At 49.8% G+C, this 1,097,040-nt stretch overlaps 4 protein-coding genes across 6 annotated transcripts; all 4 read right to left on the bottom strand.

Moving 5' to 3' along the window:
- Window positions 1-180,175: 180,175 nt before the first annotated feature.
- LOC138564054 (oocyte zinc finger protein XlCOF6-like) lies at window positions 180,176-260,965 on the bottom strand. The gene is made up of 3 exons (XM_069642882.1): window positions 260,064-260,965; window positions 245,156-245,777; window positions 180,176-181,559 (listed from the first exon to the last, which is right to left on the bottom strand). Exons 2-3 carry the CDS (start codon window positions 245,601-245,603, stop codon window positions 180,565-180,567), a joined length of 1,443 nt encoding a protein of 480 aa, XP_069498983.1. The 5' UTR covers window positions 245,604-245,777; window positions 260,064-260,965; the 3' UTR covers window positions 180,176-180,564.
- Window positions 260,966-397,821: 136,856 nt separating this feature from the next.
- LOC138564106 (zinc finger protein 436-like) lies at window positions 397,822-477,091 on the bottom strand. The gene is made up of 3 exons (XM_069642886.1): window positions 476,987-477,091; window positions 424,928-425,501; window positions 397,822-408,083 (listed from the first exon to the last, which is right to left on the bottom strand). The coding sequence occupies exons 2-3, from the start codon at window positions 425,436-425,438 to the stop codon at window positions 407,092-407,094; spliced, it is 1,503 nt and encodes a 500-aa protein (XP_069498987.1). The 5' UTR covers window positions 425,439-425,501; window positions 476,987-477,091; the 3' UTR covers window positions 397,822-407,091.
- LOC138564070 (zinc finger protein 345-like) lies at window positions 469,593-909,523 on the bottom strand. 3 transcript variants are annotated; one of them, XM_069642884.1, is made up of 4 exons: window positions 909,445-909,523; window positions 613,624-613,794; window positions 525,559-526,071; window positions 469,593-478,487 (listed from the first exon to the last, which is right to left on the bottom strand). In XM_069642884.1, exons 3-4 carry the CDS (start codon window positions 525,932-525,934, stop codon window positions 477,232-477,234), a joined length of 1,632 nt encoding a protein of 543 aa, XP_069498985.1. In that variant the 5' UTR covers window positions 525,935-526,071; window positions 613,624-613,794; window positions 909,445-909,523; the 3' UTR covers window positions 469,593-477,231. The 3 variants fall into 3 exon arrangements, with proteins under 3 accessions (XP_069498985.1, XP_069498986.1, XP_069498984.1); XM_069642885.1 differs by lacking the exon at window positions 613,624-613,794 and having other exon boundaries at window positions 909,445-909,508; XM_069642883.1 differs by lacking the exons at window positions 613,624-613,794; window positions 909,445-909,523 and adding an exon at window positions 585,844-585,969.
- Window positions 909,524-1,001,947: 92,424 nt separating this feature from the next.
- LOC138564122 (zinc finger protein 665-like) lies at window positions 1,001,948-1,069,790 on the bottom strand. Its single transcript, XM_069642887.1, has 3 exons — window positions 1,069,613-1,069,790; window positions 1,058,802-1,059,210; window positions 1,001,948-1,005,541 (listed from the first exon to the last, which is right to left on the bottom strand). The coding sequence occupies exons 2-3, from the start codon at window positions 1,059,091-1,059,093 to the stop codon at window positions 1,003,710-1,003,712; spliced, it is 2,124 nt and encodes a 707-aa protein (XP_069498988.1). The 5' UTR covers window positions 1,059,094-1,059,210; window positions 1,069,613-1,069,790; the 3' UTR covers window positions 1,001,948-1,003,709.
- Window positions 1,069,791-1,097,040: the final 27,250 nt, after the last annotated feature.

Below are 1,097,040 nucleotides of genomic sequence, written 5' to 3' on the forward strand. Positions count from 1 at the left end.
AATCAGAACAATTAGAATAGAAACATAATTGAGCTAAGTGGGGCAGGAGACCATACTCCCATAGAAAACATGTCTATGCATGGTGTTCCACCACCAGCCATGTTCTTATCAGAGGCAGGTGAACCGGTTTTACTGTGGAAAAGATGGCTGAAGTCATTCAAACATTATGCTACTGTGGTGTGCGGCACGTAGAAAGAAAGAAATCACTGCTTTTGCATTGCTAAGGGTCAATAGAAATATGAATATCTACCAAATCTGCCAGCAGCGGAAGGAGGGGATATGAACGAATATGAGAAGTGTATTGCCAAAATGAACAAACACTATGAAAAGAAAATGAGTACTGTACTGGAAAGAGACAGATTCGGCAAACGATCGCAAGAAACAGGAGAAAGTGTTGAACAGTATATAACAGTTCTGAGGAAACTAGCAAAGAATTGCAAATTTGGACATCAATTGGAGGAAAGATTGAGAGATTTATGTTGGAATGTGGTAGTGCCAAAATCAGAGAGAAGTTGTGGGCTGAAGATGTGTTAGGGAGAATTCTCATTTATGGCTAATTTCCCTCACCTAGTGAGTCTCGCAGCAGCTTTGCTGGACTTCTGGAGTTTATTTATTTCCACTTGGTAAGAGTGAGAGCTTTTCCCCCATTCTTACCTGGGTTTTGCGATGTGTTTCTACCTGTTTTTGTGATTGTGGACTCTGAAGTACACCACTTCAGTAGCCCGCTTCTTTTTGTGTGTCACACAGCACCTTCAGTGCCGTGGCACAGGGTTGTCTTTGAGATTTCCCTTGACTCCATTTCTGAGACGACTACTGTCCCCCATAAAAGGGTACAGTTACCATTAACTTTACTTAGTCAATCTACCACAGATCCAGTACACCCCATCTTCCATGGAGTACTGGAAAGGGTGAACTCGTATCCCTTTTTATCTGTACCTCCTAGAGCATTGTTTCGCTCTTTTAACATTTAGACTTGGCTGGTGGCAGTGGTATATACCCTAACTTTTCTACCACGATTATATTAGATAAACGTGGTACTGTTCTTGGCTATTAGCCTCGAACATAAACCTGCTTGACCAAATCGTCTTTCTCTTGGCTCCGGTTGGGTTTATTCGCCATTTCTTTTTCTTAAAGTCCTTCTTGTGTTTTACTTTGAACGGCAAACTAGGTTTGCCTTCTTTGTTCACCGTCTTTTGGCGGGCTTCTGCAGAGAAGCCCTCCTCTTGGCGCCTGTGTGTCTAGGTGGGCTAAATGTGAGGGAGGGGTGTAGTCACTCCCTGCACAGGGTATCCTAGGAAACCCAAGACACACTTTGCTATGATTGGCTGAGATGGTTGTCCCGGCTAGACAAAGCCCCTGCTGCGTGATTGACAGCCAGGCTGTGTGAATCTGGGTTTTGCGCATAAAAGGCAGGTCTCTTGGGCTAGAAGTCAGTCGCCTCTGGAACTACAAGGAACCTAAGAGAAGCGGAGAGAACGACGGCTGCTGCAACTACCCCGTCCCAGTGAAGCCCTGCTGCAGTCCTGAGCTATCTACCCATTCGACGACTAAGAGAAGATCCAGTCCGGAGCCTTCTTCCCTTGAGCCTGGTGGGGATAACCAGCTCATCTTCTTCAGACAGAGGTCTCCGTCATGGTCGAAATCGCTGCACACTGCTGTAGTGGTCCGGAGAGCCACCTGCCGAGCCTCTCCTGTTTTTAAGGAGCGCACCTTTTATTAGTTGTCACTGCTGCCGGCTTCATCCATGTGTGGTGCAGACCATCTTCAGACGTCCTCCTTCTCGACGAAGCTCCAGGAATCATGGGTCTGCGAGAAACCAACAGGAACAACTGCCAGGGCACCAGCTGCACCATTGGAACAAGGTACTGTGTTCTGTTGAGGAAACTGGGTGAATCCCTTTCTTCTTCATTTCCAAGGCTTTCCCTTGTCTTCCCTCCTTCTTATAACTTTTGCTTCCAAACATTGACAATATCAAAGTACTTTTGGCTACGTTGAATAGTGAGCTGTCGGACCGTGTGATCTTCGGCAACTGGCCCCGGTGTCTTTCGACCCTGGCTCCGGCCCTTTGACTTTTGAACTCCTGTCTGAGTGTTTCTTGATTCTGCCTGCCTAACCAAAATATTGCCTGTGATTTTTGCCTCCAACTCCCTCTGGGTATCTCAGGTGCTAAGTGTGTTTTTGCCCCGGTAGCACTTCATGTCACAGATACGCGTTTGTTTAGTAGATCTAGCTGTCAAAAAGTGATCACAATCGTATTCGCGGTAACGTGTTTTGTGCCTAACACTGGTTCATTCCAACACAGTGTACTTACCTTGAGACTTACTGTACAAAGAGAATTGGTTAGTTGTAGTATATTTAACGTGTGGTTTTTATTGAAGTTTATATATTTTTCTACCTGAAACCTTGAGTCAGTGTTTTGCTTGAATCACAGTAATTGTGGTCCCTTTGTGTAATCTCTGATACTGCTCGTATACTCTTGAGATAAGCCTGGCTGCTCCACCACTGCTACCACTCTGACATAGTAGTACAGGCTTGTACCAAAGGTAAAACTTGTATCACAACCTGTAGTCTTAATTGTGTATAGTGATCCCTGTTAGGAAAGATTTCGTAATTGTAGGTAATTTTCCTTCCATGTGGCAACCCCTAAACTTTTTGCTGTTGTTTTTCACCTTGTTCTCGGCTTTGCCAGCGGAGTGCAGCCTTCTGCCACACTCCTCTGGGCTTTCGCTCCTTTCGTACTGGGAAACTGACATGCCCTTAAGACAGTCAGTACCGGGAAACGCTGTTTTCCGTAGTTTCTTTTATCATGTTGCGGCTTTCGTGCAACATGACACAAGAGGGCACTGTAAGCTAAGTTACCGCTCTCTTGGGTCTCTAGCCTTCTACAGGCCCTAGATACTCTTTTAGGATTGTAACTGATCGGTGGAAGTGATTCACGGACTGGAATGGTGGCAGCGATCGTTTCTTGTGTTTTGAGCTCCTTTTGGCGTTTTAAGCCCGTTTCTCGCGCTTAACCCAAAATGGTGGCCTGGCTCCCAAAATGGCCAGACCACGAGGCTCCTTTGTCTTGTCCGCTGACCGTCTTGCTCCCTTCACCTTCCCCAGGTCGAGCCGACCCGGGGCCTTCCTTATTTGGGCATGTACTTTCCCGCGAAACACGGATGCTTTCGCGGGCTTCTACATGCCTGGTGTGTGCCTCCAGGATGTGGGCTGGGATGTCTGGTCCCAATACACATCCTGGGTGCCAGAGAGTCTAGGGTGGTGTGAATGCCTGGGACCACCGTGGTCCGTGATAGGTCCACGTATGGTGTGAGTGTTGATGAGCGGATCTCCCATTGGGTCCCCTCCGTTTTGGCGCAAAGGGAACCGTGGATATGAGGGGGCTGGAAACGCCACTACCATGTCGATCTCCTGAGTTCTCACGAACGAAGGAATACAGGAGCCAAGTATCCTGCAACCAAGAGGCTGGACTGAGGAATCGCTGGTGACCCGCTGAAGGACTGCTCCTCTGCACTGCTGTCGCCTTGTGAAACCCTTTTCACCTTTGATCGAACCAGAAGGCCTGTACTGGTACTTCGACCCTTGGAATAGCGGGAACAGCTATTCTCGGCATCTTCACCATCTCCTGCTAGTAAGCCTTCGGAAGCGTCTCTAGGCCATCCAGCAGACTGACCAGCCTACACAGGAGTCTTGCTCTGTAACCGCCGCCAGGTTGTGTAGTATTTCGAGTCCTTGTCACTCTCACACGATTCGTACACTTGGCGTTCCCAGGTCTGAAGTGAGTAGTGTACATTTGGCTCAGATACACACGGCCGCTCCGTTGCCCTGCTGTGGTAACAAACTGTGCGGGTTCCGTCGTTTGGGACGTCTTTTACTCCCCTCTGCTGCTGCAGACTCAACACGACGACGAGACGTCCCCTGCTCTTCTGAACCTGCCAGCGACTGAAACTGACGCGGAGAAGCCTGGGTCTGCTTGCATCGGGGACCGGTATGTAGCATAGCTAGGAACTGGTCGCCCTCCTGCAGGAGCCCATAGCTTTTCCCCGCTGTGTCAAAACAGCACGCCTTTCCGTACTCGCGCTCTGCTTCTGCCCACAGTGGAGGCTGCGCTTGAGTTGCGGAACACTGTTCTTCTTCATTTGTGCACTAAACTGAAATGCCTGATTTCCCTCGAAGAGACTCCCCTTTTGCCCGTTGGCACCAGCGTGGGCAGGTACTTTTGAGCACAAGGCTCCACTCTTCGTAGGGCTCGGACTTCCTTTTAGTTAGGTGCCTCTGAAGGCGGACTGGGTCTAAGCATTATTTCGCACTGCCTGTTTTCCTTCCCTTTTAGGTGGACTACACATTTCGTGCATCTAACGCTTGAGACTTGTTGTATTTGTATATATATTGTATTGGTATGGTATGTGTTGGTTTACTAGAGTTGTATTGTGATTTCTCGCTACGGTCATTGTTTTAAAGGCCTTGGAATAAATGTGTATATATTTTTCATATAACACCTGTTTGGAGTAGTTTGTAAGTGTCCTTGCTTTGTGTGCTCATTGCGGGCTTTCAGTCACCCTCACCCCTCTTGAGACCTAGTCTTGATCGCCGCGATCGCTACCTTGATTGGTCTGGCTTGTCCAAAGGTTACCCTGTTCCAAGTAATTAGGTTGGCCTTCTGAACTTCTGCGCCACCAGGACATAGTTCAGAAATCCGTCTTAACAGTCCCTAAGGGCACTGCACAGGATTCTGCCTAACAAGATGATCCACCTCTTGATGAAGTGTTGCGTATTGCAAAAGAAGTGGAACGCATGGAAAACTGTGTTAAGACCTTGGAGGATAGAGTGAAGGGCAGTTTGATAAAAACAGAATCGGATAACAATGTTCTTCAATCCACACAGTCAGATAAGGGAAACAATCACAATAATTATGCTACTAGGAAGAAGGAAGAATTCAAGGTTCAAAACACATCCAGATATAATGGAGATGTGAGAGGTCGAGGTTATGGGCTTGGTTACAGTGGATACAACCGTGGACGCTTTATGGCAAGTCGTAGACCTCAAGCTAGTCAAAGAGGCAGAGGTAGGAACAGAACTTGCTACAGATGTGACAGCCCGTCAGACTGGGCTAGTAGCCCCGACTGTCCTGCCCTACACATAATATGTAGAAACTGTAATGGGAAAGGTCATATGGCTAAATGCTGCAGAATAGCAAAGAGCAACTTGAATTGGATTGGCAATGAAGGAAGTGATGAGGGAGAGTAAAGTGTCTTTGCAATCCGTGACAATGACAATGAGGTGGAATTGGAAAGTCCAAAGACCATTATCATGATAAATGGTAATCGGATCAGGATGACAGATTCTGGAGCGAAATATACACTTACCAGAAGCAATGTGGAGAAAAATAGGTCCTAAGTGGTTGAATGAACATCAATCCCAGTGCCTATGGAGGGATGAAAATCGATATTTTTTGGATGGGTCAGGGCCACTTTAGGCTTCAAAGACAGGACAGCAATAGGAAAAGTCTATGGGCCTCATCACGAGTCTGGCGGTAACCCTTAAATGTGGTGGTAGCGCTATTACCACCACATTTAACGGTCCGCCAGATCATGGCCTTAACGGATTTCCCCCCAGCTATGAGCTGGGGGGGAAATCTGCAACAAAATTGCCGATTTTCAGCGCTAATAGCGCAAATTTTCCCCATTGGGCCCAATGGGGAATGGACACTAACTGTTCCGCCAAATCTGTGATCCGGCATTGATAGTGCCGGGGGGTTTGGCGGTAGGCCTAATAGCACTGGCGGTAATACCGCTGGCGTTACTGCTCAATTCGTGATGAGGCCCTATGTGTCAAAAAGAGGTGCATCACCTCTACTTAGTTGGACGTATCGGGCATGGCTGAAGGTACAGTTAGATGCCAGTGCAGAAGAATCCATATATGCGGTTGAGTCTATGGAAAAAAATGCAGAAAAGATAGACGGATGTGTTCAGAGATGGAATAGGGTGTGTTAAAGGCATTAAGCACCGTATACAACTCAAAGAAAAGTGCAAACCAGTTGCCCAAAAATTGAGAAGTGTTCCCTTGGCCATGAGAGAAGATGTAAAAAGAGAACTAAAAAAGTTAGAAGAACAAGGGATCATTGAGAAAATAGATGCTGTGGAATGGGTGTCACCATTAGTAATTGTGAGGAAGAGTTCAGGAAAGGTCAGAGTATGTATTGATCTAAGGGAACTGAACAAGTGTGTCATTCCAGAAAGACATCCATTGCCAAATATTCTGGAATTACTATCGACTATGAGATTGGCCAAAGTATTTTCAACATTAGATCTTACATGTGCATACCATCAAGTTCAATTACATAAAGATTAAAGTCATCTAACTGCATTCATCACGCCAGAAGGGCTATATCAGTACCGGAGAATGCCGTTTGGACTCATCTCGGCAGCCTCTGTATTCCAGAAAATTATGCATCGCATATTCGATGGAGATGAAGGTGTAATATTTTTTCAAGATGATATACTCATATATGCAGATACAGAGCAAGAACACAATAGAAGGCTGGAGAAAGTCCTAAGAAATTGAATATCTGGGTCATGTCATATCAAAATATGGTATTGCACCCATACCAGAATTAATGTCAGCCAAAGAGGAAATGCCCTCCAAGCAACAGAGAGCAGTTAAGGACATTTTTGGGCATGGCCGAATATTATTCGAAGTATGTAAGGAGATTTTCAGATCACACAGCAGTATTGAGAGGTCTAACCAAGATTAACAGGAAATTTGAATGGAATGAAGAGTGTGAGGAAAAAATTCAAGAATGCTTTAGGAACAGCACCATCCCTGAAGAATTATGTGCAAGGTTGACGTACAATGATAATGACCGATGCAAGCAATGTTGGTTTAGGGGCAGTGTTAACACAAGTATACGATGGAAAGGAACAGATCATAGCATTTTCCTCACGGTTATTAAAAGGAGCAGAGAAGTCATATGCAACTATAGAGAAGGAAGCATTGGCTATTGTGTGGGCAGTTGATAAGTTCAGAAGTTTTGTATGGGGACCGGGATTTGAACTACACACTGGACCTCATTACGACCCTGGCGCTAATGGGTTAACAGCGCCGTAAAAGGCTGTGGCGCCGTTAACCCATTAGCGCCTGATTATGAGGTCCATTTGCGGGGCCCGACCTTAACGGCTGGTCTACACCAGCCGTTAAAGTAGGGACCTGCAAAGGGACCTTGGTGCTAAGTACGGTACTGCAATTTGCGGTACCGTACTTGGCGCCTTCCCCATTCCCATAGAGCCTTATGGGGCGAAAATGGGAATGGGGAAGGGACATGGTTCAATGGGGAATTACCGCCCGCCAACCTTGGAATGGGGTGGCAATTTCCCATTGAACCATGGCGGACCCGTTACAACACCGGCACCAACCATGGTGCTAATAGTGCCATGATTTAGCGCCGGTGTTGTAATGTGGGCCACTGACCACAAACGGCTTGTGAATGTGTTCATGACTAAAGGATTGGATAAAGTATGTGTAAGAATTAGACGATGGGTTTCTCGAATGCAAGAATTTGATCTAGTGGTGAAATATATTCCTGGTGTGAAGAACTATGCTGCAGATTGTCTTTCTAGATTGACAAATTTGGAAGAGGAAAGTGACAAAGTGGAAGGACAACAAGAGACGATTTGTGCTTTTCAGGACACAGCTATCTCCAGAGAGGAATGGGCAGAAGAGATGAAGAAAGATGTAAATATGATGTTTGTAATGCAAAATATTAATAGAAGAACAGTTCCTATGAATGAAATCCAAAGAGCAGAAGTTGAAGGGTTTTGGAGTGTCAGGGATGAACTAAGTTGTCAGAATGATTATCTGCTGAGAGGAGACAGATTAATTCCACCTGTGGGAATCGGGGAAAAATAATACAGTTGGGACATGAAGGGCATCAAGGTATTTCCAAAATGAAGAACAGAATAAGGAACACATATTGGTGGCCTGGTTGTGATGCACAAAGTTTTGAAGTGTCAGGAATTGTATCCTTTGCAACAAGTGTGACAAAGTTGTGTGAGTGAGAAGTATCCGATGGTGGTAACTGATATACCAGATAGACCATGGAAGAAAGTGGGTATCGATGTTTTGAGTCCTGTATGGAGTGATGGTTATCAGACATTTTGTGTTGTGGTGATTGATTTGCTTGCTAGGTGGGTGGGTGGAGATCAAAATGTTGTCAAATGTGACGATTAGGAGTATCATTGACTTCTTTGAAGAAGTGTGTGGTCGTGAGGGTTATCTGGAGGTGATTTTGTCTGTTAATGGCTCTCAATTTAAATCCAAGGAGATGGAGGAGTATTTAAAAGGGAAGTCTATTACGCATTTAACCAGTGCTGTTTATCACCCCGAGATGAATGGTATCGTGGAGAGATATAACAGAATTCTCAAGGAAGCAATTAGATGGGCCTGGTCGAATGGGAAGAATTGGACGGAAGTGGTGAGAATGACTGTTATAGCACATGGGTTTACTCCACATAGCATGACAGGAGTGTCACCTTTTCAGTTGAGTAGAGGCAGAAAGGCCAACACCAAGTTCTTCCCAAAATGGATGAGTGGTGTGTTAGGTATGGAAGTGTTAACAAGTGATGAGGAAACAAGATCAGGAAGAGACAGATTAATAATGACACATGGCATGATAATAGAAGATTTAGAGACAATAGTAGTCTGTATGTTTGTTGCTATTTGAGGATTAAATTACCAGAGGCGTTGAGGATGAATGTAGGTAAGTGGTCAAATCCCATTAAAGTGATTGAAGTTTTTAAAAATGCTGTGAGAACTTGTGATGGGAGAGTGTGGAATAACGGGCGAGTAATGTTAATGTCCAGTGGGGAGAAGGATGAAAGTGTGGAAGGGGATGCGGGTAGGAAGGTGAGGAATTATAATTTGTCCTTATCAAATTCAACACATATACCAAGTGGATTACAGTCTTCAAGATTGCGTTTTGGAAGGAGTTACAGAAGACCAAGGCACTTGATGGACTTTAGTGAGTGAGAGAGAGGTCTTGTGAAAGAAGAGTATTGTATACTACAGCTGGCGCTGATGATGAGGGATCTAGAAATAGGAATGCGGGTAATGGAATGGAGAAGACAGTGAGATGCGGTTGGAGGAGCAGAAGGTCTCACTGCATCTGTCCGTTCATATCCCCTTATATTTTATTATAGATGTATCTGTAAGTTAATAAAGTAATTACATAAGTAATAACTTCCTCCTGTGTCGCGACATACTAATGAGAGCAGGAGTAACATCAGGAGATAGGATGAGGTAGGAAGAGAAGGAGTAAGATCAAAAAGGAGCGTAGAGACAGGAGGAGTAAGAAGAGGAGTAATATTTGAAAGGAGTATGAGAGTCGAAACAAGAAGACCAATGCCCTCATTGCGAGTGGGGTGGGCTGTAATACATGCTGGTATTGGATATAGCATTCTTTCTGTATCGGCTCACTGTGGGTTTGCGCTGGCGTCCTGGAGGGGCAGGGGGAGGGGGAGAGAGAGAGAGAGAGGGAGAGAGAGAGAGAGAAAACAATATATGTGAATATATGAATTAGGGGAGACCTGTCTATAGTGAAACGGCACTAGGTTCCTGATTCATGGAATTATTTGCGTGTAAAATGCAGATTTGCGCGCCATTCTGCCTGCAAATACCTGTTTGAAGTATGTTTATTTTCGGGCAGAATGGCACGCAAATGTACGATTTACAGGCAAATAATTCCAGGAATAAGGGTGTTGGTCTTTTGGGAATAGGGAGGTGAGCCCTCTTCAAGGTTCAGGGCAATTATACAGGGACCGGCCCTAGATTTGGAACCCCAATTGTCTTTTATTTAATTAAAAAGTCAAAACATGCCGGTACTGTTATGTTAGTTATTTTCAGTGTTGCTGCAAAAAAATCCACCTTTTAATTTGTATTTGTTGCTGAGTCATGTTGGCTAGTCAAATTGTTTTCCAAAAAGCCACAGCATTTTTCTTAATCACCTTCAGATTTTATTTCAGGAGTAATTACATTTTATATTGAAGAGGGTGCATGTTGTTATGGAGCCATTTACTTCCTGCTTGTAGCTTAGAAGAGCTTAGAAGAGCCTGGTTAAATTGACACCTGCAGATACTTTTAACTCCCCTTGGCAACTGAGGCAACAGAGGCCTTAGAAACATATCTCCCTGACATTCTTTTTTCAAATTTATTACATTTATTCAATGACCAAACCCAAGGGTATCACAGTGTTGATAAGTGGGGTTATAGACAGCGATTACATATTTGTAAACAACCAGGTTTTTGAAGGATGAGTTTGAATTACAGCTAGTGATGAAGTATTCTAGAGAGTAGGGGCTGTGACAGAAACTGACGCTGCCTGCTCTCTTCTTTTTGTATCTAGAAACGCAGAGGGCGGTGCTGGAGGTAGAACGTAATGAACGCACATGTTTTGTCGTGATGATATTGTTAAGATGTTTGGGGGCATATTTGTAAATGCAACGCTGCGCAATAGACCCGGTTTGAAAGTCCATGCAGGCTTTTATGGGTAGCCAGTGTGCTTCTCGTGGGTAGCCAGTGTGCTTCTCATGGGTAGCCAGCGTGATTCCGAGGGAGTCCAGCAGATCAAAGAGTCGCTTAGTGTAAGTGTTATAGAGGTTAGGGGAGAGGCAAGAGCCTTGGGGACCACCATGAGGTACTAATGAGATCAGCAGCTGCCTCCCCAATGAAGACCCTTGAGGTGCGATTGCTGAAGAAGGATTTAATCCAAGTTGTAGCTTCAGCCAAGAAGTAGAAGTGAGCATTGAGGTGTTGGCCTGGGGTGTTGTGATTAACAAGGGCAAATAGGATGGAGAGGGCCAGGAGGAGGGGGTTGGCTAGATTCCCTGAGTCTCTGATTTGATCCATTTGTATCGTTAAGTCAAGCAGTGCTGTTTCAGGGCTATGCTTGGGTCTAAACCCAGATTATCTAGTAGGTGATGTTGTTCAAGGTAGGTTTGGACTTGGGAACAGGTAATCCGGTCTAGAATTTTAAGTAAGAATGGATCTGTGGTGATAGGGCGGTAGTTAGTGGGGATGGCGCGGTCAAGAGAAGGTTTCTTTAGGAGTGGGGTAACCCATGCAGAATGTATGCCTCCTTCACCACTTCACTTTTAAGTGCTTTGCGGAATGTCCAGTAGGAGCTCTCCGCCCTTAGTTCCGACTGGAGTGAGTTCCAGTGGTTGACTGCAACCGTTGGGAAGCTGGACCCTCCTCATTTCGCTATTTTGGTTTATGGTATGGAGAGGCGGTGGGCGTAGATGGCTCTTACAGGTCTGTTAGAGGTGGCTCTCTCAATTTTCTGGGCCAGGAATTGCGTGCGGGTCAATGGCTTATTTATAGCTACATAACCAGCTGCTGGTGTAATAAACCTGTTTAACCAAGTAGAACCTCAGCCACCTTATTTGTATGTTCTTGCACCATATTCCTATTTAAAGAAAAGTGTTGGCAGCGCCACCAGTTTTTGATCTTGTATAGGCATTAGATAGGTATTTGCCAGGCACTTCCATAACATGCCCAGCTACTAGCACCACTTGCCAGGTGTCACCATCTTGTGGCCAGGTAGTACCATTCTGGCACTGCCTGTAAAATGTGGATCTCCTGCCAACACAAAAGCCAAAATGGTTGCCTTTTTACTATTACTTTGCTAAGGGACCATTTCTAGGTAACCGCAGAGGGACCAAGGATTTAGAAAAAAACATGGCCGCATGAGGCATTCATGCCTCATTGTAAAAATGTCTTCTGGTGAGGGATCAGAAAAGCAATCTAGAGTGTTAGTTGTGGGGTTAGTGTAATGAAAGTGGTCTTGTATAGCCCCCTTCTGCCCATTTTGTGGCTTCACTGCACACAGCCACTAGGTTTATTCCTGAGTCACTATGTTAAACGGGGCATAGCAACCAGACGTCACTCAGGAGGGGAGAGGGATTGAACCAAGGTACAACTAGCCACTCATTGGCACAAAATAAAGGTTAGTTCACAAAGTATACTGAGGAATATACTACAGACATTGTAGTGATTTAGAAATAGACAACAGTGTATATATAAAAGTATCTAAAATGGACCCAATCACATTTACAACCAGCAGGATAATCTTTTACTGGATTTAACATGCTTTAGCAATCAATTAGACTTTAAAAGTGTCAGAAACAGTTCACAACTCCAAACTATGTTCCTAAAACATCATAAACCTGTTACCTGAGCATATATGAAGTACAAGTTGCCAGGTTTGTACAAATGTTTCCTGGGTTCAGGTCAGCTTGTATTATATTGAAAATGGAGCTACTACCTGGGAATATCTAAAGAGGTTGAAGAGGTGGTAACCTTCAGTCTGGAGGGTCTTGCTAACCCCACCAGAAATGATTCAGACCCAGGTTCGGTGGTCAAATGAAAGGAAGCTTTAAGGAGCCCAAAAAAGGTACAGTTGTCTCCCCTCTCTCGCTGCTCCAGTGAACCTGATGCTCAATCCCCTGCTGGGGGTAGGAGTTTAGGAGGTTTACGCCCAAGTCCTGGCACCTCCAGCATAACAGGAGACTGGGTGCCACCAGCCCTTTCCCTCGCTGCCCTCTAACTGGTTTCAGGCTAAGTGACCCATTGTACCGTGTGCTTTAAGATGTAATCGATGCTGCAACCTATATTCTTTCCTTGATGGCTCACCCTTGCCTGTGCACAGAGGCTAGCCGATTTCCAGGAACCTGTGCCAGACCCACATAATGCCAGTTTTCCTGTGATTGGATTCTCTTCTCCCCACTAAGGGAGGGGAGAAACTGAGAAGCTCCTAATTCAGAGTTGTCTTACAATCTTTCAGCCTTCTCACCCTCTCCCCTAAGAAAAGCATAGCTTCTCCATTCAGTCAGAAGTCCTCTCAATCATTGGCTAGAGTCAGACAGTCACCCACTCCGAGACAGCCCCTCTAGGGATACCATAGGGCCAGATAAGTCCCCACGGATCACAGTTCAGGTCAACCCAACCAATTAACCAATAGCTTGACATCACACCTGGAACTAAAGAGCTGAGTCCCAGGCAGTGTTGTTTGTCTATTTCCTAGTGTGAGAAACCAGAGGCTGTCTCACCCACTAGTGCCCCGGAGACTTGAATTCCTTATGATACCTGCGAATGTGAGAAACCAGAGGCTGTCTCACCCGCTATTCCCTGGAGATCCCTCTCAGATGGCCAGGGCACAGCCATCGCCTTTGGATAAAGCCTGTGGGGGTGGACCAGTGCGGGAGGATCACCTGGCTGAAGGGTCTTCGGGAGTTGGGGGTGAGGCCGATGATGGTGAGACATGGTATTCCCCCCTATTTTGTTTATTTAACCCATCCTATATTTTAAGATGCTCCCCCCCCCTTTTTTTTCACCAACACTGGGCCCAGGAAGAGGGTGACTGAGAGTATCAACATACACTCACACACAGCGTACTGGGAATACACCTGATACCTATGAGGTTTCTTCACACAAATAAAAGGCAGCACCCAAAGACACACTCTGAGCAAGGTGGAACACGAGTATGAGCAGGGCTTCTGGGACATAAGCAAACCTACTGGAGCAGAACGACTGACTGAGGGATGGAAGCAGTGGGTTGGAATCCCCAAGAATTCCTTACGGGAGGTTGTTGTCATGATGCCTACCCCCGGGGACCCAGACCAGGTCCAGCAGCCTCGGAAGCAAGCATCAAGTTATTTTGGGCAAGCCCAAAAACCCCTGCTAGGGGCTGTTTGGGTGCGGTCCTGGCGTCTTTGACGCCAGGCTCATATGGAGAGTCAGTCCTGGCGCCATAGGCACCAGGCTCAGAGTATAACTTACCTGATGCAGACCATGCTGCAAGAGCTCCAAGCCAAATGAGGCTTGGAAGGGACAATTTTACCTAGGGACTATTTTTTTACTCGGGCGGGGCTGGGGAGGAATACTTACCTGGGACTACTTTGGAGGCTATTTAAACCACGCCCAAAGAGCAGCACACGCTTCGTGTTATTCTGCACCCAACAACGTAATGATCACCATGACTGCAAGTCTGCATCCAGTCTTCTGCCACGCCCACCTCGTGTTTGGAGCTCCTAGAAAAAGGAAGAAAGAAGGAGAAAAGGTTAGAACAAGAGCAATACCTTTGATCCTTACCTGAATTCCCGATCCATCGCCCCTTCGAGCTGGAAGAAAGAAGTTATTTTATGCGCATCGCCTCGCCTGCTGCAGCGCCGGGCTGAACTCGCCGGCCTTCGCAGCATCTTCACATTCCACCGCATCCTCCTGCATGTTGCCGCCGCATTCCGGCACCTAAGGAGTAGACAAGAACAGCAAGGTGAGCAAAGGGAATACACAGAGGAATATTAATAACCCCCCCATAGACTTACCTGATTTTACCACCGGGGGTACTATTCCTCTTCACGGGTCGGCGCAGCTTCCACTGCATCTTCCCCGAACCCCGTCCCATAAGGGGAAACAAAAGGACAGCAAGGTGAAACAAAGGGACTTTCAAGGGGAACCCTCCTCACCACATTAGGCTTACCTGATTTTACCGCCGGAGGTATTATTCCCCGAGACTTCATACTTTCTCTCAGTGCCTGAATAAGGGAGAAAGCAACAGGTTACATATTGACATTATTTATCGAACTGTGTTGGAAATACAAATCCTTACCAGAATATTACCGGTTGCCACGAGGAACTCTTCACTAGGGTCAAGCTGCAATCTGCAAGGAATCGGACAAGAGTGAAAGTCAGGCATTTGAACTCTTACGAACTACATACTTTTCAGAGTCAATATTGTTCTGGAACTCACCAATTCCTTCGAGCCAGTGAAGCAACTGGTTATCAACGCGCCCCTGCGCTCAATGCAGGATGGAGAGCTCATCTTTTCAAACCATCAGGTGAGACTATAAGAGGGGACATCAAAGGTGATCCGTGGGGAGAAAAGCAGGGGTGGGGGGGATTTACACTCAACTCCACGGGTGGTTAATTCCCTTTCTCCATTTGCAGAAGAATATTCCTACGGGCCAAGCAAATGAAGCTAGGTGGGTCAGTCCAGTCCGTCATCTCGGCCCTACGCGTCACATTGGTGGAGACCGCAGCTGTCCAGTTCAGATCGACGCCTCTGTGGGAGCCAGGTGAGCATAACAGTTGTTGCCTCTGACAGGCCGCGGACGAGACCTGGAGAACGACAGATCCCACAAGTGAAGATTGCATTGTGTTCCGAGGACGCCAGCGGCCCTCCCGCTTCAACGGCAGAGTTGGGGACGCGAGGTCAAGCCTGTGGTACTAACCTTGACTCGAGAATTGAAAATCATTAAAAAATCAAGAAGAGAAGCACACAGTTGCGAAAGCGATCTGAAAGACTGGTGTGTGTTATACATTTTGAAATGGCAACATATATCGCAAGTGGAGGCTGCGCGTGTTTGAATGAAACGCGAGGCAAAGCAGACCTCTGAATGAACTTTAAAGTAAAAAAGCGGCTGTAAGGACAGAAATACTAAGTAACGGACTAGTCCAGTGAAAGGAAGCAGCCCACTCGAATGTCTCCGTTACGAATTAATTGTTTGAGACAGTAAAGTGCATGAACTGTTTGAAGAGAACCCCCAGAGAAGGGGGAAAGTGAAATTTAAACTGTGAACATTTAATTTGTAAACATTATGAAAAGGAGTTCGAGCCCAGCAGAGGGACACCCACAGTGGGACAAGCTTGGGGAAGGGAGCCACTTACTTTTTTCTATTGAACTTAATTTTTGAGATGTCAGAGTCCGGCAGTGGGGAACCTACGAAAACTGTGTGAAACAGGCTCTGAGCCCAAGAGAGGGAGACCTTTGTGAACTGTTTTGACGAAACCTTGTTTTGAAGCCAAAAGAGACTTAAACGTGGAAGGCCAGACGGGCCTCGATCCATGTGGTGAACTGTGTATTATGTTAGATGCTGATCCGGAGTATGTCATCCTGCCTACAGGGAGAGCCTTACTCTGTGAGGTTAAACGTGAGAAGGAGAGCTGGCTCAACCACACTTACTTATTTGAACATTGACTTTCCTTTTACATACATTTCTCCTTTTTACCCTTTTTGTACAAGAAGTAGGGCAGGCATTAGGTTTAGGTAGCATAGGTCATTTTGATTTAACAGACTCCACTAGGATTGCATTATTCATTATTTGATGGTCGAGACTACTCCCATCGTAGTTATAGGACAGACTAGGAGTTTCTCCAACCCCAAAAATTTCAATAAAGGTTTTACAAATTGTACCCATTGTGTCAGTGTAATACTTGTGATACCATGCCTCCCCTACATATGGGGCCTCATTACGAGTCAGGCGGAATGGGTTAACGGGTGCGGCAAATGGATGGGGACCCGTTAAACCCATTCCGCCTGATTATGAGGTCTCCTCGCGGGACCCGGTAAGGACGCCTGGTAAAACCAGGCGTCCTTACCGGGTCCTGCGAGGGGACCAGGGAGCTAACAACGGGCCGGTCGTAATCGGCCCGCTGTTAGCTCCCTGCACTCATTCCCATTGAGCCCTATGAGGGCTCGAATGGGAATGGGGAAGGTCTAGGCCCGGGTTCCCTGAGGGAGGAATTACCGGGCCCTCCAAACTCGGAATGGCCCGGTAATTCCCCATTCAGGGAACCCAATAGCTGCATGGCTACTGCCAAAGCCGTAATGAGGCCCATGGCGTCAGGTGTGGGATATGACTCAATTGAGACAAATTAGGGAACCCTAACATTCCAGAAACTTAGTCACAGAGCCTCAGACCCCCTCTACTGCCACAAAATAATCCATAGGCTTTGATATCTGTAGCAGCAGAGAAGCCACTATGAGAAGCCACTATCCCCCTAGTGAAAAGAGGGAGGATTCCCACGCACCTAGTCCAAATACCTCCTGTGGGTTGTTATACAAGATTGGCCCCAAAATCTGGCCTGGAAGTTTGGTGTAAATGTCCTGGCAGGCATCCTAGATCCAGACTTTTGGGGAGACATACAGGTTCTCCTACAGAATCACGGCAAAACTCCATTTGAAGTACAATGTGGGGACAAAATTGCACAGGGAATTCTTGAGAAGGCTCTATTTCCCTGTTTTAAGGAAGAAAGTGAACCAAAGGAAACAGAAAGGTAGCTTAGTCTTTGGAGAGGCTGATGAAACTCCTATCCCTGAGGCAAAGAGAAGAGGAACCTACCATCCTTCCTGATCTAGCCTTCGCCCAGCAAAATGATCCAGCACTTGCAGAGGCTTTCTTACAAGTGATTCCTGAGCGAGAAGGACAAGAAAAGGGGAGCCCTTTTTTCTTCCTGAAGCAGGGGTTATTATATAGAAAGAAAACCTCCAGGGAAGGCCTAAGTAAAGCTCAGTTAGTAATATCCAAAACACATTGCAAGATGTGCTAGAGATTGCACATTCTCATTTGACAGGGTAACATTTAGGGCAATCTAAAACCCAAGCTCACATCAGTGGGAGGTTTTAGTGGCCAGGTATCCATGCTGACATAAAGAACTTCATTCAGACATGCGAAATATGCCACAAAAACCAGCGCACATAGCCCCTGACCTGCCCTTTAAACGCCTTACCCATAATAGGAATCCCTTTCCACGAATTGGGAGGAATATGATAGTCTGTTGGAAATCTCCAGACTAGGTAATAAATATGTTTTCATAATCGTTGATTATGCTACCCGGTACCCAGAGGCGTTCCGTATGCAAAACAACACAACCCAGCACATTTTAAAAAACCTACTACCATTCTTTTCTAGGGTTGGTTTCCACAAGGAAATTCTAACGGATCAGGGATCCAATTTCATGGATATTCTTACAGGTGAAGTCAAGGAATGACTACACATTACCTCCTTAAGAATCTCAGTCTACCACCCCCAAACAGACGGATTGGTAGAGAGAGAATAACAAGACCCTTAAAGTGATTTTGAGAAAATTGGTAGATGAGGATGGGAAGGACTGGGATTGCATGACCCCATGGGCCCTATTTGCAGTAAGAAAGCCCCCACCGGGCATCCACTGCATTCTCTCCTTTCGAGTTGCTTTACGGTAGAGAACCAGATATGTCTTATACATGCTCCAGGAGACCTGGGAAGAGAGAGAAGAGGCACCTATTACCCCCCTTGCAGACAGCTACCCGATTGCGAGAGCACATTAAACTCGTCCGGAGTCTAATCCACACTCACATTTTACTCTCTGTTCTCTCCTCCTCTCCCTTACCTTTTTTTTTTCTTCTATGCGCTTACTCTATCAGAATTGTCCTTGGACCTCTTATGATAGCAACCTTGTTTTTTCTCCTCCCCCACCATTTACTTGACCCCCAACCTCTCTAGCACTATCTGAAATGTTGTCAGGCCTAGTATGATGGTCGCTTGTTTTGTTCCTCTCCTTTCTTTCTGTTCCCCTTCTCCCTCACCTTTTGTTAATCTCCGGCTCTACCAGAAATGTTGTCAGACCCAGTATGGTAGTTGCTTGTCTGTTCCCATTTCCTTCCCACTCACACCCTCCCTTCCTTATCTGTGTCTTCGCTCTTGCACTATCTGAAATGTCGCCAGGCCGAGTACGATAGTTATTTCACATTCTTATTATTCATGGCCGTGTAAGAATGTCATTGGGCCTCATTACGACCCAGGCGGTAAGTTACCAACCTTGGCGGGGCGGTAAATCCCCATTTTCCCATTTTCCCTTCCCCATTCCCATTTTGCCCCATAGGGCATAATGGGAGTGGGGAAGGCGTTAATTACGCCACCGTAAATTACGGTGGCGTTAATTAACTCCATGGTCCCTTAGCGCCATGGATTTTAACACCTGCTAAAAGCAGGTGTTAAATCCGCCATGGCGCTAAGGGACCTCGTACTCAGGCGGTAAGGGTCGGCGCTGTTTACGCCGCCGTAAAACCCTTACCGCCTGAGTCGTAATGAGGCCCATTGTATGTTCCCTTGTTCCCTCCCTTGCCTTGAAGTGCTTTAACACCATTGTGTATAGGCGCTATATAAATAAAATATATCGTATGAAATCACATGGAGAAAGCCCAACAGAAGTCCACCTACGACAAGAAGGTGAATTTAAGATCTTTTTTTAGTAGGGTGGAAGGTATTAGCCCTCCTACCGACATCTGAAAATAAACTTTGCTCAAATTGGCATGGGCCATATGAGGTGCTAGAGCAAACAGGAACCTGCACTTATAAAATAGCCCAACCTGATAGAAAACAAAAACCCCATCTTTACCACACAAATCTCTTAAAGGAGCGGAAAGAAAATCCTTCCGCTGATACCGCGCTATTGTCTTGTTTGGCACCTGAGGAAATAGACAACTCTGAGCTTCCCCAAGAAATATCTAGTCAGAAACAAGAAGATTTGAACGACCTTATTATGGCATTCCCTGATGCATTCTGTGAGAAACCAGGGAGAGTATGCATACTTATCATTATATCAGAACTCCAAAGGGAAAAGTGGTCCATTTGAAACCATATAGATTCCCAGAGACAAGAAAACAAATAGTGGTTGAGGAAGTGGAAACGATGCCCAAGGCAAACATTATCAAGCCCTCTTCAAGTACATGGTCCTCCCCTATTGTGTTACTAACTGAACCCGATCATTCTTGGAGGTACTGCATAGACTTCAGGCATGTTAATGCCATCTCTGCCTTCGATGCCTAACCTATGCCACACATCGATGAGTTAATAGATAAACTTGGAAATGCTACATTCCTAGCAACCATAGATTTAACTAAGGGTATTGGCAGGTCTCAGTTGTTAGGCAGAAACCTGTGCAGTTCCCTTTGGGAACACTGCAAAAGGCTTAGGACTACAGGTTTTGGCAGTAAACCCAATTGGTAGCAGTCCGCACCACCCAGATTTACCTGGTAGCTGTGGCTGAGTAGTCAGACTTCTCTCAAGAAGAGTTAGGCAGTATATAGAGTATACACATTAGGTACAAAAATACAGTAGCACAAGCAAAAACTGACCAGAGCTTTGGTATTAAGTATATAATTATTTATTTAAAGACACACTTGTAAAAATACACTAACACTAATATGGCAAGCAAGTTCAAATATAAAGGGGAGATTATCCGTACCAAGCTGGAAACATTCAATAACATAATCCGCCATGCAGGATCTAGCACTAAGGAACTATTCATTATTCTGAGAGAAATGGAGGTACCCATCCAACCTATTGACTCCTGCCTAAAAGACAAAGGGCCTCATCACGACTTCGGCGGTAACCCTTAAATCCGGCGGTAGCGCTATTACCACCGGATTTAAGGGTCCGCCGAATCAGGGCTTCGGCGGATTTCACCCCAGCTCTGAGCTTGGGGGAAATCCACCGAAAATTTGCGCTATTACCGCCGGCAGGAAATACGCCGGCGGTATTAGCACGAAGATTCCCCATTGAGCATAATGGGGAATGGGGACTTACATTACCGCCAAACTCGTGATCCGGCGCTATTAGCGCCGGGGAGGTTGGCGGTAGGGCTAATCCCGCCCGCGCTAATAGCGTTATCGTTACCGCCCAAGTCGTGATGAGGCCCAAACTCTGGTGCACGAACATTCAAAAGGCTCTCACCAACAAAATGACCGGCCTTCAGACTAAAATAGCAGATAAACGGCGACTCCTAAATGATTCAACCTCATCCAAACAGACCCCTACTACCACTACCCAACAGCCCTCAGATTTTAAATTCACTAATCTATCGGTACCTGAGATACAAAAAATCATAGCCTCCCTGAAACCTTATAATTGCCAGGGCGACAGCTGCCCCACACAGATTATTAAAGATGCAGCCAGAGACCTGGCCTCATTTATTACCCAACGCATCCTTCTCTAGCTGCACTATTCCCAGCAACTTGAAGGAATAGTGGGTACTCCCTTTACTCAAAAAACAAACGTTAAACCCCAGATCCCCACTAACTACAGACCCATTACCACAGTCCTGTTCCTGTTAAAAAGTTTGGACAGGGTTGCATATTTGCATATCCAAGATTACCTAGAGTCCAACACACTCCTAGGAACTCGGCAATCCGGCTTTAGACCACAACATGGGACAGAAACGCCCTTATTGACCTCAAAAGCCAGATTGACGAACTCAAAGATAAAGGAAGACATGCAATCCTGCACCTCTTGGACCTGTCGACTGCATTTGACTTGGTTAATCACAAGATACTCTGCGATCACCTCGCCTCAGCAGCACACTTCTCCAAGTCAGCCGGCACGTGGATCCAATCGCCAAAGATGTAAAAACGCTAGGGATTTTTCTTGACGCCACCTACAACCTCTCCAAACAAGTGAACATGACCACATCAGCCACGGCCTACACAGGCAAGTTGATAAGGGCTTGCAAACCATTATTGTCTACAGAAAGCTGTCTCCCATTAGCTAGAGCACTTAAAATGTCCATACTGGACTATTGTAATGGTCTCCACCTATGCACCAACAGGACAAACTACAGATAGTGCAGAATAATGCTCTCAGAGCTGCATTAAACATACCTAAAAGAGAGCATCTATCAGCACCTAGAAAAGAATGTAAATGTCTATTAAAGAAAAGATTGAACTCAAAAACATGTCTCACCTTCAAAGAGTTAAACCACACATCCCCTCCATAACTCACTGAAAAATTCAACCTTAGATCATCCATATGAACCACCAGATTCTCCAATTCACCCTGCCTTATGGTGCCAAGATTAAATCTAAAAAAAGCAGGTGGTTCCAGCTTCCCAGTCATGGCCTCTCAACTGTGGAACACACTCCCTGCCGACATTTAATCTATCCAAGTATTCTCCAACTTCAGGAGAAGTGTCATCTCTTGGCTTCTCAGCAAGAACTAGCTAGCTGCTTTCCAGTTTTAGCAACACCACCGCCTAAACTATCGTACTGCAACTGCTCACTTTTTTCCATGTTTGTACCGTCTGTATGTTAATGTTTGATTCTGTAATGTACTATTTACTGCAACTACTGTATCATTATCACTATGCTCATTTCCGTAACTTGCTACTTGCCTCAAAGCGCCCAGATACCCCTGGGTCAGTTGTGCTATATCAGAAAAACAAACAAACGAACAAACATTTGAGCCTTGATCCGTTAGGATTTCCTTAGGAAAGCCAACCCTGGAAAGAAACGGTCGGAGGTGCTTTAGAATTTGCTGAGTGTTGTTCTGCATAGGGAATGCCTGGGGGTATCTGGTCTCTTAGTCAACAATTACGAGGACATATTTGTTACCGAGTCTAGATGTTTCTAAAGGTCCAATGATGTCCGTCCCAATTCTTGAAAAAGGGACTTCTATGATTGGCAAAGTGTTCAGAGGCGCAGGCAATGGGATGTGAGTACTGCTTTTCTTACATATGCACACATATCTGAATAAAGGTTTTTATATCAGCATGGATACCTGGCCAGTAAAACGTCCCGCTGATGTGTGCTTCGGTTTTGGATTATCCTAAGTGTCCCCATGTGAGAGGGGAATGTGCAATCTTTAGCACGATCTTTTGGTGCGTTTTGGGGATTACTAACTGGGTTTTACTCGAGCCTTCTGTGGATGTTTCTTTTCTATAGAGCAATCCTTGCTTTAAGAAGAAGAAAGGGATTTCCTTCTCTACACCCTCTCCTTAGAGAATTGCTTGTAAGAAAGCCTCAGCAAGGACTGGGTCATTTCGCTGGGTGAAGGCTAGGCCGTGTATTTTGGGGGTGCGCGGGAAGTTTCACATGCGATTGGCCCTCTGCGAGCGGGGTACGCGTATTTCCGGGGTGTGCAGGAAGTTTCACACGGGATTGGCCCTCTGCGAGCGGGGTACATGTATTTCGGGGGTGCGCGGGAAGTTTCACACGCGATTGGTCCTGTGCGAGCAGGGTACCTGTATTTCCGGGGTGCGCGGGAAGTTTCACATGCAATTGGCCCTCTGCGAGCGGGGTACGTGTATTTCGGGGGTGTGCGGGAAGTTTCACACACGATTGGCCCTGTGCGAGTGGGGTACGTGTATTTCGGGGGTGTGTGGGAAGTTTCACATGCGGTTGGCCCTGTGCGAGCGGGGTACGTGTATTTCGGGGGTGCGTGGGAAGTTTCAAATGCGATTGGCCCTGTGCGAGCGTGGTATGTGTATTTCAGGGGTGCGTGCAAAGTTTCACACGCAATTGGCCCTCTGCGAGCGGGGTATGTGTATTTCGGGGGTGCGTGGGATGTTTCACATGCGATTGGCCCTGTGCGAGTGGGGTACGTGTATTTCGGGGGGGCCCCAACAAATTGGCAGTGTGTTTCCTCCCAGGTGGGCCCTCTTCCCCCTCCCCAGGGCCTGCAGTCAGACCCCAACACAGGGGTACACACTGCACCCCTGGCCATGCCCCACAGGCAGCCCATCCACCCTGCTGAAGCCCCCCAGCCAGCCCACATTACACCATGCACAAGTGAGCACTGACGTATGTCTCCCAGCACCCCCATCCACCCAGCATTGAGGGGCACCTGCCAGCAGGCCCCGACTCATGTCCCCCAGCACCCCATCCACCCAGCATTGAGGGGCACCTGCCAGCAGGCCCCGACTCATGTCCCCCAGCACCCCATCCACCCAGCATTGAGGGGCACCTGCCAGCAGGCCCCAACTCATGTCCCCCTGCAACACGAAAGGAAGCTGCACAATCATGGCCCTCATGTGCACCACAATTCCACAGCACGCCACCCCAGTCTTGACATGCAGTGATTTCACCAATCCACCACACACCGACATGCCTATGTCACGACACAAATCAAAAGTCAACCTTGTACATCAACACGTCGGTCACACACAAACACTGTTTGCCATAGATTGTGCAAAACCACAATTTGACATGCATGAACCCAATGAGCGAATCGCACACATGGAATTAAAATAACAAAATGTATTATTAACAAAATCAATGTAATGAAATGAAAGCCAAAAAAATAATACAAAAATGAAATGAGATGCATGTCCAAAAATATGAAAAATGAAATGTAGATGCAATCCAAATAAATCCAGAAGAAAAATGGTCCAAAATCATTGTCCACCAAAACAAATCCAAAGGAAACATAAAAATGAAAATCCATTGCCCCATGGTGAAATTCAAAGAAAATGCACACATAAATCCAAAGTCCAACTATGCACAATCAATTTTGAAAGGGTCCATGAGCCCAACGAAAGAAATGAAACCTATCTAAAAAAACTACATAATAAAAGAACTATATACAAAAGTGTGGGGCATAGTCCAATCACTCCAAAAGAAATGAAAACAAAAAGGAAACCTAACGCTAAAAACTATTTACAATGGCGGCAGGCTAGTCCGACGGCTCACTTTCCGATGTCCCGGGCCAGGGCATCATCAAACTCCTGGTCAATGTCCTGGAGGCGGTCCTCTTCCATGGCCCCGAGGGTTCGCAGGGACGATGCCATGTTGGACTCCAACTCCCTGCGAATAGCCTCGAGGCGCTCGGCCCGCCTCACTGCTCTCCGCTTGGAGTTCTCCGCCCTGACCATTGTGAGCCGTGCCTCTTCTGCTGGCTGCCGCTCCGCATCTATACGCCGGCCCAACCGCAGCCACACGGAAGACACACCCATTCCAGGGTCCTCCTGCCCTCTGGCCGATGTCTACCCCTCTGATGTCGATGCCCCCGAGCCATCATTGCTCCCACCTAGAGCTTGCTGCTGCTATCCATGTGCCCTGTCCAATGATCGATGATGCCTGCACATCCTCCATCTGCTGGTCTCCAGTTGTTGTGGTGTCCACCCCTGCTGGACCGCTGACTCCCGACTGTGGCAGGGATGGGATCTCCACCAAGCTGGCTGTGTTGGTCAGGCCAGGGCCACAGGGGGCCCTGGTGGAATCTGGGCTGGAAGACAGCAGGGAGAATGACTGGCGCATAGTCTCCACCGAGGAGGAGAGGTCCACCAGAGTGCGCGACACATGTAGGAACCCACCGACCAGGGCCCCTCCCAACAGTGCCGCGTCGCGATGCTGCTCTTCGTGATGGCGTGCGTGCTCCCCCCAGGAAGCACGCACGTCATCACGAATGTTACGTGTGTGCAACACAACACCAATCAGGACAGAGCCCATACAGTCATGGGACCCCTTGTCCACAGGTAGTGGAGAGGCAGATGACGTGGGCCTCCCCCCTACCTGCGGACGGGCCTGGGACAGGGCATCCCTGCTGGTGCATGGTGGTGCAGTCATAGAGTCAAGGACAGCGACATGCACAGGCCCCTCCGCGGTAACCTGTGCTGCATCCTGACCCTGGCCCTGGACTGCACCACTTGCACCAGTGGTACTACCCCCACTAGGCCCCATGTGCGGCTCAGTAGAGGGCTCCTCCTCCTCTGTGGAGACCACCAATCTGGATGTCTCCACACCGTCTTCCGCCATTGGAAGCCCCTGTGGGGGCTCACCCGGCCCTTCTGCTACAGCCGTAGTGGCAGACGCGGCACCAGTCCCCTCGCTCCCGGATGATGGAAATTCCTGGGAGGGTGGCTGGGCCTTGCGTCGCCGCCCGGTGGAGGCATCCCCGCTGCTTGGCTCCACAGCGCTGTCTCCGCCCTCTTCTTCACTCGACGCTGCGTAGAGGGAGACATAGAACACAAGCATCAGGGTACAGTACAATATTCCCCTAGACAGGAAGCAATAACACTTGAGTGGCACTGTCAAATGTCACTTCCATCCTGTCCCTCCACAACACATGGGTGAATGCACGCAACACACATGCAGAAACAGGCACGGCGCCTGCAATCAACATCAGCATCAATGTACAAGGGCCTCTTTTAACCAAAATGTTGCCTTAAAACTCACATGCATCATGGCTCATACTGATCTCATGCACACACATCACCGGAGGGTCATGCATCATGGCTTGTACACCACAGACACAGTGTATACAACGGTGACCACACTGGATGAGTGAATCTACACATCATCACGGACATGTGTCATGCATCCATGGCATTTCAAAGTCACACACACACTTCTCAGACACACACACACACGTGCACCATACATGTACATGAGAGCAGCACCCATCCCTCACCCCCCCTCCATGTCCAAGAACAGAGACTGGCATGCATTCATATGTGCATTCCACATACAGCTCCCCATGTTGCATTGGAACACATGCACCATCCATGTGGTTCACACATTACTGGTCTCACATGCATGACCATGATGTCCCTGCACATTCACATCCATACATGGCCTATTTCACACATACAGGCAAGTATCAGACTACCAGCACACTGCAACATGCCCTGTCTCACACAGCAATGCTTGGCCACTTACTGCTCAACTCCAGACGGTTCTGCCTCCGAAGGATCTGGGCATGGAGCAATGGGCCTACGCGTTCCAGGACCCACATCTGGATGTTGCTCATGGTGACCCGGAACCCCTCTGCATCCTCTGCCTTCACGAGGCGCCGGGCCTTGTAGAGGGTCCCGGACCTGAAGTCCTCCCAGCGCTTCTGGACATGCTTGATGTCGCGGGTTGCCACCCCCTCTGCGTTGATGGCAACCACTACCAGATCCTCTACGGTCCTTCATTGTTGGCGCGTGATGTTCCGAAGAGGGCATCATAATGCCCCAGGACATGCTCCACCAGGACACCAACTTCCTTCTCACTGAAGCTGGTGGCCCTCTGCCTCTCTGGCTGGGGGTCGCCAGTGGTCCCAGATGGTGTTTGCCCCGACATGCCGACCCCCGAGGCGGGTGTGGGTGGGCTACCGGGTCCTGGGGCTGCGCTGTGGAGTGATGGTATCCCAGTCTGGAGTCTTCTGTTCCAGCAGGGGTGGACACAGCAACTGGACCCCTGCAGATGGCTGACGTGTAGGCACCAAATAGCCGGGCACGTGGGCAGCAGGCAGGCAGCAGCAGATGGCTGGTGGGAGCATGCTAGAGGCTCTTGGGGGCAGGAAAATTGCCTTTTGGGCAGGAGCGTGGTCTTCTGTGTATTTTCGCATGGCCAGCTTGATACGGAGTGATTTGGCACGTGAAAAAAGTGCACATCAGCATGAAATCCGAGGAAAGGCGTTCCCCACTACACGGGTGCAAGTGAATCAGCACGTGAGAAAACTGCACGTCACCGTGCTATTGGAGGAAACGAAAAGCAACGTTGCACGTGTGGGCTGGCTTAAAAGGTACGAGTATCACGCTATTTTCTTGTACGTGCTTACTGTGGAGAGCGAGCGGGTGATTCTTGTACTTCTTGTCGGTTCACACGTGATTACTTCACAACGTTTCCAGTTCGTACTCCCTCTTTCCTCGGACTGCTTCCTTTTCTTCTTTTGGCAAGGGTGTTGCCAATGCGCACACGCGCGTCTTTTTCACTTTCTTTTTCAAGGCAGACAGTGAGTCGCGCACAAATTTTCCAACTGTGCTTGCCCCCGTGTGTCGCGTACCCCTTCAGAGGTCATTGTAGGCTGCGTGTAATGCGTGTACGCTTATTTTTGTGTTTCTGGGTGCCACAGCGTAGTGCAGGTTCATTTTTCCACGCACGTGGTCTACCAGGGGTTGCGTGCACGTGCACTTTTGTTTTTGGGGTGCCTGTGCATTGCGTTACCCGTCATCTTCCCCCAGGGGTCACAGACAACCTTGCTAGAGCTCTAGGGCTTGAATTCCATCTAGTACCCTACCTCTTTCACCCCAATTGCCCAGGATTATTGTTTACTGCAACTCCTATACACACAACAACATCAGTGCCATGGTTGGGAGGCGACCAAGCAGTAAGGGAGGCAAAGGTGGCCGATTTCAAAGAGGTGGGCGTGGTCGGCGCAGTACGGGATGTGGCCAGGATTTGCAGGGTGCCCCTAGAGCCCTGTGTGTGGAGGACCAATCGGGGCCACCTATGCCCCCCCAATGGTTGTGGGAAAGGTAGCCGACACCATCCCAGCTCAGCCCTTGTTGGACCAGCCCATTTTGTCAACTGAACCGGCACAGGATGACTCCCAGGCTGACTTCCAGGTCACCAAGTCTAAGCCACGTGTGGCAGTGAAAGTTGCTGTCGCCAGGCCTTGTGGATCTGGGGCAGCAATGTAATCTGCTGCCCCAAGTAGGCAGGGTGGGGAGGCTGCAGGGGCAGCTGCCGCTCAATTCACCCCAGCTCCGAGTCTCCCACCCGGGACAGTGTCGGTCCAGGTCCATCACACCGACGTTAGCCCTGCCACCATCACCCTTCAGCCAATGCCTGCACCAAGACCTTTGGTCAGTGTGCCTTTACAGGCTTCAAGTACCCAGTCCACCTGCACTTCTGCCCCTACTGACCAGAGTGGCGTAAGCCACTCAGGATCTGCACCACCTTCCGAGAAGAAGGGTGCTCTTGCACTACAGGCTGAGACCCCAGACACGGCTACACACTCCGCTGGCATGTGTTATGTATGTGGATTGCCCATGCCACTCACAGGCTAATGTGTGCTGCCAGTGCTATCCAGCATGCAGCACATGTGTTCCTTTTCCATCTTGGTGTCCTCAGTGTCTGCTTTTTGCCTCCCCTTCCAACTCATTGACAGTGCATGCATGCCAGGGTTATAGTCATGTGGGACATGTGTAATTCATGTACTGGATCTCTGGCTTGTCAGGCCTATGTGTGTGCTATGGTGCTCATGCTTGTTTCCATTTGTTGTCTTTCATGTTTTTGCAGGTGATGAAGCACTTGATGCTGTTGAGGTTGAGGAGATGGTGCAGACCCAGGAGGAATCTCAGGCACGACCGGGCACCAGTGGGGGACGTGGGGTGGTGGTGGGTGAAAAACCAATCCTCCTGCAGACCATACTGTCCAGGGGTGTCTCTGGGTGCACCTCCCCAGACCTCTATTCAGGTGCTGAATCGGATGATGAGACTTATGTGCTGTCGCAGGTGAGTGTTTCTGACAGGGATGCTGTTCAGTACAACCCACCTGCACCGGGGGTAGACCCCTCTATGGGGATGTCAGTGTTGGTAACTCCGCCTTTGGCAGTTACGGATGCAGGGTCACATTCCACAACATCTGATCCTGTTCCAGGGCCAGCAGATCAGAGGGGGAATGCAGTCCTGCAGCCTCAGGCAGTGCCAGCACAGCAAGGTGCAGATCACCTTGCCCCAAGGTGGCCGTGCTGTATGGGAAAACTCCATGTACAGTATAGCAGCACAACAGGGAGCATTGGTTGAAATGATGGCTCGGGCAATGAATAGGGTGGCCACTTCCGTTCTCCCCCCTGAAAGGCAGATGGAGCTCCAGCAGCAGGCAATCACACAGGGAGGACATGTTGGCGCCCAACAGGGACCGATGGGCAGCACTGGAGACTCTGCGTGAAGCCATATCTGTAGAGTCCCAGGGCCACAGGGAAGCCCTGAGGTTAGAACTCCATTTCCGCAGGGAGAATCTGGTTGAACTTGAGGCTTCCCGAAATTTTAGGGCAGAACAGCAGCTGGAGCAGCTCACACGTTCACTCTCAGCTGAGCTCCAGGCAACACGTGAGGAGATCCGGGCATCACACGAGGCCATGCATGCAGAAATGCAGGCAACCTGTGAGGTGCTGCATGGGGATCTCTGTACTATCATCCTCCAGAACCAGACCTTCCACAGCCTCATGCTTGCTGCCATGGATGACCATACCAGGGCTTTGCGTGGGCTGCCTCCCATAGCACTGGCACCTCCTGATGTAGCATCAGAGGGTGAAGAGAGCGACAGCAGTTCTCCCACATTAGCGTAGCTGTGCGGGTCATGAGCCCATGGAGGTATTTTGTTTTTCTAGCAACATCCACGCAGGTGGATGTTGGGGTGCACCCTGTCCTCGAACTTCCTGGGTGGCCTCCCCCCCCTTTCCACACATGGCCATTTTTGATTTTTGTATTTTTATGTTTTTACAGTGTGTTGCCTTGTGTGGCTTCCGTGGCATCCACTGTGTATTCGAGCTGGGCACATGCAGGCTTGTCCTGTCTTTGGGTTATATGCTTGGGTTCTTGACACACACACCCCTCCTGCTTCTCCTTTCCATGGGCTTGTAAAGGGTGTGACCAAGTGACAGTAACTTGCACAGTGAAATTGGGCTCCCACGAGCTGTGTGGGCAGTCTGTAGTCAAAACTGTGTGTACATCCCTAGTGGGGATTGTTGTTGGATTGAACACTGCATGGTGTATTGATATGTGCTTGTGCATCCATGTCTTTCTCCTTATTCACATGTACCTTCTTCATGTCTTTACAAGGCCCTCTCCTTTGCAGATGCAGTTCATGTTGTATGCAGTACACTGACACCTATGCCGGACAGCAACACTCTGCAGTTGGAAGGGGTTGATGTGCTGGCTTAGGGCCTCATTCCGAGTACGGCGCTAACCAATGGCGCTATTAACGCCTTGGTTGACGCCGTACCCGGACCGGCAGCGCCTTGGTGGATGGCGGAATTACCGCCCCATTCCAAGGTTGGCGGGGCGGTAATTCCCCAATTCCCATTTACCCTTCCCCATTCCCATTCTTGCCCCATAGGGCATAATGGGAGTGGGGAAGGCGTTAATTACGCCACCGTAAATTACGGTGGCGTAATTAACATCAAGGTCCCTTAGCGCCATGGTTTTTAACACCTGCTAAAAGCAGGTGTCAAAACCTCCATGGCGCAAAGGGAACTCGGAGTATGGCGGTAAGGGATTACCGCCACCGCTCTCGTTAGCGGTGGCCGCTATCCCTTACCGCCATACTCGGAATGAGGCCCTTAGTCAGGTTGTGTGACTTGCACTACTTTGATTTTTGTACTGTCGTATTTTGACACTGTTTCATCCTGTGTTGCTGTTCTGTGTTGCTGGTAAGTATTTGTTCATGTGTGCTGTTTCGAAGGGATTGTGTCCTCCGACGTATTCCTCATCTTAGATATCTCCTTCCAGCTCTGCTGGCCTCGGAAAAATTTTTCTCTCTAGAGGGCGCTGCGCGTCGACGTCCTCCGAGTCGATGTCCCTCGACAGCCGCCGTATCGACGTCGACGGCATCCTGCCTATAAAGGCCGTGCGCAGCGTCCGTTGCTCAGTTCCGTTTTTCCGCGCTTACTCAGTGCCTCGGAATACCATTGCTCAGTTCTTGTCAGATTAATCCTATTTACCTCGAGTTATTCGATCCGTACTCGATGGCTTCCTCATCGGAACCGACAACTCCTGGATCCGGCTTCAAAAAATGCCGAGATTGTGGGAAAAAGATGTCGCTGATTGACCCTCACAGAGTTTGTCTGTGGTGTTTGGGAGCTGAACACCATTGTTCGGAATGCGAGGACTGTATGTCCATGACAGCTAAGGCCCTGAAGGAGCGTAGGGGGAAGCTGGAGAAAGGTAAGACTTTTAAAGCTTCTTCTTCATCGACGAAGTCGAGACACTCGTCTCCTCGTCACCATTCGCGCTCCAGGTCTCGGAGTGGGTCCCATCACTCCTCGAGATCGAAGCACTTGAAGAGGAGACGTCGAAGATCCCCTTCTCCGTCTTCCTCTTTCTCTGTTTCGCCAAAAAGAATCCTTGCCCCACGAAACATAGTTCCCGGGCTGAATGGGAGGAATTCCGCAAAAATATGATGAGCATCTTCGAGAAAGCGGCCTTGACCCCCTCGAAGACTGCCGAGAGCGATGCTCTGGTCGAATGTAACGCTCACCTGATTTCCACAGAGGCGCTGGGCTGGACTGAGCTGTCGCCGTGTCTTCTAGTGTGACTCGTATATCTCAGCCTTCTCCTAGGGCTGGTCCCTTCTCACGATGTACCGGACGTGTAGAGTGAGGTGTCTGTAGACGGAAGAACAAGGATTTAGGAACTGGATTGACTGAACTTCTCCTTCCTCAGTCCTCTTATTCGAACCAATGGCGTGGCTTGCTCACCTTAGATATATTAAGGCCGGGCTCTCCATCCTGCGTCTTTGCAGGGGCGCAAGTACCAGTTACTTCACTGGTTCACTGACAATCCTCTTGATTGCAGAGGTTGATGTTGGAAGATACCGCCGTTTACCACACGAGCGGTTTCTTGATAGTTATTGGAGCACCCTTAATTTAGTCCCTTGCTCAGTCTCAGGGTGTCAAGATTGAAATTGTAGAGGAATGATGCGGCGAGCAGGTGAGTAGGAAAGATGACCGGTTGCTGTCACCCTTTCTAATGTCTCTCTTTGTCCTGCAGGTTTAGGTGCAATGGACGCTGATGAATAAGTGCCCAGGATCGTGCAAGCGCGTATGTACGAAGAAGATGAAGCGCGGTGCACGTAAGTAAAATGACTGCTGTTTGTTTCAAAAGCACGCCTTAATGTCTCTTTTGTCCTTGCAGATCGTGGATGCAGAGAGCGTTGCTAGATGGATGCCGGCGAACGTGCGAGCGCGTAAGTAGAAAGTTTATGGTTGGTTTAGAATGCGCCTTAAAATGTCTCCCTTTGTTTTGCAGATGCCGGCATGCAGCGCTTCTTGAAGTTCAGAATGTGCGGAGCGCAGGTAAGCAATTCAAGAATGCAATGCTTAATCAAGTCCTTTTCTTTGCAGATGTCGATGGGGAGCCGAAGAAAGCGGCGGAAGGCTTTGGAAGATGCCGCCGTATTTGGTAAGTAAGAGCGCTGCTCTCGAATTGAATTCTGCTAACCTGTTGTTTTGTCTTGGCAGGTGCAGCTGAGGATCGTATCTCTAACAGGTAAGGAATTTGTTTTCACAGGAACTGGAGCTGAAGAATCTCAGGAAGACTGGAGCTGACACGGTGAGCGTCCTGCTGCAGATGCAGAATAACGCGAAGCATGTTTCATCAATCGGGTGTGGTTTAAATAGCCTTCTGTAGTGCTTAGGCGTCTTCTTCCACAGCCTCGCCCAGGTAAGAAAAGAGTTCCTGTGTTCTGATTCCAGGGAGTGGCTCCTGCCCCACCCAGACAGGAAAAGTAGTTCCAGGCAGAGAAGGATCAGAGGACCATCGAGCTGGTAAGTAAGCAGCATGGTCTGCTGCAGGTAGGTCCACCCAAGCACTCTTAAGCATTATGAGCCCGGCGCTTCCAGCGCCGGGACCGGTCATCTTTATGAGCCTGGTGCCACTGGCGCCAGGACAAGGTCCAAAAGGTCCCGATAGGGACTGGCTGGTACCCAGGATCAAGGTTATGGGCCTGCTTCCAAGGATGTGAGGCAAGTCCTGACCCCTTGGAAGCAGGGATCATGACAGCACCCCCCCTCAAGGCCCCTCCCAAGCTTGACTTCTACGGGGGTCTTGGTTTGTTAGGAAATGTTCGATGAAATTTCTTGACTAAACGAGGTGCGTGGACATGTTCTGCAGGTTCCCAAGACCTTTCCTGGGGGCCATAACCTTTCCAGTCAATCAGGTAGTATAGCCTTGATTTGGAGATTTTGGAATCTAAGATGTTTTTGATTTCAAACTCGAGTTCTCCATCAACTAGGATAGGTTCTGGAGATTTAGTCAATCGGGTCTCTGGCTGCACAGGTTTTAGTAGCGAGACATGGAAGACTGGGTGCATTTTCATATGAGGGGGCAAGTCCAACTTGACTGCCACTGGGTTTATTATGGTAGTGATTGAGTAGGGTCCCAGGTATCTTGGGTTGAAGGTGCGCGGTCCTTTTAGGGGTAAATGTTTGGTGGATAACCAGACTTGATCTCCTACTTGATATTGAGGGGCCTCCTTCCGATGTTGGTCTGCTCCTTTCTTGTATTGTTCCTTAGCCCTTTGCAGATGAGAAGTGGCTTCCTTAAAGGCTTGGGTGATTGCAGAATGCAGGTGGTCTACTGCTGGTGTCCCTAGATCCTGAGGTGGATCCAGATTAGAGGTTCGAGGATGGCTACCATATAAAAGAAAAAACGGGGTTTTTCCGGTTCCAGAGTGGACTGAATTATTGTAAGCGTACTCGGCTATCCAAAGGATGTCCTTCTAAGTTCTTTCTGTTTGTTGCAGCATGCAGCGTAAGTACTGTTCCAAAGTTTGATTGGTCCTCTCGGTCTGTCCGTCGGTTTGGGGGTGGTGACTGGTTGAAAGCCTTACATCAATTTGAGCCAACCGACAGCAACTCTGCCAAAAGTGGGAGACAAATTGACTTCCTCTATCTGAGATTAAAACTGAAGGAAAGCCGTGCAACCAAACGATGTTTTCGAGAAACTCCCGGGCCAGGATTGCTGCTGACGGTAGACCTTTCAGTGGGATGAAGTGCGCCATCTTGGAGAATAGGTCCACGATTACTAAGATCGTATTATATCCGGAACATGAAGGTAAGTCGGTGATGAAATCCATGGAGAGTGTATGCCAGGGATGAGGTGGGATGTCAAGTGGGCGTAAGAGGCCTGCTGGTTTCTCCTTTTGACTTTTAGTTTGAGCGCACACTCCACAGGACATTACAAAGTCTCTGATATCCTTTCTCCAAGACGGCCACCAGAAGTGACGCTTGATCTTTTCCGAGGTCTTGGCCATACCGGGGTGTCCCTCCATTAGGGAGTCGTGATAACAAGAGATGACTTGATTCTGTAAACTAGCACAGGGTAGATATAACCGTTCTTGGTAGTACAATAGGTCGTTCTTCACCGTGAAGTCTTTTCCCTGAAGATGCCAATTCTGTATGTCTGCTGGAGTTATAAGTTGTTTAACTTTGGCTTCAACTTCTTCGATGGATTGTGTGCCGATTAGACCTAGGATTCTTTGTTCGGGAATGATAGGTACGGGTTCAGGATTGACCATGTGCTCTTCCACTCCCATCCGGGAAAGGGCATCAGCTTTACCGTTCTTGTTGCCTGGTCGGTAGGTAATGACGAAGTCAAACTCGGCAAAAAATAGTGCCCAGCGGAGTTGTCTGGAGGATTGAGCTTTAGCTGTCTTTAGGTATTGTAAGTTGCGGTGGTCTGTAATCACTGTGACTGTGTGTCTGGCACCCAGAAGATAGTGTCGCCAGGCCTTGAAGGCGGACTTAATAGCCAGAAGTTCCTTATCGGTAATGGTGTAGTTGATTTCAGGAGCCGAGAATTTGCGGGACCAAAATGCCACGGGGTATAACTGGTTTGTTTCTGGATCTCTTTGCGATAGGACTGCACCCATTGCAAGACTGGAGGCGTCGGTTTCTACGATGTAAGGAAGCCCTGGGCGGGGATGTCTCAAAACAGGAGCGGAGATAAACTTGGCTTTTAACTCTTGGAAGGCTTGCTCCGCCTCGGGAGACCACACAAAGCGTTTGTTTTTCCTTAGAAGGGCAGTAATGGGCTGGACCATTCGGGAGAATTCTGGAATGAATCTACGGTAGAAATTGGGGAAACTCAACATGCTTTGGACTCCTTTCACCGACGTTGGTGATGGCCACTTAATGATAGCGTCTACCTTTCTTGAATCCATGTGGACTCCATTTGGTGACAGAATGAATCCCAGAAATTCGACCTCGGTGACATGGAAAACGCACTTCTCAAGCTTGGCAAAGAGTTTATGTTGGCGAAGCCTCTCAAGAACTGCCCTGACGTGTTTCCGGTGATCGGCCTCAGAGGACGAATATATAAGGATATCGTCGATGTAGACAACTGTACGCACGTCAATTAGTTCTCTGAGGACGTCATTCATGAAGTACTGGAAGGCGGCCGGGGCGTTACATAGTCCAAAGGGCATTACTTGATACTCAAATAATCCATACTTGGTGCGGAAGGCCGTCTTCCATTCGTCGCCCTCTTTTATTCGGACCAAGTGGTAAGCTCCTCTGAGATCCAACTTCATATAAATGCGAGCATTCTTGACTTGGTCTAGAAGTTCAGGGATCAATGGCAAAGGATATCTGTTCTTGACTGTAATCTGATTCAGGGCGCGATAATCGATACATGTTCTGAGATCCCCTTCCTTTTTCGGAACGAAGAACAGAGCTGAAGAGGCTGGAGACTTAGAAGGACGAATAAATCCATTGGCCAGGTATTGGTCCAAATACTGCCTAAGGTGGAGATTTTCTGGTTCGGTGAGAGCATAGATCCTACTACATGGAGGAGTGGACCCAGGTACCAGGTCTATCTGACAGTCGTATGACCTGTGCGGGGGTAGGGAGTTGGCTTGTTCTTTCTGGAAGACATCTTGGAACTCTAGATATTCAGGAGGAAGTTGGGGACCCTCGGATGTAATTGCTGCCAGCTTAATGTCGGACTTCAGATAACAAGTGGAGGCACATTCCGGAAACTGAATCGTCTTTGCTCGCCAATCAATTTGAGGATTGTGTTTTTCTAACCAAGGGATCCCCAGGATAATTTGAAACTGAGGGGCCTTGATCACATCAAACACGATCTCCTCACGATGTCCATTTTGGCTTACTAACGTCACTCCCTCGGTGGTATGGGTAACTGGTCCGGAAGCTATTTCCGTACCATCCACTGTGGTAATAACGTCTTTAACCATTTTAGGACAGAGAGGTAGATTCATCCTGGATGCCATCTCGCGATCCACATAATTGCCGATTGCTCCACTGTCAATGTATGCCTTGATGGCATGCAAACGATCTGGCTTCTCGGGGCTTATTCGGACCATGGGCACGATGAAATGCGAGGTCAAAGAACTGGTTTTAACGCTCGGCAAGCGGACCTCTACACTTGTCGGGCGAGGTCGTTTCCCGATTCTGGCTTTTCGATGCTTTTGTCGGAAGCTCCCACGGTCTTCTTAGCAGGTTTCACCGGGCATTCACGAAGAAAATGTCCTGAATTCCCACAATAGAGACACAATTGCAGCTGTCTTCTTCTCTCTCGTTCCTTTTGTGTTAATGGCCCTTTCACGACTCCTATTTGCATGGGTTCTACGGTATCGACTCCTTTGGCGGAACTCTGTGGTCTTGAAAAAACCCGAGCTTTGAATCTGGAGCGATCAGCCTTCCTATTCTGTAACCTGTGATCCAGTTGAACCACCAGGTCAATATATTCAGAACAATCTTGCGGAGGATTTACTACTTGGGCCAGGACATCTTTTAGTTCTCCACGCAACCCCCTATAAAACAGCGTAATCCTTTTATCCTCGGGCCATCTGGCTTCAACTACCAGTCTGTTAAATGATGCAATATATGCCAGAAGATCCTGATTACCTTGTCGTAAAGAGAGGAGTTTGTTATCTAAGGCCTGTCCCTGAGAGTGTCTGGCAAATAGTCTTTCCATACTGGACTGGAAGGCCTGAAAATTACGAAGAATCGGGTCATCCTGGGTTACCAGGGGAATTGACCAGTCTGCAGCACTGCCACTTAGATATGAAAGTACGAAGGCCACTTTGGCCTGATCAGTGGGAAATGCAGCTGGCCTACACAGGAAGTGCAGACGACATTGATTGATGAACACTGCAAACCTTTTGGGATCGCCTGAGAAGCGTTCGGGTGGAGCCAAAGGCACATTTCCAGGTAGATTAATTTGTACAGGATTAGTGGAGATCGCTGGGATATTACCCGCCCCCCCGGGGTCGGCAGCGGTGTTTGCCCCGCCTGCGTTTGTAACAACTGTCTAGCAAGATCATCTGTGCGCTCTTTAGACACAATTAGCTCCCTACTTAGGGCGTTCGTTTCCTGGCGCGCTGCTAGTACTTCTGCTCTTAATTCCCCTAGCAACTGGGCTAGTTGGTCAGTATCTGAGGTTTCCATTGCGCCTGGGTGGAGGATTTGTGGTGGGCTTCGCGTTCTGTAACGCTCACCTGATTTCCATGGAGGCGCTGGGCTGGACTGAGCTGTCGCCGTGTCTTCTAGTGTGACTCGTAGATCTCGGCCTTCTCCTAGGGCTGGTCCCCTTCTCACGATGTACCGGACGTGTAGAGTGAGGTGTCTGCAGACGGAAGAACAAGGATTTAGGAACTGGATTGACTGAACTTCTCCTTCCTCAGTTCTCTTATTCGAACCAAGGGCGTGGCTTGCTCACCTTAGATATATTAAGGCCGGGCTCTCCATCCTGCGTCTTTGCAGGGGCGCAAGTACCAGTTACTTCACTGGTTCACTGACAATCCTCTTGATTGCAGAGGTTGATGTTGGAAGATACCGCCGTTTACCGCACAAGCGGTTTCTTGATAGTTATTGGAGCACCCTTAATTTAGTCCCTTGCTCAGTCTCAGGGTGTCAAGATTGAAATTGTAGAGGAATGATGCGGCGAGCAGGTGAGTAGGAAAGATGACCGGTTGCTGTCACCCTTTCTAATGTCTCTCTTTGTCCTGCAGGTTTAGGTGCAATGGACGCTGATGAATAAGTGCCCAGGATCGTGCAAGCGCGTATGTACGAAGAAGATGAAGCACGGTGCACGTAAGTAAAATGACTGCTGTTTGTTTCAAAAGCACGCCTTAATGTCTCTTTTGACCTTGCAGATCGTGGATGCAGAGAGCCTTGCTAGATGGATGCCGGCGAACGTGCGAGCGCGTAAGTAGAAAGTTTATGGTTGGTTTAGAATGCGCCTTAAAATGTCTCCCTTTGTTTTGCAGATGCCGGCATGCAGCGCTTCTTGAAGTTCAGAACGTGCGGAGCGCAGGTAAGCAATTCAAGAATGCAATGCTTAATCAAGTCCTTTTCTTTGCAGATGTCGATGGGGAGCCGAAGAAAGCGGCGGAAGGCTTTGGAAGATGCCGCCGTATTTGGTAAGTAAGAGCGCTGCTCTCGAATTGAATTCTGCTAACCTGTTGTTTTGTCTTGGCAGGTGCAGCTGAGGATCGGATCTCTAGCAGGTAAGGAATTCGTTTTCACAGGAACTGGAGCTGAAGAATCTCAGGAAGACTGGAGCTGACACGGTGAGCGTCCTGCTGCAGATGCAGAATAACGCGAAGCACGTTTCATCAATCGGGTGTGGTTTAAATAGCCTTCTGTAGTGCTTAGGCGTCTTCTTCCACAGCCTCGCCCAGGTAAGAAAAGAGTTCCTGTGTTCTGATTCCAGGGAGTGGCTCCTGCCCCACCCAGACAGGAAAAGTAGTTCCAGGCAGAGAAGGATCAGAGGACCATCGAGCTGGTAAGTAAGCAGCATGGTCTGCTGCAGGTAGGTCCACCCAAGCACTCTTAAGCATTATGAGCCCGGCGCTTCCAGCGCCGGGACCGGTCATCTTTATGAGCCTGGTGCCACTGGCGCCAGGACAAGGTCCAAAAGGTCCCGATAGGGACTGGCTGGTACCCAGGATCAAGGTTATGGGCCTGCTTCCAAGGATGTGAGGCAAGTCCTGACCCCTTGGAAGCAGGGATCATGACATCGAAAGACCCGAAGGTCAAAAACGCTGCGAGTCGCAGTACCCGGCGAAGGAAGCCTCTCGAGCGCGTCTCGAACCCTCGAGTAGGACTATGACCTCCAAACCTTCCTCGAAGGTTCCGTCGACGAGGGATCCGTCGACGCCGAGGTCGGTGTCTTCGACGCCGTTGTCACCGGGACCTTCGACACACGGGTCTGTCCACTCGACGCCAGCTTCGACACCGGCGTCAACACCAAGAAAAGTCACGGTTACGACACACCCAGTGACTATCCCCAGGTCCTCGACGTCGATGGCTTCGAGATTGTCGAGTAGAATTCCAATTCTGTCGAGGTCTTCGAGGCCCCCGCCTTTGTTTTCGACGCCACGCTTGAAGCCTTCGACGTCGGCGTCGACGACATCGACGTTTTCGAGGCCGATAATGACAAGTTCGGCACCCTCTGCCTTGGAAATGGGATTTACTCCCTTTATGAGTTCAGAACAATTGAGAACTATGTCCTCAATTTTGGAAGAGGGTGAATTGTCTGAACAGGAAGACACATTTGAGTTACAGGGACCTGTAACCCCAATTAGAGAGGAATTTTCCTCTGAAGAGTGCAGGTTAAAGGATCTTCATGATTCCTTACATGAGGCAAGTGGGTTAGACACTTCCCCTGAGGTGGAGTTTGCTAGGCCAGACCCGGGGGAGCATGCTGAAACCCCCTATAGAGAGCCTTAATGGCCAGGATCACAGAGTTCATGGGGTGGTCTGCACCTTCACAATCTTTCCAACAAGATGACCTCACGGATATTCTTGGCAAAGGCCCACAGGAGGATCCTGTGGTGCCTTTTCATAAAGCTCTTCAGAGGAAGATCATGACAAACTGGGAAACCCCAGATGTCGTACCAGCAGTAAATAAAAAACTGTCTACAAAGTACAGGGTATCTTCTACAGACCCGGAGTTTTTGTCTAAACACCCATCCCCAGAAAGTCTGGTGGTACAGGCAGCATCCTCTACCGATGTCAAGACGGCTTATCCTACCGTCCCACAGGACAGGGACGATAAAAAATATGATGATATGGCAAAGAAAGTCTTTTCAGCATGTAGCATGGCGTTAAAATCTGTTACTGCTATTTGCACCCTTGCTAGGTTCAGCCATACACTTTGGGAGTGTGCTTCTACAGCGGCTGACTGCATCCCGGAGGGAGAAGAAAGGGATGCGTTCCTGAATATTATACAGGACGGTAAAGACGCTATGTGCGAATCCCTCCAGACGGGCATTGATTCGGCTGACAGTATCAGCAGAGCAATGGCGGCAAGTACATCAACCAGGAGATTCGCTTGGTTGAGAAAGTCTGGTTTTGCCCCAGATGTGCAAGCCAGGTTCTTGAACATGCCATCCAATGGCTCTTCTTTGTTCGGGAAAAAGGCGGATGACAGTTTAGAGAAACTGCAAACTTCAAAAGCAGCAGCTAAATCCCTAGGAGCTGCAATCCGTCAGACTCCTTTTTGTCCCACAGGAACCTCTGCGAGGGACAAGTCCTTTCGCTTCTACTCTGCATACGGAAGAGGTAGAGGACGACCGGTTCAAAGGGGACAAAGAAGAACTACCCGAGGTGGACGGGGTAGATATTCAAAAGCCGCAGCAACAGCAGGTGCCTCTTTACCATCGGCATCTGCATCAGCCGCCCCAAAACCACTCTGAGGACTTCCCTCACAGGACACCTGTAGGAGGCAGGTTGACTCAACATCTGGCGGTATGGCAGGCTATCACGTCAGATGCTTGGGCATTGGAAACAGTTGCCCAAGGTTACTGCCTGCCTTTCCTACGTATACCTCAGAGTCATCCACTGGGGATCAGCTCTCAGAAAGATCCAGATCCGCTCCTCTTGCAGGAAATTTTGGACCTGCTAGAGAAAGGTGCCATAGAACCGGTACCTGTAGCGGAGAGGAACAAGGGCTGGTACTCCCCTTACTTTCTCATTCCAAAGAAAGACGGAGGACTGAGACCCATCTTGGACTTGCGAGAATTGAACAAATTCCTCAGAAAAGACAAATTCAAGATGGTCACTCTTTCTCAGATCCTCCAGGCCCTTCAGTTCCAGGACTGGTTGGTATCTCTGGACCTTCAGGACGCTTATTTCCATGTGCCTATCCATCTCAAACACAGGAAATACCTGAGGTTCGCAATTGGCAACTCTCACTGGCAATTTCGAGTGCTGCCATTTGGGCTGACCTCCACCCCGAGGGTCTTCACCAAGTTAATGTCGGTAGTGGCTGCAAGTCTAAGGAGGGAAGGGATTCACGTCTACCCCTACCTGGACGATTGGTTGATCAGGGCTGTTTCTTCGGAACAAGCTCAGATCCAGCTAAATCATGTGTGCCACTTCCTTCACAGACTAGGCTTCTCCCTCAATTTAAAGAAGTCACAAATGATACCATCGCAGAGACTCCAGTTCATAGGAGCGATCCTGGACACTTCCCTGGGAAAAGCCTCGCCACCAGAGATGAGGGCTCAAGATATTCTACAGATGGTTACCAAGTTCCAACATGCCCAACGTCTCCCAGCCTTCGACTTTTTGAGGTTGCTAGGCCTCATGGCATCCTGCATTTTCCTAGTGCCAGAGGCTCGCCTGAGAATGAGATCCCTCCAGTGGGCACTGAGGACTCAGTGGTCACAATTCTCAGGGAGAATGACAGATCTTCTTCAGGTTCCCGACAGAGTAGCTCGAGACCTTCAGTGGTGGGCCTGTCAGGAGAACATTCTGAAAGGAGAACAGTTTTGGCAACCCTGGCCGGAGATAACAGTAGTCACGGATGCCTCACTCACGGGGTGGGGAGCCCACTCCAACGACTTGACCATCAGCGGTCGTTGGTCTCCATCGGAGTCCAGACTACATATCAACCTGTTAGAGCTGAGAGCCATCAGACTTGCGCTGAAGGCGTTCCTGCCAGCTGTACAAGGGAAGAACGTCCTGATAATGACGGACAACACGGTGGCCATGCATTACCTCAACAAAAGAGGAGGCGTAGGATCACTACCCCTGTGCAGAGAGGCGATGCAGCTCTGGTTTTGGGCAATCCAAGAAGGAATCTCTCTATCGGCAGTTCACCTAGCCGGAGAGAAGAACTTGACAGCGGACGCTCTGAGCAGGCAGAGCACAGTCTCCAACGAGTGGGAACTAGCTCAGGAAGTCCTTCAAGAGATCTTCGCCCTTTGGGGAACCCATCTTTTCGCCACCAGCCTAAACAGGAAATGCGACCTGTTCTGCTCAAGGGAATTTCCCCCGAGAGGAGCTCTGGGAGACGCGTTCATAGTGGACTGGGAGTTTCCGCTTCTGTACGCGTTCCCACCAGTCCCTGTCATTCCTCTAATGATCAGGAGGTTGAGAAGATTCCGGAGAACCATGATCCTAATTGCCCCGGATTGGGCCAGGAGAACGTGGTACCCGGACCTTCTAGTCTTGTCCATCTGCCTCCAATTCGACTTCCACTCAGAGAGAACCTACTCTCACAGAAGGGAGGTCAGGTTCTCCATCCAGACATCAAAACCCTCAACCTTCACGCTTGGCTTCTGAAAGGCTGAGGTACAAGGATTGGGACCTCCCTGATGATGTTATGGAGGTGATGCTTTCGGCAAGGAGGCCAGCAACAAAGTCTTTATACCGCTGCCGTTGGAACAGATTTTGCAGCTGGTGTAGAGAACAGAATATCGACCCTTTTTCATGTGGTACACCAATGGTTTTGTCCTTCCTACTATATTTGGCAAATTCAGGCCTTCAAGTTGGCACCATTAAGGGCTATCTCGCAGCGCTATCCATCTTTAAGTGCACTGCGGAAGAACCATCCTATTTCAAATTACCCTTGGTTATACAGTTTCTAAAGGGGTTAACCAATGTTTATCCCCCAAGACCATTCCAAGTTCCCCTATGGGATTTAAACTTAGTACTAACTTTCCTGATGGGCACACCTTTCGAACCTCTCCATTCTTGTTCGTTAAGATTCCTTACCCTTAAAACTGTTTTATTAATAGCACTTACATCTGCTAGAAGGGTGAGCGAATTACAAGCTCTTTCTTGTAAACCCCCTCACACAATATTTCACAAAGACAAAGTTGTCCTGCAAGTGAAGCCTAATTTCCTCCCAAAGGTGGTTTCTGAATTCCATATCACTCAGAAGATTACCCTACCATCTTTCTATCCTCCTCCTCACCCGGGGAAAGAGGAAGAGAGGTTACACAGGCTAGACCCTAGGAGGGCTTTAAGTTTTTACATCAGTAGACTAGCCAGGATAAGACAGGCAGACCAGCTGTTTGTAGGTTACGCAGGTCACAAGCTGGGGTTACCAATAACTAGGCAGACCATTTCCAGATGGATCATTCTAGCCATTCTGGAATGTTATAAACTGGCAGGGAAAGAGCCCCCTCAAAACTTTAGGGCTCATTCGACCAGAGGTATTGCAGCTTCATTGGCCCTCAAAAGAGGCGTGCCGGTTAAAGACATCTGTGCGGCCGCTACATGGTCGTCTGTCCATACCTTTACACGTTTTTACAATTTGGATTCCTCCTCCAGTCAAGAGACTAGGTTTGGAAGGGCTGTACTGCATTCTATTCATCAATAGAAGACAGCGTGAAGTCAGTACTCCCTCCTCCAATAATAGAATACTGCTATGGGAGCCTATCTAAGATGAGGAATACGTCGGAGGACACAATCCCTTCGAAGAACAAGTTACTTCTTACCTTGTAACGTTCTTTCGACGGGATGTTCCTCCGACGTATTCCTCATCGACCCTCCCATCCATCCCCGCAGTTCTACTTCCCTTGTTGTTGGAGCTTACGCTCCTTCAGGGTGATTAGTTTAGTCCAGAAAGTATTATTGTGGGCTACAAAACGGAACTGAGCAACGGACGCTGCGCGCGGCCTTTATAGGCAGGATGAGGTCGACGTCGATACGGCGGCTGTCGAGGGACATCGACTCGGAGGACGTCGACGCGCAGCGCCCTCTAGAGAGAAAAAAATTTCCGAGGCCAGCAGAGCTGGAAGGAGATATCTAAGATGAGGAATACGTCGGAGGAACATCCCGTCGAAAGAACGTTACAAGGTAAGAAGTAACTTGTTCTTCTTATTGATTACTGGGAGCATATTGTCTGTGGCCTGTTTACATTTGGAACAGTGCACTTTGTGACACTTGTGTCATGTGTTGTGCATTCATTTTGTAGCTTTCACATTTCATGACATTCCATGGTGCGTTGGGTAGCTGAGATGGGGAGGGGTTGGGTGACATGGCACTAATTTCATGGTGTATTTTTCAAGGGGGTAGTAATTCATGCAGCATGAATGTGTGTCTTTTTTTCACACGGCATTGGTTGTATTTAAGTAGGTAGGGATGCACACAATGTAACACTTCCAGGTGACCAATCTCAGGCTGGTATGGTTGTGACAGTTGACTGTCCCTTATGTCATCATCATTGATTGTCAGCTGGTATGTGCCAGGGCTGTGTGCACTCCACAGGGGTAGTATTTTAGGTGAAGTAATTAGCCACCAGCTGTGTACGGGCTGCCTCACCATGTGCCCTTTCACCTCCCATGCGCAGCGGCCGTGCATGTGGTTGGGGATGTGGGGGCACTACCATGTCCACCGGCACGTGCCGTCGTGTTGCAAGGTTGTGCAGGACACATGCTGCCACTATGATCCTGCACACTACTGGGGGCGTGTATAGCAGCGGCCCACCAGAGCGATCAAGGGAGCGAAAGCGTGACTTGAGCACTCCGAATGTGTGCTCCACAATGCCCCGAGTTGCAATATGGGCTGTGTTGTTCTCCAGCATGGGGTCTGGCATGGATTCACATGCTCATGAATATTCCCCGTCGTCAGGCTGGGAATCCTCGGTAAAGAAAAAACCAGTATCAGTTTTGTTTCTGATCTGTCTTTCGTAGTAATAACCAATCACTGGTCTCTGCGTCATACTGACCACAGCCAATGACTGCCCTCTACCTAAGCACCGCCTCTGGCAGCCATCTTCAGATTTTTACCGCACGTTCATGTGTTGGGATCCTCGTGCTATTGCTCTCGAGCGTTAGTGCTATTTTTTTTTCACGTTTTTTCTCAAAAACTTCGTTTTTTCGGTCAAAAGAGCCTCAAGCTCCACCGACTCTCTATCCGATCAACGGGGACCCGTGTCGGATTCGTCTGCGCCCCTCAAGGGTGAAGATTCGTCGAGCTACGCTTTTGGAGGACTCCAGAAGTTTCTTAGGCCCGGTCATGGCCCAGGAGAAGGGAAGCTCGACGCCCGGAAAGCTGTTCAGGGTCTGCCCTGGATGCCAGCTGCAGAACGTCTTCAAGGAGGACGAACACTCTTTTTGTCTCTACTGCCTACATGAGGACAAGACGCACGTGGAGAAGGACTGTGCGTTTTGCGGCAACATGTCGGAACGGACCATGAAGGACCGCCATCAACGTCTCGCCAACTGGCTAGAAGGGAAGAGCCCGTCCGGCGAGAAGAAGAAGAAGAAATCTGAGCGGTCTTCTAAGACCTTTGAGGACGCCCCGGTGACGGGGGTCCAACATAAGGCCAAGCACCGCGAGTCCGCTGGCACCGGGAGCGCCGAACGGTCGGGCTCTACGGACGCCAGGCAGGGCGCACCCTCCCCGGCACCATCAACCATGAGCCAACGCTCTGGGTCGGGTAAGAGGAAGGCCGAGCACCCGGCGAAGCTCCTGGAGAGGCCCCGGTCGAGCTCGAAGGCCCCATCGGAGGGGGAGCGAGGCGGTGTCCCCCCCCCTCAAGGATAAGGCGGTGAGCGCACCTAAGGTGGTGAAGGCCTTAATCCATCCGGCCAAGCCCTCTATCGAAACTGTCGCGGCGGCCCTGGCTCAGCCTGTGCAGGCTACACCAGTGGTGGCGACCTCGGGGCTTAGAGCCTCAACCTCGGAGGAGGAGCTGGTCGAAGCCTTAAGCCACGGCCTCGGCGTGGAAGAAGACCGACCCGTCGGGATGGATCCCGACGCAGGTGACGACGACATCGTCGAGGGTACCGACGGGGCCCCTGATCGCCCGTCGGATTCCCCTCTACCAGCGCCGCGAGACAACTCGGCGGCCATTTTGTTGGCTATACAGTCCTTATGCTCAGAGATAAGGACGAGACTACCGTTGCCGACGGAACCTCTCCCGTCGGGGGACCCAGAACCGGGACCTTCTGGGGTTCCCCCTACCAAGAAAAGAAGGATCCACCCTCCGCCTCCTTTTCAGCCGTCGCGCCCCTTCCAGCCCTCATCCCCGTCCACCCGAGGGGATGATACGGGGACTGACACGGCAGCGACGGGTACGGACGACGAGGTATACGACGAGGATGTACCGTCGTCGCCTCCCACCAGGGCTTCTCCGCCCGACGAGATTGGATCGTTCCACTCCATGATCACCAGGGCATCCAAGCTTTTTCAACTCTGCCCTGAGGAGAAGAAGAAGGAAGGTTTCCTTTATCAGCGGCGCGAGGCCAAGAGGAAGACGGTCCTCTCAGTGCCTCTATTGGACGACATTTGGGATGAGGGCCTCACCCTCCTCAAGAACCCTTCCACGACGCCAGCTAGAAGAGACCGGTACGAGAAGAAGTACCGGGTCCCGGACACGGCCCCCCTGTGCCTCTGGGCGCAGCCTACCCCGGACTCCGTCGTCTCCGCGGCAGCCAGGAAGAAAGCGGGGGGGGGTGCGGCCTCCACATCGACTTCCCCACCGGACGGTGAGGGAAAGAAATTGGACGCTATGGGACGCAGAGTCATCTCGTCGGCAGCGACGACGATTAAAGCGTCCAACGCCTTGGCTATCGTGGCCCGCTACGACAGGGAGCTCTGGTACAAACTGGCTCCCCTGCTGGACTTCCTGCCGGACGACAAGAGGACAGAGGCCCTGGAGATCCTGCAGGAAGGTGAGGTGGCTAGGACCACGCCATTACCGTTGCGACGGACATCGCCGACACTGGGTTCCGCCAGTTGGGCAACAGCGTTTGCCTTAGGCGGCGTGGATGGCTCAAGGCTACGGACTTCCGTCAAGACGTTCAGACCAGAGTCCTGGACATGCCCTTCGATGGGAACAACCTGTTTGGCAAAACAGTGGACGATTCCCTTCAGGCCATTAAAGCGGACACTGAGACGGCCCGGGCCCTGGGAGTTCTGCAACAACGACGGACGCCCTTTCGGAGCAGCGGAGGCAAGGGCGCCTCCAAAAGTTCCGGCGGCGGTTTCTCCACCTACCGTCAAGCGGCCCGCTCGTCGGCTCAGGAGGCCTACAGAGGACGAGACAAGTCTGGCGGACCCCGCCGTCGTCGCCAAGGAGGTCAAGGCGGCAAAGCCTCGTCCAAGCAGGATTGAACCGGCCGTGGGGTCGGGCCCCCACCGAAGCACCCCGGTGGGAGGCCGGCTGGCGAGCTTCGTCAGCGTGTGGGAGTCCATCTCCACCGACCGTTGGGTGCTGGACGCCTTGGCCCGGGGCCACGCGCTCGAGTTCCAGAGAAGGTGCCCGCGCGTCCCCCCCGTGGCCAGGAAAGAACTTCACGTCCCTCAACTTCTCCTGGAGGTAAAAGCGATGCTCAGGAAGGGCGCCATCGAACTCGTCCCAAAGAGGCTTCGGGGCTCCGGAGTTTACTCGAGATACTTCCTCGTGAAGAAGAAGACGGGGGGATGGCGCCACATCCTGGACCTGCGACGTCTGAACAAGTTCATCAAGGCGCAAAAGTTCCGGATGGTCACCCTCCAGCACGTCCTGGGTCAGCTGGAGGAAGGAGACTTCCGGTCGTCGTTGGATTTGGAGGATGCCTACTTCCATATTCCCATCCTAAAGGGGCACCGAAAATTCCTCAGGTTTGTGGTCCAAGGGCGTCACTACCAGTTCAAAGCCCTCCCCTTCGGACTACGGTCGGCACCCAGGGTATTCACCAAGTGCCTTGCACCGGTGGCGGCGCAGCTGCGCCGCGAGGGGATCCACGTCTACCCCTACCTGGACGACTGGCTCATCCGAGCCAAGACGAGGGAGCTCGCCGTGGATCACACGGCAAGGACCGTCCAACTTCTCACGGACCTGGGATTTTCCGTGAACTACGCCAAGTCCCACCTGGTACCCGCGCAAAACGCACTGTTTCTGGGAGCGAAGCTCGACACAGTGTCCCTTCTGGCCTCCCCGTCGGAGGAAAGGACCAGGTCCATCCTGGGCAAGGTACAGCGGATGTTGGTTTCCGACGCGGCCAAGGTGAGGTCCATCAAGTCCCTCCTCGGAATGATGTCTTCTTGCATCTACCTCATCCCCTTGTGCAGGCTCCGGATGCGCCCGTTGCAGGAGTTCCTGGACGCGCGCTGGATCCAAACGACGGGCGGCTTCGAGGAGAGGATCACACTCGACGAGAGTTTCCGCCGAGCGGTCCGGTGGTGGGGCATCCGCGCGCATCTGACGGCGGGCATGGACTTCCAGACCCCAGACCACCAGGAGACAGTGACCACGGATGCCTCCCTGGAAGGGTGGGGAGCGCACACCGAAAATCTGCACGCGAGAGGCCTTTGGCTCCCGACGGAGAAGTCCCTCCATATCAACGTCCTGGAGCTCCGTGCAGTGTTCTGGGCCCTCAGGTCCTTCCTTCCGTCCCTCAAGGGCAAGGTGGTGAGGATCTTCACCGACAACACCACCACCATGTTTTACATCAGGAAACAGGGCGGAACCAGGTCCCCAGCACTGTCCAAGGAGGCGCAGGACCTGTGGCATTGGGCCGTCGCCCAAAGGATGTTTCTGGTGCCGTTTCATCTGGCAGGGATAAAAAACACCATCGCCGACTCACTCAGCAGAGAGCTGCGCTCGTGCCACGAGTGGGAACTACGGCAGGATCTAGTGGATCGCCTCTTCCGACGGTGGGGCACACCCCAGATCGACCTGTTCGCGACGGCGACGAACTCCAAGTGCCGGAGGTTCGCCAGCAGGTTTCCCCAGGCGAGGAGCATGGGCGATGCTTTCTCGTTCCCCTGGGAGGGCCTGTTCCTCTACGCGTTCCCTCCTTTGCCACTGCTAATCCGGCTCGTCAACCAGCTCAAGAGGTCACGGTGCAGGATGATCCTCGTAGCACCTGCGTGGCCGAGGCAGATATGGTTCCCGGACCTTCTGGACTTGTCAGCGTCCCCACCAATCAAGCTGCCGGTGGACGCGGATCTACTCTCCAGGGAAGGAGGCGCCATCCTCCACCACGACCCGAAATCGCTGAACTTGCAGGCCTGGCTCCTGCAGCGCTAGAGTTTGGAGGATACGACATACCGGCCGACTGCAGAGAGGTTCTTGCAAAGGCCAGGGCGTCCTCGACTCTTAAATGCTACGGACACAAATGGAAGAGGTTCTCTGTCTGGTGCCACGCACAGAAGATTAACCCTCTACGGATTACGGCTCCCCAGGTACTGCCATACCTGCTGACGCTGGCCAAAGCTGGACTGACACACGCGTCCATCAAGATTCATCTTGCTGCGATCTCCCGATACACCAGAACCACGGGCCGGACGTCCTTGTGGTCTCATCGTCTGGTGAAAGAGTTCATGAAGGGACTGTTCAGATCGTTCCCGCCAGTGAAGGCTCCGGCCCCGGCGTGGGAGCTCAACGTGGTGCTGACCAAGCTCATGGGACCTCCTTTCGAGCCTCTGCACTCGGCCCCATTGAAGTTTCTGTCGTGGAAAACAGCGTTTCTTGTGGCCATCACCTCCGCACGACGGGTGGGAGAGATCCAGGCCCTTTCCTGCAAGGCCCCGTACTTGACTTTTCACGACACGAGGGTAGTGCTCAGGACGCACCCCTCCTTCATGCCCAAGGTACCGTCGGACTTCCATCTCAACGAACCCTTGGTGTTGCCTGTGTTCTTCCCGTCGCCTTCGTCGCCGGCTGAGAGGACTTTGCACTCGCTGGATGTGGCTAGAGCGCTGAAGTTCTACGTGGACCGCACGAAGTGTTTTCGGAAGACGTCACAACTCTTTGTGAACTTTGGACCTGTCAATCAGGGGAAGGCTCTCTCGAAGGCTTCCATTTCCAGATGGCTCTCCGGCTGTATCATGTACTGTCATCGGTTGGCAAACCGACCGCTGCCTGGCCGTCCGAGAGCCCATTCCACCAGAGCGATCGCAGCTACCACGGCGTTCCTTTCTGGTGTGCCCCTGCTGGACATATGCAGGGCTGCTACGTGGAGGTCGACGCACACCTTCACGAAATTCTACTGCGTCGACCGGGATTCCAGGGAGGAGTCCAGGGTCGGCCAAGCAGTGCTGCGCAACCTGTTCGCCTGAGGTGAGCCTGGTGAGGAGGTAAGATGCTTAATGTTGAGTTTGATGTAATGCTTAATGTTGAGCCTTTGCCACCTCCCGTGGTTGTGCATGTGTGTACTGCTATGTATTCTTTATTCATGAGCATGTGAATCCATGCCAGACCCCATGCTGGAGAAGGAACAAGTTACTTACCTGTAACTGTTGTTCTCCAGCATGGGTCTGGCATGGATTCACATGCGAACCCTCCCGCCTACCCCTCTGCGGCTCTTCACTTGGTCATACTGCCACTTCACGTGCTTCCAAATCTGAAGATGGCTGCCAGAGGCGGTGCTTAGGTAGGGGGCAGTCATTGGCTGTGGTCAGTATGACGCAGAGACCAGTGATTGGTTATTACTACGAAAGACAGATCAGAAACGAAACTGATACTGGTTTTTTCTTTACCGAGGATTCCCAGCCTGACGACGGGGAATATTCATGAGCATGTGAATCCATGCCAGACCCATGCTGGAGAACAACAGTTACAGGTAAGTAACTTGTTCCTATCTTACCTCAGGTGCTGTGATGGGGTTCCAAATTGGCATCATCATGTGGGTGCTGAGAGGGTAGGCACTGTCCCCTGGGGAGGTGATGATAGGTATCATTAGTGGGGTTGTGACATTACTCAGTATCTGACATGCATGCATGTGCAGAGGCAATTATACTCACCAAGCATCCATGTATCGCCATGCCACCCAGCTTCTTGGTCCCGGTTTAGGGGTGACTTTCTGAAAATGAAACTATCATGGGTGGAGCCTGGATAGTTGGCATATACTGAGGTGATGATTCCCTTGGCATCACATACTACCTGCACTTTGATGAAATGCCAGTGCTTGCAGTTTCTATAGATGTGCTCAGTTGCCCTGGGTGGACGCAGAGCCACATGGGTGCAATCAATGGCACCGAGCACTTTGGGGAAGTGTGCCACCCCGTAAAAGTCCTGGACGGCAGCCTGCCTTTCTGCAGGTGTTCTGGGCATGTATATGTGCCTGCGGACTGAGGGGCGTGCAGTCATGATGGCCAACACCTGGTGTAGGCAGCGTAACTGCGTGGCCTGTGAGACCCCTCCCCACTATGGCACTTGTCCGCTGAAATGAACCAGTGGCCAAGAAGTGCAGTACATTGAGCACCTTTTCCAAGGGGCTCAGTGCTTGGGAGCACAGGGTGGATGATGTGAGGTCATCCTCCTACTCACTCACCAGGTTGATTATTATATGTGGTGGAAACCTGTACCTCCCATACATCTGGTCATCAGGCATCCCAAAAAGGCTGGTCCTCGGTGTAAAAATGCGGTGCCTGGCTATCCTCCTCCTCCTGCGGTGTCCGACGACCACTGCTACGAGGAACGGTATATTCATCGTAGCATCTGAGCTTGTTTGTTGTTTGCACGCACTTTTATGCTGCACGGGGCCTCGTACGCCTGCTTCCTGCTGGCGTACGTGTTTCCGGATTAACGCGTCTTTTTTGGCGCTCGCGTTTCCCCTGTTCTATTCCATGAATACTTGTTGTAGGCGCGCGTGTGGGTGTTCTGCGCCTTCTGTGCTTCCCCCGTAACGCCCACATTTTCACGCATTGTTCCCCATCCTGCGTGTTACGCCCACTTTTGGTGTGTGCGCCGCGCTATGTGCGTTTTCGCTGTGCGCGTAGCGCACGCCGTTTGGTGACGTGTGCGCCCGCGTGCGCCACCCACAATTTTAGCGCACATCCCACGATTTACACACGCGTGGACTTCCATGAATCGATGTGTGCAGCGTTGGCACGCTTGTGCTGCGATTTTCACGCTTGCGCTGCAATTTTCTGCGCACATTAATTCCATGAATCGGCCTGTAAGTCTGTCAGAATCATTCCTCTTTTTCCAGGAGCAATAGTAGTGTCACAACTGCTACAGATATTGATGCCTATTGATTCTTTCGTTTCAAAGGAAATGTCTGAGGCTCTATGACTAAGCCTTGAGAATTGTAGGTTTCCCCAATTTGTTCCAATTGAGTCCCATCCCACTCCTGGCACCACATGTAAGGAAGGCATGGTATAAACAGTAAGACAGACACAAGTGACCACAGTTCAAGGGTGTTTGTTGAACTTTCACAAAGGTGAGATAAACGCCTATCTAAACCTAAATCTACGGATGAGAGAAAGATACGACCATCAAATAATAATAATGCAGTCCTAGTGGAGTCTTGTCAAATGAAAAAGGACCTATACTGAAAAAAACGATTGCCAATCCTTGCCACTAATTTACAAAATAAGGTGAGGTGACGTTCATGAAAAAGAAAGAAGTGTTCAAAAAATGATAAGTCAAGATGTTCGGGCCGTTGGCCTCCTTTCCCCACGTTTTCAGCACGGGACAAGGCCGGTCACCCGAGCAAAGCACACACTCTGGCTTCTTTGGCACAAGGATACAGTTCTACTTTCACAGTTCAAGACCTTCTGTGTCCAAGCCTCTTTACTTCTTGCAAGTGTCTTGACTCAGAGGGCCTGGTATACAAAAGCAGCACAAACACATTCTTTTCCTTTTCCAGCACTCAATTTGGGTTTCACCCTGGATCCCCCTCAGCCGGGCTCAGATCCCTTTCTTTCACTCAATTAGTCTCCTTCAGCTGGGCTCGGACCAATTGTGTTGTACTTTAAACTATCAAAGATTTTCAAATTTGCACAGGATTTAGCAAGACCCGTTGCATGACCACTTCGATCTCAGTATTCTTTTTTCTCACACTCAGTATCAGTTGGATACCTAACAGGGACCTTCGAATGAGCGCCCACGTGGCACCGGAATACTCTGTGTATGGTATCTTGGGTTGCCTCCAGGGGTGTATAATTTAGGGGAAGAAGACGAGGGCTACTCGCCCGACGATGAAGGGGGTGAAGAAGAGGAAGACATCGAAAAAGATGTAGAAGACCCCCAGAGCATCGACGACACAGCAGACATTTTCGATCCAGAGACCATTCGGCATCCCAAATCATCGGATTGGGTGCCATCACCCAGAGTGGCAGCTTACATGACCCTGCATATTAGAAAAACCCTGGAAAGGGAATTGAGGGCACAAATGAGATCAGAATGTCCTAGACCAGAGCTGCCGAATAAGCTGGTGGACACTCCAGACATTGACCCCAAGATGGTCACTTTTGTGGCCAAAGCAGCTCGTGATATAAGAAAAGGAGTAGACCGGGCCTGGAGGAGATGTCAGGACAAGCTCCTAGACATCTCAGGACCCCTAGCCAAGATCATGGATCTGGCCGAAAAATCAAAAGATACTGGTACTCCTTTGGACGCTACAGTCCTCGGTAACTGGGCACAACGGGCGGTATGCTTACTAGGCAACGCCAACTGTGCCATTTCCTCAGAAAGCAGAAGGGGAGTCCTGTTAAAAATTGATAACAAACTGAGCGATCTTGCCTCCTAAGAAGCAGGTGCAGGTGCCAAAGGACTCTTGTTCAGCGAAGCCTTTGCAAAAGAAATGTATCAATTCGTAGGCACGTATTCCGCTCTGGTGAGGGCTCAGAGCTCTATCAGGAAGATTTTTCCCGGGCGAGTTTTTGCGGGGACCGGGCGAAATAGGGGTCGATAGTCCGGTCGCTATAACTACCAGCGAAGACCCCAGGGACAACAAGCAACTTACTGGGAGTCTAAACAGCAAGCTACCCTCTTCCCGGTCAGGGCGAGATTCCCTAGAGGGCGCAGAGGAAGAGGATCTTACCGTCAACAGGGAGCATCTGCGGGTGAGTACCGCAAACTTGCGCGTGGGAGGGAGAACTCTCCTCTACCTGAACAAATGGCGAGCCTTATCAAACAATGCATGGGTGTTGCAAGCAGTAGTAGGTCTGCAATTAGAGTTTGTAGGAATGCCCGTACAGATGGCAGAGCCTCGCCCCATACACATAGCGCAGGAAGAACCAGAGCTCCTACACAGCGAGCTCAGCAAGTTAGAAAACAAAAATGCAATACAGCGCGAGTACCAGCAAGGTCCCGGTTTTCTAAGCAACATGTTCTTAGTTCACAGGGGAGACAAAGTAAGGCCAGTAATCAATTTGAAAGACCTAAACGAATGGGTAGTTACAATCATTTCAAGATGGAAGGTATTCATCTGCTCCGAGATCTGTTACGTACCGGAGACTGGCTAGCTCGCATAGATCTCAAGGACGCATATCTCACGATTCCGATAGCGACACCATTTCGGAAGTATCTGCGCTTCCTATGGAACGGGCAAGTATGGTGATTCACCTGCCTCCTGTTCGGCCTGTCATCCGCTCCTTGGGCTTTGACCAAGCTCATGAAACCAGTGGCAGCAGCCATCAGAGAGAGAGGGATTCATATTATTATCTATTTGGACGACATCTTCGTCTTCGGGCCAGACAAGACTACCTTGACAAAGAACGTCCAATGGGTCTTCTCACTTCCGACTTCGCTAGGTTTTCTAGTGAACTCAGAGAAATCTCAGATGCTTCCAGTACAGAGAATAGAATTCCTGGGCTTCACAATAGATTCTGTGAAACTGTCTCTCGAGCTCCCAGGGTACAAAGTAAAAGCGATCAAGAAGGAGCTCAGAGCGGTGATAGCGAAAAAAGGTTATCTCTCTTCGCAATTTAGCCAGATTAGTAGGTCTTCTAGCAGCCTCTATTCAAGCAATTTTTCCGGGGCCACTCCATTATCGAGCACTCCAGCGGCTCAAAATAAGACATCTACAGGGAGGTCTTGGTTACCACCAACTAGTAACTCTAGATCACGAAGCCCTCACGGAGCTCCATTGGTGGTTGCAAAATATGGAAGCCTGGAACGGTCGAACCATTTTCGGCGATGCCCCAGATCTAATAATAGAATCAGATGCCAGCAGATCAGGCTGGGGAGCCAGGTTCGAGCATGTGCAGACAGGAGGGAAATGGTCAGAAGAAGAGTTACAGCTCCACATAAACTGTCTCGAGTTACTAGCGGGCTCTTTTGCAGTACGCGCTTTTACGAAGGACAGGGTGAAGTGTCGCGTACTGCTCAAGATGGACAACATATCCGCAGTACGGTACATAAACAAATTGGGTGGGACAAGGTCCAAAATGCTAGCAGAATTAGCAAAGAGCTTCTGGCATTACTGTCTTCAGAATAGAATATGGGTATCAGCAGAGTATTTGCCGGGAAATCAGAACGAGGTGGCAGACTGGAATTCATGTTGTCTTGTGGACTCCAGCGATTGGAAGCTACACCCCCAAGTCTTCCACCGATTACAGGAACTCTGGGGGCCCCTACATATAGATCTGTTTGCGTCCAGACTGAACGCGCAGACCCAACGATACTTCAGCTGGAGGATAGACCCGGGGGCAGTGGGCACAGATGCTTTTCTGCAACCATAATCAAGAGCAGTGCATTATGCCTTCCCTCCATTAATTATGATAGCGAGAGCGCTAGCAGAAATTCGCAGAGATCGCGCGGAGATCGTGATGGTCCTACCCTTATGGAAGGCCCACCCATGGTTTCCAGTAGCTATGGAACTTTCTACGGATTTTCCGAGGATAGTTCCCCTTCTGCCGGACCTTCTTCTCGACCCAGCAGGGCGAACTCGTCCGCTCATAGTAGCCAGCACGCTGCAATTAATAGCCTGCAGGGTTTCAGGAAAAGATGGGAATTTCCAGGAATTTCACAACTCGCTGCAGATTGCATCAGAGATTCCTGGGCGCTTTCCACCCTTTGGAGCTATGGTGCGGCATGGAACGGGTGGGCTTCATGGTGTTCGGACCACGAGTTGGATCCTGTTTCAGCCCCTATAGTAGAAGTCCTCAACTTCTTGGTGTTCAAATTCCAGGAAGGCGGCGCCTTCTGAACAGTGGGTGTGTATAGATCAGCTATCTCAGCAGGTCATGAGAGAGTAGAAGGTAACGCAGTGGGAGAACATCCAGCAGTCGTGAGGTTGCTGAAAGGGATGATGCTCAGAAGACCTCCGGAACCCAAGTACAAAGTGTTATGGGATGTTAGAGACGTATTTCGTCTGTTTATCGGATGGCCAAATAACGAGAATTTATCTCGATCTCAGTTATCAGGGAAACTGGCTATGCTGCTTTGCCTTACATCCTGCACAAGGGTTTCTGATGTCAAAGCGCTCAAGATCGATAGGAAAATATTTTTCCCAGACGGTATATCATTTACCATTGCCAAGAGGACGAAGACAGATTCGAGAGTGATAGATTACCCATACTTCACAAGTAATAAGAAGCTTTGCGTAGCGCAGTGTATCAAAGATTATGAGGAGGCAACAGCGCATCTTAGGCCGCGAGGAGTGTCACAATTGCTAATAGCGCGCAGGAAGCCTTATCACGCTGTAGCATCCGCAACCATTGCTAGATGGTTGAGAGAGATAATGCAATGGGCAGGAATAGATTTATCTCTTTTTGGGGCCCATTCTGCCAGGGGAGTGATGGCTTCGAAAGCTTTTACTATGGGAGCGTCTCTTCAAGACATTATGAAATCAGCAGGTTGGTCCTCCGAATTCACCTTTAAGACATTCTATTTTAAGCCTGTGTCGGAGATTACGAATAAAGTGGTGGCAAGTGTTGAACAAGCATAATGCGAGCCTCCTGTCTTGTCTTAGAATAAAGATTGCCCACGCTAATAGCTTAGGAAGTCTTCATTCTATTAAAGACAAGGAGGCGAGCATTATATCCCACCCAGATTGGCAGGATCATTGTATGTGTTGTCATATAATCAATGATGTAATTCCTTTGCTCATTCCCACCCTCACAAATTGCTCTCCATTATCTGTAGGAGACAAGCAGAAGACAGCCGGATGATCAAATACACAAGAGTTGAAGAGAAACAGCTCAAGTTGGTCATTTTGGACCAGAAGAAGTTCACTGTTTCAAGGGACAATTTTCTGTTCAGCCATAGGATTGTTGGGTTTCCAAGAGTGAAGTTATGAAAGTGGACACACATAAAGAAAGAGGAAAGGACCTAGTCAGAGGGGTTCTCATGGAAGGGGCTGCCCTCTGATAGGTTCAGAGGAGGAAGGTCGGGACTACCACAGACCTAGGACTCATGGGGCTTGTAGTTGCCCGATGCGAACTATGCAGATAAAGTGTGGACTAAAGATCTTTAAACTTCAACATTTTGTTTTTCATAAGCTGTTTGTTCTAAAAACAGAAATGTTCAGTATTAAAGTATACATTTTAAAGTGCTGATATGGCAGTAAATAAAGAAAGATATAGCATAATGTTCGCCTCCTTGTCTTTAATAGAATGAAGACTTCCTGAGCTATTAGCGTGGGCAATCTTTATTGACTTCTCATGCATAGGTATTTGTTAAATTCTCGTACCTCCAGGAACTCCACTTTGGGCCTCATCACGAGTTTTGCTGTAACCCTTAAAACCGGCGGTAATGCTACTAGTAGCGCCGCATTTAAGGGTCCACCGGATCACGAGTACAAATACCGCTGGCGCTATTACAGCCGGCGCAAGTACAGCCGGCTGTAAAAGCGCCAGTATCCATTTGCGCTATTACAGAGCAATCACGAGTCCGGTGTAGGCGCTATTAGCACCAGAAAAACGGCGGATAATCTGCCGAAAATACCCCTAGCCAAATGCTGGAGGTAAAAGAACACAGGACACAGCAAAAAGCGCCCAAGTGAAACCAATGCAAATCTGAGGCCTACAAAGGACCCACCCATGCACAACACACACTTTCAAATACCATGCTGCCATTTGGAGCCGGGAGCCTTGATGGGGACATATACCCGCTGTGCCTGGAGCAACAAAGGCCAGCCAACCAGGCCAACGCCCCGGGAACGCAGGGCGGGGTGGTGAGAAGGAGGAGGAGAGCAGCACCAGCAAGGCGGCCAGCCCTCCCCAGGGTCAGGCCAACACCCTGGACCCTGACTAATGAGCAGTTGGTGACTGAGTATAGGCTCGACAGGGCAACCATCACCCAGTTGCCGGGCACAATCCAGGCTGACATCGGCAGCCGTATAGCTATCAGGTCTGCAGCGCCCCCGCTCGTGAAGCATGTGTCCGTGCTGCAATACCTTGGACTGGCAGCTACCAACACACCGTTGCCATGATGCATGGCATGGCCCAGTCCACCTTCAGTTCTGTGCTGGGACAGGTGCTGGATGCACTGCTGCTCCATGTCAATTAGCACATTGCATTGCCAGCCACACAGGCACAGGTGAACCAGCTGAAGGGTCAATTCCATGCCATTGCCCAAGTCCCGAATGTAATAGCAGCCCTGGACTGCACACATGTAGCACTCGTACCATCCCAGGCACATGAGGCAGCCTACAGAAACCAGAAAAATTACCATTCCCTGAATGTGCAGATGACATGTTGCACTGACCTCACCTTCAGCCACTGCTGTGCCCGCAACCCAGGATCCACCCACGACTCCATGGTCCTGCACAACAGTACCCTGCCAGCGTACATGGAAAGGCACCGAGGGCAAAACACATGGAAGCTGGGTGAGTACAAATGTAGTCCCACATGCATGTAAAATGACATCTAATGGGGGTGGACATACACAGTGAAACCCCTGCATGCCAGCAGGAGTCATAGGCAGTACCAGTGCTGCAACATTCCCATGCATGTACCTCGCACCAGAACCCTTGGACATGTTCAACAAAGCAGAACACACCCAGTCTAAATGGCAAAGACATGTGGTAGCACAGTCACATATGGAAGGCCAACTACCACAAAGCCTCCTGTGTGTGTCGCAGCGTTGCTTCTTACCCTGACACAGCAGAGACATCCCACCCTGGCCACCCGACAGTCATGCCAATGGTGCCCGAAAGTAGGCACATCCACAAAAGCACTTCACACACACGACAATGTACATCCCAGAAACACCAACCCCTGATTGGCCAATCACATGCCAGGAGAACTGTACATAATTGTGCCAATCAGCAAACGCAACAGCAGCCAAAGGGATTGCCAATGACACATAAGCTAACAACATGTCGCATTCACAAGCAGATGGAAGGGTACCCTCCTCCAGTGGCAAGGGACAGAGTACTCTTACATTTGGCAACAGGGGTCTTGCAGTTAGTAAGTGCCCCTAGCACTGAGCACAACACAATATAAGTGACCATATGAGAACTAGCCCACATGTAATACATGAGTGTGATGCACATAACAACTCACATACACATAGATACACAGCTGCATGGCAACCTCACGCCATGCATGTCCTGGAAGGCAAAGGGTGGATGCCAACATTGCAATGAGATAGCATGACCTCTTCAACACAAACGTGATCCTGCTGCCAATGTCACTGATGACTGAGCCTTGTGCACCCACTGAACCTACCATGTCCTCATACCTGCATTCTCTCCCCTGCAGGTGATTCTGGATATCCCCAGAACACGTGGCTCATGGCCCCCGTGCATCATCCACACACGGCAGCGGAGCGGGCATACAACCTTGCCCATGCTCGTACACGGATCTGCGTGTAGAGGGCATTTGGACTGCTGAAGGCACACTTCCGTTGCCTAGACCGCACGGGAGGGGCATATACTCCTGAAAAAGTTGCCAAAATCGTACTTACATGTGCCATGCTGCACAACATTGCTGTTGCAGGAATGTGCCACTGCCCCCCGATGCTGATGCATGGCCACCTGAGAATGGGAGTGAAGATGATGATGTGCCAGAAGCTGGTGCACGTGTACACAGGGATTGGGTGAGGGGGCACTGACCCCTGATGCTAATGTGCAGCCATCTGAGGATGGGAGTGAAGATGATGATGAGCCAGAAGGTGTTGCACTTACAAACAGGAATGGGCTGAGGGAGGGGAGGTTGGCCAGACAGGGCTTGATTGAGAATTATTCTTGATACAGGTGATGGCTACATTTTACACATATCACTTGAACATTAAAGAGCACATTATCACAATCATGACTGTCCATGCTTTGTATGAATTTAGAATGTTATTTAATGATTGACAAACCCCCTCCCCCAGTGAACACCCAGCACACAATCCCCCCTCCACCCAGTGAACTCCCCACAACAGTGCAGGTAGGTGCATGTTCTCAGGGCACCCACAACAATGCCATGTCCATCTTTGATGGTTGCGGGCGCTTTCCATGTACTGGCCCCTCTGGTGTGTGTGATCTCAGGTGGTGCAATGAACGGCGCCTAGGTGAAGGCTCAAGGGATCCCTCCGTGGGTGTAGTGGAGGTTGATGGGACTGACCCGGTGACCTGCAGATGCTGGTGGAGAAGGTTGTTCGATTCCCTTGTCTGCTCAGCAGATACTGCCTCGCATAACTCCCTCACCCTTTGGCCAAAACCTGTCAGGGCTGAGGTGCATTGCTCCACCACTCTCCGGGTGCGCGCGCTGTCTCGGGCCATGTACTTGCAGCCATGCAATATGGATCCGCTGATGGCCTTGATGTGCCGGCTGTGCACTTTGGCCATGGACTCCACTTTTGCCTGTTTGGCCTCAATTATGTCCAGATATCCCATCACAGCAGCTCCTGTGACGAAAGGTACCCCTGGTGTGGTGGGTATCGGCCTGCCAGCTTTGTGCTGCCGGGGGAGGTGGGCTGCATGAGGACATGTTGGCAGCTTGGATGGGGCTGCTGTGGTCAGATCGCCTGTCTTCTGGGGTGCCATATGATGGTGTGTCAACATCAGGCTCTGGTGTGCGGACATAACGCACATGCACACGTGGGGTTTGTGCTACCTGTGTGACTGGCTCTGGGCTCCCCTATGGTGTGGCCATCCCCTCGGAGTTGCTGCATCTGGGTGAATGCAACAGTCCTGGCTGAGGCGCAGCTGGAGGTGTCTGTCCCTCATCGGGCTCTGACCCACAGGTGACTCCCTCTGCAATGAGAGTCTGCATGATGGGTTGGGGTGAGGTAGGCGCTGACACCCTGCGGCCATGTGGGTGCTGCAGCCATCTGGTCGGGATGCGGTGTGGTGATGCGGGATTGGTCGGGCGTCGGTTTGCTTCCGAGCGGCCCCTTTGCGGGGTGGTGGTGATGGTCGAGGTGCGCTGCCTCAGGCGCTGTGATGCAGTGGCCTCACTGTCATCGTCGCCCGTGGTGATCACTGTATCCCGGTGGGTACATAGGGTGTGAATTGAGTTCAGGGCAGCCTACATTAGTATCATGCAGTTCATGGCATCAAGTGGGATTGTAGGCAGTAGCAATTATGCATAGCACTTGCATTGTGTACAATCCCCATGTTGTGATTGGTGGAATGTGTCAGTGTGGAGGGACACTGCACGGAAATGTTTGTGTGTCATCAACACATGCGTGATGGGGATTTACCATGCACGTGGTGCTGGGGGTTTATTCATGCACACTCACACTCTACGTAGCTGTGCCATGGCAATGGATGTCTGTCCCCTGGCCCTTGTATTGATCCAGTGCACGTACAGGGGAGTCTAGGGGGCGCTACGGTATGGTGGTACAAAGGCTCAGTTATGGGTGTCTGCAGTGCCTCACACGAGTGAATGAAAGAGGTTGCTTGAGTTTCATGCACATTCATCCACTCAGGGTCTGCATGTGTGGTCCTTTCAGATTCATGCATTTGAGGGGGGACTCACCTGCAGCCGACTGGATACCAGTGCCAGCCTCCGCTCCGCCAGCTCCCTCTATGGTGCCCATGTCGATTAGCACAGTCATCTTCTCCTCCCAGGGTGAGCTTGGGTGGTGGTGGTGGCCCTCCTCCAGCGCCCCTGCTTGCACTCCTGTGCTGGGAGAGTATGCCACATACTCTGACACGCAAGTCATTGAGGTCCTTGCGACAGTCCTCCCCATCCCGGGGCACGCGCCCCACTGCAGACACCCTGTGGCTGATGTCCCGCCAGATCTGTGCATGACGCTGCCCGCTTGTCTTGCACTGCTGTAATTCATCATGGTAGGTCTCTGCCTCCTCCACAAGTACGGCCAGCTCCTGGTCACTGAATTTGGGGTTTCCTGACCCTGTCCAGGGCTGACTTGCCCCTAGTGTGTTCCTGTGACATTATTCACTCTTTCTGGGGGTGGATGGCTTGCAGGGGCTGTGATATTCGACGGATTGTGATTTCCAAAATGGCTGCCACTTTATTTCCCATTCCGGTGTTGACGCGTTTCCCGCATGCTAATAGCACGTGCTATTAGCGCGCAATATAGACATGGCAGAATTGCATGGTGCGCTGGATTTACGGGTTCTTGAGCCATTTCTACATCGAGCGCTATTTGTGCTAACGCCATGTCCCTGTACTCGTGCACGCAAACTCGTGATCTGGCGGACTATCCGCCGGGGGGCTTGGCGTTAGCGCTAATACCGCTCGACAGGAAATCCTCCGGATTACCGCCAAACTCGTGATGATGCCCTTTGTCTTTTGGTGCTCCTACATTCCTTTGGGTATATCTGCTGCATCTCTCCTTCCTTCATGCCACGCAGGTGTGTGTAACTCACATTCACGATCTGCCACACTGATGTGCCTGTCTTCTCTCTGTCAGCTTTCTGCTGCACTGTTCTCTCCCACACTTCCTTGCTTGATATTTCGGATACCATTTTTAAAGGCCCCAGGCACATTAGCTTCAACAGAACCACTAGTCTGCACGTTAATCTTTAGTCCTGGCTCGGCTTACATCAACTATTCCTTCTACTTCTTCGTCTCAGTACTTGAAGCTTTATGGGAGTTGAAGTCCATAGATGTAATTGGACTTCTACACTGCTGTTGTTCAATAATCCCACATAAAGAAATTTCAGAAACAAAAGATGTTTTTATGTGTATTGTGAACGTTTGAGGTACGCAGGGAGTTTTGTCTAGAATGACAGAAAGGAAGGGACTTCTGATTTTCACAATAATGGGGAATTGCGGGGTAACAACAAGTCAAACACTTAGATATTACAACGTCTTTGTCAGGGAAAAGCCGGTAATACTGCGTCGCATCCAATGGAGTCATCCCCTCTCCCCAGTAGATGTTCCCTCCCATGTGATCCTGCCTCATATAGCTACCCCCAGGGTCAGGGCCAGAATTGCGTTGCGGCTGCCCTTCCCCATGACACATGGAAGGAGATCACCACCAGGCAATCATTGATGAGTCCATCAGATTCCTCACAGTGCGCTCCAGGGCTCTTTCCCTTCTCACTCCCCTGCTCTGGGGTAGGTTACGCCATTCGCTTTTGCCCACCTCCCTCCTCAGTTGAGCTACCGCATACCTGACTGCCTCAAGCAGTGCTCCTCTGGTGGGGTGTTGAGTCTAATTGTCTTTCCTCTTGCCACGGAGCCACTTATGCAACTTTTCAGCTGGGCTCTGTGTCAGCCTTTCGGAACTTTTCCCCTCCATTCTCGTAGCTTGGTCGGTGTGGAGTTGGGCTCAGCTTTGGCCTTCCGAAGGGTCTTCTCCCTCATTCTCGCAGCTTGCTGGGCCTGCCAAACTGGTCGTTAGCTGCACCTCGATGCACTCAACTGATGCGCGTAGCAGTGCTACCTGCCGACACTGACATTCTCTCTCTCTCTAGCCACACTTCTGTTAGCACAGTTACGCTCAGTGGGGCCTGCCCAGTCTCCTCCGTGATTTGCTGTTCCAGGGCCACTCCTCCAGCGGGCTGGCTCATTCGTCTCTCATACGTCTTCATAGGAGATTGGGCTTAGCTAGGGTCCGAAGGCAAGTCAGCCATTAGGATATACATGGTCATTGCAAAATCCATCCCCTACATACCCTTCAAAGTTGTTAGTGCCTGTGACCTATGTCCCTATTGGAGTCTTTATCCTCCAAGGGAAGTCTCCTCCAGAGGGATCTCGCTTACCCTGTCCCCTAGGGGGTGTTAAGCATAGTTGGCTCACCTTTCTAGTTGCTAGAGTGGTGATGAGCTCCTTCGAATAGTCACAGAAAGAATAAGATTGTTACACAGCACCTCCATGTTTGATTTTTTAAAGGCAATTTGAATACAGATCTTCACACTTGCCTTTTTATTACCTAAACTCATTGCCTCTTTAATCATACAGCACAATTACCCATAGGGTTTCCAGAAATGGAATCTCATTTATATCCCATGTGTACTGAAAAATCAGCCGCGATTTACCCCGACAGAATGCTGACCAATCAGTGTCAGTGAGAAACGTCTAGCATTTTACCCCTGCAGACTACACAGGAAATACAACTGCACACATTTACACATGACATGTAATGTCCCAGACTCGGGCAAGAAACATCCCTCATAGCCTTCAGAAAGACACTGAAACCATACTATTCAAATAATCCGCATCCACTTCACTGGTCCATTGGAACCGCTGAACATGAATACTGTCCGAGATGTATTTGAATCTGTATCTGAGAGTTGTACCTGCTTATCTGGTACTAAGTGAATTTGCTGTAACAGCGCCACGATGCCTCAGGGCAGTTCTGCGCTCTATAAATGGAAATAAATAAATAAATGCGTTATGCATAAATGATGCTGCATTTTTATCTTACTAAAATATACTGAAATCCACAATGTACTGTGACGAATTGAGGGAATTCATCCCTTCTCCGCAAGGGAGAGACCCCCTGTGAGTCTAAGGAGGTGAGCCCACTCCGCAATACCCTCCCTATGGGTAGAGGCAAGCGGGACCTCCCCGAAAGAGGCTCCTCTTTAGGGGACAAGGACTCGGGTTCCAATGTGATGGATCCGATGATGTCATCTCTTCTTTCCTGGGCAGAGCCTCTCCCTATGTGGCCTGGGGACTGGAGCCGCTACCTGATCCTGACCCTGGGAGCGGCTATATGAGGAAGGACCTCCTGGGGGAGGGGACCCTGGATATCACATGACATCGCTGGGGAGAGTCACATAGCCTCCATTCCCTTTTAGGGATGCTTCCTCCATTCCTCATGCCCGCATGGCATATTGTAACACTTAGCCTCAACCTCTTACTAGTATCTACTTTAAGTATTCCCCAACATCCCACAGAGAGCAGTATATTAATAACTGTGATGAGGGGGAGGCAGGGAGCAGTAATGATCACTCCCAATAAGGTTCGGTATCAGCTTCCTCAACGTCATACAAGGAACAACCTGGTAACAACTGAGACGAGAAAGAGCAACAGAGCTCTAAAGATGACCAAGACCGCTAAACGACTGGTAAACCAACCCACCGGTCTACTCTTTGGAAACTATGTAATCATGCTGGGAAGTTTAAAACTGATACAGCTGGCAGGCAGAGAACGAGAGATCTGCAGATGCTGGGCTGCACCGTGACCTGTGCCTACTCTGAGCATCATGCCGAGGGAAAGCACGCCACTGAAAACGGCATGGAGGCGAGTCCGAATGGCGGAGAGAGAAACCTGAGTGCAGAAAATTTGCCGCCCAAGAACACAAGCCAGCAGGAACTGGTCACTGCAGAAAAGCAGATAGGGAAGGTGCAGCGGCAAACGGAATGCACGCCGAGCCAGCAAGTTGAAGGGAACCATATTGAACGAACGAAAGAAGCAACTGGTAATCCCAGGGGAAAAAAAGATGGGTTGTTGGTCGCCTGAACGCGTGTACCGCTCCATAAGAATTAATCAACGCTCAAAAGATCGAGCTAAATGTTCTGGTGTACTGGCAGCCAGTCGCACATTGTAGTGATCCAGTGAAGGCAATCACAACAGTGTTCCCTCGAGTGTTTGCTTTCAGAACGAGAACAATGAATAGTAAACCCTAGACAGAATAAACCTTCCCCCCAAGAGTGCAGCCTGCAGGACTAAAGACATCTGACAGGCCACGAGTTTGTGTGAAAAGTCAGGAGCAGCAATAGAGATAAGGGAAAAGGACAGAGATCATAGAACCACGAGCATTCGTTACATCAACGAGTCCCAGCCGCACCACCCTCAGCAACCCCACTCTTACCTGCAGTGCTCGTGAAAAAGCAAAGAACCTACTGAAATCAGGAAGTGATGTTGACAACAGGTGAATAAATGTTCAATAGTTCCCAGAAGTGAAAGTCCAAAATAACTAACCCGAATGGCACGAGGGCGCAACTACAAAAACAAATCAAATCCAAGATGTCACAGCAGAGCGTCCCAAGAATATCCACATAAATCGGCAAAGCATCAGCAGAGCGTCCCAAGAATATCCACGTAAATCGGCAAAGCGTCCTCAGTAGAATCCAGATAAGAAAACAGCAAAGCGTCCCAAAATGAAATCCACCAAAAATGAAGTTCAATCAGCAGAGTGTCCAGTGGTCACTTTGGAGTTAGAATGCCTTATGGAGGCATAGGACCAACAGACAGACGCTCTTTATGTTTTTTGGGGGGAAACAAGAAACACTGGGATTAAGGTAAACCAGAAGGAAACACCCGCGGCCGTACAATAAGTTGAAGTACGGCGAGAAGAGTCTTAGATCCAAACGCAGCAGCTACACACAAAGTAGAATGGTGGGGGCCAGTGTGCAGCATTCGCGTTCAGGTAGCAGGAACGTACCGAGAACACCAAATACAATTAAGGGGCAAGACAGTTGATAAGTCAGATGGAGGAGCCAGGGGTCCGGTAGTTAGGAGAGCAAATAAGGGGGAAGGAAACCAGGCGCCGGGACACAATTAATTACAGGGCAATCCAGAAACTCATAGTCAGTAAACAGGTCGGAATTCAGGCAACCAATGGATCAGGCAGGAAAAAGCACAACTTAACGTGATAGCAAGGATGCAACTGTTAAGGAGTACTCGAGCGACGTTCCTCGGTTGCATATAAAGATGAACCGTGAAGCAAATGAGGGGAACTTCGCGTGCGAGTCACGTGACCGCCCTTTACCCTGGAATGCAGGGAAATGTAGTTTCTCCTATACTGGCATTGTGCGAGACACCAGGGCAGCCTCCATGCCTTCAGGGAAGCAGACCGTAATGGGGTTAAGTCGGAACGAGTCATGACACATGTTAAAAAAAGAAGAATAATAATATCAAGAAGCTTAATACCCAACCAAAATCCCTGTTAGTAGGAGTTGCTCACTCTATTTTGGACATAACCGAGACTGAAACCTCAGAACGTGGCAAAATTACAGCCTTTCTCAAACCAAAACAAAATCTACTGAATAGTGATCTTGCCCTGGTGATCCCTTCAAAAGAGTCAATTAGTTCCACCTCTACGGACCACAATATATCGGTGGAAAACCTGATTGATAATAACACATTACTAAAATTGTGCTTAAATCTTCAGGCCGGAATCTACTCTACAGAATCAATCGCCGATCATGGCGGAACAGGCTATTGGCAGCATGGATCCTTGCCCTATTCCATCTACGGATCTGACAAAGTCACCTAATCTAACTGTAATCGCTATGAATGTGTATGCCTCCTCACCAAACAACCACTGAGGTTCTTTTCTAGTGATGCTGCCTCTTTGGAAGACCCTTGCATTGATCCAGAGTTCATGATCCTGCTTACAGCTTTGTTTGCCTTTTGTAATAATATGTCCAAAGATCAACAGATAATAAAACACGACCTCAATGAGATTACAGAGATGCTGCTCCCACTGCAAATTTCAACAATACCCATAAATGAGATCAATGCAGCTAACTTGCCATCAATTATCATCCAACCCAAAAATTACTCTGTGGGCCGGGTCGATATTAATATTTGCCAACCTATCCTGGAATTACCTGAGTTAGAGCCGCACCTCACCCACCGCACATAAAAAATGCTTGGTTAAAACAAAACAGTGTGGGCTGCGAAAGGATGTAATTTTAGTAAAATACAGGTGGCTAAGCAAGGCCTGGCTGCAGCATTCCCTAGTAATTTGGTGTGTCAGGAGAAATCCAAGGGTTTCTCTATTGTGCCTAAAAAGGCTCAGGGTGCTAAAAAAAAACACCCAAGTCTGGGTACATGCCTGGTCTTGGAATGAAAAAATCTTAATATCCCGACCATACAAAGAGGGGCAGTCCTGAAGTAAATTAAAGATCTTCTTCTCATCTGTATCCAATTCAAGACAAGATCATAAGGAATAAACATCGTCTGTTGGGACACATTCCCGGAACCTTAGAACCTTGGAGAAGGAGGAGGTGATTGACTTCCTTGATATTCCAGACACTATAGAGCAGAGGACTTCAAATTGTGGGGCGCGCCCCCCCGCAGGGGGGCGCGGCCGCATCCCGGGGGGGGGTGGTGGGGGCGCCAGAGTCCAGCATGAAATGAGAAGAAAAAAAATAATGTAATTTTTTTTTTAGATTGGAGGAAATGGGAAGGGGCAGCTCACATGGTCAGACTGGACCATAAAACGGTCTTAGGCACCAATGAAAAAATGGCCAGCAGTTGCAAATGGATATTCAGTCCTTTAGTCACACACTGTTTGAATAGTACCTAAGGGGTTGTTTTTTGTTCAAATGTAAACAAATGGTGATATTTAAAGAATATTTATTCAGCAACAATGGCCAAAACTACTAGCTGCATAGTGAAGTAACTCCTCAAACTGGCCCACATTGGACAATTAAGTGGCCCATTTTGACTGGCCTACACTAGCATTTTTGGTACGGTCATCGCCCTATTGCCCTACAGGCCAGTCCAAGCCTACCGGCTCATCCATAATGGGTGAGGGGGGCGTCCACCCACTGCCCACCTCATCCATTATGGAGGATCCAAGGAGCCAGCCCAGTGAAACACTGAGCACTCCCTCAGCTGCTTTTTCCAGCTGAGGGAGTGTTCCTGGACTGGCTGAACTGTCAAAGGGAAACACTGTTGCCTTTGACAGTTCATTTCCCCAGCAGCACATGATCACTGAGCCATGCAACGCTGTGGGTGTTTTGCTTCACCAGCCTTGCATAGCTCATTGGAAATGCTGGCTGGGGCACTGGATGTGTGTATGTGTGAGGGGGTGCTCCTACGCCTCCTCGCACATACGGGCAGAGCAACCTGGAGTGGGGCATTTTAGCAACCATGCCCCTGGCCCCTGCAGACGGTACACTTATGGAGATTTTTTTTTTATTTAAATGTGTATGGATGTGTGTATGCTTGTGTTATGGGACTGTGGTGGGAGCAGGATGGGCTGCAGCACTGGGATAGTGGTGGGAGTAGGGTGGGGAGGGCCCAGGGTCTGTACTGGGAGTAGGGTGTGGTGACGGCACACAAAGGTTCATAGCAATTTCTACATACTGTCCATCTGGCACTTTTGGGGGGGGCCGGCCTGCCCAAACTTTGCTCAGGGGGGGGGCCCAGGCCAAAAACCACTGCTATAGAGGCTGAGAACTGTATCATGATGATAGATTATTTATAACACGTTTAATAGCAAGAGGTTTCTAAGCGCGGACCCAGGGATCGAACCTGTGCTGCTCCGTATCGTCTTGCTTCCAGGGCGAGCACGTTGCCGCTGAGCTATCCGCCCTCCCAACATGCCTGATCTTCTTTCATCCCAAATGTTGAAAGTATCCTATAATCGGATAAAAATCATTTACCTATATGCCACCTCAGCTAGCCCATTTCTGAATCGCTCAAATGTGCTGGAACTACTTCATCAAATCTTTCTGTTAAAAATGATCACCAGTCAGGATATTAAATTAGTTGAACTGCCACGGTTATCATTGGAGTCTAATTGGGTGGTGATCCACCTTGTCTCCCCCATTTTAACAGAGCTAATTATGACAAAAGCTAACAGATTTTTGCAGATGGGATACAAACTTGTAAAAGAGATAAAGGTGAAGCAAAGACAGGAAGTTTTACCAGAAATTCTTATCTTGGGCAAATATGTTCCGGAACATGTCATAAGGTACATTGTGTTAAAAATATGTTCCTTGTTTGTATTTGTATTTGTTTTATTTGTAACGCGCACCGTCAAGCCCGGAAGCATGAGGGCGCAACTTAGACATGGTTACATAACAAGCATACATATATTCAAACTTTAGATACAGTGCAAAGGTATTCAGAGCATACAACAATATACATAATTTACAAAGGAGAGATTAGAGCAGGCGCTTTACTGGGACAGGGCTCCCAGGTACATAAGAAATCCAAGTTTCAAGGCTGATTGAAGAGCCAGGCTTTCATTTTGGACATGAAGGCACTAAAACATTCTTCTGATCTGATGGTGAGGGGGAGGGCATTCCAAAGCTTGGGAGCTAGGACGGGGAAACTTGATCCACCCGCTTTTTGTAGTTTGAACCTAGGGATGGTTAAAGGAGAGTTCCGGGACTTTTTTTTTATTGTCCCTACGGTTCGGCCATGTGTTTTTAAGCATAACTCGGTAGATCGTAGAAAACTTTCCTATGGACCTTACCCGACTTTTCGTCCATTAACGCACTCGAAATCAGCCGCCATTTTATGATAATCCTATCACTTGCCGCATCGCCCTGGCTCACCTGCTTTTGCGGCACTAAATCAAATCCCCCGCCCCTGAAACAGACTTTATCAAAACATTCATATTCCCCGCCTCTATCCGTGACGTGACTGTGCTGCGTAGGCAAACGCGCCCAGGCGTCTTCTACGCGACTCCACACAGAACCCGGAAACCAACACAGATCAGCTCACAACACAGCACACCACAATTCGCAATATGAAACTGTACTTTTAAATCAAACCGCAAGATTGTAAATTTGGTAAAGTACATTTATTTGACATCAAATGTTTAGAGAATATTCAGCGATTTTCTTTTTTATTTGCTCTCGATCCAAAATAGTTCGTTTCGAGGCACGCGATGTTCCTTTGCTGTACACAGGGTCTTAGATCATCTCACAATACAGCGCCACAATTCGGAATATCAAACTGTGGTTTAAAAGCAAACTGCAAGATTGTACATTTGGCAAAGTACATTTATTGGACATCAAATGTTTATAGAATATTCAGCGATTTTCATTTTTATTTGCTCTCGATCCAAAATAGTTCGTCTTGAGGCAAGCGATGTTCGTGTGCAGTAAACAGGGTGTTGGTTTACGATAAAATAAGCTCTTCGGTTGCACTGATAATCGCATGGCTGTTCCAACAACGAGGCACTAGGCCACCACAACGGTCTGTATGTTGCATCTAGCCGTTAGTACCGCGTAAGGACATACTTGTACTTGGCGATCGTCCCATAAAATGGTCAGGGTGGTAACGTTGTTCACGCGGAGAAGCAACTGGCGGTTAAAGAAGCCGTCCGCCGGTGTCTGGTACTCGTGACACATGCAGTAATGCATGATGTACCTGTTTGAAAAACATAAACAATGAAATTAGTCTCACCATCAGATCTTTATTAAAATTATTCATTTTATATATTCGGTCGGGAAATTATTTCATAGCTAGGACAGTGCAACTGGGTTTTAAACGTCAAGGGGGGGCTGTAGGATACTGAGACAGTCCCCCAGTGCAGGGGTTGACAGGGAGTGCAGGTGGAGAGTGGAAGGGCCCAGGACCGAGATCGCAGACAGTGGACCAGTTGTAGCAGGGGAGAGGGAGAGAGAAAGCAGAAGCAAAGGTTTTGAGGTGCTTCCGTAAAAGTAGACGGTTCTCCCCAAGATAGTGCGCGGTACAAAACAACATGCCACATAGAACGAACAAGTACAACTTAACCCGTCTTTAAAGCTACTGTATAGTAATTAAATTGCGGTATAAACTCATCTAAAGAGTTACTTACATTATATTTGCATTTTCCATTGCGTCTGTGCGTAGGGCAGCCCCGAAATACCACTCCTTCTATGCCGACGTTATTTCTTCTAATGAACGAAAATGAAATGGCTTTCGTTTCTGAAATTATATTCATTATCATTTCTTACGTGGTCCAGGCCTGTCAAGGTCAAAATACAATAGAACCTTATTCTGAGTCGTGGGCCATTCTGGCACCCGAGAAAAAATCAAAGCAGCTGACCTTCACTTTGAACGAGCACACATTCCAAGTTAGCTACATTCAGTGTAAGGCATTCTCACAGGACTTGAAATTTACACTCCATCTTTGCATTTTGTCTGCGTGCTTTGCAGCCACACAGAACCATAAATACGGAGAGATTCTATATTTTTTTAAAAATGATTTATATTACTGTTTGGTTTAATTTAATGCGCAAATGAACAAGGTTGGATAGATACACATATTCAATGGGCCTGCGACATGAGGAGACTTGAGAGAACAGACAATCAAATTACAATCATTTAAACCGTGATGTGTATTTCTCAATGAGTTCTTCTTTAGGTGGACATGGAACAGATGCAATGTTGGGTGGCAATGCAGTTGTCCCCTGCACAGGTTCGTTCACAACTCCATTTATGTGCCTATCTAGGACGTCAACAATAAGTTTCTCAATAAACTCATATTGCATATCCTCAAACACTGGTTTGATCACCCATTGTTTACTTCTTTTAGTGAAGGCCTTATTGTAGCGAAGCGTCCCTAAAGTTCCGGTCGTCCTACTTTGTTGACGGCCAACATTATGGTTATGTGCCAAGACCGCTAAAAGAGTCCGATTTATCATGCCCTCCATGCCAAAATGCAATCGTTTTGGCCTGTACTTGAGGCACATATTGTGGAACACCTCCAAATCTCCTGTGTGGCAGAATTCCGTGAGTCCCCTCAAAGCTTTTGTTATAGTTTTATCAAATACAATCTTTTCAATGGCTTTGTGAGTGGGTGATGAAGGAATCAACCACTTCTTCTTCCGTGCCTCCTCTGTGGACAAATGGCCATGTTCACAATTGTGGAAATGTTGGTTCGTGTTCCATCGGTGAACGTTTGTACAGTGTGGCATTACTGACCGCCATTTTTCCAGTAGAATTTCCAACGACCCTCCACATGTTTTTGAGCTCCACCAAAGATGGTTGCTGATTGACTTGGACCACTGTGAAATACCTTGCAATTCTTTTTTTTTACCTGCAGCCGACAATTTTTTATTGATTGATTTTGCAAGATGCCAAACGTCAAATTGGTGATTTATATTTTTGTACTGTTCTCTCATTGTCTTGGCAATTGAAACGTGTCTGTCCGTGGCTATCAGGTCGATCACCATTCCCCGCGATTGTAGTTCTTGCAATGATGCTACAAAGCCAACTTTCTCCATGGCCACTGAGGATGTACTTTGTGACACCTGCACGACCACCGAACTCACAATTTTCTTACTTTCCATGTCCTGAAAGTGGTAGGTGCAGTACTTGGCTGAAAATCCTGGGCTGTCGCACTGTCCATCACCGGCTAGCCTGAACCGTTTGCCCGCGAATGTACTATCAATAGACATTTTTTCCATTCTCCAAGCTTCGCTGATGGCTGGAAATAGATAATCGGTTTGGTATTTGTAGAACTGACTTTTCGCAATGAAATGGATTCCCACAAACTGAAAGAAATACTGTAACTTTTTAAAACTTGAACCACTAAAAAGTGCGGCCGCTGCACAAAGTAGATTGCCTGCTGGCAGTTGCCCCAGCATGGGTTGTGCAGACCATGCGAACGGATGATATTGTGTACAGGTGGCATGTATTTTAAGGTTAGTGCCTCGAATTGCACGAGTCACATTAATCAATGGCTCCCCACATACTTCCCCACCAACCCAATGCCCACATTTCATCATCATAATAATATCCATCAAACAGCTATCGAATACAATGAATTTGGCCTCTTTCCTTATACTGTCACTCTGCATCCCAGCTGGTTCGGCCTGTAACGTTGAGGACATGTCACTCGCATGAAAGGTACAATCTCTGATATCGTCTTCCGCTATGCTGAGTGATATTGATGGTGTTTCATTGTCGTCCACTTCATTCTCTTCCATTGCAACATCTGTTCCTTGTCCGGAGATGGGAGAAAAAAACAATGTCTTCAACTTTCGCGCGCTCTTATTTTTTGCGGGTGTGGATTCTGTGAATTGATCTACGACTGCATCCAAACTACCAGGAGGACATTCACTATCAATGGCTGGTGGTGGTATAGCTCCGTTGTCAATCACTTCATATTCTTCCCATTGGCACGATGCATCTCCAGTCTCAAGTCCCTGCCAAAAGGTTTGACAAGCAACATCTCTCGTTCGCTTCACTGTCTGTGTAGATCTAGTTCTTACACCCACTCGCAACTAGAGGACAGATTAGAAAAGGGATGTTCAGTTTAAACACAATTTACAGTATTGAACTATTGACAGTGAAAGACAACATAATATAGTGACCAGGACACTAACCTTCTTTTGCTTTCTTTTCTTTGAAACTTTCTTGCCTCGAACTTCAACATCAGGACGCTGTTGCTCCGACTCGTGTGTGCATGTCTCCACTTCCTCTTGCGCTGCAACGACTATGTTTTCCTGATAAGCACATCCATCACGCACTGACGCTCCATGGACTCCCTGAAACATAGAACTTTCATTAGTATGTATAATAATATTATAAACACAAAATGTACTTGGGGACCAATACCCACGTACATCTCAATAGCAAAACACGAATGAACGCTTTGTGTAGAACATTCAAACGACAATTATTCACGCATTGTTGATCTAGTTAGATGGAACTGTCAAGATCCATACCTCGGGCTCCTCATAGACTTCCATTGATGATATTATTGAAGATGATGCTTCAGTGACTCCCTGAAACACAGTAATTGCATTAGTATGGTTTTCTATTTTGATAAAAAGAACAGAAAGTTTGTGCAGGCGTGAACGGCTCATCTAAATAGACCTGCACAAATGATCAGTTGTCTAAAATAAATAATGGATATCTAAATATGATTCGATTTGCTCGATCGTTGGAAGTGTCACCACCCAGAAATCTGCATCAACTACTAGGGGTGATGTTCTTGTAGAAGAAGCTCCGTCATCTCCCTGAAACATAGTACTTGCGTTAATAAAGAAGGAAGTATAGCGGATGTAATCACGTCATATGATTTCGCTTCATCGAACTGTCAGTATCCATAGCTCGAAATGCATAAGAACATCAAGGGACGATGTAACTGCGGTGCACACTTCTGCAAGCTGTTGCGCCGACCCGTAACTGCACGCTCCCCCTTCTTCTTGGACTAATGCTCCATCGACTCCCTGAAACATAGGACTTTCATTAGTAATGAACACAATATTGAAAAAAGAAGACACATAGGAGGGCGACGACAGAAGGACATATCAATGGCTAAAAACGAAAGAAACATTGTGTGTAACAATCACGCTACAAGAATGCAAGATCTGATGATCTCCATCGATGGAACTGTCCTGAAACGTACCTCGAGCATCTGAGTGACATCAACGGTAGTCGTCAATACGTTGGACTCCTCAGCATCTCCCTGAAAGACAGTACTTGAATTATTTTGGATAACAATAATTATAACTGAAAACAAAGACTAGAGGACGAGTATAAGGGTGTACCATTAGGTAAAATAATTACACGATAAATTAAAACTATTGATTTACATGCCTAAAACAAGTCAGTGGCAGAATAGCCAAGTAAGATTACCCGATAGGCGCTTGAAGTGGCTGATGACTGCAATAACGACACGGATGGAGAATCTTCCGCCTTCATATTGAGTGGATACATAAATGGGGAAATTATTGTTAGCTAATGCTACACACTACCGCAAGGCCGAGAGATAAATACGTAAACTTGACTCACCAGTGGAGGGATATGGACGAATAGAGTGGGAATAGCGGTTGAGAGCAATTTTCGCCTCGCTCGTGGTGTGTTCTTCTTTATTAGCAATGATGTGGAGTACATGTCAGAGGTAAAGTGCCTGCTGCAGATGCGGTATCGATCACCCCTCTTGTCCACAAAGACTTCTAGGACTCTACTTTCAAGCTCAGAGGGTGGATATCCGCAATATCGGACCCATTCTCTTATCTGATCTATTGTCTTAGGGAAAACATGCATTATAGTACCTTCAGATTTATTATGGGTCTTCGAAGGACAACCGCCAATGGAACAGGCAGGCATTGTGGAAAGTTCTGAAAAGTAAAGATCAACAATTCTCTATGAATACCAATGTGTTAAAAAATTAAATACATAAAAGGTTCAATGCAAGGTATGTTTTGGTTCTTGGAACTATACACGTTATTCACATGCGGATAAGTATTTGAATAACTTAAAAAAAATAGAAAAATAATTTGACTAAACTCAGAACATGTGACTAGTTCCTTGCATGTACTGTCTTGAACGAAAAGAAATTGGACGCAAAATGAGTATGGTACATGGCCTTACCTTGACGAGCAAACAGTTAGATGCAGGGATCAGAGTAGTTTCTTGTCGTAGAACAGGGAGCAGTTCACAGGTTGCAAACTGACGAGTTTCCTCGAAGTGGTCATGGAAGTTCACAGAGACGAAGAGCAGATAACCAGCACCTTCACGGGTTGACTAGCAAAGTGCAAAGAAGTTCTCATTCTAAATATGAAGTGGGTTATAAAGAATTCGAAACAGGGGTGTGTTTGTGAATGAATGACGTGTATATGTCGTGGCATTATGCGGTTTGCAGGGGGCCGTCCAGCGTTAGGGGGGATGCTTGGCAGGAGACACGGGGTCTGGCGGTAGACATGGGAACAACAACCCATGCTCTATAGACCACTTTGAAGTGTACATGGTCTTTGGCACCTCTTGGCCTTTATCGCTCCCTGACAGCTCCACTTGCCAGCGCAAGTACCCCGGTGCGAACTGCCTTTGATAGGGCGGGGGGTGGATTGGGGCGGTGGTCGTGCAGACAAGACACAGGAAGACTCGTGAATGGAGACACACTTATGTGGATTGCAGGGGGCCGTCCAGCGTGAGGGGAGATGCTTGGCAGGAGACACGGGGTCTGGCGGTAGACATGGGAACAACAACCCATGCTCTATAGACCACTTTGAAGTGTACATGGTCTTTGGCACCTCTTGGCCTTTATCGCTCCCTGACAGCTCCACTTGCCAGCGCAAGTACCCCGGTGCGAACTGCCTTTGATAGGGCGGGGGGTGGATTGGGGCGGTGGTCGTGCAGACAAGACTCGTTTGCCGTAGGGCCTCACCAAGGAGAGGCCATCTAACTGCATGTAAGAGGCAGGCTGCAGGATCTAGTACATGGAAGGCAGGGGGGTGAGTTTATAAATACCTCAGCCTCCCAGGAGAATATATGGGTGCAGTTCACCCTGGAGACCCTGAACAAAGTGGTGTGGTCAGTATTTTTGGGGGAGGAGGCAAGGCCGGGAGGCTTGATGCCAACCCGCAAAATAACATATGTATGTCTGCTGCATATGGGTTCAACGGTTATGTGGATTGAAGGTGGGCGGCCAGCGTGAGGGAGGATGCTGGCCGGAGACATGTGGTGTGACAAGACAAGGCACAGGAAGACTATTCAATGGAGACACACTAGATTCATTTAAAAAATCAAAACAACCATTGTTAAAATATATGTTGGGTTTTATTTTAGATCTTAATTTCAATTGAACATAAATAATAAACATTACACATTGTAAAGTTGCGGTTGCAGCACATCCCGGGAAAAGCCGCGGTATTGTCCACTGTCGCTGGGGAAATGTTGTCTAATGGCAAGTACCGCACAGGCAGGTATTACTCTCCGAACGCGGTGTCCGAGCCTCCCGTGAAGCCACCAAGTGAAGCAACGATAGGCCACCAGCCTGTACCACCTGTGAAAATGAAAGATGCAAACTGTATTAAAATGACAACTTTCTTATCACTGTCGATTCAGGTACAAAAATGTCATTCTGCTTTGAAAAAAATTCTATCTAGAAAATGCACAACATGGAACCAATTTACATGCATTCGAATGATATGTAGATGTAGTTTTATATGTGGGAGACGACCATGAAATAGTAGTGGCATCACTGACATCACAACCAGAGTATACTTACTCGTTACTCGGATTACGCGGACGAACAGTGCCGCAAAGTTCGTGCATAAGCACCATCATCATCCTCAACACTGTCTGTGAGAGGCAGGCTTCCCTGAACTCTGGCAGCTCGGTGATGCATTGCGGACTTGGCTCGCCTTCCGAAATGTAGGCCAAGCACCCGGAATTTTCACGGCAGCAGCAGTTCTCCTCCTCAGTTGGCATTAGCTCGCACCGATTGCACGTGCACCAGGTGGAGACGCCGTCCATGCGACATGGTCCAGGCTCTTCATCCGTTGACTGGTCCTCCCAACTGCCGTCCGAATCCCCATCGTTTTCGCGTGCTTGCCTTTCCAGTAGTTCTTCCTCGGTGTACTCGGGCTCGTACATATACGGCATTATTGTAGCCATTGTGTGGTAAAGAAAGTAAAATAATTTATAGCGGTGGTACTGGTATCTGTTCACACGGGCTACAAGCGGCGAAGGTAGCTGACCAGAGCACAGAAACGAGTCACAGAATACTCAAAGTAACACAGCGAGAGTAATGGAATCGAAAATCTGCTGCTGTGTGTTGTGAAACGGTGTGTTTATACTTATTGAGGAAAGAGGCGTCCTGCCGTTTCCATGGCGACACTTCATTAGCTGAGGCGCAGCGATTGTTGACACGAAACGTGCTTTGGCGTTGGGAAATGGGCGGTAGGCGTCTGCTGATGTCAGGCTCAGGGGCGGGGGATTTGATTTAGTGCCGCAAAAGCAGGTGAGCCAGGGCGATGCGGCAAGTGATAGGATTATCATAAAATGGCGGCTGATTTCGAGTGCGTTAATGGACGAAAAGTCGGGTAAGGTCCATAGGAAAGTTTTCTACGATCTACCGAGTGATGCTTAAAAACACATGGCCGAACCGTAGGGACAATAAAAAAAAAGTCCCGGAACTCTCCTTTAAGCAGTGTGTCTGGGCGGTTCTTTGAGGGCGGGTAGGCACGTGGCGGGATAGCCGGCTGCAGAGATACGGGGGGCTTGGTTGGCTAGGCATTTGTGGGTGAGGCCTAAGGCTTTCAGTGCAATTCTCTGTTTGACAGGTAGCCAGTGTAGGTTGGATCTAGATTCCGAGATGTGGTGGTTTCGCGGGATGTTTAGGGCAGCTCATTGGTGTTGTTCTGGGAGATTTGCAATTTGTTCAGACTCTCTTGGCTGGTTCCTAGGTAGAGGGCGCTACCATAGTCGATTTTGGCCATGATGAGGGTTCTGGCCAGTGTGACCGTGTTTGAGGTGGTCAGGAATGGCCTGCAACCTGCAATGAGTTTGCAGGTGTATGCAGAAGAGGATCTGACTGCATTTGTTTGTCGGGAGAGGGATAAGGTGGCGTCAAGGTAGGCGCTTAGGGTTTTAGTGTCTTTCGAGACTTGGATGGTGTTGCCATCGATGATAAACGATTGGTAAGACGGCTCAAGTTTACTAAGGCGTTGCGTAGTGCCCAAGATGAGGAGCTCAGTCTTGTCATCATTAAGGCATAACTGGTGTTGTGCCATCCAAGCTTTGATGACCAGGTAAACATCATTCAGGGCCTTAGTGTCAGCCAAGTAGTCTCCAGTGATGGGAATGAGTATCTGGGTGTCGTCAGCGTAATTCGTTCTGGAAAAAAAGGAAGAGGGTTTGGAACATTTTGCTGAAGGTTACACTTATGGTGAAATTGACGATGAAGAGTGACTACAACGATCTAGGAAACTATCCGTTAGATCGTGGAACTTGAGAGGTTTTAGATCATTCCTTGAGAACCCTGAAGGTTCTTATTATCTTACAATGACAGACATTTGTCTCCTCCAGGAATCATGGTAAATGCAGAATATTTTTTGGATGGTTTCGCTATATTTCAAAGGAAGGCTTGTAGATCTGAGAAGGGTAGACCCTTTGAGGGGCTGATTATAGGAGTTGCAAATCATTTAAAGGCCATAGAATGTCATCCTGTACAGCAAATGGATCAGGTTTTAGCAGTAATGGTTCAATGTGTAGGGTCTGGTGGGAAAGTTCCTATTTTGTTTATAAATGTGTTTAACCACCCCAGGTAACGTTAAACTACCTCAGATAATTGATAACCTGGAAGTGCTGATTATTCACTGGAACACTGCATATCCACGTGGATTATATTATATATTAGGTGATGTTAACTTCCATCGACTGCAATATAAAGAAAAAGCTGTTACCATCTCCAAATCATATTTCTATGTTATAAACCAATTTGAATTGGGGGTTTTAGGATCTTCTGAAGAAGGAATTAGAACTAACACTCGGCTTGCATTCTGCGCATCTATATGTGGCTTTCGTTATCATTGCATGAATATTTGTATGAGTTTAAGCTACCGTGATTTCGAGTACACTGCCACAGTGTTCCCCTGCTACAAGAGGTCGCCGACTCACGGTCGCCTCAGTGACAGCTTAGCTTTGTGCCCCTCCCGTCTGTTCTGTGCGTCCACTCGTACGTATGTGAGGCTCGAACAGGGCCAATTCCACTGTGCGCCCAATCTAGCATGTCAGTCTATGATTAGTACTGCCTGTTATTTTACCTTGTAATGCATAATTCAATCTCTCGCCTACATGCTTGTGTTACATATTGAAATGGCGGTTTTGTGCTCCTTAACTGCATATGTATTAGTAAGTCACGTTATTATTGACCGTGCCTCCCAACAAATTAAATCACATGATTGGCACAATGCCTTGTCAGCCTGGACATAGTGTGTCTATGCCGCGCCATATTTAGCCTATCCCAGCCTAGCTTGTCATTGCTATACCATGCTACCACTGCGCACAGCACCTGGCCGGCATCCAATCCACATATCCAGCATTGGTAACTATCGTGCACTGCTTACAGTTTGAATACAGCCCATCTGGCACCTATATAATTGCTGCACACTACCAAGCTCGCATCTAGCCTATCTTCCTATTGTGCATCAAGTTCGAATCTAGCCTATGCTACCTTCCTATTGTTGCTTACTGTATTAAGCGTGCAAGTAGCCTATATTCCTTTCTTGTATAAAGAAGTGAGTTCGTATCTAGCCTATCATCCTATTGTGTACCAAGTTTGCATCTAGTCGTGCCGCCACGGTACTATTGTAGCAGTTTGTATCAAGTTTGCAAGTAGCGTATCCTCCTATTTTGTACCTAGCTCGTATCTAGCCTGTCATCCCATTGTGTTATTATTGAATAGTGCAACAAGCCTCCACCTGCCCACCTACTTAACATTAGGCCACCACTGTGTACGGTACCATGTCTGCACCCTACCTACCTTATGTTACGAATGTATGATGCATATAGTCTGCCATTGACCGAAACACAGATGCTCCTAAGAAAGGTTAACATGTACACTGCATTCCTCACATTCCCACTTGTGCTTGCCATCATAAGGACTGTTATTTGTCAAACCTCATTATTGTATCTATCGAACAAACAACACCATTGCCTCAACATGAACCCAACTAAAGCCTCAGCTCTTAGGATCAAAGCTACCCACTTCTTACCATCTTTACATCTTAACATACTAGATGCCTCACTCAGGCCTACCACATTTCTACCTAAGCTACGCCAGGACACTTTAAGCAATAATAAGATCACTTCTCCTAACGTCTTACAGGGATCCGTAAGTCTCACTTCGGTTGCACCTACCAACAGCCCTTGCATCAAGGACAGAAACCATAGACTACGCTCTAGACTACCAACTGCCTAGCAGCCAGTCCTTAATAATAACTATAACAATTCCACCTCAAATGTCATTAGAACCCTCTCTGAGAAGTTCCCAGTCACTAACAGTCCTACGAACAGCGAAAATAAGAATCAGAAGCCACCTAAACCTAGCGTCGCTTCCACTAACGATCTTAACCATACTATCAAGGGAGCCAAAGAAATGCCAGGTCCTTGATAGCTCATGCTACTGACATAACAAACATCATTTTATCAAAAAACCTGGATTTCCTAGCAGTGACAGAATCCTGCAGCAGGCCCTTCACTCTTACCAACAGTACCAGATAATTACTCTATCATTAGAGTGGACAGTCCCGACTCTAGTGGAGGAGGTATTGCCATTATCTTCAGAAGTACTTTAGACTTACGACTATCATCAGCACTACCACTCTCCTCATGTAAACTACTCTCAGTTCAACTCCAAACTTCACATAAAAGTACTATTATAATCCATCTAATCTACAGATCTCCTGGGCCCCTAGGCTCATTTGAGAAAGGCCTAAGGACTCTACTATGTGACAATATTAAAACTACCTTGCAAATATTAATATTAGGTGATTTCAATCTAGGCTACAACAACCCTAACGACCCATCAGCTACCTCTTTAGCTAATGTCTTGGCCGAACATGGATTCGTAGAAAGAATTACTCAGCCTACTCTCGTGAAAGGGAGGACCCTCGACTGGGTAGCAGACCTAAATTGCAACATCACAGTGAATGACATCCTACCTCAACTATGGACTGATCACTACCTTCTCTCCCTCAAGTTTGCCATCAATAAATTACCAAGCAAAACCTGCCTTACAGTACCACCTTGTCCCATGAGAAATAGATGTAACATCACTGCAGAGGCAGTCATGCCTCTTGTAATCCCTACTTTAAACTCACTTCTAAACACAAATGACCCAAACCTATTAGTAGACAGCTATAACTCTACCATGTCTAAAGCCTCAGACCTAGTTGCATCTCTCAAAATGCGCAAACGGAAAACAGGGGCACATGTCAACTCCTGGTTCACCCCGGAGTTAAAGTCACTTCACACTGAAAAAAGAAAGTTTGAAACACTCTGGGAACATATCCCCTCCCCAGAGAACAAAACAAATTTAACCAACATCTCTACTAAATACAAAGAAGAGATCATCCGTACTAAACATGACACCTTTAACAATAGAATAAACTAAGCTGGGTCCAGCCCTAAAGCTCTTCATCATCCTGAGATAAATGGAGATGCCCAACCTGCCTAACAAAATTGCCACCCTGCAGATAAAATTGCTGACAAACGGAGTAACCTATCCAACCTGGCCGCTACTAAGCCGACTCAAATTCCTCTTACCCAACAGTCTCAAGGCTTTACATTCTCAAATGCATCGGTACCAGAGGTTCACAAGATCATTGCCTCTCTGAAACCCTCAAGGTGCCAGGGAGATAGCTACCTGGCACAGCTTATCAAGGATGCGGCCAGAGAACTGTCCCCATTCATAACCAAATTAATCAACGTGTCATTCTCAAGTAACACGGTACCTAGTAACCTGAAAGAATCTTGGGTGCTACCACTGCTTGAAGAACAAACTTTAGACCCTCCTATCCCAACGAATTACAGACTGATTACAACGGTCCCATTCTTGCTAAAAATCTTGGACATAGTTGCATACCGGCAAATCCAAGACTACCTAGAGGCCAACAAGATTCTGGGGACTCTCCAATCTGGCTTCAGACAACAACATGGGACTGAAACGGCCCTCATTGACCTAAAAAGCCAGATTGATGAACTTAAAGACAAAGGAAGACTCGCAATACTGATCCTCTTGGAGCTGTCGGCGGCATTTGACCTGGTTGACCACAGGATACTCTGTGATCACCTTGCCACAGCGGCCCACTTCTCTAAGACAGCTATCACATGGATTCAATCCTCCTTAAACAATAGGACCATGCAAGTCTTCTCACCGTCTACAGCAGCTGACCCTATTCCTATGACTTGCGGCGTGCCCCAAGGATCATGCGTATCCCCCACTTTGTACAATATTTTTACAAAGCCCCTGTTTGATTAACTGGACAGTCTAGTTGTCACCTACACAAACTACGCAGATGACACTCAGATTCTCCTACCTCTAACATGCTTCTACGAGACAGATGTACGACTTGTGAACGAAATCTACACAATCATTCAGGCATGGATGGCCTCATATGGCCTCTGCGTGAATGACGACATAACAGAACTCCTCCTGGTGGGATCTCCAACCAACCTAACTAAGATGAGTCCGAAATATGCCACCTTCAACATAGATGGGAACAACATCTCAGTAATCAAAGATGTAAAAACTCTAGGCTTCTATCTTGATGTGACATCTAACCTAAATAAACAAGTGAACATGACTGTCTCAGCCACTGCCTACACAAGTAAGTTGATAAGGGCCTGTAGACCCCTGCTATCAACATAATGCTGCCTCATTCTAGCAAGAGCACTCGTATTGTCCAAACTGGACTATTTCCACGGTCTTTACTTAGGTGCCAATAAGGCTGTGCTCAACAAACTCCAAATACTGCAGAATAATGCTCTTAGAGCAGCATTAAATATACCTAGAAGAGAGCACATCTTAGCTATAAGTAGACACCACAAATGGCTGTCCATAAAGGAAAAGATCGAACTCAAAACCTTGTGTCTGACCTTTAAAGCCCCACCTTACCTCACTGAAAAATTCCCCATGAGATCATCCACGTGGATCACTAGATCCTCCAACACATCCATCCTGGTGATCCCCAGATACAACCTAAAAAGGTCTGGAGCAACCAGCTTCCCAGTCATGGCTGCCCAACTGTGGAACACCCGCCCACCTGCTATTAAATCTATCCAGGTCTTCTCCAACTTCAGGAGAAATGTAATTTACTGGCAACTCAGTAAGAACTAGACAACAGTAACTATCAGCCATGAACTTCAGCCTCATAACCTGTGAAACTTCTCAGATATTCTTATCTCTGCCCCTATGTTTTTCCCCTCCACTGTCTGCCCTCTGTACTAGCACTGTAGTAATATACTGATGTAACTGTAACCTTACCACTGTACCCATGTCTGAAATCTCTACCTGTAACTATCTGTACTTGACTGCTATGCCTTTGTATGGCCAATCTGTATTAACTATTATGTCCATGTCTGTAACTACTTACCTTGCTTTAAGAGCACCCAGATACCTCAGGGTCAGGTGCGCTATAGAAATATAATATACAAACAAAAAAACACTAGCTGTTGGTTATTATTTTTTCAAGCTTACCAACTTTTGCAATTGGTGAATGTGGAGATGGATGACTTATTTTATACTGGGTCTAACGGAGTGCAGCATTCATGGATTGTTTTTTTTTAACTACGTATGAGAGTTTCAGGATGGAGCACACGTTTACACAAATCCCAAATGTCTTGAGTGATCATTTGGTAATGGAGTCCACTCTTGACCCATTGTCTCCGTCTACACAATTAGTGGGAACATTATGCAATAGGGGAAATAGAATTAGATGGACAGAAGTAATCTACCAGGAATTGGTCTCGGTTTATGGTCTTTGAAAATGAAAGGCAGTGCTATGAATTTCGAAAATAATGAATCATTTTATCAGATTATTCAGTCTTTTATTTCCAACAGTGCAATTGCTCTGAGGAAAGTTTCCCTCGTCAAATTTAATACACCGGAAAGTATATGACCCTAATGTAGTAGTGAAGAAAAAACAATTATCTAAGGGTATCCGCTGCGTGAAAAGAAATGTGAAGGGTGGCACTGAGCAATATTGCGAGATTAGGAAACTAAGACTTTATTTTTAAAATTGGTACAAGATGCATACAGGCTTTATGGCCTCTGCCCAGTGGAAAGTTATGTTCTGTACCTTAAAAGGTAGGAACACTAAAAAATTCTGCCACATTTATCGTAGGCATAGCATGAATCATTTAACCAGCGAAAGAAATTACTCGAAATTAATCTTGAGTAAGGTATGGGAAAATTATATTCTGAAACTATACTTTAGAGAGAGGCTCTTGGAAAAAAATGATAGTTATGCCAACGTGCAAGACCGGGGGTTATTTAAGTTATCTTTGGATGACATTGAAAGAATTATTAAAGATCTAAAACCATCAAGGGCGCTGGGGCCAGATGGCCTCCCAAATGCTTTATTCAAGGTTCACCCTCATTTCTGGGCTGAAATTGTTTGTCATCTTTCAGAATATTGTGTCATTGGTCGGATACCTATCTCTTGGAAAACAGTCTCAGCTGATCCCAATTTACAAGAAAGGACCAAGGAATTCTCCAGAGAACAATAGAATCCTTGCTATGATAGATTGCAGTGCGAAGATATTTTGGAAATTACTTTTACGTAATGTACATATATGGATAGAGAAGGAGAAGATGTTTACCGTCCATCTATGAGGTTTAGAAAGGGTTTTAGCACAATCACTAATTTATGGATTTTAATGTTTTTTATTTGTAGTACGCTGCTGGATGGAAATAGGACTATTTATATGTGTTTTATTGAATTTACCAAAGCATTTGAAACTGTACATCACCACACTCTATGGGATAAAATGAAGGCTGGAAATCTGAACCATCAAATTCTGTATTTTGTTAAATCCCTTTACCAGGATAATACAGTTCAGATCAAAATAAACCAGGAAGGTGATTTAATTGAAGTTTTTGAGGTTAATTCAAGGCTGTACGTTAGCCCCCACCTTTTTTAAATTATATCTAGCAGACTAAGGTTTAGTTTTGCAGAATTGCAAGAATAACCCGCCACCCATTGCACAATCCCCGGTGGCTTGGCTCTCGGATGCAGACGATATTGTTTTATTTGATTAAACAGCCTCGGGTTTACAAAATAGCCTAACTGCGCTAGAAAAGTTTGCATTGGAGAATGAATAGATTATAAATTTAGCTAAAAACAAGGTTATGACTTTTAAAGCTAATAGACAAAACATAAAAAGATTTAATTGGTCCATTCAAGGGGAATACATTGAGGAAATCTCCAGCTACGTTTACCTTGGATAATTGATCAGTAATAACATGAATACAGAGATTTCCGCCAAATCTCTTATAGACAGAGTATCAATGACATTTAAGGCAATAAAATCTTTTATTAAAATATCGGGAGGATACTCAGTTGAAGGGTTGATACACCTGTATAATATCTGGTGCTGGCCATTTTATGCAGTCTAGGGGTTTTTACCTCGAAAGAAACTACTTGGTTAAGCACCTTAGAGGGAACGATTTGGAGAACTACGTTAGGATTATCTCAGTCTGTCCCGGTGAAGGCAATTTGCTGTGATTTAGGTATTATTTCTCTAGCCACGAGGAAAAATATTTTATCATGCAATATCTATATAAAATTACTGATGACTTAGGATAAAACTAAAACTTTAAATGCATATTTTCTGACCAATGAAGGCACCTTTGAAAGCTTTGCGGATTTGAAAGAGTGGAGAAATGACATTGATACCTTCTTTCTAAAACATAGGCTGCATATGTGACTGTACTGATAACCTGGTTGGCAAACTTAATGAAATAAAAAACAAAGTGGCAATCTGGGTCATACATGAAAGAGGGGTCTCTTTATCTAAGAAGACCAGATATGCTGAATACTCCAGACAACCCTTCCCTGTGAACACCCCTTGTATTTATATTAAAAACGTGCAATGTGCAGAGGTCAGATTTTTTTAATGCTTTTAAGGTTCAATCAACTCCCGAGATTTATGAATTTAGGGGTTTGGATTAATTTACCTTATGAGGAGCGGCAGTGCAGTTTATGCAAAAGAGAAGTTGAAACCCCCCAGACCTTGATTTACTAACTCTGAAAAGCTAAATGTACTATATAAAAGAGCTTATGGTGATCGGGTACACTCCCTAGATTTTATCCATACCGCTGAATTCTGGTCTTATATTTTTATGGCAGAAAATCTGGTAATTAATTTGAATCTGTTCTATCTATGGAAAGAGATTTTAAAGAAATTGAGAGTATGAACTTGTTATCGATTTTGCCCTTTTCAAATGTCTTCTCTTTTCATCTTCTTGTTTAATCATATGAAAAACTGAATGTGTATTACTGCACGACAATTGCACAAACAACACACAAGAAGAAATAGCAAAGAATTAAGCAAGAGACATAAAGAGAAGTCAAAGAAGACGTTAATGTATTTGTGGAGCATACCAGAGATGGGTTGTTGAACTCATACCTCAGGTGTAAGGAAGGCATGGTATCAAAGTAAGACAGACCCCAGTGATCACAGTTCAAGGGTGTTCATTGAACTTTGATCAGGAGTGTGAAAAATGCCTAATCTAAACCTACATCTAAGATGGGAGCAAGCTATGGCCCTCAAATAATAATAATAATAATACATCCTAGTGGAGTCTAGTCAAATAAAAGGGCCTATACTAAAAAATAGTGTTATGCTTCAAAATAGTGTGGGGTAATCTTCACAAGAAAAGAAAGAGTGTTCACAAAATGATAAGCCAGGATGTTACGGCCGGCGTCTCCCTTTCTCACATTTTTAGCACAGGACATGGCAGGACTCTTGAGCACAGCACACTCCTGGGCCTCTCCAGCATGACAAACATAAGCACATAATGAGTTATTGATGGCCATAGATAACTGCAACAGTGTACAACATTGAAATGGACAAAGCGCACGGTAACAGACATATATCTTGAAATTGCATGGTATTCCCTCTTTGCGAGAACTGAAACCCCTCCTGCCGAGTCATCAGTCGAAGAGTTACTCATTGCTCATTACTCATTGCCATGCATTGAACATAAACGACTTGCCACAAAATGGACAAAAGCAAGCTGCCACACACAAACATCTCACGTTCTAAATGTGAGAAAATGCCCCCAGACGTCTAATGTTCAAAGTGCCAGGAGTCACTTAACTTGGACCTGGGGAGGGCTCGCCGGCACCACCCTAGGCAAGGATTCCTCCTGCATTGTACGGAACACACCGCCGTAATCTGCTTCGTGTTCAAACGAGGAGCGGAGCCCTTCATAAGCACGCCACCTCACCTCATGGCCCGGGTCCTGTCCGCCAACCTCTGAGAACGCCTGCTCACCTACACTCCTCCAACCCGTGCCTGCCACACAAACAATCACCAACAGGCAGCACGGGCCGAGGAGTCACCTAAGTAGCGTAATTGAGCCTGCACACGTTCCGGCCCAACTGACAACAGAAAGGCTCATGGGAAGATTAGTCTTTTGCTTGTTTTCGCACGGGAAAACTGTACTGCACCACCTTTCAGCACCCTTTTCCTTACAACATCACAATTGTTTCTGACCGTTTGCTCTACCACTTCCAACATAAACATTACACCTTTTCCCTTTACCATTCATCCGCAGGTGGTAAAGTGCTGAATACCTCCACTCAATACCAACTTTGCATGCATATCTCATAATTTCTCCATTCCTGAACTGTACCCCGTTGTCACTCACCATCCTTTTGGGATAATACTCTCTTCTAAAAACATGTTCCAGAAACGTCATCACTTCACAGGTACTGACACCTCTGACCCATTTGGCTTTGACCCATCCAGAACAGTGATCCACCATCACTATCAGAAACCTCTTCTTTCTCCCTAATCTATTGTATGGTCCTACAATGTCAATGTTCCTATGCTTCTACCGGTTTGGGCACTAAATTACAATTGACACTCTGAATTTAGCAACTTTTGTCAGCGTTCTGGCAAGGCCAACAGTTCCTCACAAACCTCTCTACCATCAAATCCATGCCTGGCCACCAATATTTTGCTCTCAAATTACGCTTTGTTATTGTAGAACCAGGAGGACCCTGATCGGCCTTCTCCATCAAGTCCATCCTCAACTTCTCTGGTGGCAGCTTGTCTCATTCATCAGATTCCATTTAATACTCTTCTCTAACCTCCCAATATGGCTTAACCTTCTCTTCCAATGCTCCTTTAGCTGGCCACCCTTTACTCGTAAATACTACTACTTTCCCAAGTACTTGGTCATCTGTCAAGTGCTACATCCACTTGTCCTTGGAAATCACTCCACAGACGGCCACTACAGCTTCTTCTTCCAGGTCGTCTTCATCAACAACCTTGTCTTTTACTGGTAACTGTGAGAGAAAATCTGCCCCATTATTTCTCACACATGGTACATACCTTACCACAAAATCATAATCTTGCAATCTTAAACTCAGTCTCGCCAATCTTGGGGTAGCTTTGCACAAACCTTTGACTGTCAATAATTACACTACGGGTTTTTGGTCCATACACATTTATTTATTTATTGTTTGCTTGTTAAGCGCTGTGAGAAACCTGAAGGTGTCTCACTGATTAGTCCCCGGGGATCTGTCATCCAGCTGGCCAGGACATCGCTTTTGGATCCAGTTCCTGGGGGTGGACCAGTGTGGGAGGATCACCTGGATGGGGGTCTTTGGGAGTGGAAGTGGGACACTGACGGGTGAGAAGTGGTATCCCCCTTCTTCTAATACCTTTTCCCCATCCTACCACATAGGAAATACCTGCCCCCCCCAATTCAACTGTGCACATGGCCTTGTAGTTAGACTCACCCAGCAGCCAGGCACAGTATGCTGTTTCATGCCCCTCCCCCCAATTCAACTGTGCACATGGCCTTGTAGTTCGACTCACCGAGCAGCCAGGCACAGTATGCTGTTTCATGCCCCTCCCCCCAATTCAACTGTGCACATGGCCTTGTAGTTCGACTCACCCAGCAGCCAAGTATAGTATGCTGTTTCATGCCCCTCCCCCCAATTCAACTGTGCACATGGCCTTGTAGTTCGACTCACCGAGCAGCCAGGCACAGTATGCTGTTTCATGCCCCTCCCCCCAATTCAACTGTGCACATGGCCTTGTAGTTAGACTCACCGAGCAGCCAGACACAGTATGCTGTGTCATGCCCCACCCCCCAATTCAACTGTGCACATGGCCTTGTAGTTACACTCACCCAGCAGCCAGACACAGTATGCTGTTTCATGCCCCTCCCCCCAATTCAACTGTGCACATGGCCTTGTAGTTACACTCACCCAGCAGCCAGGTACGCTGTCCACCGTGATGTGCCATGTACCGAGGCAGCGTGGTGTTCCGCAGCACCCAGTTGTGGGTGGAACCGGGAAATCTGGAACAGAAATGGGTGATGATGAGGTGGGCATAACACTCCAAGGCACCAATGATGTTCGGCATGCTAGCAAGGGCATGGGAGTCTATTTTCGTGGCATTGACCTGGTCTGCTGTTCTGGGTGACTGATGTGGTCTCAGATGTGACGCAGGAGTGCATCAATGACCTGAAACAGGACACGTGAAAAACAGGTTTGCGATACCCCATCCAGCTCTCCAACTGTGTGCTGGTATGTGCCTGTGGCAAGGAAGTGTAGCACAGACACTACCTTGAGCAAGGGGGGGTTGGCTGTGCGTATATTTATGAGGCTGGCCAGGTCATCATTGATCAGGTCCACTATATAAATTACGGTGTCCCTGTCTAGCCAGTACAGGGTGTGGATCTGGCTTTGGCTCAGGTTTAATGGGGTGGCCCTTTACCGAGGGATTGGTGGCTGCGTGGTGCAACCTGCTGCACAATGGGGTTTTGCTGGGCCCTCCTTCTCCTCAAGCGCATCCGCTGCATCCTCTGCCTCCCTGCCTCTTAGTCCTGCAGGCAGGGCCTCCAGCTCCAGTACTGCTACTGCTAGCATTGTGGTGTTGTAGGGGGCGTGGGGTGTGGGATTGGTCCTTTTGTGCTGTACCACTGCTGATTTGTAGCACCAGTGCTGATATTTTGCACCTGTGGCATGTTTCTACACACATTAGTCTACTTAAGGCCTTGTCCACGATGCCGGTGTTTCGTGTCTGTGCTGCTCATAATGTGCACTTAGTAATGCCATGGCAGTATGGCAGGCACGGCTGCCGCGTCACTCCTCAGATACCGCCAACAGTGTTGCCGGATGCAGTGGGTCACTTGCGGTGCCTGTGTTATCGGCATCACTACTCAAACTATGCCGGTCCGGAAAAAGGTGCCGGTACGGAACTACCAGCACTGTTGTTTCTGGACTGGCTTCCGTGTAATGCCCTAAGTCTTGTCAGTACAAATAAAAAGGCTGTCTGTGTCAAAACCTACTCTTACCTTAACTCTATGGTACAACAATCTGCAAGGAATTGGACAAATGAAAGATTGGGTGTAGAGATAATAACAGGCTGGCACTGGAGCATTTGCACAACTCCCTTCTCCAGGTTCAAGCCACTTGAGATACTCACAATGTTCCAAAGGTTCACAACGGCTTCTAACAGTCTCTTCCAGGCAGTGCTTAAAGTGGGCCGGGGCCTGCCGGGGCTGGGCCCCAGCAGTCTCCAAAAAGTGGGACTGAGCCGGGGCCCTGCTAGGGCCCCCCATCCCACACAACATTGGCGGGATGCATTATCCCACCGCAGCCGCGACGGGACATGTGCCTGCCAGTTTAATTTCAGGCGAGCTGACAGAAGTGCCAGCCAGGCACAGTGTCGCTGAGGCTGGCTGGCACTTCTGTCAGTCACTGTAACTTCCCTGATGACCCCTCAGGGAAGTTACAGTTCCTTTGTTTGCCCTCGCCAGGTCACTGACCCTCAGCGAACCTGCGGCCTCCATGATCTAATATGCAGATTAGATCACGGAGCCCGCGTGTTCGCAGAGGGTGGAAGGCGCCTCGGGCTCAGTGATCTATCTGCTCTGAGCAGAGATCACAGAGCCCGAGGCGCCTTTCTCCATTGGCAAAGCTTTATAAAAGATGCCTTGAATTGTATACGTTTCAAGCCATCTTTTATAAACGTAGAAATATTTCTATGTTTATAAAAGACCGCTTGAAACGTGCACAATTCAAGGCATCTTTTATACAGCTTTGTCGATGGACAAAGCCACCTCGGGTTTTGTCCGTCCTCAACGCTTTATAAAAGATGCCTTGAATTGTTTACGTTTCAAGCCGTCTTTTATAAACATAGAAATATTTTATAAATGTCTATGCTTATAAAAGGTGGCTTGAAAAGTGCACAAACCATAGTAAGGTAAGCACACAAGTGTGCGTAAATTACTATGGTTTGTGCACTTTTTGAAGCCACCTTTTTATAAACCTAGAAATACGTAACATTGGTATGTTTATAAGGCTTGAAAGGTACAGAAACCATAGTAGTGCGCATACGAATATATAAATGCTCACATACATTTATATATTTGTTTGCGCACCTTACAATGATTTGTGCACATTTTAGGCCACGCCCACAATGGAAGCCACGCCCCCAAACGAGGGCCCCCCCTCAATTTCTTACCCCACTTAAAGCACTGCTTCCAGGTTCCCTTTCACCCAGACTCGGGTCAAAGTTCACTTTCAAGGATTCCACCACAAAGTTCATGTTCAAATATCTTCACAAAGTTTACTTCTAACTTTACACTCCAAGTTCACTTTATTTCACTTACTCCATGCGGGGTTCCCTTCCCCATATTTCCAACTGCTCTTGCAGGGTATTTCACAGTCTATTGGCTTGGCAGGGTTTCCCGGGGTCATGGCACAGTTGTCATACCGCACGGTCCACCCACCACAGGTCGCACAACCTGGGCCCCTAGGGTTTAGGTTCACCCTTCTCGTTTCACCTTTTTCTTTCACCACTGTTCACATCAGAGACTTTCGAGAACGCATAGCTTTACTTTCCCTGTGCGCGACCCTTCTGATATTCTTTCTGTCCTTTTCTGCGCTCTTCTTTCCTCTGGTGCTTCTTGCACCCTTAGCTTCTACTTTGTGTCCTTTTGCTTGTGCTTTTTTCACCAATTTTCTCAATACTTGACTTCCAATTTCTTGGCTATATATCTCTTGATACTTTGTTTCCCAGGCCACTTGCACACTTTACTATTGTCCTTTTCTCCGTGCCGCTCACATGCTTTTAAACTTTCCTTTTCTTTCTTTTCTGTGTCGCTCGCATGCCTTTAAACGTTACTTTCTCCTGCTTCTGTCTCACATGCGCACCGGGTTTCCCTGGCTGTCAGAAACACACTGGTCGCTGTGTTGCTGCTCACAGTGCTCCGCCTCCTCTCAGCTTTGGGGTCTAGGTTTCCCCTTCACACCCAGGGAAACATGCACTTCCTTCCGCAAAGCCAATTGGAGTCAGCCCTTCTTCCAGGGCTCACGATCCCGGCTCCCTTGCAACACTCTGACCCTCTCCAAACACTGAGATAGTGCTTCGGCATCCCGCTCTCCACCGGATACCTCTAGAACTCGCAACTGTCGCCTGCCCTTCTGCTCCCATGGCTCGTTCCCCTACTTGTTCGTTTAGCTCTCTGCCAGTGTCCCTTTTATAGTACTCAGAAAGGTTGATAGGTTGCAGATGATAGTAGTTTGCTTTGAGTGCCTGGCCTTGTCTGGCTTGCTTAGTGGGACACATGCATTGAAAGTACTGGTTTGCCTCTGCTTGCATCTTCCTCTTCCCAGTACTAGAATAGTGTTTCCTATAAGAAGTCTGCATAACTCTTGACATCCTCTTCTTCTCAGTATTTGGATGCTGAAATGGAGACTGGATATTTTCTGATTGACAATATCCTATGAAAGCTGAGGGGATGTCGGGTAGGGGGGTATCAGAAAAGAGGGGATACCATGCCTCACCCTCATGTATTCCCTCCTCAATCCCTGAGGACCCTCCACCCAGGTGATCCTCCCTTGCTAGTTCGCCCCCAGGGTTGGGATCCAAAAGTGATGACCCTCCCCTGGCAACCCCAATAAAGGATCCCTGAGGATTGGGCCGTGAAACACCCTTAGGTTTTTCACATACCCTTCCTCTATGTGGTTTGGACTTGGATGCTTTGCCGTGTTTAACTGAGCAGCAGTATGGTTACGATTCCCAAAAACCACTGCATGACTCCAGGGCTCGATTCCTTTCATGAGGTGTTCATCTACACCTATGGGTCAGATGGTTCTTTCAGATAGCGAGGTTCACCTTTACTGGGTTTCATATTAAGGTGTGCCACTCGCAAGACCCACTGATCAAAATGGGGCAAGTCAGTACCCAGAACCAATAGGGTCGGTAGATCAGGTATTATTGCCACTATCAGATGCAATTCTCTTCCTAAAATGGTGATGCGTATTTGGGTCTGTGGATGTTTCTTAGTGTGGCCACGGACAGAGCCTACTTTTTATTCTCCCATCTTTTTCCAACCCTGGGCAAGTAAGTCTGCCCGTATGGCACGTCCCTTGCTTCCACTGTCCAATTAGGCCTGTAGGTTTCTCCCTTCTAAGATGGCAGGAACTCTCTATGTTGTTTTAGCGCTAGTATATAGAAAGTTATGGGGTTTTCTCATATTCCTATCCTTCCTCCTTCTTGGTTTAGGTTTCTCCGAACCTTCCTCCCTCTTGGCTAATTGCTCATCGGGTTGGACACACAAACCATTTGCATAAGATGTTTCACTACCCAACCCACCTTGCTGGCTCTCCAAAGAGGGCACAATAGGTAGGTCAACCCTATTCAAGGGGCAATGCCTTGCCTTATGACCTCAATTCCTGCGAGGGTTCCGAATCCCAATAGGATTGTTACTTAAAGAGGGGACCAGACTAGTTTAGATTGGGACCTTTCACTTTCCTCAGAGGGGCAGACCGTTTTCCTAGGCAGCAGGAAGTCATAACAATTGTGACTCTCTTGGTCAGGGATCTCTGTATCTTATGTCTCCAACTCCTGATAACAGGAAGGATTTTGTAAGTCCAAAGGACAGGGATCATTGGGATGGTCTAATTTCCCACAGGCGTAACACGAGTAGGGCATGACAAGCACTCTGGGTTCTGTTCCCGGCCTGCACCACATGTGAGAGTAACATCCTACACTTCGCTTGTCACTATTCCCCTTCCTGTGGTACGCACCACCACCGGATGCAGCCACTGCCCCAAGCCCATGCAAGAACTGATTTAAAGGGTCAACATTCACCTCTCGCATGTCCACCTACTGGGGCTGTGCTCGTGTTTCCAATTCCACATATGAGTTAATTTAGGGGGCCTGAGGTTGTCGAATGCGTCCTGTGATGGCCTAAGCTGTGGGCACTGGTGGTTGTGGTGGATCACAGGATCCTCCCCACATCACCCCTGTGCCCCACATTACAGAGTGGGTGAAGCACCAGGCCCCATGAGTCATCCCGCACACCGTCAAGGCCACACAGGGGATACAGTCACAGTACTTAGTGATTTTATTGGAAACTGGCTTGCAGTTGTTCACTGATATTACTCTTAACATTTGAATAACTGTGCGACTGAGACAAAACTCCAACCTAAATAAAAGTCAGGATGATCTTTTCAGCAATGCTAAATGCATCATGAAACAAGACACAGACAACCGATTCGTAGTTCAAAATAAAATGGTTTATTGAATCATACGTCAGGATGGTAGAAGGCCTAACTTGCCAAATGCTAAGGTGGGATTTCCCTACCTGAACGAAACTAAGGAAGTCGGAGTCAAGGAGTTCAACTTAAAAGTCTGTCTGTGTCCAAACCCTATCCTTGCCCTCACACCTAAAGCTAAACAATGTGCAGTGATGTCAATAATAAAAGAAAAGGTGATCAACGCAAAGTTCTGAGCTTCCTTTTCAGCCGCCCTCCCCCAAGTTCAAGAAAGTTCCACAAATATCTCAAGAGAACCTTTCCCAGGTTCATGGCAATACAGTTACACACAAACCTTGGGGTTCCCTTCCCCAAGTTTCATGCAAGCAGTTCAAAAGAAAAGGGGTCTTGAGGCTCCGTCCTTAAGACAGAATTCGCAGTTCATCAAATCTCAGGGTTCCCTTATCCAAGATTTCAACGTAGCAACTGGTATTTGTTTCAGTCTTTCAAAGTTCAACAGAACTCTAGGTCAACCTGACCCTCCTTCTGGATTGCATCAACAGTTCACTTAAAGTGCTCCTTGGTTTATTTCACAATGGCCCTCATTACGACCCAGGCGGTAAGGGGTTTACGCCGGCGTAAACTTCGCCGACCCTTACCGCCTGAGTACGATTTCCCGTAGCGCCATGGTGATTTTACGCCTGCTTTTTGCAGGCGGTAAAATCCATGGCGCTAAGGGACCTTGTTGTTAATTACGCCACCGTAATTTACGGTGGCGTAATTAACGCCTTCCCCACTCCCATTATGCCCTATGGGGCAAAAATGGGAATGGGGAAGGGTAAATGGGGATTGGGGACTTACCGCCCCGCAAAGGTCGGAATGGGGCGGTAAGTCCGCCAACCACCATGGCGGAGTTGGCAACTTAGCGCCATGGACCATGGTGCTGATAGCACCATGGTTCTCCGCCAAGGTCGTAATGAGGGCCAATGTCTTTTGTTTTCACAATACAGGGCTCCCTCGTCTAGACGCAGATCTCAGACCGCACAGTCCACCCATCACAGGTCGCGCAACCAGGAACCACAGGCTCTTCAGCACACACAGGTTCTTCTGTACTTGTTCCAGTGTACCGATTCACATTCACTTGGCTTCTCCTTGTCGGTCTCTTGGCTCTATGTGCAGGTTCACACTCTCCTAACTTCTCTTAGTTAGCCTCTTGGCTTTGCCAGAACATGTCACACACCTCTTGTCAGCCTTTGGCCTTGCCACACTGTATCCATTCATAAAGTTCACTTTGTTATGGACTTCTTCATGCCCCTTTGTTGCACTCTTTCACACTTGCACTCTTTTCCGTCGGTTGCTTTCAAATGGGCATTTTCCCTTTTAGCTTTCATCAACTATTAGCTTTGTCCATAAAGTTTCCTACAATTCGATATTCAACATGTATTATTTTGCTTTGCTGCAAGTTTTCATTTAGTTCGGGATTCAGTGTATGTCATGTGACACTTCGGTGTGCATGCGTAGCCCCTAAGAGCGCCCCCGGCTTTGACTGACATTTCCTTCCACACACCGGTCCTCGGCGTTCCTCCTCCACCGGCTACATGGCTTCTATTCTGCTTCACAGGCGAGTGGGTCGGTCTCCTGGCACCCGCCACAGCTCTGCTCTCCTCCACAAATGAGGACAGCATCCTCGCTTCCTTTTCCCTTATGTGCAGCTCCAGCTGCTTTCTCTGGACAATGGAGGCTCTCACACCTGTGGCAGCCTAACGACGTGACTCGCCTTGGGCTCCACAGGTATTCTGGAACACCGGCTGGTGTCCTGGCTTCATCTCAGATCCCACCATGGCTGCCTCCTCTCAATAAGGGGCCCCTGCTGGTCTCTCCCACACAGGCCTCCCTGTTGTGCTTTTCGCTGCTCTTTGGCTCTCACTTTACACATCTGCTACCACTTGACAGGTTGCAGGTGTGGATTTTCTATTGGTCTTGTCTGACCATAATTAAAGGGACATGCCTTACGTTCAAAGTACTCTGCAGGCATCTTCCTCGTCCCAGAGTGGTGAAATTAGGTTTTAGTGTGCATTACTCTTAGGGGGCTCTTCCTCTTCCCAGTACTGTCAGAGGTAAAAAATGGGCAAATGAGGGGAGAGGTTTTACAGTAGCCTATAAAGGCCGGGGATGGTTAGGTTGGTCTTCTGAATTTCTGATGGAGAGGGACTCTGGCTATCAGCGCTATGCCTCCACCTTTGGTGTGGCGATCTTATGTACCCTGGTGGTATGGCGAGGGATAGTGCAGGTCCTGATGCTTCGTGTGGCCATGATTTGGTTATAAAGAGGATGTCGAGGTTATGGCAGGTATGAGGTTGTGTATGTCTAGGGCCTGGGCGTTGAGGGAGCGGGCATTGGTCAGTGTGCATCTCAGGAGAAAATTGCCCCCATTGCACGTAGTGTTCATGGCACTAGCTAGGGGGGCATATATGCATTGCTAGATGATGTCATGTCATCGGTTGGGAAGGGCATACAAGTGTCTACAACAACATAATTTGCATTGCTAGGTGGGTCCATGGCTAGGAGGGGGGCATACAGGTACCTACAACAACATCATTTGCTAGGTGAGTCAGGTGAGTCATTGCCCAGGGGGTGCATACAGGTGCGTGCAACATCATTTGCGTTGCTGGGTGATTCATTGGCTGGTAGGAGCATGCAGGTGCTTACAGCATCGTCATTTGCATTGCTGGGCGATTCATTAGCTGGGTGGGGCATGCAGGTGCTTACAGCGTCGTCATTTAGACTGTTATGTGAAACCCTGCCTTGAGTGGGCATACTTGTATCATCGCCAGTAGCTATAGCGTTACTGAGGGATGGAATAGTGCTGCCTTGAGTGGGCATACATGTATCATCGCCAGTAGCTATAGCGTTACTGAGGGATGGAATATTGCTGCCTTGAGTGGGCATACATGTATCATCGCCAGTAGCTATAGCGTTACTGAGGGATGGAATAGTGCTGGCTTGAGTGGGCATACATGTATCATCGCCAGTAGCTATAGCGTTACTGAGGGATGGAATATTGCTGCCTTGAGTGGGCATACATGTATCATCGCCAGTAGCTATAGCGTTACTGAGGGATGGAATAGTGCTGCCTTGAGTGGGCATACATGCATCATCGCCAGTAGCTATAGCGTTACTGAGGGATGGAATAGTGCTGCATTGAGTGGGCATACATGCATCATCACCAGTAGCTATAGCGTTACCGAGGGATGGAATAGTGCTGCCTTGAGTGGGCATACATGCATCATGGCCAGCAGCTATAGCGTTACCGAGGGATGGAATAGTGCTGCCTTGAGTGCGCATACATGTATCGTCGCCAGTAGCTATAGCGTTACCGAGGGATGGAATAGTGCTGCCTTGAGTGGGCATACATGCATCGTCGCCAGCAGCTATAGTGTTACTGAAGGATGGACCAGTGCTGCCTTGAGTGGGCATACATGCATCATGGCCAGCAGCTGTAGCGTTACCGAGGGATGGACCAATGCTGCCTTGAGTGGGCATACATGCATCATGGCCAGCAACTGTAGCGTTACCGAGTGATGGACCAGTGCTGCCTTGTGTCATGATGCCTACCCACGGAGCACCAGGCCAGGCCCAGCACCCCCGGAAGCAGGCATCATGCCCTCGGGTAAAAGCCCAGCGGCCCCTTATAGGGGCTCTTTGGACTCAGTCCTGGCGCCTTTGGCGCCAGGCTCATGTTGGACATCAGTCCGGGCGCCATAGGTGCCAGGCTCATAAAGGGAGGTGTTTTGTGCACTTACCTGATGCAGACCATGCTGCACGCTTCAGGCCTGCCTGAGACCTGAAAGGGACTATTTTTTCATAGGGACTATTTTTTCACTCGGGCGTGGCCAGGGAAGGATACATACCTAGTTGGGGAAGGATACATACCTGGGACTTCTTTGGAGGCTATTAAGCCACGCCCAGACAGCAGCTCATGCTTCGCGTTGTTCTGCTTCCTGCAGCTTAACGCTCACCGTGTCTGCTCCTGCTCCTGGACTCCAGCCACGCCCACCTCGAACCTGGAAGACCTGCAAGGAAGGAAGAGAAGAGAAAGGTGAAAACCAAGGACTATTTCAAACTTCTTACCTGCATCCGGAATCTTCTCGCCAGCATCCCTGAAGAAAGACTTCCATTTAAAAGCATCGCGTTGCTCGCTGCAGCGCCACGCTTCACTCACCTGTCCTCGAGACATCTCCCGGCTCCATCGCGGCTGTCAGCATCGGACGCCACATCTCTGCACCTAGGGGAGAGAGGAAGAAACAAAAGGTGAGCAGAAGGAACACAGAAGGAAAGCCTGATTAACAGCCATAATACTTACCAGCTTTTCTTCCACATTTCGGGTCACCGCCGCCCCGTTGGCAGGTACGGTTCCCCGGCCGCTATGGGGAAAGGACAAGAGACATTTCTGGGGAATGATAAGGACAATTAGAGGGATCGCCCTCATCACTACTCACCTCAGCAGTTTAACCCCTCGACGCATCGCCTTCATTCTGCACCTGAAATAAAGGACAGATCACAGGTTAGAAAGACAACATAAAGGGGGCCTCACTTGAACTTTGAACTTTCATACTTACGGCGCATCGCTCAGGAAAGTCAAGTGGATTTTGCCAGCGCCATTTTGAAAACCAGTGAAGTAAGTGGACGAACGGGCGCCCCTCCACCAGAAGCAGGATGGAGAGTTCATCCTTCCAAACCATAAGGTGAGCTTAAACCGGGGTTTGGAGGAAGTTAGAGAGGAACGAAGGGGGAAAGGGGGGAGCTAGCACACTATTCTGCAGACTGTTAATCCCCTTTCTCATCTGCAGAAGGATATTCCTACGGGCCAGGCAAGCACGATTTGGAGGTCCTGTCCAATCGGTGTTCCGGGTCCTGCGCATCACGCTAGAAGAGACCACAGCAATCCAGACTAGACCAGCGCCCCCGTGGGAACCAGGTGAGCGTTACACCTTGAGTGGGCATACATGGATCATGGCCAGCAGCTGTAGCGTTACCGAGGGATGGACCAGTGCTGCCTTGAGTGGGCATACATGCATCATGGCCAGCAGCTGTAGCGTTATCGAGGGATGGACCAGTGCTGCCTTGAGTGGGCATACATGCATCATGGCCAGCAGCTATAGCGTTACCGAGGGATGGACTACTGCTGCCTTGAGTGGGCATACATGCCTCATCGCCAGCAGCTATAGCGTTACCGAGGGATGGACTGGTGCTGCCTTGAGTGGGCATACATGCCTCATCGCCAGCAGCTATAGCGTTACCGAGGGATGTACTAGTGCTGCCTTGAGTGGGCATACATGCCTCATCGCCAGCAGCTATAGCATTACCGAGGGATGGACTAGTGCTGACTTGAGTGGGCATACATGCATCATCGCCAGCAGCTATAGCGTTACTGAGAGATGGACTAGTGCTGCCTTGAGTGGGCATACATGCATCTTCGCCAGCAGCTATAGCGTTACCTGAGGGATCGACTAGTGCTGCCTTGAGTGGGCATACATGCATCAACGCCAGCAGCTATAGCGTTACCGAGGGATCGACTAGTGCTGCCTTGAGTGGGCATGCATGCATCATCGCCAGCCGCTATAGCATTACCGAGGGATGGAATAGTGCTACCTTGAGTGGGCATTTGTATCTGTTTTATTTATAAAGCGCAGCCAGGCCCATGGGCAACTAGGCACATCATCTTACATACAGGTTACAGAATGTTACAGCTACATACAGTTAATCAAGGAGGATACAGTTGAACAAGGCAGGAGACTCTAACTCTCCCCATTTACAAGGAGCAAACAAGTCAGTAATGGTAAAGCAAATAAATAAGTAGGGAATACAATAAATACAGTAAGGCAGGAGACAAACCTAATGATCTAAGGAAGTTAGACTGCCACTGTATCCATGTCCTGAAGCCAGCGTTTAGTGTTGCGCTTGAATAAGTGGAAGGAGGGTTCTGATCTGCGAGAAGTAGGGAGTGTGTTCCATAACTTTGACGCCAGTACAGTGAAGCTAGCACCTCCCGAGTTTTGGAGTTTGAATCTCGGTATGGACATTGTGTGCTCTTGGGCCGATCTAAGTGGTTTTGAGGACGTATGTGAAGTGAGTTGTTTAGTAAGGTAGGCTGCAGCGAGGTTGGCCCTAGCTTTGTGTGTTAGAGCAAGAGTTTTGAGCGATACTCTGTGCTCTACCGGAATCCAACGCAGGTTGCGTCTAGTCTCAGAAATATGCAACTTCTTCAGGATGTTGAGGGCTGCCCTGATGGCATTATTCTGAATGACTTGTAACTTGTTAATGTTTTTGTGGCTAGTACCTAAGTAGAGGGCGTTACAATAATCAATTTTGGACAGAACTAGAGTTCTGGCCAGTGTGATGCAGTTAGGTGCAGTGATTAATTTGCAAGTGTATGCAGATGATGTTACTACCGCGTTAGTTTGTCTGGAGAAGGATAGTGTGGCGTCAAGGTAGATGCCAAGTGTTTTAGGGCCTCATTACACGGATGGCGGTGGGCCGGTAAAATACCGGCACCGCCTTGGTGGAAAGGGGAATTACCGCCCTATTCCAAGGTTGGTGGGGCGGTAATTCCCCTTTCCCCCATTGCCCTTCCCCATTCCCATTTTTGCCCCATAGGGCTCTATGGGAATGGGGAAGGCGCTAATTACGGTGGCGCTAATTACGGTACCGCAAGTTGCGGTACCGTAATTAGCTCCCTGGTCCCTTTGCGGGTTGGTTTTTAACGCCTGCAAAAAGCAGGCGTTAAATTCCCCAATCCGCAAAGGGACCTCGTAGTAAGGTGGTAAGGGTTTACCGGTACCGGTAAAATACTGGTACCAGTAAACCCTTACCGCCTACCGTGAATTGAGGCCTTTAGTGTTGTTAGAGACGGTAATGGTGTTACCATCTATAGTAAAGGATTTAAAGGCAGTGTTCAGTTTATTCAGTTTAGCGTGTGTACCAAGGATTAGCAGCTCGTTATTTTCGTTGTTTAGACAAAGACTGTGTTGTGCCATCCATGCTTGTATCACTGAGTAGATTTCGTTGAGGGCTTTGCTGTCAGTTGTATGGTCTCCAGAGATGGGAATGAGTATCTGGGTGTCGTCCGCATAGTTAGTATACATAACACCCAGATAGTCAAGGATGTCAAGGATGTCGAACAGGGGCTTCGTAAAGACATTGTAAAGCATAGGGGACACACAAGAGCCTTGCGGAACCCCACAGGGTACCGGGGACTGTTCAGGAGAGAAGACCCTCATAGTTCTTTTAGCCAAGAAGGAGCTGATGCAAGAAGTGGCTGAGTCGGAGAAATGTGCTGCAGATTGCAGATGGTGGCAGAGCATTTGGTGATTCACCAAATCAAAAGCTGCTGACAGATCAAGCAGTAGGAGGAGTGCTAGTTTACCATTGTCTTTTAGTACTTGAATTTGGGTGGTGAGATCTATCAAGGCAGTTTCCGTGCCGTGTCTTGGTCGAAAACCGGATTGCCTCAGTCCCAATAGATTGTTAGATTCTAAGTAAGCCTGTATATGCTCTATCCAATATTTTGAGTAAAAAAGGGTACCGTTGCTATAGGCCTGTAGTTAAGTGGGTTGGCAGGGTCAAGAGTTGGATTTTTGATTAGGGGAATGACCCAAGCGTCTTTTAAATTATCAGGCACTACTCCAGATTTGAAAGATGCATTGATAAGGTTGGTGATAAATGGCGCAAGGTCATGTGCAGCTGCTTTGATGATCGGGCAGGGCAGGCTTCACCTTGGCAATTAGATGGTTTAAGTTTCCTAATGATATTTTCCACTTCCCAGATTGACAGGGGTGAGAAACTAAATGGTTTGCAGGTGGGCTCAAAGGTGGAGGTCTTGTAGAATCTGATAAAATGAGATGCCTGGAATTGTTATCATTAAAGAATCAGTACTCATTGTTAGAGAACTATTGTTTAGTATTATCCCTTTAGGAATCCAGTTATTATCCATTATTGCAGCCTGCCTAGTAGTACATGAAGAAGTAGACACTAGCCACATTATTAGACTGCCACCTTGAATGCATTAGCCATTTGCAATGGAATGACACTTGCACTGTAGTGCTTTAGAGACACAGTGGGCCTCATTCCGAGTATGGCGGTAAGGGATAGCGGCCACCGGTAACGAGACCGGTGGCGGTAATCCCTTACCGCCATACTCCGAGTTCCCTCTGCGCCCTCGCCCTTAACGCCTGCTTTGAGCAGGTGTTAAAGTCGAGGGCGCAAAGGGGCCTCCAAGCCAATAACGGTGACCGTAATGAACGGTCACCGTTATTTGCATCTTCCCCATTCCCATTGAGCCCTATGGGGGCTCATTCGGGAATGGGGAAGAGCCTTGGTGAATGGGGAATTACCGCCCCGCCAACCTTGGAATGGGGCGGTGATTCCGCCATCCACCAAGGCGCTGCCGGTCCGGGTACGGCGTCAACCAAGGCGTTAATAGCGCCATTGGTTAGCGCCGTACTCGGAATGAGGCCCAGTATATTTGCATCATGACATGAAGAGGTGATGTTATGTATTATGCATCTATGCAGCGCTTAGGCTGAGAGAGAAAGGTATTGTTTGCACTAGAGAACGAATGAGGCCTGAAATGACACACTGGCCCTCATTACAACATCGGCGGTAACCAATGGCGCTATTAGCACCATGGTTGCTGCCGGTATTGTAACGAGTCCGCCATGGTGCAATGGGGAATTACCACCCCATTCCAAGGTTGGTGGGGCGGTAATTCCCCAATGCACCATTGGCCCTTCCCCATTCCCATTTTGCCCCATAGGGCTCAATGGGACTGGGGAAGGCGGTAATTACGATACTGCAAATTGCGGTACGGTAATTACCTTAAGGGTCCCTTTGCGGGTCCCTACTTTAACGGCTGGTCCAGACCCGCAAAGGGACCTCGTAATTAGGCGCTAAGTGGTTAACGGCGCCACAGCCTTTTACGGCGCCGTTAACCACTTAGCACCTGGGCCGTAATGAGGCCCCATGTATGTAGAGTGTGCACTTAGAATGAGTTTGCATTATGTAGCGCTTGGATTTGCGAGAGTAAGCACTAGATAGAATGAGGCCTAAGGATCTTAAAGCCATTTCTGATGGAGACAGAGAAGTTGTTTGCGCTGCGGTGTGCGAAGATTTTGAGTTAACAGTGTACAAGTATTCGTAAACATTGGCAGAGAGACACAGATAACACGAACCTTTGTCCGAGTGGAGGGCGAAGGAAGCTAATCAGCATGGCTTGGTGTGCCGCGAAGACAGCAAAGGTGGGGGCAGCGCCATGGAGCAGGGAGATGGTTTTGCTCTCTGAGAGAGAGAGAGGGAGAGTGAGAGTGAATGACAGTGGAGTGAATGGAGAAATGGAGGTAATTAGATGGTATTTTACAGGCATTGCACACAGAAGGCCGAGGCAGAGATATGATGTCCAATGTCACTTTGACACACTTTGACACAGCACACGCAGTGACCAGAATACGGAAGAACATAACACAGACTTTCAGGCACATTCATATTTATAGAACGCTGACAGACAGAAAGAGAAATTCTTAGCTTAGAGAATGTAAGTGACCATGCGTCATTGGAAGAGTATAACCAGAGGTGAAGAGAGAGGAGAGTCCCTAGTTTTGTGGTATGGTTGTGAAGGAGATGGTGCAAGATGGAGTTCGAGATGCGATGAGGGAGAGGTGTCTTGGTGCAGCAGAATCCGTTGGCTTTGGGAGATTGAGAGCTTGGCAGAGCTTGGCAGTTACCAGATCTTGGGCCTCATCACGACCCAGGCGGTAAGTTACCGCCTGGGCCGTGACTTTACCACCATGGCGTAAACTACGTTTACGCCATGGTGGTTGGCGGACTTACCGCCCCATTCGGACCTTGGCGGGGCGGTAAGTCCCCAATCCCCATTTACCCTTCCCCATTCCCATTTTTGCCCCATAGGGCATAATGGGAGTGGGGAAGGCGTTAATTACGCCACCGTAAATTACGGTGGCGTAATTAACTCCATGGTCCCTTAGCGCCATGGATTTTAACACCTGCTAAAAGCAGGTGTTAAATTCGCCATGGCGCTAAGGGACCTCGTACTCAGGCGGTAAGGGTCGGCGCTGTTTACGGCGCCGTAAACCCCTTACCGCCTGGGTCGTAATGAGGCCCCTTGAGGCCTGCCACTGACTGGCTGATTGCAGAGTTGTGCATAGAGGAGAGACTTGACAAAGACAGAGCTGGAGACCAAGAGATGCACATGGGAAGTATGGTTTATGGCCTAGACTGACTGAATGATTAGAACAGACACTCACACAAAGAGCTTTGGGTTAAACCAGACAGGGATTGTCTTAAGAGAGTGAGTGTGAAGTATGGTGTGGATTGGTGTGGATTGATCCTGCATGTAGGAGAGACACTTGCATTAGACTGCATTAAAATCACAGGCTTGCATCACAGGCTTGCATTAGAAGCCTGTAAGGCTTATAGTTATTGCATGGTAGATTTGCTTTGCACCAGAAGTATAAAAGGTGCAAATTAGATGGTTGCAATAGTTTTTAGTATTATTTGCATTATGCTTTGCTGTGCATAAATAAATGTATTCTATTGTTATAATTGAATCGATTCATGTATTTTCTTTGTGTCTTATGTTATTTGTGTCCATAGTAGTAAGATAGGAGTATGTTGGTATGTTGTTAGAAGTAATCTAGGAGTAACACAGCCCTAGGAGATTGTCTAAAATTGTCTAAGACCGGTGCATGGTTGCCCGGGGGGGGGCTAGACCATGATTAGGATTTGGTTTTACAGACTAAGGGCCTCATTACGACCCTGGAGGTACGGAGTGAACGGTGCCGTAAAAAGTGCCGGCGCCGTTCACCCCGTACCGCCGCATTACGAGTTCCCCTGGCGGGACACGGTAAGCACGCCTGGGAAAAACAGGCGTGCTTACCGGGTCCCGCGAGGGGAAGAGGGAGCAAACAATGGGCCATCTCGTAATGGCCCGTTGTTTGCTCCCTCTCCCATTCAGCCCCATGGGGGCTGAAATGGGAATGGGGAAGGACCGGGTCCGGGTCCTTGGAGGGAGGAATTACCGGGCCTTCCGAACTCGGAATGGTCCGATAAGTCCTCATTCCGAGGACCCAGACCCCGACGTGATTTCGGCGGCAGCCATGCCGCCAATAGTGGCATGGTTACCGCCGAACTCATAATGAGGGCCTAACAATCTTACTAGGATATTGTTTATAATCCGGGTCAGAGAGTAACATACATTTTTTCACGTTTATTTTAGATTGTAGCAAGGCTATTTTATCCAAGAGAGTCATCTGGATGTTAGTACACCATAATGCATCTGTGATACATTTGTCAACAGGGGCGATAGGAGATTTTGTATTTGATTCCGCTTGAATGATCCTTTTGTTGTAGGTGTCTTTTTTAGCAAGTATAATGGCCTTTTTGTAGTTGGATGATGCTAGGGTAAGCTCATTCTTACTAGTTACTGAAGGACACTTTTTCCAGTGTGCTTCAGCAGTTCTCTTAATTTTGCACAATTTCCTTAGATGCGTCGTGAACCACGAATTCAGGTGACGTTGAGGTTTAAGTTTCTGCAATTTTGAAGGGGCGATGGCATTCAGTGCTTTGAGTATTGCCTGATTGTAAATGCCCAATAGGATTGTGGGGTCAGAAGTGGAAGTATTGTTGAGGAGGGGTGAGTATTAGAGGAAGGAGTTTATCAGGCGTAATGTCTTTCTTGTTCCTGGTGTAGGTGGCTGGAGCAATGATTGGTGCAGGACAGTGTAGTGGCTTTGATGCAGAAGGTTATTTTGTGGTGATCAGACCAAATACATGGTTCGTTAGATAGAAGATCAATAGTGCAATTAAGGTTGGTGACCCAGTCCAATGTTCTTCCTTTGATATGTGTGGGCTTGTGAATTATATGTGTGTGACCAAGGTCTGATAGAGTGTTGGCTAGATCAATGGCGTTAGTATTCATGGGGTCATTAAATCCAAAGTTAAAGTCACTAAGTAAGATACTTTGGGGGTAATTCATAGAATTCAGTGCACAAGTGGCGCACGCAGCTGGCGCACAGTGTGTGCGTGTGAATCCGTGTGCCAGCTGCGTGCGCTAAAATACATTTCCGCGCACAGCATATTCATGGATTCCAGCCACCAAAACCAGCCGTGGCGCACAGTGGCGCAGCGACCCTGCAGCAGCACCAGTTACGCCCCCAAGAACGCCCCTTGCGCAGGGAAAAGCCATCAAAATCCCCAATCCAGCGCAAAGGGCTGCGCTAACCCTGTACCAGCAGGCAAGCGGGGAACGTGTATCACTGGGGATCGCGGGAAGTTTCACACGCGATTGGCCCTGTGCGAGCGGGGTATGTGTATTACTGGGGTGCGCGGGAAGTTTCACACGTGATTTCAGCTGGGTACGTGCATTACTCGGGGGCGCGGGAAGTTTCACACGCGATTGGCCCTGTGTGAGCGGGGTACGTGTATTACTTGGGTGCGCGGGAAGTTTCACACGCGATTTCAGCTGGGTATGTGTATTACTGGGCTACACGGGAAGTTTCACACGCGATTGGCCCTGTGCAAGCGGGGTACGTGTATTACTGGGGTGCGCGGGAAGTTTCACACACGATTTCAGCTGCGTACGTGTATTACTGGGGTGCGCGGGAAGTTTCACACGCGATTGGCCCTGTGCGAGCGGGGTACGTGTATTACTGGGGTGCGCGGGAAGTTTCACACGCGATTTCAGCTGGGTACGTGTATTACTGGGGTGCACGGGAAGTTTCACACGCGATTGGCCCTGTGCGAGCGGGGTACGTGTATTACTGGGGTGCGTGCGAAGTTTCACACGCAATTTCAGCAGGGTATGTGTATTACTGGGGTGCGCGGGAAGTTTCACACGCAATTTCAGCTCGGTACGTCTATTACTGGGGTGCGCGGGAAGTTTCACATGCGATTTCAGCTGGGTACGTGTATTACTGGGGTGCGCGGGAAGTTCCACATGCGATTTCAGCAGGGTACGTGTATTACTGGGGTGCGTGGGAAGTTTCACACGCAATTTCAGCTGGGTACGTGTATTACTGAGGTGCGCGGGAAGTTTCACACGCGATTTCAGCTGGGTACGTGTATTACTGGGGTGCGCGGGAAGTTCCACACGCGATTTCAGCAGGGTACGTGTATTACTGGGTTGCGCGGGAAGTTTCACACGCGATTTCAGCTGGGTACGTATATACTGGGGTGCGCGGGAAGTTCCACACGCGATTGGCCCTGTGCGAGCGGGGTACGTGTATTACTGGGGTGCGCGGAAAGTTTCACACGCAATTTCAGCTGGGTAAGTGTATTACTGGGGTGCGCAGGAAGTTTCACACGCGATTTCAGCTGGGTACGTGTATTACTGGGGTGCGCGGGAAGATCCACACGCGATTGGCCCTGTGCGAGCGGGGTACGTGTATTACTGGGGTGCGCGGGAAGTTTCACACGCGATTCCAGCTGGGTACGTGTATTACTGGGGTGCGTGGGAAGTTTCACACGCAATTTCAGCTGGGTACGTGTATTACTGGGGTGCGCGGGACGTTTCACACGCGATTGGCCCTGTGCGAGCGGGGTACGTGTATTACTGGGGTGCGCGGGAAGTTTCACACGCAATTTAAGATGGGTACGTGTATTACTGGGGTGCGCAGGAAGTTTCACACGCGATTTCAGCTGGGTACGTGTATTACTGGGGTGCACGGGAAGTTCCACACATGATTGGCCCTGTGCGAGCGGGGTACATGTATCACTGGGGTGCGTGGGAAGTTTCACACGCAATTTCAGCAGGGTACGTGTATTACTGGGGTGCCGGGGAGTCCCACACGTGATTTGGCAGTGTGGGTCCTCCCAGGTGTTCCCTGTACACCCTCCACGGCCCCTGCAGGCAGCCCACACCACAGGGGACTACCCTGCATCCCTGGTCATGTCCCGCAGGCAGCCCACCCAACATGGCCATGCCCCCCAGCAAAGGCACATGTCTTCTTACACTACTGAACACCAACTCATGTCCCTTTGCACCCCCACCTGCCAGCATTGCGAGGCACCTGCCAGCAGGCCCCCACTCATGTCCCACTCATGTCCCCCTGCACCCCCACCCCCCAGCATGGCGAGGCACCTGCCAGCAGGCCACCACTCATGTCCCACTCATGTCCACCTGCACCCCCAGCCCCCAGCATTGCGAGGCACCTGCCAGCAGGCCCCCACTCATGTCCCACTCATGTCCCCCTGCACCCCCACCCCCCAGCATTGCGAGGCACCTGCTAGCAGGCCCCGACTCATGTCCCACTCATGTCCCCCTGCACCTCCACCCCCCAGCATTGCGAGGCACCTGCCAGCAGGCCCCCACTCATGTCCCACTCATGTCCCCCTGCACCCCCACCCCCCAGCATTGCGAGGCACCTGCCAGCAGGCCCCCACTCATGTCCCACTCATGTCCCCCTGCACCCCCACCCCCCAGCATTGCGAGGCACCTGCCAGCAGGCCCCCACTCATGTCCCACTCATGTCCCCCTGCACCCCACCCCACAGCATTGCGAGGCACCTGCCAGCAGGCCCCCACTCATGTCCCACTCATGTCCCCCTGCACTCCCACCCCCCAGCATTGCGAGGCACCTGCCAGCAGGCCCCCACTCATGTCCCACTCATGTCCCCCTGCACCCCCACCCCCCAGCATTGCGAGGCACCTGCCAGCAGGCCACCACTCATGTCCCACTCATGTCCCCCTGCACCCCCACCCCCCAGCATTGCGAGGCACCTGCCAGCAGGCCCCCACTCATGTCCCCCTGCACCCCCACCCCCCAGCATTGCGAGGCACCTGCCAGCAGGCCCCCACTCATGTCCCACTCATGTCCCCCTGCACCCCCACCCCCCAGCATTGCGAGGAACCTGCCAGCAGGCCCTGACACATGTCCCCCAGCACCCCCACCCCATCCGCCCACATAGAAAAGGCAATTACATGATACAACCCCAATGGCAAGTATGTAAATGAACACATGTCCCTCACATACACACAATGGGTGTCAGTGAATGTCAAAACCCATATCATGATATGCATGAAACCAATATGAGATGATACTACACATTGAAGTTTAATGAAAAAAATGTATTAAAAGCAACATAAATGGGATTAAAAATAAACAAACGACAATGGGAATTAAAAATAAAAAGCAGCATGTCTGTAAAATAATGAAAAAACCACAAATCATAATCCAAAGGAAAGGTGTCCAAAGTCACAGTTCAAAAAAGTACATCCAAGGGAAAAACAAAACCAAAAACCATTGCTCCATGGGTAAATCAAAATAAAAAACATAATCCAACAGTCAACTATATACAGATAAACAATCCAGGGTCCATGATCCCAACTGAAGAAATGAAACCTATCTAAAAATACTACCTAATAAAAAAACTATATACAAAAATGTGGTCCATTGTCCAAAAGGTCCAAAATCAAGAAAAAAGCAAAGGAAACCTAACACTAACTACATAACTATTTACAAGGGCAGCGGGCTAGTCCAACGGCTCACTGGATGTTGTCATGGGCCAGCGCATCATTGAACTCCTGTTCAATGGCTTGGAGGCGGGCATGTTTCCTGGCCCCGAGGTCTCGCAGGGATAATGCAGTGTCCAGCTCCAACTCCCTGTGAAGACCCTCGAGGCACTCAGCCCGCCTCAGCGCCCTCCGCATGGAGTTCTCCGCCCTGACCATTGTGAGCCGTTCCTCCTCTGCCCGCTGCCGCTCCGCACCTATCTGCTGGCCCAACCGCTCCCACACGGAAGCCACTCCCATTCCAGGGTTCTCCTGCCCTCCGGCCGATGCCTGCACCCCTGATGTTGATGGCCCGAGCCATGATGCCTCCCACATCGAGCTTGCCACTGCCTCCGACGCAACTGCCTGTGCCAGCACAACGGCATCCAGACTGATGGAATCCACCGATGCCGTCGTGCACGTGCCCTGCCCGATGATGCCGTCACATCCTCCATCTGCTGGGATCCAGTTGCTGGTGTGTCCACCCCTGCTGGACCTCCGACTCCCGACTGTGGCAGGGATGGGATCCCCACCGAGTTGGCTGCATTGGTCGGGGCAGGTCCACAGGGGGCCCTGGTGACATCTGGGCCGGAAGACGGCATGGAGAATGACTGGCGCATAGCCTCCACAGAGGAGGAGAGGGTCGCCAAAGTGCCCGACACATGTACGAGACCCCCGACCACGACTGCTCCCAACTGGGCCACGTTGGCACGGTGCTCTTCGTGATGACGTGCGTGCTCCCCCCGGGAAGCACGCACCTCATCATGAATGACACCTGTGCGCAACGCAACAACAATCAGGACCTTCTCCATACGCCCAGGGGTCCCCTCGTCCGCAGGTGGAGGGGAGTCAGATGACATGGACATCCCCCCTACCTGCGGACGGGCCTGGGATGGGGCATCCCTGCTGGTGCATGGTGGTGCTGTCACAGTGTCAGGGACAGTGACATGCACAGGCACCTCCACGGCGACCTGTGCTGCCTCCTGCCCCTGCCCCTGGACTGCACCACTTGCACCAGCAGGGATGCCCCCACCAGGCCCCATGTGCGGCTCAGTAGCGGCCTCCTCCTCCTCTGTGGAAACCACCAACCTGGATGGCTCCACACCGTCTTCCGCCGTTGCAAGCCCCTGTGGGGGCTCACCCACCCCTTCCGCTGCAGCAGTGGGGGCATCCCTGCCGCTTTGCTCCACAGCGCTGTCTCTGCCCTCTTCTTCACTTTGCGCTGTGTAGAGGGAGACATAGAACACAAGCATCAGGGTACTGTACAATGGTCCACTAGACAGGAAGCAATAGCAGATGAGTGGCACTGTCAAAGATCACTTCCATCATGTCCCTCCACAACACATGGGTCAGTGCAGGCAAAACACATGCCGTAACAGGAATGGCGCATACTATGGACATAAGCAAACATGTCCAAGGGACTCTTGAAACATACAATGTTGTTTATGAACTCACATGCATCATGGGTCATGCTTATGACATTCACACACTTCACCGTACTTTCATCCATCTGGACTCGTACACCCCAGACACAGTGGATGCAAGGATAACTAGGCTGCTTCAGTGATTCTGAACATTGTCACAGATATGTGTCATGCATCCATGGCATTCACACGTCACAGACACGCAGGTCAGACACACAGACATGGACACCATACATGCACATGGCATCAGCACCCATCCCTCACCCCCACTCATGTCCAGGAACAGAGACTGGCATGCTCTCATGTGTCCATTCCGCATAGGGCTCCCCATGTAGCATTTAAACACATACACCAACCATGTGCTTCACACATTACTGGTCTCACATGCATGACCATGATGTCCCTGCACACACACAAGCGTACATGGCCTATGTCACACATACAGGCAAGTATCAGACAACCAGCACACTGCAACATGCCCTGTCTCACACAGCAATGCTTGGCCACTTACCGCTCGACTCCAGACGGGTCTGCCTCTCAAGGACCTGGACGTGGAGCACTGGGGATATGTGTTCCAGGACCCTCATCTGATCTTCCGACAAGTGGCCCCGGCGCCCCTTAGCATCCGCTGCCTTCAAGAAGCGCCGGGCCTTGTTGAGGGTCCTGGACTTGAAGTCCTCCCAGCGCTTCTTGACATGATGGAATAGTCGGACTGCCACCCCCTCCGCGTTGATGGCAGTCACGATGTCCGTCCAGATCCTGTCCCGTCCATCCTTGTCGGCGCGTGATGATCCAAAGAGGGCATCATAATGCCCCAGGACATGCTCCACCAGGACACCAACTTCCTTCTGACTGAAGCTGGTGGCCCTCTGCCCCTCTGGCTGGGGGTCGCCAGTGGTCTCGGATGGTGTTTGCCCCGACATGGCGACCCCCGAGGCAGGCGTGGGTGGCAACTGGGTCCTGGGGCTGGGCTGTGGAGCGATGGTATCCCAGTCGGGAGTCTTGTGTTCCAGCAGGGGTGGACACAGCAACTGGACCCCCTGCAGATGGCTGATGTGCTGGCACCAAATGGCAGGGCACCGTGGCAGCAGGCAGGCAGCAGCAGATGGCTCGTGGGAGGCTGCTCGGGGATCTGGGGGGCAGTAATTCGGCCTTTTGGGCAGGAGCGTGGTCTTCCGTGTGCTTACGCATGGCCAGCTTGATACGGAGTGATTTGGCACGTGAGAATTCTGCATGTCAGCGTGTAATTCGAGGAAAGGCACTTAGCGCGTAAGCGCGTCTGCACGCATACGCGATTTCATTGGACAGAAGGCCCTTCAAGCGCAAGCGCCTCTGTGACGTGACGCGCGCGGGCGTGCACGGGCGTTTCAGTGCGCGTGAAAAATTGCACGTCCGCGTGGGAATGCGTGTAATCCGAGGAAAGGGCCCATGCGCGTAAGTGACATGACGTGCGCAGGCGTTTCCCTCAGCAAGGGTTAAAGGTGAGCGGGGGCAGCAGTTCGCTGTATGTGCCTTTCGTGGAGACCGACGTGTGTTGCTGCTTCCTGTTGTTTCGCGCCCCATCACAACTTCACAGCTATCAAGAACGTATCTCTTCTTTTGGCGGGGGTTTTGGCTACGTGTGTTTTTCTGCATCGCGCTAGTCAGACGGTGAGTCGCACACGCTATTTTTCCCACTGCGGGTGCTCCTGTGTATCGCACTCATTTTCGAGGTCATAGTAGCCTGCGTGTCCCACGCGTACGCGTTATTCGTGTTACTGGGTGCCACCGTGTACTGCGGAAGGTTGATTCCATGGACGTAGGCTGCAGGGTTGCGTGCACGGTTTTACTGCAGTTTTGGGGTGCCTGAGCTTTGCGTGACCCGTCACTACATCACCGGGGTCACATACAGCCTTGCAGGTGCAGGGGGGCTGTTAACATCTTGCTTCCCACCCCCTTCACCCCAATTGCCCAGGTCAATTGTGGTGTACACCTCCCATTGGCACTACTCCATCTGTGCCGGCACTACTACATCTGTGCCATGGTTGGGAGGACACCAAAGGTGAGGGGCGCCTCAGCTGGGCGTACTCCTCGTGGCGGGCGTGGTCGGGGACGTGGCTGTGGTGACCAGGGAGTAGGGGGGCTCCAGGGTGTCCAGGGCGGCCACAGAGGGGGAAGAGGCAGGGGTGCGCCACTTGAGCACAATGTTGTGCCATGTGTCGGTGCAGTCATGCCACCACCCCCTGTGGTTCCAGGGGATGCAGCTTCTGCATCTGGCACTGGCGCCCGTGTGATCCAGCAGTCCGTTCCATCGACTGCCACGGGTCCAAGGGTAGTGGTAGCTGCAGGTGCAGCTGTGGACACTGCCACCCAGGCTCAGGGTCTGCCAGCACAGGCTGCGTTGGCACTTGAGGAGCCCTTGGTAGATTTCCAACAGGCCAGCAGGGAAACCATAGGGGCAGGCAGGGCTGCTCAGACCAAGACACGTGTCCCTGGGGCAGTTATGTCATCTGCTGCCCCGAACAGCCGGGCGTTGGCAAGTGCAGGAGCAGATGCACCCAACAACACCCCGGTTGTGAGTCTGCCAACCAGGACCGTTGCGGTCAATGACCCTGCCACAGCGGATGTTGCTGCGCAGGGTCCATTAGAGGGCACCCAGATGCCACTGACACAAGTCAGGCCTTTGGTCGTCCCTCCACCTGCCACTCCCTTGGCTCAATCCACCGAACCCACTGGCCATACTGGTCAGGGCGGCATTAGCCAGCCAGGGTCTGCGCCACAGTCCAAGAGGAGGAAGGTTGCACCTGCAGCACAGGCTGGGACCCCACACACAGCCACGACCTCCTGCACGTCGAGGAAGAAGCCTTTCTGCAAGCAGGAACTGGACTTCCTCGTGGACTACGTGTGGGGCCACAGCCGTGACATGCTAGTGGGTGCCAATAGTCAGACTACGGCTGCCCACCGTGACACCCACTGGAAACATGTTGCGGAACATGTCAGTTCATTCGGCCATAAGGTGCGCACGGCGCAAGAGTGCAAAAAGCGTTGGAATGACCTCAAACGCAGCGCTAAGGCTAAGCGTGCCTCTAATTACAACCTGACTCTGGTAACTGGCGGTGGGTCTGCACCAGAGGAGGAAGAGCTCACTCCGCATGAGGCACTCATTGCGGAGTTCATACCACCTGAATTGGTCGAAGGAGTGGGAGAGATGCTGGACTTTGATGCCCAGTCCAGTGAGTGTTGATGCGTGTTTGTTGAGGACGTGTGTGTTTCACTTGTGGGATGTGTTGTGCATGATTGCCACTACATGTGACGTGTACATGGTTCTGATGTGTAAGTAATGCAATGCTTCCGTGATGCATGTCTGCTCTGCTGGATGGTGGACATGTGGAGCAGACGGGGACTGTCTGCATCACCACTATTGCACTCTACTGACATGCTGGTTACAAGTATGCCCCTCCGGTCCATGTTCCAGCTCACTGGCCATTCTGCATGTGGCGTGGGGTGACCTTCCTCTCAACCCAGGCACAATGTCATTGCATGACTGACGTGCATGTCTCCTCTACCTGAATGCGGATACTCCATGTAGGCATGCTCCCTTGCCCCTCCTCCGCCACTCTGCACCCCAGTTCCACCTTTGCACTGGTCTGCTTCAATCTTGCCAGTGTGTACTTTCCTGTTCATGCGTCCTGTGTAGATGCTAACTTCCAGCGTACAATCTGCCAGACATATGCGGTATGGTACAGCCTTAGTACTTGATGCAGGGTATCTCACTTGTACTGTGCATAGGTCAGATGTCCCGCAGGGACATGAGGGCCCATTCATGCTCCATGTGCATTGCACGCATGCCCCTATGTGTCCTTGACTGAATGATCACTGTAATACAAGTCCTGGGTGACATACATTGCATGGCATCTCATCAGCCTTCCCATGTCAACTGTGGCTCAGTACTGCGTTGCACACATGTTTAGGGTCTGACAATCTGTTTGGCTCACAGGCCTCAGTCTGTTTAATGGCCAATGACTCTGTCCAACTGTTGTAGTGTCTTCTTCACACATGGGCAGCTTCCAGAGTTTTCATCATGTGTCCTGCTTACTGTCCCATCATCATTTTCAGTGTTGTCACTTAAATCACATTAAGCTGTTGATGCCAGTCAACACTGCCTGTCAATACACAGGCGTATGGTCAGCCTTTTGATACCATGCTAGGCATCCCTGCTTTTGTACTTGGGTGGAGGGGTGCTTGGCTTGTAGATATGCTACACATAGAATGCACAGTCCACGTGATGCCTGAATTTGACCTTGCACTGCCTTCACATTTCCTGACACACACCATGGAGTCCTTGTACATGTAGGTAGTGAGTGGCGTACATATTTTCTGCACTGCATAGACCCAATTCCATGGAAACTGCCACCTTTCAACAGGTCTGATCACAGAGCAATTCAAAGTTGACCCAGCATGCATGCCAGGTTATATGTTGTGTGTCACATGTCTGCCTGATGTGTTTGTTGTCGGTGTGTGTGTGTGTGTGTGTGTGTGTGTGTGTGTGTGTGTGTTGTGTGCTTCTGACATTTGTAGTGACCTCTTTTCTCTCTATTTTTCAGGTGATGACACAATGGAGGCGGAGGATGGTGTTGTCATGCCAGACACAGGGTTGTTACCACTACATCAAGCTGGCACAAGTGGGGGTCGTGGGGTGGTAGGCCACGAAAACCCCCAAGTGCTACAGTCCATCTTGTCTCTGGCTGCCTATCAGTCCAGCCTTGATGACGACTCTGACGTCCATGTCGAGTTGGATGAGCATCAAGTCCATGTGTCAGGGGTGAGTGATTCTGATGTGGACACTCCTCTGTCCGCGACACCTGCACTGAGGGATCAGACAGTCTTGGTTCCTCCGCCCGTGGTGGATCGGGACGCAGGGTCACCCTCCACACCAGTCACTGATCTGCCTGGGACATCACGTCGACGGGGGCATGTAGTTGTGCAGCCGCGGGCGGTGCCAACACAGCGAGGACCCCCGGTCCTTGGGTCCCGCAGGGGTCAAGCCCAGCAACGCGGTCGCCGCGAGCAACCGCAGTATACTGAGTGGGAGCAAGACATGACTGCCAATTCAGAACGGCAGGGGGCAGCAATGGAGAACATCGCTGAGAGCATGGAGCGTGTGGCCCGATCTGTGCTCCCCCTGCTAGGCAGGTGCTTCTCCAGCAGCAGGCGGCACGGTCCACGGCCCGCTCACTCAGGCTGGGCATGGCGGCCTCAGACAGGGCACGCCAGGCTGAAATGTCGTCTCTGCTTCAAGCAATTGCTGCTCACGCAGAGGTGCACATGGATGCTCTGAGGGAGGAGTATGCTTCCCTCAAATCCACTCTGGGTGTCCTTATGATGTCCCAGAGGCAGCGGGCAGAGGAGAGGTTTGCACAGCTTGAGCGTACCATCTCGGCTGAGCTACAGGCTTTCCGGGAGGTGCAGCGGTTGTCCAGCCAGGCCTTGCAGGAGGAACTCCGTGTTACACGTGCTACCTTGCAAGAGGAAGCACGTGTATCACGTGAGGTTCTGCATGCAGACCTACGTCACATCGCCACACAGAACCAGGCTCACCCGTCCGGCAGACTTGCTGTCGATGAAGGGCAAGTTGCGGCTAGGCATGGCCAGGCTACTGTGCCACGTCCTCCTTTCCAGGATGAGCCAGACTCGGACGACCATGTATCTCCCACATAGGTCGGGCTGTGGAGGTTTTTTTTTTTGGGGCTCAGCATCATCGCATGTGGGTGTTGAGCAGCACCCTGTACCTCCCCCCTCCTGGGTGCCTCCCCCCCCAAGGTCATATGTGGCCATTTTTTATTTTTCTTTTAGTTTAGTTAGTTAAGTTTCTGTTTCATAGTTAGTTTAATTAGGTAATGTAGGTTTTTCATAGTTAGTGTAATTAGTTAATATAGTTTAAAATTGCTAGTCTATTGTGCTTTCATGTGACGGTGCGGTGCTTTGTGGCTTTTGAAGGCATCCACTGTCTGTTCCAGCTGTGCCCTTCAGGCTTGTCTTGTGTATGTGTTTGCTGCTTGGGGTCCTTGACTCACATATGCCACTCCTGCCTCCCTTATCCATGGGCTCGCAAGGATGGTTCGGTGTGACAACCTATTACACAAGGGCTTTGGACTGTCATATCTGTGGCATGTCTGGTGCTGTGTGACTTGTGTTGACACCCCTAGTGGGGATGATTGCGGTGTTATTGACCACTGTTCAGCTTTTGCTAGATGGGGTGTTTCATGATTAATGTGTACATTCATTGCTATGCATTGTGCAGTATGTTTCTTATCTTTACTGTACACGTGCTTGTTGCAATTCATGCCGTAGATAGTGTGTTCCACACTTTGGATGTGAAAGACGGACTGATGGTGTGATTTCTGATGTAAGTCTCTGACATGGTCCAGTAATGAGATGCCTGAAGAGACACACACAGATGACTTTGAAGCATTAATCATGTGTTTCATGCCCTTTCTGCAGGGGGATGAGCCTCCAGACCACCTTTGCCAGCAGACATGGCCCATTGGACGTCTGAATTCTGGACACGTTTGTTGGTGCCCACATGCACATGTGTGCACAAGCAGAGGCACAGGGATTGCAGACCTACATCCTAGAACTGCTGACGTGTTCCAAGGAACTCCAGGCAAGGTGAGCAGCACAGGGGGGGCACAACACAGCAAAGCTTGCACCAGGCCAGTTGCACATGCAGGCTTAGTAACAGCACTGAGGGTGAGCTTGGACGAATATTGGTGTTGAAGCACACAATATAGCTCAGATGTGTTGGTGGACTGATGGCTGTTGATTGTAAGGTTGTCTGGGGCACCTGCAGGGGCAGTGGCACATACCCTCTGGTACACCAAGGTCCATTGAGGCACTTGTATCAACCATGTAGCCTTCCGAGACATGGAAAGGAGCAGCTCACAGGGACATACAGCAAGGGACATACTCGGGTGCAGTGCATTTCATTTCCATGTACATTTTGAAACATGCACTGCCTACTTTGTTTTGGTCATGGTGGAACACGACTTGTTCTGAAGTCATGCCTTGCTATATGGGTCTGTCTGCTTACCCAGGGAACATTGCATGTTGTGTGAATTGTGACACATTGGTGTTCCATTTGCCACGCACCCACCGGCGGCTGACTTACTGCATTGACTGTGTATGACCCATCACAGGGGTAATGTTAGATATGGGTACGAAGCATCCACACCAGATTGTCTGTTTGTAGAGTAGTTTGTTGCTATGGGGCATATTTGGTGCTGTGTTTGTGTGTTATGGGCACGCACAGATTATTAACTGTGGCTCTCTTTGCAGCATTGAAGTGCTCCTGTAACCGGACCTGAGAGTGCGCAGGCAGGAGGCCAGCACTCAAAACCAGAGCCAAGTGTCTTGTTGTTTTTCTTTCAAACTGCTCTGCATAGGCTTGCTGGGGGGTGCACTAATGCATGGATGAATGTGTAATTCAATTTGGTATGTTTTTTTCCCCTAATCACCTGGAGTCCTATCCAATTTTAAACCCTGTACCCTCTACCCGGTGTTCCTGCTTCCCGTACCTATCCAACCAACGTTCCCTAACCCTCTTTCCCCGCTGGGGTTGCGGATGCCTGTGTGAGCCCCAAACTTGCAGGCGCCAAAACCCTTGAGGGGGTGGTTGGTTCGTGCCACTCCTAAGCCTGGACTACAGAAGGCCATGACAATGATGTCCAAGTTTGTTTGGATTGTGTATGTGTTCATTCAGGTAGTATATTTTCGTGCATTCCCTACTTTCATGTGTCATTCCTCCTCCCCTCTCCTGCCACTCATTCCAGTTATCCAGTGTGCCAACACCTGTCCCGACTGCATATCCCTGACCCTCCTTCACCACCAGGGTCTCAGGGGCCTGTGTGAGTTTGACCCTGCAGGCACCCGGGACACGGTAGTTGGTTTGTGCCACTCCTGCGCCTGTACACGGGACCTGTGACAGTACACATCCGTTCATGGTGCATCATTCTATGTTATTTACCACACATGGTTCACATCTTTTTGTGACACTGTTTTACTGTGCTACCTTGGTTGTTACATCATTGTGGTAGTACTTGGCCTTTGTGAGGTACTGCTACTTCTAGTCATCTACTGGAGGGTGTTCTGGTTCATTTTTCTGGCTTGGATTTTGTGATTTTCCAAATGAGGGTGGACTCTGAGGGTGCAGGCACCTTTTTACACACAAGGTGGGAGATGGGGACGAAGGGGAAGGGTGATCCTGTGGCCAGGTGAAATTGAGGGTTGAAGGCTCCATGATCCAGGTGCAGTTGTTCAGTGGGTCATGGTCATTTGTGAGGGAGGGGGGTGTTTTGTTGTTCATAGTTGCCTTGCCCTGCAGTGTGATGGGAACCCTGACATTGTAATTGTGGTATCCTATATACATGTTGGGTTCTGCTTATCAATGCCTGTTCATGTGTTGTGTTTACCTTTCAGGTGTGAGGGGATAGTTGTTGTTTGGCATGCTGGGGTGTACACATGGTGAATGTTCACATGTGATGTGTAGAGGACACTGATGGTCACTTGATTGCACATGCATATGTTGAGTGCATGTCCTTACTGACCCACACACTTGCACTATGATGCACTACATGTACAACCACCCTTGGATATCCACGTGTACACTCTGTTTGCCTTCTGGTGCCCACTGAGTCCCTGCAGCACGTGTTCTGTGACCAATTATGGATCCTGTACATGCCTAATTTGCTTTTTGATGTGGTTTGTCGCTTAGATGTGATGCTCAGGGTGTGCATCGCACACAATAGCTGTTCACTGTGCTGTGCGCTGAGCAATGTGTTGCAGGAGTTGGACACAGCACACAGAAGCTGCAGTGTTGATTTTGCAATGCACAATGTTCATGTAGACAGGCATTCATTGTTATGTTACGTCTACAACTTTTGTAATGCATTTGGGAATTACTTATTTTGGGTGGGAGGTTGTTGGTCAGTCATTTCATCTGATTTCATGTCAGGCATCATTGTCTGATGCCACTGTACATTTTTGACATGGCAATGTGTACCTTATTGGTACTGTGTTGGTGTTTGGCTATTGCTTGCCATGTCATGTTGTGGTTTGGGAGGGTTTGAGTGACATAACAGTGATGGTCATGGCCTGTTTTGCAGGTGTGTGTGATTCACACCTTGCATGTCAGGGTCAGCCGCTTCTCGAAGCAACGAGCTGGGGGTAGATCTCTCTCCGCGGCAGGGGCCTCCCTCTGGAACAGCCTTCCTGCCTCCCTGGAACTTGAGGAGAACCATCTCCAGTTCCGGAAGCACCTCAAGACCTTCCTCTTTGCTTCTGCTTTCTCTCTCCCTCTCCCTTGCTAAATTCTTCACTGAAACTGCACTGGATCTGCAACTGGGCCACTCTCACCGACCTCGGTCCCTGGCCTAGCCACTCTCCACTTGCACTGCCTCCCTGGCAACCCCTGCACTGCGGGACTGTCTCTCTATCCCTACAGCCCCCCCTTCCCAGCACTTGTCTGCACTTACCTTTGCAGTTGCCACCAGCTGGCCTATTTATTTGTTTTTTATTCTACTTACCCTGTACTGCACTCACCCCCTCCCCTTCCCCTTGCACTTGCACTTTTCCCATCCCCCTACCCCTGCACTTGCGCAATCTAAATGACACCTGGCCTAGTAGTATTGTTGTCGGTCTTCCCTTGTTCCCCCCTCCCTGCCTCGTCGCACCTTGAAACACTTGTGTATAGGCACGTTACAAATGCCATATCATATCATGTCATGTCATATGTCATATGTGTGCCTTTTGGTCACACAGGATAGCTTGTGTTTAAGTAGCTAGGGATGTAGACAATGTGGCACTTCCATGGCAACTATCTCAGGGTGTTATGGTTGTGTCAGTTGACTGTCTCTTTGTCATCATCGATTGTCACCTGGTATGTGCCATGCCTGTGTGCACTCCGCAGGGGTGGGATTTTAGGTGAAAAATGTGGCCACAAGCTGGGTCCGGGCTTCCTCGCCACGTGCCCTGTCCCCTCCCATGGGCAGCGCCTGTGCCTGTGGTTGGGGATGTGGGGGCCCCACCATGTCCACCGGTACGCCCTGCCGTGTTGCAACATTGTGCAGGACACATGCTGCCACAATGATCCTGCACACTACTGGGGGTGCATAGAGTAGCTGCCCGCCAGAGCGGTCAAGGGAGCGGAAACGTGACTTGAGCACTCCGAATGTGCACTCCACTATGGCCCTGGTTGCAATATGGGCGGCGTTGTATCTTACCTGGGGTGGTGTGGTGGGGTTCCAGATTGGCGTCATCATGTGGTTGCTCAGAGGGTAGACACTGTCCCCTGGGGAGGTGTAAATGGTTGCGATTATTGGGGTTTGTGTATTTGTGTGTGTGTGTGACATGCATGCATGTGCAAGGGCATTTGTACTCACCTAGGAGCCAGGTGTCGCCATGCTGCCCAGCTTCCATGGCCCGGCTCAGGCCGGACATTCTGTATATGAAACTGTCATGGGTGGAGCCAGGGTAGTTTGCATAGACAGAGGTGATGATTCCCTTTGCATCGCATACCACCTGTACATTGATGGAATGCCAGTACTTGCGGTTTCGATATATGTGCTCAGTGGCCCTAGGTGGACGTAGGGCCACATGGGTGCAATCTATGGCACCGAGCAGAAGTGTGCCACCCTGTAAAAATCCAGGACAACGGCCTGCCTTTCTGCGGGGGTTCTGGGCATGTATATGTGCCTGCGGACTGAGGGGCGCGCTGTCATGATTGCCAGTACCTGGTGTAGGCAGCGTGACTGCGTGGCCTGTGAGACCCCCCCACTATGGCAGTAGTCCGCTGAAATGACCCAGTGGCCAAGAAATGCAGGACATTGAGCACCTTCTCCAAGGGGCTCAATGCTTGGGAGCAAAGGGTGGGGGATGTAAGGTCATTTTCCCACTCCCTGACCAGGTCTAGGATGAAATGGGGTGGAAACCTATACCTGCCGTAGACCTGGTCGTCAGGCATCCCAAAAAGGCTTGTCCATGGTGCAAAAATGCGTGCCCTGGCTATTCTCCTCCTCCTGCGGTGTCCCACGATCAGTGCTGCGACAAATGGGGCATTCATCGTAGCTGTATATATGTGTTTGTTGTTTGCGCGCACTTTTATACTGTGTGCGGGGACGCTTCCGCCTGCCTTCCTGTGGCGGACGCGTTGACGCCTGTGTGCGTCTTTTGCCATGCGCGGGTTTCCCGTATTCGAATCCGTGAATACGGGTTGTTAGCGTGCGTGTGGGCGTTCCGTGTAGTTCCCTGCAGTACTTCCCCAGTTACGCCTTCTTTTTCACGCGTTATTCCCCATTCCGCGTGTTACGCCCACTGTTCCGCCCACTTTGGTTGTGTGCGCCGCACCATGTGTGCTTTTGCTGTGTGCGTAGCGCACGCCGTGTGTGCCCGCGTGCACCATCACAGGATTTGGCGCACGGACAGCGGGAAACGTGCGCAGCGTCTTCCTTGAATTGCACGCGTGCGCTGGGTTTCTGACGCTTGCGCCACCTTGCGCTGTGATTTTCGGCGCACGTTTGCTCCATGAATCGACCCCATAGTGAATTAGGTTTGGTATTAGTAGATATAAGGGATACAATGGGCCTAATTACGAGTAGCACGGTAAAACCATGGTCATTACCGGCATGGCGGAATGAGCGGGTCCGTGCTCGTATGATGCTGCTTATAGCGGGTGATTACGAGTGCGCGCGATCCCCCATGCCGGTAATGGCCATATCGGTATGCTGTAAAAGGCCCTCCAACCCCCAGATAGCGGCATCGCGGGACCCGCCGATACCGGCACCGCCTAGGAGGAACCCCTAAATACTGACCCGGTAATACCAACATGCTAATACCGGGCTCGTAAAACCAGACCCGGAAATAACATCATCGTGTCGGAACGGGAAATTGGCCGGTGGCCATCTTTAAAAACACAATCCATTGCAATCCTCCCAAACCACAAGTCGATTTGTGTTATGCTGTGTGGAAAAACCCTGAGGATGTCCAAGGCCACCCAGAAGACCACCCCCCAGCAGCGGAAACAGCGTTTCTCTGACGCACAGCTAAATATGTTGGCAGACACTCTCGCTGCACATGCAGACATCATGAAAGCTAATAACATGAAGCGTGAGGCCCAGATGAGGAAAAAGGAAATCTGGCAGGAGATTGCCCGGAAGGTGTCGGCCGTGGGGACCACCCCACGTACTGTGCGTGACTGCTGCAAGAGGTGGGACGACCTCCGCTTGAGGGTCAGAAACATCCTGTCGAGCAACGGGAGGGCGGCCATGGCGATAGGCAGGGGTCCCCACTCACCTGCAAAGCTGATGCCCTGGGAGGAGACTGCTAGCACCTTCCTCGATCCTGAGTCGATTGAGGGATTTGGAGAGATGGAGATGGGTGCGGCATCATCCCCAGAAGGAGGCGAGTGACCCTGCACATCCCTGCAGGGGAAACCATGACGTAGCACAAGTGATGTGGAAGAGAGACTAGGCAAGGCAATGCATGTCCCTACACCCACATCAACATATCCAAGTCTAGATTGCGGCCCAAACCCTGCCACACAGAAATGCATGCTGAGTGCCAATCCCATAACCAACACATGGCCAACACACCTGGACCGTGCCCATGTAACACATCACACAAACCCCATATCAACGGCATGCCACCTGCCATGCAGTGATTGCCAATATGCCCCCTCAGAACACCAAGTGCCACACACCTGTAAGACATGGATGCATGAATGTATGAATATTGAACAGCACAATTGTATGCCGCTGGCATGTGACACCATCACTGATTACCTGCATCTCTTCTAACTCCCAGGCACTGATGAGGAAGATGCCAGTCAGGAGAGAACTGCAAGGGCATCCACATCACACCATAAGACAAGGGCCACCACCACCCCCCAGCCAGACAAACAGGCCAGACCCACAGGCAGTGTGCCTGACCGGGTGGAAAGACAACAACGCCTGCTGCTAGTAAGCGGGACACATATCAGGACCAGCAGCACACACCCACAACAGTTGGAGGGGTGTCCCTTCTTGCGCCACCCACCACCGAGGACGTCTTGGATGTCAATGTGGACCTTGAGGGAGTCACAGTAGGGACTTCTACACCCACCACAAGCCCTCTGACCATCCCCTCATATGGAGCCACCAACCACCTACAGCAGTGATGATCCCTGCCTCCATGACTCAGACCTCAGGGATTCGGACCGGTGCCCCTTCGAGGAGGACAGCACCCAGGATGTAGGCCCTGTGCATGCACCATCCACCACTCCTGCTTCCACCACTCCAGCTCCCACCAACACCCTGGAGTCACGCCTGTCGAGGATGGAGGCCCGACAGAAGGCCATGTTGGATCTCCTGTGGCAGTATATTGCCGATGGTGAGGACTCAAGGAGGGGTATTGTAACTGCCATTGCGGGGACCACAGCGGTCATCGCAGCGAACACAGCCACCGTGAATGCGTCGGCTGTGCTCATGAGGGACTGTCTGGGTGCAGTAACCCAAGTCCTCACTTCCATCCTACTCCATATGCAGCGGCCATGCCTTGGAGCAGGCGTGGAGCATGCCTTGGACACATCCACAGCCAGCACACCTGCATCCTCTGTCCCCGCAAGCCCTGTGCGGCCAACTTGGAGGAGTGCATGGCACTCAGAGATGCCACCTCCGGACAACAAAAAGTCTGGGAAGTAGAGTGCCCAGACAATGGGAGTGGAACACATGGTTGTGGGTGAAGGGGGACATTTCATGGAGTACATTTGGGGACTTTTGGGGTTTGTTGGGTGGGTGTGGGAGTTCACTGGGGGTTGGGGGGGGGGAGTGGTCACATTTTTCTCTGTTAGAACAAATACACCCGTTGTGTGCAAAAAGAATTCAATGGCTGGACATTGTTCATTTTGTGTATATCCATATAATGTGTGACGGTGTTCAGTGGCCAACTCCCAACAATCCCAGTGTGCATGTCCACATGGACCCAGTGTGTCAGTGACACATGTCTATCATAGTCCCTGTGGTTCATAAGTATTCATGAATCAGTGCTTGGCGTACTGCATGGCCATCCCGTGCATCAGGTACTGGCAGGGGGGCTACTTCACCTCCGTCTCCATCCTCATCATCCTCACCCGGTGCATGCATGTCAATGTCAGGTGGCAGTGGTACATTTCTCCGGACGCACATGTTGTGCAGCATGACACAGGCCATGGTGATCTTTGCCACCTTCTCAGGACTATATAGGAGTGCCCCACCAGACCTGCTTGGGCAGCGGAAACGCGCCTTCAACAGGCCAAAGGTCTGCTCAATGACAACACGGCTACGGGTGTGCACACGATTGTACTCCTCTTCATGGCAGTTCTGCGAGTTCCGCACAGGGGTAAGTAGCCACGGCCTCAAGGGATATCCTCCATCACCTGCAAGGAAACACAAATAGGTGTGTCACTCTGAGCTGCCACCTTCAGGTGGCACAGTCATGGCCGCAGCTATTTGGTGTGGACATGCACATGTCCCTGTACGTATGCAAGATTGTAGCGTTATTATTATTAACGTTGATGCATACTATTGTCATGATGCCTACCTCCAAGGAGCCAGGTCCGACCCAGCAACCCCAGAGGCAGGCATCATTTCCCCCAGGGGAGGGCCACCGGGCCCAAGCTGGGGCCCTTTGGACACAGTCCTGGCGCCTTAGGCGCCAGGCTCATGTTGGACCCCTGTCCTGGCGCCTTAGGCGCCAGGCTCATAAAGCTAGACATGTGTTCAAGTGTTTTAATGTGCACTTACCTGATGCAGACCATGCTGCTACATCCAGACCCTCTTGAGGCCTGAATGGAACTACTTTACCTGTGGGACTACTTTCCACCCGGGTGTGGTCGGGGAAGGATACATACCTGATCGGTGGAAGGATACACACTTGGAACTTAAGCTATTTAAACCACACCCGATCAGCAACTCACGCTTCGCGTTGTTCTGCTCCTCGCAGCTGGACGCTCACCGTGTCAGCTCCTGCATTTGGACCTCAGCCACACCTGTCAGTATCCTGGGTCACCTGCAAAGGGAGACAAAAGACCTTACCTCTAAATCAGCACCACAGAGACATCACACCGACGATCCTGAAAAGGAAGACATCATTTTTAAAAGCATTTCGCTACGATCGCTGCAGCGCTGCATTTCTCTCACCTATCCTGGACGCCTCCATCTTCAGCAGCGATCGTCCGGATCCTCAGCCACTTCCCAGAGCCTAGAGAGAAACAGACAAGAACAAGGTGAGAGAAGGAAAGGAATTGGAAAAGCTCAGTTTCCTTCTAAGACTTACCTGTTGGGTCATTCCCATTTCATTTCGGGTCTTGCCGCTTCTAGGCATTTTCCGGACCCCGGCCCCTATGGGGAAAAAAGACAAAGACATTGAATGAGCGAATGCAAAGACATTACCCGAGCGCTCATCCAGAACTTACCTGTCATTTACTGGAACTGCACGTTTCACTTCGGGTCGGCGCCATATCTCCGGCATTCCGAACCCCGGCCCCTAAGAGGAAAAAGACATAAGCATTAGCGCTTGCTGCAACAAGACAATGAACATTATTTTTAAGCTTGGACTTTTGAACTTGCAGCAGATCTTTTACAGAGCCTTACCTGAATAGTCAAGCTTACCTGAACTCCCATCAATCCTCAATCCAGTGAAGTAACTGGGTTTCAACGCGCCCCTGCATCAGAAGCAGGATGGAGAGCTCATCCTTCCTGACCCTAAGGTGAGACTTCACAGGGAATCGTGGCAGGGTATCGTGGAGGGTTGGAAGAGAGTGGGAGGCTTGAGCATAACTCAGTCAGTAGGTAATACTCCCTTTTCACGCACAGGGGAATATTCCTGCGAGCCAGAGAAGCCAGAGGGGCCCTTCCTGTCCATCTTCAGAGTCCTGCGCTTCACCATTGAAGAAGCATCAGCACTCGAAGCCAGACCTGCGCCTCCGTGGGAATCAGGTGAGCGTTACAACTATATGGTTTTGAGGCGCGGTAGTCTGGATGATGTTCAATAGATGATGCAGGGTGTAATGATGCATGCTGAGGTGGATGTACTGTGGTTGTGCGACAATGTTTAGCCTCCCGTTCATGCTGTGTACTCTACACTGTGCATGGTCACACTAGCCACATTGGCACAGTTGCAATCCTGTTCAGTCATGCATTGCTTGTGATACCCATGGTGGCCTGGTCGTGCCTCTTACTTTTTGTCCTCGATATGCATGAATGGTAAAATGTGTGCCAGTGATGTGTCATGTTCTGTTTGTGAGGTTCAGGTCTGGAGTGTTTAGCTCTGCATGCATTCTACAATCACCGTCATATCCCACCCAGGTGCAGAATGCACCCCCCCCTTTTCCCACCCAGGTGGAGTATGCAACCCTACACATCCGTGCCCCCAAAGCACTGCCATGGGCCAGTTGGCCAACTCACCAAGCAGCCAGGCACATGATCCAGCATGTCGCTCCATGTGACGAGGTAGCGTGGAGTTGCGCAGCACCATGGCATCATGTGTTGATTCGGGAAATCAGGTGCAGCAATGTGTGATGATCTTGCTGGAGTCACATACCATTTGCACATTGATGGAGTAGTATTGCTTGCGATTGCGGTACACCACCTCTATGGCATGGGGGACTACCAATTCAACATGGGTGCATTCCAGGGCACCAACACAATTGGGCATGCCTACCAGTGCATGGAGGCCTACTTTGGTGTCGGCTATCTCCTGGGCAGTCCGTGGTAGGGATATGTGGGTGCTGCGTGTTTCAGGAGGTCATCCAGCACTTGGTTCAACACGCGTGAAAAAAGTGGTTGTGAAATGCCATGCAGTTGCCCCACTGTGTGTTGATAGGTGCCTGTGGCCAGGAAGTGGAGCACGGACACCACCTTTAGTAGCGGGGGGTGGCAGTGCGTATTTCTGTGAGGCTGGCAATGTCGTTGTGTATCATGTCCACTATGGTGGTGATGGTGTCCCGGTCCAACCGGTACAGGGTGTGGATCTGCTCAGGGGTTAGGTTGAATGGCCTGGGTCTGATGTGAGGGATTGATGGCTGCCTACGAGGAACTGCTGGCTGCACTGGTGGTAATTGCTGGGCCTGTCTCACCCTTCTTAACCTCCTGCGTCTCCTCTGTGCTGCCTGTTGTTGCTGGTGTAGTTGTTGTAGTTGGTGTTGTTGCTGTAGTTGTAGCAGTATTGGCATGTCCTCCAGTGGTAGCATTTTATACTGGCCCAGCCTCCACTGACTCCACCTGTGGGGATTGTGTGCACCTATGGCAGTTGGCTTGATTGCTGTCAGCGGGTGGTCCGCAATGCCTGTATGGCCGGCATCGTGCAGCCCATTATTACCGGCTTCTCGATGCCGGTATGTGCATGTCCACGTGGGTTGGGATGTCCTCCTATTACCGGCATGCCGGTATTTGCTCCGTGAAGGGGCGCGTGTACGCACCCATGCCACTATTAGTGCCCCCGTTATTTAGGGTACTGCTAATACCGGGTTGCCGGGTCATAATACACTGGAGCGTTAAGCGATGCCTTACCGGCATCGTTTCTCCCTTACCGCCAACCTCGCAATGAGGCCCAATGTCCTCAGAGAATGTGGATATAGGTCCTGGTTGTCGGTAGATGAGGTGCACTGTTGCTGTATGGTTGGTGACAATGGTAGTTTGATGGACAAGGATTCAGCAGAGGGGATTTGTAAGTCCTGAATGACTCTAATGTCAATGGTGTTTTTGAAGATGAAGGCGAGACCGCCTCCCTTCACCTGGTTGGTGTTTCTACCACATCTAATGATGGCAAAGTCATTAGGTATAACTAGAGCCAAGGAGGGCCAGATGCAGCATTTAGCCAAGTTTCCGTAACCGCAAGGAGGTTGAGCTTTTCAGAAGTTATAAAATCAGCAATGTCCAGTGCGTGGGCAGGGAGGGACCTAGCGTTCACCAAGGCTGCTTTGATGAAAGTGTCGTTTGCAGGGGTTTTTTGCATTGGTAGGGGAGTGTCAGGCAAAGTGTTAGAGGCCAAGGTAGTGTCTGATTTGTTAGCCTGGTTGGCTGGATTGTTTTGCTGACGCACGCGTTTATTTCTCTTGTGGGGGTGAGGCTGGGGAGTTTTAGTCCACAGTCGAGCTCCTAGTCTGAGGTTTCTGAATGTAATGCTCGGGTGGTAGGAACGTGGTGTAGTCTGAGCATAGTTGCTTGTGATATTGTTGAGAGGTTAGGATGAGCTATTATATAGCTTAGAGTATGCGCACCATTTTAATGGGGTGGCTCTGGAGTTGTTGAAAGGTGAGGATGAGCTATTATATAGCTTAGAGTATGCGCACCGTTTTAACGGGGTAGTTCTGGAGTTCAGTCTAAGGTTTCTGCTAGTAGCAGAGCTGGGTTGATTCAGTGTTGGTCTGGTGGCAAAGTGGCGTATCCAGAGTGCAGGATCATCCAGGTAAGGGTTAGCACAGACCATAGTGTTAATCCACAAGGTGTGGGTGATAGCTACATCGGGAATGAAGGTGGACGTATAATGACCAGTATGTAAGTGAGACTGGAATGTCCAGCGTCTGGTATAGATTTATAGTAAGTGAAAAAGAGAGTGGTTAGGCACCAGTACATAGTGTAAGTAGGAAGGTACTTGTAAGCGGGAATTGTGTACAAGTGCAAGTAGGCAGCTCAAGGCAGGCAGGATGGGCTAATACTCAGGATGGGCTAATACTCAGTTAGCAGCTCAAGGGAGGCAGGATGGGCTAATACTCAGTAAGCAGCTCAAGGCAGGCAGGGTGGACTAATACTCAGTAAGCAGTTCAAGGCAGGCAGGATGGGCTAATACTCAGTAAGCAGCTCAAGGCAGGCAGGATGGGCTAATACTCAGTAACCAGCTCAAGGCAGGCAGGGTGGGCTAATACTCAGTAAGCAGCTCAAGGCAGGCAGGATGGGCTAATACTCAGTAAGCAGCTCAAGGCAGGCAGGATGGGCTAATACTCAGTAAGCAGCTCAAGGCAGGCAGGATGGGCTAATACTCAGTAAGCAGCTCAAGGCAGGCAGGATGGGCTAATACTCAGTAAGCAGCTCAAGGCAGGCAGGATGGGCTAATACTCAGTAAGCAGCTCAAGGCAGGCAGGATGGGCTAATACTCAGTAAGCAGCTCAAGGCAGGCAGGATGGGCTAATACTCAGTAAGCAGCTCAAGGCAGGCAGGATGGGCTAATACTCAGTAAGCAGCTCAAAGCAGGCAGGATGGGCTAATACTCAGTAAGCAGTTCAAGGCAGGCAGGATGGGCTAATACTCAGTAAGCAGCTCAAGGCAGGCAGGATGGGCTAATACTCAGTAAGCAGCTCAAAGCAGGCAGGATGGGCTAATACTCAGTAAGCAGTTCAAGGCAGGCAGGATGGGCTAATACTCAGTAAGCAGCTCAAGGCAGGCAGGATGGGCTAATACTCAGTAAGCAGTTCAAGGCAGGCAGGATGGGCTAATACTCAGTAAGCAGCTCAAAGCAGGCAGGATGGGCTAATACTCAGTAAGCAGTTCAAGGCAGGCAGGATGGGCTAATACAATGAAGGCAGAGCATCCGCATGGGTCTAGCACAGTGAGGCACAGAACAGTGAGGCACAACATTAGCATAGGGTCAGGCTAGTATAGTGAGGCAGAGCATCAGCATGGGGCTAGCACAGTGAGGCACAGTACAGTGAGGCACAACATTAGCATAGGGTCAGGCTAGTATAGTGAGGCAGAGCATCAGCATGGGGCTAGCACAGTGAGGCACAGTACAGTGAGGCACAACATTAGCATAGGGTCAGGCTAGTATAGTGAGGCAGAGCATCAGCATGGGGCTAGCACAGTGAGGCACAGAACAGTGAGGCACAACATTAGCATAGGGTCAGGCTAGTATAGTGAGGCAGAGCATCAGCATCGGGCTAGCACAGTGAGGCACAGTTCAGTGAGGCACAACATTAGCATAGGGTCAGGCTAGTATAGTGAGGCAGAGCATCAGCATAGGGCTAGCACAGTGAGGCACAGTACAGTGAGGCACAACATTAGCATAGGGTCAGGCTAGTATAGTGAGGCAGAGCATCAGCATGGGGCTAGCACAGTGAGGCACAACATTAGCATAGGGTCAGGCTAGTATAGTGAGGCAGAGCATCAGCATGGGGCTAGCACAGTGAGGCACAGTACAGTGAGGCACAACATTAGCATAGGGTCAGGCTAGTATAGTGAGGCAGAGCATCAGCATGGGGCTAGCACAGTGAGGCACAACATTAGCATAGGGTCAGGCTAGTATAGTGAGGCAGAGCATCAGCATGGGGCTAGCACAGTGAGGCACAGTACAGTGAGGCACAACATTAGCATAGGGTCAGGCTAGTATAGTGAGGCAGAGCATCAGCATGGGGCTAGCACAGTGAGGCACAGTACAGTGAGGCACAACATTAGCATAGGGTCAGGCTAGTATAGTGAGGCAGAGCATCAGCATGGGGCTAGCACAGTGAGGCACAGAACAGTGAGGCACAACATTAGCATAGGGTCAGGCTAGTATAGTGAGGCAGAGCATCAGCATCGGGCTAGCACAGTGAGGCACAGTACAGTGAGGCACAACATTAGCATAGGGTCAGGCTAGTATAGTGAGGCAGAGCATCAGCATAGGGCTAGCACAGTGAGGCACAGTACAGTGAGGCACAACATTAGCATAGGGTCAGGCTAGTATAGTGAGGCAGAGCATCAGCATGGGGCTAGCACAGTGAGGCACAGTACAGTGAGGCACAACATTAGCATAGGGTCAGGCTAGTATAGTGAGGCAGAGCATCAGCATCGGGCTAGCACAGTGAGGCACAGTACAGTGAGGCACAACATTAGCATAGGGTCAGGCTAGTATAGTGAGGCAGAGCATCAGCATGGGGCTAGCACAGTGAGGCACAGTACAGTGAGGCACAACATTAGCATAGGGTCAGGCTAGTATAGTGAGGCAGAGCATCAGCATCGGGCTAGCACAGTGAGGCACAGTACAGTGAGGCACAACATTAGCATAGGGTCAGGCTAGTATAGTGAGGCAGAGCATCAGCATCGGGCTAGCACAGTGAGGCACAGTACAGTGAGGCACAACATTAGCATAGGGTCAGGCTAGTATAGTGAGGCAGAGCATCAGCATCGGGCTAGCACAGTGAGGCACAGTACAGTGAGGCACAACATTAGCATAGGGTCAGGCTAGTATAGTGAGGCAGAGCATCAGCATCGGGCTAGCACAGTGAGGCACAGTACAGTGAGGCACAACATTAGCATAGGGTCAGGCTAGTATAGTGAGGCAGAGCATCAGCATCGGGCTAGCACAGTGAGGCACAGTACAGTGAGGCACAACATTAGCATAGGGTCAGGCTAGTATAGTGAGGCAGAGCATCAGCATCGGGCTAGCACAGTGAGGCACAGTACAGTGAGGCACAACATTAGCATAGGGTCAGGCTAGTATAGTGAGGCAGAGCATCAGCATCGGGCTAGCACAGTGAGGCACAGTACAGTGAGGCACAACATTAGCATAGGGTCAGGCTAGTATAGTGAGGCAGAGCATCAGCATCGGGCTAGCACAGTGAGGCACAGTACAGTGAGGCACAACATTAGCATAGGGTCAGGCTAGTATAGTGAGGCAGAGCATCAGCATCGGGCTAGCACAGTGAGGCACAGTACAGTGAGGCACAACATTAGCATAGGGTCAGGCTAGTATAGTGAGGCAGAGCATCAGCATCGGGCTAGCACAGTGAGGCACAGTACAGTGAGGCACAACATTAGCATAGGGTCAGGCTAGTATAGTGAGGCAGAGCATCAGCATCGGGCTAGCACAGTGAGGCACAGTACAGTGAGGCACAACATTAGCATAGGGTCAGGCTAGTATAGTGAGGCAGAGCATCAGCATCGGGCTAGCACAGTGAGGCACAGTACAGTGAGGCACAACATTAGCATAGGGTCAGGCTAGTATAGTGAGGCAGAGCATCAGCATCGGGCTAGCACAGTGAGGCACAGTACAGTGAGGCACAACATTAGCATAGGGTCAGGCTAGTATAGTGAGGCAGAGCATCAGCATGGGGCTAGCACAGTGAGGCACAGTACAGTGAGGCACAACATTAGCATAGGGTCAGGCTAGTATAGTGAGGCAGAGCATCAGCATCGGGCTAGCACAGTGAGGCACAGTACAGTGAGGCACAACATTAGCATAGGGTCAGGCTAGTATAGTGAGGCAGAGCATCAGCATCGGGCTAGCACAGTGAGGCACAGTACAGTGAGGCACAACATTAGCATAGGGTCAGGCTAGTATAGTGAGGCAGAGCATCAGCATCGGGCTAGCACAGTGAGGCACAGTACAGTGAGGCACAACATTAGCATAGGGTCAGGCTAGTATAGTGAGGCAGAGCATCAGCATCGGGCTAGCACAGTGAGGCACAGTACAGTGAGGCACAAAATTAGCATAGGGTCAGGCTAGTATAGTGAGGCAGAGCATCAGCATCGGGCTAGCACAGTGAGGCACAGTACAGTGAGGCACAACATTAGCATAGGGTCAGGCTAGTATAGTGAGGCAGAGCATCAGCATGGGGCTAGCACAGTGAGGCACAGTACAGTGAGGCACAACATTAGCATAGGGTCAGGCTAGTATAGTGAGGCAGAGCATCAGCATCGGGCTAGCACAGTGAGGCACAGTACAGTGAGGCACAACATTAGCATAGGGTCAGGCTAGTATAGTGAGGCAGAGCATCAGCATCGGGCTAGCACAGTGAGGCACAGTACAGTGAGGCACAACATTAGCATAGGGTCAGGCTAGTATAGTGAGGCAGAGCATCAGCATCGGGCTAGCACAGTGAGGCACAGTACAGTGAGGCACAACATTAGCATAGGGTCAGGCTAGTATAGTGAGGCAGAGCATCAGCATAGGGCTAGCACAGTGAGGCACAGTACAGTGAGGCACAACATTAGCATAGGGTCAGGCTAGTATAGTGAGGCAGAGCATCAGCATAGGGCTAGCACAGTGAGGCACAGTACAGTGAGGCACAACATTAGCATAGGGTCAGGCTAGTATAGTGAGGCAGAGCATCAGCATCGGGCTAGCACAGTGAGGCACAGTACAGTGAGGCACAACATTAGCATAGGGTCAGGCTAGTATAGTGAGGCAGAGCATCAGCATCGGGCTAGCACAGTGAGGCACAGTACAGTGAGGCACAACATTAGCATAGGGTCAGGCTAGTATAGTGAGGCAGAGCATCAGCATCGGGCTAGCACAGTGAGGCACAGTACAGTGAGGCACAACATTAGCATAGGGTCAGGCTAGTATAGTGAGGCAGAGCATCAGCATCGGGCTAGCACAGTGAGGCACAGTACAGTGAGGCACAACATTAGCATAGGGTCAGGCTAGTATAGTGAGGCAGAGCATCAGCATGGGGCTAGCACAGTGAGGCACAGTACAGTGAGGCACAACATTAGCATAGGGTCAGGCTAGTATAGTGAGGCAGAGCATCAGCATGGGGCTAGCACAGTGAGGCACAGTACAGTGAGGCACAACATTAGCATAGGGTCAGGTTAGTATAGTGAGGCAGAGCATCAGCATCGGGCTAGCACAGTGAGGCACAGTACAGTGAGGCACAACATTAGCATAGGGTCAGGCTAGTATAGTGAGGCAGAGCATCAGCATGGGGCTAGCACAGTGAGGCACAGTACAGTGAGGCACAACATTAGCATAGGGTCAGGCTAGTATAGTGAGGCAGAGCATCAGCATGGGGCTAGCACAGTGAGGCACAGTACAGTGAGGCACAACATTAGCATAGGGTCAGGCTAGTATAGTGAGGCAGAGCATCAGCATCGGGCTAGCACAGTGAGGCACAGTACAGTGAGGCACAACATTAGCATAGGGTCAGGCTAGTATAGTGAGGCAGAGCATCAGCATCGGGCTAGCACAGTGAGGCACAGTACAGTGAGGCACAACATTAGCATAGGGTCAGGCTAGTATAGTGAGGCAGAGCATCAGCATCGGGCTAGCACAGTGAGGCACAGTACAGTGAGGCACAACATTAGCATAGGGTCAGGCTAGTATAGTGAGGCAGAGCATCAGCATCGGGCTAGCACAGTGAGGCACAGTACAGTGAGGCACAACATTAGCATAGGGTCAGGCTAGTATAGTGAGGCAGAGCATTAGCATCGGGCTAGCACAGTGAGGCACAGTACAGTGAGGCACAACATTAGCATAGGGTCAGGCTAGTATAGTGAGGCAGAGCATCAGCATCGGGCTAGCACAGTGAGGCACAGTACAGTGAGGCACAACATTAGCATAGGGTCAGGCTAGTATAGTGAGGCAGAGCATCAGCATCGGGCTAGCACAGTGAGGCACAGTACAGTGAGGCACAACATTAGCATAGGGTCAGGCTAGTATAGTGAGGCAAAGCATCAGCATCGGGCTAGCACAGTGAGGCACAGTACAGTGAGGCACAACATTAGCATAGGGTCAGGCTAGTATAGTGAGGCAGAGCATCAGCATCGGGCTAGCACAGTGAGGCACAGTACAGTGAGGCACAACATTAGCATAGGGTCAGGCTAGTATAGTGAGGCAGAGCATCAGCATCGGGCTAGCACAGTGAGGCACAGTACAGTGAGGCACAACATTAGCATAGGGTCAGGCTAGTATAGTGAGGCAGAGCATCAGCATCGGGCTAGCACAGTGAGGCACAGTACAGTGAGGCACAACATTAGCATAGGGTCAGGCTAGTATAGTGAGGCAGAGCATCAGCATCGGGCTAGCACAGTGAGGCACAGTACAGTGAGGCACAACATTAGCATAGGGTCAGGCTAGTATAGTGAGGCAGAGCATCAGCATCGGGCTAGCACAGTGAGGCACAGTACAGTGAGGCACAACATTAGCATAGGGTCAGGCTAGTATAGTGAGGCAGAGCATCAGCATGGGGCTAGCACAGTGAGGCACAGTACAGTGAGGCACAACATTAGCATAGGGTCAGGCTAGTATAGTGAGGCAGAGCATCAGCATGGGGCTAGCACAGTGAGGCACAGTACAGTGAGGCACAACATTAGCATAGGGTCAGGCTAGTATAGTGAGGCAGAGCATCAGCATCGGGCTAGCACAGTGAGGCACAGTACAGTGAGGCACAACATTAGCATAGGGTCAGGCTAGTATAGTGAGGCAGAGCATCAGCATGGGGCTAGCACAGTGAGGCACAGTACAGTGAGGCACAACATTAGCATAGGGTCAGGCTAGTATAGTGAGGCAGAGCATCAGCATCGGGCTAGCACAGTGAGGCACAGTACAGTGAGGCACAACATTAGCATAGGGTCAGGCTAGTATAGTGAGGCAGAGCATCAGCATCGGGCTAGCACAGTGAGGCACAGTACAGTGAGGCACAACATTAGCATAGGGTCAGGCTAGTATAGTGAGGCAGAGCATCAGCATGGGGCTAGCACAGTGAGGCACAGTACAGTGAGGCACAACATTAGCATAGGGTCAGGCTAGTATAGTGAGGCAGAGCATCAGCATCGGGCTAGCACAGTGAGGCACAGTACAGTGAGGCACAACATTAGCATAGGGTCAGGCTAGTATAGTGAGGCAGAGCATCAGCATCGGGCTAGCACAGTGAGGCACAGTACAGTGAGGCACAACATTAGCATAGGGTCAGGCTAGTATAGTGAGGCAGAGCATCAGCATCGGGCTAGCACAGTGAGGCACAGTACAGTGAGGCACAACATTAGCATAGGGTCAGGCTAGTATAGTGAGGCAGAGCATCAGCATCGGGCTAGCACAGTGAGGCACAGTACAGTGAGGCACAACATTAGCATAGGGTCAGGCTAGTATAGTGAGGCAGAGCATCAGCATGGGGCTAGCACAGTGAGGCACAGTACAGTGAGGCACAACATTAGCATAGGGTCAGGCTAGTATAGTGAGGCAGAGCATCAGCATCGGGCTAGCACAGTGAGGCACAGTACAGTGAGGCACAACATTAGCATAGGGTCAGGCTAGTATAGTGAGGCAGAGCATCAGCATCGGGCTAGCACAGTGAGGCACAGTACAGTGAGGCACAACATTAGCATAGGGTCAGGCTAGTATAGTGAGGCAGAGCATCAGCATCGGGCTAGCACAGTGAGGCACAGTACAGTGAGGCACAACATTAGCATAGGGTCAGGCTAGTATAGTGAGGCAGAGCATCAGCATAGGGCTAGCACAGTGAGGCACAGTACAGTGAGGCACAACATTAGCATAGGGTCAGGCTAGTATAGTGAGGCAGAGCATCAGCATCGGGCTAGCACAGTGAGGCACAGTACAGTGAGGCACAACATTAGCATAGGGTCAGGCTAGTATAGTGAGGCAGAGCATCAGCATCGGGCTAGCACAGTGAGGCACAGTACAGTGAGGCACAACATTAGCATAGGGTCAGGCTAGTATAGTGAGGCAGAGCATCAGCATCGGGCTAGCACAGTGAGGCACAGTACAGTGAGGCACAACATTAGCATAGGGTCAGGCTAGTATAGTGAGGCAGAGCATCAGCATCGGGCTAGCACAGTGAGGCACAGTACAGTGAGGCACAACATTAGCATAGGGTCAGGCTAGTATAGTGAGGCAGAGCATCAGCATCGGGCTAGCACAGTGAGGCACAGTACAGTGAGGCACAACATTAGCATAGGGTCAGGCTAGTATAGTGAGGCAGAGCATCAGCATCGGGCTAGCACAGTGAGGCACAGTACAGTGAGGCACAACATTAGCATAGGGTCAGGCTAGTATAGTGAGGCAGAGCATCAGCATCGGGCTAGCACAGTGAGGCACAGTACAGTGAGGCACAACATTAGCATAGGGTCAGGCTAGTATAGTGAGGCAGAGCATCAGCATGGGGCTTTACTAAGTGGACGGCGGTTTAAGGTTATGTGAACATAAACATTTAATACAGGGAGTATGTGGGGTGTTAATATAGATAGCATCTGACCGTAGAATAAGGGGAGGCACATTAAATGGAGGTAGGGAGCAGGTAACTAATAAACCGATTGAAAATATATATTTCCAATACCTGAAGGGTCGGGTGCACTGTAGAGTGCTCAGCGGGTGGACGGCGGGACAAATCACAATCTAGTTACGCGGTAACTAGATCCATAGTACATGAGCCAATGTTCGTTGCCTTCGTCGGGAGCGGCTACAGGAAAATGAGGCGGCCTGGAATTGCCTTATGGAGCGGGACTTGGCAGCGGGTGCAGGGTGTTCCAGGGGTAAGAAGTGAGGGGTGTGAGGCTCGTGGCCCTGGGCTCCGGAGGCTCATGACAGGGTGCACAGCCTTGTAAAGTGTGCCTTAGAAAGTGGGCTGGTTCTCAATTGGTAGAAAAATGCTTGAATGGGCATTGGAATAGTGCTGCCTTGAGTGGGCATACATGTATCATCGCCAGCAGCTATAGCGTTACCGAGGGATGGAATAGTGCTGCCTTGAGTGGGCATACATGCATCATCGCCAGCAGCTATAGCATTAACGAGGGATGGAATAGTGTTGCCTTGAGTGGATATACATGTATCATCGCCAGTAGCTATAGCGTTACCGAGGGATGGAATAGTGGTGCCTTGAGTGGGCATACATGTATCATCGCCAGCAGCTATAGCGTTAACGAGGGATGGAATAGTGTTGCCTTGAGTGGGCATTGGAATAGTGCTGCCTTGAGTGGGCATACATGCATCATCGCCAGCAGCTATAGCGTTAACGAGGGATGGAATAGTGTTGCCTTGAGTGGGCATTGGAATAGTGCTGCCTTGAGTGGGCATACATGTATCATCGCCAGCAGCTATAGCGTTACCGAGGGATGGAATAGTGCTGCCTTGAGTGGGCATGCATGCATCATCGCCAGCAGCTATAGCGTTACCGAGGGATGGAATAGTGCTGCCTTGAGTGGGCATACATGCATCATGGCCAGCAGCTATAGCGTTACCGAGGGATGGAATAGTGCTGCCTTGAGTGGGCATACATGCATCATGGCCAGCAGCTATAGCGTTACCGAGGGATGGAATAGTGCTGCCTTGAGTGGGCATACATGTATCATCGCCAGCAGCTATAGCGTTAACGAGGGATGGAATAGTGTTGCCTTGAGTGGGCATTGGAATAGTGCTGCCTTGAGTGGGCATACATGCATCATCGCCAGCAGCTATAGCGTTAACGAGGGATGGAATAGTGTTGCCTTGAGTGGGCATTGGAATAGTGCTGCCTTGAGTGGGCATACATGTATCATCGCCAGCAGCTATAGCGTTACCGAGGGATGGAATAGTGCTGCCTTGAGTGGGCATGCATGCATCATCGCCAGCAGCTATAGCGTTACCGAGGGATGGAATAGTGCTGCCTTGAGTGGGCATACATGCATCATGGCCAGCAGCTATAGCGTTACCGAGGGATGGAATAGTGCTGCCTTGAGTGGGCATACATGCATCATGGCCAGCAGCTATAGCGTTACCGAGGGATGGAATAGTGCTGCCTTGAGTGGGCATACATGTATCATCGCCAGCAGCTATAGCGTTACCGAGGGATGGAATAGTGCTGCCTTGAGTGGGCATACATGTATCATCGCCAGCAGCTATAGTGTTAACGAGGGATGGAATAGTGCTGCCTTGAGTGGGCATACATGTATCATCGCCAGTAGCTGTAGCGTTACCGAGGGATGGAATAGTGCTGCCTTGAGTGGACATACATGTATCATCGCCAGTAGCTGTAGCGTTACCGAGGGATGGAATAGTGCTGCCTTGAGTGGGCATACATGCATCATCGCCAGCAGCTATAGCGTTAACGAGGGATGGAATAGTGTTGCCTTGAGTGGGCATTGGAATAGTGCTGCCTTGAGTGGGCATACATGTATCATCGCCAGCAGCTATAGCGTTACCGAGGGATGGAATAGTGCTGCCTTGAGTGGACATACATGTATCATCGCCAGTAGCTATAGCGTTACCGAGGGATGGAATAGTGCTGCCTTGAGTGGGCATATATGCATCATGACCAGCAGCTGTAGCGTTACCGAGGGATGGAATAGTGCTGCCTTGAGTGGGCATACATGTATCATCGCCAGCAGCTATGGCGTTACCGAGGGATGGAATAGTGCTGCCTTGAGTGGGCATACATGCATCATCACCAGCAGCTATAGCGTTACCGAGGGATGGAATAGTGCTGCCATGAGTGGGCATACATGTATCATCGCCAGTAGCTATAGCGTTGCCGAGGGATGGAATAATGCTGCCTTGAGTGGGCATTGGAATAGTGCTGCCTTGAGTGGTTATACATGCATCATCGCCAGCAGCTATAGCGTTAACGAGGGATGGAATAGTGCTGCCTTGAGTGGGCATTGGAATAGTGCTGCCTTGAGTGGGCATACATGCATCATCGCCAGCAGCTATAGCGTTACCGAGGGATGGAATAGTGCTGCCTTGAGTGGGCATACATGCATCATCACCAGCAGCTATATCGTAACGAGGGATGGAATACTGTTGCCTTGAGTGGGCATTGGCATAGTGCTGCCTTGAGTGGGCATACATGTATCATCGCCAGCAGCTATAGCGTTACCGAGGGATGGAATAGTGCTGCCTTGAGTGGGCATACATGCATCATCGCCAGCAGCTATAGCGTTACAGAGGGATGGAATAGTGCTGCCTTGAGTGGGCATACATGCATCATGGCCAGCAGCTATAGCGTTACCGAGGGATGGAATAGTGCTGCCTTGAGTGGGCATACATGCATCATCGCCAGCAGCTATAGCGTTAACGAGGGATGGAATAGTGCTGCCTTGAGTGGGCATTGGAATAGTGCTGCCTTGAGTGGGCATACATGCATCATCGCCAGCAGCTATAGCGTTACCGAGGGATGGAATAGTGCTGCCTTGAGTGGGCATACATGCATCATCGCCAGCAGCTATAGCGTTAACGAGGGATGGAATACTGTTGCCTTGAGTGGGCATTGGCATAGTGCTGCCTTGAGTGGGCATACATGTATCATCGCCAGCAGCTATAGCGTTACCGAGGGATGGAATAGTGCTGCCTTGAGTGGGCATACATGCATCTTCGCCAGCAGCTATAGCGTTAACGAGGGATGGAATAGTGCTGCCTTGAGTGGGCATTGGAATAGTGCTGCCTTGAGTGGGCATACATGCATCATCGCCAGCAGCTATAGCGTTACCGAGGGATGGAATAGTGCTGCCTTGAGTGGGCATACATGCATCATCGCCAGCAGCTATAGCGTTAACGAGGGATGGAATACTGTTGCCTTGAGTGGGCATTGGCATAGTGCTGCCTTGAGTGGGCATACATGTATCATCGCCAGCAGCTATAGCGTTACCGAGGGATGGAATAGTGCTGCCTTGAGTGGGCATACATGCATCTTCGCCAGCAGCTATAGCGTTACCGAGGGATGGAATAGTGCTGCCTTGAGTGGGCATACATGCATCATCGCCAGCCGCTATAGCGTTACCGAGGGATGGAATAGTGCTGCCTTGAGTGGGCATAAATGTATCATTGCCAGTAGCTATAGCGTTACCGAGGGATGGAATAGTGCTGCCTTGAGTGGGCATACATGCATCATCGCCAGCAGCTATAGCGTTAACGAGGGATGGAATAGTGCTGCCTTGAGTGGGCATTGGAATAGTGCTGCCTTGAGTGGGCATACATGCATCATCGCCAGCAGCTATAGCGTTACCGAGGGATGGAATAGTGCTGCCTTGAGTGGGCATACATGCATCATCACCAGCAGCTATAGCGTTAACGAGGAATGGAATACTGTTGCCTTGAGTGGGCATTGGCATAGTGCTGCCTTGAGTGGGCATACATGTATCATCGCCAGCAGCTATAGCGTTACCGAGGGATGGAATAGTGCTGCCTTGAGTGGGCATACATGCATCATCGCCAGCAGCTATAGCGTTACAGAGGGATGGAATAGTGCTGCCTTGAGTGGGCATACATGCATCATGGCCAGCAGCTATAGCATTACCGAGGGATGGAATAGTGCTGCCTTGAGTGGGCATACATGCATCATCGCCAGCAGCTATAGCGTTAACGAGGGATGGAATAGTGCTGCCTTGAGTGGGCATTGGAATAGTGCTGCCTTGAGTGGGCATACATGCATCATCGCCAGCAGCTATAGCGTTACCGAGGGATGGAATACTGCTGCCTTGAGTGGGCATACATGCATCATCGCCAGCAGCTACAGCGTTAACGAGGGATGGAATACTGTTGCCTTGAGTGGGCATTGGCATAGTGCTGCCTTGAGTGGGCATACATGTATCATCGCCAGCAGCTATAGCGTTACCGAGGGATGGAATAGTGCTGCCTTGAGTGGGCATACATGCATCTTCGCCAGCAGCTATAGCGTTACCAAGGGATGGAATAGTGCTGCCTTGAGTGGGCATACATGCATCATCGCCAGCAGCTATAGCGTTACCGAGGGATGGAATAGTGCTGCCTTGAGTGGGCATAAATGTATCATTGCCAGTAGCTATAGCGTTACCGAGGGATGGAATAGTGCTGCCTTGAGTGGGCATACATGCATCATCGCCAGCAGCTATAGCGTTAACAAGGGATGGAATAGTGCTGCCTTGAGTGGGCATTGGAATAGTGCTGCCTTGAGTGGGCATACATGCATCATCGCCAGCAGCTATAGCGTTACCGAGGGATGGAATAGTGCTGCCTTGAGTGGGCATACATGCATCATCGCCAGCAGCTATAGCGTTAACGAGGGATGGAATACTGTTGCCTTGAGTGGGCATTGGCATAGTGCTGCCTTGAGTGGGCATACATGTATCATCGCCAGCAGCTATAGCGTTACCGAGGGATGGAATAGTGCTGCCTTGAGTGGGCATACATGCATCATGGCCAGCAGCTATAGCGTTACCGAGGGATGGAATAGTGCTGCCTTGAGTGGGCATACATGTATCATCGCCAGCAGCTATAGCGTTACCGAGGGATGGAATAGTGCTGCCTTGAGTGGGCATACATGCATCATCGCCAGCAGCTATAGCGTTAACGAGGGATGGAATAGTGTTGCCTTGAGTGGGCATTGGAATAGTGCTGCCTTGAGTGGGCATACATGTATCATCGCCAGCAGCTATAGCGTTACCGAGGGATGGAATAGTGCTGCCTTGAGTGGGCATACATGCATCTTCGCCAGCAGCTATAGCGTTACCGAGGGATGGAATAGTGCTGCCTTGAGTGGGCATACATGCATCATGGCCAGCAGCTATAGCGTTACCGAGGGATGGAATAGTGCTGCCTTGAGTGGGCATACATGTATCATCGCCAGTAGCTATAGCGTTACCGAGGGATGGCATGTCATGTCAAACATGGTTTGTTGTTTTTATTTGTGGTCGTAGCATGAGGTTGAGTATTGGGAGTACCTTTCATGGTATAGACAGGCGGAGGCAGGTGGTTGTTAGCATCATGTGGAGAGGTGCTGTTAGGGCGTGCATTCACTGTGAAATGGTTGGTGGGAGCAGCATTGTGAGTTGGGCCTTTTTTGCAAGATGGTCAGATGGTAGAATTGCGTGTGAGGGGTTCCTTCTTGCTTTAACATCAAGGTGGGCTGGAGGGTTGTGTGTCGGCCATTCAGGGTGGAGACTCTGTGCAGGGTCGACAGGAGTTTTGGAGGTGTCTACATGGGCCATTGTGTGGTGGGCAGGGGAGCAGAACCAGTGCGGGCTTGGAGGGGGCACATCCGATAAGGAGGCAGGGGGGGTGGGATGAGCTTGCACGCTTGGAAGTGAGGTGGGAGTGGCGAGTATTGGGTTGCTGCTCACCTCGTGCTCGCGGGGATCTGTGCTGTGGTAATGGGGCGGTGGTTAGGCATCCTTGGTGTAGGATGCGTCACGTAAGTAAGGGAGGGGCAGGATAAAATTGTTGGGTTATAGATACAGTGAAGTTGGTATGAGGCTTATACGTTGAATACAGTGGCCCTCATTACGATACTGGCGGTAAACCATGGCGCTATTAGCACCATGGTTGGTGCCGGTATCGTAAAGTGTCCCCCATGGTGAAATGGGGAAATACCGCCCCATTACAAGGTTGGTGGGGCGGTATTTCCCCATACCCCTTCCCCATTCCCATTTTTGCCCCATGGGGCGGAATGGGGAAGGCGCTAAGTACGGTACCGCAAATTGCGGTACCATACTTACTGCGAAGGTCCCTTTGCGGGTCCCTACTTGACTGGTCTAGACCAGCCGTTAAAGTCGGGTCCCACAAAGGGACCTCGTAATTAGGTGCTAATGGGTAACGGCGCCGCAGCCTTTTACGGCATCGTTAACCCATTAGCGCCAGGGTCGTAATGAGGCCCAGTGTAGGCACAGTAGATCATGATTTTTAAAAGCATGACGACATTTCAAATACAGACATTTCATAGACAGAATACGTACATGTACTCTTGGCTGAGTACATTATGATGGTGGGGGAGTATCTCCAGTTTGGTTATTGCATATTGTAATATGCAGGGTGACTGGGTGGTATGTGGTCACACGGCTTCCCATGAGGTACTCACGATTTGGTGTGTTCTTCTGGCGCAGTTTTAGGTGGTGGATTAGGTGGCTGTAGGGCAGAGTAGCTGGCCGACAGCCCCGATAGGCCCTTATGAAGTGGCCCTTGGATTGGCTGTTGTAGACAGCGATGGCCAATCAGCTTGGCCTGCGGGTGGAAGGCTATAGCCTCACCAGTGTCGAACTATGACGTCAGCCATTTTTGAGTGGCGGCAGCTTCAGAGTCCAGGATAAACCCCAGAAGGTTCTCACCATCCTGTGCTTGCTACTGCTTCCTGTGGCCTATCCTGTATTCTGAAGCAGCAGCGAGCACAGGATGGTGAGACCTTTCTGTGGCTATCCTGGACTCTGAAGCAGCAGCGAGCACAGGATGGTGAGACCTTTCTGTGGCTATCCTGAACTCTGAAGTAGCACCGAGCACAGGATGGTGAGATCTTTCTGGGGCTTATCCTGTATTCTGAAGCAGTAGCGAGCACAGGATGGTGAAATCTGCCTGTGGCTAGCTAGGACTCTGAAGCAGCAGCGAGCACAGGATGGTGAGACCTTTCTGTGGCTATCCTGAACTCTGAAGTAACACCGAGCACAGGATGGTGAGATCTTTCTGGGGCTTATCCTGTATTCTGAAGCAGTAGGGAGCACAGGATGGTGAAATCTGCCTGTGGCTAGCTAGGACTCTGAAGCAGTAGCGAGCAGAGGATGGTAAGACCTTTCTGGTGCCCATCTAGGACCCTGAAGCAGCAGCGAGCACAGGATGGTGAAATCTGCCTGTGGCTAGCTAGGACTCTGAAGCAGTAGCGACCAGAGGATGGTAAGACCTTTCTGGTGCCCATCTAGGACTCTGAAGCAGTAGCGAGCAGAGGATGGTGAAATCTGCCTGTGGCTAGCTAGGACTCTGAAGCAGTAGCGAGCAGAGGATGGTGAAATCTGCCTGGGGCTAGCTAGGACTCTGAAGCAGTAGCGAGCAGAAGATGGCAAGACCTTTCTGGTGCCCATCTAGGACTCTGAAGCAGCAGCGAGCACAGGATGGTGAGATCTTTCTGGGGCTAGCTAGGACTCTGAAGGAGTAGCGAGCAGAAGATGGCAAGACCTTTCTGGTGCCCATCTAGGACTCTGAAGCAGCAGCGAGCACAGGATGGTGAGATCTTTCTGTGGCTAGCTAGGACTCTGAAGGAGTAGCGAGCAGAAGATGGCAAGACCTTTCTGGTGCCCATCTAGGACTCTGAAGCAGCAGCGAGCACAGGATGGTGAGATCTTTCTGGGGCTAGCTAGGACTCTGAAGCAGTAGCGAGCAGAGGATGGTAAGACCTTTCTGGCGCCTATCTAGGACTATGAAGCAGCAGCGAGCACAGGATGGTGAGATCTTTCTGGGGCTAGCTAGGACTCTGAAGCAGTAGCGAGCAGAGGATGGTAAGACCTTTCTGGCGCCTATCTAGGACTCTGAAGCAGTAGCGAGCACAGGATGGTGAAATCTGCCTGTGGCTAGCTAGGACTCTGAAGGAGTAGCGAGCAGAAGATGGTGAGATCTTTCTGGGGCTAGCTAGGACTCTGAAGCAGTAGCGAGCACAGGATGGTGAAATCTGCCTGTGGCTAGCTAGGACTCTGAAGGAGTAGCGAGCAGAGGATGGTAAGACCTTTCTGGCGCCTATCTAGGACTCTGAAGCAGCAGCGAGCACAGGATGGTGAGATCTTTCTGGGGCTAGCTAGGACTCTGAAGCAGTAGCGAGCAGAGGATGGTAAGACCTTTCTGGCACCCATCTAGGACTCTGAAGCAGTAGCGAGCAGAGGATGGTAAGACCTTTCTGGCGCCTATCTAGGACTCTGAAGCAGTAGCGAGCAGAGGATGGTAAGACCTTTCTGGCGCCTATCTAGGACTCTGAAGCAGTAGCGAGCAGAGGATGGTAAGACCTTTCTGGCGCCTATCTAGGACTCTGAAGCAACGGCAAGCACATGATGCTTAGTTGTAGTGTATTTGGATGCTTCTCTGGATCTCTGCAACTTGCATCATTTTAGGGTTCCATGTGGGTCCTTAGGAGTGTGTGAAGGAGGAACTGCAATTGGATCCCTTGCATTGGGGTCTCAAGAGATCCACCTGCACGTGGGATCTTTGATGATCACGCTCTGTGCACTCTGGAGGATTTACTTGTATGGATCCTCCGATACCTTCACCGATGTGAGCTGTGAAGGAAGCTTCACTCACTGTGCATCCATTTGTGAGATCATCCCTCAGGCGAGCTCACATTCATCTGCTCCGTCTCCCTGCCCCCCTCACCCTCACTATTGTTATTTTCTATCACCCAGAAGGTGCTCTTCACTCATTCGATGCAGACACGGATCCAATGGTCCATTCATTCTCAAGGATGATCCAACTTCTCTGAAATATCAGATGCCCACCAAGGTGACCTCGCTTCTCTTTTCACCACCTCCTCACTTCCATTTATTCAGCTCCTCCACCTCTTTCTATGGATGGCATTTGGCCATGTCACGCTTAACTCATCTAAAAGAGATGTCTGCTACCGTCCTGCTCACAATACCACTCAACTTCACCCAGACATTCTCACCCTATTCCCAAAGGCCATCAACCTTGGGGGAACTAAACACACACCCTGCCACTGCTGCCAGACTCAACAGTTTAAAAATGAGACATCTGCCCTCTGCTTAAGTATCACTCAACTACATCTCCAATCTCGACTCTTGTACTCGGTCAACTTTATTGCTGCCCTAGCCGACTCCTGCCCCTCTCTATTCCTCTTCACAAAATCCTCTATTTTGAGAGACGCACACAGGCAGACACACACACCTCCCCTTGAAATCTCCTGGTTGGCTGGCACAACTCCCTCTTCAAATTTCTACTTCTAGTATTGAAATCTTCCATGGGCTAGTCCTCCCACACCTGCCGTCCCTGATCTCCGACTACTCTATACACATTGGGCCTCATTACGAGTTTGGAGGTAGCCATGCTGTTTTTAGCAGCATGGCTACCACCAAACTCAGGTCCGGGTCCCGCAAAATGGGATTTACCGGGCCATTCCGACATTTGCAGGCCCAGTAAATCCCATTCGCGGGAACCGGTACGTCCCCATTCCCATTTCAGACTCCATAGGGCTCAATGGGAATGGGGAGGATGCTAACCACAGACCTGTTAATGACAGGTCCGTTGTTAGCATCCTGTTCTGCTCGCGGGTGCCACTCTGCACGTCTGGTCTGGCCAGGCGTAGAATAGAAAGGTCTGGCCGGCTTTCCAGAATAAATCAAAGTCTGTCTGGAAGAGAACTCAAGAAGTGCAGCATTGCGACTGAAAACAGTAGATGTGCGGCCTCAGACTTAAGGACATTTTGGACGTTTAAACGCAAAGAATCTTTCCTCCCAGTAGTTCTGTATACAAAGGTAATTTTGAATTTATTTGCAAGGTTGGGAGGAATCAAAAGATCAATCCCCTTGTCTGCAGTGCAACCATCTTAAAGGCAACACAAAAAACTAAAGGCAGCCAGTACAATTCATCGCAAACAGGAGAACAATCACCAGATGTCCTGATACAAGCCTCACAGCTGCATTACGTGCAGATACGAAAGCACACTTAGAAGCTCCCATAAAGCTGCTAGTCTCTCCATCGATATGGCACAATACCAGTGATTGTATCACAGTTTTGAAGAAGTCAGAAGAAATGAAGGACTTGGTTTTGTTAAGCAGGGAGAGTTGAAAATGTGCAGCTTGTGCAGCATGTTCCTGCAGTGAGAACCTGTCGAGGCAAAGCAGATCTTTCTGATGGGCAAAGGGTTGGAAAAAAACAACTTCAGTGAATTAAGCAATCTGGGGGCCCTCCTTGTTTTGAGAGGTGAAAAGAGAAGTTCAGCCTTGGAAGAAAAGAATGCAAGGTGGGTTGCAGTTATCCAAATCCTAGAAAGGACTTTAATCTTTTGATGTCATTAGCCGGCAATACTCAAATATAAGGTTGAGTATCAACGGAACATGGGTCATGCCCATCTCATGATAGAAACGAGGATTACTTTCAAAGACGATTCCCCAATGCCTTTACGTACAGAGTAAACATAAGAGGTGGAAGAACGGAACCCGGGGTGATATCGCATAGGAGTGGTAGAGTGGGAGGATGGAGTGAACCTGCCTGAAATCCGTCAGTCGGGAAAGAGTGAATCAATTCCTGAACGGGCAGCAAGGATTGATCAAAGGACATCACTACTGACTATCAAATGTCATTGATTTATCAACCCTGTGAGAAACCTGAAGGTGTCTCACCCGCTAGTCCCATAGGATCTGTCATCCAGGTGGCCAGGACACGGCATGGATCCAATTACTGGGAGTGGACCATTGCAGGAGTATCACCGGGAGGGCCTTCTCGGGGAGTGGAAATGGGACACCGACGGGTGAGATGCGGTACCCCCTTCCTTATGACACCGTTTTCCCCATCCTGCTCAGAAAGTATTTAGAAAATCTACCACCCCCACCATCCCTTTTCCGACACAAACACTTACGTGAGCGAAAATGGACCGACACCAGAGCCATTTACCTGACATGTCCCAACACAAGTGTCAGGCAGAGTCAAGGAATTGCTGATAACTACACACTATTCCAGGACGGCAGTTGAAGAAGAGGAGAAAGGCGACTAGAACTGAAAGGACAAGGAGAGTTGTGCCCTTGTCACCTATTGCCAAACCTTACAACTAACACCAAAAGGGTGTGGGATGATTCTCAATAAAAGAAAGACATGTTCACAAATAATAAGTCAGGATGCGGTAGCCTGGGTCTCCATTCCCCATGTTTTGGAAACAGGGTCCGATGGGAGCTTGGAGCACAGTACAATCTCGGACTTCTCCAGCACAAGATGACCGTTCTAATGGCAGCTCTCTGGACACACTCTCCAGCTTTTCTAGCAAGAGGTGATAGTTCAGCCTTTTAACTCTTGAGCTTTCAGTTATATGGGCCGTCGATGGCCAAGTCTTGTTTCACTTGAAAGTCTCTTGCCTTCGAGGACCTGACGTGCTCAAACAATAAAACAAAAGTTCCTTTGAAAATGAAAGTTCTTTTCCAGTGTTCGCTGTGTGAGGGGTTCACCCCTGGGTCCCCTCTTCTGGGCGTTGACCCTTCTCAATTGTACTATGGGTAATCATGATTAAATATATTTGAACACTTGTTTGGCGCAGTCTACTATCCGAGTATTCTTCAAATACATGTATCGGTTTTGTTTGGCTTTTCAACCACCACTCAGGAAGACACGACAATTGGCTTTTGATACTTGAGCTTAACGATATTCTTATGTTCAATAGACTTATGTCGCCTTGATTGACCAGCCCCCTAAAGCCAATACTCTATTACAAACCCTTCTCAATTGTATTCCAAAAATGTATATGTTGGTTCTCTTCTGACTTGAAATTAGGACGATAGCTTCTCCCCTGGATCTTCTCTGCCAGGCTTGCATCTCTCTTGACTGCTAGTACTTGGGTGATAGCTTCATCTCTGGACCTCCATTTACCTCCAATGTTCTTTTTTTTCCACAGTTCATAGTTTGTGGGATTCACTTACGTTTCGTTCACAGTGCTTGTAGATCAAAGTCCTGCGATAGTACAGGGATTTCGCTTGACCCTCAGTATAACCACTTTGACCTATTCTGCTGGCTCTTCTATCGCCTTCTGGTAGCTGTAATTTCTCCCATATGGGGCTCAACCAGAGTGTCTCGAGTGAACACCCACGTGGTGCCGGTTTCCCTCTGCAGCCGTTATCCCCTTCACATTAACTTGGTTCCAACTTGCCACTTTGCGATTCTCTCACTCACCACAGCCTGGTTATGATCGATTCTTCCCTTGACTCACTAGCTGTGATGAACCGCTTGGCTTTTGGTGTTCCTGGAGTCATGGCTGGCACCACAGGTGCGGGAGCTTCCCTCGCTCCTGCTTATCGGTATAAGCTTGCCCCGTGTACCGTTGACATCTGCTGCAAGACACTTCTGCTATTGTTCGCAGTCTTAGGCTCTTTTCCAAGAAGGTTCCTTGGATCTGGGACGAAAAGGTCAAGGTCACTTCTCTCGCCACTTTCTCGATTCCTGTCGCCTTTCTCTTTCGTTGAACTGCCTGACCACCGTAGCAGTGCCATCGTGCTGTCTGCCATGCTCGCCTTGCTCGTCCTGTACTCTCTTGATCCATCTTTTATCCCTGTGGGGAAAAGGAAGGGCTGGCGGACTTTGTCTGACCCTTGTGTCTGGACATGTCAGGTAAACAGGTTTTACATTATTCCACTGTCTAAAGGTGTTTGTATCGTAAAGAGGGAAAGTTAGAGAATTCTGAGTATCCTAGGGTGTAAGATGGGGAAGGTTTGGAAATGGACTATGATGACCGGGATGAAGAACAGAACATAGGGGATTGTGGGAACGGTAGTATTCGGTCATAGTAGATTGGGTTTTTGGAAGAGGACAATCAGAGGGACAGGATTGGTAGGGTTTGCGGGGTAAGCGCAATAGCTGGGGACGTGACATGAAAAAAAGGAGATTGTGGGAATCGTTTTGTCTGATGCGGTTGGTAATGCGGAAAATAATAAATAAGAAGGAGGGGGAAACAAATGACTACGAGCATTCGGGCTGAGAGAGATGGTTTCTGCGTGTACCAGGGTTTGGGGCCTTAGATGATTGGTTATGTACAGAGGGGTTGTTGGAGCCAGGTAAGGGAGATCTTATAGGTGAATGGGAGGTTGAGTTGGTGCAACCTATAACTGCTTCAGGAACCTTGTCTTCCTCCGGCATAATACTGCGTCTCGCCATGAATATTCCCCCATGCATAATCCGGGGTTCCCCTACCCAGGTGATCCCCCCTCCCTCCACATGTCCTCCCATGGGAACAGGATCCAACAGCGATAGCCATGTCCTGGCCACCTGAATAAGGGATTCTCGAGGTCTTACTCGGAGAATACCCTCAGGTTTCTCACACAGTCCTTATTCCAGTCTGCAGTTCCAGTCGCCAGCACCCTTGTGCTTATATTCTTGCTTAGTTTTTTATTTTTTATTTTTTTGATGTTTGGTTTGCGCTTTAAACCTTTCATCTGACTTTCATTGTGTTTATTGCTCAAATTGCAGAGTGTGGGCCAATGAAATTTTGTCCTTATTCTTGTTCTATCTTCTTGCTTTGATCCCGCGTGCTTATATTTTACGCTGTTCCTTTATTATACATGATGTTGTTCCAGAACGATGTTAGTGCGAGTACTAGTTTTTTTTCGTTTCCAGAGAGAATTCTTGCCCAACGATCTTCTGGTGTTAGAACAGTTTCTGTGTTCATGAACCATTCTCTCGATAGTTGTCGTTTTTCATTCAGTGCCGGGCATATCATAATTATATGATGAAGGCTCTCAGTCATCTGAGGGTTCTTGCAAAATCGGCAGTATTGTTTGCATTCAGGTATTTGTTTTCTGGCTGCCATTATTTCTCGGGTCGGGAGGATATTTAGCCGCAATCTCATAAATGTGTCTCTTGTTTTAGACGATGGAAATATTTGTATGTATGAGGGGAGTTGATTGAGTCTTCGGTTATCAGATGGATTTTGTATGTTGTGCCGGTATTTGCTTTTCTCTCGGTTGGTTTTCATCCAATCGTTTTCTTTTAATTTTGTTTTCACTTTTTCTGGTCTTTCTGTTAGCATTTCTATCGATATTTCTTGCTCTTTTCTTTTCACTTCTGTCGCTGTTTTCCATTTTTCCAAGACATGATCGCAGTTGCAGCTGTTTTCTGTTCTGAATATTTCCAAAGGTGGGGTGTTGGTTTTAGACATTATTTTCCTGTAGAAAGTCAAGTTGTTTCCATAAAACAATGGACTCAAACGATTGAAGTGCAAATTCAGCTCGGATTCGTATGGTAGGTAATGAAGCTGGCAAATTTAGCACTTTTTTCCAGAAGCTCCCTTCTAGTTTATCCCAGATGTCATTGTTGATGTTTATCATGCTTTCTGCTCCATATGTTAAGATGGCCGTGACTTTTTGTTTGTAAAATGTAGCTACTGGGGTCATGGAGAATTATCCATACTTTCGATGTATTGTTTTTGCTTGTCGGGCTAGGGACAAGGTTTTTTCTTTAAGATGTGCTGCCCATTCTTCTTCTGTTGTTGATTGGGATATCCATATTCCAAGATATTTTATGGTTTTTACTGTTTCCATTTTCCCTTGCCTATATAAAAGGGGGCAAGCTGACGATTGATATTGTTTTCTTTTTTTAGAGACATGATTTTTGTTTTTTTCGTATTTATTTGCAGTTTGTTCTTTGTCATGTATATTTCTAATTTTTCAAGTGCAATCTGTAAGCCTTTCTGAGTTTTAGCCAGGAGTACTATGTCGTCAGCATATATAATGCAAGGAATCGCTGTGTTATTGATTTTTGGGGGGTTCGTTTGAGGTGTATAGATGTTTCGTTCGAGATCTGCCATATAGAGATGAAATAAAGTGGCAGCCAATGGGCATCCTTGTTTTAGTCCATTCCATGTTCTGATTTGATCCGTGAGTGCCCCTTCTTTCGATAATCTGACTCTAACGCTGGTGTCCGCGTATAAGAGTTTGATCGGTTCGATGATGTCTGTTGGGCACTTCCAAGCGGTCAGTTTGTCCCATAGAATGTCTCTGTTGACAGAGTCGAATGCTAGCCGTAAGTCAACAAAAGCGGCATAGATTTGGATTTTGTTTCTTATGGCTTCATGCTTTTATATTTTTAGTAGAAATAAGTTGATATTGGTGCCCAGTGTTTTAATGAAGCCAGTTTGTCTTGTAGCATATTTTTTTCTTTTTTTGCCCATCTGTCTAGTTTATCAAGTAATATTTTAGAAAAACTTTTGCCGAAAGGGTCTAGGAGCGCCAGCGGTCGGTAGTTTCGTGGATCTTTTGTGTCGCCCTGCTTATATATGGGTACGATGGTGGCTTGCTTCCATGTAATTGGAATTGTTTTAGTGTTTTGTATCATTTGGAAGATGCTTTCGCATATTTCTGTCCATACTGCTGCATTCTGCCTGTTTATCATGTTGGACAGCCCGTCCGGGCCTGGGGCTCTGGAAGTGTTTAGAGTATTAATCGCCCTTTTTAGATCTTCATGGTCCCATTCCCTTTGCCATATGTGTTGCTGTATATTGTTTGCTTCTTTAGTTGGATATTTGCCCCCGTAAATCTCTGTGAAATATTCGGTCCAACTTGCTTCTGGTACATCAGTTACCATCCTGTTGTGTGTGTGGGTTTTCTCATGTAGTAACGCCCATAGTTGTTTTGTGTTTCTGTTCTTTAGTGTCAGCAGCATCTTTTCTGCATCCTCTTGTAATATCAAGGTTTTGTTGTTCTTTCGCCAATTTCTGTAATGTTGTTTTGCTGTTTTAATTTCTTTATATTTATCCGGTAAGTTTTGTTTCATTAGTTATTTTATTTTTGTTCTCAATTCTCTTTTCTTGTTCATTATATTGTTGTTGTATGCGTGGATGTGGTTTTTAGCTGTTGATTTTCCATTTTGTGTATTATTGCATCTGTAAGGTAACAGTAACCATCCATAGTTGATCTTTTCTAGATCACCTAGTGTTGAGTTGGTCATTATTCTTGGCAATTCTTTTCCTCCCAATTCTTAATCTGTTGTGGCTGATATTTATTTTGATTTTTGTTGAATCAGCTTTATCTTTCACCATTTTTCTAGTATTCAGCGTTATTTCCAGTATGTAATGATCACTTTCTTCCGTTTTGATATTTCTTGATTCCCGCAAATCTTTGTGTACATTTTCGGTCATGTATATGTAATCAATTATGGCGGTGGATTTGCCTCTTGCCCAGGTTTCCATTTGTTTTCCAGTGGTTGTGTCGAAACTGTCAGATCTCCTAATATTTCTGCAATATAATTCTTTAGTCCAGCATTTGGCTCGGGGTGATAGGTTAGATTTTTCTATTTCTTCTCCTTTTGCATTGAATATGTGGATGTTTAAATCGCCGCATAATATAAATTCTATCTCGTTGTATTTTCCTTTGGTGTTATCTATTGCTGATGTTACTGTGTCTATACATTTCTCGTCCGTTATTCCTGCTGGGTTCCAATAAAGGTTCATTAGGGCCCATAAGCATTCCTTCTTGTGATCCTTAGTTGTGGGTTCTTTCCCTTTATTGTCCGACCGTTGCTTAAGTATGGTAATTTGAGTCCATGGGTTTAAATTGTTGTGTTCTAGTATGTCAATGTTTTGTCCATTTTTGATTAAAGTTAGGAGTCTGGCAGACGGTCTGCCTTTTTGCTTTTGGATTGCAGGGTTCATTAGTATGGTGTATCCATCTGCTATTGGTTGTTGCGTTATCCATGACTCTTGGATGCAGATTATGTCAGCCATTATGAGATTTGAATTTGTTGTATTGAATAAATGGCTGTGTCCCCGCGTGTTCCATGAGCAGATCCTGGTTGGATGTAGACTTTCTTCCTTTAATTGTTATCTTCTTTGGTTGTGTATATCTTCTGTATTTGTGAGTAGGTTCTCTGATTGCCTCCATATTTCATATTTTCTATAGAGGTCATGACGACTTTGATAAACTTTGTTGTTGTTTGCTCTACTCTCATACAGGTCGCCATCGTTCTTGTGTTCTGGTGCTGTATTTCTATAGGCATCGTTCAGTTCGTATTTGCTTTGGTTCTTTTCAGGCCGTTCCAGCTTACTGTTTTTTGTGTTTTTCTCCTCTCTGTGTTATGTATTTCTTCGATCGGGGTCACTTCAAATCCTAGCTGGTTATAAATATTTTTATTGTCTATCATTTTGTTCAGTGTTTTTTCAGAATCAAAAAATATCTTCACTTGGTCCAATGTTATTTCATCACATAATTCGACTGTTCTTATATCTTTAGTTGTAATTTCTTTCATGTTAGGAATGGCTTGTATCAATCTTAGTACATTTGTGTGGTTCATGATTAGGTTATCATTTTTTGTTGTTATTCTTGATAATTTTATTTTCTTGACTTTTATTTCCGTCTGCTGTTTTTGTGGAAGCACAAAAATTGGCAGTTTTATTATTTTTTCTGTTTGTCCATCGGTTGTTTTATCATCATCGTGGCTGCTTTGGGTCTCCCTTATGGGTAAGGGATGGTTATTCGTATCCGATGCTGTTTCATCGTTGTTTTCCCATTCTATTTTGGATATTTCATTGAGTGTCATTTCATTTCCTGATTCTTCGAGGTTTTGGTCTTCTTCTGGTTTCTCACCTTCGTATTCATCTACCATAATCAATGATGCCTCTGCCATTTCGAGTTGGGCTTCTTCAGCTTGATCAATTTCGTCCTCCGTGTAGGTTGATAGGTTGATTAGTTCATCTAATTCTGTGTCTATTTCATTGTTGTTTGGGTTTTTCTTTTTTGCTTTGGGTTCAAGTTTGTTTTGTTTATTCTGCTGTGTTGCTTTGTTCATCTTGGGGTATAATTCTTTTGGAGGATTTGTTAGATTTCTCAAGAATGCTCGTGAGCCCCTTTGCTTTTTTTGTTTACTGATTACTGTTCCTTTTTTTTCTTGCTCTCTGTTGGGCTGTATCTTGTTTCCTTTGGAGAAGATTTCATATGTCTCTTTCCCTTTAGTCCCTCATCATCAATCGGTTTGTTAATCTCTTTTCCTTTGTCTGCGTCTATATGGGTGTGTAAATTCCTTTCCTTGGAGGGTTCTCCGGTAAGGTCAATAAGATTCATTTCTGCAGGAGTAAGGTTCCTATTTGCTTCGTGTTTTTTCCAGTAAATATGAGGGTTTGTTGTTTCCAGCCCATTCTTGCTGTTTTTTCATATTACTATGACTTTGGTATTTTGGATGAGGCATCTGTTTTGATTTTACTTGGTTAGTTTCTGTCATCATTTTGATTAGTGCATGAGTGAGGTCTGTCTTTTCAGCTCTGTCGCTACGGGCAATGTCAAATAGCCTGCTTTGCCATAAGTGGCTATTTTGTGCTTCGATGTCTAGTCGTTCCAATATTTTATTCATGCGTTGCTCTAGATAACTTTGTTTGGAGTGTATCAAAGCCATGAGTGTTGTTTGGTCTTTTATTGAGTCTACTAGTGCCTCTTGTAGCTTCATGTTCGGTAATAAAGATTGCGTTGTAGTTGTTATCAACATATTTTGTAAGTCTAGCATTGAGGTTGGTATTGAAGCTAGCTCGTGGTCCGAGCGGAGGTCGCAGCTGCATTTATCTGCTGTTTCTAAGTTTGGAATTTGTGTTTTTTCTCCTTCTATATTCGTATTGTTTGGGTTTTGTGCTCTTTTATCTCTGCTATGGAAATCTTGTTCTTTTGATGTTGGTACTTTCCCTTCTTGTGACTTTTGTATCCATGGATCCGTATCTGTTTTCTTTGTCGGTAATGATGAATTTCCGAAGACTTCTTTTCTTCTTTCATGGTTCATCATTAGGTTTTTCGATTTCTGTTATGTCAAGTGATAATCTTGCAGCTTTAGGATGTGTATTCTCATTTTTCTTTGGGTCAAGTTGTTGGGAGTGTCTGCGACTTTCATACAGAGCCTGCCATTTCTTTTGAGCTTTGGCAGCTTTTTCTTGTTGTGTTATAATTTTTCTTTCTTTGTCTTCTCTTCGTTCTTGTAGTGCCAGTAAATTGGGTGTCTTCTCATTACCCTTTGTCTCATCCTCCAAAGTTGTTTTTGTTTTGTCTTTTGGGCTGGTGGGAGTTCTGTTTTTTTGTTCCACCTTTATGGCCTCTATTTTCCCAAGTGCTAAGTAGCCAGGTAGAGGCTTTGCGTTTATTTCAAGTGCGTTTATTATCACTTTGGTCGGGGGGTTTTCTGTTGTGTCTTCTGTCATGTTTGAAGATGGAGAATTGCTTGTATTTCCCTCATTTTCATTGTGTGTGTGGGTTATTGAATTCATTTCTGTTTCTCCACATTTGTTGGTGTCACTTTCCATGCAGGTGTTTGGGGCTTCGGTATTACATTCCCTTAGGGTGATGTCTCTGTTAATGGCACCTGATTTGGTTATTGCGTGTTGTGTTTCAGGCGTTTCCATTGCCTTTCCTCTAAGATTCATATGCGGTGGTGTTAAGTTAACGGTTTTTCCGCGCTTTGTTGTCCGAATCATTTGGTCGTTGTTTCCTTGGGTTCCGTTCACAGGACCCTTGTCTGGATGTATCTGTCAGACCGTTGTATCTTGCAGTGGATCAAAGGCTATAAGCCCGCAGTCTCCACTGTCAATTCTTGCCTGGACCCTATTTGTTTCGTGAGGATTGTCTTCACCAGATTCTGTTTTAATTTCAGCTGCCTTGCACCATCGCCACCAAACAGCTTCACAACAGTCCTGGGCTTTACTCCCGACGGGCTTCACGCCGCAAGGGTGGTTTAGTCTGGCTTTTGAAGGTGAGATGGATCACATGATTGTTCATGTGCTTCTGCTGGCTCTGCCTCCTCCAGGAAGCGAGCTGAATGCGGCAAGAGCCCCTTGGCGGCTCGCAATGCCGAGATGTTATCCGTTAAACAGAACGCTCGTATTCTGTAAAAAAAAAAAAAAAAAAGAAGCACTTTTCCTTAGTCCAGTAACACTTGCTTATTTTTGTTCTCCCTCCTGAACATTGCCCACCTTGACTTCCTGTTAGTTCCCTGGATATTTCTGTTATGTTCTTGTCCTCAAATGTGCTTGGGTAATTCCTTTGTTCAGAGTTTGCCTGCTGGGTTTCCGAGCAGGTAATCTCTGCCCCTTTTGTTTGTTGCGTTTTAGTACTGTACCATGTGCCATATTGTTAACAGTGTGCCGGTTCCTGTTTCAGGAGGCAGTCACTGTTCAGTTCCTACTGGATCCGTAAAGGCTTCAGTCTTGTGAGTACTGTTTCCTTGTTCGTGCCTTAGGGTATAGACACCCACTCCTGCTGCTCATTTCCATGAGCATTCAGAATTGATCCCTGGAATATTAACTAGTTCAGAAGGGTAGAGGTCCCCAGATCCTGTGGAAACTCTTCACCCATTCTGTGTACACCACAAGTGTGAACCTAATGCGTTTGTCTTACTTGTACTCTCTGTTAATTGTCTTTGTTGCCTGTCTAGTTATTGCCTATCCTTTCTTGTCTGCAGGAATCCTTACACTACTTGCTCTTGTGTACTTTTCTTCCCTCATATTTGTGGGCGTGTCTCTGCCCTCAAGCCCCCGACTTAAGCTATAATTGCACAGTTGTGTTTACTTTAGCAATACTTTCAGGAGCAGGTAACTCAATGCAAAAAGATTAGGATAGACAATATGCAAAGAAATACAAATGAAATGGTCTGACCAATCAACAGTTTATTGGCAAGAAACAGTTGACACAATAAAACCCAGCCTATGCCCTTTGAGAGAAAATTGATAGAAGTCCAGTGTGGTAAACAGGTACTCTACTTTGCCCAACCTTCGACTTGGGGATATAAAAATCACGCGGACATTGGTTCTGAAATCAAATCTCACGCTATTCGATTGATCAATTCAGAGAATTCATCCAGCATCAGCAGAAAGCAAAATAAAAAAAAAAGACAAATTCAAATGAGGAAACAGAGGGAAGTTGATTGTAGCTGAAGGTGTTTATAAGGAAACCCATGCCACCCCCTCCGTACTTCCCTGCTCTAGCAAAGTGAAGCAGCGAGTAACTATCTGAATAAAATTCATCAAATGGTACACTAAAGGGGGGTGAGAGAAACAGGTCTCAGTAAAAAAGGAAACATCAAGGGAGAGGATTCAACATCCAGAGGATTCAGAGCTATGTCAGCACTGGACCCCATGCTGGTGGAGAAAGCAAACTTCAAGTGCCTGGGCTGTTGGGCTGAACCGATATCGGACTGCTGATTCACTCGGTTTACTACTGCTGTAAGGACAAGAGGAAGCAACCGTGCAGCTCCCCAGGTGAAACCTTACTCGGATCGCTTATGGACTCACTTTCCTAGAGTAAATATCATATTGGACTTATTTTTCATCACGCAACTCTCGCTTAGAGGGAGTCGCAGTGTGGGGTGTGGGCTGTGCCTACTTGCTAATGGACTGAAAGTGGGCTGGACCGATCGTGGGTGTGGGCTGTGCCTCACTGTCTGCTAAATGCATTGAAGCTAGTATACATACGTAAGTTGCCGTATTTCTTTTTTGCTTTAGAGACACTGCATGCTCAAGCCCGCCCCCAACATACCCAGAAGCACTACAAGTACTGAGGTGTAGCGCATTTCGCGTGTGCATTCGATGTGCTTATAAGTGCCTGGGCTGTTGGGCTGTTAGGGTGAAGGGTGGGCGGTGGTAGACAACTCTGTTATCAGTAAAACGAGTGACTCGGGCATCAAGGCTTTTCGAGCACCTCGCAATACAGAAGAGACCCACTTTCTTAGAGTCATTGATCGGTGTGATTGGCACATTGCTAGTATGGCCTCTGGTCTTCGTAGTGGTTGCCTGACGGAAACACCATTGGTCACCAATCTAAACATTGATGCACTCATATGCTCTGGTAGTGCATCATATTTTAAACCTAACAATGCAATCCCTAACATATGTTTAACTAATAGAAGGCACCACATACTTAATGGGCGAGCCTGCTGGTATAAGCATGGGTGCGGCCACAAAAGGTGTGGCCACACCGGAGATTCCTGTTAACAATCAGGTTTCTCACAGCGTTCAGATACATGTGGGGGACTGTGACGTCAACAGGCATGAAGTCAGCCTGGTTAAAGAAAGCAACGAGTGTGGGGAACTAGTGGATTTAGATGGCAGTTTACCTCCTGGTGTTAGCTTTCTCAATTCGTCAATGACGAGTAGTCTAGCCGGCATTGAGGCACACAAGATAGGGCCTGCGGCAATGGAAGAGCTGAACAAACCTCAGCCACTCTATTAATGTACTAACCCCCCCCTGGTCCATCGCTCTTGGGATGGTAGTGGGCATCTTGGTAAATCTATTTTCTCACTGGATGACGAAGTAAAACTTGTAGACTATTCCAGTCCTAATTTAAAGAAGGTGATTAGTGTGGGAATAAATGGTGATGAGAGCGAGATACCAGCCAATGGTGTTCATCGGGATTTGAATGGGGGAAGATATGAATGCTGATACAACTCCCATATCCAACTGTGACAGCCCTTAAACCTTTCTTGTTATAATACAAATACTAGAACTACTTGATAAGGGCCATGACTTCACACTCTTTGAAATTCATGCGTTAAAATTCACTTCCAATGACATCTTAATGAAACTAAATCGTCTGGAGGGATTTATAATGGGCAAGGGCTCTGGCTGCCATTGTAACAGGTTTCAGCCTTGTGGTAATAACTTAATGGGAACGATGCAGGAAATGAAAAACTTTCCTGATAAAGAGTAATGGGCAGCATGAATCCTTAGCTCCTAAGGGGAAAGTGGCAGGGGAGGGCGGCATTACACAGTTATTGCCCGGTGATCTGGCACCCTCATTAGATTTGTTTATGAAAGACATGACTGTGGACATCAGTCACATTAAAATGACTGAAGCTATATTAAAGAAAATATTACTGCCCTTAAAACTGCTCAGGAGCTTCCGCCATCTCAGTGCAATGAAAATAACACCTGCCTGTTAGGCAGAATCACATGCAGTACTGTTTGGGAACACTACATGCAATTAAGACTACCAGTGTCAGTACAATTTCACCTTTGGTACAACCCTGCACTAAACAGTTATGTGGTAGCAGTGGCTGAGCAGCCAGACCTATCCCAAGAGTTCAGTGAGCAGTATAAGAGGTTACACAAAGAACCAACAACTACAGTGATTCAAATACACACTTAGTCAAGGTTTCTTGGTAAAAGAATATACATTTATTTACACAGTTAGTTTGAAAACATTACACTAGCAAGAGCAGTTCGATATCATATACTAATACACTATAAATACAAAACCAATAACTTACTGAACAAGTTCAGCTCCCCCGAAGTGGGAGCAAAATGGCACTTCAGATACTTTTAAAAAGGGGCAAAAAGACAAGGTTATAAGAATCAATTGCACAAGCTAGGCAACCCCTCCAGCACTCTATAGGAAGATAGTGTGTGCTGGGTCAGTAAATTTGGAACGAGTTACTTACCTGTAACTGTTGTTCTCCAGCCTGGCTCTGGCATGGATTCACATGCTCATGAATATTCCCCGTCGACAGGCCGGGAATCCTCGGTAAAGAAAAAAAAATCAGTATCAGTTTCGTTTCTGATCTGTCTTTCTTAGTAGTAACCAATCACTGATCTCTGGGTCATACTGCTCCCAGCCAATGACTGCCCTCTACCTAAGCCCCTCCCCTGGCAGCCATCCTCAGATTTGGTAGCACGTAAAGTGGCAGTATGACCAAGTGAAGAGCCGCAGAGGGGAAAGTGGGAGGGTTCGCATGTGAATCCATGCCAGACCCATGCTGGAGAACAACAGTTACAGGTAAGTAACTTGTTCCTTCTCCAGCATGGGGTCTGGCATGGATTCACATGCTCATGAATATAAGAATACATAGCAGTATACACATGCACAACCACGGGAGGAGGCAACAGGCTCAACATTAAGCAATACAAAAACTCAACATTAAGCATCTCTTACCTCCTCACCAGGCTCACCTTAATCGAACAGGTTGCTCAGCACTGCTTGGCTGACCCTGGACTTCTCCCTGGAGTCCCGATCGACGCAGTAGAATCTCGTGAAGGTGTGCATCGACCTCCATGTAGCAGCCCTGCAGATGTCCAGCAGGGGCACACCAGACAGGAACGCCGTGGTAGCAGCGATCGCCCTGGTCGAATGGGCTCTCGGACAGCCGGGCAACGGTCGGTTTGCCAACCGGTGACAGTGCATGATGCAGCCGGAGAGCCATCTGGAAATGGAAGCCTTCGAGAGAGCCTTCCCTTGATTCATAGGTCCAAAGTTCACAAACAGCTGTGATGTCTTCTGAAAACTCTTTGTGCGGTCCATGTAGAACTTCAGCGCTCTAGTCACATCCAGCGAGTGCAAAGTCCTCTCGGCCGGAGACGAAGGCGACGGGAAGAAAACTGGCAACACCAAGGGCTTGTTGAGGTGGAAGTCCGACGGCACCTTGGGCATAAAGGAGGGGTGCGTCCTCAGCACCACCCTCGGGTCATGAAAAGTCAAGTATGGAGGCTTGCAAGATAGGGCCTGAATCTCTCCCACTCGTCATGCAGAGGTGATGGCCACAAGAAATTCTGTCTTCCACGACAGGAACTTCAACGGCGCCGAATACGTAGGCTCGAATGGGGCCCCCATGAGCCTGGTCAGCACCACGTTGAGCTCCCACGCCGGGGCAGGGGCCTTCACTAGCGGGAACGATCGGAATAGTCCCTTCATAAATTCCTTCACCAGGCGATGAGACTACAAGGACGCCCGTCCTGTAGTTCTAGTGTATCGGGAAATGGCAGCCAGATGTATCTTGATGGAGGCGTGAGCCAGTCCAGCTCTGGCCAGCGACAGTAGGTACAGCAATACTTGAGGGGCCGTAATCCGCAGAGGGGTAATCTTCTGTGCATGGCACCAGACAGAGAACCTCTTCCACTTATATCCATAGCATTTGAGAGTTGAGGACGCCCTGGCTTTTGCAAGAACCCCTCTGCAGTCAGCCGGGATATCGTATACTCCAAACTCTAGTGCTGCAGGAGCCAAGCCTGCAAGTTCAGCGACTCCGGGTCGTGATGGAGAATGGTGCCTCCTTCTCTGGAGAGAAGATCTGCGTCCGTTGCCAGCTTGATAGGTGGGGACGCTGATAAGTCCAGAAGGTCCGGGAACCAAATCTGTCTCGGCCACGCCGGTCCGACGAGGATCATCCTGCACCTGGACCTCTTGAGCTGGTTGATGAGACGGAGCAGCAACGGCAACGGAGGGAATGCGTAAAGGAACAGGCCGTCCCAAGGGAACGAGAAAACATCGCCCATGCTCCTCAGCAGGGCGAACCTGCTGGCGAACCTCTGGCACTTGGAGTTCATCGCCGTCGTGAATAGGTCGATCTGGGGTTTGCCCCACCGTTGAAAGAGCCGATCCACCTGGTCCTGGCGTAGTTCCCACTCGTGGCACGAGCGCAGCTCCCTGCTGAGTGAGTCGGCGATGGGTTTTTTTATTCCTGCCAGGTGGAAGGGAACCAGAAACATCCCCTGGGCGACGGCCCAGTGCCACAGATCCTGGGCCTCCTTGGATAGGGCTGGGGATCTGGTGCCTCCCTGCTTCCGGATGTAGAACATCGTGGTCGTGTTGTCAGTGAAGATCCTCACCACCTTGTCCTTGAGGGACGGAAGGAACGATTTGAGCGCCCAGAACACGGCTCGTAGCTCCAGGATGTTGATGTGAAGAGACCTCTCCTCCGGGAGCCAGAGGCCTCTTGCATGGAGATCTCCGGTGTGGGCCCCCCATCCCGCCAGGGAGGCGTCCGTCGTTACCGTCTCCTGATATGTTCGGGCCTGAAAGTCCATGCCTGCCGAGAGGTGCGCATGGGCACCCCACCGTAGAATCGCCCGATTGGAACTCCTCGTCGAGTGGGATCCTGTCTTCGAAGCTGCCCGCCGCTTGAATCCAGCGGGCGTCGAGGAACTCTTGTAGCGGACGCATCCGAAGTCTGCAAAGGGGCACAAGGTAGATGCATGTTATTTTTGCATTTATATAGCGCCTTATATACCATTGGTATGGTCTGAAGGCGCTGGTAGGTTGAACGCCCTTGGGAACCGAAGTTCAGGTCAGTAGAGAGAGTAGGGGGGGGGGGGGGAGTCAAAAAGTGCGTGTGCGCACCATGTATGTGTGCAGCTGGTGCGAAAACAAGTGGTAGCTGCTTCTTAGCTGTAGGTGTGGTGGTTGAGAGATCAGGAGTATGTGTTCGCTCTGGTCGGCTTTATCCGGAACGAGTGTGGCTGCGTTAGGCCTGAGAAGAACGCCTGGCTGGGTGGTGAGAAACCAGCAATGGTTACTTAGAGTGATGTGGAGTAAGCGGGAGATGTAGATATGAGAACAGTTATACCGAATGGTGTCATAGTATCTCTGTGTTCTAGATGAGTGGTGGTGTAAGGGAGAGAGTAAGCGTGGGGTGTGGCGTGATGTATGTTTTCAAGAGTTTCCTTCATTCCAAGGCATGTTAAGTATCGTCCGTTGCACATAATCGTCCGTTCCTCATACTCGACCGCTCCACACATTCGTCCAGTCCGCACCCTACGTTTGGTTCGCACCCTCGTCCAGACCGCACCCTCCGTCAGGTCTAGACACTTGTCGAGACTATATGCTCGTCCAGTCTACATACTGGTCGAGGTAGGACACTCGTTCAGTCCATAATCAGTCGTGCGCTCCCCACACTCATGCGCTCCCCACACTCATGCGTTCCCCACACTCATGCGCTCTCAAAATGGACATCATCCCGAGGAGGGACTTGATGGACCTCACTCTGGCCACATCCGTGGCTTACAAGCGCTGCACCTTGCCTAAAACGGCCTTTGTCCTTTCTTCCGACAGAGATGCCAATCGCTTCACTGTATTGAGCTTAGTTCCCAGAAACAGTGCCACTGCGATGGGACCAGATGAGATTTGGGGTAGTTGATGGCGAATCCCAGCTCCGTGAGCAGGCGGACGGTCCTCGCTGTGTGTTCGATGGCAAGTTCTCTTGACCTTGCACGGATTAGCCAGTCGTCCAGGTAGGGGTAGACGTGGATCCCTTGCAGGCGCAGCTGCGCCGCCACAGGTGCGAGGCACTTGGTGAACACCCTGGGTGCCGACTTTAATCCGAACGGCAGGGCTCTGAATTGGTAGTGACGCCCCTGGACTACGAATCTGAGGAACTTTCTGTGTCCTTTTAGAATGGGGATGTGGAAGTAAGCATCCTCCAGGTCCAGTGACGATAGGAAGTCACCCTCCTCCAGCTTTCCCAGCACGTGCTGGAGGGTGACCATCCTGAATTTCTGTGCCTTGATGTACTTGTTCAACCGACACAGGTCCAGGATGGTGCGCCAACCGCCTGTCTTCTTTCTGACGGGATAGTATCTTGAGTATACTCCGGAGCCTCTTGGGGACAAGCTCTATGGCACCCTTCTTGAGCATCGCCCTTACCTCCAACAGCAGTCGAGGGACGTGATTCTCCTTCCTGGCCACGGTCGGTGGAGATGGACTCCCACAAGCTGACAAACTTCGTCAGCCGGCCTCCCACCGAGGTGCTTCGGTGGGGGCCTGACGCTACGGCCAGTTCAGTCCTGCTTTGAAGAGGCCTTGCCCCCTTGGTCTCCTTGCCGATGGCGGCGAGACCCTCCTTGCTTGTCGCGGCCTCTGTAGGCCTCCTGGGACGAGGAGCGGGCCGCCTGGCGGTAAGTTGAAGAGCCGCCGCTGGATCCCTTGGAGGCTCCCTGTCTGCCTCCAGAGCTCCGAAAGGGACGCCGTTGCTGAAGGACTCCTAGGGCTCCGGCTGTTTCCGTGTCTGTCTTGATGGCCTGGAGGGACTCATCCACCGTCTTTCCAAACAGGTTGTTGCCGTCGAAAGGCATGTCCAACACTCTGGTCTGGACGTCCTGGCAAAAGTCCGTCGCCTTGAGCAATCCTCGTCATCGGAGGCAAACCCTGTTGCCCAGTTGGCGAAATCCGGTATCGGCAATGTCCGTTGCCACCGTTATGGCGTGATCCGACGCCACCTCTCCTTCCTGCAGAATCTGTAGGGCCTCCGCCCTCTTTTCATCCGGTAGGAAGTCCAGCAGAGGAGCTATCTTGAACCAGAGCTCCCTGTCGTAACGGGCCACAATCGCTAAGGCATTGGCCGCCTTAATCGTCGTCGCCGACGAGATGACTCGTCGTCCCATGGAGTCCAACTTCTTGCCCTCGTTGTCCGGCGGGGAAGTGGAAGTTGAAGCCGCCGCACCTGCTGCTTTCTTCTTGGCCATTTCCGAGACGACAGAGTGCGGCGTGGGCTGGGCCCTGAGGCACAAGGGGGCGGCATCGGGGACCTGGTATTTCTTCTCGTACCTGTCCCTCTCATCGGGTGTCGTGGAAGGGTTCTTGAGGATAGCCAGCCCCTCGTCCCAGATGTCGTCGAGCAACGGCACAGCGAGGACTGTCTTTCTCTTGGCCTCTCATCGTTGGTAAAGAAAACCTTCCCTTTTCTGTTCCTCAGGGCAGAGCTGGAAGAGCATGGATGCCCTGGCTATCATGGCGTGAAAAGAGCCAATTTCGTCGGGCGGAGAGGCCCGAGGGGGCGGAGGGGGTGATGACGGGATGCCCGTTGTGTCATCACCGCCGTCGTCGTCGTCGTCCATCCCCGTCGCTGTATCCTCCCGAGGGTCCAGCGAGGGGGATGAGGGATCCACAGGGCTCGCAGGCACGAAGGGCGGAGCGGGGTGGACTCTCCTCCGCTTGTTCGGAGGGCTTCCCGACGGGCCTGGTTTTGGATCCCCCGTCCGGGTCCGTGGTAACCTTGCCCTTATCTCAGTACATAAGGATTGAATCGCCAACAAAAAGTGCCGCCGAGCTATCCTGAGGCTCGGGTAATGGCTGCGACGGACGGGATGGCTGCTCCACTGGGCCCTCATCGTCGCTATCTTCGATCACATCAGCGGGAACCTTCCCCTGGGATCGAACCTTCTCGAACCTCTCATTGAGGCCTATGAACCTCTCGTTGAGGCCTTTCACTGTTTCCACCGGATACTCCTCGGAGGCTGAATCCGAGTCAGTAATGGCGACCCCCCCCTGCTCCCCTCTCTTTTTCCGCCAGGATCTTCACGGGGTCTTAACGATGGTCTGGAAAGAGGATTACCTCCGTGGCGGCAGAGAAACTCTGGGCCCCGAGGCCGCCTCCACTGGCGTAGCCTCTGCCGGCTTTGCCAGGGCCACTGCGACAACCTCAATAGAGGCCTTCGCCAGGTGGATCAAGGCCCTCACCACCTTAGGTGCATCCTGGGCCTTCGCTTTGGAGGGAGGGTCATTGCCTCGCTCCCCCTCGGCTCCCTTCAAGATCGACCGGGGCCTCTCCAGAAGCTTACCCGGGTTCTCTGACTTCCTCTTCCCCGAACCAGAGCGCTAGCTCGTGGTTGATCGTGCCGGGGAAGTCGCGCCCTGCCTGGCAGCCGAGGAGCCTGACCTTTCGGCGCTCCCGGTTCCCGCGGACTTGCGGTGCTTGGCCTTCTGTTGGGCCCCCTCACAGGTCTTAGAAGACCGCTCAGACTTTTTCTTTGCCTTCTCACCTGCTCTGCCCTTCTCCAGCCAGGCGGCGAGGCGGGAATGGCGATCTTGCTTGGTCCGTTCCGACAGGTTCTTGCAGAACGCACAGTCCTTCTCCACGTGCGTCTTGTCCTCATGAAGGCAGTAGAGACATCTCGAATGCTCGTCCTCCTTGAAAACATTTTGCAATCCGCATCCTGGGCAGCTCCTGAACAGCTTGGATCCAGGCGTCGAGCTTCCCTTGTCCTGGGCCATGTCCGTTGAGGTAGGCCACAGATCTTCTGGAATCCTCCAAGAAGCGTAACTCTACGAAAACTTCACCCTTGAGGGGCGTAGATGAATTCCAAAACGGGTCCCCGTTATCAAAAGTAGAAACGGTGGAGCTTGAGGCTTGATTAACCGAAAAAAAGAGAAAAATCTCCTGAAAAAAACGCAAAAACGCAGTAAAAGCTCGAGAGCTAAAACACGAGGACTCCCAACACTTGAACGTGTGGTAAAAATCTGAGAATCGCTGCCAGGGGAGGGGCTTAGGTAGAGGACAGTCATTGGCTGGGGGCAGTATGACCCAGAGATCAGTGATTGGTTACTACTAAGAAAGACCGATCAGAAACGAAACTGATACTGATTTTTTTCTTTACCGAGGATTCCCGGCCTGACGACAGGGAATATTCATGAGCATGTGAATCCATGCCAGACCCCATGCTGGAGAGAAAGAGACTTTACTAGTCTCTTTAAATTTAATTGTTCTATTGGAGACAGTAGTCGGTTCCAGAACAGGTATTTAAACCTTGGGAAGTCTGAAAGACATCCCTGTGTCACAGCACTGAAGGTGCTGCGTGAGACACAGAAAAAGATGATGTCTATGGAGTTGTTTTAAAACCCCATAACCAAAGAAAACAAAAGTAAAAAACACTGGAAATAAAAAGCTCAAAGTCCCAAAATATAGCAAAAGAGCTGGAGGGCTCTAAGGTAGAAGGAATTTAGCACTTGAGTGAGACATCTCCCTAACACTGACAGTCCCTCTGCCCTTACAAAATAATAGAGCAGATGGGGAATGATATAGCGGTGGATGATACATCTCAGGAAAGGAGAGGCTTCATCTCAAGACGCTCTAAGAAGTTAGATTTCAAAGCAGTGAAAAGAGTGGAAAAAGTTCAAATTTGCCTAAGGACTCCATTGATAAAAAAGAGAAAAACAAAAAGGAAAATGAGGTAATGCAGCAGGAGGAGCAATCTACGGATAAACTTCCAAATGTGAACTCAGCTAATGATGATACGATCGAAGTTGAGCAACTAACTCAGGAGAGGCAGGCATTTTTGGGGGTGTTGGTACCCCGGTGCACCCTCCTACAGATACAAATAATATTGCAAAAGAGGGCAAGATTTCCATGCTCCCAAATGTTGTTACTTTGAAAGGTGGCAGAGGGAAGGAGGCATGATTTGAGAAAACAATTGATCTTACTACCTCTCTAGGTACTGATAATTCTAAAAATCAAAACAACCTGATGAATTATTTTCCTCAATAGTGTAGGAAACGTACCACTGTGCCCCATGCAACGTTACTGAGCCACAACACAATGGCCCTCATTAGGACTCCAGCGCTAAATCATGGTGCTATTAGCACCATGGTCCATGCCGGAGTCCGCCATGGAGAAAAGGGGAATTACCGCCCTATTGCAAGGTTGGCGGGGCGGTAATTCCCCCTTTCTCCATGGTCCTTCCCCATTCCCATTTTTGCCCCATAGGGCTCTATGGGAATGGGGAAGGTGCTAATTACGGTGCCGCAAATTGCGGTACCGTAATTAGCACCCTGGTCCCTTTTCCGGTTGGTTTTTAACGTCTGCTAAACAGCAGGCGTTAAAGTACCAACCCGCAAAGGGACCTTGTAGTAAGGCGGTAAGGGTTTACCGGTGCCCTTACCGGTAATCCCTTACCGCCGTCCGTGTAATGAGGCCCTTTGTCATCATTTGTGGTTCCGGGAAGTCATGTTCCATCTCAGCGCAAAATGTAACTAAAGAAGTAGTGAACTTGACTGGTGATCTTCAGCCCATGCCACATCAATATAACAGTATACAGAAGAGGAGTCCTGTATCTAATATATCTGATGAAACAGCTCCTGACCAGAACAACAACCATCCTTATGTAGATAGAATGACCTCTTTGAAAACAGCATTAGACTGTGGAGTGTTAAGCGCAGAAGCACTTATGAATTAAACTTAAAGGAGTAAAAGGGTGTTATATCTGAATACAGTAATGGGACTGGTGGTTTTCAAGGTCCGGAAAAAAGAGATGACAAGAAAGGGGGTGGTCCCCATCAGTAGGTCGGTGAAGAATCGATTGCTCTGCACGCATGGGTATTAACACTAATAACACGGTGAAAGAGACAAGTGTATCTAAGAGGGAGGAGGAAGGGCAAAAAGCCTACAACATTATACGGCTGGAGGGCAGCCCTGAGATATTGGCCCTCATTACGACCCTGGCGTTGGACCATGGTGCTAATAGCACCATGGTCCATGCCAGTAACTTACCGACTCCGCCATGGCGGAATGGGGAATTACCGCCCATTCCGAGGCTGGCGGCGCGGTAATTCCCCATGCCGCCATGGCCCTTCCCATTTCTGCCCCATAGGGCTCAATGGGAATGGGGAAGGCGCTAAGTACGGTGCCGCAATTTGCGGCACCGTACTTAGCACCGAGGTCCCTTTGCGGGTTGGTTTTTAATGCCTGCAAAAAGCAGCCGTTAAAGTCTCCAACCCGCAAACGGACCTCGTAATCAGGCGCTAAGGGATTACCGGTACAGGTACCCTTACCGGTACCAGTAATCCCTTAGCGCCAGGGTCATAATGAGGCCCATTGTGTGGAGCAAGAATTCATCGTCCTAATTGGACGGATTTGATTGCCCATATTCCCCGCTCTTGGAAGATTTTGAGAGAATTTCCTTAGCACGTAAGGATAACTATAGGATGATATGTTATCTACCAACTGCAAGTGTTTTGAAATACATTTGGGGATATTGTGCTGACTTGCTGAAGCGTGGCTTTCAATTTCACACCTTTAATAATGTACTGGTGGCTACCGAGTTTTTAAAACAACCCGGTCACCAGATGGAAAGGGAGGGGGAGTCATCACAGGGAGGTGCAGGTGGCTGTTCTGATGAAAATCTGTGTATATCCCAATTACTGTCAACTGCTGATGGGAAAAAAATAATTTGCTTGGGTTGAACCACTATTATGGTCTATTTTTACTATCAAAACACACAACTATCAGAACTAGCAGTTGAACAACAATGTTCTGACCATAATTTCATGGAATTTATGTGGCCATCTAAACCTGGTCAAATGGATGTCTACTCTTCCCTCTGTACCAAACTACAATGTTATTTTTTTTCAAGAAACCATGTGTACTCGAGAATTGACGCTACACAGATATCAAACCTATTGGCAAAGGCAATTAAGGGTAATGGGGGACTTCCGATGGGTGGGCTTGCTATCGCTATTGACAATCATATTAATTGCACTTCTAGACATATGTATGTAGCTGAAACATTCTAGCGGTAGAACTACTTCACTTTATGTGACTCACCATATATCTTTATGGTATGTTCACTCCATTACAATATGGCCGCCAGTGAACACGCGACTAAACATGGAGAAAGGACAGACTGTGGTATCTGCTACCTTAGCAACAGATATAATGACAGAGAGGACGCATAATGCGCCCCCTCGAGACATGTAGCAACTTTGCGATTGTATGCGCTTATTCTGAACAGCAGGTAAGAGAGCGTCTGACTTTTCACGTATTCGAAGATTCATGCGATTTTCGCGCACGCAAACGTGCGTTTGTTACTTGCATAGACTTACTTTAACGCTTTAACATGTAATATCGCGCACGCGATTGTACGCCTCCAGTATAGAATATGTGCCAATCCACCACTACGATTTCACGCGTTTAAGCATTTACGTGTTTAGCTAAGATGCGACCATCTATTGTCACCCACAAGTTTGTGCACACGTACGTGTGCTTATTACTTACCGGTTGCTTTAACGTATGAGGATCCCGTTATTGTAATGATTACATATTTTTCGCACGCATATGTACGTGTCTTTCACGGATCAGACCATCAACTCCATTTATGCGTGTATTTTTTCACGTAAAAAGTACATTGCGAGTCTTCGTGCGTGTAAACGCTTTTCCACGTGTAATTTCATACGCGAAAGTGCACCTTGAGTTATTAGGAGTGCGAACACTTTTTTACGTGTAGTTTTCACTTAACAAACTTTGATATTTAAGAATACGTGCTATTTTGGTACACTTCATATGCAGGTTACATTTATTTTGCAGTTGGCAACCGAATATTAAGTGCATTTTTCACTATTTAGTTTTCATATTAGGGTAAGATAAGAGTTTGTTCATGATATAATTTTTTACTTACAGGGATTTACCCCTTTGACATATGGAAGCTCATTTTTCACATTATGTGACAGGGGCATCTTACATGAATACAAGGTAACACGCTTCTACATATATTCTGTGACATGAAAGAATATGAATGACCATAACAATGTTTCTATTGTAAATGCATCATGCATCATAACTAACAAAGACTTTGTATCTATTTTTCTCCGAATCTCACCCCTGCTTTCTCCAACCCCTATTCACCATCCAATTATTGTCTGGCTTTTTATTTCTAACATCCATGCACTTTTGTGTCTATGTATTTTATTTATTTTTTTTTTCTTCAATGCATACTTAATCTTATTATCTATATCATCACTTTATTTTTGGATATATTCACAGGTCTACCAATGTGACTATTTGCTTATGTTTTGATTTTTTGTCTTTTTTATGACTATATGATGTTAAGACTAATCAATAGCCCTGATTTGAAAAAGGTCCTTGGAGGACCGAAACACGTGTCATCAACTATAAGGGCAATTTTCTGAGAAATAAAAATAATTTGCAAAAATTAGGCGCAGTCTCTTTCCAGGTCACCTATACCTTACACTATTTTGCAAGGGGTCTTGTACTTGGCTAAACCCCAGACCTGGTGAGACGCAACTCCATGGACGTAATGTACTGATTGTACCAACCACTTTCATTGTTCACACCTATAAGATGTCGCCAAATTAGACCAGACCTTCCAAGCCAATGTTTTTGAAGAATTAGCGGTAGAACTAGACTTTGGTATAAATACTCAAGATCCGATATTACTGATAACACTATACTGGAATCCGGCGAAAGTGCACATCGATGACATGTTGATATGATAAGATATGGAATTTGTAACACGCCTATACACATTGTTTCAAAGCGCGATGAGGCGGGGGGGGACAAGGGGAGACAGACAACGATCCTTAGACAACACCTAGGCCAGGTGTCATTCAGATCGCGCAAGTGCAAGGGTAGAGGGGAAGGGGAAAAGTGCAAGGGGAAATGGAGAGGGGAAAGTGCAGTACAGGGTTAGTAGAATACACAATAAATAATAGGGCCATCTGGTGGCAAGTGCAAGGTAAGTGCCGGGAGGAGGGGCTGTAGGATACAGAGACAGTCCCATAGTGCTGGGAGGCAGTGCAGGGAAGAGTGGCTGGGCCAGGGACCGAGGTCGGTGAGTGGCCCAGTAGCAGATTTAGTGCAGGTTCAGTGATATTAGCAGGCGAGTGAGGGAGAGAAAGCGAACGCAAAGAGGAAGGTTTTGAGGTACTTCCGGAACCGGAGATGGTTCTCCTCAAGTTTCAGGGATGTAGGAAGGCTGTTCCAGAGGGAGGCCCCTGCTGCGGAGAGAGATCTACCCCCAGCTCGTTGCTTGGAGAAGTGGCTGATCCTGAGGGAGTTGGAGGTGGATGAGTGAAGAGCTCGAGAAGGAAGATATTTAGGCAGAGCAAGTTGAAGGTATTTTGGCCCAAGGCCCCAGAGGCCCTGTGGACAATGCAGAGGGTTTTGAACTTAATCCTTGCAGCCACTGGGAGCCAGTTGCAGGATAAGTTGATAAGTTGGATAATTGTTTGGAGAGTTTATTGTTATACAACTATAATTACGAAATCATAATGGGAGGTGACTAACTCATGTGTTTAGCTACTTATAGTGACACATCAAGTACACAAATTGGTGGTGACACTAGGGCTTGGCAAACTGGCTTTAAATGGATATTACATTTTGAAAACTGGGAGATTAGTTTTGTAAAGTCCTGCTCTAAATTCACATGGTGCCAGGGCATGGCAACTTCAATGATGGACTACTTCACAATATCCAACACACTTCTACCTTTTGCAGACCCCGTAATAATTCATTCCATCACCTCGGGGGTCATGCTCTTGCTAGCGACGTGTTACTGGCACTGACTGAGACAAAGCGTAGTAGTATGCTCTACCGCAAACTAGCTGAGAAGATACGTATCGAACCAGATTACTATGTGGCACAGATTTGGTATCCCAGTTTATGTTGTTTTATGTGGGAAAGATTATATCTGATATAGTCACCCATGCAATCACATCCCTACAGCCTAAGCTGAAACCTAATATTACTGCCTCAACGTTTGATCGTAAAGTGAGTTTGATCAAATCCAATAAGAACAAGGAACTTCGAGCTCTCAAAAATGTGCAGGTTAGCAAAAATCAGTATTTGTATTTAAAAAAGCGTTCTCTCCAGCAATATAAGAACAAACTCAGATCAATTCAACTCACTGAGACTATTCAAATAAATTGCGATATGGTCAGAGCAATTTGCAAACATGACACTCGAACAATCTGGGCAGTAATACCTAAAACCAGCTTAAAATCTGGTGGTAACGCTGAGTATGTTATTCCATCCGATGTATGGGTAAAGTACATATATGAGAAATGTAGCCTGCCTGCACGCTTTATTTCTGCCAGATACTTTCCTCAGAAAGTCATTGCCAGGGACTTCTTCAATTGGACCCATCAGGATATTATATGGGCAATCAATAAACTTACCCATTCTAAAGCCCCTGGCCTTGATGGCATCCCACCTTGTGCATACAAGACTGATCCAGAATTATGGGCTGGGATTCTAAAAGATAAATATGACAATTCCCGAAACAGGCCACACCTGGGGTACTTCAATCATCGTACCCGTTTACAAAAAAGGTGATCATAGAAATCTGAATAATTATCGACCCATTTCATTAATAGATAAAAATATTTGCCATTTTAGTTCTATATGACCTGGACAAGTTTATAGCACAACATAATACTCTATCTAAATTTCAAATTGGATTTAGAAGGGATATGGGTACCACAGTGAACGCAACCATCCAGGGAACATGTATTAGCAGGCGCATTTGCGGTGTATGTTGCTAGTGTAGGTAGGACTTCTGCATTTGATACTGTAGTGAGGGACTTACTATGGATCAAGACGGAGAGAATGGGAATTCCAGCTCCACTGATATATTGGATTGCCATGCTCCATACCAATACAGCATACAGAGTAAGGGTTACTACTCAGTGGAAGGAGGGGGCATTTTGGACCCCCCTCCCCTATTGCTACACTTCCTGGGTAGGCCCAGCCACAGCTGCTTTGGGTCCAGGGCCCTGGAGCACTCGGGCGGGAATATCTTTAGGAACTGTGAACCCTTTTGTGCAGGAATAGCTTTAAGAACTGCGACCCCCTTGCATACACTCCTTATAGCAGTGTAAAACCAGAGGTGGGTAAGACTCCATTTTGCAAATCACCAACTCCATTTTGCAAAAGTTAAAACAGCCGTGGAGGTTTCACTCAAGCTTGCAGCTCTCCCAGTCAGGCACGCACAGCGAGCAAGTTCCTCCCCCCACCTCCTCCCCTGTGCCGTCTCTGCGACTGTTCTGTTCCCATGGCTGCAAGAATGCAACAAAATCCACACTGTATCTTCTGCCTTCCATCTTCCTTCACTGACTTAGATGTGGCCCAGAGCAGGGGCCAGGGCAAGAGCTATCTGTCTCTATAAACCTGCCCCACACCCCACAGACCCTGGCCACAAAAACATAATCCCAATGCCCTCTAGGGCAGAGCCATTAGTTGGAAGGACCCTTAAGCCTGTGAGCCTATTTCCCCTTTAATATGGATAGGAATAAGAGCACGATTCTTCCAATGCAAAATTGTACACACCTAATGGTAGGCTACGGAGGCCTATGAGTGAACAATATAAATACATGTACGTGTGTAATTAGAGGCTCCTATGCTGCCCCGCTCCAATGAAGGCACAATGCATGTTGACCTGGAGTTTTGCGTTGCTCATGGCAATTGTTTGTAGCAGTGCAGTACTTGGCCAAATCCAAATCTGTACACACCAGCACCATGCTACCTCACTTTTATAAAGGTTGAATGTAAACACATGGATAGTGTCATATAAGCATAGTGCAGAAGGGGATCACTCCTTGGCTAGCCTCACCCCCAGTTAAAGCCACACCCATAGACCGCGAGCTGTGACCTGTACGTTTATGATTAAATGAATCTCAAATCAAAGATGTGCTTTATTTCCTGATCACTTCTTGGTGAATTCCTTGCTTTCCCTTTGTGCCATGATGAAAGTGCCTAGTTAAGTGGAAGATGAAGCATGTCCTTACCCAATGTGATTCAAGCGTAACGTAGCCAGCCACATGTTAAAAGACACATATAAAAATTGTGTTCTGAAAGGCCCTGCGCTATTGTTTAATATGAACCAGACTGCAAAGGGGGCCCCGATTTGTTCCAGTTCACCTGGGTGTCGACAGAGATTAACAGAGTTAGTGATGCTTGGACAGTCAATCACTGAACCCCCCGCCCCCAATGAAATGTATGCCTATCATGATATGTACCTTTTGTGCCCTAGTCATCTCAGCCATCTATTCCAAATTCCCCTTGTTATTAAATGGACACCTCCGACCATACACTGACCCCATGAGCTCTACCCCCCTAGCCAGTATATTCTGAATTGTTTGAACAAGGAGAGCAATACTTTTGATGGGGGACAGTTAATTCATGACTAGTAATAAATAACCTGTCCTTGAACCCCGTTTTCACAAGTGCTAAGATGCAGGCCTTTCCACCGGACAAACAGAGTAGAGTCCTGAACGAATGGGAGGGTATGGCCACATGGGCAAATGTCACATGGCTAGGATGTCAACGGATACATGAAAGGCAACGTGGAATACCAGGCTGATGAGCCCAGCTGACCGATTGACCCCGAAATGCACGTCATCTCATCACGTGCCCTCAAGACCAATCAGCTGCTTCCAACCCTATAGGTGCCAACCCTTAGTATCCAATCCCAATCTCTTCTGTGTCCCCTAGGCCTTCCCACAGTGATGACGCTTTCTGTGAATATAATCAAAGTGTAACATGTTTTCTGCAGAGCACTCTCGGCGTGAGCAGAGTAGATTCTGCTTGCCCTAATTTTAGATAGAAACCTTTAATATCACTCTCACTTGGTCTTGGTCTCATTCCCTCCTGGGATGCGTTCTTATTGACTCTGTTGGGTGATTTACCAGCATTATTGGGGGTCTCTCACTTACACTACACAGGGTGCTTTGACTGAACCCATTAGAGGATTTAACAGCATCCCTGACTTCTAAAGACCAGGACCTGGTGCTCTGCCAATTCAATGAAGGAGAGGTTCAATAGTGGGATTGGGACCACATTTCTAAAAGTTTCCCTCCTGTGGGAAAGTCCACTTTTGTAGTGCCTAGAATTCCTGTGATCCCAAAAACAAGGTGGTAGCACAGGAATGGAGATGTCCAAATGGGCTTCAAAAGAGTTAAAGTTGGTCCCTGGACGAGCCTACATTTATGAAATATTTCTGAGGAACAGAGTTGCCAGAATGAACACGATAGGGTCCCTTAGGGGTGGCAAACTACTGTTTAAGGACTTGAATAACTGAAGAGAGGCATCAATAAAGAAAACCCGACATCTCCTGTTATACATCTTCATTAGAACTGATAGGCCGAGTTGTAATATTGGCCACTTCGGTTTCTTCTTGGAAATGGAGCCAGTGGCTTCCATTTTGATCTCGGATGGATGGTATCTAAGGATAACGGACCAGAGACGGCAGGATGGCAACCAGCAAGATCTGATTCCAAAGCACTAAATATTTCATAGGAATTACCAAGCCCAATTCATACATTTGGAATCCATAACAAGCCGGCAGGCAGAAACATTGAAAATAAAGCAGCACTGAGATGTTTGCAATCAAAGTAGTGTAGTGTTGCAAGGTCCAATCCTTAAGCTTGTCCATGGCGGTTAAAAGCCTCTCTCTCTCTCTCCAAGTCCATGGGAGGTGAAAGGGGGGAGTCCAGAACCATCCCTGGCCCTAAGGGAAAAGGCAACAAACAATACCCCGATGCTTGACCCCGTCATTTAGTGCCTATGCTAGCCACTGTTACCTGAGAGAAAGAAGAGGCCAGGAAGTGAGGAGTGAAGAAGATAAGATGGAAGAGACAGAAGCAATCGCCTGCCCAAATATAGCGGCAGCACTGCAAATCCTCGATCATCCCTGTGGTTGCTCAGAGACGCTGACTGCAGACACACAGCAGAACAGAGCAGCCACACCATAGCCTAGAGCGGCTGCACAAGGAATGGGACCGGCAAAGGCCGCTGAAGGGGAGTCACCCATTAGACCACCACAGGCTTTGTTTGGGAAGGTTCCCCGGATTTAACCTAGCAGTTCCCACTAATACAACCATGGAGAAGAATTTTGCGCAGTCCTGACGTAGTGAAACATTTCTTAAACTCTATACATTACAACTTTAATGTGTCATATGGTATGAAACCCCACTATAGTGCTTATCACACTCTGCAAATTCATAGGTATTCTCTCCTGTGTGGACTCTCTGGTGTGTTCTCAGTGATGAGCTGGTACTGAGGTTTTTAAATCGCATTCGCTACACTGGAACAGCGTCCCTCCTGTACGGAGTCTGATGTTTTCTGAGGTTTGAAAAGCCTGTAAAGTGCTTACCGCAGTCTGTGCACCCACAGGGCTTCTACCAGTGTGGATCCTATGATGTTTCTCTACAGAACATCTATAAGTAAAGCTTTTGCCACACTCTGCGCACTGTTACGGTCTGTCCCCCATATGGCATCTCTGATGTTTCTTCAAGTATGAATGCCCACTATGGGTTCTTTCGAGCGTGGATCATCTGATGCCTCCGCAGGTCATGCCGATAAGTAAAGCTTTTCTCACACTCTGTACACTTGTGTGGTCTCTCCCCTGTGTGGCATCTCTGATGTTTTCTCATGTCTGAATCCCGACTAAAGTGCTTACCGCACTCTTTGCACCCAAAGGGTTTCTCGCCAGTGTGGATCTTCTGATGCGTTCTCAGTGATGAGAAGTCAGTGAAGCTCTTCTGGCACTCTGTGCACTGGTACGGTCTTTCTCCTGTGTGAGACCTCTGGTGCACTTTCAGGTGTGACACGCTTCCAAAGTGCTTACCACACTCTGTGCACTCGTAAGGCTTCGCCCCGGTGTGGGTCTTCTGATGTAGTCTCAGATATGAGATATCAGTGAAGCATTTCTGGCACTCTGTACATTGGTACGGTCTCTCCTCTGTGTGGGATTTGTGATGTGCCCTGAGGTATGAAGCCAACCTAAAGCACTTACCACACTCTGTGCACTCATGAGGCTTACCGCCAGTGTGGATCCCCTGATGTTTTCGCAGTGATGAGCTGGTAGTGAAGCTTTTCTCACAAGTTGTACATGGATACAGTTTCTCCCCAGTGTGGGATCTCTGATGTGCCTTCAGGTTTGAAGCCTGCGTAAACTGCTTACCACACTCTGTGCACTCGTAGGGCTTTTCCCCAGTGTGGATCAACTGGTGTGAACTCAGAGTCCCGCGGGTACTGAAGCTTTTCTCACATACTGGGCATGGGTACGGTCTCTCCCCTGTGTGGGATCTCTGGTGTACTATCAGGGCTGAAGCCTGTGTAAATTGCTTTCCACACTCTGCACACTCGCACAGCTTCTCGCCAGTGTGAATCCTTCGGTGTCTTATGAGATTGGAGTAATCATTGAAGCTTTTCTCACACTCTGTGCACTGGTGCACCGTCTTCCCAGTCTGTCTCCTCTGCTGCATGAACGAACTCTTGGTTTTGGAAATGCCCTGACTATCTGTTGAAAGAAGCAGAGGAACAGGGTATTATTTTATGCCACTGGACAACCTAAAGGTAAAATGACACTCAGTGATCCCGCATGAATACCATCGGTCTACTGAATTAAACGTGCACGGGAAAAACCAAGATTCTGAAATGCAGCTCAAGTAAATGCCAAGGAGATAATACTTTCTTCCTATAAGTACACACAAAGTAACATTTCATATTTAAAACCAAATAGTCATGTCAATCACATTAAAACGGTACACATATATAAAATGCTTCTTCTACAAAGAACTGCTTTACAAATCTCTCTCTAATTCTGAATGCCTTTTCCATAAACAAGATCATAAAGTGCCAGATGGTATGTATTTTATTTCCCAATAATGTTATATTAAGAGAGTCTCTGTCTCTCTCTCTCTCTCTCTCTCCTCTCCTCTCCTCTCCGACCCCCCCCTCTGCCGGTACAGGGTAAAAGGTGCTGGTGCTGTTCACCCCGTACCGCCTCATTACGAGGTCCCCTTGCGGGACCCAGGAAGCAACGCCTGGTCAAACCAGGCGTGCTCACCGGGTCCCGCGAGGGAAAGATGGAGCAAATAACAGGCCAACTCGTAATGGCCCGTTGTTTGCTCCCATTCCCATTCGGCCCTATGGGGGCTGGAATGGAAATGGGGAAGGACCGGGTCCTTGGAGGGAGGAATGACCGGGCCTTCCAAACTCGGAATGGCCTGGTAATTCCTCATTCTGAGGACCCGGACGCAATTTCGGCAGGAGCCATGCCGCCAATAGCGACATGGCTACCGCCGAGGTCATAATGAGGCCCCATGTTTCCACATCCAGGAAAGCATTCCACTGGCTGATGGTGGGGGATCGCATCAAATTTAAGGTGGCGTGTCTTGTGTACTAGTGTCACAAACTCGCACCCAGATACCTGAATGCGAGAATCCACCAGTAATACCCAACCAAAGTCCTCCGATCAGGAGACAAACTCTTGGTATATGCCCCCCGGACAAAACGTACTTCTAAAGTTGACAGGAGGTTCTCAGTGTTTGGTCCCAAGTTGTGGAATAAGTTGCCCATTGGTATACGTTCATGTACTACATTGGCAAGGTTCAGAAAAGAATTAAAAACCTTCATATTTAAATAAATCTAAGTATTCAGGGCGACTATAGGCCATCACAGCAAAATATTCAACATTTAGTGAACATCTGCGCCCGAATGCAGTTTTCAGCCTGGTGCGCGTAAGACATTTTTCAAATTTCAATTCCCATTCATGAATGGTGCTGGTGCATCCATCAAGGTCTGCGAGCGGGTGCCGTTCCACCCGCCAGGTCAGACCGGGGGGGCAGAAAGGCACCCGCTCGCAGACCTCGGAGTATTCCGGTAACAACGGTGCCGGTAGCTTACTGGCACTGTTATTACCGTACCGGCACACTCGTAATGAGGCCCAATGGCAGGATGGAGTAAGGACTAACTTGCCCTATACTAAGGGGGAGATTTCCAAACCTAAAGAAAAGGAACACGTTACTTACCAGTAACTATCGTTCTCCAGCAAGGGTCTGGCATGGATTCTCATGCTCATGAACATTCCCGTTGCCAGGCCGGGAATCATCAGTAAAAGAAAAACAGTTTCACTTTCACTTATAAACTGTATTTCTTCTTTAAACCAATCACTATCCTCTGGGTCATACTGCGGTTAATGTTCAGTATGCTCTCTCACGAAAGATCTGAAAAACATTGATCTGTACGGAATTAATTGGCAATACCGCCAATTCTCCAACTGCAAGACCAAGTGGGCAGTCTATGGAATAAAATGCCCCTGCGGGCTGATCTAGGTAGGCAAGTGTAAATGAGAGAGTTGTCCGCTCCTGCCTTAAAAACGGCATCGAAGATAAACCGATGGTGGCTCAATTTAAAGCTTTACATCACAAACATCCTGCTTTTCTGTGGTTTATAATGCAAACAGTACAAAATCCCTTCCGAGGTGGAGATCGTGACCTTTTGCAGAAAAAACTAGAGCAAAAATGGATACAGCGCTTAGACTCAGTAAAGAAAGGCCTCAATGTTTCAATAGAATGGAGCTTCTTTCCATTAAGCCCCCATTCATCGTGGCAGCAATTACCACGTGTGAATAACATTTTGATTGTACCCTGAACCTCCTTTTCTACAACATATCAATTTGTCCTTGATGGCAATATTTGTTCCTGTTTTTAATTGTATGTACAACAATGCATGAGATTATGTCACAGCCACTAATGTATGACCCTGTAAACCAAACGTTGTGATTAAGCTGTGCCCCAATATCATATTACGTTTTTGACTGAAGAATTTGTATATCGAGAATGCTATCTGATACAATTTTCACTCTTCAGTTGACTTCATCCTGACACTGCCTAGACAATGCTCCCATTTCGATTCGCAATCTCGGTCTGACATACCACACTTACATGGTGTCAGCCGAACACACTGCGTGAATATATGACTCACCGACACATATTAGCAGACCATCAATACGTAAGCATTTATTTTGTGCAATGCCTCTGTATACTATTATGTTTTCTTGTATTCTACCGCTCCTGCGTAGCCCTCCACAAGTGGCACGTCTCGAGATACAATAACACCGTAGTCTGGCATACTCGCGCTGCCATTCGTCATTTCTGACAACACCTCCCGGCAGACCACGTAATCTTTTCTGCTTTGGTGCGCATGCGTCCAATCTGAGGCACTCGTGCTGGATTCTCCACTAGCACTAACAAGGTAACTCACGTGTACCGCACTTCCGTATAGACTCTGCAGTAACCTGTGAATACAGTTTCTGCACAACTCTTCTCTTGTCCTAAAACGTGATCGCTCGTTCTGGATCACCCCAAAACACCATTTGCTTTAACTCCACAGACGTTCTATGTCAACCACAGCCGCCCATTTTCTCCCGAGCCGCTGATGATAAAAACTAACTCTCCTGTAACATAACGGACGAGCGAGTACGAGGAAAATATGTTAGTGCCTACCATACTAAGGCCCTCATTACGAGTTGGGCTATCTGCCCTACCGCCAAACCCACCAGCGCTATTAGTGCCGGATCACAGGTTTGGCGGATTTGGAATTCCCCATTCCCCATTGAGCCCATTCGGGAATTCCCCATTCCCCATTGGGCTCAATGGGGAAATTTCGCACTCATACCGCCGGCGGATTTCCCGCCGGTGGTATGAGAGCTCATTTTCGGCGGATTTCCCCCAGCACAGAGCTGGGGAGAAATCCGCCGAAGCCCTGATTTTGCGGACCGTTAAATCCGGCGGTAATAGCTGGACCGCCAGATTTAAGGGTTGCCGCCAAACTCGTGATGAGGCCCTAAATCACAGGTACCTCGCTCTTGTTCTGTTATTCACATTGAATGCCTTTGTCCATATTTAGTTTTTATTTTAATACAACACCTGAACGCCGCAGGTTGTCTCGCCCACACCGGATGACATTAGAGAACTGTGACCATCAGCGTGTGAGCAATCACCATACTATCTGGTCCTCCACAGACTGACATACGTGATCACTACTAGCATTCACAGGTACAATGCCCTTCTTTTTTCTTTATTTCTTCCATACAATATGATCATCCTGTAATAGTAAACATTACAAACCTGATTTTTACAGGTTGCTTTGTGTATTTACAACCTGATGCCCTTCAATCCAGACTGTGGCAATATTTCCCGTGAGTGCCCCCAAACCAAATAGAGGTATGTTGACTAGTTCTCTCTTTTTTTCTGCACTATTTAGGTTGAGCACTGTCATTATATGACGGCACATCCACTTACGTGTTGTTTTATCTGTATTATTTCTAGATGTTGCCCTGATTAGATCTGACCGACCAACTCTCTACTTATTCCTATGTCTTCTACGACGCCAAGCCCTGATGAGGTTTGGCACTATTTTGTGAACCAAGACATCTGTCAGTCGCTCTATAGTTACACCTTTGCCTGAACTGGAAACACAAAGAGAAGTGTCAACAAACTTTGAGATGAGCAATGTATTGAATAATAGCTCATGAATACCTTTGATGTTTTATACACTGTCAAAACAAAGTGACTGCTATGTTCCATGCATTTTTTTGTGTAGAGTAGACACTACGGTCGCTTTTATAACTTATGTGTTTGTTCCACTGTTGCACCATGTACACCTTTCTAGAATACATTTGTTTTTATTTCATGTGCCCTACTGGTGTAATTTTATTTAATCATGTTACAATAGGCTTTAGAACTACGCCAACCACCCCCTTGCGCTACCAGGGAGAAGTAGCCTTTTACTCAGCTCTTTTCTGATGCTGTTATAACCCTTTTGAGTTATCCCCTCCGTCACCAAAAAAGAGGGTACCCCAGCCTCCATGTCCTGCCCATCCAATGGCAGTCTCTCCCTAAGCCCCTCCTCTGGCAGCCATCTTCAAATTTGGTAAGCACGTAAAGTGGCAGTATGACCAGGAAGAGCCAGAGAGAACAATAGTCACAGGTAAGTAACATGTTCCTTCTCCAGTATGGGGTCTGGCATGGATTCACATGCTCATGAACAACGAATACATAGCAGTACACACATGCACAACCACGGGAGGTGGCAAGGTTCTACAGAAGCAATTAACCCTTACCTCTGGAATAGACTCACCTCAAGCGAACAGGTTGCGCAGCACTTCTCGGCCGACTCTGGATTCCTCCCTGGAATCCCTGTTGACGCTGTAGAACATTGTGAAGGTGTTTGTGTATCTCCACGTAGCAGCCCTGCCGATGTCCAGCAGGGGCACACCAGACAGGAACGACGTTGTCGCACTGATCGCTCTGGTGGAGTGGGCTCTCGGACAGCCGGGCAGTGGTCGGTTCACCAAATGATGACAGTGCATGATGCAGCCAGAGAGCCACCTTGAGATGGAAGCCTTGGACAAAGCCTTCCCATGGTTTACAGGAACAAAGTTCACAAACAGTTATGAAGTCTTCTGAAAACTGTTCATGCATGCCACATAGAACTTCAGGGCATGAGCAACGTCCAGCGAGTGCAAAGCCTTCACAGCCGGTGACTAAGACTTTAGGGGAAAAAACAGGAAACACCAAACGCTTGTTGAGGTGGAATTCTAACTGAACCTTCAGCATAAAAAGGGGTACGTCCACAGCACCACCCTCGATTTGTGCAAAGTCAGGTATGGCTGTTTGCAGGATAGGGCCTGTATCTACCCTACCCTTCTGGCAGAAGGGATGGCCACAAGGAAAACAGTTTTCCACGAGAGGAACTTGAGAGGTGCCTGTTACATAGGCTCGAAGGGCCCCCCTGCCCCCATGAGCCTCGTCAGGGGCAGGAGACTTCACTGTTGGCAAATCAAAAAAGTCCCTTGAGAATTTCCTTGACGAGTCGGTGGGACCAAAGTGAAGGTCTTCCTGGAGACCTGGCGTAGCAGGATATTGCCGCAAGATGTACTTTGATAGAGGCATGCGCCAATCCAGCCTTGGCCAAGTATTGGAAGGATCTTCGGGGCTGTGACACTCAGAGGGGTAATATTCTGAGACCGGCACCGCATAGCGAAACGCTTCCACTTGTGACCGTAGCACTTCAAAGTCGACAACGCCCTGGCCTTGACAAGGACCTCCCTGCAGTCTGCCAGCAAATAATATCCTCCAAACTCTAGGGATCCTGGCTTGTGATGCAGGATTGCGCCTCCTTCTCTGGTGAGAAGATCCGGAACCACTGGCAGTTTGACCGGTGGCGACGCCGACAGGCTGAGAAGGTCCGGATACCAAATCTGCCTCTGCCACGCCAGGGTGATAAGTATCATCCTGCATTAGCACTGTTTGAGTGTGTTGGTGACTTGCAGAAGGAGATGCAATGGAGGAAACAAGTACAAAAACATCCCTTTCCGTTCCCCAGGCTCCTCAGTTGGTGGAATCTACTGGCAAACTTCTGGCATTTGGAGTTTGCTGCCGTCACAAACAGATCAATCTGGTGAATTGATTGCCTGTGGTCAGGCTCGTTTCCTGCCCCCTCCCTCCACCTAAGTTGGGGCTGTGGAAAGTGGACATGGGGCCTCATTCCGAGTAGGGCGGTAAGGGATACCGGGCACCAGTAAGGAGACCGGTGCCGGTAATCCCTTACCGCCCTACTACGAGGTCCCTTAGGGGGTCCATCCTTTAACGCCTGGTCTGACCAGGCGGGCCCGTTAAAGGACTTCAGAGCTAATAACGGTACCGCAATTTGCGGTACCGTTATTAGCGCCTTCCCCATTCCCAATGAGCCCTATGGGGGCTCAAATTGGAATGGGGAATGGCTTTTTCAATGGGGATTTATCGGTCCTGCAAACGTCGGACTACACCGGTAAGTCCCCATTGAACAAGACTGGTGCCGGTACCGTTATTGGAGACCAGTCATGGCGCAAATAGCACCATGACTACCTCCAATCTCGGAACAAGGGTCATGGAGTCAGTAGTCGTGTTTTATGATAAGACGCACCCCAGGAGGTGACCTAGTGCTTGGGACACCCTTCCTAGTGTTTGCAACCATCATCATAATTTAACCAAATGAAATGAGTGAAGTTCTTTGGACTCAGAGGCACCATTCTAAAGCACTACTCAGGAATATGCAATTGACAATGAGGGTAGTACGTTCATATATTTTTAATATCACACCTATCTTCTACAAGCTCTAATTTTCATTGCACAAGCCATAACAGAAGCAACTATAACATAGCACATTACCATACATATGAAAATAATTGCTATGTGAGCAAAGAACATGGTTTACATTAATAGGGAAAAGAACAAGTGATCATTTTAGTTTACCAGCTTGAGTGACATGGGATTAATACTATGTTGAGCTATGCTATGGGTTAAGATGCCAAACGCTTTTAGTCTCTAAATGCACACAGCCAGACTCCACATTTAACTCACGCTGTAGGACAAGATGTGTTGCACACAACCAGACTACGGCTTCCTGTGCAGCTGGGCATGCTTATCTTGCTCTCTCGTCTCTGCTCTGAGATCTGCAACGGATCTCTCTCCAGCCCCCATGACCCGAGTCTGCCGATTGCTGTGCAAATCTCCCCCTGCCCCCATCCCCCGAATCCAGCTTGCGTTTTATACGCAACACAGGAATCAGACCTATGCGTCACATCGCATATTTGTGAGGTTAAAGCTTTCCACTTAGAGTGTTCCCTTGTCTGTTGAACATACAACATGCCTATGTGCAAACTTATGAGAGACAGGTGCACTCTGTGTCCATTGGTTGCATCCACTATAGTAACTGGGCTTCCGTTCAGTGAACGGGTAAAACGCGTCAATTGCTTCCACCCAACTTCAAACTCCATTATATTAACTGGGCTTCTGAAGGGGTAACGCATGTCACTTGCTTCCACACACTGAACTGTGCGCGTGTATTTTGGTGCTTGTGTCCTTTGACTGCTTATCAGATCTAAATGATATAAAAAAAGAACCTCCTGACCTTGCTATGTGCCAATTAAGACAGGAAGTTGCAACCTGCGGTTAGGTTTCTCTGCTGGAGAGGGAAGCTATGATTTCCTGGCCTCTTGCAACATAGATGTTCTACAGCACATGTCTGCCTCTGCTCCTTGTCAAGAATACGTGTATTATTTGGAAGTGTGTGTATTGTATTCAACGAACATTTGCCGCTGCTTGCTATTGACTGTTTCATCTGTAAAGTTTCCTGATGTGTGACCAACTGTCTTACCAGGCACCTTGTCCATGATCTATAATACTGGGGCCTGCCCCACTTAGCGAAGATGCGGTCCACATGGTCCTGCCGAAGTTACCACTCTTGGCAGGAGCACAATACCCAGCTGTGGTAGTGTGCAATGGTGTTCTTGACTCCTGCTAAGTGAAGAGGGACAAGGAACATCTCTTGTCTGATGGCCCAGCGCCACAATTCCTGCGCCTTCTGATGTAGAACATGGTGGTGGTGTTTTCCGTGAAGATCCTCACCATCTTCGAATGACTTGAGGGCCCAAAACACTGCCGTAGCTCTAGGATGTTGATATTGAGATCCTTCTCATCCAGCCGCCAGAGGCCTCTGTGCAGACATCCTGTATGGTCTCCCCAGTCTTCCAGAGAAGCATCCTTGGTCACTGTCTCCTGGTATGGATGATTTTGAAACCCCGTGCCATGGGCGATGTTGGAGCGGACACCCCACCGCCTATGACCCGATGGAACTCCTTGTTGAGCGGGTTCTTGTGTGCAAAGCTTCCAGACACCTGTATCCAGCGAGCATCCAGGAACTCCTGAAGAGGTTGCATTTGCAACCTGCAGAGCCGTATGATGTAGATGCAGGAGGACATCATGCCGAGCAACAACTTGATGGTCCGCACCGTGGCTTTCCTCATCAACAGCTGCGGCACCGTCCCTTGAATCGCCGCTACCCTCTCCTCCAAGTGCGACGCCACACAGGACACTCTATTGATTCTTGCTCCTAGGAACAGCGCGTTCTGCGATGGAGTTAAGCAGGACTTTGGCTAGTTGATGGAGAATACCAGGTCCATCAGTAGCTGGACGGTCGCCTCCTTGTGTCCCATGGCTAACTCTCACGAGCGGGCCCGGATGAGTCAGTCATCGAGGTACGGGTATACATGTATGCCCCGTAGACATAGATGGGACGCCACCGGTGGCAGGCATTTTGTGAACACTCTGGGGGCCGACTTCAATCCGAAAGGCAGAGCCTTGAACTGGTAGTACCGACCCTGCACTACGAAATGCAGAAATGTGAATGGGGACGTGGAAGTAGGCGTCCTCCAGGTCCAGCAACGACAAGAAGTTCCTTCCTCCAGTTGGCCAAGCATGTGCTGCAACATGACGTGACAACCCTGAACTTTTTGGGACTTCAAGAATTTGTTCAGACCTCGCAGGTCTAGGATAGGCCTTCAGCCACTTGTCTTCTTTCTGACCAGAAAGTATCTAGAACAGACTCCGGAGCCCCAGAGTCGAGAGGGAACTAGCTCCATTGCCCCTTTTCGCAGTATGGCCCGTACCTCTTCCAGGGGCTTAAGGATGTGCTGCTCCTAGCTGGTAACTTGAGGGATCCACGGACACCTGCGTTGAAACCCCAGGATGTGCCCCTGGGCCAAACCGTCCAGCACCCATCTCTTAGCGTTGATCTTCTTCCACTCGCTGACGAACCTAGTCAGCCACCCGGGTGCACGGTTTGGGTCCAGACATCACGGCCAGTTCAGGCCTGTTTCGGAGCCGGTGTCATGTCCTGCGGGTGACAGCAACGTTGTCCTCTAGTACCGTAGGTCTGGGAACGGCCACTGTAGGCTTCTTGCATCGTGGATCTGGATGGCTGATGGTACAAAGAGGACAAACCTTGAAGACTTGCTCGACTTTTCCCTGGAGGAGCAAAAAGAAGAGTGCTGCTGCTGGAGTGTGCCCACGCAACGGGCCGTCTCTGTATCGCCTTGATGGCCTGGAGGGACTGGCAGATGACCTTCCCGAACAAGTTCTCTCCGTCAAAGGGCATGTCCAACACCTTCGCCTAGGTCTGAAGCAACCTGAGATTAGTCAAGTGATCTGTTGGACTTATATATATATATATAGGGTTTCCAAGATTTCTTCCGGGTAGCAAATGTTTGATATATGGCAGGGTCATCTGTTTTTCGTGTCTCCTCTTTGAAGAGGAGTTTATTATAGGCAGATTAGTGTGACTTACTACTATCCCAGTGTTCAAGTTCATTAGTAGTCGGTGTAGAGCACTTGTGTTTTCTGGGTGAGTAGCGGGTCAGTAGGAGATCCGGCCTTGTTGGTTTCTTTTAGTAGGTTGCTGAGGGTTTGCATGCTAATAGGTTTCAATTGAGTGAATGTTGCGTTGGTTATTGGTTCTGGTTTCTGGTAGGGTGTTGCTAGTGGTCCTACTGGATGCATCAATGGCTTGTTGGAGTGAGTGGATTTGTGTTCTACGGTGGACCACAAAGCTGTCACATAACATTTGCGAGGGTACAGTTGTGTTGCTGCATGAGGTTGAATTTTTTATTTACGATTCTGTACATTTACTTTTGGGGGTTGTTGCCGATTGAATTCTTGCGGCAGAGTATGGTTTCTTGTCTTTCAAGACTGACGATTTGTTTAGCTGAATTTGTTGATTGTAGTTTATGTACAGTTGGTTGTAATCTTTCTTCCATGTCTTTTTCAGTTATGTTATGTTTTCTTGTGTTCTCTTAGTTCCTCTGTTTCATCTGGCCGCAACATTTTTTGGTGTGGGCTTGAATGTTTTTAAGGGTGCCAATTGGTCCAACAAGTCTGATTCAGGTGTGAAGGTTCTGTGTTCAATGGTGGCTGGCGTCATTTCATTTAGTTGGGGGGTATAAGGTTTGCTGGTTTCTAGAAATTGGGTCAGTGTTTCTAGAGCGAGCCTATTCCAGTTTCTTTTGTTAGTCACTGTTTTATGTTTGTGACTCATGTGGTTTGGGGTTTTGAAACCTTCCCTGCAGAAAACTGCTCTGGAGAGTTTCCAGAAGGGCACTGAGGGAGTTAGTTGTGGGTTTCGTTTTTTTTCTTTCGAACCAGGTGTTGACATTTCCCAGGATGATGATGTCATGTTATAGAGCTAGGCTGGCTATGGCATCAGCGAGTTTTGTGGCAATGTTAAGGTTGTAGCTAAGAAGAAAGAGTAAGTTGAATTGTTCAGAGTTTGAGGTTGACTAGGAGTGATTTGCAGTCTCCAATGTCTGTCGAAGGTAAATATGTGGAGCGGAGGTGGTTTCGGTGTGCCACGGTGATTGCTCCACCCTTTCTGCCATCTCTGTTCGATTGTATTCGTATATAGTTGCCTGGTATGGCTTCATGAGTGATTACTATGTAGTTGTCTGATGATGAGGAAGAGGGCGCCAATGCCGCCTTCTCTTAGGATGTCGTATATCTATGTTTTGTGTTTTTCCATGGGTGGGGATGGGGTATATGCATTGTTTGTCTGCTTATTTCTGGGTGTGTTGCTAAATCAAATATCCCTGGGAGGTCGCATGATGGGTCTTTGTTTTGTATCATTATAGGTTTTATGTTATTTTAAAGGTTCTGATGCCGCGCACTGTTGCCGCCTATGTAGTCTCTTGGCACTCTGGCAGATCTGCAATGCGGGCAGGGGGGTGGTGGTTAGTAGGATTGAGAGGCAGGGAAAAAAACATGAGAGCTGTGATGTGCTGTTGGTAGCTTCAGTTTGGATACACCGTTCACTGGGCGTAGGTGTGATTTTCGGTTGGTAGCGGCCATGTGGTGTTGGGCGGGAGTATGTGTAGTTTGTTTCGATGTTGTGAAATATGTGCGGATTGTGGTGCTGTAGAGGTTTGGCTGTGTTTAGTTGAAGGTTTGCGAGGTATATGCAGAAGGGTGAGATTTTAGTACAGTTTGTTAGTGGCAGAACCTTTCCTACCCCTGCTGTTCTCACTAAATGCAATTCATATCCCTTCACCTGTTGAACATTCTACAGTATAGCAATACCACCCCCACAAGTTCAGCCAGGGATAGTGGGTTCTGTGTCCCGTGGTCAGCCTGTGGGCTGCCTGGTTTGTGCATCTAGCCCCTTTCCTTTATGAGTGACGTGTTCCACACCCTCATTGGTCAGATTAAGTTGAACACCTCTCCCTTCCCAGTTTCCACCTTTGGCCCTTTATCTGGATGGGTACACTTCAGCTCATAAAAAACATCCTTCCCATTCAGACGCCTGTCTTCTCCACTGCCTTCCACTCCGGTTAATCCCCATTCCTTTTCTGTTGTGTGTTCGTTTCATCGTGCGTGGGTGTTGATCAGTTGTTTTCGTCCCGTTTGGAGATTAAGAGCCAGGTTTTTAGTAGTTTCTTGAATTTTAGAAGGCCCTTCATAGTTTGTATTTCTCCGAGGAGACAGTTCCGTAGTTGTACGGCTAAGCAAGAGAATGCTGATCCGCCAAATATTTTCCTTGTGTATGGTTTAGGTTCTAAGCAGATGTCATCGATAGCTAGAAGTGTTCTAGTTGGCTGGTAGATGGTGATTTTCTTTTGTATGAATTCCACTCCTTGGCCGTGGACTGCTCTATGTTATGCACATTGTTTTGAAGGCGATTCATTTTTTGACTGAGAGCCAATGTGGATTCCTTAGTGCTGGAGTGATGTGGTCCCTTCTTGAGAGTTTGAGGAGAAGTCTGGTAGCTGCATGCTGTATTCGTTGCAGTTTCCTCAATAAGTAGTATGGCATTCTGAGGTATATGCTGTTGGTGTAGTGTATCCTGGACAGAGGATGTACTGGTTGCTTCCTTGATTGTTGGATCTATCCTCAATTTCCATCTTGTCCGGGTTGATTTTGAGGTTGTTATTGTTAATCCATTTGCAAGACATAAATTAGTTTTCCAAATTTGATTAGCAGAGATTGCTAATTAATCTTTATTTGATTAGCAATAAACCCATTTGATTAGCAATGTTGTACAAATATTTTTAACACCACCAGAAGTTACTTTTACCATACAAATGAACAATGCAGCAGTTTTGTGTACCACTGAAGTAAGACATTAGAGATCAGTCAGACCTTACAAGTTCTTTAAAATCACACTAGACCTGCAGGTCGGGTAACTTACTTTACCCACTTGACCGAAGAGAAATGCATTAGACCCATGGCAACGGATGACAACAAATTTAAATGTGCTTACTGTAAAATGGTGCACATCACCACAATCCCATTTTAGTTTGGCACACTGCAGGGGCCAGCCCTGCACAATGAACCTTTTATATGACATTTACTGCAAACAAAGTAAAGTTTAAATACAAGTTTTAAACATCCCTTGCAAATGGTACTGGGCCTTGAAATGTACTTATTTTATTTATTTATAGAGCACCCAAAGCCCAAATGCATCTAGGCGCTAGTGCAAACTTAATGATGGTTACAGATATGAGGAGCATAGCATCATCGTTACGTAGGTACAAATTTACACACTGCACAGTAAGCATATTTATGCATTACAGAATAGTCTTTTATCTACACAGGTAGAGCCGTCAATGATCCAGGTCTAAGAGGCTACTCTGGTGGGTCTGTCCTGAAGAGCAGGGTTTTTAGATTGTTTCTGAATGACCAGAAGGAGGTATCATTTCTTAGGTGGGTAAGGAGGGCATTCCACAGTTTCGGTGCTATTGTAGGGAAGGTTGAGCCTCCAGTTTTTGTCTTCTGAATTTAGGGGCGATGAGCAGTAGGTCTATTTGATTGGACTTTATGGATAGGATTGCTGGGGTATAGTAGTGCCTTGTTAGCCATGCATTTGTGAGTAAGTGTGAGGATTTTGAAATTGATTCTGTCCTGGACAGGGAGCCAGTGGATCTTTCTCCTGAAGGAAAAGATATGTTTGTGGCTTGGAATGTTTAGGGCGGCTCTAATGGTGTTACTTTGCACAACCTCTAATTTTTGAATGTTTCTTGAGCTAGTTCCTTCATTCAGAGAATTACAGTAGTCGATCCGAGATAAAATCAAGGCTCTAGCCAAAGTGGTAGTATTGTTGGAAGAAAGGAACAATCAGGTAAGATCGCTCAGTGGGTTCAGCGCTCGATGCTGCGATCTGAGCGTGATCTGCAGGTCGCAGGTTCGAAACCCAGCAAGGCCAACTTAGCCTTTCATCCTTCCAAGGTCGATAAATGATTACCAATTTCAGTTGGGTGATATTGTATGCAAATATGTGCTCTGTAAAGCGCTTTGGATTATGGTGCTATATAAATAACACATCATTATCATTACTAGCTCTTATCAATTTAGTAGTGTAGGCTGCCAAGGAGACAACAGCGTTAACCTGTCTATTTAGAATAAGGGAGGAGTCGATGTATACCCCCAGTGTTTTTATTTCATTGGCTACTGTAATAGTATTGCCATCAACGTTGAACGATTTGTAAGTCAGGGGAAGGTTACCGAGTTTGGTTTTGTTTCCAATGAGGGGAGGAAAATTGGGTGGATGAACCAATACAAATTCCGTGTAATCCATTTGCCTTTGCCCGACCCATGCTGGAGAACAACAGTTACAGGTAAGTAACTGGTTCCTTCTCCAGCATGGTGTCTGGCATGGATTCAAATGCTCATGAAGAAAGAATACATAGCAGTACACACATGCACAACCACGGGAGGTGGCAAGGCTCAACCTAAGCATCTCTTACCTCCTCACCAGGCTCACCTTCAAGCGAACAAGTTGCGCAGCACTGCCTGGCCGACTCTGAAATCCTCCCTGGAATCCCTGTTGACGCAGTAGAACTTTGTGAAAGTGTGCGTCGACCTACATGTAGCAGCCCTGCAGATGTCAAGCAGGGGCACACCAACAGGAATGCCATAGTTGCAGCGATCGCTCTGGTCGAGTGGGCTCTCGGACGGCCAGGCAACGGTTTGTTTGCCAACTGGTGACAATGGGTGATACAGCCAGAGAGCTACCTGGAAATGGAAGCCTTGGAGAGGGCCTTCCCATGGTTCACAAAGCCAAAGTTCACAAAAAGTTGCGACGTCTTCCGGAAACTCTTAGTGCAGTCCACATAGAACTTCAGCGCTCTAGCCACATCCAGCGAGTGCAAAGTCCTCTCAGCCGGCGACTAAAGGTGTCGGGAAGAATACAGGTAAAACCAAGGGCTCGTTTAGATGAAAGTCCGAAGGAACCTTGGGCATGAAGGAGGGGTATGTCCGCAGCACCACCTTAGTCTCGTGGAATGTCAAATAAGGTGGTTTACAAGAGAGGGCATGGATCTCTCCCACTCGTTGTGCGGAGGTGATGGCCACAAGAAAAGCTGTTTTCCAAGACAAAACCTTCAGTGGCGTTGAATGCATCAGCTCGAGCGGGGGTGCCACACGCCGTAGTCTTTGGCGTTTATGGAACAGCTGGCGCTTGAGCGCCCATTGATTGTTCCGTCACACCTTCCGCATTTCCCCCAGTGACGGTCTAGTCTTTCTTGACACTGCCGTAGCCAGCCTTTTCTGTGCGTCGCACCCGGAAGCTTGCGCGTTGCAACCCTTTCGCGTCAGGCTTCGGGTGAGACGCTGCTCAAGTTTTCTCTCCGCTTCGCTGTGCCTTCACTTCGTACTCTCTGCCCTCTCCTCTCTGGTTACCGGCCGGCGCCCTCGCCTGCTCTCCCCCCCCCCCAGCGCCAGTTGTTATCCTTTCTCTTCTTCTTCTTTCTTAGTTGTTTCCGTTTTTCCTCCTTTTTTCTCTCCGTACCGGCTGGCCTCCTTTTGTCTCTTTGCTTCGGGATTCTAGTGTTTCCTACCTTCTATCTGTGCCTTCAGCCTGGGGTCCGTCTTCTGGAACAGCTGTTTAGCTACTCTCTGGACACCTTGACCAACATTGCCCGGAGCGGGGTTTTTTTATGCCGAGTGGCTTCCCCCCCCCCCCCCATCTGTTTGCTTCGGAAGAGGGGCCCCCCTCTTTGACCTACAAATCCTCGGTCAGGGTGGCTTCCTTCCGAGGTAGACCTTGTCCACTCACAAAAAAAAGGCTCTGTGGCAGAAGAGACAGATCCAAACATCGGACGCTGGGACATCAGGTGAGGAGGAGGGGGAGGGGAGAGTCTTCGAACCAGGAGGTTCGGTAGAGGATCCTGACAGTTTGCAACGCCAAAGCAGGTCAATGGCTACTCCAGAACAGTTCCAAGAGCTGCTATCTGCTGTACAAAGCATGAACCTGGAACTACAGAATGTTAAATCTGAGAATGCGGCACTCAGACAATTGGTATCATCTAGAGAAACCAGAGAGATAGATCTCCCTCCCATGTCATTGTCGTCGGGCAAATACGACGGAAACCCCAAGAAGTTGAAAGAGAATTTGGAAGCATGTGCCATATATTTTGCCTTTCGTCCCAACACCTTTGCTAGTGGACACGCTAAGGTGGGATTTATGATCTCAAATCTGATGGGAAACGCTCTGGCTTGGGCTACCACGCTAGTTACCGAAAATAGTCCCGTCCTTCAGGATCATGGGGAGTTTCTGACCTTGCTGAAACAAACGTTTGAGCAACCTGAAATTACACTTGTGGCAGCAGAAGAACTACTCGACGTGCAGCAGGGGACTAGTGATTTGCGCACCTATATCTCCAACTTCAAACGTCTAGCAGCAGACGCCGGTTGGCCCGAGCAAGCACAATATACTATATTCCGTCGTGGCCTGAAAGACGAGCTAAAGGACGAATTGGCTCGAATAACTCGACCTACCACCCTTTCGGATCTGATGTCCATTGTTCTACAGATAGAGTACCGACTGAGTGAACGTCGCGCCGAAAGACGGAAGGTTTGGATCCCAAACTCTCAGACGCCCACATCTCCTCCCCTCCCACCACAACCTTCAAATGCCAACAAGGAAGAACCCATGCAGGTTGGATCTGCACGGGCTCCGCTGACTCCGGATGAACGGAAGAGATGACGAGATACTGGACTTTGTATGTATTGTGGAGCCAATACTCACTTGCTTCGTAACTGCCACGAAGTCCCTCGTCGTGCGGGAAACGACAGACCTCTGAACTAATGGGGACAAGTTCCCGAGGTACCTTTTCTAGTCCCTATGTTACCATGACTATCGCCCCTCACTCAGAAGCTATGGACTCTCGTCTCATGGTGGTTTCCATTCAGATACAAACACAACTCAAACAATTAACTACTTTGGCCCTTATTGACTGTGGTGCAGCTGGAGTCTTCATGGACACCGTCTGGGCAGATGAACAAGGCCTCACTCTAGTGCCATGGGAAGACTCAAAAAGGTGGAGGGCGTGGATGGCTCCCCCTTATCCTCTGGGCCCATTACACATACCACAGAAATATTATCGGTAAAGGTCTTGCAGCATGCAGAACTTTTGAGTTTCGATCTCATACGAGCTGCTCACTTCCCAGTGATTTTGGGTATTCCTTGGTTAAGGAAATATAACCCAGTGATCGACTGGACTTTAAATACTATCAGGGTAATTCATAGAATTTCTCAGAAAAGTGTCGCAAGCGGCTGGCGCAGAGTGTCCGCGTGCGATTGTCTGCGCCAGGCACGTGCGCTAAAACCGATTTCCGCGCACAGCGTATTCATGGATTTTAGGCTCCCAAACCAGCCGTGGCGCAGAGTATCGCAGCGACCCTGCAGCAGCGCCAGTAACGCCCCCAAGAACGCCCTCGTGCAAGGAAAAGCCATCAAAATCGCTAAATCATCGCAAAGGGCTGCGCTAACCCTGGACCAGTTTACAGGGCTGCCAAACAAGGAACGCACAAGCGGGTAACGTTCATATCAGGGGTACGCGGGAAGTTTTACACGCGATTAGCCAGGGTACGTGTATTACAGGGGTACGCAGGAAGTTTAACACGCGATTGGCCAGGGCACGTGTATTACAGGGGTACACGTGAAGTTTTACACGCGATTAGCCAGGGTACGTGTATTACAGGGGTACGCGGGAAGTTTAACACGCGATTGGCCAGGGTACGTGTATTAGAGGGGTACGCGTGAAGTTTTACACGCGATTAGCCAGGGCACGTGTATTACAGGGGTACGCGGGAATTATCACACGCGATTTGTCTGGGTAGGTGTATTACAGGGGTACACGGGAAGTTTTACACGCGATTTGGCTGGGTACGTGTATTACAGGGGTGCGCTGGAATTATCACACGCGATTTGGCTGGGTACGTGTATTACAGGGGTGCGTGGGAAGTTACACACGCGATTAGGCTGGGTGGGTCCTCACAGGTGTTCCCTGTACACCCTCCACGGCCCCTGCAGGCAGCCCACAAAACAGGGGACTACCCTGCACACCTGCTCATGTCCCCCTGCACCCCCACCCCCCAGCCACCAGGGGCACCCTCCACCAGGCCCCCACCCATGTCTACCACCACCCCCACCCCCCAGCCACCAGGGGCAGCCTCCACCAGGCCCCCACCCATGTCTACCACCACCCCCACCCCCCAGTCACCAGGGGAAGCCTCCACCAGGCCCCCACCCATGTCTACCACCCCTCCCACCCCCCAGCAGTGCAGGGGCACCCTCCACCAGGCCCCCACTCATGTCTACCACCACCCCCACCCCCCAGCCAACAGGGGCAGCCTCCACCAGGCCCCCACTCATGTCTCCCACCACCCCCACCCACCAGGGGCAGCCTCCACCAGGCCCCCACTCATGTCCCCTATCACCCCCACCCCCCAGCCACCACGGGCAGCCTCCACCAGGCCCCCACTCATGTCTCCCACCACCCCACCCCCCAGCAGTGCAGGGGCACCCTCCACCAGGCCCCCACTCATGACCCCTATCACCCCCACCCCCCAGCCACCAGGGGCACCCTCCACCAGGCCCCCACTCATGTCTCCCACCACCCCACCCCCCAGCAGTGCAGGGGCACCCTCCACCAGACCCCCACTCATGTCTCCCAGCATGCTACGTGTATTTCAGGGGTGCGCGGGAAGTCCCACTCGCGAATAGCCTGGGCGCGTGTATTTCAGGGGTGCGCGGGAAGTTCCACACGCGAATAGCCTGGGCGCATGCATTTCAGGGGTGCGCGGGAAGTTTTACACGCGACTTCAGCAGGGTACGTGTATTTCATGTATGCGCGGGAATTCTCACACGCGATTTGCCTTGGTACGTGTATTACAGGGGTGCGTGGGAAGTTACACACGCGCTTAGGCTGGGTGGGTCCTCACAGGTGTTCCCTGTACACCCTCCACGGCCCCTGCAGGCAGCCCACAAAACAGGGGACTACCCTGCACACCTGCTCATGTCCCCCTGCACCCCCACCCCCCAGCCACCAGGGGCACCCTCCACCAGGCCCCTACCCATGTCTACCACCACCCCCACCCCCCAGCCACCAGGGGCAGCCTCCACCAGGCCCCCACCCATGTCTACCACCACCCCCACCCCCCAGTCACCAGGGGAAGCCTCCACCAGGCCCCCACCCATGTCTACCACCCTTCCCACCCCCCAGCACTGCAGGGGCACCCTCCACCAGGCCCCCACTCATGTCTACCACCACCCCCACCCCCCAGCCAACAGGGGCAGCCTCCACCAGGCCCCCACTCATGTCCCCTATCACCCCCACCCCCCAGCCACCAGGGGCACCCTCCACCAGGCCCCCACCCATGTCTACCACCACCACCACCCCCCAGCCACCAGGGGAAGCCTCCACCAGGCCCCCACTCATGTCCCCTATCACCCCCACCCCCCAGCACTGTGGGGCACCTGCCAGCAGGCCCCAACCCATGTCACCCACCACCCCCACCCCCCAGCAGTACAGGGGCAGCCTCCACCAGGCCCCCACTCATGTCACCCACCACCCCCACCCCCCAGCCAACAGGGGCAGCCTCCACCAGGCCCCCACTCATGTCTCCCACCACCCCCACCCCCCAGCAGTGCAGGGGCACCCTGACCAGGCCCCCACTCATGTCCCCTATCACCCCCACCCCCCAGCCACCAGGGGAAGCCTCCACCAGGCCCCCACCCATGTCTACCACCACCCCCACCCCCCAGCAGTGCAGGGGCACCCTCCACCAGGCCCCCACTCATGTCCCCATCACCCCACCCCCCAGCAGTGCAGGGGCACCCTCCACCAGGCCCCCACTCATGTCCCCTATCACCCCCACCCCCCAGCAGTGCAGGGGCACCCTCCACCAGGCCCCCACTCATGTCCCCTATCACCCCCACCCCCCAGGGGAAGCCTCCACCAGGCGCCCACCCATGTCCCCCTGCACCCCCACCCCCCAGGGGAAGCCTCCACCAGGCCCCCACCCATGTCCCCTATCACCCCCACCCCCCCAGTCACCAGGGGCAGCCCCCACCAGGCCCCCACTCATGTCCCCTATCACCCCCACCCCCCAGCAGTGCAGGGGCAGCAGGCAGTCAGGCAGCAGCAGGTGGGAGCGTGCTCGGGCTCTGGGGGGCAGTAGTTCGGCCTTCCGGGCAGGAGCGTGGTATTCCGTGTGCGTACGCGTGGCCAGCTTGGTACTGAGGAAAGGCCCTCAGCGCGTAAGCGCGTCTGTGACGTGACCCGCACAGGTGTTTCCCACACAGCACGTGATGACAGAGCACACGTGGAAAGACTGCACGTCAGAGTGTAATCGCGTGTGATTGGTGGAAATGGCCCTACACGCAGAAGTGACAAAGCGTGTGATTGGTGGAAATGGCCCTACACGCAGAAGTGACAAAGCGTGTGATTGCTGGAAATGGCCCTACACGCAGAAGTGACAAAGCGTGTAATTGGTGGAAATGGCCCTACACGCAGAAGTGACAAAGCATGTAATTGGTGGAAATGGCCCTAGCGCGTACACGCCGCGTAAGTGACGCTGGACGTGTGGGCCTGTATAAAAGGTATGTGTAGAACACGTTTTCCTTGTACGTGCTTTTCGTGGAGAGCGAGTGGGTGAATTCTGTACTTCTTGTCGTTTCACACGCGATTTACTTCACGGCGTTTCAAGTTCGTATTCCCTGTTACCTCTGACAGCTTTTTCTCTTTTTTCTCTTTTACTGGTTTACCTGGGCCTGTTCCCTCAAACAGTGTTCCCTTCTACTGTTGTCCTGTCTCCTCAGACAGCGTACAAATCTTCTTTTGGCGGGGGTGTTGCCAACCAAACGTGCTCCTTTTACACGCTCTTTTACCAGGCAGACGGTGAGTCACGCACGTATCTAACATCTGTGCTTGCCCCGTGTGTAGCCTACCCCTTCAGAGGTCATTCTAGGCTGCGTGTGACACGCATACGTTCATTCTTGTGTTTCTGGGTGCCACAGCGTAGTGCAGGTTTTTCTTTCTGCACACGTGGTCTAGGAGGGGTTGCGTGCACGTCATCTCCCTTTTTTGGGCCTCCTGTGCGTTGCGTGACCCGTCATCTTTCCCCAGGGGTTACATTCAGCCTTGCTAGAGCACTAGGGTACAATTACCATCTGGTACCCAACCCCTTTGACCCCCAATTGCCCAGGACTATAGTCTACATCCACTCCCATACGCACATTAACATCAGTGCCATGGCTGGGAGGCGAGGATTCCGTAAGGGTGGCAAAGGTGGAAGAGCCACAAGTGGTGGCTGTGGTGGATCCGGTAGGGGACGTGGTCGTAACTTGCAGGGTGAGCCTGTCCCCCCATGTGTGGAGGACCAGTCATGGGCACCCATAATCCCCCCCCCCCCTCCCATTGAGGCTGATGTGGCTGACACCATCCATGCTCAGCCCTTGTTGGACCAGCCCATTGTGGCACCAGACCTGGCTGACTCCATGGCTGACTTCCAGGTCAGCAGGGCTACGACACGTGCGCTGGTGCACGTTGATGCCATCATGCCACGTGGATCTGGGGCAGCAAGGTCATCTGCTGCACCAAGGAGGCAGGGCGGAGAGGCTGCAGGGGCAGCTGCGGCTCCATCCACCCCAGCCCTCACACACCCAGCCAGGACAGTGTCGGTCCTAGTCCATGCTGCTGACATTCCCCCTGACACATCACACTAGAGCCAATGCCTGCACCAACTCCCATGCTGAGTGTGCAATCCCACACTCCTCATACAGAGTCCACCAGGGCTCCTGCCCCTAGTGTCCAGAGCGGCGCAGGACACTCAGGATCACCACCACCTTCCAAGCGGAAGAGGAAGAGTGCTCGTCCGGCACAGGCTGATGCCCCAGACACGGCTACACAGTCCGGCCCGTCCAGGAAGCCCAGCTTCACGGATGACGAACTGAATGCACTTGTCGAGTATGTGTCCGGACATGACAACGAGATGGTCATTGTTGCAGGATCCAAGACCACACCTGCACAACGCCAGGCACACTGGCAGACAGTTGCGGACATCGTAAGTGCCCTTGGAATCGTGAGGCGCACAGCCAATGATTGCTATAAGCGCTGGAATGACCTAAAGCGCAGGGCAAAGAGTAAGCTGGCCTCAAGTCATGCCGCAACTCTAGTGACTGGAGGTGGGTCTCCAGTAGTAGACATGGAACTCACTCCACATGAGTCAGTCGCTGGGACCTACGTCACGGAGGAACAGATCCAAGGCGTGGGAGATCTGGCTGATTACGAGGCATTGTCCGGTGAGTGCACATGCATGTGTGTGTCATCCATGTGCATGGTGTGTGTGTGAGGGCTTCTGTTCGGGTGCCAGGTGAGAGTGTGTGCGCCTGAGTCGTATGGGTCAGCCATGTGCTTCATGCAATCCTTCCTGCGCAGCTGCATTTGGCCATAGCAGTATCCCTTCTGCCAACAGTAGACATCTAGCCCAACTGCACGCCAGTTGCCCTTGAAGTGTCACCTTGCCACAACATATTTGCTTCTTTTTCACAGTTCATTCAGTCAGTTTGTTTGCATTCCACCACTTTCACTAGGTATGTCGCTGTCCACTAGTCACATGTCTGACATGGGTATGGTAAAGTGGAGTGACTTTGTTACCTGGATATCATTTGTACACACATGTCCCTGTGCAATTGGACCATTTCAGACTGGCAGCTCCAGGTGAAAAATCTGACCTGTTAGAATTAGAAAAGCAATTACATGCGGGAACTGAACTGAATGAATAGGTGCTGCCCTCCTCTCCATCTTCACTCAATAGCAATGGTACATGCCATCTGTGTGATGGCATGTGTGTTTCACCTGCCAATCACAGGCCAATGTGTGATGCCACTGCCAGGCAGCATGCAGAAAATGTCTTCATCTTCCATATTGGTGTCATCAGTGTGTGCCATTTGCCTGCACTTCATACGCAGTGAGGGTGCATGCATGGGAGGGTTTTAGTCATGTGGGACATGTGTCAATCAAGTACTGGTTCTCTTGCTTCTCAGCCCTCAATGTGTGCCATGGTGCTAATGCCTGTTTCCATTTCTTTGTTTTCATGTCTTTGCAGGGGAAGACGCACCTGATACTGCTGGGGTTGTGGAGATGGTGCAGACCCAGGAGGGGTCCGAGGGCCGACCAACCACCAGTGAGGGACGTGGTGTGGTGGTGGGGGAGAACCCACAAGTGCTGCAGGTCGTGCTCTCAAGGGGTGTCTCTGGCTGCACCTCCCCCGAGCTGTACTCAGGTGTTGATTCGGATGAGACCTACGTGCCGTCGCAGGTGAGTGTTCCAGGGAGGGATTCTGTTCTGTCCCACCCACCTGCACCAGGGTCAGAACCCTCCATGGGGATGTCAGTGTTGGCAGCTACGCCTTTGGTGGTTACGGATGCAGGGTCACACTCCGCGACATCTGATCCTGTTCCTGGGCCAGCAGATCAGAGGGGGAATGCAGTCCTGCAGCCTCAGGCAGTGCCGGCACAGCAAGGCGCAGTTCGCCTTGCCCCAGACAGGTGTGGTGCCCGCCGACGTGGTGGCCGTACGCCACCCGGCAATACCGCATGGGAGCAATCCATTTACGGTATGGCAACCCAACAGGCTGCATCATCCGAGATGATGGCTCAGGCCATGGATAGGGTGGCCACTTCCATTGTCCCCCCAGAAAGGCTGATGGAGCGACTAGAGCAGGCAACCGACTCCATCTGCCAGTCACACAGGGAGGACATGTTGGGGTCCAACAGGGACAGGCGGGCGGCACTGGCGACTCTGCAGGAGGCCATCTCCATTGAGTCCCAGGGCCACAGGGAAGCCCTGAGGCAGGAGCTCCTTCACCTCAGGACGACTCTTGTTGAGCTTGAGGCTTCAACACACCAAAGGACAGAACAGCAGCTGGAGCGTCTCACCCGTACGCTCTCAGCTGAGATGCAGGCAACGAGGGCGGAGGTCCGGGCATCCCATGAGTTGTTGCATGGGGACCTCCGCACACTCATCCTCCAGAACCAGACCTACCACACCCGCATGCTTGCAGCCATGGAGGAGCAGACTAGGGCCTTGCGTGGGCTGCCTCCCATAGTGCAACCACCTCCGGATGCAGCTGCACAGGGTGATAATAGCGACAGCAGTGATACTCCCACAATAGGGTAGCCGTGTGGGCCATGAGCCCATGGAGGTGTTTTATCTTCCCAGGATCCACGCAGGTGGGTTCTGGTGTGCATCCTGTCCTCGGACCTCCTGGGTGGCCTCCCCAACCCCCCCGGGCCCATCAATGGCCATTTTTGATTGTTATTTTTATTTTGATTTCTTTTATTCCCAATTTTTTGGGACGATCTGTTGGCTTCCGTGGTTCCTGTGGGCATACGCTGCATTGTGGCTGGGCACATGCAGGCTTGTAATGTATTTGGTTCAGATGCTTGGGTTTGAGTCACACACACCCCTCCTGCTTCCCGTTTCCATGGGCTTGCAAAGGGTGTGCCCAAGTGACAGTGAATTACACAGTGACGTTGGACTCCCATGAGCTGTGTGGGCAGTCTGTAGTCAATACTGTGTATACATTCCTGTTGTGTTGTACACTGCATGTTGCATTGATGTGTAACTCTTCTTCTGTGTCTACCTCCCAATTTGCAGGTCCCTTCCTCATGTCCACACAAGGACCTCTAGTCTGGAGATGGGGTCCATGTTGGCAGCAGTGCACCTACAACTCTACATGGCGACAACACTGCACAGTTGGTAGTGGTGGGAGTGCAGGCATTTCCAGGTGGTGAGACTACTAATATGTAACATTTGTGATGTCATGTTAATGGTACTACGTGCTCAAGTATGTTGTTGGTCCGGCATTGCTGTGAGCATTTCAGGTGTTGCAGGTTTCTAATAGTGCCACTGTACATAGTGAGACTGATGTCATGTTGTGGGGATTACTTTGTTTACCTGCAATTAGCATGACATGGCACGGTGTGTCGTGTGGCGGTGCTGGGGTTGGGTTGGCTGACATGGCACTGTCCTCTTGTTGCATTTTGCAAGTGGGTATTCATTTTAGCTGCTTCAATGTGTAACTTCACAAAACTGCATTGGTGGGGTCTGTGTGGGTAGGGATGCACACATTGTGACACTTCCAGGTGAACAATCTCAGGCTGACATGGTATTCCCGGTTCATTCTCCAGACATTCAGGATCAGTGTCAGGTTGAGTCATCATTGTCAGATGGAATGTGCCAGGGCAGTGTGCACTCCACAGGGGTGTGATTTCTATGTGAAGTAATTAGCCACTAGCTGTGTACGGGCTGCCTCCCCCCGTGCCCTTTCCCCTCCCATGCGCAGCGGCTGTGCATGCGGTTGGGGATGTGGGGCCACCACCATGTCCACGGCCAGGCCCCGGCGTGTTGCAACGTTGTGCAGGACACATGCTGCCACTATGATCCTGCACACTACTGGGGGAGCGTATAACAGCTGCCCGCCAGAACGGTCAAGGGAGCGAAAGCGTGACTTTAGCACTCCGAATGTGCGCTCCACTATGCCCCTGGTTGTAATGTGGGCTGTTTTATATCTTACCTGGGGTGGCGTGGTGGGGTTCCGAATTGGCGTCATCATGTGGGGGCTGAGAGGGTAGGCACTGTCCCCTGTGGAGGTGGTGATTGGTATCATTGGTGGGGTTGTGACCTTGCTCAGTATCCAACATGCATGCATGTGCAGTGGCATACATACTCACCAAGCAGCCATGTATCGCCATGCCGCCCAGCTTCTAGGTCCCGGCTTAGGGTGGACATTCGGTAAATGAAGCTGTCGTGGGTGGAGCCGGGATAGTTGGCATATACTGAGGTGAGGATTCCCTTGGCATTACATGCTACCTGCAGGTTGATGGAATGCCAGTGCTTGCGGTTCCTATAGATGTGCTCAGATGCCCTGGGGGGACGTACAGCCACATGGGTGCAGTCGATGGCACCTAGCACTTTGGGGAATCGTGCCACAGCGTAAAAATCCAGGGCGGCAGCATGCCTTTCTGCAGGTGTTCTGGGCAGGTATATGTGCCTGCGGACTGATGGGCGTGCAGTGATGATGTTCAAGACCTGGTGTAGGCAGCGTGACTGGGTGGCCTGTGACACCCCACCCACTATGGCACTTGTCCGCTGAAATGATCCAGTGGCTAAGAAGTGCAGTACATTGAGGACCTTCTCCAGGGGGCTGAGTGCTTGGGAGCACAGGGTGGGTGATGTGAGGTCATCCTCCCACTCACTCACCAGGTCCAGTATAATGTGTGGTGGAAACCTGTACCTCCCATACACCTGGTCATCAGGCATCCCGAAAAGGCTGGTTCTGGGTGTGAATATTCTGGCCCTGACTATCCTCCTCCTCCTCCTTTGGTAGCCCACTGCCACTGCTGCTAGGAACGGTATGTTCATCCTGGCGTCTGAGCTTGTTATTGTTAAAGTCCGCAAATTTATGCTTTGCGCGTGTTCTAGGCGAGCGTGTGACCCACGCACCCCTGGAATCCAGTTCCCAGTCCAATAGCGTGTGGAAATTCACACGCACCACGGGATACAGCGTGTGACCCGCGCACCCCTGGAATCCAGTTCCCAGTCCAATAGCGTGTGGAAATTCACACGCACCACGGGATACAGCGTGTGACCCGCGCACCCCTGGAATCCAGTTCCCAGTCCAATAGCGTGTGGAAATTCACACGCACCACGGGATACAGGTTCGCTGACGTACTTGCGTGTGTAAGTGCCCGCGCACCCATTAAATACACGTACATAGGCCAATCGCGTGTACGCGCACTTTTGTCCAATTACACGCGATGACACTCTGACGTGCAGTATCTCCACGTGTGCCCCGTCATCACGTGCTGAGTGGGGAACACCCGTGCGGGTCACGTCACAGACGCGCTTATGCGCTGAGGGACTCTGGTCCAATAGAATCGTGTATGCGTGCTGACGCGCTTACGCGCTAAGGGCCTTTCCTCGGATTTCACGCTGACGTGCAGGATTTTCACGTGCCAAATCACTCCGTATCAAGCTGGCCACGCGAAAACACACGGAAGACCACGCTCCTGCCCAGAAGGCCGAGTTACTGCCCCCCAGTGCCCCGAGCAGCCTCCCACGTGCCATCTGCTGCTGCCTGCCTGCCTGCCTGCTGCCACCGTGCCCTGCCATTTGGTGCCTGCACATCAGCCATCTGCAGGGGTCCAGTTGCTGTGTCCACCCCTGCTGGAACTGAAGACTCCCGACTGGGATTACATCGCTCCACAGCCCAGCCCCAGGGCCCAGTTGCCCACCCACACCTGCCTCTGGGGTTGCCATGTCGGGCACTTCCACATCTGGCACCAGTGGCAACCCCAGGCCAGAGGGGCAGAGGGGCACCAGCTTCACTGTCACCGAAGTTGGTGTCCTGGTGGAGCATGTCCTGGGGCAGTATGATGCCCTCTTTGGATCGTCCCGCGCCAGCAAGGAAGGACGGCAGAGGATCTGGGCCGACTGTGTGGTTGCCATCAACGCGGAGGGGGTGGCAACCCGCGACGTCCTGAAGATCAAGAAGCGCTGGGAGGACTTGAGGTCCAGGACCCTTGTGAAGGCCCGGCGCCTCGTGGAGGGGGGCCGGGGCCGCATGAGTTCCATCCAGATGAGGGTCCTGGAACGCGTACGCCCAGCGCTCCACGCCCAGATCCTTGAGAGGGAGGCCCGTCTGGAGTTGAGCGGTAAGTGTCCATGCATTACTGTGTGAGACAGGGCATGTTGCGGTGTGCTGGTTCTATGATACTTGCCTCTATGTGTGCCATAGGCCATGTATGCATGTATGTGTGCAGGGATATCATGGTAATGCATGTGCGACCAGTGATGTGTGATGCACATGGTTGTTGCATGTGTTGAAATGCCGCATGGGGAGCCCTATGCAGATTTTGAACATGAGAGCATGCCAGTCTCTGTACCTGGACATGGGTGGGGGTGAGGGATGGGTGCGGATGCCAGGTACATATATGGTAGCCATGTCTGTGTGCCTGACCTGCGTGTCTGTGACTTGTGCATGCCATGGATGCATGACACATGTGTGTGACAATGCACAGATTCAGTAAAGCAGCCAAATTACCCTTGTATCCGCTGTGTTTGGTGTGTTTGGGGCCAGATGGATGTGACTGAGGTGAAGTGTGTGCATGTGATAGGCATGAGCCATGATGCATGCGAGTTACATATCATTGAATGTTTCAAGAGTCCATTGGACATGCATGGAAATGTCCATGGCATGCACCATGCCTGTTACTGTGTGTGTTTTGCCTGGACTGACCCATGTGTTGTGGAGGGACATGATGGAAGTGTACGTTGACAGTGGTGCTCATCTGCTATTGCTTCCTGTCTAGGGGTCCATTGTACAGTGCCCTGATGATTGTGTTCTTTGTCTCCCTCTACGCAGTGGCTAGTGAAGAAGAGGGCGGAGACGGCGCTGTGGAGCAAGGCGGCGGGGATGCCCCCACGGCTGCAGCGGAAGGGGTGGGTGAGCCCCCACAGGGGCCTGCTACGGTGGGAGACGGTGAGGAGCCATCCAGGTTGGTGGTTTGCACAGAGGAGGAGGAGGCCGCCACTGGGGCACACATGGGGCCTGGTGGGGGCATCCCTGCTGGTGCAAGTGGTGCAGTCCAGGGCCAGGGGCAGGAGGCAGCACAGGTCACCGTGGAGGGGCCTGTGCATGTCGCTGTCCCTGACCCTGTGAGTGCACCACCATGCACCAGCAGGGATGCCCCGTCCCAGGCCTGTCCGCAGGTAGAGGGGATGTCCATGTCACCTGACTCCCCTCCACCTGCGGACGTGGGAACCTCTGGCCGTGCGGAGAAGGTCCTGATTGGGGTCGCGATGCGCACGGCTGTGATTTGTGATGCCGTGCGTGCTTCCCGGGAGGAGCACGCACGTCATCACGAAGTGCACCGTGCCGACGTGGCCCAATTGGGATCGGCCATGTTCGGGGGTTTCCTGCATGTGTTGGCCAATGTGGCGGCCCTCTCCTCCTCTGTGCAGGCTATCCACCAGTCGTTCTCCTTGCCGTCTTCCAGCCCAGATGCCACCAGGGCCCCCTGTGGACCTGCCCCGACCAATGCAGCCAGCTCGGTGGGGATCCCATCCCTGCCACAGTCGGGAGTCAGAGATCCAGCAGGGGTGGACACCACAGCAACTGGACCCCAGCAGATGGAGGATGCGACGGCATCATCGGGCAGGGCACGTGCACGACGGCGTCGGTGGTTTCCATCAGCCTGGATGCCGTCGTGCTGGCACAGGCAGTTGCGTCGGAGGCAGCAGCAGGCTCAACGTGGGAGGCATCATGGCTCGGGGCCATCAACATCAGGGGTGCAGGCATCGGCCGGAGGGCAGGAGAACCCTGGAATGGGAGTGGCTTCCGTGTGGGAGCGGTTGTGCCAGCGGATAGGTGCGGAGCGGCAGCGGGCAGAGGAGGAACGGCTCACGATGGTCAGGGCGGAGGACTCCATGCGGAGGGCGCTGAGGCGGGCTGAGTGCCTCGAGGGTCTTCGCAGGGAGTTTGAGCTTGACACTGCGTTATCCCTGCGGGACCTCGGGGCCAGGGAACATGCCCGCCTCCAAGCCATTGACCAGGAGTTCGATGATGCCCTGGCCCATGACAACAACCAGTGAGCCGTCCGAATAGCCCGCTGCCTTTGTATATAGTTGTATAGTTAGGGTTAGGTTTCCTTTGTTTTTTTGATTTTTTTTTGGTTGCGATTGGACAATGCACCACTTTTTTGTATATAGTTCAGTTTTTAGTTAGTAGTCATAGTTAGGGTTAATTTGGTTGGGCTCATGGACCCAGGAGGATCTTCTTCATGGTTCTTCATTGGCTTATTTTAATTTTTCAGATTGTTTTCTTGGACATTCATCTTGTTTTGTTTGATTTGCTTTGTGTTTTTTCTTATTTCATTTCCATTCTACTTGCTGTACAATACATATTTTTTTTTATTCTTCAATGTGTCGTATCATCTCATTGCTTTCAGGCATGTCATGTTGGGTGTTTTGTCATTCACTTGCAGCCATTGTGTGTGACAGACATGTGTTCAATTGCATTATTTGAATTGGGGGTGTAACATGTAATTGCCTTTGATATGTGGGTGGGTGTGATAGTTGGTTGGGCCTTTTGGCAGGGGAGGATGGGCATTACGGACATGATTGGGGAATGTTGGGACCCAGGTGCAGGGGGGCATGGATTGGACATGGGTGGGGGCCTGCTGGCAGGTGCCCCACAGTGCTGGGGGGTGGGGGTGGTGGGAGACATGAGTGGGGGCCTGGTGGAGGGTGCCCCTGGTGGCTGGGGGGTGGGGGTGGTGGGTGACATGAGTGGGGGCCTGGTGGAGGGTGCCCCTGGTGGCTGGGGTGTGGGGGTGGTGGGTGACATGAGTGGGGGCCTGGTGGAAGGTGCCCCTGGTGGCTGGGGGGTGGGGGTGGTGGGAGACATGAGTGGGGGCCTGGTGGAGGGTGCCCCTGGTGGCTGGGGGTGGTGGGTGACATGAGTGGGGGCCTGGTGGAGGCTGCCCCTGCACTGCTGGGGTGTGGGGGTGGTGGGTGACATGAGTGGGGGCCTGGTGGAGGGTGCCCCTGGTGGCTGGGGTGTGGGGGTGGTGGGAGACATGAGTGGGGGCCTGGTGGAGGGTGCCCCTGGTGGCTGGGGGGTGGGGGTGGTGGGAGACATGAGTGGGGGCCTGGTGGAGGGTGCCCCTGGTGGCTGGGGGGTGGGGGTGGTGGGAGACATGAGTGGGGGCCTGGTGGAGGGTGACCCTGCACTGCTGGGGTTTGGGGGTGGTGGGAGACATGAGTGGGGGCCTGGTGGAGGGTGCCCCTGGTGGCTGGGGGGTGGGGGTGGTGGGTGACATGAGTGGGGGCCTGGTGGAGGCTGCCCCTGCACTGCTGGGGTTTGGGGGTGGTGGGAGACATGAGTGGGGGCCTGGTGGAGGGTGCCCCTGGTGGGTGGGGGGTGGGGGTGGTGGGTGACATGAGTGGGGGCCTGGTGGAGGGTGACCCTGCACTGCTGGGGTTTGGGGGTGGTGGGAGACATGAGTGGGGGCCTGGTGGAGGGTGACCCTGCACTGCTGGGGTTTGGGGGTGGTGGGAGACATGAGTGGGGGCCTGGTGGAGGGTGCCCCTGGTGGCTGGGGGGTGGGGGTGGTGGGTGACATGAGTGGGGGCCTGGTGGAGGGTGACCCTGCACTGCTGGGGTTTGGGGGTGATGGGAGACATGAGTGGGGGCCTGGTGGAGGCTGCCCCTGCACTGCTGGGGTGTGGGGGTGGTGGGTGACATGAGTGGGGGCCTGGTGGAGGGTGCCCCTGGTGGCTGGGGTGTGGGGGTGGTGGGTGACATGAGTGGGGGCCTGGTGGAGGGTGCCCCTGGTGGCTGGGGGGTGGGGGTGGTGGGAGACATGAGTGGGGGCCTGGTGGAGGCTGCCCCTGCACTGCTGGGGTTTGGGGGTGGTGGGAGACATGAGTGGGGGCCTGGTGGAGGGTGCCCCTGGTGGGTGGGGGGTGGGGGTGGTGGGTGACATGAGTGGGGGCCTGGTGGAGGGTGACCCTGCACTGCTGGGGTTTGGGGGTGGTGGGAGACATGAGTGGGGGCCTGGTGGAGGGTGACCCTGCACTGCTGGGGTTTGGGGGTGGTGGGAGACATGAGTGGGGGCCTGGTGGAGGGTGCCCCTGGTGGCTGGGGGGTGGGGGTGGTGGGTGACATGAGTGGGGGCCTGGTGGAGGGTGACCCTGCACTGCTGGGGTTTGGGGGTGATGGGAGACATGAGTGGGGGCCTGGTGGAGGCTGCCCCTGCACTGCTGGGGTGTGGGGGTGGTGGGTGACATGAGTGGGGGCCTGGTGGAGGGTGCCCCTGGTGGCTGGGGTGTGGGGGTGGTGGGTGACATGAGTGGGGGCCTGGTGGAGGGTGCCCCTGGTGGCTGGGGGGTGGGGGTGGTGGGAGACATGAGTGGGGGCCTGGTGGAGGCTGCCCCTGCACTGCTGGGGTTTGGGGGTGGTGGGAGACATGAGTGGGGGCCTGGTGGAGGCTGCCCCTGCACTGCTGGGGTGTGGGGGTGGTGGGTGACATGAGTGGGGGCCTGGTGGAGGGTGCCCCTGGTGGCTGGGGGGTGGGGGTGGTGGGAGACATGAGGGGGGGCCTGGTGGAGGGTGACCCTGCACTGCTGGGGTTTGGGGGTGGTGGGAGACATGAGTGGGGGCCTGGTGGAGGGTGCCCCTGGTGGCTGGGGGGTGGGGGTGGTGGGAGACATGAGTTGGACATGGGTGGGGGCCTGCTGGCAGGTGCCCCACAGTGCTGGGGGGTGGGGGTGCAAGGGGACATGAGTTGGTGTTCATTAGTTCAAGGAGACATGTGCCTTTGCTGGGGGGCATGCCCATGGTGGGTGGGCTGCCTGCGGGACATGACCAGGGATGCAGGGTAGTCCCCTGTGGTGTGGGCTGCCTGCAGGGGCCGTGGAGGGTGTACAGGGTACACCTGGGAGGACCCACACTGTCAAATCACATGTGGAACTTCCCGCGCACCCCTGAAATACACGCGCCCAGGCTATTCGCGTGTGGAACTTCCCGCGCACCCCTGAAATACACGCGCCCAGGCTATTTGCGTGTGGAACTTCCCGCGCACCCCTGAAATACACGCGCCCAGGCTATTCGCGTGTGGAACTTCCCGCGCACCCCTGAAATACACGCGCCCCCAGGCTATTCGCGTGTGGAACTTCCCGCGCACCCCTGAAATACACGCGCCCAGGCTATTCGCGTGTGGAACTTCCCGCGCACCCCTGAAATACACGCGCCCCCAGGCTATTCACGTGTGGAACTTCCCGCGCACCCCTGAAATACACGCGTCCAGGCTATTCGCGTGTGGAACTTCACGCGCACCCCTGAAATACACGCGCCCAGGCTATTCGCGTGTGGAACTTCCCGCGCACCCCTGAAATACACGCGCCCAGGCTATTCGCGTGTGGAACTTCCCGCGCACCCCTGAAATACACGCGCCCCCAGGCTATTCGCGTGTGGAACTTCCCGCGCACCCCTGAAATACACGCGCCCAGGCTATTCGTGTGTGGAACTTCCCGCGCACCCCTGAAATACACGCGCCCAGGCTATTCGCGTGTGGAACTTCCCGCGCACCCCTGAAATACACGCGCCCAGGCTATTCGCGTGTGGAACTTCACGCGCACCCCTGAAATACACGCGTCCAGGCTATTCGCGTGTGGAACTTCCCGCGCACCCCTGAAATACACGCGCCCCCAGGCTATTCGCGTGTGGAACTTCCCGCGCACCCCTGAAATACACGCGCCCAGGCTATTCGCGTGTGGAACTTCACGCGAACCCCTGTAATACACGTAGCCCGCTACCCCAGGCCCGATCGCGTGAGGAACTTCACGCGAACCCCTGTAATACACGTAGCTCGCTCCCCCAGACCGATCACGTGTGAAACTTCACGCGAACCCCTGAAATACACGTAGCCCGCTACCCCAGACCCGATCGCGTGTGAAACTTCACGCGAACCCCTGAAATACACGTAGCCCGCTCCCCCAGGCCCGATCGCGTGAATAACTTCATGCGAACCCCTGTGATGCACGTACCCTGCTGAAATCGCGTGTTAGACTTCCCGCGCACCCCGGTATACACGCACACGTATTTTTTGTCAGCGGGTGTCCGTGTTTGTGGGTACCCCTTTGCACGTCATTTTTCCTGGAGGGCCACAGTATGGGACATTCATCATGGCAGTATATAGGTGCTATTTGTTGGCGCACCTTTTGGCGCACATTTCTTACAGCCGCAGAGACGCTGCCGCCTGCTTTCTTGTGGCGGTCGTGTTTGTGCCGGTGCGCTGGTTTGAGCGTGCGCTTTTTTGCCCTATTCTATTCCATGAATACGTGTTGTAGGCGAGCGTGTGGGCGTTCCGCGCACTTGTGCCCTGTACTTCCCCCGTGACGCCCACGTTTTGGCAAGTTGTTCCCCATTCCGAGTGTTACGCCCGTGTTCCGCCTACTTTTGTTGCGTGCGCCGCGCTATGTGCGAATTTCGCTGTGGCCTGTGCGATTTTCGCTGTGACCTGGCGCACGCTGTTAGATGGCCTGTGCGCCAACGTGCGCCGCGCACTTTTTTATCGCACATCCGCTGGTTTTCTCGCGCACGGCCTTCCATGAATCGACGTGCGCTGCTTTTCGTGCGATTTTCGCTATTTCACTGCGATTCGCACGTTTTTGCCCACTTGCGCCGTGAATTATTCCATGAATCGGCCTCTATGGCTTTTGAAACATAACCCAGTGATCGACTGGACTTTAAATACTATGGCTTTTGAATCTGGATACTGCAGGAAGTTTTGCTTACCCCATCTTTGTCAAGAAACGGTGAGAATTCTCCCTTCGGAGGCTTCCCCTGCTTCTGGGGTGTGTTGTAACCCCTCTGAATATCAAGACTTTAAAGAAGTATTTGATAATAAGACCATCTTGGATTTACCTCTGCATCGTCCAGAGGATTGCACCATAGAATTGACACCAGACGCTTTGGTTCCCTTTGGGCGTATGTTCCCTTTGTCGCTTACGGAGAAAGAGGCCTTACGGAAGTACTTGGATTCCCACTTGGTTAATGGACTAATCCAACATTCCAGATCTCCCGCTGGTGCGTCATTGTTTTTCATACCCAAACGTGACTCCTCTGAATCGAGACCCTGTATAGATTATAGAGGTCTCAATAAAGTGACTGTCAGAGACCGATATCCGATGCCCCTCATCTCAGACATCCTTGAGGCGGTCCAGGGGGCTACTGTCTTTTCTAAGTTGGATCTAAGGAGTGCCTATCATCTCCTTCTTATACGCGAAGGGGATGAATGGAAGACTGCTTTTCGGACACCCTTCGGTCTATATGAATACAAGGTGATGCCTTTCGGCCTCGTCAATGCCCCTTCGATTTTTCAAAGATTTATGGATCGGCTATTCTCGGATATCCTTTTTCTGAATATCATTGTTTACTTAGATGACATTTTGGTATTCTCACAGTCACAGCAAGAACATATTCAACATCTTAAGGAGGTGTTAAGTCGACTACAGAAGAATAACCCCCTAGTCAAACCAGAGAAGTGCATCTTCAATGCCTCTTCAGTTCAATACCTTGGATACATTCTTTCCAAGGAGGGTATCACTATGGATCCCAAGGAGGTGTCCGCCATCTTAGAATGGCCCGCTCCAACCACCTTGAAGGAAGTGCAGAGATTCTTATGTCTAGCTAACTTCTAGCGGAAGTTTATTAACCATTTTTCACAGATAGTGTTACCCATAACTGCTCTGCTTAAAAAGGAGTCCAAACCTTTTCTATGGTCTGATCAGGCTAATCAAGCCTTCATTCTCTTGAAAAAGATGTTTTGTTTTGCCCCTATACTATGCCAACCAGACCAAAGCAAACCATTTGTGGTAGAAGCAGATGCCTCTGCAGATGCTCTTGGGGCGGTTTTGCTTCAAGAAAATGAAGGTAAAGAACATCCCATAGCTTACCTTTCTAAAACATTGTCTGCAAGCCAGAAGAACTATTCTGTGATAGAAAAGGAGTTACTCGCTCTAAAAACTGCCTGTGAAGAATCGAGACACTTATTACAAGGTGGCTCTCAACCGTTCACTCTACGCACCGATCACAAGAATCTTCGGATCCTCAGAAATATGGAATGCTTCAATTCCCGTCAAGTCCGATGGGCATACTTCTTCAGTCAATATGACTTCACCATCACTTACATTCCCGGCACACAGAATTACCTGGCCGATGCTTTATCACGTCGAGACTCTCCCGGCGTACTTTATGTTCCATCTGTAGAATACTTCTTTCCGCAGAACAGAATTGTGGGCACAGTTTCCACCTTCTTGCAGGAAGTCAGATCCGTTACGACTCCTAACCTAAGATCTGAAGTGCCCCGTAACAAGCATCATGACCTGCTATGGAAAGAGGGCTTGTTGTTGGTCGACCAGAGGCTCTTTGTACACACTCGATCTTTGCAGCGGAAGGTGTTAAAGGTGGTGTCATGACCATGCCACGGCTGGGCATCGAGGTCAAAGAGGTACCTGGGAATTGGCGTCCCGTTCCTTCTTTTGGCCTACCTTGCACTCAGATGTTAAGAAATACTGCAGATCCTGCCCGGTATGCGCAAGAATAAGACTCCTACTAGTAAACCATTAGGTTTGTTGCATCAATCTGAACCTCCCAATAGACCTTGGTCCCAGATTTCAACTGACTTTATTGTGGATCCCCCAGTATCCCAAGGTTTTACCTGCCTGATGGTTACAGTGGATCCTTTTTCCAAGTTGGCACATTTTACTCCATTGCCGGGTGTTCCTTCAGCGTCTGAGATGGCTGACGTCTTCCTTAAAGACATTTTTCGTCTTCACGGCCTTCCTGACAAGATCATTTCCGACAGGGGTAGTCAGTTTACATCTCGGTTCTGGAAGGCTTTATGCCAGCGGTTGAACATAGAGAGAGCTCTTTCTTCTGGGTTCCATCCCCAAACTAATGGTCAAACTGAGCGACTAAATGCAACTCTTGAACAGTATCTTAGATGTTACATTAACTGTCATCAAGACAACTGGGTGTCACTGCTGCCCACTGCGAAGTTCTCTTATAACTACACTGTACACTCAGCTACCAACCTCAGTCCATTTTACTGCACATATGGGATACATCCCAGGGGAATCTTACCAGTATTTCGTGCCCCCTTCAATATACCCTCCATTGAACATACTTTGACAGAGATAGCCACTGCCCACAAGACTGCTCAACTTTGTTTATCTGCCTCCGAGGAAAGAAATAGAGTTCAAGCTAATCGACATTGTTTACCCTGTCCTCCGTGGAAGGAGGGAGACCAGGTTTGGCTATCCACCAAGTATTTGCCTCGCTGGCTCCATCCCACTAAATTGTCTCCTCGCTTCATTGGGCCTTTCAGAATCTCACAAAGAATCAATCCTGTTGCGTTCCGCCTTAAGCTTCCCAAATCTTTAAGCAGGATACATCCTGTATTCCACTCTTCCCTACTTCGTTCTGTCGGTCCCAACATGCCTTCCAACAAAGGACATAGCCTACCTACCTATCCCACTCCCACTTCGGAAGAATACGAAGTATCCCGAATACTGGATTCTCGGGTTAGAAGAGGTCGCCTGGAAGGGCTATCCCCGGTCTGAGAACTCTTGGGAACCAAGATCACATGTCCACGCTCCTCTTTTGACCAAGAAATTTCACAGGGCCCATCCTGATAGACCCGGGGGTAGGCAGAATGGAAGGGGGCATACTGTCACACGCCGTAGTCTTTGACGTTTATGGAACAGCTGGCGCTTGAGCGGCCATTGATTGTTCCGTAACACCTTCCGCATTTCCCCCAGTGACGGTCTAGTCTTTCTGGACACTCTGCCGTAGCCAGCCTTTTCTGTGCGTCGCACCCGGAAGCCTGCGCATTGCAACCCTTTCGCGTCAGGCTTCGGGTGAGACGCTGCTCAAGTTTTATCTCCGCTTCGCTGTGCCTTCGCTTCATACTCTCTGCCCTCTCCTCTCTGGTTACCGGCCGTCGCCTTTGCCTGCTCTCCCCCCCCAGCGCCAGTTGTTATCCTTTCTCTTCTTCTTCTTTCTTAGTTGTTTCCGTTTTTCCTCCTTTTTTCCCTCCGTACCGGCAGGCCTCCTTTTGTCTCTTTGCTTCGGGATTCTAGTGTTTCCTACCTTTTATCTGTGCCTTCAGCCTGGGGTCTGTCTTCTGGAACAGCTGTTTAGCTACTCTCTGGACACCTCGACCAACATTGCCCGGAGCGGGGTTTTTTTATGCCGACTGGCTTTTTTCCCCCCCATCTGTTTGCTTCGGAAGAGGGGCCCCCCTCTTTGACCTACAAATCCTCGGTCAGGGTGGCTTCCTTCCGAGGTAGACCTTATCCACTCACAAAAAAAAGGCTCTGTGGCAGAAGAGACAGATCCAAACATGGGACACTGGGACATCAGGTGAGGAGGAGGAGGAGAGAGTCTTCGAACCAGGAGGTTCGGTAGAGGATCCCGACAGGGGGACCCATGACCCTAGGAAGCTCCACATTAAGCTCCCGGGCCGGAGCCTTCACCAGCGGGAACGAGCGAAGTAGTCCTTTGACGAACTCCTTAACCAAACGATGTCACCATAACAATGATCGTCCAGGAGAGCGGTGTAGCGTGAAATAGCCGCCAGATGAACTTTGATGGAAGCATGGGCCAGTCCTGCCTTGGCCAACGACAACAAATACGGAAGCACCTGCAAAGCAGTGACTCGTAGAGGGTTGATCTTCTGGGCATGGCACCAAACGGCGAACCTCCTCCACTTGGGCCCGTAGCATCTGAGAGTAGATGAAGCTCTGGCCTTGGCAAGTACCTCCTTACAATCCGCTGGGAGATCGTAGCCCCCAAACTCTAGTGCTGCAGGAGCCAGGACTTCAGGTTCAGCGATCCTGGTTCGTGGTGCAGAATCGCACCTCCTTCCCTGGCGAGATGATCTGCGACCGCCGGAAGCTTGACTGGAGAGGACGCTGACATTTCCAGAAGGTCCGGGTACCATATCTGTCTCGGCACCGGGACCGTCTGAGTTGATTGATTAGTCGAAGAAGCAATGGCAACGGAGGGAACGCATACAGAAACAGGCCATCCCAGGGGAAAGAGAATGCGTCCCCCCCATGCTCCCCGGCTGGGGAAACCTGCTGGCTAACCTCCGGCACTTGGCGTTCGTTACTGTCGCAAACAGATCGATCTGGGGATTGCCCCATCTGCGGAATAGGTGATCCACTTGGTCCTGCCGAAGTTCCCACTCGTGGCAAGAGCGTAGCTCCCCGCTAAGAGAGTCAGCGATGGTGTTCTTCACTCCTGCGAGATGAAACAGGATGAGGCACATCCCCTGGGCTATGGCCCAGTGCCAAAGGTCCTGAGCCTCTTTGGAGAGTGTCGGGGATCTGGATGTAGAACATCGTGGTGGTGTTGTCCGTGAAGACCTGTACGACCTTGCCCTTGAGGGACAGAAGGAAGGACTCGAGGGCCCAAAACACTGCCCTAAGCTCCAAGACGTCTATGCACAACGACTTCTCCTCTGGTAGCCACAGGCCTCTTGCGTGAAGACTTCCGGAGTTCGCTCCCCCATCCTTCCAGGAAGGCATCCGTTGTGACAGTCTCCTGGTGAGGTGGGGTCTGAAAATCCGCGCCTGCAGAAAGATGTATGCGCACTCCCCACCACTGTATCGCTCGACGGAAACTCTCGTGGAATGTGATCTTGTCCTTGAAGCTCCCCGCCACTTGTATCCAACGGGCATTGAGAAAGTCCTGCAGCAGAAGCATCCGCAGCCTGCACGGCCGAATGAGGTATGTACATGACGACATCATGCCAAGTAGGGACTTAATGGACCTCACCCATGCGACCTTCAGGGCCAACAGTCGTTGTACCTTGCCCAGGATGGCCGCGATCCTCTCCTCCGACGGAGACACCAGGCACGGCACTGTTTAGACGGGCTCCAAGAAACAGTGCGTCCTGCGATGGAGTCAAGCAGGACTTTACAAAGTTTATCGAGAACCCCAGGTCCGTCAGGAGTTGGACTGTCTTCGTCGTGTGGTCGACAGCAATGTACTTTGAGTTTGCCCGGATGAGCCAGTAGTCCAGGTATGGATACACGTGGATCCCTCATAGACGCAGCTGCGCTGACACCGGGGCCAGGCACTTGGGGAAAACACATGGTGTTGACTTCAACCCAAAGGGAAGGGCCTTAAACTGTCCTTGAACCACAAAGCATAGGTACTTGCGGTGTCCCTTGTGTATGGGGATGTGAAAATAGGCATCTTCCAAGTCCAACGACGATAGAAAATCCCCCTCTTCCAGCTGTCCTAGAACATGCTGAAGAGTCACCATCCAAAACTATTGGGACGTTATGTACTTGTTCAGACGGCAGAGGTCCAGAATGGGCCTCCAACTGCCGGCCTTCTTTCTGACGAGGAAATAACGAGAGTACACTCCGGAGCATCTTTGGGAGTAGCTTGATCGCCCCCTTTCTGAACATGATCCGTACCTCCTGCAGCAGCTGAGGTATGTGGTTTTCCTGACGGGCCACTGGTGGCATCCGTGGACACTTCCACTGGAACTCTAGGGTGTGTCCGTGGGCGAGAGCGTCCAGCACCCAACAGTCGGTGGAGATGGTCTTCCACATGCAGACGAGGTTTGCCAGCCGGCCTCACACCGAGGTGCACGGGTGGGGGCCCGACTCCGACTCCACAGATGGTTCTATCTTGTTTCAATGTCGAAGCACCACCTTGGGGGCATTGGTGATATCGACGTCCACCTCCAGTCTTGGCGCAGCCCCTGCAGGTCTCCTGCTGACGGTAGGACGAGGCACCTCCTCCGAATCCTTTAGAGGAACTTTGGGATTTCCCTCCAGACGTCCGAAAGGAGGGCCGTCATTGAAGCGTGCCCAAGGCACGAGCCGTCTCAGTGTCCGCTTTGATGGCCTGGAGAGACTCGTCCAGTCTTTCCAAACAAATTGTCCCCCGTCGAAGGGCATGTCCAACACCCTCGACTGAACCTCCTGGCGGAAATTATTGGCCCTCCGCCAGCCTAGCCGACGAAGGCAAACACTGTTGCCCATTTGGCGTAATCCCGTATCGGCAATGTCTGTGGCCACTGTAATGGCGTGGTCCAAAGCCACCTCGCCTTCCTGTGCTTCAGCCCTCTTGTTGTCAGGAAGGAAGTCCAGGAGCGGGGCCATCTTGAACCAAAGTTCCCTTTTGTAACGCGCCACGATGGCGAGGGCATTAGCGGCCTTGATGGTTGTCACCACCGACGTGCTCCAACCACAGACTCTGGAGACGGCTGGGACTGTAAGCACTTGGCCGCAGAGTCCGGCATTCTGCATTTCTTCTCGTAGCAAACCCTCTTCGCTGGAGACGGCGAAGGATTCTTCCTGAGGGACAACACCTTGTCCCAAATGTCATCCAATAACAGGATCGACAGCACAGTCTTCCTCTTCGCTTCCCGGCACTGGTAAAGGAAATCCTCTTTCTTCTTCTCCTCCGGGACGAGCGGGCACAGCTCTGAGGGCATGGAGATGATGTTGTGGAATGAGTCAATCTTGTCAGGCGGAGACAATCTGGCCAGCGGAGACGGGAGATCCCCCAGGCTGCCGTTGCCCGTGCCTGTCATCGCCGTGTCTTGTTCCGTGTCATCCCTCGGAGAGGGGGGGGGGGGTGAACTCTCTTCCTCTTGAACGGTGGTTCCTCTGAGGCCTTGGCGCCGCAGGCAGGGCCGCCGGCGCAAGGGGCATCCTTGTCCGGAGCACAGGGTATGCAGAGCCATCAGAATGTTCACTGAGATATCCCCAGGAGGCTGCTGGAGTGGAGGCAAAGGGGACCGGGTGTTTGCGGCTTAGGCTGGTCCACCCCGTCGTCACCGCCCTGTTGCTCCTCGTCATCACCCTCATCGGGATCCCTCCCGTAGGGCCTGCGCTCTACGCATCTCCCCTCCTGGAGGGCCGGGACGCTGGTGAGCTCTTCCTCTGAGGAAATGTCTGTGCCCTGGAGGACTACCGTGCCCCCCCACTTCTCTGCGACCAAGGGGGAAGGTGCCCTGCGAATACACCCTGGCGGCCTTCGCGAGGGACGCCGTAACTACTTCGATGGAAGTGTGTGCCTTCGTCTGATGCGCCTGGGCCTTCACGGTACTGGCCGAGTCTGCGGCCTTTGCCTTAAGGGGTGGGGGGGTTCGCGGACCCGCCCCCCCTTGGCCTTCTCCGTCGGGCCGGTCTAGGCCTTCTCAAAAGCTTACCCGGATAGTCCGACTTCCTCTTCTTTGATGAACTTGAGCGTTGGCTCGTAGTCGAAGGTGCTGGAGACGCTGAACTCAACCTGGCCGCTGAGGAGCCTATCGCAACCGCACTCCCGGAGGCAGTGGACTTGCGGTGCTTAGCCTTATGTTGGGCCCACACGGGAGAGGCGCCCTCAAAAGGTCATAGAAGACTGCTCAGCTGTCTTCTTCTGGGCAGGGGAGGCATGCTGCCGAGACTCACCCAGAGCAGGGGCGTTGGCCTGCAGCCACTCGTTGAGGCGCATGCGTCAGTCGGCCCGCGTGCGCGGCACCATCTCCCGACAAGCCACGCAGTCGTCCTCCACATGCGTCTGGTCCGAACGCAGGCAGTAGAGGCACAGGGAATGTCCATTGCCTGAAAAGACGTTCCGTAGGTTGCAGCCGGGGCAAACCTTGAAGAGAAGCACTGAGTCCTTCTCCTCCGCCATGACACGCGGTGTAGGCCTCGAAGCAGCTTCTGGAATCCTCCAAGAAGAAACTCGCTGAAAATCCACCCTTGAGGGGTGCTGAAGAATCCGAAAATGGGAACCCCTTAAACAGAAGGTTGATCAGTGGGCTTGAGGCTCAATTGACCGAAAAAAAATAGAGCAAAACGCAGTAAAAGTTCGAGAGCTATAGCACGAGGACTCCCAACACTTGAATGTGCGGTAAAAATCTGAATATGGCTGCCAGAGGAGGGGCTTAGGTAGAGGGCAGTCATTGGTTGGTGGCAGTATGACCCAGAGACCAGTGATTGGTTGTTAGGAGAAAGATTGTTCAGAAGTAAATCTGAAACTGATTTTTTCTTGCCCGAGGATTCCCAGCCTGACGACGGGGAATATTTATGAGCATGTGAATCCATGCCAGACACCATGCTGGATAATGGGAGAAACCTGCATAAAAGGCAAGGCTTTTTGGCTTGGAAGGCAGAGTCGACCACTGGACGAAGCAATCCAAAGAAGATGAAGTGAGAGAATGGAAGAACAAGCTCCCGCCCTTCCCCTCTCGCGCTTGGCCTAGAGGATCACGGCCTAGGCATCCGCCACGAGAGGAGTTTGCCTATCTACCAGACGACCAAATACCCTGGTACAGGAACATACGGATGTGCCCACCTACCTGCCCATCAGCCCGCCCATGCCGACACCTGCGGCATGGATCAACTCGACTAAACCTACACGTCGTTAGAGATGCCATGACGACCTAGCCAACGGTCAGCACACCTGTGCACACATGCACACCAGACACTCCCACACCAATCCACACGAAGAACATACTCAGTGCTATGACATAGGCGACAGACATACCCACGGACGTGCATCTTTATTATTTTCCACACAGGCTCTCAAAATGCAGAAACGCAAGACGCATAATGAACTTATCTAAAAAGGCTTGCTCACGCTTCTTCTAAGAACCATGTACCATAATAAAGAATATAACGGAGACACGATGAGGATAGAGCAATATGATACCGTAACCTAAAGAGCTCTGCATCAAACGGTTCCACCTATGCACCAGGCCCAAGTAGGCCGCAAGCAAAAGTTTCCATGAACATTGAATGAGCGAGAGCTCGGTTACTGACCCTGCAGAATGAGCCCGGCGAAAGCACACCGCCAAGGGCACGATGTTGCAAACTCGCACGCTGCAAGCCAACGCCAAGGTCGCACCTGCAAGATAAACCAGGCACACAGTGGAAAAAACAATATTAATTGTGCTGAATTCGGCCTCAAACACGGTCTCACCTCATGTGACAAAGCCAAACCTGACAGGATGCCAAGCCCAGGAGGAAGGAGACGCCTGAATCCCACGTTTCAAGACACAGGCAGATACAATTAAAAGACTCATTGGACATCTGCAGCAGTGGGAGTAGTCGACCTCCCAACATATGAATAAATCCTCACATTGTTTACACCTACCCATAGTAAAAACATTGTTGCAAATTACAGGTGCACCGCGAGCTGGGAACAGCGATAGTCCATGGCTCGCGAGTGGACCAATCAGAACATGGGGCCCTTATCATTGACCAATCCTCAGAGGTCTTCATGTAACAATTTTCATGTATCAAATTGAAGGGACAGCCCAAGTATATCACCTGACTAACCCTCAACCACTAATACCGTTCTCTATATGTATGCTATAATAACCCTACCACTCGAGTAACCAATCCAGAGTGGAAATAGGTGTTTTGCTAAACTTTGTAAGATGACGCAAGTAGCGCGTCATACTAAGGTAAAAAGGGCCTGCGAGCCCCACGATTGTGTGTGTGTCAGGACGGACGCGTACGATCCTTGACCCATCCCTGCCGTTTTGTCTAATAAACAGCAGAGTCACCTTGCTTCTTGCTTGTGTCTCATACTCTATCTCTTTTGGGATATACGGGAGGAGTTGGGGCCTCCCTGCCCGGAGGTCTACGGACGGCCCGGCCGACCCCGGCAAAATTTCCCCTCGACAAGTTGGAGGCACTGCCGAGATCTGTTTAAGATCTGCTTTTTTATTTTTATTTTTTTCCAGGTACTCCCGTTGCGAGGAGGCCCGGCGGCACGGCCCCCTCTGCCGTTGCCCCCTTCTGAGGACTACAGGACCATCGCGGGACTGCGAGAAGACCGGACAGCGCAATCCGGATATTGGCCTTCGGGAGCCGGTTGAGAAGTATCCCGCCCGGGGTTGGCGAGTGACCAGACGTGGTCCAGATGAGGGGAGGTGGCGAGCCGCTTGGAGGGGTGCACGCAGTCGAGCGGCCCTGCATCAAGAGAACTTGGTGAGCATGCCACGCACAACAAGCAACGTGAAATTGTGAGGGAGGGGGCAGGAATTAAATACGGGAGGTGGGAGGTGTTGCACAGGTGCGCGGCGAAGGTTTGACAATTTAGTGTTGGCAATGAAATGAATGGTAGCCGAACGAGTGTGAGAGCAGTCGGCTACGTTGCGCGAGAGAGGGGGGTGGAGCACGAAAACATCACGTGCGGCCGCTCGTAGACACTGATTGGCCTAGGTCGCGACTATGTGTAAGGGTGTGTGTGTGGTTTCCTACGATTTGGCATTTATTGATCAATGAGTAGATGAGGATCCCTATTGTTCGAGCAAGAAACTCGATAGGTAGATGACGTTTCCCTGTAGGCGGTAGCTAGTTAGTTTCCCAATACGGAAGATAATTGGCTGGTTAAGCCCTCCTGTCGAGGGGCGTATCACACGCGAGGCGACGCAGCGTGCGCAGTCCGATTATATTATTGATTACCTTGTTCCAGGAGTGACAGGAAGACAGCTGTGAGGTTAACGGGGGTAGATTACAAGTGTATTTTGGACTTAAAAAATATATGAAGAACTTACCAGTAGCTCGAAGAGATCGGTGACGTCACCAGTAGGACTTTCATAGGATATCCCAAGCACAAGGCATCTTTCTTTCCGAGAGTGGTGGGGAAGAGAACTGTGGTAAGGGAGTGGAAACGGAGATAAAAGGTAATGAGTTGATCGGGGAAAGGCGAAACGGGGAACATGGCTACGCACGGAGAACGCCGGCCACGGCGAGTGTAGAAGAAGGAGGAGGAGCAAATGAAAATAGGCGACTGTATAAGAACGTCACAAGGGGTACGCAGCCGCAGGGGGGCTACGTGCACCTCGGCCGCAGGGGGCCGTAAGGGTGTTGTGTAAAGGAAGAAAGAAAGAAGAGAATATACAAATGTAAATATTATATTTTAATAATTTTCCTTAGCGGACTATCGCAAGTCCCCAAATTTACGGGGCCAGGTAAAGGTATAAGGCTGTGCATTGTAAGTGTTAGCAAGATAATAGCTACCAAATAGGGGAAGGATAACAAGTGGAGCGCTACTATGTCACACGGGACAGGATCGGGAGGGTGGGGGGAACACCCTCACTACCCCACTACAACACATATGTACCACACTGTCACCCCATAGGGAGAAACTGATCAAGTATAGCATAGAATGGACACAGGGGACGGACAACAAAATGATAACACCATGGCCGCCTAATGGTAGCTTCGATCCATATACCCAACATTCACTATTAAACCATCTGCATAATACATACAAAGGGAAGAAGTTGACAAACCACGTGGAGGTGTTTAACTTATGGCGGATGTTCCAAGGGACCCGACCAGGACCAAATGGAATGTTCACTGTGGGGGAAATACCGGAAGAAAAAGAGATTAAGGAGGAAGGAGAGAATGGGAAAAAGGGGAGTGAAGACCCAAAGAACACAGGGAACGGACAAGAGGGAGGAGAAAAGAATAATAACTCAAAAGAAAATGAAATAAAAAAGGAACAGAGCAAAGATATACCCCTAGCAAAGGTAGTGAAAACAGAGGGAGGGGGGTTGTACCCTTTAAGAGAATTAGGAGAACTAGAAAGAGGACAGTTAAGGGCGGCTGAGGGGTACTCGAACCCAGCATACAGCCCGCCACCATATGTGGCTCATAGGAAGATGCCAGCAGGGGAGGGGAGGACTGGAGAAGAGCAAACTGTGGAAATAGGACATGATGAGTGGGTAGCTGCGCAGATACTATTAAAATTACGAGGTTCGTTAACAGGAGAAGAGAAGGAGGTAGTAAGGAAAATAGACGAGGATAATACCAGGGAGAGTGGAATGAGAGGGGAAGAGCTGTTACGACAAAAGGAAGAGATTTTGGAGGAACGACTAGCAGAGTTAAGGGATGAACAGAATGAACTGATCAAACAGCTCGAGAGGGAGGAAAGAGAGAGAGCGAGGGGAAGGAAAGAAGGTAAGAACGAATTGGAAAAAATAAGGGAACGAACTGAGGAGCAAAGGAGAGAAGCTGAAAGGGTAAAAGCAGCAGCAGAAAGGGTATCAAGAGCAGTGCTACGAGAGAGGAAAAGGGAAGAAGAAGAGAAAGAAAAAGAAATGGCAATGTGGAAGAAGAGATTACTATCAGAAACAACTAGGAAATACGAAGAAGGGAGGGTGATAGAGAGTATATTAGAAAGGGAGAGGGTGAGATGGGAAAGGAAGAAAGAGGATGAAAGGATATTGGAAAAGATGAGTAGCGAAGTAATGGAGGAATTAAAAAGGAAAAGGGAGGAAATTGGTAGAGAAATGGAGGAGAGGAAAGAAGGGGAAAGAGAAGATAGGAGGAGGGAGAGTGAAGTAAGGCGGTATGTGTATAGAGACGCAGAAGTAGCAATAACATCAGCGCAAAAGGGAACGGTTGGTAAAGGAGAAAAGGGAGAACCAGACCTAATAGACTTAAAAACAGTAACAATCAAGGGGAAAAAGACAGAGTGGGGGCTGCCGTTTGTGAATGACTTTTGTAGTGAGGAAGAAGAAGGAATGGAGAAGGAAGGAAGAAACAGTGAAAGGGAAAGTCTAGATAAACTATACACCACCCGGACCAATACAGACTCACCATGGATCTGTAGGAGAAAGGATGAACTGGAGAGAAGTGAGGAGGAAGAGCAAGGGATAGCGGAAAGACAGAGACATGAAGCCACACCGTCACCATCACATCCTCTCCCATCCCACCCCACATGCTCAACCACCTCACACTCATTACGTACAATCAAACTTGCGCCCTTCACAAACAAATTGACACCCTATGCAGGTCGGCTTAGAGACCTCCCTAGATGCAGGCAGGAAGGACGAATACACACGCCCACATTAAATACAGGAAATGATGGAAGAAGGGGAAAAGATGGAGAAGAAAGAGTTACGAGTAGGGGAAACACGGATGAAATTGACGATGTAGGAGAGAGGGAAGAAGAGGAGGGGTGTGAGGACTCGATTTTATGGAACCCAAGGGATAAAATGAGACACAACTTAATGCCACTTCTGGAGAGGGGAGGGGTTAGACCACAGTACGTCCCTTGGAAGCATACAGACAAAGAAAATATAAAATGCAGGCTCCCATCATTAAGTGGAGGTGCGGGTAAATGGATATATGAAATGGAAAAACACACCGCAGGACAGAAACTGGCAGTAGGAGATGTAAATGGCCTTCTAATATCAATATTAGGGGATGCAGCGGATGACATTTGGAAGAGAGCGGGATTCCCTGGGGTAACAATAGCAAACACATCGCACGATGGGGCACCATTCGCAAACTGCAGACATGCACTATGGCAGGCACTGAGGGTACAGTACCCAGACACATCAGACATAGGAGCAATTACCTCACGCAAGATGCGTGAGAACGAAGATCCTGTTGATTATATCCAGGAAAACCAAGAGAAGTGGCGCATGGAAACTAGAGAACAATGGGACAAAACACCAGCAATATTTTATCATATACTAGTACAAGGGCTCCCAGAAGGAGTTCAGAAACAACTGAAGAAAGTAGTGGGAATGGAAGCAAAAGCATGGCCAGAAATACAACTGACAATAGTGCATCATTGCAGGACATGGCAAGGAAAAATGAAACAAAAGGAAGAGGACAGGAAAACGGAAGAGGCTAAACTAGTACAGAAAAAACTTACTAAATACACAATGGAAGGGGCACTAATAACTACACATACAACAATGACCCAAAGCCCCATACAAGTAGTGGCTGCACAAGATCCCTCCCAAATACCACCTTCACAGACTATAACACAACAGGTGCCGCCACTCCAACCATACACGACCAACATGGGAGGAGGATACTCAATTCCAGGAGCTGGGTATTATAATTACAACAGGGGAAGAGGAGGAATTATGAGGGGAAGAGGATACGGATATAACACACAACAGCAGGTGGGAGGACTTAGATATTCCTACCCCACCGGACAACCAGTATACCAAGACAACACAGGAAGCTTTCCATGGCAGAGTAGGGAACCACCAGTGTGTTGGAGTTGTGGATTAGTAGGGCACATGTCACGCACATGTAGAGTAAGACCAGGAACACCATCATGGAGCGAACAGGGACAACCAAGGCCCACACAGGAACAGCAGGGCATACAGCAACAGCAGACGTTGCAACAGGGAAATGAACAGCAACAACTAATAACACAGCAACAGCCACAGACATATTCACTGCCATAACAACAGGTAGCGATAACGCAACAACCCCAAGCACAACAAACACAACTGGGTAGGGTGACGGTCCTGGGACACAACCCTTACACAGGAAATGGTCAATCGTTGTACCCTCAATAGGACAGCCCACAGACGGCCTTGGTGTGTCCCATCCTGTCCGTAACACCTAATAGTGCGGAGGAACCACGCATAGAGGTAACGATAGGTGACAAAAAATTATCATTCCTTGTTGACACCGGGGCGACCCGGTCTTGTATAAGGGAAGGTAAATTTAAGATGTCGGGCGAAGCCATGAACACCCAAGGATTCTCTGGGGCTAGAGGGTTGGTTCCCTTTACTGATAATATTCCCTTATCTATAGGAGATTATGACATGTCAGTCCCACTCTTATATTATAGTGCCTCACCAGTAAATATATTGGGGAGAGACATCATGAACAGGTTGAATATGACGATCTCCTTTACGGAGGACGGCATAATTTGCTCTACTCCAGGAATTAACATGCTCACAGCACGACAGATTATGCAAGCCTACTGCGGACAGACAGTGATTAGGGCTGAGCCAGTAGATGGTGAACTATTCCAGTACGGGACAGACATGGCATTTGCATGGATGCCAGGGATAGAGGGAAAGATCTGGAGGAGGCCAGCCGCCTATTTGTTCAGACCAGAAACACCAGTCAATGAACCAGAAGGAAAGGTGGTTCCAGTGGACATTGAGAGCATTATAGCAACAGCTGATTACATTGCGGTACATGCCCAAGACAGAGAAGGAAGAGCATGGAGGGCAGTGATAGCACTAGCAGAAGGATGCAGACTCACCCAGGTGTCCGATGAGGAGCTGTTCTCAGAAGAAAAGGAGGAAGGTGAAATGGTGTTCATGATGAGTGTGGAAATATGGCTAAAAGTGGCGTACAAACAAGTGGCACAGAAAATTGCAATGGCACTTGAGGCACCCACATACACCCCAGTTCCCTTCTTTGAGGAGGATATGACAAAAGTACCCACATCATTATGGACTACCGGCCCCTATGACGTGGGGTGCATAAAAAGTATAGGGGGAGTAAGGATAAAATTGAAGAAAGGTGCAATACTCCCCAGAGTGAAACAGTACCCACTATCAAAAGAGGCAGATGAGGGCATATATGAAACCATAACGGCCCTTAAATAATGGCATATTGGTCCCCTCAGAATCACCATGTAACACGGCTGTATACCCAGTGCGCAAGGCTAGAGGGGGGTCTTGGCGCTTCATACAAGATCTCAGGCCCTTGAACAACATAGTAGAAGCAGAATACCCTATAGCCGCAAACCCGGCCACAATATTGTGTGGCATTCCAGCAGGAGCATCACGATTTACAGTGATCGACCTTAAAAATGCTTTTTTTTTTCAATACCATTGCACCCAGACTCACAAGATTTGACAAGCTTTACTTACAGAAACACAAAGTGGAAACACACCAGATTGCCACAAGGGTACTGCGAATCACCCTCAATATCCAACAGAGTAATACAGATGGATTTGGGTAACATTGAAGTGGAAAGCACAGTGTTGCAGTATGTCGACGACATAATAATTTGCAGTACAAACGAAAGAACATGCAGAGAGGACTCATTAAAGATGCTGACAATACTGGCTGAAAATGGTTACAAGTTAGACATGGAAAAGTTACAGTACTGTCAAGAACAGGTACTTTACATTGGTCAGCTCATATCCCAACATGGAAGAAAGATTGCACCACAAAGAGCACAGGCCATTTCAAAAACGCCAGTGCCACAAACAGTGAGGGAACTGCAGCAGTTCCTGGGTCTGTGCAACTACTGTAGAGCATGGGTATTTGATTATAGCTCATACATAGGACCCCTGCTTGAGGCGTTAAAGGAAGCTAATAAAGGGGAGAAAAAGTTGGGGTGGACAATGGAAATGAAAGAGGCTTTTGATGAACTGAAAGATGCGATATCAACTGCTCCGGTACTGGCAACCCTAGACTATGAGCGACAATTCTTTATATTTTCACATTGCGACTCAGCAGTAATGAAAGCAGTGTTGGCTCAAAAAACAAGCATGGGCTACAAATCAGTAGCATTTTACAGCAGCCACTTACATCCTGTGATGTTAGGTCATTTCCCTTGCGAACAAGGTCTCGCCGCAGCTGCTTTTGCGGTAGAGAAAGCATCAACAATCACCATGGGGTGCCCAACTACACTGTTTGTGGAACATGCACCATTTGCAATATTGAATAAACCTAAGTCCACCCTAACCACGCAAAGGGCATCAGGTTATGAGATCATCTTATCCAGAGCTGAGCTATCAATTGTTAGATGTAGCACGGTCAACCCTGCAAGGTTCCTAGCAGAAGTACTTGAGGAAGGAGATTATGCACACGATTGTATGCAAATCACTGAAATGTACTCATGTACTAGAAAGATTGAAGAGAACGCACTAGAGGGAGGTGAGCTCCTGTTCATTGATGGGTCATCAACTATCGACCAAAGGGATGGTATAAGGAGGACTGGGGCAGCAGTGGTAAAAATGATGGAGGTACCGGTGTGTGTGGCAATGAAATGTGTACAACTACCACAGCATTATTCCGCTCAGGCAGCAGAATTAATTGCACTAATCTTGGCGTTGAAGGAAAGCTTTGACAAACGAGTGACCATATATTCCGACAGCGCATATGTTACGTCCACTGTCCACTCAGGGCTGTCGAAATGGAGAAGAAGAGGGTTTAGGAGAGCTGATGGCACTCCAGTGCAACATGCCCTCCTATTGGCTGAACTAATTGAAGCAATAAATGACCCCCAAGAATTAGCTTTGGTCAAATGCACCGCACACACCAATGGTGAAGACTACATTTCAAAAGGGAATGCAGCAGCAGACGCACATGCGAAGTATGCTGCATATTTTGGTGAGATATGGAACCCCCCAGAGTCAGAGAGAGGGAGAGGGAGGGGAATGGCTAAGGAGATGTTGATAAGAGAAGGGTACACCCATCTCCCAGCCACACAGATAATACCAGGGAGTTCTTTACCTGCTCTTGGCATTCACACAGAATGCAAATCTTATATATAACAACATTTGGAATGGGTGGAAGACCCCAATAAGCAGAAGACCCGGCATGAGAGCGCAGAAGACCCAAACAAGCAGAAGTCCTGGTATGAGAGTTCACCAAGCAAGTGGAAGTGTGTAAAAGAAAACACCTGACAGGGAAGTAAACCAGGCAACTGAAGAAGATTATCAAAGCAGACAGTTTGTGCAAGTATTAAACTTGGCCAAGAGAGGCCTCAAGGGCAATTGTGTGTAAATAAAAACCATCAAGAAGTGAAGAAGAATCCAAGTGAAGGATCTACCCTCTGGAGTCAAGAACCTCCTCCTTGAAGAAACTTCTGTTGGAGTCATTATTCCTTTATGAAAAGGTTTACATACCACTTAGGTTTAAAGACAACTACCCTTTTCACTTTAGCGTTTAATTTTAGTGTGAAGGTCAGAATATACGTTTTGACACTGGACTTTTGTTGACACCCTGACACAGACGGTGCCTTAGTTTTGGTTTTTGGTAGAGAAAGTCCTCTTAGTGCAGGGACAGATGGAGATTTTCCCAACACCCTTTCTTTTAATAAAGTCTTTTCAACCCAAACCATGGCTGCCTTGTGCCCAACTCTCACTTCCGACATCACACACTTAGGAGTACTAGGATACCCCAGGAAGTTGCGGTCAGGGGCAATGTGTTGCAATATATATAGTGTGACAGGTTTAGCAACCTGACCCTCTCCAGAGAACATGGGGACCCCTCTCAGGCCTACCAAGGAGATTCCCAGACCCAGTCCTGTCCCGGAGGTGGGGTGTGGGAGTTGGGAGAGCACCAGCCCCTGCCCCTTCTCTTTGTGCTTGCATGCATGCATGCATGCATGCATGCAATAAGTACTACTTTGTCTTGCCCCATGCCTGTATTGCATGATGGTGACCAGTCTGTTTACCGAGGAAGCTCTAGTTCCCAGAAGACCCAGCAATGGGAGAGCGAGCGAGAAGCCCGACTGGGAGAGAACCAGCAAGAGAGCTGCATTCTGAAAAACAACCCTTACACTGATCAGACAGGTGCACCCCGCCACGCGACCTGGACTCCAAAAACAGGTTCACCCAACACCAGACCGCTGAGCACTCCCTCCAGCTTTTCACCACACTCACCCACAAGGACAACGCATTTACCTGCTTCAGGGCCGCAGAGCAGTCTTGCTGTCAATCCGGCATCCCACACATGCCTAAAAGCCCTCACACAAAGCGGGACATTGAGACTTAGGGCCTCATTAAACGGAATGCGGTAAGGGTTTACCGGTACCGGTAAGGGCACCGGTACCGGTAAACCCTTACTGCCTTACTACGAGGTCCCTTTGCGGGACTTGACCTTAACGGCTGGTGTAGACCAGCCGTTAAAGTTGGGACCCGCAAAGGGACCTTGGTGCCAAATACGGGTCCGCAACTTGCGGTACCGTAATTAGCTCCTTCCCCATTCCCATTGAGCCCTATGGGGCAAAAATGGGAATGGGGAAGGGCCATGGAGAAAGGGGGAATTACCGCCCCGCCAACCTTGGAATGGGGTGGTAATTCCCCTTTCCTCCATGGTGGTACCGGTATGGTACCGGCAGCAACAATGGTGCTAATAGCACCATGGTTTACCGCATTCCGTGTAATGAGGCCCTAATTCTTAATGTAGTGGGTCGCTATAGCCTTGAGCCGGCAGACTTGCATACAAGAAAGTGGCAGAGCTTAAGACCCTGTTTATGGCAAGTGCGAGAGTGAGCCAATGGAGAGGGTAAACAGGAAGGTGTGGGTTATTCGGATGAGGTGAAGGGAGGAGAAGGAGGACCAAGAAACCAGGAGGAGGAACAGGGTACAAAGTGGAGGGGAGTTGGGGGCTATTTAGCTCCTGAGCCTGGTTAGCTTGATACCAACAGCTACCAGGAGTTACTTTTGGCTCCCCAATCCTACTGATGCCAAATAAACATGCCTACGTGATTTTAACTCTGTGCGTTTGGGACAATCAAATAAACATTAGGACACAGCTATACAATATTTCTAGCATACGTGATCTAAAATAATGGCTAGATAGGTTTGCATATTATGTTTGTTTGTTTATTTGGTATGGCGCGCAAAACCCAGAGGTAACAGGGCGCAACAGAGGGCATGAAGATAAGGTTACATAAAAACTTAGTTACAGGATAGGCACAAATTTACATATTTACATACAGTAATTACAATTCCGAAAGGTCAGTTGAGTGGATATAGATATATACAATTCAGATAGGCTTTGGTCTGTGGGTATGATCAGTCGTGGGGATCATTGGAGCGTAATCAGGTTAGGAGATTGCGCCTGAAGCTGTGGTAGGATTGGTCAGCTCTAGTGTTGAGGGGGAGGGCGCTCCAATGTAGTGCTGCCATGACAGGGAAGCTACTGCCGCCTGTTTTATTTTGTCTGAATGTGGGGAGTTGGAAGGAGTTAATCGTTCTGATGGGGCGGGTGGAGGTCTTTTTTATGATTCTGGCAGTGAGGTAGGAGGGGGCTGCGTTGATTAAACATTTGAAGGTAAGTGATGCTGTTTTGAGAGTAATACGGTCGCTGATTTTGAGCCATTTGTGTTCTCTTTTGTTGGATATGTGTTCTTTGGAAGGTAGGTTGAGGACTGTTCTGAGAGCATTATTTTGAAGTGTTTGCAGTTTGTTGATTATGGGCCTCATTACACGGATGGCGGAGAACCATGGCGCTATTAGCTATTAGCGCCATGGTTCATGCCGGTAAAATACCGGCACCGCCTTGGCGGAAAGGGGAATTACCACCCCATTCCAATGTTGGAGGGGGCGGTAATTCCCCCTTCCCCATTCCCCTTTTTGCCCCATGGGGCTCAATGGGAATGGGGAAGGCGCTAATTACGGCACCGCAAATTGCGGTACCGTAATTAGCTCCCTGGTCCCTTTGCGGGTTGGTTTTTAAGGCCTGCAAAAAGCAGGCGTTAAATCCCCCAAACCGCAAAGGAACCTCATAGTAAGGCGGTAAGGATTTACCGGTATTTTACCAGTATCGGTAAATCCTTACCGCAATCCGTGTAATGAGGCGCTATGTATTTGTTGGCACCTAGGTACATGGCGTTACAATAATCAAGTTTGGAGAGTATTAGGGCGTTGGCTATGATGATGCAACTGGCTTGGGAGAGGAATGCTGTACATGCTCTGATTAAGTTACAGGTGTAGGCGGCGGAGGAAGCTAGTGAATTAACTTGTTTATTTAGTGACAAGGCTGAGTCTAGGTGAAAGCCTAGGGTTTTCACTGTTTTGGCAGTTGGAATGGTGTTACCGTTGATGTTAAACGCTTTGTAGCTAGGGCAGAGTTTTTCTAGGTTAGCGTTGGAGCCGAGGAGCAGGATTTCGGTTTTCTCATCGTTCAGGCAGAGGTCGTGTGTGGCCATCCATGCCTGAATGAGGAGATATATTTTGTTTACCAAGGCCGTGTCCGAGTCAAAGTTGCCCGAAAGGGGTATGAGGATCTGGGTGTCGGCAGCATAGTTAGTGTATGAGACACCCAGTCTGTCCAACTTGTCGAAAAGGGGCTTGGTAAAGATGTTGTAGATGTTGTAGAGGGTGGGGGAGACGCAGGATCCCTGAGGCACACCACAAGTTATGCTAATGGGGTCTGCTGAGGCAATTGAGGAGAAGACTCTCATAGTACGGTTGTCCAGGAATTAGTGTATCCAGTTTATGGCCTCATTCGAGAAGTGGGCTGCTGAGGCCAGGTGTTCGCACAGGACTGTGTGATCCACCAGGTCGAAGGCTGCCAACAGGTCGAGGAGGAGTAACATGGCAGTTTTTCTCATTGATTTCGTTGATCTGGGTTTTTAGGTAGATGAGGGCGGTCTCTGTGCCGTGTTGGGGTCTGAAGCCTGATTGGTTTGTGGGTTTCTAGGTATTGCTGGATTTGTAGGTAAGCTACTCTGTCTATTATCTTTAATAGGAACGGTACTGTGGTGATGGGCCTGTAGTTGGTGGGGATAGCAGGGTCTAGAGTTTGCTTCTTGAGCAGAGGCAGGACCCAGGATTCTTTGAGATTGTTAGGAATGGTGTTAGAGGAGAAGGATGCGTTGATCAGTTTGGTTATAAAGGGGGCTAGGTCCCTGGCAGCGTCCTTAATTATTTGGGGTGGGCAGTTGTCGCCTTTGCAATTCGATGGTTTAAGTGAGGCTATGACCCTTTCAGTTTCTAGGATAGATATTTTGGTGAACCTGAACGGATTTGGATTGGATGTTTTAGCGTGGTGACTGGGTGAGGATGTGGTAGGGCTTAAGGAATCTTTTGTTTGTTTGATTTTGGATTGGAGCGTTGTGATTTTGTTAGAGAGAGCGTTTTGGACACAGGTGCACCATTACTTGTCTATAGTTGTCTGGCAGGGGTATGGGGGATTCTAGTTCCCTTAGTATAGCAAATAGCTCCCTTGTGTTGGAGTTGGAATTTTCTATTCTTTCGTTAAATATGTTCTTTTTGTGAGAAGGATTTCTTTCTTGTACTTATTGGTGAAGAGTTTAAGCTGTAGTTTGTTCTCTTCTGTGGGAGTATTGCGCCATTGGGATTCTTATTTCCTTTTGCGCATTCTTAGTTCTTTCAGGTGAGGGGTGAACCAGTTGTTCAGGTGGGCTTGTTGTTTGCTTTTTTGCATTTTTAGTGGGGCAATGATGTCAAGTCCGTTTTTCATAGCATGGTTGTAGCTTTCTACAAGGCATTCTGGATTTAGATTGTCGGGGAGGGAATTCAGGGTGGTAGTAGGAGTGGTAAGAGATTGTCTGGGGTTATGTGTTTTTTTTTGCTCTGGTAGGTAGGGGTGGTGCCATGGTCTTTTCTGTATTGACTTCTTTATTAAGTGATAATGTGAAGTCAATGAGGTAGTGGTCTGTCCAGTGTTGAGGGGTGGTTTTGGTAATGGTGGTATCGCAGTTCAAAGTGGCGATCCAGTCCAGGGTCCCGCCTTTATTGTGGGTGGGGGTGAGTACCTTTTGGAGTAGGCCATGTTCGGCTAACATGGTGGCTATGGCTTGTGCTGACTTGTCGTCAGGGTCATTCAGGCCAAGATTTAGGTCGCCAAGTAAGAAGTACTTAAGATTTAGGTCGTCATGTAGAAGTTAGATTTGTAGAACGCTATATGATGGCTCCTCGTTCCCCAGTTGTAGCTCTGATCACTGGTAAATGCTGGATATACAGATAGCACGCCCATACACAAGTGTTTCAGGGCTCCACGAGGCAAGGGAGGTGTACATGGGAGGACAAAAACAAAGATCTTACTAGGCCCAGTGACATTGAGAATGTGCAAGGGGGGTGGGAGTGGGACGTGCTGAACACAAGATCAAAACAACGACAGGCAGCACGGTCAGGAGGAAGCCAGTGCAAGAATTAAGCATAGCCAACGGGTGTCTAATAAGTGCGGGTAAGGGGACTGTAGGGTTGCAGATACAGGGGCAGTGCGGGTATGCAGCTGTGTGGGCAGGGATCTCGGCCTGAATTCAGAGGGTGGCCAGGTGCCCAATGCAGATACAGACAGATCAGCGAGGGAGAGGAAGAGAGAAGGTGGAAGCAAAGAGGAAAGTCTTTAGGTGCTTCCAGAAATGAAGTTTCAGAGAGGCAGGGAGGCTGTTCCAGAGGAAGACCCCAGTTGAGGAAAGAGATCTACCACCAAATTGTTGCTTAGAGAAGCGCCTGACTCTGAGGGAGTTGGAGGAGCAAAGAGCTCGAGTGGGAAGGTATTTCCGAAGGAAGAGTTGAAATTATTGCAGACCCAGGCCCTAGAAGGCCTTGTGGACAATGCACAGGGTCTTGAAGTTAATCCCTGCAGCCACTGGGAGCCAATAAAGAGATTTCAGGGCTGGGGAGATACGATCCCTGGGCTTGAGGCGAAGGACAAGTCTCGCAGTCCTGGTCTGGAGGAGTTGCAGGGGGTGGAGAGTAGTAGCAGGAAAATCTAGAAAGGGGCTGTTACAGTAGTCCAGCCTAGAGAACCTGAGCTCAGGAGACAGAGCTTCTGGGGGAAGGAGAGGAAAAGAAGAATACCTCTGAGAATGTGCAGTTGGTAATTTGACTTCTTAGAGACGTCAGGGATGTGAGGAGAGAAGGAGAGTGTGGAGTCGAAGATGGCCTTGAGGTTCTTAACCTCAGAGGTGGGAGCATAAAGAGGGCCAAGAGAGGCAGGCTAGAGAGTGACAGGAAAGGAAGATGCAGGAGTACCGATGAGGAGGATCTCTGTTTTACTGTCATTAAGGTAGAGGTCGTTGTCGGCACACCACTCCTGGATGGCAGACAGACATGAGAGAGGGAGAGGTGGCCAAGGGGTGCCAGTTATTGAAAATACGTGTGTATAGGCACGTTATAAATGACATATCATATCATATATCATATTGGTTGAAAAGCCAGGGAGAGAGGTTAGACCCCTGAGGAACATCACATGTGGAGAATGAGATAGAGGAAAGGAAGGGCCTAAGTTGGACTGGGGAGTGTTGGTTGGAGAAGAAAGAGGTCAGCCAGGAAAGGGGCTGATCAGTGATACCCAGGTTATCACGGACGCGGTTGAGCAGGGTGGCATGGATGACTGGTTCAAAGGTCGAAGAGAGATCGAGTAGGATGAGGACAGAGGGGAGATTAGAATCAATGTTGGAGAGCAGGTCTTCAAAGATGTTCAGGAGAACAGTTTCCGTACTTCTGGCTGCTCTGAAGTCAGACTGATGGTTGTGGAGACAATCAACAGAATAAGTGTGGAGGTTAAGCTGGGAGATGGCCAGCTTTTCCAGGAGTTTCCCCAGGAAGGGAGTGCTACAGTTAGCTGAGCAGGAGGGGTTGGCAGTGGGTGCACCAGAGAGTGCTTCAGGGGGGAAGGGAATACTCCAATGGCGAAGGATTGGTTGCAGAAGTCGTCCAGGGCAGGAGCGAGGGTGTGAATATGGTCCTTGATGGTTTTGGACGAAGAGGGAAGAACCTGCTTTGACGAGGCTTTCATAGATCAGACTTGTCTAGTAATCTTGTCAAGGGAGAATAGAGAAAAGAAAGAGAAAGAAGGAGGGGGGGGAGCGGCTGCAGGGGTGCAGGGGGTAGCAGAGAGAGAAGAGGGAAGACGAGAGGGCGCAAGGGCAAACAGGATGTCCTGGGTTCTAGAAATGGGAGGCCAGGCCCGTGCAGAGGGCCTGGGAGGGGACAGGGGAAGTAGAGATTGCAGCAGGATTGGCCAGCTCCTTGCAGATGTTAAAGAGTTCAGCCGAGTTGTTAGATGCCGCAAAGACGCAGGCTTGGATGTGATCTCTCTTCTTAGTGTGGATAGAGCACCGATATTACCTTTGGAGCAGGCGGCAGGCCAGTTTGTCAGAGGATGAGCAAGATGCCCGCCATTTCCTCTCAGCCACCCTACACTTGCATTTAAGGGTGACGAGGTCAGAGTCGTACCAAGAGTAGCACTTGGCTTTGGGCTTCAAGCGGAACTTCATGACAGGGACAAGAACATAGAGGGTATCAGAGATAGCAGAGTGGAGGTTGGAAAGGGCTGTGTCAGGATGAGAGTCAGCCCGAGGTAGAGGAGGGGGGAAGAGATGGTGGTGGCAAAAGCCTCAACTGACACATGCTTCATGTGCTGGGTGACCGAGAAGCAAGGTGGCAGTGCTGGAGCTGGCTTGGCCTGAGGGGATAGAGAGAGTGAGATGGGAGGAAAGGAGAATGTGATCACTCCAGGAGAGAGGAGGGATGAGAGGGTTAGAGAGGGGGACTGCAGAAGAGAGGAGAGCATCCAGAGTGTGCCCTGCAGAGTGAGTCAGAGAGGGGTAGAGGGGGGGGCAGAAGAGGAGGGAAGAGAGGGCAAGGTAGCCAAGGAGGAGGCAGTCCCAAGAGGCAAGGAAGCTGGAGAGGAGAGAGAAGGCACAGTAGGGGAAGGAAGGAAGTTGATGAGGCACGGGAAGCGTCTGTCGAAGAGGAGGAGGAGGAGGTTGGCCTGGGGGCCTTGGACCAAGACGGTGTCATTCCAGAAAACATTAATGATGTCTTTAGAAGATTGGAAGGAGGCCAGGAGGGCCTCCCACAAGTGCCACCATTAATGGGAGAGGAGGAGAAAGCACAGAGACCATATGGAGAGTCCATTGGTCTGGCGAGGGAACGACAAAGAGGATGTCGGGGAGGGTCTGTCTGGAGGAAGTGCTGGTGTAATTGTCTTCGATGGGGAGACCAGAGTTAGAGACTAAGGGCCTCATTACACGGTAGGTGGCAAGGGTTTACCGCTACCGGTAAGGGCACCGGTACCGGTAAACCCTTACCACCTTACTACGAGGTCCCTTTGCGGGACTCGACCTTAACGGCTGGTGTAGACCAGCCGTTAAAATTGGGACCCTCAAAGGGATCTTGGTGCTATTTACGGTACCGCAATTTGCGATACCATAATTAGCTCCGTCCCCATTCCCATTGAGCCCTATGGGGCAAAAATGGGAATGGGGAAGGGCCATAGAGGAAGGGGGAATTACCAACCCACCAACCTCGGAATGGGGTGGTAATTCCTCTTTCCTCCATGGTGATACCGGGACGGTACCGGCAGCAACCATGGTGCTAATAGCACCATGGTTTACCGCCTACCATGTAATGAGGCCCTAAAATATCCTTTTTGAACTTCTTTATGACAAACTCAGTGAGAAGGGTAGGATTGTTGATGGATAAACAGTTGGAGAAGATAGGTGAAACAGAGTGCCATAGGAGATGAGGCAGAGGAAGAGGAGAGAAAGAGAGAGAGAGAGAGAGAGAAAAAGAGAGAGAGAGCGAGAGAGAGTGTGAGAGAGCGAGAGCGCACGGGCCCAAGAGGTGGACGAGACAGAACAGCGGGACAGGGTAGCACAATGCAGTCACTGGGCCAGACAAAAAACACAAGTGTGCAGCTGTATTAACACAGTTACAGCCACAGGACAAGCTAGGTTTAAAATGAGCAACTAGGTGACAATAGTTACAGCCAGAGGGAACTGCTGTAGGTAGAGAGAGAGAGGGAGTCCAGGCGAGACGCATTGAGGGTGGGACAGAGGGGAAAGAGACAGTAGTGTGTAGGGGTGACTAACCCATGGAGAAGAGAGAAGTCACGTTAGGTTCAGTTTAATCAGGCTCAACAGGCAGCAGAGGTCTTGGCTGTTACTGCAGGGCGGCCATCTTTGCAGGGTCTCGTGGATCGGGATAAACGTAGTGTGCACAGTGGTCAGAACAGTACAAAAGTGATCTCAGGGCAAAAAGTAGCAATACTCGAACAACGATTTTCATTTAAATTTAAAATTCAATATTAATTCAATTCTTGTTGATCCTTTGCGCCGAGATGCGCATTGCCGAAATACACCCCATACAATGCTTACCGCATGTGAGGGACACTGGAGGTCCTGTGCAGCAAGATGCGAGGCTGTAGGAGCGCTGCAGCAGGTCTTCAATCAGGGGCGGCACAAGTGAAGAAAAAGAACACCAAAGGGCCCTGTGATGGGCCTTATGTGTCTAGGGCAGAGAAAGGACGGCAGAGAGGAGCATGGAGGGGAATCGCTGACGGGCTGTGCATGGCGAGGTATTGGTTGGTGAGATAAAGCTGTAGTGCGTGCAAGGAATGAGACTGACATAGTAGGGAGTGAATGGTAAGGTGGCTGGAAGAGTGAAGGAGGGTGATATAGAAGGTGGGGTGGAAAGGGGAGTAGTATTAGTGTGGGAAGGCGAGAAGTAGTGGGAGCACGATAGGAAAGAGTAAAATCGGAAGGTGGATGTAGATAGTAGAGTGAAAGAGAAAGAGGGACATCCGAGGATAGAACAGGAGGTGCAGGGCAGAGAAAGAATATATGGTGGGTGGAGTAAGAAGGAGCAGAAAAGGGAAAGAGAAAGACATGGGGAGAAGAACAGGAGGGCGTGGAAGGAAGCAGACAAGTGGGGTCTGAGTGTCTGAAAGGCACCAATCCTTACAGCAAGGCATACATTAGTTTACAAAAATTGAGTTTGCTAATTAAAATGTTCTTGATTAGCAAACAAACTTACTTGTTTAGCATTTGTACCCTTTTTAAAAAATAATCTCACCAGACGTTATTTATACCAGAGCCATAAAATGAGCAACATTACAGCATTTTTGTGTACCGCTGAAGTAAGAGCTTAGTTAGAAGCATGTCTATAAAATGTAAAGGTCAACTGCACGAATGGACACAAACAGATATGATAAAAAAAGGCTCTGAAAACAGTTTTCAGTGCAAGACTGTGCAGCTGGGTCCAACCGGTGTTGCACAAGGCAGTGTCCCGTACATTGTATGCTTGACCCATCAGTCACTCTATAAGGAGAACTTCAGATGTTACATACATCAAAAAGTTCACAATGTTAAAGGAAAAAGATAGCCTCTGACAAAGTATGTAGCATGCTGTTGCGGCAGACAGGGTAACTGTCATCTTCAGGTTGACAAGATGGCCCTTGTCGGTCATTGATATCAACTGTTTTCAATATAGCAGTCAATACCACTTCCAGGGGTGGACAGGGACGCTAACTGCCCTCAAGCCCGGGCAAGGCAGGCACACATGCATCATTCCAGCCCTGCATACCCATTAGTGTTTATCACTATTAGCACTCAGAGCCACCACCTGGGGGTACTGATAGTTTTTTGGGTTTATTTTTAAAGGAACCAGGCGTTGTGCAATTCATGTTTCCCTTACAAATAAATTACACATGTCCGCGATTGGAAATCATTCTTTCCAGGACCAGCAGGTGCGCAGGTGAGTGAGCGAGGGGTGGCTGTTGAGGTGTGGCACTCCAGTGGAGACGCTGCATGGGGCACCACCTCCAAGGAGAAGGTGAAGGCTGGGCAGTGGCGCAGCGGGCCGGCCTAAAATGCAGGCGGATGCTTGCACATGATGCTTGCCTTCCCAGCCTCCAGATTGGTCAACTCTCTCAGACAGGTGCAAAAATATATTGCAATCATAATTGGAGAGCAAAGCGGGCTCTGGCGGCTAATTGCAGTACAGCTGTAGGTGTACAGACTGGATGCAACTATTGATCACTACTTTGCGTAAACATCTAGTTAGTTTTGTGTATTCATTATGTAATAGAAAAGAAAGTAAGACACTAAGCAGAGTGGATGGTATAGCGGGCACAGAACTGGTTAAACGAGGTTGAATATTGTAGTTTGCGGCCATCTTACTTTCAGGCTAGCTGGTATAAAGCAACAGGGTGCTGAGATAGAAGGTCTAGGAGTTTGGGATCAGCTCATGGGTTGAGCATTAGTTACATGTATGTAACCATCAGGTCACAGAACTAGGTTTGCCATCAAAAGCATTTGTCCATGCAATCATGTAAATTTTCAAAAGTGTTCACTCGTCAATATGATGCATCTTTCCAAACAAAACCAAGTATAGTTGACACTGAGCTTTAGATTCACTAACCTAAACTTTACTGACAAACATGGAGACAATGCAGTGTTTTAAAGTAGCAGTACTGTAATTATGCAACATCTTACATGTTTAGGGATGAATTGCAGGTCTTTTAAAGAAAATAAAGTTAAGACATATTGGTCTTTGCCAGGCAGGATATAGTTGGCTTAATAAAAGTATCATCCTATATTGCTAGCACTCCCACGCAGGCTTTTGGCACTTTTAAGAGTGGAGGAGATAACTGCTGCACTCTCTCGTCTTTAGCCCCTTTGAAATTGCAGTGAACAGAGAAAAGAGGGCAGAGAGAGCACTGAGGGCAACAGAGGAATTCAGAGTGAGCTGTGATTTCATTAAACAGGGCAATTTAAATAGCTAGATGTGCTACACGTGTCAATTTAATTAGCAAACGTACACAATTGCATAGCAAATTGCTATGCGACACTGCTTGCACAACTACCTTTAGGGGTTTTAGATCAGTGACCACATAGTTTGTTTCCAGAGGGGGTTTGAGAGAGAGTAGCCATTTGCCTTCAGGCCATCACGCTCAGACAGTTTTAGATAGTTTGGGTTACCGATCTGTAGATTCAAGCCTTGGACAGGGAAACGCCTGCGCAAGGAAGAGAGACGACACTTGGTGAGCCCCTTTACAATTCTGTAATTAGAACCCTTGAATTACTGGTGTGCTCTTGAGGTCATCTGTGACAATATGCAAATATGTTATCTTACCCAAGGCTGGGATTTCCATTATCTCTCCTTCCCCAGAACGCAGGTCTTCAATGGTAAATGTTTCCTCCTCTTCTTCTACCTTCACACGTAATATGAAATCTGGATTTATTTTGTGAGTAGGTTTTTCCCCCTCTTCAATCTTCACCTGGTCCATGAGCTCTGGGTAATCGCTGACAGATGGAGCCTCCCCGTCTACCATCACTTGTAGAAGAGGCTCAGGGCAATCGCTGGCACACATCTCCCCCTCTTCTGTCTTCACCTGGTCCATGAGCTCCAGGCAATCACTTGCAGATGGTGTCGCCCCTTCTTCAACCTTCACCTGGAGAATTAGCTCTGGGCAATCGCTGGCAGATGGCTCCTGCCCTTCTTCAACCTTCACCTGATCCATGAAGTCTGGGTAATCACTGGGTGATGGCAGCTCCCATTCTTCAACCTTCACCAGATCCATGGTCTCCCGGAGATTCTTGGCAGGGGTTCCAGCCTCTTAAATCTTTACGATGCTTCCCAACAGAGGACTTTTCTACTTGAATCTGCCCTCTCTCCAATGACTGCTTTCAATTAGTGAGAGTCAGAGCTTCATTTTCTCACTCCATAATAATCGTTATGTTTAAAGGTGAGAAACCTGATGAAAGAGAAACACAAATGGTTAGAATATACGCCCACATATCTGTGGCTTGCATTCTACTGACAGTCCTGGTCTTATGCAGGCATCAACCTGGTCAATAATTAACACCTAATTTCACCATAAACTGGAAACACCAACTTTTAGCTGCTATTGGGTGTTTGCATGGAAGACTGATGTATACACCAATAGCCTCTTTCCTGATTACCGGTCCTAAAAGCATGAGATGTCCTTGTTAGGTAAGAATTGGTGCAGCCACACTGGGAGACTACACAAGACTAATCTGCTTGATATTAGGTAACCCATCTTTTGGTGTAGGTCTGTACTACACAGGTTGGTAGTGTCACTGAGAAGCCAGGCCTATCTCAAGAGGGGTAAATGCGAGCTGCAGAGCTGTACAAATGAAATCCGTAATTACAAGTAGCCAAGTAACACACTCAAGGTTTCTGTTATTATTATTATTATTATACTAATTTAGCACTTATATAGCGCTACAAACCCTCAGGTATCTGAGCGCTGCTCATTATTACCCACAGTGTGTGGTGTTCATAAATAGTTATTTAATTAACATCCATTTTAAAATAAATGTTCTTTAAAAAGGCAATTCATGCAACAATGTAAATATACTTTTAACATACTTTTCAGAATCAAAGCAAGTTAGTGGATAATCTTTGGATATGCTTCTTACACAATTCATACACCCTGAGGTGACTTCAATCACAAGGACAGTAATGGCACTTATATCACACTAGTTATCATTTGCAAATTCTGAGGTTGCAGAAAGTAAAGGAAAAGGGTTAAACAGGTTCTCAGTATATGTTAAATCTTACAATTAAATCTAGACAAGCCTTTCCCAGCAATAATGGTCTAAAACAAGTTACCACCTAGGAGGGACAAACAATATCAAAGTCAATGGACTTGAAGAGTCTGCAGGGAGCCAAGACAGCCAAAGTCAATTTGAAGCAGTCAATGGAAATGGCATTTCTAACAAAGGAGCAGTCGGATCGTAGTATTAGGCAGTTTGCGAGACACCGTTTGGTTTATGTGCGCAGAAAAAGAGAGCCTTCTCCAGCAGCCATCTTGATAACCACTACACCTGTACGTTTGTAACCTGAATACATCCTACTTTTTGGCGGCCATATCAGATAATACAGATCTCACGTAACTATTTCATTTATCTGAACAGGGCACACGGGGAGTCGGATAAAGGATTCACGGCTTATTTCCCAAAATGGATTTCAATGGCCGTAATGACGAGTCCACATTGGTTGCCACATTCTCCCTGGCAGCAAGTGGGACGCCCTAACCTGAGTCCTAACACCTCTCTGCTCTGAGATCATGAAGATAGGAGGCAGCTGTTTGACCCACTTTTCCTTCAACTTCTAGGTTACTGTAGATAATACAGGCTGGAGACTCTCAGGCAGCACATGATGCCAAATAGAAAGTCAACTTTTTTTCCAGACAAAGCCCCCCCTGAATGTTTTCTGGCATTTTAACTTTATTTTTCTTCCAGCCAGACTTAATCCAACACCCGACAGAAAGGGGTTCTCCTTTGGTTGCTCTGCCTGAAGCGTTCTTATGATACCCATGGCAGGGGCAGGTAGGTAGACAGAAATCCTGCAGAACACAGATTGCCTCAGTCGAGGCATCAAGGGGCAGAAAACAGATCTCAGATTGTGGCCGCCAGTAAAGATTCAAACTCAACAGCCAGGTCTTCAAGTGTCTCCTCAAAACGCCTGGTCCGATGCACCCCGAATTGTAGAGGGCAGAGAGTTCCCAAGAATCGAAGCCTGGCCAGCAAAGGCGCATGTGCCCCCATCTGTGTTTCTTGAATATAGGAATAGTCTAAAGTTTAGCGAAGATGTCGACTGGGAACAACTGAGTGAAGTGTGTCCTAGTTAAGGGTGAAGCCATTTTGTAATAAGCTTTATGCATTAGGGACAAGGCTTTGAATTCCACTCTTTTGACCACAGGAAGCTAATGCAGGGAGAAAAGAGAAGGGAAAATAGGATCACATCACCCAAGGTGGAGAATCAACCTTACAGCCGCATAAGTTGTCATTTCAGACACAGACTTCTTTGAGAGCCCCAGATACAGGCCTTACAAATTCCTAAGAAGCAGACTAGACCTGCAGGACGAGTTCCTCCTTCTACATACTCCACCTAAGAAAAAATGCACTTGCCCCTAGGTAACTGCTGACAAAATAGTTACTAGTGCTTTTGTAAAATGGTGCATGTCACCATAAGCACACTTCATATTTGGTGCAATGCTGCCAAGCATGCACAGTGAAACTTGAACTTGCCATAACATGTAAAATACGTTTCTAACATCCCCATACTCGACAGCAAGGTTGAGTATCATGCAAATGGTACCTGCCCTTCATAAAAACTACTTGTCAATGATAGTGGGCTAGGAGATTTTATGAACCCTGAGACCGACTGTATTACAGTAATCAAAACAACGGGAAATACAAGTATTCATAAGCTGCGCTTTCTTAGAGAACGAAAAATAGCTCAAGCAGCCCTTCAGGGTTTTAAGTTGGAATAAACTGCTACTCAGCAAATTTGTCCCTCTAAGGACACTTAAAGGTTTAACCAGACTCTGAAAAAATCATACTGAATGAAAGTGTCATAATTTACAAATGTTACGAACAAGCAAATGCAGCTGTGCCACAGAATTGACAGTACACGATTTACAAATGTTACGAACGAGCAAAGACAGCTGTGCCACAGAATATACAGTACACAATTGCACAAGGGCTAGTGTCAGAAGACAAAGTTAGACATTTACTGTAGACAATATATTGTCATTGATGAACGCTTGTGGGATCAGCAAAAAGCAAGCGCATAGTTTGTTCCGTGGCTTTAGCAAAGGCAATTAACAAGACATGATAGATTCCTCTTCCAAACCACAGAATAGCAGCCCCTTGTCTTCAACGGTTTAATGCCTTTAAAATACACATGGTGCTGACACCATCACAGTAATAAGCTATTGATGTCCATTGACAAATAGCACGTATTCAAATAGAATGCAAGCTTGGCTTCCTAAGAACAAAAGCAGACACTATCTATAGACTCAAAAACGTGCCGTTAGGGTCAGCTAAAGGTGAACATTTTCCCCTGTTCCAACAGAAAAAAGCCAACCACAATTGACAGCTTCCTGTTGTAGATGAGCTTGTAGCAGAGCAAAGAGATGCTTCTGCACTGATAAGCATCTTTGAACCGGAACCGTGATATGCGGTTTAAGTGTCCAAAGCAATTGTCGCGCCTAAACCCCTTCAGAAAATGCATCCAATATAATGGCATTTGAAATAGACCAGAAAAGAACACAACGCCTTGCATGGTCATCAAGCGGAAGCCCATGCATTCTAATGGAAATAATCAAGAAGCAAAGACAGTGCCCGTCACTTGAGTTTTCACATAGGTAAATCATGTGTGCAATGCAAAGCTAAGCTCAAGAGCAGGTCCAGACTGTAGACGTTCTGTCCAGGCTCAGGAAATGACGCACATAGTACATGTAGACTAAATCATGCATGTTAATATAAAAAGCACAACATACTAAGGCTAAAGGAAAATTCTACAGAAGGCAGCCGAGAGCACACCACGAGATCATGGGGGGCTGGGACGAGCATTCGATAGCGGGTAAGAGCAGCAGGCCCCCGTGGTCACTTTGCACACAAAACTGCAAAGCCTGGAAATCGTGAGTTTTAAGTGTGTTAGTTGAACTTTTCTGCACATGTTAGACTGACGGCGTGCTTTATTATGTCATTCCACTCCTGATCATACCATGGCATAGCTCAGACAACATAACATGAACCCCATGATTGCTCAAGAGGGTGTGTTAAAAATGATGAATTGTACTTAATCTTGGGTAGACACCAATTATGTTTTTAGCTTACGCAATAACGCTTTCCATATATATGATAGTATGCTATGTTATTATGGCTCTCATTGAGCGGAGTGCGGCGAGTGTGTTGTCCGTGTCGGTACCCCAGAGGAGCTGCAGCGACTGAGTCTCTTTTCGCTGCCTATTGGTCTGGAGGAGGAGTTCTAAACATAAATACTGTAATCACACGCAGAGAGTCGCGGAGTGTGTGTTGTCTGTGTTGCTTGGGGTGCGTTGGGGCGGAGACGCGGCGTGTCCCACAACCCTCATATGCGCATACAAGTAGGACAAGTTAGAAAAGACAAGCAGTCGTAATTTCCAAGCTTAATAGGTAAGAAAGCATCTTTACGTTAATCTTTAAAGTAAATTTACAAGTCATTTCTGCTGACTCTTCTCATTTGAGAGAGAAAACTTGTAAAGCCGCGTGTATGAAAAAGCGAACGCCGAGGTATCAACAACAGCTCACTGGGACTAGCTGCGATGGCGGGGTCTCGCCCTTTGAGCAGCAAGAAAACGACACCTTACATATACCTGGTGAAAGTGCTATGACTGCGGGGCTGTGCCCTTTAGCAGCATAATGAGTCGCAATTAAACACAACACAGGAGAGGTTGTTCAATCTTGAAATCAATACTGCGAACAAACACCAGCAAAACCTTGCAATATAACCCTCAGAAGGGTGATATTAATGCAACACGAGGGCTACTACTTAAGATCAATGATGGCAAAGAATATAAACATGTCTAGCACGTCTCTAACCTTGAAATCAACACCTAATAAACTTCCAGCAGTGACCAACTTGAAAAGAAAAATACGAAATCAATCTTTGGACCATTGCGGGAAAAAAAAAAAACTGAAGGGGACATCCGCGAGTTCTGCAAAGCAAAGCTATGCAACAATATCCCAGCTGCCAAAACCAGTGAGAATATGCCGGTCCCAACAGTCAAAACCAGCGATATTATGCCGGCTGAATCAACCTCTATGAAAGACAGCATCTCAAAAATATTTCAATAACGGATACTCAATTGCTCTCAGCTGAAGGCCAGTCCAATACGAATAAGACATCAAAAATTGAATCACGCATTGAAGACATGACGGAAACTCAATTGCTCTCAGCTGAGATTCAGCCTAAATCAAATAGAGCGAAAGGCCCGAATATTCAAAATAAAGACTTGTTAAATATCCGTTTTTTTTGACGTCCAGCCTAAACTGAACAGTGCAATATGTCCGGAAATTCAAACTGAAGTCCCAACAACAACAGAAGCGCAACCGGTTCTGGAAACATCCAAAATAATGAAGCCGCAAAGTCTAGAAAACGATCAAGTACCAGATGAGATGCGAAATATTCCACCCTCACCCATTGCTATTGATCTAGAACACAGAAATGAGGGCTCAAGTATGAACTTGGAAAAAATATTATTTATAGCCTCTTCTTCCACGATTTCATCACGGGACAACAGTTTGTACCACTCACCAAGTCTATTCGACAATTCGGTACACATGTCATTGGCGGGTCTAGCGATGGAAGGGCAAGCATCCCCAAGACAAAGCGAAATACTGATGCAAAAAACAGATGCAGTTGACGAAATTCAATCACAAGGCAAATTGTTAGAAATCACCCTAAACTCAATTCACATGACAGTGGTCACCTTAACAAACTGTTTGAAACTTTGGACTACAAAATATCAAGGCAAGCAAAACTTCTTGACCAACTCGTAAACTGGATGAACCAACTGACAGCAGCACCAAGTTCTACCAACTGGTGCAATGGACGGAATCCGGCTAATGGAGGTACCATGGAAAAAGATTTTGCTAATCTTCCTGAAATAGGCCACGTAATTGAGGAAGTTCCTATAGATACCGGGGCTGATAACTCTATGCAAATCATTGAAAATAGGGAATCTTTGTACCAAGGTGATAAACTGGACATCATACACATCCCTCAACATGATATGGGCGCAAACGCTAACATGAGCACCCTTGTTAACATCGACAAGATACATTCTGCAACGAAGGAGGTGCTGAGTTCAGCCGTTGCTAGATCAATGACATATGATCTATTTCAAAACACAAATCAAAAGAAAAACAATAGTAAAAGCATTGACACAAATAAGAAAAACTCAAACAATCAAGAGGGTTTATCCCTGCCATCAAGAGCTAACATCAAGCAGCTAATCCAATGGCTAATACCTAAACTAAAGGAAACTAATAAAACAAACATGATGCAGATGGGATCAACAAAACGAAGAAAAAAAAACATCTGCACCACCAGTTCCAACCATCAATCTTACCATTCAAGATTACTTACCATTAAATCAATTGATTGCTTCGATCAAAGTGAATGAGGCCCCAACTATCAACCCGAGCCTAATCGCTACTAGCTTAACAGACCAGACTGTTGTTAAACTGGAGAAACGGCAAGATGAAACAGAACAGGAAATTAGCCACAAATTAGTGGAACCGCAAATGATGAATCCTACTGGCAATTCAAGCAATAACCCATCGGAGAGAACTGATGTCCAATTAAGCAACATGAGTGATAACACCATGTAAAAGTTGGACCCAAAACAAAATGGAGAAGAATTCTCAATATTGGCGGATGTTAGAGCCCAGATCGAAAACTTGATAAAGAAATATCTGGAATTACAACAATTAATTACGATTCCATCCCAGAAAGAAACTTGCTGTAGGGCCAGCAATGGCTTCTCCAGCCTGACCAACGAAGCAAACACACCACCTTTATTGCAAGCACAAATTAACAATAAGGTACAGACTGCATTGTACGACCAAGAAGTTCAACGACTGCAACAGCAGTCAGTAGTGAATAACGCTCGAACGAGACTAAAATTGAACATACAGAATCTGAGTTTGGAGAAAAAAAAACCAAGAAAAAAAAAATGGAACTTAATGTGCGAGGCAGTCAATTGACTTCTACTGACTACACATCATTTCTCCATCTCTACCGTGTAGCATACAAGGAGCATAATTTAGAATTTTCTAAACCAAGACATGAGTATGATGCTCTCGTACAAGCTAAAACAACAGCCCTAAGGAAAAACAGAAGATTGATTCTGAGCACAAATTGTTCAGATGAATTTCAGAAATTAAAAACACTAAATTGCCAATATAAAAAACTGGCTAAGAGTCCATTGTATACACATGTTCCAAAAAGATAGAGTCTATGCTGTGTAGTAGTCTCAATAAAAACATGGGACAGATATGGGCACTGATTAATACCAGTAGCAGTGCCACTCAAAAAACAGCACAACTTAATGGTGTGAGTGAACTAGACTGGAAATCATACTTCACTAACATCTACCAGAAAGAAGAGTCCGAGTCAAGTCCGGCCCCGATGGAATGCTCTAATTACAAAGGTCTCAAAATCGAAGAAGGGGATGTCCTGTACTTTATAAACAAACTCTCAAACTCATGGGCTCCTGGCCCTGACGGCATGAGCAATTTCATGTTCAGACAAAATCCAGCCCAATGGTCAAAGATCCTTACTCTTATTTTCAATCGGATCATAAACTCAAATAAAATACCGGCCATGTGGAAATCTGCGATTATTATCCCGATATTTAAACAGGAGACAGAAAGCTACCCAGCAATTACAGACCCATCTCATTGCTCGATGCCTCAGGCAAGCTGTTTGAGATTCATTCTCAGAGACTTCAATCAATGGACAAATCAATCGGGAGCCAGAGATCCTCTACAAACTGGATTTGTTGCTGGGATGGGAACATGTGTCACCCTATTGACATTAACATCAGTCATTAGCACCATAAAGCAATCAAACAGCCGTTATATATTATACACATAGATCTGCGGGCAGCGTTTGAGTCTGTCTCCCGAGAACTGCTAATAAAGAAACTAACACGTCAAGGCTGTCCTAAATACATCATACATCTAATTGATGACCTGCATACAGACAACAGCATAAAGATCAGATTGACAAATGAAGGTAAACTATCACAAGCAGTCAGAACATTTAGAGGGTTGAGACAGGGCTGCACGCTTGCGTCAGTGCTATTCAATTTCTTAATTTTGGATGTGGGAGAGACTTTTAAAACCATTTGCACAGACTCACCGAAATTATCAAACAAAAGCATCCCTTTCCTAATGTATGCAGACGACTTGGTCATCATGTCAAAAACTCCTATGGGCCTACAGAAGGCACTGGATGCAGTAATAACTTATACTAATGCCAATCATCTAAGCATTAATTGTGAAAAAACTAAAGTTATGATGTTTAATGTTACCCAAAAGATATAAGAAAAGAATCGCATAAATGGAATCTGACGGGGGACCAAATCTTGACAAAGAACCAAACCGCCACGTACACACAACAGCAACAAGACAGGGTAACAACATTTATCCATCAAACTAAGAGCATCCTAAGGAAACACGGGAAGTTTATCCTAGTCCCGGCTTTATCGTTTTACAATCAGATGGTATCACCTATAATGTTGTACTCCTCAGAAACAAGACCTATTGTAAAGGAGGAATTCTGGAACTGTCTGGAGGCAAAGTACTGGCGGGATGTTCTTCACCTACCTATATCAACCCCATTACCCATCATCAGATACGAGTTGGGGTTGATCTCCCTCTACATAAGATATACATGGCTAATAATAGCACCATTCAGAAAATGTTTACTAGCTTGGAACTCAACCACGGTATTGAGAACACTAGCCGCCTTCATCTTTGCATCCAAAGACAACTTTATATGCAAATGGAGAAATCAAGTCACCCACACTCTAGCATCGATGGATGCTACTTTGTCAATACTGCTTCAAAATCCTATGCAGATAAAAACTAGGATTTTTGCTATGGACTGGGATAAGACAAGAGTCAAATGTTCCAGTTACTGCGACTTTGATTCCACAACGATCACAGTAAAAAACGACGCCTATCCAGAACAATATTTGATCAGGTCTCCATCTATGAAACATCGAAATGACCTTCGACTGCGACTCATCTTTGGCCAACAAGACAGGTGATGCTCGGCGAAAGCTCATCAACAGTGAGCAAAAGTTTTTTTAGATATTGTAATCATCAAGATATAACAGAAACATTGAGACATCTACTCACTGAGTGCGAGGCACTCCTTATCCATCGAGTGAAATACTTTAAACAGATAACAGAACCATTTGGTGTTTCTACATCTGACACACTGTGGCGAACTATCTACTCTGGCATCTCTACAGCGATTTCAATAAGAGCAATTGCATTTCTATACGAGCTAAAATTAGATGAACACAAACTTGTCGTATCATCATAACATTAAGACGCAATGTGTCAAATTGTAAATTGCAAATTGTAATGGCAATGTGCTAAATTGTAAAGTGTAATGGTAATATGTTAAATTTGTATTCAATTTTGTAAACTTGTATTTAAATATTGAAAAGTTGATAAATATCAGCTATATCAATAAAAAATAAAAAATATGGCTCTCATTATAGCAGGAATAATGATCTTCAAAGCTGGTAGAGAACAGAAGTGATAATAAATATATGGACTTGCTACCTTCAAGTGTCAGCTTCATATTTCTGAGTAATGCTTCATAATAATGTCTCTGAGTCACAACGAACTACACAATATTTTCTGGCTGTATTTTTGGCAAGTATGACAAGGGGTGCAGAACACAGGGAACTGGCAAAAGCGCTAAGCCGAACTCCTGAGGCGCCCCTATCATAACTCCACACAGCCCTACCTAGGGGACGAGGGGGACGGGCAGGGAATCACGCCTTAAGGGGCAATCAAATTAAAAGGTTTGGAACAGAATCCCAGCCCAGATTGCCAGAAACCACACTTTCCCAAAGGTTTTTGAACAGATACATTGATGTTATTTGGATTACAAATACATAATACTGTTTTTTGTTCAATTAGTTGGAGAAAATAGGTTTTCATTTTGACCACTGGAAAGGAAGGTAACAGGGCAATGTGGAATTCCTGTAGATACAGATGGTGAAGCCGAAACCCTAAAGGAAGGGTACATAAGATCATCACTGCAACTATGCGTTATCATGGAAGATTGAACCCATCTGATGACAAAAGTACTGAGACGAAGAAACACTCAAAAACACGACCTTTGAGCGGGATGAAGGCTAGAGCAGCGGATGTCAATTGGTAGGATGTTATGCTGGGGCCGACCCCGCTATTTAAACTCAACAGCAAAGACAGGCTGTATTCTTCATCATCCACTGACCCGTCCAGCAACGGCCTGTGCGGCTCTGGCAAGCTGGAAGCTGTGATACAACCAGAGGGAGAAGCAGGCGACCAAGGAGGCCACACATAAGACTGGAGAGCTGGAACAGGGCAGGAAGATGGCAGTGAGAGTTGTCTGTAAGACTGCATAGAAAAATAGCGGGATGCCTGAGAAGTGTTTTTCAAGTTGGTTGGGAACTGGCATGATAGACTTGCAGAAATTGAGATGTGGTGGCACGACCTGTAGTGGGTGGTCCGTCTGGTCCGACACCAGTGTGGAGACCATCTAGCATTCCATATAGCAGAACCACCTAGGTGACCATCAGCAGAGAGCGAGAGACCATGGAGGCGGTGTAACCTGTCACAGTGGAACCAAGGTGTCGGACAATTACACTGAGGCAGTCGACAATCATTTGTAGTGGAGTGAGGCGAGACTGAGAACTACTAAAGGAAGAAGTTGAAATAAGAAGTGTGGACCCGCAACTCCTGGTGAAACCTGTGAAGAGTTCCCCAGGAGAAGGTAACGGGAACACGTACAAGTCCGGGAGGGGGTCCTGGAAAGTTGAGACTAAACTAGGGGGGCGCTGTTGCACTAGTACCAATATGGCCATGTGAACGAGCAGCTCCGCGACAGGGAGAATCCTTCATACTACTCTCTCCGCGTGGGTGCAGCGTTTCTGCCTGTGAAGCTACGAGGAGATGCCCTGCCGAGCTGCGACGTGCCCAGCCTAACTTCTGCATCTCGCGGACGAGCCGTTACTGAATAAATGCTCCATTTTGAGTTGCGGCTTGAACTCTCAATGGAGTTCTGTGCCACACTTCCACAGTGCGCAGCCGCTCTCTGACTCGACCAGCGGGGCTGTAGGGCCCGATTTGGGGAGGGACGCGCACCGCTTGAGGCACCATGCTCTGGACTGCGTACACCCAAACAACTGGGCTACATCACCGACCACTTCACCTCCTACGGCGAGGTTGTTCCTGTGTGACCGGCGGCTTCCTTGTCGGACCCAACATTCGCCGAGGTTCCCGCCCGCAGCTTGCCGCCTCTGGACTGGAGCCCAGCGGCGCGTGGAGATTGCTTCCCGGTTCAGTGGACTTCCTTGCAAGGGCTGCTGTTCACTTTGCTCAGCGGGCTGGGACGTTCCACATTGCCACTGCCTCTTCTGCAGAGTATACCATTGGACTTGCGACATCACCAGAACGGAGCCAGAGTGCATGCCCCACCTGTGCATTGGACCTGCGGCATGGGGGCCCCTTAGGCACCTTGACACTGGTACCAATCACTGTGCATTGCCTTCAGCTCAGAATCCACCATGTGCGGAGTGGTGCTGCTTACCATCTGGCACTGAGGAGCCTCTCCCTGATCTCTGGAGCCCTTGAAGGTTGGGCGGGACCCTCCCCTGGTGGGACCCACTATCACGCCCCAGACTGCAGGGTCGGCCCTCCTGCCTCCCAATGGAATGATACAAAGAGGTGCTGCGCCAACCTCTTACCGCCAAACAAGGTTCAGGACCCTCCAGCTCGCATTCTCTCAAGCTGTGCCAGCGCACCTACCATCCGCTTCTACTGACGTGCTATAGATTCCCGGAGGGCGGATATGATGGGTTATGTCTCCTGCACCAAAGGGCAACACCAGACTGATCCCGCTCCACTGCGCTTCTACTAATCAGGCCCAGATACAAACAGCACCTTTTGGCTACTGTGGTTCCTGCTAACCTGGTGCGCACGGAATTACTCTCTCTGTCCCAGGTCTGTACCCGACGCCTCAGATACTACTGCACCGACACTCTATAGATGGGCGCCGAGCCGCTTGACCTGCTGATGATGCTAGTGCCCCGAATACCACCTCCACCTGGGGAACGCACGCCACACCATTCCCCCGCTCACCTGATGACCCCACACTGTTCCGAAGTCTAATAGACAACTGAGGCGGCACTACAGCTGGCAACAGGGATGCAGACCGAACCTATGTTTGACCGCCCAGTGGTACCTTGACGGCTTTCATCACCATCTGTCGCCCCACTGTACGTGGGTGGTCACAATCCATTCGGGTACAGTTTGGGGTGACCCTGTTGGTCATAACTGTTTGTACTGCTGATCCAGGTGACACTGCTCTGTCCTGATAAACGGACCACGCTTCCACCTAGTTTTCCTTCTAGTGTTTTGCACAAAGGCTCGTCTCACCTCATCCCCGACTGCTGAGACCTTTATTTGCCATTGCACGGCTACAGTGGTCAACCGCTGGCGCACCTCTGCGACAGCCTCCCTTGCCTTGTAATACTCTGCATACTCTGAGACACGCGTTACTGTGCCCTATCACTCCCCTGAAGAACTCATTGAGCATACTTACCATCCATTGCTACTTGCTGAGACTCACGGGCCAGATCGGTCTCCGCTGATCCTTGCGCGCTGTGAAACCTGCTTCCCTTGAGGGCTGGCGGGAACATGACCAAAGAAGCGAACAAAAAGCACAGCTCTATCAACTTGTTTGATAAAGCGGCGCTGAAGTCGAGTGAGTCCCTATGAGGCCTCCATGCCGGTAATTGCCACCCCCCACCCCCAGGGTCTACCGAATCGCAAAAAATGATAGAATACATGCAAGAGGGGTTCACCGCTCTACATTCCTAACTAGACGACATGAGTGGGACCATAGGTGTTCGAACAACCCCGATATGGAGAATATCGACTCTCGGGTACAGAAGTGGAGGCTAGGGTCAGGGTAGCTGAAGACGACACTGTCGCCCTTCAGGCAGAAGTAACCGCCCTGTCTAGGCAGATTCTAAATGTTAGCAAGAAGAATGAAGACCTTGAATCGTGCTCCAAACGTAACAACCTCTGCATCTTTGGGGTCCCTGAGGATAAGATTGATGGAAGACTACATCGAACGCATCCAACCTACGCTTCTGGACTCCCCGAAACTGTCCCCCGCAGTTTGCGAAAGAGAGAGCCCACCATGCCCTAACAGCAAAACCCAGGCCGGGTGCTCCTCCTCGTCCCATAACAGCAAGAGTGCTAAACTACTGGGTTAGGGATTCCCTTCTTCGTGCAGCCAGAGCCAAGGGGGGCCTCTTCCTCGGCTCCTCCAGAATACACCTTTACCCGGACTTCTCGGTGACTGTCCAACAAGATCGAAAGACCTTTCTGGCCACCAAAAAGAGGCCCCGAGACCTGGGGGTTAAATACTCTATGCTCTACCCTGCCAACTCAGGATTGAACACTTAAATCGAGTCTTCTTCATCGGCCCCCCAGGCGATGTTGCTGCTGCTCGTGGTTATGGTAGAAGTTGTCTCTAATGGGGGAGGGCAGGGGTGTTTTTCGTTAAGAAAATGCTTGACATGCGACAGGGAACTAGAGTACCTGAACGTATTTGGATTGGCACCATTAGATTGCAACCCCTATGCATCTGGGCTAAGCCATGCAATCTATTTTCTGGTTTAGACTGCTGTTTATTGTTGTTAGTCCCATACCCAAATGGATGAAGATAGCGTTGTTTGCATGAGCTGGAATGTCAGGGGGCTGGGTAAGTACACCAAAATACATAAACTACAGTTATATATTTAGCGGCACAAAGTTAAACTCCTTTTCCTGCAAGAAACACATGCCCGTGCCAGCAAATGTGAGAGGTATGCTAGAGCATGGGGCCCCCAATGCTATTATGCTGGGCAGAGAGTTCGTACTGCTTAACATATATGGCCCCAACATAGATGATCCGGACTTCTATACACATCTCTCATCCCTGCTTTCTGGGTTCCCCTTGTCCCTATCCTCTGTGGTGGGGACTTCAATACTATTTTAGACGTGGACCTCGATAGGTCGGGCTCCAGACCCAGCCAACTTTCCTGGGCAGTCAGTACTGGGAGACTTTGTTCCCCTTAGTCCTTTTCCAATGTTGCAACATGTAACAAGTGCACAATGTAACTTCCAGTACTGTGCACTTGGGTCTCTTAGTCATTTCCAAGGCAGTACTCAGATGCTGAAGTAAACAAAAAAACAGAAGCAGTAAGCAGCTAGCCAGTGTCATAGAAAACAGCCATAATGGTGAATGACATAACTGTACTAGTTGGCCCTTTCTTCATTATGTAAAGTGGAAAAGAGACCCCGAAAATGCATACAATATATTATTTTTTTAAATCACCAAAGCATTTTAAAAATGTGAAAAAGTGGCGAAGTTGCAGCAGCTAAAAATACAGACTTACCAGCAGATTCCTTGGCAGTTAACTAAAGGCCTCCAGATTTCAATGTGAGGTCAAAGAATCACTTGGGAAGAGCTCCCTCAAGGCAACCCCTGGAGCCAGCAGGTCTGGGGCAGGGTCCTTCAGCAGCAGGTGTTCTAGGAGGGCAGAAGGGCTGGGTCAGGGTCCTTCAGCTCCAGGCAGCAGGTGTTCTAGGAAGCCAGCAGGGCTGGGGCAGGGTCCTTCAGCCCCAGGTAGCAGGTGTTCTAGGAAGGCGGCAGGACGGGGGCAGGGTCCCTCAGCTCCAGGCAGCAGGTGTTCTAGGAGGCCAGCAGGGCTGGGGCAGGGTCCTTCATCCCCTGGCAGCAGGTGTTCTAGGAGGCCAGCAGGGCTGAGGCAGGGTTCTTCATCCCCTGGCAGCAGGTGTTCTGGGAGGCCAGCAGGGCTGGGGCAGGGTCCTTCAGCAGCAGGTGTTCTAGGAGGCCAGCAGGGCTGGGGCAGGGCCCTTCAGCAGCAGGTGTTCTAGGAGGCCAGCAGGGCTGGGGCAGGGCCCTTCAGCAGCAGGTGTTCTAGGAGGCCAGCGGGGCTGGGGCAGGGCCCTTCAGCAGCAGGTGTTCTAGGAGGCCAGCAGGGCTGGGGCAGGGTTCTTCATCCCCTGGCAGCAGGTGTTCTAGGAGGCCAGCGGGGCTGGGGTAGGGTCCTTCAGCAGCAGGTGTTCTAGGAGGCCAGCAGGGCTGGGGCAGGGTCCTTCAGCCCCGGGCAGCAGGTGTTCTACGAGGCCAGCAGGGCTGGGGCAGGGTCCTTCAGCCCCAGGCAGCAGGTGTTCTAGGAGGCCAGCAGGGCCGGGGCAAGTTCCTTCAGCCCCTGGCAGCAGGTGTTCTAGGAGGCCAGCAGGGCTGGGGCAGGATCCTTCAGCCCCAGGTAGCAGGTGTTCTAGGAGGCCAGCAGGGCTGGGGCAGGGTCCTTCAGCCCCTGGCAGCAGGTGTTCAGGCAAGCCAGCAGGGCTGGGGCAGGGTCCTTCAGCAGCAGGTGTTCTAGGAGGCCAGCAGGGCTGGGGCAGGGTCCTTCAGCCCCTGGCAGCAGGTGTTCTACGAGGCCAGCAGGGCTGGGGCAGGGTCCTTCAGCCCCAGGCAGCAGGTGTTCTAGGAGGCCAGCAGGGCTGGGGCAAGGTCCTTCAGCCCCTGGCAGCAGGTGTTCTAGGAGGCCAGCAGGGCTGGGGCAGGGTCCTTCAACCCCAGGTAGCAGGTGTTCTAGGAGGCCAGCAGGGCTGGGGCAGGGTCCTTCAGCCCCAGGCAGCAGGTGTTCTAGGAGGCCAGCAGGGCTGGGGCAGGGTCCTTCAGCCCCTGGCAGCAGGTATTCTAGGAGGCCAGCAGGGCTGGGGCAGGGTCCTTCAGCAGCAGGTGTTCTAGGAAGCCAGCAGGGCTGGGGCAGGGTCCTTCAGCCCCTGGCAGCAGGTATTCTAGGAGGCCAGCAGGGCTGGGGCAGGGTCCATCAGCAGCAGGTGTTCTAGGAGGCCAGCAGGGCTGGGGCAGGGCCCTTCAGCCCCTGGCAGCAGGTGTTTTAGGAGGCCAGCAGGGCTGGGGCAGGGCCCTTCAGCCGCTGGCAGCAGGTGTTCTAGGAGGGCAGCAGGGCTGGGGCAGGGCCCTTCATCCCCTGGGAGCAGGTGTTCTAGGAGGCCAGCAGGGCTGGGGCAGGGTCCTTCAGCCCCTGGCAGCAGGTATTGTAGGAGGCCAGCAGGGCTGGGGCAGGGTCCTTCAGCAGCAGGTGTTCTAGGAAGCCAGCAGGGCTGGGGCAGGGTCCTTCAGCCCCTGGCAGCAGGTGTTCAGGCAAGCCAGCAGGGCTGGGGCAGGGTCCTTCAGCAGCAGGTGTTCTAGGAGGCCAGCAGGGCTGGGGCAGGGTCCTTCAGCGACAGGCAGCAGGTGTTCTAGGAGGCCAGCAGGGCTGGGGCAGGGTCCTTCAGCCCCAGGCAGCAGGTGTTCTAGGAGGCCAGCAGGGCTGGGGCATGGTCCATCAGCAGCAGGTGTTCTAGGAGGCCAGCAGGGCTGGGGCAGGGTTCTTCATCCCCTGGCAGCAGGTGCTCTAGGAGGCCAGCAGGGCTGGGGCAGGGTCCTTCAGCAGCAGGTGTTGTAGGAGGCCAGCAGGGCTGGGGCAGGGTCCTTCAGCAGCAGGTGTTCTAGGAGGCCAGCAGGGCTGGGGCAGGGCCCTTCAGCCCCAGGCAGCAGGTGCTCTAGGAGGCCAGCGTGGCTGGGGCAGGGCCCTTCAGCCCCAGGCAGCAGGTGTTCTAGGAGGCCAGCAGGGCTAGGGCAGGGTCCTTCAGCAGCAGGTGTTCTAGGAGGCCAGCAGGGCTGGGGCAGGGCCCTTCAGCCCCTGGCAGCAGGTGTTCTGGGAGGCCAGCAGGGCTGGGGCAGGGTCCTTCAGCCCCAGGCAGCAGGTGTTCTAGGAGGCCAGCAGGGCTGGGGCAGGGCCCTTCAGCCCCTGGCAGCAGGTGTTCTAGGAGGCCAGCAGGGCTGGGTTCTTCCGCCCCAGGCAGCAGGTGTTCTAGGAGGCCAGCAGGGCTGGGGTAGGGTCCTTCAGCCCCTGGCAGCAGGTGTTCTAGGAGGCCAGCAGGGCTGGGGCAGGGTCCTTCAGCCCCTGGCAGCAGGTGTTCTGGGAGGCCAGCAGGGCTGGGTTCTTCCGCCCCAGGCAGCAGGTGTTCTAGGAGGCCAGCAGGGCTGGGTCAGGGTCCTTCAGCCCCTGGCAGCAGGTGTTCTAGGAGGCCAGCAGGGCTGGGGCAGGGCCCTTCAGCCCCAGGCAGCAGGTGTTCTAGGAGGCCAGCAGGGCTGGGGCAGGGTCCTTCAGCCCCAGGCAGCAGGTGTTCTAGGAGACCAGCAGGGCTGGGGCAGGGTCCTTCAGCAGCGGGTGCTCTAGGAGGCCAGCAGGGCTGGGGCAGGGTCCTTCAGCAGCAGGTGTTCTAGGAGGCCAGCAGGGCTGGGGCAGGGTCCTTCAGCAGCAGGTGTTCTAGGAGGCCAGCAGGGCTGGGGCAGGGTCCTTCAGCAGCAGGTGTTCTAGGAGGCCAGCAGGGCTGGGGCAGGGTCCTTCAGCTCCAGGCAGCAGGTGTTCTAGGAGGCCAGCAGGGCTGGGGCAGGGTCCTTCAGCAGCAGGTGTTCTAGGAGGCCAGCGTGGCTGGGGCAGGGCTCTTCAGCCCCAGGCAGCAGGTGCTCTAGGAGGCCAGCAGGGCTGGGGCAGGGTCCTTCAGCAGCAGGTGTTATAGGAAGCCAGCAGGGCTGGGGCAGGGTCCTTCAGCCCCAGGCAGCAGGTGTTCTAGGAGACCAGCAGGGCTGGGGCAGGGTCCTTCAGCAGCGGGTGCTCTAGGAGGCCAGCAGGGCTGGGGCAGGGTCCTTCAGCAGCAGGTGTTCTAGGAGGCCAGCAGGGCTGGGGCAGGGTCCTTCAGCAGCAGGTGTTCTAGGAGGCCAGCAGGGCTGGGGCAGGGTCCTTCAGCTCCAGGCAGCAGGTGTTCTAGGAGGCCAGCAGGGCTGGGGCAGGGTCCTTCAGCAGCAGGTGTTCTAGGAGGCCAGCGTGGCTGGGGCAGGGCTCTTCAGCCCCAGGCAGCAGGTGCTCTAGGAGGCCAGCAGGGCTGGGGCAGGGTCCTTCAGCAGCAGGTGTTATAGGAAGCCAGCAGGGCTGGGGCAGGGTCCTTCAGCACCAGGCAGCAGGTGTTCTAGGAGACCAGCAGGGCTGGGGCAGGGTCCTTCAGCAGCGGGTGCTCTAGGAGGCCAGCAGGGCTGGGGCAGGGTCCTTCAGCAGCAGGTGTTCTAGGAGGCCAGCAGGGCTGGGGCAGGGTCCTTCAGCAGCAGGTGTTCTAGGAGGCCAGCAGGGCTGGGGCAGGGTCCTTCAGCTCCAGGCAGCAGGTGTTCTAGGAGGCCAGCAGGGCTGGGGCAGGGTCCTTCAGCAGCAGGTGTTCTAGGAGGCCAGCGTGGCTGGGGCAGGGCTCTTCAGCCCCAGGCAGCAGGTGCTCTAGGAGGCCAGCAGGGCTGGGGCAGGGTCCTTCAGCAGCAGGTGTTATAGGAAGCCAGCAGGGCTGGGGCAGGGTCCTTCAGCCCCAGGCAGCAGGTGTTCTAGGAGACCAGCAGGGCTGGGGCAGGGTCCTTCAGCAGCGGGTGCTCTAGGAGGCCAGCAGGGCTGGGGCAGGGTCCTTCAGCAGCAGGTGTTCTAGGAGGCCAGCAGGGCTGGGGCAGGGTCCTTCAGCAGCGGGTGCTCTAGGAGGCCAGCAGGGCTGGGGCAGGGTCCTTCAGCAGCAGGTGTTCTAGGAGGCCAGCAGGGCTGGGGCAGGGCCCTTCAGGCCCAGGCAGCAGGTGTTCTAGGAGGCCAGCAGGGCTGGGGCAGGGTCCTTCAGCCCCTGGCAGCAGTTGTTCTAGGAGGCCAGCAGGGCTGGGGCAGGGTCCTTCAGCCCCTAGCAGCAGGTGTTCTAGGAAGCCAGCAGGGCTGGGGCAGAGTCCTTCAGCCCCAGGCAGCAGGTGTTCTAGGAGGCCAGCAGGGCTGGGGCAGGGTCCTTCAGCAGCAGGTGTTCTAGGAGGCCAGCAGGGCTGGGGCTGGGTCCTTCAGCAGGTGTTCTAGGAAGCCAGCAGGGCTGGGGCAGGGCCCTTCAGCAGCAGGTGTTCTAGGAGGCCAGCAGGGCTGGGGCAGGGTCCTTCAGCCCCAGGTAGCAGGTGTTCTAGGAGTCCAGCAGGGCTGGGGCAGGGTCCTTCTAGGGCTTGTCTAGGGCGGCTGCGCAGTACTGCCTCCAGAGTCTCGCGAGATCGAGGCAAAACAAAGGAGACGGAGGTTGAGGGACGTGACTTTAGAGCTGTTGCCCCGTTTCCGAGATGTTTCTCGTTCAGTGCGCCTGCGCAGTACTGCTCCAAATCACGCGAGACATGGCAGAGGAGCAAGTCTCGCGACATGCGGGTGGGCCGTGACTTGAGAGCTATGGACCTTTTCCCCTGCAGCAGGACTTATGAAGTGCGCCTGCGCAATATTGCGGCATGTTTCGCGGCTACGTCTCGCGAGATGTGGAATAGGAGCAAGTCTCGCGGGATAAGGATGAACGGTGACTTGAGCGCTATAACCACATCGCAGTGTACACTGTCATTGCGCCTGCGCAGTACTGCTACACTGCCTCGCAGCTCAGTCTCGCGAGACGTGAAGGGGCAGGTGAAACAAGCTGCCGGTTCGAGCTATGGTCCTGTTCCCGCGACGTGAGTCATCCAGTGCGCCTGCGCAGTACAGTCACGCGGCTAGTCTCGCGATAGCTGAAGGGGCGAAAGTCTCGCGAGATGCGGGCGAGAGGTGGCTGCAGAACCGTGGCGCGGTTTGGATGATCGGGCTTCCGGGGTGATGAGAACGAAGCGTCCCCTTTTATCCATCACTCATTCTTCCCGCTCAGAGCCTGTGCCATGGCTTCACCCTGAGCGTCGGTTACACGTCATGTGTTTGGAGAAGGCGCGCCTGATGCCGGCTCTGTTCAGATTCGCGGGCATCAGTTATTGGGGTTCCCAAAGGACCCACATCTAGAGGGGGGGGCAACTCTCTGATAGTCTGTGCAGGAGACTTGCCCACAAGGCGGCGATGACGTCACGACATTCACGTTTGGCCCGCCCCCTTTTTAATGTATATTTTTTAATGGCTCTTAATTCCTGGCTTAATTGAAATGCAGATGGTTTGTCCTTGGGGGGGGGGGGGGGAAGGGGGTGATGGTCACATTTTTTAACTGCAGACATGACCAGCACGACCCCAGGAACAAAGCGTTAGCATTTCAATGAAGCAGGTGTCAGAGCGTTACAGCTCCACCTGCAGGCTCTAAAGGAGCCGGGGCTGCAGAGCCGCCCGGGCAAAGGAAGCAGCCGGCGGCAGCGCCCTGCTGCGTTCATGCCCACTTCACTTTGCAGAGGGGCTGTGCTGGAGGTAGGTTGTCCCGACGCAAGTCTCCCGCACAGCCACTCTGCAAACCGCCGGACGGAGCCCCTCATTGCGGGATAATCCAGCGAAATCTGAGACAGTTGGCCACCCTACCCCCATCATCCTCCATATGTGCTGTGGGGGCTATGCCTGGGGCTTCTCACACGCCTCCACATGTGCTGCCGGGCTATGCCTGGGGCTTCTCACACACCTCCACATGTGCTGCAGGGCTATGCCTGGGGCTTCTCACAGGCCTCCACATGTGCTGCGGGGGCTGTGCATGGGGCTTCTCACACGCCTCCACATGTGCTGCAGGGGCTATGCCTGGGGCTTCTCACACGCCTCCACATGTGCTGCAGGGGCTATGCCAGGGCTTCTCACACGCCTCCACATGTGCTGCAGGGGCTTCTCACACGCCTCCACATGTGCTGCAGGGGCTATGCCTGGGGCTTCTCACACGCCTCCACATGTGCTGCAGGGGCTATGCCTGGGGCTTCTCACACGCCTCCACATGTGCTGCAGGGGCTATGCCAGGGCTTCTCACACGCCTCCACATGTGCTGCACGGGCTTCTCACACGCCTCCACATGTGCTGCAGGGCTATGCCTGGGGCTTCTCACACGCCTCCACATGTGCTGCCGGGCTATGCCTGGGGCTTCTCACACGCCTCCACATGTGCTGCAGGGGCTATGCCTGGGGCTTCTCACACGCCTCCACATGTGCTGCCGGGCTATGCCTGGGGCTTCTCACACGCCTCCACATGTGCTGCAGGGGCTATGCCTGGGGCTTCTCACACTCGTCCACATGTGCTGCAGGGGCTGTGCCTGTGCTTCTCACACCCCTTCACATGTACTGCAGGGGCTGTGCCTGGGGCTTCTCACACCCCTTCACATGTGCTGCAGGGCTAAGCCTGGGGCTTCTCACAGGCCTCCACATGTGCTGCAGGGGCTATGCCTGGGGCTTCTCACAGGCCTCCACATGTGCTGCAGGGCTATGCCTGGGGCTTCTCACACGCCTCCACATGTGCTGAAGGGCTATGTCTAGGGCTTCTCGCATGCCTCCACATGTGCTGCAGGGGCTGTGCTTGTGCTTCTCACACCCCTTCACATGTGCTGCAGGGCTATGCCTGGGGCTTCTCACAGGCCTCCACATGTGCTGCAGGGGCTATGCCTGGGGCTTCTCACACGCCTCCACATGTGCTGCAGGGGCTGTGCCTGGGGCTTCTCACACCCCTTATTGTGTTTACAAAGTAACGTCACGTGCATCATTACGCGTGACGTCATCACGCAATACGTCATCGCCATTTTGTTTTGCCGCGATCTACTTTAACACGGCAAGACAGAATGGGCGTTCGCTTCCAAGGACAAGGATGCCGCACTAAGGATTGACTCATATCCAATAGGTAAGTAGAATAGCCTAGGGGTATTTCTGAATCTAAGGAATAGGTGACATTATTGAATACATTTTTCTGATCTATTGAAGGTTATAGGGATTTAACCTAACAAATTTTGTGGTCGCAATAGAAGATGTTTCCAACCTCGGATGCTACACCGAGCAGAATATGAGGTGGGTTGATACACCGCCTATAGTATAATATCATGTACAGATAGGTATTAACCTAATTTACTTAGTGTTAGCACTATACCTTTAATTATAGATATTGAAGAACAAACACAGGACAAGGGTAAGCGAACCCTAACCTCTATTGAGAGAATACTTGTGAAGCTCATTTGGGTGACACATGATTACGGGCTTAGGCTGCATTTATTTTAGCTAATCAACACACAGGTGGCATTTTGGATAGAACTCTGGATCTTTTTGAAGGGGTTGATGGCTGCACTGAATGCATGTATCCCCAAGCAAAGCATGGACTATGAATAGTCTAAATATACCACAATATTATATTGAACATGGAAATGATTTACAGAAATTCTGTGTGAATTTTTAAAGTTACAGTTAATTGCAAATGCTTTTTCTTTTCTTTTCTACATCGATTACCATGGATGCTTACACTTCCCAAACCCACATTAACCTGGGTCGTATGTTTTTACAAAATATTTTTCTTTTTTCATGTGATTAATCATGACATAATTGCATTTATTACTTTACAGCTGGCAATGACAACGCATTTACTTGTCTAAATATGGTTTACATGGATGCATATAGCCTTGAGAACAACCAGATCGGTCGAAACACGTGTCGGCTATACTATCACTTCACTGCATGATCCGAACATAACGAAAATACTATTCTGGATCCAATGTGTGGACTATATCATTTGAACAAACAATATGATGAACTGTAACACAGTTATTAACAACAGACGAGGAATACTATTTTCAAGGGCGGAGACAGTCTTACAATAGTTTATAATTTATTCTCATTGCAGTGTGAATCTTTTGTGGAGGGTTCTCAGATTGTGAGACTCCCGCGGCTGGATGTTCTACTTATTATAAATATATTGTTTATCATTGTATGGTTGGGTGAATAGCGCACAGGACAAAGTATCAATCAACTACAATTGCAATCCGTGTGTCTGGTACTCGGGTCTCCTGCTTCTCAGTGTTCACAGACTGTGTCTCCTTCCTGTGACCCAGGACCTACTCTCTCAGCAGGAAGGGGGGTTGTTCCACCCCTTCACAATATCACTCGGCTTCACATCTTGGTACCTTAGCAACCAGCTTTGGGCTATCAGATGGTAATTTAGCTAGTAAGCAGTCCGCGAGGTCAGAGTACAAGACCAAATGCACGCACTTCTGTTCCTGGATGCTCAAGCAATCCCTCGATCCTCTGCATGCTGCACTAGACCGTATTCCATCTTCGGTTTCTTATTTGGCGTCGACCAAAGTGAACATGCAATCTTGTCGTACGACTTGCAAAACCTCCCAGCCCACTAGCATTGGCGAGTAGTTTTTATGCAGGGCGAGTACCATTTGCAAGATACTCAACCTTGCTGGCGAGTATGGGGATGTTAGAAACTTATTTTTCATTTACTGCAAACACACTTTGCAGTAAATGGCAAATACATCACTGTGCATGCTTGACAGCATTGCAGCACATATGAAGTGTCCTTATGGTAACATGCACCATTTTACAAGAAGCACTAGTAAATATTTTGTTACCAGTCACCTTGGGGCAAGTGCATTTCTCTTTGGTCAGTTATGTAAAATGAGGAAATCCCCCTGCAGCTCTAGCAGGATTTTTAACAATTTGCAATGTCTGCCAGACCTTAGAATATCTACATCTAACACTGTTATCAAAAGGCACTTTGATGGTCTACTTAAACCTTACCCTCCAATGAAGAAACCTCACCCAGAATTTGACTTAAACATGGTATTGTCAGCAATAGCCCATAAACCGTTTGAGCCCATGTCTAAAGCAGACTTAAAACTGGGCTTTCAAAACCACATTTTTAGTAGTAGGCTGGTTGATGGAGAGTCACACTCTTTCCTCATCAGACCCCTATCAGTCTTTCAAAAAGATATGGTTGTTCTTAAGACGCATTGTACATTATTTCCCACGGTGGTGTCGTCATTTCATTTAAACCAGGAAATTCTCCACACAGTTTTTTCCTTCTCCCCAATGGAGTCCTTCATTCTCTGGAAGTTAGGCGGGCACTAAAATTCCACTTATACCGTACCAAGGAATTTAGGAACCAGATAGTTTATTCATTTTCTTCTGAGGTCAACAAGCTGGCTTTCAGGCTTCAACGGATCGTCTCCTGCATTGTAGAGGCATACAAGCTTCAGAACAAATCAGTACTTAAGGGAGTTTCATGCTCATGCAGTTCGCGCCAACGCAACAGCAGTGGCAGTCCAATAAAACAAAAAGTTCCATTGGAAGTCATTAGTAAGACAGCAACTTGGGTTTGTCCTTCTGTGTTTTGCAAACTTTACTGCATGGGAACAGCAGCCAGATTGGATGCTAGATTTGGTCAGGCAGTCCTGCAGAATCTTTTTGGTTGATATACATTTTCCAGCCACCCAGACAGATTAGTGCTGTGTAATCTCCCATAATTATGGAGGAAAGGTAACGGGGCTTAAGAGTAAAAATGTTAGTCACCTTGTGACTTCTATACTCTTTGTCCATAGTCCCCCAAATTAAATGTTAGTCAGTGTTAGGAAAGTTTTATCTTTTTAGCAACTTTCCCTCCATTTCTATGGACCCTCAAACATTTTGCTTTTGTACTCTGTCCTGACTTTTTCCAGGGAAGTCCACTGCACTTTTGCTCATTTTTATGGGGAAACTGACCAGACCTTCAGACTGTCAGTACTGGGAAACTGTTTCCCTTTTCTTTTACAGGTTATTTATTTTTTGGGTAACTTTTAGTTACTTTACCTGTGCCTAAAAACCAGCGTGTGGCAGCAGTTGCATTTGGAGAATGTTTGCAATACTTTTTTCTTAACCTTGCCGCGTTTGACTATTAACTGTGGCTGGTGTCTCAACATGGCCGTGCAACAAGGTTTTTGCTTGTACATTTGGCCATTTTGTTTGTTGGCCTTCTTCCGGCCTTTCCAGGTCAGGAAATTCCTTTTGTGGTCATGCACTGCCTGGGAAAGCCTTGGTTTTCGTAGGCTAGTGCAGGGCCATGTGTGTGTGTGTTCCCAGGAAGTGGGTTGGGACTGCCTGGTCCCAATCCACAAACCAGCTATTTTATGGCTATAGAGTATGAATGAGTTTCACCATCAGTGATCCTGATTGGGCCATTGCTGGAGTGTGTCAGAGGAGCAGATCTTCCATTGGGTGGGCTGTGTGAGAAACCGGAGACGTTTCTCCCAGGTTATTCCCGGGATCCTTTGTTCAGGTGGCCAGGGGAGGGCCATCGCTCTTCGATCCCAAACCTGGGGGCGGACGAGCGAGGGAGGATCACCTGCGCAGGGGATCCATAGGGACTATGGGAGACACGCCCTCAGGCGAGACATGGCATTCCTCCCATCCCAATACACCCAACCCGACATCCCCTCACTTGTCATGAAATATTGTCAACAGAGTCGCATCATACCCCAGTACCTTTCTCTAAGGAAAAGACAAAACCTTCTGGGAAAACAAAGACCATCCCTAAATTCCAACATGAGTTTTACACCTCTTTCCTCTAAACCCCCTTTTCAACAACCCTACATTCAAAACCTTTTCCAGACACAAATCCACAACATCTTTATCCTTGTTTGTAGAACAGCACAATTCCCCTAATCCCATTCCCCTATTGAAATGCACAAGGACTGGGATGAAGAGGAGGCAATGGGGGTCATGAAGATTGCCCATCGGAATCCATGGGCAATGGATTCCTATGGGCAGTCTCCATATTGTCCCGATAATGAGGTCAGGCAGGGAGGGACAACTACTCACACCGGACTCCACTCAACCCTAGCTGGGAGTATAAAAGCAGCAGCCAGAAACAGCATTTAGAGTGAGCTGGGGATGCTGGAAGATGCCGAGAAGCCAAAGGAAGACCAAGTGAGCTGCTCAGACCCTGGGAGACCTGGTCGAGGAAGAAACTGCTCAACACTGGACCTTTGAATACAAGGGAGGCTGCAGTGTGGAGAGAACACTGTAACTCCAGGAGGCAAAACCAGGGGCAGCTGGGGTCTCCTGGTAATGCCACACCAGAGCTCCTTCCCTGGGCCAAGCAGCCCAGGCCTCTGAGGGGCAGGTGGTGAGACCCTGACCTCAATACACATCCCCATTCAAACTCCTGCAGCTCCCAAAGCTATGTAATGCCATTTTGGGGAGCTTTGAAGTTGGAGCAAAACACAACAGAATGCATTCTGGGACTGGAAGTCCAAAACTAGTTCTTTGTGAAAACTGAGAGGTGTCCGAGCCCGGCTGATGGAGACCTTTGTGTAAATCATTAAGGAGGGGTCCGAACCCGACAGAGGGAGAACCCTAACAACTTTTGGGGAGAATTCGGGAACACATAGAGGACCCAGTCAGCCACAGTGCATAAAAAGAAGCCTTGAGAGACTGGAGACGAACGTGAAGCCAAGATGCCTATTCCGAGCGAGAGAGAGGCTGTGGTATGGTGAGAGAGTTGTATCTCCAGGCAGCCAGTGAGTTGAGAGAACTTGTGAGATTGGATAGAAAGATCGAAGTGGTCCTGCAAGGGTCTAAAAAAAATCCCTAGCACAATCGAAAGTCTTCGGTCCCAAGAGAATGAAAGATAGACTTGCGCCCGGTCGAGGGGAGCCTGCAACAGGGACAAATATATAGTATTGAAGTTACTCGAGTCTAAGGACATTACGATCAGTGAAAGGAAGGTCTGAACCCGAACAAGGGGGGCCTACTGGGAGACCCCAGGGTGGATGATCCACTCAATGGCCCTCATTACAAGTCAGACGTTAAGGGTTTAACGGCGCCGTCGGCGCCGTTAACCCTTAACGCCGCCGCCGGCGCCGTTAACCCTTAACGCCTGATTAAGAGGTCCCTTGTTTTAACGCCTGCTTTTTGCAGGCGTTAAAACCCATGCCGCAAAGGGACCTTGATGCTAAGTACGGTGCCGCAATTTGCGGCACCGTACTTAGCGCCTTTCCCCATTCCCATTATGCCCTATGGGGCAAAAATGGGGAAGGGCAATTGGTGAATGGGGAATTACCGCCCCACTCACCTTGGGATGGGGCGGTAATTCCGGCATCCACCATGGCGGAATCCGGCATGGACCATGGTGCTAATAGCACCATGGTCCACCGCCTGACTTGTAATGAGGGCCGATGTGTGCTACAAGCAAAAGGAAGAGCACTTTAAGTTGTTAGATCTTTTTGTTGAACAAGACTTTCTTCAAACGAGAGACTATTTGTGCTAAGAGACTGTCTTAGAAGGTCCTACTGTGCCTTAGAGACTGCCTCCTTGTGCTAGAGAAGCCAGATTGTGCGTTAGAGCCCGAGTGCTCTACCTTACCCCTTGAGGAAACGTGGGGAAGGAAACTTTATTGCTCTAGCATTCTGACACATTATTTTGAACACTGTTCCTTTTTGCATTTCATACCCTTTTCACATTTTGTTGTGTTTGGAGGTAAGGTTTGGCAATAGGTTTATTAGTATAGGCCCTTTTATTTTGACAAGACACTAATTTGATGTTTGTATCTTGCTTCCATATGTAGATGTAGGATTAGATAAGTGTTTTCCTAACCCTTTTTTTTCATTAAACACCCTTGAACTGTGATCACTTGTGTCTGTCGTCTTACTGTTGATATCATGGTTTCCTTACAGCTGAGTTTCAGTCTCACTGAAGTTTCTGGATAAGAGGAGTCCTACAACCTTATCCCAGAGATCCTGGAGAAATCCTGCAAGGATCCAAGTATCCTGCCCGGCTGTGTAGATGTTAGAAGACCCATGGACCCATTCTAAGAAGGTCTGGCGACCAACATTTTCCTGCAGTGCCGGCGGAGTCCTGTCTGGCTGGTGATCTTTAGAAGGCCTTTGGTGGTACTTGGACCCTTAGAGTGGTGGAACCAACCATTTCTGATGCCTGCTCGGTGCCCAGCCATCTGGATCGTCGGAAATGTTCCTGGAACCATCCTTTGGACTGGCCTGGAGAGTCAAATGTAGCTCCTGGTAGATGTTGGTATCAAGCTAACCATGCTCCCATTGGCTGTAACCAGTTGCTAAATAGCTCCGAGCTCCTGGCAATTCTGAACCCTGCTCTTGCAGAATTAAAAGAACTGATTCAGGAAATCTCAAAGAACTATTTAAGAATATCTTACTGAAGCTGAAAAGGCTTGTCCAGGAGAAGGGAGTCATTCCCATGGACCTTTGTGTTATTAGTAGTAGGGTTGGCATAGCTTAGCTTTGGGCGGAAGACAGACCATTAATGGCAAGCACCCCAGTTAGTTCTGTGTTAGGTGAGCTAAACCCTTAGATTAGGGACAGAAAGGCCTTTTCTCATCCTTGGTCCGTCTCCTTCTCTTGACCTCCCACACCCTCTTCCTTCTGTACGTCTTCTCTGTCGTCTCCCTCCTCGCTCTTCTTTCACCCTCAGATTAGGGACAGAAAGGCCTTTTCTCATCCTTGGTCCGTCTCCTTCTCTTGACCTCCCACACCCTCTTCCTTCTGTCCGTCTTCTCTGTCGTCTCCCTCCTCGCTCTTCTTTCACCCTTAGATTAGGGACAGAAAGGCCTTTTCTCATCCTTGGTCCGTCTCCTTCTCTTGACCTCCCGCACCCTCTTCCTTCTGTCCGTCTTCCTGTCGTCTCCCTCCTCGCTCTTCTTTCACCCTTAGATTAGGGACAGAAAGGCCTTTTCTCATCCTTGGTCCGTCTCCTTCTCTTGACCTCCCGCACCCTCTTCCTTCTGTCCGTGTTCTCTGTCGTCTCCCTCCTCGCTCTTCTTTCACTCTTAGATTAGGGACAGAAAGGCCTTTTCTCATCCTTGGTGCGTCTCTTTCTCTTGACCTCCCACAGCCTCTTCCTTCTGTCCGTCTTCTCTGTCGTCTCCCTCCTCGCTCTTCTTTCACCCTTAGATTAGGGACAGAAAGTCCTTTTCTCATCCTTGGTCCGTCTCCTTCTCTTGACCTCCCACACCCTCTTCCTTCTGTCCGTCTTCTCTGTCGTCTCCCTCCTCGCTCTTCTTTCACCCTTAGATAAGGGACAGAAAGGCCTTTTCTCATCCTTGGTCCGTCTCCGTCTCCTTCTCTTGACCTCCCGCACCCTCTTCCTTCTGTCCGTCTTCTCTGTCGTCTCCCTCCTCGCGGCTTTATTTTCATTGTTTATTATGGCATTTATAATGCGCCTACACAACAAATGGTGCTTCAAGGCACTACAAGACAAAAAGAGGGGGGCACAGGGATGAAGAATAGCAAAAAACGATCCAACTAGGTCTTGTGTCATGCGGATCATGCAAGTGCAGTAACAAGAGGTTTAAGGGTGTGTGGAGTGGTGGAAAGCAGGTCACAGCGTAATGCAATAATGCTAAGATAGGGAGGGAAGAGTGGAGAGCATGCAGCGCTGGGGGGGAGAAGAGCGCCCCTGGCCTGGGCGAGTGCTACAGGGAGGCCAGGTGGACAAGTGCCAGGGTAAAGCAGGGGGTGCAGGGAATGAGGGTCAACATGCCAAGTGTGAGGACGCAGCTGGATGGGGCTCAGTAGGGGTAGGGCCCGCCAGGCTGGTGCAGGGAGAGGGATCCCAATGGGGCAAGTCTAGGTTTGGGGAGGGGGTCAGGGATTCCATCTTTTTACACCAGTCTTCCTTTTCACTTCCTCTGCATCGTGTCAAGTTTGGCAGTAAGTGGTAAAGTTGGAGGTAACTCTGTTACCACCAACTTTACCACTATGCCAAATTACAAGTTTGGGCCTGGAGTAGAGGATTTGCCTCCAGGAAATTCGTGGAGGTAAATCCTCCAAATCACTGCAGAAAAACAGCAGAATTACCGCAGCGGTAATTCTGCCACTGTAATTCCTCCAAAGAAGCCCCATTGAGTCCAATGGACTCAAATGAAATTTGGCGGTGACAGTAAACGTAATTCATTTGGGTGGTATTCTGGTGGATTTACCACCGGGATACCGCCCATCTAGTAATGATGCCCATGGTCTTTCCCCAACCTGTCTGTCTTCCTTGGTAACTTTATATTCCCCCTCCCATGCACTCCATTTGCAATCATTATTTCCCCTCGTGATACCGAAGCCGCAACGTGTTATTCTTGCTTTCGTTCCTTTTCCTAGCTGGCTATCGCTGCCATTGGTACCTTCTGCCTTTATGCATCCGTTCCTCGTCCTCTCTTCATGTGTTGTGTACTCACCTAAAAAAATCACATAATTTCCTCTGATATCCAACTCGTAGTCCACTTATCTGTCTACCTGCTCTCCCTCTGTAGCCACCACGACCAGAATATTTATACCGTCGCTTATAACCTATTGTACACTATGGATGAAGGGAAACCAGCACTGCTCCTGTTCCTAGACCTGTCCGCTGCTTTCAATCTTGTGGATCACAAGACTCTCTGAAACACCTCAAAGACGCAGCACAAATGTCCCAACAAGTCATCTCCTTCCTGGAAGGTAGACTCATGAGAGTATTCTCTGACCAGGACTGCGCACCCCCCACCCATATCCACTGCGGAGTCCCACAGGGATCCTGCACTTCACCCACTCTGTACAATATCTTCACCCTCCCTCTCTTCAATGACCTTGATGATCACGGCATAGCATGCACAAACTATGCTGATGATACGCAGGTTCTTCACCCACTCACTGGTTCTTAGGAACAAGATGCAGCCGCACTCAACAAGATCTACGCAATCATCCAGGCCTGGATGGCGGCAAATGGCCTCTGTCTCAATGGAGACAAGACAGAAATACTACTGGTAGGTCCCAAACAAGTCCTCAGCAAACTGGATAGCAAGTACGCATCTTTCAACATTGACAATACGACCATCACCACCGCAGCAGCTGCCAAAACACTAGGGGTATACCTAGACTCCATACGCTCCGTGTCACGTCAAGTGAACGCGATCGCCTCCTCTGCGGCACGAACCACCAAGAACATAAATGCTGTCAAACCTTACCTCTCCCCCTAAAACTGCCTAGCCATAGCAAGAGCCACCGTGGGAGCTAAGCTAGACTACTGCAACGTCCTGTTCCTCGGCACATCATCCAAAAATGAATAAACTACAAACCACGCAAAACAATTCACTAAGAGAAGCCCTCAGCATTCCCAAGAGAGGGCACATCTCCCAGGCTAGATGAGACACCCACTGGCTCCCAGTGAAAGAGCGCATTCTCTTCAAATCTCTCTCCATCACACACTCATGCCTATCTCAAACTGCCCCCTCCATACCAATCAGAAGCTATTCACAGAGCCACCTCAAACATACCGAAACAGACCCAACACTGCAAGCAGCTAGCGGACCCAACTTTTAAAAGACACAAAGCAGGAGGCTCCAGCTTTGCTGTCCTAGCCCCCAAGAATTGGAATGCACTGCCAACCGCCCTCAGGAAAGAGCCCTCCATCACTTTATTCCACAAAGCACTCAAAGCACAACTCTTCCACTAGCCCACCCCCCACCTCAGGGTGACACAATTGGACAACTACTACTGTATTAATCCACTCTACGCTTCATTGTAGCTCGACATGCATCTGTTTGTTAGCCTAAACAAGTATGTTGTATCTCACTATGTAGACTGTTTGTCTCACTATGTAGACGGCTTGTCTGCCCAAGTTAAGTATCCTGTAACAGTGCCACAATGCCCCGTGCCGCTGGCGCTTTATAAATCCAAATAAATAAATAAAAATAAAATAAAAAACAAATGGTAAACACTTTGGCTAAAGCACTCAATAAATAGAAATATTTGCTCACTCTACCACATTCTCGTCCACAGCTGTCAGGTCTCCCACATCTCTGAAGTCTCTAGCATTTGGAGGCACCTAGGTCCAGTAAAATGTGGATTTCCAGAACTATTGACTGCATCTGGCCCCGCAACAGCCTATTTAATACTGAGGGATGTGGGGGAAGACATGGGGGGTGGGAGTCTGCTGGCCTCACCGATTACCAAGCAGTACTAGTCAGAGACTAGAGAATAGGACATGGGGGGTGGTAGTCTGCTGGCCTCACTGCATTACCAAGCATCACTAGTCACAGAATAGAGAATAGGACATGGGAGTGGGAGGCTTCTGGCTTCACTGCATTACCAAGCAGTACTAGTCACAGAATAGAGACTATGACACAGGGGCGGGAGTCTGCTGGCCTCACTGCAATACCAAGCAAATACTAGTCGCAGAATAGAGAGTAGGACACAGGGTGGGAGGCTTCTGGCCTCACTGCAATACCAAGCAGCACTAGTCACAGAATAGAGAATAGGACATGGGGGTGGGAGTCTGCTGGCCTCACTGCATTACCAAGAAGTACTAGTCAGAGACTAGAGAATAGGACATGGGGGGTGGAGTCTGCTGACCTCACTGCCTTACCAAGTAGTACTAGTGACAGAATTGAGAATAGGACATGGGGGGTGGGACGCTTCTGTCCTCACTGCATTAACAAGCAGTACTAGTCACAGAATAAAGAATAGGACATGGTGGGTGGGGGGAGGTGGGAGTCTCTAGCCTCACTGCAATACCAAGCAGTACTAGTCACAGAATAGCGAATAGGACAGGGGGGCGGGAGGCTTCTGTCCTTACTGCATTACAAAGCAGTACTAGTCACAGAATAGAGAATAGGACATGGGTGGGGGAGTCTGCTGGCCTCACTGCATTACCAAGTAGTACTAGTCACATAATAGAGAATAGGACATGGGGGGTGGGAGGCTTCTGTCCTCACTGCATTACCAAGCAGTACTAGTCACAAAATAGAGAAAAGGACAGGGGGTGGGGGTGGGGGTAGGGGTGTTCAGTCTGCTGGCCTCACTGCATTACCAAGCAGTACTAGTCACAGAATAGAGGATAGGATAGGGGGTGGGAGTCTGCTGGCCTCACTGCATTACCAATCAGTACTAGTCACAGAATAGTGAATATGACATGGGGGTTGGTGGTGTCTGTCCTCACTGCATTACCAAGCAGTACTAGTCACAGAATACAGAATAGGACATGGGGGTGGGAGGCGTCTGCCCTCATTGCATTACAAAGCAGTACTAGTCACAGAATAGAGAATAGGACATGGGGGTTGGAGGCTTCTGTCTTCACTGCATTACCAAGCAGTACTAGTCACAGAATAGAGAATAGGGCATGGGGGGTGGACGTCTGCTGACCTCACTGCATGACCAAGCAGTACTAGTCACAGAATGGAGAATTGGGCATGGGGGGTGGGAGTCTGCTGGCCTTACTGCATTACCAAGCAGTACTAGCCACAGAACAGATAATAGGACACGGGGGTGGGAGTCTGCTGGCCTCACTGCATTACCAAGCAGTACTAGTCACAGAATAGAGAATAGGACATTGGGGTGGGAGTCTGCTGGCCTCACTGCATTACCAAGCAGTACTAGTCACAGAATAGAGAATAGGATATAGGTGGTGGGAGACTGCTGGCCTCACTGCATTACCAAGCAGTACTAGTCACCAAATAGAGAACAGAACATGGGGGTGGGAGGCTTCTGGCCTCACGGCATTACAAAGCAGTACTAGTCACTGAATATAGAATAGGACATGGGTGGTGGGGGTCTGCTGGCGTCACTGCTTTACCAAGCAGTACTAGACACAGAATAGATACTATTACATGGGGGGGGCTTCTGGCCTCACTGCATTACCAAGCAGTACTAGTCACAGACTAGAGAACAGGATATGGGGGGGGGGTCTGCTGGCATCACTGCATTACCAAGAAGTACTAGTCAGAGACTAGAGAATAGGACATGGGGGGTGGAGTCTGCTGACCTCACTGCCTTACCAAGCAGTACTAGTCACAGAATTGAGAATAGGACATGGGGGGTGGGAAGTTTCTGGCCTCACTGCATTACTAAGCAGTACTAGTCACAGAATAGAGAATAGGACATGTGGGTGGGAGGCTTCTGGCCTCACTGCATTAACAAGCAGTACTAGTCACAGAATAAAGAATAGGACATGGTGGGTGGGAGTCTGCTGGCCTCACTGCATTACCAAGCAGTACTAGTCACAGAATAGAGAATAGGACATGGGGGTGGGAGGCTTTTGGCTTACTGCTGAAGGCGAGCGTCCCCCTGATAGCACGATCCTCCCCACAATGAGAGACAATAATGGACTCTCCCAAGATGGGAATAAGGCTAGGACAAAGTGTGGGTGAGCTTAAATGGGAGTTTATCAATCAGAATAGGGCATGCAAAGGACTCTGCAAACTCTGAGAGCGCTCTGTCTGACAATAGCAAAGACAGGCGTATATCTTTATAAAAAACGTCATAAGAACCTACATGCTATAGGGGGCACAAGTTCGTGGGGATTGGGTGGCGACGACTAACTATAGGCGCTGCTGCGATGTGGTTTGCCGTGGTTGGTGGACGTCACTGGTTACCCTTGTGGGCTGGGCTGGGCCAGGCAGGTCAGCTGGGCTCATCCGGACGGTGTTGTTGTGCCAGCCGTGACCGGTGTCAGTGATGAACGTCTTTCCTGACTTTCTGCCCTAAGGCCACGCACACCGCAGTCATTCAACATTGCAATATTATCTTCCTTAGTAAATCTTCCAATAGGTTATTCTACAGGTTAATGCAGCACAGGGGGAATGCACCTAGAGTGGGGTCTTTTGGTGATACATCAATACATGGTTACCATCGTCCTGTTGACCGGGTATCATAGGTCGCGAGGTTGGGTCTCAGGGCATGGGACGGGCTGTCCGAGTTATCATGTCTCGTTAGAAGTCATTATGAATGTGTTCCTGTAGTGTTTCTATAATATTGGGTGTCCTAATTTTACAAGGGCCATTAACCTAAGGTGAGCCGGTGGGTCGTGGAGCCTAAGAAAGGGCGCCTTTGGATCTGTGTTTTAAGTCCGGGGTTTACTGCTGGGTTGTAAATAATTCAGGTGGCAGGCCGTGGCCTTGGGTGCTGCGGGGGAATGTGAATGTTTGAAGCGGCTCCAGGCGAATTGGGGGAGGTGGAGCAGAGCAGCACAGGCCTCTGCTTTTTTGTCTGGCAGGCTTCAATGGGAGGAAGGGGGAATGGCCTTGCATGTGCTCACAAAGGTATTTTCCTCGTGTGTTGCAGATTTAAGTGGAAGAGACATAAACATTCACATAATATACAATACTCATTGAGTATTTTCAAGGCCTATGTTTTGACATTGTTAGTGCCTTTCACATGGCCATTTCAAACGCGTTACTTATACGCTAAGTATTTAACAACCACAACATTTTGTTACATTTCTATGCATGTGCGGTAAGCGAGGTAGTAGTAAGGTTGGTGGAGCTCGCAGGAACAACCCGCTAATAAGACTGACGGCAGTGACACATAGTGAGCTTGGGGGTACATATGGTGGATTTTCGTGCACCACTCACATGAGCTCCCAATAGGGTTCTATTTGTCTTCCTTTGCACTCTAGCAGCATTAGTTCAGTTATGGCATGGGACCTTGGGGTGCATTCTTCTCGGCGAAACACATAACATGAAAACCCCCGAGACACTTTTACCATTTGCGCATAGCTACGTGGATGTGGGTACTTCATCCGAATGTCATATAAGCACACATTCTGTCATCTTCATGGAGGTTACAAGTTTTTAGTCAGAAAGGTCATGGAGAGAAAAGTTTCATCACAGGTGGTTTGCTCATTAGTATTTGGGGACTCTGCTTTTGTCAGGGGACCATTTTACAGTTCTTTTCCACCCCGGCCCTGCTGGCCGGGTCATACTGGGAACAGCGATATACCGCGGAAGGTGAAATGTTACAGTGTTGGTATCTAACACTAGCTCATGTCCATCTGTTCGTGGGAACAGGCTCTCAGTGGATCTGCCAGACAGCGCGGCCACAGGGATAAGTGAAACTCTCCAAGGGTGGGGGCCGCGCTGTGGTGCACAGGGCTCAAACCATCTTTATTTCACAAAATGGTTTCCAGGGCCTAGCTAAATACAGCATGTTTGGTCAATGTCTTCAGCCAGTGGTCCACCCACCACCTGGGCCCTGGTGGCAGGGGGAACCCCTGAAGTGCCATGGACTTTCACAGGGGGGAGAGGATGTAGGAGAGGGGGCTCTCTTGGTCCAATCCTCCCATACATTTCCCCCCTTTCGTTACTTAAGTAACGAATACTTTAATTCCTCCAACCTCTTGCATTCTTCCTCTTCAGCTACATCGTCATCCCATGCAGGGGTGCCTTTTATGGGCATCCATGCCCTGCACACTCCTCGCAGGCTTTCTCCTCTCCTAGCATATTCGTCCGGGGTGCAGGTCAGATATATACAACCACTGTCCCCTTCTAAGTCCACCCACAGCTCCTCATACCATTCAAGTATACGGGGCTCTTTAATTGTAGTGTGCCATAGCCTATCTACTATATCCCCGCTGTGGTACATGGGCACCATCTGGAATCTTGGCGTGTTATCTGTTCCTGTTTGTACCTGTACTTCCTGCATGGTTTGTATCGTACCGCGGGCATTGCCCATTGTCACCATCATCATTGCACCATTTGGTACGGCGTTAGCACAACATCGAAAACCCACCTGGCACATGCAAAAAATAAAAAGGAGGAACACAACTGCCGGCATCAAAAATGTAACAGTCATTCCCAGCCACGATGGGACCCAGGAGAAGATGTTGTCGAACCATGTGCTTTCTTCTGCTCCACCTTCCATTTTCATTCTTTCTCCTAGGTTATGTACTGCTTCGATCACATGGGACAAGGAACCATTATCCGCGTCTTCGGAAGGTACGAAAGTGCAGCAGGCACTTCCAATTTTTCAGCAAACACCTCCGTCCATTGCTGTCAACAGGTTCAAGACATACCTATTTTGCAAGGTCATTAGCCGCAGTGCTCGCAGTTCCACCTTTATTACGTTAAACCCTTCTTCAGTGTCATTCGCCAGCTGGATCAGCTCCCAGCGTGTGATTTGAAGCCACTTTGCTTTTGTTCGTGCCTGGATGCTTGGGATGAGTGAGGCAAAGAAAGTTTTTGCAGAGCTGAATAAGCGATATCTATCCGGGATCTGTGCAAGCAGCTCTGATGAAGCTTTTGATATATAGTTCGATGATCGTTTTCTTTCGTGACAGCGCCTCCTCCTTGTTACCGGAAGACAGGACATATACTTGTGACTCTGCAGTTGGCTGGGCCTCATTCTGCTGAGGTCTTTCTCGTATTTTCTTGCTCCCATCAATGTGGCTTTCCGGTATCACCATTAGTGCGGAGTGTAGGGTGGCCAATGAGCAGCTGCCACCCCAGGATTGTGGGAGGTGCAGGTATGCCTGGTTGCCACATACTGTCACGCCCTCTCACACACCCCATCTCCCACTTCCTCCCTCACACCTGTCTCTCCCATCAGGCGCTTCTTGCAGTCGTGTTCTCCATTCACATCGGCAGGGGAAGCACGGCAGGCGGGATACTATGTTGGGTGGACCCGCCTCTTTTCGCCCTTTTCCGCGTTGGCGGTTGCCATGGCGCCTCCTGTACAGCCGGCGACGCCAGGATACCAGGAAGTACCGGCAGCGCCAATCACTGACCGCGTTGCGCTCCACGTAACGCGTGCGAGCGGTCACGTGATGCGTCACGTGACACCACCCGCCGCTTCAAAAGAAGCCGGCAAACGAGACACTTTGCTTCACAGCTACTTCTACGGAGGACTGCCAGGCGTTACCTTTTGCTTCTTGTTACTCTCCTTGCTTCGACCTTGGAACGCTTCACTTGGACCTGCTCTCGGATTACCCTTCGACTCTGGCGTGCTCTCTGATCTCCCGGACACCTGACACCTGTTTGTACTCTGGACTTTCTTTTGGATTACCCTTCTGTTCCTGCAAACCTCGGATTGCTTCAAGTTTTGCCACGGATCAAGTTCTTGCTCCACCAGGTGCTTTCAGGAGTGCCAAGTACATTATCTCAACCTGCTGTGGGTTCCCCTGCTGTCTGCATAGGTTTCTTACCTATACTCCACCCCTTTTAGGTAAGCTGGTGTCACTGCATCTTGTTTGCTCTCTCTGCCAATTACCTTTTGGGTGTTTCCTTGATTATAACCCTTTGCCTTACAGCACTCAGGGGTCCTTCCGGCGTTCCCGGTACCAGGCTGACGACGACACTCCCAACTGTGGCCTCAAAGATTGCTAGGGCAGTATTTTACATTCTGCTCGAGCGGTACTTGGGGACGGAGGCATTACATATCTACACGACCATCAAGTCGGACCCATCAAGTTAGAACAGACTGTGAAGCCTTATGGTCGTCCAGTTATGGATGTTTCAGCCGGGGACCCTGTGACTGCCTTAATGCAAGCAGTGACATCGCTTAGGACAGATATGAATGCTGCTACCACTGCCCTCCGCACTGACCTGGCTACTGCCACCACTGCACTGAACCACCATCTTGATGCCATGCAAAGCACACAACATCCCTTACCTGTTGACGCCGAGTTCGGCGATGCTGCCCCATCCCAAAACCCGATTCGCGTCACACCACCCACTCTGCCAGCCCCGTCTGTGGTGGTTCAGACCCCATTTCCTCTAGCAGCCCCTGAGAGGTATCAGGGGGATCCCTTGAAATATTGCACCTTCATAAATCAGTGCAAACTGCACTTCTTGTGCCGACCCCAGGCTTTCTCTGATCCTGTCTCTAAGGCGGCTTTTCTTCTCTCCCACTTGTCGGGCGTGGCAGCCACGTGGGCTAACCCATTTTTGGAGGGCAATCATCCTGCTCTGTACGATTTCGAGTTATTGACCCAAGAAATGGTCAAGGTTTTTGACACTAGATATAAAACCCAATCCAGAGACATGGAACTCCTAGATCTTACTCAAGGCCGGTCCACCCTCATTGAGTATATCACCAAGTTCAACCAACTCGCTACTGAGACCTCTTGGCCAGAGAACAAAAAGGCAGTGATCTACTATCGGGTCTTGTGTGGTTCCATGAAGGATGCTTTATCTGTGGTGCCTTCTCTTCCCTCACTCTATATCGACCTAGTTGATTTGACCTTGCAAATCGACGCCAGGCGGGCGGAACATAAGGGGGAAGCAGGGCTATCCCATACCTCACTTTCAAACACATCCGGCACCTCACCCGAACCCATGCAGATCAGCGGGGTACGCAGCCCCATTACTCATGCCGAACGAGAGCGCAGAAGGGCGGACAACGCTTCCTTCTACTGCGGTCTCAACGGGCATCTTGTAAAGGAGTGTCCTCGTCGGCCAAGGAACAAAAATCCGGGTTTTTCCGAAGACTCGCCCTTGAGATCAGGGGTTGGGGCAAGTCCTATACAAAATTCCTCTGATCCTGCTTTTGGTCCCGTCCGACCTGTGGTGGTACAAGCTTCCTTAACCCCTGCTGCAGGTATCTCCCATGCAGTACGAATAGTGATCGACTCTGGAGCTACAGGCTGCTTTATAGATATAGCGCTAGCCAGTTCACTAAACTTACCTCTGATCAAAAAGAAACACCCCGAACCGGTTCATGCAGTAGACGGGACGTCCCTAGCCTCTGGACCAATCTTGCAACAGACAGCCCCGTTGGAATTAGTCATACAGGAAGTCCATATAGAGACCATGTCATTTGATCTCATAGCCACGCCTCAGTTTGGAGTTATCCTGGGCATTCCTTGGCTAAAGAGGCACAATCCTCTGATTAACTGGGGCACGGGTCAGGTCTCCTTTGAATCAGAAACGTGCCAATACTACTGCCTGCTCGAGACACCTCGGGTTTCCAGCCCCGCAGACATCCTAGGGGTAGTCGCTTTTTTAGCCATAGAAGACAGAACCAACACCCAGGACACTCACATGATAGGGGCGGTCACGAACAACATACCTCCTGAGTATTATGAATTTCGGGCTGTGTTTGACAAAGGCTCTGCGGAAGGTCTTCCTCTGCATCGATCCTACGACTGCCCCATTGATTTAGTCCCGGATGCCCCCATCCCAAAGGGCCGGATCTACTCCCTGACCCAGACGGAAGAGCGAGTCCTGCAAGAATACATACAGCAGGCCCTGCGTCTGGGTCACATTCGCCCATCAACATCCCCAGCTGCAAGTCCTATCTTCTTTGTGCCAAAAAAGGAAGGGGATCTCCGTCCTTGCATAGATTACAGGCGTTTGAACGCCATCACGGTAAAAAAACGCTATCCCATACCTCTCATTACCCCATTGTTAGACAAACTCACTCATGCCACGATTTACACCAAACTGGATCTTCGGGGAGCGTGCAATCTCGTACGCATGCGTGATGGAGATGAATGGAAGACGGCCTTCTGCTCACGACAAGGGTTGTTTGAGTATACAGTTATGCCATTTTGCCTCTGTAATGCTCCTGCTACTTTTCAACGCTTCTTGGATGACATATTTGGCGATATCCTGAACGCCTATGTGGTAGTGTACTTAGATGACATATTGGTTTTCTCTTCCTCCCTCGATGAACATATCACGCATGTCAAGGAAGTGTTGTTGCGTCTCCAAGCCAACGCACTATTTGCTAAACCGAGAAGTGCATTTTTCACACCAGTCAGGTTGAGTTCTTGGGGTTCCATATCTCTCCCGGGGGTCTCTCTATGAATCAGTCCAAAGTCCGGGCAATCAACGAATGGCCAATTCCGACCACACTCAAGCAACGGCAGTCACTTTTGGGTTTCGCTAACTTTTACCGACGATTCATTGCTGGTTTCTCCTCTATTGTAGCACCACTCACGGCGCTCACTAGCCCTTCCGTCCCCTATGTCTGGTCCGTGACACAACAAAACGCCTTTGACTCTCTGAAAACCATGTTCACCACTGCTCCGGTGTTACAACATCCTGACCCTGAACTCCCGTTTGTCCTCGAGGCAGACGCCTCCTCCTATGCACTAGGCACTGTACTGTCCCAACCATGTCCTGCCACTTGTCGTTTGCATGCGGTTGCATTTCACTCTCGTAAGTTCATGGCAAGCAAATTGCACTACACAGTTACAGAAAAAGAACTATTGGCCATTAAGGACGCCCTACAGACCTGGAGCCACCACCTCCTGGGCGCAAAACACCAGACGGTGGTGTTCTCCGATCATAAGAATCTCCAGGATCTTGCCTCTCTGAAATGCACCAACAGCCGACAAGTACGTTGGCATCTCTTCTTTGCCGCGTTCGACTTAGTGGTCAAACATAGACCTGGTGTCGGGCATGGGAAAGCAGACGCTCTGTCTCGTTCCCCTGGGGGGGAGGTTCTCCCATCCTTCCTTGAAACCTTGTTGAGTGAGACCCATGTAGTTTGTGTTTGCACCCCGTCACCTTCTTTACATTCCACCATATGACAGTGGGTCTCCCGCTATCCACAATCACTAACTGTAACGCTCACCTGATTCCCACGGAGGCGCGGGTCTTGGCAGGAAGGTGTCTGTAACACGAAACGTGATGTGCAGGATTCGGTTGGCTTCTGGGGTCGAACCTCTCCGCACTGTGTGTCGGACTCGAAGGGTGAGGTTTCTGCAGGTGAAATAATATGGGGGTTAAAGGTCTGGGTTGTCAATGTCCCTATCTCTCTCCTCTCAGCCTGACTGTTGAGCCCCCCTCCCAGGTCAACGTGCTCACCTTAGATAGGTGAATGCTGGGCTCTCCATCTGCGTCTAGTGCATGGTGCCGTTGCCAGTTCCTTCACTGGTGAAATGTTGGCCTCTTGACTTCAGAGGATGGGTACCGTCGTTGTCTGCACGACCGGTAAGTTTCTGGACACCTTTACTCTTTATAGTCTTTTTATGCGTGGCGGAGAAGTGCCTGGAATTGCGTAAGTATGGCAAGCGCTCTTACTGTCTCTTTCCTTGTCTTTGCAGGCGACGATGCAGAATGAAGAAATCCGGAATTCGCCGCGTGCCGGTAAGTGTAACACTGCTGTTTATCTTTGCAGGTGAAGATGCAGCGTGAAGAATCCGGAATGCACAGCGTGCCAGTAAGTATGATAATGCTGTTTATCTTTGCAGATGAAGATGCAGCGTGAAGAAGCCGGAATGCACAGCGTGCCAGTAAGTATGATAATGCTGTTTATCTTTGCAGGCGAAGGTGCAGCGTGAGACACGGCCGCTGCCGATGGATCAGGTAAGTAAACACTGCGTGTTAAAGTTCGTTCTGCTAACCTGTTGTTTCTGGTCTTTTGCAGGTGCTGATGTTGATCGGGTACAGGAATGGTAAGTATAATTCTTGCAGGTTCAGGATCCAAAGAAGAAAGGCTGGAACAGACTCGGTGAGCGTTCTGCTGCAGATGCAGAATAACGCGAAGCACATTTCATCAATCGGGTGTGGTTTAAATAGCCTAGGAGTGATGAGGCGTCTCCTTCCACGGCCCCGCCTAGGTAAGAAAAGAGTTCCTGCTTCCAGAAGAGTTCCAGTGCTGTATCCAGGGAGTGGAGCTGCCCCACCCAGGTAAGAAAGTAGTCCCAGTTCACCGAGGACTTCTAACAGTCTGGTAAGTAAGCAGCATGGTCTGCCACAGGTAAGTCCACACAAGCACCTTCAAACCAATGATGAGCCCGGCACTTCCAGTGCCGGGACCGATGCTTCTGATGAGCCTGGTGCCACCGGCGCCAGGACAGGGTCCAAAAGGTCCCTGTGGGGACCGGCTGGTGCCTAGGATCAGGGTTAGGGGCCTGCTTCCAAGGACGTTGGGCTGGTCCTGACTCCTTGGAAGCAGTGATCATGACACTAACGGAATGGGATCCGGTTATGCAGAATGGGCTGCCCTTTGTACACGGGAAACTCTTTCTTCCCACAAGTGAAACCAGGAACCTGGCGTTAGAGTGGTCTCATGATGCTGCCATTAATGGTCACCCCAGGCAGCATCGTACTCTGGACCTACTCAAACGCTGGTGTTGGTGGCCGACTATGAAACATGACGTACAGAACTACGTCAATACCTGCTCAGTCTGTGCCGAGGGCAAGTCACGCAGGGGCCGACCTTTGGGTCTTCTTCTTCCTCTCCCCGTTCCTCCACGACCCTGGCAAACGGTCTCAATGGACCTGATTACCGACCTGCCACATACACAGGGTTTCGATACTATTTGGGTTGTTGTCGAATCCTATACCAAACTGGCCCGTTTCCTACCATGCAAGGGGGTACCCTCAGCCCCGGTCTTGGCCAAGCAGTTCTTTAGGTCTGTGTTCTGTCTCTTTGGCCTGCCCCATGTTCTGGTGTCCGATCGAGGCACGCAGTTCACCTCCCGTTTCTGGCGGGCCCTCACCTCTCTGTTGGGTATTGATGCTCATTATTCCTCTGCTTACCATCCAGAGAGCGACGGGCAAACCGAGAGGGTCAATCAGACATTGGAGCAGTACCTACGCTGCCTAACGTTACAGTATCAGGACACTTGGCTTAACCTCTTGCATCTCGCCGAGTTCGCTTATAACAATACATTGCACTCTGCTACTGGGTTCTCACCTTTCTTCGCCCTCTATGGCCAACACCCCCGTACTCTCCCCATTCCGGACTTCTCCTCTTCTGCTACCCCTGCCGCTTCGGCCTGTGCTCGGGATTTGGTCTCAGTTCATGCCCAAACATTGGTCCACCTGCGCGAGGCCCAAACCTCCATGAAAACCGCTGCTGACAGGAAGAGGGAGGATGCGCCTGCTTACAAAGCGGGGGACCGGATTTGGCTCTCTACCCGCCATTTGCACATCCCTGGCTGTCGCAAACTTCTCCCTCGCTTTGTGGGTCCATATGAGGTGGTCAAGGTCCTGAACCCGGTGGCTATGCGCCTGGCGGTGCCTCCCGCCTGGCGGATCCACCCGGTATTTCACGTCTACCTGCTTAAGCCATGCCCTGGCCCTACCCGGTTGGCTGCCCCTCCTGCGCCGGTCTCTGTCTCGTCCCCCGATGTGTTTGAGGTGCGGGCTATTCTGGGTTCCCATATATACAGGGGCGGGTTGCAATATCTGGTAGACTGGCTGGGTTACGGCCCTGAGGACCGCTCCTGGGTTGCTTCCCGGGATGTTCACGCTCCTCGCCTGGTGGCCTGATTTCACAGGGAACATCCATCCAGCCCACGCGGTCGGGTGCCTTTGAGGGGGGGCTCTGTCACGCCCTCTCACACACCCCATCTCCCACTTCCTCCCTCACACCTGTCTCTCCCATCAGGCGCTTCTCGCAGTCGTGTTCTCCATTCACATCAGCAGGGGAAGCACGGCAGGCGGGATACCATGTTGGGCAGACCGGCCTCTTTTCGCCCTTTTCCGCGTTGGCGGTTGCCATGGCGCCTCCTGCACAGCCGGCGACGCCAGGATACCAGGAAGTACCGGCAGCCCCAATCGCTGGCCGCGTTGCGCTCCACGTAACATGTGTGAGCGGTCACATGATGCGTCATGTGATACCGCTCGCCATCATTTTCCGCATCAGAAAAGAGATCCTCATCAGATAAGTCCCGTAGGCAATATTAGCGTTGATGCACAGTACAGTGCGCCATTCACACCCATCTATGTCCATCCCAATCACTGCAATCCTCTTTGCTGATACCTGGACGGCATGCAGGTCTAAGGATACCACTGACCCTGGTGCTATGTCTGGGCGCACTATTGGGCGGAAGATGAATTCTGCGGGTATTCTCCACTCCAACTTTTTTAGCTCGGGGACTACTTGGGCCAGCTTTTTTAAGCCTTCGATGAACATTCTCTCGTCCACTGGCATGCCACGTATTTCCGGTGCCATTGTCCGAGCCTGCACTACCAGCATTACGCGTAATGGGCATATTCCTGGTGTCAAGCACACTATCCCTCTTTCTGTAAATGATATTGTCATGTTAAGCTTGCTAAGAAGGTCCCTTCCGAGCAGGTTTATTGGCGATTGTTCATAATACAGTAAGGGTGTCTTTACCGTTTTCCCCCCCACTGTCACATCCAAATCTTCTGTGTAAGGAACTTCAATTACAGCCCCAGAAAACCCCTGCATCTCTAACTTCCGGTTAGATAACAGAAACCGTCCCTCCCGAATACATGATTTCTCCGCTCCCGAATCCACCATGAATATGAACTGCTTGTCTCCCATCTGCGCCCCTACCAATGGTTCCTCCGCTGCATCGTAGGTTGTAGATAGTACAGGACATGCAAGTGTTCTCTGTGGGCTGTCCTATGCTGGTTGTCTCATTGTCCCCCCCTGGTTGAACACACTTCCTGAAACTACTGATACACCGCTATAGGGGGCTGGTGCTGGGGCTCCATTTGCAGTAGTTGCGAAAGGGTTGCCTGGGGCGTAGTGCATAGTGTCGTTGTTTTGTGGGTGATTCTGTGTTCTGTAGCGATGCCCTTGCCCTTGCTCTGGGTACCCCTGCTCTTGTTCCCTTTGTTGTTGCCCCACTGGGAGACCATAGGGGCTTCCCGGGTGAGGGTGGCCATAGTGTTCTATCTCTGTAAATCCATTGTTTGTTCTACTCACGCACTCTCTGGAAAAGTGCCCCCACCTCCTGCAGTTCCAACAGCTTCCCTGCGCAACTCTGGGACCTTGCAATCCATTTCCTCCGTTTCCCCCGTACCCTTGTCTACCCCCTCTGCGACCCCTGTACCCACCTCGTCCCCCTCGAGAGGCCCACTCTTGCCACTGCGGACCTCCACTCTGCTCCTGCTCGTTCCACTGCCGTTGCCCTGCTCCTGCCCAATTCTTTGCCATCCTCCCCTGTATTGCTACCAGTCCCTCCTCCTCCTCTTCTCCCTCCCTGCTGTGGGGGAGCGCAGCTACTGCTGCAGCGACCTTCACCAACTTCGTTTGTACTAATTTTGCCTCATCTGCCAATCTTTTCTGCGCTATCTCCTTTTCCCTCTCTTTTATTCGTTTACAGTGGTGGACTATTATGCTCTGTATTTCAGGCCATCCTTTTGCTTCAATACCTGCGATTTTGTCAAGTGCTTTTTGCACCTCTTTTGGGAGCCCCCTCTTTATTATGAAGTAGAATAATGATGTTGTTTGATACCAGGGCGTGCCCGTTTCTGCTCTCCACATCTCCTGGACCCGAAAAATGTAATCCATAGCATCTTCCCCGTCGTTCATTGTACATTGCATTACTGACTGCAAATCTGGGGTGTCTGGAAACGTCTCTCGTAAGGCGTCCCACACCCTGGCACGTACTGTGTTAAAAGAGGCGCCATCATGGCGATCGCAGTCTAAAGTTACTCCCGGGAAGCCAGCCTTTACCCATACTCTGTCAGCTTGATCCCCGACTGCTGATACTAGCAGACTCTTCACATCACCTATTGCTAGAGGTACCCCGGCTGTGTTTTTCTCGAATGCATATATCCACTTGCTTGCCCCACCTGATAGCGGGGGCAATGACTTTAACAAATTGGCCTTATCCATCTGAGCCCAAGGTATGTAATTTGGCCTCCCTCCTCCCCGGTGTATTAGTGGGAGTTGCAACCTCCCCTTTGTTGTCGTATCTGCACTCACCTTCATTCCGTTTTTTCCTAGTGGTGCCATTTTCCCCAACCTATTCCTTAGTCGTCCTGCCCACTCTTCTTCCATGGTTCTCCCTGAACATGCACCATCCAACCCCTCACTTCCTCCTCCCATTGCCATGCTTAATCTTTCACTTTCCTCTAAGTCTTCTCCTATATCACACAATAGCTCCTCTCTACCTCCTGTAGCCCTTGTCTCATTGTCAGTGCGCTCCTCCCTCTCCTCTAGTTCAATTATTCGGGCCGGTTCTTCTTGTATCCTAAACAATATCTCCCCCTTCTTCCACCCTTCTTCAATGGTTTTATTCTCACTCTGGGCTCTTTATGTGGGCTCTGACCTAGCAGCATTAATCGCAGTCTGTTCACATATACTTTTTATCCTCGAGAGCTCATCTTTTGCTATAGAGAGCCTGGACTCTAGGTCTTCTGTTAGTTTCTCTATATTCACAAGTGGTGTACTTACCTGGTCTCGCTCTCTATGACTCTCATACGGTGGGGGTGCTGTTGGCCCTTGAGTGGTAGTGGTTGTTGTTGCTGGTACATATGTTGGGTCACTGTATCCTTCTGCGGGCACTGGCTTATTTAGTATTGGGTACAACCTAGTTATCTCTACCGGTGGCTCCCCTTCTGGCAACACCTTGTCATCTTTTGGTATCAGTAATGGATTGTCAGTGGTAGATGGCAGATCAGTACCTAATTCCCTTTTCTTAGGCGGGGGTATCTCTTCAAACAATCTCCATAGGTCTAATATTTCTCTCCTATTATGTAGCTGCTTCCCCTTGTATTTCAAACAAATGCATGTAGCTACCATATCTAGGACACTCTTGTCAAATGATCCCCTTTCGGGCCATATCTGGGGTAATCCTTCCCCCTTTAGCTCTGTGAGCCACTGATCGTGATATTTCTTAATGCGTTCAGCGTACCCAGGTAGATTCTTACAAATATGTGATAATGGTGTTTCTGCTCCCATAGTTTGTGGTTGCTCGATACTGATATATATATATATATATATATACCTTTATATAGATGTATCACCAGATGTATCCAAGTATTTGTGTATTACTGCGCGTGGGGACCTGCGTGTATTTCCGCCACCTGTACAGTATAAGAATGGCCGTGCACAGCCTCTATTACGTATACTTTAGGGGGCACATACAAAAGCAAACCACCCTTCGTACACCATCAATATCTTCAGCAACCTTACCCAAAGAATCAAAAAAAAATAACATTTCTTCTGGTCACACTTATCATAACCACACCATAATTATGCACTTATGACCACCTTTACACATTCATTGTAACAAACATGTTCTGGCACATACGATGCTTACACACCCATAGGCAACACTCTATTCATAGCTCAATTTGTAGTCCCTTTCCTCCCTTGCAAGCTGTCCCTTTCCGTCTTAATCTGATATGAATTTGTCTTGTAGTTTTGATATAAACTCGTCTTTCTGCTTAGATTATCTCTTTTTTTTTTGCACTACCCCTGTTTTTTCCCCGTAACCCCAGAGAGAAGAATAGAAAGAATAGCAGTCACTAATGTATTCACTGTGTCTTCCTTTACCAGACACCTTTATCTCATTTTCCACTTCTTCATATATTCCCAGTACTAGTCAAGATAGCACTATGCGGCGCCGCCTTCTATCCCCTCGCGGAGCTAGGTTCCCGTCTCTTTATCTCTTTTCACCTCTTAATCCTAATGGCCATATGCAAAGAAAAAGCAAAGAAAGTCTAGAGTGGTTCTTAGTAGTCCCAAAGTGTCCCCTTTCAACCAGCCTCGTTCCCTGTCCTATTTTTCCTCCCCTACTCCCTTTATGGTTGCTCGCACTTAATACTCACGTGCCCCTCTTGAACCGAGAGTCTCCGAAACTGGGTCCGTTCAGGCAGTGTTGCCGTACGCTCAACGGTCAGCCCCGGCTCCGGCGAGCGGTACTCAAAGGGGATTTTTCAAGCAGGATCCCGTACCCTATCTCTGTTGAGTGCGCACTTCTGAGCGTACTGGTCGCCGTTGGCGGGCAGTCTTCCGGAGCCGGCGCACCGTGCATATCCCTTTTCGACCTGAGATTTTCGTGCCAAAGGGGACGGTAGGGATATATATATATGTTAACAGAAAATAATAATCACGCTTTCGGGGTCACCACTGAAGGCGAGCGTCCCCCTGATAGCACGATCCTCCCCACAATGAGAGACAATAATGGACTCTCCCAAGATGGGAACAAGGCTAGGACAAAGTGCGGGTGAGCTTAAATGGGAGTTTATCAATCAGAATAGGGCATGCAAAGGACTCTGCAAACTCCGAGAGCGCTCTGTCTGACAATAGCAAAGAAAGGCGTATATATTTACAAAAACGTCATAAGAACCTACATGCTATAGGGGGCACAAGTTTGTGGGGATTGGGTGGCGACGACTAACTATAGGCGCTGCTGCGATGTGGTTTGCCGTGGTCGGTGGACGTCACTGGTTACCCTCGTGGGCTGGGCTGGGCTGGGCCGGGCAGGTCAGCTGGGCTCATCCGGGTGGTGCTGTTGTGCCAGGCGTAGCCAGTGTTATTGATGAACGTCTTTCTTGGCTTTCTGCCCTAAGGCCACGCACACTACATTCGTTCAATATTGCAATATTATCTTCCCCGGTAAATCTTCCAATAGGTTATTTACAGGTTAATGCAACACAGGAGGAATGCACCTAGAGTGGGGTCTGTTAGCGATGCATCAATACATGGTTACCATCGTCCTGTTGACCGGGTATCATAGGTTGCGAGGTTGGGTCTCAGGGCATGGGACGGGCTGTCCGAGTTATCATGTCTCGTTAGAGGTCATTATGAATGTGTTCCTGTAGCGTTGCTATAATATTGGGTGTCCTAATTTTACAGGGGCCATTAACCTAAGGTGAGCCCGTGGGTCGTGGAGGCTAAGAAAGGGCGCCTTTGGATCTGTGTTTTAAGTCCGGGGTTTACTGCTGAGTTGTAAATAATTCAGGTGGCAGGCCGTGGCCTTGGGTGCTGCGGGGGAATGTGAATGTTTGAAGCGGCTCCAGCCGAATTGGGGGAGGTGGAGCAGAGCAGCACAGGCCTCTGCTTTCTTGTCTGGCAGGCTTCAATGGGAGGAAGGGGGAATGGCCTTGCATGTGCTCACAAAGGTATTTTCCTCGTGTGTTGCAGATTTAAGTGGAAGAGACATAAACATTCACATAATATACAATACTCATTGGGCCTCATTCCGAGTACGGCGCTAACCAATGGCGCTATTAACGCCTTGGTTGACGCCGTACCCGGACCGGCAGCGCCTTGGTGGATGGCGGAATCACCGCCCCATTCCAAGGTTGGCGGGGCGGTAATTCCCCATTCACCAAGGCTCTTCCCCATTCCCGAATGAGCCCCCATAGGGCTCAATGGGAATGGGGAAGATGCAAATAACGGTGACCGTTCATTACGGTCACCGTTATTGGCTTGGAGGCCCCTTTGCGCCCTCGACTTTAACACCTGCTCAAAGCAGGCATTAAGGGCGAGGGCGCAGAGGGAACTCGGAGTATGGCGGTAAGGGATTACCGCCACCGGTCTCGTTACCGGTGGCCGCTATCCCTTACCGCCATTCTCGGAATGAGGCCCATTGAGTATTTTCAAAGCCTATGTTTTGACATTGTTAGTGCCTTTCACATGGCCATTTCAAACGCGTTACTTATACGCTAAGTATTTAACAACCACAACATTTTGTTACATTTCTATGCATGTGCGGTAAGCGAGGTAGTAGTAAGGTTGGTGGAGCACGCAGGAACAACCCGCTAATAAGACTGACGGCAGTGACATATAGTGAGCTTGGGCGTACATATGGTGCATTTTCGTGCACCACTCACATGAGCTCCCAATAGGGTTGTATTTGTCTTCCTTTGCACTCTAGCAGCATTAGTTCAGTTATGGCATGGGACCTTGGGGTGCAGTCTTCTCGGCGAAACACATAACATGAAAACCCCCGGGACACTTTTACCATTTGCGCATAGCTACGGGGATGTGGGTACTTCATCCCGAATGCCATATAAGCACACATTCTGCCATCTTCATGGAGGTTACAGGTTTTTAGTCAGAAAGGTCATGGAGAGAAAAGTTTCATCACAGGTGGTTTGCTCATTAGTATTTGGGGACTCTGATTTTGTCAGGGGACCATTTTACAGTTCTTTTCCACCCCGGCCCTGCTGGCCGGGTCATACTGGGAACAGCGATATACCGCGGAAGGTGAAATGTTACAGTGTTGGTATCTAACACTAGCTCATGTCCGTCTGTTCGTGGGAACGGGCTCTCAGCGGATCTGCCAGACAGCACGGCCACAGGGATAAGTGAAACTCTCCAAGGGTGGGGGCCGCGCTGTGGTGCACAGGGCTCAAACCATCTTTATTTCACAAAATGGTTTCCAGGGCCTAGCTAAACACAGCATGTTTGGTCAATGTCTTCAGCCAGTGGCCCACCCACCACCTGGGCCCGGGTGGCAGGGGGAACCCCTGACGAGCCATGGACTTTCACAGGGGGGAGAGGATGTAGGGGAGGGGGGTCTCTTGGACCAATCCTCCCATACACTGCATTGCCAAGCAGTACTAGTCACAGAATAGAGAATAGGACAAAGGGATGGGAGTCTGCTAGCCTCACTGCATTACCAAGCAGTACTACTTACAGCATAGAGAATAGGACGGGGGCTGGGGGGGTTGAATCTGCTGGCCTCACTGCAATACCAAGCAGTACTAGTCACAGTATAGAGAATAGGACATGGTGGTGGGAGGCGTCTGTCTCGACTGCATTACCAAACAGCACTAGTCACAGAATAGAGACTAGGACATGGGGGGTGAGGGTCTGCTGGCATCACTGCATTACAAAGCAGTACTAGTCACAGAATAGAGAACAGGACATGGGGGAGGAGTCTGCTGGCCTCACTGCATTACAAAGCAGTACTAGTCACAGAATAGAGAATAGGACATGGTGGTGGGAGGCGTCTGTCTCGACTGCATTACCAAACAGCACTAGTCACAGAATAGAGACTAGGACATGGGGGGTGAGGGTCTGCTGGCATCACTGCATTACAAAGCAGTACTAGTCACAGAATAGAGAACAGGACATGGGGGAGGAGTCTGCTGGCCTCACTGCATTACAAAGCAGTACTAGTCACAGAATAGAGAACAGGACATGGGGGAGCCTGCTTACCTCACTGCATTGCCAAGCAGTACTAGTCACAGAATAGAGAATAGGACATGGGGGTGGGAGTCTGCTGGCCTCACTGCAATACCAAGCAGTACTAGTCACAGAATAGAGAATAGGACATGGGGTTTGGAGGCTTCTGTCCTCACTGCATTACCAAGCAGTACTAGTCACAGAATAGAGAATAGGACATGTGGGGTGGGAGTCTGCTGGCCTCAGTGCATTACCAAGCAGTACTAGTCACAGAATAGAGACTAGGACACAGGGTCGGGAGTCTGCTGGCCTCACTGCAATACCAAGCAGTACTAGTCACAGAATAAAGAATAGGACATGGTGGGTGGGAGTCTGCTGGCCTCACTGCATTACCAAGTAGTACTAGTCACAGAATAGAGAATAGGACATGGGGGTGGGAGGCTTCTGGCCTCACTGCATTACCAAGCAACATTAGTCACAGACTAGAGACTAGGACAGGGGGTGGGGGGGGAGGTGGGAGTCTGCTGGCCTCACTGCAATACCAAGCAGTAGTAGTCACAGAATAGCGAATAGGACAGGGGGTGGGAGTCTGCTGGCCTCACTGCATTACCAAGCAGTACTAGCCACAGAATAGAGAATAGGACATGGGGGGGGGAGTCTGCTGGCCTCACTGCATTACCAAGCAGTACTAGTAACATAATAGAGAATAGGACATGGATGTGGGAGACTTCTGTCCTCACTGCATTATCAAGCAGTACTAGTCACAGAATAGAGAATAGGACAGGGGGGGGGGGTGGGGGTGGGGGTGGGAGTCTGCTGGCCTCACTGCATTACCAAGCAGTACTAGTCACAGAATAGAGGATAGGATAGGGGTGGGAGTCTGCTGGGCTCACTGCATTACCAAGCAGTACTAGTCACATAATAGAGAATAGGACATGGGGGTGGGAGGCTTCTGGCCTCACTGCATTACCAATCAGTACAAGTCACAGATTAGTGAATATGAAATGTGGGTTGGTGTTGTCTGTCCTCACTGCATTACCAAGCAGTACTAGTCACAGAATAGAGAATAGGACATGGGGGTGGGAGGCTTCTCTCCTCATTGCATTACCAAGCACTACTAGTCACAGAATAGAGAATAGGACATGGGGGTTGGAGGCTTCTGTCCTCACTGCATTATCAAGCAGTAGTAGTCACAGAATAGAGAATAGGACATGGTGGTGGGAGGCTTCTGGCCTCACTGCATTAACAAGCAGCACTAGTCACAGAATAAAGAATAGGACATGGTGGGTGGGAGTCTGCTGGCCTCACTGCATTACCAATAGCACATGGGGGTGGGAGGCTTCTGGCCTCACTGCATTACCAAGCAGCACTAGTCACAGACTAGAGACTAGGACAGGGGATGGGGGTGGGGAGGTGGGAGTCTGCTGGCCTCACTGCAATACCAAGCAGTACTAGTCACAGGATAGAGAATAGGACAGGGGGGTGGGAGGCTTCTGTCTTCAATGCATTACCAAGCAGTACTAGTCACAGAATAGAGAATAGGACATGGGGGGAGTCTGCTGGCCTCACTGCATTACCAAGCAGTACTAGTGACATAATAGAGAATAGGACATTGGGGTGGGAGGCATCTGTCCTCACGGCATTACCAAGCAGTACTAGTCACAGAATAGAGAATAGGACAGGGGGTGGGGGTGGGCGTGGGAGTCTGCTGGCCTCACTGCATTACCAAGCAGTACTAGTCACAGAATAGAGAATAGGACATGGGGGGTGGGAGTCTGCTGGCCTCACTGCAATACCAAGCAGTACTAATCACAGATTACAGAATAGGACATGGGGGTGGGAGACTTTTGCCCTCATTGTATTACCAAGCACTACTAGTCACAGAATAGAGAATAGGGCAAGGGGGTTTGAGGCTTCTGTCCTCACTGCATTACCAAGCAGTACTAGATACAGAATAGAGACTAGTACATGGGGGGAGGCTTCTGGCCTCACTGCATTACCAAGCAGTACTAGTCACAGACTAGAGAATAGGACATGGTGGGTGGGAGTCTGCTGGCATCACTGCATTACCAAGCAGTACTAGTCACAGAATAGAGAACAGGACATGGGGGAGCGAGTCTGCTGGCCTCACTGCATTGCCAAGCAGTACTAGTCACAGATTAGAGAACAGGACATGGGGGGGGGGGGGTGTGCTGGCCTCACAGCATTGCCAAGCAGTACTAGTCACAAAATAGAGAATACGACATGGGGGTGAGAGGCTTCTGTCCTTACTGCATTACCAAGCAGTACTAGTCACAGAATAGAGAATAGGATGGGGGAGGAGTCTGCTGGCCTCACTGCAATACCAAGAAGTACTAGTCACAGAATAGAGAATAGGACATGGGTGTGAGAGGATCTGGCCTCACTGCATTACCAAGCAGTACTAGTCACAGACTAGAGAATAGGACATGGTGGGTGGGAGTCTGCTGGCATCACTGCAGTACCAAGCATTACTAATCACAGAATAGAGAACAGGACATGGAGGGGGGTCAGCTGGCCTCACTGCAATACCAAGCTGTACTAGTCACCAAATAGAGAACAGGACAGGGGGGTGGAAGGCTTCTGGCCTCACTGCATTACCAAGCAGTACTAGTCACTGAATAGAGAATAGGACATGGGGGTGGGGGTCTGCTGGCCTCACTGCATTACCAAGCAGTATTAAACACAGAATAGAGACTAGTACATGGGGGGAAGCTTCTGGCCTCACTGCATTACCATGCAGTACTAGTCAGAGACTAGAGAACAGGACATGGGGGGGTTCTGCTGGCCTCACTGCAATGCCAAGCAGTACTAGTCACAGAATAGAGAATAGGACATGGGGGGTGGGAGTCTGCTGGCCTCACTGCATTACCAAGCTGTACTAGTCACAGAATAGAGAATAGGACATGGGGGGTGGGAGTCTGCTGGCCTCACTGCATTCCCAAGCAGTACTAGTCACAGAATAGAGAATAGGATATAGGAGGTGGGAGTCTGCTGGCCTCACTGCATTACCAAGCAGTACTAGTCACCAAATAGTGAACAGGACAGGGGGGTGGAAGGCTTCTGGCCTCACCGCATTACCAAGCAGTACTAGTAAGAGACTAGAGAACAGGACATGGGGGGGTTCTGTTGGCCTCACTGCAATGCCAAGCAGTACTAGTCCCAGAATAGAGAATAGGACATGGGGGGTGCGGGGCTTCTGGCCTCACTGCATTACCAAGCAGTACTAGTCACAGACTAGAGAATAGGACATGGCGGGTGGGAGTCTGCTGGCATCACTGCATTACCAAGCAGTACTAGTCACAGAATAGAGAACAGGACATGGGGGAGCGAGTCTTCTGGCCTCACTGCATTGCCAAGCAGTACTAATCACAGAATAGAGAACAGGACATGGGGGGTGTCTGCTGGCCTCACGGCATTGCCAAGCAGTACTAGTCAAAGAATAGAGAATACGACATGGGGGGTGAGAGGCTACTGTCCTCACTGCATTACCTAGCAGTACTAGTCACAGAATAGAGAATAGGACGGGGGAGGAGTCTGCTGGCCTCACTACAATACCAAGAAGTACTAGTCACAGAATAGAGAATAGGACATGGGTGTGAGAGGCTTCTGGCCTCACTGCATTACCAAGCAGTACTAGTCACAGACTAGAGAATAGGACATGGTGGGTGGGTGTCTGCTGGCATCACTGCATTACCAAGCAGTACTAGTCACAGAATAGAGAACAGGACATGGAGGGGGGGGGGGTCAGATGGCCTCACCGCAATACCAAGCTGTACTAGTCACAGAATAAAGAATAGGACATGGGGGTGGGAGGCTTCTGGCCTCACTGCATTACTAAGCAGTACTAGTCACAGCATAAAGAATAGGACGGGGGGAGGGGTTGAATCTGATGGCCTCACTGCACTGCCAAGCAGTACTAGTCACAGAATAGAGAATAGGACATGGGGGCGCGAGGCTTCTGTCCTCACTGCATTACCAAGCAGTACTAGTCACAGAATAGAGAATAGGACGGGGGGTGGGGGTCTGCTGGCCTCACTGCAATACCAAGAAGTACTAGTCACAGAATAGAGAATAGGACATGGGGTGGGAGGCTTCTGGCCTCACTGCATTACCAAGCAGTACTAGTCACAGACTAGAGAATAGGACATGGTGGGTGGGAGTCTGCTGGCATCACTGCATTACCAAGCAGTACTAGTCACAGAATAGAGAACAGGACATGGGAGGGGAGTCTGCTGGCCTCACTGCATTGCCAAGCAGTACTAGCCACAGAATAGAGAATAGGACATGGGGGATGAGAGGCTTCTGTCCTCACTGCATTACCAATCAGTACTAGTCACAGAATAGTGAATATGAAATGTGGGTTGGTGTTGTCTGTCCTCACTGCATTACCAAACAGTACTAGTCACAGAATAGAGAATAGGACATGGGGGTGGGAGGCTTCTCTCCTCATTGAATTACCAAGCACTACTAGTCACAGAATAGAGAATAGGACATGGGGGTTGGAGGCTTCTGTCCTCACTGCATTACCAAGCAGTACTAGTCACAGAATAGAGAATAGGATGGGGAGTGGGGATCTGCTGGCCTCACTGCAATACCAAGCAGTACTAATCGCAGATTACAGAATAGGACATGGGGGTGGGAGACTTTTGTCCTCAATGCATTACCAAGCACTACTAGTCACAGAATAGAGAATAGGACAAGGGGGATTGAGGCTTCTGTCCTCACTGCATTACCAAGCAGTACTAGACACAGAATAGAGACTAGTACATGGGGGGAGGCTTCTGGCCTCACTGCATTACCATGCAGTACTAGACAGAGACTAGAGAACAGGACATGGGGGGGTTCTGCTGGCCTCACTGCAATGCCAAGCAGTACTAGTCACAGAATAGAGAATAGGATATGGGGGTGGGAGTCTGCTGGCCTCACTCCATTACCAAGCAGTAATAGTCACATAATAGGTACTAGTACATGGGGGGGAGGCTTCTGGCCTCACTGCATTACCAAGCAGTACTAGTCACAGACTAGAGCATACAACATGGTGGGTGGGCATCTGCTGGCATTACTGCATTACCAAGCAGTACTAATCACAGAATAGAGAACAAGACATAAGGGGCTAGGGGGGGAGTCTGCTGGCCTCACTGCATTGCCAAGCAGTACTAGCCACAGAATAGAGAATAGGACATGGGGGTGGGAGTCTGCTGCTGGCCTCACTGCATTACCAAGCAGTAATAGTCACATAATAGGTACTAGTACATGGGGGGAGGCTTCTGGCCTTACTGCATTACCAAGCAGTACTAGTCACAGACTAGAGAACAGGACATGGTGGGTGGGAGTCTGCTGGCATCACTGCATTACCAAGCAGTACTAGTCACAGAATAGAGAATTTAAAATGGGGGTGCAAGGCTTCTGTCCTCACTGCATTACCAAGCAGTCCTTGTCACAGAATAGAGAATAGGACAGGGGGGGTGGGAGTCTGCTAGCCTCAGTGCATTACCAAGCAGTACTAGTCACAGAATATGGAACAGGACATGGGAGGTGGGAGTCTGCTGGCCTCACTGCATTACCAAGCAGTACTAGTCACAGAATAGAGACTAGTACATGGGAGTGGTGGGGCTTCTGGCCTCACTGCATTACCAAGCAGTACTAGTCACAGACTAGAGCATACAACATGGTGGGTGGGCGTCTGCCGGCATTACTGCATTACCAAGCAGTACTAATCACAGAATAGAGAACAAGACATAGGGGGCTGGGGGGGGGGGGGGAGCCTGCTTACCTCACTGCATTGCCAAGCAGTACTAGTCACAGAATAGAGAATAGGACATGGGGGTGGGAGTATGCTGGCCTCACTGCATTACCAAGCAGTACTAGTCACAGACTAGAGAATAGGACATGGTGGGTGGGAGTCTGCTGGCATCACTGCATTACCAAGCAGTAATAGTCACATAATAGGTACTAGTACATGGGGGGGGGGAGGCTTCTGGCCTCACTGCATTACCAAGCAGTACTAGTCACAGACTAGAGAATAGGACATGGTGGGTGGGAGTCTGCTGGCATCACTGCATTACCAAGCAGTACTAGTCACAGAATAGAGAACAGGACATGGGGGGTGTCTGCTGTCCTCACTGCATTGCCAAGCAGTACTAGTCACAGAATAGAGAATTGGAAATGGGGATGCAAGGCTTCTGTCCTCACTGCATTACCAAGCAGTACTTGTCACAGAATAGGGAATAGGACAGGGGGGGGGGGGTGGCAGTCTGCTGGCCTCACTGCATTACCAAGCAGTACTAGTCACAGAATAGAGAATAGGATATAGGGGGTGTCTGCTGTCCTCACTGCATTGCCAAGCAGTACTAGTCATAGAATAGAGAATTGGAAGTGGGGGTGCAAGGCTTCGGTCCTCACTGCATTACCAAGCAATACTAGTCACAGAATAGAGAATAGGACATGGGGGTGAGAGTCTGCTGGCCTCACTGCATTACCAAGCAGTACTAGTCACAGAATAGAGACTAGTACATGGGGGTGTTGGGGCTTCTGGCCTCACTGCATTACCAAGCTGTACTAATCACAGAATAGAGAACAGGACATAGGGATCTGGGGGGAATCTGCTGGCCTCACTGCATTGCCAAGCAGTACTAGTCACAGAATAGAGAATAGGACATGGGGGCTGGGAGTCTGCTGGCCTCACTGCAATACCAAGCAGTACTAGTCACATAATGGAGAATAGGACATGGGGGTGGGAGTCTGCTGGCCCTACTGCATTATCAAGCAGTACTAGTTACAGAGTATAGAATAGGACATGGGGTGGGAGGCTTCTGGCCTCACTGCATTACCAAGCAGCACTAGTCACAGAATAGAGAAAAGGAAAGGGGGTGGGAGTCTGCTGGCCTCACTGCAATACCAAGCAGTACTAGTCACAGAATAGAGAATAGGACATGGGGTTTGGAGGCTTCTGTCCTCACTGCATTACCAAGCAGTACTACTCACAGAATAGAGAATAGGACATGGGGGGTGGGAGTCTGCTGGCCTCAGTGCATTACCAAGCAGTACTAGTCACAGAATAGAGAATAGGACATGGGAGGAGGGAGTCTGCTGGCCTCACTGCATTACCAAGCAGTACTAGTCACAGCATAGAGACTAGTACATGGGGGTGGTGGGGCTTCTGGCCTCACTGCATTACCAAGCAGTACTAGTCACAGACTATAACATACAACATGGTGGGTGGGAGTCTGCTGGCATTACTGCATTACCAAGCAGTATTAGTCACAGAATAGAGACTAGTACATGGGGGGGGAGGCTTCTGGCCTCACTGCATTACCAAGCAGTACTAGTCACAGACTAGAGAATAGGACATGGTGGGTGGGAGTCTGCTGGCATCATTGCATTACCAAGCAGTACTAGTCACAGAATAGAGAACAGGACATGGGGGGGTGTCTGCTGTCCTCACTGCATTGCCAAGCAGTACTAGTCATAGAATAGAGAATTGGAAATGGGGGTGCAAGGCTTCTGTCCTCACTGCATTACCAAGCAGTACTTGTCACAGAATAGAGAATAGGACAGGGGGGTGGCAGTCTGCTGGCCTCACTGCATTACCAAGCAGTACTAGTCACAGAATAGAGAACAGGACATGGGGGGTGTCTGCTGTCCTCACTGCATTGCCAAGCAGTACTAGTCACAGAATAGAGAATTGGAAATGGGGGTGCGAGGCTTCGGTCCTCACTGCATTACCAAGCAATACTAGTCACAGAATAGAGAATAGGACGGGGGGTGGGGGTCTGCTGGCCTCACTGCATTACCAAGCAGTACTAGTCACAGAATAGAGAATAGGACGGGCGGTGGGGGTCTGCTGGCCTCACTGCAATTCCAAGAAGTACTAGTCACAGAATAGAGAATAGGACATGGGGTGGGAGGCTTCTGGCCTCACTGCATTACCAAGCAGTACTAGTCACAGACTAGAGAATAGGACATGGTGGGTGGGAGTCTGCTGGCATCACTGCATTACCAAGCAGTACTAGTCACGGAATAGAGAACAGGACATGGGAGGGGAGTCTGCTGGCCTCACTGCGTTGCCAAGCAGTACTAGCCACAGAATAGAGAATAGGACATGGGGTTTGGAGGCTTCTGTCCTCACTGCATTACCAAGCAGTACTAGTCACAGAATAGAGAATAGGACATGTGGGGTGGGAGTCTGCTGGCCTCAGTGCATTACCAAGCAGTACTAGTCACAGAATAGAGACTAGGACACAGGGTCGGGAGTCTGCTGGCCTCACTGCAATACCAAGCAGTACTAGTCACAGAATAAAGAATAGGACATGGTGGGTGGGAGTCTGCTGGCCTCACTGCATTACCAAGTAGTACTAGTCACAGAATAGAGAATAGGACATGGGGGTGGGAGGCTTCTGGCCTCACTGCATTACCAAGCAACATTAGTCACAAACTAGAGACTAGGACAGGGGGTGGGGGGGGGAGGTGGGAGTCTGCTGGCCTCACTGCAATACCAAGCAGTAGTAGTCACAGAATAGCGAATAGGACAGGGGGTGGGAGTCTGCTGGCCTCACTGCATTACCAAGCAGTACTAGCCACAGAATAGAGAATAGGACATGGGGGGGGGGAGTCTGCTGGCCTCACTGCATTACCAAGCAGTACTAGTAACATAATAGAGAATAGGACATGGATGTGGGAGACTTCTGTCCTCACTGCATTATCAAGCAGTACTAGTCACAGAATAGAGAATAGGACAGGGGGGGGGGTGGGGGTGGGGGTGGGAGTCTGCTGGCCTCACTGCATTACCAAGCAGTACTAGTCACAGAATAGAGGATAGGATAGGGGTGGGAGTCTGCTGGGCTCACTGCATTACCAAGCAGTACTAGTCACATAATAGAGAATAGGACATGGGGGTGGGAGGCTTCTGGCCTCACTGCATTACCAATCAGTACTAGTCACAGAATAGTGAATATGAAATGTGGGTTGGTGTTGTCTGTCCTCACTGCATTACCAAGCAGTACTAGTCACAGAATAGAGAATAGGACATGGGGGTGGGAGGCTTCTCTCCTCATTGCATTACCAAGCACTACTAGTCACAGAATAGAGAATAGGACATGGGGGTTGGAGGCTTCTGTCCTCACTGCATTATCAAGCAGTAGTAGTCACAGAATAGAGAATAGGACATGGTGGTGGGAGGCTTCTGGCCTCACTGCATTAACAAGCAGCACTAGTCACAGAATAAAGAATAGGACATGGTGGGTGGGAGTCTGCTGGCCTCACTGCATTACCAATAGGACATGGGGGTGGGAGGCTTCTGGCCTCACTGCATTACCAAGCAGCACTAGTCACAGACTAGAGACTAGGACAGGGGATGGGGGTGGGGAGGTGGGAGTCTGCTGGCCTCACTGCAATACCAAGCAGTACTAGTCACAGGATAGAGAATAGGACAGGGGGGTGGGAGGCTTCTGTCTTCAATGCATTACCAAGCAGTACTAGTCACAGAATAGAGAATAGGACATGGGGGGAGTCTGCTGGCCTCACTGCATTACCAAGCAGTACTAGTGACATAATAGAGAATAGGACATTGGGGTGGGAGGCATCTGTCCTCACTGCATTACCAAGCAGTACTAGTCACAGAATAGAGAATAGGACAGGGGGTGGGGGTGGGCGTGGGAGTCTGCTGGCCTCACTGCATTACCAAGCAGTACTAGTCACAGAATAGAGAATAGGACATGGGGGGTGGGAGTCTGCTGGCCTCACTGCAATACCAAGCAGTACTAATCACAGATTACAGAATAGGACATGGGGGTGGGAGACTTTTGCCCTCATTGTATTACCAAGCACTACTAGTCACAGAATAGAGAATAGGACAAGGGGGTTTGAGGCTTCTGTCCTCACTGCATTACCAAGCAGTACTAGACACAGAATAGAGACTAGTACATGGGGGGAGGCTTCTGGCCTCACTGCATTACCAAGCAGTACTAGTCACAGACTAGAGAATAGGACATGGTGGGTGGGAGTCTGCTGGCATCACTGCATTACCAAGCAGTACTAGTCACAGAATAGAGAACAGGACATGGGGGAGCGAGTCTGCTGGCCTCACTGCATTGCCAAGCAGTACTAGTCACAGATTAGAGAACAGGACATGGGGGGGTGTGTGCTGGCCTCACAGCATTTCCAAGCAGTACTAGTCACAAAATAGAGAATACGACATGGGGGTGAGAGGCTTCTGTCCTTACTGCATTACCAAGCAGTACTAGTCACAGAATAGAGAATAGGATGGGGGAGGAGTCTGCTGGCCTCACTGCAATACCAAGAAGTACTAGTCACAGAATAGAGAATAGGACATGGGTGTGAGAGGATCTGGCCTCACTGCATTACCAAGCAGTACTAGTCACAGACTAGAGAATAGGACATGGTGGGTGGGAGTCTGCTGGCATCACTGCATTACCAAGCATTACTAATCACAGAATAGAGAACAGGACATGGAGGGGGGTCAGCTGGCCTCACTGCAATACCAAGCTGTACTAGTCACCAAATAGAGAACAGGACAGGGGGGTGGAAGGCTTCTGGCCTCACTGCATTACCAAGCAGTACTAGTCACTGAATAGAGAATAGGACATGGGGGTGGGGGTCTGCTGGCCTCACTGCATTACCAAGCAGTATTAAACACAGAATAGAGACTAGTACATGGGGGGAAGCTTCTGGCCTCACTGCATTACCATGCAGTACTAGTCAGAGACTAGAGAACAGGACATGGGGGGGTTCTGCTGGCCTCACTGCAATGCCAAGCAGTACTAGTCACAGAATAGAGAATAGGACATGGGGGGTGGGAGTCTGCTGGCCTCACTGCATTACCAAGCTGTACTAGTCACAGAATAGAGAATAGGACATGGGGGGTGGGAGTCTGCTGGCCTCACTGCATTCCCAAGCAGTACTAGTCACAGAATAGAGAATAGGATATAGGAGGTGGGAGTCTGCTGGCCTCACTGCATTACCAAGCAGTACTAGTCACCAAATAGTGAACAGGACAGGGGGGTGGAAGGCTTCTGGCCTCACCGCATTACCAAGCAGTACTAGTAAGAGACTAGAGAACAGGACATGGGGGGGGTTCTGTTGGCCTCACTGCAATGCCAAGCAGTACTAGTCCCAGAATAGAGAATAGGACATGGGGGGTGCGGGGCTTCTGGCCTCACTGCATTACCAAGCAGTACTAGTCACAGACTAGAGAATAGGACATGGTGGGTGGGAGTCTGCTGGCATCACTGCATTACCAAGCAGTACTAGTCACAGAATAGAGAACAGGACATGGGGGAGCGAGTCTTCTGGCCTCACTGCATTGCCAAGCAGTACTAATTACAGAATAGAGAACAGGACATGGGGGGTGTCTGCTGGCCTCACGGCATTGCCAAGCAGTACTAGTCAAAGAATAGAGAATACGACATGGGGGGTGAGAGGCTTCTGTCCTCACTGCATTACCTAGCAGTACTAGTCACAGAAGAGAGAATAGGACGGGGGAGGAGTCTGCTGGCCTCACTACAATACCAAGAAGTACTAGTCACAGAATAGAGAATAGGACATGGGTGTGAGAGGCTTCTGGCCTCACTGCATTACCAAGCAGTACTAGTCACAGACTAGAGAATAGGACATGGTGGGTGGGTGTCTGCTGGCATCACTGCATTACCAAGCAGTACTAGTCACAGAATAGAGAACAGGACATGGGGGGGGGGGGGTCAGATGGCCTCACCGCAATACCAAGCTGTACTAGTCACAGAATAAAGAATAGGACATGGGGGTGGGAGGCTTCTGGCCTCACTGCATTACTAAGCAGTACTAGTCACAGCATAAAGAATAGGATGGGGGGAGGGGTTGAATCTGATGGCCTCACTGCACTGCCAAGCAGTACTAGTCACAGAATAGAGAATAGGACATGGGGGCGCGAGGCTTCTGTCCTCACTGCATTACCAAGCAGTACTAGTCACAGAATAGAGAATAGGACGGGGGGTGGGGGTCTGCTGGCCTCACTGCAATACCAAGAAGTACTAGTCACAGAATAGAGAATAGGACATGGGGTGGGAGGCTTCTGGCCTCACTGCATTACCAAGCAGTACTAGTCACAGACTAGAGAATAGGACATGGTGGGTGGGAGTCTGCTGGCATCACTGCATTACCAAGCAGTACTAGTGACAGAATAGAGAACAGGACATGGGAGGGGAGTCTGCTGGCCTCACTGCATTGCCAAGCAGTACTAGCCACAGAATAGAGAATAGGACATGGGGGATGAGAGGCTTCTGTCCTCACTGCATTACCAATCAGTACTAGTCACAGAATAGTGAATATGAAATGTGGGTTGGTGTTGTCTGTCCTCACTGCATTACCAAACAGTATTAGTCACAGAATAGAGAATAGGACATGGGGGTGGGAGGCTTCTCTCCTCATTGAATTACCAAGCACTACTAGTCACAGAATAGAGAATAGGACATGGGGGTTGGAGGCTTCTGTCCTCACTGCATTACCAAGCAGTACTAGTCACAGAATAGAGAATAGGATGGGGAGTGGGGATCTGCTGGCCTCACTGCAATACCAAGCAGTACTAATCGCAGATTACAGAATAGGACATGGGGGTGGGAGACTTTTGTCCTCAATGCATTACCAAGCACTACTAGTCACAGAATAGAGAATAGGACAAGGGGGATTGAGGCTTCTGTCCTCACTGCATTACCAAGCAGTACTAGACACAGAATAGAGACTAGTACATGGGAGGAGGCTTCTGGCCTCACTGCATTACCATGCAGTACTAGACAGAGACTAGAGAACAGGACATGGGGGGGTTCTGCTGGCCTCACTGCAATGCCAAGCAGTACTAGTCACAGAATAGAGAATAGGATATGGGGGAGGGAGTCTGCTGGCTTCACTCCATTACCAAGCAGTAATAGTCACATAATAGGTACTAGTACATGGGGGGGAGGCTTCTGGCCTCACTGCATTACCAAGCAGTACTAGTCACAGACTAGAGCATACAACATGGTGGGTGGGCATCTGCTGGCATTACTGCATTACCAAGCAGTACTAATCACAGAATAGAGAACAAGACATAAGGGGCTAGGGGGGGAGTCTGCTGGCCTCACTGCATTGCCAAGCAGTACTAGCCACAGAATAGAGAATAGGACATGGGGGTGGGAGTCTGCTGCTGGCCTCACTGCATTACCAAGCACTAATAGTCACATAATAGGTACTAGTACATGGGGGGAGGCTTCTGGCCTTACTGCATTACCAAGCAGTACTAGTCACAGACTAGAGAACAGGACATGGTGGGTGGGAGTCTGCTGGCATCACTGCATTACCAAGCAGTACTAGTCACAGAATAGAGAATTTAAAATGGGGGTGCAAGGCTTCTGTCCTCACTGCATTACCAAGCAGTCCTTGTCACAGAATAGAGAATAGGACAGGGGGGGTGGGAGTCTGCTAGCCTCAGTGCATTACCAAGCAGTACTAGTCACAGAATAGAGAACAGGACATGGGAGGTGGGAGTCTGCTGGCCTCACTGCATTACCAAGCAGTACTAGTCACAGAATAGAGACTAGTACATGGGAGTGGTGGGGCTTCTGGCCTCACTGCATTACCAAGCAGTACTAGTCACAGACTAGAGCATACAACATGGTGGGTGGGCGTCTGCCGGCATTACTGCATTACCAAGCAGTACTAATCACAGAATAGAGAACAAGACATAGGGGGCTGGGGGGGGGAGCCTGCTTACCTCACTGCATTGCCAAGCAGTACTAGTCACAGAATAGAGAATAGGACATGGGGGTGGGAGTATGCTGGCCTCACTGCATTACCAAGCAGTACTAGTCACAGACTAGAGAATAGGACATGGTGGGTGGGAGTCTGCTGGCATCACTGCATTACCAAGCAGTAATAGTCACATAATAGGTACTAGTACATGGGGGGGGAGGCTTCTGGCCTCACTGCATTACCAAGCAGTACTAGTCACAGACTAGAGAATAGGACATGGTGGGTGGGAGTCTGCTGGCATCACTGCATTACCAAGCAGTACTAGTCACAGAATAGAGAACAGGACATGGGGGGTGTCTGCTGTCCTCACTGCATTGCCAAGCAGTACTAGTCACAGAATAGAGAATTGGAAATGGGGATGCAAGGCTTCTGTCCTCACTGCATTACCAAGCAGTACTTGTCACAGAATAGGGAATAGGACAGGGGGGGTGGCAGTCTGCTGGCCTCACTGCATTACCAAGCAGTACTAGTCACAGAATAGAGAATAGGATATAGGGGGTGTCTGCTGTCCTCACTGCATTGCCAAGCAGTACTAGTCATAGAATAGAGAATTGGAAGTGGGGGTGCAAGGCTTCGGTCCTCACTGCATTACCAAGCAATACTAGTCACAGAATAGAGAATAGGACATGGGGGTGAGAGTCTGCTGGCCTCACTGCATTACCAAGCAGTACTAGTCACAGAATAGAGACTAGTACATGGGGGTGTTGGGGCTTCTGGCCTCACTGCATTACCAAGCTGTACTAATCACAGAATAGAGAACAGGACATAGGGATCTGGGGGGAATCTGCTGGCCTCACTGCATTGCCAAGCAGTACTAGTCACAGAATAGAGAATAGGACATGGGGGCTGGGAGTCTGCTGGCCTCACTGCAATACCAAGCAGTACTAGTCACATAATGGAGAATAGGACATGGGGGTGGGAGTCTGCTGGCCCTACTGCATTATCAAGCAGTACTAGTTACAGAGTATAGAATAGGACATGGGGTGGGAGGCTTCTGGCCTCACTGCATTACCAAGCAGCACTAGTCACAGAATAGAGAAAAGGAAAGGGGGTGGGAGTCTGCTGGCCTCACTGCAATACCAAGCAGTACTAGTCACAGAATAGAGAATAGGACATGGGGTTTGGAGGCTTCTGTCCTCACTGCATTACCAAGCAGTACTACTCACAGAATAGAGAATAGGACATGGGGGGTGGGAGTCTGCTGGCCTCAGTGCATTACCAAGCAGTACTAGTCACAGAATAGAGAATAGGACATGGGAGGAGGGAGTCTGCTGGCCTCACTGCATTACCAAGCAGTACTAGTCACAGCATAGAGACTAGTACATGGGGGTGGTGGGGCTTCTGGCCTCACTGCATTACCAAGCAGTACTAGTCACAGACTATAACATACAACATGGTGGGTGGGAGTCTGCTGGCATTACTGCATTACCAAGCAGTACTAATCACAGAATAGAGAACAAGACATAGGGGGCTGGGGGGGGGGAGTCTGCTGGCCTCACTGCATTGCCAAGCAGTACTAGTCACAGAAAAGAGAATAGGACATGGGGGTGGGAGTCTGCTGGCCTTACTGCATTACCAAGCAGTACTAGTCACAGAATAGAGACTAGTACATGGGGGGGGAGGCTTCTGGCCTCACTGCATTACCAAGCAGTACTAGTCACAGACTAGAGAATAGGACATGGTGGGTGGAAGTCTGCTGGCATCATTGCATTACCAAGCAGTACTAGTCACAGAATAGAGAACAGGACATGGGGGGTGTCTGCTGTCCTCACTGCATTGCCAAGCAGTACTAGTCATAGAATAGAGAATTGGAAATGGGGGTGCAAGGCTTCTGTCCTCACTGCATTACCAAGCAGTACTTGTCACAGAATAGAGAATAGGACAGGGGGGTGGCAGTCTGCTGGCCTCACTGCATTACCAAGCAGTACTAGTCACAGAATAGAGAACAGGACATGGGGGGTGTCTGCTGTCCTCACTGCATTGCCAAGCAGTACTAGTCACAGAATAGAGAATTGGAAATGGGGGTGCGAGGCTTCGGTCCTCACTGCATTACCAAGCAATACTAGTCACAGAATAGAGAATAGGACGGGGGGTGGGGGTCTGCTGGCCTCACTGCATTACCAAGCAGTACTAGTCACAGAATAGAGAATAGGACGGGCGGTGGGGGTCTGCTGGCCTCACTGCAATTCCAAGAAGTACTAGTCACAGAATAGAGAATAGGACATGGGGTGGGAGGCTTCTGGCCTCACTGCATTACCAAGCAGTACTAGTCACAGACTAGAGAATAGGACATGGTGGGTGGGAGTCTGCTGGCATCACTGCATTACCAAGCAGTACTAGTCACGGAATAGAGAACAGGACATGGGAGGGGAGTCTGCTGGCCTCACTGCGTTGCCAAGCAGTACTAGCCACAGAATAGAGAATAGGACATGGGGGATGAGAGGATTCTGTCCTCACTGCATTACCAATCAGTACTAGTCACAGAATAGTGAATATGAAATGTGGGTTGGTTTGTCTGTCCTCACTGCATTACCAAACAGTACTAGTCACAGAATAGAGAATAGGACATGGGGGTGGGAGGCTTTTCTCCTCATTGAATTACCAAGCACTACTAGTCACAGAATAGAGAATAGGACATGGGGGTTGGAGGCTTCTGTCCTCACTGCATTACCAAGCAGTACTAGTCACAGAATAGAGAATAGGACGGGGAGTGGGGGTCTGCTGGCCTCACTGCAATACCAAGCAGTACTAATCACAGATTACAGAATAGGACATGGGGGTGGGAGACTTTTGTCCTCATTGCATTACCAAGCACTACTAGTCACAGAATAGAGAATAGGACAAGGGGGTTTGAGGCTTCTGTCCTCACTGCATTACCAAGCAGTACTAGACACAGAATAGAGACTAGTACATGGGGGGAGGCTTCTGGCCTCACTGCATTACCATGCAGTACTAGACAGAGACTAGAGAACAGGACATGGGGGGGTTCTGCTGGCCTCACTGCAATGCCAAGCAGTACTAGTAACAGAATAGAGAATAGGACATGGGGGTGGGAGGCTTCTGGCCTCACTGCATTAGCAAGCAGTCCTTGTCACAGAATAGAGAATAGGACAGGGGGGGTGGGAGTCTGCTAGCCTCAGTGCATTACCAAGCAGTACTAGTCACAGAATAGAGAATAGGACATGGGAGGTGGGAGTCTGCTGGCCTCACTGCATTACCAAGCAGTACTAGTCACAGAATAGAGACTAGTACATGGGAGTGGTGGGGCTTCTGGCCTCACTGCATTACCAAGCAGTACTAGTCACAGACTAGAGCATACAACATGGTGGGTGGGCGTCTGCTGGCATTACTGCATTACCAAGCAGTACTAATCACAGAATAGAGAACAAGACATAGGGGGCTGGGGGGGAGCCTGCTTACCTCACTGCATTGCCAAGCAGTACTAGTCACAGAATAGAGAATAGGACATGGGGGTGGGAGTATGCTGGCCTCACTGCATTACCAAGCAGTACTAGTCACAGACTAGAGAATAGGACATGGTGGGTGGGAGTCTGCTGGCATCACTGCATTACCAAGCAGTACTAGTCACAGCATAGAGACTAGTATATGGGGGTGGTGGGGCTTCTGGCCTCACTGCATTACCAAGCAGTACTAGTCACAGACTATAACATACAACATGGTGGGTGGGAGTCTGCTGGCATTACTGCATTACCAAGCAGTACTAATCACAGAATAGAGAACAAGACATAGGGGGCTGGGGGGGGGGGGGGAGTCTGCTGGCCTCACTGCATTGCCAAGCAGTACTAGTCACAGAAAAGAGAATAGGACATGGGGGTGGGAGTCTGCTGGCCTCACTGCATTACCAAGCAGTACTAGTCACAGAATAGAGACTAGTACATGGGGGGGGAGGCTTCTGGCCTCACTGCATTACCAAGCAGTACTAGTCACAGACTATAGAATAGGACATGGTGGGTGGGAGTCTGCTGGCATCACTGCATTACCAAGCAGTACTAGTCACAGAATAGAGAACAGGACATGGGGGGGTGTCTGCTGTCCTCACTGCATTGCCAAGCAGTACTAGTCATAGAATAGAGAATTGGAAATGGGGGTGCAAGGCTTCTGTCCTCACTGCATTACCAAGCAGTACTTGTCACAGAATAGAGAATAGGACAGGGGGTGGCAGTCTGCTGGCCTCACTGCATTACCAAGCAGTACTAGTCACAGAATAGAGAACAGGACATGGGGGGTGTCTGCTGTCCTCACTGCATTGCCAAGCAGTACTAGTCACAGAATAGAGAATTGGAAATGGGGGTGCGAGGCTTCGGTCCTCACTGCATTACCAAGCAATACTAGTCACAGAATAGAGAATAGGACATGGGGGTGAGAATCTGCTGGCCTCACTGCATTACCAAGCATTACTAGTCACAGAATAGAGACTAGTACATGGGGAGGGGGAGGCTTCTGGCCTCACTACATTACCAAGCAGTACTAGTCACAGACTAGAGAATAGTACATGGTGGAGGGGAGTCTGCTGGCATCACTGCATTACCGAGCAGTACTAGTCACAGAATAGAGAACAGGACATGGGGGGGGGGAGTCTGCTGGCCTCACTGCACTGCCAAGCAGTACTAGTCACAGAATAGAGTATAGGACATGGGGGTGCGAGCGTCTGTCCTCACTGCAATACCAAGCATTACTGGTCATAGAACAGAGAATAGGACATAGGGGTGATGGGGGTGGGAGTTTGCTGGCCTTACTGCATTACCAAGCAGTACTAGTCACAGAATAGAGACTAGTACATGGGGAGGAGGAGGCTTCTGGCCTCACTGCATTACCAAGCAGTACTAGTCACAGACTAGAGAATAGGACATGGTGGGTGGGAGTCTGTTGGAGTCACTGCTTTACCAAGCAGTACTAGTCACAGAATAGAGAATATGATGGGGGGTGACTCTACTGGCCTCACCGCAGTACCAAGCAGTATTAGTCACAGAATAGATAATAGGACATGGGGGTGGAAGGCTTCTGGCCTCACTGCATTACCAAGCAGTACTAGTCACAGACTAGAGAATAGGACATGGTGGGTGGGAGTCTGCTGGCATCATTGCATTACCAAGCAGTACTAGTCACAGAATAGAGAACAGGACATGGGGGGGTGTCTGCTGTCCTCACTGCATTGCCAAGCAGTACTAGTCATAGAATAGAGAATTGGAAATGGGGGTGCAAGGCTTCTGTCCTCACTGCATTACCAAGCAGTACTTGTCACAGAATAGAGAATAGGACATGGGGGTGGCAGTCTGCTGGCCTCACTGCATTACCAAGCAGTACTAGTCACAGAATAGAGAACAGGACATGGGGGGTGTCTGCTGTCCTCACTGCATTGCCAAGCAGTACTAGTCACAGAATAGAGAATTGGAAATGGGGGTGCGAGGCTTCGGTCCTCACTGCATTACCAAGCAATACTAGTCACAGAATAGAGAATAGGACGGGGGGTGGGGGTCTGCTGGCCTCACTGCATTACCAAGCAGTACTAGTCACAGAATAGAGAATAGGACGGGCGGTGGGGGTCTGCTGGCCTCACTGCAATACCAAGAAGTACTAGTCACAGAATAGAGAATAGGACATGGGGTGGGAGGCTTCTGGCCTCACTGCATTACCAAGCAGTACTAGTCACAGACTAGAGAATAGGACATGGTGGGTGGGAGTCTGCTGGCATCACTGCATTACCAAGCAGTACTAGTCACGGAATAGAGAACAGGACATGGGAGGGGAGTCTGCTGGCCTCACTGTGTTGCCAAGCAGTACTAGCCACAGAATAGAGAATAGGACATGGGGGATGAGAGGATTCTGTCCTCACTGCATTACCAATCAGTACTAGTCACAGAATAGTGAATATGAAATGTGGGTTGGTGTTGTCTGTCCTCACTGCATTACCAAACAGTACTAGTCACAGAATAGAGAATAGGACATGGGGGTGGGAGGCTTCTCTCCTCATTGAATTACCAAGCACTACTAGTCACAGAATAGAGAATAGGACATGGGGGTTGGAGGCTTCTGTCCTCACTGCATTACCAAGCAGTACTAGTCACAGAATAGAGAATAGGACGGGGAGTGGGGGTCTGCTGGCCTCACTGCAATACCAAGCAGTACTAATCACAGATTACAGAATAGGACATGGGGGTGGGAGACTTTTGTCCTCATTGCATTACCAAGCACTACTAGTCACAGAATAGAGAATAGGACAAGGGGGTTTGAGGCTTCTGTCCTCACTGCATTACCAAGCAGTACTAGACACAGAATAGAGACTAGTACATGGGGGGAGGCTTCTGGCCTCACTGCATTACCATGCAGTACTAGACAGAGACTAGAGAACAGGACATGGGGGGGTTCTGCTGGCCTCACTGCAATGCCAAGCAGTACTAGTAACAGAATAGAGAATAGGACATGGGGGTGGGAGGCTTCTGGCCTCACTGCATTACCAAGCAGTCCTTGTCACAGAATAGAGAATAGGACAGGGGGGGTGGGAGTCTGCTAGCCTCAGTGCATTACCAAGCAGTACTAGTCACAGAATAGAGAATAGGACATGGGAGGTGGGAGTCTGCTGGCCTCACTGCATTACCAAGCAGTACTAGTCACAGAATAGAGACTAGTACATGGGAGTGGTGGGGCTTCTGGCCTCACTGCATTACCAAGCAGTACTAGTCACAGACTAGAGCATACAACATGGTGGGTGGGCGTCTGCTGGCATTACTGCATTACCAAGCAGTACTAATCACAGAATAGAGAACAAGACATAGGGGGCTGGGGGGGAGCCCTCTTACCTCACTGCATTGCCAAGCAGTACTAGTCACAGAATAGAGAATAGGACATGGGGGTGGGAGTATGCTGGCCTCACTGCATTACCAAGCAGTACTAGTCACAGACTAGAGAATAGGACATGGTGGGCGGGAGTCTGCTGGCATCACTGCATTACCAAGCAGTACTAATCACAGAATAGAGAACAAGACATAGGGGGCTGGGGGGGGGGGAGTCTGCTGGCCTCACTGCATTGCCAAGCAGTACTAGTCACAGAAAAGAGAATAGGACATGGGGGTGGGAGTCTGCTGGCCTCACTGCATTACCAAGCAGTACTAGTCACAGAATAGAGACTAGTACATGGGGGGGGAGGCTTCTGGCCTCACTGCATTACCAAGCAGTACTAGTCACAGACTAGAGAATAGGACATGGTGGGTGGGAGTCTGCTGGCATCACTGCATTACCAAGCAGTACTAGTCACAGAATAGAGAACAGGACATGGGGGGGTGTCTGCTGTCCTCACTGCATTGCCAAGCAGTACTAGTCATAGAATAGAGAATTGGAAATGGGGGTGCAAGGCTTCTGTCCTCACTGCATTACCAAGCAGTACTTGTCACAGAATAGAGAATAGGACAGGGGGTGGCAGTCTGCTGGCCTCACTGCATTACCAAGCAGTACTAGTCACAGAATAGAGAACAGGACATGGGGGGTGTCTGCTGTCCTCACTGCATTGCCAAGCAGTACTAGTCACAGAATAGAGAATTGGAAATGGGGGTGCGAGGCTTCGGTCCTCACTGCATTACCAAGCAATACTAGTCACAGAATAGAGAATAGGACATGGGGGTGAGAGTCTGCTGGCCTCACTGCATTACCAAGCATTACTAGTCACAGAATAGAGAATAGTACATGGTGGAGGGGAGTCTGCTGGCATCACTGCATTACCGAGCAGTACTAGTCACAGAATAGAGTATAGGACATGGGGGTGCGAGCGTCTGTCCTCACTGCAATACCAAGCATTACTGGTCATAGAACAGAGAATAGGACATAGGGGTGATGGGGGTGGGAGTTTGCTGGCCTTACTGCATTACCAAGCAGTACTAGTCGCAGAATAGAGTATAGGACATGGGGGTGCGAGCGTCTGTCCTCACTGCAATACCAAGCATTACTGGTCATAGAACAGAGAATAGGACATAGGGGTGATGGGGGTGGGAGTTTGCTGGCCTTACTGCATTACCAAGCAGTACTAGTCGCAGAATAGAGACTAGTACATGGGGAGGAGGAGGCTTCTGGCCTCACTGCATTACCAAGCAGTACTAGTCACAGACTAGAGAATAGGACATGGTGGGTGGGAGTCTGTTGGAGTCACTGCTTTACCAAGCAGTACTAGTCACAGAATAGAGAATATGATGGGGGGTGACTCTACTGGCCTCACAGCAGTACCAAGCAGTATTAGTCACAGAATAGATAATAGGACATGGGGGTGGAAGGCTTCTGTCCTCACTGCATTACCAAGCAGCACTAGTCACAGAATAGACAATAGGACATGGGGGTTGGGAGTCTGCTGGTCTCACTGCATTACCAAGCAGTATTAGTCACAGAATAGAGACTAGTACATGGGGAGGGGGAGGCTTCTAGCCTCACTGCATTACCAAGCAGTACTTGTCACAGACTAGAGAATAGGACATGGTGGGTGGAGTCTGTTGGCGTCACTGCATTACCAAACAGTACTAGTCACAGAATAGAGACTAGTACAAGGGGAGGAGGAGGCTTCTGGCCTCACTGCCTTACCAAGCAGTACTAGTCACAGACTAGAGAATAGGACATGGTGGGTGGGAGTCTGTTGGAGTCACTGCTTTACCAAGCAGTACTAGTCACAGAATAGAGAATATGATGGGGGGTGACTCTACTGGCCTCACTGCATTACCAAGCAGTAATAGTCACATAATAAGTACTAGTACATGGGGGGGAGGCTTCTGGCCTCACTGCATTACCAAGCAGTACTAGTCACAGACTAGAGAATAGGACATGGTGGGTGGGAGTCTGCTGGCATCACTGCATTACCAAGCAGTACTAGTCACAGAATAGAGAACAGGACATGGGGGGTGTCTGCTGTCCTCACTGCATTGCCAAGCAGTACTAGTCACAGAATAGAGAATTGGAAATGGGGATGCAAGGCTTCTGTCCTCACTGCATTACCAAGCAGTACTTGTCACAGAATAGGGAATAGGACAGGGGGGTGGCAGTCTGCTGGCCTCACTGCATTACCAAGCTGTACTAGTCACAGAATAGAGAATAGGATATAGGGGGTGTCTGCTGTCCTCACTGCATTGCCAAGCAGTACTAGTCATAGAATAGATTATTGGAAATGGGGGTGCAAGGCTTCGGTCCTCACTGCATTACCAAGCAATACTAGTCACAGAATAGAGAATAGGACATGGGGGTGAGAGTCTGCTGGCCTCACTGCATTACCAAGCAGTACTAGTCACAGAATAGAGACTAGTACAGGGGGAGGGGGAGGCTTCTGGCCTCACTGCATTACCAAGCAGTACTAGTCACAGACTAGAGAATAGGACATGGTGGGGGAAGTCTTCTGGCCTTACTGCATTACCAAGCAATACTAGTCACAAAATAGAGAATGTGACATGGGGGGTGGGAGTCTGCTGGCCTCACTGCATTACCAATCAGTACTAGTTACAGAATAGAGAATAGGACATGGGGGGTGGGAGTCTGCTGGCCTCAGTGCATCACCAAGTAGTACTAGTCACAGAATAGAGACTAGGACATGGGAGGTGGGAGTCTGTTGGCCTCACTGCATTACCAAGCAGTACTAGTCACGGAATAGAGACTAGTACATAGGGGTGTTGGGGCTTCTGGCCTCACTGCATTACCAAGCTGTACTAATCACAGAATAGAGAACAGGACATAGGGGTCTGGGGGGAATCTGCTGGCCTCACTGCATTGCCAAGCAGTACTAGTCACAGAATAGAGAATAGGACATGGGGGCTGGGAGTCTGCTGGCCTCACTGCAATACCAAGCAGTACTAGTCACATAATGGAGAATAGGACATGGGGGTGGGAGTCTGCTGGCCCTACTGCATTATCAAGCAGTACTAGTTACAGAGTATAGAATAGGACATGGGGTGGGAGGCTTCTGGCCTCACTGCATTACCAAGCAGCACTAGTCACAGAATAGAGAAAAGGAAAGGGGGTGGGAGTCTGCTGGCCTCACTGCAATACCAAGCAGTACTAGTCACAGAATAGAGAATAGGACATGGGGTTTGGAGGCTTCTGTCCTCACTGCATTACCAAGCAGTACTACTTACAGAATAGAGAATAGGACATGGGGGGTGGGAGTCTTCTGGCCTCAGTGCATTACCAAGCAGTACTAGTCACAGAATAGAGAATAGGACATGGGAGGTGGGAGTCTGCTGGCCTCACTGCATTACCAAGCAGTACTAGTCACAGCATAGAGACTAGTACATGGGGGTGGTGGGGCTTCTGGCCTCACTGCATTACCAAGCAGTACTAGTCACAGACTATAACATACAACATGGTGGGTGGGAGTCTGCTGGCGTTACTGCATTACCAAGCAGTACTAATCACAGAATAGAGAACAAGACATAGGGGCCTGGGGGGGGAGTCTGCTGGCCTCACTGCATTGCCAAGCAGTACTAGTCACAGAAAAGAGAATAGGACATGGGGGTTGGAGTCTGCTGGCCTCACTGCATTACCAAGCAGTACTAGTCACAGAATAGAGACTAGTACATGGGGGGGGGAGGCTTCTGGCCTCACTGCATTACCAAGCAGTACTAGTCACAGACTAGAGAATAGGACATGGTGGAGGGGAGTCTGCTGGCATCACTGCATTACCAAGCAGTACTAGTCACAGAATAGAGAACAGGACATGGGGGAGGGGAGTCTGCTGGCCTCACTGCACTGCCAAGCAGTACTAGTCACAGAATAGAGTATAGGACATGGGGGTGCGAGCGTCTGTCCTCACTGCAATACCAAGCATTACTGGTCATAGAACAGAGAATAGGACATAGGGGTGATGGGGGTGGGAGTTTGCTGGCCTTACTGCATTACCAAGCAGTACTAGTCACAGAATAGAGACTAGTACATGGGGAGGAGGAGGCTTCTGGCCTCACTGCATTACCAAGCAGTACTAGTCACAGACTAGAGAATAGGACATGGTGGGTGGGAGTCTGTTGGAGTCACTGCTTTACCAAGCAGTACTAGTCACAGAATAGAGAATATGATGGGGGGTGACTCTACTGGCCTCACCGCAGTACCAAGCAGTATTAGTCACAGAATAGATAATAGGACATGGGGGTGGAAGGCTTCTGTCCTCACTGCATTACCAAGCAGCACTAGTCACAGAATAGACAATAGGACATGGGGGTTGGGAGTCTGCTGGTCTCACTGCATTACCAAGCAGTATTAGTCACAGAATAGAGACTAGTACATGGGGAGGGGGAGGCTTCTAGCCTCACTGCATTACCAAGCAGTACTTGTCACAGACTAGAGAATAGGACATGGTGGGTGGAGTCTGTTGGCGTCACTGCATTACCAAACAGTACTAGTCACAGAATAGAGACTAGTACATGGGGAGGAGGAGGCTTCTGGCCTCACTGCATTACCAAGCAGTACTAGTCACAGACTAGAGAATAGGACATGGTGGGTGGGAGTCTGTTGGAGTCACTGCTTTACCAAGCAGTACTAGTCACAGAATAGAGAATATGATGGGGGGTGACTCTACTGGCCTCACTGCATTACCAAGCAGTAATAGTCACATAATAGGTACTAGTACATGGGGGGGGGGGGCTTCTGGCCTCGCTGCATTACCAAGCAGTACTAGTCACAGACTAGAGAATAGGACATGGTGGGTGGGAGTCTGCTGGCATCACTGCATTACCAAGCAGTACTAGTCACAGAATAGAGAACAGGACATGGGGGGTGTCTGCTGTCCTCACTGCATTGCCAAGCAGTACTAGTCACAGAATAGAGAATTGGAAATGGGGATGCAAGGCTTCTGTCCTCACTGCATTACCAAGCAGTACTTGTCACAGAATAGGGAATAGGACAGGGGGGGTGGCAGTCTGCTGGCCTCACTGCATTACCAAGCAGTACTAGTCACAGAATAGAGAATAGGATATAGGGGGTGTCTGCTGTCCTCACTGCATTGCCAAGCAGTACTAGTCATAGAATAGAGAATTGGAAATGGGGGTGCAAGGCTTCGGTCCTCACTGCATTACCAAGCAATACTAGTCACAGAATAGAGAATAGGACATGGGGGTGAGAGTCTGCTGGCCTCACTGCATTACCAAGCAGTACTAGTCACAGAATAGAGACTAGTACAGGGGGAGGGGGAGGCTTCTGGCCTCACTGCATTACCAAGCAGTACTAGTCACAGACTAGAGAATAGGACATGGTGGGGGAAGTCTTCTGGCCTTACTGCATTACCAAGCAATACTAGTCACAAAATAGAGAATGTGACATGGGGGGTGGGAGTCTGCTGGCCTCACTGCATTACCAATCAGTACTAGTTACAGAATAGAGAATAGGACATGGGGGGTGGGAGTCTGCTGGCCTCAGTGCATCACCAAGTAGTACTAGTCACAGAATAGAGACTAGGACATGGGAGGTGGGAGTCTGTTGGCCTCACTGCATTACCAAGCAGTACTAGTCACAGAATAGAGACTAGTACATAGGGGTGTTGGGGCTTCTGGCCTCACTGCATTACCAAGCTGCACTAATCACAGAATAGAGAACAGGACATAGGGGTCTGGGGGGAATCTGCTGGCCTCACTGCATTGCCAAGCAGTACTAGTCACAGAATAGAGAATAGGACATGGGGGCTGGGAGTCTGCTGGCCTCACTGCAATACCAAGCAGTACTAGTCACATAATGGAGAATAGGACATGGGGGTGGGAGTCTGCTGGCCCTACTGCATTATCAAGCAGTACTAGTTACAGAGTATAGAATAGGACATGGGGTGGGAGGCTTCTGGCCTCACTGCATTACCAAGCAGCACTAGTCACAGAATAGAGAAAAGGAAAGGGGGTGGGAGTCTGCTGGCCTCACTGCAATACCAAGCAGTACTAGTCACAGAATAGAGAATAGGACATGGGGGGTGGGAGTCTTCTGGCCTCAGTGCATTACCAAGCAGTACTAGTCACAGAATAGAGAATAGGACATGGGAGGTGGGAGTCTGCTGGCCTCACTGCATTACCAAGCAGTACTAGTCACAGCATAGAGACTAGTACATGGGGGTGGTGGGGCTTCTGGCCTCACTGCATTACCAAGCAGTACTAGTCACAGACTATAACATACAACATGGTGGGTGGGAGTCTGCTGGCATTACTGCATTACCAAGCAGTACTAATCACAGAATAGAGAACAAGACATAGGGGGCTGGGGGTGGGGGAGTCTGCTGGCCTCACTGCATTGCCAAGCAGTACTAGTCACAGAAAAGAGAATAGGACATGGGGGTTGGAGTCTGCTGGCCTCACTGCATTACCAAGCAGTACTAGTCACAGAATAGAGACTAGTACATGGGGGGGGGGGGGAGGCTTCTGGCCTCACTGCATTACCAAGCAGTACTAGTCACAGACTAGAGAATAGGACATGGTGGGTGGGAGTCTGCTGGCATCACTGCATTACCAAGCAGTACTAGTCACAGAATAGAGAACAGGACATGGGGGGGTGTCTGCTGTCCTCACTGCATTGCCAAGCAGTACTAGTCATAGAATAGAGAATTGGAAATGGGGGTGCAAGGCTTCTGTCCTCACTGCATTACCAAGCAGTACTTGTCACAGAATACAGAATAGGACAGGGGGTGGCAGTCTGCTGGCCTCACTGCATTACCAAGCAGTACTAGTCACAGAATAGAGAACAGGACATGGGGGGTGTCTGCTGTCCTCACTGCATTGCCAAGCAGTACTAGTCACAGAATAGAGAATTGGAAATGGGGGTGCGAGGCTTCGGTCCTCACTGCATTACCAAGCAATACTAGTCACAGAATAGAGAATAGGACATGGGGGTGAGAGTCTGCTGGCCTCACTGCATTACCAAGCATTACTAGTCACAGAATAGAGACTAGTACATGGGGAGGGGGAGGCTTCTGGCCTCACTACATTACCAAGCAGTACTAGTCACAGACTAGAGAATAGTACATGGTGGAGGGGAGTCTGCTGGCATCACTGCATTACCGAGCAGTACTAGTCACAGAATAGAGAACAGGACATGGGGGGGGGGAGTCTGCTGGCCTCACTGCACTGCCAAGCAGTACTAGTCACAGAATAGAGTATAGGACATGGGGGTGCGAGCGTCTGTCCTCACTGCAATACCAAGCATTACTGGTCATAGAACAGAGAATAGGACATAGGGGTGATGGGGGTGGGAGTTTGCTGGCCTTACTGCATTACCAAGCAGTACTAGTCACAGACTAGAGAATAGGACATGGTGGGTGGGAGTCTGTTGGAGTCACTGCTTTACCAAGCAGTACTAGTCACAGAATAGAGAATATGATGGGGGGTGACTCTACTGGCCTCACTGCAGTACCAAGCAGTATTAGTCACAGAATAGATAATAGGACATGGGGGTGGAAGGCTTCTGTCCTCACTGCATTACCAAGCAGCACTAGTCACAGAATAGACAATAGGACATGGGGGTTGGGAGTCTGCTGGTCTCACTGCATTACCAAGCAGTATTAGTCACAGAATAGAGACTAGTACATGGGGAGGGGGAGGCTTCTGGCCTCACTGCATTACCAAGCAGTACTTGTCACAGACTAGAGAATAGGACATGGTGGGTGGAGTCTGTTGGCGTCACTGCATTACCAAACAGTACTAGTCACAGAATAGAGAACAGGACATGGGGCGGGGGGTGTCTGCTGGCCTCACTGCATTGCCAAGCAGTACTAGTCTATTACCTCACACACCCACCAGTGCTGAGGACCCCCACAGCCTCCTGCCAGAGGCCCTTGCCCAGCCCTGACTCACATGCATGGCTACACTTGGCATCTATGAAATGCACTGGCCACCAGGAGTTACCTCCCCCACAGCACACAACACTCCCACAATCTATTGCCAACAGAAACACTCTCCTAGGAGACAGGCTTATCACACCAGCTAGTCTTAGAACCAAGACTACATCACCTTGGTAGGTCCACAAGCCAACTAAGCCCACCACCCAACACAAGGACTCCATTAAAAATGTACCTACCCAGCAGATTAGGCATACACTTGCCACTCCTCAGAAATGCAATCTTATCGGGCCCGGGTTCCTTGAATGAGGAATTACCGGGTCCTCCAAGGTTGGAATGGCCCGGTAAGTCCTCATTTGAGGAACCCGGACCCGGTAAGGAGATAACCATGCTGAAAATTGCGGCATGGTTACCTCCAACCTCATAATGACGCCCTGTGTATTTCAGTGCTTCAGCTCTGAGTCATCACGTTGGGATCCTGGCTCTTGGAGGTACGTATTACCATGTCAAAACCAATGGTGAGTGGGCCGAGAGGACTCTCGCTTTGTATTCTGATTGCGTTATTTCCCCAGTTAACTCCTGTGAGGCAAACATATAGGGCCTCATTACGAGAAAGGAGGTAGCCATGGAGCTATTAGCTCCATGGCTGCCTCCGTTCCCGGTTCCTGCAATGGAGACTTACCGGGTTACTCTGACATAGGAGGACCCGGTAATTCCTCCTTGCAGGAACCCATCCCCATTTGAGCCCCCATAGGGCCCCCATAGGGCTCAATCGAATGGGGAGGGAGGTAATAATGGGCAGATTACATCTGGCCCGTTATTGCCTCTCTCTTCCCCTCGCGTGACCCGGATCGCACGCCTGGTTTCACCAGGCGTGCGATCCGGGTCCCGCGATGGGTAGATCGTAATCGGTGCTCCCGGAATGAAGGGGGCCGGTCCCGTACCGGCCCCATTCATTCCGGGGGCGCCAGCCTTATAATGACGCCCATAGTCTAATCACGGGGACAAGTTTTGCGGGGCTGAGTAATGCGAATACTGTCTATCGTGTGGGTGGTGTAACCTCCACATATCTACTAGCTGGAGGTCTCCCAACAGGGTTTTTAGGGTCTTGGCAGCGGAGGTAGGCCTATCTAATTTCCCGTCTGACCTGTCTACCCTTGGGACTAGGGGCAGTTAAAGTCTCCTCCCCATATAACCGCACCCCACAGGTACAGACTAATTTTACTATATAGGGTCCTGAAATAGGCCACTGTGTCCTGATTCAGGGCGTATGTATTGATAATGCATATTTCTCTATTTTATATCAGTCCCCGTATTGCCACCATCCTCCCATCTGTATCCACTGTGGTCTGTAGCAGCTGAAAAGGGACATGTGGTGCTACCCAAGTGATCACCCCTATAGCATAAGCCGAGTAAGTTGTGCCTATGGTTGTTCCCTTCCATTTCCTCTGTACTACCTCTTGTTTCTCCTTTGTGAGATGTGTTTCCTGTATCAGGGCGACATCTATTTTCTGCCTTCTCAAATACATCATGATCTTGTTCCTTTCCAAATAACTGTTGAGCCCCCTGTCATTCCAGGTCAATATCCTAAGGTCCCCCATATTTCGGCCATACCCAATCTCCCCCTTTGTCCCAGGTGCACATGTTTGTAAGCTTGTCCCCTAACAAATAACACAACAAGTCTCTCATCTCCCCCCCACCCCACTCCCTTCCCATCTCCAACTTTTGCCCAGCTCCATCCCTGGATCTCGGGCGATCCCGCATTTAGTCCTGTCTTGGCTTGCCAGCACTAGGAACTCAGCAGGGTGGTTCCCACACTCTCGGTAACAACTAAACAATTGTGGTGTGAAAGTGGGTCCGCTGTATTCCTGCAATTATGCTCAGTGTATTGCGCGTGCTAATATTCTCTTACTCCAGACCCAGATTATTCCCTACTTCCGTTTACTCTATCTTATAATCAAGTCCCATTGTCTTAGAGCATACAGCACCTCAACCTCCAGAGTCATTGCTTCACTTCTCTGTTCCATCCTCCTTCTGCGTGTCTGTCCCGGCCGGACACCTCTGGCCATCCAACCATTCTGTTGCCTCCTCTGGGGTTCCTAAAAAGAGAGCCCTGTTCTTGTGGAGCTCTTTCAGCTTTACCGTGTACATCAGCATGTACCTGAAGCCTGTGTCTCACAGCCTCTTCTTCACTGTCCCGTAGTTCAGTCGCTTCCTTTGCACAGGAGCGTATAGTCTGGGTACGCTGTGATGGATGCGGCAGCCCTTTGTATTGTTCCTCCTTTTCAGAAGAATTCCAGGATTTTCTCCCTGTCTCGATGGTTAAAAATGTTGGCAATTATTGGTCTTGGGGGGGCTCCTGGCGGTGGTTTCCTTGTTAGGGCCCTGCGCGCTCTCTCCACCGCGAACCCCTGAGTGAGTGCCCCTCCTTCTATTTCTTGCAGCAGAATGGACTCTATATAATCCGTGGGATATGGGCCCTCTTCGCCTTCCGGGAGCTCCACAATGCGTATATTGTTTCTGCGGGCCCGTCCTTCAGCTTCCTCCGCTCTGTATTCCAGATTGCTCACATGCTGCCGCAGTATGTGGATCTCCGAGGCGTGTGACGTGCAGGCCGTTGTGTTTGAGTTTGTCGCCTTCTCCAGTTCACCCGTGCGTTCTGCTATTTTCTTTACGTTCTTTATCAGTATGTTCACATCCTCTTGCACTGCTCCAATTTTGAGATTTAATGATGTTTTAAGTTCAGCCATGGCTGCCTCCAATTTAGTTTCCCACGCAGTTTTCAGGTCCGCAATTGCGTCCAGGATCTGCTGATCGTTACGCCCTGGTGTGTTGCAGGTTTTTTTCCTTCTTCCTGGCCCCCTACGTTGGCTGGGGTATTTTGGTAAAGTCCTCCATCGTTGCATTCAGCGAGTCTGCCCTTGTTGTGCTTGTGCTTGCTTCCGCTGCCCTTCAGATTCCTTGGGGCTCCATTCGCACAATCACGCTGTTCGGGGGCTTTACTTATACTTCACATATACACTGATGTTGTGCTTCGTGCTATAGCTCTTGCATCCATGGGTTCTGCCCATGCAGGACTCTGCCTATGTTGCTTCTGGATCGGTCCTTGATAAATCCATTAGGCTGAGTCCCGCACTGCTGCTTGCATTTATGGATTTCGTTGTAGCAGCTCTGGCGGGGAAACTTAATATCCCCCAGCAGTGCGCATTACTAGCTCTGTGGCTTAAAGTCAGTCTCTTTTGTCCATCATCACGGGGTGCAAGCACAATGTTTTCCAAGCATTATTGTTGCAGCACGTTTGGACTCGCCCCTTGTTATGTGCCGCCGGGCCTTTGTTACTGTATCTTTGCACGAGGCGGCTCACGTTTCTCATGCTACGCTGTGCGCTCTAGAAAGTGCTAATGGGTCTTCCTACGCTGCCTGCTGAAGGCAATCCAGCGCTGTGTCTGGCGCTCATATGCCCACAGGCATGATCTTGTTTCAACGGCAGGGAGTCCAACGTTCGTCTGTGGAGCCATTCCGTGTTATTATGGTGCACTGCAGGGGCTCGGCACGTACCTCACGCAAGTGTTCACCAGCCACTGCAAAGGGGCTTGGCATAGTGTGGGATCCTCACTATCTCCTTTTGTGCTGCAGATACTCCTAATCCGTCGGAACAAAGCCTTCGAGTGCGGATACTATCTCCTTTGTTCTTGCGCGGCAGCCATCTTGCCAGGGCATCCGCGAGTCTCCATCACTTTTCTTTATCGCATAACCTTCCTTTTACCTCACGATTTCGGCTCCAGAGTTGTGCGCTACATGCTATGCCCATTCACATAGCAGTAGGTCCATCTTACTAGCATCCACAGCACTTACTTCATGTGCGCATCATAGGATTTTGTAGGACAGTGAAACCCAACTTATCCCACGGCTGGCTAGCCACGCCCCAGCACCCTTAACCTTTTCACTGAAAGACCCTAACATTTATGAGCCTTCGAGAATAGAAAACATAAGACCTCAATTCAAAGCTGAAGGCACCTGCATTGTGTGTCAAAGGTACCCGGGGCTCTCCCGCATTCATAGTTAAGGTGGGGAGAAGCAGTTGCCGCAGTGGTATGTTCCTTTGCTGCTACAACACAGAAAAACCAGTGAAGGCAGCACAGTCAGTGAGTTGCAGAGACTGATACCAACCCGGGCTGTCTGGAACTCAAGGTTGCAAGCAGCAACATTGTATGAAGGAATTTGAAGAGGACAGTGCATGAGGTCTATGTGGCAAGTGATGTGAACATAATTAATGCACTAAATGAGTGACTAAACTTTGAAGCAACAATGGATACCGTAAACAAAGTGGTCCAGCACCACGTGCATGCTCATTCGAAAGTCGCTGTTAGGTATCCAAACCCGAACAAGACAAATGTCAAGAAAAGTAATTGCAAAATCGAAGTGGTCCTGCAATGGGTCAAGCTAAACCCTATGCACATTCTTAAGTCTTCGATACTTGATTGAAATTGGTCGGAGCCCGGATGAGGTAGACTAATTGTGCTTAAAAGGGGATCTGAGCCCGGCTGAGGGGGATCCGGGGTAAACCGTGAGTCACCCAAAAGAATGTCCTGCGAACGTGGTGCTAAAGAGATCTGAGCCAGTCTGAAGGGGATTAAAAGGGAAAAAACGTTGTGTTAAGGAGATCTGAGCCCAACTGAGGGGGATCAAAAGTAGAAGGTCCCGATGTTATCATTGAAGTGTATCCTCATTCTGAAGAAGCCAGAGACAGTGCTACGCTCGAGTGAACTGCATTGTCCATTGCTAAAAACCTGGGGAAGGGAGGCCAATGGCCTGACAATCCTGACATATCATTTCGAACACTTCTTTCTTTTCGTAACATTATCCCCCACGCTGTTTGTAGTTAGAGGTAAGGATCAGCAAAAGTGTTTTTTTAGTATAGGCCCTTTCTATTTTGAAAAGACACCACTGGACTGCGTTATTATTATTTTATGGTCGAAGCTTTCCCCCATCTGTAGATTTTGGATTAGATAGGCATTTATCATACCCTTGTTGAATTTCAATAAACACCCTTGGACTGTGGTCACTTGTGTCTATCTTACTGTTGATCCCATACCTTTCTTACACATCCCACGGTACAGATAGCCAGGCCTGCCGACCCCCAATGATCCCCACATAAGAAATATAGCATTGCCTATATTTCATCCAATGGCCCCCGATACCACAGCACTGTCCAAACCCAGACCACCACCATAAAACCTGTACACCGCTCGATCGATCACTACGATCAGAAGGCAAGGCTATCGCGGCTTCAGGAATGGGTCACGTGATTGGTGCAGTTGTGCGAAGGGTGCTATCTAAATTATAGTCTAAAACTAATGAGGAGGATCTTGGAAGTTGCTGATCTGTCTGGGAGCGAGTGAAGCATGTGAGTTAGTGTGACCTCGGCTCTCCTCACAATCCCATCCCTGTATCTGCCCGGTGCATTGCTACAACGATAAAACAACATTGTTTTTGTAAGTAGCTAATTCATTGTTAGGCCAACCTGACTGCAGATGATGAGCCCAGTGACACCCACATGGACGAAGATGAACAGCGGAACACAAACCAATGGCCAGGCATCCTGTATGGAGCAGGCCCTTCATGTATAGGCCTCCCCCAATCCGTATTGGAGAAGTGTGCTATATGTAGTTGTGTCATTAGTGACATTGTTTGCGTTTATAATGTGCTGCACAGGCCTACGGAAGCCAGAACGTTCGGCGGCAGCAGAGTTCTTTTCTGGTGCATTCCTATTTTTAAAGAAAAAAATACTTGTTATCCTTGCAAGAATGTCTTGGGACTTTTTCCCTAGCGGGCTTTATTGTTTCTGATGTGAGCGTACAGGTGCATGCCTTCACTCCGGCCTTTGAAAACCACAGGCTCTCAGCGTCTCGGCAGTCAGTTCCACGATAGCCAACCTTGGCGTACACAGGCTTTCACAGTAGCTTTCCAGCTCAGTCTCTGATTCGTGTTCTTTCTCGGGCTGCAACTTGCTTGTTGTGTTTCATCCAGCTACTCCTTTTATACACCTGAGGAGTATTAACAGATTTCAGGCGGATGTAATGTTCGTCCAGTGCCTGACTTTGCCTGACCTTGTTAGTGGGACATTCATGAAAATAGTGGAGTGCCTCTGAATGTAGCATCTTCATCCCAATGGCATTGTGTTGTTCTAAACAAGGTCAGTACAGGGGACCGGGGGCATCGGGCATACAATCCGCCATATAGGCTGAGGGAATGTGAGGGAGGACGGTTTTTCGGAAAGGGGGGATAATGATATGTTATATGATACTGTAGAGGCAGAGTCAAGTACCCCCACTCCAACTGCCCCGTCTACATTACCTGAAATGTATTAACCAAAATATGTGACGTATACTGAACAGGTAAACCAACAAAGAGAAGAGAGAGGGCTCTGTGCAGTACCCATAAGAATACCTATGCCTAAGAGAATATGGGAAGTAAAGTACCCATTGAGGAAACCATACCTACATCCAAGACAATATGATGGCCATTTGGATGAGATTCCTGATGAAACAAAGAAACTGAATGACCAGGATGAATGGTGATATCAGACAAAGCTTAATCGACACCCATATAGAAAGATAACCGGAACAGAGAGGCAGAGATTATAAAGAACAAAGAAGTACCAAAGATAAGTGACATCTTGGGATCAAGATGAAGAGACTTATTCCACAAACGTGATGAAGTTGTTTACTTAGTTTAAACCTGTACAGATGCAATCGCAAGCAGCAAAGCAATCATGAAGCTAGCCACATGCTTAATAGATTAGACCTTGGCAAGCGCCAACATATACCTATATACCTCATAGATACGTATGGATTAAGTAAAGAATGAATGTTTCCACTACGTATAAAGCAATACTGACCAACACGAGAAGGCCTCATTTCAGTGTCACACTTAAAAAAAGCAATTGAATTAAACAGAATCCTTTTCAGCTAATGAGTTCACTGAGCCAAGAAAGCCAAGGTCTTATCAAATTAGGAGTTGGCTAACAATGGATACAATTAACGTGAAAGAACAGAAGCTCCTGCCAAGAAGGTAAAGCAAAAACAAAAGACGGCAGAGGACTATTGAAGAATAAAATCAAATACACGAAAAGGATCAATTCATGGTGTCCAGTCACGTGAGGGAAGAAAGTTGGATGGATGGTATGGTCACACCTATGCACGGAAGCCAGATAGTACCCATACTCCTTAAAAATTCTCAGAGAACAGTACAGACTCAAGGCCAACTTCAAAAGTACTAATTGACACTAGACCATTGAGGTCATGATGGATCCCATTTTAATTGGTGGGAAGCTGGTGCAAAGATGAGCTTATCCGCACCTGGTTCTTCAGTCTGCGTGCTGCTAACGCAGGTGGAACATTACTGACGGAGGTTAGAAGCCAACCAATTGTAGGGGACCATGCAGTTAGGGGTCCTATAGTTTGTGTAGCCAATGGGATGTCGTACATTTAGTGACGTTCATAGTGGCCATTTTGGAGGGAGGGCTTAGTTGCCCCACCTGATGTTAGTTATCCTATTACCTTTCTCCGTTACTCCATACAGATATAGTACCTATGCTTAGTTATTCACTTCGACCCAATCCCGCTTCCCGATAAGTTTCTGTAGTTTGACACATAGGAAGAGGTTTGTAATGACGCAGGTCAACACGTCAGCTATGACCAATTATGGGTATAAGAACCCAACCTTTTTATGAAGAAGAGTCAGAGTATCGAGCGATTGCTGATGTTCGTTGTACTCCCTGTTCTAAGACTTGCATTAAAACAGACACATTGTGCCAAACTATTTGTGTCGTCTTGATTATTGATGTATGAGTAGAACTGCATCCCCACCCATCTCCAGGGTATTGCTACTCATCCTCCAGTTCAATATGTTATATGACAAGTCATTTATAACACGCCTGTACACAAGTGTGTCTTGCCTTCGGGTAATCCCTCCCCAATTCCAGAGTACCATCCACCCAGGTGATCCTCCCTTGCTAGTCCACCCCCAGGGTCGGGCTCCAAAAGTGATGGCCCTCCCCAGGCCACCTGGCTGGAGGATCCCCAGGAGTGGGAAGGGAGGAAGCCTCAGGTTTTTCACAGGAGGTTACTCCTTTCTCTCTCTTTTGCTGTCTCTCTCTTCAGTTGAACTACCGCATACCTGACTGCCTCAAGCAGTGTTCCTCAGGAGGGGCGTTGAGTTTAATCGGCTTTCCTCTTGCCTCGGAGTCGCTTAAGCGACTTTCCAGTTGAGCTCTGTGTCAGCCTTCCAGAACTTTTCCCCTTAATTCTCGTAGCTCGGTCGGTGTGGAGTCGCTGAGTCGTCCTTTCTGCTGAGCTCCGCTTTTGCCTTCCGAAGGTCATTCGTTCGTTATACTTTATTTGACAAATTTGCCTTTAGCATTCATAAATCAATCCATCAACATTCAATTAAAACGTTCATATGGTATCCTGTATACCTATTTCATACAGCACAAGTAATATTAAGAAACCCTAAGAATAAAATACATATAATTCACATCTAAAAGCTAAAGGTCTTTTGGCTCAGACTTTGATCAATTGTTCGATGAAAAGATTTCTTCTTAACCATGCTCGATGAACAAATCGTGCTACAAAGTATATATCATTGGTGGTTTCAGTTGATTGACATAAGCCAGAGGTTCCACTGCCTTATTAACACAGTCCTTTCTAAACAGTGGTAGCGGATACAGTCTTCTCAATGACTTGAAATACTGTATCTACTACCTGTGAGGAACCCTGGGGCATCCTCGCTTCTTTTCCCCTGGTATCCTCTTCAGAAGTGGCCAGGGAGAGGCCATCGCTTTTGGATCCCGACCCTGGGAGTAGATATGCGGGGGAGGATCACCGGGGTGGAGGAGACTTGGGGAGTGGGGAGAGGGGAGAGGATGTCCTTAGGTGATATGAAAAATAGACAAGTCAGAACGACTACCCCTTTCTCAATCCGCTTTGTTTCAAAGAACAGGTGTACCGCTTTCTCTATTATCAAAGATTGTAAATAGATTGCATATGTTCTCTCCACATTTCAAATGCAACAGATTTTATTAATCATTTTCTACATCAACATAAAAACAATTAAGATCACTAGTGTGTCCTTGAGTTATACAAACTTTCTTTCCAAATGAGTCCTATTGACTTAATGCAAATGCTTTACACAAAAAGTGAGATTAGTACGTGACAGATAAGACAAAAGCATGGCTTTGACCTAAACACCTATTTACTTTCCCCCATTTCAGACCATAGGGTGTATTGTCAAGACAAGTACTTCCATGGCAGGCTGCCAGGGGGTAGGGAGTACCCTAACAAAAGGGGAATGGCCCCAGTTGTATGGAAACAGGGCCAGGGGATTCCCCTCTCCGCTCTTTCAATCACCCTATGATTATTCAGCCTATAAATATCAGTTTCCGTCTTGTCCTGTTTCCCTCTCCCCATTTGCAACATGTACTGGGACGAGGAAGAGAGATTGCCCATGTGAAAAGTACTGTGAAGAATTAGAAGAATGGAGAGGCCTACATTCTACCACTAACATGTCCCCTTAATAGAGTCAGGCACTTGACACTTAACCATACACACCTGGCTCTATTTGACTCTCAGTTAATGTATTAAAGGTGGAGTTCTGCAAGAATAAATGAGCGAGCTGGGGTTGCTCATCGATCGTGCAAGCCAGGGAACAGGAGGCTGCAGCTGGAGGATCCAGGAGGATCCGGAGGAGAACGGGATGCCAGAACGCCGACCTAGTGTGTCAGAGGGGTTGCAGCGTGGCGAGGGAGCTGTTTTAACGTCAATTTTTGCTATCTGTCAGAAAATCCTATCGGTAGGAAAATCTAACAGGAATTGTAATGTCATTTTTTGCTACCCCGCAGGAAATCCTACTGACGGCAGGCATTGGGCAACCCACCCAGGGGTAGGAAAAGGTGATGGGGTAGGAAAATCTGACAGCCTGACCTGTCATTTTATGCTACCCATCAGAAAATCCTACCGAGAGCAGGCAATGGGCAACCCACCCAGGGGTAGGAAAAAGTGACGAGGTAGGAAAATCTGACAGCTTGACCTGTCACTTTTTCCTACCCGTCAGAAAATCCTACCGAGAGCAGGCATTGGGCAACCCACCCAGGGGTAGGAAAAAGTGACGAGGTAGGAAAATCTGACAGCCTGACCTGTCATTTTTTCCTACCCATCAGAAAATCCTACCGAGAGCTGGCATTGGGCCACCCACCGAGGGGTAGGAAAAATAGGAAAAAGTGACAGTGTAGATGCAAGATCCTCACGGAGCTCGGTGGAGTTTTCCAAATGCCCAGCCAGCGTGTGTGTACCGAGGGGGCAATGTTCAAGACGCTTTAGGAAGTAGCAGCCTATAGAGAGATGAGGGCATTGCTTAAAGAGTCAGGGACTGACACCCCGGGAGTTCCCAGCAGTATGCTGTCACACGTGGGTGGGGTGCAGAGTGCCCTCTTATGGCAGCCCAAACACCGATGTGCTTTCTTCAAAGAGGCGTTTTATTAACAGGTCATTTCTTAATGGAGGCGGGCATGTTGATGGCAAAATGAGGAAAGAAGATTATTGTGTAACTATAGATGGGGTGTGAAAAAATCGCCCCTCCAACAAAAGGGCCCTGTCTCTCCGACTTTCGATCCTGATGAGACCCCCGGCCCAGCCCAGATCCCCCATGAATGAGGGTCTTGTGGAACGCCAGACTCCACTTCACTTCTCCCTGACAGCAGCATGCTTTGACCTGCCCGCCTCATGTTACTGCTGGGGGAGATGGCTCATTTGGGCAGCACTGAGCCTTGACCACATCAAACAAGATCTAAGGCGGGAGCACCCCCTCACCCACGCCCTGGGCCGGTGTAAAATGGCTTAGGTGTGTAGACACTGCCCAGAGAGCACCCTCCCCTGTGCCTACTGCTTTACTCTGTACAAAGATGCCTCTGCTATTTCGGCGGTCCTGCCCCCAATATTTAACTACAAGTCATGACTGAGCATGCGCACGCACTGCACACGTTATTTAGTATTCATTTTTGCAGTTACATAGCGCTACAGGCTTCTGAGCGCTGCTCATTACCAACCGAGCATGGTGCTCATTTATCGACCTCAGCAGGTTAAACATCAAAGCTTTCTCTGAATACGGAACATGAGGGAAGAAACCTGGGCATGTACAGCAGTGGGGGCGGGGATGGGGGTGAGCGGATGGATGCGGGCATGCGCGCATGTGTGAAAGAGCCCAGGGGAGTATGGAGAATGATCCACAAGGGCTGAGAGGCGGATGTGGGCATGTCTGCATACAGACTGGTGCAGCAGAGGTCCACTAATGGCAGCGTTCTCTCTGGCCATTTTATGGTCACAGTATAAAGAGCTTCCTGGGGGGCAAGAGGGGCTGGGGCGGGTGGGAGGGGGACACAAACATCACAGAGGCAATATGCCCTGGTCTTTCTACAGCACAATTCCAACCATGGAAGTGTCTTTTGAGTAAGTTTTGCAATAAGTGAGCAAAATGGGAAACAAAAGCAAATGTGAGTTATTTAAGAACAATCTTACCTGGAAAGGCAGCAGCAGCTCTACTCGGGGACTCTACACCTTTCACCGTTCACGTCAGCAAACAAAGAGGGCTACTACTCCCCAAACCTGTGCATATAAGCATTTCCTGCCTCCCACTATCCAGCCTTGCCTCTGGACAGCCCCTCACACCTTGCCCCAGTATTCGGCCAATGTCTTTCTGCCTCCTGCCATCCTCTTCACCCCAGCATGCCCTCCCTTTTATCACACTCTCCCAATTTGCCAGGCGCCCCTTCCCCTTGGAGCTGCCTGCATCCCTTCCCCCCAAGCTGGTGAATCTCCATGGCTGGTGGGGGGCTCACCACTAAGTGTTAGCTGTGGGGGCCACCAAGTGGCCAATGTGGCATACAGACTGGTGTAGCAGAGGTCCACTGCACACTTTTAGGATTCATTTCTGCATTTACATAGTGCTACAGGCTTCTGCATTTTGGAGCTTGTAGTATTTATTATATGTCAAATTTAATATGGAACTCCAAGTTCCAGGGTGCAACGCGCAGTTGGCTAAAATAATAGGATTGTCCTACCATTTCATACACCATGAGGAGAAACTGTACGATTTGGTCACAGAGCAAGTGTGTTGATAATTGTCCAGTAATCAGGGTATCTGCAAAAAGAAAGATGTTTTTGGAGGGGACACCATTGTGTTACCTGACTGGCATACTTTTGTGTTCTTCATCTTGTGTTTGAGCCGGTATCATGACCTAATCCCGTTGAACGTTAAATAATTAACAATGTGCACATAACTTTTAGTTTCCTCTTCAGGGCAAGATAGCTCTGGTAGCTATTGCACTCCCTACACGCGCTCAGCTAGCAACCACCTGGCCGCGCATTCACATCATGTCAGCGTGCACAATGCTCAACTCTTCTTAATCCATTCCAGATACATTTATCACAACTGTTACGATACCCAGTGCTGTCACAACAATTCTTAATTAACATCACGCCTCATTGCACCCAGAGTTCACGTTCTATCTATGCTGTGCCCTGTCTACTGGCGCTGAAATCGCTCGCACATCAGTCTCCTGCCTGTGTTTACTGCCCTAAATTCCTTAACCTTGTGCCTTCACCATTGGACAACCTTCACCATTCACCACAAGGCTGTGCAATGTTTTATGTGCTCCCTTATGTGGGTACCCCACCAAATGCATTCTGGTATCTGTGGTCCGGAGCCAACTAGCGCATTAAACAGAAGTTGGGTCAATGCTGTGCTGGGTTGTGCCAGGATTGGTGGAGGCTATGCTGGAGTGACCTAGGTGAGTGGGCATTGCAGAGAGTGAGCTGTGGTGGGTCAGTGCTGTGCTGGGGGTGGTTGAGGTGCTGGCTTGATCTGGGGCATGTTGGGTGCCAGGTCTAGGCTAGAGTGGGAGGATGTAGTGCTTGGAGGCGCTAGGGTTGGTGGAGGAGGTCCTTAGGTGACCTGGTTTGGGTGCAGCACTGTGGTGAATGGGCTTCTGAGCTGTGCTAATGTGGGTGCATAGGGCCTCATTACATGTTTCCTGTTCATTCAGTGGCCCCTATTCTTCATTACCATTACCGCCACTTGGTCCCATGAGTGCACCATGGGATTACAAGTGGTGGTAATATGGTGTAATTCCCCGTGTGTGTAGTGCACAGGGCTCCATGGAGAATTGTGGTGGATTTACCACTGGCGGATTTGTTGCTGGAGATAAATCCTCCACTTTATATTCAAATGTATAATTCAGTGGTTTGTGAAAAATGGCGGTAATTCTGCTTCCACCCAAAAAGGTGGCAGTAATGGAATTACCACCTTTTGCCGTGCCACTGAACTTGTAATGAGGCCCTTAAAGTTTGCTGCTTTTAGCTCAGTTGGGTGTGTGTTGTGCTGGGTTGAGCTATGGGATGCTTGTGTGTGCTATGGGATGCTTGTGTGTGCTATGAGATGCGTGTGTGTGCTAGGGGAGGCTTGTGTGTGCTAGGGGATGCTTGTGTGAGCTATATGATGCTTGTGTGAGCTATGAAATGCTTGTGTGAGCTAGGGTTTCTTGCGTGAGCTATGGGATGCGTGTGTGTGCTATGGGATGCTTGTGTGAGCTATGGGATGCTTGTGTGAGCTATGGGATGCTTGTGTGAGCTATGGGATGCTTGTGTGAGCTATGGGATGCTTGTGTGAGCTATGGAATGCGTGTGTGTGCTAGGGGAGGCTTGTGTGTGCTAGGGGATGCTTGTGTGAGCTATGGGATGCTTGTGTGAGGTAGGGTTTCTTGTGTGAGCTATGGGATGCGTGTGTGAGCTATGGGATGCGTGTGTGAGCTATGAGATGCTTGTGTGAGCTATGGGATGCTTGTGTGAGCTTTGAGATGCTTGTGTGAGCTATGGGATGCGTGTGTGAGCTATGGGATGCTTGTGTGATCTATGGGATGCTTGTGTGAGCTAGGGTTTGCTCAGTTGATACAGTGGGCGGGCATCAAGAAGATGCAATCTAGGGTGGTGTTGATGTCTTCAGAGGAGCCTGTACTGGGATGTAATTGGGTGCTTGGCTATACAGCTCGGGTGAGCTTATGTGGGTGGGTGGGCCGCTGGCGTGAGCTAGGCTGGGTGGGTGCTGTGCTGGGGTGAGTTATGGTGGGGTGCTTGGATGAGCCACGGTGACGTCGTTATTTGCTCTAGTGTCCTAGGGTGGGTTGGTGATGTGCTGTGATAAGGTATGTAAGCTTGTTCAGATGCTGTGTGGCTAGTTTAAGTGGGCTGGGTGCTGGTATGAGCTTAGGTCCAGTGGGATGATGAGGTGAATTAGGTTAGGCGGGTGGGGTTGATGGGAATAGCTCTGGTGGGTGTGGGGCTAGGGTGAACTAGGATGGATGGTTTGCTGGGGTGAATTAGGATCGGCGTGCTAGTCTGTCATGCTAGGCTGGGGCATTTTGCTGGTGTGAGCTACGGTCAGTGGATGTTGTACCTGATGAGCTAGGTGGGTGGGTGCTGTGTTGAGCTAGAGTGAGTGGCTAGGGGCTGAGATGAGTTGAAATGTGTGCAGTGTTGGGGGAGTTTATGGTGGATAGGATGCCTGGATGATGGGGTGCTTTGGTGAGCTTGAATTGACAGATGGGGTGCAATAGGGATCTTGTGCTGGAGTGATCTAGGGTGCAGGGGGTGTTGATAAGAGCTAGAGGAGGGTGGTTGTACTGCACAGGTGAGCTAGGGTGGGCAGATTGTATGCTAGTAAGAGTTAGGGTGAGTGGAATGTTTTTTTTGTGGTGAGCTATGTTGTGAGCTAGGGTGGGTGGGTGGTGAGCTGGAGAGAGGAAAGGTCGGGAGTGATGCAAGCTGGGATTGGTGCGTGGATTGGTTTGTTGAGGTGGCTTATGGTGCCCTGGGACAGCTACAATAAGTATTGTGCCAGGGCAAGCTAGGCCAGGAGGTTTATGTACTGGAGGGAGCTAGGGTGGATAAGTATTGTGCCAGGGCAAGCTAGGCGGGAGGTTTATGTACTGGAGGGAGCAAGGGTGGATAAGTATTGTGCCAGGGCAAGCTAGGCGGGAGGTTTATGTACTGAAGGGAGCTAGGGTGGATAAGTATTGTGCCAGGGCAAGCTAGGCGGGAGGTTTATGTGCTGGAGGGAGCTAGGGTGGATAAGTATTGTGCCAGGGCAAGCTAGGCGGGAGGTTTATGTGCTGGAGGGAGCTAGGGTGGATAGGTATTGTGCCAGGGCAAGCTAGGCAGGAGGTATATGTGCTGGAGGGAGCTAGGGTGGATAAGTATTGTGCCAGGGCAAGCTAGGCGGGAGGTTTATGTACTGGAGGGAGCTAGGGTGGATTAGTATTGTGCCAGGGCAAGCTAGGCGGGAGGTTTATGTACTGGAGGGAGCTAGGGTGGATAAGTATTGTGCCAGGGCAAGCTAGGCGGGAGGTTTATGTACTGGAGGGAGCTAGGGTGGATAAGTATTGTGCCAGGGCAAGCTAGGCGGGAGGTTTATGTACTGGAGGGAGCTAGGGTGGATAAGTATTGTGCCAGGGCAAGCTAGGCGGGAGGTTTATGTACTGGAGGTAGCTAGGGTGGATAAGTATTGTGCCAGGGCAAGCTAGGCGGGAGGTTTATGTACTGGAGGGAGCTAGGGTGGATAAGTATTGTGCCAGGGCAAGCTAGGCCAGGAGGTCTATGTACTGGAGGGAGCTAGGGTGGATAAGTATTGTGCCAGGGCAAGCTAGGCGGGAGGTTTATGTACTGGAGGGAGCTAGGGTGGATAAGTATTGTGCCAGGGCAAGCTAGGCCAGGAGGTTTATGTACTGGAGGGAGCTAGGGTGGATAAGTATTGTGCCAGGGCAAGCTAGGCGGGAGGTTTATGTACTGGAGGGAGCTAGGGTGGATAAGTATTGTGCCAGGGCAAGCTAGGCCAGGAGGTTTATGTACTGGAGGGAGCTAGGGTGGATAAGCATTGTGCCAGGGCAAGCTAGGCCAGGAGGTTTATGTACTGGAGGGAGCTAGAGTGGATAAGTATTGGGCCAGGGTAAGCTAGGCGGGAGGTTTATGTACTGGAGGGAGCTAGGGTGGATAAGTATTGTGCCAGGGCAAGCTAGGCGGGAGGTTTATGTACTGGAGGGAGCTAGGGTGGATAAGTATTGTGCCAGGGCAAGCTAGGCGGGAGGTTTATGTACTTGAGGGAGCTAGGGTGGATAAGTATTGTGCCAGGGCAAGCTAGGCGGGAGGTTTATGTATTGGAGGGAGCTAGGGTGGATAAGTATTGTGCCAGGGCAAGCTAGGCGGGAGGTTTATGTATTGGAGGGAGCTAGGGTGGATAAGTATTGTGCCGGGATTAGTTAGGGTAGATGGGTGGCGTGCTGCGGAGAGCTAGGGTGGGTCGGTGTTATGCTGGGGAGCTAGGGTGGGGTGACGTTGTTGGGTAAGCTTGTGTAGGATGAGGCAAAGTGGTTTGTTGAAGTTTGGTGGGGTGTGTGAGGTGTGAGGGAGGTTGTGTGACTGGGGTGAGGTAGGTTGTGCTGGGCTGAGCTAGGGTGCCAGGGTGCGGTAGGTTGTGCGGGGGTGAGATAGGTTGTGCTGGGGTGAGGTAGGTTGTGCTGGGCTGAGCTAGGGTGCCTGGGTGCGGTAGGTTGTGCGAGGGTGAGGTAGGTTGTGCTGGGGTGAGGTAAGTTGTGCTGGGCTGAGCTAGGGTGCCTGGGTGCGGTAGGTTGTGCTGGGGTGAGGTAGGTTGTGCTGGGGTGAGGTAGGTTGTGCTGGGGTGAGGTAGGGTTCCTGGGTGTGGTAGGTTGTGCTGGGGTGTGGTAGGTTGTGCTGGGCTGAGCTAGGGTGCCTGGGTGTGGTAGGTTGTGCTGGGGTGTGGTAGGTTGTGCTGGGGTGATCTATGGTGTTCTGGGGCTAGTTATGAAAAATGGGTTGTGCCTGGATGAGCTAGGGTAGGTGGGTATTGTGCTAGGGAAAGCTAGGGTCCTCAAGCGTATGTGCTATTGTTACCCTAGGTGGGAGGGGTCCTGGGGTCAGTGAGGTGGTGGGGTGATATTATGTTGGATGAGGCAAGCTAATGTGATGAGGTTGGGTGAGTAGGTGACATGGTTGGGTGGGTGCTATAGATGGGGTGATGTGAGGTAGTGGGGGGGGCTGGTTTGGTTGAGGAGAGGCGGTGGTTGGGTGGAATTAGGTGTATTAGTGGGGTGATTGTGGGCGGTCTGAGATTTCTGGGTGAGGGTTTAGGGTGCGGTGAGGTTGTTGGGACAGGCTGGTTGGATGAAGTGAAGTGGGGTTGGGTGTGGTGAGCTTTAGGCTGGCATGTGCTAGGGTACATGGATGGAGGAAGGGCAAAGCTGAGGCAGGTAAGTTGTTGACCAGAACTACGGTTCCCGAAGATGTTCAACCTACCAGCGCTTTGAGGTCATACCAATCGGGAGTAGGTAGCGTGACGAGATGATCTAAGATGTGGTGCTAGTGTGAAGTAGGTGAGCTGGGGTCAACAAGGGTTGGTTGGTGTTTGAGGGGCTAGTGAAAGTTTGGGATTCTGGGTGGGGCTCAGCTGGGTTAATGAGTGACAGGCCAGGACATGCTAGGGTGGGTGAGTAAAGGGGGTGCTCTTAGGTTTCACAGCCATTTGGAGTGTTGCAGTGAGGTAGGATGAAAGGGTGGGCGGTAGGGTGAGCGTATACTGGAGGTTGGGCTACTGGGGTGATCTAGTGTGGAAGGATGAGCTGCTCGGGTGATCTAGTGTGGAAGGATGAGCTGCTGGGGGGATCTGGGGGATCTGGTGTGGAAGGATGAGCTGCTGGGGTGATCTAGTGTGGAAGGATGAGCTGCTGGGGTGATCTGGTGTGGAAGGATGAGCTTCTGGGGTGATCTAGTGTAGAAGGATGAGCTGCTGGGGTGATCTAGAATGGTTGATGTTGTGCTGGGGCGATCGAGGGTTGCTGGGAGGTATGCTGTGTCAAGCTACGGTGGGAGGCGGTGAGATGGAATGACTATACCATGCTGGGGATGAGGTAGGATGGGTCGTTTGAGGTGTTCTGGGGTAAGTTTTGTTGGGTGTGCAGGTTAACACTCTTATCAGGGTGGTCTCCCTCTCCGTGTCCTGGCTATGCTCCTCTTCCCATTGATGTCCCCCCTTTACACACCCTGCCCATGTGCTTCTATTGTTGCCCTCCCTCTCCACGTCCGGCCTATGCTTCTTCCATTTTTGTCCTCCCTCTCCGTGCCCTGCATATGTCCTTCCACTGTTGTCCTCCCTCTCCACGCCCTGCCTAGGCTCCTCATCCCAGTGTTGTCCACCCTCTCTCCTCGTCTGGGCAATGCCGCAGGGCCGCCCAAGGCGAGGCAGGGTAACTGATGTTACCATGTGGCAGGCCTGGGAGAGGGGCAGCCCCCAAGCCTGCTCCTCTCCTCCCCACGGACACATGCAGTCTCCAGTTTACAAAAGCAAGGGAAGGGTGAGGTGTGAACAATCACCTCACCCTTCCCCCAAGCACAAGGCGCTAAGCACCAACCAGGAAGGTAGCTATCAGGCAGGGCGCAGGGTCAAGGACCTGCCCTCCCCCTCCTGGGGGCATAGACAGTCGGCTACACCAGCCTGGGGGCTGGACTACAGCTCCCCCACTATGCACATCAAACACCCGGGGGTCCCCTGAGACTTATGAATAAGAGCAGCATGCTCTAAGAAAACACTACTTGTTTGTGGACCCTGAACGGGGACCCAAACAAACAGGAGGTTCACTGTGCAATCAGCGTCCTCCAATCTTTGTTTCTTTACTTTAACACGTTTGCCGTGCACTCAGCATCGTGTATTTCTTGATTTCTGATGTTCGCCATACACGCAGAGTCACTTTCTCTCTTGAAACATTGTACTGTTTCAGTAAATCCCTTGCAGCTCCCCCGCTTCACCGTTAGCGTGGATAAACAAAGAAACGCAAGAGGTCCAGCTGAATGATCCAGGGAGTCGTGAAGCTGCAGCAGAAGCAGTCTCAGAAAGCACAAAGGAAGGAACCCAGCGCTGCGGCGACTTTGCAACATTATTTCAAGTAAGTCGGCCGCGGCACCGGGCAGAGGCAGTGGTGCCCGCTGCTCATGAAGAGCGGCTAAATTAAATAGACTAAGCCTCCGTTTGGAGGCAAGGCAACAAAACAAACAGGCCCGCTAGTACGCGGCCGCCCTATCTAGACAATGGCGGGGCTTGTACGCCACAATAAGGAACTCCATTAATTTCGCTTCCAGTTGGAAGCAAGGCAAAACATAGCAACATGGTCTATGATAACGTTAACTGATTAGTAGAATGCCAGAAAATTATATTTGTAGCCACCAGGTTATATAGTACAGAGGTGAAGCGTGTAACGCTCACCTGGTTCCCTCGGAGGCGCGGGCCTTGACTGGGCGGTGAAACCGTCTTCAATGTCAGGCGTAGGATTCGTTTGGCTCCCGGATTTGGCCCATTTCTCACCGAAAGTTTGACCTGAAGGGTGAGGTGTCTGCAAGTGGAAAATCAAGGTATTAGTGGCTGGAAGATTGGGAGAAGTTCCAAGCCCCTCTCTCCCTCTCTCCCCGTGGTACTCGGTCGATTGTTGTGCTTACCTTAAATAGGTGAATGCTGGGCTCTCCATCCTGCGTCTCATGCAGGGGCGCTGGGTCCAGTTACTTCACTGGATATGAGTTCAGCCTCTTAATTGCAGAGGGTAAGTTGAGAGCGATGCCGCCGTGTGCTGCACGAGCGTGACTTGTAAGTATTAAAGTTCCCTTTAGATTGCTCTCTTCAAATGTCTTATCTCCTTATCTTTTCCCTTTCAGATGCTGTCGGTGCTGAAGAAGATGCTCCCCCCAGGTTCGTGGCAGAGAGCGTAACAAGAAGATGGTGCATACGAAGGCACGTAAGTAGAAAGGCTGCTCTAGGGCTGTAGAAAGCACCTTAATGTCTCTTTTGTCTTTACAGGTGCCGGAATGCAGCGCGAGCAGAGTTGGAGCGAGCGTAACACAGGTAAGCAGTTTTGTAACTAAGCGTTACTAACCAATGTTCTTTGTCTTTGCAGGCCCGATGCCGGACGAGATATGCAGAAAAAACGCCTTGAATGCTGCCGATGGATCGGGTAAGTTGAACCGCTAACTTTGCCTTTGCCTAACCTGTGCCTTTTGTTTTGCAGGAGCTGCTGAAGACTGAGGATTGGTTCCCAGCAGGTAATTTTCGTATTCACAGGATCCGGAACTGAAGATTCGCTGGAGCTGACACGGTGAGCGTCCTGCTGCAGATGCAGAATAACGCGAAGCACCTTGCACCAATCGGGTGTGGTTTAAATAGTCCATAGGAGTGCTTAGATGTCTTCTTCCACAGCCTCGCCCAGGCAAAAGAGTTCCTGCTTCCAGAAGGGGTCCAGCATCAATGATCCAGGGAGTGGTGCCTGCCCCACCCAGAAGGAAAAGTAGTCCCTGCCAGAAGAGAGTGAAACATCATCTTGCTGGTAAGTAAGCAGCATGGTCTGCTGCAGGTAGGTCCACCCAAGCACTTTCACACTTGTTATGAGCCCGGCGCTTCCTGTGCCGGGACGGGTCCATGCTATGAGCCTGGCACCACCGGTGCCAGGACAAGGTCCAAAAGGTCCCTATTGGGACTTGCTGGTGCCGATAGTATATGTTATGAGCCTGCTTCCAAGGATGTTGGGTAGGTCCTGACTCTTTGGAAGCAGTGGTCATGACAGCACCCCCCCTCAAGGCCCCTCCCAAATTCGTCTTCTCCGGGGGTTTCGGTTTATCAGGAAAAGTTCGATGAAACTTCTTAACCAGACGGGGTGCATGAACATGTTCCGACGGTTCCCAAGATCGTTCCTGGGGGCCATAACCTTTCCAGTCAATCAGATAGTATAATTTTGATTTGGAAATCTTGGAGTCTAAGATGTCTTGTATTTCGAATTCCAGTTCTCCGTCCACAAGAATAGGGTCTGGAGATTTCGTCAAACGGGTTCCAGGTTGCAAGGGTTTTAGTAGAGAAATGTGGAAAACTGGATGTATTTTCATATGGGCAGGTAGGCCCAATTTAACTGCCACTGGATTAATTATGGCAGTGATTGGGTAAGGTCCCAGGTATCGCGGATTGAAAGTACGCGGTCCTTTTAGAGGTAAATGTTTGGTGGATAGCCAGACTTGATCTCCCACAAGATATTGAGGAGCTTCCTTTCGATGTATGTCCGCACACTTCTTGTATTGTTCCTTGGCCTGCTTAAGGTGAGACGTGGCCTCTTTAAAGGCTTGAGTGATTGTAGAATGCAGATGATCTACAGCGGGTGTCCCAAGATTTTGAGGTGGATCAAGATTTGAAGTGCGAGGGTGGAGTCCATATAAAAGAAAAAAAGGAGTTTTTCCGGTTCCGGCATGGACTGAATTATTATAAGCGTACTCCGCAATCCAGAGAATGGCCCTCATTACGACCCTGGCGGAAAGTGACTGACCGGACCGCCACAGCGTAAATAGCGTTTCCGCCATTGCACGAAGGAGCAAAGTGCGGCCCATTCCGACCCATCGGGCACGAGCACCACGGCATGGCGGAAGTGCAAAGTCCGCGATGGCGGAAATGACCCCAAAACGGCCCACACCGCCGCCGTACGGCGCCCTAGGTGCAATACCGCCACCCATCACAGCGGACACCGCAGTGTGCGCCTACCGGAAAGTACGGTGACCGGAAATATACGGAAACGGAAGTAAAAACATGGGCCCGGAACGGGAAACATCCCGCCGTACACCTATAAAACCACTAAAACCACACAACCACCAAAAACACTACCCTGAGACACACCCCAACCCGTCATCCACCCTAGCGAAACCAAGAAAAATGGGAAAAGTAGCGAAGAAAGCGTGCGACCGCAAGCGGCAGGTCCACTTCTCCCGTGAGGAACTCACCGTGCTAACAGAGACCCTCCAGGAGAATGCTGCCGTCGTCTTCTCCACGCAAATGACCAGGACGGCACTTGCAAACAAGAAGGCCATATGGGCTCTGGTGGCACAGCGGGTAAGTGCGGTGGGCACCGCACCCCGCAACCCACAGCAATGCAGAAAGCGATGGGACGACCTGCGGATACGCGTCCGCAGCATACTCTCTGCCAACCGCAACATTGCCACAGCCACCGGGGGAGGTCCTGAATCACCCATCAAGTTGACCCCCTGGGAAGAAATCTGTGCCTCCACCATCGGAATTGAGAGCATAGAGGGAGTCGGAGGGATGGAGAAAGGAGTGCAGACATCCGAAGATTCAGGTAGGTGGGCCAGATAAAACAATGCTAAATCCACAATGTCCAATCATGCGAAGTACCATGTGCCCACATAGTGCAACAGAAACACATGGCCAGGAGAACGTCCACATACATCGGCCTGATAGCGCACGTTAAAACTCACAATAAATACATAAATAATTAAAAACCCCTAAAACACCCACTACACGTGCAGCAGGCACACCCTAACTGCAGGCTGCCAAACAACTGCACCCTCACTCCACACACAAATGAAAGCACCTCCAAGGCCCCGACCCAAATCACCCTCAGGTACCACCCCAATGCATGTGATACAATGCCATTCCAATTCCCACAGACCCATTAATAACCCTCGCCCTCCTTTACTCCACCACAGGGTCCGATCCAAACGACGAGCATCAGGACACCCCTACCAGCACACCTGCAAAGAGGGCCAAGACCAACGGCCAAAGACCCTCCACCTCAGCTGCACGCATCAAGACACGGCAGCAGCACAAATCAGGTGGCAGCACAGAGGAGGGAACATCAACAGGCACCCCAGCAACCAGCATGCCCACAACACCACCACCACAGGTCCCCCCAACGGATGCCACAGAAGGCACTGCCTCTGGTGGCAGCAGCACCATAGGTGACACCCCATTGATGGCAGCATGCTCCGACACAGAAGACGGGGATGTCGAAGTCAGATCCATCCATGACCGGTCCCAATCCCCCTGTCCGTCCCATCCCGTACAACATGAGGATACCACGCAGGGGCACCCACAAGACGACGACTGGCCATCCCCCACAAGCCCTGTGGCAAGGCAACATGAGGTCAACAGCCCCTCTGTGACACCCCCGCAAATGGCCATGGCCCAGCAGAGGCAACAGTCCCTCGACCAGTTAATCGTGCAACAGCAGCAACTGGCCACGCTCCTCAAGGACCATGCCGATGAATGTGGGGGCACTAAGGCAGACATAGAAACATCAACTGAGACACTTAGGGCAGAAATGGAGAGAGGTACAGAGACACTAAGGGCACAAATGGAGAGTAGCACCGAGAGCCTGAGAGTCCAAATGGAGAGTAGCACCGAGAGCCTGAGAGTCCAAATGGAGAGTAGCACCGAGAGCCTGAGAGTCCAAATGGAGAGAAGCACCGAGAGCCTGAGGGGGGAACTGCATGCGACGTCCAAAGACGTATGTGCCGAACTTGCCGCAGTGCGCCGTGTGCTCACTGAGCTCTCGCAAACCCTTAGGGACATGCATGGACGTGAGCAGGCAGAGACATCATCCGTTGCAAGTTCCGTCCAGGGCAGCCCCCAACGTAGATCTGGGAGGAACCTGCGCTCCACAGGCAGGGGTGCCCCTGATACCCGCAGAGGGGGCTTGCAATAGCGACAGCCCACTGACAATGAGCATCTTTGGACACTGGTGTTCGGGGGGGAGGTAGGAGGGTGGAGGGGGTGTGTTGGGCTCACTTGGGTGGCGGGTCGATAGGGTGTTCAACATGATATCACATATACCATAAACAGTGCACGATCAACCAATGAGATGTGTGGACATTGATCTTTGTGTACTAGGCCATCATAGGCGTACAGTCCATATTGTGCATGTCCCAGACACACACAGTGCCACGAGTCCCGTGTCCATGTATCAGCCACCAGGCGTGAGTGCTAGAAGCATGCATCAATGAGATGCTGACGAATGTCACGGCCCTCCGGTGCCTCGCAGACTCCTTGAGGTGCTGCCACATCCCCACCCTCATCATGACCATCATCAGGTGCTTGCAGTTCTGCGTCAGGGGGCATGGGCACATTTCTACGTACGCACATGTTGTGGAGCATGACACATGCCATGACCATCTTTGCAACCTTCTCATGGCGGTACAGGAGTGCCCGCCAGACCTGCTGAGGCAGCGGAAACGAGTCTTCAGTAGGCCGAATGCCTGTTCTATGACTACACGGGTACGTGAGTGGGCATGGTTGTAGTCCTCCTCATGCTGGTCCCGTGGGTTCCGGACTGGTGTGAGGAGCCATCTCTTCAGTGGATACCCAGCATCACCTGTATGTGGACGAGAAACGTATGATGTGGAATGCCATTGCTACGTACGCACACCCCCCCCCTTCCTGCCAGGTCATTGCCGCATCACATACCCCACATCATCATGCATGAAATGAGACTCACCGAGTAGCCAGGATCTGTTCCCTGCGTGTCGCTCCATGTGGTATAGTAGAGTTCCTCAAGACCATAGAATCATGGGTTGATCCAGGGAATCTGGCACAACAATGTGTAATGATCCTGTTGGAGTCACACACCATTTGTACATTCAGGGAATGAAATTGTTTACGGTTGCGGTACTGGGCCTCCATGGCATGTGGGACGACCAATTCCACATGGGTGCAGTCGATGGCACCAATGCAACCCGGTATGCAGGCAAGTGCATGGAATCCCACTTTTGTGTTTGTAATTTCCTGCTCCGAGCGTGGTAGAGAGATGTAGTCGTCTGCGTGCTGCAGGAGGGCATCGAGCACTTGCAATAGTGTCCGTGAGAACAGTGGCTGAGAAATGCCATGCAACTGTCCGACTGTGTGCTGGTAGGTGCCTGTGGCCAGGAAGTGGAGTACAGACACCACCTTCAGTAGGGGTGGGATGGCGGTTGGGCTATCTATCATGCTGACAAGGTCAGCCTGTGTCATGTCCACAATGGCGGCTATGGTGTCCCGGTCCAGACGGTAGAGGGTGTGGATCTGCTCATCAGTGAGGTTGAACGGATGTGCTCGGAGGCGTGGGATTGCGGGCTGCCTGCGTGGTGGTAGTGGCTGTGCTGGCGGCCCTTGCTGGCCCTGCCTTGGCCTCCTCCTCCTCCTGCGTCTCCTCCGTGCGGCCGGTTGTAGTTGGTGTTCGTCTTCTTCTTGGAGTTGGAGTACTTGCAGTGCTATCAGGTCCCCCAGGGCCAACATCGCGAGTCCTGCCGGTAGCATTTCGGAGTGGGTCTGGTTGTGGGAGGAGACTGGGTGTGCAATTTATGTGTTTTCAGGCTGTATGGCCTCCACCTGTGGTGATTCATTCCACCTGTGCAAACTGCTCTCCCCTTTGGCCGAGCACGTCCCGCACACAACGCTGCAATTCGAGGAATGGCATCTTGCTATTGTAATCATGTATTTGTACCCGATGGCCGTGTAACATTGGTTGATATGTTCATTCTGCTGTGGTCCCATTGTTTCACATACTATCTGTGCAGTCGCGAACAGACTTGTGAAGGGTCAGTGGAACGTAGTACTCGAGTAACGGTGGGCCCTCATGCATCACTGTACCGAGTTGCACCGACGGGCGGGGCGTCCCATTTGTGGGTGAAGGCAGTTGCCATTTTCACACACAGCCGCACTAGATGGATTAATTAGTGATTTCAAACGGCCACAGATGCCTCTTCGACGTGATGTTGCAAATGAGGAATTCGAAGGGCGGCGCTTTCGGTTTTCAGCTAGCGGCGAGGAAATGCCCACAGGTCTGACTGCAAATATAACGTTCTATTGTTCAATGTCCTTGAGACAGGGGCCATGGCGAGGATGCAATGATTGATATGAATGGTTTGGGATGCGCAATAGCGACGTGGGCGATGAGGCCGGACGTTCCCAAATACATGTTACTTCACTACACTGGAATTACGGGCTGGGGCACTGTGGATTTTGCAGGCTGCATAACGCACAGACTCAATGGATATTTCTAATGTTATGTGAGTAAATATTCAGGCGTTTTAATCCCGGGATGAGGGAATGATGAATGGATGCATGGGCAGGTGATTTGATACAGAGTTTGCCATGTACAGGGCTTCTTGGAATCTATCCGCCTCCCCTGCGCTATGTGATGCAGGGCTGCCATAGTGGGACCATCGTCTATCTGGCCTTGTTGAGCCCTCCCTGTCTCGACGCGCCCTCAGACACTTGTGTCCATGCACGTTACCAATCCCATCTGATGGATTCTGTTTTGACAGACGCATGCACAGGTACACTCGTTTGTGATGGTGTTTACACCTCGATATAGATGGTTATGAGTCGCAAGTGGTTTTGGGGTGGTGATGATCCTTTGGAGTGGGCTAGCATGCATATGGCTGTGGATTTAGTGTGATCATTGAAGTGAGTTGTTCGGATGTAGTTCTGATTGCCATTCTGTTCTTTTTCTTTTCTTTTGGTTGACAGGTATCTCCTCCCCTTTTGCCACTGCCATCTGTATGCCACTCCTGCAGATGGCTTTTACTCCCGACACCTGCTGCTTCGTGTTAATCAGTGGAGCAGCATTACGATCTTATGGGACGATCGCCAATGGGCCACATGCCCTTACGCAGTACTGGTGGCTCGGAGCAACATTTCGGCCTTTCAGCTGGACTAGTGCCTCCCCATTGGGACGGCCCTGCGGTTCTGTGCGCTTCCATGTTGCCTTTTCGTACGTGAATGTGGCTCTGTGTACCATGATGGAACAGGGCGTCACACAAGTAGTGGCTGGTCATTTCTTGCGGATGCAGCCCACAATGGTGAAATGTGTTTTGGAGTTCATGGCCTAATGGCTGTATGGGCTTGGTGATTTTGTTGTGCATTAAATTTCTATTCTGATTTGGCCCGTGTAGCGTTCTTCTTTGCAAGTGATGTGGCATATTCCTATTTGGGGAGCGATGTATTGGGAGGAGATCTGCATTGGGTTCCAGCTTCGGAGTTTAGTTGCGTGGTACTGTACTGGGCGCGTTTGCCTACGGAGCCCAGTGAGGTCAGGGATGGGGGCTGCCAATATGACTGTTTGAATGTTGTCATGCTCAGGGGCGGGGGATTGGGTTTTGTGTAACAGATGCCGGTCAGCCAGGTGGACTGGTGGAATGATGTGATTTTCGGAATATTGCTGGTCACAGGTGCCTGTGTTTGCGTGCGTTTCGGGGGGGGGGGGGAACTGTGGTCATGTCCATTGGATTGGCTTCTGTATTCGTGCCATCTGTGCCCTGCAGCTCCCATTGGCCCCTCTTGTGTTTCTTTTGTTCGTTGGCATGCATGGGTGACTTGTACATTTCACTGGTTGCATTGTGACTTCATTGCACCTACGGGGAGTTGTACTTTGTGGGCAGGGAGCGGTGTACAGGCACTCAGTGGGGCCGTTTACGGTTGATTCGCGATGCCGTACTTCTCACCATGGCGGAATGGTACATTCCGCCATGCTTGATGGCGTTAGGTACATGTCCGCTAGGGTCGGAATTAGCGTACCCTTGCGCCATGGTGGTATTTACGGTTTGGCATGGCGCGCGCGCGCGTGCTTGGTGCAGTTAGCGTTGGCGTTCACTACGGTGTCGCTAATGGCTTCGTACTTTGCGGTGACGGGTCATAGTCGCACCGAGCGCTATTCGATGGCGGTATTGCATTTCCGCCATCGTTTTTCGATTTCCGCCAGGGTCGTAATGAGGGCCAATGTCTTTCCAAGTGCCCTCCGACTGTTGTAACATGCAGCGCAGATACTGTTCCAGGGTTTGGTTGGTCCTCTCGGTCTGCCCGTCGGTCTGGGGATGATGGCTGGTTGAAAGCCTTACGTCAATTTGGGCTAGGCGACAACAACTCCGCCAGAAGTGGGAAATAAATTGACTTCCTCTATCTGAGATTAAAACTGAAGGAAAGCCGTGCAACCGAACGATGTTTTCGAGGAACTCTCGGGCCAGAATTGAAGCTGTAGGTAACCCTTTCAATGGGATAAAATGAGCAATCTTCGAGAATAGGTCCACAATCACTAAGATTGTATTAAATCCGGAGCATGGTGGTAAATCCGTGATGAAGTCCATGGAGAGAGTATGCCATGGGTGTGGAGGAATGTCTATTGGATGTAAGAGACCTGCTGGCTTCTCCTTCTGGCTTTTGCTTTGAGCGCACACACCACAGGAATTTATGAAATCCTTAATGTCCTTTCTCCAAGACGGCCACCAGAAATGTCTTTTTATCTTTTCCGACGTTTTGGCAATGCCGGGATGTCCTTCCATTAAGGAGTCATGGTAACAAGAGATCACCTGTCTTTGTAAATCGGTACATGGTAGATATAATCTTCCTCGAAAGTATAGTAAGTTCTTATCCATTGTGAAATCTCTTCCCTTGAGTTGCCAGTCTTGCACTTCTGCTGGAGTCAGAAGTTCTTTAACTTTAGCTTCAAGGTCTTCAATGGTTTGTGCACTTATCAAACCCAGGATTCTCTGTTCCGGAATTATGGGTACTGGTTCAGGATTGGTCGTGAGTTCATCTACTCCAATTCGGGAGAGAGCATCTGCTTTACCATTCTTGTTGCCTGGTCGGTAAGTTATCACAAAGTCGAATTCGGCAAAAAATAATGCCCAGCGAAGTTGTCTAGATGATTGAGCTTTGGCTGATTTAAGGTACTGTAAATTACGATGATCCGTGATGACGGTGACTGTGTGTCGGGCTCCCAGGAGATAATGCCGCCAGGCTTTAAAGGCGGACTTAATAGCCAAAAGTTCCTATCTGTAATGGTATAGTTGATTTCGGGAGCCGAAAATTTGCGGGACCAAAATGCTACTGGGTGTAACTGGTTTGTTTCTGGGTCTCTTTGCGAGAGCACTGCTCCCATTGCGAGACTGGAAGCATCAGTTTCCACGATATAGGGAAGTTCCGGGCGAGGATGTTTTAAAACTGGAGCCGAGGTGAATTTTGTTTTTAGTTCCTGAAAAGCTTGTTCAGCCTCCGTAGACCACTCGAAACGTTTATTCTTTCTGAGAAGGGCAGTAATGGGTTGGACTACTTGAGAAAAATCAGGAATAAATCTACGATAAAAGTTGGCGAAGCCCAACATGCTTTGAACTCCTTTCACAGACGTTGGTGAGGGCCACTTAATGATAGCGTCCACTCTTCTTGAGTCCATGTGGACTCCATTAGGTGACAAAATAAATCCCAAAAATTCGACCTCCTTGACATGCAAAACGCATTTCTCCAGCTTTGCAAAAAATCTGTGTTTTCGGAGCCTCTCCAGTACTGCTGTGACGTGTTTTCGATGATCCGCCTCAGAGGACGAGTAGACCAGAATGTCATCAATATAGACAACTACACATACGTCGATGAGCTCTCTGAGGACGTCATTCATAAAATACTGAAAAGCAGCCGGTGTGTTGCATAACCCAAAGGGCATTACTTGATACTCGAACAGTCCATATTTAGTACGAAAGGCCGTCTTCCATTCGTCGCCCTCTTTTATTCGTACTAAATGGTAAGCTCCTCTGAGGTCCAGCTTTGTGTAGATACAGGCACTTTTAACTTGGTCAAGAAGTTCAGGGATCAATGGTAACGGATATCTGTTCTTAATCGTAATCTGGTTCAGGGCACGGTAATCTATACATGTTCTCAGGTCTCCTTCTTTTTTTGGAACGAAGAACAAAGCTGAAGAGGCTGGGGACTTCGAAGGATGGATAAATCCATTAGCCAGGTACTGGTCCAAATACTGCCTCAGGTGAAGATTTTCAAGTTCTGTGAGGGCATAAATTCGACTGCACGGAGGAGTGGATCCCGGAACCAAGTCTATCTGGCAGTCGTATGATCTGCGAGGAGGCAGCGAATTAGCTTGATCTTTCCGAAAGACATCCTGAAATTCCCGGTATTCAGGAGGAAGGTGATGACTCTCAGAAGTAGTTGCTACTAGCTTAGTGGTAGGCTGAGGATAACAGGTAGGAGCGCATTCTGGAAACCGGATTGTCTTTGCTCGCCAATCGATTTGGGGATTGTGCTTCTCCAACCAAGGGATTCCCAGGATAACTTGAAACTGCGGAGCCTTGATCACATCAAACACGATCTTCTCTTGATGTCCATCTTGGCTTACCAACGTCACTTCCATGGTGGTGTGAGTTACTGGTCCGGAAGCTATTTCCGTACCGTCCACGGTGGTGATGACGTCTTTCACCGTCTTAGGACAAAGAGATAGATTCATCCTGGCGGCCAATTCACAGTCCACGTAATTGCCGATTATTTGCCACTATCAATGTATGCTTTAATGGCATGCATACGATTGGGTTGTTCTGGACACACGAGGACCATGGGCATGATGAAATGCGAGGTCAAAGAACTGGTTTTAACGCTCGGCAAGCGGACCTCCACACTTGTCGGGCGAGGTCGTTTTCCGACTCTGAACCTTTGGCACCTTTATCGGAAGCTCCTACTATCTTCTTCCTTGGTTTCACTGGGCAATCTTGAAGGAAATGCCCTGAGTTTCCGCAATAGAGGCACAATTGCAGTTGTCTTCTCCTTTCCCTTTCCTTTTGGGTTAGAGGTCCTTTCACAACCCCAATCTGCATGGGTTCCACGGTATCATTTCCTTTAGCGGAACTCTGTGGTCTTGAAAAAGTTTGAGTCTCAATTCTGGAACGATCGGCTTTTCGATTTTGTATTCTATGATCCAATTGAACCACCAGATCGATGTATTCGGAACAGTCTTGTGGAGGATTCACCACCTGAGCCAGAACGTCTTTGAGTTCTCCACGCAGGCCTCTGTAGAAAAGGGTGATCCTCTTATCCTCAGGCCATCCGGTTTCAACCACTAGTCTGTTGAATGATGCAATGTAGGCCAGAAGATCTTGATTGCCCTGTCGTAGTGAAAGAAGTTCATTGTCCAGGGCCTGTCCCTGAGAATGTCTTGCGAACAATCTTTCCACACTAGCTTAGAAGTCCTGGAAATTGTAAAGAATTGGGTTATCCTGAGTCACTAAAGGAATAGACCAATCTGCGGCACTGCCACTAAGATATGAGAGCACGAAGGCCACCTTAGCCTGGTCCGTTGGAAAAGCGGCAGGTCTACACAAAAAGTGCAAACGACACTGATTGATGAACACAGTATATCTTTTCGGATCACCTGAAAAGCGTTCGGGCGGGGCTAAAGGTACATTTCCTGGTAGATTAATTTGCACCGGATTAGAGGAAGTCGTTGGAGCATGGCTCCCCCCAGGGGTAGGCAGAGGAGTTTGTCCCGCTTGGGCTTGCAACAATTGTCTAGCCAAATCGTCTGTTCGTTCCTTAGAAACCACTAACTCCCTCCTTAGGGCATTTGTTTCCTGGCGCGCTGCGTGTACTTCTGCTCTCAACTCCCCGAGCAACTGGGCCAATTGGTCTGTGTCTGAAGTTTCCATTGCGCCTGGGCGGGAAATATGTGGTAAGGCTTCGCGTTCTGTAACGCTCACCTGGTTCCCTCGGAGGCACGGGTCTTGACTGGGCGGTGAAACCGTCTTCAATGTCAGGCGTAGGATTCGTTTGGCTCCCGGATTTGGCCCCTTTCTCACCGAAAGTTTGACCTGAAGGGTGAGGTGTCTGCAAGTGGAAAATCAAGGTATTAGTGGCTGGAAGATTGGGAGAAGTTCCAAGCCCCTCTCTCCCTCTCTCCCCGTGGTACCCGGTCGATTGTTGTGCTCACCTTAAATAGGTGAATGCTGGGCTCTCCATCCTGCGTCTCATGCAGGGGCGCTGGGTCCAGTTACTTCACTGGATATGAGTTCAGCCTCTTAATTACAGAGGGTAAGTTGAGAGCGATGCCGCCGTGTGCTGCACGAGCGTGACTTGTAAGTATTAAAGTTCCCTTTAGATTGCTCTCTTCAAATGTCTTATCTCCTTAATGTCTATGTCTTTTCCCTTTCAGATGCTGTCGGTGTCGAAGAAGATGCTCCCCCCAGGTTTGTGGCAGAGAGCGTAACAAGAAGATGGTGCATACGAAGGCACGTAAGTAGAAAGGCTGCTCTAGGGATGTAGAAAGCACCTTAATGTCTCTTTTGTCTTTACAGGTGCCGGAATGCAGCGCGAGCAGAGTTGGAGCGAGCGTAACACAGGTAAGCAGTTTTGTAACTAAGCGTTACTAACCAATGTTCTTTGTCTTTGCAGGCCCGATGCCGGACGAGATATGCAGAAAAAACGCCTTGAATGCTGCCGATGGATCGGGTAAGTTGAACCGCTAACTTTGCCTTTGCCTAACCTGTGCCTTTTGTTTTGCAGGAGCTGCTGAAGACTGAGGATTGGTTCCCAGCAGGTAATATTCGTATTCACAGGATCCGGAACTGAAGATTCGCTGGAGCTGACACGGTGAGCGTCCTGCTGCAGATGCAGAATAACGCGAAGCACCTTGCACCAATCGGGTGTGGTTTAAATAGTCCATAGGAGTGCTTAGGTGTCTTCTTCCACAGCCTCGCCCAGGCAAAAGAGTTCCTCTTTCCAGAAGGGGTCCAGCATCAATGATCCAGGGAGTGGTGCCTGCCCCACCCAGAAGGAAAAGTAGTCCCTGCCAGAAGAGAGTGAAACATCATCTTGCTGGTAAGTAAGCAGCATGGTCTGCTGCAGGTAGGTCCACCCAAGCACTTTCACACTTGTTATGAGCCCGGCGCTTCCTGTGCCGGGACGGGTCCATGCTATGAGCCTGGCACCACCGGTGCCAGGACAAGGTCCAAAAGGTCCCTATTGGGACTTGCTGGTGCCGATAGTATATGTTATGAGCCTGCTTCCAAGGATGTTGGGTAGGTCCTGACTCTTTGGAAGCAGTGGTCATGACAGCACCCCCCCTCAAGGCCCCTCCCAAATTCGTCTTCTCCGGGGGTTTCGGTTTATCAGGAAAAGTTCGATGAAACTTCTTAACCAGACGGGGTGCATGAACATGTTCCGACGGTTCCCAAGATCGTTCCTGGGGGCCATAACCTTTCCAGTCAATCAGATAGTATAATTTTGATTTGGAAATCTTGGAGTCTAAGATGTCTTGTATTTCGAATTCCAGTTCTCCGTCCACAAGAATAGGGTCTGGAGATTTCGTCAAACGGGTTCCAGGTTGCAAGGGTTTTAGTAGAGAAATGTGGAAAACTGGATGTATTTTCATATGGGCAGGTAGGCCCAATTTAACTGCCACTGGATTAATTATGGCAGTGATTGGGTAAGGTCCCAGGTATCGCGGATTGAAAGTACGCGGTCCTTTTAGAGGTAAATGTTTGGTGGATAGCCAGACTTGATCTCCCACAAGATATTGAGGAGCTTCCTTTCGATGTATGTCCGCACACTTCTTGTATTGTTCCTTGGCCTGCTTAAGGTGAGACGTGGCCTCTTTAAAGGCTTGAGTGATTGTAGAATGCAGATGATCTACAGCGGGTGTCCCAAGATTTTGAGGTGGATCAAGATTTGAAGTGCGAGGGTGGAGTCCATATAAAAGAAAAAAAGGAGTTTTTCCGGTTCCGGCATGGACTGAATTATTATAAGCGTACTCCGCAATCCAGAGAATGGCCCTCATTACGACCCTGGCGGAAAGTGACTGACCGGACCGCCACAGCGTAAATAGCGTTTCCGCCATTGCACGAAGGAGCAAAGTGCGGCCCATTCCGACCCATCGGGCACGAGCACCACGGCATGGCGGAAGTGCAAAGTCCGCGATGGCGGAAATGACCCCAAAACGGCCCACACCGCCGCCGTACGGCGCCCTAGGTGCAATACCGCCACCCATCACAGCGGACACCGCAGTGTGCGCCTACCGGAAAGTACGGTGACCGGAAATATACGGAAACGGAAGTAAAAACATGGGCCCGGAACGGGAAACATCCCGCCGTACACCTATAAAACCACTAAAACCACACAACCACCAAAAACACTACCCTGAGACACACCCCAACCCGTCATCCACCCTAGCGAAACCAAGAAAAATGGGAAAAGTAGCGAAGAAAGCGTGCGACCGCAAGCGGCAGGTCCACTTCTCCCGTGAGGAACTCACCGTGCTAACAGAGACCCTCCAGGAGAATGCTGCCGTCGTCTTCTCCACGCAAATGACCAGGACGGCACTTGCAAACAAGAAGGCCATATGGGCTCTGGTGGCACAGCGGGTAAGTGCGGTGGGCACCGCACCCCGCAACCCACAGCAATGCAGAAAGCGATGGGACGACCTGCGGATACGCGTCCGCAGCATACTCTCTGCCAACCGCAACATTGCCACAGCCACCGGGGGAGGTCCTGAATCACCCATCAAGTTGACCCCCTGGGAAGAAATCTGTGCCTCCACCATCGGAATTGAGAGCATAGAGGGAGTCGGAGGGATGGAGAAAGGAGTGCAGACATCCGAAGATTCAGGTAGGTGGGCCAGATAAAACAATGCTAAATCCACAATGTCCAATCATGCGAAGTACCATGTGCCCACATAGTGCAACAGAAACACATGGCCAGGAGAACGTCCACATACATCGGCCTGATAGCGCACGTTAAAACTCACAATAAATACATAAATAATTAAAAACCCCTAAAACACCCACTACACGTGCAGCAGGCACACCCTAACTGCAGGCTGCCAAACAACTGCACCCTCACTCCACACACAAATGAAAGCACCTCCAAGGCCCCGACCCAAATCACCCTCAGGTACCACCCCAATGCATGTGATACAATGCCATTCCAATTCCCACAGACCCATTAATAACCCTCGCCCTCCTTTACTCCACCACAGGGTCCGATCCAAACGACGAGCATCAGGACACCCCTACCAGCACACCTGCAAAGAGGGCCAAGACCAACGGCCAAAGACCCTCCACCTCAGCTGCACGCATCAAGACACGGCAGCAGCACAAATCAGGTGGCAGCACAGAGGAGGGAACATCAACAGGCACCCCAGCAACCAGCATGCCCACAACACCACCACCACAGGTCCCCCCAACGGATGCCACAGAAGGCACTGCCTCTGGTGGCAGCAGCACCATAGGTGACACCCCATTGATGGCAGCATGCTCCGACACAGAAGACGGGGATGTCGAAGTCAGATCCATCCATGACCGGTCCCAATCCCCCTGTCCGTCCCATCCCGTACAACATGAGGATACCACGCAGGGGCACCCACAAGACGACGACTGGCCATCCCCCACAAGCCCTGTGGCAAGGCAACATGAGGTCAACAGCCCCTCTGTGACACCCCCGCAAATGGCCATGGCCCAGCAGAGGCAACAGTCCCTCGACCAGTTAATCGTGCAACAGCAGCAACTGGCCACGCTCCTCAAGGACCATGCCGATGAATGTGGGGGCACTAAGGCAGACATAGAAACATCAACTGAGACACTTAGGGCAGAAATGGAGAGAGGTACAGAGACACTAAGGGCACAAATGGAGAGTAGCACCGAGAGCCTGAGAGTCCAAATGGAGAGTAGCACCGAGAGCCTGAGAGTCCAAATGGAGAGTAGCACCGAGAGCCTGAGAGTCCAAATGGAGAGAAGCACCGAGAGCCTGAGGGGGGAACTGCATGCGACGTCCAAAGACGTATGTGCCGAACTTGCCGCAGTGCGCCGTGTGCTCACTGAGCTCTCGCAAACCCTTAGGGACATGCATGGACGTGAGCAGGCAGAGACATCATCCGTTGCAAGTTCCGTCCAGGGCAGCCCCCAACGTAGATCTGGGAGGAACCTGCGCTCCACAGGCAGGGGTGCCCCTGATACCCGCAGAGGGGGCTTGCAATAGCGACAGCCCACTGACAATGAGCATCTTTGGACACTGGTGTTCGGGGGGGAGGTAGGAGGGTGGAGGGGGTGTGTTGGGCTCACTTGGGTGGCGGGTCGATAGGGTGTTCAACATGATATCACATATACCATAAACAGTGCACGATCAACCAATGAGATGTGTGGACATTGATCTTTGTGTACTAGGCCATCATAGGCGTACAGTCCATATTGTGCATGTCCCAGACACACACAGTGCCACGAGTCCCGTGTCCATGTATCAGCCACCAGGCGTGAGTGCTAGAAGCATGCATCAATGAGATGCTGACGAATGTCACGGCCCTCCGGTGCCTCGCAGACTCCTTGAGGTGCTGCCACATCCCCACCCTCATCATGACCATCATCAGGTGCTTGCAGTTCTGCGTCAGGGGGCATGGGCACATTTCTACGTACGCACATGTTGTGGAGCATGACACATGCCATGACCATCTTTGCAACCTTCTCATGGCGGTACAGGAGTGCCCGCCAGACCTGCTGAGGCAGCGGAAACGAGTCTTCAGTAGGCCGAATGCCTGTTCTATGACTACACGGGTACGTGAGTGGGCATGGTTGTAGTCCTCCTCATGCTGGTCCCGTGGGTTCCGGACTGGTGTGAGGAGCCATCTCTTCAGTGGATACCCAGCATCACCTGTATGTGGACGAGAAACGTATGATGTGGAATGCCATTGCTACGTACGCACACCCCCCCCCTTCCTGCCAGGTCATTGCCGCATCACATACCCCACATCATCATGCATGAAATGAGACTCACCGAGTAGCCAGGATCTGTTCCCTGCGTGTCGCTCCATGTGGTATAGTAGAGTTCCTCAAGACCATAGAATCATGGGTTGATCCAGGGAATCTGGCACAACAATGTGTAATGATCCTGTTGGAGTCACACACCATTTGTACATTCAGGGAATGAAATTGTTTACGGTTGCGGTACTGGGCCTCCATGGCATGTGGGACGACCAATTCCACATGGGTGCAGTCGATGGCACCAATGCAACCCGGTATGCAGGCAAGTGCATGGAATCCCACTTTTGTGTTTGTAATTTCCTGCTCCGAGCGTGGTAGAGAGATGTAGTCGTCTGCGTGCTGCAGGAGGGCATCGAGCACTTGCAATAGTGTCCGTGAGAACAGTGGCTGAGAAATGCCATGCAACTGTCCGACTGTGTGCTGGTAGGTGCCTGTGGCCAGGAAGTGGAGTACAGACACCACCTTCAGTAGGGGTGGGATGGCGGTTGGGCTATCTATCATGCTGACAAGGTCAGCCTGTGTCATGTCCACAATGGCGGCTATGGTGTCCCGGTCCAGACGGTAGAGGGTGTGGATCTGCTCATCAGTGAGGTTGAACGGATGTGCTCGGAGGCGTGGGATTGCGGGCTGCCTGCGTGGTGGTAGTGGCTGTGCTGGCGGCCCTTGCTGGCCCTGCCTTGGCCTCCTCCTCCTCCTGCGTCTCCTCCGTGCGGCCGGTTGTAGTTGGTGTTCGTCTTCTTCTTGGAGTTGGAGTACTTGCAGTGCTATCAGGTCCCCCAGGGCCAACATCGCGAGTCCTGCCGGTAGCATTTCGGAGTGGGTCTGGTTGTGGGAGGAGACTGGGTGTGCAATTTATGTGTTTTCAGGCTGTATGGCCTCCACCTGTGGTGATTCATTCCACCTGTGCAAACTGCTCTCCCCTTTGGCCGAGCACGTCCCGCACACAACGCTGCAATTCGAGGAATGGCATCTTGCTATTGTAATCATGTATTTGTACCCGATGGCCGTGTAACATTGGTTGATATGTTCATTCTGCTGTGGTCCCATTGTTTCACATACTATCTGTGCAGTCGCGAACAGACTTGTGAAGGGTCAGTGGAACGTAGTACTCGAGTAACGGTGGGCCCTCATGCATCACTGTACCGAGTTGCACCGACGGGCGGGGCGTCCCATTTGTGGGTGAAGGCAGTTGCCATTTTCACACACAGCCGCACTAGATGGATTAATTAGTGATTTCAAACGGCCACAGATGCCTCTTCGACGTGATGTTGCAAATGAGGAATTCGAAGGGCGGCGCTTTCGGTTTTCAGCTAGCGGCGAGGAAATGCCCACAGGTCTGACTGCAAATATAACGTTCTATTGTTCAATGTCCTTGAGACAGGGGCCATGGCGAGGATGCAATGATTGATATGAATGGTTTGGGATGCGCAATAGCGACGTGGGCGATGAGGCCGGACGTTCCCAAATACATGTTACTTCACTACACTGGAATTACGGGCTGGGGCACTGTGGATTTTGCAGGCTGCATAACGCACAGACTCAATGGATATTTCTAATGTTATGTGAGTAAATATTCAGGCGTTTTAATCCCGGGATGAGGGAATGATGAATGGATGCATGGGCAGGTGATTTGATACAGAGTTTGCCATGTACAGGGCTTCTTGGAATCTATCCGCCTCCCCTGCGCTATGTGATGCAGGGCTGCCATAGTGGGACCATCGTCTATCTGGCCTTGTTGAGCCCTCCCTGTCTCGACGCGCCCTCAGACACTTGTGTCCATGCACGTTACCAATCCCATCTGATGGATTCTGTTTTGACAGACGCATGCACAGGTACACTCGTTTGTGATGGTGTTTACACCTCGATATAGATGGTTATGAGTCGCAAGTGGTTTTGGGGTGGTGATGATCCTTTGGAGTGGGCTAGCATGCATATGGCTGTGGATTTAGTGTGATCATTGAAGTGAGTTGTTCGGATGTAGTTCTGATTGCCATTCTGTTCTTTTTCTTTTCTTTTGGTTGACAGGTATCTCCTCCCCTTTTGCCACTGCCATCTGTATGCCACTCCTGCAGATGGCTTTTACTCCCGACACCTGCTGCTTCGTGTTAATCAGTGGAGCAGCATTACGATCTTATGGGACGATCGCCAATGGGCCACATGCCCTTACGCAGTACTGGTGGCTCGGAGCAACATTTCGGCCTTTCAGCTGGACTAGTGCCTCCCCATTGGGACGGCCCTGCGGTTCTGTGCGCTTCCATGTTGCCTTTTCGTACGTGAATGTGGCTCTGTGTACCATGATGGAACAGGGCGTCACACAAGTAGTGGCTGGTCATTTCTTGCGGATGCAGCCCACAATGGTGAAATGTGTTTTGGAGTTCATGGCCTAATGGCTGTATGGGCTTGGTGATTTTGTTGTGCATTAAATTTCTATTCTGATTTGGCCCGTGTAGCGTTCTTCTTTGCAAGTGATGTGGCATATTCCTATTTGGGGAGCGATGTATTGGGAGGAGATCTGCATTGGGTTCCAGCTTCGGAGTTTAGTTGCGTGGTACTGTACTGGGCGCGTTTGCCTACGGAGCCCAGTGAGGTCAGGGATGGGGGCTGCCAATATGACTGTTTGAATGTTGTCATGCTCAGGGGCGGGGGATTGGGTTTTGTGTAACAGATGCCGGTCAGCCAGGTGGACTGGTGGAATGATGTGATTTTCGGAATATTGCTGGTCACAGGTGCCTGTGTTTGCGTGCGTTTCGGGGGGGGGGGGAACTGTGGTCATGTCCATTGGATTGGCTTCTGTATTCGTGCCATCTGTGCCCTGCAGCTCCCATTGGCCCCTCTTGTGTTTCTTTTGTTCGTTGGCATGCATGGGTGACTTGTACATTTCACTGGTTGCATTGTGACTTCATTGCACCTACGGGGAGTTGTACTTTGTGGGCAGGGAGCGGTGTACAGGCACTCAGTGGGGCCGTTTACGGTTGATTCGCGATGCCGTACTTCTCACCATGGCGGAATGGTACATTCCGCCATGCTTGATGGCGTTAGGTACATGTCCGCTAGGGTCGGAATTAGCGTACCCTTGCGCCATGGTGGTATTTACGGTTTGGCATGGCGCGCGCGCGCGTGCTTGGTGCAGTTAGCGTTGGCGTTCACTACGGTGTCGCTAATGGCTTCGTACTTTGCGGTGACGGGTCATAGTCGCACCGAGCGCTATTCGATGGCGGTATTGCATTTCCGCCATCGTTTTTCGATTTCCGCCAGGGTCGTAATGAGGGCCAATGTCTTTCCAAGTGCCCTCCGACTGTTGTAACATGCAGCGCAGATACTGTTCCAGGGTTTGGTTGGTCCTCTCGGTCTGCCCGTCGGTCTGGGGATGATGGCTGGTTGAAAGCCTTACGTCAATTTGGGCTAGGCGACAACAACTCCGCCAGAAGTGGGAAATAAATTGACTTCCTCTATCTGAGATTAAAACTGAAGGAAAGCCGTGCAACCGAACGATGTTTTCGAGGAACTCTCGGGCCAGAATTGAAGCTGTAGGTAACCCTTTCAATGGGATAAAATGAGCAATCTTCGAGAATAGGTCCACAATCACTAAGATTGTATTAAATCCGGAGCATGGTGGTAAATCCGTGATGAAGTCCATGGAGAGAGTATGCCATGGGTGTGGAGGAATGTCTATTGGATGTAAGAGACCTGCTGGCTTCTCCTTCTGGCTTTTGCTTTGAGCGCACACACCACAGGAATTTATGAAATCCTTAATGTCCTTTCTCCAAGACGGCCACCAGAAATGTCTTTTTATCTTTTCCGACGTTTTGGCAATGCCGGGATGTCCTTCCATTAAGGAGTCATGGTAACAAGAGATCACCTGTCTTTGTAAATCGGTACATGGTAGATATAATCTTCCTCGAAAGTATAGTAAGTTCTTATCCATTGTGAAATCTCTTCCCTTGAGTTGCCAGTCTTGCACTTCTGCTGGAGTCAGAAGTTCTTTAACTTTAGCTTCAAGGTCTTCAATGGTTTGTGCACTTATCAAACCCAGGATTCTCTGTTCCGGAATTATGGGTACTGGTTCAGGATTGGTCGTGAGTTCATCTACTCCAATTCGGGAGAGAGCATCTGCTTTACCATTCTTGTTGCCTGGTCGGTAAGTTATCACAAAGTCGAATTCGGCAAAAAATAATGCCCAGCGAAGTTGTCTAGATGATTGAGCTTTGGCTGATTTAAGGTACTGTAAATTACGATGATCCGTGATGACGGTGACTGTGTGTCGGGCTCCCAGGAGATAATGCCGCCAGGCTTTAAAGGCGGACTTAATAGCCAAAAGTTCCTATCTGTAATGGTATAGTTGATTTCGGGAGCCGAAAATTTGCGGGACCAAAATGCTACTGGGTGTAACTGGTTTGTTTCTGGGTCTCTTTGCGAGAGCACTGCTCCCATTGCGAGACTGGAAGCATCAGTTTCCACGATATAGGGAAGTTCCGGGCGAGGATGTTTTAAAACTGGAGCCGAGGTGAATTTTGTTTTTAGTTCCTGAAAAGCTTGTTCAGCCTCCGTAGACCACTCGAAACGTTTATTCTTTCTGAGAAGGGCAGTAATGGGTTGGACTACTTGAGAAAAATCAGGAATAAATCTACGATAAAAGTTGGCGAAGCCCAACATGCTTTGAACTCCTTTCACAGACGTTGGTGAGGGCCACTTAATGATAGCGTCCACTCTTCTTGAGTCCATGTGGACTCCATTAGGTGACAAAATAAATCCCAAAAATTCGACCTCCTTGACATGCAAAACGCATTTCTCCAGCTTTGCAAAAAATCTGTGTTTTCGGAGCCTCTCCAGTACTGCTGTGACGTGTTTTCGATGATCCGCCTCAGAGGACGAGTAGACCAGAATGTCATCAATATAGACAACTACACATACGTCGATGAGCTCTCTGAGGACGTCATTCATAAAATACTGAAAAGCAGCCGGTGTGTTGCATAACCCAAAGGGCATTACTTGATACTCGAACAGTCCATATTTAGTACGAAAGGCCGTCTTCCATTCGTCGCCCTCTTTTATTCGTACTAAATGGTAAGCTCCTCTGAGGTCCAGCTTTGTGTAGATACAGGCACTTTTAACTTGGTCAAGAAGTTCAGGGATCAATGGTAACGGATATCTGTTCTTAATCGTAATCTGGTTCAGGGCACGGTAATCTATACATGTTCTCAGGTCTCCTTCTTTTTTTGGAACGAAGAACAAAGCTGAAGAGGCTGGGGACTTCGAAGGATGGATAAATCCATTAGCCAGGTACTGGTCCAAATACTGCCTCAGGTGAAGATTTTCAAGTTCTGTGAGGGCATAAATTCGACTGCACGGAGGAGTGGATCCCGGAACCAAGTCTATCTGGCAGTCGTATGATCTGCGAGGAGGCAGCGAATTAGCTTGATCTTTCCGAAAGACATCCTGAAATTCCCGGTATTCAGGAGGAAGGTGATGACTCTCAGAAGTAGTTGCTACTAGCTTAGTGGTAGGCTGAGGATAACAGGTAGGAGCGCATTCTGGAAACCGGATTGTCTTTGCTCGCCAATCGATTTGGGGATTGTGCTTCTCCAACCAAGGGATTCCCAGGATAACTTGAAACTGCGGAGCCTTGATCACATCAAACACGATCTTCTCTTGATGTCCATCTTGGCTTACCAACGTCACTTCCATGGTGGTGTGAGTTACTGGTCCGGAAGCTATTTCCGTACCGTCCACGGTGGTGATGACGTCTTTCACCGTCTTAGGACAAAGAGATAGATTCATCCTGGCGGCCAATTCACAGTCCACGTAATTGCCGATTATTTGCCACTATCAATGTATGCTTTAATGGCATGCATACGATTGGGTTGTTCTGGACACACGAGGACCATGGGCATGATGAAATGCGAGGTCAAAGAACTGGTTTTAACGCTCGGCAAGCGGACCTCCACACTTGTCGGGCGAGGTCGTTTTCCGACTCTGAACCTTTGGCACCTTTATCGGAAGCTCCTACTATCTTCTTCCTTGGTTTCACTGGGCAATCTTGAAGGAAATGCCCTGAGTTTCCGCAATAGAGGCACAATTGCAGTTGTCTTCTCCTTTCCCTTTCCTTTTGGGTTAGAGGTCCTTTCACAACCCCAATCTGCATGGGTTCCACGGTATCATTTCCTTTAGCGGAACTCTGTGGTCTTGAAAAAGTTTGAGTCTCAATTCTGGAACGATCGGCTTTTCGATTTTGTATTCTATGATCCAATTGAACCACCAGATCGATGTATTCGGAACAGTCTTGTGGAGGATTCACCACCTGAGCCAGAACGTCTTTGAGTTCTCCACGCAGGCCTCTGTAGAAAAGGGTGATCCTCTTATCCTCAGGCCATCCGGTTTCAACCACTAGTCTGTTGAATGATGCAATGTAGGCCAGAAGATCTTGATTGCCCTGTCGTAGTGAAAGAAGTTCATTGTCCAGGGCCTGTCCCTGAGAATGTCTTGCGAACAATCTTTCCACACTAGCTTAGAAGTCCTGGAAATTGTAAAGAATTGGGTTATCCTGAGTCACTAAAGGAATAGACCAATCTGCGGCACTGCCACTAAGATATGAGAGCACGAAGGCCACCTTAGCCTGGTCCGTTGGAAAAGCGGCAGGTCTACACAAAAAGTGCAAACGACACTGATTGATGAACACAGTATATCTTTTCGGATCACCTGAAAAGCGTTCGGGCGGGGCTAAAGGTACATTTCCTGGTAGATTAATTTGCACCGGATTAGAGGAAGTCGTTGGAGCATGGCTCCCCCCAGGGGTAGGCAGAGGAGTTTGTCCCGCTTGGGCTTGCAACAATTGTCTAGCCAAATCGTCTGTTCGTTCCTTAGAAACCACTAACTCCCTCCTTAGGGCATTTGTTTCCTGGCGCGCTGCGTGTACTTCTGCTCTCAACTCCCCGAGCAACTGGGCCAATTGGTCTGTGTCTGAAGTTTCCATTGCGCCTGGGCGGGAAATATGTGGTAAGGCTTCGCGTTCTGTAACGCTCACCTGGTTCCCTCGGAGGCACGGGTCTTGACTGGGCGGTGAAACCGTCTTCAATGTCAGGCGTAGGATTCGTTTGGCTCCCGGATTTGGCCCCTTTCTCACCGAAAGTTTGACCTGAAGGGTGAGGTGTCTGCAAGTGGAAAATCAAGGTATTAGTGGCTGGAAGATTGGGAGAAGTTCCAAGCCCCTCTCTCCCTCTCTCCCCGTGGTACCCGGTCGATTGTTGTGCTCACCTTAAATAGGTGAATGCTGGGCTCTCCATCCTGCGTCTCATGCAGGGGCGCTGGGTCCAGTTACTTCACTGGATATGAGTTCAGCCTCTTAATTACAGAGGGTAAGTTGAGAGCGATGCCGCCGTGTGCTGCACGAGCGTGACTTGTAAGTATTAAAGTTCCCTTTAGATTGCTCTCTTCAAATGTCTTATCTCCTTAATGTCTATGTCTTTTCCCTTTCAGATGCTGTCGGTGTCGAAGAAGATGCTCCCCCCAGGTTTGTGGCAGAGAGCGTAACAAGAAGATGGTGCATACGAAGGCACGTAAGTAGAAAGGCTGCTCTAGGGATGTAGAAAGCACCTTAATGTCTCTTTTGTCTTTACAGGTGCCGGAATGCAGCGCGAGCAGAGTTGGAGCGAGCGTAACACAGGTAAGCAGTTTTGTAACTAAGCGTTACTAACCAATGTTCTTTGTCTTTGCAGGCCCGATGCCGGACGAGATATGCAGAAAAAACGCCTTGAATGCTGCCGATGGATCGGGTAAGTTGAACCGCTAACTTTGCCTTTGCCTAACCTGTGCCTTTTGTTTTGCAGGAGCTGCTGAAGACTGAGGATTGGTTCCCAGCAGGTAATATTCGTATTCACAGGATCCGGAACTGAAGATTCGCTGGAGCTGACACGGTGAGCGTCCTGCTGCAGATGCAGAATAACGCGAAGCACCTTGCACCAATCGGGTGTGGTTTAAATAGTCCATAGGAGTGCTTAGGTGTCTTCTTCCACAGCCTCGCCCAGGCAAAAGAGTTCCTCTTTCCAGAAGGGGTCCAGCATCAATGATCCAGGGAGTGGTGCCTGCCCCACCCAGAAGGAAAAGTAGTCCCTGCCAGAAGAGAGTGAAACATCATCTTGCTGGTAAGTAAGCAGCATGGTCTGCTGCAGGTAGGTCCACCCAAGCACTTTCACACTTGTTATGAGCCCGGCGCTTCCTGTGCCGGGACGGGTCCATGCTATGAGCCTGGCACCACCGGTGCCAGGACAAGGTCCAAAAGGTCCCTATTGGGACTTGCTGGTGCCGATAGTATATGTTATGAGCCTGCTTCCAAGGATGTTGGGTAGGTCCTGACTCTTTGGAAGCAGTGGTCATGACAAAGCGTCCCGCCTACAAACCTGACGACAGGGTTTTGAGCCTTGTGGTCGGTGGCAAAGCATAATTTCACGGAGGACACTCAATATTGCTCATTTTTGGTACAAAATTATAACAAATCATAAAATTTAACAGGAGCACGGGGGGCAGTCGAAATAGAAACAGCAGGCCAACATCTGTTTGTGTAAAAGGGCACAGGGATGTTTATACTCTAAAGGGGTGTGTGGGTAAAGCTGCAAAGTTGCAAAAACCATCTGCAGACCCACGTTGTCCACACCCTGTCAAGTGGCTCAGCGAGTAGAGCGCCAGTGTCAACAGCCGTGCAGAGCCTGTTGATGCAGGTTCGAATGTTGGCAGGCCCTAACTCAGCCTTTTATCCCTCCAAGATCAATAAACAAGCACCACACACCATGGGCAATATTACTCACAATCCAATGCACGTTACAGAAGCCATTTGATATCTCTTGGAGGGGGTTTTCCATAATACTGAAAAGGGATAGTAGATAAAGTGCACAAAGTTGGACGATACAGACCTAACAACAGCCAGCTACCCAAAGCACGCAGCAGCATAGACAAGTTTCATGCATACAGAATTTTGTGAGACAAACAAAACAAATTGAATGGTGAATGATTAGTCACGTGTTCACAAAGACAGTTAGGTAACCGCACAAAGTTCAAAAGGGAATAAAGTATTTCCAATTCTTTTACTTAAACAGGCAAAGAATAATGGCTCCCAAGCGAAAACCACAAGAACCCACAACACCACCACAGAAACCCAAATCACCCCACTTGTTGGCGGCAATAGAAGCAGCCGAGCATTATGGCTGACCCAATACGGCCTACCTAAAGAAGGGGTAAGCTTGCCACCAGGCCTGGAGAACGACCCACCTCCAACAAAGAAAAGAAAGCCGACAGAAGGCATGGGAAAAGGTAACAAAAACAAAAAACTGTCTCAATTATGTGTAAACATGAGTGAAATGCAACAATTATTGCTTGAAATCAGGGGCCAACAGACACCTCCTCCAGGTGGGACCGTTTCCCCAAGCCCCACCACTCCACTTGAACCCAACATCATTATAGACCCCCCACTGCCCACAACAATATTAACAACACCTATGTCACCACCTTTAACAGCGCCCCTGCCACTCACAATGACAACACCAACAGCAGCCGCTACAGGTCCACTTGCGCCAACAGCGGCACCACCAGATCCGACAGGTGCACTGAAAGCATGGGCAAACCCCAGTGAAAACACACAGGGGAGGATGGGGGGAAACAGCAACAACCCAGCAGACATGTTAATGATCAGCAGTGCCCAACTAGACCTAAAGCTGAAATCCTTCCAAACAGAAATCCTGAACAGATACAAAAGATGCCTGGCATGGAACACTGACATTACAATTAAAGAAGCCATATGGGCAAAAGAGTTAATCGAAATCTTTTTACTTATAGAAGCCCAACGCAAAGGGAGAGATGCTTTCAGGGATCGCAAAAAGATAGAGGAAAAAGCCATAGCTAGGAACGCCCAGCTAGAACAGAACTGGGACAACTGGTTACAATCCTTTGCCATCCTAGCAACCATCTCTGAGGAAAAATTCCCCAGGGATGGTAGAAAACTATGGGCATACATGGACAAGATCAGAGAAGTAAAAATAGCACAAAGGGGAAAAACATGGCTAGCATATGATATTAGATTCAGGTGGAGCATGTCAGAGAGGCCAGCAATAGAATGGGACGAGGTACAGAATGATCTATACATGCTAAACGCCAAGCCTCCATCAGAGGAAGAGGCCAACCAAGCAATACCCAAAAACAACAGAAATTCACAGGGCCCCAGAAATTCTGAAAATGAAAAATACAAGAAGGGAGAACAGCCCTTTCGGAAGAACCAGCCATCGGCAGCTAAGTCTAATGCCCACAAACAGAACAAAAACCACCCTGCCAAAGCCAATATCCCATGCAGAAACTTTGGGAAAAATCAGTGCAACTGGGGGAAGAAATGCTGGTACAAACACACGTGCACTAACTGCAACAGTGACCATGCAGCAAGCAATTGCACCAAACTCCCAGCCAAAAATGCAAAAGCCTAGCAGCAACACCCCCCGGCCCCCACCAATCCCATTTTTTGAACAAGGGAGAACGCCCATCAATCCTAACAACTTTAGAGATGCGCTGAGGAACTACCCAGATAAAGAAACCAGCAGGGCTATTCTTCAAGGTTTCACCAATGGGTTCATCATCCCTTTGAAAGTGACAGGGACACAAAAAATCCCAAAACACCTGAAATCAGCCATGGACAACCCAGAAATGGCAGAGACCAAAATTGAGAAGGAACTACTACTAGGCAGGATTGCATGCCCCTGGGACTACATGCCCTTTGTGGAGTTCATAGTCTCCCCACTAGGCTTGGTCCCCAAAAAAGAACCCGGAAAAATGAGGCTAATCCACCACCTCTCCTACCCAAAAGGCCAATCACTGAACGATGGCATCCCGCACACAGAATCTGTGGTATCCTACACACACTTCCAAGAAGCAGTGCGACTCACACAGGAGTGTGGTACGAACGCCCTTATGGCCAAATTGGACATAGAATCTGCTTTCAGATTACTGCCAGTACACACAAGCTCTCAGCAATGGCTAGGGTTCACTTTCAAAAACAAATTCTATATAGACAGAGGCCTCCTCATGGGAGGCGCAGTATCCTGCGCCCTATTTGAACAGTTCAGCTCTTTTTTCCAATGGGCATTCCAAAAACAAAGATCAGGAGCCAAATAGTTCACTATCTTTTTGATGACTTCATGGTAATGGGACCAGCAAATTCTGAAGAATGCAGTAGAGCTCTGGCCAAGTTAGAGGAAATGTCTGCACAGTGGGGCATCCCCCTGGCAACAGAGAAAACGACCAAATCAGCCACCAACATAATCTTTCTGGGTATTGAAGTAGATTCTGCACGGGGCCTATGCAGAATTCCAAAATCTAAGATAGCAGAACTGGCGTCAGCATAGACATCCAACAGTCCAAAACAGGGGCCAAAAGAACCATCAATATCCGCTGCATCGACGATGGTGTGTATCACCAACCTTTACTACGCTCAAAGGCCAAGAGTGGGGGGGAGGTTCTTAATCCACAGGGATGCCTCGGCACTAAGCCGCTACCAATTTAAAGGGGTGCTGATGAAAGCAATTAGCAAAGCAGGATGGGATCGTAAAGATTTTGGCACCCTTTCCTTTTGAATCGGGGCCGCCACCTCAGCATGGCAAGGAGGCCTGGCACCAGAACAACTAAAAAACATAGGGGGATGAAAGTCAGATTGCTACAAAAGATACATCAGACAACAGCTAATATAGCCCTTCCCCTACCCCCCTTTTCCCTTTCTCTCCACACCTCCAGAAACAACAGTCGGGGAGAGGACACCACTCCAATCAGCATGGATAGTCGGACACTCATTCGTCTTCAGGACAGGCCGATGGGCAGAAGAAACTAAAGAGGGTCCACCCTTCAGGAACACCATAGCTTCCTGGGGGGATACAGAGGTCTTCTCTGGGCCGACATCCACGACACACTAGCAGAGCTGGTCGCATACAGAGACCCCCCAGAATTCCTGATAGTACATCTAGGGGGCAAGAACCTAGTGTCTGCAGGAAGGAGAAAACTACTGGAAGAAATGTGCTCCTCCTTAGCTGGCATTTCGCATAACTGGAGGGACACAGAAATCTACTTCTCGGCCATCCTGCCCAGAAAGAAATGGCGGGGGGCAATTGTTACAAATCAATAGATATTTCTAGACGAAAACTAAATAGGGGACTGGAAAATTTTTGTATAGCATGAGGCCTGGGTTTCATAAAACACCCGGCCATCACGTTAGGTGACCCAGATCTGTTTCCTAAAGACGTTACCCACCTACCAAACCAGGCTACCCTAGCCCCCAGTGGTTGCCAGTAGAGATACTTTCGGGGGAACATGGTCAGCCGGCAACCTGCCCATGTGTGGCGGCACGGGCCAGAGGGGGTAACCTCTGGACCCGGTGCCCAAAAGTATGATGATATTATGATATGTGATTATTGTTATTCCATAACCATATCTGCACAATACAATCCTACGGCCTTTTATTGCCAACACTTAACAAATGTGTGCTCTTGCTTATTACTGGTGAGGGTAAGGGTTCGGCCCATACAATTTGCATGCATATGGGTTCAGCAGTTACTAGTCTTGTCCTCCCTCTCCAAGCCCTGCCCGTGTTCTTCCCATTGTTGTGCCTGCATCCCCAGGCTCTACTACCACCTCCCCCTTCCTCCTGTGTCCTTGGTTATTCATAACCGCTTGCTGCACAGAGATCAGAAAGCTGTCAACTCGATACAACTCCTGTGTAAGTTGCAGAGGAGCCCAGGGGAGTGACAGTGGACACCAGCTGGGCAAAAGGAGAGAAAACAAACCCCAGCACCAAACCGGCAGATCTGAGGATGGGGAACACACACCGCGGCGCGAGAGCTGGTCATAGCAGGGGCTGCTCACACAGCAGTGGTATGTATTGGGTCTGTACTGTACTGTAATGGCTATCAGGGCTGTTTGCAATGCAAGTACCCCGGGCTGTGCACAACACACGTGTAAGCTGTACACAACGCATTGTCTTTTGCGCGTGGGCGTACATACATACTCCCTGTTGGTCTTAGTGGCTCAGGCTCTTCACACCAAAAGAGTTGTGCACAGTATCGATGAGTAAAAGTACTAATACATGTTGTGAACTTTGTGTAATGGTCCCATGTGTTGTTGCAGTCAGTTACTGGGGCAGGCGAGGGTGCCAAGCTGCTGTGTGGGTGTGTGCAGGGCTTTGTGTATTGCCAGTACCACCGTTGAGTTGTTGAGCTGTACGTGGAGCGATGTAGGCGTTGTGAAGGCTTCTGTTGTGCACCCATGCCTGTGTGCGTTGCGAAGACCGCAAAGTAACTTTTCAGCATTGCATAGAAGTCACTGCACCATGTAAACAATTCAATGAATCGGGCCCATAGTTGGCAACGGCAAACCCTGTGCGTTCTACCATTGTACACAGAGGGCTGTGTGTACTGTGAAAATTGTTCTGTCCCGAGGCAGTAAAGACTGTCTGTATGGTGCAAGCTGCTGGTTTCTCCTGAGCACTGTGTGCACTGTCAGAGCTGTACACGGAATGATGTGTGTATTATGAATGCTGCTGTTGCACACTACAGTGAGGAGGAATGCATACATAAGGCTGGTGTAGAGTTATGTGTGACTGTGTTGTGAATTTTGCCGTTGTGTGCATGGTGCATGGTCAGTGGTGTGTGTGTATTATGAATGCTGCTCGTGTTCACTGAACATTGTGTTTATTGTGAAGGCGTGAGCGCGCAGGTTCAGAGCTGTAGACGGAGACCTGTATCCCTGAGGCTGATTGAGAGATGCACGCAGAGCGCTCTGTGCATTCAGGCTTCCTGCACACGCTGAGGATGAGTACGCATGCGCAGTCAGCAGGACTTATCACGAATATGTACGTGCATGCAAACTAAATGCATTATTATCACGTTAATAATGCACTTAGTCACATACGTATACATGTTTTTATGGATTCTTTAATGTTTTGCATATTTAGTGCTTACTAGATTCCTGGGAGCTTATAAAACAAAGTGCCCGCTGGGTTCAGGGTCTTTCGTCCGCTGGGTTCGAGCTTTTTACGTCCGTTTTGGAGTTGGTAGTGACACGGCTTCACCATGTTCTGTTATTTGAGTGAGCCTGGCTCTCATAATGTTAAACGTATTGCACCCCCAGAACCCCAGAAAGACAGGCACACCACATTCCTGGTGTCAAAAAATCCTATCTGTTAAGTAATGACTGTGCATGTGCACGCATGCTCAGTCAGCAGGGTAGGATTTTTTGACACATAGCAAAAAGTGACATTACACCGTGTTTCCATGGATCCAGATAGGGAAAAGCTATGACCTGTTGGCTATATCCAGGCCAGTGCTCGTTCCCCTGGGTTGGGTGCAGGTGCCAGGGGCATCTGAGGGGCAGGTGGGAAGACCCTGACCTTGACACACACATCCCGAGGAAACTGCCCAATAGCGCCATGAGTACTCAGTGAGTTTCTTGAGAGAGAGAAACTCAGTAGTGTGCGGGTGGCTGGAGCGGGAGCCGTAGCAGCGGAAGGTTCAAGCGGCACGATAATTGGAAAGCGAGAGAAAGCAAGAGAAAAAAGGTACGCGCGTGGCGCAAAAGCAGAAAAGGCAGAAACAGTGAGTTATGAAGAACAGAAAGAAAAGAGAGGGTGCGATCGACCTGAAAGAAAGAAGGAAAAGTGAGAAAGGTGCAGGCAGCACAAAGCAAACAGAGAGGAAGGGCCTCATTACATGGTAGGCGGTAAGGGTTTACCGGTACCGGTAAGGGCACCGGTACCGGTAAACCCTTACCGCCTTACTACAAGGTCCCTTTGCAGGACCCGACCTTAACGTCTGGTGTAGACCAGCCATTAAAGTTGGGACCCGCAAAGGGACCTTGGTCCTAATTACGGTACCGCAATTTGCGGTACCGTAATTAGCCCCTTCCCCATTCCCATTAAGCCCTATGGGGCAAAAATGGGAATGGGGAAGGGCCATGGAGAAAGGGGGAATTACTGCCCCGCCAACCTTGGAATGGGTTAGTAATTCCCCTTTTCACCAAGGCGGTGCCGGTATGGTACCGGCGGCAACCATGGTGCTAATAGCACCATGGTTTACCGCATTCCGTGTAATGAGGCCCGAAGTGTACAAGAGGCATGGCAGGGTAAGAAAGAGTGCAAGAAGCACGGAAAGGCAGAAAGTCCCAGATAAGTGTGCAAGAGGCACAGAAAGATAAAAGGTGAAAGGGGAAAGTATGCAAGAGGCACGGAGTGGCAAAAGGTGCCTGAAGGAAGATAAAGGGTCATTACGAGTTTGGAGGTAACCATGGCGCTATTAGCGCCATGGCTACCCTCTTACCGCATACCGGGTCCGGGTTCCCTGAATGGGGAATTACCGGGCCATTCCAACCTTGGAGGACCCCGTATTTCCCCATTCAGGGAACCCATCCCTATTCCCATTCGAGCCCCCATAGGGTTCCGTGGAAATGGGGACCATGCTAACAACGGGCCCGTTAATAATAGGGAAAATGTTGTGCATAGGGACAAAAGCCCCGCATTCTCTAAAGTCTCTTATACTGCCCCAGTGTTGACCAAAGGAGGTGTACAGCGCCACTTCATAGAAGGAGGAAAAAGGGGGAGCTACACAAGGTGAAGTGGGAGCAAAATCCTCCAAAGTGAAGGCAATTCTGTTGCAATCTCACCTGTAGGAACTGTGCTATGAGAAGTACATCCTGAGAAGGTGAACTTTTAAGTGAACCTTTTTGATACAAGAGGGGGCTATGCTTGGGGAAGGAACCCTGAGAGGCCCAAAGGAAACTGTGAAAGACACTGTCGTAGGGAGGAAAGGCAGAGGCTTGGGGAAGGGAATCCTTAGAGGCCTGAAAGGAACCGTGAATCTTTATTTAAGAGACAACAGGGCATAAGCTTGGGGGAAGAGAACCCTACAGAGCCCAAAGGAATTATAAAGCAAGAAAAAGTTAATTCTTTTGAGCCAGAGAGGCCTGAGCTTGGGGGAGGGGAACCCTGAGAGGCCCAAAGGAAACCGCAAGAGACATTGTTGAAAAGATAGATGCCTAGATTTCGGGCAGGATACCCTTAGAGGCCTAAAAGGAACTTTGACTCTTTGTTTTGGGAACCAGAGTGGTTAGAGCTTGGGGAAGGGAACTCCAAGACACCCAGAGACATAGAGGCTAAGCCGGCCCACCTGAAGGACCACACCAAAGGACTGTCCCTCTCCTGGCCTGTCAGGGCATGGAAGGCTATGAGTTGTCACATTCTACTGAAGCTCCGCGCCACAGTCATCTCCAGATCCTTTCTCCGGCTCCCAAGCATCTATCCGGTAAGCCAATGTCTCTGGCTCCTATTGTTAAATTGCGCTGCTCTTATGTGACCTCAATCCCACACTCGACGCCCTTCCTCAAAATTACTCTCTGCACCTCAATACACCCGAGACCATCTCCCAAGAATAACAACGTCACCAGACATATACCACAGCCCTCCGGGCCTTAGACACCCATCCTCCACCACCCGCCCGTCCGCCGTGCCCGAGCACCAACGCTTTACCCATCCAGCCTTGTCCTCCCCCTGTACTGGCCTGCTTAGACTCCGACACCGACGAGCATGCACCTTCCTGCCACATATCCCCCATACCTCCCGCACTCTACTCCATCTCGACACCAGACGATATCACTCGCACAAAGCACAATGATTACCTCACACAACCACCAGTGCTGAGGACCCCCACAGCCTCCTGCCAGAGGCCCTTGCCCAGCCCTGACTCACATGCATGGCTACACTTGGCAGCTATAAAGTGCACTGGCCACCAGGAATCACCAGCACACAACACACCCCAATCTATTGCCAACAGAAACACTCTCCCAGGAGACAGGCGTATCACACCAGCTAGTCTTAGAACCAAGACTACATCACCTTGGTAGGTTCACAAGCTAACTAAGCCCACCACCCAACACAAGGACTCCATTAAAAATGTACCTACCCAGCAGATTAGGCATACACTTGCCACTCCTCAGAAATGCAATCTTATCGGGCCCGGGTTCCTTGAATGAGGAATTACCGGGTCCTCCAAGGTTGGAATGGCCCGGTAAGTCCTCATTTGAGGAACCTAGTCCCGGTAAGGAGGTAACTATGCTGCAAATTGCGGCATGGTTACCTCCAACCTCGTAATGACTGTTAGGGAGAATTCTCTGTTTAGGCTGAATTTCCTACCCTAGTGAGTCCCCCAGCAGCTTTGCTGGATTTTTGGGGTTTATTTATTTCTCCTGCCAAGAGTGAGAATCTTTTACCCTCCCTCTTGGGCATGAGTTGAGTGTGTTTCTTTGACTCTAGATGTGTTAATGGGCTATGGGGTCTTTTACTCCATAGGGCTTCATGTGTTTTTGTGATGTGTGTTACACAGCACCCTCAGTGCAGTAACACAGGGGTGTCATAGTGACTCCCCAGTATAGACTCCATACCCTTGGACTGACTACTGTCTCCCAGGGTCTGTAATGTCACCATTGACTTTACTAGTCTTAAATTTTGAACAGAACCAGTACAAACCATCATATTGTGGACGTACTGGCTGGGGCAATTAGATTGCCCCGGGGTCTGTTAGTCGAGGGGGCACGTCTCCGTCCCCCCTGATCGAGTTTTGGCTGGTGGCAGTGGTTACTACTTTTTATATTCAACCGCGAATATTTCTCTATGGGATTTTCCCATTGTTCGAGGCTACTATCTTTATTTATTTAATTACGATAGCCTTGAACATACCGCCGGTTTATTTGATTAATATAAATTCTCTGGTTGGTATTTTTTGCCAAAACTCGGTTCTAAAATGGCGTTTGTGTTCTCTTCTGTGACTCCAACCCAAGTCGAGCCCTTTGTTCCACTTTTTGGCGGGCTTCTCCACAGAAGCCCTCCAAAGTGGTGCCACTCTGTCTGGGGTACTTAGGAGGGCTGGAGGGGGATTTGGGCACCCTGGACTGAGTTGCCTAGGCAACTCAAGTCCCACTCCGTCCTGATTGGCCCAAGTGGTGAGCCAGCATGTTTGAGTGACAGCTAGGCTGAGTGAATGGGGGTTTACTGCATAAAAGCAGGGCTTTGGGGACTGGAACTTCAGAAGTCGCCACAGGACCTAAGAATCCGACGAGGGAGAAGCTGAGCCGACCTGCCACGACGACACCACCGGTGGAGCCCTGCTGGACCGTCTCACCACTTTTCCCAAAGACAGAGGAGATCTCCTGCCGGAGAGTCTTCTTCCTTTGACTGGAGGGGATAACCAGTTTCACTGTCTTTTCGCCTTCCCGACATATCTAATGGCCGCCTTGCCTGTGTCAAGCACCCTGGCAACCGGGATACCACGTTTTACCACGACCGCGAATTAAAGGGTAATACCTTTAACCGGAAAACTCAGCGGCTGGTTTCTTCCCTGGCAGTGCAACGACCTTCATCTTTCCTCCAAGTCGAGATCTTCTCTTCCCCTGGACGACGACGAGATTATCACCCGCTGCCAGGACCAACTGCCACCGCTGGAGGATCCTTCCCACTTAAGCTATCGTGTCCCGCCCGGCTTCCCTTGCCACCGACTGTACGGGGTAGATTTAGCCCACCGGCTTTCGAACCTGGGTTAGCCTTGGACACCCTGGCTAAACTTTACTGAGCCTCTCTAAACACTTTTTCGAACTCTCTGCAAGACTTTCCAAGCCTAGTGTAACTGTGTGATCTTGGGCGCATTTGTGCTCTGCTCTCTCTAAGAGTGGGCCCAGCCTATGGACTTTGGCTCACAAGTGACTTTTTGCTCTTCTGCCTTGCTAATAGTGTTCCTAAAGCTTAGAGTGCTGTATCTTCCCATATTCTGTCTTTTTCCCTCCCTTCTTCATAAACTTATTGGAATGCCATCTATAGTTAAGCGCTCACCTCTGTATGGAAATAAGTGGTGTTAACTAAGACTTCTCTGATAAGGAACCAGGGTTGTATATATTATAATAGTAACTGTGTTTAGAGTGTTTTACAATAAGAGTTCTGGAGTGTTTCAAACAGTGTGTTTTAAAATAAATAATTATATACTTTGATACCAAAGCTCTGGTCAGTGTTTGCTTGTATTATTGTATCTGAGTGCCTATTGTGTATACTTTGCATACTGCCTAACTCTTCTTGAGGGAAGTCTGACTGCTCAGCCACAGCTACCAGGTAAATCTGGGTGGTACAGACTGCTACCAAGTGGGTTTACTGCTTACACCTGTAGTCCTAAATCTTTTCTTTTGCAGTGTTCCCAAAGGGAACTGCACAGGTTTCTGCCTAACACTGGTGTACAGTGGTGGGATTTGTATTGAGTGTACATTTTAGAGTGCTTTAGGATACCTTAGTGCAACTAACCACAAAGTTTAGCACTGAAAAAGTAATCTTTCTAACATGTTAACTATGGAAAGTTATAGTCAAGAGTCCCTTGCTACAAAAACTGCTGATTGTTTAAGAGTTCTCTGTAAGCATAAGAACCTCCTGACTAAAGGCAAGAAAATGGAATTGATAGAAAGGTTGTTAGCTAACCAAAGACTGGATGATGGTTCAGAGGAACCTACCATGACAGAAAATGTAGATAACAGGATAGAGATTGATGTTGATCAAAATGTTGATAATCTTGAGGAAGAGTCAGAAGAGGAGGGTGAGGCTGCTGTGACTGTCCCCCCTAGGCCTCTGTCTGCTCTACCTGCTGTACCTCGTGGGCCTTTGCCAAGTCCCACACTTAGTCCTCAATATCTTGAGCTAGAAAAAATGAAACTTGAACTAGAGTTCAAGAGCCTGAATAGCCTGAATACTCTGGCTGAACAGAGACACCAGGAACTGAATCAAGAACTAAGGCTAAGGGAAGTGGAGCTCAAGCATGAGCTAGAAATGAAGAAATTGTCTGTTGAAAATACTTCTCTCTCTGGCTCCTCTAGAAGTTCCAGTCCTAAAAGACCCCGGATGCCTAAAGAATTGGTTGGTATGTATGAGCCTAAGTTGGATGTGTTGGATTGGTTGTCTCTGTTTGAATATAATCATGGGCTCCAGAACATCACAGGAAATGACTTACTCACCTGGTTGTTCTCTAGGCTTCCCCCTGTTGCAACTGATGTGGTAATGGAGTTGGGGGAGGAGGATAGGAAAGAGTATGAATGTGTGAAACTAGCTTTGATAGCTAGGTTTGGGAAGACCCCTTCCCAGTATCTTAAGAGGTTTAGAACCCTCAAAAAGCATGATGGTACCCCTTGGGCTACCTGGGTGAGTGAAGGGTTGAAAAACCTAGAGGGATGGATTAAGGGTTACAAAGTGAACACTTATGAAGGTATGAAGAATCTTGTTATGTTGGAGTCAATTTATGATGCCTGCTCTCCTGAGCTCAGACAGCACTTGGCTGATTCAAAGGAATTGGAGTCCCGAAAGCAAGCTAAGGCTGCTGACTTGTGGGTTGCCAACAGGGCCACTCACAAGGATTCTGGGGTAACTCAGAAAAAGGATGAGGGGAAACAGCCTAAAAAGGACTCCAAAGAGAATTCTAATACTGCAAATTCCAAAGAGGGCCCCAAACAAAACCATGAGGATAAGCCACAAGGGAAACCACAGCAGAATAGTGTACCCTCTGGTGCCAAACCTGTGGGAGGCCAGAACAAGCCACCATTCCAGAAGGCATTCGGTAAATGCTTTGTTTGTGGCTCTACTGACCATGTGAAAGGAGATCCCAGATGCAAGGATAAACCTTCAGGGATCCAACTTGCCTCCTTAGCCTTCGCTCCAGAAGAGGAAGTCCCAATGGCAAGTGGAAACTTTCTACTGCTGGCTGATGAACCCATTGGTGTCTCAGCCAGTGTTTCTTTAGTCTCTCTGGGGTTGTGGGAACAACAGAATTTAGATGTGTATAATTCTATCCCAGATAATACTAAAGAGTATTACAAAGACAGTGTCCAGGTGAATGGTCAGGAGACTCCTGTCATTAGAGACACTGGGGCCAGCATAACTGTGGTGGATGAATCATTTTTCAAGGCAGAGGATGTTGCTAAGGCACCCAAATGCCTCACCAAGTTAGCTGTAGGGCCTGTGCAGATGTGTCCCCAGTTACCAGTTCTCATCCAGTGTAATGATATGGCTGTAAAGATACCTGTCAGTGTACAATGTGAAGTACCAGGTAGGGTTCTGTTGGGTAATGACGTGCAAGCTCTTGGAGTTGTGTCACATCCCCTCAGACCTCCTAGTAAAAGGTTACAGGAGCTCATAAAACCTGCAAGAGAGAAAACCCTGCGAGGGCTATCTAAGGAGATGATGACAGAGATCATTCCTTTACCACTGGAGCAACTCACTGCAGTAACTACCAGATCAGGAGCAAAGGGGCAACCCAAGACTCCTAGGAAAAAGCCAGCAGAAAGCACTCCAGTGCTTCCAACAAGGACTTCCCCTCGGTTGTCCTCAGTTACACCTGTAACTCCACCTCCAGCTGAGGCTGAGAGGGAGGTACAACCATGTGTGGTTGAACTAGACCCTGAAAAAGAGCTAGTGGGAGGCCAAGAACTTATTGGAGATCTGGACCCTGAGGACCATCCTGAGCTGCAGTCTTTACTGGCAGAAGGTGGACCCAGCAGGGCAGCTTTTCGTAAGGGACAAAGAGAACGTCCAACTCTGGAGGGTCTCCGCCACCAGGCAGCTGCTCAGGCTGATGGCCAAGAGCCTGGGAAGTATAGGTTGCACTGGGAAGATGGCCTCTTTTACAGTGAACCAACTGAGTCTGAACCTGGAGACTACAGGCGCCTTGTAGTACCTCAAGAAAACAGACAACAGTTCTTGCACTTAGCCCACGAGAATCCTTTGGCTGGTCATTTGAGTTTCAAGAAGACCAAGGAAAGGCTCTCACTCTACTTCTATTGGCCAAAAATGGGGGTGGAAGTAGATAAGTTTTGCAAGAGCTGCCATACCTGCCAAACTTCTGGTAAGGTTGGCTCCAAGAATGTGGCACCTTTAGTGCCTCTCCCAGTTGTAGGAGTCCCATTTGAGAGGGTAGGGATTGACATTGTTGGTCCCCTTGAACCCCCAACCTCCTCAGGCAACAGGTTTATCCTTGTTGTAGTAGACCATACTACTAGGTACCCTGAGGCAATTCCTATGAGGACTGTTACAGCTCCGGCTGTAGCTAAGGCCCTCCTTGGTATTTTTACCAGGGTTGGGTTTCCTAAGGAAGTAATATCCGACAGGGGGTCAAAGTTTATGTCCCACTACATGAAAGCCATGTGGAAGACCTGTGGAGTTACTTATAAGTTCTCAACCGCATACCACCCCCAGACCAATGGATTGGTAGAAAGGTTTAACCGAACCATGAAGAGCATGATAGGTGCTTTAGAGGAACCACTGAAAAGAAAGTGGGACCTTCTACTGCCATGCCTTCTCTTTGCTTATAGAGAAGCCCCTCAGGAGGGAGTAGGTTATTCTACCTTTGAACTTCTCTATGGCATCCAGTCAGAGGTCCATTGGCCCTGATTAAGGAGGGATTGGAAGGTGCTCCTTCCCTCAAGCCAGCCAGAGTGACTGACTATGTGATAGGTCTCCGAAGGAGAATGTCCCACATGATGGCAGAAGCTAGTGATAACCTGAAAGCAGGACAAGCTTTGGTCAAGCACTGGCATGATCAAAAGGCTAACATGGTTGAGTTCACTCAAGACCAGCTAGTTCTCGTTATGCTCCCAACAAGGCAGAGGGCCTTGCAAGACAAATGGATAGGACCCTTCAAAGTTGTGGGAAAACTTGGGGAGGTCAACTATCTGGTGGATCTGGGCAGACCCAGGGAAGCTCCTAGAGTCTTCCACACCAACCGACTGAAAGCGTACGTCTCCAGACCTGAAGTAGGAGCCTTGCTTCTAGCTTCAGCAGCAGAGGAAGAAGAGAGTGAGTCTCTCCCTGATCTCCTCAGAGGTGTCCCTTTAGATAATAAAATTGAAGGAGTCAATCTCTCTTCAGATCTGACACCTGAGCAACAAGAGGAGTGCAAATCTATGTTAAATCAGTTTGCCTCCCTGTTCTCACTCTCACCAGGCTTGACCCCTTGGGGACATCATGAGATACTCACTGGTGACTGTCTGCCAGTCAAAAGCAGAGGATACAGAATGTCTGAAAATGTGAGAACCCATATCAAAGGGGAGGTCAAGAAGATGCTTGATCTCGGGGTAATAGAGCCCTCTACTATTCCATGGTCTAGCCCAGTTGTGTTAGTACCAAAGGCAGGATCCAAAGACTTGAGATTCTGTGTGGACTATAGAGCTCTTAATGCAGTCACTAAGACTGATGCCCACCCTTTGCCAAGGACAGATGAACTGGTGGATAGACTTGGTTCAGCCAAGTACCTCAGCACATTTGACCTTACGTCAGGCTATTGGCAAATAGCCTTGACAGACCAGGCCAAGGAGAAAACTGCATTTTCAACCCCAGTTGGCTTGTACCTGTTTAAGGTCATGCCTTTTGGATTAAAAAATGCACCTGCTACATTCAAAGGATGGTGAACCAAGTTCTAGCTGGGATGGAGGACTTCTGCATGGCATACTTGGATGACATTGCAGTCTTCAGCCACTCCTGGGAGGAACATGTGAACCACCTAGGGCATGTTTTGCAGGCTCTTGAGCTGGCCTATTTGACTATCAAGGCAAGTAAATGCCAGATAGGTCAGAGTAAAGTGGTCTACCTTGGGCATGAGGTAGGAGGTGGAGAAATAATGCCTTTGCTCAGCAGAATTGAAGCTGTGCAAAATTGGACAACACCAACTACTCAAACCCAGGTGAGAGCCTTCCTAGGCCTCACTGGGTATTACAGGAATTTCATTGAGAACTATGGGACCATAGCTTCTCCACTGAATGTATTCTCCTCTCCAAAATTCCCTAGAAAGGTCAAATGGAATGAGGAGTGCAATCAGGCCTTTGAAAAACTGAAGAAAGCTTTTTGCCAAGCTCCAGTACTGAGAGCTCCTGACTACCACCAAACTTTCATTGTACAAACTGATGCTTCCAATGTAGGTATAGGTGCAGTTCTAAGCCAACTGGATGAGAAGGGTAGGGAGCACCCCATTTGCTTCATCAGCCGTAAGCTGAAGGATCCTGAGACAAGGTGGGCAACAATCGAAAGAGAATGCTTTGCTATTGTGTGGGCACTGAAGAAGTTTAGGCCATACCTGTATTGTTCTACTTTTGTCATTCAGACTGACCACCAACCCTTGAGATGGTTAATGCAAATGAAGGGAGACAATCCAAAACTATTCAGATGGTCAATCTGCCTGCAAGGGTTTGATTTCACCATTGAGCACAGGTCAGGGTGTCACCACCAAAATGCTGATGGACTCTCTAGGATGTATGTCATCGACTAGAGGTATGAGGTTCATCCAGGAGTGGATTAAATCCTCCTGTCCCTTAGTCTGGGGGTGGGGGGGCGAGTGTTAGGGAGAATTCTCTGTTTAGGCTGAATTTCCTAACCTAGTGAGTCCCCCAGCAGCTTTGCTGGATTTTTGGGGTTTATTTTTTTCTCCTGCCAAGGGTTAGACTCTTTTACCCTCACTCTTGGACATGATTTGAGTGTGTTTCTTTGACTCTAGATGTGTTAATGGGCTATGGAGTCTTTTACTCCATAGGGCTTCATGTGTTTTTGTGATGTGTGTTACACAGCACCCTCAGTGCAGTAACACAGGTGTGTCATAGTGACTCCCCAGTATAGACTCCATGCCCTGGGACTGACTACTGTCTCCCAGGGTCTGTAAAGTCACCATTGACTTTACTAGTCTTAAATTCTGAACGGAACCAGTACAAACCATCATATTGTGGACGTACTGGCTGGGGCAATTCGATTGCCCCGGGGTCTGTTAGTCGAGGGGGCACGTCTCCGTCCCCCCTGATCGAGTGGATACTACTTTTTAATTCAGCCGCAAATATTTCTCTATGGGATTTTCCCATTGTTCAAGGCTACCATCTTTATTTATTTAATTACGATAGCCTCGAACATACCGCCGGTTTACTTAATTAATATTAATTCTCCGGTTGGTATTTTTTGCCAAAACTCAGTTCTAAAATGGCGTTTGTGTTCTCTTCTGTGACTCCAACCCAAGTCGAGCCCTTTGTTCCATTTTTTGGCGGGCTTCTCCACAGAAGCCCTCCAAAGTGGTGCCACTCTATCTGGGGTACTTAGGAGGGGTGGAGAGGGATTTAGGCACCCTGGACTGAGTTGCCTAGGCAACTCAAGTCGCACTCCGTCCTGATTGGCCCAAGTAGTGAGCCGGCAGGCTCACCACTTAGCATGTTTGAGTGACAGCTAGGCTGAGTGAATGGGGGTTTTCTGCATAAAAGCAGGGCTCTGGGGACTGGAACTTCAGAAGTCGCCACAGGACCTAAGAATTCGACGAGGGAGAAGCTGAGCTGACCTGCCACGACGACACCACTGGTGGATCCCTGCTGGACCGTCTCACCACTTTTCCCGACGACAGAGGAGATCTCCCGCCGGAGAGTCTTCTTCCTTTGACTGGTGGGGATAACCAGTTTCACCGTCTTTTCGCCTTCCCGACGTATCACGTGGCCGCCTTGCCTGTGCCAAGCACCCCGGCAACCGGCATACCACATTTTACCACGACCGCGAATTAAAGGGTAATACCTTTAACCGGAAAACTCTGCGGCTGGTTTCTTCCCTGGCAGTGCAACAACCTTCATGTTTCCTCCAAGTCGAGATCTTCTCTTCCTCTGGACGACGACGAGACTTGCACCCGCTGCCAGGAACAACTGCCACCGCTGGAGGATCCTTCCTACTTAAGGTACTGTGTCCCGCCCGGCTTCCCTTGCCACCGACTGTACGGGGTAGATTTAGCCCCCGGCTTTCGAACCTGGGTTAGCCTGGGACACCCTGGCTAAACTTTTCTGAGCCTCTCTAAACTCTTTTCGAACTCTCTGCAAGACTTTCAGAGCCTAGTGTAACTGTGTGATCTTGGGCGCATTTGTGCTCTGCTCTCTCTAAGAGTGGGCCACAGCCTATGGACTTTGGCTCACAAGTGACTTTTTGCTCTTCTGCCTTGCTAATAGTGTTCATAAAGCTTAGAGTGGTGTATCTTCCCATATTCTGTCTTTTTCCCTCCCTTCTTCATAAACATATTGGCGTGCCATCTATAGTTAAGTGCTCACCTCTGTATGGAAATAAGTGGTGTTAACTAAGACTTCTCTGATAAGGAGCCAGGGTTGTATATATTATAATAGTAACTGTGTTTAGAATATTTTACAATAAGATTGCTGGAGTGTTTCAACTGTGTGTTTTTAAATAAATAATTATATACCTTGATACCAAAGCTCTGGTCAGTGTTTGCTTGTGCTATTGTGTCTGAGTGCCTATTGTGTATACTTTGCATACTGCCTAACTCTTCTTGAGGGAGGTCTGACTGCTCAGCCACAGCTACCAGGTAAATCTGGGTGGTACAGACTGCTACCAAGTGGGTTTACTGCTAACACCTGTAGTCCTAAATCTTTTGCAGTGTTCCCAAAGGGAACTGCACAGGTTTCTGCCTAACAATGACCCTCTGTGTCTTTCAGTGCTTCAGCTCTGAGTCACCATGCTGGGATCCTGGCTCTTGGAGGCACGTATTGCCATGTCAAAACCAATGGTGAGTGGTGCGAGAGGACTCTCGCTTTGTATTCTGATTGCGTTATTTCCCCAGTTAACTCCTGTGAGGCAAACACATTGGGCCTCATTACGAGAATGGAGGTAGCCATGGTGCTATTAGCTCCATGGCTGCCTTCCTTCCGGGTTACATTACCGGGTTCCTGCAATGGGGACTTACGGGGTTACTCCGACATAGGAGGACCCGGTAATTCCTCCTTGCAGGAACCCATCCCCATTCCCATTTGAGCCCCCATAAGGCTCAATGGAATGGGGAGGGAGGTAATAACGGGCAGATTACATCTGGCCCGTTATTGCCTCCCTCTTCCCCTCGCGTGACCCGGATCGCACGCCTGGTTTTACCAGGCGTGCGATCCGGGTCTCGCGATGGGAAGCTCGTAATCGGTGCTCCCGGAATGAAGGGGGCCGGTCCCGTACGGCCCCCTTCATTCGGGGGCGCCAGCCTTATAATGACACCCATAGTCTAATCACGTGTACAGGTTTTGCGGGGCTGAGTAATGCGAGTACTGTCTATCGTGTGGGTGGTGTAACCTCCACATATCTACGAGCTGGAGGTCTCCCAACAGGGTTTTTAGGGTCTTGGCAGCGGAGGTAGGTCTATCTAATTTCCCGTCTGACCTGTCTACCCTTGGGACTAGCGAGCAGTTAAAGTCTCCTTCCCATATAACCGCACCCCCCAGGTACAGACTAATTTTACTATATAGGGTCCTGAAATAGGCCACTGTGTCCTGATTCAGGGCGTATGTATTGATAATGCATATTTCTCTATTTTCTATCAGTCCCCGTATTGCCACCATCCTCCCATCTGTATCCACTGTGGTCTGTAGCAGCTGAAAAGGGACATGTGGTGCTACCCAAGTGATCACCCCTCTAGCATAAGCCGAGTAAGTTGCGCCTATGGTTGTCCCCTTCCATTTCCTCTGTACTACCTCTTGTTTCTCCTTCGTGAGATGTGTTTCCTGTATCAGGGCGACATCTATTTTCTGCCTTCTCAAGTACATCATGATCTTGTTCCTTTCCAAATAACTTGATCCCCTGACATTCCAGGTCAATATCCTAAGGTCCCCCATATTTCGGCTATACCCAATCTCCCCCTTTGTCCCAGGTGCACATGTATGTAAGCTCGTCCCCTAACAAATAACACAATAAGTCTCTCATCTCCCCCACCCCCCTCCCTTCCCATCCCCAACTGTTGCCCAGCTCCATCCTTGGATCTCGGGCGATCCCACATTTAGTCCTGTCTTGGCTTGCCAGCACTAGGAACTCAGCAGGGTGGTTCCCACACTCTCGGTAACAACTAAACAATTGTGGTGTGAAAGTGGGTCCGCTGTATTCCTGCAATTATGCTCAGTGTATTGCGCGTGCTAATATTCTCTTACTCTAGACCCAGATTATTCCCTACTTCCGTTTACTCTACCTTATAATCAAGTCCCATTGTCTTAGAGCATACAGCACCTCAATCTCCAGAGTCATTGCTTCACTTCTCTGTTCCATCCTCCTTCTGCGTGTTTGTCCCAGCCGTACAACTCTGGCCATCCAACCATTCTGTTGCCTCCTCTGGGGTTCCTAAAAGAGGGCCCCCTTCTTGTGGAGCACTTTCAGCTTTGCCGGGTACATCAGCATGTACCTGAAGCCCGTGTCTCGCAGCCTCTTCTTCACTGTCCCGTAGTTCAGTCGCTTCCTTTGCACAGGAGCATTTAGTCTGAGTACGTCGTGATGGATGCGGTCGCCCTTTGTATTATACCTCCTTTTTGGAAGAATTCCAGGATCTTCTCCCTGTCTCGATAGTTAAAAATGTTGGCAATTATTGGTCTTGGGGGGGCACCTGGCAGTGGTTTCCTCGTTAGGGCCCTAAGCACTCTCTCCACCGCAAACCCCTGAGTGAGTGCCCCTCCTTCTATTTCTTGCAGCAGCATGGTCTCTATATAATCCGCGGGATTTGGGCCCTGTTCGCCTTCCGGGAGCTCCACAATGCACATATTGTTTCTGTGGGCCCGTCCTTCAGCTTCCTCCGCTCTGTATTCCAGATTGCTCACATGCTGCCGCAGTTTGTGGATCTCCGAGGCGTGTGACGTGCAGGCCGTTGTGTTTGAATTTGTCGCCTTCTCCAGTTCACCCTTGCGTTCCGCTATTTTCTTTACGTTCTTTATCAGTATGTTCACATCCTCTTGCACCGCTCCAATTTTGAGATCTAATGATGTTTTAAGTTCAGCCATGGCTGCCTCCAATTTAGTTTCCCATGCAGTTTTCAGGCCCGCAATTGCGTCCAGGATCTGCTGATCGTTACGCCCTGGTGTGTTGTCTGATTACAGGTTTTTTTTCCTTCTTATTGGCCCCCTCCGTTGGCTGCGGTATTTTGGTAAAGTCCTCTATCATTGCTTGTTTCCCTTTTGATTTGGGTAATTTGGAAGCCATGCTGGCGCCACCTAGTACATTAGTTTGCCGCAGTTGGGGCTAGTTTCTCTGGCACTTCAGTGTACTTAGTTCTGTTTAGAAGCTGCCTATGCACCAATGGGGGTCCACTTAAGCCGGCAATTGTTGATTCTTTAAAGGTGATACCTGCATGGTCTGGTACTTTTCTTGGTTGTTTTTAGAGCCCAGAGTTATGTAGCAACAAACCCGCACTTCGCCTTCCTTTTTCCAGTGCGTACTCCGATACCAAGTGACCTGGTCACTTGGTTCCCCTTAGTTGCTGGTTCCTCCTTAATTTGGCACCATGAGCTCAATATGGACCTTCACTTCGGTTATTCCATCAGCCCTCAAGTGTCGCATCACCTCTCTTGTGACTCTCGCCTGTATTCAGCGAGTCTGCCCTTGTTGTGCTTGTGCTTGCTTCCACTGCCCTTCAGATTCCTTGGGGCTCCATTCGGTGGCTTTACTCATACTTCACATATACACTGATGTTGTGCTTCGTGCTATAGCTCTTGCATCCATGGGTTCTGCCCATGCAGGACTCTGCCTATGTTGCTTCTGGATCGGTCCTTGATAAATCCATTAGGCTGAGTCCCGCACTGCTGCTTGCATTTATGGATTTCGTTGTAGCAGCTCTGGCGGGGCAACTTAATATCCCCCAGCAGTGCGCATTACTAGCTTTGGGGCTTAAAGTCAGGCTCTTTTGTCCATCATCACGGGGTGCAAGCACAATGTTTTCCAAGCATTATTGTTGCAGCACGTTTGGACTCGCCCCTTGTTATGTGCCGCCGGGCCTTTGTTACTGTATCTTTGCACGAGGCGGCTCACGTCTCTCATGCTACGCTGTGCGCTCTAGAAAGTGCTAATGGGTCTTCCTACGCTGCCTGCTGAAGGCAATCCAGCGCTGTGTCTGGCGCTCATATGCCCACAGGCATGATCTTGTTTCAACGGCAGGGAGTCCAACGTTCGTCTGTGGAGCCATTCCGTGTTATTATGGTGCACTGCAGGGGCTCGGCATGTAGCTCACGCAAGTGTTCACCAGCCACTGCAAAGCTGCTTGGCATAGTGTGGGATCCTCACTATCTCCTTTTGTGCTGCAGATACTCCTAATACGTCGGAACAAAGCCTTCGAGTGCGGATCCTATCTCCTTTGTACTCGCGCAGCAGCCACCTTGAAAGGGCATCCGCAAGTCTCCATCACTTTTCTTTATCGCATAACCTTCCTTTTACCTCCCGATTTTGGCTCCGGAGTCGTGCGCTAACTGCCATGCACATTCACAAAGTATGTCTATATAAGTAGCATTCATAGCACTTACTTCATGTGCGCATCATAGGATTTTGTAGGATCGGCAGGATCGACAGTGAAACCCAACTTATCCCACGGCTGGCTAGCCACACCCCAGCGCCCTTAACCTTTTCACTGAAATACCGTAACATTTATCAACCTTCGAGAATAGAAAACGTAAGACCTCAAATCAAAGCTGAAGACTCCTGCATTGTGTGTCGAAGGTACCAGGGGCTCTCCTGCATTCACAGTTAAGGTGTGGAGAAGCAGTTGCCACAGTGGTACGTTCCTTTGCTGCTACAACACAGAAAAGCCAGTTAAGGCAGCACAGTCAGTGAGTTGCGGAGACTGATAACAACCCAGGCTGTCTGGAACCCAAGGCTGCAAGCAGCAACATTGTATGAAGGAATTTGAAGAGGACAGTGCATGAGGTCTATGTGGCAAGTGATGTGAACTTAATTAATGCACTAAACTTTGAAGCGACGATAGATACTGTAAACAGAGTGGTCCAGCACCACGTGCATGCTCATTCGAAAGTCTCTGTTAGGTATCCAAACCCGTAGGGGACAAATGTAAAGAGAAGTCATTGCAAAATTGAAGTGGTCCTGCAAATGGGCCAAGCTAAACCCTATGCACATTGTAAAGTCTTCGATACTTGATTGAAATTGGTCGGAGCCCGGATGAGGTAGACTAATTGTGCTTAAAATGCGATCTGAGCCTGGCTGAGGGGGATTCTGGGTAAACCGTGAGTCACCCAAAAGAATGTCCTGCAAATATGGTGCTAAAGAGATCTGAGCCAGACTGAAGGGGATCAAAAGGGAACAAACGTGTTAGGGAGATCTGAGCCCAACTGAAGGGGATCCAAAGGGAGTTACGAGATCTGAGATCGACCGAGGGGGATCAAAACGAAACGAACATTGTACTAAAGAGATCTGGGCCCGACTGAGGGGAATCCGGGTGAATAGTGAATCACCTAAAGTGAATACTTGTAGAAATCCAAAGAGGAAAATAACGTATCGTTTTTGTTTGGTTGCATCAGGCCCTCTGAATGAAGAGACTTTGGGTAGTAAAGAGACTTACATATAGAAGGTCCCGATGTTATCATTGAAGTGTATCCTCATTCTAAAGAAGCCAGAGACAGTGCTACGCTCGAGTGAACTGCAGTGTCCATTGCTAAAAACCTGGGGAAGGGAGGCCAACGGCCTGACAATCCTGACATATCATTTTGAACACTTCTTTCTTTTCATAACATTATCCCCCATGCTGTTTGTAGTTATAGGTAAGGATCAGCAAAAGTGTTTTTTTAGTATAGGCCCTTTCTATTTTGAAAAGACACCACTGGACTGCGTTATTATTCTTTTATGGTCGAAGCTTGCTCCCATCTGTAGATTTAGGATTATATAGTTGTTTATCATACCCTTGTTGAAGTTCAATAAACACCCTTGGACTGTGGTCACTTGTGTCTATCTTACTGTTGATCCCATACCTTTCTTACACATCCCACGGTACAGATAGCCAGGCCTGCCCACCCCCAATGATCCCCACATAAGAAATATAGCATTGCTTATCTTTCATCCAATGGCCCCCGATACCACAGCACTGTCCAAACCCAGACCACCACCATAAAACCTGTACACTGCTCGATCGATCACTACGATCAGAAGGCAAGGCTATCGCGCCTTCAGGAATGGGTCACGTGATTGGTGCAGTTGTGCGAAGGGTGCTATCTAAATTATAGTCTAAAACTAATGAGGAGGATCTTGGAAGTTGCTGATCTGTCTGGGAGCGAGTGAAGCATGTGAGTTAGTGTGACCTCGGCTCTCCTCACAATCCCATCCCTGTATCTGCCCGGTGCATTGCTACAACGATAAAACAACATTGTTTTTGTAAGTAGCTAATTAATTGTTAGGCCAACCTCACCGCAGATGATGAGCCAAGTGACGCCCACGTGGGCGAAGATGAACAGCGGAACACAAACCAATGGCCAGGCATCCTGTATGGAGCAGGCCCTTCATGTATAGGCCTCCCCCAATCCGTATTGGAGAAGTGTGCTATATGTAGTTGTGTCATTAGTGACATTGTTTGCGTTTATAATGTGCTGCACAGGCCTACGGAAGCCAGAACGTTCGGCGGCAGAAGAGTTCTTTTCTGATGCATTCCTATTTTTAAAGAAAAAAATACTTGTTATCCTTGCAAGAATGTCTTGGGACTTTTTCCCTAGCGGGCTGTATTGTTTCTGATGTGAGCGTACAGGTGCATGCCTTCACTCCGGCCTTTGAAAACCACAGGCTCTCAGCGTCTCGGCAGTCAGTTCCACGATAGCCAACCTTGGCGTACACAGGCTTTCACAGTAGCTTTCCAGCTCAGTCTCTGATTCGTGTTCTTTCTCGGGCTGCAACTTGCTTGTTGTGTTTCATCCAGCTACTCCTTTTATACACCTGAGGAGTATTAACAGATTTCAGGCGGATGTAATGTTCGTCCAGTGCCTGACTTTGCCTGACCTTGTTAGTGGGACATTCATGAAAATAGTGGAGTGCCTCTGAATGTAGCATCTTCATCCCAATGGCATTGTGTTGTTCTAAACAAGGTCAGTACAGGGGACCGGGGGCATCGGGCATACAATCCGCCATATAGGCTGAGGGAATGTGAGGGAGGAGGGTTTTTCAGAAAGGGGGGATAATGATATGTTATATGATATTGTAGAGGCAGAGTCAAGTACCCCCACTCCAACTGCCCCGTCTACATTACCTGAAACGTATTAACCAAAATATGTGACGTATACTGAACAGGTAAACCAACAAAGAGAAGAGAGAGGGCTCTGTGCAGTACCCATAAGAATACCTATGCCTAAGAGAATATGGGAAGTAAAGTACCCATTGAGGAAACCATACCTACATCCAAGACAATATGATGGCCATTTGGACGAGATTCCTGATGAAACAAAGAAACTGAATGACCAGGATGAATGGTGATATCAGACAAAGCTTAATCGACACCCATATAGAAAGATAACCGGAACAGAGAGGCAGACGATTATAAAGAACAAAGAAGTACCAAAGAAAAGTGACATCTTGGGATCAAGATGAAGAGACTTATTCCACAAACGTGATTAAGTTGTTTACTTAGTTTAAACGTGTACAGATGCAATCGCAAGCAGCAAAGCAATCATGAAGCTAGCCACATGCTTAATAGATTAGACCTTGGCAAGCGCCAACATATACCTATATACCTCATGGATACGTATGGATTAAGTAAAGAATGAATGTTTCCACTACGTATAAAGCAATACTGACCAACACAAGAAGGCCTCATTTCAGTGTCACACTTACAAAAAGCAATTGAATTAAACAGAATCCTTTTCAGTTAATGAGTTCACTGAGCCAAGAAAGCCAAGGTCTTATCAAACTAGGAGTTGGCTAACAATGGATACAATTAACGTGAAAGAACAGAAGCTCCTGCCAAGAAGGTAAAGCAAAAACAAAAGACGTCAGAGGACTATTGAAGAATAAAATCAAATACACGAAAAGGATCAATTCATGGTGTCCAGTCATGTGAGGGAAGAAAGTTGGATGGATGGTATGGTCACACCTATGCACGGAAGCTGGATAGTACCCATACTCCTTAAAAATTCTCAGAGAACAGTACAGACAGACTCAAGGCCAACTTCAAAAGTAGTAATTGACACTAGACCATTGAGGTCATGATGGATCCCATTTTAATTGGTGGAAAGCTGGTGCAAAGATGAGCTTATCCACACCTGGTTCTTCAGTCTGCGTGCTGCTAACGCAGGTGGAACATTACTGACGGAGGTTAGAAGCCAACCAATTGTAGGGGACCATGCAGTTAGGGGTCCTATAGTTTGTGTAGCCAATGGGATGTCATACATTTAGTGACGTTCATAGTGGCCATTTTGGAGGAAGGGCTTAGTTGCCCCACCTGTTGTTAGTTGTCCTATTACCTTTCTCCGTTACTCCATACAGATATAGTACCTATGCTTAGTTATTCACTTAGACCCAATCCCGCTTCCCGATAAGTTTCTGTAGTTTGACACATAAGAAGAGGTTTGTAATGACGCAGGTCAACACGTCAGCTATGACCAATTATGGGTATAAGAACCCAACCCTTTTATGAAGTAGAGTCAGAGTATCGAGCGATTGCTGATGTTCGTTGTACTCCCTGTTCTAAGACTTGCATTAAAACAGACACATTGTGCCAAACTATTTGTGTCGTCTTGATTATTGATGTATGAGTAGAACTGCATCCCCACCCATCTCCAGGGTATTGCTACTCATCCTCCAGTTCAATATGTTATATGACAAGTCATTTGTAACACGCCTGTACACAAGTGTGTCTTGCCTTCGGGTAATCCCTCCCCAATTCCAGAGTACCATCCACCCAGTTGATCCTCCCTTGCTAGTCCACCCCCAGGGTCGGGCTCCAAAAGTGATGGCCCTCCCAGGCCACCTGGCTGGAGGATCCCCAGGAGTGGGAAGGGAGGAAGCCTCAGGTTTTTCACAGGAGGTTACTCCTTTCTCTCTCTTTTGCTGTCTCTCTCTTCAGTTGAATTACCGCATACCTGACTGCCTCAAGCACTGTTCCTCAGGAGGGGCGTTGAGTTTAATCGGCTTTCCTCTTGCCTCGGAGTGGCTTAAGCGACTTTTCAGTTGAGCTCTGTGTCAGCCTTCCAGAACTTTTCCCCTTAATTCTCGTAGCTCGGTCGGTGTGGAGTCGCTGAGTCGTCCTTTCTGCTGAGCTCCGCTTTTGCCTTCCGAAGGTCATTCGTTCGTTATACTTTATTTGACAAATTTGCCTTTAGCATTCATAAATCAATCCATCAACATTCAATTAAAACGTTCATATGGTATCTTGTATACATATTTCATACAGCACAAGTAATATTAAGAAACCCTAAGAATAAAATACATATAATTCACATCTAAAAGCTAAAGGTCTTTTGGCTCAGACTTTGATCAATTGTTCGATGAAAAGATTTCTTCTTAACCATGCTCGATGAACAAATCGTGCTACAAAGTATATATCATTGGTGGTTTCAGTTGATTGACATAAGCCAGAGGTTCCACGGCCTTATTAACACAGTCTTTTCTAAACAGTGGTAGCGGATACAGTCTTCTCAATGACTTGAAATACTGTATCTACTACCTGTGAGGAACCCTGGGGCATCCTCGCTTCTTTTCCCCTGGTATCCTCTTCAGAAGTGGCCAGGGAGAGGCCATCGCTTTTGGATCCCGACCCTGGGAGTAGATATGCGGGGGAGGATCACCGGGGTGGAGGAGACTTGGGGAGTGGGGAGAGGGGAGAGGATGTCCTTAGGTGATATGAAAAATAGAAAAGTCAGAACGACTACCCCTTTCTCAATCCGCTTTGTTTCAAAGAACAGGTGTACCGCTTTCTCTATTATCAAAGATTGTAAATAGATTGCATATGTTCTCTCCACATTTCAAATGCAACAGATTTTATTAATCATTTTCTACATCAACATAAAAACAATTAAGATCACTAGTGTGTCCTTGAGTTATACAAACTTTCATTCCAAATGAGTCCTATTGCTTTAATGCAAATGCTTTACACAAAAAGTGAGATTAGTACGTGACAGATAAGACAAAAGCATGGCTTTGACCTAAACACCTATTTACTTTCCCCCATTTCAGACCATAGGGTGTATTGTCAAGACAAGTACTTCCATGGCAGGCTGCCAGGGGGTAGGGAGTACCCTAACAAAAGGGGAATGGCCCCAGTTGTATAGAAACAGGGCCAGGGGATTCCCCTCTCCGCTCTTGCAATCACCCTATGATTATTCAGCCTATAAATATCAGTTTCCGTCTTGTCCTGTTTCCCTCTCCCCATTTGCAACATGTACTGGGACGAGGAAGAGAGATTGCCCATGTGAAAAGTACTGTGAAGAATTAGAAGAATGGTGAGGCCTACATTCTACCACTAACATGTCCCCTTAATAGAGTCAGCCACTTGACACTTAACCATACACACCTGACTCTATTTGACCCTCGGTTAAGGTATTAAATGTGGAGTTCTGCCAGAGTAAATGAGCGAGCTGGGGTTGCTCGATGGATCGTGGAAGCCAGGGAACAGGAGGCTGCAGCTGGAAGAGCCAGGAGGATCCGTAGGAGAATGGGATGACAGAACGCTGACCCAGTGTGTCAGAGGGTTTGCAGCGTGGCAAGGAAGCCGTGTCTTCATGGATCCAGATAGGGAAAAGCTATGACCTGTTGGCTATATCCAGGCCAGTGCTCGTTCCCCTGGGATGGGTGCAGGTGCCAGGGGCATCTGAGGGGCAGGTGGGCAGACCATGACCTTGATACACACATCCCGAAGAAACTGCCCACGCTACTTAGTGAGAACCTTGAGAGAGAGAAACTCAGTAGTGTGCGGGTGGCTGGAGGGGTAGCCGTAGCAGCGGAAGGTCAAGCAGCATGATAATTGGAAAGCGAGAGAAAGCAAGAGAAAAAAGGTATGCGCGCGACGCAAAAGCAGAAAAAGCAGAAACAGTGAGTTATGAAGAACAGAAAGAAAAGAGAGGGTGCGATCGACCTGAAAGAAAGAAGGAAAAGTGAGAAAGGTGCAGGCAGCACAAAGCAAACAGAGAGGAAGTGTGCAAGAGGCACGGCAAGGTACAGAAAGAGTGCAGCAGGCACGGAAAGGCAGAAGATGACAGAAAAGTGTACAAGAGGCAAGGAAAGATAAAAGGTGAAAAGGGAAAGTATGCAAGAGGCACAGAGTGGCAAAAGGTGCCTGAAGGAAGATAAAGGGGGTCATTACGAGGTTGGAGGTAACGATGGCACTATTAGCGCCATGGCTACCCGCTTACCGCATACCGGTTCCGGGTTCCCTGAATGGGGAATTACCGGGCCATTCCAACCTTGGAGGACCCGGTATTTCCCCATTCAGGGAACCCATCCCTATTCCCATTCGAGCCCCCATAGGGTTCCGTGGAAATAGGGACCATGCTAACAATAATGTTAATAACGGGCATGTTGTTAGCATGCTGTAAAACCAGCCGCCCTTAGCAGGACCCGCTAAAGGACCTCGTAATGCGTGGTAAGGGGTTTAACAGCACCAGCACCTTTACCGGCGCCATTAACCACTTACCGGCAACCTTGTAATGATCCCCAAAGAGTGTAAGGAGAGGGACCAGGTATCAGAGTGGTCGCGCATAGGGAGGCGCAGAAGCCCTGCATTCTCTAAAGTCTCTTATACTGCCCCAGTGTTGACCAAAGGAGGTGTACAGCGCCACTTCATAGAAGGAGGAAAAAGGGGGAGCTACACAAGGTGAAGTGGGAGCAAAATCCTCCAAAGTGAAGGCAATTCTGTTGCAATCTCACCTGAAGGAACTGTGCTATGAGAGGTACATCCTGAGAAGGTGAACTTTTAAGTGAACCTTTTTGATACAAGAGGGGGCTATGCTTGTTGGAAGGGAACCCTGAGAGGCCCAAAGGAAACTATGAAAAACACTGTTGTAGGGAGGAAAGGCAGAGGCTTGGGGAAGGGAATCCTTAGAGGCCTGAAAGGAACCGTGAATCTTTATTTAAGACAAAACAGGGCCTAAGCTTGGGGGGAAGAGAACCCTACAGAGCGTAAAGGAATTATAAAGCAAGAAAAAGTTAATCCTTTTGAGATAGAGAGGCCTGAGCTTGGGGGAGGGGATCCCTGAGAGGCCCAAGGGAAACCAGAAGAGACATTGTTGAAAAGAGAGATGCCTAGACTTGGGGAAGAGAACCCTTAGAGGCCTAAAAGGAACTATGACTTTTTGTTTTGGGAACCAGAGTGGTTAGAGCTTGAGGAAGGGAACTCCAAGACACCCAGAGACATAGAGGCTAAGCCGGCCCACCCGAAGGACCACACCAAAGGACTGTCCCTCTCATGGCCTGTCAGGGCATGGAAGGCTATGAGTTGTCACATTCTACTGAAGCTCCGCGCCACAGTCATTTCCAGATCCTTTCTCCGGCTCCCAAGCATCTATCCGGTAAGCCAATGTCTCTGGCTCCTATTGTTAAATTGCGCTGCTCTTATGTGACCTCAATCCCACACTCGACGCCCTTCCTCCCAATTACTCTCTACACCTCAATACACCCGAGACCATCTCCCAAGAATAACAACGTCACCAGACATACCACAGCCCTCCGGGCCTTAGACACCCATCCTCCACCACCCGCCCGTCCGCCGTGCCCAAGCACCAACGCTTTATCCATTCAGCCTTGTCCTCCCCCTGTACTGGCCTGCTTAGACTCCTACACCGACGAGCATGCACCTTCCTGCCACATATCCCCCATACCTCCCGCACTCCACTCCATCTCGACACCAGACGATATCACTCGCACAAAGCACAATGATTACCTCACACAACCACCAGTGCTGAGGACCCCCACAGCCTCCTGCCAGAGGCCCTTGCCCAGCCCTGACTCACATGCATGGCTACACATGGCAGCTATAAACTACACTGGCCACCAGTAGTCACCTCCCCCACAGCACCCAACACTCCCACAATCTATCGCCAACAGAAACACTTGCCTAGGAGACAGGCTTATCACACCAGCTAGTCCTAGAACCAAGACTACATCACCTTGGTAGGTTCACAAGCTAACTAAGCCCACCACCCAACACAAGGACTCCACTAAAGTTGTACCTACCCAGCAGATTAGACATACACTTGCCACTCCTCGAAAATGCACTCTTATCAATGCACGGTCTATCCCGGAACATGCACTAGATATTAATGACCTTGGGGGTCATTCCGACTCTGGCGGTAAGGGGTTAACGGCACCAGTAAAGGTGCCAGAGCCGTCAACCCCTTACCGCCTCATTACGAGTTCTGCTCGCAGGACGCGCTAATGGCGCCTGGTGAAACCGCCCCAACGGCCCCATTGTTAGCACCCTCCCCATTCCCATTGAGCCCTATAGAAGCTGAAATAGGAATGGGGTTGGGTTCCTTGAATGAGGAATTACCGGGCCCTCCAAGGTCGGAATGGCCCGGTAATTCCTCATTCAAGGAACCCAGACCCGGTACCCGGTACCTGGTATGGAGGTAGCCATGCGGCTAATAGAGGCATGGTTACCTCCATACTTGTAATGACCTCCCTTATCTCTACTCTCAACCTCGACATTTTGGCAATCTCTGAGACTTGGCTGCACACTGCATCCACCCCTGCCCTCTCTATTGCCCTCCTCCCTGGATACACCATCTATCGATCGGATAGATCCAACAGCAGAGGTGGTGGAGTAGCATTCATAAGAAAGGACTCACAGGGCCTCATTCCAAGTTGGGCGGTAAGGGATACTGGGCACCGGTAAGGAGACTGGTGCCGGTAATCCCTTAGCGTCCAATTCCAAGGTCCCTTGGTGGGGACCGTAAAGGACATGTGGTCGGACCACACGTTCTTTACGGGACCCGTTAAGGGACCTTGGAGTTAATAAAGGGCCCGCAATTAGCGGGCCCGTTATTAGCGCCTTCCCCCTTCCCATTGATCCCTATGGGGGCTCAAATGGGAATGGGGAATGGCTTTTGGAATGGGGACTTACCGGGTCCACCTAGGGCGGAATGTCCCGGTACGAGCCCCCTCCATCAGACCGGACACGATTTTGGAGGCAGCCATGGCGCTAATAGCGCCATGGCTACCTCCAAAGTCGTAATGAGGCCCACTGTCTATTAGAGAACTAAATTCCGCCCTACACGATAACGGCGACATCCTGACTGCCAAACTGACCCTTCCCAAGTCAGACTCCATCACGCTATACACCATCTACCGCCTGCCAGGACCACCTATGTCCTTTGAAGAGAACCTCATCTACAGCCTGAACTTCCACATAAAGCCTACTTCAAAATCGATCCTCCTGGGTGACCCTAATGATCCAGCAGCCGCCTCACTCTCCAACTCACTTAGAGTCCTGGGCTTCCAAAAATGCATCAGCACCTCCACGCACAACATAGGCCGTACCTTAGATTGGATTGCAGACCTGAACTGTAACGTGTCTATCCTTTCTAACAGTCCCTGCCCATGGTCAGACCACAACATTAAACAGTTCTCCATTGCACCAACTGTGCACATGGCTCCTATCTCAAACCCACTGCCCCCTTCATTTGCCTGCAGTGTCAAAAATCTCCTCAAGGCGCGCCTTGCGCTTGTGCTCAACTCACTCGTGCCTGAACCTCCATTTGACAATTACCCTAACACACTCGCAGACCTGTATGCGAAAACCCTAATGGCTGCAATTGACACCATAGCCCAGCTCAAGCCTCGGAAATCGAAACCATTGACACACAAAAATTTGTGGTTCACACCCGGACTCCTAGCACTCTGCACAAATAAATGGCTAGCTGAGGCAAACTGGAAAAAAATCACCCTAAGATGCCATAAAGCTTCTATTCACAGCAGCTGCCAAACACTATAAAAAAAGCCATCATCTCTGCTAAATCCTACACCTGCAACACTTGCATTGCCAATGCCATATGTCAGGATGTTCAGGCCTTTGGCCTCCCTTCCCCACGTTTTCAGCATGGGACAAGGCAGTGCACTCGAGCTTAGCCGAGTCTCTGGTTTATGCAGCACGAGGATACAGTTCAATCATTAGCATCAGGGCTTTCCGTGCCCAAGTCTCTTTGCCTTTCAAAGTCTCTTTATTCAGAGTGTCTGATGCGATAAACAAACAATAAGTCCTTTCCTCTTTCAGATTTTCGCAAGTACCTTAGGTGATTCACTATTCACCTCGGATCCCCCTCAGCCGGGCTTAGATCCTCTCAACACAATGGGCCTCATTCCAAGTCGGGCAGTAACCGAGCTGGAAAAACCGTCAGGTTGCTGCTGGACTTGGAATGAATTAACACCTCTGTGATAGCCGGAATCACCGGGGCATTACAACCCCGGTGACCCGGTAATTCCGGAGGCGGAATTCTGTAAATCCCCATTCCCATGGAGTCCCGTAGGACTCCATGGGGATGGGGACAATGGAAACACTTGTTCCGTCTATGATGGAGCCGGTGTTTCCATTTCCGTCTGCAGGTGAGCGACACCTCCCGCCTGCAGAACTCGTAATCTGCCGGTCCACAAACAACGGTGGCGGCTGGTTTACCGCCACCGTTGTTTCCGGACCGGCAAACTCTAAATGAGGCTCAATGTTTGTAATTTATTTATGCATCCCATTTCTCGTAGGATATTCTTTGTCGGGTGACTCACGGTTCACCCCCAATTCCCCTCAGCCAGGCTCAGATCTTGGACCCCCTGGGCCGGGCTCAGATCTCAGATCCCCCTCAGTCGGGCGCAGATCTCGTTTTAACACAATGTTTAATTAGTCTCCCTCTGCCGGGCTCAGACTAATTCCAATTTCCAAAATAACTTTACACAACTTTTAGCTGATCTCCCTCAGCTGGGCCGGACCAACTTTATATGCATTTTCATCAACTATCGAAGACTTTCGAATGTGCACAGGATTTTGGCTTGACCCATTGCTCGACCATTTCGATGTCACAATTCTTTAGCACTCTTCACATTTGCCACCTTTCAACTGGATACCTAACAGAGACTTTCGAATGATCACCCACGTGGTGCCGGTATCTTGGCTTCAAAGTTCAATCACTCATCTGACATTTAATTGTGTTCTCGGCTCTTGCCACTTGTGCTTCATACAATGTTCTCTTTTAGTTTTTACTATACAATGTTGCCGCTTGCCCCCTTGGCTGCAACACAGACCAGCCTGATATCAGTCTTCCCAACTCACCGGCTGTGCTGTCTTCACTGGCGCTGCTTTGTTGTAGGAGCCAAGGACAGAACCACAGCAGCAAACGATTCTCCCTGCCTTGATTATCATCACGCGTGAGCCCGGGTACCTCCGACACACAATGCACGATTCTTCAGCCTTGATTCCTGGTCTTACGTTTTCTATTCTTGAAGGTTCCTGAAAGTAACAGCCTTTCGTTTAAAAGGTCAAGGGCTCTTCCCTCCTTGAAATCCTCTTCAGATCTGCCATCTTTCACCTGGTATTAAACTGCCATCTTGGAACTGCTGTTGCCTCGTGTGCTTTGCCTTGCTCAGAGTGGGCTTTCGTGCTCCGCCTTTTATCCGTGTGGGGAGGTGTAATGGAAGTCAGGTGTGTGTAATGGTCAGCAGTAATTACCTGACCATTGCATTGGGACACGTCAGGTATACGGCTCGGGTATTAGTCTGTTTTTTCTTGTAGTGAGCTGTCTGTGAGGAAATGTTTATGTTGGGAAATGGTGTAATGGTCAGCAGTAATTACCTGACCATTGCATTGGGACACGTCAGGTATACGGCTCGGGTATTAGTCTGTTTTTTCTTGTAGTGAGCTGTCTGTGAGGATATGTTTATGTTGGGAAATAGTAGGAGGTGAGTTCCTAAGTATCCCACTTGGTAAGATGGGGTAAAGGTGTTACAGGGAAGGGGATACCGCGTCTTGCCACCCGTCCCACTTCCACTCCCTGAAGTCCCCTCATCCAGGTAATCTTCTCGCACTGGTCCACCACCAGGAGCTGGATCCAAATGTGATGCTGTGTCCTGGCCACATGGATCACAGATCCTGGGGACTAGCGGGTGAGACCCCTTCAGGTTTCTCACACTCCACTCCCAGCTCCCAAAGTATACCCGTGTTTTACTTCTCCAACGTCTCAGAAGACGTAGTCAAATGACTTCTTAAAGAGCTCAAACAATCTCTTTGCAGGGAGACATCTTCCCTGCAAGACTCATTAAAGACTACTCTGACACACTAATTCCCCCCATTACCTCCTTCATCAACGTCTCCTTCTCTACGGGCATAGTCCCTAAGTCCCTCAAGGAATTCTGGGTATTCCCCCTCATTAAAAAACCCTTGCTAGACCCTACCATCCCTACCAACTACCGTCCTATCACAACTGTGCCCTTTCATGCTGGAAATCCTGGATTGAGTAGCCTACCTGCAAATCCAGAAATTCCTTGAAGCCAATCATGTCCTGGGTATGCGTCAGCCAGGATTCCGGCCAGGTCATGGGACAGAGTCTGCACTACATGACCTCAAGATCCAAATCGATGAAATCATGGATGAAGGTAAACCTGTCCTGCTGCTCGTCCTCGACCTATCAGCTGCGTTTGACTTAGTTGACCACAAGATCCTAGGGCAGCATCTATCTTCCTCAGCCAACTTCTTTAGCGAGGTCATATCTTGGATCTCCTCCTTCCTAGGGGACAGATCCCTCAGAGTATTTGCTGAGAATGCCAGCGCCCCACCAGCCCCAATCAATTGTGGTGTCCCCCAAGGATCATGCATGTCCCCAACCTTGTACAACATATTCACAAGACCACTATTTACCCTCCTAGACTCCATTGTCATCTCGTATATAAACTATGCTGACGACACGCAGATCCAACTGCCCCTCTCAGGCAACTATCAAGATGACTCTACCACTCTAAATACCGTCTACCTGCCCATTCAGGCCTGGACGGCCACTCACTGCCTATGCATGAATGATGAGAAGACTGAGCTACTTCTTCTAGGACCCCCTTCTGTGATCAAGAAGCTCGATCCCCAATGCTCCTCCTTCAACATTGATGGAATACCAATTCCGGTCTCACCCTTCGTGAAAACACTGGGTATATACTTTGAGGCCACATTGTCCCTTTCTCGGCACGTCACAGCTATTGCCTCATCTGCCGCTTACCCAACTAAGCTAATAAACACATCCAGACCATGCCACGCTCCTGACAGCTGCCTCACAATCGCCTGAGCCACTGTAGAACCCAGGCTTGACTATTGGAACACCCTTTTGGCAGGCAACACTGACTTCAATATTTGGAAAATGAAGGTAATCCAAAACAATGCCCTCAGAGCAGCACTGAATATTCCCAAAAATGAGCATAGCCCGGCAGCAACAAAACAAGCCCACTGGCTCCCCATCCGGGAGTGGATTATCTTCAAAACACTCTCCTTCACTCACAGGTGTCTGTCCAAGGATGCGCCGCCATACTTATCTCAAAAAATCAAAAAGGCAGCATCCACCAGACCCACCAGAGCAGCCGATGGCCACCGCATCACAATGCCCACATTTAAACGGGCCAAAGCTGGAGGATCTAGCATCCCTGCCACTACGGCCAAACATTGGAACCTCATCCTGCTCACCCTACGCGCTGAGCATTCCTACTCGTCATTCTGGAAAGCGCTAAAAACACAATATCTGCACTGTCTTTCCAAGTAACTGGTCAAGCAACAGCACCTTGATGTCCCAGGGCTTAGAGCACTTTACAAATGTACAAATAAATAAAATGTAATTTGTAAACTGTATTGTTCTGTTGCATTGAACTATTTGAGCCTTGGTTTGCATTTCTGTTTGAACCACCGTTTTTCTTTAAGAAGAACTAACATCAAATTTGTTTTAAGAGTGAGGGCAAGCATAGGTTTTAACACAGACAGACTTTGGTTTTAGACTCAAGTACCTCAACGGCTCTTAGAAGCATCAGTGGAGGGAACATCCCCATCAGAGTTAGGGCCAGTTAGGCATTGCACCAACCCTACAAAGTTTTATAATAAAGGTTTTCAAAATGTTACTTTTGAGTCTGTGTCTCTCTTGATACAATGCCTTGCTCACAGTGCTCAGGGATAGATACCGTACTACATCGGGTGTGATGCCAGAGTACAGTGCATACCACACTCTGTGCACTCACAGCGCTTCTCTGCAGTCTGGAAGCTCTGGTGCCAGCTCAGTGATGTCCGGTTACAGAAGATCTTGCTGCACTCTGTGCATTCCCTGCAGGTGGACGTTATGATGTGTTCTTGGGTGTGAGGCGTTCTTGAAGCTTTTCGCACATGCTGTGTGGGATCCCTGATGTTTCCTTAGGCTTGAGGTGTAACTAAAGTGCTTTCCACACTCTGTGCACCCATAAGGTTTCTCACCAGCGTGGGTCCTCTGATGTGTGCGCAGACCTGACATAGAAGTGAAACTTTTCTTACACTCTCTACATGGGAACGGTCTCTCCCCTGTATGGGATCTTTGATGTTTCGTCAGGTGTGCAACCTGACTAAACTGCTTACAACACTCTGTGCACCTGTAGGGTTTCTCACCTGTGTGGGTTTTCTGATGTGTTCTCAATGATGAGAGGTCACTGTACCTTTTATCACACTCTGTACACTTGTAAGGCTTCTCTCCTGTATGGGATCTCTGGTGGGCCTTCAGGTTCGAAGCCTGTCTAAAGTTCTTACCACACTCTATGCACTTGTATGGCTTTTCGTCAGTGTGGATCCTCTGATGCCTTCTAAGAGACGAGCTGTTAACAAAGCCTTCGTTGCACTCCATACACTGGTGTGGCCTCTCCCCGGTGTGGGATCTCTGGTGCGCCTTCAGGTTTGTGACCTGTGTAAACTGCTTACCACATTCTGTGCACTCATAGGGCTTCTCACCAGTGTGGATCCTCTGGTGTGATCTCAGATTTGAATTGCTATTGAAGCTTTTCTCACACTCTGTGCACTGATGCAGCCTTTCCACTGTGTGAGATCTCTGATGTACCTTCCAGTATGAAACCCGTTTATAGAGCTTACCACACTCTGAGCACTCGTGGAGCTTCTTTCCAGAAAGGATACTCTGATGCACGCACAAGTCTGAACTAGAAGAGAAGCTTTTCACACGTTCAGTCCGCTGGTACAGTTCCCTCCCAATCTGGTTGCTTGGGTGCATGTGCCAACTCTTGGTTTTGGAAATGAGCCGATTATCTGTTGAGAGAAACAGAGGATTATGTTATGCCACTGGAAAGCCTAAAGATGAATGCACCTAGTGTTGAGATGACAATCTGTGTGATCCTGGGGAATCCCTCGGTGCATTGAATGGAACATGGAAGTGAAAAAGCAAGGGTCTGACACACATGTGAAAATGTAGTGCAAGGAAAATGTATCTGATTTCAAAGAAATAACACTTTCTTCATAAAAGTTATGCAAGAGTAACATTCAATTGTTAAAAGCAAATAGTATCCACTTTGAAATATTACACATACATAGCAGGTTTTTCTCTAAAAAGAGCTACTTTACAAATCTCTCTATGATTCATGACACATGAAGTGCTGGGCTCTGATCATAAAGTACGGAAAGGGAGGTATTGTATTTCCCAATAATTTAAAAAGAAGCTAAAGGAATTTTTTCCTCAGTGTTTGATGTTTATTTGATTTATTCATTTACTACACGCCCAGACCCTGGGGTATCACGGCATGGCTACAGACAGCTTTAGAACATAATTGATTATACAATTGTACAGTTATACATGGAATTATTACAGTAGGCAAAACAATATGCAGTTCACTCAAAACATTATTTACAGTTGAATCAGGTGTGCTTAGTTCTAATATTGGTTGAATAACCAGGTTTTTAGCAGTTTTTTAAAGCCTGGGAGGGAGGTCTCGTTTTTTATAATGATAGGGAGGGAGTTCCAGTGATTAGGTCCTAAAACCTGGAAGCTGCTACCACCTGCTCTGGTGTTTTTATATTGGGGGTCATTAAGAGTAAATTGTCGTTAGATCTTAGAGTTCTGGTGGATTCTTTTTTCTGCAGGGCGTTGTTGAGGTAGATCGGGGCTTTTTTAGCAAGACATTTGTGTGCGATACAGAGAGTTTTAAAGATGATTCTGGCTTTGATAGGTAGCCAGTGGGCTTCCTTCCTTGTCTTGGTAATATGATCAGACATTTTTATCCCTAGTGCTGCTCTTAAGTCCCTGTTTTGAATCAATTGCAGTGTGTTGATGTTGGTGTTCGAGGTCCCTAGCAATGAGACATTGCAGTAATCTAGCTTGGACAGTACTAGGGCCTTGGCCAGGGTGAGACAATTTGTTGAAGTCAGAAGTTGTCTGCTCGAAGCTATGAGTTTAGACATGTACGCTGAGGTGAATGAGAGCGTACTAATATGTTTGGACATGGTGAGGGTGGAGTCGAGGTATACCCCTAATGTTTTTACTTGCTTGAGTACTGAAATAGGAGTGCCATCGATATTAATTGAGGAGTAGTTTGGATGGAGGGCAGCTAATTTGGAAGGGGAGCTCACGATGAGAATTTCCGTCTTCTCATCGCTGTGGCAAAGACTATTTAGAGCCATCCAATTTTGTATAATGTGTGAATTTTATTAATAGTCGTAGTGTCTTGGTCATAGTTTCCTGAGATGGGTATGAGGATCTGGGTGTCATCCGTGAAGTTAGTGTAGAGGACACCCATATCATCTAGTGCTGAGAATAGTAGTTTGGTGTAGGCAATATAAAGAGTGGGAGGGAGACATGATCCTTGTGGTACTCCAATGGGGAAAGGGATGGGATCGGCAGCTTCTTTACCTATGGCTACTCTAGAAGTGCGTTCGGCAAGAAATGATTTCACCCACATAGTGGCATCGATAGAGAAATGGAAGTCTTTGGTCCACGAGGTTGAAAGCAGCGGAAAGGTCTAACAGCATGAGGATGCAAAGTTTCCCTGAGTTTCTGATAGTATCCATTTGGATTTTCAGATCCAAGAGAGCCGTTTCCGTACTATGATTGGGTCTGAGGTCAGATTGTCTAGTTCCGAGTAGATGGTTCTGTTCAAGATGGGCTTGTATTTGTGTATAGGCTATTTTATCTATAAGTTTGAGTAGGAATGGGATCGTTGTTATAGGTCTGTAATTGGTAGGTACTGCGGGGTCCAGAGATGGTTTTTTCAGAAGTGGGGTGACCCAGGCTTCTTTGATGCTGGTTGGGACTGTGTTGGTGAGGAAAGAGGAGTTGACAGAGCTAGTGATGGTAGGGGTGAGGGAGGGTGCACATGCTTTGACTAGTTTGGCTGGGACGTTATCCCCTTCACAAATGGATGCTTCTAGCTTGGAGATGGTGTCCAGAAGTAGTTATTGGGAGACAGGTGAGAAGTGGAATAGGGAGTTGGTATTATCATTAGCTGGTGGAGGGGGGTTGGTGGTTAGAGTATTTTTTTCTGCTAGTAGCAGTCTTTTGTTACTTATTTTATTTTGTAGTACAACAATTTTAGAAGCATGGGCATCTTGAATAGTAGTGCACCGCTCTTAGCTTGAGTTGGTGTGAGTCGCAGTAGGGGTAGGATTTTCTAGTTCTCTAACGATTGAAAACAGTTCTTTGGAGTCTGATGCGGCATTGCTGATGCGTGTATTATAGGAGTTGGCTTTATGGGAGATAATGGCTGTTTTATAGCTTATGTTGGCATCCTTGAAGGCTTTGGCAGAGTCAGGCATGGGATGTTGGGGTATTACTGTGGCACTTTGCGTCACCCGGTGTCCAATCAATTACTACCGAACAGAGAGAGAAAGGCATGGGTGCTGGGAAGCAGACAGTATGGTTACCATGGGAAGTGTAAAGAGTTCCGCGGCACTCCCGTTAGGTTTGTGCTCACTAAATACCCTAATAAAAATATAAAAATAATGCATTACCTGAAGCACTGTTTATTTTTGCGTTTTCCAACATATAAATCATTGAAGGCTTGTTTTACTAAATTGAGTCAGTCATGAGTTAGCATGCACAGTGAACTTCAGACATTTGCGTTACTGAGCCTACTTGTGCGAGCTCCACCTGGGGGTGTCCTGTCTGTGGGCCTCATCACGACCTCGGCGGTAGCGGTAGCGCTATTAGCGCGGGGGCTATTAGCGCGACCGCCATAGCCCCCGGCGCTAATAGCGCGGGATCAGGAGTTGGGCGGACTTGAAAGTCCCCATTCCCCATTGAGCCCATTCGGGAATGCCCCATTCCCCATTGGGCTCAATGGGGAAATTTCGCGCTCATACCGCCGGCGGATTTCCCGCCGGCGGTATTAGCACGAATTCTCGGCGGATTTCACACCAGCTCAGAGCTGGTTTGAAATCCGCCGAAGCCCTGATCCGGCGGACCCTTAAATCCGGCGGTAATAGCGCTACCGCCGGATTTAAGGGTTACCGCCGAGGTCGTGATGAGGCCCTGTGTCTTTAAACCCAAAGTTACAATGTGCTGTGTGAGGGGTCAGAAATGAGAGCAACACATTCTGTAACAGTCTTTCTACAACAATATCCCTGGTTTAAAACACTGTGGGCCTCATTACACGGTAGGCGGTGAGCCATGGCTCATGCCGGTAAAATACCGGCACCGCCTTGGCGGAAAGGGGATTTACCGCCCCATTCCAAGGTTGGAGGGGCGGTAAATCCCCTTTCCGCCATTGCCCTTCCCCATTCCCATTTCTGCCCCATAGGGCTCTATGGGACTGGGGAAGGCGCTAATTACGGCACCGCAATTTTGCGGTGCCGTAATTAGCTCCGAGGTCCCTTAGCGGGTTGGTATTTAACGCCTGCAAAAAGCAGGCGTTAAAACTCCAACCCGCTAAGGGACCTCGTAGTACGGCGGTAAGGGTTAACGGTCACCGTTGCCATTAACGGTGACCGTTAACCCTTACCGCCGTCCGTGTAATGAGGCCCTGTGTTTCTTTAACAGTCCTGGATGCTTTGCAAATTGCTTGGTATACTCCCCTGCCAGGTTTCTTTATGCAGTGCCGACTGCCTGATGTACTCTCCTGCCAGGACTCTTTATGCAAAATCAACTGCCTGGTGTACCCGCCTGCCAGGTCTTCACTTGTGATTCTCACTTGCCTGGTATACTCTCCTGCCAGGGCTTCTTATGTGTTCAATTGGCTGGGGTCTTGCTTTGCCAGGGCTTCTCATGTGTTTCACAGTTTCTATGAATCACTAATACAATATGTATTGCTCTTGGCTTGGTAAATAGGTTTGCAGTAAGATTTGTTTAAGATATGGAAAACATCAGAATTGTAAAGACTGTCGACTTTACAAATCAGAAAGTGAAACACTAAAACACCTAATTCTGTTCTGTCCAAATCTTAAAGCCCTGAGTGCCATTCATCTATATGACCAAATTACGGACTTGAGAGATCTAGAGGCCGAGCAATGGTGTAAACTGATATATGGCTGTCGAAATGTAAAACTACGTTATTGTAAAGTTTCTAGAGGCTGTATTAGAAAAACTGAAGAAAACGGGATGAAAGATTAAATTGCCAAGGACAAAGATGAGTAATTAATTAAGCAATAAACCCTGAGCCATGGGGGCATTACTGAGTTAGGTAATGCCCCCCGCGGCGAGGGGTTTATAATTATTAGTATCCCGGCCCGCCAGACCGGGGTACTAATAGCATTTTTTCTGTTCTGAAAAACTTTTTTTTAAAAATTGGCCAAGGAAATGGCCGCCGGGAAGGGAGTCAGTTTTCCCTTTCCTAGCGGCCATCGGGAGCGGACGCGCTGGGGACAGAAGTGTTCCCAGTGCATTCGCTCCCGAAAAGGAGAAATATGAAGGTAAGTGGGATTGGGAGGGCAGGGATTGGATTGTGAGCAGGGGAGGGGGCAGGCTAAAAAAAAACAAAACAAAACCCTACATGAATCCCCGGCGGGGGACGATGGCGGCCTCCAGCTGTGTGGAGGCTTGGAGCGGGGATGGCCCCGCTTCGAGTCTCCTGATTGGCTGAGGGGCTGCCACGCCTCCCCCCACCGGGAACAAAGGAGTGGAATCACGGCCGAGGGATTCCCGGCCAGGTAAAGCCCTGGTGAGGGCCAATCAGAATGTTTGTTACATTCTGGTTGACCCTGCCGGGTACTAAGAAGAGAAATGCCTGTAGAAACTTTTTTCAATTTATTTTAAGTTTATCTCATTCTAATGGATGTAAATGGGGAAAAGTTTGTAATAAACTATTTTAAACTAATCATTTAAAAAAATACCAAATAATGACAAGGCATCAAAAGGTTAAAAAATAACCTTGGGAACATAGGGTTCCAAAATGGACTTCAGGAAATTAGACTGTTGAGAGAACAGTGCCTGTAGACACTGTCTCTCACTCTATACTGAGCTGCTGGATGCTGTTGGGTTCGCATTGTGCGCATAGCCAGCTTCAGAGGAACGTCTCTTGAAGCACCAGCGTGCATCAAGCCGAACCCCAGACAAGGCCTCCTGCCAGAAAAGTAGACCCGTGGTGAGTCGAAGACTCCATCTCACCGAGCCCCCAACCTCTAGGGTAAGAGAATACAGCTCGCTGCTGCCAATTTCTAACAGGCATAAACGTGCTACCCTGGTCAGTCTATATTTGTTTAGGGATTAGCACCTGGGATGGGTGAGGGGGGGGAACCAATCCGGTTACGCGGATCAAGGGCTGAAACCCGTAATCTCAGCCCACGTTCCACAGAGCCTGCAGGCTGCCTCCTCCACCACGGGCCGTCATATCTCCCCGCAATCCCTCCCATAACTTTTTCTTTTAAATCCCCAACTCCCCTCTCTACATACCTAACAACTTCCCTTTTCCAGCTGCCATGGCCATAGAAAAGGGGCTCTGTACGGAGTCCTGATTCTATAACCATAGTGGCCATCTTGGTAAAGTATTTTCCTTCATTCAACGGGACGAGCACGGCGTCCCGATGAATGAAGGAAAATAAAAAAAAAAATGTAGCACCCATGGTTTCCACTTTGGTAACCCAGGGTGCTAATGGCGTTAATCCCCCGTTCCAAGGGCTCCAATTGGGGGTTACAGCTTGGTGCCCTCATTATAGGCCCTTGCTTCGCTCGTGCCGATAACTTGGGCTGCTGGGCCGTTACCCACATTTCAGCCCCTTGGAACGTGGGATTAACATCATATTAAATGCTTCAGAGTCTGCTGGCTCATATTATTTCTCAACAGGAAAGCTTCTGGATATCTTGTGGCATAATCGACAATAACTAAAATAAATTGATTACGCAACATTGATGTTTCTAGGGGTCCCACTATATCTATCGCTATCCTAGAGAAAGGAATGTCAGTAATAAGGAGTGGTTGTAGATGGGCCATTAGAACCCCTGTCAATAATGGGGAGTGGTTGCAGTGCAGTCAGCTGACAATTGTTACAAGTTAGCTGTGCGCCCTATTCTGCACGAGAACTGTAACATCAGCCAGATAGTCTGGGTCAATGATTCCTGCCACCAGGTCCAATCCATATCTCGGGGCTAGTCCTGATTTTGATGCTGACCTGATGTATGTTCCCGGGGGGAGGGATAACACTAACCCAGTGAGAATTACATCTTTCGCCTGCCGGAATCACCACTTCAAAGGGACTCTGTAAATCAAAGCTAATTGACTTGGCTGTGGAAATCATAACTGCATAAGCCTTGGGACTCTGTTTTGTGAGCTGTAGGATTCCCAACCTTTATCAGTTGCTCCTTATCCCACTAATTATTCCATATGTGGTGGGTAAGAAGAACAGGGACTCTTATTTTCCATCTTACAGGATTCTTTATTCCAATAAAATCTACTAAACGCCGAACTTTCCCTAGACTATGGATTTTCACTACCTAACCAAACTAACTAGTGTGCTCATCAGTCGTCTGTGAGAGTCAAAACCCAATTCCGTCCTCTGTCCAAAACTAACCTATCCTGGCCCTGCTACTATTCAGAACAACTAGTTCAAGTACAGGAGAATGACTCCATTTGCCTGTGAGGTGTTTCTTCCACCAAGGTCACGTTAATAGTACATCCTTAGGTATTTCTTAGTGATTGTTTTTATCAAGTCCTTTAGCTCAATTATTCGATTGTTCCAGATTTCACTTGTCTCTTTCTTGCTCTTTCTTCCTTTCTTCTGTTTTCTTTATCTCCTCTGCTCAAGATGATCCCTTGCCGTCCACGAGAAGGGATCTTCTGTGCACTTAACACTTTATCTTGACCTGGATCAATATGAGTGTTCCAATAAAGAGCTCCACTTTTCTCATATACACTTGACACTTTGGGCCTCATAACGATTTTGGCGGTAGCCATGCTGCTATTGGCTGCCGCCAAAATTGAGTCCGGGTCCAGGTTCCCAGAATGGGGAATTACCAGGCCATTCAGAGTTCGGAGGGCCCGGTAATTCCTCCCTCCAGGAACCCGAGCCCAGACCTTCCCCATTCCCATTTCAGCCCCCATAGGGTGAAACCAGACGTGCAGAGCGAGTCCCGCGAGGGGACCTCGTAATGTGGCGGAATGGTGTTGCGGCACCCGTTAACCCATTCCGACACTCTTGTAATGAGGCCCTTTGTCTTCACTGGTACGAGTATTAGTATTCCAGTATTGAGTATTAGTATTCCAGTATTGAGTATTAGTATTCCAGTATTGAGTATTAGTATTCCAGTATTGATTGTTATTCTCTTTATACACTCTTGACCCATTGGGCCTCATTACACGGATGGCGGTAAGGGTGTACCGGTACCGGTATTTTACCGGTACTGGTAAATCCTTACCGCCTTACTACGAGGTCCCTTTGCAGGTTGGGGAATTTAACGCCTGCTTTTTGCAGGCGTTAAAAACCAACCCGCAAAGGGACCAGGGAGCTAATTACGGTACCGCAATTTGCGGTACCATAATTAGCGCCTTCCCCATTCCCATAGAGCCCTATGGGGCAAAAATGGGAATGGGGAAGGGCAATGGTGGAAGGGGGAATTACCGCCCCGCCAACCTTGGAATAGAGCGGTAATTCTCTTTTCCACCAAGGCGGTGCCGGTATTTTACCGGCTAGCGCCATGGTTCACCGCCATCCGTGTAATGAGGCCCATTGTCTTTACTGGAGGGAGTGTTTCCAAAATTCCTGGAATGATTCTCACTCCTTCTGTGTACTTTTAACACTTTGGGCCTCTTTACAAGTTTGCTGGTACAGTAACAACGGTATCAGTAAGCTTACCGGTACCGTTGTTACCGTACCGGCAAACTACAGTTTCTGCTTGCGGGTGCCTTTTCGCCTGCCAGGTCTGACCTGACGGGCAGACTGGCAACCGTGTGCAGACCATGTCGGATACGCCGGCACCATCCTCAATGGTGCCGGTTCATCCGGCCTCCCCATTCCCATTGAGCCCTATGGGGCCGCAAAGGGAATTTGGGATTAATTATTACCGGCACCCGGCAATGGGGAAATACAGGGTCCGCCAGGGCTGTAATGCCGGGCGCAGGATTCATTTACAAGTTAAGGGGCCACCTGTCGGTTTTACCAGCAAGTCTACTGCCAAATTTGTAATGAGGCTCTTTTGAACATGCCAGTTATTAACGTGGGCCCCCCAACGGGTCTCCATTCTCGCCATTACATGTATTGCTTGGCTATAACCTCACTGAGCTTTCTGATAGACTGGGGACCTCTTCTTAATTTGTCAGGATAGTTTCTGCCTTGTTTGTTTCAGTGTCGGTCTGCTTACTCTGTAATACCTTGTATAATGACCTCATGCTGGCAACAGTAAAACAGACAAGTGATCACAGTTCAAGAGTGTTTATTAAACAGTAAAGTGGGTGAGATAAACGCCTAATCTAAACCTAAATCTAAGATGGGAGGCAGCAAGCTAAGACCATCAAATAATAATAAGGCAGTCCTCGTGGCGTCTTGTCAATTAAAAAGGCCCTATACAAAAAACAACTATTGCCAATTCTTACCGCTAAGTTACAAAAATAGTGTGCAAATGTGTTCACAAGAAAAGAAAGAAGTGTTCACAAATGATGTCAGGGTGGTTTAGCCGAGGTCTCCCTTCCCCACTTTTTCTAGCACGGGACAAGGTGGGACTTAAGCACAGCACACTCGAGGGGTTTCGCCAGCACAAACTTACAGTTTGTTTCCAAAATTTCAGGGCCTTCTGTGGCCAAGTCTCTTTCATACAAAGTCTCCTGCCTCAGAGGACCTGATATGCCATAAACAACAAAAACAAAAGATCCTTTCAGTTGTCTTCACGGCGGGTTATTTCCCGTCACCCATCCATCCCCCTCAACCGGGCTCCGACCCTTCTTGCAACATGAGCCTCCCTCAGTCGGGGTCACTACGGCCCTTCATTCAAAATATTAGTGCAACGTGTACCATTCAAGAGTCTCATTGTCGTTTAAAACAACCTTTCACTGTGGACATTCCTCAGCGGGTTCGGATTTGTCATCACAATGTTCACTTTGTTTTATCACAATGCGGGATTCATTTCCCTAGCTTTCCTCTTGGTATCCCTCTGTCGTGTTCACATAGCCTTTCTAACACAGTGCACAATTCTATCATCTCATCAGAAAAGCGGGCTTTCCTTCCCCTAGCTTTCTTTCAGCATCTCTCCGTCGGGCTCACACTTGCCACAGTTCATGAGAAAATCACTCTAGGACTTCTAGGTTCACTTCTTACCTAAGTCTGGGTCTCATACCCCAGCCAGGCTTTCCTTAAAGCCCCCAGCTAGGCTTCACACAGTTATTTTAACACAATGTCCTCAGGGTTGTAACTGGCCACCCTAATTCCTAGGCATCCCTCAGTCAGGTTCACATTTGCCTCCGGTAACGCAAGTCACTTTTTTTTATCAGCGTATAAAAGACTTTCGAGTGTACAAGGGCTTTTGTAGGACCACTTTGACTTCTTACGCCGGCCTCTCCTAGGGCCTCTGGGTATTTGCAGTTTTAACAAAGGGGACATTTCAGGTTGCTCTCTTCCGTGCTCAGACCTTCTCGCTCTCAGGTTCTCCCTCTGCCAAGCGCGGACCCCCAGCTCCCGCTCTTCCGGACTCGGACCTTCTCACAATGCTTTAGGGTCTCCCTCTGCCGGATGAGGACCCTTCTTCAGTTTGCTCCAAAAAAATAATGGACTTCCAGCCCCAGAATGCATTGCAGTGTATTTTGCTCCTACCTCAAAGCTCCCCAAAACGGCAGTTGCAGGAGTCTGAATGGGGATATGTTCTGAGGTCAGGGCTTCATTGCCTGCCCCTCAGAGACCTAGACTTGCCTGCTGGGACCAGGGGAGGAGCACTGGTGTGGCACCCCCAGGAGATCCAAGCTGCCCATTCGTTTTGGCTCATGAAGGTACAGATCTCTCCCCTCACTGTATCCTCTCCTGCATTCAAAGGCGCAGTGTGGTAGTTCCCGCCTCCTCCAGGACTCCCAGGTTCTCTGCAGTTTAAGTGATCTTCCTCTGCCATCTCGACAACTTCCAGCATACCCAGCTCGCTCCAAGTGTGCTCTCCGGCTCCACCTTGTATACTTCCTGGGAGTCTCAAGTGGTGCCAGGTGTGAGTAGTTAGAAAAGGAGGCCTGTCCTTGCCTGGCCTCGTTAGCGGGACAGTCCAGTCTTAGTATGGCATAGTCTTTCTTCTGTCTCTCAGTGGTGTTGTTAGAGATCTTAATTCTTTCAATTCCCCTCTTCTTCGTCTCAGTGTTTGTAGAGAAAGCCAGTGTGGAGGGGTTGGGGGAGTTGTGGTTTTTCAGATTAATTATGGAATAACTGTGTAAGTTTTTTTTCAAATAAATAGAGTGAGCGTGTGGCGGTAAATAAATGTGTTGGTGTGGTTTTACAGAAAGGTATGGTGGCATAATGGAAATGGTTTGCCAATATTCTATTTCAACTGAAGGAATGTCGGGTAGGGGTATATCTGAGACAGGGGGAATAGTCCTGCGGTTGTAATACACGAGATGGTAATTGCAATTTCTTTCTCCTGGTTTTCCCACGCCTCCTTTCTGAGTTGGTACTTGTTGGAATTCGGGGGTGGGGGTACCGGGACAGGATTTAGAATAATCGATAAAGGTGGAAGAAGTGTCAACATGTGGGAAATACCACGTATCGCAATTGGATGACTCACCCCATTCCCTGAGGACCCTTCTCCCAGGTGATCCTCCCGCACTTGTCCACCCCCAGGGTCTGGGTGCAAGGGCGATGGGCATGCCCTAGCCACCTGAGAAAGAGACCCCCAGGGTTCAGACAGTGAGATATCTTCAGGTTTCTCACACTTGGAAGAAATGGTCTTGGCATCGTTCATGCAACTCCAAGTGTACTGCGATGCGGTCACACCACCACTTATCCGTCTCTCAAGTTCAGGACATCCTACGACCAATTTAGGCTTCTGCGTCCTCTCTCCCCTCCAGTGACATGTGTCAGAGACTGTGGCCCTCATTACAACTGAGGTGCTAAGTGCACCAACTTTACCACCATGGTGTAAACTATGTTTACACCATGGTGGATGGCGGATTTACCGCCCCATTACAAGGTGAGTGGGGCGGTAAATCCCCATTTCCCATTTTCCCTTCCCCATTCCCATTTTTGACCCATAGGGCATAATGGGAGTGGGGAAGGCGCTAATTACGGCACCGTAAATTACGGTGCCGTAATTAGCACCAAGGTGCCTTAGCACCATGGAACTTAACGCCTGCAAAAAGCAGGCGTTAAGGTGGGAATCAGGCGTTAAGGGTTAACGGTGGCGTTAACCCTTAACGCCTGAGTTGTAATGAGGGCCTGTACGTCCGAGTCACTCTCTTGGTTTTCCTTCAAGCTTGTTCGTACTTCCTGGGCTCTCTCACTTTCGAAGGTCTCCGCCACCAACATTTACCATGCTGCCGCTGGACTTCCCCAGCGTAGTGTCAAAGTCCTTCCTCTTTGTCTATATTACCCTCTGTATTGTTTCAGTGATCTTCTTCGTCATAGTATCATCCAAGTATTTCATAGACACAGTTAGAGGCTTTTATCTTGACAGTAACACATTCTAGTTTGGTCTTCATACTTTCTCACATTAGATGTTTTTGAAGATGAGTTGGTATTATAGGGTTTAGGGAGTTCCTCATCAGAACGGGAATTCTTGTCCCCAGAGGGGGAGTCTGTCCCGGGGAGGTCATGCTTGCCTATAGCCCTAGGTAGGGTATTGCGTAGCTGGCTCACCTCCCTAGCCACACAGGGAAAGTCTACACTCTGGGGAGAAGAGATAGAATCCTGTGATTCATCACACTCCCTTGTAATATAGGCCATCCATCAGGTTGATTCTGGTTCTTCTTAATCGTCTGGAAAAAGGTTGAGGTCAGCTCTTCCCCCCATTCTGGCATACTCTTGATCCGAGGTGTTGGTACTCCTGAGGTCATGAGCCTGATTTCCATAAGCTCCTGCTTTGATTGATGAGGACGGACCTTGGCAATGTGCTCTGGTTTCCTGTAGACATAACATCTCACCTCCTCCGGACGTGTTGCAGCCATGGGTTTTCACAAGTCTGTAGGTATGGAAGGCCCCATCTCAATTTAAGATGTTGGAAGGGTGGAGGCTGGTCTTCTCGGAGCGGGGTTTTAATCTCTTCCCCGCAACTCAGGTTAGATGTCACTGGATATCTTTGGTACACCAACTGGCTCTTTGGAATACATGACCCTTTGATGTGATGTGCATTAGCTGTTTGAATCACTTCTGTCATGTCGTCCACCAATCAGCTGCGTGCCCACTTCCATGCTTGGCGACTCTATCCCTACTGGCGTCTTCCTCATACCGGAACCACGGTTTCCCAAATAAACAGCAACTACGAAGTGATCTTGGTGTCTTAACACTACGGATTCCCTGTTTTGTTTCTGGTTCCTTTCTGCTAGTCTGCTACTTGCTTGTTCCCTGTGTTTTTCTGTGCTGCCTTTTTTCACTTTCCCTATTCCTTTCTCCTTCGCTTATTCCTATTCCTTGAGCCTTGGCTAACCACCCAGCCTGCCGCCCTCCATCTCTTCCACCTGACCAGAACTTGTTGGATGCCTCCAGTCCATCGAGAGAGCGTGCCAGCTGCCTTTTACCACCGTGAGACATGCTGCACAACTTCCCCACAAGTTAAGCCGGGGAAAGTGGTTTTGTAGTGCAGGAAGTGGGTCCCAGGTCATCCTCCTTCGTTTCCTCAAGGAGGAGGGTCTGGGGTTGGCTTTGTGCATCTTTCCTGTCTGCTATCCTGGAGTATCGTGGCGGGGTGTTCCATTCTGAACTGCAACTGCAACAACCTTCAGGTATACAGTGCAGGCTGTAAGTATGCCAGATGACTTTTGTAAGTATGTTATCAGGGAATTGATGAAATGCTCTAGAACCAACAACTCTTTCACTTTATCAAGCTCTTATTGATTAACAATTTGTTCAACAAGTCCGTTTATCTGCAAAACATGAGATCAGGAGTCTCCCGTTGTCGCAATTATAAATACCTCAGATGTATCCGACAGTGTTCCCGGTCTTCTGCAAGTCTCTCTAGAATACCTTTGTTTATTTCTTCTTCTCAGACTGTTCTTCCACCCGGGTTGAGGGCTTGAAAGGCCGGCTGGGCCTCGGCTGTGTCACTCCTGCATCAGTTCATATTCGCGCCTTGCCTCCACTTGCAGCTTCTACCTCCTGAGAGCTCCACTTACTGGACCTGACTTCACTTCTGTATTTGACTTCTGCTGACAGGGGTGTTTTCCCCAGAGGGTTTCCCTGAGGCCTTTGCTAACCCTGTTTTTAATCAATCAGTGATGCAAGGGCTTCGGGGCATTCCTTGCTGCCATCCGATCAGGATAGTGCCATTCCTGGTAAAGGCATAACATGTCATTAACAATGACCAAAATGTACTTGTTTCCTAATCTGGACGGTTCTAACGGGCCGACAATATCAATCCCTATTCTTGAGAATGGGATTTCTATGATCGGAAGAGGTTACGAGGGGGCTGGAGGAGCATATGCCGGAGCTGTTTTCTGGTATAGTGTGCATGTGGTTACAACGTTTTTAACATCGGCATGTAGACCTGACCAGTAGAACCTGGGTATTGTTTGGTTCTGAGTCTTGGTGATGCCTAAGTGTCTAGATGCAAGTGGGTATGCACCATTTCTAAAACAATCTGGCGGTGATTCCTAGGAACCATCAATTGGGTCCTCGATATTCCCTCAGGGGTAACATCTCCTCGGTAATGGAGACCTTTGTTTATAAAGAAGAAGCGGCCCACCTTTTCTCTGCCTTCTTCTTTGGGAATGGTATGATGAAAAGCCTCAGCCCAAAATCGGATTGTCCCGCTGTACGAATGCTAGATCAGGGATGACTTCTGTGTCTTTATCAACCAGAACCAGCACTTCAGCACTAACAGAAGTGTCTTTATCTGTCCTTGGTGTCACCTCTTTAGGGAGAGGCCTGTCGGCTTTCCCAAGACCCTTGTTACCTGGTTCTGCAATTTCTTGCTCTGGGACTTTCACAAGTTTAGGAATAAGGGCTGCCTCTAGTATACCCTGTGCTATGTTATCTCTAATGTTTATGTTGTAGGGTTTATTCCCATGATTACAGAGCAACATTTGTACATCTCCCCGATGATCCAGGTCGATCACTCCCGCTACCACATCTAGTCCATGCCTCCATGACAAGCCGGACTTCGACACAGACCTGATGTACGTGCCTTTCGTTGAGGACAATATTAAGCCTGTGGGTATCAATTGGCATTCACCTACCTCAATCACCATGTCCTGACAACAATTGAGATCGAATTCAATAGACTCGGGTTGGCTATTGTAGGGTTGTAGGCTCTAGTGGTTAACTCAGTGAATCTAAGGGTCCCCTTGTTTTTGTCAGTTGGGCAGGAACCCACTATAGACACCATTTGTGGAAACAAGTAATGATGAGACTGACCAAGTGGTGCCATGGTGATTGCTATAGACTTTTAGTCAACATAAAAATAAATTGTCCTTAACTCTAATGGGGTTTCCCTACCTAAACTAAAGAAACTCTGGTTCTCTTCACGAAGTCTGTGTCAGTCCCAGTCAAAAAGGCTTCTACACTATCCCGGTCCCGTCACTACAATAAAGAATAGTAGAGTTCTGGTTGTGGTAGTGATCCAGGAGAATGACTCCCTTCTCGTGAATTTAGAAATGTCCCAAAGACGCCAAGTTTTTCTCAAAATCAAAGTTCCATACAGTTCTGGTCTTTTTGTAACCAGAAAAAATGGATGTATATGTTTTGGCCGTGGCACAATTGATCGCAGCTGAATCAATTTGGCCGCAAAACCAATTTTGCTTCCAGCCAAAATGGCCTAATGTAAAGCCCCCACAATTCCCCCACCCGCCCCTACTTACCTTTTCGCTGTCCGTGGAAGTTGTGACCCTACAGCGTTGGATCCGTCCCTCCTACGTGGGTCGGATCTGACGCTGCAGGGTCTGCTTTTCTTTTTATTTTCTTGGTCCCCTGCCTGCAGACCACCGGAAGCAGGGGACACCCCCGCTACCCTCAAAGGCAATCACTACCAAACATGGGGAGCGGTGGACACCCCTGCAACCTCGGCTCCCCATGTTTGGTAGTGATTGACCAAACTGGTCGTTTCTAAACAACCAAATGGTACTGGCCAGTTATACCATACGATCAGTTAGAAATGACCAATTTGGGTAATATCGAAAAAACAAACAAAATAGTTCTACAGGATCCTCATGGGTCAAGGAGAAGGACTCCCTTCTCTCGGGTGGTTCCTGAATTTCTCTCATCATTCTCAGCAAAACCTGCAGTTCCTACAGAGAGGTTTTCATAGATTCAGCTGCCTTTATATTCTTTACCCCACCACCACTGCGACGACAAAGATGTTCCCCGAGTCCCTCTCAACCCCCCAGCACCCCCAGAATTGCCCAGGGAACTGCCAAAGAGATTTACTACTTCTTGACAATTTACAGTCTCAGATCTTCCCGGCCCCCTCCTGGACTTGTACTTGTTCCCATTACCTTCTCCCGGGAAACTCTTCACCGGCTTTGCCAGGGTTCGCGGGTCCACTTTCTCTACTTCAAATTCTGTTTTTACGCTGCTTCTGTGGCCTGCTTCTCTCCATGGCCAGTTACTGCTGGTAGTCTCTGTGTAGTTGTCCAACCCCTCGGTCCACCCATGAGAGGTCACACACCCACTACAGTCTCTTTCACTCGCCACACGTTCGCCTTCCCACTTTGGTTGTAGCCTATGGTAGGCAGTCTCGGTGCCGTTGTGGGCCCTGACGGTCCACCAACTACAGGTCATGCCACCACCTTTACGTCTCGCCAGGTTCACTGCACGGGTTCCCAACCGACTCGTCAGATGCTGCTCGGGCATCCCACTGCTTCTCTCTTCAGCTTTGGAGACGTGCCTCACTGCAGTCTCCCAAAGGCCAAGTTCAGCCTTGCAGGCTTTGATGCAACCCCATCGGTCGCCGGGTTCTCCTTCTGGACGTACAACAGCTCTCAGCATATCAGAACTGCACAGGCCACTGGCAGACGGATCAAGAAATGATGAAGAACAATGTACTTCTTTGCTGTTGAGTTTAAATAGTGGAAACAGCCACAGAATAAGATCCGTGCAATTGACAGCAGCTCATCGTGCCTTCGTCCTGCTCCACAGTAGCATTCTCAAGCTCTTCTTCGTCCCTGTACCTATGACATCAGGGTGGTTTGATATTTTGCACTAACACATAGTTTTGGACGGGGACCTATGTACAGAAGATTCAGCACTAACATCAGAGTTTAAAGGGGCCATGCCCCCCCAATCGCGTCCTTATCTTCTCACACGTTAACACCCCTAGTGGGACTACTGGTTAGCGGCCTCACCTCCCTACCCTCATGGAAGGATCATCACACTACTCACAACTCAGTACAAAGGTCTTGCTTTTAAGATGACCCGGTTTTGTTCTCATTGGTCAGGAGATGTATCTCAAAGCAGCATTCTCTGAACTACTGCTTAAAAACTGAGCATTGCTTCATGGTAAACATCATTCAATAACAGTGACATGGAACACAGCAGTTTAGAAGAGAAATAACATGCACTTTTGTTGTATGTCTAAAAAGTGCACTGGGTCAATGTATTAATGTATTGCAAATATGTTATCTTACCTGGGTCTGGCCTTTCAGTTCTTTCTCCTTCCCCAGAACCCTGATGGTCGCTAGTAATTGGCTCCTCCTCTTCTTCCCTCTTCACACATATCATGACGTCTGGGTTTATTTTGCGAGATGGTCCTTCCAAGTCGTTAATCTTCACCTGATCTATGAGGTCCAGGCAATCACTGGCACAATGCACCCCCCTGTCTTCAGCCTTCACCTGGTCTATGTGCTCTGGGCAATCGCTGGCAGATGGCATCTTCCCTTCAGCCTTCACCTGGTCTATGAAGTCTGGGTAATCACTGGGAGATGGCACCTCCTCTTCTTCAACCTTCACCTGGTCCACAAAGTCTGGATGATCACTGGGAGATGGCACCTCCTCTTCTTCAACCTTCACCTGGGCCATGGGCCCTTTGAGATTCTTGGCAGAGGTTCTAGCCTCTTCAAGCTTCAAGCCATCCATGATGTTTCCCGTCTGATGACTTCTCTGCTCTTGTCTGCTCTCTCTCCAACCACTGCCTTCCATCTGTGGCAGTCAGAGCTTCATTTTCTCACTCCACAATAATCGTTATGTTTTAAGGTACAAAGCCTGATAGGAGAAAGAGGAAAAAACACAAATTGTTAGACCATAAGCCTGCATAGTTCTGCTGTCAGGCTTGGCCTTTTCCAGGAATTACCCTGTTCAATAAATAACACCCAACATCACCAAAATTCTGCATATTGGCATATTTCCTGAATAGGATGTAAGTTGCTATAAGATCACCATGAGCGGAACCACCAACTGTTTGATGGAGTTGGATGTTTGTACAGAGGATTGACCAATCATTACGCCAATATCCTCTCTCCTATTGAACCATAAGCAGCACAACAGCAGTACTGCAACGCTGACTGGATGCACAGTTTGCCCTGCAGCCCTTTTACTGTCTAAGAGTCTGTAAATAACACAAGGTGAAGACCCCGAGAGGGCGCGTGGTGTTAGATTGAAAGGCCACTTGTTATCTGAAGTACCCCCCTTGGGGATGTTAGAAACTTGTAATTGACATTTACCGCAAACAAACTTTGTTTGCAGTAAATGGCAAATAACGTTTTCACTGGCTAGCCTCATGATGATATGCACCATTTTACAGAAAGCACTTGTAAATATTGTTGTAAGCATGGAGCGAGTGCATTTCTGTTACTTTGAATATGTCATCTAAGGAACTCACCTTGAAGGTCTAGTGAGATTTTTAAGTATTCATGAGGCCTGGAAAGAATCCAAGGCAAAGCAGAAGGGGATCCAATGACTGCTTACATTATTTCTGTCTAGGATCAGGAAGGACGAGTCTGATAACCACACATTCCATGGCAATCTGAGGAGGGCAAGGTCATTATCATAAACTGCAATCAGCATCAGAAGGTATGGCTAATTAGAAGCAGCCTGAGAGGTATTGTAGGTGGAAATGACTTCAGGACACAGTGGCCATCTGGGTCAGTCTGTGGGGTGAACTGGACTCATACTGCAGGCAGCAATCAATACCACAACAGATGACCCATTCAAGGTTCATGCTAAAACAGGTTGAGAGTCAGAAAAAGGAAGCAGAGATACAATATATTTATTATGATGCCTGACCATGACCCAGGACATGGAATAAGGCACACAAACAACGGAAAGCTGGTCTAACAGGGCCTAAATGCCAAACACGTGTGTAACCTGGAGGTAGTATAAGGTGGGGGTTGAAGAGTCCTTCTCCAAGTTCATTAGAATGACTCAGAATCTGGGGCTCTACAGTATGTCTGTCCTCCATCGGCACAGGCTTTAATAGGCTGTGACCTGCTCCCAGGAAAACTATTGAACTGGCAGATGCACTCGGCTTAGCGACAAAGCAACGGAACCCAGAGCCTGGGATGTTGTTTGCTCAGGATTCCGGTTTATCTGCAGACGCTCGCTCAATATGGCCCTTTCTCCTCTTATATGGTTATTTCCACATTGATAGTTACATTTTAATGAAAAGCTCTACTGCATTGCACTCTTAACACAGGTTCTGAACACAGCACAGAAGACTTTGCCGCCACAAATCGGTGGATTTACCATGCCGTAATTCCACAAGTGGTTAAACCCCAACCATCACCATGGAGTCCTGTGGACTCCAAAAATCGGGAATTACCACCACTTGTAATCTAAAGGACCAACGCATGGTAATGGCATTGATATTTTATTTATATTGCGCTCGTACACAAGTGTTTCAGAGCGCGACAAGGCAAGGGAGGGGAACAAGAGAGAACAAAAACAATGATCTTACTAGGCCCAGTGACATTGAGAACGCGCAAGTGCATGGGAGAGGGGGGAGGGGAAAAGTGCATGGAAGGGGGGAGAAGTGGAAAGTGCGTAGCAATAATAAGACAAAAATAAATAAATAAAAATAAATAGATAATAAAGGCAATAAACAGTGGCAAGTGCTGGGTTTAAGGCAGCAGATGTCTGATAAGTGCAGGAAAAAAAGGGGAGGGGGACTGTATGGTTACAGATACAGACCCCAGTGCAAAGGATTGCCAGGAGGCAGTGCGGGTGGGTGGAAAGGTGAGCAGGTACCTGGGCCCGGAAGTCAGAGGGTAGGCCAGGTGCCCGATGCCACGAGAGAGAAGCAGATCAGCAGGGGAGGGGCAATTGCATTTGGGGGTAATTCTGCTGATTTATCACTGAATTACCACCAAACTCGTAATGAGGGTCGAAACTGTTTTATATATAATTGTTCTAAAAGGTAGGTTTGAAAGGAATAACTGCATATAAACTTATTACTATCTGTCCTACATTAAACCGTTGAACGAGCACACATCACACAAACATCCTCCTCTACTTAGAGATGTGCGTTCGCAAAAAATGGAACTGCATTTACTAAAAAGAAAAAGGAAGCAAATGCACTCCGTGCATAGACTAAAAGCAAGGCCTCTTCAAACTCCCCATATGAGGGTCCCTTGGTAGGAGGAATCTCAAATCCTATAATCAGACCAATGGCCCACCCTCTCAGTCTCATCACAGGGGCGGAGGGGTATAGGTTGTGCTGAACAAACAGCTGAGGGAGATCTGGACCATCAAATAAAATGGTGTAAGTCAGTAGTTCAGTTTTTATGTCCCTGAATTGGCCATTGTACACCGACTATTTTATTCAAATAAAAAAAATGACAACTATGGGCCTCATTACGAGGAGTGCGGTAGAGGGTTAACGGCGCCAGCGCCAGCGCCGTTAACCCTGTACCGCCTCATTACAAGGTCTGCTTGCAGGTCCCGCTAAGGACGTCTTGTAAAACCAGGCATCCTTAGCGGGACCCGCTAGCAGACCAGGATGCTAACAATGTGCCCGTCATTAACGGGCCCGTTGTTAGCATCCTCCCCATTCCCATTGAGCCCTATGTACCGGGTCCGGGTTCCTGGAATGGGGTAATACCGGGCCCTCCAAGGTCGGAATGGCCCGGTATTTCCCCATTCCCGGTACCCGGTATGGGGGTACCATGCTGCTAAAAGCGGCATGGCTACCTCCATACTCGGAATGAGGCCCTATGTCTCTTATGTACATAATTATCCTAACCACTGTCAATGTATGCTGTCTATGCCTTTTTAATGCTGAAAGATTGTATAATTAAATGTTGAATAGTCAAGCCTTTGATACACAGATTTCAGGTTCCCACATCTAAAGCATACAGAGATCATTCCACGCGCGGTCTACGTAAGTGGATCAAGATGAGCAATTATCTCCAGACTGGGTAACAATGGCACAGGAGCCAAGGCGACTCGACACAGCTCTATACGCAGAGGATGAAGCAGCCAAGCTAACGTGGCAGAGAATTACAGCACCAGCGTCGAATTGGGAAGATTATTTCCAGGAGCACTGTGGAACATGCACACACACTGGGGATTATGTATGCCAACAGGGATCCCTGTGTCGATCAGGAGAGGCCCAAGAAGGAACCACTGTGGAGGACAGCATTTCAGGAGCCATGACTCTGAGGTGGAGCTGAATAGTAGAGGTGGGACTTCCTCCTGATCCTGAGAAGTCCACTGGCCCTAGCTAGTCCACGGGGATCTTTCATCCAGGTGGCCAGCACACGGCCATCGCTATTGGATCCAGTTCCTGGGGGTGGACCAGTGAGGGAGGATCACCTGGATGAGTGGTCCTCGGGCAGAGGTAATGGGACACCGACGGGTGAGACGCGGTATCCCCCTTCCTTCAATACCTCTTCCCCATCCTACCACGTAGGACATTCGAAAACACTGCCCCCCTTCCTAACATGAACACTTTCACACACAACGGTCTAACACGGGAGCCGTTTACCTGACTTGTCCCAACAGAAGGGTCAGGCAAAGTCAGGCTATTGACAAGAATCACGCACATCCGATGGCCTTTTCACTTACGCACAGGGATAAAAGGTGGAGCAAGAGAGCACAGTACAAGCAAGGCAGACCGCAGGACGAGACAGATATCCAGACCTGGCAGTACAAGAGGAGGAGAAAGGCTGCATATATTGACAGGATGACGAGGAGAGACACAACCTTGCCCTTTTTGAGAAAAGCCTGCAAACCCTCCGCTGAAAGAAACATAAGACCAAGGACAACAGCCCAAGTGTGCTGCAGCATATGTCAACGTTACACGGAGCGTATCAACACTGATAAGCCAGAGCGAGGGAGACTCCTAGTTCCGTGGTACCGGCCTTGACTCCAGTAAAGAGGAAAGCCAAGTGGTTCATCACAGCCGGTGAGTTGAGGGGAGAGCTGATAAGAACCGGGCTGTGGGGAATGAAAGTCGCAAAGTGGGAAAGTGAGAGAAGGGGACCGGTACCAAGTGGGTGCTGCTCCGAGAAATCCCTGGTAAATCCCTGTCTGAGAGAAACTACAGATAGGCCGTAGGAGAGCCGCCTAGATAGATCAAAGTGGTCATTCAGGAGGTCAAGCAAAATCCCATACAGTTGAAAGCCTTTGACCTAAGAATTATAACGCAAGTAAGGGAAATTAATCCAGTGAACATTGAAAGTATAAGTGAATGTGAAGTTGGCAAGAGTGAACCCGGAAGATGGCTGCTAACGAGAAGGGGGCAAGTCTAAAGTCCCAAGAAACAGTGTGTTGACAAAGGTGAGCCCGGCCGAAGGATGTCCACTGGAACTGTTTAAGAAGATATTAAGATTTGTGAAGGAAAGAAAAGCCATAGAGAACCCGGTGGAGGGAGGTTGAAAGTAAAGAGGGGTTTGCACCCGGAAGAGGGAGACCCCGGGTTGAAGAATCCGCCCCCTAAGTGAAACCAAGAAACACATTCTCTTTTTGTTGAAGGAACTTTTTGTTTTGTTATTTCAATACGTCAGACCCTCGAAGGCAAGAGACTTTCTAGGGAAACAAGTCCTGGCCATCGAGGCTCCTGATAAACTGGAAGAGACTTTCTAGGGAAACAAGTCCTGGCCATCGAGGCTCCTGATAAACTGGAACAGAACTGTCGTCTCATGCTGAGGAAGCTCGAGTGTGTGCTGTGCTCCAAGACCCCACCTTACCCCGTGCTCAAAACGGGGGGAAAGGGTCCCAGGCTACCGCATCCTGACATATTATTTGCAAACACTTCTTTATTTTCTTGAAAACCATCTCACACCCTTTTTTGTATTAGTTGTAAGGTTTGGCAATAGGTTTCTTAGTATAGGCCCTTTTTATTTGACACAACGCCACTAGGACTGCCTTATTTTCATTTGATGGTTGACGCTTGCTCCCATCTTAGATTTAGGTTTAGATTAGGCGTTTTTCCAACCTGCATATACAGTTTAATAAACACCCTTGATCTGTGATCACTTGTGTCTGTCTTTACTGTTGCCACCATGAGTTCCTTACACCCTTTCAAGCCTCGGGAGAAAGCAATTATAGCTTCAAGAAAAACAAGGCTGATATATGTCCACCAAAGGTCTAAGGTATGAAAGCAGTTCTGCGTGAGCCAGCGAGACAAGAGGACGGAAAGAAAAAGACCCAAATGCCACACGCATTCCACAGAGAAACCTGCATCAGAACCACTCAGGTAGTCAGGCTGAAAAGGCGCTCCCAAAGTCCTGGATAAGTTTGGCAGCTGTCCAAGCTACAGCCACTGAAGGAGCTGAGAGGCCTGAGGAGCATGCAGTGAAACTGCTTACCAGTGAGAGGGGAACTATGTACCATATCTGTGAGTAGAAAGAAGCGGACAAAGCACTATCCTCTGGAACTGACTACAGAAAGCGAATCGGGCACTCCTTCCCCATGAAGGTGGACTCAGCCAAGAAGTGGCTAGGCGCTATATTCATAAGACTTTGTTTGAGGACCACGAAGCGGCTGTGTACTATAGAACTAAGATTACGATTGAGAACAAAGAAGCATCTAGGCCCTATATCCCTGTGACTGTGCCAGAGGGAGAGCTGTACTGCTACTAGAGTAAGAGCCCTGACACCTTAGCGTTTCACTCATCTGAACACATTGTTCGTAGATCAGTGCAAGATATGATATGGCATTTATAACGCACCTGTACACAAGTGTTTCTAGGGGTGACAGGATAGGAATAGGCTTGTGATAGTGCCCGTCTTGGGAGGATAGCTCAGGGGCAACCTACTCGCCTTGGAAGCAAGACGACACAGAACAACACGGGTTTGATCCCCGGGTCCGTGCTTAGAAACCTCTGGGTATTAAGCGCGTTATAAATAACCTATCATATTATATCATATCATCCCGGAACTACCCACATTTTGATTTATGTTGGCTTGAAACCTCAGCCCGTAGTCCCCACAGGAGTTTATCCCAGCCTATGGCTATCAAGAATCAGAGCGCTAAAATGATGTGTCACATTTATTTCGGTCCACCACAATATTGTGTCAGAAGTGGGATAAAAAAACCGGATCAAAAAGGTTTGACTGAGACAGTACCAAATCCCAGAAAAGAACACGGACCCAAGCTGTCGGGGTTTCCGACAGGGCTACCTGCAGCTGCTCTGATCCCTTTAATAGAGAGATGTCTCATATCCTCAGGATGAGGACGTGCATCCTTTTTAATATGCTGCCCACATGGCTACATGGGCAGAGGTGCTCCCAGAGGTGGATGTCCTTACACTGAAAGTGTGTTCCGGTCTAGGTTGGCAGCATCATCCTCTGTAGCCTTTTACTGCATTGAGGGCCACCTGCACCCTGAGCAGAAGAGAAGTGGCTTCTATTGGATTTTAAAAATGATATGAACTGACCATTGTGTTTGTGTTCTAAAGGAAATGGCCATTTTGGCCACCTGCCTTTGTGAATGTTTCCATAGCTCACAAAGTGAACCCTGTATGAATGATTCCTGTTTAAGACTGGACGCGGGTCTTGCAAACACCTGTGAATGTGTGAGGCCAAAAAGCATAGCTTGGTTGACCAGTCCTGACTTGATGGCAGGCAAGAGTTCAAGAAGTGACTGGCTGTAGATTGTCGGTCAAGGCTACCCCCTGTCCCTCTGGATGTGATTAGAACAAGGGAAACCTCAACCCCCTCTAGAGACTTGCAGCCAGATACATACCTGTAGGAAGCTGGAACAATGGGATGTCGCTGGTTGGACTACTGATTCCTGCACCCCCCATGCCCACCCACCCTCCCCGATGATGAAAATGTGTCTCGGTGCCCCAGAATCATACTCAAAACCATCCTCATCTTTGATCCATCAATTCTCGCTGGCACAGCCATGCCGCCAACCTTCTTGTGCTCCCTTCAAGCTTCCTGTATGCATTGCTGTCTGGTTGGGATCCCAACAGCACATTGTCTGCTCCTTCACGGGACTGCCGAACGCGAATGTCTACAGCTGCTGCTTGCCATGAAACTCTTCCTACTGCCTTGTTGTGACTGGAAAATTCCTGTGACCTGTTTTAAGAGTCAACATTGTGTTGCCTGGCGCCTGCTTCATCAGTTGTTTTCCGCTCTTTGTGGGTAGATTTGGTGTGCTTTCATCACCCAGCCATCGTTCAGGGCTTTGGCTGAAGACCCTGCATCAGAAACCAGCCTCCAATAGAAACTAAATCCGGATTCTGTGGCTTCAGCACCCAGGACTTGTGAGCCCCCTCAACTACTCCCACCTTAACCTAGCGCATCGTCCCGGGGGCTATTACTGGTCCTCTAGTTTATCAACCTGCTAACATGCGCTTCATATATGTTTAGATGGGCACTTTACCATATTTAGTAACATAGTTTGGACTTGCATCACTTACCTGTGGTTTTTAACTTGTGACTTGTTTCTGATACTTATAAAGTCTTATTCATGTTGCATTTTACTTCAGGTAAACATGTGTGCTGATGGTTATAAAGGTTTTGGGTCACTTATAGACACTTAGCTGTTTTAAACATACCATACCCTATTTCTAAAGTACTTACCCTTCTGTAGATGTTTCTTAATACATTCCTTTATTAGAAAGGGTGAACTAACCTTTAGTTTGTACCTTTGTGTGACTTCCTGTAGTTTGGTACTACCCCGCTCCTATCCCGAGTGAGGTTTGTCTGCTCTGTCATATTTAGCATAGAGAGTCAGGCCTATCTTGGTGGCAACTTTGATTAACACTGTAGGTTCCTTTTCCTGCACCCTCGCCAGGGGGCACTAGAGACATGTCCTACCAAAGACTGTGGCCCTCATTACGACCCTGGCGGAAAGGGGTTTACGCCGGCGTAAACCATGGCGCACCTTTCCGCCTGAGTACGAGTTCCCGTAGCGCCATGGTGATTTTTACGCCTGCTTTTTGCAGGCGGAAAAATCCATGGCGCTACGGGACTTGTTGTTAATTACGCAACCGTAATTTACGGTGGCGTAATTAACGCCTTCCCCACTCCCATTATACCCTATGGGGCAAAAATGGGAATGGGGAAGGGTAAATGGGGATTGGGGACTTACCGCCCCGCCAAGGTCGGAATGGGGCGGTAAGTCCGCCAACCACCATGGCGGAGTTGGCAGCTTTGCGCCATGGACCATGGTGCAAATTGCACCATGGTTCTCCGCCAGGGTCGTAATAAGGGCCTGTGGGTTTGCAATAGACCATCATTTCCTAGAATGACCCTGTTTGTTTCTGGATTATGAAAGAGTGCTGTGGGTTCCTGGACCCCTCTGCTGCTGCTTGGAAGTGCTCCCCTCATAATGTAAGATTAGCACCAAATGCGGGTTCAGCAGCCTGGCACATTGCTCAAAAGGCAGTCTGACACTCATGAGCCAAGTCAATGCTCAGAGCAAGCGCTATGCAGCTTACACCTTCCTGCTCATGTCCATCCCTGACCGCACTGCTCCCCCTGTATGCACCTCCCCTCGCTGTCAAGCTGGACGGCCCGCGCTTACCTGTCCATGCTGAGCACCACCACACCTCTCCACCCTTGCCATCATTGCACAGAGCCCCATCCTCCATTTCCATGCCAGTGTGAAAGAATGAATTGTGTGCTTACCACGGGCCATTATTTCATACAAATGCATTGCTCTCAGCACCTGCTCTAGAAAGCAAAGGATGCTAATCGCAATAACAGCACATTCCACTCATACCATTGCACGGCCTAGAGTTAATCTTCGCTTTGCTCTGGCCTATAATTTGATCTTTTTGGAACTGGTGCTCTTGCTTAGGTCAAATGCAGTGCAGTCTGCACAGATTATAGTAAAGAGCCACAGAGCTGGGAGGAAATCCCTGCAATGCGGGGGCTGTACAGAAGAGCCCAGCTCAACCCTCTCCTGGGAGAGATTTCCTCCAGGATTATTCAGTCTATTTCTATAAACCCAGGAGAGGTCCTGTACATATTCTACCTGACCCCAAATGATGATAAGAGCCCCAGAGCTGGGAGGAGAGCCCTGCAGGGGGCGCTGTATAGAAGAGCCCAGCTCAATCCCTCTCCTGGGAGAGATTTCCTCCAGGATTATTCAGTCTATTCCTATAAACCCAGGAGAAGGTCCCGACCATTTCCTACCTGAACCCAAATGATGATAAGAGCCCCAGAGCTGAGAGGAAAGCCCTGCAGGGGGCGCTGTATAGAAGAGCCCAGCTCACTCCCTCTCCTGGGAGAGATTTCCTCCAGGATTATTCAGTCTATTCCTATGAACCCAGGAGAAGGTCCAGACCATTTCCTACCTGAACCCAAATGATAGCAATGAGCCCCAGAGTTGGGAGGAAAGCCCTGCAGGGGGCGCTGTCTAGAAGAGATTTAAGGAAGTCATTGTGACAACAGTAAAGACAGACACAAGTGATCACAGTTCAAGGGTGTTTATTGAACTATAAATGTAGGGTGGAAAAACGCCCAACCTAAACCTAAATCCAAGATGGGAGCAATTGTCGACCATCAAATGAAAAATAAGGCAGTCCTTGTGCCGTTGTGTCAAAGTAAAAGGTCCTACACTAAGAAAAACCTATTGCCAATCCTCTAAATAAAAAAAGAAGTTTGGGATAATGTTCTCCATAAAGAAAGAAGTGTTCACAAAAAATAAGTCAGGATGTGATTGCCAGGGGTCTCCCTTCCCCATGTTTTGAGCACGGGACAAGATGGATCTCCTGAGCAAAGCACACATTCGAGCTTTCCCAGCACGAGTCGACAGTTCCATATCAGCTATCGGGTTCTTCGATGGTTAAGCCTCGTTTAATAAAAAGTCTCTTGCCTTGGAGGGTGTCACGGTCCATTTCCCCACACATCAGGTGCAGACCAACCTGCCCAGGTCTTCAACTTCCATGAGGGCCTTAAAGGCCCCAAAGACTCTCTCAAGGGCCTCCTGGACTTGGCTCATGCTGCCATTACCAACATGGCAAGTTTCAAACAAGATAAAGCACGTGGGGGCCAATCTGAGGCAGGCTGAAGGGACTACTTGCCTAGGGAACTATTTACTTGGGTGTGGTTGCTGGGTCTACTTTACCTGGGGACTACTTTTCTGAAGCTATATAAACCACGCCTTTAGTACAGAACACGCTTCGCGTTATTCTGCACTCCTGCAGCGTAACGCTCACTGTGTCTGTTACCTTCAGCTACAACGCCAGTCCAGTTCCTTCTCGAGCAACCTGCAAAGGAAGAAAAGGCATCAGGTTAGCCGTGGTGACCAAGGATCCACATCCCTACCCAGCGCCTCGTTCGTACCTACCTCAGAGCTGTGCTTCCCGGCGAACGAACAAACCTCCATCCCGCGACCGCTCCATCGTTCGCCCACCACGCCGGAGTCGCCGCACCTGTCAGAGGAAAAGAGGAAACATCAGGTTAGCGCAAATTGGGAAAAACACCATTCGAAAACAGTTAACTCAGCGACATACTCACCTGAAGGCCTCTCCTACTAGCGATCCGCTGATCTTCGTCACGCGGTCCTACAGCACCTGCAAAATAAGAGAGCAGCAGGTCGGTCACACAGAAGAGTCATAGCGCATATACAGACTTATCACAGAACGCTGGTGCGAACTTACCTTTTCTTGGAAAAACAACATTGCGTTCTACGAACTTTCACATAAGTAAGAAACCTACAAAGGAAAGACAACAAAGGGAAAACCTGAACAATTTTAACTCTTGGGCTAACCATTTTAATGGTAAGGTCTTACTCATTGAGTCAACGTTGTCTGAGACTCGACAGGATCAGTGAAGTAACTGGATCCTAGAACTCTACACGCCCCTGCATACAGCTGCAGGACTGAGAGCCTGCCATCCTTAAAGCAAAGGTGAGACATAGCAGAGGGGCTTTCAGAAGACCACGGGAGGCGGGTGTGGGTCTTCCGCCTCACAATTGGGTAACGCTTCATTTAACCCTTTAGGCACACCATAGTGGGGGCACAGATACAGAGAAGACACATGAGCCATCTAACAGCAGACCTGCCAGTCCCGTTCGGCGCCCCTGTTGAGACCAGGTGAGCGTAACAGAGGGTCTGATGCATTCAACAAACAAACACAAAGTTCTGTTGCACTTCTACTTTGGGTGACAGCTTCACCCCAGGGTGCCTCTCTTCCGGGCACAGATCCTTAATCAGTCTTATTCAACAAAACAACTAAACAGTTCCTTTTCTCAATGAACTTTGGTTGATGACTTTTCACCACTGGACTTCCCTCGGCCGGGCTCGGATCCAACTGACAAGGGGGACAATTCATTTCCCCTAGTCTTGCAGCACTTCTTGCATTCACAAATCTTAAATGTCCTATTTAAACAGTTCTTCAGGCTTTGGCCCAGGTTGTCGGTTTCCCTCTGCCGGGTTCCCTCTCGCCGGCTTGTGAATAGTATGGGATGTTCCAATCCATCGAAAACCTGGCACAGGACGGCTCCTTACCCTGTAAGAGAGGCATCTGCCTGTAAGACAATCTTCTTAGAGAAGTCGACTACATTTAGGATTTGGTTCCGACACAGTGTCTGCTTCAAGGTGTTATAACATATCTCATCCTCATCATTCCAATTAGGTTTCTGGGGTTCGGAATTCTTTAGCTTATCTGTCAGCCGGGTTGTTTTATCTGAATAGTTAGGGATAAACCTTTGGTAGTTTCCTAGTAACCAGAGAAAAGGCGCTAAAATCTCTTTTGGTCTTGGGAGTTGGTGTATCTAAGACGGCTTTTACCTTCTCATGTTGTGGTTGTACATTCCAATTCCCTACAAAGAAGCCAAGATATTTTACGGCTGATTCGGCCAATCTGCACTTAGCTGGATTAGCAGTTAGGCCAGCGTTTCTGAGGACTTTCATGATGGTATAAAGATGGAAGAGATGGTCCTCCCAAGTTTTACTATAAATGACGATATCCTCAATATAAGCTCCACAGAAATCAGATAAGGGCTGTAGGATTCGATCCAGGAGCCGTAGGAAAGTGGCTGGTGCACCGTGTAGACCGAAAGGGAAGACTTTCAATTCAAATAATCCTAGCAGCTGCTGTCTTTTCCTTATCTGATCCATATACGGGAACTTGCCAGTACCCCTTAGTTAAGTCTAGGGTCGACAGAAAGGTGGCTGCTCCGAGTTTATCAATTAATCGTCGATGAGTGGCATGGGATAGGCATTGAAATCTGAAATGGCATTAATTGACAGAAGTCCATACAGAATCTCCAGGAACGGCCAGGTTTAGTGACCAACACGATAGGAGAGGACCATGGACTTGAGGAGGGCTCAATAATGTTGGCTTTCAACATTTTGTTGAATTTCTCAATCACTATCTGTTTACAGTCTTCTGGGAGTCAATATGGTTTTAAGTGTACCACTTTATCTTTGGGTGTTCCAATATAGTGGTATGTACCTTTCACTCTTACTGGTTTGTCTGAGAATACATCGGGAAATGAAATTATTACATCTTTTAGATGTTGTTGGTATTGAGTAGATGATTCTGAAGGAATTAAATCCAAGTTATCTATGTCTTCGTGAGCCAGACAGGCTAGTACTTTGGCATGGGTGGCTGACAGGTTCTTTTTCCATTCTTTCAAGAGATGTACATAATATAATTGGATTTTCTGCTTACTATCCGGTTGGGATACTCTGTAAGTACACGTTCCCATTCTTTTAACTATCTCATAAGGTCGTGCCATTTAGAGACAAGCTTGGTCTCTGAGATTGGTAAGAGGGCCCGTACTTTATGTCCTATGGAGAATTATCTTAAATTCACTTTCTTGTCATAAGTGGTCATTTGTTGGCTCTGGGCTTTTTCCATATGACTAGAAACTAAGTCTTGGACCAATTTCATATGTTCTCGCATTTGGGTGACGGTTTGCGAGATGGGAATATGGGCCTCCTCGCGTTCTTCCCAGGTTTCACAGAGCATGTATAGGACATCTCTCAGCTCACTTCCATAGAGCAACTCAAAGAGAGAGAAACCTGTGGAAGATTGGGGGGATTTCCTCACTGCAAATAGTGCCCATGGGATCATTCGGTCCCAGTCTTTCTCGCCCTTGTCTACCAGTTTTTGTAGAATTAGTTTTAGGGTGTTATTGAATCTTTCTACCAAGACGTCGGTCTGGGGATGGTACACCAAAGTTCACAAGGTGGTACTCTGGAGTAGCTAATGAATTCGGCCATCAGTTTAATCAAGAAATTTGAACGCTGGTTCGTTAGTATTTCCTTGGGAAAACCTACCCTGGAGAAATATGGCAAAAGATGTTTAAGGATCTGCCGAGTAGTATTATTTCGCATTGGGAATGCCTCGGGATATCGAGTTGCATAATCCATGATCACCAGGATATATTTATTACCTAATCTGGATGTTTCAAGTGGTCCGATTTTGTCCATACCAATTCTCGAAAAGGGGATTTCTATGATCGACAATGGGTTTAGAGGGGCAGGTGGTGGGATGTGCATGCTGGTCTTTTGACATATTTCTCACGTCTGGATGAAGGTTTATACATCTGCGTGGATACCTGGCCTGTAAGACTTCCCACTAATATGCGCCTGTGTTTTAGATTGTCCTAAATGCCCTTCAGTAAGATGGACATGTGTGATTTCCAGTACAACCTTTTGGTGGCTTTTGGGTATCACTAATTGTATTTTTAGGTTTCTCTTCTGTAAAGTAAAACTTGTTCTCTAAGCCTTCCGGAATTGCTTGTAAAAATGCTTCAGCGAGAGCTGGATCACTTCGCTGGGCGAAGGCTAGGTCACGATAGATGGTGGGTTCTTCTCCCTTCCTTTCTTCGATGTTAAACAATTGATCAGCTTCCCAAAAGCCTAAGTTACCTCTTTCTGTTTTATCTGGTTCACTTTCTTTACAAAAGGAAATAGAGCTCTTTCCAAAATTCCCTGGGCAATTTGATCTCCCCGACGTACCTCAAAAGGGACCTCGCCATGGTTTTGTAAGAGAACCTTCACATCTCCCTGAAAGTCGGGATCAATAATGACAAAGTTACTCACCGTAGTGACTACCTTACTCCTAGTCCATAGTCCCCTTTCATCCATACGACGGGAGGTAGGAGTACGCCTGCTAAGACGTCTATCCTGAACTTCCGCGCTAAGCCTGATTTTGGGGCCAGTGGAATGTAACATCCCGGAGGGGGTATCAAAACCAAGTCTGTAGGACCCATTCCTCTTTTCCCAGGGGGGAATAATAGCTTCCCTACTACTACAGATATCAAACCTTATTGATTCATTAGTGGCGATGGAAGGGCTAGAGGCTCTCTGACTAAGCTTTTGAAATTGTAGGGTTCACCAATTAGTTTAAATTAAGTCACATCCCACTATGACACCATATGTAAGGAACTCATGGTGGCAACATTTAAGACAGACACAAGTGATCACAGTTCAAGGGTGTTTATTAAACTATAAATACAGGGTGGAAAAACACCTAACCTAAATATAAGATGAGAGCAAGCGTTGACCATCAAATTAAAATAAGGCTGTCCTTGTGGCGTTGTGTTAAAGTAAAAGGGCCCATACTAAAGAAAAACCTATTGCCAATCCTTACTCTAAATAAAAAAAGAAGTGTGGGATAATGTTCTCCATGTTCTCTTTGTGTTGTAGCCGCCCTGCAACATGGGGTTAGGCTCCATTAATGTGCCCACTTGCACTTCTGCACTTTTGCCTGTGTTGTAACTACCTCTGTACTGTTATCTATGAAGTATTTACCTCCTGTTCTTTAACCTTAAGCACTGTAACCAATCTCTTAAGCATAAGCGCCTAGATATAGCCGGGTTTGGTGTGCTATATAAATAAATTAAATAAATAAGTGTTCACAAAGGCTAAGTCAGGATGTGATTGCCAAGGGTCTCCCTTCCCCATGTTTTGAGCACGGAACAAGATGGATCTCCCGAGCACAGCACACAACTGAGCTTTCCCTGCACACGTCGACAGTTCTGTTCTAGCTATCAGGTTCTTTGATGGTTAAGTCTCTTTTAACAAAACGTCTCCTGCCTTCGAGGGCCTGATGCATTCAACAATCAAACACAAAGATCTGTTCCACTTCTACTTTGGTTGACAGCTTCACCACTGGGTCTGTTTGTATACTAATTGACCTTTTCACAATCGACCTCGGGAGAATGTACCTAATTTAGAAGGTCAATTAGGACAGAGGAAACCCCCTGCAACCCCACCACCCAATCCAAAACCCCCTGCAACCCCCCACTCAATCCCCTTATATTATTTATAATCCAAAACCAACCCAATACATATATAAAATAACTAAAATAATATAAAGGTCAATTGTGCAGAAGGTCATTAGGACCACTATAATTAGGTCATAATTAGGTCGATTGTGCAAAAGGTCAATTGTAAAAGGTCCATTTGGGTAATACCCTGGATCTCCCTCGGCCGGGCTCGGACCCAACTGACAAGGGGGACAATTCACTTCCCCTAGTCTTCCAATAATTCTTGCATTCACAAATCTTAAATGTCCTTTTAAAAGTCTTTTCCCCTGGTTGTCGGCTTCACTCTTGCCAACTTTTACCAAACAGTGCACTATGGGACTTTAGACTTTGCCCCTTCTCTTTAGCATCCCTCCGCCGGGTTCACTCTTGCCAACTTTACGAAACACAGTTCCTTACTGATTTCACTATGCAGGATTAATTTCCCTTCTTCACATTCATCTGTTGGTCAAAGACATTCGACGGTACAGAGGATTTTACAAGACCCCTATATAACCACTTTGACCTCTCTTCACCTCTTCACAAGGCCTTCTGGTTATGGTAGTCTCTACCTTTGGGTAATCACCTAGATTTTTCTGTGTGAGCGCCACATGGTGCCGGACGCCTCTGTTGCACGATCTGCACCACTTTCTCAATAGTACCTTTAAGATTTCCAAAGTTCAAATCAGCTTTTTACTACTGTTCGTTCAACACAGTCTGATTTCTTATCGACTCTCCCCTCGAGTTACCGGATGTGAAGAACCGCTTGGCTTTCTTCTTCTTCGAGTAAAAGTTGGTACCACAGAGACCAGCGTCACTCCCTGGCTTGGCTATCAGCCGAGCAGGGTTTTGTGTATCAACGACATCTGCTGCAACACACGCCGGCCTTTGTTCGCGGTTTTATGTTTCCGTCTGCAGAGGTTTCACAGGCCTTGATAGGAAAGGGCAAGGTTACTTCTCCCCTTGTCACCTTCTCGGTATTCGCCTCCTCTTGAACTGCCGTGCTAAGTTAGCCCTCACATCGTGTGGTCTGTCTTACTCGTCCTGTGTCTTGCTCGTCCTATGCTCTTGTGCTCCACCTTTTATCCCCTTGGGGAAGGGAAAGGCCTGTCAGGTGTGTTCGATTCTAGTCAATGGCCTGACTTTGCCGGACCCTTGTATTGGGACATGTCAGGTAAACGGCTCTGGTGTTAGTCCGTTGTCTTTCGTGTTGTGCAAAAGTGTTTGCGTCGGAAAAGGGGGGGGCAGTGTTTTGGAATGGGGAAAAGGTATTGAAAGAAGGGGGATACTGCGTTCCACCCATCGGTGTCCCACTCCTACTCCCCAAAGACCCCCCCTTCCAGGTGATCGTCCCACTCCTTCTCCTCAAGGACCCCCCATCCAGGTGATCCTCCCGCACTGATCCACCCCCAGGAACTGGATCCAATAGCGATGGCAGTGCCCTGGCTACCTGGATGACAGATACCAGGGGACTAGATAGGGAGACACCTTCAGGTTTCTCACACAGCCCAGCTCAATCCCACTCCTGGGAGAGATTTCCGCTAGGATTATTCAGTCTCTTCCTATAAACCCAGGAGAAGGTCCTGAGCATTTCCTACCTGACCCCAAATGATGATAAGAGCCCCAGAGCTGGGAGGAGAGCCCTGCAGGGGGCGCTGTATAGAGGAGCCCAGCTCAATCCCTCTCCTGGGGGAGATTTCCTCCAGGATTATTCAATCTATTCCTATAAATCCAGGAGAAGGTCCTGAGCATTTCCTACCTGACCCCAAATGATGATAGGAGCCCCAGAGCTGGGAGGAGAGCCCTGCAGGGGCACTGTATAGAAGAGCCCAGCTCACTCCCTCTCCTGGGAGAGCATTCCTCCAGGATTATTCAGTCTATTCCTGTAAACCCAGGAGAAGGTCCTGAGCATTTCCTACCTGACCCCAAATGATGATAAGAGCCCCAGAGCTGGGAGGAGAGCCCAGCAGGGGGCGCTGTATAGAAGCACCCAGCTCAATCCCTCTCCTGGGGGAGATTTCCTCCAGGATTATTCAGTCTATTCCTATAAACCCAGGAGCAGGCCCTGAGCATTTCCTACCTGACCCCAGATGATCATAAGAGCCCCAGAGCTGGGAGGAAAGCCCTGCAGGGGGCGCTGTATAGAAGAGCCCAGCTCAATCCCTCTCCTGGGGGAGATTTCCTCCAGGATTATTCAGTCTATTCCTATAAACCCAGGAGCAGGTCCTGAGCATTTCCTACCTGTGAAGACATGTCCATGTTGTTTTCTTGCAGGCTGGGGTTGGGGAGCAGGTGCAGAGTTTGGACCAGGGGTTGAAGGGGAGGGGCACAGACAGCAGGTGGACAACTCCTCCCTATACTTAAGGCTGGACTCAGGGGAAGCTGCTGCTGCTGAGGGGGGTTAGGGTTTGCTGCTGCTGGGGGGAGTCAGGGTTTGCTGCTGGTGCTGCTGCTGGGGGGTAGGTCAGGGTTTGGTGCTGCTGGGGGGGTCGTGTTTGCTTTTGCTACTGGTGCTGCTGCTGGGGGAGTCAGGGTTTGCTGCTGGTGCTGCTGCTGGGGGGGGTAGGTCAGGGTTTGGTGCTGCTGGGGGGGTCGGGTTTGCTTTTGCTACTGGTGCTGCTGGGGGGAGTCAGGGTTTGGTGCTGCTGGGGGGGAGGGGTCGGGTTTGCTTTTGCTGCTGGGGGGGGTAGGTCAGGGTTTGGTGCTGCTGGGGGGGTAGGTCAGGGTTTGGTGCTGCTGGGGGGGAGGGGTCGGGTTTGCTTTTGCTGCTGGGGGGGTAGGTCAGGGTTTGGTGCTGCTGGGGGGGAGGGGTCGGGTTTGCTTTTGCTGCTGGGGGGGTAGGTCAGGGTTTGGTGCTGCTGGGGGGAGGGGTCGGGTTTGCTTTTGCTGCTGGGGGGGTAGGACAGGGTTTGGTGCTGCTGGGGGGGGTCTGGGTTTGCTGCTGGGGGGGGGTAGGTCAGGGTTTGGTGCTGCTGGGGGGGGTCGGGTTTGCTTTTGCTACTGGTGCTGCTGGGGGGAGTCAGGGTTTGGTGCTGCTGGGGGGGAGGGGTCGGGTTTGCTTTTGCTGCTGGGGGGGGTAGGTCAGGGTTTGGTGCTGCTGGGGGGGGGTAGGTCAGGGTTTGGTGCTGCTGGGGGGGAGGGGTCGGGTTTGCTTTTGCTGCTGGGGGGGTAGGTCAGGGTTTGGTGCTGCTGGGGGGGTAGGTCAGGGTTTGGTGCTGCTGGGGGGGAGGGGTCGGGTTTGCTTTTGCTGCTGGGGGGGTAGGTCAGGGTTTGGTGCTGCTGGGGGGGAGGGGTCGGGTTTGCTTTTGCTGCTGGGGGGGTAGGTCAGGGTTTGGTGCTGCTGGGGGGGAGGGGTCGGGTTTGCTTTTGCTGCTGGGGGGGTAGGACAGTGTTTGGTGCTGCTGGGGGGGGGTCTGGGTTTGCTGCTGGTGCTGCTGCTGGGGGGGTAGGTCAGGGTTTGGTGCTGCTGGGGGGGGGTCGGGTTTGCTTTTGCTACTGGTGCTGCTGGGGGGAGTCAGGGTTTGGTGCTGCTGGGGGGGAGGGGTCGGGTTTGCTTTTGCTGCTGGGGGGGTAGGTCAGGGTTTGGTGCTGCTGGGGGGAGGGGTCGGGTTTGCTTTTGCTGCTGGGGGGGTAGGTCAGGGTTTGGTGCTGCTGGGGGGGAGGGGTCGGGTTTGCTTTTGCTGCTGGGGGGGTAGGTCAGGGTTTGGTGCTGCTGGGGGGGAGGGGTCGGGTTTGCTTTTGCTGCTGGGGGGGTAGGACAGGGTTTGGTGCTGCTGGGGGGGGGTCTGGGTTTGCTGCTGGTGCTGCTGCTGGGGGGGGTAGGTCAGGGTTTGGTGCTGCTGTGGGGGGTCGGGTTTGTTTTTGCTACTGGTGCTGCTGGGGGGGTAGGTCAGGGTTTGGTGCTGCTGGGGGGGAGGGGTCGGGTTTGCTTTTGCTGCTGGGGGGGTAGGTCAGGGTTTGGTGCTGCTGGGGGGGTAGGTCAGGGTTTGGTGCTGCTGGGGGGGAGGGGTCGGGTTTGCTTTTGCTGCTGGGGGGGTAGGTCAGGGTTTGGTGCTGCTGGGGGGGAGGGGTCGGGTTTGCTTTTGCTGCTGGGGGGGTAGGTCAGGGTTTGGTGCTGCTGGGGGGGAGGGGTCGGGTTTGCTTTTGCTGCTGGGGGGGTAGGACAGGGTTTGGTGCTGCTGGGGGGGCTGGGTTTGCTGCTGGGGGGGGGGGAGTCAGGGTTTGCTGCCGGTGCTGGCTCTGCCCTTCATGACCGTCCCTGACCCGGAACCAGAAGCGCGACCCGGAATAGGAAGTGCTACTTTGTTGATGAGGAATTCTGATGAACCTTGGAGGAGGGGAGCGGCAGCGCCCCCTGCTGCTCATAACGGACACCTCCTCCTAGAAGGAAGAGGATGGGCGCTGGAGGCGGCTCTGCCCCCGCAGACCCCCAGTGCCTCCTCCGCTGCTCCCTGGAGACCTTTACCCCCCCCCTGGGAGGGGGGTCAGGATGGGCGCTGGAGTGCCTCCTCTACTGCTCCCTGGAGACTTTACCCCCCCCCCCCAGGCTCTGCCTTTGCTTACGCCGATGTGTAGCGCCGCTGCTACCTGCCGCTCCCGTCTGGGCGCTAGGGTTATCCAAGCTCCGGTACAGGCTGTGCCTAGTGCGGTTCTTGCTCCCCGGCCTCTGCTGAGCAACCAGGGAAAGCGCCTAGAGGCGAGCGCGGAGCCACCAGGCGCGTCAGAGAACCTTCCCAGGGGATGATCATGCGCCCCCTGCCCAGGCCAGGAACCTGCTCCCATGTGCATGTACTATGTGCACACGCTGTGCACACCATGCACGCGGACACACGTGTGTGCAGGTGCATTAACGGACGTGTAGGTGTAGAGCCAGATTCTTACATGAGAGTCACGAGTGGCCGTGCCATGGTGCACTCAATATTTCACCTGGAAGTAGAGGTCTTGCCTCCAGGCTACACATAGATGGCTGTCTGCACTAGGTGCATTAACCTATTGTGCTGTCAAAACCTGCCCCCCCCCCACACACTGAGACCGCGGGTCTGCACAGCGACACGTGTTTGCATAGTAGTATGAATAAAAGGAAAATTACACCGATATGAACAGTACTACAAAAAGCGCATCGTAAGTTAAGTGTGTACATGCTAAAAGGTACATTTGTATGTTATTACATGTATGTGTTGTGGCAGGTCAGCAGGGTGACAGAGTAGGGTTCACTATGGTTTCCTTTATTCAAAATAATGAGAAAAAGCCTAATCCTCCCTCATCTAAGGGTTGCCCTCCCTAACAGAACTAAAACTAGGGTGCTTGTCGTCAGTGTGGAAGTCCAAAATCAAATGTCTGTCCTCAGTTAAAAAACTAACCTGTCCTCACCCCCACCACTAGCGCAAACCAACTAAACACTAGAGCCCTCATTACAACACCGGCGGTAACCAATGGCGCTAATAACGAGTTCGCCATAGTGCAATGGGGGATTACCACCCCATTCCAAGGTTGGTGGGGCGGCAGTGCTTTAAGTGGGCCGGGGCCTGCCGGGGCCGGGCCCCGGCAGTCTCCAAAAAGTGGGGCTGAGCCGGGGCCCTGCCGGGGCCCCCCGACCTCATCACGCCATGGCAGGACGCATTATCCCGCCGCGGCCGCAGCCGCGACGGAAGATGCGCCCACCACTTTAACGTCAGGCAAGCTGACAGAAGTGCCAGCCAGGCACACCGTTGCTGTGCCTGGCTGGCACTTCCGTCAGTCACTGTAACTTTCTCTGATGACCCCTCATCTGAGGGGCCATCAGAGGAAGCTAGAGTCCTTTAGTTTTCCCTCGCCAGGTCACTGACCCTCAGCGAACCCGCGGGCTCCATGATCAAATATGCAGATTAGATCACGGAGCCCGCGGGTTCGCAGAGGGTGAAAGACGCCTCAGGGTCTGTGATCTCTGCTCAGAGCAGAGATCACTGAGCTCGAGGCGCCTTTCTCCTTTGGCAAGGCTTTATAAAAGATGCCTTCAACTGTGTACGTTTAAGCCATCTTTTATAAACGTAGAAATATTTCTATGTTTATAACAAACTGCTTGAATCGTACACAATTCAAGGCATCTTTTATAAAGCTTTGTCGACGGACAAAGCCACCTTGGGTTTTGTCCGTCGTCCTCAACGCTTTATAAAAGATGCCTACTTTTCAAGCTGTGTTTTATAAATATAGACATATGTTACAAATGTCTATGTTTATAAAAGGCAGCTTGAAAAGTACACAGACCATAGTAAGGTAAGCACACAAGTGTGCGTAACTTACAAGCCACCTTTTATAAACATAGAAATATGTAACATTGCTATGTATATAAAAGAAGGCTTGAAAAGTCACAAACCATAGTAGTACGCAAACAAATATATAAATGCTCAAATACATTTATATATTTGTTTGCGCACCCTACTATGATTTGTGCACTTTTTGGCCACTCCCACAATGGAAGCCACGCCCCCAAACGAGGGCCCCCCCCTCAATTCCTTACCCCACTTAAAGCACTGTGGGGCGGTAATTCCCAATGCACCATTGGCCCTTCCCCATTCCCATTTTTGCCCCATAGGGCTCAATGGGAATGGGGAAGGCAGTAATTACGGTACCTCAAATTGCGGTACCGTAATTACCTTCAAGGTCCCTTTGCAGGTCCCTACTTAAACGGCTGGTCCAGACCAGCCGTTAAGGTCGGGAGCCGCAAAGACGCCTCGTAATTAGGCGCTAAGGGGTTAACGGCGCCGCAGCCTTTTACGGCGCCGTTAACCCCTTAGCGCCAGGGTCGTAATGAGACCCTACGAGAATTACTCCTTTGGTGAAGAGGATAAGGGTGGGAGTCGTTTAGCCCCAATGCATCACCAGAAAGTAGCAGGGCCTCATTACAAGCTTGGCGTTCCAGTAATAACGATACCGGTAAGGGAATACCGGCATCGTTTACCAGACCGGACTATTACAACCCTTAAGGGAGGCGTTAACGGCACTGGTCCCTCTGTAAGCGGCATCCCTGATGCCGACAGGAGCCCTGACATACGCCTGCCGTGCCCTCAACACCAGCATGCCGCAGAGCAGTGCACATTCCGAGGTGAACGTACATGCAAATACCGGCATGAACATTACCGGTAATAAGGCCATAAATGATGCCTTAAATACCGGCATCGCAGGACTGGCATTAACAGGGATCAGGTGAGATACTAAATCAGGAGTACTAAAACAGCACAGGTGGACACCATTGAAACCCAGGCACAGCATAGAGGCAGCCCCCCCCCCACAAACACCACACCCCTCCCAAAGGAAAAATGCTACTACTGGCACTAGCACTGCTGGAGCAGGAGTACATGCAGGAACAGCTACTCTATGAGGAGGCAGTGTGTCAGGCCATGCTACAAATGCGCAGGAGGAGAAGGAATACAGGAAGGGCACAGCACATGCCCAATGTGCAGGACATTGTGCCCTGCAGGCACCCAACAATACCCCGGCAACGTGTGAGCCCATTCACACTAACCCCAGCACAAATCGAAGCAGTACCATTCACTAAATGTCCAGATGGTGTGTAATGCTAGCCAAATTATAACACACTGCTGTGCCAGGTAACCAAGCTCCACACACGGCGCAATGGTCCTGCGGAACTCGACGCTTCCCCGCTACATGGATCGACATGCTGAGCCCCATACCTGGCTGTTGGGTGAGTCTGACCACAGTGCCACAAGCATTGACGAGGGGGGGTTGTTGCCAGTGCCGGGAAACCCTGCCTGCTGGGTGGGCCATGTGGGGTAATGATTGGTGGGGGGGGGGTTGTTGCCAGTGCTGGGAACCTGCCTGCTGGGTGGGCCATGTCCACATGTCGCATCAGTGCACCATCCTGGGGTACAGGTGCACACTGCACGAATGGAAACCCTGTGCATCCTGCCAAAACACTATTGTTACAACCATGATGGTCAAAAGATGCAAGACATCACAGCTACCCTTTCTCATGCCAACATGCAGGTGATGCTGGGTATCCACTGATGGGCTGGCTGCTGACCCTAATCAGGCGTCCACACAACGGACATGAAGAGCCGTACAATCGAACCCATGCAAAGACTTGCGTGACTATAGAACAGACATTTGCACTACTGAAGAGTCGTTTCCGCTGCCTGAGCAGGTCTGGGGGTGCACTCATCTATGCCCCTGAGAGGGTGGGCCATATTGTGATGGTCTGTGCAATGCTGCACAACATGTGCATCCGTCGCAACGTAGCCCTGCCCCCGGACATGGACATGATGCCACAGGATGATGATGAGGGTGCTGGGATCCCTCACCATCACCATGGCCATGATGGGCAGGCTCCACGACAAGCTTTAGTTGCAAATTATTTCTGATGAATTCATCACACATGGCTATGGATGTGGTCACACTGGGTGATGTGCACTGTGTAACAATGAATACTTAAACACTACAGAAAAGAATGGCCAGACACCTGTTTTTTGATACAACACAAGTGTATTAATTATATAGTGAACTATGTACATTATGAAACAGGTTGAACATGGACATCTGTCCAATCCTGACCAGTTGAACTACCCACACCAAAAGGTCCCCATTATATTCCGCAACACACCCTTTCCCTGTGTAACACAATTGCACCCACCCACCCCACAGACAACACCCCAAAGTCCAACATCCCTTCCCCAACTGATGCCCCCCATCACGCACTCTAGACCAAGGCCTACTTCCGCCCCCTCTTTTCTGCAGGTAGGTGGGCCCCCATCTGACGTGTCAACCTAACAGAACGCCGCACGGGGCTCCCATGTGTGGATTGGCTAGCAGTGGCACTGGCAGATTCTACCGACGGCGTGATGAGGTGCCTTTGTTCTGCGATGGCAGTCACAAGGAGGTTTATTGATTCTACCATGGAGGACATGACCTTGTTGCCCTCACGCACCCTTCTGGCCAGTTGCTAGACCGCCTCTGTCACCCGCCCTAGCATCCGTGATGTGTTCCTGGTGCTGTCCTGCATGGTTTGCTGCGTTTGTTCTGCCACGTTGATTTATCGGTCTAGTAGGGCATGTGTTGCCTCCTGGCGCTGCTCGGTGCGGGTGAGGCAGGCCTCAATGTTGTGGATGTGGCGTATTCCGGCATGGGTGTTGGGCTGCAAGGGCCAGGTGGGTTGAATACAGGGTCCGGTTACTGGTGGTCATCTGCATCATCTGCGTGAGCAATGCCCTCTGCGGTGCCGCGTACAGATGTTGCATGCCCTGTACTCGGCCTTTCTGGAGTATGTGTGGGTGTACCTGATTCCTCCAGCTCAGGCATGCTACGTAATGGCGAAATGGGGGTCAGGGGCATGCTTACTGATGGTGATTGTGGCAGATCTGCAATGTCCATTTGCGGTGATGCCGCTTCAGCTTCTTGTGTCGCTAGCCCCGTGCATGGTGTACTGGCACGGCATGGCACGTTTGCCACTGATGTTTGGCCGTGCTGCTGCTGGTGGCCCTTGCCTGCAGGTGTTGTTGCCTTCTTCTTGAGGCTGGCAGGTTTGTGGGAGTGGCTGGGGGTACGTGAAGTGGAGGCCGTGGACCCATGTCTACTGTCGCTGCGTCCAGATTCCTGGATGCTGGGGGTCTTCTTCTGTGTGTTGCGCCGTGCAGTGATCGTTGGTGTAGTGGCAAGCTCGCCCTCACTGTCTGATGTGGCGCCTGTGGGCGACAATGCAGGGGTACATTATTGTGTCATCACCCATGTGACAGCCATTGCACTTTGTACAATTATCTGTCATGTACATCTCCATCCTCATGGTGTGGCCCCTATCCTGCGGCACACATGTGTGGGGGGGAGCAGAGTTGGTACATCCTGATGTGTGTGCACGTTGTGGGATGTTCATGTCGGTTGGGTAGCAGTTGGGTTCCGCCACGGATGTCATGTATATGCTGCCCTGGCTTGTGGACGTGTGTGGGCTGCCTGTGTGGGGGAAGTTGTATGCTTGTGTAGGTGTGGTCATTGGTGTGTTGGCAGCGGGAAGGGGCAAGGGGGGCCTTTGTGGATGGTGGCAATGGTGCATGGTTCTTGGACTGGGGTTGATTGTGCCATGTACAGGGGACATGTGGGACTCGGTGATATGTGTGACGCATGCTGCCGGTGTGTCTGTCTGCATTGCATGGGACATGTGGTGTGTGCCTTTGTTGCTTGTTGGCATTCTTCATGGTAGGAATTGGTTTCTGTTGGAGGGTCAAGTCGGTGTCTTGCAGGGCGGCAGGTGTCGGGGGACAGTCATACACGAGGCACTATTGGCCATGAGGGGACAAATGGAGTACATGGGATGTTAGTCATGGTCACTCATCTGCTTCCCCAGACATTGTGGCACCGTGCTCTGCATCTCCAACACCCTCTATGCTGTCCATGTTCATGATGGAGGCACATTTTTCTTCCCATATGTGCAGTTTCAGTGGTCAACATCATCCGCCTCCAGTGGCCTGCGTCTGGTGGTGCTCTGCTGACAATAGGTTGTGCACTCTGAGGCGCAGGTCATCCCATCGTTTCCGACAGTCCCTCACAGTCCTCAGTTTCGTGCCCACTGCTGAGACTTTGTTGGCCACTTCAGTCAATATGTCTTTCTTGCGCAGCAGTGCAGGCCTGCGCATGTCCCCTCCAAAGACGACTTCTGCCTTTTCCACAAGGGTGTCAGCGAGCAGGTTTAGTTCAGGCTCACTGAACCTTGGGTTGCGCTGTCGGATGTTTCCATGTGCTGCAGACATGTTCCTTGATGCTCCTTCACTGGACAACTCCTGTGTGTGGAGGAGTGCAATGGATTGTATTTTTAAAGATGGGCACCGGCGAGTTTCCCGTTCCGGCGCGATGACGTTACTTCCGGTTCCGGTGTTGACGGTACCGTTGTTTACGGGTTGTTGATGCCGGTGTTGTTGTTAATGGCATCGATGGTGCCGTTATGTGGGTTTCTGACAGCTTTACTGGTATGCCGATGCGAACGTTACCGGCATGCCGATTAGTACGTCATTGCATGCTCGGAATGAGCTGTTGTATCCACACACAGAGCATGCCGGTATCGGTGGCTACGGCATAACGGTATTTTAGGATTTTTAACAGCAATCTTGAAATGAGGCCCGCAGTCTCGGAGTAGGATAAAGTGACACGCCTCCCCTGCCCAGCACCCACAGCACTTCCCACCTGCTACATTGTGCAACAAGAATTAGACCACCTACCCACGACTTCCTCCTTTGCAAGATCTAGGCAGGGAGAGATGTTCCACCCTCCCATTCAGGGTGCCTGTAAACAAGGCTCCAGTGTCTTTCCAGGCCCATGACATCAGAGCAATGCTCTTTCAAGCAACAACAAGGGGTGGTTGAGTGTGAGACTGTACCCAGGAAAACACAAACTAGGCTACTGCTGGGCAAACATGGCTGGGCGTGTGAGGGTACGAGTATCAATACTGCACTTGCCTCCACCTTAGTGGTATAACACTGCAAGGCTTGTCTGGAGAGTGGTGTATTGTGCCCCCCCCGCATGAGAGGTATCCAGAACTTGGCTGTGAGAAAATACAAAAAGGCCAGAATAGAGGGACGAGGCACAACAAGGAGAACCATTAAACATACAAACATTTTGTACAGTTAAGAAAGGGAATGAGGGATAGGGCTGGGGTCTGTGATAATTGCACGCCTGTAGAGTCCATGTGGAATGAGCAAAGCAGAGCACTGTTTAGAAAAGGGCAAATGCTTAATATTCCTGTGAATAAGAGTAGACCCATGTCAGCAGTTTCTAGTACTTCAAAGTGTGAGAAACCTGAAGGTGTCTCACCCGCTAGTCCCTGGGGATCTGTCATCCAGGTGGCCATGACACAGCCATCCCTTTTGGATCCAGTTCTTGTGGGTGGACCAGTGCGGGAGAATCACGTGGATAAGGGGTCCTCTGGGTGTGGAAGTGGGACACCGGAGGGTGAGCTGCGGTATACCTTTCCTTGTAACACCTTTACCCCATCCTACCAGACAGGATACTTAAGAACTCAACTGCTCCCACCTTTCACAACACAAACAATTTTTCACGCACAGCTCGCTATGAGAGAAAACGGACTAACACCCTAGCTGTATACCTGACGTGTCCCAATACAATTGTCAGGCAGGGCTAGGCAATTCCTGACTATCACACACACCTAACTTCCATTACACTTCCCCACATGGATAAAAGACGGTTCACAGGAGCACACTCTGAGCGAGGCAAAGCACACGAGGAAGCAGCAGTTCAGATATGGCAGTTTAACACAAGGTGAAAGATGGCAAAACAGAAGGAGATCGCAAGGAGGGAAGTGCCCTTGACCTTTTTGACGAGGAACCGTTACTTTCAAGAAACCTAGAGAATAGAAAGCTTAAGACCAGGAAACCAGGCTGAAGAATCCTGCATTGTGTGTCAGAGGTACCCGGGTCCCTCCCTCGTCGATAATAAAGGGAGGGAGAATCGCCTGCTGACGTGGTACTGTCCTTGGCTCGAACAACAAAGCATCACAAGTGAAATCAACACCGCTGGTGAGTTGGGGATGCCGATACCAGACCAGTCTGTTGTAGAAGCCAAGGTTGCAAGCGGCAGCATTGTATGGTGAGAACTGAAGCAAATAGTGTATGAAACGCATGTGATAACCAATGCAATTAAAATTGAACAACAGATGAGTGATTGAACTTTGAAACCAAGATACAATACCTTTGACAGAGTGGTCCGGCACTGCATGCATGCTCATTCGAAGGTCTCTGTAAGGTATCCAACTGAGAGTTGACAAAGGTGAAAGAGTGGCAAAGAACTGTGCATCGAAGTGATCCTGCAACGGATCAAGGAAAATCCTGTGCACAATCGCACGTCTCCGATGTTGATACCCCGAAGAAAATTGACGACAAAGTAGATAAAGTTGGTCCGAGCCCAAACAAGGGAGATCAATTGAAAGCTTTGGGTTAAAGCAAGTTTGTGTTAGAGTGAATTCAATGGGTCAGAGCCTGGCAGAGGGAGACTAATAGAACATTGTGTTAAAGAGGATCTGAGCCCGGCTGAGGGTGATCCGAAGTGAATAGTGAATCACCTAAGAAATTGAGTATGTGTGAAATCCTGAGAGGAAATTAACTTATTGTTTGTTTGTCGCATCAGGCCCTCTGAATGAAGAGACTTTGAAAGGTAAAGAGACTTGGGCACAGAAGACTCTGATGCTAATGTTTGAACTGCATTCTCGTGCTAGAGAAGCCAGAGACTGTGCTAAGCTCGAGGGTATCATCTTGTCCCGTGCAGAAAACGTGGGGAAGGGAGGCCAACAGCCTGAATATGCTGACATATCATTTCTTGAACACTTCTTTCTTTTGTATAACGTTGTTTCCCACACTATTTGTATTTAGAAGTAAGGATTGGTGATGGGTTTATTAGTATAGGCCCTTTTATTTTGACAAGATACCACTAGGACTGCGTTATGATTATTAGATGGTCTTAGCTTGCTCCCATCTTTAGAGTTGGGTTTAGACAGGTGATTTTCAAACCCTTTTTAAAGTTCAATAAACACCCTTGAACTGTGGTCACTTGTGTCTGTCTTACTGTTGATACCATGCCTTCCTTACACACCTTTGGACTGTGGTCACGTTTGTCTGTCTTACTGTTGATACCTTGCCTTCCTTACACACCCTTGGACTGCGGTCACTTGTGTCTCTCTTCACTGTTGATACCATGCTTTCCTTACCCTTGGACTGCGGTCACTTGTGTCTGTCTTACTGTTGATTCCCTGCCTTCCTTACACACTCTTGAACTGCGGTCACTTGTGTCTGTCTTCACTGTTGATACTCTGCCTTCCTTACACACCCACTACTCTGCCTTCTTTACACACCCTTGATATGATATGGCATGGCATTTATAATGCGCCTATACACAAGTCTTTCAAGGCGCGACGAGGCAAGGGGGGGAACAAAGGGAGGACAGACAACGATTTTACTAGGCCAGGTGTCATTCAGATCACGTTGAAAGGGGCCCCTAGGGGTTCCTCGCGTTATGGAAACAAGGCAAGTCAACACACACGATAGATCCGCCAGACACAAGGTTGTATTCCCAAAGCTAGGGTTTATTGCAAAGCAAATAGTCTCAGTTGGCCAACTCGGTCTCACGCCCGCGACGTGTATCTCTAGACCTCGAGGGACGCAAGAGAGCGAATTACGTACATCAGCTACATATATACAAAATACATATCATACAATCAGCTGTGACATGTTTAACACCGCCCTTTATTGGGTTTCTTTGAACTCGGTTTGATGATGGACAATTTCGACTAATATGACACCTTCAAATATCTATTCTAGCGACAATATGCAACCTTGCAAGTGTAGAGACATCTTTTCTTTGTTGAACAGAACACAGTGCTTCTGTTCTTGTAAGTGAGCTACATACGGGGGAAGAGTCACATTCCAGACCTTGCTATCTATGAGGTGCTATTCGTGTCCTGGGAGCCGACACGCTTTACAAGGCTCGGGAAAGGGGGGCCTTAAGAAGAGCATAATTCAAGCCTTTAGCTGCTTTATTCTAACATATTCTACCATATAACGAGACTGCCTGGCAGCTGTGAAATGATTAAATGCCCTGCGGTTCTCCTTCAAGGCTACATTCGGGAGGGAGCCGGGCATTCCTCTCCGGAGCTGCCTACGTTGTGTTTCAACGAACTCCTTATTAGCCTTGCGGCCTTGTCCTTTCACGTTCAGACAACAATGTTAACAGTCGAGCAGAGTAAGCAAATAATGTGCTGCGAAGCAGTTTGAACAGAAAGCAATGAGCAATCGTTAGAAGAAAAAATGCCAATCCTTGTTACATCAAAATGGCCGCTCATTGGTCAAACTCGGAAACCTGTATTTCTATCGTTATGTACATGAGACGGTTGGCCTTCGGCCACCAAAATACGTTTGCCGTCAATCGTGAGAGGTATCCATTTTTCTAGACCGACAGCGCAAGTGCATGGGAAGGGGGGAAAGGAATAGTGCAAGGGGGGAAAGGGAGGGGGTAAGTGCAGTACATGGGAAGTGGAATAAATAAGATAAATAAAATACATAAAAAACAGGCAAGTGCAAGGAAGTGCGGACAAAGTGCTGGAAAGGGGACTGAAGGGATACAGAAAACAGTCCCCAAGTGCAGAGGTTGCCAGGGAGGCAGTGCAGGTGGGCAGTTGACAGGGCCTGGGCCAGAGATCAGAAGGATGGCCAGGTAACCAGTGCAGTGCAGATTTGCGGTCACTTGAGTCTGTCTTCACTGTTGATACCATGCCTTCCTTACACACCCTTGGACTGCGGTCCCTTGTGTTTGTCTTCACTGTTGAATCCATGCCTTCCTTACACACCCTTGGACTGCGGTCACTTGTGTCTGTCTTCACTGTTGATACCATGCCTTCCTTACACACCCTTGGACTGCGGTCACTTGAGTCTGTCTTCACTGTTGATACCATGCTTTCTTTACACACCCTTGAACTGCGGTCACTTGTGTCTGTCTTGCTGTGGATGCCGCACCTTCCGTACAATAGGAAGCACTAAAATGAGTCAGGGATTAGTTGAGTTACATGATTTAGATGTACTCATGGGTACTCTTGAAGCACGGAGGCTTGTTCATCCATTAGGCGTTATCCTAACTCGGCAGACCCCAGTTAGACAAAATTGGAATTTTCCAGCTGACAGTCGGAAGCAACGCAGCCCAAAATGGACTGTGTGTGAGACGTATGAGGTGCAGACAAGGGAAGAGTAATCCGGTCTGGGGACTGTTTTCCAGGGTGCTATACTTCCATGGCTACACAGGGGATATCTGTGCAGTGGGATGTATTCTGATGTCTTGCCTAAGAGTCTAATTACTGCACAGCTCAGGGCTCCTGTTCAGAGGACTGTGTGTGTAGCACGACTGTGGCCACATAAGGCTGTGGCATGCTTGTTACTTATATAACACTTCATACCATCACACAGCACTAAGAGTGAAGAGCAGAGAGGGAACATTTGGGTCTTCCATTAATGTAAGCACCAATGCACCCAAAGGTCTGCAGTGGAGAGCCCCAGATGCCCAGGACTGGTCAGCTCTATAGCAGGGATAAGTGGGTGACCTTGAACTTTCTTCCATTTTAGGGTGACAAGTAGTGGGTAGGTTCATTGCATATAATACAGCCCTGAATGTATTGCCGGAGCAACTGACAAATGGAATTGATTAGAAATTCAATAACAAGTGATTATACAAAAATGTCAAATGAATAAAACTGCACTAAATAAAATAAATAAAACAACACAAAGTTAAAAACGTGCCCAAAACATGCCTTCCCTTAGATGGATGGGGAGCCAACTATCATTGATATGGTATGAATAGTTATTAATAACGTGCTTAATACCCAGAGGTTTCTAAGCGCAGACCTGGGGATTGAACCTGTGGTGCTCTGTGTCGTCTTGCTTCCAAAGTGTTAGGAAAGATTTCATATTGTATGCAATTTTCCCTCCATGTGGCAACTGTTAGGCAGAAACCTGTGCAGTTCCCTCTGGGACCACTGCAAAAGATTTAAGACTACAGGTGTTGGCAGTAAACCCACTTGGTAGCAGTCTGTACCACCCAGATTTACCTGGTAGCTGTTGATGAGCAGTCAGACTTCTCTCAAGAAGAGTTAGGCAGTATACAGAGGATACACAATAGGCACTCAGATACAACAATACAAGCAAACACTGGCCAGAGCTTTGGTATCAAAGTATATAATTATTTATTTAAAAACACACAGTTTGAAACACTCCAGCACTCTTATTGTAAAATATTCTAAACACAGTTACTATTGTAATATATACACCGCTTTTTTTTCTTATCAGATAAGTCACTGTAAAACACCACTTATTTTCATACAGAGGTGAGCGCTTAACTAGATTGCACTCCAATAAGTTTGTGAGAAAGGGAGGGAAAAGACAGAATATGGAAAGGTACAACACTCTAAGATTCAGGAACACTATTAGCAAGGCAGAAGAGCAAAAGTCACTGGTGAGCCAAAGTTCAAAGGCTGGGCTCACTCTTAGAGAGAGCAGAGCACAAATGCGCCCAAGATCACACAGTTACACTAGGCTTAGAAAGTCTTGCAGAGGGTTCAAAAAGAGTTTAGAGAGGCTTAGGAAAGTTTAGCCAGGGTGTCCCAGGCTGACCCAGGTTCGAAAGCCGGGGGCTAAATCTAACCCGTACAGTCGGTAGAAAGGGAAGCCAGGCAGGACACGGTACCTTGAGTGGGAAGGATCCTCCAGCGGTGGCAGTTGTTCCTGGTAGTGGGTGCAAGTTGCGTCGTCATCCAGGGGAAGAGAAGATCTCGACTTGGAGGAAAGATGAAGGTCATTGCATTACCAGGGCAGAAACCAGCCGCTGAGTTTTCCGTTTAAAGGTGGTACCTTTGTTTCGCGGTCGTGGTAAAACGTGGTATCCCGGTTGCCGGGGTGCTTGGCACGGGCAAGGCGGCCACGAGGTACGTCGGGAAAGCAAAAAGACAGTGAAACTGGTTATCCCCACCAGTCAAAGGAAGAAGACTCTCCGGCGGGAGATCTCCTCTGTCGTTGGGAAAAGTGGTGAGGCAGTCCAGCAGGGCTACACCGGTAGTGGTGTCGTGGCAGGTCGGCTCAGCTTCTCCCTCGTCGGATTCTTAGGTCCTGTGGCGACTTCTGAAGTTCCAGTCCCCAAAGCCCTGCTTTTATGCAGCAAACCCCCATTCACTCAGCCTAGCTGTCACTCAAACATGCTAAGTGGTGAGCCGCCCCGGCTCACCACTTGGGCCAATCAGGATGGAGTGCGACTTGAGTTGCCTAGGCAACTCAGTCCAGGGTGCCTAAATTCCCCTCCACCCCTCCTAAGTACCCCAGGCAGAGTGGCACCACTTTGGAGGGCTTCTGTGGAGAAGCCCGCCAAAAAGTGGAACAAAGGGCTCGACTTGGGTTGGAGTCACAGAAGAGAACACAAACGCCATTTTAGAATCAAGTTTTGGCAAAAAACACCAACCGGAGAATTAATATTAATTAAATAAACCGGCAGTATGTTCGAGGCTACCGTAAATAATTAAATAAAGATAGTAGCCTAAAACATTGGGAAATCCCATAGGAAAATATTCGCGGTTGAATATAAAAAGTAGTATCCACTGCCACCAGCCAAAACTCGATCAGGGGGGACGGAGATGTGCCCCCTCGACTAACAGACCCTGGGGCAATTGTATTGCCCCAGCCAGTACGTCCACAATATAATGGTTTGTACTGGTTCTGTTCAGAATTTAAGACTAGTAAAGTCAATGGTGACTTTACATGCCCTGGGAGACAGTAGTCAGTCCCAGGGTATGGAGTCTATACTGGGGGGTCACTATGACACCCCTGTGTTACTGCACGGAGAGTGCTGTGTAACACACATCACACAAACACATGAAGCCCTATGGAGTAAAAGACCCCCCCCTCACATCTAGATTCAAAGAAACACACTCAAATCATTCCCAAGAGTGAGGGTAAAAGAGTCTCACTCTTGGCAGGAGAAAAAAATAAACCCCAAAAAATCCAGCAAAGCTGCTGGGGGACTCACTAGGTTAGGAGATTCAGCCTAAACAGAGAATTCGCCCTAATAGCAACCCCTAAACTTTTTGCTGTTGTTTTACACCGTGATCTAGACTTTGCCAGAGAAGCGCTGCCCTCTGCCGCACTCCTCTGGGCTTTCGCACAATTCTTATGGGGAAACAGACATGCCCTTAAATAAGTCAGTACTGGGAGACTTTGTTTCCCTTAGTCCTTACCTCATGTTGCAGCTTTTGTGCAACATGAAACAAGAGTGCACTGTAACTTACTTTACCACGCTCTTGGGTCTCTCGAAAGGCCTTAGAAACTCTCGCTGGACTTATTATGAACTGTGCAAGTGTGACATGGACAGGACTGGTGGCAGCTATCGTTTCTCTTGTGTTTTGAACCCTTTTTTGCCATGTTATCCGCGCTTACCGCGTTTGGCACGAATAGTTGGCCTGGCTCCCAAAATGGCCATGCCACGAGGTTCTTTGTCCTGTTTGCTGACCGTCTTGCCCCTTCACCTTCCCCAGGTCGAGCCGACCCGGGTCAGTCCGTATTTGGTCATGCACTTTCCCGCGAAACCCAAAGCTTTCGCGGGCTTCTGCATGCCTTGTGTGTGTGCCTCCAGGATGTGGGCTGGGATGTCTGTTCCCAATACACATCCTGGGTGCCAGAGAGTCTGGAGTGTCCTGAATGCCTGGGACCACCGTGGTCCGACATAGGTCCACGTATGGTGTGAGTGTTTGTGAGCAGATCTCCCATTGGGTCCTCTCCGTTTTGGCGCGAAGGGAAATTTGGATAAGAGGAGGCTGAAAACACCACTACCATGTCGATCTCCTGAGTTCACACCGAACAAGGGATAAGGAGCCAAGTATCCTGCAACAAGAAGCCGAGTCGAGGAACCGCTGGTGACCCGCTGAAGGTTTGGCACCCTGAACCGTTTTCGTCCTGCGAGACCCCTCTGCATCTGATCATCCTAGAAGGTCTGCGAAGGCGCTTCGACCCATTGGAATAGTGGGATCAACTATTCCTGGCACCTTCATCAAACCCTGCAAGTAAGCCTCTTCGGAAGTGTCCCTGGGCCAACCAGTGGGCTGACCAGTTTACGCAGGATGTTTTGCTCTGTCACCGCTGCCATTTCGGGGAAGCCCTCGAAACTTGGTCTACTGCTTGCTCTGTGTCCACGGCACCCTCACACCGAAATTCATACACTTGGCATTCCCAGGTCTGAAGTGAGACAAGTGCGCCCGGACCAGGGTAAACGCGGTTGCCGTGTTGACCTGCTTCGGTAACAACCTGTGAACGTCCCTGCATCCTGCTACACAAAATCTACATGGTTTCGAGACGTCCTGATCATCGCAGCTGAACCTGCCAGCAACGTGAACTGAACTGGAGAAGTCTGGGTCTGCCTGCGTCGGGGACCAGTGAGTAGTTCATACCCCAACCGGTGGCCCGTCGCGCAGGAGCCCGTTTCTTTTCTACCGCTGATAGCGACTCTATCCCGCAATCTCACCCTGCCTCTGCCCAGAAGTGGCGGCCTTGCATGAGTAGTGGGGACTTGTTCTTCATCGCTTCATTCACCTTCCTGAACTGCCTGAGATCCTTGAAGAGACCCTATTTTGTCCATTGGCACAAGCGCGTGCAGGTACTTTTGAGCATAAGGCTCCTCTCTTCGTAGGGCTCGGACTTCCTCCTAGTTAGGTGTATTTCAGATGTCGAACTGGGTCTAATGATTACTTGCACTGCCTGTTTTCCTCCCCATCTAGGTGGTCTACATATTATGTGCTCCTAACTCCTTAGACCCCTCGGTCTTGTATATATATATTGTATTGATTGTGATGTGTTGGTTTACTTTAGTATTATTGTGATTCTTTGATATGGTCGATGTTACAAAGGCCTTGTAATAAATGTGTCTATATTTTAAATATAACACTTGTCTGGAGCTTTTTGTAAGTGTCCTTGCTTTTTGTGCTCATTGAGGTCTTTCCGTCACCCTCACCCCTCTTGAGACTTAGTCTTGACCGCCGCCATCGCTACCCTGATTGGTCTGGCTTGTCCAGAGGTTACCCTGTTCCAAGAAACTAGGCTGGCCTTCTGAACCTCTGCCCCTCCGGGTCCGAGTTCAGAAATCCATCTTAACACAAGGCGAGCACGTTGCCGTTGAGCTATCCTCCCGAGACCATCACATGAAGACCTCCATCCCCTGACTGTGAATGCAAGTCACCAGCCCAGCTCCATGCATCACTGCTCTGCGGCACCTCCTTGGCTAGCAAGCTGTGGGATGCAGAGAGATGCTCCGTCCCTCGCCGCAGAGCTGCACCAACCCTACTTAACCTCTGTCTCGGAGGTTGGGCTTAAGTCACCCATTACACAACCCACAGTCAAAGATATCACACACTGCTAAACCGCACTAAACTCCCACTAGACTTCCATTGGGAAGTTGCCCAAATTTAGATTGCATGTAAAATTGCCTAATGTTAAACAATATAATGTTACCTTGTTAGGGGGGATGGCCTTGTAATTTCTTCTTTTTCTTTATTGTAATATGGTTAAAACAAGTCAACCTTGCACAAGCAAAAAACAGATCTTAAAATCATCAAACAATGATAAAATACAAATTACACATATTCCATACATCATTAATACTTACTTCATATGTCAATAAAACATTAACAATCATAAAAACAACATCGTCAGCTAATACACCTATAAACTAGTAGAACACAAATATTTTTGGGAATTTTTTGTGGTGCAGGCAGTGGATCTAGGTCCCGTGGTCTAAGCCCCGACTACCTATCAATCACTGCTAAACCGTTGGTGCCTTCCTGTTTTGCTGCCCTTTTTCCCTACTTAAGCAGCCCCCAGCCTCTTTTTCTTTGCAGTTTGTGAGCAGGTGCAAGTGGATCTAGGTCACGTGTCCTAAGCCCCACCCACTTTAATAGCCCTGCCTCTTTTTTCTGCTCTTAGATCAAGGGTGTCTCTCGCCCGGGCTTCCGATGGGCAGTTGAAGAAAAGGGCAATTCCTGTTTGGACCTTGCTCAGACAACAAATAAGAATGCACCAACATGTATTTATCCCCACCATCGCCAGGAAACGCCAACGTCATCGACCCCTCCTCTAAGGCATGGGCTCTGCAATGCAGCAACCTCACACAAATTAGCCTCAAGACCATCAGCACCCCCTCAATGTCCACAACAGGGAAGTTGATGCTCGGCAACATACGCTCAGCTGTCACCCATGCAACAGACATCGCTGAACTTATCACTACACATGACCTTGACCCCATAATCATCATCAAGACCTGGCTGACACCCACCTCCACCCACATCTTAAACGTCCTTGTCCCTGATGGCTACAGCATCCTGCACAGAGACCGGCCGGAACAGGACAGGTGGAGACCTCGCAGTCATCCGCAAGACCTCGTGGCCCTGCACCAGACTTGACGTCACCAACATTTGCTCCTTTGAAGTCGTCTCCTGCCATTTCCTGCTCTCCCGATGGACACAGTCACCTTCCGTCTCATCTACAGACCACCCGAACCCAACACCACCTTCATCAGAGACTTCACTGAGCTGGTCACCAACATGTCCTGCGCGCATGTAAACAACATATTCCTAGGCGACCTCAACCTCCCAGGCAACACGGCCACCAAACCTATGAAGGAAGCTTTCCTCTGCCTTCTCAACACCCTCAACCTCATACAGCACATGAAAGACAACGCACAAGGAAGCTAACATCCAAGACCTAGTCATCACTGCACTGTCTTCCCGCCACTACAGTTCTCCGCTCCCGCTTAACTGGTCTGCTCACCTGGCCGTGCCTTTCAACATACTGCACACCATCCCAGTCAAGCACTCCCAGCAGAAACACAACAGACAAACCTTCAGGTCCTTCCAGAACTTCCCGGTGGAAGCCTCCACAGAAGATCTTGCCAACATCCACCTTACATGGATCGGACACCCCCAATCGAACTGCAACACTCTACTGGAAGCACTCAACGCCACCTTCTCGGCCTCCATCGAGCGACATGGGCCTCTGATGCAATGCATCTCCAAACCAAAACTGTCAGCACCCTGGTACACACAAGAACTCAATCTCAGCAAAAGAGGCATCAAGAAACAAGAGAAAACCGGCAACACTCCAGGCCTGCATCCAACCTGGTGCTCCTCAAGGAACCTCGAGCAACCCGCTGCCAACTAATCAACACAGCCAAGGCCTCCTACTATCAGAGCACCAAAGCAGAAGCCGACAACAAAAGCAGATCCCTCTTCAAAGGAGTCAAGCACTGCATCAACCCGCTACCTGACCCTGCTATACCACAATCCATCGAAAAATCCACCGTCATCAACAAAAACAGCAAGATTTGCCAGCACATAGATGCCAGCTCTACATCCACAGACCCACCACACGTACCTCCTTGCTAAATCTACACACCCTATACAACATTCTAGACACTCTCTACAGAGAGGAGGAGGGCATAGGGCTAAACGTCTGTATGTGAGGTATATATAATGCTCCTCAGTGATTGGGGGAGTAGAGACAACTAGTTACTACCTGTCAGAGTCTAGGAAGAATGCATTATTTGCTTATTCTGATAAGGAGATTACTCAACAGTAATGTTGAAAGAATAGAGGACAGAGAAGGTTCTATCTCTCCCTGCCTCTCTGGGCGACTGTCCCAAGGCAGCGTTGGCGGGCCACCTATCTAATATGTTATGTTACTTGGCATTTATATAGCGCCTTATGTATCATTGGTATGATCTCAAAGCCCTGGTAGGTTGAATGCCCTCAGGAGCCGTAGTTCAAGTCAGTAGAGAGAGAGTCATAAGGTGCGTGGGTGCACCGGATATGTGTGCAGCCGGTGTGGCAGTTGCATGATAGCTGCTTCTTAGCGGTAGGTGCGGTGGTTGGGAGGTCAAGTATATGTGTTCATTCTGGAGGGTTGACACCCAGACTGATTTCTGGCTGCGTTAGGCCTGAGGAGACACTCAAGCTAGCGGTGTGTGCTCAGCTAGCTGTGATTAATTAGGATGATGAGGAGTATGCGGCGGGTGTTAGTATGAGAACAGCTATACCGAATGGTGTCATAGTATCGCTGTGTTCTAGTTGAGTGGTGGTGTATAGGAGAGAGTAAGCGTTGTAGTGTGATATGGTGGTTATCAGTAAGGTGCTTGAGATCGAGCACTCCATCTGTACCATCTATTCTATCCGTTTTACTTACTCTGTCCGTTCATTCCACTTTGTCTGTTCATCCGTTTCTTCTGTTACATCCATTTAATCTACTAGTCCTTCCATCCATTCCATTCACTCAACCCTTCATCCACATGATCTACTCACACTGATGATGTTATTCACACTTTCTAAGTTCAGTTATATCACAGTTACGTTAGATACTATTCACACTTTCAAAGTTCAGTTATATCACAGTAAGGAACACTTTCTAAATTCTACTATATACCACTGGGTGAGATTATTCACATTTTCTAAGTTCCGCTATACCACAGGATGATATTATTAACGCTTTCCAAGTTCAGTTATACCACAGTTAGGGACACTTTCTAAATTCAACTAAACCACAGTGAGGATATTTTAGGCACACTTTTTTAAATTCAACTTTGGCACGGTGAGGTTATAAGGCACACTTTCTAGTTTCAACTAAACCACAGTGCGGTTATTTGGGTGCCCTTTCTAAATTCAACTACACCACAGTTACGCTATTAGACACACTTTCTAAATTCAACTAAGCCACAGTTACACTATTGGGCACACTAACTTAATTCAACTTTGGCACAGTGCAATAGAGCAAGAAGATTAGAGAGAAACACTTACATTTTTAATTTCTCAATTGTCTATGTGTTATATTTCACCCCTTAAACTCTTATTGATTTGGAGGAGCAGAACTACTGTGCATTTGAACTGGCAGTTGGGATTTAACCCTAGTATATTGTTTGAACATTTTGTGGCAGTTGGGATTTAACCCTGGTATATTTTTTTAACATTTTGTGGGATCCAACCCTGTTACCACTTACATTTGGAATTTAACCCTGTTATTTTTTAACATTGCTGGGATCAAACCCTGTTATTACTAGTTTAAGGATTAAAAAGACTGGGAACTAGAGTGCGCGCCTGACCTTTTCTTTTTTACTTAATGTTGCAGGAAGCTCGGGTCCTGGAGGCAGCAGCAGCGGGGGTTGTCATGCCCTCACTTTGAAGAGCCATAATCATGGTTTTTTCACCCTCCCCCAATTTTGGGTAAGATGTGTGTGTTTGGAGGGGAGTTAGTTCCTGGTCTCCTGAACAAAACATTGTGCCATGACTAAATAGACCAGAATGCCTTGAGACTGTAATTAAAAAAACAATTGGCAACCACTGAAAAGAAACACAGCCTCCCTGAAGAGAGTTGGAGACTCGAAAGTACTTGGAGGAGCAGAACTACGGTGCATTTGAACTGGCAGTTGGGATTTAACCCTGGTATATTTTTGGAACATTTTGTGGCAGTTGGGATTTAACCCTGGTATATTTTTTGAACATTTTGCAGATTCCAACCCTGTTACCACTTACATTTGGGATTTAACCCTGTTATTTTTTAACATTGCTGGGATCAAACCCTGTTATTACTAGTTTAAGGATTAAAAAGACTGGGAACTAGAGTGCGCGCCTGACCTTTTCTTTTTTACTTACAGTTACGCTATTAGGCACACTTTCTAAATTCAACTAAGCCACAGCTACGCTATTAGGCACACTTTCTAAATTCAACTTTGGCACAGTGCAGTTATTAAGCACACTTTCTAAATTCAGCTAAGCCACAGTTCTGCTATTAGGCACACTTTCTAAATACAACTAAGCCAGTTACGCTATTGGGCACACTTTCTAAATTCAACTAAGCCACTGTTACGCTATTAGACACACTTTCTAAATACAACTAGACCAGCTATGCTGTTAGGCACACTTTATAAATACAACTAAAACCAGTTACGCTAATAGGCACTCTTTCTAAATTCAACTTTGGCACAGTGCAATAGAATAAGAAGATTAGAGAGAAACACTTACATTTTTAATTTCTCAATTGTCTATATTTCACCCCTTAAACTCTTATTAATTTATTGGTAATCGTGATGCTGACAGGTGAAGTCCAAGGGAGGCTATTGGTTGTTATGTAACTAAGGAACTAAGAACAGTTGTACTGGAGTACAGGCAAATCTCCGCCAGTATTTAGGCAATTATTATTTTATCGGCCAGTACTGGGGGCGAGCGTGCCGTCATGACACAAAATTACTCTCATGTGAATGGTTTAAAAAAATTACTGCTGTGAAGACTCAGCTAGTGAGGGTTGATCCGTTGATTGATAGATCTCGCTATTGCTGAAATACGAGGAATGCAGCAGGAACCTTCCTGCTGTCTCCAAGTGCTTTGTCGACCGGTTTGAGTGCTCTGTCTTGTTCGTACCACCTTCTTCAGGACTGTCTTCTTAGTTGGTTGCGAGTGTCATCTGCATGTATAAATATTACTCGGACCATGGAAATATGGACATGCATGTGATTGCATGGAAAGAGCTCACCTCAAAGCTGGGTAAGCCGAGGCATTCAGACTGACCCTGATGAAAATCACAGGGAACAGTATCACTATTCGTACAACTAATGGGTGCAAAGGTTATGGAGCATACACTCTCACGAATGTGGGTACTCACACATCATACCTATTGACTCTAATGCAGGGTTTCGTGTTGGAGCTTAACAGGGTGTATTTCCATACGTGCAATGAGTTAAAAAAGGGCATAGTTGGAATAATAAATCAGATGCCTTGCCCGTACTCCCCTCATTATGCTAAGCCCTTAGGCTAGATCTACATTATGATCACTTATAAAGAAGTGTGGCGTTGCTGCATCGTCTGTGCAGGTCCATGGCTCCTAGCAGACATACACACAAGATAACATGGCGACTGTCCAGAAGTGAGATACGAGATGGTGCAAAATAACCAGTGATCGTCCCTTCATGTTTTATGTCAATAAAGAATATGCAGAAGGTCTCTGGGCTACCAGAGTACACCATCCCCTAGACCCTACCCGAGTACACCATCGCCTAGACCCTACCCGAGTACACCATCCCCTAGACCCTACCCGAGTACACCATCGCCTAGACCCTACCCGAGTACACCATCGCCTAGACCCTACCCGGGTACACCATCCCCTAGACCCTACCCGAGTACACCATCCCCTAGACCCTACCCGAGTACACCATCCCCTAGACCCTACACGAGTACACTATCGCCTAGACCCTACACGAGTACACCATCCCATAGACCCTACCCGAGTACACCATCGCCTAGACCCTACCCGGGTACACCATCCCCTAAACCCTACCCGAGTACACCATCCCCTAGACCCTACCCGAGTACACCATCCCCTAGACCCTACACGAGTACACTATCGCCTAGACCCTACACGAGTACACCATCCCATAGACCCTACCCAAGTACACCATCCCCTAGACCCTATCCGAGTACACCATCCCCTAAACCCTACCCGAGTAGACCATCCCCTAAACCCTACCCTAGTACACCATCCCCTAGACCCTACCTGAGAACACCTTCCCCTAGACCCTACGTGAGTACAACTTCCCCTAGACCCGACATGAGTACACCATCCCCTAGACCCTACCCGAGTACACCATCCCCTAGACCCTACCCGAGTACACCATCGCCTAGACCCTACCCGGGTACACCATCCCCTAGACCCTACCCGAGTACACCATTCCCTAGACCCTACCCGAGTACACTATCGCCTAGACCCTACACGAGTACACCATCCCCTAGACCCTCTCCTAGACCCTACCCGAGTACACCATCCCCTAGACCCTACCCGAGTACACCATCCCCTAGACACTACCCGAGTACACCATCCCCTAGACCCTACCCGAGTACAGCATCCCCTAGACCCTACCCAAGTACACCATCCCCTAGACCCTATCCGAGTACACCATCCCCTAAACCCTACCCGAGTAGACCATCCCCTAAACCCTACCCTAGTACACCATCCCCTAGACCCTACCTGAGAACACCTTCCCCTAGACCCTACGTGAGTACAACTTCCCCTAGACCCGACATGAGTACACCATCCCCTAGACCCTACCCGAGTACACCATCGCCTAGACCCTAGCCGGGTACACCATCCCCTAGACCCTACCCGAGTACACCATTCCCTAGACCCTACCCGAGTACACTATCGCCTAGACCCTACACAAGTACACCATCCCCTAGACCCTCTCCTAGACCCTACCCGAGTACACCATCCCCTAGACCCTCTCCTAGACCCTACCCAAGTACACCATTCCCTAGACACTACCCGAGTACACCATCCCCTAGACCCTACCCGAGTACAGCATCCCCTAGACCCTACCCAAGTACACCATCCCCTAGACCCTATCCGAGTACACCATCCCCTAAACCCTACCCGAGTAGACCATCCCCTAAACCCTACCCGAGTACACCATCCCCTAGACCCTACCTGAGAACACCTTCCCCTAGACCCTACCTGAGTACAACATCCCCTAGACCCGACATGAGTACACCATCCCCTAGACCCTACCCGAGTACACCCTACCCGAGTACACCATCCCCTAGACCCTACATGAGTACACTATCCCCTAGACCCTACCCGAGTACACATCCCCTAGACCCTACCCGAGTACACCATCCCCTAACCCTATCCGAGTACACCATCCCTTACACCCTACAATGGAACACCATCCCATAGATCTTACCTGAGTACACCATCCCCTAGACCCTACCCGAGTACACCATCTCCTAGACCCTACCCGAGTACACCATCCCCTAAACCCTAACCGAGTACACCATCCCCTAGACCCTACCCAAGTACAGCATCCCCTAGACCCTACCCAAGTACACCATCCCCTAGACCCTACCCGAGTACAGCATCCCCTAGACCCTACCCGAGTAGACCATCCCCTAGACCCTACCCGAGTACACCATCCCCTAGACCCTACCCGAGTACAGCATCCCCTAGACCCCACCTCAATACACCATCCCCTAGACCCTATCCAAATGCACCATCGCCTAGACCCTACCCGAGTACACCATCCTCTCCAAACCTCTGACCCCACCTTCGAAACCTGAGAACTAGGAGAAAGAGACGCTCACATGGAAGTAAACACAGCACTAGCAACTGTAGTTAATGGCAATTGTTGCTTTATTGTAGTTGCGTTTTGACATGTGTTGTGTATACTAAGGTAGCCGATTGTGGCATTTTGTCACAAGATACACAGTTGTTAAAACTAAATACCATGTCAGTGTGTAAAGAAAGCATCATCAGATGTGATGTGGGTGCTGCAGGATCATTAATACCGGTTCTGCACTAGCACTGTACAGCGCCTAGAAGGCAGGACAGGGAGTATGATGAAACAAGCCACAGACCCTGCGACTCCTCCTCACTCGCCGCCAACTGGCTCCTGGGAAGAGAGCAAGTCCCAAAGAAGCACAGGACATCCTTACCTGAAAAACATGGACACCACAAGGAAGAAACCACAAAGTCAAGCAAATGCGCGTCAGCAGTCAGGACAGAGACGCCAAAGAGATCTCACTGAATGAAACACGAGCACTCTGGGAGAGGCAGTGCACACTGATTTCAGGAAGGAAGTACATCCAAAGCAACGCTCATGTAAAACACAGGAAAGACATTTCACAATTTCACTAAGTGAAAATGGGCAGAATGAGCCAGCAAGCAACCATTTCCGGCCCAGTGCCATTGAATGTCGAAGTGCATGCTGGGAAATGCTGCGCACTCTCATTGGATGGAGAGAGATGCTCCATGGTCTTTGGGTCCAGTCGCTTCCTCTGGCCTGTTCAGTGGTCTAGCAACAGTGGACTGCAGAGGTGTCCCGTCTCTCATACACCCCATTTCTGAACCCACATACACCCAGAGGGAGCCGGGGTGAAGAGTGGGAGATGTCCTTTTCATGATGTTGCTCGCATGTGCAAAGACTGAAATAATGGTGGCTCCCCACTCTCTGTGCACTGAAGCCAAAGAAACTCCTTTAACTAAATCTCCGAAGTTCCTCTGGCGAATCACAGCAAACGTTACAGTGATTGCCAAATTCTTGGTATGGTAAGAAAGGGCGGAGTTACATCACCCAGGCCGAGGCTTTTATTTCCTTCATGTTTGACGTCCAATCGGCAGGTGTTGCGGGGCCCCAAGGGCTGCACGTATGAATACCCCTGCCCTGGGCAGTCCCCACTGGCATCTGATCCAAGTCGCCTTCTCTTAGTCATTCTCCTATCAGTTCCTGGTAAACATGGCACGTCTGCCATTTTTACTGAACTTGTGCTCAATTCAACGGCCATTTCTTTCACGTAATCTTCAGCCACACCCTCACCCGCAGTGTGTCCTAGTCTGTAGAGGGGAATTCCTTGGGACCGTCGTGCCATTTCCCTTATAGTAAAGAAGCGTCTATGCATTTGGCCCCTGTGCTGTTGCGTGTCCTAGTCTGTAGAGGGGAATTCCTTGGGACCGTCGTGCCATTTCCCTTATAGTAAAGAAGTGTCTATGCATTTGGCCCCTGTGCTGTTGCGTGTCCTAGTCTGTAGAGGGGAATTCCTTGGGGCTGTGCCATTTCCCTTATAGAAAAGAAGTGTCTATGCATTTGGCCCCTGTGCTGTTGCGTGTCCTAGTCTGTAGAGGGGAATTCCTTGGGGCCGTGCCATTTCCTTTATAGTAAAGAAGTGTCTATGCTGTTGGCCCCTGTGCTGTTGCGTGTCCTAGTCTGTAGAGGGGAATTCCTTGGGGCCTTTTCCCTTATAGTAAAGAAATGTCTATGAATTTGGCCCATGTGCTGTTGTGTGTCCTAGTCTGTAGACGGGAATTCCTTGGGACCGTGCCATTTCCCTTATAGTTAAGAAGTGTCTATGCTGTTGGCCCCTGTGCTGTTGCGTGTCCTAGTCTGTAGAGGGGAATTCCTTGGGGCCGTGCCTTTTCCTTTACAGTAAAGAAGTGTCTATGCATTTGGCCCCTGTGCTGTTGCGTGTCCTAGTCTGTAGAGGGGGATCCCTTGGGGCCATTTCCCTCATAGTAAAGAAGTGTCTATGCTGTTGGCCCCTGTGCTGTTGCATGTCCTAGTCTGTAGAGGGGGAATTCCTTGGGGCCGTGCCATTTCCTTTATAGTAAAGAAGTGTCTATGCATTTGGCCCCTGTGCTGTTGCGTGTCCTAGTCTGTAGAGGGGAATTCCTTGGGGCCATTTCCCTTGTAGTAAAGAAGTGTCTATGCATTTGGCCCCTGTGCTGTTGCGTGTCCTAGTCTGTAGAGGGGAATCCCTTGGGGCCATTTCCCTCATAGTAAAGAAGCGTCTATGCATTTGGCCCCAGTGCTGTTGCGTGTCCTAGTCTGTAGAGGGGAATCCCTTGGGGCCATTTCCCTTATAGTAAAGAAATGTCTATGCATTTGGCCCCTGTGCTGTTGCGTGTCCTAGTCTGTAGACGGGAATTCCTTGGGACCGTGCCATTTCCCTTATAGTAAAGAAGTGTCTATGCTGTTGGCCCCTGTGCTGTTGCGTGTCCTAGTCTGTAGAGGGGAATTCCTTGGGACCGTGCCATTTCCCTTATAGTAAAGAAGTGTCTATGCATTTTGCCCCTGTGCTGTTGCGTGTCCTAGTCTGTAGAGGGGAATTCCTTGGAGCCATTTCCCTTATAGTAAAGAAGTGTCTATGCATTTGGCCACTGTGCTGTTGCGTGTCCTAGTCTGTAGAGGGGAATTCCTTGGGGCCATTTCCCTTGTAGTAAAGAAGTGTCTATGCATTTGGCCCCTGTGCTGTTGTGTGTCCTAGTCTGTAGAGGGGAATCCCTTGGGGCCATTTCCCTCATAGTAAAGAAGTGTCTATGCATTTGGCCCCAGTGCTGTTGCATGTCCTAGTCTGTAGATGGGAATTCCTTGGGGCCATTTCCCTTATAGTAAAGAAATATCTATGCATTTGGCCCCTGTGCTGTTGAGTGTCCTAGTCTGTAGATGGGAATCCCTTGGGACCGTGCCATTTCCCTTATAGTAAAGAAGTGTCTATGCTGTTGGCCCCTGTGCTGTTGCATGTCCTAGTCTGTAGAGGGGAATTCCTTGGGGCCGTGCCATTTCCTTTATAGTAAAGAAGTGTCTATGCATTTGGCCCCTGTGCTGTTGCGTGTCCTAGTCTGTAGAGGGGAATCCCTTGGGGCCATTTCCCTCATAGTAAAGAAGTGTCTATGCATTGGGGCCCAGTGCTGTTGTGTGTCCTAGTAGGTAGAGGGGAATTCCTTGGGGCAATTTCCCTTATAGTAAAGAAATGTCTATGCATTTGGCCCCTGTGCTGTTGCGTGTCCTAGTCTGTAGACGGGAATTCCTTGGGACCGTGCCATTTCCCTTATAGTAAAGAAGTGTCTATGCTGTTGGCCCCTGTGCTATTGTGTGTCCTAGCCTGTAGAGGGGAATTCCATGGGGCCATTTCCCTCATAGTAAAGAAGTGCCTATGCCTATGCATTTGGCCCCTGTGCTGTTGCGTGTCCTAGTCTGTAGAGGGGAATTCCTTGGGTTAATTTCCCTTACAGTAAAGAAGTATCTATGCATTTGCCCCTGTGCTGTTGCGTGTCCTAGTCTGTAGAGGGGAATTCCTTGGGACCGTGCCATTTTCCTTATAGTAAAGAAGTGTCTATGCATTTGGCCCCTGTGCTGTTGCGTGTCCTAGTCTGTAGAGGGGAATTCCTTGGGACCGTGCCATTTCCCTTATAGTAAAGAAGTGTCTATGCATTTGGCCCCTGTGCTGTTGCGTGTCCTAGTCTGTAGAGGGGAATTCCTTGGGGCCGTGCCATTTCCCTTATAGAAAAGAAGTGTCTATGCATTTGGCCCCTGAGCTGTTGCGTGTCCTAGTCTGTAGAGGGGAATTCCTTGGGACCGTGCCATTTCCCTTATATTAAAGAAGTGTCTATGCATTTGGCCCCTGTGCTGTTGCGTGTCCTAGTCTGTAGATGGGAATTCCTTGGAGCCATTTCCCTTATAGTAAAGAAGTATCTATGCATTTGCCCCTGTGCTGTTGCGTGTCCTAGTCTGTAGAGGGGAATTCCTTGGGACCGTGCCATTTCCCTTATAGTAAAGAAGTGTCTATGCATTTGGCCCCTGTGCTGTTGCGTGTCCTAGTCTGTAGAGCGGAATTCCTTGAGGCCGTGCCATTTCCCTTATAGAAAAGAAGTGTCTATGCATTTGGCCCCTGAGCTGTTGCGTGTCCTAGTCTGTAGAGGGGAATTCCTTGGGGCCGTGCCATTTCCCTTATAGTAAAGAAGTGTCTATGCATTTGGCCCCTGTGCTGTTGCGTGTCCTAGTCTTTAGAGGGGAATTCCTTGGAGCCATTTCCCTTATAGTAAAGAAGTGTCTATGCATTTGGCCACTGTGCTGTTGCGTGTCCTAATCTGTAGAGGGGAATTCCTTGGAGCCATTTCCCTTATAGTAAAGAAGTGTCTATGCATTTGGCCCCTGTGCTGTTGTCTGGTACGTGTGAGGGTCTGCAGTGCCGGCACTGTCAAGGAGACTGGTTTGTGTTCCTATTGGAATATATCATTGTAATGTCCGTAGATTAAATGGTGCGCACAGAGCAGCGCTCTTATATCCATCTGGGTGAGCTTTCTGTGGCCTATCCTTGAGTCTGAAGAAGCAGCGAGCACAGGATGGTAAGACCTTTCTGGGCCTGTCCTGGCGCCTGACGCAGTAGTGAGCACAGGAGGGTAAGACCTTTCTGTGGCCTATCTAGGAGTCTGAAGCAGTAGCAAGCACAGGAGGGTAAGACTTTTCTGTGGCCTATCCTCGAGTCTGAAGTAGTAACAAGCACAGGATGGTAAGACCTTTCTGTGGCCTACCAAGGATTCTGAAGCACTAGTGAGCAGAGGATGGTAAGAACTTTCTATGGCCTATCCTGGAGTAGGCAAGCAGTAGCAAGCACAGGAGGGTAAGAACTTTTTGTGGCCTATCCTCGAGTCTGAAGCAGTAGTGGGCACAGGATGGTGAGACCTTTCTGTGGCCTATCCAGGTGTCTGAAGCAGTAGTGAGCACAAGATTGTGAGATCTGCTTGTGGCCTATCCTGGAGTCTGCAGCAGTATCGAGTACAGGATGGTAAGAGCTTCCTGTGGCCTTTCTAGGAGTCTGAAGCCGTAGAGAGCACAGGATGGTAAGGCCTTTCTGTGGCCTACCAAGGATTCTGAAGCACTAGCGAGCAGAGGACGGTAAGAACCTTCTATGGCCTATCCTGGAGTCTGCTGCAGTATCAAGCACAGGAGGGTAAGAACATTTTATGGCCTATCCTCGAGTCTGAAGCGGTAGTGGGCACAGGATGGTGAGAACTTTCTGTGGCCTATCCAGGTGTCTGAATCAGTAGTGAGCACAGGATGGTGAGATCTGCTTGTGGCCTATCCTGGAGTCTGTAGCAGTATCGAGTACAGGATGGTAAGACCTTCCTGTGGCCTTTCTAGGAGTCTGAAGCCTTAGAGAGCACAGGATGGTAAGACCTTTCTGTGGCCTACCTAGGACTCTGAAGCAGTACTGAGCACAGGATGGTAAGACCTTTCTGTGGCCTATCCTGGTGTCTGAAGCAATAGTGAGCACAGGACGGTGAGATCTGCTTGTGGCGTATCCTGGAGTCTGAAGCAGTAGTGGGTACAGGATGGTAAGACCTTTCTGTGGTCTATCTAGGACCCTGAAGCAGCAGCGAGCACAGGATGGGAAGACCTTTCTGTGGCCAATCCTGGACCCTGAAGCAGCAGCGAGCACAGGATGGGAAGACCTTTCTGTGGTCTATCGAGGACTCTGAAGCAGAAGCGAGCACAGGATGGGAAGACCTTTCTGTGGTCTATCAATGACTCTGAAGCAGTAGCAAGCACAGGATGGTAAGAGCTTTCTGTGGTCTATCAATGACTCTGAAGTAGTCACAAGCACAGGATGGTGAGATCTGTCTGTGGCCTATCTAGGAGCCTGAAGCAGTAGTGAGCACAGGATGGTAATAACTTTCTGTGGCCTATCCTGGAGACTGAAGCAGTAGTGAGCACAGGATGGTGAGACCTTTCTGTGGCTTATCCTGGACTCTGAAGCAGCAGTGAGCACAGGATGGGAAGACCTTTCTGTGGCCTGTCTGGGAGTCTGAAGCAGTAGCGAGCACAGGATGGTAAGACCTTTCCGTGGCCTGTCTGGGAGTCTGAAGCAGTAGCGAGCACAGGATGGTAAGACCTTTCCGTGGCCTATCTGGGAGTCTGAAGCAGTAGCGAGCACAGGATGGTAAAACCTTTCCGTGGCCTATCTGGGAGTCTGAAGCAGTAGCGAGCACAGGATGGTTAAGACCTTTCCGTGGCCTATCTGGGAGTCTGAAGCAGTAGCGAGCCCAGGATGGTAAGACCTTTCCGTGGCCTATCTGGAAGTCTGAAGCAGTAGTGAGCCCAGGATGGTAAGACCTTTCCGTGGCCTATCTGGGAGTCTGAAGCAGTAGCGAGCCCAGGGTGGTAAGACATTTCCGTGGCCTATCTGGGAGTCTGAAGCAGTAGCAAGCACAGGATGGTAAGACCTTTCTGTGGCCTATATGGGAGTCTGAAGCAGTAGCGAGCACAGGATGGTAAGACCTTTCTGTGGTCTATCTGGGAGTGTGAAGCAGTAGCAAGCACTGGAGGGTAAGACCTTTCTGTGGTCTATCTAGGATACTGAAGCAGTAGCAAGCACAGAGTGGAATACCGTGCAGCCAATCCAACAGAACATCAGGCAGACACCTGGAAAAGAAAGTAGCGCCATAGGGCATAGAGATGTTTAAAAAGTAGTCCAAGTGGACTTTAAATAGTTCTATGTAATTTATGAACTGTAAAAACACTAAAAACCATATAAAGGACTAGCAAAACATGCTCAACTAAAAGTGACAAGTCATAAAAAAGTCATAACCAATACTCAAGACTCAAAGAAGTAATGCTGAAAAAGAAGGGGCGGCCTTCAGATCAAATATTACCCAATGGCCGAGCAGCAACAGTACTAAGGAATGCAAACTCTTCACCCACAAGCACCAAATGGCACACAATGGACTTCATTACAACAGTGGCGGAAAGGCAACAACAGCGCCGGTAGTGCTACCGGCGCCGTTGTTGCCATGCTGCCATATTATGAGTTCTGCTCGCGGGGGACGCTCTGCACGTCTGGCCGCTGCTACCATCCTCCCCATTCCCATTGAGCCCTATGGGGGTTCAAATGGGAATGGGGACGTACCGGCTCCGGGTCCAGCGCAAGGGGATTTACCGAGCCCGCAAGGTCGGAATGGCCCGGTAATTCCCCTTTCGCAGGACCCGGAGCCGGACCTGAGTTTGGGGGTAGCCATGCCGGTATGAACCGCATGGCTACCTCCATCCTCGTAATGAGGCTCAATGTCTTTGTGTCACTCAGAGGGCTGCTCCCCAGTCTGTACCCGCTGATGCAATCCCCGGGACACGCCATTGAAATCACGAGCGGTCCAATGAAAGAGGCTATTAAGTGCTCAGGGATGGATACCGTTCTACATCGGATGTGATGCCGGAGTACAGTGCATACTCACAGAGCTGCTCCCCAGTCTGTAACTTCAGATCTTCCTGCACTCTGTGCTTTCCCTGCAGGTAGACACTCTGCTGTGGGTTTTCTCTCAGATGCTGCATGGGAACCCTGGTGTGTCCTCAGGATTGAGGTGTATCTAATGTACTTTCCACACCCTGTGCACTCAGAGGGCTTTTTGCCAGTTTGGATCCTCTGATGCTTGCTCAGGCCTCACATAACAGTAAAACCTTTCTCGTACTCTGTGCCTTTTTATGGTCTCTCCCTCATATGGGATCTTTGATGTTTCTTCAGGTATGAAATCCCACTATAGTGCTTTCCACACACTGTGCACCCGTAGGGTTTCTTTCCAGCGTGGATCATCTGATGCTTCCGCAGGTCATACCGATAAGTAAACCTTTTCTCACACTCTGTACACTGGTGCGGTCTCTCCCCTGTGTGGGACCTCTGATGTTTTCTCATGTCTGAATCGCGACTAAAGTGCTTACCGCACTCTTTGCACTCATAGGGTTTCTCGCCAGTGTGGATCTTCTGATGCGTTCTCAGTGATGAGATGTCACTGAAGCGCTTCTCGCACTCTGTGCACTGGTACGGTCTTTCCCCTGTGTGAGATCTCTGGTGCACCTTTAGGTTTGACCCCCGTCCAAAGTGCTTACCACACTCTGTGCACTCATAAGGCTTCTCTCCGGTGTGGACTCTCTGATGCGATTTCAGATATGAGCTGGTAGTGAAGCATTTCTGGCACTCTGTACATTGATGCGGCCTCTCCTCTGTGTGGAATTTCTGATGCGTCCTCAGACTTACGGCCCATAAAAAGCATTTACCACACTCAGTACACTCATAAGGCATCTCACCCGTGTGGGTCCCCTGATGTGTTTTCAGTGATGAGCTGCTACTGAAACTTTTGGCACACTCACTGCACTGGTACAGTCTCTTCCCTTCATGGAATCGTTGATGTCTTCTGAGGTGTGAAACACCTGTAAAGTGCTTTCCACACTCTGTGCACTCATAGGGCTTCACACCAGTGTGGACCCACTGATGTGTGCTCAGTGACCCGCGGGTACTGAAGCTTTTGTCACATGATGTACATGGGAACGGTCTCTCCCCTGTGTGAGACCGCTGGTGTGCTATCAGGGTGGAAATCTGTCTAAAGCGCTTCCCACACTCTGTGCACTCATAGGGCTTCTCGCCAGTGTGGATCCTCTGGTGTATGCTCAGTGACCCGCGGGTACTGAAGCTTTTCTCACAAGCTGTACACGGGTACGGCCTTTCTCCTGTGTGGGATCTCTGGTGTATTATCAGGTTTGCCGCGTGTGTAAAGTGCTTACCACACTCAGTGCACTCATAGAGCTTCTCACCAGTGTGAATCCTCTGGTGTATTATCCGATTTGAACGGTTCGTGAAGCTTTTCTTGCAGACTGCACACTGGTGCATTTTCCTCCCACTCCGGCTCCTTGGATGTATGCGCCCACTCTTGGTTTTGGAAATTGCCCCATTATCCAAATGTTCTGTTGAAAGAAGCAGAGAATACGGGTATTATTTTATGCCACTGGACAACCTAAAGATAAATGCACTTATTGCAGAGATGTCACACTGTGTGATTCTGGGTCAGGGTATAAAAAAGCAGTGTTGCATAGCAATTTGCTTTGCAATTCTATATGTTTGCAACTTAAATGCATCCTCCCACTAATGTCTTACTTCAGTGCTGCACATAAATGTTGCTCATTTTATGTCTTGGGTACAAATAACTTCTGGTGACGTTAAAAATATTAGTACAACACTGCTAATCAAATATGTTTGTTTGCTAATCAAAAATATTTTAATGGCCAAACTCAATTTTTGAAAACTAATTTATGCCTTGCTGGGTGCATCCCTCTGTCAGTTGAATAAAATGTGCAAGATACTAAAAACCATGTGAAAAGACATCTCAAGTAATATTAATTTGACTTCATAGAAAGATATTATTTCCCAAGAATCTAAATATAAGCAACATGTGTTTTCTCTTCAGGGTTGTGATTTTGGCGTGTACAGTGGGTGCTGGGAAGCAGAATGTGGCGTCCATTAGCAGAAGCTCTGGGTGTATGTTCTCTTCAGGGTTGTCATTTTGACGTGTACAGTGGGGGTTGGGAAACAGAATGTGGCGTGCATTAGCAGAAGCTCTGAATGTATGTTCTCTTCAGGGTTTGCGATTTTGGCGTGTACAGTGGGGGTTGGGAAGGAGAATGTGGCGCGCATTAGCAGAAGCTCTGAATGTATGTTCTCTTCAGGGTTGTGATTTTGGCGTGCACAGTGGGGGTTGGGAAGCAGAATGTGGCGCGCATTAGGAGAAGCTCTGATTGTATGTTCACTTCAGGGTTGTGATTTTGGCGTGCACAGTGGGGGTTGGGAAGCAGAATGTGGCGCGCATTAGCAGAAGCTCTGAATGTATGTTCTCTTCAGGGTTGTGATTTTGGCGTGCACAGTGGGGGTTGGGAAGCAGAATGTGGCACGCATTAGGAGAAGCTCTGATTGTATGTTCACTTCAGGGTTGTGATTTTGGCGTGCACAGTGGGGGTTGGGAAGCAGAATGTGGCACGCATTAGCAGAAGCTCTGAGTGTATGTTCTCTTCAGGGTTGTGATTTTGGCGTGCACAGTGGGGGTTGGGAAGCAGAATGTGGCGGGCATTAGCAGAAGCTCTGAGTGTATGTTCTCTTCAGGGTTGTCATTTTGGCGTGTACAGTGGGGGTTGGGAAGCAGAATGTGGCGTGCATTAGCAGAAGCTCTGATTGTATGTTCTCTTCAGGGTTGTGATTTTGGCGTGTACAGTGGGGGTTGAGAAGCAGAATGTGGCGTGCATTAGCAGAAGCTCTGAGTGAATGTTCTCTTCAGGGTTGTGATTTTGGCGTGTACAGTGGGGGTTGGGAAGCAGAATGGGGCGTGCATTAGCAGAAGCTCTGAGTGTATGTTCTCTTCAGGGTTGTCATTTTGGCGTGTACAGTGGGGGTTGGGAATCAGAATGTGGCGGGCATTAGCAGAAGCTCTGAGTGTATGTTCTATTCAGGGTTGTCATTTTGGCGTGTACAGTGGGGGTTGGGAAGCAGAATGTGGCGCCCATTAGCAGAAGCTCTGAGTGTATGTTCTCTTCAGGGTTGTGATTTTAGCATGTACAGTGGGGGTTGGGAAGCAGAATGTGGCATGCATTAGCAGAAGCTCTGAGTGTATTTTCTCTTCAGGGTTGTGATTTTGGCGTGTACAGTGGGGGTTGGGAAGCAGAATGTGGCGTCCATTAGCAGAAGCTCCTGAGTGTATGTTCTCTTCAGGGTTGTCATTTTGGAGTGTACAGTGGGGGTTGGGAAGCAGAATGTGGTGTGCATTAGTAGAAGCTCCTGAGTGTATGTTCTCTTCAGGGTTGTGGTTTTGGCGTGTACAGTGGGGGTTGGGAAGCAGAATGTGGCGCCCATTAGCAGAAGCTCTGAGTGTATGTTCTCTTCAGGGTTGTGATTTTGGGTACACAGTGGGGGTTGGGAAGCAGAATGTGGCGTGCATTAGTAGAAGCTCCTGAGTGTATGTTCTCTTCAGGGTTGTCATTTTGGCGTGTACAGTGGGGGTTTGGAAGCAGAATGTGGCGTGCATTAGCAGAAGCTCTGAGTGTACGTTCTCTTCAGGGTTGTCATTTTGGCGTGTACAGGGTTGTGATTTTGGGTACACAGTGGGGGTTGGGAAGCAGAATGTGGCATGCATTAGCAGAAGCTCTGAGTGTATGTTCTCTTCAGGGTTGTGATTTTGGGTACACAGTGTGGGTTGGGAAGCAGAATGTGGTGTGCATTAGCAGAATCTCCTGAGTGTGTGTTCTCTTCAGGGTTGTCATTTTGGTGTGTACAGTGGGGGTTGGGAAGCAGAATGTGGCGTGCATTAGCAGAAGCTCTGAGTGTATGTTCTCTTCAGGGTTGCGATTTTGGCGTGTACAGTGGGGGTTGGGAAGCAGAATGTGGCGGGCATTAGCAGAAGCTCTGAGTGTATGTTCTCTTCAGGGTTGTGATTTTGGCGTGTACAGTGGGGGTTGGGAAGCAGAATGTGGCGTGCATTAGCAGAAGCTCTGAGTGTATGTTCTCTTCAGGGTTGTGGTTTTGGCGTGTACAGTGGGGGTTGGGAAGCAGAATGTGGCGTGCATTAGCAGAAGCTCTGAGTGTATGTTCTCTTCAGGGTTGTGATTTTGGGTACACAGTGGGGGTTGGGAAGCAGAATGTGGCGTGCATTAGCAGAAGCTCTGAGTGTATGTTCTCTTCAGGGTTGTGATTTTGGGTACACAGTGGGGTTTGGGAAGCAGAATGTGGTGTGCATTAGCAGAATCTCCTGAGTGTGTGTTCTCTTCAGGGTTGTCATTTTGGTGTGTACAGTGGGGGTTGGGAATCAGAATGTGGCGGGCATTAGCAGAAGCTCTGAGTGTATGTTCTCTTCAGGGTTGCGATTTTGGCGTGTACAGTGGGGGTTGGGAAGCAGAATGTGGCGGGCATTAGCAGAAGCTCTGAGTGTATGTTCTCTTCAGGGTTGTGGTTTTGGCGTGTACAGTGGGGGTTGGGAAGCAGAATGTGGCGGGCATTAGCAGAAGCTCTGAGTGTATGTTCTCTTCAGGGTTGTGGTTTTGGCGTGCACAGTGGGTGTTGGGAAGCAGAATGTGGCGTGCATTAGCAGAAGCTCTGAGTGTATGTTCTCTTCAGGGTGGTGATTTTGGCGTGTAGAGTGGGGGTTGGAAAGCAGAAGCTCTGATTGTATGTTGGTGTTTTAAAACATATAAATCAATGAGGGGCTGCTTTACTAAACATGGGTCATTCATGAGTTAGCATTCGGGTGTGTTTTCATGTGTAGCACTCAGCAGGCTTCTTTGAGCTATCACCTGCATGTGCAGATCCATTTCTCGAAGCTGGAGTAAGTGGCTATCAGCAGAGGGGAAGTGGTACAGGGGACGACTCTTACAGGCAAGCTGCGGGCAAAAGGGCAGCATATTCTGGGGGGAGGGGCAGTTCCAGCTTCTTCTGGATGCACTGGGCAGTCAGAGGTTGTGGTGTATTGTCAGGGGTAGGGGGCAGTGGGCCATCCACTTTGGGTTTACACACAAGGTGCAGTGCCGGCTAGGACTGTGGAGGCACGTGACTCTTGTTTATTTTGAGAAGAGTTCAGACAAGGAGTTGGTGACCGATGACATGCAAGAAAGTTCCGAAGTTAGCCCTAATCCAGTGCAAAAGCAGATCCATCGGTGCACTGCCACATAGCAAAGAGGACACCGCAGAAGACGCTTCTCACATTGGGCACCACAAGAAGGGATGTTGGGTGGATAATTCTCTTGATCCCCCTGAACGGTCTTTCAAACTGTCTCTTGCTGGTCTTTCCAATGTGTCAGTGTCTCTTGCAGGTCTTTCCAATGTGTCACTGTCTCTTGCTGGTCTTGCCAATGTGTCACTGTCTCTTGCTGGTCTTGCCAATGTGTCACTGTCTCTTGCTGGTCTTGCCAATGTGTCACTGTCTCTTGCAGGTCTTTCCAATGTGTCACTGTCTCTTGCTGGTCTTTACTGTCTCTTGCTGGTCTTTCTAATGTGTCACTGTCTCTTGCTGGTATTTCCAATGTATTACTGTCTCTTGCAGGTCTTTACTGTCTCTTGCTGGTCTTTACTGTCTCTTGCTGGTCTTTCCAATATGTCAGTGTCTCTTGCTGGTCTTTCCAATGTGTCACTGTCTTTTGCTGGTATTTCCAATGTATTACTGTCTCTTGCAGGTCTTTACTGTCTCTTGCTGGTCTTTACTGTCTCTTGCTGGTCTTTCCAATGTGTCAGTGTCTCTTGCTGGTCTTTCCAATGTGTCACTGTCTCTTGCTGGTCTTGCCAATGTGTCAGTGTCTCTTGCTGGTCTTACCAATGTGTCACGGTCTCTTGCTGGTCTTGCCAATGTGTCAGCGTCTCTTGAAGGTCTTTCCAATGTGTCACTGTCTCTTGCTGGTCTTTCCAATGTGTCAGTGTCTCTTAAAGGTCTTTCCAATGTGTCACTGTCTCTTGCTGGTCTTGCCAATGCGTCACTGTCTTTTGCTGGTATTTCCAATGTATTACTGTCTCTTGCAGGTCTTTACTGTCTCTTGCTGGTCTTTACTGTCTCTTGCTGGTCTTTCCAATGTGTCAGTGTCTCTTGCTGGTCTTTCCAATGTGTCACTGTCTTTTGCTGGTATTTCCAATGTATTACTGTCTCTTGCAGGTCTTTACTGTCTCTTGCTGGTCTTTACTGTCTCTTGCTGGTCTTTCCAATGTGTCACTGTCTCTTGCTGTTCTTGCCAATGCGTCAGTGCCTCTTGCTGGTCTTTCCATTGTGTCACTGTCTCTTGCTGGTCTTTCCAAAGTGTCACTGTCTCTTGCAGGTCTTTCCAATGCGTCACTGTCTCTTGCAGGTCTTTCCAATGTGTCACTGTCTTTTGCTGGTATTTCCAATGTATTACTGTCTCTTGCAGGTCTTTACTGTCTCTTGCTTGTCTTTACTGTCTCTTGCTGGTCTTTCCAATGTGTCAGTGTCTCTTGCTGGTCTTTCCAATGTGTCACTGTCTCTTGCTGGTCTTGCCAATGTGTCAGTGTCTCTTGCTGGTCTTACCAATGTGTCACGGTCTCTTGCTGGTCTTGCCAATGTGTCAGCGTCTCTTGAAGGTCTTTCCAATGTGGCACTGTCTCTTGCTGGTCTTGCCAATGTGTCAGCGTCTCTTGCTGGTCTTACCAATGTGTCAGTGTCTCTTGCTGGTCTTACCAATGTGTCACGGTCTCTTGCTGGTCTTGCCAATGTGTCAGCGTCTCTTGAAGGTCTTTCCAATGTGTCACTGTCTCTTGCTGGTCTTTCCATTGTGTCAGTGTCTCTTGCAGGTCTTTCCAATGTGTCACTGTCTCTTGCTGGTCTTTCCATTGTGTCAGTGTCTCTTGCAGGTCTTTCCAATGTGTCACTGTCTCTTTCTGGTCTTTCCAATGTGTCACTGTCTCTTGCTGGTCTTTCCAATGTGTCACTGTCTCTTGCTGATCTTTCCAATGTGTCAGTGTCTCTTGCAGGTCTTTCCATTGTGTCACTGTCTCTTGCTGATCTTTCCAATGTGTCAGTGTCTCTTGCAGGTCTTTCCAATGTGTCACGGTCTCTTGCTGGTCTTGCCAATGTGTCAGCGTCTCTTGAAGGTCTTTCCAATGTGTCACTGTCTCTTGCTGGTCTTGCCAATGTGTCAGTGTCTCTTGCTGGTCTTACCAATGTGCCAGTGTCTCTTGCTGGTCTTACCAATGTGTCACTGTCTCTTGCTGGTCTTGCCAATGTGTCAGCGTCTCTTGAAGGTCTTTCCAATGTGTCACTGTCTCTTGCTGGTCTTTCCATTGTGTCAGCGTCTCTTGCAGGTCTTTCCAATGTGTCACTGTCTCTTGCTGGTCTTTCCAATGTGTCACTGTCTCTTGCTGATCTTTCCAATGTGTCAGTGTCTCTTGCAGGTCTTTCCATTGTGTCACTGTCTCTTACTGGTCTTTCCAATGTGTCACTGTCTCTTGCTGGTGTTTCCAATATGTCACTGTCTCTTGCTGGTCTTTCCAATGTGTCACTGTCTCTTGGCCCAATTTGGCACATTTTAATTTCATTTATATTCATATACAGGGAAGAAAATGCTCTTTTGATGACAGACAAACATACAATAGAAAATAAATCAGATTTGATGGGAAACAGTGAGCTTCTTACACTGGGGTGAGATGATCTGCTAAACCCAAAGCCTTGCAGAGTGAAGAGGAGAGAGGAGTGATCGACAGTGTCCACAGCGGCCAAAGGTGCCCACAGCTGGTTGCAGAAGAAAGGGGATGTGACTGCAAGTAAGGCAACAGTGTCTTAGATTGCACTAAGACAGCAGATTGATATATTTGTCCTGTTAGTTTAATATCATTTAAGTAGTTTTTGAGTAATCTCTGTAAAACAGAGCATTTGTGAAAGCCAAAGTAACACATTTTGTAACCAACCGGATTTGAGAAGCTATGTATTCAAATCCTTAAGTTGCAGACTGCCCTCAAAACATGAAGTAGCCACTTAACTGAAGTGGGTGATCCTAAGCAAATCATTTTATCGCACTGTGATTTATCAGTGGGAGTTCCAAATCAAACTACTTAAGTCAGTGTTTTACCATTAATAGAAGGTGGTTTAAGTTAGGCTATGTTATTTGGCATTTATATAGCGCTCTATATATCATTAGTATGACCTCAAAGCGCTGGCAAATTGAACGCCCTCGGGGACCGCAGTCCTGATCAGTAGAGAGAGTAAGTGTCGAAGGGTGTGTGGGTGCACCAGTTATGTGTGCAGCTGATGTAATTGCCTGATGGCAGCTGCATCCTAGCGTTAGGTTTGGTGGTGATGATATCAGTTGAAAGTGTTGCAGTCTGGCGGGTGGACACCCAGACTGGGTTCTGGCTGCGTTAGGCCTGTAGGACACTTATGTGTGCAGCTAGGCCGGTTTGTCATGGGGTATAGTTGCGTTTTATTAGAGTGATGGGGTGTTCTTGGCGTAGTGTTCGTATGTGAGCAGCTAGGACGAATTTATCTAGGGGTATAGCTGTATTCTAACTGTGTGATGTGTAGAGTAGAGAGTAAGCGTAGTGATATGATATGATGGTTCTTCCACAAAGCGCCTAAGCACAGTGCGTTTCGAAAGCACTAGATTTCAAGGGAGGGAACGAGGGAGAACGCAAAGACACTCCCACAGGCCATGAGCAGCACAAATGTGAAGACTACCTACGGTACTCGGTCTGGGGAACCCAGATCGTGTACGTGCTAAGGCCCAGACAGGAATGCATGCCTGGGAGTGGTACATGGGGACCGGAGGGGCTGGGTACACAGTGACATCGCGGGGACCGGGGTAGGGGCAAACAGCAATGCAAGAAGGGGCAAGAGGTACAGAGAGACATCATGGGAAGAGAGGGGCGGCGGGTAAACAGCGATATGAAGGGGGACCAGGGGGCCTGGGCACATTGTGACTACATGGGACACTAGAGGGGTATGGGTACACTGCGATATCTTAGTGGACCAGGAGGGAAGCTGGGGGCGCATGGGGACACCGGGGAGCCAAGGGGTCTGGGCAACAGTGAAACGTGGCGACATAAGGGGTTGTGGGAATGCACGCCCTCGGGGACCGCAGTCAGGTCAGTAGAGAGAGTAAGTGTCGTAGGGTGCGTGGGTGCACCAGTTATGTATGCAGCTGATGTAATTGCCTGATGGTAGCTGCATCCTAGCGTTAGGTTTGGTGGTGATGATATCAGTTGGATGTGTTTAGTCGGTGGGTGGACACCCAGACTGGTTTATAGCTGCGTTAGGCCTGTGGGACGCTTATGTGTGCAGCTAGGCCGGTTTGTCATGGGATATAGCTGCGTTTTATTAGAGCGATGGGGTGTTCATGGGGTAGTGTTCGTATGTGAGCAGCTAGGCCGAATTGATCGAGGGGTGTAGCTGTACTCTAATTGTGTGATGGGGTAGAGTAGAGAGTAAGTGTAGTGAGATGATATTATATGATGGTTCATCCACAAAGCGCCTAAGCAAAATACACTTCGAAGTGCTCGATGATAAGGGAGGGAATGAGGGAGACCCCAGAGGCACTCCCACGGGCCATGCGCAGCGCGAATGTGATGACTAGCTACTGCACTCGGGCTAGAGACATCCAGACTGTGCAAGTACTAAGGCACAGACCGGAGGGCAAGCCTGGGAACGGTACATGAGGACCGTAGGGGCTGGGTACACAGCGACATCGCGGGGGACCGGGATAGGGGCAACCAGCAAGCATGCAGGGGCCAGAGGTATAGAGAGACATCCTGGGACCGGAGGAGCAGAGGGTATACAGCGACATAAAGGGGGACCAGAGAGGGCTGGGCACACAGCGACTACGTGGGACACGAGAGGGGCATGGGGTATACTGCGGTATGTTAGGGGACCAGGAGGGAAGTTTATGGTGCATAGCGATAACGCGGGGAGCCAAGGTGCTGTGCACACAGTACATCATAGGGACCAGCGGTTTGCGAGCGCAGTGACGAGATAGTCAGGGCAACAGTGAAACGTGGGGACCTAAGGGGTTGTGGGTACACTGTAACCTTGAGGAGAAATGCGGGGCTGGGGGAAACAGCGACATCACAGGATACACAGCGACACACAGGCACAGAGGGGTACACAGCAACTTTACGGAGAACCGGGACACATGGCACAAAGGGGCACACATCGACATCACTGGAAGTAAAGGTGTAGTCGATAACATAATGGGCAGGTGGTTTGGGCACAGTGACGAGATGGTCAGGGCAACAGTGAAACGTGCAGACCTAATGGGTTGTGGGTACACAGTGACATCGATGGGAAAATGAGGGGCTGGGGTAAACAGCGATATCACAGGGATCAGAGGGTACACAGCAATATCACGTGAAATCCAGGGGCGGGTACACCGCGACAACACAGACCTAACGGGCTGGGGCACACAACAGCATCATGGGAATCGTGAGGAGTTATGACCAAAGGAGGTCATTAGTCTGTATTTCAGGGATACGGTTGTTTATAGTGAAATGAATGGGCGTATTCATTGATGACACTTTGGGAGTTCTATTGTGTATTTGGTCATACAGGGAGTATTATTAAGGAGGCTACTTACGAATTAGCCTCATTTATCACCGCCTTCATAAATTCATCATTCAAAACATGCGCTGTTCCAGATAACCTCAAAGACGCTTGGGTCATTGCCCTCCTCAAAAAATCGACCCACGACCCAAGCATACCTACCAATTACAGACCTATCACAACGGTATCATTTCTGCTAAAAATACTAGACCGTGCTGCCTACTTATAGATCCAGGAATATTTGGTATCAGGTAATAAAATCGTGGCATAAATGTTGCTGGTAAAAGAAATTGCAGGAAAAATGCTGTGGTTTGACCCGGTAAAGGTGTACCCCATTATACCATTTAAGGGAAGCGGGGGGTTGTGGTGGTGTCCCCCGCATCCTTCACATGAATGTGGCGGCAAAACCACTGCATTTTTGCCGCGATTTTAAGACATGACACCGAATATTTAGAATCTAAGAAACTCCTCGGCCTTAGACAATCCGGCTTCCGCCCCAGGCACGGCACTGAAACCGGCCTTATTGGTGGAAGTTCTCCCCATTACTGCTTGTTCATCTGTCTTTAAATTCCTCCCTGGAACGGAAGAAGAAACTTGATTGGTGCTGGCTTCCACGAGAGGGTGATGACAATATAGGTCAGAAACTGAGCCTTCCATCTTAAAGAGGCCTTGGACATAATTGCCCTGCTCACTTCCCATGTAACCAATAAACATGACAGATTTATGGGAAAGGTGGGGTGTTTTATTAATTTATTAAAATTGGGTCATTATAATGCGCTTATACAGCAAAAAGGCACGATCTTAACTCTCAAGCCCAAAATGGGGTGTCCACCCCCCCAAACCTTGGGGAGAAGAAATACATTCTTTGGACTTATCACATACCCCTTTCTTTAGAGCCCACCCTCCTCTAGTCGGTCTATGGGAAACCAAGCGAGAAAAATCCATCCCCTTTCGGGAGAATGGCTGTAAGTCGAGAAGCCACCTCAGTACCCAGTGTTCAGAGTTTCTTTTCTCAAAGACATTCAAGTTAGGGAAGAATGATTAGTGATAACGCAGAATCTTCTTTCTGTCAGATAATATTTCAGACTGGTGATATCCCATTTAACTGTCAGGGCGTCCAACTTTACAGTTGCATAGGCCTATGTGCGAGCGAACAGCTTTCTGATGGAATATAGGACGGGACGTTCTTCACCATCATGCAACTGTCTGAGACCTACTTTGGATGCATCCGGCCTGTAATATATACCCTGTATATACCCTGAGTAAAGTCTGGCATTTTAAGGACGGGTACATTGCAAAGGGTCTATTTAAGATGATCCCAACTCTCTTGATCAGGGTGGGTCCAAACCAGCTTGTTTGGCTGTAAATTCTTGCACTCATCAGAAAGAGCAGCAGCAGCGCAGCGATAGATGAATAGTTAGGGATGAGCTGCCTATAATAGCCTGTCAAAATGAGAAAACCCCAGAGGGCCTTTGGGTCTTAAGGGGAGAAGTTAAATCTATGGTCTTGACTTTTTCAGCTTGGGTGTTGGATCAGGTCATTCCTGAAAAAGTATCCAAGATCGTGCCCATCATTGTGTGTTAAATGGCACTTTTATGGGTTGCCCGGAGTCATGACCTTTGCAAAGCTCTGGGGACTTCATATAAGTGGTATAAATGTTCCTCTCAACTTGAACCCAGATTCTGGGTCTACTAAGAGGGCTGCCATTGTGACGGTGGTCTTTTCGACTGGGTCGAGTCTCCAGATCTAGAGATTTACATGATATACTTGTGTTTTCTGCTATCTGTCGATTTGGGAATTCCTTGCCTTCAAGGACTTTATAAGGTCCATACCACTATTATATTAGCGGAGGAAGGTAATAGGACCAATACTTGGTCTCCCACCAAGAATGATAGATACTGTCTGTCAATCGTAGAGGGCCTTTTGGTGTTCTTGTGCCCTCATAAAGTGTTGGCTAGCACTATCTCTCACTGCCTTTGTGTCTGCCTTCAGCCAGTGAACTACTTGCGATAGGGACTTGGCTGCTTTCTCCCCCTCTTCCCAAGACTCTCTCAGCATATCAAGTACATCTCTAGGCTCTCTCTCATACGGGAGTTCAAAAGGGGAGAAGCCCAAAGAGGACTGCAGAGTTTTTATGATGGCAAATAGGGCCCATGGAATCATGAGATCCCAGTTTTTTTCTGTCTGCCTCTATCAGTTTGAATAGTATACATTTCAGGGTCTGATTAAAATGCTCTACGAGCCTGTTAGTCTGTGAGTGGTACGGCGAGGTTCATAGCGATTTGATGTTCAACACCTCCTTCACCTGCATTAATAATGACATGAACATGGGGTTCCCTGATCTGTAAGGATTTCCTTCCAGAATCCTACTCTGGAAAGGAACATGATAAGGTACTTTTGAGGATCTGCTGGCTTGTGTTAGTCCGAAGGGGAAAGGCCTCTGAATACCGGTTTGCATACTCCAAGATGATTAGCATCTATTTATTCCCCAGCTTGGATGGCTCCAGTGGTCCCACAATAGCCATGGCGATTCTTGAGAAGATATCTGTATAACCAGCTGGGATTAGAAGGGGGCTCGAGGTACAGGGTGGCAGAGGTTTTCTGAAAGAGGTAATAAATAGCTACGTAGGCCTTCTCATCAGTGTATACTCGGCCAATAGAATTTGTTAAGGGCCTGATCTTGGGTCTGCCATCAGATGTGAGTGAACCAATTCCATAATTACCCGTTTACGACTTCTGGAAATTACTAGCTGGCCTCTCCTACTGCCATCCTGTTCAATATATCCTTGGTATAACAAGCTACCTTTCTTAAAAAAAAGGTTCCTTTTGTTCCCAGCTTTGATCTTTGGGAGTGTCCTTCGTCACTATGTATGGGCGTGACCCTGCGTTGCGTAGTACCACCTGAATCTCCCCAAGGTAGTCCGGGTCCACCAATGTCGCGGCTATAATCTCGAGTATATCGCCATGCTAGTCCAGATTTAGTGGCTAGACAGATATAGCTTCCTTTGGGAGAGGAGACACTAACTCCTGTGGGAATCAAAAGTAAAGCGTAGCTCGAGCAAAATGAGAACAATGGATCGCTGCGCTGATCGGGTGTTCCTTGTTATGGTTTCTTCCTGCTGCCTGATTGACGGTTCCCCATAGGTATTGCTCAAGATTGTCTATGTAAGTTACAATTGGAAAGGGAGGTGTTGGGGAAGCCATTCCTTCCTGGCGCTGGATTGGTTGTGGCGAGTTCATTAGGCTGCTGCATGGAGCTCTTTTGAAATGATAAGTCATGCCACAGATATCTGTGGTGCAGTGTTTTTTTATTATTATTTCAACTATGGACAAGCATAGACAAGCATAGTTTCTCCATGAACAAAGCCAACACGTGTTTCGACCCAAAAAGATCTTTATCAAGGCGTGGTCAGTATATATTCGATGGTGTGAGGGAGCTGGTGGGCAGCTGTCAGGATGTCTCACAAACTAAAGTCTACTCTACTCTATAGAAAAAGGTATCCAGTTAAAATTTCGAATGCATAATTTCGAATGCATTAATGTCGAGAAAAAAAATGTCAAATTATTTTTTTCAAATGTATCTTTTTTTATTTTATGGGTTTTTTTTGGGTTTCGTTAGTAAAAAAAGGGTCAATTTAAAAAATAAAATGGGGATTGGGGGGAACCCCCATTAAAAAAAAAAAACGGGGATTGGGGGAGAACCCCCCATTAAAAAATAAAACAAACTAAATTAAAAAAGAAAATACTAAAAATTCGACATTTATTTTTCAACATTTTTCATTCGACATTAAGGCATTTGAAATTATTACATTCGAAAATGTCACTATCAACCGAAAAGAAGTATCCTAAACTGGGGCTTAGTTAAGGGTTACACTAGGGGGGTGGTGATCACCAAAGTGGGATCCTGCATGTCCTGTCCCTTAAGAAGGGTATTGCGTAGCAGGCTCACCTCTCTACTTTCAAAGGTGGTGTCTTCCCTTTGGGGACAAGGGACATATTCTTTGGATTCGTCACACAGAGGTATGGAAAAGATCACTGTTGATCAATCAATGGTTTGGATCCAAGTTATCTGCAACTATAAAAATCCAGATCTATCAACCAGCAAATAATCTGCTCTAGGATATTGCTTGCATTTCCTCAAAGGGCCTTCAACATTAAAATGGTTTAAAGTTTAACCCTTTCATCTTCAATATGCATAATTTTCAAATTAGTGATCAAATAAAATATACATAAATGGTTTCTTTCTCATTTCTTTCTGTCATCTAAAATCATGCTTAGAAAATGAACAATTTTGAAGATTTCTTTTTTCGTTCCACCTTGAAGGAATTTAGAGCATCTGTCTTCAGCTGAGCGTTGAATTGATGAAGATATATACATGTCTCTAACACGCAATTTTGTGTCAGTCAGTGCTGCGCAGAAGATAAAGTGTGCTTCAATGTTTCGAGCTCATTTTCTTGATTGCAGAATCGGCAGAATGCCATGTCCTTTGGTATTCTCGTTGACAACAGTTCTCGGGTTGGTAGTAAATGTAACCGGAAATGTAGAAAAGTATCTCTGGTTTGAGCCGATGGAAAGCATTGAATATAGACTGCGAGACGATTTATTTGGTGAGCATCAAGTTTGCATTCTTGGTTAAGTTTGTATTTTGCTTTTGCCTCTATGGTTGCTATCCAATCGCTTTGGGTGTGTTGTTTTTTTGCTTTTTCCGGGCGTAGTGTTAGCAATTCTGTTGAAATATTTGCTATAATTCTAATGTCTCCCAATAGTTTTTTCCATGCCGTCAAGGTAATAGCTTGTATTGTAATTTCTTTTTCTTGGAATATTTCTAGCGCCGCAATATGGAGATCTGTATTTTTTTTTTCTGTATAGATCTAGTTTTCTCCATATGAAGAGGGATTTCAGCGATTGGAGTCCGACTTATCTGAGGTGAACCACTGGAAGTGATTGTGGTAACGACAGGGCTTTCCTCCAGAAGAGACCTTCTAGGCGGGGCCATATTGCACCATCTAGATTAATCATCGATTCACAGCCGTATAGAAGAATTCCCACAACTTTTTGTTTGTAAAATGTTGTGATTGGCTGCATTAAAAATGTTCCATATTTTTGATGTAGGAAACAACCTTGATGAGCTAATGATAGAGTTTCCGTATGCAGATGGTTACTCCAGTTGGCTTCTGTGGGTGAATACCCAAATTCATAGATATTTCATAGTTGTTACTTGGTCTATGGGTTTTCACTTGCTGATTTGTCTTGTATGTCGGGGCTAGCAGCATGACTTTTGACTTGTGGGTGTTTATTTCAAGAAGATTTGCTTTCATATAGGCCTCTAGTCTTGACAGGGCTATTTAGAGGCCTCTTGGAGTTTGAGAGCATAAAACAATGTCATCTGCGTACATAATGCATGGGTTACTTGTTGCATTTGCCTTTGGCGGGTTTGCCAGTGGGGTGTTGGTTTCCGTTTCGTAGTCAGCAGTGAATAGATTGAATAATGTCGCTGATAGTGGACCGCCTTGTTTGAGGCCATTGAATGTTGCAATAGCATCTGAGACTGTGCCCTCTTTTGATAATCTAACTCTGATTCATGTGTTATGGTAGAGTAACTTTATTGGCTCCAATATGCTGTCCGGCCATCCCTATTGGTGTAATTTGGTCCACAGCTGTTTTCTCTTGACTCAGTCGAACGCCAATTTAAGGTCGATAAATGCTGCGTATATTTGCCTTGTATTATAAAATGCCTCTTGTTTTAGCAGATTTCGTAAGAATACATTTATATTTGTGCCAACACGCTTCACAAAACCAGTTTGTCGTGTTGCGAATATCTGGTTTGTTTTGGCACAGGTGTTTAGTTTCTCCAGCAGTATATTGGCAAAAATCTTTCCCAATGGGTCTAAGAGGGCAATGGGTTTATAGTTACATGGATCTTTTGTGCCGCCCTTTTTACAGATTGGCAGCAGAACTGCTTTTTGCCATGATGGTGGAATGGACTTGGTTTTGTCAATTGTGAAGAATATATGGGAGCAGATGTCTGTCCAGATGGCTTTGTTTGCTTTAATGATTTAGTTAGAAAGTCCATCGGACCCGGGCCCGTGAGGGGTTCAGGTTGGTAATTGCTTTCTCGATATCTTCAGGCTTCCAAGTGAAGGACCAGGGAGTTTCTTGTCGATTACCAACTTGGTTATCTGATGTAGTACTTTCTTTATAGAGGCTCAAGAAGTGTGTTTTCCAACTCTGTTCTTCCACGTCTGTTGACATTTTGTCTGTGGAAGCTAATTGGGGGTTCAATAGTTTCCAGAGATCTCTTGTATTATGCTTATTTAGAGCGTGCAGCATTGTTTCGACATCATGTTGACTTTGCAAAGCTCTGTTACTCTTCATCCAGTTTTTGTACTGCTGCTTGAGTAGTCTTATTTTTTCGAAGTTTATTTGCGGCAGTCGCTGTAGTTTTTTAACGTCTCAGTTCCTTTTTCTTATTCGCAATTATGCTTGAATAGGCATGTGTATGATATTGATTCTTTTGGTTTGCTGATGTTCGAAAGGAGTTTAAATCTATCCAATAGTAGGGGGTAATGAACCGTTGTGCGTCTGACAGAGAATTACTGTTTAATAGATAAGACAGTTTCCCCAGGTCGTCAATGGAGATTTTCTATCTATTCAAACCTGAATTTAGTGTCAGTACTGGGGGATTAAGTTTTTCCTTCAACGGGTTATCCATTTGCCACAAAATTGTCAAGATGGTATGATTGCTATTGTCAGATTTCACATTTTCAGCTTGGAGGAGTTTTGATTGAATCTGATCAGATAGAAACATGTAATCTATAGTGGCACAGGAGGAGCCTCAGGACCATGTGTGGGAAGGTTTCAGTGTGACTTTATCCAGGAAGTGAACTCTAGAGAGGCCTCTGGCATACATTTCTTTGAGCCAACATTGGGCATGAGTTGACAGATTGTTTGCTTCTGACAGCATGCCTGCATGGTCATGCATGTACAGGTTCCGGTCTCCACACACTATTATATTCATCTTTGGATATTTTAGGACAATTTCATCAATACCGGTGCAAGCTTTATTGATATATGTTTCATCAGCTATGGCCACTGGATTCCACTAGTTGTTAAGTATACCAAGTAGTTCAGGTTTGCAGGGCCGGTCTGCCTTGTTTTGACTGAGTACATTAATTTGGATCCATTCATTAATGTTAGTTAATTCCACAATTGTGAAATTGCTGTCTACTTTAAAGGTCAACAGACCTGCAGATGGCCGCCCTTTTTTGCTGGTTATTGCAGGTGTCATCATGACAGTGTAACCATCGCAGATCAGCTGAATTGAAATGTTATGTTATGTTACTTTGCATTTATATAGCGCCTTATGTACCATTGGTATGATCTCAAGGCTCTGGTAGGTTAAACCGTAGTTCAAGTCGGGAGAGGGAGAGAGACTGTGTACACCGGATATGTGTGCAGCAGGAGTGGAACTCGTACGATCGCTGCTTTTTAGCGGTAGGTGTGGTGGTTGGGAGATCGTGAGTATGTGTTCGTTCTGGCAGGGTGATACCAGACTGATTCTGGCTGCGTTAGGCCTGAGGAGAACGCCTAGGCTGGCGGGTGTGCAACCAGCAGTGTTTAGTTAGGATGATGGGGAGTATGTGGCAGGTGTTGGTATGAGAACAGCTATACCGAATGTGTCATAGTATCGCTGTGTTCTAGTTGAGTGGTGGTGTATAGAAGAGAGTAAGCGTGGTGATGTGATAGGGTGGTTTTTAGAAGGTGCTTGAGACCGAGCGCCTTCATGCTCCATGCATTCCATGCACTCCAATCATCCCATGCACTCTAACCGTTCCATGCTCTTCAACTGATCCATGCACTCCAACCGTTTCATGCACTCCAACCGTTCCATGCACTCCAACCGTTCCATGTACTCCAAACATTCTTGCTCAATGTCCATTCCATGCCTTCTATCTGTTCCATTCCATCTGCCGCATGTACTTCCTCAGTTCTATGCACTCTATCTGATCAATCAGTTCCATGCATTCCTTCTTAACCATGCACTTCGTCTGATCCATGCATTCCATCCGTTCCACCTACTTCATCTGTTCCACCCACTTCCTGCATTTCACCCACTTCCTGCGTTCCACCCACTTCATCCATTCTACCCACTTCATCCGTTCTATCGGCTTCATCCGTTCTATCAGCTTCATCCTTTCCACACACTTCATCCTTTCCACACACTTCATCCTTTCCGCACACTCATCCTTTCCACACACTTCATCCTTTCCACACACTCATCCTTTCCAAACACTTCATCCTTTCCACACACTCATCCTTTCCACACACTTCATCCTTTCCGCACACTCCATCCATTCCACACACTCCATCCATTCCACACACTCCATCCTTTCCGCACACTCCATCCTTTCCGCACACTTCATCCGCGCCACACATGGCATGCGCACCACACATGGCATCCGCACCACACACGGCATCTGCTCCACGGCATCCGTTCTACTCACTTCATCCGTTCCACCCACATCATCCGTTGCACGCAATCCGTCCCATGCACTCCATCCGTCCCAGGCACTCCATCCGTCCCATGCATCCCATCCCTCACATGCACTCCACATGTCCCATGCACTCCATCCGTCCCATGCACTCCATCCGTCCCATGCATCCCATCCCTCACATGCACTCCATCCATCCAATGCACTCCATATGTCCCATGCACTCCATCCGTCCCATGCACTCCATCCGTCCCATGCACTCCACATGTCCCATGCACTCCACATGTCCCATGCATCCCATCCCTCACATGCACTCCACATGTCCCATGCACTCCATCCCATGCACTCCATCCGTCCCATGCATCCCATCCGTCACATGCACTCCATCCATCCAATGCACTCCATATGTCCCATGCACTCCATCCGTCCCATGCATCCCATCCCTCACATGCACTCCATCCATCCAATGCACTCCATATGTCCCATGCACTCCATCCGTCCCATGCACTCCATCCCTCACATGCACTCCATCCATCCAATGCACTCCATATGTCCCATGCACTCCATCCGTCCCATGCATCCCATCCCTCACATGCACTCCACATGTCACATGCACTCCATCTGCCCCATGCATCCCATCCCTCACATGCACTCCATCCGTCCAATGCACTCCATATGTCCCATGCATCCCATCCGTCCCATGCACTCCACCCGTCCCATGCATCCCATCCTTCACATGCACTCCATCCGTCCCATGCACTCCATCCGTCCCATGCACTCCATCCCTCACATGCACTCCATATGTCCCATGCACTCCATCCGTCCCATGCATCCCATCCCTCACATGCACTCCACATGTCCCATGCACTCCATCCCTCACATGCACTCCATCCCTCACATGCACTCCATCCCTCACATGCACTCCATCCCTCACATGCATCCCATCCCTCACATGCACTCCACATGTCCCATGCACTCCATCCGTCCCATGCATCCCATCCCTCACATGCATCCCATCCCTCACATGCACTCCACATGTCACATGCACTCCATCCGTCCCATGCATCCCATCCCTCACATGCACTCCAGATGTCCCATGCACTCCATCCGTCCCATGCACTCCATCCATCCCATGCATCCCATCCCTCACATGCACTCCACATGTCACATGCACTCCATCCGTCCCATGCACTCCATCAGTCCCATGCATCCCATCCCTCACATGCACTCCACATGTCCCATGCACTCCATCCGTTCCATGCATCCCATCCCTCACATGCACTCCATCCATCCCATGCACTCCATCCGTCCCATGTATCCCATCCCTCACATGCACTCCATCCATCCAATGCACTCCACATGTCCCATGCACTCCATCCGTCCCATGCATCCCATCCCTCACATGCACTCCATCCGTCCCATGCATCCCATCCCTCACATGCACTCCATCCATCCAATGCACTCCACATGTCCCATGCACTCCATCCGTTCCATGCACTCCATCCGTCCCATGCATCCCATCCCTCGCATGCACTCCATCCATCCAATGCACTCCACATGTCCCATGCACTCCATCCGTCCCATGCATCCCATCCCTCACATGCACTCCACATATCACATGCACTCCATCCGTCCCATGCATCCCATCCCTCACATGCATCCCATCCCTCACATGCACTCCACATGTCACATGCACTCCATCCGTCCCATGCATCCCATCCCTCATATGCACTCCATCCGTCCCATGCATCCCATCCCTCACATGCACTCCATCCATCCAATGCACTCCACATGTCCCATGCACTCCATCCGTCCCATGCATCCCATCCCTCACATGCACTCCACATGTCACATGCACTCCATCCGTCCCATGCACTCCATCCGTCCCATCCCTCACATGCACTCCATCCATCCAATGCACTCCATATGTCCCATGCACTCCATCCGTCCCATGCATCCCATCCCTCACATGCACTCCACATGTCCCATGCACTCCATCCGTCCCATGCACTCCATCCGTCCCATGCATCCCATCCCTCGCATGCACTCCATCCATCCAATGCACTCCACATGTCCCATGCACTCCATCCGTCCCATGCATCCCATCCCTCACATGCACTCCACATGTCCCATGCACTCCATCCGTCCCATGCATCCCATCCCTCACATGCATCCCATCCCTCACATGCACTCCACATGTCACATGCACTCCATCCGTCCCATGCACTCCATCCGTCCCATGCATCCCATCCCTCACATGCACTCCACATGTCACATGCACTCCATCCGTCCCATGCACTCCATCCGTCCCATGCATCCCATCCCTCACATGCACTCCACATGTCCCATGCACTCCATCCGTTCCATTCATCCCATCCCTCACATGCACTCCATCCGTCCCATGCACTCCATCCGTCCCATGTATCCCATCCCTCACATGCACTCCATCCATCCAATGCACTCCACATGTCCCATGCACTCCATCCGTCCCATGCATCCCATCCCTCACATGCACTCCATCCGTCCCATGCATCCCATCCCTCACATGCACTCCATCCATCCAATGCACTCCACATGTCCCATGCACTCCATCCGTCCCATGCATCCCATCCCTCACATGCACTCCACATGTCACATGCACTCCATCCGTCCCATGCACTCCATCTGTCCCATGCATCCCATCCCTCACATGCACTCCATCCATCCAATGCACTCCATATGTCCCATGCACTCTATCCGTCCCATGCATCCCATCCCTCACATGCACTCCACATGTCCCATGCACTCCATCCGTCCCATGAACTCCATCCGTCCCATGCATCCCATCCCTCGCATGCCCTCCATCCATCCAATGCACTTCATGTGTCCCATGCACTCCATCCGTCCCATGCATCCCATCCCTCACATGCACTCCACATGTCCCATGCACTCCATCCGTCCCATGCATCCCATCCCTCACATGCATCCCATCCCTCACATGCACTCCATCCATCCAATGCACTCCACATGTCCCATGCACTCCATCCGTCCCATGCATCCCATCCCTCACATGCACTCCACATATCACATGCACTCCATCCGTCCCATGCACTCCATCCGTCCCATCCTTCACATGCACTCCACATGTCCCATGCACTCCATCCGTCCCATGCACTCCATCCGTCCCATGCATCCCATCCCTCACATGCACTCCATCCATCCAATGCACTCCACATGTCCCATGCACTCCATCCGTCCCATGCATCCCATCCCTCACATGCACTCCATCCATCCAATGCACTCCACATGTCCCATGCACTCCATCCGTCCCATGCATCCCATCCCTCACATGCACTCCACATATCACATGCACTCCATCCGTCCCATGCACTCCATCCGTCCCATCCTTCACATGCACTCCACATGTCCCATGCACTCCATCCGTCCCATGCACTCCATCCGTCCCATGCATCCCATCCCTCACATGCACTCCATCCATCCAATGCACTCCACATGTCCCATGCACTCCATCCGTCCCATGCATCCCATCCCTCACATGCACTCCATCCATCCAATGCACTCCACATGTCCCATGCACTCCATCCGTCCCATGCACTCCATCCTTCCCATGCATCCCCCATCCCTCACATGCACTCCACATGTCCCATGCACTCCATCCATCCCATGCACTCCATCTGTCCCATGCATCCCATCCCTCACATGCACTCCACATGTCCCATGCACTCCATCCGTCCCATGCACTCCATCCGTCCCATGCATCCCATCCCTCACATGCACTCCATACGTCCCATGCACTCCATCCGTCCCATGCATCCCATCCCTCACATGCACTCCACATGTCCCATGCACTCCACATGTCCCATGCACTCCATCCGTCCCATGCACTCCATCCCTCACATGCACTCCATCCCTCACATGCACTCCATCCGTCCCATGCATCCCATCCCTCACATGCACTCCACATGTCCCATGCACTCCATCCGTCCCATGCATCCCATCCCTCACATGCATCCCATCCCTCACATGCACTCCATCCGTCCCATGCACTCCATCTGTCCCATGCATCCCATCCCTCACATGCACTCCACATGTCACATGCACTCCATCCGTCCCATGCACTCCATCCGTCCCATGCATCCCATCCCTCACATGCACTCCAGATGTCCCATGCACTCCATCCGTCCCATGCACTCCATCCATCCCATCCCTCACATGCACTCCACATGTCACATGCACTCCATCCGTCCCATGCACTCCATCCGTCCCATGCATCCCATCCCTCACATGCACTCCATCCATCCCATGCATCCCATCCCTCACATGCACTCCACATGTCCCATGCACTCCATCTGTCCCATGCATCCCATCACTCACATGCACTCCATCCGTCCCATGCACTCCATCCGTCCCATGCATCCCATCCCTCACATGCACTCCATCCATCCAATGCACTCCACATGTCCCATGCACTCCATCCGTCCCATGCATCCCATCCCTCACATGCACTCCACATGTCACATGCACTCCATCCGTCCCATGCACTCCATCCGTCCCATGCACCCCATCCCTCACATGCACTCCACATGTCACATGCACTCCATCCGTCCCATGCATCCCATCCCTCACATGCACTCCACATGTCCCATGCACTCCACATGTCCCATGCACTCCATCCGTCCCATGCACTCCATCCGTCCCATGCACTCCATCCGTCCCATGCATCCCATCCCTCACATGCACTCCATCCATCCAATGCACTCCATATGTCCCATGCACTCCATCTGTCCCATCCCTCACATGCACTCCACATGTCCCATGCACTCCATCCATCCCATGCATCCCATCCCTCACATGCACTCCACATGTCACATGCACTCCATCCGTCCCATGCATCCCATCCCTCACATGCACTCCATCCGTCCCATGCACTCCATCCGTCCCATGCATCCCATCCCTCACATGCACTCCATCCATCCAATGCACTCCACATGTCCCATGCACTCCATCCGTCCCATGCATCCCATCCCTCACATGCACTCCACATGTCACATGCACTCCATCCGTCCCATGCACCCCATCCCTCACATGCACTCCATCCATCCAATGCACTCCATATGTCCCATGCACTCCATCCGTCCCATGCATCCCATCCCTCACATGCACTCCACATGTCCCATGCACTCCATCCGTCCCATGCACTCCATCCGTCCCATGCACTCCATCCGTCCCATGCACTCCATCCATCCCATGCATCCCATCCCTCACATGCACTCCACATGTCACATGCACTCCATCTGCCCCATGCATCCCATCCCTCACATGCACTCCATCCGTCCAATGCACTCCATATGTCCCATGCATCCCATCCGTCCCATGCACTCCACCCGTCCCATGCATCCCATCTTTCACATGCACTCCATCCGTCCCATGCACTCCATCCGTCCCATGCACTCCATCCCTCACATGCACTCCATATGTCCCATGCACTCCATCCGTCCCATGCATCCCATCCCTCACATGCACTCCACATGTCCCATGCACTCCATCCCTCACATGCACTCCATCCCTCACATGCACTCCATCCCTCACATGCACTCCATCCCTCACATGCATCCCATCCCTCACATGCACTCCACATGTCCCATGCACTCCATCCGTCCCATGCATCCCATCCCTCACATGCATCCCATCCCTCACATGCACTCCACATGTCACATGCACTCCATCCGTCCCATGCATCCCATCCCTCACATGCACTCCAGATGTCCCATGCACTCCATCCGTCCATGCACTCCATCCATCCCATGCATCCCATCCCTCACATGCACTCCACATGTCACATGCACTCCATCCGTCCCATGCACTCCATCAGTCCCATGCATCCCATCCCTCACATGCACTCCACATGTCCCATGCACTCCATCCGTTCCATGCATCCCATCCCTCACATGCACTCCATCCATCCCATGCACTCCATCCGTCCCATGTATCCCATCCCTCACATGCACTCCATCCATCCAATGCACTCCACATGTCCCATGCACTCCATCCGTCCCATGCATCCCATCCCTCACATGCACTCCATCCGTCCCATGCATCCCATCCCTCACATGCACTCCATCCATCCAATGCACTCCACATGTCCCATGCACTCCATCCGTCCCATGCATCCCATCCCTCACATGCACTTCACATGTCACATGCACTCCATCCGTCCCATGCACTCCATCCATCCCATGCATCCCATCCCTCACATGCACTCCATCCATCCAATGCACTCCATATGTCCCATGCACTCCATCCGTCCCAGGCATCCCATCCCTCACATGCACTCCACATGTCCCATGCACTCCATCCGTCCCATGCACTCCATCCGTCCCATGCATCCCATCCCTCGCATGCACTCCATCCATCCAATGCACTCCACATGTCCCATGCACTCCATCCGTCCCATGCATCCCATCCCTCACATGCACTCCACATATCACATGCACTCCATCCGTCCCATGCATCCCATCCCTCACATGCATTCCATCCCTCACATGCACTCCACATGTCACATGCACTCCATCCGTCCCATGCATCCCATCCCTCATATGCACTCCATCCGTCCCATGCATCCCATCCCTCACATGCACTCCATCCATCCAATGCACTCCACATGTCCCATGCACTCCATCCGTCCCATGCATCCCATCCCTCACATGCACTCCACATGTCACATGCACTCCATCCGTCCCATGCACTCCATCCGTCCCATCCCTCACATGCACTCCATCCATCCAATGCACTCCATATGTCCCATGCACTCCATCCGTCCCATGCATCCCATCCCTCACATGGACTCCACATGTCCCATGCACTCCATCCGTCCCATGCACTCCATCCGTCCCATGCATCCCATCCCTCGCATGCACTCCATCCATCCAATGCACTCCACATGTCCCATGCACTCCATCCGTCCCATGCATCCCATCCCTCACATGCACTCCACATGTCCCATGCACTCCATCCGTCCCATGCATCCCATCCCTCACATGCATCCCATCCCTCACATGCACTCCACATGTCACATGCACTCCATCCGTCCCATGCACTCCATCCGTCCCATGCATCCCATCCCTCACATGCACTCCACATGTCACATGCACTCCATCCGTCCCATGCACTCCATCCGTCCCATGCATCCCATCCCTCACATGCACTCCACATGTCCCATGCACTCCATCCGTTCCATTCATCCCATCCCTCACATGCACTCCATCCGTCCCATGCACTCCATCCGTCCCATGTATCCCATCCCTCACATGCACTCCATCCATCCAATGCACTCCACATGTCCCATGCACTCCATCCGTCCCATGCATCCCATCCCTCACATGCACTCCATCCGTCCCATGCATCCCATCCCTCACATGCACTCCATCCATCCAATGCACTCCACATGTCCCATGCACTCCATCCGTCCCATGCATCCCATCCCTCACATGCACTCCACATGTCACATGCACTCCATCCGTCCCATGCACTCCATCCGTCCCATGCATCCCATCCCTCACATGCACTCCATCCATCCAATGCACTCCATATGTCCCATGCACTCCATCCGTCCCATGCATCCCATCCCTCACATGCACTCCACATGTCCCATGCACTCCATCCGTCCCATGAACTCCATCCGTCCCATGCATCCCATCCCTCGCATGCCCTCCATCCATCCAATGCACTTCATGTGTCCCATGCACTCCATCCGTCCCATGCATCCCATCCCTCACATGCACTCCACATGTCCCATGCACTCCAACCGTCCCATGCATCCCATCCCTCACATGCATCCCATCCCTCACATGCACTCCATCCATCCAATGCACTCCACATGTCCCATGCACTCCATCCGTCCCATGCATCCCATCCCTCACATGCACTCCACATATCACATGCACTCCATCCGTCCCATGCACTCCATCCGTCCCATCCTTCACATGCACTCCACATGTCCCATGCACTCCATCCGTCCCATGCACTCCATCCGTCCCATGCATCCCATCCCTCACATGCACTCCATCCATCCAATGCACTCCACATGTCCCATGCACTCCATCCGTCCCATGCATCCCATCCCTCACATGCACTCCATCCATCCAATGCACTCCACATGTCCCATGCACTCCATCCGTCCCATGCATCCCATCCCTCACATGCACTCCACATATCACATGCACTCCATCCGTCCCATGCACTCCATCCGTCCCATCCTTCACATGCACTCCACATGTCCCATGCACTCCATCCGTCCCATGCATCCCATCCCTCACATGCACTCCATCCATCCAATGCACTCCACATGTCCCATGCACTCCATCCGTCCCATGCATCCCATCCCTCACATGCACTCCATCCATCCAATGCACTCCACATGTCCCATGCACTCCATCCGTCCCATGCACTCCATCCTTCCCATGCATCCCCCATCCCTCACATGCACTCCACATGTCCCATGCACTCCATCCATCCCATGCACTCCATCTGTCCCATGCATCCCATCCCTCACATGCACTCCACATGTCCCATGCACTCCATCCGTCCCATGCACTCCATCCGTCCCATGCATCCCATCCCTCACATGCACTCCATACGTCCCATGCACTCCATCCGTCCCATGCATCCCATCCCTCACATGCACTCCACATGTCCCATGCACTCCACATGTCCCATGCACTCCATCCGTCCCATGCACTCCATCCCTCACATGCACTCCATCCCTCACATTCACTCCATCCGTCCCATCCCTCACATGCACTCCACATGTCCCATGCACTCCATCCGTCCCATGCATCCCATCCCTCACATGCATCCCATCCCTCACATGCACTCCATCCGTCCCATGCACTCCATCTGTCCCATGCATCCCATCCCTCACATGCACTACACATGTCACATGCACTCCATCCGTCCCATGCACTCCATCCGTCCCATGCATCCCATCCCTCACATGCACTCCAGATGTCCCATGCACTCCATCCGTCCCATGCACTCCATCCATCCCATCCCTCACATGCACTCCACATGTCACATGCACTCCATCCGTCCCATGCACTCCATCCGTCCCATGCATCCCATCCCTCACATGCACTCCACATGTCCCATGCACTCCATCCATCCCATGCATCCCATCCCTCACATGCACTCCACATGTCCCATGCACTCCATCTGTCCCATGCATCCCATCACTCACATGCACTCCATCCGTCCCATGCACTCCATCCGTCCCATGCATCCCATCCCTCACATGCACTCCATCCATCCAATGCACTCCACATGTCCCATGCACTCCATCCGTCCCATGCATCCCATCCCTCACATGCACTCCACATGTCACATGCACTCCATCCGTCCCATGCACTCCATCCGTCCCATGCACCCCATCCCTCACATGCACTCCACATGTCACATGGACTCCATCCGTCCCATGCATCCCATCCCTCACATGCACTCCACATGTCCCATGCACTCCACATGTCCCATGCACTCCATCCGTCCCATGCACTCCATCCGTCCCATGCACTCCATCCGTCCCATGCATCCCATCCCTCACATGCACTCCATCCATCCAATGCACTCCACATGTCCCATGCACTCCATCCGTCCCATGCATCCCATCCCTCACATGCACTCCACATGTCACATGCACTCCATCCGTCCAATGCACTCCATCCGTCCCATGCACCCCATCCCTCACATGCACTCCACATGTCACATGCACTCCATCCGTCCCATGCATCCCATCCCTCACATGCACTCCACATGTCCCATGCACTCCACATGTCCCATGCACTCCATCCGTCCCATGCACTCCATCCGTCCCATGCACTCCATCCGTCCCATGCATCCCATCCCTCACATGCACTCCATCCATCCAATGCACTCCATATGTCCCATGCACTCCATCTGTCCCATCCCTCACATGCACTCCACATGTCCCATGCACTCCATCCATCCCATGCATCCCATCCCTCACATGCACTCCATCCGTCCCATGCATCCCATCCCTCACATGCACTCCATCCGTCCCATGCACTCCATCCGTCCCATGCATCCCATCCCTCACATGCACTCCATCCATCCAATGCACTCCACATGTCCCATGCACTCCATCCGTCCCATGCATCCCATCCCTCACATGCACTCCACATGTCACATGCACTCCATCCGTCCCATGCACCCCATCCCTCACATGCACTCCATCCATCCAATGCACTCCATATGTCCCATGCACTCCATCCGTCCCATGCATCCCATCCCTCACATGCACTCCACATGTCCCATGCACTCCATCCGTCCCATGCACTCCATCCGTCCCATGCACTCCATCCATCCCATGCATCCCATCCCTCACATGCACTCCATATGTCCCATGCACTCCATCCGTCCCATGCACTCCATCCGTCCCATGCATCCCATCCCTCACATGCACTCCATATGTCCCATGCACTCCATCCGTCCCATGCACTCCATCCGTCCCATGCATCCCATCCCTCACATGCACTCATCCATCCAATGCACTCCACATGTCCCATGCACTCCACATGTCCCATGCACTCCATCCGTCCCATGCACTCCATCCGTCCCATGAATCCCATCCCTCACATGCACTCCATCCGTCCCATGCACTCCATCCGTCCCATGCATCCCATCCCTCACATGCACTCCATCCGTCCCATGCATCCCATCCCTCACATGCACTCCATATGTCCCATGCACTCCATCCGTCCCATGCATCCCATCCCTCACATGCACTCCACATGTTCCATGCACTCCATCCGTCCCATGCATCTCATACGTCCCATGCACCCCATCCCTCACATGCACTCCATCCATCCAATGCACTCCACATGTCCCATGCACTCCATCCGTCCCATGCATCCCATCCGTCCCATGCACCACATCCCTCACATGCACTCCATCCATCCAATGCACTCCACATGTCCCATGCATCCCATTCGTCCCATGCATCCCATCCCTCACATGCACTCCATCCATCCAATGCACTCCATCTGTCCCAAGCATCCCATCCCTCACATGCACTCCACATGTCACATGCACTCCATCCGTCCCATGCATCCCATCCCTCACATGCACTCCATCCATCCAATGCACTCCACATGTCCCATGCACTCCATCCGTCCCATGCATCCCATCCCTCACATGCACTCCACATGTCACATGCACTCCATCCGTCCCATGCACTCCATCCGTCCCATGCATCCCATCCCTCACATGCACTCCACTTGTCACATGCACTCCATCCGTCCCATGCATCCCATCCCTCACATGCACTCCACATGTCCCATGCACTCCATATGTCCCATGCACTCCATCCGTCCCATGCATCCCATCCCTCATATGCACTTCACATGTCCCATGCACTCCATCCGTCCCATGCATCCCATCGGTCCCATGCATCCCATCCCTCACATGCACTCCATCCCTCACATGCACTCCACATGTCCCATGCACTCCATCCGTCCCATGCACTCCATCCGTCCCATGCATCCCATCCCTCACATGCACTCCACATGTCCCATGCACTCCATCCGTCCCATGCATCCCATCCCTCACATGCACTCCATCCGTCCCATGCACTCCATCCGTCCCATGCATCCCATCCCTCACATGCACTCCACATGTCACATGCACTCCATCCGTCCCATGCACTCCATCCGTCCCATGCATCCCATCCCTCACATGCACTCCACATGTCCCATGCACTCCATCCATCCCATGCATCCCATCCCTCACATGCACTCCACATGTCCCATGCACTCCATCCGTCCCATGCATCCCATCCCTCACATGCATCCCATCCCTCACATGCACTCCACATGTCCCATGCACTCCATCCGTCCCATGCATCCCATCCCTCACATGCATCCCATCCCTCACATGCATCCCATCCCTTACATGCACTCCACATGTCACATGCACTCCATCCGTCCCATGCATCCCATCCCTCACATGCACTCCACATGTCCCATGCACTCCATCCGTCCCATGCATCCCATCCCTCACATGCATCCCATCCCTCACATGCACTCCACATGTCACATGCACTCCATCCGTCCCATGCATCCCATCCCTCACATGCACTCCACATGTCACATGCACTCCATCCGTCCCATGCACTCCATCCGTCCCATGCATCCCATCCCTCACATGCACTCCACGTCCCATGCACTCCATCCGTCCCATGCATTCCATCCGTCCCATGCATCCCATCCCTCACATGCACTCCATCCATCCAATGCACTCCACATGTCCCATGCACTCCATCTGTCCCATGCATCCCATCCCTCACATGCATCCCATCCCTCACATGCACTCCACATGTCACATGCACTCCATCCGTCCCATGCATCCCATCCCTCACATGCACTCCATCCATCCAATGCACTCCACATGTCCCATGCACTCCATCCGCCCCATGCATCCCATCCCTCACATGCATCCAATCCTCACATGCACTCCACATGTCACATGCACTCCATCCGTCCCATGCACTCCATCCGTCCCATGCATCCCATCCCTCACATGCACTCCACATGTCCCATGCACTCCATCCGTCCCATGCACTCCATCCGTCCCATGCATCCCATCCCTCACATGCACTCCATCCATCCAATGCACTCCACATGTCCCATGAACTCCACATGTCCCATGCACTCCATCCGTCCCATGCACTCCATCCGTCCTATGCATCCCATCCCTCACATGCACTCCACATGTCCCATGCACTCCATCCGTCCCATGCACTCCATCCCTCCCATGCATCCCATCCCTCACATGCACTCCACATGTCCCATGCACTCCATCCGTCCCATGCATCCCATCCCTCACATGCACTCCACATGTCACATGCACTCCATCCGTCCCATGCACTCCATCCGTCTCATGCATCCCATCCCTCACATGCACTCCATCCATCCAATGCACTCCATATGTCCCATGCACTCCATCCGTCTCATGCATCCCATCCCTCACATGCACTCCACATGTCTCATGCACTCCATCCGTCCCATGCACTCCATCCATCCCATGCATCCCATCCCTCACATGCACTCAATCCATCCAATGCACTCCACATTTCCCATGCACTCCATCCGTCCCATCCCTCACATGCACTCCACATGTCCCATGCACTCCATCCGTCCCATGCATCCCATCCCTCACATGCACTCCATCCATCCATTGTACTCCACATGTCCCAGGCACTCCATCAGTCCCAGGCACTCCATCCGTCCCATGCATCCCATCCCTCACATGCACTCCACATGTCCCATGCACTCCATCCATCCCATGCACTCCATCCGTCCCATGCATCCCATCCCTCACATGCACTCCATCCATCCAATGCACTCCACATGTCCCATGCACTCCATCCGTCCCATGCACTCCATCCATCCCATGCATCCCATCCCTCACATGCACTCCACATGTCCCATGCACTCCATCCGTCCCATGCATCCCATCCCTCACATGCACTCCATCCATCCAATGCACTCCATATGTCCCATGCACTCCATCCGTCCCATGCACTCCATCCGTCCCATGCATCCCATCCCTCACATGCACTCCACATGTCACATGCACTCCATCCGTCCCATGCACTCCATCTGTCCCATGCATCCCATCCCTCACATGCACTCCATCCATCCAATGCACTCCACATGTCCCATGCACTCCATCCGTCCCATGCATCCCATCCCTCACATGCACTCCACATGTCCCATGCACTCCATCCGTCCCATGCATCCCATCCCTCACATGCACTCCACATGTCCCATGCACTCCATCCGTCCCATGCACTCCATCCGTCCCATGCATCCCATCCCTCACATGCTGTCCCATGCACTCCATCTGTCCCATGCACTCCATCCGTCCCATGCATCCCATCCCTCACATGTACTCCACATGTCCCATGCACTCCATCCGTCCCATCACTCCATCCGTCCCATGCATCCCATCCCTCACATGCACTTCATCCGTCCCATGCACTCCATCCGTCCCATGCACTCCACATGTCCCATGCACTCCATCCCTCACATGCACTCCATCCGTCCCATGCACTCCATCCGTCCCATGCACTCCATCCGTCCCATGCATCCATCCCTCACATGCATCCCATCCCTCACATGCACTCCATCCATCCGATGCACTCCATCCGTCCCATGCACTCCATCCGTCCCATGCACTCCACATGTCACATGCACTCCATCCGTCCAATGCACTCCACATGTCCCATGCACTCCATCCGTCCCATGCATCCCATCCCTCACATGCATCCCATCCCTCACATGCACTCCATCCATCCACTGCACTCCATCCGTCCCATGCACTCCATCCGTCCCATGCACTCCACATGTCACATGCACTCCATCCGTCCAATGCACTCCACATGTCCCATGCACTCCATCCGTCCCATGCACTCCACATGTCCCATGCACTCCATCCGTCCCATGCACTCCACCCATCCCATGCATCCCATCCCTCACATGCACTCCACATGTCCCATGCACTCCATCCATCCAATGCACTCCATATGTCCCATGCATCCCATCCGTCCCATGCATCCCATCCCTCACATGCACTCCACATGTCCCATGCACTCCATCCGTCCCATGCACTCCATCCGTCCCATGCATCCCATCCCTCACATGCACTCCATCCATCCAATGCACTCCACATGTCCCATGCACTCCATCCGTCCCATGCATCCCCCATCCCTCACATGCACTCCACATGTCCCATGCACTCCATCCGTCCCATGCACTCCATCCGTCCCATGCATCCCATCCCTCACATGCACTCCACATGTCCCATGCACTCCATCCGTCCCATGCATCCCATCCCTCACATGCACTCCATACGTCCCATGCACTCCATCCGTCCCATGCATCCCATCCCTCACATGCACTCCACATGCCCCATGCACTCCACATGTCCCATGCACTCCATCCGTCCCATGCACTCCATCCGTCCCATGCACTCCATCCCTCACATGCACTCCATCCGTCCCATGCATCCCATCCCTCACATGCACTCCACATGTCCCATGCACTCCATCCGTCCCATGCATCCCATCCCTCACATGCATCCCATCCCTCACATGCACTCCACATGTCCCATGCACTCATCCGTCCCATGCACTCCATCTGTCCCATGCATCCCATCCCTCACATGCACTCCACATGTCACATGCACTCCATCCGTCCCATGCACTCCATCCGTCCCATGCATCCCATCCCTCACATGCACTCCAGATGTCCCATGCACTCCATCCGTCCCATGCACTCCATCCATCCCATCCCTCACATGCACTCCACATGTCACATGCACTCCATCCGTCCCATGCACTCCATCCGTCCCATGCATCCCATCCCTCACATGCACTCCACATGTCCCATGCACTCCATCCATCCCATGCATCCCATCCCTCACATGCACTCCACATGTCCCATGCACTCCATCCGTCCCATGCATCCCATCCCTCACATGCACTCCATCCGTCCCATGCACTCCATCCGTCCCATGCCTCCCATCCCTCACATGCACTCCATCCATCCAATGCACTCCACATGTCCCATGCACTCCATCCGTCCCATGCATCCCATCCCTCACATGCACTCCACATGTCACATGCACTCCATCCGTCCCATGCACTCCATCCGTCCCATGCACCCCATCCCTCACATGCACTCCACATGTCACATGCACTCCATCCGTCCCATGCACTCCATCCGTCCCATGCATCCCATACCTCACATGCACTCCACATGTCCCATGCACTCCACATGTCCCATGCACTCCATCCGTCCCATGCACTCCATCCGTCCCATGCACTCCATCCGTCCCATGCATCCCATCCCTCACATGCACTCCATCCGTCCCATGCATCCCATCCCTCACATGCACTCCACATGTCCCATGCACTCCATCCGTCCATGCACTCCATCCGTCCCATGCATCCCATCCCTCATATGCACTCCACATGTCACATGCACTCCATCCGTCCCATGCATCCCATCCCTCATATGCATCCCATCCCTCACATGCACTCCACATGTCCCATGCACTCCATCCGTCCCATGCATCCCATCCCTCACATGCACTCCATATGTCCCATGCACTCCATCCGTCCCATGCATCCCATCCCTCACATGCACTCCATCCATCCAATGCACTCCACATGTCCCATGCACTCCATCCGTCCCATGCATCCCATCCCTCACATGCAATCCACATGTCCCATGCACTCCATCCGTCCCATGCATCCCATCCCTCACATGCACTCCACATGTCCCAAGCACTCCATCCGTCCCATGCACTCCATCTGTCCCATGCATCCCATCCCTCACGTGCATCCAATGCACTCCATATGTCCCATGCACTCCATCCGTCCCATGCACTCCATATGTCCCATGCACTCCATCCGTCCCATGCATCCCATCCCTCACATGCACTCCATCCGTCCCATGCATCCCATCCCTCCCATGCACTCCACATGTCACATGCACTCCATCCGTCCCATACACTCCATCTGTCCCATGCATCCCATCCCTCACATGCACTCCATCCATCCAATGCACTCCATCTGTCCCATGCACTCCATCCGTCCCATGCATCCCATCCCTCACATGCACTCCACATGTCCCATGCACTCCATCCGTCCCATGCACTCCATCCGTCCCATGCATCCCATCCCTCACATGCACTCCATCCATCCAATGCACTCCATCCATCCAATGCACTCCATCCGTCCCATGCATCCCATCCCTCACATGCATCCCATCCCTCCCATGCACTCCACATGTCACATGCACTCCATCCGTCCCATGCACTCCATCCGTCCCATGCATCCCATCCCTCACATGCACTCCATCCGTCCAATGCACTCCATATGTCCCATGCACTCCATCCGTCCCATGCACTCCATCCGTCCCATGTATCCCATCCCTCACATGCATCCCATCCCTCACATGCCCTCCATCCATCCAATGCACTCCACATGTCCCATGCACTCCATCCGTCCCATGCATCCCATCCCTCACATGCACTCCATCCGTCCCATGCACTCCATCCGTCCCATGCATCCCATCCCTCACATGCACTCCATCCATCCAATGCACTCCATCCGTCCCATGTACTCCATCCGTCCCATGCACTCCACATGTCACATGCACTCCATCCGTCCAATGCACTCCACATGTCCCATGCACTCCATCCGTCCCATGCACTCCATCCCTCACATGCACTCCACATGTCCCATGCACTCCATCCGTCCCATGCATCCCATCCCTCACATGCACTCCATATGTCCCATGCACTCCATCCGTCCCATGCACTCCATCCGTCCCATGCATCCCATCCCTCACATGCACTCCACATGTCCCATGCATCCCATCCCTCACATGCACTCCACATGTCCCATGCACTCCATCCGTCCCATGCATCCCATCCCTCACATGCACTCCACATGTCCCATGCACTCCATCTGTCCCATGCATCCCATCCCTCACATGCACTCCATCCGTCCCATGCATCCCATCCCTCACATGCACTCCATATGTCCCATGGACTCCATCCGTCCCATGCACTCCATCCGTCCCATGCATCCCATCCCTCACATGCACTCCACATGTCCCATGCACTCCATCCGTCCCATGCATCCCATCCCTCACATGCACTCCATCCGTCCCATGCACTCCATCCGTCCCATGCATCCCATCCCTCACATGCACTCCATCCATCCAATGCACTCCATCCGTCCCATGTACTCCATCCGTCCCATGCACTCCACATGTCACATGCACTCCATCCGTCCAATGCACTCCACATGTCCCATGGACTCCATCCGTCCCATGCACTCCATCCCTCATATGCACTCCACATGTCCCATGCACTCCATCCGTCCCATGCATCCCATCCCTCACATGCATCCCATCCCTCACATGCATTCCACATGTCCCATGCACTCCATCCGTCCCATGCATCCCATCCCTCACATGCATCCCATCCCTCACATGCACTCCACATGTCCCATGCACTCCATCCGTCCCATGCACTCTATCCGTCCCATGCATCCCATCCCTCACATGCACTCCACATGTCCCATGCACTCCATCCGTCCCATGCATCCCATCCCTCACGTGCACTCCACGTGTCCCATGCACTCCATCCGTCCCATGCATCCCATCCCTCACATGACCTCCACATGTCCCATGCACTCCATCCGTCCCATGCATCCCATCCCTCACATGCACTCCATATGTCCCATGGACTCCATCTGTCCCATGCACTCCATCCGTCCCATGCATCCCATCCCTCACATGCACTCCACATGTCCCATGCACTCCATCCGTCCCATGCATCCCATCCCTCACATGCACTCCAACCGTCCCATGCATCCCATCCCTCACATGCACTCCACATGTCCCATGCACTCCACATGTCCCATGCACTCCATCCGTCCCATGCATCCCATCCCTCACATGCACTCCACATGTCCCATGCACTCCATCCGTCCCATGCACTCCATCCGTCCCATGCATCCCATCCCTCACATGCACTCCATCCATCCAATGCACTCCATCCGTCCCATGTACTCCATCCGTCCCATGCACTCCACATGTCACATGCACTCCATCCGTCCAATGCACTCCACATGTCCCATGGACTCCATCCGTCCCATGCACTCCATCCCTCACATGCACTCCACATGTCCCATGCACTCCATCCGTCCCATGCATACCATCCCTCACATGCACTGCACATGTCCCATGCACTCCATCCGTCCCATGCATCCCATCCCTCACATGCATCCCATCCCTCACATGCACTCCATATGTCCCATGCACTCCATCCGTCCCATGCACTCTATCCGTCCCATGCATCCCATCCCTCACATGCACTCCACCCATCCAATGCACTCCACATGTCCCATGCACTCCATCCGTCCCATGCATCCCATCCCTCACATGCACTCCACATGTCCCATGCACTCCATCCGTCCCATGCATCCCTTCCCTCACATGACCTCCACATGTCCCATGCACTCCATCCGTCCCATGCATCCCATCCCTCACATGCACTCCACATGTCCCATGCACTCCATCCGTCCCATGCAACCCATCCCTCACATGCACTCCACATGTCCCATGCACTCCATCCGTCCCATGCATCCCATCCCTCACATGCACTCCACATGTCCCATGCACTCCATCCGTCCCATGCACTCCATCCGTCCCATGCATCCCATCCCTCACATGCACTCCATCCATCCAATGCACTCCATATGTCCCATGCACTCCATCCGACCCATGCATCCCATCCCTCAAATGCACTCCACATGTCCCATGCACTCCATCCGTCCCATGCACTCCATCCGTCCCATGCATTCCATCCCTCACATGCACTCCATCCGTCCAATGCACTCCATATGTCCCATGCACTCCATCCGTCCCAAGCACTCCATCTGTCCCATGCATCCCATCCCTCATATGCATCCCATCCCTCACATGCACTCCATCCGTCCCATGCACTCCATCCCTCCCATGCACTCCACATGTCACATGCACTCCATCCATCCCATGCACTCCATCCGTCCCATGCATCCCATCCCTCACATGCACTCCATCCAATCCAATGCACTCCATATGTCCCATGCACTCCATCCGTCCCATGCACTCCATCCGTCCCATGCATCCCATCCCTCACATGCACTCCATCCATCCAATGCACTCCACATGTCCCATGCACTCCATCCGTCCCATGCATCCCATCCCTCACATGCACTCCACATGTCCCATGCATCCCATCCCTCACATGCACTCCATCCATCCAATGCACTCCATATGTCCCATGCACTCCATCCGTCCCATGCATCCCATCCCTCACATGCACTCCACATGTCCCATGCACTCCATCCGTCCCATGCACTCCATCCGTCCCATGAATCCCATCCCTCACATGCACTCCATCCATCCAATGCACTCCACATGTCCCATGCACTCCATCCGTCCCATGCCTCACATGCACTCCACATGTCCCATGCACTCCATCCGTCCCATGCACTCCATCCGTCCCATGCACTCCATCCGTCCCATGTATCCCATCCCTCACATGCATCCCATCCCTCACATGCCCTCCATCCATCCAATGCACTCCACATGTCCCATGCACTCCATCCGTCCCATGCATCCCATCCCTCACATGCACTCCATCCGTCCCATGCACTCCATCCGTCCCATGCATCCCATCCCTCACATGCACTCCATCCATCCAATGCACTCCATCCGTCCCATGTACTCCATCCGTCCCATGCACTCCACATGTCACATGCACTCCATCCGTCCAATGCACTCCACATGTCCCATGCACTCCATCCGTCCCATGCACTCCATCCCTCACATGCACTCCACATGTCCCATGCACTCCATCCGTCCCATGCATCCCATCCCTCACATGCACTCCATATGTCCCATGCACTCCATCCGTCCCATGCACTCCATCCGTCCCATGCATCCCATCCCTCACATGCACTCCACATGTCCCATGCATCCCATCCCTCACATGCACTCCACATGTCCCATGCACTCCATCCGTCCCATGCATCCCATCCCTCATATGCACTCCACATGTCCCATGCACTCCATCTGTCCCATGCATCCCATCCCTCACATGCACTCCATCCGTCCCATGCATCCCATCCCTCACATGCACTCCATATGTCCCATGGACTCCATATGTCCCATGGACTCCATCCGTCCCATGCACTCCATCCGTCCCATGCATCCCTTCCCTCACATGCACTCCACATGTCCCATGCACTCCATCCGTCCCATGCATCCCATCCCTCACATGCACTCCATCCGTCCCATGCATCCCATCCCTCACATGCACTCCATCCATCCAATGCACTCCATCCGTCCCATGTACTCCATCCGTCCCATGCACTCCACATGTCACATGCACTCCATCCGTCCAATGCACTCCACATGTCCCATGGACTCCATCCGTCCCATGCACTCCATCCCTCATATGCACTCCACATGTCCCATGCACTCCATCCGTCCCATGCATCCCAACCCTCACATGCATCCCATCCCTCACATGCATTCCACATGTCCCATGCACTCCATCCGTCCCATGCATCCCATCCCTCACATGCATCCCATCCCTCACATGCACTCCACATGTCCCATGCACTCCATCCGTCCCATGCACTCTATCCGTCCCATGCATCCCATCCCTCACATGCACTCCATCCATCCAATGCACTCCACATGTCCCATGCACTCCATCCGTCCCATGCATCCCATCCCTCACGTGCACTCCACGTGTCCCATGCACTCCATCCGTCCCATGCATCCCATCCCTCACATGACCTCCACATGTCCCATGCACTCCATCCGTCCCATGCATCCCATCCCTCACATGCACTCCATATGTCCCATGGACTCCATCTGTCCCATGCACTCCATCCGTCCCATGCATCCCATCCCTCACATGCACTCCACATGTCCCATGCACTCCATCCGTCCCATGCATCCCATCCCTCACATGCACTCCAACCGTCCCATGCATCCCATCCCTCACATGCACTCCACATGTCCCATGCACTCCACATGTCCCATGCACTCCATCCGTCCCATGCATCCCATCCCTCACATGCACTCCACATGTCCCATGCACTCCATCCGTCCCATGCACTCCATCTGTCCCATGCATCCCATCCCTCACATGCACTCCATCCATCCAATGCACTCCATCCGTCCCATGTACTCCATCCGTCCCATGCACTCCACATGTCACATGCACTCCATCCGTTCAATGCACTCCACATGTCCCATGGACTCCATCCGTCCCATGCACTCCATCCCTCACATGCACTCCACATGTCCCATGCACTCCATCCGTCCCATGCATACCATCCCTCACATGCACTGCACATGTCCCATGCACTCCATCCGTCCCATGCATCCCATCCCTCACATGCATCCCATCCCTCACATGCACTCCATATGTCCCATGCACTCCATCCGTCCCATGCACTCTATCCGTCCCATGCATCCCATCCCTCACATGCACTCCACCCATCCAATGCACTCCACATGTCCCATGCACTCCATCCGTCCCATGCATCCCATCCCTCACATGCACTCCACATGTCCCATGCACTCCATCCGTCCCATGCATCCCTTCCCTCACATGACCTCCACATGTCCCATGCACTCCATCCGTCCCATGCATCCCATCCCTCACATGCACTCCACATGTCCCATGCACTCCATCCGTCCCATGCAACCCATCCCTCACATGCACTCCACATGTCCCATGCACTCCATCCGTCCCATGCATCCCATCCCTCACATGCACTCCACATGTCCCATGCACTCCATCCGTCCCATGCACTCCATCCGTCCCATGCATCCCATCCCTCACATGCACTCCATCCATCCAATGCACTCCATATGCCCCATGCACTCCATCCGACCCATGCATCCCATCCCTCAAATGCACTCCACATGTCCCATGCACTCCATCCGTCCCATGCACTCCATCCGTCCCATGCATTCCATCCCTCACATGCACTCCATCCGTCCAATGCACTCCATATGTCCCATGCACTCCATCCGTCCCAAGCACTCCATCTGTCCCATGCATCCCATCCCTCATATGCATCCCATCCCTCACATGCACTCCATCCGTCCCATGCACTCCATCCCTCCCATGCACTCCACATGTCACATGCACTCCATCCATCCCATGCACTCCATCCGTCCCATGCATCCCATCCCTCACATGCACTCCATCCAATCCAATGCACTCCATATGTCCCATGCACTCCATCCGTCCCATGCACTCCATCCGTCCCATGCATCCCATCCCTCACATGCACTCCATCCATCCAAAGCACTACACATGTCCCATGCACTCCATCCGTCCCATGCATCCCATCCCTCACATGCACTCCACATGTCCCATGCATCCCATCCCTCACATGCACTCCATCCATCCAATGCACTCCATATGTCCCATGCACTCCATCCGTCCCATGCATCCCATCCCTCACATGCACTCCACATGTCCCATGCACTCCATCCGTCCCATGCACTCCATCCGTCCCATGAATCCCATCCCTCACATGCACTCCATCCATCCAATGCACTCCACATGTCCCATGCACTCCATCCGTCCCATGCCTCACATGCACTCCACATGTCCCATGCACTCCATCCGTCCCATGCACTCCACCCGTCCCAGGCACTCCACCCGTCACATGCACTCCACCCGTCACATGCACTCCACATGTCACATGCACTCCATCTGTCATGCACTTGATTCATCTATTCCATTAGTTCCTTTCATTCCATGCACTTTGTCATTTCATGTCATCTATCCGTTCCGTGCACTCCATCCGTATCATGTACTCCTCCTTTCCATCCTCTCATCCACTTTATTCCACTCGTCCACTTCGTTCCTCTTGTCCATTTAATTTATTTGATCCATTTCCTTAATTTCATCCACTTCACTGCTTTCATCCAGTTTATTCCTTTCATCCATTTGACTAATTTCGTCCACTTCACTCGTTCTATTCAGTTTATCTGTTTTAATTTACATTAGCGGTTATTAGTTTTCGATTTCTTGCTCGGATCATGATGCTGGAATGTTCTTTATGATAAAGCAGCTTTGGGCTGAGGTCATTGATTGCTGTTATCCAATTTGAGATAAGATTCGATTTTAGGGGAAAAGCCATGTTTAAAGTAATTTGCGGAAAGCCATGAGATCCTCGGTGAGTCGGAGGTGGGGTGAAAGTGTGTTCCACAGAGTGGGTGCCAGGACAGAGAATGATGATCCACCTAACCTGACTGAGTTGGTTTTTGGTATGACTAGGAGGCCGGCAGAGCTTGATCTTAGAGTGCATGAAGGATGGTAGGGTTTTAGTTTGTCTTGAAGATATTGAGGTCTGTGTTGTGAAGTGCTTGCTTGTGAATGAGAGACCCTGTGATGTCATGTGGAATGTTGATGTGTGAATGCTGTATGAGTGTTCTACCTGAGGTCATTTAAGCCTGGGTGATGGGACCCAGTGGTTATACTTATATGTAGCTTAATGTAACTATGTAATAAAGTATATGTAAGAAGCCCAAGAAGACCCCTGATGTTACATTATTACACTGGCGACGAGGATGTGATTCGAACCCACGCATGCAGTCCTGCGCAGAAGCAGAGGGGATGAGAAGTAAAGAAAGCCCCAGCGCAGGCCCAGGGCACAAGTAAAGAGGAATGGGCAGCCCAGCGCAGACCAGAGAGGTTAAGTCTTGAAGTGAAGCCCCAAATAGTAAAGCAGGCCCCAAGGAGAAGTATTGAAGCTTGAAGTAGAAGCTACAGCAAAGTGACTGGGGAAGTGAAGCCCCCAATAGTGAAGCCGGCCCCAAATGTGTGAAGTGTGAAGCAGAGGCAGGGTGCAGTGTTATGAAGATAAGCACCTGCGCTGTGATATCTTGAAGCAGAAGCAGGCTTCAAAGGACAGAAGTAGAAGCAAAGCGAAGGGAGAACTAAAGTGAAGAAGAAGGTCCCCAAAAGAAGATTTGGGAAAGCAGATGGAGCGTGGTAACCAAAGGTGTGAAGAAGTCACTGCAGTGTTGAGCCCAGTGAAGGTCCCATAGTGAAGGGAGGAAGAAATAAGTGGGAAGGACCTTTGGGCAATGAGAAATGATTGTTTTGTTTTGGTTGAAGCGCTATAGAGCGAAGTGAAACCACATGACTTTGGGGGATTTGGTGCAGTATAACTTCCCCAAACATTCTCAGGCCAGACTAGAAGACGTGATGTGCATGAAGACGGAGGCCATTATATGAAGCGTCATCATATGCATGTATCCTTTAAAGTTATGCACTTTACGGATGATTTGTATTTCCGTAGCGTCATGTTATTAAGGCTACATTAATGCAAGAAGATCCTGTATTCTTATGAGGATGCAAATGATGGTGAGAATCTGTAAATGTGGTCTACACGTATTGGAGTTTAAAAGTTACTAATTGAAGCCCAACCTTTTGAGGGTTTGCAGCTATAAATGGACTCTTATGTACTTTATAGAATACAGTCACTTAAGTGAGAAAGTTGCAGGTGCATGATGCAGGCCTGGAGTTGCAAGAAAGAGAGCCTGAGTGGGCTAGAAGTAACCTTTTGAGGCATTTCAGGGTTATGTTGTCTAGTGCAACATGGACGTATAGAAGTTTAGAGGTATGCGCATAAAGCAAAAGTAGGCCGCATGAAGCCGGCATGGACTTTTAGAGATTCATAGATTTGCAGAATGTACAGTAATAAGATATTGAAATTCAAAATGTCCTATTTTAGGAGTGGGTCACCATTGTTGAAGGTTGGTATGAAGTGCAAATATACCAGAAGTGTGATAGTGCAAATATACCAGAAGATTGATAGTTGAAGTAAAGTGTAGGGATAACGTTCCCAATAGAGGAAGGTAACGCCTTCCCTTTTTAGTGAAGTGTGGAGTGAAGAGTAGGGATAGCGTCCCCAACGGAGGAGGGTAGTGCCTCCAATCAGCAGTGAAGTATAGGCATAGCGTTCCCAATATAGGAAGGTAGCACCCCAATCCTAAGTGAAGTGTAGGGATAGCGTTCCCAATATAGGAAGGTGGCGCCTTCTATGAGAAGTGAAGTGTAGGGATAGCGTCACTTTCGACGTGAAGTGAAGTGATGAGTAGGGATACCGTCCCGCAGTAGAGTAGGGATAGTGTCCGGCAGTGGAGGGATGGTGTCCGGCAGTGGAGGGATGGCATCCCGCAGCAGAGTAGGGATAGCGTCCCGCAGCACACTAGGGATAGCGTCCCGCAGCAGAGTAGGCATAGTGTCCCGCAGCAGAGTAGGATTAGCATCCTGCAGCAGAGAAGGGATAGCGTCCCACGTCAGAGTAGGGATAGCGTCCCACGTCAGAGTAGGGATAGCGTCCCGCATCTGAGTAAGGGATAGCGTCTCTCATCAGAGTAGGGGTAACGCCCGGACCGGTATAGGGATAGCGTCCGTGAGTAGAGTGGGGATAGCTACCCTCATCAGAGTAGGGGCAGCGCCCCGCATTAATAGAGGGATAGCGTCTCGCATCAGAGTAGGGATAGCATCCCTGAGTAGAGTGCGGATAGCGTCCCTCATCAGAGTAGGGGTAGCGCCCCGCACCAATATAGGGAAAGCACCCCGTAGCAGAGTAGATATAGCATCCCGCAGCAATATGGGGATAGCGTCCCTGATACATTTTCTTTAGAGCTGCATCTCTCTATAAAAAGATGCATGGTGTGGATTTCCTGTATGAGTGCCCTGTATTGTGCTGTGTTTCCCAGTCCAGTGGTGGTTGTAAAAAGGAAAGGGATGTGTTGTGATGTGTTTGTTGGTGTGGTGTGGGAAAGAAAAGAGGTTGTGTGTCATTGGAAAGGAAGAAGATGTGTTGCGAAGTGCTTGCTTGTGAATGAGAGACCCTGTGATGTCATGTGGAATGTTGATGTGTGAATGCTGTATGAGTGTTCTACCTGAGGTCATTTAAGCCTGGGTGATGGGACCCAGTGGTTATACTTATATGTAGCTTAATGTAACTATGTAATAAAGTATATGTAAGAAGCCCAAGAAGACCTCTGAAGTTACATTATTACAGTCCGGTTTTATGAATTGCTCGGTGAGAGATGCATAAGGTTTTGAAGGTCACCCTTCGGGCAACCGGAAGCCAGTGCAGAGTTTTGAGGGCTAGGGAGATGTGATCTCTTGGGCCCAGTGCTACTAGCAGTTTGGCAGCAGCGTTTTGTGCTCTTTGTAGTTTAGTCAGTTGGTAAGCGTGGACTCCAAGGTAGAGGGGGTTAGCATAGTCCAGTCTTGATATAACAATTGATTGGACCGCGGAGAGTCTGTTGGGAAAGGAGAGGTATGGAAAAATGCTCCTAAGAGTTTTAAGGTGGTAGTGGCAGGACTTGGAGACGTTGTTGACTTGTAGCGAGAGGGTTAGGTCTGAGTCTAGGGTGCATCCAAGGTTTTTTACTGCATTTGAGGGTGTTGGGGAATTTCCCATGCCAGATGGCCAGGGTAGCAGGGGCGGAAGAAGTTCGGTGTTGCCACATACCATGATTTCAGTTTTGGAGGGGTTTAGCAAGAGGTGGTTTGTGGTCATCCAGTGATCTATGTCGAGGAGGCAGGAAGCGAGGTCGGGTTGGCAGTTGGGTTTTGAATTCAGGAGTTTTAGGATTAGTTGTGTGTCATCGGCGTAGTTGTAGCACAGGATATTGTGCGAGTGGATTATTCGTGGGAGGGTGGACATATAGAGGTTAAACAGAAGGGCTGATAGGCAAGCTGCTTGTGGAACTCCAGTGTTGACTGGTCGGGCGTGTGAAGCATAGGTGCAGAGTAGGGTTATTTGGTTCCTATTGTCGAGGAAGAATGCTATCCATTTAAGAGCGTTTCCATGGATTCCCAGGGAGTGGAGGCGGTCAAGGAGGACTGAGTGGTTGATTGTGTCAAAGGCGGCGGATAGGTCAAGAAGGATTAGTGCGGCGCATCCCGTAGAATCAGCAGTGTTTTTAAGGTCATCCCAGATTGAGGTTAGGGTGGTTTCGGTTCCGTGTCGGGCTCTGAAACCTGATTGAGTGGGGTCTAGGAGATTGTTGGCTTCGACACAGGCATTTAGTTAGGAGTAGGCAGTTTGGTCAATGAGTTTGGCAAGGAACCTGGTTTTTGAGATGGGGCGGTAGTTTTTGGGCTCGAGAGGGTTGAGGGAAGGTTTTTTTAGATTCTTGGATGCCTATATCATATCATAACGGGTAAAGTTTTGGGCCTGTTCTCTGAATAGGTGGCTGTTTCCTCGCATATTCCAAGAACATAGTAACATTTTGGAGTCAGGTAATTTTCTTAGTGGTTATTGGGAAGTATCTGTTCACTCCGAATATGTTGTAATCCATTAACCTCCGTATATGGTGGTCATTGTATTCGGATTGCTTTTGGTAAGTCTTGTAGAGCTCTTGGTGTCTGTTTTCTCTGATCCAAGAGTTTCTGTGGGGGTTTTCGTCTCTTATTGCGCTTTGTTGGTTATCTCGACGGGTATGTTGTTTTAGTAGAAATCCTTTTTTTTCCCAAAGTTTTTTCCATTTGCACTTCTTTTTGTGGTTCTACAATTTCTACTTCAAATCCAAGAGAAGATAGATTGTTCTTTTTTTTTGATGATGAGCAGTTTTGTATCGGATGATGTGAGAAGTAGCTGTATTCTGTCCAGATGTCTCTCATCCCTGAAGTCTACTGTTAAAATACCTTGTGTGGTGATATTTATTAGGTTGTGGACTGCTTTGAATAAACGCAGGACATTTGTTCGATTGAGAATCAGTTTGTGTGCATTTTATTTTTGTTCTTTTCAGAGGTACAGCATGGGAAGTTGTAATTTTCCGCAGGTTAACAATATTGGTTGTAAGACTCCAGTATTTGGTGTTTGGTTTTGGCGGTAATGGCGATTGGATGTGAGAGACATCCATTCTTGATTGGTTTGAGAGAACTCTGTCTGAGTCATGGTTTGAGAGAACTCTGTCTGAGTCAAGGGTGGACTTGGATACGTCTTCACACGACAGAGTCAATTGCGATTCCTGCACCGAGGGTGATTTCTCATATTCATCTCACGAGTGAGGCGTCACTTGGCTGGATCTGCCTTCAACATCAAAGTTGCTGTAAGAACTTCAGTTCAGGGCCTCAGCTATATGAGGGGGGGATCTTCTTTGATTGGTAAATGCTACCAGCAGAGCCTGAACTTAGGAAACCCACAAAGTCTTCAGAAAGAAGAAGCTCAACACACACCTTCTTAAGCCTCCATCTTACTTGCCAGTTAGGAACAACCTAGTGGCGATTGACTCTGCATTCTTGTGACTTCACACGTCTCCTAACTGGAGTATGATTTATTTCCCAGTGTGTGTTACACATGAACTATCTGAGCATAATGGTGCGCAAGAACACACCATTCTGGTGCCTTTTATGTCCTGAGCTTGAATACAGAAATGAGATGTGATTATCACTTGGCACATGATGTCCGTTTATGGGACAACAGCTGGCAAATAAAAACTGGATACATTTTGACTGTTCGTGAGCCAAGCCTGTAACAGGATGGCTACTCACAGGTCAGTATTAATGTTGTGTTATCTAAACGGCCCAGCTTTGTCTAAAGGCCAGGATAGGTGGGGGGGTAACCCCCTGCTGTACTGCCTCCGACAGCATCTCACAGCAGGATCGTCTGAAGAGTGGCTGATGAGCAGGCCTTGTTCCATGGTAAACATCACTCAATAACAGTGAATTGAATACTGGAGTTACAGTAACTATAGCACTTGGTTGAGAAGAGAAAGAATATGCAAAGGTGGGGACAACATATCTCACTATATAGATGCAAATATTTGATCTTACCTGAGGTAGGCCTTTCAATTCTCTCTCCTTCCCAAGAGCCCGGGGGGTCACAGGAGAGCGGTTCCTCCTCTCCCTTCACCTTGACACATATCATGAAGTCTGGAGTTCCTTCCCAGTTTTCAACCTTCACCTGGTCCATGCGCTCTGGGCAATGGCTTGCAGATGGCTCCACCCATTCATCCTTCACCTGTAGAATGAGCTCTGGGCAATCACTGGCAGATGGCTCCTCTCGGTCTTCACTCTCTACCTGGTTGATGAGCTCTAGGGAATCACAGAGGGGTGACACTGGCCACTCTTCAACCTTCACCTGGTTCTTGTGCTCTGGGCAATCACTGGTAGATGGCACAACCCACTCTTCATCCTTCACCTTGTACATGGTCTCCCGCTCAGGGAGGGCTAATGTTTTCCTGAGAGATGACTATTACTCGAGTCTGCTCTCTAACCACTGCTCTCAATCTGTGGCAGCTTAATTTTCTCACTCCATAATAATCGTTATGTTTCATGGTGAGAACCCTAATCAGAGAGGGAGAAAGAGAGAGACAGAAAGATAAAAACACAAAAGATTAAAATATATGCCTGCATATCCGTGGCTTGCAATTTGTTTACAGACCTGACCTTTTGTTGAAATTAACCTGGTCAATAAATAATTCCTAATTTCACCATAGACTAGAACCACCAACTTTAAGCAGGTATTCGATGTCTGCATAATGGATTTATGTGATGTACGCATCAATAACTTCTCTCCTATGAAACCATAAGCAGCACAACAGCAGTAGTGCAGCTCGGACTGGTGTCAACAGTCGCCCACAAACCTCACGACAACTGACAATTTCCAAATTTTGTCTTAGAAACAAATATGTACTTACTAGGGACTTGGGGTTTCCAGATTAGGAGTGGTCCATGAACCTTGAAGTGGGTCCCCACCTCCCTAGCTCAGGCTCCCTACTCTACCCCTGTTCTTCCCAATATCGGTTCACTACAGCCCATGCTCCCCTACTATCTAAGGCCTATCCCTCAACTTAGGGAGGCCTAAAGATTGTAGTTGCATCTAACTCACCCTCTAAGGGAGTACCTACGGACCCTAAGAGGGTATTGAGGTTGGTCTGTCCCTTCTCTTCTGCTGGCCAACTCGTCAGCTTCTCTGTACTCACTGGTCATCTGCCTTCTCACTGCTCTCAACCCCTCCCCTCCATCTTTTGTGCGTCTACCTCTCTCCAGACATTATTTAATGTCTTGTCTCTCTAGTTCTGGTCTCTCTCGCTCCCTCTCCACCTCGCTCCTGCCTCCACCCTCCAACTTCCTTCTCATTTTCCACTCCCAACACTATCCCCATATCTCTAACCTACTTTATCCTCCAGCCTAACACATCTTTCTCTCTTCCGTCCACTAACAAACAGCCTTGCTAACAATGACTCTCAAACCTCCTGCCATTTTCTATTTCTTTCTAAAAAAAAAGTCGGTCTCCCATCCTCTTTCTCACATAAAACCAAATAGGAACTACCCTCTCTAACGCAACACATGGCCCTTAAACTGTTCTAGAATACCAACAGTCTCCACCTACTTTTCACACCCTCCTTGCTGGTCCCTTCATCTGCTCCCTCCTCCAGCCTAACCCATACACCTTCCACACTCTGCTGAAACTGCTGTTTTTATATATAGCTCTGCCTTTCCGGCGTAAGAGTTTCCATTGACTTCCTCCATCATATGTTCCTTTGGGCCAATCTGAGATACACACTTGGGGCCTGGACTTCTTCTTGAAGTCTTCTAAAAGCCATTTAGCCCCACACCCTTTTCTGTCTCCATAGTCATGTAGACGGCCTTGTGAGGAGGATTTCTAGGTTTGCCCAGTCCTACTGCACACTCTTTCTAGTCTCAGTCCTTCTGCTGCATTCCCACTGTTCTCCTATGGGCTGTCTGGTGTTGGCGGGGTGGTTGCTGGGTGTCTCATTCATCTTGAGAAGGAGAAATCCCAGTTTATTGTCATTTAGGGCACCACTTCATTCTGCTTGTTCAGGGTGTTTTTATTTCTGGGTGTTCCCAGGTGCATTCTGGTAGTGGTAGTTCAAGTTTCTCTACTTTGTAAACGATTCCCTAGTTGCGCGATTCCTTTCAGACTTTTGAGGGTCCCAATGCTTGCTGGATTTTAAGAAGGAAAGAAGAAAATGAGACCTGCCCAGGACAGAAGCTGGTGGGTACTGGGACAGGGACAGTGGCCATATTCAGGGTCCCCTCGGATCCCCTATTCTCTTGACATGGCCACAACCATGACCCCCTGAAACTAAATGCAATAGTTTGCCCTGCTCCCCTCTTAACCTTCCGGTCTCTTTAGATAACGCAAGCTGGACCTAGAAAGACCAATATGTACCAGATGTGTTTTCTGCAGACTTTCCGAAATCGTTTTTCTCACAGCTACGTTTGATCCAAAGCCAAACAGAGTGGCTGCATTTTTCTGTGCTCTACCTTAAGATTAATTTTGACTCCTAAGGCAGGGGTCTCCGCTAAGGTATCCCTTAGTGTCTCAGAGTGTACCCTTCTGTCTTACTCATGTGGGTCGGCTGGTGATGGCTTTTCCTCTGTGGAATATGGTTCTAAGTGCCTTTTAACCGGTCCTCCATTTCACAAATTGGAGATAGTCTTTATTTGCCTTGAAGACCAGAGGGGTCACATTAATAGCCATTGCGTGCGCGTGGGCGCGTGCGGTCATCGTGGGCCACTGGATGCCAGCATCCCAGTCCTGGAGGCGCTAGTCAGTCTGAAACCAGTTCTGACTGTCATATACAGATGCCTGTCTGGGTTTGAGGAGATCACCGCCTCTCGAGAGGAATAAAATCATACCCCCCCATGTACACTCACGTGGTCTACAGCTGAAACTCTGCACTTGCACTCCAAAATGCCGGCTGCTCGAGCATGGAGCAAAGCTCTGCACCAGCTTCTTTTAACCCCGAAGAATCCAATGTCAAAGCTCTGCCTCTATAAAGAAGGCCAGATGGAATGGATGGTGCTGGTTGTTCCTCTTAATCAGAGCTCCTGCTCGAAGGCCTCGTCTCCCTGAAGTTGCTGACCTGCCTGCGTCACCCATCACTGCCAAGATTCTCATGATGCTCAGTGCTGAGCTGGCCTGCGTCACCCATCACTACTAAGATTCTCATGATGCTCAGTGCTGAGCTGGCCTGCGTCACCCATCACTGCTAAGATTCTCATGATGCTCAGTGCTGAGCCTGAGCTGGGGTGGGACTCTTCATATCTCAGGACATGAGGTAAGCGCCCTGGTTTAGTTTCCTTCGCCTGGGAAGCTCCAGGGACATGTGCTGCCCCCGATCCTGTGACTACAAGGACAAACTCAACTACCCAGTCCTTGCACTGCTGTCTCCCCCCCCCCACGTTTACAACTCTATTCAATTTTCATTCTTCCCTGGCGTCTCTTCAGCCGCCCCAGTCTCAGAAAACCAATCCTGTGCCTGAGGATGATTGGGGGGGTGGGGGAGGGACCCTGCATCACAGGCAACAGCTGACTCTCCATTAAGTTTCTCTAGCCCTAACTTTCGACCTAGTAATCATCGATTTAAGAATAATCGTCCCTCTTAAAGGCCCGGGAGGTTCCTGCTGCACCGTTGTGTCATTGATGGATTCCTCGGTGGTCTCTGAACAACGTGTATAGTAACCATCATAGGCCCCTCAACCACCTGTGGATGGTTGAGCATCCTAGGTCCCACTGAATATAAAGGCTTCACAGTGCCAGATAGGTCAGAGCATTGTAGGTCCCATTGAGGTCTCTCCAGGCGCAGGTTCTAGCTGACACTTCTGGTGCCACGCTCTTCCGGATTATGCCGCTAAGGCCTGCAGCCTTCCTGCGGAGTCCTCTCTGGTGTGGCCAGAGCCCGCTTTTCGGGTCCTGCATTGCCATGGGCTGCTGCAGCGCCAGTCCTCAGCTGCTTCCTGCCACCGCCTGAAGCTCCATGCTCACAGCGTACTGGTGCTGCAGCAACACACCCGCGGCTCCCAGTGCTAGCTTCCTCTCAACAGTGTCCCTCTTTGGCGCAGCCTCTTCATGTAAGCAGGAGCTGGTAGGGGTCTGCCCGCACGCACTCGGCACTCGTGACGACATGGAGCAACACAGGTTTGATCCACGGGTCCGTGGTTAGAAACCTCTGGGTATTAAGCGTGCTATAAATAACCAATTGCAATGACTCCCTCCTGCCCCTGACAGGGACAGAAAACAGCTTACAGGGGGTGGACTTCACTATTTAGTACAGGACCGGTTATAACCATGACAATGCAGATGGCCTTTCTACAATGCATAACCACCCAAAACCTGAGACCCATCCCGTGAGGGATTAGTTCTTTTGACCTTAGTCTGGGGGGCGTGTGTTAGGTAGAAAGCCTATTTTTTACCTGATTGGTGAGAGTTCGTCCTGTATACATGGGTGTATTTGGAGGGATGGCTGGCCAATGGCCAACAAACCCTCTTCTTGAATGATGCCTGGTGCGTGAATGGGTGTTCTGTTCACTCACTAGCTCCTGAAGGGGATGAACTCAGACCCACTTGCTCAATCACCTTGCTTACAGCTGAATCTCTGTACCTGCACTCTAGAATGCCAACTGCTTGAGAAAGGGCTGAAGCGCCGCACTGGCATCCTTTGACACTCAAGCGGCAAAGCACTGCCTCTCCAAAGAAGACATGAAGGAACCGACTGCAGCGCTCCTTTCCATAGATCCGATGGGAACAAATGGAGCACAACCCCCTGCCTGACGGCCTTGTCTCCCTGAAGCTTCTAACCACACCCACATCACAGGGTCCAAAAGTGTATGCGCCTTCGCGGTCAAGTCTCTGAAGGGTCTCTGTGCTGAACCGTCCAGAGAGTCTTCCTCCCAGGACATCAGGTGAGCACCCTGGTTCCATCGCCTATATCTGGGAAGCACCACCGGCCTGCGCTGATCCTGGCAAACTCCCCTCCTTGCCACTTCCTTGTGCGGCAATTGTCTGGTGCGACTCCAGAAGAATTTCGTCAACATTAGTTGTTCCGACAGGTCTCTTTGAACTGACCCCAGTCTTATACATTGAATCCAGTGCCTGAGGATGACGGGGAAAGCTTGCCTCAGCAGTAACTGCTGACCACTGCCAACACTCATGTCTGCTCCTCTTGATGGGACCTACGATCTGGGAATCACTGAATCATGAATAATCGTCCTTCCCAAGGTTACGGGTCTACCTCCTACACCGGTGTGTCGTTGCTGGATTCCTTGGTGGTCATTGAACACAGCACCCAGCACAGGAACGCTTCAAGAGGAGAAATATCACTGCAGCAAGAGGAGAGATATCACTGTAGCAAGAGGAGAGATATCACTGCAGCAAGAGGAGAAATATCACTGCAGCAAGAGGAGAGATATCACTGCATCAAGAGGAGAGATATCACTGCAGCAAGAGGAGAGATATCACGGCAGCAAGAGGAGAGATATCACTGTAGCAAGAGGAGAGATATCACTGCAGCAAGAGGAGAGATATCACGGCAGCAAGAGGAGAGATATCACTGCAGCAAGAGAAGAGATATCACTGCAGCAAGAGGAGAGATATCACGGCAGCAAAATGAAAAGTCTAGATCCCGCGTGACAGATTTGCCGTCGGTTTGATGGGCAGTTGCCAAGGTCCATGGGCTGCAAGAACAAATCTTGCTGCTGGCTCAGGAACCCGCCCTGTCCTCTGGGTTGGGATCTGAAATCTGTGGGTCGCTCAGGATTCACAAACCTTTGTGGGAGTATGGCATTCACAGGACTTCCTCATGATCGTCGCAAACATAGCAATGCGCCCATTTAGGCTTCTGGCAAGAGTAGCAATGGAAATGTCCTTGCACGGTCTATCTTTTGAGAACACCATGCGCTTGCACAGTGGGAGGGGGTCTGACTGGTGGTCCGAGATTGTGTAAAAGTGGCCAGGGGGTGCACATCCCCCTCCATCTCTCCAGGACACCCTCCCTGCCAACTCTAGCTTCAAGTAGGGAGGGGTCTTCATCACAAGGCACAGGCATAGGAGGATCGAACGACTACACACCTTTCAGTCCGGGATCAAGGAGGAGTGGTCTGATAACACAACAGGCCAGGGCAATTTAAGGCAGTCCACGAGAGGAGCAGGATCAGAATGCAGGGGATAGCCATCTCTAATGTAAACAGGCCCAGTATGACAGATGGCCAATCCAAGCCTCATCCTAACACAGGCAGAGTCAGAAAATCCATCCATATTAAGAGATAAAGACACAGAACTCTAGAATCCTCGCTCAAGTTGAACCTTTGCATTGGTTATATGGTCGTTTCAGAATTGATAGTAACACAATAGTAATGAATAGCACCAAAAACAGGAGATTCTCTCTACTGCATGTACTCTTAACACATTCAGTAAATCCAGGAGACAACACAAGTCAAACGAGAAATGCTTTAGTACATGCCAAATACATTTAATTGTTAGAATTTTTAAGAAAAGTGATGTTCATATGAAAAGAATTTAAGATAAACTGTTGTATAAATAACTTCTCTAAAACATAGATTTAAAAGGAATTTCAGCACTCAGCCACCTGTACTCTCTTAAGTTAAGGAGCTTGACGAGCACACACCACACAAGCGTCCTCCTCATTTAGGTCATTTCTATAACAGGCCTGTAGTTAGAAAGGTAGAACGCATCATCCAATTTCATGTGGCCCCCAGAAGGTGTGCTGGGGTCTAGGTTTGAGGCAGCAACTCAATTTATTTTTGGATACACCACTGTATGCCTTGAATACACGGCAGGGCGCTTCCTCCCAGAGCAGGAGCAAAGAAGCTTCCAGTGCATCTTAAGAATCCTGTGAAACGGCCCTTTTGTTCGTGGTCCTTCTTTGTGGGTTTGTGATAAACGAAATGGCCATTTTGCCAATGTGAGTTTTACCCATAGCTGATAAAGCCAACCTGTATGACAGGCACTTGATTTAGACTGAGGGTCTCACAAATTTGTGTCATCGGACCTGCGCTTCTGAAGAGATACCTGGGCCATTCCAGACTGATGTGTGTCACCTCTTTAGGCCCTGTGGTATTCACAGACAACGTCAGCATGTTTTACTATAATGCAAGCTGACCTACATAGTTTGTCCCATTGAAGTGAATGAGAAAACTTTACAAACTATCATAGCTCCTTCAAAATACTTGATCTACCTGGTAATGTGTACTTCATACATGTTTAGATGGGAGTGAACCATTTCTATGAACTGGATGGATATGCATTGCCTACTTGTGCTTTTAACAAACTTGTTTGCATTTGTGAAAGGTTTCTAACACTTACCCTGTAAAGCCCTACTCACTTCAAAGGCAGAACACTAGATTGGGTGGCAGACCACATATCCCCCATACCCCCCCAGATCTGGACTGACCACCACAGGATCTCCTTCTCCCATGCCTACACCACTTGCCCCGTCCATCCTGACCAGGAGTAAAAAGAACATTACCCATAACTACTTACTTCCCCTCATCCTCCCTACACTTAATGCACTCCCAGCCGACCTGGCTCCGGACGTTTTAGTCAAAGAATTCAATCAAATTATGCCTGCTTCCTTAGACTTAATAGCACCACTAAAAAAAAGACGAAGCAAACCTAAAGCCCACCTTAACTCCTGGTACACACCGCATTTGAAACCTCTGCGGAATAAAAAGGCAATGTGAGCTATCCTGGAGATCACTTCCATCAGAGTAAAATAAAACCAACCTTAGCACCATAACTGCTCTCTATAAAAGTGAAATACTCCTAGCAAAGCGTGAAACCTACAACACTAGAAGAGCCCAGGCCAAATCAAGTACCAAGGAACTCTTTGTTATATTGAAAGAGCTTGAAACCCCCATCCCTATACGGACAATTGTACAAAAGATAAACTCTGGTGCTCTAATATTCAGCACGCACTAGCCAACAAAGTTATGACCTTACAAACGAAAATTGCCAAGAAAAAAGCCTCACTAACTAGCACCTCTGACACATCACCTAATAGCCATGACCACCCCCCACGCTTTAGGTTTACTAAAGTTACTATAATTGAAACCAAAAAAATTATCTTATCACTCAAACCTTCCAACTGCAAGGGAGATCAATGCCCTGCAAAACTTATAAAGGACGCTGCTAGAGATCTGGCCCCGTTCATCACCAAACTTATCAACGCTTCATTTTCATCAGGTAAAATTCCAGCCAACCTTAAGGAATTGTGGGTGGTCCCACTTCTAAAAAAAAAAACACTGGACCCAACGATCCCTACTAACTACCGACCCATCACCACAGTGCCATTTCTGTTAAAAATCCTAGACAAAATGGCTTACTCACAAATCCAAAAACATTTGGAATCCAACTCCTTATTGGGATCACGTCAGTCTGGTTTTCGGCCTCAGCATGGAACTGAAAAAGCCCTACTAGACCTGAAGGCACAGATTGGCGAACTTGGAGACAAGGGGATTTCTGCCCTTCTTCTCTTACTAGATTTATCTGCGGCATTCGATTTAGTCGACCATGGGGTCCTATGTAGTCATCTGGACACAGCTGCCCACTTTTCAGCAGAAGCCGTAGTTTGGATACAATCCTTTCTTAGCAACCAGACTATGAGAGTTTTCTCTCCAACCGCAGCGGCTGACCCTATCCCTATCACCTGTGGAGTGCCTTAGGGTTCGTGCGTCTCACCTACCCTATATAACATCTTCACTAAGCCCCTTTTCGATGATCTGGATCATCTCAGTGTCACCTATGCCAACTATGCAGATGACACCCAGATCCTCCTACCTCTTTCTACTGATTACGACAAGGATTTGGCTTGGTGAACAGGATATACCTCATCATCCAGGCATGGGTGGCCACCCGTGGACTATGCCTGAATGATGACAAGACCGAGATCCTCATCCTGGGCACTGCTGCATCCCTTAATAAATGAAGTTCTAACTACTCCGACTTCAACATTGATAATAACATTATCTCTGCGGCCAAAGAGTTGGAGACCTTAGGTTTTTACCTAGACACAACCCTGTCCATCAACAAGCAAGTTAACGCTGTGGCCTCATCTACAGCTTACATGTGTAAACTGTTTAGAGCAAGTAAACCTTTTCTTTCAAATAGTAGTTGCATCACCCTGGCCCGAGCGCTCATTTTGTCATAGTTGGATTACTGCAATGCATTGTCCATAGATGCCAACAAACAAATCATCAAGAAAATCCAGACTTTGCAAAATAATGCTCTTAGAGCAGCACTAGGAATGGCCAGGAGAGACACATGTCCACTACTAGAAGAGTTAATAATTGCCTCTACACATATAACAAAATCAAGCTGAAAGTTGCGACATTGACTTACAAATGTTTGAACAATGCTGCACCTAGTTAGTCCTCGACTACCTTGCTGTTCCCAGATTCAAGTCATCGAGATTCGGGGGATGTAGTTACCCAGTCAAGGAAGCCCAATTGTGGAACTGACTACCTCCCACATTAAGAGCAGATCAGTAGCTTCCATAACTTCCCCCAGAGCACCATTAAATGGCTTAAAGACTTCAACGTCTAGTCTTGTACCTGTTACTGTACTGCATTGACTTTGTGACTGTAAATACTTTCCTATCAAACTTACCTCTGGTTGTATAGCTTACTCCTCATGCTACCTCTGGCTACATACATGATTCTTTTGTATTGTATTGCCTCCATGCTACCCACTGCTTTGCCCACTTGTCATCTCATGTATTATATACCCTATCTGTGTTGTAATTTGTAACTTTGTATTTGGTATGTTGTGTAACCAAGCTGTGAATTATCTTATGCTTTGCGCCCTGATACCTACGGGTCTGGTGGGCAACATAAATAATAAACATGAACATAGCTAATGCATTCTGCTTCGTATAATTGTGTGTGCTGCTGGTTTTAGCGGGGCTTGGGTCACTTGTAGACACTGCTGGTTTAAACCTGCTGTTCCCCATTTCTAAAAGCACTTACCTTTCTGTGGGTGTTTCTTAATACCTTATAATTGAGAGAATATTTTTCAGTAAGTATACTGTGGGAACTAACATTTATTTTGTGGCTACGTGTGACTAGCTGTACCTTGGCCCAATCACTCTCCCCTCCCAAGTGACTTTTGACTGCTCTGTCATGTTTAACATAGAGAAAATCAGGTCTAATTTCGGGGCAACCCTGTTTAGAACTGTAGGTTGCTTTTCGAAGCGCTCACCAGAAGACACATGAAAAATCCTTGTGTTTACAATGGCCTATAATTCCCTAGCATGGTGCCCTTTGTTTCTCAATTATGATAGTATGCTCTAGGTTGCTGAGCCTGCTGGAAAAGATCCCCTCATAGTGTAAGATTATCAACCAGGGTAGGTGCAGCAGACAATCAGGTTGCTCAAAATGTGGGCTGACTCATGATCCAAGCCCATGTCTTGGTCAAGTTCTACGCTGCTAGCACCTGCTCGCCATTGTCAAAGTATTACCCCTCTACCTCGTCTGTACGCTCTTCTCCCTCCACCCTCCACCCACACTTACGTGCCCATGTCACAGCACAGTGCCACCACACCTCACCACCCTTGCCCTGGCTGTCATCGAGATGAAAGAGTGGTGAACATGCTAAGTAAGTTCTTTCTTTGTGTGAAAGAACAGTTTGTCTGCTTACTGTGGACCATTACTCTGTACACATAGATTGCTCTCAGCACCTCAGGTAGGAATCCTGGTTGCTAATACCACCCAGTTTCAAAAGCTTCACCAGCTGGTAACAGTGCTGGGGCCCGACTTCAGACAAACTTGAGCCTTGGGCCAGTGAAGATTGTGGAACGAGATGTGATTAAGTTAAAAGCAGTGTAGTGTGCGCAGATTTCTGCACACAACCATGGGAAAGACCAGCAGAACTGGAAGAAAAGCTGCAGATTCAGTCCCTCTCCTGGGAGAGATGTCCTCCAGGATTATTCAGTCTATTCCTATAAACCCAGGAGAAGGTCCTGAGCATTTCCTACCTGACCCCAAATGATGATAAGAGCCCCAGAGCTAGGAGGAAAGCCCTGCAGGAGCTGCTGTATAGAAGAGCCCAGCTCAATCCCTCTCCTGGGGGAGATTTCCTCCAGGATTATTCAGTCTATTTCTATAAACCCAGGAGAAGGTCTTGAGCATTTCCTACCTGACCCCAAATGATGATAAGAGCCCGAGAGCTGGGAGGAAAACCCTGCAGGGGGCGCTGTATAGAAGAGCCCAGCTCAATCCCTCTCCTGGGAGAGATTTCCTCCAGGATTATTCAGTCTATTCCTATAAACCCAGGAGCAGGTCCTGGGCATTTCCAACCTGACCCCAAATGATAAGAGCCCCAGAGCCGGGAGGAAAGCCCTGCAGGGGGTGCTGCATAGAAGATCCCAGCTCAATCCCTCTCCTGGGAGTGATTTCCTCCGGGATTATTCAGTCTATTCCTATAAACTCAGGAGAAGGTCCTGAGCATTTCCTACCTGACCCCAAATGATGATAAGAGCCCCCAGAGCTGCAGGAAAGCCCTGCAGGGGGTGCTGCATAGAAGATCCCAGCTAAATCCCTCTCCTGGGAGAGATTTCCTCCAGGATTATTCAGTCTATTCCTATAAACCCAGGAGCAGGTGCTGTGCATTTCCTACCTAACCCAAAATGATGATAAGAGCCCCATAGCAGGGAGGAAAGCGCTGCAGGGGGCGCTGTATAGAAGAGCCCAGCTCAATCCCTCTCCCGGGGGAGATTTCCTCCAGGATTATTCAGTCTATTCCTATAAACCCAGGAGAAGGTCCTGAGCATTTCCTACCTGACCCCAAATAATGATAAGAGCCCCAGAGCTGGCAGGAAAGCCCTGCAGGGGGGGCTGTATAGAAGAGCCCAGCTCAATCCCTCTCCTGGGAGAGATTTCCTCCAGGATTATTCAGTCTATTCTTATAAACCCAGGAGAAGGTCCTGAGCATTTCCTACCTGACTCCAAATAATGATAAGAGCCCCAGAGCTGGGAGGAAAGCCCTGCAGGGGGCGCTGTATAGAAGAGCCCAGCTCAATCCCTCTCCTGGGAGAAATTTCCACCAGGATTATTCAGTCTATTCCTATAAACCCAGGAGAAGGTCCTGAGCATTTCCTACCTGACCCCAAATAATGATAAGAGCCCCAGAGCTGGGAGGAAAGCCCTGCAGGGGGCGCTGTATAGAAGATCCCAGCTCAATCCCTCTCCCGGGAGAGATTTCCTCCAGGATTATTCAGTCTATTCCTATAAACCCAGGAGAAGGTCCTGAGCATTTCCTACTTGACCCCAACTAATGATAAGAGCTCCAGAGCTGGGAGGAAAGCCCTGCAGGGGGCGCTTTATAGAAGAGCCCAGCTCAATCCCTCTCCTGGGGGAGATTTCCTCCAGGATTATTCAGTCTATTCCTATAAACCCAAGAGCACGTCCTGAGCATTGCTTACCTGACCCTAGATGATGATAAGAGCCCCAGAGCTGGGAGGAGAGCCCTGCAGGGGGCGCTGTATAGAAGAGCCCAGGTCAATCCCTCTCCTGGGAGAGATTTCCTAAAGGATTATTCAGTCTATTCCTATAAACCCAGGAGAAGGTCCTGGCCATTCCCTACCCAACACCAAATTGTGATAAGAGCCCCAGAGCTGGAGGAAAGCCCTGCAGGGGCGCTGTATAGAAGAGCCCAGCTCAATCCCTCTCCTGGGAGAGATTTCCTCCAGGATTATTCAGACTATTCCTATAAACCCAGGAGAAGGTCCTGGCCATTCCCTACCTGACCCCAAATAATGATAAGAGCCCCAGAGCTGGGAGGAGAGCACTGCAGGGGGCACTGTATAGAAGAGCCTAGTTCAATCCCTCTCCTGGGGGAGATTTCCTCCAGGATTATTCAGTCTATTCCTATAAACCCAGGAGAAGGTCCTGAGCATTTCCTACCTGGCCCCAAATGATGATAAGAGCCCCAGTGCTGGGAGGAAAGCCCTGCAGGGGGCGCTGTATAGAAGAGCCCAGCTCAATCCCTCTCCTGGGGGAGATTTCCCCCAGGATTATTCAGTCTATTCCTATAAACCCAGGAGAAGGTCCTGAGCATTTCCTACCTGAACCCAAATGATGATAAGAGCCCCAGTGCTGGGAGGCGAGCCCTGCAGGGGGCGCTGTATAGAAGAGCCCAGCTCAATCCCTCTCCTGGGGGAGATTTCCTCCAGGATTATTCAGGATATTCCTATAAACCCAGGAGCAGATCCTGAATATTGCTTACCTGACCCCAAATGATGATAAGAGCCCCAGAGCTGGGAGGAGAGCCCTGCAGGGGGCGCTGTATAGAAGGGCCCAGCTCAATCCCTCTCCTGGGAGAGATTTCCTCCAAGATTATTCAATCTATTCCTATAAACCCAGGAGAAGGTCCTGAGCATTTCCTACCTGACCCCAAATGATGATAAGAGCCCCAGAGCTGGGAGGAAAGCCCTGCAGGGGGCGCTGTATAGAAGAGCCCAGCTCAATCCCTCTCCTGGGGGAGATTTCCTCCAGGATTATTCAGGATATTCCTATAAACCCAGGAGCAGGTCCTGAGCATTTCCTACCTGACCCCAAATGATGATAAGAGCCGCAGAGCTGGGAGGAAAGCCCTGCAGGGGGCGCTGTATAGAAGAGCCCAGCTCAATCCCTCTCCTGGGGGAGATTTCCTCCAGGATTATTCAGGATATTCCTATAAACCCAGGAGCAGATCCTGAGTATTGCTTACCTGACCCCAAATGAGGATAAGAGCCCCAGAGCTGGGAGGAGAGCCCTGCAGGGGGCGCTGTGTAGAAGAGCCCAGCTCAATCCCTCTCCTGGGGGAGATTTCCTCCAGGATGATTCAGTCTATTCCTATAGACCCAGGAGAAGGTCCTGAGCATTTCTTACCTGACCCCAAATGATGATAAGAGCCCCAGAGCTTGGAGGAAAGCCCTGCAGGGGGCGCTGTATAGAGGAGCCCAGCTCAATACCTCTCCTGGGAGAGGTTTCCTCCAGGATTATTCAGTCTATTCCTATAAACCCAAGAGCAGGTCCTGAGCATTTCCTACCAGATCCCAAATGATGTTAAGAGCCCCAGAACTGGCAGGAAAGCCCTGGGGGGGCGCTGTATAGAAGAGCCCAGCTCAATCCCTCTCCTGGGGGAGATTTCCTCCAGGATTATTCAGGATATTCCTATAAACCCAGGAGCAGATCCTGAGCATTGCTTACCTGACCCCAAATGAGGATAAGAGCCCCAGAGCTGGGAGGAGAGCCCTGCAGGGGGCGCTGTATAGAAGAGCCCAGCTCAATCCCTCTCCTGGGGGAGATTTCCTCCAGGATGATTCAGTCTATTCCTATAGACCCAGGAGAAGGTCCTGAGCATTTCTTACCTGACCCCAAATGATGATAAGAGCCCCAGAGCTTGGAGGAAAGCCCTGCAGGGGGCGCTGTATAGAGGAGCCCAGCTCAATACCTCTCCTGGGAGAGATTTCCTCCAGGATTATTCAGTCTATTCCTATAAACCCAAGAGCAGGTCCTGAGCATTTCCTACCAGATCCCAAATGATGTTAAGAGCCCCAGAACTGGCAGGAAAGCCCTGGGGGGGCGCTGTATAGAAGAGCCCAGCTCAGTCCCTCTCCTTGGAGAGATTTCCTCCAGGGTTATTCAGTCTATTCCTATAAATCCAGGAGAAGGTCCTGAGCATTACCTACCTGACCCCAAATGATGATAAGAGCGCCAGAGCTGGGAGGAAAGCCCTGCAGGGGGCGCTGTATAGAAGAGCCCAGCTCAGTCCCTCTCCTGGGAGAGATTTCCTCCAGGACTATTCAGTCTATTTCTATAAACCCAGGAGAAGGTCCTGAGCATTTCCTACCTGACCCCAAATGATGATAAGAGCACCAGAGCTGGGAGGAAAGCCCTGCAGGGGGCGCTGCATAGAAGATCCCAGCTCAATCCCTCTCCTGGGAGAGATTTCCTCCAGGATTATTCAGTCTATTCCTATAAACCCAGGAGCAGGTCCTGGGCATTTCCAACCTGACCCCAAATGATAAGAGCCCCAGAGCCGGGAGGAAAGCCCTGCAGGGGGTGCTGCATAGAAGATCCCAGCTCAATCCCTCTCCTGGGAGTGATTTCCTCCAGGATTATTCAGTCTATTCCTATAAATCCAGGAGCAGGTCCTGTGCATTTCCTACCTGACCCCAACTAATGATAAGAGCTCCAGAGCTGGGAGGAAAGCCCTGCAGGGGGCGCTTTATAGAAGAGCCCAGCTCAATCCCTCTCCTGGGGGAGATTTCCTCCAGGATTATTCAGTCTATTCCTATAAACCCAAGAGCACGTCCTGAGCATTGCTTACCTGACCCTAGATGATGATAAGAGCCCCAGAGCTGGGAGGAGAGCGCTGCAGGGGGCGCTGTATAGAAGAGCCCAGCTCAATCCCTCTCCTGGGAGAGATTTCCTAAAGGATTATTCAGTCTATTCCTATAAATCCAGGACCAGGTCTTGGCCATTTCCTCCCTGACCCCAAATGATGATAAGAGCCCCAGAGCTGGGAGGAAAGCCCTGCAGGGGGCGCTGTATAGAAGAGCCCAGCTCAATCCCTCTCCTGGGGTAGATTTCCTCCAGGATTATTCAGTCTATTCCTATAAACCCAGGAGAAGGTCCTGGCCATTCCCTACCCAACACCAAATTGTGATAAGAGCCCCAGAGCTGGGGGAAAGCCCTGCAGGGGCGCTGTATAGAAGAGCCCAGCTCAATCCCTCTCCTGGGAGAGATTTCCTCCAGGATTATTCAGTCTATTCCTATAAACCCAGGAGAAGGTCCTGGCCATTCTCTACCTGACCCCAAATAATGATAAGAGCCCCAGAGCTGGGAGGAGAGCCCTGCAGGGGGCACTGTATAGAAGAGCCTAGTTCAATCCCTCTCCTGGGGGAGATTTTCTCCAGGATTATTCAGTCTATTCCTATAAACCCAGGAGAAGGTCCTGAGCATTTCCTACCTGACCCCAAATGATGATAAGAGCCCCAGTGCTGGGAGGAAAGCCCTGCAGGGGGCGCTGTATAGAAGAGCCCAGCTCAATCCCTCTCCTGGGGGAGATTTCCCCCAGGATTATTCAGTCTATTCCTATAAACCCAGGAGAAGGTCCTGAGCATTTCCTACCTGAACCCAAATGATGATAAGAGCCCCAGTGCTGGGAGGCGAGCCCTGCAGGGGGCGCTGTATAGAAGAGCCCAGCTCAATCCCTCTCCTGGGGGAGATTTCCTCCAGGATTATTCAGGATATTCCTATAAACCCAGGAGCAGATCCTGAGTATTGCTTACCTGACCCCAAATGATGATAAGAGCCCCAGAGCTGGGAGGAGAGCCCTGCAGGGGGCGCTGTATAGAAGGGCCCAGCTCAATCCCTCTCCTGGGAGAGATTTCCTCCAGGATTATTCAGTCTATTCCTATAAACCCAGGAGAAGGTCCTGAGCATTTCCTACCTGACCCCAAATGATGATAAGAGCCCCAGAGCTGGGAGGAAAGCCCTGCAGGGGGCGCTGTATAGAAGAGCCCAGCTCAATCCCTCTCCTAGGGGAGATTTCCTCCAGGATTATTCAGGATATTCCTATAAACCCAGGAGCAGGTCCTGAGCATTTCCTACCTGACCCCAAATGATGATAAGAGACGCAGAGCTGGGAGGAAAGCCCTGCAGGGGGCGCTGTATAGAAGAGCCCAGCTCAATCCCTCTCCTGGGGGAGATTTCCTCCAGGATTATTCAGGATATTCCTATAAACCCAGGAGCAGATCCTGAGTATTGCTTACCTGACCCCAAATGAGGATAAGAGCCCCAGAGCTGGGAGGAGAGCCCTGCAGGGGGCGCTGTATAGAAGAGCCCAGCTCAATCCCTCTCCTGGGGGAGATTTCCTCCAGGATTATTCAGTCTATTCCTATAAACCCAGGAGAAGGTCCTGAGCATTTCCTACCAGATCCCAAATGATGTTAAGAGCCCCAGAACTGGCAGGAAAGCCCTGGGGGGGGCGCTGTATAGAAGAGCCCAGCTCGCTCCCTCTCCTGGGAGAGATTTCCTCCAGGATTATTCAGTCTATTCCTATAAACCCAGGAGAAGGTCCTGAGCATTTCCTACCTGACCCCAGATGATGATAAGAGCCCCAGAGCTGGGAGGAGAGCCCTGCAGGGGGCGCGGTATAGAAGAGCCCAGCTCAGTCCCTCTCCTGGTGGAGATTTTCTACAGGATTATTCAGTCTATTCCTATAAACCCAGGAGAAAGTCCTGAGCATATCCTACCTTACCCCAAATGATGATAGAGCCCCAGAGCTGGGAGGAAAGCCCTGCAGGGGGCCCTGTATAGAAGATCCCAGTTCACTCCCTCTCCTGGGGGAGATTTCCTCCAGGATTATTCAGTCTATTCCTATAAACCCAGTAGAAGGCCCTGAGCATTTCCTACCTGACCCCAGATGATGATAAGAGCCCCAGAGATGGGAGGAAAGCCCTGCAGGGGGCGCTGTATAGAGGAGCCCAGCTCAATCCCTCTCCTGGGAGAGAATTCCTCCAGGATTATTCAGTCTATTCCTATAAACCCAAGAGCAGGTCCTGAGCATTTCCTACCAGATCCCAAATGATGATAAGAGCCCCAGAACTGGCAGGAAAGCCCTGCGGGGGGCGCTGTATAGAAGAGCCCAGCTCGCTCCCTCTCCTGGGAGAGATTTCCTCCAGGATTATTCAGTCTATTCCTATAAACCCAGGAGAAGGTCCTGAGCATTTCCTACCTGACCCCAGATGATGATAAGAGCCCCAGAGCTGGGAGGAGAGCCCTGCAGGGGGCGCTGTATAGAAGAGCCCAGCTCAGTCCCTCTCCTGGGGGAGATTTTCTACAGGATTATTCAGTCTATTCCTATAAACCCAGGAGAAGGTCCTGAGCATTTCCTACCTGACCCCAAATGATGATAGAGCCCCAGAGCTGGTAGGAAAGCCCTGCAGGGGGCCCTGTATAGAAGATCCCAGTTCACTCGCTCTCCTGGGGGAGATTTCCTCCAGGATTATTCAGTCTATTCCTATAAACCCAGTAGAAGGTCCTGAGCATTTCCTACCTGACCCCAAATGGTGATAAGAGCCCCCAGAGCTGGGAGGAAAGCCCTGCAGGGGGCGCTGTATAGAAGAGCCCAGCTCATTCCCTCTCCTGGGGGAGATTTCCCCCAGGATTATTCAGGATATTCATATAAACCCAAGAGCAGGTCCTGAGTATTGCTTACCTGACCCCAAATGATGATAAGAGCCCCAGAGCTGGGGGGAAAGCCCTGCAGGGGGCGCTGTATAGAGGAGCCCAGCTCAATCCCTCTCCTGGGAGAGATTTCCTCCAGGATTATTCATTCTATTCCTATAAACCCAAGAGCAGGTCCTGAGCATTTCCTAGCAGATCCCAAATGATGATAAGAGCCCTAGAACTGGCAGGAAAGCCCTGCCGGGGGCGCTGCATAGAAGAGCCCAGCTCGCTCCCTCTCCTGGGAGAGATTTCCTCCAGGATTATTCAGTCTATTCCTATAAACCCAGAAGAAGGTCCTGAGCATTTCCTACCTGACCCCAGATGATGATATGAGCCCCAGAGCTGGGAGGAGAGCCCTGCAGGGGGCGCTGTATAGAAGAGCCCAGCTCAGTCCCTCTCCTGGGGGAGATTTTCTACAGGATTATTCAGTCTATTCCTATAAACCCAGGAGAAGGTCCTGAGCATTTCCTACCTGACCCCAAATGATGATAGAGCCCCAGAGCTGGGAGGAAAGCCCTGCAGGGGGCCCTGTATAGAAGTTCCCAGTTCACTCCCTCTCCTGGGGGAGATTTCCTCCAGGATTATTCAGGATATTCCTATAAACCCAGGAGCAGGTCCTGAGCATTTCCTACCTGACCCCAAATAATGATAAGAGCCCCAGAGCTGGGAGGAAAGCCCTGCAGGGGGCGCTGTATAGAGGAGCCCAGCTCAATCCCATTCCTGGGAGAGATTTCCTCCAGGATTATTCAGTCTATTTCTATAAACCCAGGAGAAGGTCCTGAGCATTTCCTACCTGACCCCAAATGATGATAAGAGCCCCAGAGCTGGGAGGAAAGCCCTGCAGGGGGCGCTGTATAGATGAGCCCCGCTCAATCCCTCTCCTGGGAGAGATTTCCTCCAGGATTATTGAGTCTATTTCTATAAACCCAGGAGAAGGTCCTGGCCATTCCCTACCTGACCCCAAATAATGATAAGAGCCCCAGAGCTGGGAGGAGAGCCCTGCAGGGGGCACTGTATAGAAGAGCCTAGTTCAATCCCTCTCCTGGGGGAGATTTCCTCCAGGATTATTCAGTCTATTCCTATAAACCCAGGAGAAGGTCCTGAGCATTTCTTACCTGACCCCAAATGATGATAAGAGCCCCAGTGCTGGTAGGAAAGCCCTGCAGGGGGCGCTGTATAGAAGAGCCCAGCTCAATCCCTCTCCTGGGGGAGATTTCCCCCAGGATTATTCAGTCTATTCCTATAAACCCAGGAGAAGGTCCTGAGCATTTCCTACCTGAACCCAAATGATGATAAGAGCCCCAGTGCTGGGAGGCGAGCCCTGCAGGGGGCGCTGTATAGAAGAGCCCAGCTCCCTCCCTCTCCTGGGGGAGATTTCCTCCAGGATTATTCAGGATATTCCTATAAACCCAGGAGCAGATCCTGAGTATTGCTTACCTGACCCCAAATGATGATAAGAGCCCCAGAGCTGGGAGGAGAGCCCTGCAGGGGGCGCTGTATAGAAGGGCCCAGCTCAATCCCTCTCCTGGGAGAGATTTCCTCCAGGATTATTCAGTCTATTCCTATAAACCCAGGAGAAGGTTTTGAGCATTTCCTACCTGACCCCAAATGATGATAAGAGCCCCAGAGCTGGGAGGAAAGCCCTGCAGGGGGCGCTGTATAGAAGAGCCCAGCTCAATCCCTCTCCTGGGGGAGATTTCCTCCAGGATTATTCAGGATATTCCTATAAACCCAGGAGCAGATCCTGAGTATTGCTTACTTGACCCCAAATGATGATAAGAGCCCCAGAGCTGGGAGGAGAGCCCTGCAGGGGGCGCTGTATAGAGGAGCCCAGCTCAATCCCTCTCCTGGGAGAGATTTCCTCCAGGATTATTCATTCTATTCCTATAAACCCAAGAGCAGGTCCTGAGCATTTCCTAGCAGATCCCAAATGATGATAAGAGCCCTAGAACTGGCAGGAAAGCCCTGCCGGGGGCGCTGCATAGAAGAGCCCAGCTCGCTCCCTCTCCTGGGAGAGATTTCCTCCAGGATTATTCAGTCTATTCCTATAAACCCAGAAGAAGGTCCTGAGCATTTCCTACCTGACCCCAGATGATGATATGAGCCCCAGAGCTGGGAGGAGAGCCCTGCAGGGGGCGCTGTATAGAAGAGCCCAGCTCAGTCCCTCTCCTGGGGGAGATTTTCTACAGGATTATTCAGTCTATTCCTATAAACCCAGGAGAAGGTCCTGAGCATTTCCTACCTGACCCCAAATGATGATAGAGCCCCAGAGCTGGGAGGAAAGCCCTGCAGGGGGCCCTGTATAGAAGTTCCCAGTTCACTCCCTCTCCTGGGGGAGATTTCCTCCAGGATTATTCAGGATATTCCTATAAACCCAGGAGCAGGTCCTGAGCATTTTCTACCTGACCCCAAATAATGATAAGAGCCCCAGAGCTGGGAGGAAAGCCCTGCAGGGGGCGCTGTATAGAGGAGCCCAGCTCAATCCCATTCCTGGGAGAGATTTCCTCCAGGATTATTCAGTCTATTTCTATAAACCCAGGAGAAGGTCCTGAGCATTTCCTACCTGACCCCAAATGATGATAAGAGCCCCAGAGCTGGGAGGAAAGCCCTGCAGGGGGCGCTGTATAGATGAGCCCCGCTCAATCCCTCTCCTGGGAGAGATTTCCTCCAGGATTATTGAGTCTATTTCTATAAACCCAGGAGAAGGTCCTGGCCATTCCCTACCTGACCCCAAATAATGATAAGAGCCCCAGAGCTGGGAGGAGAGCCCTGCAGGGGGCACTGTATAGAAGAGCCTAGTTCAATCCCTCTCCTGGGGGAGATTTCCTCCAGGATTATTCAGTCTATTCCTATAAACCCAGGAGAAGGTCCTGAGCATTTCTTACCTGACCCCAAATGATGATAAGAGCCCCAGTGCTGGGAGGAAAGCCCTGCAGGGGGCGCTGTATAGAAGAGCCCAGCTCAATCCCTCTCCTGGGGGAGATTTCCCCCAGGATTATTCAGTCTATTCCTATAAACCCAGGAGCAGATCCTGAGTATTGCTTACCTGACCCCAAATGATGATAAGAGCCCCAGAGCTGGGAGGAGAGCCCTGCAGGGGGCGCTGTATAGAAGGGCCCAGCTCAATCCCTCTCCTGGGAGAGATTTCCTCCAGGATTATTCAGTCTATTCCTATAAACCCAGGAGAAGGTTTTGAGCATTTCCTACCTGACCCCAAATGATGATAAGAGCCCCAGAGCTGGGAGGAAAGCCCTGCAGGGGGCGCTGTATAGAAGAGCCCAGCTCAATCCCTCTCCTGGGGGAGATTTCCTCCAGGATTATTCAGGATATTCCTATAAACCCAGGAGCAGATCCTGAGTATTGCTTACTTGACCCCAAATGATGATAAGAGCCCCAGAGCTGGGAGGAGAGCCCTGCAGGGGGCGCTGTATAGAAGAGCCCAGCTCAATCCCTCTCCTGGGAGAGATTTCCTCCAGGATTATTCAGTCTATTCCTATAAACCCAGGAGAAGGTCCTGAGCATTTCCTACCTGAACCCAAATGATGATAAGAGCCCCAGTGCTGGGAGGCGAGCCCTGCAGGGGGCGCTGTATAGAAGAGCCCAGCTCAATCCCTCTCCTGGGGGAGATTTCCTCCAGGATTATTCAGGATATTCCTATAAACCCAGGAGCAGGTCCTGAGCATTTCCTACCTGACCCCAAATGATGATAAGAGACGCAGAGCTGGGAGGAAAGCCCTGCAGGGGGCGCTGTATAGAAGAGCCCAGCTCAATCCCTCTCCTGGGGGAGATTTCCTCCAGGATTATTCAGGATATTCCTATAAACCCAGGAGAAGGTCCTGAGCATTTCTTACCTGACCCCAAATGATGATAAGAGCCCCAGAGCTTGGAGGAAAGCCCTGCAGGGGGCGCTGTATAGAGGAGCCCAGCTCAATACCTCTCCTGGGAGAGATTTCCTCCAGGATTATTCAGTCTCTTCCTATAAACCCAAGAGCAGGTCCTGAGCATTTCCTACCAGATCCCAAATGATGTTAAGAGCCCCAGAACTGGCAGGAAAGCCCTGGGGGGGCGCTGTATAGAAGAGCCCAGCTCGCTCCCTCTCCTGGGAGAGATTTCCTCCAGGATTATTCAGTCTATTCCTATAAACCCAGGAGAAGGTCCTGAGCATTTCCTACCTGACCCCAGATGATGATAAGAGCCCCAGAGCTGGGAGGTGAGCCCTGCAGGGGGCGCGGTATAGAAGAGCCCAGCTCAGTCCCTCTCCTGGTGGAGATTTTCTACAGGATTATTCAGTCTATTCCTATAAACCCAGGAGAAAGTCCTGAGCATATCCTACCTTACCCCAAATGATGATAGAGCCCCAGAGCTGGGAGGAAAGCCCTGCAGGGGGCCTGTATAGAAGATCCCAGTTCACTCCCTCTCCTGGGGGAGATTTCCTCCAGGATTATTCAGTCTATTCCTATAAACCCAGTAGAAGGCCCTGAGCATTTCCTACCTGACCCCAAATAGTGATAAGAGCCCCCAGAGCAGGGAGGAAAGCCGAGCAGGGGCGCTGTATAGAAGAACCCAGCTCAATCCCTCTCCTGGGGGAGATTTCCCCCAGGATTATTCAGTCTATTCCTATAAACCCAGGAGAAGGTCCGGAGCATTTCCTACCTGACCCCAAATGATGATAAGAGCCCCAGAGCTGGGAGGAAAGCCCTGCAGGGGGCGCTGTATAGAGGAGCCCAGCTCAATCCCTCTCCTGGGGGAGATTTCCTCCAGGATTATTCAGGATATTCCTATAAACCCAGGAGCAGATCCTGAGTATTGCTTACCTGACCCCAAATGAGGATAAGAGCCCCAGAGCTGGGAGGAGAGCCCTGCAGGGGGCGCTGTATAGAAGAGCCCAGCTCAGTCCCTCTCCTGGGGGAGATTTTCTACAGGATTATTCAGTCTATTCCTATAAACCCAGGAGAAGGTCCTGAGCATTTCCTACCTGACCCCAGATGATGATAAGAGCCCCAGAGCTGGGAGGAGAGCCCTGCAGGGGGCGCTGTATAGAAGAGCCCAGCTCAGTCCCTCTCCTGGGGGAGATTTTCTACAGGATTATTCAGTCTATTCCTATAAACCCAGGAGAAGGTCCTGAGCATTTCCTACCTGACCCCAAATGATGATAGAGCCCCAGAGCTGGTAGGAAAGCCCTGCAGGGGGCCATGTATAGAAGATCCCAGTTCACTCCCTCTCCTGGGGGAGATTTCCTCCAGGATTATTCAGTCTATTCCTATAAACCCAGTAGAAGGTCCTGAGCATTTCCTACCTGACCCCAAATGGTGATAAGAGCCCCCAGAGCTGGGAGGAAAGCCCTGCAGGGGGCGCTGTATAGAAGAGCCCAGCTCATTCCTCTCCTGGGGGAGATTTCCCCCAGGATTATTCAGGATATTCATATAAACCCAAGAGCAGGTCCTGAGTATTGCTTACCTGACCCCAAATGATGATAAGAGCCCCAGAGCTGGGGGGAAAGCCCTGCAAGGGGCGCTGTATAGAGGAGCCCAGCTCAATCCCTCTCCTGGGAGAGATTTCCTCCAGGATTATTCATTCTATTCCTATAAACCCAAGAGCAGGTCCTGAGCATTTCCTACCAGATCCCAAATGATGATAAGAGCCCTAGAACTGGCAGGAAAGCCCTGCCGGGGGCGCTGCATAGAAGAGCCCAGCTCGCTCCCTCTCCTGGGAGAGATTTCCTCCAGGATTATTCAGTCTATTCCTATAAACCCAGAAGAAGGTCCTGAGCATTTCCTACCTGACCCCAGATGGTGATAAGAGCCCCCAGAGCTGGGAGGAAAGCCCTGCAGGGGGCGCTGTATAGAAGAGCCCAGCTCAATCCCTCTCCTGGGGGAGATTTCCCCCAGGATTATTCAGGATATTCCTATAAACCCAGGAGCAGGTCCTGAGCATTTCCTACCTGACCCCAAATAATGATAAGAGCCCCAGAGCTGGGAGGAAAGCCCTGCAGGGGGCGCTGTATAGAGGAGCCCAGCTCAATCCCATTCCTGGGAGAGATTTCCTCCAGGATTATTCAGTCTATTTCTATAAACCCAGGAGAAGGTCCTGAGCATTTCCTACCTGACCCCAAATGATGAGAAGAGCCCCAGAGCTGGGAGGAAAGCCCTGCAGGGGGCGCTGTATAGATGAGCCCCGCTCAATCCCTCTCCTGGGAGAGATTTCCTCCAGGATTATTCAGTCTATTTCTATAAACCCAGGAGAAGGCCCTGGCCATTCCCTACCTGACCCCAAATAATGATAAGAGCCCCAGAGCTGGGAGGAGAGCCCTGCAGGGGGCACTGTATAGAAGAGCCTAGTTCAATCCCTCTCCTGGGGGAGATTTCCTCGAGGATTATTCAGTCTATTCCTATAAACCCAGGAGAAGGTCCTGAGCATTTCTTACCTGACCCCAAATGATGATAAGAGCCCCAGTGCTGGGAGGAAAGCCCTGCAGGGGGCGCTGTATAGAAGAGCCCAGCTCAATCCCTCTCCTGGGGGAGATTTCCCCCAGGATTATTCAGTCTATTCCTATAAACCCAGGAGAAGGTCCTGAGCATTTCCTACCTGAACCCAAATGATGATAAGAGCCCCAGTGCTGGGAGGCGAGCCCTGCAGGGGGCGCTGTATAGAAGAGCCCAGCTCCCTCCCTCTCCTGGGGGAGATTTCCTCCAGGATTATTCAGGATATTCCTATAAACCCAGGAGCAGATCCTGAGTATTGCTTACCTGACCCCAAATTATGATAAGAGCCCCAGAGCTGGGAGGAGAGCCCTGCAGGGGGCGCTGTATAGAAGGGCCCAGCTCAATCCCTCTCCTGGGAGAGATTTCCTCCAGGATTATTCAGTCTATTCCTATAAACCCAGGAGAAGGTTTTGAGCATTTCCTACCTGACCCCAAATGATGATAAGAGCCCCAGAGCTGGGAGGAAAGCCCTGCAGGGGGCGCTGTATAGAAGAGCCCAGCTCAATCTCTCTCCTGGGGGAGATTTCCTCCAGGATTATTCAGGATATTCCTATAAACCCAGGAGCAGATCCTGAGTATTGCTTACTTGACCCCAAATGATGATAAGAGCCGCAGAGCTGGGAGGAAAGCCCTGCAGGGGGCGCTGTATAGAAGAGCCCAGCTCAATCCCTCTCTTGGGGGAGATTTCCTCCAGGATTATTCAGTCTATTCCGATAAACCCAAAAGCAGGTCCTGAGCATTTCCTACCAGATCCCAAATGATGATAAGAGCCCCAGAACTGGCAGGAAAGCCCTGCGGGGGGCGCTGTATAGAAGAGCCCAGCTCGCTCCCTCTCCTGGGAGAGATTTCCTCCAGGATTATTCAGTCTATTCCTATAAACCCAGGAGAAGGTCCTGAGCATTTCCTACCTGACCCCAGATGATGATAAGAGCCCCAGAGCTGGGAGGAGAGCCCTGCAGGGGGCGCTGTATAGAAGAGTTTAGCACAATCCTTCTCCTGGGAGAGATTTCCTTCCAGGATTATTCAGTCTATTCCTATAATCCCAGGAGAAGGTCCTGAGCATTTCCTACCTGACCCCAAATGATGATAAGAGCCGAAGAGCTGGGAGGAAAGCCCTGCAGGGGGCACTGTATAGAAGAGCCCAGCTCAATCCCTCTCCTGGGGGAGATTTCCCCCAGGTTTATTCAGGATATTCCTATAAACCCAGGAGCAGGTCCTGAGCATTTCCTACCTTACCCCAAATAATGATAAGAGCCCCAGAGCTGGGAGGAAAGCCCTGCAGGGGGCGCTGTATAGAGGAGCCCAGCTCAATCCCATTCCTGGGAGAGATTTCCTCCAGGATTATTCAGTCTATTTCTATAAACCCAGGAGAAGGTCCTGAGCATTTCCTACCTGACCCCAAATGATGAGAAGAGCCCCAGAGCTGGGAGGAGAGCCCTGCAGGGGGCACTGTATAGAAGAGCCTAGTTCAATCCCTCTCCTGGGGGAGATTTCCTCCAGGATTATTCAGTCTATTCCTATAAACCCAGGAGAAGGTCCTGAGCATTTCTTACCTGACCCCAAATGATGATAAGAGCCCCAGTGCTGGGAGGAAAGCCCTGCAGGGGGCGCTGTATAGAAGAGCCCAGCTCAATCCCTCTCCTGGGGGAGATTTCCCCCAGGATTATTCAGTCTATTCCTATAAACCCAGGAGAAGGTCCTGAGCATTTCCTACCTGAACCCAAATGATGATAAGAGCCCCAGTGCTGGGAGGCGAGCCCTGCAGGGGGCGCTGTATAGAAGAGCCTAGCTCCCTCCCTCTCCTGGGGGAGATTTCCTCCAGGATTATTCAGGATATTCCTATAAACCCAGGAGCAGATCCGGAGTATTGCTTACCTGACCCCAAATGATGATAAGAGCCCCAGAGCTGGGAGGAGAGCCCTGCAGCGGGCGCTGTATAGAAGGGCCCAGCTCAATCCCTCTCCTGGGAGAGATTTCCTCCAGGATTATTCAGTCTATTCCTATAAACCCAGGAGAAGGTTTTGAGCATTTCCTACCTGACCCCAAATGATGATAAGAGCCCCAGAGCTGGGAGGAAAGCCCTGCAGGGGGCGCTGTATAGAAGAGCCCAGCTCAATCCCTCTCCTGGGGGAGATTTCCTCCAGGATTATTCAGGATATTCCTATAAACCCAGGAGCAGATCCTGAGTATTGCTTACTTGACCCCAAATGATGATAAGAGCCGCAGAGCTGGGAGGAAAGCCCTGCAGGGGGCGCTGTATAGAAGAGCCCAGCTCAATCCCTCTCTTGGGGGAGATTTCCTCCAGGATTATTCAGTCTATTCCTATAAACCCAGGGGAAGGTCCTGAGCATTTCTTACCTGACCCCAAATGATGATAAGAGCCCCAGAGCTTGGAGGAAAGCCCTGCAGGGGGCGCTGTATAGAGGAGCCCAGCTCAATCCCTCTCCTGGGGGAGATTTCCTCCAGGATTATTCAGGATATTCCTATAAACCCAGGAGCAGATCCTGAGCATTTCCTACCTGACCACAAATGATGATAAGAGCCCCAGAGCTGGGAGGAAAGCCCTGCAGGGGGCGCTGTATAGAGGAGCCCAGCTCAATCCCCCTCCTGGGAGAGAATTCCTCCAGGATTATTCAGTCTATTCCGATAAACCCAAGAGCAGGTCCTGAGCATTTCCTACCAGATCCCAAATGATGATAAGAGCCCCAGAACTGGCAGGAAAGCCCTGCGGGGGGCGCTGTATAGAAGAGCCCAGCTCGCTCCCTCTCCTGGGAGAGATTTCCTCCAGGATTATTCAGTCTATTCCTATAAACCCAGGAGAAGGTCCTGAGCATTTCCTACCTGACCCCAGATGATGATAAGAGCCCCAGAGCTGGGAGGAGAGCCCTGCAGGGGGCGCTGTATAGAAGAGTTCAGCACAATCCTTCTCCTGGGAGAGATTTCCTTCCAGGATTATTCAGTCTATTCCTATAATCCCAGGAGAAGGTCCTGAGCATTTCCTACCTGACCCCAAATGATGATAAGAGCCGAAGAGCTGGGAGGAAAGCCCTGCAGGGGGCACTGTATAGAAGAGCCCAGCTCAGTCCCTCTCCTTGGAGAGATTTCCTCCAGGATTATTCAGTCTATTCCTATAAACCCAGGAGAAGGTCCTGAGCATTACCTACCTGACCCCAAATGATGATAAGAGCGCCAGAGCTGGGAGGAAAGCCCTGCAGGGGGCGCTGTATAGAAAAGCCCAGCTCAGTCCCTCTCCTGGGAGAGATTTCCTCCAGGACTATTCAGTCTATTTCTATTAACCCAGGAGAAGGTCCTGAGCATTTCCTACCTGACCCCAAATGATGATAAGAGCACCAGAGGTGGGAGGAAAGCCCTGCAGGGGGCGCTGCATAGAAGAGCCCAGCTCAATCCCTCTCCTGGGAGAGATTTCCTCCAGGATTATTCAGTCTATTCCTATAAACCCAGGAGCAGGTCCTGGACATTTCCTACCTAACCCCAAATGATGATACGAGCCCCCTGAGCTGGAGGAAAGCCCTGCAGGGGGTGCTGCATAGAAGATCCCAGCTCAATCCCTCTCCTGGGAGAGATTTCCTCCAGGATTATTCAGTCTATTCCTATAAACCCAGGAGCAGGTCCTGGCCATTTCCAACCTGACCCCAAATGATAAGAGCCCCAGAGCCGGGAGGAAAACCCTGCAGGGGGTGCTGCAAAGAAGATCCCAGCTCAATCCCTCTCCTGGGAGTGATTTCCTCCAGGATTATTCAGTCTATTCCTATAAACTCAGGAGAAGGTCCTGAGCATTTCCTACCTGACCCCAAATGATGATAAGAGCCCCCAGAGCTGGAGGAAAGCCCTGCAGGGGGTGCTGCATAGAAGATCCCAGCTAAATCCCTCTCCTGGGAGAGATTTCCTCCAGGATTATTCAGTCTATTCCTATAAACCCAGGAGCAGGTCCTGTGCATTTCCTACCTAACCCCAAATGATGATAAGAGCCCCATAGCCGGGAGGAAAGCGCTCCAGGGGGCGCTGTATAGAAGAGCCCAGCTCAATCCCTCTCCCGGGGGAGATTTCCTCCAGGATTATTCAGTCTATTCGTATAAACCCAGGAGAAGGTCCTGAGCATTTCCTACCTGACCCCAAATAATGATAAGAGCCCCAGAGCTGGCAGGAAAGCCCTGCAGGGGGGGCTGTATAGAAGAGCCCAGCTCAATCCCTCTCCTGGGAGAGATTTCCTCCAGGATTATTCAGTCTATTCTTATAAACCCAGGAGAAGGTCCTGAGCATTTCCTACCTGACCCCAAATAATGATAAGAGCCCCAGAGCTGGGAGGAAAGCCCTGTAGGGGGCGCTGTATAGAAGAGCTCAGCTCAATCCCTCTCCTGGGAGAAATTTCCACCAGGATTATTCAGTCTATTCCTATAAACCCAGTAGAAGGTCCTGAGCATTTCCTACCTGACCCCAAATAATAAGAGCCCCAGAGCTGGGAGGAAAGCCCTGCAGGGGGCGCTGTATAGAAGATCCCAGCTCAATCCCTCTCCCGGGAGAGATTTCCTCCAGGATTATTCAGTCTATTCCTATAAACCCAGGAGAAGGTCCTGAGCATTTCCTACCTGACCCCAACTAATGATAAGAGCTCCAGAGCTGGGAGGAAAGCCCTGCAGGGGGCGCTTTATAGAAGAGCCCAGCTCAAACCCTCTCCTGGGGGAGATTTCCTCCAGGATTATTCAGTCTATTCCTATAAACCCAAGAGCACGCCCTGAGCATTGCTTACCTGACCCTAGATGATGATAAGAGCCCCAGAGCTGGGAGGAGAGCCCTGCAGGGGGCGCTGTATAGAAGAGCCCAGCTCAATCCCTCTCCTGGGAGAGATTTCCTAAAGGATTATTCAGTCTATTCCTATAAATCCAGGACCAGGTCTTGGCCATTTCCTCCCTGACCCAAAATGATGATAAGAGCCCCAGAGCTGGGAGGAAAGCCCTGCAGGGGGCGCTGTATAGAAGAGCCCAGCTCAATCCCTCTCCCGGGAGAGATTTCCTCCAGGATTATTCAGTCTATTCCTATAAACCCAGGAGAAGGTCCTGAGCATTTCCTACCTGACCCCAACTAATGATAAGAGCTCCAGAGCTGGGAGGAAAGCCCTGCAGGGGGCGCTTTATAGAAGAGCCCAGCTCAATCCCTCTCCTGGGGGAGATTTCCTCCAGGATTATTCAGTCTATTCCTATAAACCCAAGAGCACGTCCTGAGCATTGCTTACCTGACCCTAGATGATGATAAGAGCCCCAGAGCTGGGAGGAGAGCCCTGCAGGGGGCGCTGTATAGAAGAGCCCAGCTCAATCCCTCTCCTGGGAGAGATTTCCTAAAGGATTATTCAGTCTATTCCTATAAATCCAGGACCAGGTCTTGGCCATTTCCTCCCTGACCCAAAATGATGATAAGAGCCCCAGAGCTGGGAGGAAAGCCCTGCAGGGGGCGCTGTATAGAAGAGCCCAGCTCAATCCCTCTCCTGGGGTAGATTTCCTTCAGGATTATTCAGTCTATTCCTATAAACCCAGGAGAAGGTCCTGGCAATTCCCTACCCAACACCAAATTGTGATAAGAGCCCCAGAGCTGGAGGAAAGCCCTGCAGGGGCGCTGTATAGAAGAGCCCAGCTCAATCCCTCTCCTGGGAGAGATTTCCTCCAGGATTATTCAGTCTATTCCTATAAACCCAGGAGAAGGTCCTGGCCATTCCCTACCTGACCCCAAATAATGATAAGAGCCCCAGAGCTGGGAGGAGAGCCCTGCAGGGGGCACTGTATAGAAGAGCCTAGTTCAATCCCTCTCCTGGGGGAGATTTCCTCCAGGATTATTCAGTCTATTCCTATAAACCCAGGAGAAGGTCCGGAGCATTTCCTACCTGACCCCAAATGATGATAAGAGCCCCAGTGCTGGGAGGAAAGCCCTGCAGGGGGCACTGTATACAAGAGCCCAGCTCAATCCCTCTCCTGGGGGAGATTTCCCCCAGGATTATTCAGTCTATTCCTATAAACCCAGGAGAAGGTCCTCAGCATTTCCTACCTGAACCCAAATGATGATAAGAGCCCCAGTGCTGGGAGGCGAGCCCTGCAGGGGGCGCTGTATAGAAGAGCCCAGCTCAATCCCTCTTCTGGGGGAGATTTCCTCCAGGATTATTCAGGATATTCCTATAAACCCAGGAGCAGATCCTGAGTATTGCTTACCTGACCCCAAATGATGATAAGAGCCCCAGAGCTGGGAGGAGAGCCCTGCAGGGGGCGCTGTATAGAAGGGCCCAGCTCAATCCCTCTCCTGGGAGAGATTTCCTCCAGGATTATTCAGTCTATTCCTATAAACCCAGGAGAAGGTCCTGAGCATTTCCTACCTGACCCCAAATGATGATAAGAGCCCCAGACCTGGGAGGAAAGCCCTGCAGGGGGCGCTGTATAGAAGAGCCCAGCTCAATCCCTCTCCTGGGGGAGATTTCCTCCAGGATTATTCAGGATATTCCTATAAACCCAGGAGCAGGTCCTGAGCATTTCCTACCTGACCCCAAATGATGATAAGAGCCGCAGAGCTGGGAGGAAAGCCCTGCAGGGGGCGCTGTATAGAAGAGCCCAGCTCAATCCCTCTCCTGGGGGAGATTTCCTCCAGGATTATTCAGGATATTCCTATAAACCCAGGAGCAGATCCTGAGTATTGCTTACCTGACCCCAAATGAGGATAAGAGCCCCAGAGCTGGGAGGAGAGCCCTGCAGGGGGCGCTGTATAGAAGAGCCCAGCTCAATCCCTCTCCTGGGGGAGATTTCCTCCAGGATTATTCAGTCTATTCCTATAAACCCAATAGCAGGTCCTGAGCATTTCCTACCAGATCCCAAATGATGTTAAGAGCCCCAGAACTGGCAGGAAAGCCCTGGGGGGCGCTGTATAGAAGAGCCCAGCTCGCTCCCTTTCCTGGGAGAGATTTCCTCCAGGATTATTCAGTCTATTCCTATAAACCCAGGAGAAAGTCCTGAGCATTTCCTACCTGACCCCAGATGATGATAAGAGCCCCAGAGCTGGGAGGAAAGCCCTGCAGGGGGCGCTGTATAGAAGAGCCCAGCTCAAGCCCTCTCCTGGGAGAGATTTCCTCCAGGATTATTCAGTCTATTCCTATAAACCCAGGAGAAGGTCCCGACCATTTCCTACCAGATCCCAAATGATGATAGGAAACAGCCCCAGAGCTGGGAGGAAAGCCCTGCAGGGGGCGCTGTATAGAAGAGCCCAGCTCAAGCCCTCTCCTGGGAGAGATTTCCTCGAGGATTATTCAGTCTATTCCTATAAACCCAGGAGCAGGTCCTGAGCATTTCCTACCTGACCCCAAATGAAGATAAGAGCCTGAGAGCTGGGAGGAAAGCCCTGCAGGGGGCGCTGTATAGAAGAGCCCAGCTCAAGCCCTCTCCTGGGAGAGATTTCCTCCAGGATTATTCAGTCTATTCCTATAAACCTAGGAGGAGGTCCTGAGCATTTCCTACCTGACCCCAAATGATGATAAGAGCCCCTGAGCTGGGAGGAAAGCCCTGCAGGGGGCGCTGTATAGAGGAGCCCAGCTCATTCCCTCTCCTGGGGGAGATTTCCCCCAGGATTATTCAGTCTATTCCTATAAACCCAGGAGAAGGTCCTGAGCATTTCCTACCTGACCCCAAATAATGATAAGAGCGCCAGAGCTGGGAGGAAATCCCTGCAGGGGCGCTGTATAGAAGAGCCCAGCTCCATCCCTCTCCTGGGAGAGATTTCCTCCAGGATTATTCAGTCTATTCCTATAAACCCAGGAGAAGGTCCCGACCATTTCCTACCAGATCCCAAATGATGATAGGAAACAGCCCCAGAGCTGGGAGGAAAGCCCTGCAGGGGGCGCTGTATAGAGGAGCCCAGCTCACTCCCTCTCCTGGGAGAGATTTCCTCCAGGATTATTCAGTCTATTTCTATAAACCCAGGAGAAGGTCCCGACCATTTCCTACCTGACCCCAAATGATGATAAGAGCCCCAGAGCTGGGAGGAGAGCCCTGCAGGGGGCGCTTTATAGAAGAGCCCAGCTCAGTCCCTCTCCTGGGGGAGATTTCCTCCAGGATTATTCAGTCTATTCCTATAAACCCAGGAGCAGGACCTGAGCATTTCCTACCTGACCCCAAATGATGATAAGAGCCCCTGAGCTGGGAGGAGAGCCCTGCAGGGGGTGCTGTATAGAAGAGCCCAACTCACTCCCTCTCCTGGGAGAGATTTCCCCCAGGATTATTCAGTCTATTCCTATAAACCCAGGAGAAGGTCCTGAGCATTTCCTACCTGACCCCAAATGGTGATAAGAGCCCCCAGAGCTGGGAGGAAAGCCCTGCAGGGGGCGCTGTATAGAAGAACCCAGCTCAATCCCTCTCTTGGGGTGATTTTCTCCAGGATTATTCAGTCTATTCCTATAAACCCAGGAGCAGGTCCTGGGCATTTCCTACCTGACCCCAAATGGTGATAAGAGCCCCCAGAGCTGGGAGGAAAGCCCTGCAGGGGGCGCTGTATAGAAGAACCCAGCTCAATCCCTCTCCTGGGGTGATTTTCTCCAGGATTATTCAGTCTATTCCTATAATCCCAGGAGAAGGACCCGACCATTTCCTACCAGATCCCAAATGATGATAGGAAACAGCCCCAGAGCTGGGAGGAAAGCCCTGCAGGGGGCGCTGTATAGAGGAGCCCAGCTCACTCCCTCTCCTGGGAGAGATTTCCTCCAGGATTATTCAGTCTATTTCTATAAACCCAGGAGAAGGTCCCGACCATTTCCTACCTGACCCCAAATGATGATAAGAGCCCCAGAGCTGGGAGGAGAGCCCTGTAGGGGGCGCTTTATAGAAGAGCCCAGCTCAGTCCCTCTCCTGGGGGAGATTTCCTCCAGGATTATTCAGTCTATTCCTATAAACCCAGGAGCAGGACCTGAGCATTTCCTACCTGACCCCAAATGATAAGAGCCCCTGAGCTGGGAGGAGAGCCCTGCAGGGGGTGCTGTATAGAAGAGCCCAACTCACTCCCTCTCCTGGGAGAGATTTCCCCCAGGATTATTCAGTCTATTCCTATAAACCCAGGAGAAGGTCCTGAGCATTTCCTACCTGACCCCAAATGGTGATAAGAGCCCCTGAGCTGGGAGGAGAGCCCTGCAGGGGGTGCTGTATAGAAGAACCCAGCTCAATCCCTCTCTTGGGGTGATTTTCTCCAGGATTATTCAGTCTATTCCTATAAACCCAGGAGCAGGTCCTGAGCATTTCCTACCTGACCCCAAATGGTGATAAGAGCCCCCAGAGCTGGGAGGAAAGCCCTGCAGGGGGCGCTGTATAGAAGAACCCAGCTCAATCCCTCTCCTGGGGTGATTTTCTCCAGGAATATTCAGGATATTCCTATAATCCCAGGAGAAGGGCCTGGGCATTTCCTACCTGACCCCAAATGATGATAAGAGCCCCAGAGCTGGGAGGAGAGCCCTGCAGGGGGCGCTGTATAGAAGAGCCCAGCTCCCTCCCTCTCCTGGGGGAGATTTCCTCCAGGATTATTCAGTCTATTCCTATAAACCCAGGAGAAGGTCCCGACCATTTCCTACCAGATCCCAAATGATGATAAGAGCCCCAGAGCTGGGAGGAGAGCCCTGCAGGGGGCGCTGTATAGAAGAGCCCAGCTCAGTCCCTCTCCTGGGGGAGATTTCCTCCAGGATTATTCAGTCTATTCCTATAAACCCAGGAGCAGGTCCTGAGCATTTCCTACCTGACCCCAAATGATGATAAGAGCCCCTGAGCTGGGAGGAGAGCCCTGCAGGGGGTGCTGTATAGAAGAGCCCAACTCACGCCCTCTCCTGGGAGAGATTTCCCCCAGGATTATTCAGTCTATTCCTATAAACCAGGAGAAGGTCCTGAGCATTTCCTACCTGACCCCAAATGGTGATAAGAGCCCCCAGAGCTGGGAGGAAAGCCCTGCAGGGGGCGCTGTATAGAAGAACCCAGCTCAATAGCTCTCCTGGGGTGGTTTTCTCCAGGATTATTCAGTCTATTCCTATAAACCCAGGAGCAGGTCCTGAGCATTTCCTACCTGACCCCAAATGGTGATAAGAGCCCCCAGAGCTGGGAGGAAAGCCCTGCAGGGGGCGCTGTATAGAAGAGCCCAACTCACTCCCTCTCCTGGGAGAGATTTCCCCCAGGATTATTCAGTCTATTCCTATAAACCCAGGAGAAGGTCCTGAGCATTTCCTACCTGACCCCAAATGGTGATAAGAGCCCCCAGAGTGGGAGGAGAGCCCTGCAGGGGGCGCTGTATAGAAGAACCCAGCTCAATCCCTCTCCTGATGTGATTTTCTCCAGGATTATTCAGTCCATTCCTATAATCCCAGGAGAAGGTCCTGGGCATTTCCTACCTAACCCCAAATGATGATAAGAGCCCCCTGAGCTGGGAGGAGAGCCATGCAGGGGGCGCTGTATAGAGGAGCCCAGCTCAATCCCTCTCCTGGGGGAGATTTCCTCCAGGATTATTCAGTCTATTCCTATAAACCCAGGAGAAGGTCCTGAGCATTTCCTACTTGACCCCAAATGGTGATAAGAGCCTCCAGAGCTGGGAGGAAAGCCCTGCAGGGGGCGCTGTATAGAAGAGCCCAGCTCGCTCCCTCTCCTGGGAGAGATTTCCTCCAGTATTATTCAGTCTATTCCTATAAACCCAGGAGAAGGTCCTGAGCATTTCCTACCTGACCCCAAATGATGATAAGAGCCCCAGAGCTGGGAGGAAAGCCCTGCAGGGGGCGCTGTATAGAAGAGTCCAGCTCAATCCCTCTCCTGGGGGAGATTTCCTCCAGGATATTCAGTCTATTCCTATAAACCCAGGAGAAGGTCCTGAGCATTTCCTACCTGACCGCAAATGATGATAAGAGCCCCCTGAGCTGGGAGGAGAGCCATGCAGGGGGCGCTGTATAGAGGAGCCCAGCTCAATCCCTCTCCTGGGGGAGATTTCCTCCAGGATTATTCAGTCTATTCCTATAAACCCAGGAGAAGGTCCAGAGCATTTTCTACCTGACCCCAGATGATGATAAGAGCCCCAGAGATGGAGGAAAGCCCTGCAGGGGGCGCTGTATAGAAGAGCCCAGCTCACTCCCTCTCCTGGGGGAGATTTTCTCCAGGATTATTCAGTCTATTCCTATAAACCCAGGAGCAGGTCCTGAGCATTTCCTACCTGACCCCAAATGATGATAAGAGCCTCCAGAGCTGGGAGGAAAGCCCTGCAGGGGGCGCTGTATAGAAGAGCCCAGCTCGCTCCCTCTCCTGGGAGAGATTTCCTCCAGGATTATTCAGTCTATTCCTATAAACCCAGGAGAAGGTCCTGAGCATTTCCTACCTGACCCCAAATGATGATAAGAGCCCCAGAGCTGGGAGGAAAGCCCTGCAGGGGGCGCTGTATAGAAGAGTCCAGCTCAATCCCTCTCCTGGGGGAGATTTCCTCCAGGATATTCAGTCTATTCCTATAAACCCAGGAGAAGGTCCTGAGCATTTCCTACCTGACCGCAAATGATGATAAGAGCCCCCTGAGCTGGGAGGAGAGCCATGCAGGGGGCGCTGTATAGAGGAGCCCAGCTCAATCCCTCTCCTGGGGGAGATTTCCTCCAGGATTATTCAGTCTATTCCTATAAACCCAGGAGAAGGTCCAGAGCATTTTCTACCTGACCCCAGATGATGATAAGAGCCCCAGAGATGGAGGAAAGCCCTGCAGGGGGCGCTGTATAGAAGAGCCCAGCTCACTCCCTCTCCTGGGGGAGATTTTCTCCAGGATTATTCAGTCTATTCCTATAAACCCAGGAGCAGGTCCTGAGCATTTCCTACCTGACCCCAAATGATGATAAGAGCCCCAGAGCTGGGAGGAGAGCCCTGCAGGGGGCGCTGTATAGAAGAGCCCAGCTCACTCCCTCTCCTGGGGGAGAATTTCTCCAGGATTATTCAGTCTATTCCTATAAACCCAGGAGCAGGTCCTGAGCATTTCCTACCTGACCCCAAATGATGATAAGAGCCCCAGAGCTGGGAGGAGAGCCCTGCCGGGGGCGCTGCATAGAAGAGCCCAGCTCAATCCCTCTCCTGGGAGAGATTTCCTCCAGGATTATTCAGTCTATTCCTATAAACCCAGGAGAAGGTCCTGGCCATTCCCTACCTGACCCCAGATGATCATAAGAGCCCCAGAGCTGGGAGGAAAGCCCTGCAGGGGGGGCTGTATAGAAGAGCCCAGCTCAATCCCTCTCCTGGGAGAGATTTCCTCCAGGATTATTCAGTCTATTCCTATAAACCCAGGAGAAGGTCCTGAGCATTTCCTACCTGACCCCAAATGATGATAAGAGCCCCAGAGCTGGGAGGAAAGCCCGGCAGGGGGGGCTGTATAGAAGAGCCCAGCTCAATCCCTCCCCTGGGAGAGATTTCCTCCAGGATTATTCAGTCTATTCCTACAAACCCAGGAGAAGGTCCTGAGCATTTCCTACCTGACCCCAAATGATAAGAGCCCCAGAGCTGGGAGGAAAGCACTGCAGGGGGGGCTGTATAGAAGAGCCCAGCTCAATCCCTCACCTGGGAGAGACTTCCTCCAGGATTATTCAGTCTATTCCTATAAACCCAGGAGAAGGTCCTGAGCATTTCCTACCTGACCCCAGATGATGATAAGAGCCCCAGAGATGGAGGAAAGCCCTGCAGGGGGCGCTGTATAGAAGAGCCCAGCTCACTCCCTCTCCTGGGGGAGATTTCCTCCAGGATTATTCAGTCTATTCCTATAAACCCAGGAGCAGGTCCTGAGCATTTCCTACCTGACCCCAAATGATGATAAGAGCCCCAGAGCTGGGAGGAGAGCCCTGCAGGGGGCGCTGTATAGAAGAGCCCAGCTCACTCACTCTCCTGGGGGAGATTTTCTCCAGGATTATTCAGTCTATTCCTATAAACCCAGGAGCAGGTCCTGAGCATTTCCTACCTGACCCCAAATGATGATAAGAGCCCCAGAGCTGGGAGGAGAGCCCTGCCGGGGGCGCAGCATAGAAGAGACCAGCTCAATCCCTCTCCTGGGAGAGATTTCCTCCAGGATTATTCAGTCTATTCCTATAAACCCAGGAGAAGGTCCTGGCCATTCCCTACCTGACCCCAAATGATGATAAGAGCCCCAGAGCTGGGAGGAGAGCCCTGCAGGGGGCGCTGTATAGAAGAGCCCAGCTTAATACCTCTCCTGGGAGAGATTTCCTCCAGGATTATTCAGTCTATTCCTATAAACCCAGGAGCAGGTCCTGAGCATTTCCTACCTGACCCCAAATGATGATAAGAGCCCCGGAGCTGGGAGGAGAGCCCTGCAGGGGTCGCTGTATAGAAGAGCCCAGCTCAATCCCTCTCCTGGGGGAGATTTCCTCCAGGATTATTCAGTCTATTCCTATAAACCCAGGAGCAGGTCCTGAGCATTTCCTACCTGACCCCAAATGATGATAAGAGCCCCAGAGCTGGGGGGAGAGCCCTGCAGGGGGCGCTGCATAGAAGAGCCCAGCTCAATCCCTCTCCTGGGAGAGATTTCCTCCAGGATTATTCAGTCTATTCCTATAAACCCAGGAGAAGGTCCTGACCCCAAATGATGATAAGAGCCCCAGAGCTGGGAGGAGAGCCCTGCAGGGGGCGCTGTATAGAAGAGCCCAGCTCAATCCCTCTCCTGGGGGAGATTTCCTCCAGGATTATTCAGTCTATTCCTATAAACCCAGGAGAAGGTCCCGACCATTTCCTACCAGATCCCAAATGATGATAAGAGCCCCAGAGCTGGGAGGAAAGCCCTGCAGGCGGCGCTGTATAGAAGAGCCCCGCTCAGTCCCTCTCCTGGGGGAGATTTCCTCCAGGATTATTCAGTCTATTCCTATAAACCCAGGAGCAGGTCCTGAGCATTTCCTACTTGACTCCAAATGATGATAAGAGCCCCAGAGCTGGGAGGAAAGCCCTGCAGGGGGCGCTGTATAGAAGAGCCCAGCTCACTCCCTCTCCTGGGGGAGATTTCCTCCAGGATTATTCAGGATATTCCTATAATCCCAGGAGTAGGTCCTGAGCATTGCTTACCTGACCCCAAATGATGATAAGAGCCCCAGAGCCGGGAGGAAAGCCCTGCAGGGGGCGCTGTATAGAAGAGCCCAGCTCACTCCCTCTCCTGGGGGAGATTTCCTCCAGGATTATTCAGGATATTCCTATAAACCCAGGAGGAGGTCCTGAGCATTTCCTACCTGATCCCAAATGATGATAAGAGCCCCAGAGCTGGGAGGAAAGCCCTGCAGGGGGCGCTGTATAGAAGAGCCCAGCTCAATCCTTCTCCTGGGGGAGATTTCCTCCAGGATTATTCAGTCTATTCCTATAAACCCAGGAGAAGGTCCTGAGCATTTCCTACCTGATCCCAAATGATGATAAGAGCCCCAGAGCTGGGAGGAGAGCCCTGCCGGGGGCGCTGCATAGAAGAGCCCAGCTCAATCCCTCTCCTGGGAGAGATTTCCTCCAGGATTATTCAGTCTATTCCTATAAACCCAGGAGCAGGTCCTGAGCATTTCCTACCTGACCCCAAATGATGATAAGAGCCCGAGAGCTGGGAGGAAAGCCCTGCAGGGGGCGCTGTATAGAAGAGCCCAGCTCAATCCCTCTCCTGGGGGAGATTTCCTCCAGGATTATTCAGTCTATTCCTATAAACCCAGGAGAAGGTCCTCAGCATTTCCTACCAACCCCAAATGATGATAAGAGCCCGAGAGCTGGGAGGAAAGCCCTGCAGGGGGCGCTGTATAGAAGAGCCCAGCTCAATCCCTCTCCTGGGGGAGATTTCCTCCAGGATTATTCAGTCTATTCCTATAAACCCAGGAGCAGGTCCTGAGCATTTCCTACCTGACCCCAAATGATAAGAGCCCCAGAGCCGGGAGGAAAGCCCTGCAGGGGGCGCTGTATAGAAGAGCCCAGCTCAATCCCTCTCCTGGGAGAGATTTCCTCCAGGATTATTCAGTCTATTCCTATAAACCCAAGAGAAGGTCCTGAGCATTTCCTACCTGACCCCAAATGATGATAAGAGCCCCAGAGCCGGGAGGAAAGCCCTGCGGGGGCGCTGTATAGAAGAGCCCAGCTCACTCACTCTCCTGGGGGAGATTTCCTCCAGGATTATTCAGTCTATTCCTACAAACCCAAGAGAAGGTCCTGGGCATTTCCTACCTAACCCCAAATGATGATAAGAGCCCCCTGAGCTGGGAGGAGAGCCATGCAGGGGGCGCTGTATAGAGGAGCCCAGCTCAATCCCTCTCCTGGGGGAGATTTCCTCCAGGATTATTCAGTCTATTCCTATAAACCCAGGAGAAGGTCCTGAGCATTTCCTACTTGACCCCAAATGGTGATAAGAGCCTCCAGAGCTGGGAGGAAAGCCCTGCAGGGGGCGCTGTATAGAAGAGCCCAGCTCGCTCCCTCTCCTGGGAGAGATTTCCTCCAGTATTATTCAGTCTATTCCTATAAACCCAGGAGAAGGTCCTGAGCATTTCCTACCTGACCCCAAATGATGATAAGAGCCCCAGAGCTGGGAGGAAAGCCCTGCAGGGGGCGCTGTATAGAAGAGTCCAGCTCAATCCCTCTCCTGGGGGAGATTTCCTCCAGGATATTCAGTCTATTCCTATAAACCCAGGAGAAGGTCCTGAGCATTTCCTACCTGACCGCAAATGATGATAAGAGCCCCCTGAGCTGGGAGGAGAGCCATGCAGGGGGCGCTGTATAGAGGAGCCCAGCTCAATCCCTCTCCTGGGGGAGATTTCCTCCAGGATTATTCAGTCTATTCCTATAAACCCAGGAGAAGGTCCAGAGCATTTTCTACCTGACCCCAGATGATGATAAGAGCCCCAGAGATGGAGGAAAGCCCTGCAGGGGGCGCTGTATAGAAGAGCCCAGCTCACTCCCTCTCCTGGGGGAGATTTTCTCCAGGATTATTCAGTCTATTCCTATAAACCCAGGAGCAGGTCCTGAGCATTTCCTACCTGACCGCAAATGATGATAAGAGCCCCCTGAGCTGGGAGGAGAGCCATGCAGGGGGCGCTGTATAGAGGAGCCCAGCTCAATCCCTCTCCTGGGGGAGATTTCCTCCAGGATTATTCAGTCTATTCCTATAAACCCAGGAGAAGGTCCAGAGCATTTTCTACCTGACCCCAGATGATGATAAGAGCCCCAGAGATGGAGGAAAGCCCTGCAGGGGGCGCTGTATAGAAGAGCCCAGCTCACTCCCTCTCCTGGGGGAGATTTTCTCCAGGATTATTCAGTCTATTCCTATAAACCCAGGAGCAGGTCCTGAGCATTTCCTACCTGACCCCAAATGATGATAAGAGCCCCAGAGCTGGGAGGAGAGCCCTGCAGGGGGCGCTGTATAGAAGAGCCCAGCTCACTCCCTCTCCTGGGGGAGAATTTCTCCAGGATTATTCAGTCTATTCCTATAAACCCAGGAGCAGGTCCTGAGCATTTCCTACCTGACCCCAAATGATGATAAGAGCCCCAGAGCTGGGAGGAGAGCCCTGCCGGGGGCGCTGCATAGAAGAGCCCAGCTCAATCCCTCTCCTGGGAGAGATTTCCTCCAGGATTATTCAGTCTATTCCTATAAACCCAGGAGAAGGTCCTGGCCATTCCCTACCTGACCCCAGATGATCATAAGAGCCCCAGAGCTGGGAGGAAAGCCCTGCAGGGGGGGCTGTATAGAAGAGCCCAGCTCAATCCCTCTCCTGGGAGAGATTTCCTCCAGGATTATTCAGTCTATTCCTATAAACCCAGGAGAAGGTCCTGAGCATTTCCTACCTGACCCCAAATGATGATAAGAGCCCCAGAGCTGGGAGGAAAGCCCGGCAGGGGGGGCTGTATAGAAGAGCCCAGCTCAATCCCTCCCCTGGGAGAGATTTCCTCCAGGATTATTCAGTCTATTCCTACAAACCCAAGAGAAGGTCCTGAGCATTTCCTACCTGACCCCAAATGATAAGAGCCCCAGAGCTGGGAGGAAAGCACTGCAGGGGGGGCTGTATAGAAGAGCCCAGCTCAATCCCTCACCTGGGAGAGACTTCCTCCAGGATTATTCAGTCTATTCCTATAAACCCAGGAGAAGGTCCTGAGCATTTCCTACCTGACCCCAGATGATGATAAGAGCCCCAGAGATGGAGGAAAGCCCTGCAGGGGGCGCTGTATAGAAGAGCCCAGCTCACTCCCTCTCCTGGGGGAGATTTCCTCCAGGATTATTCAGTCTATTCCTATAAACCCAGGAGCAGGTCCTGAGCATTTCCTACCTGACCCCAAATGATGATAAGAGCCCCAGAGCTGGGAGGAGAGCCCTGCAGGGGGCGCTGTATAGAAGAGCCCAGCTCACTCACTCTCCTGGGGGAGATTTTCTCCAGGATTATTCAGTCTATTCCTATAAACCCAGGAGCAGGTCCTGAGCATTTCCTACCTGACCCCAAATGATGATAAGAGCCCCAGAGCTGGGAGGAGAGCCCTGCCGGGGGCGCTGCATAGAAGAGACCAGCTCAATCCCTCTCCTGGGAGAGATTTCCTCCAGGATTATTCAGTCTATTCCTATAAACCCAGGAGAAGGTCCTGGCCATTCCCTACCTGACCCCAAATGATGATAAGAGCCCCAGAGCTGGGAGGAGAGCCCTGCAGGGGGCGCTGTATAGAAGAGCCCAGCTCAATACCTCTCCTGGGAGAGATTTCCTCCAGGATTATTCAGTCTATTCCTATAAACCCAGGAGCAGGTCCTGAGCATTTCCTACCTGACCCCAAATGATGATAAGAGCCCCGGAGCTGGGAGGAGAGCCCTGCAGGGGTCGCTGTATAGAAGAGCCCAGCTCAATCCCTCTCCTGGGGGAGATTTCCTCCAGGATTATTCAGTCTATTCCTATAAACCCAGGAGCAGGTCCTGAGCATTTCCTACCTGACCCCAAATGATGATAGAGCCCCAGAGCTGGGAGGAGAGCTCTGCAGGGGGCGCTGCATAGAAGAGCCCAGCTCAATCCCTCTCCTGGGAGAGATTTCCTCCAGGATTATTCAGTCTATTCCTATAAACCCAGGAGAAGGTCCTGACCCCAAATGATGATAAGAGCCCCAGAGCTGGGAGGAGAGCCCTGCAGGGGGCGCTGTATAGAAGAGCCCAGCTCAATCCCTCTCCTGGGGGAGATTTCCTCCAGGATTATTCAGTCTATTCCTATAAACCCAGGAGAAGGTCCCGACCATTTCCTACCAGATCCCAAATGATGATAAGAGCCCCAGAGCTGGGAGGAAAGCCCTGCAGGCGGCGCTGTATAGAAGAGCCCCGCTCAGTCCCTCTCCTGGGGGAGATTTCCTCCAGGATTATTCAGTCTATTCCTATAAACCCAGGAGCAGGTCCTGAGCATTTCCTACCTGACTCCAAATGATGATAAGAGCCCCAGAGCTGGGAGGAAAGCCCTGCAGGGGGCGCTGTATAGAAGAGCCCAGCTCACTCCCTCTCCTGGGGGAGATTTCCTCCAGGATTATTCAGGATATTCCTATAATCCCAGGAGTAGGTCCTGAGCATTGCTTACCTGACCCCAAATGATGATAAGAGCCCCAGAGCCGGGAGGAAAGCCCTGCAGGGGGCGCTGTATAGAAGAGCCCAGCTCACTCCCTCTCCTGGGGGAGATTTCCTCCAGGATTATTCAGGATATTCCTATAAACCCAGGAGGAGGTCCTGAGCATTTCCTACCTGATCCCAAATGATGATAAGAGCCCCAGAGCTGGGAGGAAAGCCCTGCAGGGGGCGCTGTATAGAAGAGCCCAGCTCAATCCTTCTCCTGGGGGAGATTTCCTCCAGGATTATTCAGTCTATTCCTATAAACCCAGGAGAAGGTCCTGAGCATTTCCTACCTGATCCCAAATGATGATAAGAGCCCCAGAGCTGGGAGGAGAGCCCTGCTGGGGGCGCTGCATAGAAGAGCCCAGCTCAATCCCTCTCCTGGGAGAGATTTCCTCCAGGATTATTCAGTCTATTCCTATAAACCCAGGAGCAGGTCCTGAGCATTTCCTACCTGACCCCAAATGATGATAAGAGCCCGAGAGCTGGGAGGAAAGCCCTGCAGGGGGCGCTGTATAGAAGAGCCCAGCTCAATCCCTCTCCTGGGGGAGATTTCCTCCAGGATTATTCAGTCTATTCCTATAAACCCAGGAGAAGGTCCTCAGCATTTCCTACCAACCCCAAATGATGATAAGAGCCCGAGAGCTGGGAGGAAAGCCCTGCAGGGGGCGCTGTATAGAAGAGCCCAGCTCAATCCCTCTCCTGGGGGAGATTTCCTCCAGGATTATTCAGTCTATTCCTATAAACCCAGGAGCAGGTCCTGAGCATTTCCTACCTGACCCCAAATGATAAGAGCCCCAGAGCCGGGAGGAAAGCCCTGCAGGGGGCGCTGTATAGAAGAGCCCAGCTCAATCCCTCTCCTGGGAGAGATTTCCTCCAGGATTATTCAGTCTATTCCTATAAACCCAGGAGAAGGTCCTGGCCATTCCCTACCTGACCCCAGATGATCATAAGAGCCCCAGAGCTGGGAGGAAAGCCCTGCAGGGGGGGCTGTATAGAAGAGCCCAGCTCAATCCCTCTCCTGGGAGAGATTTCCTCCAGGATTATTCAGTCTATTCCTATAAACCCAGGAGAAGGTCCTGAGCATTTCCTACCTGACCCCAAATGATGATAAGAGCCCCAGAGCTGGGAGGAAAGCCCGGCAGGGGGGGCTGTATAGAAGAGCCCAGCTCAATCCCTCCCCTGGGAGAGATTTCCTCCAGGATTATTCAGTCTATTCCTACAAACCCAAGAGAAGGTCCTGAGCATTTCCTACCTGACCCCAAATGATAAGAGCCCCAGAGCTGGGAGGAAAGCACTGCAGGGGGGGCTGTATAGAAGAGCCCAGCTCAATCCCTCACCTGGGAGAGACTTCCTCCAGGATTATTCAGTCTATTCCTATAAACCCAGGAGAAGGTCCTGAGCATTTCCTACCTGACCCCAGATGATGATAAGAGCCCCAGAGATGGAGGAAAGCCCTGCAGGGGGCGCTGTATAGAAGAGCCCAGCTCACTCCCTCTCCTGGGGGAGATTTCCTCCAGGATTATTCAGTCTATTCCTATAAACCCAGGAGCAGGTCCTGAGCATTTCCTACCTGACCCCAAATGATGATAAGAGCCCCAGAGCTGGGAGGAGAGCCCTGCAGGGGGCGCTGTATAGAAGAGCCCAGCTCACTCACTCTCCTGGGGGAGATTTTCTCCAGGATTATTCAGTCTATTCCTATAAACCCAGGAGCAGGTCCTGAGCATTTCCTACCTGACCCCAAATGATGATAAGAGCCCCAGAGCTGGGAGGAGAGCCCTGCCGGGGGCGCTGCATAGAAGAGACCAGCTCAATCCCTCTCCTGGGAGAGATTTCCTCCAGGATTATTCAGTCTATTCCTATAAACCCAGGAGAAGGTCCTGGCCATTCCCTACCTGACCCCAAATGATGATAAGAGCCCCAGAGCTGGGAGGAGAGCCCTGCAGGGGGCGCTGTATAGAAGAGCCCAGCTCAATACCTCTCCTGGGAGAGATTTCCTCCAGGATTATTCAGTCTATTCCTATAAACCCAGGAGCAGGTCCTGAGCATTTCCTACCTGACCCCAAATGATGATAAGAGCCCCGGAGCTGGGAGGAGAGCCCTGCAGGGGTCGCTGTATAGAAGAGCCCAGCTCAATCCCTCTCCTGGGGGAGATTTCCTCCAGGATTATTCAGTCTATTCCTATAAACCCAGGAGCAGGTCCTGAGCATTTCCTACCTGACCCCAAATGATGATAAGAGCCCCAGAGCTGGGGGGAGAGCCCTGCAGGGGGCGCTGCATAGAAGAGCCCAGCTCAATCCCTCTCCTGGGAGAGATTTCCTCCAGGATTATTCAGTCTATTCCTATAAACCCAGGAGAAGGTCCTGACCCCAAATGATGATAAGAGCCCCAGAGCTGGGAGGAGAGCCCTGCAGGGGGCGCTGTATAGAAGAGCCCAGCTCAATCCCTCTCCTGGGGGAGATTTCCTCCAGGATTATTCAGTCTATTCCTATAAACCCAGGAGAAGGTCCCGACCATTTCCTACCAGATCCCAAATGATGATAAGAGCCCCAGAGCTGGGAGGAAAGCCCTGCAGGCGGCGCTGTATAGAAGAGCCCCGCTCAGTCCCTCTCCTGGGGGAGATTTCCTCCAGGATTATTCAGTCTATTCCTATAAACCCAGGAGCAGGTCCTGAGCATTTCCTACCTGACTCCAAATGATGATAAGAGCCCCAGAGCTGGGAGGAAAGCCCTGCAGGGGGCGCTGTATAGAAGAGCCCAGCTCACTCCCTCTCCTGGGGGAGATTTCCTCCAGGATTATTCAGGATATTCCTATAATCCCAGGAGTAGGTCCTGAGCATTGCTTACCTGACCCCAAATGATGATAAGAGCCCCAGAGCCGGGAGGAAAGCCCTGCAGGGGGCGCTGTATAGAAGAGCCCAGCTCACTCCCTCTCCTGGGGGAGATTTCCTCCAGGATTATTCAGGATATTCCTATAAACCCAGGAGGAGGTCCTGAGCATTTCCTACCTGATCCCAAATGATGATAAGAGCCCCAGAGCTGGGAGGAAAGCCCTGCAGGGGGCGCTGTATAGAAGAGCCCAGCTCAATCCTTCTCCTGGGGGAGATTTCCTCCAGGATTATTCAGTCTATTCCTATAAACCCAGGAGAAGGTCCTGAGCATTTCCTACCTGATCCCAAATGATGATAAGAGCCCCAGAGCTGGGAGGAGAGCCCTGCTGGGGGCGCTGCATAGAAGAGCCTAGCTCAATCCCTCTCCTGGGAGAGATTTCCTCCAGGATTATTCAGTCTATTCCTATAAACCCAGGAGCAGGTCCTGAGCATTTCCTACCTGACCCCAAATGATGATAAGAGCCCGAGAGCTGGGAGGAAAGCCCTGCAGGGGGCGCTGTATAGAAGAGCCCAGCTCAATCCCTCTCCTGGGGGAGATTTCCTCCAGGATTATTCAGTCTATTCCTATAAACCCAGGAGAAGGTCCTCAGCATTTCCTACCAACCCCAAATGATGATAAGAGCCCGAGAGCTGGGAGGAAAGCCCTGCAGGGGGCGCTGTATAGAAGAGCCCAGCTCAATCCCTCTCCTGGGGGAGATTTCCTCCAGGATTATTCAGTCTATTCCTATAAACCCAGGAGCAGGTCCTGAGCATTTCCTACCTGACCCCAAATGATAAGAGCCCCAGAGCCGGGAGGAAAGCCCTGCAGGGGGCGCTGTATAGAAGAGCCCAGCTCAATCCCTCTCCTGGGAGAGATTTCCTCCAGGATTATTCAGTCTATTCCTATAAACCCAAGAGAAGGTCCTGAGCATTTCCTACCTGACCCCAAATGATGATAAGAGCCCCAGAGCCGGGAGGAAAGCCCTGCAGGGGGCGCTGTATAGAAGAGCCCAGCTCACTCACTCTCCTGGGGGAGATTTTCTCCAGGATTATTCAGTCTATTCCTATAAACCCAGGAGCAGGTCCTGAGCATTTCCTACCTGACCCCAAATGATGATAAGAGCCCCAGAGCTGGGAGGAGAGCCCTGCCGGGGGCGCTGCATAGAAGAGCCCAGCTCAATCCCTCTCCTGGGAGAGATTTCCTCCAGGATTATTCAGTCTATTCCTATAAACCCAGGAGAAGGTCCTGGCCATTCCCTACCTGACCCCAAATGACGATAAGAGCCCCAGAGCTGGGAGGAGAGCCCTGCAGGGGGTGCTGTATAGAAGAGCACAGCTCCCTCCCTCTCCTGGGGGAGATTTCCTCCAGGATTATTCAGTCTATTCCTATAAACCCAGGAGGAGGTCCTGAGCATTTCCTACCTGATCCCAAATGATGATAAAGGCCCCAGAGCTGGGAGGAAAGCCCTGCAGGGGGCGCTGTATAGAAGAGCCCAGCTCAATCCCTCTCCTGGGGGAGATTTCCTCCAGGATTATTCAGTCTATTCCTATAAACCCAGGAGAAGGTCCTGAGCATTTCCTACCTGATCCCAAATGATGATAAGAGCCCCAGAGCTGGGAGGAAAGCCCTGCAGGGGGCGCTGTATAGAAGAGCCCAGCTCAATCCCTCTCCTGGGGGAGATTTCCTCCAGGATTATTCAGTCTATTCCTATAAACCCAGGAGCAGGTCCTGAGCATTGCTTACCTGACCCCAAATGATGATAAGAGCCCCAGAGCTGGGAGGAGAGCCCTGCAGGGGGCGCTGTATAGAAGAGCCCAGCTCAATCCCTCTCCTGGGGGAGATTTCCTCCAGGATTATTCAGTCTATTCCTATAAACCCAGGAGCAGGTCCTGAGCATTTCCTACCTGACCCCAAATGATGATAAGAGCCCGAGAGCTGGGAGGAAAGCCCTGCAGGGGGCGCTGTATAGCAGAGCCCAGCTCAATCCCTCTCCTGGGGGAGATTTCCTCCAGGATTATTCAGTCTATTCCTATAAACCCAGGAGAAGGTCCTCAGCATTTCCTACCAACCCCAAATGATGATAAGAGCCCGAGAGCTGGGAGGAAAGCCCTGCAGGGGGCGCTGTATAGAAGAGCCCAGCTCAATCCCTCTCCTGGGGGAGATTTCCTCCAGGATTATTCAGTCTATTCCTATAAACCCAGGAGCAGGTCCTGAGCATTTCCTACCTGACCCCAAATGATAAGAGCCCCAGAGCCGGGAGGAAAGCCCTGCAGGGGGCGCTGTATAGAAGAGCCCAGCTCAATCCCTCTCCTGGGAGAGATTTCCTCCAGGATTATTCAGTCTATTCCTATAAACCCAAGAGAAGGTCCTGAGCATTTCCTACCTGACCCCAGATGATGATAAGAGCCCCAGAGCTGGGAGGAGAGCCCTGCAGGGGGCGCTGTATAGAAGAGTTCAGCACAATCCTTCTCCTGGGAGAGATTTCCTCCAGGATTATTCAGTCTATTCCTATAAACCCAGGAGAAGGTCCTGAGCATGTCTTACCTGACCCCAGAAAATTATAGCCAAGAGCCCCAGAGATGGAGGAAAGCACTGCAGGGGGCGCTGTATAGAAGAGCCCAGCTCAATTCCTCTCCTGGGAGAGATTTCCTCCAGGATTATTCAGTCTATTCCTATAAACCCAGGAGAAGGTCCTGAGCATTTCCTACCTGACCCCAAATAATGATAAGAGCCCCAGAGCTGGGAGGAAAGCCCTGCAGGGGGCGCTGTATAGAGGAGCCCAGCTCAATCCCTCTCCTGGGAGAGATTTCCTCCAGGATTAATCAGTCTATTCCTATAAACCCAGGAGAAGGTCCTGAGCATTACCTACCTGACCCCAAATGATGATAAGAGCCCCAGAGCCGGGAGGAAAGCCCTGCAGGGGGCGCTGTATAGAAGGGCCCAGCTCACTCCCTCTCCTGGGAGAGATTTCCTCCAGGATTATTCAGTCTATTCCTATAAACCCAGGAGCAGGTCCTGAGCATTGCTTACCTGACCCCAAATGATGATAAGAGCTCCAGAGCTGGGAGGAAAGCCCTGCAGGGGGCGCTGTATAGAGGAGCCCAGCTCAATCCCTCTCCTGGGAGAGATTTCCTCCAGGATTATTCAGTCTATTCCTATAAACCCAGGAGAAGGTCCTGAGCATTACCTACCTGACCCCAAATGATGATAAGAGCCCCAGAGCCGGGAGGAAAGCCCTGCAGGGGGCGCTGTATAGAAGGGCCCAGCTCACTCCCTCTCCTGGGAGAGATTTCCTCCAGGATTATTCAGTCTATTCCTATAAACCCAGGAGCAGGTCCTGAGCATTGCTTACCTGACCCCAAATGATGATAAGAGCTCCAGAGCTGGGAGGAAAGCCCTGCAGGGGGCGCTGTATAGAAGAGCCCAGCTCACTCCCTCTCCTGGGGGAGATTTCCTCCAGGATTATTCATTCTATTCCTATAAACCCAGGAGCAGGTCCTGAGCATTTCCTACCTGATCCCAAATGATGATAAGAGCCCCGGAGCTGGGAGGAGAGCCCTGCAGGGGGCGCTGTATAGAAGAGCCCAGCTCAATCCCTCTCCTGGGAGAGATTCCCTCCAGGATTATTCAATCTATTCCTATAAACCCAGGAGAAGGTCCTGAGCATTTCCTACCTGACCCCAGATGATGATAAGAGCCCCAGAGCTGGGAGGAGAGCCCTGCGGGGGGCGCTGTATAGAAGAGCTCAGCTCACTCCCTCTCCTGGGGGAGATTTCCTCCAGGATTATTCAGTCTATTTCTATAAACCCAGGAGAAGGTCCTGGCCATTCCCTACCTGACCCCAAATGTTGATAAGAGCCCCAGAGCTGGGAGGAGAGCCCTGCAGGGGGCGCTGTATAGAAGAGTCCAGCTCAATCCCTCTCCTGGGAGAGATTCCCTCCAGGATTATTCAATCTATTCCTATAAACCCAGGAGAAGGTCCTGAGCATTTCCTACCTGACCCCAAATGATGATAAGAACCCCAGAGCTGGGAGGAAAGCCTTGCAGGGGGCGCTGTATAGAAGAGCCCAGCTCAATCCCTCCCTCCTGAGAGATTTCCTCCAGGATTATTCAATCTATTCCTATAAACCCAGGAGAAGGTCCTGAGCATTTCCTACCTGACCCCAGATGATAAGAACCCCAGAGCTGGGAGGAAAGGCCTGCAGGGGGCGCTGTATAGACGAGCCCAGCTCACTCCCTCTCCTGGGGGAGATTTTCTCCAGGATTATTCAGTCTATTTCTATAAACCCAGGAGAAGGTCCTGAGCATTTCCTACCTGACCCCAGATGATAAGAACCCCAGAGCTGGGAGGAAAGGCCTGCAGGGGGCGCTGTATAGACGAGCCCAGCTCACTCCCTCTCCTGGGGGAGATTTTCTCCAGGATTATTCAGTCTATTCCTATAAACCCAGGAGAAGGTCCTGAGCATTTCCTACCTCACCCGAAATGATGATAAGAGCCCCAGAGCTGGGAGGAGAGCCCTGCAGGGGGCGCTGTATAGAAGAGCACAGCTCAGTCCCTCTCCTGGGGGAGATTTCCTCCAGGATTATTCAGTCTATTCCTATAAACCCAAGAGAAGGTCCTGAGCATTTCCTAACTGACCCCAAATGATGATAAGAGCCCCAGAGCTGGGAGGAAAGGCCTGCAGGGGGCGCTGTATAGCAGAGTCCAGCTCCCTCCCTCTCCTGGGAGGGATTTCCTCCAGGATTATTCAGTCTATTCCTATAATCCCAGGAGCAGGTCCTGGCCATTCCCTACCTGAACCCAAATGATGATAAGAGCCCCAGTGCTGGGAGGCGAGCCCTGCAGGGGGCGCTGTATAGAAGAGCCCAGCTCAATCCCTCTCCTGGGGGAGATTTCCTCCAGGATTATTCAGTCTATTCCTATAATCCCAGGAGCAGGTCCTGGCCATTCCCTACCTGAACCCAAATGATGATAAGAGCCCCAGAGCTGGGAGGAGAGCCCTGTAGGGGGCGCTGTATAGAAGAGCCCAGCTCAATCCCTCTCCTGGGAGAGATTTCCTCCAGGATTATTCAGTCTATTCTTATAATCCCAGGAGCAGGTCCTGAGCATTTCCTACCTGACCCCAGATGATAAGAACCCCAGAGCTGGGAGGAAAGGCCTGCAGGGGGCGCTGTATAGACGAGCCCAGCTCACTCCCTCTCCTGGGGGAGATTTTCTCCAGGATTATTCAGTCTATTCCTATAAACCCAGGAGAAGGTCCTGAGCATTTCCTACCTCACCCGAAATGATGATAAGAGCCCCAGAGCTGGGAGGAGAGCCCTGCAGGGGGCGCTGTATAGAAGAGCCCAGCTCAGTCCCTCTCCTGGGGGAGATTTCCTCCAGGATTATTCAGTCTATTCCTATAAACCCAAGAGAAGGTCCTGAGCATTTCCTAACTGACCCCAAATGATGATAAGAGCCCCAGAGCTGGGAGGAAAGGCCTGCAGGGGGCGCTGTATAGCAGAGTCCAGCTCCCTCCCTCTCCTGGGAGGGATTTCCTCCAGGATTATTCAGTCTATTCCTATAATCCCAGGAGCAGGTCCTGGCCATTCCCTACCTGAACCCAAATGATGATAAGAGCCCCAGTGCTGGGAGGCGAGCCCTGCAGGGGGCGCTGTATAGAAGAGCCCAGCTCAATCCCTCTCCTGGGGGAGATTTCCTCCAGGATTATTCAGTCTATTCCTATAATCCCAGGAGCAGGTCCTGGCCATTCCCTACCTGAACCCAAATGATGATAAGAGCCCCAGAGCTGGGAGGAGAGCCCTGCAGGGGGCGCTGTATAGAAGAGCCCAGCTCAATCCCTCTCCTGGGGGAGATTTCCCCCAGGATTATTCAGTCTATTCCTATAAACCCAGGAGAAGGTCCTGAGCATTTCCTACCTGACCCCAAATGATGATAAGAGCGCCAGAGCTGGGAGGAAAGCCCTGCAGGGGGCGCTGTATAGAAGAGCCCAGCTCAATCCCTCTCCTGGGGGAGATTTCCCCCAGGATTATTCAGTCTATTCCTATAAACCCAGGAGAAGGTCCTGAGCATTTCCTACCTGACCCCGAATGATGATAAGAGCCCCCAGAGCTGGGAGGAAAGCCCTGCAGGGGGCGCTGTATAGAAGAGCCCAGCTCAGTCCCTCTCCTGGGGGAGATTTCCTCCAGGATTATTCAGTCTATTCCTATAAACCCAGGAGAAGGTCCTGAGCATTTCCTACCTGACCCCGAATGATGATAAGAGCCCCCAGAGCTGGGAGGAAAGCCCTGCAGGGGGCGCTGTATAGAAGAGCCCAGCTCAGTCCCTCTCCTGGGAGAGATTTCCTCCAGGATTATTCAGGATATTCCTATAAACCCAGGAGCAGGTCCTGGGCATTGCTTACCTGACCCCAAATGATGATAAGAGCCCCGGAGCTGGGAGGAGAGCCCTGCAGGGGGCGCTGTATAGAAGAGCCCAGCTCAATCCCTCTCCTGGGAGAGATTTCCTCCAGGATTATTCAGTCTATTCCTATAAACCCAGGAGAAGGTCCTGAGCATTTCCTACCTGACCCCAAATAATGATAAGAGCCCCAGAGCTGGGAGGAAAGCCCTGCAGGGGGCGCTGTATAGAGGAGCCCAGCTCAATCCCCCTCCTGGGAGAGATTTCCTCCAGGATTATTCAGTCTATTCCTATAAACCCAGGAGAAGGTCCTGAGCATTTCCTACCTGACCCCAAATGATGATAAGAGCCCCAGAGCTGGGAGGAGAGCCCTGCAGGGGGCACTGTATAGAAGAGCCCAGCTCAATCCCTCTCCTGGGGGAGATTTCCCCCAGGATTATTCAGTCTATTCCTATAAACCCAGGAGAAGGTCCTGAGCATTTCCTACCTGACCCCGAATGATGATAAGAGCCCCCAGAGCTGGGAGGAAAGCCCTGCAGGGGGCGCTGTATAGAAGAGCCCAGCTCAGTCCCTCTCCTGGGAGAGATTTCCTCCAGGATTATTCAGGATATTCCTATAAACCCAGGAGCAGGTCCTGGGCATTGCTTACCTGACCCCAAATGATGATAAGAGCCCCAGAGCTGGGAGGAGAGCCCTGCAGGGGGCGCTGTATAGAAGAGCCCAGCTCAATCCCTCTCCTGGGAGAGATTTCCTCCAGGATTATTCAGTCTATTCCTATAAACCCAGGAGAAGGTCCTGAGCATTTCCTACCTGACCCCAAATGATGATAAGAGCCCCAGAGCTGGGAGGAAAGCCCTGCAGGGGGCGCTGTATAGAGGAGCCCAGCTCAATCCCCCTCCTGGGAGAGATTTCCTCCAGGATTATTCAGTCTATTCCTATAAACCCAGGAGAAGGTCCTGAGCATTTCCTACCTGACCCCAAATGATGATAAGAGCCCCAGAGCTGGGAGGAGAGCCCTGCAGGGGGCACTGTATAGAAGAGCCCAGCTCACTCCCTCTCCCGGGAGAGATTTCCTCCAGGATTATTCAGTCTATTCCTATGAACCCAGGAGAAGGTCCTGGGCATTTCCTACCTGATCCCAAATGATGCTAAGAGCCCCAGAGCTGGGAGGAAAGCCCTGCAGGGGGCGCTGTATAGAAGAGCCCAGCTCAATCCCTCTCCTGGGGGAGATTTCCCCCAGGATTATTCAGTCTATTCCTATAAACCCAGGAGAAGGTCCTGAGCATTTCCTACCTGACCCCGAATGATGATAAGAGCCCCCAGAGCTGGGAGGAAAGCCCTGCAGGGGGCGCTGTATAGAAGAGCCCAGCTCAGTCCCTCTCCTGGGGGAGATTTCCTCCAGGATTATTCAGTCTATTCCTATAAACCCAGGAGAAGGTCCTGAGCATTTCCTACCTGACCCCGAATGATGATAAGAGCCCCCAGAGCTGGGAGGAAAGCCCTGCAGGGGGCGCTGTATAGAAGAGCGCAGCTCAGTCCCTCTCCTGGGAGAGATTTCCTCCAGGATTATTCAGGATATTCCTATAAACCCAGGAGCAGGTCCTGGGCATTGCTTACCTGACCCCAAATGATGATAAGAGCCCCAGAGCTGGGAGGAGAGCCCTGCAGGGGGCGCTGTATAGAAGAGCCCAGCTCAATCCCTCTCCTGGGAGAGATTTCCTCCAGGATTATTCAGTCTATTCCTATAAACCCAGGAGAAGGTCCTGAGCATTTCCTACCTGACCCCAAATAATGATAAGAGCCCCAGAGCTGGGAGGAAAGCCCTGCAGGGGGCGCTGTATAGAGGAGCCCAGCTCAATCCCCCTCCTGGGAGAGATTTCCTCCAGGATTATTCAGTCTATTCCTATAAACCCAGGAGAAGGTCCTGAGCATTTCCTACCTGACCCCAAATGATGATAAGAGCCCCAGAGCTGGGAGGAGAGCCCTGCAGGGGGCACTGTATAGAAGAGCCCAGCTCAATCCCTCTCCTGGGGGAGATTTCCCCCAGGATTATTCAGTCTATTCCTATAAACCCAGGAGAAGGTCCTGAGCATTTCCTACCTGACCCCGAATGATGATAAGAGCCCCCAGAGCTGGGAGGAAAGCCCTGCAGGGGGCGCTGTATAGAAGAGCCCAGCTCAGTCCCTCTCCTGGGAGAGATTTCCTCCAGGATTATTCAGGATATTCCTATAAACCCAGGAGCAGGTCCTGGGCATTGCTTACCTGACCCCAAATGATGATAAGAGCCCCAGAGCTGGGAGGAGAGCCCTGCAGGGGGCGCTGTATAGAAGAGCCCAGCTCAATCCCTCTCCTGGGAGAGATTTCCTCCAGGATTATTCAGTCTATTCCTATAAACCCAGGAGAAGGTCCTGAGCATTTCCTACCTGACCCCAAATGATGATAAGAGCCCCAGAGCTGGGAGGAAAGCCCTGCAGGGGGCGCTGTATAGAGGAGCCCAGCTCAATCCCCCTCCTGGGAGAGATTTCCTCCAGGATTATTCAGTCTATTCCTATAAACCCAGGAGAAGGTCCTGAGCATTTCCTACCTGACCCCAAATGATGATAAGAGCCCCAGAGCTGGGAGGAGAGCCCTGCAGGGGGCACTGTATAGAAGAGCCCAGCTCACTCCCTCTCCCGGGAGAGATTTCCTCCAGGATTATTCAGTCTATTCCTATGAACCCAGGAGAAGGTCCTGGGCATTTCCTACCTGATCCCAAATGATGCTAAGAGCCCCAGAGCTGGGAGGAAAGCCCTGCAGGGGGCGCTGTATAGAAGAGCCCAGCTCAATCCCTCTCCTGGGGGAGATTTCCCCCAGGATTATTCAGTCTATTCCTATAAACCCAGGAGAAGGTCCTGAGCATTTCCTACCTGACCCCGAATGATGATAAGAGCCCCCAGAGCTGGGAGGAAAGCCCTGCAGGGGGCGCTGTATAGAAGAGCCCAGCTCAGTCCCTCTCCTGGGGGAGATTTCCTCCAGGATTATTCAGTCTATTCCTATAAACCCAGGAGAAGGTCCTGAGCATTTCCTACCTGACCCTGAATGATGATAAGAGCCCCCAGAGCTGGGAGGAAAGCCCTGCAGGGGGCGCTGTATAGAAGAGCCCAGCTCAGTCCCTCTCCTGGGAGAGATTTCCTCCAGGATTATTCAGGATATTCCTATAAACCCAGGAGCAGGTCCTGGGCATTGCTTACCTGACCCCAAATGATGATAAGAGCCCCAGAGCTGGGAGGAGAGCCCTGCAGGGGGCGCTGTATAGAAGAGCCCAGCTCAATCCCTCTCCTGGGAGAGATTTCCTCCAGGATTATTCAGTCTATTCCTATAAACCCAGGAGAAGGTCCTGAGCATTTCCTACCTGACCCCAAATAATGATAAGAGCCCCAGAGCTGGGAGGAGAGCCCTGCAGGGGGCGCTGTATAGAAGAGCCCAGCTCAATCCCTCTCCTGGGAGAGATTTCCTCCAGGATTATTCAGTCTATTCCTATAAACCCAGGAGAAGGTCCCGACCATTTCCTACCAGATCCCAAATGATGATAAGAGCCCCAGAGCTGGGAGGAAAGCCCTGCAGGGGGCGCTGTATAGAGGAGCCCAGCTCAATCCCCCTCCTGGGAGAGATTTCCTCCAGGATTATTCAGTCTATTCCTATAAAACCAGGAGAAGGTCCTGAGCATTTCCTACCTGACCCCAAATGATAAGAGCCCCAGAGCTGGGAGGAGAGCACTGCAGGGGGCGCTGTATAGAAGAGCCCAGCTCAATCTCTCTCCTGGGAGAGATTTCCTCCAGGATTATTCAGGATATTCCTATAAACCCAGGAGAAGGTCCTGAGCATTTCCTACCTGACCCCAAATGATGATAAGAGCGCCAGAGCTGGGAGGAGAGCCCTGCAGGGGGCGCTGTATAGAAGAGCCCAGCTCAAGCCCTCTCCTGGGAGAGATTTCCTCCAGGATTATTCAGTCTATTCCTATAAACCCAGGAGCAGGTGCTGGGCATTTCCTACCTGACCCCAAATGATGATAAGAGCCCCAGAGCTGGGAGGAGAGCCCTGCAGGGGGCGCTGTATAGAAGAGCCCAGCTCAAGCCCTCTCCTGGGAGAGATTTCCTCCAGGATTATTCAGTCTGTTCCATTAAACCAGGAGAAGGTCCTGGCCATTTCCTACCTGACCCCAAATGATGATAAGAGCCCCAGAGCTGGGAGGAAAGCCCTGCAGGGGGCGCTGTATAGAAGAGCCCAGCTCAATCCCTCTCCTGGGAGAGATTTCCTGCAGGATTATTCAGTCTATTCCTATAAACCCAGGAGCAGGTCCTGAGCATTTCCTACCAGATCCCAAATGATGATAAGAGCCCCAGAACTGGCAGGAAAGCCCTGCGGGGGGCGCTGTATAGAAGAGCCCAGCTCATTCCCTCTCCTGGGGGAGATTTCCTCCAGGATTATTCAGTCTATTCCTATAAACCCAGGAGAAGGTCCTGAGCATTTCCTTCCTGACCCCAAATGATGATAAGAGCCCCAGAGCTGGGAGGAGAGCCCTGCAGGGGGCGCTGTATAGAAGAGCCCAGCTCAATCCCTCTCCTGGGGGAGATTTCCTCCAGGATTATTCAGTCTATTCCTATAAACCCAGGAGAAGGTCCTGGCCATTTCCTACCTGACCCCAAATGATGATAAGAGCCCCAGAGCTGGGAGGAGAGCCCTGCAGGGGGCGCTGTATAGAAGAGCCCAGCTCAATCCCTCTCCTGGGGGAGATTTCCTCCAGGATTGTTCAGTCTATTCCTATAAACCCAGGAGCAGGTCCTGAGCATTTCCTACCTGACCCCAAATGATGATAAGAGCCCCAGTGCTGGGAGGAGAGCCCTGCAGGGGGCGCTGTGTAGAAGAGCCCAGCTCAATCCCTCTCCTGGGGGAGATTTCCTCCAGGATTATTCAGTCTATTCCTATAAACCCAGGAGAAGGTCCTGAGCATTTCCTACCTGACCCCAAATGATGATAAGAGCCCCAGAGCCGGGAGGAAAGCCCTGCAGGGGGTGCTGTATAGAAGAGCCCAGCTCCATCCCTCTCCTGGGGGAGATTTCCTCCAGGATTATTCAGTCTATTCCTATAAACCCAGGAGAAGGTCCTGAGCATTTCCTACCTGACCCCAAATGATGTTAAGAGCCCCAGAACTGGCAGGAAAGCCCTGGGGGGGCGCTGTATAGAAGAGCCCAGCTCAGTCCCTCTCCTGGGGGAGATTTTCTACAGGATTATTCAGTCTATTCCTATAAACCCAGGAGAAGGTCCTGAGCATTTCCTACCTGACCCCAAATGATGATAAGAGCCCCAGAGCTGGGAGGAGAGCCCTGCAGGGGGCGCTGTATAGAAGAGCCCAGCTCAATCCCTCTCCTGGGGGAGATTTCCTCCAGGATTATTCAGTCTATTCCTATAAACCCAGGAGCAGGTCCTGAGCATTTCCTACCTGACCCCAAATGATGATAAGAGTCCCAGTGCTGGGAGGAGAGCCCTGCAGGGGGCGCTGTGTAGAAGAGCCCAGCTCAATCCCTCTCCTGGGGGAGATTTCCTCCAGGATTATTCAGTCTATTCCTATAAACCCAGGAGAAGGTCCTGAGCATTTCCTACCTGACCCCAAATGATGATAAGAGCCCCAGAGCCGGGAGGAAAGCCCTGCAGGGGGTGCTGTATAGAAGAGCCCAGCTCCATCCCTCTCCTGGGGGAGATTTCCTCCAGGATTATTCAGTCTATTCCTATAAACCCAGGAGAAGGTCCTGAGCATTTCCTACCTGACCCCAAATGATGTTAAGAGCCCCAGAACTGGCAGGAAAGCCCTGGGGGGGCGCTGTATAGAAGAGCCCAGCTCAGTCCCTCTCCTGGGGGAGATTTTCTACAGGATTATTCAGTCTATTCCTATAAACCCAGGAGAAGGTCCTGAGCATTTCCTACCTGACCCCAAATGATGATAAGAGCCCCAGAGCTGGGAGGAGAGCCCTGCAGGGGGCGCTGTATAGAAGAGCCCAGCTCAATCCCTCTCCTGGGGGAGATTTCCTCCAGGATTATTCAGTCTATTCCTATAAACCCAGGAGCAGGTCCTGAGCATTTCCTACCTGACCCCAAATGATGATAAGAGCCCCAGTGCTGGGAGGAGAGCCCTGCAGCGGGCGCTGTGTAGAAGAGCCCAGCTCAATCCCTCTCCTGGGGGAGATTTCCTCCAGGGTTATTCAGTCTATTCCTATAAACCCAGGAGAAGGTCCTGAGCATTTCCTACCTGACGATAAGAGCCCCAGAGCCGGGAGGAAAGCCCTGCAGGGGGTGCTGTATAGAAGAGCCCAGCTCCATCCCTCTCCTGGGGGAGATTTCCTCCAGGATTATTCAGTCTATTCCTATAAACCCAGGAGAAGGTCCTGAGCATTTCCTACCTGACCCCAAATGATGTTAAGAGCCCCAGAACTGGCAGGAAAGCCCTGGGGGGGCGCTGTATAGAAGAGCCCAGCTCAGTCCCTCTCCTGGGGGAGATTTTCTACAGGATTATTCAGTCTATTCCTATAAACCCAGGAGAAGGTCCTGAGCATTTCCTACCTGACCCCAAATGATGATAAGAGCCCCAGAGCTGGGAGGAGAGCCCTGCAGGGGGCGCTGTATAGAAGAGCCCAGCTCAATCCCTCTCCTGGGGGAGATTTCCTCCAGGATTATTCAGTCTATTTCTATAAACCCAGGAGCAGGTCCTGGGCATTTCCTTCCTGACCCCAAATGATGATAAGAGCCCCAGAGCTGGGAGGAGAGCCCTGCAGGGGGCGCTGTATAGAAGAGCCCAGCTCAATCCCTCTCCTGGGAGAGATTTCCTCCAGGATTATTCAGTCTATTCCTATAAACCCAGGAGAAGGTCCTGAGCATTTCCTACCTGACCCCAAATAATGATAAGAGCCCCAGAGCTGGGAGGAAAGCCCTGCAGGGGGCGCTGTATAGAGGAGCCCAGCTCAATCCCCCTCCTGGGAGAGATTTCCTCCAGGATTATTCAGTCTATTCCTATAAACCCAGGAGAAGGTCCTGAGCATTTCCTACCTGACCCCAAATGATGATAAGAGCCCCAGAGCTGGGAGGAGAGCCCTGCAGGGGGCACTGTATAGAAGAGCCCAGCTCCATCCCTCTCCTGGGGGAGATTTCCTCCAGGATTATTCAGTCTATTCCTATAAACCCAGGAGAAGGTCCTGAGCATTTCCTACCTGACCCCAAATGATGTTAAGAGCCCCAGAACTGGCAGGAAAGCCCTGGGGGGGCGCTGTATAGAAGAGCCCAGCTCAGTCCCTCTCCTGGGGGAGATTTTCTACAGGATTATTCAGTCTATTCCTATAAACCCAGGAGAAGGTCCTGAGCATTTCTTACCTGACCCCAAATGATGATAAGAGCCGCAGAGCTGGGAGGAAAGCCCTGCAGGGGGCGCTGTATAGAAGAGCCCAGCTCACTCCCTCTCCTGGGGGAGATTTTCTCCAGGATTATTCAGTCTATTCCTATAAACCCAGGAGCAGGTCCTGGGCATTTCCTACCTGACCCCAAATGATGATAAGAGCCCCAGAGCTGCGAGGAGAGCCCTGCAGGGGGCGCTGTATAGAAGAGTCCAGCTCACTCCCTCTCCTGGGGGAGATTTCCTCCAGGATTATTTAGGATATCCCTGTGTCCCCAGGAGCAGGTCTTGGGCATTGCTTACCTGGGCATATACTTGTCCAGGATCTCCTTTGCTGCGGGGCTGCAGTGGTGGAGGGGCGGGCCTGGGGGGCCCTTCCTTGCTGCTGGAGGTTGTCAGCACTTCCTGCCTGTGCTGCCTCTGCCTTTAATACCCCGGAAGTAGAAGCGCTGTTTCCGGCTCTGGGAGGCGGGTGCAGGCCATAGAGAGACTCTAGGGAAGAGCGCCCCCTTGCAGGGAGTTTACATTGAGCCCGAGGTGTTCTCGGCGTTGCGGGGATAACAGACCCCCCCTTGCTCCGCCCCCCGTATGGTATCGCCCTGGAGTGGGGGGCGCATGCACTGGGCCCCCTCCTGCCTCCAGGCGCCCCCCCCCGTGTGGCGTCCCCAGGGCCCCCTCCTCCAGCTGCTGCCCTCACCCACCGCGACCCCCCAGCCCCCACCTTTCCTTTTCTGCAGCAGTGCACATCATTGCCACCCCCATGCCCTATTCTGGGGGGGGGGGGGGGCAGGAGAGGTCCAATACGGAATAAAGCCAATAATGGCCCGGAGGCAAATCTCCTGCAATAGAGACATGGGGTCAATAGGCGAAGCTGGGGGGCGCAACAGCACCCTAGGGATCCAGGTCCCACGGTCTGAGGGGGCATTATTATGCCCCCTGCCCGCAGTAGCCTTCTACACCCCCCTCCCTCCAGCTCACCTGCTCTGGCACTAGGGTCTGCATCAGCCCCCCCTCCCCCCCCCCCGCCACCCCTCTCAACAGATGCTCCATAACTCCCAAGAGAAGCAGGGGTCTTCCTGGGCTTCTGCAGCACCCCATTGTTTTCTCGGCTCAGCTCTGCCGGGTATGTCCATCCCCTTCCCTAAGCTGCGGGGGCGAGTTAGGTGCACCTAGATACCACTGGGAACACAGCTCGGCTTAAAGGTACAGCACTGAACTGCCCCAACCAGCCAGACTTGCAGAAGGGTGAGCAAGGAAGAAAGAAGGGAAAGTACATGGAGGGGGAGAAGGCCCACAAAAAGGCTGATCCGGGGGAGTGCTGCAGGTGCAAATGACGGAGGAGCAGCACAGTCTGTAGTCCACAATGTGGAGAAAATGAAAACAATATTCAATTCACTCCAAATTAGAATCAACATACAAGAAAAATGAGTACACATACTGAGTGCACAGAGGAAAGCCCCTTAAAAGCAATAGTTGGGATTTTATTAAGACCACTCAATACATATATGAATTTGCACCAAAACAAACCCCAGACTTTGTCAGCAATCTGAGAAAGGGGGATTTTGGCAATACTGAGGTTTGAAAATCTTTCACAAACACTTTAAAAGAATGTGAGGACGCTACCAGGGGGATTGCTCCATCCCCAGAGGATCGAAAAAGGCGGGAACCCCTTTTTTAAACACCTCCCTCCCCCACCAAGAATGCCAACCACGTAGCGTATGTGCAGTTAAGGCTCACAGAACAGATGGGGGACATTTGTGTCGCGCTTGAAGATAGAGGCAAAGTAAGAGTCGCCTCGGAGAGAGCACCCTAGTAGGCCATGTTCATAGCAGCAGGTGAGCCTCCGTGGAGTAGGGGGGCTGGCCCCTACTGGGGACTATGCCGCGAGCTGTAGAGCCAGAATCGCAGAGCTCTGCGCTGATATTACAAAAGAGGTGAACCGTCAGAGTGGGCACTAGGGTGAGACCGGCCCCCCCGGACAGCGCTGCCCAAAGATTTACTCAACATCCATCTGGTGATAGGCAAGGTAAGCGGAGGGCAGGCCCCACTGTGCACCTCTGGATAGTGCGATATGCGGCACAGGACCCATACTGAGAAGCGGGAACACGGGCTGAGGATTCAGAAGGGGCCAGGAGACCTGCCCCTGGGACTAACCCACAGTGCAAGCGGCAACCCATGGCAGCTCAGCTTTAAAGTCCCAATAGATTGGCTGCTGCAATCTGGGCTCGGTGCAGTTGGTGTGAGCGAGGGTGGAAGTGCTGTGGAACCCCATGTCGGCGTGTGGCCCTGACCCCTGGGTGTGGACGCCATTCGTCGATATACTGCTCTGCCTTTATCGCCTGTGGAGGTGAACTGAGCCCTGGAGCCTGAGCCTCAGAGCGCAGCTGATAATCGTTGGCCGGTATACACTTGGATCCAATTCCCCTTTCACTCTGATGGACTGAAAATCCTTCCACTTTGGTAGCTCTCCCTCCTCTCCGTTGGGACCAGGAACAGGGCTAGGGGCAATGGCAGAGTTTGCTCTCGACCCAATCTCCAGCAAGAAAAGATATTGCGGCTTTGCTTGAGGAGATACGGGGCACGTGCCAACATTGGGGTGCGTATGAATACTTTGGGCAAGAGAGTTGACAAAATTGATGACAGACTGTAAAACGTGGAGAACAAACAAACCTGATTGGATACGATGTAAGTGCACATCGACATGAGGCCCTCCGAACTAGAGAGGCGAGAATCGGCGATGACACTTGGAATGGACAATTTTCAGAACTGTGAAAGACGAAATAATCTGTTTTTTGGGGGATTCAGAAGGGGGGAAACGTAGAGAGATATTAAAAAGTTTATCTATGAAGTGGTTAAACTCTTGTTTGGTGGTGACTCTATGGCCGAGCCGACCATTGACAGGGCACATTGAGCTGGAGGTAGGGGTGCAAGATCAGTACTGGCGCGTTGCCACTGGTATGAAGAAAAAACAAGGATTCTTTATAAGGCCAGGAGAGAGGGGTCAGTGTCCCTGGGAGACTCAAAGATAACCTGTTGCCCTTCACACTGGCAAGGTGGCAACTGTCTGCCCCGCTGACCCGGTGACTTAATGAGAAGGGGGTTCGGTACCGTTGGGTTCCCTTTCTCCCTCTACTTTGAGTACAACAGTCACAAATATTAGTTGATTACGGAAGATTATATTCTGAAGGTTATGGGTGAGTTTATGGGTCTCTCGGGAGAGCAGTCTCGACAGAACGATGGACCTTAGGCTAATGGGTTCCAAAAGGTGAAGGGAGGCAGGCGACGTAAAGAGCCAGGCTCCAGGAAGTTAGAACAACAAAACACCTCCCACACCCCCGCGATACACGCTATGCCTTTGGAATGAGTAATTGGGGCAGTGGGAGAGGGGGAGAGTTCCGGACCTTCCGTTGGCACATGTTTAAGTTCCTTGAATTGAGTCAGTTGCTCATACAAATTGATATGGTTGATACAATGTTGGGTATTAATGTAGTGGTGCAGTTTCAAGGAGGGGGTGGGGAGGACCCCCAATATTAAGAATACCCTAGGTTGGAATGCAGGGTCAGGTGGCTCTCCGGGGGTGCAGTGGTGAGGGGGAAGGAGAGGGGGCTCTTCAGAGTTTGAATGTAATGAGTATGACCCGATGGAACAGACTTTTGCTGGTTGTTCGATCCTATGCCAGTAATAGAAACTTTGCAGGGCTGCACGCCTGGACTGGGGGTTGCGGGGGGAGTACTAATTTGCGGGATAGAGGTTGCTGGTGAGGTGTTTGTAGTTTTATTTTTTTGAGACAAGGGAGCTTGCGCAGCTTGAAGATTTCGTTATGCAGAAAGTATGCTTTGTGTGGTAAAATGTCAGGTGCCCAGGTATGACCATCATCGGGAAATGAATGTCTTTTACTGGCTGATGTGAGTGTTGACTTGGTGGTGAGGGCTCTCAACATCCAGGGTTTAAACTACCCCCACAAAACTGTCTCTTGTACTCAGAGAATTTAAGAGAGCTCACCTATACCTGCTTCTTTTACAGGAAACCCATTGGGCTGGCAGGGGTCCACCGGGGATGAATGCCAGGTGTATTGGGGAGGTATTTCATGCCTCAGCCCAAACAAGAACAGAGAGGTGGCCATAGTGGTAGCGTCCACACTTGTGATGGTTCATGATGTCCTGCAAGACCCAGAGGGGAGGTACATTGCAATCAAGGGGTTGTTGAAGGGAAGTCGAATCACAGTTGTGTTGGTCTATGGTCCCAATGAGGGACAGATTGTGTTCTGGGCTAACCTCAAAGAGAAATAACTGTATTTATTTATTTATTTATTCGCATTTGTATAGCGCACTTGCAGCCCATGGACATCGAGGCGCTGTTACAAGTAAGTGTTGGATTCTTAATTTAGCCGATATGCATGAGACCAGAGGTCTTATGGATACACAATTACAGGCATAGTTGCAGGTGAGGCATGATATTCATAATACAGTAACAGAGTGCAGTCAGGTACGTTTCATACAAAGAGCTTGGTTTTAACAGCTTTGCGGAAGGCTTGTTGAGGGACTTCTGATAATTGGGGGGGGGACTTCAATATGGTCCTAGACCCACAGAAAGATATGAAACGGCCAAAGGGTGAGGGGGTATCACATGCTGAGAGGTCCCAGACAAGGACGTTTCATAGCATTAATGCCGATATGGGTGTTGAAGGCACCCTTACGTTGAATGCAGAGGAGGCATTCCCATTGACCTTTTATTCTCGAGTCCAAGACTCATATTCCAGAATAGACAGAGTTCTGGTTGATGCAGGGTGAAAAGGGATTCGTTGACTCCGTTACCGTCCCCCGGTTCCGTTGTCGGATCACAACCTAGTGCGAGTGGTATTTGGAGAGGGATGGGCTTGGGCAGGTGGAGGACAAACTTCTAGCGCAAATGCTTCGAACCCACATTCGGGAATGCTTTGAGTTTAACGATGAGGGAGATACCAGTCCACAGTTTAAGTGGGAGGGATTTAAGGCCACGAGTAGGGGGTTTGATAGGCCTAGATGCCCAGAAAAAATGATAGGGACAGAGAGAAGAGCCCGACCTACGGTAAAAGATACAGAACCTTTGCCATTCAGGATACTAAAAAGTTGACCTTCTTGAAACAGAAGTATCATGAGAAAGGCGATCGGGCTGATAGAATCCTGGTATGGCACCTGCACGAGGTGCAGGAATCTAAATTGGTCACCAGAATAAAAAATCCAGAAGGGGAAGACCTGTTAAACCCCTGTGCAATAGGAGAGGAGTTTTGTATGTTTTATGAGGCCCTGCACACGTCCGAGTACTCGGGTGGGATAGTGAACTGGTGTCACAGTTCCTTGACTTGATATGGTTGCCGGGTTTATCTGACCTTGCAGCAGACAGCATAGACGGCCCGAATACCCGGGAGGAGATGGCTCTTACAATCAAGGGATTAAAGCCAGGTAGTTCTCCAAGGATGAAGGATTCTCAGTCAAGTTCTATAAGATGTTTCAGTCTCTTTTGGCCCTGCATCTAGCCAAGATTTTCAACAGGGTGCTGGAAGGGGAATATTTCCCCGCCTCGATGCTGAGTGCCATCATAGTGGTTATCCATAAGCCGGGGAGAGACCTGGGGGAAGGGGAGTGATCCTCATACAGGCCAATATTGCTCCTGAACACAAATGTGAAGATACTGGGGCAGAGGTTTGAGAAATGCCTTCCGATACTGATCCTGAGGATCAGGTTGGTTTTATCCAGGGAATACAGGGGTCGGATAACATTAGGAAGACCATCAATCTGCTGCATGTGGCACTGAGGGCGGATGTGGATGCTGCTGTGATCTCATTGCATTCAGAAAAGGCATCTGACAGTGTCGAATGGCCATATATGAAGTTTTGGGTGGGGCCACACATGCAGCAATGGATAGCGGCCCTCTATTTCTCCATGACAGCCAGAGAGCTAGTTAATGGATCTCTGACTGCCTCCTTTAACTTGACCAGTGGGACGAGGCAGGGATGCCCCCCGTCACCCATGTTTCATGATACATCCCTAGAGCCATTAGCGATTGCAGTCTGCGCTAACCCGATAATCAAGGGTATTCAGTGCAGGGAAACGTTCTTCAAGTTGTCCTTATTCACAGAGATATTTGGCATATTTAGTAGACCTACATTCATCGGTTCCCAAGCTCATGTCTCTGATTACCAGCTTTGGACGGTTTCCAGGACTTAAGATTAATGTTCACAAATCTTGTATTATGTTGATCCAGCTCGTGGGCTCCTGCTTGGAGAATAGGGTTCAGTTCAAGGGGATGTGGGTTGAGAAGGTAGCACTTATGTACCTGGGAGTCCAGCTTCCCAGAGGTCTTACTGCGCTGTTCTTTTTGAACTATACCTCAATGCTAGTGACAGTGAAGAGGCATTTGGTGAGGTGGGCTCCCCGGGTGCTCTTGTGGTATGGGAGGATGGTCTCCGTTAAAATGAATGTTCTTCCTCAGCTGCTCTTATCTCTTTGCGAGCCTGCCCACGGTGGTCCCTGAGGCGTTATCTTCGGGAGTTGAGGTTCATGCTGGCCCAATTTGTCTGGCAGAACAGAGTCCGCAGGATTAACCACTCAACGCTAACATTGCCTAGGGACTGGGGGGGGATTTGCCAACCCCGACTTACAAACCTCTTATAAGGCAGCCCAGCTGAGGGTGCTTGTGGAACATTTAAGGGACGATCTGGGTAATTATTGGACCTTCCTCAAAGTGGTGGCGGCATACCCGAAAAAGATAGAGACTTCAGTGGGTCCCACTGTGTGTGATTCCTGAGACACTCAATCTCACCCTAGCCGAGAATCTAAGACGAATGGCCACTTGCCCCCACTGGCTGTCCCCGCTTTCTTCAGTGTGAGGGCTCCCCAATTGACTTAGCCAAGCAAGATTTTTGACACTCCAAAATCTGGTCACACAAAGGGGTAGAGATGGCAGGGCAGTTGTTTTCGGATGTACTTTCATAGCCTATGAAGCCTTGTCCGATGTCGTAAGGAAGGACGCTGTGTCCATCTTTCAATATCTGAGGCTTAGAGGGTTGCAAACTGATGGGAACTTGATGCAATTTGAGATGGTTCTTGCTTCAACAGACGGTCGGAAGGGAATCCTTTTGCGATTATATAGGCCTATGATCACGGCCGATGTGTGGAATAGACAAGACTTCAAGCAACAATGGGGGAACGGACTGGGGAAGGAAATCCCAGAGGAGACCTAGTCCAGGATGTTTAAAATTGCCTTCCATGGTTACCTGTTAACGTCCACCATTCAGCACAATTTTAAAGTGTTCCATTGGATGGCATAGAGACCGAGTTAAACTTTCCAAGATGTTTCAGGGCTCATCCACACTCTGCCCTCGGGCCAGCGTATTGCACGCCACATAACTCTACACATTGTTTACCGTCCCCCAGGCCTAAACCTGGACTTCCAATCCAACATCACTCACACCCTAGGGGAAAATCTCAAAACAAACTCAAGAGTCATCCTTCTAGGAGACCTCAACCTGGGTTTCAAAGACCCCAAAGACAGGAAAGGCAAAGCCCGCCCAAAGCACTTCAGGACCTAGGTTTCACTCAACGAGTCAACGACCCGACCCACACCAAAGGGCGGATACTTGACTGGATTTCAGATCACAACTGTGCAGCCGATATCAGCTCCAACACCCCTCGTCCTTGGACTGACCACCACTTACTGCATTTCTTCATACCCTCCAAAATAGCAGGCAAGCTTAACAAACCAGCGCCAGCGACTATGGCAAGATCAAAGAAACTGCTTACGGCGGACAGAATCCTCCCCCTCCTTGAAACCTCTGCACTGGCCCATCCCACATCTAATGACCCCACTGAACTCGTGGAGATTTACAACGCCACTCTTAAAGAGGTACTAGATGCTGTAGCCCACTGGAAAAGAAACAAGCCAAGCAAAATCTCCACTTGAACTCATGGCTCACACAAGAACACTCTGAGGCCCGAACCACTAAACGAGCAGCACTAAAAATGGGCAAACCAACCCATCCGCCACTACAAGCTAGTTGCATTACCCTAGCGAACGCACTTATCATATCCAAGCTGGATTACTGCAATGCCCTATATGCTGGTTCTAACAAATACATCCATGACAAGCTCCAAACGCTCCAAAACAACGCTATCAGAGTAGCCTTAAACATTCCTAACAGAGTTCATATCTCCACCGCTAGGAAGAATATTCACTGGCTAAAAATCAAAGACAGGATTGCGCTTAAGACCTTATCCCTTACCTCCAAATGCCTTAACAACATAGCGCCCCCCTACCTGGCAAACAGAATCAACAAGAGAATCTCAAACCGACCCACCAGAACGACGAATGCCTACACAGTAGTGGTGCCCAGATATAAAAAGAGCACAGCGGGCGGCTCCAGCTTCCCGGTCATAGCTGCTCAAACCTGGAACAGACTCCCCCTTGACCTCAGAATGGACCAACCCTACACTAGCTTCAGGCGGAAAGTCCTCACCTGTATTCGCTCCTTCGACACTTAGCCTGACCACCCTACCGACACGTATTCTAGAGACTGCGGATGAGCATAACTAGATTATTGGTCGCCAGACAACCTACTCTATCTACATTTCTGTATTTTTCTGTACTGCCTGTATATGCTTTCCTCTCATCTGTACAACCATTTTTTCTTGTATTGTAACTAAGTTCTCAAGTATCCTTGTACTGCCTGCGCCCAGTTACCCTTGCGGGTTTGGTCTTCTGCGCTATACCAAATAAACAAAAAAACAACAACAACAAGAGACACCTACCTCATAGCAGCCAAAAACTACAAAAAAGCCATCGCTAAAGCCGCCACCAATAACAATAGAATTGATAAAGCTAACTCCGAATCCATAGAGTTATTCGCCATTCATAAGGAGCTGACCATTCCTCCCACTTCTATCCAATCCTCCGAAAAAGACAAAACATGGTGCAATAACATCCAACATGCCATGTTAGATAAAATCAAAACTCTCCAAAACAAAATAAAATCTCAATGTGACAAATTTCTTATGACCACCGCACCGCCACTGCAAGCCTGTAGGACCACTCCTATTACATACAACTCACACTGCACCAACACACCCAAGCCCTTTGCATTTAGGCAAGTAACCATTCCAGAAGTACTATTGATTATGAAACGCATCAAACCTTCACTATGTAAAGCAGACACATGCCCAGCCAACCTAGTCAAAAACTGTGCAACAGCCATGGCACCATTTGTCACTACCTTTTATAAATCCCTCCTTCGCCACCAGCACTGTCCCACCTTCACTTAAAGAAGCTAGGTTTGGCCTCTACTGAAAAAATCTACCCTCGACCCAGACTCTCCTAACAACTACCGCCCAATCACCACTTTGCCATTCCTGATGAATGTTCTGGACAAAGCCGCATACCTACAGATTCAGTCTTATCTGGAAGCTCATAACATCCTTGGTAAAAGACAATGTGGCTTCCGTCCCCGCCACTGTACAGAGACTGCCCTACTGGACCTTAAGAACCAACTACTCGAAGCCCTGGACAAAAGCAAGTCCTCACTCCTCCTACTCCTTGATCTCTCAGCAGCCTTTGACTTGGTCGACCACAAGACCCTGCGCAAACACCTTACAGATACAGCCCACTTCTCCAAAGAAGCCACCACTTGGATCACCTCCTTTCTAGAAGGCTGAGCAATGAGGGTCTTCTCAGACCAGGCCGCAGCCTCCCCCTCCCCCATTGACTGTGGTGTCCCACAAGGGTCCTGCACCTCCCCCACTCTGTACAATCTATTTACTCTCCCCCTCTTCAGTGACCTAGAAGACTTCAACATAGCCTTTACAAACTATGCTAAAGACACACAAATTCTCCTCCCCCTAACAGGTGACTATGAGCAAGACCTCAACAATCTCCAAAAGGTATATGCACGCATCCAGGCCTGCATGGCAGCCAACGGCCTATGTCTAAATGGGGGAAAAAACAAAATCCTACTTGTAGGCCCCAAGGAATCGTTACAAAAACTGGACAACCAATATAACTCATTCATCATTGAGAACACCGTTATCACAGCCTCTTCGGCAGTGAAAACCCTTGGTGTATACCTTGATGCCACCCTATCAATGGACAGACAAGTCAGCGGCATATCATCCTCGGCTGCAATGACCACAAAAATCATAAATGCCTTGAAACCTCACTTGTCACCAAGTAACTGCCTTAATATTGCTAGAGCCACCATTGGCGCTAAGGTCGACTATTGCAACATCCTACTCTTAGGCACCTTCACCATCAACATCAACAGACTACAAACGGCGCAAAACAATGCCCTTAGAGCAGCCCTCAGCCTCCCTAAGAGAGAGCACATATTCCAGGCGCGTAAAGACGCCCACTGGCTCCCCATCAAAGAATGCATAACATTCAAAGCCCTCGCTATCACTCATAAATCTTTGCCCAGTCCACACCAGCATACCTCTCAGAAAGAATACACCAAGCCCCAGACCACAGACCAAAACGCACCCAATACACTCACCTTCTCGCAGTCCCAGCTTTCAACAGAGCTAAAGCAGGTGGCACGAGCTTTCAAGTACTAGCCCCAAAGGCTTGGAACGAGCTCCCTCTGAGTCTAAGAAACAAAGAATCCTTTACTGTATTCAGAAAAGCACTAAAAACTAAACTATTTAATTAGACTCTCACCACATATTGACTGCTTTGTCTCCAACACTGTTCCTCTGTAACCTTGGAACACCCTTATTGTTGTACACTGCTATCAATATCCTGTAACATGCCATAACCAGCTTGTAAGTAAATATTCTGTAAATTAATATTCTGTAACAGCACCACAATGCCTTTGGGCCGCTGGGCACTTTATAAATCCAAATAAATAAATACATATGTGATGGGATTGCCCAGTGATCCAGACCTACTGGGCAGAGGTCCTTAGTTGGATGAAGGAAGTCACTGGGATCCCCCTAGACCTGGATCCCCTCCACAACCTATTGGGAGTTCCTCCAGTGGAGATTGTGGAGGTGAGGTTTCCGAATTTATGGGAATCAATGCCACAAGCGCGCAGGATTGCACTGGCGCAGAGATGGAAGTCCCTGGGAGCCACTGGCAAAGCGGTCTCGGAACAGAAACCTAGAGACATCTACACGATGGAGAAGTTAACCACCATCGTAAATGACCACGCGGGAACGTTTCAGGGGGAATGGGGCCCATTGATTGGTAAATGGGGAGTGAGTTGAGAAGCGGGGGAAGGAGATCTGGTGGAAGGGGATAATGTCATGTCTTCGGTTCGTACCTCCGGCCATGTCCCGTCACCCAGCGCGCACTCTCCTCCACCCGTCTCCCAGAACTCACGCAGGCAACCCGGTGTGGCTCGCGCGCTGGCGAATCAATCGCCATACGCCGTTCAGTCGCGCTTGCGGCCGTTTCTCCATTGGCAGTTGCCATGGAGATTAGGCAGCCGCTCGAACTCCCGTACCGTGTTGGCCCGGTCACGTGACTCGTCCATACGGTCATGTGCCCCGGGTTCACGGTCACGTGGCTCCAGTCATTTGTCACGTGACCAGGAAGTAAACGGTATATAAACCGGACAGTACCGGTACTCCACGCTTCACAGCTGATTTCCTTGGAGACCCTGTCTGGCGAACCTTCTCGTGTGTTACTTACCCGGCTTCTTGAAACCTCGCTCTTGCTTTTTGGACTTCCTTTGGATCACGTTTGGCTGCGGCGACACCGGCTCCTCTGTTCAACACGGCTCTTTGACCTCGGACTGAATCACGGACTCCCTCTGGATCCTGCTCTTGTTCTTCCATTTATCCGGACGGCTCTTCCTGGCTTCAGACCCATCTCTACTCAACGGACTCCTCTTGGATATCCCAGATCACCTCGCTGCAACGTGGGTCACACCTCCCAAGTGGTGGAACATTCTCCAGGTGGAGACTGGCGAACTACAACTGCTCCTATCCGGTCCCTTGCCTGCGTGAGTCCTGGAACCGTCCTCCCTTTCAGGTTCAACGTCCTCTCCATCAAGTCCCCGGTAAGACCCTGATTGTTCTCTGTTTGAATACTTGTTGTACCCTGCTTGCCTGGATTGTAATCATTGCCTTCTTCCACAGCTGCCTTGGGGTTCCTAGTACTTCGGTTCCGGCTTCGGATCTTCTCCACCTGTGGCCTCAAGGGTTGCACAGGGAGTGATAAGTGGTTCTCCCTGTGCGGCACTTGGGGACGGAGGTCTCCTATATCTTCACGACTCTCAACGCACAACAGATAATGAGCTTGTGTGGGGAGCATAGCCAGGGCTCTGGAGGAGGAGGGGGTTCCACCGCCTGAAGTACTGAGCTAAAGTATTACTACAGATCTGAATGTGTAGAGCTGGTTCGCACCTGGCGAACCTGGTATAGACAGTGGTACTATTTTGAGTTAAGCATATCTGATTTGTGGTTGTTTACAGAAGCAAGCATCTCTTGAGTTGTGGGCAGGATTTTCAGTTGTTATTGTGGTTGTTTTGCTACAAGGCTTATATGCAGTACCTACAAATTGTTTGACAAAATGACATTAAAAAATGAAAGTTTAAAAAAAGAACATGTGTGAATACATTAAAACCTGTCAAATCACAAATTAATTTGCTTCAAAGTGGACTCCTAGACTAAGCACTTCTCGAGCCGCAGGTGAAATGTATTTACTTTAAGGAGTTTTCAGCAAACATTAGGGGGGAGGGGTGTAGACAAGTGGGTATCTGATGGCGAGAGATATCAGACAGGTTGTAATGCCACCCACATATAGTGTTGACTGGGCTTTGGAATTCTGACAGAAGAGGCACGAAGAGAAAAAGAGGTAGTGTTGAATTTAGAAGGATAAATGAGGTCAGCCATTGCGAGAAGGGATCTCGGAATGCAAAGCGAAGATGAACTGAGCCATGAGCGAGCCACCAGAGAGAAACCACGAGTACAGAAAAGAAGAGTGGTCAAGACGTTATAGCTAGACACATCAAGGCAGCTAAGAGGGAAAGTGACCAAGAGAGAAAGTGGATAGAAAAGAAGAGTGGTCGAGATGTTATAGCTAGACACATCAAGGCAGCTAAGAGGCAAAGTGACCAAGAGAGAAAGAGGACAGAAAAGAAGAGTGGTCGAGACGTTATAGCTAGACACATCAAGGCAGCTAAGAGGGAAAGTGACCAAGAGAGAAAGAGGACAGAAAAGAAGAGTGGTCGAGACGTTATAGCTAGACACATCACGGCAGCTAAGAGGGAAAGTGACCAAGAGAGAAAGAGGACAGAAAAGAAGAGTGGCCGAGACGTTATAGCTAGACACATCAAAGCAGCTAAGAGGGAAAGTGACCAAGAGAGAAAGAGGACAGAAAAGAAGAGTGGTCGAGACGTTATAGCTAGACACATCAAAGCAGCTAAGAGGGAAAGTGACCAAGAGAGAAAGAGGACAGAAAAGAAGAGTGGTCGAGACGTTATAGCTAGACACATGAAGGCAGCTAAGAGGGAAAGTGACCAAGAGAGAAAGAGGACAGAAAAGAAGAGTGGTCGAGACGTTATAGCTAGACACATCAAGGCAGCTAAGAGAGAAAGAGGACAGAAAAGAAGAGTGGTCGAGACGTTATAGCTAGACACATCAAAGCAGCTAAGAGGGAAAGTGACCAAGAGAGAAAGAGGACAGAAAAGAAGAGTGGTTGAGACGTTATAGCTAGACACATCAAAGCAGCTAAGAGGGAAAGTGACCAAGAGAGAAAGAGGACAGAAAAGAAGAGTGGTCGAGACGTTATAGCTAGACAACTCAAAGCAGCTAAGAGAGAAAGTGACCAAGAGAGAAAGAGGACAGAAAAGAAGAGTGGTCGAGACGTTATAGCTAGACACATCAAGGCAGCTAAGAGGGACAGTGACCAAGAGAGAAAGAGGACAGAAAAGAAGAGTGGTTGAGACGTTATAGCTAGACACATCAAAGCAGCTAAGAGGGAAAGTGACCAAGAGAGAACGAGGACACAACACGCTTTAATGTGAAGACAATGTTCGTAGTTTAAAAATTGTTTTATGGTTAATCAAATTCATTTTAATAAGATTCAATTCAAATTTACATACAACATTCATAAACCATACAACATAAAAAGATTTAGCATAAAACACCCATTACAAAAAGCTTCATATTACACAAAATCGGTATTAACAAACCATATTTAATTCTAAAATTCAGTCCTTACAAATATCAGAAATATTTAAAACCCAACACCCACAAACTGCGTCTGACTCCAATTTCAAGAGGCTAATTCTAAAACATTCCTTACTCTACAAGATTATCTTCCAATTGCAACTTCAATACAAAACCCAGAATTGCAATGACACTATTTTCTATTTATATTTTATAACTGTTCTCCACGTCAGACATTCCTTCCAAAACGAATCTTCCCTGTCTGGATTCTCAAAGTGTGTGTACTTACTAAAATAACATTGACGATAGGCACCCAGTGCTGGGCATACGATCACCAGGTGATGTAATGTTTTAACATCCCTGTGGTCTCCCTACTAATTAATCCAAACATGCATTTGATTTCATTTGTTGGGAGCAGATTCCACCTAAACCTGAGAAACAGTCTTCTCACCTTTCTGTTTGAGTATACGGTGAGAAAGGGGGTTACACTACCCCACTTTTTATAGTCCAGCTTTAGGTTCGCTAAGGACTTGTACTCATGAAATGTACAGTGAATGGTCTGGAAGAGAGAATATTTCTAAATAGCGACAGGACTCTCCACTTAGATCTGACAGCGAGGAAGTCAAGCCCCAGCATATACTGAACTGCCACCAGTGGAATGGAGCATAGGCCCCCCAGAGTCTTGCCCCATAATAGACTCTCTAGCACCGGTATCATGTCTATCACCCAGAGGGTAAGAACATCATAGCCATACAGCAACTTCGAACTATCTTCCCTACATAAAATCCGGAGTCGAGAGGAAATAGAATTTTTCATATCTTGTGTCTACCCGCTGCATCTGTGCCGACAGGGCAGTCACCCTAGTCCTTAACCACTTGAGAGCTATGGGGCATAGCCAAAATAGGTAATCCCAAGTAGAGTATGTTCATAACCTTCTCCACTGGTTCAGAAGAAGCTTGCCATATACATTTCTAAGATTGTTTTTCAATGTATATTTCATCACTTTTGATGGTTGACAGCCAGATAGTTTTCAGAGAGAAATTTTGGAAAAGTGGTTATTAGACGCTGCTGCCCTATTTTGGTTCAATCAAAGATAAGGAAATCATCAGCATAATTTAGCCAGATAAGGAAATCATCAGCATAATTTAGCCAGATGACAGGAAATCATCAGCTCAATTTAGCCAGATAAGGAAATCGTCAGCATAACTTGGCCAGATGACAGGAAATCATCAGCATAACTTAGCCAGATAAGAAAATCATCAGCATAACTTAGACAGATGACAGGAATTCATCAGCATAACTTAGCCAGATGACAGGAAGGCCATTTAGCTTTAGGGGAGCAAATGCCACAGGGTCCAGGTAGTCTCTCAAATCCGGCATGTAAAGGTTAAAGAGGCATGGTGCCAAAATGCACCCCCACCAAACCCCTCTATAAGTCGGTATGCTTCTAGATAAGCCCCCCACTGGTTCAGTTTGACTCATACTCCAGAATTTTCATGGAGACCGGCAATAAGCCTTAGTAATATGTGGGGAATACCCCACCGCTGCACCTTCAACCACAAAAGATTTCTATTAACAAGGACAAAGGCAGCGATAGAAGCAATGAAGACAGACTCATATTTTTTGGACCAGGCGAGGGACTGCACACAGTTTAGAATAAACCATTCAATGGAGTAGACATGTTCTTCTGGAACATAGTTTGACATTTGTTAAACTTCCAGAGTCATTTGATGTAACAAATAAGAGGCAAATACTTGGCTGTCCACGTCCAATATAGCTATTGGCCTATCAGTTTTGTGTTTGGATCCATCCCCTTTTTTATAAATTGGTATTGGGCAGGCCAACCTACAGGAAGCCGAAAAAGAATCTGTCTTTAATACATGGCTCAAAAGAATGGTTAGCACCGATGACCAGATCTCAGGGCTACTCATTACGAGAATGTTGGAAAGCTGATTTGGACCCGCCCAGATTTCAGGCCTACTCATTACGAGAATGTTGGAAAGCTGATTTGGTCCCGCCCAGATCTCAGGGCTACTCATTACGAGGATGTTGGAAAGCTGATTTGGTCCCGCCCAGATCTCAGGGCTACTCATTACGAGGAGGTTGGAAAGCTGATTTGGTCCCGCCCAGATCTCAGGGCTACTCAATACGAGAATGTTGGAAAGCTGATTTGGTCCCGCCCAGATTTCAGGGCTACTCATTACGAGAATGTTGGAAAGCTGATTTGGTCCCGCCCAGATCTCAGGGCTACTCATTACGAGAACCTTGGAAAGCTGATTTGTTCCTGCCCAGATCTCGGGGCTACTCATTACGAGAACCTTGGAAAGCTGATTTGTTCCCGCAGCTCTTGAAGAGCTGATCCTCTCGATTAACTGGGATCTTTCTTCAGCGTCTTCAGAGGCTCTGTTTCACATACAGCAGTGGTTTCTTCCGAACACAGGGATTTTTCATTTACATGAATCAGTTGCCAAAATTGCCTGATATTTATATTTTTAGGGCACCCAGCATTGTCTATGCATGCCTCTGGAGTATACACAATGTATTCCCCTTTACCCTGTTTTTATAATACTGTTTGACTTTCCTTATCTTGATTGCACGCGTTTGCCATGTCAGATCCTCCGTGTTTTTCAAATAATGTGGGATCTCAGACGACGTTTTTTGTTTTTTTGCATTCTTATAGGACTTGTAATATCATCATTGGCGCCCATCAGCTGCACATGGTGTGAGACATGGGATCAGAGGGACCTTGCAGCTGTATGGAGATATCCCGCACCTAAACGAGAAGACTCAGATTGACTTGTGCTTTATTAGGATTCCACCTGATTGTTCCACCCAACCCTATTCCCCCCCCCCCCCAACTAGGATCTGTGGCGGGTCAGAGGAAGACAACACTGACTCTCAGTTAATAACCAAAAGCAGTGATATGGTAGGTGAGAACTCGTATCTCACACAACTGTCCCTATACTAGGGATGGCCCCTACCTAACCAACTATGTACAGTGCTCGTCAGTCGTCAGTGAGTACAGATCAAGATTAGGCCACTGTTCTAATTAACCTATCCTGACCCTACCGCAATCAGAACAACCAAAAGTGCAGGAGAATGACTCCCTTCTCCTCTGAGGTGATTTCAACCAAGTTCTGTTCAATAACGTTTTCGTAGATAGTTCTTGGGAACTACTTTTATCAAATCTTACAATGCTGATCCTGGGCTCTTCAAGGTCAAAACCAACTCTTAGCTGATTATTCCTTCTTTCCTTCTTCTTTGTTCTTTTCTAGTTAATTTTGCCCCTCTCCTTTCTTGGGACAAGTTTGTTTCTTTCTCTTTATTCAAACTTAAGACATTCCTTTTATTTAATGTCCACTCTTTATCTTGACTGGGACGAGTATGTGGGTTCCAGCACTGATTTTCACTCTCTTCATGTATTCTTTAGACTTTGTCCTGACTGGGACAAGTTTGAGCGTTGCAATAATGATCTTCGTTCTCCCTCCCTGATCTCCCGCTTTCCCAGTTACCGGGTTTGTTCAGGGATAACACCACCGGGGCTCATATCAGGTTGGGACCTTCACTTGCCAGGTTGGCCTCTAGTTTCTTCAGCAGCATTGAAAACGGTCTCTCCTTACCTTCCTTAGTCGTCTCGTTCCACGATACCTTAGTGGAAGTGGTATCTGTATTGTTAACAGACCTCCAGGTTTACTGCTCCCTGCCTATGGTCATGCCACCACTTGTTTCCTGTTTAGCCTCAAGACGTCTGGTTTTCGCTCTTGCGTCTCTTCTCTTTCCCCATGCCATGCGTTGGGAGGTGCACTTAAACTTCTCTCCAGCATCGGGCACTGTGCGTCCAGGTTCCTCTCTGCATACCTCGGCCAGGTGATTTGAAACTGCCGATCTCTCTCATTTTCAAGGTCTCCGCCTCCCAGCTTTATGACGCTGCCGTGGGACTTCCCGGCGTACTGTCAAAGTCCTTCTTCTCTGCCTTACTCATACTCTGTATTCCTCTAGTGGTTTCCTTCATAGTTACCAGTAGTGTATTTGAACGACAATAATACATTCTGGATTATTTTCATATCTTTCTTCACAGGATATAAATGAAGTATGTTTAGTGATGTTTTCCTTAAGGAGTTCCTCATAAGAACAGGAGTCCTTGTTCCGGGTGGGGGGCGGTACTCCCCTGGTGAGATCCCGCTTGCCACTACCCCTAGGGAGGGTATTGTGTAGCTGGCTTACCTCCTTAGCCTCACAGGGAAAGGCTCCCCCCCCTGGGGAAAAGTGAGAGAATCTTGGTAGTCGGCAAATACCCTTTCCCTAAATCGACTAAGGAAATCTACTTCCGGCAACTACCCTGGCCCCCCTGAGATGTGTCCTACATGCATTAGCATGACTCATGAAACGACTGCAAATTCGACCACATCACCCGGACCCTCACTGAACTGCACTGGCTACTGATGTAAGCCTGTATCATCTTCAAATCATGATGCATTATATAAAGGCTGTCACTCTGAAGATCCCAAGCGGAATAATACTAAAATGTAGCCCCGAAATTGAGATCTCTTCATTACAGCGCCTTTGTGCTGTAATAAAATGCTGACCCCCACTACACCGACTATTGGAAGCAGGGGTTGCGGGGGTGTCCCCTGCTTCCATTAGATGGTAGCGGGACATTATAAAGAAAAAAAAAGTTTAAAGAAGAAGAAAAAAGGACCCTGCAACGCCAGTTTAGACCCACGTTAACATGCGAGAACTGACGCTGCAGGGTCGAAGGAGAGACGGAAGCACACTTCACGGTGTGCTGCCAAAAAGGGAAGTGGGTAGGGGGGAGGAGGTTATGGGGGTGCAGGGCACAGTGATCTATGTGATCGCCGTGCTATAATGGGAGTCGGCAATTCAATTGTCGACATTATGGGCGGCGTAGTGATCACATAGATTTTTCCCAAGCTACCTCACTGATCTCCAGAGGCCAGTGATCCACCAGAAGTAAGGACATGTGCAGACTTCAACTCTGCCAGTGCAGGAAGGAAAGAACAAGAAGGCAGGCTTTCTCCGTCTACACCCCAAGACTCTGGAACCTCCTCCCCATCAACACCAGACTCGACCCATCGCTTCTACCATTCATGTAAGAGCTCAAGACCTTCCTCTTCAAGAATGGCTGCTCCCCAACACCTACCTCCATACACCATCCACCCCTCACCATACCAGAGGCTGGGTGATCTGCTCCTTCCCCCCACCTCCTCTGGTTACTTATAATTCCCTTGCTGACAATTGTCCGCCCTGCCCTGTTGTTTTGCTCCCCCTCCCTTCCTCTCTGCTTACTTCACTGTGTGATTCCCTGTACGATTGTAAAGCACTCTGTTGCTTCCTAAAGCTGGGTGGGCACTGTGAAGGCATCATGAGAGACAAAAGATTCAAAGTTCAAATAAAATAACTTTATTAACTTAAATGTCAGGATGATTAAAGGCCTAACTTGCCCGATTAAGGTGGGATTTCCCTACCTGAACGAAACTAAGGAGAATCAAAGAGTTCAACCTAAAAGTCTGTCTCTGTCCAAAACCTATCCTTGCCCTCAAAACCAAAGCTAAACAATTTGTAGGGGTGTTAATAATGAAAGAAATGGTGATTAACATAACATTCTGAGCTTCTTCCAGCTCTTTCATCTCCCCTTTCCCAAGTTCAAGAAAGTTCTTCAAAAGTCTCAAGATGACCTATTCTCCAATTGAAGGCAATACAGTTACACACAGTTCTTGGGGTTCCCTTCCCCAAGTTCAATGTAAAACGGTTCACACAAAAGAGGGGGTCTTGAGGCTATGTTTTCAATACAGTATTTTCAGTTCCTACAATCTCAGGGTTCCCGTCCCCAAGATTTCAATGTAGCACTTGCACTGGTTTAATCTTTTCTGTGTTTAACACAAAGTAAGTCCACTGGCCCTCTTTCTGGTTCGCTCCACAGTTGACTGTCAGTGCTCCTTGGTTTATTTCCTCACTTAGGGCTCACTGTTCTAGGCGCAGCTGTCAGACCACACGGGTCACCCATCACAGGTCGAGCAACCAGGAACCCCATTTGGCTCTGTATTCTGTTTGACACTTTTCTGATTTCTTCTGGTTTGCCTCTTAGCTCGGTCACCATGTGTTATACAGTTCTTGCCAGCTTTTGGCTTTATTTATTTATTAATTGTTTGCTTGTTAGGCACTTATACAGCAAGTAAAATACTGTTTCAAAGCAGGGCAAGGAGAGGCAACAAGGGGGTGAAACACATTACATACACAATATATAAGGCAGTGGAGGGGAAAAAGGAACAAACCTATAGTGCCTTGTGAGTATTCAGAACCTGCAAGGAAGAGGGCAAAGGAGATAAGTGCTGGGGAGTCTTAGCTCATGGATGAGCCACAGATGAAGTGCTTGGAATGTTGAGTGCTACACAGCCTGGAGCCATGTTAGTTATAAGTGCCAACCTCCAAGGAGGAGGGTGTGCTGAGGCAAGTGCTGAGGGTGGACAGGAGCTGAGGCAATTGGGTCTGGGAGGTCAGGGGCCCCAAGGATACATATGGGCCCGAACACCAATCACAGCAACTGTGGGATTAGCAGAGGAGGGAAGACGGGAAGGAGGAGGTAAAGAGGAAAGTCTTGAGGAGCTTCCAGAATTTAAGAAAGTCCTGCTCAAGGCGCAGAGAGGGGGGGAGGCTGTTCCATAGGAGGGAGCCAGCTGAGGAAAGTGACCGACCACCAACCCTGTTTAGCGAAACGCTTTACACACAAAGAGTGGGTGCCAAAGGAACATAGTGGTCTAGAGGGAGAGTATTTAGTAAGATAAAGTTGAAGATAGTGATGTCCCTGGGCCCAGACAGCCTTGTAGATGATGCAGAGGGATTTTAATTTAACCAGGAGCCAGTTAAGACTTTTTAGGGCAGGAGAGAGGCGGTCCCTGGGCTTAAGACCAAAAATAAATCTTGCTACCCTATTCTGGATTAGCTGGAGGGGTCGCAGAGTGGAAGAAGGTAGATTCAGGAGGAGGCTATTGCAAAAGTCAAGCCTAGAGAGAACCATGGCTCGGGTAACATTGAGCCTCTGGGGGAAGGTGAGAATAAGGAGAATTCCTTTGAGAAGGAAGAGATAAAAGTGGGACTTCTTGGCAATGTCCTGAGTGTGAGGGAGGAAGGAGAGAGGAGTCGAAGATGACTTCCAGGTTTCTGGCTTCAGAAGAAGAAGCAGGGCAAGAGCCCAAGGAGGAAAGCCAGAGTGAAGGGAAGAAGGGGGAAGAAGGAGTCCTGATGGGAAGGATCTCGGTTTTACAGGCTTTGAGGCAGAGATCATTGGCGGTGCACCAGGACTGGATGGCATAAAGGCAGTGCGGGATGATGGAGGGTGCAAGAGGGTCAGCAGGGAGTCTGAAAAAGAGTTGTGTGTCGTCTGCATAACACTGGAAGTTGGAGGAAAAGGAGGAGATGTGATGTCGAAGCTGAGCAAGGTAGATGTTAAAGAGCCAAGGTGAGATGGTAGAACCCCGGGGGACACCACAGGTGGCGTAGGAAGGCCAGAGTGTATCCATTTATAAAGTTCACTTTTACGGTCGTCTTTTCCTTACCCCACCTTTCTGTGTGTTAAGATGTGCGTCCCGGGGACTCTGCGTACCTGAGCTTCCAGGGGTTGCACGTTGAGATGAAGCCCGTCTGTCCAGTAGGTTGATGGTGCTGCAACAATCTGATGAAAGGTAGCGCAAAGAACCAGCCCCACTTCCACCCTAAATACACAGGGTTGAAGGGGAGTCTGCTCCTGACGCCACAAATGGGCTCTTCCCTGTGTTTTAACGTGACACCAGAACATTGCAAGCACTGACAGGGAAGGCCGTCTCCAACTGGAATAATGAGCTGATAGATGTATGTAGCTGTATACTGAGACATGGAGAAGTGGTAGATGTCCACAAAGAGCAGGTACCCAGGCTGGAGGCAGAATGCAGACAAGGCCAGGCAGAGGGTCTCCTATCAAGGCAATGACAAAACCCCAAGGCCAGGGGAAGGGCCCAGAAACCAGGAGGAAGGGGGGAGACCCTAGGCAGAGTGGATGGTACCAAAGAACAAGAGGACCGGGAGCCAAGGGAAAAATGAGTGGGAACCCAGGACAGAGAAGGATGGAGACAAGGAGAGAGGATCCAGGGAAATCAGGGACCAAGAACCAGGAAGTCAGGAAAGGGCCAGGTCAGGAAGGAACCAAGGGGCAAGGAACAGGCAATAGAGCAAAAACGAGCAGCAACAAGGCCAGGAGCGAAGCGGAGGGTCAGGAACCAAGCCGCGTTGAGATGCGACTAATTCACGACCCGACCGCTAGATAAGGAAGCCAGTGGGGAACCGAGGCCTGGAACGCAACAAGCTCCAGCCAATCCGCGCTAGCTAGCCGGCGCGAAAGCGAGGCTTGACACGCAAGCTGAAGCGCCACCGTCCAAGGCGCATGCGCGAAGGACGGGATGCGGCTGAGTGCGAAAGCGCGAGCCAGCAACTGCGTTGCCCCCAGCAACGGAGGACACCAAGGAGCGCGGACCCCACCAACGAAAATGGGGATGGAGCCTCCAGGACTGGACCTGACGTGCAGATCCCCCCAGTCTCCTCTGACAGCTGGGTGTCCTAACACTGTGGCATTCTTTCACACTTCTGCTATTTTCACTAAGTTACTTGCAAATGGACACTTTCCCTTTTGGTTTGTGTCCAGTGTTAACTTTGCCCATAAAGTGTTATTCAGTTCCGTATGCAATAAGCTTACTTTAGCTCAGTTTCAAGGTTTTCATTAATTCCGGTGTTCGATATATGTAAATTAGCTGTGTTTCAAAGTTTTATTCAATATGGTGTTCAATAAACGTTTTTCAGCTCAGTATTCAATAAATGTAATTCAATCTTGTTTTAAAGTTGCATTCAGTTTGCTTTTCAATAAAAAGGTGTGCAGCCTTTAATTGCTCAAGTGTAGCCCACTGGGAGACTTCCCCGACACTCACCGGTCCTGGCATTCCTCTCAGGTGACTCCACTTCTCCTCCTCCATCTTGTAGACCACTAAGCCGGCTTCTGCCCCGCTCGCATTCTGGATGCTGTCCTCCACAAACCGGCGGCCCTGCTGATTCGGCTTGGACATGGACAGCGTCCTTTCTTCCTCCTGTCTCTTTCGCAGCTCCAACTGCTTTCGCTCCCACATGGAGGCTCCCACAACTATGGTAGCTTCCCGGCCCAGCTGGTATTGGGCTCCACACGTCCTGTTGGGTCTTGGCTGGCATCCTGGCTTCCTCCCAGGCCCCACCACGACTGCCTCCACACAGCGCAGGTCTCTTGCTGGTCTCTGTCACCCAGGTCTCCCGGTTGCTCCTTCTGCTGCAATGTTGGTCTCCCTTTATACACCCCCAACCCTTTGATGGGTTGCAGGTGTGGATTCTCGATTGGGCTAGCCTGACCATAATTTAAAGGTCATGCCTGACCTTTAGGACACTCTGCAAGTCTCTTATTCATCCCAGTACTGGAATGGTGAAATGATGTGTTAGTGTTCATCACTCATAGTTGCCTCTTCATAGTCCCAGTACTAGAGTGGTGAAATGAGGTGTTAGTGTTCATCTCTTCTAGTTGCCTCTTCTTCATCCCAGTACTAGAGTGGTGAAATGATGTGTTAGTGTTCATCACTCATAGTTGCCTCTTCATAATCCCAGTACTAGAGTGGTGAAATGAGGTGTTAGTGTTCATCACTTCTAGTTGCCTCTTCTTCATCCCAGTACTAGAGTGGTGAAATGAGGTGTTAGTGTTCATCACTTCTAGTTGCCTCTTCTTCATCCCAGTACTAGAGTGGTGAAATGATGTGTTAGTGTTCATCACTCATAGTTGCCTCTTCATAGTCCCAGTACTAGAGTGGTGAAATGATGTGTTAGTGTTCATCACTCATAGTTGCCTCTTCATAGTCCCAGTACTAGAGTGGTGAAATGAAGTGTTAGTGTTCATCTCTTCTAGTTGCCTCTTCCCCGTCCCAATACTAGAGTGGTGAAATGAGGTGTTAGTGTTCATCTCTTCTAGTTGCCTCTTCCTCGTCCCAATACTAGAGTGGTGAAATGAGGTGTTAGTGTTCATCTCTTCTAGTTGCCTCTTCCTCGTCCCAATACTAGAGTGGTGAAATGAGGTGTTAGTGTTCATCTCTTCTAGTGGCCTCTTCCTCGTCCCAGTACTGTTAGAGGTAAAAGTTGGGGAAAAGAGGGGAAAGGTCTCACAATCTCCTATGAAGTCTGGGGGAAGGTTAGGTTGGTCTTCAATAGGGAAAGGGGGATGCCATGTCTCGCCTGCGGGGGCCTTACCCCCAAGGACCCTGCACCCAGGTGGTCCTCCTTCGCTTCTCCACCCCCAGGGACGGGATGCAAGAATGATGGCCTTTCCCTGGCCCCCTGAGAAGAGGATCCCGGGGGAGTAGGAGTGAGAATACCCTCATGTTTCTCACAGCGCTCAATAAATACTATATTAATAATAACAAAATGCAGATATAAAGGCACATTTAAAGGTTCTTTGAAAATTTGCTGCATTTGTTTGATGAATGGCAACTTCGCCAAATGTTATTTCGCTGAATTTGCCAGTTTCTTTACCACAGTGTGAGAGGGGGGGGAAGCCTCACACCCCCTTCCACCCCCCAACCCAATATATACCTTACCCCAATTTACCATCTATATGTTTGTGGTAAAAAAAAAAGAAAACAGCAAAAAAACTCTTCAAAAACATATCCGCCAAAGTTGCCATTCAGCAAAAAAAAAATGTTTTCCAATTTAGAGGCTCCATAAAGAGGACATTCCCTCCATCTATGTGGCCCAAAAAGGTTTAAACATCTACTTGTGATCTGTATTCATGCCGACATTTTTCTAGCCGTCTGATTTCCCGTTAGTGCTCATATAAATTAAAAGAATGCCACGCGTTAGAATTAATCTTAAGCCTTTTTTTTCAACTGAAAAGGAGCAATAGAATGGACGCATTACGTCCAAGTGACATAGAAAGTGGTGATTACAGCAGCTGCGTAGATCCCCCCACTCAACGGTACCTCGGAGGCTAGGTCGGAGTAGATTGTCCAATGCAAAAAGGATTGGGATGAAATTATATGAAAAGGAATGATGAAATAGCTATCGGCAAGAAACTGTTAATACAAGAGCCTGGAGCAAGAATAAATAGAGGCAACACTGATAAGAGTCAATTGAGGGAAAAAGGTCCAGTGTTAGCAAAAAGACCTCAGACTCAGAATATTAAATTCACCCAGACATTGGGCCTAATTCCGAGTGCGGTGGTAAGGGTTTAACAGCACCGGTAAGGATGCTGAGGTCCTTTAGCGGGTCCCGGGTTCAGGGAACCCGACCAGGTATGCGGTAAAGGGGTAGCCATGGTGCTAATAGCACCATGGCTACGTCCAACCTTGGAATGAGGCCCATTGTCTCCAAAATCTAAGGCTGTTCAGTGGATCAAACCCAAGAATGTATCCAGGAATTTCGGGCAGATTTCAGGTGCCATTAATTAAAAGAAAAACCATGCTTGGTTGCACTGAAATGTCAATAGAAAAAGACATACGTTCAATGAGGAAACAGAAGGAGGTTTTTTGTTAGCTGAAGGTGTGAACATTTCCTGAATACTTCCTAGCTTTCGCTAAGAAGCGGCATGTAACTACCTGGAGCAAATTCATCAAATTGCACATTAGTGGAGGGTCAGAACTGGTCTCAGTAAAAAAGAATAAATCAATGGGCACTGCCTCAAGAGAATTTCTAGTTTATGAAGGACGGGAACTATTGCAATGGCAATTCAATAAAGATTTCAATAAAGGTCTGTGAATATTGACAGAAGGAGAGGTTCGAATAAGTGGGACAGGGGCCACATTTCTATATACTACCCTCCTGTGGGAAAATCTGCCTTGGCGCGCCCAACATCCCTGTGTCCATAAAAACAAGGTAGAAGCACAGAAAAGTGATGGCCCATTGCGCTTCAAGAGAGTTCATCGTTCGGTTGCTAGAATGGCCACCATTTATGAAATCTCCCTTAGGAACGGAATCGCAGAAAGAAAAATGCCTGCACCTCTTAAGCTTGTTAAACTGCTGAAAAAGGACTTCAACAACTAAAGAGGGGATCAGTAAAGAAAACCTACGACTTACTGGCATTATCTTTAGAATATACTACTTGCTGCTTCGGTGTCTCCTTACATATGCAGCCGATGGCTCCCGCTTTGGTCCCCGGATGGATGGTGACCGCAGAGTCGGCTGGATGGCCACCAGCAAGATCTGAATATTTCATAGGAAGACTCTGAGCCCAATTCCTAAATATGAAATCCAAAGCGGGACGGTTAGGCAGGCACATGGAAAATCAAGTACCGCGGCACAGCTCAGGGATGGACCTGGATCAATTTCGCGCCCTACCTGAACAGTGAAACATTCACACTTAGAGAGACTAGTAAAATGTGCAAAAGGGGTCATGCTGAAAATGGATCGTCCTGCAGACTGAACGTTACCCGATGCCCGAGCAACAGAACTCCAAGGAATGCAAAGTCTTTACTTACAAGCACTGAAATGGGATTAGGCACTCCCTGGAGCCAATGTGATGCAAGTAAACAGTGAAAGGAATATCTAAGACCTAATCTAAGAAGTGCTATACAGAGTCTGTATCTGGGAATCCGGGCGGCCCAATGCAGGAGGGGCGATATCATTCTACATCAGGTGTGACGCCGGACCGCTGACACTTGCATGGCCTCAAGGCGCTCTGGCGGATCTCAACGGCAAAGGCACAGCATTGTGCTTGGTTGTTGGTTTGTGTGGAACCAGGAGGAACTGGGGTCTGTGTGTGCATTATTTCTAGGTGGGCTTGAAGTATAGTTCAGTGGCGTATTGTATCCAGACGGGACACCTCCCGTGTTTGGGTTGCCAGGGTGTTGGACTTACTTGGTGAAGTTTGCACGATGGTCAGGGCCGTATAGGACTTTCATTGTTTATGGAGGGTGCTTCTCTAGCCTTTTGTGTTGGTGTAGTTGGTCAGTAGGTGGCGAACGAGTGTCGTTCAGTAAGAGGTTGTTAGTGATTTTGTTGGAGTGCACATCATGAAATGTTCGCTAGCAGGACTTCTCCCCAGCTGGAACCTCCTCCGAGGGGTGTGCAGTTATTGAAGATTGTCCTGCCCTCTGTGGAGTTCCTGCAGGTCGACATTCGGATGAGTTCCTAGGTGTGAGGTGTCCATGAAGCTTTTCGCACATGCTGTGAGGGATCGCTCATGTTTCCTCAGGCTTGAGGTGTAGCTAAAGTGCTTTCCACTGTCTGTACACTCACAGGGTTTCCCACCAGCGTGGTTCCTCTGATGCTCACCCAAGCCTGACCTAGAAGTCAAACGTTTATCACTTTCATTCTGTACAGTGGTACGGTCAATCCCCAGTATGGGATCTTTGGTGTGTTCTCAGGTGTGGAATCTGACTAAACTGTTTACCACACTCTGTGCAGCCATACGGACTCTCATCAGTGTGGATCTTCTGATGCGTTCTCAACGATGAGAGATCACTATACCTTTTATCACACTCTTTACACTGGTGCGGCCTCTCCCCTGTGTGGGTTCTCTGGTGCACCTTCAGATGTGATGCCTGTCTAAAGCGCTTACCACACTCTGTGCACTCATAAGGCTTTTCGTCAGTGTGGATCCTCTGATGCCTTCTAAGAGACGAGCTGTTAACAAAGCCTTCGTTGCACTCCATACACTGGTGTGGCCTCTCCCCGGTGTGGGATCTCTGGTGTACTATCAGGTTTGCGACTTGTGTAAACTGCTTACCACACTCTGTGCACTCATAGGGCTTCTCACCAGTGTGAATCCATTGATGTGTGATCAGTGACCCGCGGGTACTGAAACCTTTCTCACATTCTGTACATGGGTATGGTTTCTCCCCTGTGTGGGATCTCTGGTGTACTACCAGGTTTGAAAGCCGTGTAAAGTGCTTACCACACTCTGTGCACTCGTAGGGCTTCACACCAGTGTGGATCCTCTGGTGTATCATTAGATTTGAGTGGTCAGTGAAGCTTTTCTCACACTCTGTGCACTGGTGCACTTTCCTCCCAGTCTGGTTCCTTGGATGCATGCACCGACTCTTGGTTTTGGAAATGTCCTCATTATCTGTGGAAAGAAGCAGAATATCATTTTATGCCGACAGCCTAAAGATAAATGCACCTAGTGCAGAGCTGACACACTGTGTGATCCTGGGGAATCCCACTGTAAATTGAATGAAACATGGGAAGGAACAAGCAGGATTCTGAAATGTGAAGCGTGTCAGTGAAGTGCAGAGTTCTCATTGCTGTCCGGACTCATTTTGTATAGAGACCTTGGTTGATAAACCGGGTGTGTCGCAGCGGAGTACGAGCGCAGCCGTGAAGTGCAGAGTAAAGTGCAGTTTCTGCGCAGAGTTCTCGTTGCTGACTTATCTCCTGTGTCAGCGAAATATGAATGTTCCTTTTCTTTCTTTTCATGCTGAACATTTCTAATGGCAACATTGGAGCCACCTTGTTACAATCTAAGAAGTGGGCCTCAGCGTCCAGTAGACATTGATTCACTATCTGCTCATTTGCCTATACCTGGAGTATATGTACCTTCCGGCACATATTAAATTGTTGAGAACCCCGTGGTAAGAGAAATGGCCTCTTGCGGACAAGAAAATATGTACATATTTCCCAGTGGCTTTTACTATCCATGTCACTGACTCGTTGGCTACTGGCCCCTTGATAAGAACTGGCTCAGTCTCTCCATTGATAGAAAAAAAATATGAGAGGCCTTTGGAGGACATTGAAAATTATTTCCTGCAACTCTGCATAGTCGTGAAACAAAATATAAAGCTCATCAATCAGACCAGTAATCTGTGGAAGGCCATCTCCTTCCCCACGGCAATCATGAAGTGACAGCCTCTGCTAATACCCCCCAGCCGAGAACGGACCATGGTGAGAGGAAGTCTACAGCTGCTCTTCACGTGGTCCTTCAGTCACTAGTCAGAGTCTTTGATAATCTTTGTGATGAATAAATGACAATGTGACTGTTTGACTGCAATCAAGTCCATGGAAGGAAACGATCATGGGGGGCTCTGATACAGGTTCAATGATAAATCTATTGCAAGACAACCAGAACCCCCAGAAATGTCCCCCTGATCTTGTGATAAGACTATAACTAACATGCAACCAGTAACAGTGATAATCAACCAATCACTAGACAAAGACAAAGGGATAATGGCCCACAGCAGCGATAGTGTTGCTAAGAACAATAAGAAAACGAAGATGACGAAGTCCAGACTCTTCCGGATGATGTTATTTGATATAGTTCAACTATCACCCAGGGGTAACGTGGCGATAAAGCACGATAAACCCAAAAGAGGCAATCATCTAGAAAGACTACACAAGGTTAAAACACACAGGCAGGGGAAGAGAGTTCCAGAAAGAAGGGGCTGCGATTGAAAAAGCCCTACCCCCAACATTACCTTCTTTTTTTGTTTTAAATATATTTTTATTTTATTTTTAAGGTCAAACAAACACACTACAACCGTTTCAAAACATAGAAAGCATCATATTCCAACACATTTTCAAACTCCCCAACTCCCCCCTCCCCCTTTAAACTAGAGCCGGTTCTCACATATTGTTTACGGGAACATCACTGGGTGGCACACTACCTAGACAGCCATCAATCGGGTCTTCTGTTTCGTTGTCACCCTGGTGAGGGTTTGGCTAACGAGGCCACCAATTGCTGCCAGGCCAACAAGGGCCCTGCTTCTTCTTCGCCCCCCCTGGTGACCGTTTCAAACCAGACTACGGATTCAGCTTCCGCCCACCTCAAGAGGTCTGTCCACCATAACTCCACCCTAGGTCAGTGGGCCGCCTTCCAGCCCATGGCAATCCTACGTTTGGCCAAGACATAGGCCAGGTCCTTCATCTTGCTTATGTGTTTCAAATGCCGGGGTCTAGGGAATAGTCCAAGCATGCATGACCAGGCCGATTCCACATCCAGCACCACCCCCCCGCCAGCCAGTCTCGTCTTGACCTCGTTCCAAAATCTATGCACCTCCGGGCAAGCCCAAAACATGTGTAACAGTCCCGCGTTCACCTCCCCACACCTGGGGCATTGCTGCATAGCTGATCCCCCAAACTTTGCAATCTTCCCAGGGGTTAAGTAAGCCCTGTGGGTAACATACAATTGAAGCTGTTGGAATCTCGCGTTACGGGATACCTTTTTATGGTACTTCTGGGCCCATTCCCACTGCCCATCTGTCATGGGTCCTCCCACCTCCTCCTCCCAATCTTGTCTCAATTGGAGCAACTACTTCCCTGCCCTTGCTCGCAGGAGCTCATATATCCTCGATATTTCGTGCCCGCCCTCCGATACATCATACATGGTTTCCAGGGAGGCATCTGGATCCTCCGCGAGCACTGTCTCCGGCCATCTTTCTCTAGTCTTTTTCACCAGCCTAGTGTAGGTTATATATTGGCCACCATGTACTCCCGTCTCTTCCTGCAGCCGCTGAAAGTCCACCGCCTCCCCTTCCTGCCATATGTCCCCAAGGGTGGCTAGGCCTACCTGTTCCCAGTATCTGCGGACCGATTCAAGTAGTTGAGAGTCGCTCCCACACAGAGCCGCCAAAGGGGCCTGCTGGGAGTATGGTTCCGAGTACCCCCCAATCTTCCATGTCCTGTGCCAGATCTCCCAGCCCAACCTCAGTAGCCGCCCCTTGCCCACCAGTTCATCTCTGCCCAACCACACCACTTCCATCAGAAAGTATGGGGCTGTATCTTCGCGCAGGAGCCTGGCTTCCGCCGAATCTTCAGTCGAGAGCCACCTGGCCACGTACTGCAGCTGCCCCGCCAGGTAATAGAGTTTGAAGTTGGGCAGGCCTATCCCCCCCCTGAAACACGGGTTATGGAGCTTCCACAGAGCCACCCTATTCCTAGAGCTGCCCCACACAAAACCCCTACATACGCTGTGAAGTTTCACGAATAGGCTCCTGGGTATCAGAAACGGGACGTTTATAAAGAAGTGCAAGAGTCTAGGCAGGACCACCATCTTGAGCAAGGCCGCCCTCCCCATCATGGTCAGGGGCAATCTGGACCAGAATACCATACTGTTCTTAATCCCCTCTATCGCTTTTTCCGTGTTGTGCTTGTGTTCTGTCTCGATCTTTTGATAAACGTTTATTCCCAAATACCTAAACGTTACGGGCTGCCATGGTATTGGCAAAACAGGCAGCCTCTGCACCGGGACATTCCTATATCTACCCAAAGGGAACACCAACATTACCTTCCTAACCAGTGGGACAAGAAGAAGATGAAGATGAACTGAGCATAGGTTTCTAACAGGTGCATAAGGAACATTCTTCTGACGAAGATCGAGGGCTCCTTGGCGATGTAGTGCACGATGCACCATACAAAGAGCCTGGAACTTGATCCTACTCTCGACGGGAAGCCAGTGAAGCTTGGCCCAAATGAAAGAAACATAGGAGTACTTGGGTAAAACGGCAACCTGCCGGGCTGGTGAGATTTGTACAATTTGTCATCTGTTGAGATGGTATTTGGGCTGAGCCAACAAGGCAGCGTTCCAATAATCGAGGATTCCCATGACCGCGGATTTCCAACAAAGGATCGAATCTTGACATTGAATCTCCTTAGTGAGAAATAGTCCAAACTAGAGAAAAACAAAATGCTACAGCACAGTAAAGGGAATAGAATCCTTCCTTATCTAACAAAAGAAGTGACCAATGCGCAGAAGGCAGATTCTTCTCTATAAATCGAGTGTTATTGTGACCTCTGTGTTAAGTAGACGCAATAACGATCTACCTGATCTATCAGCAATTAACTAGAGTCAATACAGGGCAATTTGAGCGCCTCTTTATTTGAGACTACGAGTAATGGTTATGCTCAAAGCCTTGACAAGTCTGAAAGTGACAGCCAAGGAATATTTGTAGACACGAGAAGAAAAGACTATGTCATTGCTCACATTACATCGAAGTATAATTTGATATTAAATTAAATGTATTCATTTTTAACTTGTGTAATTCATGTTCTTTCTCATAAGACAAAAAAACAACAATACAAATACTGATGAGCAGAGAGATTGTCTCTTCTGGAGGTAAAAGGATGTTGTCCAACTCAAAGTAGTGAAGGAATCCCTAAAGAGGTAATTTCCTGTACTTTTGTACCCAGTAGACTTTAACAGGTCCAGGTGTAAGTGACTTCAATCCAGCAATCCAACTAAGTCAATTCCTAGTCTGGGATGCCCAATGGAAGCCCTTATTTATATTTATTTTTATGTCAAAGTTCTTAAATCTGGATGATGAACCCTTATATAACGCCCCTCTCTTTGAATCCCCTTGACCTCACAGAGCCAAGAAGTAGGTTGTTTTGCAAATTAAAAGGTTTATTAGAAGACTTAAACAATATATATATATATATATATATATATATATATATATATATATATATATATATATATATATATATATATATATCACACTTTCATGAATCATATAGCACACTTATGAATATAATAGTGGTCAACAATGGGTAATAGTGCAATAGCACACTCTCTTTAATCAATGAGGAGTTGGTATAGAAAGTATAAGGTAGCAGAGAATACTTTTATGGTTTCAAGGAAATGCTAGGTGGGAAAGAATGCAACACAGAAATAAACTTGATATGGTTTTAACAAGAGATAATATGATCACTTTTTCCCTTGTGACAACTCACATCCCCCATATGCAATAGGAAGAGATGGAAATGAGGACACACAGGTTTCAATCCCAGTTCCCCCCAGCAAGCTTAGAGAAAACAGGTATGATTTAAAGCAGGCAAAGTCATTTTAGATGTGATTGCAATGAAGTGAAAATGTGCTAAAATGCTTTTAACTCACTAAAGGATATTCAGAATAAGTGATAGTTACTTTGGATTAGTTCAGGTCAACGCTAGCAATGATTCCTGAATGATTATCAGATGGAAAACTAAATTCAGCAGTGGTAAGCAAGAAGCAGCTATTTTTACAAGTGGTGAAATGGAGCTAAATTGCAATTCGCTGCACTTTTTCTACGTGCGTAAATCGCGATTACGGAAAAACTATAAGGAGTTGGAATGTCGTTTTAGGTTTGTTGGATAGCTTAGGTTCTTAGCTTTAAAATGACAGTTACATTTCGCTTCTAGGTTGGTTCAAGATACAGACGCTTTTGTGAAGGTAGATTTTCAGAAATAAGTCAAGATTCAGAATGACAGATGGCGCTTTTACAGATTTCAAATCACAGGATGGACACCAAATTCTAAATGCAGTTCTGGACAGGTTGATTTGGATGGGATAAGCTTACTTTAGACTAAGAGATGACTATGCACAGTTCTAGGCTAAATTCTCACTCCTAGTTTTGGAATGGAATGGAAATGAGCCTCGTCACCGATCTGGTCAGGTTTGGACTTTACTCGCCACAGGACGGTCTCAGGCACTGGTTCTGCTCACAGCGCGGCACGGCGGTCTGGTCTGGCCTCTTGGACTGGATCAAGCGGGTTCTGGAAACAGCGCTGCTTTCTGGGTCTGGATCTGGTTCTGGCACAAGGTTCTAGCCAGTCGCAAACAGCACAGCCAGGCTGTTGAGAATCAGGTTGCAAAAGATTTTGAGGCCTGCTGAAGAGAATTCAGCTTTTGGGATTAGGCCTCTGCTTCTCCAAGGTTCTAGAGCTTGGTTCTAGAGTTTGGTCTCTGGATCTATCTGGAGTCTCAGGAGTCTGGAGTCTTTGTCTGGATATTGTCTGGATCTGATCGGGCAGAGTGCTGCGCAGGAATCGATGAGTAGTGGAAAAATGAGTGTCCCTATCTGGGTCTCAGTGGTTCTTTTTATGTGTTTCCAAAGGGGGTGTGGAGGCTGACTTTCTATGCCCAACCCACTAAGGATTTGATAGGTTAAAGGATTTACTGTCCTCTGATTGGAGAAAGGATTAGTGAGTCAGAATGAGTCATCAGGTGTCATGTTTATGGCTGAAGCTGAAATCCCTCCCCTCTGCTTTTACTTAGAAATCAATTTTTCATAACCAGACATGCTTCCCAGATACACAAGTTGTTGAGAATACATGTACACATCACAGATTAATTAAGACAGGTCTCTGTTCAACCCTGATCTTTCTAAGAGCTTGGGTTCAGAAATGACAACTTATTCGCGATTTTAGTGGGTTTCGCAATATTGGTCCGGCCCCCAATTTTACAGAGACCTACACACCCTCTCTGAGCATATTACTGGAAGTTCTTAGGTTTCTAGCATAAACACTGCATCCACAATATTAATAATTACGGGGCTTGGCCTCAGAACATCCCACGGCGTCCAACTTATACTTGAACTGTGAATGCATTTTTCATATTAAGAATCCCAAAGTTGTACATTTCTGTCAGCTTGATAAAATATTTTAGAAGCATTTTCCTTAAGCATATATTTGGTGCAATATTAAATCCACAACCCAGTCTGATCCGCCCCTAGAAGCTTGGTGAGTCAGATGGTCACATGTCTTGCTTTTCCCAGAGCAGTGATATCCTGTGCTGTTAGCGGTAAGACCAGGTGTGAAGGCTTCCCAGGAACAGAAGGCCTCTTGAACTTTTAATTAAATCAGACTGCCTTCTAATCAATTGCAACTTAGTTCCTTGTGAAAAAAAATATAACATTATAAACTGAAAATAAGCAACATATCTTTAATCAAGTATTTTTCCACATTAAATCAATGTGTGGCACTCTATACAGCATTTTGATAGACTTCTCTGCTTCGGCATATTTAGCTTCTGCAAGACAGCTCTCCTGTCAGGATTTTGAAATTGCCAGCACCTGTCAGTGGCGAGCACCGGCACTGCACCCATTTTTGACAGCTGTCTTTAAATCAAATGTCTTTAACACGGGATTTTGTCCTGATAACATATGATTCTTGCTGACGTTGTACTGGTGTGGATTCTTGCAGTAGAGTAATGTAGAACACCCAACAAGAAGTTGTATCCTTTTAGTGGTTTTGTGAGCCATGATTTCAGCAATTTTTGACACCAAATAAAACGGATTTTGAACAGCTCTATATTCCTTTGCACTGATTTTGCTCTGTGTGGGGTCTGGTAATGGCCTCCTTTATTAACACTGACAGAGGCAAAAGTAGATGGCAGCCTATCTTTCAGATTTTCACTGCGCTTTTTCTGGTGATTTCTGGCGAGCAGCATGCTTTCCAGTGGCCACTCTAATGTTTCTGCTGCCAGCGATGTTGTAGGGCTTGGATATGTGGGTGAAAACATCCCACACAGGCGACCACTAAAAAGGACGGAAAAGCTAGAAAGGAAATGGACTGGTCCTGGTTACCTTCAGCTTTAAGTACTATGAACCATTCATTGAAGCAAAAATATCTGTAATAATAGAAAACTCACCATAATTTCATGGATCTCGAGAGGATTCAATAGTTTCTAAATGGAGACTTTTCCTTTTCAAGACCTCTGGCCGATGGACCCCCATTACCCCCATTTTAGATGGTAGAGAGGTACAGGGACAACCACTTTGTGGACTTATTGTGGGGTTTGAAAACTCAATGGCTGTTATTGTAAAGATTCAGTTTTTAGATGAGATGCAGTTAAGGCAGAACGCCTTAGTTCAGCTACTCTTGGTCAATGTTTAATTGGTACGAGGCGTGCATGGGAGTTGAGGGTTTGGCTTTGGGGATTGGGATGCTCTTCTCAGATTGGTATAGAGTCATTTGATTTAGTTATATTAGCTGGAGACTCTACATGCCCTAAGATTTCAACTCTTCACCAGTCCAGATTAGAGACTTCTTACGCAGAGTTTATGAATGAGCGGTGAGACTAAGTGGGTACTTGCCACTGTATTACCACAGTAATTATCGGGGGAAAGAAAACTGGGGGAAAAATAAATGGGGGGTAATTGTTTTGATCACGTCTGCTAGGCAAGGGGAAATGGGTATTTGTGACAGTGATCTGATAAGTCATTTATAACACACCTGTACTCAAGTGTTTCTAGGCCAGGGGCGCACAGTGACCCTGGCCAGTGGGCCCCAAAGAAAGCTATCGTTGCAACGTCTGCAGTGGCCACGGCTGAAGGCCATGGTTAGTGAGCCCCAAGGAAATCTATTGGGCAACATGTACAGTGGCCATAGCTAGTGGCCCTTGAATGAACTATGGTATAACAAAACACTTGAAATTCACTGAAAAACCCTTTAGTTAAGGGACAGTTAAGAGGATGAGATTTAATGCAACAAAACCCTTGAAATTCGGAAGATGTGGGAAGTGATGACCAGCTTAACTCGGCGTCCCCCCTGTTGTAAAGCCCATGAGCACATGCATAACAGATGGGATTCACAATGACATAGAACATTGAGGGGATAACGCTAGCTCAGTGGGTTGCGCGTTGCTACTGCAATGTGTGTGAAATCTGCAGGTCGCATGTTCGAATGCCGGCAGGACCAAGTCAACTTTTCATCCTTCTGAGATCGATAAATGAGTACCAACTCTGGTTGGATGATTGTAAGTATATGTGTTCAATCTAAAGTGGTTAGGTGTAAGGGGTATCTAAATAACACATCATTACAACTGATGGGGTAGGCACCTGATGAACTTTTGGGTCACTCAATTTATTAATATTATCACGCCTTGGACTCAAAACTCAAAAGGACTGTGTGATGCTGGAAATGCATCGGAGGGACAGGGCCTCCATATCCTTGTCCTTTACTGCTTTTTATCGTGTGTTCTGTCGTGTTTTCCGCCCAGGAGTTCATGTGGGACTCCTGGCGGTGCAGCGGTCTCTCTTTTTGTTTGGTGAACGGACCCGTGGGATACCCTTATGGCACCCATGGGTGGGGGTACAACCTTGTGCCCCTAGTGTATGTTTTTGGGCACCTGTGGGTGGCCCGCAGAGCAGGGTATGGGCTGGTGGCAGCTCCATGCTGAATTTGACAGGTGCGCAGAGTATCCTCCATTTTGGGATACCCGGGCCCTGCCATTGGGATCAGTTGATTCCGGATGGAAAACAAAATGGCCCCTTCGGCCTCTTGCTTTCGATTACCTATTACCTTGTTTTCCCAAAGTCCTGGGAAGCCCTGACTCTGTCCCTTCCCCCTGACTAGGGTGGAAGTGCCATATATGGTGTTGTTGTGAAGGCCCGGCTAGACTAGCTGGAGCCTTCCCAGTGATGTATGTTGTGGGTACCTCCTGTGGGTGGGACCCGGGTGAATAGAGTGTGTGACGAATATATATGCATTCTGTGTTGTGGATGTCTAGTATCTGGTGGTTGACACAATGACTCAGACAGCCCTGCCCGAAACCGGTATGAATGCAGTTGGGAGTGTTGAATGGCTCGGTACTTGTCCCAATACACATGACTTGTTGTGAGTGTCTGGAGAGAAGTGAATGGCCTGAATACCTCATGTGCCTGATTGGCTGCCTGCCTGCCTGAATGCCCTTAGTCGTGATTGGATGCTTGAGTGTGACCCAGCGGAATGAATGGGAGATCAACAGTATATCTGGGGACCTCTTACTGCTAGGAATCGTGTTAAGAAGCTGAAGTCCACTACGACGAGTAACTGGAGTAACTGAAGCTTAACAATTGAAGCCCCACTGGAAGAGAAGTCTTGCTGCTGCTCTACTTCGTCGATCTGAAAGCTGCTGTCTCTCCAAGGACTGAACCAGAGAGGACCTGGTAAGGCGCTCTCTTCCCGAGCTACGAGGGACCATCATGCACAGCTGATCTTTGCCAAAGCGCCCCAGTAGACAGACCTTCGACAGGCTGCCGACCCGCAAAGGGGACTGCCGCGGAATCTCAAAGAGAAGCACTCGGACTGTTGTCCGCCACTGTCGACGACTGCCGTCGCCGACCGGAGCCGCCGTGCTCCCGTTTGCCTAAGAACTTCATTTGATCATCGGACGCTCTCGTCTGCATCGTCGCCCGCTTTATCCCGCTGGAGAAGGCCCGACCGTCGACGCGCCGAGGAGCATCCGCCGGTGGGTTTACCGCCATCTAAGGACCACAGAGACGCCGACGACTCGACGCCCTTGCTGGGCCACAGTTCTTCATCATCTGTTTGCGGTCCAGAACTATCGTCACCGAGGTGCCCCACACCCCTCTTCCTTGCAGGACGCCAATGCTCTGTCGTCGACGAGCACCGCTAGGAACGAAGCTGCCAATTCACTTCCGTAGTTCAACCTGTTCTCCGTCGGACGTTCGACGACCCGTGACTCCTGCCTTAAAGGGAGGGCACTCAAGAAGGGCCGTCGATTCCCCGACACCGAACGCCGAATTCCTTGACGCCTCTCGACGATCCATGGCTCCTGCTTTAAAGGGAGTCACTCAAGAAGGATTGATCGACGCATCTTCAGAGAACTCTACTCCACCAGGTACATTGGGGGGTAAAACCTTAATAGGAGGAAATAAGACTATTGAACATATCTGGACTGGGCTTGTGCTATATATCTTTATTTGACAGGTTGCCCAGGTGGGGGGGATCGCCAGACAGAACTGTGCCTATTGGTAGGGGTCAGAATTCTGGCTATTGTTTCAACCATCTTGCATTTCTTCCTATCTCTATTGCTGGTTTACTCGTTATTGAGCTGTATGACATTTTAACTGTACAGTTGATGTACTTTAATGAGATTTGATAACATTGGTGGTACCACTTTAGAATTGTATATATTTATCATTATTGACTTCCGAGTACATACCTTTGAATATTAATTATATAAAGACTGTGTTTTCAGTAATACAGTGTGTGGACATTCCTTTGTGGGGGTTCGGGGACTACACTGTACTTAAGAACCATCCTGCATAACCTCCTGAGAAGCTAAGCCTTGATTGCTCGACTACGTTACCAATAATAGAGAACCTTGGCTGGGGTCCTCTGTGCCTCTCCTCTACCATATAGAGAGCGGAAGTGCAGACACCCCCACCAGTCTTTACACTGGTGGCAGCGGTGGGATGCTTATGGTTTTAAGAATCAGTGTATAACTGTGCCACTTACAAAATATCTGCACTTTATTAAATTAACGTTTAGTTGGGTACAAAGTAACTGCATTACAAGCAATGGAGTCTATTGCAAATGGTAAACTGATACGGATGAGCTTAGAGGCTCTCCAGAATGCTTGTGAAGCCAGGGAGTTAGACTTTGTGGATAAGTCTAGGGCTGAGCTGATAGCTGCCCTGGTGGACTACCAGACCGATGGTGAAACTCTTGATGAGGGGGGGGAATGCAACCAATGAGGACTCTGCCCCTGGGGTTTCTACTGAATCCGTTTCTGGGAATGCCACCATTCCTGCTGCCTCTATTCTGAACCCCAGCAATTCCTTGGAGCTTGAGTTATTAAGGATGAAATTGGCCTTTGAATATCGCAAGTTGGAATTAGATGCTGAGCTTAAGAAGGAGGAGCTGGCTCAACAAGTTGAACTCAAGAATAGGGATCTTGAACTCAAAGTCAAGGACACTGAATGTCAGAGAATCCAGCTAGAGAAAGCTAGAGTGGAGACTTCAGCGAAATCCAGTGAGAGTGTGTCGGGGGGGAAATTCTGCCGGGGTCGGCCGGGCCGTCCGCAGACCTCCGGGCAGGGAGGCCCCAACTCCTCCCGTATATCCCAAAAGAGATAGAGTATGAGACACACGCAAGAAGCAAGGTGACTCTGCTGTTTATTAGACAAAAACGGCAGGGATGGGTCAAGGATCGTACGCGTCCGTCCTGACACACACACAATCGTGGGGCTCGCAGGCCCTTTTTACCTTAGTATGGCGCGCTACTTGCGTCACCTTGGAAAGTTAGCAAAAAAACTATCGCCACTCTTAATTGGTTGCTCGAGTGGTAGGGTTAGTATAGCATACGTATAGAGAACAATGTTAGTGGTCAAGGGTTAGTCAGGTGATATATCTGGGTTGTCCCTACAATTAGATACATGAGAATTGTTACATGAAGACCCCTAATGATTGGTTAATGTTAATGGCGTCAGTGATAAGAGCCCCATGTTCTGATTGGTGCGCCCGCGAGCTTCCCAGTCTGGGACCATCGCTGTTCCCAGCTCTCGGTGTACCTGTCATTTGCAACAATGTTTCACTATGAGTACGTGCAGACAATGTGAGGACTTATTCATAAGCTGGAAGGCCGACTACTCCCACTGTCGCAGATGTCCATTGAGCCTTTTAATTGTATCTGCCTTGTGTCTTGTAACGAGGGATCCAGATGCCTTTTCTGGTCTTGGCATCCTGTCAGGTTCGGCTTGGTCACGTGAGGTGGGACCGTGTTTGAGGCAGAATTCTGCACAATTAATATTGTTTTTCCACTGTGCGCCTGGTTTAATTTGCAGGTGTGACTTTGACGTTGGTGTGCGGCGTGCGAGGTTGCAACATCGTGCCCTTGATGGTCTGCTTTCGGAATGTGGGTTTGCAACATTGCGACCTTGGCTGTTTGCTTTCGCCGGGCTCATTCTGCAGTATCAGCAACCTGACTCTTGTTCTTTTAACGTCCATGGAAGCTCTTGCTTGCGGCCTACTTAGGCCTGGTATATAGGTGGAACCGTTTGGTGCACAGGCGCTTTAGGTTATAGTATCATATTGTCTTATGACCAGTATCGTGTCTTCGTTATATTTCTCATTATGGCACCTGGTTTTAGGAGAAGCATAAGCAAGCTCTTTAGATGGGTTCATGATGCGTCTTGCGTTTCTGCATTTTGAGAGCCTATGTGGAAAATAATAAAGATGCACGTCCGTGAGTATGTCTGTCGCCTACGTCATAGCACTGAGTATATTCTTCGTGTAGATTGGTGCGGGATTGTCCGGTGTGTATATTTGCACAGGTGTGCTGACCGTTGGCTAGGTCGTCATGGCATCTCTAACGACGTGTAGGTTTTAGTCTAGTTGATCCGTGCCGCAGGTGTCGGCATGGCCAGGGCGGGCTTCTGGGCAGGCAGATGGACACATCCGTATGTTCCTGTACCAGGGTATTTGGTCGTCTGGTAGATGGGCAAACTCTTCTCGTGGCGGGTGCCTGGGCCGTGATCCTTTAGGCCAGGCGCGAGAGGGGAAGGTCGGGAGCCTGGTCTTCCATTCTCCCACTTCAGTCCCCCCTCTGGTCGACTTGTCGACCACAAACATATCCTTTTCGTTATCTCCTCTTACTCTCCATATCTTAGTTATTCCTCCTAAATGTCCATAGTGGTTAACATGATCTTCAAATGACCAATACATATATTCACAGGTTCCTCCAGGAGTACAGTATACCCATTTCCCTATGTAGCTCCTGGGGTTTCTTGGGTTCTCGATCTTCACAGATGGTGGGTCCAGGTGGTTGGTGATGATCTGGTTGCGCAACTTCTCTCTCTCTTGTATGATTGTGCCTGTGTGTTGGCCGTCATCTGCTGGCATCAAGGGGTGCATACCGACCATTTCAAGCAACTTGTCTGTGGTGCGTGCCTTCCGGGCCTTCCAAAATCTTATTATGATCAGTGTAGCTCCAGCCAAAATAGTACAACCAACTATAATTTTCAGTCCATCTGACAGCCAAGATGGCATCCATGACCATAATATTGAAAACCAGCTCTCATCCTTTTTCACACCTTTACTTTCATCCATCATTTTGGAGTGCATCTGGGCCAATTGTGAAACTGCTTCTGTCAGTGTACCATTGTCAGCATCGTTGGCAGGAATGAACGTGCAGCATGATTGTCCTATCTTTGCGCAGACTCCTCCTTCCATGGCTGTGAGGAGGTCCAATACATATCTGTTCTGAAGTGCTACCATCCTTATAGCTCGCAGCTCCTCTTTTATTGCGTTAAATCCATTTACTGTAGAATTGATGGTCCTCATTAGTTCCCATCTAGTTATCTGGAGCCATTTTGCGTTTGCGTAAGCCTGCAGTCCCGGATGTATTATTGAGGAGAAGAACATTGCTGCTCTGCTGAATAGTCTGTGTTCTGGCGGAATTGAAGTGAGTGCCGTTTCCGACCTTCCCCATAGGTAATTTCCTGTCAGAGGTTCTCCTTGTCTTTTCCTTCTATTTAGGACAGTATCATTGCCGTTGTTCCTGTTCCCTGGCCCCTCCTGAGGTGGTGCAGATCTCTTCTTCCTCTTGTCCCCTTCATCCATTTTGGGAAAGTTCGCCACATTCACATGCTTCTGGGGTACCACTAGTGATGGTACATTGACGTGCACCATCGTGCATACACCATTCCACAGAGGGGGCAGTGTGTGGTATGCCTTTTCTCCACAGGCCCAGTAATGGTCCATTATCACTGCTGTTCCTGCTCCCCCCTCAGGTAACTCCATCACGCTTGCACAGTTGGTGTTGTATCCTACGTCCACCTCTCCTTTATGTTGGTAGCATACCTTAGGCGCAGTCAGCGGCAGTATTGTTATTGGGTCTTCATCCGTCTCTATCCACGTGAGCATGGGTACGTACTTGATCCAAGTCGTCCAACATCTGTGGTTGTGTGCATCGATAGTTGAAATAGTTTCTTTTGTTATCATGTTGCTGCCAATCACTCCTATCTCCCATTTGTTGTCCAGGTACACCTTCCCCGTTATCGTCACCAGTGGCCTCTCCCAACATCCTGGTTTACCAGGAACTTCAGTGGCGTACCAATCACATGGTAAATACTGCAGTGTTACTTTCTTTGTTTCCCCTTTTTCAGGACCACTTGTTATGTATCTGAATGCTTCAGCATGTAAACTGCTCTTGTGGTAACTCAAATAAGTCTTGAGGAAGTTGTTTTCATATGGGTATGAGTCTCGTGTTTTCCACACCATATGCACCACTGTCCCTTGAAATCTTCCTTTCGTTTGGAACAGTGCCAAGTATATTATGCATCGTGCTGTCTTTTCATCTATTTCTGTGGCAACGAATGTTCGAGAAGCGCTCATGGCGTATGGTATTAATGAGCAAACGTAGCAGCTGTCTTCTGTTGTCTGCTTACCGATGCGGGTCATGTGTTGGTACCATATGTTGTTTGAGACGTGTGCTGAATCTTGTATATAATTGTCAATACCTTTATTATCTGAGTATGTGCTGCGTTGAACTCTATTTTGCTTGTGTGCAATTTTACTAGTATCACCTGACGTAACACCTGTTGCAGCTGGGGATGGGGGTGTATTAGGTTTGGGTACAGCAATAAGATTGATAGCATAGCTGTACTGCCATACAGAGGCAGCCAAGAACCCGGTGATCATCAAAATCCCTATTATTTTTATTACAAATGCTAATTTCACCGGCATTTTGCTCTTACCTTGCTGCAGTCCGGCAGCGTATTCTTGCGACGTTAAAGTTGCCCGCCTGAAAATTCTCAATATGCTGGTTATTAAATGTTAGTTGTTGTTTTTTAAGCTCTCCCTATCAAATAGTCATTCAGTGCCCAGGCGAAGAGCTGTTCCCACGCTAATCTAAGCGATCTATCTCTTAGGACAGGCAAGTATGGGTGGAGGTGGGGCATTGAATATTCTATGGCCAAGAGGAATGCTGTGTAGTAGACACGTACCCTTCTTCTTTTCAGGTACGTTGGCCTTTTTATTTCATATACAAATTGGTGTGACAATTCTTCTGGGTAGTTATCGTCTGAGGGTACCATCTACTCCTGGGCAGTGAATTTGTTAGTTATCTATTTTCTTAGCAGTACAATAATACGCAGTTCCTGCATGTGCGAGAGAAAAGAAAAGAGAGCATTCACGTGTTACATGTGTACGTGTGCAAGACAATGTCCTTCAGTTCAGTTATTACTGCAGTGGGGGTAGGGGTCAATGGTCAGGGGGTTTGGGGCTCAACTGGCGGAAGTATCTTTACTCTTTGAGCGTGTGACCATGGGGTGGGCAGTATGGGGATCACCCCTTTCTTCTTCAGTTATTGTCTCTGGGGAATCTGGGGAGTGACAGGGTATGGGAACACTTAGGCCGTTAGCTGTGGTAGAACTCTCTTCCTCCGTTGGTGATGTTGTTGTTGTTCTCCCAATGGACCTGTCGGTGGCGCTGGGGCGGGTCTGGAGTTTGTAGATCTTTACATCGTGTAGGTGGTTCCAGGCACGCTTGTCCTGTAGCTTTACTGCTCTCGTTGATACCTCCTCTACCAGATGGGGGCCAGTGAATCGTGGACTGTTCCACTTCCTGTTGAAATTGCGAAGTAGTACGTGGTCACCTTAAGCGACTTTACACAGTCTTTCCTTATCCAATTCTTTATCCACGTCTTCTTGTTGATTGCTGTTAGACCTGCCCTGCGTGCGCTCGAGCTGTTGAGACACAAACACTACACTAGTAATCAAAGAAGACACATATTGGTACATTTCATCACCAAGAACACTCGCTGTGCTCTCGTGGTCGGTAAATGCTCTTGATGTTGGCGTTAGGGGAAGGCGCATTTGACGTCCGGTAACCACCTCGTGAGGGGTGAGGTGGTGGTCGGACCCTGGTCTATTCCTTAGCTCAAATAGGGCTAATGGAAGGCAATATAACCAACTCTTCTTTGTTGTTTGCTGTATCTTTGCAATTGCCTCCTTTAATAGGCCATTCAGGCGTTCACATACACCGTTGGCCTGTGGGTGGTATGCACATGCAAATTTATGCTTGATGTTCAGCAAGGATGTGATGTGCTGGAACATTTCGTTTGCGAAATGTGGGCCATTGTCTGACCTTAACACCTCGCACACTCCCCACCTGGGGAAGACCTCCCTCACTAGGAATTTAGCTGCTCTAAATGCATCTGGGTGTGAACAGGGCCCTGCTTCAATCCACCTCGAGAATGGGCATACTACTACAATCATATACCTATTTCCTTGACATATGTTGATCATATCAACATAGTCAATATGGAGATGCCGGAAAGGTCCCTCTGGCCGGGGTATAGTACCTCTTATCACCTTTAGAGTATGGCCGGCCGTAAACTGTTGACATGTGAGACAATTGCTGATAAAATTTGACACATGAGAATTTAACTCGGGGCAGAACCAGTCTTCCCTAATTCGTGCTGCAATTACTTCCTTGCCTGTGTGGGCTGGATGATGTAGTTGGCTCAGGGCGGTGTTCAAAAGTGCCAATGGTATTACAACCTTTCCAGTGCTACCCTGGCGCCATAGTGCGTTGGTTGGTGACATTGTGCATCCTCTTTTTACCCATATTTCTTTTTCGGCCATTGGTGCAGCCGCTTGTAGCTCCATAATCTGTGTGGCTGGGAGATGGGTGTACCCTTCTCTTATCAACATCTCCTTAGCCATTCCCCTCCCCCTCCCTCTCTGTGACTCTGGGGGGTTCCATATCTCACCAAAGTATGCAGCATACTTCGCATGTGCGTCTGCTGCTGCATTCCCCTTCGAGACGTGGTCTTCACCAGTGGTGTGTGCGGTGCATTTTACTAAAGCTAATTCTTGGGGGTCATTTATTACTTCAATTAGTTCAGCCAATAAGAGGGCATGTTGCACTGGAGTGCCATCAGCTCTCCTAAACCCTCTTCTTCTCCATTTCGACAGCCCTGAGTGGACAGTGGATGTAACATATGCGCTGTCGGAGTATATGGTCACTCGTTTGTCAAAGCTTTCCTTCAACGCCAAGATCAGTGCAACTAATTCCGCTGCTTGAGCGGAGTAATGCTGTGGTAATTGTACACATTTCATGGCCACACACACCGGTACCTCCATCATTTTTACCACTGCTGCCCCAGTCCTCCTTATACCATCCCTTTGGTCGATAGTTGATGACCCATCAATAAACAGGAGCTCACCTCCCTCTAGTGCGTTTTCTTCAACCTTTCTAGTACATGAGTACATTTCAGTTATTTGCGTACAATCGTGGGCATAACCTCCTTCCTCAAGTACTTCTGCCAGGAACCTTGCAGGGTTGACCGTGCTACATCTAACAATTGATAGTTCAGCTCTGGATAGGATGATCTCATAACCTGATGCCCTCTGCGTGGTTAGGGTGGACTTAGGTTTATTCAATATTGCAAATAGTGCATGCTCCACAAACAGTGTAGTTGGGCACCCCATGGTTATTGCTGATGCTTTTTCTACCGCAAAAGCAGCTGCGGCGAGACCTTGTTCGCAAGGGAAATGACCTAACATCACAGGATCCAAGTGGCCACTGTAAAATGCTACTGGTTTGTAGCCCATGCTTGTTTTTTGAGCCAACACTGCTTTCATTACTGCTGAATCGCAATGTGAAAATATAAAAAATTGTCGCTCATAGTCTGGGGATGCCAGTACCGGAGCAGTTGATATCGCATCTTTTAATTCATCAAAAGCCTCTTTCATTTCCATCGTCCACCCCAGCTTTTTCTCCCCTTTATTAGCTTCCCTTAACGCCTCAAGCAGGGGTCCTATGTACGAACTGTAATCAAATACCCATGCTCTACAGTAGTTGCACAGCCCCAGGAACTGCTGCAGTTCCCTCACTGTTTGTGGCATTGGAGTGTTTGAAATTGCCTGTGCTCTTTGTGGTGCAATCTTTCTTCCATGTTGGGATATAAGCTGACCAATGTAAAGTACCTGTTCTTGACAGTACTGTATCTTTTCCATGTCTACCTTGTAACCTTTTTCAGCCAATATTGTCAACATCTTTAAGGAGTCCTCTCTGCATGTTCTTTCGTTTGTACTGCAAATTATTATGTCATCCACATACTGCAACACTGTGCTTTCCACTTCAATGTTACCCAAATCCATCTGTATTACTCTGTTGAAAATTGAGGGTGATTCGCAATACCCTTGTGGCAATCTGGTGTGCTTCCACTTTGTGTTTCTGTAAGTGAAGCTTGTCAGATCTTGTGAGTCTGGGTGCAATGGTATTGAGAAAAAAGCATTTTTAAGGTCGATCACTGTAAATCGTGATGCTTCTGCTGGAATGCCACACAATATTGTGGCCGGGTTTGCTGCTATGGGATATTCTGCTTCTACTATGTTGTTCAAGGGCCTGAGATCCTGTATGAAGCGCCAAGACCCCCCTTTAGCCTTGCGCACTGGGTATACAGCCGTGTTACATGGTGATTCTGAGGGGACCAATATGCCATTATTTATAAGGGCCGTTATGGTTTCATATATGCCCTCATCTGCCTCTTTTGATAGTGGGTACTGTTTCACTCTGGGGAGTATTGCACCTTTTTTCAATTTTATCCTTACTCCCCCTATACTTTTTATGCACCCCACGTCATAGGGGCTAGTAGTCCACAATGATTTGGGTACCTTTGACATATCCTCCTTAAAGAAGGTGACTGGGGTGCATGCGGGTGCCTCAAGTGCCATTGCAATTTTCTGTGCTACTTGTTTGTAAGCCACTCTTATCCATATTTCCACACTCATCATGAACACCATTTCACCTTCCTCCTTTTCTTCTGAGAACAGCTCCTCATCTGACACCTGGGTGAGCCTACATCCTTCTGCTAGTGCTATCACTGCCCTCCATGCTCTTCCTTCTCTGTCTTGGGCATGTACAGCAATGTAATCAGCTGTTGCAATAATGCTCTCAATGTCCATTAGAACCACCTTTCCTTCTGGTTCATTAACAGGTGTTTCTGGTCTGAACAGATAGGCTGCTGGCCTCCTCCATATTTTCCCTTCTATCCCTGGCATCCATGCAAATGCCATATCTGTCCCATACTGGAATAGTTCGCCATCTACTGGCTCCACCCTAATCGCTGTCTGTCCGCAGTATGCTTGCATAATCTGTCGTGCTGTGAGCATGTTAATCCCTGGAGTAGAGCAAATTATGCCGTCCTCAGTAAAGGAGATCGTCATATTCAACCTGTTCATTATGTCTCTCCCCAGTATATTTACTGGTGAGGCACTATAATATAGAAGTGGAACTGAAAGGCCATAATCTCCAATAGATAAAGGAATGTTATCAGTAAAGGGAACCAACCCTCTAGCCCCAGAGAATCCTTGGGTGTTCATGGCTTCGCCTGACATCTTAAATTTACCTTCCCTTATGCAAGACCGGGTCGCCCCGGTGTCAACAAGGAATGATAATTTTTTGTCACCTATCGTTACCTCTATGCGTGGTTCCTCCGCACTATTAGGTGTTACTGACAGGATGGGACACACCAAGGCCGTCTGTGGGCTGTCCTGTTGAGGGTACAACGATTGGCCATTTCCTGTGTAAGGGTTGTGTCCCAAGACCGTCACCCTACCCAGTTGTGTTTGTTGTGCTTGGGGTTGTTGTGTCATCGCTACCTGTTGTTGTGGCAGTGAATATGTCTGTGGCTGTTGTTGTGTTATTAGTTGTTGTTGTTCATTTCCCTGTTGCAACGTCTGCTGTTGCTGTATGCCCTGCTGTTCCTGTGCGGGCCTTGGTTGTCCCTGTTCACTCCATGATGGTGTTCCTGGTCTAACTCTACACGTGCGTGACATGTGCCCTAATAGTCCACAACTCCAACACACCGGTGGTTCCCTACTCTGCCATGGAAAGCTCCCTGTGTTGTCCTGGTATACTGGTTGCCCTGTGGGGTAGGAATTTCTAAGTCCTCCCACCTGCTGTTGGGTGTTATATCCGTAACCTCTCCCTCTCATAATACCTCCTCTCCCCCTGTTATAATTATAATACCCAGCTCCTGGCATTGGGTGTCCTCCTCCCATGTTGGTCGTGTATGGTTGGAGTGGCGGCGCCTGTTGTGTTATAGTCTGTGAAGGTGGTATTTGGGAGGAATCTTGTGCAGCCACTACTTGTGTGGGGCTTTGGGTCATTGTTGTAGGCGTAGTTATTAGTGCCCCTTCCATTGTGTATTTAGTAAGCTTTTTCTGTACTAGTTTAGCCTCTTCCGTTTTCCTGTCCTCTTCCTTTTGTTTCATTTTTCCTTGCCATGTCCTGCAATGATGCACTATAGTCAGTTGTATTTCTGGCCATGGTTTTGCTTCCATTCCCACTACTTTCTTTAGTTGTTTCTGAACTCCTTCTGGGAGCCCTTGTACTAGTATATGATAAAATATTGCTGGTGTTTTATCCCATTGCTCTCTAGTTTCCATGCACCACTTCTCTTGGATTTCCTGGATATAATCAACAGGATCTTCATTCTCACGCATCTTGCGGGAGGTAATTGCTCCTATGTCTGATGTGTCTGGGTACTGTACCCTCAGTGCCTGCCATAGTGCATGTCTGCAGTTTGCGAATGGTGCCCCATCATGCGATGTGTTTGTTATTGTTACCCCAGGGAATCCCGCTCTCTTCCAAATGTCATCCGCTGTATCCCCTAATATCAATATTAGAAGGCCCTTTACATCCCCTACTGCCAGTTTCTGTCCTGCGGTGTGTTTTTCCATTTCATATATCCACTTACCCGCACCTCCACTTAATGATGGGAGCCTGCATTTTATATTTTCTTTGTCTGCATGCTTCCAAGGGACATACTGTGGTCTAACCCCTCCTCTCTCCAGAAGTGGCATTAAGTTATGTCTCGTTTTACCCTTTGTATTCCATAATATCGAGTCCTCACACCCTTCCTCCTCTTCCCTTTCTTCTACATCGTCAATTTCGTCCGTATTTCCCCTGCTCGTAACTCTTTCTTCTCCATCTTTTCCCCTTCTTCCATCATTTCCTGTATTTAATGTGGGCATGTGTATCCGTCTTTCCTGCCTGCGTCTAGGGAGGTCCCTAAGACGACATGCATAGGGTGTCAGTTCGTCTGTGAAGGGCGTGAGTTTTATTGTGCGTAACGAGCGTGAGGTGGTTGAGCATGTAGGGTGCGATGGGGGAGGGCGTGATGGGGATGGTGCGGCCTCATGTGTCTGTCTTTCCGCTATTCCTTGCTCTCCCTCCTCACTTCTCTCCAGCTCATCCTTTCTCCTACGGATCCATGGTGAGTCTGTGTTGGTCCGGGTGATGTATAGTTTATCTAAGCTTTCCCTTTCACTTTTTCTTCCTTCCTTCTCCACTCCTTCTTCTTCCTCACTACAAAAGTCAGTCATAAACGGCACCCCCCACTCGGTCTTTTTCCCCTTGATTGTTACTGTTTGTAAGTCTATTAGGTCCAGTTCTCCTTTTTCTCCTTTATCAACCGCTCCCCTTTGTGCTGATGTTGTTGCTACTTCTGTGTTTCTATATACATCCCCCCATGCTTCACTCTCCCTTCTCCTATCTTCTCTTTCTCCTTCATTTCTCTCCTCCATCTCCCTACTATTTTCCTCCCTTTTCCTTTTTAATTCCTCCATCACTTCACTGCTCATCTGTTCCAATATTCTTTCATCCTCTTTCTTCCTTTCCCATTTCACCCTTTCCCTTTCAACTATACTCTCTATCACCCTCCCTTCTTCGTATTTCTTAGTCGTTTCTGATAGTAATCTCCTCTTCCACATTGCCATTTCTTTTTCTTTTTCTTCTTCTTCCCTTTTCTTTTCTCGCAGCACTACTCTTGATACCCTTTCTGCTGCTGCTTTTACCCTTTCAGCTTCTCTCCTTTGCTCCTCATTTCGTTCCCTTATTTTTTCCAATTCGTTCTTACCTTCTTTCCTTTTCCTCGCTCTCTCTCTCTCCTCCCTCTCGAGTTGTTTGATCAATTCATTCTGCTCATCCCTTAACTTTGCTAGTCGTTCCTCCAAAATCTCTTCCTTTTGTCGTAACAGCTCTTCCCCCTCATTTCACTCTCCCTGGTATTATCCTCGTCTGTTTTCTTTACTACCTCCTTCTCTTCTCCTGTTAATGAACCTCGTAATTTTAATAATATCTGTGCAGCTACCCACTCATCATTTCCTATTTCCACAGTTTGTTCTTCTCCAGTCCTCCCCTCCCCTGCTGGCATCTTCCTATGAGCCACATATGGTGGAGGGCTGTATGCCGGGTTCGAGTATCCCTCAGCCGCCCTCAACTGTCCTTTTTCTATTTCTCCTAATTCTCTTAAAGGGTACAACCCCCCTCCCTCTGTTCTCACTCCCTTTGCTAGGGGTATATCGTTGCTCGGTTCCTTTTTTATTTCATCTGATGTATTATTCTTTTCTTCTCCCTCTCGTTCGTTCCCCGTGTTCTTTGGGTCTTCACTCCCCTTTTTCCCATCCTCTCCGTCCTCCTTAATCTCTTTTTCTTCCGGTATTTCCCCCATAGTGAACATTCCATTTGGTCCTGGTCGGGACCCTTGGAACATCCTCCATAAGTTAAACACCTCCACGTGGTTTGCCAACTTCTTCCCTTTATATGTATTGTGCAGATGGTTTAATAGTGAATGTTGGGCATATGGATCGAAGCTACCATTAGGCGGCCACTGTGTTAGCATTTTGTTATCCGTCCCCTGGGTCCATTCTATGCTATACTTAATCAGTTTCTCCCTATGGGGTGGCAGTGTTGTACATATGTGTTGTAGTGGGGTAGTGAGGGTGTTCCCCCACCCTCCCGATCCTGTCCCGTATGACATAATAGCGCTCCACTTGTTACCCTTCCTCTATCTGGTAGTGGTTATCTCACTAGCAGTGTACAATATACAACCTTATATCGTTACCTGGCCCCGTAAGTTTGGGGACTTACGATAGTCCGCTAAGGAAAATTATAAAAAATATAGTATTTTACATTTGTATATTTTCTTCTGTCTTTCTTTCTTGATACGACACCCTTACGGCCCCCTGCGGCCAAGGCGCACGTAGCCCCCTGCGGCTGCGTACCCCTTATGACGTTCTTATACAGCCGTCCTATTTTCACGTGCTCCTCTTCCTTCTTCTACACTTGCCGTGGCCGGCGTTCTCCGTGCGCAGCCACGTCCCCCGTTTCGCCTTTCCCCGATCAACTCATTTACCGTTTATCTCCGTTTCCACTCCCTTACCACAGTTCTCTTCCCCACCACTCTCAAAACGAAGATGCCTTGTGCTCGCGATGTCCTATGAAAGCCCTACTGGTGACGTCACCGATCTCTTCGAGCTACTGGTAAGTTCTTCATATATTCTTTAAGTTCAAAATACACTTGCAATCTACCCCCGTTAACCTTACAGCTGTCTTCCTGTCACTCCTGGAACAAGGTAATCAATAATATAATCGGACTGCGCACGCTGCGTCGCCTCGCGTGTGATACGCCCCTCGACAGGAGGGCTTAACCAGCCAATTATCTTCCGTATTGGGCAACTAACTAGCTACCGCCTACAGGGAAACGTCATCTACCTATCGAGTTTCTTGCTCGAACAATAGGGATCCTCATCTACTCATTGATCAATAAATGCCAAATCGTAGGAAACCACACACACCCACCCTTACACGTAGTCGCGACCTAGGCCAATCAGTTTCTACGAGCGGCCGCACGTGATGTTTTCGTGCTCCGCCCCCCCCTCGCGTAACGTAGCCGACTGCTCTCGCACTCGTTCGGCTACCATTCATTCCATTGCCAACACTAAATTGTCAAACCTTCGCCGCGCACCTGTGCAACACCTCCCACCTCGCGTATTTAATTCCTCCCCCCTCCCTCACAATCTCACATTGCTTGTTGTGCGTGGCATGCTCACCAAGTTCTCTTGATGCGGGGCTGCTCGACTGCGTGCACCCCTCCAAGCGGCTCGCCACCTCCCCTCGCCTGGACCACGTCTGGACACTCGCCAACCGCGGGCGGGATACTTCTCAACCGGCTCCCGAGGGCCAATATCCGGATTGCGCTGTCCGGTCTTCTCGCAGCTCCGCGATGGTCCTGTAGTCCTCAGAAGGGGGCAACGGCAGAGGGGGCCGCGCCGCCGGGCCTCCTCGCAACGGGAGTACCTGGAAAAAGTAAAAATAAAAAAGCAGATCTTAAACAGATCTCAGCAGTGCCTCCAACTTGTCGGGGGGGAAATTCTGCCGGGGTCGGCCGGGCCGTCCGCAGACCTCCGGGCAGGGAGGCCCCAACTCCTCCCGTATATCCCAAAAGAGATAGAGTATGAGACACACGCAAGAAGCAAGGTGACTCTGCTGTTTATTAGACAAAAACGGCAGGGATGGGTCAAGGATCGTACGCGTCCGTCCTGACACACACACAATCGTGGGGCTCGCAGGCCCTTTTTACCTTAGTATGACGCGCTACTTGCGTCACCTTGGAAAGTTAGCAAAAAACCTATCGCCACTCTTAATTGGTTGCTCGAGTGGTAGGGTTAGTATAGCATACGTATAGAGAACAATGTTAGTGGTCAAGGGTTAGTCAGGTGATATATCTGGGTTGTCCCTACAATTAGATACATGAGAATTGTTACATGAAGACCCCTAATGATTGGTTAATGTTAATGGCGTCAGTGATAAGAGCCCCATGTTCTGATTGGTGCGCCCGCGAGCTTCCCAGTCTGGGACCATCGCTGTTCCCAGCTCTCGGTGTACCTGTCATTTGCAACAATGTTTCACTATGAGTATGTGCAGACAATGTGAGGACTTATTCATAAGCTGGAAGGCCGACTACTCCCACTGTCGCAGATGTCCATTGAGCCTTTTAATTGTATCTGCCTTGTGTCTTGTAACGAGGGATCCAGACGCCTTTTCTGGTCTTGGCATCCTGTCAGGTTCGGCTTGGTCACGTGAGGTGGGACCGTGTTTGAGGCAGAATTCTGCACAATTAATATTGTTTTTCCACTGTGTGCCTGGTTTAATTTGCAGGTGTGACTTTGACGTTGGTGTGCGGCGTGCGAGGTTGCAACATCGTGCCCTTGATGGTCTGCTTTCGGAATGTGGGTTTGCAACATTGCGACCTTGGCTGTTTGCTTTCACCGGGCTCATTCTGCAGGATGAGCAACCTGACTCTTGTTCTTTTAACGTCCATGGAAGCTCTTGCTTGCGGCCTACTTAGGCCTGGTATATAGGTGGAACCGTTTGGTGCACAGGCGCTTTAGGTTATAGTATCATATTGTCTTATGACCAGTATCGTGTCTTCGTTATATTTCTCATTATGGCACCTGGTTTTAGGAGAAGCATAAGCAAGCTCTTTAGATGGGTTCATGATGCGTCTTGCGTTTCTGCATTTTGAGAGCCTATGTGGAAAATAATAAAGATGCACGTCCGTGAGTATGTCTGTCGCCTACGTCATAGCACTGAGTATATTCTTCGTGTAGATTGGTGCGGGATTGTCCGGTGTGTATATTTGCACAGGTGTGCTGACCGTTGGCTAGGTCGTCATGGCATCTCTAACGACGTGTAGGTTTTAGTCTAGTTGATCCGTGCCGCAGGTGTCGGCATGGCCAGGGCGGGCTGCTGGGCAGGCAGATGGACACATCCGTATGTTCCTGTACCAGGGTATTTGGTCGTCTGGTAGATGGGCAAACTCTTCTCGTGGCGGGTGCCTGGGCCGTGATCCTTTAGGCCAGGCGCGAGAGGGGAAGGTCGGGAGCCTGGTCTTCCATTCTCCCACTTCAAGTGTCAGGTCCCCGGCAACTAAATTCATGAAAGATTTGGTTGGTGTGTTTGTGGAGGGTTCAGATATCCTCCAATGGATTGAAGCGTTTGAAATGGCTTGTGCAATTCATGATGTTGACAAAAGAGATTGGGCTAAGTGTTTGTTAAGCAGAGTGCCTCAAACTGGATATGACTGTATTCTGAAGCTGAGTGTGGAAGAAAGGGGTCAGTATGAGTGTATGAAATCTGCTTTGATTGCCAAGTTTGGCCAGACACCTACCCAATACCTTAAACGGTTCAGGGATTTTAAGAAAAGAGAGAATGTGTCTTGGGTTAACTGGGTGAGTGCTGCGCACATGAACATGATGGGGTGGATTGATGGTTACAAGGTGAAAACTTTTGTTGAATTGTCCCACCTGTTGTTTTTTTTTTAGCAGTTTTCTGAAGCCTGTTCACCAGAGCTGCATCAGTATGTTGCTGACCAGAACATTTTGGATCCCTTCAAGCTGGCCAGGCTGGCTGATAAGTGGGTCTCCCACCTGGTGTCCCCTAAGGACTCCAGTGGAAAGGATAAGGACAAAGAAAAGGGGGCCTCTCAGAAAGCTGAGGAGTCCCAAAAGCAGTCACAGTCGGGTAAACCTAAACCCTCCTCTCCGAAGACCCAAAAATCTAGTGGGGATAAGTCATCTGTGGGTCGGAATAAGAGTAGTGGTCCACCTGCTGCAAAGCAGGCTCCCAGTGGTTCCAGTACCGTACCCCGCACTCCCGGCACTTGATTGTGGGGCTCTGGATCACAGAAGGGGTGACTCCAAGTGTAAAGGTAAGGCACTTGGAGTACAGGCTGTCAGCCTGACCTACCCTTACCCCATGTCTGAGGTGGAGGCCACTGTCCTCCCCTCCTCTACAGGAATCACATTTGGTGCTCCTGTAGAGATTTCCTTAGTGTCCCTTGGGGCCTGGGACCAGTACTCAGAAGTACTGGCGACTATCCCACAGAACACCCGTAGGTTTTTGAGAAGTGTCCTCTTGAATGGCCAACCTTCTACTGGTTTGAGAGACCGTGAGGCAAGCATGACAGTGGTGGACAGGACCCTGCTCAAGCCAGAGGACTATGTAGGTGCTCCTCTGAGAACCACCAGGTTAGTTGGTGGGTCTCCCAAATTATCACCTGTAGCCTTAGTCACACTTGTAATTGGAGACAAGACAGCAAAGCTTCCTGTCCTGGTTCAGGACAATGTCCCTGCTAACATTCTGTTAGGTAATGATCTAGTGGAGTTGGGATTGATCGCGGATGGTCTTCCCATGACTGCTGCTGCGGTCACTAGATCACAGGTGACACCGGGTCTGGCTGTGAGTCAGGTACCCGAGCCAAAGGCGCGGCCTAAGGCAAGATGAAGGAAGAGCAAGAAGGCCACCTCTGTGGAGGGAGCTTCTTCTCTTCGCAGCTGTTCCTACAGCACCCATTGGGATCCATGCTCCGGACGGGCTGGGTCCAGTGGTAAACTGTAACGCTCACCTGACTCCCACGGGGGCGCTGGCCTGGTTCGCGCTGCTGTGATCTCGTCTAAGGTGATGCGCAGGGTTCGGAAGACGGACTGGACCGGGCCCCAGATCTGGCTTGTCTGACTCGCAGAAGTATCCTTCTGTAGGTGAGAATAGGGGGTTAACTGTCTGCGGGGTAATGCAATCGGCCTCCCATTTACCCCGCTCACCCTCCTCAAAACCCTGCTGTGCTTCCCCGTAGTGTCTCACCTTAGGGTCTGGAAGGACGAGCTCTCCATCCTGCTTCTGATGCAGGGGCGCGTTGGTATCCAGTTACGTCACTGGATTTTCGGATGGGTGAGAACCAAACTTGCTTGGCTTCCAGGTAAGTTTTTCTATAAGTGGTTCCCCTTGTGTCCATGCATTAATGTTCTAATGCTAGTGTCTTTTTCCCCATAGGGGCCGGGGTACGGAATGCCGGGGAACAGGCACCGACCCGAGGTGAGCGGTGAAATCCTTGTGGAAATCAGGTAAGTCTTTAATGAGTGTTTTGGTAATGTCTTTTCATTCACTCATTAACGCTGATGTCTTTTTCCCCTTAGGGGCCGGTGTCCGAAAATGCCTGGATGCGGCGCGGACCCGAAATGAAAAGGGAATGACCCAACAGGTAAGTCTTGACATGGAGTTTTAGCTTCCCTTTTCCCTTCTTTCTCTCACCTTTGTTCTTGTCTTTTTCTCCCTAGGCGCGGGGGCGCGACTGCGAATCCGGATGGTCGCTGCTGAACATGGAGGCGCCCTGTAAAGGTGAGTAGAATGCGGCGCTGCAGCGATCGATGCGATGTGCTTTTAAAAATAAATGTCTTCCTTTTCAGGATTGTCGAAATGTCTCTGGGATGCAGATTTAGCAGGTGAGGCCTTTTCCTTCTTCGGTTCTCTTGTTCCCTTCCTTTGCAGGTGATTCAGGATGCTGGCAGGTGTGGCAGAAGTCAGGATGCAGGAGCAGACACGGTGAGCGTCCAGCTGCTAGATGCAGAACAACGCGAAGCACGTGTGGCTGATCGGGTGTGGTTTAAATAGCCTTGGAAGAAGTTCCTAGAATGTGTCCTTCCTCCAATCAGGTATGTATCCTTCCCCGACCACGCCCGGGTGGTAAATGAGTCCCACAGGTAAAGTAGTTCCTTTCAGGCCTCAAGGAGGCCGGGGTTCTGCAGCATGGTCTGCATCAGGTAAGTGCACCCAAACACTTTCATAATGAGCCTGGCGCCTATGGCGCCAGGACTGACGTTTTCTATGAGCCTGGCACCATAGGCGCCAGGACGCTGTCCAAAGGGCCCCTATAAGGGGTTGCTGGGACCTTCCCCGGGGACTTGTTGTCCGCTTTCGGGGATGCAGGGCCTGAGCCGGCTCCCCGGGAGCGGGCATCGTGACAGCACTCCCCCCCGAAGCCCCTCCCAGGGTTGTTCCCTCCGGGGGTTTTGGTTTGTTTGGGAAGAGTCGGTGGAATTTCCTGACTAATCGAGGTGCATGCACATGGTCACTGGGTTCCCACAACCTCTCCCGAGGTCCGTACCCCTTCCAATCAATTAGGTAGAAAAGCTTTGACCTAAGCATTTTTGAATCTAAAATGTTCTACACTTCGAATTCGGGTTCCCCATCTATTTGAATAGGTTCTGGAGGTTTGAGTAGTCGGGTTCCGGGGACCACTGGTTTCAGAAGTGACACATGAAAAACAGGGTGAATTCGCATATTAGCTGGTAAATCAAGTTTAACCGCTACTGGGTTAATTATTGCCGTAATAGAATAAGGTCCCAGATATTTTGGGTTAAAAGTTCGAGGCCCTTTGAGCGGTAAATGTCTGGTAGCTAACCACACTTGATCCCCAATCTGATACTGAGGTGCTTCACTCCGATGTAGGTCAGCATTCTCCTTGTATTTTCTCTTGGCTTGTTGTAAATGCGTGGTTGCCTCTTTGAAGGCTCGGGTAATGGTAGAATGCAGATGTTCTACTGCGGGCACTCTGAGGTTCTGAGGTGAGTCGAGGTTTGAGGTTCGAGGGTGATGTCCAAACAAGGTATAAAAAGGACTATGGCCAGTTCCAGAGTGCACCGAATTATTATATGCGTATTCGGCTATCCAAAGAATGTCTTTCCAGTTGCTTTCAGATTGCTGTAACATACACCGTAAGTACTGCTCAAGGGTCTGATTTGTCCTCTCGGTCTGACCATCGGTCTGAGGGTGGTGACTGGTCGATAATCTTATGTTGATTTGTGCCATTTGACAACATTTGCGCCAGAAGTGGGAAATTAATTGGCTTCCCCGGTCAGAGATTAGTATAGATGGGAATCCATGTAGCCGAACAATATTTTCGAGGAATTCTTTGGCTAGGACAGAAGCTGAAGGTAAACCTTTCAAAGGAATGAAGTGGGCCATTTTGGAAAGCAAATCCACAATTACCAGAATGGTATTGTATCCCGAACAAGGAGGCAAGTCCGTAATAAAATCCATTGATAGGGTGTGCCAGGGTGCTGGCGGTATGTCTAGAGGTTGAAGGAGACCGGCTGGTCTTTTCTTTTGACCTTTATTTTGGGCGCAAACACCACAGGACATCACAAAAGATTTAACATCTTTTCGCCAAGAGGGCCACCAGAATTGTCGTTTCACCTTTTCCATTGTCTTGGCAATACCGGGGTGTCCCTCTATTAATGTATCATGATAACCTGAAATAACTATTTCGTGTAAATCCTTGTGCGGCAGGAATAAGCGTCCTTGGTAATAAGGTAAACCATTATCTATGGTAAAGCCTGATCCCTTTTGTATCCAATCCTGTAGGACTGTAGGGTCCAGGAGTTGTTTCACTCTGACTTGAATGTCTTCAAGCGTCTGTAACGAAGTCATGCCTAGAATTCTCTGTTCGGGAATTATTGGTACTGGTTCTGAGTTTGTATCAGATTCTCCCATTCCAATTCGGGATAAGGCGTCTGCTTTGCCGTTCTTGCAGCCAGGTCGATAGGTAATCACGAAATCAAATTCAGCGAAAAACAAAGCCCATCGGAGCTGCCGTGATGACTGAGCCTTGGCGGTTTTCAAATACTGTAAATTCCGGTGATCAGTGATCACCGTCATGGTATGTCGAGCGCCAAGCAGGTAATGCCCCCAGGCTTTAAAAGCGGACTTTATGGCTAACAGTTCTTTGTCAGTGATTGCGTAATTAATCTCTGGTGCCGAGAATTTTCTGGACCAAAATGCTACGGGATGCAGTTGGTTGGTTTCAGGATCTCTTTGAGACAGAACTGCTCCCATGGCTAGGCTGGATGCGTCAGTTTCGATGACATACGGGAGATCTGGACGTGGGTGTTTCAATATAGGTGCAGAGGTAAACTTAGCTTTTAAATCCTGGAAGGCCTGCTCGGCTTCTTCAGACCATTCAAAACGTTTATTTTTCCTCAAGAGTGCAGTAATGGGTTGTACTATGCGTGAAAATTCCGGGATAAACCTGCGATAGAAATTGGCAAAGCCGAGCATGCTTTGAACCCCTTTAACAGAGCTAGGTGATGGCCATTTGAGGATGGCATCCACTTTTCTTGAGTCCATTCGGACTCCTTTGGGTGTCAGGATGAAACCGAGAAACTCAACTTCTGTGGTATGGAAAACACATTTCTCCAGTTTAGCAAATAGTTTTTGTTGGCGCAGTTTTTCCAGAACTGCCCTAACGTGTTTTCTGTGATCAGATTCCGAAGAGGAGTACACTAGAATGTCTTCGATATAGACGACAACACAAACATCGATGAGTTCCCGAAGGACATCATTCATGAAGAATTGGAAGGCAGCAGGCGCATTGCACAACCCGAAAGGCATTACCTGGTATTCGAATAATCCATATTTTGTACGGAAGGCTGTTTTCCATTTGTCGCCTTCTTTTACTCGCACCAGATGATATGCCCCCCGGAGATCTAACTTGGTGTATATGCAAGCGTCCTTCACCTGGTCAAGGAGTTCAGGAATCAGAGGCAGAGGATAACGGTTTTTAACCGTTATCTGGTTCAATGCGCGGTAATCGATACAAGTTCTAAGGTCGCCTTCTTTTTTAGGCACGAAGAACAAAGCCGAGGATGCCGGGGACTTTGACGGGCGAATAAAACCATTGGCGAGGTATTGATCCAAATATTGTCTCAAATGCAGGTTCTCAGGTTCGGTAAGGGCATAAATCCTGCTACAAGGGGGTTGTGCACCGGGCACCAGATCGATTTGGCAATCGTACGATCGGTGAGGAGGTAACGTGTTGGCCTGTTCCTTTTGGAAGACGTCCTGAAAGTCCTGGTATTCCAGAGGTAATTGCATGGAGGCAGAGGTTACAGATGCTAGATTAATCTTCAGGTTTTCTGGGTAGCATGTTTGTGCACAATCCGGGAAGGTTATTCTCTTAGCTCGCCAATCAATTCGAGGATTATGTGTCTCTAACCAAGGAATTCCAAGAATAACCTGAAACTGTGGAGCCTTGATTACATCAAACACAACTGCCTCCCGATGGCCGTCAGGACCAATAAGAGTCACCCCAGTAGTGGAATGTGTTACCGGTCCAGAGGCAATTTCAGTTCCATCGACTGTGGTGATGACATCTTTGCTGGTTTTAGGACGGAGAGGGAGGTTAATCCTAGAGGCCAATTCATGATCCACATAGTTTCCAATAGCCCCACTATCGATGTATGCCTTTATTGCATGCAACCGCTTAGGCTTTTCTGGATCTATGAGAACCATTGGCACAATGAAATGCGAGGTCTGAGAGTTAGTTTTCAAGCTCGGCAAGCGGACCCCTACGCTTGTCGAGCTGAGTCGTTTCCCGAAACAGAGTCTTCATGGTTTTTATCAGCGGCTCCTACCGCTTTTCGGGGCGGTTTTGCCGGGCAATCTCGTAGAAAGTGTCCAGAGTTCCTACAATAAAGACATAATTTTAACTGCCGCCTCCTTTCACGTTCCTTTTGATTTAAGGGTTCTTTAACCCCTCCAATTTGCATAGGCTCAGAGACATCAACTCCCTTGGGGTTAGCGTGGGTCTTGACCAACACCCGGGTCTCAAACCTGGACCGATCTGTTTTTCTGTTTTGAAGTCTGTGATCCAATTGGACCACTAAGTCTATATATTCTGTGCATTCTTGGGGCGGATTTACAACTTGGGCCAAGACATCTTTAAGTTCTCCGCGTAGGCCTCGATAAAACAACGTGACTCTTTTATCCTCTGGCCATCCCGTTTCCACAATGAGTCTATTAAAGGTTGCAATATAGGATAGGAGGTCCTGATTGCCCTGTCGCAGGGATAGAAGTTCGTCATCCAGAGCCTGCCCCTGAGAGTGTCGAGCAAATAACCTTTCCATGCTTGCTTGAAATCCTTGAAAATCACGGAGAATCGGGTCATCTTGAGTAACCAGTGGAACTGACCAATCGGCAGCGCAGCCGCTGAGATATGACAATACAAAGGCTACTTTGGTCTGATCATTAGGGAAGGCCCCAGGTCTGCATAGGAAGTGCAAACGACACTGATTCATGAATACGGCAAAAGCGTTCAGGTGGGGCCAGCGGCATGTTTGCAGGTAGATTAATCTGCACAGGGTTACTGGGAACCACAGGAGCGGGGTTCCCTCCGGAACAGGGTAGAGGAGTTTGTCCAGCTTGACCTTGCAAAAGCTGTCTGGCCAGGTCATCAGTTCTTTCCTTTGATATTATTAATTCCCTCTTGAGGGCATTAGTCTCTTGACGAGCGGCATGTACTTCGGCCCGTAATGCCCCCAGTAATTGGGCCAACTGATCAGTCTCAGAAGTTTCCATAGCGCCTGGGTGGGAATTTGTAGGAAGGCTTCGCGTTCTGTAACGCTCACCTGACTCCCATGGGGGCGCTGGCCTGGTTCGCGCTGCTGTGACCTCGTCTAAGGTGATGCGCAGGGTTCGGAAGACGGACTGGACCGGGCCCCAGATCAACTCGCAGAAGTATCCTTCTGTAGGTGAGAATAGGGGGTTAACTGTCTGCGGGGTAATGCAATCGGCCTCCCATTTACCCCGCTCACCCTCCTCAAAACCCTGCTGTGCTTCCCCGTAGCGTCTCACCTTAGGGTCTGGAAGGACGAGCTCTCCATCCTGCTTCTGATGCAGGGGTGCGTTGGTATCCAGTTACGTCACTGGATTTTCGGATGGGTGAGAACCAAACTTGCTTGGCTTCCAGGTAAGTTTTTCTATAAGTGGTTCCCCTTGTGTCCATGCATTAATGTTCTAATGCTAGTGTCTTTTTACCCATAGGGGCCGGGGTACGGAATGCCAGGGAACAGGCACCGACCCGAGGTGAGCGGTGAAATCCTTGTGGAAATCAGGTAAGTCTTTAATGAGTGTTTTGGTAATGTCTTTTCATTCACTCATTAACGCTGATGTCTTTTTCCCCTTAGGGGCGGGGGTCCGAAAATGCCTGGATGCGGCGCGGACCCGAAATGAAAAGGGAATGACCCAACAGGTAAGTCTTGACATGGAGTTTTAGCTTCCCTTTTCCCTTCTTTCTCTCACCTTTGTTCTTGTCTTTTTCTCCCTAGGCACGGGGGCGCGACTGCGAATCCGGATGGTCGCTGCTGAACATGGAGGCGCCCTGTAAAGGTGAGTAGAATGCGGCGCTGCAGCGATCGATGCGATGTGCTTTTAAAAATAAATGTCTTCCTTTTCAGGATTGTCGGCGAAATGTTCTGGGATGCTGATTTAGCAGGTGAGGCCTTTTCCTTCTTCTGTTCTCTTGTTCCCTTCCTTTGCAGGCGATTCAGGATGCTGGCAGGTGTGGCAGAAGTCAGGATGCAGGAGCAGACACGGTGAGCGTCCAGCTGCTAGATGCAGAACAACGCGAAGCACGTGTGGCTGATCGGGTGTGGTTTAAATAGCCTTGGAAGAAGTTCCTAGAATGTGTCCTTCCTCCAATCAGGTATGTATCCTTCCCCGACCATGCCCGGGTGGTAAATGAGTCCCACAGGTAAAGTAGTTCCTTTCAGGCCTCAAGGAGGCCGGGGTTCTGCAGCATGGTCTGCATCAGGTAAGTGCACCCAAACACTTTCATAATGAGCCTGGCGCCTATGGCGCCAGGACTGACGTTTTCTATGAGCCTGGCGCCATAGGCGCCAGGACGCGGTCCAAACGGCCCATATAAGGGGTTGCTGGGACCTTCCCCGGGGACTTGATGTCCGCTTTCGGGGACGCAGGGCCTGAGCCGGCTCCCCGGGAGCGGGCATCGTGACATAAACCCCGTCTCAACTCCTATGGGAGAAGAGCCAGAAAACTCGCCTGTGGGAGAGGTTATCAACCCGGAGGATCATCCCGATCTTCAATGCTTGTTACCTGAAGGGGGACCCACCCGGGCAGACTTCTGTAAGGGACAGAAAGAGTGCCACTCTCTCGAGGGTCTGAGGAAACAGGCCCTGTCCCAGGTACAAGGAGAAGTGCCTAGGACATTCCGAATCTATTGGGAGGGTGAGCTCCTTGTTAGTGAGCCCACCAAGCCTGAACCTGGTGCCCTCAAGAGGTTGGTGGTACCCCAGGTTTACAGGCCCTTCCTATTGCAGTTGGCGCATGAGGTGCCCTTGGCTGGTCATCTTGGTACCAAGAAGACTAAGCAGAGGCTCTCTGCCCATTTCTACTGGCCTCGGATGGGAGTAGAAGTGGAGTCCCACTGCAGGACCTGCCCAACTTGTCAGTTGTCTGGCAAGACTGGAGGCAGTGTCATTGCCCCACTGCAGCCATTTCCAGTGGTTGGCACACCATTTGAGAGGGTGGGTATCGACATTGTCGGTCCCCTTGACCCTCCCATGTCAGGTGGACATCGGTTCATCCTGGTTTTGGTAGATCATGCCACCAGGTACCCTGAGGCTATACCCCTTTGGACTGTTACTGCCAAGGTGCTTGCCAGGGCTCTCCTGGGCATTTTCACCCGTGTTGGATTCCCCAAGGAGGTTGTCTCTGACAGAGGATCCAAGTTCATGTCTAGTTACATGAAAACCATGTGGAAAGACTGCGGGGTAACCTACAAGTTCTCCACCTCTTACCACCCCCAGACCAATGGTCTGGTTGAGAGATTTAATAAAACTCTCAAGGGCATGCTAGGTGCTTTGGAAGAGCCCCTAAGGAGGAAATGGGATCTCCTCCTGCTATGCCTGCTGTTTGCTTACAGAGAGGTACCTCAAGAGGGTGTTGGTTTCAGCCCCTTTGTGTTAGTCTTTGGACATCCCGTGAGGGGGCCCCTCGCCTTGATCAGAGAAGGCTTGGAAGCTACCCCTCCAGGGACCCGCCAAGCAAGTGGCGGACTATGTGTTAGGTCTCAGACGGAGGATGACACAGATGATGGGTCAAGCAACAGCGAATCTCAAGGCCAGCCAGGAATTGAACAAATACTGGCATGGCATAACCTTAAAGCATCGCAAGTGGATTGGACTCCGGGACAGGAGGTCCTCGTGATGGAGCCTACCAAGCCTCGGACATTGGCAGATAAATGGACTGGACCTTTCAGGATAATCTCCAAGATGGGCGAGGTCAACTATCTGGTTGACATGGGAATCCCAGGGGTAGCCTATCAGGTATTCCATGTTAATAGGCTCAAGCCTTTCCACAGGCGAGCCGAAGTCTCATGTCTCTTGCTGGCTTCAGAGCAAGAAGAGGATGAGAGTGAGCCCCTTCCTGATTTACTGCATAGCAACCCTCAGGATGGCTCAGTGGAGGGAGTGCATTTCTCTCCAGATTTGACAACCGAGCAGCAGAGGGCCTGCAGGACTTTGCTCCAGCAGTATGCCGCTCTGTTTTCGCTGACGCCAGGCCTTACACCGTGGTGTAAGCACGAGATTGACACTGGAGACGGCGTGCCTGTCAAGAGCAGGAGCTACCGAATGTCAGATACGGTTAAGAACCACATCCAGGCTGAGGTCGCCAAGATGTTGGATCTGGGTGTTATTGAACCCTCAACCAGTCCCTGGTCCAGTCCCGTGGTCCTTGTCCCCAAGGCAAGTTCCCAGGCAGGTACCAAGGACTGGAGGTTCTGTGTGGACTACCGAGGAGTCAATGCCGTCACCAAAACTGATGCGCACACATTGCCCAGGGCTGATGAGCTCGTGGACACCATAGGTGCTGCCAAATTTGTGAGCACCTTTGACCTCACCTCAGGCTATTGGCAAATAGCTCTGAATGACCAGGCCAAGGAAAAGACGGCGTTCTCAACACCAGAGGGGCTCTACCAGTTTAGGATCATGCCTTTTGGGTTGAAGAATGCCCCTGCCACCTTCCAGAGATTGGTCAATCATGCTCTCAGTGGGCTAGAAGCCTTTTGTGTGGCTTATTTAGACGACATTGCCGTCTACAGTTCCACTTGGGAAGAGCACTTGACACATCTGGGTATAGTGTTGCAGGCCTTGAAAAGGGCTAACCTCACTATCAAGGCCACCAAGTGCCAGATAGCTCAGGGGAAAGTCACGTATCTTGGTCATGAGGTAGGAGGGGGTCAAATCCAACCTCTCCCCAGTAAGGTACAGGATGTACATGACTGGGAGACTCCCACTACTCAAACCCAGGTGAGAGCCTTTTTGGGCCTCACTGGGTATTATCACAATTTCATGGTGGACTATGGAACCATAGTTGCCCCACTGACAGCTCTGACAAACAGCCTAGGAAGGTTAATTGGACTGAAGACTGTCAGAGGGCCTTTGATGGCTTGAAAGAAAGTCTGTGTAGGGCACCCGTGTTGTGTGCGCCTGATTACAGCCGACCCTTTATTGTCCAGACGGATACCTGCGACACCGGAATTGGAGCTGTCTTGTCCCAGTTAGATGACAAAGGGAGAGAACATCCTATCATATTCATCAGTAGACAACTCAAGGGTAGAGAACTTAGGTGGGCTACTGTTGAAAAAAAATGTTTTAGTATAGTTTGGAGCCTTAGGCGTTTTAGGCCCTACCTTACGGGGGTCTACCTTCAAGGTCCAAACAGATCATAAGCCCCTGAAGTGGCTTATGAAGATGAAGGGTGAGAACCCGAAACTGCTCAGGTGGTCGATTAGCCTGCAAGGGCTAGACATCACCATAGAGCAGAGACCAGGGAAGAGTCACGATAATACAGATGGCCTTTCCAGAAGGTATGTTGACTGTCTGGATGAGGGTGTCTATCCCGTGGGAGATTAGGCACCCTCCACCTCAGCCTCAGTCAGTATCCTTGTCCTTTACTGCTTTTTATCGTGTGTTCTGTCGTGTTTTCCGCACAGGAGTTCATGTGGGACTCCCGGCGGTGCAGCTCTCTCTCTTTTGGTTTGGTGAACGGACCCGTGGGATACCCTTATGGCACCCATGGGTGGGGGTACAACCCTGTGCCCCTAGTGTATATTTTTGGGCACCTGTGGGTGGCCCGCAGAGCAGGGTATCTACTGGTGGCAGCTCCATGCTGAATTTGACAGGTGCGCGGAGTATCCTCCATTTTGGGATACCCCGGCCCTGCCTTTGGGATCAGTTGATTCCGGATGGAAAACAAAATGGCCCCTACGGCCTCTTGCTTTCGAGTACCTATTACCTTGTTTTCCAAAAGTCCTGGGAAGCCCTGACTCTGTCCCTTCCCCCTGACTGGCTGTTGGGTGGAAGTGCCATATATGGTGTTGTTGTGAAGGCCCGGCCAGACTAGCTGGAGCCTTCCCAGTGATGTATGTTGTGGGTGCCTCCTGTGGGTGGGACCCGGGTGAGTGTGTGACGAATATGCATTCTGTGTTGTGGATATCTAGTATCTGGTGGTTGACACAATGACTGAGACAGCCCTGCCCGAAACCGGTATGAATGCAGCTTGGAGTGTTGAATGGCTCGGTACTTGTCCCAATACACATAACTTGTTGTGAGTATCTGGAGAGAAGTGAATGGCCTGAATACCTTGTGTGCCTGATTGGCTGCCTGCCTGCCTGAACGCCCTTAGTCGTGATTGGATGCTTGAGTGTGACCCAGTGGAATGAATGGGAGATCAACAGTATATCTGGGGACCTCTCACTGCTAGGAATCGTGTTCAGAAGCTGAAGTCCACTATGACGAGTAACTGGAGTAACTGAAGCTTAACCTTGAAGCCCCGCTGGAAGAGAAGTCTTGCTGCTGCTCTACTTTGTCGATCTGAAAGCTGCTGTGTCTCCAAGGACTGACCCAGAGAGGACCTGGTAAGGCGCCCTCTTCCCGAGCTACGAGGGACCATCGTGCACAGCTGATCTTTGCCAAAGATCCCTGGTAGACAGACCTTCGACAGTTTGCCGACCCGAGACGGGAACTGCCGCGGAATCTCAAAGAGAAGCACTCGGACTGTTGTCCGCCAATGTCGACGACTGCCGTCGCCAACCGGAGCCGCCGTGCTCCCGTTTGCCTAAGAACTTAATTTGATCATCGGACGCTCTCGTCTGCATCGTCACCCACTTTATCCCGCTGGAGAAGGCCCGACCGTCGACGCGCAGAGGAGAATCCGCCGTTGGGTTTCCCGCCACCTAAGGACCACAGAGATGCCAACGACTCGACGCCCTTGCTGGGCCACAGTTCTTCATCATCTCTTTGCGGTCCAGAACTATCATCACCGAGGTGCCCCGCACGCCTCTTCCTTGCAGGACGCCAACGCTCTGTCGTCGACGAGCAGCGCTAGGAACGAAGCTGCCACTGCACTGCCGTAGTTCAACCTGTTCACCGTCGGACGTTCGACGACCCGTGACTCCTGCCTTAAAGGGAGGGCACTCATAAAGGGACGTCGATTCTCCGACACCGAACGCTGAGTTCCTCGACGCCTCTCAATGATCCGTGGCTCCTGCTTTAAAGGGAGTCACTCAAGAAGGATCGGTCGACGCATCTTCGGAGAACTCTACTCCACCAGGTACATTGGGGGGGGGTAAAACCTTAATATGAGGAAATAAGACTATTGAACATATGGACTGGGCTTGTGCTATATATCTTTATTTACAGGTTGCCCAAGTGGGGGGATCTCCACACAGAACTGTGCCTATTGGTAGGGGTCAGCATTCTCGACACCGAACGCTGAGTTCCTCGACGCCTCTCGACGATCCGTGGCTCATGCTTTAAAGGGAGTCACTCAAGAAGGATCGGTCGACGCATCTTCGGAGAACTCTACTCCACCAGGTACATTGGGGGAGGTAAAACCTTAATAGGAGGAAATAAGACTATTGAACATATGGACTGGGTTTGTGCTATATATCTTTATTTACAGGTTGCCCAGGTGGGGGGATCTCCACACAGAACTGTGCCTATTGGTAGGGGTCAGCATTCTGCCTATTGTTTCAACCCTCTTGCGTTCCTTCGTGTCTCTATTGCTGGTTTACTCGTTATTGGTCTGTGTGACATTTTAACTGTACAGTTGATGCACTTTAATGAGATTTGATAACATTGGTGGTACCACTTTAGAATTGTATATATTTATCATTATTGACTTCCGAGTACAAAGTGCGTTATTGTGATCGTGTACATACCTTTGAATATTAATTATATAAAGACTGTGTTTTCAGTAATACAGTGTGTGGACATTCCTTTGTGGGGGTTCGGGGACTACACTGTACTTAAGAACCAGCTCGCATCACCTCCTGAGAATCTAGGCCTTGATTGCTCAACTATGTTACCAATAATAGAGAATCTTGGCTGGGGTCCTCTGTGCCTCTCCTCTACCATATACAGAGCAGAAGTACAGACACCCCCTACCAGTCTTTACAGACTGGTAACTATAGGGACATCATTTCACCAAAATTCCAGGGGTACCGGAAGTGACATCACACGAGCCTTGACCTCTGATGACCCCACCCGAAGTGATATAACAGGAAGTGATGGAACACGACCTTTCACTCCTTGACAAAACAAGAAGTGGCATCAAATAGCATTGTTCCTAAGTAAATCATGAAAAATATGGTTACGATAGCATGATATTATAATATACAATTCATACAAGAATGGATCGCCGTATGTATCGTTAAGATCAGTGTGTATAGGCCCATATTACCAAATTACTGTGAAGGCAAGCAGACGTCCATGGCCAAATGATAATGATATGGTATTATATAGCACCTACGCTTAAGCGATTTATATGAAACAAGTATACACCCAATATAATCCAATCTGTGTTGGTACTCATTTGTCAATGTCAGAAGGATGAAAGGCTGAGTTGAGGTGTTTAAGAACAAACTAAATCAGTGACTCACCCCTGAAGTGTGCCTGAAATAAATCTTTAATGAGTCTAGCAATTATTGTATAGAATTCCAGAAAGACAAATTATTTGGTATTCCTATTCTTTCTTATTTAGGGTCACTACTGAAATGGTTAGACTTGTGGAACCCCTGTTTTTTTTAATGAGGCCTGAACAACAGAGCCAGCCACTCCACAAGCAAAGAGCCACATGGCGCTGGCCACAGGCCAGGAAATTGCATTACAAAAAATAATTAAAAACTGATGTAGCGAAGACTACAGTTGCGACTGAATCTGAAACGGAGCCCTCTAGCTGGTTCGACAAGCAGAAGGCGGAACCAGAGGCGTTAACCATGTTGGCACCAGATGCTGGAGATGGGATTATTCCTTCGGAAGAGTTTGATGAGCAGCCAATTGAAGATCCTCCACTACATAATGATGTCATGCTTCAGACACCCAACGAGAAATTGCGATGTCTCCATCTGCCACCGCAGGATCCTCTAAGCCACTGCGTAGTAGTGCAGGCCCTGCTCTTAATAGAGAGGTGGTGGTGAAGAGAGAACCGAGCAGGAAAACCCTTTTGCAACCAGGCAGCCCTTCAGATTCAAGCACCAGCCAGCCAGAGTTCACCCGAGCACAGTTCTCCCAGCGAGTATTGCTTTGATGTGGATAATGATACTTCTAATGGATTCAAGTGGGATCTGGAGATGTTGGCACCATGCATCCCAATGGACGATGATTTCCAGCTGCATTGCTTTGATCAACTTTCCCCTCTGGAGAGCGAGAGTTCGAGTTTGCAAAGTATGGATCTAATATTTCAACCGTCTCCAACACCTGCACCAGCCACAGATGAATTTAACCCAGCTGAAATAGATAACATTGATATTAAGAAACTCCTCGATTCCCGGTCACACAAGCATATGAGGCAAAAAGGCTCCAGCATCTCTCTGCAGTGGTAGTCTCGCCTCTTTGACTGCTTGCACGGCAAAAGGAATATCTGGGCGGTTGGACCTTCGCCCTGGAAATCCAAACTCGACACCACCTGTCACTTGAAGAATAAGCACTACTGCTCAGGACAAGGATTTAAACCCCAAGATGGTAGCACTGCAAAAGGCTCAGAGAAAGCGAAAGATGGAACACGATGTACCACTATTTCAAGCAGTTGGAATTGGCTCCTTCTTCCAAACTTGAAGTAGTCCGGCACCTCATATATCACTCCCTTGGAAACGTGTCAAAGGTTGTGAACCCAATGATCCAATGGGAGCGCAGCAAAGAACTATCATCTTAATATCAGCCGACATGACGAGTAGACTGCTCGGGCCTTCGGTGGACCTTAATATCAACAGACATGACGAGTAGACTGCTCGGGCCTTCGGTGGACCTTAATATCAACAGACATGACGAGTAGACTGCTCGGGCCTACAGTGGTCCTTAATATCAACAGACATGACGAGTAAACTGCTCGGGCCTTCAGTGGACCTTAATATCAACAGACATGACGAATATACTGCTCGGGCCTTCTGTGGACCTTAATATCAACAGACATGGCAAGTAGACTGCTCAGGCCTTCAGTGGACCTTAATATCAACAGACATGACGAGTAGACTGCTCGGGCCTTCAGTGGACCTTAATATCAACAGACATGACGAGTAGACTGCTCGGGCCTTCAGTGGACCTTAATATCAACAGACATGACGAGTAGAGTGCTCGGGCCTTCAGTGGACCTTAATATCAACAGACATGACGAGTAGACTGCTTGGGCCTTCAGTGGACCTTAATATCAACCGACATGACGAGTAGACTGCTCGGGCCTTCAGTGGACCTTAATATCAGCAGACATGACGAGTAGACTGCTCGGGCCTTCAGTGGACCTTAATATCAACAGACATGACGAGTAGACTGCTCGGGCCTTCAGTGGACCTTAATATCAACAGACATGACGAGTAGACTGCTCGGGCCTTCAGTGGACCTTAATATCAACAGACACTGCTTGGGCCTACAGTGGACCTTAATATCAACAGACATGACGAGTAAACTGCTCGGGCCTTCAGTGGACCTTAATATCAGCAGACATGATGAGTAGACTGCTCTGGCCTTCAGTGGACCTTAATATCAACAGACATGACAAGTAGACTGCTCGGGCCTTCAGTGGACCTTAATATCAACAGACATGACGAGTAGACTGCTCGGGCTTTCAGTGGACCTTAATATCAACAGACATGACGAGTAGACTGCTCGGGCCTTCAGTGGACCTTAATATCAGCAGACATGACGAGTAGACTGCTTGGGCCTTCAGTGGACCTTAATATCAGCAGACATGACGAGTAGACTGCTCGGGCCTTCAGTGGACCTTAATATCAACAGACATGACGAGTAGACTGCTCGGGCCTTCTGTGGACCTTAATATCAACAGACATGACGAGTATACTGCTTGGGCCTTCAGTGGACCTTAATATCAGCAGACATGACGAGTAGACTGCTCGGGCCTTCAGTGGACCTTAATATCAACAGACATGACGAGTATACTGCTCGGGCCTTCAGTGGACCTTAATATCAGCAGACATGACGAGTAGACTGCTCGGGCCTTCAGTGGACCTTAATATCAGCAGACATGACGAGTAGACTGCTTGGGCATTCAGTGGCTGGAACTAGACTGCCTCATTTGACTAGTTACGATTGTGAAGTCAACGCGCCCCTTCAAGACAGCAGAAACCTGTTACAGGGTGAATAATTGCTCCGAGTTTTGATCAAATGAACCAACCCTCTGTGTGTTCATCTAATGGATTCAAGTGGGATCTGGAGATGTTGGCACCATGCATCCCAATGGCCGATGATTTCCAGCTGCATTGCTTTGATCAACTTTCCCCTCTGGAGAGCGAGAGTTCGAGTTTGCAAAGTATGGATCTAATATTTCAACCGTCTCCAACACCTGCACCAGCCACAGATGAATTTAACCCAGCTGAAATAGATAACATTGATATTAAGAAACTCCTCGATTCCCGGTCACACAAGCATATGAGGCAAAAAGGCTCCAGCATCTCTCTGCAGTGGTAGTCTCGCCTCTTTGACTGCTTGCACGGCAAAAGGAATATCTGGGCGGTTGGACCTTCGCCCTGGAAATCCAAACTCGACACCACCTGTCACTTGAAGAATAAGCACTACTGCTCAGGACAAGGATTTAAACCCCAAGATGGTAGCACTGCAAAAGGCTCAGAGAAAGCGAAAGATGGAACACGATGTACCACTATTTCAAGCAGTTGGAATTGGCTCCTTCTTCCAAACTTGAAGTAGTCCGGCACCTCATATATCACTCCCTTGGAAACGTGTCAAAGGTTGTGAACCCAATGATCCAATGGGAGCGCAGCAAAGAACTATCATCTTAATATCAGCCGACATGACGAGTAGACTGCTCGGGCCTTCGGTGGACCTTAATATCAACAGACATGACGAGTAGACTGCTCGGGCCTTCGGTGGACCTTAATATCAACAGACATGACGAGTAGACTGCTCGGGCCTACAGTGGTCCTTAATATCAACAGACATGACAAGTAAACTGCTCGGGCCTTCAGTGGACCTTAATATCAACAGACATGACGAATATACTGCTCGGGCCTTCTGTGGACCTTAATATCAACAGACATGGCAAGTAGACTGCTCAGGCCTTCAGTGGACCTTAATATCAACAGACATGACGAGTAGACTGCTCGGGCCTTCAGTGGACCTTAATATCAACAGACATGACGAGTAGACTGCTCGGGCCTTCAGTGGACCTTAATATCAACAGACATGACGAGTAGAGTGCTCGGGCCTTCAGTGGACCTTAATATCAACAGACATGACGAGTAGACTGCTTGGGCCTTCAGTGGACCTTAATATCAACAGACATGACGAGTAGACTGCTCGGGCCTTCAGTGGACCTTAATATCAACAGACATGACGAGTAGACTGCTCGGGCCTTCAGTGGACCTTAATATCAGCAGACATGACGAGTAGACTGCTCGGGCCTTCAGTGGACCTTAATATCAACAGACATGACGAGTAGACTGCTCGGGCCTTCAGTGGACCTTAATATCAACAGACATGACGAGTAGACTGCTCGGGCCTTCAGTGGACCTTAATATCAACAGACACTGCTTGGGCCTACAGTGGACCTTAATATCAACAGACATGACGAGTAAACTGCTCGGGCCTTCAGTGGACCTTAATATCAGCAGACATGATGAGTAGACTGCTCTGGCCTTCAGTGGACCTTAATATCAACAGACATGACAAGTAGACTGCTCGGGCCTTCAGTGGACCTTAATATCAACAGACATGACGAGTAGACTGCTCGGGCTTTCAGTGGACCTTAATATCAACAGACATGACGAGTAGACTGCTCGGGCCTTCAGTGGACCTTAATATCAGCAGACATGACGAGTAGACTGCTTGGGCCTTCAGTGGACCTTAATATCAGCAGACATGACGAGTAGACTGCTCGGGCCTTCAGTGGACCTTAATATCAACAGACATGACGAGTAGACTGCTCGGGCCTTCTGTGGACCTTAATATCAACAGACATGACGAGTATACTGCTTGGGCCTTCAGTGGACCTTAATATCAGCAGACATGACGAGTAGACTGCTCGGGCCTTCAGTGGACCTTAATATCAACAGACATGACGAGTAGACTGCTTGGGCCTTCAGTGGACCTTAATATCAGCAGACATGACGAGTAGACTGCTCGGGCCTTCAGTGGACCTTAATATCAGCAGACATGACGAGTAGACTGCTTGGGCATTCAGTGGCTGGAACTAGACTGCCTCATTTGACTAGTTACGATTGTGAAGTCAACGCGCCCCTTCAAGACAGCAGAAACCTGTTACAGGGTGAATAATTGCTCCGAGTTTTGATCAAATGAACCAACCCTCTGTGTGTTCATCAATGTTTTGGACACTTGTGAATCATCGACCCTCCCTCCAGCCTCACCCATAAAGAAGTCCATTTATACTTTCTATGCCTGATCTTAGAGGACTGGCTACTATACTGCACTCATCAGGTTAGCTGAGTCTGATCCGCTATCTACTTTTCTCTGCAGTCCTTCAAACCTGTATTTTACACACCCATTGGTACACATGGACATACTCATTAAGTTTGATAGAGAAAGTTGGAAGACCATTGTAAAGCCACCTTGGACTGTTTGATACAGTGTGTGAAGAATTGCACACCAGTGACATGTTCATAGTGTTGCCAGAATCCTTCCAGCAGACCCTTTACTGCCCTATGAAAAGGTCCATTGGGTTTTGTTTTCTTTGCAGAAGAGCAAAAGTGCTTCACGTGCAGTGTAGCCTCAAGTCGCACAATATATATATATTTTCTTGAGAAAAACAAAAAATACCAGCAGGTCTCATGCAATGTACTGTGCATATGTGACTAACAGCAAAACAAGGGGCCTGATCATGTGAAGCCTGGGTGGAGCACGTGTCTGTTAGTCACACTGTAATGTGCACCGGTCCATCAGAGCGGTATTGTGCAAAACGCGAGGAATTTGTACAACTCTTTACAATTGCATAGCTCCCAACTCACACGCTTTTGGCGGGTGTCACCCGCCTTGTAAACAGCGGACTCACCCGCCAAACCTCATGCACGCCCATTCATTTCAATGGGCCGCTCACCCGCCAAAAGTAAAATCGGGTGTTTTCACCCGCTTTTGCAACATAAATGGTTGAGAGCTATGCAATTGGTCCCCAACAGATAGATGTAAGCTGAAGGGAAAGCATTGATCACAAAACCTCGTAATTTTTGAAGAGTGACGTTTCTCATGTATGTAGTTACGGTGAAACCCCCTTAAATCATTCCTGTAGTTGTGAAAATATATGTATAATTCATACTACATGTAAATGTCCTGCTTACCCTGCCTGGAATAGTTCCTATTTGAAGCGGATTATAAAAGCATATACATTGGTTGGAACACTGCGTAGGCGATGGTTGGCCTCTTCCAATTGGATGCTTGTTTTCATGCACTGTCACTGTCAGTGTCTGTCTTTTTTCATATACATGTTAATGACTGAAATACTTTTAGAAGGCTTTATTTCTCCATGTAGGGTCGAATTGAACATCTGATATTTTATTTATACTGAACCAATTGTGCAAATAACGTTCTATTAATTTCTTTACCTGTTTGTGGCTGGATCTAAAACTAACATTTTTTTTTTTTACATCAATAAACATTATAGGTGGACCAGGTACCTGTTCTGGGGGCATGTACCCAGAGCACGTGTTTTCCAGCCTTTTTACAGGCCTAGGTGACCTGACTGGATCTTCTGTATGGCCCAACCCCGCTGAGGGCAAACATTCCACCCCTGGATTGAGTCCAAGTTTGGTTAAAAACGGAAATTATGGGACATGCAGTTTTTTCTGGTTTGTTTATTCCAAAGGGATTGGTCTCTGCCCGGGCACGTACTTTCATTACAGACAGCTGTTGTTGTTGTGGATCTGGGGTACCATATGCTGGTCAATGCTGCCAAGTCAATGTAGTCATATCCCCACACACTCCCACCGTTCCAAGAATCCCACCCTCGGGGTTAGGAACCAGTCAGATCTGGGTTCCTCTCCACGGCTCTTTCGAAATCTTATGGGCTTTATAGTGGTAACATCTCTTCAGCCTATAGGAGCTGGGGACCCCCCTTCTGTAGATTCTGCGTGCCTGGTCAAACCATTGATCAAAGAAGGGGAAGTCAGAGTCCACTATCATTTTCTCAGTGAGCGTAGGTATGAGAACAAAGTCCAGGCGATACTTCAAGCTGCTATTGATCCATACTTTGAGGCATGGCAATGTTTGTTTCCATGCACTGTGGAGAATCCTGCTGATCCCTCACCAAATACCTGCTCAAAGTCTCCTCCCAGGTGGCCAGGAGAGGGCAGACGGTTCCTGATCCCAGCCCTGGGGTGGTGTACTGCAGGTGGCCAGGAGAGGGCAGACGCTTCCTGATCCCAGCCCTGGGGGTGGTGTACTGCAGGTGGCCAGGAGAGGGCAGACGCTTCCTGATCCCAACCCTGGGGGTGGTGTACTGCAGGTGGCCAGGAGAGGGCAGACGCTTCCTGATCCCAGCCCTGCGGGTGATGTACTGCAGGTGGCCAGGAGAGGGCAGACGCTTCCTGATCCCAACCCTGGGGGTGGTGTACTGCAGGTGGCCAGGAGAGGGCAGACGCTTCCTGATCCCAGCCCTGGGGGTGGTGTACTGCAGGTGGCCAGGAGAGGGCAGACGCTTCCTGATCCCAACCCTGGGGGTGGTGTACTGCAGGTGGCCAGGAGAGGGCAGACGCTTCCTGATCCCAACCCTGGGGGTGGTGTACTGCAGGTGGCCAGGAGAGGGCAGACGCTTCCTGATCCCAATCCTGACGCTGGTGTACTGCAGGTGGCCAGGAGAGGGCAGACGCTTCCTGATCCCAGCCCTGGGGGTGGTGTACTGCAGGAGACCAGGAGAGGGCAGACGCTTCCTGATCCCAATCCTGGTGGTGTACTGCAGGTGGCCAGGAGAGGGCAGACGCTTCCTGATCCCAACCCTGGGGGTGGTGTACTGCAGGTGGCCAGGAGAGGGCAGATGCTTCCTGATCCCAACCCTGGGGGTGGTGTACTGCAGGTGGCCAGGAGAGGGCAGACGCTTCCTGATCCCAGCCCTGGGGGTGGTGTACTGCAGGAGACCAGGAGAGGGCAGACGCTTCCTGATCCCAATCCTGGTGGTGTACTGCAGGTGGCCAGGAGAGGGCAGACGCTTCCTGATCCCGACCCTGGGGGTGGTGTACTGCAGGTGGCCAGGAGAGGGCAGACGCTTCCTGATCCCAGCCCTGGGGGTGGTGTACTGCAGGTGGCCAGGAGAGGGCAGACGCTTCCTGATCCCGACCCTGGGGGTGGTGTACTGCAGGTGGCCAGGAGAGGGCAGACGCTTCCTGATCCTGACCCTGGGGGTGGTGTACTGCAGGTGGCCAGGAGAGGTCAGACGCTTCCTGATCCCAATCCTGGTGGTGTACTGCAGGTGGCCAGGAGAGGGCAGACGCTTCCTGATCCCAGCCCTGGGGGTGGTGTACTGCAGGTGGCCAGGAGAGGGCAGACGCTTCCTGATCCCGACCCTGGGGGTGGTGTACTGCAGGTGGCCAGGAGAGGGCAGACGCTTCCTGATCCTGACCCTGGGGGTGGTGTACTGCAGGTGGCCAGGAGAGGTCAGACGCTTCCTGATCCCAATCCTGGTGGTGTACTGCAGGTGGCCAGGAGGGGGCAGACGCTTCCTGATCCCAATCCTGACGCTGGTGTACTGCAGGTGGCCAGGAGAGGGCAGACACTTCTTGATCCAAATCCTGGGGGTGGTGTACTACGGGAGGATCACCTGGGTGGAGACAAGCCCCAAGGTGGTGTGGTTATTTCACAGGATGAGACACTGTATATCTCCTTGGAAATTGGCACTCTTGTCACTCAGTTAAAGGAGGAATTGGCCTATTGTCATGTTGATATATATCAACCTCCTACTAATAGATATGAACCTCCTACTAAGGATGGAAGGGTACATTTCAAGGGTGTACTCCAACAAAGTAGTGTATCCAAAGAACAAGTCTTTTGCGCCCCTAAAATCAGATATCCCCAATGTAGCCTTTTCACTCCCATCTGTCTCTAAAAAGGATAAACCCTCCAATCCCTATTAAAAGTAGAAAGGATGTGGAAAAATATCATTTCCTTAAAATAGACTACATGTCCCAGAATCTCTCAGGGACTGTGATGAAGAAGAGGACTGAAGAGGCAGCCTTTGCCAAGGTCAGGCAATTAACACAGAGGTCCTGCATCTGAAGCCAGTTGCCCCACCTGAGAGGCATAAAAGGCTGCAGCAGGAAGAAGCAGCAGAAAGAAGCTGGAGCAGGAGCTGGAAGGTCGGCAGCACCAGCAGAAGAAGAAGCAGAGCATGAGGCTGGCAGTTCACAAGGAGGTGTGACCACGGAAGGAACGCCAGAGCAAAGGACAAGCAGATTTCACCTGCAGGCTCTGAGCTGGTCTTGTGCTCACAAACCCTGCCTGGCCGGGGCTGCATTGGAAGAGACTGGAAGAAACTGGCAGTCTTTCCAAGTGCGCCTAATTGCTGTGAATGCAGAGCTGATGTCCTGTGTTTTACCCAAGGCCTGTGTGCAGGAGCAAGCCAAGGGGAGCTGGAGAAAAGGAGACTCGCTAAGGTCGAGGCCGGATGAGACATCTGCACTGCAGAGGGTGTGGTTCCCAAGAGTGCCTGCAACAGTAGAAGCAGAAAGGAAGTCAGGAAGTCGAAGCCACCCGCAACCGTTGTGACTCTGGAGCCGGTGAGTGAGGCACTGTACTCTAAATCACAATTAACTCCTTGCCGGTAACTGTAGCCAGCTGAATTAACACTTGCATTGAAGTGGGAGCGTGTAAAGTTGTTTGTGATAGTGGCAAGTCTTCACAACAAAGCAAATTGTATCACATGCTTATTCGGGACAAGTTAAAGTGCTTGCGTCGAAAGCAAACCTTTAAATTTCCATTGTTGTATCTAAATCATTACCGGAGTAGTTGCGTGTCTCCTATTAAGAGGGAGAACATTGTCAGTAATCACTTCAGAACTAGCAGCTGACTTTGCCGAAGTGTTACAAGACTAGGAACTTTAAAGAAAGGTTGCATGTAAGAAATTGTGTTTCCCTATCCTCGTGAAAGCAGAACGCTGGATGAATAAAAGGGAACGCAAATATTTAGACTGAAGTTCATCATGAAAGAGTGATCATGTGTACCTAAATTCGTTTCAAAAGGGAAACCTGACTCCATTCAGAACAAATATGTTGTAGTCGTAGAAATTACACGAGAAGAACAAGCATTAACCAAGCCAGTAGACAGATATGATGGTGCTCTCTCAGTGGAAGCAAACAAGGCCCAGGCAAGACAGGCAGAGGTGTGGGGCAGATGGGCACTCATTGGCGATAGTTGAAAACAAATATTTAAAGAATATATTGGGAGTGCCCTATAGCACGCCTAACTTGCCAGTTCTATTAGAGACTGGCATGCAGGGGAAAGAGTCCATCGCCAGCTTTGCCCGGTCCGGCTGTAGTCCAACGATAACCTTGCCAAATATAGAGGCGCGTTGGCGGATGTCTTATCACGGTCTGGGGGCTCCTCTTTGATGGAGGCCATACATGTCACGCGATGCCTGGGGGACTTGGGTCACTCGAGGCCAATCACCACGCTCTCGAAAGGCATTATGAAAGGGGCTGCTCTTGTTAAGGGACAGCACTCTTGGCTCACCGTCTCTGGCACGTTATATCCATATGAAAACCCAGGAAGGATATAAGGGTTACCTTGATTATGTAAATCCTACATTTGAAAAGAGTATATCAAGTTTCAGCTTGCTCTCTGGAAACATAAAAATGGCACAATGACGCTTCTCCATTGTGCCCATTGTGTAATAATGCGATGGGGGACTTGAATCCCTTTTCCATGTTGTGCTGGGTTACATTTGCCATTAAGGAAACGTTTTCTAAAGCCACTCTTCCGAATACGTGGCTGTAGGACTATTGGGCATGCCATGGCAACTTGTCTAAATGCTACAGACATACCAGCAGTGTGTACCACTAGCAAATATCTGACATGGGCATGGAGAATACGATCAAAGAATTGGCTGGCGGATGCCCTGGAATTGTATAGCTGCACACACTTGCCATTTTACTGAAATACGAGGCCAATTGTATATATTGTATGATGCTTTATTTGTGTATGCTTTTCTGACACTGTCGAAATAAAGCTTTTGAACAAGAAGAGTCATGCCCTTGGGATTTTGAAATCCAGGGTTTGTGGAAAAGACTTGGTTAAGGGAGTGTTACCCCAGGAGTGGAAAGTAACACCACGAGGGTAGAGGCCTCCTGTCGGGCCTTAAAGAACTTGCTTATTCTTTGGAACTTTTGTTTTGTGGAGAAAACCTGGGAACGGAGCCATCTCCATGAACTGTGAACATTACCCATTTGGAACTTGTGTTGGATTGTGAGGTATCCCGGCGAGCTGGGCTGAACCAGCTGGGAGAGTGGCTGCAGGGTCTGAGCGCGGGTGGGAAGGAGGTATGGCAGAGCGGGGAGACAAAAAGCAAAGGGGAGCCAGGTGGTGTGACAGCTGCAGGGAATTAACAAAGTGTTTTTTGCTCTCTGGTTAACTCAGCGGCAGACAAGGGAGATGAAAGAGGAGGAGGCAGGAGGGAAGGAAGTCTCCGAGAAGAACGGACACCGAAACGTTTCGCTGAGCATACTGAGGACGAGAGCACCGAAAGGCGATCCGCACCGAAAAAAAGAGACAGCAGCAGCATTTAAGTGGGATGCGGATTGCCGCCAGCGTGGGATCATAACAGAGCCTCGAGGTTCCCAGGCGCACAGGGAAAGAGTGACCCAGGGCAAGGGTAGGGGGGCAAAAGAACTGATCTACTAAGCTGAATGCCGCCGACGCGGGACTGCAAGTGGTCGGGCAAAGGCCAGCTCCATCCTACAGGTAGAAGGGGAGAAGTACCCCTCAAAGCGGAACACTGCCTTCCTGGGAGCTTCTTTATTTTTGGGTTTGGAGGGGGGATTTGGTGATGATTCTTTGCTCCGCTGCCAAACAGGCCTGGGAAGACAGGAGGAGGAGTGGTGCACACAGGCCAGGAACTTTGCAGGGATGCGAGTCGCCGTCAATGGGGGAGTCTTTTGACCAACCTGAATGTAGCCTGAATGTAACAGACTGGGTAAGAACCGTACTCCAGAGAGGTGAGGGTACTGAGGACACTAAGTATGGAGTATAACAACCACGGGCCAGCAAGAGTCTGACCTGTTCGTCCTGGGGAGAAGTGCCGGTGGTAAATAAAAGTCCTTTTCTTCACTACGGTCGGTCTCTGTGTCCTCTTTTCAATACATAGCACTGTTGACATGGATTGCATCTTTTCTTTTTTTCACTTGAACATTTGTGCACTTTTCAAGCCAGAGACCCTTAGCACCTTAGAGTTAGTTTTAGAATGCAAGGGCTAGGATAGGATTTCAGACACAGGAAATGTTTGTTTTGGATATCTTGACACAGGAAAGACCCTTCGTTTTGGTTGAGGTAGGGAAAATACCTCCTAGCCTAGGGATAGTGAGGCATTTTCCAGCCCCTTTATTGGTTAATACACGTCTTTAACCAATACCATGAGTCCTGTGAGAAACCAAAGGGTATCTCACTGGCTAGTCCTCAGGGATTTGTCATCCAGGTGGCCAGGACACGGCCATCACTTTTGGATACAGTTACTGGGGATGGGCCAGTACGGGAGAATCACCTGGGTGAGGGGACGTTTTACTCAAACACTAGGCTGTGGAAGAGGGTGACTGAGAGTAACAAGACTATCTCTCATACATCATACTGGACATATCCCGTTAATCGGGTCAGGCGAAGTCAGGCACTTGAGTTCACGTGCATACACCTGATACCAATTAGCTCTCCTCACACAGATAAAAGGCGACACCTAAAGACACACACTGAGCAATGGGGAACACAAGTACGAGCAGAATTTCTGGGGCAAGGTAAGAAGAGAAGGTAAACCTACTGGAGCAGAGCGACGGACCAAGGGTCGAGAGTAACGGGTAACGGGTCAAAAACCACAAGAACTCCCTACTAGAGGTTGTTGCCTCCGACAGGCCGCAAAAGACACGTGGAGGAGGCCAGATCCCACAAGTGAAGACTGCATTGTGTTTCAAAAACACCAGCGACCCTCCCCGGTGAAAGGCAGAGTTGTGGAAGCGAGGCCAAGCCTCTGGTACTAACCTTGACTCATGAATTGGAAATCATAAAACCAAGAGAGAAACATACAAAGCTGGTGAGTTGGCAAGCAACTTGAGAGACCGGTGTGTGCTAAAGAAAGTTTGAAGTGGCAACATCGTTTACAGCTGTGAAATCAGCGATACCGATTAACAGAGAAGTCCGGTGAAAGGAAGTAGCCGACTCGAAAGTCTCTGTGAAAGGTACATTGTTTGTAGCGATAAAAGTGAATGAACTAGAAAATACAAATAAGGAAAATTATCCCAGAGAGACGGGGAGAGTAAAAAGCTGAAAAGTAAACTGAGTCAAAGGGACCCTTTGGAGATCTGTAAAGAAAGCCACGCACATTCGAAAGTCTTCGACAGCCAAAAGTGGTCTGAGCCCGATTGAGGGAGACCTGAAGTGTAAAAAGCATGGGGAAGGGAGCCCCTTGCCAGTATTGTTGAACTTTGCTGTGAAAGGTCTTATCCTGGCAGAGGGGGACCGGCGTGAGCTCTAAGCCCGAAAGAAGGGGATCTATATGAACTGTTTCGGTGAAGGGTCTGAGCCAGACAGAGGGGGACCCACCCATGTGTACTGTGTTTTGAAGAGGTCTGAGCCTGACAGTGGGGGACCTACATGAACCTTTTGTTGAAATATTATTTGGAAGTAGAGAAACTTAAAACGTGGAAGGTTAGGCAGTCCTCGATCCGCGTTTTGGAACTGTTTATGGTACTGAGAACCCGAGGCAGAGTGTGTCATCCTGTCTACAAGGACCACCTTACTCTGTGGGGTCTAATGTGGGGAAGAGAGCTGATTCAGCTACCTTTATTATTTTGAACACTGATTTTTCCTTTGCATACATTTCTCCTTTATACGCTTTTTTTGCAAAAGAGATACAGCAGGCATTAGGTTTTGTTAGCATAGGCCATTTTAATTTGACAAACTCTACTAGGACTGTTCTGTTTATCGTTTGATGGTCGAGACTACTCCCATCTTAGTTATGGGGCAGAATAGGAGTTTTACAAACCTCCACAAATTCAATAAAGGTTTTACAACTTGTTCCTATTGTGTCAGTGTCGTACTGGTGATACCATGTCTCCCCTACAGTCCTCTGTAATTGTTTATTTGTAAAGCACTTATACACAAGTGAAGTGCTTCAAAGCACTTCAAGGCAGGAAGGCAACAAGGGAAAACAGTAGCCATTCTTAGGCCTTTAGGTTTCCGAAGGATCTAACAAAATTAACTAGTATACTAGGCCTGGGGCATTTCTACTAGTGCAAGTGCATGACAGGAGGGAAGGAGGGAAGGGGGTAGAGGGAGAAGGGAAGAGCAAACAATAAATAAGCTGCCTGCTAGGCCTAACGACTTGCCAGATAGTATAAGTGCATGACAAGGAGTTTGGAAAGAAAGAGGAGGGAGAAGGGGGAAAAGGACATACAGAACAATAAACTACTGCACTAGGCCTGCCGACATTCATACTGAATGATGATAGGTCATCATCAATATTGCACCTATGAACAAGTGTTTCAGATACAGCCAAGCTAGGGAGGGAAGACAAAGGGAGGACAGACAAAACGATCTTGCTAGGCCAAGTGCATTCAAGGTCGTGCATGTGCACAGACAAGAAATCCGAGGGAGGGGGAGGGGGAACAAGTGCGCCAAGTTCATCAGGGGCCTGGGTTAAGTGCAGAAGAGGTTGCCTCTCACATGGAATGTATTCCGAGTGCAGAAGTGCGAGGCAGAGTGCAGAAGTGTAGGACTGGCTGGGGAGCCTGGGACCCGTGCAGCTCTGGAGGTGCACCAGGCGACCAGTCAGCGAAACTGAGCAGAGTTGGGGGGGAAAAAGGAGTTAGCAGGGGAGAGGGAGAGAGAAAGAGGAAGAGAAGAGGAAGGTCTTGAAGAGTTTCCGGAACTTGAGGCGATCAAGCTTAAGACGGAGTGAGGCAGGGAGGCTGTTCCAGAGGGAGGCACCAGCGGAGGATAAGGTTCTCACCCCAAATCTCTGTTTGGAGAAACGGCTCACCCGCAGAGAGTTGGAAGAGGAAGAGGGGTGGGCTCTAGAAGGTGGGGTATTTAGGGAGAGAGCATTGTAGGTAGTGCAGGACCTGGCCCCAGAAGGCCATGTGGAGTATGCGCAGGGACTTGAACTTGATCCTTGCAGCCACTGGGAGCCAGTGGAGAACTTTCACCGTCCGAGAGATGCGGTCCCTGGGGTTCAGGGCAAAGATAAGTCTCATGTTTCTGTTCTGGATGAGTTGAAGAGGTTGAAGTGTAGAAGTAAGAAGGTTGAGATAGAGACTGTTGCAGTAGTTCAGCCTAGAGAGAACGAGGGCTCTGGCGACAGTGAGCCTCTGGAGGAAAGTGAGAAAAGGTAGAGTACCTGTGAGGAGGTGCAGCTGATAGTGGGACTTTTTAGAGATGTCTGAGATGTGAGAAGAGAAGGAGAGAGTGGAGTCGAAGATGACCCCCAGATTATTTGCCTCACTGGTGGGTGAAAGCGCAGGACCAAGGGAGGCCGGCCAAAGTGCAAGTGGGAAAGTGGAAGCAAGGGTCCCGATGAGGACGATCTCTGTCTTACTGTCATTAAGGCAGAGATCATTAGCAGCATACCAGGACTAAATTTGCGGACAGTCAGGGATGAGCGAGGAGGAGGAAGAGGCCGAGGGTAGCCTGAAAGAGAGCTGCGTGTCATCTGCATAACACTGAACGTTTGAGGTGAAAGAAGAGATCATGTGGGCTAAAGGGGCCATGTACACATTGAAGAATCAGGGGGATAGATTAGAGAGAGTGATAGCAGAGAGAAAGGACCCAAGTTCCGCCTGGGAAGGACGATCTGAGAGAAAGGACAATAGCCATGCCAGGGCCTTCTCTGTGATGCCCAGGGTATCACGCAGACAGGAGATTGGGATATTTTGCGGTTTACCGTATCGAAAGCAGAAGAGAGGTCAAGATGGATGAGGACAGAGGGAGAGATTTTAGAGCAGGTCTTCACGTTCAGAAGAGCAGTTTCTGTGGCTCGGGATGCTCTAAAGCCAGACTGATGGTCATGGAGACAGCCAACAGATTTGGTGCCTAGGGTAAGCTGAGAGATAGCCAGTTTCTCCAACAGTTTGCCCAGGAAAGGGGTGATAGAGATCAGGTGATAGTCTGCTGGGATGGAAGGGTCGGCAGAGGGTTTTTTGAGCAGAGGGAGCACAAGCGAGTGCTTGAGAGAAGTGGAGAAAACTCCAGTGGCGAAAAAGAGGTTGCAGAGGTCTGCCAAGGCCGGAGCGAGAGAGTCAATGTTGTCCTTGATGGTTTTGGAAGGCCAAGGGTCCACCTGTTTGGACAAGGCTTTCATAGACCAGACTTTTCTGGAAACCTCCTCAGGTGTGACAGGGGAGAGGAAGGAGAGAAGCGGGGGAGGGCAGGGGGTGTTTTAAGGGAGTCCAAAGGATGATGGTGAATGAGTGGGTGAGGAGGAGAGAGAGGACAGTACGTCCTGTGTTTTGGCAGTGTAGTGTACAGCCAGAGCCGAGAAAAGGGCCTCAGGGTGCAGTAGAGGATGAGGTTGCAGTAGGGTTGGCCAGTTCCTTGCAGACTTTGAAAAGTTCAGCCGTGTTGTTTGATGCCGCGGAGATGCAGGCTTGAATATGGACCCTTTTCTTGGACCGGATGCAGAGTCTATATTGCCTTTGCAGAAGACGGCAGGCCAGCTTGTCAGAGGGTGGACCTGAAGATCCCCATTTCCATTCCGCTGCCCTGCACTGACGTTTAAGGACAGTCAGGTCAGAGTCGTACCAAGAGTTGCACTTTTTGGCAGGCTTCAGTCGAACCCTCATGACAGGGGCGAGGATGTTGAGAGTATTGGAAATGGAAAGGTGAAAGGAGTAGGAGGAGGAGAGTAGGTAGAGACAAAGGCGGCCACTGACACTCTTCTCATGGGTTGGGTGACCTTGAAGGAGGGAGGCAATGTAGGGTGTGCCAGTGTTAAAGGTGCAGCATGCTTCAAGTGAGAACAGAGTGATCAGTCCAGGAGAGTGAGGTAGTGAGAGGGATAGAGGTCTGTGGAGATGAGAGCATCCAAGGTGTGGCCAGCAGTCTGCGTCTGAGGGTAGAATGGAGAGAGAGAGAGAGTCGCATAGGTTGCAGAAAGGTCCTGAAGAGTCGGGAGAGTCAAGATGGATGTTAAGATCCCCCAGCAGGAGGAGTTGGGAGGAGGAGGAAAGGGAGCCAGGGAGGTTGTAGGGGTAGAAGGCAAGGAAGCCAGTGAGGAGGAAGGTGGAAAGTTGATAAGTCGAGGGAGGAGCCTATCAAAGAGGAGGTTGGGTTGAGGCCGTTGAGGCCCTTGTACCAAGACGGTACAGTTTCGATAGACATTTATGATGACCTTGGAAGTCGAGAAGAAGGACCTCCCACCGGGCGCCACCATTGATGTGTGAGGAAGAGTAGGGGAAAGAGCAGAGCGACCATATGTAGGGTCCATAAATCGGGAGAAGGAACGACAAAGAGGATGTCAGTGAGAGTCTCTCCGGCGGATGCACTGACGTAGGTGGTAACGATAGGAAGGCCTGGGCTGGAGCAAAGTGTGTCCTTTGTAAGTTTCTTCCTGCCAGACTTAGTGAGCGGTGAAGGATAGGAGATGGAGAAACATTTAGAGAAGATAGGAGAGATTGAGAGCACCATTGTAAGCGGGCACAGAGTGTGGTGCACTTAACCAGGCTGAGCAGCTGAGGCACAGGGGAGGGAGTTGACAGGAGGGCACAAGCGCACAAGGAAGTACAAAACAGGGCTGGGAAAAAGCAGTGAAAACTTGTGTATAGGCACGCTATAAATGCCATATCATATCATAGCTAAGGGGGGGGATAGTGTGAGGGAGCGAAACAGAAACAATACAGAGGGTAAGGGAGTTAGTGGATTTTGGACTAGCAAACACAAAACACCTACATTTGATTTTTAAATGGTAGACACAAAACCCCTAAATTCGATTTTTAAATGGTAGACACAAAACACCTAAATTAGATTTTTAAATGACAGACACAAAACACCTACATTCGATTTTTAAATGGCAGACACAAAGCACCTAAAATCGATTTTAAGACAAGGGTAATGCAGCGCTGTACAATAGTGAAGATAGTGGGAGTGGGAGCTCAGAGAGGGAATACCAAGTAAAAAGTTGTGAGCAAGTAGTAAAAGTGAGATTTGCCACAATGTCAGTGGCACAGGCACAGGGTCAGGGTCAGAGGAGAGATGGCCAGGCAACGGAGCAAACAGTCAGTACTCTCAGTACTCGCGTAATGTCAGGAAGGGGGATGCGTGGAAGATGTCCCTAGCATCAAGATCAATTTCATGACTTGGAACTATGTCCCCAGAGCCCCGGCCCCAGAGCCCATCCAGGCCTAGACAGGCACCGACAGGGCCTTCGATGTGGGCCTTCGATGTGGGCCTGTGTTTCTGGTGCCGGCTCCCGCCTCCTGGTGCCCCTGATTTGCAGAAGAAGAGGACTGTAGCCAATCACAGGGGCCAGGCTGCACACAAAGGACGGCTCCACAAGTCGACGCAGGAGTGGCCATCTCGGAGAGTGGCACGATCCCAGGAGAAGTTGGAAAATAAATGAAAAAGCACTTTTTTCTCATCTGATGCAGAACGCATACATCTGCAAGGCAGCCACTATGCGGCACCAGCCTTTCAGAATAAACCGCTCCAATTACAGATTGTGTCGCACGCGAACACAGTGAAAAAACACAGCAAAATGCACAATGCTTTCCCATTAAGGCCCCCACTACAGAGTATTGCAGGGTGATGTTGAAAAAGCTTTTTTCAGGAGCCCGGATGGCTTACCTTCCTGGAGCTGATCTCGTTCCTCACATATTATTTTGGGAAGTCTTCCGACGGCGTCTTCCACTGCAAAGTCATATCAGCTTCTCATACTAAACCAGATGGGAGTCCGGAGAATCTCCCTTGATTAGAGGGGTCAGGTTAGGCACAGTTATATAACACATCTCCTTGACTTATTGCACCATTTCCTTTCCACGTAGGCCTTTCGACGGTCGATACTGATGAATAGAATTGTTCTATCGGGATCCTGTTGCCACAAAGAGCAAGTAGTCAATTGCACTGATCTGGGTTTAATAGTAGGGCAGGACAGAGGTCTTCCTACGAGGGTCCATCTCTCTCATCCCCTTGTACATTTGGGTTCTCTCTTTATTGTATCATGGTTCTGAGTTCCGGGGTCTCTATGAAGGTTCCACAAAACAAAACTTTGAGTTAAACTTCTGTATTATTCAAAACCAAATCTATATGGTCATTGCACGCACAGTCTGCTTTTAGAAAAATGCAAGGCAGTGTGCCAAACAAACCCTCCTCGCTTCTAGTCCTCTCTTGTTTTCTCATCCTGTATTTGGGAATGTTCTGGTTGATCGATCTTTGCGTCATGATAGAAAAAGGTCTTATCCCTGTGTGGTGATTGATCTTGTGGCGTTTGTGGGCGGTCAGACCGCCTCTTATCCATGTTGTCGCCCATCAATTCTTTTGAATTGCCGGTAGCCTGTTCCTCCACCCACTCCTTCCAGACAACAGTTTGAGTGTAATCTCATGCCCTGCCTTTGGCTGGTCCTACGTGCCTTGGGGCCTCCCTTCTCTACTTCTGCTTTCCTCCGCCAGCATGTTCATCGTTCTATGCTGGTGCCCTCGCTGGTCCTTCTCTGCACTCACTACTCCTTAAAAGTCCTTTCCTCTACCCAGGGGTCTGCAACCTTTGGCTCTGCAGAGGGTTTGGACTACAAGTTCCTTTAGCCATTGCCAGTATACTAAATTAATTGGGATTATGGAAGCTGTAGTCCAAAACATCTGGAGAGTCACAGGTTGCAGATCCCTGCTCTAACCCCTGTCCTCTCTTTCTTCCTTGATGCGTAACATCTACCTCTGTATTTTCCCACCTGCATAACATTATCCTCCTCCAACATATCCGTCCTCTCCCATCCTGCTGGATGTTCTCTTTCTCCAACCTCTTCTCCTTCAACTCTCCTTCCACCTTTGCCACTTTCTGCACGTTCAGCTCCCTACCCCTCCTCCTGCGCCTTCCTCTCTTTCTGCACATCCCCCTCTTTATGCCTGCTAACTTCACTGCTCCAAACACACTCCACCACTAATGATTCTTCTGGACTCATACAGGCCTTTGATCCCTCGTTGTTTGCTTGCCTATTTTTGTATGGCCTGCATGGGTGTCTAATGACGACTCTGAGCTATGCATTTGCTAAACTGTGATGTTTCAGGTGAATAGAATATGCCGCTGACCGAGCCTTCAAAAGGCAGGTCCACCTTGAAATTGCCAAACACACACAAACACAGTGGAAGTTGATACAACCTTCACATTTTAGTGGGGCGGGCCAGCTCTCTGGGTCCTATTCACGGACTGCAGCACATTTGAGAGCAACACTCTGTTGAAACCGCAGGTTATGATTTTTTACAGTTTCCTTCTCAATATTCCACTTTCTGTGGTCCGCATGACCACTGAATACATCATAGGAACTAGCCAACAGTACCGGTTTCCTTATCACCACTCACTACTCATGGGAGGGGTATTTTATTCCACAGAGAAGTTGATTTATGGGTCTGTGGGTGTAGAAGGCTTCCAGTAACAGTCTCCTTCTGCAGGCACCCCACTGTGGTGGATCAGGGGATGCCTGGTGCCATACATCACATAGTGAGATTGGTGTCCAGCACCATCTGTCATGCCCATACTCTGCCACGGCCAAACAAGGGGCTTGTTGCAGCACCAGCCATCCCTCATATCTCCCCGGGAAAGTTGAATTCTTACATTTCTGTTGTGTTCAAACTAGGCCTTTTTCCCTGCTTTTAGGAAAGTTGAATCTGGGTCTTTTTTCAATGTGCTGCCCCCGTCCACACCGCCCCGGTGTTCCCCTGTGGTGTGGTGCCTTCTTGTTGCCTTCTGTGTGCCTCCTTTTGTGTGAACCCACCCCCTCTGGTGCTTCCTGTGGTCGCGGCTGTGGGCCGTGCTTTTTTTCCTCCCTCACTCTCCCCTCTTGCCTCCTCGCATATGGTGATCTCCCATCTTCTCAAACTGCTACTCTGTCTCCTTTCCTATCCCTCTCACTAAGTCTAGATGTGCAAGAGGGATAGCCTGGTCTCCAACTCAGGCCTCTCTACCGCTGATACCCACATCAGCGATTCCTCCAGGCAGACTCTCACAACAATCTCTTTGTCGTTTCCCTCTCCAGACCTATGGACACCTCATAGGGTCTCTGTTCTTTCTCCTTTCTCCTCCTCTCCCATTAATGGTGGCACCAGGTGAGAGGTCCTTGTGGCCCCCTTCCAATCCTCCAAGACCATCATCAATGTCTATCTAAATAGCACCATCATGAACTAGGGATCTCCGTCCAATCAGTCCAATCTCCTCCTTGATAGGGATCTCTGGTATCTCATCAACTTCCTGCCTCCTCCCGCCACTCCTTATAACACCTCTCTGGCCCCTCTGCCACCTCCTTCCTCCTCTGCCACCTCTCTGGCACACACCTCCCCCTCCGCTCTAGCCCCTATGCCACCTCCGGCTACTACCTCTGCCGACTCCCAGGCCCTTGGACCGCCTCCGCTGGGTGTACCTCACTCCTGCACCCTACCCCGGAAGTCTTTCAAATGTGGCAACCTGCTCCAAGTCCATACTCCTCTCGCTCTGCTGTCAACATTCCTCTGACATCAGCCACTTCCTCAAAGACCTGGATGTTCTCGCTCTCATCGTTCACAGCCAGCTCTGTAATGAGTTTTGACACTCTCCTCCCTGAGAGCTATAAGATCCTCTCTGATCCCACAACCAACTTGCCTGGAGGTGGAGTTACCCTGATCCTTCCAGAGTGGGCCCCTGCTTCTGTCATTTCTATGCAGGCCTATGACTCCTTTGAATGCTTGGTCTGCAGGCTCTCTATCTTTCCTGGCCTCTCTCTGACTGTGGCCACCATCTACAGGCCACCCGGGCAGATCGCCCTCTTCCTCTCAGAATGGGTTGACCTCTCTTCTCTCCTTACATCAACTTATCAACTTCTCCTCCCTGGAGACTTCAACATCCAACTCGATGCTTCCAATACCTCCTCTGGGCTTTACCACAATCTATGCGACTCTCTTTCCCTTTCCATTCTTCTCTCTGGTCCGACACACCCTGCTGGACACACCTGGGATGTATCTTCTCAGACATCCCCCTCTATAAACCCCTCACCATGCCTCTTTCTTGGTATGACCACTTCCTGCTCTTCTCTCACCTGAAACTTCCTGCCCCTCAAGCAAAATCTACCCAAGCACTGCCGCCTTCCTTGTCAGTCATTCGGCCCCTCCTACTCCTGCAGCTGGCTCACACCTTGACAAAGCCCTCTCTAACCTCCATCTTTCTATCTCCAACACTGGACATCCTTGCTCTTGTCATGAGAATCCGTCTGAAGCCTACCTCCAAGTGCAACTCTTGGTACGACTCCAACCTCGCCACCCTGAAACGCAAGTCCAGGGTGGCTGAGAGGAAGTGGAAGGCTTCGGGCGCACCCTGTGACAAACTGGCCTGCCGCCTGCTCCAGTGGCAATACAGACTCTCTGTCCTCTCCAAGAAGTGGGTCCATATCAAAGCCAGAGTTTTTGCAGCTTCTAAAAACATGGCCAAACTCTAAAATCTGCAAGCAGCTGGCCAATCCTAGTGCAGTCCCCACCTCTCCTGTTCCCTTCAGGCCCTCTGTACGGCCCTGCCCTATAATTTCACCACTAAAACTGAAGACATCCTGCCCTCGCTTTCCTCTTCCTCTCCCTCTGCCTCTAACTCTACCTCTACCTCTCTCAGGCCTCTTTAGATCACCTCTCCCTCTCCTCTTCTTTTTTCCTCCTTTGCTCTGACAACATCTGACGATGTCTCTAGACAAGTGCGATCTATGAAAGTGTCGTCAAAACAGGTGCTCCCCTGCTCCTCCAGAACCATCAAGGACCACATCGCCACCCTGGCTCCAGCCTTGGACGATTTCTGCAATCACTCTTTCGCCACTGGAACTTTCACCTCTCTCTTCAAGCAGTCTCGTGTGCACCGCATTCTAAAAAAAAGCCTTATGCCGATTCTACATGTCTGGCAAACTATCGCCCGATTTCTATCACTCATTTCCTGGGCAAACACCTGGAAAAGCTGGCCATCTCCCAGCTGACCCTACACACTGAATCAGTTTAGCTTCAGAGCAGCCAGAGGCACAGAAACTGCTCCCCTGAACACATGTGAAGACCTGCTCTCTAACCTCGATTCCAGCTCTCCCTCTGTTCTCATCCTCCTTGACCTTTCCCTTTGCCTTCGACACGGTCAGACACACCCCGCTGATCAACCGACTCAGTGTGAACTTGGGCATCACAGATCAGGCCCTGACTTGGCTGACCTCCTTCCTTCAGGACCGTTTCTCCCAGGTCCAACTTGGGTCCTTTCTCTCCACCACATACGACTCCACATGTGGTGTTCCCCAGGGATCTATCCTCCCACCCTGGCTCTTCAATGTTTATCTGGCCCCTCTGGCTCACCAAATCTCCACCTTCTCTTCCAATTTTCAGTGTTATGCAGATGACACTTGGCTCTCTTTCAGGCTTCCATCAGCCTCCTCTCCTCCCTCGCTCATTCCTGACTGTCTATCCACGATTCAGTATTGGTGCTCCTCCAAAGATCTTTGCCTTCATACCAGTAAGTTGGAGATCCTTCTCATTGTGACCCCAGCACCCGGCTTTCCCTCTCTCACTCTGGCTGCTCTCCTTGAGCCCCTTAGCACTGACTTCCTGTGAGGCAAAAAACCTTGGCATCATCTTTGACTTCACTCTCTCCTTCTCTCCTCACATCTCAGACCTTTCCAAAAACACCCACTTCCAGCTGCACCTCCTCAGAGGTATTCTATCTTTTCTCACTTTCCCCCAGAAGATCACTGTCTCCAGAGACCTGGTTCTCTCCAGGCTAGACTACTGCAATAACCTCTTTCTCAATCTGCCTACTCCTCGCCCCCTGCAACTAATCCAGAACAGGACTACAAGATTTATCTTTGGTCTAAAGCCCAGGGACTGTATCTCTCCAGCCCTGAATTCTCTCCACCGACTCTGGTGGCTGCAAGTATCAAGTTCAATGCCCTCGCATCGCCCACAAGGCTGGTTGGGGCTGGGGCCTGGGGCCCGCACTACATCCAACTCTCTTTTCAGAAAAACCTACCTTCTGGAGCCCTTCGCTGAGTTACCTCCAACTCGCTTGAGGGTCAGATGCTTCTGCAGGCAGAGAGTGTGTGGTAGATCTCTCTCTTCTGCAGGTTCCTCCCTCTGGAATGGCCTCCATGCCCCTCTCAGACTTGAGCCGGACCTACTTAAGTTCCGGAAGCAGCTCAAGACCCTCCACTTCTCCTCTGCCTTCTCTTTCTCTTCTCGCTCCCTTGCTAACTTACTTTTCTGCTGCGCCTACTGATTGCTTGCATCCCTCAGACTCTCACTGGGTACCAGGCTCCTCAACAACTAGTCTTCCTTTGCACTGCCTCCTGGCCTACTGCACACTTAGGGGCTGTAACTGTAATCCCTACAGCCCCTCTGCCTCCTGCACTTACCGAGAGCTGCGCTGCCCTGGATGCACTTGCTCAGAACCATGTTGCCCTGTTTGCACTGCCCCCTTCCCTCTCGCTTGCACTTCCTTCCTCTCCTTTCACTTGCACTTCCTTTGTCACACTTGCACGATCCGAATGACGCAAGGTCTAGTAAAATCGTTTGTTTTGACCTCCCTAGTCCTTGTGGCGCCTAGAAACACTTGTGTACAGTTGCATTATAAACGGTACACCATGTCATATCACGCAAATACTCAACCGGAAAAACTGGATTATACAATCGATCATTGATGATCTTGCCAATGTTTATAGTGTTTCATAAACTGATTTTTCTCTTGGCACTTTAATGACTGTGCAACTCTGACATACCTACTCTAAAATACACCTCTACCCGCCCTCTGATGTCATCCAACTCTCACCTCCTGAAGATCCCAAAGTTCAACCGCCCCTCAGCAGGGGGCAAGAGCTTCCCAGTCATGGCAGCCAAACTTTGGAACAATCTGCCACTTACTCTCAGGAAAGAACAAGCCTACTGGACCTTCTGGAGACACCTGAAGACATGACTGTTCAACTAACAACAGAAACTCATGCACGCGCACACGTTTTCCCAAACGCGGAAAACGCTAGCAGTTACTGCATTGATTCTTTGGCAGACAATACGCTGTCCAAAGACAATATATTGTCTATGCACGTCGTTCACCGGAACCAAGAAACGATACAAGTGCAATCCATAACAGTGTGGTCTTCGTATTACAGTAAAGACAACAGTATTGACAAATTATTGTGAACATCAAGGTTCGCCCTGATGAAGGAGAATTCTCTCCATAATGCATTGGCATTTGGACCTATAATTAATTGAAGACAGGCTGACTCCTGTCTCAATAAGAAGCTATTATTGAACATGATTGAATACACCCTTTTGAGAAAGTGGATGACTCAGATTGATTTATTTAAATGAATACTGAAATACATATTGAAAAAACACTTGAATTTTGACAACAAGGATTATAATTTTGAATATCTATTTAGTAATTACCCTGTAACCCTCATAGGGGAGTCTGTGAGCAACTGAATAGCTAGGTATCGTTACCCAGCTTCCTATTCCACTGTTCAACTGACGATACCGCCGCTAAGACCAGTGCATCCACCTCTGCATTGCCCCACCTCCCTCTTTTCAACTTCTTCTCTATTGTAAAATGTAACTCTCATGCACCTGTAACCTAGCAACCCAATGGAACTAATGTACCTAACTAATGCACCCCAACGGAACTAATGTACCTAACTAATGGAACTAATGTACCTAACTAATGCACCCCAATGGAACTAATGTACCTAACTAATGCACCCCAACGGAACTAATGTACCTAACTAATGCACCCCAATGGAACTAATGTACCTAACTAATGCACCCCAATGGAACTAATGTACCTAACTAATGCAGCCCAATGGAACTAATGTACCTAACTAATGCAGCCCAATGGAACTAATGTACCTAACTAATGGAACTAATGTACCTAACTAATGCACCCCAACGGAACTAATGTACCTAACTAATGGAACTAATGTACCTAACTAATGCACCCCAATGGAACTAATGTACCTAACTAATGCACCCCAACGGAACTAATGTACCTAACTAATGCACCCCAATGGAACTAATGTACCTAACTAATGCACCCCAATGGAACTAATGTACCTAACTAATGCAGCCCAATGGAACTAATGTACCTAACTAATGCAGCCCAATGGAACTAATGTACCTAACTAATGGAACTAATGTACCTAACTAATGCACCCCAACGGAACTAATGTACCTAACTAATGGAACTAATGTACCTAACTAATGCACCCCAATGGAACTAATGTACCTAACTAATGCACCCCAACGGAACTAATGTACCTAACTAATGCACCCCAATGGAACTAATGTACCTAACTAATGCACCCCAATGGAACTAATGTACCTAACTAATGCAGCCCAATGGAACTAATGTACCTAACTAACGCAGCCCAATGGAACTAATGTACCTAACTAATGCAGCCCAATGGAACTAATGTACCTAACTAATGCAGCCCAATGGAACTAATGTACCTAACTAATGCAGCCCAATGGAACTAATGTACCTAACTAACGCAGCCCAATGGAACTAATGTACCTAACTAACGCAGCCCAATGGAACTAATGTACCTAACTAACGCAGCCCAATGGAACTAATGTACCTAACTAATGCAGCCCAATGGAACTAATGTACCTAACTAATGCAGCCCAATGGAACTAATGTACCTAACTAATGCAGCCCAATGGAACTAATGTACCTAACTAACGCAGCCCAATGGAACTAATGTACCTAACTAACGCAGCCCAATGGAACTAATGTACCGAACTAATGCAGCCCAAAGGAACTAATGTACCTAACTAATGCAGCCCAATGGAACTAATGTACCTAACTAATGCAGCCCAATGGAACTAATGTACCTAACCTAGCAACCTAATGGAACTAATGTACCTAACTAATGCAGCCCAATGGAACTAATGTACCTAACTAATGCAGCCCAATGGAACTAATGTACCTAACTAATGCAACCCGATGGAACTAATGTACCTAACTAATGCAGCCCAATGGAACTAATGTACCTAACTAATGCAGCCCGATGGAACTAATGTACCTAACTAATGCAGCCCGATGGAACTAATGTACCTAAATAATGCAGCCCAATTGAACTAATGTACCTAACTAATGCAGCCCAATGGAACTAATGTACCTAACTAATGCAACCCAATGGAACTAATGTACCTAACTAATGCAGCCCAATGGAACTAATGTACCTAACTAACGCAGCCCAATGGAACTAATGTACCTAACTAACGCAGCCCAATGGAACTAATGTACCTAACTAATGCAGCCCAATGGAACTAATGTACCTAACTAACGCAGCCCAATGGAACTAATGTACCTAACTAATGCAGCCCAATGGAACTAATGTACCTAACTAACGCAGCCCAATGGAACTAATGTACCTAACTAACGCAGCCCAATGGAACTAATGTACCTAACTAACGCAGCCCAATGGAACTAATGTACCTAACTAACGCAGCCCAATGGAACTAATGTACCTAACTAATGCAGCCCAATGGAACTAATGTACCTAACTAACGCAGCCCAATGGAACTAATGTACCTAACTAATGCAACCCAATGGAGCTAATGTACCTAACTAATGCAGCCCAATGGAACTAATGTACCTAACTAATGCAGCCCAATGGAACTAATGTACCTAACTAATGCAGCCCAATGGAACTAATGTACCTAACTAACGCAGCCCAATGGAACTAATGTACCTAACTAACGCAGCCCAATGGAACTAATGTACCTAACTAACGCAGCCCAATGGAACTAATGTACCTAACTAACGCAGCCCAATGGAACTAATGTACCTAACTAACGCAGCCCAATGGAACTAATGCACCTAACTAATGCAATCATTGTTTAAACAGAATACAAAGAGGCAATCCTTTAATTATTAAACCAGTGGACAAAGGTGGCAAAATAGTAATCATGAACAGAAACAACTACGTCAAGGACGATATGAGACAACTTAAAAACAAACATTGGTATGCACAACTTCCAAACGATCCACTTCAAGTGATATCCACTATTTGGAGATAAATGAAGCACTAGAATCATCTGAGTCTATTAGACGAATATGAATATTACTATATGTCAATTAGAGAGCCTGTAATAGAAACCATGTAATTCTTTCCAAAACTACATAAGAAATATTTGATATTTCTGGAATGCCATCCAATAAATTAATGGTATTGGCTCACTGACGCAATCTACATGGGAATACATTGATGTATATTTAAACCCACTGACTCAATCCTTATCATCCTACATCAAAGACACCAAAGATGTGATAGATCAGTCAGAAGAAATAACTTGACACCAAGATTGGCGACACTGGATGTAACATCATTATGTAGCAGAATTGAACAAAAACAAGGAATTACCATTGTTGAACGTTTTGTAAAATTAAGATCAATGTCACAAAATGACCACAATAACATGCTACTAGACATGCTCAGATTTACATTAAGCCATAGCATGTTTACGTTCAATAGTCTCATCTACAAACATGCACAATGCGCAGCAATGGGGTCAACATATGCAACCTCTTATGCCAACCTACGAAGTTGCCATCAAAGCAGCCATTAATTCCATTGCCCCCCTTAAACCCTGTAAGTCCAAACCCACCACCCACTCCAACTCCTGGTTCACCCCGGACCTCCTCGCACTCCGCATTGAAAAAAAGGCCGCTCTCACCCAGTGGCAAATGTCTCACTCCGACAAAGACAAGATGACTTTTAAATCATGCTCCACTAGATATAAAAAAGCAAACACCCTAGCTAAGGCCAAATCCTTTGAATCCAGAATCTCTGAAGCACAATCCAGCACTAAAGAAATCTTTGCCATTTTTAGGGAGCTTGAAACACCTACGCCCGCTCCCCAGAACTTCACCAAAGACAAGGCCTGGTGTGATGATATACAAACAGCCATGAAAAATAAATTAAGCCTGCTCCAAAACAAAATACTAGCCACAAAGCAAGCCCTACCCAACACACACACCCCTGTCCCACCACCAGCCCCGGACCCCCCCCAACCTTTCTCATTCAAACCCATTCTAGAAAAAGACATCACCAACATAATGAGGAACATCAAACCCTCCAATTGCAAAGGTGATGCATGCCCAGCCACCATTATCAAAGACTGCGCCGGAGCGCTAGCTCCTTTCCTTACAGCCTTTGTAAATGCCTCCTTTGCTACTGGGAAAGTCCCTGCCTCCCTCAAGGAAGCCTGGGTCCGCCCTCTCCTAAAAAAAACCTACTCTCGACCCCACATCCCCCAACAACTATAGACCTATCACCACTGTCCCTTTCCTCCTCAAAATACTGGACAAAGCAGCCTACCTGCAGGTTCAACACTTCATTGAAGAGAACAAACTCCTAGGACTCCGCCAATCTGGCTTCCGCCCCAGACACGGGACTGAAACCGCCCTACTTGACCTGAAAAACCAAATGGATGATGCCAGAGACATGGGCAAACCAGCACTTCTCTTACTTCTTGACCTTTCCGCGGCTTTCAACCTCGTGGATCATGACGTCCTATGCCACCACCTCTCCTCTACTGCCAAATTCTCCCCTGAAGCCACAGCATGGATAACCTCCTTCCTACAAGACAGAACCATGCAAGTATTCTCGGACTTAGCAGCCGCATCACCAACCATCATTCTCTGCGGTGTGCCCCAAGGCTCCTGCCTTTCACCCACCCTCTACAACATCTTCACACGACCACTTTTTCTCACCCTCGACGCCATGGGCATTTCATACACTAACTACGCCGACGACACACAGATCCTCCTCACCCTCACTGGCAACTATGCCGCTGACTCCATGACCCTCAATAACCTCTACAACACCATCCAAGCCTGGATGGCAGACAATGGACTATGCCTCAACTCAGACAAGACTGAACTCCTTCTGGTAGGCTCACCCGACACGCTGAAAAATCTAGACTCCAAATTCAGTCATTTCACCATTGACTCCATCAAAATACCTGTCTCAGAATCAGTCAAAACCCTTGGAGTCTACTTGGATTCCAACCTATCCATGGATAAACAAGTCAACGCTATAGCCTCGGCAGCTGCATACCATGTCAAACTTATCAACGCAGTCAGGCCCTTTCTCTCCAGAGAGAACTGCACTAACATAGCCAGAGCCATCACTGGATCTAGGCTTGACTATTGTAATGTACTATTTCTAGGCACCTCTAACAAAAACTTAGAGAGGCTACAAATCATTAAGAATAGTGCTCTCCGGGCAGCCCAAGGCATTGCCAAAAGAGAACACATCTCGGAGGCTAGAAAACTAGCACACTGGCTCCCAATAAAAGAAAGGATCATCTTCAAGACTCTGACACTGACCCACAAGTGCATTTACCTTACTGCCCCTGACTACCTCTCCCAAAGGATCCATCCTGTCTCTTCTACGAGACCAACCAGATCACCATATACTAACATGTTCTCTGTGCCATTAGTAAAAAAAGTCAGAGCGGGCGGATCCAGCTTCCCATATCTCGCACCCACTCACTGGAACGCCCTGCCCCCCACAATCCGAGGTGAGGCCTCCCTCAGCACCTTCCGCAAAACCATGAAAACCATCTTATTCACCTAAGATGCCTCGCACCAGTTGAATACATCTCATTTGTTCCTAATGCATAAACTGTACTGTAATGACCCACTGTACCAACCAAAATGTCAGCTCTATGCTTTGTTGAATGTATAATGTACCACTGAATGACTCTATGCCTGTAACTAAGCTCTTGCAAGTAACAGCGCCTCAATGCCCATGGGTTACTTGCGCGCTATATTAATTTAAATAAATAAAGAAACCTTTTAATGGGTCACTACGAAACTGAACATGCCTGGCAACATCCATGTTTTACCACCGACAATAATATCATCAATTTGGGGCAATTCATAGATGATATACTGCTGATTTGGAATGGGGACTATCATAGCATTAGACTTGGAATTGCATGTACACAACAAGATTCATACCACATCATATGTAAAACCTATCACATGAAACACCATTCTTCATGAAAAAAGTAACAAAACAAGGCACACTGCGGACAATATTCCATATGGAGTATTTCGTAGAATAAAAAGAAACTGCAGTCATGGAGAAGATTATAACACGCATCCTAAAGAGCTGTGGGCAAATTTAAAGTAAGAGGATATGATAATAAAATCATCAACAAGGCATATTAAAAGGTGGAAGAAAAACCAAGACAAGATCCACTAAAAACAAGACTACAAAAAACACTGCAGAAACATTGGGACATACTTCGGTTCGATCCAGATTTACATAACACTTTTCAGATAAAGTAAGTATATCGTAAGGCACCCACAATTAAAAACAAGATCAGTCACAGTTTCATAAAACCAGACTCATAAGTGGACAAAACACAAGTTTTATGGTGGCTTCAGCCGACAATTGGTAACTAGGACCAAGCAAACACATTACCTAATGGAAAAAGCACATAATTAACAGCTTTATTAACTGCAACACAAAATGTGTAGTATATGCAATCAGGTGCACTTGCAATAAGTGGTCTATTGGAAGCACAATCAGGAACCTTAAACTAAGAATCCAGGAACAAACAAGAGCAATCAAAAACAGAGACAACAAATATCCTTTAGCTGTGCCCTGCATGCAACACCACACATCATCCAAAATAAAAGAAAAACAATGCACTGGAATGACTGAAATTAAAATGTCAGAAAGGTGTGGTACCATAGAAATCCATTTACCACGAGGAGAAGCAATATATATATATATATATTTATATAGTATAGTTATGGTTAAGTTGCTGTTTTCATAGGAAGAGCATTTTTCCGGGGGCCTATAACTGGACTCCCCTGGACGAATGTGAAATAATATATAGGACACTCTGAATTTTGTTGCAAAGTTTGCTGATATTTGGTGCAGGGGGAGCAAAGTTATAGGGGGGGGGTCCCAAAACATCATTTTTTCCCCTTAGAATGAATGGGGAAAAAACTTTGCGCACACCTACAGGTCAAACCGTTGGACTGATTTTCACCAAATTTGCTGTATGGGCAGGGGATTGGTCCCGAAAGCGTGCTTTAGTAAATCTGGTGACAATCCGTCCAATACTTTTCTTTAAAACGATCAAAAAATATGCCTCAATAAATTAGTGATATCTGGTCCACTCCGCGGTCACATTTCCCTGTTCGCTCCGCGGACAAGATACCGATTGGCCAGGGGGGGTGGCGTCATCACCGCGGACACGCAACGTCTTTGACAATTGGCTACAGCGACCCGTGATGTGCGTCAGAATGTGTGGCTGCGCCCAACATCTTGGATCCGAAGACAGCGCGGTCCCTACCCAGGGCAAAATTCTGTTTTGCAAACTGTTTTGCTCTCCTACAGTGCGTGGGGAGGATCACAGAGTAAGAGATGGGTTAAATACTGTACTTGTTTGGCCGGCAGGTGTTAATGATGTATTCGCCATGCGAAATGGTGTTTGTGAAATAATTTTGATCTCCTACAGTGCTTGGGGAGTTTAAAGAGTAAGAGACAGATGAAATACTGTACTTGTTTGGGCGGCAACTGTCAATTATGTATTCTCCATTGGCGGCTTCTTCAGGATGTTTGTAAGTGCAGAAAATAAGGGATCTAAGAAGGGTAGCATTTGAGTCCGTGCTGTGTTTAGGAACCTTGAAAATGTTCGAAGGACACGCGTGGTGTTAGTGACCATTGCTTTTGGGTACATGTCGTTATTATATTACATTTTCCTATGGGTGTGTTATTGATTACTACGCCACCATGGTCGTGACATGCTGCGATGGTTGTGGCCAGGGCTAGAGTCTTGGATGCATGGCCGTAGGCTGTAGGCCGAAGGCCATACTTCCAAGACTGTAGGCCCTGGCCACAACTACCGCAGCATGTCACGACCATGGATACACGTGTAGTATTGATTATCGATTACATGGTTGAGGGGAGTGTGTACAGTGTTGGTTGCATGGGCGAAGGCCATGCACGCAACAACAAAGTTTTAAGCGCTGGAGGTATAAGGCAGTGCACATCCACACATTGTAATAATATCTATGGACATGCAGTCTCTGGCCAGAACAAGTGAAGCATACCACATCTATCAATACACCCGTACTACTGTACATCACTGAGGTGGTTGTGGGCAGGATGTAGAGTTTTGCCTCCATGGCTGCAGCCCGTAGCACATACATCATACTCCTAAAACCCTAGGCCCTGGCCAGAAACACCACTTCCTATTACTGCAGTGCATACACTCGTACTATAGGTTAGCATGTGAGATGGTTCTGGGGAGGGTGTACAGTCCTGGGTGCATGGCCGAAGCCCATGCACCCAGAAAAGACCGTGTTAGCGGTGGAGTTATAAGCCAATGTACACCCATACATTTAAAAACATATGGACACATATCCAAATCTCTAGGTCCTGCCGTCACTCACTGCAGCATATCACACAGGCACGTTAGCGACTGTGTTGCTTTAGTGGAGTTGCTGTTTCCACAGAAAGAACACTTTTTGGCTGCCTTAAAACTGTGCTACTCTTGGACGAATCGTCACCAAACTTTGCAAAAAAAATATATCGGACACTCTGATTTTGTTTGGAAAGTTTGGTGATGTTTGGTGCAGGAGTGCAAAAGTTATATGGGGGAGGGGTTCTCAAAACGTCTCTTTTACCCTTTGACTGAATGGGGGAAAAAGGTTGTGCCCGCGAACATGTGGCTCTTTCCCTGATTGGCTGAAGAACAGTGTGAAGTAAGTCAGCTTTCTTCGTTGCCCCCCCTATCTTTTATTAATGTTTTTGTGTGCGCGGATATCGCCAGAAACACCTCCAAAACAAGAGAACATTGGACTTCTCACACTCAAGTAATAGTATTTCAGAAGGTGACATTTGAGGGGGGCGAATGAGATGTGGAAGCACTTCTCACACTCAAGTAATAGTATTACAGAAGGTGACCTTTGAGGGGGGCGATTGAGATGTGGAAGCACAAACTGAAAAAGTGGAGTTTTCTTGTCACCAAAATGATAAGTTTAAATGGAAGTTCGTGCTCACTGCACCACGACCAATTACAGCGTGTGGGTTCAAATGTCTTTTGGAATAATATTTCCCTCACATTGGCCTCCTATGTTTTGAAAACTAAGGCTATCATCTGCAGTGTTTGCTGGAAACAGCTCTTCAGGAGCTATGTGGGAGTAGAGGTTCTCATAATTGAATTTCTATATGTTGTTTCAAAGAAAGAATGTATTTGGCTTCTGAGTGAAGGTCGCATTAGTTACTTTTTTGGTTGAACGCTCAATACTCCCGCGCATCCGAGTGAATGTAAAGGGGCATTTGTTTTTTGACCTTGAGCGAAAGGGAAACTTACAAGCCATTCACGGAATGAAAGGGTCGAAAAAAATAGCAATTGATAAGGTTATGTTTTAAAAAGTTTGTAAGTGACATGCAATATCGGTCAACGAAGATTCTTCGATGCAAACACATTCGTGTCTGGTTTGAAGAAAAAGAATGGAGGCAGTAAATATTTTGTAAGTTTACTTTTGGCCACTCTACGGCCACCCGTGCTTTATTGTTATATTACCGCACATCTAATTGTGCTAATATAATTGACGTATTATTTTTGTGCTCTGTTACATTTTCCCTGTAATTTTGCAGAGTGCACAGGTTGCGCATTTGTAGGGTATGACTGCACTCAACCTTTTTTAGCATTAATATTTCTTATTTGAAACGTTCACTTGGTCCACATAGCTTTGTGTCTAACTTTGCAAGTTTTTTTGGTCTTCTTTGAAATGACGAGACGTAATTTTTTAAAAATTGTCCACTCTTTTTCATTTCATAACTATATTATCGTCTTCCTGTCATTTTTTTTCTCTTACGGCGCATGCAAAATCTTGGCGTTTGTAGCCTGGAATTATAGGTACATATGCACATTAGTAACATATTACTAAAATGTCACATTTCAGCACATACTTTTGTGTAGCACTTTGCAAATTTTCTGTGTGTTCTTTTAAAACATTTTGATAGAGGTTGGTTACTGACACGTATTTTCTGTAACCTTTCTCGCCTAGGTATATATTGCCGTACCGTGCATGCCATGGCTTCCAAATCCCGATTGAGGGCTTCTTCGGTCGGCAAATACAACTGCTGGTGAGCGGTTGCCTGTCCATAACAATAATGTGGAATGGCACCGTAAGCCCGCTTTGTCCGTTCGCTGAACTCGCTATTCAGAGCAACGTGACATCATTTATGGTGCTGTAGGCTGAAGGTCATGACGACGTCTGGGAAATCACTGTGGAAACAAAGCGACTGCGCTTCAACGAAGACCCCGACATTTTTGTATGAGCAAAAAAAACATGCTTCTCATCTTTAATATTTGCAATGCCGCCCTTACAAGCATTGTAATTCTTGCTTTACAAATGGGATTATTCCAATGGTCTCTGCAAGTTTGTTGTTAAATAAACTTACATTGTAACCTCTAAAATGTTCACGTTTTCTTTTACATTCCACTGTATTATTTCCAAATGTAAGTTATTAGGTTGTACGTCGCTGTATGTTTATTTACAGGTTCTGCGTCACGCCACGTACTTGTGCTTTTTGCAGCCTACCATGGAAACGGAAGAGGGCCTATGTGTGCAATAACTGCCTTCTCTTTCTATGGCGGCCATCTTGAAAGAGGATTTTGTTTTGCGATCCGCACTGCCAAAGCCGCCCCGGATTACAAGTAAACGTCCTTTTTAGTAGCACACGTTACTACTTTACTAATTTAGACTATTAATGGTAAAGATTATTGTGTCTATGTACTTTACTGAGAAATATGGAGTACTTGGAGTATATGCACATTTTTTATTTTATTTCTCATTATACTGTGAAAGGTCATTATTAATGCATTATTATCTTTGTTTACGGGTGGCTTTATTTTTTGGCACAGCAGGCAATAAGGCAATATGCGAACGGCATTGCACAAAAAGGCATCAAACGGTAATATGAGTGGGTAGATGTACGGCAACAAATTTTATCCGTCTGTTATGTGCAAGGTAGCGACACAGTTTCTTATGCTTTTACTTTACACCAGTGCTGCTGTTTCTTAGGGAGGAAGGATGCCTTTAGCTGATGTCTTTTTCACATAAGTACAACTTTGACGTTGTGTATGGCAAATGTTGAAGGTGGACGTCCCTACATGAATATAAAATCTATTTCCACATTGCCCACGAGGCATAGATCATACAGGTAAGTGTGTACTGATTCCGGGACATGTCACGGTGGTGTACGCCAGTCTACTTTCATGTGGCATTTTTCGCAAGGTGTATACTGTTTAGCAAACAACCCTTCCTAAAGGGATGTTATGGTTACGTTGCCCTACTGAAAATCTGTGACAGACAGTACAACATTTTTTTCTCAGCTACACCTTATACTTAAATTGTCCTACTAAAAACCCGTACAATTCACTAAAAAAAAACGTTGTTAAGGGGACGTTATGGTTAAGTTGCGCTACTGCAGACCTGTGAAATTCACTAAAAAAGTTACAAATGTGACATAATACAAACGTGCCATTATGGGTCACAGTAAAAGCGATAACTGGCAAATTTTTCGGTTTTACTGTGATAAATTGGGCTGCTGGGCCGTTATCCACCGTTGCAGTCCCTGGAACGGTGCATGAACGCCACTATATTCCCATTAGTATAACGCAAAATGCAAATGGTAATGTTGGAAAATCTTATTGCGTCTGTGTAGTTTACAGAGAAATACAAAGTAGATGGATTGTATGCGTTTTATTTTTACTTATATGTTTTAACTGTGAAAGGTGGTTCTAAAGGAACATTTATTTTGTTTTTGGATGGATTATTTTTGGCAGGAGAACTAAGAACGAAAGGTGGTGAAGGAAATGAGGGAAGAGGCACCAAACACTAATATGGAGGGGCAGGTGGACGGGGGAAAATGTTGCGCGTGTGTTATTTTTAAGGTAGGGGGAGTGTTTCTCATGCTCCTTGAGTACAGCAGTGGTGGTGTCTCTTGGGGTGGAGGGATGGCCTTAGCTGATGTCATTTTAAGATGAATAGTAGTTTTGCTAAAAGTTTGTACTGTGTACAAGATTGTTAATGGATGAGTAGGAATAGGTGTTGGAGCTGTGCAAGGGAAATGTTGAAGTTGCAAGTTCCTACATCAGTAGAAAATGTAGTTCCAAACTGTCCACGAAGCACAGATCTTATTGTGAAGTGCGTACAGGTTTCCGGACACGTCATCATGCTGTGCGTCAGCATATGGTCATGTGGCACTCTCTGGAAGGTCTGCAATGAAGTCAGATGTTTGTAGACATAATGGCTAAATTGCACTAATAAAAACCTATGAAATTCAGTAAAAAAACGTTGTTAAAGGGACGTTATGGTTAAGTTGCACAACTCATTTGCGATTTCATCTTTGATGTCATGGTGTTAGTCTTAGCAGTGCACGGTGGTGGCGCGAGTTATGGTTGCTTAGCTTACCATAACTGGCGAATTTCAGGTGGTTTTCGGTTTTACTTGGAACCATAACGTCCCTTTAACAAAGTTTTTTCACTGAATTTCATATGTTTTTAGTAGCGCAATTTAACCATAACGTCCCTTTAACAAAGTTTTTTTACTGATATATATATATATATATATATATATATATATATATATATATATATATTTGTGAAAGTGTGTTTCTATGTTCGGGGTTGGCTCCAGCCCAATAACAGTTGGTGGGCTGAAGGTTTGGCCTAAGGACGGCATACCAGTCTGGAGTGTACTGCGATAGTGAAATATTACCAACCCCACCCACTCGCCCTGCACAGGGCGGGGTCCAGCCCTGTGCTTTCAGTATAGGCAATTTTGAATGATTGCCAATTTTGCGATTGTTGACTCCAGCCCCCTAACAGTTGGTAGGCTGAAATGTTGGCTGAGGTTGGCATATTAGTCTGGGGTGTACTGGTGATACCGAAATCTAACCAACCCCACCCATTCACCCTGCAGAGGGCGGGGTCCAGCCCTGTGCTATCAGTAAAGGCGATTCCGGGCGATTGACGGTTTTGCGAGTTTTCAAAAATAGGGAGTTAGGACACAATATAACATACACAAGACCGCCATGTGCATGTCAGCTACAGACGTGAGCAACGTCAGGGGTATGGCTAGTGGATGAATAACATGGACACCGGTCACACATGTATAAATAAACATGTGGGAGTTTATGTATTCCTTTGAAGATCACATTGATATCACATTGTAAATCATAAAACAACATGCACTTACAACGTTATGATTATCACGCTAAGAGACATAGTAGCAACATTATACCAGGTTAAGAGATTTTATTAAACATATATATATAGATATATGGAATGAGGCAATGATTTACTAGAATTCCCAACCCCATTAATTTGATTTAACTAACAAATGTAGCCACGCAAGCACTTCGCTCAACCCACATAGGAACTCATTTTCAGCTTTCATGATCATGCTGGCCTAGTAGGATTGTTGTCCGTTTCCCACTGTTTCCCCTACCTTGCCTCGTCGCGCCCTGAAACACTTGTGTATGGGCGCGTTATAAATGCCATATCATATCATATCATATCATATCAAATTCAGCTGAGCCTATTTAAGCTGCTAAGGTGGACATTAGCAATGTGGCCCATTATTAAAGGAATGGTTCGGTAACATTTTTTTTCCCCCTACGGGTCGGCCATGTGTTTTTAAGCCTAAGTCGCTCGATTTTAGAAACATTTCCTATGGACCTTACCAGAGTTTTTGTCCATTATACGCACGCAAAAAACAGGCATCAGGGAGCTGCCATTTTGTGATAATCCTATCATTTCCCCCCATCGCCCTGGCTGACCTGCTTTTGCGGTACTAAATCATATCCCCGCCCCTGAGCCTGTCATCAGCAGACGCATACCGCCCATTTCACAACTCCAAAGCACGTCTCGTGTCAACATTCGCTGCGCTTCAGCTAATGACGTGTCGCCATGGAAATGGCAGGATGCCTCTTTCCGCAATAAGTATAAACATACCGTTTCACAACGCACAGCAGCAGATTTTCGATTCCATTCCTGTCTCTGTGTTACTTTGAGTATTCTGTGACTCGTTTCTGTGTTCTGGTCAGCTACCTTCATTGCTTGTAGCCCGTGCGAACAGATACCAGTACCACCGCTATAAATTATTTTAGTTTGTTTAACACACAATGGCTACAATAATGCCCTACATGTACGAGCCCGAGTATACCGAGGAGGTACTACTGGAAAGGGAAACATGCGAAAACGATGGGGCTTTGGACGGCAGTTGGGAGGACGATTCAACAGCTGAAGAGCCTGGACCTGGTCGCATGGACGGTGTTTCCATTTGGTGCACATGCAATCGGTGCAAGCTAATGCCAACCGAGGAGGAGAACTGCTGCTGCTGTGAAAACTCGGGATGCGTGGCCTACATTTCGGAAGGCGAGCCACGGCCGCAATGCGTTACCGAGCTGCCAGACTTCAGGGCAGCCTGCCTCACACGGTCCGTGTTGAGGATAATGATGGTTATGCACGAACTTCGCGCAACTGTTCGTCCTCGTAATCCGAGTAACGAGTAAGTGTACTCTGCTTGTCATGCCACTCCTATTTCATGGTCTTCTACTATATCCAAAATTACATATACATATCATTGTAATGCATGAAAGTCGTTCAATAGTGTGCAGTGTCTAGATGGCATTTGTCCGAGCAGAATGCCATTAGTTACAAGAATCGTCATTGACAACAAACGTTTATTAAACTTATCTTGGTCATTTAAAAACAGTTTGTTTCATTCATTTTCACAGGTGGTACAGGCTGGTGGCCTATCGTTCCTTTACATGGTGGCTTCACGGGAGGCTTGGACACCGCGTTCGAAAAGTGATACCCGCCTGTGCCGTTCGTGCCATAAGAGAAACGTTCCCGAGTGACAGCGGCCAGTACAGGGGATTTTCCCTCGCTGTGCTGCAACCTGAACTGTACAATGTGTAAAGTCTTGTATTTTTGTGGCATCAAAATAAGATACAAAATAAAACACCAAACCATTCAAGGATGGACGTCAGCCATCTGTGCTCCGAATGGGTGAAGGTCAGGTCGCTGTGAAGCACTGGTGGTCACTAAGAAATCACACTACCAGCTGCACCTCCTCAGAGGTATTCTTCCCTTCCTCTCCTTCCCCCAGAAGCTCACTGTCTCCCGAGCCCTGGTTCTCTCTAGGCTGGACTACTGTAACAGCCTCTATCTTAATCTCCCTGCCTCCACTCTCCGCCCTCTGCAACTTATCCAGAACAGAACTGCGAGACTTGTCCTTGGCCTCAAGCCCAGGGACCGTATCTCTCCAGGACTGAAATCTCTTCACTGGCTCCCAGTGGCTGCGAGGATTAAGTTCAAAACCCTCTGCATTGTCCACAAGGCCTTCTGGGGCTTGGGGCCTAAATACCTTCAACTCTCTCTTCCTAAATATCTTCCTTCACGAGCCCTTCGCTCATCCATCTCTAACTCCCTCATGGTCAGCCGCTTCTCGAAGCAACGCGCTGGGGGTAGATCTCTCTCCGCAGCAGGGGCCTCCCTCTGGAACAGCCTGCCTGCCTCCCTGAAACTTGAGGAGAACCATCTCCGGTTCCGGAAGCACCTCAAAACCTTCCTCTTCGCTTCTGCCTTCTCTCTCCCTCTCCCCTGCTAAACCTGCTTAACTCCCCACTGAATTCTGTACTTAACCTGCATCTGGGCCACTCTCAGCGACCTCGGTCCAGGGCCCAGCCACTCTCCACTTGCACTGCCCCCCTGGCTCCCCCTGCACTGTGGGACTGTCACTGTATCCCTACAGCCCCCTGCTCAGCACTTGCTCTGCACTTACCTCGCACTTGCCACTAGTTGGCCCTTTTTATTTATTATTATCGTTATTATTTCACTACGCCACTTACCTTGTACTGCACTTTTCCCCCCACCTCCTCCCCCTGCACTTTCTCCTTTTCCCCTTACCTCTGCACTTGCGCGATCTGAATGACACCTGGCCTAGTAGGATCGCTTGTCCGTCTTCCCCTTGTTTCCCTCCCTCCCTGCCTCGTCGCGCCTTGAAACACTTGTGTATAGGCGCGTTACAAATACCATATCATATCATATCATATCATATCTAAGCTAACATAATATATTCTCAATAATGCACGCACTAAATAACACTTGTTCAAATTCTTTCAGTCGGTTATGTCTCTATAAAAGTCACACATATATCTATAGTATCAATCAACATTGGATTATACAGGCCTTAGGTTAAGGGTCTTGACCACTATAATACACTGTTTGAAGTGTGGGTCTGTGCTCACAAGAATATCCGGTATGTGGCATTTGTTATTGATTGGCAACGATATACTGCAGTAGGGGTCTAATGTTAGTTGGGGATCTGCTAGGTGGGCATCATGGCGTGGTCAGTGGTCTGGCACATGAAGAGAACACCTTGCAGGGACACAGGGTCAGAATGGCAGTAAGTTTCCACTGGCGAGGGTGCGTGGGCAAGGACACGTTTGTGGAGATGAACGAGCTATGTCCTTAGTTCAGGGTGGTTCACATGCAGGACAGTGATCTCAGAGGAAGAGTGATGTGTTACATTTATTAGCTGTTGCAAATACCTCTGGAGTTTTCCAGTCAGAGTGGGAATGAGGGTGGGGGGCATGTGCTAAGGGGTTACAAAAATGGATGCCCCGTGTCCTGCTCAGTGGTCCCATCTACGCGAATGTCAACCAAAGTTAACATCACATAAGGGCAAGGGGCGAACCCACTACTGGAGGCACTTGGTCCGAGTTTCTACTGAGAAGTAAAGGATGAGAGGGGCCTGATGGCCCCTCGCTCCCACACAATTGCCTGCATGCCCACCGGCCCATCCATCCCACCCCCCTCTATCAAAGGCGGTTCGCACCCGGGGATGAGCGCTGGCATGGGGGGCTGTCACGGGCGCAAACGGCCAAGGTGCCAAACAGCATGTACACTTCAAAAGGTATCCCACGCCCAGGGGCCATCGCTCACATGGCCTCCTCAGACCCCGTGTCTCCAGGCAGGCCTCCCCTGAGGGAGGCCGCCCCCCTGCATTCCACATAAGTGTGTCTCCATTCAGCAGTCTTCATGTGCCTTATCTGCACGCCCCAGGCCCATCCATCCCACCCCCCTCTATCAAAGGCGTTTCGCACCCGGGGATGAGCGCTGGAATGCGGGGCTGTCACGGGCGCAAACGGCCAAGGTGCCAAACAGCATGTACACTTCAAAAGGTATCCCACGCCCAGGGGCCATCGCTCACATGGCCTCCTAAGATCCCGTGTCTTCAGGCAGGCCGCCCCCCTGCAAACCATATAATACCACAACATACACATGTCATTCAAACACACCCCTGTTTCTAATACTTTATAAACCACTTGATATGTCTCATGAGAATATCTTTTTGCTTTGCAAGTCAACTCCTGAACCTTCTACCTGAGAAGCACTGAGATCTATGCTAATCTGCTCATCGTCGTGCTATCTGTGACCGCTTCGAGCAAACTCGTCAGTGTGTTACCTGTGGCCATCTACCTGTTCTCCTGCAACATACTGCTCGGCCTGCTGAATACAATTGTTTGTTGGTTAAGGAAAGGCCATGTATCCTAGTCATATTTTGGTCATTTTTACATTTCTATCTATTTGCAATTACAGTACCCAATAGTGCTATGGTCATTGGTCTCATTGCTATTGACTTGAGTTTCAATTGTTATGCTATCAATAGATCTATTTATTTTCATCTGTGTCAATTGTCATCGAATGGCATCCTTCAGGGGTCCAGTCTATAATGTAAGCATGTTTCCTTCTCGTGCAAGACAGAACATCCAAGGGACGAGTCACATGTTCAGAGTTTAGTCACATAATTTAAAACATTTCTGTAACTTATGCAAATACTAAGCCGCACATGATGAACTGGTATAGTTCCGGCGACCAAAACAAACCTTGCATTGAGCATGGTATGGTTCATTTACTTTTTTATGACATTTTTATTCATCAAGGTTTTATAATAATCTTGATATTTACTTTTCAGAATTTTCAACAATGCCTGCCTGTTCAATTAGCGGTTGCCCTTTGAAGACCCATGCTAAATCTGAAAGCACTACAATGCATGTATTCCCGAAAACAGTTGATCGAATAAGAGAATAGGTCAGACATTGCGGATATCCACTGGATGAGCTGGAAAGTAGAATCCAACAAGTCTTAGAGGACAAGAGGGGTGATCGATACCACATCTGCAGCCGGCACTTTTCCTCGAACATGTACACCACATCTTAATCTGCCTGCCTCCACTCTCCGCCCTCTGCAACTCATCCAGAACAGAACTGCGAGACTTGTCCTTGGCCTCAAGCCCAGGGACCGTATCTCTCCAGGACTGAAATCTCTACACTGGCTCCCAGTGGCTGCGAGGATAAAGTTCAAAACCCTCTGCATTGTCCACAAGGCCTTCTGGGGCCTGGGTCCTAAATACCTTCAACTCTCTCTTCCCAAATATCTTCCTTCCCGAGCCCTTCGCTCATCCGCCTCCAATTCCCTCAGGGTTAGCCGCTTCTCGAAGCAACGAGCTGGGGGTAGATCTCTCTCCGCGGCAGGGGCCTCCCTCTGGAACAGCCTTCCTGCCTCCCTGAAACTTGAGGAGAACCATCTCCGGTTCCGGAAGCACCTCAAAACCTTCCTCTTTGCTTCTGCTTTCTCTCTCCCTCTCCCCTGCTGAACAGCTAATTAATTCTTCACTGAAACTGCACTGATCCTGCAACTGGACCACTCTAAACGGCCTCGGTCCTGGGCCCAGCCACTCTCCACTTGCACTGATGCCCTGGAACCCCTTTGCACTGCGGGACTGTCTCTGTATCCCTTCCCCAGCACTTGCTCTGCACTTACCTCGCACTTGCCACCAGCTGGCCCTATTTAATTATTTATTACTTTACGCCACTTACCTTGTACTGCACTTCCCCCCCTCCCCTTCCCCTTGCACTTTTCCCCCTCCCCCACCCCTGCACTTGCGCGATCTGAATGACACCTGGCCTAGTAGGATCGTTGTCTGTCTCCCCTTGTCCCTCCCCTCCCTGCCTCGTCGCGCCTTGAAACACCTGTGTATAGGCGCGTTACAAATACCATATCATATCATATCATATCATATCATAAAGAAGAATAAATGGCGATCGACACGAAAATTGCTCGCAAACGCTATTCCAACTCTATTCGTCCACATTCCGCCACTGGTGAGTCAAGTGTCCGGATTTAGCTTTAGGCCTTGCGGTAGTGTGTAGGTAGCCGAATGGATTAATTGATATTTTAGGTGTTGTGTCCCTTGTAATACTTTCGATATTGATATGAATGTATAGCTTTTTCAATAATGACATTTATCAATAAATCATTTTTCGATTTTATAACCCCCAAAGGAAATCTATTTATGGGCACAGGGAACTGTACTATATTGCGCATTTTCAATAGCATTATTCTCAAGTATTCTGTCGGTTTACATGGCAATTTTTTAATATTTGCATTTAATTATCAAACAATAATTTACCTTTACAACTGCTTGACTATCCACTGAATCTGAAGCAAGAACATTCTACATCCGTGACGTGCCCGCAGTTATCAACCACTTCTAGCGCGTATCAGGTAATCATACTTGGCTATTCCGCTACAGACTTGTTTTATGCATGTCAAGTAATAGTTTTTATGTATCGTGTGATTATTTTACCAATTGTTTGGTTAGTGCTTTCCAACTGATATACACCTTAGTTGTCGTCCCCTGGTGTTTGTTTTCAGTTATAATTAGTGTTATCCATACTAATGCAAGTACTGTCTTTCAGGGAGAAGCTGAAACGGCCACCACATTGACAACATCCCTAGATGTTCTTCAGCAGCACGAGGTATGGATACTGACAGCTCCATCAACCGTGATCATCAGGACTGGAACACTTGTCGTTTGATTGTTCTACACCATGTTTCATTTGTGGTTAGCCATTGATATGTACCTCTGCGGTCGACCCCAAGTTTGTGTTGTGTTTTCACTATTGTAATCCTTACTAATGCAAGTACTATGTTTCAGGCAGTTGATGCAGCGGCAACCCACGCACTTGATGCGGAGCCTGACATTCAAGTAATTCCAGGGGAAGTGGAAAAGGGACCATGCGGATACGAATCGGCGCAACAGCTTTCGGAAGTGCGCACTACATTTGCAACATCCATAGATATTCTTCAGCAGCACGAGGTATGGATACTGACAGCTCCATCATGCGTGATCATTTAACGTGATTCCATTTGCTATACTTTCTTCCCTATTAACACAAGTGCTGTGTTTCAGGGAGACGATGGAGCTTCCACTACAATACCAAGATCCCATTTAGAGGATGCAGATGTAAAGAAATCGGAGAAATAAGTCGATTAAATCTGATCATATTTAAATATTCCTTGATTCTTTTAGACAATGCATCATATGTGGTTATCTCTTTATATGTACCTGTGCCGTCGACCCCAAGTGTGTGTTATGTTTACAATATTGAAAACCATACTAACGCAAGTGCTGTGTTTCAGGGAGTTGCTGTTGCCTCCTCTTCAATACAATCATTCGTGGCAGTCCAGGCAGAGCCAGAGGTATGGATACTCACAGTTCCATCGAACTAGGTCATCAGAGCTCGAATACTTGTTGTTTGATTGTTCCACACAATGTTTAAATCGTGTTTGGCTATTGAGATGTACCTTTGTGTTCGTCCTCACGTGTGTTTTATGCTAACAATATTTTGATACACAGGTATAAAAATACTATGTTTCAGGGAGTCGATGGAGCCTCATTCTGTGCTGTCTATGCGGATACAGAAAATATAGTCGCTGCAGCGCAAGAGGAAGGGGAGACATGTGGATATGAATCGGAGCAACAGCGTGCAGATGTTGAAGGTCGAGTCAAAAAAGTTGCAAAGAAAAGAAACAAAAATAAGGTTAGTTACAAACAGTTCATAACTTTAGAAATGTTTTTTGTGCTGGGGACTATTTTATGTTTTTTTCCAGTCAATTGTACTATACTTTATCTTGTGTTTAAACTGAACATCCCTTTTCCAATCTGTCCTCTAGTTACCCGTGGGTGTCCGAACTATACATACACAGACAGTGAAGCGAATGAGAGATGTTGCTTGCCAGACCATTTACACTATGGAGGAACTATTAATTCAGACGCCGCGTGTTGAGACTCGAGATGCTCATTTCCAATGGCCAGAACATGAAATGAATGTGTCCGGAGAATCCAGGAAAGTTGTATTGGACCATTGCTACAGTGCGACCGCACCACCACAACAACATGATACTGGATGTATTGAAGATAGCTCTGAAGTAGTCGCAGATCAATTCACACAATCTACACCCGCCAAAAAAATTGCTGCCAAAAAAGCTGTCGACATTGTTGTGTTCTCCCATCAATGTTGAAGTAGCAGACAATGAACCAGCAGCAGCATTCACCGATGCATCAGAACTTGATAGCAGCGATATTACTTTCAAATGTGGTGATATGTCCTCAACGTCACAGGCCGAAACAACTTTGACGCCGGATGACAGTCTAATGAAAGAGGGCAAATACATAGTATTCGACAGTTTTCAAAAAGAAGTAAGCAATGGGTGATCAAACCAGTCTATGAGGAAATGGAGTTCGACTTTGTCAAAAGCCTTATTGTTGCTGTATTAGAGAAGCACAAACATGGAATTTTTAACGTTTCTGTGCAGAGCACTGATCCATTGGCACCAAACATTGCCACTGTGCCATGTCCACCCAAAGGAGAGCTGGTTGTGAAGTACAAATCCCGGTTTATATAATTTTAATACGATTGTCTTTTTGTAAATAAATGTTATTGTACAGTGTACATACAAAGTATGCTAACCCTAACCCCTACCTTCACCAGCCTGGGTGGCGAACAACATGGGTGTCATCTTGGAATTCTCTCTCTATTCACCTCATATTGCTGACCTTGTCTATTTGTGTATGTATATATTTTTGTTGATGTAACTAATTTTCGCAATCTCATGTAAATGCAGCGCACTGTTAACCGAGGGGAGGCTTGTGTATTGCAAATAATAAAACAAACAATAAATCTCACTTTCAACTCAACTCCTCGGGTACTTTATACTTTCCCTGACCTTCCCCCAAAAATTAAATGTCTCCAAAGTTATGGTTCTTTGGGGCTGAAAAGCTCGCAGACGAGGACAAAATTGGGAGCCTTAGAACGCGCCAAGCGAGCCGCTGCAGATGGGAGAGAAGCCAGTTCGCATTTGCACATTGAGGCACAGTACATAGATGGATTCGAAACTTCAAGTTCTCACAGATGGCTTTACTACGGGATGTTGCAAAGAAAGAATGTATGCTCATTTCTAGTGAAGGTCAGCGGCTTTGATTTTCAGCTCGCGGCCTGAAGAGGCCCACAACTCGCACTGGCAGTATAAGGTTCTATTGTTTTTTGACCTTGAGAGACAGGGACCATGCTGAAAAAACTTCATTTGAAGGGGGGTGCAATAACGTAAGAGAAGATAAGGCAGAAAATTCTGAAACTAAACCGAGGTTCATGTTAGTTTAGTATACGAGAAACCGTTGTCAAGAGCACAGTGGGATTTACGGACTGCATTACGCAGAGACACAATGGAAATTGCAAATATAATGTAAGTAACTCTTTAGACGCTTTTATACCGGAATGAAGAATTAATGAATGGATGCCTGAATAAATGAATGAACGAAGAGCTAGGAAAACATTTGTAGAATCGTCCTTTTAGCGGGCATATGGGCATGCAGGTCCACATTCCACACGCATGTAGACAAACAGTCGTTTCTCATTGTGTGCTAACCTCGATTTATTTTGTTACTTTTCGCATTGATTTTAGAGCCGAACATACTCCATTGCACTATCCTTGGAAGCAAATAGTTTCAGATTGGCCGTAATAAATAAAATGAATAATATTAATAAAGATCGGCTGGCGAGACTAATTATAATTTTTATGTTTTCAAAATAGGTATATCCTACCCTACTGCTACTGCCACCAGTTTCAGACCCCGGCAGACGGCTTCTTCAACCGCCAGCTGCAGGTTCTTGTCAGCAACTGCACCACTTTGACGATCTTATGGGACGTTCGCCAAGGGCCCATATGCCCTTATGCGGTACTAGCGGCTAGAAGCAACATATCAACCTTTACGCTGGCCTAGTGCCTAGTTGATGGAACAGCCTTGCGTTTCACTGTGCGACCAAAGTGTTTCTTTTAACGAAAACCAACACCCTGTGTACCATAAAAGAACAGCGCGTGACTCACGATAAAACGGAACAGTTTTTGCGGATAGAGATAAAAGAAAATAAATGGCATTCTGAATTAATATGGCAATTGCTGAATATTCTATAAACATTTAATGTCAAATAAATGTACTTTACCAAATGTACCGTGTTGCTGTTTGATTTTAAAGTACAGTTTTATATTCCGAATTGTGGCGCACTGTGTTGTGAGTTGATCTGTGTTGGTTTCCGGGTTCTGTGTGAAGTCGCGTAGAAGACGACTGGGCGCGTTTGCCTACGCAGCACAGTAACGTCACGGAGAGAGGCGGGGAATATGAATGTTTTGATAATGTCAGGCTCAGGGGCGGGGGATATGATTTAGTGCCGCAAAAGCAGGTCAGCCAAGGCGATGCAGCAAGTGATAGGATTATCACAAAATGGCAGCTCCCTGATGCCTGTTTTCGCGTGCGTTTAATGGACGAAAACTCGGGTAAGGTCCATAGGAAATTTTTCTAAAATCGAGCGATTTTGGCTTAAAAACACATGGCCGACCCATAGGGGCAATAAAAATGTTTACCGAACCATTCCTTTAATAGGATTAACTGAATCAGCCATTAACAAAATAAGGTATTACATCATAAATGCGACCAATCAAAATGAAAACTAACAAAAACGTGCACCATATGCAGAACGTCATCGTGTTTAACATCATGCACACGTCATATAAATACAGGTGCCATTTTGTATTTTCAGATTTTTGCGTCCTCTTGAGCGTGTAAGAGGCACGTTTTTTCAAAAAGAGACGCTGTGTTGAAATACTACAAAGTTGAAAGGTAAAACATGTGTAACTTGTCCCTTTCCCCCATTTCCCGAGCAAGAGACAGCATTTTAGTCTCAAAACACATAAATTCCTCGCCAACAATGCCCCTCAATACTTGGCTAGCTGGTTCATTCCGCACACCTCATGCCGGGCTCAGTGAGCTGCCCAAGCTCATTGCCTATCCCTGCCCAGATTTAAACTAAAGAAATCTGGGGGTGTCAGCTTCCCGGTCCTTGCCACCAAAATGTGGAACTCCTTGCCCACCCCACTTAGACTGGAACCCGCATTCCATGCCTTCAAGAGCAGAGCCAAATTGTGGCTCATTGCTCAAGAGGCTTAAAGTACATTACATCAATGCCAATAAAACACAGTCCCATTGATTCGTCACTGATACTGTCTTACGGATCTCTTTGTAAAATGTCATGGTAAAATGTACCCGTATTCACCTGACAATGTATATCCTGCTTTGTAACTGTATACTGATGCTATGCTTGTAACCTAAGATATGCGCCCAGATGCCCTTGGACCAGGCGCGCTATACAAATAAAGAAACACAAATACAAAAAACAGTAGTGTCTGCTTTGTTTTGCCAGTTGTTTCAGGCTAGTATCAATAGAAACGGCAAACATCCGTAATCATTATGCAAATGTATCAACATTAACTTGATTACTACATCATTTTAGGTGAATCAAGTTTTCCTTTGAGAACCCTACGTGATTAAAAAGTGAATGCCCCTGATGAGCCATACACATGGTGAAACACGTGTTGAGGATTTAATATGAATTTACAATATAAGGATATACAACACTATTTGACTACAACATTTGGTTGATACAATCGAGGATTGGAGAAAAAGTGAGGATTTCAAAAATCCCGAAATTAATTAATAGGATTAAGGATTTTGAAGAATACACGAGACTTGAGCATTGCATTCATGAAAAGGATATTTGCTTAAAGAATTGAGGGCCTATAAGGATTTTACACAAACTGAGAACGTGGACATTTTATGATATGATATTTTATTTGTATCGCGCTCGTACACAAGTGTTTCAGAGCGCGACTAGGCAAGGGAGGGGAACAGGGGAGAACACAACACAACAACGATCTTACTAGGCCCAGTGACACGGAGAACGCGCAAGTGCATGGGAAAGGGAAGAGGGACAAAGTGCATGGAAGGGGGAGAAAGAAAAGTGTGGAGCAGAGGAGAGCAGATAAATAACATTAAATCAAAATAAATAGAAAATGGAGGCAATAAACAGTGGTAGTGCAGCCAGCAAGTGGCAAGAGTTGTGTTTAAGGCAGCTGACAGGGTAAGTCTGATAAGTGCAGAAAAAGTACAGTCCTCAGTGCAAGGGGTGGCAAGGAGGCAGTGCAGGAGGGTGGCAGAGTGAGCAGGTACCTGGGCCCAGGGGACAGAGGGTGGCCAGGTACACAGTGCCAAGAAAGAGCAGATCAGCAGGGGAAAGGGGGAGCGAAGGCAGAAGGAAAGAAGAAGGTCTTGAGGTGCTTCCGGAACTGGAGATGGTTCTCCTCAAGCTTTAGAGTGGCTGGGAGGCTGTTCCAGTAGGAGGCCCCAGCCGAAGATAGAGATCTACCCCCAGCTCGTTTCTTTGAAAAACGATTGACATGGAGGGAGTTAGAGGTAGAGGAGCGAAGAGCTCGAGAGGGGAGGTATTTGCGCAGCGATAGCTGAAGGTATTTTGGACCCAGGCCCCAGAAAGCCTTGTGGACAATGCAGATGGTTTTGAATTTAATCCTTGAATCCACTGGGAGGCAACAGAGAGATTTCAGAGCTGGAGAGATATGATCCCAGGGCTTGAGGCCAAGGACAAGTATCGCAGTCCTGTACTGGATAGGTTGCAGAGGGTGGAGAAGCGACGCAGGTTGATTTAGAAAGAGGCTGTTACAATAGTACAACCTAGAGGGAACCAGAGCTTGGGAGACACTGAGCTTCTGGGGGAAGGAGAGGAAAGGCAGGGAACCACTGAGGAGGTGCAGTAGGAAGTTTGACTTTTTGGAGACCTCAGAGATGTGGGCGGAGAAGGAAAGTGTGAAGTCAAAGATGACCCCGAGGTTCTTAGCCTCGCATTTAGGGGTAGGTGGAGAGCCAAGCGGAGCCGGCCAGAGAGTGAGGGGAATGGATGGTGAAGGTGTGCCAATGAGGAGGATCTCCGTCTTGCTGGCATTCAGATAGAGATCATTGGCGGCACACCAATCTTGAATGGCAGTTAGGCAGTCAGAGATGAGAGGGATTTTTGACTGAAAATAAGAGGATCTAAGGATTTTTTGAGGAGTATGGTGACTTAATTGGACATTTGATCAACCAATCTGAAATACTAAAAGATTGATTTTTAAAACCAGTTGAAAAGTCCCTTACAGAGCTACTATATTATTTTTGCAAAAATTCATTCCAAATAATGGATTACAGCAATACAACGATATATTTTGTCTTTTCTTACAAGTGTGGTGGTTATTATTTTTTGACCCATCACAGAAAATATACCTTTTTAGCTAAATGTGCATTACTATCGACAAAATAAGACAGTTTCAAGCAATCAATAGAAATCTTATTAGGATTTTCTAGTGCCAGGATCTGCACGCTGTGGCTCTCCAGATGTTTTAAACGATGATTCCCAGGATCCCCCACCATTGACTGTGCTGCCTATGGTTGATGGGAGTTGTAGCCCTAAACATCTGGAAAGCCAAAGGTTGCAGACCCCTGTTCTAGCGGATTGGATGCTGCATTTAGATAAGAAATCACATTTTCACATGGGTGTGTACATTTCAAATTGAATTCTGCTACTGAGAAGGAAGCGGTGGGGGTCAACAAATTGCACTATATCCTACCTGATGCAGGACTTTCAGTTCCCTCTCCTTTAACAGAACCTTGTGGGTCACTGAAAAATGGCTCCTCCTCTTCCTTCAGCTTCACACATATCATGAAATCTGGATAGACCCCATCTTCAACTTCCATCTGGTCCATGAGCTCCAGGCAATCGCTGGTAGATGGCTCCTTCCCTTCAACCTTCACCTGGTCCATGAGCTCCAGGCAATTGCTGGTAGATGGCTCCTTCCCTTCAACCTTCACCTGGTCCAGGATCTCCAGGCAATCGCTGGTAGAGGGCTTCTTCCCTTCAACCGTCACCTGGTCGATGAGCTCCAGGCAATTGCTGGTAGATGGCTCCTTCCCTTCAACCTTCACCTGGTCCATGAGCTCCAAGCAATTGCTGGTAGATGGCTCCTTCCGTTCAACCTTCACCTGGTCCATGAGCTCCAGGCAATCGCTGATAGAGGGCCCCTGCTCCTCAACCTTCACCTGCTCCATGAGCTCCAGGCAATCGCTGATAGATGGCTCCTTCCCTTAAACCTTCACCTGGTCCATAAGCTTCAGGCAATCGCTGGAAGATGTCTCCTTCCCTTCAACCTGCACGTGGTCCATGAGCTCTAGGCAATCGCTGGTAGATGTCTCCTTCCCTTCAACCTTCACCTGGTCCATGAGCTGTGGGCAATCACTGGTCGATGGCTCCTTCCCTTCAATCTTCACCTGGTCCATGAGCTCTAGGCAATCGTTGGTGGATAGCTCCTTCCATTCAAACTTCAACTGGAGAATGAGCTCCGGGCAATTATTGGCAGTGGTACTAACCCTTCAACCTTCCGCTGGTTCATGATCTGCAGACAACCGTCGGAAGATGGCACCTCCCTTACTTCAGCCTTTACCTTGTCCATGGTCTCCTTGAGATTATTGACAAGGGTTACAGGCTCTTCAATCTTCGCGCAGTCCAGGGAGGGCTTTTTCCCAACAGATTACTTCTCTACTTGACTCTGCTCGCTCTTCAACCACTTCTTTTTCTCCATGGCAGTCAGAGTTTCATTTTGTTACTTCATAATAATTGTTATGAGAACCCTGATAAGAGAGAGTGGAAAAGAGAAAAACACAAAAGGTTAGAACAGATGCACACATATCTGTGGCTTGCATTCTGCAGGAATTCACCTGCTCAATAATTAACACCTAACATGGACTAGAACCACCAACTGCTAGCTGGTATTCATAGCTCTGTTAATGGGCCTGTTCATTTCTTTCTTCATCCCTGGCTCTCCTCTTCTTCATCAAGGGTCTCCTGCGGCTTGACCCCCACCAGAACTTGAGAAACTGCACCTAAAGGCACCTTCGCAAAAAGTGATCTCTTCCCTACCAAAGACAGCCCTGACCCTTTCAGTCGTAGATAGGAAAAGTGTTATACTTACTTGTTACTGCCTTTTCCCTCCCTGGAAACACGCTTTGCAGTACTCTTGATTGAAGCTGTTTTACTTACCTGTTCCACTGTGGAACATTTTTTTACACAGTTTACACGCCCTGCAAGGGTAGTGATTTATCCATTGCCGTTTCTTGTATAAAGATGATGTGTTGAATAAAAAAGTGCAATGGCATTCTCTCATTGTGGTACTTTGGAAAAGTGTCACTGTACCTGAAAACTGGCCCCACTACTTCCTGGGAGTTAGACCTTGGGTGTTCTGTCAATATTACGGCCCCCCTGCCTCCTGGGAGTTAGACCTTGGGTGTTCTGTCAAGATTACGGCCCCTCTACCTCCTGAGGGTTAGACCTTGGGTGTTCTGTCAAGATTACGGCCTCCCTACCTCATGGCTATTAGAGCTTAGGTGCTCTGTCAAGATTACCACTTACAGAGCCTGGTGGGCTGTAGGGAATCACTGGTACCCCAAGACAGGGCGTCCTACCTAAAGAACCAGACCAGATGCCATGATGAATAAGGACAATCTCACTAACACATGGTTCAGAGAATCACCAGATCTGGCGAGGAAGGGACTAGCATGACTTCAATGTACCTAGGGTGTGATGGCAAGTGAATAAACACACCAAGTAGCTAATAGGGCTGTGGCATGAGTACAAATGAGTATTTCCTTCCAGGGACTTTGGGTCCGGATATTAAGAGCATCATGCTCTCGCATAGTGGGAGGGGATCTGATTGGTGGTCAAAAGTGACGGTCCCTTCTGCACCTACAACGACCATGGAAAACTGACATAGGGATCCAACACAGACTAGCCCCAGGCCCATCATACTCAAGCTTGCGGGGTACGCTGTCTCCCCCTGGGATGCACTCACTGGTTACCCAAACCTCAGGTATAGGCCTTAATCCCAAGCATTATACATATTTAAAATAATCCAAGCTGAAGGCACAAGGGGATCTATTGACTGCTCAAATTCTGGTCCAGGGTCAAGAAGGAGGAGTCCAGGGAAACCCGAGGCAGTCCACGAGGAGAGCAGGGTCAGTATCATATCAGTCCCGGGAAACCCAGGGCAGTCCACGAGGAGAGCAGGGTCAGTATCATATCAGTCCAGGAAAACCCGAAGCAGTCCACGAGGAGAGCAGGTATCATATCAGTCCAGGGAAACCCGTGGCAGTCCACGCGGAGAGCAAGGTCAGTATCATATCAGTCCAGGGAAACCCAGGGCAGTCCACGAGGAGAGCAGGGTCAGTATCATATCAGTCCAGGGAAACCCGAGGCAGTCCACAAGGAGAGCAGGGTCAGTATCATATCAGTCCAGGGAAACCCGAGGCAGTCCATGAGGAGAGAAGGGTCAGTATCATATCAGTCCTGGGAAACCCGAGACAGTCCACGAGGAGAGCAGGGTCAGTATCATATCAGTCCAGGGAAACCCGAGTAAGTCCACGAGGAGAGCAGGTTCAGTATCATATCAGTCCAGGGAAACTCGAGGCAGTCCACGAGGAGAGCAGGGTCAGTATCATATCAGTCCTGGGAAACCCGAGGCAGTCCACAAGGAGAGCAGGGTCAGTATCATATCAGTCGGGGGAAACCCGAGGCAGTCCACAAGGAGAGCAGGGTCAGTATCATATCAGTCTGGGGAAACCCGAGGCAGTCCACGAGGAGAGCAAGGTCAGTATCATATCAGTTCAGGGAAAACCGAGGCAGTCCACGAGATGAGCTGTCAGTATCATATCAGTCCAGGGAAACCCGAGGCAGTCCACGAGGAGAGCAGGGTCAGTATCAAATCAGTCCAGGGAAACTCGAGGAAGTCCACGAGGAGAGCAGGGTCAGTATCATATCAGTCCTAGGAAACCCGAGGCAGTCCACAAGGAGAGCAGGGTCAGAATCATATCAGTCCGGGGAAATCCGAGGCAGTCCACGAGGAGAGCAGGGTCAGTATCATATCAGTCCAGGGAAAACTGAGGCAATCCATGAGGAGAGCAGGGTCAGTATCATATCAGTCCAGGGAAACCCGAGGCAGTCCACAAGGAGAGCACGGTCAGTATCATATCAGTCTGGGGAAACCCGAGACAGTCCACGAGGAGAGCACGGTCAGTATCCTATCAGTCCAGGGAAACCCGAGGCAGTCCACAAGGAGAGCAAGGTCAGTATCATAGCAGTCCAGGGAAACCCAAGGCAGTCCACGAGGAGAGCAGGGTCAGTATCATATCAGTCCAGGAAACCCGAGGCAGTCCACAAGGAGAGCAGGGACAATATCATATCAGTCCTGGGAAACCCGAGGCAGTCCATGAGGAGAGCAGGGTTAGTATCATATCAGTCCAGGGAAACCTGAGGCAGTCCATGAGGAGAGCAGGGTCAGTATCATATCAGTCCAGGGAAACCCGAGGTAGTCCACAAGGAGAGCACGTTCAGTATCATATCAGTCCAGGGACACCCGAGGCAGTCCACGAGGAGAGCAGGGTCAGTATCATACCAGTCCAGGGAAACCCGAGGCAGTCCACGAGGAGAGCAGGGTCAGTATCATATGAGTCCAGGGAAAGCCGAGGCAGTTTACGAAGAGAGCAGGGTCAGTATCATATCAGTCCAGGGAAACCCGAGGTAGTCCAAGAGGAGAGCAGGGTCAGTATCATATCAGTCAAAGGAAACCCGAGGCAGTCCATGAGGAGAGAAGGGTCAGTATCATATCAGTCCTGGGAAACCCGAGTCAGTCCACGAGCAGAGCAGGGTCAGTATCATATCAGTCCAGGGAAAACCGAGGCAGTCCACGAGATGAGCATGGTCAGTATCATATCAGTCAAGGGAAACCCGAAGCAGTCCACGAGGAGAGCAGGGTCAGTATCATATCAGTCCAGGGAAACCCGAGGAGAGCAGGTTCAGTATCATATCAGTCCAGGGAAACCCGAGGCAGTCCACGAGGAGAGCAGGGTCAGTATCATATCAGTCCTGGGAAACCCGAGGCAGTCCACAAGGAGAGCAGGGTCAGTATCATATCAGTCCTGGGAAACCCGAGGCAGTCCACAAGGAGAGCAGGGTCAGTATCATATCAGTCGGGGGAAACCCGAGGCAGTCCACAAGGAGAGCAGGGTCAGTATCATATCAGTCTGGGGAAACCCGAGGCAGTCCACGAGGAGAGCAAGGTCAGTATCATATCAGTTCAGGGAAAACCGAGGCAGTCCACGAGATGAGCTGTCAGTATCATATCAGTCCAGGGAAACCCGAGGCAGTCCACGAGGAGAGCAGGGTCAGTATCAAATCAGTCCAGGGAAACTCGAGGAAGTCCACGAGGAGAGCAGGGTCAGTATCATATCAGTCCTAGGAAACCCGAGGCAGTCCACAAGGAGAGCAGGGTCAGAATCATATCAGTCCGGGGAAATCCGAGGCAGTCCACGAGGAGAGCAGGGTCAGTATCATATCAGTCCAGGGAAAACTGAGGCAATCCATGAGGAGAGCAGGGTCAGTATCATATCAGTCCAGGGAAACCCGAGGCAGTCCACAAGGAGAGCACGGTCAGTATCATATCAGTCTGGGGAAACCCGAGACAGTCCACGAGGAGAGCACGGTCAGTATCCTATCAGTCCAGGGAAACCCGAGGCAGTCCACAAGGAGAGCAAGGTCAGTATCATAGCAGTCCAGGGAAACCCAAGGCAGTCCACGAGGAGAGCAGGGTCAGTATCATATCAGTCCAGGAAACCCGAGGCAGTCCACAAGGAGAGCAGGGTCAATATCATATCAGTCCTGGGAAACCCGAGGCAGTCCATGAGGAGAGCAGGGTTAGTATCATATCAGTCCAGGGAAACCTGAGGCAGTCCATGAGGAGAGCAGGGTCAGTATCATATCAGTCCAGGGAAACCCGAGGTAGTCCACAAGGAGAGCACGTTCAGTATCATATCAGTCCAGGGACACCCGAGGCAGTCCACGAGGAGAGCAGGGTCAGTATCATACCAGTCCAGGGAAACCCGAGGCAGTCCACGAGGAGAGCAGGGTCAGTATCATATGAGTCCAGGGAAAGCCGAGGCAGTTTACGAAGAGAGCAGGGTCAGTATCATATCAGTCCAGGGAAACCCGAGGTAGTCCAAGAGGAGAGCAGGGTCAGTATCATATCAGTCAAAGGAAACCCGAGGCAGTCCATGAGGAGAGAAGGGTCAGTATCATATCAGTCCTGGGAAACCCGAGGCAGTCCACGAGCAGAGCAGGGTCAGTATCATATCAGTCCAGGGAAAACCGAGGCAGTCCACGAGATGAGCATGGTCAGTATCATATCAGTCAAGGGAAACCCGAAGCAGTCCACGAGGAGAGCAGGGTCAGTATCATATCAGTCCAGGGAAACCCGAGGAGAGCAGGTTCAGTATCATATCAGTCCAGGGAAACCCGAGGCAGTCCACGAGGAGAGCAGTGTCAGTATCATATCAGTCCTGGGAAACCCGAGGCAGTCCACAAGGAGAGCAGGGTCAGTATCATATCAGTCCGGGGAAACCCGAGGCAGTCCACGAGGAGAGCAGGGTCAGTATCATATCAGTCCTAGGAAACCCGAGGCAGTCCACGAGGAGAGCAGGGTCAGTATCATATCAGTCCAGGGAAACCCGAGGCAGTCCACGAGGAGAGCAAGGTCAGTATCATATCAGTCCAGGGAAACACGAGGCAGTCCACGAGGAGAGCAGGATCAGTATCATATCAGTCCAGGAAACCCAAGGCAGTCCATAAGGAGAGCAGGGTCAGTAACATATCAGTCCTGGGAAACCCGAGGCAGTCCACGAGGAGAGCAGGGTCAGTATCATATCAGTCCAGGGAAACCCAAGTAAGTCCACGAGGAGAGCAGGGTCAGTATCATATCAGTCCAGGGAAACTCAAGGCAGTCCACGAGGAGAGCAGGGTCAGTATCATATCAGTTCTGGGAAACCCGAGGCTGTCCACAAGGAGAGCAGGGTCAGAATCATATCAGTCCAGGGACACCCGAGGAAGTCCACAAGGAGAGCAGGGTCAGTATCATATCAGTCCAGGGAAAAATGAGGCAGTCCACGAGATGAGCATGGTCAGTATCATATCAGTCCGGGGAAACCCGAGGCAGTCCACAAGGAAAGCAGGGTCAGTATCATATCAGTCCAGGGAAACCCGAGGAGAGCAGGTTCAGTATCATATAAGTCCAGGGAAACTAGAGGCAGTCCACGAGGAGAGCAGGGTCAGTATCATATCAGTCCTGGGAAACCCGAGGCAGTCCACGAGGAGAGCAGGGTCAGTATCATATCAGTCCGGGGAAACCAGAGGCAGTCCACGAGGAGAGCAGGGTCAGTATCATATCAGTCCAGGGAAAACCGAGGCAGTCCACAAGATGAGCATGGCCAGTATCATATCAGTCCAGGGAAACCCGAGGCAGTCCAAGAGGAGAGCAGGGTCAGTATCATATCAGTCCAGGGAAACTCAAGGCAGTCCACGAGGAGAGCAGGGTCAGTATCATATCAGTTCTGGGAACCCCGAGGCTGTCCACAAGGAGAGCAGGGTCAGAATCATATCAGTCCAGGGACACCCGAGGCAGTCCACAAGGAGAGCAGGGTCAGTATCATATCAGTCTGGGGAAACCCGAGGTAGTCCACGAGGAGAGCAAGGTCAGTATCATATCAGTCCAGGGAAACCCGAGGCAGTCCACGAGGAGAGCAGGGTCAGTATCATATCAGTCCCGGAAACCCGAGGCAGTCCACGAAAGAGCAGGGTCAATATCATATCAGTCCAGGGAAACCCGAGGCAGTCCACGAGGAGAGTAGGATCAGTATCATATCAGTCCAGGAAACCCGAGGCAGTCCATGAGGAGAGCAGGGTCAATATCATATCAGTCCTGGGAGCCTGAGGCAGTCCACAAGGAGAGCAGGGTCAGAATCATAGCAGTCCGGGGAAACCCGAGGCAGTCCACGAGGAGAGCCGAGTCAGTATCATATCAGTCCGGGGAAACTCGAGGCAGTCCACGGGGAAAGCATGGTCAGTATCATATCAGTCCAGGGAAACCCGAGGCAGTCCACGAGGAGAGCAAGGTCAGTATCATATCAGTCCAGGGAAACCCGAGGCAGTCAACGAGGAGAGCAGGGTCAGTATCATATCAGTCCAGGAAACCCGAGGCAGTCCACGAGGAGAGCAGGGTCAATATCATATTAGTCGAGGGAAACCCGAGGCAGTGAACGAGGAGAGCAGGATCAGTATCATATCAGTCCAGGAAACCCGAGGCAGTCCATGAGGAGAGCAGGGTCAGTATCATATCAGTCCTGGGAAACCCGAGGCAGTCCATGAGGAGAGCAGGGTCAGTATCATATCAGTCCAGGGACACCCGAGGCAGTCCATGAGGAGAGCATGGTCAGTATCATATCAGTCAAGGGAAACCCGAAGCAGTCCACGAGGAGAGCAGGGTCAGTATCATATCAGTCCAGGGAAACCCGAGGAGAGCAGGTTCAGTATCATATCAGTCCAGGGAAACCCGAGGCAGTCCACGAGGAGAGCAGGGTCAGTATCATATCAGTCCTGGGAAACCCGAGGCAGTCCACAAGGAGAGCAGGGTCAGTATCATATCAGTCCGGGGAAACCCGAGGCAGTCCACGAGGAGAGCAGGGTCAGTATCATATCAGTCCTAGGAAACCCGAGGCAGTCCATGAGGAGAGCAGGGTCAATATCATATCAGTCCAGGGAAACACGAGGCAGTCCACGAGGAGAGCAGGATCAGCATCATATCAGTCCAGGAAACCCAAGGCAGTCCATGAGGAGAGCAGGGTCAGTAACATATCAGTCCTGGGAAACCCGAGGCAGTCCACGAGGAGAGCAGGGTCAGTATCATATCAGTCCAGGGAAACCCAAGTAAATCCACGAGGAGAGCAGGGTCAGTATCATATCAGTCCGGGGAAACCCGAGGCAGTCCACGAGGAGAGCAGGGTCAGTATCATATCAGTCCAGGGAAAAACGAGGCAGTCCACGAGATGAGCATGGTCAGTATCATATCAGTCCGGGGAAACCCGAGGCAGTCCACAAGGAAAGCAGGGTCAGTATCATATCAGTCCAGGGAAACTCAAGGCAGTCCACGAGGAGAGCAGGGTCAGTATCATATCAGTTCTGGGAAACCCGAGGCTGTCCACAAGGAGAGCAGGGTCAGAATCATATCAGTCCAGGGACACCCGAGGCAGTCCACAAGGAGAGCAGGGTCAGTATCATATCAGTCCAGGGAAAAATGAGGCAGTCCACGAGATGAGCATGGTCAGTATCATATCAGTCGGGGGAAACCCGAGGCAGTCCACAAGGAAAGCAGGGTCAGTATCATATCAGTCCAGGGAAACCCGAGGAGAGCAGGTTCAGTATCATATAAGTCCAGGGAAACTAGAGGCAGTCCACGAGGAGAGCAGGGTCAGTATCATATCAGTCCTGGGAAACCCGAGGCAGTCCACGAGGAGAGCAGGGTCAGTATCATATCAGTCCGGGGAAACCAGAGGCAGTCCACGAGGAGAGCAGGGTCAGTATCATATCAGTCCAGGGAAAACCGAGGCAGTCCACAAGATGAGCATGGCCAGTATCATATCAGTCCAGGGAAACCCGAGGCAGTCCAAGAGGAGAGCAGGGTCAGTATCATATCAGTCCAGGGAAACTCAAGGCAGTCCACGAGGAGAGCAGGGTCAGTATCATATCAGTTCTGGGAAACCCGAGGCTGTCCACAAGGAGAGCAGGGTCAGAATCATATCAGTCCAGGGACACCCGAGGCAGTCCACAAGGAGAGCAGGGTCAGTATCATATCAGTCTGGGGAAACCCGAGGTAGTCCACGAGGAGAGCAAGGTCAGTATCATATCAGTCCAGGGAAACCCGAGGCAGTCCACGAGGAGAGCAGGGTCAGTATCATATCAGTCCCGGAAACCCGAGGCAGTCCACGAAAGAGCAGGGTCAATATCATATCAGTCCAGGGAAACCCGAGGCAGTCCACGAGGAGAGTAGGATCAGTATCATATCAGTCCAGGAAACCCGAGGCAGTCCATGAGGAGAGCAGGGTCAATATCATATCAGTCCTGGGAGCCTGAGGCAGTCCACAAGGAGAGCAGGGTCAGAATCATAGCAGTCCGGGGAAACCCGAGGCAGTCCACGAGGAGAGCCGGGTCAGTATCATATCAGTCCGGGGAAACTCGAGGCAGTCCACGGGGAAAGCATGGTCAGTATCATATCAGTCCAGGGAAACTCAAGGCAGTCCACGAGGAGAGCAGGGTCAGTATCATATCAGTTCTGGGAAACCCGAGGCTGTCCACAAGGAGAGCAGGGTCAGAATCATATCAGTCCAGGGACACCCGAGGCAGTCCACAAGGAGAGCAGGGTCAGTATCATATCAGTCCAGGGAAAAATGAGGCAGTCCACGAGATGAGCATGGTCAGTATCATATCAGTCGGGGGAAACCCGAGGCAGTCCACAAGGAAAGCAGGGTCAGTATCATATCAGTCCAGGGAAACCCGAGGAGAGCAGGTTCAGTATCATATAAGTCCAGGGAAACTAGAGGCAGTCCACGAGGAGAGCAGGGTCAGTATCATATCAGTCCTGGGAAACCCGAGGCAGTCCACGAGGAGAGCAGGGTCAGTATCATATCAGTCCGGGGAAACCAGAGGCAGTCCACGAGGAGAGCAGGGTCAGTATCATATCAGTCCAGGGAAAACCGAGGCAGTCCACAAGATGAGCATGGCCAGTATCATATCAGTCCAGGGAAACCCGAGGCAGTCCAAGAGGAGAGCAGGGTCAGTATCATATCAGTCCAGGGAAACTCAAGGCAGTCCACGAGGAGAGCAGGGTCAGTATCATATCAGTTCTGGGAAACCCGAGGCTGTCCACAAGGAGAGCAGGGTCAGAATCATATCAGTCCAGGGACACCCGAGGCAGTCCACAAGGAGAGCAGGGTCAGTATCATATCAGTCTGGGGAAACCCGAGGTAGTCCACGAGGAGAGCAAGGTCAGTATCATATCAGTCCAGGGAAACCCGAGGCAGTCCACGAGGAGAGCAGGGTCAGTATCATATCAGTCCCGGAAACCCGAGGCAGTCCACGAAAGAGCAGGGTCAATATCATATCAGTCCAGGGAAACCCGAGGCAGTCCACGAGGAGAGTAGGATCAGTATCATATCAGTCCAGGAAACCCGAGGCAGTCCATGAGGAGAGCAGGGTCAATATCATATCAGTCCTGGGAGCCTGAGGCAGTCCACAAGGAGAGCAGGGTCAGAATCATAGCAGTCCGGGGAAACCCGAGGCAGTCCACGAGGAGAGCCGGGTCAGTATCATATCAGTCCGGGGAAACTCGAGGCAGTCCACGGGGAAAGCATGGTCAGTATCATATCAGTCCAGGGAAACCCGAGGCAGTCCACGAGGAGAGCAAGGTCAGTATCATATCAGTCCAGGGAAACCCGAGGCAGTCAACGAGGAGAGCAGGGTCAGTATCATATCAGTCCAGGAAACCCGAGGCAGTCCACGAGGAGAGCAGGGTCAATATCATATTAGTCGAGGGAAACCCGAGGCAGTGAACGAGGAGAGCAGGATCAGTATCATATCAGTCCAGGAAACCCGAGGCAGTCCATGAGGAGAGCAGGGTCAGTATCATATCAGTCCTGGGAAACCCGAGGCAGTCCATGAGGAGAGCAGGGTCAGTATCATATCAGTCCAGGGACACCCGAGGCAGTCCATGAGGAGAGCAGGGTCAGTATCATATCAGTCCTGGGAAACCTGAGGCAGTCCATGAGGAGAGCAGGGTCAGTATCATATCAGTCCAGGAAACCCGAGGCAGTCCACAGGGAGAGCAGGGTCAATATCATATCAGTCCTGGGAAATCCGAGGCAGTCCATGAGGAGAGCAAGGTCAGTATCATATCAGTCCAGGGAAACCCGATGCAGTCCATGAGGAGAGCAGGGTCAGTATCATATCAGTCCAGGGAAAGCCGAGGCAGTCCACAAGGAGAGCAGGGTCAGTATCATATCAGTCCGGGGAAACCCGAGGTAGTCCACGAGGAGAGCAGGGTCAGTATCACATCAGTCCAGGGAAACCCGAGGCAGTCCACAAGGAGAGCAGGGTCAGTATCATACCAGTCCAGGGAAGCCCGAGGCAGTCCACGAGGAGAGCAGGGTCAGTATCATATCAGTCCAGGGAAACCCGAGGCAGTCCACGAAGAGAGCAGGGTCAGTATCATATCAGTCCAGGGAAACCCGAGGCAGTCCACGAAGAGAGCAGGGTCAGTATCATATCAGTCCGGGGAAACCCGAGGCAGTCCACAAGGAAAGAGGGTCAGTATCATATCAGTCCAGGGAAACCCGAGGAGAGCAGGTTCAGTATCATATCAGTCCAAGGAAACTCGAGGCAGTCCACGAGGAGAGCAGGGTCAGTATCATATCAGTCCTGGGAAACCCGAGGCAGTCCACGAGGAGAGCAGGGTCAGTATCATATCAGTCCGGGGAAACCCGAGGCAGTCCACGAGGAGAGCAGGGTCAGTATCATATCAGTCCAGGGAAAATCGAGGCAGTCCACGAGATGAGCATGGCCAGTATCATATCAGTCCAGGGAAACCCGAGGCAGTCCACGAGGAGAGCAGGGTCAGTATCATATCAGTCCAGGGAAACTCAAGGCAGTCCACGAGGAGAGCAGGGTCAGTATCATATCAGTTCTGGGAAACCCGAGGCTGTCCACAAGGAGAGCAGGGTCAGAATCATATCAGTCCAGGGACACCCGAGGCAGTCCACAAGGAGAGCAGGGTCAGTATTATATCAGTCCAGGGAAACCCGAGGCAGTCTACAAGGAGAGCATGGTCAGTATCATATCAGTCTGGGGAAACCCGAGGCAGTCCACAAGAAGAGCAAGGTCAGTATCATATCAGTCCAGGTAAACCCGACGCAGTCCAAGAGGAGAGCAGGGTCAGTATCATATCTGTTCAGGAAAAAGCGAGGCAGTCCACGAGATGAGCTGTCAGTATCATGTCAGTCCAGGGAAACCCGAGGCAGTCCACGAGGAGAGCAGGGTCAGTATCAAATCAGTCCAGGGAACCTCGAGGCAGTCCACGAGGAGAGCAGGGTCAGTATCATATCAGTCCTAGGAAACCCGAGGCAGTCCACAAGGATAGCAGGGTCAGAATCATATCAGTCCGGGGAAATCCGAGGCAGTCCACGAGGAGAGCAGGGTCAGTATCATATCAGTACAGGGAAAACTGAGGCAATCCATGAGGAGAGCAGGGTCAGTATCATATCAGTCCAGGGAAACCCGAGGTAGTCCACAAGGAGAGCACGGTCATTATCATATCAGTCTGGGTAAACCCGAGACAGTCCAAGAGGAGAGCACGGTCAGTATCCTATCAGTCCAGGGAAACCCGAGGCAGTCCACAAGGAGAGCAAGGTCGGTATCATATCAGTCCAGGGAAACCCAAGGCAGTCCACGAGGAGAGCAGGGTCAGTATCATATCAGTCCAGGAAACCCGAGGCAGTCCACAAGGAGAGCAGGGTCAATATCATATCAGTCCTGGGAAACCCGAGGCAGTCCATGAGGAGAGCAGGGTCAGTATCATATCAGTCCAGGGAAACCCGAGGCAGTCCATGAGGAGAGCAGGGTCAGTATCATATCAGTCCAGGGAAACCTGAGGCAGTCCACGAAGAGAGCAGGGTCAGTATCATATCAGTCCAGGGAAACCCGAGGTAGTCCAAGAGGAGAGCAGGGTCAGTATCATATCAGTCAAAGGAAACCCGAGGCAGTCCATGAGGAGAGAAGGGTCAGTATCATATCAGTCCTGGGAAACCTGAGGCAGTCCACGAGCAGAGCAGGGTCAGTATCATATCAGTCCAGGGAAAAGCGAGGCAATCCACGAGGAGAGCAGGGTCAGTATCATATCAGTCCAGGGAAACCCGAGGAGAGCAGGTTCAGTATCATATCAGTCCAGGGAAACTCGAGGCAGTCCACGAGGAGAGCAGGATCAGTATCATATCAGTCCTGGGAAACCCGAGGCAGTCCACAAGGAGAGCAGGGTCAGTATCATATCAGTCCGGGGAAACTCGAGGCAGTCCACGAGGAGAGCAGGGTCAGTATCATATCAGTCCTAGGAAACCCGAGGCAGTCCACAAGGAGAGCAGGGTCAGTATGATATCAGTCCGGGGAAACCCGAGGCAGTCCACAAGGAGAGCAGGGTCAGTATCATATCAGTGCAGGGAAACCTGAGGCAATCCATGAGGAGAGCAGGGTCAGTATCATATCAGTCCGGGGAAACCCGAGGCAGTCCACAGGGAGAGCATGGTCAGTATCATATCAGTCTGGGGAACCTGAGGCAGTCCACAAGGAGAGCAGGGTCCGTATCCTATCAGTCCAGGGAAACCCGAGGCAGTCCATGAGGAGAGCAAGGTCAGTATCATATCAGTCCAGGGAAACCCGAGGCAGTCCACGAGGAGAGCAGGGTCAGTATCATATCAGTCCAGGAAACCCGAGGCAGTCCACAAGGAGAGCAGGGTCAATATCATATCAGTCCTGGGAAACCCGAGGCAGTCCATGAGGAGAGCAGGGTCAGTATCATATCAGTCCAGGGAAACCCGAGGCAGTCCATGAGGAGAGCAGGGTCAGTATCATATCAGTCCAGGGAAACCTGAGGCAGTCCACGAAGAGAGCAGGGTCAGTATCATATCAGTCCAGGGAAACCCGAGGTAGTCCAAGAGGAGAGCAGGGTCAGTATCATATCAGTCAAAGGAAACCCGAGGCAGTCCATGAGGAGAGAAGGGTCAGTATCATATCAGTGCTGGGAAACCCGAGGCAGTCCACGAGCAGAGCAGGGTCAGTATCATATCAGTCCAGGGAAAAGCGAGGCAATCCACGAGGAGAGCAGGGTCAGTATCATATCAGTCCAGGGAAACCCGAGGAGAGCAGGTTCAGTATCATATCAGTCCAGGGAAACTCGAGGCAGTCCACGAGGAGAGCAGGATCAGTATCATATCAGTCCTGGGAAACCCGAGGCAGTCCACAAGGAGAGCAGGGTCAGTATCATATCAGTCCGGGGAAACCCGAGGCAGTCCACGAGGAGAGCAGGGTCAGTATCATATCAGTCCTAGGAAACCCGAGGCAGTCCACAAGGAGAGCAGGGTCAGTATGATATCAGTCCGGGGAAACCCGAGGCAGTCCACAAGGAGAGCAGGGTCAGTATCATATCAGTGCAGGGAAACCTGAGGCAATCCATGAGGAGAGCAGGGTCAGTATCATATCAGTCCGGGGAAACCCGAGGCAGTCCACAGGGAGAGCATGGTCAGTATCATATCAGTCTGGGGAACCCGAGGCAGTCCACAAGGAGAGCAGGGTCCGTATCCTATCAGTCCAGGGAAACCCGAGGCAGTCCATGAGGAGAGCAAGGTCAGTATCATATCAGTCCAGGGAAACCCGAGGCAGTCCACGAGGAGAGCAGGGTCAGTATCATATCAGTCCAGGAAACCCGAGGCAGTCCACGAGGAGAGCAGGGTCAATATCATGTTAGTCGAGGGAAACCCGAGGCAGTCCACGAGGAGAGCAGGATCAGTATCATATCAGTCCAGGAAACCCGAGGCAGTCCATGAGGAGAGCAGGGTCAGTATCATATCAGTCCTGGGAAACCCGAGGCAGTCCATGAGGAGAGCAGGGTCAGTATCATATCAGTCCAGGGACACCCGAGGCAGTCCATGAGGAGAGCAGGGTCAGTATCATATCAGTCCTGGGAACCTGAGGCAGTCCATTAGGAGAGCAGGGTCAGTATCACATCAGTCCAGGAAACCCGAGGCAGTCCACAGGGAGAGCAGGGTCAATATCATATCAGTCCTGGGAAACCCGAGGCAGTCCATGAGGAGAGCAGGGTCAGTATCATATCAGTCCAGGGAAACCCGATGCAGTCCATGAGGAGAGCAGGGTCAGTATCATATCAGTCCAGGGAAAGCCGAGGCAGTCCACAAGGAGAGCAGGGTCAGTATCATATCAGTCCAGGGAAACCCGAGGTAGTCCACGAGGAGAGCAGGGTCAGTATCATATCAGTCCGGGGAAACCCGAGGTAGTCCACGAGGAGAGCAGGGTCAGTATCACATCAGTCCAGGGAAACCCGAGGCAGTCCACAAGGAGAGCAGGGTCAGTGTCATACCAGTCCAGGGAAACCCGAGGCAGTCCACGAGGAGAGCAGGGTCAGTATCATATCAGTCCAGGAAAACCCGAGGCAGTCCACGAAGAGAGCAGGGTCAGTATCATATCAGTCCAGGGAAACCCGAGGCAGTCCACGAAGAGAGCAGGGTCAGTATCATATCAGTCCGGGGAAACCCGAGGCAGTCCACAAGGAAAGCAGGGTCAGTATCATATCAGTCCAGAGAAACCCGAGGAGAGCAGGTTCAGTATCATGTCAGTCCAAGGAAACTCGAGGCAGTCCACGAGGAGAGCAGGGTCAGTATCATATCAGTCCTGGGAAACCCGAGGCAGTCCACGAGGAGAGCAGGGTCAGTATCATATCAGTCCGGGGAAACCCGAGGGAGTCCATGAGGAGAGCAAGGTCAGTATCATATCAGTCAAGGGAAAACCGAGGCAGTCCACGAGATGAGCATGGCCAGTATCATATCAGTCCAGGGAAACCCGAGGCAGTCCACGAGGAGAGCAGGGTCAGTATCATATCAGTCCAGGGAAAACTGAGGCAATCCATGAGGAGAGCAGGGTCAGTATCATATCAGTCCAGGGAAACCCGAGGCAGTCCACAAGGAGAGCACGGTCAGTATCATATCAGTCTGGGGAAACCCGAGACAGTCCACGAGGAGAGCACGGTCAGTATCCTATCAGTCCAGGGAAACCCGAGGCAGTCCACAAGGAGAGCAAGGTCAGTATCATAGCAGTCCAGGGAAACCCAAGGCAGTCCACGAGGAGAGCAGGGTCAGTATCATATCAGTCCAGGAAACCCGAGGCAGTCCACAAGGAGAGCAGGGTCAATATCATATCAGTCCTGGGAAACCCGAGGCAGTCCATGAGGAGAGCAGGGTTAGTATCATATTAGTCCAGGGAAACCTGAGGCAGTCCATGAGGAGAGCAGGGTCAGTATCATATCAGTCCAGGGAAACCTGAGGCAGTCCACGAAGAGAGCAGGGTCAGTATCATATCAGTCCAGGGAAACCCAAGGTAGTCCACAAGGAGAGCACGTTCAGTATCATATCAGTCCAGGGACACCCGAGGCAGTCCACGAGGAGAGCAGGGTCAGTATCATACCAGTCCAGGGAAACCCGAGGCAGTCCACGAGGAGAGCAGGGTCAGTATCATATGAGTCCAGGGAAAGCCGAGGCAGTTTACGAAGAGAGCAGGGTCAGTATCATATCAGTCCAGGGAAACCCGAGGTAGTCCAAGAGGAGAGCAGGGTCAGTATCATATCAGTCAAAGGAAACCCGAGGCAGTCCATGAGGAGAAAAGGGTCAGTATCATATCAGTCCAGGGAAAACCGAGGCAGTCCACGAGATGAGCATGGTCAGTATCATATCAGTCAAGGGAAACCCGAGGCAGTCCACGAGGAGAGCAGGGTCAGTATCATATCAGTCCAGGGAAACCCGAGGAGAGCAGGTTCAGTATCATATCAGTCCAGGGAAACCCGAGGCAGTCCACGAGGAGAGCAGGGTCAGTATCATATCAGTCCTGGGAAACCCGAGGCAGTCCACAAGGAGAGCAGGGTCAGTATCATATCAGTCCGGGGAAACCCGAGGCAGTCCACGAGGAGAGCAGGGTCAGTATCATATCAGTCCTAGGAAACCCGAGGCAGTCCATGAGGAGAGCAGGGTCAATATCATATCAGTCCAGGGAAACACGAGGCAGTCCATGAGGAGAGCAGGATCAGTATCATATCAGTCCAGGAAACCCAAGGCAGTCCATGAGGAGAGCAGGGTCAGTAACATATCAGTCCTGGGAAACCCGAGGCAGTCCACGAGGAGAGCAGGGTCAGTATCATATCAGTCCAGGGAAACCCAAGTAAGTCCACGAGGAGAGCAGGGTCAGTATCATATCAGTCCGGGGAAACCCCAGGCAGTCCACGAGGAGAGCAGGGTCAGTATCATATCAGTCCAGGGAAAAACGAGGCAGTCCACGAGATGAGCATGGTCAGTATCATATCAGTCCGGGGAAACCCGAGGCAGTCAACAAGGAAAGCAGGGTCAGTATCATATCAGTCCAGGGAAACCCGAGGAGAGCAGGTTCAGTATCATATAAGTCCAGGGAAACTAGAGGCAGTCCACGAGGAGAGCAGGGTCAGTATCATATCAGTCCTGGGAAACCAGAGGCAGTCCACGAGGAGAGCAGGGTCAGTATCATATCAGTCCGGGGAAACCCGAGGCAGTCCACGAGGAGAGCAGGGTCAGTATCATATCAGTCCAGGGAAAACCGAGGCAGTCCACAAGATGAGCATGGCCAGTATCATATCAGTCCAGGGAAACCCGAGGCAGTCCACGAGGAGAGCAGGGTCAGTATCATATCAGTCCAGGGAAACTCAAGGCAGTCCACGAGGAGAGCAGGGTCAGTATCATATCAGTTCTGGGAAACCAGAGGCTGTCCACAAGGAGAGCAGGGTCAGAATCATATCAGTCCAGGGACACCCGAGGCAGTCCACAAGGAGAGCAGGGTCAGTATCATATCAGTCTGGGGAAACCCGAGGCAGTCCACGAGGAGAGCAAGGTCAGTATCATATCAGTCCAGGGAAACCCGAGGCAGTCCACGAGGAGAGCAGGGTCAGTATATCAGTCCCGGAAACCCGAGGCAGTCCACGAAAGAGCAGGGTCAATATCATATCAGTCCAGGGAAACCCGAGGCAGTCCACGAGGAGAGCAGGATCAGTATCATATCAGTCCAGGAAACCCGAGGCAGTCCATGAGGAGAGCAGTGTCAATATCATATCAGTCGTGGGAGCCTGAGGCAGTCCACAAGGAGAGCAGGGTCAGAATCATAGCAGTCCGGGGAAACCCGAGGCAGTCCACGAGGAGAGCCGGGTCAGTATCATATCAGTCCAGGGAAACCTGAGGCAATCCATGAGGAGAGCAGGGTCAGTATCATATCAGTGCAGGGAAACCCGAGGCAGCCCACAAGGAGAGCATGGTCAGTATCATATCAGTCCGGGGAAACTCGAGGCAGTCCACGGGGAAAGCATGGTCAGTATCATATCAGTCCAGGGAAACCCGAGGCAGTCCACGAGGAGAGCAAGGTCAGTATCATATCAGTCCAGGGAAACCCGAGGCAGTCAACGAGGAGAGCAGGGTCAGTATCATATCAGTCCAGGAAACCCGAGGCAGTCCACGAGGAGAGCAGGGTCAATATCATATTAGTCGAGGGAAACCCGAGGCAGTGAACGAGGAGAGCAGGATCAGTATCATATCAGTCCAGGAAACCCGAGGCAGTCCATGAGGAGAGCAGGGTCAGTATCATATCAGTCCTGGGAAACCCGAGGCAGTCCATGAGGAGAGCAGGGTCAGTATCATATCAGTCCAGGGACACCCGAGGCAGTCCATGAGGAGAGCAGGGTCAGTATCATATCAGTCCTGGGAAACCTGAGGCAGTCCATGAGGAGAGCAGGGTCAGTATCATATCAGTCCAGGAAACCCGAGGCAGTCCACAGGGAGAGCAGGGTCAATATCATATCAGTCCTGGGAAACCCGAGGCAGTCCATGAGGAGAGCAAGGTCAGTATCATATCAGTCCAGGGAAACCCGATGCAGTCCATGAGGAGAGCAGGGTCAGTATCATATCAGTCCAGGGAAAGCCGAGGCAGTCCACAAGGAGAGCAGGGTCAGTATCATATCAGTCCGGGGAAACCCGAGGTAGTCCACGAGGAGAGCAGGGTCAGTATCACATCAGTCCAGGGAAACCCGAGGCAGTCCACAAGGAGAGCAGGGTCAGTATCATACCAGTCCAGGGAAGCCCGAGGCAGTCCACGAGGAGAGCAGGGTCAGTATCATATCAGTCCAGGGAAACTCGAAGCAGTCCACGAAGAGAGCAGGGTCAGTATCATATCAGTCCAGGGAAACCCGAGGCAGTCCACGAAGAGAGCAGGGTCAGTATCATATCAGTCCGGGGAAACCCGAGGCAGTCCACAAGGAAAGAGGGTCAGTATCATATCAGTCCAGGGAAACCCGAGGAGAGCAGGTTCAGTATCATATCAGTCCAAGGAAACTCGAGGCAGTCCACGAGGAGAGCAGGGTCAGTATCATATCAGTCCTGGGAAACCCGAGGCAGTCCACGAGGAGAGCAGGGTCAGTATCATATCAGTCCGGGGAAACCCGAGGCAGTCCACGAGGAGAGCAGGGTCAGTATCATATCAGTCCAGGGAAAATCGAGGCAGTCCACGAGATGAGCATGGCCAGTATCATATCAGTCCAGGGAAACCCGAGGCAGTCCACGAGGAGAGCAGGGTCAGTATCATATCAGTCCAGGGAAACTCAAGGCAGTCCACGAGGAGAGCAGGGTCAGTATCATATCAGTTCTGGGAAACCCGAGGCTGTCCACAAGGAGAGCAGGGTCAGAATCATATCAGTCCAGGGACACCCGAGGCAGTCCACAAGGAGAGCAGGGTCAGTATCATATCAGTCCAGGGAAACCCGAGGCAGTCTACAAGGAGAGCATGGTCAGTATCATATCAGTCTGGGGAAACCCGAGGCAGTCCACAAGGAGAGCAAGGTCAGTATCATATCAGTCCAGGGAAACCCGAGGCAGTCCACGAGGAGAGCAGGGTCAGTATCATGTCAGTCCAGGGAAAACCGAGGCAGTCCACGAGGAGAGCAGGGTCAGTATCAAATCAGTCCAGGGAAACTCGAGGCAGTCCACGAGGAGAGCAGGGTCAGTATCATATCAGTCCTAGGAAACCCGAGGCAGTCCACAAGGATAGCAGGGTCAGAATCATATCAGTCCAGGGAAATCCGAGGCAGTCCACGAGGAGAGCAGGGTCAGTATCATATCAGTACAGGGAAAACTGAGGCAATCAATGAGGAGAGCAGGGTCAGTATCATATCAGTCCAGGGAAACTCGAGGTAGTCCACAAGGAGAGCACGGTCAGTATCATATCAGTCTGGGTAAACCCGAGACAGTCCAAGAGGAGAGCACGGTCAGTATCCTATCAGTCCAGGGAAACCCGAGGCAGTCCACAAGGAGAGCAAGGTCAGTATCATATCAGTCCAGGGAAACCCAAGGCAGTCCACGAGGAGAGCAGGGTCAGTATCATATCAGTCCAGGAAACCCGAGGCAGTCCACAAGGAGAGCAGGGTCAATATCATATCAGTCCTGGGAAACCCGAGGCAGTCCATGAGGAGAGCAGGGTCAGTATCATATCAGTCCAGGGAAACCCGAGGCAGTCCATGAGGAGAGCAGGGTCAGTATCATATCAGTCCAGGGAAACCTGAGGCAGTCCACGAAGAGAGCAGGGTCAGTATCATATCAGTCCAGGGAAACCCGAGGTAGTCCAAGAGGAGAGCAGGGTCAGTATCATATCAGTCCAGGGAAACCCGAGGCAGTCCACAAGGAGAGCACGTTCAGTATCATTTCAGTCCAGGGACACCCGAGGCAGTCCACGAGGAGAGCAGGGTCAGTATCATACCAGTCCAGGGAAACCCGAGGCAGTCCACGAGGAGAGCAGGGTCAGTATCATATCAGTCCAGGGAAAGCCGAGGCAGTTTACGAAGAGAGCAGGGTCAGTATCATATCAGTCCAGGGAAACCCGAGGTAGTCCAAGAGGAGAGCAGGGTCAGTATCATATCAGTCAAAGGAAACCCGAGGCAGTCCATGAGGAGAGAAGGGTCAGTATCATATCAGTCCTGGGAAACCCGAGGCAGTCCACAAGGAGAGCAGGGTCAATATCATATCAGTCCAGGGAAAACCGAGGCAATCCACGAGGAGAGCAGGGTCAGTATCATATCAGTCCAGGGAAACCCGAGGAGAGCAGGTTCAGTATCATATCAGTCCAGGGAAACTCGAGGCAGTCCACGAGGAGAGCAGGATCAGTATCATATCAGTCCTGGGAAACCCGAGGCAGTCCACAAGGAGAGCAGGGTCAGTATCATATCAGTCCGGGGAAACCCGAGGCAGTCCACGAGGAGAGCAGGGTCAGTATCATATCAGTCCTTGGAAACCCGAGGCAGTCCACAAGGAGAGCAGGGTCAGTATCATATCAGTCCGGGGAAACCCGAGGCAGTCCACAAGGAGAGCAGGGTCAGTATCATATCAGTGCAGGGAAACCTGAGGCAATCCATGAGGAGAGCAGGGTCAGTATCATATCAGTCCAGGGACACCCGAGGCAGTCCACAAGGAGAGCAGGGTCAGTATCATATCAGTCCGGGGAAACCCGAGGCAGTCCACAGGGAGAGCATGGTCAGTATCATATCAGTCTGGGGAACCCGAGGCAGTCCACAAGGAGAGCAGGGTCCGTATCCTATCAGTCCAGGGAAACCCGAGGCAGTCCATGAGGAGAGCAAGGTCAGTATCATATCAGTCCAGGGAAACCCGAGGCAGTCCACGAGGAGAGCAGGGTCAGTATCATATCAGTCCAGGAAACCCGAGGCAGTCCACGAGGAGAGCAGGGTCAATATCATATTAGTCGAGGGAAACCCGAGGCAGTCCACGAGGAGAGCAGGGTCAGTATCATATTAGTCCTGGGAAACCCGAGGCAGTCCATGAGGAGAGCAGGGTCAGTATCATATCAGTCCAGGGACACCCGAGGCAGTCCATGAGGAGAGCAGGGTCAGTATCATATCAGTCCTGGGAACCTGAGGCAGTCCATTAGGAGAGCAGGGTCAGTATCATATCAGTCCAGGAAACCCGAGGCAGTCCACAGGGAGAGCAGGGTCAATATCATATCAGTCCTGGGAAACCCGAGGCAGTCCATGAGGAGAGCAGGGTCAGTATCATATCAGTCCAGGGAAACCCGATGCAGTCCATGAGGAGAGCAGGGTCAGTATCATATCAGTCCAGGGAAAGCCGAGGCAGTCCACAAGGAGAGCAGGGTCAGTATCATATCAGTCCAGGGAAACCCGAGGTAGTCCACGAGGAGAGCAGGGTCAGTATCATATCAGTCCGGGGAAACCCGAGGTAGTCCACGAGGAGAGCAGGGTCAGTATCACATCAGTCCAGGGAAACCTGAGGCAGTCCACAAGGAGAGCAGGGTCAGTATCATACCAGTCCAGGGAAACCCGAGGCAGTCCACGAGGAGAGCAGGGTCAGTATCATATCAGTCCAGGAAAACCCGAGGCAGTCCACGAAGAGAGCAGGGTCAGTATCATATCAGTCCAGGGAAACCCGAGGCAGTCCACGAAGAGAGCAGGGTCAGTATCATATCAGTCAGGGGAAATCCGAGGCAGTCCACAAGAAAAGCAGGGTCAGTATCATATCAGTCCAGAGAAACCCGAGGAGAGCAGGTTCAGTATCATATCAGTCCAAGGAAACTCGAGGCAGTCCACGAGGAGAGCAGGGTCAGTATCATATCAGTCCTGGGAAACCCGAGGCAGTCCACGAGGAGAGCAGGGTCAGTATCATATCAGTCCGGGGAAACCCGAGGGAGTCCACGAGGAGAGCAAGGTCAGTATCATATCAGTCAAGGGAAAACCGAGGCAGTCCACGAGATGAGCATGGCCAGTATCATATCAGTCCAGGGAAACCCGAGGCAGTCCACGAGGAGAGCAGGGTCAGTATCATATCAGTCCAGGGAAACTCAAGGCAGTCCACGAGGAGAGCAGGGTCAGTATCATATCAGTTCTGGGAAACCTGAGGCTGTCCACAAGGAGAGCAGGGTCAGAATCATATCAGTCCAGGGACACCCGAGGCAGTCCACAAGGAGAGCAGGGTCAGTATCATATCAGTCCAGGGAAACCTGAGGCAGTCCACGAGGAGAGCAGGATCAGTATCATATCAGTCCAGGAAACTCGAGCAGTCCATGAGGAGAGCAGGGTCAATATCATATCAGTCCTGGGAGCCTGAGGCAGTCCACAAGGAGAGCAGGGTCAGAATCATAGCAGTCCGGGGAAACCCGAGGCAGTCCACGAGGAGAGCTGGGTCAGTATAATATCAGTCCTGGGAAACCCGAGGCAGTCCACAAGGAGAGCACGTTCAGTATCATATCAGTCCAGGGACACCCAAGGCAGTCCACGAGGAGAGCAGGGTCAGTATCATACCAGTCCAGGGAAACCCGAGGCAGTCCACGAGGAGAGCAGGGTCCGTATCATATCAGTCCAGGGAAAGCCGAGGCAGTTTACGAAGAGAGCAGGGTCAGTATCATATCAGTCCAGGGAAACCCGAGGTAGTCCAAGAGGAGAGCAGGGTCAGTATCATATCAGTCAAAGGAAACCCGAGGCAGTCCATGAGGAGAGAAGGGTCAGTATCATATCAGTCCTGGGAAACCCGAGGCAGTCCACAAGCAGAGCAGGGTCAGTATCATATCAGTCCAGGGAAAACCGAGGCAATCCATGAGATGAGCATGGTCAGTATCATATCAGTCCAGGTAAACCCGAGGCAGTCCACGAGGAGAGCAGGGTCAGTATCATATCAGTCCAGGGAAACCCGAGGAGAGCAGGTTCAGTATCATATCAGTCCAGGGAAACTCGAGGCAGTCCACGAGGAGAGCAGGATCAGTATCATATCAGTCCTGGGAAACCCGAGGCAGTCCACAAGGAGAGCAGGGTCAGTATCATATCAGTCCGGGGAAACCCGAGGCAGTCCACGAGGATAGCAGGGTCAGTATCATATCAGTCCTAGGAAACCCGAGGCAGTCCACAAGGAGAGCAGGGTCAGTATCATATCAGTCCGGGGAAACCTGAGGCAGTCCACAAGGAGAGCAGGGTCAGTATCATATCAGTGCAGGGAAACCTGAGGCAATCCATGAGGAGAGCAGGGTCAGTATCATATCAGTCCAGGGACACCCGAGGCAGTCCACAAGGAGAGCAGGGTCAGTATCATATCAGTCCGGGGAAACCCGAGGCAGTCCACAGGGAGAGCATGGTCAGTATCATATCAGTCTGGGGAACCCGAGGCAGTCCACAAGGAGAGCAGGGTCCGTATCCTATCAGTCCAGGGAAACCTGAGGCAGTCCATGAGGAGAGCAAGGTCAGTATCATATCAGTCCAGGGAAACCCGAGGCAGTCCACGAGGAGAGCAGGGTCAGTATCATATCAGTCCAGGAAACCCGAGGCAGTCCACGAGGAGAGCAGGGTCAATATCATATTAGTCGAGGGAAACCCGAGGCAGTCCATGAGGAGAGCAGGGTCAGTATCATATCAGTCCTGGGAAACCCGAGGCAGTCCATGAGGAGAGCAGGGTCAGTATCATATCAGTCCAGGGACACCCGAGGCAGTCCATGCGGAGAGCAGGGTCAGTATCATATCAGTCCAGGAAACCCGAGGCAGTCCACAGGGAGAGCAGGGTCAATATCATATCAGTCCTGGGAAACCCGAGGCAGTCCATGAGGAGAGCAGGGTCAGTATCATATCAGTCCAGGGAAACCCGATGCAGTCCATGAGGAGAGCAGGGTCAGTATCATATCAGTCCAGGGAAAGCCGAGGCAGTCCACAAGGAGAGCAGGGTCAGTATCATATCAGTCCAGGGAAACCCGAGGTAGTCCACGAGGAGAGCAGGGTCAGTATCATATCAGTCCGGGGAAACCCGAGGTAGTCCACGAGGAGAGCAGAGTCAGTATCACATCAGTCCAGGGAAACCCGAGGCAGTCCACAAGGAGAGCAGGGTCAGTATCATGCCAGTCCAGGGAAACCCGAGGCAGTCCACGAGGAGAGCAGGGTCAGTATCATATCAGTCCAGGAAAACCCGAGGCAGTCCACGAAGAGAGCAGGGTCAGTATCATATCAGTCCAGGGAAACCCGAGGCAGTCCACGAAGAGAGCAGGGTCAGTATCATATCAGTCCGGGGAAACCCGAGGCAGTCCACAAGGAAAGCAGGGTCAGTATCATATCAGTCCAGAGACACCCGAGGAGAGCAGGTTCAGTATCATATCAGTCCAAGGAAACTCGAGGCAGTCCACGAGGAGAGCAGGGTCAGTATCATATCAGTCCTGGGAAACCCGAGGCAGTCCATGAGGAGAGCAGGGTCAGTATCATATCAGTCCAGGGACACCCGAGGCAGTCCATGAGGAGAGCAGGGTCAGTATCATATCAGTCCTGGGAACCTGAGGCAGTCCATTAGGAGAGCAGGGTCAGTATCATATCAGTCCAGGAAACCCGAGGAAGTCCACAGGGAGAGCAGGGTCAATATCATATCAGTCCTGGGAAACCCGAGGCAGTCCATGAGGAGAGCAGGGTCAGTATCATATCAGTCCAGGGAAACCCGATGCAGTCCATGAGGAGAGCAGGGTCAGTATCATATCAGTCCAGGGAAAGCCGAGGCAGTCCACAAGGAGAGCAGGGTCAGTATCATATCAGTCCAGGGAAACCCGAGGTAGTCCACGAGGAGAGCAGGGTCAGTATCATATCAGTCCGGGGAAACCCGAGGTAGTCCACGAGGAGAGCAGGGTCAGTATCACATCAGTCCAGGGAAACCCGAGGCAGTCCACAAGGAGAGCAGGGTCAGTATCATACCAGTCCAGGGAAACCCGAGGCAGTCCACGAGGAGAGCAGGGTCAGTATCATATCAGTCCAGGAAAACCCGAGGCAGTCCATGATGAGAGCAGGGTCAGTATCATATCAGTCCAGGGAAACCCGAGGCAGTCCACGAAGAGAGCAGGGTCAGTATCATATCAGTCCGGGGAAACCCGAGGCAGTCCACAAGGAAAGCAGGGTCAGTATCATATCAGTCCAGAGAAACCCGAGGAGAGCAGGTTCAGTATCATATCAGTCCAAGGAAACTCGAGGCAGTCCACGAGGAGAGCAGGGTCAGTATCATATCAGTCCTGGGAAACCCGAGGCAGTCCACGAGGAGAGCAGGGTCAGTATCATATCAGTCCGGGGAAACCCGAGGGAGTCCACGAGGAGAGCAAGGTCAGTATCATATCAGTCAAGGGAAAACCGAGGCAGTCCACGAGATGAGCATGGCCAGTATCATATCAGTCCAGGGAAACCCGAGGCAGTCCACGAAGAGAGCAGGGTCAGTATCATATCAGTCCGGGGAAACCCGAGGCAGTCCACAAGGAAAGCAGGGTCAGTATCATATCAGTCCAGAGAAACCCGAGGAGAGCAGGTTCAGTATCATATCAGTCCAAGGAAACTCGAGGCAGTCCACGAGGAGAGCAGGGTCAGTATCATATCAGTCCTGGGAAACCCGAGGCAGTCCACGAGGAGAGCAGGGTCAGTATCATATCAGTCCGGGGAAACCCGAGGGAGTCCACGAGGAGAGCAGGGTCAGTATCATATCAGTCCAGGGAAACTCAAGGCAGTCCACGAGGAGAGCAGGGTCAGTATCATATCAGTTCTGGGAAACCTGAGGCTGTCCACAAGGAGAGCAGGGTCAGAATCATATCAGTCCAGGGACACCCGAGGCAGTCCACAAGGAGAGCAGGGTCAGTATCATATCAGTCCAGGGAAACCTGAGGCAGTCCACGAGGAGAGCAGGATCAGTATCATATCAGTCCAGGAAACTCGAGCAGTCCATGAGGAGAGCAGGGTCAGTATCATATCAGTCCAGGGAAACTCGAGGAAGTCCACGAGGAGAGCAGGGTCAGTATCATATCAGTCCTAGGAAACCCGAGGCAGTCCACAAGGAGAGCAGGGTCAGAATCATATCAGTCCGGGGAAATCCGAGGCAGTCCACGAGGAGAGCAGGGTCAGTATCATATCAGTCCAGGGAAAACTGAGGCAATCCATGAGGAGAGCAGGGTCAGTATCATATCAGTCCAGGGAAACCCGAGGCAGTCCACAAGGAGAGCACGGTCAGTATCATATCAGTCTGGGGAAACCCGAGACAGTCCACGAGGAGAGCACGGTCAGTATCCTATCAGTCCAGGGAAACCCGAGGCAGTCCACAAGGAGAGCAAGGTCAGTATCATAGCAGTCCAGGGAAACCCAAGGCAGTCCACGAGGAGAGCAGGGTCAGTATCATATCAGTCCAGGAAACCCGAGGCAGTCCACAAGGAGAGCAGGGTCAATATCATATCAGTCCTGGGAAACCCGAGGCAGTCCATGAGGAGAGCAGGGTTAGTATCATATCAGTCCAGGGAAACCTGAGGCAGTCCATGAGGAGAGCAGGGTCAGTATCATATCAGTCCAGGGAAACCCGAGGTAGTCCACAAGGAGAGCACGTTCAGTATCATATCAGTCCAGGGACACCCGAGGCAGTCCACGAGGAGAGCAGGGTCAGTATCATACCAGTCCAGGGAAACCCGAGGCAGTCCACGAGGAGAGCAGGGTCAGTATCATATGAGTCCAGGGAAAGCCGAGGCAGTTTACGAAGAGAGCAGGGTCAGTATCATATCAGTCCAGGGAAACCCGAGGTAGTCCAAGAGGAGAGCAGGGTCAGTATCATATCAGTCAAAGGAAACCCGAGGCAGTCCATGAGGAGAGAAGGGTCAGTATCATATCAGTCCTGGGAAACCCGAGGAAGTCCACGAGCAGAGCAGGGTCAGTATCATATCAGTCCAGGGAAACCCGAGGTAGTCCACAAGGAGAGCACGTTCAGTATCATATCAGTCCAGGGACACCCGAGGCAGTCCACGAGGAGAGCAGGGTCAGTATCATACCAGTCCAGGGAAACCCGAGGCAGTCCACGAGGAGAGCAGGGTCAGTATCATATGAGTCCAGGGAAAGCCGAGGCAGTTTACGAAGAGAGCAGGGTCAGTATCATATCAGTCCAGGGAAACCCGAGGTAGTCCAAGAGGAGAGCAGGTTCAGTATCATATCAGTCCAAGGAAACTCGAGGCAGTCCACGAGGAGAGCAGGGTCAGTATCATATCAGTCCTGGGAAACCCGAGGCAGTCCACGAGGAGAGCAGGGTCAGTATCATATCAGTCCGGGGAAACCCGAGGGAGTCCACGAGGAGAGCAGGGTCAGTATCATATCAGTCCAGGGAAACTCAAGGCAGTCCACGAGGAGAGCAGGGTCAGTATCATATCAGTTCTGGGAAACCTGAGGCTGTCCACAAGGAGAGCAGGGTCAGAATCATATCAGTCCAGGGACACCCGAGGCAGTCCACAAGGAGAGCAGGGTCAGTATCATATCAGTCCAGGGAAACCTGAGGCAGTCCACGAGGAGAGCAGGATCAGTATCATATCAGTCCAGGAAACTCGAGCAGTCCATGAGGAGAGCAGGGTCAGTATCATATCAGTCCAGGGAAACTCGAGGAAGTCCACGAGGAGAGCAGGGTCAGTATCATATCAGTCCTAGGAAACCCGAGGCAGTCCACAAGGAGAGCAGGGTCAGAATCATATCAGTCCGGGGAAATCCGAGGCAGTCCACGAGGAGAGCAGGGTCAGTATCATATCAGTCCAGGGAAAACTGAGGCAATCCATGAGGAGAGCAGGGTCAGTATCATATCAGTCCAGGGAAACCCGAGGCAGTCCACAAGGAGAGCACGGTCAGTATCATATCAGTCTGGGGAAACCCGAGACAGTCCACGAGGAGAGCACGGTCAGTATCCTATCAGTCCAGGGAAACCCGAGGCAGTCCACAAGGAGAGCAAGGTCAGTATCATAGCAGTCCAGGGAAACCCAAGGCAGTCCACGAGGAGAGCAGGGTCAGTATCATATCAGTCCAGGAAACCCGAGGCAGTCCACAAGGAGAGCAGGGTCAATATCATATCAGTCCTGGGAAACCCGAGGCAGTCCATGAGGAGAGCAGGGTTAGTATCATATCAGTCCAGGGAAACCTGAGGCAGTCCACGAGGAGAGCAGGGTCAGTATCATATCAGTCCTGGGAAACCCGAGGCAGTCCACGAGGAGAGCAGGGTCAGTATCATATCAGTCCGGGGAAACCCGAGGGAGTCCACGAGGAGAGCAAGGTCAGTATCATATCAGTCAAGGGAAAACCGAGGCAGTCCACGAGATGAGCATGGCCAGTATCATATCAGTCCAGGGAAACCCGAGGCAGTCCACGAAGAGAGCAGGGTCAGTATCATATCAGTCCGGGGAAACCCGAGGCAGTCCACAAGGAAAGCAGGGTCAGTATCATATCAGTCCAGAGAAACCCGAGGAGAGCAGGTTCAGTATCATATCAGTCCAAGGAAACTCGAGGCAGTCCACGAGGAGAGCAGGGTCAGTATCATATCAGTCCTGGGAAACCCGAGGCAGTCCACGAGGAGAGCAGGGTCAGTATCATATCAGTCCGGGGAAACCCGAGGGAGTCCACGAGGAGAGCAGGGTCAGTATCATATCAGTCCAGGGAAACTCAAGGCAGTCCACGAGGAGAGCAGGGTCAGTATCATATCAGTTCTGGGAAACCTGAGGCTGTCCACAAGGAGAGCAGGGTCAGAATCATATCAGTCCAGGGACACCCGAGGCAGTCCACAAGGAGAGCAGGGTCAGTATCATATCAGTCCAGGGAAACCTGAGGCAGTCCACGAGGAGAGCAGGATCAGTATCATATCAGTCCAGGAAACTCGAGCAGTCCATGAGGAGAGCAGGGTCAGTATCATATCAGTCCAGGGAAACTCGAGGAAGTCCACGAGGAGAGCAGGGTCAGTATCATATCAGTCCTAGGAAACCCGAGGCAGTCCACAAGGAGAGCAGGGTCAGAATCATATCAGTCCGGGGAAATCCGAGGCAGTCCACGAGGAGAGCAGGGTCAGTATCATATCAGTCCAGGGAAAACTGAGGCAATCCATGAGGAGAGCAGGGTCAGTATCATATCAGTCCAGGGAAACCCGAGGCAGTCCACAAGGAGAGCACGGTCAGTATCATATCAGTCTGGGGAAACCCGAGACAGTCCACGAGGAGAGCACGGTCAGTATCCTATCAGTCCAGGGAAACCCGAGGCAGTCCACAAGGAGAGCAAGGTCAGTATCATAGCAGTCCAGGGAAACCCAAGGCAGTCCACGAGGAGAGCAGGGTCAGTATCATATCAGTCCAGGAAACCCGAGGCAGTCCACAAGGAGAGCAGGGTCAATATCATATCAGTCCTGGGAAACCCGAGGCAGTCCATGAGGAGAGCAGGGTTAGTATCATATCAGTCCAGGGAAACCTGAGGCAGTCCATGAGGAGAGCAGGGTCAGTATCATATCAGTCCAGGGAAACCCGAGGTAGTCCACAAGGAGAGCACGTTCAGTATCATATCAGTCCAGGGACACCCGAGGCAGTCCACGAGGAGAGCAGGGTCAGTATCATACCAGTCCAGGGAAACCCGAGGCAGTCCACGAGGAGAGCAGGGTCAGTATCATATGAGTCCAGGGAAAGCCGAGGCAGTTTACGAAGAGAGCAGGGTCAGTATCATATCAGTCCAGGGAAACCCGAGGTAGTCCAAGAGGAGAGCAGGGTCAGTATCATATCAGTCAAAGGAAACCCGAGGCAGTCCATGAGGAGAGAAGGGTCAGTATCATATCAGTCCTGGGAAACCCGAGGAAGTCCACGAGCAGAGCAGGGTCAGTATCATATCAGTCCAGGGAAAACCGAGGCAGTCCACGAGATGAGCATGGTCAGTATCATATCAGTCAAGGGAAACCCGAAGCAGTCCACGAGGAGAGCAGGGTCAGTATCATATCAGTCCAGGGAAACCCGAGGAGAGCAGGTTCAGTATCATATCAGTCCAGGGAAACCCGAGGCAGTCCACGAGGAGAGCAGTGTCAGTATCATATCAGTCCTGGGAAACCCGAGGCAGTCCACAAGGAGAGCAGGGTCAGTATCATATCAGTCCGGGGAAACCCGAGGCAGTCCACGAGGAGAGCAGGGTCAGTATCATATCAGTCCTAGGAAACCCGAGGCAGTCCACGAGGAGAGCAGGGTCAGTATCATATCAGTCCAGGGAAACCCGAGGCAGTCCACGAGGAGAGCAAGGTCAGTATCATATCAGTCCAGGGAAACACGAGGCAGTCCACGAGGAGAGCAGGATCAGTATCATATCAGTCCAGGAAACCCAAGGCAGTCCATAAGGAGAGCAGGGTCAGTAACATATCAGTCCTGGGAAACCCGAGGCAGTCCACGAGGAGAGCAGGGTCAGTATCTTATCAGTCCAGGGAAACCCAAGTAAGTCCACGAGGAGAGCAGGGTCAGTATCATATCAGTCCAGGGAAACTCAAGGCAGTCCACGAGGAGAGCAGGGTCAGTATCATATCAGTTCTGGGAAACCCGAGGCTGTCCACAAGGAGAGCAGGGTCAGAATCATATCAGTCCAGGGACACCCGAGGCAGTCCACAAGGAGAGCAGGGTCAGTATCATATCAGTCCAGGGAAAAATGAGGCAGTCCACGAGATGAGCATGGTCAGTATCATATCAGTCCGGGGAAACCCGAGGCAGTCCACAAGGAAAGCAGGGTCAGTATCATATCAGTCCAGGGAAACCCGAGGAGAGCAGGTTCAGTATCATATAAGTCCAGGGAAACTAGAGGCAGTCCACGAGGAGAGCAGGGTCAGTATCATATCAGTCCTGGGAAACCCGAGGCAGTCCACGAGGAGAGCAGGGTCAGTATCATATCAGTCCGGGGAAACCAGAGGCAGTCCACGAGGAGAGCAGGGTCAGTATCATATCAGTCCAGGGAAAACCGAGGCAGTCCACAAGATGAGCATGGCCAGTATCATATCAGTCCAGGGAAACCCGAGGCAGTCCAAGAGGAGAGCAGGGTCAGTATCATATCAGTCCAGGGAAACTCAAGGCAGTCCACGAGGAGAGCAGGGTCAGTATCATATCAGTTCTGGGAACCCCGAGGCTGTCCACAAGGAGAGCAGGGTCAGAATCATATCAGTCCAGGGACACCCGAGGCAGTCCACAAGGAGAGCAGGGTCAGTATCATATCAGTCTGGGGAAACCCGAGGTAGTCCACGAGGAGAGCAAGGTCAGTATCATATCAGTCCAGGGAAACCCGAGGCAGTCCACGAGGAGAGCAGGGTCAGTATCATATCAGTCCCGGAAACCCGAGGCAGTCCACGAAAGAGCAGGGTCAATATCATATCAGTCCAGGGAAACCCGAGGCAGTCCACGAGGAGAGTAGGATCAGTATCATATCAGTCCAGGAAACCCGAGGCAGTCCATGAGGAGAGCAGGGTCAATATCATATCAGTCCTGGGAGCCTGAGGCAGTCCACAAGGAGAGCAGGGTCAGAATCATAGCAGTCCGGGGAAACCCGAGGCAGTCCACGAGGAGAGCCGAGTCAGTATCATATCAGTCCGGGGAAACTCGAGGCAGTCCACGGGGAAAGCATGGTCAGTATCATATCAGTCCAGGGAAACCCGAGGCAGTCCACGAGGAGAGCAAGGTCAGTATCATATCAGTCCAGGGAAACCCGAGGCAGTCAACGAGGAGAGCAGGGTCAGTATCATATCAGTCCAGGAAACCCGAGGCAGTCCACGAGGAGAGCAGGGTCAATATCATATTAGTCGAGGGAAACCCGAGGCAGTGAACGAGGAGAGCAGGATCAGTATCATATCAGTCCAGGAAACCAGAGGCAGTCCATGAGGAGAGCAGGGTCAGTATCATATCAGTCCTGGGAAACCCGAGGCAGTCCATGAGGAGAGCAGGGTCAGTATCATATCAGTCCAGGGACACCCGAGGCAGTCCATGAGGAGAGCATGGTCAGTATCATATCAGTCAAGGGAAACCCGAAGCAGTCCACGAGGAGAGCAGGGTCAGTATCATATCAGTCCAGGGAAACCCGAGGAGAGCAGGTTCAGTATCATATCAGTCCAGGGAAACCCGAGGCAGTCCACGAGGAGAGCAGGGTCAGTATCATATCAGTCCTGGGAAACCCGAGGCAGTCCACAAGGAGAGCAGGGTCAGTATCATATCAGTCCGGGGAAACCCGAGGCAGTCCACGAGGAGAGCAGGGTCAGTATCATATCAGTCCTAGGAAACCCGAGGCAGTCCATGAGGAGAGCAGGGTCAATATCATATCAGTCCAGGGAAACACGAGGCAGTCCACGAGGAGAGCAGGATCAGTATCATATCAGTCCAGGAAACCCAAGGCAGTCCATGAGGAGAGCAGGGTCAGTAACATATCAGTCCTGGGAAACCCGAGGCAGTCCACGAGGAGAGCAGGGTCAGTATCATATCAGTCCAGGGAAACCCAAGTAAGTCCACGAGGAGAGCAGGGTCAGTATCATATCAGTCCGGGGAAACCCGAGGCAGTCCACGAGGAGAGCAGGGTCAGTATCATATCAGTCCAGGGAAAAACGAGGCAGTCCACGAGATGAGCATGGTCAGTATCATATCAGTCCGGGGAAACCCGAGGCAGTCCACAAGGAAAGCAGGGTCAGTATCATATCAGTCCAGGGAAACTCAAGGCAGTCCACGAGGAGAGCAGGGTCAGTATCATATCAGTTCTGGGAAACCCGAGGCTGTCCACAAGGAGAGCAGGGTCAGAATCATATCAGTCCAGGGACACCCGAGGCAGTCCACAAGGAGAGCAGGGTCAGTATCATATCAGTCCAGGGAAAAATGAGGCAGTCCACGAGATGAGCATGGTCAGTATCATATCAGTCGGGGGAAACCCGAGGCAGTCCACAAGGAAAGCAGGGTCAGTATCATATCAGTCCAGGGAAACCCGAGGAGAGCAGGTTCAGTATCATATAAGTCCAGGGAAACTAGAGGCAGTCCACGAGGAGAGCAGGGTCAGTATCATATCAGTCCTGGGAAACCCGAGGCAGTCCACGAGGAGAGCAGGGTCAGTATCATATCAGTCCGGGGAAACCAGAGGCAGTCCACGAGGAGAGCAGGGTCAGTATCATATCAGTCCAGGGAAAACCGAGGCAGTCCACAAGATGAGCATGGCCAGTATCATATCAGTCCAGGGAAACCCGAGGCAGTCCAAGAGGAGAGCAGGGTCAGTATCATATCAGTCCAGGGAAACTCAAGGCAGTCCACGAGGAGAGCAGGGTCAGTATCATATCAGTTCTGGGAAACCCGAGGCTGTCCACAAGGAGAGCAGGGTCAGAATCATATCAGTCCAGGGACACCCGAGGCAGTCCACAAGGAGAGCAGGGTCAGTATCATATCAGTCTGGGGAAACCCGAGGTAGTCCACGAGGAGAGCAAGGTCAGTATCATATCAGTCCAGGGAAACCCGAGGCAGTCCACGAGGAGAGCAGGGTCAGTATCATATCAGTCCCGGAAACCCGAGGCAGTCCACGAAAGAGCAGGGTCAATATCATATCAGTCCAGGGAAACCCGAGGCAGTCCACGAGGAGAGTAGGATCAGTATCATATCAGTCCAGGAAACCCGAGGCAGTCCATGAGGAGAGCAGGGTCAATATCATATCAGTCCTGGGAGCCTGAGGCAGTCCACAAGGAGAGCAGGGTCAGAATCATAGCAGTCCGGGGAAACCCGAGGCAGTCCACGAGGAGAGCCGGGTCAGTATCATATCAGTCCGGGGAAACTCGAGGCAGTCCACGGGGAAAGCATGATCAGTATCATATCAGTCCAGGGAAACCCGAGGCAGTCCACGAGGAGAGCAAGGTCAGTATCATATCAGTCCAGGGAAACCCGAGGCAGTCAACGAGGAGAGCAGGGTCAGTATCATATCAGTCCAGGAAACCCGAGGCAGTCCACGAGGAGAGCAGGGTCAATATCATATTAGTCGAGGGAAACCCGAGGCAGTGAACGAGGAGAGCAGGATCAGTATCATATCAGTCCAGGAAACCCGAGGCAGTCCATGAGGAGAGCAGGGTCAGTATCATATCAGTCCTGGGAAACCCGAGGCAGTCCATGAGGAGAGCAGGGTCAGTATCATATCAGTCCAGGGACACCCGAGGCAGTCCATGAGGAGAGCAGGGTCAGTATCATATCAGTCCTGGGAAACCTGAGGCAGTCCATGAGGAGAGCAGGGTCAGTATCATATCAGTCCAGGAAACCCGAGGCAGTCCACAGGGAGAGCAGGGTCAATATCATATCAGTCCTGGGAAATCCGAGGCAGTCCATGAGGAGATCAAGGTCAGTATCATATCAGTCCAGGGAAACCCGATGCAGTCCATGAGGAGAGCAGGGTCAGTATCATATCAGTCCAGGGAAAGCCGAGGCAGTCCACAAGGAGAGCAGGGTCAGTATCATATCAGTCCGAGGAAACACGAGGTAGTCCACGAGGAGAGCAGGGTCAGTATCACATCAGTCCAGGGAAACCCGAGGCAGTCCACAAGGAGAGCAGGGTCAGTATCATACCAGTCCAGGGAAGCCCGAGGCAGGCCACGAGGAGAGCAGGGTCAGTATCATATCAGTCCAGGGAAACCCGAGGCAGTCCACGAAGAGAGCAGGGTCAGTATCATATCAGTCCAGGGAAACCCGAGGCAGTCCTCGAAGAGAGCAGGGTCAGTATCATATCAGTCCGGGGAAACCCGAGGCAGTCCACAAGGAAAGAGGGTCAGTATCATATCAGTCCAGGGAAACCCGAGGAGAGCAGGTTCAGTATCATATCAGTCCAAGGAAACTCGAGGCAGTCCACGAGGAGAGCAGGGTCAGTATCATATCAGTCCTGGGAAACCCGAGGCAGTCCACGAGGAGAGCAGGGTCAGTATCATATCAGTCCGGGGAAACCCGAGGCAGTCCACGAGGAGAGCAGGGTCAGTATCATATCAGTCCAGGGAAAATCGAGGCAGTCCACGAGATGAGCATGGCCAGTATCATATCAGTCCAGGGAAACCCGAGGCAGTCCACGAGGAGAGCAGGGTCAGTATCATATCAGTCCAGGGAAACTCAAGGCAGTCCACGAGGAGAGCAGGGTCAGTATCATATCAGTTCTGGGAAACCCGAGGCTGTCCACAAGGAGAGCAGGGTCAGAATCATATCAGTCCAGGGACACCCGAGGCAGTCCACAAGGAGAGCAGGGTCAGTATCATATCAGTCCAGGGAAACCCGAGGCAGTCTACAAGGAGAGCATGGTCAGTATCATATCAGTCTGGGGAAACCCGAGGCAGTCCACAAGGAGAGCAAGGTCAGTATCATATCAGTCCAGGGAAACCCGAGGCAGTCCACGAGGAGAGCAGGGTCAGTATCATATCAGTTCAGGGAAAACCGAGGCAGTCCACGAGATGAGCTGTCAGTATCATGTCAGTCCAGGGAAACCCGAGGCAGTCCACGAGGAGAGCAGGGTCAGTATCAAATCAGTCCAGGGAAACTCGAGGCAGTCCACGAGGAGAGCAGGGTCAGTATCATATCAGTCCTAGGAAACCCGAGGCAGTCCACAAGGATAGCAGGGTCAGAATCATATCAGTCCGGGGAAATCCGAGGCAGTCCACGAGGAGAGCAGGGTCAGTATCATATCAGTACAGGGAAAACTGAGGCAATCCATGAGGAGAGCAGGGTCAGTATCATATCAGTCCAGGGAAACCCGAGGTAGTCCACAAGGAGAGCACGGTCATTATCATATCAGTCTGGGTAAACCCGAGACAGTCCAAGAGGAGAGCACGGTCAGTATCCTATCAGTCCAGGGAAACCCGAGGCAGTCCACAAGGAGAGCAAGGTCGGTATCATATCAGTCCAGGGAAACCCAAGGCAGTCCACGAGGAGAGCAGGGTCAGTATCATATCAGTCCAGGAAACCCGAGGCAGTCCACAAGGAGAGCAGGGTCAATATCATATCAGTCCTGGGAAACCCGAGGCAGTCCATGAGGAGAGCAGGGTCAGTATCATATCAGTCCAGGGAAACCCGAGGCAGTCCATGAGGAGAGCAGGGTCAGTATCATATCAGTCCAGGGAAACCTGAGGCAGTCCACGAAGAGAGCAGGGTCAGTATCATATCAGTCCAGGGAAACCCGAGGTAGTCCAAGAGGAGAGCAGGGTCAGTATCATATCAGTCAAAGGAAACCCGAGGCAGTCCATGAGGAGAGAAGGGTCAGTATCATATCAGTCCTGGGAAACCTGAGGCAGTCCACGAGCAGAGCAGGGTCAGTATCATATCAGTCCAGGGAAAAGCGAGGCAATCCACGAGGAGAGCAGGGTCAGTATCATATCAGTCCAGGGAAACCCGAGGAGAGCAGGTTCAGTATCATATCAGTCCAGGGAAACTCGAGGCAGTCCACGAGGAGAGCAGGATCAGTATCATATCAGTCCTGGGAAACCCGAGGCAGTCCACAAGGAGAGCAGGGTCAGTATCATATCAGTCCGGGGAAACTCGAGGCAGTCCACGAGGAGAGCAGGGTCAGTATCATATCAGTCCTAGGAAACCCGAGGCAGTCCACAAGGAGAGCAGGGTCAGTATGATATCAGTCCGGGGAAACCCGAGGCAGTCCACAAGGAGAGCAGGGTCAGTATCATATCAGTGCAGGGAAACCTGAGGCAATCCATGAGGAGAGCAGGGTCAGTATCATATCAGTCCGGGGAAACCCGAGGCAGTCCACAGGGAGAGCATGGTCAGTATCATATCAGTCTGGGGAACCCGAGGCAGTCCACAAGGAGAGCAGGGTCCGTATCCTATCAGTCCAGGGAAACCCGAGGCAGTCCATGAGGAGAGCAAGGTCAGTATCATATCAGTCCAGGGAAACCCGAGGCAGTCCACGAGGAGAGCAGGGTCAGTATCATATCAGTCCAGGAAACCCGAGGCAGTCCACAAGGAGAGCAGGGTCAATATCATATCAGTCCTGGGAAACCCGAGGCAGTCCATGAGGAGAGCAGGGTCAGTATCATATCAGTCCAGGGAAACCCGAGGCAGTCCATGAGGAGAGCAGGGTCAGTATCATATCAGTCCAGGGAAACCTGAGGCAGTCCACGAAGAGAGCAGGGTCAGTATCATATCAGTCCAGGGAAACCCGAGGTAGTCCAAGAGGAGAGCAGGGTCAGTATCATATCAGTCAAAGGAAACCCGAGGCAGTCCATGAGGAGAGAAGGGTCAGTATCATATCAGTCCTGGGAAACCCGAGGCAGTCCACGAGCAGAGCAGGGTCAGTATCATATCAGTCCAGGGAAAAGCGAGGCAATCCACGAGGAGAGCAGGGTCAGTATCATATCAGTCCAGGGAAACCCGAGGAGAGCAGGTTCAGTATCATATCAGTCCAGGGAAACTCGAGGCAGTCCACGAGGAGAGCAGGATCAGTATCATATCAGTCCTGGGAAACCCGAGGCAGTCCACAAGGAGAGCAGGGTCAGTATCATATCAGTCCGGGGAAACCCGAGGCAGTCCACGAGGAGAGCAGGGTCAGTATCATATCAGTCCTAGGAAACCCGAGGCAGTCCACAAGGAGAGCAGGGTCAGTATGATATCAGTCCGGGGAAACCCGAGGCAGTCCACAAGGAGAGCAGGGTCAGTATCATATCAGTGCAGGGAAACCTGAGGCAATCCATGAGGAGAGCAGGGTCAGTATCATATCAGTCCGGGGAAACCCGAGGCAGTCCACAGGGAGAGCATGGTCAGTATCATATCAGTCTGGGGAACCCGAGGCAGTCCACAAGGAGAGCAGGGTCCGTATCCTATCAGTCCAGGGAAACCCGAGGCAGTCCATGAGGAGAGCAAGGTCAGTATCATATCAGTCCAGGGAAACCCGAGGCAGTCCACGAGGAGAGCAGGGTCAGTATCATATCAGTCCAGGAAACCCGAGGCAGTCCACGAGGAGAGCAGGGTCAATATCATGTTAGTCGAGGGAAACCCGAGGCAGTCCACGAGGAGAGCAGGATCAGTATCATATCAGTCCAGGAAACCCGAGGCAGTCCATGAGGAGAGCAGGGTCAGTATCATATCAGTCCTGGGAAACCCGAGGCAGTCCATGAGGAGAGCAGGGTCAGTATCATATCAGTCCAGGGACACCCGAGGCAGTCCATGAGGAGAGCAGGGTCAGTATCATATCAGTCCTGGGAACCTGAGGCAGTCCATTAGGAGAGCAGGGTCAGTATCACATCAGTCCAGGAAACCCGAGGCAGTCCACAGGGAGAGCAGGGTCAATATCATATCAGTCCTGGGAAACCCGAGGCAGTCCATGAGGAGAGCAGGGTCAGTATCATATCAGTCCAGGGAAACCCGATGCAGTCCATGAGGAGAGCAGGGTCAGTATCATATCAGTCCAGGGAAAGCCGAGGCAGTCCACAAGGAGAGCAGGGTCAGTATCATATCAGTCCAGGGAAACCCGAGGTAGTCCACGAGGAGAGCAGGGTCAGTATCATATCAGTCCGGGGAAACCCGAGGTAGTCCACGAGGAGAGCAGGGTCAGTATCACATCAGTCCAGGGAAACCCGAGGCAGTCCACAAGGAGAGCAGGGTCAGTGTCATACCAGTCCAGGGAAACCCGAGGCAGTCCACGAGGAGAGCAGGGTCAGTATCATATCAGTCCAGGAAAACCCGAGGCAGTCCACGAAGAGAGCAGGGTCAGTATCATATCAGTCCAGGGAAACCCGAGGCAGTCCACGAAGAGAGCAGGGTCAGTATCATATCAGTCCGGGGAAACCCGAGGCAGTCCACAAGGAAAGCAGGGTCAGTATCATATCAGTCCAGAGAAACCCGAGGAGAGCAGGTTCAGTATCATATCAGTCCAAGGAAACTCGAGGCAGTCCACGAGGAGAGCAGGGTCAGTATCATATCAGTCCTGGGAAACCCGAGGCAGTCCACGAGGAGAGCAGGGTCAGTATCATATCAGTCCGGGGAAACCCGAGGGAGTCCATGAGGAGAGCAAGGTCAGTATCATATCAGTCAAGGGAAAACCGAGACAGTCCACGAGATGAGCATGGCCAGTATCATATCAGTCCAGGGAAACCCGAGGCAGTCCACGAGGAGAGCAGGGTCAGTATCAAATCAGTCCAGGGAAAACTGAGGCAATCCATGAGGAGAGCAGGGTCAGTGTCATATCAGTCCAGGGAAACCCGAGGCAGTCCACAAGGAGAGCACGGTCAGTATCATATCAGTCTGGGGAAACCCGAGACAGTCCACGAGGAGAGCACGGTCAGTATCCTATCAGTCCAGGGAAACCCGAGGCAGTCCACAAGGAGAGCAAGGTCAGTATCATAGCAGTCCAGGGAAACCCAAGGCAGTCCACGAGGAGAGCAGGGTCAGTATCATATCAGTCCAGGAAACCCGAGGCAGTCCACAAGGAGAGCAGGGTCAATATCATATCAGTCCTGGGAAACCCGAGGCAGTCCATGAGGAGAGCAGGGTTAGTATCATATCAGTCCAGGGAAACCTGAGGCAGTCCATGAGGAGAGCAGGGTCAGTATCATATCAGTCCAGGGAAACCTGAGGCAGTCCACGAAGAGAGCAGGGTCAGTATCATATCAGTCCAGGGAAACCCAAGGTAGTCCACAAGGAGAGCACGTTCAGTATCATATCAGTCCAGGGACACCCGAGGCAGTCCACGAGGAGAGCAGGGTCAGTATCATACCAGTCCAGGGAAACCCGAGGCAGTCCACGAGGAGAGCAGGGTCAGTATCATATGAGTCCAGGGAAAGCCGAGGCAGTTTACGAAGAGAGCAGGGTCAGTATCATATCAGTCCAGGGAAACCCGAGGTAGTCCAAGAGGAGAGCAGGGTCAGTATCATATCAGTCAAAGGAAACCCGAGGCAGTCCATGAGGAGAAAAGGGTCAGTATCATATCAGTCCAGGGAAAACCGAGGCAGTCCACGAGATGAGCATGGTCAGTATCATATCAGTCAAGGGAAACCGGAGGCAGTCCATGAGGAGAGCAGGGTCAGTATCATATCAGTCCAGGGAAACCCGAGGAGAGCAGGTTCAGTATCATATCAGTCCAGGGAAACCCGAGGCAGTCCACGAGGAGAGCAGGGTCAGTATCATATCAGTCCTGGGAAACCCGAGGCAGTCCACAAGGAGAGCAGGGTCAGTATCATATCAGTCCGGGGAAACCCGAGGCAGTCCACGAGGAGAGCAGGGTCAGTATCATATCAGTCCTAGGAAACCCGAGGCAGTCCATGAGGAGAGCAGGGTCAATATCATATCAGTCCAGGGAAACACGAGGCAGTCCATGAGGAGAGCAGGATCAGTATCATATCAGTCCAGGAAACCCAAGGCAGTCCATGAGGAGAGCAGGGTCAGTAACATATCAGTCCTGGGAAACCCGAGGCAGTCCACGAGGAGAGCAGGGTCAGTATCATATCAGTCCAGGGAAACCCAAGTAAGTCCACGAGGAGAGCAGGGTCAGTATCATATCAGTCCGGGGAAACCCGAGGCAGTCCACGAGGAGAGCAGGGTCAGTATCATATCAGTCCAGGGAAAAACGAGGCAGTCCACGAGATGAGCATGGTCAGTATCATATTAGTCCGGTGAAACCCGAGGCAGTCAACAAGGAAAGCAGGGTCAGTATCATATCAGTCCAGGGAAACCCGAGGAGAGCAGGTTCAGTATCATATAAGTCCAGGGAAACTAGAGGCAGTCCACGAGGAGAGCAGGGTCAGTATCATATCAGTCCTGGGAAACCCGAGGCAGTCCACGAGGAGAGCAGGGTCAGTATCATATCAGTCCGGGGAAACCCGAGGCAGTCCACGAGGAGAGCAGGGTCAGTATCATATCAGTCCAGGGAAAACCGAGGCAGTCCACAAGATGAGCATGGCCAGTATCATATCAGTCCAGGGAAACCCGAGGCAGTCCACGAGGAGAGCAGGGTCAGTATCATATCAGTCCAGGGAAACTCAAGGCAGTCCACGAGGAGAGCAGGGTCAGTATCATATCAGTTCTGGGAAACCAGAGGCTGTCCACAAGGAGAGCAGGGTCAGAATCATATCAGTCCAGGGACACCCGAGGCAGTCCACAAGGAGAGCAGGGTCAGTATCATATCAGTCTGGGGAAACCCGAGGCAGTCCACGAGGAGAGCAAGGTCAGTATCATATCAGTCCAGGGAAACCCGAGGCAGTCCACGAGGAGAGCAGGGTCAGTATATCAGTCCCGGAAACCCGAGGCAGTCCACGAAAGAGCAGGGTCAATATCATATCAGTCCAGGGAAACCCGAGGCAGTCCACGAGGAGAGCAGGATCAGTATCATATCAGTCCAGGAAACCCGAGGCAGTCCATGAGGAGAGCAGGGTCAATATCATATCAGTCGTGGGAGCCTGAGGCAGTCCACAAGGAGAGCAGGGTCAGAATCATAGCAGTCCGGGGAAACCCGAGGCAGTCCACGAGGAGAGCCGGGTCAGTATCATATCAGTCCAGGGAAACCTGAGGCAATCCATGAGGAGAGCAGGGTCAGTATCATATCAGTGCAGGGAAACCCGAGGCAGCCCACAAGGAGAGCATGGTCAGTATCATATCAGTCCGGGGAAACTCGAGGCAGTCCACGGGGAAAGCATGGTCAGTATCATATCAGTCCAGGGAAACCCGAGGCAGTCCACGAGGAGAGCAAGGTCAGTATCATATCAGTCCAGGGAAACCCGAGGCAGTCAACGAGGAGAGCAGGGTCAGTATCATATCAGTCCAGGAAATCCGAGGCAGTCCACGAGGAGAGCAGGGTCAATATCATATTAGTCGAGGGAAACCCGAGGCAGTGAACGAGGAGAGCAGGATCAGTATCATATCAGTCCAGGAAACCCGAGGCAGTCCATGAGGAGAGCAGGGTCAGTATCATATCAGTCCTGGGAAACCCGAGGCAGTCCATGAGGAGAGCAGGGTCAGTATCATATCAGTCCAGGGACACCCGAGGCAGTCCATGAGGAGAGCAGGGTCAGTATCATATCAGTCCTGGGAAACCTGAGGCAGTCCATGAGGAGAGCAGGGTCAGTATCATATCAGTCCAGGAAACCCGAGGCATTCCACAGGGAGAGCAGGGTCAATATCATATCAGTCCTGGGAAACCCGAGGCAGTCCATGAGGAGAGCAAGGTCAGTATCATATCAGTCCAGGGAAACCCGATGCAGTCCATGAGGAGAGCAGGGTCAGTATCATATCAGTCCAGGGAAAGCCGAGGCAGTCCACAAGGAGAGCAGGGTCAGTATCATATCAGTCCGGGGAAACCCGAGGTAGTCCACGAGGAGAGCAGGGTCAGTATCACATCAGTCCAGGGAAACCCGAGGCAGTCCACAAGGAGAGCAGGGTCAGTATCATACCAGTCCAGGGAAGCCCGAGGCAGTCCACGAGGAGAGCAGGGTCAGTATCATATCAGTCCAGGGAAACCCGAGGCAGTCCACGAAGAGAGCAGGGTCAGTATCATATCAGTCCAGGGAAACCCGAGGCAGTCCACGAAGAGAGCAGGGTCAGTATCATATCAGTCCGGGGAAACCCGAGGCAGTCCACAAGGAAAGAGGGTCAGTATCATATCAGTCCAGGGAAACCCGAGGAGAGCAGGTTCAGTATCATATCAGTCCAAGGAAACTCGAGGCAGTCCACGAGGAGAGCAGGGTCAGTATCATATCAGTCCTGGGAAACCCGAGGCAGTCCACGAGGAGAGCAGGGTCAGTATCATATCAGTCCGGGGAAACCCGAGGCAGTCCACGAGGAGAGCAGGGTCAGTATCATATCAGTCCAGGGAAAATCGAGGCAGTCCACGAGATGAGCATGGCCAGTATCATATCAGTCCAGGGAAACCCGAGGCAGTCCACGAGGAGAGCAGGGTCAGTATCATATCAGTCCAGGGAAACTCAAGGCAGTCCACGAGGAGAGCAGGGTCAGTATCATATCAGTTCTGGGAAACCCGAGGCTGTCCACAAGGAGAGCAGGGTCAGAATCATATCAGTCCAGGGACACCCGAGGCAGTCCACAAGGAGAGCAGGGTCAGTATCATATCAGTCCAGGGAAACCCGAGGCAGTCTACAAGGAGAGCATGGTCAGTATCATATCAGTCTGGGGAAACCCGAGGCAGTCCACAAGGAGAGCAAGGTCAGTATCATATCAGTCCAGGGAAACCCGAGGCAGTCCACGAGGAGAGCAGGGTCAGTATCATGTCAGTCCAGGGAAAACCGAGGCAGTCCACGAGGAGAGCAGGGTCAGTATCAAATCAGTCCAGGGAAACTCGAGGCAGTCCACGAGGAGAGCAGGGTCAGTATCATATCAGTCCTAGGAAACCCGAGGCAGTCCACAAGGATAGCAGGGTCAGAATCATATCAGTCCAGGGAAATCCGAGGCAGTCCACGAGGAGAGCAGGGTCAGTATCATATCAGTACAGGGAAAACTGAGGCAATCCATGAGGAGAGCAGGGTCAGTATCATATCAGTCCAGGGAAACTCGAGGTAGTCCACAAGGAGAGCACGGTCAGTATCATATCAGTCTGGGTAAACCCGAGACAGTCCAAGAGGAGAGCACGGTCAGTATCCTATCAGTCCAGGGAAACCCGAGGCAGTCCACAAGGAGAGCAAGGTCAGTATCATATCAGTCCAGGGAAACCCAAGGCAGTCCACGAGGAGAGCAGGGTCAGTATCATATCAGTCCAGGAAACCCGAGGCAGTCCACAAGGAGAGCAGGGTCAATATCATATCAGTCCTGGGAAACCCGAGGCAGTCCATGAGGAGAGCAGGGTCAGTATCATATCAGTCCAGGGAAACCCGAGGCAGTCCATGAGGAGAGCAGGGTCAGTATCATATCAGTCCAGGGAAACCTGAGGCAGTCCACGAAGAGAGCAGGGTCAGTATCATATCAGTCCAGGGAAACCCGAGGTAGTCCAAGAGGAGAGCAGGGTCAGTATCATATCAGTCCAGGGAAACCCGAGGCAGTCCACAAGGAGAGCACGTTCAGTATCATTTCAGTCCAGGGACACCCGAGGCAGTCCACAAGGAGAGCAGGGTCAGTATCATACCAGTCCAGGGAAACCCGAGGCAGTCCACGAGGAGAGCAGGGTCAGTATCATATCAGTCCAGGGAAAGCCGAGGCAGTTTACGAAGAGAGCAGGGTCAGTATCATATCAGTCCAGGGAAACCCGAGGTAGTCCAAGAGGAGAGCAGGGTCAGTATCATATCAGTCAAAGGAAACCCGAGGCAGTCCATGAGGAGAGAAGGGTCAGTATCATATCAGTCCTGGGAAACCCGAGGCAGTCCACAAGGAGAGCAGGGTCAATATCATATCAGTCCAGGGAAAACCGAGGCAATCCAGGAGGAGAGCAGGGTCAGTATCATATCAGTCCAGGGAAACCCGAGGAGAGCAGGTTCAGTATCATATCAGTCCAGGGAAACTCGAGGCAGTCCACGAGGAGAGCAGGATCAGTATCATATCAGTCCTGGGAAACCCGAGGCAGTCCACAAGGAGAGCAGGGTCAGTATCATATCAGTCCGGGGAAACCCGAGGCAGTCCACGAGGAGAGCAGGGTCAGTATCATATCAGTCCTTGGAAACCCGAGGCAGTCCACAAGGAGAGCAGGGTCAGTATCATATCAGTCCGGGGAAACCCGAGGCAGTCCACAAGGAGAGCAGGGTCAGTATCATATCAGTGCAGGGAAACCTGAGGCAATCCATGAGGAGAGCAGGGTCAGTATCATATCAGTCCAGGGACACCCGAGGCAGTCCACAAGGAGAGCAGGGTCAGTATCATATCAGTCCGGGGAAACCCGAGGCAGTCCACAGGGAGAGCATGGTCAGTATCATATCAGTCTGGGGAACCCGAGGCAGTCCACAAGGAGAGCAGGGTCCGTATCCTATCAGTCCAGGGAAACCCGAGGCAGTCCATGAGGAGAGCAAGGTCAGTATCATATCAGTCCAGGGAAACCCGAGGCAGTCCACGAGGAGAGCAGGGTCAGTATCATATCAGTCCAGGAAACCCGAGGCAGTCCACGAGGAGAGCAGGGTCAATATCATATTAGTCGAGGGAAACCCGAGGCAGTCCACGAGGAGAGCAGGGTCAGTATCATATTAGTCCTGGGAAACCCGAGGCAGTCCATGAGGAGAGCAGGGTCAGTATCATATCAGTCCAGGGACACCCGAGGCAGCCCATGAGGAGAGCAGGGTCAGTATCATATCAGTCCTGGGAACCTGAGGCAGTCCATTAGGAGAGCAGGGTCAGTATCATATCAGTCCAGGAAACCCGAGGCAGTCCACAGGGAGAGCAGGGTCAATATCATATCAGTCCTGGGAAACCCGAGGCAGTCCATGAGGAGAGCAGGGTCAGTATCATATCAGTCCAGGGAAACCCGATGCAGTCCATGAGGAGAGCAGGGTCAGTATCATATCAGTCCAGGGAAAGCCGAGGCAGTCCACAAGGAGAGCAGGGTCAGTATCATATCAGTCCAGGGAAACCCGAGGTAGTCCACGAGGAGAGCAGGGTCAGTATCATATCAGTCCGGGGAAACCCGAGGTAGTCCACGAGGAGAGCAGGGTCAGTATCACATCAGTCCAGGGAAACCTGAGGCAGTCCACAAGGAGAGCAGGGTCAGTATCATACCAGTCCAGGGAAACCCGAGGCAGTTCACGAGGAGAGCAGGGTCAGTATCATATCAGTCCAGGAAAACCCGAGGCAGTCCACGAAGAGAGCAGGGTCAGTATCATATCAGTCCAGGGAAACCCGAGGCAGTCCACGAAGAGAGCAGGGTCAGTATCATATCAGTCAGGGGAAATCCGAGGCAGTCCACAAGAAAAGCAGGGTCAGTATCATATCAGTCCAGAGAAACCCGAGGAGAGCAGGTTCAGTATCATATCAGTCCAAGGAAACTCGAGGCAGTCCACGAGGAGAGCAGGGTCAGTATCATATCAGTCCTGGGAAACCCGAGGCAGTCCACGAGGAGAGCAGGGTCAGTATCATATCAGTCCGGGGAAACCCGAGGGAGTCCACGAGGAGAGCAAGGTCAGTATCATATCAGTCAAGGGAAAACCGAGGCAGTCCACGAGATGAGCATGGCCAGTATCATATCAGTCCAGGGAAACCCGAGGCAGTCCACGAGGAGAGCAGGGTCAGTATCATATCAGTCCAGGGAAACTCAAGGCAGTCCACGAGGAGAGCAGGGTCAGTATCATATCAGTTCTGGGAAACCTGAGGCTGTCCACAAGGAGAGCAGGGTCAGAATCATATCAGTCCAGGGACACCCGAGGCAGTCCACAAGGAGAGCAGGGTCAGTATCATATCAGTCCAGGGAAACCTGAGGCAGTCCACGAGGAGAGCAGGATCAGTATCATATCACTCCAGGAAACTCGAGCAGTCCATGAGGAGAGCAGGGTCAATATCATATCAGTCCTGGGAGCCTGAGGCAGTCCACAAGGAGAGCAGGGTCAGAATCATAGCAGTCCGGGGAAACCCGAGGCAGTCCACGAGGAGAGCTGGGTCAGTATAATATCAGTCCTGGGAAACCCGAGGCAGTCCACAAGGAGAGCACGTTCAGTATCATATCAGTCCAGGGACACCCAAGGCAGTCCACGAGGAGAGCAGGGTCAGTATCATACCAGTCCAGGGAAACCCGAGGCAGTCCACGAGGAGAGCAGGGTCCGTATCATATCAGTCCAGGGAAAGCCGAGGCAGTTTACGAAGAGAGCAGGGTCAGTATCATATCAGTCCAGGGAAACCCGAGGTAGTCCAAGAGGAGAGCAGGGTCAGTATCATATCAGTCAAAGGAAACCCGAGGCAGTCCATGAGGAGAGAAGGGTCAGTATCATATCAGTCCTGGGAAACCCGAGGCAGTCCACGAGCAGAGCAGGGTCAGTATCATATCAGTCCAGGGAAAACCGAGGCAATCCACGAGATGAGCATGGTCAGTATCATATCAGTCCAGGTAAACCCGAGGCAGTCCACGAGGAGAGCAGGGTCAGTATCATATCAGTCCAGGGAAACCCGAGGAGAGCAGGTTCAGTATCATATCAGTCCAGGGAAACTCGAGGCAGTCCACGAGGAGAGCAGGATCAGTATCATATCAGTCCTGGGAAACCCGAGGCAGTCCACAAGGAGAGCAGGGTCAGTATCACATCAGTCCGGGGAAACCCGAGGCAGTCCACGAGGATAGCAGGGTCAGTATCATATCAGTCCTAGGAAACCCGAGGCAGTCCACAAGGAGAGCAGGGTCAGTATCATATCAGTCCGGGGAAACCTGAGGCAGTCCACAAGGAGAGCAGGGTCAGTATCATATCAGTGCAGGGAAACCTGAGGCAATCCATGAGGAGAGCAGGGTCAGTATCATATCAGTCCAGGGACACCCGAGGCAGTCCACAAGGAGAGCAGGGTCAGTATCATATCAGTCCGGGGAAACCCGAGGCAGTCCACAGGGAGAGCATGGTCAGTATCATATCAGTCTGGGGAACCCGAGGCAGTCCACAAGGAGAGCAGGGTCCGTATCCTATCAGTCCAGGGAAACCTGAGGCAGTCCATGAGGAGAGCAAGGTCAGTATCATATCAGTCCAGGGAAACCCGAGGCAGTCCACGAGGAGAGCAGGGTCAGTATCATATCAGTCCAGGAAACCCGAGGCAGTCCACGAGGAGAGCAGGGTCAATATCATATTAGTCGAGGGAAACCCGAGGCAGTCCATGAGGAGAGCAGGGTCAGTATCATATCAGTCCTGGGAAACCCGAGGCAGTCCATGAGGAGAGCAGGGTCAGTATCATATCAGTCCAGGGACACCCGAGGCAGTCCATGCGGAGAGCAGGGTCAGTATCATATCAGTCCAGGAAACCCGAGGCAGTCCACAGGGAGAGCAGGGTCAATATCATATCAGTCCTGGGAAACCCGAGGCAGTCCATGAGGAGAGCAGGGTCAGTATCATATCAGTCCAGGGAAACCCGATGCAGTCCATGAGGAGAGCAGGGTCAGTATCATATCAGTCCAGGGAAAGCCGAGGCAGTCCACAAGGAGAGCAGGGTCAGTATCATATCAGTCCAGGGAAACCCGAGGTAGTCCACGAGGAGAGCAGGGTCAGTATCATATCAGTCCGGGGAAACCCGAGGTAGTCCACGAGGAGAGCAGGGTCAGTATCACATCAGTCCAGGGAAACCCGAGGCAGTCCACAAGGAGAGCAGGGTCAGTATCATGCCAGTCCAGGGAAACCCGAGGCAGTCCACGAGGAGAGCAGGGTCAGTATCATATCAGTCCAGGAAAACCCGAGGCAGTCCACGAAGAGAGCAGGGTCAGTATCATATCAGTCCAGGGAAACCCGAGGCAGTCCACGAAGAGAGCAGGGTCAGTATCATATCAGTCCGGGGAAACCCGAGGCAGTCCACAAGGAAAGCAGGGTCAGTATCATATCAGTCCAGAGACACCCGAGGAGAGCAGGTTCAGTATCATATCAGTCCAAGGAAACTCGAGGCAGTCCACGAGGAGAGCAGGGTCAGTATCATATCAGTCCTGGGAAACCCGAGGCAGTCCATGAGGAGAGCAGGGTCAGTATCATATCAGTCCAGGGACACCCGAGGCAGTCCATGAGGAGAGCAGGGTCAGTATCATATCAGTCCTGGGAACCTGAGGCAGTCCATTAGGAGAGCAGGGTCAGTATCATATCAGTCCAGGAAACCCGAGGAAGTCCACAGGGAGAGCAGGGTCAATATCATATCAGTCCTGGGAAACCCGAGGCAGTCCATGAGGAGAGCAGGGTCAGTATCATATCAGTCCAGGGAAACCCGATGCAGTCCATGAGGAGAGCAGGGTCAGTATCATATCAGTCCAGGGAAAGCCGAGGCAGTTCACAAGGAGAGCAGGGTCAGTATCATATCAGTCCAGGGAAACCCGAGGTAGTCCACGAGGAGAGCAGGGTCAGTATCATATCAGTCCGGGGAAACCCGAGGTAGTCCACGAGGAGAGCAGGGTCAGTATCACATCAGTCCAGGGAAACCCGAGGCAGTCCACAAGGAGAGCAGGGTCAGTATCATACCAGTCCAGGGAAACCCGAGGCAGTCCACGAGGAGAGCAGGGTCAGTATCATATCAGTCCAGGAAAACCCGAGGCAGTCCATGAAGAGAGCAGGGTCAGTATCATATCAGTCCAGGGAAACCCGAGGCAGTCCACGAAGAGAGCAGGGTCAGTATCATATCAGTCCGGGGAAACCCGAGGCAGTCCACAAGGAAAGCAGGGTCAGTATCATATCAGTCCAGAGAAACCCGAGGAGAGCAGGTTCAGTATCATATCAGTCCAAGGAAACTCGAGGCAGTCCACGAGGAGAGCAGGGTCAGTATCATATCAGTCCTGGGAAACCCGAGGCAGTCCACGAGGAGAGCAGGGTCAGTATCATATCAGTCCGGGGAAACCCGAGGGAGTCCACGAGGAGAGCAAGGTCAGTATCATATCAGTCAAGGGAAAACCGAGGCAGTCCACGAGATGAGCATGGCCAGTATCATATCAGTCCAGGGAAACCCGAGGCAGTCCACGAGGAGAGCAGGGTCAGTATCATATCAGTCCAGGGAAACTCAAGGCAGTCCACGAGGAGAGCAGGGTCAGTATCATATCAGTTCTGGGAAACCTGAGGCTGTCCACAAGGAGAGCAGGGTCAGAATCATATCAGTCCAGGGACACCCGAGGCAGTCCACAAGGAGAGCAGGGTCAGTATCATATCAGTCCAGGGAAACCTGAGGCAGTCCACGAGGAGAGCAGGATCAGTATCATATCAGTCCAGGAAACTCGAGCAGTCCATGAGGAGAGCAGGGTCAATATCATATCAGTCCTGGGAGCCTGAGGCAGTCCACAAGGAGAGCAGGGTCAGAATCATAGCAGTCCGGGGAAACCCGAGGCAGTCCACGAGGAGAGCTGGGTCAGAATAATATCAGTCCTGGGAAACCCGAGGCAGTCCACAAGGAGAGCACGTTCAGATCATATCAGTCCAGGGACACCCGAGGCAGTCCACGAGGAGAGCAGGGTCAGTATCATACCAGTCCAGGGAAACCCGAGGCAGTCCACGAGGAGAGCAGGGTCAGTATCATATCAGTCCAGGGAAAGCCGAGGCAGTTTACGAAGAGACCAGGGTCAGTATCATATCAGTCCAGGGAAAGCCGAGGTAGTCCAAGAGGAGAGCAGGATCAGTATCATATCAGTCAAAGGAAACCCGAGGCAGTCCATGAGGAGAGCAGGGTCAGTATCATATCAGTCCTGGGAAACCCGAGGCAGTCCACGAGCAGAGCAGGGTCAGTATCATATCAGTCCAGGGAAACCCGAGGAGAGCAGGTTCAGTATCATATCAGTCCAGGGAAACTCGAGGCAGTCCACGAGGAGAGCAGGATCAGTATCGTATCAGTCCTGGGAAACCCGAGGCAGTCCACAAGGAGAGCAGGGTCAGTATCATATCAGTCCGGGGAAACCCGAGGCAGTCCACGAGGAGAGCAGGGTCAATATCATATTAGTCGAGGGAAACCCGAGGCAGTCCACGAGGAGAGCAGGATCAGTATCATATCAGTCCAGGAAACCCGAGGCAGTCCATGAGGAGAGCAGGGTCAGTATCATATCAGTCCTGGGAAACCCGAGGCAGTCCATGAGGAGAGCAGGGTCAGTATCATATCAGTCCAGGGACACCAGAGGCAGTCCATGAGGAGAGCAGGGTCAGTATCATATCAGTCCAGGAAACCCGAGGCAGTCCACAGGGAGAGCAGGGTCAATATCATATCAGTCCTGGGAAACCCGAGGCAGTCCATGAGGAGAGCAGGGTCAGTATCATATCAGTCCAGGGAAACCCGATGCAGTCCATGAGGAGAGCAGGGTCAGTATCATATCAGTCCAGGGAAAGCCGAGGCAGTCCACAAGGAGAGCAGGGTCAGTATCATATCAGTCCAGGGAAACCCGAGGTAGTCCACGAGGAGAGCAGGGTCAGTATCATATCAGTCTGGGGAAACCCGAGGTAGTCCACGAGGAGAGCAGGGTCAGTATCACATCAGTCCAGGGAAACCCGATGAAGTCCACAAGGAGAGCAGGGTCAGTATCATACCAGTCCAGGGAAACCCGAGGCAGTCCACGAGGAGAGCAGGGTCAGTATCATATCAGTCCAGGAAAACCCGAGGCAGTCCACGAAGAGAGCAGGGTCAGTATCATATCAGTCCAGGGAAACCCGAGGCAGTCCACGAAGAGAGCAGGGTCAGTATCATATCAGTCCGGGGAAACCCGAGGCAGTCCACAAGGAAAGCAGGGTCAGTATCATATCAGTCCAGAGAAACCCGAGGAGAGCAGGTTCAGTATCATATCAGTCCAAGGAAACTCGAGGCAGTCCACGAGGAGAGCAGGGTCAGTATCATATCAGTCCTGGGAAACCCGAGGCAGTCCACGAGGAGAGCAGGGTCAGTATCATATCAGTCCGGGGAAACCCGAGGGAGTCCACGAGGAGAGCAGGGTCAGTATCATATCAGTCAAGGGAAAACCAAGGCAGTCCACGAGATGAGCATGGCCAGTATCATATCAGTCCAGGGAAACCCGAGGCAGTCCACGAGGAGAGCAGGGTCAGTATCATATCAGTCCAGGGAAACTCAAGGCAGTCCACGAGGAGAGCAGGGTCAGTATCATATCAGTTCTGGGAAACCTGAGGCTGTCCACAAGGAGAGCAGGGTCAGAATCATATCAGTCCAGGGACACCCGAGGCAGTCCACAAGGAGAGCAGGGTCAGTATCATATCAGTCCAGGGAAACCCGAGGCAGTCCACGAGGAGAGCAGGATCAGTATCATATCAGTCCAGGAAACTCGAGGCAGTCCATGAGGAGAGCAGGGTCAATATCATATCAGTCCTGGGAGCCTGAGGCAGTCCACAAGGAGAGCAGGGTCAGAATCATAGCAGTCCGGGGAACCCCGAGGCAGTCCACGAGGAGAGCTGGGTCAGTATAATATCAGTCCTGGGAAACCCGAGGCAGTCCACAAGGAGAGCATGTTCAGTATCATATCAGTCCAGGGACACCCGAGGCAGTCCACGAGGAGAGCAGGGTCAGTATCATACCAGTCCAGGGAAACCCGAGGCAGTCCACGAGGAGAGCAGGGTCAGTATCATATCAGTCCGGGGAAAGCCGAGGCAGTTTACGAAGAGAGCAGGGTCAGTATCATATCAGTCCAGGGAAACCCGAGGTAGTCCAAGAGGAGAGCAGGGTCAGTATCATATCAGTCAAAGGAAACCCGAGGCAGTCCATGAGGAGAGAAGGGTCAGTATCATATCAGTCCTGGGAAACCCGAGGCAGTCCACAAGCAGAGCAGGGTCAGTATCATATCAGTCCAGGGAAAACCGAGGCAGTCCACGAGATGAGCATGGTCAGTATCATATCAGTCCAGGTAAACCCGAGGCAGTCCACGAGGAGAGCAGGGTCAGTATCATATCAGTCCAGGGAAACCCGAGGAGAGCAGGTTCAGTATCATATCAGTCCAGGGAATCTCGAGGCAGTCCACGAGGAGAGCAGGGTCAGTATCATATAAGTCCTGGGAAACCCGAGGCAGTCCACAAGGAGAGCAGGGTCAGTATCATATCAGTCCGGGGAAACCCGAGGCAGTCCACGAGGAGAGCAGGGTCAGTATCATATCAGTCCTAGGAAACCCGAGGCAGTCCACAAGGAGAGCAGGGTCAGTATCATATCAGTCCGGGGAAACCCGAGGCAGTCCACAAGGAGAGCAGGGTCAGTATCATATCAGTCCAGGGAAACCTGAGGCAATCCATGAGGAGAGCAGGGTCAGTATCATATCAGTCCAGGGACAGCCGAGGCAGTCCACAAGGAGAGCAGGGTCAGTATCATATCAGTCCGGGGAAACCCGAGGCAGTCCACAGGGAGAGCATGGTCAGTATCATATCAGTCTGGGGAACCCGAGGCAGTACACAAGGAGAGCAGGGTCCGTATCCTATCAGTCCAGGGAAACCCGAGGCAGTCCATGAGGAGAGCAAGGTCAGTATCATATCAGTCCGGGGAAACCCGAGGCAGTCCACGAGGAGAGCAGGGTCAGTATCATATCAGTCCCGGAAACCCGAGGCAGTCCACGAGGAGAGCAGGGTCAATATCATATCAGTCCAGGGAAACACGAGGCAGTCCACGAGGAGAGCAGGATCAGTATCATATCAGTCCAGGAAACCCAAGATAGTCCATGAGGAGAGCAGGGTCAGTATCATATCAGTCCTGGGAAACCCGAGGCAGTCCATGAGGAGAGCAGGGTCAGTATCATATCAGTCCAGGGAAACCCGAGGCAGTCCACGAGGAGAGCAGGGTCAGTATCATATCAGTCCGGGGAAACCTGAGGTAGTCCACGAGGAGAGCAGGGTCAGTATCATATCAGTCCAGGGAAACCCGAGTAAGTCCACGAGGAGAGCAGGGTCAGTATCATATCTGTCCGGGGAAACCTGAGGCAGTCCACGAGGAGAGCAGGGTCAGTATCATATCAGTCCAGGGAAAAACGAGGCAGTCCACGAGATGAGCATGGTCAGTATCATATCAGTCCGGGGAAACGCGAGGCAGTACACAAGGAAAGCAGGGTCAGTATCATATCAGTCCAGGGAAACCCGAGGAGAGCAGGTTCAGTATCATATAAATCCAGGGAAACTCAAAGCAGTCCACAAGGAGAGCAGGGTCAGTATCATATCAGTCCTGGGAAACCCGAGGCAGTCCACGAGGAGAGCAGGGTCAGCATCATATCAGTCCGGGGAAACCCGAGGCAGTCCACGAGGAGAGCAGGGTCAGTATCATATCAGTCCTTGGAAAACCAAGGCAGTCCACAAGATGAGCATGGCCAGTATCATATCAGTCCAGGGAAACCCGAGGCAGTCCACGAGGAGAGCAGGGTCAGTATCATATCAGTCCAGGGAAACTCAAGGCAGTCCACGAGGAGAGCAGGGTCAGTATCATATCAGTTCTGTGAAACCCGAGGCTGTCCACAAGGAGAGCAGGGTCAGAATCATAGCAGTCCGGGGAAACCCGAGGCAGTCCACGAGGAGAGTCGGGTCAGTATCATATCAGTCCAGGGAAACCTGAGGCAGTCCATGAGGAGAGCAGGGTCAGTATCATATCAGTCCAGGGACACCCGAGGCAGCCCACAAGGAGAGCATGGTCAGTATCATATCAGTCCGGGGAAACTCGAGGCAGTCCACGGGGAAAGCATGGACAGTATCATATCAGTCCAGGGAAACCCGAGGCAGTCCACGAGGAGAGCAAGGTCAGTATCATATCAGTCCAGGGAAACCCGAGGCAGTCCACGAGGAGAGCAGGGTCAGTATCATATCAGTCCAGGAAACCCAAGGCAGTCCTCGAGGAGAGCAGGGTCAATATCATATTAGTCGAGGGAAACCCGAGGCAGTCCACAAGGAGAGCAGGATCAGTATCATATCAGTCCAGGAAACCCGAGGCAGTCCACAGGGAGAGCAGGGTCAATATCATATCAGTCCTGGGAAACCCGAGGCAGTCCATGAGGAGAGCAGGGTCAGTATCATATCAGTCCAGGGAAACCCGATGCAGTCCATGAGGAGAGCAGGGTCAGTATCATATCAGTCCAGGGAAAGCCGAGGCAGTCCACAAGGAGAGCAGGGTCAGTATCATATCAGTCCGGGGAAACCCGATGTAGTCCACGAGGAGAGCAGGGTCAGTATCATATCAGTCCGGGGAAACCCGAGGTAGTCCACGAAGAGAGCAGGGTCAGTATCACATCAGTCCAGGGAAACCCGAGGCAGTCCACAAGGAGAGCAGGGTCAGTATCATACCAGTCCAGGTAAACACGAGGCAGTCCACGAGGAGAGCAGGGTCACTATCATATCAGTCCAGGAAAACCCGAGGCAGTCCACGAAGAGAGCAGGGTCAGTATCATATCAGTCCAGGGAAACCCGAGGCAGTCCACGAAGAGAGCAGGGTCAGTATCATATCAGTCCGGGGAAACCCGAGGCAGTCCACAAGGAAAGCAGGGTCAGTATCATATCAGTCCAGAGAAACCCGAGGAGAGCAGGTTCAGTATCATATCAGTCCAAGGAAACTCGAGGCAGTCCACGAGGAGAGCAGGGTCAGTATCATATCAGTCCTGGGAAACCCGAGGCAGTCCACGAGGAGAGCAGGGTCAGTATCATATCAGTCCGGGGAAACCCGAGGCAGTCCACGAGGAGAGCAGGGTCAGTATCATATCAGTCAAGGGAAAACCGAGGCAGTCCACGAGATGAGCATGGCCAGTATCATATCAGTCCAGGGAAACCCGAGGCAGTCCACGAGGAGAGCAGGGTCAGTATCATATCAGTCCAGGGAAACTCAAGGCAGTCCACGAGGAGAGCAGGGTCAGTATCATATCAGTTCTGGGAAACCTGAGGCTGTCCACAAGGAGAGCAGGGTCAGAATCATAGCAGTCCAGGGACACCCGAGGCAGTCCACAAGGAGAGCAGGGTCAGTATCATATCAGTCCAGGGAAACCCGAGGCAGTCCATGAGGAGAGCAGGGTCAGTATCATATCAGTCCAGGGAAACCCGAGGCAGTCCATGAGGAGAGCAGGGTCAGTATCATATCAGTCCAGGGAAACCCGAGGCAGTCCACAAGAGCATGGTCAGTATCATATCAGTCCAAGGAAACTCGAGGCAGTCCATGAGGAGAGCAGGGTCAGTATCATATCAGTCCAGGAAACCCGAGGCAGTCCACAGGGAGAGCAGGGTCAATATCATATCAGTCCTGGGAAACCCGAGGCAGTCCATGAGGAGAGCAGGGTCAGTATCATATCAGTCCAGGGAAACCCGATGCAGTCCATGAGGAGAGCAGGGTCAGTATCATATCAGTCCAGGGAAAGCCGAGGCAGTCCACAAGGAGAGCAGGGTCAGTATCATATCAGTCCGGGGAAACCCGAGGTAGTCCACGAGGAGAGCAAGGTCAGTATCACATCAGTCCAGTGAAACCCGAGGCAGTCCACAAGGAGAGCAGGGTCAGTATCATACCAGTCCAGGGAAACCCGAGGCAGTCCACGAGGAGAGCAGGGTCAGTATCACATCAGTCCAGGAAAACCCGAGGCAGTCCACGAAGAGAGCAGGGTCAGTATCATATCAGTCCAGGGAAACCCGAGGCAGTCCACGAAGAGATCAGGGTCAGTATCATATCAGTCCGGGGAAACCCGAGGCAGTCCACGAAGAGATCAGGGTCAGTATCATATCAGTCCGGGGAAACCCGAGGCAGTCCACAAGGAAAGCAGGGTCAGTATCATATCAGTCTCCAGGGAAACCCGAGGCAGTCCACGAAGAGATCAGGGTCAGTATCATATCAGTCCGGGGAAACCCGAGGCAGTCCACAAGGAAAGCAGGGTCAGTATCATATCAGTCCAGGGAAACCCGAGGAGAGCAGGTTCAGTATCATGTCAGTCCAAGGAAACTCGAGGCAGTCCACGAGGAGAGCAGGGTCAGTATCATATCAGTCCTGGGAAACCCGAGGCAGTCCACGAGGAAACTAGGGTCAGTATCATATCAGTCCGGGGAAACCCGAGGCAGTCCACGAGGAGAGCAGGGTCAGTATCATATCAGTCCAGGGAAAACCGAGGCAGTCCACGAGATGAGCATGGCCAGTATCATATCAGTCCAGGGAAACCCGAGGCAGTCCACAAGGAGAACAGGGTCAGTATCATATCAGTCCAGGGAAACTCAAGGCAGTCCACAGGGAGAGCAGGGTCAGTATCATATCAGTTCTGGGAAACCTGAGGCTGTCCACAAGGAGAGCAGGGTCAGAATCATATCAGTCCAGGGACACCCGAGGCAGTCCACAAGGAGAGCAGGGTCAGTATCATATCAGTCCAGGGAAACCCGAGGCAGTCCACAAGGAGAGCATGGTCAGTATCCTATCAGTCCAGGGAAACTCGAGGCAGTCCACGAGGAGAGCAAGGTCAGTATCATATCAGTCCAGGGAAACCCGAGGCAGTCCACGAGGAGAGCAGGGTCAGTATCATATCAGTCCTGGAAACCCGAGGCAGTCCACGAGGAGAGCAGGGTCAATATCATATCAGTCCAGGGAAACCCGAGGCAGTCCACGAGGAGAGCAGGATCAGTATCATATCAGTCCAGGAAACTCGAGGCAGTCCATGAGGAGAGCAGGGTCAATATCATATCAGTCCTGGGAGCCTGAGGCAGTCCACAAGGAGAGCAGGGTCAGAATCATAGCAGTCCGGGGAAACCCGAGGCAGTCCACAAGGAGAGCTGGGTCAGTATCATATCAGTCCAGGGAAACCTGAGGCAATCCATGAGGAGAGCAGGGTCAGTATCATATCAGTCCAGGGACACCCGAGGCAGCCCACAAGGAGAGCATGGTCAGTATCATATCAGTCCGGGGAACTCGAGGCAGTCCACGGGGAAAGCATGGTCAGTATCATATCAGTCCAGGGAAACCTGAGGCAGTCCACGAGGAGAGCAAGGTCAGTATCATATCAGTCCAGGGGAACCCAAGGCAGTCCACGAGGAGAGCAGGGTCAGTATGATATCAGTCCAGGAAACCCGAGGCAGTCCACGAGGAGAGCAGGGTCAATATCATATTAGTCGAGGGAAACCCGAGGCAGTCCACGAGGAGAGCAGGATCAGTATCATATCAGTCCAGGAAACCCGAGGCAGTCCATGAGGAGAGCAGGGTCAGTATCATATCAGTCCTGGGAAACCCGAGGCAGTCCATGAGGAGAGCAGGGTCAGTATCATATCAGTCCAGGGACACCAGAGGCAGTCCATGAGGAGAGCAGGGTCAGTATCATATCAGTCCTGGGAAACCCGAGGCAGTCTACGAGGAGAGCAGGGTCAGTATCATATCAGTCCCGGAAACCCGAGGCAGTCCACGAGGAGAGCAGGGTCAGTATCACACCAGTCCAGGGAAAACCGAGGCAGTCCACGAGGAGAGCAGGGTCAGTATCATATCAGTCCAGGGACACCCGAGGCAGTCCATGAGGAGAACAGGGTCAGTATCATATCAGTCTTGGGAAACCTGAGGCAGTCCATGAGGAGAGCAGGGTCAGTATCATATCAGTCCAGGAAACCCGAGGCAGTCCACAGGGAGAGCAGGGACAATATCATATCAGTCCTGGGAAACCCGAGGCAGTCCATGAGGAGAGCAGGGTCAGTATCATATCAGTCCAGGGAAACTCGATGCAGTCCATGAGGAGAGCAGGGTCAGTATCATATCAGTCCAGGGAAAGCCGAGGCAGTCCACAAGGAGAGCAGGGTCAGTATCATATCAGTCCGGGGAAACCCGAGGTAGTCCACGAGGAGAGCAGGGTCAGTATCACATCAGTCCAGGGAAACACGAGGCAGTCCACAAGGAGAGCAGGGTCAGTATCATACCAGTCCAGGGAATCCCGAGGCAGTCCACGAGGTGAGCAGGGTCAGTATCATATCAGTCCAGGGAAACCCGAGGCAGTCCACGAAGAGAGCAGGGTCAGTATCATATCAGTCCAGGGAAACCCAAGGTAGTCCAAGAGGAGAGCAGGGTCAGTATCATATCAGTCCAGGGAAACCCGAGGCAGTCCACAAGGAGAGCAGGTTCAGTATCATATCAGTCCAGGGACACCCGAGGCAGTCCACGAGGAGAGCAGGGTCAGTATCATATCAGTCCAGGGAAAGCCAAGGCAGTCTACGAAGAGAGCAGGATCAGTATCATATCAGTCCAAGGAAACCCGAGGTAGTCCAAGAGGAGAGCAGGGTCAGTATCATATCAGTCCAAGGAAACCCGAGGCAGTCCATGAGGAGAGAAGGGTGAGTATCATATCAGTCCTGGGAAACCCAAGGCAGTCCACGAGCAGAGCAGGGTCAGTATCATATCAGTCCAGGGAAAACCGAGGCAGTCCACGAGATGAGCATGGTCAGTATCATATCAGTCCAAGGAAACCCGAGGCAGTCCATGAGGAGAGAAGGGTCAGTATCATATCAGTCCTGGGAAACCCGAGGCAGTCCACGAGCAGAGCAGGGTCAGTATCATATCAGTCCAGGGAAAACCGAGGCAGTCCACGAGATGAGCATTGTCAGTATCATATCAGTCCTGGGAAACCCGAGGCAGTCCACGAGCAGAGCAGGGTCAGTATCATATCAGTCCAGGGAAAACCGAGGCAGTCCACGAGATGAGCATGGTCAGTATCATATCATTCCAGGGAAACCCGAGGCATTCCACGAGCAGAGCAGGGTCAGTATCATATCAGTCCAGGGAAACCCAAGGTAGTCCAAGAGGAGAGCAGGGTCAGTATCATATCAGTCCAGGGAAACCCGAGGCAGTCCACACGGAGAGCAGGTTCAGTATCATATCAGTCCAGGGACACCCGAGGCAGTCCACGAGGAGAGCAGGGTCAGTATCATACCAGTCCAGGGAAACCCAAGGCAGTCCACGAGGAGAGCAGGGTCAGTATCATATCACTCCATGGAAACCCGAGGAGAGCAGGGTCAGTATCATATCAGTCCAGGGAAACTCGAGGCAGTCCATGAGGAGAGCAGGGTCAGTATCATATCAGTCCTGGGAAACTCGAGGCAGTCCACAAGGAGAGCAGGGTCAGCATCATATCAGTCCGGGGAAACCCGAGGCAGTCCACGAGGAGAGTATGGTCAGTATCATATCAGTCCTGGGAAACCCGAGGCAGTCCACAAGGAGAGCAGGGTCAGTATCATATCAGTCCGGGGAAACCCGAGGCAGTCCACAAGGAGAGCAGGGTCAGTATCATATCAGTCCAGGTAAACCTGAGGCAATCCATGAGGAGAGCAGGGTCATTATCATATCAGTTCAGGGACACCCGAGGCAGTCCACAAGGAAAGCAGGGTCAGTATCATATCAGTCCGGGGAAACCCGAGGCAGTCCACAAGGAGAGCATGGTCAGTATCATATCAGTCTGGGGAACCCGAGGCAGTCCACAAGGAGAGCAGGGTCAGAATCATATCAGTCCAGGGAAACCCGAGGCAGTCCACGAGGAGAGCAAGGTCAGTATCATATCAGACAAGGGAAACCCGAGGCAGTCCACGAGGAGAGCAGGGTCAGTATCATATCAGTCCCGGAAACCCGAGCAGTTCACGAGGAGAGCAGGGTCAATATCATATCAGTCCAGGGAAACACGAGGCAGTCCACGAGGAGAGCAGGATCAGTATCATATCAGTCCAGGAAACCTGAGGCAGTCCATGAGGAGAGCAGGGTCAGTATCATATGAGTCCTGGGAAAGCCGAGGCAGTCCACGAGGAGAGCAGGGTCAGTATCATATGAGTCCTGGGAAACCCGAGCAGTTCACGAGGAGAGCAGGGTCAATATCATATCAGTCCAGGGACATCGAGGCAGTCCATGAGGAGAACAGGGTCAGTATCATATCAGTCCTGGGAAACCTGAGGCAGTCCATGAGGAGAGCAGGGTCAGTATCATATCAGTCCAGGAAACCCGAGGCAGTCCACAGGGAGAGCAGGGACAATATCATATCAGTCCTGGGAAACCCGAGGCAGTCCATGAGGAGAGCAGGGTCAGTATCATATCAGTCCAGGGAAACTCGATGCAGTCCATGAGGAGAGCAGGGTCAGTATCATATCAGTCCAGGGAAAGCCGAGGCAGTCCACAAGGAGAGCAGGGTCAGTATCATATCAGTCCGGGGAAACCCGAGGTAGTCCACGAGGAGAGCAGGGTCAGTATCACATCAGTCCAGGGAAACCCGAGGCAGTCCACAAGGAGAGCAGGGTCAGTATCATACCAGTCCAGGGAAACCCGAGGCAGTCCACGAGGAGAGCAGGGTCAGTATCATATCAGTCCAGGGAAACCCGAGGCAGTCCACGAAGAGAGCAAGGTCAGTATCATATCAGTCCAGGGAAACCCAAGGTAGTCCAAGAGGAGAGCAGGGTCAGTATCATATCAGTCCAGGGAAACCCGAGGCAGTCCACAAGGAGAGCAGGTTCAGTATCATATCAGTCCAGGGACACCCGAGGCAGTCCACGAGGAGAGCAGGGTCAGTATCATATCAGTCCAGGGAAAGCCGAGGCAGTCTACGAAGAGAGCAGGGTCAGTATCATATCAGTCCAGGGAAACCCGAGGTAGTCCAAGAGGAGAGCAGGGTCAGTATCATATCAGTCCAAGGAAACCCGAGGCAGTCCATGAGGAGAGAAGGGTCAGTATCATATCAGTCCTGGGAAACCCAAGGAAGTCCACGAGCAGAGCAGGGTCAGTATCATATCAGTCCAGGGAAAACCGAAGCAGTCCACGAGATGAGCATGGTCAGTATCATATCAGTCCAAGGAAACCCGAGGCAGTCCATGAGGAGAGAAGGGTCAGTATCATATCAGTCCTGGGAAACCCGAGGCAGTCCACGAGCAGAGCAGGGTCAGTATCATATCAATCCAGGGAAAACTGAGGCAGTCCACGAGATGAGCATGGTCAGTATCATATCAGTCCTGGGAAACCCGAGGCAGTCCACGAGCAGAGCAGGGTCAGTATCATATCAGTCCAGGGAAAACCGAGGCAGTCCACGAGATGAGCATGGTCAGTATCATATCATTCCAGGGAAACCCGAGGCATTCCACGAGCAGAGCAGGGTCAGTATCATATCAGGGAAACCCGAGGCAGTCCATGAAGAGAGCAGGGTCAGCATCATATCAGTCCAGGGAAACCCAAGGTAGTCCAAGAGAAGAGCAGGGTCAGTATCATATCAGTCCAGGGAAACCCAAGGTAGTCCAAGAGGAGAGCAGGGTCAGTATCATATCAGTCCAGGGAAACCCGAGGCAGTCCACATGGAGAGCAGGTTCAGTATCATATCAGTCCAGGGACACCCGAGGCAGTCCACGAGGAGAGCAGGGTCAGTATCATACCAGTACAGGGAAACCCAAGGCAGTCCACGAGGAGAGCAGGGTCAGTATCATATCAGTCCAGGGAAACCCGAGGAGAGCAGGGTCAGTATCATATCAGTCCAGGGAAACTCGAGGCAGTCCACGAGGAGAGCAGGGTCAGTATCATATCAGTCCTAGGAAACCCGAGGCAGTCCACAAGGAGAGCAGGGTCAGTATCATATCAGTCCGGGGAAACCTGAGGCAGTCCACAAGGAGAGCAGGGTCAGTATCATATCAGTGCAGGGAAACCTGAGGCAATCCATGAGGAGAGCAGGGTCAGTATCATATCAGTCCAGGGACACCCGAGGCAGTCCACAAGGAGAGCAGGGTCAGTATCATATCAGTCCGGGGAAACCCGAGGCAGTCCACAGGGAGAGCATGGTCAGTATCATATCAGTCTGGGGAACCCGAGGCAGTCCACAAGGAGAGCAGGGTCCGTATCCTATCAGTCCAGGGAAATCCGAGGCAGTCCATGAGGAGAGCAAGGTCAGTATCATATCAGTCCAGGGAAACCAGAGGCAGTCCACGAGGAGAGCAGGGTCAGTATCATATCAGTCCAGGAAACCCGAGGCAGTCCACGAGGAGAGCAGGGTCAAAATCATATTAGTCGAGGGAAACCCGAGGCAGTCCACGAGGAGAGCAGGATCAGTATCATATCAGTCCAGGAAACCCGAGGCAGTCCATGAGGAGAGCAGGGTCAGTATCATATCAGTCCTGGGAAACCCGAGGCAGTCCATGAGGAGAGCAGGGTCAGTATCATATCAGTCCAGGGACACCCGAGGCAGTCCATGAGGAGAGCAGGGTCAGTATCATATCAGTCCAGGAAACCCGAGGCAGTCCACAGGGAGAGCAGGGTCAATATCATATCAGTCCTGGGAAACCCGAGGCTGTCCATGAGGAGAGCAGGGTCAGTATCATATCAGTCCAGGGAAACCCGATGCAGTCCATGAGGAGAGCAGGGTCAGTATCATATCAGTCCAGGGAAAGCCGAGGCAGTCCACAAGGAGAGCAGGGTCAGTATCATATCAGTCCAGGGAAACCCGAGGTAGTCCACGAGGAGAGCAGGGTCAGTATCATATCAGTCCGGGGAAACCCGAGGTAGTCCACGAGGAGAGCAGGGTCAGTATCACATCAGTCCAGGGAAACCCGAGGCAGTCCACAAGGAGAGCAGGGTCAGTATCATACCAGTCCAGGGAAACCCGAGGCAGTCCACGAGGAGAGCAGGGTCAGTATCATATCAGTCCAGGAAAACCCGAGGCAGTCCACGAAGAGAGCAGGGTCAGTATCATATCAGTCCAGGGAAACCCGAGGCAGTCCACGAAGAGAGCAGGGTCAGTATCATATCAGTCCGGGGAAACCCGAGGCAGTCCACAAGGAAAGCAGGGTCAGTATCATATCAGTCCAGAGAAACCCGAGGAGAGCAGGTTCAGTATCATATAAGTCCAAGGAAACTCGAGGCAGTCCACAAGGAGAGCAGGGTCAGTATCATATCAGTCCTGGGAAACCCGAGGCAGTCCATAAGGAGAGCAGGGTCAGTATCATATCAGTCCAGGGACACCCGAGGCAGTCCATGAGGAGAGCAGGGTCAGTATCATATCAGTCCTGGGAACCTGAGGCAGTCCATTAGGAGAGCAGGGTCAGTATCATATCAGTCCAGGAAACCCGAGGCAGTCCACAGGGAGAGCAGGGTCAGTATCATATCAGTCCGGGGAAACCCGAGGCAGTCCACAATGAAAGCAGGGTCAGTATCATATCAGTCCAGAGAAACCCGAGGAGAGCAGGTTCAGTATCATATCAGTCCAAGGAAACTCGAGGCAGTCCACGAGGAGAGCAGGGTCAGTATCATATCAGTCCTGGGAAACCCGAGGCAGTCCACGAGGAGAGCAGGGTCAGTATCATATCAGTCCGGGGAAACCCGAGGGAGTCCACGAGGAGAGCAAGGTCAGTATCATATCAGTCCAGGGAAAACCGAGGCAGTCCACGAGATGAGCATGGCCAGTATCATATCAGTCCAGGGAAACCCGAGGCAGTCCACGAGGAGAGCAGGGTCAGTATCATATCAGTCCAGGGAAACTCAAGGCAGTCCACGAGGAGAGCAGGGTCAGTATCATATCAGTTCTGGGAAACCTGAGGCTGTCCACAAGGAGAGCAGGGTCAGAATCATATCAGTCCAGGGACACCCGAGGCAGTCCACAAGGAGAGCAGGGTCAGTATCATATCAGTCCAGGGAAACCTGAGGCAGTCCATGAGGAGAGCAGGGTCAATATCATATCAGTCCTGGGAGCCTGAGGCAGTCCACAAGGAGAGCAGGGTCAGAATCATAGCAGTCCGGGGAAAGCCGAGGCAGTCCACGAGGAGAGCTGGGTCAGTATAATATCAGTCCTGGGAAACCCGAGGCAGTCCACAAGGAGAGCATGTTCAGTATCATATCAGTCCAGGGACACCCGAGGCAGTCCATGAGGAGAGCAGGGTCAGTATCATACCAGTCCAGGGAAACCCGAGGCAGTCCACGAGGAGAGCAGGGTCAGTATCATATCAGTCCAGGGAAAGCCGAGGCAGTTTACGAAGAGAGCAGGGTCAGTATCATATCAGTCCAGGGAAACCCGAGGTAGTCCAAGAGGAGAGCAGGGTCAGTATCATATCAGTCAAAGGAAACCCGAGGCAGTCCATGAGGAGAGAAGGGTCAGTATCATATCAGTCCTGGGAAACCCGAGGCAGTCCACGAGCAGAGCAGGGTCAGTATCATATCAGTCCAGGGAAAACCGAGGCAATCCACGAGATGAGCATGGTCAGTATCATATCAGTCCAGGTAAACCCGAGGCAGTCCACGAGGAGAGCAGGGTCAGTATCATATCAGTCCAGGGAAACCCGAGGAGAGCAGGTTCAGTATCATATCAGGCCAGGGAAACTCGAGGCAGTCCACGAGGAGAGCAGGATCAGTATCATATCAGTCCTGGGAAACCCGAGGCAGTCCACAAGGAGAGCAGGGTCAGTATCATATCAGTCCGGGGAAACCCGAGGCAGTCCACGAAGAGAGCAGGGTCAGTATCATATCAGTCCTAGGAAACCCGAGGCAGTCCACAAGGAGAGCAGGGTCAGTATCATATCAGTCCGGGGAAACCTGAGGCAGTCCACAAGGAGAGCAGGGTCAGTATCATATCAGTGCAGGGAAACCTGAGGCAATCCATGAGGAGAGCAGGGTCAGTATCATATCAGTCCAGGGACACCCGAGGCAGTCCACAAGGAGAGCAGGGTCAGTATCATATCAGTCCGGGGAAACCCGAGGCAGTCCACAGGGAGAGCATGGTCAGTATCATATCAGTCTGGGGAACCCGAGGCAGTCCACAAGGAGAGCAGGGTCCGTATCCTATCAGTCCAGGGAAACCCGAGGCAGTCCATGAGGAGAGCAAGGTCAGTATCATATCAGTCCAGGGAAACCCGAGGCAGTCCACGAGGAGAGCAGGGTCAGTATCATATCAGTCCAGGAAACCCGAGGCAGTCCACGAGGAGAGCAGGGTCAATATCATATTAGTCGAGGGAAACCCGAGGCAGTCCACGAGGAGAGCAGGATCAGTATCATATCAGTCCAGGAAACCCGAGGCAGTCCATGAGGAGAGCAGGGTCAGTATCATATCAGTCCTGGGAAACCCGAGGCAGTCCATGAGGAGAGCAGGGTCAGTATCATATCAGTCCAGGGACACCCGAGGCAGTCCATGAGGAGAGCAGGGTCAGTATCATATCAGTCCAGGAAACCCGAGGCAGTCCACAGGGAGAGCAGGGTCAATATCATATCAGTCCTGGGAAACCCGAGGCAGTCCATGAGGAGAGCAGGGTCAGTATCATATCAGTCCAGGGAAACCCGATGCAGTCCATGAGGAGAGCAGGGTCAGTATCATATCAGTCCAGGGAAAGCCGAGGCAGTCCACAAGGAGAGCAGGGTCAGTATCGTATCAGTCCAGGGAAACCCGAGGTAGTCCACGAGGAGAGCAGGGTCAGTATCATATCAGGCCGGGGAAACCCGAGGTAGTCCACGAGGAGAGCAGGGTCAGTATCATATCAGTCCAGGGAAACTCGAGGCAGTCCACGAGGAGAGCAGGGTCAGTATCATATCAGTCCAGGGAAACCCGAGGAGAGCAGGTTCAGTATCATATAAGTCCAGGGAAACTCGAAGCAGTCCACAAGGAGAGCAGGGTCAGTATCATATCAGTTCTGGGAAACCCGAGGCTGTCCACAAGGAGAGCAGGGTCAGAATCATAGCAGTCCGGGGAAACCCGAGGCAATCCACGAGGAGAGTCGGGTCAGTATCATATCAGTCCAGGGAAACCTGAGGCAATCCATGAGGAGAGCAGGGTCAGTATCATATCAGTCCAGGGACACCCGAGGCAGCCCACAAGGAGAGCATGGTCAGTATCATATCAGTCCGGGGAAACTCGAGGCAGTCCACGGGGAAAGCATGGTCAGTATCATATCAGTCCAGGGAAACCCGAGGCAGTCCACGAGGAGAGCAAGGTCAGTATCATATCAGTCCAGGGAAACCCGAGGCAGTCCACGAGGAGAGCAGGGTCAGTATCATATCAGTCCAGGAAACCCGAGGCAGTCCACGAGGAGAGCAGGGTCAATATCATATTAGTCGAGGGAAACCCGAGGCAGTCCACGAGGAGAGCAGGATCAGTATCATATCAGTCCAGGAAACCCGAGGCAGTCCACAGGGAGAGCAGGGTCAATATCATATCAGTCCTGGGAAACCCGAGGCAGTCCATGAGGAGAGCAGGGTCAGTATCATATCAGTCCAGGGAAACCCGATGCAGTCCATGAGGAGAGCAGGGTCAGTATCATATCAGTCCAGGGAAAGCCGAGGCAGTCCACAAGGAGAGCCGGGTCAGTATCATATCAGTCCGGGGAAACCCGATGTAGTCCACGAGGAGAGCAGGGTCAGTATCATATCAGTCCGGGGAAACCCGAGGTAGTCCACGAAGAGAGCAGGGTAAGTATCACATCAGTCCAGGGAAACCCGAGGCAGTCCACAAGGAGAGCAGGGTCAGTATCATACCAGTCCAGGTAAACCCGAGGCAGTCCACGAGGAGAGCAGGGTCAGTATCATATCAGTCCAGGAAAACCCGAGGCAGTCCACGAAGAGAGCAGGGTCAGTATTATATCAGTCCAGGGAAACCCGAGGCAGTCCACGAAGAGAGCAGGGTCAGTATCATATCAGTCCGGGGAAACCCGAGGCAGTCCACAAGGAAAGCAGGGTCAGTATCATATCAGTCCAGAGAAACCCGAGGAGAGCAGGTTCAGTATCATATCAGTCCAAGGAAACTCGAGGCAGTCCACGAGGAGAGCAGGGTCAGTATCATATCAGTCCTGGGAAACCCGAGGCAGTCCACGAGGAGAGCAGGGTCAGTATCATATCAGTCCGGGGAAACCCGAGGCAGTCCACGAGGAGAGCAGGGTCAGTATCATATCAGTCAAGGGAAAACCGAGGCAGTCCACGAGATGAGCATGGCCAGTATCATATCAGTCCAGGGAAACCCGAGGCAGTCCACGAGGAGAGCAGGGTCAGTATCATATCAGTCCAGGGAAACTCAAGGCAGTCCACGAGGAGAGCAGGGTCAGTATCATATCAGTTCTGGGAAACCTGAGGCTGTCCACAAGGAGAGCAGGGTCAGAATCATAGCAGTCCAGGGACACCCGAGGCAGTCCACAAGGAGAGCAGGGTCAGTATCATATCAGTCCAGGGAAACCCGAGGCAGTCCATGAGGAGAGCAGGGTCAGTATCATATCAGTCCAGGGAAACCCGAGGCAGTCCATGAGGAGAGCAGGGTCAGTATCATATCAGTCCAGGGAAACCCGAGGGAGTCCACGAGGAGAGCAGGGTCAGTATCATATCAGTCCAGGGAAAAACGAGCAGTCCACGAGATGAGCATGGTCAGTATCATATCAGTCCGGGGAAACGCGAGGCAGTACACAAGGAAAGCAGGGTCAGTATCATATCAGTCCAGGGAAACCCGAGGAGAGCAGGTTCAGTATCATATAAGTCCAGGGAAACTCAAAGCAGTCCACAAGGAGAGCAGGGTCAGTATCATATCAGTCCTGGGAAACCCGAGGCAGTCCACGAGGAGAGCAGGGTCAGCATCATATCAGTCCGGGGAAACCCGAGGCAGTCCACGAGGAGAGCAGGGTCAGTATCATATCAGTCCTTGGAAAACCAAGGCAGTCCACAAGATGAGCATGGCCAGTATCATATCAGTCCAGGGAAACCCGAGGCAGTCCACGAGGAGAGCAGGGTCAGTATCATATCAGTCCAGGGAAACTCAAGGCAGTCCACGAGGAGAGCAGGGTCAGTATCATATCAGTTCTGTGAAACCCGAGGCTGTCCACAAGGAGAGCAGGGTCAGAATCATAGCAGTCCGGGGAAACCCGAGGCAGTCCACGAGGAGAGTCGGGTCAGTATCATATCAGTCCAGGGAAACCTGAGGCAGTCCATGAGGAGAGCAGGGTCAGTATCATATCAGTCCAGGGACACCCGAGGCAGCCCACAAGGAGAGCATGGTCAGTATCATATCAGTCCAGGGACACCCGAGGCAGCCCACAAGGAGAGCATGGTCAGTATCATATCAGTCCAGGGAAACCCGAGGCAGTCCACGAGGAGAGCAAGGTCAGTATCATATCAGTCCAGGGAAACCCGAGGCAGTCCACGAGGAGAGCAGGGTCAGTATCATATCAGTCCAGGAAACCCAAGGCAGTCCTCGAGGAGAGCAGGGTCAATATCATATTAGTCGAGGGAAACCCGAGGCAGTCCACAAGGAGAGCAGGATCAGTATCATATCAGTCCAGGAAACCCGAGGCAGTCCATGAGGAGAGCAGGGTCAGTATCATATCAGTCCAGGGAAAGCCGAGGCAGTCCACAAGGAGAGCAGGGTCAGTATCATATCAGTCCGGGGAAACCCGATGTAGTCCACGAGGAGAGCAGGGTCAGTATCATATCAGTCCGGGGAAACCCGAGGTAGTCCACGAAGAGAGCAGGGTCAGTATCACATCAGTCCAGGGAAACCCGAGGCAGTCCACAAGGAGAGCAGGGTCAGTATCATACCAGTCCAGGTAAACACGAGGCAGTCCACGAGGAGAGCAGGGTCACTATCATATCAGTCCAGGAAAACCCGAGGCAGTCCACGAAGAGAGCAGGGTCAGTATCATATCAGTCCAGGGAAACCCGAGGCAGTCCACGAAGAGAGCAGGGTCAGTATCATATCAGTCCGGGGAAACCCGAGGCAGTCCACAAGGAAAGCAGGGTCAGTATCATATCAGTCCAGAGAAACCCGAGGAGAGCAGGTTCAGTATCATATCAGTCCAAGGAAACTCGAGGCAGTCCACGAGGAGAGCAGGGTCAGTATCATATCAGTCCTGGGAAACCCGAGGCAGTCCACGAGGAGAGCAGGGTCAGTATCATATCAGTCCGGGGAAACCCGAGGCAGTCCACGAGGAGAGCAGGGTCAGTATCATATCAGTCAAGGGAAAACCGAGGCAGTCCACGAGATGAGCATGGCCAGTATCATATCAGTCCAGGGAAACCCGAGGCAGTCCACGAGGAGAGCAGGGTCAGTATCATATCAGTCCAGGGAAACTCAAGGCAGTCCACGAGGAGAGCAGGGTCAGTATCATATCAGTTCTGGGAAACCTGAGGCTGTCCACAAGGAGAGCAGGGTCAGAATCATAGCAGTCCAGGGACACCCGAGGCAGTCCACAAGGAGAGCAGGGTCAGTATCATATCAGTCCAGGGAAACCCGAGGCAGTCCATGAGGAGAGCAGGGTCAGTATCATATCAGTCCAGGGAAACCCGAGGCAGTCCATGAGGAGAGCAGGGTCAGTATCATATCAGTCCAGGGAAACCCGAGGCAGTCCACAAGGAGAGCATGGTCAGTATCATATCAGTCCAAGGAAACTCGAGGCAGTCCATGAGGAGAGCAGGGTCAGTATCATATCAGTCCAGGAAACCCGAGGCAGTCCACAGGGAGAGCAGGGTCAATATCATATCAGTCCTGGGAAACCCGAGGCAGTCCATGAGGAGAGCAGGGTCAGTATCATATCAGTCCAGGGAAACCCGATGCAGTCCATGAGGAGAGCAGGGTCAGTATCATATCAGTCCAGGGAAAGCCGAGGCAGTCCACAAGGAGAGCAGGGTCAGTATCATATCAGTCCGGGGAAACCCGAGGTAGTCCACGAGGAGAGCAGGGTCAGTATCATATCAGTCCGGGGAAACCCGAGGTAGTCCACGAGGAGAGCAGGGTCAGTATCACATCAGTCCAGTGAAACCCGAGGCAGTCCACAAGGAGAGCAGGGTCAGTATCATACCAGTCCAGGGAAACCCGAGGCAGTCCACGAGGAGAGCAGGGTCAGTATCACATCAGTCCAGGAAAACCCGAGGCAGTCCACGAAGAGAGCAGGGTCAGTATCATATCAGTCCAGGGAAACCCGAGGCAGTCCACGAAGAGATCAGGGTCAGTATCATATCAGTCCGGGGAAACCCGAGGCAGTCCACGAAGAGATCAGGGTCAGTATCATATCAGTCCGGGGAAACCCGAGGCAGTCCACAAGGAAAGCAGGGTCAGTATCATATCAGTCTCCAGGGAAACCCGAGGCAGTCCACGAAGAGATCAGGGTCAGTATCATATCAGTCCGGGGAAACCCGAGGCAGTCCACAAGGAAAGCAGGGTCAGTATCATATCAGTCCAGGGAAACCCGAGGAGAGCAGGTTCAGTATCATGTCAGTCCAAGGAAACTCGAGGCAGTCCACGAGGAGAGCAGGGTCAGTATCATATCAGTCCTGGGAAACCCGAGGCAGTCCACGAGGAAACTAGGGTCAGTATCATATCAGTCCGGGGAAACCCGAGGCAGTCCACGAGGAGAGCAGGGTCAGTATCATATCAGTCCAGGGAAAACCGAGGCAGTCCACGAGATGAGCATGGCCAGTATCATATCAGTCCAGGGAAACCCGAGGCAGTCCACAAGGAGAACAGGGTCAGTATCATATCAGTCCAGGGAAACTCAAGGCAGTCCACGAGGAGAGCAGGGTCAGTATCATATCAGTTCTGGGAAACCTGAGGCTGTCCACAAGGAGAGCAGGGTCAGAATCATATCAGTCCAGGGACACCCGAGGCAGTCCACAAGGAGAGCAGGGTCAATATCATATCAGTCCAGGGAAACCCGAGGCAGTCCACAAGGAGAGCATGGTCAGTATCCTATCAGTCCAGGGAAACTCGAGGCAGTCCACGAGGAGAGCAAGGTCAGTATCATATCAGTCCAGGGAAACCCGAGGCAGTCCACGAGGAGAGCAGGGTCAGTATCATATCAGTCCCGGAAACCCGAGGCAGTCCACGAGGAGAGCAGGGTCAATATCATATCAGTCCAGGGAAACCCGAGGCAGTCCACGAGGAGAGCAGGATCAGTATCATATCAGTCCAGGAAACTCGAGGCAGTCCATGAGGAGAGCAGGGTCAATATCATATCAGTCCTGGGAGCCTGAGGCAGTCCACAAGGAGAGCAGGGTCAGAATCATAGCAGTCCGGGGAAACCCGAGGCAGTCCACAAGGAGAGCTGGGTCAGTATCATATCAGTCCAGGGAAACCTGAGGCAATCCATGAGGAGAGCAGGGTCAGTATCATATCAGTCCAGGGACACCCAAGGCAGCCCACAAGGAGAGCATGGTCAGTATCATATCAGTCCGGGGAACTCGAGGCAGTCCACGGGGAAAGCATGGTCAGTATGATATCAGTCCAGGGGAACCCAAGGCAGTTCACGAGGAGAGCAGGGTCAGTATGATATCAGTCCAGGAAACCCGAGGCAGTCCACGAGGAGAGCAGGGTCAATATCATATTAGTCGAGGGAAACCCGAGGCAGTCCACGAGGAGAGCAGGATCAGTATCATATCAGTCCAGGAAACCCGAGGCAGTCCATGAGGAGAGCAGGGTCAGTATCATATCAGTCCTGGGAAACCCGAGGCAGTCCATGAGGAGAGCAGGGTCAGTATCATATCAGTCCAGGGACACCAGAGGCAGTCCATGAGGAGAGCAGGGTCAGTATCATATCAGTCCTGGGAAACCCGAGGCAGTCTACGAGGAGAGCAGGGTCAGTATCATATCAGTCCCGGAAACCCGAGGCAGTCCACGAGGAGAGCAGGGTCAGTATCACACCAGTCCAGGGAAAACCGAGGCAGTCCACGAGGAGAGCAGGGTCAGTATCATATCAGTCCAGGGACACCCGAGGCAGTCCATGAGGAGAACAGGGTCAGTATCATATCAGTCCTGGGAAACCTGAGGCAGTCCATGAGGAAAGCAGGGTCAGTATCATATCAGTCCAGGAAACCCGAGGCAGTCCACAGGGAGAGCAGGGACAATATCAAATCAGTCCTGGGAAACCCGAGGCAGTCCATGAGGAGAGCAGGGTCAGTATCATATCAGTCCAGGGAAACTCGATGCAGTCCATGAGGAGAGCAGGGTCAGTATCATATCAGTCCAGGGAAAGCCGAGGCAGTCCACAAGGAGAGCAGGGTCAGTATCATATCAGTCCGGGGAAACCCGAGGTAGTCCACGAGGAGAGCAGGGTCAGTATCACATCAGTCCAGGGAAACACGAGGCAGTCCACAAGGAGAGCAGGGTCAGTATCATACCAGTCCAGGGAAACCCGAGGCAGTCCACGAGGTGAGCAGGGTCAGTATCATATCAGTCCAGGGAAACCCGAGGCAGTCCACGAAGAGAGCAGGGTCAGTATCATATCAGTCCAGGGAAACCCAAGGTAGTCCAAGAGGAGAGCAGGGTCAGTATCATATCAGTCCAGGGAAACCCGAGGCAGTCCACAAGGAGAGCAGGTTCAGTATCATATCAGTCCAGGGACACCCGAGGCAGTCCACGAGGAGAGCAGGGTCAGTATCATATCAGTCCAGGGAAAGCCAAGGCAGTCTACGAAGAGAGCAGGATCAGTATCATATCAGTCCAAGGAAACCCGAGGTAGTCCAAGAGGAGAGCAGGGTCAGTATCATATCAGTCCAAGGAAACCCGAGGCAGTCCATGAGGAGAGAAGGGTGAGTATCATATCAGTCCTGGGAAACCCAAGGCAGTCCACGAGCAGAGCAGGGTCAGTATCATATCAGTCCAGGGAAAACCGAGGCAGTCCACGAGATGAGCATGGTCAGTATCATATCAGTCCAAGGAAACCCGAGGCAGTCCATGAGGAGAGAAGGGTCAGTATCATATCAGTCCTGGGAAACCCGAGGCAGTCCACGAGCAGAGCAGGGTCAGTATCATATCAGTCCAGGGAAAACCGAGGCAGTCCACGAGATGAGCATTGTCAGTATCATATCAGTCCTGGGAAACCCGAGGCAGTCCACGAGCAGAGCAGGGTCAGTATCATATCAGTCCAGGGAAAACCGAGGCAGTCCACGAGATGAGCATGGTCAGTATCATATCATTCCAGGGAAACCCGAGGCATTCCACGAGCAGAGCAGGGTCAGTATCATATCAGTCCAGGGAAACCCGAGGCAGTCCACGAAGAGATCAGGGTCAGTATCATATCAGTCCGGGGAAACCCGAGGCAGTCCACGAAGAGATCAGGGTCAGTATCATATCAGTCCGGGGAAACCCGAGGCAGTCCACAAGGAAAGCAGGGTCAGTATCATATCAGTCTCCAGGGAAACCCGAGGCAGTCCACGAAGAGATCAGGGTCAGTATCATATCAGTCCGGGGAAACCCGAGGCAGTCCACAAGGAAAGCAGGGTCAGTATCATATCAGTCCAGGGAAACCCGAGGAGAGCAGGTTCAGTATCATGTCAGTCCAAGGAAACTCGAGGCAGTCCACGAGGAGAGCAGGGTCAGTATCATATCAGTCCTGGGAAACCCGAGGCAGTCCACGAGGAAACTAGGGTCAGTATCATATCAGTCCGGGGAAACCCGAGGCAGTCCACGAGGAGAGCAGGGTCAGTATCATATCAGTCCAGGGAAAACCGAGGCAGTCCACGAGATGAGCATGGCCAGTATCATATCAGTCCAGGGAAACCCGAGGCAGTCCACAAGGAGAACAGGGTCAGTATCATATCAGTCCAGGGAAACTCAAGGCAGTCCACGAGGAGAGCAGGGTCAGTATCATATCAGTTCTGGGAAACCTGAGGCTGTCCACAAGGAGAGCAGGGTCAGAATCATAGCAGTCCAGGGACACCCGAGGCAGTCCACAAGGAGAGCAGGGTCAGTATCATATCAGTCCAGGGAAACCCGAGGCAGTCCATGAGGAGAGCAGGGTCAGTATCATATCAGTCCAGGGAAACCCGAGGCAGTCCATGAGGAGAGCAGGGTCAGTATCATATCAGTCCAGGGAAACCCGAGGGAGTCCACGAGGAGAGCAGGGTCAGTATCATATCAGTCCAGGGAAAAACGAGGCAGTCCACGAGATGAGCATGGTCAGTATCATATCAGTCCGGGGAAACGCGAGGCAGTACACAAGGAAAGCAGGGTCAGTATCATATCAGTCCAGGGAAACCCGAGGAGAGCAGGTTCAGTATCATATAAGTCCAGGGAAACTCAAAGCAGTCCACAAGGAGAGCAGGGTCAGTATCATATCAGTCCTGGGAAACCCGAGGCAGTCCACGAGGAGAGCAGGGTCAGCATCATATCAGTCCGGGGAAACCCGAGGCAGTCCACGAGGAGAGCAGGGTCAGTATCATATCAGTCCTTGGAAAACCAAGGCAGTCCACAAGATGAGCATGGCCAGTATCATATCAGTCCAGGGAAACCCGAGGCAGTCCACGAGGAGAGCAGGGTCAGTATCATATCAGTCCGGGGAAACCCGAGGTAGTCCACGAGGAGAGCAGGGTCAGTATCATATCAGTCCGGGGAAACCCGAGGTAGTCCACGAGGAGAGCAGGGTCAGTATCACATCAGTCCAGTGAAACCCGAGGCAGTCCACAAGGAGAGCAGGGTCAGTATCATACCAGTCCAGGGAAACCCGAGGCAGTCCACGAGGAGAGCAGGGTCAGTATCACATCAGTCCAGGAAAACCCGAGGCAGTCCACGAAGAGAGCAGGGTCAGTATCATATCAGTCCAGGGAAACCCGAGGCAGTCCACGAAGAGATCAGGGTCAGTATCATATCAGTCCGGGGAAACCCGAGGCAGTCCACGAAGAGATCAGGGTCAGTATCATATCAGTCCGGGGAAACCCGAGGCAGTCCACAAGGAAAGCAGGGTCAGTATCATATCAGTCTCCAGGGAAACCCGAGGCAGTCCACGAAGAGATCAGGGTCAGTATCATATCAGTCCGGGGAAACCCGAGGCAGTCCACAAGGAAAGCAGGGTCAGTATCATATCAGTCCAGGGAAACCCGAGGCAGTCCACGAAGAGAGCAGGGTCAGTATCATATCAGTCCGGGGAAACCCGAGGCAGTCCACAAGGAAAGCAGGGTCAGTATCATATCAGTCCAGAGAAACCCGAGGAGAGCAGGTTCACTATCATATCAGTCCAAGGAAACTCGAGGCAGTCCACGAGGAGAGCAGGGTCAGTATCATATCAGTCCTGGGAAACCCGAGGCAGTCCACGAGGAGAGCAGGGTCAGTATCATATCAGTCCGGGGAAACCCGAGGGAGTCCACGAGGAGAGCAGGGTCAGTATCATATCAGTCAAGGGAAAACCGAGGCAGTCCACGAGATGAGCATGGCCAGTATCATATCAGTCCAGGGAAACCCGAGGCAGTCCACGAGGAGAGCAGGGTCAGTATCATATCAGTCCAGGGAAACTCAAGGCAGTCCACGAGGAGAGCAGGGTCAGTATCATATCAGTTCTGGGAAACCTGAGGCTGTCCACAAGGAGAGCAGGGTCAGAATCATATCAGTCCAGGGACACCCGAGGCAGTCCACAAGGAGAGCAGGGTCAGTATCATATCAGTCCAGGGAAACCCGAGGCAGTCCACGAGGAGAGCAGGATCAGTATCATATCAGTCCAGGAAACTCGAGGCAGTCCATGAGGAGAGCAGGGTCAATATCATATCAGTCCTGGGAGCCTGAGGCAGTCCACAAGGAGAGCAGGGTCAGAATCATAGCAGTCCGGGGAAACTCGAGGCAGTCCACGAGGAGAGCTGGGTCAGTATAATATCAGTCCTAGGAAACCCGAGGCAGTCCACAAGGAGAGCACGTTCAGTATCATATCAGTCCAGGGACACCCGAGGCAGTCCACGAGGAGAGCAGGGTCAGTATCATACCAGTCCAGGGAAACCCGAGGCAGTCCACGAGGAGAGCAGGGTCAGTATCATATCAGTCCGGGGAAAGCCGAGGCAGTTTACGAAGAGAGCAGGGTCAGTATCATATCAGTCCAGGGAAACCCGAGGTAGTCCAAGAGGAGAGCAGGGTCAGTATCATATCAGTCAAAGGAAACCCGAGGCCGTCCATGAGGAGAGAAGGGTCAGTATCATATCAGTCCTGGGAAACCCGAGGCAGTCCACAAGCAGAGCAGGGTCAGTATCATATCAGTCCAGGGAAAACCGAGGCAGTCCACGAGATGAGCATGGTCAGTATCATATCAGTCCAGGTAAACCCGAGGCAGTCCACGAGGAGAGCAGGGTCAGTATCATATCAGTCCAGGGAAACCCGAGGAGAGCAGGTTCAGTATCATATCAGTCCAGGGAAACTCGAGGCAGTCCACGAGGAGAGCAGGGTCAGTATCATATAAGTCCTGGGAAACCCGAGGCAGTCCACAAGGAGAGCAGGGTCAGTATCATATCAGTCCGGGGAAACCCGAGGCAGTCCACGAGGAGAGCAGGGTCAGTATCATATCAGTCCTAGGAAACCGGAGGCAGTCCACAAGGAGAGCAGGGTCAGTATCATATCAGTCCGGGGAAACCCGAGGCAGTCCACAAGGAGAGCAGGGTCAGTATCATATCAGTCCAGGGAAACCTGAGGCAATCCATGAGGAGAGCAGGGTCAGTATCATATCAGTCCAGGGACAGCCGAGGCAGTCCACAAGGAGAGCAGGGTCAGTATCATATCAGTCCGGGGAAACCCGAGGCAGTCCACAGGGAGAGCATGGTCAGTATCATATCAGTCTGGGGAACCCGAGGCAGTACACAAGGAGAGCAGGGTCCGTATCCTATCAGTCCAGGGAAACCCGAGGCAGTCCATGAGGAGAGCAAGGTCAGTATCATATCAGTCCGGGGAAACCCGAGGCAGTCCACGAGGAGAGCAGGGTCAGTATCATATCAGTCCCGGAAACCCGAGGCAGTCCACGAGGAGAGCAGGGTCAATATCATATCAGTCCAGGGAAACACGAGGCAGTCCACGAGGAGAGCAGGATCAGTATCATATCAGTCCAGGAAACCCAAGATAGTCCATGAGGAGAGCAGGGTCAGTATCATATCAGTCCTGGGAAACCCGAGGCAGTCCATGAGGAGAGCAGGGTCAGTATCATATCAGTCCAGGGAAACCCGAGGCAGTCCACGAGGAGAGCAGGGTCAGTATCATATCAGTCCGGGGAAACCTGAGGTAGTCCACGAGGAGAGCAGGGTCAGTATCATATCAGTCCAGGGAAACCCGAGTAAGTCCACGAGGAGAGCAGGGTCAGTATCATATCTGTCCGGGGAAACCTGAGGCAGTCCACGAGGAGAGCAGGGTCAGTATCATATCAGTCCAGGGAAAAACGAGGCAGTCCACGAGATGAGCATGGTCAGTATCATATCAGTCCGGGGAAACGCGAGGCAGTACACAAGGAAAGCAGGGTCAGTATCATATCAGTCCAGGGAAACCCGAGGAGAGCAGGTTCAGTATCATATAAGTCCAGGGAAACTCGAAGCAGTCCACAAGGAGAGCAGGGTCAGTATCATATCAGTCCTGGGAAACCCGAGGCAGTCCACGAGGAGAGCAGGGTCAGCATCATATCAGTCCGGGGAAACCCGAGGCAGTCCACGAGGAGAGCAGGGTCAGTATCATATCAGTCCTTGGAAAACCAAGGCAGTCCACAAGATGAGCATGGCCATTATCATATCAGTCCAGGGAAACCCGAGGCAGTCCACGAGGAGAGCAGGGTCAGTATCATATCAGTTGAGGGAAACTCAAGGCAGTCCACGAGGAGAGCAGGGTCAGTATCATATCAGTCCAGGGAAACCCGAGGAGAGCAGGTTCAGTATCATATAAGTCCAGGGAAACTCGAAGCAGTCCACAAGGAGAGCAGGGTCAGTATCATATCAGTTCTGGGAAACCCGAGGCTGTCCACAAGGAGAGCAGGGTCAGAATCATAGCAGTCCGGGGAAACCCGAGGCAGTCCACGAGGAGAGTCGGGTCAGTATCATATCAGTCCAGGGAAACCTGAGGCAATCCATGAGGAGAGCAGGGTCAGTATCATATCAGTCCAGGGACACCCGAGGCAGCCCACAAGGAGAGCATGGTCAGTATCATATCAGTCCGGGGAAACTCGAGGCAGTCCACGGGGAAAGCATGGTCAGTATCATATCAGTCCAGGGAAACCCGAGGCAGTCCACGAGGAGAGCAAGGTCAGTATCATATCAGTCCAGGGAAACCCGAGGCAGTCCACGAGGAGAGCAGGGTCAGTATCATATCAGTCCAGGAAACCCGAGGCAGTCCACGAGGAGAGCAGGGTCAATATCATATTAGTCGAGGGAAACCCGAGGCAGTCCACGAGGAGAGCAGGATCAGTATCATATCAGTCCAGGAAACCCGAGGCAGTCCACAGGGAGAGCAGGGTCAATATCATATCAGTCCTGGGAAACCCGAGGCAGTCCATGAGGAGAGCAGGGTCAGTATCATATCAGTCCAGGGAAACCCGATGCAGTCCATGAGGAGAGCAGGGTCAGTATCATATCAGTCCAGGGAAAGCCGAGGCAGTCCACAAGGAGAGCCGGGTCAGTATCATATCAGTCCGGGGAAACCCGATGTAGTCCACGAGGAGAGCAGGGTCAGTATCATATCAGTCCGGGGAAACCCGAGGTAGTCCACGAAGAGAGCAGGGTAAGTATCACATCAGTCCAGGGAAACCCGAGGCAGTCCACAAGGAGAGCAGGGTCAGTATCATACCAGTCCAGGTAAACCCGAGGCAGTCCACGAGGAGAGCAGGGTCAGTATCATATCAGTCCAGGAAAACCCGAGGCAGTCCACGAAGAGAGCAGGGTCAGTATCATATCAGTCCAGGGAAACCCGAGGCAGTCCACGAAGAGAGCAGGGTCAGTATCATATCAGTCCGGGGAAACCCGAGGCAGTCCACAAGGAAAGCAGGGTCAGTATCATATCAGTCCAGAGAAACCCGAGGAGAGCAGGTTCAGTATCATATCAGTCCAAGGAAACTCGAGGCAGTCCACGAGGAGAGCAGGGTCAGTATCATATCAGTCCTGGGAAACCCGAGGCAGTCCACGAGGAGAGCAGGGTCAGTATCATATCAGTCCGGGGAAACCCGAGGCAGTCCACGAGGAGAGCAGGGTCAGTATCATATCAGTCAAGGGAAAACCGAGGCAGTCCACGAGATGAGCATGGCCAGTATCATATCAGTCCAGGGAAACCCGAGGCAGTCCACGAGGAGAGCAGGGTCAGTATCATATCAGTCCAGGGAAACTCAAGGCAGTCCACGAGGAGAGCAGGGTCAGTATCATATCAGTTCTGGGAAACCTGAGGCTGTCCACAAGGAGAGCAGGGTCAGAATCATAGCAGTCCAGGGATACCCGAGGCAGTCCACGAGGAGAGCAGGGTCAGTATCATATCAGTCCAGGGAAACCCGAGGCAGTCCATGAGGAGAGCAGGGTCAGTATCATATCAGTCCAGGGAAACCCGAGGCAGTCCATGAGGAGAGCAGGGTCAGTATCATATCAGTCCAGGGAAACCCGAGGGAGTCCACGAGGAGAGCAGGGTCAGTATCATATCAGTCCAGGGAAAAACGAGGCAGTCCACGAGATGAGCATGGTCAGTATCATATCAGTCCGGGGAAACGCGAGGCAGTACACAAGGAAAGCAGGGTCAGTATCATATCAGTCCAGGGAAACCCGAGGAGAGCAGGTTCAGTATCATATAAGTCCAGGGAAACTCAAAGCAGTCCACAAGGAGAGCAGGGTCAGTATCATATCAGTCCTGGGAAACCCGAGGCAGTCCACGAGGAGAGCAGGGTCAGCATCATATCAGTCCGGGGAAACCCGAGGCAGTCCACGAGGAGAGCAGGGTCAGTATCATATCAGTCCTTGGAAAACCAAGGCAGTCCACAAGATGAGCATGGCCAGTATCATATCAGTCCAGGGAAACCCGAGGCAGTCCACGAGGAGAGCAGGGTCAGTATCATATCAGTCCAGGGAAACTCAAGGCAGTCCACGAGGAGAGCAGGGTCAGTATCATATCAGTTCTGTGAAACCCGAGGCTGTCCACAAGGAGAGCAGGGTCAGAATCATAGCAGTCCGGGGAAACCCGAGGCAGTCCACGAGGAGAGTCGGGTCAGTATCATATCAGTCCAGGGAAACCTGAGGCAGTCCATGAGGAGAGCAGGGTCAGTATCATATCAGTCCAGGGACACCCGAGGCAGCCCACAAGGAGAGCATGGTCAGTATCATATCAGTCCGGGGAAACTCGAGGCAGTCCACGGGGAAAGCATGGACAGTATCATATCAGTCCAGGGAAACCCAAGGCAGTCCACGAGGAGAGCAAGGTCAGTATCATATCAGTCCAGGGAAACCCGAGGCAGTCCACGAGGAGAGCAGGGTCAGTATCATATCAGTCCAGGAAACCCAAGGCAGTCCTCGAGGAGAGCAGGGTCAATATCATATTAGTCGAGGGAAACCCGAGGCAGTCCACAAGGAGAGCAGGATCAGTATCATATCAGTCCAGGAAACCCGAGGCAGTCCACAGGGAGAGCAGGGTCAATATCATATCAGTCCTGGGAAACCCGAGGCAGTCCATGAGGAGAGCAGGGTCAGTATCATATCAGTCCAGGGAAACCCGATGCAGTCCATGAGGAGAGCAGGGTCAGTATCATATCAGTCCAAGCCGAGGCAGTCCACAAGGAGAGCAGGGTCAGTATCATATCAGTCCGGGGAAACCCGATGTAGTCCACGAGGAGAGCAGGGTCAGTATCATATCAGTCCGGGGAAACCCGAGGTAGTCCACGAAGAGAGCAGGGTCAGTATCACATCAGTCCAGGGAAACCCGAGGCAGTCCACAAGGAGAGCAGGGTCAGTATCATACCAGTCCAGGTAAACACGAGGCAGTCCACGAGGAGAGCAGGGTCACTATCATATCAGTCCAGGAAAACCCGAGGCAGTCCACGAAGAGAGCAGGGTCAGTATCATATCAGTCCAGGGAAACCCGAGGCAGTCCACGAAGAGAGCAGGGTCAGTATCATATCAGTCCGGGGAAACCCGAGGCAGTCCACAAGGAAAGCAGGGTCAGTATCATATCAGTCCAGAGAAACCCGAGGAGAGCAGGTTCAGTATCATATCAGTCCAAGGAAACTCGAGGCAGTCCACGAGGAGAGCAGGGTCAGTATCATATCAGTCCTGGGAAACCCGAGGCAGTCCACGAGGAGAGCAGGGTCAGTATCATATCAGTCCGGGGAAACCCGAGGCAGTCCACGAGGAGAGCAGGGTCAGTATCATATCAGTCAAGGGAAAACCGAGGCAGTCCACGAGATGAGCATGGCCAGTATCATATCAGTCCAGGTAAACCCGAGGCAGTCCACGAGGAGAGCAGGGTCAGTATCATATCAGTCCAGGAAAACCCGAGGCAGTCCACGAAGAGAGCAGGGTCAGTATCATATCAGTCCAGGGAAACCCGAGGCAGTCCACGAAGAGAGCAGGGTCAGTATCATATCAGTCCGGGGAAACCCGAGGCAGTCCACAAGGAAAGCAGGGTCAGTATCATATCAGTCCAGAGAAACCCGAGGAGAGCAGGTTCAGTATCATATCAGTCCAAGGAAACTCGAGGCAGTCCACGAGGAGAGCAGGGTCAGTATCATATCAGTCCTGGGAAACCCGAGGCAGTCCACGAGGAGAGCAGGGTCAGTATCATATCAGTCCGGGGAAACCCGAGGCAGTCCACGAGGAGAGCAGGGTCAGTATCATATCAGTCAAGGGAAAACCGAGGCAGTCCACGAGATGAGCATGGCCAGTATCATATCAGTCCAGGGAAACCCGAGGCAGTCCACGAGGAGAGCAGGGTCAGTATCATATCAGTCCAGGGAAACTCAAGGCAGTCCACGAGGAGAGCAGGGTCAGTATCATATCAGTTCTGGGAAACCTGAGGCTGTCCACAAGGAGAGCAGGGTCAGAATCATAGCAGTCCAGGGACACCCGAGGCAGTCCACGAGGAGAGCAGGGTCAGTATCATATCAGTCCAGGGAAACCCGAGGCAGTCCATGAGGAGAGCAGGGTCAGTATCATATCAGTCCAGGGAAACCCGAGGCAGTCCATGAGGAGAGCAGGGTCAGTATCATATCAGTCCAGGGAAACCCGAGGGAGTCCACGAGGAGAGCAGGGTCAGTATCATATCAGTCCAGGGAAAAACGAGGCAGTCCACGAGATGAGCATGGTCAGTATCATATCAGTCCAGGGAAACGCGAGGCAGTACACAAGGAAAGCAGGGTCAGTATCATATCAGTCCAGGGAAACCCGAGGAGAGCAGGTTCAGTATCATATAAGTCCAGGGAAACTCAAAGCAGTCCACAAGGAGAGCAGGGTCAGTATCATATCAGTCCTGGGAAACCCGAGGCAGTCCACGAGGAGAGCAGGGTCAGCATCATATCAGTCCGGGGAAACCCGAGGCAGTCCACGAGGAGAGCAGGGTCAGTATCATATCAGTCCTTGGAAAACCAAGGCAGTCCACAAGATGAGCATGGCCAGTATCATATCAGTCCAGGGAAACCCGAGGCAGTCCACGAGGAGAGCAGGGTCAGTATCATATCAGTCCAGGGAAACTCAAGGCAGTCCACGAGGAGAGCAGGGTCAGTATCATATCAGTTCTGTGAAACCCGAGGCTGTCCACAAGGAGAGCAGGGTCAGAATCATAGCAGTCCGGGGAAACCCGAGGCAGTCCACGAGGAGAGTCGGGTCAGTATCATATCAGTCCAGGGAAACCTGAGGCAGTCCATGAGGAGAGCAGGGTCAGTATCATATCAGTCCAGGGACACCCGAGGCAGCCCACAAGGAGAGCATGGTCAGTATCATATCAGTCCGGGGAAACTCGAGGCAGTCCACGGGGAAAGCATGGACAGTATCATATCAGTCCAGGGAAACCCGAGGCAGTCCACGAGGAGAGCAAGGTCAGTATCATATCAGTCCAGGGAAACCCGAGGCAGTCCACGAGGAGAGCAGGGTCAGTATCATATCAGTCCAGGAAACCCAAGGCAGTCCTCGAGGAGAGCAGGGTCAATATCATATTAGTCGAGGGAAACCCGAGGCAGTCCACAAGGAGAGCAGGATCAGTATCATATCAGTCCAGGAAACCCGAGGCAGTCCACAGGGAGAGCAGGGTCAATATCATATCAGTCCTGGGAAACCCGAGGCAGTCCATGAGGAGAGCAGGGTCAGTATCATATCAGTCCAGGGAAACCCGATGCAGTCCATGAGGAGAGCAGGGTCAGTATCATATCAGTCCAAGCCGAGGCAGTCCACAAGGAGAGCAGGGTCAGTATCATATCAGTCCGGGGAAACCCGATGTAGTCCACGAGGAGAGCAGGGTCAGTATCATATCAGTCCGGGGAAACCCGAGGTAGTCCACGAAGAGAGCAGGGTCAGTATCACATCAGTCCAGGGAAACCCGAGGCAGTCCACAAGGAGAGCAGGGTCAGTATCATACCAGTCCAGGTAAACACGAGGCAGTCCACGAGGAGAGCAGGGTCACTATCATATCAGTCCAGGAAAACCCGAGGCAGTCCACGAAGAGAGCAGGGTCAGTATCATATCAGTCCAGGGAAACCCGAGGCAGTCCACGAAGAGAGCAGGGTCAGTATCATATCAGTCCGGGGAAACCCGAGGCAGTCCACAAGGAAAGCAGGGTCAGTATCATATCAGTCCAGAGAAACCCGAGGAGAGCAGGTTCAGTATCATATCAGTCCAAGGAAACTCGAGGCAGTCCACGAGGAGAGCAGGGTCAGTATCATATCAGTCCTGGGAAACCCGAGGCAGTCCACGAGGAGAGCAGGGTCAGTATCATATCAGTCCGGGGAAACCCGAGGCAGTCCACGAGGAGAGCAGGGTCAGTATCATATCAGTCAAGGGAAAACCGAGGCAGTCCACGAGATGAGCATGGCCAGTATCATATCAGTCCAGGGAAACCCGAGGCAGTCCACGAGGAGAGCAGGGTCAGTATCATATCAGTCCAGGGAAACTCAAGGCAGTCCACGAGGAGAGCAGGGTCAGTATCATATCAGTTCTGGGAAACCTGAGGCTGTCCACAAGGAGAGCAGGGTCAGAATCATAGCAGTCCAGGGACACCCGAGGCAGTCCACAAGGAGAGCAGGGTCAGTATCATATCAGTCCAGGGAAACCCGAGGCAGTCCATGAGGAGAGCAGGGTCAGTATCATATCAGTCCAGGGAAACCCGAGGCAGTCCATGAGGAGAGCAGGGTCAGTATCATATCAGTCCAGGGAAACCCGAGGCAGTCCACAAGGAGAGCATGGTCAGTATCATATCAGTCCAAGGAAACTCGAGGCAGTCCATGAGGAGAGCAGGGTCAGTATCATATCAGTCCAGGAAACCCGAGGCAGTCCACAGGGAGAGCAGGGTCAATATCATATCAGTCCTGGGAAACCCGAGGCAGTCCATGAGGAGAGCAGGGTCAGTATCATATCAGTCCAGGGAAACCCGATGCAGTCCATGAGGAGAGCAGGGTCAGTATCATATCAGTCCAGGGAAAGCCGAGGCAGTCCACAAGGAGAGCAGGGTCAGTATCATATCAGTCCGGGGAAACCCGAGGTAGTCCACGAGGAGAGCAGGGTCAGTATCATATCAGTCCGGGGAAACCCGAGGTAGTCCACGAGGAGAGCAGGGTCAGTATCACATCAGTCCAGTGAAACCCGAGGCAGTCCACAAGGAGAGCAGGGTCAGTATCATACCAGTCCAGGGAAACCCGAGGCAGTCCACGAGGAGAGCAGGGTCAGTATCACATCAGTCCAGGAAAACCCGAGGCAGTCCACGAAGAGAGCAGGGTCAGTATCATATCAGTCCAGGGAAACCCGAGGCAGTCCACGAAGAGATCAGGGTCAGTATCATATCAGTCCGGGGAAACCCGAGGCAGTCCACGAAGAGATCAGGGTCAGTATCATATCAGTCCGGGGAAACCCGAGGCAGTCCACAAGGAAAGCAGGGTCAGTATCATATCAGTCTCCAGGGAAACCCGAGGCAGTCCACGAAGAGATCAGGGTCAGTATCATATCAGTCCGGGGAAACCCGAGGCAGTCCACAAGGAAAGCAGGGTCAGTATCATATCAGTCCAGGGAAACCCGAGGAGAGCAGGTTCAGTATCATGTCAGTCCAAGGAAACTCGAGGCAGTCCACGAGGAGAGCAGGGTCAGTATCATATCAGTCCTGGGAAACCCGAGGCAGTCCACGAGGAAACTAGGGTCAGTATCATATCAGTCCGGGGAAACCCGAGGCAGTCCACGAGGAGAGCAGGGTCAGTATCATATCAGTCCAGGGAAAACCGAGGCAGTCCACGAGATGAGCATGGCCAGTATCATATCAGTCCAGGGAAACCCGAGGCAGTCCATAAGGAGAACAGGGTCAGTATCATATCAGTCCAGGGAAACTCAAGGCAGTCCACGAGGAGAGCAGGGTCAGTATCATATCAGTTCTGGGAAACCTGAGGCTGTCCACAAGGAGAGCAGGGTCAGAATCATATCAGTCCAGGGACACCCGAGGCAGTCCACAAGGAGAGCAGGGTCAGTATCATATCAGTCCAGGGAAACCCGAGGCAGTCCACAAGGAGAGCATGGTCAGTATCCTATCAGTCCAGGGAAACTCGAGGCAGTCCACGAGGAGAGCAAGGTCAGTATCATATCAGTCCAGGGAAACCCGAGGCAGTCCACGAGGAGAGCAGGGTCAGTATCATATCAGTCCCGGAAACCCGAGGCAGTCCACGAGGAGAGCAGGGTCAATATCATATCAGTCCAGGGAAACCCGAGGCAGTCCACGAGGAGAGCAGGATCAGTATCATATCAGTCCAGGAAACTCGAGGCAGTCCATGAGGAGAGCAGGGTCAATATCATATCAGTCCTGGGAGCCTGAGGCAGTCCACAAGGAGAGCAGGGTCAGAATCATAGCAGTCCGGGGAAACCCGAGGCAGTCCACAAGGAGAGCTGGGTCAGTATCATATCAGTCCAGGGAAACCTGAGGCAATCCATGAGGAGAGCAGGGTCAGTATCATATCAGTCCAGGGACACCCGAGGCAGCCCACAAGGAGAGCATGGTCAGTATCATATCAGTCCGGGGAACTCGAGGCAGTCCACGGGGAAAGCATGGTCAGTATCATATCAGTCCAGGGAAACCTGAGGCAGTCCACGAGGAGAGCAAGGTCAGTATCATATCAGTCCAGGGACACCAGAGGCAGTCCATGAGGAGAGCAGGGTCAGTATCATATCAGTCCTGGGAAACCCGAGGCAGTCTACGAGGAGAGCAGGGTCAGTATCATATCAGTCCCGGAAACCCGAGGCAGTCCATGAGGAGAGCAGGGTCAGTATCATATCAGTCCTGGGAAACCCGAGGCAGTCCATGAGGAGAGCAGGGTCAGTATCATATCAGTCCAGGGACACCAGAGGCAGTCCATGAGGAGAGCAGGGTCAGTATCATATCAGTCCTGGGAAACCCGAGGCAGTCTACGAGGAGAGCAGGGTCAGTATCATATCAGTCCCGGAAACCCGAGGCAGTCCACGAGGAGAGCAGGGTCAGTATCACACCAGTCCAGGGAAAACCGAGGCAGTCCACGAGGAGAGCAGGGTCAGTATCATATCAGTCCAGGGACACCCGAGGCAGTCCATGAGGAGAACAGGGTCAGTATCATATCAGTCCTGGGAAACCTGAGGCAGTCCATGAGGAAAGCAGGGTCAGTATCATATCAGTCCAGGAAACCCGAGGCAGTCCACAGGGAGAGCAGGGACAATATCAAATCAGTCCTGGGAAACCCGAGGCAGTCCATGAGGAGAGCAGGGTCAGTATCATATCAGTCCAGGGAAACTCGATGCAGTCCATGAGGAGAGCAGGGTCAGTATCATATCAGTCCAGGGAAAGCCGAGGCAGTCCACAAGGAGAGCAGGGTCAGTATCATATCAGTCCGGGGAAACCCGAGGTAGTCCACGAGGAGAGCAGGGTCAGTATCACATCAGTCCAGGGAAACACGAGGCAGTCCACAAGGAGAGCAGGGTCAGTATCATACCAGTCCAGGGAAACCCGAGGCAGTCCACGAGGTGAGCAGGGTCAGTATCATATCAGTCCAGGGAAACCCGAGGCAGTCCACGAAGAGAGCAGGGTCAGTATCATATCAGTCCAGGGAAACCCAAGGTAGTCCAAGAGGAGAGCAGGGTCAGTATCATATCAGTCCAGGGAAACCCGAGGCAGTCCACAAGGAGAGCAGGTTCAGTATCATATCAGTCCAGGGACACCCGAGGCAGTCCACGAGGAGAGCAGGGTCAGTATCATATCAGTCCAGGGAAAGCCAAGGCAGTCTACGAAGAGAGCAGGATCAGTATCATATCAGTCCAAGGAAACCCGAGGTAGTCCAAGAGGAGAGCAGGGTCAGTATCATATCAGTCCAAGGAAACCCGAGGCAGTCCATGAGGAGAGAAGGGTGAGTATCATATCAGTCCTGGGAAACCCAAGGCAGTCCACGAGCAGAGCAGGGTCAGTATCATATCAGTCCAGGGAAAACCGAGGCAGTCCACGAGATGAGCATGGTCAGTATCATATCAGTCCAAGGAAACCCGAGGCAGTCCATGAGGAGAGAAGGGTCAGTATCATATCAGTCCTGGGAAACCCGAGGCAGTCCACGAGCAGAGCAGGGTCAGTATCATATCAGTCCAGGGAAAACCGAGGCAGTCCACGAGATGAGCATTGTCAGTATCATATCAGTCCTGGGAAACCCGAGGCAGTCCACGAGCAGAGCAGGGTCAGTATCATATCAGTCCAGGGAAAACCGAGGCAGTCCACGAGATGAGCATGGTCAGTATCATATCATTCCAGGGAAACCCGAGGCATTCCACGAGCAGAGCAGGGTCAGTATCATATCAGTCCAGGGAAACCCGAGGCAGTCCACGAAGAGATCAGGGTCAGTATCATATCAGTCCGGGGAAACCCGAGGCAGTCCACGAAGAGATCAGGGTCAGTATCATATCAGTCCGGGGAAACCCGAGGCAGTCCACAAGGAAAGCAGGGTCAGTATCATATCAGTCTCCAGGGAAACCCGAGGCAGTCCACGAAGAGATCAGGGTCAGTATCATATCAGTCCGGGGAAACCCGAGGCAGTCCACAAGGAAAGCAGGGTCAGTATCATATCAGTCCAGGGAAACCCGAGGAGAGCAGGTTCAGTATCATGTCAGTCCAAGGAAACTCGAGGCAGTCCACGAGGAGAGCAGGGTCAGTATCATATCAGTCCTGGGAAACCCGAGGCAGTCCACGAGGAAACTAGGGTCAGTATCATATCAGTCCGGGGAAACCCGAGGCAGTCCACGAGGAGAGCAGGGTCAGTATCATATCAGTCCAGGGAAAACCGAGGCAGTCCACGAGATGAGCATGGCCAGTATCATATCAGTCCAGGGAAACCCGAGGCAGTCCACAAGGAGAACAGGGTCAGTATCATATCAGTCCAGGGAAACTCAAGGCAGTCCACGAGGAGAGCAGGGTCAGTATCATATCAGTTCTGGGAAACCTGAGGCTGTCCACAAGGAGAGCAGGGTCAGAATCATAGCAGTCCAGGGACACCCGAGGCAGTCCACAAGGAGAGCAGGGTCAGTATCATATCAGTCCAGGGAAACCCGAGGCAGTCCATGAGGAGAGCAGGGTCAGTATCATATCAGTCCAGGGAAACCCGAGGCAGTCCATGAGGAGAGCAGGGTCAGTATCATATCAGTCCAGGGAAACCCGAGGGAGTCCACGAGGAGAGCAGGGTCAGTATCATATCAGTCCAGGGAAAAACGAGGCAGTCCACGAGATGAGCATGGTCAGTATCATATCAGTCCGGGGAAACGCGAGGCAGTACACAAGGAAAGCAGGGTCAGTATCATATCAGTCCAGGGAAACCCGAGGAGAGCAGGTTCAGTATCATATAAGTCCAGGGAAACTCAAAGCAGTCCACAAGGAGAGCAGGGTCAGTATCATATCAGTCCTGGGAAACCCGAGGCAGTCCACGAGGAGAGCAGGGTCAGCATCATATCAGTCCGGGGAAACCCGAGGCAGTCCACGAGGAGAGCAGGGTCAGTATCATATCAGTCCTTGGAAAACCAAGGCAGTCCACAAGATGAGCATGGCCAGTATCATATCAGTCCAGGGAAACCCGAGGCAGTCCACGAGGAGAGCAGGGTCAGTATCATATCAGTCCGGGGAAACCCGAGGTAGTCCACGAGGAGAGCAGGGTCAGTATCATATCAGTCCGGGGAAACCCGAGGTAGTCCACGAGGAGAGCAGGGTCAGTATCACATCAGTCCAGTGAAACCCGAGGCAGTCCACAAGGAGAGCAGGGTCAGTATCATACCAGTCCAGGGAAACCCGAGGCAGTCCACGAGGAGAGCAGGGTCAGTATCACATCAGTCCAGGAAAACCCGAGGCAGTCCACGAAGAGAGCAGGGTCAGTATCATATCAGTCCAGGGAAACCCGAGGCAGTCCACGAAGAGATCAGGGTCAGTATCATATCAGTCCGGGGAAACCCGAGGCAGTCCACGAAGAGATCAGGGTCAGTATCATATCAGTCCGGGGAAACCCGAGGCAGTCCACAAGGAAAGCAGGGTCAGTATCATATCAGTCTCCAGGGAAACCCGAGGCAGTCCACGAAGAGATCAGGGTCAGTATCATATCAGTCCGGGGAAACCCGAGGCAGTCCACAAGGAAAGCAGGGTCAGTATCATATCAGTCCAGGGAAACCCGAGGCAGTCCACGAAGAGAGCAGGGTCAGTATCATATCAGTCCGGGGAAACCCGAGGCAGTCCACAAGGAAAGCAGGGTCAGTATCATATCAGTCCAGAGAAACCCGAGGAGAGCAGGTTCACTATCATATCAGTCCAAGGAAACTCGAGGCAGTCCACGAGGAGAGCAGGGTCAGTATCATATCAGTCCTGGGAAACCCGAGGCAGTCCACGAGGAGAGCAGGGTCAGTATCATATCAGTCCGGGGAAACCCGAGGGAGTCCACGAGGAGAGCAGGGTCAGTATCATATCAGTCAAGGGAAAACCGAGGCAGTCCACGAGATGAGCATGGCCAGTATCATATCAGTCCAGGGAAACCCGAGGCAGTCCACGAGGAGAGCAGGGTCAGTATCATATCAGTCCAGGGAAACTCAAGGCAGTCCACGAGGAGAGCAGGGTCAGTATCATATCAGTTCTGGGAAACCTGAGGCTGTCCACAAGGAGAGCAGGGTCAGAATCATATCAGTCCAGGGACACCCGAGGCAGTCCACAAGGAGAGCAGGGTCAGTATCATATCAGTCCAGGGAAACCCGAGGCAGTCCACGAGGAGAGCAGGATCAGTATCATATCAGTCCAGGAAACTCGAGGCAGTCCATGAGGAGAGCAGGGTCAATATCATATCAGTCCTGGGAGCCTGAGGCAGTCCACAAGGAGAGCAGGGTCAGAATCATAGCAGTCCGGGGAAACTCGAGGCAGTCCACGAGGAGAGCTGGGTCAGTATAATATCAGTCCTAGGAAACCCGAGGCAGTCCACAAGGAGAGCACGTTCAGTATCATATCAGTCCAGGGACACCCGAGGCAGTCCACGAGGAGAGCAGGGTCAGTATCATACCAGTCCAGGGAAACCCGAGGCAGTCCACGAGGAGAGCAGGGTCAGTATCATATCAGTCCGGGGAAAGCCGAGGCAGTTTACGAAGAGAGCAGGGTCAGTATCATATCAGTCCAGGGAAACCCGAGGTAGTCCAAGAGGAGAGCAGGGTCAGTATCATATCAGTCAAAGGAAACCCGAGGCCGTCCATGAGGAGAGAAGGGTCAGTATCATATCAGTCCTGGGAAACCCGAGGCAGTCCACAAGCAGAGCAGGGTCAGTATCATATCAGTCCAGGGAAAACCGAGGCAGTCCACGAGATGAGCATGGTCAGTATCATATCAGTCCAGGTAAACCCGAGGCAGTCCACGAGGAGAGCAGGGTCAGTATCATATCAGTCCAGGGAAACCCGAGGAGAGCAGGTTCAGTATCATATCAGTCCAGGGAAACTCGAGGCAGTCCACGAGGAGAGCAGGGTCAGTATCATATAAGTCCTGGGAAACCCGAGGCAGTCCACAAGGAGAGCAGGGTCAGTATCATATCAGTCCGGGGAAACCCGAGGCAGTCCACGAGGAGAGCAGGGTCAGTATCATATCAGTCCTAGGAAACCGGAGGCAGTCCACAAGGAGAGCAGGGTCAGTATCATATCAGTCCGGGGAAACCCGAGGCAGTCCACAAGGAGAGCAGGGTCAGTATCATATCAGTCCAGGGAAACCTGAGGCAATCCATGAGGAGAGCAGGGTCAGTATCATATCAGTCCAGGGACAGCCGAGGCAGTCCACAAGGAGAGCAGGGTCAGTATCATATCAGTCCGGGGAAACCCGAGGCAGTCCACAGGGAGAGCATGGTCAGTATCATATCAGTCTGGGGAACCCGAGGCAGTACACAAGGAGAGCAGGGTCCGTATCCTATCAGTCCAGGGAAACCCGAGGCAGTCCATGAGGAGAGCAAGGTCAGTATCATATCAGTCCGGGGAAACCCGAGGCAGTCCACGAGGAGAGCAGGGTCAGTATCATATCAGTCCCGGAAACCCGAGGCAGTCCACGAGGAGAGCAGGGTCAATATCATATCAGTCCAGGGAAACACGAGGCAGTCCACGAGGAGAGCAGGATCAGTATCATATCAGTCCAGGAAACCCAAGATAGTCCATGAGGAGAGCAGGGTCAGTATCATATCAGTCCTGGGAAACCCGAGGCAGTCCATGAGGAGAGCAGGGTCAGTATCATATCAGTCCAGGGAAACCCGAGGCAGTCCACGAGGAGAGCAGGGTCAGTATCATATCAGTCCGGGGAAACCTGAGGTAGTCCACGAGGAGAGCAGGGTCAGTATCATATCAGTCCAGGGAAACCCGAGTAAGTCCACGAGGAGAGCAGGGTCAGTATCATATCTGTCCGGGGAAACCTGAGGCAGTCCACGAGGAGAGCAGGGTCAGTATCATATCAGTCCAGGGAAAAACGAGGCAGTCCACGAGATGAGCATGGTCAGTATCATATCAGTCCGGGGAAACGCGAGGCAGTACACAAGGAAAGCAGGGTCAGTATCATATCAGTCCAGGGAAACCCGAGGAGAGCAGGTTCAGTATCATATAAGTCCAGGGAAACTCGAAGCAGTCCACAAGGAGAGCAGGGTCAGTATCATATCAGTCCTGGGAAACCCGAGGCAGTCCACGAGGAGAGCAGGGTCAGCATCATATCAGTCCGGGGAAACCCGAGGCAGTCCACGAGGAGAGCAGGGTCAGTATCATATCAGTCCTTGGAAAACCAAGGCAGTCCACAAGATGAGCATGGCCATTATCATATCAGTCCAGGGAAACCCGAGGCAGTCCACGAGGAGAGCAGGGTCAGTATCATATCAGTTGAGGGAAACTCAAGGCAGTCCACGAGGAGAGCAGGGTCAGTATCATATCAGTCCAGGGAAACCCGAGGAGAGCAGGTTCAGTATCATATAAGTCCAGGGAAACTCGAAGCAGTCCACAAGGAGAGCAGGGTCAGTATCATATCAGTTCTGGGAAACCCGAGGCTGTCCACAAGGAGAGCAGGGTCAGAATCATAGCAGTCCGGGGAAACCCGAGGCAGTCCACGAGGAGAGTCGGGTCAGTATCATATCAGTCCAGGGAAACCTGAGGCAATCCATGAGGAGAGCAGGGTCAGTATCATATCAGTCCAGGGACACCCGAGGCAGCCCACAAGGAGAGCATGGTCAGTATCATATCAGTCCGGGGAAACTCGAGGCAGTCCACGGGGAAAGCATGGTCAGTATCATATCAGTCCAGGGAAACCCGAGGCAGTCCACGAGGAGAGCAAGGTCAGTATCATATCAGTCCAGGGAAACCCGAGGCAGTCCACGAGGAGAGCAGGGTCAGTATCATATCAGTCCAGGAAACCCGAGGCAGTCCACGAGGAGAGCAGGGTCAATATCATATTAGTCGAGGGAAACCCGAGGCAGTCCACGAGGAGAGCAGGATCAGTATCATATCAGTCCAGGAAACCCGAGGCAGTCCACAGGGAGAGCAGGGTCAATATCATATCAGTCCTGGGAAACCCGAGGCAGTCCATGAGGAGAGCAGGGTCAGTATCATATCAGTCCAGGGAAACCCGATGCAGTCCATGAGGAGAGCAGGGTCAGTATCATATCAGTCCAGGGAAAGCCGAGGCAGTCCACAAGGAGAGCCGGGTCAGTATCATATCAGTCCGGGGAAACCCGATGTAGTCCACGAGGAGAGCAGGGTCAGTATCATATCAGTCCGGGGAAACCCGAGGTAGTCCACGAAGAGAGCAGGGTAAGTATCACATCAGTCCAGGGAAACCCGAGGCAGTCCACAAGGAGAGCAGGGTCAGTATCATACCAGTCCAGGTAAACCCGAGGCAGTCCACGAGGAGAGCAGGGTCAGTATCATATCAGTCCAGGAAAACCCGAGGCAGTCCACGAAGAGAGCAGGGTCAGTATCATATCAGTCCAGGGAAACCCGAGGCAGTCCACGAAGAGAGCAGGGTCAGTATCATATCAGTCCGGGGAAACCCGAGGCAGTCCACAAGGAAAGCAGGGTCAGTATCATATCAGTCCAGAGAAACCCGAGGAGAGCAGGTTCAGTATCATATCAGTCCAAGGAAACTCGAGGCAGTCCACGAGGAGAGCAGGGTCAGTATCATATCAGTCCTGGGAAACCCGAGGCAGTCCACGAGGAGAGCAGGGTCAGTATCATATCAGTCCGGGGAAACCCGAGGCAGTCCACGAGGAGAGCAGGGTCAGTATCATATCAGTCAAGGGAAAACCGAGGCAGTCCACGAGATGAGCATGGCCAGTATCATATCAGTCCAGGGAAACCCGAGGCAGTCCACGAGGAGAGCAGGGTCAGTATCATATCAGTCCAGGGAAACTCAAGGCAGTCCACGAGGAGAGCAGGGTCAGTATCATATCAGTTCTGGGAAACCTGAGGCTGTCCACAAGGAGAGCAGGGTCAGAATCATAGCAGTCCAGGGATACCCGAGGCAGTCCACGAGGAGAGCAGGGTCAGTATCATATCAGTCCAGGGAAACCCGAGGCAGTCCATGAGGAGAGCAGGGTCAGTATCATATCAGTCCAGGGAAACCCGAGGCAGTCCATGAGGAGAGCAGGGTCAGTATCATATCAGTCCAGGGAAACCCGAGGGAGTCCACGAGGAGAGCAGGGTCAGTATCATATCAGTCCAGGGAAAAACGAGGCAGTCCACGAGATGAGCATGGTCAGTATCATATCAGTCCGGGGAAACGCGAGGCAGTACACAAGGAAAGCAGGGTCAGTATCATATCAGTCCAGGGAAACCCGAGGAGAGCAGGTTCAGTATCATATAAGTCCAGGGAAACTCAAAGCAGTCCACAAGGAGAGCAGGGTCAGTATCATATCAGTCCTGGGAAACCCGAGGCAGTCCACGAGGAGAGCAGGGTCAGCATCATATCAGTCCGGGGAAACCCGAGGCAGTCCACGAGGAGAGCAGGGTCAGTATCATATCAGTCCTTGGAAAACCAAGGCAGTCCACAAGATGAGCATGGCCAGTATCATATCAGTCCAGGGAAACCCGAGGCAGTCCACGAGGAGAGCAGGGTCAGTATCATATCAGTCCAGGGAAACTCAAGGCAGTCCACGAGGAGAGCAGGGTCAGTATCATATCAGTTCTGTGAAACCCGAGGCTGTCCACAAGGAGAGCAGGGTCAGAATCATAGCAGTCCGGGGAAACCCGAGGCAGTCCACGAGGAGAGTCGGGTCAGTATCATATCAGTCCAGGGAAACCTGAGGCAGTCCATGAGGAGAGCAGGGTCAGTATCATATCAGTCCAGGGACACCCGAGGCAGCCCACAAGGAGAGCATGGTCAGTATCATATCAGTCCGGGGAAACTCGAGGCAGTCCACGGGGAAAGCATGGACAGTATCATATCAGTCCAGGGAAACCCAAGGCAGTCCACGAGGAGAGCAAGGTCAGTATCATATCAGTCCAGGGAAACCCGAGGCAGTCCACGAGGAGAGCAGGGTCAGTATCATATCAGTCCAGGAAACCCAAGGCAGTCCTCGAGGAGAGCAGGGTCAATATCATATTAGTCGAGGGAAACCCGAGGCAGTCCACAAGGAGAGCAGGATCAGTATCATATCAGTCCAGGAAACCCGAGGCAGTCCACAGGGAGAGCAGGGTCAATATCATATCAGTCCTGGGAAACCCGAGGCAGTCCATGAGGAGAGCAGGGTCAGTATCATATCAGTCCAGGGAAACCCGATGCAGTCCATGAGGAGAGCAGGGTCAGTATCATATCAGTCCAAGCCGAGGCAGTCCACAAGGAGAGCAGGGTCAGTATCATATCAGTCCGGGGAAACCCGATGTAGTCCACGAGGAGAGCAGGGTCAGTATCATATCAGTCCGGGGAAACCCGAGGTAGTCCACGAAGAGAGCAGGGTCAGTATCACATCAGTCCAGGGAAACCCGAGGCAGTCCACAAGGAGAGCAGGGTCAGTATCATACCAGTCCAGGTAAACACGAGGCAGTCCACGAGGAGAGCAGGGTCACTATCATATCAGTCCAGGAAAACCCGAGGCAGTCCACGAAGAGAGCAGGGTCAGTATCATATCAGTCCAGGGAAACCCGAGGCAGTCCACGAAGAGAGCAGGGTCAGTATCATATCAGTCCGGGGAAACCCGAGGCAGTCCACAAGGAAAGCAGGGTCAGTATCATATCAGTCCAGAGAAACCCGAGGAGAGCAGGTTCAGTATCATATCAGTCCAAGGAAACTCGAGGCAGTCCACGAGGAGAGCAGGGTCAGTATCATATCAGTCCTGGGAAACCCGAGGCAGTCCACGAGGAGAGCAGGGTCAGTATCATATCAGTCCGGGGAAACCCGAGGCAGTCCACGAGGAGAGCAGGGTCAGTATCATATCAGTCAAGGGAAAACCGAGGCAGTCCACGAGATGAGCATGGCCAGTATCATATCAGTCCAGGTAAACCCGAGGCAGTCCACGAGGAGAGCAGGGTCAGTATCATATCAGTCCAGGAAAACCCGAGGCAGTCCACGAAGAGAGCAGGGTCAGTATCATATCAGTCCAGGGAAACCCGAGGCAGTCCACGAAGAGAGCAGGGTCAGTATCATATCAGTCCGGGGAAACCCGAGGCAGTCCACAAGGAAAGCAGGGTCAGTATCATATCAGTCCAGAGAAACCCGAGGAGAGCAGGTTCAGTATCATATCAGTCCAAGGAAACTCGAGGCAGTCCACGAGGAGAGCAGGGTCAGTATCATATCAGTCCTGGGAAACCCGAGGCAGTCCACGAGGAGAGCAGGGTCAGTATCATATCAGTCCGGGGAAACCCGAGGCAGTCCACGAGGAGAGCAGGGTCAGTATCATATCAGTCAAGGGAAAACCGAGGCAGTCCACGAGATGAGCATGGCCAGTATCATATCAGTCCAGGGAAACCCGAGGCAGTCCACGAGGAGAGCAGGGTCAGTATCATATCAGTCCAGGGAAACTCAAGGCAGTCCACGAGGAGAGCAGGGTCAGTATCATATCAGTTCTGGGAAACCTGAGGCTGTCCACAAGGAGAGCAGGGTCAGAATCATAGCAGTCCAGGGACACCCGAGGCAGTCCACGAGGAGAGCAGGGTCAGTATCATATCAGTCCAGGGAAACCCGAGGCAGTCCATGAGGAGAGCAGGGTCAGTATCATATCAGTCCAGGGAAACCCGAGGCAGTCCATGAGGAGAGCAGGGTCAGTATCATATCAGTCCAGGGAAACCCGAGGGAGTCCACGAGGAGAGCAGGGTCAGTATCATATCAGTCCAGGGAAAAACGAGGCAGTCCACGAGATGAGCATGGTCAGTATCATATCAGTCCGGGGAAACGCGAGGCAGTACACAAGGAAAGCAGGGTCAGTATCATATCAGTCCAGGGAAACCCGAGGAGAGCAGGTTCAGTATCATATAAGTCCAGGGAAACTCAAAGCAGTCCACAAGGAGAGCAGGGTCAGTATCATATCAGTCCTGGGAAACCCGAGGCAGTCCACGAGGAGAGCAGGGTCAGCATCATATCAGTCCGGGGAAACCCGAGGCAGTCCACGAGGAGAGCAGGGTCAGTATCATATCAGTCCTTGGAAAACCAAGGCAGTCCACAAGATGAGCATGGCCAGTATCATATCAGTCCAGGGAAACCCGAGGCAGTCCACGAGGAGAGCAGGGTCAGTATCATATCAGTCCAGGGAAACTCAAGGCAGTCCACGAGGAGAGCAGGGTCAGTATCATATCAGTTCTGTGAAACCCGAGGCTGTCCACAAGGAGAGCAGGGTCAGAATCATAGCAGTCCGGGGAAACCCGAGGCAGTCCACGAGGAGAGTCGGGTCAGTATCATATCAGTCCAGGGAAACCTGAGGCAGTCCATGAGGAGAGCAGGGTCAGTATCATATCAGTCCAGGGACACCCGAGGCAGCCCACAAGGAGAGCATGGTCAGTATCATATCAGTCCGGGGAAACTCGAGGCAGTCCACGGGGAAAGCATGGACAGTATCATATCAGTCCAGGGAAACCCGAGGCAGTCCACGAGGAGAGCAAGGTCAGTATCATATCAGTCCAGGGAAACCCGAGGCAGTCCACGAGGAGAGCAGGGTCAGTATCATATCAGTCCAGGAAACCCAAGGCAGTCCTCGAGGAGAGCAGGGTCAATATCATATTAGTCGAGGGAAACCCGAGGCAGTCCACAAGGAGAGCAGGATCAGTATCATATCAGTCCAGGAAACCCGAGGCAGTCCACAGGGAGAGCAGGGTCAATATCATATCAGTCCTGGGAAACCCGAGGCAGTCCATGAGGAGAGCAGGGTCAGTATCATATCAGTCCAGGGAAACCCGATGCAGTCCATGAGGAGAGCAGGGTCAGTATCATATCAGTCCAAGCCGAGGCAGTCCACAAGGAGAGCAGGGTCAGTATCATATCAGTCCGGGGAAACCCGATGTAGTCCACGAGGAGAGCAGGGTCAGTATCATATCAGTCCGGGGAAACCCGAGGTAGTCCACGAAGAGAGCAGGGTCAGTATCACATCAGTCCAGGGAAACCCGAGGCAGTCCACAAGGAGAGCAGGGTCAGTATCATACCAGTCCAGGTAAACACGAGGCAGTCCACGAGGAGAGCAGGGTCACTATCATATCAGTCCAGGAAAACCCGAGGCAGTCCACGAAGAGAGCAGGGTCAGTATCATATCAGTCCAGGGAAACCCGAGGCAGTCCACGAAGAGAGCAGGGTCAGTATCATATCAGTCCGGGGAAACCCGAGGCAGTCCACAAGGAAAGCAGGGTCAGTATCATATCAGTCCAGAGAAACCCGAGGAGAGCAGGTTCAGTATCATATCAGTCCAAGGAAACTCGAGGCAGTCCACGAGGAGAGCAGGGTCAGTATCATATCAGTCCTGGGAAACCCGAGGCAGTCCACGAGGAGAGCAGGGTCAGTATCATATCAGTCCGGGGAAACCCGAGGCAGTCCACGAGGAGAGCAGGGTCAGTATCATATCAGTCAAGGGAAAACCGAGGCAGTCCACGAGATGAGCATGGCCAGTATCATATCAGTCCAGGGAAACCCGAGGCAGTCCACGAGGAGAGCAGGGTCAGTATCATATCAGTCCAGGGAAACTCAAGGCAGTCCACGAGGAGAGCAGGGTCAGTATCATATCAGTTCTGGGAAACCTGAGGCTGTCCACAAGGAGAGCAGGGTCAGAATCATAGCAGTCCAGGGACACCCGAGGCAGTCCACAAGGAGAGCAGGGTCAGTATCATATCAGTCCAGGGAAACCCGAGGCAGTCCATGAGGAGAGCAGGGTCAGTATCATATCAGTCCAGGGAAACCCGAGGCAGTCCATGAGGAGAGCAGGGTCAGTATCATATCAGTCCAGGGAAACCCGAGGCAGTCCACAAGGAGAGCATGGTCAGTATCATATCAGTCCAAGGAAACTCGAGGCAGTCCATGAGGAGAGCAGGGTCAGTATCATATCAGTCCAGGAAACCCGAGGCAGTCCACAGGGAGAGCAGGGTCAATATCATATCAGTCCTGGGAAACCCGAGGCAGTCCATGAGGAGAGCAGGGTCAGTATCATATCAGTCCAGGGAAACCCGATGCAGTCCATGAGGAGAGCAGGGTCAGTATCATATCAGTCCAGGGAAAGCCGAGGCAGTCCACAAGGAGAGCAGGGTCAGTATCATATCAGTCCGGGGAAACCCGAGGTAGTCCACGAGGAGAGCAGGGTCAGTATCATATCAGTCCGGGGAAACCCGAGGTAGTCCACGAGGAGAGCAGGGTCAGTATCACATCAGTCCAGTGAAACCCGAGGCAGTCCACAAGGAGAGCAGGGTCAGTATCATACCAGTCCAGGGAAACCCGAGGCAGTCCACGAGGAGAGCAGGGTCAGTATCACATCAGTCCAGGAAAACCCGAGGCAGTCCACGAAGAGAGCAGGGTCAGTATCATATCAGTCCAGGGAAACCCGAGGCAGTCCACGAAGAGATCAGGGTCAGTATCATATCAGTCCGGGGAAACCCGAGGCAGTCCACGAAGAGATCAGGGTCAGTATCATATCAGTCCGGGGAAACCCGAGGCAGTCCACAAGGAAAGCAGGGTCAGTATCATATCAGTCTCCAGGGAAACCCGAGGCAGTCCACGAAGAGATCAGGGTCAGTATCATATCAGTCCGGGGAAACCCGAGGCAGTCCACAAGGAAAGCAGGGTCAGTATCATATCAGTCCAGGGAAACCCGAGGAGAGCAGGTTCAGTATCATGTCAGTCCAAGGAAACTCGAGGCAGTCCACGAGGAGAGCAGGGTCAGTATCATATCAGTCCTGGGAAACCCGAGGCAGTCCACGAGGAAACTAGGGTCAGTATCATATCAGTCCGGGGAAACCCGAGGCAGTCCACGAGGAGAGCAGGGTCAGTATCATATCAGTCCAGGGAAAACCGAGGCAGTCCACGAGATGAGCATGGCCAGTATCATATCAGTCCAGGGAAACCCGAGGCAGTCCATAAGGAGAACAGGGTCAGTATCATATCAGTCCAGGGAAACTCAAGGCAGTCCACGAGGAGAGCAGGGTCAGTATCATATCAGTTCTGGGAAACCTGAGGCTGTCCACAAGGAGAGCAGGGTCAGAATCATATCAGTCCAGGGACACCCGAGGCAGTCCACAAGGAGAGCAGGGTCAGTATCATATCAGTCCAGGGAAACCCGAGGCAGTCCACAAGGAGAGCATGGTCAGTATCCTATCAGTCCAGGGAAACTCGAGGCAGTCCACGAGGAGAGCAAGGTCAGTATCATATCAGTCCAGGGAAACCCGAGGCAGTCCACGAGGAGAGCAGGGTCAGTATCATATCAGTCCCGGAAACCCGAGGCAGTCCACGAGGAGAGCAGGGTCAATATCATATCAGTCCAGGGAAACCCGAGGCAGTCCACGAGGAGAGCAGGATCAGTATCATATCAGTCCAGGAAACTCGAGGCAGTCCATGAGGAGAGCAGGGTCAATATCATATCAGTCCTGGGAGCCTGAGGCAGTCCACAAGGAGAGCAGGGTCAGAATCATAGCAGTCCGGGGAAACCCGAGGCAGTCCACAAGGAGAGCTGGGTCAGTATCATATCAGTCCAGGGAAACCTGAGGCAATCCATGAGGAGAGCAGGGTCAGTATCATATCAGTCCAGGGACACCCGAGGCAGCCCACAAGGAGAGCATGGTCAGTATCATATCAGTCCGGGGAACTCGAGGCAGTCCACGGGGAAAGCATGGTCAGTATCATATCAGTCCAGGGAAACCTGAGGCAGTCCACGAGGAGAGCAAGGTCAGTATCATATCAGTCCAGGGGAACCCAAGGCAGTCCACGAGGAGAGCAGGGTCAGTATGATATCAGTCCAGGAAACCCGAGGCAGTCCACGAGGAGAGCAGGGTCAATATCATATTAGTCGAGGGAAACCCGAGGCAGTCCACGAGGAGAGCAGGATCAGTATCATATCAGTCCAGGAAACCCGAGGCAGTCCATGAGGAGAGCAGGGTCAGTATCATATCAGTCCTGGGAAACCCGAGGCAGTCCATGAGGAGAGCAGGGTCAGTATCATATCAGTCCAGGGACACCAGAGGCAGTCCATGAGGAGAGCAGGGTCAGTATCATATCAGTCCTGGGAAACCCGAGGCAGTCTACGAGGAGAGCAGGGTCAGTATCATATCAGTCCCGGAAACCCGAGGCAGTCCACGAGGAGAGCAGGGTCAGTATCACACCAGTCCAGGGAAAACCGAGGCAGTCCACGAGGAGAGCAGGGTCAGTATCATATCAGTCCAGGGACACCCGAGGCAGTCCATGAGGAGAACAGGGTCAGTATCATATCAGTCCTGGGAAACCTGAGGCAGTCCATGAGGAGAGCAGGGTCAGTATCATATCAGTCCAGGAAACCCGAGGCAGTCCACAGGGAGAGCAGGGACAATATCATATCAGTCCTGGGAAACCCGAGGCAGTCCATGAGGAGAGCAGGGTCAGTATCATATCAGTCCAGGGAAACTCGATGCAGTCCATGAGGAGAGCAGGGTCAGTATCATATCAGTCCAGGGAAAGCCGAGGCAGTCCACAAGGAGAGCAGGGTCAGTATCATATCAGTCCGGGGAAACCCGAGGTAGTCCACGAGGAGAGCAGGGTCAGTATCACATCAGTCCAGGGAAACACGAGGCAGTCCACAAGGAGAGCAGGGTCAGTATCATACCAGTCCAGGGAAACCCGAGGCAGTCCACGAGGTGAGCAGGGTCAGTATCATATCAGTCCAGGGAAACCCGAGGCAGTCCACGAAGAGAGCAGGGTCAGTATCATATCAGTCCAGGGAAACCCAAGGTAGTCCAAGAGGAGAGCAGGGTCAGTATCATATCAGTCCAGGGAAACCCGAGGCAGTCCACAAGGAGAGCAGGTTCAGTATCATATCAGTCCAGGGACACCCGAGGCAGTCCACGAGGAGAGCAGGGTCAGTATCATATCAGTCCAGGGAAAGCCAAGGCAGTCTACGAAGAGAGCAGGATCAGTATCATATCAGTCCAAGGAAACCCGAGGTAGTCCAAGAGGAGAGCAGGGTCAGTATCATATCAGTCCAAGGAAACCCGAGGCAGTCCATGAGGAGAGAAGGGTGAGTATCATATCAGTCCTGGGAAACCCAAGGCAGTCCACGAGCAGAGCAGGGTCAGTATCATATCAGTCCAGGGAAAACCGAGGCAGTCCACGAGATGAGCATGGTCAGTATCATATCAGTCCAAGGAAACCCGAGGCAGTCCATGAGGAGAGAAGGGTCAGTATCATATCAGTCCTGGGAAACCCGAGGCAGTCCACGAGCAGAGCAGGGTCAGTATCATATCAGTCCAGGGAAAACCGAGGCAGACCACGAGATGAGCATTGTCAGTATCATATCAGTCCTGGGAAACCCGAGGCAGTCCACGAGCAGAGCAGGGTCAGTATCATATCAGTCCAGGGAAAACCGAGGCAGTCCACGAGATGAGCATGGTCAGTATCATATCATTCCAGGGAAACCCGAGGCATTCCACGAGCAGAGCAGGGTCAGTATCATATCAGTCCAGGGAAACCCAAGGTAGTCCAAGAGGAGAGCAGGGTCAGTATCATATCAGTCCAGGGAAACCCGAGGCAGTCCACACGGAAGCAGGTTCAGTATCATATCAGTCCAGGGACACCCGAGGCAGTCCACGAGGAGAGCAGGGTCAGTATCATACCAGTCCAGGGAAACCCAAGGCAGTCCACGAGGAGAGCAGGGTCAGTATCATATCACTCCATGGAAACCCGAGGAGAGCAGGGTCAGTATCATATCAGTCCAGGGAAACTCGAGGCAGTCCATGAGGAGAGCAGGGTCAGTATCATATCAGTCCTGGGAAACTCGAGGCAGTCCACAAGGAGAGCAGGGTCAGCATCATATCAGTCCGGGGAAACCCGAGGCAGTCCACGAGGAGAGTATGGTCAGTATCATATCAGTCCTGGGAAACCCGAGGCAGTCCACAAGGAGAGCAGGGTCAGTATCATATCAGTCCGGGGAAACCCGAGGCAGTCCACAAGGAGAGCAGGGTCAGTATCATATCAGTCCAGGTAAACCTGAGGCAATCCATGAGGAGAGCAGGGTCAGGGACACCCGAGGCAGTCCACAAGGAAAGCAGGGTCAGTATCATATCAGTCCGGGGAAACCCGAGGCAGTCCACAAGGAGAGCATGGTCAGTATCATATCAGTCTGGGGAACCCGAGGCAGTCCACAAGGAGAGCAGGGTCAGAATCATATCAGTCCAGGGAAACCCGAGGCAGTCCACGAGGAGAGCAAGGTCAGTATCATATCAGACAAGGGAAACCCGAGGCAGTCCACGAGGAGAGCAGGGTCAGTATCATATCAGTCCCGGAAACCCGAGCAGTTCACGAGGAGAGCAGGGTCAATATCATATCAGTCCAGGGAAACACGAGGCAGTCCACGAGGAGAGCAGGATCAGTATCATATCAGTCCAGGAAACCTGAGGCAGTCCATGAGGAGAGCAGGGTCAGTATCATATGAGTCCTGGGAAAGCCGAGGCAGTCCACGAGGAGAGCAGGGTCAGTATCATATGAGTCCTGGGAAACCCGAGCAGTTCACGAGGAGAGCAGGGTCAATATCATATCAGTCCAGGGACATCGAGGCAGTCCATGAGGAGAACAGGGTCAGTATCATATCAGTCCTGGGAAACCTGAGGCAGTCCATGAGGAGAGCAGGGTCAGTATCATATCAGTCCAGGAAACCCGAGGCAGTCCACAGGGAGAGCAGGGACAATATCATATCAGTCCTGGGAAACCCGAGGCAGTCCATGAGGAGAGCAGGGTCAGTATCATATCAGTCCAGGGAAACTCGATGCAGTCCATGAGGAGAGCAGGGTCAGTATCATATCAGTCCAGGGAAAGCCGAGGCAGTCCACAAGGAGAGCAGGGTCAGTATCATATCAGTCCGGGGAAACCCGAGGTAGTCCACGAGGAGAGCAGGGTCAGTATCACATCAGTCCAGGGAAACCCGAGGCAGTCCACAAGGAGAGCAGGGTCAGTATCATACCAGTCCAGGGAAACCTGAGGCAGTCCACGAGGAGAGCAGGGTCAGTATCATATCAGTCCAGGGAAACCCGAGGCAGTCCACGAAGAGAGCAGGGTCAGTATCATATCAGTCCAGGGAAACCCAAGGTAGTCCAAGAGGAGAGCAGGGTCAGTATCATATCAGTCCAGGGAAACCCGAGGCAGTCCACAAGGAGAGCAGGTTCAGTATCATATCAGTCCAGGGACACCCGAGGCAGTCCACGAGGAGAGCAGGGTCAGTATCATATCAGTCCAGGGAAAGCCGAGGCAGTCTACGAAGAGAGCAGGGTCAGTATCATATCAGTCCAGGGAAACCCGAGGTAGTCCAAGAGGAGAGCAGGGTCAGTATCATATCAGTCCAAGGAAACCCGAGGCAGTCCATGAGGAGAGAAGGGTCAGTATCATATCAGTCCTGGGAAACCCAAGGAAGTCCACGAGCAGAGCAGGGTCAGTATCATATCAGTCCAGGGAAAACCGAAGCAGTCCACGAGATGAGCATGGTCAGTATCATATCAGTCCAAGGAAACCCGAGGCAGTCCATGAGGAGAGAAGGGTCAGTATCATATCAGTCCTGGGAAACCCGAGGCAGTCCACGAGCAGAGCAGGGTCAGTATCATATCAATCCAGGGAAAACCGAGGCAGTCCACGAGATGAGCATGGTCAGTATCATATCAGTCCTGGGAAACCCGAGGCAGTCCACGAGCAGAGCAGGGTCAGTATCATATCAGTCCAGGGAAAACCGAGGCAGTCCACGAGATGAGCATGGTCAGTATCATATCATTCCAGGGAAACCCGAGGCATTCCACGAGCAGAGCAGGGTCAGTATCATATCAGGGAAACCCGAGGCAGTCCATGAAGAGAGCAGGGTCAGCATCATATCAGTCCAGGGAAACCCAAGGTAGTCCAAGAGAAGAGCAGGGTCAGTATCATATCAGTCCAGGGAAACCCAAGGTAGTCCAAGAGGAGAGCAGGGTCAGTATCATATCAGTCCAGGGAAACCCGAGGCAGTCCACACGGAGAGCAGGTTCAGTATCATATCAGTCCAGGGACACCCGAGGCAGTCCACGAGGAGAGAAGGGTCAGTATCATACCAGTACAGGGAAACCCAAGGCAGTCCACGAGGAGAGCAGGGTCAGTATCATATCAGTCCAGGGAAACCCGAGGAGAGCAGGGTCAGTATCATATCAGTCCAGGGAAACTCGAGGCAGTCCACGAGGAGAGCAGGGTCAGTATCATATCAGTCCTAGGAAACCCGAGGCAGTCCACAAGGAGAGCAGGGTCAGTATCATATCAGTCCGGGGAAACCTGAGGCAGTCCACAAGGAGAGCAGGGTCAGTATCATATCAGTGCAGGGAAACCTGAGGCAATCCATGAGGAGAGCAGGGTCAGTATCATATCAGTCCAGGGACACCCGAGGCAGTCCACAAGGAGAGCAGGGTCAGTATCATATCAGTCCGGGGAAACCCGAGGCAGTCCACAGGGAGAGCATGGTCAGTATCATATCAGTCTGGGGAACCCGAGGCAGTCCACAAGGAGAGCAGGGTCCGTATCCTATCAGTCCAGGGAAACCCGAGGCAGTCCATGAGGAGAGCAAGGTCAGTATCATATCAGTCCAGGGAAACCAGAGGCAGTCCACGAGGAGAGCAGGGTCAGTATCATATCAGTCCAGGAAACCCGAGGCAGTCCACGAGGAGAGCAGGGTCAATATCATATTAGTCGAGGGAAACCCGAGGCAGTCCACGAGGAGAGCAGGATCAGTATCATATCAGTCCAGGAAACCCGAGGCAGTCCATGAGGAGAGCAGGGTCAGTATCATATCAGTCCTGGGAAACCCGAGGCAGTCCATGAGGAGAGCAGGGTCAGTATCATATCAGTCCAGGGACACCCGAGGCAGTCCATGAGGAGAGCAGGGTCAGTATCATATCAGTCCAGGAAACCCGAGGCAGTCCACAGGGAGAGCAGGGTCAATATCATATCAGTCCTGGGAAACCCGAGGCTGTCCATGAGGAGAGCAGGGTCAGTATCATATCAGTCCAGGGAAACCCGATGCAGTCCATGAGGAGAGCAGGGTCAGTATCATATCAGTCCAGGGAAAGCCGAGGCAGTCCACAAGGAGAGCAGGGTCAGTATCATATCAGTCCAGGGAAACCCGAGGTAGTCCACGAGGAGAGCAGGGTCAGTATCATATCAGTCGGGGGAAACCCGAGGTAGTCCACGAGGAGAGCAGGGTCAGTATCACATCAGTCCAGGGAAACCCGAGGCAGTCCACAAGGAGAGCAGGGTCAGTATCATACCAGTCCAGGGAAACCCGAGGCAGTCCACGAGGAGAGCAGGGTCAGTATCATATCAGTCCAGGAAAACCCGAGGCAGTCCACGAAGAGAGCAGGGTCAGTATCATATCAGTCCAGGGAAACCCGAGGCAGTCCACGAAGAGAGCAGGGTCAGTATCATATCAGTCCGGGGAAACCCGAGGCAGTCCACAAGGAAAGCAGGGTCAGTATCATATCAGTCCAGAGAAACCCGAGGAGAGCAGGTTCAGTATCATATAAGTCCACGGAAACTCGAGGCAGTCCACAAGGAGAGCAGGGTCAGTATCATATCAGTCCTGGGAAACCCGAGGCAGTCCATAAGGAGAGCAGGGTCAGTATCATATCAGTCCAGGGACACCCGAGGCAGTCCATGAGGAGAGCAGGGTCAGTATCATATCAGTCCTGGGAACCTGAGGCAGTCCATTAGGAGAGCAGGGTCAGTATCATATCAGTCCAGGAAACCCGAGGCAGTCCACAGGGAGAGCAGGGTCAGTATCATATCAGTCCGGGGAAACCCGAGGCAGTCCACAATGAAAGCAGGGTCAGTATCATATCAGTCCAGAGAAACCCGAGGAGAGCAGGTTCAGTATCATATCAGTCCAAGGAAACTCGAGGCAGTCCACGAGGAGAGCAGGGTCAGTATCATATCAGTCCTGGGAAACCCGAGGCAGTCCACGAGGAGAGCAGGGTCAGTATCATATCAGTCCGGGGAAACCCGAGGGAGTCCACGAGGAGAGCAAGGTCAGTATCATATCAGTCAAGGGAAAACCGAGGCAGTCCACGAGATGAGCATGGCCAGTATCATATCAGTCCAGGGAAACCCGAGGCAGTCCACGAGGAGAGCAGGGTCAGTATCATATCAGTCCAGGGAAACTCAAGGCAGTCCACGAGGAGAGCAGGGTCAGTATCATATCAGTTCTGGGAAACCTGAGGCTGTCCACAAGGAGAGCAGGGTCAGAATCATATCAGTCCAGGGACACCCGAGGCAGTCCACAAGGAGAGCAGGGTCAGTATCATATCAGTCCAGGGAAACCTGAGGCAGTCCATGAGGAGAGCAGGGTCAATATCATATCAGTCCTGGGAGCCTGAGGCAGTCCACAAGGAGAGCAGGGTCAGAATCATAGCAGTCCGGGGAAAGCCGAGGCAGTCCACGAGGAGAGCTGGGTCAGTATAATATCAGTCCTGGGAAACCCGAGGCAGTCCACAAGGAGAGCATGTTCAGTATCATATCAGTCCAGGGACACCCGAGGCAGTCCATGAGGAGAGCAGGGTCAGTATCATACCAGTCCAGGGAAACCCGAGGCAGTCCACGAGGAGAGCAGGGTCAGTATCATATCAGTCCAGGGAAAGCCGAGGCAGTTTACGAAGAGAGCAGGGTCAGTATCATATCAGTCCAGGGAAACCCGAGGTAGTCCAAGAGGAGAGCAGGGTCAGTATCATATCAGTCAAAGGAAACCCGAGGCAGTCCATGAGGAGAGAAGGGTCAGTATCATATCAGTCCTGGGAAACCCGAGGCAGTCCACGAGCAGAGCAGGGTCAGTATCATATCAGTCCAGGGAAAACCGAGGCAATCCACGAGATGAGCATGGTCAGTATCATATCAGTCCAGGTAAACCCGAGGCAGTCCACGAGGAGAGCAGGGTCAGTATCATATCAGTCCAGGGAAACCCGAGGAGAGCAGGTTCAGTATCATATCAGGCCAGGGAAACTCGAGGCAGTCCACGAGGAGAGCAGGATCAGTATCATATCAGTCCTGGGAAACCCGAGGCAGTCCACAAGGAGAGCAGGGTCAGTATCATATCAGTCCGGGGAAACCCGAGGCAGTCCACGAAGAGAGCAGGGTCAGTATCATATCAGTCCTAGGAAACCCGAGGCAGTCCACAAGGAGAGCAGGGTCAGTATCATATCAGTCCGGGGAAACCTGAGGCAGTCCACAAGGAGAGCAGGGTCAGTATCATATCAGTGCAGGGAAACCTGAGGCAATCCATGAGGAGAGCAGGGTCAGTATCATATCAGTCCAGGGACACCCGAGGCAGTCCACAAGGAGAGCAGGGTCAGTATCATATCAGTCCGGGGAAACCCGAGGCAGTCCACAGGGAGAGCATGGTCAGTATCATATCAGTCTGGGGAACCCGAGGCAGGCCACAAGGAGAGCAGGGTCCGTATCCTATCAGTCCAGGGAAACCCGAGGCAGTCCATGAGGAGAGCAAGGTCAGTATCATATCAGTCCAGGGAAACCCGAGGCAGTCCACGAGGAGAGCAGGGTCAGTATCATATCAGTCCAGGAAACCCGAGGCAGTCCACGAGGAGAGCAGGGTCAATATCATATTAGTCGAGGGAAACCCGAGGCAGTCCACGAGGAGAGCAGGATCAGTATCATATCAGTCCAGGAAACCCGAGGCAGTCCATGAGGAGAGCAGGGTCAGTATCATATCAGTCCTGGGAAACCCGAGGCAGTCCATGAGGAGAGCAGGGTCAGTATCATATCAGTCCAGGGACACCCGAGGCAGTCCATGAGGAGAGCAGGGTCAGTATCATATCAGTCCAGGGAAACCCGAGGCAGTCCACGAGGAGAGCAGGGTCAGTATCATATCAGTCTGGGGAACCCGAGGCAGTACACAAGGAGAGCAGGGTCCGTATCCTATCAGTCCAGGGAAACCCGAGGCAGTCCATGAGGAGAGCAAGGTCAGTATCATATCAGTCCGGGGAAACCCGAGGCAGTCCATGAGGAGAGCAGGGTCAGTATCATATCAGTCCCGGAAACCCGAGGCAGTCCACGAGGAGAGCAGGGTCAATATCATATCAGTCCAGGGAAACACGAGGCAGTCCACGAGGAGAGCAGGATCAGTATCATATCAGTCCAGGAAACCCAAGATAGTCCATGAGGAGAGCAGGGTCAGTATCATATCAGTCCTGGGAAACCCGAGGCAGTCCATGAGGAGAGCAGGGTCAGTATCATATCAGTCCAGGGAAACCCGAGGCAGTCCACGAGGAGAGCAGGGTCAGTATCATATCAGTCCGGGGAAACCTGAGGTAGTCCACGAGGAGAGCAGGGTCAGTATCATATCAGTCCAGGGAAACCCGAGTAAGTCCACGAGGAGAGCAGGGTCAGTATCATATCTGTCCGGGGAAACCTGAGGCAGTCCACGAGGAGAGCAGGGTCAGTATCATATCAGTCCAGGGAAAAACGAGGCAGTCCACGAGATGAGCATGGTCAGTATCATATCAGTCCGGGGAAACGCGAGGCAGTCCACAGGGAGAGCAGGGTCAATATCATATCAGTCCTGGGAAACCCGAGGCAGTCCATGAGGAGAGCAGGGTCAGTATCATATCAGTCCAGGGAAACCCGATGCAGTCCATGAGGAGAGCAGGGTCAGTATCATATCAGTCCAGGGAAAGCCGAGGCAGTCCACAAGGAGAGCAGGGTCAGTATCATATCAGTCCAGGGAAACCCGAGGTAGTCCACGAGGAGAGCAGGGTCAGTATCATATCAGGCCGGGGAAACCCGAGGTAGTCCACGAGGAGAGCAGGGTCAGTATCACATCAGTCCAGGGAAACCCGAGGCAGTCCACAAGGAGAGCAGGGTCAGTATCATACCAGTCCAGGGAAACCCGAGGCAGTCCACGAGGAGAGCAGGGTCAGTATCATATCAGTCCAGGAAAACCCGAGGCAGTCCACGAAGAGAGCAGGGTCAGTATCATATCAGTCCAGGGAAACCCGAGGCAGTCCACGAAGAGAGCAGGGTCAGTATCATATCAGTCCGGGGAAACCCGAGGCAGTCCACAAGGAAAGCAGGGTCAGTATCATATCAGTCCAGAGAAACCCGAGGAGAGCAGGTTCAGTATCATATCAGTCCAAGGAAACTCGAGGCAGTCCACGAGGAGAGCAGGGTCAGTATCATATCAGTCCTGGGAAACCCGAGGCAGTCCACGAGGAGAGCAGGGTCAGTATCATATCAGTCCGGGGAAACCCGAGGGAGTCCACGAGGAGAGCAGGGTCAGTATCATATCAGTCAAGGGAAAACCGAGGCAGTCCACGAGATGAGCATGGCCAGTATCATATCAGTCCAGGGAAACCCGAGGCAGTCCACAGGGAGAGCATGGTCAGTATCATATCAGTCTGGGGAACCCGAGGCAGGCCACAAGGAGAGCAGGGTCCGTATCCTATCAGTCCAGGGAAACCCGAGGCAGTCCATGAGGAGAGCAAGGTCAGTATCATATCAGTCCAGGGAAACCCGAGGCAGTCCACGAGGAGAGCAGGGTCAGTATCATATCAGTCCAGGAAACCCGAGGCAGTCCACGAGGAGAGCAGGGTCAATATCATATTAGTCGAGGGAAACCCGAGGCAGTCCACGAGGAGAGCAGGATCAGTATCATATCAGTCCAGGAAACCCGAGGCAGTCCATGAGGAGAGCAGGGTCAGTATCATATCAGTCCTGGGAAACCCGAGGCAGTCCATGAGGAGAGCAGGGTCAGTATCATATCAGTCCAGGGACACCCGAGGCAGTCCATGAGGAGAGCAGGGTCAGTATCATATCAGTCCAGGGAAACCCGAGGCAGTCCACGAGGAGAGCAGGGTCAGTATCATATCAGTCTGGGGAACCCGAGGCAGTACACAAGGAGAGCAGGGTCCGTATCCTATCAGTCCAGGGAAACCCGAGGCAGTCCATGAGGAGAGCAAGGTCAGTATCATATCAGTCCGGGGAAACCCGAGGCAGTCCATGAGGAGAGCAGGGTCAGTATCATATCAGTCCCGGAAACCCGAGGCAGTCCACGAGGAGAGCAGGGTCAATATCATATCAGTCCAGGGAAACACGAGGCAGTCCACGAGGAGAGCAGGATCAGTATCATATCAGTCCAGGAAACCCAAGATAGTCCATGAGGAGAGCAGGGTCAGTATCATATCAGTCCTGGGAAACCCGAGGCAGTCCATGAGGAGAGCAGGGTCAGTATCATATCAGTCCAGGGAAACCCGAGGCAGTCCACGAGGAGAGCAGGGTCAGTATCATATCAGTCCGGGGAAACCTGAGGTAGTCCACGAGGAGAGCAGGGTCAGTATCATATCAGTCCAGGGAAACCCGAGTAAGTCCACGAGGAGAGCAGGGTCAGTATCATATCTGTCCGGGGAAACCTGAGGCAGTCCACGAGGAGAGCAGGGTCAGTATCATATCAGTCCAGGGAAAAACGAGGCAGTCCACGAGATGAGCATGGTCAGTATCATATCAGTCCGGGGAAACGCGAGGCAGTCCACAGGGAGAGCAGGGTCAATATCATATCAGTCCTGGGAAACCCGAGGCAGTCCATGAGGAGAGCAGGGTCAGTATCATATCAGTCCAGGGAAACCCGATGCAGTCCATGAGGAGAGCAGGGTCAGTATCATATCAGTCCAGGGAAAGCCGAGGCAGTCCACAAGGAGAGCAGGGTCAGTATCATATCAGTCCAGGGAAACCCGAGGTAGTCCACGAGGAGAGCAGGGTCAGTATCATATCAGGCCGGGGAAACCCGAGGTAGTCCACGAGGAGAGCAGGGTCAGTATCACATCAGTCCAGGGAAACCCGAGGCAGTCCACAAGGAGAGCAGGGTCAGTATCATACCAGTCCAGGGAAACCCGAGGCAGTCCACGAGGAGAGCAGGGTCAGTATCATATCAGTCCAGGAAAACCCGAGGCAGTCCACGAAGAGAGCAGGGTCACTATCATATCAGTCCTGGGAAACCCGAGGCAGTCCACGAAGAGAGCAGGGTCAGTATCATATCAGTCCGGGGAAACCCGAGGCAGTCCACAAGGAAAGCAGGGTCAGTATCATATCAGTCCAGAGAAACCCGAGGAGAGCAGGTTCAGTATCATATCAGTCCAAGGAAACTCGAGGCAGTCCACGAGGAGAGCAGGGTCAGTATCATATCAGTCCTGGGAAACCTGAGGCAGTCCACGAGGAGAGCAGGGTCAGTATCATATCAGTCCGGGGAAACCCGAGGGAGTCCACGAGGAGAGCAGGGTCAGTATCATATCAGTCAAGGGAAAACCGAGGCAGTCCACGAGATGAGCATGGCCAGTATCATATCAGTCCAGGGAAACCCGAGGCAGTCCACGAGGAGAGCAGGGTCAGTATCATATCAGTCCAGGGAAACTCAAGGCAGTCCACGAGGAGAGCAGGGTCAGTATCATATCAGTTCTGGGAAACCTGAGGCTGTCCACAAGGAGAGCAGGGTCAGAATCATATCAGTCCAGGGACACCCGAGGCAGTCCACAAGGAGAGCAGGGTCAGTATCATATCAGTCCAGGGAAACCCGAGGCAGTCCACGAGGAGAGCAGGATCAGTATCATATCAGTCCAGGAAACTCGAGGCAGTCCATGAGGAGAGCAGGGTCAATATCATATCAGTCCTGGGAGCCTGAGGCAGTCCACAAGGAGAGCAGGGTCAGAATCATAGCAGTCCGGGGAAACCCGAGGCAGTCCACGAGGAGAGCTGGGTCAGTATAATATCAGTCCTAGGAAACCCGAGGCAGTCCACAAGGAGAGCACGTTCAGTATCATATCAGTCCAGGGACACCCGAGGCAGTCCACGAGGAGAGCAGGGTCAGTATCATACCAGTCCAGGGAAACCCGAGGCAGTCCACGAGGAGAGCAGGGTCAGTATCATATCAGTCCGGGGAAAGCCGAGGCAGTTTACGAAGAGAGCAGGGTCAGTATCATATCAGTCCAGGGAAACCCGAGGTAGTCCAAGAGGAGAGCAGGGTCAGTATCATATCAGTCAAAGGAAACCCGAGGCAGTCCATGAGGAGAGAAGGGTCAGTATCATATCAGTCCTGGGAAACCCGAGGCAGTCCACAAGCAGAGCAGGGTCAGTATCATATCAGTCCAGGGAAAACCGAGGCAGTCCACGAGATGAGCATGGTCAGTATCATATCAGTCCAGGTAAACCCGAGGCAGTCCACGAGGAGAGCAGGGTCAGTATCATATCAGTCCAGGGAAACCCGAGGAGAGCAGGTTCAGTATCATATCAGTCCAGGGAAACTCGAGGCAGTCCACGAGGAGAGCAGGGTCAGTATCATATAAGTCCTGGGAAACCCGAGGCAGTCCACAAGGAGAGCAGGGTCAGTATCATATCAGTCCGGGGAAACCCGAGGCAGTCCACGAGGAGAGCAGGGTCAGTATCATATCAGTCCTAGGAAACCCGAGGCAGTCCACAAGGAGAGCAGGGTCAGTATCATATCAGTCCGGGGAAACCCGAGGCAGTCCACAAGGAGAGCAGGGTCAGTATCATATCAGTCCAGGGAAACCTGAGGCAATCCATGAGGAGAGCAGGGTCAGTATCATATCAGTCCAGGGACAGCCGAGGCAGTCCACAAGGAGAGCAGGGTCAGTATCATATCAGTCCGGGGAAACCCGAGGCAGTCCACAGGGAGAGCATGGTCAGTATCATATCAGTCTGGGGAACCCGAGGCAGTACACAAGGAGAGCAGGGTCCGTATCCTATCAGTCCAGGGAAACCCGAGGCAGTCCATGAGGAGAGCAAGGTCAGTATCATATCAGTCCGGGGAAACCCGAGGCAGTCCACGAGGAGAGCAGGGTCAGTATCATATCAGTCCCGGAAACCCGAGGCAGTCCACGAGGAGAGCAGGGTCAATATCATATCAGTCCAGGGAAACACGAGGCAGTCCACGAGGAGAGCAGGATCAGTATCATATCAGTCCAGGAAACCCAAGATAGTCCATGAGGAGAGCAGGGTCAGTATCATATCAGTCCTGGGAAACCCGAGGCAGTCCATGAGGAGAGCAGGGTCAGTATCATATCAGTCCAGGGAAACCCGAGGCAGTCCACGAGGAGAGCAGGGTCAGTATCATATCAGTCCGGGGAAACCTGAGGTAGTCCACGAGGAGAGCAGGGTCAGTATCATATCAGTCCAGGGAAACCCGAGTAAGTCCACGAGGAGAGCAGGGTCAGTATCATATCTGTCCGGGGAAACCTGAGGCAGTCCACGAGGAGAGCAGGGTCAGTATCATATCAGTCCAGGGAAAAACGAGGCAGTCCACGAGATGAGCATGGTCAGTATCATATCAGTCCGGGGAAACGCGAGGCAGTACACAAGGAAAGCAGGGTCAGTATCATATCAGTCCAGGGAAACCCGAGGAGAGCAGGTTCAGTATCATATAAGTCCAGGGAAACTCGAAGCAGTCCACAAGGAGAGCAGGGTCAGTATCATATCAGTCCTGGGAAACCCGAGGCAGTCCAAGAGGAGAGCAGGGTCAGCATCATATCAGTCCGGGGAAACCCGAGGCAGTCCACGAGGAGAGCAGGGTCAGTATCATATCAGTCCTTGGAAAACCAAGGCAGTCCACAAGATGAGCATGGCCATTATCATATCAGTCCAGGGAAACCCGAGGCAGTCCACGAGGAGAGCAGGGTCAGTATCATATCAGTCCAGGGAAACTCAAGGCAGTCCACGAGGAGAGCAGGGTCAGTATCATATCAGTCCAGGGAAACCCGAGGAGAGCAGGTTCAGTATCATATAAGTCCAGGGAAACTCGAAGCAGTCCACAAGGAGAGCAGGGTCAGTATCATATCAGTTCTGGGAAACCCGAGGCTGTCCACAAGGAGAGCAGGGTCAGAATCATAGCAGTCCGGGGAAACCCGAGGCAGTCCACGAGGAGAGTCGGGTCAGTATCATATCAGTCCAGGGAAACCTGAGGCAATCCATGAGGAGAGCAGGGTCAGTATCATATCAGTCCAGGGACACCCGAGGCAGCCCACAAGGAGAGCATGGTCAGTATCATATCAGTCCGGGGAAACTCGAGGCAGTCCACGGGGAAAGCATGGTCAGTATCATATCAGTCCAGGGAAACCCGAGGCAGTCCACGAGGAGAGCAAGGTCAGTATCATATCAGTCCAGGGAAACCCGAGGCAGTCCACGAGGAGAGCAGGGTCAGTATCATATCAGTCCAGGAAACCCGAGGCAGTCCACGAGGAGAGCAGGGTCAATATCATATTAGTCGAGGGAAACCCGAGGCAGTCCACGAGGAGAGCAGGATCAGTATCATATCAGTCCAGGAAACCCGAGGCAGTCCACAGGGAGAGCAGGGTCAATATCATATCAGTCCTGGGAAACCCGAGGCAGTCCATGAGGAGAGCAGGGTCAGTATCATATCAGTCCAGGGAAACCCAATGCAGTCCATGAGGAGAGCAGGGTCAGTATCATATCAGTCCAGGGAAAGCCGAGGCAGTCCACAAGGAGAGCCGGGTCAGTATCATATCAGTCCGGGGAAACCCGATGTAGTCCACGAGGAGAGCAGGGTCAGTATCATATCAGTCCGGGGAAACCCGAGGTAGTCCACGAAGAGAGCAGGGTAAGTATCACATCAGTCCAGGGAAACCCGAGGCAGTCCACAAGGAGAGCAGGGTCAGTATCATACCAGTCCAGGTAAACCCGAGGCAGTCCACGAGGAGAGCAGGGTCAGTATCATATCAGTCCAGGAAAACCCGAGGCAGTCCACGAAGAGAGCAGGGTCAGTATCATATCAGTCCAGGGAAACCCGAGGCAGTCCACGAAGAGAGCAGGGTCAGTATCATATCAGTCCGGGGAAACCCGAGGCAGTCCACAAGGAAAGCAGGGTCAGTATCATATCAGTCCAGAGAAACCCGAGGAGAGCAGGTTCAGTATCATATCAGTCCAAGGAAACTCGAGGCAGTCCACGAGGAGAGCAGGGTCAGTATCATATCAGTCCTGGAAAACCCGAGGCAGTCCACGAGGAGAGCAGGGTCAGTATCATATCAGTCCGGGGAAACCCGAGGCAGTCCACGAGGAGAGCAGGGTCAGTATCATATCAGTCAAGGGAAAACCGAGGCAGTCCACGAGATGAGCATGGCCAGTATCATATCAGTCCAGGGAAACCCGAGGCAGTCCACGAGGAGAGCAGGGTCAGTATCATATCAGTCCAGGGAAACTCAAGGCAGTCCACGAGGAGAGCAGGGTCAGTATCATATCAGTTCTGGGAAACCTGAGGCTGTCCACAAGGAGAGCAGGGTCAGAATCATAGCAGTCCAGGGACACCCGAGGCAGTCCACAAGGAGAGCAGGGTCAGTATCATATCAGTCCAGGGAAACCCGAGGCAGTCCATGAGGAGAGCAGGGTCAGTATCATATCAGTCCAGGGAAACCCGAGGCAGTCCATGAGGAGAGCAGGGTCAGTATCATATCAGTCCAGGGAAACCCGAGGCAGTCCACAAGGAGAGCATGGTCAGTATCATATCAGTCCAAGGAAACTCGAGGCAGTCCATGAGGAGAGCAGGGTCAGTATCATATCAGTCCAGGAAACCCGAGGCAGTCCACAGGGAGAGCAGGGTCAATATAATATCAGTCCTGGGAAACCCGAGGCAGTCCATGAGGAGAGCAGGGTCAGTATCATATCAGTCCAGGGAAACCCGATGCAGTCCATGAGGAGAGCAGGGTCAGTATCATATCAGTCCAGGGAAAGCCGAGGCAGTCCACAAGGAGAGCAGGGTCAGTATCATATCAGTCCGGGGAAACCCGAGGTAGTCCACGAGGAGAGCAGGGTCAGTATCATATCAGTCCGGGGAAACCCGAGGTAGTCCACGAGGAGAGCAGGGTCAGTATCACATCAGTCCAGTGAAACCCGAGGCAGTCCACAAGGAGAGCAGGGTCAGTATCATACCAGTCCAGGGAAACCCGAGGCAGTCCACGAGGAGAGCAGGGTCAGTATCACATCAGTCCAGGAAAACCCGAGGCAGTCCACGAAGAGAGCAGGGTCAGTATCATATCAGTCCAGGGAAACCCGAGGCAGTCCACGAAGAGATCAGGGTCAATATCATATCAGTCCGGGGAAACCCGAGGCAGTCCACGAAGAGATCAGGGTCAGTATCATATCAGTCCGGGGAAACCCGAGGCAGTCCACAAGGAAAGCAGGGTCAGTATCATATCAGTCCAGGGAAACCCGAGGCAGTCCACGAAGAGATCAGGGTCAGTATCATATCAGTCCGGGGAAACCCGAGGAGAGCAGGTTCAGTATCATGTCAGTCCAAGGAAACTCGAGGCAGTCCACAAGGAAAGCAGGGTCAGTATCATATCAGTCCAGGGAAACCCGAGGAGAGCAGGTTCAGTATCATGTCAGTCCAAGGAAACTCGAGGCAGTCCACGAGGAGAGCAGGGTCAGTATCATATCAGTCCTGGGAAACCCGAGGCAGTCCACGAGGAAAGCAGGGTCAGTATCATATCAGTCCGGAGAAACCCGAGGCAGTCCACGAGGAGAGCAGGGTCAGTATCATATCAGTCCAGGGAAAACCGAGGCAGTCCACGAGGAGAACAGGGTCAGTATCATATCAGTCCAGGGAAACTCAAGGCAGTCCAAGAGGAGAGCAGGGTCAGTATCATATCAGTTCTGGGAAACCTGAGGCTGTCCACAAGGAGAGCAGGGTCAGAATCATATCAGTCCAGGGACACCCGAGGCAGTCCACAAGGAGAGCAGGGTCAGTATCATATCAGTCCAGGGAAACCCGAGGCAGTCCACAAGGAGAGCATGGTCAGTATCCTATCAGTCCAGGGAAACTCGAGGCAGTCCACGAGGAGAGCAAGGTCAGTATCATATCAGTCCAGGGAAACCCGAGGCAGTCCATGAGGAGAGCAGTGTCAGTATCATATCAGTCCCGGAAACCCGAGGCAGTCCACGAGGAGAGCAGGGTCAATATCATATCAGTCCAGGGAAACCCGAGGCAGTCCACGAGGAGAGCAGGATCAGTATCATATCAGTCCAGGAAACTCGAGGAAGTCCATGAGGAGAGCAGGGTCAATATCATATCAGTCCTGGGAGCCTGAGGCAGTCCACAAGGAGAGCAGGGTCAGAATCATAGCAGTCCGGGGAAACCCGAGGCAGTCCACAAGGAGAGCTGGGTCAGTATCATATCAGTCCAGGGAAACCTGAGGCAATCCATGAGGAGAGCAGGGTCAGTATCATATCAGTCCAGGGACACCCGAGGCAGCCCACAAGGAGAGCATGGTCAGTATCATGTCAGTCCAGGGAAACCCGAGGCAGTCCACGAGGAGAGAAAGGTCAGTATCATATCAGTCCAGGGGAACCCAAGGCAGTCCACGAGGAGAGCAGGGTCAGTATCATATCAGTCCAGGAAACCCGAGGCAGTCCACGAGGAGAGCAGGGTCAGTATCACATCAGTCCAGGGAAACCCGAGGCAGTCCACAAGGAGAGCAGGGTCAGTATCATACCAGTCCAGGTAAACCCGAGGCAGTCCACGAGGAGAGCAGGGTCAGTATCATATCAGTCCAGGAAAACCCGAGGCAGTCCAGGAAGAGAGCAGGGTCAGTATCATATCAGTCCAGGGAAACCCGAGGCAGTCCACGAAGAGAGCAGGGTCAGTATCATATCAGTCCGGGGAAACCCGAGGCAGTCCACAAGGAAAGCAGGGTCAATATCATATCAGTCCAGAGAAACCCGAGGAGAGCAGGTTCAGTGTCATATCAGTCCAAGGAAACTCGAGGCAGTCCACGAGGAGAGCAGGGTCAGTATCATATCAGTCCTGGGAAACCCGAGGCAGTCCACGAGGAGAGCAGGGTCAGTATCATATCAGTCCGGGGAAACCCGAGGCAGTCCACGAGGAGAGCAGGGTCAGTATCATATCAGTCAAGGGAAAACCGAGGCAGTCCACGAGATGAGCATGGCCAGTATCATATCAGTCCAGGGAAACCCGAGGCAGTCCATGAGGAGAGCAGGGTCAGTATCATATCAGTCCAGGGACACCCGAGGCAGTCCATGAGGAGAGCAGGGTCAGTATCATATCAGTCGAGGGAAACCCGAGGCAGTCCACGAGGAGAGCAGGGTCAGTATCATATCAGTCTGGGGAACCCGAGGCAGTACACAAGGAGAGCAGGGTCCGTATCCTATCAGTCCAGGGAAACCCGAGGCAGTCCATGAGGAGAGCAAGGTCAGTATCATATCAGTCCGGGGAAACCCGAGGCAGTCCATGAGGAGAGCAGGGTCAGTATCATATCAGTCCCGGAAACCCGAGGCAGTCCACGAGGAGAGCAGGGTCAATATCATATCAGTCCAGGGAAACACGAGGCAGTCCACGAGGAGAGCAGGATCAGTATCATATCAGTGCAGGAAACCCAAGATAGTCCATGAGGAGAGCAGGGTCAGTATCATATCAGTCCTGGGAAACCCGAGGCAGTCCATGAGGAGAGCAGGGTCAGTATCATATCAGTCCAGGGAAACCCGAGGCAGTCCACGAGGAGAGCAGGGTCAGTATCATATCAGTCCGGGGAAACCTGAGGTAGTCCACGAGGAGAGCATGGTCAGTATCATATCAGTCCAGGGAAACCCGAGTAAGTCCACGAGGAGAGCAGGGTCAGTATCATATCTGTCCGGGGAAACCTGAGGCAGTCCACGAGGAGAGCAGGGTCAGTATCATATCAGTCCAGGGAAAAACGAGGCAGTCCACGAGATGAGCATGGTCAGTATCATATCAGTCTGGGGAAACGCGAGGCAGTCCACAGGGAGAGCAGGGTCAATATCATATCAGTCCTGGGAAACCCGAGGCAGTCCATGAGGAGAGCAGGGTCAGTATCATATCAGTCCAGGGAAACCCGATGCAGGCCATGAGGAGAGCAGGGTCAGTATCATATCAGTCCAGGGAAAGCCGAGGCAGTCCACAAGGAGAGCAGGGTCAGTATCATATCAGTCCAGGGAAACCCGAGGTAGTCCACGAGGAGAGCAGGGTCAGTATCATATCAGGCCGGGGAAACCCGAGGTAGTCCACGAGGAGAGCAGGGTCAGTATCACATCAGTCCAGGGAAACCCGAGGCAGTCCACAAGGAGAGCAGGGTCAGTATCATACCAGTCCAGGGAAACCCGAGGCAGTCCACGAGGAGAGCAGGGTCAGTATCATATCAGTCCAGGAAAACCCGAGGCAGTCCACGAAGAGAGCAGGGTCAGTATCATATCAGTCCAGGGAAACCCGAGGCAGTCCACAGGGAGAGCAGGGTCAATATAATATCAGTCCTAGGAAACCCGAGGCAGTCCATGAGGAGAGCAGGGTCAGTATCATATCAGTCCAGGGAAACCCGATGCAGTCCATGAGGAGAGCAGGGTCAGTATCATATCAGTCCAGGGAAAGCCGAGGCAGTCCACAAGGAGAGCAGGGTCAGTATCATATCAGTCCGGGGAAACCCGAGGTAGTCCACGAGGAGAGCAGGGTCAGTATCATATCAGTCCGGGGAAACCCGAGGTAGTCCACGAGGAGAGCAGGGTCAGTATCACATCAGTCCAGTGAAACCCGAGGCAGTCCACAAGGAGAGCAGGGTCAGTATCATACCAGTCCAGGGAAACCCGAGGCAGTCCACGAGGAGAGCAGGGTCAGTATCACATCAGTCCAGGAAAACCCGAGGCAGTCCACGAAGAGAGCAGGGTCAGTATCATATCAGTCCAGGGAAACCCGAGGCAGTCCACGAAGAGATCAGGGTCAATATCATATCAGTCCGGGGAAACCCGAGGCAGTCCACGAAGAGATCAGGGTCAGTATCATATCAGTCCGGGGAAACCCGAGGCAGTCCACAAGGAAAGCAGGGTCAGTATCATATCAGTCCAGGGAAACCCGAGGCAGTCCACGAAGAGATCAGGGTCAGTATCATATCAGTCCGGGGAAACCCGAGGAGAGCAGGTTCAGTATCATGTCAGTCCAAGGAAACTCGAGGCAGTCCACAAGGAAAGCAGGGTCAGTATCATATCAGTCCAGGGAAACCCGAGGAGAGCAGGTTCAGTATCATGTCAGTCCAAGGAAACTCGAGGCAGTCCACGAGGAGAGCAGGGTCAGTATCATATCAGTCCTGGGAAACCCGAGGCAGTCCACGAGGAAAGCAGGGTCAGTATCATATCAGTCCGGAGAAACCCGAGGCAGTCCACGAGGAGAGCAGGGTCAGTATCATATCAGTCCAGGGAAAACCGAGGCAGTCCACGAGGAGAACAGGGTCAGTATCATATCAGTCCAGGGAAACTCAAGGCAGTCCAAGAGGAGAGCAGGGTCAGTATCATATCAGTTCTGGGAAACCTGAGGCTGTCCACAAGGAGAGCAGGGTCAGAATCATATCAGTCCAGGGACACCCGAGGCAGTCCACAAGGAGAGCAGGGTCAGTATCATATCAGTCCAGGGAAACCCGAGGCAGTCCACAAGGAGAGCATGGTCAGTATCCTATCAGTCCAGGGAAACTCGAGGCAGTCCACGAGGAGAGCAAGGTCAGTATCATATCAGTCCAGGGAAACCCGAGGCAGTCCATGAGGAGAGCAGTGTCAGTATCATATCAGTCCCGGAAACCCGAGGCAGTCCACGAGGAGAGCAGGGTCAATATCATATCAGTCCAGGGAAACCCGAGGCAGTCCACGAGGAGAGCAGGATCAGTATCATATCAGTCCAGGAAACTCGAGGAAGTCCATGAGGAGAGCAGGGTCAATATCATATCAGTCCTGGGAGCCTGAGGCAGTCCACAAGGAGAGCAGGGTCAGAATCATAGCAGTCCGGGGAAACCCGAGGCAGTCCACAAGGAGAGCTGGGTCAGTATCATATCAGTCCAGGGAAACCTGAGGCAATCCATGAGGAGAGCAGGGTCAGTATCATATCAGTCCAGGGACACCCGAGGCAGCCCACAAGGAGAGCATGGTCAGTATCATGTCAGTCCAGGGAAACCCGAGGCAGTCCACGAGGAGAGAAAGGTCAGTATCATATCAGTCCAGGGGAACCCAAGGCAGTCCACGAGGAGAGCAGGGTCAGTATCATATCAGTCCAGGAAACCCGAGGCAGTCCACGAGGAGAGCAGGGTCAGTATCACATCAGTCCAGGGAAACCCGAGGCAGTCCACAAGGAGAGCAGGGTCAGTATCATACCAGTCCAGGTAAACCCGAGGCAGTCCACGAGGAGAGCAGGGTCAGTATCATATCAGTCCAGGAAAACCCGAGGCAGTCCAGGAAGAGAGCAGGGTCAGTATCATATCAGTCCAGGGAAACCCGAGGCAGTCCACGAAGAGAGCAGGGTCAGTATCATATCAGTCCGGGGAAACCCGAGGCAGTCCACAAGGAAAGCAGGGTCAATATCATATCAGTCCAGAGAAACCCGAGGAGAGCAGGTTCAGTGTCATATCAGTCCAAGGAAACTCGAGGCAGTCCACGAGGAGAGCAGGGTCAGTATCATATCAGTCCTGGGAAACCCGAGGCAGTCCACGAGGAGAGCAGGGTCAGTATCATATCAGTCCGGGGAAACCCGAGGCAGTCCACGAGGAGAGCAGGGTCAGTATCATATCAGTCAAGGGAAAACCGAGGCAGTCCACGAGATGAGCATGGCCAGTATCATATCAGTCCAGGGAAACCCGAGGCAGTCCATGAGGAGAGCAGGGTCAGTATCATATCAGTCCAGGGACACCCGAGGCAGTCCATGAGGAGAGCAGGGTCAGTATCATATCAGTCGAGGGAAACCCGAGGCAGTCCACGAGGAGAGCAGGGTCAGTATCATATCAGTCTGGGGAACCCGAGGCAGTACACAAGGAGAGCAGGGTCCGTATCCTATCAGTCCAGGGAAACCCGAGGCAGTCCATGAGGAGAGCAAGGTCAGTATCATATCAGTCCGGGGAAACCCGAGGCAGTCCATGAGGAGAGCAGGGTCAGTATCATATCAGTCCCGGAAACCCGAGGCAGTCCACGAGGAGAGCAGGGTCAATATCATATCAGTCCAGGGAAACACGAGGCAGTCCACGAGGAGAGCAGGATCAGTATCATATCAGTGCAGGAAACCCAAGATAGTCCATGAGGAGAGCAGGGTCAGTATCATATCAGTCCTGGGAAACCCGAGGCAGTCCATGAGGAGAGCAGGGTCAGTATCATATCAGTCCAGGGAAACCCGAGGCAGTCCACGAGGAGAGCAGGGTCAGTATCATATCAGTCCGGGGAAACCTGAGGTAGTCCACGAGGAGAGCATGGTCAGTATCATATCAGTCCAGGGAAACCCGAGTAAGTCCACGAGGAGAGCAGGGTCAGTATCATATCTGTCCGGGGAAACCTGAGGCAGTCCACGAGGAGAGCAGGGTCAGTATCATATCAGTCCAGGGAAAAACGAGGCAGTCCACGAGATGAGCATGGTCAGTATCATATCAGTCTGGGGAAACGCGAGGCAGTCCACAGGGAGAGCAGGGTCAATATCATATCAGTCCTGGGAAACCCGAGGCAGTCCATGAGGAGAGCAGGGTCAGTATCATATCAGTCCAGGGAAACCCGATGCAGTCCATGAGGAGAGCAGGGTCAGTATCATATCAGTCCAGGGAAAGCCGAGGCAGTCCACAAGGAGAGCAGGGTCAGTATCATATCAGTCCAGGGAAACCCGAGGTAGTCCACGAGGAGAGCAGGGTCAGTATCATATCAGGCCGGGGAAACCCGAGGTAGTCCACGAGGAGAGCAGGGTCAGTATCACATCAGTCCAGGGAAACCCGAGGCAGTCCACAAGGAGAGCAGGGTCAGTATCATACCAGTCCAGGGAAACCCGAGGCAGTCCACGAGGAGAGCAGGGTCAGTATCATATCAGTCCAGGAAAACCCGAGGCAGTCCACGAAGAGAGCAGGGTCAGTATCATATCAGTCCAGGGAAACCCGAGGCAGTCCACGAAGAGAGCAGGGTCAGTATCATATCAGTCCGGGGAAACCCGAGGCAGTCCACAAGGAAAGCAGGGTCAGTATCATATCAGTCCAGAGAAACCCGAGGAGAGCAGGTTCAGTATCATATCAGTCCAAGGAAACTCGAGGCAGTCCACGAGGAGAGCAGGGTCAGTATCATATCAGTCCTGGGAAACCCGAGGCAGTCCACGAGGAGAGCAGGGTCAGTATCATATCAGTCCGGGGAAACCCGAGGGAGTCCACGAGGAGAGCAGGGTCAGTATCATATCAGTCAAGGGAAAACCGAGGCAGTCCACGAGATGAGCATGGCCAGTATCATATCAGTCCAGGGAAACCCGAGGCAGTCCACGAGGAGAGCAGGGTCAGTATCATATCAGTCCAGGGAAACTCAAGGCAGTCCACGAGGAGAGCAGGGTCAGTATCATATCAGTTCTGGGAAACCTGAGGCTGTCCACAAGGAGAGCAGGGTCAGAATCATATCAGTCCAGGGACACCCGAGGCAGTCCACAAGGAGAGCAGGGTCAGTATCATATCAGTCCAGGGAAACCCGAGGCAGTCCACGAGGAGAGCAGGATCAGTATCATATCAGTCCAGGAAACTCGAGGCAGTCCATGAGGAGAGCAGGGTCAATATCATATCAGTCCTGGGAGCCTGAGGCAGTCCACAAGGAGAGCAGGGTCAGAATCATAGCAGTCCGGGGAAACCCGAGGCAGTCCACGAGCAGAGCTGGGTCAGTATAATATCAGTCCTAGGAAACCCGAGGCAGTCCACAAGGAGAGCACGTTCAGTATCATATCAGTCCAGGGACACCCGAGGCAGTCCACGAGGAGAGCAGGGTCAGTATCATACCAGTCCAGGGAAACCCGAGGCAGTCCACGAGGAGAGCAGGGTCAGTATCATATCAGTCCGGGGAAAGCCGAGGCAGTTTACGAAGAGAGCAGGGTCAGTATCATATCAGTCCAGGGAAACCCGAGGTAGTCCAAGAGGAGAGCAGGGTCAGTATCATATCAGTCAAAGGAAACCCGAGGCAGTCCATGAGGAGAGAAGGGTCAGTATCATATCAGTCCTGGGAAACCCGAGGCAGTCCACAAGCAGAGCAGGGTCAGTATCATATCAGTCCAGGGAAAACCGAGGCAGTCCACGAGATGAGCATGGTCAGTAGCATATCAGTCCAGGTAAACCCGAGGCAGTCCACGAGGAGAGCAGGGTCAGTATCATATCAGTCCAGGGAAACCCGAGGAGAGCAGGTTCAGTATCATATCAGTCCAGGGAAACTCGAGGCAGTCCACGAGGAGAGCAGGGTCAGTATCATATAAGTCCTGGGAAACCCGAGGCAGTCCACAAGGAGAGCAGGGTCAGTATCATATCAGTCCGGGGAAACCCGTGGCAGTCCACGAGGAGAGCAGGGTCAGTATCATATCAGTCCTAGGAAACCCGAGGCAGTCCACAAGGAGAGCAGGGTCAGTATCATATCAGTCCGGGGAAACCCGAGGCAGTCCACAAGGAGAGCAGGGTCAGTATCATATCAGTCCAGGGAAACCTGAGGCAATCCATGAGGAGAGCAGGGTCAGTATCATATCAGTCCAGGGACAGCCGAGGCAGTCCACAAGGAGAGCAGGGTCAGTATCATATCAGTCCGGGGAAACCCGAGGCAGTCCACAGGGAGAGCATGGTCAGTATCATATCAGTCTGGGGAACCCGAGGCAGTACACAAGGAGAGCAGGGTCCGTATCCTATCAGTCCAGGGAAACCCGAGGCAGTCCATGAGGAGAGCAAGGTCAGTATCATATCAGTCCGGGGAAACCCGAGGCAGTCCACGAGGAGAGCAGGGTCAGTATCATATCAGTCCCGGAAACCCGAGGCAGTCCACGAGGAGAGCAGGGTCAATATCATATCAGTCCAGGGAAACACGAGGCAGTCCACGAGGAGAGCAGGATCAGTATCATATCAGTCCAGGAAACCCAAGATAGTCCATGAGGAGAGCAGGGTCAGTATCATATCAGTCCTGGGAAACCCGAGGCAGTCCATGAGGAGAGCAGGGTCAGTATCATATCAGTCCAGGGAAACCCGAGGCAGTCCACGAGGAGAGCAGGGTCAGTATCATATCAGTCCGGGGAAACCTGAGGTAGTCCACGAGGAGAGCAGGGTCAGTATCATATCAGTCCAGGGAAACCCGAGTAAGTCCACGAGGAGAGCAGGGTCAGTATCATATCTGTCCGGGGAAACCTGAGGCAGTCCACGAGGAGAGCAGGGTCAGTATCATATCAGTCCAGGGAAAAACGAGGCAGTCCACGAGATGAGCATGGTCAGTATCATATCAGTCCGGGGAAACGCGAGGCAGTACACAAGGAAAGCAGGGTCAGTATCATATCAGTCCAGGGAAACCCGAGGAGAGCAGGTTCAGTATCATATAAGTCCAGGGAAACTCGAAGCAGTCCACAAGGAGAGCAGGGTCAGTATCATATCAGTCCTGGGAAACCCGAGGCAGTCCACGAGGAGAGCAGGGTCAGCATCATATCAGTCCGGGGAAACCCGAGGCAGTCCACGAGGAGAGCAGGGTCAGTATCATATCAGTCCTTGGAAAACCAAGGCAGTCCACAAGATGAGCATGGCCATTATCATATCAGTCCAGGGAACCCCGAGGCAGTCCACGAGGAGAGCAGGGTCAGTATCATATCAGTCCAGGGAAACTCAAGGCAGTCCACGAGGAGAGCAGGGTCAGTATCATATCAGTCCAGGGAAACCCGAGGAGAGCAGGTTCAGTATCATATAAGTCCAGGGAAACTCGAAGCAGTCCACAAGGAGAGCAGGGTCAGTATCATATCAGTTCTGGGAAACCCGAGGCTGTCCACAAGGAGAGCAGGGTCAGAATCATAGCAGTCCGGGGAAACCCGAGGCAGTCCAGGAGGAGAGTCGGGTCAGTATCATATCAGTCCAGGGAAACCTGAGGCAATCCATGAGGAGAGCAGGGTCAGTATCATATCAGTCCAGGGACACCCGAGGCAGCCCACAAGGAGAGCATGGTCAGTATCATATCAGTCCGGGGAAACTCGAGGCAGTCCACGGGGAAAGCATGGTCAGTATCATATCAGTCCAGGGAAACCCGAGGCAGTCCACGAGGAGAGCAAGGTCAGTATCATATCAGTCCAGGGAAACCCGAGGCAGTCCACGAGGAGAGCAGGGTCAGTATCATATCAGTCCAGGAAACCCGAGGCAGTCCACGAGGAGAGCAGGGTCAATATCATATTAGTCGAGGGAAACCCGAGGCAGTCCACGAGGAGAGCAGGATCAGTATCATATCAGTCCAGGAAACCCGAGGCAGTCCACAGGGAGAGCAGGGTCAATATCATATCAGTCCTGGGAAACCCGAGGCAGTCCATGAGGAGAGCAGGGTCAGTATCATATCAGTCCAGGGAAACCCGATGCAGTCCATGAGGAGAGCAGGGTCAGTATCATATCAGTCCAGGGAAAGCCGAGGCAGTCCACAAGGAGAGCCGGGTCAGTATCATATCAGTCCGGGGAAACCCGATGTAGTCCACGAGGAGAGCAGGGTCAGTATCATATCAGTCCGGGGAAACCCGAGGTAGTCCACGAAGAGAGCAGGGTAAGTATCACATCAGTCCAGGGAAACCCGAGGCAGTCCACAAGGAGAGCAGGGTCAGTATCATACCAGTCCAGGTAAACCCGAGGCAGTCCACGAGGAGAGCAGGGTCAGTATCATATCAGTCCAGGAAAACCTGAGGCAGTCCACGAAGAGAGCAGGGTCAGTATCATATCAGTACAGGGAAACCCGAGGCAGTCCACGAAGAGAGCAGGGTCAGTATCATATCAGTCCGGGGAAACCCGAGGCAGTCCACAAGGAAAGCAGGGTCAGTATCATATCAGTCCAGAGAAACCCGAGGAGAGCAAGTTCAGTATCATATCAGTCCAAGGAAACTCGAGGCAGTCCACGAGGAGAGCAGGGTCAGTATCATATCAGTCCTGGGAAACCCGAGGCAGTCCACGAGGAGAGCAGGGTCAGTATCATATCAGTCCGGGGAAACCCGAGGCAGTCCACGAGGAGAGCAGGGTCAGTATCATATCAGTCAGGGGAAAACCGAGGCAGTCCACGAGATGAGCATGGCCAGTATCATATCAGTCCAGGGAAACCCGAGGCAGTCCACGAGGAGAGCAGGGTCAGTATCATATCAGTCCAGGGAAACTCAAGGCAGTCCACGAGGAGAGCAGGGTCAGTATCATATCAGTTCTGGGAAACCTGAGGCTGTCCACAAGGAGAGCAGGGTCAGAATCATAGCAGTCCAGGGACACCCGAGGCAGTCCACAAGGAGAGCAGGGTCAGTATCATATCAGTCCAGGGAAACCCGAGGCAGTCCATGAGGAGAGCAGGGTCAGTATCATATCAGTCCAGGGAAACCCGAGGCAGTCCATGAGGAGAGCAGGGTCAGTATCATATCAGTCCAGGGAAACCCGAGGCAGTCCACAAGGAGAGCATGGTCAGTATCATATCAGTCCAAGGAAACTCGAGGCAGTCCATGAGGAGAGCAGGGTCAGTATCATATCAGTCCAGGAAACCCGAGGCAGTCCACAGGGAGAGCAGGGTCAATATAATATCAGTCCTGGGAAACCCGAGGCAGTCCATGAGGAGAGCAGGGTCAGTATCATATCAGTCCAGGGAAACCCGATGCAGTCCATGAGGAGAGCAGGGTCAGTATCATATCAGTCCAGGGAAAGCCGAGGCAGTCCACAAGGAGAGCAGGGTCAGTATCATATCAGTCCGGGGAAACCCGAGGTAGTCCACGAGGAGAGCAGGGTCAGTATCATATCAGTCCGGGGAAACCCGAGGTAGTCCACGAGGAGAGCAGGGTCAGTATCACATCAGTCCAGTGAAACCCGAGGCAGTCCACAAGGAGAGCAGGGTCAGTATCATACCAGTCCAGGGAAACCCGAGGCAGTCCACGAGGAGAGCAGGGTCAGTATCACATCAGTCCAGGAAAACCCGAGGCAGTCCACGAAGAGAGCAGGGTCAGTATCATATCAGTCCAGGGAAACCCGAGGCAGTCCACGAAGAGATCAGGGTCAATATCATATCAGTCCGGGGAAACCCGAGGCAGTCCACGAAGAGATCAGGGTCAGTATCATATCAGTCCGGGGAAACCCGAGGCATTCCACAAGGAAAGCAGGGTCAGTATCATATCAGTCCAGGGAAACCCGAGGCAGTCCACGAAGAGATCAGGGTCAGTATCATATCAGTCCGGGGAAACCCGAGGAGAGCAGGTTCAGTATCATGTCAGTCCAAGGAAACTCGAGGCAGTCCACAAGGAAAGCAGGGTCAGTATCATATCAGTCCAGGGAAACCCGAGGAGAGCAGGTTCAGTATCATGTCAGTCCAAGGAAACTCGAGGCAGTCCACGAGGAGAGCAGGGTCAGTATCATATCAGTCCTGGGAAACCCGAGGCAGTCCACGAGGAAAGCAGGGTCAGTATCATATCAGTCCGGAGAAACCCGAGGCAGTCCACGAGGAGAGCAGGGTCAGTATCATATCAGTCCAGGGAAAACCGAGGCAGTCCACGAGGAGAACAGGGTCAGTATCATATCAGTCCAGGGAAACTCAAGGCAGTCCACGAGGAGAGCAGGGTCAGTATCATATCAGTTCTGGGAAACCTGAGGCTGTCCACAAGGAGAGCAGGGTCAGAATCATATCAGTCCAGGGACACCCGAGGCAGTCCACAAGGAGAGCAGGGTCAGTATCATATCAGTCCAGGGAAACCCGAGGCAGTCCACAAGGAGAGCATGGTCAGTATCCTATCAGTCCAGGGAAACTCGAGGCAGTCCACGAGGAGAGCAAGGTCAGTACCATATCAGTCCAGGGAAACCCGAGGCAGTCCATGAGGAGAGCAGTGTCAGTATCATATCAGTCCCGGAAACCCGAGGCAGTCCACGAGGAGAGCAGGGTCAATATCATATCAGTCCAGGGAAACCCGAGGCAGTCCACGAGGAGAGCAGGATCAGTATCATATCAGTCCAGGAAACTCGAGGAAGTCCATGAGGAGAGCAGGGTCAATATCATATCAGTCCTGGGAGCCTGAGGCAGTCCACAAGGAGAGCAGGGTCAGAATCATAGCAGTCCGGGGAAACCCGAGGCAGTCCACAAGGAGAGCTGGGTCAGTATCATATCAGTCCAGGGAAACCTGAGGCAATCCATGAGGAGAGCAGGGTCAGTATCATATCAGTCCAGGGACACCCGAGGCAGCCCACAAGGAGAGCATGGTCAGTATCATGTCAGTCCAGGGAAACCCGAGGCAGTCCACGAGGAGAGAAAGGTCAGTATCATATCAGTCCAGGGGAACCCAAGGCAGTCCACGAGGAGAGCAGGGTCAGTATCATATCAGTCCAGGAAACCCGAGGCAGTCCACGAGGAGAGCAGGGTCAGTATCACATCAGTCCAGGGAAACCCGAGGCAGTCCACAAGGAGAGCAGGGTCAGTATCATACCAGTCCAGGTAAACCCGAGGCAGTCCACGAGGAGAGCAGGGTCAGTATCATATCAGTCCAGGAAAACCCGAGGCAGTCCAGGAAGAGAGCAGGGTCAGTATCATATCAGTCCAGGGAAACCCGAGGCAGTCCACGAAGAGAGCAGGGTCAGTATCATATCAGTCCGGGGAAACCCGAGGCAGTCCACAAGGAAAGCAGGGTCAATATCATATCAGTCCAGAGAAACCCGAGGAGAGCAGGTTCAGTGTCATATCAGTCCAAGGAAACTCGAGGCAGTCCACGAGGAGAGCAGGGTCAGTATCATATCAGTCCTGGGAAACCCGAGGCAGTCCACGAGGAGAGCAGGGTCAGTATCATATCAGTCCGGGGAAACCCGAGGCAGTCCACGAGGAGAGCAGGGTCAGTATCATATCAGTCAAGGGAAAACCGAGGCAGTCCACGAGATGAGCATGGCCAGTATCATATCAGTCCAGGGAAACCCGAGGCAGTCCACGAGGAGAGCAGGGTCAGTATCATATCAGTCCAGGGAAACTCAAGGCAGTCCACGAGGAGAGCAGGGTCAGTATCATATCAGTTCTGGGAAACCTGAGGCTGTCCACAAGGAGAGCAGGGTCAGAATCATAGCAGTCCAGGGACACCCGAGGCAGTCCACAAGGAGAGCAGGGTCAGTATCATATCAGTCCTGGGAAACCCGAGGCAGTCCACAAGGAGAGCATGTTCAGTATCATATCAGTCCAGGGACACCCGAGGCAGTCCATGAGGAGAGCAGGGTCAGTATCATACCAGTCCAGGGAAACCCGAGGCAGTCCACGAGGAGAGCAGGGTCAGTATCATATCAGTCCAGGGAAAGCCGAGGCAGTTTACGAAGAGAGCAGGGTCAGTATCATATCAGTCCAGGGAAACCCGAGGTAGTCCAAGAGGAGAGCAGGGTCAGTATCATATCAGTCAAAGGAAACCCGAGGCAGTCCATGAGGAGAGAAGGGTCAGTATCATATCAGTCCTGGGAAACCCGAGGCAGTCCACGAGCAGAGCAGGGTCAGTATCATATCAGTCCAGGGAAAACCGAGGCAATCCACGAGATGAGCATGGTCAGTATCATATCAGTCCAGGTAAACCCGAGGCAGTCCACGAGGAGAGCAGGGTCAGTATCATATCAGTCCAGGGAAACCCGAGGAGAGCAGGTTCAGTATCATATCAGGCCAGGGAAACTCGAGGCAGTCCACGAGGAGAGCAGGATCAGTATCATATCAGTCCTGGGAAACCCGAGGCAGTCCACAAGGAGAGCAGGGTCAGTATCATATCAGTCAGGGGAAACCCGAGGCAGTCCACGAAGAGAGCAGGGTCAGTATCATATCAGTCCTAGGAAACCCGAGGCAGTCCACAAGGAGAGCAGGGTCAGTATCATATCAGTCCGGGGAAACCTGAGGCAGTCCACAAGGAGAGCAGGGTCAGTATCATATCAGTGCAGGGAAACCTGAGGCAATCCATGAGGAGAGCAGGGTCAGTATCATATCAGTCCAGGGACACCCGAGGCAGTCCACAAGGAGAGCAGGGTCAGTATCATATCAGTCCGGGGAAACCCGAGGCAGTCCACAGGGAGAGCATGGTCAGTATCATATCAGTCTGGGGAACCCGAGGCAGTCCACAAGGAGAGCAGGGTCCGTATCCTATCAGTCCAGGGAAACCCGAGGCAGTCCATGAGGAGAGCAAGGTCAGTATCATATCAGTCCAGGGAAACCCGAGGCAGTCCACGAGGAGAGCAGGGTCAGTATCATATCAGTCCAGGAAACCCGAGGCAGTCCACGAGGAGAGCAGGGTCAATATCATATTAGTCGAGGGAAACCCGAGGCAGTCCACGAGGAGAGCAGGATCAGTATCATATCAGTCCAGGAAACCCGAGGCAGTCCATGAGGAGAGCAGGGTCAGTATCATATCAGTCCTGGGAAACCCGAGGCAGTCCATGAGGAGAGCAGGGTCAGTGTCATATCAGTCCAGGGACACCCGAGGCAGTCCATGAGGAGAGCAGGGTCAGTATCATATCAGTCCAGGAAACCCGAGGCAGTCCACAGGGAGAGCAGGGTCAATATCATATCAGTCCTGGGAAACCCGAGGCAGTCCATGAGGAGAGCAGGGTCAGTATCATATCAGTCCAGGGAAACCCGATGCAGTCCATGAGGAGAGCAGGGTCAGTATCATATCAGTCCAGGGAAAGCCGAGGCAGTCCACAAGGAGAGCAGGGTCAGTATCATATCAGTCCAGGGAAACCCGAGGTAGTCCACGAGGAGAGCAGGGTCAGTATCATATCAGGCCGGGGAAACCCGAGGTAGTCCACGAGGAGAGCAGGGTCAGTATCACATCAGTCCAGGGAAACCCGAGGCAGTCCACAAAGAGAGCAGGGTCAGTATCATACCAGTCCAGGGAAACCCGAGGCAGTCCACGAGGAGAGCAGGGTCAGTATCATATCAGTCCAGGAAAACCCGAGGCAGTCCACGAAGAGAGCAGGGTCAGTATCATATCAGTCCAGGGAAACCCGAGGCAGTCCACGAAGAGAGCAGGGTCAGTATCATATCAGTCCGGGGAAACCCGAGGCAGTCCACAAGGAAAGCAGGGTCAGTATCATATCAGTCCAGAGAAACCCGAGGAGAGCAGGTTCAGTATCATATCAGTCCAAGGAAACTCGAGGCAGTCCACGAGGAGAGCAGGGTCAGTATCATATCAGTCCTGGGAAACCCGAGGCAGTCCACGAGGAGAGCAGGGTCAGTATCATATCAGTCCGGGGAAACCCGAGGGAGTCCACGAGGAGAGCAGGGTCAGTATCATATCAGTCAAGGGAAAACCGAGGCAGTCCACGAGATGAGCATGGCCAGTATCATATCAGTCCAGGGAAACCCGAGGCAGTCCACGAGGAGAGCAGGGTCAGTATCATATCAGTCCAGGGAAACTCAAGGCAGTCCACGAGGAGAGCAGGGTCAGTATCATATCAGTTCTGGGAAATCTGAGGCTGTCCACAAGGAGAGCAGGGTCAGAATCATATCAGTCCAGGGACACCCGAGGCAGTCCACAAGGAGAGCAGGGTCAGTATCATATCAGTCCAGGGAAACCCGAGGCAGTCCACGAGGAGAGCAGGATCAGTATCATATCAGTCCAGGAAACTCGAGGCAGTCCATGAGGAGAGCAGGGTCAATATCATATCAGTCCTGGGAGCCTGAGGCAGTGCACAAGGAGAGCAGGGTCAGAATCATAGCAGTCCGGGGAAACCCGAGGCAGTCCACGAGGAGAGCTGGGTCAGTATAATATCAGTCCTGGGAAACCCGAGGCAGTCCACAAGGAGAGCACGTTCAGTATCATATCAGTCCAGGGACACCCGAGGCAGTCCACGAGGAGAGCAGGGTCAGTATCATACCAGTCCAGGGAAACCCGAGGCAGTCCACGAGGAGAGCAGGGTCAGTATCATATCAGTCCGGGGAAAGCGGAGGCAGTTTACGAAGAGAGCAGGGTCAGTATCATATCAGTCCAGGGAAACCCGAGGTAGTCCAAGAGGAGAGCAGGGTCAGTATCATATCAGTCAAAGGAGACCCGAGGCAGTCCATGAGGAGAGAAGGGTCAGTATCATATCAGTCCTGGGAAACCCGAGGCAGTCCACAAGCAGAGCAGGGTCAGTATCATATCAGTCCAGGGAAACCCGAGGCAGTCCACGAGGAGAGCAGGGTCAGTATCATATCAGTCCGGGGAAACCTGAGGTAGTCCACGAGGAGAGCAGGGTCAGTATCATATCAGTCCAGGGAAACCCGAGTAAGTCCACGAGGAGAGCAGGGTCAGTATCATATCTGTCCGGGGAAACCTGAGGCAGTCCACGAGGAGAGCAGGGTCAGTATCATATCAGTCCAGGGAAAAACGAGGCAGTCCACGAGATGAGCATGGTCAGTATCATATCAGTCCGGGGAAACGCGAGGCAGTACACAAGGAAAGCAGGGTCAGTATCATATCATTCCAGGGAAACCCGAGGAGAGCAGGTTCAGTATCATATAAGTCCAGGGAAACTCGAAGCAGTCCACAAGGAGAGCAGGGTCAGTATCATATCAGTCCTGGGAAACCCGAGGCAGTCCACGAGGAGAGCAGGGTCAGCATCATATCAGTCCGGGGAAACCCGAGGCAGTCCACGAGGAGAGCAGGGTCAGTATCATATCAGTCCTTGGAAAACCAAGGCAGTCCACAAGATGAGCATGGCCATTATCATATCAGTCCAGGGAAACCCGAGGCAGTCCACGAGGAGAGCAGGGTCAGTATCATATCAGTCCAGGGAAACTCAAGGCAGTCCACGAGGAGAGCAGGGTCAGTATCATATCAGTCCAGGGAAACCCGAGGAGAGCAGGTTCAGTATCATATAAGTCCAGGGAAACTCGAAGCAGTCCACAAGGAGAGCAGGGTCAGTATCATATCAGTTCTGGGAAACCCGAGGCTGTCCACAAGGAGAGCAGGGTCAGAATCATAGCAGTCCGGGGAAACCCGAGGCAGTCCACGAGGAGAGTCGGGTCAGTATCATATCAGTCCAGGGAAACCTGAGGCAATCCATGAGGAGAGCAGGGTCAGTATCATATCAGTCCAGGGACACCCGAGGCAGCCCACAAGGAGAGCATGGTCAGTATCATATCAGTCCGGGGAAACTCGAGGCAGTCCACGGGGAAAGCATGGTCAGTATCATATCAGTCCAGGGACACCCGAGGCAGTCCACGAGGAGAGCAAGGTCAGTATCATATCAGTCCAGGGAAACCCGAGGCAGTCCACGAGGAGAGCAGGGTCAGTATCATATCAGTCCAGGAAACCCGAGGCAGTCCACGAGGAGAGCAGGGTCAATATCATATTAGTGGAGGGAAACCCGAGGCAGTCCACGAGGAGAGCAGGATCAGTATCATATCAGTCCAGGAAACCCGAGGCAGTCCACAGGGAGAGCAGGGTCAATATCATATCAGTCCTGGGAAACCCGAGGCAGTCCATGAGGAGAGCAGGGTCAGTATCATATCAGTCCAGGGAAACCGATGCAGTCCATGAGGAGAGCAGGGTCAGTATCATATCAGTCCAGGGAAAGCCGAGGCAGTCCACAAGGAGAGCCGGGTCAGTATCATATCAGTCCGGGGAAACCCGATGTAGTCCACGAGGAGAGCAGGGTCAGTATCATATCAGTCCGGGGAAACCCGAGGTAGTCCACGAAGAGAGCAGGGTAAGTATCACATCAGTCCAGGGAAACCCGAGGCAGTCCACAAGGAGAGCAGGGTCAGTATCATACCAGTCCAGGTAAACCCGAGGCAGTCCACGAGGAGAGCAGGGTCAGTATCATATCAGTCCAGGAAAACCCGAGGCAGTCCACGAAGAGAGCAGGGTCAGTATCATATCAGTCCAGGGAAACCCGAGGCAGTCCACGAAGAGAGCAGGGTCAGTATCATATCAGTCCGGGGAAACCCGAGGCAGTCCACAAGGAAAGCAGGGTCAGTATCATATCAGTCCAGAGAAACACGAGGAGAGCAGGTTCAGTATCATATCAGTCCAAGGAAACTCGAGGCAGTCCACGAGGAGAGCAGGGTCAGTATCATATCAGTCCTGGGAAACCCGAGGCAGTCCACGAGGAGAGCAGGGTCAGTATCATATCAGTCCGGGGAAACCCGAGGCAGTCCACGAGGAGAGCAGGGTCAGTATCATATCAGTCAAGGGAAAACCGAGGCAGTCCACGAGATGAGCATGGCCAGTATCATATCAGTCCAGGGAAACCCGAGGCAGTCCACGAGGAGAGCAGGGTCAGTATCATATCAGTCCAGGGAAACTCAAGGCAGTCCACGAGGAGAGCAGGGTCAGTATCATATCAGTTCTGGGAAACCTGAGGCTGTCCACAAGGAGAGCAGGGTCAGAATCATAGCAGTCCAGGGACACCCGAGGCAGTCCACAAGGAGAGCAGGGTCAGTATCATATCAGTCCAGGGAAACCCGAGGCAGTCCATGAGGAGAGCAGGGTCAGTATCATATCAGTCCAGGGAAACCCGAGGCAGTCCACAAGGAGAGCATGGTCAGTATCATATCAGTCCAAGGAAACTCGAGGCAGTCCATGAGGAGAGCAGGGTCAGTATCATATCAGTCCAGGAAACCCGAGGCAGTCCACAGGGAGAGCAGGGTCAATATAATATCAGTCCTGGGAAACCCGAGGCAGTCCATGAGGAGAGCAGGGTCAGTATCATATCAGTCCAGGGAAACCCGATGCAGTCCATGAGGAGAGCTGGGTCAGTATCATATCAGTCCGGGGAAACCCGAGGTAGTCCACGAGGAGAGCAGGGTCAGTATCATATCAGTCCGGGGAAACCCGAGGTAGTCCACGAGGAGAGCAGGGTCAGTATCATATCAGTCCGGGGAAACCCGAGGTAGTCCACGAGGAGAGCAGGGTCAGTCTCACATCAGTCCAGTGAAACCCGAGGCAGTCCACGAGGAGAGCAGGGTCAGTATCATATCAGTCAAGGGAAAACCGAGGCAGTCCACGAGATGAGCATGGCCAGTATCATATCAGTCCAGGGAAACCCGAGGCAGTCCACGAGGAGAGCAGGGTCAGTATCATATCAGTCCAGGGAAACTCAAGGCAGTCCACGAGGAGAGCAGGGTCAGTATCATATCAGTTCTGGGAAACCTGAGGCTGTCCACAAGGAGAGCAGGGTCAGAATCATAGCAGTCCAGGGACACCCGAGGCAGTCCACAAGGAGAGCAGGGTCAGTATCATATCAGTCCAGGGAAACCCGAGGCAGTCCATGAGGAGAGCAGGGTCAGTATCATATCAGTCCAGGGAAACCCGAGGCAGTCCACAAGGAGAGCATGGTCAGTATCATATCAGTCCAAGGAAACTCGAGGCAGTCCATGAGGAGAGCAGGGTCAGTATCATATCAGTCCAGGAAACCCGAGGCAGTCCACAGGGAGAGCAGGGTCAATATAATATCAGTCCTGGGAAACCCGAGGCAGTCCATGAGGAGAGCAGGGTCAGTATCATATCAGTCCAGGGAAACCCGATGCAGTCCATGAGGAGAGCTGGGTCAGTATCATATCAGTCCGGGGAAACCCGAGGTAGTCCACGAGGAGAGCAGGGTCAGTATCATATCAGTCCGGGGAAACCCGAGGTAGTCCACGAGGAGAGCAGGGTCAGTATCATATCAGTCCGGGGAAACCCGAGGTAGTCCACGAGGAGAGCAGGGTCAGTATCACATCAGTCCAGTGAAACCCGAGGCAGTCCACAAGGAGAGCAGGGTCAGTATCATACCAGTCCAGGGAAACCCGAGGCAGTCCACGAGGAGAGCAGGGTCAGTATCACATCAGTCCAGGAAAACCCGAGGCAGTCCACGAAGAGAGCAGGGTCAGTATCATATCAGTCCAGGGAAACCCGAGGCAGTCCACGAAGAGATCAGGGTCAATATCATATCAGTCCGGGGAAACCCGAGGCAGTCCACGAAGAGATCAGGGTCAGTATCATATCAGTCCGGGGAAACCCGAGGCAGTCCACAAGGAAAGCAGGGTCAGTATCATATCAGTCCAGGGAAACCCGAGGCAGTCCACGAAGAGATCAGGGTCAGTATCATATCAGTCCGGGGAAACCCGAGGCAGTCCACAAGGAAAGCAGGGTCAGTATCATATCAGTCCAGGGAAACCCGAGGAGAGCAGGTTCAGTATCATGTCAGTCCAAGGAAACTCGAGGCAGTCCACGAGGAGAGCAGGGTCAGTATCATATCAGTCCTGGGAAACCCGAGGCAGTCCACGAGGAAAGCAGGGTCAGTATCATATCAGTCCGGGGAAACCCGAGGCAGTCCACGAGGAGAGCAGGGTCAGTATCATATCAGTCCAGGGAAAACCGAGGCAGTCCACGAGGAGAACAGGGTCAGTATCATATCAGTCCAGGGAAACTCAAGGCAGTCCACGAGGAGAGCAGGGTCAGTATCATATCAGTTCTGGGAAACCTGAGGCTGTCCACAAGGAGAGCAGGGTCAGAATCATATCAGTCCAGGGACACCCGAGGCAGTCCACAAGGAGAGCAGGGTCAGTATCATATCAGTCCAGGGAAACCCGAGGCAGTCCACAAGGAGAGCATGGTCAGTATCCTATCAGTCCAGGGAAACTCGAGGCAGTCCACGAGGAGAGCAAGGTCAGTATCATATCAGTCCAGGGAAACCCGAGGCAGTCCACGAGGAGAGCAGTGTCAGTATCATATCAGTCCCGGAAACCCGAGGCAGTCCACGAGGAGAGCAGGGTCAATATCATATCAGTCCAGGGAAACCCGAGGCAGTCCACGAGGAGAGCAGGATCAGTATCATATCAGTCCAGGAAACTCGAGGAAGTCCATGAGGAGAGCAGGGTCAATATCATATCAGTCCTGGGAGCCTGAGGCAGTCCACAAGGAGAGCAGGGTCAGAATCATAGCAGTCCGGGGAAACCCGAGGCAGTCCACAAGGAGAGCTGGGTCAGTATCATATCAGTCCAGGGAAACCTGAGGCAATCCATGAGGAGAGCAGGGTCAGTATCATATCAGTCCAGGGACACCCGAGGCAGCCCACAAGGAGAGCATGGTCAGTATCATGTCAGTCCAGGGAAACCCGAGGCAGTCCACGAGGAGAGAAAGGTCAGTATCATATCAGTCCAGGGGAACCCAAGGCAGTCCACGAGGAGAGTAGGGTCAGTATCATATCAGTCCAGGAAACCCGAGGCAGTCCACGAGGAGAGCAGGGTCAGTATCATATCAGTCCAGGAAAACCCGAGGCAGTCCAGGAAGAGAGCAGGGTCAGTATCATATCAGTCCAGGGAAACCCGAGGCAGTCCACGAAGAGAGCAGGGTCAGTATCATATCAGTCCGGGGAAACCCGAGGCAGTCCACAAGGAAAGCAGGGTCAATATCATATCAGTCCAGAGAAACCCGAGGAGAGCAGGTTCAGTGTCATATCAGTCCAAGGAAACTCGAGGCAGTCCACGAGGAGAGCAGGGTCAGTATCATATCAGTCCTGGGAAACCCGAGGCAGTCCACGAGGAGAGCAGGGTCAGTATCATATCAGTCCGGGGAAACCCAAGGCAGTCCACGAGGAGAGCAGGGTCAGTATCATATCAGTCAAGGGAAAACCGAGGCAGTCCACGAGATGAGCATGGCCAGTATCATATCAGTCCAGGGAAACCCGAGGCAGTCCACGAGGAGAGCAGGGTCAGTATCATATCAGTCCAGGGAAACTCAAGGCAGTCCACGAGGAGAGCAGGGTCAGTATCATATCAGTTCTGGGAAACCTGAGGCTGTCCACAAGGAGAGCAGGGTCAGAATCATAGCAGTCCAGGGACACCCGAGGCAGTCCACAAGGAGAGCAGGGTCAGTATCATATCAGTCCAGGGAAACCCGAGGCAGTCCATGAGGAGAGCAGGGTCAGTATCATATCAGTCGAGGGAAACCCGAGGCAGTCCACGAGGAGAGCAGGGTCAGTATCATATCAGTCTGGGGAACCCGAGGCAGTACACAAGGAGAGCAGGGTCCGTATCCTATCAGTCCAGGGAAACCCGAGGCAGTCCATGAGGAGAGCAAGGTCAGTATCATATCAGTCCGTGGAAACCCGAGGCAGTCCATGAGGAGAGCAGGGTCAGTATCATATCAGTCCCGGAAACCCGAGGCAGTCCACGAGGAGAGCAGGGTCAATATCATATCAGTCCAGGGAAACACGAGGCAGTCCACGAGGAGAGCAGGATCAGTATCATATCAGTCCAGGAAACCCAAGATAGTCCATGAGGAGAGCAGGGTCAGTATCATATCAGTCCTGGGAAACCCGAGGCAGTCCATGAGGAGAGCAGGGTCAGTATCATATCAGTCCAGGGAAACCCGAGGCAGTCCACGAGGAGAGCAGGGTCAGTATCATATCAGTCCAGGGAAACCTGAGGTAGTCCACGAGGAGAGCAGGGTCAGTATCATATCAGTCCAGGGAAACCCGAGTAAGTCCACGAGGAGAGCAGGGTCAGTATCATATCTGTCCGGGGAAACCTGAGGCAGTCCACGAGGAGAGCAGGGTCAGTATCATATCAGTCCAGGGAAAAACGAGGCAGTCCACGAGATGAGCATGGTCAGTATCATATCAGTCCGGGGAAACGCGAGGCAGTCCACAGGGAGAGCAGGGTCAATATCATATCAGTCCTGGGAAACCCAAGGCAGTCCATGAGGAGAGCAGGGTCAGTATCATATCAGTCCAGGGAAACCCGATGCAGTCCATGAGGAGAGCAGGGTCAGTATCATATCAGTCCAGGGAAAGCCGAGGCAGTCCACAAGGAGAGCAGGGTCAGTATCATATCAGTCCAGGGAAACCCGAGGTAGTCCACGAGGAGAGCAGGGTCAGTATCATATCAGGCCGGGGAAACCCGAGGTAGTCCACGAGGAGAGCAGGGTCAGTATCACATCAGTCCAGGGAAACCCGAGGCAGTCCACAAGGAGAGCAGGGTCAGTATCATACCAGTCCAGGGAAACCCGAGGCAGTCCACGAGGAGAGCAGGGTCAGTATCATATCAGTCCAGGAAAACCCGAGGCAGTCCACGAAGAGAGCAGGGTCAGTATCATATCAGTCCAGGGAAACCCGAGGCAGTCCACGAAGAGAGCAGGGTCAGTATCATATCAGTCCGGGGAAACCCGAGGCAGTCCACAAGGAAAGCAGGGTCAGTATCATATCAGTCCAGAGAAACCCGAGGAGAGCAGGTTCAGTATCATATCAGTCCAAGGAAACTCGAGGCAGTCCACGAGGAGAGCAGGGTCAGTATCATATCAGTCCTGGGAAACCCGAGGCAGTCCACGAGGAGAGCAGGGTCAGTATCATATCAGTCCGGGGAAACCCGAGGGAGTCCACGAGGAGAGCAGGGTCAGTATCATATCAGTCAAGGGAAAACCGAGGCAGTCCACGAGATGAGCATGGCCAGTATCATATCAGTCCAGGGAAACCCGAGGCAGTCCACGAGGAGAGCAGGGTCAGTATCATATCAGTCCAGGGAAACTCAAGGCAGTCCACGAGGAGAGCAGGGTCAGTATCATATCAGTTCTGGGAAACCTGAGGCTGTCCACAAGGAGAGCAGGGTCAGAATCATATCAGTCCAGGGACACCCGAGGCAGTCCACAAGGAGAGCAGGGTCAGTATCATATCAGTCCAGGGAAACCCGAGGCAGTCCACGAGGAGAGCAGGATCAGTATCATATCAGTCCAGGAAACTCGAGGCAGTCCATGAGGAGAGCAGGGTCAATATCATATCAGTCCTGGGAGCCTGAGGCAGTCCACAAGGAGAGCAGGGTCAGAATCATAGCAGTCCGGGGAAACCCGAGGCAGTCCACGAGCAGAGCTGGGTCAGTATAATATCAGTCCTAGGAAACCCGAGGCAGTCCACAAGGAGAGCACGTTCAGTATCATATCAGTCCAGGGACACCCGAGGCAGTCCACGAGGAGAGCAGGGTCAGTATCATACCAGTCCAGGGAAACCCGAGGGAGTCCACGAGGAGAGCAGGGTCAGTATCATATCAGTCCGGGGAAAGCCGAGGCAGTTTACGAAGAGAGCAGGGTCAGTATCATATCAGTCCAGGGAAACCCGAGGTAGTCCAAGAGGAGAGCAGGGTCAGTATCATATCAGTCAAAGGAAACCCGAGGCAGTCCATGAGGAGAGAAGGGTCAGTATCATATCAGTCCTGGGAAACCCGAGGCAGTCCACAAGCAGAGCAGGGTCAGTATCATATCAGTCCAGGGAAAACCGAGGCAGTCCACGAGATGAGCATGGTCAGTAGCATATCAGTCCAGGTAAACCCGAGGCAGTCCACGAGGAGAGCAGGGTCAGTATCATATCAGTCCAGGGAAACCCGAGGAGAGCAGGTTCAGTATCATATCAGTCCAGGGAAACTCGAGGCAGTCCACGAGGAGAGCAGGGTCAGTATCATATAAGTCCTGGGAAACCCGAGGCAGTCCACAAGGAGAGCAGGGTCAGTATCATATCAGTCCGGGGAAACCCGAGGCAGTCCACGAGGAGAACAGGGTCAGTATCATATCAGTCCTAGGAAACCCGAGGCAGTCCACAAGGAGAGCAGGGTCAGTATCATATCAGTCCGGGGAAACCCGAGGCAGTCCACAAGGAGAGCAGGGTCAGTATCATATCAGTCCAGGGAAACCTGAGGCAATCCATGAGGAGAGCAGGGTCAGTATCATATCAGTCCAGGGACAGCCGAGGCAGTCCACAAGGAGAGCAGGGTCAGTATCATATCAGTCCGGGGAAACCCGAGGCAGTCCACAGGGAGAGCATGGTCAGTATCATATCAGTCTGGGGAACCCGAGGCAGTACACAAGGAGAGCAGGGTCCGTATCCTATCAGTCCAGGGAAACCCGAGGCAGTCCATGAGGAGAGCAAGGTCAGTATCATATCAGTCCGGGGAAACCCGAGGCAGTCCACGAGGAGAGCAGGGTCAGTATCATATCAGTCCCGGAAACCCGAGGCAGTCCACGAGGAGAGCAGGGTCAATATCATATCAGTCCAGGGAAACACGAGGCAGTCCACGAGGAGAGCAGGATCAGTATCATATCAGTCCAGGAAACCCAAGATAGTCCATGAGGAGAGCAGGGTCAGTATCATATCAGTCCTGGGAAACCCGAGGCAGTCCATGAGGAGAGCAGGGTCAGTATCATATCAGTCCAGGGAAACCCGAGGCAGTCCACGAGGAGAGCAGGGTCAGTATCATATCAGTCCGGGGAAACCTGAGGTAGTCCACGAGGAGAGCAGGGTCAGTATCATATCAGTCCAGGGAAACCCGAGTAAGTCCACGAGGAGAGCAGGGTCAGTATCATATCTGTCCGGGGAAACCTGAGGCAGTCCACGAGGAGAGCAGGGTCAGTATCATATCAGTCCAGGGAAAAACGAGGCAGTCCACGAGATGAGCATGGTCAGTATCATATCAGTCCGGGGAAACGCGAGGCAGTACACAAGGAAAGCAGGGTCAGTATCATATCAGTCCAGGGAAACCCGAGGAGAGCAGGTTCAGTATCATATAAGTCCAGGGAAACTCGAAGCAGTCCACAAGGAGAGCAGGGTCAGTATCATATCAGTCCTGGGAAACCCGAGGCAGTCCACGAGGAGAGCAGGGTCAGCATCATATCAGTCCGGGGAAACCCGAGGCAGTCCACGAGGAGAGCAGGGTCAGTATCATATCAGTCCTTGGAAAACCAAGGCAGTCCACAAGATGAGCATGGCCATTATCATATCAGTCCAGGGAAACCCGAGGCAGTCCACGAGGAGAGCAGGGTCAGTATCATATCAGTCCAGGGAAACTCAAGGCAGTCCACGAGGAGAGCAGGGTCAGTATCATATCAGTCCAGGGAAACCCGAGGAGAGCAGGTTCAGTATCATATAAGTCCAGGGAAACTCGAAGCAGTCCACAAGGAGAGCAGGGTCAGTATCATATCAGTTCTGGGAAACCCGAGGCTGTCCACAAGGAGAGCAGGGTCAGAATCATAGCAGTCCGGGGAAACCCGAGGCAGTCCACGAGGAGAGTCGGGTCAGTATCATATCAGTCCAGGGAAACCTGAGGCAATCCATGAGGAGAGCAGGGTCAGTATCATATCAGTCCAGGGACACCCGAGGCAGCCCACAAGGAGAGCATGGTCAGTATCATATCAGTCCGGGGAAACTCGAGGCAGTCCACGGGGAAAGCATGGTCAGTATCATATCAGTCCAGGGAAACCCGAGGCAGTCCACGAGGAGAGCAAGGTCAGTATCATATCAGTCCAGGGAAACCCGAGGCAGTCCACGAGGAGAGCAGGGTCAGTATCATATCAGTCCAGGAAACCCGAGGCAGTCCACGAGGAGAGCAGGGTCAATATCATATTAGTCGAGGGAAACCCGAGGCAGTCCACGAGGAGAGCAGGATCAGTATCATATCAGTCCAGGAAACCCGAGGCAGTCCACAGGGAGAGCAGGGTCAATATCATATCAGTCCTGGGAAACCCGAGGCAGTCCATGAGGAGAGCAGGGTCAGTATCATATCAGTCCAGGGAAACCCGATGCAGTCCATGAGGAGAGCAGGGTCAGTATCATATCAGTCCAGGGAAAGCCGAGGCAGTCCACAAGGAGAGCCGGGTCAGTATCATATCAGTCCGGGGAAACCCGATGTAGTCCACGAGGAGAGCAGGGTCAGTATCATATCAGTCCGGGGAAACCCGAGGTAGTCCACGAAGAGAGCAGGGTAAGTATCACATCAGTCCAGGGAAACCCGAGGCAGTCCACAAGGAGAGCAGGGTCAGTATCATACCAGTCCAGGTAAACCCGAGGCAGTCCACGAGGAGAGCAGGGTCAGTATCATATCAGTCCAGGAAAACCCGAGGCAGTCCACGAAGAGAGCAGGGTCAGTATCATATCAGTACAGGGAAACCCGAGGCAGTCCACGAAGAGAGCAGGGTCAGTATCATATCAGTCCGGGGAAACCCGAGGCAGTCCACAAGGAAAGCAGGGTCAGTATCATATCAGTCCAGAGAAACCCGAGGAGAGCAGGTTCAGTATCATATCAGTCCAAGGAAACTCGAGGCAGTCCACGAGGAGAGCAGGGTCAGTATCATATCAGTCCTGGGAAACCCGAGGCAGTCCACGAGGAGAGCAGGGTCAGTATCATATCAGTCCGGGGAAACCCGAGGCAGTCCACGAGGAGAGCAGGGTCAGTATCATATCAGTCAAGGGAAAACCGAGGCAGTCCACGAGATGAGCATGGCCAGTATCATATCAGTCCAGGGAAACCCGAGGCAGTCCACGAGGAGAGCAGGGTCAGTATCATATCAGTCCAGGGAAACTCAAGGCAGTCCACGAGGAGAGCAGGGTCAGTATCATATCAGTTCTGGGAAACCTGAGGCTGTCCACAAGGAGAGCAGGGTCAGAATCATAGCAGTCCAGGGACACCCGAGGCAGTCCACAAGGAGAGCAGGGTCAGTATCATATCAGTCCAGGGAAACCCGAGGCAGTCCATGAGGAGAGCAGGGTCAGTATCATATCAGTCCAGGGAAACCCGAGGCAGTCCATGAGGAGAGCAGGGTCAGTATCATATCAGTCCAGGGAAACCCGAGGCAGTCCACAAGGAGAGCATGGTCAGTATCATATCAGTCCAAGGAAACTCGAGGCAGTCCATGAGGAGAGCAGGGTCAGTATCATATCAGTCCAGGAAACCCGAGGCAGTCCACAGGGAGAGCAGGGTCAATATAATATCAGTCCTGGGAAACCCGAGGCAGTCCATGAGGAGAGCAGGGTCAGTATCATATCAGTCCAGGGAAACCCGATGCAGTCCATGAGGAGAGCAGGGTCAGTATCATATCAGTCCAGGGAAAGCCGAGGCAGTCCACAAGGAGAGCAGGGTCAGTATCATATCAGTCCGGGGAAACCCGAGGTAGTCCACGAGGAGAGCAGGGTCAGTATCATATCAGTCCGGGGAAACCCGAGGTAGTCCACGAGGAGAGCAGGGTCAGTATCACATCAGTCCAGTGAAACCCGAGGCAGTCCACAAGGAGAGCAGGGTCAGTATCATACCAGTCCAGGGAAACCCGAGGCAGTCCACGAGGAGAGCAGGGTCAGTATCACATCAGTCCAGGAAAACCCGAGGCAGTCCACGAAGAGAGCAGGGTCAGTATCATATCAGTCCAGGGAAACCCGAGGCAGTCCACAAAGAGATCAGGGTCAATATCATATCAGTCCGGGGAAACCCGAGGCAGTCCACGAAGAGATCAGGGTCAGTATCATATCAGTCCGGGGAAACCCGAGGCAGTCCACAAGGAAAGCAGGGTCAGTATCATATCAGTCCAGGGAAACCCGAGGCAGTCCACGAAGAGATCAGGGTCAGTATCATATCAGTCCGGGGAAACCCGAGGAGAGCAGGTTCAGTATCATGTCAGTCCAAGGAAACTCGAGGCAGTCCACAAGGAAAGCAGGGTCAGTATCATATCAGTCCAGGGAAACCCGAGGAGAGCAGGTTCAGTATCATGTCAGTCCAAGGAAACTCGAGGCAGTCCACGAGGAGAGCAGGGTCAGTATCATATCAGTCCTGGGAAACCCGAGGCAGTCCACGAGGAAAGCAGGGTCAGTATCATATCAGTCCGGAGAAACCCGAGGCAGTCCACGAGGAGAGCAGGGTCAGTATCATATCAGTCCAGGGAAAACCGAGGCAATCCACGAGGAGAACAGGGTCAGTATCATATCAGTCCAGGGAAACTCAAGGCAGTCCACGAGGAGAGCAGGGTCAGTATCATATCAGTTCTGGGAAACCTGAGGCTGTCCACAAGGAGAGCAGGGTCAGAATCATATCAGTCCAGGGACACCCGAGGCAGTCCACAAGGAGAGCAGGGTCAGTATCATATCAGTCCAGGGAAACCCGAGGCAGTCCACAAGGAGAGCATGGTCAGTATCCTATCAGTCCAGGGAAACTCGAGGCAGTCCACGAGGAGAGCAAGGTCAGTATCATATCAGTCCAGGGAAACCCGAGGCAGTCCATGAGGAGAGCAGTGTCAGTATCATATCAGTCCCGGAAACCCGAGGCAGTCCACGAGGAGAGCAGGGTCAATATCATATCAGTCCAGGGAAACCCGAGGCAGTCCACGAGGAGAGCAGGATCAGTATCATATCAGTCCAGGAAACTCGAGGAAGTCCATGAGGAGAGCAGGGTCAATATTATATCAGTCCTGGGAGCCTGAGGCAGTCCACAAGGAGAGCAGGGTCAGAATCATAGCAGTCCGGGGAAACCCGAGGCAGTCCACAAGGAGAGCTGGGTCAGTATCATATCAGTCCAGGGAAACCTGAGGCAATCCATGAGGAGAGCAGGGTCAGTATCATATCAGTCCAGGGACACCCGAGGCAGCCCACAAGGAGAGCATGGTCAGTATCATGTCAGTCCAGGGAAACCCGAGGCAGTCCACGAGGAGAGAAAGGTCAGTATCATATCAGTCCAGGGGAACCCAAGGCAGTCCACGAGGAGAGCAGGGTCAGTATCATATCAGTCCAGGAAACCCGAGGCAGTCCACGAGGAGAGCAGGGTCAGTATCACATCAGTCCAGGGAAACCCGAGGCAGTCCACAAGGAGAGCAGGGTCAGTATCATACCAGTCCAGGTAAACCCGAGGCAGTCCACGAGGAGAGCAGGGTCAGTATCATATCAGTCCAGGAAAACCCGAGGCAGTCCAGGAAGAGAGCAGGGTCAGTATCATATCAGTCCAGGGAAACCCGAGGCAGTCCACGAAGAGAGCAGGGTCAGTATCATATCAGTCCGGGGAAACCCGAGGCAGTCCACAAGGAAAGCAGGGTCAATATCATATCAGTCCAGAGAAACCCGAGGAGAGCAGGTTCAGTGTCATATCAGTCCAAGGAAACTCGAGGCAGTCCACGAGGAGAGCAGGGTCAGTATCATATCAGTCCTGGGAAACCCGAGGCAGTCCACGAGGAGAGCAGGGTCAGTATCATATCAGTCCGGGGAAACCCGAGGCAGTCCACGAGGAGAGCAGGGTCAGTATCATATCAGTCAAGGGAAAACCGAGGCAGTCCACGAGATGAGCATGGCCAGTATCATATCAGTCCAGGGAAACCCGAGGCAGTCCACGAGGAGAGCAGGGTCAGTATCATATCAGTCCAGGGAAACTCAAGGCAGTCCACGAGGAGAGCAGGGTCAGTATCATATCAGTTCTGGGAAACCTGAGGCTGTCCACAAGGAGAGCAGGGTCAGAATCATAGCAGTCCAGGGACACCCGAGGCAGTCCACAAGGAGAGCAGGGTCAGTATCATATCAGTCCTGGGAAACCCGAGGCAGTCCACAAGGAGAGCATGTTCAGTATCATATCAGTCCAGGGACACCCGAGGCAGTCCATGAGGAGAGCAGGGTCAGTATCATACCAGTCCAGGGAAACCCGAGGCAGTCCACGAGGAGAGCAGGGTCAGTATCATATCAGTCCAGGGAAAGCCGAGGCAGTTTACGAAGAGAGCAGGGTCAGTATCATATCAGTCCAGGGAAACCCGAGGTAGTCCAAGAGGAGAGCAGGGTCAGTATCATATCAGTCAAAGGAAACCCGAGGCAGTCCATGAGGAGAGAAGGGTCAGTATCATATCAGTCCTGGGAAACCCGAGGCAGTCCACGAGCAGAGCAGGGTCAGTATCATATCAGTCCAGGGAAAACCGAGGCAATCCACGAGATGAGCATGGTCAGTATCATATCAGTCCAGGTAAACCCGAGGCAGTCCACGAGGAGAGCAGGGTCAGTATTATATCAGTACAGGGAAACCCGAGGAGAGCAGGTTCAGTATCATATCAGGCCAGGGAAACTCGAGGCAGTCCACGAGGAGAGCAGGATCAGTATCATATCAGTCCTGGGAAACCCGAGGCAGTCCACAAGGAGAGCAGGGTCAGTATCATATCAGTCCGGGGAAACCCGAGGCAGTCCACGAAGAGAGCAGGGTCAGTATCATATCAGTCCTAGGAAACCCGAGGCAGTCCACAAGGAGAGCAGGGTCAGTATCATATCAGTCCGGGGAAACCTGAGGCAGTCCACAAGGAGAGCATGGTCAGTATCATATCAGTGCAGGGAAACCTGAGGCAATCCATGAGGAGAGCAGGGTCAGTATCATATCAGTCCAGGGACACCCGAGGCAGTCCACAAGGAGAGCAGGGTCAGTATCATATCAGTCCGGGGAAACCCGAGGCAGTCCACAGGGAGAGCATGGTCAGTATCATATCAGTCTGGGGAACCCGAGGCAGTCCACAAGGAGAGCAGGGTCCGTATCCTATCAGTCCAGGGAAACCCGAGGCAGTCCATGAGGAGAGCAAGGTCAGTATCATATCAGTCCAGGGAAACCCGAGGCAGTCCACGAGGAGAGCAGGGTCAGTATCATATCAGTCCAGGAAACCCGAGGCAGTCCACGAGGAGAGCAGGGTCAATATCATATTAGTCGAGGGAAACCCGAGGCAGTCCACGAGGAGAGCAGGATCAGTATCATATCAGTCCAGGAAACCCGAGGCAGTCCATGAGGAGAGCAGGGTCAGTATCATATCAGTCCTGGGAAACCCGAGGCAGTCCATGAGGAGAGCAGGGTCAGTATCATATCAGTCCAGGGACACCCGAGGCAGTCCATGAGGAGAGCAGGGTCAGTATCATATCAGTCCAGGAAACCCGAGGCAGTCCACAGGGAGAGCAGGGTCAATATCATATCAGTCCTGGGAAACCCGAGGCAGTCCATGAGGAGAGCAGGGTCAGTATCATATCAGTCCAGGGAAACCCGATGCAGTCCATGAGGAGAGCAGGGTCAGTATCATATCAGTCCAGGGAAAGCCGAGGCAGTCCACAAGGAGAGCAGGGTCAGTATCATATCAGTCCAGGGAAACCCGAGGTAGTCCACGAGGAGAGCAGGGTCAGTATCATATCAGGCCGGGGAAACCCGAGGTAGTCCACGAGGAGAGCAGGGTCAGTATCACATCAGTCCAGGGAAACCCGAGGCAGTCCACAAGGAGAGCAGGGTCAGTATCATACCAGTCCAGGGAAACCCGAGGCAGTCCACGAGGAGAGCAGGGTCAGTATCATATCAGTCCAGGAAAACCCGAGGCAGTCCACGAAGAGAGCAGGGTCAGTATCATATCAGTCCAGGGAAACCCGAGGCAGTCCACGAAGAGAGCAGGGTCAGTATCATATCAGTCCGGGGAAACCCGAGGCAGTCCACAAGGAAAGCAGGGTCAGTATCATATCAGTCCAGAGAAACCCGAGGAGAGCAGGTTCAGTATCATATCAGTCCAAGGAAACTCGAGGCAGTCCACGAGGAGAGCAGGGTCAGTATCATATCAGTCCTGGGAAACCCGAGGCAGTCCACGAGGAGAGCAGGGTCAGTATCATATCAGTCCGGGGAAACCCGAGGGAGTCCACGAGGAGAGCAGGGTCAGTATCATATCAGTCAAGGGAAAACCGAGGCAGTCCACGAGATGAGCATGGCCAGTATCATATCAGTCCAGGGAAATTCGAGGCAGTCCACGAGGAGAGCAGGGTCAGTATCATATCAGTCCAGGGAAACTCAAGGCAGTCCACGAGGAGAGCAGGGTCAGTATCATATCAGTTCTGGGAAATCTGAGGCTGTCCACAAGGAGAGCAGGGTCAGAATCATATCAGTCCAGGGACACCCGAGGCAGTCCACAAGGAGAGCAGGGTCAGTATCATATCAGTCCAGGGAAACCCGAGGCAGTCCACGAGGAGAGCAGGATCAGTATCATATCAGTCCAGGAAACTCGAGGCAGTCCATGAGGAGAGCAGGGTCAATATCATATCAGTCCTGGGAGCCTGAGGCAGTGCACAAGGAGAGCAGGGTCAGAATCATAGCAGTCCGGGGAAACCCGAGGCAGTCCACGAGGAGAGCTGGGTCAGTATAATATCAGTCCTGGGAAACCCGAGGCAGTCCACAAGGAGAGCACGTTCAGTATCATATCAGTCCAGGGACACCCGAGGCAGTCCACGAGGAGAGCAGGGTCAGTATCATACCAGTCCAGGGAAACCCGAGGCAGTCCACGAGGAGAGCAGGGTCAGTATCATATCAGTCCGGGGAAAGCCGAGGCAGTTTACGAAGAGAGCAGGGTCAGTATCATATCAGTCCAGGGAAACCCGAGGTAGTCCAAGAGGAGAGCAGGGTCAGTATCATATCAGTCAAAGGAGACCCGAGGCAGTCCATGAGGAGAGAAGGGTCAGTATCATATCAGTCCTGGGAAACCCGAGGCAGTCCACAAGCAGAGCAGGGTCAGTATCATATCAGTCCAGGGAAAACCGAGGCAGTCCACGAGATGAGCATGGTCAGTATCATATCAGTCCAGGTAAACCCGAGGCAGTCCACGAGGAGAGCAGGGTCAGTATCATATCAGTCCAGGGAAACCCGAGGAGAGCAGGTTCAGTATCATATCAGTCCAGGGAAACTCGAGGCAGTCCACGAGGAGAGCAGGGTCAGTATCATATAAGTCCTGGGAAACCCGAGGCAGTCCACAAGGAGAGCAGGGTCAGTATCATATCAGTCCGGGGAAACCCGAGGCAGTCCACGAGGAGAGCAGGGTCAGTATCATATCAGTCCTAGGAAACCCGAGGCAGTCCACAAGGAGAGCAGGGTCAGTATCATATCAGTCCGGGGAAACCCGAGGCAGTCCACAAGGAGAGCAGGGTCAGTATCATATCAGTCCAGGGAAACCTGAGGCAATCCATGAGGAGAGCAGGGTCAGTATCATATCAGTCCAGGGACAGCCGAGGCAGTCCACAAGGAGAGCAGGGTCAGTATCATATCAGTCGGGGAAACCCGAGGCAGTCCACAGGGAGAGCATGGTCAGTATCATATCAGTCTGGGGAACCCGAGGCAGTACACAAGGAGAGCAGGGTCCGTATCCTATCAGTCCAGGGAAACCCGAGGCAGTCCATGAGGAGAGCAAGGTCAGTATCATATCAGTCCGGGGAAACCCGAGGCAGTCCACGAGGAGAGCAGGGTCAGTATCATATCAGTCCCGGAAACCCGAGGCAGTCCACGAGGAGAGCAGGGTCAATATCATATCAGTCCAGGGAAACACGAGGCAGTCCACGAGGAGAGCAGGATCAGTATCATATCAGTCCAGGAAACCCAAGATAGTCCATGAGGAGAGCAGGGTCAGTATCATATCAGTCCTGGGAAACCCGAGGCAGTCCATGAGGAGAGCAGGGTCAGTATCATATCAGTCCAGGGAAACCCGAGGCAGTCCACGAGGAGAGCAGGGTCAGTATCATATCAGTCCGGGGAAACCTGAGGTAGTCCACGAGGAGAGCAGGGTCAGTATCATATCAGTCCAGGGAAACCCGAGTAAGTCCACGAGGAGAGCAGGGTCAGTATCATATCTGTCCGGGGAAACCTGAGGCAGTCCACGAGGAGAGCAGGGTCAGTATCATATCAGTCCAGGGAAAAACGAGGCAGTCCACGAGATGAGCATGGTCAGTATCATATCAGTCCGGGGAAACGCGAGGCAGTCCACAGGGAGAGCAGGGTCAATATCATATCAGTCCTGGGAAACCCGAGGCAGTCCATGAGGAGAGCAGGGTCAGTATCATATCAGTCCAGGGAAACCCGATGCAGTCCATGAGGAGAGCAGGGTCAGTATCATATCAGTCCAGGGAAAGCCGAGGCAGTCCACAAGGAGAGCAGGGTCAGTATCATATCAGTCCAGGGAAACCCGAGGTAGTCCATGAGGAGAGCAGGGTCAGTATCATATCAGGCCGGGGAAACCCGAGGTAGTCCACGAGGAGAGCAGGGTCAGTATCACATCAGTCCAGGGAAACCCGAGGAAGTCCACAAGGAGAGCAGGGTCAGTATCATACCAGTCCAGGGAAACCCGAGGCAGTCCACGAGGAGAGCAGGGTCAGTATCATATCAGTCCAGGAAAACCCGAGGCAGTCCACGAAGAGAGCAGGGTCAGTATCATATCAGTCCAGGGAAACCCGAGGCAGTCCACGAAGAGAGCAGGGTCAGTATCATATCAGTCCGGGGAAACCCGAGGCAGTCCACAAGGAAAGCAGGGTCAGTATCATATCAGTCCAGAGAAACCCGAGGAGAGCAGGTTCAGTATCATATCAGTCCAAGGAAACTCGAGGCAGTCCACGAGGAGAGCAGGGTCAGTATCATATCAGTCCTGGGAAACCCGAGGCAGTCCACGAGGAGAGCAGGGTCAGTATCATATCAGTCCGGGGAAACCCGAGGGAGTCCACGAGGAGAGCAGGGTCAGTATCATATCAGTCAAGGGAAAACCGAGGCAGTCCACGAGATGAGCATGGCCAGTATCATATCAGTCCAGGGAAACCCGAGGCAGTCCACGAGGAGAGCAGGGTCAGTATCATATCAGTCCAGGGAAACTCAAGGCAGTCCACGAGGAGAGCAGGGTCAGTATCATATCAGTTCTGGGAAACCTGAGGCTGTCCACAAGGAGAGCAGGGTCAGAATCATATCAGTCCAGGGACACCCGAGGCAGTCCACAAGGAGAGCAGGGTCAGTATCATATCAGTCCAGGGAAACCCGAGGCAGTCCACGAGGAGAGCAGGATCAGTATCATATCAGTCCAGGAAACTCGAGGCAGTCCATTAAGGAGAGCAGGGTCAATATCATATCAGTCCTGGGAGCCTGAGGCAGTCCACAAGGAGAGCAGGGTCAGAATCATAGCAGTCCGGGGAAACCCGAGGCAGTCCACGAGGAGAGCTGGGTCAGTATAATATCAGTCCTGGGAAACCCGAGGCAGTCTACAAGGAGAGCACGTTCAGTATCATATCAGTCCAGGGACACCCGAGGCAGTCCACGAGGAGAGCAGGGTCAGTATCATACCAGTCCAGGGAAACCCGAGGCAGTCCACGAGGAGAGCAGGGTCAGTATCATATCAGTCCGGGGAAAGCCGAGGCAGTTTACGAAGAGAGCAGGGTCAGTATCATATCAGTCCAGGGAAACCCGAGGTAGTCCAAGAGGAGAGCAGGGTCAGTATCATATCAGTCAAAGGAAACCCGAGGCAGTCCATGAGGAGAGAAGGGTCAGTATCATATCAGTCCTGGGAAACCCGAGGCAGTCCACAAGCAGAGCAGGGTCAGTATCATATCAGTCCAGGGAAAACCGAGGCAGTCCACGAGATGAGCATGGTCAGTATCATATCAGTCCAGGTAAACCCGAGGCAGTCCACGAGGAGAGCAGGGTCAGTATCATATCAGTCCAGGGAAACCCGAGGAGAGCAGGTTCAGTATCATATCAGTCCAGGGAAACTCGAGGCAGTCCACGAGGAGAGCAGGGTCAGTATCATATAAGTCCTGGGAAACCCGAGGCAGTCCACAAGGAGAGCAGGGTCAGTATCATATCAGTCCGGGGAAACCCGAGGCAGTCCACGAGGAGAGCAGGGTCAGTATCATATCAGTCCTAGGAAACCCGAGGCAGTCCACAAGGAGAGCAGGGTCAGTATCATATCAGTCCGGGGAAACCCGAGGCAGTCCACAAGGAGAGCAGGGTCAGTATCATATCAGTCCAGGGAAACCTGAGGCAATCCATGAGGAGAGCAGGGTCAGTATCATATCAGTCCAGGGACAGCCGAGGCAGTCCACAAGGAGAGCAGGGTCAGTATCATATCAGTCCGGGGAAACCCGAGGCAGTCCACAGGGAGAGCATGGTCAGTATCATATCAGTCTGGGGAACCCGAGGCAGTACACAAGGAGAGCAGGGTCCGTATCCTATCAGTCCAGGGAAACCCGAGGCAGTCCATGAGGAGAGCAGGGTCAGTATCATATCAGTCCCGGAAACCCGAGGCAGTCCACGAGGAGAGCAGGGTCAATATCATATCAGTCCAGGGAAACACGAGGCAGTCCACGAGGAGAGCAGGATCAGTATCATATCAGTCCAGGAAACCCAAGATAGTCCATGAGGAGAGCAGGGTCAGTATCATATCAGTCCTGGGAAACCCGAGGCAGTCCATGAGGAGAGCAGGGTCAGTATCATATCAGTCCAGGGAAACCCGAGGCAGTCCACGAGGAGAGCAGGGTCAGTATCATATCAGTCCGGGGAAACCTGAGGTAGTCCACGAGGAGAGCAGGGTCAGTATCATATCAGTCCAGGGAAACCCGAGTAAGTCCACGAGGAGAGCAGGGTCAGTATCATATCTGTCCGGGGAAACCTGAGGCAGTCCACGAGGAGAGCAGGGTCAGTATCATATCAGTCCAGGGAAAAACGAGGCAGTCCACGAGATGAGCATGGTCAGTATCATATCAGTCCGGGGAAACGCGAGGCAGTACACAAGGAAAGCAGGGTCAGTATCATATCAGTCCAGGGAAACCCGAGGAGAGCAGGTTCAGTATCATATAAGTCCAGGGAAACTCGAAGCAGTCCACAAGGAGAGCAGGGTCAGTATCATATCAGTCCTGGGAAACCCGAGGCAGTCCACGAGGAGAGCAGGGTCAGCATCATATCAGTCCGGGGAAACCCGAGGCAGTCCACGAGGAGAGCAGGGTCAGTATCATATCAGTCCTTGGAAAACCAAGGCAGTCCACAAGATGAGCATGGCCATTATCATATCAGTCCAGGGAAACCCGAGGCAGTCCACGAGGAGAGCAGGGTCAGTATCATATCAGTCCAGGGAAACTCAAGGCAGTCCACGAGGAGAGCAGGGTCAGTATCATATCAGTCCAGGGAAACCCGAGGAGAGCAGGTTCAGTATCATATAAGTCCAGGGAAACTCGAAGCAGTCCACAAGGAGAGCAGGGTCAGTATCATATCAGTTCTGGGAAACCCGAGGCTGTCCACAAGGAGAGCAGGGTCAGAATCATAGCAGTCCGGGGAAACCCGAGGCAGTCCACGAGGAGAGTCGGGTCAGTATCATATCAGTCCAGGGAAACCTGAGGCAATCCATGAGGAGAGCAGGGTCAGTATCATATCAGTCCAGGGACACCCGAGGCAGCCCACAAGGAGAGCATGGTCAGTATCATATCAGTCCGGGGAAACTCGAGGCAGTCCACGGGGAAAGCATGGTCAGTATCATATCAGTCCAGGGACACCCGAGGCAGTCCACGAGGAGAGCAAGGTCAGTATCATATCAGTCCAGGGAAACCCGAGGCAGTCCACGAGGAGAGCAGGGTCAGTATCATATCAGTCCAGGAAACCCGAGGCAGTCCACGAGGAGAGCAGGGTCAATATCATATTAGTGGAGGGAAACCCGAGGCAGTCCACGAGGAGAGCAGGATCAGTATCATATCAGTCCAGGAAACCCGAGGCAGTCCACAGGGAGAGCAGGGTCAATATCATATCAGTCCTGGGAAACCCGAGGCAGTCCATGAGGAGAGCAGGGTCAGTATCATATCAGTCCAGGGAAACCGATGCAGTCCATGAGGAGAGCAGGGTCAGTATCATATCAGTCCAGGGAAAGCCGAGGCAGTCCACAAGGAGAGCCGGGTCAGTATCATATCAGTCCGGGGAAACCCGATGTAGTCCACGAGGAGAGCAGGGTCATTATCATATCAGTCCGGGGAAACCCGAGGTAGTCCACGAAGAGAGCAGGGTAAGTATCACATCAGTCCAGGGAAACCCGAGGCAGTCCACAAGGAGAGCAGGGTCAGTATCATACCAGTCCAGGTAAACCCGAGGCAGTCCACGAGGAGAGCAGGGTCAGTATCATATCAGTCCAGGAAAACCCGAGGCAGTCCACGAAGAGAGCAGGGTCAGTATCATATCAGTCCAGGGAAACCCGAGGCAGTCCACGAAGAGAGCAGGGTCAGTATCATATCAGTCCGGGGAAACCCGAGGCAGTCCACAAGGAAAGCAGGGTCAGTATCATATCAGTCCAGAGAAACCCGAGGAGAGCAGGTTCAGTATCATATCAGTCCAAGGAAACTCGAGGCAGTCCACGAGGAGAGCAGGGTCAGTATCATATCAGACCTGGGAAACCCGAGGCAGTCCACGAGGAGAGCAGGGTCAGTATCATATCAGTCCGGGGAAACCCGAGGCAGTCCACGAGGAGAGCAGGGTCAGTATCATATCAGTCAAGGGAAAACCGAGGCAGTCCACGAGATGAGCATGGCCAGTATCATATCAGTCCAGGGAAACCCGAGGCAGTCCACGAGGAGAGCAGGGTCAGTATCATATCAGTCCAGGGAAACTCAAGGCAGTCCACGAGGAGAGCAGGGTCAGTATCATATCAGTTCTGGGAAACCTGAGGCTGTCCACAAGGAGAGCAGGGTCAGAATCATAGCAGTCCAGGGACACCCGAGGCAGTCCACAAGGAGAGCAGGGTCAGTATCATATCAGTCCAGGGAAACCCGAGGCAGTCCATGAGGAGAGCAGGGTCAGTATCATATCAGTCCAGGGAAACCCGAGGCAGTCCACAAGGAGAGCATGGTCAGTATCATATCAGTCCAAGGAAACTCGAGGCAGTCCATGAGGAGAGCAGGGTCAGTATCATATCAGTCCAGGAAACCCGAGGCAGTCCACAGGGAGAGCAGGGTCAATATAATATCAGTCCTGGGAAACCCGAGGCAGTCCATGAGGAGAGCAGGGTCAGTATCATATCAGTCCAGGGAAACCCGATGCAGTCCATGAGGAGAGCTGGGTCAGTATCATATCAGTCCGGGGAAACCCGAGGTAGTCCACGAGGAGAGCAGGGTCAGTATCATATCAGTCCGGGGAAACCCGAGGTAGTCCACGAGGAGAGCAGGGTCAGTATCATATCAGTCCGGGGAAACCCGAGGTAGTCCACGAGGAGAGCAGGGTCAGTATCACATCAGTCCAGTGAAACCCGAGGCAGTCCACAAGGAGAGCAGGGTCAGTATCATACCAGTCCAGGGAAACCCGAGGCAGTCCACGAGGAGAGCAGGGTCAGTATCACATCAGTCCAGGAAAACCCGAGGCAGTCCACGAAGAGAGCAGGGTCAGTATCATATCAGTCCAGGGAAACCCGAGGCAGTCCACGAAGAGATCAGGGTCAATATCATATCAGTCCGGGGAAACCCGAGGCAGTCCACGAAGAGATCAGGGTCAGTATCATATCAGTCCGGGGAAACCCGAGGCAGTCCACAAGGAAAGCAGGGTCAGTATCATATCAGTCCAGGGAAACCCGAGGCAGTCCACGAAGAGATCAGGGTCAGTATCATATCAGTCCGGGGAAACCCGAGGCAGTCCACAAGGAAAGCAGGGTCAGTATCATATCAGTCCAGGGAAACCCGAGGAGAGCAGGTTCAGTATCATGTCAGTCCAAGGAAACTCGAGGCAGTCCACGAGGAGAGCAGGGTCAGTATCATATCAGTCCTGGGAAACCCGAGGCAGTCCACGAGGAAAGCAGGGTCAGTATCATATCAGTCCGGGGAAACCCGAGGCAGTCCACGAGGAGAGCAGGGTCAGTATCATATCAGTCCAGGGAAAACCGAGGCAGTCCACGAGGAGAACAGGGTCAGTATCATATCAGTCCAGGGAAACTCAAGGCAGTCCACGAGGAGAGCAGGGTCAGTATCATATCAGTTCTGGGAAACCTGAGGCTGTCCACAAGGAGAGCAGGGTCAGAATCATATCAGTCCAGGGACACCCGAGGCAGTCCACAAGGAGAGCAGGGTCAGTATCATATCAGTCCAGGGAAACCCGAGGCAGTCCACAAGGAGAGCATGGTCAGTATCCTATCAGTCCAGGGAAACTCGAGGCAGTCCACGAGGAGAGCAAGGTCAGTATCATATCAGTCCAGGGAAACCCGAGGCAGTCCACGAGGAGAGCAGTGTCAGTATCATATCAGTCCCGGAAACCCGAGGCAGTCCACGAGGAGAGCAGGGTCAATATCATATCAGTCCAGGGAAACCCGAGGCAGTCCACGAGGAGAGCAGGATCAGTATCATATCAGTCCAGGAAACTCGAGGAAGTCCATGAGGAGAGCAGGGTCAATATCATATCAGTCCTGGGAGCCTGAGGCAGTCCACAAGGAGAGCAGGGTCAGAATCATAGCAGTCCGGGGAAACCCGAGGCAGTCCACAAGGAGAGCTGGGTCAGTATCATATCAGTCCAGGGAAACCTGAGGCAATCCATGAGGAGAGCAGGGTCAGTATCATATCAGTCCAGGGACACCCGAGGCAGCCCACAAGGAGAGCATGGTCAGTATCATGTCAGTCCAGGGAAACCCGAGGCAGTCCACGAGGAGAGAAAGGTCAGTATCATATCAGTCCAGGGGAACCCAAGGCAGTCCACGAGGAGAGTAGGGTCAGTATCATATCAGCCCAGGAAACCCGAGGCAGTCCACGAGGAGAGCAGGGTCAGTATCATATCAGTCCAGGAAAACCCGAGGCAGTCCAGGAAGAGAGCAGGGTCAGTATCATATCAGTCCAGGGAAACCCGAGGCAGTCCACGAAGAGAGCAGGGTCAGTATCATATCAGTCCGGGGAAACCCGAGGCAGTCCACAAGGAAAGCAGGGTCAATATCATATCAGTCCAGAGAAACCCGAGGAGAGCAGGTTCAGTGTCATATCAGTCCAAGGAAACTCGAGGCAGTCCACGAGGAGAGCAGGGTCAGTATCATATCAGTCCTGGGAAACCCGAGGCAGTCCACGAGGAGAGCAGGGTCAGTATCATATCAGTCCGGGGAAACCCGAGGCAGTCCACGAGGAGAGCAGGGTCAGTATCATATCAGTCAAGGGAAAACCGAGGCAGTCCACGAGATGAGCATGGCCAGTATCATATCAGTCCAGGGAAACCCGAGGCAGTCCACGAGGAGAGCAGGGTCAGTATCATATCAGTCCAGGGAAACTCAAGGCAGTCCACGAGGAGAGCAGGGTCAGTATCATATCAGTTCTGGGAAACCTGAGGCTGTCCACAAGGAGAGCAGGGTCAGAATCATAGCAGTCCAGGGACACCCGAGGCAGTCCACAAGGAGAGCAGGGTCAGTATCATATCAGTCCAGGGAAACCCGAGGCAGTCCATGAGGAGAGCAGGGTCAGTATCATATCAGTCCAGGGAAACCCGAGACAGTCCATGAGGAGAGCAGGGTCAGTATCATATCAGTCCAGGGAAACCCGAGGCAGTCCACAAGGAGAGCATGGTCAGTATCATATCAGTCCAAGGAAACTCGAGGCAGTCCATGAGGAGAGCAGGGTCAGTATCATATCAGTCCAGGAAACCCGAGGCAGTCCACAGGGAGAGCAGGGTCAATATAATATCAGTCCTGGGAAACCCGAGGCAGTCCATGAGGAGAGCAGGGTCAGTATCATATCAGTCCAGGGAAACCCGATGCAGTCCATGAGGAGAGCAGGGTCAGTATCATATCAGTCCAGGGAAAGCCGAGGCAGTCCACAAGGAGAGCAGGGTCAGTATCATATCAGTCCGGGGAAACCCGAGGTAGTCCACGAGGAGAGCAGGGTCAATATCATATTAGTCGAGGGAAACCCGAGGCAGTCCACGAGGAGAGCAGGATCAGTATCATATCAGTCCAGGAAACCCGAGGCAGTCCACAGGGAGAGCAGGGTCAATATCATATCAGTCCTGGGAAACCCGAGGCAGTCCATGAGGAGAGCAGGGTCAGTATCATATCAGTCCGGGGAAACCCGATGCAGTCCATGAGGAGAGCAGGGTCAGTATCATATCAGTCCAGGGAAAGCCGAGGCAGTCCACAAGGAGAGCCGGGTCAGTATCATATCAGTCTGGGGAAACCCGATGTAGTCCACGAGGAGAGCAGGGTCAGTATCATATCAGTCCGGGGAAACCCGAGGTAGTCCACGAAGAGAGCAGGGTCAGTATCACATCAGTCCAGGGAAACCCGAGGCAGTCCACAAGGAGAGCAGGGTCAGTATCATACCAGTCCAGGTAAACCCGAGGCAGTCCACGAGGAGAGCAGGGTCAGTATCATATCAGTCCAGGAAAACCCGAGGCAGTCCACGAAGAGAGCAGGGTCAGTATCATATCAGTCCAGGGAAACCCGAGGCAGTCCACGAAGAGAGCAGGGTCAGTATCATATCAGTCCGGGGAAACCCGAGGCAGTCCACAAGGAAAGCAGGGTCAGTATCATATCAGTCCAGAGAAACCCGAGGAGAGCAGGTTCAGTATCATATCAGTCCAAGGAAACTCGAGGCAGTCCACGAGGAGAGCAGGGTCAGTATCATATCAGTCCTGGGAAACCCGAGGCAGTCCACGAGGAGAGCAGGGTCAGTATCATATCAGTCCGGGGAAACCCGAGGCAGTCCACGAGGAGAGCAGGGTCAGTATCATATCAGTCAAGGGAAAACCGAGGCAGTCCACGAGATGAGCATGGCCAGTATCATATCAGTCCAGGGAAACCCGAGGCAGTCCACGAGGAGAGCAGGGTCAGTATCATATCAGTCCAGGCAAACTCAAGGCAGTCCACAAGGAGAGCAGGGTCAGTATCATATCAGTTCTGGGAAACCTGAGGCTGTCCACAAGGAGAGCAGGGTCAGAATCATAGCAGTCCAGGGACACCCGAGGCAGTCCACAAGGAGAGCAGGGTCAGTATCATATCAGTCCAGGGAAACCCGAGGCAGTCCATGAGGAGAGCAGGGTCAGTATCATATCAGTCCAGGGAAACCCGAGGCAGTCCATGAGGAGAGCAGGGTCAGTATCATATCAGTCCAGGGAAACCCGAGGCAGTCCACAAGGAGAGCATGGTCAGTATCATATCAGTCCAAGGAAACTCGAGGCAGTCCATGAGGAGAGCAGGGTCAGTATCATATCAGTCCAGGAAACCCGAGGCAGTCCACAGGGAGAGCAGGGTCAATATAATATCAGTCCTGGGAAACCCGAGGCAGTCCATGAGGAGAGCAGGGTCAGTATCATATCAGTCCAGGGAAACCCGATGCAGTCCATGAGGAGAGCAGGGTCAGCATCATATCAGTCCCGGAAACCCGAGGCAGTCCACGAGGAGAGCAGGGTCAGTATCATATCAGTCCGGGGAAACCCGAGGTAGTCCACGAGGAGAGCAGGGTCAGTATCACATCAGTCCAGTGAAACCCGAGGCAGTCCACAAGGAGAGCAGGGTCAGTATCATACCAGTCCAGGGAAACCCGAGGCAGTCCATGAGGAGAGCAGGGTCAGTATCACATCAGTCCAGGAAAACCCGAGGCAGTCCACGAAGAGAGCAGGGTCAGTATCATATCAGTCCAGGGAAACCCGAGGCAGTCCACGAAGAGATCAGGGTCAATATCATATCAGTCCGGGGAAACCCGAGGCAGTCCACGAAGAGATCAGGGTCAGTATCATATCAGTCCGGGGAAACCCGAGGCAGTCCACAAGGAAAGCAGGGTCAGTATCATATCAGTCCAGGGAAACCCGAGGCAGTCCACGAAGAGATCAGGGTCAGTATCATATCAGTCCGGGGAAACCCGAGGCAGTCCACAAGGAAAGCAGGGTCAGTATCATATCAGTCCAGGGAAACCCGAGGAGAGCAGGTTCAGTATCATGTCAGTCCAAGGAAACTCGAGGCAGTCCACGAGGAGAGAAGGGTCAGTATCATATCAGTCCTGGGAAACCCGAGGCAGTCCACGAGGAAAGCAGGGTCAGTATCATATCAGTCCGGGGAAACCCGAGGCAGTCCACGAGGAGAGCAGGGTCAGTATCATATCTGTCCAGGGAAAACCGAGGCAGTCCACGAGATGAGCATGGCCAGTATCATATCAGTCCAGGGAAACCCGAGGCAGTCCACGAGGAGAACAGGGTCAGTATCATATCAGTCCAGGGAAACTCAAGGCAGTCCACGAGGAGAGCAGGGTCAGTATCATATCAGTCCAGGGAAACCCGAGGCAGTCCACAAGGAGAGCATGGTCAGTATCCTATCAGTCCAGGGAAACTCGAGGCAGTCCACGAGGAGAGCAAGGTCAGTATCATATCAGTCCAGGGAAACCCGAGGCAGTCCACGAGGAGAGCAGTGTCAGTATCATATCAGTCCCGGAAACCCGAGGCAGTCCACGAGGAGAGCAGGGTCAATATCATATCAGTCCAGGGAAACCCGAGGCAGTTCACGAGGAGAGCAGGATCAGTATCATATCAGTCCAGGAAACTCGAGGCAGTCCATGAGGAGAGCAGGGTCAATATCATATCAGTCCTGGGAGCCTGAGGCAGTCCACAAGGAGAGCAGGGTCAGAATCATAGCAGTCCGGGGAAACCCGAGGCAGTCCACAAGGAGAGCTGGGTCAGTATCATATCAGTCCAGGGAAACCTGAGGCAATCCATGAGGAGAGCAGGGTCAGTATCATATCAGTCCAGGGACACCCGAGGCAGCCCACAAGGAGAGCATGGTCAGTATCATATCAGTCCAGGGAAACCCGAGGCAGTCCACGAGGAGAGCAAGGTCAGTATCATATCAGTCCAGGGGAACCCAAGGCAGTCCACGAGGAGAGCAGGGTCAGTATCATATCAGTCCAGGAAACCCGAGGCAGTCAACGAGGAGAGCAGGGTCAATATCATATTAGTCGAGGGAAACCCGAGGCAGTCCACGAGGAGAGCAGGATCAGTATCATATCAGTCCAGGAAACCCGAGGCAGTCCATGAGGAGAGCAGGGTCAGTATCATATCAGTCCTGGGAAACCCGAGGCAGTCCATGAGGAGAGCAGGGTCAGTATCATATCAGTCCAGGGACACCAGAGGCAGTCCATGAGGAGAGCAGGGTCAGTATCATATCAGTCCTGGGAAACCCGAGGCAGTCTACGAGGAGAGCAGGGTCAGTATCATATCAGTCCCGGAAACCCGAGGCAGTCCACGAGGAGAGCAGGGTCAGTATCACACCAGTCCAGGGAAAACCGAGGCAGTGCACGAGGAGAGCAGGGTCAGTATCATATCAGTCCAGGGACACCCGAGGCAGTCCATGAGGAGAACAGGGTCAGTATCATATCAGTCCTGGGAAACCTGAGGCAGTCCATGAGGAGAGCAGGGTCAGTATCATATCAGTCCAGGAAACCCGAGGCAGTCCACAGGGAGAGCAGGGACAATATCATATCAGTCCAGGGACACCCGAGGCAGTCCATGAGGAGAGCAGGGTCAGTATCATATCAGTCCAGGGAAACTCGATGCAGTCCATGAGGAGAGCAGGGTCAGTATCATATCAGTCCAGGGAAACCCGAGGCAGTCCACAAGGAGAGCAGGGTCAGTATCATACCAGTCCAGGGAAACCCGAGGCAGTCCACGAGGTGAGCAGGGTCAGTATCATATCAGTCCAGGGAAACCCGAGGCAGTCCACGAAGAGAGCAGGGTCAGTATCATATCAGTCCAGGGAAACCCAAGGTAGTCCAAGAGGAGAGCAGGGTCAGTATCATATCAGTCCAGGGAAACCCGAGGCAGTCCACAAGGAGAGCAGGTTCAGTATCATATCAGTCCAGGGACACCCGAGGCAGTCCACGAGGAGAGCAGGGTCAGTATCATATCAGTCCAGGGAAAGCCAAGGCAGTCTACGAAGAGAGCAGGATCAGTATCATATCAGTCCAAGGAAACCCGAGGTAGTCCAAGAGGAGAGCAGGGTCAGTATCATATCAGTCCAAGGAAACCCGAGGCAGTCCATGAGGAGAGAAGGGTGAGTATCCTATCAGTCCTGGGAAACCCAAGGCAGTCCACGAGCAGAGCAGGGTCAGTATCATATCAGTCCAGGGAAAACCGAGGCAGTCCACGAGATGAGCATGGTCAGTATCATATCAGTCCAAGGAAACCCGAGGCAGTCCATGAGGAGAGAAGGGTCAGTATCATATCAGTCCTGGGAAACCCGAGGCAGTCCACGAGCAGAGCAGGGTCAGTATCATATCAGTCCAGGGAAAACCGAGGCAGTCCACGAGATGAGCATTGTCAGTATCATATCAGTCCAGGGAAAACCGAGGCAGTCCACGAGATGAGCATGGTCAGTATCATATCATTCCAGGGAAACCCGAGGCATTCCACGAGCAGAGCAGGGTCAGTATCATATCAGTCCAGGGAAACCCGAGGCAGTCCATGAAGAGAGCAGGGTCAGTATCATATCAGTCCAGGGAAACCCAAGGTAGTCCAAGAGGAGAGCAGGGTCAGTATCATATCAGTCCAGGGAAACCCGAGGCAGTCCACACGGAGAGCAGGTTCAGTATCATATCAGTCCAGGGACACCCGAGGCAGTCCACGAGGAGAGCAGGGTCAGTATCATACCAGTCCAGGGAAACCCAAGGCAGTCCACGAGGAGAGCAGGGTCAGAATCATATCAGTCCAGGGAAACCCGAGGAGAGCAGGGTCAGTATCATATCAGTCCAGGGAAACTCGAGGCAGTCCATGAGGAGAGCAGGGTCAGTATCATATCAGTCCTGGGAAACTCGAGGCAGTCCACAAGGAGAGCAGGATCAGCATCATATCAGTCCGGGGAAACCCGAGACAGTCCACGAGGAGAGTATGGTCAGTATCATATCAGTCCAGGGACACCCGAGGCAGTCCACGAGGAGAGCAGGGTCAGTATCATACCAGTCCAGGGAAACCCAAGGCAGTCCACGAGGAGAGCAGGGTCAGAATCATATCAGTCCAGGGAAACCCGAGGAGAGCAGGGTCAGTATCATATCAGTCCAGGGAAACTCGAGGCAGTCCATGAGGAGAGCAGGGTCAGTATCATATCAGTCCTGGGAAACTCGAGGCAGTCCACAAGGAGAGCAGGGTCAGCATCATATCAGTCCAGGTAAACCTGAGGCAATCCATGAGGAGAGCAGGGTCATTATCATATCAGTTCAGGGACACCCGAGGCAGTCCACAAGGAAAGCAGGGTCAGTATCATATCAGTCCGGGGAAACCCGAGGCAGTCCACAAGGAGAGCATGGTCAGTATCATATCAGTCTGGGGAACCCGAGGCAGTCCACAAGGAGAGCAGGGTCAGAATCATATCAGTCCAGGGAAACCCGAGGCAGTCCACGAGGAGAGCAAGGTCAGTATCATATCAGTCCAGGGAAACCCGAGGCAGTCCACGAGGAGAGCAGGGTCAGTATCATATCAGTCCCGGAAACCCGAGCAGTTCACGAGGAGAGCAGAGTCAATATCATATCAGTCCAGGGAAACACGAGGCAGTCCACGAGGAGAGCAGGATCAGTATCATATCAGTCCAGGAAACCTGAGGCAGTCCATGAGGAGAGCAGGGTCAGTATCATATGAGTCCTGGGAAACCCGAGGCAGTCCACGAGGAGAGCAGGGTCAGTATCATATGAGTCCTGGGAAACCCGAGCAGTTCACGTGGAGAGCAGGGTCAATATCATATCAGTCCAGGGACATCGAGGCAGTCCATGAGGAGAACAGGGTCAGTATCATATCAGTCCTGGGAAACCTGAGGCAGTCCATGAGGAGAGCAGGGTCAGTATCATATCAGTCCAGGAAACCCGAGGCAGTCCACAGGGAGAGCAGGGACAATATCATATCAGTCCTGGGAAACCCGAGGCAGTCCATGAGGAGAGCAGGGTCAGTATCATATCAGTCCAGGGGAACTCGATGCAGTCCATGAGGAGAGCAGGGTCAGTATCATATCAGTCCAGGGAAAGCCGAGGCAGTCCACAAGGAGAGCAGGGTCAGTATCATATCAGTCCGGGGAAACCCGAGGTAGTCCACGAGGAGAGCAGGGTCAGTATCACATCAGTCCAGGGAAACCCGAGGCAGTCCACAAGGAGAGCAGGGTCAGTATCATACCAGTCCAGGGAAACCCGAGGCAGTCCACGAGGAGAGCAGGGTCAGTATCATATCAGTCCAGGGAAACCCGAGGCAGTCCACGAAGAGAGCAGGGTCAGTATCATATCAGTCCAGGGAAACCCAAGGTAGTCCAAGAGGAGAGCAGGGTCAGTATCATATCAGTCCAGGGAAACCCGAGGCAGTCCACAAGGAGAGCAGGTTCAGTATAATATCAGTCCAGGGACACCCGAGGCAGTCCACGAGGAGAGCAGGGTCAGTATCATATCAGTCCAGGGAAAGCCGAGGCAGTCTACGAAGAGAGCAGGGTCAGTATCATATCAGTCCAGGGAAACCCGAGGTAGTCCAAGAGGAGAGCAGGGTCAGTATCATATCAGTCCAAGGAAACCCGAGGCAGTCCATGAGGAGAGAAGGGTCAGTATCATATCAGTCCTGGGAAACCCAAGGAAGTCCACGAGCAGAGCAGGGTCAGTATCATATCAGTCCAGGGAAAACCGAGGCAGTCCACGAGATGAGCATGGTCAGTATCATATCAGTCCAAGGAAACCCGAGGCAGTCCATGAGGAGAGAAGGGTCAGTATCATATCAGTCCTGGGAAACCCGAGGCAGTCCACGAGCAGAGCAGGGTCAGTATCATATCAATCCAGGGAAAACCGAGGCAGTCCACGAGATGAGCATGGTCAGTATCATATCAGTCCTGGGAAACCCGAGGCAGTCCACGAGCAGAGCAGGGTCAGTATCATATCAGTCCAGGGAAAACCGAGGCAGTCCACGAGATGAGCATGGTCAGTATCATATCATTCCAGGGAAACCCGAGGCATTCCACAAGCAGAGCAGGGTCAGTATCATATCAGTCCAGGGAAACCCGAGGCAGTCCATGAAGAGAGCAGGGTCAGCATCATATCAGTCCAGGGAAACCCAAGGTAGTCCAAGAGAAGAGCAGGGTCAGTATCATATCAGTCCAGGGAAACCCAAGGTAGTCCAAGAGGAGAGCAGGGTCAGTATCATATCAGTCCAGAGAAACCCAAGGCAGTCCACACGGAGAGCAGGTTCAGTATCATATCAGTCCAGGGACACCCGAGGCAGTCCACGAGGAGAGCAGGGTCAGTATCATACCAGTCCAGGGAAACCCAAGGCAGTCCACGAGGAGAGCAGGGTCAGTATCATATCAGTCAAGGGAAACCCGAGGAGAGCAGGGTCAGTATCATATCAGTCCAGGGAAACTCGAGGCAGTCCATGAGGAGAGCAGGGTCAGTATCATATCAGTCCTGGGAAACCCGAGGCAGTCCACAAGGAGAGCAGGGTCAGCATCATATCAGTCCGGGGAAACCCGAGGCAGTCCACGAGGAGAGTATGGTCAGTATCATATCAGTCCTGGGAAACCCGAGGCAGTCCACAAGGAGAGCAGGGTCAGTATCATATCAGTCCGGGGAAACCCGAGGCTGTCCACAAGGAGAGCAGGGTCAGTATCATATCAGTGCAGGGAAACCTGAGGCAATCCATGAGGAGAGCAGGGTCAGTATCATATCAGTTCAGGGACACCCAAGGCAGTCCACAAGGAAAGCAGGGTCAGTATCATATCAGTCCGGGGAAACCCGAGGCAGTCCACAAGGAGAGCATGGTCAGTATCATATCAGTCTGGGGAACCCGAGGCAGTCCACAAGGAGAGCAGGGTCAGAATCATATCAGTCCAGGGAAACCAGAGGCAGTCCACGAGGAGAGCAAGGTCAGTATCATATCAGTCCAGGGAAACCCGAGGCAGTCCACGAGGAGAGCAGGGTCAGTATCATATCAGTCCCGGAAACCCGAGCAGTTCACGAGGAGAGCAGGGTCAATATCATATCAGTCCAGGGAAACACGAGGCAGTCCACGAGGAGAGCAGGATCAGTATCATATCAGTCCAGGAAACTGAGGCAGTCCATGAGGAGAGCAGGGTCAGTATCATATGAGTCCTGGGAAACCTGAGGCAGTCCACGAGCAGAGCAGGGTCAGTATCATATCAGTCCGGGAAACCCGAGGCAGTTCACGAGGAGAGCAGGGTCAATATCATATCAGTCCAGGGAAAACCGAGGCAGTCCACGAGGAGAGCAGGGTCAGTATCATATCAGTCCAGGGACATCCGAGGCAGTCCATGAGGAGAACAGGGTCAGTATCATATCAGTCCTGGGAAACCTGAGGCAGTCCATGAGGAGAGCAGGGTCAGTATCATATCAGTCCAGGAAACCCGAGGCAGTCCACAGGGATAGCAGGGACAATATCATATCAGTCCTGGGAAACCCGAGGCAGTCCATGAGGAGAGCAGGGTCAGTATCATATCAGTCCAGGGAACCTCGATGCAGTCCATGAGGAGAGCAGGGTCAGTATCATATCAGTCCAGGGAAAGCCGAGGCAGTCCACAAGGAGAGCAGGGTCAGTATCATATCAGTCCGGGGAAACCCGAGGTAGTCCACGAGGAGAGCAGGGTCAGTATCACATCAGTCCAGGGAAACCCGAGGCAGTCCACAAGGAGAGCAGGGTCAGTATCATACCAGTCCAGGGAAACCCGAGGCAGTCCACGAGGAGAGCAGGGTCAGTATCATATCAGTCCAGGGAAACCCGAGGCAGTCCACGAAGAGAGCAGAGTCAGTATCATATCAGTCCAGGGAAACCCAAGGTAGTCCAAGAGGAGAGCAGGGTCAGTATCATATCAGTCCAGGGAAACCCGAAGCAGTCCACAAGGAGAGCAGGTTCAGTATCATATCAGTCCAGGGACACCCGAGGCAGTCCACGAGGAGAGCAGGGTCAGTATCATATCAGTCCAGGGAAAGCCGAGGCAGTCTACGAAGAGAGCAGGGTCAGTATCATATCAGTCCAGGGAAACCCGAGGTAGTCCAAGAGGAGAGCAGGGTCAGTATCATATCAGTCCAAGGAAACCCGAGGCAGTCCATGAGGAGAGAAGGGTCAGTATCATATCAGTCCTGGGAAACCCAAGGCAGTCCACGAGCAGAGCAGGGTCAGTATCATATCAGTCCAGGGAAAACCGAGGCAGTGCACGAGATGAGCATGGTCAGTATCATATCAGTCCAAGGAAACCCGAGGCAGTCCATGAGGAGAGAAGGGTCAGTATCATATCAGTCGTGGGAAACCCGAGGCAGTCCACGAGCAGAGCAGGGTCAGTATCATATCAATATAGGGAAAACCGAGGCAGTCCACGAGATGAGCATGGTCAGTATCATATCAGTCCTGGGAAACCCGAGGCAGTCCACGAGCAGAGCAGGGTCAGTATCATATCAGTCCAGGGAAAACCGAGGCAGTCCACGAGATGAGCATGGTCAGTATCATATCATTCCAGGGAAACCCGAGGCATTCCATGAAGAGAGCAGGGTCAGTATCATATCAGTCCAGGGAAATCCAAGGTAGTCCAAGAGAAGAGCAGGGTCAGTATCATATCAGTCTAGGGAAACCCAAGGTAGTCCAAGAGGAGAGCAGGGTCAGTATCATATCAGTCCAGGGAAACCCGAGGCAGTCCACACGGAGAGCAGGTTCAGTATCATATCAGTCCAGGGACACCCGAGGCAGTACACGAGGAGAGCAGGGTCAGTATCATACCAGTCCAGGGAAACCCAATGCAGTCCACGAGGAGAGCAGGGTCAGTATCATATCAGTCCAGGGAAACTCGAGGCAGTCCATGAGGAGAGCAGGGTCAGTATCATATCAGTCCTGGGAAACCCGAGGCAGTCCACAAGGAGAGCAGGGTCAGCATCATATCAGTCCGGGGAAACCCAAGGCAGTCCACGAGCAGAGCAGGGTCAGTATCATATCAGTCCAGGGAAAACCGAGGCAGTGCACGAGATGAGCATGGTCAGTATCATATCAGTCCAAGGAAACCCGAGGCAGTCCATGAGGAGAGAAGGGTCAGTATCATATCAGTCGTGGGAAACCCGAGGCAGTCCACGAGCAGAGCAGGGTCAGTATCATATCAATATAGGGAAAACCGAGGCAGTCCACGAGATGAGCATGGTCAGTATCATATCAGTCCTGGGAAACCCGAGGCAGTCCACGAGCAGAGCAGGGTCAGTATCATATCAGTCCAGGGAAAACCGAGGCAGTCCACGAGATGAGCATGGTCAGTATCATATCATTCCAGGGAAACCCGAGGCATTCCATGAAGAGAGCAGGGTCAGTATCATATCAGTCCAGGGAAATCCAAGGTAGTCCAAGAGAAGAGCAGGGTCAGTATCATATCAGTCTAGGGAAACCCAAGGTAGTCCAAGAGGAGAGCAGGGTCAGTATCATATCAGTCCAGGGAAACCCGAGGCAGTCCACACGGAGAGCAGGTTCAGTATCATATCAGTCCAGGGACACCCGAGGCAGTACACGAGGAGAGCAGGGTCAGTATCATACCAGTCCAGGGAAACCCAATGCAGTCCACGAGGAGAGCAGGGTCAGTATCATATCAGTCCAGGGAAACTCGAGGCAGTCCATGAGGAGAGCAGGGTCAGTATCATATCAGTCCTGGGAAACCCGAGGCAGTCCACAAGGAGAGCAGGGTCAGCATCATATCAGTCCGGGGAAACCCGAGGCAGTCCACGAGGAGAGTATGGTCAGTATCATATCAGTCCTGGGAAACGCGAGGCAGTCCACAAGGAGAGCAGGGTCAGTATCATATCAGTCCGGGGAAACCCGAGGCAGTCCACAAGGAGAGCAGGGTCAGTATCATATCAGTGCAGGGAAACCTGAGGCAATCCATGAGGAGAGCAGGGTCAGTATCATATCAGTTCAGGGACACCCGAGGCAGTCCACAAGGAAAGCAGGGTCAGTATCATATCAGTCCGGGGAAACCCGAGGCAGTCCACAAGGAGAGCATGGTCAGTATCATATCAGTCTAGGGAACCCGAGGCAGTCCACAAGGAGAGCAGGGTCAGAATCTTATCAGTCCAGGGAAACCCGAGGCAGTCCACGAGGAGAGCAAGGTCAGTATCATATCAGTCCAGGGAAACCCGAGGCAGTCCACGAGGAGAGCAGGGTCAGTATCATATCAGTCCCGGAAACCCGAGGCAGTTCACGAGGAGAGCAGGGTCAATATCATATCAGTCCAGGGAAACACGAGGCAGTCCACGAGGAGAGCAGGATCAGTATCATATCAGTCCAGGAAACCTGAGGCAGTCCATGAGGAGAGCATGGTCAGTATCATATGAGTCCTGGGAAACCCGAGGCAGTCCATGAGGAGAGCAGGGTCAGTATCATATCAGTCCCGGAAACCCGAGGCAGTTCACGAGGAGAGCAGGGTCAATATCATATCAGTCCAGGGAAAACCGAGGCAGTCCACGAGGAGAGCAGGGTCAGTATCATATCATTCCAGGGAAACCCGAGGCATTCCATGAAGAGAGCAGGGTCAGTATCATATCAGTCCAGGGAAATCCAAGGTAGTCCAAGAGAAGAGCAGGGTCAGTATCATATCAGTCTAGGGAAACCCAAGGTAGTCCAAGAGGAGAGCAGGGTCAGTATCATATCAGTCCAGGGAAACCCGAGGCAGTCCACACGGAGAGCAGGTTCAGTATCATATCAGTCCAGGGACACCCGAGGCAGTACACGAGGAGAGCAGGGTCAGTATCATACCAGTCCAGGGAAACCCAATGCAGTCCACGAGGAGAGCAGGGTCAGTATCATATCAGTCCAGGGAAACTCGAGGCAGTCCATGAGGAGAGCAGGGTCAGTATCATATCAGTCCTGGGAAACCCGAGGCAGTCCACAAGGAGAGCAGGGTCAGCATCATATCAGTCCGGGGAAACCCGAGGCAGTCCACGAGGAGAGTATGGTCAGTATCATATCAGTCCTGGGAAACGCGAGGCAGTCCACAAGGAGAGCAGGGTCAGTATCATATCAGTCCGGGGAAACCCGAGGCAGTCCACAAGGAGAGCAGGGTCAGTATCATATCAGTGCAGGGAAACCTGAGGCAATCCATGAGGAGAGCAGGGTCAGTATCATATCAGTTCAGGGACACCCGAGGCAGTCCACAAGGAAAGCAGGGTCAGTATCATATCAGTCCGGGGAAACCCGAGGCAGTCCACAAGGAGAGCATGGTCAGTATCATATCAGTCTAGGGAACCCGAGGCAGTCCACAAGGAGAGCAGGGTCAGAATCTTATCAGTCCAGAGAAACCCGAGGCAGTCCACGAGGAGAGCAAGGTCAGTATCATATCAGTCCAGGGAAACCCGAGGCAGTCCACGAGGAGAGCAGGGTCAGTATCATATCAGTCCCGGAAACCCGAGGCAGTTCACGAGGAGAGCAGGGTCAATATCATATCAGTCCAGGGAAACACGAGGCAGTCCACGAGGAGAGCAGGATCAGTATCATATCAGTCCAGGAAACCTGAGGCAGTCCATGAGGAGAGCAGGGTCAGTATCATATGAGTCCTGGGAAACCCGAGGCAGTCCATGAGGAGAGCAGGGTCAGTATCATATCAGTCCCGGAAACCCGAGGCAGTTCACGAGGAGAGCAGGGTCAATATCATATCAGTCCAGGGAAAACCGAGGCAGTCCACGAGGAGAGCAGGGTCAGTATCATATCAGTCCAGGGACACCCGAGGCAGTCCATCAGGAGAACAGTGTCAGTATCATATCAGTCCTGGGAAACCTGAGGCAGTCCATGAGGAGAGCAGGGTCAGTATCATATCAGTCCAGGAAACCCGAGGCAGTCCACAGGGAGAGCAGGGACAATATCATATCAGTCCTGGGAAACCCGAGGCAGTCCATGAGGAGAGCAGGGTCAGTATCATATCAGTCCAGGGAAACTTGATGCAGTCCATGAGGAGAGCAGGGTCAGTATCATATCAGTCCAGGGAAAGCCGAGGCAGTCCACGAGGAGAGCAGGGTCAGTATCATATCAGTCCGGGGAAACCCGAGGTAGTCCACGAGGAGAGCAGGGTCAGTATCACATCAGTCCAGGGAAACCCGAGGCAGTCCACGAGGAGAGCAGGGTCAGTATCATACCAGTCCAGGGAAACCCGAGGCAGTCCACGAGGAGAGCAGGGTCAGTATCATATCAGTCCAGGGAAACCCGAGGCAGTCCATGAAGAGAGCAGGGTCAGTATCATATCAGTCCAGGGAAACCCAATGTAGTCCAAGAGGGGAGCAGGGTCAGTATCATATCAGTCCAGGGAAACCCGAGGCAGTCCACAAGGAGAGCAGGTTCAGTATCATATCAGTCCAGGGACACCCGAGGCAGTCCACGAGGAGAGCAGGGTCAGTATCATATCAGTCCAGGGAAAGCCGAGGCAGTCTACGAAGAGAGCAGGGTCAGTATCATATCAGTCCAGGGAAACCCGAGGTAGTCCAAGAGGAGAGCAGGGTCAGTATCATATCAGTCCAAGGAAACCCGAGGCAGTCCATGAGGAGAGAAGGGTCAGTATCATATCAGTCCTGGGAAACCCAAGGCAGTCCACGAGCAGAGCAGGGTCAGTATCATATCAGTCCAGGGAAAACCGAGGCAGTCCACGAGATGAGCATGGTCAGTATCATATCAGTCCAAGGAAACCCGAGGCAGTCCATGAGGAGAGAAGGGTCAGTATCATATCAGTCCTGGGAAACCCGAGGCAGTCCACGAGCAGAGCAGAGTCAGTATCATATCAGTCCAGGGAAAACCGAGGCAGTCCACGAGATGAGCATGGTCAGTATCATATCAGTCCTGGGAAACCCGAGGCAGTCCACGAGCAGAGCAGGGTCAGTATCATATCAGTCCAGGGAAAACCGAGGCAATCCACGAGATGAGCATGGTCATTATCATATCATTCCAGGGAAACCCGAGGCATTCCACGAGCAGAGCAGGGTCAGTATCATATCAGTCCAGGGAAACCCGAGGCAGTCCATGAAGAGAGCAGGGTCAGTATCATATCAGTCCAGGGAAACCCGAGGCAGTCCACACGGAGAGCAGGTTCAGTATCATATCAGTCCAGGGACACCCGAGGCAGTCCACGAGGAGAGCAGGGTCAGTATCATACCAGTCCAGGGAAACCCGAGGCAGTCCACGAGGAGAGCAGGGTCAGTATCATATCAGTCCAGGGAAACCCGAGGAGAGCAGGGTCAGTATCATATCAGTCCAGGGAAACTCGAGGCAGTCCATGAGGAGAGCAGGGTCAGTGTCATATCAGTCCTGGGAAACCCGAGGCAGTCCACAAGGAGAGCAGGGTCAGCATCATATCAGTCCGGGGAAACCCGAGGCAGTCCACGAGGAGAGTATGGTCAGTATCATATCAGTCCTGGGAAACCCGAGGCAGTCCACAAGGAGAACAGGGTCAGTATCATATCAGTCCAGGGAAACCTGAGGCAATCCATGAGGAGAGCAGGGTCAGTATCATATCAGTTCAGGGACACCCGAGGCAGTCCACAAGGAAAGCAGGGTCAGTATCATATCAGTCCGGGGAAACCCAAGGCGGTCCACAAGGAGAGCATGGTCAGTATCATATCAGTATGGGGAACCCGAGGCAGTCCACAAGGAGAGCAGGGTCAGAATCTTATCAGTCCAGGGAAACCCGAGGCAGTCCACGAGGAGAGCAAGGTCAGTATCATATCAGTCCAGGGAAACCCGAGGCAGTCCACGAGGAGAGCAGGGTCAGTATCATATCAGTCCCGGAAACCCGAGGCAGTTCACGAGGAGAGCAGGGTCAATATCATATCAGTCCAGGGAAACACGAGGCAGTCCACGAGAAGAGCAGGATCAGTATCATATCAGTCCAGGAAACCTGAGGCAGTCCATGAGGAGAGCAGGGTCAGTATCATATGAGTCCTGGGAAACCCGAGGCAGTCCATGAGGAGAGCAGGGTCAGTATCATATGAGTCCTGGGAAACCCGAGGCAGTCCATGAGGAGAGCAGGGTCAGTATCATATCAGTCCTGGGAAACCCGAGGCAGTCCATGAGAGCAGGGTCAGTATCATATTGTTACACCTCGCCCTCGGCCGCGCCACGTTTCCCGGGTTCTACCTCGTTGCTCTCGTATGCGCAAGAACAATTGGGGAATTCCAGGTAACGCCAGAATAAGGGACAGGAAAGTGATCGCCCTTCATAAAGGGTTACGGCGCCAGCATGCGCCCTTCTTATCGCGCTGGCAGCTGCCATGGCAAATTTCTACACGAACTACAGTATCCAGAGAACCTGTTACGTTGTAGTTCTCGGCGTTGAGATGGGAGCCTCATTTTCAAACGGTAAGCCTCTTTGTTGTTACTTATTCCACAGCGGCATACAGAACGCTGCTTCTGTTTGAAGTTACAACCGGCATACTTTCCGAAGTGCTCTCCCTGTATCTTGAATTGTGAAGTCCTTGTTTTTCCCGTGTACCGACCCTGCCTGCACACGGACTCCTTCTCTGAATCCTCGATTGAACTGTTTTCTTGACCGCCCGTGTACTAGACTCCTTGCCTGCTTCCGGAACTCTTGGACACTGATTCTGCTGTGTTTCGTGACCGCCCGTATACCAGACCCCTTGCCTGCTTCCTGGACTCTGGGATAGTAACTACTCCGGTAAGAAAGACTCTAATTGGAATCCCATCTTCTGTGGAGTTCGACTTCATTCCTAAGTGCATCTTTTGAACGCTTTGCTGTGGTGCACCATCCCGAAACCAGTGCGACCCTCGTTCCGTTCGGGGATAGCTACCTTACTAACCTCCCTTTTTTTTTATTTTATTCTTTCGTTGTTTCCCAGGACTCTCTACGTCAATCCTATTTCCATCAGGGGTAAAGTATAGTTTTCTTGGTTTTTCCATACTGAAGAATTATACCTTAGCCATATACTAAAGCCTCTCTACTTTATAGGTTGCTCCGGTTCTTTTGGCTTAAGGGGAGATTAAACCAGGTACTACTAAAGGGGAATAGTCTTGGGAAAAAACCAGATTCATTATTGGCAGATTGTTTAACTTGTTATCCTTTCCTTTACAGCCTGGGTTTGAGACGGTCTGTTCTCCCCGCTTTTTTGATCGATCGGTCCCCTTGTCTGTACAGTTCAGCAGGTGGTCATATCGGTTTAAAGAGTTCATTCCCTCACAGAGAGGAGGCTTGGGTGGAGGCTCCAACCCTAGCTCCTTCAAGCAACTCCCCAGCAATAGAGGTCCGGCCTGTTTACGTACTCTCCATTCCGGTGAGTAACACATATCAGTCCAGGGACACCCGAGGCAGCCCATGAGGAGAGCAGGGTCAGTATTATATCAGTCCAGGGAAACCCGAGGCAGTCCACGAGGAAAACAGGGTCAGTATGATATCAGTCCGGGGAAACCCGAGGTAGTCCACGAGGAGAGCAGGGTCAGTATCATATCAGTCCTGGGAAACCCAAGGCAGTCCACAAGGAGAGCAGGTTCAGTATCATATCAGTCCAGGGACACCAGAGGCAGTCCACGAAGAGAGCAGGGTCAGTATCATATCAGTCCAGGGAAAACCGAGGCAGTCCATGAGGAGAGCAGGGTCTGTATCACAGACTATGACCAGCATAAGAATTCAACATCAGAATGCAGGGTTTATCCAGGCCAGTCTGAGGTAAGCAGGCCAGTACTGTAGGCAGCAATGCATGCCAGAACAGATGGCCACGCATAGGCTCATCCTAACCTAAGACAGGTAGAAGCTGGTGACTTTATCACAGACTACCTTCCTGGGCCTCTTGTAATCGAAGCTTGGCCATTCTTTTCTGGCAGGTCCACGCGACTCTCCAGACCAAAGATTGACCCCTTTTCAGTCCCTGTGGTGTTCACAGGCAAGGCCTTCTGATCTGCATAGTTTGCCTTATTGAACTCAATGGGGAAACTTTTTTAAACACTCATCTCTTTAAAAATAATTTATCTATCTGAAAACTTGTACTTTATAAATGTTTAGAAAGGGGTTTACCATTTTAGCAACAACGTTTACATTTGTATCATTTACCTGTGTTTTTTTAACAAACTTGTTTGAATTTGTGAACTATGTCTAACACTTTTAAAGTCTTACCTGGGGTGGGATGGGGGAGACGGACTAGAGCAAGCCCCTCAAGTCAGCCGGCTGTGCCCTGAGTGTCGCCCTCTGGGGGAATGAAATGTTATAATTTCATTCTTCATGTTGTGGTTTGATTGGACCTTATTGGGCATTCTGTGACTCCATTGGATATTCAGCAGGAAATACCAGAACTATTTAATATTGTGATTTTTAAATGTTTTAAAGTGTTGTGCACATTTTAGGATGCGCAAAAACTCATAGGGCCTCATTACGACCTTGGCGGTAACCGTGCCCTTTTTAAGGGCTCGGCTGCCGCTGGTAATGATTTTTTACCGGGTTCAAGAAAGGTAATTGCCCTTTTCTTGGACCCGTGAAAAATCAATTATTTGAGTCCCATAGGGCCCAATGGGAATGGGGGGGATGCTAACAACAGGCCTGTTAATAACGGGCCCGTTGTTAGCATCCTGGCCTGCTAGCAGGTCCCGCTTTTAACCTCTGGTCAGACCAGACATGAAAAGCGTGACCCGCTAGCAGGCCTCGTAATAGGGCATCCCGTAATGAACGTGCCTGTCCCGTACCGGCACCGTTCATTACGGGGGCGCCAGGGTCCTAATGAGGCCCATAGTATTGTGTTGCACACTACTGAGCTTTATTTAGACCCACAAAGCTACAGTGTTCTAAGGTGTTGTACATATATATTATTATATAGTGGATGGAATGGACAGAGCGGATGAAATGCGAATGTAAATGTTAACACGCCCCACACGTGTATCACTGTGTACCCTGCCTTCCTGTTCCCCATGCTGTTGCTATATATCCGTATCCCCCCTCCTGTCGCTGTAAGCCCAGCCCCCTGTCTCTATGTGTCCGTGTGTCACTATGTTCCCTGACATCCTCTGCACGTGCCTGGTCTCGGGCACTTTAAAGATGACCATCATATCACATCACTACACTCACTCTCTACTATAAACCATCATTCAACTAGAACACAGCTATACCCCTGACTAATTCGGCCTAGATGTTCGCATGCGAACACGACCCCATGAACACCTCATCACCCTATAAAACGCAGTCAGCTGAGCACATTCTGGCGAATTGCTCACACATGCGTCCTCCAGGCCTAACGCAGCCAGAGCCCAGTCTGGGTGTCCACCCACCAGACTGCACACATCTAACTGATATCTTGAGCACCACACCGAACGCTAGGATGCAGCTACCATCCGGCAATTACATCAGCTGCACACATATCTGGTGCACCCACGCACCCTACAACACCATCTCTCTCTACTGACCAGAACTACAGTTCCCAAGGCGTTCAACCTACCAGCGCTTTGAGGTCATACTAATGATATATAGAGCGCTATTTAAATGCCAAGTAACATAACATAACATATAATATATTTTTATAGTGATTTTTGCACAAATATAAAAGCATACTTTTTACTGCCATCTTTGCACAAGTATAAAGGTATACCTTTTATTGCCATGTTTGCAAAAGCACAGAAGTACATTGATTGACCTATGGCCAAAAGGAAAACCCCAGTGGACGTGTCCCTTTGACCTAAATGGGCAAAAGCCTACTTACATCAGAAAATTAATAACTGAGTGTAAGGAACTCATGGTGGCAACAGTAAAGACAGACACAAGTGATCACAGATCAAGGGTGTTTATTAAGCTGTATATGCAGGTTGGAAAAACGCCTAATCTAAACCTAAATCTAAGATGGGAGCAAGCATTAACCATGAAATAATAATAAGGCAGTCCTAGTGGCGTCTTGTCAAAATAAAAGGGCCTACACTAAAAAACGTATTGCCAATCATTACAACTAAATACAAAAAGAGTGTGGGATGGTGTTCACAAGAAAGAAAGAAGTATTCACAAATGATATGTCAGGATGTGGTAGCCTGGGACAAGGTGGGACTCCTGAGCAGAGCACACGCCCGAGTATTCCCAGCACAAGACGACAGCTCCGTTCTCAGGTATCAGGACCACTGGTGGTTAAGTCTCTTTTTCTACAAAAAAAGACTCTTGCCTCCGAGGACCTCATGTGTTAAAAAATAACAACCAAAAGATTCCTTTCTAATGTACGTTGGGTGATGACTTCACCCCTGTGTCCTCCTCTTTTGGGATCAGACCCTTATCTTTTGCCATTCAGTGTCGTTGAGTGATGACTTCACCCCTGTGTCCTCCTCTTTCGGGATCAGACCCTTCTCTTATGTTTGCCATTCACGTGTCGTTGGGTGATGGCTTTTCACCCCTGGATTCCCCCCGAATGTTAGCCTCCCTCTGTCAGGTTCACTCGCGTCAACACAATGATATTTGCCCAGCACAGTTAATAAAAGACGCTGCCAGAGATTTATCTCCTTTCATCTCCAAATTTATTAATGCCTCCTTCTCCACAGGTAATATCCCCGCCAACCTAAAACAATCCTGGGTGCTCCCGCTTCTCAAGAAGCAGACACTAGACCCTCTCATCCCTACCAACTACCGTCCTATTACCATGGTACCATTTCTATTAAAGATACTGGACAAAGTGACCTACACACAAATTCAAAAACACCGTGAACTACATAAGTTACTGGGAGACAGACAATCCGGCTTCCGTCCATTACATGGAACCGAAACAGCCCTCATTGATTTAAAGACCCAAATAGATGAACTGAGAGATCAAGGAAAGACAGCACTCCTACTCTTACTTGATCTCTCAGCTGCATTCAATCTTGTGGACCACATGGTCCTCTGTAGACATTTGGACTCTGCTGCTCACTTCTCTACCCAGGCCATCAGATGGATAGAATCCTTTCTGAGTGAGAGAACTATGCGTGTCTTTTCCCCTTCGGCTGCAGCAGACCCCATACCGATCACATGTGGAGTCCCCCAGGGCTCTTGTGTCTCCCCAACCTTATACAATATATTCACCAAAACCCTTTTTGATGATTTGGACCATCTAGGTATCACCTACACTAACTATGCAGATGATACACAGAGTGTATCTCATCATTCAGGCATGGATGGCATCCCATGGTCTACGCCTGAATGATGATAAAACAGAGCTGATCATTCTGGACACACAGGCCAATATCTACAAATTAGGCCCTGACTACTCCGAGTTTAGCATAGACAGCAATGTCATTAAGGTCTCTAGGGAAGTAAAAACGCTTGGTTTTTACCTTGATTCTACTGTCATTCACTAAACAGGTCAACTCCTTAGCATCAGCTACAGCCTACACCTGTAAATTGATAAGAGCAGGTAAACCTTTCCTATCCAATGATAGCTGTATGATCCTAGCAAGAGCCTTAATACTCTCCCGACTCGACTACTGTAATGCACTCTACAGTGGTGCCAACAAAGCCATTATCCAAAGGCTTCAAACTTTACAAAACAATGCCCTTAGAGCGGCACTTGGCATAATTAAAAGGGAGCATATCTCCTCTATCAGACGCCAACATAAATGGCTTTCTACTGTTGACAAAATCCATCTAAAAATGATCTCCCTGAGCCACAAAGCTCTCAATAATGCTGCTCCCAGCTACCTGTCGGACAAAATGAAGAGAAAAATATCCAGCAGACCGACAAGAACTGTCAACTCCAACTGCCTGGCAGTACCAAGATTTAAACTCGCCAAAATTGGCGGCATCAGTTTCCCTGTGACAGCTGCCAAACTGTGAAATGCTTTGCCACATAACCTGAGAGTAGACCAACCATTCTCACGATTCAGAAAGAACTTTACCAAACATATCAACACTAACAATGTGTAGTCAGCCCCTTAGATCCCTCTGTACCCTTAGCCTAACTGAACTGTATATATGTTTTATTATAATGCGATCAATATTTGTATATAACCTAAACACAGATTGTAAACCTCTCTGCATCCTATATATTAATCGTTCTTAACCATTTGTCTATACCGCATCAGTGTAAATATGTAAACTGGACATTTCTGCACTATTGTAAATTTTGTAACATTGGAATTTCCAGATTCTTGTAACATTGTAAGTCTTGCATATTCTTTTTCTGCTGCGCCCGGTTACCTTTGGGTCTGGAGCGCACTATAAATTAATAAACAAACAAACAAACAAACCATGTTCCTTTTGCTTTCTCACTTTTCGGATTCATCTCCCTTAGCTTTCCAATGTTTTGTCGGTCAAACACTTTCGACTGTACAGAGGATTTTACTAGACCCCTCTATGACCACTTTGCCCTTTTCCTTGCGGCTCTCCCAAGGCCTTCTGGTATCTGTAGTTTTTACAAAAGGGAGATCAACTAGAGTCTCTTGAGTAAGCACCCATGGTGTTGCCGGAACCCTATGCAGCTGGTTTTCCCTTAATGTCAACAGTTCTTTGAACGTCCCTTAATTTGCCTTTTGCGACTTTCATTCTACGCAGTTCGGTTTATCGGCTCTCACCTCGACTCACCGGCTGTGATGAACCGCTTGGCTTTTGTTGTCTCTGGAGTCAAGGCCGTTACCATGGTAGCAAGTGTCTCTCCCTTTTCTGATTATGAGTGTAGGCGTGCTCCGTGTACCGTTTACATCTGCTGCAACACCCGCAGGCTATTGTTCTCTGTCTTACGATTCCTTCCACAGAGGCTTTGCGGGTCTGGGTCGGAAAATGCAGGGTCACTTCGCTCAGTGGCGCCCTTGCAGTTCTCGCCGCCTTTCTCCTCATCTTGAACTGCCGTGCTTGGCTCGCTGTCTCGTCATGCGGTCTGCCCTGTTCGTCGTGTGGAAGGGAAAGTGCTGTGAGTTGTGTGTGATTCTGGTCAGTTGCCTGCCTTTGTCTGACCCTTGTATTGGGAAATGTCAGGTAAACGGCTCTGGTGTTAGTCCGTTGTCTTTCATGGTTTGTTTGTTTGTTTATTTTATTTGTATGGCGCACCGAACCCGTAGGTATCTGGGCGCAAAGGTTACAAGAATACTTTAAGCTTGAGGTTTACATACATTGCAATAATAAGATATACACATGATACAATTGGAAAGTATAAAGAATATCAGGAGAAATAAAGAAAAATGATGAGGACACTGCGTTACGCGGGCCAGAGGTGAATACAGGAGGCAGAGTAGAGGAGTTAGGCCGGAGTAAGAACTATGTTAAATAATACAGTGGAATGTTCAGCGACAGACAGAAGGTGACAGAGTTTACTTGTTGTTTGTTCTAAGCCAGTTTAAGGTTAAGGTATTGCCCCTAAAATTGTGGAAGGATTGGTCGCCTCTCAGTGAATATGGGAGTGCTTTCCAAGTCTGTGCTGCCATGACTGGGAAACTACTTCCCCCAGATTCCCCCAGATTTTTTTAGTTTGAATCTAGGGGTGCCCAGACAGAAGGAGTTGACTGTTCTAGTGGGACGGGATGTAGATTTCTTGACTATTCTCTCCGCCAGGTGCAGCATTGTTGAGGCATTTGTGAGTTAGAGAGGCAGTTTTGAGCAGGATTCTGTCATTGATGGACAGCCATTTGTTTTTTATTCAGAATGTACTGACTGGCACCTAGGTACAGGGTATTGCAATAATCCAGCTTCGAGAGTATAAAGGCGTTAGGTACGATGATGTAGCTTTCCTAGGATAGGAAAGGCCTACAAGGCCCGATTAGCTTGCAGGTGATGCCATAGTATTGATTTATTTAATACTATGCAGCTCCACGTGGTCGTGGGGGCTCCAGGGACTGGTGGGGGCTCCCGCCCTCTCCACCTCGGATGAGGAAAACTTCTGAATGGTTAGGGGCTAACAGGGCCTTTATCTGGCCTTTCTCATTAGCCGGCTCTTCCGCCCGCCAGTGGATGTTACTGCCTATTATTCAATGTAGTTGCCAGGCAATGAGCCTAACGAAGCTTCGTTCTGGCGCCGCATCACGCCGCATCGCGCCTGTCATTTTGGATCCAGGCAGCGAATTCAAAGATGGACATCAGGGCACCACTCTGCTGGCAAGGAGCAGTAAGTGGGTGGGGGGGTTAGCAGGCCTCAGTGCGCAATGGGGGGGTACAAATATAAAAGCCTCACCAATAAACAGCGGCGGCGTGCTTATGTGTCGGAAAAGGGGGGCCTATGGGGTATAGGGTTTGCATATCCTATGTGGTAGGATGGGGAAAAGGTGTTATAAGAAGGGGGATACTGCATCTCACCCATCGGTGTCCCACTTCCAACTCCTAAGGACCTCCCATCCAGGTGATCCTCCCTCACTGGTCCAACCCCTGGAACTGGCTCCAATAGCGATGACCGTGTCCTGGCTTCCAGGATGACAGATCCCAGGGGACGAGCTAGGGAGACACCTTCAGGTTTCTCACATACCCTTCCTCCATGTGATGTAGCCACATTTGTTGCACAGGGGAACCGGGAAAGAAAATCTACATTTCCCTGGTCATTTCCTTTTCGGTGTTCCACAGTGAAACAATAGGGTTGTAGGACTATTATATCATATCATATAAATAACCTACCATATATCATATCGTAGGTCTAGAAACCATTGCAGGATCCGAGGTTTGGAGTCTTTGCATTGGCTAATCCAAACTGGGGGTGAGTGATCTGAAACGAGTGTGAATTTCATCCCAATAGGTAGTATCTAATATGGATGATGGCCCACTTCATGGCCAAGGTCTCTAGTTCCAACACAGAGTAATTTCTTTCACGTGGTCATGGCTGGAACGATCGAGATTGCAGAAGAACAAAAGCTGCCCTTGTGAAAGCAACAAAAAAAGAAAAAAGACAGAAACGTTTAAATATATGGAGGACCACTGGACTGCATTGCTTTATGCCATTCAGACTTGAAATGCAAAGGAATTCTGGCGTATGGTGAGATCTGGCCCAAATCTACAAAGAGACCGGATATGGGGCCTCATTACGAGTATGGAGGTAATGAAAAAAGGAAGGCGGAATGGCATTACCGGCATCGTTAACGGGTCCGGCCCATTACGAGCCGACAACCCGCCAATACCGCCACCGCCCATACCGTGCCCCTTCTTACCGGCATGCGCGCGTACACGCGCCCCTTCACGGCGCCAATACCGGGATGCCGCTAACAGGAGGACATCACAAGTTACACGGGCATGCTCTTACCGCCATCACAATGGCGGTAATTAGGGCCTGCACGACGGCGGCAATACAGGCATCGCCGACCACCCGCAAATAGCAACCCGCAGTGCAGGCAACTGCCACAGGTGCACACAATTACCACAGGTGGAGTCAATGGAGCCTGTCCCAGTACAAAATGAGTACACACACACACCACACTCCTTCCTGCACCAAAATGATCCCACTAGCTATTGCAATCATGGGGCTGGAGGACATGCCTGTATGACATGTCTGTACTGCTACAACAACAGCAACAACAACTACAGCTACAGCAACAGGCAACAGGCAACACAGAGGAGTCGCAGGAGGAGAAGGAGGGAGAGACAGGCCCAGCAAGTTCCACTAGTGCAGCCAGTGGTACAACGTAGGCAGCCACCAATCCCTCGCATCAGACCCAGTCCATTCAATCTAACCTCTGAGCAGATCCACACCCTGTATCGGTTGGACCGGGACACCATCACCACCATAGTGGACATGATACACGATGACATCGTCAGCCTGATAGAAATCCGCACTGCCATCCCCCCTCTACTAAAGGTGGTGTCTGTGCTCCACTCCCTGGCCACAGGCACCTACCAGCACACAGTGGGCCAGCTGCATGGCATATCACAACCACTCTTGTTCCACATGCTGTCCCAAGTGCTTGATGTCCTCCTGAAGCATGCAAGCATCCACATATCCCTACCACGTACTGGCCAGGAGCTCGCTGACACCAAAATAGGCTTCCATGCACTGGCAGGCATGTCCGATTGCTTCGGCGCCCTCGACTGCACCCATGTAGAATTGGTGGCCCCTCATGCTAATGAGGTGGTGTACCAAAATCGCAAGCAATACCACTCCATCAATGTGCAGATGGTATATGAATCCAGCAAGATCATCACACATTGTTGCGTCCGTTATCCCGGATCCACACATGATGCCACGGTGCTGCGTAACTCCACACTACCCCGCTACATGGAGCGACATGCTGGACGACGTGCCTGGCTGCTTGGTGAGTTGCCTGACTGGCCCATGGCAGTGCATCGGGGTTGTGAGGTGGGGGGATGCATACTCCACCTGGGTGGGAATGGGCGGAGAGTGGACACTGCACTCAGAGCTTAACACTGTTGACCTGAACATCCCAACCCGAACATGACACATCAATGCCATACATAAGATCAATGCCGTACATCAATGACAACATGCAAGACGCACAAGCAGGCCACCATGGGTATGTCAAGCGATGCATGACTGAACATGATTACAACTGTGCCAATGTCGCTAATGTGAATAGGTACAGAGTAGCATACACTGCAATTATGGGTGGCAAGACATCGTTCCGCATCCACAGTACATCCGCATCAGCATGCAAGTGCACACCCTGCATCATCTGTACAACACAATCCACACTAGCAGACCATATTGCAGTACACAATGCATCAAATAAATCTATGTGCATAAGTACAGGGACATGTGCATGTCAACACCAAATAACTGCAGCCATGGCCGTTAATCCTAAAGGTGTCAGCTCAGATTGACTCACACATACCTCTTTGTGCTCCCATGCAGGTGATGGAGGCTTTCCCTTGACAGATCCCAGGGGACGAGCTAGCCCCTGGGCGGAACCCGCGGAACAGGCACGAAGAGGAGTACAATCGGGTTCATACCTGTACCCGTGTCGTGATTGAGCAGACCCTTGGCCTGTTGAAGGCACGGTTCCGTTGCCTAAGCAGGTCTAGTGGAGCACTCCTTTATGGCCCTGAGAAGGTGGCAAAGATCACCATGGTCTGTGTCATGCTGCACAACATGTGCGTCTGGAGAAATGTACCACTGCCACCTGACATTGACATGCATGCACCGGGTGAGGATGATGAGGATGATGGAGGAGAAGCAGCACCCCTGCCATTATGTGATGCACAAGATGGCCGTGCTGTGTGCCAATCACTGATTGACGATTACTTCTGAACCACAGGGACGTTGATGGTTATGTGTCAGTGCTACACTGAGCAATGGGACCGTGTGGACATGGCCATAGGGTGTGTGTGGAGTGGGGCACTTTGCACTGTCATGAATTGAATGGACACACATGAAATGAACAATGTCCAGGCATTAAATGATATTGAACACAACGGGTGTATTAAGAAAAATTACAAAATAGTGCTTCTCCAGCATGGGGTCTGACATGGATTCACATGCTCATGAATATTCCCCGTCGTCAGGCTGTGAATCCACGGTAAAGAAAAAATCAGTTGCAGTTTCTTTTCTGAACTGTCTTTCTTAGTAGTAACCAATCACTGGTCTCTGGGTCATACTGCCCCCAGCCAATGACTGCCCTCTCCCTAAGCCCCTCCCGTGACAGCCATCCTCAGATTTTTACTGCACGTTCAAGTGTTGGGAGTCCTCGTGTTATAGCTCTCGAGCTTTTACTGCGTTTTGCGATTTTTCAAAGCGTTTAATCTCTTTTTTTCGGTCAATCGAGCCTCAAGCTCCACCGTTTCTACTTCCGATCAACGGGGACCCGTTTCGGAATTTTCCACGCCCCTCAAGGGCGAAGTTCTCGTCGAGTTACGCTTTTGGAGGATTCCAGAAGCCCTTGAGGCCTACCCCGAGGACATGGCCCAGGACAAAGGACACTCGACACCCGGATCCAAGCTGTTCAGGAACTGCCCTGGATGCAGATTGCAGAATTTCTTCAAGGAGGACGAGCATTCCAGATGCTCTACTGCCTGCACGAAGACAAAACGCACGTGGAGAAGGACTGTGCGTTTTGCAAGAACTTGTCGGAATGGACCATGAAGCATCGACGTATCCGCCTCACCAACTGGCTGGAAGGAGGTGAGAAGAAGAAGAGGTCTGAGCAGTCTTCTAAGTCCTTTGAGGGTGCTCCGGCGACGGGGGCCCAACAAAAGGCTAAGCACCGCAAGTCTGCGGGCACCGAGAGCGCCGAATGGTCGGGCTCCTCGGCTGCCAGGCAGGGCGCGCTTTCACCGACGCCATCAAACACGAGCCAATGCTCTGGCTCGGGAAAGAGGAAGTCGGAGAACCCGAGTAAGCTTCTGGAGAAGCTCTGGTCGATCCCGACAGAAATGGCCGAGGGGGAGCGAGGCGGTGACCCTCCTCCCAAGGTGAAGGCCTCAAGCGCGCCTAAAGTCGTGAAGGCCCTAATTCACCTGGCTAAGGCCTCTATCGAGGGAGTCGTGGCGGCCCTGGCCACGCCTGTGGAGGCTACCCTAGTGGAGGCGACCTCGGGGCCCAGAGTTTCCCTGCCACCGCGGAGGGAATCATCTTTTCAGCCCATCAATAAGACCCCCGTGAGAACCCCGGTGGAAAAAGAGGGGGGGTGGCTATCACAGACACAGATTCAGCCTCTGAGGAGGAGCTGGCTGGGGTTGTGAAGGTCTTCAACAAGAAGTTTGAGGAGGTCCGGTCCCACGGGAGGGATCCCGACGAGGAGGACGAAGAGAGCGACGGTGGTGCCGACGAGGTTCCCGTGGAGGCAGAGGATTCCACTCCCCAACCGTCGCGCCTGTCGCATCCGGTACCCGAGCCTCAGGACAACTCGGGAGCCATCTTGATGGCGATCCAGGCCTTATGTACGGAGATAAGGACCAGGTTGCCCTTAACCCCAACGGACGATCCAGCGGAACCTGGCCCTTCGGGGAGCCCTCCAAGCAAGCGGAGAAGAGCCATCCCCCCCGCCTTTCCAGCCTGCACGGCCCTCGCAGCCTTCATCCCCTTCCTCGGATCCTAGGGAGGACACAGGAACGGAGACGGACACGACGGGGATGGATGACGACGGTGGTGACGACGGGATGGAATTTCCATCACCACCACCTCCTCGCGCCCGACGAAATTGGCTCCTTCCATGCCATGATTGCCAGGGCATCCGAGCTCTTCTCGCTATGCCCTGAAGAACAGAAGAAGGAAGGTTTCCACTATCAACGGCGTGAGGCCAAAAGGAAGACGGTCCTCTCGAGAAGAAGTACCGGGTCCCTGATTCCGCCCCCACCATGCCTTAGGGCTCAGCCAACCCTGGATTCGGTCGTCTCGGCGGCGGCCAAGAAGAAGGCGGCAGGGGCTACGGCTTCGTCTTCCACCTCCCCCCGGATGGCGAGGGGAAGAAACTGGATGCCATGGGGCGACGGGTCATCTCGTCTGCGGCGACGACGATTAAAGCGGCCAACTCCTTAGCGATTGTGGCCTGTTACGACAGGGAGCTTTGGTTTAAGATAGCTCCTCTGCTGGACTTCCTCCCGGGCGACAAGAGGGAGGAGGCCCTAGAGACCCTGCAGGAGGGCGAGGTGGCGTCGGACCACACCAAAACGGTGGCCACGGACATTGCTGACACCGGCTTCCGCCAGTTGGGCAACGGTAATTGTCTTCGACGGCGTGGTTGGCTCAAGGCGACTGATTTCCGCCAGGATGTGCAAACCAGAGTTTTGGACATGCCCTTCGAAGGGAATAACCTATTTGGCAAGACAGTGGACGAATCGCTGCAGGCCATCAAGACCGACACAGAGACGGCCCGGGCGTTGGGGGTTTTGCAGCAACGACAGCCGCCCTTTTGGAACTCTGGAGGCAAGCAAGGTGCCTCCAAAGGATTCGGCGGCAGCTCCTCGACATATCGCCAGACGGCCCGCTCCTCATCGCAGGAGGCCTACAGAGGACGCAGCAAGTCAGGAGGATCTCGTCGTCGTCGCCAAGGAGGCCAAGGCTGCAAGGCCGCTGCCAAGCAGGACTGAACCGGCTGTAGCATCGGGCCCCCACCTGAGCACCCTGGTGGGAGGCCAGCTGGCGAAGTTTGTCAGCATGTGGGAGTCTATCTCCACCGACCGATGGATGCTGGATGCCCTGGCCCGCGGGCACACTCTCGAGTTTCTTAAGAAGTGCCCCCGCATTCCACCCGTGGCCAGGAAGGAAAACCACGTCCCCCAACTTCTGCTGGAAGTAAGGGCGATGCTGAAGAAAGGAGCCATCAAGCTTGTCCCAAAGAAGGTCCGAGGCTCCGGAGTGTACTCACGGTACTTCCTCGTAAGAAAGAAGACCAGCGGTTGGCGACCCATCCTGGACCTTCGTCGTTTAAACAAGTACATTAAGGCCCAGAAGTTCTGGATCGTTACCCTCCAGCACGTGCTGGGGCAGCTGGAGGAGGGCAACTTCCTATCGTCGCTGGACTTGGAGGATGCCTACTTTCATATCCCCATTCTAAAAGGACATTGAATGTTTCTCAGATTCGTAGTCCAGGGACGGCACTACCAATTCAAGGCCCTTCCCTTCGGATTTAAGTAGGACTCCAGGGTATTCACCAAGTGCCTGGCACCGGTGGCAGCACGGCTGTGCCTGCAGGGGATGCACGTCTACCCCTACCTGGACGATTGGCTCATCCGAGCAAAGACAAGAGAACTCACCGTTGGGCACACAGCGAAGGCCGTCAAACTGTTCACTGACCTGGGCTCCTCCATCAACTTCACCAAATCCCAACTGGTTCCTTCGCAGGTCGCACTGTTCCTGGGAGCCAAGCTCAACACAGTGGCGCGACTGGCCTCCCCGTCGGAGGAAAGGACAAAGGCCATCATGGACAAGGTGCAGCGGCAGTTGGCCATGGATGTGGCCAGGGTGAGGTCCATCAAGTCCCTTCTCGGCATGATGTCCTTGTGCATCTACCTAGTGCACCTGTGCAAGCTGCGAATATGACCACTGCAAGAGTTCCTCGACGTCCGGTGGATTCAAGTGGCGGGCAGCTTCGTAGACAGGATCCCGCTCAACAAGGCCTTCCGCCAGGCGATCCGGTGGTGGGGCGCCCGCACACATCTGACGGCGGGTGCAGACTCCCAGACCCTGGCGCATCTGGAGACGGTGACGATGGATGCCTCCCTGGAGGGGTGGGGAGCGCACACCAGAGATCTCTACGCAAGAGGCCTTTGGCTCCCGGAGGTGAGGTCACTGCATATCAACATCCTGGAGCTGCGAGCCATGATCTGGGCTCTCAGATTGTTCCTCCCGTCCCTCAAGGGCAAGGTGGTGAGGATCTTCACCGACAACACCACCACAATGTTCTACATCCGGAAGCAGGGAGACACCAGATCCCCAGCCCTATCCAAGGAGGCCCAGGATCTGTGGCACTGGGCCGTCGGCCAGGGAATGTTTCTGGTACCCTTCCAGCTGGCAGGAATAAAGAACACCATCACTGACTCACTCAGCAGGGAGCTGCGCTCGTGCCACGAGTGGGAACTGCGTCAGGATCAAGTAGATCTACTCTTCCAACGACGGGGCAATCCCTAGATCGACCTATCCGTGACGGCGACAAGCGCCAAGTGCCGGAGGTTCACCAGCAGGTTTCCCCAGCCGGGGAGCATGGGCGATGCCTTCTCATTCCCCTGGGGCGGCCTGTTCCTGTACGTGTTCCCGCTGTTGCCGTTGCTGTTGCGACTCATCAACCAGCTCAAGAGGTCCCGGTGCAGGATGATCCTCGTCGCACCGGCGTGGCCAAGACAGATCTGGTTCCCGGACCTTCTGGACTTGGCAGCGTCCCCCCCCAGTCAAGCTGTCGACGGACGCGGATCTCCTCGCCAGAGAAGGAAGCGCCATCCTCCATCACGACCCAGGGTCGCTGAAATTGCAGGCCTGGCTCCTGCAGCACTAGAGTTTGGAGGGTACGATATCCTGACGGACTGCAAGGAGGTGCTTGCCAAGGCCAGGGCGTCCACAACTCTTAAGTGCTATGGACATAAGTGGAAGAGGTTCTCTGTCTAGTGCGGCACACAGAAGATTAACCCTCTCGGATTACGGCTCCTCAAGTGCTGCCGTACTTATTGTTGTTGGCCAAGGCGGGGCTGGCCCATGCCTCCATCAAAATCCATCTGGCAGCCATCTCCCGCTACACCAGAACTCCGGGGTGCTCATCTCTGTGGTCTCATCGCCTGGTGAAGGAATTCATGAAGGGACTGTTCCGATTGTTCCCGCCGTTGAAGGCTCCGGCCCCGGCGTGGGAGCTCAACGTGTTGCTGACCAGGCTCATGGGGACGCCATTCGAACCTCTGCATTCTGCACCATTGAAGTTCCTTGTGGCCATCACTTCTGCACGACGAGTGGGAGAGATCTAGGCCCTCTCTTGTAAACCTCCGGACCTGACTTTCCACGAGACGAGGGTGGTGCTGAGGATGCATCCCTCCTTCATGCCCAAGGTGCCGTCGGACTTCCATCTCAACGAGCCCTTGGTGTTACCTGTCTTCTTCCCGTCGCCTTCGTCGCCGGCCAAGAGGACTTTGCACTCGCTGGATGTAGCTAGAGCTCTGAAGTTCTACGTGGACCGCACAAAGAGTTTTCGGAAGACATCACAGCTGTTTGTGAACTTTGGCCCTGTGAACCAAGTGAAGGCCCTCTCAAAGGCTTCCATTTCCAGATGGCTCTCCGGCTGCATCATGCACTGCCACCGGTTGGCAAAACGACCGCTGCCCGGCCATCCGAGAGCCTATTCAACCAGAGTGATCGCTGCTACCACTGCGTTCCCATCTGGTGTGCCCCTGTTGGACATCTGCAGGGCTGCTATGTGGAGGTCGACGCACACCTTCACGATATTCTACTGCGTCAACCGGGATTCCAGGGAGGAGTCCAGAGTCGGCCAAGCAGTGCTGCGCAACCTGTTCACCTGAAGGTGGGCCTGGTGAGGAGGTAAGAGATGCTTAATGTTGAGTTGATGAAATGCTTAATGTTGAGCCTTGCCACCTCCCGTGGTTGTGCATGTGTGTACTGCTATGTATTCCTGTGTGTACTGCTATGTATTCCTGTATTCATGAGCATGTGAATCCATGCCAGACCCCATGCTGGAGAAGGAACAAGTTACTTACCTGTAACTGTTGTTCTCCAGCATGGGTCTGTCATGGATTCACATGCGAACCCTCCCTCCTTCCCCTCTGCAGCTCTTCGCTTGGTCCTACTGCCACTTTACGTGCTACCAAATCTGAGGATGGCTGCCAGGGGAGGGGCTTAGGGAGAGGGCAGTCCTTGGCTAGGGGCAGTATGACCCAGAGACCAGTGATGGTTACTACTAAGAAAGACAGTTCAGAAACGAAACTGCAACTGGTTTTTTCTTTACCGAGGATTCCCAGCCTGACGACGGGGAATATTCATGAGCATGTGAATCCATGCCAGACCCATGCTGGAGAACAACAGTTACAGGTAAGTAACTTGTTCCTTCCTCCCTCCACCATTCACACACCCTTCCCCCTCCCCCCAAAACACCCAAACACCACATACCCCCCAAACACCCCATACTCCCAAATAAACACCCCATATCCCCCAATAAACACCCCATACACCCCAATAAACACCCCATACCCCCAATAAACACCCCCTTAATTCCCTCTACACCACCAACACCACCTCCCCCCCTCACCCATTGTCATCCCACACTATTTCCGGGCTTTTATTGTGTCCGCGGGCAGCATTTCTGTCTGCCATGCACTGCGCCTCGTCATCCGCACAGGGCTGGAGGGAGCAGAGCTTGCAGGTTTGGACGATGGGGTGGATGCGGATGGGATTTGCACCGCCGGTGCAGGTTTTTGGCGCTGCATGTGTTGGAGCATGCTGGTTAGGACCTGTGTGACGGCCCCCAAACTGTCACGGATCATGATTGCACTTGAATTTATGGCCGCAATGGTCCCAGCATTGGCCTCCCGGATCTCACGGGCCTCTCGGCGTGTTTCCTCGCCGTCAGCCACATATTGGCGCACCAAGTCGATCATCGAGTCCTGCCAGTAGGGGCTGTGGAGGTAGAGGGTGCTGCGGCTGGGTGGGCCATTGCAGGGCTGGCCTCTGGGGTGGTTGTGAGATCTGGACTGTGCAGTGGAACCGCAGAATCCAGCATGTGGCTGGACAGTATGCCCCGAGTGGTGTGTTGGGGGTGGTTGGGGGTGGACGGGGGGCTTGGGGTGTGGGGACATTCCACATGGATTGTGCCATCAAGGTCCTCAAACTCCTCCACTTCCAAATCCGCATCGCTGAGTGGGGCTGTGGCTGCTGCCTCACCCACTGAACTTGTGGCAGCGGACTGGGTGCCATCAGCCTCCCCTTCAGCTGTTGTCGGCAGCTCAGAAGTCGCAGTCTTGTCTTCTGCTGTGGTTTCCTCATAAGCCTGTCTGGCTGGTGCACGTGCCCTGGGTTACACTGTGGACTGCGGTGCTGCCACGGAGGTGGAATGGCCAGTGCCCTGTGGTCTGGCCCTGGATGTAGATGGCCTTGGGGCAGGGTCCTGACTTTCACCTTCTGCATCAGTGCTTGTGGGGGAAGAAGAGATGCATGGCATCAGTGATGTGTTACATGCAAGATGCATGAGTTGTTGCTGTACAGTATTTCATTTCTCATGCATTGCAATCTTATAGGTGTGTCACACAGGGTACTTTCAAGGGGGGGGGGGCATATTGGCATAAGCCGTGGTGTCTCCATTCGGCACTGATGCGTACCAGGTGGCATGCCAATGTATGGAGGTTTGTGTGATGTATGACATGCAAATGGCCCCTGTGTGTTGGGTGTCTGTTGGTAATGGGATTGGCACGCAGCATGCATTTCATTTTGCCAGAGTTTGGGCCTCCACCTGGACATGGATCTGTATATGTGTGCATGATGGGCCATGCATTGGCTTGGCTAACTTTCACATCTGTTGTACTACGTCCTGGTTTGGCCTACTGGGGTTTGCAGGGTCACTCACCTCCATCACGCGATGTCGCGGCACCCGTCTCCATTTCCCCAAAACCCTCTATGGACTCCATTTGGATAGTCGTGCTGCAGGTTTCTTCCCAGCGCATCAGTTTCACTGGTTAGTGGGCACCCCCGCCTGTGGCCATGACCTCCCTGCGATTGCTGGACAGGATGTTCCGGAGCCTGAGATGGAGGTCGTCCCATCTTTTTTTACAGTCTTTGACTGTGTGGGGGTGGTGCCAACCGCTGACACCTTGCGCGCAACCTCCTCCCAGATTTCTTTCTTCCTCAGCTGGACCTCCCTTTTGAGGTTATTAGCAAAAACCTCTTCTGCATTGGCTGCAGCCAGCATGTTTAGCTCCTCATCGGAGAAGCGCTTCTTGCGCAGGCGGGGTGTAGTTTTGCAAGTAGCCTTCGACATGCTGGATGCTATGGCCCTGCTCTCTCCTCTGTAGCACTGCTGGATTGAGAGGATTGCAATGGATTGTGTTTAAATATGGTCGCCGGCGCATTTCCCGTTCTGACGCAATGACGTTACTTCCGGTTCCGGTATTAAGAGCCCGGTATTAGCATGTTGTTATTACCAGGTCGTTATTAAGGGGTTGCTCCTGGGGAGAGGCAGTATCGGCGGGTCCCGTGATGGCGCTATCGGGGGGTTGGAGGGCCTTTAGCGGCATGGCGGTGTAGCGTCACGGGTGCACGGACGCGCTAATACCTCCATGCCGGTAATGACTACGTTTTTAGCGGGCATCTCGTAATGAGGCCCAGGGTCTCTTTGCTCCAGAGGCATGGAACCCTTATATTCCTCAAAGCAGGTTGAATCTGAGTTGGAGACAGAGATTGTGAGACTCAGAGAGACTGAGATGAATGAGGCACATGAACCTATTGCCCAGGTGGGCTTATTCTTTCTATTAGTGAAAATGAAAGAGCTATCCTTTCACAGCGCTATGGCAAGGCTCCAGCACCTGATTTTATCATGGCCGATCTCTTCAGGAATAATCTAGACATATGGATCCCCTTTCTAACTAAATTGTTTAATGAAGTTACCCGGTGTGGGTGTAGCCCTGATCTTTCCTGAGTGGATTCCAGCCTCTTTCATTCCCACTCAGACCTACTCCTCTGTTGAATGCCTTGTCTGTAGGCTTTCTCTCTTGCCTACCCATTCTATTACTGTGGCTACCATCTACCTGACTCCTGGACAAATCACCTCATTTCTCTCTGAGTGGGCGGACCTCTCTTCCTCTCTTCCTCTCTCCTGGCCTCTACCACTCAACTCCTCCTCCTCGGTGACCTCAATATCCCTTTAGACTCTCCTTGTTCCTCCTCTGTACTCTTATGTGACCTCCCTCTCCCAGTCCATCCTCCTCTCTGGCCTGACCCACTCTGCAGGGCACACACTCGATGTCTTCATCTCCTCTGACCTCCCCCTCTCCATCCCTCTGACCACTCCTCCCTCCTGGAGCGATCATTCCCTCCTCTCCTCTCATCTCTCCCTCTCTTCCCCCAAACCAAGCCTTCCCCAACACTGCCACCTACCTTCTCGGACATCGGGCCCATGAAGCGTGTATCAGTTGAGGCTTTGGCCGCCACCTTCTCTCCCCCTTCCACCTCTGGCTGTCTCACATCTTGACAAAGCCCTGTCTTTGCTCTACTGTTCAATTTCTGATACTCTTGATGCTCTTGGCCCGGTCATGAGGATCCGTTTGAAGTCCAAAGCCAAGTTCAATTCCTAGTATGACTTCGACCTAGCTACACTTAAACGTAGGTGTAGGGTGGCTGAGAGGAAATGGAGGGCTTCTTGTTCATCTTCTCACAAACTGGCCTGTCGTCTGCTCCACAGGCAATACCGACTCTCTGTCCTCACCAAGAAGAGAGTCCACATTCAAGCTTGTGTCTCTGCGGCATCTAACAACTCGGCCAAACTCTTTAAAATATGCAAGGAGCTGGCCAACCCTGCTGAAGTCTCTATCCCTCCTGTTGCCTCCCAGGCTCTTTGCAATGGCCTTGCCTCTCACTTTATCTAAAAAACCCAGGACATTCTGTCCACCTTCTTCACCTCTACCCCTCCTCTCCCCTCTCCGCCTGTGCTTGCTGACCCTCCTTCAGAAACCATGCCTACCCTCCTTCTCGTCCTTTCGTCTTTTCTCCCCTGATGAGGTTGCTAGATAAGTCCGATCTATGAAAGCCACGTCAAAACAGGTTCAGCCCTGTTCCTCCAAAACCATCAAGGACCACATTGACACACTTGTTCCGGCACTTGCTGATTTTTGCAACCACTCCTTTGTCTCAGGATCTTTCCCCTCCTCTCTGAAGCACTCCCTTTTACATCTGCTACTCAAGAAACCCACAGCTGATCCTTCTTGTCTGGCTATCGCCCAATTTCCATTACTCCCTTTCTGGGCAAACACCTGGAAAAGTTGGCCATCTCTCAGGTTAACCTTCATTCCAATTCTGTTGGCTATCTCCATGACCACCTGTCTGGTGTCAGAACTGCCAGAGGCACGGAAACTGCTCTCCTGAACATCTGTGAAGATCTGCTCTCCAACCTTGACTCTAACATTCCCTCTGTCCTCATCCTTCTCGATCTCTCTCCTGCCTTCGACATGATCAACCATACCATCCTGCTTAACTGTCTCTATGATAAACTGGGTATCACTGATCAGGCTCTGGCCTGGCTGACCTCTTTCCTCTCTGACCGACCCTCCCAGGTCCAACTTGGGTCCCTCCTATCACCTATCTTCTTCTCTACCTGTGGTGTTCCCCAGGGGTCTAACCTCTCGCCCTGGCTTTTCAACCAATACCTGGCAACTCTCACCCACTGCATTGCCATTTTCTGCTCAAATTTCCAGTGCTACGCTACGACATTCAACTCATTTTAAGGCTGCCCTCTGCCACCTCCTCTCCGTCTCTCATCTCTGATTGCCTAACTGCCATTCAAGATTAGTGTGCCAACAATGATCTTTATCTGAATGCCAGCAGAGATCCTCCTCATCGGCACACCTTCACCATCCTTTCCCCTCACTCTCTGGCCGGCCTCCCTTGGCCCTCCTCCTACCCCCACCTGTGAGGCTAAGAACCTCAGGGTCATCTTTGACACCACACTTTCCTTCTCCGCCCACATCTCTGATATCTCTAAAAAGTCAAACTTCCTACTGCACCTCCTCCGAGGTAATCTGCCTTTTCTCTCCTTGCCCCAGAAGTTCATGGTCTCTCAAGCTCTGGTTCTCTAGAGGTTGGACTATTATAACAGCCTCTTTCTAAATCTACCTGCCTCTACTCTCTGCCCTCTGCAACTAATCCAGAACAGGACTGCGAGACTTGTCCTTGGCCTCAAGCCCTGGGATCGAATCTCTCCAGCTCTAAAATCTCTCCATTGGCTCCCAGTGGATGCAAGGATTAAATTCAAAACCCCCTACATTGTCCCCAAGGCTTTCTGGGGCCTGGGTCCAAAATACCTTCAGATATCCCTCCGCAAATACCTTTCCTCTTGAGCTTTTCGCTCCTCTACATCTAACTCCCTCAGGGTCAGTTGTTTTTCAAAGAAACGAGCTGGGGGTAGATCTCTGTCTTCAGCTGGGACCTCCCTCTGGAACAGCCTCCCAGCCACTCTAAAACTTGAGGAGAACCATCTCCAGTTCTGGAAGCACCTCAAGACCTTCCTCTTTGCTTCTGCCTTTGCCCTCCCTCTCCCCTGCTGATCTGTTCTCTCTTGGCACTGTGCACCTGGCCACCCTCTGTCCTCCGGGCTCAGATACCCGCTCACCCTGCCACCCTCGTGCACTGTCACTGAGCAACATCTTGCATTGGGATCTGTATCTTTGCCCATACGGTCCCCCCCTTTTTCTTCCTGCACTACCCTGTCTGCTGCCTTAAACCCAGCACTTGCCAATTGCTGGCTGCACTACCACTGTTTGTTGCCTTTACTATTTCTTTATTTATTATTATTTATCTGTATCTCCTTTGTTCTGCACTCTCGACTTCTCCCCCCTCCATGCACGTTTCCCCTCCCCCTCTCCCATGCACTTGAGCGTTCTCGATGTCACTGGGCCTAGTAAGATCGTTGTTTTGTTCTCCCCTGTTCCCCTCCCTTGCCTTGTCGTGCTCTGAAACACTTGTGTACGAGCGCTATGGAAATAAAATATGAATATCAATATCAAAGTCAATGGCTCACTTGTCCTACCGCAAAGAAGGAAGGGAGCAAGAATAATCCCAATTCATAAAAAGGGTGACCTGGTTCTTGTACCAAACTATAGGCCTACATTGCTAATCGATTCTCTAGCAACGAGAAGATAATATCCTCTCTAGGTCAGAGGCAGGGTTTAGAAAAGGAGTATCGACTATTGACCAAGCCTTTAGGTTGGATCTTATCTTACAAAGGTTGCTATGCTTCAACCACATCCTAAAAGCGATGGTAGGTCTCTAGATTCAAGCGCTTGTCCAATCCATTACGGCCCTTTATACTGGCAACTATGCACGTGTAAGATGGAATGAAGGGGGAGAACTACCAAATCCATTTCCAGTAGAGATAGGGGTAACACAGGGATGTGTACTCGCCCCCCTCTTATTTTAAATGTAAATCAACCTCTTTGCTGCGGATACGCAAATAATATCGCTGGACGCACCAAGGTTGGGCTCTGGCAAATGGAGTCTCCTCCTATTTGCTGACGACGCTGTGCTTTTGGCCAAAAGCCCCAAGGGCCTGAAACAACTCATGTATTTTGGATTGCTTTGTACAGCCCAGAAATGTGACTATAAGAATCAAAACAAGGACTTTGGCATGGTGTCTTGTGACTGGCCCGAGAAGATCCAAACAATAAATGTTACCTGAACTCCCCAATATCGTCTGTGGAGAGTTACGAGTACTTGGGGATATCATTTACGAGGGACCAGAAATGGACCAAACAGCTTGAAAAGAGTATTTTAACAGCTGAAATATGGGGGCATGACTAGAATGCCTATTAGGTCTCCCCGGTCAGTGGCCATCGTCGCCGTGGCCATAGAACTAGGTCATGTAGAATGTATGAGGTGCTGTGGAAACCGCTCTTGTATTGGATAGGGTTTGGTACACAGTGGAGTTGGACTCATACAGAGAGGGCCTTCTAGAGGTATTGAAAATGGAAGATCTAAAACCTACACCGTGGCTGAAACATGTTAAACATGTCCTCCTGGTTCCCGACCTCAATTCTTTATGGTTTGATCCTGTGAGTATAAACCTGCTAAAGACTAGATTCTATGAGTGGGCTACAGGGACAAGGCTGGATATATGTTATTTAGGCAGACCATCTGCTAGCTATATGGTGTATATATGTGATATAGCCTTGGTGCCCCAGGTGGGAAGGAAAAGGAAAGCGCTGCTCCTTACTTAGCTTTGGCCTTCTCCCATTAGCGAAGTTTACAAGACACTGGGGGGAGGGGTTCTCTGCACATTGTCCAACATGTCCCTCCATAGTTGAAGATGACATGAACTTTATGTTGTCGTGCGCAAGTCTATACAGACTTGAGGTCCAAATGGTTGAGGCCACTACTAACCTCCCAGGCGATTAATACCAGGAGAGAGGCTCTTACTGTTTTGAAGTTATCCTTGTTTATGGCTGCTTGTAATACAATTTCTATGTTTATATTTAGGGATCTCAAAAAAAGGGAGACTTTGGTAAAAAAAAAATCTAAAATAATAACCTCTTGTGTTTCCATGGTACAAATATTACAATGGGCCTCATTACGACCCAGGCGGTAGGGGGATAACGGCGCCGGTAGAGCTGCCGGCGCTGTTAACCCCCTACCGCCTCATTACGAGGTCTACTCATGAGACCCGCTAAGGATGCCTGGTAAAACCAGGTGTCCTTAGCGGGTCCTACGAGCAGACCAGGATGCTAACAACAGGCCCGTCATTAACGGACCCGTTGTTAGCATCCTCCCCATTCCCATTGAGCCCTATGGGGACTCAATGGGAATGGGGAAGTACCGGGTCCGAGTTCCTTGAATGGGGAAATACCGGGCCCTCCAAGGTCGAATGGCCCGGTATTTCCCCATTCAAGGAATCCAGACCCGGTACCCGGTATGGGGGTAGCCATGCCACTAAAAGCGGCATGGCTACCTCCATACTCGGAATGAGGCCCATTGTCCTTTATTTCTTTATTTTTTGGTCACTTATTAGTTTATGATATTTAAGATATATTTATACGTTGAGTCATAAAAATATGCTTATGAATTGACAGCCACTTTTAATGTTTTCATAACTTTTTCAAGCTATTACTAACTTTGTTTTTAGCATGTTGCTACATGTGTGTTAGATGTGCTTTTATGGTGTACAACCGAAATAAAACTGAATTGAATTAAACATGGTATACAAGTGTGTTCTCCTAGTTTTCAAAGTGCTTGGGTCCCTTTAGAGACTTTGCTGGCTGTATAAATAGTGTTAGAGAACAAAGAAAATGTTCCCAATTAGGGAACTCGCGTCCCCTGCACACTATCCTATGTCTGGAAAGCCAGACCAATATTTTTGTGGTTATACGTTCAAGTAGAAAATATTATGTAACATCCAGACTGTAACATGTGGTCTTTAGGAAAAAGCTAAATTCAACATGACAGTTCAGTCAGTAGTTTATCACAAAAATCTTCTTTTGAGTCATGGCGATGATGCAAAGAGGGCCCATCGTGTTTCGAGTGACACTCACTCTTCATCAGGGGCATGTGCAATTCTATAGAGGAAGTACATACAACATGACGTTAGGAATTAATATAGTGCAGAAAGTACATACATTATTATGAACTCAACATGTATCCATATGTCCAAACTCAGTATCTTCACATCTATCTGGTATATCTTTCCAAGGAATCTCAATGTTACGGGCAATATCTGCACAATGAAAGAGGGATAGTTCTCAGAAAGTACATTTGATTTGACTAGGTCTAAAACAGTAGTTCACCTGTGGCTATCTTTCCTAATACCTGATCTATGACTAAGGTTGCCCTTACTGGACTTTTTACTTCCCCCACATAGGACATTTTTCCTGAACTGGTCCAGTAAGGGCAACCACACCTGACTTCGACCTACTACTTGACAGTACGTTGGTCGTGGTGAATTGGACATCTCTACATGAAGCGCCTATGACCTATCTAATATTCCTATTGCTAAGGACAATACGGCACAAAGATTTTTTAGCACAAAATATCACAAGGTTAGATATTTCACACTATTTTCATGAATGAAAATATGCACTAGACTTGAAGTCATAGGTCAGATATTTGCACACATTAGCAACTGGTGCTCTACATTTGGTCTTTATACTTCAACTTGTAGTTATCTTATGTCTGTATATTTTGTTCATATATGTACCCGAGCTGAGTCCCACTGCTGGGCATGTCTTACCTGGGCTTCCTTCTTCTCCTCCAGGCTGGGCTCAGGGGAAGCAGCTGCTGCTGCTGCTGCTGCTGCTGCTGCTGCTGCTGCTGCTGCTGCTGCTGCTGCTGCTGCTGCTGCTGGAACTAGCCAGCCTTTGCTGCTCGTGCTGCCGCTGCCTCCACTGACCCGGAAGAGGAAACGCTACTTCCGGGAATGGAATGAGGGTGCAGGCCATAGAGACACAGCACTGAAGAGCGCCCTCTTCCCGTTAATGCCGGCAGCGCCCCCTGCTGGGCCCTGCTAGTTGCTATGAATGTATACAGGGATTTCATTATGATGCAAAGCAGCTCCCTCCCACCCCCCACACAGGCACTGGGGGTTCCCTGTGACCTGCCTCTGCAGGGGTGTCTGTGGAGGACCAGCAGTGCATGCTTACATGTCTGGGACACAGGAATCCTGGGCAAGGTTAGCCCATACTTGCCAACATTCTGTGACCAAAAAGATGTAGGATTCTTGAAGTTTCAAAAATAATAATTCCCATAACAATGACATCACAGGAAAATACAAAACATACATTGTTGGCACCATTGAAGCATCCTAAAATACACAACTCAGCAAAAAGCACAATATGGAAAGATGTTGAAATGTTAAAAATGTATCATTCTGAATGGTAACGTAACACTAAATTCGATGGCCTAACTTCACAGAAGGTAATTACACAGAGCTGGTGGGCAACGCTTGCCACTGCTCTAGCAGCAGCCTGGGAAGTACATATTTATTGCAAGTTGAACACTGAATAACATGGCGACTGATACCCCCCCTTAGTCTGATAGGCAGATGCTGTGTGATGGTGTTACACACTGAAACTTGCCTTCACTGGTGGTTCACCTAAGGGTTGTCCCGGCAAGAGTGCAGGACAGAGTCTCTGAGCCCAATGAAAGTAATCACCTACCAGTCCACTGTACAGACAGACTCATTAATGCGTTGCATGCTCTGTCCTGCAGCCTGCCTTAGAGTCACATTAATTACTTGCCACCGTAAAAAGCAGTAGGATCTGTCACTGAAATCTGTAGGCGGGCGGTAGGACTGCTTAAAAGGTAGTAGCCTACTGCCTAAATCTGTAGGGTTGGCAAGTATGGGTCAGCCTGTACCTGTGCACCCAATGCCTTGTGTGTATTCACTTTGAGTACATATGATTCTTCAGCACGGCTCAGTCCCCAACAACATACATGCCAACATTCTGAGGCACCTAGGAGGGAGATTTCACCCGAGAATACGGGAGAAATTAATTTCCCCAAAGGCCATGGGTCGAAGTGTTTGAAAAGAAGTAGTGGAACTATGTCCCCTGCTGGCCTGCCCCTGCTCCCGGCAAACCTCATTGCCACAACCCCTCCCACACACAATACATCCCCCCAAACACTTGTACCTGCTGTTTAAGGGAACGTTCAGTGCAGTGCACTGAAAGTGAAGGTTTCAACTTCTTCCTACACTTTTATTTTAAAACAAAAAACAGTTCCGGAATGGTTTCTTTTTAACGTAAAAGTATAGGAGCTGTACAAGGTAATTAAAAAAAGTATAGGAGCACCGCTCCCGACCGTTCCCGCTCACTTCGACCACTGCCAAAGGCATGCATTGGGGCTAGAATTATGTTAGGCGGGAGAACGTGAAAAATAGCAATATTTTTCAGTTCAAAATCGGGAATCTCCCGCCTAAATCGGGAGGGTTGGCATGTCTGCAAGAAGCATTGACAATGCCAACAGTTTGGGCTTCTGTGTAGGCATGGTATGAAAAAGCCACATGCCAGGCACTGTCATCAATGGTAGCAGGTGCAAAATGGCACAAGTACGTGGGCAACCAACAGCAGTGCCTGGCACTTGCCTAATACAATGATTCTATTTAACAGGACTTCAGTGAAGGACACGCATAGTGCTTATAAATAGAGTATGTGAAGGCCGACCTGGTTAAGACACTTTATTTTACAAGTCCCCCGGTGTCCCGCCTGTAATTCTGGCAGGATACTGAGGGACTACCTCACCGCCTCTGCCACCCAATGCCACGGGTGCTGGAAACACCAGTAAATCCCCACTCCAGCGCAGTCCGATAGGGAAGCTGCAATCACCGTCATCAGTTATACCTGTGCTGGTGATGGTGTCAATTGTCTGCCTGCTGTTAAGGGCCTGAACTACCAGCAGGTCAAGCCTGCTGGTAGATCACAGTCCCTACCGGCAGACTTGGAGTTTGCCCGTCCGGAAAGGTGCCGGTACACTTTGTTACCGGCATCTTATTAGCAGACTGGCAAACTCCAGATGAGCCTCATTAATTCACAGGAGACTGCTTTGAAAAAACACTGGCAGGCACTTCGAATGCAACGTTTGATGGTAAGGCTTGAATAAAACAAGCTGAAAGAGTTCCCATGAGGAGATGTTTTGGCCGGGGAGGGACAGGAACTGTGTGAGAATAACAATAGGGATGAGCATGGCCATGGACAGTCAATGGGTGGGCAAATAGCCAAACAACACCTCTTCATATAACATTCATCCCTATCCAAATTAAAAAGCAGAGAGCTGTGGCATACACTGCAGGAAGTGACGTCATAGGAACATATCCGAAAGTGAAATATGGAAATTTCATTGAATTTGTCTTTCCCAACTTGAGAAATTGAACGGGACCCTTCTATAACATTGCTGGCTAAGGATTAAGCGTCTACACCCTTTATGTTTAAGAATCTGCAGTGAAGCATGTCTCATATTGCCATTCTGTTTCAGGCTCGTGCCAAAGTCTCTAGTGGTTTTGAGGCTAAGTGTCCAGTCTTGGAATGTGCCCCACACGATATATTCTTTTTTATTCATGAAAACACACAAGGGGTCGACCTCCACCCTCTGACACACTATCGTGGACTGTGTCATGCTTTAGAGAAGTTTGCACTAAGAGATATTACATTTAGTGAAAGTGATAGCAGTGAATGTGATAAAAGGGAGCGTGATGAAGAGTGCATTATCATTTAGTGCGGGCGCTGTGAAGCCTGTGGATGGGTGCAATCCCCAGAACATATGGAGGGCAGGTGCCGGCTAGCATATCATTTTAAAATACTGTAGTCCTAGAGTCAGGGTGGTCTCAAGCCGCTGTCTTGTGGAGTATGAGGTTGTTGTGGCTTCGATTAAAAGTCGTCCTTTTGTGGGATAAATAGTAGACTCTGCGTAGTGGGCTCAGAATGGGATCTTTTTCAGTCTGACATCAGAGGTGGGGGCAGTTGTTGAAAGTTTGTGTTTCAGGCGCTGTATTGATATGATATGATACAGCATTTATAACGCGCCTATACATAAGTGTTTCAAGGCGCGACGAGGCAAGGGAGGGGGAACAGAGGGAAGACAGACAGCGATCCTACTAGGCCAGGCGACATTGAGATTGCGCAAATACAGGGGAAAGGGGAGGGGGGAAATGTGCAGAGGGGATGGGGGAGAGGGCAGTGCAGTACATGGGATGGACAGTAGAATAAATAGAATAAATAGAGTGCGGCCATCTTGTGTAAAGTGCAGGGGTAAGTGCAGGCATCAGGTGTCAAGTGCTGGTGGGGGACTGTAGGGATACAGAAACAGTCCTCAAGCGCAGGGGTTGCCCGGGAGACAGTGCAGGTGTGCAACTGGCGGGGGAGGGGACCTGGACCCGAGCTCAGAGGGTAGCCAGGTGACCAGTGCAGTTTCAGTTTCAGCCAGGAGTTCAGCAGGGGAGAGGAGAGAAAGCAGAAGCAAAGAGGAAACGGAACCGGAGATGGTTCTCCTCAGGTTTCAGGGAGGCTGTACCAGAAGGAGACCCCAGCCGAAGTAAGAGATCTACAACCAACTCGTTGCTTGGAGAAGTGACTGACCTTGAGGGAGTTAGAGGCGGATGAGCGAAGAGCTTGAGAAGGAAGATATTTAGGAAGAGAGAGTTGAAGGTATTGAGGCCCGAGGTCCCAGAAGGCCTTGTGGACAATGCAGAGGGTTTTGAAATGAATCCTCGCAGCCACTGGGAGCCAGTGCAGAGAATTCAGTCCTGGAGAGATACTATCCCTGGGCTTGAGGCCAAGGACAAGTCTCGCGGTCCTGTTCTGGATGAGTTGCAGAGAACAGAGAGTAGAAGCAGGCAAATTTATAAAGAGGCTGTTGCAGTAGTCCAGCCTAGAGAGAACCAGAGCTCTGGAGACAGTGAGCATCTGTGGGAAAGAGAGGAAAGGAAGAATACCTCTGAGGAGGTGCAGCTGGTAGTGTGGCTTCTTAGAGACATCAGAGATGTGAGGAGAGAACGAGAGTGTGGGGTCGAAGATGACTGAGAGGTTTTTAGCCTCACATGTGGAAGCAGGAAGAGGGCCAAGAGAGGCCGGCCAGAGAGTGACAGGAAAGGAGGGAGAGGGTGTGCCTATGAGAAGAATCTTCGTCTTACTGGCATTAAAGCAGAGATCATTGACGGCACACTACTACTGGATAGCAGACAGACAATCATAGATGAGAGAAGGAGAAGAAGTGGCGGAGGGGAGCCTTAAAATGAGTTGAGTGTCATCCGCATAGCACTGAAAGGTGGGGCAAAGAGCGGCAATGTGGTGGGCAAGAAGTACCAGGTATTGGTTGAACAGCCAGGGGGAGAGGTTAGACTCCTGGGGAACACCACAAATAGAGATAGAGGAGAGGAAGGATACATTTGGACCTGGGAGGGTCGATCAGAGAGGAAAGAGGTCAGTCAAACCCGGGCCTGATCGGTGATACCCAGTTTATCAGGGAGACTTTTGTTGGAAATAAGTTCAATCGGAACTGCATGAATTGACTGCGACGATAGCGAAAGGGGAATCTGGCCAGGTAAGCTGGCACCGTGCCCCTAGCCCTTATATCCGGAAAGTTGGATCCATAAAGTTTGGAGTTTTGCCTATAATCCAATGCCTCGATCCAATCTAAATGATACAATTTTCTTTTCACCTGTACTGGATTCCCTACGAGGATTGATTCTGTTTCGTTCAACTCCTTCAGGATGGCGACACACGCCTACCTCCAAGTGATTAATAAAACATCTGTAGGGCCAGTCATCATCTTTCTCATAGCTGCATGTCCTCCTTTGTTGGTCTCGATGCAACACTTCTGAAAAAATGACAAGGTTTTCCATACTGTGTGCTGATACAGGGAAGTTAAACCTAGCTCTGCCCTTAAAACCTGCATAGGGACACAGGTGGGGATTGAGAGAGCTCTTCTCCTGAAGATGCCCTCTAGTTTTACCCAGACATCAGCAGACAAAGTGAACGAAGCCTCCGCCCCATACATCAAGATAGCTCTAGATTTCATTCGATAGAAATCAATTATTGGGGTCAAGGAGAATTTACAGTACCGGGCGTTGATCATCCTTGCCTGGGCTGCTAAATTCTTTGCCTTCGTTCGTAACAGGGCTTCCCTCTCAGCGTCAACCGCACTATCATTAAGGCACATGCCCAGATATGTCAATGAAGTCACTTCCAGGATTTTTTTCTCCTTTTTAATACCAAACTTTGGATTTGCCCTTTTCTTTTCTTTTTTTCTGACCAAAAATGAGGATTCAGGATTTCTACACATTTGTTCTTAGGCCGTTCGCGCTCACATAACCGTCCAAAGCATCCAATTGCCTTTGGAGGCCCACCTGTGTTTGATCGAGGAGGATCAAATCGTCGACGTTGAGAAGCCAACTAATCGCCACTCCAGCAAGTCAAGGCGGAAAACCTCTGGCTGAGTCGAGGGCCTTGTTTACATCGGAGATGAACAAATTAAATATAGCCGGTGCCAATAGGCAGCCTTGTTTTAGGTCGTTAAATGTGGGAATGGGGTCGATCAAATTGCCACTCCGGTCCAGTCTCACTCGCAAAGATTGTCTCTTCGTGGAGCAACTTCAGCACCTCCCTTATATCACCCCGGCAGCCCCAGGCCTTGAGCTTTTCCCATTGTAGTTGCCTACCTACAGTATCAAAGGCCTGGGCCAGGTCGATCGGTGGCAGGTATAATTCAGTCCCATTTCTTCTTTTAGCTCTTTCCTTAAGGATGTTAATTAAGGAGAGATCCAGGGAGGTCCCTGTGCCTTTCACGAACCCCAATTTCAAGGGATCATATGCTTTGTGGTCTTACTCCACGATGTTTAGGCTTCTAGGTTTAGTGCACCAGAGATCTTTCCTGTCACAACCAGTAAGGCGATAGGCCTATAGTTGTTTGGGTTAGAACTATCGCCTTTTTTAAAGATTGGGACAATTATGAAGCTAGTCCAGGACTCTGGAATTGTTTTGGACCTTTTAATTTCTCCAAACCAGTGCCACTTCCTAGTAGCCCAGTTTTCCGGGTCTTGTTTCAACATTAAATTGGAGATGCAGTCTGATGGTACTGGATTTGATATTAAAGATGCCTGCGGCGCGTAGAGAGAGGTCATCAATTTCCACATTTCCCCTGTGTTTTTAGAGGACAACACAATGAGCATTTATTCTGCATCCTGTTGATACATAATAGATTATGGCTTTTTAGCCAATGTTTGAAACTTTGTTTCATTAACCTAGAACTTTCAAATTAATCTTGTGTATTTTTGCGGGAGTTTGCTCTCAACGCTTTGTTCAATGGCTTTTTACGTTTTGCCACTTCAAAAAGCAGGCTTATTAGTTGTATTTTGTGCTGCGTCATAAACTTTATAATGAGAGGCCTCCACGGGCGGGCTGGCTCCTTCTGATGTTTCACCTGGGCCACGGGTGACTAGCTGCATCCTCACCCTGCTTCTGCAGGTTCAACATTTATTATTGGTGGTAATTTAGTGGCTTCGACCCCACTCCACACTTTGACAGATAATTTAACAATATTGTGATCGCTTACATCCGTATCTTGCACCACTAAATTACATTTGATGCGCCTATAAGCTATCGGAGACAAAGATATAGTCCAAAACCGTTGTTTCCAGGCCCCTTTTCCATGTTGGTCTTGGTGGACAGTCCCCTGTGGTGTGGCCATTTGCCATGACGATATTTCTTAAAGCTAGAGCGGTCCGACATTGAAGGCCTCTCAATAATTGGGGGCTTGCTGCCAGAGTGTAGTCTTCGATCAGTTTTAAGTTTGTATTAAATAAATGGATATTAAGGTTGCTGCATAAAATAATTTCCAGAATAGGCCAATTTCCCATTGCTTCATTGATGAGGGCTAATACTCGACCAGCAAAGTCCTTTCCCTCTGGGGAAGTGTAGTTCCAATACAGATTTATTGTCATTACAATATTCTCTGGATTTATTGCTTGGGCTTCAGATTTTAGGGTTATGGCCCGTATAAGTGGAGATCACTTTATAGCTCCTACAGTCAGGGGTGCCACCAAGGGGTGGCCAAGGGGGGCCATGGCCACCCTTACAAAAATGCTGCCCCCCAGCAGCCCATTCAGTTATGTGTGTTTGTTTTGGTGTGCCACCCCTAGATTTACAGTGTGGCCACCCCTATCAAAAATGTCTGGGGGTGCCACTGCCTACAGTTTTTTAACGCTATCAGGAGACCCGCCATAGGTCTTCCAGTAGGGCCCTTCACTGCTGGATTGCAATAAATGGTAAAACCATCCATAGGAGGGTGGGGGGGACCGAAGCCACGTCTCTTGTAGATAGAGTATATCAAATTCCTCGAATTTAAGAGCACCCTCACTGAATAGGTGCACAAACCCTCTAATATTCCAGCTGCAAAGGTGTATCCATTGACAGGAATGGTCCTTTAAGTTCCCTACAGGCAAATTCGGGAGCTATGCTCTCTAGCTTCCCGCGGCAAGGACCCCCGCCAACCAGTCCCAATTTTCTTCTTCCAGGTCACTCCGATATACGTCAGCATCTTGCCTGGACTCCCTCACTGAGTGGGAGGTCCCATCTACGATATGAATTTGTTGACTTCTTAAAGGTGACACAGTCATCAGATAAATTCTCTCCTTCATATTTGGCCTTTGTTGGTCTTCATTTTTGTCTGTCCAACTTTTCGTCAATCGCGCTCTAGCCGAACGATCCTTGTTAAGGTCCCTAGATCTGATTGGGGGCGATAACTCTTTTGTGTCATACTCCGATATAGCAAAGCCCATTGAGAGAAGACTCGCCCTCTCCCCAAGGAGTACGTTTTTCTTCTTTTCTAAGGAGAGGTAAAGGACTACTCTGTCCAAGCGCTTTTCCTCAGAGATTTCCAGGAGGTGTAGGTCCCTGGAATAAACTTGTTTTACAGCTGGAATAATCTGGATAAAACGTAATACGTTGGCTCTGTTTAGAATCAAGCTTTCTTTGATGACAAGGACTCTTTCTAGAACTAATCTAAATATCTCCTCTGAACTCACTTGCATACCTTTCCCCTTAGCTTGAATCACAGTAGGAGATATATAATGCTTGGAGGGCTCTAGTCTTCCTCTTGAGTTTTACGCTTTATTATGACATCTTGCTCAGGTTCCCTGGTACCTGCGTGATTTATCTGGCAGTCGGATCTTCACTGGCTTGTATACTGGACATGTCGCTTAGTAGCTTGTAGGGAGTTGTTTTGATCGGTTTCATCAGGGACTGCTCTTCCACACATTGGATTTCGCTCCTCTTCTTGGGAGATCTTGAAGCCGTTCTCCAGCCTTCCATTGTTTTTTTATTCAATCTTATGCCGCATAGGGGCGATGGCATTCCCACAGCCACCTCATCCGCACTGGCATTAGAGAGGTCTATTGAGTCACTCCGAGGGGGGGGTCTACAGGAGGAGCGAGTCGATATCTTCCTCTCAATGGCAAGCCTTGATTCATCTTCATCCAGATCAGTATAGGTCGAAACATTGATTAGGTCCTGCTGGTCTTCATCCTCTGACACAACATCTATTTGGGTGATGGAATTACCCAAAGTGCCGTCCCTGTTGCTAGAGTGATAGGTATGTTTGTCTACCTTGGAAGTTAGATTCCATTTACTACTCTCCTCTGGCTTTGCGAGAGCATTGCTTTTAGGGGGGATCAAATTTCTCAGTGGCCGAAGACCTCTTGGAGCCATTTTAGGCTGAGGTTGTTTACCATTTTGGTGAGGTGATTTCACGGTAGTCCCTTGCAACCTCTCTTTAGCTGTTATTATTTTTCTCAAAGCGTCTCTCTTGCTTTGAGTTGAGTTTAATGGGAGGGCACATTCCTTTGGACCTTCTTATAATTTAGTAAAGATCTGAAACTTCTTTATCGAGGCACCCATTGAGATAGCCAAAGGCCCTCTGATCACTGGCTCATCCTTGTTGACCTGGCTCGAAGAAACTGAGGCCACCGCAGTGTGGCCGCCTTGCGCTATTATACAATCTGTTAGGCTAGGTTGTACAACTAGCGCTATTGTCTTGTTTATTACTTCGATAGATTAAGTCTCAGAACCTTAAATTGGGGCAGCCGTCTTGTTCTTTGTAGAGGATCTGGCACACTGACATTCGCACCTCCAATAGAAGAATTGCTCAGTAAATCTGTGTTGTTCATTGAGCTTTTGAGCTGCAGGTTCGAGCTCTCCAGGTCTATACGTCTTTTCCTTTTTCCTTCAATAATAGGATCGATAATGCTATGAAGAATATTGGTGATTTCTTCTTTGTTTTTGTCTAAGTTACCTTGGATTCCGGTTACAAAACCTTACACAAATACCAGCTTTGAGTGGAGCACAGCCAGCACCCAGGTCTGGTCCCTAGTTTGGTCACTTACGGTTTCGTGGTATTTCATGAACGGTGCCAAGGTTATCGAAAGAGCCTCTATTGTGCCTGCATCGATCAATGTCTGAGCCGGTGTCTGGGCTTCAACCTGTGCAGCAGCCAGATCCAGCAAAAGATCTTCATCGGATGGGGGCCACTCCAAATTCTTTGGATTTAATTTATTTTTTTCCGCCCTTATTTCTAGTTCATTGTCCACTTGTATGAAAGACAATTCATTTAGGCTGGGGTTCTGTGGTCCCCTTTGGAGGCTAAACTGTTGCCCCTGTCCGTAGTCATTTTTGCCTTTTTCCTTTCTAGGGGGGTGGATTCCCCCAAAGCCACGTCTTCAGAAGATCTATTCTTTTGTATGCCTGGGCCTTGGGTGATTCCAGTGGTCCCTCAGTAAGATCTATAGAGGTGTTGCCAGGCAAGGCCATAGGATTATAGGACACAAAAGGCACAAGGGGGGTTGGGAAGGAAGCAAACTCACAATTGCACCACCGCTCCTTTGTTGCAGGGGGAGGATCGATTCCTTTCTGGGCATATCGCCCTGCTCCTGAAAGCTCAATCAGTTTCCCAAGGCTGGATCCTCCACTTTACGATAAAAAAATTGTTGCTTAGACAAGGGCTTATCAGAAGTAAGCCCTCTCGGCTTACAACAGTGTTAGGTAGAATCACATGCAGTACCCTTTGGGAACACCACACACAATTAAGACTACAAGTACAAGTACAAATTCACCTTTGGTACAAGCCTGCACTACAAAGTAAAGTGATAGCGATGGCTGAGCAGCCAGACTTATCTCAAGAGTAAAGTGAGCAGTATCAGAAGTTACACAAAGGACAGCAATGACCATGCTTCTAACAAACACTGACTCAAGGTTTCTGAATAAACAAATATACATTTATTTACACCATCAGTTATAAAACAGTTCACTAATATAAAGCAGCCGAAAATCACAATCTTAATATACCACACACCACCCAATCAATTCTGGACAAGTTAAGCTCAAAATGAAGTGTGAGCAAAATGGCACTCCAGTAATTTAAAAAGGGAGGGAAAGACAAGGTTACTCAAAATCAAGCAACACCAACAAGTAATAGGCAGGGCAATCTAGAAAAGGCTTACTACAACTAGGATTCAAATCAATAGGCCTGGGCCAATGTTAATGGTTCAGAGTCTTTGCAGAGGATCACACAGTTCAGAGTAGTTTACGGTTAAGTCTTTGCCAAGAGTTCGAAATGAAGTTGGTCGGAAGAAAAGTTATTTAAAAGAGTAGAGAAGGACAAGCCCTCGGATTAGCGAAAGATTTAAAACACTTTCACCGCGGTCGGACGGAACGAACGATTGGATTTGAACAGTACCTTAGTAGAAGAAGAATGCTGTAGCTGAGTCAGAAGTTCCTGTCAGGTCCTGCAGGCTCACGGTTCCTGAAACGACTGTTGGATTGACATGAAGGAGGAAGACTAGAGGGTACTGCACTGCCCAGGGAAGAAACCAGCAGCAGAGCAAAGCAACAAATAAAAGGTGCGCTCCTTAAAACCCAAACACGGTCCGGTCCACCTGGCTAGCCGGTTCACTGCAGCGATGCACGTTTGGCGAACTGGTTGGTCCCACCAGCTCAAGGGAAAAGATTCCTTGCAGATCTTCTCTGTCGTCGAAGTTTCAGGCAATTCGGACCCACAGCAGGGCTTCACCGGGAGGTTCAGTAGTTGCAGTAGTCCTCTTCCTTCAGCTGCTCTTCGTTTCTCTCGATCCAGTGGCAACTCTGCCTTCCAAGTCCCAGAGACCTGCTTTTAAGCAGTTTTCCACCATTCACACAGCCTGGCTGTCAATCACACAGCAGGGTGGCTGTCCTGGCAGGACAGCCACCTAGCCAATCAAATTAGAGTGCGACTTGGGTCTCCAAGGAGACCCTATGCAGGGGGCCTAAAACCCCTCCCTCACATACTGTCCACCCAGACACTCAGGCGCCTAAGGAGGGCTTCTGTGCAGAAGCCCGCCAAAGGACGGCAAACAAAGGTACCAAACCTGGTTTGGCGCGTAGAGTAAAACACGAGAAAGACCTTTACAAAAAGAAATGGGTAATAAACCCAACCGGAACCAAATCAAATTAAAAGGTGTCCAGCGGATTAAAGTTCAAAGCTATCAACATAGCCTCTAACAGTACCAAAGCTATTTTCATAGTCGCGGTAGGAATTAAATTGTAGATACCGCTGCCACCAGCCAAATCTTAGAGAAAGGGGAACGAAATAATGTTCCATGAGAGACAAAAAGGGATAACTATTAACCCTTCCAGTACTCTATGGAAGATAGTTTTTACTGGGTCTGTAAAAAAGACTAGTAATGTCAATGGCAACTTTACATGTTCTGGGAGACAGTAGTCTGTCCCAAAAAATGGAGTTTAAAGTGGGAAGTCTAAAAAGACAACCCTGTATCACTGCACTAAAGGTGCTGTGTGACACACAGTAACAAGATGATGCCTATGGAGTAGATGAGACTCTACAGTCTATGAACACAAAAAGCTTAAACACAAAGCAAAACACATGTAAGAGTGTGAAAAAAGGCTCACACTATTACCAAGTGAAAATAATAAATCCTGGAAATCGAGCAAAGCTGCTGAGGGACTCAGTAGGTAAGGGAAACAAGCCATTCTGGAGATTTCTCCATAACAAAAAGGTCTTCAGCCACTGTTGGTTTTTTTGGTCTGTTTTTGTCGGCTCTGCAGATCGGTTTTCTCGAATCTATAGACCCTTATAGAAGGTTCATCAGTTACCATCCTCTCGTGAGCGAGGGTAGCTGAAGAGTCACTTTCGGGGTTGCAAGTGGGCTCAACGGTCGATTTATAGATAGTCATGTTATCTTCCAAATCCCCCTCCCGCGGCCCAACAGCTGACGCTGTGGCCTTCTCAGGATTCCGGAGGGGGTTTGGTATGAATACCTGGCGTAGAAGGTGTTTCAAACTCGCGAGAATCCCCCACCACCTGCTTATCATAAATATTCCTGGAAGATCATGTTTTGGCACCAATTTGAACCCGGATGTCAATGGGGCCGGCCCCCGGCCAGAAAGAAATCCTCCCCCTTAGATCCCGGGACCAAGACAAGCGCATCTTCCTTATGGAATAAATCATCCCTCCCATCCCCCTATTCAGGGCAGGCTAATTGAGCCATTTCGGACTCACTCAGGCCCGGGAGAGAGGCCTGCTACGGGATACTAGGCCTTCTGTTTGGATCCTCTGTATGCAAAGTTGTCAGAGAGACCGACATCTCCCTTTCCTTATTACCTCAACCGGTGCCCAGCTGAACTGGGGCCGGAGGCCAGAGAAGGTTTTACAAGGGACTTGAAGGCCAATGAAAGTCCGAACAATAGATCGTCTTGTAATCAAGATTTGCAAGGTCGGCACACACTAGGCCGTTAAGAGGGATCCTCTCCCCCTTGCAGCTGCACAAATCAAAGGGCTAAAATCCCTGCAGTCTCTGCACAGTAGGTTTAGATTCACTGGGTTGCCGGCTGCTGAACTCTCAAGAAAGCCGCTCTCTGTGCCCCCCAAGAATTTGAATTACACACAGGTATTCCGGGTGTGTTGGTTGGCCACAGTCAAGGCTGGAGCCCAAGTCAATGAGTGGTACAGAATGGGGCGAAGGAAAGCGAAAGGGTACTCACAGCTTGGTGAACCACACTCTTTCCAATAATCGCTAGTCCGCAAACCGTCCAGAGCTTGGGGCCTGTGGCTGTGGCTGTCTGCAGACTGCCTCTTGTCTCCCACTTCGCGGCCGCTTCGCGGTTCCCGGGCGATTATAAACTTGAAAAAAGGGCAGTGGAGCATTGCCGCTATGACGCAGTGTCCCCAGTTGCAGGTGCCCAATTCCACGGCACAGCAAAGCATGTCAGGAAACAGAGTTAGAGGACAAGAGGCACAGAGCAAACCGGTCCGCACTCTGCTCGACTGCAGACTGCCACTTGTCTCCCACTTTGCGGCGCCAACGACAGAAAAGGCAGGAAAGGTCCGGATGGAGACCTAAATACTAAATCACTGGCAGCCGCAAGCCAGCTGATCCAATTAGATTTTAAGTTTGGTAGATTCTCGGCGATGCATCTGATTAAGTTATTTAGACAAAAAATGGTGCCAAAGTAAATTTTTGAGGCTCAGACTATGGAAGATGGTGTGCCGTGGTCAAAGTTGGAGACAAAAGCTCTGGACTAAAGTTTTGCGCCTGCCACACTCGGTGCCCCTGGCAGGGATTCTATACGAGCTAGGGCTATTAATTGAGTGGGGAAGATTACAATGCCCCCTCAGGCTTCTTTTTTTGTGCATCTTAATCTGATGGTTGCAAAGGGCAACTGTAGGATTCTCGACAATTGGGTACATCATTGCACGCAGGTTCTTTTGAAAATGGAGTCCTCAACACAAGAGTTGATAGAGAATACAAACAAAGTGAAACAAAAGTTGTATAGACATGTTTGGATACAGTTGAGGGCTGACCTGCTGGAATACTGATGATTTAATGACCACTTTGCTTGATCAATAACAAGTTTCAATGTCTTGGCCCCTTATTTGAAAAGCACCCACTGAGAGACATCAGGTTTAAAGTGCTGCGGCTGAAGCTCCATCTGTTCCCAACCATGCAGGTGTTGAGGGCAAGGAGAAAGGTGCAAAGGGGAATGAGACGTTGTCGTTATTGTGCAAAAGAGGTTGAGACCCTCAAGCACCTTTGAATTAATTGTACTATTTTACGTTCCCTGTGGAGGGAGAAAACTTAATTATTTGTCCATTTCCAGGAGGACGAGTTATTGATCAGAATTTTCAATACCAATGAAATGTCCTTATCTTTAAGATTTTTGGAATTCGTGGAGGCCGTTTTAAATTCTTAGTGGGATCACATTTTAAGCTACATAGTGTATTTTGTAATTTGCATCTTGTACCTTGAAAAATGAACTATGTGGAATTATTTGTGGTTTTAATATGTTTTCAAATGTTTTAAAATATTTAAAAATTGCTGTAATATGTGTCTAAATGTGTTTAAATGTTGTTAACTGTGTGAAAAGTCCACAGTTAAAATTAAAGGTTAGTCTCTGATATGACATTAAAATGTGCATACATGTACTTACAGGGTTATTAGCCATGCCCTGAGGAAAGCAATCTGATCTCCAATTGGGACCGCTGAGAAGTGTAACACCTGGGGATTCTGCTTAGCTGTCAGGACTTCCCCCCACACATGAAAAAAAGAGTATCCAAGACATCCTAAGTGATGCTAAGAAATTTAAATATGAACAGAACAAATTATTAATTGAATGATTTGGTCAAATATCGATATTCTTTGTTGCAAAGAACTATGATTACATATGATGATGATAAGAAAAGGAAAACCAAATGATTGGATAATGGATAATTTCGTTATATCTGTCTGGATGGAACCACATGATTGGATAATTTGGTTATACCTGTCTGGATGGAACCACATGATTGGATAATTTGGTTATATCTGTCTGGATGGAACCACATGATTGGATAATTTGGTTATACCTGTCTGGATGGAACCACATGATTGGATGATTTGGTTATATCTGTCTGGATGGAACCCCATGATTGGATAATTTGGTTATAACTGTCTGGATAGAACCCCATGATTGGATAATTTGGTTATATCTGTCTGGATGGAACCCCATGATTGGATGATTTGGTTATACCTGTCTGGATGGAACCCCATGATTGGATAATTTGGTTATATCTGTCTGGATGGAACCACATGATTGGATGATTTGGTTATAGCTGTCTGGATGGAACCATATGATTGGATGATTTGGTTATACCTGTCTGGATGGAACCACATGATTGGATAATTTGGTTATACCTGTCTGGATGGAACCTTTGAGAAATAAGGAAAAAAGTATCTTTGCATCTTACTATTCTTGGATCTAGTTGTTTTCCCTACGCTGGTTTAAGTCCTACCTGGCTAACTACCAGCAGTTTGTTCAGATGGACTCTGCTAGATCGCCAATGCTACCCATCACCTGTGTCGTCCCGCACAGTGCCAACCTCTCCCCAGTGATCTTCACTCTATACATGGAGCCGCGGGGAGCCCTCCTAGCCACACACAACATCCACATCCACCAATACGCTGATGACACACAGCTATACCTCAAGATCGGCTCCATCAAGGACATCCATAGGCTCAAAACCTGCCTCTCGCTGATCCAGTCTAGAATGTCCAGTGCATACTTGAAGCTCAACCTCTCCAAGACTAAATTCGTACTCCTCTCCAACAACACTGAACACCCAGACATGCAGACCAAGAGGGCTTCACACCGAGCTCAACCGAGCTCACCTCTTGCGCAGGTCCCTCTGGCTCTGCATCGACAAACACCTCTCCTTCAGATGCACATTCAGACAGCTTGGTATCAGCTCTCCCTCCTGTGGAAACTCAAACCCTTCCTCCCTCTGGACAACGTTAGATCCACCGTTCAAGCACTGGTCCTATCCCACCTGGATGGGGGAAATGTCCTCCTCAAAAGCCTCCTGTCGTCCTCCCTTGTGCCTCTAAGAAGTGCCCGACACGCAGCCGCATGCCTCATCACGGGTCTACGCAGCTATGACTACATCACCCTGGCCCTCATCTACCTTCACTGGCCCCAAGACTATGGAGCGTCCTCCTCGTCAGCATCAGATTCGCCCCAACACTCCTACATTTCAGAAAAGAACTCAATGCCCACCTCTTCAAGGAGTCCTCCTCAACACCTAGTCCATCATGTCGCCCCTTGTGCTACCTGACTCTATAAATGCTGTCTGCCTCTTTCCTCTCACCATGCTGTAAAGCTGTACTCCTCTTCTGTGCCCCTGTGTATCCTACCCCCGCAGTATATCAGTTCTGTTGTTGCCTCTAAAAAGCCCTGTGATATGCATCTGTTCTGTTGTATCCCTCTGTAAAGTGTTCTGTTGCATCTCGAAGCTAGGTCTGCACTAAATGAATACCATGATAACAATAATATTAAGAGTTGCCATCCCTTCCCCCCCAGACACTAACTTTATGGGGTATGTAGGAGCAAAGGTGCATGATAAGCCTATGACCCATTTTATTCCTGGCTGTGCTTCTAACCCAAACTTTACACCCTCCTCAGGGAAATAACACGATTTGGTAGTTATAGGGCCGGTGTGGAGGAAGCGTGTTTGCTTGTTGCTTCTGGAAGGCATCTTGATAGTCTTCATATTCTGGTGGCAGTGCCCCTATCATACCAATCATTGCTCTTCCCTTCAGGAGGGACTTCACCTGTCCACCCGAGGGGGCTTTTTCTTCATAGCAAGTTTCTGCACAGTCAACAGAGAAGGTTAACCCTCGTAAGCGCCAGTCGATTCGAGGATTTTGTCGGCCTCCAGCCAGGGTATTCCGAGGATCATCTGGAATTGCGGAGCGCTGATGAGATCAAAAATTATGGTCTCCTGGTGACCATCCTGACAAAGAAGGGTCACTTCTTCTGTGCAGCGTGTTGCAGGACCCGAGGATAATTGGGTGCCGTTGACTGCCGTGACGTTTTCTTTTGCCAATTTCTTGAGGAGGGGGGGTAGACCCATCCTTTCTGCCATGTCTTGATCCAGGTAATTGCCAATTGCGCCGCTGTCCATGTATGCTTCCAAGGTTTGTATTATGGACGGATGGTCGTGACTTATCAGGATGACTGGTACAACTAGGTGTGAGGTCTGAGGTAATTCCTTCTCCTTGCTTGACAAGCAGACCCCTACGCTTGCCGGGCATTTGAGTTTCCTGAATTGGATTCTATGGCCTCATTTCGAGTACCGCCACCGACCTGGTGGTATGGGGACTTACCGGTCCATTCTGCCCTTTGTGGGACCGGTAAGTCCCCATTTGAAATGCCATTCCCCATTCCCATTTGAGCCCCCTTAGGGCTCAATGGGAAGGCGGCAATAACGGTACCACAAATTGCGGTACCGTTATTGACCCTGGTATCCCTTTGCAGGTCCCGTCCTTAACGCCTGCTAAAACCAGCCCTTAAGGAAGGACCTGCAAAGGGACCTCGGAATAGGGCGCAAAGGGATTACCAGCACCGGTGTCATTACCGGTGGCCGGTATCCCTTTGCGCCTGGGTTGTAATGACCCCCCATGTCTTTGTCTGTGGCCCCCACTATCTTTCTGGGTGGTTTCACGGAGCACTCATGAAGAAAATGGCCTGGCTTGCCGCAGTATAAGCATAGCTGCTGTTGCCTTCTCTTTTCTCATTCAGCTTTGGTACGAGGGCTCTGCAAGCCTCCAATTTGCATTGGTTCTGGATGTGTCTCGGGTTGCCGAGGGTGAGCTTCTTTGGGTTACACATACACTGTTCGTCCTTCTGACCGGGCTCAATCGTTCTTCCGGTACCTGAGCCAACATGTCCTTTAACTCTCCTCGCAAGACCCGGTAGAAGACTGTGGTTCTTTTTTCTTCTGGCCAATTAGTTTCAGCCACAAGCCTGTTAAAGGTGGCGATGTACGTTAATAGATCCTGGTTACCTTGTCGGAGGGACAGCTGCTCGTTATCCAAGGCTAGACGTCTGGTGTGCCGGGCGAATAGCTTCTCGAGCTCATGTTGGAAACTCCTGTAATCACGAAGCAATGGATCATCACGGTTGACAAAGGGAATCGACCAATCTGCAGCATTGCCTCCCAGATAAGAGAGCACAAACGCAACTCTTGACTGGTCATTTGGGAAGGCCCCTGGTCTGCACAGGAAGTGAAAACGGCACTGATTCATGAATATTGCATATTTGTTGGTATCACCTGTAAAGAGTTTGGGTGGGGCCAGGGGTACAGCTCCAGGGAGGACAACCTGCACGGGCGTGGACTGCGGAGGTGCGGTAGACAGAACGGATCCTGGTAGCGGGCTTGCCCTGCCTGCGTTTGTAGTAACTGCCAGGCTAGTTCTTCCGTGCGATAATGGTTTACAATGAGTTCTCTTCTCAGGGCATTGGTTTTCTGTCAGGCGGCGTGCACCTCGGCACACAACTCCCCCAGTAACTGGGCTAGTTGGTTGGTGGAGTCTCAGGCTTCCATGACGCCCAGGCAGAGGTTCGGGAGAGGCTTCCCGTTCTGTTATGCTCACCTTGTCTCTGCGGGGACATCGGGCACTGATGCATGGAGTGTCTGCTTCCCTGGTTAGAGGCGCTGCACGTCTTTTGTTCCCTGGACTGGCCTGGGGTCAGCTCCTTGTGTATTTGGTTGGTGGGCTCTCCTTCCTGCTTAGTCGCAGTAGGCACGCAATGTCCTGTAGGATCCAGTTACTTCACTGACCCTTGAAGTGGAGTGGCAACCCAGTACTGCTATGGTCGCAACTCATGTTGCTTGTGTTGCTCTGCTTGTTATCGTCCGTGTAATCCGTTGTATTGTATGTTGTCTGTGTCCAGTTCTCTGTGTTGTCCTTTCCTGTGTGCCGCAGTTCGTGCTTGTTTCACTGTTGTGACTCGTGTTGCTGTTGTGGCACTAAGCCCTCCTTGTGTGCACTGGTTTGGGCAACGCGTGTGAGCGGCTGAGCTAGTGGGTCAGGCTTGCCTGCCTTGTGTTTAGGGGGCCAGTGCGAGCTCAGGTGCGGTTTGTGTGATCTAACCTGCTCTTTCTTTCTCTTTTCCAGGTACTTGTGAGCCAGCGTGATGAATGAATCCGGTCGATGGCGACGGAAGCAGTGAATAATGTGCGGCGGTGACAGGGAGAGATGAATGAGCTCAGCGGTTTACCTTGTTTTCCTTCTCTTGCTTCTTCAGGTGCCAGTGACTGATGAAATCTGGAGTCCTCGTTGAAAGCTCGCGTCCTTGACAAACAACTGGGTCGTTGCTGGAGGCACAGGTAAGTCAGAGCAGGTGAGTATGCAAGGCCCGATGGTCTCTGGATTTTCTTTGCAGGTTTGTAGAAGATTGTTGGCAGGAGCTGCTGGTGAATAGAATCTAGCAGAGAGGCTGATTGCATCTTCAGAGTGGTGTTACCAATATCAGCCGGGAAAAAGAAAGGAAAGACCGACCATGAGGGCCCCTCACTGTTCACTAGCGGAACAGAATCCTCTATGGGAAGGAATAAATCAAGCGGGGAGGCTGATCGCATCTTCAGAGTGGCGTTACCAATATCAGCCGGGGGAAAGCAAGAAAAGACCGACCATGAGGGTCCCTCACTGTTCACTAGCAGAACAGAATCCTCTATGGGAAGGAATAAATCAAGCGGAGAGGCTGATCGCATCTTCAGAGTGGCATTAACAATATCAGCCGGGGGAAAGCAAGAAAAGACCGACCATGAGGGTCCCTCACTGTTCACTAGCGGAACAGAATCCTCTATGGGAAGGAATAAATCAAGCGGGGAGGCTGATCGCATCTTCAGAGTGGCGTTACCAATATCAGCCGGGGGAAAGCAAGAAAAGACCGACCATGAGGGTCCCTCACTGTTCACTAGCAGAAAAGAATCCTCTATGGGAAGGAATAAATCAAGCGGAGAGGCTGATCGCATCTTCAGAGTGGCATTAACAATATCAGCCGGGGGAAAGCAAGAAAAAGACCGACCATGAGGGTCCCTCACTGTTCACTAGCGGAACAGAATCCTCTATGGGAAGGAATAAATCAAGCAGAGAGGCTGATCGCATCTTCAGAGTGGCATTAACAATATCAGCCGGGGGAAAGCAAGAAAAGACCGACCAAGAGGGTCCCTCACTGTTCACTAGCGGAAGAGGAATCCTCTATGGGGAGAAATGGAGTCTAGCGGGGAGGGTGATTGCATCTTCAGAGTGGTTTTACCAATATCAGCCGGGGGAAAGCAAGGAAAGACCGACCATGAGGGCCCATCACTGTTCACTAGCGGAACAGAATCCTCTATGGGAAGGAATAAATCAAGCGGGGAGGCTGATCTCATCTTCAGAGTGGCGTTACCAATATCAGCCGGGGGAAAGCATCAAAAGACCGACCATGAGGGTCCCTCACTGTTCACTAGCGGAACAGAATCCTCTATGGGAAGGAATAAATCAAGCGGGGAGGCTGATCGCATCTTCAGAGTGGCATTAACAATATAAGCCGGGGGAAAGCAAGAAAAGACCGACCATGAGGGTCCCTCACTGTTCACTAGCAGAACATAATCCTCTATGTGGTTGGCATATAAGTAGATGCAATTTCCTGATGAATGCCTAGAATCTTATCTACAAAGTAGGAGGAGAGTGAATCAGTGGAATAGCTCTTTAGGCTGATTCAAGGCAACCTCCACACGGTCAGCAAAGGCATTTTGCTTCAATAATAGCTCTATGATATTTGGAGAGGAATTCTTATTCTAACAATACGCAGACTGCCATTTCCGTTCTCACTGCCTACACAAGAGCCACAGTTTAATTAATTGAGGAGTGAACTAAGGCTCCATCTTTCCACCCAAACTCCGGATTGGGCGGCGCAGTAATGCAGCAGTAATAGTGTTACTGTCGCATTTCTGTCGCTCCGCCCAACCCCTGATAAAGATGCAGCTGAAACTATAAGGCCCAAAGTGTTGCCAAGCTTGTGAGTTTGCTGAGGGAGGTCTAAGTCCTCCATAGCTGCATACATCTAGTGGTAGCCTGATTTGCCAAATCATTAGGGTGCAAGTTCAAATCTCCAGTAATGAAAACATCAGCATAGCACCGCGTTAGATCAGCAGCTAGCCCAGTAAAAGATAAGCAGGAAGAGGGATGAGGCGCAGGTGGGTGAGAAACCAATAAGACATGCAGAATCACAGGGGGAGAAACCTCAGAGGTAGCTACAACAAGATTAAAATCCTTAGGATACATTTTGTTTTGGGAGCAAGATGAAGGAGTGCCGAACAGAAGTACCACTTAGCAGAACATCCCGGCACAGATTGAGACGCCGTCCACGCCCCATCAGAGGCGCGGACAGGCACAGGTGGGCTTGCCTTTAGCGCGTCTTGGCTGCACGGCCGGGTGGCCGGCACATACATGCCGAGCGGGAATGTCAGGTGACCTACGATGCGTTTTGGAGCAACTGACAGTAAAGAGCTACTGCTGTTACCAAACAGCAAATGAATGAATAAAATCAAGCGTAATCAAGTGCCCCGCTCACCCCTCTACTACTTATTTCCTTCACTACTCTACTTCACTACTCCTGCTGCCTACTATGTTTACTCCCAACTATCACTACTACATGCACCAACACTACTACTCTATGCCCTACAAATCATGATGTGTGGAGTGGGTGTAATAAGGATTTCATGTGAACATGTATGGGGGTTGACATTCCCTTCAGGTCTCTCCCCTCAGATACTGAGAATTGTATCAATTTTACTCCCTTCACTTTCAGGTCGGCATCTTGTCTAAACACAGCAAAAGGCCATCCTTGCGGAGAGAGATAAGTCCCCAAATCCCCCAAAGACAGATCAGGAACACATCTCTTCGTACCCATTCCATCACCACTGTGAAAAGAAATGGGGTCAGGGCTTACCCCTGTCGAGTCCCCCTCATTGATTCAGTTTTGCAGGAAACTGCTACAGTGACCTTTACCTCTGCCGCTGGTCTTAAATGCAACTCCACTCTGCAGACTCAAAGGCCTTAGGAGACTCTAGGGTGAACATGATGAGCAGGATGTTGGTCTGTCGGTCATACCCAGTGCAGCATGCAGACATCTCAAGTGAACCCACATAGAAGATGCTGGACTAAGACCTTTCTGATCCTTGTGTATCAAATCGTGGTGCTTTCCAGCGGCCGGTTTGTCCAGACCCTTTCCCAGGAATATCAGCCAGTATGGGTTGCAAAGAGCTGGCTGCATGGTTTCCTTGAGTATCACCACAGTGGGGGCTTCCTGAAGTTGGATGGGGAGGGGGACGTTCTCTCCCCTAGTTTCAGAAATCATATCTGTAAGGAACTCATGGTATCAACAGTACAGATGACAAGAGAATAGATGCAAGTTCAAAAACCTTTATTAGATTCTAGGGGTTTGGAAAAACTCTTACTCTGTCCTCTTGCTACGATGGGAGTAGTGTCTACCATCAAATAATAAAGAAAACACAGTCCTAGTCAGTCGCTGTCAAATCAAAATCGCCTATACAAACAAAACCGAATGCCTGCCCTATCTCTTATACAAGCAGTGTGTAAAGGGGAATGTGTATGGAAAGGAAAATCAGTGTTGTAACATAAAGAATCAAGGTGGTTTATAACAAGTTAGCAAACATTTTGCGCAGATTTTCGAGTGGGCGATTTAATTTTACCCGGACCTCTCTGCTACTCGGTATCACTGGCTTCATAGTTATGAGTAACTTTAAAATTCACGACTGGTTTGCTTTCTTTTGTGTCTCATCGCACATGCGCAACCTTCAATTGTGAGATATGCTGTGGCGGCTTTTTCTAACTCACTGGTTGTGTGCTTTCCTTTCTTTTCTCTGCGGCTTTGAAATACGAGTCAAGGTTGATACCACAGGCTTGGCCTCACCTCCCCAACTCTGTCATTCACCCGGGAGGCACGCTGGCATCCTTGAAACACAATGCAAGTTTCTTCTTGTCTGGGATTTGGCTTTCCCTGCATAGCCTTCACGGTTTCCCAGAGGCAACAAACTCCTGCAGGGATCTTCAGGGTTTGCCAACCCTTCGCTCTGGTCTCTCAATCGGTTGTCCTGCTCCAGTGGGTTCGCCTTCACCCTGAAAGATCTGCTCCTTCTCATGTCTCACCTTGCTTAGCTTTTCCAACAAAAAATTGTCTCTGAACTTCAAATTCCACAATACCTCACTCTTCTTTGGTTCCCACTTCGCCTGCTCCGCTTAATAGCATTTAGGCGGTTTCGGGAGAAGCAGATTGTCTCAATGGGATGTCTCTGAGGTCAGGGTCTCAGCACCTGCCCCTCAAAAAGGCCTGGGCTTCAGTATATTACCCAGGGTAGGATCTCTGGCTTGGGCACTACCAGGCAACCCCGGCTGCCCCTGGTTTGGCACCCTGGAGTCACATCTCCCTCGCCACTCTGCAGCCTCCTCTGTACTCACAGGCTCAGTGATCTCCTTCTTCCCCCCCAGGAATTCCAGGGTTCCTCCAGCTGCTGTTCTTCCCTCCTGGCCTCTGTGCACCATCCAGCATCCCCAGCTCGTTTAAAGTGCACCTGTGTGCTCCACCTTTTATACTTCCAGGGAAGAGTTCATAGGAGTCAGGTGTGAGTGGTTGCCCAGTCCCGCCTGACTCTGCCTGAGATTAACAGGACGAAATAGAGGCTGCCCATAGGAATCCATTGCCCGATGATTCCTATGGGCAATCCTCATGACTCCCAACATGATCTTCTTCGTCTCAGTCCTTGGGTAGTTAAATAGGGGAATGGGATTATGGGATTTGTAGTGTTTCCTTTTCCCGGTTCTCCTATGACTCCCCCTTATCTTGTTACCTGTTGGAATTGGGGAGGGGTCAATGGGACAGGACACACAACAGCCTAAGAAGGTGGAAGAAATATAGGGTAGGGGTGTCTCGTAAATGGGATATCATGTCTCTCCCGAGGGTGTTCCTCCTGCATTCTCCAAGGACCCCCTGGCCAGGTGACCTCCCTCGCTTGTCCACCCCCAGGGTTAGGATTCAAGCATGATGGCCCTCCACAGGCCACCTGAACAAAGAATCCCCAGGCTCTATATGTGAGACCACCTTCAGGTTTCCCACATATCCCATATTGCCTTCACCTACTTTTTCAATTCTTGCTACATTTCAGAACAGCATTAATTGATCAATACATTGTTCAGTTTCCCTTTCGGGTTGGTCCCCTTCCAGAAGGCCCCATTTAACATCAGTTCTGACATTAAAGTGGCAAATTATGACTCAGAACTCTCTCCCTTAGTCCTCTCTAGGTTCTTATAGTAAGTGGTGAAAGCTTCCCACATGGCCTGAGCGTCGGTGTCATTGATCCCCCGTACTATCCTGCTAACGTCGTACCTGCAAGGCAGCCGGGCCAGACACCTCCCTGCTTTGTCTTCATTCTCATAGACGCTACAACACGTTGTACAGAGCTGGTCTTTTGTGTCATCAAATGCCCTTGTTTGTATATCCTCTCTCATCTTATTACATTTCAAATCTTGTTTTCAAAATGTGTTCTTCCAATCCTGTTACCCTTTCCCGCTTTTTCCTTTAACTTCATTGTTAATGCCTGTCTTTCTCCCTCTGAGAAGTGCCTCATATGCCTCCCACAGTATCTGTTTAATGTGGGATAATAGCTCATTAGTTTTAAAGGCCTTATCTGTGGAGCCTTTCCTGCGGATGCCGAGTAGAGGTAAGGCCTCACCTGTGGAGTCTTTCCTGTGGAGGCTGAGTAGAGGTAAGGCCTCACCTGTAGAGTCTTTCCTGCGGAAGCCGACCTGTGGAGTCTTTCCTGCAGATGCCGAGTAGAAGTAAGGTATTACCTGTGGAGTCTTTCCTGCGGAGGCCGAGTGGAGGTAAGGCCTTACCTGTGGAGTCTTTCATGTGGATGCCGAGTAGAGGTAAGGCCTTACCTGTGGAGTCTTTCCTGTGGAGGCCGAGTAGATGTAAGGCCTTACCTTTGGAGTCTTTCCTGCAGATGCGGAGTAAAGGTATGGCCCTACCTTTGGAGTCTTTCCTGAGGATGCCGAGTAGAGGTAAGGCCCTACCTGTGGAGTCTTTCCTGTGGATGCCAAGTAGAGGTAAGGCCTTACCTGTGGAGTCTTTCCTGCGGATGCCGAGCAGAGGTAAGGCCTTACCTGTGGAGTCTTTCCTGCGGATGCTGAGTAGAGGTAAGGCCTTACATGTGGAGACTTTCCTGCGGATGGCGTGTTGAGGTAAGGCCTTACCTGTGGAGTCTTTCCTGTGGATGCTGAGTAGAGGTAAGGCCTTACATGTAGAGTCTTTCCTGAGGATGCTGAGTTGAAGTAAGGCCTTACCTGTGGAGTCTTTCTTGCGGAGGCCGAGTAGAGGTAGGGCCTTACCTGTGGAGTCTTTCCTGCGGATGCCGAGCAGAGGTAAGGCCTTACCTGTGGAGTCTTTCCTGCGGATGGCGTGTTGAGGTAAGGCCTTACCTGTGGAGTCTTTCCTGTGGATGCTGAGTAGAGGTAAGGCCCTACCTTTGGAGTCTTTCCTGCAGATGCGGAGTAAAGGTATGGCCCTACCTTTGGAGTCTTTCCTGAGGATGCCGAGTAGAGGTAAGGCCCTACCTGTGGAGTCTTTCCTGTGGATGCCGAGTAGAGGTAAGGCCTGAACTGTGGAGTCTTTCCTGCGGATGCCAAGCAGAGGTAAGGCCTTACCTGTGGAGTCTTTCCTGCGGATGGCGTGTTGAGGTAAGGCCTTACCTGTGGAGTCTTTCTTGCGGAGGCCGAGTAGAGGTAAGGCCTTACCTGGCCTGTCTTCTCTAGAAGCCACTGTGCTTTCTGAAATGGAAAAAAGGGGCAAGAGGGGCTGCCGGGAAGATCAGTCCAATGGTATGACAAATCCCTGGTAAAAGGGATAGCTTTGATTTAGCTATGTCAGGAATAGCAGATGCTCCGTAGAACTAGAAGTTGATGCATTTAAGATCCCCTTTTTTATATGAAGGTGTGGTAGTACGTTTCCTGTCAGCATACTCCTTGATCTGTGCTTGTCTGTGTTTCAAGGTCTGTTGCGGCTTGATGGTGAGCAGTATGGATGTCCAGAAGAAGACCTTCTACCAAAGGAATATTTGAACTTACAGCAGGAATTGTCGTCAGCCATTTAGGGTGGAATCCATAGGTGCAGTAGAAAGGGGTATGACGAAGCGCTGAATGTTGAGAGCATTGTTATACAAGAATTCAGCAAGGGGTAAAAGCGATACCCAGTTATCTTGTACTTTGTGGATAAAACAGTGAAGATACTACTCTAAGGTCTGATTTAGATGCTCAGTTTGTCCATTGTTCTCTGGATGATATCCAGAGGAGAGTGCTTGTTCCATTCCCAATTGATGACAAAGGGCTCCCTAAAACGTACAGGTATATTCAGGTCCTCTATCGGGAGGATAGCTCAGGGGTAACATGCTCGCCTTGGAAGAAAGATGACACAGAGCAACACATGTTCGATCCCCGGGTCCGCACTTAGAAAGCTCTGGGTATTAAGCGCGTTATAAATAACCTAATATATCATATCATATCATATCTGAGATTTTTACTTCTGGAAGAAAAATGTCCTGGAGAAAGATCCTACTCCTTTCAAGTGCAGTTGCTAATTTCTGCCAGTTTGGTAAAGGTATCCATGATTACTATACATTCCTGAGATTTAGGATATACGTTGCCAAAATCTCTTTGGAAGAATACCTGTGTAATCTTTCCTACAGGCTGGTGTCGTGGAGTCTTGTTCTGGGCACATTTATTTTTGAGAATACGTGCAGGGGATGAGTGGAAAAGCGCTTTTCGAACTCCCTTTGGACATTTTCAGTACCAAGGAATGACCTTTGGTTTGGTCAATGCCCCTGCAGTATTAGTCTGGGAGTCATTAACTAGTCCCAAGATTGTTGACATGGCGCCTTGTTCCGTGAGAAATTCCATCCCACTATTGATTAACAAGATCACACTCCGCTATCCACCAGCACTCATGATTGAAACCACTGCAATGGTGGATTTGGATGCAGCAGGGCTATTTATGGATAAGACCTGGGCCCAAAAGATGGGAATCCCCTTCTCACAAAAAGATTGTCCCATACCAGTTGAAGGGCTGGAGGGAAGAGCACTGAGCAGCAGATCTTTTACAGAAGCTACCCTTACAGGTATCCTGCGGTTTCACCAACACATAGAACAACTTTTGTTTGATCTCATCACCGCAGCACATTCTCTAGGCTATGTTTGTGTACTCAGCTGAAGTTTCGTTTGCAGGGAATGATACAATGGAAAGGTGGATACCTTCCAGAATACAAGAACAGGGAATGAACAGCTCCGTATCCCAGGAGAGCCCTTCACTTCAGACGGTAAGAAGAGTGTATGGAAGAGAGGGCTTGTGGCACAGAGACAAAAAACAGAGAGACCAAGGAGCGGCTTCCCGAAGGAACTCAGCTAAAGAGGAGGAAGCAGAGCTGCAAGGGCATCGTGACCGCGAAAAGGGAGGAGGTAGTAATGGAGCAAAAGATACAGGCAAGCCAAGAGGAAAGCAATAAGCAAGCCGGAGGCAAAGGGCTAGCGTCTTAACCGGGGAGTGAACAAAACACAAGGGTTGCAACGCGACGAGCCGTGCACCTGGGCTGATTAAAAACAGGCGGCGGCCATCTTGGGAAAAACACTAGACTGCATCTAGTGTAACGTGAGGAAACGTAGTGGCGACAAGTGGATCCGCCATTGACTTCAGCACTTCCATGGATGACGCATGACAGTATGACCCCTCTTCCCATTGGGACCTCCCGGCTTTCCTGGGTGTCGCTAATTAAACAATCTGATCAATTGGGAAGCCCAGAGATGACTCCTATGTTCCTCGGTATATCCTTTCCAATGGACTAGATATTGGAGAGTTCCTCTTCTGTACCGAGAGTCAATGAGTCTTGAGACCTCATATTATTCGGGGTCTGGAGGTCTACGTCCTCTGATATTTGGGATCTTGCGTCCATACGGGTCTATACGAAATTCCTTAAGCAGAGAGGCGTGAAACACTGGGTGGATTCTCCTCAAGCTAGGTGGTAAGTGCAGACGGAATGCTGCAGGATTGATCTTGGCATTTATGGTAAAAGGTCCGAGATACCTGGGAGCAAACTTTCCAGCGTGAACCCACCTGGGGAGGAATTTAGTGGAGAGCCATATCTTTGTTCCTGGACCCCAAGAAGGATTCTTGCTTCTTTTCTTGTCCGGTTAGTTCTTGTAACTCTTCCGGCTGTCCTCTAAGGACTGAAGAGCAGTTCTTTGGGTATGTTTGAGGTTGGATATCAGATGATAGATAGCTGGGGTTTTAGTGGATGTGGGTATGGCGATGGGAAGATGCCGAGGATTGTAACCATAGGTCCAAAAGAAAGGGCTCATACCTATGGCAGAGTGTTTGGTGTTGTTTTATGCATATCCTGCCATGCGGAGGTACTCTGCCCAGTCGTCCTGCTCATGATTGCAGAAACAATGCAAGTACTGCTTGAGGGTGGAGTTCAATCATTCAGTCTGCCCATTACTCTGTGGGGAGTACCCTGAGGACATAGCCCTTTGGATTACTAGTAGTTTGCATAAAGAAGACCAAAAGGACGAGGTAAATTGCGACCACTGATCCAACACAATAGTGCGGGGTATACCATGTAGACGGACTACGTCTCTGAGAAAAACAGTTGCCGTCTCTGGTGCAGTAGGGAGACCATGGAGAAGGCAAAAATGGGCGAGCTTGCTGAAGGCATCCACCGTGACCATAATAGCAGTATTACCCCTTGATGGAGGGAGATCCACTATGAAATTGGTAGATACATGATCCCATGGTCTGGAGGATAAGTTTTCTTGTTGGAGCAACCCAACTGGTCTGGAGGTGGAGTATTTGTTGGTGGCACAGACGGGACAGGTAGCCACATACTTCTTGACATCCTTCACGAGAGTAGGCCACCAAAAGCTCTGGGATACCAGATCCTGTGTAGCTTTCTGCTCCTTGTGACCCGCAGCTGGTAGATCATGACACCAGGAGAAAGCTAGGGTCTGGAGGTTGCTCGTGGGTAAGTATAAAGCCTGATCCTAAATGTATAGTCCATTAATCTTCTACAACTGAAGGGAAACAGGAGAAAGCTATTAACTGTGGCTAGGAACATCTTGCCAGACAATATTCTCTCATGGTTCTGAAAGACTCCTGCCTTGACTTCAAGGCTGTGGAATAAGGCATTGGCCAAGGTATTCTCTTTGCCTGTAAGGTAGGTAATATCAAAATCGAATAGTGAGAAATAGTAGGCCCAACGTGCATGACAGGAATTCTTGCATTCCATTTTTTGGAGGATCCGAAAATTGCTATGCTCAGTACGCACCAGAAACCGATGTGCAGCTCCTTGTAGTAAGTGCCTCCACTCCTCACAGGCTTTACGGATAGCTAGAAGCTCCTTCTCCAAGACGGAATAGTTACGTTCACTGGATGTCAGTGCCCGAGAGTAGTAGGCGACAGGATGTTCCCGTCTTGGGAAGTCTGCAATGATGTTGCTCCCAGTGTACCTTCAGAAGCGTCTGTCTCCACTATGAAAGGTTGTGTTTGGTCAGGTTGGATCAGTATGGGAGCTGAGGTGAAGGCCGCCTTTAATGTACGGAAGGCGATGTCAGCTTCTTTGTTCCAGTTGAACTTGACTCCCTTCTTCAAGAGTGAAGTGATGGGCAAGACGTCCTCAGAGAATCGAGGAATGAAACGCCTGTAGAAGTTGGCCAGGCCTAGAAAACGTTGGATGTCCTTAATGTTTCGAGGTTCAGGCAATTGCAGCACTGCTTTAATCTTTTCTTGGATCCATCTGGAATCCCTCTTCAGAAAGGATGAACCCCAGATATGAGACTGAAGACACCTCAAAGGAGCACTTTTCAGGTTTAGCCAGCAATTGATGGCGGTGTAGACGATGCAACACTTCGCGGAAGTGTCTCCTATGTTTTGACAGAGTAGTGGAGAACACCAGTATGTCATCAAGATAGACTACTATAAAAGTGTAAAGGACGTCTGAGAAAACCTTGTCCATGAACCACTGGAACACAGCTGGGAAATTCACTAGTCTGAATGGTATAACTTGGTATTCATAGTGTCCCAGTGGTGTCCTGAAGGCTGCCTTCCATTCGTCCCCTTTCTTTACACGTAACAGATGATAGGCCCACAGAAAGTCCAGTTTGGTAAATACTCAGGAACCCTGGACTGCCCCCAACACATCCTTTTAGTATCTGTCACATCTAGTGAGACGGTTGAGCCAGCGGTAATCGATACAAGGGCGAAGCTCATAGAGCTGATTCATGGAATTATTTGCGCCAGAAAACAGGGATTTGTGCGCCATTCTGCCCACAAATCCCTGTTTAACAAATGGGATTTGCAGTTTTAGGGTCGGGGGGGGGGGGCGCATTACCCGATCGGCGCAGTGGTACCTCAGGGTAATTTCTTTGCAGATGTTTTGAGTAACCGCAGTACATACAGAGCCCTTGCTCTCTGTGCTTTTGCATTCTTCAGCATCAGAGGTCCTTGAGCAAGGCCGATCTGCATAGGCTCATCCCCGAGTGGTTTGTCCTGTGGAGGAGACGGGTTAGTGGTTGGGGTATGGAAGGGCTTGGATCTTCTTCTCTCTTGTCTGCGTTCAGATAGACAAAACTCAATCTGTAAAACTAACGTCACTAGTTCCTGAAACATAGCAGGTCTAGCCACTCTGGCTAACTCATCATTGATGTCTACGTAGAGATCTCACCTAAATAAAGTCTGTTGGTCTGCGTCCGCACATCCTGTATCAAATGATAACTGTTGGAATGCGGATAGGTAGGACTGGACGTCCAGTATTCCTTGTTTGAGGTCTAACATGGATTTATAAGAGGATTATTGTACATCAGGTCTGTCGAATCTTGCTTTGAACAGCTGTGTGAACGAGTCGTAATCGTTCATGGCTGGATCAGCATGGGTGATCAATTGTGTGGCCCAAGCCAGGGCATTCTCTAGCAAGTTAGAGATGAGGAAGCCAACCTTCGCACGATCCATCTCATAGGCCTTTGGACGAAATGTAAAGTATAACAAGCAGGCATCTAAGAACTCCTTCAGGTGTTCAGGGTTTCCGTAATATTTCCCAAAAGGGAAAGACAAAGGTGGCAAGTCTCCTCTGCTGTCATTACGGACGGCTATATGCTGTCGTAAGGCTACGTTCTCAGCTCGAAGTGACTTCACTTCCGCTGTCAAACCTTGTAGGGCAGCTACGAGTTCCTGATACTTTTCCTGGGATGCCATGAGGGTAGTTGGGCGTTGTAAGCTCTCAGGCTTCTGTTTGTCTTCCCGCCGCTTCTGTCATGTTTTCAAGAGGGCGTTGGTCCCTGTGGCACCGATGGTGGCGCATTGGGGCTGTGTGCCGCTCTTCCCCCAACATAGCGCTGCATTTTGATGGCTGCTGTCTAGAATCCCGGTCATGGCTATGCCTCCGCCTGTCATTGGAAAGGCTTGTCAGGAGTCTCAGCCAGAGGAGCTGCACATTTCTACTCCTTCTAGCGTACGCTCCGTAAGTTTGCTTGGATACAATTTGCATCGTGGCCAGGCGCTCAACGGAATGGCTGCATAGCGCGCTTGCTCCCACTCTGCAAATGCACCTACTTTCTTATTTTTGCAATGGTAACTAACTACTAATTGGAAGGGGTGGCTGCATACGTGCTGAGTCTCCCTGGTGGTCTGTGGGGCTTATAATATCTGGTGCTGCTTCGTAATGAGAACAGTTCTGTAAGGGAGGAGTGAGGCCTGCGAGCCGGGAAGTCCCGTGACTTGCGTACCGACGCTCCTGTCAGCTGGTCGGCAGCGCATCGTACAAAGCACTCGCTAGGTACACAAGTTGCTTTTTCTAAAACAGCACAGACCCGGCACCATTCAAAACCATCATATGATGCCTGTATTAAGCGTTTAAAGGTACAGACACTATTTTTCTTGCGTTATATGAGGTAAATTATAATGCCTCCTTTCTCAAAATACTAGAACATGGCAGTTTGTAATTCTTAAGGACAATGAAGTATTTTGGGGTGACCTACATGTTTATCTACTCTGCATCCCTTTTATGATAATTTCCGGCTATTATATGTGCTATCACCACTCTCTATCGAACACAGTATGACAGCTATTACACATAATAATGCTGCACGCCAACAATATTTCTCACAGAGTGAAGTAGGTCCTAGGGCTTAGGAGCTGAAAAATGTAATATTGACGGGAACATTCTTGGGGGGTGGAGTTAATCACTTTTAACCTGCTTGCTGCATGTATTGGATTACTTTTAAAGTCTACGAAAGATTCTTGATAAAAAGTGCACTTTTTCTTCGTAAATATTACCATCTGTCTTACCACTTTACAAATCAGAAGGCTTAATAGGCTTGTGCTACAAATGGACGCCTAAGGAATTTACCCCTGCATTGAAATCTTATCCAAGTCTGTGAATTTAGAATTCCCATCCGAGTGGGGGGACAGATAACATACTGACAAATCTCAACATGGCATCTAAGAGAATTCAAACCAAAGAAACATGTATTTCTACATCTAATAAAAGGTCTAAAAGCGAGTCACTGCCGCCTAATGAAGAAACATATAATGACACCATGTAAGCCATACTGAATGAGGTGAAAGCGCTAAAACCCTTCATGGAAGCAACACATAACAAGCTGCAGCAAATGGATGACAAATGGTCTAATTGAAGTTGAGCAAAGGATTAGTAACGCTGAACATGTGACTGAAAGAGTTCAAACACTCGATAACACTGTTAGATCACTTCAAAAGCACACTGCAAACCTAGAAAATCGCAATAGAAGAAATCATTGGCAAATTATTGGTTTGCAAGAAGGAGTTGAAGGTGACAACCCTATCTTGTTCACAAACACTCTTCTGATTAAACTTCTAAACTAATCCTCAATTCAGCTAAACATCCAAAGGGCACATTGTATTGGCCCTTACATACCAGCGTAGACCTCTAGTACTACTACCAATAATTCTTCAAGAACGATGATACTTGCCCTACTAGACTATACTCATGTATTCATGATCCTAGAGAAAGCCAAAATGAAGAAACACCTAACATGGAATGGCAAAAAAATCTTCATCGCCACAGCTATTAGAAGGAAAGAACTCCTTGCCCTTAGAACTGCACTTAAGCAACTTAATGCAAGATATGGCATTATACACCGAGCTATCCTCAAAGTAACTCTTAATGGACATACCTTTGCCTTCCAAGATCCTATCGCCTTGAGACATTTTATTCAAAATCAAAGAAAAGATGACATGGATACGTCAAAGGCCCCTACCTGATACGACGACTTATCAAATCCCTTTTCTCTCTCTCCCATCGCTAATTACCTTTGCCGCTCTCGTTTGCCGAGCGGGATGTGAGACTGGCTGCCTTCCTTTGAGGCTCCTCCTCCCCCAATCTATATTCGTCAAGAATCAGCATGGATAGAGGCGGTCGCTTCCTGTTAACCACTACTGTAACCAAAGATGTTTCTATTCCTGTTTTTTTTATTTTCCATGCTGATCTTGTTCATATTTCCCTCCCCCCTTCATTTTCCTTCCCTATGTGTCTTTAAGGAATGCATATATGAACATGTACATTGTTTTATGCAGCTCCCATCAGTTATACTAGGTGAATGGTTGTGCTCTATATTAAGGGATTTGGGGGCCCATCTACATTGGCTTCATATTGTAGCAACTTTAACACCTGAGTTATTATCTCACCCCCCCCCCCATGCTCACGCCACTTAATATAGTTTCATGGAATATTAAAGGATTACATAATCCAATCAAAAGACAAAAAGTGTTATCTCACCTTATTAGATTGAAACCCTCGATTTCCTGTATTCAAGAGTCGAACCTTTCCAATGAAGAAGCAACAAAACTCAAGAGACATTTGGTTGGTCAGGTCTTCTCCAGTGCTGCCCACGGAAGATAAAATGGAGTCATCACACTGATTAACAAAGCTCTTAAATGTAGAATTATATGTAATGAATCAGAAGTTCTGGGCAGATGGGTTCTACTCAAACTATTAATTGATTGCAAAGAATACTCTATACTAAACATTTATGGCCCAACATCTCCAGACCCTAACCTTTGGTGGTTGCTTAGGAACTGCATGCTTCAATGTAACCCCCATAATTTGATTGTCTGTGGAGACTGTAAGCAAATCATAGACCCCGTTTCTGGACAGGAAATCTAGTGTGCGATTTAGTAATCAACTTCAAAGCGGATCTCGGTCTTAGTGACACTTGGCGTTTAACTCACCCTACTGACTCTGACTTCACTTTTTACTCCATACCCCACAATTCCTTCTCACAACTTGATTATATCTTTATACCCAATTATATGGGCAGCCTCCTCCTCACAGCTCAAATAGAATCCATTACAATCTCCGATCATGCCCCAATATATATCCGACTTGCATTCCCAATTAACTCTAGAAGCTCAAACAAATAGAGATTTAATGCTAACTTTCTAAGCGATGATTCCTTATCGCCCTTTATAGCCCAGTATCATAATAAATACGTTGCTGAAAATAAAAATCAAGACACATCTGTTACAAATAACGGGGACTGCTATAAAGCTGTTATTAGAGGCCATATTATTTCTTTTGTTGCTAGCAAAAGAAAAATACTTAATCAAGAATCAGAGTCTATTCTTAAGCGGCTGAAACCTTTAGAAATCCAATTTGCTAATAATAACTGTCCTTCTATCCTCAAATATATTCTTAAATTAAGATTCCAATACAATAAAATCATCATGCAATATTTTTCTGTGTTAATATGCTTGAATATAAGTCAAAAATATATCAGCTTTCTAATAAGGCTAAAACATCTCTAGCAACCTATCTTAAATTCAAGAAGGAGAGGTCTAGGATAGTTGTCCTCAAAGATCATTTGGGCAATAGAAAATTCTTGGATAAAGATATTATTAATACATTTTCCAAGTTCTACTCTACATTATATACCTCCGAAGCTCCTCTTAATAATTCTTTCATTGATGAATTCCTCCACAATATACCCAGGAACTTATATTCCCCAATGGATCTTCAATCACTTAATGCTCAAATTACCCCTTCTGAGATACTATTAGCTATTAAGCATCTCAAGAAAGGTAAAGCCCCAGGTCCTGATGGCTTCTCTACTGACCTTTTTGTCAATTTTTCCAACCTGCTACTCCCTAAACATAGCAAACTTTACTCTCATTTTATATCGGAAGGGGAGCTCATGGTTCATTTCTCGTTGCCATACTTATAGTTTTTCCCAAGCCCAATAAAGTCCCCGAACTCCCTCAAAATGATCATCCCATTTCCCTTATTAATACTGATTGCAAGATTTATGCAAACAGTTTGGCCAATAGACTCCGTCCTTTTTTACCTAATCTCCTAAAACAAGATCAAGTCGGATATATCAAGGGTAGAGTGTCCTCTTCTAAAATTAGACTCTTTCTAGATGTCATAGACCTAATTCGTAATTCCAAAGATCCCCGTGCTGTGATAGCTCTAGATGCGGAAAAGGCATTTGATAGAGTGGAGTGGGATTTTCTATTTAAAACACTTCGATGGCATGGCTTTCGTCCTCCTTTTATCTCTATGATAAAAGTCCTTTATTCTTTGCCTAAAACTGCTATTTTTGTTAATGGACAACTAGTCTCCTTTGTTCCTCTATCAAGAGGAACACTCCAAGGTTGTACCCTCTCTCCAATTCTGTTCATATTAGCACTTGAGCTCTTCCTAGAAACCATTAGACAGAATGAAAACATCATAGGAGTCCACTATAAACATCTCCATATTAAAGCTGCGGCATATGCAGATGATGTTTTACTCTTTCCCAGAAATCCAGAACACAGGGCCCACTTCTCCAAAGCTTCTGGCTATATACTCAATATAGAAAAGTCAGAAATTCATCCCCTCAATGTACACTGTACATCACATCATACACTTCCCCTTGGAATTAAATGGTGCCCCGAAGGTCTCAAATATCTTGGGGTTCATATCTCAGAAGCTTCACTAACCATAATAAAAGATCTAACAACCTCGGGGTCACCCCTTTTTCTCTCTTGGTAGGGCGGCCTAGAAGCAATCAAGATAACGATATCCCTGATTATTCTCTATCTCCTTTACATGCTCCCTATTTCCCTGCCCTTTTCCTTTTTTAAATCGATTGACTCCTGCTTCACTAGATTTCTATAGGGAAAGAAAAAGCATAGAATCTTACTGAATAAATAAAAAGCCCCGCTCTTTGGGAGGTGTCAACTTCCTTGATTTTAGAAAGCATCAACAGGACTTTGTCATTAAACAAACGCACATGTGGTTCACCCAAGAGGAACTTGTACCTAATTGGGTCTGCCTGGAGAGAGCCATGGGTTCCCGAATCTCCCTTGCAGATATTTACCTTATTAAAGGTAAGAGCAAATTGATTACTTATTCCTGCATTCACCAATCTATGCTTTATCTCAAACTTTAAATGTTCCCACTCCTAGCAAAATTATCCCTATATATCTCTCCTTTCATTTGGTTTAATCCCCTTATTAAAATTAAAGGCAAATCGGTTTTTTGGAAGTCATGGCTCGCCAGGGGTATTACATTTTATAGTCAACTCTTCGTGCAAAATGTACCCATGGCTCTTAATGATTTTATTATCAAATACCATATGCATGCATCATTCCTTAAACAGTATTTGGTCATTGTTGCTGACCTTTTTGAAAACTATGAATTATTTATGCATGACTCTAGTATTCCTGATGAAGAGAGACTATTACATATGCTAAACTCTAATATTACAGCCTCGTTTTATTATAAATTGTTGATATCAACAACACCCACATTGAATCCTACCCATCTTCACAATGACTGGAAGAATAATTGCTCGATACCGGATTTTCGACTATGCTGGCCTTAGCAGTGGAAATACATCTCTAAAATCACTTCTTCATCAAGTTTAACTCAAACTCTTTTCTTTTTTCATCACAGAGCCTTTATCACTCCTTTTTCTCTCTTCACTTATGGACTATTACCTAAGGATTTTTGTTGAAGCTGCTGCTCACATGTTCAAGGATCGTTTAGGCATATCTTTATAGATTGTCAATATGTTAAACCTTTTGGATCTCTGTATGGTGTACTGTCAGATCTATTTTTAAATTTAATCAGGAGTTCTGTTTTTTTTTTTTTGAAAGTTCCCTCTTACGAGCTAATCAAACTAACAAATATATAAACTTTCTGTTTGACTTATGCTTAATTGTTGCAATTCAAACTATTACTAGTAATTGGAAAAACGTAAACCATATCCATTATAAAATCTGGTGAAACAGCATTTGCAATATTAATAGATTAGAACGTTGTGTTGCATCTTCTCCTGAATTGTTATGTAAACATCAACTGAAATGGCAACCATTCCTTGATTACGTATCGTTAGATTTGTTTTGCTGCGGTTTCCTCATTGTTACACGATTACATACCGCAGACACCCGACTCGCATTCTGTGAACACCAAGGTAGGATTCAGTCTTGCACAGCTTCTTCTTGCGACTCTCCGCCATAGCAGTTTCAGACTTTTTTTCTTTCTCTTGGACGCCTAGGACAACCTCAGAAACATTCTTTCCCGCAACCCTGTATCCCAGAGACGCAGCCAGGTTTCCTTCACTGAAGTACAGTATCTTGTTCCTCGTGTTATATACGGCAGAGGCACGCTGTTATTTCACCATACAAGGTAACGCTTGGGTATTGATATATGACATACAAAGAGTACGTATTCGCCTTTACTCACTCTGGCCTTTCCCTCATAGCACAGACTCCAGCGACTCCTTAACTGCAACCCTCGCCCAGAAGACCAGACGACATAGTCCAGTGCATGCATCTCTGCAATCCATGTCCAGTTGACCAGACAACATCACGCTACCGGATCAGAAGCCATTTTCCGTCAAGGGTTTTATTCCCTAGAGGGTTTCCCTAGTGGTTCTGTTTTTTCCCACTTCGTGTTTAAACAGAGGGGAACCACGGGACCACTGGGGTGATTCTTATCTGCTTCTTAAAGCTGAAAGATGCAGGTTAGTGCAAAGGTTTTGTGCAAAGTTTTTGGCACGCATTGAAGGTCATTTGTGAAAGCTTCTCCTCCTCACCTGATTCTTCTGTGGAGCTTTTAGAGACTTCTGTATTCTTATTTCTATGGGTGTTCTTTGGAGCTTCTCCCTTGCAATCCTTCTTCTTCTCAAAGAGATAAGGACGTGCTCCCCCGGAGTCCACCGTGACCCGAAGAGGAAACTCCAGTCAAGAGAGATCCCGGGGAGCACGCCCCTCACAGGGAAAAAGCCTTGTGGCACAAAAAACCCTGCTGGCAGTCCACGTTTTCCAGATGATGTGGATCTGGAATCCGGATGGTTTGTAGGTGATTGCACTGGATAGATTCCCAGGTAGAATAATTGCGACAAGCTCTCCAGGTTATTTTTGTGTACTCAGATGAAGTGTCGTTAGCAGGGAATGATACGATGGAAATGGATACTTTCCAGAATAGAAGAACACGGAATAAACAGCTCCATATCCCAGGAGAGCCCGTCACTTGAGATGGTAAGAAGAGTGTATGGAAGAGAGGGCTCACTGCACAGCGACAAAAAGAGAGAGACCAAGGAGCGGCTTCCCAAACGAACCCAGCTAAAGAGGAGGATGCAGAGCTGCGAGGGTACCATGACCACCAGAAGGGAGGAGGCGGTAACAGTGCGAAAGATACAGGCAAGCCAAGAGGAAAGCAATAAGCAGGCCAGAGGCAAAGGACTAGCATCTTACCCGGAGATTGAACAAAACACAAGGGTTGCAATGCGCCGAGCACCTAGGCTGATTAAAAACAGGCGGCAGCCATCATGAGAAAAACACTAGACTGCGTCCAGTGTAACATGAGGAAATATGGTGGCGGCTAGTGGATCCGCCATTGACTCCAGCACTTCCAAGGACGGCGCGTGACACACGGCCAGATCTGTCACGAGTTTTGACACTCTCATCCCTGATGGCTACAAGATCTTCTCCGGGCCAAGAACCAACCGGAGTGCAGCCTTGATCTTCCCAGACTGGATCCCTGCCTCTATAATTCCTATGCAGGATTACTACTCATTTGAATGGCTGGTCTGCAAGCTCTCTCTCGCTCCTTCCTCTCCCAGTGGGCAGACCTTGCCTCCTCCCGCCTTGCCTCTACCTCTCAACTTCTCCTTCTCCGAGACCTTAACATCCACCTGAATGCTTCTTTTCCTTCTGGACTCTTTCACAACGTCTCTCTCTCTATTCACCCCTCTGATTCAACTCACTCTCCAGGGCACATCTTGGATGTTCTAATTTCCTCAGACCTCCCCCTCTCCAACCCTCTCACCACTCCTCTCTCCTGGAGTGATCACTTTCTCCTTTCCTTGCATCCCTCTCTCCCACTCTCTACCTCTCAGGCGAAGTCTACTTCATCCCTGCCACGCACCTTATACGTGATCCAACCCATGTAGCATGTGTCAGTTGCGGCTTTTGCCGCCACTTACTTTCCTCCTTCTGTACCTTTGGCTGACTCAGTGTTAGGCAGAATCCTGTGCAGTTCCCTCAGGGACCACTACCCAGGATTAGGACTACAGGTGAGAGCAATAAATCCCCTTTGGTATCAGTCTGTACCACAAAGATTTAGTTGGTAGCTGTGGCTAAGCAGTCAGACTTATCTCAAGAGGGAGATGAGCAGTATTCAGGGTTTACACAATAGGTATTACAATACTATGGAACAAGGAAACACTGACCAAAGCTTTGTATCAAAAAGAGAATATATTTAATTTATACACATCTAGTTCAACACATGAATCACAGTTGATAAAGCAAGTTAAGTTTAGTCAAGGAAAAGTATGTACAACTCCCTATTCAATTGTAGACAAGTTTGCGGTAGGGTGAAAACTGAGCAAAACGGCACAGTGAAAACCAACTACAAATGGCACTCTATCAATTTATCGAAAGGGAGGGACAGCACAAGTTAAACCGAAATATCTTCAGACACCCCCTAGAAACACTTCCCTGAAGTTTTGTGAACAAGTAATGCACAGTAACACGTTAGCAGAAAGATAAGTGAATGAAAACTGAGCAAAACGGCACTCGACAAGTTAAAACAGTAGGAAGGAAGAGGGGTTTAGAAGATTCAGGTGCATCAACACATTTCTCATTGAAAATCAATCTAGTGAGAGCAGATCTAACAAATCAGCCAGAGTCAATAGGCCTGAGCCAGAGTCAGTGGTACAGGACCAAGAGCATAGGAGCAAAAATGTTCTTGTAGCTGCAGTCAAGTCTTTAATAGACGAATATTGAAAAGGTAGATGCGAGGAGAAAGACAATGTTAAGAGAGAGGACGGCCGACCCAACAAGTAGATAAAGGATTTAAAATACCTTTAGGGCTACCACGGGGAAAGGGAGGCCTGGCGGAACAATGTACCTTAAACGTGAAGAAGCGGCTCCTGCGGTGGTGGTTGTTCCTGGTAGTTCCTGCAGGTCGAGGGGTCGAGCAGAGGAAGAGAGGCTCTCGACGTGGAGGAAGGTTCGAGACACTGCACTACCCAGGGATGAAACCAGCCGCGGTGCTGCCAAACGAAGTTTAAAAGGTACGCTCCTTTTAATCGCGGTCCGGGTCGATAGCTGCCTGGCTATCTCGTCTCCAAGTGCTGGGCACTGTCGATTCGAACAAGGCAGGTCAGGGGAAGCGATGAGCGAACTGGTTGGTCCCACCAGCTCAAGGGAAGAAGGCTCTTTCGGTGAAGATCGACTCTCGTCGTGTGGAAGAAAAGTGGTGAGACAATTCGGCAGGGCTTCAACGGTGGTGTAGATGCTGAAGATGTCTGTTGCTTCTCTCCCCTTTGGTTCCGTAGTTCCAGTGGCAACGTCTTGCTCTTCCAGTCCTCAGGACCCTGCTTTTATGCAGAAAGAGACCCATTCATACAGCTTAGCTGTCACTCACACAGTGGAGTGGTCTTCTTGGCGGGAGACCCTCCAGCCTATCAGGTTAGAGTGCGACCTGAGTTGCTGCGGCAACTCTGTCCAGTGGTTCTACTCCACCTCCCAAACAACAGACCCACCCCAGACTCGGAGGCGCCGAAAGGAGGGCTTCTTGGCAGAAGCCTGCCAAAAGAGCGAACAAAGGATCCCCGACCTGGGTTAGGAGTTTAGAGTAAGACAAGAGAAAGAATTTATATTAAAGTTCTGGCAAATAAAACCTACCGGAGTAAAGTTAATAATAAAATAAACCGGCGGTATGTTAGAGGCTGTCAGTAAAAGTGTTAGCCTCGAATAATGGGAAAATCCCATAGGAAAATATTTGCGGTCGAATATTTATGGTAGTAACCACTGCCACCAGTCAGAAACTTTAGAGAGCGGGTCTTGACTGTACCCCCTCGAGAATGAACCCAAGGGAAAAACTATTAACCCTTTCCAGTACCTCCATAGTAAGATGGGTTGTACTGGTTAAGTTCATAAGATTTGACTAGTAAAGTCAATGGGAACTTTACATGACCTGGGAGGCAGTCAGTCCCAGGGTATGGAGTCTATGTTTGGGGGTCTCTACGACATCCCTGTGTCACTGCACTGAGGCAGCTGTGTAACACATGTGAGTAAAGATGGTTCCTATGGGGGAGAGAAAATCCCATAGGCATTAAACACAAAAATAGCCTAGAACACACATAGCACAACTGCCTAAGAGTGGGAAACGAGTCTCACTCTTAGCAGGTAAAAAGAAACAAACCCTTCAAATCCAGCAAAGCTGCTGGGGGACTCTATAGGTAAGGGAAATTAGCCATAGAATGAGAATTCTTCTAACACTCGCCCCCCCCCAAACTAAGGGACAGGAGGATCTAATCCTCTCCCGGATGAGTCTCATACCGCTAGTCGGTTATAAACATCCTAGAGAGACCATAAGCATTTTGGTGGTGACATCCTGACCTGTGCTCAATGGTAAAATCAAACCCTTGGAGGCAGATTGACCATTTTAGCAGTTTTGGGGTTTCCCCTTTCATTTGCATCAACCATCTCAAGGGTTGGTGGTCTGTCTGAATGGTGAAAGTAGATCCATACAAGTATGGTCTAAACTTCTTCAAAGCCCACACAATGGCAAAACATTCTCTCTCAATAGATGCCCACCTTGTCTCAGGTTCCTTCAGTTTTCTACTGATGAAACAAATGGCGTGCTCCCTACCTTTCTCATCCAGTTGACTGAGTACTGCACATATACCTATATTGGAAGCATATGTTTGTACAATGAAGGGTTTGTGGTAGTCAGGAGCTCTGAGAACTGGAGCTTGACAAAGGGCTTTCTTCAGGCTTTCAAAGGCCTGATTGCACTCCTCATTCCATTTGATCTTTTTAGGGAATTTAGGAGAGGAGATTACATTCAGTGGAGAAGCTATAGACCCATAGTTCTCAATAAAATTCCTGTAATACCCAATGAGGCCTAGGAAGGCTCTCACCTGGGATTGAGTAGAAGGGGTTGTCCAAGTTTGCACAGCTTCAATCTTGCTGAGCAAAGGCCTTATTTCACCACTTCCTACCTCATGCCCAAGGTAGACCACTTTACTCTGACCAATTTGACATTTGCTTGCCTTTATGGTCAGATGGGCCTTCTCAAGAGCCTGCAAAACATATCCCAGGTGGTCAACATGTTCTTTCCAAGTAGGGCTGAACACTGCAATGTCATCCAAGTGTGCCATGCAGAAGTCCTCCATCCCATTATTAACTATCCTTTGGAATGTAGCAGGTGCATTCTTTAATCCAAAAGGCATCACCTTAAATTGGTATAAGCCAACTGGGGTAGAGAATGCAGTTTTCTCCTTGGCATGGTCAGTCAGAGCTATTTGCCAATAGCCTGACGTGAAATCAAATGTGCTGAGGAACTTGGCAAAGGGTGGGCATCAGTCTTAGTGACTGCATTTAGAGTTCTATAGTCCACACAGAATCTCAACTCTTTGGATCCTGCCTTTGGTACTAACACAACTGGGCTAGACCATGGACTAGTAGAGGGCTCTATTACCCCGAGATCAAGCATCTGGTTGACCTCTCCTTTGATGTGGGTTCTTACATTTTCTGACATCCTGTAGCCCCTGCTTTTGACAGGTAAACTGTCACCAGTTTGGATATCATCCCCAAGGGGTCAAACCTGGTGTCAGAGAGAACAGAGGGCAACTTGGTTTAACAAAACTTTGCACTCCTCCTGTTGCTCAGGTGTCAGATTAGAAGAGAGATTGACTCCTTCTATTTTCTCATCTAAAGGTTTGCCTCTGAGGAGGTCAGGTAGGGTTCGCTCTCCTCCTCCTCTTGAGCTGAAGATAGAAGCAAAGCTCCCAGTTCTGGTATCGAGACATAAGCTTTTAGACAGTTGATGTGAAAGACTCTAGGAGCCTGCTTAGGATTGCCCAAGTCCACCAGATAGTTCACCTCTCCAATTTTTCCCACAACCTTGAAGGGTCACACCCATTTGTCCTGCAAGGCCCTCTGCTTTGTGGGGAGCATAACAAGAACTATCTGTTCTTGAGCGAACTCAACCATGTTGGCTTTCTGGTCATGCCAATGCTTGACCCGAGCCTGACCTGCTCTCAAGTTATCAGTTGCCTCAGCCATCATGTGTGACATTCTCCTCCGGAGTCCTATCACATAGTCAGTGACTCTGACTGGTGTGGGGGAAGGTGCACTCTCCAGCCCCTCCTTGATCAGGGCCAATGGGCCTCTAACCGGATGGCCATAGAGAAGCTCAAAGGGACTGTAACTGTCACGTTCTTCACCTTCCGCCCCCTACTCCTCAACTGAAGTTTCTTCTTGTCTTTCTTTGATGGTTGAAGGCTGCTTCCGTGATACCTTGGGATGCTACTTAGGTGGTTTCTCTCTAGACTTCCTGTCATGTAAGTAAGGCCTGGCTCCCTCGGAGGCCACCTCGACAGGAAGTGGGACCTGTCTTGGAGGGCCCCGAGGAGCCAAGTCCCAGTGGACAGGGAAAAAGCCGAATGATGGCACAAAAAACCCTGCAGACTGTTCCAGGAAGGATTCTTGAGTGGAGTAGTGCTGGTTGGTAAGCGCCGAAATGAGGACTCTGTAAGTTGCCAGCCAGTAAAAGTTCAAGAGTGTCTATACTTTCATAAGATAGCGACACTGAAGCATCACCGGTAATATCCCAGGTAGAGTATTTGGTAACCGTGTCCAGAGGCAGTAGGAAATAGATGTAGGTTACCGTTACGTAGTAGAAATAGAACAGAAGGATCCGTTCCTATAACAAAGAAGGACAGAAGATAAAGAGCGTCGAAGAAAGGTACAGTCCCTAACCCAAAAGGATAGGATGAACCCCGAAGCGTACAGAGAGGAACGCAAGGAGTCACGAGAATGGCGGGAGAGGTCACGAGCCGGAACGGCAAGACGCCAAAGGTAAAGGTTTAGGAAGCATACAGAGAGGAACGCAAGGAGTCGCGAGAATGGCGGAAGAGGTCGCGAGTCGGAACTGCAAGACGCCAAAGGTAAAGGATAGGGTGGAAAGAGACGAGCGGCAGAACGCCATAGAGCGGAAACGAAAAAGTACAGATTAAACAGATGTCGGGAGCAGTGCAGGAAGAAAGGCGAGTGGGGAAACTGTAGAAGGCAGGGAGGGAGGCTAATCGGAGGAGTAGCCGAGCGAGCGTATCGAAGAAAAATCTACAGATACAACGTGCAGGAAGGAGGGCGGGGCTTGCTTAAATAACGGCGGCTGCCATCTTGGTTGAGGGCTAGTCTGTCACTGCCAGGTTCTTCGTGACAGTGCTTTCCAATCATGCCAAAGCTCCCAGGGACGGATCCTGACAGTAACCCACTCCCTCCTGAGAGACTTCTCTATATGCAAAGAGAAGGCAGGGCAGTAGACAATCCCACTTTTTCTTAAGGGGGTCCTCTAAGGCACCTATCATGTTCTTCATGGTTCCTTTGAACCTTTCTATCAGTCCATTTGTCTGAGGGTGGTATGCTGTTGAGAACTTGTAGGTAATTCCACAGTTTTTCCACATGGCCTTTATGTAGTGGGACATAAAATTTGACCCCCTGTCAGAGATGACTTCCTTAGGAAACCGAACCCTGGTAAAAATATCAAGGAGGGCCTTAGCCACAGCCGGAGCTGTAACAGTTCTCAAAGGAATTGCTTCAGGGAACCTAGTAGCATGGTCTACTACAACAAGTATAAACCTGTTGCCTGAAGAAGTTGGAGGATCAAGGGGACCAACAATGTCGATTCCTACCCTCTCAAATGGTACTCCCACCACAGGGAGAGGCACTAAGGGTGCCACGTTCTTGGAGCCACTTTTACCAGAAGTTTGGCAAGTGTGGCAACTCTTGCAATACCTTTCTACCTCAGCCCCCATTTTAGGCCAATAAAAGTAGAGAGAGAGCCTTTCCTTGGTCTTCTTGAAGCTCAAGTGACCAACCAAAGGTATCTCATGGGCTAGTTGCAAAAATTGGAGCCTGTTTGCTTGGGGCACTGCAAGTCTCTTGTAGTCTCCAGTAGTTGACTCTGTCGGTTCACTATAGAAGAGGCCATCTTCCCAGTGTAACATATACTTCCCAGGCTCTTGCCCTTCAAGCTGAGAAGCTGCTTGGTGGTCAAGACTTTCCAGAGTTGGACATTCTCTTTGTCCCTTACTGAAGTCTGCCCTTTGGGGTCCACCTTTTGCCAGTAAAGACTGCAGCTCAGGATGGTCCACAGGGTCAAGATCTCCAATGAGTTCCTGGCCTCCTACTAGATCTGAGTCCTCAGGCTCTAGTTCAACCACACAGGATTGTACCTCACCCTCAGCCTCAGCTGGTGTGAATCATAGGTGTGATTCTTGCTAACCTAGGGGATTTCCTGGTTGGCAGCACTGGAGTGCTTTCTTCTGTCTTCTCCCTTGAAAGCTTGGGTTTCCCCTTTGCTTCTGGTTGCTTGGAAATAACAGTTAGTAACTCCAGTGGGGTAGGAGTGATTTCTTTTTCTATCATCTCCTCAGGAGAGCCCCTCAAGTCCTCTCCCTTGCAGGTCTGGTAAGCTCCTGTAATCTGTTACTAGGAGGTCGGTGAGTACTTGACACTACTCCGAGGTCTTTCCGATCATTGGCCAACAGCACTGGTACTTCAGATTGTACACTTACAGGTATCCTGACAGTCATTTTATTGCACTGGATGAGAGCTGGTAATTGGAGAAGCATCTGCACAGGCCTTCCAGCTAACTTGGTGAGGCATTTGGGTGCCTTAGCAACATCCTCCACCTTGAAAGAAGATTCGTCCACCACAGTTATGCTGGCCCCAGTGTCTCTAATGGCAGGGGTCACCTGACCATTGACTAGGACACTGTCTTTAGAATACTCTTTAGTATTAGGAGGGATAGAATTATATACATCTAAATTCTGTTGTTCCTATAACCCAAGAGATACTAAAGATACACTGGCTGAGACTCCAATGGGATCTTCAGCCAGTAGTTGAAAGTTTCCACTGACCATATGTACTTCCTCCTCTGGAGCGAAGGCTAAGGAGACAGTGTGGACCCCTGAAGGTTTACCCTTACATCTGGGATCCACTTTCACATGATCAGTAGAGCCACAAACATAACATTTCCCAAATGTCTTTATAAATGGTGGCTTGTTCTGACCTCCTTCTGGTTTGGGACCAGAGGGTACACTAGCCTGATTAGGTTTCCCTTGTGGCTTACCCTTAGAATTGTGTTTGGGGCCCTCTTTGGAATTGGAATTATTTGAATTCTCTTTGTTGTCTTTCTTAGGCTGCTTTCCCTCATCCTTTTTCTGAATTACCCCAGAATCCTTGTGAGTGGCCCTGTTGGCAACCCACAAGTCAGCAGCCCTAGCTAGTTTCTTAGAATCTAATTCTTTTGAATCAGCCAAGTGCTGTCTGAGCTCAGGAGAGCAGGCATCATAGAAAGACTCCATCACAACAAGATTTCTCATTCCTTCATAAGTGTTAACTCTGTAACCCTTGATCCATCCCTCTAAGTTCTTCAAACATTAATTCATCCAAGTAGCACAATGGGCACTATCATGCTTTTTGAGGTTCCTAAACCTCTTAAGGTACTGGGAAGGAGTCTTCCCAAATCTAGATATCAAAGCTAGCTTTACACATTCGTAGTCCATCCTATCCACCTCCCCCAACTCCATTACCAAATCAGATGCAACAGGGGAGCCTAGAGAATAACCAGGGGATCAACTAATTCCCTGTAATATCCTGGAGCCCATGATTATATTCAAACATAGCAAGCCAATCTAATACATCTAACTTCGGTTCATACATACCCATAATATCTTTAGGCATCCGGGGTCTTTTTGGACTGGAAGATCTAGAGGATTCAGGGAGAGAAGTATTTTCCAAAGACAATTTCTTCATCTCGAGCTCATGGTTGAGCTCCATTTCTTTGAGCCTTAGTTCCTGATGCCTCTGTTCAGTTTGGGAACTATTTCTTTTGAATTCAAGTTCAAGTCTCATTTTATCCAGAGATATAAATTCAGGACTTAATGTGGAACCTGCTAAGGGTCCAGTACCTACAGGTTGAGGCCCTTGAGCAGGTAGAGGACTAGAGAGGGTGACATTGTTATCCTCCTCTTCCTTATCTGACTCAACAATAACATTTTCAACATTATCCTCATTACTATTTGCTACATTTGCTGGAGTAGTAGGGCCTACAGCACCACTATCCAGACTTTGTTTCTCTAACAGTCTATCAATCATTTCTGTTTTCTTGCCTTTGACAGGAAGACCTTTCTGTCTGCACAAATCTTTAAGATAATCAGCAGTTTTTGCAAGGAGGGTCTCCTGACTATAACTTTCCATGCGTGACTTTGTTAAAATAACTTTTTGTGATTGTTAACCTTGTGGTTCATTGAACCAAGGTACTAGTAGCACACTAAAATGTAAATCCAATACTTTTATCCTCACCACTGAACACCAGTGCTAGGCAGATTCCCGTGCAGTTCCCTAAGGGACCACTAGCCAGGATTAGGACTACAGGTGAGAGCAATAAATTCCCTTTGGTATCAGTCTGTGCCACAAAGATTTAGTTGGTAGCTGTGGCTAAGCAGTCAGAATTATCTCAAGAGGGAGATGAGCAGTACTCAGCGTTTAAACAATAGGTATTACAATACTATGGAACATGGAAACACTGACCAAAGCTTTGTATCAAAAAGAGAATATATTTAATTTATACACATCTATCACAGTTGATAAAGCAAGTTAAGTTTAGTCAAGGAAAAGTATATACAACTCCCTATTCAATTGTAGACAAGTTTGCGGTAGGGTGAAAACTGAGCAAAACGGCACAGTGAAAACCAACTACAAATGGCACATTATCAATTTAACGAAAGGGAGGGAAAGCACAAGTTAAACCGAAATATCTTCAGACACCCCCTAGAAACACTTCCCTGAAGTTTTGTGTATAAGTAATGCACAGTAACACTTTAGCAGGAAGATAAGTGAATGAAAACTGAGCAAAATGCCACTCCACAAGCTAAAACAGTAGGAAGGAAGAGAGGTTTAGAAGATTCCGGTGCATCAACACATTTCTCATTGAAAATCAATCTAGTGAGAGCAGATCTAACAAATCAGCCCGAGTCCATAGGCCTGAGCCAGAGTCAGTGGTACAGGACCAAGATCTTAGGAGCAAAAATGTTCTTGCAGCTGCAGTCAAGTCTTTGGTAGATGAATACTGAAAAGGTAGATGCGAGCGAAAGACAATGTTAAGAGAGAGGGCGGCCAACCCAACAAGTAGATAAAGGATTTAAAATACCTTTATGGCTACCACAGGGAAAGGGAGGCCTGGTGGAACAATGTACCTTAAACGTGAAGAAGTGGCTCCTGCGGTGGCGGTTGTTCCTGGTAGTTCCTGCAGGTCAAGGGGTCCAGCAGAGGAAGAGAGGCTCTCGTCGTGGAGGAAGGTTCGAGATACTGCACTACCCAGGGATGAAACCAGCCGTGGTGCTGCCAAACGAAGTTTAAAAGGTATGCTCCTTTTAATCGTGGTCCAGGTCGATAGCTGCCTGGCTAACCGGTCTCCAAGTGCTGGGCACTGTCGATTCGAGCAAGGGAGGTCCGGGGAAGCGATGGGTGAACTGATTGTTCCCACCAGCTCAAGGGAAGAAAGCTCTTTCGATGAAGTTCTCCTCTCGTCGTGTGGAAGAAAAGTGGTGAGACGATCCGGCAGGGCTTCACCGGTGGTGTAGATGCTGAAGATGTCTGTGGCTTGTCTCCCCTTTGGTTCCGTAGTTCCAGTGGCAACATCTTGCTCATCCAGTCCTCAGGACCCTGCTTTTATGCAGAAAGAGACCCATTCATACAGCCTAGCTGTCACTCACACAGTGGAGTGGTCTTCTTGGCGGGAGACCCTCCAGCCTATCAGGTTAGAGTGCGACCTGAGTTGCTGCGGCAACTCTGTCCAGGGGTTCTACACCCCCTCCCAAACAACAGACCCACCCCAAACTCAGAGGCGCCGAAAGGAGGGCTTCTTGGCAGAAGCCCGCCAAAAGGGCGAACAAAGGATCCCCGACCTGGGTTAGGAGTTTAGAGTAAGACAAGAGAAAGAATTTATATTAAAGTTCTGGCAAATAAAACCTACCGGAGTAAAGTTAATAATAAAATAAACCGGCGGTATGTCAGAGGCTGTCAATAAAAGTGTTAGCCTCGAATAATGGGAAAATCCCATAGGAGAATATTTGCGGTCGAATATTTATGGTAGTAACCACTGCCACCAGCCAGAAACTTTAGAGAGCGGGACTTTAAGGTACCCCCTCGAAAATGAACCCAAGGGAAAAAACTATTAACCCTTTCCAGTACCTCCATAGTAAGATGGGTTGTACTGGTTAAGTTCATAAGATTTGACTAGTAAAGTCAATGGGGACTTTACATGCCCTGGGAGACAGTAGTCAGTCCCAGGGTATGGAGTCTATGTTTGGGGGTCGCTACGACACCCCTGTGTCACTGCACGGAGGGTGCTGTGTAACACATGTGAGTAAAGATGGTTCCTGTGGGTGAGAGAAAATCCCATAGGCATTGAACACAAAAATAGCCTAGAACACACATAGCAAAACTGCCTAAGAGTGGGAAAAAGAGTCTCACTCTTAGCAGGTAAAAAGTAACAAACCCTTCAAATCCAGCAAAGTTGCTGGGGGACTCTATAGGTAAGGGAAATTAGCCATAGAATGAGAATTCTCCCTAACACTCACACCCTAACAGAGCCCTTTCTAACCTTCACTGCTGACGCTCTTGATGTACTTTTCCCCTGTCATGAGGATCCGTCTGAAGCCCAAATCGAAGTGCAACTCTTGGTGCGACTCAGACCTTGTCACTCTTAAACACAAGTGTAGGGTGGTTGCGAGGAAGTGGAGGGGAACAGTTACACCCTCTGACACACTAGCCTGCCATCTTCTCCAAAGGCAATACAGACTCTGTCCTTGCTAAGAAGAGAGCGCACATCAAAGCCCGCATCTCTGCGGCATCTAACAACTCGACCAAACTCTTTAAAATCTGCAAGGAGCTGGCTGATCATGCTGCATTCTCTACTTCTCCTGTCCCCATCCAGGCCCTTTGCACAGCCCTGGCTTCTCATTTCATCACTAAAACCCAGGGCATCTTGTTCACTCTATCCTCCTCTCCATCCTCTTCCTCCTTTCCTAGCCCACCTGTGGCCGCTTCTCCTCATTCCTTCTCCTCCTTTCCTTCGTTCCCCCCTGACAATGGGCCTCATTCCGAGTATGGCGGTAAGCGATAGCGGCCACCGGTAACGAGACCAGTGGCGGTAATCCCTTACCGCCATACTCCGAGTTCCCTTTGCGCCCTCGCCCTTAACGCCTGCTTTGAGCAGGTGTTAAAGTCGAGGGCGCAAAGGGGCCTGCAAGCCAATAACGGTGACCGTAATGAACGGTCACTGTTATTTGCATCTTCCCCATTCCCATTGAGCCCTATGGGGGCTCATTTGGGAATGGGGAAGAGCCATGGTGAATGGGGAATTACCGCCCCGCCAACCTTGGAATGGGGCAGTAATTCCGCCATCCACCAAGGCGCTGCCGGTCCGGGTACGGCGTCAACCAAGGCCTTAATAGCGCCATTGGTTAGCGCCGTACTCGGAATGAGGCCCAATGTCTCTAGACAAGTCCAATCTATGAAAGTCTCGGCAAAACAGGTTTTTTTTCCCTGTTCTTCCAAAACCATCAAAGGACCACATTGACACCCTCGCTCCAGCCTTGGCCGATTTCTGCAATCACTCTTTCACCACTGGAACCTTTCCCTCCCCTCTGAAGCACTCCCTTGTGCACCCCCTTCTTAAGAAACCTTCTGCTGTTCCCTCCTGCCCGGCAACTATCACCTGATCTCCATCACTCCCTTCCTGGGCAAGCTCCTGGAGAAACTTGCCATCTCCCAGCTTAACCTTCACACTGAATCTGCTGGTTGTCGCCATGACCATCAGTCTGACTTCAGCGTGGCAAAACATGGAAACTGCTCTCCTGAGCATCCGTGAAGACCTGCTCTCAAACCTAGATTCTAACCTTCCTTCTGTCCTCCTTCTCCTTGATCTTTCCTCTGCTTTCGATATGATCAACCATGGCAACCTGCTCGCCCGGCTCTGTGATAACCTGGGTATCACTGGTCAGGCCCTGGCCTGGCTGACATCCTTTCTCACTGATCAACCCTCCCAGGTCCAACTGTGGTCCTTCCTCTCCTATCTCTCTCTCTCTCTACCTGTGGTGTACCCCTGGGGTCTAATCTTTCTGCATGGCTTTTTAACCAATGCCTGGCACCTCTTGCCCACTGCATAGCCACCCTCTGTTCCAATGTCCAGTGCTATGCAGATGACACTCAGCTCTCCTTCAGGCTCCCCTCAGCCGCCTCTACTGCTTCCCTTATTCCTGACTGTCTTTCTGCAATTCAGGAGTGGTGTGCCACCAATGATCTCTGCCTTAATGCCAGTAAGACTGAGATCCTCCTCATTGAAACACCAGCTCCCTCCTTTCCTCTCACTCTCTGGCTGCCCAACCTAGTCCCTCTTCCTCCTCCTACCTGTGAGGCCAAGAACCTCAGGGTGATCTTCAACTACACACTCCCCTTCTCTCCTCACATCTGCAACGTCTCTACTCTCCGTCCTCTACAACTCATCCAGAACAGAACTGCAAGACTTGTCCTTGGTCTCAAGCCCAGGGATTATATCTTCTCAGCTCTGAAATCCCTTCACTGGATCCCAGTGGCAGCAAGGGACAAGTTCAAGACTCTTTGCATTGTCCACAAGGCTTTCTGGGGCCTGGGACCACACTACCTCCAACTCTCTCTTCCTAAATATCTGCCTTCTCTGCTCTTCACCTCCAACTCTCTGAGGGTCAGTCGCTTTTCCAAACAAAGAGTTTGGGGACACCCCCCCTCCCTCTCTGAAACTTGAGCAGAACCATCTCCGCTTCCGGAAGGAACTCAAGACATTTCTCTTTGCTTCTGCCTTCTCTCTTCCTCTCCCCTGCGGATCACCTGCCTGTTCCATTCACTGGTCACCTGGTTACCCTCTGAATTCTGGCCCAGGTCCCTGCCTGTCCAGCTGCAATCCTGCACTGCCTCTCGGCTCCCCTGCACTTGTGGTCTGTTTCTGTAACCCTACAGACCCCTCTCTTTCCGCCCGTTGGCTGCACTTATGAGTACCCACACACTCTCCGTAATCCTCTTCCCCCCATTCACTGGCTTGTGGTGACTTGTAGTACAAAATCAGGGCACTGTGCCAACCAAAGTGGCAGGGTTGTACTCCCTTCAGCTTCCCTGGTTAGGTGGGGGGTGTGGATACCGCCCCCTTTTTGGGACTGACAGTTACCTAATGCAAAACCTGGAAAGATCAACACACATGCACACACAAACAGTAAAGGTTTATTCACTTTGCGCAAAAAGAAGAAATTAACTTACACTTTGCAATAAATACTTATAGTCAGGAATTTATCAAGTCGTTATATTTCTAAATGCAACTGAAAAAATGGTGAATACATCCAATGAATGACTAAAAAATGTGTAGCACATAATCAGTGTAAGAACACATTGGGCCCCAAAACAAGTTTGCCATACTGGTAACTACGGTACCGATAAGCTTGCCGGTACTGTAATTATCGGACCAGCAAACTACGAGTTCTGCTCGCGGGTGCCTTTCTGCCCGCCAGGTCTAACTGATCCATGTAGTAAAATATAATCCAATTATGTTCCATCATCTATTTTCTATCGAAGCACATGCGTTCGGTATTTGAGAAAAAATGTTGAAGTCACATCTGTCACCTGTATCACCAATGATTCGAATGTGGCTGTGCTGTCCATGGTAGCTATGTACATTTTTCAATTTCAAGCATTTAAAATAACCTATTATGATCAAAAAAGTTAGCACCAAAGGTATGTTGCTTTTTAATAATAAATCTACTTTTTAAAGACTTTGCAAAAATAGTACCTATATAAAATATTGGTATTCTCATTCAATTCTATTATATAAATAAGTACTATTTATGTGATAAAATCATGAAACTTTCATAAAAATACACATTTTGATAAAAAAAGTAAACTCACATTTACAAAAAGAAACAATAAAAAATATAAAGTATCTATTAAAAAATGTACAGTTGAAATTAAATAAAACAAATTATTGAAACTTGCTTGGGATGAACTTGTAAAGACCATACCATGTCATTTGAATCTTGAAGTCAACTTTCCAACAAGTTCAACTTTTGTAGGACGTACCACATTAACAATATCTGAGGCATAGACTGCCCCCTGTCGCCAGTCTGGGTGTTTGCATGGCCAGCACAGTCAGTGTCAGATCTCCCACAAAGTTAAATTCCATCAATTGTGTTTTCCTTTTTGTAAAGGCAGTGGTGTAACAAAGCTTCGGCTCTAGCATGTTACCTATCAATGTTCTCATTGTGAGCAAGACCAGCCAGCCTTGTTCTGGCCTCCATACCGTCTGTGCTGAAATGCAACCTTTTAGGCCTGTACTTTAGGCACATATTATGGAAAACAGCAAACATCACCAGCGTGGCAGAATTCTGTTACGCCTTTCAGATCTATAGTAAGCGTTTCGTCGCCCACAATCTTTTGTATGGTCATGTGATGAGGGGAGCATTGCATAACCACATTTTATTATGATCATGCTCTTCACTGTTCACTCAAAGGTCCATGTACATACTCGTGAAAATGCTTGTTATCATTCCATGAGTGTACGTTTGAATTATGATCAAGCATTGAATGCCACTTTTCTCTAAGAATCTGTACGGAACCCTCAAAAACTTTTGAACTCCACTAAAACTATGGCCATATTAACATTTCTTCTGAACCCTTTTCTTTTTACCAGCTGCTGTTATTTTGGGGCTATTTATTTTGAAACATGCTATACATCAAATTGATGCTTAATGTGCATAAACTGCTCTCACATGACCTATGCTATTTTATTTATAAATACATTTCGCTTGTTAGGTGCTTATGCAGCAAGTAAAATACTGTTTAAAGAACCCACAGGGCAAAGGGAAAGAACATGGGAGTGAAAGACATTAAACAACACAATATTTAAAAGCATTGGAAGGAAAAAGGAAAAAAGACAAACCTACTATGCCTTGTGAGTATTCAGAATGTGCAAGTGCAACAAGGAAGAGGGTAGAGGGGGTAACTGATGTGGTTTCTAGCATTGCTTGCAATGGGCAGATCCCAGGGATAGAGCACAACATCCCTCTTTCTGTAAAAGAAATGGTCATATTGAGCTTGATAAGGAGGTCCCTCCCCAGCAAAGAAAATTTATTGGCGATTCTTCATAATACAATACGGGTGCTCGTACTGTTTTTCCCCCCACCATTACATCTAATTCTTCTGTGTATGGAACCTTGACCACCGCCCCAGCGAACCCCCGCGTCTCCATTTTGAGATTAGATAACAGAAACCTGCCTTCTCGTAGACATGATTTTTCTGCTCATGAATCTACCATGAAAATGAACTATTTGTTTCCTATCTCTGCCCCCACCAGTGTTTCCTCTGCTGCATTGAGGGTCATTGAGAGTACAGGACACGCAAGTGCTCTCTGTGGCCTGTCCTATGCTGAATATCTTGTATTTCCCTCAGTGTCAAAGATATTACCTGACACCACTGCCACTCCTCCAAAGTGTGCGGGGGCACCATTTGCCGTTGTGGCAAAGGGGTTACCTTGAACAGGGGCCATGTGTTCTTGTGATTGTGGGTGTTGTTGTACATTTTGTGGAGGTGCTCGGTGATCGTCTGTGTACCTCTGATCATGTGGCTCTTCCCTTCTTCCACCACCCATTGGCAGCCTGTGTGGGCTTCTCGGGTGGGGGTGACCATACTGTTGTTCATTTCTGTAATTGTTCATGGGACGGCTTCGACACTCCCTTGAAAAATTTCCCCACCTCCCACAGTTCCAGCAATTCCTGGGTCCCCCTCTGGGTCCCTGTCCCCGATGCCCCCATACACATAGCCACCTTCTCTAGATCCTCTGTATCTACCTCTTCCTCTGTGGGTGCTTCTTCCTTGCCATTGTGCGCCCTCCATATTGTTCTTCACCGTTGCACTGCTCTTGTCCATTTCCTGCCCAGTTTGCTGCCATTCTGGCTTGTATTGCTATTGACCCTTCCTCCTCCTCTTGTTCTCTTTCTGGGGGCAGGGTGGCTACTGCTGCTGTGAGCTTCACTAGTTTTATCTGAATAAATTTAGCTTTGTCTGCCAATCTCTTCTGTACTATCTCTTTTTCTCTTTCTTTGATTCGTTTGCAATGGTGTACTATAATGCTCTGTATTTCTGGCCATCCTTTGGCTTCTATCCCAGCTATTTTATTAAGTGCCTTCTGTACTTCTTTGGGGAGGCCTCGTTTTATTATGAAATAAAATATGGAGGTGGATTGGTCCCACGCCATGCCTGTCTCTGCCCTCTGCATCTCCTGCACCCGTAAAATGAAGGTCATCGCATCCTCCTCCTCTCCCATTGTGCACTGCATTACAGACTGCAAATCTGATGTGTCGGGAAAAGTATCCCTTAGTGCATCCCATACCCTCGCCCTTACTGTGTTAAAGGCTGCCCCATCATGGAGGTCGCAATCTAATGTTATTCCGGGAAAACCTGCTTTCGCCCAGATCCTGTCTGCTTGGTCACCTACTGCGGATACTAATACACTGTTGACGTCTAGTATTGCCAGTTTTTTCCTCAAATGCGTAGATCCATTTGCTTGTTCCTCAGGAAAGTGGGGGAAACAATTTCAATACATTTGCCTTGTCCATTTGGGACCAGGGGATATAATTAGGTCTTCCTCCCCCCTGTGTATCAGTGGCAATTGCAGCATGCTTTTTGCTGTCCTCCCGGTACTTACCTTCATTCTCTTTCTGCCCAATATTTCCATTTGCCCCATTCTGTTTCTCAACCTCCCGTTCCACTCTTCCTCCATTGCCCTTCCCAAAGGTGTCTGTCATATCCCTGCCCAATGCCCCGAGGTTCTGTCCTTGGCCCCTTTCTCTTGTCACTCTATACTTCCTCCCTAGCTCCCATTATCGATTCCTAGTCTTCTTTCCTCTTGTTCTTGCTCTTCTATGTCGCACCGAAATTCCTCCTCGGTGTTCCCCAAGGTTCTGTCCTTGGCCCCTTTCTCTTCTCACTCTATACTTCCTCCCTAGTTCCCATTATCGATTCCTAGTCTTCTTTCCTCTTGTTCTTGCTCTTCTATGTTGCACCGAAATTCCTCCTCTCTGTCTGATGTCATGACCCCTCCTTCCGCCTCCCCCTCATTTGCTTCCTGACCTACCTCTATTATTCTCGTAGGTGTGTCATTTATCCGGAACAGGATCTCCCCCTTCTTCCATCCTTCTTCCGAGGACCTGTCAAGTGACTGGGACGTTTGCTATATTTCACAGTCGGGATAGTTCACTTCGGGCCATTGTTAACGTGGAGTCTAAGTCTTGTGTGAACTTTTCAATATCTATTGCCGGGGTAATCACCTGTCCAACTGATCTCGGACACTCATATGGAGGAGTTGCTGTGGGTTGAGGTGTGGTGGCGGGTGTAGGTTTTGACACATATACTTGGTCACTGTACCCTTCAGCAGGGACTGGTTTTGGCAGGAGGGGATACAATCGTGCAACTTCTATTTGACCCTCCTTCTCTTCCCTTTCCTTCCCACTATTCCCTACTGCCAGGTGAGATGAGACCGGTTCTTTGATTGGTTCTTTACATTTGATTGGGGGCACTTCTTCGAAGAGCCTCCATAAATCTAACATCTCCCTTCTATTGTGGTACTGTTTTCCTTTGGATTTCATATACAGACATGTGGCTACCATGTCCAACACATTTTTATCGAATGATCCTCCTTTGGGCCACCCCTGAGGTAGCCCTTCCCCTTTTAACTCTGTGATCCATTGATCATGGTATTTTGTAATTCTGTCAGCATAACCTGGCAAACTCTGACAGATGTGAGCCAACAGTGTTTCTGCACCCCGCCCTCTTCACTCTACAAAAACTGCTCTCACCTCTGTTCTCAACTCTCTCCTTTCTGCTTGCTACTCTAAGCATTCTTCTACTCTTATCCTACTAGATCTCTTGGCTGCCTTCGATACTGTTGACCATCCTCTTCTCCTTAACTCTTTCTCCTCATTTGGCCTTAAAGACTATATCCTCGACTGGTTCTCCTCCTATCTCTCTAATCGCACATTCTCACTCTCCTGGGGTGGCTGCCCCTCACCTATCTTTCCTCTCAACCACAGTGCTCCCCAAGCTTCTGTACTTGGCCCCTTTCTCTTCTCACTCTATACTTCCTCCCTAGCTCCCATTATCTCCTCCTTTGGTGTATCACACCATTTCTATGCGGATGATACCCAGCTCTTCCTTTCCTTCTCCTCCTTCACACCTGACATCCACCTTAAGGTCTCTTCTTGCCTATCCGCTATTAAATCTTGGATGTCCTCTCACTTCCTTTCTCTCAACTCAGATAAAACTGAGCTCCTCTTCTTCCCTGCCAGCACTCTTCCTCCTCCCTCTCCTCCTCCCTTCATTCCCTTTCCTCCCTCAAAACTCTGCTTCTCTCCTCATGCCTGCAACCTTGGTCTCCACATCGACCCCCACCTCTCTCTTTCTCACCACATTTCTCTCACTGCCAGATCGTGCTGCTTCCACCTCTACAATATCCGTAAAATTTGTCCTCTCCTAACATTCCACGCCACTAAACTCCTAATCCCCTCCCTCATCTTCTCCAGACTATTCTACTGCTTCACTCTCTTCTTTGGACTCCCCTCCTCACACCTCTCGCCGCTCAAATCTATCTACCACTCCGCTATCCGCTCCCTCTGCCTTCTCTCACCTCAGGACTCCATCTCCTCTTCCCTTAACTCACTAGGATGGCTCCCTTTTCACTCCCAGCTTAAATTTAACTTCCTCTGTCTAGTTTTCAAAGCCCTCTATGGTCTTGCCCCTCCCTATCTATCCTCCCTTCTCACTTTCTACACCCCTTCTCGTTCTCTCCGTTCTGCAGATCTCTTCCTTCTTTCTCCTCCTCCTCCATCCTGTGCCCCTTCCCGCTTCCACTACTTCCAACTCCTTGCTCCTTTCCATTGGAATCGCCTTCCTCTCCCAGTCTGCTCTACTACCTCCTACCCCGCATTTGGCACTTCTCTAAAATCCTACCTCTTCCATTCACCCCCCCTTGCATCTTTCAGCTTCCTCTTTCTCCACTGAATCCTCCTCCTACTTCACCTTCTAACCCTCCTCTCTCACTTCAGTCCCCCTCCATTTGCACTTAACCTCACCAATAATGTAAATTTTTACTTGTACTGCGTTCTGGTTTGATTCAATGTTATGTATTGCTTGTTGTAATTGCTTGTTTCTCATGTAAAGCGCTTTGGCTTAAAGCGCTATATAAATCTAAATAAATACAAATACAGAATTCTTATCCCCAACACTCCTCCTATTACCTTATGAACCTTGTACTATAGTGAAGCAATTTCACAATATTATAGCACCTTATACCTTTGTATGCCAATTTTGTGTCACAATATTCAAATTTTATCTCCAATTTTGTCACACTTACCATAACAAATTATGCAAGAACAGTGACACAGTATCTACTCTGTCACGGCTAGCCCGTTTACACTACATGCAACAAACACGATAAAACAATCGCATAACAGTGATGAAAAAACATATAACATTTAACACAACTCTTCCTGCCTGTCCCCTCTTACACCTGCTATCTACCCGTTGGTAGTCTATGTTTTCTCCTGTTTCTGTCCCCTGTTACATGTCCCCATTACCCAAGAAAGAAATAAGAAAGCGTTTCTAAATTGTACTACTCCGAGCCTCCATTTATATGAGACTCCTACTGATTCCACTTATTTTCTCCTTTTACTCCCAGCACTAGTCAAGATGGCACTATGCAGCGCTGCCTTCCACCCCCTCGCGGAGCTAGGTTTCTGTATTCCTCTTTCACCTTGTAATCTCCTTAACTTGTCCTAATGGCCATATGCAGAAAGAATAGAAGGAATATGTTAGACCCACAAGACCTCCTTTAGCTATTTTTCCCTTTACTCTCTTTTAGCCCCCCTTCCCTTCATCTGACTCTGTATACTACACCTATATCCCTTCTCTAGCTTCCTTTAGTGTCGCTCGTACTTGATACTCACGTGTCTGTCTTGATCTGAGACCCTCCAGATCCGGTCTGTCCGGGCGCTGCCCCGCACTCAATGGCCGGCCCCTGCTCCGGCGAGCGGAACGGTGGGTTTTGCATAGCGGGACCTGTACCCTCTCGCCCTACTGCGTGAGCACGTCTAAGTCTACCGGTTACCGTAGGCGGGCAGCTCTCTTGAGGGGGCGCGTCTTGGGTCTCCGCTGTGGCTGGGGACGTCTCGTGCCAAAAGGAACGAAGAGACAAATCACGTCGGGGTCACCACTTGAAAGTAAGTGTCCCCAAAAATACAATACCAAACTCCCCAATGAGAGTCAATAACGGACACACCCCAGGAGGGAATGAGACCAGGACCAAGTGTGGGTGAAGGTAAAAGGTAAAGTTTATCTAAAACCAAAATAGGGCAAGCAGAGGACTCAGCAAACTCTGAGAGCGCTCTGCCAAACATCAGAAAACATCTACGTTTTGTTACAAAACCACGTCACCTATGACGTGGGAACTAGGGATTACATGAATCGATGAGATTGGGCACTGGGGGGCAGACACTATAGGATGTGTAGGGTTGAAGCTTCAGGATTGGCGAGGCTCCTCGTGGTGTCACGGTGATGCTCGTAGGTCAGCTGGACTCGTCGGGGTGGAGCGCTGGGTCGGGCGATGTTTAATTGATACATCTCAGTTGTACTAACATTTGCCCTTGTGGCCACACACACTCATTCAGTGTTTACTTCAATTCATAATGCCCTGTAAATCCTACAAATCGTTATTCTAACATCACAAGAAAAATAGCACATAACTCTGGGTGTTCGTGTTCCAACATCATAAAAATAATATACAATCAATGGACTGCTTCACGAGGTCAAGGGCTTATTGGGGGGGCACATTTCAGGGATACATCTATCACTCTTCTACGTTAGGTCTAGTGGGGGACATCTACAGAGTTAGTACAAGAGTAAATATATGGCCACCATGGTAGTTGGGGTTAGGGTGAGCTGGGATACTACCTGGTCAGAGGGCACATAGCCAGTACATCAAAAAGAGGGTGGAATGAGAGGCCAGTTGCCCATATTTCTTTAACCGGAGTCTGGGGGGTGCGGAGCAAGTTTATGGTGCCATCGCAGGTCAGGGGGTTCATGGGAGGGTGGATACTTGGCGCAGGCTCAGCGGAAAGGTGAGAGGTTTCAATTGTAGTATTACATCGTCATTGAAACAATGGCCTTTAGATGTCAGCCCAGCCTGAAGGGGGAGGAAATTGGGGGCTGAGTACACAGCGCTGCAGGAGAAGGGAGAGAGGTCCCCGTGGCCTCGAGCCAGTCTACTTTGCAGGGTTACATATGAATCCTTAGAATGCGAGGTAGACTTAGGCCAGTCAGTTGCAGATACATCGAATAATATGCAATCTATAATCATAATATAGGTTAAACGTGTTACGTTTATCATGAGCACCATGTTACAAAGTAAATTCTATCTACAACAGCCTTGTGGCTTTACCATTTTGCATTATGTACATTTGGAACCATACGTAAATTGAACCTGTTTGTGAACACACATATATTTAAAAGGCTAGTGAGCATCTGGATTGCGTACCTTGCATTATATCGAACAAGTAAACTGACATATGATACATTACAGTAAGTGTTTTGCAAAGAACAAGATTTGTTCAACAATATGGGGCCTAGACATATAACCAATAGCTTTATGTTCAGTAAAAATAGGTGAGATTTTCTTGTTTCGTTTTTTGAAATCAGCCCCTTAATACACACCTACATGAGAGGATTTATACCGTTCACAGAGAGATTAGCAATATGGGTGAACCAGGGTGGCACACAGGCGTAGGATCTGTATCTGTTACTTCAAAAGGAGAACAAGGTTGGGGGGTTATCCACAGTGTATGTCATAAATGTGGGGTCTGCAAGGGGACGGGGCATGTTTTCCTCAAACCTAAGCCTTTGCCCAGTCATCCACAGGTCAGCGATGAACTGCGGAAGGTGAAAGATACAGTGTTTGTCATGTAGCTTGCTCGCGCCTAGTCTCCCGTGGGAACAAGCCTTCTGCAGGGACGCAGAGGGGAGGAGGGTGAGGGAGATGACTGGCTCGCTGTGCGCAATCTCGAGGGGAGAGCTGAAGCTCTGCAGGCAACCTTTGTCTATGAGGCCTGTGGTACCATGTACAAAATGGAGTCTGGTTGTGGTACAAAATGGAATCTGGGATCAGCTTTCTGGTCAATGTGTGCATATATATGGGTCGTCCCGCAACCATCCCACATCCCTGGCCACAGGCACATGGGTGGCCGGTGGACAAATCATAATCTGCACGTGGGTTGGAATGGAGACGAGGGGGTCTCGAGGACCTTTTCTCCCATACAAGGGCCACAGCTGGGCCTTCTCAAAAAAGATAGATATTGTCTTATTTGTCAAAATACTTTGTACCCAGAGACAGCAAAACACATTTTTACGGAAGGCAGTATATTGGGCCCAGAATATATGAATTGGTTGGGACCGTTTGTACATGACTATGAATACATCAAGAGTGATCATTTCTGGGCCTATCGTCTCAATACGGATAGCCAAAAAGTTCATATTGCCATTTATTGGCTGTGGTTAATTATTAAGAAACACCTAGATAGTGTAACAAGAATTAACGGTCAGAATGAAGTTGTCTCTTTAAAATAATCTGCTTAGATGTTTTAGATGGTCATGGATACCCTTGGCAAAATGTAGGATATTTTATATTCTACATGTTATGTTGAGTTTGTATATTCTGTTTGTTAATGGAATAATGTTTTGATATACAGCGTTTTTATGGTTTTAGTGTTTTGTAAAGTTTCTTTGAAACTAAACAAATAAATAAATAAATAAGTCATATTATCTAGTACATACAGATTTCCATTGACTCAATACTACAGTTTTGTTAGGGGTTTATCTGATATTTTGTCGCTTCTTACTTATTCATTGGTTCAATATAGTTACTATCAATGGCGTTTGAGTCTCTCGTTTTTGATTTTGGCCCACAAGAGTGCCTATAAAGCAGAACTTTCTTGCAGTAATCCTTGTTAGTGGTGTAACTTTCTATGTGTTGCAAAGATTATGTATGCTTTGTTGAGTGCCCATGCATTTCATCACAGATTAACAAGAAATGTTAATACCTTGACTCTAACATGCCCTCTTTCCTCATCCTACTCGATCTCTCTTGCGTCAACCACACCATCCTGCTCAACCGTCTCCGTGATAACCTGGATATCACTGATGAGGCTCTGGCCTGGCTAACCTCTTTCCTCTCAGCTCAACCCTCCGAGGTCCAACTTGGGTCCTTCCTTTCATCTATCTTTTTCTCTACCCGTGGTGTTCCCCATGGGTCTAACCTCTCGCCCTGGCTTTTCAACCAATACCTGGCAACTCTCGCCCACTGCATTGCCATTTTCTGCTCCAATTCCCAGTGCTATGTGGATGACACTCAACTCATTTTTAGGCTGCCCTCGACCACCTCCTCTCCTTCTCCCATCTTGGATTGCCTAACTGCCATTCAAGATTGGTGTGCCATCAATCCGTCAATGATCTTTGTCTGAATGCCAGCAAAATGGAGGTCCTCCTCATCGGCACATCTTCACCATCCTTTCCCCTCACTCTCTGGCCGGCCTCCTTTGGCCGTTCCTACTCCCACCTGTGAGTCTAAGAACCTAAGGGTCATCTTAGACTCCACACTTTCCTTTTCTCCTCACATCTCTGATGTCTCAAAAAAGTCAAACTTCCTACTGCACCTCCTCAGAGGTATTCTGCCTTTCCTCTCCTTCCCCCAGAAGCTCACTGTCTCCCAAGATCTGGTTCTCTATAGGTTGGACTATTTCAACAGCCTCTTTCTAAATCTACCTGTCTCTTCTCTCTGCCCTCTGCAACTCATCCATAACAGGACTGCGAGACATGCCCTTAGCCTCAAGCCCTAGGATCGTATCTCTCCAGCTCTGAAATCTCTCCATTGGCTCTCAGTGGATGCAAGGATTAAATTCAAAACCCTCTGCATTGTCCACAAGGCTTTCTGGGGCCTGACTCCAATATACCTTCAGCTATCTCTCTGCAAATACCTCCCCTCTCGAGCTCTTCGCTTCTCCACCTCCAACTCCCTCAGAGTCAGTCATTTTTCAAACAACGCGCTGGGGGTAGATCTCTGTCTTCGGCTTAGGCCTCCCTCTAGAACAGCCTCCCTGCCACTCTGAACCTTGGTGAGAATCATCTCCGGTTCGAGAAGCACCTCAAGACCTTCCTCTTTGCGTATGCCTTCGGCCCCCCTCTCACCTGATGACCTGTTCTCTCTCAGCACCGTGCACCTGGCCTACCCTCTATCTTCCGGGCCCAGGTACCTGATCACCTTGCCACCCTCCCGCACAGCATCCGGTCCACACCCTGCACTGTGGTCTGTATCTGTACTCATACATCCCCCCCTTTCTTTCTGCACTTATCACACATTCCCTGTCTGCTGCCTTAAACCCAGCACTTGCCACTTGCTGGCTGCACTATCACTGTTTGGGTCCTTTATTATTTATTTATTATCACTTATCTGTTTGCTCCTTTGATCCGCACTTTCCACTTCTCCCCCCCATGCACTTTTCCCCCTCTCCCTCTTCCATGCACTTGCACGTTGTCAATGTCACTGGGCTTAGTAAGATTGTTGTTTTGTTCTCCCCTGTTCCTCTCCCGGATGAGCAGAGCTTGAGAAGGGAGGTGTTTAGGAAGAGAGCGTTGCAGGTAGAGCGATCCCAGACCCCAGAAAGCCTTGTTGATGATGCAATGGGTCTTGAAATCGATCCTTGCCGCCACTGGGAGCCAGTGAAGAGATTTCAGTGCTGAAGAGATACAATCCCAGGGCTTGAGGCCAAGGACAAGTCTTGCAGTCCTGTTCTGGATAAGTTGAAGAGGACGGAGAGTAGAGACAGGAAGATTTGGAAAGTGGCTGTTGCAGTAGTTCAGCGTAGAGAGGACCAGAGCTCTGGAGACAGTGAGCTTCTAGGGGGAAAATGAGGAAGAGAAGAATACCTCTGAGGAGGTGCACCTGGTAGTTTGACTTCTTAGAGACACCAGAGATGTGAGGAGAGAAGGAGAGGGTGGAGTTGTAGATGACCCCAAGGTTCTTAGCCTCACAAGTGGGAGAAGGAAGAGGGCCCAGAGTGTGCAGCCAGAGAGAGAGAGGAAAGGAGGGAGCTGATGTTCCGATGAGGAAGATCTCAGTCTTACTGGCATTAATGCAGAGATCATTGGTGGCACACCACTCCTGGATTGTGAACAGGCAGTCAGGAATCAGAGGGGTAGAGGTGGCTGAGGGGAGCCTGAAGGAGAGCTGGGTTCCATCCGCATAACACTGAATGTTGGAGCAGACAGTAGCGATGCTGTGGACAAGAGGTGCCAGGTATTGGTTAAACAGCCAGGGAGAAAGGTTAGCCTCATGGGGTATACCATAAGGTAGAGAGAGAGAGATAGAATGGAGGAAGGACCCCAGCTGGACCTGGGAAGGTCGTTTAGTGAGAAAGGAGGTCAGGCCAGGCCAGAGCCTGCTCTGTGATATTCAGGTTATCATGGAGACGGTTCAGCAGAATGGCATGGTTGACCGTATCAAGAACAGAAGAAAGATCGAGGAGAATGAGGACAGAAGAAGGTTAGAACCAAGGTTCGAGATCAGGTCTTCACAGATGTTCAGGAGAGCAGTTTCTATGCTTCTGGCTGCTCTGAAGCCAGAATGGTGGTCGTGGAGAAAACCAACAGATTCAGTGTGAAGGTTAAGCTGATAGATGGCTAGCATTTATAAGTGTTTTCCCAGGAAAGGAGTAATAGAGATTGGGTGATAGTTAGCCAGAGACAAAGGACCGGCAGAGAGCTTCTTAAGGATGGGATGCACAAGGGAGTGCTTAACGGGGAGGGGAAGGTTCTAGTGGCAAAAGAGTGATTGCTGAGATCAGCCAGAGATATAGCAAGGGTGTCGATGTGGTCTTGATGGTTCTGGAGGAACAGGGAAGAACCTGTTTTGACAAGACTTTCATAGAATGGACCTGTCTAGAAACATCATCAAGGGTGAACAAGCTAAAGAGAATGGAGGAGGAGGAGAGACCACTGGCAAGCCAGGAGTGGAGGAGGTGGAGGAAGAGGAAAAGGAAGAGAGGGTGGACAGGATGTCCTGAGTTTTAGTGATGAAATGAGAAGCCAAGGACGTACAGAGGGTCTGGGAGGAAACAGGAGGGGTTGGCCTTGCAGATTTTAAAGAGTTTGGCCATGTTGTTAGAGGCCGCAGATACGAGGGCTTGGATGTGGGCTCTCTTCTTGGTGAGGACAGAGAGTCTGTACTTCTTTTGGAGCAGGCGATAGGCCAGTTTGTCAGAGGGTGTACCTGTAGACCTCCACTTCCTCTCAACCACCGTACACTTGCGTTTGAGGGTGACGAGGTTGGAGTCGTACCAAGAGTTGCACTTGGATTTGGGCTTGGAGCAGATCATCATGACAGAGGGGAGTACATCTAGAGTGTCAGAGATATAAAGTATTAGAAACCACATCACCCACCATGGTTACAGTTGTGTATCCTTCGGAGGTTATAGGTGCAACAAATTCTGCAATTTCACCCAATAAATTTCCCACCAAAGGCACGTTACTCATAGCTATGTTCTTTGACTATGCGGGTCTTTGTGGAACATAGTTCTGTTCCCTTCAGGGGGGTCTAGGTCATATTTGCATCTTGGTTTATTGCTGCTATTTCTACTTACCACTGGTTATGCACACTTCTGTGATTTGCAGCCAAAACTTCTCTGAGTGCTATCCTGGTGTCTGGATGCAGCCTTTTAGTGTTCCCAGAAGATGTTTATGCCTGGTCCATGTTGGGTGCTCGACAATTCATGACACCGTGATAAAAGTAATCTCAGAGAGTCCAGACATGGTGGAATCTGTGAAATCCATTGCCTCCCACAATACCAGCTGCTGTACACAAACCCTTATTGTTCATATGACCAAGTCCCATGCTGCTTCCCAGTGCCAGGGCCCTACTGGAAAGTCAGCAGTTCATCCGGCCAACAGCCCCAATGACCGAGCCTCATAACAGCGTACAATCAGCCTTAAGGGATGAGGTCCCATGCAAACCTAGTCTCAAATCGGTATTGTTTAATAACCTTTCACAGGCATGTAAACAGAGGGCCCATAATAACTACCTAGAAATAGGAAACAAAACAAGTGTATTACCCAAGCATGCAAGGAAAAAGAAACCCACCAATAGTTCCTGGAGAACCTCAGACCCATTCTGATGATGATGTTTGGTTTGTAGTACGACCAGTCTTTTACTGGCATCCTTCCCTAAGAGGTTCAAAGCGGAACTAATGGAAATAAGTCTATTTATAAAGGTCCCAGAGGAACTATCAGACGAGGAGGAATCCCGGGCACCGCATGGCTTTGCATCGACTAAAACTAATTAAGAGATTTGGAAGATGCTTGGACAAATTCATCAAACAACCCGGGAGAACCTCACTGCCACAATGAAGACCCTGCACAGCAGGGGTTCAAAGTGGCATACAATAAAGACACCACTATGCACACCGTGAGAAATCTGAAGGTGTCTCGCCCGCTAATCCCGCAGGGATCTGGCATCCAGGTGGCCAGGACACGGCCATCGCTTTTGGATCCAGTTCCTGGGGGTGGTCCAGTGCAGGAGGATCACCTGGGTGAGGGGTCTGAGGTATCCCCTTTCCTGTAACATCTTTACCCGATCCTACCAGGTAGCATATTTATGAACTCAACCCCCCCTTTGCCATCACAAACACGTTCTCACGTACTGCTCGCTATGAGAGAAAACAGACTAACACTCAAGCCGTATAACTGACATGTCCCAATACAATGGTCTGCAAGGGTCAGGCAATTATTGACCATTACACACACCTAACTTCCATTACACTTCCCCACATGGATAAAAGGCACAGTATGACTGCACACTCTTAGCGAGGCAAAGGACATGAGGAAGCAGCAATTCCAAGATAGCAGTTTAATACAAATCAAAAAATGGCAAAACAGAAGGGGATTGCAAGGAGGGAAGTGCACTTGATCTTTTTCGACGAGGAACCGTTACTTTCATGAGCCTTCAAGAATAGAAAACGTAAGACCATGAAACAAGGCTGAAGAATCCTGCATTGTGTGTTGGAGGTACCCGGAGCTCTCCTGCGTCGATTGTCAAGGAGGAGAGAATCACTTGCCACTGTGATACTGTCCTTGGCTCCTACAACAAAGCAGCGCCAGTGAAGTAAGCACAGCTGGTGAGTTGGCGAGACTGATACCAGACCGGTCTGCGTTGAAGCCAAGGCTGCAAGTGGCAACATTGTATAGTGAATTCTGAAGTGAACAGTGTATGAAGCTTATGTGATAATCAACGCAAGTAAAATTGAACAGATGAGTGATTCAACTTTGAAGCCTATATATGATACCTTAGACAAAGTGGTCCAGCACCGTGTGCATGCTCATTTGAAAGTCTCTGTAAGGTATCCAATTGAAAGGTGCAAAAGGGAAAGAGTGACAAAGATTTGTGAATCGAAGTGGTCCTGCAACGGGTCAAGCAAAATCTTGTGCACAATCGAATGTCTTCGATGATAATAGCGTAAAGAAAGTTAATGACAAAGTAGATGAAGTTGGTTCGAGCCCGGCAGAGGGAGATCAGCTGAGAGTTTTTGGTTAAAGCAAGTTTGAGTTAAAAGGTTAAATTGAAATTGGTCCAAGACCGCGGGAGGGAGACTAATTGAACATTGTGTTAAGAGGATCTGAGCCCGGCTAAGGGGGATCCGGGTTGAACCGTGAATCACTCGAGAAATTGGATGCATGAATATCCTACGAGCATCATGTTGAGAGGATCTGAGCCCAGCTGAGAGGGTTCCTGTAATGCTCACCTTGTCTCCACTCGGGCGTGAAATGCGAGCGTGGTCAGTTGGTCTGTTCCAGCCTGGTTGTACTCCCTAGACTGGTCTGCTCCTGTGCACTTGTTTTTTCTTGGATTGGCTCCCGATGAGAAATAGAAGAAATATAAGGGGGCTGGACCCTTCCCTTGCGTCCCCAGATATGGTTTCTTGTTACCCAATGCCCTACTGCTCACCTTAGAGATTTTAATGATGTGCTCTCCTTCCTGCTCGTCTTGGCAGGGGTGCAATGTTCTTTTGGATTGAGTTGCTCCACTGATCCGGTATTTGAGAGCTGCCCAGTCCTTCTGCGGCAGCGCTTTGTAGCGTGCAGTTGGTGAGTCTTTCTTTTGTCCAATAAGTGTTTGGTGTTGCTTCCGTGCACTTTGGTAATCTGTTTTCCTAATGTTCTTGCAGTTCGAGTGCAATTAGAATCACTGTTCGTTATTCCCTGTTCCCTTGTCTTCTCTGATGTACCTTATGTACAATACCAATGTCTCTTCCCTTCCAACAGGCTCCGGATGTCAGATGAAGTGTAAACAGCAAGAGCGTAGATGAAACTACTGCCTAGGGTGTCGGACGCTGCAGAGAGGTATGTGTGCCGCGTTCGCGTGAGAGAGCGTTGCTCGCGAGTTCTTTTTCACTGGACTAACCTTGTTTGCTTTTCTTTCTCGCTTTCTCCGTAGGTACGACGGCTGCGCAGAAGAAGGAGTGGAACGTCGGAGACGATGCCGGAGATTGAATCAGCTGTAGCGCGAGATGGAGAATGACGCAGGACCGCTGCAGGCGCCGAGGATCGCAGGGTAAGTATTCAGGTAAGTCGCGGGTCCGCTGCTGGCGCCGAGGATCACAGGGTAAGTGTTCATGTAAGCAGGAGTCTTCACGTGCTCGTAGATTGCTGGAATTCTTTCCGTGGATCGGATTTCAGCAGAGAGCATTCTGCTGCCATGGCCAGTTTAACGCGAAGCAAATGGCAAAGCCTGGGCGGAGTTTATATAGCCAGGCCCAGCCACACCCAAGATCTTGGAGCACGTTCTGCCGGCCACGCCCATACTTGCCACACCCATTCCTGAGGCAGCAGTTAAAGATGTTTGGGCCTGTTGGCAGCCTGTGTTGGTTTTGTTTAACAGGCTTCTGAATCCTTCACCATGAGCCCGGTGCCAACGGCGCCAGGACAGGGTCCAGGTGGCCCTTTCTTGATCTCCCAGGGTTTTAATCCAGTCCGGATGCTTATGCCCCAAAGTCCCTATGTGAAGTCCCGAGTGATAGGTTGCAGTGTCTCTCGGAAGTACCAAGGTGAATGAATCTGCAGAGAAATTGAGTCTTGAATGAAGGGTGACTCTCCACACTGCACAGACCACCTGGAGTCACAGGAGTCTGCGACAATATGGGACAAAAGCCCAAGGGAAAGAAAACGTTGCCAGAAAAACTCTAGTAACAGCACAGTGGATCAAGAATGAAGGTCCAATTAAAGCAAGAAGAAAAACTGCTGTTATGGGAGGATGCGAAGGGAGAATGGAGAGGAATGCAGTCATAGGAGAAGCTAGATCGAGGAACGAAACCAAGAAGAAGCAGAACATGGAGGAAGCAGGGAACACATATGGACAGCGTCTCCTCAGGCGATAGATATTTTGAGCATTGCAACACGTGAGGTTGATAAACTCTGAACAGGCTCAGATGGCTGTATGTTAACTCCATCTTGATTGAGGCATGCATGACATGTTTGCCACCATCTTGGATGGGACATGGGTATGAACGGTAGAAGCACCCACGTCCAAATCGCCACCGGATGTACTATGTAAGGAACTCATGGTGGCAACAGTAAAGACAGACAGAAGTGATCACAGTTCAAGGGTGTTTATTAAACTGTATAAATGGGTGAGAAAAACTCTTAATCTAAACCTCACTCTAAAATGGGAGTAAGCTACGACCATCAAATAATAAAAAGACAGTGCTAGTGGCGTCTTGTGAAATAAAAAGGGCCTATACTAAAAATAACTATTGCCAATCTTTACAACTATGTTACTAAGATAGTGTGGGATAATGTTCTCAAGAAAAGAAAAAAGTAATAACGAAATGATGAGTCAGGATGGTATGGCAGGGTCTCCCTTCCTCACGTTTTTAGCACGGGACAAGGCAGGACCTTTGAGCACAGCACACTCCTGGGCCTCACCAGCACAACGTTACAGTTCCTTCCAATGATACCAGAACCTTACGGGGCCAAGTTTCTTTTCCTGAAAAAGTCTCTTGCCTTAGAAGGCCAGCTGTACCAAAACAATAAACAAAGTTCCTTTGGCAATCTTTTTCACGCCCCTTGGATACTCCTCAGCCGGGCTTTGATCCTTCTCGCAACATTAGCCTCCCTCAATCGGATTCACTACAGCTTTTTACTCCAAACCATATCACTTAACAGTCTCAATGCTCTTTTCACCAACTATCCATTGTGGACATCCCTCAGCCGGGTTTCCTCTTGTCGTCACAATGTTCATGGGTATATTACTATTTACCCTTAATTTACAACTATCCTTCTGCTGGGTTCACATTTGCCACAGTTCACAAAAACCTCTTAGCTACTTCTCTGTATTTAAGCTCGGGTCTCAGACCCCAGGCAGGCTTTACTTAAAGCCCCCCAGCCAGGCTTCCCTTAAAGCCCCCAGCCAGGCTTCACACAGTTCTTTTAATACCTGGTTCTTGGGTGTGTCACTGGTCACCCAGATTTATAGGCATCCCTCTGTAGGGTTCACATTTGCCAATTTCACCATTCTCAATTCGCAGTTTTCTCTTATGCATCAAAGACTTTCGAGTGTACGAGGGGTTTTGTTCAACCCTCATAGGAGCACTTTGACACTTTACAGTAGCCTCTCTTCGTCTTCGTAGTTTCAACAAAACAACACAACCCCAAAAAGGCTTCAGTGAGAGTCCTTCGAAAGAGTGCCTCTGCGACGCCTGACCACTCTGCTTCTGAACCTTTTACTAGGGTTTCTTTAAAGTTCAAATACATAAGTAATTTGTTCAACAAGGTTGCCGCCTGCAACCTTGGGCCCAGCACAGTTTGGTTTCATTATCTGTCTTCTCCCACTCACCGGCTGTGCTGAACTGTTGGAGTCTTTTGTCTCGGGAGTCAAGGAAGGCACCACAGTGGCAAGCGTTCCTCCCCGCTTTGACTATCAGCGCGGGAGGGCCCTGTGTGCCATTGACACCTGTCACACCATACACCATCTGGCCTTATGATTTTCCTTTCAGAGGTTTTGTGGGTTTGAGGTGAAAAGGGCAAGGCCGATTCGCTCCTCGTCGTCTCTCCAGGTCTCGCCGACTTTCTCCTCCGTTTGAACTTCCGTACCAGAATAGCTGCTTCCTCGTGCGTTCAGCCTTGCTTGAAGTGTGCTTTTATGCTCTGCCTTTTATCCCTTTGTGGAAGGGAAATGGCTGTCAGGTGTGCCTAGTTTTTTCAATTGCCTGACTCTGCCTGACCCTTGTGTTAGGACATGGCAGGTAAACGGCTCAGGTGTTAGTCCATTGTCTGTCACGGTGCAGGAAAGTGTTTGTGTTGGAAAAGGGCCTGGGGGGGTAGAACCTCTGAATATCCTACGGGGTGGGATGGGGTTATAGGGAAGGGTGTGCCACATCTCACCCATCAGTGTCCCACTTCCACTCCCTGAAGACCCCCCATCCAGGTGATCCTCCAGCACTGGTCCACCCCCAGGAACTGGATCCAACAGCGATGGCCGTGTCCTGGCCACTTGGATGACAGATCCCCGGGGACTAGCAGGTGAGACACCTTCAGGTTTCTTACAACAGGCTCTGGGTATGCAGCAAGATAAAGGTAGATTGTGACAATATGTCACAGGATAGAGATTTGGTGAATCCGAATACCGTTTCGGTGTGTGAGCCTTCATCAGATGTGATGTGCTGCAGCATCATTTATACTGGTTCTGTATTAGCATTCTACAGCGCCTAGAAAACAAGACAACGGGTCTAATGAAACCCACAGATTATTTGACTATTGTGTCACAGCAGTGAGGGGAACCTCTCTCTACTTCTCACTCGCTGCCAAATGGCTTCTGGGAAAAGAAGACCCAGAATTCAGAGCGAGTCTCAAAGAAGCATTGGACATTCTTGCTTGAGAAACACGGTCAACTCAAGAAAGAAACAACAAAGTCAAGCAAATGTATATTAGCAATCAGAATAAATACTCTAAAGACATTTAACGAGTTAGCTCACTAAATAAAAAATAAGCAGAATGGGACAGGAACAGGATTTCAATACAAGCCCAATGAATGCGTTACCTGGACTGCTATGGTGAATCCTGGGAGATGTAGTGCATACCTATTTCAGAAAGCAAGAACACTGTCAAAACAACATTCATGGAATCAATCAGAGCCAACAATTGAAAGACATTTAAAAAAACTCACTAAGTGAAAAAGGGGCAGAATGAACCAGCAACAAAACGATGTTCAGTCCAGTTCCATAGAAGATCTTACATGAACGTACATGATCTTACGGGCCATGCTGGGAAATGTTGCGCATACTCATTGGATGAGGAAAACAATCCAAAACCTCTTGCATGTCCAGTGGATCCATGCTAGATATCCGGTGGATCCCCAGCCCTCTCATTGTCACGCGTTCCCGTCCCTGGAGTCTGTGGAAAAAATGGTGTCTTATCCGCCATTGAATTGTCCGTCACGCTTTCCCCGTAACGTTCCTTAGCAGTCTAGTCTTTTCCATTATGGCTGCCGCCAGCGTTACTTAGCACAGCCTTTCCAGTCGCGCAGCGCATTTCAACCTACGTGAGTTTCTCTTTTGGTTCTAACGCTCCCAGGTATTTTTCTCTTGGCTCCGCTGGGCCCCCCTTTCTTTCTACCTTCCACTTTCTCTCGGATCTGCCCTACCTTCCTTTCTGCTCATCCCTCCGCCTCCGGCTTCTGTCTCCTCCTGGCACTCCCTCTCCTTGTGCCTCACCTTCCGATCCTCTCGCTCCGCTTTGGCAGTTCTCAGCCTTCTGTCCTGGTTACCTGCAGCATACGCTGTTTTGGATCTTACCTGCTGTGCATCCTTACGCTGTTTGGGATCTTACCTGCTGTGCTTCCTTACGCTGTTTGGGATCTTACCTGCTGAGCATCCTTATGTTGTTTTGGATCTTACCTGTTGTGCAGTCGTACACTGTTTGGATCTTACCTGCCGTCCAGTCCACGGATTGCCGCTACTAACCGAGGTTTTTTTTCTGCCGGAACGTCTTTTTCCCCTTTTTGGCATTCCCGGGAGTCCTTTCACTGGGCTACTTGTGTAGTAAGTGGTCACAGTGGCGTCCTCTCGTGATCGGCCATATTTGCATCACAAGAAGGATTAAAGAAGGAAGAAGACCCCGTCCTTCAGTCCACCGAAATCAGGTGAGGAGTGGGAGGATTTGTTGTCAGAAGAAGAGCTTGTCTGGGATACGAAATCAGAAGAGAATCCTGACAGTTTGAAATGCCAAAATACATCCACTGTCCAGATGGCTTCACTTGAGCAGTTACAAGGGGTGGTGGTAGCAGTACAGAACCTTACTGCAGAAGTCCAAACTTTGAAAACTAAAAACTCCATCCTCCGACAAATGGTGGCAGCCGAGAGATGCACCCAATACTGATTTACCACTCATGCCTCTTTCCTTCGGGAAGTTTGATGGATCGCCTAAAAGATTGAAAGAATTTAGAGAAGCCTGCACTGTCCATTTCGCCTTCCGGCCTAATATGTACAGGACGGCCACCGCCCGGGTAGGGTTTCTGGTATCTAACCTATCGGGCAATGCATTGGCTTGGGTAACCCTGTTAGTAAACTGGAATGATCCGGTGTTGCAAGACTACAACGCCTTCTTAACCCGATTAAATCAAACGTTTGAGCGCCCTGAAATCAGCTTCAGTGCATGTGAAGACTTACTGGACATACAACAAGGGTCAACAGATCGTCTGTTTTATATAACTCAGTTCAAACGACTTGCCGCAGAAGCGGGCTGGCCCGAGCAAGCCCAGTACATGATATTCAGACGCGGACTAAAGGAAGAACTCAAGGACGAGCTGGCAAGGACCCCTCGTCCTTCCACATTCTCGGATCTCCTATCTACTGTTCTGCAAATTGATTACCGGTTGGGGGAAAGAAAGCTAGAAAGGAAGAAAGGAAGAGGACCTTCAGAGTTTTTGCCTTCTTCTTCAGTACCCACTCCCACGCCAAACTCCAGACCAAGTAAAGAGGAACCTATGCAGATCGGCAGTACCAGGGCACCTTTAACACCAGAGGAAAGGAAGCAGAGGCGAGATGGGGGCCTATACCTTTATTGTGGATCTGCTGCACACTTACTTCGGGATTGTCCGGAGGTTCCTCCCAGGGGCCAGGGAAATGACAGACCTCGATACTAGAAGGGATGAGTACTCGAGGTGCATCCAATAATCCCTACGTTTCGGTTACGGTAACGACTCCTGAGTTACGGGAAGATACCCATCTCATGGTGGTAGCCTTACAGATTCTCCTGCAAAACAAGAAGATTGATACCCTTGCTTTAACTGATTGCGGAGCAGCCAGTAATTTCATCGATACCTTCTGGGCCAACAAGGTGGGAATACAGCGTATTGAAAAGGAAGAAAATCAGAAGGTTGAGGAAGTTGATGGAACTCCCCTATGCTCCGGACCCATTACACACACCACTCCCCCTTTGCAAGTCAATATTATGCAACATGCAGAAACCCTGTGCTTTGATATAATTTGTGCTGCCCATTTTCCTGTTATTCTAGGGATCACTTGGTTGAGAAGACATAATCCGTCGATCAACTGGTCAGACAATGTTCTGGGTTTCCATTCAGCCTTTTGTAAACAACACTGCTTACCTGAAGCTGAGTATCCGTCTATCACTGCCATGGCAAATTCCGCTGGGGACACACGTACAGTCCATTGTATACCTTCAGATTTATCAGAATTTCAGCAAGTGTTTATTAAGGACAAGTGTCTGGCGTTACCTCCACACAGACCAGAAGATTGTTCTATCGATCTTATTCCCGATCCCCTAGTTCCCTTTGGACGGATGTTTTCATTATCGATCCCTGAAAAGAAAGCCTTAAGAACGTACTTGGATACACACATGGTCAATGGTCTCATACAGCCATCACGGTCCCCGCTGGAGCCTCGTTGTTCTTTATTCCAAAGAGAGACTCTACTGAACTCAGGCCTTGTATAGATTACCGGGGACTCAACAAGGTGACTATTAGAGACCGCTATCCCATGCCCCTGATCTGTGATATCATTAAGGCGGTACAGGGGGCCGCTGTGTTCTCCAAACTTGACTTGCGTAATGCTTACCGTCTTCTCCGCATCAAGGAGGGAGACGAGTGGAAAACGGTGTTTAGGACACCGTTTGGTCATTTTGAATATAGGGTGATGCCATTTGGGCTTGTTAATGCGCCTTCCATCTTTCAACGTTTTATGGACCGATTGTTTTCCGACATGCTCTTCCACTCTGTTATCGTCTACTTGGATGACATATTGGTCTTTTCTGCTAATGCACAAGAACACAACGTACACCTTCGGGCCGTTTTGACTTTGCTACAAACCCACCATCTGCTTGTCAAACCAGAGAAATGCCTATTCAGAGTGCCGTCAGTTCCCTACTTAGGTTTCATTCTCTCCAGGGAAGGAATAAGGATGGATCCGCGTAAAGTTAATGCAGTATCAGAGTGGCCAACTCTGACATCTGTGAAAGAGGTACAGAGATTTCTAGGTTTCGCGAACTTTTACCGCAAATTCATTCCTCATTTTTCAGAAACAGTATTGCCCATTATTGGACTCTTAAAAAAGTATATGGGAAAATTCCAATAGACAGAAGAAGCTTCCAGGGCTTTTCCCCTTCTCAAGGAGTTATTTTCCTCAGCCCCGATCCTCCGCCAACCTGACCAGACGAAGGTCTTTATCATATAAGCTGACGCATCAGCCAGGGCATTGGGAGCTGTCCTCCTCCAGGAACATGAAGGAAGGGAGCATCCGGTGGGATATCTTTCCAAGACCTTGACACTTAGTGAGTGTAACTACTCTGTGATTGAGAGAGAGCTTTTGGCCATGAAAAAACATTGCGAGGAGTGGAGACACCTTCTACAGGGTAGTCTACACCCATTTAACATTCGCACGGACCATAAGAATCTAAAGACCCTGCAACGTATGGAATGTGTTAACTCCAGGCAAGCAAGATGGGCACACTTCTTCTCCCAATATTCGTTTGAAATAACCTATATCCCAGGTTCTCAGAATATACTTTCATTGCCCTTTCACGCATATATACCTTCGAGTCCGGGGAAGAGAGACTGCCTGAGCGGATATTTCAGAGGAATAGAATCATCGCTCATGTTTCCTCTTTCCTTCAAGAGGTGAAGGAAGCCACTGCCCACAGTCAGCTGTCTTCTCCCCAACACACCCTTCACTTCGCAGAGAAAAAAGACGGTCTTCTATTCGTCAAGCAGAAGCTGTATCTCCCCCAACCCGGAACTCCAACACAAAGTGCTAAGCTGGTGCCACGATCACGTCTCAGCAGGACACAGAGGAACCAAGGGTACCTTGGATCTGGTTTCCCGCTCGTTTTTCTGGCCTAGTATGTCTACCGATGTCAAGAAATATGTTGAGGCCTGTTCTTCCTGCGCCAGGAATAAGAAGCTAACTCAACGACCTGTGGGCCTTCTTGAACAAGCTATCCCTCCTTCAAGACCTTGGAGTCACAACTCAACCGACTTTATAGTCGACCTTCCAAGCTCCGAGGGCTATACATGTATTATGGTTACCGTTGACTACTACACCAAATTAGCTCACTTCACGCCCCTTGCAGGTCTTCCGTCGGCATCAGAAACCGCTAGGGTGTTTGCACGAGATATTTACCGACTACATGGATTGCCAGAGAAGGTGGTCTCTGATCGAGGAAGCCAATTTACTTCCCACTTCTGGAAAGCTCTATGTCACCGCCTGGGGATAGGGAGGGCTTTGTCTTCGGGTTTCCATCCTCAATCCAACGGACAGACTGAACGCCTAAACGGTACCCTAGAACAGTATTTACGTTGTTACACCAACTCCCAACAGGACAACTGGGTTTCCCTATTGGCCACTGCTGAATTTTCATATACTCTGAAGAGGTTGTGAGCGCAGGATGGTAAGACCTTTCTGTGGCCTATCCTGGACTCTGAAGAGGTAGTGAGCGCAGGATGGTAAGACCTTTCTGTGGCCTATCCTGGAGTCTGAAGCAGTAGTGAGTACAGGATGGTGAGAACTTTCTGTGGCCTATCCTGGACTCTGAAGAGGTAGTGAACGCAGGATGGTACGAACTTTTTGTGGCCTATCCTAGACTCTGAAGAGGTAGTGAGCGCAGGATGGTACGACCTTTCTGTGGCCTATCCTGGACTCTGAAGAGGTAGTGAGCGCAGGATGGTAAAAGCTTTCTGTGGCCTATCCTGGAGTCTGAAGCAGTACTGAGTACAGGATGGTGAGAACTTTCTGTGGCCTATCCTGGATTCTGAAGCAGTATCAAGCAGAGTATAAGACCTTTCTGTGGCCTATGTGAGAAACCAAAGGGTGTCTCACCAACCAGTCCCTTGGTATCTGTCATCTAGGTGCCCGGGGTACGGCCTTTGCTATTGGATCCAGACCCTGGGGGTGGACCAGTGCAGGAGTACAACCTGGATGAGGGGTCCCTGGGGAAGTGGGAGTGGGGCACCCTGATGGTATTTTCCTGTAGAACACCCTCATTCCATGTACTATCTAGGAACACTACCACCACCACACCCCCTTCACTACACACACTCTGCTACACGACCAAACCCTGGAAGGGAAGACAGACTCGCAGACAGCCTGTCTGGTTGACATGTCCCAGTATCAGGGTCAAATCAACAAGGGGGTCCTGGGAGTCCCTCTGCCAGACATTAGTCCTGGTTACGAGAGACTTACCCAGAGTCTTTAGCTCACTATCTTTCACAGAGAAGAAATATCCCAAACATATCAGTCTTTGTCCTGCCCTGGGGCAGTCCAGCACCGAAATGCTAGGCAATTCTCCTCTGAACAAGAGTACCAACAGAAACCCCAGACACGTGTTTCGGTCTGGTTGGACCTCATCAGTAGGGTGGATCTGTGCCTCTTTGGAATAGTGAGCAAGGGGTCCACGTCTGATTCCCCTAGTAACTTAGGGTGAAACCCAAAGTTACCCAAATATGCAAATCAACAAGGGGGTCCTGGGAGTCCCTCTGCCAGACATTAGTCCTGGTTACGAGAGACTTACCCAGAGTCTTTAGCTCACTATCTTTCACAGAGAAGAAATATCCCAAACATATCAGGCTTTGTCCTGCCCTGGGGAGTCAGGCACCTGATCCTGACAACTCACACCTGAATCCTGTTACCTTTCCCCACTGGGATAAAAGGCAGAGCATGAGATCACCCGGATCGCAAAGCGAGAAGGGCAACCAAAGCGAGTAAGTCCAGCAGAATGGAAGGGCAGGAAGTCCCGGGAAGGCGACGCAACCATGGAAGCAGAGCAGTCGGGACAGGAGGAGAATGAAAGGCTTTTATCCTACCAGCTGCGGATGAAGGTCACTGTAGAATCCCAAAGGGGCAACTTGTGTTGATAAATGAAAAGGAATGTGGAATGTGTTAACTCCAGGCAAGCAAGATGGGCACAATTCTCCCAATATTCGTTTGAAATAACCTATATCCCAGGTTCTCAGAATATACTTTCATTGCCCTTTCACGCATATATACCTTCGAGTCCGGGGAAGAGAGACTGTCTGAGCGGATATTTCAGAGGAATAGAATCATCGCTCATGTTTCCTCTTTCCTTCAAGAGGTGAAGGAAGCCACTGTCCACAGTCAGCTGTCTTCTCCCCAACACACTTTTTCATTCTTGGTGAGGGACTGTTTGTGATGACACCTGCTGCAGTACCTACGCGCCCCGTTAAATTAAAAGGGTTTGTCCATGAGAGTTGAGGTGATGTTAAAGATCTTGCGTCGCACCAGGTTTAGCTACTACGGAGACTTAGAGTCCCTCCACTCCGTTTGTGACAATATATAATGGTTGTGTTGAGCTATCCCTTGATAGTGCGCCGAAAAATAATGGAATGGCAAGTAGTGATGATTAATCAATTCCTGTTTATTTTTGTGATGTTAGAGCCTTTGTGGATGACACGTGTTTCGGCAGAGCTGTCCTCCGTATGTACATACGGAGGACTTCTTTGTATCAGGAGGGATTCATCCCTGTGAACTTCAGCACCTTTATGCATTATGCAGTGACTTATGAGCTATCTATATAGCCTGGATTCGATAAAGGCAGCTCTGCCGAAACACGTGTCATCCACAAAGGCTCTAACATCACAAAAATAAACAGGAATTGATTAATCATCACTACTTGCCATTCCATTATTTTTCGGCGCACTATCAAGGGATAGCTCAACACAATCATTATATATTCTCCCCAACACACCCTTCACTTCGCAGAGAAAAAAGACGGTCTTCTATTCGTCAAGCAGAAGCTGTATCTCCCCAACCCGGAACTGCAACACAAAATGCTAAGCTGGTGCCACGATCACGTCTCAGCAGGACACAGAGGAACCAAGGGTACCTTGGATCTGGTTTCCCGCTCGTTTTTCTGGCCTAGTATGTCTACCGATGTCAAGAAATATGTTGAGGCCTGTTCTTCCTGCGCCAGGAATAAAAAGCGAACTCAACGACCTGTGGGCCTTCTTGAACAAGCTATCCCTCCTTCAAGACCTTGGAGTCACAACTCAACCGACTTTATAGTCGTCCTTCCAAGCTCCGAGGGCTATACATGTATTATGGTTACCGTTGACTACTACACCAAATTAGCTCACTTCACGCCCCTTGCAGGTCTTCCGTCGGCATCAGAAACCGCTAGGGTGTTTGCACGAGATATTTACCGACTACATGGATTGCCAGAGAAGGTGGTCTCTGATCGAGGAAGCCAATTTACTTCCCACTTCTGGAAAGCTCTATGTCACCGCCTGGGGATAGGGAGGGCTTTGTCTTCGGGTTTCCATCCTCAATCCAACGGACAGACTGAACGCCTAAACGGTACCCTAGAACAGTATTTACGTTGTTACACCAACTCCCAACAGGACAACTGGGTTTCCCTATTGGCCACTGCTGAATTTTCATATACTCTGAAGAGGTTGTGAGCGCAGGATGGTAAGACCTTTCTGTGGCCTATCCTGGACTCTGAAGAGGTAGTGAGCGCAGGATGGTAAGACCTTTCTGTGGCCTATCCTGGAGTCTGAAGCAGTAGTGAGTACAGGATGGTGAGAACTTTCTGTGGCCTATCCTGGACTCTGAAGAGGTAGTGAACGCAGGATGGTACGAACTTTTTGTGGCCTATCCTAGACTCTGAAGAGGTAGTGAGCGCAGGATGGTACGACCTTTCTGTGGCCTATCCTGGACTCTGAAGAGGTAGTGAGCGCAGGATGGTAAAAGCTTTCTGTGGCCTATCCTGGAGTCTGAAGCAGTACTGAGTACAGGATGGTGAGAACTTTCTGTGGCCTATCCTGGATTCTGAAGCAGTATCAAGCAGAGTATAAGACCTTTCTGTGGCCTATGTGAGAAACCAAAGGGTGTCTCACCAACCAGTCCCTTGGTATCTGTCATCTAGGTGCCCGGGGTACGGCCTTTGCTATTGGATCCAGACCCTGGGGGTGGACCAGTGCAGGAGTACAACCTGGATGAGGGGTCCCTGGGGAAGTGGGAGTGGGGCACCCTGATGGTATTTTCCTGTAGAACACCCTCATTCCATGTACTATCTAGGAACACTACCACCACCACACCCCCTTCACTACACACACTCTGCTACACGACCAAACCCTGGAAGGGAAGACAGACTCGCAGACAGCCTGTCTGGTTGACATGTCCCAGTATCAGGGTCAAATCAACAAGGGGGTCCTGGGAGTCCCTCTGCCAGACATTAGTCCTGGTTACGAGAGACTTACCCAGAGTCTTTAGCTCACTATCTTTCACAGAGAAGAAATATCCCAAACATATCAGTCTTTGTCCTGCCCTGGGGCAGTCCAGCACCGAAATGCTAGGCAATTCTCCTCTGAACAAGAGTACCAACAGAAACCCCAGACACGTGTTTCGGTCTGGTTGGACCTCATCAGTAGGGTGGATCTGTGCCTCTTTGGAATAGTGAGCAAGGGGTCCACGTCTGATTCCCCTAGTAACTTAGGGTGAAACCCAAAGTTACCCAAATATGCAAATCAACAAGGGGGTCCTGGGAGTCCCTCTGCCAGACATTAGTCCTGGTTACGAGAGACTTACCCAGAGTCTTTAGCTCACTATCTTTCACAGAGAAGAAATATCCCAAACATATCAGGCTTTGTCCTGCCCTGGGGAGTCAGGCACCTGATCCTGACAACTCACACCTGAATCCTGTTACCTTTCCCCACTGGGATAAAAGGCAGAGCATGAGATCACCCGGATCGCAAAGCGAGAAGGGCAACCAAAGCGAGTAAGTCCAGCAGAATGGAAGGGCAGGAAGTCCCGGGAAGGCGACGCAACCATGGAAGCAGAGCAGTCGGGACAGGAGGAGAATGAAAGGCTTTTATCCTACCAGCTGCGGATGAAGGTCACTGTAGAATCCCAAAGGGGCAACTTGTGTTGATAAATGAAAAGGAATGTGGAATGTGTTAACTCCAGGCAAGCAAGATGGGCACAATTCTCCCAATATTCGTTTGAAATAACCTATATCCCAGGTTCTCAGAATATACTTTCATTGCCCTTTCACGCATATATACCTTCGAGTCCGGGGAAGAGAGACTGTCTGAGCGGATATTTCAGAGGAATAGAATCATCGCTCATGTTTCCTCTTTCCTTCAAGAGGTGAAGGAAGCCACTGTCCACAGTCAGCTGTCTTCTCCCCAACACACTTTTTCATTCTTGGTGAGGGACTGTTTGTGATGACACCTGCTGCAGTACCTACGCGCCCCGTTAAATTAAAAGGGTTTGTCCATGAGAGTTGAGGTGATGTTAAAGATCTTGCGTCGCACCAGGTTTAGCTACTACGGAGACTTAGAGTCCCTCCACTCCGTTTGTGACAATATATAATGGTTGTGTTGAGCTATCCCTTGATAGAGCGCCGAAAAATAATGGAATGGCAAGTAGTGATGATTAATCAATTCCTGTTTATTTTTGTGATGTTAGAGCCTTTGTGGATGACACGTGTTTCGGCAGAGCTGTCCTCCGTATGTACATACGGAGGACTTCTTTGTATCAGGAGGGATTCATCCCTGTGAACTTCAGCACCTTTATGCATTATGCAGTGACTTATGAGCTATCTATATAGCCTGGATTCGATAAAGGCAGCTCTGCCGAAACACGTGTCATCCACAAAGGCTCTAACATCACAAAAATAAACAGGAATTGATTAATCATCACTACTTGCCATTCCATTATTTTTCGGCGCACTATCAAGGGATAGCTCAACACAACCATTATATATTCTCCCCAACACACCCTTCACTTCGCAGAGAAAAAAGACGGTCTTCTATTCGTCAAGCAGAAGCTGTATCTCCCCAACCCGGAACTGCAACACAAAATGCTAAGCTGGTGCCACGATCACGTCTCAGCAGGACACAGAGGAACCAAGGGTACCTTGTATCTGGTTTCCCGCTCGTTTTTCTGGCCTAGTATGTCTACCGATGTCAAGAAATATGTTGAGGCCTGTTCTTCCTGCGCCAGGAATAAAAAGCGAACTCAACGACCTGTGGGCCTTCTTGAACAAGCTATCCCTCCTTCAAGACCTTGGAGTCACAACTCAACCGACTTTATAGTCGTCCTTCCAAGCTCCGAGGGCTATACATGTATTATGGTTACCGTTGACTACTACACCAAATTAGCTCACTTCACGCCCCTTGCAGGTCTTCCGTCGGCATCAGAAACCGCTAGCGTGTTTGTACGAGATATTTACCGACTACATGGATTGCCAGAGAAGGTGGTCTCCGATCGAGGAAGCCAATTTACTTCCCACTTCTGGAACGCTCTATGTCACCGCCTGGGGATAGAGAGGGCTTTGTCTTCGGGTTTCCATCCTCAATCCAACGGACAGACTGAACACCTAAACGGTACCCTAGAACAGTATTTATGTTGTTACACCAACTCCCAACAGGACAACTGGGTTTCCCTATTGGCCACTGCTGAAACATATCAGTCTTTGTCCTGCCCTGGGGAGTCAGGCACCTGATCCTGACAACTCACACCTGAATCCTGTTACCTTTCCCCACTGGGATAAAAGGCAGAGCATGAGATCACCTGGATCGCAAAGCGAGAAGGGCAACCAAAGCGAGTAAATCCAGCAGAATGGAAGGGCAGGAAGTCCCGGGAAGGCGACGCAACCATGGAAGCAGAGCAGTCGGGACAGGAGGAGAATGAAAGGCTTTCATCCTACCAGCTGCGGATGAAGGTCACTGCAGAATCCCAAAGGGGCAACTTGTGTTGATAAATGAAAAGGACATTAACCTTTGAAGTGCTCGTTGGGTTGTTGGGAAACCACGAGAAAAAGCACATTGTAGCAAGAATGAAGAATGCAGAGATTGTGCATGTGAGAAAAGCCGCAAAAGAAATCTGATGCACTTGAGAGTGTAACCGAGAGAGGTGGCGAATAGTCAAAGTGGTCATACGAGGGTAAAGTCAAGGGTACGAGCCCTCCACTTGTACAGTCGTATAAAGCTAACCGAAGGAACTTTTAGCCCTGTGATGCTAACTAAGAACTGCAGATACCAGAAGACCTCTGGAGAGGAGGCCGGTATAAACGTTATCCAGCATTGTGGGTTGCACATAAGACGGCAGCCGTGAGAAAGAGAAGCCTGATTGCTGAAAATGAATGCACTTGGTACAATATGACAGTGACCCCACGAGACGCGATCGCCTATCGGAGGTCTCTGTATTGAACTGGAAAGTACTTTGAAGTGAAAGTGTAGTAACAAGTGTGATGCTAACGGTTTGAAGGCTCGTCCCCGATCGAGGGAAGCCAGAACTGCCTACAGATGAAGGTTTGATCCCGGAGGAGGGGGACCTGAGAGATTGCAAAGTAACAAGTGTGATGCTAGCAGTTTGTAGGCTTGCGCCCGATCGAGGGAAGCTAGAACTGCCTACAGAGGAAGGTCTGAGTCCGGAGCAGGCGGACCTGAGTGAATCAGTGAAAGTGAACCAAATATTTGTTTAAAAAGACATTAAGAGCTCCTGAGTATTATAAGCTAGTAGAAATGGTAAAGTTAACGGAACTGTGATTTGAAGGCAACAGTGAACCCGATGGAGGGATGCCAAGTGAAAGCAAGGCAAAGTGAATCCTGCATTTTTGATAAAGTGACTGAACAGTGGTGTAAAGACAAAGGTGAACCCAATGAAGGGGTTATTGCGAGGAAGCCGGAGAAGAGGGGAATCCCGCATGGTGATAGCTTGGGTAAAGTCTTGTGATGGCAGCAAAAGACATTGGGCCTCATTACGAGGCTCGCAGTAAGAGGTTAGTTTAGTTTAGTTTAGTTTATTTATTTATAAAGCGCAGACCAGGCCCAGGGGCAACCGGGCGCATACTGTTGTAGACAAATTACATTCTCATTAAATACACAGTAAGTTTACACAAATATACATAGAATAATACAAAATACAATTAGCAGATTATGATACAAGAAGAATAAGAGGTGCATGTGTGTAGAACCTGAATACAATGGAAGCAAGTCTGAGTAAGGGGTCTCATAGCTCATGAGAGAACAGCCAAGTTTTTGCGTTGTTCTTGAAGGATAGGAACGATGGTTCAGTTCTGATCGGAGTGGGCAGAGTGTTCCAGAGTTTGGAGGCTAGGACAGGGAAACTCACACCGCCCGCTTTATGGAGTTTGAATCTAGGCAAGATGAGGCTGTGAGATTGGGCTGATCTAGTGGGTCTGGCGGAAGTGTGGAGTGTCAGGCGACAGGAGAGGTAGGGCGGGGCGTTGCTATTCAGGCATTTGTGGGTCAAGGCTAGCGTTTTGAGGGCAATTCTTTGTTTTACCGGGAGCCAATGTAAGTCAGATCTGATGGTGGAGATATTTAAGGCTGCCCTTACGGCATTATTTTGTACTGATTGCAATGTATTAAGGTTGGACTGACTAGTGCCTAAGTAAAGAGCACTACAGTAGTCAATTTAGGCCATAATGAGTGTTCTGGCGAGGGTGATGCAGTTGATGGAGTTTAGAAAGGGTCTGCAGGCAGTGATAAGTTTACAAGTATAGGCAGATGCCGACCTTACTGCATTTGTTTGTCTATTCAAGGAGAGCATGGAATCAAGATAGACATCTAAAGTTTTGGTGTCTTTGGAGCCATTGATAACATTGCCGTCGATAGTGAAGGACTTGTATGTTTGGCCTAACTTGTGAAGACGATGGCTTGATCCTAGTAGTAAGAGCTCAGTCTGATCGTTGTTAAGGCAAAGTTCGTGATGCGCCATCCAGGCCTGAATGACCAGGTAGATATCATTCAAGGCTTTGGTGTCAGCTGTGTAGTCGCCCGTGATAGGGATGAGTATCTGGGTGTCGTCCGCGTAGTTAATGTAAGAGACACCCAGATAGTCAAGCACATCAAAGAGGGGTTTGGTAAATACGTTGTATAACGTAGGGGACACACAAGAGCCTTGAGGGACACCACAGTGGATGGGGGAGGGCTCTGCCGAAGCTGTGGGTGAGAAAACCCTCATGGATCTATTACTCAAGAATGAGTGGATCCAGGCATTAGCAGAGTCAGAGAAGCGGGCGGCAGATTTAAGATGTTGGCAGAGTATTTGGTGGTTGACCAAGTCGAACGCCGCAGAGAGGTCCAGGAGAAGGAGTAGGGCTAACTTCCCATTGTCCTTTAGTGTCTCTATCTGATACTTCAGATCAATCAAGGCTGATTCAGTGCCATGTTTAGGACGGAATCCTGATTGTCTTAGCCCCAAGAGATTATTGGATTTGAGGTAGTCTTGGATCTGCAGGTAGGCTGCACGATTCAAGATCTTAAGCAGTAACGGGACCATAGAGATTGGTTTAAAATTAGTTGGGATGTTAGGGTCAAGTGAGGGTTTTTTGAGAAGTGGGATAACCCAAGCATCCTTGAGGTTATCCGGGACTATGCCCATCTTGAAGGAGGCATTTATGAATGCTGTGATGAACGGGGCTAAGTCATGGGATGCTTCCTTGATGATAGGTGCCGGACAAGGGTCACCTTGGCAGTTGGAAGGTTTGAGGTTGTTTATGATTCCTTCTACTTCGAGGATGGTGAGCGGGGAGAAGGAGAAGGGTTTAAGAGAGGGATTGACCTGGCATGTATTAGGTGTGGGTGATGGCAAAGGTTGGTCAGACTGTAGTGATTTTTGTTTGTCTCTGATTTTAGTTTGGAGGGTGTCAATTTTACCCAGGAGTGCTGACTGAATTTTTGTGCACCAAGTACTATCTTTAGTACACGAGTCAGGGGGGGCTATGGGTGTCTCAAGTTCTTTAAGAATTTTGAAAAGTTCCTTCGAGTTAGACTGTGCTGACTCAATACGATTGTTGTAGGAATCTTTTTTAGCCTGGAGAAGGGCTTCTTTGTAGTTGAGGGTGGCTAGCAGAAGACCGTCCTTATGGGCGTCAGAATGGTGACTTTTCCAACGTTAACGGCGCCGGTAAGGATGCCGGTGCCGTTAACCCCTTACTGCCGCATTACGAGGTCCCTTAGCGGGTCCCACTAAAACCAGCCGCCCTTAGCGGGAGCAGCTAAGGGACCAGGGAGCTAATAACAGGCCCGTTATTAATGGGCCCGTTATTAGCTCCGTCCCTATTCCCATTGAGCCCTCTGGGGGCTCGAATGGGAATAGGGATGGGTATTTTTAATGGGGTCTTACCGGGTCTTCCAAGGTTGGAATGACCCGGTAAGTCCCCATTCAAGGAATCCGGACCCGGACACGAGTTTGGAGGCAGCCATGGCGCTAATAGCACCAGGTTACCTCCAAACTCGTAATGACCCCCCTTGATTCGAGGGATCCAACCTTTGCTGAAGAAACGGCTTCCTGATGCCTAAAGACTCAAGGGGTGCTCACAGTCATGCCACTGCTCCGTCTTGTCCCGTGATGTAACGTGGGGAAGGGAGTGCAGTAGTTCAGCAGTCCTGAACTACCGAAACCCTTTTGGACATTTCTGTTTGCTCTACACTCTTTTGCTGTACATATCATTGTCCCACACCCTTTTGTTACATAGAGTAAGGAGTTGACAATAGGTTTATTAGTATCGGCCATTTTGTTGTGACACAACACCACCAGGACAGCGTTTTCTTTACTTTGATGGTTGTAGTTTGCTCCCATCTTAGATTTAGATTCTGCATTTTTCTCACCCATTATAAGGTTCAATAAACACCCTTGGATTGTACTCATTATGTCTGTCATACTTCTGATAACCATGCCTTCCTTACACTTATATAGGTCTCTGAAGAAGTAGCAGGCACAGGAGGGTAAGACCTTTCCAAGGTTGAGGACGAGGTTTCAGTAAAGATAACCCAGGGCGCATCACAAATGCTCAAACTGAATAATAAGTTTAGCAAATGTTCTATTTCTCCGCTAATTAGATACTATCTGGCTAAAATAGTCCCAGTCGTCCTTTATGAACTGGAAGCTAGATCTCGACTTTGGCCTGTAAAGTGGGAGATCTACGAAGGACGACTGTGGAAGAAAGTATTAGGACTTCCCACCTGTACACCTCGTTGGAGCATTAGGTTTGAGATGGGCCTAAAATCCCTCTGATGTATGGTGGATTGGAAATTAATCTCCCTATACAGGGAGATCATTATTGGAAAAGAGACTACCCTTTAGGGCGATATAAGTCATCACATGCTGAGTAATAAGTCAGAAATCTTGTCGTCATTGGGGGAAAAAGTAACAAAGTCTCTCTCTAATGTTGATCTCGACGTAGAGACCCTTATCTCCAATCCGCTTAAGATTAAGAAAAAACTATAGAGTTATTTGACTGGGTTGAGACAGTTGAGAAAGTTCGAATGGTCTCTGTGGAAAACCCCTTTTTAAGGGGTGAGAAAAAACTTGGCTGTTCATCGAGCTATCTTGTGAAATTTCCATCTAGACTGTTGCGAAAAAACGCTCTCAGGATGAGACTCAATTTGGTTCATTGTGGAGACGTTTTGTATAAGAGAAAGCAGGGGGATAGGGCAAAACAGTTATGTAGAATTTGTAGTGATCCACAAAACAGACATTGAGACACTTGCTGATGGACTGTGAAGGGACATGGAATCAGCGCTTAATGTTATTTAGGAGTTTTGTGCACCATGAAGAAGACATTAGGCCTCATTATGAGGTTGGAGGTGGCCATGCCATTTATACCGGCATGGCTACCCCCAAACTTGTGTCCGGCTCCGGGTCCCGCGAAAGGGGAATTACCGAGCCATTCCTACCTCGGCAGGCCCAGTAATTCCCCTTGCGTGGGACCCGGAGCCGGTACGTCCCCATTCCCATTTGAGCCCCCAGAGGTCTCAATGGGAATGGGGAGGATGGTAGCAGCGGTACCGTGCATAACGGTACCGTTGCTACCATCCAGTTCAGCTTGCGGGTGCCGCTCTGACCAGGCATGCAGAGCGGCACCCGTGAGCAGAGCTCGTAATGTGGCGGCATGGTAACAATGGCACCAGTAGCACTACCAGCGCCGTTGTTGCCTTACCGCCACTATTGTAATGAGGCCCATTGTCTCAGAATTTCTTTGGGACAGAATAATCGTAGGATCAAGTGCCGCATTAATATCTGCAGCAGTCCAGGTGCTGGAAAATGGTGAAATCAATGTATAAATACAACAATCGTGTATTGCAATTTTCATTACAGGAGTGTGGGACCAATCCTCACAAGTGTTTTAAAGGGCTCTTGAGTTGTTGAAGTCATTTTATGAAGAAATGTTTAGTTCAATAATTTGCTTTTCTTTTCTTTGTCCAAACATTTTGTAAAGACTCATGGAGTCATAAACACATAAAAAATAAAATATCTTTCTGTGGCATATCTAAGACTCTGAAGAAGTAGCAAGCACAGGAGGGTAAGGCCTTTATGTGGCCTATCCTGGACTCTGAAGCAGCAATGAGCACAGGATGGTAATACCTTTCGGTGGCCTATCCTGGACTCTGCAGCAGTAGTGAGCACAGGAGGGTAAGGCCTTTCGGTGGCCTATCCTGGACTCTGCAGCAGTAGTGAGCACAGGAGGGTAAGGCCTTTCGTTGGCCTATCCTGGTCTCTGCAGCAGTAGTGAGCACAGGAGGGTAAGGCCTTTCGGTGGCCTATCCTGGACTCTGCAGCAGTAGTGAGCACAGGAGGGTAAGGCCTTTCGGTAGCCTATCCTGGACTCAGCAGCAGTAGTGAGCACAGGAGGGTAAGGCCTTTCTGTGGCCTATCCTGGACTCTGCAGCAGTGGTGAGCACAGGATGGTAAAACCTTTCTGTGGCCTATCCTGGACTCTGCAGCAGTGGTGAGCACAGGAGGGTAAGGCCTTTCGGTGGCCTATCCTGGACTCTGCAGCAGTAGTGAGCACAGGAGGGTAAGGCCTTTCGGTGGCCTATCCTGGACTCTGCAGCAGTAGTGAGCACAGGAGGGTAAGGCCTTTCGTTGGCCTATCCTGGTCTCTGCAGCAGTAGTGAGCACAGGAGGGTAAGGCCTTTCGGTGGCCTATCCTGGACTCTGCAGCAGTAGTGAGCACAGGAGGGTAAGGCCTTTCGGTAGCCTATCCTGGACTCAGCAGCAGTAGTGAGCACAGGAGGGTAAGGCCTTTCTGTGGCCTATCCTGGACTCTGCAGCAGTGGTGAGCACAGGATGGTAAAACCTTTCTGTGGCCTATCCTGGACTCTGCAGCAGTGGTGAGCACAGGAGGGTAAGGCCTTTCGGTGGCCTATCCTGGACTCTGCAGCAGTAGTGAGCACAGGAGGGTAAGGCCTTTCGGTGGCCTATCCTGGACTCTGCAGCAGTAGTGAGCACAGGAGGGTAAGGCCTTTCGGTGGCCTATCCTGGACTCTGCAGCAGTAGTGAGCACAGGAGGGTAAGGCCTTTCGGTGGCCTATCCTGGACTCTGCAGCAGTAGTGAGCACAGGAGGGTAAGATCTTTCTGTGGTCTATCTAGGACTCTGAAGCAGTAGTGAGCACAGGAGGGTAAGGCCTTTATGTGGCCTATCCTGGACTCTGAAGCAGCAGTGAGCACAGGATGGTAAGACCTTTCTTTCGCTTATCCTGGACTCTGAAGCAGTAGTGAGCACAGAAGGGTAAGATCTTTCTGTGGTCTATCTAGGACTCTGAAGCAGTAGTGAGCACAGGAGGGTAAGGCCTTTATGTGGCCTATCCTGGACTCTGAAGCAGCAGTGAGCACAGGATGGTAAGACCTTTCTTTCGCTTATCCTGGACTCTGAAGCAGCAATGAGCACAGGATGGTAATACCTTTCTGTGGCCTATCCTGGACTCTGCAGCAGCAATGAGCACAGGATGGTAATACCTTTCGGTGGCCTATCCTGGACTCTGCAGCAGTAGTGAGCACAGGAGGGTAAGGCCTTTCGGTGGCCTATCCTGGACTCTGCAGCAGTAGTGAGCACAGGAGGGTAAGGCCTTTCGGTGGCCTATCCTGGACTCTGCAGCAGTAGTGAGCACAGGAGGGTAAGGCCTTTCGGTGGCCTATCCTGGTCTCTGCAGCAGTAGTGAGCACAGGATGGTAAGACCTTTCTTTCGCTTATCCTGGACTCTGAAGCAGCAATGAGCACAGGATGGTAATACCTTTCGGTGGCCTATCCTGGACTCTGCAGCAGTAGTGAGCACAGGAGGGTAAGGCCTTTCGGTGGCCTATCCTGGACTCTGCAGCAGTAGTGAGCACAGGAGGGTAAGGCCTTTCGGTGGCCTATCCTGGACTCTGCAGCAGTAGTGAGCACAGGAGGGTAAGGCCTTTCGGTGGCCTATCCTGGTCTCTGCAGCAGTAGTGAGCACAGGAGGGTAAGGCCTTTCGGTGGCCTATCCTGGACTCTGCAGCAGTAGTGAGCACAGGAGGGTAAGGCCTTTCTGTGGCCTATCCTGGACTCTGCAGCAGTGGTGAGCACAGGATGGTAAAACCTTTCTGTGGCCTATCCTGGACTCTGCAGCAGTGGTGAGCACAGGAGGGTAAGGCCTTTCGGTGGCCTATCCTGGACTCTGCAGCAGTAGTGAGCACAGGAGGGTAAGGCCTTTCGGTGGCCTATCCTGGACTCTGCAGCAGTAGTGAGCACAGGAGGGTAAGGCCTTTCGGTGGCCTATCCTGGACTCTGCAGCAGTAGTGAGCACAGGAGGGTAAGGCCTTTCGGTGGCCTATCCTGGACTCTGCAGCAGTAGTGAGCACAGGAGGGTAAGGCCTTTCGGTGGCCTATCCTGGACTCTGCAGCAGCAGTGAGCACAGGATGGTAAGACCTTTCGGTGGCCTATCCTGGACTCTGCAGCAGCAGTGAGCACAGGAGGGTAAGACCTTTCGGTGGCCTATCCTGGACTCTGCAGCAGCAGTGAGCACAGGAGGGTAAGGCCTTTCGGTGGCCTATCCTGGACTCTGCAGCAGTAGTGAGCACAAGATGAGGTGATACAGGCATCGAAAGGCAGCCAGTGCAACTCAGCTAGAACAGGAGAAATATCACCACATTGCCTGAGTCCTGAGACAAGCCTCGCAGTTGCTTGATGTGCAGATATAAAGATGTCAGAGGAAAGCCCCAACTTTCCTGTGTTAAGCGCAAAGAGTTGAAAATTAGCGGCTTGTGCAGCAAGTTCCTTTTTTATTCAAACGTGAGAGAGTTGAATGAAGAGGCAAGCATTGGCGAAAAACCAACTTTATTCAACAAAGAGATGAAAATAGTCTGAACGTGCAAACCATTGATTAGAAACTACCCACAATCTCACTGGAAAGGGAGGCCAGTTATCCGTTCGCAAATCCTCAGAACCTCAGTGTCCAGTCAAGCTTCAAAAGTGTCACGACCAAACAGGTCTTGCAATTTCCTTAGGTAAGCAAGAGATTAAGAAGCACAGAGATGGGTAGAAGTAAATCATTTTTCTGTGGGGCTGGCTTGAGTACCACTGGTTGGGCAGACTGGGATCAATCCATTTTATGCCTTCATTTCAATTCAACAGGAGTAACAGAATCAACACATTCTAACAGAGTGATAGTGAAGGTGTTAAATACAGCCTCTGGCTGGATCTCCAGATTCAACGGCACCTTGAGAGATGTAACATCTTGTAGAGCTGGAGGAGATACCTTGGCATGGTCGCGGGTAGCAATAGTCTCAGGAGAAGGTTGGCTGATGCTAAAGTTATCGGCAAGAAACAGTCAATACAAGAGGAACAATAACATCCAGGACATGACCCCAGAAGCACATCTGATGGGAGCCACTCCATGGAAAAGCTTCTTTAATTTGCCTAGAAAAAAGGCTTTAGACTCAAGACATGTTAAAATCACTCAGACATTGGTTTGAAATATACATCTGTTGATCACATTTGAGAATTCTCCCAGAAATTATGGCTAGGTTCTTGGCAGCATAAATTACATGAAGAAATATGCTTTGCTGACCTAGAATCAAAACAGACATAAGCCGATGGAAGTGCTTTGAAGGTCGAGGTGTTCCTAAGGAAACAAGCTCCACCTCCTCCAAACATCAACGCTCTACCTGAAGCGATGAGTAACAACTGGCAATACATTCATAAAAGTGCAAACTAGAGGAGGGAGAGAACTAGATCTTTGTAAAAAAAAATGCTGTGAACATTGATAGAAGGAGACTTTCGAATAATGGAACAGGGACTAAGTATTTATATCTCTCCTCTTGTGGGAAAGTTTGCTTTTGCAGCACCCAATATCTGTGTGTTCATAATTACATGGAAGCAAAATCAAGGTACGGGCACAGGAATGATGGAGCCCAAATGTGCTTCAAGAGAGTGCTGCGGACTTTCAGGGTCAGATCGCATGATGCACGAGTGACGGTATTAACAAGGACTGCAACATTTTCACTCGCAAGCACCGGAATGAGGGCAGTACCAAAAGTATAGCATGCCCGGTGAAATGGAACACACAGTCCTTGCACAAGCAAGATGTCCAGTGCCATGAGGCAGCATTGACACTCAAAACTGCTGGAAACTGTACTCATTTTCTGGACTAAGCGTGCTGGATGATGCATAATGCATATCAACAGAGGTTCCCCAGTCTTATTAAAAAGGAATAGCTATTAGGCAACACTAGTAATGCTCAAAAGAGTATGTAATATTGTAGATTAAATTACCTGGAAACTCACAAGTAGTCCAATGAAAGAGGCTAGTAAGTGTTCCGGGCTAGATACCGTTCTACATGGGATGTTATGCCTGAGTACAGTGCATACAACACTCTGTTCACTCACAGGGCTTCTCTGCAGTCTGGAACCTCGGATGTCATCTCAAGGATGTGAGGCTACGGGAGAACTTCCTGCACTCTGTGCTTTCCCTGCAGGTGGACATTCCAATGTGTTCTTACATGCTAAATGAGATCTCTGATGCCTCCTCAGGCTTGAGGTGTAACTAAAGTGCTAACTACTCGCTGTAAACCCTCAGGGCTTCTTGCCAGTGTGGACCCTCTGATGCCTGCGCAGGTTAGACATATTAGTAAAATGTTCCTCACACTCTGTACACTGGTACGGTCTTTCCCCCGAATGGGATCTTTGATGTTTTCTCAATTGTACACTCTGAATAAACTGCTTCCCACAATCTGGGCACCTATAGGGTTTCTCACCAGTGTGGATCTTCTGATGCTTTCTCAGTGATGAACTGTCACTGCACCTTTTACCACACTCTATACACTGGTACGGCCTCTCCCCTGTGTGCGATCTTATGTGCAAAGTCAGGTGCGATGCCTGTCTAAAGTGCTTGCCACACTCTGTGCAGTTGTATGGCTTCTCGTCAGTGTGGATCCTCTGATGCCTTCTAAGAGACGAACTGTTGGAAAAACCTGCCTTGCAATCCATACACTGGTGAGGCCTCTCCCCAGAGTGGGATCTCTGGTGTACTATCAGGTGTGTGAGCCATCTAAACAGCCTACCACAATCTGTGCACTTATAGGGCTTCTCACCAGTGTGGATCCACTGATGTGTGCGCAGTGAACTACGGGAACTGAAGCTTTTCTCACATGTTGTACATGGATACGGTCTCTCTCCAGTGTGGGATCTCTGGTGTACTATCAGGTTTGAAGTCAGTGCAAAGTGCTTTCCACACTCTGTGCACTCGTAGGGCTTCACACCAGTGTGGATCCTCTGGTGCATCATCAGATTTGAGCTGGTAGTGAAGCTTTTCTCACACTCTGTGCACTGGTACGGTCTCTCCCCCTTATGGAATCTTTGATGTCTCGTAAGTTGTGAAACCCTACTAAAATGCTTACTACACTCACTGCACCCATACAGTTTCTCACCAGCATGGGTCCTCTGATGTGTGCGAAGGCATGACATAGAAGCAAAACCTTTCCCACACACTATACATGGGTACGGTCTCTCCCCTGTATGCAATCTATGTTTCCTCAGGTGTGCAACCTGGCTAAAGTGCTTACCACACTCGGTGCACGTATATGGTTTCTCACCAGTGTGGATCATCTGATGCATTCTCAATGATGAACGTGCACTGTACCATTTATCACACTCTGTGCACTGGTACGGCCTCTCTCCTGTGTGGGTTCTCTGGTGCACCTTTAGCTTTGATGCCTGTCTAAAGTGCTTACCACACTCTGTGCACTCGTAGGGCTTTTCGCCAGTGTGGATACTCTGATGCCTTCTCATGGACGATCTGTCACTGAATCTTTTCTTACACACTGTACACTGGTGTGGCCTCTCCCCGGTGTGGGATCTCTGATGTACTATCAGGTTTTCATCCTTTGTAAACCGCTTACCACACTCTGTGCACTCATAGGGCTTCTCACCAGTGTGGATCCACTGATGCGTGCTTAGTAGCTTGCGGGTACTGAAGCTTTTCTTACATGTTGGACATGGGTACAGCCTCTCCCTTGTGTGGGATCTCTTGTGTGCCATCAGGTTTGAAGCCTGTGTAAAGTGCTTACCACACTCGGTGCACTTATAGGGCTTCTCACCGGTGTGGATCCTCTGGTGTATGCTGAGTGACCCACGCGTACTGAAGCTTTTCTCACACTCTGTACACTGGTGTGGCCTCACCCCGGTGTGGGATCTCTGATGTACTATCAGGTTTTCATCCTTTGTAAACTGCTTTCCACACTCTGTGCACTTATAGGGCTTCCCACCAGTGTGGATCCACTGATGCGTGCTTAGTAGCTTGCGGGTACTGAAGCTTTTCTCACACTCTGGACATTGGTGCGCTTTCCTCTGAGTCTGGCTCCTTGGATGTATGCACAGGCTCTTGGTTCTGGAAATAGTCCCAACATCTGTTGAAAGAAGCAGAAGATCAGGATCAGAGAGGACACACTGAGTGATCCTGGGGAATCCCTCTGCCAAAAAACAAGTGTCTGAAATACATGTGAAAATGCAGCACAAATAAAAATGTACTTTATTTCAAATAAATAGAACTTTCTTTAAATAAATACAAAACATGTAACCTTTAATATTCAAAACCAAACAGTCACGTTTATCAAACTGAAATCTACAAATAGATGTTTATGTAAAAATAACTACTTCACAAATGTCTCTCTAAATTAGAAGGCATTTTCCATGAACAGGCATAAATAAAGTGCTGTGTTCTGATCAAAAAAGGGCCAGACGGTAGGTATGTTCTCTCCTAATAATCTAAAAAGTAGGTAACAGGTATGCTCTCCTCAGTAATGCATACCGTGGCACTTTGCACAACCCTTCGACCAAAACAATTGCAAGAGGCAAAAGAGAGAAAAGAAAGGGTGTAGAACATCTGGCTGTCATGATAATTGGCAACGAATGTGGCATGAAATATCTGACACTAAGTGTTTGCGGTGTTTAGCCACATATAAAGCATTCCTAAATGGGACAGTCATGAGTTAGCAAATAGGGCCTGCTTTCCTGTGAAGTTAATGCATGTGTACTTCTCAGCAGGCTCCTGAATCCCTTCTGTGCAAAGAAACCGAATGCTACAGTGAGTGCTATCAGCAGAGAGGAAGCAGCACAGCAAAACTTATGCAGGTAAGGTGCCGGCAAAGAGGCAACAAATGCAGTGGGGAGGGGCACTGTCTGCTTATTTTTGGAGGCACTGGGCAGTCGGAGGGTGTGGTGTAGAGCCAGACCCTGGGGGTGGACCAATGCGGGAGGATCACCTGCGTGAGGGGTCTTCCGGGAGACCTGATGGCGGGATGCGGTATCCCCCTCCCTGTAACAGCTTTACCCCATCCTACCCGGTAGGATATTTAGGAACCTTACCCCCGCCCCGTTTCCCTTCACAAACACTTGCACACGGACAGCCCGCTCTGGGAGAAAAAAGACTCTCACCCTAGCTTTGTACCTGACATGTCCTCTACTATGGTCAGGTAATTACTGGTAATCACTCACAACTGACTTCCACTAAGTTTCCCCACACGGATAAAAGGCAGAGCACGAGAGCACACTCTGAGCGAGGCAAAGCTCACAATGAAATAGTATTTTCCAGATGGCAGCTGAAGGAGTGAAGAAAGACGGCAAACCAAAAAGGGTGCGCAAGGAGGGAGATCCCCTTGAACTTTACGGTGAGAAAGCGTTTCTTTCCAGAATCCTTCAGCTAAAAAAGCATAAGGCCAGGAAACGAGACTCAAGAACCCTGCATTGTGTGTCAGAGATACCCGGGGCCCTCCTTGATGGCTGTCCGAGTCGGGGAGCAGCAGTGCTGTGGTGCTGTCCTTGGCTCCAAGATCAAAGCAGGGAATAATGTGTTAAAATGGGCTCTGAGCTTGAGGGAGGGAGATCCATGGTGAACAGTGGACCCGAAAACTTGTGAATGAGAAATTGCTGATAAGAAAGGAACTTTGGTGCTGTCTCTGCAATAAGAGACTGTTCTTGAGAAAGAGATTTTGGCAGAAGGACCTGATACCTATACTTTGAACTGTATCCTCGTGGCATAGAAGCCAGAGTGTATGCAAAGCTTGAGAGTGTTGCCTTGTCCCGCGCTGAAAACGTGAGGAAGGGAAGCCAACTGCTCAACTACCCTGACATATCATTTCTTGAACACTTTTCTTTTTGCATAGTGTTATCCCACACCATTTGTATTTAGAAGTATTGGCAGCAGGTTTATTAGTAAATTCCCTATTATTTTGACAGAGACTCCACTAGGACTGCATTATTATTATTTGATGGTCGCAGCTTGCTCACATCCTTAGATTTTGGGTTAGATAGGTGTTTAACCAACCAATTGAAGTTCAATGAACACCCTTGAACTGTGATCACTTGTGACTGTCTTCACTGTTTGATACCATGCCTTCCTTAAAGTTATAAGATGTATATTTGCACTGCTTGGTCATATGAGTTTTGCAGAGGAGGGGTGCGTGGCTTGTCGGATTGTGCATGTGTAAAAGGACACATATTGCACGAAGCACCGCAAGTGCCGGAAGTGAGAGTGGAGATACATTTTCTTTGTATTGCGAAACCAGCTGTAAGTGCATCTTCCCGCTGCACGTTGAGTCCAGTTCAGCTTCAGTAAGCACTTTTGTTAATTTCCTCATCCCGAGTAAAGTGCAAGTGGAGAGTGATGGCGATGAATACCATATGTTTGCCTCCGAGACTAGATTCTTGTGGCCTTGGTCCAGGAGTGGATCCGTCCTCAGCACCTCCGCTAATTCCAATGAAGCTAGTTCAGGGGGAAGGTCTTTTGCTTTCCGGGCTTTGGTCATTTCCTGAACCCTGCTTCAGCCCGATCTGTAGGACTCATGTGTTGACTTTTTCCATACCTGGAATGAGTATTTGTTCACAAATTAGCTGGGCAACGTGTTGGCCATTCTTCAGGACAAATGGGAAGAAATGGGGAATTGATGAGATTCAGCAGAATAAACTTGATCTCTCTACAGTAATCCAGGTCAATTACTCCAGCTCCCATCTCCAAGGAATGCTTGTAAGCCAACCCTGATTTTTGAGCCACTCCGTCATAAGTTCTTTCTGGTATCTCCAACTTCAGTCCGGTCCTAACCATGGCCTGCCCTCCCGTTGGGATGGTAATTTCTTCATCAACAGCCTCCTCATCTAAATCAATGGCTGGTGCAATATGAACCCACAAGAGCCTTATGCTTGTAAGGGTGGCCCTCCGATCTCCTTACCCAAAATAGGCCCACTGTCATGCATGGCAGGCAAATTACCTCAGGACCTGGAACACTGTCTTCACACAGAACTGGTTATGCCCATAGAACTGCTAAGCCTTTCTATTCTAAATGGAGGTTGTTTGATATCTTGCCTGGAAAACGACATTTGCATTAGTCACGTCGTTGAATTCACATGATTAGGGATTGTCACATGTGTTACTGCATTATGTTCATAAGCAGCGTGGAGACGTCGCTCGCTGTTTCTGATTGAACCAACATGGCGTCTTGTAGCTGAATCTTTGATCTGCATCCTCGCATCTCCTCAGCAACTTCTTTGGCTTTCCTCGTGCGTGTTTCTACCACACGCGAACTCCTGTAGCTGCTTCCAAGAAGTTACGGCAGTTTCCCTTGTTCGCGTGTATCTTTCTACACGCTACCATCAGCAGCTGTCTACTAGAAGACCTACGGATGGCTTTTCCTGCACACGCAAGTCCTGGCAGTTCCGTTTGCGTGTACTCTTGTCGCGTGTAAAACCCCACGCGGTTTCCTGAAGTCTTCAAGTGCGGCTTTCCTGGCTGTGTGTAAGTTTGTCGCGTGTAAGAACACACGCGAGTTCCTGAACTATGAACGTGCGGCTTTCCTGGCTGTGTGTAAGTTTGTTGCGTGTAAAAATACACGCGAGTTCCTGAATTCTGAACGTGCGGCTTTCCTGGCTGTGTGTAAGTTTGTTGCATGTAAAAACACACGTGAGTTCCTGAACTCTGAACGTGCTGTTCCTGGCTGTGTGTACCATTGCACCTGTAATTACACACACAAGTTGTGCTACGCTTTTGATTTAAACCCTGGCACCTGTGAGGAGATAACAGGTGGATTTCTACTCCTTCTTTCTGTACTACATGGGAAAGGAAGTACTGCTGACAACTGTTAATTAGAAGGTGATTGTGCACAGTACTTTGGACGCTATCCTGTGGTGCACCAACCCGGTATCTAGCGTGAGCCTCGTGCCATTCGGGATGAGTTTTCCCTTACTAACCTTCCCTACTTTTGTCGTTATTTCCTTATTTGGATTACTTCAGAGACTTGTTATCGGAGCCCCAGTTATCAGAATCTACAGGTTAGTGTTGTACTAGTTGCTATTGCTGTGCTATTAGTGAGAGTGAATGTTGGGACACTTCCTCATTATACTTTATTGTATCCTAGGCTGAATTCCAATGATTCTCCCACGCCCTTTCCAGTGATCCCTCTCTCTGCCTGTTTTATCAGTCGGAGAGTTTTATCATTTGGAAGGTCTATTTTTGACTTCACTACTTTCAAGCCGTTTGCCTCCACAAGGATCCGGAATAGCCTTACCAAGTGTATCCTTTATGTTTATACCTGTATGATTTATGACACCCACCTCATAAGAAGTGAGTGCACGTTTGTTCGTAAAGCAAATGTATAGTACACAAACGGGTGGGAGGGGCTAGCCGACTCCTTAGTGTCAGAACTAACCTGATTCTCTCTGAACCATACAAAGGTTACACATTAAATACATTGTTGAAATGTTTAACACACTCCCACATATTCCGTTACAAAGTCATCCCCCAAACATGATTGGCTAAACCTATATGAAGAAATATAATACTGTCACGAGGAACACATTTCGCTGGTCCTTATGGCACCAATGGAAACGCATTGGTTCTACATTATGGGCTACCCATAAGATGACGTCTGCCAGCCGCGGCTGTGTTTCAAACTTTCTGAATGCTGGCGTGTCACAGGTTCTGCCCCCCTCCATGGACACATCTTTTCTAACCTCTCGAATGGAAGCACTCTGCGTTGCTTCATCTCCAAGCTAACACTCTGTAAACTCACCTACTTTCTATCCTGTCTTTCCAAACTAATTGAGTTTGCCTTGTTGGATGTTTCACTTTCTCTTTCCATTTTGTAGCTGCTTCGGACTCAGGTCAGTGCTAAACTCTCTGGCCACATCCTGTTAATTTCCTTGAGAACTTAATGGCAACTCATAAACCATTGGCCACCTCTACTCTTAAGCACCTCTTGCACCGGGTTTATTGCCTGGCCTGCCATGTGTCCAGACTTCCCTGGTCACTAAATAACAAACTCCCATGTTCTCAGGAAGATTACATCTCTTATCCACACAGCACCAGGTGATAAACCCATAAACCACAAGCCCTACATTATATCCAGGCCGCAACTGACCATTTGATGTTATCGCAGCTGGCTGAATGCAGTTAGCAACCTTCCTCCATCCCTCATCCTCAATCAACCAGCCTCCCAAGTCACCCAAAGTTTATCTTGGCAAACCAGGTTTCTGCGGCCTACACAAGCCCCAGCTAGGAGGGAACCACGATATACAGCCTTCTCATGTATTCGCCCTGTACCCCCTGATACCCAACTGTCCCAAACTGTGTATGTTTGTCTGTGCGCGTGTGTTCAAGAATACTGCGCCCCCTCACAGTGGCTTCTCCATCCGTGAATCTCCTTTCTCGCGTGCACATATGAAGCTCCTCGCTTCCCATGTTTAGGCGCAACAATGCACGCCACACAACTACAGTGTGTTCTCACTGTACCTGCAAATGTCAATATGTTGCAACGTGTGTGCGAATCTAAAATGTATCAACCATACCCAAAATAGCACTAATAGTAACACTTATTCCATTCTCAATAACTACACTATATAAATACTGAACAGCAAGCATCCCCTAGATTGTGGGCACTCCCTCGCAACCTAGGACGCGTGCGTCCCCTCGCAGTTCTAGATTATGTGCGCTCCCTCGCATCCTGAGTCACGTGTGTTCCCTTGCAATCCTTGATTGCGTGCACTCCCTCACATCCTGGGTCATGCGCGTTATGATATGATATGATAGGTTATTTATAACGTGCTTAATACCCAGGGGTTTTTAAGTGCAGACCCGGGAATCGAACCTGTGGTGCTCCGTGACGTTTTGCTTCCAAGGCTAGCACGTTGACCTTGAGCTATCCTTCCGTGCGCTGATTGTGTGTGCTCACTCACATTTTAGGCCATGTGCGGCCCTTCACAACTCCTGGCAGGTCTTCTCCACTCAGCCGCGCACCCCCCCTGCTTTCGCTGTTGGCCCTCTGCTTCCCGCTTCCTAGCCCTCTCCCCCCTTGCGAGCCCCCTTTCCTCGTTCTAATGTGTATGTTTTCTGAGGTCTGTTCTCCATGGTTGTTGGCTATTTAGCATTTCCTGCACCACTGATATGTTCATTATTTTCTTCTAGGTTCCCTGGTCGATTGTTCTTTTGTTGGCATTTAGTTATCCATGGTTGTTTGCATCCCTGCTGTGCTCCTCCTTAAATCTAGGTTCCCTGAGTGATCATTTGGTTCTTTCGTTCCGTTTCTCCTTGGTAGTTGTTTGCTTACATTGTTCTGCCTGCATCCTTGCTGTGTCCATTCTTTACTCTTGGTTCTGTTGGCAATTGACTTGTCTATATATTGCGTCTGACTTTCTGTCATTGTTCTGTCCTCTCTGTGCCGGTCCTCTTTCTGTTACCCCCCTGGCGTTCCCCCGCTGCATTCTCCACTCTCCCCCACATTCTTCCCTTTGCACCCTCTATGGTGTTCTCTGTCTCTCCTATCTTCTCCAACTGTGTTTCTATCGACTATCCTATCCTTCTCACTAAGTCTGGCAGGAAGAAGTTCAAAAGGTCAAAAGGGGTATCCTGGTTTCGTTTTCGTTCCCTCTCCAGGCTTATGGACCCACCATATCATCTCTGTTCTCTCTCCTTTCACCTCTTCACCCATTAATAGTGGGGCCTGATGGTAGGCCCTCCAGGTCCCTTCCACTCCTCCAAGATCATCATTAAAGTTTACCTAAACGGCACTGTCTTGGTCCAGGGCCCTCGTTTTTGATAGATGCTTCCTGCACCTTATCAACTTAGTTTCTTCACCTGCTGTCTCTTCGCTGGCTCCTCTGCTTCCTCCATCCTCTGCCACATCTACGGCTGTCTCTGCTGCTTCTCAGACTACCATGTTGCCTCTTTCCTCTGCCTCTGCTGCATCTACGCCAGCCTCAGCTGCTTTGCCGGCCACCCTGTTGCCTCTTTCCTCCGCCACCTCAACGGCGGTCTCTTCTTCTTCTCCAGCCACCCTATTGCCTCTTTCCTCTGCCAGACCTCTGGCACCATCCTCCTCTTGGCTACCGTGCAATCTCCTCCTTCCTCCTCTGCCCATCCTTGGGCACCTATAACACTTCCGCAGGGCTTACCTCTGACCTGTACCCCTCCTCAGAAGTCCTTTAAAGGGGACAACCTGCTTCATATTGCTACTCACAACTCTCGCTCAGCTGTAAAACACTCCTCTTGGATGCTTCAAGTGCTTCTGCTGGACTCTTTCACAACCTCTGTGACTCTCCCTCTCTCTCTCTCTCACTCTCTCTCTCTCTCTCTCTCTCTGTGTTAGGGAGAATCATCTGTAAGGCTAATTTCCCAAACCTAGTGAGTCCCCCAGCAGCTTTGCTGGATTTTTTGGGGTTTATTTTTTTCTCTCCTGCTAAGAGGGAGATTCTTTTGCTCCCACTCTTAGACATGATTTGAGGTGTTCCTTTAACTTTCCCTGTGTTTTATGGGCTATGGGGTCTTTTACTCCATAGGGTCTCATGTTTTTTTTTATGTGGGTTACACAGCACCCTCCGTGCCGTAACCCAGGGGTGTCGTAGCGACCCCCCAACATAGACTCCATACCCTGGGACTGACTACTGTCTCCCGGGGCATGTAAAGTCACCATTGGCTTTGCTAGTCCCAAATTATGAACAGAAACCAGTACAAACCATCATATTGTGGATGTGCTGGTCGGGGCAATTCGATTGCCCCGGGGTCTGTTGTTCGAGGGGGCACGTCTCCGTCCCCTCTGATTGAGTTTTGGCTGGTGGCAGTGGATACTACTTTTTATATTCGACCGCGAATATATCGTTATGGGATTTTCCCATTGTTCGAGGCTACCAACTTTAATTATTTAATTCTTATAGCCTCGAACATACCGCCGGTTTATTTATTTAATATTAATTCACCAGTTGGTATTTTTTGCCAGAACTCGATTCTAAAATGGTGTTTGTGTTCTCTTCTGTAACTCCAACCCAAGTCGAGCCCTTTGTTCCACTTTTTGGCGGGCTTCTCCACAGACGCCTCCAAAAGGGGTGCCACTCTGTCTGGGTACCACAGGGGGTGTGGGAGGGGGTTTAGGCACCCTGGACTGAGTTACCTTGGTAACTCAAGTCGCACTCTTGTGTGATTGGCCCAAGTGGTGAGCCGGCTGGCTCACCACTTAGCATGTTTGATTGACAGCTAGGCTGAGTGAATGGGGGTGTGCTGCATAAAAGCAGGGCCTTGGGGACTGGAACTTCAGAAGTTGCCACAGGACCTAAGAATCCGAGGAGGGAGAAGCTGAGCCGACCTGCAATGACGACACCACCGGTGGAGCCCTGCTGAACCGTCTCACCACTTTTCCCGACGACAGAGGAGATCTCCAGTTCGGAGTCTTCTTCCTTTGACTGGTGGGGATAACCAGTTTTGCCTTCTTTTCACCTTCCTGGAGCATCTCGTGGCCGCCTTGCCCGTGCCAAGCACCCCGGCAACCGGAATACGACGGTTTACCACTCCGCGGCTGGTTTCTTCCCTGGCAGTGCAACAACCTTCATCTTTCCTCCACAGCGAGACCTCTTCTTCCTCTGGACGAAACACTGACTTGCACCTGCTGCCAGGAACAACTGCCCCCGCTGAAGCTTCCTTCACACTTAAGGTACTGTGTCCCGCCTGGCTTCCCTTGCGACAGATCATTCGGGGTGACAGTAAGGCCTCGACTTTCTAACCTGGGCTAGCCTGGGACAACCTAGCTAACTTTTCCTGACTTTAATTTCATCCTTTTTGTGCGAACTATCTACAAGACTCTTTGGGCATAACCCCACTGTGTGAACCTGGACCCCTTTTGTGTGCTCTCTCCACGAGTGGGCCCTGCAATTGACTTCCTTGCTCTCCAGTAGAACTCTGCCTATCCTGCCTTACTGTGGTTCTTTGTAAAAGTATTGAAACTTGTGTGCTTCCTTAACTCTGCCTTTTCCCTCCCTTTCTTTACAACTTATTAGAGTGTCATCTTATGTTAAGCGCTCACCTCTGTCTGAAAATAAGTGGTGTTTCTCACTAAGACTTGTCTAATAAGTGAATAGGGTTGTATATATATGATAGTGACTGTGTGCTGAATTTACTCACCTCGTTTTTGCTAGTGTAAATTACAAGTGTGTTTTTAAATAAATAATTATATACTTTTTCACCAAAGCTCTGGTCAGTGTTTGTTTGTACTACTGTGTCTCTGTACCTATTGTGTATACTCTGCATACTGCCTAACTCAACTTGAGGGAAGTCTGACTGCTCAGCCACAGCTACCATGTGAATCTGTGTGGTACAGACTGCTACCAAGTGGGTTTACTGCCAAACACCTGTAGTCCTAAATCTTTTGCAGTGGTCCCTAAGGGAACTGCACAGGTTTCTGCTTAACACTCTCTCAATTCTTCCTTCTGGCCCGACTCACTCTGCAGGGTTCACCCTGGATGTTCTGATCTCCTCAGACCTCGCCATCTCCAACTCTCTCACCACTCCCCTCCTGGAGTGATCACTTTCTCCTTTCTTCCCATCTCTCTCTCTCTACCCCTCCAGCACTGCTACCTACCTTCTCGGTCATCCGATCCATGGCGCATGCATCAGTTTAGGCTTTTGCCGCTACATTCTCTTCTCCTTCTGCACCTTTGGCTGTCACATCCTGACACAGCCCTTTCTAACCTCCACCTTTCTATCTCTAGCACTCTTGATGTACTTCCCCCTGTGATGAGGATCCGCTTGAAGCCCAAATCCAAGAGCAACGCTCGGTACGATTCTGACCTCATCACCCTCAAACACAAGTGCGGGGTGGCCCAGAGGAAGTGGAGGGCTACAGGTGCACCCTGTGACTCTGACAAACTGGCCTGACGCCTGATCCTAAGGCAGTACAGACTCTCTGTCCTCACCAACGAGAGAGCACACATCCAAGCCCGCTTCTCTTTGGCATCTAACAACTCGCCGAACTCTTCAAACTCTGCAATGAGCTGGCCAATCCTGCTGCAGTCTCTACCACTCCTGTTCCCTCCCAGGCCTTCTGTAGGGCCTTGGCTTCTCATTTCATCACTAAAACGCAGGATATCCTGCCCACCCTTTCTATCTCTTCCTCCTCCTCCGCCACTTCTGGCCTGCTCCTCCCTTCTCTTCCATTCCCTTGTTCACCCCGACAAAGTTTCTAGACAAGTGTCATCAAAACAGGTTGTTCCCTGTTCATCCAGAACCATCAAGGACCACATCGGCACCCTAGCTCCGCCATGGCCAATTTCTGCAATCACTCATTTTGCCACTGGAACCTTCCCCTCCCCCTTAAGCACTCCCTTGTGCACCCCCTCCTAAAGAAGCCCTCTGCCGATACTTCCCCTCTGGGTAACTATCTCCCAATCTCCATCACTCCCTTCCTGGGCAAGCTTAATCTTCACACTGAATCTGTTAGTTGTCTTCAGAGCAGCCAGAAGGACGAAAACTGCTCACCTGAACATCCGTGAAGACCTGCTCTCTAACCTTGATTCTAACCTTTCTTCTGTCCTTATTTTCCAAGATCTTTCTTCTGCTTTTGATGTGGTCAACCAACCAACCTGCTCAATCGCCTATGTGATAACCTGGGTATCACTGATCAGGCCCTGGTCTGGCTGACCTCATTTCTCACTGATCGACCCTCCCAGGTCCAGCTGGGGTCCATCCTCTCCTCTAGCTCTCTCTCTACCTGTGGTCTACCCCAGGGGTCTAACCTCTCTCTGGCTGTTCAACAAATACCTGGCACCTCTTGTCCAATGCATCGCTGCTCTCTGCTCCAGCTTTCAGTGTTATGCGGATGACACCCAGCTCTCTTTCGGGCTGCCCTCGGCTGCCTCTTCTCCTTCTCTCATTCCAGAGTGTTTGTCCGCAATCCAGGAGTGGCGTGCCACCAATGATCTCTGCCTTAATGCCAGTAAGACTGAGATACTCCTCATCAGAACACCAGCTCCCTCCTTTCCTCTCTCTCTCTGACCGCCCACTCTGGGCCCTCTTCCTATACCTACCTGTGAGGCTAAGAACCTTGGGCCAACTTTGACTCCGTGGAACAGCCTCCCTGCCTCCTCAAACTTGAGCAGAACCATCTTCGGTTCTGGAAGCAACTCAATACCTTCCTCTTCGCTTCCGCTTTCTCTCTTCCTCTCCCCTGCTGATCACCCATCTGTTCCATGCACTGGTCACCTGGCCATCCTCTGAACTTGGGCCCAGGTCCCTGCATGTCCAGTTGCACCTTGCACTGCCTCTTGGCTCTCCCAGCACTTGAGGCCTGTCTCTGTTACCCTACTCTTGTTGAGCCTGAGCGGGATTGAGTGGTCGCCCGTAGCCTAGTGTGGCCTGCTGTGAGGCTGCCTTCCAGGCCCCCTTGGGCCTGCAGTAAGTTTAATTCAGGCATTTTTTGTTTGTTGTTGGCGCTCCGAGCGCGTTGTGCTGCCCCCTGCCCCCTCCCTCCACCGCACTTCCTGGTCCTCCTCTCCCCGCTCCCTTCCCGCCACCCTGCCCGCCCACACCCCCCCTCCCCTTCCTCTCCTCCTGCCTTAAATTCCCACCCCCCTGGGCAGCCCTCCTCGGATAAGGGCCCCCTTAGGCAAAGGGTGGCTCCTAAGGCTGCGGCTCCCTGTGTCTGCAGGTGTCCGCAGGGGACGCCAGGCGCAGGTCCGCCATTCTTTCTGGTTAGCTCCACCTGCTGCCCAGCCCAACATCCTACACCTTCCTTTCCTTTTCACTCACATGGTTTCTACACTTCAGTGTGTACCACTAATTGTGGTAAACTAGGGCTTTTTCTCCCCTCATAGGACTCTCAAACTTAGGTGGCCTCTCCACTGGGTACCTAATTCGTATTTACTGTGCTACTGTTGCTCTGTAATTGTGTTAATCTAGGGCTTTTTCTCGCCTCGCAGGACTCTCAAACTTAGGTGGCCTCTCCACTGGGTACCTAATTCGTATTTACTGTGCTACTGTTGCTCTGTAATTGTGGTAAACTAGGGCTTGCCGCTTTCACTCCTGTCCGCTCGCTCTCTTCTGTCTCCCCCCCCACTCCCACCTTATTCCATGGTGCTCTCTATCTCTCCTATCTTCTCTAACTGCTTCTCCATTGACTATCCTGCTCTCCTCACTAAATCTGGTAGGAAAAAGTTTAAAAAGGATATCCTGGTCTCCAACCCAGGCCTCCCTATCGCTGACACCTATACCAGTGCCTCATCCAAGGAAACTCTTACTGGCATCCTCTTTTTCGTGCCTTCCCCTGACCAATGGACCCTTCATATGGTGTCTGTGCTCTCTCCCTTCTCCTCTTCTCCCATTAATGGTGGCACCCGTTGGGATGTCCTCTTGGCCCCCTTCCGCTCCTCTAAGGCCATCATTAATGTCTACGCTAATGGGACCATCTTGGTCCAAGACACTCAGTCCAACCTCCACCTCTTTGAAAGACACTTCCGGCGCCTCACCAACGTCCTTTCCACTCCTGCTGTCGCCCCTCCTCTGTCCTCGGCTACCTTGCCTCTACCCTCCCTCCCTGCTCCCTCCCTTGCTCCTTCTTCACCTCCGCAGGGCGTACTTCTGATCTGTACCCCTCCCCGGAAGTCCTTTAAAGATGGCAACCTTCTCCTCATTGCCACTCTCAACTCTTGCTCTGCCGTCAAACATTCCTCTGATATCTGTCGCCTTCTTGAGGAACTGGACCTTGACATCCTCGGTCTCACTGCGAAATGGTTCACGGCCAGCTCTGTCACCAGCTTTGACACACTCCTACCTGACGGTTACAAGATCCTCTCCTTGCCCAGGCCCAACCATGCTGGGGGGGTTTGGCCCTTATCTTCCCTGAGTGGATTCCTGCCACTGTCACCCCTACGCAGACCTACTCCTCCTTTGAATGCCTTGTCTGCCGACTCTCTCTCTCTCCTAGCCATTCCCTTACCGTGGCTACTATCTATCGGCCACCTGGTCAAATTTCCTCCTTCCTCTCTGAGTGGGCTGACCTCTCCTCCTCAACTCCTCTTTCTTGGAGACTTCAATATCCACCTTGATGCCTTCTGTCCTCCCTGTGGACTCTTTCGCGACCTCTGTGACTCTCTCTCACTCTCTATTCTCCCGTCTGGGCCGACCCATTCTGCAGGGCACACTCTTGATGCTCTGATCTCTTCTGACCTTCCCCTCTCTGTCCCTCTCTCCACTCCTCTCTCCTGGAGTGATCACTTTCTCCTATCCTCCCACCTCACCTTCCCTACCCTACAGGCAAAGCCACCCTCATCACTGCCACCCACCTTCGCGGTCATCCGACCCATGAAGCGCGTGTCAGTTGAGGCTTTCGCTTCCACCTTCTGGCCCCCCCTCCCCCTTCGGCTGACTCCCACCCTGACACAGCCCTCTCCACTCTGCTATATCTGATATCCTTGATATCCTTGCCCCTGTCATGAGAATCCGCCTGAAGCCCAAAGCCAAATGTAACTCCTGGTACGACTCGGATCTCGTCACCCTTAAACGCAAGTGCAGGGTGGCAGAGAGGAAATGGCGCGCTTCATGTTCATCCTCTGACAAACTGGCCTGCCGCCTGCTCCAAAGGCAATACCGGCTCTCCGTTCTCACTAAGAAGAAAGCCCTTATCCAAGCCTGCATCTCTGCAGCATCTAACAATTCATCCGAACTCTTTAAAATCTGCAAGGAGCTGGCCAACCCTGCTGCAGTCTCCACCTCTCCTGTCCCCTCACAGGCCCTCTGCACGGCACTGGCCTCTCACTTCATTTAAAAAACTCAGGACATCCTGTCCTCACTCTCCTCCTATCACCTCCCCTCCTCTATTCCCTGCTCTCCCTCTGGCCCTTCTGCAGCCACCCCTCCTCCCTCCTTCTCTGCCTTTCCCCTTTTTTTCTGCTGACGAGGTTTCGAGACAAGTCTGATCTATGAAAGTCTCGTCAAAACAGGTCCACCCCTGTTCCTCCAAAACTATCAAGGACCACATCGACTCCCTGGCGCCTGCCCTGGCTGACTTCTGCAATCACTCCTTCGCCTCTGGAGTCTTCCCATCCCCCCTCAAGCACTCCCTTGTGCACCCCCTTCTTAAGAAACCCTCTTCCGACCCCTCCTTCCCAGCTAACTATCGCCCAATCTCTATCACTCCCTTCCTGGGCAAGCTCCTGGAGAAACTGGCCATCTCCCAGCTTAATCTCCATGCTGAATCTGTTGGTAGTCTTCATGACCATCAGTCTGGCTTCAGAGCTGCCAGAAGCACGGAAACTGCTCTCCTGAACATCCGTGAGGACCTGCTCTCAAACCTTGACCCTAACACCCCGTGTGTTCTCATTTTGCTCGACCTCTCTTCTGCCTTTGACACTGTCAACCACACCATCCTGCTCAACCGTCTCCGTGATAACCTGGGTATCACTGGTCAGGCTCTGGCGTGGCTGACCTCCTTCCTCTCCAATCGACCCTCCCAGGTCCAACTGGGTTCCTTCCTCTCTGACATCTTTTTCTCTACCTGTGGTGTCCCCCAGGGATCTAACCTCTCCCCCTGGCTGTTCAACCAGTTCCTGGCACTTCTTGCTCACCGCATCGCCGCTCTCTGTCCCAACTTCCAGTGCTATGCGGATGATACCCCGCTCATTTTCAGGCTACCCTCGGCCTCCTCTTCCCCTTCCCTCATCTCTGACTGTCTTTCTGCTATCCAGGAATGGTGTGACGCCAACGACCTCTGCCTTAATGCCAGTAAGACTGAGATTCTACTTATCGGCACACCCACTCCCTCCTTCCCTGCAGCTCTCTGGCCGGCCTCCCTTGGCCCTCTTCCTGCTCCTACCTGCAAGGCAAAAAACCTCGGGGTTATCTTCGACTCCACACTCTCTTTCTCTCCTCACATATCTGATGTCTCTAAGAAGTCACACTACCAGCTACACCTCCTCAGAGGTATCCTTCCTTTCCTCTCCTTCCCCCAGAAGCTCACTGTCTCCAGAGCCCTGGTTCTCTCGAAGCTGGACTACTGTAACAGCCTCTATCTAAATCTTCCTGCCTCTACTCTCTGCCCTTTGCAACTCATCCAGAACAGGACTGCGAGACTTGTCCTTGGCCTCAAGCCCAGGGACCGTATCTCTCCAGGACTGAAATCGCTACACTGGCTCCCAGTAGCCGCGAGGATTAAGTTCAAAGCGCTCTGCATTGTCCACAAGGCCTTCTGGGGCCTTGGGCCAAAATACCTTCAACTCTCTCTTCCTAAATATCTTCCTTCTTGAGCTCTTTGCTCATCCACCTCCAACTACCTCAGGGTCAGCCGCTTCTGCAAGCAACGAGCTGGGGGTAGATCTCTCTCCGCAGCAGTGGCCTCCCTCTGGAACAGCCTTTCTGCCTGCCAGAAACTTGAGGAGAACCATCTCCGGTTCCGGAAGCACCTCAAAACCTTCCTCTTTGCCTGCGCTTTCTCTCCCTCTCTCCCCTGCTAAAATTACTGAACCTGCACTGAATCTGCAACTGGCCACTCACCCATCTCGGTCCTTGGCCCTGCCACTCTTCCCGGCACTACGGGACTGTCTCTGCATCCTACAGCCCCTTCTCCCGGCACTTACCTTGCACTTGCCACCAGCTGGACCTATTATTTATCTTGTATTCTACTAACCATATACTGCACTCTCCTTGCACTTGCCACCAGCTGGCCCTATTACTTATCTTGTATTCTACTAACCATGTACTGCACTTCCCCTATCCCCTTCCCCTTGCACTTTTCCCAGTCCCCCTACCCTTGCACTTGCGCGATCTGAATGACACCTGGCCTAGTAGGATCGTTGTCTGTTCTCCCCTTGTTCCCCCCCCCCTGCCTCGTCGCGCCTTGAAACACTTGTGTATAGGCGCATTACAAATGCCATATCATATCATATCTAGAGTCCCTTCTCTCTGCACTTATGAGCCACACGTTGGCTGCACTTTCTATTACCTGTTCTTAGCCACAAACTGGCTGCACTTTTTGATCACCTGCACTTCTCCCCCCCCTCCCTTTTGGCACTTCTCGCCATCCACTTCCCTGCACTTCCGTGATCTGAATGACACAAGGCTTAGTAAGATCGTTGTATTGTCCTCCATCTGTTTCCCCCTCCTTATCTTGTTGCACCTAATAATTTGTGTACAGGCGAGTTATAAATGGCATATCATATCATACTAAATCGCAACATTACGCTAACATCGCGTCTACCCCAGTCACCAATATGGTGCGTTCAACACGAACCATTCTACTCTACCTCTTGGCCACTTTCGACACAGTAGACCCCCAGGCGCTTACGGGCACCCTACATCGGTGCATTGGGATCGGCAACCTTCAAGTCCTACTTCGCCAACTGACAGAAGTTTCTTCAGATGTACTCCTCTTGATCGCCAATGCTACCTATCATCTGTGGAGTCCCGCAGGGTTCCATCCTCTGGCCAGTGATCTTCAATCTATACATGGAACTGCTAAGAGCCCTCTTAGAGACACACAACATCCACCAATACGCCAATGACACACAGCTATACCTCAAGATCGAATCCATCAAGGACATCCATAGGGTCAAAACCTGCCTCTCGCTGATCCAGTCTTGGATGTCCAGTGCATACTTGAAGCTCAACCCCTCCAAGACCGAATTCCTACTCCTCATCAACACTGAATACTCATATATACAGACCTGGCTATCAAGCATTAACTCTGAGGATTTCACACCCAAGCTCACATCCTGCGCCAAGCCCCTCGGGTTCCACATCGACAACAACTCTCCTTCAAGACACACATGGCTAAGAAAACTCAGACAGCTTGGTATTAACTCTCCCTACTGCAAATGTCAAGCCCTTCCTCCCTCCAGACAGCTTTTAATCCACCCTTCAAGCACTGGTCCTATCCCACATGGATTGGGGCAATGCACTCCTCAAAGGCCTCCCGTCGTCCTCCTTTGTGCCCCTGAGAAGTGTCCTACACATGGCTGCACGCCTCATCAAGGGTCGATGCAGATACAACCACATCACCCAAGCCCTCATCGACCTTCACTGGCTCCCAATGCATGCATGAATCACCAAGTCATGCTGCATCATCTATAAGGCAATAGCCCTCAAGTCACCCAACTACCTTGCGAAGAAACTCAGCATCCCCAGTGGACAGCGCACCAGGACACGTGTTGGCGTGAAATCTGCCACTGCAAAAAGGAAAGGACCAGAAAACAAGCCTTCTCTGCCTTCGCCCCTACGACTATGGAACCTCCTCCTCGTCAGCATCAGACTCGCCCCCATGCTCATACAATTCAGAAAAGAACTGAAGACCCACCTCTTCGCTAGATGATGCCTACCCCTGGGTAGCCATCCTGTGCCCCTCTGTATCACACCTCAGCTGTATATCTGTTCTGCTCTTACCTCTGAAAAGTGCTCTGTTTGCATCTGTACTGTTGTATACCCCTTTAAAGTGCTCCTTTACGTACCTGCATTGTTGTATAACGCTGTAAAGCGTTCTGTTGCTTCTCATAGCTAGGTCCACGTTCAATAAATACAAAAATAATAATAATAATAATACAAAACTGACACTTTTAGTTATAGCCCTAAGGTATTCCCTACAATCCTCACCAAGAATCTCTGCTGACTTGTGGGCATCTGATACTGTATGTGCAGGCGAAAGTGGTGTGTGTAATCTATGCCCTGTCACTATCTCATGAGGACTGAGATAATGTCCTTAGACCATTGCAAAGCTTTGTAAGGAAGGCATGGTATCCAACAGTGAAGATCGACACAGATGTTTATTGAACTTGAAAAAGGGTTTGAAAAACACCTAATCTAAACCTAAATCTAAACATGGGAGCTGTCCCAGTGGTATCTTGTCAAAATAAAAGGGCCTATACTAATAAACATATTTCCAATCCTTGCCTCTAAATACGAATAGTGTGGGAAACAATGTTATGCAAAAGAAAAGTGTTCAAGAAATTATATGTCAGGATATTCAAGCTGTTGGCCTCCCTTCCCCAAGTTTTCAGCACAGGACAAGGCGGCAAACTCGAGTTTAGCACAGTCTCTGGCTTCTCTAGCACAAGGATGCAGCCCAAGACTCTTTGCCATTAAAAGGGCCTCATTCCGAGTATGCTGGTTGTCATGACGCTATTTGCGCCATGACTACCTCCCATACCGGTACCGACTCCGACCTGGTTCAATGGGGACTTACCTGTGTAGTCCGACCTTTGCGGGACCGGTAAGTGCCCATTGAAAAAGGCAATCCCCATTCCCATTTGAGCCCCCAGAGGGCTCAATGGGAATGGGGAGGGAGCTAATAACGGTACCGCAATTTGCGGTACCTTTAGTTGCTCCCTGGTCCCTTTGCGGCTCCCGCTAAGGGCACCTGGTTAAACCAGGCGCTCATAGCGGGACCTGCTAAGGGACCTCGTAGTAGGGCGGTAAGGGATTACCGGCACCGGTCTCCTTAACGGTGCCCGGTATCCCTTACCTCCCTACTCGGAATTAGGCCCAAAGTCTCTTATTTTAGAGGGCCTGATGTCGCAAACATTCAAAGATTTCTTTCTCCTCAGGATTCTCATATACAACTTCTTGGGTGATTTTTGTTTCACCCCGGGCCCCCCTCTGCCATGCTCAGACCCACTTTAACACAGAATCTTCCATTGGTCTCCTTCTGCCGGGCTCGGACCAAATTCATGTACTTTTCCAAACTTTCTCTATTTCATCAAGATCAAAGACTTTTAACTGTGCGCAGGATTTTGCATGACCCGTTGCAGGACCTCTTTGATTCATATTTATTCATTCTCTTTCAATTGATCTCCCTCCGCCGGGCTTGGTACAAATTTATCTACTGTTATTACTTCTCAGCTGGATACCTTACAGAGACCTTCGATTGAGCACCCACGTAGTGCCGGACCACTCCGTCAAAGGTAATGTAGCTTGCTTTAAAGTTCTCTCATTAGCAGTTTAACTTAATTTGCGTCTTTTATCATGCGCCTTTCAACAATGTTCATTCCAGCACTCGCCAGACAATGTTGCTGCTTGCAACTTTGGTTTCAATACAAACAGGTCTTGTATCAGTCTCTCCAACTCACTGGCTGTGTTGCTTTCGCGGAAGCAGCTTTGTTCTTGGAGCCAAGGACACTACCACAGTGGCTGGAGATTCTCCACGCCTTGATTACTGATGCGGGAGGGCCACGGGTACATCTGACACACAATGCAGGATTCTTCAGGCGGGTTTCATGGTCTTGCGCTTGCTGTTCTCACCGTTTCGTGAAAGTAACGGTTCCTTGAAGAAAAGTTCAGGGGAGTTTTTCTCCTTGTGACCCCGTTCTGTAATGCCGTCTTCTGCTGTTTCCTTGTTGCTTTGCCTTACTCACAGTGTGCTCTCGTGCTCTGCCTTTTATCCGTGTGGGGAAGTGTTATGGAAGTCAGGTGTGAGTAATTGTCGATAATTGCCTGACCTCGCCTGACCATAGTATTGGGACACGTCAGGTACATGGCTCGGGTGTTAGCCTGTTTTCTATTATAGCAGGCTATCTGAGAGAAAGTGTTTGTGTTGTAAAACGGGCAGGTGGCTGAGTTTCTAAATATCCTCTCTGGTAGGTTGGGGTAAAGTTGTTACAAGGAAGGGGATACCGCGTCTCACCATCCGGGTTGAATTCTCTACACACTATACAGTTTCCTACAAATATACTCACCTGCTCTTACAGATTTGGTATAAACCATTCCTCCTAGAGTTCTGCTGCGATTTGTCACTGAGAAGTGTGAAACGGGTAATGTAGTTGCTCTGGAGCCACAACAAGCAGCTCTACAGACATCACTACCTTTCCCATAAACTCCTGTCTCCAAACAAATCTGTAGGCAAGAGGGCACATCCCCAATTTGCCCAGAGCTCCTTCTCCTCTTTTAATGCTCTTTCCTGTACCTCTACAATTTGAAGCAAAGGAACCTGTGATGAATCCTGTGGATTCAACACTGCTTCCCTGATGGTGGTCTCCTTCCACATGGCCAGGGAAAGGTAACCTCTACCTGATCCTGACCCTGGGGTTGGTCACAGGAGGGAGGGTTATGGGGAGAAGATAAATCCTGGGGGAAGTGGTAACTTCTGACAGGAGGGACGCAATATTCTTCCCCTTTCTGTGAGGAGGAAACCCTAATTCCAGAGTCTTTTATGGCTTATTGTTATGGAAGATCTGATGTTTATGGTGATTGTAATTTAAATACCACTGCTCGAAAATGTAATTTAAAATCTGTGGAAACCTCCTTGGACTCAAATCCCAGAAAGCCTAAAGTAGTGAGACGAGGAAGAGGAGCAAGGAGAGAAAGTGGAGGAAATGTGACACCAAGAATAATGTGCAGTCTAGTTGTCATTTAAACCCAAGGATTACCTGAAGCTGGAGGTTCAGAGAAGGAAAGAAGAGGAACAAAGAAGGAAAGAGAAGGAAGGCTGCAGAGTAAGCAGAGCGGGAAGCAAGACCAGTGGCAGAGGCAATCCCACAGAGAAAAGTCATGGGGAGAACAGGAGAGGTCTACCAGAAGCAGATTGGTGGCGTTTGGGACCGGAGAAGAGGAGCTCCGGGAAGGAAAAGTGAACGGTGCGCAGCAGGGCTATCGGAGGAGATGCAGTCCTGCAGAGCTGCGCGGGTTCTGGCAGCGGGGGACACAGGAGCCGACGTGGGAACCAAAGGAGACTCTGCCCAGAAGGGGAAGCTTGCCCAGTGAAAACTCATCGCAGAAGCCACACCGTGAGCCAGTGAGTCAGCCTAGGTATGTAGGGGGGCCCGAGATGTGTGAACACATGAAAGAACGTTTGGAGGCACTTTTGAATACCGACCAAATAGAACTGAAAAAAAAAAAAGGGCAAATATGGTACAATTCTCCTGACATGAGATGTCAGTTGGGGAAAACCTGGAACCAGCATTGCCACAAGCCAAAAAAACTTTACAGAGAGAATAAAAGGGCAAACATGGTACAATTTTCCTGAAATTAGATGTCAGTTGGGGGTAACCTGGAACAAGCATTGCCAAGAGCCAAGAGAAATTGAATTAAAAGTTGACAGACAGAGCCTGAACAGACCCTCATATATGGGATGTCAGTGTGGGGGAAACTGGTACAAGTAACTACTGAAGTTTACAAAGTTGTACAATTGTTTGATACTTAAGAGGAATGTGAATGTTGCAGAGAGACCTGATAAGAGAATCTTTTTTGAAAGAGATACCTGGCAGGAGAGTACACCAGGGAATCTCTGTGAGCCAAAAGGGGAAGTTCCGGGCAGGAGAGTAAATCAGGATATCAAGATTTTTCAGTTGGGAAGTTTTCTGGCAGGAGAGTGTACCAGGAAAGTCACTTTGAACTGGTGTCTTGAAGAGAAACTTTGTCAGATTAAGTTCTTGTTTCAATTGAACATTTGGTCAACCAGAGACTTTGAAAATATGAGGAGAAGGGGCTTGTTGGGAGCTCGGCAGGCCTGGTCATGAGCTAAGGAAGCCAAGAAACTAAAATCCCCATGAGGACATGGGGGTTTGTGTGTGCGCGCGTGCGCACACCTTCGCATGCTATTTAAACTCATCCCCGGCCAGTGCTGCTTGTTGTAGATTGTTGGAGTGCAGGCATGGACCGGAGGACAACAGGACAGAGAGCTGGTGGACCCGGGCCTCTGGTGGTGAGCAGAAGTGAGGGGGCATTCCTGCTGGAGCTCTGATGTAACATTACATTGAATATTACAAAATCGTATTCCACAGAAAATAATGCCCAGCGGAGTTGTCGGGATGACTGAGCCTTTGCAGTACGTAAATATTGCAGGTTTCGGTTGTCTGTGAGAACCGTGACAGTGTGCCTGGCCACCGATAAATAGTGCCTCCATTCCTTGAAAGCGTGTTTTATTGCTAATAATGTCATGAACCATCGAACTCGGCCCTTCTGGGCCTCCTGGTCCCTGACACGTCGGGCCTTACACTCCATAATACTACCAACATGGCGGCAAGCTCAGAACGCTGCTCACCAGTCTTCACGTTCTACGCAGCGTCCTCTATAAAGAAGCCACACCCCCGCGACCCTGCGCGTCTCAACGCTGCTACTAGCTGTGATCGGACGTGTGCTCCGAACCTTCTCTAGTGCTACTTGCTATCCCCTGGCCCCTGGATTCCCTTCTCCCGACTTCTTCCCTCTTTCCTAACTTCCCGGAATCCCTGCGCCGCTTCTGCGTGCCCCCAACTCCTTCTTGAATACTCCTGGAGTGTCCTGTGATCCTGGACATCGAAGCTGAACGTAATCTGGAAGCCGAGGACGGCCGAGTGGGCTTATTTAAGTCCTGAACCATACGAAAGAAGACTCCACCTAAAGAGGACATCAGGCAACGTAGACAGGTGAGAAGGGGGAAACCTGTGACAGATTGAGACACCACCTGACCAAAGTCGATACAGACATGGAGGCGGCCATCCAGGATCTTATGCGTGGCATGCAAGAACTATCGACCGAAGTACAGAACTTGAAAGCAGAGAACGCCGCGCTGAAACAATTGGTACTTTCACACGACTCTGCCTCAAAGGACAGCGTGCTATTGGGCGGCATTGTTGACAAATATGACGGCTGTGAAAAAACCCTCCGAGGATTCCTGGATTCTTGTTTGGTCCACTTTACCTTTAAACCTTATTATTTTTCCACCCCCAGGGCTAAAGTGGGCTTTATTATTTCTAACCTCTCCGGGAATGCCTTAGCCTGGGCCACACCATTAGTTAACACCAGAGATTCCCTTTTGGATGATTATGATGGATTCATTCAAGCACTAAAGACTACGTTTGACCGCCCAGAACAGGTCTTTAGTGCTCAAGAACGTTTACTCGATTTCTAGCAAGGCTCTCAGGACATGCTCAAGAACGTTTACTCGATTTCTAGCAAGGCTCTCAGGACATGCTCACCTACGTAACTCGATTCAAGTGATTGGCTAAAGAAGCGGGTTGGTCTTCTGAAGCTTGCTTCACCCTCTTTCAAAGAGGGCTAAATGAAGATGTTAAGGATGAATTAGCCAGGGTAGCACGTCCTATTTCTTACCAGGCACTTATGGATCTTGCTCTACAAATTGATTTCCGCATCCAGGAAAGAAAGCCAGAGAAAAGGAAGACCAAGTCAACCATCCAGAATAATCCTCTTGTGAGCCCTTCAAAATCCGAAAATTCTCCTGTTCCTACAAATGAACCCGAACCCATGCAGCTAGGGGCCTTCCGTGGACCCATATCCCCCCAAGAAAGGCTGAGAAGGATCCATACTGGCTTATGCATGTACGTGCCTCGGACAAGCATTTAGTCAGAGAATGTCCCTTAGCCCCTCCACGGCGTTCGGGAAACGCCAGCTCCCGATCCTAGATGGAGCTCAGTTTCGGGAGAGAGATGCAGGCTCCACATCTATACCATCCTTGAACTCTCCTGAACAAAACTCCCTAGTAGTCTTACAGGCTTTTCTATCGTCATCTAAGAAGGAATCCTACTCCATTCTGGCACTAGTGGACTGTGGGGCCATGGGAATATTCATAGATCAGGAATGGGTCCTTAAACATCATATTCCTTACGAATCCCGGAAAGTCCTGCAACCTGTAGAAGCAATTGATGGAAGACCTCTTTCTTCTGGACCCATAACCCTTCAGACTAAGGAAATTGAGCTTGCTATAAACCATCGCTGAGAAAGGATAAAGTTTGACATCATAAAATCTGCCCATTACCCAATGGTTTTCGGAATGCCCTGGCTACAAAAACACAACCCATACATCAATTGGACAGCTGGTTCCCTGTTCCTAGGTTCCGAATTTTGCATGTCCCATTGTCTGCTCCAGGATCCTTCACCGACAACATCAGAAGAACATTCAACAACTCAGCAAGATCCTCTTATGGTCTCCAACATCATCCATGCTCCTAAAACCTACCAGGAATACGCCGATGTGTTCTCTTCTGCTATTGTCCAAGCCCTACCACCCCATAGGCCTGAGGACTGTGCTATTGAAACCGAACCTTCAGCCGTGATTCCCTTTGGAAGGATGTTCATCCTGTCTGAACCAGAGAAAAAGGCCCTTTGTGAATACCTAGATACTAACCTAAAAAACGGCACCATACGCCCATCCAAGTCTCCAGCTGGAGCTTCATTATTTTTTGTTCCTAAAAAAGACACCAAGGAACTCAGACCTTGTCTTGATTATCGAGGTCTTAAACAGCGCACCCTTAAGGATCGTTATCCATTACCCTTGATCTCGATATCCTGGAAACCGTAAGAGGAGCCGTAATATTCACCAAATTGGATCTTAGGGGTGCTTATCACTTGATTCGTATTAGAGAAGGTGACGAATGGAAGACTGCCCTCAGGACACCCTTTGGTCATTACGAATACTTGGTCATTCCCTTTGGACTCTCTAATGCTCCAGCAATCTTCCAACGCTTCATGGACCGGGTGTTTTCGGATATGCTATTTCTTTTCGTCATCGTCTACTTGGACGATATTTTGATATTCTCTAAGGATCCTCTCAAGCATGAAGAACATGTTAAATCAGTGTTACAACGCTATGTGAACACAAGTTTCTAGCAAAACCCGAGAAATGCCCTTTTCATGTTTCCACTGTTCACTATCTAGGATTTGTCCTTAGCCCAGATGGCATAGGCATGGATCAATCCAAGGTTAAAGTCATACTATCCTGGCCAACTCTGACCTTAGTAAAACAGATCCAATCTTTCCTGGGCTTGTCCAATTTCTATAGGAAGTTTATACCATCCTTCTCGAGATTGTTCAACCGATCATCTCCTTGTTGAAGAAAGATACTCCCTATCATTGGAACCCAGCCCAGGAGAAGGCCTTCCAACGCCTGAAAACAGAATTTACACAAGCCCCCATCCTGGTTCAACCTGATATAAATCAACCATTCCTAGTGGAAACAGATGCCTCTAACTATGCCATCGGAGCAGTTCTGAAACAGGAACTAGATGACGGGCTGGAACATCCTATTGCCTATCTATCACGGATATTGACCTCCAGTGAAACTCATTACTCAGTCTTAGAAAAGGAACTTCTAGCCATCCGTCAAGCCTTCACGGAGTGGCGTCATTTACTTCTAGGAGCTAAACATCCTGTCCAGGTTCGGACGGACCATCGAAATCTCCAAGTGTTACAGGCCCTGGAATGCATGAACAGCCGTCAGGCCCGTTGGGCATTCTTCTTTGCTCAATACCAGTTCCAAATTCACCATGTTCCGGGAACACAAAACGTAATTGCTGACGCCTGGTCTCGGCGCCCTGACTATGAGCCTCCGAGATGAAGTCCGCAGTCAGACTCAATCCTCGGAACTCTGGAAAGATATCTCGGACAAGAACCAGTGGAAACTGAAGACCAAAGATGGATACTTGTTCAAAGACAATGCCTTGGTCATCCCAACACAAAAACTACAGCAAAGGATAATAAATCTCTGTCACGATACTCTTTACTCCGGGCATCGTGGTATTACCAATACCCTCCGATTAATACAAAGGCAATTTTGGTGGCCTGGAGTGAAAGCTGATGTACAAAGGTATATCCAGGCATGCTCTGTCTGTAATCAAAACAAACATGACAATAAGACACCAGAAGGTCTATTGCAGCAACCTCCACTTCCAACAAGGCCTTGGGAATTCATAGCAACAGACTTCATTGTGGAATTACCACCTTCCAGGGGATACACAACCATCATGGTCACCATTGATTTGTTCACCCATGTGGCCCATTTTACACCTCTGTTTAAACTGCCATCCTCGTCAGAACTTGCTGGAATTTTCCTGGAACACATATTCCGACTGCATGGACTTCCTTCCAAGATCATATCAGACAGAGGGCCCCAATACATTTCTCAGTTCTGGAAACATCTTTGCCAAATACTAGGAATCCAACGCGCTCTTTCCTCAGGATATCATCCCCAAACCAACGAAGCCACAGAGCGTGTAAACCAAACCTTGGAACAATACCTCTGTTGCTTCGCTACCAAGGTCCAGGACGATTGATCCCTCTTAATACCAGTGGCAGAATTCGCCTATAATAATCCGGACCACTCTGCTATTAAGACCAATCCTTTTTTCTGTAGCCAAGGATTCCACCCTTCGGTTCTACCCTCCATCCTTCCTCATCCTACACCAGTTCCAACAGTCGATTCCTGGATTGAAATGCTCATTAATGTTCAAAGAGAAGCCAAAGAACAATTAGAAAAGGCCAGGACCCAGACCAAACTGTATGCGGACTCCAAACGAAGACCAATCCCCTCCTACACAATAGGGGATAAGGTTTGGCTGTCCTCGAAACTGCTACCACGGCATTTGCGACCAAATAAATTGGCTCCTCTATATTATGGGCCATTCCTTATAAAGGAAATCATCAACCCAGTGGCCTACCAACTCAAGCTTCCGGACTCCTGGAAGAAAATCCACCCAGTCTTTCACACGTACTTAATAAAGCCATATGTTCAGACCTCTCGAACTAACCTTCGGCCCAAACCAGTACTCATCAATGACCAACTGGAGTATGAGGTCTCCAGGATTTGCGATTCTAGATATAGACGTGGCAAATTCCAGTGCCTGGTGGAGTGGAAAGGATATCCCCCCAGTGAACGCACTTGGGAACCTATCTCAAATCTAAATACCCCCAGGCTACTCAGAATGTTCCATCTCATACACCCGGGCAAACCCGGTGGAACGAGTTTCCGGAGGAGGCATGCTGTCATGAACCATCAAACTCGCCCCTTCTGGGCCTCCTGGTCCCTGACACGTCGGGCCTTACACTCCATAATACTACCAACATGGCAGCAAGCTCAGAACGCTGCTCGCCAGTCTTCACGTTCTACGCAGCATCCTCTATAAAGAAGCCACACCCCCGCGGCCCTGTGCGTCTCAACGCTGCTACTAGCTGTGATCGAACGTGTGCTCCGAACCTTCTCTAGTGCTACTTGCTTTCCCCTGGCCCCTGGATTCCCTTCTCCCGACTTCTTCCCTCTTTCCTAACTTCCCGGAATCCCTGCGCCGCTTCCGCGTGCCCCCAACTCCTTCTTGAATACTCCTGGAGTTTCCCGTGATCCTGGACATCGAAGCTGAACGTAATCTGGAAGCCGAGGGCGGCCGAGCGGGCTTATTTAAGTCCCGAACCATACGAAAGAAGACTCCACCTAAAGAGGACATCAGGCAACATAGACAGGTGAGAAGGGGGGAAACCTGTGACAAATAATTCCGTATCTGTGATACCGTAATTTAATTCCGTTGTTGAAAACTTCTTCGACTAGAAAGTCACTGGATGCAGTTGTCTAGTTTCTGTGTCTTTTTGAGATAAAACAGCTCCCATTGCAGCACTGGACGTGTCAGTTTCTACAACAAACCGTATCTCAGGTTGTGGGTGTCTCAAAATGTGATCAGGGGTAAAATGTTTTTTCAAGGTCTGGAAAGCCTCTTCCGCTTTCTGGGTCCAGGAGAATGCCTTGTGCTTTCGCAATAACGAAGTTATTGGATGGACTAGTTGGGAAAATCCTGCAACAAAGCATCTATAAAAATTGGCGAATCCCAAAAAGCTTTGGACTCCTTTCACTGACATAGGGGAAGGCCAATTCAAAACTGCTTTGACTTTTCGATTATCCATTTGAATTCCCAATGATGACAGGATGAAGCCCAAAAATTCCACTAAGGTTGCATGATATGAACATTTCTCCAGCTTGACAAATAATTTGTGTTGCCGTAGTTTCATAAGTACTTCCCTCACATGAGTTATGTGCTCTTGGGCCGAGTTTGAATAAATTAGAATGTCATTGAGATACACTATGGCACATACATCTAGCAATTCACGTAAGACATCATTCATAAAGTTCTGAAAAGCCGCTGGAGCGTTTCATAAGCCAAACGGCATAACTTGATACTCATATAAGCCATATTTTGTGCGGAAGGCAGTTTTCCATTCATCCCCTTCTTTGATTCTCACTAAGTGGTAAGCTCCTCGAAGGTCAAGTTTGGTAAAAACATTTGCATCCTTAACTTGGTCCATTAACACTGGACTAAGTGGAAGGGGGTACCTGTTCTTAACTGTGATCTGGTTTAAGGCACGATAGTCTATGCAAGTACGAAGGTCCCCTTCCTTCTTGGGCACGAATAACAAAGGAGAAGCCATAAGGGACTTAGAAGGCCGTATAAAACCATTGGCTAGATAGTTATCCAAATATGTTTTTAAATGAAGATTTTCTTGTTCGGTTAAAGCATACATTCTACTACATGGGGTTTTGGAACAGGGATTAAATCAATTTGACAATCATATGGCTGGTGTGGAGGCAATACGTTTGTCAGGAAACGTAAAGGGATGGGGTATCCGGACCAGTCTGGAGTCCGGTGCCAAGTAGCAAGACCTGTTACACCTGCTGTTTTCACACGTTTCCGCCTTGAACGTCATGGACTTAGAGCACCTCCCTACGGCGGGCGTACCCGTAATCATCAGGTACACTATCGGCCTTTCCGAAAGCGCTGGGGGTTGCCATGGCAACGCGGACAATCTGCGTTGCTGGGATCACGTGTCTTCTCACGTTGAGCCCAGTTGTGGCGGATCTTGTGACCGGTGTTCGGAGTATTAATGGACCGTTCAAACTTGGCGCTTCGCTTCTGAGTTTGTATTCTATTGCCATTGCATTTTTGTGCTTCTTGACTCTTGATTTCTCGTGACCTCGGCTTGCTTATTGGATTCCCTTTGGATTGCCCACTTGTCTCCTGGCTTTTGAACCTTTTTGACCTCGGACCGCTTATCGACCTTCCTCTGCTTCGTGATTCTGATTTCTGTTTGTCTACTAGGTTTTGACCCACAGACTACTCTTTGACCTGCTGCTGCCTAACCCTGGTCTCTTCCTTACCTGCATTGTTGCCGACCCGGACCGCTTCCTCAAACTTCTTTGGATCTGTGACGCTTCATTTGGATTTTGGACCCTTGCTCACGACAGACATCTTTTCCTCCCGGCATGTTGAACTAGAGACACTTCGTGCTGCTGATTAGGCATCCTCATGCCGGCGGTGGGCAGGTGGTTCACGGAACTCCTTTCTACATGGACACTGGGATTGAGACTATCATGCGTCCTCGTGCCGGCGGGTGTTAGGGTCTTCCAGACTTACCTTAGATTACCGGATTCCTCTTCTTCATGACCCTGCAAGAAATATACAGCTGGTAAGAGCGTTCTATGTTGACTCTTCATTCAGTAGTCTAGTTATCTCCGTGATTAGTGTCTAATATTCTTGGTATTCTTTTAGGTTAGACGTCTCGTGGTTCCACTTATACTACTTCCTTCTAGCCTTGCAGGTATTACCTTGTTGTGAATTCCTATATTGGGTTATTACTGTCATTTGGCTGTCATTAATTGTGACTTCCTTTGCAGTTTGGCGGTTCATGTGGCGTCCATCCATCTTTTGGTTAATAGATCCTTCAGGGGGTATTTCGGAGTCCCTCTGAAGGGTATATTGGCGGAAAGAACTCATCAGCTACATGACAGGTTCAACTGCTAAGATTGACCTCCGCTTATTTGGCAAGAATATCAAGCCTGTGCTGACAACATTGGCCTGTTTTTCTTCAAAAACTTCTTGAAAATCTTGATACTCTGCTGGAAGAGTTCCTATTAATCCTAAGGTGGGTTCTGCCATTGAATCCTCTTGAACTTCTTTTCCATAGGTTCTGCCTTGAGTATAGCAGGAGTGTTTGCATTCCTCAGTAAATACTAAGGTTCTGGCACGCCAATCAATCTGTGGATTATGTTTCTCCAGCCATGGAATACCCAAGATTACTTTAAACTGTGGAGCACTGATTAGGTCAAACAAGAACTTTTCTCGATGTCCCTCCTGGCAAAGCAAGGTGCAAACTTCAGTACACTTCGTCACTGGTCCGGATATCAGTTGAGTACCATCCACTGCAGTGACATTTTCCACCACAGCCTTGGGTGTATACCAACACCCATCTTGCCTGCTAGTTCACAATCCATGTAGTTTCCAATCGCACCACTGTCCACGTGTGTTTCAAGAGCATATATCTTGGAAGGTTGAAGATCACTACTTAAGATATCGGTACACAATGAAATGAGAGATCTGAATTTCCTTCTGGCTCGACAAGTCGACCTCTACACTTGTCGGGCGTTGGAGTTTTCCGTCAGTTCATTTTTTATTATATTCCTGTCTGCCTTGTCTACGGCTCCCACTGGTTCCACGGCAGTTTCACTGGACAATTATGAAGGTGATGACCGGCTGAACCACAATAGAGGCATAAATTCTGTTGTCTTATTTTGTTTCTTTCTTCTTTGGAAAATGAACCCCCAACACCTCCTAACTGTATTGACTCAGAGTGAATTTCAGTCAAGTTCCACTGTCTTTTGAACGAACATCGAGTGATCTAGTGCATCGGTCATGCAACCGGTGATCCAATTGCATAGTTAGGTCAATGAATTTGGCAGAGCCTGTAGGAGGGTTTACTACTTGCGCCAATATGTCCTTCAGTTCTCCTCGTAATCCCTGATAAAAGAGTGTTGTTCTCTTCTCCTCATGCCAATTAGTCTCAACTAATAATCGATTTAAGGAGCTAACAATTCTTGGTACCTTAGCGTAAAGACAGCAGCTCATTATCCAAGGCCTGTCTCTGAGCATGATGGGCAAAGAGTTTCTCTAACTCCTGCCGAAAACCAGGGAAGTTTCTTAATAATGGGTCATCTCGATTGACTAAGGGAATGGACCAGTCAGCAGCATGTCCACCCAAATATGATAACGAAAACACCATCTTAGCCTGATCTGAAGGAAAGACCCCAGGCCTACACAGGAAGTGCAAATTACATTGGTTCATGAAGACTGCAAAACGCTTTGGATCCCCCATAAACCTTTCGGGGGCTGCTAGTGGAATATTCCCGGGTAAAACCACCCGTACAGGAGGACTGGGAGCAGAAACTTGTCCTGCTTGGGACTGTAATAATTGGCGACCCAATTCATCAGTGCGTTCTCTGTTTACCACCAACTCTCTCCTAAGAGAATTGGTTTCTGGCCTAGCTGCATGGACTTCTGCCCTTAACTCCCCCAAAATGTGGGATAAACTGTTTATTTCTGTGTTTTCCATTACACTCAGGTGGGGTATTTTTAGTACGGCTGTGCATTCTGTTACGCTTACCTGGATTCCTCAGGAGCGTAATACCATCCCAGCCTGTGGACCTGCTACCTTGGAGTCTTTAGGATTCTTTTTCTGTTTGAACAAACAAATGACAACAATAGAAATGCTATAACATCTATTAACTGAGATAATACTACATGAGCTGTGTATTCCCTTAAATCACTCCATTCTAAATCTAAGGCTAAATTCCCTTCTCACCTGTGTTTTATTATTGTGGAGCTCTCTGTCCTGCTTTTCTAAAGGGGCATGTTGAGATGGAGAAACAACGGTAACTTGGAATGCTGAGGAATTATGTAGCTTCTTGTCTTTAATTGTCCATTCTTTTAAAAATGAGGCTTTGGGTAAGTCAGCAGATGAAGATACTGTACTCTTAGAGCGCTTGAATAGATTCCTATGTTGGAGAGATCTCTCTTTCTAATTACTTGTGTTTTTTTTCTCTTTTTCACAGGTTCAAGGAATTTGGGAAAAGAATGATGACTGCAAATGGATGCAGAGTTACGCAGGATGAGAAAACGTTTTAAACGTAAGTTCGCCAATATTGAGTAACGGAAGCCTGAGAAGTGGAGCGCGGTAACAACTGTGAGGTGAAAACCTGAGGAACCTTCAGGTACGTAAACACTTACAAAATGTATTCTATGCAAAACTCTTAAATTCTTTTTTTAATCAAATACCTCTTGTTTTGTCTTCGGAAAGTTGAGGAAAAAAACCTTTGGAAGATGCAGTGGCTGCGGGTGGAACTTCTGACTGAAGATGCTGCGGCTGTGAGTGAAACATTTGCCGAAGATGCTGCGGCTGTAAATTAAACTTCTGACCCAAGATGTTGCAGCTATGAGTGAAACTTCTGACTGAAGATGCTGCGACTGCGAGCGAATAAATGTTCTTAACTGAATTTAATAGCGTCAGAGATAACTTCTGTCGGAAAAATCTCTTCAGTGGACTATGGTACTCTGTAACTCTTCGTAAAACTAATGTCTCTATTATTCTCAGGTTCTGAGGAGAAACGCTGGTACCCACTGTCAGCGGAGCAGATGCGAAGCGCACATTCCAGCGGAGGCGGGGCTTAAGTAGCTCCCGCTGCTAATATGAATAGAACGTGCTGTTACTTATAAATGAGTCTTGCAGCGGCCATCTTAAGCGTATGAAAATTACTATTGAACACTCCTTGGAGTCAATGGTGTAAATGCCATATGTGCCAGGCTAACACCCACCTTTGACCTGCTGATGGATTTAATGTGCTCTGCCTAGCCTGAATGCCTGAATGAAGACTATGCTCACTGGGGTCATGACATCTGAGGCGTCACGGCTCCTTCCGTGTCCCTCATGGAGGCACAGACCACAACACAGTGAATGCCGCTCGGCTGCTCAACGCTAGAACTGGATTGCCTGGGAAGATGCCGTCAGCCCCCACAGGCCTCAGTTAAGTGCACACGGGGTGTCAGGGAGGAGAAGGGAGGTCACAGGGCATGCTGTGCATTCTGTTTGTGACGCCATGTGCATTACTGCCTAAAACGCAGTATCTCCACAAACTCTCATTAGTGAAGGCTACAGAGAGTGGAAGCACTGTGCATTTGTTTGCTTCTACAGGTGTTTTCGACCAAGCGCTATGTCTTCATGAACTCTAATTATTTAGCCACGGAGAGAGAAGATTCAGTGAATATGAACGTTTGAGGTGTGATCTGATGTGTTAGGGACGCTATGTGTTGTTTTGTGATGCTTGCTCTTGTCAGGATCCCGGGGCATGTTTTACCGCATCCCAATTCACAAGTGCACCCACTGGAAGACATCAATGCCAGGAAGCAGAGAAAGGGGTACCCTCGAGACCAGTCTGCTGCTATTTGTAATATGCTATGTTGAATTTTTTGCTGTATATCCCATTTCATGTTGTGTGCAATTGCTGTTCAGGAGATTATCCTGAGCATGCCATATACTTATGTTAGTCGCTTGTTTCGGGAATTACTGTTTTAGATACAGTTCCTAGGAAGCAAAGGGCCTCATTATGACCCAGGCAGTAGGGGGTTAACGGCGCTGGTAGAGCTGCCGGCGCCGTTAACCCCCTACCACCTCATTACGAGGTCTGCTCACGGGTCCCGCTAAGGACGCCTGGTAAACCGCGAGCAGACCAGGATGCTAACAACGGGCCCGTTGTTAGTATCCTCCCCATTCCCATTTGAGCCCTATGGGGGACACAAGGTCAGCCAGCTTTAGTTTTCATTTCATAGGAAGGGACATTCACGTTAGGATAGGGAAAGCTAGGCCTTCATCCAAACCCCTTTCTGGTAATAATAATAATAATAATAATAATAATAATAATAATAATAATAATATCGGAGAACTCTACTCCATTGGGGGGGTAAAACCTTAATAGGAGGACATAAGACTATTGAACAATATATGGACTGGGCTTGTGCTATATATCTTTATTTACAGGTTGCCCAGGTGGGGGGATCTCCACACAGAACTGTGCCTAAGGGTAGGGGTCAGAATTCTGCCTATTGTTTCAACCATCTTGCGTTCCTTCCTATCTCTATTGCTGGTTTCCTCGTTATTGATCTGTGTGACATTTTAACCGTAAAATTGATGCACTTTAATGGGATTTGATAACATTGGTGGTACCACTTTAGAATTGTATATATTTATTATTATTTATTTCCGAGTACAAAGTGCGTTATTGTGATCGTGTACATACCTTCGAATATTAATTATATAAAGACTGTGTTTTCAGTAATACAGTGTGTGGACATTCCTTTGTGGGGGTTCGGGGACTACACTGTACTTAAGAACCAGCCTGCATCACCTCTAGCTAGGACTTGATTACTCGTCCATTGCTACCAATTGAGAATCTTGGCTGGGGTCCTCTGTGCCTCTCCTCTACCATATAGAGAGCGGAAGTACAGGCACCCCCCACCAGTATCTTTACACTGGTGGCAGCGGTGGGATGCTTATGGTTTTAAGAATCAGTGTATAACCGTGCCACTTACAAAATATCTGCACTTTATTAAATTAAGGTTTGGTTGTGTACAAAATAACTGCATTACAAGCAATGGAGTCTATTGCAAATGGTAAATTGACTAGGATGAGCTTAGAGGCTCTCCAGAGTGCTTGTGAAGCCAGGGAGTTAGACGTTGTGGATAAGTCTAGGGCTGAGCTGATAGCTGCCCTGGTGGACTACCTGTTCTGATCTTGATGGTCGTGCCGATTATTGAATACCTCCCTCCCCAAGTACCACACAGACAGAATGACCAAATACTGTATGTGCAATCTTTGAGGCCAAGAGATTGGTCGGGGTATCTGTGCAATACAACAAAGCAGCAGATACATGTTGTGCACCTACCTTTTACAGATCCTCTGTGTAAGGAACCGACAGGATAGTTACAGAGAAACCTTGTGTGTCCATCGGTTTGCCTGACAAGGGGAACTTACCGTCCTTAATGCAAGATTTCATAGCCCATGTATCAACCATGAACAAAAATGTTTGATCACCAACCTTTACGCCTATCTGGGGTTCCTCTGCCGGATTCGCAGTTACAGACAGGACTGGACATGTTACAGATCTCTGTGGACTGTCCTAATATGGAGACATGTTAGCATCTGGGAGAGGGAAAGTATTCCCTCCAAAAACACTTGCCCCAATGTAATGAGTAACCAGCGTTCCTTGGGATAAAGGAATCTGTTCCCACATCTGTACCGGTGCCAGCGCTGGCACAGTTGGCTGAAATGTATTGGTCTGTGCAGCCTCAGACGCCGGGTTCTGCTGTGATTACTCTTAGGCAGAAACCTGTGCAGTTCCCTCTGGGACCACTGCAAAAGATTTAAGACTGCAGGTGTTTGGCAGTAAACCCACTTGGTAGCAGTCTATACCACACAGATTCACTTGGTAGCTGTGGCTGAGCAGTCAGACTTCCCTCAAGAAGAGTTAGGCAGTATACAGAGTATTCACAATAGGTCAAGAGCACACAATAGAACAAGTAAACACTGACCAGGGCTTGGTGTAAAAGAGATATAATTATTTATTTAAAACCACATCTAGAAAAATACACAGGCACTAATAGTAAGCAATTCAAAAACACGGTCACTAAAAGATATACACTCCCTTAAAAGAATATTAGACAAGTCTAAAGTAAAGCCCCACTTATTTTCAGACAGCGGTGAGCGCTTAACGTAGATGGCACTCTAATAGTTCGTTTTAAAAAGGGAGAGAACAAATTGAAACAGATCCCAACACTTTTACAAGAACATAACAAGAGAGGAAGGCAAAGTAAAACCGTGAATTCAGAGTCAGTAGGCCGGATCTGCTTTAAGAGGATCGAAACGAAATGTGTCCAAGGTCACACGGTTGCAGTGCACAAGGTCTTGTAATGGTTCAAAAAGGAGTTGGACCAAAGAAAGGGACCAGTTAGAGGGTCGAGGCGGCCAGCGCAGTCCAGAAGCTTAAGGAGTTATTATTACCTTGTAGCAATCTTTAGAAAGGGAGGCCTGGCGGACACGGTACCTTAAAGTGGTGAGAACACTCCAGCGGGGGCAGTTGTTCCTGGCAGCAGATGCAAGTCGGTGCTTCGTCCGGGGGAGGAGAGGATCTCGTCGTGGAGGAAGACATGAGTCCGTTGCACTGCCAGGGAAGAAACCAGCCGCGGAGTTTCTCAGGTACAAGGAGCGGTCCGTTGATTCGCGGTTCAGTGGTGAGTGGCTATCCGGCCGCCGGGATGCTTGGCACGGGCAGTTCGACCACAAACCGGTCTGGGGTGCGAAGAAAGAAAGGTAAACTGGTTGTGCCCACCAATCAGGGGAAGAAGCCTCTCCAGCCGGGAGATGTTCTCTGTCGTCGGGAAGTGGTGAGTCGGTTCCGCAGGGCTCCACCGGTGGTGTCGTCATGGTAGGTCGGCTCAGCTTCTCCCTCGTCGGATTCTCAGGGCCTGTGGCGACTTCTGAAGTTCCAGTCCCCAAAGCCCTGCTTTTATGCAGCATACCCCCATTCACTCAGCCTAGCTGTCAATCAAACATGCTAAGTGGTGAGCCGGCCGGCTTACCACTTGGGCCAATCACACAAGAGTGCGACTTGAGTTACCAAGGTAACTCAGTCCATGGTGCCTAAACCCCCTCCCACACCCCCTGTGGTACCCAGACAGAGTGGCACCACTTTTGGAGGCTTCTGTGGAGCAGCCTGCCAAAAAGTGGAACAAAGGACGCGACTTGGGTTGGAGTCACAGAAGAGAACACAAACGCCATTTTAGAATCGAGTCTTGGCAAAAAATACCAACCAGAGAATTCATATTAATTAAATAAACCGGCGGTATGTTCGAGCCTATGAGAATTAAATAATTAAAGTTGGTAGCCTCGAACAATGGGAAAATCCCATAGGGAAATATTCACGGTCGAATATAAAAAGTAGTTTCCACTGCCACCAGCCAAAACTCGATCAGGGGGGACGGAGACGTGCCCCCTCGACTAACAGACCCCGGGGCAATCGAATTGCCCCGACCAGTACGTCCACAATATGATGGTTTGTACTGGTTTCTGTTAATAATTTGGGACTAGTAAAGCCAATGGTGACTTTACATGCCCTGGGAGACAGTAGTCAGTCCCAGGGTATAGAGTCTATGGTGGGGTGTCACTATGACACCCTGTGTTACTGCACGGAGGGTACTGTGTAGCACACATAGTAAAAACACATGAGACCCTATGGAGTAAAGGACCCCATAGCCCAAAAAACACATTACCAGTCAAAGGAATACCATAAATCATGTCCAAGAGTGGGAGAAAAAGAGTCTCACTCTTGGCAGGAGGAAAAAACAAACTCCAGAAATCCTGCAAAGCTGCTGGGGGACTCACTAGGTTAGGAAATTCAGCCTAAAGAGCGAATTCTCCCTAACAATTACACAGAGCCTGGGGCATATGGCATGGTCGGGAGTTGCATCTGCTGGGTAGGACTGTGAGGGAACCTATCTACTGGTTCACCTAGGTTAAAATAATGTGGCTACTCTGGAAATCTAGTGACACATGTCCCATCCTCCCGCACGATCAACACGGGATCCCATACAGTCTCCCATAGTTACCTCCCACTAGCCTGTTGAAACAGGGCCTTAATCCTCTAAAACTGCCAAATGACCTACCTCCTTGTGGAAATGCCCCTTCCACTCGGAAACCCTCTCATTTGCCGTTGATCGAGAGAATACCCATCCATCAAACCATGTGCCATACTTGGTTCAATATGTCCCTGTGGTCCCAATTGTCCCTGCTGTCCCTCCGTGGAGCTAATAATTACTGCTACATCTAAACTGATTTTAGCAAATTTTTTTCTGAACAAGCTTTGCTTCTGCTTTTTGTGTCTGTTCAGTACTCTACTTTTCCTTTTCCTGCCTTCCCTTACAGAAATGCACAATGTGCAACCTAATTTCGAGCCAACCTTGCCGTCTATTACCATCACCTTATCTAAATCATGCTAAACTTCCTTGGGATGGCCATTATTTAGCATATGGTAGAAAATAGCCACATTTTTGTCCCATGCTTCTCTTGTCTCTGCTCTCTGCATTTCCTGAATCAACTGAATATGTACGGCAGGATCATTATCTAATTTCATCGTCTTAGCCATAATTGAATTGTGTCCGGTGTATATGCCTCTGCCCTGTCGTTATTAGAGGGCGACACATCATGGGTATTTGCATCTAACTGAACTCCCGGATACCCTGCTCACCCCCAAAGTTCATCTGACCATTCCCCCATTAAGGCCATGAATACGCTTTTCATGTTCCCTATGGCTAACATAACCCTGGCAGTCTGTTTTCCCAATAAATAAATCTACTTCCCTGCCCCTGCAGTGAGTGAGGGGAGTGTCTTCATCAAATTATTCCAGTCCATGTGCGATCAGGGGATGTTGTGTATAGGTGCGTTATAAATGCCATATCATATCATATAATATGCCTTTCCCAGTCCCTTCTGGAGCAACGCAAGCCAAGTTACTCTTGTTTTCACTGGGCTTTCCCCATCTTTCCCTTACTTCTCACTATGCCCATATGAGCACCACAGCGTATCCTAAGACCCCACGGTGTGCTTTCTATAGCAGACCTTGCTGTGTCGGAAGCTGGGGCTGCTGTACCCTGCTCTCCCAGCTCAGTATCCGTTTCCCATTTGTTTTCCTCATTCTCTTCTCTTTCTATCACATCCCTTGGACTTTCCATGGGCACGGAAGCATAATCAGCACCATCGTGGTATGCCGATTCCCAGCCCTAATGTTCATGTCCTGTGCTTAAAGCAACACCTTCCTCTCCAAGGTCTACATGGACATCTTTGATGACTGGCCAATTAAGCTTAAAGAGGACCTGTCCATACTTCCACTTCTCTTCTCCTAAATCTTCTACCTTCCTATCCCCTTCTTCCCGCTCGTCACTTCTCTGCTTCTACAACAGCACTACCTCTTCCTCCGTTAGTCTCAATGCTTCTTCCAAATTCCTCTACTCTTGATTTTCTACTACCATTTGCAAACCTTCCTTTGTCATCCATTCTCAACCCTTCAACTAACCTTTCGGTTGATGGTATCACTCTCAATCGCTCCTCCACTCTTAATATCTCCACTAACCTAATGGTCGAGGGAGTAATTTTGCTTTCAACCCCCGTTCTCAATCTCTCTGTGGCCCTAACTGTTGAAGAAGTTACCTTTCCAGTTCCCTCAACATCCCATCTCTCAGGAACTGTAGCTGAAGGAGGCACTACCTGTGTCTGTCTCACAACCACTGGAGTGGCCACGAGAATAATGGCGGTTCCAACTCAGGGTTAGTATACCCCACGGCAGGCGATAAGGGACAACACCCATATGGCGGCGGGGCGGAAGGAATCTCTGCACCCTCCATGCTCTGCCCTTTTTCCTCAATTTTAACGATGTGGGATTTTGCCCCCTTGTCATTCATCCTTCACAATTCTAAAATATTGAGGCCTTTCTATAATTTTGTTCTCTTATGCCTAGTAACTAAGAAGATATACAGGTTTTCCAACATTCCCTCATGTCCCCTCTTCAGGCCAAGAACAAAGCATTTTACCCTTAGTTTCCCGTAACCATTCTCAAAGGTATTTCAAAATGTTTGCATTATACCGGAGAAGCACCTGACACAAGTGATCAAGTGGAGTTTCTATACTCCAACCCAGCCTAACTCGAACAATATTATTCAAGAAATGAACAATCTAAACACAGAAGCCAAACCCGCAGCACAACATTCCAAGCTAAAGCATCACCTTTTTCCCTTTTCCATTTTCATAGAGCTTCCCCACAGTCATTCACCTCGTTTGTTTTCACCACAATCACCTCACTAGCTATTCACTTTCAATGTATACTTCGCATGTTTACACAAAAGACAGCATATTATCGAAAAACACAATGCCTGCGCAAATCCTCTTTACTTCTTCATCTCTTTTACAACATTTTCGACTACAATGTCTTTTTCCGACTACGGAAAGATGCCCTTCACTAAAATATATGTACAGCATGGAACAGTGCAGCCATTCCTCCACAAAGACTCGCCCTTTCAACCCATCTAACTTTATTGGACTCCATACGTACACACCTTATTACCCTGTCGGAGAAAAGCAAACAAAAAGAAAACCCTCTTTTTTGCTATCAACCTCTTGATTTACCCATCAAAGTGCGCTCACGTAAAATGTTCTCCAAAGCTCTCCAAAGTGGTGCTCCTTCAATTCACTCTGCGCAGCTGGGCTGCTGTACCACGCGTTAGGGAGCAGGCAGGTCTTTAACCAAAATGGCACCTGTAGACCTCTCCTATTAATGTGCATGAAAGACTGGTCCCCACAGAGTAGCGCTGCAGCCAATTTGTGCTTTCAGGAAACTCCTAGTGTCTCGAAAAGCCTGGAGATCATGTCGGGGTCAACCAAGTTTATTGTAAAAACGGCCGGGAGGGGCTAGACGACTCCTTAGTGTCAGAACTAACCCGATTCTCTCAGAACCACACAAAGGTTACACATCATATACATTGTTTCAACATTTAACACACTCCCACATATTCCGTTACAAAGTCATCCCCCAATGGCTAACCCTATACAAGGAAATCTAATCCCATTGGATACATTCACTTAACCACCATCACCTTTCAACATAGATGTGCATGTACTCATATTTACAGCACACCCCTTTCTGGGATCTTTCCATTGTCGGTTGTGACATCATCACATGGTTACATACTCACATACACCAATCCTAATCCATTACAATTTTCATCTGGTTGGAGACCTCTAACCCCAGGCGTGATGCACATGGCTTCATAAGGACACTTCAAGACTATGAGGAGGGAGAGATACAAACAAGTTCCATTTGAACCAGTGATAAACATCTTATCGACCCAGACTTGCTGGCATCCCTGGTATCTCTCGTTTCATGCTAATCTATAATGACTACCATTTCAGCTCGCATGACCTCTAGCCACATCCTGGTCACTTGCCTGAGAACTTAATGCTCTCAACCCATAGCTATGAGGGACCCACAGTATAAATTCTTCTCGTGTATTCATCATTTACCCCCTGCTCCCCAACTGTCTCAAACACAGGTTTCCCTGCTATAAGTCATTTATAACACGCCTGGTAGGGAGAATTCTCAGAAATGTGCTTATTCCCTTCTACCTTAGAGACCCCCAGCTCTTTTGCTGGACATTAGGACTGTTTATCTCTCATGTTCTTTTAATATGATTTATTTTCTGTGTTTCTTTTGATTTTGGTGTCTGACAAACTCCATAGGCATCATCTTTGCATTGTGTCACACAGCACCTTTAGCGCAGCACCTTTAGCGCAGTGGCACAGGGAAGTCTCTTAGATTTCCCAAAGGTTTAAATACCTTCTCTTGGATAAACTACTGTTTCCAAGAGCAGTGAAGTGAAATTGACTTTACTTACATTTTCGAACTTTCTAGACCCAGCAAACACTATCCTACAATAGGGTGCTGGAGGGGTTCCTTAGTATCCCCTTTGTCTAGTTTCTCATGTAACAATTTTATGTTACCCTTTCTACAATTAATGGCTGGTGGCAGTGGCTTATTTTTTACAACCATTGTGTGTTTTTACCGCGGCCTTGGTTCGCAGCCACGGTAAGGCGCCCATGGGTGCCCATTTCGTCAAAATGGCCCTGGTCTTCTTTTTTTCCCATTTCTTGTTGGAAAGGTCCTTCTTGAGATTTACTTTGCGCACCAAACCAGGTTTGATCTCTTTGTTTGTTTGCCTTCGGCAGAATTCACAAGTGAAGCCCGCCTCTGGCTCCAGTATGTCTGGCAGGGGCAGGAAGTGCCCAAAACTCCCTGTGCTTAATCCCCTTGATTGCAGGAATCCACTCAAAGGCGATCGGCTGGCTGGCTGTCTGGCAAGGACAGCCACCATGCTGTGTGATTGACAGCTAGGCTGCAATGAATGGGAGAAACCTGCGTTAAAGGCAAGGCTTTTTGGCTTGGAAGGCAGAGTCAACCACTGGACGTAGGAATCCGAAGAGACGCCTGCTGCAACTCCTGGACCATTGGTTTGCCTGGTGAATCTCTGCTGCTGTGCTCAAGCTCCAAATTCGCCTCGACTAGAGAAGCCCTACAAGGACGACTTCTCCCTCTCAGTTGGTAGGATTTCCAATGCAGTTTCCAATGCAGTTGCTGCTGGAATCGAAGAGCCAGGCAGAGGAACACCAGATTGTGTGCGTTGCTTTTAAATCAGACCCGAGCGCTAGGAAGATCCTCCGAACTTCCGTGTTGCAGGACTGACCAAGCCTGAGCCACCTCAACAGAGTGGTGGATCTCAGAAGCAAGGATAGTCTGAAGTGGTATCCGAGAACCGCAGTGTTGCTATTTGCTGTCAGACACGAGGAGCTGAAACACTGAAGGATCAATAAATTGAAGTGGGCCCATTGCTGCCGCTGTCTGTCCCATTGCAGAACAGGAGTCCCCAGAAGTCCTCCCTCTTGTCCCCACGACTGAGGCTCAGGAACAACAGGATCTGCAGAGCTGTACAGGAACAAAAGCCAACTGAAACCAGTTCTTCTAACCAGAGGTGCTGTAAAGTCGAAGAGAACTTACCTCTTGTTATGTAGCCTTGCTTGCTCTCAGTTGAGACCTGTCTTGGTTACCTTGCAGAGTTGCTAAAGCTTTGCCCTTCACAAGCCTCCCAGCTCGTGACCCTTCAAGTGTTCTATTTTTCTACAAACATTGTGTAAGACCTTTTACCTACCTGCAAAGAAGATCTTCAGTTCCCCTTGACATTGTGCAATTAACATTGGCTGTCCTGGCTCCCTGAGTGACTCTTCTTACCTATGACTCTGTGCTTTCTCTTTCCCCAAGGAAAGGGTTAATGTGCTCTGCATTGGATGGTTTCTAAAATTACTTAAATTAACAAGGGGGGTCCTGGGAGTCCCTCTGCCAGACATTAGTCCTGGTTGCAAGAGACTTACCCAGAGTCTTTAGCTCACTATCTTTCACAGAGAAGAAATATCCCAAACATATCAGTCTTTGTCCTGCCCTGGGGCAGTCCAGCACCGAAATGCTAGGCAATTCTACTCTGAACAAGAGTACCAACAGCATCCCCAGACACGTGTTTCGGTCTGGTTGGACCTCATCAGTAGGGAGGAGCTAATGTCTGGCAGAGGGACTCCCAGGACCCCCCTTGTTAAATCTTCTAAAATTACTTACCTGTTTCTGAATTATTTGTTAAGTTTTGTTTTATTCCTCTAATCTATCTTGTGCACCAAATTCAGTATTGTTTTAAATGCACCAGCGATAAATCAATGTCTTCAGTGTCCTGGCTATTTAAGTCACCTGAGGGTGTAGGAAGTGTCTCTGTGCCATCCCCAATGGGTTTCATCTGAGTTAGAGAAACTAAACATGTGTTTTTGAAGTATATTTAAGTGTTACATGTTTTGCTCCCTTTCTAAAGAAGGCTTATATAACTGACTGTGAAATACATTTATAATTGTTTTATCAAGAAACCTTGTAAGTGTTTATTTGGATAACTTTACTGTGAAACTCTGTGTCACAACCTCACTGCTCACATTGACCCCTCTTCAGATAATCCTGGCTGCTCGACCACACTACCAACCTGTGTACTTCAGACTTATAGCAAAGGTTGGGTCCCTATTGCCAGGAGGGGAAGGTTATTGTAGTGTACCCAAAGGGTACTGCATACAATCTTGCCTAACAACGCCTGTAAACAAGTGTTTCTAGGCACGACAAGACAAGGGAGGGAAGACAGAGGGAGGACAAGACAAACAATCTTACTAGGCCTTGTGTCATACAGATTGTGAAAGTGTGAGAATGAGAAGTGTAAGTTGAAGGGGAGACGGGTGTGCAAGTGAGAGGGGAGGGCAAAACAGGGCAGCAATGCTCCAAGTAAGTGCAGCCAGGGCAACACAGCTCTGGGTAGTGCAAGGAGAACAAGGGACTGTAGGGTTACAATTACAGGGTGACTGATCAAGAAAGAGCCTGGTACCCAGTGAGAGACTGAGGGCGGCCAAGCAACCAGATGGTACAATAGACAGGTAGCTCAGGTAGGTCAGCAGGGGAGGGAGAGAGAGAAAGCAAAGGAGAAAATGAAAGTTTTGACATGCTGCCCGAACTTCAGTTGGTCCGCTAAAGTTTGAGAGAGGCAGGGAGGTCATTCCAGAGGGAGGCACCTGCAGAGGAGAGGAATTTACCCCCCACTCTCTACCTGCCGAAGCATGTAGCCCTTAGAGAGTTGGAGGTAACTGAGCGAAGTGCTTGAGAAGGAAGGTATTTTGGAAGAGAGCGTTGGATTTAGTGCGGGCCTTGGCCCCAGAAAGCCTTGTGGGTAATGTAAAGGGTGTTGAACTTGATCTTTGTGGCCACTGGGAGCCAGTCGAGAGATTTCAGGGCTGGACAGATACAGTCCCTTGCCTTAAGGCTCAGCATAAGTCTTGCAGTCCTGTTCTGGATTAGTTGCAGAGGTTGGAGAGTAGAGTAAGGCAGATTGAGAAAGAAGTTGTTGCTGTAGTCCAGCCTAGAGGGAATCAGGGCTCTGGAGACAGTGAGCTTCTAGAGGAAAGTGAGAAAGGTAAGAGTCCCTTTGAGGAGGTGTGGCTGGTAGTGGGAATTCTTGGCGACATCTGAGTTCTGAGGAGAAAAAGAGAGAGTGGAGTCGTAGAGGACAGCAAGGTTTTTTGCCTCTCAGGAAGTCAAAGGAAGAGGACCCAAGGTGGGCGGACAGAGTGAGAGGGGGAAAGCAGAGACGGGGGTCCCAATGAGAAGGATCTCTGTCTTACTGGCATTAAGGAAGAGATTGTTGGAGGCACACCATGCCTGATTCGCGGATAGTCAGGCAGGAATGAGCACGAGAGGAGAGGAGGCTGAGGGGAGCCTGAAGGAAAGCACAGTGTCACCTGCAAAGCACTGAAAGTTAGAGGAGAAGAAACCAAAGGGTGCCTCACTTGCTAGTCCCTGGGAATCTCTCTCTCAGGTGGCCAGGGCACCGCCATCCCCTTTGGATCCAAACACCTCCAGACCCTGGGGGTGGACCAGTGCGGCAGGATCACCTGGGTGAGGGATCTTTGGGGAGTAGGGGTGAGGCAACCAATGGTGAGACGTGGTATCCCCCTTTCCCAAGCCCGTTTAGTTTACTTTTACTTTAAAACATTTGTATAGCGCACTGTGGACCCTGGGGCATAAAGGTGCTGCCATTGTTACAGACAGATTACAAGACAATATATGCTCTCGCCATAGAGTTACTTGCTGCAGGGTTATTGGTTTAGGCAAAGAGGAATGTTTTCAGATCTTTCTTAAAAATCTTCAATGACCTTTGGAGTCTTAATGAGGTAGGGAGCAGATTCCAAAGTTTGGGAGCCACAGAGTGGAAGGCTCTGCTCTCGGCCTTTGAGGTTCTACTCCTGGGGGTTATCAGAAGGTTATGACCAGATGATCTCAACTCTCTGCAATTAGTTTTTTCATTAATGACATTCTGCAGATAGGATGGCATGATGCCCTGTCTGCATTTGAAGGTAATAGTCAGAATCCTATACTTGATACGTGCTTCCACAGGAAGCCAGTGAAGTGATCGCCTAGCCTCTGTTACATGGTCTCTTTGGGTCAGCCCTAAAACCACTCTGACAGCCCTGTTCTGCATAATCTGTCATCTTTGGGCGTCTCCTTTTTCTAGACCTACTAATAGACTGCCACAATAATCTATCTTTGCCCCAATGATGGATCTGGAAATTGTTTCTGAGCTTGCCTGTGTAATGAGCGGTCTGAGGTGATGAAGCAATTTGATGTAATATGCTGAGGCCGAGATTCCGCTGGTGACAGGGTGTGTCATGGACAACGACTGATCTAATGTCACTCCTAGAATCTTATGTTTTGGGACACAAATGATATGTTCAGATTCAAGCCTGAAGGATTGAAATTTGCTATCCAACTTGCTGAGGGCGACAGAACTTCCTATAATCATAAGTTCCGTTTTGCTTTTATTTAGCGCTAGGTTGTTATTAAGCATCCAGGTTTCAATTATGTTAAATACTCTGTTTAACTCTGCTTCGTCTCGTGCATGGCAACCTGAAAGCGGGACAACACATTGCGTGTCGTCCGCGTAATTAGAAAATATAATCCCCTCTGCCCCTAAATTAGCGAAGAACAGTACCATAAACAGATTATATATACTAGGGGAAATACTAGCCCCCTGTGGGACCCCAAAAAGTACCGGAATGGGAGAAGCTTCTGCTGTGTCTAAGCAGACTCTGCGCTGTCTGTTCTCCAAGAAAGATATTGTCCATGAGACCACCAAAGGTGAGAAATTAGCTATCTCAGACAATCAGGAATTCAATATAAGGTGGTCGACAAAGTCGAATGCCGCAGACTGGTCAAGCGATACTAATAGGGAAAGAGACATTTTATCCAAGCGATCTAGGATTGGTGTTTATTAAGATGTTCTGCGATCTGTATAAACACCACTTTATCCAGAATTTTTAATAAAAAAGGTGTTAGAGATGGGACGATAGTTCAGAGGGTTGTACCTATCCAAACCTGCTTTTTTAAGGATGGGTGTTACCATTGTGTGCTTCAGGTCAGAGAAAGGAACTAAGGAGGGGCGGTCCGGGAGGACGGAGGTCACCTACTCCAGGGCCTGATCCATGATTGTTAGGGAGAATTCTCATAAATGGTTGATTTACCTTACCTAAAGAGTCCCTCAGCAGCTTTGCTGGATTTCTAGGATTTATTTTTTTCACCTGTTAAGAGTGTGAGCCTTTTTTCCCACTCGTACATATGTTTTGCTATGTGTATTTCTACTTCTGGGGCACTGGAGCCCCACCTAGTCCACGTGCACCACTTTGTGTGTGTGTTACACAGCATCTTTAGTGCAATGACACAGGGTTGTCTCTGAGACTTCCCCCTGACTCCATTTTTCTGGGGCTGATTACTGTCCCCCAGAAACAGGTAAAGTTGCCATTAACTTTATATAGTCACTTTAAATCACAGACCCAGTACACCCCATCTTACATGGAGTATTGGAAAGGGTTAACTCTTATCCCGTTTTGTCTGTGCCTCTTGGAGCCTTGTTTCACTCCCTTAACATTAAGGGCCTCATTACAACTGTGGCGGAAAGGGTCAACGGGTGCCGCAAAAGGATGCAGACCCAGTTAACACCATTCTGCCACATTACGAGGTCCCCTAGTGGGACCCGCTCTACACGTCTCGTAATCGGCCCGTTGTTTGCTCCCTCTCCCATTCAGCCATATGGGGGCTGAAATGGGAATGGGGAAGGTCCAGGCCCAGGTCCCTGGAGGGAGGAATTACCGGGCCCTCCGAACTCGGAATGGCCCTAATCCCCATTCTGGGAACCTGGACCCGATTTTGGCGGCAGCCATGCCGCCAATAACGGTATGGCTACTGCCAAAATTGTAGTGAGGCCCAAAGACTTGGCTGGCAGTGGTATCTACCCTAACTTTTCTACCGCGATTATCTTATATAAACGTGGTAATGTTTTAGGCTATTATATTAGCTTCGAACATAAACCCGCTTGACCAAATACATTTTATTTTGGTTCCGGCTGGGTTTAGTCGCCATTTCTTTTTGTTAAAGTCTTTCTCGTGTTTTTCTCTGCACGCCAAACCGGGGATGACTCCTTTGGTCGCTGTCTTTTCGCGCACAGAAGCCCTCCTTAAGGCGCCTGATAGTCTAGGTAGGCAGGATGTGAGGGAGGGATCTTCAGACCCCTGCCATGGGTTCCCTTGGTAACCCAAGTCGCAATCTTGTCTGATTGGCTAAGGGGACTGGCCTTGCCAGGCCAGCCACCTGCTGTGTGATTGACAGCCAGGCTGTATGAATGGGGGAAAACTGCATAAAAGCAGGTCTCTGGGACTGGAAAGACAGAGTCGCCAATGGAACGAAAGAACCAGCGAGGAACTGGAAGAAGAGGACCCCTACCACGATTGAACCACCCGGTGAAGACCTGCTGCAGGTCCGAATCTCCAAATCCGACGACAGAGAAGATCTTCCAGGAAACCTCTTCCCTTGAGCTGGTGGGGCCAACCAGTTCACCCAAACAACAAGCCAGGACCCCTCATCTGGTCGTATTTGCTGTACAGAGCTACAGTGGGCCGGATAGCCAGGACGGTCAGACCCTGCTTGGGTTTTAAGGAGTGCAACTTTTATTTGTTGTTTGGCGCTGCTGCTGGTTTCTTCCCTGGGTAGTGCAGGACCCTACAGTCTTCCTACTTCTGATCAGTCCGACAGTCGCTTCAGGAACTGTGAGCCTGCAGGAACTACCAGCAACGTCTGCCTCAGCTACAGCCCCCTCTCCATTTTAAGGTACTGTGCAAATCCGGTTGTGCGTTTCGCTCAACCGCGGTGAAAGTGTTTGAAATCTCTCTCCAATCCGAGGGCTTGTCCTTCTCTTCTCTTTGAACTAACTTTTCTACCAACCAACCTCGTCCAGTTGGTTGGTTTGGCCCTAAGCCTTTTCTAGCTGATCTCCTCACTGTAGTCTCTCTTGTTCAATCGCCCAGAGTACTTACCTGTTGGTTTTGCCTAATTTCTAATAACTTTGTCTTTCCCTCCCTTTTAAATAGCTGGAGTGCCATTATGCTCCCACATTTTGTGAGCTTAACTTGCCTGGAATTTAAGGGAAGTGGTGTGGTGTATTTATCATTGTGATTTTGATCTTCCTTAGAATAGTGAAATGTTATACAACTGAGTCAGTGTTTGCCTGAATCATAGTGATTGCTGTCCTTTGTGAAACTATTTGTACTGCTCACTTACTCTTGAGATAAGCCTGGCTGCTCCGCTACTGCTACCACTATAACTGTGTAGTACTGGCTTGTACCAAAGGTGAAATTGTACTGTCACTTGTAGTCTTAATTGTGTGTAGTGTTCCCAAAGGGCACTGCATATAATTCTGCCTAACAGTGATGCCCAGGTTCTCACAGAGTTGACTGATCAGGATGGCGTGGTTGACCGTGTCGAAAGCAGAGGAAAGATCAAGGATGAAGAGTACAGAAGGAATGCTGGATTCAAGGCTAGAGAGCAGATCGTCACGGGTGTTCAGGAGAGCAGTTTCTGTGCCTCTGGATGCTCTGACACCAGACTGATGGTCATGGTGACAACCAACAAATTCAGTGTGGAGAGTAAGCTGGGAGATGGCCAGCTTGTCCCGGAGTTTGGCCAGGAAACGAGTGATGGAGATTGGGCGATAGTTTGTTGGGCAGGTAGGATCGGCAGACGGCTTCTTGAGGAGGGGGTGCACAAGGAAGTGCTTAAAGGTGGAGAGGGGAAGTTCCAGTGGCGAAAGAGTGATTACAGAAATTGGCCATGGATGGATCGGTTGTGTCAATATGGTCCTTGATGGTTCTGAAGGAGCAGGGGAGCACCTGTTTGGACGACACTTTCATGGATCTTTTGTGCGTGTGGGTTCAAGACTACGGCGTCCCCTCACAGTGACGTCTCCATCCGCAAATCTCCTTTCTTGCATGTGCATTTGCAACTCCTCAGTTCCCATCTTTAGGCGCTACGTTGCACCCCACACAACTACAGTGTATTTACACTATACCTGTAAACTTGTCATTATGTTGCTACATTTGTGGTGTGAGAAACCTGAAGGTGTCTCACCTGCTCGTCCCTGGGATCTGTGATCCAGGTGGCCAGGACACAGCCATCGCTTTTAGACCCAGCTCCTGGGGGTGGACCAGTGCGGGAGGATCACCAGGATGGGGGGTCTTCGCGGAATGGGAGTGGGACACTGGATGGTGAGACGTGTTATCCCCTTCCCTGTAACACCTTTTCCCCATCCTACCAGGTATACTAAGGAAGCTGTATACCTGACATGTCCCAATACAATGGTCAGGCAATTACTGATCATTATGGACACCTGAATTCCATCACACTTCTCCACATGGATAAAAGGCAGGGCATGAAAGCACTCTCTGAGCAAGGCAAAGCACACGAGGAAACAGCAGTTCAAAGATGGTAGTTTAATACAAGGAGAAAGATGGGGAGACCAGAGGTTTGCAATGAGGCAAATTGCCTTTCAGACCGATACTTTCATGAACCTTGGAAAATAAGAAACCTAAGATCGGGGACTAAAGCTGAAGAAACCCGCAATGCGTTCGATGTATCTGGGGCTCTCCTGCGTCGATAACCAAGGCGTGGTACTGTTCTTGGCTCCTACAACAAAGTAAAGACAGCACAGCCAGTGAGTCGGAGAGACGGATACCAGACCAGCCTGTGTTCGAACCAAGGTTGTAAGCAGCAACACTGTATGAAGAAATCTAGCGTGTATGAAAAGTATGTAACGTACTACACCATTATAATTGAAAACCAGTGGAGTGACTGAACCTTTGGAAGCCAAGAAAGATACTGTGGACAGAGTGGTCCGGCGCCACGTGGGTTCTCATTCAAAGGTCTCTGTTAGGTATCCAATGGGTTGGCCACTGTGAAAAGGGAAATTGGAGATTGAAGTGGTCCTGCAACAGGTCAAGCAAAACCCTGTGCACATTCGAAAGTCTTCAATAGTTTAATGCAAACTGAAATTGGTCCGAGCCCGGCTGAGGGAGACTAATTGTGTAAGAGGAAGGATCTGAGCCTGGCTGAGGGGGATCTAGGGTGAACCATGAGTCACCTGAGAAAGAATATTCTCTGAACATTGTGAAAAGGGGGATCTGAGCCTGGCAGAGGGGGATCCAGGGTGAATGACAAGAATTGAGTACATATAATATAAAAGGAACTTTGTGTTTTGTTTTGGTACATCAAGCCCTCTGAATCAAGAGACTTTCAAGTAAAGAGACTTGGGCACAGAAGGTTCTGATGTTGGTAAAGGAACTGTATCTTCGTGCCGAAGAAGCCACAGTATGTGCTTTGCTTGAGTGAACCGCCTTGTCCCGTGCTGAAAACGTGGGGAAGGGAGGCCAACATCCTGACATATACCATTTTGTGAGCACTTCTTTCTTTTTCATGAACACTACCCCACACAATTCGTATTTCGCTGTAAGGATTGGCAATAGTTTTCTTTTAGTATAGTCCTTTTTACTTTGACAAGACTCCTCTAGGACTGCGTTATTATTATTTGATGGCCATCATTTGCTCCCATCTGTACATTTAGGGTTATGTAGGCGTTTATCATGCCCTTGTGAAAGTTCAATAAAGACCCTTGAACTGTTGTCACTTGTGTTTGTCTTACTGTTGATGCCATGACTTCCTTACAGTGCAAATCTAAAATGTGTCAACTATACACAAAATAACACTAATAGTAACACGTATTTCATTCTCATTAGCTACACTAGATATGTACTAAATTGCAATATCGTGCTAACATCGACTCTACCCCAGTCATCAACATGGAGAACGCAACGCAAACCATTCTTTCCCATTGAAACCATTATCGACCACCCCAACATGCTCCAGTAACACTAAATGCCTGGTGTGTCCCCGAACCAGGTGGGTGAGAGGGGATGGACGTTCCTTCTTTGTCCAAGCAGTACTTGCATGGAACACACTCTCTCTACTGACATACGGCAGGAAAGTAATCTCTCCATCTTCAGGAAACACTTTAAGACTTGTTTATTCAAGTAGATTCCTCACCTGACCAACCCTAACTCTTGTCTCCCTTATGATGTTGTCATGTGTTGATGTGCACCATGATGACTGCGGTTTCGGCATATTACAAATAAATAAAATAAAACCATATAGGTCACAACCTGCCACTCCTGCGATTACTCGGGTGGATGTTGAGCTGTGCTGGTTATCCGTACCACTCTCAACATCCTGAATGGCAATGGGTGACATTTATATTGGGGTCTAGAAGATCCCACTTCTGAAATGATGCGTCACAGATGGCACACAACTCACTCCAAAGATCAAAGGCAGTTCAATGGTATTTATTGAACTTCTTGTGGGTCATAGAGCTGCCCCTCTCTCTCTCTCTCTCCTCATGAGTTGACCCTCCTCCCTAATCCAGACATCCCTTGCCCCAGGATAGTGGATACTGAATATTGACCGTTACTGTCTAAATGTCTAACTTGCACAGGTTGTGATGAGCTAAAGGCAGGATGCCTTCATTAACTAGACTCCCTCAGGGACTTCCTACAGCTGTCCCTGCTCTATACAGTGGTGAGTTTTCTGCAAGGGTAGGGGTTGGGCCTTGCGGACACCCTGCTTGATTCAATATTTTGTCTAACACTCTCCTCACTTTATCCTTTTGTACTATTCTCCGCCTCCACCCCTTTGACCTCTAATCTTGTTCTTCTCTCTTCTTTCCCTCTGATGTTTCTTGTTCCTTCTATGTCTCACCTCCATCCTTTGCTGTTACTCCTCCCTCCCTTACTACCACAGTCCCTCCTCCAAGACTACTTCTCCGTCCTCACTCCGCCACACTATTCCCTCCCCTACACAACTACTACTCATTTCCACTACTCAGCCTCCTTCCACTTAGTCCCACCCACTTCACATTTACTCCTTCCACTAATCTTTCTAACCACATGTGCCACACAAACACGGAGGTTCATATAGCAGTACCACTTGCACTCTGGGGCGTGTGCATCAAGTGGAAGGCATAAGTCATGGGCTAAGCCCCGCTTAGGTTTCCAATATGGGACTACTGTAGCATAACTTAATATAGCGTAATAATGGCGGTCTGGGAAAACAACTGTTCGTGTTTGTGAGGTGACACAGGGAAGGTTTCCTCCTTTACTTCCCTGGTTGCCTAGGCATTGTTTGAGTCCTTATCATGCTGGTTGGACTCCTGTAAAGTATAGTGAGCGGGGGTTGCGGGTGACACCCCTGCAGCCCCCGTTTATTTTTAATTTTTTGCGGGTGTGCTGTGGGGGTGTCCCCTGCAACACCCCGCTCACTATGCCACAGTTTTTACTTACCTGCAATGCTACCACCAAAGGTTCGAACTTTTGGTGTTCAAACCTTTGGTGGTAGCATTTTTCTAACCACACCTTTTTTTTCGGTCCGATCGTACAAAACCGTAATAAAGTAGATCTCCCCACAGTTCCAAGCCACACAGGGCGGAAGGTCTTATATGTGCCATACAGATTATTGTTGGAACTGTGGAGCGACGTCAAAATTCCTCGAAAAGGTATTTGTTACACTGGTGACCATTCTCAAGTTCCCTACTCTATTTCCGATGTGCCCTAGACTCCCTCCATTTTAAGGGTACCCATCTGAGAGAAATGTCAGGCCAGAGCCTGATAATTCGACTGGACTCATCCACAATCTTCGCCTTTATTACAGAGCGACACAAGGGCTAAAGTAAATCATGTATGATAGGGAAGGTCTTACTCAGACGGGGTATCCTTAACAGGGGGAGCAATACACGGGATCAGATTGCCGCTAAGGCACATGGATGTCTGGAATGGGAGAGCAAGTTTCAGAAAATCCATAGCTCCATGTTATGTCACCCGCTGCATGTTTCTTAAAGGAACACCACAATGACTGCCCGTAGGCCAACACCTGCCACATGACGGCTACTCACAGGCGAGTACAACTTTCATGTTATTAGGACGGCCCTCTCAAGGCCAGGAGACCTGGGTGGTGGAACCTGTTCTGCCCAGTACAGCATGGCACGGCAGGAACCACCCAAGCGTGGCTGATGACCAGGCCTTGTTTCATGATGAGCATCACTTAATAAGAGCAACATGGAATGCTGGAGTTTACAGTAATCATAACACACGGTTCAGAAGAGAGAGAATATGCACTTGTGTTACATGTCTAATAAAAGCCACAACACAATGGGAGTGGGAGTGGGTGGAACGTTTAGCTCTATTTATCTATATATGCAAATATGCTCTCTTACCTGTGGTTTGGCTTTCTATTCTCTCTCCCTCTTCCGAACCCTGAGGGTCACTGGAGAGCGGTCCCGCCTCTTCTTTTACCTTCACACTTATCCTGAAGTCTGCATTTATATTGTGAGAAGGCTTCTTCGCGCCTTCGATCTTTACTTGGTCCACGAGCTCCATGCATTCGTTTGAAGATGGCCCCTCCCGTTTAACCTTCACCTGGAGAATGAGCTCTGGGCAATTTCTGGCAATTTCATCCCCCTCTTCAATCTTCACCTGATTCTTGGGAGGTGTTCCAGCCTCTTCCATCTCCACACTGTCCTGGCAGGACTGACCCCAACAGGTAACTTCTCTACTCTCAGCCGGTGGGAATCAGAGCTTCATATCCGTGCTCCATAATAATCGTTATGTTTTAAGGTGAGAGCCCTGATCAGAGAAAGAGAGAGGGAGAGAAAAACAGAAATAGTTAGAATCCATGTGCACATATTGGGGGCTTGCATTCTGCTGACGGATCAATAACCCAATGAATGTCTCGACAACATATTAGGGGTGGTCCCCGAACCGTTCTAAAACATTGAAGTGGGTTCCCACCTCGTTACCCCAGTCTCCGTATTCTACCCCAATACTTCCCAGGATTGCTTCACTGCAGCCAGTGAAGGTCTAGCTGGCTCTATACCTAACCCTGGGAGGCCTAAAGACCCCGGTCACATCTAATTCACTCTCTACGGGACTTCCTAGGGACCTAACAGGGTATTCTGGCTGGGCTGTCCCTACTCCCCTGCTGGCCGACACTTCAGCTTTCCCCACTCATCTGTCTTCTCTCTGCTCTGACACCACTCTCCATTTGTCTCTCTCGCTCCACTCCGCCGCTGGTCTTATGTCATGTATTTTCTCCATCTCTCTCTCTATCTCTCCCTAGCCTGTCACCAACATCCAACTCCCTTCTGATATGTTGTTCCCAAACTACCCTTGCCTCTATCCTCTTCCACCCTCCCGGCCTCTCACGTCCCTCTCTTTCACCTACTCTCACATACACACTGCTTCGCTAACAACTGCTCTCAAAGTTCCTGCGTTCTTTCCATCTCCTTCGGTCTGTATCTCACTCACTTTCACGCATGTAACACTCTCAGATCAAACATTTTACCATCACTATCTCACAGCATTCCAGTGGTCTCCTCCTTTTCCACCTGCCACACTGATGGCTTTTTATAGCGCTGCCTTCCCCGCTTAAGAGGTCCCCTCAACTCCCATTGGCTCCCACCCTTGGTCAATCTCTAGATGAGCTACAAGCTTGGTGGCTAGAACTTCGCCTGGAAGTTTTCACAAAAACATTGGAAGGAGAAATCCCAGTAAACTCCCATTTAGGTCCCATGGGTGCATTCTGCTTGTCTCTACTTTGTATTGTTTTCCTGGATCAGTGATTCCTTTCAGAATTCCGAGGACCCAGGTGCTTGTAGGATTTTTGTGATTTCTGGGTCAGGTGCATGACCATGTCCAACTGGATACAGCAGTTTCCCTGCTGCCCTTTTAACGTCTAGGGGTCTGTATAAATCAATCAAAGATACTGTATTTCAGCATAATGCCATAAAAGTGGAAAATGAGAGACCATTTTAGAAATAATATGAACAATTACAATTGGCCACATCTTTGGTCATACTATGCCCTTGTAATTCAACTAAAGGTCCAGTGCAGCAAGGATCCCGCTTTTCAAGGCTATGCTATCGATATGGACTCTCTCGTTTTATAACTAGAAGAGAACGTGCAAGAAACCCTCCAGTAGCACTCACATCACTTATGTAGGCCACTTGTTTATGTTAATTTCACTGGCATGTCTAGGCCAGTTCTTTTTCTTCAAAGACAATAAGAATTACATAATGGAAAAGGTGCTTTATATCTAGACGTTAACCTTGTCCTATGTTATTAAGGTGCTTTCTGTAGGGTATGGCGTCAGCTCACTGTGCACCCCCCAAACACACAATTCATTTGTATACATGAAGATAAACTCTAATCTTATTGTCACTTTCTAGTGATGCTCTTTCTTTCTTCTTACTGGAGTTTCAATCTACGTGCCTCAGATTCCAATGCATTGTGTCTCTTTATATGTATTTTTTGTACTAACACAAGTGTGAAGTGAGTCTTGTATTGTTAGCTATTCATTCCAAGTTTAACATTAGACAGATTTCTGATAGCCTTGCATTCATTATTTTACTGAGCAAGATTACCAGATTAAACATACTGCACTTCTGTGGTGCATACTGCACCCATTTCCTATGTGTATATATTAGTTTGGTGTTTAATTAACAGGAACACTCCAATATAACATTTTGTTTAAATTAGTAAAAACTTTAATTCATTAAGACGTTCATGAGAGGTCCCCCGATCATCCCTGATATGTTGCTACCAACATTGTACACACAACCCCTTGTAGGGACTTTTCATCAGAATTAATGTGAAATGTGATTTCATCAGTGATGTCAGCAATGACATTTGTGATGTCCTCATTGTCCTGGGTGTTAGTCTTAGCAGTGCACGGTGGTGGTGCGAGTTATGGTTGCTTAGCTTACCAATACTGGTGAATTTTTGTTGTTTTTCGGTTTTACTTGTAACCATAACGTCCCTTTAACAAAGTTGTTTCACTGAATTTCATAGGTTTATTTGGTGCAACTTAACCATAAAGTCCCTTTAACAAAGTTTGCTTCACTGAATTTTAGAGGTTTTTACCAGTGCACCCTAATTTGCTACAATTTCCTAATATCATACCCACCTCCGATATAGCAGCATTTTCTGCCAATCTAGGACATTTGATAAAAACTGTGCCATTCCCCACCTTCTAGCAACATTATTAACACTTCTACCAACCTTTCACAACTTTTTACATTGTTTTTGTTCGTCAACATTCGCAAACATCTGACAGAATTGCAGACTTGCCAAACAGTGTGACATGACTGTGCGCGGATGCGTGACTTGATGATGTGTCCGCGAACAGGTCTGTGCTTTGCAAACAGTGCAAAAGTGCATTTTCCGATGATCTAGGAGAGTTTCCCCTTCCACAGCTCCTAGGCCCATTCTTACACATTTTCCATCTGCAATCCAGGAGAGAGCACCGGCTTGGTAGAGCATTAGCACGCCTGCTATTTAACTTCAACAATGGCATCAGTCATGGCCATCCCTCCTCCCCAGGAGCCACCACCATCAACACCACCACCACCATCAGCAGCTGGAGGGCCTGGACAAGGAAAAAGGCGCAAGGATGCAGAGGAGGATCAAGAGGACCAGGATCATGAGATAGAGGAAATGCCTCCCTCCAGCACCCAGAGAGAAACATGGGAGTGGTGGTTCTTTAAAACCGTCCGAAGGGTCCCAGAGGCTTGTTGAATGCATTCAGTGTGGAATCATACTCAGTTAGGGACAACACGGGCAGTTGTCTTTTGGTACCACATCCATGTGCCGCAAACACACCCACTTAAACCACCCTGGTGCTCTGAGAAAGGGGCAGGTAGACTGTTCCAAAGACAGGCACCAGCTGAACAGAGAGACCCCTGCCTCCCGCTCTCTGTTTGGAGAAGCGTTTCACAAGCAGAGAATTGGAGTTAAGAGGAGCAGAGGGCTCTAGCAAAAGAGTATATAGGAAGAGGACGTTGGAAATAGCATGGTCCCAGGCCCCAGAAAGCCTCGTCGATGATACAGAGGATCTTGATTTTCATCTTTGCAGCCACCAGGAGCCAGTGTAGAGGTTTTAGGGCTGCCGAGATACACTCCCTGGACTTGAGGCCAGGGATATGTCTTGCAGCTCTATTCTGAATTAGCTAAAGGGAGGATAGGGCCCAAAAGCGGAGGCTGACGAAGAGGTAGTGTAGCCTAGAGAAGACCAGGGATTTGGAGACGTTGAGCTTCTGGGGGCAAGGAGAGGAAAGGTCCAAGATGTGAAAGTGAAGGAAAGAGATGAATCAAATATGACCCCCAAGGGTTTTGGCCTCACAGGTCGGAGAGGGTAGAGGGCCTAAGGAAGGCTGCCAGAGGTTAGGAGGGAAACAGGGCACAGGAGTCCCAATAAGAAGAATCTCTGTCCTACTGTCATTGACACAGAGATTCATAGCTGCATACCATGTCCGGGTGGTAGTCAGAAAATCGGGGGTGAGAGAGGGAGAGGAAAAGTAGTAAAGGAATGTTTCAAAGGCAATCTGTGTGTCAGTGGTATTACACTGGAGATGACAAGAAAAGGAGGAGATCAGGTGAGCCAGAGGAACGAGCTACATATCGAAGAGCCACAGCAATAGGATAGAACCCTGGGAGACCCTGCAGGTAGAGAGTGAGGTGGTGGAGGAGGAACGGCCCTGGGAAGGGCGGATAGTGAGGAAGGAGGTCAGCCAGTCCAGTGCCCGGTCCGTGATGCCGAAGATATCATGCAGCCGTTTAATAAGCATAGAATGGATGACTGTATCAAAGGTGGAGGAGAGATCGTAGAGCACTATCCTCAATCGTTCTACGATCATAAATACCATATACACTTCAATTATATAATTCCACCATATTACAAACATAGTATACTTCCGTTATAGTACCCATAATAACTATACACATATTACTAGAGTGTATGTGGCCATTGGCCACAACCACCACAATAGAATTAAACCATATAAAAAGTATGTACAATCCAACTTCAAATAACAAGATTCACCCAGCACCCCCCACCCCCAATCCCGATAAATATCCACAGACATAAAAATTAATGGCACATTTGCCAGCACCTTTCACCTTTACAAAGTGTTCTATATCTCGACCTCAAAAACCAAATGGACGACGCAAGAGACCAAGGCAAACCTGTCCTGCTCCTTCTCCTGGACCTGTCGGCAGCCTTTGATCTTGTATCCCACGACATCCTCTACCACCACCTCTCCTCCACAGCCAACTTCTCTCAAGAAGCCACCACATGGATCACCTCCTTCCTCCAAGGCAGGACCATGCAGGTCTTCTCTGACCTAGCCACGGCATCACCCTCCATCATGCTATGTGGGGTGCCCCAAGGCTCCTGCCTCTCCCCCACCCTCTATAACATCTTCACCCGCCCCCTCTTCCTCATCCTTGACGCCATGGGCATCTCTTACACCAACTATGCCGACGATACACAGATCCTTCTCACCCTGACAGGAGACTATGACACGGACTCTGCCACCCTCAACAACATCTACAACACAATCCAAATGTGGATGGCTATCAACGGCCTCTGCCTTAACTCAGACAAAACTGAGCTCCTACTCGTAGGCTCCCCTGACACCATCAAAAAACTTGACGCACAGTTTAATCACTTCACTATTGACTCAATCAGGATCCCAGTACTAGACACAGTAAAAACACTAGCCGTCTACTTAGACTCCAACCTATCCATGACCAGACAAGTAAACGCCATTGCCTCCTCTGCTGCTTACCATGCAAAACTCCTTAACGCAATCAGACCTTATCTGTCAAAAGAAACATGCACTAACATAGCCAGGGCCATAACTGGCTCACGGCTTGATTACTGCAATATTCTCTTCCTAGGGACCTCCAACAAAAACCTTGAGAAGCTCCAAGTAATACAGAACAATGCCCTGTGTGCTGCACAAGGCATTGCCAAGAGAGAGCACATCACCGCTGCCAGAAAAGCTTCCCACTGGCTCCCCATAAAGGAAAGGATCTTATTCAAAGCTCTAAGCACCACCCACAAATGCGTCCATCTTGCCGCCCCAATGTACCTTTCCCAGAGGATCCACCCGGTCTCCTCCGCAAGACCCACCAGGTTACCCTATGCCAGCATGCTCTCAGTACCCAGGGTAAAAAGAGCCAGAGCAGCGGGCTCTAGCTTCCCGTACCTCGCTGACCGCCTTTCGGAAAGCCTTGAAAATGACCCTGTTCATCTAACAAACATATGGCCTAGCCCTCATGAATGTCATGTATGATGCATTACGTGGTATGACACCACCTATATCTGATCACAGTAACCCAAGGCACAACCTGTACCCATTGTAACTAAGTTTTCCTTACAAGTAACAGTGCCACAATGCCCCCGGGCTGTCTGCGCGCTATATAAATGTAATAAATAAATAAATAAATAAATATATCAACTTTTCTCCACTCCCCACCCTTTTCAGGCCCTATTTCGTCCACAAAAGAACCCCAAATATAATTTCCAGACTTCTTTTCTTCACTGTGCTGTCCGCGGACAAAGGCCATGATCCGCCCATCCAATATGGCCACCATTTAAAAAATGATGACGCAACTCACGTTTTCACACATCCAATCAGCGTGCGCCTTTCTGCAAAGTTTGGTGACCATTCGTCAAACAGCGCCAAAGTTATAAGCTGCCCAAAAAGTACTCTTTCTAAAAGTGATGCAGAGCAGAGTGAAGAGGAACATGAAGAAGAGGTCGAGGAAGTGCCTACCTCCAGCACCAAGTGACAGTCATGGGTGTGGGGGATCTTTAAGACCATAGGGGGGCTGCCATATGCTTGGGCTTCCCGTGTTGAATGCATTGAGTGTGGGGCCATACTCAGTCGCAGACAACACCGGCAGTACTCCTTTTGGACCACCCCCATGCACCACCACACCAGATCCAACCACCCGGGTGCTCTGTGAAAAGCTGTTCCTTTCTCAGGGAGAAGAAGGTTAACGTCCACTACCCCATCTTTCGCCACCGCTCCTGCCATCACACAGGTTACTCCTGTGGGGTAGAGGATCCCACCGGCTGCCTCGCAGTCCATACAGGAGGCTGTCGAACCTTACTTTTCGAGGTTCACATTTCTCTGCATGTACTGTGACACACCGCTCTGGAAGGGGGGGCAGTTTTGGAATGCCTTTGAGGCTTCGGTCAAGGAGCACGGGAAACAGTGCCCCTACCTTAGAATTAAGGCCCACCCAACATCTTCCCCTGTCCACCTGTCCCACCATAACTCTGGTTGGTGGCCCTTCCCTCCCTTCCCTCCCTCACCTTCCCTCCATGCCTCTCTTCCAAAAAAACAAAATCCTAAACAAACATAAAAGCCAGAAACACAAGAGGTTCCTTTAGGGGCCACCTCTCCCAGTTAAAAAATAGAAGTAAAAGAAAAGAAATCACAAGACGTTTTGCAGACTGTAAGATCCGCAGACGGTATGATAGTCTGAGGAGACCTGGAAAATTCTAGGAGTGGGGTGGGGGAATTAAAATCATTTAAATGGTTTTCCGTTCAAAAATAGTTTCTCTTAAAATAACCTTTTTTTGGGGGGGTTATATACTGAACTAACAAATATTATTCTGAAATGTATTTCCAACTTTCACAAACCTGCTTCAATTGTTTTTTTCTGTTTTTGTTTTTTATTTACTACAACTACTAAAAAAAAATTCACAACATATTTCTGACATCAGTCAAATGCACATCTCCTTGAAAATGATTTACATCATCCAACTTGACATTTTAGTCGTCAAAAGATGCCCTTCCTAAAGCATATCAAGAAGCACATATAACTTGATTAACTTGCTCTCTTCCCACTTCCATTTCAGGACAAAACAAGTTTGGACGTCTCCATATTTGTGTTCGATTGATTTCAGAACAAATGATCTTCGCAGCTGGAAACAGTTCCATTAGGCTTCTCAACATATCCTTCAGGGCAAACTACAAAGATCTTGGAGTCACATAACCCAAACTGTTGCATCCAGAATGCACAACAATAGTATCTGGACGTTTAAAGTGAGCCATCCTCTCACAGAGTGGTAATAAGGTCACCCGGTTTAACCCACAATATGCATACCACGAAACTTACACTTCCTCCAATCCAATAGTAGCAGAGTTGCCACGAGATTCACTATAAACCTTCAATGAATGGATCCTCATGGTGGCAACAGCAAAGACAGACACAAGTGATCCCATTTCAAGGGTTTTTATTAAACTGTATAGGAAGGTTGGATAAACGCCTAATCTAAACCTAAATCTAAAATGGGAGCATGCTACGACTATCAAAACAAAATATGGTAGTCCTAGTGGCGTCTTGTCACATGAAGGGCCTATACTAAGAAAAACCTATTGCCAATCCTTACACTAAATACCAAAAATGTGTGTGGGATATTATTCACAAGAAAGAGTGTTCGCAAGTCAGGTAGGTGGGACTCCTCAGAACAGCACACAGAGACAACACAAGACAATAGTTCCGCTCTTAGGTATCAGGACCTCCGGTGGTTATGTCTCTTTTCTACAAAAAGTCTCTGGCCTCCGAGTACCTGATGCTGTCAAAATAATAAACAAAAGTTCTTTTCAGCTTGTACGTTGGATGATGTCCTTTCACCCCTGTATCCACCTCTTCCAGGCTCAAATCCACAAACAGTTCCTATTGACATCAGGTTTACTCTCTCACCTCCACTTTTCCAGGCTCAGAACCCTCTCGAATATCAGCCTCTCTCTGTCGGGTTCACTCGGGCTTGTATTCTCTGCTGCATTAGGGTGATGGTTTTGCGCCCCTGGATCCCCTCTTCTGAGCTCAGACCCGTCTGGAATGTTTGCCTCCCTCTGTCGGGTTCACTGCGGCTCTCATTCACACGCTTTCCCCTTTTGTTTTCACAAATCTTTGGGTGATGACTTTTTACCCTTGTATCTCCCGCTTCCAGGCTCAGACCCTTCTTAAATCTCAGCCTCCCTCCGTTGGTTTCACTACGGCTTTTCAAAACAATCTCACCTGTGACATTCACAAGTCTTAATTTTTATTTCATTTTTTATTGTAAACCTCAGAATAACACAATTCACACATTTCATCACATTACTAATCTACTTAAAAAAAACAGCTAATGTTATATGCAAAACATTAAGATATACTCAAAATTGAAAATGTTACATAGCACAAAAAATCAAAAGGAGAATATTACAACTGTTACTAAATTGTCCAAAAAATTATTTCTACATATGAATAAATATCCCGAGTTGATACGTCGCAAACAAACAAAATATTAAAAGGAGTTGACAGTTAATTTAAATTCAATAGATTTAAAAAAGGCTGCTCCTGCTCTGGTATCATGCATATTATCTCCATACAAACATTTCTCCCAGAGATATTCCTCTGTGCACCAATGAGTAGATATAAACCACTTCCCAAATAAGACTTGCTCATCAGTGCTGGACAGCTTAAAATCAAATGCTGCGTGGTTTCTTTCATATCTGTATTCTTACAAAACCTACAGCTAGATTCAGCTTGCGTGATGAGGCCTCTTCTCAGAGAGATTTCATTGGTAGTTAGAATATTCCAGTGAAATCTAAGAAAAGATCCTCTATACACATTATTAGAAAATCGTATCAAATATGACAACAGTGTGCCACTTTTGTTAGGTGCATTGCATAGACGACTCACTGCTGGGTAACTGTGTCAATCCAGACTTTATCTGATAAAAAGTTTTGACCTTTAAGGGGTTAACAATCGGATCTTGAATGTTCAAGGTTATCTGTTGCAGAATTTTGTCACTAGTTAAGCGAATCTGGGCAATGAAATTGATAGACGTTCCCGCGGAGTTAAAATTCAGACATGTATTCAAGTCAACACATAATGAGGTGGAAGGAGGGACAAGCAATTTTCTAAATAGAGACAAAACGTTCCTCCCGTGCGTCAATAGAAACAAGTCCTAATTCATATCTCATAGCTGCACGAGGGACAGAGTTGGGCACTCCCAGTATCCTCCGCCAAATGTTTCCTTCTGCTAAATCCAGCCATTTTGGAACAACATGAAAGTATAATTCAAGGCCGTAAATAGGTTTTGGAATTACTTTCCCTTCATAGAATTTTAATGCTAGAATAATTGAATAGGATCCAAATTTGCGATTTAGAATTACAAGTTGATTGAGCAAAAGAGAAGATTTTTGGAGGAGACTTTCTCTTACATTACAATACCCAGGAGTTGCAGAGATAGGAAAACCCAAATATATTATGTTGGTTTTGGATTTAATTGTTGTGTTCTCCCACTCCCACATTTGGGTCCTTTGCTTTCTACATCTTGAGATAAGGAGACCATTGTGAACTGCAAAGGATGAGAACGCTGACAGTAGCCTTTTTAAACCTACTTGTGATTTTTTAATGAACAAGGAATCGTCAGCGTAGCCATACATGATACTTTCATCTTGCCCACCTTGGGGGACACCAGAGTTGCTGAAGCAAGATCATTGTTTAATCAGCGACGTACAAGTTGAATAAACGAGCTGCAAGAATAGAGCCTTGTCTAAGACCAGAAAGGGTGAGAATAGAATTGGAAATCATTCCGTCTCTGTTTAATCTGACCCAAATGTTAGAATTCTCATGGAGCCCAATAATACGTTTCAAAAGGTCCGTTGCTAACTTTCCCCGTAGACTAGATCGGTCAATGTGGTCAAATGCGGAAGACAACTGGACAGATGCAACATAGGTGCAGCTGCCAGGTGAAGAGCAGGCCAGTCCTGGAAAGGAAGGTACAATGAGGCCATGGAGATTTGAGGAGTGAGGCTTTGCGAAAGCCTGACTGAAATGTGGATAGCCTGTGCATGAAATGGCCCCCTTGCTGTCCAGATCTAGCAGCGAGACTGCTCTGTAATGAGTAGGGTCCTGCTTTGATGTGCTATTGGTAAGGCCATTAGGACCAGCGGCAGGTTATCAGTTTGTGTACTTTGCTCGCCGCCACTATAATATGAATTTCAGGACATATGTCAGTGTCTAATAAGTGGACATTGGATAAGGGCTGCCTTGGCCTGGCAGATTCCTCTGCAGCATTCAGATGAGAAGGTCAACCGTGCTCTTCCTGCCCAGTGCTCCCAGGGCTTTTTTGGTTGGAATCTTGAGCATCGTCGCTGCGTCTCGCCGTAGCGCCTACCTGAGCAGAAGCCTGCCTCCAGGCTCTATTCTCCTCCAGGGTGGGGGTGGGGCAGGCCCCCTCCACCCCCTCTGCCACAGGCCGCATACAGGATCTGCAGCTCGTGCTGCCTCTGCTTCCCATCTCCCGAAAGAGGGGGTTCAGGTCCTAGAGACACTATTGAAGAGCGCCCTCTGCCGGGGCAACGCCTCTTGCAGGAGGTTTTATAGGGATGGGAAATGGATGAGGGCGAGGTGTGGGGAGTGCAGAGCCCCCGCCCCCTCTTCTTGCGCGCTTCTCCTCCCCCAGGATCCCTCCTCGCCCCCCTCCTCTTTCTGCTCGGCTCTCCGCGGGCCTCGCCCCCTGGGGTCCTCCTCTTCACCTCCTGCCTTGACTGGGGGCTAGGCATCCCCCTCCCCGCAAGTCCTTTACCAAGTGCTGTGCAGCGCCTCTAATATCTGCCCGCTCTGTTTGGGCGCTATGGTTATTGAGGCGCTATAATTCTTTCATCCCGCGTGTATTTGCTTTACTGTTTCTCTATTTCCCTTCTTATAAAACACAAGCTGGAAACTACGAGTGAACCATATCTTCACCAGAAAGAAACCCCTTTACAGCCAAAACCCCACTCCCCAAATCGCATCACTGGGTGCTGCTGCAATGGGATAAGCTGCTGGGAGGGATGTGTTAGGTGCAGAGTTGCATGGTGGGGCTGTGTTTGGTGGTAACTGGGGTGACATGCATGCATGCATTTGGGTGGTGGATTGGGTGCTGCTGCAATGGGATAAGCTGCCGGAGGGATGTGTTAGGGTGCAGAGTTGCATGGTGGGGCTGTGTTTGGTGGTAACTGGGGTGACATGCATGCATGCATTTGGGTGGTGGATTGGGTGCTGGGCAATGGGATAAGATGCTGGAGGGATGTGTTAGGGTGCAGAGTTGCATGGCGGGGCTGTGTGACATGCAAGCATGCATTTGTGTGGTGGCTTGGGTGCTGCTGCAATGGGATAAGCTGCTGGGAGGGATGTGTTAGGTGCAGAGTTGCATGGTGGGGCTGTGTTCGGTGGTAACTGGGGTGACATGCATGCATGCATGCATGCATTTGGGTGGTGGATTGGGTGCTGCTGCAATGGGATAAGCTGCTGGGAGGGATGTGTTAGGGTGCAGAGTTGCATGGTGGGGCTGTGTTTGTTGGTAATTGGTGTGACATGCATGCATGCATTTGGGTGGTGGATTGGGTGCTGCTGCAATGGGATAAGCTGCTGGAGGGATGTGTTAGGGTGCAGAGTTGCATGGTGGGGCTGTGTTTGGTGGTAATTGGGGTGACATGCATGCATTTCGGTGTTGGATTGGGTGCTGCTGCAATGGGATAAGCTGCTGGGAGGGATGTGTTAGGTGCAGAGTTGCATGGTGGGGCTGTGTTTGGTGGTAACTGGGGTGACATGCATGCATGCATGCATGCATTTGGGTGGTGGATTGGGTGCTGCTGCAATGGGATAAGCTGCGGAGGGATGTGTTAGGGTGCAGAGTTGCATGGTGGGGCTGTGTTTGGTGGTAATTGGGGTGACATGCAGGCATGCATTTGGGTGGTGGATTCAGTGCTGCTGCAATGGGACAAGATGCTGGAGGGATGTGTTAGGGTGCAGAGTTGCACGGTGGGGCTGTGTTTGGAGGTAATTGGGGTGACATGCAAGCATGCATTTGGGTGGTGGGTTGTTTGCTGCTGCAATGAGATAAGCTGCTGGAGGGATGTGTTAGGGTGCAGCGTTGCATGGCGGGCCTGTGTTTGGTGGTAATTGGGGTGACATGCATGCATGCATTTCGGTGGTGGATTGGGTGCTGGGCAATGGGATAAGATGCTGGAGGGATGTGTTAGGGTGCAGAGTTGCATGGCGGGGCTGTGTGACATGCATGCATGCATTTGGGTGGTGGATTGGGTGCTGCTGGAATGGGATAAGCTGCTGGGAGGGATGTGTTAGGTGCAGAGTTGCATGGCGGGGCTGTGTTTGGTGGTAACTGGGGTGACATGCATGCATGCATTTGGGTGGTGGATTGGGTGCTGGGCAATGGGATAAGATGCTGGAGGGATGTGTTAGGGTGCAGATTTGCATGGCGGGGCTGTGTGACATGCATGCATGCATTTGGGTGGTGGATTGGGTGCTGGGCAATAGGATAAGCTGCTGGAGGGATGTGTTAGGGTGCAGAGTTGCATGGCGGGGCTGTGTTTGGTGGTAACTGGGGTGACATGCATGCATGCATTTGGGTGGTGGATTGGGTGCTGGGCAATGGGATAAGATGCTGGAGGGATGTGTTAGGGTGCAGAGTTGCATGGCGGGGCTTTGTGACATGCAAGCATGCATTTGTGTGGTGGCTTGGGTGCTGCTGCAATGGGATAAGCTGCTGGGAGGGATGTGTTAGGTGCAGAGTTGCATGGCGGGGCTGTGTTTGGTGGTAACGGGTGACATGCATGCATGCATTTGGGTGGTGGATTGGGTGCTGGGCAATGGGATAAGATGCTGGAGGGATGTGTTAGGGTGCAGAGTTGCATGGCGGGGCTGTGTGACATGCAAGCATGCATTTGTGTGGTGGCTTGGGTGCAGCTGCAATGGGATAAACTGCTGGGAGGGATGTGTTAGGTGCAGAGTTGCATGGTGGGGCTGTATTTGGTGGTAACTGGGATGACATGCATGCATGCATGCATTTGGGTGGTGGATTGGGTGCTGGGCAATGGGATAAGATGCTGGAGGGATGTGTTAGGGTGCAGAGTTGCATGGCGGGGCTGTGTGACATGCAAGCATGCATTTGTGTGGTGGCTTGGGTGCTGCTGCAATGGGATAAGCTGCTGGAGGGATGTGTTAGGTGCAGAGTTGCATGGCGGGGCTGTGTTTGGTGGTAACTGGGGTGACATGCATGCATGCATTTGGGTGGTGGATTGGGTGCTGGGCAATGGGATAAGATGCTGGAGGGATGTGTTAGGGTGCAGAGTTGCATGGCTGGGCTGTGTGACATGCAAGCATGCATTTGTGTGGTGGCTTGGGTGCTGCTGCAATGGGATAAGCTGCTGGAGGCATGTGTTAGGGTGCAGAGTTGCATGGCGGGCCTGTGTTTGGTGGTAATTGGGGTGACATGCATGCATGCATTTCGGTGTTGGATTGGGTGCTGCTGCAATGGGATAAGCTGCTGGGAGGGATGTGTTAGGTGCAGAGTTGCATGGTGGGGCTGTGTTTGGTGGTAACTGGGGTGACATGCATGCATGCATTTGGGTGGTGGATTGGGTGCTGCTGCAATGGGATAAGCTGCCGGAGGGATGTGTTAGGGTGCAGAGTTGCATGGCGGGGCTGTGTTTGGTGGTAACTGGGGTGACATGCATGCATGCATTTGGGTGGTGGATTGGGTGCTGGGCAATGGGATAAGATGCTGGAGGGATGTGTTAGGGTGCAGAGTTGCATGGCGGGGCTGTGTGACATGCAAGCATGCATTTGTGTGGTGGCTTGGGTGCTGCTGCAATGGGATAAGCTGCTGGGAGGGATGTGTTAGGTGCAGAGTTGCATGGTGGGGCTGTGTTCGGTGGTAACTGGGGTGACATGCATGCATGCATGCATTTGGGTGGTGGATTGGGTGCTGCTGCAATGGGATAAGCTGCTGGGAGGGATGTGTTAGGGTGCAGAGTTGCATGGTGGGGCTGTGTTTGTTGGTAATTGGTGTGACATGCATGCATGCATTTGGGTGGTGGATTGGGTGCTGCTGCAATGGGATAAGCTGCTGGAGGGATGTGTTAGGGTGCAGAGTTGCATGGTGGGGCTGTGTTTGGAGGTAATTGGGGTGACATGCAAGCATGCATTTGGGTGGTGGGTTGTTTGCTGCTGCAATGAGATAAGCTGCTGGAGGGATGTGTTAGGGTGCAGCGTTGCATGGCGGGCCTGTGTTTGGTGGTAATTGGGGTGGCATGCATGCATGCATTTCGGTGTTGGATTGGGTGCTGCTGCAACGGGATAAGCTGCTGGGAGGGATGTGTTAGGTGCAGAGTTGCATGGTGGGGCTGTGTTTGGTGGTAACTGGGGTGACATGCATGCATGCATGCATGCATTTGGGTGGTGGATTGGGTGCTGCTGCAATGGGATAAGCTGCGGGAGGGATGTGTTAGGGTGCAGAGTTGCATGGTGGGGCTGTGTTTGGTGGTAATTGGGGTGACATGCAGGCATGCATTTGGGTGGTGGATTCAGTGCTGCTGCAGTGGGACAAGATGCTGGAGGGATGTGTTAGGGTGCAGAGTTGCATGGTGGGGCTGTGTTTGGAGGTAATTGGGGTGACATGCAAGCATGCATTTGGCTGGTGGGTTGTTTGCTGCTGCAATGAGATAAGCTGCTGGAGGGATGTGTTAGGGTGCAGCGTTGCATGGCGGGCCTGTGTTTGGTGGTAATTGGGGTGACATGCATGCATGCATTTCGGTGTTGGATTGGGTGCTGCTGCAATGGGATAAGCTGCTGGGAGGGATGTGTAAGGGTGCAGTGTTGCATGGCGGGCCTGTGTTTGGTGGTAATTGGGGTGACATGCATGCATGCATTTGGGTGATGGATTGGGTGCTGCTGCAATGGGATAAGCTACTGGGAGGGATGTGTTAGGTGCAGAGTTGCATGGTGGGGCTGTGTTTGGTAGTAATTGGGGTGACATGCAGGCATGCATTTGGGTGATGGATTGGGTACTGCTGCAATGGGATAAGCTACTGGGAGGGATGTGTTAGGTGCAGAGTTGCATGGCAGTGCTGTGTTTGGTGGTAATTGGGGTGACATGCATGCATGCATGCATGCATTTGGGTGGTGGATTGGGTGCTGGGCAATGGGATAAGATGCTGGAGGGATGTGTTAGGGTGCAGAGTTGCATGGTGGGGCTGTGTTTGGTGGTAATTGGGGTGACATGCAGGCATGCATTTGGGTGGTGGATTGGGTGCTGCTGCAATGGGATAAGCTGGTGTGAGGGATGTGTTAGGTGCAGAATTGCATGGCGGGGCTGTGTTTGGTGGTAATTGGGGTGACATGCATGCATGCATGCATGCATGCATTTGGGTGGTGGATTGGGTGCTGGGCAATGGGATAAGATGCTGGAGGTATGTGTGAAGGTGCAGAGTAGTATGGTGGGGCTGTGTTTGGTGGTAACTGGGGTGACATGCATGCATGCATGCATTTGGGTGGTGGAGTGCATGCTGCTGCAATGGGATAAGCTGCTGGGAGGGATGTGTTAGGTGCAGAGTTGCATGGCGGGGCTGTGTTTGGTGGTAATTGGTGTGACATGCATGCATGCATTTGGGTGGTGGATTGGGTGCTGCTGCAATGGGATAAGCTACTGGGAGGGATGTGTTAGGTGCAGAGTTGCATGGTGGGGCTGTGTTTGGTGGTAATTGGGGTGACATGCATGCATGCATGCATGCATTTGGGTGGTGGATTGGGTGCTGGGCAATGGGATAAGCTGCTGGAGGGATGTGTTAGGGTGCAGAGTTGCATGGCGGGCCTGTGTTTGGTGGTAATTTTGGTGACATGCATGCATGCATTTCGGTGTTGGATTGGGTGCTGCTGCAATGGGATAAGCTGCTGGGAGGGATGTGTTAGGTGCAGAGTTGCATGGCAGGGCTGTGTTTGGTGGTAATTGGGGTGACATGCATGCATGCATGCATTTGGGTTGTGGATTGGGTGCTACTGCAATGGGATAAGCTACTGGGAGGGATGTGTTAGGTGCAGAGTTGCACGGTGGGGCTGTGTTTGGAGGTAATTGGGGTGACATGCAAGCATGCATTTGGGTGGTGGGTTGTTTGCTGCTGCAATGAGATAAGCGGCTGGAGGGATGTGTTAGGGTGCAGCGTTGCATGGCGGGCCTGTGTTTGGTGGTAATTGGGGTGACATGCATGCATGCATTTCGGTGTTGGATTGGGTGCTGCTGCAATGGGATAAGCTGCTGGGAGGGATGTGTTAGGGTGCAGTGTTGCATGGCGGGTCTGTGTTTGGTTGTAATTGGGGTGACATGCATGCATGCATTTGGGTGATGGATTGGGTGCTGCTGCAATGGGATAAGCTACTGGGAGGGATGTGTTAGGTGCAGAGTTGCATGGTGGGGCTGTGTTTGGTGGTAATTGGGGTGACATGCATGCATGCATGCATGCATTTGGGTGGTGGATTGGGTGCTGGGCAATGGGATAAGATGCTGGAGGGATGTGTTAGGGTGTAGAGTTGCATGGCGGGGCTGTGTGACATGCAAGCATGCATTTGTGTGGTGGCTTGGGTGCTGCTGCAATGGGATAAGCTGCTGGGAGGGATGTGTTAGGGTGCAGAGTTGCATGGTGGGGCTGTGTTTGGGGGTAATTGGGGTGACATGCAAGCATGCATTTGGGTGGTGGATTCAGTGCTGCTGCAATGGGATAAGATGCTGGAGGGATGTGTTAGGGTGCAGAGTTGCATGGTGGGGCTGTGTTTGGGGGTAATTGGGGTGACATGCAAGCATGCATTTGGGTGGTGGATTCAGTGCTGCTGCAATGGGATAAGCTGCTGGGAGGGATGTGTTAGGTGCAGAGTGTTGTGTACGTAGTACACAGTATGCGCATGCGCGGCGTGTACGCCGCGCATGCGTAGTTGATAATAAAGGCGGCGCCCGGCAGTTGGGGCCGGAGCGCCGGAACGAGCAGACGCCTCCGTGTCTGTTCCTGCGCAGCGTTGCTGCGCGCAGGGCATGTACGCCATAGGGGCCCGCATGACACCGGCGGCCCCCCCGATCATCACACTGGCGACGAGGAGGAGCCACGGCCCACTCCCGTGCCCGGCTGCAACGCTGTGTTAAGCCCGCCGCGTCACGGACTAACGACGCACCGGCGGCCATTTTTTTTTCTTCGATCCGCTCCCCGTCACGTGCGGCGACCGTGGTTGCGGCCCAACAGGGTGCTCGTGTGCCACTCGCCGACGGCGCTAGCAGAGAGGAAAAAAAAAAAAAAAATTTTTGGAACACCCACAGTCTTGCTGGTGCAAGGCTGTGGCACACAAGAAGAAAGAAGAGGATTTCGCTCCCACCACTACCACAAGGCCACATCTACCACCTGTGAGTACCTAGCAAAAGAAAATGGGTGACGGCGCAGACGATGAGGGTGCCGCAGCCCCGATTCCCCGCAGAGCCCGCAGCTCCCTAGCCCCCATGCCAGAGTTTGATGCCACTGGACCCCCTTCCAAGCTAGGACCGAGGTGGCTGCTGTGGGTTAAAAGACTGGACATGTTCTTCAGGGCAGCAGGAGTTAACGACGATGATGAAAAGGTTGCGACCATGATCTATTCAGCAGGCGCAGAAGTCCACAAGATCTATGACTCCCTGACCATCCCCGTGGTCACTTATGACGCCGTCAAGCAGGCACTTAAAGACCATTTCTTACCCATGGCCAATGTGGATTTTGACAGGTTCGTCATGGGCGCTGAGAAACAGTTAGACGATGAACCCCTGGACAAATTCTGCGCCCGCCTGAGACACCTGGCGACCTCTTGCAGATGGGCCGACGAAGAGGAGATGGTCCGCAACCAATTACTACAGGGGTGCAGCTCCAGTAAACTTCGGAGGCAAGTGTTGAGGGAGCCTGGCCTAACCCTCCAGCAGATCCTGGACCTGGGCAGAGCACACGAACTAGCAGAGGCCAGAGGCGCGAAAATGGACGCTGCCTCGCGACCAGGGCACAACGAAGACGCATTTGCAGTAGGACGGTCGGCTGCGAACAGGTCAAGGTGGGCGCCGAGAAAGCCCGACACCGCGTCCGCTCCAAGCACCGCCCCATCATGCTCGAACTGTGGGTATGACCTCCCCCACAGCGGTGACTGCCCAGCCAAGTCAAGAACATGCGTCCGGTGCGGTATACCGGGTCACTTTGCCAGAACGTGCCGTGCGGCTGCCCCTGTCACAACGACGAGAGGACCGGAGAGAGTGGGGCGAAGCAGTTCCCGCAGAGTGAGAGGCATCTCCTCCATTGATCAAGGCCTGCAAGACCTAGATCTCGCAGAAGAAGAAGAGGAGGAAGAGGAAGAAGTCTTCTTCATCTCCAGCATCGCGAGATGTTCCAGCACAAAACGTCAACCCAAATGCACCGTCGACATCAAGGGCACTCCCACCCCCATCCTCATCGACACCGGGGCTTCAGTCTGCGTGCTAGCCACCAAACACTACGTAGCCCTGCCAGGCCCACCAGAACTGTCGACATCAACAGCGAGGATATATGCATTCGGTGGCGACACCCCCTTACCCATCCAAGGTGCATTTATTGCCCCAGTATCGCATGGACAGAACTCCATCAAGGCAAGATTCTTCGTCACCGACGTCAGCCCCCATTCGCTGCTAAGCTGTGCGGCGTCAGAAGCGCTCGACATCGTGCATTTCACATTTGGGGTATACCATGCAGATCTTAAGAGCATGCTACACAAGTTCGCGAGTCTCTTCAAGGGTATCGGCAAGCTGAACGCAGACCCCATTCGCTTGCACATCGACAAATCCGTAAGGCCGACAGCCCTCAAGCACCGCCGAATTCCATTTCACCTGAGGGCACAAGTGGAGGCGGAACTGCAACAGCTAATGGACAGAGACATCATCGAACGGGTAGAAGGGCCCACCCCGTGGGTTTCACCCATCGTAGAGGCCCCGAAGCCGAAGCAACCAGGGGCTGTACGCATCTGCGTAGACATGAGGCTACCCAATACTGCCATCAAAAGAGAGCGCCACCTCACGCCCACCCTGGACGATATCGTTGGAGAACTCCAAGGCGCCAAGGTCTTCTCCAAACTAGACCTCAGATCCGGCTACCATTAACTGGAACTGCACCCCGAGTCGAGGTACATCACTACGTTCACAACGCACGAAGGATTGTACCAATACAAGAGACTCAACTTCGGGATCTCATCCGCGGCTGAGGTCTTCCAGAACGCAATAAGAGGAGCGTTGTCCGGCCTGAGGGGTGTCATTAACATGTCCGACGACATTCTGGTCTTCGCCAAGTCAGAGAGCGAACACCTTAAAAGGCTGGAACGCACGTTTGAGAGACTCCAGGCGGTAGGTCTTACACTACACCAAGAAAAGTGCGAATTCCTGAAAGATCGGCTGGAATTCTTTGGGTTCACCTTCCATGCGAACGGCATTTCACCTGACCCCGGCAAGGTAAAAGACATAAGAGATGCGCCTCCGCCCACATCTCCTGCAGAAGTTCGGAGCTTCCTGGGGATGGTCAATTACTGTGGCAGATTCATCAAAGACCTAGCCTCCCTATCAGAACCATTGAGAGCACTCACCAGGAATGACGTACCGTGGCAATGGACAGCGGCAGAACAAAGATCATTCAATGCCATCAAAGAGGCCCTGTCAGAGCAGGAGACGATGGCCTACTTCCACCCCAGCCGGGAATCAGAGATCGTGGTTGACGCCAGCCCCGTAGGTCTAGGGGCAGTCCTCATGCAGGCCGACGAACTGGGAGCGATGAGACCCATTGCCTACGCTAGCAAGGCCCTCACCGACACGGAAAGGCGCTACTCGCAAATCGAGAGAGGCCCTTGCCATCCTGTGGGGATGCAAACACTTCAGGATATATATCCTCGGCAAACCCGTCGTCGTGGTCACTGACCATAAACCCCTGATTCCCATCCTGTCAGGCACCTCCTCAAAGCCGCCTCCCCGGATCGAAAGATGGATGCTATCGCTCATCGAATACAGCGTCAAGCTGGTGTACCGCCCGGGCACCCACAACCCCGCAGACTACCTGTCCCGCCACCCCGGTACAAGGGACGCCCAGAATCCGGTAGAGCTATCTGACGCGGCGGACGCCGTGCATCTCGTCGTCGAGTCAGCCCTGCCAGTGGCCCTGTCGAGGGAGAACATTGCAGATGACTCGAACTCTGACGAAGCATTCTTGCGAGTGAAAAGAGCGGTTGCCACAGGGGAATGGCGAGACGTCCTCCTGAACAACGCCAGAAGACACCCAGAGACGCAGAGGGACCTGCAACTGTTGTGGAAGGCTCGACACGAGCTCTCAGTGTCCACGGATGGCCTACTGCTACGAGGTGACCAGATCGTGATCCCCAGATCCCTGGTCACAAGGGTTCTCCAGCTAGCCCACACAGGACATCAAGGCATGGCCAAGATGAAGGCGCGCCTGAGGCTGAAAGTCTGGTTCCCCGACCTGGAACACCGAGTGACCGAGTTCGTAAAGGCATGCATCCCTTGCCAAGCCGCGAGTCCGGCTGAAAAGAGCCCGCCCATCCAAGCCATGCCACTGAGCGACGTGCCGTGGGGTACTGTCCACGCAGACTTCGGCTCGACCGGCAGAGGCCTACACTTCGTAGTGGTAACAGACCAGTGGTCAAGGTACCCGGAGGTGGAGCTAGTAGAATCCACCGCCAGCGATCACACCATCCTGGCCATGGACAAAATCTTCGCCACCCACGGCTTCCCGCTCGAGATCTGTTCAGACAACGGCGCTCCATTCCAAGGGCAGCGTTTCGCCAGATACTGCGCAGAACGAGGCATCAAACACCGTAAAGTGACCCCACTGTGGCCAAGAGCCAATGGAGAGGTTGAACGGTTCATGCGGACCCTTAACAAAATTTTTCGCATCTCCGTCAATGGAGGGGAAGACCTGCGCCATAATCTGATCGAATTCCTCCGTGAGTACCGGTCCACCCCACATCAGTCCACCGGAATCGCGCCCGCCGAAGCACTATTCAAGCGCATACCCAGAGGGCTGATACCGGAAGCGGGAGAGCGACGCCCGGGGGTGATTGATGACACACAGGTGGCAGCGGACAGGGCCGCGAGGAACGAAAAGGAGACAGTGAGGCGGAGGCTGCCGGAAAAAGAAATAGCGGTAGGAGACACCGTCCTGGTCCGAAACAGGAGGCCAGAGGGGAAACTCTCAATGACACATGAAACACACCCGATGGGTGTTACCCACGTCAAGGGATCCATGGTCACAGCGGCGAACGCGCGTGGGACAGTGACCAGAAATGTGTCCTTCTTCAAACGCATAGGACCAGTAACCTCTGAAGAAGAACTGGACCCTGGCCAAAGGCATGCGGCAGAAGCACCACCAGAGGACGTCGACACGCCCGGAGACCCTGCGGAGCCAGAGAATGTCGAACGGGGACCGCCCAGGTACCCCCGCAGAGAGGGGCGCCGCCCTCCACAAAGGTTCCAAGACTTTATTATGGACTCAGCGACCTGAGCAACAAAAGTCTGTTAAGTATACAATGTTTGAGCCACGTTGGCCCCATGTTTGATGGTTTGTTGTTTGGGGGGAAGAGGAGGGATGCTGTGTACGTAGTACACAGTATGCGCATGCGTGGCGTGTACGCCGCGCATGCGTAGTTGATAATAAAGGCGGCGCCCGGCAGTTGGGGCCGGAGCGCCGGAACGAGCAGACGCCTCCGTGTCTGTTCCTGCGCGGCGTTGCTGCGCGCAGGGCATGTACGCCATAGGGGCCCGCATGACACCGGCGGCCCCCCCGATCATCACACAGAGTTGCATGGCGGGGCTGTGTTTGGTGGTAATTTGGGTGACATGCAGGCATGCATTTGGGTGGTGGATTGGGTGCTGCTGCAATGGGATAAGCTGCTGGGAGGGATGTGTTAGGGTGCAGAGTTGCATGGTGGGGCTGTGTTTGGTGGTAATTGGGGTGACATGCAGGCATGCATTTGGGTGGTGGATTCAGTGCTGCTGCAATGGGACAAGATGCTGGAGGGATGTGTTAGGGTGCAGAGTTGCACGGTGGGGCTGTGTTTGGGGGTAATTGGGGTGACACGCAGGCATGCATTTGGCTGGTAGATTCAGTGCTGCAGCAATGGGATAATCTGCTGGGAGGGATGTGTTAGGGTGCAGAGTTGCACGGCGGGGCTGTGTTTGGGGGTAATTGGGGTGACATGCAGGCATGCATTTGGGTGGTGGATTGGGTGCTGCTGCAATGGGATAAGCTGCTGGAGGGATGTGTTAGGGTGCAGAGTTCATGGCGGGGCTGTGTTTGGTGGTAATTGGGGTGACATGCATGCATGCATGCATGCATTTGGGTGGTGGATTGGGTGCTGCTGCAATGGGATAAGCTGCTGGAGGGATGTGTTAGGTGCAGAGTTGCACGGTGGGGCTGTGTTTGGTGGTAATTGGGGTGACATGCATGCATGCATTTGGGTGGTGGATTGGGTGCTGCTGCAATGGGATAAGCTGCTGGAGGGATGTGTTAGGGTGCAGAGTTCATGGCGGGGCTGTGTTTGGTGGTAATTGGGGTGACATGCAGGCATGCATTTGGGTGGTGGGTTGGGTGCTGCTGCAATGGTCTTGAGTGCCAGTGCTGGGACGATGTTGGGTGTTTTGTGTGCTAGGGTATGTTTCGGTGACAATGGGGTGCTTGGCATTGTAGTAGCATGGGGCACCACTGCCCCATGTCCAAGGGGGATCCCCAGTGCTTTATCTATTTGGCAGGTATTTGTAATGCGTCTATACAGCAATGGTGAGGGGACAGGGAAGCAAAGAATAACGGCGTATCCTGCAACTACTGTAACAAGAAGTGGGGGGCGGGGGGGGGTACAGGTCGAGGCAGAAGGGATAATGCTTGGGTGGGAGTGCAGTGGAGGCATAAGTGCAAGGGGGGAGAAGTGGGACCCTGAGGAAAGGCAAGTGCTGAAGGGAGGTCAGGTGGGCACGTGCCAGGGGCTGAGGGAGTGAGGACCACCTGCTAAGTGTGAGGACGGGGGCGCACCAGGCTCGGTAGGGATGCACACCCCCAACATACAGCTTACATAAAAATTACACATGCAGCCAAAAATAGCGGGGAGTTCATTATTAATAGAGTTTCTCCTACAATAGCAATGTTGGGAAACCAGATGCCATGATGCTATCGAACATCAGCAAAGTGCACAGTGCCCCCTGACCCCATCCCACATGTGAAGGTGCTTCCCCAGAATTCAAGGTATTTGCTTTTCAGCACCATTTCGGTGCCAGAAAGAATAACCAACTATAAGAGATCAAAACTGTGACAGACGGCCCGGCTTGCTTCCTGCATGATAGGATAGTCCCTGCGAAGGTGACGATCGCAGGTTGGGAGAAGGTCCCTCCCTGTAGGCGGGGTGGGGGCACGTGTGGTGGAATCAGGCCTCCCATATAGGCCATAGTGCGGCATCAGTCAGACCCTTTAGAGCGCTTCATTTTTTGGAGGACTGTCAAACAGTAATAGTAGAAGAACATTTAAGCATCCGAGGTCTTGGCAGTTCGAACAGCTCCGAGGAGCTCATCATTTTTCTGTACAACATGAGTGACCTGCGTTGAACCTTTGAGGATTGAGACGTTGGACGTAGATGGCAATTGAAAAAATAAATGTGGCAGTGACAAAACAGATGCACCCTTCCAATGTATTCCAGCACACCGCGTTATATGTCTAGAGAATGTCCACACTATACGATATCCATGAAAAAATGCAACGCGTGCATTGTTTTCCACCTTTTGCAGATGGCCACGTGTTAGATCGGACATGTAAAGAACATATAGCCCAGGTATTTAAATTGCTCTATAATCTCAAGGTGCCATATTATTAAAACAGCTCTTTTTACGATTATTAAAGGTTTCGAATTTTCGTTTTTGAACAAATAATCTTGACGTCATTAGGGAACATATATTTTCTGAAAGCATTGAAGCTTCTTTCTAATCCTACAGTTGGTGCAGGCAAGACAGTGCATGGGCCACAACCCTAATTTAGGAGGGAAGGCACTAACTTTGTTTAGGGCCCACTGGACATCTGCCAGATAAAGATTTAAAAGGGAAGGGGCCAGCCCACAACCCTGACGGAGCCCACAAAAGGTTATGAAAGGGAGCAACATCTTGCCTGAAGTGTGCGGCCTTCTACTAATTGGAGTGTCAGTATGCAGCTGAACTATAGGATACAACAGCCATTCCGGCATGCTCCAAGATTTGAATGTGGACCATAGCGTTTTCCGATTGACATCATCGAAGGCAGAAGCCAGATCGACAAAGGACATGTAGAAGGGCAGATTTCCTGTTTTGCCTCAGACTGCATAATTGAAAGAATGATTGCATTTAAATGATTATGTGACGAAGCGAGGGAATTCGTCCCAAGGGGAAGCATCCCCCTTTGAGGCTAGGAAGGTGAGCCAGCTCCACAAGACCATCCCTAGGAGTCTGGAGAAAGTGGGACCTCACTGGGGAAGACTCCCCCTTAGGAGACAAGCACTCCCGTTCCTGTGAGGGCCTCCCTGAGCTATTTCCCATAGTGGCATAAATGGGACTGTCACATATGAAGACCACCATAGAAGCCAGGGACTTGGCAGAAGACAAAACTAAAATATACATTTTCAAACCAGAAAGAGGATCTGTCTGATGGCGTGACACCTTTGAGAGGTGGAGCCGAGGAGAGCCGCAGAGCCCGCAACTTTTGCAAGTGGCCTAAATGCGAGAACTAAATGCTGGAGGCCCAGCGTTTATACACAGTGAGAAGCCAAGGAGACAGGAATCCAAATACCGGTGGTGGCGTGACCACGACCTGTTAGTGGTGGGCAGCGCACCTGTCAAATAATGCTAAAGCCACAGCGCTGAGGAAACAGCAAGACATCCGCTTACAACCATAACTGGTCCTGGGAAGAGAGAGAGGACCGAGAGCGGGACGCCGGTGGAGTTGATAAGATGGCGAAGCAGAGCAAATGAAGAGAGCCAGAACCAGTACAGGCCACAGTGATGTTCCCTGCCTACTCAAAGGAAACGGGGAGAACGGGAGAACCGGGTCGCCGTCGGGGAATCGTTATAAAGCAATAGAAACTCGTCCCTGTAAAATTGACCAGACATTGAATTTAAAGTTGACAAAGTAGAACTATATTCATGTGAGAAGAGAATCCCAAATAAACCTGAGAGATCTCTATGACCGAGGCACAAAAACCCTGGAAAGAGGGGGCAAGCACCTCGTAAGTTAAGAAGTAAAGAGTAGAGAATATCAGGGAGAGAATTCTATGAATGGAAAGAAAAGCCAAGTGTACCACTTAAGAGAAAAGATACTCCAAGAAACCACCTGAGGAGGGGGAGAACCCCAAGACCCAAGAAGGCATCTCACAGCTAAGGGTATAGCAACCTGAATTATAGAAGAACAAAGAGACCAAAAAAGGGTGCTGGAATACTATCCCTAAAGGGGAAGGAAGACCCAAATGCATTGCAGAAAGAGGGTCAAGAAGTGAAGAGAGAGTATTTAAGAATAGCCTACTAAAAAAGAATTGTGAAGAGAAGAAGAGACATTATCAAATTACAATCGGGAGAAGAGAGACATTCAGCCCTACAGATAAGGGGTGTATCAGTCACGTTTACTCCCTAAAAACAGGCACATACTCCCAAAGAATAGAAATGGGGAGTACAAATACTGTTAGAGGGCTTTTGTACTTTTTTTCAAGCAGCTAAATTTAGCAATGAGGGGCGCCCGGCGGGAAGGCCTGATTACTGCTATCTGTACAGGCCAGGGCTTGACTGCCAGAGAGTTTTCAAATTTCCTCTATGGGATACTGGCAGTAGAAGTTTCAGTCCCTGGAGAAGACTTTTGTCTCCTGTTCGTTAATATTTATTGGCATAAGGAAGGGAGTTTGTCCATTGGAGGTATTCATTCTTTTTTTAACCAATCTCGTCTCCTGTTGGCAGTCGAAAAATGGTTTCTGCCAAGTTATGTTAGACTTCGGGGATACACCGTTTGTCCCGCCCGGTTTGGATTTTAAATCCCAGGCAGAGATGAAATGGCATTGTACCACAGCGTCCTGGGGCTTGAAACCTCTGAACAGGCAGATAGGCAATCTTGCGGGGGGCAACTCTACATTGTTTTGTGGTGCTAGTGAGTTGCGTTCAGACTTTAGTAAAACTAAGAACGTGTGGAGTGACAACGGTATTCTGACTGCCGACTCACAGGTATGCAAACAGAGTGCCCATAATAAACACAACATGAACATAAAAAGATGAACCCCCCAAGCCTGGAGAGTTCAGACCCACTCTTTAGAATAGGGCTTAAGAGGCGGTTTCTCAAGCCACTTATGCTTAATAAAATGTCTGACTTTGAGAATAATGTAACTTTGTGTCTGGCTCTCATTTCTGACCCCTCAAAATGCACAAGTTTTAGATGATTTTGATTATAGAACAGGGAATAGTCAACAAAGGAACAATGTGACTGACTCACCCCTTTCGAACCTCTACACCACTGATGACTGCCAGACTGTGGGTGCACTTAGCGATGCACTTTCTGACGCACACGCTGATGCACATCTGCCCAATATTGAATACTGCAGGCAGGCAAGGTAGCGAGCAACAAACCAACGATGCGAGCAAGCACAAGTTATAGATGCCAGGGATCTAGAGGGGATCCACTTGTACTTGCTGCTCATTTAGGCAAGATCACAAGTGAGTGCAATCTGCCAGACTGTGGGTGCACTTAGCGATGCACTTTCTGACGCACACGCTGATGCACATCTGCCCAATATTGAATACTGCAGGCAGGCAAGGTAGCGAGCAACAAACCAACGATGCGAGCAAGCACAAGTTATAGATGCCAGGGATCTAGAGGGGATCCACTTGTACTTGCTGCTCATTTAGGCAAGATCACAAGTGAGTGCAATCTGCCAGACTGTGGGTGCACTTAGCGATGCACTTTCTGACGCACACGCTGATGCACATCTGCCCAATATTGAATACTGCAGGCAGGCAAGGTAGCGAGCAACAAACCAACGATGCGAGCAAGCACAAGTTATAGATGCCAGGGATCTAGAGGGGATCCACTTGTACTTGCTGCTCATTTAGGCAAGATCACAAGTGAGTGCAATCTGCCAGACTGTGGGTGAACTTAGCGATGCACTTTCTGACGCACACGCTGATGCACATCTGCCCAATATTGAATACTGCAGGCAGGCAAGGTAGCGAGCAACAAACCAACGATGCGAGCAAGCACAAGTTATAGATGCCAGGGATCTAGAGGGGATCCACTTGTACTTGCTGCTCATTTAGGCAAGATCACAAGTGAGTGCAATCTGCCAGACTGTGGGTGCACTTAGCGATGCACTTTCTGACGCACACGCTGATGCACATCTGCCCAATATTGAATACTGCAGGCAGGCAAGGTAGCGAGCAACAAACCAACGATGCGAGCAAGCACAAGTTATAGATGCCAGGGATCTAGAGGGGATCCACTTGTACTTGCTGCTCATTTAGGCAAGATCACAAGTGAGTGCAATCTGCCAGACTGTGGGTGCACTTAGCGATGCACTTTCTGACGCACACGCTGATGCACATCTGCCCAATATTGAATACTGCAGGCAGGCAAGGTAGCGAGCAACAAACCAACGATGCGAGCAAGCACAAGTTATAGATGCCAGGGATCTAGAGGGGATCCACTTGTACTTGCTGCTCATTTAGGCAAGATCACAAGTGAGTGCAATCTGCCAGACTGTGGGTGCACTTAGCGATGCACTTTCTGACGCACACGCTGATGCACATCTGCCCAATATTGAATACTGCAGGCAGGCAAGGTAGCGAGCAACAAACCAACGATGCGAGCAAGCACAAGTTATAGATGCCAGGGATCTAGAGGGGATCCACTTGTACTTGCTGCTCATTTAGGCAAGATCACAAGTGAGTACAATCTGCCAGACTGTGGGTGCACTTAATGATGCACTTTCTGACGCACACGCTGATGCACATCTGCCCAATATTGAATACTGCAGGCAGGCAAGGTAGCGAGCAACAAACCAACGATGCGAGCAAGCACAAGTTATAGATGCCAGGGATCTAGAGGGGATCCACTTGTACTTGCTGCTCATTTAGGCAAGATCACAAGTGAGTACAATCTGCCAGACTGTGGGTGCACTTAGCAATGCACTTTCCAATGCCTGGTTAATATACTTTCATAGCCCATGCGATGCGTACTTGACTTGTGAATGATGTCCCATGTCCTACATGATCATCAGCCTGCTTAGAAAGCTCTTTTTAGTAGCAGGCTGGTACATTCGAAAAGTCGGCAGGGCTGGGGCAGAGTCATCCATATATCAGGCCCGTCTGATATGGAAATGGCTCTGCTCTAGCTTTGCTGGACATTCAAAGGCATCAGCCTGATCGGGAGACTAGTCATTTCCCCATGGGATGGTCACCTCCTTGTGTCCTGGGTTTATATCATCATGAATATTCCACAGAGCTCTCTGGATGTCTCTCCGTCCCCGGGCTTTGCAGTTAAGCTACCATTTGCTTTTGACAGGGAAATCTTTCTTCCACAAATAATCCCAGCAGAAGGTTTACTTACCGCTTTCATGGAAATCAGCAACACGAAGATCAACAGTATACAATGCCATGAACAATCCAAACGAACTTGAGCCCTCCCCAAAACACAGTGGTTCTTATACCTTTCTCTAACATTAGTTCCTATGAGAGAGGTGTGCCTAGAGGTGTTCGTTAGGACCATCTTAAGGAGTAACTCGCAGTTTCCTGCCTATCTCACGAACTTCAAAGAGAAATACATACATCTATCAGGACTCTCAGGCTTAGGTGTGTTGGTCTGGTATCTAAATTGCATTGTGAAAGCAGTGCCGTCCTGTGGTTGCCTCCTAGCATAACATTCATCTAGCAAAATGTTCTACCTTTATCTAAGCTCCTGTCGTCTTGTCCAATTGTCTACTTGCCTTGTCTCTCTTTATCTTGTCTGCTTGCCCCCCGCCCTGTGTCCTTCCCAAGTGTTTATGCCTGCCCCCTCCCACCCATTTCCTCTTCTCTCCCCACCTACTCTATGGTGCTCTCTGTCTCTCCTATCTTTTCTAACTGCTTCTCTATCGACTATCCTGCTCTCCTCACTAAATCTGGTAGGAAAAAGTTTAAAAAGGACATCCTGGTTTCTAACCCAGGCCTCCCTATCGCTGACACCTACATCAGTGCCTCCTCCTAGGAAACTCTCACTGACATCCTCTTCTTCGTGCCTTCTCCTGACCTATGGACTCTACATATGGTCTCTGTGCTCTCTCCTTTCTCTTCTTCTCCCATTAATGGTGGCACCCGGTGGGCGGCCCTCCTAGCATCCTTCCACTCCTCTAAGATCATCATTAATGTTTACTAGAATGGTACCGTCTTGGTCCAAGGCCCTCGGGCCAATCTTCTCCTCTTTGATAGACGCTTCCCGCGTCTCATCGATTTCCTTTCTTCTCCTGCTGTCCCCTCTCTCCCTACCACGGCTTCCTCGCCTCCCCCTGCTGTCTCCTCCTTGGCTACCTTGCCCTCTCCTCCTGTCTCTTCTGCCCCCGCTCGGGCTTCTTCTACACCTCCGCAAGGCGTACCTCTGATTTGTACCCCTACCCGGAAGTCTTTCAAGGACGGCAACCTCCTCCATATTGCCACTCTAAACTCTCGCTCAGCTGTCAAATCTCTCACTCCTCTGACATCTGCCGCCTCCTTGAGGAACTTGACTTCGATGTCATTGGTCTCACCGAGACATGGTTCACGGCCAGCTCTGTCACAAGCCCTGACACTCTCCTCTCTGATGTCTACAAGATCTTCTCTGCATCCAGATCCAACCGTTCCGTATTGGGTGTAGCCATGATCTTCCCGGAGTGGATTCCTGCCTCTGTCATTCCTACACAGGCCTACTCATCCTTCAAATGCCTCGTTTGCACTCTCGCTCTCTCTCTCTCCTGGCCATTCCCTTACTGTGGCTATCATCTATCGGCCACTTGGTCAGATCTCCTCCTTCCTCTCTCAGGGGGCGGACCTCTCCTCTCCCCTCCTGGTCTCAACCAGTCAACTCCTCCTTATCGGAGACTGCTTTCTATCCTTCTCTGGACTCTTTCACGACCTCTGCGACTCTCTCTCACTCTCTATTCTCCCCTCTGGCCCAACCCACTCTGCAGGGCACACCATAGATGTTCTGATCTCTTCAGACCTTCCCCTTTCGATCCCTCTCACCACTCCTCTCTCCTAGAGTGATCACTTTCTCCTTTCCTCCCAGCTCACCCTCTCTACCCCTCAGACCAAGCCAACTCCAGCACTGCCACCTACCTTCTCGGTTATCCGACCCATGAAGCGCGTGTCAGTTGAAGCTTTCGCCGCCACTTTCTGATTGTTCCCCCCCCAGCTGACTCACACCATGACACAGCCCTCTCCATGCTCCACTGTGCTATATCTGATAATCTCGATGTTCTTGCCCCTGTGATGTGAACATTGGCCTGAAGCCCAAAGCCAAGTGCAACTCTTGATACGACTCAGACCTCGTCACCCTTAAACGCAAGTGCAGGGTGGCTGTGAGGAAATGGCATGCTTCGGGTACATCCTCTGACAAACTGGCCTGCCGCCTGCTCCAAAGTTAATACCGGCTCTCTGTCTGCTCCAAGAAGAGATCCTACATCTAAGCCTGCGTCTCTGCGGCATCTAACAACTCGACCAAACTCTTTAAAATCTGCAAGGAGCTGGCCAATCCTGCTGCAGTCTCTACCTCTCCTGTCCCTTCCCAGGCCCTCTGCAAGACTCTGGCTTCTCATTTCATCTGTAAAACTTAGGACATCCTGTCCTCTCCCTCTTCCTCTCCCCCTTCTCCCCCTCCTCCCTCTACTCCCTGCTCTTCCTCTGGCCCTTCTTTGGCCACCTCTCCTCCCTCCTTCTCTGCCTTTCCCATGTTCTCCCCAGACAAGGTTTCTAGACAAGTCTGATCTATGAAAGTCTCGTCAAAACGGGTTCACCCCTGTTCCTCCAAAACCATCAAGGACCACATTGACACCATGGCTCCTGCCCTGGCTGACTTCTGCAACCTCTCCTTTGCCACTGGAGCCTTCCCCTTCCCTTGTGCATCCTCTTCTTAAGAAACCCTCTGCATACCCGTCCTGCCCGGCTAACTATCACCCAATCTCTATCACTCCCTTCCTGGGCAAACTCCTGGAAAAGCTGTCCATCACCCAGCATAACCTTCACACTGAATCTGTTGGTTGTCTCCATGACCAAGACCTGCTCTCCAACCTCGATTCCAACGCCCCCGGTGTCCTCATCTTGCTTGATCTCTCTTCTGCCTTTGATACTGTCAACCATACCATCCTGCTAAACCGTCTCCGTGATAACCTGGGTATCACTGGTCAGGCTCTGGCGCGGCTGACCTCTTTCCTCTCCAATCGACCCTCCGAGGTCCAACTGGGGTCCTTCCCCTCCTATATTTCTACCTATGGTGTTCCCCAAGGGTCTAACCTCACTCCCTGGCTGTTCAACCAATGCCTGGCACTTCTCGCCCACGCATTGTCGCTCTCAGCTCCAACTTCCAGTGCTATGCGGATGACACTCAACTCATTTTCAGGCTGCCTTCTGCCACCTCTTCTTCTCTCATCTCTGACTGTCTCTCTGCTATCCAGGAGTTGTGTGCCGCCAATGACCTCTGCCTTAATGCAAATAAGACTGAGATTCTCCTCATCGGCACACCCACACCCTCCTTTCCTGTCACTCTCTGGCCGACCTCTCTTGGCCCTCTTCCTGCTCCCACCTATGAGGCTAAAAACCTTGGGGTCATTTTTGACTCCACACTTTCCTTCTCTCCTCACATCTCTGATGTCTCCAAGAAGTCACACTACCAGCTGCACCTCATCAGAGGTATTCTTCCTTTCCTCTCCTTCGCCCAGAAGCTCACTGTCTCCAGAGCCCAGGTTCTCTCTAGGCTGGACTACTGCAACAGCCTCTTTCTAAATCTGCCTGACTCTACTCTCCGCCCTCTGCAACTCATCCAAAACAGAACTGCGAGATTTGTCCTTGGCTTCAAGCACAGGGATTGTATCTCCCCAGGACTGAAATCTCTGCACTGGCTCCCAGTGGTGGCAAGTATCAAGTTCAAACCCCTCTGCATTGTCCACAAGGTCTTCTGGGCCTGGGGCCTCAATACCTTCAACTCTCTCTTCCTAAATATTTTCCTTCTCGAGTTCTTCGCTCATCCGCCTCCAGCTCCCTTAGGGTCAGTCACTTCTCCAAGCAACGAGTTGGTGGTAGGTCTCTTTCGGCTGTGGCCTCCCTCTGGAACAGCCTCCCTGCCTCACTAAATCTTGAGGAGAACCATCTCCGGTTCGTGAGCACCTCAAGACCTTCCTCTTTGCTTCTGCTTTCTCTCCTCCTCTCCCCTGCTGATCTCCTGGATGAAACTGCACTGGTTACCTGGATACCCTCTGATCTCGGGCCCAGGTCCCCTCTCCGTCAGTTGCACACCTGCACTGCCCCCCTGGCAACCCTTGCACTCGCAGACTTTCTCTGTATCCCTACAGCTCCTTACCAACACTTGACACCTGATGTCTGCACGTACCCTTGCACTTGCCACCCGCTGGCCGCACTTTTTATTTATTGTCTTTATTTTACTGTTATCCTATGTACTGCCCTCTCCCCCTTCCCCCTGCACTTTTTCCCTCCCCCCTCCCCTGCACTTGCGCGATCTCAATGTCACCTGGCCTAGTAAAATCGTTGTCTCTGTCTTCCCTCTGTTCCCCCTCCCTTGCCTCATCGCGCCTAGAAACACTTGTATATAGGCGTATTATAAATGCCATATCATATCATATCAACACTGCAGCTCGTGAGGGAGGAGTTTCCACCCAGACACATCTGCATGAGGCTATAATTGGAGCAGGTTCGCCTTATCTAGGCATGCCTACAGTAGTGGGCACTTTTAATGTTGCAAGTGCAAACAAATGAGCTTGTTGAGCTGTGTATGAAACATAGGATGAGAGAATCTTGGCTTGTGCTCGTCAGAGGTGAGTGAGCATCTTGCAGGATATACATGGAGTTGCAACTCTACATAGGCCAGAGCGAGTCACAGCTCTACATAGGCCAGAGAGAGTCACATCTCTACATAGGCCAGAGCGAGTCGCATCTCTACATAGGCCAGAGCGAGTCACAGCTCTACATAGGCCAGAGCGAGTCGCATCTCTACATATGCCAGTGCGAGTCACAGCTCTACATAGGCCAGAGAGAGTTGACTCTCTATATAGGCCAGAGCGAGTCGCATCTCTGTATAGGGCAGAGCGAGTCGCATCTTTACATAGGCCAGAGCGAGTCGCATCTCTACATAGGCCAGAGCAAGTCGCAGCTCTACATAGGCTAGAGAGAGTCGCAGCTCTACATAGGCCAGAGCGAGTCGCATCTCTACATAGGACTGAGCAAGTCGCAGCTCCACATAGGCCAGAGCAAGTCACAGCTCTACATAGGTCTGAGCAAGTCGCAGCTCTAGATAGGCCAGAGCAAGTCACAGCTCTACAGAGGCCAGAGCGAGTCGCAGTTCTACATAGGCCAGAGCGAGTCACATCTCTAGATAAGCCAGAGCGAATCGCATCTCTACATAAGCCAGAGCGAGTCGCATCTCTACATAGGCCAGAGCAAGTCACAGCTCTACATAGGCCAGAGCAAGTCACAGCTCTACATAGGCCAGAGCGAGTCACAGCTCTACATAGGCCAGAGAGAGTCACATCTCTAGATAAGCCAGAGCGAATCGCATCTCTACATAAGCCAGAGCGAGTCGCATCTCTACATAGGCCAGAGCAAGTCACAGCTCTACATAGGCCAGAGCAAGTCACAACTCTACACAGGCCAGAGCGAGTCACAGCTCGACATAGGCCAGAGCAAGTCGGATCTCTACATATGCCAGAGCGAGTCACAGCTATACATAGGCCAGAGCGAGTCACAGTTCTACATAGGCCAGAGCGAGTCACATCTCTAGATAAGCCAGAGCGAATCGCATCTCTACATAAGCCAGAGCGAGTCGCATCTCTACATAGGCCAGAGCAAGTCACAGCTCTACATAGGCCAGAGCAAGTCACAACTCTACACAGGCCAGAGCGAGTCACAGCTCGACATAGGCCAGAGCAAGTCGGATCTCTACATATGCCAGAGAGAGTCACAGCTCTACATAGGCCAGAGCGAGTCACATCTCTAGATAAGCCAGAGTGAATCGCATCTCTACATACGCCAGAGCGAGTCGCAGCTCTAGATAGGCCAGAGAAAGTCACAGCTCTACATAGGCCAGAGCAAGTCACAGCTCTACATAGGCCAGAGCGAGTCACAGTTCTACATAGGCCAGAGCGAGTCACAGCTCTACATAGGCCAGAGAGAGTCGCAGCTCGACATAGGCCAGAGCGAGTTGGATCTCTACATATGCCAGAGTGAGTCACAGCTATACATAGGCCAGAGCAAGTCACAGCTCTACATAGGCCAGAGCGAGTCACAGTTCTACATAGGCCAGAGCGAGTCACAGCTCTACATAGGCCAGAGAGAGTCACAGCTCTACATAGGCCAGAGAGAGTCACAGCTCTACATAGGCCAGAGAGAGTCGCAGCTCTACATAGGCCAGAGAGAGTCGCAGCTCGACATAGGCCAGAGCGAGTTGGATCTCTACATATGCCAGAGTGAGTCACAGCTATACATAGGCCAGTGCGAGTCGCAGCTCTACATAGGCCAGAGCGAGTCGCATTTCTACATAAGCCAGAGCACAGTTACATTGGCTGCTTCCGGCTCGTCACAGCAGCAATACAGTGGTTTGATTTATACTGTAGTAATCCATTTCTACAGTAGTCAGAGGTCATTATGAGGGTTAAAGCATGTATGGCTTTCCAAGTGATTCTGTGGTTATAATGACACTTTTCATCGTAGGGCCTGTTGTGGAAACCGTTTTGCTTTAATCTCTATTTCAAACTTAAAACTTTAAAGATTTGGGGACTGAAATTGTGGGCGACTTTGTTTTTGTAACTCTTGTTAATTCTCGTGGCCCCTTTGTTGCATCAGGAAATTAATTCAGTGCCCCCCTCAAATGTCAAGTGAACAAGGAGTGTGCACAAACTATTGAGATGGGTCAGAAGCAGGACTCGGACAAGTAGGTAATAGGTTTGAAAATAATTTAAAAAACATCCAAGTCAAAAAGTACTAATCGTTCCCCAAGCTATGAATCCAAATACCCCACTCTTTAACAGAAATAAGTAAAAGGGTGCTTGTCAGGATGTCTGAGCATAAATGAAGTCCTCGGGCTGGAATCTTACACTAACCTACTCACCTTCCCTATTGCAAGGGGTGCTGCTCACTTCTGACTGCGACTCTACCTTGCCTCCCCCTTTCTCGCTTTGCCAATCGCCCCCCATTGCACTGGAGCCACTGCAGGTTTGGAGAAGTGTGGACTCTGCTCTGCCTTCCTTTCGCAACTCGCCCAATGGACTCTATGTTGGACCTTGGGGGCTCCCCACTCCGGCTCACTCAGTGTGGGGACGTATAGGTGGCATCTCGTCTCTTTTATGGAAACCGTGCAGAAGTCGGGTTAGAAGCCGAGTCAGCCATTGTTAAAGGGGGGTACAGAGTCATATACCCTTGCCCCTCCAAACCCCACAACGGTGTTAGTGTCTGAGGAGTACAGTGGTGGTATTAGTTACCTCCAGAGGGATCCCGCTTACCCCGTCCCTATGAGGTGTTCAGCATAGCAGGCTCACCTCCCTAGTCCCACAGAGAGGGGCTTCCTCTAGCGGAGAGGTGACCATCTCCCTGGATTCGTCACACACCTCTCTCTCCTCTAGTGGTCTGAAATCCTGCCTAGAACCCCATTCTACCAAACCCACCCCAGAGCACCCCATCTTCCGGAAATTCCTCCCAGGAGGATGACAAGGAGGAGTAGATTTCCGATTCTCTCCCCTGGGAGAAGACTGAAGCAGATTGTGAAAGTTGCGGGGGTCAGTACTGATAATCACTTCCTCAGGGAGTCTGGGAACTATTGCTGCTTTAACTGAGTTGGACCATCCCGGACTGCCAAGGTCATCCGTATTTTGGGTTAGTTCTCGTCATCACCAAGCACACAAGTAACCTGTACTGCTACCTTCAAGTGGAGGCTGTTGGGTGAGACAAGGGCTGACTGAGCAGCAGTTTGTTTACTACCTGAGCCAATTAGGGAGGAAGCCCACATCCGGTTAATTTTAGCCGGTTCTCGTGCCTGAAAGGAGCCAGTCTTGTATACGGGACATCAATTTCCTCAGATGCGTCTAATCCCATTTCCTCCCATCCTTCCCATCCTCCCCATCCTTCCCATCCTCCCCATCCTTCCCATCCTCCCCTTCCCATCCTTCCCATCCTCCCATCCTTCCCATCCTCCCCATCTCCCATCCTTCCCATCCTCCCATCCTTCCCATCCTCCCCATCCTTCCCACCCTCCCATCCTCCCCATCCTTCCCATCCTCCCCATCCTTCCCATCCTTTCCATCCTCCCCATCCTTCCCATCCTCCCCATCCTCCCCATCCTTACCATCTTCCCCATCCTTCCCATCCTCCCCATCCTTCTCATTCTTCCCATCCTTCCCATCTTCCCCATCCTTCCCATTCTTCCCATCCTTCCCATCCTTCCCATCCTCCCCATCCTCCCCATCCTCCCATCCTCCCCATCCTCCCCATCCTCCCATCCTTCCCATCCTCCCCATCCTTCCCATCCTTCCCATCCTACCCATCCTCCCCATCCTTCCCATCCTTCCCATCCTCCCCATCCTTCCCATCCTTACCATCTTCCCCATCCTTCCCATCCTTCCCATTCTTCCCATCCTTCCCATCCTTCCCATCCTCCCCATCCTCCCCATCCTCCCATCCTCCCCATCCTCCCATCCTTCCCATCCTCCCCATCCTACCCATCCTCCCCATCCTTCCCATCCTCCCCATCCTTACCATCTTCCCCATCCTTCCCATCCTTCCCATCCTACCCATCCTACCCATCCTTCCCATTCTTCCCATCCTTCCCATCCTTCCCATCCTCCCCATCCTCCCCATCCTCCCATCCTCCCCATCCTCCCCATCCTCCCATCCTTCCCATCCTCCCCATCCTTCCCATCCTTCCCATCCTACCCATCCTCCCCATCCTTCCCATCCTTCCCATCCTCCCCATCCTTCCCATCCTTACCATCTTCCCCATCCTTCCCATCCTTCCCATTCTTCCCATCCTTCCCATCCTTCCCATCCCCCCATCCTCCCCATCCTCCCATCCTCCCCATCCTCCCCATCCTCCCATCCTTCCCATCCTCCCCATCCTACCCATCCTTCCCATCCTTCCCATCCTCCCCATCCTTACCATCTCCCCATCCTTCCCATCCTTCCCATCCTACCCATCCTACCCATCCTTCCCATTCTTCCCATCATTCCCATCCTCCCCATCCTCCCCATCCTTCCCATCCTCCCATCCTTCCCATCCTGCCATCCTCCCCATCCTTCCCATCCTCCCCATCCTCCCATCCTTCCCATCCTCCCCATCCTTCCCATCCTTCCCATCCTACCCATCCTTCCCATCCTTCCCATCCTTCCCATCTTCCCCATCCTTCCCATTCTTCCCATCCTCCCCATCCTCCCATCCTCCCCATCCTCCCCATCCTTCCCATCCTTCCCATCCTACCCATCCTTCCCATCCTTCCCATCCTTCCCATCTTCCCCATCCTTCCCATTCTTCCCAT

This window comes from Ambystoma mexicanum, chromosome 1p (assembly GCF_040938575.1).
Source record: "Ambystoma mexicanum isolate Mex_15411 chromosome 1p, UKY_AmexF1_1, whole genome shotgun sequence".
Lineage (NCBI taxonomy): Eukaryota > Metazoa > Chordata > Amphibia > Caudata > Ambystomatidae > Ambystoma > Ambystoma mexicanum.

What these genes read in the sequence shown, in the direction of transcription:
- LOC138564054 (XM_069642882.1), bottom strand. Translation starts at nt 245,603, where the DNA reads ATGGATCTGGTGAAGGTTGAAGAATGGGAGCTGCCATCACCCAGTGAT. An exon ending in AATGGAAATCCCAGCCTTGG is followed by an intron (nt 181,560 to 245,155) that starts GTAAGATAACAT and finishes TTCTTTCAACAG; the next exon opens with ATAGTCAGGGCATTTCCAAA.
- LOC138564122 (XM_069642887.1), bottom strand. Translation starts at nt 1,059,093, where the DNA reads ATGGAAGAGGCTGGAACACCTCCCAAGAATCAGGTGAAGATTGAAGAG. An exon ending in AATAGAAAGCCAAACCACAG is followed by an intron (nt 1,005,542 to 1,058,801) that starts GTAAGAGAGCAT and finishes TTCTTTCAACAG; the next exon opens with ATGTTGGGACTATTTCCAGA.
- LOC138564070 (XM_069642884.1), bottom strand. Translation starts at nt 525,934, where the DNA reads ATGTACAAGGTGAAGGATGAAGAGTGGGTTGTGCCATCTACCAGTGAT. An exon ending in AATTGAAAGGCCTACCTCAG is followed by an intron (nt 478,488 to 525,558) that starts GTAAGATCAAAT and finishes TTCTTTCAACAG; the next exon opens with AACATTTGGATAATGGGGCA.
- LOC138564106 (XM_069642886.1), bottom strand. Translation starts at nt 425,438, where the DNA reads ATGGAAGGCAGTGGTTGGAGAGAGAGCAGACAAGAGCAGAGAAGTCAT. An exon ending in AACTGAAAGGCCAGACCCAG is followed by an intron (nt 408,084 to 424,927) that starts GTAAGATAACAT and finishes TTCTCTCAACAG; the next exon opens with ATAATCGGCTCATTTCCAAA.